This window comes from Diorhabda carinulata, chromosome 1 (assembly GCF_026250575.1).
Source record: "Diorhabda carinulata isolate Delta chromosome 1, icDioCari1.1, whole genome shotgun sequence".
NCBI classification, from domain to species: Eukaryota; Metazoa; Arthropoda; class Insecta; order Coleoptera; family Chrysomelidae; genus Diorhabda; species Diorhabda carinulata.
Genome location: NC_079460.1, coordinates 10,690,303 through 11,677,602, shown reverse-complemented (window position 1 = coordinate 11,677,602; position 987,300 = coordinate 10,690,303). Strand labels below are relative to the sequence as shown.

At 30.5% G+C, this 987,300-nt stretch overlaps 27 protein-coding genes across 61 annotated transcripts; 13 read left to right on the top strand and 14 right to left on the bottom strand.

Moving 5' to 3' along the window:
* Positions 1-7,016: 7,016 nt before the first annotated feature.
* On the top strand, positions 7,017-13,230 carry LOC130894263 (integral membrane protein DGCR2/IDD-like). The gene is made up of 3 exons (XM_057800962.1): positions 7,017-7,171; positions 12,674-12,825; positions 12,950-13,230. Exons 1-3 carry the CDS (start codon positions 7,120-7,122, stop codon positions 13,151-13,153), a joined length of 408 nt encoding a protein of 135 aa, XP_057656945.1. The 5' UTR covers positions 7,017-7,119; the 3' UTR covers positions 13,154-13,230.
* A 2,121-nt stretch (positions 13,231-15,351) lies between these two features.
* Positions 15,352-35,439, top strand: LOC130894157 (eukaryotic translation initiation factor 2-alpha kinase). Its single transcript, XM_057800774.1, has 12 exons — positions 15,352-15,560; positions 15,645-15,765; positions 15,950-16,100; positions 16,517-16,688; positions 16,743-17,049; positions 17,597-17,780; positions 22,723-23,155; positions 25,066-25,206; positions 25,364-25,898; positions 28,759-28,900; positions 34,880-35,073; positions 35,148-35,439. The coding sequence occupies exons 1-12, from the start codon at positions 15,463-15,465 to the stop codon at positions 35,292-35,294; spliced, it is 2,625 nt and encodes an 874-aa protein (XP_057656757.1). The 5' UTR covers positions 15,352-15,462; the 3' UTR covers positions 35,295-35,439.
* Positions 35,440-41,079: 5,640 nt separating this feature from the next.
* LOC130894037 (chondroitin sulfate proteoglycan 4) lies at positions 41,080-62,877 on the bottom strand. Of its 2 annotated transcripts, XM_057800577.1 has the most exons (13): positions 62,608-62,843; positions 62,249-62,555; positions 60,981-61,110; positions 58,284-59,507; positions 53,147-53,704; positions 50,989-52,245; positions 49,856-50,098; positions 48,853-49,531; positions 48,270-48,425; positions 47,810-48,216; positions 46,802-47,333; positions 45,827-46,048; positions 41,080-43,517 (listed from the first exon to the last, which is right to left on the bottom strand). In XM_057800577.1, exons 1-13 carry the CDS (start codon positions 62,675-62,677, stop codon positions 42,997-42,999), a joined length of 6,306 nt encoding a protein of 2,101 aa, XP_057656560.1. In that variant the 5' UTR covers positions 62,678-62,843; the 3' UTR covers positions 41,080-42,996. The 2 variants fall into 2 exon arrangements, with proteins under 2 accessions (XP_057656560.1, XP_057656550.1); XM_057800567.1 differs by having other exon boundaries at positions 45,827-47,333; positions 62,608-62,877.
* Positions 62,878-65,282: 2,405 nt separating this feature from the next.
* LOC130894106 (probable DNA mismatch repair protein Msh6) lies at positions 65,283-80,984 on the top strand. Of its 2 annotated transcripts, none has more exons than XM_057800697.1 (15): positions 65,283-65,607; positions 65,945-66,546; positions 69,109-69,384; positions 69,452-69,589; positions 71,202-71,409; positions 73,691-73,952; positions 75,880-76,035; positions 76,091-76,248; positions 76,557-76,645; positions 77,131-77,430; positions 78,238-78,329; positions 78,435-78,561; positions 78,615-78,797; positions 78,870-79,199; positions 80,626-80,984. In XM_057800697.1, exons 1-15 carry the CDS (start codon positions 65,526-65,528, stop codon positions 80,893-80,895), a joined length of 3,273 nt encoding a protein of 1,090 aa, XP_057656680.1. In that variant the 5' UTR covers positions 65,283-65,525; the 3' UTR covers positions 80,896-80,984. The 2 variants fall into 2 exon arrangements, with proteins under 2 accessions (XP_057656680.1, XP_057656690.1); XM_057800707.1 differs by lacking the exon at positions 65,283-65,607 and adding an exon at positions 65,686-65,803 and having other exon boundaries at positions 65,865-66,546.
* Positions 80,985-92,454: 11,470 nt separating this feature from the next.
* On the bottom strand, positions 92,455-115,013 carry LOC130894193 (tyrosine-protein kinase Drl). The gene is made up of 6 exons (XM_057800831.1): positions 114,709-115,013; positions 106,763-106,893; positions 104,478-105,043; positions 103,456-103,884; positions 101,723-102,019; positions 92,455-100,058 (listed from the first exon to the last, which is right to left on the bottom strand). The coding sequence occupies exons 1-6, from the start codon at positions 114,815-114,817 to the stop codon at positions 99,947-99,949; spliced, it is 1,644 nt and encodes a 547-aa protein (XP_057656814.1). The 5' UTR covers positions 114,818-115,013; the 3' UTR covers positions 92,455-99,946.
* A 9,053-nt stretch (positions 115,014-124,066) lies between these two features.
* Positions 124,067-128,038, bottom strand: LOC130894254 (apolipoprotein D-like). 2 transcript variants are annotated; one of them, XM_057800949.1, is made up of 5 exons: positions 126,480-128,038; positions 125,967-126,097; positions 125,094-125,185; positions 124,757-124,849; positions 124,067-124,285 (listed from the first exon to the last, which is right to left on the bottom strand). In XM_057800949.1, the coding sequence occupies exons 1-5, from the start codon at positions 126,591-126,593 to the stop codon at positions 124,149-124,151; spliced, it is 567 nt and encodes a 188-aa protein (XP_057656932.1). In that variant the 5' UTR covers positions 126,594-128,038; the 3' UTR covers positions 124,067-124,148. The 2 variants fall into 2 exon arrangements, with proteins under 2 accessions (XP_057656932.1, XP_057656922.1); XM_057800939.1 differs by having other exon boundaries at positions 124,067-124,849.
* Positions 128,039-129,135: 1,097 nt separating this feature from the next.
* LOC130897159 (apolipoprotein D-like) lies at positions 129,136-137,944 on the bottom strand. Its single transcript, XM_057805879.1, has 3 exons — positions 137,639-137,944; positions 129,829-130,013; positions 129,136-129,773 (listed from the first exon to the last, which is right to left on the bottom strand). Exons 1-3 carry the CDS (start codon positions 137,878-137,880, stop codon positions 129,136-129,138), a joined length of 1,065 nt encoding a protein of 354 aa, XP_057661862.1. The 5' UTR covers positions 137,881-137,944.
* Positions 137,945-151,820: 13,876 nt separating this feature from the next.
* On the top strand, positions 151,821-603,598 carry LOC130894048 (agrin-like). Of its 10 annotated transcripts, XM_057800605.1 has the most exons (32): positions 348,208-348,244; positions 355,799-355,843; positions 432,226-432,387; positions 439,566-440,040; positions 441,365-441,403; positions 481,664-481,873; positions 509,837-510,073; positions 521,974-522,189; positions 526,882-527,088; positions 528,674-528,895; positions 531,304-531,404; positions 552,083-552,200; positions 563,802-564,032; positions 568,464-568,793; positions 574,038-574,190; positions 574,967-575,230; positions 580,366-580,512; positions 580,583-580,719; positions 581,388-581,496; positions 585,188-585,409; positions 585,846-586,025; positions 586,111-586,278; positions 586,332-586,722; positions 587,472-587,791; positions 587,880-588,123; positions 589,977-590,141; positions 590,196-590,485; positions 594,723-594,795; positions 594,913-595,047; positions 595,895-596,077; positions 596,689-596,843; positions 597,049-603,598. In XM_057800605.1, exons 4-32 carry the CDS (start codon positions 439,629-439,631, stop codon positions 597,201-597,203), a joined length of 5,814 nt encoding a protein of 1,937 aa, XP_057656588.1. In that variant the 5' UTR covers positions 348,208-348,244; positions 355,799-355,843; positions 432,226-432,387; positions 439,566-439,628; the 3' UTR covers positions 597,204-603,598. The 10 variants fall into 10 exon arrangements, with proteins under 10 accessions (XP_057656635.1, XP_057656649.1, XP_057656597.1 ...); XM_057800614.1 differs by lacking the exons at positions 348,208-348,244; positions 432,226-432,387; positions 439,566-440,040 and adding exons at positions 151,834-151,981; positions 152,432-152,522; XM_057800588.1 differs by lacking the exons at positions 348,208-348,244; positions 355,799-355,843 and adding an exon at positions 376,418-376,587.
* LOC130894265 (uncharacterized) lies at positions 591,877-593,399 on the bottom strand. Its single transcript, XM_057800977.1, has 3 exons — positions 593,248-593,399; positions 593,029-593,191; positions 591,877-592,971 (listed from the first exon to the last, which is right to left on the bottom strand). The coding sequence occupies exons 1-3, from the start codon at positions 593,281-593,283 to the stop codon at positions 592,856-592,858; spliced, it is 315 nt and encodes a 104-aa protein (XP_057656960.1). The 5' UTR covers positions 593,284-593,399; the 3' UTR covers positions 591,877-592,855.
* A 3,905-nt stretch (positions 603,599-607,503) lies between the features above and the next one.
* Positions 607,504-723,591, bottom strand: LOC130894095 (uncharacterized). 2 transcript variants are annotated; one of them, XM_057800687.1, is made up of 13 exons: positions 723,259-723,591; positions 669,146-669,178; positions 632,509-632,594; positions 621,821-622,018; positions 618,310-618,455; positions 614,878-615,016; positions 612,620-614,350; positions 612,353-612,559; positions 611,154-611,505; positions 610,720-611,078; positions 609,977-610,104; positions 609,735-609,913; positions 607,504-609,506 (listed from the first exon to the last, which is right to left on the bottom strand). In XM_057800687.1, the coding sequence occupies exons 3-13, from the start codon at positions 632,551-632,553 to the stop codon at positions 609,319-609,321; spliced, it is 3,672 nt and encodes a 1,223-aa protein (XP_057656670.1). In that variant the 5' UTR covers positions 632,554-632,594; positions 669,146-669,178; positions 723,259-723,591; the 3' UTR covers positions 607,504-609,318. The 2 variants fall into 2 exon arrangements, with proteins under 2 accessions (XP_057656670.1, XP_057656661.1); XM_057800678.1 differs by lacking the exon at positions 669,146-669,178 and having other exon boundaries at positions 723,259-723,499.
* Positions 696,466-696,972, top strand: LOC130897053 (protein FAM200B-like). The gene has a single exon (XM_057805612.1). The coding sequence runs from the start codon at positions 696,466-696,468 to the stop codon at positions 696,970-696,972; it is 507 nt and encodes a 168-aa protein (XP_057661595.1).
* Positions 697,079-698,066, top strand: LOC130896864 (protein FAM200A-like). Its single transcript, XM_057805263.1, has 2 exons — positions 697,079-697,595; positions 697,933-698,066. The coding sequence occupies exons 1-2, from the start codon at positions 697,079-697,081 to the stop codon at positions 698,064-698,066; spliced, it is 651 nt and encodes a 216-aa protein (XP_057661246.1).
* LOC130896428 (uncharacterized) lies at positions 709,167-714,440 on the bottom strand. The gene has a single exon (XM_057804555.1). It carries the CDS (start codon positions 714,438-714,440, stop codon positions 709,167-709,169), a length of 5,274 nt encoding a protein of 1,757 aa, XP_057660538.1.
* A 736-nt stretch (positions 723,592-724,327) lies between the features above and the next one.
* On the bottom strand, positions 724,328-724,963 carry LOC130895540 (uncharacterized). The gene has a single exon (XM_057802934.1). It carries the CDS (start codon positions 724,961-724,963, stop codon positions 724,328-724,330), a length of 636 nt encoding a protein of 211 aa, XP_057658917.1.
* Positions 724,964-735,812: 10,849 nt separating this feature from the next.
* LOC130894201 (DNA-binding protein P3A2) lies at positions 735,813-759,285 on the bottom strand. 7 transcript variants are annotated; one of them, XM_057800867.1, is made up of 9 exons: positions 759,035-759,285; positions 756,838-757,069; positions 756,506-756,630; positions 755,570-755,995; positions 755,381-755,509; positions 754,080-754,220; positions 747,383-747,521; positions 739,987-740,111; positions 735,813-739,573 (listed from the first exon to the last, which is right to left on the bottom strand). In XM_057800867.1, the coding sequence occupies exons 2-9, from the start codon at positions 757,040-757,042 to the stop codon at positions 739,367-739,369; spliced, it is 1,497 nt and encodes a 498-aa protein (XP_057656850.1). In that variant the 5' UTR covers positions 757,043-757,069; positions 759,035-759,285; the 3' UTR covers positions 735,813-739,366. The 7 variants fall into 7 exon arrangements, with proteins under 7 accessions (XP_057656850.1, XP_057656826.1, XP_057656831.1 ...); XM_057800843.1 differs by having other exon boundaries at positions 747,383-747,536; positions 759,035-759,283; XM_057800848.1 differs by lacking the exon at positions 759,035-759,285 and adding an exon at positions 758,493-758,892 and having other exon boundaries at positions 747,383-747,536.
* Positions 759,286-759,983: 698 nt separating this feature from the next.
* Positions 759,984-771,286, top strand: LOC130894185 (coiled-coil domain-containing protein R3HCC1L). Of its 2 annotated transcripts, none has more exons than XM_057800815.1 (8): positions 759,984-760,488; positions 760,649-760,786; positions 761,372-761,972; positions 764,939-765,166; positions 767,087-767,497; positions 769,656-769,896; positions 770,527-770,757; positions 771,064-771,286. In XM_057800815.1, the coding sequence occupies exons 1-8, from the start codon at positions 760,352-760,354 to the stop codon at positions 771,132-771,134; spliced, it is 2,058 nt and encodes a 685-aa protein (XP_057656798.1). In that variant the 5' UTR covers positions 759,984-760,351; the 3' UTR covers positions 771,135-771,286. The 2 variants fall into 2 exon arrangements, 1 of the variants encoding a protein (XP_057656798.1); XR_009059302.1 differs by having other exon boundaries at positions 760,023-760,488; positions 769,656-769,900.
* Positions 771,287-776,967: 5,681 nt separating this feature from the next.
* LOC130894171 (membrane-associated guanylate kinase, WW and PDZ domain-containing protein 1) lies at positions 776,968-799,301 on the top strand. 3 transcript variants are annotated; one of them, XM_057800796.1, is made up of 5 exons: positions 776,968-777,511; positions 789,982-790,096; positions 792,981-794,568; positions 795,275-795,650; positions 799,038-799,301. In XM_057800796.1, the coding sequence occupies exons 2-5, from the start codon at positions 789,999-790,001 to the stop codon at positions 799,211-799,213; spliced, it is 2,238 nt and encodes a 745-aa protein (XP_057656779.1). In that variant the 5' UTR covers positions 776,968-777,511; positions 789,982-789,998; the 3' UTR covers positions 799,214-799,301. The 3 variants fall into 3 exon arrangements, with proteins under 3 accessions (XP_057656779.1, XP_057656786.1, XP_057656776.1); XM_057800793.1 differs by lacking the exons at positions 776,968-777,511; positions 789,982-790,096 and adding exons at positions 791,411-791,956; positions 792,029-792,540; XM_057800803.1 differs by lacking the exons at positions 776,968-777,511; positions 789,982-790,096 and adding an exon at positions 791,410-791,956.
* A 20,160-nt stretch (positions 799,302-819,461) lies between these two features.
* Positions 819,462-842,917, bottom strand: LOC130894232 (calcium/calmodulin-dependent protein kinase type 1). The gene is made up of 9 exons (XM_057800893.1): positions 842,679-842,917; positions 842,112-842,246; positions 837,351-837,425; positions 831,058-831,196; positions 829,888-830,011; positions 823,253-823,393; positions 821,541-821,667; positions 821,399-821,486; positions 819,462-820,210 (listed from the first exon to the last, which is right to left on the bottom strand). The coding sequence occupies exons 1-9, from the start codon at positions 842,780-842,782 to the stop codon at positions 820,058-820,060; spliced, it is 1,086 nt and encodes a 361-aa protein (XP_057656876.1). The 5' UTR covers positions 842,783-842,917; the 3' UTR covers positions 819,462-820,057.
* An 11,172-nt stretch (positions 842,918-854,089) lies between these two features.
* Positions 854,090-897,430, top strand: LOC130893998 (uncharacterized). Of its 9 annotated transcripts, none has more exons than XM_057800529.1 (18): positions 858,049-858,243; positions 861,544-862,018; positions 862,496-862,661; positions 866,802-867,009; positions 869,249-869,603; positions 871,003-871,881; positions 872,020-872,245; positions 876,025-878,433; positions 880,826-880,985; positions 882,743-882,791; positions 886,355-886,513; positions 890,156-890,248; positions 890,376-890,611; positions 890,665-890,975; positions 892,567-893,694; positions 893,777-893,920; positions 896,378-896,438; positions 896,955-897,430. In XM_057800529.1, the coding sequence occupies exons 1-17, from the start codon at positions 858,212-858,214 to the stop codon at positions 896,404-896,406; spliced, it is 7,059 nt and encodes a 2,352-aa protein (XP_057656512.1). In that variant the 5' UTR covers positions 858,049-858,211; the 3' UTR covers positions 896,407-896,438; positions 896,955-897,430. The 9 variants fall into 9 exon arrangements, with proteins under 9 accessions (XP_057656485.1, XP_057656494.1, XP_057656464.1 ...); XM_057800519.1 differs by having other exon boundaries at positions 890,653-890,975; XM_057800502.1 differs by lacking the exons at positions 858,049-858,243; positions 896,378-896,438 and adding an exon at positions 854,090-854,325 and having other exon boundaries at positions 890,653-890,975.
* Positions 897,431-900,433: 3,003 nt separating this feature from the next.
* On the top strand, positions 900,434-901,226 carry LOC130893978 (uncharacterized). The gene has a single exon (XM_057800451.1). The coding sequence runs from the start codon at positions 900,587-900,589 to the stop codon at positions 901,187-901,189; it is 603 nt and encodes a 200-aa protein (XP_057656434.1). The 5' UTR covers positions 900,434-900,586; the 3' UTR covers positions 901,190-901,226.
* A 4,830-nt stretch (positions 901,227-906,056) lies between these two features.
* LOC130893963 (histone deacetylase 6) lies at positions 906,057-922,673 on the bottom strand. 2 transcript variants are annotated; one of them, XM_057800438.1, is made up of 13 exons: positions 922,346-922,673; positions 922,227-922,284; positions 917,561-917,772; positions 916,344-916,524; positions 915,925-916,196; positions 914,631-914,823; positions 914,069-914,128; positions 912,990-913,449; positions 912,439-912,614; positions 911,789-912,105; positions 910,115-910,310; positions 908,893-909,172; positions 906,057-908,272 (listed from the first exon to the last, which is right to left on the bottom strand). In XM_057800438.1, the coding sequence occupies exons 1-13, from the start codon at positions 922,366-922,368 to the stop codon at positions 908,019-908,021; spliced, it is 2,682 nt and encodes an 893-aa protein (XP_057656421.1). In that variant the 5' UTR covers positions 922,369-922,673; the 3' UTR covers positions 906,057-908,018. The 2 variants fall into 2 exon arrangements, with proteins under 2 accessions (XP_057656421.1, XP_057656413.1); XM_057800430.1 differs by lacking the exon at positions 914,069-914,128 and adding an exon at positions 913,974-914,033 and having other exon boundaries at positions 922,346-922,578.
* A 346-nt stretch (positions 922,674-923,019) lies between these two features.
* On the top strand, positions 923,020-926,663 carry LOC130893955 (phosphoglycerate mutase 2). Its single transcript, XM_057800418.1, has 4 exons — positions 923,020-923,526; positions 923,832-924,064; positions 925,614-925,878; positions 926,373-926,663. The coding sequence occupies exons 1-4, from the start codon at positions 923,427-923,429 to the stop codon at positions 926,537-926,539; spliced, it is 765 nt and encodes a 254-aa protein (XP_057656401.1). The 5' UTR covers positions 923,020-923,426; the 3' UTR covers positions 926,540-926,663.
* Positions 926,664-929,167: 2,504 nt separating this feature from the next.
* On the top strand, positions 929,168-939,825 carry LOC130893916 (FHIP family protein AGAP011705). Of its 4 annotated transcripts, none has more exons than XM_057800373.1 (8): positions 929,168-929,500; positions 929,554-929,741; positions 930,724-930,975; positions 932,476-932,738; positions 934,866-935,135; positions 935,565-935,966; positions 937,280-937,632; positions 939,266-939,825. In XM_057800373.1, the coding sequence occupies exons 1-8, from the start codon at positions 929,360-929,362 to the stop codon at positions 939,689-939,691; spliced, it is 2,295 nt and encodes a 764-aa protein (XP_057656356.1). In that variant the 5' UTR covers positions 929,168-929,359; the 3' UTR covers positions 939,692-939,825. The 4 variants fall into 4 exon arrangements, with proteins under 4 accessions (XP_057656356.1, XP_057656371.1, XP_057656364.1 ...); XM_057800388.1 differs by having other exon boundaries at positions 929,177-929,500; positions 939,440-939,825; XM_057800381.1 differs by having other exon boundaries at positions 929,199-929,500; positions 934,893-935,135.
* A 1,707-nt stretch (positions 939,826-941,532) lies between these two features.
* On the bottom strand, positions 941,533-950,152 carry LOC130893943 (very long-chain specific acyl-CoA dehydrogenase, mitochondrial). The gene is made up of 9 exons (XM_057800407.1): positions 949,813-950,152; positions 949,556-949,763; positions 948,952-949,126; positions 948,142-948,310; positions 946,558-946,798; positions 945,991-946,320; positions 943,355-943,711; positions 942,574-942,786; positions 941,533-942,000 (listed from the first exon to the last, which is right to left on the bottom strand). Exons 1-9 carry the CDS (start codon positions 949,869-949,871, stop codon positions 941,863-941,865), a joined length of 1,890 nt encoding a protein of 629 aa, XP_057656390.1. The 5' UTR covers positions 949,872-950,152; the 3' UTR covers positions 941,533-941,862.
* A 2,692-nt stretch (positions 950,153-952,844) lies between these two features.
* Positions 952,845-961,949, bottom strand: LOC130893908 (serine/threonine-protein kinase pakF). Its single transcript, XM_057800361.1, has 4 exons — positions 961,883-961,949; positions 959,732-959,829; positions 956,051-956,314; positions 952,845-954,293 (listed from the first exon to the last, which is right to left on the bottom strand). The coding sequence occupies exons 2-4, from the start codon at positions 959,802-959,804 to the stop codon at positions 953,182-953,184; spliced, it is 1,449 nt and encodes a 482-aa protein (XP_057656344.1). The 5' UTR covers positions 959,805-959,829; positions 961,883-961,949; the 3' UTR covers positions 952,845-953,181.
* Positions 961,950-967,410: 5,461 nt separating this feature from the next.
* Positions 967,411-975,728, top strand: LOC130895310 (kinesin-like protein KLP2). The gene is given in 13 exon segments (XM_057802568.1): positions 967,411-967,423; positions 968,987-969,285; positions 969,359-969,513; positions 969,548-969,555; positions 969,651-969,803; positions 969,806-969,962; positions 970,848-971,135; positions 971,192-971,349; positions 971,584-972,228; positions 972,688-973,035; positions 973,168-973,302; positions 975,204-975,374; positions 975,561-975,728. Coding segments are annotated over 9 exon segments (1,650 nt in total). The 3' UTR covers positions 972,003-972,228; positions 972,688-973,035; positions 973,168-973,302; positions 975,204-975,374; positions 975,561-975,728.
* A 3,154-nt stretch (positions 975,729-978,882) lies between these two features.
* On the bottom strand, positions 978,883-986,504 carry LOC130893901 (protein disulfide-isomerase A6 homolog). The gene is made up of 7 exons (XM_057800348.1): positions 986,230-986,504; positions 985,979-986,172; positions 985,499-985,729; positions 983,829-984,054; positions 982,698-982,995; positions 982,422-982,580; positions 978,883-981,965 (listed from the first exon to the last, which is right to left on the bottom strand). Exons 1-7 carry the CDS (start codon positions 986,243-986,245, stop codon positions 981,806-981,808), a joined length of 1,284 nt encoding a protein of 427 aa, XP_057656331.1. The 5' UTR covers positions 986,246-986,504; the 3' UTR covers positions 978,883-981,805.
* Positions 986,505-987,300: the final 796 nt, after the last annotated feature.

Genomic DNA, 987,300 nt, shown 5'->3' with positions numbered 1-987,300 from the left:
ACTTGACAACATAACTTTCAGTGTTGAAACTGAAGGAAACTAAAAATAATTTTATAAATACCTATACAACCTAGGACTTCTTTTATACATATAAAGGCGAATGAATGACAAAATTCGATTTTCTGCTACTATTGAATTTTGCTTGTAAGCAAATTTTGTTCAATATTCTAGTGAGTAGGAGAAAGATGCTGATTGAAATCAAAATTTCCTGAAATATCTTTCGGAGTTCAAAGTGCTGGCATACAGTCATTAACTGATAAATATTATTATTTCTGTCGCTTTTATTTTTCATTTAAAAAATATTAAACCGTATAAGATTTTAAATTTTTTTTATCAATGGAGCTACAGTTGAATTGAGAGAAATAATTTTAAGTTAAATTATGTATTTATTGGTCAAAAACTACTAACTCTTATAACATTTAATTCCAGGTATGCTGCATACTGGTTTAATTTTGCTATAGACTATATATATTTTTTACAATAAAGCATTTCTCTCTCTTTCGCTTATGATGTGGTCCTCCAAACAGATAACTTTTAAACAATTCAGTTTTTATTAGTATTATTTCTAGATTCAAGTACTCACAGACTTGTTTATCTCTATCTCTAGCGAAATGGTAAGCGAAGTTCTATTCTAAAATTATGAAAAATGTAAATGAGCGCCATGTGACATATATTAATAATTGTCGTCTTCTGTAAATCAATATTTTAGCTTTACTGATTCCTATCAATGATACATCAAATATTTTCCAACAACCAGGTAGCGATTTTCATCTAAGAAGATGAATGGCTCATTATTTATGAGGAAATATAATTCTGAATCTTCAAAACTGAAATTTAATAACTTGTTCCTAAATTATGCCGATAACATAAGATTTCTTGGAATGATTCTTGACAAAAATACTTAAGTAGAAGCGGCACATATTATATGCTAAAAAATCCTGCCAAAACTACTGTTGAATAGTATGTACAGCTGTCAAGAAAACTACTCTAACCATACTCGAAACCTAAAGAAAACCTGCACTGCGAAACCAAGGAATTTGCTCTACAGCTCAGGATAAAATACTTTACATGCTCATATGGACGATCCATCAGTACAAATAGTAGAATTTAGTCTCCTCTAACATACTGATCATTCGTTAAAAAACTATACATTCGATAAACACCAGAACAGACCCACCATTTTATGTAAGAGCCAGTCATATTGTCACAGAATTCCAATAAACTTAAATTAATTATTATAAATTAATTCCTTCCATGATCGACCAATATCTCTCACACTGAGACTTCATTCTGCAAATTAGAAACGCCAGTTATGGGAACGCTTCTAGTAATCCGACACCGCTAGACTGCTGAATTGCAATCCCACAGATACCTTTCATCATAACATATTTCAATGTCATAATTAAATTTTATTCAGCTTTCGAGTTGTAAGGTCTCATTTTTAGTTTGTAGAAATAAAAATAATTTTTTTAAAAAGTAGTTTTAATAAGCTACAAATTTAATTGGCGCAGTTAATCAGTAGGATTGCAAATCGGTTCAACAAAAATCGTGATACCGTTCCGTATCTACGGTTTGTTTGCAATCTCGAACCTTATTTTTGTGGTTTTCAAGAAACTTCAAGAATCCAGTCCAGGGAAGAGGGACCACACCGCCCAGATCCTTTTGGAGAAGAATGAACATTTTCTTCATAGTACTGTAAGTCGAAAACATTCCATTTTTTCCTTTCCCAAATAAAATTTTGCTTTTTATTTACGTTTATATACTTTTAAGAAAATAAAACATTTATAGTAACATAGTTTAAATTAGTTGAAGAACGACTCAATTGTAGAAGAGTTAGTAGATTTATTTAATTCTATTATAACTTTAGAAGAAAAAAGTAATATACCAGAAATTGAAACAATGGCTAATCCAAACTATCAATTATTAAAATTATATATTGATACTATTCCACAATATGAAGGTAATCCACACACTTTAAATATTTTTCTAGATAACTGTGATACATTACTTTCTCAATTTTACGATGCAACAAATCCACAATTAAATAGTTTAGAAATATAGATTGCTTAGTGCAAGATCTAATTGTTTTTAGACTATTGAAAAATGAAACAACATACAATTTCAGTATGCGATGTCAGAAAGCTCGTAGCTTAGTAATTTCAAAATTAAATGCTTCAAACGATTTTCTTACAGAAAAAGCAATTAAAATTAAAAATTATAACGATTTAGCAATTAAAACTTTTATTAGAGGTTTAACTGGTCAATTGCAAAATAATATACGTTTGCGAAATTCAGACAGTTTAGAAGTAGCTATGTCTTTAGTTATAGAAGAAGAGAATTATATGTATAGTGAAAATAGAAATAATACTCTAAATAATCAACCTTACAAACCAACACCGAGAATTACTCCATCCAAACAAAATAATTATCACCCCAATTACTTCAAAAATAGCAACGCTAATTACCCAAATTTCTATTCGCCACCTTCTCAACCCACTATTTCATTTAATAGGAATTCATATCCAGGTGCAACTAATAATTCTCGCAACCCCGACAGAATTTTAGTTATTTCAATCGTCCTTTCATACAAAATTCACAACCACAGTCGAGGAACTATAATAACTAACTTTCAAACTCAAAGACAACCATTTTTCAATCAACCCAGGCAAAGCCAGATATTGAGAGCACCCTCAAATCAAAGCAGAAATCAATCAAATTCCAAAAAAACCATATAAACCTACTCCAATGGATACATCATCAGGTAATACAATGTTAGCACCTCAGAAAAAATTCAATTCCACAGAATTATTTGCACATGATGTAAATCATCAAAATTATGAATTCAATAACCAACATGGTGAATGCTCATTCCAAACCCGTCATGTCCAAAATAATTTTGATACACATACTAATCAAACATATCCAGAATATGATAATTCTGATCAATACCAATTCAATGATCCGCATCAAATTTCTCAAGACCCAGAACAATCCCACTTAATAACTTTAAATATATCTAGAGCAAATTTACCACATATTTACCTTCCCGAACTGAAAGCAAATTTTTTAATTGATACAGGTAGTACTCGCAATTTAATTAAACCCGATTTAGCTTATCAATTTTATCCAAATCAAATTTTCAAAAAAGATTTTCAAATACAAAGTGCCCATAATTTTAAAAATTTTTAGACTTTCAGAATATCATAAATTCTATCTCTTCAATTTTAGTGATAAATATGACGGTTTAAAAGGCATTGACATATTAAAACAATTAAAAGTTTCAATAGATATGAATTCAAAAATTATTGCACCTCCTTTTGTAAAAATTCCAATAATATATGAAAATGAAATATCAAATATTCAAAATCATAAATATCAAACATATCACTTAATAATTACGCCTGGAACTGAACAAAAAGTTAGAATACCAGTAAAAATGGAACAAGGAACTGGACTATTGGAATATAAAAAGTGTCAAAGAAACAGTATTAGATCTATCTTTCTACTCTCAAATTCAACACACTTCAAGCCCTTTGCGCCGTATAATAACAACCTACAAAACCAAAAATCCACGAGGCAGTACAGTAAAAAAAGCACTTTTCCTCATTTATTGAAAAAGTTCATTGAAGAAATAAAAGTAAAAGACGAACAAATCATTCAAAATAGATTCAGAGCCACGGGAATATACCTATGTAACAGAGAGGAGGTTCTTAATAAAATGGCTAATAAAAGATTTGATAGAACCAAGACTGATATTAGCGACACCTTGTTGGATTTCCTTAAGTAAAATAGAGCTCTTTTAAAAGCAAGCTCCCCAAAGAGAAAGGAGATGATAAGAAAGAATAAAAAATTTTAATTTTCTACTTGTAACACTTTTAGGGAAAAAATAATACAAGCATTTTGTTGCACAAGTTATTGACAAAGAAAAATACTGCTGTAATGTAAAGTTTTTAAGACTAAAATAGCAAAACATTTTTCTAATATCGATGACACAGATCTCATTTTTGAACACGATATTGTGACTAGTTTGATATTCTCTTTTCAGGATATTCCAAAGATGTGAAATGGAAGTAGGAAACTACTTTCTGACATCCCTGTCTAGTTTATCCCACAGCTCAATCAACATTTTCCCTTCCAAATTCTTTCAAATACTTTTTTCACAGCTTCGAGGAATGCTTGGGATCGTTGTCATGCTGGAAGATAAATTTTCTGCCGATCAGGAGTTGACCAGAACGTACTATATTTTCCTTTGATATTTTTTATAGTCTTTTTTTTACAAAATACCTCCAATTTTGACCAGGTCTCCAGTCGCCCTTTCTCTAAAACATTCTCTATTCACGCGTCCAATTTATATGTTCTTTAGTCCACTGCAGCCTTTTATTTTTATATTGACATCTTACAAGAGGTTTCTTCAATGCCACCCTTCTAAAAAAGCCAGCTTCTCCCAATCTCTTTTTAACTATAGAAGTACTCAAAAACAGATCGCTAAGTTCATTGATCTGAACTACTATCTCTAGAACCGTGAGTCGTTGATCACGATCATAAAAACAATTATGTATCTTAAACGTTATGGTTTTTCTAGATCGCTCTGAACATTTTCTTCCGCGAAAGTTTCTGATGGATGCATATTCTTTCTCATTATAGATCACGTCGAGGTATTTTTAATCGGACGGTAATAGTACGTTTACTTCTGCCTATACTATGAATACGATTAATGCAAGATAGTTCTATGGTTTTACCCATTTTAAAGCTTACAAATCTGAATTTGCGAGAACGAAAACAATTCGTATACGAACTTCACAAAAAGATACAAATAGTATAAATCATAAATCCTTGCGTCTCCTAGGGCTGCCTGTAATTTTGACAAACCATACAATTGATTCAACCCACTAGTGTTGGAGAACATGTCTATAGTGTGCTTCTCTTTTTTTAATTTCAAACCACCACACTATACTTTACAAATGATATTGTACGATTGGCGAAAATCTAAAGGTAAACATAACCTGTAAACAACTGTTGAACCTCTTCACCTAATTCATAATTGTTTTCAAGTAGTTGATTGAAAATGAGAACCTCGTCTTCTGCTGGTCTTCTTGGTCTGAAGCCTCAATGGTACTACTCCAGGTCTTTCTAACATTTGGGGTCATTATGCTCCTCAGTATATTTGATAGTATCTTGCGTTTATATGATATTCATATCTTCTTCACCAAAGTATGTAACACATCAGTGATTTCCGTCATATTATAGGAGTTATGCTGATAGTTATAACTCCATGTTAGCCTTGTTCTTCGGTGGTTCTTCGACTCTATATATTAATTGCCTCAAAATCTCTCTAGTATATACATACTAAACTTAAATTTTAACAGGTATAATAACTATTATTTGCTAACCTATGGTCAAATGTGTAAAGACTTGAAATTTTATAATTAAATTCTCAAAATTTTTCACACAAAAGCGGACATAGTATTTGAAATTAAAGAAGAAAACTACGTGGTCAACTAATAATTCAATAATTGGTTACCGGACGCAAACGTATTTGTATATAACTTTACCCACTCGTTCAGGCCTGGACTAGAAGATAAATTCACGAAATCTTGAATTAACCTAATACGAATTTATTGTTTTAAGAACGAAAACATTCCAATTACATTAAGATGAATAGTTTATATAATCTCCAATGTCTTCGTTAGATTCTCGTGGAAAAGCATTTATTTAAAAAAAAAAAGTTGCAAACATGTAGAATTGAAAGCTCCTACCAACTACTCCAAAATACCCTTACGTGACAAAGTTTCATTATTTGCTCCACTGTTGCACTTAACATCTTTCTGACGAAACAAAAAACATAATGATATATTAACAGCAGCGAGAAGTACTGCTTCATAAGTAACATTTATCGGATTGCGTAACTACACTTTTGTATTACTAATACTTTCGTCATTTAATAGCCATACCTCATATTTATTAAGTATAGTAATCTATAATACATTGTGCTTTTTTTATTTTCAAATATAATCATTATGTAAAATTTGAAAGGACATTCCAATAACAGGAACTTTTATTTAGTCCTCAATTTTACAATTTGCCACGATCGTAAGAGGAGGCGTGATAGAAATCTTTATGTGGCTTCTATTTACCTGGTTATTTTGCGAATAATCGAAATCGAGAAAATCACATCTCAGTATCGAAATAAATCGTGTCAATTAAATACATTAAAGTTTTAATTGTTATTTTACGCCAATTTACAAATATTTGCTGGACACATTAAGGGAATCTGCAATACCAAATGGCACGACAAAGAAAAGTTTCTTGCGAGATTAGTAACAATGAAAGAGTCATTGATCCATCTCTAAAATATACATATCAAAATGCAGAGTAAGAAGTGGAAGCAATGAGGTTGAGCATTTTTATTGTATTATATTTGTATTGTAAGGGGGTTAGAGAAGGATCTAAGATTATCTCTCGATAATCCCGAAATTATTAGCTATTGCAAGCACTCATAAGCCAAGTCAGAATGTAAAGTTATTGACTTCTAAAGAGTTACGGATTGGATTGAACATCCCTGACCCATATTCGCCAGATTTATATGAATTGTAAAATAGATGGAAAACGTCATAACTAAAGATTCAGCTTTTACATCTTATATTTTGGGGACACTCTGCTCAAAGTAGAAAATTGGTTGGAATTGATTTCAACGTAAAAAGATATATTTTGAGAAGCAATGAAACGATTTGTGCCTCGTTTACGTATGTAAATAGTAGAATATTTAGGAGAAACAATTGAAAAGTTGGCTGTACAAGTCATCGATTAAGATAAAAAAATCGGGAAACGGGGTAGAAAAAAATATCTAATATATTAATAATCTAAAGTATTCACAATATTTAAAAATTTGAAAAGTATTTATGTTTCGTTTTCTCTGCGTGTGTAAAAATCAATCAACAATACTCGACTAAACAACCCTCAAGGTTAATATACTGTCGGGTCTTATATTTTATTTAGTAGTCCACCACTGTTACCATTTGTACTTGTCTACGAACTTGAACTATTACAATAATGTAATAATGGAGTATTAACTCGTTATTGTGTTGGATTTATTTTATTTTATATACCTCACTAGTCAATATGAATTGGTACATTATATTTTTTTGTTTATGTTATACCGCGAAACACTTGGGTAAGTCAAAATACATCTTTACGATCATTGATTAAACAACAATCTTGTTTTTCATTACTATTTTTCAAAAATTTGTACAAGCCGGGCGCTACTAAAAAGGCCATTTCCATTAACATTAACACAATTGTACGTTGACATTATACCTACATGCATGCACCAAAATATCGATTTTTTTTTCATTGCAGTAATTATAAACTTATAGTTTTGCTTATTACTGTCTATCTATCAATTTCTCTATATAATTAAAGAGTTCTTCTGGTAGTGCCAATAACTCAACATATATTTATTCAAGATGAAAGATAATTTGAGAGAAAAATGATCAAACTCAAAAATTATTTCTACTAAATATTCATTGCATCATTCCACTGTTTCCAAACATTCTTAGACAAATTAGGAATTTCAAACAAGCGAAGAATCAGAATGCAATGGAATGAAATTAATTTTTATGATGTTCTATCTAATATATCAATAACTCTAAGAAAAATTTATAAAACTGGATGAAATAAAAAAAATGATTCATATAAAAACATCAAATTGATATTACACTAAAATACAAAATTGGCTGAGATATCATCTTTATTTTTTATTGGTTGACACATTTTTCCCATCGCCGTTCTAGCATTTCTAATGCAACTCGAAAGAAATATCGTAGAATCTTCATTATCCGAAGAAAATCATTTACCACGTAGGTGGTAAGTTTTTGTAACAGCCACTGAGGACCAAATCTGGATAATATGGTGGAAGTTCAACTAATTCAAAGCTTCCTCCTACTGTAATTATGCCTTCAGCGTCCCAAAATACAATTAACCTGCTGAAAGATACATCTTGAATTTTCTTCATATTGAATTCGGTAGTAATTATATTATGCATTCGATATGTGCGTCGATCATTCTTTGAAGAGCGGCGACGGCCGCATGGCGTTATCGGCGTGTTGAAGTAAAATTATTACAAAGAAATAAATTTATTGATTCTATTTAAAAATATACTCATATGTTATACGTTTTCCGAGATCACATGAATCATGACTTCAATCAATTACAGCTTTAACTTGAAACGTCAACGGACTCGAGTAAATTATTCATCAAACATAAACCCTTTGAAAAAAATAGAAAACTAACTAAAGTAGAGAACAAAAACAAAAAACTCGTTCGTTTAGAGCGCTAGTTATATCCGGTACACAGCTGAATAGCCAACTATTTAGCTTTTCTATTCAGTAATGGAGTAAGCTTCTGCTTTGCTAACGTTTGATTCAGGATTGAATACTTCCGAGAAATGGCCCTTAGAGGAGATGGACCTATTGTTCCCACTTGTTATTTCCTTTTTTATATCTGTTTCTTATATGTTCCTTTACAAACGCAGAAATGAATGACACTGTTATTCCTCCTCCCTGATTAATCTCTCTATCTATTGGTGATAATAAAAATCTGTGCAGTCGAATTTGAATTTATCACGATGCAACGGAGGACTTAGTTTTATAATATGTAATGATTTAAAAATCACCGGATCCCAAATACTGAAGAGTCGTTAACCATCTTCCCTACTGAAATTCAATTTTTTCAATTTCAGTAGCCTCATAAACCATTGTTAGAATGTATTGTTTCCATGCAAAGTATCTTCGGTTAAAAAACTAATGATATACAATTCGAGCAACTGTTGTAATCCTGTTTTTGTTATTCATTCAACTGTTTCACTATTTAATAAAATTATCTCAGAGAAGTCAAATAAAAGCTATGATATATGATACTAATTATAAAGTATACCTAATATCCAGAATTAACATAACGCACCTAGATGGAACATTACTATGGAGAAAAATATAGAGGTCGGCAAAGTCAGGCAACAAAGAGAAAAAATGCAGCGTAAAAATGAATTTATTAAAAGAAATTACAATAGAGATTCGGAAAAATGGTAACTGTAAGTGTTCAAAGTGATACCCATCTTAATCAATGCATCTACTACAAGTTTCAAATGGGTCTTCTTGTAAAAACGCAGTCTTTTAGAGGGCCCCATAAGAAGAAATCATAGTGCAGCGAAGCTCCATCCCGCATGAAATGACGGATGTTCGCAAGTGTTGGATCGTTGTCCATTTTGCCATGTAAATCTTCGAGCATTTTCTGATAACTTTGACCCGTCATGTGAGCCTCAGAAAATTACGGATCCACAAGAACTCCCGCATGGATACCTGCTCACCCATATATCTCAGGTAGGCTTAATTCTTCTTCAATGAAGACGTGATGTTTTTGGTGGTTCCAGTCCACGCAGTTATGCACGATCAGCTTGAAGGCTACTTCATCCGACCACAAAATGGAATGCTAAAACTGTAGGTCATCCTGACTGCATCCGAGGTATCACTCGCAAAATTCCAATCACCAATCGAAATTATATTCGTGAAGTGGAGGAGATACGGACGGTAAACTTGATAGTACATGCGTTTCAGCATTCTTCATAAGGAACGATCGGATATTTGAAGTTCTTCCGATAATCGCACTGCAGAATTTCTGATACGTCGTCCACACTGTTGAACGATTTGGTAGCTGCAAGTTCGGAAATTGTTGTTGAAATTCGGTAAACATAGTTTCGTCATCCGCCATCGTACGCAGATAAGACAGAACAAAAAAATTCTTTCTTGAAGCGTGAACTTGTACCGGTTATTCATTCTGAAAACGCGTCTACTCGACGAGCACGTGTTATCATGACAGGGTCACAACTTGCTTGGTTTTAATCTTTTTCGACAGTATTGCCAGACTTATGAGCGTTGCCGAACTTATGCCGATTTCGAGAGCATTGCCTGCATTATACCGCCCTCCATAATATATTATTTTTGGTGAAGTGTTTATAACTTCAGAACAATTGAAGATAATTTTAAGGTATCTTTATGCAGTATGATAGATATAGATAAGAAAATATACAGTGTGGTCCATTTATAGTAATGAAGTAAGTGATGTTTGAATTTAGTGAAGTAACCTTCAATACTTTAACACCCTATTATAAACAGTGATTAAACTTCTACGCCAACTGTTAATTTCCACAATAAATCGAATATCTCAAGAACGGCCTAGTTACGTGAAACCTTATTTATTATATTATATCAACTTTCCATGTAGAATTAAAAAATGTTATCAAATATGAAGCGTTCAATTTAGAAAATCGTATGTTTCATCTGCTACTACTTTTGGGACATCCTAGAAATAATTTTAGATGGTAACCGTAATTGATGTTCATATAGCTATGTTAAAAAATCTTGAAAAATGTCACCCTTTGCTTATTAGAAACTTCATAAATAATATAACAAATCAGTGACAGAGAATTTCTAAAATAAAATATTTGGTACTAATAGCTCCAAATAATTTCTAGATAATTATGATAGAACTACCAATTTTAGAAATGTCGGTATAAATTTGAATCTAAAACCATTCACCGATGTCCCAAATCAAATAAAATAGAACCTTTTAAACCAAAACTTTAGCACACGTTGTAAGAAGGTAGAGACCCAAAATGTTTGGAAAAAGTATCCTTAATAGGTTTAATAGGAATATTTAAATAACGGAAACAATATTGAATAACGATATATCGGATGCCATTTAGGAGTTACCAATTAATGAACGATTACATCTACTTTTCCAGTTAGTTGCCAGACCTTTACGCAATGGCTGAACAAACATTATCCAAACCAATGGATAGGTCATAGTAGTCCGTCGATACTTTCAGATCTAATTCCGTCCATTTGAAGTTGAATATAATAAGGATTTTCTTATTAAATATTGATGATATTTCAAAGATTTTTTTCACAAGTAATTTATTCTAAGAATTATAAAAAATTAAGTATAATTACCTTGGTCATCTTTTCTAACCGTTAGGAAGCTTTTGAAATTAATTGTAATTTCATTTTAATACAAACAAATCGTTGATAACATTTCTCTATTTTTGATTACGATAAAATATAGTAGTACATCCTAAAAATTGACATAAAACGTTTCAACTCTCGACATATTATTGAGACTGTAGCAATCAAACATCAAAGTGTAGTCTTTTTAATATGTATGTATGTACCTGATGGGCAACTAAGAAGATCATCGGGGGCTAAAAATATATTATATGTAAAAATATGTACATTGTATGAAAGTATAACTATATTAGAAATTACAAAAATTACAAATTCATGGGGCTCGAAACACAACATTCCAAATGACATTTGACATAAATATGGCGTTTGTTAATTCTTGTTGCTATGAATGACAATGACAATATAAATTATGAATGACATTGTATATTATTAACCAATTTATATATCCAGTAATGAAACGTCTACTCCTGTATATTATAATAAAGTATTATAGAAAAATAAAGTATTATAGAAACTACACCAAAAATAATGTCGGCATAACGCAGACAACACTCGAAAAATCGGCATAAGTCCGGCAATGCTCATAAGTCTGGCAATATTGACCAAAGTTTTTGAGATAGTTTGAAAGTATCCCATACTGCACGAAAATTGCAACGAAGTATAGTTTATGAACGTTTACGTAGTTGAAGTGTGGCAAATTAAACACCAAAGTGTTCTGTTTTTTAATAGATATTCCAAACTTTCGAATACTTACGTATTCGTAAATTATGGTAAACTTACAATGTAAAAATATGTATAAAACAATATTAACAATTAATTAATTATTCGTAGCTCCATTTAAATTTATAAAATAAAACTCTAAATTAGACTCAAAGTCTTTTTTATCATTGACCGCCCTCTCGATACTTATTTTCTTCTTTCAATGCAGTTTTTGTCTTTTGATAGTTATCCATGAGAAAACTGTCAATAATGAAAAAACCTAAAGAATTTGAATAAAATTTCTACTAGTTAATAGTTCTATTTTTAAAATTTTAATGAAACTATGAATAATTTTATTTATAGGTGCTGCATATTTTTGATATGTACATAACTAAAAAAATATATTTTAATGATCGCAACTTTTACTATTACTATACACTACACTTAATCACACAATTACTAAGTCACCATATATGATCAAAAATTTAGCTTTAAAATGTGAGTCTTTGTCATTATGCATTATCTGCAGAGCAACTATTTTGAGTGGACCAATTGCAAATTTGTTAGCAACAGCTGGTTATTGTGTTTGAAGAAAAAGTTAAGATATTAAAAAAAAACATAAAAGCTACCAAGATTCTTAACAAAGTGTTATTGAAAAAAATTTTTTGTGCTAAAATCAGATTTTTATTTCGATCTTCATATTGTAGATGATCTAATGATTAATATAATTATGCAAATTTTCCATGTCAAGTCATATATTGATAAAGACCGAAATAGGAGGAAAAGTTAACTTTTATCTGTGTTTTAAAAATGATTGGAAAAGACTGAAAAGACCTAAAATCAAGAAGATTTATGTACAATACAATGTATAATACATTATATTGTATTATATTATATAACAATTCCAAATTGGAAACAATTGGAAAGGTAATTGACTCTCCTTATATTATTTTTTACAGTGAATTCCATAGAAGAAGATTGTACTGATTTTCAAGGACAAACAATTGAACATGGTGTTCTGTATGTACCAGGTCCTGCCGTATGTACGATGTGTGTCTGTTACCACAGTGAACCTATGTGGTGCAAAGCTATTTACTGTGATCCACCATACGTAAGAATGTTTCCTATACCTAATTTAATACATCAAAGTAACATCAATCATGTTTAACACAGTCTTGTGCAAAGGGTTCAATATTTTGAAACAATGAGAGTAATAAACATAATTTTAATTTCAGTTTTGTAACAAATTCCGTGTTGGTGAAAGATGCTGTGAATTTGAATGTTTAGATCCACCTGGTGATACTGCTTCGAAAATGCTGCAAGCTTATAGAGAGAAAAAACAAAGGAAAAATTCATCAATTCAAACTAACAATTCTAATTTATATATATATATATATTTGTCTTGTATATATTTCATTGTATTTTATTTAACTAGATAAGAAAACTAAGAAATATTTCTAAAAATAAACATTTTCTGGATTTTTATCTTTCATTAAAAACTTAATTAATAAATATTGATACATATAGCTAATTGATTTATTTTAATATGTAAGAGGTTTCTTTTCATAAGTGAAAAATAATTATTGTTCAAAATAATACTTTGGGAAAAAATTTGCCAGAGATTTGTACCATACATTATTATACTAAACATACCTTCACACCAAAACTCACAATTAGACTGTCTGACGCGCGTTTCGATAACCAAGTTATCATCTTTAGAGATCTTAGGTTATCGAAACGCACGTCAGACAGTGTAATTGTAAGTGTTGGTGTAGTGGTGATGTAAACAGTGTGTACAGTATGGATATTACCAACGGTTCCAGAAATACAAACTCAGTTATAAGTTATTATAAATTACTTAAAATATACTAAACAATATTACGTTGCTTCTCGAACATAGTTTTCGTCAATCTCTGTTTTATACAATTCTTCTGAAATAAAAGTCCATCTGGATTGCATTAATTAATCGAATGATTGTTAATTTGAGTAAGTTTGATTATTTACACTCATTGGATTGGGTCGAAACGTATTTCTAGTGCTTGCGCTCTATGGCGTAGGCAAATCTATTATTAAAATTTCGTTCAAAAATGTTTCTAGCTATTGGTTGTTTTTACCGAATACTTGAGCATTTGTAAAAAATTTTTCTTTCAGATCTTGCCAACTTGTTATTAAATGAACATTTACAACTAACTTAGCGTTACCACTGAGTTTCGAAATAAGAGAATTTAATGAATAATTGTTATGAAATCTACCAGGATTAGCAATATAGTAAATATTTGGGAAGAGCTGAACTTATCCACCTTCTTAAAAAACTATTATACCCTTATTGAGACTCAATTTGAACGGATCTTCAAACTACAAAAGAGAGCTGATAGATATTTACTCGGACTAAACATATACAGACACTTTCCCAGCAGTTCCTTTAGTGGGCCAGCAGTTGGCCGTAACAACAATGTTTCTTATGTTTCTTGGGTTAATGGAAATGTATCGGTTTGATTCATTAAGATTCTCATCGAATTTGTGAATGCAATATTAATTAACATAACATTTCTTCAAATATGTCAACCTATTGAAGAATTACTGTTTATTGTTCTAATTATATGTGATACATTCTCGACAGACATTCAAAAGTACTTACAAGAAGAATATAGTTATTTCAAGCACTTTATTCCTAACAGGTCACTCGTAGATAGTCCTATACAACTACTTTCACAACGAACCAACTATGTTTTTCTATATTCAGTCAATTGTTAAAACGAAATTACCACATTAGATACGCCTAACTCGAATAACTTACTGACTGCGCCAATAATAATTTTGGTAGCTCGAAGTAGCTTTTTAAAAATATGTACTATTACTATTATAAACATTTTAAGACAAAAACTGGTTGAGTCAGGGAAATCAACTGTAGGATATGTGTCGTCAGCATATTCTTATGGGAACCTATGTTGGGTGACATAATTCAAATCTGGTCTGATTCGGACCAGATCAGTACTTTTGTATCATTGCACTCACTAAAACCTAAAGAGTATCCAAAACCAGTTAAAATAGTATAAAAATTAAAATGTTATGTTTTTCGTCTAATGTATTTTCTATTTAAATAATTCTTGCGGTTTAGTAGCCAAATCCATATTTTAAACTTTTTATAAACTAAACATTTGTAGATCCAGTGACATAAACTAGAAATCGCCAATTTTGATGATTCTCATTCATTCTACTGATAAATATATATAATAATATTTAATTCCAGACATGCTGCATAATGGTTTAATTTTGCTTATATACTAATTATTACCTCTTACTCTTACTTATAATAATTTTGTTATTTATTGTGGTTTTCTTCTGAATATTGAAATTTTATTCTTTTTGTATCCTTATTTAGTTATTTTTATGTTTCTTTTTTAGTTTTTACAAGCTTTTGACTACTACAAATAACAAGTTTTTGACAATAAAGCATTTCTCTTCTCTCAATAATTGTGTTATCAATATCAATTAAAATTTTTCCGCTTTCGAAACTACTTAAATCTTAATTTTGAAAGAGGATGGTTCCATTAATACCACATATTTTATACTTTTATGAATACGGCCGCTTTATCCAACTAAAGTATTTAGGAACGCAATTATCTCGCTCTGAGTCAACTACGCGATGACGTATACTTAATATGTCAATTTATTTATTTCTTGTTTGTGTACGAATTTTGACATTTGAACAGAGTTAACCTGAAATGCTGTTCTCATTTTTTCAGAAATGAAATTATTAATAATATCATTTAGTTTTTTAAATTGTATATTTTCTTTAAATGCAGACATTCCGTCGTTACCACATTGCTCTGAAATAGAATTAGGGTAAGTGTTCCATATTCAACTTCTGATGTGGATAATTTTTTAAAATGTAAATGATTTAATCTAAATATTATGTTTCTATTATAGCTTGCTGATAGTTAGTACTTTAGATGGAAAAATATCTGCATTAAATTCTAACGGATCTTTACTATGGGAATTAGACACAGGACCAGGTCCCTTACTCTTATCAAATATACATAATCTAGAAGTAAGAATTTATAACATTATTCAAAATTGCATGATAGTTAACATTTTGTAATTGTTCACTTTCTTAAAATACACTGACAGCTATGTCATACATTTTTATTTACAGTGAAAATTATTTATTTTTTATAAAACTCATTCATTTTTGAATTATTATTTTACATCTGATAAATACTTGTATTTTCCAGCTAAACAATAATGGAGAATGGATACGTATGATACCTTCTCTCACAGGTACATTATACAAATTTGATGGTACAACATTAGATCCCATACCAATCACTGCAGAAGAGCTCCTCAAGTCATCATTTAAGTATTCAGATGATCTTGTAATTGCAGGTAAAACAGGAAACAAATAAACTCATTCTAATTGACTCCTGATGAGGTCTTAATGCACAATTTCTCTCAAAGACCCCAACATTTTCAAGCTAAATTAACACATTTCCAAGGAACTATTTATCAATAATACAATAACAACTTTCCCTCACAAATCTATTCAGAATTGCTTGTTTTATTTGAATTATATAGATGTTTTTCAACACCTCTCTTCATAAATTAATTTACAATTGGACTTGATAATACTGCACACACTGATTACACCAACACTCAACACTGTCTGACACGCATTTTGATAACCAAGTTGTACTCTATTAACACCTAAATATATCAATATTTTTTTTAATTAATATGAAATTTAGAAGAAGAAACTAAACACACTAGTTTGATCTAGCATACTCTTTATTTTGTATTTACAGGTGGTATTGATGTTAGTACATATGGAGTAGGTTTTCGTACTGGTACATTTTATTATGAATGTAATGCTGTGAAATGTTCTAATTTAGAAGAAACAGATACAGATGATGTACTTTTGGTAGAAAGAAGTACACATACAATAAGAGCAATAGAACCAAGAACAGGCAATGAAAGGTATCCATGTTTCATTTTGCAAGTATATATTATTTTTAATCATTTATTTTTCAGATGGAACTTTAGTGTAGGCCTGCACAACATAAAATTGTCTAAAATTAGTTGCATTAACCTAAATTCAGACTTATTTGATTGGAATATTTCTGCCATTGTACCAGAAGGAGAATTGAAAGTATATGTTACACATAAAAATGTGGAACATTTATGGACCTATGTCTTTCCATCTCCAATAGTAAGAATCTGGAAATTTTCAGGCAAAGATGTGTCAGAAATTGATTTGTTTTCTTTAAAAAATGCTCCCCAAGTTGTTCCAGATAGCTCTATTTTTCCATCCATATATTTGGGCATGCATAAGAAGCAAGTAAGAAAAGTCTTTGAAAAATATAATAAAATGACATAGTTTTCTCAAATTGTTTAAGCAATATTGATAACATTCAACGTTATCAGTAACGACCTAAACCAACCTATAAACGTCATTCATAACGACTTAATCAAACCTATCCTTAACCATGACGTATTTTAATTTTAAAATTCAAATGAATTCTCCAAACTCATTAAACTCGATATTAATATCTACTGTCATTTTGAATTATACCAATTTATTATTTTATACAAAATTAAGAACTACAATTCTCGATTAATTAATTTAAATGATTCTATATTAGAGAGAGTACACTTTGGTATTTTATTACCACAGTTCAACAACTTCTTTTGAATTATCATTTTTGGTAAATGTTAATGTTAATGAAATCAAATTTTTTCATATCCTGTTTGATAATTAAGTTTTTTGGTTTTGTTTCTCAAGTTGGTTTCAGACTGTTATTATTGTAAAATTTATATGTATGTTGTATTGATTTCATATATTACAAATAAATGCCTGTCAACTTACAAGTATATTTCTCCCTTAGCTTTATATCCGCGAATCGCCGTTGATGGTAAATGCCATTCGCAGTCAACTAAGTAGAAGAGTGACTGTAACTGAAGATACCAGTATTGCTAAGATACCATGGAAACCAATTCCGGCATCTAGAGTACATAATGAAGAAGACTCAACTGCTCTTTCCGTTTTAAATGCATCAGAATATGTAAACGGTAACTTATTTTATTTAACAAAAATATTGTGTAATTACCTACACTAGGGCTTTTTGGACACATTTTTAAAACCCCCTACCCCTGGTGTGACGTCACACATTTTTTAAATTCATGCATGTATTTAAAAATACGATAGGTAACATCTCTTATTTTTTATGTGCTTGTTTGTCTTCATTAGGGTCTTTGTATTAGGAATGCCCACATATGCTACACGACCTTTCAAACATGTATGATTCGACTATAAAACAATAACTGTAGTATGAAACTTGTTTCATATGAGATGATGCTCGGAGATCTACTGATCACTTTAGTAATAAAGGAGCAAACTTAGCCTCGTTGTCAGTACTTTCTGTGACTACATAACGTGGTGTTGGTTTATATGTAGAGAGTCTCCCATTGTACTATTAGTAAGAAATATAGTAACTTACGTACGGACTTAGCAAGCCAAGTAAAATTATTTTTGATCATAGCTTGAACTATCAGCTAATACATTTCCCGCACTTCTAAAGTTTGTTTTTCTTTATTCAAATCGGTAATTCGATTATTTAAATCAAGATGTGACCTATCTCTGTTAAATGCAGTCCTTTCTGGCACCTTTTTAGATAAGAAAAATGCATCTAAATCATAATCTCCACAATATTTCAAAGCTGAAATTATGACCCACTCTTACCCTGGATTTTCATTCACCATCGCATATGGAAATAAAAACAAGAACCTTTTTAAAAGTCGGTAATTCAGGAAGCTTATGATTTTCGCTGGTGTGAATGTATGCATTGGAAGCTGGATGTTTCTCACTACGAATTGCAGTATATGTAGGCCCAAAGTACGCCACAGCACACGACCTTCACCATTTTTTTTATTAAACTACCCGCATAGACAGATGGAATATGTTTATATAAGCGTTAGCTGTTGTAATACTTAAAAGTACTTCATCATGTATCGATTAAAAAACTTGGTCCGGACCAAAAATTCAAGCCACCGATTCAAGATTTCGGTGCAAAATTTGCCATCTCTATATTTTGAATGTAATGAATCTTGATTGGAACAGATCCGACGTGTCTTTAAGCTTATTCCATATTAACTCGCTTGGGAACACTTCTAAAATACAATCCTGACTGACTGATAGTATTTGCCTTGTTTGAATAGTTCAGCTTTCAAGTCGTCTAATGTTTTACAATACTTAGATACTTACATACAATACTTATAACGTACGGCGTGGATCATTAGCTGGACCACCAAAAATTGACTTTGTTACTTCGAGTGAACAGGAATAATTTTCTTCAACTCTAGGCCGACAGTATTTCGATCCTTTAGAGCAGGGGTCTCCAAACTACGGCCCGCAGACAGATTTTGTCCGGCCCACGGAGAGCTACCATACTTGAAAACTCGTTTTAGAGAACATATTTTCTATAGCAAATTAAATTTAGTTTACTGAAATATTCTTATTTTATGTTGCATAATTATTAATATGACATCTACATTGATATGGTCATGAGCTAACTACTCATAACAATGTTGTAGGCTTATTGTTTTTGTGATAAGTTGGATAAAGAAACACAGAATTGTAATGAATAAAGACATGTATAATATACAGAAAATTTAACTTCAGTATATAATAACTAACAAATTATTGAAATGAATCCAATTAACATTTTATACATTTTAAATAAAAACAACTTATAACAAGCATAAAGACATATGAAATACTAATGAGATTTATGTAATTGAGATTTTCCACTGACAATAGCTAATAGTTGTGGACTAATTTTATTTATACCAATTATTAAAAGAGATTTAAGATGCTTTACAGTTAATTTAGATCTGCAAACATTTTTTGTGTACTTCATTTTGGAGAAGGTTTTCAGGTCTTCTCACACAAATAAGTAGTAGCAAAAACAGAAAACAGCCCACGAGCAAATTTATGCAAATTATCAAATTGTGTCAGTGGAAGACTCTTATAAAATTCCAACAAAGATGAGTTTTGATATTTGTTCTTAATTATATCACTGCACTGTAGATCAATAATTTCCATTTGAAGTTCCGGGGCTAGGGTTTCAATGTCAGTATCAAAAGGATTTGATTCGCAATGGCATCAAAGTCCGAGAAACGAGTATCAAAATTTATTTTCAAAGCATTCAAAGTTTCCATTGCAAAATCGATAGGAAACTCAGTCTCAGTGGTGTGGCTGAATATTTCACATGTTTTAAAATGTGAAAAACATTTACTTCGTAGTTGTGATTGAAACAGTATCAATTTCTTCCGGAATGATTTGATATTAGTATATAAAACAGGAAGATGCTGGTTTTCTCCTTACAATCTCAAATTCAGTTCGTTCAAATGTTTTGTCAAATCAGCATAAAATGCTAACTTCACAGCCATGCGTTGTTTTGTAATTCAGTAAGAGGGCGATGCTTTTCGTTCAAAAAAATTTCGATCTCTGCTCGAAGTTCAAAAAAGCGCTGAAAGACTTTCCCACAACTAAGCCAACGTACGGCAGTATAAGGTAGGTCATTTTCTCCAAAATCTTCAATAAACTGTCGGAATTGTCGGTGATTCAACCCAAAAGATCTGATAAAATTAACAGTTGATATGGCTGGTTTCAGAACTTCAGACATATCCAAACATTTTCCGCACAAAGACTGTTGATGAATGGTACAATGTAAGACTAATAGTTTTGAACTACCGTCATTTTCTACAGCCTTTGACACAAGAGCGACTACTCCTTTATCTTTCCCACTCATGTTTTTGCCTCCATCAGTTGTAATACATTTCACGTTTTTCCATCGAAGGTTCTTTTGATTAATGGCCATTTCAACTCCTTTAAAAATATCTGTACCAGTAGTTGTGCCATGAATACTATACATATCAAGAAGTTCTTCATAGCTTTTTGTCTACTCCTCAAATATAAATCAACACCTGAGCAGTATCTGACACATCCCTTGACTCATCCATGGCCAAAGAAAACCACTCAACATGTCCACTTTTGTCGAACAGTTGATAGGATATATTTTCAGCGATGTTTTCTACCCTTCGAGCCACAGTGTTCGTTGATATACTGACAGTTTTTAATAAATTTATCTTTTCAGGGCACATTTCTTCGGCTACTGCAATTATGCATTCTTTGATCATTTCTCCATCGGTGAATGGTTTTCCACGTTTTGCAATTTCAAGAGCCACACGAAAGCTGGCACGAGTTGCAGCCTCTTGTTCAGTTTTGAGTTTTGTAAATGAAGATTGCTGCGATTTCAATCCGCGCTTCATAGCTTCGAATTTTTCTGTCCGCAAACTTCCTGTATATTTTGAGCAATTTTGAAAATGTTTTGTTACATAATGACGTTTAATGTTATATTCTTTGCTATGATTTCATTGCAAATCAAACATAGCGCCTTGTTACTGGACTCAATTACGAAATACTGAATGTTCCACTGATCGTTGAATTTTCTACATTCACCATCAATTTTTCGCTTCTTTTCCATACTACTAAATCACACACAAAAACAACAATTCAAATCAAAATACTGTTACAAAGATGTCTTAAACTTAAACACGCACAACACGTTTTAAGGAGGTACGCACTATTTTATTTCACAACAATGTCATAGGAACTGACTTGTGGTTGCGCCACTAGTCTTCTTATATATTCCAATTACTGCCATCTAGAAGTGAGTGGAAGACACCAGAACTTTCTCGAACTAACGAGATTATTCTGTACGTGCTATTAACGCCATCTGTTAGCGATAGAAGATACTACCTATTTCCGCTTGTGCCCACCAGATGTCGTGTCACGTTACTCCTCATGGCTCGTACTCTACGACTTATCTAGAAATTACAGGTAATAACAGGAAAATTAATAATATATAGTGTTGCCGTTTTGCGGACTTTAGTCCGATTTGTAGCCTTTTTTAAACGTTGCGTACTTTTTCGGACTTTTTTTTTCATCAGTGGACTATTTCACTTTTTACCACCGGCAACAATGATAATATGGTTTTGGCCCTGGAGTAATCAGTATGACCCTAAAGCTGGAAAGTTTCGAGACCCTTGCTTTAGAGCAGCTGCTATGTGTTGGTTTAGGTACTATTTGAGGTGATTGACATTCATTCAATTCTGTTATAACATCTTTTTCTGAAATGGTCTCTTTCTGTAATCAATAGTTACAATGTATTATGAAACATATAGTATTCATACTATTCACGAAATATTTCAAAAACTACAGAACAATTACAAAACTGCATAAATATTGATAAAAAAAACCGAATAAACAAACACAGGAAGATGTAGTTACAGACTATTTTATAACATTCTAAATTAAAATGTCTAACTGACTTAGCTTAGTTTCTTATATTAGAATTTAAAAAAAAAATTTGAGTGCTCCTCTTGCATTAGAAGTTAAATCTTGCTGCTTGAGAAATAATCTCATAATGATAATGCTAATTTTAATATGTGACGTCACAAAAGCTTTTGACCCTGCAAATTGTCACACTATGTCATAGTACGTTTTTTATTTTGAGTTCATTATTTGGAGCTGATTAAAATAAATTATTCTAATTAACTATCATCTATGAATATCTACCTATCACATTTTTTCAATTTTCAATCATTTGAAAATATTTCAAAAATTTATACAAACTAGAGTTGGTAATATTTCATAAATATCAACATTTTTTCGAACAATTGAAAATTTCAAATGTCATAAGAATTCTCACAATGTGTATTTCCCTTATTATTCAGTTATAGAAAAAAGTGTATTGGTACCTTTATTTTTTGATGTACTATCAGCTCTTGAAATGTATAATGACAATTTGTGAAGATGCAGAAGAAGAACCACGTAATTCCATAAACAGACAAATGATTTTGTTTTATGATAAACTAGTTTTCACAAAGTTATTTTCACCAGTCGCCGAGTGTAGCCATTGTTTATTGTCTTATATTCAACTATTTTTAGGGCAAGGATTTTACTTATATTCAGAGTCAGATTTAAATAGTATGGGATGTACAAACAACAACACCAAAATGACAAAAAATAACACTGTACCGTCCACAGTTAAAGCAAAAATGAAGTCCTTGTATTACTTTTTGGCCTCGTATTGGAGAGAATTAATTCTCATGATAGTAACACTTTGCATATGTTTGTTTTTATTTCGTCTCCAAATCAAAAATGATAAAGAAGTTATAATAATTGAAAAACCTATAGAACCCCAGCATGTTTCTAGTCAGCAAAGAACTTCAGAGAGAGAAGGAGATTTCAGCTCAAGATATGTTAATGAATATGACACCCTTAGATGCTTGGGTAAAGGAGGTTTTGGGGTAGTGTTTGAAGTTAAACATAAATTTGATGAATGCTCGTATGCCATCAAAAGGATTACTTTACCTAACAAGTGAGTTATTTTTGATCAATTTTTTTAAATTAATCCAAAATATTCTCTTATTAAAATCATTTGTAAATTTGCAAGATTTTCTATATTTTTTTCAAAAGTAAATCTTATAGTTGTTGCTTGAATCGACAGATTATATTTCTTCCAGGGGAATATTCAACAAGTTGTTTTTATCAGCTAATTTAAGTATTTGCATAGTGTTACCTATGCTGTCCATATGTATTGAATAATTTCAATTTTAGCGTTATTATGTACTATGTTGTCTTGTCATTTTTTATTCTCAAATTGACAATTCACAACTTATTGGAAAGGGATTTCAGGCCTATGTCCAGCAATATAAAGTTTTTTAAATTTGGTGCAATCTTAACTGAGAAAATTAATTTTTAAGATGTAAAATTTTGATAATGTTATCACAAAACTTAACGTAAAATGGATATAATAAAGTCGCATAATATTTAGAATGCATTTTTCAATGTACCTTTCACTTCTTGACAATAACTGAGGCGATTTTGGAATTCTTATACAACATTTTGTTTGACCTCAGAGGTTATTTTGTTAATTTCTTCCGTTATCTTAACTTTAAAATCAGCAATATTGTTTGGACTATTAAAATATCCTTAAGATAGCCCCACAAGAAGTAATCTAGAGGAGTCAAATCAGGTCATTCCATTGTTCCACGTCTTCCAATCTCCTATTGGGAAAAACCTCGTTTAAATAATTTCTAATTGTTGGTACTAAATAGATCGATCTATTTCATTTGGATGATTATCATTAGGAAAAAGTCTTTGTATTGTAGGCACTAAGAAGTTAATCAAAAAAGGGGCTGCATATAATTCAAAGGGGTGCTGGAGGGAGATAATATTAACATACTGTATATTGTCAATTTGAGAATAAAAATCGACCTATTTCAGGTTTTTTCACATAGTACATAATAACGCTAAAATTGAATTTATTCCATACATATGGACCACATTGAATATCTAGTTCAACTGGTTCTGATATCATTTATGTAGGGTATTACCTCACTCATTTTGTTTGGTTTCAGACCCACTAAAATTATTTGAATTGAATGGACCAGTGTGTTTTTGTGGTTTACATTTTACTCCGCCCCATACTTCTTTACCATCTGACGACACAAATGTATTATAGTTTTATGAATTAATATTGTCCTTTGATTTTATGTTGTTTTGGTTAGGTTAATATGTTATTCTTAACTTATGGTCAACATAATTTGGCTTGTTCATTGATATTAATTCGAATTTTATAAGCAATTTTATTGTATTAGTGCAGTTCTTCGTCAAATTTTAATCAAAAGTGTTATCCTTCCACATATAATTCAAAAATTATTTTTTTTTTAGATTTAGATGGTGTTGTCTCATTTTTTCCCAGTACATCACAGAATTCTTCATCTTTTAAGCTCTGCTTGATTTTGTTCACTATCCTGTGACACTGTTATATTGCTGGGTGATATTTTCAATTTCAACCGTTGGGTCAGAATGATATTTTCAATAATTAAAACTGCTAATTTGTCAATATGATAGACACGATAGTGCTATATTAACATACTTTTAAAAATGTTGATATTATTCGAGAGTTTTTTAAAGAAACAGTACAGAATCATTAAATAGTTTGTGGAGTGATACGACGATTTCTTTATGACGTTCAGTTCTAGAGATGTTTTAGTGATAGTTTGACAGAATTTCTAGATATTCCGTTTTCCTACCATATGAAATTTTCATTACATGTGGAGTAGTGAACAACTGCTTAAGAAACTCAGCAAGTTTGCCTGCTTATCCAGCTAGTCACCATTAAAAATTGAATACAGGCTTAAGTTCTTGTTTGAATATCACTAGCCATTTGAGACTATAAATAATTAATTTTTTATGGTATTTAAGTAAGGATTCTTTTTTTAGAGAAAAAGATAGAGATAGAGTAATGCGCGAAGTTAAAGCTTTGGCGAAATTGGAACATCAAAATATTGTTAGATATTTTTGTTCATGGGTTGAGAGTCCACCATTAGCTTGGCAGCAAGAATATGATAGAAAATGGCTAGGGTAATTTTTCTTATTTCTATAAGGAACACAAGTTACAGAATAATCTGAGGATGACTAGCAACCATAGTCAAAATATCCGTTAAATAGTGTAACTTATGTTCTCTACAAGTAAATTTTCTTGGAATTTGTATATATTTAATATTTTATTATATTGTAGTGATAAATTAAACGAATCTTCTATGAACAATACAGCCGAATCAAAAGTTAGACGTTGTAAATCAATTTCAATAAGTATAGATGAAATCTCTTCTAGTAATTTTGACCCTGATTTATGCAATATAGTCACAAGCAATAATGATGATGATGCTGATTCTTTTATTGTGTTTGAAAATGAACATGACAGTAAAAATAATTCCAATTCTATAATAGATGTTTTAAGCCAGAAGGAAGTTTCAATGCAAAGAACAAATGAAGTTTCTCATGCAGGGCACCCAACCAAAAAAATTGACAGGAAGGTACTTGAGAGCAAACATCATTCTTGGAATGCTTCGCAGAAAAAATTAATCACATTTAACAATGACCCACCAGTATTTTTATATATTCAGATGCAGCTATGTAAAAAAGAGAGCTTAAAAGAATGGCTGACTGATCATCAAGAGAGAGATTATAATTTCGTTATTGATATATTTTCTCAAATATTAGATGCTGTTGAGTATGTCCATTTAAGAGGTCTCATACACAGAGATTTAAAGGTAGGACATCACAATTATGTAAATTATTTCATAAAGAATAGTTTATAAGTTAAGTAATAATGAGCTAAGTAGCAATGAGCTGAGTAGCAATAAACTCTCTTAATTATCCCTTGTGTTACTACTGTTACTAAGCAAAAGTTTATTTATAGATATCGACATAACTCATTTTATTCATTTTGTTTGAAATCATTATATAACAAATCTGTAAAAATTCTGACAACTGGTGAAAGATAGGAAAATATCACTTCTTCCTTTTTAGGTTATAAGGTTATGTTAATTGACATTTGACTTTGAAAATTATTTTTATTATTCCAAGATTATGAAATTACTTATTTTATAATGATATATCATTTATTATTAGAAAATCTACCCTACTTATCTAGTATTTGAATTATCTTAGGTATACAGGTAAATATTTTATATGTTATAAATAATGAAATTATTGATATTGTGGACTAACTTTAATATGTTTTCCCAGCTTTCGAATGTATTCATCGTCTGGGGCTGAAATTATGGCCAAATACAATATAAGAAATATGTATAAATGTATAACTATAATAAAATTTTACTTACAATCATTAATGTGGTTTTGAATTGTATCATGACCATAATTTCAGTCCCAGACGTTGAATACAGAAGTATTCAAAAGCTCGGAAAATATATTAAAGTTAGTCCACTTTGGTGTTTCATTGCCACGTTCCCAATAAGTTACCGCATACAGGGTGATTCATTAAGAATGATCAATCTCTGAACTGTAGATTCTAGACCTCAAAATATGATGATTCTGCTCAACATGCCTTATGCAAATATTGCTTACAACTATAATAATAAAAAAATAATAAAAAGCGTTAAATTCTACAAAAAAAATTACTCTTCTTTGATTCGTGTAACTCAATCGGTATCGAGTTATTTGCTTCTAAAAAGTTCAATAAATTTTAATTTTTTCATAAAAAAATTTATTATTCCTTAAATATGTAACAATAACAAATTTGTAAACGAAAATAAAAATCTTCAAACCAAATGCTCAAAATGCCCACCATTTACTTCAATACACTTTATGATCCGCTTTCGTAAAGATCTCTTAATATCAAATAATCCTTGTCTATTATTTTTAATTACATCCGCGGGTTCTTCTATTTTCCATCGCAGTTGTGGAAGAAAAGTAATTTTTTATAACTAACTAACTAATGCCTTTATTTGCGACAAAATTGAGAAATCCAAAGGATTTAAATCAGGGCCTCTTGGTGGCCAAGCAAACTCACTTCCAAAACCAATCTATCGATGCGGAAACTGTTCGTTCAAGTATTGACGAACTTGTAAAGAATAATGTGGTGGTGCTCCGACGTGCAAAAATCACATATTTTGTCTTAAAGCGAGAGGTATATCCTCTAGTAATTCGTGTAAATGTTCTTGAAGAAAATCTAAATAAAGAGGTCCATTTAAATTGGTTGGCAGTTCAAAAGGACCTATTAAATACCCACCTATTACACCACACCAAATGTTAACCTCAAACTCGTGCTGAAAATGTGTTTCCCTCATAGCATGTGGATTTTCAGAATCCCCCAAATGATTATTTTTATAATTAAATATTCCTTTTCTGGTAAATGTTACCTCATCAGTAAAAAGATTTGTATCCAGAAAATCTGGGTTAACATTTTGTTTATCTTGCAAAAAATGGGCAAATTGTAGACGCTTAGGTAAATCTTGAGGTAATAAATTCTGAACAGGAGTGTAAGGATATAGATGCAATTTTTCCCTCTTCAGTATTCTAAAAATAGATGATTGGCTTAAACCTGTTTGCAGACTTAATTGGCGAGTACTGATATCTGGATTCTCCGTAACATAAATTAAAATTTCATCTTCATCGGTAGTGATTTTTTTTGTAGCACCGTGCTCAGCTTTAGAGCGTAAAGACACCGTTTTACATAAGCAGTTATAAAGATTTCGGTACAGTTTGTAATTGGCTTAATTCACGAATGTGATTTTGATATTAAGAGATCTTTACGAAAGCGGATCATAAAGTGTATTGAAGTAAATGGTGAGCATTTTGAGCATTTGCTTTGAAGATTTTTATTTTCGTTTACAAATTTGTTATTGTTACATATTTAAGAAATAATAAATTTTTTTATGAAAAAATTAAAATTTATTGAACTTTTTAGAAGCAAATAACTCGATACCGATTGAGTTACATGAATCAAAGAAGAGTAATTTTTTTGTAGAATTTAACGCTTTTTAATATTTTTTTATTATTTTAGTTGTAAGTTTAGCCCAAAAAAAGTTTACTTTGATTTAATTAACACAAAAAAGTGTAACTAGCGCCCTCTATTAACAATGTTTAATCAGAGTGCAAAATATGATTCCTCATGCCAAAAAACGTAAAATTGCCAATTTTCAAAGAGAAATTGTGAAAACATAAAAAATTATTGCGAAAATCAAAATTTAAATTTAAACTTTGAATACCCCGTATCTCGGAAACTAGCAATATTTGCATAAGGCATGTTGAGCAGAATCATCATAGTTTGAGGTCTAGAATCTACAATTCAGAGAATGAATCACCCTGTATACATAAATATTTATATATATATATATATATATATATATATATATATATATATATATATATACATATGAAATTTTATTACTAAACTAGAATATATATTACTTTGGTATTTTATTGCCACAATCACACAATAATAAGTCTGTTTACTTCAAAATCAATAGTGAGCAATCTATTACCGGCCATTTCTCTTAAGCCACTTTCACTAAGAAATTTTTTGCTCTAATTTTCAAAGATTAAAAGTTATTAAACCGATTCGTCTAACCGTCACTTGTCTTAAAATTCTAAAAGAACATTTTTTAGCCGAGCAATATATTCTTTTCTTTGGATGGACAAATCAAAGTTGGCGATTTTGGTTTGGTTAAAGATATAGAGGACGCTTTTGATTTAGAGCTGATTAAAAAGGGGACACCATCATCATATAAAGGTCATACAGTGGAAGTTGGTATGTATATCAATCATTTATGTTTAAGTAATATTGGACACATTTATTGTCAATTGTTGTCACACTTTATATTTTAAAAACATTTGTGTTACCAATTGCAATTACAAGTCCAGTCCTATTTTAGTTTCTTGCACAACTATCTTATTGATCGCCATGCTGATGCCAATGGTAGATGTATCATACTATTAATAAAAAAGCATCAAATTACAACTCATATAAAATAATTTATCAATTGAGCAAATAGCAGTTCTATTTCATAATAAAATTTCGAAGGTAGATAAACACAATTTAAAAGAATTTATTTATTACTTTTTACACTCAGAAAACTCCCGACAATAAAATTTATGTTTAACTATGTGACTACTCGCTAACTAACTAACTGCCTGACGTGTTCTACATAATGTGAATTACTATGATAAGCGAAATTTTATAGTGTTGTCAGCTTCTTCTATATGGTCTTCAGGAAAATGGATGCCATAATTCCTCCCTCCTGAAGTTTCAGCTTGCTTGGGGTGCAGCTAAGGAAAGGGACTGGACATCTTCGGACTGGTTTTCTTGGATTGGTTTCTTCCATCGGATTATTTTAAGGGCCCAGTATAAACATAAAAGGATTAGGAGGAAATAAATTATTATTGTCCAAGTTTTTGAAAAAGAAGGAGGTGTATAAGTATTAAAAATTAGATTGCTTCTGATGATTCTTTCTCGGAGGGTACTGAGGTCAAATAGGTTTATTTCTGGAAGGCTAAAATTGGGATTTTTGTTAATGTACGTAGTCATGATTGGGTATTTACATCCTGGAATAAAAATGGGTTGGCCATTATTTATTATAGCTTCGGAATCTGTAAGTGCCAATGTAGCTGAGGATTTATTCTTATTGATAAAAGCTGATGTTCGTTTTCTTGGGAAGAACGACAATCCACTGATTCGATTCTTTATGTCTTTTGGATAATATTTGAGAGTTACTTAGGGGCATCTGACGGCAAGCGGAAGAGGTTTTGAGATTTAGAAGTTGAACTTCGAAAGGACTGTTGAAGTTAAGTTGTTTTAGGTTCACTTCTTGGCACATATATTCTTGTCTAGCTAATTTTACGCATGGTTCATCCAAAAGTTTGTAGTACAGTTCATTTTTTAATAGAAACTTATTTTGAGGAATGATAACCTTTAGCTGATTCTCACTATGGTGTTGGATACAAATGATACAGCTCGAAATCAACAGGATATGTTACAGGTACATTCAAACTATATATGTATGTACATTATGTAATAATAATTTTTTTAAAATAGGGATATTGTTTATTTTTAGTTTTATAGGCATTCGATATTTATTGACATTACTGTATAATTTTTCCAAAAAACAATTCACTAGGTTTTATTATACTAGGGTGCATGATCCCAGCTTTTGCAAATAATACTGATTTTCTGTATATTGGAATATTGAATCAAGCATTTCGTACAAGTATAAGATTTGAAAGATTGCATCCCTTATGCAGGAATTAGTCCCAAAATTAGAATGATTTCCTATATATGAATCGTTTGTTTCCAATTTGCGTTGTACTATGAATTGATTATGGTTTATTTGTTAAATACTCTTATTGAAGTTACCTATTAGAGATATTGCTAGGGAATTTTGAGTTTTGATTTTATCACCCTATATATATATATATATATATATATATATATATATATATATATATATATATATATATATATATATATATATATATATATATATATTCAACCTAATAAGATTATACCTAATAAGATTATTATAACTAATAAATTTTCAAAATTTACTTTTTGTTTATAATAGTCAACTTTTCTGATATTGTATCTTGGTAATATGCCATTTTATTTATATTATAAACAAAACATAAATTTGAAAATTAATTAGTTCTAAAATAGCAGTCAAATAATTTAAATTATGCTCTGTGGATAAAAATTGATTTTTCAGTATTTTATAAAAGATGTAATATTAGTAGTTCAGATTCAGACGCCCAGTTGACATCAGTTGGGTTAGAACAAATAAAATTGTCGTGATCGTTGGGTGTGCACCTGTTTATTGTATGATGATATAAATGCTATTTGTACCCTGAACATTCTTATGGGGATCAATTTTGTGTAGGGTTAATAAACCTGAATGAATTTATATAATAAATTTTTATCTTCTTAATTTTTTGACTAAATTTCTCTTACTCGAAGTTTTTTGATACATTTGCAGATATAATATAAAATTTCATATTTGTGAAGGGATTGTGAAAGTTTCTTGAAATTCAAAAAAAGATTTATTTTCTTTTTAGACGTCATACCTGTTTTTTATTTTCTCTTAAAAAAATTATTATATTATTATTTTACTCCTTTATAGTTTAAGTGATTTCAATTGAGGCTATGAAAAGCCAAGTGAACAAACCCCAAATTTGCATACTGGAGATAATTGGCTGTAATGGTTTTTTTGTTCCAATTCGCTTTACTATGTAAAAAGTGACTGAATATAACCAAAAATTGACAACATAATAAAGTTATGATTTCAATCTTAGATTTTAATGTGGATTAGTTCATTTTGCTCTCTGATGATTGTGTGGATTAGTTCACATTGTTCTATATGATTCTGTTTTTTTTTCCGAATAGTAGTAGTAAAATATTAAATTTTTTGTATTTATTTTATTACTGCACTTAAAATTAGCGAAAATAACAAAAAAAATTATAAACTTATTTATTTCAACCTATAGTATCTACATTAATCTTAATCTTGTTCCTCTAGTAACTCTCCACCTGTCGCCTGTGCAGATGCTTTCATGTTTCTGTAGAAGTCATGATGTACGGGTGGAATAAATTCAATTAGTTGAAGCAAATTTTCTTTTTGGCCTCATTTATTACATTACCCTTGGGGTACAGTAGTGGAAGTGTAATAAGTTCTGTCGAACGTGATCCTCGTTTACGTATATCGACAGTTTCAAGACTAATATATTCATTGTTCGAATATTTATATTGAATTTTTCAGGAGATCCTTTGTTAAACCGTTTTAAGCCATTCCTCCTTGGTTTTTGTCTCCGACTGTTTTCTGTTCGTAATGTTACTTTCCAGTGATTTAGTCGACACAAAGTCAGATGAAGTCATTTGAATTACCTTAAATAGATTTTTCTTCCTAGCATTTTCTCTGACCGAAATCCAATCTAAAGGTATAAAAATGTGTGGATGAAATTTTTTCTCTTTTTCGATTATACCAAAGTCTTGATCGCAAAGAAGATAGGAATGGCCACTCACCAGGAATTTATGATCAATTTCATCCACATTAAAATCTGGAGATGCCGTAATGAAATTACAGAGCAGCGAGAGTTTTACATTACGGTGCTGGCCCCCGCACTGATCGGAATACATGATTATTTTTCTTGATGTTGGAAAATTCTTAATTTAATGCATCCCCGAGATGCGACGGTTTCGTCCCAAATAAACATAGGAATTATCAGTACCCATATCATGAACGTTGAAACAATACGTCCAATCGAAACATATAACAGAAACTTCACCATTTTTTACACGTTGAATATCATGCTTCAGGCCATCCCTTGCTGCTTTGGCCTTCCTCGGATGAAATTCTAGATCCTTTTCAAGTTGTTTTTTCTGCTCTTGATTGGATGCCCTTATTTTGATATTGAAAAAGTCACACGTTCGACATGAGTCAGAAATAGATGGATGAAGGTGTAAGTTGAACTCTGTATTGAAGATTCATCTGAAAATAGCATATGTATCAAGATCCATTGTTTCAGCTTTATACAGCTCAAACATCTTTCCTATGCTTAAGTTCGGTGTTAGATATTTTCTATGATTGCTTTTCTCACGTGAATAATGAGACTCGTAACATGGAAATTTTTCAATAAAGACTTTACTTCTTTTGTTTTCGCAATGGGTGTCTTATTACTTGGAATATGTTTGCCCCGACGGTACTGAGGCGCATGTGCTCCCGCTGATTTATTCTTCTTTTCGATTTTTCCAGCAGAAACCTGAAAAAATTGAAACATGAGGAGAAATTCGAGGTTAACATATTTATTAAAATATTTCTGAATTGAAACATAAAAAATACAAACCTGATAAACAAAAAATTTTTTGCATACTTTTCGCTCTGCGCCATTTTACTTTTAGGATAGTATTAATTATAATAATGTTTGTACTCAATAAATAAAATAAAAATAACCTCAAAAATTAAACACATAATAGCCTCATAGCCAATAAATTATTATTTTCATTCTTTTTCATGAAAATAAACACACGCTTCTATCACGTTTACCACTTTGCTGACTGCGGCACAATGGACTAAGCGGGGATACTCCACTATGCTTTTTAATGAATATGTGAATTGCGAAAAAGCAAAACGATAGCACTACCATCTAGCGGTCTCTTTTAAAAAGTGACTTAGTCCACTTTACTGTTGATAGATATGGGTTTCAAAATTCAAATGGTATAAAAAAACTACAATTTTGTGAGTTAGTCCACTTGTCTTTTCATAGCCTCAATTCACTTCACCTATTCACAACTAATTTCATGATTTTTATTCTGTTTTTGATTTAATGTTTTTGTTTGCAGATATAAACATAATGGTTTTCTAAATTACATTTTCAAATGCTAACTTTCCACATTTAAAATTTATGTATCAGAAGGCTCTGTAAGTTTCAACTCAATCTGACCTTAAGTGCCTCAAATAACAATATCAAATGAACCAAACAAACAGACACCAAAGCGAGCTAATAAAAACGTGATACAAATAACTACTTCGACCAAGATTGTTGATAATTTTGTCAAGGCGAGGAAGGGGATATTTGTTTTTGATACTATGTTAGTTTAGTTTTCAGTAATCACTAAACCGAATTTATTATTTCTACTAACATCCATTCGTTTGGGGACGAGATTCTGATGTTGAATTCCTTGCTTCAAATGATAAGAATATGTATGTATGATTTTTAATAAATGGATATGTCGTCGATTGCTCTGGTGTGATGTTTAACTGTATAAGTTAAGCCTGACTTTCATTATAAAATATTTTAAAATTTTTTGTAAGAGAAATTATTGTATCTTTTTTCTATAATATATTATAAGATGATTCGCCGTTTATTTTATCAACTTTCGATAGGAGTTGAACATGAAAAGGTTAATGAAGTTTTATAGAAATATTATTTAATGAGATTAGTTGTTCTATGGGTATTTCACAGTAACCGTTTATTGCTAAAGCTATACATACAGTGTATGTACTCATCACCGTGGACTGAAATTATGGTCAAAATACAAAATAGTGTATTAAAAGTCCTTTTGTAGTTTGATATTTATGTATAAAAACTGTTGATGCCAGCTTACACTTTATGAGTATATTTATTATTAAAAGTGCTACACCAAGCATGACTTGTTTATTATAACATAAATATAATGGTTCACAGTTGGAAGTGGGGATGGTCCCAAATAGCGTTCGCTGGAAAAAGTTTAACTACACGAATCAAATTGCAGCGCTCGCTGATATCGCTGATGTTGATCCATTTATTGGATTAGAGACTCCGAACGAGAGGTTGTTACACCACTCTGAAGAAACGCGAATGCGTCAAAAATAGTCAACGTTGACAACTCTCTCCTTGTAGTTGCCAGCCATTAGGGATATGGATGGACATCACGTTCTTCAGAGAAGATGTAATTCAATATTTGTCGTAGTATTAGCTAGGAAAGTAGTTGTTTTCTCCTTTAAAGATTGGCAAACAATTTCGAATTATTAAAATTCAAAATAATGTAAGAGGTGTCAAGTATATTTTATATATATATATATATATATATATATATATATATATATATATATATATATATATATATATACTACCTTAACAGCGTCGATAGAAAATGTAATTTTTCTATGCTTCTACCAGTGAGAATGCATTAACCTTTTCAGTAGCTTTTCTGTGGATAATAATTTTATTTCATCTATGTGATGTCAGGATTTCTTTATAGGTACCCAATTATATATGAGTCCAGAACAGTTTAGAAGCCGAATTTATGATTATAAAGTAGATATTTATTCATTAGGACTGATATTCTTTGAACTATTAGTTCCATTTTCAACTGAAATGGAAAGAATAAAGTTGTTGAGCGATGTTAAGGAAAGCATTTATCCCAAAGGATTTGCCGAGAAATTTCCAGATGAGGTACATGTGCTGTTACAATTATATTGAATTAGTCTTGCTTCATTTTAAATAATTAACGTTTGTTTCTGTTTTAGTATGCACTATTACAAAATATGCTGTGCAAAGATCCAAATAAGAGGCTTACCACCATTGGAATTAGAGTAAGAAGACCATTTAATAGAGAAGATTCAGGATATTGTGAAGATAACCATTATAGATTATGTAGTTTTGAAAAAAGTTAATTTTCTTTGGACAGACTTATATTCTATTGTATATATCATTTAGCTGTGATATATAAACATTTTAGTTCTATTTTAGAAACTTATACTAATTAATCAATTTACTTCATTTTGTTTTACTAAATAATAGAAATAGTTATTATTGGAAGTGTATTTTTAGCGACCCTATATAAGTTAATTTTTATTTTCTTGAAAAACCTTTTAATTAAAACGATTGAATTGGATTTGATAAATAATTTGAGAATAGTTAGTTATGTACCATCATCACTTAAGATTTTATTTTGAAGGAATAAAAAAAGACTGCTCTTATTGTTTTTCTTAACATTGTCATTGTATTTAATTTGTCATTTAAAAAACGTACATTTCTAAAGCATCTCTTTATTTAATGTAGGAACTACCTTTGACATTGTATAACAGTTTTACAAAATGAATAATCATTTGTTCATTAATCAAAATATTTTCAAGTTTAAGTGTTTTATTGGCCTTGATGACTGAGTTATATGTTATTTAAGATTTTTAGCATTTGATTCAAGTGATAGTAATTTTACATAATTAATTTCCACAGACATTTCTCTAGAAGCTCAAATGGTCTTATCTGTATTCTATCATAAGGTATTATTTTTGTACTGTCAACAGATATTGTTGATATAAAAATGGACTCATAATCCCTAGAGGTATACCATTCATTTCATGGTCAGAGGATGCAAACACGCTATTGCTTTCCTCGTCATTTGGGTCCACCAGAGGAGTGGAGAGCCAGTAATCACAGCTGTCACATGCTATTTGCAAGTCCAAATTATCACTGGGAACCAGTTGAAATTGGCAAGGGAACAGCAAAGTGGACTAAATATATTTTCCAAGCTTTCGAATACTTATGTATTCATCATCTGGGAAATAATTAATTAAGATTTCCGGTGATTTTTGATATTACATATTAAAAATGTTTAAACCCATAGAATTCAATATTCAAATTGACGTTGATAGAAATATTTCTATCTATTGGTCTATAGATTACCTTCATCATGAATATAAAAATATAAAATCAACTTAGAACTTGGTTCTTTTTTTCTTTGGTTCCCACATCTGAAATATATAGCGGTGTAACGTTTTCACTGCTCACAGCTTGCGTTACTTTTGTTGTTATAAACATTATGCGATATAAACCTACCAACTTCTTTTTGTAAATAATTTGTAAAGATATTTTGTCATATTATCTTTGAGTAGAAATATTTACATATTATATTTCATACCTCTTTTGTAGTTTTGTATGTACTTGTGACATACTGGGTTCCTGGAATTTAAGTAATTTAGCAAAGTTTAATTTGTCCTTTTGTTGAACTATTTTTATATACACTATTTGAATGTTTGGTTTATTTTCTTTTGAGGTTAAGTCTTGGTTTAAAGGAGGCAAGCATTATTCGAAATTTGCCAGACGTGGTATAACTGGTTGCAGAATTATGTTGCTTGTAAAAGCCAAGTTGCTTCCTCTTAGAAGGTTAGAGCCACATCTAGTTAACTGTTCACGAATTAAATTATTCGTGCAGTATTTTGGAAATTTTGCGGATATTGATTTTTGGTTGTTCAGTCCGTTGACAGGTTGTTTTGAGGAGTGATTTGTTAGCTGGTGTTTTTGAAATTGAGCTATTGTTGCACCTGGCTAGATTGTCGTCATGACCTGTGACCCGATTTTGCTCAAGAAGTCTACTGCTAACTTCATTCATATTTTACTTTTGACTGTCAACCGATGTGGAATTTTTCATTAGGGATTTGATTATAAATTTTTAAATTTGGCTCCAAATTCTATATTTCCGATTGAGAATTTGACAATTGGCGAGGTAGTTACCTTGTTCTTTTTGGTCAGCGACTGTGGTAGCGCTAAGATCAATTTCTCCAGAGATTTTTGAAAAGCGGGATTTAGTCGGCCTAAAGGAGCCTTCCGCCGAATTCAAATTTTTTGGAATATTAAAGTGTTAATTGACATCCAAGAAGAAGTAGATATAAGTTCCCTTCGTTAAAAAGGAAGGGACCTAGTTTTGGACATAGGATCTTTATCGGGGTTTAAAATTTTAATTGGGATTTAACGTCAAAGTTTGACTCGTGGAACTACTTAGTCCGGGACGATTGACTGAATGAACGTCTTTGGTTCCTGACCGCATTCCACGGATGTGGTCCTGTTTGTATTCTCCTGACAAGTAGGGAGTCTCATGTGTTGTTAAAGATCAGATCAACTCTTATTAGTTTTTTTGTAAAATTTATTTCATTATTTTACGTGTAGAACGTGCTGAGATGACAATTGAAATTGGTGAAATTGCTTTCTGCAGCGTCCAAAATGATAGTCAAAAGATTTTACTTGGGCAGGGTTGACATGATTAGCAAAGAGTACATAGTCCATACATGTGTACCAATGTTTTACTTGGTATTTCAACTCAATTTTGCCAGCTTTGGTTAATAATTTACTGCTATAGTATATCGTTGTTAAGAATAAAAATATTTTATCTTACAGAGTAATGCACTATCGCTAAGGAATCAGTTACCATTTATAGCACCAATAGTTCAGTGACAACTACAGAGAAATGCAATTAACTACCCGGTTGCTACCAAACACTATCTTAATAATAAACATAAAGATAGAAAAGTATAAAATCATTTAATTATGGTTACCATGCCTATGTAGACATTGAAACTTAAAAATTTACTGTGTAAATTAGGTATTTTCTGAAAATAATCGCAAACATCAGCAACAATGCAAAAATATAGTCAATATTATATATTCTCATGAGGAGAATCTATTATACAACTAAATAAATATCATGAAAGAATTAACGCACAAAAAAGTAATCAAAACCAAAAGTTTTTGTAGATCAATAATCTCGTTCTGGGTTACGGCTTAATCAAATATTGCGAAGTGGATGTGCGTCACGACTATTGTGGAACGGAGAGAGCCAATCAGCACATCAAAGCATCTTTTGTTACGAAATTATCTGGCCCACTATGTTCAGATTAAGCGGATTAAATGTGCGTCATGAACTTTTACGTGAAGAAGTTATTTAAATAAGATTGGAATGAAAATCAATTTAGATCAGTTTAGACATATTATGTTGATTATTTCCCAATTTTCAATTTTAAAAATTTGATTGTTAGAAAACGAAAATTTGGTATGTTTCGATGACCAAAAGACGATTCATTTTTTGTCAAATAATTTAAATGGCGAATAGAACAAATTCAATTATTTTAATATGTCAAACTTTTTAGTTTTAGTGCAAATTAAACTGATTTAGCTTCACCCACATGTAGAAGGATAATTTCGGAAGTTCGAGATATTGTTACACATTTTAGCCTTAAACTTGTTATTCTAACTGTTGGAACGTCGTTGTAACATTTCTTAAATTAATCTGAATGCTTGTGGGAACTTAAGAAGTTAAAATTTGTTTTTTCAAAATTATTTTTATTTTACAAACATGTAAGACATTGCAACTATAAACAATACATTTCTGAAGTTCATAGAATTCTCATTCAATACAAAATTACATTACTATATTTTACGGTTCAGTAGATTTCAGATAGGGACAAGATATTCTAACAGTATGGCACAATATGACAAGATCTAATATTTTCTAATATAAGATGAATAAGTATTAACTACTACTTAAACAATAGTTTTAAAAAAGAGAACTTTTAACAGGCAAATAGTTTAACAGATATATTATTCATATTCGTCGTATTTTTGTTCAATTCCTCTGAATAGAAGAGGAAATGTATACCAACAATTTAATAGCAATCAAACACAACCTACAATATAATTTTAGAAAATACAATAAAATTTGAATAACTTTTAAAAACCTAATTTTAATCAATAATATATCTAATGATTGAAGATTAACATCTAAAACTATTAGGCACACAATAAGTTCGTTGCATATGAGGGCGAAAATATAGTAGACAAATAATTGTGACCTTAATTTAGCTATTACAAAAATAAATTGGAAGTCAAAAATTTTTCCCTAAATTCCTACCAGGTTTTTGGAAGTTCTTTCTGTGAAGACCCTGTGTATCTGAATTACTTATAAGGCCACAATTTAAAATTAAGTAATGTAATTTTGATAATCATAATTAGTAGGTTTTATTAACTAAAATTTAAGTCTAAAATTAAGTTAAACAAATTCGAGGGATAGTAAAATAAATGTATATATGTATATATATATATATATATATATATATATATATATATATATATATATATAAACCGTCTTTGCCAGCTAGTTCATGAGCATTTTCGTAGTGGGATTATGGTACAATTCCTAATTTTGCGAAATAAAACAAGTATATGTATCTGAGCTTCAAAGTACAATGTAAAAATAAGTATAAAAGTATAACAATATTAAAAATAACTTACATTATTTAACTGAGAATTGTGGTGTCTTTCATTTTGGTTACCGCATATTAAATAGAGTACACTTCGGTGTTAAATTTTGTTACACTCTCACTACAAAAAAAATCATGAACTACTTGGCAAAGACTTCCTCCCAATATATATAATCAATACCATCAATCAAATATATAACTATTGAAAAAATTACATCATGTAATTATTCAATAAGTTCAATCCAGGCACTAATTCACTCATTACACATACATCTCTACATCTCAGTGTCTGAATAATTTTTAAATAAGAAATTCATATCCTAATGAATTTCAAGTACTAATTCAGTTTTTAACTGCAATCCACCTTATAAAAGAACGTATTAGTAAAGTTAAAAGAAACATTTGTTTATTCTATCCTAATTAAAAACGCAAATATGTTTTAACGTTTGCTTGCACAATTCGTAGTTTATCTTTATTAACAAAACACAAAAAGCCAGAGCATTATATAAAAAAATAATAATTACTACAGTATGATTTCCAAATAGTAAGCACTAAATTCTTAGAATGATGGTGACATTTAAGGGTTTTCCATTGGCGTGTATTCAATTTTATAAATTGTTGCAAGAAAACTTACTACAATTGAATTATTAGGTATAAATACAAGGTAGTGTTTTGCTTTTATTTTTGTTATTGTACATAATATAATTGTAATAACTCCCAATCTTTGTGTCGTCCAGTGAATTGTTCCTAATATATGAATTCTTGTACGAATATTGAATATTATAGATTTTAGCATACACTAGGTACTTAGGACTTACTTACTGTTGTGTTGTTAAATTGATTCAAATAAAATGTTTGAATATTATGCTACAAAAATTTGGTAAAGGGTCTTATTAGTATTACCAGGTAATGCAATCAGGAATTTGTAATGCAAAATTTATTACAAAAAATTGCCCATTATTACGTTTTTAATTAGCATACATGGAATTGCAGTTACAGCAATTTTCTAAAAAGCATGTAATTCGTGTAGTACTATATTAAACGGATACAGTACTTTCAGAAACACTCGCAATTCACGTTTTATCTATGTATTACAAACTTGCTATGCACTACATAGTTTTGTTTAAAGTAATATGGAAGGTGCAAAGTGGTAAACATCGTCGTTCAAATCTTTCAGCAGGAGAAAAAAATTTTATTTCAACGTGTATTGTGGGTTTTGTGAAATAAATTCCAATATGATGGTTAATGAGATAGATAATGTATATCTTTAAAAGTTAGAAACCAGAGAAATAAAACGCATTCATATTGATTGTGAAATCAATTCCGTTATTCTAAGAGAAGTTTACACGGAAATCGCAAAAAAAATATTCAGATAACATCCGACTAAATCAAGGTTATACTGTCTCAAAATTTTGGCATGATTTGGAAATTGATGTTGACAATATTTCATTGGAAGGTTTTCCTCGTAATAGGAACATAATTGTATACTACCTCCATCGTTATCATCGTAATTTGAATCCTATTAACCTGATATGGACTTTCAAGTGAGTAAAAAGAATGTTAACGATGACCTGAGGGATACGTCTCTTCCTACTTTATGGTGATTATATTCTACTGACAAAAATCATAATAAAAGCAACGTTGCCATATATAATTGTTAACTATAATATCCAAGTGACTGAATTTTGTGCCTACTATTATGAAACCAGATTTTAATACTACATATCAATGAAGATACCTCGAAATTGCTGACGATAAAGTCATAGAACCAGAACTGAATTTTTACAACATCGACTCACTATATTTTTCAGATCTCACGTAGAATTCAAATACATTTTGAGGCAAGGCGACAAACCTATTTGATTTATAAAATAATCTAAATTAGTATTGATAAAAAATTTTCTAAATGAAAAACAAGTCATTCATTTGATGGATGTTTCTCTCGAAAATCCCTGTCTGTCATATTGGTTTTTCGTTGTGAGACTACTTCACTAATTTACTGGCAGTTCTACAATATTCTTCATTTGATTAGAAAATGCATAAGTATTGGAGTCGAATCGAACTATTCTGTCCTTTCAAATCTAGAATCATGCATAATCTTAATGCAGTATGCATTTTGAAGAATGAACCATATACAAAGCTTTTTTCTTTTTGTCGACTAAAAGTCGATGAAGTCCTTTTCATTAGTTTTTTATTACTAAATAATTAGCTAAATAATAGAGCTAGTTCTTTCCTAAAAGAAATATACAAATATTTCAAAATGGTATATGTAATTCGCGTGCACTATCAGCATTATCTGTGAAAAACATGTTTTATATCACACTTTTTGAAATGATATACAATGGAAAAATGCCTAAAATATTCAATAGTATAAAATAAATTGGACATAGAAATAACTGAATTGACATAATTAATCTGTTTATCAAGAATCTCAAGTTATTTATGTGACAGAAATTATAAAAATTGTGCACGAGTAAAAAACATGAGTATTATATATATGACGATGAAAATACAAGATTCTACAGTACTATGTCATAATTCGTCTGGATGTTCAGGTAAGTGGTGAAGAATATAAAATTATTTTGACAAATCAATAGTATAGACTCTTTCATTTCTATCAGTTTCGGATTATACTGCATACTATATACGTTATTTTGAATATTGTCAAGTGGAAATAAAATTTGCTGGTTATTCTTCATTTGAATGCTTCCAAGTATAGATACTAATATAAAACAATAGTATTTGTCCAACTAATGAAGAGAAGCGGTCACTAAAATTCATATTTGGAATCAAAGAATATGAACGTATGAAGGATAAAGTTTCGTTCAATTAAATTACAATTACATATTGAAAATGTTAAATAGGTTACTTTTATTGTAAATATAGATTGAATTTCTAATTCCCTAATTTTAACAAGAAATCGTTTAACAAACGAGATCAATTTTCAATCATATGGGAATTTTTTTAGCCAATTTTGAACTCTGTTTATCTTTATAACACTAACTTTTTCAAATTATTATTTTATTTTTTAGGTTATGTTCATTTCGTCCATTCCTCATTATTTCAGGTATGAATTTTAGTAAATTTAATGTTATTATTGGAGTACATTCAGTAAAGCATTCTGATATTCTCATTAGGATTTTTTAATTAATATCAAGATGCAGATCGACAATAATTTTAATCAAAATCAGTTTTATTTTCAGGATGAGTCTAGTTTAAATTTTGAATGATATATTTATACTTTCAATAATTAAATAACTCCCGGAAGTTATTGAATCAGTTCTCATCTTTGTTATTTTTAATAACATAACATTTTTCTGAAATAAGCTAAATAAAAAATAGTTTAAACCCAATATTGATTTTTACGCAATAGAATACTGCTATTGGAAGGACAAGGCATTGGCTCTGGTATCTCTGGGACATCAGGTACTTCACTCCAATCATCCATTTGATCATTTATTCCATACGGATAGAACATATGAGGAGAATCTATTTCGATTCTACCTAATGGAGTAACTTTGCAATGTGGTAGAGCACTTAAGGAAGGTGTGAAATCAGACGAAAATTCAGAAGTGAATTCAGTTGATAGTTCTGGTGTAAAATCAGTTGTAAAAACTGGAGTGAAATCTGAAGAAAAATCTGGTGCAAAAGACGTTGTGAATTCAGAAGCAAATTCCTGTGGATATTCATCTGGAATAGAGTCTCTTAAGGATGGAGATGACGTCATAAGTCTATCAGGTGGACGGGGTAATGGAATAGGCTGAACGCAGTGTTCTTCTTTATCCATATTATTATCTACTGATCGACATTTAATTACCACAATTACTGCTATTCCCAAAACTACTACTCCTACGGCCATACTCACTGAAAAAAATAAATAACAATAGAAGATTGACAGAACAATTTAAAAACTCATTAAAGAGAAAACTTTTAGAATATTTCAATACTCATCATATACCAATATAAGTCACATTTCGTCATCAAACAAAACTCACTAATAAAAAACAATATAAAATTCAGATAAACTTTTTAAAAAATTTTTCTTTTATAATGTAGCATAGTCCATGCATGCTCTTGGTTATATGTTTTATAATAATTAAAAATTAGTACTTTTTATTTTTTTCATCTTTGACATTTTTATATGTTTTCCGTGATGAATGATCTTGATTTAAGGTCTATTTTGATGAAATATTAGTTTCAAATAGATCTCAAATCTAGACAATTCACAACTGATTTTTTTTATATACAATAAAGATGTATAAATAGGTAGATATTATTTTCAGAATTAGTATTATTAGACCAGGGAAAGTTTTCCGAACCGCAAGATTCACCAAATATTTACATTAGCTGATCAAGAATCCTATCCCAGAACGAAATTTAGATCAGTGTTTCCGAACGTCACGTTTAATTTTCGGTGTAAATCTCAATATTGAAGGAATATTTAATAAATAATAAATGTTTAGTCCACCATTACAACAACCATCAAATATTGTTAAAGCAAGCTAGTCTGTCTCATTTTTGAATGCACAAAAATAAAAATATTTTCGGATTATGAAATTGTGAAAGAATGTTTGGAAGCTGTAGCAAAGGAGATAAAAATAAACTATTTTCAAATATAAGTATATCCTGAAAAACAGTGGTTGAATTAATGACATTTCAAACCAAATTATTGTAAATCTACACGATCGAATTCAAGATTTCCAACAGTTTTCTTTAGCATTGCCGAAATTACAGATATCAGATACAGCTCAACTGGTAATAATCGTTCGTGACGTAAATGAATCATTCTAAATAACTGAAGAAATGTTAAAATCGAGAAGGTACTACAGAAGGTGAAGAGATGTTTCACGCTATTGAAAACTATTTATAAAAAATCAACTTGGATTTGGAAAGTATTTCTGGAATATGAACTAATGGTGCACCTGCCATAACTTATAATTGCTGGAAAAAAATTATTTATTTAAAATCCATCAAAATCAATGTATTCAAAGTATTGCCAATGAACCATGTTATGCTTAGCATAAAAATATTGAATTACATTCATTCACATGCGCTTCCCAACCGAAAATTGAAAGAGTTCCTGAAAGAATTATATTCAGAATACTGTGGACGTAGTATATTTCAGTTACGTCAGATGATTAATCGTGGAAAATGTTTACACCGATAAGTTACGTCTGAAATTGACTTGTTTATGAATGATAAGCAAAAACCAGTATTAGAATTTAGTAATGATGAATGGTTATTTGATTTATTTTTTTGTCGAAAAACTAACTGATTATTTCATTAAAAAATAATAACGTTCAACCCTTTCCATTGCTAAACGAATTCAAAACATATTGATAACATTAAATATACAAAAGAAATAATAAAATTTATAGATGCTTCTGAAGTCGTTTCACTAATTTATACAAAAATAGAAAAAAAATATGTGAAATATATTAATCTCCTTCTCAAACTGATGTCAAGTTAGTTCTTGTTGTTCTCAGATTAGAAGTCATTTTTCTGGTGCTCTCACATTCCTAGTTTCTTGACAACGTCGTTTAATAGCTCTGAATGTATTTTTACTTGTTAAGTTTCTTTTAGAAAACTTTTCTGTATAAAGTATAACAGTTGTATTAGAGTTTCCTAAACACTCGGTGTATGCAACATTTGAGTACATTTTGATTAACAAAGTTGATATTTCAATCGCATAGAGAGCGGTTGTCTGTATGGACGTCGATAAATAACTCGGTATACCAGTCTTATCACGAAAACACGGATAAATGAGAGTCAAATATAAAAATAAATTCATGGGATGTATGAGCTTCCAAAACATATTCATACAAATTTCATTACAATGTTGTTAGTAGTTTTGACAAAATCGTAAAAAAGGTGTATAATTTTTTTCTTTCTTGAATTTGGATGGCGTTACTAATGTATAATGCTGCACAAGGCTGCGTTATTTGGTAATTTTCCCAAGTACTAAATAGGTAGATTAGTTTGCCTAAGAATAATTAAATATGGGGTAAGACAGAAGTGATGGTTTATTTTTTGAAATCAAAATTCTTGTCAGTTAGTTACATTTCAGAAGCCAATAAACAAATGAACATCTTTTAAGTGAATTGGGATATTCGCGATTTTCCAATTTAGTAGAAATATAAATGCAAAAATATAATATAACTGCAAATACTTACCAATTAATAGATAGTCTTTTGTTATATTAGGATTCGCTACATAAAGACCACCCTCATGACTTGCTGGATCACTTGGCCCTGTAAGGGTTGGTGAAATATCGTCATCCAAAGAAGATTTAACCATTATTTTCAGTTCCCCAACCGCTGGTTGAACAATGTTGGCAGATAAAACAAATCTTAACTGATCTTTTAAACCATATCTTGGTACTTCAAGATCACGGACTACAAAAAATATGAGGCCACTATGAATATCTTCATGACTAAAACTCGAAATTAAAGTATCGAGAATGTTTCTTTTTTCACCAGAACTCCTTATTATTTTTCTTACTTCGCCATAAACAGGAAACGATAGGATGGTATATCGAGGATTGCCGTTGGTTAGTTTTGCTAATGGTGAAGCATCCAAGGAATTAAGAGTCAATCTATTTGTTTCTCCAGTTTTAACAGTAAAATTGTGAATATGCATAAATGGCTTTACTTTGATAAATACCTCAATACTGTCTCCAAATGAATTGTTTCCCAAACAAATTGCTCCATTGACTTCAAAACTGTCATTTGTTACACTCATATCTGTTTGAAGGTACATGACTTTATTGTTAATCAAATCTGCATAAGAAAAGAATGTTAAATTTGCTTGATTTCCTTTATATAACAGACCATGTTTTGGAGGTCTTTTCAAAGTAAACTCAATCTTGTGTTTATCAGCATTTGTATATACAAAAAATTGTTGTTCAGAGAGGATTACATTGTAAGATCCTTGTAGTAAAGATACAGGCATGCCAGCTTTTATGCTAATATTTATAGGAGCAACAATGATATTGAATACAGTAAAATCGGGTCTAAATTTTCCGTCCCATATTCTAAAATGGAATGAATCTTTCAAAATTCCTCCGTCATGTAAATAAACTAATTTATTGTTATCAATATCAGCTTGGGTAAAAGAAGTCACAGAAATATTTTCTAACATTAATTTACCATGTGAAGGTCCTGATATTACATCATATTTTAATTTTGAAGGTGGAGTATCAGCATCTTCTGTGGCCAAATCATGTTTAGTAATAGTACGTTTTTCCCCTTGTACCACTATTAAATTTGGAGCTGGAGTAACTAGAGTAAACGGTTGATCATTAACAGGATTTACTATTATAGGTACAGTGATGTTACATAACATTATAGGACCAGGAATTAAATATAAAGAAAAATGTACGTTGTCTCCTAAGGTATCAGAATGATCATGTTCATAATAAACTTGTCCGGACTCTAATTGTAATTGAGTAAATGTACTCAAATTTCTATTTTGTTGAGAATAGACTTGACCATGTAGAGGAGTCATAACTGATGCGTGAATTATTGGAGAACGAAGACCAGCATGATTTTCTAAAAACATTATTACTCCTGACAAGTTTAGACGAATTGTTATGGTACCACCTTCATCGACTGATAGTTTAGGAATGTTTACATACGCATCAAGTCCACCTGATGATACAGATATATCGATTCTAAAAACCTAAAACAGAATATTTTTAGTAATTCTCACAAATAGTTTGACAAATTTCATCTGCACTATAAAATCTGCAAATAAATGCACCACAAAACATGCGATTGGATAGCTGACATTGTGTATTCATTAATTATCAAAAAATTTTAAAAGTTACATATTAACTAAAAAATTTTCAACATAGTTTTAAATATGAATCTTGAAATAGTATAAATATATAGAATTACAGTAAAACAAAAAAATCTATTTAATAAATAACCGACACATGGGTTATTACATCATGTAAAAACTTGTTTTGTTGAAGAATCCAACTTAAGAAACATAGTGTGTCAATAATTTATATTTATTTCTAAAACTCTACTGTCTTTTTTGAATGGAATACTTATATCTCAGATCTTATATTTCAGAGCACATAATTAATGTGCCTACAAATTTTACAGAGCAGTTGAAATTTGTTAAGCTAAATATTTTGCAGAGTATCTTACCTGTTCAAGGAGTTTCGGTGCTAAATGAGTCTTAACATTGAAAACAAAAGAATCGTTTGCGTACAAATCAGAAAATGGATGTGTATGCTCATAAAAGACTTTACTAGTATTTAAATCTTCCTGGGAAAAACTCGAAACAACTTTGAATACTCCAACTTGTTCTGATTCCATCATTAGTCTTCCTAAACTTGGCGGTTCTATGATGTCATATTCTATTTTTCTGTGAGAATCTGATACAATTGTTAGCAAGTGGTTTGATGTTAAATATTTTTTCTGTAATGGAAATATATGAAGGGGACTGTTTATTAGTTGCAACTCGACTGGTTTAGTTTTTATGTGAAATATGTAGTCTTTAGTGGTATGTATACCATCTGTTATGTTAAATTTGAATTTTCCTCCAGTACCGTCTAAAATAATTTTTTTTATAAACATATACAAACAATTTATTGGTAAAACTTACTGTAATGATGAAAAACGATTAAACGTTTGTCAATCATGTCTTGAGAGAAATGATTGAGCTGAGTAGTAGTATCTGACTTTAGAGCAATAGTACCAGACCAGCACATTTTGATTTGATATTTTAAGATTTCTTTAGGCCTATCATCATCGACAGCCGCTGAAAAAATTTTCAGTAAAATCAATAAACAGGTATTGCACCTTTTGAAATCATACTTAATAGCAAAGTTCTATATTTTAAGTAAGGAAATATAGTTAGACATTTAAATATATCACAAATACTATACAGCTTTGTATAATAACTGAGGAGCATCTATTTTGACAAAAATAAATAAAAGTTATGAAGTCTACGTTGTGGAAACTAGTTGTTTCTGCTAAGGCGTAGGAAAAATAAACAAGATTAGACGAGTACACATTAAAAATGATAAATACACTTCATAAAGATGAAATTTTAATTAAACCTCATGTTGATATGTTATTATTTATGTTGAATCGATAGGAAGGAATTTATATTGGTTTTCGTGGTTATATTTTTTCTGGAGTTATTAGAAATATTAAAAAATTAACAACAATAATCTTAAATTTACCTAGCATATCATTGGTTATATGTTCTACTCCTCCTTCCCACATAGTTAACCCTGTATTATTGACCAACTTTGGCTTTTGGTCGTTTACTGGAAAAACGATTATATTTATATTTAGTGGATAGCTGGTTTTTTTCTTGTCAGTCTCTCCTACAATCACCAATTGATCACTGCTATTTTCTGTGCCATCATTAAGATACTGAACTACACCAGCTTGCAATTCTTTGACAGTAAAGCTTTTTGTCTTTAAGCATCTTTTGTAGAGTTGTATACAGCCGTGTTTTACATTTTCTTTAATTGAATAAGAACTTACTCTTGACTTGTAATAATCAGTCAATACAAATAGGTGGGAGGTAGTCAAAACAGCAGATCCACCTTCATTCACAATAAGATTTGTAGATCCCAAGAACAGTCTTTCAGGGATTATTTCTATATCTAACTGTAAACTGTTATTCCAAACTACGCCATTTGTTACATTGAAGGTTATTTTATCTTTAGTTTGATTCATTACAGATTGAATGTACAATATTTTGTTTTCATTCAACAAGTCTTGTGTAAATGATACCACATTTACGGGTTCTTCGTTATTTTTAACATCCGATAAGATTGTCAGATAACCATACTCTGACATTTGGACAATATGGTAAGTTATTGCTGATGGAGGAACGTTCCGCTGGAAAACCTAAAATAATTTATCACTCATAAAATTATTATTTACAGATAAATTTACATGAAATGGAGTTTCGACGAGATTTTATAAGCAATATATTGAGAAGAAGAAAACGAAGAAAAACTTTAAGCCCAATGAAAAACAGTTGAATGTGAAAAACATCATCGAATAGAGAGATATTTTAAGTCCACTGCTGTTTATGATGGTAATAAGGAAGAATATGGTTTTAACAAATCAGAAAACTTGACGCTATAATAAACAAGAATGAATCAAAATTTATGATAGTGATCATGAATACCTGGGGTGTGAGAAACAAAAAGAGTTTCAAATACTTACTTCCAAAGTCTTTTTTGTGATTAATACACTTGTTGATTCTTCGACGGATAATTTTTTCAAAGTTTTGATTTCTAATGGTTCCCAATAATATGATGGTAACATCCAAATGCCAAGTTGCGCTATATTTACAGCATCTTTACATATTACTTTCATACCAATTTCATCTGCACTAACTCCCAAGTGTTCGTTCAAATAACTTATATAACCTTTATTTAAGTCATCTTGAGTGAAATTTTTGATACCCTTAAAATTAAAGTTGAAGTTAAACTCAAAATTGCAAGTAGCTGCTTGATAACAACCGATTGAATCAATGACAAAAATTGTAATTGCTATTTAAATGAAAATAGTACAGTGTGTGAATACTTTCATCTTCTGGACAGTTTGATTTTGGAAATTTGTAGTTCAGTCATTTATACTCTTGGTTATTATGCAATTGTGTAGTTTCATTATTTTCATATTCTGAGAGATACTTTGCTGAAACAATGTGGAGATGATATAAATAGTACAAAACAGTCACTTTTCTTAGACACAATATCCAGGCAATGATGTAAGTTTTTCCATTATTATACAGTTTACTGATTTTAATGTTACGAACTCGTTCATTCATGTATACCGTGTAGCAAGTCCTATTCTAATAAATAAATCGAAGCTAAAGCTTGGTGGATGCGAGAGTATCCATCTTATCTTATTTACAGTGTATTTTTTGAGACCTGTTTTTAGAAAGGCGATTCTAAGGTCTTTTGCATGTTTACGAAAAATTACTAATTTCCTGGATTTGAAGATTCTAGAATACTATATAAAACGAGGCTCCAGCAACTGTAGGATTTAGTTAACAATTTGGTATCATAGTGACAACATGGGGATAGTGACAAGTGAACTAAGAAGCCATTGGAAGCTGACAGAAAAATAAATAAAAATGCTTGAGATAGAAATAAAAGAAACTCTGCTGTATCGAGAACACCGCCAACAATTGGCTCAAAACCAGTAGTGATAGTGTTAGTGTCCATGGTGAGCACATTTTATTTATTTCTATTTCAATCTTTTTTATCCATTTTTTTCAGCTTTAAATGCATTAAAAATTAATATGAAGTAGCTTATAGCTAATTTGTAAGATGATGAAGAATATAACTTACCTTTAGTGTTTTGGATAAAACAATTTTTCCAAAAATGGGTTTGTTAACAATTTCATACAAGACATCTTTATCATAAGCATAAAGATTTGTTGAATATGATAGATGATCACTAGTAATAGTTACTATTCTTCCTTGTTCCACTATTATTTTTTTTTTCATGCTAACATGGATAAATGGAGCTGAAGCTTGGATTTCTAAAATCCCATTGACGTGAAACTGACCATCTGTCACCCAAAGTCTTACTTTGCCGAACTCAGGACCCTTATGTTTGAATGTAATTCTGTTATTGTCCAAGTCATCTTGTGTAAATTCTGTTATCTTAATATTTGAATTAGCTGTGTTATAAAAATATCCGTTTGAAAAATCTCTGCAAGTGTAAACAATTGCAGAAGGGGGTGTATCTAAATCGGAATCAACATATTTTAAATCCTTTCCTGTGAATAATTTTTCTCCTCCAACAACAACGTGAAAAACTTTATCAATGACTCTCACAGGACTGTTGTCGTTTTTCAATATAACTTTTATTGATAAATTTCCTACGTATTGAAATACTTCATCACTTAGAGATAACGCCATAAATGTAAAGGAATCAGTTTTAGTTTCCGAGTTGTCATGGATGTAAGATATCATATTGTCTTTTATATCCTCAGATGTGAAGTATTTTGTATAGTTTGCTTTAAAATCGTTTACTGTTTTCTGTAAAAAACCATGCCTCGGATTCTCTGTAATGTTAAAAGTTACGTTTGATAAAAATTGAGCTTGAAAAGATAAATGTGATTGATCTATTAGTATTGAAGATCCTTCTTCAACTTGCAAAGGTTTCATTTGGACAGTCACTTTAGTTTGGTCATCTTTTGACGGAATATATGTTATTGTCAAATTTGAAGTAACATTATTACAACCAGGTGATAAAACAATGAAGACGAAAGCATCTTCTACTTGAGAATAAGGTTTTTGATACAATTTATATCGAACATTATGAGAAATTATATCTTCTTGAGTGAATGTATCACAAGATTTTAGTTTGTACTTTGACTCTGCTGAAAACAAATAACCATATCGTGGAGGTTCAACTAAAACATACTGTATCGATGTTGGGGGTTTCGGTGGTTTTGTTTCAAACGCAAAATCATTTATCGATATTCTTGTTTCCCACTCTTCTTTTAAATGCATATTTTTTAGCTTCAATTTTTGTAATGTGCATCTTGCAAATATTATACGAAATGTATAGAGTATTGTTTTGTCCATCGTAATAAACTGAAAAAAAATGTTTCATTATAACCCACAACTGTATGTATCAGCATTTTATATCAGTATATTAGAAGGTCACAACACTTCTTTTTATGTCACAATTTGCCCATTAATTAACAGATACAATTTTTTGCTAGATATTCTATATCCAATTAAGACGATTTATTGGAATATATACGAATTTAAAAAAAATGTTACAATACGGGATATTATAAGCATAACTCAAGTGCAACACAATTTTTTAGCAACTTAACTTCGTTATTCTTCATAGGATCATTCTTAGAGCAGCAAATTGCCATAAAAGCTATGGCAATTATTCGATAACACGCATTTAATCCATTGAATATGGTCACACTTTTTTTTCAGTCTGCATTGAGGAAGCACCTTGCACTTCATGTTTAAATATTTAGGAGGTCAAACGAGAAGTCATCGTAAAAATCTATTTCGTATTCATCAACTTTTTGCTAAAAATTATATCTTGAGGCAAGTAAGTCACAGTTGGATCACTCACGTTTCTTATTGTCTAGTCTTATTGTTGTATATCAGTTTTTTCATCTCCATAATCCTAAAAAGTCGTAGGTTACGTATACAGCCTCTAATGGAAATGGTAATTCGAGATCCTTTCATTAATTTTACATAGTAACTTGGTGATCCTCTTCTTAAACTCATACTCTATAAATGAGTGGACGGTGTCACACTCTATTTGAATGTAACCTTCTCTTAGCATTTCTGATCAATAAGTACTTTTCGTTGAATAGAACAATTAGAAGTGCATTCGAGAGAGTATAATTACTATTTTGGTAAGAGCTATTTGAACACAAAATTATGGGTAGATAACATTACAAATTAAATCTAATTCTAAGTAAATGAAGTCAATATATGTATAACCTCAAATTTTAGTACTTACTTGAAATTCATCAAAATCCGGTTTTGCTGATATATGTCTGTAACGTACCCTGTGCTGCTTTAAATCGCTTCCAGTGAAAGAATCGGAGTTTTCCCAAGAGTTTCCAGTCTTTTCTATTTCTATGATACCATAAGTGGGCTTTTTCACAATACTAAAATATATAAGATAATCTGGTATAGCAACATTTGATGTGAAACTCAAGTTGTATGGGGTTATAATTGCTGAACTTTGATGTAACAATATCAAACCAGTATTTCTTTCCATTCTCCAATATTGGGGGGAAATAGCTACTCTCAAACGATATACTGGGCTTGTTTCAACTCCATCAGACACTTGCATAGTTATATAAGATGTATTTTTGTTTGAACTTTTGTCATAATAAAGAATCAGTCCTCCATTTACTTCATCTTGAGTGAAAGAATTTATTTTAGCACCAGGCTGATTTGCATTTTCAAAATAGCCATCTCCACACTTCAATATAGTGTAAATCAATTGCCCAGGTGAATTATCTGAGTCAGTTACTTTAAATATATCTGTAGATAAAAATTTTTTTGTTCCCTATAAAATATAGCTGCGTTAAAATTTATTTAATTTACACGCACACACACACACACACACACACACACACACACATATATATATATATATATATATATATATATATATATATATATATATATATATATATATATATATATATATATATATATGTATGTATATATATATAACGTATTGGGAACGTGGCAATAATGAGACACCAAAGTGGACTAATATTAATATATTTTCCGAGCTTTCGAATACTTATGTATTCAACGTCTGGGAAATAGTTTATTAAGATTTTCGGAGATTTTTGAATTGTATTAATTCTTTGTAAATTTTCAAATTCATAGGTTCAAAATTCAATATTCAAATTGATAAATATGATAAAGGTTTAAAATTAGTCAAAACGTCAATATTCTCTTTAAAAAAATCTAATGTTGAAACAGAAGAAACCTAACATTCAAAAACATATATATATATATATATATATATATATATATATATATATATATATATATATATATATATATATATATTCTTTAATTTCTTAGACCTTTTGATATATTAATGCATCTAAATGTTCTTGATTTTAGGTCTCTTCTGTTTCAAAATTAGTTTTTTTTTGATAGTTTTTAAAAGATAAATTTTGACGTTTCAACTTTTCTTAGTCATTATCGTATTTTGATGGCGGTTTCGAGTTTCAATGTTTCCTATTCAGATTTCATTTTTTTATTGAAAGATCAAACAATGTCTTTTTACGGCGGTCGGTATGTCACAGCGTACGTTCGGTGACACTGTAAAATGCGAGCGAATGGGTCTCTCTCGCCATCATGGCTGCCTCAAATAATAAAGTGTTTACAGTCCACAAAAAATATTTATACCTTAACATACATACACATTGAAAACTTGGAAAATTATATTGATTGGTATGAATATCAAAATAGTAATCAATTTTAAGCAAAATATTTTTTCAGTTGTTATTTTTCTAAAATTAAATTAAATTTTCTCATTCTATGTTACAAAAAATCAGTGATGATAAGTTTAGCTGATAGAGCTATTCAACCATCAAATAATGAATTTAGAAGCTTAGTCATTAAAAAAGAAAATAACAATCCTGAAGAAATGATAATGTATTCAAAAAAACAATAAATAAATAAATAAATATATATATATATATATATATATATATATATATATATATGCTTAGTGTTTGTTTTGTTTCTTATTTGATTGTAGTATTTATTTATTGTTTTCTAATTTCTTTGATATTTTGATATGTGTCTAAATATTCTCTTGATTTTATGTCTCTTCTGTTTCAAAATTATTTTTTGATAATTTTTTGAAAGAAAGATAAAAATTGACCTTTCGACTTTTCTCTAAATCTTTATCAAAATATGATATTGGCACTGACATTTTGCGTATTTATATTGATCAATAGATCACCTTTATCATGAATATCAAAATAAGAATAAAATCAATCTAATTTTAGGTCTTTTTTATCATTTATAGCTTTTTCGTTCTTATGAATGTAAACCATTTTTAAAAATTCTCTTTTCGAGTATTAGACTATGTTTCAATAATTTTTGAATCTTTATAATTGAATTTATGTTTTTCAGATATTTCATCGTTAGTCTATTTTCTATATATATATATTTTCTATATCAAGTCATATTTTGATAAGGGCCAAAGTAGGTTGAACCGTCAATTTTTTACGTGTCTTTTATACAACTAATTTTATATCCATATAAAAAAATAAAGATGTAAATTTTCTTGATTTTAGGTCTTTTTGACGTTTCGACCTATTTCGGTCTTTAGAAAATGTGTGAGTAATTGCGAATCTATAGTATACTTACCTTTCTATGTTAATATGTACTTCATGCCATAAAAAGGTCTAGAACACATTCATTAAAAGACTTAAAAAAATAATAAAATAAAAGTTACTAATTAATGTCTATTAAATAGATTAACGACTCAAGTTATAAAAAATAAGCTGATAAAAAAACTAAATAAATATAAAATATAAAGTAGGAAAGTTAAATATTACGGAAATCTGAATTTATTTAAAGTGACTTGAAAAACATGGTAAAATCAGCTCATTCTTATTTGGTTTTTTTATATATACACATTAAAACCCTAGAATAGAACAGTTTCCTGTTTAGTAATACTTTAAAAAATATAAATTCAGTTTTTGTTAGAGCTTAAGCTCCTTTTATTCAAATCTGTTCTCTCTATTCGTTCCTTCTTCAGTAGTTTCCATCTATGTTCCCGTTTCTTTCCTCATTTTATTTTTTCCCGGAGTTCTATAGCTGCCAGGTTGGAATTTCAACCATATCCAAAGGACTCAACCCACTACACCACAAACAAAAAAATTGAACTCAACTCCAACAACTAGGAATTCAGTTGAGGACTGCAACCATCCCGGATTTCGAGAGATAAATCCAGCCTTATCTTTAATATATTATATAAATCTGAGATGTTTTTAATTCATAAACACTTTCTATTCGTTGTGCTCTTTTTGATACGCAGGTAATGCAAATTTATTATTTTTTCAATCAATTTGTTTGTTGCTGAAACTTTTTTTATTGTTCTTGCCAATAAATATTAATTTGGATAATCGTGTCCGGTGATAGATTTATTTATTTATATATAATTTAGTTTTCATTATCAATTTGATTCATAAGGTATTTCCAGCTTTTCCACCTTTTATATTCATTGTAACGTCGTCCGTTAAAAAGCTGGTGGCGTCCAAATTAATATTAATTGTTCATGCCATCTGAGTACCAGTTATTTAAATACTTTAACTGAGGCCGAATACCACTTTCTGAAGAAGAGTCTCCTGCCGGGGAAGTTGAGGTTATAAATTTAAAAAACATTAACAAAGTTTGGCACCTAACCACACAATTTTTGCATAAAACCTCTTTCTCTCTAATCAACAATAACGATGATAAGGACAGCTTAATTAATAATGATTAGCCAGGTTTATACTGTAAAAGAATAATAATAATATTCATAATTATACACAAAACTGCCGATTTCATAGTTGATATAATGATATCCACAACTGTTTTCCCTATAATAGTTTGAATATTGAACATGTTTAAATGTGCTCGAATGATAGTATATTTCGCATCAATGGTGGTAAGTAGTATTTTAAGTACGAATGTGTAGTTGCACTTGTACATAATTACAACTTATGTTAATACGATTTTTATCTACGCCTCAACATTTTTCTGCACATTAATACCTGAGTTCTGGGATTCAAATAATAGGTGACAATAAATGATTTTCATAATAGATTCCGGGCGGGGTGCATATTTCGTCTTTATCACTTGACAACATATTTATAATCTCAATTTGAGTCAAGCTTATTCAATAAAAAACTTACTTTTAAATTCACTTATAATTGACAATTATTTCAAAATCTCCCAACGTTGTTGGGAAATAAAGATTATATATGTATCGCCTAAACTGATTGAATTAGTATAATCATTATAGACATTGTAGATAAATTAATGTATCATAGTTTATAGTAGCATTGTGGGGTTGCTTTGGCTTGAGCCCTTGAACTCACAGGTTTCACTCTCCTCTATGCACTAACGGCAGTCCGGATCGTCCGTGATACCCATGGTGTGGAGATGGCGTCTTAAATGACCGTGTCCAGTCCGGTCACTAGGCGGATTTCGCGCCAAATGAGCTGGATCTTGCAGCAATTACTCACCAGATTTTGTAGAACTTTCTTGTATTCCAGCATTAGCCGAGAAGACATCTTTTCAGCCGTTATGGTTTGTATAGCAGCTCTGCTATATGAGCAGACTGAGATTACTGTGTTACTCTGGCGATTAAGTATCGCGCTTCCGCATTTCATTACAGCGATGTAATCACAGCATTCCTCGGTTTGGAAGAAGGTTCTCCGAGCGCAAAAGATTCGCTTATTATGGGGTGTCCTTTGCAGAAACCTACTCCGGTCAAGCTATTCTTCCTGAATGGCTTGGCAGTACAATATTTGACATGTACAGACAAAGGCAAAGATAAAATGAGAAAACATAAGCTTTGAACTTATGGGATGTATTTTAGTTTAACCTAATTTTGCATTTTTATCGTTTCTGTTAAAAAGAAGTAAAATTATCTAAAATAGATACTACTGTATTCGTAAGTACCTAGATCTCTACTTTTACTGAGTGTGTCCCAAAGATTGATTTCTATTGGGCAATTAGCATTCCTTATATTATTTGATTTGTATGTGTGACATAGACAAATTTATTTTATTCCTTTCTATTTTATTTACTCTATAAAGCTAAATTTCTAAAAACTTCAACATAAGCTTTTTACTGTTCCTTATCAACGTTCAAGTCTAAAAAACGATAAACGTCAATACAGTTACATACATAACTTAAATATCTATTTAAATGTGAAATTTAAAGGTCCTATTATTTAGATTTTTTAACAAAAATATAAAAATAACTGAATAAGATTATTCTAAACACACCACAAAAAGTCATGCACATTTAGAACCTAGGAATTAATGGTACTAAAACAAAAAACACATTCAAAAAGTTCCATGCTTTATTGCTATTATTAATATAAAGGAAAATAATACCTGTACTGTCCTTAAAACAGTGGCATCTGAAATATCCAAAATAGGCGGATCATTAGTAGGAGTTACTGCTACTGTCAAACTAAATTTAAATCTACCCTGAAGATACTCAGGTAGGATAAACGAATCAGATGTTGAAAACATAACTTCCATCACAATATGATCATGGTCTTCTTCAGAACCATCATGAATATAATGCACTCTATCACAAGCTAGATCATAAAAGGTAAATGAATTTTTATCATGAGGCCATATATCTAGAGTTATGCTTCCATGCTCAGGACCTTCCATAACAAAAAAAGTTATACCAGAATCAGATATTCCATATTTATGATAGTCAAGAATCATGTGCAAGTTATTTGTCGTTAATAATTCACTTTGACCTTCTAAAACATCCAAGGGCTCAACAGAAAGGAGTTCAAGTTCAGTTGCTAAGCTACTTCTTGAAAATACTTTATAGCCCTCACTATAGTTAACATGAACACAAAATTCTTCTTTACACTGACAATGAAACGAATCTAAACCTTGCTGAATACAAATTCCATTATTATTGCAAGGATTTTGTAAGCATGGATAGTGCCAGAGACATCCAGGCATAATGCGTTCTGTAATTTGTGCATCTGGTAAACCTTTTTCAACTCCTGAAATAGTTAGATATCTTAAACATCCCTTAAAACTTGTGTCACATAAGTCGCAGCCTTTCTGAGTAGCACGGAATCTTTTACTAATCTCTAATCCACCCAAGTATGAAATATCAGTCATTTCAAAAATACTGTTCTGTGTATTTTTCTCACTAAATATTCTTTCATCAATACTTAGCTCTATAACTGTATGTGTCATTCTAACAGAAATCTTATGCCACTCTCCATTAGATATTTTGGAATTTTTACTCATTAATTTAGTTACTTTTTCATTGATTTTAATTACAACATATATGGAATAATTGTTCAGTTCTATGGATAAAAAGTCTTGTTTGTGTTTATATCCTGAGTTATGAAAAAGCAGTCCATCTTTATTTATAGTTCTTATCTCAAAATTAATACTAAGTTCTTTGGAGCTAATAATCTTATCTGAAATTACTACATATGCATCGTCTTCTATAAAGCTGATAGGCTGGTCTACAGTTGCTTCAAACTCAGCAGCACAGTTCCATGTTATGGACTGTACAGTTGATTGTGATTGCCTGTACCTTGCCAGTTCCAACACGTCAATACCATTATATTTCAACTGAAATTAGAATCAGTTTTTAGTGGAAATAAAAGATGATGTACAATATCTACATGTCTCAGGGGAAAAAAGTGAAATATAAAACCAGTTTCTCAAGCTTGGACATGTAAAGAGAATGAAAAAGCTGCTGCCAATGTAATAAGTAATGATACCGAATTGGATATTATATTCGACTTGTAAGAAAATATATAGTATCCTTATAAAATTATGCCAGCCTTAAAACTCATTGAAGATATTTTGATAAAAGAACTTATAGTGTGTCAATCTTGACCCTTAAAGTCACACAACCCTGAATAAATACGATTTTCTGAAATTTTAAATTTAGAATATATGACGATTTCTCTTTGATAAAAATGGATGCTACAAAAAATTTCTGGTACCGCATGTCAAATTGAGAAAATTACATAATTTTAATATTAATAATGTAATGCTTTTCTTCTAATTTATTTCAACTATTTCTATACGGTGACTGACTTTTTCGCTTATAAACAAGGCGCCTATATATGAAAAATGGATTTCTCGATTATTCAGTTCTAGAATGTAAACAAAGCCTTCTTAGAAATTGATTCTATAAAAATGGCCACTTGTGACAACATTTATCAATGTCCTAATTATTTACAAAATAACAATAATTGTGCTTATAAAAAACACATTTTGTTAAATAGAAATTCATCAAATTAGGAATATAAGTAAGAAAATTGAAATAAGAACAAATCACATTGAAATCATTCCAGAAATAAATCAATACTGGCAATATTTCTTACAGAGGCATTTATTTAATAGAAAATTTACCATCCAAAATAATCTACAGGAATAAATTTTTCAATAAAAAAACATATGAACAGCCTCTTGTGCTAAACGAATTAATTTTGAAATTTAATTAATTAGATTTCTTTCCAATGAAGATTAATTTTAAAAGTGTGAAAATCAAGAATATTCCAATTCAATTAGTAACGCAAGTATAACCTTCATATTTGAAGTATTTTTCTGTATCCAACAGTAATATTAGCTTTCATTTGGATTATACACAAAGAAAATATACAGAAGAACAAATAAGAATCCACAACCCACCTAAGATGGAATCCAGCTTACAATAGAAGCTATACATATTTCAATTAACTGACAAACAAAGTCTTTGCCAACTAGTTTACGAATGTAATTAATACTCATTGCACACAAAAGAGGCATACTCATTGTATGCTGTAATAACCCAATATATACCCATTACAATATAATAAACTACACAAACACTTTTAAATACAGAAAAAATACAGGAATTTAGAAACTTGAGTGAAGGCTTTGCCTAAATTGCCTAAACAACACTTTTTTGTTTACCGAAATAATCAGTATTTTAAAACAACTCAAAATTATTAGATGACCCTTATTTTATGCTTGTCACATTATATAGAGATGGAAGCAGCTTTTTAAACACAACTAAGATTCTATTGTAATTGATAATTGACGTTCACATACATCAGATATACAGCCTCTAAATTTGTCCATATGCCCAAAAAATATATCAGTATTATTCTTATTTGTGTTGTCTCCAATGAACAGACCATAATGAATGTTTAGCTCAAAAAATTTTCCTGGTAAATGTTTTCTGCAAATAATTAAATATTATTATGATACTCATCGTTTGAAAAAGGTATTTAATTAAATAAGTAAATACATATTATTTTTGAATTTTGAAATAACTAGACAAATTGAATTTATCATATATTCTTCTATATCAAATATTGGGAAAGTAGCATTTGAAAACATGAATTAATTAAATATTTAACATATGAGGAAAACCGAATAAAAGAAACCTATAAGTTGAAAATATAGAGCAATGTCTATTCAAAATTATCATACTCACATTTTTTTTAATTATTCAAAACAATGTTGAATTTTCTCATGAAATATTTAAGACAGTATTAAATTATTCAAAGAGCATTTTCATATTTATGCCATTTCAATCTAGTATGAGAACTGTTTAATGTTGCTGTTCAAATGAATATTTTTTACTTATAACAATTAGTGTAAAAAACCTGATTTTATGTATTTGTGTCAGACAGTTCTGGTAGATTTAGCTTTACTAAAAATCAGGAGCATTAGATAATCTAAAATTGGTAGACTTTATTTTCAGGTGAAACTATAACACATTTAAAATATTGAATAGTTATATTAAAGTATGGTATGGAGCTAAAGATGGAAGAACATGTAAGAGTTGTGGTTATGTTTCAATGGGAAATAATTCTTAAGCGATAATAAGCGATAAGCTTGCTAGCACATTCAAATGAATGCAGTAATTTATAATATGAGGTGTTTTCATTAGGGTACATAATTCTTTTTTATTGTCCATTTATTCTTTTTGGCAGTTAACTTTTGTTTTAATTTTTTTGTTTATTAATGAATTTTCCATGAATACTTCCAGTTTCATATTAAAATGAATGTTACTGAATGCAAAGTTATTTAGTTACTCATTCATATTATTAAAATATTGATTTCATTAAAAATTATTCTTATAACATAAATATTAATATTAGGATGTTAGGATGTCAGAATTATTTCAAATGGGAATTGATTTCACATTCAAATTAGTAATCATAATTTGATATGAATCGATAGGAATAAAATTTTTAAGAAAAAAAATGTATTCATTTTAACAATGCAAAACTTTTGACCCTTTACAGAAGAAATAACTTAACATGTAAAATGTTTTCAAACGTTAATTATTTTTATAGGTAGCTACTTACTGTACTTTGTGAGATTTGTCAATAACTAATGTTAAGTTAGCATCTTCCCTCTTAATAGAAACATCATGCCATTTGAGATCATCAAGTTTAATATTGTCTGGGGATACTACTTCCGCTTCTCCAGATCCCAAATTGATATTAATTTTTATCTTTCCATTTTCCATCTGAACAATACAATAATCGGTAGTACCAGCAACCAACAAGATCAAAGCACTAGATAAATGGGTTTTAAATTTAAAGTATATATCAGTAGAGCTTCTTGCTTCCTTAAAAGGAAGAGCTATAAAACTGTTGCCATAAAAAGAAGCTACAAAATAAATAAGTTAGCGTATATCTCAATTTATTCAACAAAATATTACCTTGGTGCATGCACTGACATATTAAAAAATGAAAATAAAAAAAACACAAAATTAAAGCTTTATGCTCCATTCTTTCTCAACATTATTAGATTTTATTCAAGTGACAATTATTTTAGGTCATCTTTTATGAACATTCATCACCATATTATTTCTGTTTAAACTAATATACATTCATAATAAATCAAAATATTTATCATACAAAGAAAATACCGAAGTGCATCAATGATTTCACTCACCCCAAGTCTATAGTTTGACTTATGACATGTGACCAGATGTTAGAACATAAAATTCCATACCAGAATTCGTGAACGTATTTTAAAACTTTTAAAGTGATATGATCTGTGCTTAAAAATCTAGGTAGTGTAGTAATGTTAATCTAATGCTCCATATCCATATCGTTTGTGTAACTAAGGTTTGAAAGATTTACTTATGGTTGGACTGGGAATATATTGAGGATGAAACCAACTGAAATTATCAAAAGAATGACAAATGGACTCCATTGTGGCTAAGGAGAAGAGGCAGGCCGGGAAAGAATTAGGAAAACGAAGAGGAGAACATGAGAGCACTTAATCAGTGTTGCCAGAGCTAGTACAATTGTACAATTTTAGTACATTTTAGTGTATTTTATACGATAGTACATTTTTCCTTTTTTCTTATACATTTTCCCTGCGTTCGCCAATATAAAGTTATTTTATATTTTCGTTTAATAAAATAAACTAGAAATTGTACTAGATTGTAACAATAATTAGAAAACAGAGACAATTTGATTTATATTTAGATCGTGAGATTTTTGTACTGCATTGCTAATTTTATCGGTAAACTTTATATAAATTTTTCATCCTTAAAATAATGATTGACACAGTCTATAACATTTTTGGAAAAAAAATTTAATTTAAACTTATGTTTATACATCTTTCTATAATTTTATTAAATTTGTTTGAAGTTGGTACAATCTAGTAGCTTTTAAATTGTGGCAACACAGCACTTAATATAGACAACTGGAGGGCAAAATGCCAGAACCTAAAGGAATGGAAAATAATAACAAAAGCAGCAAAGACAAACGATAAACTATAAAGAAAATAAAAATAGAAAACGAGCAGTAATCCCCCTCAAAAAGAGGGATTTTAAATATATATATATATATATATATATATATATATATATATATATAGTTATTTAATATGTAGTTTTGGGAATGAGCTCAATATAGGGGTTTAGGAACCTATTAATGTCAATTTCAATTTTGAAACACCAAAAGCTGGTGAAAGAACATCAGTAAAATTGAATATCTCACAGTTTATATCAAAATATTCCTTTTTAATAAATTATTTTGCTGCCATTGTATTGATCTATTATATGTAACTAAATTGTGCTTATTAAATCAAGGTATATTTGGTACACCTAAATCAATATGGTTGTTAGATTTTTTAATAATTGCTGCTATATTTTCATCTATAGGAATTTTAGGCTCATGTCTATCTCAATCTACCGCATCTAAATACCTAAAATACGGCTTATACATAAAAATTCTTCTCGAACCTATTCTATTCCTGTCACTGATCGTAAAAAGACCCTACAAACAAAAAATTGCTTACTGTTATTAAAGGTCTAAAGTTAGAGAAAGTTTATTATATTGACAAGCTATGCAAAGAATTCTTCGCAATCTACCTGCTTGCTCTTCAACCCTATAGAGCTAATATGGGAAAACTTAAAATCAGAATTACGATAATGTAATCAGTCTCCAGAACAGAGTAAAGAGGTTCAAGAACTCTTAAAGAGAGTTCTAGCTGCACACCGCCAAGATCTTTGGAAAAACTATGTTGAACATGTTATCAAAGAAGAAGATGAGTATGTGGTAGCACCCTCTTTACAACCCTTCATAATTCAATCAAATGATGATTCTAGTTCAGACGATTCTGACTACCATGATTATTTATAAAGATACTTTGGAATTGAAATGTTTTGATTCTTTTGTTATATTTGCAAAGTTTATTTTACTTTATGGTTTTTGCTTTGAAATTTCGTTTTCGTTTAGCACCGTTAAACTTCATTGCCCATCCCTCATCACAACGCCGACTCGGCGACCAAAGATGGCGCATTCCACTAAGTGTTCACGGCGCCAGAAATATTCTTTTAGGCGTTCCACATAGTGAGTACAATCAATATAATCGTAGCTAGAACGTCACAGATAACATCATGATTCACGTTCACGACGACCTTTGTCATGAGATGGGTCGAAGTAAGCGTTGAAGTAATCACCGGAATTTTCAATGCTCAAGCAACGCAGATTGCAACCATGAGAATCTATCTCATTATTTGATGCTGTATGGGATATTATAAGCACCACCATAAATTTCACTATCGATTTTACTTCAATGTAAATTACTTAATCACCCTGCTAAAAAAATCAATGATTAACAAATTGTAACATAACTTCTTATAGCATTTGCTTTATTTTTTCTGTTTTTCCATTCGTTAATATTTACCTCAGAATGCCTCGCAAGACTTAGGTTTACGATTATAACGCTCTGGGTTAAGTGGAACGGGAGAGACCGCGGTTGTGGACTTGATTGTCGTGAGTGCTTAGTGGAATGCACCCAGAGAGTGACATAATTAGGCGCTCGTGAAATGAACCAAACTAGCCATTTTAAAGGCCTGTATAAATGACTATGTTTATGTGTATGGAACATGGAAGTTGATCTATACATGGAACATTTTTGTGTTCGGTCGGTTCAAATCTGACGTCTGTTAATTAGTGAAATTGGTGGTTTACGGTTGTTATACATTTTATTATTGTAAATGTGTTTCTTCAATTTTTAATATTAAAAATATATGATAGGTAATATAAGTGAGTTTTTATTTGGTGAATCGTCAAACACGTGAATATATATTTATGTAGATGATTTTTTATCAATAATATGGCAAAACGGCAAAGTACCCTCTTCAACTATTTTTCATCGCCAAAACAAACATGTAAAAAAGAACAACCGATGAAAAAAGGTAAGTATTTAGCGATTGTAGTATATTATCTCTTTAATTCGATAAAAAATACATAAGAAACGTCTTCCGGCCAATATCACCTTTTCAAATTAGTGCATTATTGTCGATGTCGAATTGTTTTCATTCAAAAGACTTTTTGTATTAGCGCTTTAACATTGATCATTTTCTATAGTAATAACCACGTAAACTACCAAATGTAAATTTTCTCATCTCAAATTTGTTATTCAATCCATTCTTATCAATTATGATTTTTTTAGTGATTATCTACATTAATACCTACCTAGATGCCTGATGGTCAACAGAAATCATTCAATTTATCCTTGTAATTTATTTTTAGATGTTCCTAAAACTGAAGATGATGATGAAGTTATTGTATCATTTTCCAAAAAGAGAAATAGGCAAATAATAGAAGATTCATCTGATAGTGAAAATGAAAAGCCACCAACTCACAAAAAACTTCATCTTTCAAATAACGAATCAGAAACTGGAAATTTTGCTTTAAACAAAAGTAATCCAATCATTTCTAAAATGGGGGATTCTGATGTAGAAAATGGGGAATCAAAAAAGAACATGAAATCTTTTTCATTCAAGAAAGAAGTTCAAAACCTTCCTAATCCAACAGAGTTTACATGTACCACAATAACATCTGAGATTAAGGACATCCACTCAAATTGGCTGCATACAACATTGGATTTTCTTCAACCAAAGAGAATTATGGATAGTAACAAAAGAAAACCCAATCATCCCAATTATGATTCAAAAACATTGTTTGTTCCGGAAAGCTATTTGAATAGTGTAACTCCTGCTATGAGACAATGGTGGGTTTTGAAAAGTCAACACTTCGATTCAATTCTATTTTTTAAAGTTGGAAAGTTTTATGAACTTTATCACATGGATGCTGTAACTGGCGTAACTCAGCTTGGACTTTCCTATATGAAGGTATTAGATTTTTTATTTAATTGGTAATTGATTGGTTGAACTAGCTTTCAAACCATTAATATCTGGATGCGAGTCAATCCATATGAAGTGGTCCAGAGGTGGATTTTTTTAAAATGTTGTATTATGATTCCTTTCTGCTTGTAGATATTTAAAACACAATAATTTTAGTTAATGGAAGCGTTTGCGTTTTATTAAATACCTTAAAAACTTAATGACATAGAAAGATAATTTAAACACCATTTTAATGCCAATCTCTTAAGCTAAAAAATGCGATTTTAGAGAATTTGGTGTATTCCTAGCTCTAATACGAAAAAAAATTGTACAAATTTAAGAAATAACTGTTTTAAAAGAAATATTTTTCTTACTTTTTTCTCTCCCTCATTACTTGAGGTATTCTTAATTTTTTACATGAACTTTACATTTGTCATTTTTTTTAAAGTTGAAGACTTGATATCTCTGATGAGAGTAGAGTTTTAGTAGAGACATAGAGTTTTGGTAAGGTTTATATGAAATATAAACTTGATTTGTTTATTTTCATGGTTTAAGTCTGGCAACTGCTTAAAAATGGGAAAAAACAACAATCAAGCAATTTTTTGAATAACAATGAAAACATACTTTTATAGCATTATGGATCCATATTAAAAACCAAAAATGTTGAATGAATGTACCTTGAATAAGGTATCAATAGCAATTTGTTGCAACTTCAGCCTTGCTTTACATATAGATTGTATCTGTTATTTTGGTTTACAAACTACATTAATATTTCTGAATACTAGAGATATAGTATTGGACTATTGGCTATTACCTTAAGCTATGGTTGGTGGCGTAAAATACACCCTTGCAACCCCCGCGGTGCCGGGGGGGCGGAGTCAACCAGACGCCAACGAAAGGTTAGAAATCAAAATAATGTAAAATGTTATAGAATAAAAATATTTATATGTATATTTGTATTCTAAAGCTTGGAATCTGGAACAACTGTGCATAAAACTACAGAGGTGGGCCTGGAAATCACGACTACTCTTCAACTTACAAGTAGTTTAACTCGGGTCTTTCCATAATCATTTGGTATTCAGTGGCAGTAAAAGCCATGTAAGGCGGCAACTCTAGTATTCATTTGGTCATGTTAGCAGTCGCGACTATCCAGTTACAAGTGTATTGTGCTGTTGTGTACTTTCAACCTACGTTTTCTTATTTTAGTGTCTGAAGTCTGTTATAGTGTGGCTACTTTTACTGCAGTTGGCTCTATTGCTTACTCTGGCCAACTTTTGGAAGTGACTAAATATCAACTGATTATGTCAAAAAAATTTAGTGAGTCAGAAATTAGAAAAATAAAAAAAGAAATGGTAGAAAAAGTAAGAGAACTGCCAAAAATTAGTTCTTTTTTCAAACTGTCTACATATGAGATTAAAGAAGACATTAGTGTTTGTGAGATTGAATCAGCAGTTGTCCCTAATACCTGCAATTCAACAAATCTAACTGTAGAAGTGGACTCATAGCTGGAAATTATATCTAATTCATCCTAAGCTGAAGAGGAGGGAAAATATTGCGATGATAAAGTAGAAGAGCAGTTGTTATTAGCATCCAGACATATTGCAATCTACAGTGCTCCTTCGAATGAAAAAGTGAAATTTACAATATTGTATTTATAACCGTGACGACCAAAAGGTCCGTTTCCAGAAGACGGAAAAAATAGATCAATTAACTCTGATTTCTATTACTTAGAAACAAAAACTTGATTGCTTTTGTTTGTGTTAGTCCCCTTTGATGGAGTAGTGTTAGTTGTTCACTGATAGAAATGACCTAAACTTCAAGGAGACTTGGACCACAAGTAAAGTAAAGGATTGGCAGGGAATTAGTAAAAAAATAAGCGGCAGAGATTTTTATCTCTTTGAAAAAATCAGAAGAAGACTACATTGAGTATATAGCTGTAGGTAACTCTTGTCATGTAAATTATGCTAGGTGTATGATTGAATAAAGTTTTTAATGTTATAACATCTTGTTTATTGATTTTATCATACCTAACTTGATCTTTTATATTAGTTTTAAAGTAAATCTAAGTCAGGTATGGATTCTTTAGTGGAAGAAAATTTGTTTTCTTGGAAGTGTACTGGCTTTAAGCAGGGAGGGTGCTTCAAAAAGTCTGCGGGGGCGCCAGGAACATGTGCTACGCCACTGTTCGCAGCTACTACAAACTGAGAGTTACCATATCGGTAACCACTGTAGGCTTTAAATAATTGTTCAACAACTATTGTCTGTTTTAAAATTTGACTTTGGTTGTTAGAAAGTAAATCTGATTATAAAATTATTTTTAATATTTTCTCTCATTAATATTTATCTTATGTTTATTTAATGATTTATTAAAAATCATCAAGGTTTTTGGAAGAGTTGAATTCAATTGTTCTTCCATAGTAAAAACAAATCTACTTTTTATATTGTTTGTTCTACATTTTATTTCTTCATTGTATTCTGACTATCCTAATGAATGCAAATAATATAATAATAATTACAATTATTGTGGTCATTATTCCTGAAATTTATTAAAAATTATGTATGCTATTTCAGGGAGATTTTGCACATTCTGGATTCCCAGAAAGTGCTTATGGTAAAATGGCAAATCTTCTGATAGATAAAGGATATAAAGTTGCAAGAGTCGAACAAACTGAGACTCCTGAAATGCTAGCAGAACGATGTAAAAATACGAAATTGTTGACTAAGTTTGATAAGGTTACAAATAGAGAAATTTGTCAAATTACATCAAAAGCTACTTGTATATATACTCCTCAGATGCCAGAATGGTCAAATGAATTACCATATTATCTATATGCTTTGTGCATGAAGGTAAGTAAACTTTTCCAATGAAATTTCGCTTTTTTATTTGTAATTCCATATGATGTGACATTTTTAGGAATTTTCTTCTGATAAAATTCAAATTGGAGTATGTTTTGTAGAAACTTCAATAAGTGTATTTCGCTTATCAGAGTTTGAAGATGATAAACACTTTTCAAGATTACTGTCTTTATTTGCAGAATACCCCCCTACCCTAGTAAGTATTTTAATTAAATTGACTTAGTTCATTACAATTAGCAAAAACATATGAAAACTTGTAAGAATTCAGTAATTAAATATATATATATATATATATTAAATATAAGTATATAAGTAATTAAATATAAATATATATATATATATATATATATATATATATATATATATATATATATATATATATATATATATATATATATAAACCTCACTGTCTAGAAACGAATCGAGCTCCTAGTGAAGCAGGCAGCTTCTTCTTCTTCAACTGCCTGCTTCACTAGGAGCTCGATTCGTTTCTAGACAGTGAGGTTTTTTGAGAACCTCAGTCGCGAAAAAGCTTGTCTCTTCCCAAGCTGCCTCTAATAAGAGGCAGCTCTTCTTCCTGCAATGGCGTCCTAAGCTGTGTTGACGACGTAGTTAATAGCATCCAGAGTAGATCCTTTCAAGAAGTTTGGGACACGTGGGTGATGAAATTAGTTGGGATTTCAAGTGTGTCATAACTCCATTATAGGTTTGTCCTACGGGTCATCCTCTACTGATAGGGTGGGTGTCTAGTGCTAACTCAAACATTAAAGGTATTCGCTTTTCATTCAATTGCATTTGATTTTTTGTGATGTTTTCTACGTTTCCCTTCAGTTGATACTTCCTATAAGATCACACATTGATCACTGTCCATTACCTCCTACGAACTATTTCTGACTAGATTGCTGCAGGAATGTAGGAATACCGCCTGTATTTAGTGAAAACATGACATAGCTTCCAACAGTGCTATTCCTCAAACATTTCTGCTCAGCTTCGCGACTACAAAACCAGCTTCACTATCACTGATAGCGTCTTGCAACGGATACTTCCCACATGAGCAATTGACAGCGTTAGTGACATTTTCGTTTCCCAAAGTGTACTGGCAAGGTGTCTTTGTGGTAATGCAAGATCTGGCTTGGGGTCACGCACGGTTTTCAAAAGCAAATCATACGCCACTTTACAGTGATTGAGGTTCATCTGCAATAACTTCATACTCGTTTTTTCTTAATCTTCTGGAGTGCTTCTTCACGATATCTGCTACTTCCTGCGATGTGATTCTGATTTTTTGTGTTGCCTTTTTCGACGCAGACAGAGTATAGGGCGTTATTCTTGCATGCAAGAGCTTTGTGGCCAGTTTCTCATTACTTCACACAGCAATTGGATTGTTCCACTTCGCTTCTGCATTTGGTGGCTGAAACACTTCGTTAATCTTTCCAGTCTTCTTATCTGGCAATTCGTCCAGCCAATCCTGATGTTGCTATGCTCTTTTTGTTTTTTCTCCTCAATGCGGTCTGAATACCACCATAGATATTGACTTTATGGCATCCGGCATGATTTCTCCTTCGTCTTCAGCAGCGTTTTGTAAGTCTGCAGTGAAAAAATGTTTTTAATTATATCGTTATTTTTACCAACACTAGTATGGAGCGCATTTACTACTTTTAATGCTTTATTTTGACTTTGGGTTACATGGTAGATTAAAATTATAATGATTATCATTAGTAAAATGTTATGTTGACAACTAACAGATTATAAATAAAAACAATTGACAGTGAATTTAATATATACCATTCATATAATTTTATTTATTTTAGATTTTAATTGAAAAGGGAGGACTCAATAAACCGCTCAATAATTTATTGAATTCACATTTCAAGGATATTAAGAAAGAATTTTTAATTCCAAATACTCAATTTCTGACTGCATCAAATACATTGGAAACTCTTTTATCAGAGTGTTATTTCAGAAACAAGGAAGGACAATTTCATTGGCCTCTGTTTTTTAAAACCATCGCTAATGATTGTAAGTTGTATTCATTTTTCATTGTAGTTTTAAGGGTGTCATAGAGCTGAGTACCTAGCAAATATTCTTATTGTGTACAACTGAATTTAATCTATAAACACCTTTCTTAATTTCTTACTCCCTATATTTTTATACTTATTTTATTGATTATGTTATCTATAAATTTCTAATGATTTTTCCTCTGAGTAGTTTGTGCTTTTACAATAGCTATGTATTTAATATGTAGTTGGATAGTTATATCAGCGAAATAATCACTGTTTTGTGACAGTATGACAACAATGAATATCATTCTGCTTTTGTTCCTATTCTCATATACCCTATTTTTGAACTAGGAGGACGCATTTTAGGAAACTTGATTCACACTGTGTCAGTGACTACGTTTGTGAGAAGGTTAATACAGTTGTCAAATTTGGTAACACATGATGTTTTGAAAAGTTATTTGTGTAACAAATTTCAAAAAAATAAGATCTGAGTCGTTTCTGATTAAATGTAAATAATTCAAAATGAAGGAACCACAATAGATAATTCAGAGAGCAATGGAGGTTTGTTTTTTGAAAAGTGAGTTATATGAGAAATGAAGATTAGTTGAATAAAAAATTGATTGAGTATGAAATATAAGAAAATGTTCCCTTGCAAGTACAGAACTTTGATTTAAAAATGGAAATAAATAATCAAAATATATGTATGTGATTCACTTTGGCAGAATATTGTAGTTGTCATTACTTCTTCCATAGATTTCTTATTTGGAATATTTCATAGCGAGATTAGGTACTTAAATAGAACAGAAAATTTCCAAATGATCTAAAAATGGGTATATTTTTCAAAAGACAACCTATTAAATATAGACACCTTAAATATAAACCTTTTCATGGCATTTTTTATAACATCTAAAATGGGATGTTTATAACATCTAAAATGGGCTGAGAGATTGAAAAAATGATGAAAAATATAATATACATCATAAAACTTGTAAACTACTCCAGAAATTAATAGAAAAATTGTTTCACTGACTAACAACAAAAGATATTGCAGTACAGACCATAATTTCCAAAACAAGTGCTCTAAGGATCCCACATGAGCATTTAAATATGACAAAAATTAGTGCAAAGTGGATGCCTCAAATTCTCAGCGCAGTGCAAAAGCAGCGTCGAGTATAATGTTGTGAGTGACTTTTAGAGCTTTGCCGTGAAGACCAAGAACGTGTAAATCTATCAATTGTAACGAGTAAAGAAACTGTGGTCTTTCACTAAGATCCGACATCCAAAAGAGATTCAATAGAGTAGCACTGGAAAGGAGAACCCGTGCTAAAAAAAGCAAAGGTCAAAATCCAGTTCAAAATGAAAAATGTTTAGTATATCTTGATGATATCGCTGTATTTAGTTCAATCTTACACAAACACATCAATAATTTAAAAGAAGTATGAAATGAAATTCGTTATATTTTTAAAAATCAGGTAATCATTCAACTGAGAAAAATGCAATCATTAACCTAAACGACTAAGTCGTAACGACATAAACGATTCTGATTATATTGTTTTGGCACATGTAAAGAACGTTATTCTGGACTTTTTTGTCCGTTCAATCTCACAACTAACGCAAGCAATTTCGCTTTATGCACTGTTCTTAGTTAAGGAAAAATCGGAATTGATATACCTGTGGCAGGCACTAGTACAACTCTTTGCAATTGTTTGGGCTATGAAATATTTCCGTCTGTATATTTTCATAAGAATATTCACTATAGTAACTGTTTTCATGTAAGTAGACTGTAATCATACTGTTCACTCAGATTTTAAATTTTAATTATAATAAAACAACAAATAATAAAAAGATACAATAAATTCTGATACATGTTCAGATATTAGCGTGTTATATGTTAATGTCTCTGCGTTCTCGAGGTCAAAATTCAATATTTCGAAAATGTATTCGCCGTTCTCCAAAGGAGAAAACAACTACTTTCCTGTCGAATGCCTCGACGAATATTGAATTACAACTCCTCTAAAATGCGTGATGTAAATCGACCTTTTTGTCGATATTAACATCGTGTTTATTACCTATTGCATATTGAATATAATGTGTTGAATTCATACCTCCGTGAAAATGCAGGTTGTTGGAAATTTGAATTTCACAAATTTTTATTGTTCACTAATAACTCATATCAAAGACAGTTTTCAATTCTAACTCGATTGAATTTTCGTATTTCTATATATGTTTGAATTGCTTGGCAATCAGTAATAAACTCAAATGGAACAAAAAGTAAATTCATCTCTTTGCTACTGTTTAAGGTGTAGCCAAACCTAACTGTGAACTAACAACCAGATGCCTTGGCGCTTGTATGTGGTATTTAAAAAATTCTAAACTAGATATACAAACGTTGTCATTACAAAAATTTGAATGGTATGATCCATTGGAATATGCGATGAATAAAAAAAAACAACAAGATTATTTAGTCTTAGATGCTATTACGATTGACAATTTGGAATTACTTGGAACTACAGGATCACTAAAACAAGTGTTAGATCACTGTGAAACGGCTTTTGGTAAAAGGTAAAGTATACAAATCATTTTAAATAAACATCTATGACACTGAATAAGAAAAATTAATTGGTTACCATATGTCACATATATTAAATTTATTAGAATTTACAAAATAGAGCTATAAATTTTACTTAAATTTTTTTTTTTTCATTTTTTATCATCTATAGTTTTTTCGTTCTTATGAATGTGAACCATTTCTAAAAATTCTCTTTTTCGTGTATTAGATTCCGTTTCAAGAATTTTTGAATTTTATAATTGAAATCATGTTTTTTTTGATATTTCATGGATCGTTAATGCAGTTCTATTTTTTTTATCGTCTATTTTCTAAATACTGAGATGTTTGCACTATGTAGACAGCATCACAATTAGTACAAAGCACTTGATATATAATATTACTTCTTTTGTTTTTTGGTATTTTAGATTTTAATTTAGTGAAATATTTGGATAATGACTTATACTAATATCATATTTATTGAAATAATTCGATAATTGTTGGGAAAGTCCTCGTACATATGATAATTAAAAATGTTTTATGTTTCTTTTCAGTTTTGTTTTTAAATTGATTCTAGTATCTGTTTATCCTTTTCTTGAATATTTGAATGTTATTTATCATTTTTTATGGATAATTATTTTCTTTCAATGCAATTTTTGCTTTTTGAATAGCTATGCATCTAAATTCAGGATCTGATAGTTGGATAGATCTATCAGCCAAACTTATTATCACTGATCTTTTTTGTGACAAAGGATGACACGAATTGAATTTTAAATATCTGGAGGACCAAGTTGGTTTCGTATACCATTCTGTTCTTATGTTATTGTTAATTTTATATAATGTGACATCAAGAAAATTGATTCCATTATTTTGCTCAACCTCGATTGTGAATTTTTCATGATAATTGAATTTTTTACTCATGTTTTCAATTTGATTCGTTGGTACAGCATTAAAGCAATCATCTACATATCGGAAAAAGAATGGAATATAGTGCTATAACACTTGAAATGGAAGCTTCCCTAGCACAACCATCAATTTGTTTGTATATTTCATTTTCATATTTGAAATATGTTGTAAGTGTGAGTTCTATAGCTTTTATAAATTCATTTTGAGGTATATCTGTATATTCTTTAATTTTGTCCCATTTTTTCATTAAAATATTTTTCACAACGGTAATAAGAATATTTATATATAAAGAAACCACATCTAATAAAATAAATACATATTAATTAGTAATTTTGATACTTTTAATTTTTTCTTTGAAATCCCATGTGCTTTTGATATAGTATTTGTTTTGATATAAAATATAATACATTATCCAAATATTTCACTGAATTAAAATCTAAAACACCAAAAAACAAAAAAAGTAATATTATATATCAAGTGCCTTGTACTAATTGTGACGCTGTCTACATAGGGCAAACATCTCAGTACTTAGAAAATAGACTAAGAGGTCATCAATACGATAAAAAAAATAGAACTGCATTAACGAACCATGAGATATCAAAAAAAAAATAAATTCAATTATACAGATTCAAAAATTCTTGAAACGGAATCTAATACACGAAAAAGGGCATTTTTAGAAATGGTTCACATTCATAAGAACGAAAAAGCTATAAATGATAAAAAAGATCTAATTAATTCAAGTTAAATTTATAGCTCTATTTTGTAAATTCTAATAAATTTAATTGATTAACGCTATATATTTGAGATGTGGAAACCAAAGAAAAAACTAATTTTTCTTATCGGAACAAAGTTCTAAAATGATTTTATCCTTATTTTGATATTCATGATGAAGGTGATCTATATCTCAATATAAATAAGCAAATTAATACGAAATTGAATATATATATATATATATATATATATATATATATATATATATATATATATATATATATATATATATATATATATATATATATATATATATATATATTCCAGGTTACTGGTTAGGTGGATTTGCAGACCATTGTGTAATTCTTTGAAGATTGAAGAAAGACAAAATGCAATTAAATATTTAGTGGATAACAGCTCCTTGCTCAATAATACTCGAATGGTACTTAAAGGAATGCCCGATTTGGAACGTTTTCTAATGAAGTAAAGTACAATACGGGAATTGCATTCGCCTCATAATCATTCTTTATTTTTTCAGAATACACACATATGGTAACAAGTTTTTGTCAACAAACCATCCAGATAGTAGAGCTGTGTTATATGAGAATAACACTTATTCTAGAAATAAAATCAAAGATTTTCTAAAGACTTTAAAAGCTTTTGAAACATCATATGAAATAATAGATTTATTCCAGGGTAAGTTACAAAACACCTGAATAAACATAACTTATTTTCATTATAACTTGAACTTAATGACAATGTCATTTTTTAATGATGATATGGACTTCTACATTTTCAAACTTACTTCCTCCTAAGAAATTAGCCTACAAACATATCTATGTTTGGAAATTAGTAACCTGAGCACTAGCCAACCAGGCTGTAGCAGCTAATTTTGTGAAGTATATAAGTTCAAGTGTTTCATGTCCTGAAATATTGGTATCGCAACATAGACTCTGCTTATTTTTCTATAATAATTTTTTACATATAAGAACATTCTGTTTTAGGATGTGAAAATAGGCTGTTGAGAAAATTAACTCAATTAGAACCAAATGGAGTATATCCGGATATCATGGAAACCATTTCATATTTCACAGTGAGTTTTCCACTTTTCTATTCTTTCTATATTTTTAGAATATGTGTGATTCATTGATTTTTAAGGATATTTAATAAGTACTATTTTAATAAAACTTTTGGCAGATTATATTGTACTTGTGGTTAGAATACATTAATGTGGAAGAAAATTGAACTTGATCTGTTATTGTAAACAAATAATTTAAGAAAAAGGTGCTAAGTTGCTGTATCTTCTTGGTTTAGCTATTTTGGTTTCAAGTATTATTAACCCTGAGATGTAATGGAGAGTAAAAATGATGATTATTGTCGATTGAAAATGTTTATCATTGTTTTGATTGTTCTCTCTTATAAGTTGAGTTTGTGTTTAGTGTAAAGTTGTTCTCATCTACAAAAACTTAAATAAATTGAATACTTTCGCTATAATTTGTACATTTTATTGAAAGTATTAAGCACATTTTGATTGAAAAGCCTTGTTTTGTAGTTTATTTGAGATTTGTTTATTTGTAGAATGCATTTGATCAACAACAAGCTGAAAAAGATGGAAAAATAATTCCCAAAACAGGTGTGATAGATGAATATGATGAGATCGAAGTCATTATAGAAAATTTGAAAAAAAAATTGGATAATTACTTGAATGAACAATCTAAATTCTTTGGTTGTAATGTAACATATGTTGGTACAGATAAGAAACGGTATCAATTGGAAGTTCCTGAAATTAAAAGTAATAAAGCAACTGATGAGTATAGACTAGAAGGTGCTAAGAAAGGAGCAAAACCTGTCAAGAGATTCACTACTGCAACAACAAGGGTAACTACTCTAAGTGTAACTAAAAGGGTATCGGAAATCAAATTTAAAATTAAAATAATATTTTTCATTATTTACCCATTTAAAATTAATTAATGTGTAGCATTCTTCTTTTGTCATTATTAGGATCAATTAACTTGCTAAATTGATAGAAATTGCCACTACTAATAAGGCACAATATCATACTATTATTTTTATTCAAAAAGTGAATACATAAAAATAGTCTTCATAATTTACATTATTGCACTAAAAGCTATAACTTACTGGTATCAAATATAATAAAGGTCGTAATCTTGAATATGTAACCACATAAAACTCATAAATTTGTCACAAGTTCAGTTATTAATGGGCCAAGTATTTCTCAAGTACCTCATATAATTTAGATATCTCAATGAAATAAGTTCAATAAATACTATTTCCATTAATACCAGCCCAAAAATTTAATTATTATGAATAACAGATGTATTATTGTTGTAAAATTAATAGTTCTTCTTTCTTTCGAGATTTTTTGAGGATATTGAACTGATTGTTAGTCCTACCCGCTAGAACATTTATTCTATTTATTTCAAATAGTTTACTTGTTCTTGGAACTTTGATATAATTTTAATTTACCGATAAATACATATTTATTCATTTATTCAGCTATATTTGGTATTAGAAAAAAATATTAGGGACAGATTTGAAAAACAAAACAATATCTAAAAATACATTTGAAATAATAAAGTTCGTTATATTGATCTCGCATCTTGCTAAAAGAATCTGATTTTATGTTCTTATATCTAGTATTACAACTGATTCATATTATTTCAGGACTTATTATCACAGATGATAGATGCAGAGTCAACTAAGGAGAAAGTTATTCTTGATCTAAGCAGAAAAATTTTTGAAAAATTTAATGATAAGTATGTTCTTATTTAAAAACTCAATCATAGAAGGAAACAATACTTCAATGATAATTCAGTTTTTTGTGTTGAAACTGAATTGCTTTTTATAATTATGTGTTTTAGGAGAGACAAATTTGATACAGTAATTCAGTGCTTGACAATATTAGATGTTTTATGCTCTCTAGCAGAGTATGCTAGAACATATTCATTCGAAATTTGTTTGCCAACAATTTTACCTTTTGATGATCAGGTATAAAATTGAGCTCTCAAAGTATCTATTGTTTTTTAGAAAATATGTTTTAGCCCAAGCTACTAATTGAAAATGGTAGACATCCAGTTGCCCAAAATCTTGAAAATTATATTCCAAATGATACAAAAATGGGAGTGAATGAATTGCCTAGTTTATTAATAATCACGGGTCCTAATATGGGTGGAAAATCAACATTGATGAGACAAATTGCTATTATTTCTATTATGGCCCAAATTGTAAGGCTTATTTGAATTTTAAAAATGAACAATTACGTACAAACAAGAACGTCATTCTATAACATGTTTTAGGGGAGTTTTGTACCAGCATCCAAATGTGAACTTACTCTTATAGATCGAATTTTTACTCGCCTTGGTGCTCAAGATGATATGAAAAACTCTCAATCTACATTTTATGTGGAACTTTCAGAAGCAGCTAGTATATTACAATATGCTAGCCAACATTCTTTATTGATTATTGATGAATTAGGGCGAGGAACTTCTACACATGATGGAAATGCTATAGCAACCAGCTATGTAAATAAATTAATCCGACTTAAATGCCGAACTGCATTTTCTACTCACTATCATTCTCTTGTTGATAATTTTCTCGACTGTTCAGATGTGCAATTAGGACATATGGTGAGTTGAACTATCTAATTGATAACTTTTGATTCAAAATTTGGTAACCATGGTTTAGTAAAACTAAATGTATCAACTTTGTAGTAAGTTAAAATTTTGAGTTATCTATTTTACGATTTGCTAAAATGATTTTTTAGGATTTTTATATACGAGAATATATTGAAAAATTCTTAGCCTACTTTAGAACCAAACAAAATTTCAATGTCAAAATATTTAATTACTCAACATATTCTCCTCTTAATTGAACACATTTATTACAGCGAACCTACTACGTCTCTAGACCTTTCAAAAAAAATTTTCTTCTTGCTCTGCAAACCAGACCTCCACAGCTTTTATTACCTCCTCGTTGGAAGAAAATTTACGACCTTTTAAACTTCTTTTCAGTTGAGGAAAGAGATGATAGTCGAACGGACCCAAATCTGGTGAATAAGGGGGTATTCTAGTAATTAAAACCCTAATCACGAATTTTATGCAAGGCAACATGAGATCTCCAGTAATTGTTCTGCCTTTATCCAAAAAATCAATCATGATTACTCCATGGCAATTCCAAAAAACAAGCAAGAACTTTTCTAGCAGATTTTTGGACACGAAACTTCTTAGGTCTTGGAGAACCAGAGTGACGCCATTCAATCGATTGTTGCTTTGTTTCTGGATCGTAGAAATGTACCCAAGTCTCATCCATAGTAAAAATTCGATTTAAGAAGTCTACATCCTTTTCAAATCGAGTACAGATCGAACGCGATGCTTCTAGCCTTGCACGCTTTTAGTGCAAGGTGCACCAAAAGCAATATAAAAGGAATTAAAACAAACATTTTTCTAAAAGATATAATTAATAAAGATGAACAAATTAGATTAGAATTGCAGATTACCATTCAGAAACTCATAACGGTATCACATAAACTGTTACAATCTTTATATTATTTTCCAAAACTTCAAGAACTAGTAACAAATCACATTAATAATTGTGAACTTTGTCTCATCTCAAAATATGATAGAAATCCTCGAAAAATCCCATTTTCTGGTCCCCTTATTTATAAAAGACCATTCGAAAATATTAACAGACGTATTATCGATAGAAAATAAACAATTTTTAACAATAATCGATGTATTTTCTAGATATCTCCAAGCATATGAAATAAGCAATTCAAATTCTATCACTATTCTCGATAAATTGAGACACTATTTTTCTCCCATTACCCTTCACAAATAACTTGCGAAAATACAAGAGAATTCACTAGCGAAACGATTAAGGAATTCATGTCACTCTTTCATACAATAAAACGTGACGCATCATAAGTGTTTGTTTGACGAAGATGAATTCAGCAAATTTTTCTGATATAGAGTTGGATAACACTTAACAAATGAATCTTTTGTTTTAAAGATGTTAGGTGTTTTTTCTTTGCATTACAAACATATTAAATTTTAGGCTTGTCTAATTGAAAGTGATCCAGATTCGACTATTGAGAATGTAACTTTCCTTTACAAGTTGGCAACCGGCAGATGTCCCAAATCTTATGGTTTTAATGCTGCGAGACTTGCAGGACTTGAACGTCAAGTAATTATTGATGCTATGAAAGTAGCCAAAACCTTGGAAGAACAGAGTTATTTGCAGAATGTTATTCAAGCTGTGATGACCTCTGAAAATTTGTCAGAAATTCGACAAATATTAAAATCCCTACTTATTATAAATGAGTGATTTATAGTTTTTTCGATGCTCTCAATCTTTTTTACTTGATGTATTTATTATAAATGTTAGTATGTCATAAAATAAAAGTTGAGAATCAACTAAGAGTTTTTGACCCAAATACCAAGGAATGTAAGCAACTATTACATATGCTACAGGGTATTTATAATACTATTTTCTACCTTTGACAATTTGAACAGTTAAGTACTGTTGATAGACGTTTAGACAGGGAGAGTAAAATTTTTCACAAAAAACAAAAGCATTGGTATTGGAATTTAGGAGGTTAAGAGCGTGGTTTAGTTTTTAATAGGTCATAAACTTAAATTGTTGGTTAGTAAGTACTCAAACTTGTATTCATGTTTATTAATATATGGTTAAACTGCTCGAAACATAGTTTTTATATTACTAATATTAATATGTGATAAAAATATATATTGCGAATTAGTTATGGTTCTTCCAATATTAATTGCGAAAGACAGTTTTGAGTGAAACAATCAATATTTTATAAATACGCCCGGCACTCATACCAAATTAAGAAATGAAAAATAATGTTTACACCTCGTATAAAATTCGGTAAACATATAACAAACCACGCGGACTCATCATCTCCACTGTTTACCAATGAAAACATCGAATCGTAAACATAAATGCATTTCTATTGACCGAAGCTGTCGGAAGGTGTATGTACTCAATTTCTTCGAAATATTCCTGCCAAACAGCCTGCGATAAGCGGTGCCGTCACTTGGTGAGATTTATTTTATTTTATTCATAAATTCTGTAAATAAATAGAAATATTGCGTTCTTTAGACCATAGGCGAATGGAGACAATGAAATTGCACAGTGTAGTGAGAATAAAGACAGGTATGAATTTAATGATAAAGATTAAGATATACAAACACAGGAAGTTATTCAAATATATAATCAAATGTTTAAAAAAGGAAAAAATTCATCAATCTGATAATGCAATCATAATAAGAATTGCTGAATTAACTAGAGTAAATGAAATTTCCATTTATTGAGTAGTCACAAAAGGAGTTGTTGTGGATCATTCACAGAACTGAAAAACATGTAAAGGAAAACTAAAATCAGTTGACAAAGCTACTCAAGATTTTATACGTAGGACAATTTATAGTTTACATAAGGAAAACGGGGTTGCGACATTAGAAGTAATACAGCAAAAGGTAGAAAATTATCCAGAATACAATTATACCAGTTTAGAAACATTGCGTCAAGTTTTGTCAGCATATGGTTTTAAATACAAAAACTGAATAAACGAATGGCAATAACCGAATCTTCAAGGATCGTTCGATGGCGACAAGATTATTTGCGTCAGATAAAACACTACCGAAGTTCTAATAGACTCATAATTTATGTAGTTGAAACATGTTGTCGACAGTCATGATGTAGTAAAGTTCGGTTGGGTTGACAATAGTGAAAATTGTTGTTTGAAAGGGCCATGTTCTAAAGGGAAACGCATTATAATAGTAAACGCTAGAAGCAAGACGCAGTTTTATTAATATATGCTAAAATATTAAAAACTGTGCAGCTGATTATCATGAAGATATGACATCAGAATTATTTGAAAAGTGGTTTAATAAACGACTTTTACCTAACATTCCACCACAGTCAGTAATCGTTATGGACAACGCATCCTATCACTCGCGGCAACTCCCAAAGATACCAAATAGTAGTAGTAACAAAGCTCAAAATTTGGCATTTATGTCTAAAAAAAAATATTTCTATTCCTGTCACTGATCCTAAAAAGGCCCTAGAAACAAATAATTGCTCACTATTATTAAAGGTCTAAAGTTGGGCAAACGTAAAATCAAAATTACGAAAATGTAATCAGTCTCTAGAACCGAGTAAAGAGGTTGTAGAACTCGTAAAGAAAGTTCTAGTAGCAGATTGCCAAGAGCTTGGAAAAACTATGTTTAACATGTTATCCAAGAAGAAGATGAGTATGTGGTATCATCCTCTTCACAATACCTTGGAATTGAAATGATTTTTTTCTTTTGTTTTTTTTTTCAAAGAATTTATTTTCCTTTATGGTTTTTGCTTTGATATTTCGTTTTCCAGAAAGAAAAACGAATGGGGTACAAAAAAGGTTCAGTTCACGTCTGTTACCCTGTTTAAACGAAACTTCCTTACAGGCAGGTACATTTTACTCGTTTATTTACGTTTTATAATTTAATATTCAGTTTTAGCTAGTTGACGAGGTATAATAATGATTTTTTTTCAAGTTTCAAGTAGAACTACAATTAAGTGCATCTGTCTAAATAACGGCGGATAGTGGCTGTCCAATTAATTCGATTGCCTTTTAACGTATATTTTCTCGCCATAAGATATACATCTTTTTAGAAGTATATAATATTTTTATAAAATGAGGTATCTACACCTATGGTAGATAGATCAATAGAGAACTATACTTACGAGAGACGGGAAGAACCGGGTTTAGAATTTCATTTATATGAATTGCGGCCGCTAATTGAAGTCTTAAAATTGATAGATTTGTGCCATCTGAATATAGAAAAAGTTGTGACTTTATGACATTATCGTTTTCTACAATGGTAATAGAGATCGTATTTGTTCCACGTTTTAATATTTTGAGAAAATATGTTCGCTATTATGTACGTTCATTTCGTATGCTGCTTTGTTGAGATGTTAGGGAATCGTGATTGTTCTTATATAATTGCTTGATTATTTTCTGTGTTCTTGCATATAGTTAAGAAATAATTTGTTCTTCGCTTGATTCAAGAGGGTTACGATAAACAAGTTTTCCTCTTACGATTTGGAAAGGTATATATTTTAGAGCGCTATGGATAGAATTATGAGAAAGTATGGCGGAATTTATTAATTGAATATTGTTTTCCTGCTTATCTCCATTTTCCAGGGTACTATAGTTTCTTGTAAGGTGGAGTAAAGTCTCAATAGGCCTATTAGAGCTGGGATTTCTAGATGTACAGTAAGTGTTATTTTTATTAATGTACCATAATGGTGTATGTAATATGTAATACATTTATCTATTATTTCTGTGCCCGTTTTAGTATTTGAGGAATAGGCTTAACTTCACAGAAAAGTTATCAATAACTGTTAGAAAGTATGTATTATGTGTTTTGAAGGTTTGACATAACTTTTCACACCGTTCTCTAAATTTGACCAATAATATATCCTTTTTTGGGAAGCAATGTTTTCTGTTATGCCTCTATGAGAAGTTCTGTTTCATGGTAAAATTTTATTTTTTGTTGTTGGATCTCATTGTACGTTACATCCTCCAATAATGTATCGGTTGTATATAAAAAAGGACATTTCTTGAAATATTTTTGGAAAACCCTTTTTTTCTTTTCTGATTTTGGTTACATTATCGTTCGAATACTTGAACACGATTTGATTTTTATATGGGTTTAAGGGCTACTATTATAGGCTTTTCTGCATTATAGTGTGAGGTTTGTAATTCGTCTAGTTGATTTTCTACACTTTTATTATTCGTAGTTTTTTATTTTCTGAAGATTCAAATATTCAACTTTGTTGAATTTTATGTATGTAATACTTCATCTAAATCAGTTGTATCCAAGTGAGGTAAATTATTATGGTCGAAATTTTGAAAAATGGAAATATCGTCGTCTTCGTCTAAAGCGTTAATTTAGATTTTTGAAAGGGCATCAGCGTTTGTGTTATTCTTACTTTTTTATATATTATTTAGTTCTTTCATAGAAAATGACCCCTGGAGAGGTTTATGATCGGCCATTTTAACTTTTTTCCAAATAAATAGGATCGGAAATATTTGGTAGCCCACACTACAAATAATTACTATTTTTCTATTGTACTGTAATAATTTCTGCTGGGTTCAGTATAAATGAAGCGTAACCAATTGGTAGGTCTTTGTGATAATAGCGCACCTATAGCTAAATTAGAAACATCTATTGTAAGAACGAAGGGTATTTCAGATTGGGATCGTTTGCAATATTTTCTTCTAGGTTTTAAAATAATTTATGAAGTCTTAATGGTGTACTAAAGTTTATTCCTTTTTGAGTTTGTTGAATTGAGTTTTTCATAGGTTTCGTTAATTAGGCAAAACTTTCTATAATATCCAATTAGACCTAGAAATGATTCAATTTTCCGAACTGAAAAAAATTTTTTGTCCTTAACTTTCTTAGGATTCGGTTTTATGCCATCTGTTGTCCAAAAATTCAACAGATTTCTTAGAAATTTGCACTTGTCTAATTGACTTTTTATATTCTTTTCTTTTTCTTTCAAACACTTGTCTTAGATAGCAAAGGCTTTTGCGAGAAAGTTGAAAATATTATCAAGTCCAAAGCATTCACGGGGTATTCATAAGGTCCATTTTCGTAATTAAAAGCGGTTTTTTGGATGAAATTTGTATGTATCTCAATTTGGTGAAATCCAGAAGCCATGTCTAGAGTTGTGAATAACTACTATCTTCCTAAGATATCTAAAAAAATTATATATTATTATTATATATAAATAATTGATGAAGTGTTCTCATTCAGTTTTCTATAGCCTATTACTCTTTGCTATTTTTTATTTCTAGATATATCCATTTTCTTTGGAACGATACATTACATCCTTATCATTACGTCATCTACCAGTTGTGATATTTGTTTTTGAACTTGCGTTTTTCATCTTTTATTTTTATTTCATGTTTCACATTAATTGTGAAAGTAAATTTTTTGTAAGGCCTATACAATGATTTAGGAAATTAAGGAATAATTTTTTTCTATTCACGTTTTTCTTGGTTGAGATGATCTGATCTAATTAAAGTCATCGCTATAAGTATTATCAAAAAAGTTTATGTTATTTACCTCACATTTTGGTTAAAATTTTTTATTTAGAGAGATTTATAAGAACTGTTCTAAGTGGAATATTTCAAAATTTTCAGCTTGAAATAATTCGGCTTTTTGTCTAATTGAGTAAGAAAAAAAAAAGATAAAATTACTCTCTCACTTGTTAGGTTTCTTATTTCTAAGGTTACTGTTTTTATTTTAACTTGTAATAGGCTGGGTGAAATTTCAATAACTTCATTTACTGCTGTGAGGCATAAAATATTCGGTATTCTCATCTAAATCAATGTTGTTTGGTTTTGAGACTACGAAGTCAGCAGAAATTACATTTTCTTATAACGAAACTTGATCATAATTTTCTAACATTATCAGCAAACATGTGTGAAAACATCCTGTTAACAAATATCTACTATTTCTTTTATATTTAATTGTATTCAGCATTTCTAGTTTTCTCATAAAACCTCAGAATATTTTTAATGTTATCAGCAGACATATGTAGACATCCTGTAATTATAATAATCACTTTGTTACACTTTACTGTATTCAGCATTTTTCATTTTATTTAATATTTATTAATTCATTGATACAGTTAGTCTTCATTCTATCACCTATTGTTGTAGGCATCGAGTTAATAAAGTTTTTTTAAAAATCTTTACTTTTAAAATATTACTGGCGCTGCGAACAGGATACTGTCTGTAGAAATACACCCCTAAAAGTCTACTTTTTTTTCAAGAAATTAAGACGGTATTGAAACTCAAAAAAAACTCCGGTGAATTAAGTGACAGTGTGGTGAAGAAGCTGACTCCAACTCGATTATTCATTCAGAGAAGAAGACGGTTGTTCTAACAAAAAACGGCTCAAGTTCCTTTAGAGAATTCGAGACAAGGAAGAAGCTCGCAGATGATCCTCCAGTGTATACTCCTGTAAGTCTTTTCCTTTATTTTCTAATTTCTAATAATAAGGAGGACAGAATTCAACATTGACGATGTATGGATTGGATCGTTGCTCCTGGCGGGGCTTACGGAGAAATTTTCACCCATTATTATGGCCATTGAGCATAGTGGAATCCAAATTGCAGCTGATACCATAAAGACCAAATTGCTAGAAATGGAAGCCGACAATAATACAGGTAGCGCATTCATCGGCAAATTTGTTCCCAAAGGAAAGAAGTTTGGGAATAGTGGAAGAAATGTGTCAGTCACAGTCACAATAAGGCTCGAATGACAGTTCAACCAAAACAATTCAATGCTATAATTGTAAACAAATGGAGCACTACAAGAGCCAATGTCCTAATTTGAAGTCAAAAATTGGAAATTCTGTATTTAGTGCGATATTTTTGGGTGGACATAATTTCCAAAAAGATGAATGGTATTTAGATTCAGGGGCTAGTGTCCACTTAACAACAAACGAGGACTGGTAAGTTGAAGTAAAAAGTGTTCAAAGCCCGAGTGAAATTTGTATAGCCGACAAATCGAAAATAACTGTTGAATGTGGAGGAAATGTGAACATCAATACAGTTGTTGGTAAGAAAAATTTCGACATACAAATAAAAAACGTTTTATATGTGCTACAGGTTGCTGCAAATTTATTGTCAGTCAGCCAACTTATCAAGAATGGTAATAGAGTTATTTTTGAGAATGAAGGCTGTAAAATTTTCAACAAAGATAATCAGTTGGTTGGTGTTGGAAATTTAGTAGAAAATATTTACAAATTAGAAAATAATATTCCAAAGCATTATTTAGCAGCGGTATCTGGTATCGCAGATTGGGACATTTGATTGAGCAGCAGCTAAAAAAAATGTCAAATGGTGCAGTTGATGGAATGGTTTGTAAAGGCAACATAAATGTAAACAAGCATAATTGTGAAACCTGCAATGAGGGTAAGCAGTGTAGATAAGCTTTTCCAAGTAAGGGCTCAAGGCTAGTAGAATACTAGAAGTAATACACACTGATCTGTGTGGGCCCATGGAAGTTTAATCTCTTGGTGGAGCGAGATATTTCCTTACTTTTATTGATGATTTTAGCAAGATGGCCTTTGTTTATTTTTTGCAGACTAAAGATGAAGTTTTTAGTTATTTTAAATTTAATTTAATTAAATCAATTAAATTTAAAAATTTAATTGAGAACCAAACGGACAAAAAAATTAAAATTTTAAGAAGTGATCATGGTGGTGAATACTGTGGACATAATTTTGAAAACTTCTTGAAATAAATAGGTATTTTGCATCAGAAATCAAACCCACATACACCAGAGCAGAACGGTTCAGCTGAATGCCTAAACCGAACCATAGTTGAACGAGCTCGCTGTATGTTGTTCGATGTCCAATTAGATAAAAGGTTCTGGGCAGAAGCATTAAATACTTCAGTTTACCTGAGAAATAGAAATACAGTTTCAGGAATTGCCGACGATATGAAACCCCATTCGAGATTTGGCATGAAAGAAAGCCAGACATAAGTCACATTAGAATCTTCGGTAGCAAAGTAATGACCCATATTCCTAAAAGCAATAGATTAAAATGGGTCAAAAAATCTAAGAAGACCATTTTAGTTGGGTACAATGAATGCAGCAAAGGATATCGTCTTTATGATCCAAATATCAACAACATAATCACATGTAGAGATGTTGAAATAATGGAAGACATCAACGATGAAGTTGATATTATCATAGAAGACACAAATGAAGCAGCAGCTTCAGTGGGGGGTTCAGATGTTGCTGAACAACCAGAAGAAATTTCAATCATTGAACATGAAATAGAAAATCCTGAGTCTGACACTGAAAATGATTTTTTTAAATTGTGCTTATACCAAGACAAGTACGTCAGAAAATTCTAGCGATGAAGAGTTTGTTTGTAGAACAAAAGATGTGATTGAAGAAAAAATTAGAAGTTCACAGAGTCTCAAAATCTAAAAGAATGGATAATTTTGTGACTTACATGTGCATAGAATATGATTTTTAAGAAGACCCTCTCACAGTTAAAGAAGTTTTGTCCAGACCAGATGCAGAAATGTGGAAGAAAGCAATATCAGATGAACTGGACAGCTTTGAAGCAAATGATGCTTGGGAAATAGCTGAGTGGCCAGCAAGTGCTTCAATTGTGAAATGTAAGTGGGTGTTTAAAAAGAAAGTCAATTGTGAAGGCATAGAGCCAGATTAGTAGCTAAAGGTTTTTCTCAAAAACATCATGTAGATTATTTATATTAACTTTTGCTCCTGTTGTGCGGCATTCTAGCCTAAGATTACTTTTTTTATTATCAATGAAGCTTGGTTTAAGCATTCATCATCTTGATGTGCAAACAGCGTTCCTTAACGGTTTCCTGAAAGAAAATGTTTGTATGCAAATGCCTGAAGGGCTTGTTTGTTCGGATAATGATAAATGTTTGAAACTAAAAAAGGCAATATATAAGCTAAAACAGTCATCTAAGGCTTGGAATGATCGTGTGAATGATGTTTTAATTGAATTAAATTATGAAAGATCAAAAATTGAACCTTGTATTTACATAAAAAGGGAAAATAATTTAATCACAATAATTACTCTGTATGTGGACGATTTTTTTATTTTCTCTAACAACGAAATAGAAGCAAATAATTTAAAAATTGAGTTAAGCTCCAAATTTAAAATTAAAGATTTGGGTGAAATCAGAGAATGTTTGGGCATGCAAATTAATTTTGATGAATAAAAGGGTGTAATCATCTTCAAAGAGATTATATTAAACATTTATTAAAGAAATTTAATATGCTTGATGCCAAAACAGTCAAGACTCCAATGGAGGCTAGATTAAATTTAAATTTGGACGAAAGCTGTTCTGTTGAGAAGAAAGCTAAGTATCCTTATCAGAAATTAAAAGGTACTATTAACTATTCATTGAGATATTCTAAAGATAACTCAGAACTACAAGGTTTTGTAGACGCTGTTTGAGCGAGTAATGCTCCTGACCGTAAGTCCTATACAGGATATGCTTTCAAACTTTGTGGTTCTGAGTTCTGGTTGAGCTCAAATCAAAAGACAGTTTCGCTGTCGAGTAATGAGGCTGAATATATGTCCATCTCTGAGGCAACCAAGGAAGCTATATATTTAAATGGATTATTGGAAGAATTGGCAGGGAGTGTACCTTGTGTAACTTTATTTAATGATAACCAAAGCGCAATAAATTTGATAAGCAATCCCATGTATCATAAAAGAACAAAGCATATAGATGTGCGCCATCATTTTGTAAGAGAAATAATATTATATATGTTTTATTTTGCTTCTATAAGGGTAACTTATCAGCTCTACTCAATGGCGTTAAATTACGGTATCTTGATTTCGATCTCATTGAATCCGAGGTAGAACTGGAGCTTGAACTACTCGAACTATCACGTCTTTTATTCTTTTGCCATTTTTGAAACCTTATCAGCTCTACTTAATGGCGTTAAATTACGGTATCTTGATTTCGATCTCATTGAATCCGAGCTAGAACCGGAGCTTGCACTACTCAAATTATCACGTCTTTTGCCATTTTTGAAAACTTATTTAGACTATTCAAATTTCTGTTGCCGAAAAACTGCACTTGACCTATCAAATGTCACTAATTATAACAAATAAATATAATAAATAAGGGAAATCATATTCAATGTCTAAAATACTTGCAAACCCGAATACAATCCCAAAAGTACGGAACTTAACGAATATATCCTACACCCGAAATTTAATGGTGATAATAGACAATGCATAAATCTAATTGAAATAGGTACTCTAATGGCTCATTAGCACAATTAATACATTTATAGATTTGACGGTAGGTAGCACTAGGGCCGATTTTCTAAAATGCTTAAAATGCCATTATGTCTGTTCCACATAGAACACAAAGTAATTTTCATTCTCAAGCTTAACTTCATGATCTAATAACCGAGTTTTTATAAAACCTAACATGATATTATTTTTCTATGAAGTCCCGATTGCCGTTATAACGCCATTGTAAGAAGTTTGTAAAGTCAGTAATAGTTGCGCCACATTATCAACCTCTGAGATAGTTGCTCCAGCTGATGCTAACTCTGATATCACAGAATCAAACTGTATAAGGTGCTTGCATTAATCCGTATCACCTTCTAATTTTAAACAGAATAATTTCTTTCGAGTTCCGAGTTATTTCGCAACACTAGATATTGACTAACGCGGCAAAAATTTCTTTTGTCGATAATTCCGATTTCACACAACTTACAGAAGAATTTCTTCCACTTGTTGTCAGGATTCATAGGTAAATGAATGACTTCGAATTCATTTAAAGACTACAGACTCTAAGCTTCCGTATATTATAATCTTCACCATTAAAAGATTAAAGGTTTCTTTTCGATTTTTTAGGTTCCGTGCTGCCTGTATAATAATTTTTATAATTAGAAATAGTTGATATTTTCACCGAGAATCACTTAAAACACTTGCTACTGATCATCAATTCTACTTTGTTTAGTTTGTAATTTTATAAATTTCATTAATCCAGAATGTAACCTTGACCTATGACCTACTGGGATTATGTATTAGGTAACGCTGTATTTGTGAAAATAATTAGAGACATTAATAATTCAAATTAGAGTTTTGGAAGTACGAGTATGTCTTAACAATATCAAGGATTGGAGAGAACTAACTACTTACTACGATTTAATTATGGTTAATCTTAACAATATTTTCCATCTGTATGGTGTATTCTATGTTTAAAATTATATCTGGTTATATAACTTGTAGCTCACAAGTTTTTATCTTCACTTTTAGGAAATACTAAAATTTTTTTACAAGGTTGACAATGTATTCACCAAATATTACTTATTCACATTTAAAACTTTCAGTCTCCAATTATAATGAACTTAAAATATAAAAAGTATATCTTAAAAGAAAAGGAATTTTGCACTCAATATTCCTACATTTTTAAAGTATATGTTTCAATCATTTTTTTTATAAATCTAATAATTGGTTTCTATCGTAATGTCAGAACAAATCGCTCAAAGGATTATAAATTTAGGAATTTGACATAGGTAGCTACAGAGAAAGGGTTATGATTAGTTGCATTCCCCAAGTTTGCTGACTGAATGAAAACAAAAATTGCCGCTCAGGAAGATTTTGTTGTGTAGAACAATTGGCCGGGATTCATTAGCTGTTGGTCCAGATATAGTTTTTCTTTTTCACTTTCGTTATGGAAAGTTTGCAATAAAAGGAGTCTTTCGCGATTTTCGTTTTTCAAAATCAAAATTTTTCAACACAAAAAAATAATTATTTATTGATAAAAGTTTCAGAGAATGTCAGATTATTTTTATATTGACACTCATCGCATAATTAGCGTCCTTCATTAAACAATGCCACATTAGCTGCAACAATTTAACGATTTCATAATATAAACTTACCTATTTAATGTAATTTGCAGAAATAATTAAGTTACCCTGGAGCACAATGACGTAGAAGAAAACAAGATTGCTGATAAATTAGCAAAAGATCAGAATCCTTTCGTGCACAATACAGTTATAAATTGAATTGAATTGGAATAGCTGTTTCACGCCAAGAAGATACTACTAAGAACAATGATCAAAAGAGATCTGAAGGGGTTCTAACAGAATAACACAAAAAATAATTCAGGTATCAATGAATCAACCTTAAATCAAGCATTATACATAGAACGAGAAACACTAGATTTCACTCTCATAGGTAGCGTTAATATGTGGAACAACCAAATAATATGATAGAGTTGCATTTCTCGATATTTTACTCAATTTTTTTATCACACAAATGAGGGGATAATAAAAAAAATACACAATTCGCAAACGTTTTAATATTCTTCATATAAAAATATATTTCATGAGCTGAAAATTATTCTATAAAATTCGAATGCAAGAATAGCTATTGTCAATAAAACTAATTAGCTTAAAAATTCAAGAAACTTTCTGAAATATCAGTTATACATTCTCAATAGTCAACTTGTTTGCCTAGAAATGTAACCTGTTTGTTTTGTGGAATAAGTCTTGAAATTTAGAAAGAATCTTAGCCATAAGGTAAAATCTAAATATCCATTGTAAAGAAAAATGTAATGAATAAAATAAATAGTAACCGTTTAGCAATGAAAAATAAAAATATGTTGTGGCTATTAAGCAACGAGATTAGCGCTGCCACAGAAAAAGTATGCATGCAACAAAAGTTAACAACTGTCAGTTATTTAACCTGAAGCTTACTCTTTCGTAGGCGAGGTCTTCCATATCTGTAGACAAACCAGTGTAGTCGAATCGGGATAGTTTCAATAATTTCAAATAAAATGCCACAATACAATGGTAATTAGTTATAACTACTTTCCGATAATGCAAATTTTGAGGATAAATTTTCACCACAATTTCAAACAAGTAAACAAGTGTAAAAATAGGCAAAAAGTTATGGGCAAATAGTTTGATTAATAATATGAGTAAAAATTACCGGAAATTTGACCAATATGACCTTAAGTACTATCAATCTCAAAAATTCGAACCAATCGAAACATATAAGATACAAGAACATACATATTAAAAAAATTTCTTCTGAATTATTCCATCTACTACATACTTGTACAAATATTCAAATCATAATTACATAAGATTTCTCCGAATTTGAAACAGGAATTAATTTTAAGAACGTTTTGTGAAAAAATTACTGATCATATATGACTAAGTGAAATTTAGATGAATAATATGGCTGCTTTGATTAATCAACTTATTAGTTACAAAAAACTAATTCCTAGTTATGAGCCGAAGGTTTGCTAACACATAAAATATAATATATATTACTTAGAATTGTACACTTATCTTTTTGTTAGCTGTTCATGATATTTTAGTTTTTCAGTTTTTGTCTAGTAGTAAAAACACTTTTGTAATTAAAATAAAAGTTTTCTTTTTAGAAATGAATGACAAATTTACAAATTTTTATTTTCCTACACCAAATAAATAATGACTGTTTAAGTCATACTTTATACAAAATTATTTCTGTATGAACAAAATTTTCATGTATTGTAAATTATATTAAATTTATAAATTTCTCGATGAATGTTTAAAACTGAACATTGTATTAATTATTTAGCCATATGTTTGAAGTTTTGTACCAATAATTTCTTCAAGTTCTTCAATTTTAGACCTTTTTATATATTCTTGTGAATGATTGATCTTGATTTGGGTCTATTTTATTAAATAACACGTTTAATTTACGAAAGAGTTTTGACGTTTAGACCTACGCATAGAATAAATGATAGATATCCAAGAATATACAAATACAATACTTCTAAATTCACCAACATTTTCTATCTTTAACTGTTGATAATCAAATTTCAAGTTAGAAAGAGAAGCAATTATCAATATAAATTATTTATAATTACATTGAAATATATAAAATAGAATGATGAATTTTCAGTCATTCTGAACACAGGTAGGTAAGTTTACTTGTGAGTGTTGGTGTGATCAGTATAAATATCACCCACGGTTCCAAAAATTCGAACTTAGTTTTCAATCATTGATAGATTTTTTATTTTTATGTATGAACCATTCCTTAACATTTTTTTTTCTCCAAATGGATGTTCCAAGGATTTATAATTTTTATATTTAAATATATTTTTTTGTTATCTTATTTCGATAAAAAATTAAGTAAGGAAGAGACTGTTATAAAGATTGAAGGAAAAATAATTTATACTGATATGAGTTCTGGAACTGGAAGGAGTTTTTGAAGGTAAAAAACGTTTTATCCAATTAAGGTAAAACTACTTGTAGGTAGAAAAAACTTTTTCATGCACACTTTTTTTTATTTTTTTACCTTACTTTGATATAATATTGAGTAAGTACCCTAATTTTCAATAGAAAATTCTCACGTCATATGGTGTAAAAAATATACATTACTATAGTAAGTTTTCTCAGAAAAGGTAAAAAAATTCGAATCCGAAATATATTTTTTAATCATTACGTATATTTTTAAGGTATTTATGAGATTTAATATTTTAATTACTTGTGTTTATCAATGTAACATTGCTTAAAATTTTATTAAATAAGTAAAAATTGTACATAATTTTAAAAAATCGCATTTTCTGAAAAAAATTACTATAATAATGTGGTTTTTTTGACACCATCAGAAAGTAGAGATTTAAATGAATAAAGAGAATTTTTGATATTATGTCAAATTAAAGTGAAAGAATAAATATTTTAAATCGAAATAAGTATGTTTGAAACATAAAAAAGTAAGTATTCGAAAGCTCAGAATATGATAATATTAAATAGGGTACACTTTGGTATTTGACAGGTTATGGGCCCAGGAGCGTGGCGTGTATGAAAAAGAAACCAGGAAAGTTGCGGAATTCGTGATTTTTAAGTGAAAATGACGGCAAAGAATTGTATTGAAAGTTTTCCTAAGCTATAAGTTTATTTTGACGACTGATACTTCGTTATATAGATACTAAAACAGCGACAGACCTGTGGGACAAACTCAAAGAGTTGTTTGATGATTCTGGATTCACGAGACGCATAAGTTTGTTACTAAGTTTCATATCATCGCGTTTGGCAAACTGTGCTCAATGGCCTCTTATGTGATCAACTTGTTGAAATAGTTAAAAAAACTTGATCTCTTTTGCTTGCAGGATTGTCTAATAAATTTTAATCCATGATAATGGCTATAGAACATTCTGGAATCGCCTTAACCACCGACGAAAAATCATACAAACGGGCAGATATGGTAACGCTACTAGTTGGTCATATGTAATTCCAACTGTAAAATATCGAAATGACGTTAGATGTTGTGGTTGTTAACAAGTTGGTCATTTCGAAAACAAATGTGCAAATCGCGGTCAAAAAAAAAACAAAATACCGGTGACAAAAATGTTAAAAATGCATTTAGTGTAGTCTTCGGGGCCAGTGCACATTTTACAGTGCTTGAAAGTACAATTGAAGACTCAAAACAAAATGAGCTTTAAGAAATAACAACAATAACAAAGTACCAGTGACATGTATGGAAAATGTAAATAATCAATCAAAAAAAATCAATCATGATTACTCCATGGCAATCCCAAAAAACTGAAGCAAGAACTTTTCTAGCTGTTGCGATTCAACATACTGTAAATACCATAATCGTTAAGACTTTCACAATTTTATGAATTTTCAGACAATGACAAATGTCGAATGTCCTTTGTACCTTTAAGCCCCTAATAAATAACTCTCTCTCCGCAAGAGACCAATCGTTAAATTTCTAAAGTGTCACTAATAACTTTCTCTCAAATAAACACAATTACTATTGAAAACTTTTGAAAACCTTCATTATACTTTTACAAACTATTCCAAGTTTATCTGGTTAACCCTTATACAAACAAAAGAGAAATTTCAAAAAATCTGTTTGAAAAATATAGATCCTTTTTATTGCTTCACGGCAATTAACACAAAATATTACCACGATATTGGGATACTTTTAACCCCCATTTTAGCCCATACATATAAATAAAATTTAACATTCATGCACGAGACAGTAAGAGAGCAGAAAGTAACACAGTACAGAACAGTGAGAAAAAAGAATCCACAGTAAACAGAAACTAAACATACAGTGCGCGTTAAAACTAACGAACTATATCTAAATCAACTTAACGATTCTCTCTCACTTATCAACTCATAAAAAATCTTAACCTTACAAACGGGCAAAATTGCGATTTACCTGAATAATCAAAATATCTCTCGCGTTACGACGCAACCTAAAACGTGCAATTTTCTGTTACTTCGTTCAAGAATAACCGGAAAAATATACATATAAACTTCGCTATCTTTTGTAACCAACTATATATCACTGTGGACATTCTTGTTGATTTATCTTGTTGCTTATTTTGTACATCGATTTACGTGTAATATTGTCGTATTTAAGTGTTTTTATTAAACGTTACTTAAAATTACGACTGGTCCTTCATTCCGCAACCTCGTCGAAGAAAACAACACATCTACTTGGGTGCTGTAGTGAACGACAAACACGACAGTCCACTTCATCCAACTAGTTCATTACAATCCCCCAAGACTAGCAGATTTTTGGACACAAAACTTCTTAGGTCTTGGAGAACCAGAGTGAAGCCATTCAATCGATTTTTGCTTTGTTTCTGGATCGTAGAAATGTACCCAAGTCTCATCCATAGTAACAATTCGATTTAAGAAGTCTACAACCTTTTCAAATCGAGTACAGATCGAACCTGATGCTTCTAACCTTGCACGCTTTTGGTCAACATTCAAACATTTGGGGATCCATTTTGCAGCAATTTTTCTCATGTCCAAATTGACGTGAACTATATGATGAACACATTCGTATGAAATATTCAGTGCTTCAGATATCCGTTTTAGCCAAATTCGACGGTCTGATAAAATCATGTCGTGAACTGCATCGATATTTTCGGGGACTGACACAGAAACTGGCCTTTCCGATTGGTCACCATCTTCAATGGAAAATTTACCTCTTTTGAAGCTTGCAGTCCAATTTTTCACGGTCGTATACGAAGGACATTGATCCCCAGGGGTATTAAGCATCTTTATAAATCTGCTTACCTCTTAACCCTTTTAAATACAGGTACTTGATGATAGCTCGATACTCCAATTTTTCGATTTTCACAATTTCGGTGGACATTTTTTTTCTTTTAATTTATTGCGTAATTCTGGTTTACTTTTTTGACGTCAAACTTTACACTGCCACTTCTAATAAGTTGTTCGTTGCTATGGTAAAGCAATATTTTCTTTATGCATGGAACTGGTCTAGGCTAACTAGATATCAATACATCCTCGTACAAGGAGCCAACGTTGGTTTAAAAAACAAGTAAATCAGACTATGTAACGAGAAACAGAGGAAATTGATAGCATTTATAACTTCAGGAAAGGCTTTGAACACTACTTGTAGTAATAACATAGTTAAATGGTATATAGACTCGGGCGCAACAGATCATCTAATAAATGACATCAGTGTATTCTCAAAAGTATGTATACCTCAACATCAAATCCTAATTAATGTAGCTAAAGGTAATGAAACTTAAAAGTTTACACATTTAGGTTCGATTGATGTGTTTTTGCAAACTGGTGAAACTGCACAAATCAAAAATGTTTTATATGTTCAAAATTTAGCCCATAACTTATACTCTTATACTTTATTTAAATTAAATAAAATGGGAACTAATTTATGTGAAAATCTTGAAAAATATAAGAATTATTTTTGCGACTTCAACCTAACCATACTATTTAACAAAATCATATCCCTTAGAAAAACAAAAACTCTAATAATGAGAAAAAAATCACTTTAGTAAAGTCGTCTTTTGGGTATTGAGGGAGAGAGCAAAGATGGCAAATGAATTCTCTTCCACACGATCCTAAATAAAAAGTTTACTACACCTAAATTTTATAAAATTCAAAATATCATCTTTTGCGCTGAAAACAACAGTTGGTATTAGTAACGTTGGCAAGAATGTTTCTCAACAACAAATAACAACTTTTAAAATCACTCACAAACAACCAGTCTGGTAATGAAAATTAGATGAACTTGAAAATAAATAAAGAGAAATAGAGTACACATAAAAATTTCACAAAATACATCAAAACCAAAATTGATGATTTACACAAGTCAAAAGTAGTAATGTTTTCAAAAGGTATGAGTTTTAATGAAAAAGTTATTGAAGTATTTTGAGATTTTCCTTTTGAAATATTAGATCAGAAATTTCAAGAACTCTATTTTTCATCTGTTTGATTAAATTAATCTTATTTCAGAATTTATTGATTTCCTATACCAGTTAATTAAAATTTCAATATCTTTGTTTCTAAAAAATTTAGTGTCATTAAAAGGTAAAGATTTTTCAGTATTCTCCTCTTCTACAGTGAATTGTATATGAGGTTAGAAACTATTGAACAGTAAATTATTAATTTCATTATATGAAAGAGATAAAATAATATTATCTATATACATACAAGAGGTTAACGTTTTTATTCTTGGCTTTTGTTTTGTTTTTTATTTAATTGTAGTATTTGTTTATTTTTATCAGTTTTTCAAGACAATTATTTTCTATTGATGCACTTCTCCTGGCTATATGTGTAAGGATTTTTTCAACAACTATTGGTATACTTCAATAAATATGATACTAATTCCAGTCATAAAGTCCAAATATTTTACCAAAGTAAAATCAAAAACAAATATGTAATATTATGTATCGAGTGCCTTATAATGTTTGTTATGCTGTTTGCATAGGACAGACATCACAGTATTTCGATAATAGATTAAAAGGCCATCAATACGATAAAAAATAATAAAACTGTATTAACAAAACCATGAGATATCATTAAAAAAATTAAATTATTCTAAAACGGTATCAAATACAGGAAAAAGAGAATTTTTAGAAATGATTTACATAAATAGGAACGAGAAAATTGTCAATGATATAGGCGATCTGAACAATTTAAGTAGAATCAATATTTCTATTTCATAAATTTCAATGCAATTACAAAATTCAATTGATAGCTTTTAATTATTTTTGGGAAATGACAACTTGAAAAAAAATGAAATTATTGTGGTTAAAACAGATTTCTACTTTAATATCCCTGTTGTAGGTGATCTATTAATCAATATAATGTTGCAAGTTGTCAATATCAAGTAATATTTTGATAAAGACTGCAATTGGTGAAATCGTCAAATTTAGAACTGTCTTTAAAAAAACTAATTTTCAATCAGAAGAGACCTACAATCAAGACTATATAGAAACATAAACATCGTTCTGATTTGAGTTGCCACTGGTTACACTGGAATAGGTTTCACCTTTTTATAGATGTACTTGTGTCTGACTGTTAGAAGGTTTTTATATGATTTCTGTCTTGCAATGGCACAATGTTTTATTGATATTATAGTACTCCTGTTATTTTACAGTATGGTTTTCAGCATCTGTAATTTGCTTCCTCATATTATACAATTGGATGGTGTAACTTTACTTCTAATGTGTTGTGGGATCCCCATATATAGATTTTTACAAAATATGTTCATTTCTATAAACTCACTGATCATTTTTGGGTGTCTGTTGTTTTACGAATAACCTTAATTATGTTTTTAGCAGAGATAATTCACCAACTTCACTGGTATCTTACGAGTTTTGATCATTATTATATATAATGGCATCTATGTTTTGATTCTCTTTTATTTCTGTTTTGAGTAACAGATATATAACAAAATTGTACTTAACTATGGAATCGCTCTGCATTTATAATAAATCAGATTTTAGTAATTTTCTCACTGCCAAAAAATTATAAATACATTTTTGCTCACACATATCTAGTCAATTGTGCATAAAATTCTTGCAAACATACATGTAGTTGGGTAAAGTTAGGTCTCTCTTCAGCACTCATTGCCCAACAATAAGCCATTACTGCAAATCTGAAAATAAAAATATCTCTTATTTATTATGTTAACTGCATATATCAATTATCATAAAATTAATAGTAATGTAATGTTTTTTTTTCATTTTGGTATAGTTAGTACTCATTCAGGACTAAGTAATAAATTTAAATAGTTTTATTGAGAATAGATTGCCTTTGAATTATTAAATTTAAAACTCAAAGTATGGCTTAGATATTTTGGAAAACATTCATTATCTGGTCCCCCCCACTGTATATAAGGTTATTCTGGATGTTGTGCATTAGTTCCACTCGTATACATTTTACATTACATGATTATTTGGCTGACAAAAAGGTTTGCATTGGATATCGCATAATTTGACAATCGCTCAAAAAGCTCGTTTCGATTGGTGCGAAGAAATGCTAAACAAATTCCATCGCTACGCTTCAAAAAAAAGTTTATAATATCGCGCACGAAGCACTTCGAGGCAAAGGGTCGCCTGTTTTCGGAATAACTGGACATATTGCCACTGTTCTATTAGAACAACGTAGACGGTCAATTCTGAATAGTACACCAGCATGTGTTTGCCAGAAGTGTTCGAAAAAATCAGAGAACCCAATTGAAGAAATCATTTTTCACCACGACAATACGAGCTTTCATATATCCGTTCAAACAAAAACGTTTTTAAACAGTCAAAACATCGAATTTATGGATTATCTACAATACAGTCTTTGTTTGGTACCCGATGATTTCTTCTTATTCTTGCAGATGAAAAATAAATTGTAAGGTCAACGTATTTATACAATTTATACACCTGAAGAATCGGTTGATGCGTACAAATTACATGTTTTGGAGGTACCTCAATCGGAATGAAAAATTGCTTCGACAATTGTTTCAAATGCATACAAAAGTGTATTGGTCTAAATAGAGAATATTTTGAAGAACAATAAAGCCATATCCAATTATAAATATTTGTTTTTATTTGTCTATCTCAAACTTTAGTATCATCCTTGTATGCCTCCAAAAATTAAAGTTTCACAGAAGGAAGATATGTAACTTTGAAGTAATTTTTGCAGGTAGTTATTAGATAACATAAATAATTTTTACTATTTTACAGAAAATATTATGTTTACTGATGAGAGAAGCTTTACCAAACAGGTATCATAAATACTCGTGACTTGCATGAGACGAAAAATGAGATGCTTAATTCAACGCATAAAAGATATCACCAAAAACCACGATTGGTAAAAAGTTGAACTAGATTATTAAAGGATAATATAATTGGATCAAACATAATGCATTGTGAATGATGCTCCATTAACACCTAAATCAGGGTTTAAGTGAGAACTTTGTGAATAAAAAATCTGACTATTAGATTGAGGATCTTTGAAAGTAAAGGTTTATTTCGATGCTGGTGACATAGTAGGATGTAGTAGCTCATGATCACAGGATTGTGATATTTATAGAAGATAACATTTTGAGATACCCTGTATTAATCTTTATCCATACAGGGATTATTCAATCGAGGTTAAACTGCTCTGAATTGGTTGATTTGTGCTTGAGTTGCCATTACCTAGTTTGCAGTTATCTAAACATTTCTTTTCAAAAGAAACCTGATGGAATATATCACTAAAACTCAAAATGAAGTAATCAAAAATTGACTTCAACTATTCTCTTTTGTATAATTAATTTGTTATACTTACAATTCATCTGGGCAATTAATCGGTTGAGCAAGACGGTAACCATCTTTTAAATAAGCCGCCATTTCAAAAGGATCAATCTCTACGTAGGGCTGCTGAGCAAGGGTGGTAAGTTCCCACAGCAATACTCCAAATGACCATACATCAGAGCTTGGTGAAAAACTTTTATGGAGGAGGCTCTCAATAGCTAACCATTTAACAGGCCTATTTTCGTTGTCACCCAGGCAGTGATAGTCTGAAGGAAACAAGTCTCTAGATAAAGCGTTGTCAGCAACTAATACATTTAATTTGTCATCAACCCTAAAAAAATGTCTATTGTAGTCAATTTAATATTGAACAAATTAGTTATAGATAGATGAATGATAGAAAATCTATTGAACAAATTAGGAAAAAAGCGACAGTAAAACCAATTGTACATGGAAACACACTAAAAGCGCTTAGAAAATGAAACGATTGTTATCGGAGCTCAAGAACAGATCAATAATGTATATAGAAGAAACAAACAGAGAAAATCAATAAAGAAAACTACACTAAAGAAAATAAATCAATGATAAAAGAAATGGTTACATATAGAAGAATACAAATAGCAAAAAAAATATTAAAGAACTAGATATGTACTAGCAAATAAAACTAGTTGAAGAATGAGAAAAGTTTTTTAATATATTGAATATAGGTTTATATGTAAGTTCTAGCTATTGGAAGTAGTACGCAATTTAAAAGGGACAGGAACTATTGGAAACGAGTTATTCCAATACTAGCCGACACTCAACCAGCCACAAGAGCGATAAGTCACAATCAATTCGAGGTTGAACATGGAATCTAGTTAACAGCAAACAATAGTATAAAGGGAAACAAGAAAGTGAATAATTTGATAAAAAGAGATTCATTTATTCTGTTTCCCAAGTGGTAACTTACAAGCGCAGCTAAAAAACAACCGAGCACTTGGATAGGAGTCTATATCCAGTCTTAGATATTCGAGACGGTTTTTTGGAAACTATGACTGAGAAAGTTGTAATAAATTTATCGACCTAAATAGGAAAAACTACACATTTTCACAGGGTTGCTGACGGAACACTATTACTTGAATCAGTAAATGGATAAAAGAGAAAAATACCATCGACTGTAGGTCACACATAATTTTTGTGAGCACTGACACATCGGGTTCCCCTGCCTGAGTATTCGCGTCGATTGAGATTTAAAGTGAACAGTCAACCTTCTCAAATGATATTGTCCATAAATTCTTTGGGACTATAAGAAGAGATGAAGCATACATGTACAGTCAAGCTCTAGATTATGTCGCAGTGCTGGTACAAACTTCTTATCTATCATGTATACTGGGGAACAAGACAAAAATATCTAGAGCTGAAACGGCGGAAATCAAATAACGACTATATATCAGTTAATAACGGATATATAGGAGCAGGATCAGGAACATGAAAATTTACAAAATAGGCTACACAATAAAGCTTCTCATATAATGTACAAAATAATGTCCAATATTTTAGAAATAAGTAACAAACATATGTTTGGATATTAATAATATTCAAATAGACTTGTGAATCTAAAGGAACAAAAAGTGAAGAATTTGAATATCATTAATTTATCTCTAAATTATTCTCAAAATAATGAAAAGTTTATATTTTTACAAAACAATTATAAAATCCATAGAATGTTCTATTGAAATGTCCTGATTGTTCTAAAATGATTTATTGATGTTTATATAAATAAAAACATACAAACAATTGCGAGCAGCTAAATCTTTATGCAATAAATGCTTTTTATGCAAATATTGCATGGCCTGAATAATTTGCAATGCCATGTCAACCACTTCTTGTGTGGTTAAAGTGTGATGAACTCCCTCAGAAGAGACTTTACATTTTTGTAGGAACAATTTGAGATTAGTGTAATTTTTGTATGGATACAGCAAAAATGGAGCCATGTGTTCTTCAACAGAAACTCTTAGAATGCTCAATATATTCTTATGATTCAAAGCATACATAGACATTCCCTCTTGCAATAAAAGTGAGATCTGTACTTCACTAGCGTGGTCTGTAACTGTTTTCACTATAACAGTTTCTTCATTTCCTTCTTCTGTGGTGTACGAGCCATGATATATTTTTCCAAAAGTACCTTCAAGAATTATACTACTCAGTCGAACTCTGCATCTGAAATTTATATTTACATATCAATTAATGGAAACAAGAATATTATTGATATTTAATTCTAATTATCTAAACAAGATTAATATTCCAGTCTTCCAAGTCCTTATTTGAACACAAATTAATACATTGGCATGTTTTTAAAAAAATCATATCAGTTGTGTCTATTTGAACGTTGAGCTTTGTTCTACTGAAGAGTGGAAACCATTACAAAAACTATCAAGATCTTGTTTGGAGATGATAAAGTACACATAGAGTGTTACGCAAGTGATGAAATGAACAAGTAAGTAAGTAGAAGTACACCAACAGAACTGACGTGCCTGGAAATTAACATGCCTAAAGTTCTGTATAAAATGAACAGTTTAAAAAAAGTTTAACCAAATATGCCAGAAAAGACACAGGAAAACAGAAGCAGTACCTATACAACTTGAATGAAATTGAATTGAATGAAATACACAGAAAAATTAGATGCACTTCAAAACACATGTGAAAACACCTTGGACAAAAACAACAGAAAGAAACTACATGCCCAACTCATATTCCAGTGATAAATTTGATATATTTGAAATGTTGTAATTATGAAATCTATTGCTTCATACCGTTGTACTGAGAGTTCTGTGATTTTATCTTGTAAATCCTTAGACCTCTCATCAATAAGTGAATAGCTGGGCATTCTTCTAAAACTACCATAGGAAGACGCATTCACACTACTCCTAGGCAAAGCTGCCAAAAACGTTGTTGTCGATGTAGTTGGTCCACTACCATTTTCAGTCGTTCTTCTAGTTTTGTTATCTTTAATATAATATGAAATAACAACGAATGCTAGAATTAAAATAAGTAAAATGGCACAGCAAACCGCTATATAAAAAATATTTGCAGAATTCGTAAATTGAGGCACTGAGTCCATAGAAATATAAGTAGTTGATTTAACTAATTCTAGACAAACTTTTTTCCTTTGAAAAGTGAGTGTTGTAACGTTTTCCGGTGAAAAAGTTATATTCATTTTGATTGTGATCATTACTTCAGCTTCTACGATACCCGAACATGGCAAAGTAATTTGAAAAGTTTGAACTGAGTTTGGAATTACGCCGAAGTCTGATATATTGAACTTAGGAGGTGGAAGGGCAACAGGATTTGATGTGTAGACTTGAAGTGAATAATGCACCTACAAACAGAAACAAATTCAACTTGTTATATTCACGTTAATTTGATAATATAAATAGATTGTTTCAACTAACAACCTATTCTGTTTTAATAAATATTTTTCCAAACGAGGTGTTGACCATTTTATTATTACCATTTATAAGTTACTCTTACTCTAGTAAATGTGACTATTCCACTATTCTTTTTAAAATTAAAAGGAAAATGAATTACTGATGTTCCTAATTTATGAATCAGTGTGATTCCTCAATCCGGCAAAAGGGAAGCATATACCATGCATTGAAAAAGCGCAAAGGCTATAATATAAGTTTTGTACGTCTATATGAGATGATTGTAAATAGAAACCACCTAAATTTTATAGGTAAAGATTAATTCTATATCTGCTGAAATACAGAAGTAAGTAGCGTTATCTTTTAGAAGATTATGACAAATATTTCTTCGTAATTGAATATAGTTAGCAATAGAAATAAAACTTGTAAATTAAAAACAATAAATATATTAAACGACAACAACCAAACAAAAAACAAGAATTGGGGATAAGCATTGTAAAACCGAAACATCAAAACATAAAACGTTTCTTGTTACCATATGTACAAGGACTTGTATGTACAAAATAAAATTATTTCAATAAATATGATATTAGTATAAGTCATAAAGGATATAATAAATACATTATCCAAATATTTCACTAAATTAAAATTTAAAACACCAAAAAACAAAAGAAGTAATATTATATACCAAGTGCCTTGTACTAATTGTGACGCTGTCTACATAGGGTAAACATCTCAGTGTTTAGAAAATAGACTAAGAGGTCATCAATACGATAAAAAAAATAGAACTGCATTAACGAACCATGAGGTATCAAAATAACATAAATTCAATTATAAAGATTCAAAAATTCTTGAAACGAAATCTAATACACGAAAAAGGGAATTTTTAGAAATGATTCATATTCATAAGAACGAAATGCTTTAAATTATAAAAGAGATCTAAATCATTTAAGTAAAATGTAGAACTCTATTTTGTAAATTCTAATAAAACTACAAATAATTTAATTAAGTACTGCTACAGATTTGAGATAGAGACTAGGAGAAATTAATTTTTTTTGTTAAAACAGATTTCTATTTTGATTTTTTTTTTCATATGTATGATGTAGGTGATAATATTGATTAATATAAATACGCAAATTGTCAGTGTCAAATTATATTTTGATAAAGACTGAAAATAGTTAGAATTTATCCATTTCTTTTATTCATCTCTAAACAAACGAATATTTATTTGTTACCACTTTTGCAGTTTTTCTATAAATAATAAATATCTGATTAGCATACCCTAAAAATGTACTAAAAATTTAATGCCGGATAACAGAATACGAAACTGGTCGAAATTTTTTACTTTACTCACAGAAATATCTTTTTCGGTATATCCTAAGAAAATCACATTTTCCTATGTATTCCTTGTGGTGCAAATAAATAATTTTCAGGTGGTACAATTGTCTGTACATCTTATAATTTTTAGAAAGTATGTTACTTTTATGTTTTCTCCACGTTACCTCAACGTGAAAATTAATTACTGATAATTTATAGGTAGTACAAATAGAAACAAAGCAAATAATAATTTTCTGCCAAAATTAGGATTTTTCTTCCGCACGTGCGCAGAATCAGTTTTTAGAATACTATTCGATATATTAATAAAGAATATAAATTCAATTTCAAAATCTTACCTGTTGTCCTGGTGTTAAAGTTTCCCATGTGAAATGTAGAGAATCGACATTGGATGGAATTAGAACAACGAAGTTCAGGGCATAATCATTTATTACTCCTTTTCGGATATAGAAAAGTTCAGCATGTAAACCTACAAAAAATGTTGAAATTATATATTTTCATAAAAATAAATTATTGAAAAAATGTATATCACCTTTTTTGTAATATAAGCTAGATGTGGTTTTATGCGGTCATATAATATATTATACATTGAAAATACTTCGGGTCCTGGCGGCAAAGTTACACTCAAAACGAATACTTTATGAACCTTGATTTTTTGACAGACTCATATCAAGAATGAGATGAAAAAATATTACCATGTAAACAGAAAAAGAATTAATATCTTAACAACACCATAGCTGTAAATAATCATCAAAACTATTCAGTTGTTACAGCCCTCTCCTTGTAATCGTGAGCCATTGGGGATGTAGATATCGACAAAAAAGTCGATGGACATCATGCTCTTGGAACAAAGTCTTTGCCAGCTAGATTATGAGCGTTTTAGTAGTGGAAATATGACCTTCAATATCTCCTATATTAGCAGATTATGTAATGGATTATATTTTGGACTTTGTAATATCCGTTTTATCCTTTAAATTATTTTTCATTAAAAAGTATGTAGATGAAATAATGTTATCCCTTCCATACAATGAAATTGATAATTTATTATTTCACTTCAATAGTTTCGATCAATATATACAATTCACTCTTTAAAAGAAGAATACTGAAAAATCAATGCATTTTCTTGTTACTAAATTCATTAGAAACGAAGATAATAGAAAAAATTTAATTGACTGGTATAGGAAACCAATAAGTTCTGATCCAATATTCCATAAGAAGAATCTTCACAAATTTTTTTGTCTCCAGTTATTGACACTAAATTTTTTAGAAACGAAGATAATGAAATTTTAATTGAAAGGTATAGGGAACAGATGAAAAATAGAGTTCTCAAAATTTATGATCTAATATTTCATCAGAAACATCTTAAAATATTTCGATAACTTTTTTATGAAAACTCATATCTTTTGAAACGAATTCTATATAACACCGACTTTGACATCAAGCCTCAAAACATTACTACTCTGACTTCTTATCTATTTATACACCCTTACCATATATAAAATCAACTACTCTTAAAATTTCTGAAATTTTTGGAAAATTTCTGGAAAACACAATATTGAGATAGCATACAGTCAAACACTTAATATTCAATCTATTTTTTCTAAAATAAAAGGTAAAACACCAATCAATGAATTGCCTAGCATATTATATGAAATTCCTTCTTCAAATTGGGACAAAAAGTACATTGGTCAGTTGAAGAGGTCACTCACCAATCGGATAAACTCTCACAAGAGCGATAGCAGATTATATCCTAAAAAATGTTCATTAGCGATACATATCTACCATGAAGGAGACAATATGAATTATGAATCTACCAAAATTTTGACAAATTAAAAAAAAAAACTACAAAAAAGTCTATTTTTAGAAACAACATATATTACCCAAAATGATGAATGCATCAATAAGAAAACTGATTTAAATAACCTTAGTGCATATCTTTTACATTTACACAAAAAGCAAATCCTATAAAAGAAATTCAACACCATTGACAATCAATTAACCTTCCCTAATCTATAAAATTCAAGATCACTCATAATAACCTAACCCATAAAATTTAATGTCATTCATAATCGAACCAATAAATATTCAGTTCCATTCATAACGACCTAGCCTATGAAAATTCAATGTCTTTTATTAAATAACCAATCAATATTCAACATCATTCACAATAGCCTAGACTAACCTAACCGATAAAAATTCAATACCACTCATAATCTAGCCAATGAAAATTAACAACGATTTCTTCTTCTTCCTGTTGCATTTAGTAGTTTGATAAACTGAACTATTACACCTGCATGTAGAGGTTTTCTTCAATACATAAAATTCTAAACTAATATTTTTAATTAGGTACTAATGTATCTAAAAATGAACTGACCATTTTTTTCATTTCATGTGAATTTCATAGATGGATCTTTTTGATTTAGGTCTGAGATGGAATAATCTCCTTTTGTTTTTTTTTGTAACAAATATAGCGAATGTATCATTCACATACATGTCATTTACTTTGAAAAATAATGAAAAACAACTTTTCAGAGCGACTCATAAATAAATCATCCATAAATGGCAAAAGGAAATTATCCGCAGTTGTTCCTTCATGTTCATAAAATTAATTTTTTTATTGGAAATAGTTTTTTTCATACTTATTTTTGTTAATCTATTGGCTGCTGTGTCAGCCCCAAAAATATTAGAATTCAGTAACTTACACCAAAAGAAATTAAAATGGGGTATTGTCTAGCATGCTGCAGTCGTAATCATGAAGAAATATCGTATAATAAATATAAAACTTTTGAAAAATGTATCCAATAATAGATTATTTATTACATTTGATTGATAAACTTACAAATAGTTTAAATAAGAACAAAGGGCCCATTCCTCATAATCCACTCTATAGTTTATTAGTTAGGTAATGAATACTAAATTTTCCATAGAAGTGATTTTCTCGCGAAAAAATTAGGAAGCTCGAATTTCACTTTAAATTAGGTCTCTGAATACGATAGATTGGTTATCGAAACGCGCGCCAGACAGTGTAATGGTGAGTATTATTGTAGTGGTAGATTAATAGTGTGTTCAGTATAAATATCACCAACGGTTTCAGAAATTCCAACTTAGTTTTAGCATTGTCCATTTCCAAGTAGCAAGTATTTTATTCTGGGATGGTTAGATTATTCAAAGGTTACTTCATCATGTATAAAATCAAATTCGGAGGCCGTAGATCTATAGTGGTTTCAAAATTTGCTTGGAAAAGTTGAAGAATTACTTTGAATATAACAACGAAAACTATAAGAAAAAACTTTTCCAAGATAATACTTTATAATGATGAAATGAAACAACTTCGTTTAAAATAAATAACCTGATGTATGGTTTGTAGGGATATTTTTGAGGATATGTGGGCCATTTGGTACCTGTTTTACACGGGAAATTAAATTCTAAATATTTGAATTAAAATTGAAAAACTGTTAACATAACGAAGTTAACAAGAATAAGAATTTGTATAAACATAGAAGTCCGTTTATTATTATATAAACATGATAGTTTATTATTATAGATGTGAAATAGAATACTAAAAATAGTTTATACAATAAAGTATTCTTATATTAACTAGAATATGATTACTTACATTATTATATTTTACTTTTATTGGGAGACGAAAACTGTAGTTGAGAGTGGCTACTAAATTGACAAAACTATCGTAGTCTAAGATTTCGATATAACACGACCTTCACATATTTGGTTTATGGATGAGAACAATTTTATATAAAATTAAATATATAATATTCAACAAGGGCTTTAGAAGTGCTAAATAAAATAATGTTAATAGTAGCTAATAATCAGTAAAGTGCCGAAAAAGTAGATAAGCACATATATTTTTAATGCAGCTTTTCAAATCATATGCAACATTTTCAACCCTATAATAGTTGTTGCTTCCAATAATTTTGTGTTGTTTGTCATTATAGATAATTAATGTCTGTTTTGTATATAATTTTTTAGTGCTGTGCTTCAACAGAAACGTTGTAATACTGGCACCAATTTTTTTTCCACGGTTTCGAAATTTGAAATCAATTTCATAATTTTCGAACTTTCAACAATAAAGCTTAGTATCTTAATAATAATTGAGACTCATTACTTTCTATTTTTTCTATTGTGATGAAATCTGATATCGATTCAGAAGCTAATTTATGTAATTGTCTATATTTACTGTAGGTGTAATCGGTAAATTTCTCGTGGGTCCGCTGATCTTTTGATTATGCTGCGCAACAAAGTCGATGTTACACATCAGTTTGATGAAGAAATGTGGAAGGGATCTCAGAATCACCAAAATGTTCGGTCATGTTTTTTAGTTAATAAAAAGTTTTGTGAAGAATTTTAAAAAATCGGAGGATCAAAATTTACTAAAAGTTTCAATTATAATGGGCTTAGTTATTCTCGGCACTAAAATCATTCTTCATTATTATTTCTAATTCAAAACAGTCATTTCTTACAACATTTGGTATGATGACCAACAAATATATGGGGCGCGTTGGTTAGCTCAACATCGTATTTAAAATATTTTATTTTACGACAAGAGCTTCAATGAAAAAGTTCTTATCATTAAAATTAATCACACATTAAGCGGACAAGCTACAGGCAACGTGGTTTCTCTTCTAGAAATCCACAGAAACGTTTCATTGATTGTTAATACAAGTGAAAAATGGACCTTGTACTTAAAAAATTATCGCTATTACTGTTTTCCAAAAATGCAAAAGCGGTACACATTGTATTGTTGTATACATTTTAACAGTATACATATTTTCAAAACTTGTGCAAAACCTACTAGATGCGAAAATTTTCTGTTTCTTTTGGAAAAATTATTTTTAAAAAGAAAACTTTTAATTTCATTTCAATTATAGACTTTTGGTAGAAGAAATAACAGATTCTCAGAATGGTGTGAAGTTTCTTCATGTGTAAATAGTTGAAAATAAGTAAGGAAACCCAAATATACAAAGGGCGTATTTTACATATTTCTTATATTATATGCATTTTTAAAAATATTTACATGTATATAAGATGTAGTTTCGGAGGGGGTTTCAAAACAAAAACAATTTTATTAATCTGCTATTCAGAAGCAATTACTTTTATCGCAGTTTTCAAGAAACTAATCTTAAAACACGTAGTCAAATGGTTGAAAGAAAATGTATGGGTATTCCCAGTATGAAACTCCAAATAAAACGTTTTCAACTCTTAACCTGGAGTTCTTTTGGGCGGTGTGCATATGGTATAGACCGATTTGTGACAGCTATGATTCATTTTGTACTTTTGAAGAGATAGCATCAATTTGTGCTTTGTAGTGTTAGAGAACTAAGAACTACGTATGTATATGGGAAAAGTGTACTTTTCTGCGTGCGTTAAAATAGTAATTATAATTTGTGTATACTCAATACAACGGGTGGTACGAAATTAGTGGATATTTCTTGTTTTTTTGAAAATTACAAAAACAAATAGAAAGCAAGTTCGTTTTTAGCAACATACACAATGAAAATACAGAGAAATGTTTAAGCTTTGTTGTTCTATCTATATTTTTTTAATCTCAAAAAATAACAGATATCAACTGATTTCGAATCATTTGGACACGTTTGAATTTTCAATTTATTTGTTAGGAATTTATATCTAAGTATTAATATTGTTTGCTTTTCAATTTGATATTTCATTTCTGTTTTTTATTGCACATAACATGCGAAAATTTCAAATAGACCGACACCTGAAAACTTCTGCTCATATTGCTAAATTGAATGAAATCTGGAGAAGTGTCACAACCCACATTAACGCAAAGTTTCCAACCAATGTCCAAAAAGGTAAACGAACAAGACATATTTGACCAAGACCTATATCAAGCAATGATAATATCAAATATTCCATTGCCAAAACAGCATAAACAAAACTTCACATCTTTTCTCCAAAAGTATTGCAAATTCAATGTACCTGATGAATCAACCTTACGAAGCAACGACGCTAGCTCCTTATATTCTGGGGTAATTGAGGAAATTAAAGCTAAAGTTCGGAATAAATATTTTTATATATGTACTGATGTTGCTTCTAAAGAGTTAGAAAAACAAATGCACTGATAGTGGCCAGATTTGTACGAGAGATTCTCTTCACATTTTTTGTTCCTACGCCTGTTCCTAGACAAAATTTGAAAAATTTTCACCCCAGTATAATACATGTAAGATGTGTTAAGTGTGCTTTAAATAGGGTTGCTGAAGAAATTAGGAAACATTTTGCTCCTGTAAAAAGTTAAATTATTGACACTCCTCTTCCAACTCAAACTAGTATTACAAGATGGTGCACTTCGTTAGAAGCAGTTTTTTTATTGCGAGAATTTCTGTTAACTAAAAGATTTAATTTTATAATTGTCTTCCCAATCAGTTACAATTGAGCAATTATTCGAAAACACAAATAAAACAACAACTTGTGTTTATAAAAACCAATTATAGCTTTGTTTCAGGAACAATAACACAAATAGAGGAATCTAATTTGAAACTAATAAAATAATCTGAGGTAGCTTTTCAAAAAGTCACAGGCAAAACAGGAGACATAATTTTTCAAAAATTCTAATTCTAAAAACGGCCCTATTACATCAGTTGATGTCGAAAGTTTTTCCATTCATAATTTTTTATAATCAGACAGAAGCCATATTTTTCAATTGAGGTATTTTAGTGGTTTACATTTAGATAATACCAACTAATGACAATTTGTTTTGTGTAATAAATGCATATTAGTAACCTACCTATGTAAAAAAAATGTCTTTATTTTCAAGTGAATCAATAAATTGATGTATGAGAATTTTTTTGGATATTTTCTAATTTTTGTGCATAGTTTAACTACATGATTTGCATATTTAGGGTTTTCCCTTTGCATATTTGGGTTTCCTTATAGATAAATTATATTTAAAATGAACAAAACGGAGAAGTTTCAATTACCTACTAATAAAAGTAAAGAAATGATTCTGTTGAAATAAACAAATAACATCAATATAAGATATACAATAATCTTAATTATAAATGATTTTGTTATTCATGGATAGTTGCCCCTAACTATATTCTATTTTAAAAAGAATATTTTACAGTGAAGCCTACACCTCTTCTATTTGACAAGAAAAGGTAAATATAAGACATACTGAACACACTGTTCATACTACTACTACTACACTAACACTCATAATCAATAATATTTTTTATGAATTATGAATGTTGGTGTAGTGGTAATGTAAACAGTGTGTTCAGTATGAATATCACCAACAAATTCCAACTTAATATATAAGGCATAGTCATGCAGTTTCTCTCTCGAACAACATAGAAAAAAGGATTCTTTTTCTAATCAATGTAACTAATTTAACAAAACCAGGTACTAGAGCTTTTTCCTCTCCTTTCACTAAAAATATCATGAAATTTAATATTTTTCCTAAGATATAATTGTAAATTCAATCACAAAAGCAACTTAATATTAATCAGTCTATCTGTCTAACTACTACAATTGAAAAAGAAAATCAAATAAAAATTATACACAGCTTGATCATTTTTCAGAATAAATGTATATCATTCTCAATTTTTTTTGTTTGTACATCATTCTTATAAGGACATTAATAAGGGTGGTTTTGCTATTTAGTATGATTAAAATCGAAGTGCTGAATAAATAAATTTATATAGCAGATTTAAACTTAACTTGTAATTTTTAGTAAAAATTTATTAGAAAGTTATTCAACAATATATGTTTCAACTGAAACCCTTACATGCCAGAATTGGAAAAATAGATAGGGATTGGAATAAACCACACCATGCTTGATTGGTTTATATACAATTTTCTATCACTTAAAGATAATTCCAATCTATTTAATGAAGGTTTACCTATATATTTTCATGGATCATTGTTTTTGTTCGTTAATATTTACTATTGAAATGAAAATTTCTCGTTTCTACAAAGAGCGGTCCAAAATCCTGTTTTTATATTATAAATGATAAAATAATATTATAGATAAAAATTTTCTTCTCAATAAAAATGTGAAACTTTTTTTGGTTTCTTTAAAATATTCTGACATATAAAGCTGTCTATATATATATATACACATGGAGTAGGTACAAAACTTATAAATGTTTTCTAAAGTGCACTTTATACAATTTAATTGAGTGTTACAAACATTTATAAATTATTTTCAGGTTTCAAATTTACCCTTCAAGTTCGATCTTAATTTTCAACCGTAAATCCATTATGAATCTATTAATAAAAATTTTAAATAACTAATTTTTCTACTTACCCAGCAATCTCTGAACTTCGGAAAGACTCAAATATAAATTCAAATACCCACAAACAACACAAAAATATGAAGATAGTAAAATTTTATGACTTAATAAAAAAAATTTCATTTTAGCTGTTAAGACTTTGTATTACATGATTGAACAACCAAAATTTTTGGTTATGTTTGTATTGAACAGCTTAAACCTTACATATTTTTCGTTATTTCAGAAACAAAAAACTTTTCTCTTCACCCGGTTTTGTATATATCAGAATACATTGAACATACTAGCAACGCCCGCATTGTACCATGTGCCACATTCCATTGTAACGTTGCCAAATCACCAAAATTTGTTTCTTAATATAATTCCCAATTGAATGAAAAATGATTGTTCTGAGATTGTGGCATAAAAAACTTAAGTATACGCTTTTTAATATATATTCTTAGCTTTCGAATAATTATGTATTCATCATCGAGAAATTAATTAACCAAGAATTGTGGTATATAAAGTTTTTTTATAAAATAATAAATTTATATGATTCAAAATACAACATTCAAAATGGCAGTTGACATATTTATGTCGTTTCCATACTATACGCATCATGGACGATTCGGAATGCCGCTGGAGCATGGAGGGGAAAGAAAGTGCAGACCACATCATCGATGAGTGCCCAGCACACGTTCAGGTTTAAATTCTTGGGTAAGTCTTACAGTTTGCTGAGTTACATTAAAATGTTCAAGGCAAAGTGCCTGATTAACTTTCCAAAAGATATCAGGCTTAGGAAATTTTATGTGAAGCACGACGGGCCTATCAGAAAGCGCAACGCTCACAACCCAACTTTAAACTATCATTTTGTTTGGTAGGATTGCGGAGAATCAATTATAGGGTTTATATTTTTTCTGCCATTTATAATGACTTAACTGGACCTATGCTAAAATTTAACATTTTAAAAAATTGTATAACAACCAGAATTCAATATACTCCATATTTATTACACGTGTCATTTTGCATATTTATTTTTGCATTGCATGAATTTGATCATTTTTAAAAGAAAAAATATCAAAACACTATAATTCTCAATTGATTAATGTAGAAGTTTTTAATATACATACTTTACATTGTACTTTGACCATAGTTTCAGTCCCCGATGATAAATAGATAAGTATTCGAAAGCTCGGAATATCTATTAAAAAGAATACAATTTGGTAACATTGAATTTTTATAGGTTAGATCATTATGAAGAAAGTTGAATTTTTACTGCTAGGAAGGTTGAGTCGTTACTGCTGCCCCTGCAGTAAATTTAATATTATATAATAGATTAAAATTTTATAATAACTATGGTGGGTAAAAGTGAGGACAATCATCTGTGTATATGAATAAGTAGTGTCCGTCGTTAATAAGGGTGGCAACGTAATAGCATCAGGGTAAATTTTAAAGGAAGCGCCAAATAAGTGTGGGAGAACAATGAGCAGTGGATAAAATAAATTATGTAATTTTTTATTTTAATTTCAATTATTATTTTGTATAACGCGAGTTGTTGGAATTTTTAATAGTGAATTACTTTAGTCAGAATGAAATTAATTTTTTTAACTCTGCATACTTAGATTAATCTATAAATGACACATTCATATACCTTGCCTTGCCTTTTCTCTACACCAGCGCTATTCTGGAAAGTTCTTGGACTGTAATTTATAGCTTACAGCTGCACACGTTTACAACTTTTCTTCCATATGGGATGATTCTCTTAGGCCAGTTTTCTTCACTTCCTGATAAAGTCCTTACTAACTATTATTTACCGAATAAACAAAAATTCGGTATCTTCACCTTCTAATTAAGTAAATCTTATTGCCAAATAAGTTAATAAGCAGTCACAAGTATCAAATAAAGAGTTTAGTAGAAATTTAACCTTTAATATATATCAAAAGTAGTTTGTTTGTTTATTATACATTTGATTAGTTCATTTTTGGAAATATTCAGAACAAGCTTATTCCGTTCGTCATAAAATTGATCACTACAATTTTTTGTCCTATGATGAAATTTTTGAACAGTTTTCTTTTTCCTTTCGTATCCAATATTTTCAATATAAACTATAATTTTCAGACCAACAAATATTTCTCCAACTAGCGACTACTTCAACATTAACCTAAACAAAATACGTGCAAATATAATTACGCACAGATAGTTGTCACAAACACAAACCGTCAAGAGAAGAACGTTTTTTCGCTTATTTCTTTCCTTATTCAATACATGGACGATTGCTATATAGGCATCTTTCATAATGTTACCAACAGTAGACTATTTGTTGAATACTCTCATCTTCATCTATAAATTTGATAAACAATACTCATTTAATTGTATAGTCAATTCCAATTTTTCTTAGATCTATAAATTCTGTGATATTACTACTTTCAGATAACAGCGACAACTCTGTTAAACTACTTCTAGCGATATCGGGTAAGATTCGGTCATCACGAAGAACGCCGAATATAAACATGTTCACATTGGATCTGGGTATTCATCTAATAAAAATGATGCTAATATTGGTACATATTATGAACTGCCAGCTCAAAGGCACCCTAAGAAAAGACAGACCGACTAGATAATGCTTAACAAAACAAATCAATAACGTGAGGTGTATCTCATTGTCTTTTTTTCTTGAATTTGTTATAAATTGAAGAGTTTGTGCCTAGAAATAATGAGTTACTATGTAGTTTGAACGTTTTTTTCTTAGTAATCGCCCGACTTAAGTTACCTATGTCGTTTAAAAGATGTTTAGATATATAGAGGTTGAGTGTTTATGTATTTTATGGAGGGTGGAGTATTTCATCTTTTCCTTCGAGTTTAAATTTTCATATGATACATAAAGGAATGAAAAAGGGGCTAAGTTTGTAACTGAATGAAGTGATTTATTGTATTTAAGAATAGTTGTTGTAAAAAAGTCAGTAATATTTTCTTTTGATTTTTGTGTGAAAGAGTGACATGAATTCCGTAAACGTTCCGCTAGTGAATTCTCTTGTATTGTCGCAAGTTATTTGTGAAGGGTAATTATGGGGAGAAAAATAGTGTCTTAATTTATCGAGAATAGTGATAGAATTTGAATTGCTTATTTCGTAAGTTTGGAGATATCTAGAAAATACATCGATTATTGTTAAAAATTGTTTATTTTCTATCGATAATACGTCTGTGAATATTTTCGAATGGTCTTTTATAAATAAGGGGACCAGAAAATGGGATTTTTCGAGGATTTCTATCATATTTTGAGGTAAGACAAAGTTCACAATTATTAATGTGATTTGTTACTAGTTCTTGAAGTTTTGGAAAATAATATAAAGATTGTAACAGTTTATGTGATACCGTTATGAGTTTCGGAATGGTAATCTGAAATTCTAATCTAATTTGTTCATCTTTATTAATTATATCTTTTAGAAAAATGTTTGTTTTAATTATTTTTATATTTGGTTCTAAGACTTTAGAAAATTCTTTGGAAGTATTATTGAGTAATGAATCTTCACGGCAGTATATATACGAGGATGTATTGATATCTAGTTAGCATGACCAGTTCCATGCATAAACAAAATATTGCGTTACCATAGCAACGAACAATAACTTATTAGAAATGTCAGTGTAAAGTTTGACGTCAAAAAAGTAAACTAGAGTTACGCAATAAGTTAGAAGAAAAAAGATGTCCACCGAAATTGTGAAAATCGAAAAATTGGAGTATCGAGCCATCGTCGAGTACCTTTAAAGTATTTGAAAGGTTTAAGAGGTAAGCAGATTTACGAAGATATGCTTAATACCCTTGGTAATCAATGTCCTTCGTATCCGACCGTGAAAAATTGAACTGCAAGCTTCAAAAGAGGTAAATTTTCCATTGAAGATGATGACCAATCGGGAAGGCCAATTTCTGTGTCAGTCCCCGAAAATATCGATGCAGTTCACGACATGATTTTATCAGACCGTAGAATTTGGCTAAAACGGATATCTGAAGCACTGAATATTTCATACGAACGCGTTCATCATATAGTTCACATCAAATTAGGCATAAGAAAAATTGTTGCAAAATGGATCCCCAAATGTTTGAATGTTGACCAAAAGCGTGCAAGGTTAGAAGCATCGGGTTCGATCTGTACTCGATTTGAAAAGGATGTAGACTTCTTAAATCGAATTGTTACTATGGATGAGACTTGGGAACATTTCTACGATCCAGAAACAAAGCAACAATCGATTGAATGGCGTCACTCTGGTTCTCCAAGACCTAAGAAGTTTCGTGTCCAAAAATTTGCTGGAAAAGTTCTTGGTTCAGTTTTTTGGGATTGCCATGGAGTAATCATGATTGATTTTTTAGATAAGGGTAGAACAATAATTGGAGATTACTATTCGACATTACTGACCACTCTACGGAAAAAAATTAAAGAGAAAAGACGCGGAAAGCTACCCAACAGTGTTTTGTTTCTCATCTCTTTCCTCAAATGAAAAAAAATTTCAAAAGGTCGTAAAGTTTCTTCCAACGAGGAGGTAATGAAAGCTGTGGAGGTCTGGCTTGCAGAGCAAGAAGAAAATTTTTTTTTGAAAGGTCTAGAGACGTTGCAGGTTCGCTGTAATAAGTGTTTACAATTAAGAGGAGAAGAATATGTAGTAGAGTAATAAAATATTTTGACATTGAAATTTTGTTTGGTTCTATAGTAGGCTAAGAATTTTTCAATATATCCTCGTAGTATGCTTTAGTTGAATTTATTATTTCTAAAAACATGTTGCTTATGACATTATAATCGGATCGTTTTCTGAAACTTAAAATATAGCGGTTTTGCCAAAGGGTTTGGAATGATCAATATCGTTTTTGTCTCCGTATTTTAGGATTATTTGAAAGTGAGCAGAATTTAAAATTTTTTCTGAAATCGGAAAACTTAAAGCTGAATTTCTAAATACAGAATGCTTAGTTTAAGCTGAAGCAGTACTTTTATTATCGTCGGGTATTTTACTTAAAATTTCATTTTTGTCTTCGCTATAACTGATATAGCATCAATATCGTCAGAGCTATGTTCGGATTTTTTAGTGTTTGTTTTTAAATTTAGAGGGAGGAACTATATCACTAATCACTAATAAAACTTATTTAACCATGTATTTTTGTGGGTTGTAAGCCCACATTTTATCCTTTTTAATTACTTTTTATCACATATTTTTGCAGCTTCGACTATTGTTCTCCATTTTTCTTTGTCCTGCATCTTGCACAATCTGATCTTTCCATCTATTTTTTGGTCTACCAGGCAATCTTTTGCCTGGTAGACCTGGTAGATCTGCCGTTTTTCCATTCTTTTAATGTGCCCGTACCATTGTATTTTTTTTGCTGTAATTATATTTACTATATCCTCCTTTTCTAATATATTCTTAATTTCATAGTTCATTAGTCTTTTATAGTCATTATTTCCAACTTTTACTAGTCCATGAATTTTCCTAATTATTGTCTTCTCATATATCCTTAGTTGTTCTTTGTCTATATTTGTTAGCCTCATTGTTTCAACGGCGTACGTAATCACTGGTTTTATCGTAGTATTGTAGCCTTTCAATTTGGTTGCTCTGCTAATCCTTTTGCTCTTCATCACAGATTTGTACTTATGCCCTATATCCCACATGAATTCTTTGTTCTGTCTCGTTTTTTGTATCATTTTTGTTGCTTATCATTGTTCCTAAGTACTTAAAGGTGTCGACTACTTCGAAGATGAGGTCATTTATGTTCACTGTTTCCTGTTTGCTAATTTCTTTCTCTTTTTCAATTTCCATATATTTTGTCTTTTTCTGATTTATTTTCAATCCTCTTTTTCCTACCTCTCTTACAATTTTCTCTAATGTGTTCTCTAGACTCTTTCGGTCTCTTGCTATTAGTGTCAAATCATCAGCATATGCTATCACTTGTATTGATTTATTAATAATACTTCCATTGATATTACATCCTCTCATTATGCCTTCTAACTGCAATGTTAAACAATACCGCTGAGAGTGCGTCACTCTGCCTTACTCCAGGATTTATTTCAAATTCCTCAGCTGGTCCGTTTTTTGTTATTACCCTTACCCTAGAATTTAGCATAGTCATTTTCACCAATCATATCAACTTTTGGGGTACTAGTAGTTTTTCCATGTCTTTTATAACTGTCCTCCTTTTCAGAGTGTCGAATGCTTGTTTGAAGTCGATGAATAGCATTTGCATATTAATGTTGTGCTCATAGCATTTCTCGACCACTTGCTTTATGGTATGTATGGCATCTACTGTAGATTTTCCTTGCCTAAAACCTTTTTGATTTTCCCCTATTTCTGGTTCCTCTACCTTTTTCAGTCTATCATTTATTAATGTTGTTAGTATTTTGTATACGGTATTAAGCAATCTAATACCTCTATAATTACTACATATGATGGGATTTCCTCCCTTCAGTATTGATATAATCAATCCAGTAGACCACTCTCTTGGCATTGCTTCTGTTTCTCATACTCTTTCTATGATCTTGAATATCTTGTACCTTAGTGTATCTTCCCCATATTTTATTAGTCTATTCACTATTTCGTCTGGTCCTCCTGTTTTATCGTGTTTCAATTTGTCTATTATGTCATTACATTCTGCTTCTGTCGGCTTTTCTTCATTCTCTAGTATGGTAGTTGATATTCACTGACTTCTTCCGTTAATAATTCTTTGAAATACTGACTCGATTCTCTTTCATTAATATTTGTTGTATTTCGTTTTCTATTTTGTTTCTTTATATTTTGATATAATTTTACATTATTTTTATTGTTATTTTCTAAGTTGTCCATACTATCATTTAGCCATTTTATTCTCTTTGTCTTTATTAACTTGGTGCTCTCTTTTCTTATTTTTCTATATATATTATAATCCTCTTGTTTCATAGTTCTTAGCCATTTCAAATTAGCTTCTTTTTTCTCTTTAATTTTTAATGTGTATTCCATGTCAAACCAATCGTTATTTTTTCTAATATATTTTGTACCAATGACTTTCTGCATTGCATTTATAACACTTTTCTTAATCTCTTTCCATTGCTCATCAATAGTATCTTTTTCTTTACTCTTTTGTAGTTGCTTTTCTATTTCTTTTCTGTATTCTTCCTCCCTCGTTTTCAGTTTTTGCACATTCCATTTTCTGCTTCTTATCGCCTATATTTACCATTCTTAATTTTGATTATTACTAAATGATGATCAGTCTCAACACCTGTTCCTCTGTATCATCTTACATCTTGTATCATTTTTGATCTCCTTTTTGATATTAAGACGTGATCTATTTGGTTTCCCTTGGTACTTCTTGGTATCATTCACGTAATTTTATGTTTCGTCTTATGTTTAAAGCTAGTGCTACTAATATACATGTTGAATTCCTCGGCTAGATTGCATATTCGCCCTCCATTATTGTTAGTTGTTTCGTGTAGGGTGTGTTTTCCTGCCACACTTGTTAAGTAGTCTTCTTTTCCTATTTTTGCATTCATATCTCCAATAATTAATGTATCATATCTTATGACGTCCTCGCATACCTTAACGAGGTTTTTATAGAATTCATCTTTGTCTTCGTCTTTGCTTCTTCTGTTGGTGCCTAAATATTAATTATTGTTATGTTTGCTATACTATTTTTTATTCGTAGCTTTGATATTTATAACTTCATATTCTAGCATATTTCTTTCCATTCTTTTACTGATCATTAAACCTGTACCAATCCTCCCTTGTTTTTATTCCCCGCCATAAAATAGAGTATATTTCTCCTTATTTATTTGTCCTTTTCCCTTCCATCGTATTTCTTGGAGTGCCAATATGTCTATTTTGTATTCCAACATTTCTTTTGCAATTTATTCCATTTTTCCCATTGCCAGTATTGTCCTGATAATCCATGATGCCATTCTCACTACATCCTTCCATTTGTTTTTCGTGTTTTTACCTTTAGCCATTATCCATTCCATTGCGTTGTCGACTTCCAATATATCAATGCTTTTATCTTTAATTACTGGTTTTTTGACTTCTTCTCTTTCCATTTTCTGGGTAAAGTTCGCTGGCTGGCTGCCTCTTCTCCATATATTTTGTTATTTACATTATATACAATTTGTTATATTTGAGCTTTGCGCTGTGTCCTTGTTCTCTGGCTAATTTCACCTTAGGTAACTTTTTCCTATCTATTTGCACTTTCTTTGAGTAGTCTTCATTAATCCATATATAAATAATTTTTTGTTCCATTTTTTAATTTTAACTATAATCGATCTCTTTTTGTTTATTTTAAATGCTCCTAATCTTTAGTATTCTACTAAATCATCTTCCAGGTCGAGTTCTACCTCTATTTTCCCCATTATAAATTGGAAAATGACAATTAATCAAAAACAAAATAATATTGATATAAATGCCATCCTTTTGGGAAAAGGTTTCTCTCTAGAGGTCGAAGGGATCGAGTGAAAATCCACGATCATTGTAAGTATTTTCTACATTTAGATCCTTCGGTAAATCTTGAATGAAATTGAATGAATGAATGAATTGAATATATGATTAATAATTATCAGAATATTTGGCAAATTATTAATATAACTAATCGTACAATCTATTTTCTTCCTTACATCAATATCTTCACTGCTTAATCTTTTGTTTCCAAGTGCTTCCTTTCTTGTACTTTTTTTTGTAAATGTATAGGAAAATCAAAAAAAGGACCTGATCCTGCTTTTAAAATCCTATTCCCATGTATATTAACTTCAAAGTCTTTGGTGAAGTGTTTTCCACAAAACACTGTTATTCACTTGGTTTAAAATTGTCTTTTATTATAGCCACTAGCCATTTATTTCTAAGGTCGGTGGTATTCTAAAATATAGTCATAATCATATTTGATGGCAGTTATTACAAAATACTAATATTTATTTAGAGAAAAATAATTAATACCGATGTTAACATTCTCACTTGAAAAATTTTAATTATGCATCTTTCTTCCTGCTAGCGGTACAGTTGATGGCACAACAAGATTGATCCATTTTTAAACCTCAAACATGAACTTAAAAAACAAAATATTTCTCCAAAATCACTCAAAACCTCATTATAATTATCATTATCCCAAAATAAAATGAGTGGCAGATAATAAGACACTAACGCTTAAAGATCCTCTCTTAAGATCTATCCTTCTAATATATATATATATATATATATATATATATATATATATATATATATATATATATATATATATATTATAATTATATAAGATTGTCTTTCTTGTACTGCGTTGCTATCGATTTAAAATCGTTTTTGGGCTCGTTCATTACCTTTAATAGGTTTATGGTATGTATTAAATATGTTATGGTTTGAATAAGAAATTTGAGGGAATAGGTATAAGTTGAGTAATTGAAATAAAAATAAATATGCAAGAAACATATCCATAAAAATTTATTAAAGTACTCCCAGACACGTATATACATATAATTTCTTTAAGCTGAATTAATTATTAAGTGTGGGGACAATCTGTTTGATTTGTTTTTAGAAAATATGTTCTTGAAATATTTTGCTTTTCCAGAGCCATGTAGGCTTTTTCCATTGTTGCAGATGAAGGGACTCTTTCTCTTGTCAAAATCCAAGCATTTTCTGAAAACATAATAGACGTATGTTGATTAAATTTTCCAGATAGAATAAAATCTCATATATTTTTGAAATGATTACCATTTTTGAATAGAAGTTATCTTTTGTTGTCCCACTTTTAAATCTGCATCATGTATTTATAACTTTTACTTAACAAAATAAAAAGACATCAACTTTGTTTGCGGGTAAAATTTAGAAACTATAGGCACATTATAGCGATCCTTTGATACGAACCTATTCAGGATGTGGATTTATCTCATTGTTTATGTATGTACATATTCTTAAATTATAAATATAGTTTAATTTGTTTATAATAATATTTCATTGAGTAATAATAATAATCATTAGGGGGAAATAAGATATTTATACATACAAGTTTTTTTCCAAAATAAGTTAGTAACCGGGATAATCGCAAATTCGTATAACTGAAATACGGATAATAAAAGTTCATCTGTAAAAATAAAATCTCATACTTACGAAAATTTAGGATTCTCAAATCTACACATGACCAAACAACTGAGTAGCTATCATAATCCGTTTCAACAACCCAGTAAGGGGCATCAAATGTAACTGAAACAATCATCACAATGGAATATATTTTGAAATAGGAGTTTAAGAGGCATTGTCGATATATAATTGTTTGTATGAACTGGGAGAGAGAGTATGCTAAATCTCGGCCCAACCTGCATATTCAGCAATTAATTCATACTTTTATTTCATTGAAATGTAAGTAGTTGTTTTACATAAAATCATTTTAATAGGAAGTTCCTTTGTATAAGTATTAAAAATAATTATTTGAACTTCGAAAACTTACCAGGTAATGACGGAAAAGTGACTAGTAATTTTGCTTCTCCAGTATTTGATGCTAGACGAGCGGTTCCATCAATGGTAGTCTGGGCTTCTGTACTATAGAGAAATTCAATAATTACGACCACATTTTCTGTTTTGAAATTATTTTTTTAAATAATTTTAAAACAAAAGAGATCTAAAACCAAGAACATTTAGAAGCATAAACATATCAAAAATATTTTTTTAAAAGATATTAAAAAATTTATCACATCACAATTCTTAATCAATTGCTTCCCAGACGATGAATATATAAGTATTCGAAAGCTCGTGGTGTTTAATTTTAATTTTGCCACAATCACACTACGATATATTATTAATAAAAAACAGATTTAAATAACCTTCAAACATTAAAACGTAAAACACTTCTCCTCACCACCCCACAAGGAAACAATTGTCGTATTGCAATAAATATGATATTAGGATAAGTCATGACATAATACGCTTTCCAAATATTTCATTACATTAATATATAGAACACCCAAAAATAGAAGAAGTAAAATATTACATATTAATTACCTTGTAATCATTGAACAGATATCTCAGTATATAAAAAATAAAACTGCATTAACAAACCATGAAATATAAAAAAAATATATTCAATAAGAAAAATTTAAAAGCTCTTGAAACAGAGTAAAACACAAGGAAAACAGAATTTTTAAAAATGGTTCACATTATAGAATGAAAAAGCTGCTAATGATAAAAAATGTCTAAAAAATTTTATTGCAATTAAGAATAAATTAATTGATGCTACATAATTTTGAAATATGACACATAAGAAAAGTATTGTGGTTGAAACTGATTATTATGATTATGTTTTTCACTTAGTGAAAGTACTTACTAAAATTGTAGTTGTTGGTTCCTCACATGAACAGTACCATTGTCATGAAGTGAATACTCAGCGGTTACACATTTACCTCCAAGTTCAAATATAGCAAAGTATCGTTCCATTTCAAACCATTTTCCAAGGTACTAAAAATTATTGAATTATTACTAACAAAACAACGCAATTAATATTTGAAGGTTGAGAAATTCTACGCCGTAATGTTTGTTTGATAATATTAACATGTTTTCACAATATAGCATGTCAACTACTTAAATATTATATGTTTAGTCTTTTAGGATCAAAATACCGTTTTCTTCACAACTTATTATTTTTAGACTATTATAATGACTCAATTTGCCATTACTTTCAATCCAAACTCATCGTGTCACACCTGTTTTTATTCACTATTTATTAACGTTACAATATAGGTATTCTGATGATATTCACTATTGTATTTTGATTTATTTCTTACTAACAATGAGTTAAGTGATTTTATACATTCACAATAAATATGGAAATGATACAAACCCTTGCTACATCAAAATTCTGAACAGTTTCAACATTAGGACAAGAACCAACTGAAGGTATTTGTGCTGTAGTAATTTTGGAAACTACCAATATGCATATGATGACTGTAAACATCTTTAACGTCTAAACTAATACAATTGTTTTTGCCGTACACGAATATTTATCTGAAACCTTTGGATAAATTTTTCACTATAATAATATAATGTTTTCAATTTGTTATTATAGATAACAATAAAGAATACAGGTATGACACTTCAAGGAAGTCGAGATACTATATATACTATTTAAATTGAACCGACATATATATCTACTTATACAACTAAAATTGCTTACAGGGGGAGCTAAACAATTTGCGTAAAAACATTTGTATCTCCTATTTTTATCCCATATCTTTTTTCTTCCAAAAATATGGGACTTGGTAATCAGTGTTTTTGATATGTTATTCGCAAGTGCTTTATTTCTATTTTACTAATGATCTTAATGATTATATGGAAAAATGAATAATTGATTGATGCTTCATCATTATTATAACAATAATATTGATATGTGAAATAAAATAAGTAGAAAATGTCATTTATGTCTAAAATTGAATCATTATTAATTAAGCATATGGCCCATAATTATCTGTCGTTTTTTTGACACATTTTGCACTAGTGAAAAACGACATTTCATTTATTTTCTCATCTGAAAGTTGATTTATTTAAACTTTAAACTTATATTCGTGAGTTAGTTGTGACGGAATTGAACCCAATACTAAGAGGGATATTCAGAAAAAAGAGTCTTATTCTTTATTATGTGAAGAAATGATCTCGAAGAATTTCAATTTTAAACTTCAATTCTTTACAACATAGGGATATATTTCATTTCTGGCTTAACTTTCCACCTATTCATAATAAATCCACTCTATTATTTTCTCTAGTTATTTTTTTAGGTCATTGCTTTCAGTTTTTTAGATCATTGTCGATATACTTTGTTGCCAAATTTTTCCATGAGTGAGACTATATAAAATCTTATCAGCAATTATTTTCCTAATACTCATTGTTTATCGACTGCATTTAAATTCTGTCAAGTACTTTTGAAGAGGCCTTCTAAATTAATTTCAGAATTGCTCCTAACGAAATATGTTTAATATGCAATTAATGTGACCTTCAATTCAATTAAGATATCATGGATTACGTCGTTTTACGATTTCTGGTCATGAATTTATAAATAAAACTTCGGAATGCGGAAGTTTCTTCTTGAATTATTTCTGTTAACATTTTTTTTCACTTTTTATAAAAACTTCTCTTCAATTTCGAATCTAAGATTAACTATTTTGTAGAAACATAAAAACAGCATAAAAATATGTAAAGTCCGATCCTCTCCGCGTGGCCATACGAGGGAACGCAAGTGGACAGTGTGTTAGGGTCCATTCGCCTTCCCTTACAACGCCTCGATGTCGCTCCGTTTCGAGCCTCTAGGAAGCTGCCTCGCGAGAGTCTGGTTTAAAGGTAGATGCTATTTTTAAATGATAATTTGTAATTTATGAAGGTCCTCGTGTCCAAATAAATTAATTTTGAAAATTATTTTGGGGACTTTTCACTGCAATCACTAATAACAATTGATTTAAAAATTCTACTCATCCTTCGGCATTATTTTTGTCAAGAGAAAATAAAATTTCAGACAAAAATTGTGTTGTTAAGGATAGCCACACATTTTTTTTTAATCAAATAATGATGATGTCAAGGGATAGATCGTATAATAAATAGCCTTATAGAGTGAGTAAATTAATAAAATATTTTATTTGAAAGAATCATACAGTTCCATGGTATATATATGGTGTATATTTGGCTTATACCTAGAATATAGTCAAATATTCAGGGTACACCTCATTCATCCCGTGTATACTCAAATTATACTTTCCTTGGGTAAACACGGACTATTTTTCTCTATATTTTTATTTCTTAGATATTTTTTGAGATAAATTGTCTTGATTTTAGGTCTCCTTTGATAAAAAATTAGTTTAAAAACACAGGTAAAAATTGAAGTTTCAACCTACTTCGGTGTTTATAAAAATATTCTCAAATATACCGAAAAAGGTCGAAAAATCTTTTTTTACCACTTTTTGGAACTATTTTTCTATCAATAGAAACCTAAAATCAAAATGCTGGAAGAATTAATGTGGGTATCAAATAAAAAATATTTTATGTATAAAAAAGTATATACTCAGAGCATCATTCATTCTTTTTACATTTATGTGTCATATATATATATATATATATATATATATATATATATTTCTTGAAAAGATGTATATACTCTAAATAATATGTCACTATATATTATGAATAGTGATGTAGGCATCAGTAATGAATATTTTATGCATTCAACGAGTTATACTATACGTATTTACATCTTATATCCTGTATTATCTGGGTTATCAATAGAAATAGATCGAATTACATTCTAGCTAAATAGTCATTTTTTGTACATAATACATAAATGGTATATATCTATAATAAAAAAATTTAGCTTGATTTATTGAAATCTATTGAAATTTCTCTTCTATAATATTTTCTTCAATTTTTTAGAGATTATTACTGATACTTTTGCTTCTTGAGTAGCATCACCGTATGTGGATGATTCAATTGCAAATTTTTTTTTTATTATATTACTGTTAATTTCTATTGTTTTTTAATGTTTCGCCTACTTCTATGGTCTTTTCTTTGTTTTCTGAGACGGTTTTTGACTCAATATCAGCTTCAGTAACAGTTAATACAGTTTTCCAAGCATTTTGTATATTGCCTGATTCACTTATAACTGGGTTTTTAACTAGCTCAATTTTCACAGGCTCGGAGACAAAAGGAATAGTCTTTACTTGATTTATGAGTTTATCTTGTACAAGACTTTTTGGCTGAACATTTTCTCGCTGCATTTCTAAATTGGTAGCATATTTATTTGTTTCCACGTTTATATCGACAGAGTGACGTTCTTGTTTAATATTGGTTTTGTGGCTATTACTATTTGAATCATTATCAGTAGAGTTGCCTTTATCTGCAAGCCTAATTTGTTCCTCTTCAATTTCTCTACTTGAAGTTTGTGTATTTCGTTGAGGTAATCCTGTTGACTCCACTATTGTGGATATACTTGTAATTCCATTAGCTGCATTGATGTCCGATGCTGCTATAGCGCAACCTTCTTGATCCGTCTTAATGAAAAAGTTTCTGCTTATTTTATATTCATCTAAAATACCGTAAATCATCTGAAGGACTGGATTAGCTGGCAAACGTTCCCTTGTCATAGCCCAAACGCTTTCTAAAAATAAAATTAGGTATAGTGTCTACAACTATGCTCATTATTAGTAACTTACGTGTGTGTATAGGTCCAAATCCACTACAACTCCATAAAACAGCATAATTGTCATAATCAGTACCAAGTACAATAAGATGTGCTTGGGTATTTAATGGAGAAGTATTATACTTCACGGTGAATTTTCCTTCACCAGCTCGAGCAGAAAGTTCTAAATGACCTTCGATAATTCTTTTGACGCCAGTTCTAAAACGTAAAATACAGATCAATCCAAATATATTCCAATGTCATTAAACTAAAATTTTTCATGTTCGGTAATATAAAAATTATATTACGAGGAAAAAGAGCAGATCTTGATGGATTTAAAATTATTTATTTGTAACTAAACTAAAATGAACTCACAAAAGCAGCTAATGTAACCGAGTGCATTGATCACTAAGGCAGAACGTTTCGAACAACCTTATTTTACTTTGTTATAAGTCTACATTAGGAGATGACCGAGCATGTTTATCATTATTTTGACTGACCATCTATGTAAGATGAAGTATAATAAAGCATATACGATTGCTCCAATATTTAACTTCTATACTTATTATTATCTGTAAATGCTTAACACAGAAGGCCTAAAATATGAACATTTAACCAGAGCACGTATATAAAATATCGCTCTGTTCTGAGATATAGGGAGTTCTTAGTCAAAATACATAAATTACATCTGCACATTTTTTAAAGACTATTGGATATTTCCCTACCATACGTAGTAATAAATTTGAGTAGCACATGAAAATTCTTTAATATGATAACCTTTGGTTGTCAAGATATTTTAAGATTGGTCCTGATAATCTGTTCTCTCAATAGCTATTTAAAGAAAGGGTAGATTACAAAAGCATGCGCAGATGAAGTTCAGCTGATTGTTTCATGCAATATGTCGCACTTGCAATATTATCGGCTCTGGCGTAACAACCAACCTGTTTATCAGACTTCAAAAGCAAAGCAGCACCAGATATAATTATTGCCAGTTATTCACTGGCTATTTTTTTCTTGTTTATTTTACATAGCATTTTTATTTTCATTTTTAAACCGATCACAAAATATTTGAAATTTTAGGTAGGAATTTGTATAATTTACTGATGGAATTTTTGTTAGCGACAGCCATGATTAAGTGACAAGTGACGTGCATAATGACAAGCGACGTGCAATATTTTTACTTAGGAAGAAATTGCATGTAATTTCTTGCTTCGTGTCAAGCTGCGTTCAAGAATATAATTACAAAGTATTTCTTTCATGATAGTTTTAACTTTTTTTGAAAAGTTTTTTTCCGCTGAAAATAATACTCTCTTATATAATAGATTTACCTGGTTTATTTTGACATTTAATGTTCTGATATACTAGTTAATTGCAATTTTTTTCATACGTAAGTTTTTTGTGTTTTAATGAAATTTAATTCTTGTTAATTTAGATAACATTCGTACATATTTTAATAGATTATCATAGAAACGTATCAAATACAATATTTGATTTTATTTCAAATACATATTTTCAATTGCTATTTATTGGTTATCTGGTTATCAACCTCTGTGATCTTTCAATATATTGGATAAAAAATATTTGTTTTTTCATCAACGTATTAAAATATTATCAGTAGGAGCTGATTATAAAACGTTAAAAACTAGAAAAATATGATTGAGTGAATTAATATAATTTTAGTAATACCTAATATTATCTTTTCTGATATATTCTAATTGTTAACAGAGAAAAAATATTCCCAACTCATCGGAAAAAAGATTAACGTAACGACATGACGACAATATCCTTCAATATTATATCCAAAACAACTGCTTATATATGACTCTAATTGAAAAAAAGAAGGATGATAAGTTTGATGAGAATGTATATTACTGTTTTGTTTATTTTGCTTCTCGATCTTCACACTAATCCTCGAAGTTCTGAAATGTCTCCGACTGGATCAACTCTTTTTGCCTGTCAAAACGATTTTAGGTCTGTTTTTTTGGATGTATGACATAAAAGTGGTTTGTAACTTCAGTCTGTTTTTCCTTAGATACAAAAGACGGTTAAGAACTATTTCGGGTATAATTTCAAATTCTGGTTTTGTTTAACAAGCATTTTGTTTATATTCATCATATATGTCTTTAATAAAGAGTTTTTTATTTCAGTTAAGTTTCATTTACAGTCAAAATGAATTTTTAGGCGTATGGACCAGAGAAGATTTGAAAATGAAAAGTAATTGGTAGCGCAATGAATTGTGGATAAATGTGATGTGCGTGATGTCATAATTTGTCTATTGGGTGTTTTCATACTTGGTTTTGAGCAAATTTCATATTGGTTAAATAAAATATGGGATAATTTGATATTGTGATTTCCCGAATGGTATTTTTTCATGTAACTGGTTTGTTTTTGTTAATTTTCATGTTAATGTCCTGTATTATTGCTGCGAAATATATTTTATCCACGACTGTAGTATAATGTACCTATTATACATCTGTTTGCTCAACCTTAATAATAGCCGTGATTAATAATTAATAATTTTATCATATAAAACACTATTAAATATTTTCAATTTAGTTCTGTAAACATAAAAAAATTGAAAAAGTAAATTTTCCGACGAAAACACTTCAACAAAAATATTTGGTAAGCGTGGATAATGTATAGTATTCTACTCGCATATAATGAGCTTTTATTCACTCTGTGATTTACGTAAACTTCACCTTGTGATTAATAACCTCCATTATGCACTCGTGAATAATATACTATTAACGGTTAAATTTATATTTTCTCTAAAATAACATAAAAGGTCTTAACTCGTGAACTGTTTTTATTGTAAACCCTTCATTTGATTTTACATTTGAAAAACCTCTATTCTCTAAACTTGCCATTTTTGTGTTATGTGTACTTCAGTATTTATTGTTGCAATGTAGCAATGTTAACTTAGAGTGCAAATTATGATTTCTCATGCCAAAAAACGTAAAACTGCCAATTTTCAAAGAGAAATTGTGAAAACATAAAAAATTATTGCGAAAATCAAAATTCAAATTTAAACTTTGAACAACCCGTAACTCGGAAACTAGCAATATTTGCATAAGGCATGTTGAGCAGAATCATCATATTTTGAGGTCTAGAATCTACAGTTCAGAGATTGGACATTCTTAATGAATCACCCTATATATATATATATATATAATATATATATATATATATATATATATATATATATATATATATATATATATATATATATATAATGTACTGAATTTATACTTTATACTCTTAGATATTGCTCGTACTACAGAATCCGTTAGGTTCCAGTTCCGCATAAATATCTATAATATTGGATTTAACTTGAAGATATTTGTATACATTAAACAAACGGCTCTTCACAAGCTGTCTATGCAGCATGTATTTATTTACGAAGTCAAAATTCTCAGTGCAAGGAGTTTATCCAATTATATTGTGCAAAAACTAAGATGGACCATGTAAAATGTATTACTGTATCTTGCTTGGAGCTTTGCTAGTAGCACAGTTAGTCATGAGAACAATTTTATTTTGAGAAACCCAGAATCATTATTTTTAGGTATATAATATGTCAAATTTCATTAACATCAAATTCAAAGAATGCAGATAGGAAGACTTGTATCATGAAGCTTGTTACGATAAAGACAAAATCGTTGGCAAATTTTTCAGAAACTTTCGCCTATCGTTTCGCAAACGTTCGTGTACTCCTATCACCTGTTCGATAAAAAAGGTTTGTTTGTGCACTTATAAACAATCTTCACAGTTACGATATCATAACCAAAACAGATTTTAACATTGGAGTTTCTTCGGCACTATTATCGGTAAACCTACCATTTTTAAGTATAGACGGTTTCTTATGTTGTCTACTGACTGTGATTCCGAGTTTAAAAATAAAGATTTGGAATATTTTATAAATTGCACCGTTTTAAACTATATTATGGAACAGTGAGAAAAAGTCATCTGATCCTATTTTGTTATATTCAGAAATTAGAAAAACCTTATAAGTCAATCAAAGAACGCGAAGAAATAGTTACTTACACGTTAAAATTAATCAAAGTCGCAACGACCACCCTGATTTATTTACGCAAGTATCAGTACATATACAAGCTGAGTTTCGTCATAAAAAACTATAGACGTTCAAAAACCAAGGAATGGTAAATTATTAGACACAAATAAAACGCCTATCATAAAAGTGTTATTGGGAAACCTAGAAATTAATTCAAACAACTTTTTTAGGGTAGACATGATATAGTCACTAACACTCCTTTCAATAAATAGAATAGTTAGAATAACGGAAGAAAGTATTATAACACTTTCAGTAAAAATATGTAAAGCTGGGACAGACAAACCAAATATTGATTATTTATTTAGATATTAAATAAATAGGAGAGAGATGAATTATGTCGTAACCCTAGATAGGTCAACATAAAAAGATGAATACGGCACATATTCCGTATATAGTTGTTTCAATTATTTTATTATTTTAATAATATTTTTTCAAATCCACTCGGAACATATATCGTAAACTTCTGCAAGAATCGATACTTCTGGTACCTTTGAATATCTATCAAGAATATATCGAATATATTTAAAAGTTTACATTTGATTGATTCTTAAAATGATCCTCTTCTCAAAAAATCAGTCTACTATGGCTCAATTCAACTCAAAATATTCAAATTGCGTTCCTGAATTTGATAAAAGTTAAAATGAACTGAACCGATACATTTGCATTTTCGCCCAGATTATTAAAAATTTTTACGTTATTGCTGATCCAGGTGGTCTTCAAAATATTCACTCATTAAATTCTCTTGTAAACTCACTGGTAAAGCTTTATAAAAGTAAAAGTTTTGAAATCTAACTTTTATAAAGATTTAATTTTAAAAACATTCTTATCAAGTTCCAGAGATCCTCTTGGTACTATGATACGTTATATAAAATCGCAAAAATTGAGGGAAGTCTTACAGCTCCTTATTAAAGAGAATAATACAAACAATTTCATTATATTAAAAAATTCTCATTACATTTAGTTACAATCCAATAAGTGTAAATACAACAAACACTTGAAGACTATCATTGAACTTCCAAAATGATCAAATTACTCCAATTCAAGATCATTCGATTCGAAAAAATTTAAATTAAATAATTTTGACGATTTCATTAATAAATATTTAGATATAACAAGTAGATCATTTGAATAATGAAGAATGTAACGAAATACTTAAATTGTATTCGCAGACATATTCTATAACGATGAAATCCCTGTAACTTTCACTAATAATATTAAAATAAAATAAAAAGTGAACATGAATTACTATTTAAAATCCTGTCGTTACCCATTTATTCATAAACAAGAAGAAAAAAGTCGAATCAAAAAAATGTTAGACCAAAATATCATAAGACCAAGTAGTTCTTCGTGGTCCCCCTATATGATGGGATGTAAACAAAAAGTTTAACGCTTCCGAAAATCGTGGACGACTATGGGAAGCTGAATGGAAAAACCATTGGTAATAAGTACCTACCCACTTCCTAATAGAATAGACCTTCTTGATAAACTTGGATGTTTGTTAATTTTGATATTTCACCATTCTCGATTTGGCATTTCTCACCAAAATTATACCCATTGCTTACCTTCCTCGAATCTTGAATAACTTGGAACAGAATTATTCAACCAAAGAAAAAGAACTACTCTCAATAGTTTTGGATATATTTTTCAACCGTTTTCAATATCGTAACCGACCATAAACCTATAAAGTGGTTATTTTCCCTCAAAGAATCCAGCAAAGGATTCTTAAAAACCCCTTTCAAAATAATATCGCTTATGTAATTTTGGATTATAATCATTTTTAGCACTCCGCAACAAAATTCTAACTTATCGACATTATAAATATAAACTAACATATAATAGACAAGTAAGGACCTTTTTAATATGGGAATTGATTAGGTATTGATAATTGACTATATAAAAGATCGTAAGGAGAAAGCAAAATTATACTGTTCAAAAAATAATTCAGATCTTATTGCCGTCAAATCAAAAAATAATATAAATATTAAACAAGTCACATCGGAAATATTTCGGCCAAAACAGAAATCTTTCTTGAGAAAACACATTAGGCAGAAACAAGTGAACAAATTCAATGAATCCACTTAACCAACAATGTTAATTATGATTCAAAAACAATTTAAATTCCCAACACATGAAAAATTACATACGATAATACAAAACGGCCACTAAACAATCTTATACTTTCAGAAGATAAAATGTTTCGTGATTGTTATTTCAAACTCCCGGGAATTTTCGAACCCCGGGAGAAAATCCTTTCTCAGAAACTAGAAATCTTATAATATAACCAAAGTAATACTTACTAATAAACAATATTCTCTCGATACATCTAGCTATTAAAAATCTTACAATTCTCATAAATTTGAATAAAAACTGAAAAATATTTTCTCACGCCATATTATCAAAAACGAGGAATAATCGATAGTTTGGGTTCAATAATCAAATCCAACACTGGAAATCTAGACGCTTATGATTGTCAACGTTTCAAAAAATTAATTACTTTGTTATATAAATGCTTCGAAAGGATTTTTCCAATAAAAAAAACTAAAGAATGAATACTTTAAGAAACTTATTAAAATCGATAGCTACATACTAAATAAAATTACAACATTCTTTATATATCTACCAATTACTTTTGATTTTTAATTATATCACTTTTATTCAGTTCCATTATATTCCGATAAATCTTAATAAACATTCAAATGTAACTCTTGCAAAGGAATCCCTCCTCAATGGTATATTTGCGAAAAACAAGAACTGCAAGAAGCCTAAGAACGCCACTGTGGATACAAAAAAATTCATCAACAAGATTCGAACTCCCCAACAGATAGAACACCACGGTGTCCGTCTTCTCTTGGGAGTCGAATCTATGGGGGAGGGGATGTCATGACCCAACGTAAGCTCCCATAAAAAGATGCTGACATATGACATATCTCTGAATCAATCATATCTAGAAAGTCAGAAAGATCACCGATATTCCTAAGAGAAGTAATGCTGAATTCAGTTTTCAACTCATCTTTGTATTAGCAATACATCTTTTATTGTTATGGTTTGAAAATTTTAATAATAATTTTTTTAAAAGCTACTTCGAGCTATCAAAACTGTTCGCGTTAAAAAAAATTCTAACTAATATAATACACACAACAAAAAATAAAAACGAACAATTCAAAACCCATTTCAGATCTGAAAATCTAATAGAACTGAGTTTCTAATCAGTTTTTTAGACAAAAACTTTCAAAATTTGTATCTTGCTTTGCGTTCCCAGAAAGGCTTAATCAATGGATTAGGTAAAACGAATAAATGGTTACGGGGTAAGTTAGATTAAGATGACGTAGAGCGTTATGGCAATGCAATTAAACTTTTATAGTAAAACCAGAAATATGTAATGTGTGAATAGAATTTACAAACTTCTTTTTTTGGAAAAGATCAAATTCCTACATTAAATAATATCTTACTATAGCTTCATTGGAATATTTTCTTAATCAAAATTGATTTTTGTAATTGGAATTTAGTTTTATAATGAAATTTTTTATTTATATGTGGAATGTTTTACCAAATTTGTTATTTTTCCTCCAGAAATTGGTAATTTTCTCAAAGAAGAAAAATAAATATAGCAAACATTAAGAATTGTATCAAGATGCATGAAGTGCATAATTTAATTTGCAGTTCATTAATTTTTATTAAAAACAATATTTCACCACCTTATTGAGTATAAAGAAATTTATAATTTCCTTAATCAAACAGAAAATGGAATATATATATTTTGATAAAAATTACTTACAATCGATTCGTAACCTCGTTAGATACATATATTTTACCACTAGGGCCTCTAGCATAGTCTGTAATAACACATCTCGATCCAACTTCCATAAATTGAAAATATCGTTCAGCTTCGTACCATTTTCCCAAAAAACTATCAATATCGAAATCTGCCATAGGTATATAATCAGGACAAGATCCAAGACTGGGTACCTGAGCTCTTGTTAGCATTAGTATAACGAAGAATATCGACAACTGAATCATATTTCAAATTTCTCGTTTTTTCACTCAGAACAATATTTATAGACCTAATATTCATCTACCATGTCATTTTTTTTTGGCGTAATTAGTACCACATAAATAAAATAAATGTCTTTGATTAATATTCAACCAAATCTAACTTATTACTAATTGTATACGGTGCTTTGGTGTACATTTATATTTTATGAAAAAGGTTAACAACCGAGATTGACCTTGCCATCTACAACATGAAATGTTAATTTCTGTCACGATTTTGGTCCAGTTTGGTGACCATCTTATGTCAGGAGAGATCTGAGAAATAATGTTTACCTGTTACATATTAATAACTTTGAAACTGTTAATTGATCAACGTTACACTTTAAAGAATGTTGTGTACCATTGAGGAGTTTCTATTCAATTTCCAAATATAGAGTTCCTAGTTATAAATTATTTTCGTTTAAATTAAATACACAGGTTAACGAAACAAAACTTGAATGATTTCAAGCATGTGATCTTTTAGTAAAATATGTGTATTCAGCGCTCTCCTCTAAATAAACACGATTACAAAAATTTATTCAAAATGCATAAATATAGATTTTATGCGTTTTTCAAATTCCAAGAAGTAGGCAGATAGAGGCCTTGGAATCGGATCACTTATCAATCTTGTGATTTACTCATTTTTATTAATGCCATTAATTAACCGTCGCGATTAATTTCGATTAAACCTTATTTTACAAAATATTAAAGTAACATTTAAAGTAACAGTACATTTCTTAAAATTATTATTATATAGAAATATAAATATCCTAAAGAATATTCTCATCGCTTCGTCAGAAAATATTCCACTGTACTTTATTCTCCGACATATATATATATATATATATATATATATACATATATATATATATATATATATATATATATATTTTCATATACATGTTCTATGTAGATAAAATACCGTTCTCACCTTATAACTGATAAGGCGAAGGCTGGTGTAGTGATCAATAGTCTTATCGGTTATTCGGTTATTTTTGAAAGAGGATGTTTGTGTTACGAAAAGGGAAGATAATACGGTTCTACTTGAAACTGAAGTAATATAGTCTAAGATTCTGATATAATACGACCTTCACCGAGGTGTTTATTTGATGAAACGTATTTTATATTTAATTTAATATGTCAATAAATATATTGCATATGGGTTGCCTAACAAATTTCAGTCCACTATATGATTAATTAATAATTAAAACAAAATTATTCTTCAACATTTCCCCGGTTTTATTATTAGACAAATTCCATACCAATCGAAAGTATGAAGCAAATAGAATATGCGAACGCGTTAAATAAATAACTTAATTCACAACTTTGGAAAAACTATTTATTAACAAAAAATATAAATAAACAAAGTGGTTTCAGATAATTTGACTACCGTTCTCGATGGATGTTACGACTATATCTAGCCCTGTATGCCAGTTTATTCTCTCTTAAATACTGATTTTATTCTATAGAAAGGCTACAATTGATTATATTTATGGTCGTCACGTCACATTAAGAAAAAAGAAATTTGGTAAGTTAATGGAACTTCAAGTGTCTAAGGCACATGTGGAAACTCTTATGAAGACATTGAGAACGGTCTACAATAAATCTTACAATACAAAACTAATACAATAGAAAGTAGGTAGATTTATGAATCTTTACAGTCACAGTAATATTAGACAGAAAATTAGGTAAATAGAGCATAAAATAAGAGGTATATGGTAAACAGATCTTAAATGGTTCCTACCACTTCCTCTACTTTTTTTTTGTTCCAAGATTCGATAGAGAAATTATTAGATAACTTCGAAAACCAACCACCCTTTTTGTTAATTTAAGCAAACTTATATACCTCTTCTCGAAAACACAAACAAAGATAAAAAATTTTGTAATTCGTATTCTGAATATACTCAAAATTTAGCACTTGATTAAGGTTTTATTTATTACTGCGTAGAAAATGAAACAGAAATTTTGAAACTTGAAATAAATTTAACACTCTCTAAATTCTACGTTCTTTATACTATATAATATATACTTAGTGTCCTAAAAATGAATTCAAATTTTTCGCTACTCATACGTAGATTATCATTAAATTTAAAGAACATTGTTTTGTTTAGAAGATTAAGGATACTTCAAACTATTGATTGGTGATACTTGGCATTTTCTTATTTTATAATAGGGTTTTCAAATATTCAAGATTTCCTTAGACAATTTCAATTTCCAATTAATTATATCACTTTAATTATTTGGATTGGGACAACATTTCCTTATGTAAAAGTTTCATACGAACTTTCTGCAGTAGTTGCTTATTTCGTCTTTTCAATGATACTGCAAAGCGTTATGATTAGAAGAATACAGTGAAAACTGGGCCGTAGGAAAAACTAAGATACAAAATCCAAGAAAATAAGCAGTTTGGTACAAAACGGTATTTTCTCAAATTTCGCAAAACAATACTGTATGTTTTTATTTGGCAAATACTTATTTTATGCTATTTCTAATGATCATTTTTTTCTCTGCTCATCTTGTTCAGAATCTTTCCGTCACGTTGTAAAAAAGCATTTTTCTGGATTCGACAATTTTGTTCAAGATTAATTTTTGTTTCAGTTCAAGATGAACCATTCTGCAATTTGAATAAAACTTTTTGAAATGCCTTCGATCAATTTTACCAAATTTTCGTTTCAAAAAATAATGCATAAGTTATTTATTTTATTTATAAGATATAATTCAGTTTCATCGTTAATTTGTCTTGGCTTAAATATTATTTGAATTAATGCGAATTAAATAAAGATTGTCAATATCGTGTATTTATTATTAATAGTATTATTTCGATTTTACACAAAAATTTATTCAAGAAATAAATAAATAATGTATAATATATAATTTCAATTCTAATTACCTTATAAAGTATTCTTAGTTTGAATCGGTACTCGACAGCGGAAAAATAGGGGATGAATTTTTCTACAGACTCTAATAAAACCGTTTTAAAACAAATTCATTGTGATTTTCTTTGAACAAAGAATTTGAAAATATACAATATAGCCTAACCTAACCTGACATAACCCAACATAACCTAACATAACCTAACATAACCTAACATAACCTAACATAACCTAACATAACCTAACATAACCTAACATAACCTAACATAACCTAACATAACCTAACATAACCTAACATAACCTAACATAACCTAACATAACCTAACATAACCTAACATAACCTAACATAACCTAACATAACCTAACATAACCTAACATAACCTAACATAACCTAACATAACCTAACATAACCTAACATAACCTAACATAACCTAACATAACCTAACATAACCTAACATAACCTAACATAACCTAACATAACCTAACATAACCTAACATAACCTAACATAACCTAACATAACCTAACATAACCTAACATAACCTAACATAACCTAACATAACCTAACATAACCTAACATAACCTAACATAACCTAACATAACCTAACATAATCTAATATAACCTAACATAACCTAACATAACCTAACATCTTTCCTTCTTTCCTCTTCGTTATTTTTTTTACCTTGTTCCTATCAACTTGGAGCCTCTTGTATATTCTGACCATCTCATCCACTAATATGTGTATAGGTATCGCTCCCGTGATTGTTTACAGCGCTATTGCAGAAACTATTCCATATGCGCTGAAGACCCGAAGCAGCGGTTTCCGTTGTGCCGGTGTGTATAAATTTTTGTATTTGCAAGACTTCCGCCCATACTGGTGCTCCAACCGGGGCCCCCTACATTCGGCAATATTTTTTTAAGGCGAAAATTTTTTCTTCTGCTTTTCTTACCGCTGCTTCCACGTGTTTGGAGAAGATCAGTCTATTGTCGAAGGTTACGCCCATGTATTTAACTGTTTTCTGGGAATTTATAAAATGGCCTCCGAGTGTCTACGTGTCTTTATAGTTTTCCTCGCCCCCGCTTCTTGTATATCTCCTCCGGGCAAGGAGGCAATCCTCTCGTAGTTTCTCTATCTCATCGTTCCACCAATATGGCATTTGTCTATTGCCATTTCTTTTTTTGTTATTTTTATTTTCTTTGTTTATTTTTTCTTTAATATTTTTTAATTCCGAGTTTCGTAGTTGACCACCTTCCCTACCTCTATGTATTTCATTAGATCTATTATTTTTTTGTTATTTGTGTTTTTTTTATTGTTGTTTCTATTATAGTACTCGATATTAGTTGTTTTGTTTTTAATTTTGAAGGTGATGAACCTGTGGTGGGTAAATATTTGATCATCGAGGACATCCCAATTTACGATTTTCCTGGATGACCCTTCGCTAGCAAGAGTCACATCAATGTGACTCCTACTAGCACCTCTTATAAAGGTTGGTTTTTTATTGTTAATAGCTATTATGTTATTGTGTATTATTATAATTGGGCCATCCAGTCGTCCCAGAGATCCTCCCTTTCGTCATTAAAAGGAGATCCCTACTGAGACGATTTCGCGTTAATGTCCCTAACGATCAAAAAGTTCTTTTTTCCGGTGACGGTATCCATCACTTTTTTAACAAATCTTCTGTATTCTATCATAGAGACATTGGAGGAAATATAGCAGGCCACTATCGTGATCTCGCAGACAAGCTCGACCACAACGAAGTCCGCCTCTCTTTGAATGTTCCTCACCCCAATATCCCTATTTCTAAAGAATACCGCCACGTCCTTTCTTTTATCTTGTACCCAACCACCCCCTCAGTCAGTTTTTTATTTGGTTCTGAAACGATGAGAAGGTCCACTTCGAGTTGTGCAGCCTTAACGTGGGTCAGGTCATGAGATAATTTGGCCCTTCCCACATTAATCTGCAAAACCCTAATGCCGGTCATGCTAGAGGTCATTTATATTTATTACCTAGAAAGCGTGTCGTTTGCTATACGTTCGGGCACGGAGGTTTGTTCGTTGCTTTCCGAATACGGCCTCCTTGTACTTAGGACACGCCATGGTATCTGTCCGATGCCCTCCTTCTTTACAGGAGAGACACCACGCCTCGTTTGGGCACTCCTGCGCCCGGTGTCCCTCCTTATACAGTAGACCTACCTCTGTCTTTGCCTTTACATTGGTAGGTGCTGTGTCCTCCAAACTCCAGGCATCGGTAACAGCGGAGGGGGGTGAACCTCTCCCTTATCCTACAATATTACCAGTGTACTTTGATTTTTTCCATTGACCTTAGGGCCGCCGCCGTTTGTCCACCCCCTCTGCTTTCCCTCATCCCTCTTATTTCTATATTTATTTCCTTGATACCCGTCCATGTAGCTATCGCATCCCCCAATTCAAGAGGGGAGATGGACGGGTCCACCTCCATTACGGTGAAGACCGCCTCTCTCCTCTTCACCGTCATACTTATCATGTTGTTTCCTACTTTCTCGTTTATCTCGTTTTTAAGTCTTTCGGCGTCCACATTCACATTTGTCTTTATTGACTTGAGCAATTCTGTATATTTTTGTGTGCCTGTTTTTATCAACAACGACTCGTCTCCGTCCCGTTCCGTGCCACCTCGACCCGTTACTATCTCCTCCCCCTTTGTTAATACTCCCTAGTTTATTTCCCCCCTCCTTCAAATGAATTCTAGTGTATTTCTGATTTTTCTTATATCTACCCCTTCCCCAATGACTATTTTGATACTCTTTTCCCCTTTCTCTTCCGCCATCTTAACTAATTCCCTTATTATTTTAAATTCTTCCCCTTCTTCACCCCTAGCTTTATCATGTAGTTAAACCACTGTCTCTCGTTGTTTTATTGTTTTCACGGTTATCCCTCCCAATTTCTTTCCTATTAATACAACATTACTTTCCCTTCCCCTTAGTGTATCCTCGATCTTTTCCCTTCCCCACCTCGTCCTTTTAAAGACCTCTTCCTCCCATTCTTCATTTACTATTTTTTCTAATGTTTCATATTCCCCTTTGTCTAACTCGTCCAAATTTCTAGTTTTTTCCTTTTTCTTAATTTTTTCCTCCTCCTCCATACATTCCCTACATTTTTTCCCATTTTCCTTATTTATTATACTATTACTAATTGAATCCCCCAGTTTTTCTATTTTTCTCATTAATTCTGCATCCCCCTCTACCATATTTTTTATTTCTCTGATTTTTTCCTTTATTTCTTCTTCTTTCCCCGTTGTCATTTTGTCTCCTTCTTTTTTTCTTTTTTTGTTTCATTCTCCTGTATTTCACTTTTCTCTCTTTCTCTTTTTTCCCCGTTTCCCCAAATATGATTTTTTAAAAAAATGTTCCTTCACTGCTCTCCTCCTCTTTGCCCTCTTCCTTAGGCGACGCTTCCTCTTCTTCTATTATTGTTGATTGGATTATCTCCCCGCTCCTGTTTTTTTCCTTGTTTTTCTTTGTCTTTCCATTAGCTCTTCCTCGAATCTCCTTCTTTCTTCCTCTTATTCCTCCTGACTTCCTCTTTCACCGTTCTCTTCTTCTCCCCCTTCTTCTTAAATTGTTTTTGATTTTTAGGTTCCATATAGTTCCCACAAGTTGGAACGTGTGAAAGGTCTGGCGAGGCAGTGTCCCCTTACCCCGCTAAGGCTCTGAGATGTCGCCAGGAATCCCAGAGGCACCGTTCAAGACTGACTTACGCGCAGCCATACATCTCATAACCACGGTAGCTTGACAGCGTAGGATTACGGATTCTTTTCTCTAGGTTTACTCCTCTGTCTTTTTGGTCCGCGGGCAATTATTGGGGAACGCATTTGTTCCTTATTCATCACCTATCCGATAAGGTTGGTCGGTCATGTTTCCTCTTACAAAAAGGTTGAGCGACTTAGGACCGACCACTCCTTTCAGAGACACCTTATGAGCCATTGGGACGCGGTGAGGATTCGGAGCGACTCACTTTCTGCCTCCTCGAGCCGATTTCTCCGGGCACGAAACCTAACATAACACAACATAACAACCTAACATAACCTAACTTGACCTAACATAACTCAACATAACCTAACATAACAACCCAACAGAAGCCAACATAACCTACATAACAAACTAACATAACCTAACTTAACCTAACTTAACCTAACATAACCGACCAAGCTGTATAAGAAAATATAATTTATGCATTGTAATAGATTTTATAACAGTCCTGTATGCAACTTATGATTGTTTTTGTGTGCCAATGACCAGCGCTGTCGAGGCACGTTAAACTGAAAAATATTATTTACTTATATAGGATGTCCTGAAAGTAATTGAACATAACAAATATGATTTTTTTAGACGAAATATTCTATTTGTTCACATTTTCAACTCGACATGAAGGGTATTGGTTAGTTTTGTGTAAATTTCCATGTGCCTAGGTACAGAATAAGATAGATTTTAGTGATGAAACATTTTTTACTCCACCTTTTTTTGAAGATATCACAACTACAATGTTGAGATTTTAATTGATTTTTTTTATTTCAAATTTCAGTAGATAGGCAGAGAAATTTCGTGCAATCGTAAAGATATTATCAACCGGAAAGTAGTAACTTTTAGCTTTTTTCTCTATTATCAAATCTGTATTTATGGTTTTCGCAGAATCTATAAGTTCGAAAGAAAGAATTTAATATTAATAAATGTTTCAAATAAAACAGCATTTTTTTACAAGTATTTTTTATTTTATTATATTATAGGGGGAAATATCTATAGAAGTTAGTTGATACATGGGAAATTAAACATTAGTTATTTTCTTAGTTATCATTGAAATGTTTTAATTTTTGTATAATTGTGTGTAATGAAAATCTTTGTCTTTTTCTATGATGATGATGTTTATATTGTACTTATTATCAAAAAATGGGGATGAAATTATGAAATAAATGAAATTATTGAAATTTCTCTTGTTTTATTTTTCTTGGAAATTTCCTTTCGGCGACCAAGAGTGCGACGAATTTTTCACTTGTTTTAAAGTATACAATGATAAATGAATTTATATTATAAAAAATGATGTTCAGAAGATGCCAGATCTAAAAACTATTATTCTAAAAACGGTTATTCTTATTATGCTTTTGGAATAACAAAGTTTGTTTTGCAGCTTCCATCCCCTAAACTTTTGACGATTTATTTTTGAAAACTTTGCATTTTCCAAATAAAAAAAAAGTTCGAAAAATTCAGATCTGGATATTTCTGTGGTGATTTCCATCTACGCATCTATTTAACCGAGTAACGAAATACTCACGAATGGATTTGCAAAATGGAAAGGCATAAATTTATCTTGAAATCAAAAGTATTTACTCCGGACACAAATTAGGAAATCACTTATTCTGTTTGCAAAAACTCTAAAATGTAAATTTGGTTTATATATATGTTTAGTACTAGCACCGCCATCTATATACAGAAGCTCATATTGAGCTCATTTCAATATTAGTTTCGTATATCTCGGCTCTTGACTTTTTGTCACCACTGAAATGAAGATGGCGTCTGTTTTTCATACCAATTTATTTTTTCATTAAGACCAAAGTTTTGTCAGAATGAAGAAACATATTTTTATTAAATAATGTGTACACCATCATTGAAATATAAATTGAAATCTCTGAAAAATTGAATTATATACTCCTCAAATAGTGGTTGATGGTCGATTGCCCAATAGTGCCATCTCTTATTAAATAGCTGGACTCCATAAATTTTGAATATTAATTTCATTAGGAAACATTGTTTTTTGAGTGCTTAGTTCTCTTTGTATCCAATAGAAAATAATATTGATATACAGGGTGTGCCAATCTTGCTAGAAAGCTGAGTATTAGGGGTTCATTTTAATACATATCAAAAACATATTTTTATTAGATGTCTTTTATGTCCATTCTTTGAAATTATCTCGAACGAGCGAAACATAATTTTCTAAAAATGAGAATGAGGTTTTTTTAGTTCTTTGAGAGGTGTGTACAAATTTATATGAGAATCTTAGGTAAGTAAAAGAACCCTCTGTAACTTATTGTGCGTCAAAGAAATAGAATTTACCTAACTGACTAATAAAATGCGATATCTTCGTAGTCGATTAAATTGTAATTATTTGTTATTTTATATACAAAGTGAGCCCAAAATTGAAATTCTCATTATATTTCTTATTCTCGTTTTAGTATTCCCTATACGTGAAATTTATATGAAAATTGCTAAAATTAATTGTAAACCGTAATTATCACCATTTCTTCAAAAACTGTGATCAATCCGGTATATTATACAGGAGCTCCCATCTAACAAAATAATATGTTTGGTTTGTAAAGGAGTTGCAACAATCTGTATAGTTCATAATATGATTTTTGATGATTTATTATTATATGGTAAACTCTGTGTAACACTTTCAACATCTATATTATGCTAAAAAAAATAAATAACTATGTATAAAAAACTTTTATACATGAATTGGTGAAATTCATTTGATATGATGAGACATCATATTCCTTTTAGAATGGTTCAATAATTATTTAAAGATCGTCTATTTGGTTTGCTTGATTATTTCGGAGACGTCCTGTAGATAAGTTTAGATTGTATTTCAAAAACTAATGGCTTACCCTTATATATATGATCATCCACTTTCCAAAGTTTTTACAAAAAAATGTGTTTGTAAGAACGGAATTTTTTTTGAAAACTTCTAGGAAACATATAGCCCTGTATATCATTATTGATACAAATATTTTCAGAAATAAAATAATGTGGAGGCAATTATATTTTCGTTTGCCAAAAATATGTTTTCAAAAATCTATTTAATACAAAATTACAATTAATTTTATATTATTGAATAATTACAATTAATATCTTAAGCGAACTAACTATAATACATTAAAAGCTGTTTACAATTTTTCATATATATAATAAAATTATTGCTGACAAAGTATTTACGATATTACATTTTATTTAATATAACCTTCTAGAAATTTCACCATGTAACTCCTCCATCCCTAAGAATGAAAAATGACGGAGGTATTTTTCATATCTTCTCTTCTTCTTTCTTCTAATTCGATTTCTTCGTTTTTCTTTCCTTCAATTTCTTGGAACTTCTGTGCTCTTACAAATTTTCTTTTATATTTTCGAATTAACCATAATAGTATTAAAATTATACACATGATTATAATTATTGTAAATAGTCCTATTGATACATGGTTTTGTGAATTGTAAATTTCATGGATTGGTTTTATATTTATAGCGATTTTATTTATCTCGTATAATTTTTCAAAGTCTATTATAGTTAAATTTGGAGATTTATAAATTCGATGATTTTAAAATTTGAAGTTTAATTTCGGTTTTATTATTGATTTTCCTTTTTTGATTTGTATGTTAGTTGAAGATTTCACTTTCTATTTGGAATTTTTACAATCGATGGATAACTTATTTTCAAATAACGGTCCGAAACACATTTGGAAATCACTTGAGTTTCTGAATTTGGAATTACTAAAAGTTCGTTATTTGTCACTTGTTCTAATATAGTTTCTTGGAGATTTATTTCAATAACAGTATTCAATAGTATAGTTTTCTTTTAACTTAAATGTTTCTTTGCAATAATATTTTTCTTCTAACACTGGACATTCTTCTTTGATAAAAATAACTTCTTCTTGATTTCTGGCCAAATATCGTATGATTTTGGATTATAGGGCATAAATGGAAAAATTCGTAGGTTTTGGGTTTCAACATTGGAACATGGGTAGCAAAAATAATTTTGGATTTGGAAAAGGTTACTTGTGAGCCCAGAAAGAGATAATACGTCAAAATATTATTAGATTTTAGGATTTGTTCTTCTTTATAGAACTATGAATTGTATTTAATTTGGAAAATGTTATCGCGTTTTCAATATTATCAATCAATGTAATTAAACTTCGACAGTCCAGTTTAATCTGTGAAATTGTACTGTAAAATTATTCAAAGTTATTATTTTATTTTCTATCGAAATGTAAAATTTCTCTAAATTATCAGAAAGTTTCTATTGATTGTTCCATAGAGTCGTAATCGATTTATTATAATGATCAATTAATTTTTTGTCTAACGATATTTGCAAATTTACTTCATGAATTATTTGTTTTTGATTTTGTTGTAAAACATTTATAGTATTATCATACCTTTCTTCATCATCTGAATCTAGACTTCCAAAAGCCATTTATCTATTTTGCCTTCTGCATTTATTAATCCTCTTTTTAATCTGAAATGTGGATAAATGTTTTCTGATTTTTTATCTGAGGTATTAATCAAAATTTCTGTTCTGCTTAGTGATTGTCCAGCTAAATTATGATATAAAATAGGATTGGTAGCGTTCGCTTGAGATAAATTATTTTTTAAACTATAATAATATTGTTTCAGATTATTAATTTGTATAGTATAATGCATATTTAGGGTCAATGTATTCTTTAACAAACTGAACTATATTATTCTCTAAATCTCTATTAGGTAGAATTACATATATACGCGTATTATCAAAACATTTTTCTCTTTTTGTCCTTATATTATTTACTTCGCTACTTGTTATTAGAATTTGATGTTTATAAGTGTTCAATGATCTATTTGAAATTGGTATTTCTAATATCGGGCTTTCTAAAGAAGAGTGTATTGTTTCCGTATCTGAGTTTCTGTTTAATGGTGGCCGTATTTGAATATCTGATATAATATTTATTTTATCATTTGTATTTTTGACATTTTTTATTTCTTTATTTTGTATGATTTTTTTCAACATAATTTAAATATGATGAATCAGGTAATAAATTGTCATCTATTAATTCAAAATAATTTGGTAAATTGTCTATTTCTCGTTGAATTATTGAATCCAAATCATCGATGTTAACATTTGATGATTCCGTTTCTAAGGGATTTATATCACAATTTGGTTTTATTCTTGATAATGGATCTGCTACTAAATTAGATTTTCCTTTTAAGTATTTGGTTCTTTAAGTGACATTAACCATTGTAAGGGTTTATGATCTGTATATGTAGTAAATTTTCTTCCAAATTAATAATGTCGATAATATTTACACGCCCATACAATTGCTAATAGTTCTTTTTCTATCGTCGAATAATTCGTCTCAGCATCATTTAATGTTCTTGAGGCGTAAGAGATTGGGTGTCCTTCTTGAGATAATACTGCTCCTATTGCATAATTGTTTATTAAAATCTGGATAAGCTAATATAAGTTCTGAAGTTAATAGTTGTTTGCAAATGTTAAAGCAATTAATAAACTCTTGTGTGTGTTCCACTTTTTTGTCTTTTTTCAAGCATATTGTCATTGGTTTTGTGATTTTTGCAAAATTTTTAATAAATTTTCTATAATACCTATCCTAATAGTCTTGAAAATGATTTAATTTGTTTTTGCGTGTAAGGTATAGGAAATTTTTTATAGCTTCAACTTTCTTTGGGTTGGGTTTAATGCCTTCTGGTGTAACAATGTGTCCAAGAAATTCTACTTCTTTACATAAAAATTCGCATTTATCTAGTTGAATTTTTAAATGTGCTTCTCTTAATTTGTAAAATACTGCTTGTAAATTTTGCATATGTTCTTGTAAGCTTGTACTAAATACTATAATATCATCCATGTAGACTAAACAAATTTTGTTTTGTAGTTGTTTTAAAATTTCGTCCATAACTCTTTGAAATGTTGCAGGTAAATTTTTTAATCCGAATGGCATTCTGAGAAATTCGTAATGTCCATTATCTACACTAAAACCTGTTTTCTCTATGGATTTTTTTGACATTTGAATTTGGTGGAAACCACTCGCTAAATCAAACGTTGTAAAATATTGGGCTCTTCCTAATTTATCTAGTATGTCGGTAATGTTCGGAACTGGATATCTATCAGAAATAGTTTTTTCTTTTAACTTTCTGTAATCAATTACCATTCGTTTTTATATTATTATTATATTAACTCTGGGCTCATAAAATTGGCCAAAGAGTTTCTCGAAGTTTTCAAATTTATCAACGTAAGACATAGCATCTTCTAGCGATACAGGTTTTTTCAAATACATATTGTTGGGTATGGTGCCTGAACATCCTGCTATGAAGGTGTTCAAAGCTGTTTTGTCGCAATGGTTGATTTGACATTATTTGTCAATTTCACCTAAATTCAAATTATTACTAATTCTTTGGATTGTTTGGCTTTTTAATAATTGTAGTCTATTTCCAAACCTTATCAAACTTTCATTTTTATATGTTCGTGTTTTTGTCAATTCTTGTAGTATACAATCTAAGTCGCGTCTGTCTGCGAAACACTGTATTAAAGCTTCTTTTAATTTGAACCATGTATTTAGTTCAATCCTATTTCCTACCATCATTTCTGCTTTATCAATTATTTTTTCTTGGATGCATTCCAATACGTCATGATTGTTACTGTCTTGGTCATTATAGATCGAATACGTGTCTATTAATTTCTCACATCTATTAATAAATTTATTCAATGTATTTATAGTACCATCATAAGGCTTTATGTTTTCTAATTTTAATTTAAATAGTTCCCATTTAAGGGTTTCTGGATTAGTTATTGCCATTTTTGCGTAATCTGAATTATCTACTAAGTTTAAATTACAAAATGTAGGTATTTAATAAAGTATCCAAATCGTTCATATACTTGATTTGATCAAAATTAATAAATTATCTCTTCCTTACTCGGAATTGATAAGGATAGATAAAAAAAGTCCTTCGTTGAACTCGTACTACAGTACTAAAGTACTTAGTCGGAACTTTAATCGCACTTTGCGTGAAATACTCGCGACCACACTATCCTACTAACTGCGCCAATTATATTTTCGTTTACCGAAAATATGTTTTTAAAAATTTATTTAATACAAAATTACAATTACATACAATTACAAATAATCTAGAATTTTCTCTATGCAACTGGGCCTCTCTTTTGTTAAATAACAAAAAATCTTCAAACTTTTAATTGTAAACAACTAATAAAATCAGGTTTTGAAACAAAAAAGGAATTTTTTGTGTAATTGGGATTCGAAAGTGGACAGAATTTTATTTTAAAATATCGTTTTAGTGAGAATGATTTTGTAGGGATTTTGTTTAAACATTTGAAAATAGCACATTTAATGTGAAAAGTAATTTTTCATAAGAAATTTTCGTGTTATATTTTGTGTAACTTGAAAAACATGAAGGTGAATTCGACAAATTTGATTAGGTGCGTAGTTTTTTACTTTTTTACATGGAATTCAGATATTTTTTGTGAAGTTCATTTTGAAAATTTGATTTTATTGATAAAATTTTCATTTATAACTAACTCACTTAAGTCAAATAAGTTATAAAGTCTTATATAACTTTGGATTTATAATACCGGGTACCATCTAAAAATTGTGGACTTGATATTATACGAGGGGGAAAATTTTAGTGGCTGACAGATTTGAAAAGTAATAAAAGTTTTTTTTGAATATATAGTTATATACATAATTTTCAGTTATTATTCATACAGGGGCAATCTATATATAATTATAATGTTTAAATGAATGGTTTGATGTGAATAAGTAAAGGGGACACAATCAATGTATTGAAGCAGACATTTGTATGATTTTTTATACTTTTTCAATGCAAGGGTGTTTAGAAAAAATTCAATTACAATTCATGTTTTTTTCAGGTGTTGGTGCGCGATTCTACGCGAAGTTTTAACTCGTTAATGAAACGGAAGGTAAATGTAGTGCACTTTCGATCATGCAGTTTGCCAAAAGGTAGGTGATGGATAAATAACAAAAAAAAATTATTTTTCAATGTTTGTAACAAATATTTTCAACTACATATTTGACGTTTCTACTTGGTACTGCTAGATAATTCAATTCCTTTAAATGTACGTTGAAATTTTCCAATATTGTAAATCAAATAAATTTTTCTCCATCCATTATTCCAAAATTTATGCTTAGAAATCGATATTTTTTCCAAAAATTGAATGTAACACAATTTCAATATGATATAGGAGGTATATCCAAAAAGAAAGTTCCATTTGGTTATAAGGAAAACATAGATACGTGTACAGGTGAAAAACATGTTTTTTTTATGCTGTTAACGTAATTTTCTATGTTGTTTTCAAAATTTTATAGACACTTGTCATTGCGTAGCTCAAATTTTTGTATGCCTTCTTATAAAAGTTTGCCGCATGTGTTTGGAACCATGTTGTAACATCTTCGTCAAAGTTGAAGTGTTGATCATCAAAGAAAAGATTTCAAGTGTAAGAAGAGATGATAGTCGGTAAGAGCGAGGTCCGAGCTACACGGAGGATGAACAAACACACCTCAGCCAAATTCTTGGAGCAGTTTTTATGTCACAGTGTGAGATGGGGCATTATCGTGGAAAACAACAGACACCATTTGACAGTAATCCTCGGAGATCGTTCTGTTTCTTAATTGTCTCGCATGTGCATAAATCAAACGGCAAAATGTCCGACCAAATGGTGGAAATGAGTTGTCGATGTGTCAAAATTTGCTTAGGGGTATCGTAAGATACCAAAATTTCATCCTCTATGACTATTCGAAATATAGGTTTTCATTGCAACTTAGAAAAGAAACTTACATTGCGGATGTACTTCGTATGAAGGGAATAGAACTTTTTATTCAAATTATTCTAAAATTTTCGATCCGAATTATCGCATCAAATTTTGATTGAATTTTTTTTTGTTATCTATTGAGTGAGCAGAAATTTGATCAGTTGATGTTTGTTTTTGTGTTTTTGGGAATTTTGAGAATATTTTGAAAATATTTTAATTAATGAAAAAAATGAGTTCTCCAATACACCTCAAATTCACTTTGATTCGAAGTAGTAGTACAGGATGCTTATAGCCGTTTCGAAAAAATATGAGAATATGGTCTACAGATATGAGAATATCTTTAGTCCAGATATTTTATTGCTTGTTCTTGTTTTTATGGTTTAATAAAACATCTTCTTCCATTCAAATTCAATTTAGAGAAAAGCGTTGATTATATTATTGTTTTGGTGGAAAAAGAGATCATTTTTTTAATGACTATCATCATTTTGTATTAGCGCGGAATCAATTCTTTGTACACACTTGTAATTTACAGAAAATAATATGGAAATAATCTGTATTCGTTATGTAAGATGGAATACACAAAGTTTATTTGACGAAAATATGACAATTCAATGAAAAATTATCTCTCCTTCTAACACACTTTTTGTCATCACCTCTTCATTTGATTAGAATCGCTTTTCAAATTTCACACACTAAAAATTCTTTTCTCTCCTTATCAATCGAATTAAGAGAACATTTCTCTTCATACTATAAACACTACCGCCCCCTGCCGGCCAGATGCCAAACTTAATAGGATTCTGTAGACACTAGCGCCCTCTGCCGGCCAAACTAAAACACGAATTAGCGCCATCTAGCGAGGAATAGTAGAACTGAAAGTACTTAGCCGCTGCAAGTTGAACTAAATGAAAATTCAATTTGTGTTTAATTTCTATACACACTAGCACCTCCCGCCGGCCAAACGCCATATTAAACACGATTCTATAGGCACTCTCGCCCCCTGCCGGCTAGACGCCGAACTAAATACGTTTCTATAGACACTAGCGCCTCCCGCCGACCAAACGTCATATTAATCTCAATTCTATAGACACTAGCGCCCTCTGCCGGCCAAACGCCAAATTAAACACGATTCTATAGATACTAGCGCCCCCGCCAGTCAAATACCAAATTTAACACGATTCTATAGACACTAGCTCTCCCTGTCACCAGACGCCAAACTAAATACAGTTTATATAGACACTATCGCCCTCTGTCAACCAATCGCTAAACTGAAACGCAACCTAGCGCCATCTAGCGAAAAATAGTCGAACTGAGAGTACCTAGCGGCCGCAAGTTGAACTAAATGAAAATTCTATTTGTGTTTAATTTCTATACAAACTAGCGCCCTCTGCCGACCAGGCGCCAAACTGAAACACGAACTAGTGCCATCTAGCGAGGAATAATCGAACAAAGGGCGCTAGAGTGTCTAGAGAATTGTGTTTAATTTGGCTTTTGGCCGGCGGGAGGCGCTAGTGTTTAAAGAATCGTATTTGTCTGTGTCTATGGAATCGTGTTTAGATTGGCGTCTGGCCAGCAGAGGGCGCTAGTGTCTATAGAATCGTGTTAAGTTTGGCATCTGGTCGGCAGGGGACACTAGTGTGTATAGAATCGTGTTGTAGTTTGGCGATTGGTAGACAGAGGACAGATTAAACACAAATATTATTTTTATTTAGCTCAACTTTCGGCCGCTAGGTACTTCCCGTTCAATTATTACTCGCTAGATGGTGCTAGTTTGTGTTTTAGTTTGGCGTTTGGCCGGCAGAGGGCGCTATTCTATAGAAACGTGTTTAGTTCAGTTTGGCGTCTGGTCGGCAGGGGGCGCTAGTGTCTATAGAATCGTGTGGTAGTTTGGCGATTGGTAGACAGAGGACGATAGTGTCTATACAATCGTGTTTAATTTGGCCTTTGGCCGGCGGGGGGCGCTAGTGTCTATGGAATCGAGTTTAGTTTGGCGTCTGGCCGGCAGGGGGCGCCAGTGTCTAAAGAATCGTGTCTAGTTTGGCGTCTGGCCGTCAGGGGTGCTAGTATCTATAAAATCGTTTTTTTTGGTGCCTGGTCTGCAGGGGGCGCTAGTGTCTATAGAATCGTGTTTACTTTGGCGTCTGGCGACAGGTGGCACTAGGTCTATAGAATCGTGTTGTAGTTTGGCGTCTGGCCGACAGAGGGCGATAGTTTGTATAGAAATTAAACACAAATAGAATTTTTATTCAGTTCAACTTGCGGCTGCTAGGTACTTTCAGTTCGACTATTTTCCGCCTCAGACGTACAAACAAGCATAATAAATCATTGTCCACTTCAGGTTTACGTTTATCTGCAAAGAACATGCTATCTTTATCTCACCTAGGGTAATTCTCGGATTTCTTTTTCAAAAATTACTTAAAACTATACAGAAAAATTTATCATGAGACAATAAAAGCTGCCAAAGATATTTATTATAATAGGAGACTCGCTAATTCTCGTAATGTTTCTAAATAAACATGGTCCATTGTGAATAATCTAAGAAAAAAGCTTTTTCATCGAGCATAATCTCTATTTCACCTGATAACCTTAAAAATTACTTTGTGAATGTAGCCAAAAAATCTTTCTGATGCTTATGCTAACTTACAAAGTTATTTCTTTATGTCCATAGTTTTAGCAGAGCTTCACAGTACAATTAATGACATACATATATATTCTGGAATAATCTGGAACTGTAGGACTTACATAAAAAATGATTTCGAGTCTGCCAAATGCACAATAAATCACCTTACCACTTTAATTAACATTTCATTCCAAAATGGCACTTTTATTTATATTATACCTCTGAATAAAGGAGGAGATAAAAATCAAGCATCGAAATATCGCCTAATGCACTTTTTCACACGTTATCTAATATCATAGAAAGATTAGTCAAAGAGAGGCTTTTATCATATCTGTTTAAATTTAAAATACTCAATACCCATCAATTTGGGTTTTTGAGTAACAAATGCACAAATGATGCTATATTCCATATATGCCATCACTCAACTGCAAAACTTTTTGTGATTTTTCTGAGGCAACAAATTGTAGTGGACAATTCCTTGAAATGGGAGTTACATATTGCCCCCTTACCTTAAAAATGAAGCTCCTCCTGTTTTGCGCCGAGATTAGTTTCAAAACAACTGAACTCAGCCACCATCTTAACAGTTTATTACGCCCTTATTGAGTCGCATCTCCGATATGCCTCTCCCTTCTGAGGTACGTGTTGTGCGACTCAATTTGATCGAATCTTCAAATTACAGAGTAGAGCTGTTAATATTTTCCCGAACTAAACAGCAGGGCCTAATCAGATTGAAAATTCTGAGTCTTCCTTCCTTATTCATCTTTGAATCCCTTTGCCTAATTCGTAAGCACGCTTCTTCAATTTTAGAAAGGTCGTTACATGGCTATCCACTTAGGAATACGAAGCATGACCTTTACCTACCTACTCCACGTTCAGAATTAGTTAGGGGTTCAATATTTTGCAAAACATGAACAATCACCTGCCAATTGTAATCTCATTGATATCATCTTTTACCGCATTCCCGCAATAATTTGAGGGCAGATTTAGTGGAAAGTGTCTTCTACTTTGTAAAAGTCTATTCTAATAATAACATTCAATTCTGGGCATGCTGCATACTGCTTTAGTTTTTCTTTGGCCTTATTTACTAATTATTACCTATTAGTACTTCTTATAATTTAGTCACTTCTTGTGTTTTCCTTCTGTATTTTGAAATTTTATTGTATTTTTATCTTTATTTAGTTATTTTTATGTTTGTTTTTACAAGCTTTTATCTATTAATCGTAACGATTTTTTAACAATAAAGCATTTCTCTCTTTCTCTATGTCAGGCTTGTTAAACTCTACCTTGAATGAGGGTGATCCATGGACAAGAAGAGTATATACGATTTTTTTTGTAGGAACGTATGAAACCAGAGTGCGTTCATTTGTAAAACCAAATAATATTCTAGATTTACCAACATTTTTATTTTCATTGGCCTGAAAATTATCTCTTTTAATTCTTCTATAAAAAAATTTTTAGATTTCTTTGTTGGGCATTGAATGCTATTCTTCGTCATGATTGTTGTCATCAACCTCAGAATTCGTATCGTGTTCACTTATATCATAGACATTGTCCATTTTATCCCCATCACTATCACTTTCAACCTTCTCAAGTTCCTTTAATCATTCAAAGGTCACTATTCATTGTTAAATTAATTTTTTGTCAAATATTTAGCAACACAAAATATAACAATACCAATGATATGGTATTGAAGGTACCGAGAGACACAAGGTGTAATGGCAAAGGAAGTACCCGTTACATATACTTTAACTATGGTTGAATAATTTATATATTTGTGCTTGACAGACAGATACATATCGGAGAATATAGGTAGGTATTACTTACTAGTTGAAATTCATTTATTGAATATATAATCATATTCTTAACATTACGGATAAAGTACAGTTACAAAGTATTTTGTTGATACTAAATAGTTCAGTATTTCACTCTGATTCAGGATCATATTTAGTTTTTTCTGTAAATATCATATTTAGTGTACTTTATTTTCTTTGTGAAGCATCTTGGTTGTTGAAAATTAGACAAGAGCGTTGATTGGAGGTAACCAATTGTGATCTTGAGTGGAGTGGTCACAGCGTGTGGTTTCTAGATAGACCATGACAGCGTTTCTACCTACTTCTACTTATATTACAAACCATTAGTTAAGTTTAACGTCCATACAGTTTTCTCTCCAATTAATTTATCTGGGTAACCCCATCTTAACACTCAGTTTTCTAGTCCATTCATATACAATATTTAGTAAATTATAATTAACACTCGTGTTTTTATTTTATAACAAAACTTGTATATTTTTATCTATATATACAAATAAAAGTATATAGTATCAGATCAGTAGCAATCAGTTTTTTTTTGTTTTCTGCAAATGAGTACTCAAATGCCTATTAATTGACCTTCCCTTAATTTGAACTTAATCCTTAATACGAGTGATGACCAGAACAATAGGCTTGTTTCCACTAAGAATAAATCGGATGACTTTGAGTTTCTAGTGATTAATCATGATAATTAGTAAATAAAAAAACAACTCTTTTACAAAAATAATAAAAGATTAATAATATTTTTGGAAAATAAAATCGACAAAATGAAGCGTTTAATCAGTTGACATTGAACACCAATCAGAAAAGCGTGAGGTCACACCTCGGGAAACACTATGTTTCGAATGCCCACCAAAATCGAATCCTGCTGTCGAACGACACTATGACCTGGAGGAAGGTACTTGGGGGAAGAAGTGAACTATATCCGAGAAGCGTTGGACTCTGCCTTCGAAAAGTTTATGGGCTTCAAGAGAGGTACTGGACAAGCTAGACATGGTGTCACTACAGAGTAAAGTCAAGATTTGTTTACTTTGCCGGAAGATTATTCACTGACATGAAACATACCTTCCAGTACCAAGAATGCACCTTCTTCTACCTGGTGACCAAAAACGAATTACAAGATCAATACACCTACCGCGAAGTGTGAGAAGTGCTGCAAAACCTCCGAATACATAAGTATTCGAAAGCTCGGAAAATATATTCAAGTTAGTCCACTTTGGTGTTTACTTGCCACGTTCCCAATAAAAAACTATATATATATATATATATATATATATATATATATATATATACAGGATGATTCATTAAGAATGTCCAATCTCTGAACTGTAGTCCTCTAATAAAAGATACGGTTTATCTGTTTTGTATTTTAGGGATTGGTTATTAATAAGAAACAGGCCAAGCATGCCATCGTTCAGTTTTTCAGACGGTGCTTGCTTCTCTGATCACTTCACTTCAACTAAATTTTTTTATTTTCACCTAGAGATCTACTGTAATAATATTTGCTATGGTTTTGCCTAATATTTTGAAGCTGTAGACGTTTCTCCGTTGGAAAGAAAGACCTGAAGGCTGAAAGACCTGCTTCAACTTCGTCTGAACCTATACCATACGCGTTGTGGAAGCGATAATATAACTTATGTAAGGAATCCACGTAGTTAGAGAGATGCTGATATTCGTGTGCCCTTCGAAGTACACGCTGGATGGTTGGTTGTGGCGATAATCAAATAATAGTCTAAGTGATTTATAGATTGTGGGATCCCTCAGCCTTGCCAATATGCTAATCATATTAGACCTTTCTATCTCCTGAGACTTACAAGCAGCTATAGCCTCTCTCTCAGAATCTATTTTAACAATTTTGACCTCTTTAAATAAGTTTTCTAGACTAAAGCTAGATTATTTTTTCACATTGTCAATTGTTCTTAGATTTTCTTCCACCTAGTGTGTGAGATGATTTGCTGTATATGGAGGCGGAATGTTTGACACTACCACATAATTTCATCCTCCTTTTTTGTATGGTCGGTCGTTGATATTGTATTTTTCACTGTTTGTGGTCTATTGCTAATATTTGTCTTATTTTTTTCCAGCATAAGTGTCATTTGCTCAATACTTTGTCTCAGATCAGCTATTTCATTTGATAACATTGGTGAGTCGTGAACCTGAACTTGAGTAGATCCATCATGATTGTCCATGAAACTAGTTCCTGAGATGTAAATGTACTGTTTCATGTAGATTTTGTCTTACTTAAAGCGCATCTCAAATCATGTTCCATATTGAGACGATTTCTGGCCTTTGGTTCTAATGTGTGTTCTAATTTGACAAATCACTCTCACACCTGTAGTATCAAGCGGTACCAATATTGTTAAAACTCTGTCTGCTATGATAGGATAATCAGCATCTGCTTTTTTCCAAAATGTATATAGGTAATAATTTTGCAATTTGACTTTTGAAATGCAATTCCTCACATGGCCCAAAAAATTCTACTTTAGATGATACATCTTCATCCTTAGAAATATTATCATCTGTCAAAAATAGTCTAAAACCCAGGAGTTTGTCAATCGGTTATCCATGTCCAGGAAATATTGTTGCAGTGAGCTTATTACTGATGACCAATGCTGTACCATGGAATCTTGAAACGTAATTTTGTCAGCTTTATCGTTTTCCAGTTGCGCCCACACTTGTGAAAACTTTTTATGTCACCAACTCGTTTGTATAATTACAATTTGAGAATAAATCTTGCCAGTTTGTCTTGCAATATCAAAATATTGGTAATATTTTCCTGTAATGAAATATTCGGGCTATTGATATCACACAAAAAATCAGCTGGACACTGGACGAATATTTTATCTGTTTCTTTTTTTGATCTTTGATTTTCCATAAATAATCTTAATTTTTCACGAAGATCGAAAACTCTATTCAACACTTTTCTCCTTAATAGCCAGCAAACCACTGTATGATGGAAGAGTTAAATTTAGTGCCAACATCATCGTATCTAATAAATCAATAGAAAGCATCTTGGCAGCTAAATCGTAGCGAATTATCTAGCAATGATATGACAAAATTACAGTTTCTACAAAGTCACTACTCATCTATGAAATACGACTTTGAAATGTAGTATTGGAGAGTGAGATCTACTTTATCTTGACCACATGCTGTTCACCAATTACAATCAATACTGCATCACATAAGCAAGGCTTAATGAGATCCTCTCCTATGGTATGAAGATTTTTATTCACAGCAATGCAATAATTCTTACCTCAAAAGATTTTCACCCCCGCGGCAAGTTTTTAAGCTGCAATAAATATAAATATATAATATTAATATTTTGATGAAAACTTAAAGGAAAGTCGAAACGTCAAGTTTTTCTATCTTTTTAGAATTATTAAGAAAACTAATTTTGAAATAAAAGAGACTTAAAATGAAGAAGAAAATTTATAAACACAAACATATCAAAAGGTCTAATAACTAAGAAGAATATATTGACAGAAAGATACTAAGAATCAAACCAGACCAGACCTTATAATAAAGGATAAGAGAAAAACGATATTTATTGATACATGTAGCAATTTAAAATAATACATTCACAAAAATATCAAACAAGACACAAAAGGGCAAAAAGGGTCTCTTAATTTTCAGCACACAAAGAAAAAAAGTTTAAAATAAAAAAAAATAGACGCAAAATAATCTGCTTACAAATGGAAAATTTTAAATTATTACTATCAAACATGCAGAGGTATATTTTACAAACTTTTAGAAAAATTTTTTGTCAGAGGATTACGTCGCGTCTTTGTTCATAGAATTTTTTGGTGCTTACGATGTGTTCACATTCACTTTTAGATAGATAGACGTTTCCATTAACTGTGAATTCATATTTATTGTCACAGTAGAATAGTAGGTTTAAAGACAATTTATGATGCGTTTCGAAGCCTCAATAAGTAAAATGGAATTTCAACATCGTCTTTTTAAATCTCCATAAAATACGACATACATATTTTATTATACAATTTATTTATATTTTGTCCCCAACTGTGACAGAGTAATCATTCATTGTTGAACTGAAAAATACGATGATTTCTGCCATATGAGGATAAATCAAAAATCTCAAGAGAGAGAGAGAGAGAGAGAGAGAGAGAGAGAGAACATCGGTATACCACTCATAATTTCTCTCTACTGTTTTCTGATTAGATCGCCATGACCAAGGAGTTTCGAGTAGGGGACATGGCTAAGGAGAAGAATAACAAGTTTTTATTTTAGAGTGGTGTGTAGAGAGATAGAGAGTGGTGAACCATGTGGCCCAGAAAGGAGGATAAAATATAAATATGAAATTATTGTAACAGTAAAACACACATTTCTATTTCTAAACATAGACTGAATCTTCATTGTGAATACATGAAGGCAACCCCTAACAAGAAGAAAAGGAAGTCATGATGCAAGGCAGGCAGGAGTCTTCAAAACAAAGATAACTGACACCACCATCGATAGTCCTTGGTTCAGGAACTCTTTCAGATCTTCGCAATGTCACAGGAGCTTCTTAACTGGCATCATTCTCAGACATTTCATAAACTTCACCTGAGCTAGTTGACATTCCAGATCAATCAGTTTCCTTGTCATGTTCTGCTATTGAAACTGATGGTCTTAAGTTACTGATCCCGTCTGTATTTACTTTGTTGTTTACTATAACTTTTATGTGATTACTTACATTTTCCATCATAACAATATATGTGCTAGTGGATACGGTATTTTTCTTAGAATCATAAACTCTGTAGCCCCTAACAGTGTCACCACAACCAACTTAAATTCATTTTGTTGACTTTTTGTCCCACTTAAGTCTCTTCTAATTTGGAACATGAACTATTACAGGTCTTTGGAATATTCTTAGATAACTTACATTAGGTTTACTTCCATTCCAAGCTTCGTATGAAGTTTTATGTAAACCAACAACTAATGACCTATTGCTTGGGTATATATGAAAATGTTTTCAATTGTTCTGAACAATATTCACCTCCAATATCCGATCTGAGCATTATTATTCCATTGTTTGTCTGGTTTTTGACCATATTCTAAAATCTTTTGAAACAATCAAAAATTTCCTGATTGGTTACAAATATACAAATGCCATTTTTCTGAAACCATCTTCAAAAGTAACAAAATACTGTGTACCACCAGGAGAAATATTTTCCATTGAACCACACACGTCACTGTGGATAATCTCCAATAATTCTTTAGCGTGCGTATTACTAGTCTTAAAAGGTAATCTGTGTTGATACCCAGAACATGATACTGAAAGCTTTTTCTGATAAGCAACCATAACTTATTGAATAGTAGTTTCACTGCTACAATTTTCAATCCATTATAACTGTGTGAAATACCGCACTAAATTCATTCGACGTTTTTGCTTTATTTTTCACATATGTACACTTGTTCTAAAAATGTCCTGGTTACCACGAAATACACTACCGCTATCATTAGGCTCGATTTGCATGTCCAATATTTTTGTCTTTACAGAGTCTGTTTTTATAGCTATACCAGAATGTTCAATTTTTGTTTAATTTTCACAATTTAGTTCACGTAATTAGCCATCGAATCACAATTGTCTAATCGCGTCAAAATTAAATTACGCAACAACCCACTAACCACTCTGCATATTATGTTCCTATCATAACACATGAGTTTGTATACATTTAGGAATGATTTGAATAAATAACTCAATATGTGATACGTTTGATATACTCCTTGGAAATGTACATATATGGATAAAATTGTTGTCATGTCCTGAATTATTTAGATGTGTTTCATAGAGTGAGTTAGTAGAAGGGAATAATGTTTGGTCAGCTCGTTGATTGGCTAATCCTCAGGCCCTAGAGAGCTTTGTCACTGTGAGTTAAGTTCGTGGATTGGCGATATCTCCAAATTTTCTTATGAAACTTCGATAATACGCGCAAAGTCAAGAAAACTCCCAACTTCGTTTTTATCTGTTGGTTAGGGCAATTACAATGTATGGAAGCAATTTTTTTCTGGATCACCACCACACTTCCAATGCTAACAATATGGCCATTGTTTTGAAATAACGGAACTTGTTTGGGTTTAGCATCAGCGGGCAGCTTAAAATCGATTGAATACGCCTCCTAAATTCCTCAGATGTTCGTCACATGTCTTTGATAATACTAAGATCCAAATATGCCAGGCGTGTTTACCAAGATAACTATTTCAAGTCGTTTTCCATAAGTCTAAAGTGGAAAACAGCTCGCTGCCAGCTAAACTATCCAGTGTTTCGTTAATTTGGGGAGAGGATAGCTATCTTTCTTCGTGACGTTGTTTAACTGACGATAGTCCACAAAGAATCTCGTAGTTCCATCCTTTCTCATGACAGACACTAATGGAGATAGACACCCATGGCCAAGTAGATGGTTATATTACTTTCTCCTATTTAATCTCGCGAATTATTCTTTGAGCTTTCTCTCTCTTTGCTCTTGGTAGTCTGCGAGCTGATTGACTTGGCATCGTCAGTATCGTTTCATGGCTGATGTTCTACCAGTCTTTTCTCCTGCACCAATTCCCAATTGGATTTGTCTGCAGACTCTCACCGCAGAGTATATTTCTTCGCATTCACTTCTTCATCTGCGTATACACTGTTATTGTCACATTTGAGAGAAGCTATCATTAAAAGAGGGTCTTTGAAACTATCTTGGCTGCTGCACGCTCGTAGCCGCCAGTTCTAGTTGTTCTGCGCCTATGGTTCTTCATTTACGAGAGTCCTGGAACGCGTACACGAACACCGTACATGCCCTAGTACTCCAAAATTCTAGCATCTTAACTTCTTTGGCTTCCTCGTAACACTACCTTTTAACATGTTGACGATTTGGTCAAATTTGCTCTCGTTACCTTCTTCGTGTATGGTTCTGATCTTGTTATATGGTAGCCATCGTGGCTACTACATATTCCAGGGCAGCACTCAGGGAATCTACTAAAATTTTTGGATGAAGCGTCCTCTGCATATCATGGTCGCGCAGGCCATCAATGAATGACTGAATGCCCAAATATTCCCTCATGTTCTCTGGTGCTTCGACATGTTTCCGCTTTCGGTTCCTCAACTGCGATTGGTACACTAGTAGTGTACACCTAATTAATTAATTCTAGATATTAGAGTTATATGACAGATTATAAATTAAAACAAAACCAAAAAAAAAATGTTGGGTATCCAATTAAATCAAATAATAAGATTATAGATTATAGATTCAGGAAAGTATAATACTAGCAAAAAAATTGCAAGAATCAGAAGATAATCCAAGGATGTTTATTTATTGAAACATCTTTTTTGGTTACGATCCCTCAGCCTCATATATATCCGTCACCTCAAATGGCACTGATGTGTTTATTAATAAACACATTCATGAAAAAATTCCATTTCCTCTGCTCCAAGAGGCCCCATGCATCTTAAAAAATTCTGATTCTAATGTATGAACCTGCTACAATTCTTCATTCGGATATACAAGAGAGCCTCTGAAAACCGTTCTCAGCCAGTCAGGTTCCTCAGATGTCTCATTTGTTTTTGTGCTAATACCTAGAGAATATTTATATTTAAATTTATATGCGACATATCCTGCAATATATTTTAAGCATTCAAGACCTATGGTTTTTTGATTTCAAAATTCTGCAAAACATTTGAAACTTCCTTATATCCTTTCTCCAACAGTTCTCACGATGGTATGTATAGTTTTGAGTGAAGAGAGGTGCAGCTACTTAATTTCGTAGTTGAGGAATTCTTAATTCGCAGAAAATTGTATATGTAATTAGATAGAAACCGTGTATGATGTTTTGACATTTACCATTCGGTTAAGTAAATAGAAACTAATTTAGGTCAATATTTGCAGTTTTATGAATAGAAATTTCTATAGAATTTGAAATATAAGATTATTATTTATAAATACATTACAAATACGCTTATGATTAATTGGGAATTAAAGAAAAATGTACGATTGCAGAATATTGTTAATTTTTCCAAATGTTCATAATGTGTCAAAAGATTTTTTCAAATATTGTTCATAAGATCTCATTTTCTAGACTATTCATTTTATTTCTTCGAGAAGATAGTGGATGAGTTTTCATAAATTATTCATTAGTTTGGAAAAGTCCCTATAATCCAGTTACTTTTGCCGTACACGTTGTATGCATAACTTTTCTATATGATGGAAATATTAAAACAAAGTGATTAATTATCGTAAGTAATGAAACGAATGGGTTGATTTTTGAATGAAGTCACAGTAAGATATACAACTGATAACTAGTAGTAGAAGTAATTCAAAATCTGTCAAGAAGCTAGTTATGAAAGTTGATTAGCTTTCATTTATGTTGATAGTGCTGAATTTTTTAATTTTCAATTGTATAAAACAGTTCATACATTTAGAAATTGAACTTCCTGTTAACCTGTTGAATGTTCCTACTTTCAAAATACAAACTATTCTTTTAAATTGAATTTGATCTATAATTTATGGATTTTTTGAATAAATAAGTACTTCTTCAAAAATATTGATAAACATTCTGAATTTTATTTGACAAAGCAAGCTTTAGGATACTAAAGGCTTAGTCAGAAAAGTAGAAAATCCCTATAGTATAGTTTGTGTTTGGGACGTTTATAATTTATATGACAATGATGACTGCAATTCACTCAAAAGAGAGAAGTTAGTTAGCTAGTTTCGCTCAGTTCGGTACTTCTTAATATCTTTAGTATAGTGATATTCATCACACTGCGTCTTCAGGACTATATTCTTGATTCTTCCTAATCATTACACTCATTTATGAATGTAGCATCGTTAATCACATCATGACAAAATGAGTAATGTTCATCATAATCATTTGAAGTATCTTTGAAATTGTCTTATTTCGTGAAAGGCAACATTTTTATAAAATAAAACTTCGAGATATGTCTCGACCGATACTGCTTTATTTTCATAGACACCGAAAACATTATATTTTTGAGTGTATTTGATAAATGAAGAACGACACTCATATTCTGATAGGGGTAAGAAAATAGACTAATATATACTAATAGACTGGGTGAGATACGTAGGAAAATTTCCACTTGAACAACTAAATATGTTCCTGGTAAAATGATTTGTTTAGTATTTGTAATTATAAACTTCGAATCTGTTTTAAATTCAAGAAATATCTGTAATTCACCCCGTTTTTTCTGATGATCAATATGTAATACATAATAAGGTCAAATAATCACATATATTGCGTCCAAGATGTCATATCGTATATTTCAATATACTTCTGTTTTCTTAAATATCATATTACTTCGAGAAAATATTTTAATAAATGAAAAAATATGAAGTATTACATATTATTCTTATTGTTTTATCATGGCATTTAGGAAAGAATTTGAATTTAATGATGATTCAAATAACTCAATATGAATCTACAAAACTCAGATTTTAAAATGAATGCTGCTTTAAATACATATTTGAGGTAGCGTCTGTAGTTACCATCTGTTTATGTTTTAATTACATCAACTGGTTCATTACAGTGTTACTATTTAGAATTCACTTCATAATTATCAAGTTTCAAAATTACCGTGAGAAATTGTAATGTGTAAACAAATATGTTGACGTAGGAATTAAAACGCTTTATCATAGTATTTGTAGATGCGATTCTCTCTCAGTACCTCTAATATGTGAATCATGAAGTAAATTCACACGGTTTTCTAGCTACCTCATTTTCGATATATAATTCCATCATATCATTAGCACGCCTACAGTGCAACGCTATTCTTAACATTTTCTTGAAATAGTTTACATTCGTATTAGATTTAAAATTGTTATTATATTTTTATTATTATTGTGCAAAAAGTATTGTTAGAATATCATATCTTAATTACCTGAATGCTCAATTGATAACCACATTTCAGTGTAAAGTATAATAATATGTACTATACCTACTCACGTATACCAAGTACAGTTCGTGATATCAGTAGAACAATCTATAGAAGATTGATTTGAAATTATTTTGAATATTCAACTCATAATTATCAAAATGAATTAAAATAATAAACATTAAACGGGTTGAATATCTACCAGCAGCCAAACGTACTATTTCATATGAATTTTGCTCAGTGTAACATGTTGGCTAACAGAAGCGAACTGCTGGCAGATAGTAGCACAGTGAACTAGCTGCGCGTATCCCTGGTCTTGTAGAATGAGCAAAATATCGGCGACTTTTTGCTGAGTTTATTGTTTTAGTATAAAAAAATCTTAAGAGAAATAGAAACAGAGATTACGTTGCAGAAAAGTGTGGGTGAAATGGTGGCTAGAAATATGATGCATCGATCGAGATAGTAAGATATTCTAAAAATAGTGTTGCTGAGGATGAATAGCAAATGAGATGCTAGAAGGAGGGGATTTGAAAATGGAAATAACAATACCTGTAGCTTCAATGCTAGATGTTGAGAAATTTCAGCGACACAATGAAAAGAAGTCAAATTCAAAATGTGAATATTGAGCTGAGCCTATCGGTATATAAGAAGCAATTCGCGATTTGAATGTGAAACGACAAGGCCACTGATATTAAGCTTAGAAAAAAGTATTTAAGATGGATATGAACACACAACGTTTGGAATAATATGTATAAAGTTTCTGAAGATGATAACTCCGTTTTTGATGTGTTAAGTTTTATATACTGCTCCGCACAATTATCGCATATTTTGTCAAATGAAAAATCGATTGTCTAGTGTGTCACAGATACGTACAACAGGTCGAATATTCATGTTTTTCCTCATTACATCAATGATTATTTTTATCATAAAATCAAAAAATAATTTCGTGAATACATCTGCAAATCGCTGAGTGTGCGTAACATGCGAAATACATACGTTTGCTTTGCCAGGCACCAGTCGAGATATCTTTGTGCACTGCAAATCGGAATATTAGATATAATTAGTCAAATCCCAACGTATCTCACTACCGCAGTCTAGAGCAACGTTGGATGTTGAGACTGTCCGTATACACATTAAATTATTGCACTTGTAGCTCGCGAAGGTTATATCAGTCTGAACATGGAAATTTTGATAGATAAACTGTTGGACAATAGCGTGGAATTAATTTTCTCTCCTTCCTTTAGGTCTATAACCAAATAAACGTACTTTCAAAATAGAAACTTATTTGCTTATTTAGGAATCAATTAATTAGGCAAACAAGTTATTCGACAATAATTAAATAGTGATTTTTGATCAAGTATCCGAAAATATAACGACCAAGTAAAGAATGATATGTACATCTTCTCTATAATCGATAACTGCTGAAAATTTTGATTTTGTTCTGAGGGGACATGATGAACAAAAAAAATTTTCTGAGTCCTGGTTTATTTAGAGAAATTACAAATTTTTCTGCTGAACTGGATTAAGCAATTAGATATTGCAAGCGACTGTCTGTGAATATACATAAAAATATATTCAAAAACATTTTTTAGAATGAATTGCCGTTTATTGTGCACATATTAAAAACTCTTTCACTTGATCAGATCTATCAAGAATATGTAACCAATAAATAGCAAGGAGTCTATGATTTACCTGCTTCCTCCTTTCCTACCTATATTGAATTAACCGACATAAACCCTCAAGACAAGGAAACATTTAGTGTCTCTTAAAAATTCTGATATTTCTCTTAGCCCTGCCCAACATCGAGCTTATATCGCACACAATCCAATTTAATAAAATCTGAACTTCCTTACTTGCTTCTGATGCCTTTCTAACTTTTCAGGTGTGAGGTTTGTTTGACTTAAGGCATTACGTGAAATGACTTCATCAAAGCTGTTTTAACCTTTCAAATCCTGTGACTTTGTTTTATTTTTTATCATCTTATTTCTCGATTTCATTTCATATTCATGATAAGAGCAAGCCATTTTAATTGTCCTTTTCTCTTATAATGTCATTCCATTTTGTCGTGAATTGGTTTATTGTATATTTTTCTTTCTGTACTTGTAAACTGCTTATTTGTTTCTGTATAAGTGTGCACGTCTCTGATCAATAAGTCAGTATGAGTATGGTATGTTTCGGTATTTCTTTTTGGCTTGAATCTGTGTCTTGATTACATCGAATCTGCTGCTTCATTTCGTTCATCGTTTATCTTTTATTCTAGTCTTCGATCTTGTGTTGGTGTCATGCCGATGTATTTCAAGATTTTGACTTGCTCTATTTTCGATTTTTCTGACTTTATTCCATGTGTTCTCTTCTTTCGGCTTATTATCATCGTAGTAAGCTTATGTTGGTTTATCTTCATATTCATTATCTGTATAGTGTCATTGTATCTTTATATTTGAGTTCAAGGCTTTCTAATCTTTTGCCATTATTACCATATAATCTGCATATAGTATCTCCCATATTTCAATGCCTTTCACTTTCCAGTGTCCGATAGAATACCGTTTTATCGGTCTCTCTAGTACTATGGTAAATAATAATCCGGTTACTATATATCCATACTTAATTCCTTCTGTTTTTTCGAATTTATACGATATTTCTTGCCTTCTCTGACATAATTTTTTGTCTGTTTATGTAATGCTCTTACTCCGTTAATTAGCTTCTTTTTCATTTCTCAATATTATAGAGTTTTCAGTATGAGATTTCTATTCACTTTTCCAAATGCTTTTTTAGGATCTATAAAACTCATCTATGAATAATTCCTTTTGTTTTTACGAATTTATTTGATACCTCTTACCTAGCTCTGACATAATTTTTTGTCTGTTTATATAATACTCTTACTCCGTTAATTAGTTTTTCTTCTATTCCTCAATATTCTAGGATTTTCTATACGATATTTCTATTTCCTTTTTCAATTGCTGTTTTAAGACCTATGAAACACATTTGTATTTAACTGTTTTCTCTTATTGCTTTTTTAGTTGTCTAACTATGAAATTTGTTTGCATCTCTGTTTTTTCTGTTTCTTGTAAATTCTTGTTCTGAATATTCTATGTTTTCTCCTAGGTCGTCTCTTAATTATTTTCTTCTCTTCTTGTTTCTTTACTGAAAACTCTCATCTGTTCCTTCTTCAATATATTTCCTCATTTTGGCTCCAGGTTGTCACTCCATCTCTTTGGGATCGATCCCTACTTGTGTTTCAATCGAATATTTCTTCCTTGCTATTTTTACCATTAATATTATCTACGTCACATGTTCATCTGATATTTTTGCTTCTTTCTTGGTCTATAGGGTTTTTCCCGAGATCCGCCTGAGAATGTTCATTTCTGTGGTATCAAAGAGTTGTTTCGTTATAGGTCTCATTATTGCTTTGTAAATTCGTGCCTTTGTTTTTTGTCTTCGGTATTTGTTTAGCCTTACTACATTCTTAACATCCCGTGACTTCATTTGTTCTGGCTCTTTGTCCTCTTGCTTCGTTATCTACGTCACAATAACTAATTAAATCAATTCCAAGATACTCATATTATACTGGTTTCCTGTGAGCTCACATGTATTTAGTAGTAGTAGTATTTAGTAAAGCACAGGATTTTTGTTTATCATCCATTCTGTAACCGTTGCCTTCATGATTCCATCCATTATTATGTTGAATATCATGGTACTAAAAGTGTATGGTATGGGTTTTGTTTGTTCACTATTGAGACTGAACTCTATTGTCTACAGGGTGTTTCTCAATTCATGCGACAAAATTCAGCAGGTGATTGCTCCTTTGAAATTAAGATAGGTTTTTTCCATAATAAAATTTCCTGAACTTACCCTTTTTCGAGGTATCACCTTTAAAAGTTGGTGACTAAAATGAGTTTTGTTCCATGAACTTAGAAACACCCTGTATTTGTGATTTTCTGAATTATATTGGTAGATAGGTTTCTATTGTACAATGGATGTATAACATAATATTGACAAGCGCTTTTGTGGGGTCAATGAAGTATATGAGTATTGGTTTGTTATATTTTATGTATTTCTCAACCAGTTATCAAAGGATAAATACTTCATCTACGTAGGATCTCTTCCTGATCTGATTCCTTGCTGCGTTGAGTTTGTTGGAAATAATTTTTGTAACAAGTTTCACTGTTGCATCCATCAGATTTATATCCCTGTAATTTGACAGTTTTTGTTTATCTCCTCCTTTCGACTTGAGTATAATTGTAGTGGTAAGATTTTCCAAGTTTTAGAGTAAGATTTTGGCGACCGTACTCCAATAGTTTATTGGGGAGACAATCCTGTCCGGAAACTTCTATTTTTCAAGGTCTTTAGACCTTCGTCGACTTCTTGAATGTTACGTTATTCGTTATAAGCGGTATGTTGGTTTTCTTAGTATTATCTTCTTCTTTAAATAGTTCTCTTATGTAGTTTATCCATTTCTAATAAAAGTGTTTTTGCTGTAGATTACGCTATGTGTCCACTTATCGCCTTCTTAACAACGCCTTCTATGTTTTTTTGATTTTTTTCCAGCTCTTGTTTCTGTCGTCCTCTACGTTTGTTGGCCTTTCTTCTATTTTTTCCACTAGTCTTTTTGATATAAATCCGTTGTTGATGTATGCAACAGAGAATCTATATTGATTTTTTCCATTGTTATGTTTCTCGTTCCTTCCTCGGTGACATTTACATTCGTATTTTCGCCAATACATATATGTGATCACTTATTGCATTAGTATAAGGGCAGTCGATCATAAATTTGTGTCCTCTCGTGTTTGTGCATGTATATTTGTTGGTGCTAGGAAAATGTATTATTTATTTTTAGTTCGTTATAGGCATAATACTTGACTATTAACTTTCTGCTTGCATTGACATTTTCCTTGTTGAAGCATTATTTAACATCGGGTATTACCTGTAAGCCTGTGCGGACGGTGAAATTTCCTAATACTAGTAGTGGCTATCTCCGCAGGTAGATAATCTAGCGTGTTTTGTATACATAGTAATCTTTCTGATACATTGGCAAGTTGTGATGTTGTTTTCATATTTTTTATGAATAAGTATCCCTCCTCCTTCTTTAGCTCTTTTGTCTTTGTCAGTATCTTTATATATATGTAATTCTCACATTATTTGCTCTTGGTGACCGTACTCAGTGATACGATTTTTTTATAAATGAACTTCAGTGTCCCCTTTCTTATATATTGGTGTAATTATACCCACTTGCCAATCTTCTTGGTACTTTTCCTGTGTCTATTTTATTTAGTATGATTTTTCTTCTATCATTTCTTGATATATTGTTTTGTTTTTCTCATTTGCTGTTTTTATTCTGTGTACTCCTGTTCATTATTTTAATTCCTTCTCTATTTTATGAATCATTTTTTGTTGGAGCTATGATTTGTAATTATAATTTCATTTTATCTACATAAGTTATTTATTCTTTCACATAACTATTTTTTGTCTCTTCTCTTCTACCATTCAGGTCCCCCATTAATATGTCACAGTTACAATCATCCTATACCACTTGCAGCTCTTCAAAGATTCTTTTACTTTTGTTGTCTTATCTTCAGTTGGTCCGTATGCAATAACCATTATTGATTCGTTATTTTATTTTTCTTCCACTATGTTTACTGTGAGGATACCTTCGTTTCTTCATGTTTCCATCTTTTACAATAAGCGCTACTCCCGTTCTAGCATGTTTTTCTTTTACCACTCGCAGATCATCTAGTATCTCTCATTCAATTTTATTATTATTTTTTTCCTTCTGCCTCAACCTCAGATATTTTCTATTAGTTTCTTCTATTTCTTCTATTAGTTCCTCTTCTTCACATGTTGCGGTTTCCGGTTATCTCTCACACTATTTTTCTCTACATTTCTTGCCCTTTCATCTATCTTTACTTTTTTCTTTATTCCTTGATCTCTCTTCCATTATTTTTGTGAAATTATTTACCTTTCTCAGTAGTCTATCCTGTTTATTTTTTTTCTTTCTAATTGTGCTCGCTCTTGTCGTTACTGGTATCCTGATTTGTCAACCCCAATCCTCTCATTGTTTTGCCTGCCGTTACTAGTTTTTTCAGTCATTCAACTCCTCATCTAATAAGTTTAGATTTATATTACATATCAAATCCTTTCCCTCAAATTTATATATATATATATATATATATATATATATATATATATATATATATATATATATATAATCACTTATGTATGTTAAACCGCAAAGTGCAATCACTTTAATATAAATTTCGATACTTTGAATACTTATGTATTTATGATCGGGATCTGAAATTATGGTCAAATCATAAAAATTATGGAAATTACTCTCATCAATTAATTGAGAATTATTGCGTCTTGAAATTTGTCAATTTTAACAAAATTATAAAATTCATGAAATTCAAAAATCAATTGAAACGTGACATAAGTATGGAGTTGATTCTTGTTGCTATACACATTATTGTGAATTTTTACTGATAAGATTATGAATGACATTAAATATTCACAGGCTAGAAAAGGTTAAGTCGTTATGATTGAAGTTGAATTTTGTAGGTTGGGTGAGGTTAGATGGTAACTGATGATTTTGAATATTTTATTGTATTGGTTGTCAAAACTTGGGTACACTAATAATCCATAAAATGAAATGTGTGAGCCAAACGATTATTACTGCAATAATGTTTTCTTTATTTGTATGAATAGTATTATCATCGTCATCCATTTCATTATTTAATTCTTCAGCTTGAAGAACATGAACATGATAATAACGGAATATTCTTCAATTAATTCAAGAATAGTATTGCGTTCTTCAGAATTTATATGATCTGTTCGAACCTTTTTTATGTCAAATTTGAATTTATCCGCACATAAAGCATTGAAATTGCGATTCGAGGTTTGTTCGTCGAACTCTTCAGCTTCTGAAGGAGTACTCAAATTTACTTTGAACTATGACTCTATGGATTTAAAATAGTGCAAACGGCTTGGCGATATATGGTTTAATTATATCGCCAATATCAATATTCTTAATATTCAATTAAATTATTTGTTCAGTTCGCGTAGGCACTACTATACAATTCGTGTTCTCGCTTCTGATTTTAAAATAATTAATTTTTATTTCACTAAAAGGAGCGATTAAAATGCTATATGCTAAATCAATAGTGGCATTTTTTTAGGTTATCTAAACCTTATCATCATTTAAAATGATTATGAAATTTGAATATACAATATTCTAAATTTTTATTTTAAATATTTTTGAAGATGTACAATAATTTTGTTGACTGGAACCTAAAGCAGACGTTACTTTAAATGGTTTTTATGGTGTTACAAAGGATTTTGTACTACCTGTATCAATCATTACTTTCAAATTTTGTTCAGAGAATATTATGTATAGTAATTATGAAATAACATTGCGTCCGAGGCCATCTTCCTCTGAAAAACAATTTTCGGCATTAGTGGGACGTTAGGTATCGTCCATGTTATGCAAGTCTTCTAAAATAAAAATTCTTATATTACTTATAACTTGTTGTTAGCCTCGTCCATTATTTCTATTTTGGTAAAAGTATTGGAAGTAGATATGCTCATTGGAGTAGATTTTTGGAATTGATAATTTCTATTTGGTTTGAAACCTTAGTATTTCTGTCCTGAAAATTTGTATTTCTATTTGTATCAGATATGTTATTAGTATCATTAGAATTCCTATTAAATTGTGGTCCATAAGTTTGTTGTCAGTTTGGTCCATTTGCCGATTGATTATTGGAATAATTATGGTTTCTGTTATTAGGTGTTAAATTGAGGTATAGGCTTATTAAATGAATTTTTGGTATTGTATTATTGTAAATTCGTTCGTTAGAACTTTTAAAAAGCAGAGTTCAGGTCGCTAGCATTCTTAATACACATAGTCCACTGAGAGGTTTCTTTATTCCGAGCAATAATACTCTCAACGCGAGATTTCTAGAATAATTACCTAGAATGGCTTGTTCATTTGCATTAGAACGTGTAATGATGCTTGCAAATTCAGAAGATGCTGTAATAAAAATGAAATGGTGATTCATTACCTTGTTTAATTTCGTAAATTTCTATACTCAACGTGTAAGTGTTTCGTTTATCAGCATAAGTATTCAATAAAGCGTCTTTTAAATTTAGCCGGATAAATACGCTGAAATATTTACTGCCGCTATGCCTTTAAGTTTTAGTAGAATACTATACATCAAATAATCATTTCGAAAGTTCATAAATCTACTGTACTATAAAAATTATTAACTAATTTTTCAGAGATTTCTATGAATCTAAGTAAAGCATTCTCACCGTAATTTTACTACGTTATCTGTAGGCATTTTGTGAAATTTATCTGATTCTAGCTTAGGCTTTGATAATATTACATTTATTTTTTATTAAGGAATATATTTGATTCAGAATCAGAGTTGTCAAAACATTTTGAATAACGTAAACAGTTATTATTTCTATACCACATAAAGTACTCACATCAAAAGTAGACTGCTTTTGCCATCTAGTTGAGCTTGAAGCTGAAAATTTTCTCTTGAAATTCCTCCTCTTACGAGTTAACAAATTTCGAGATGAGCTTCCCTACAATTTATCAACGAAACTATAATACAGAAAGATATTCATATTGATACGTGACGTAAAGATGGAATAATATAATACTGTTTGCTATTTAAATTGAAATATGTGAAATATGTAAATCATGAATGAATGACATTCAAATTCTTAGGTTAGATTAGGTTTTTTTCGTTATAGAGGAAGTTGAATTCTATAAATTATGTGAGGTTATTTGGTTACTGATGATACTGAATATTTTATGGAATTTGATTTTTTCTAGATTTGAAGATGTTCTTAGATTACTGTCAGATATATTATATAGACTTTGTCATATCGTATTATGAATCTGTCTCTGAATGTTGAGCAATACCGTCTCTCTATTCGTATACTGTTTAAGAAACCACATAATATTGTCCAGTAGCATAAAGCACGGAACCTGCTTCTATCAAGTTATTGCCATTTCGTACGATCAATTTACACCGTAGACGTTTGAGGTCATATCTTCTTGGAATGAAATCGTTATTTCACATGCCTAGAATTTGAATATAATAAAACAAAATTATTATATTAGTGTACTGTTCAGAGTGGAATGGAATGGAATGGAATATTTAGACTGAATTTTAACCAGATACATTCAAAATTCACCACACTTATCAAGCGCCATTATAGTGAGTTCCTGAACTTGATGCAAAAAATTTTGGAGTAGAGTAAGTAGATGACGTGAAAATGATGTTGTGACATAGGAAAATTTTTATAATACGACCCCTCATTTCTGAGTTATAGGCCTTTAAAGTTACGAAATCAGAAACATATATTTAATTATATTATATTTTGTAAATTATACTTCCGGGCATTATGAATTTTCGATAGTTGAGCACGTATGTCCTTGTAGTGTGTTACATAGAATAACTAATTCTACACTACTATCTGAAGGCCAGGGGAGGCTTATGCACAATAGTTAACAATCCGTAATTTTTACGGGGACAAAATAAACAATCTAAAGACACCAAAAATGAAAATTTTTCAACCTATTTTTTTGTCACAAAGGTTTAACACGATGAAATTTATGGTATAGGAGATATGTAGATTTTTATATCGTTGTATCTGTCAAAGAAACCGTTCGCCATGAAGAGACATTCTGAAGAAAATTATCACAAATTGTAATTATTTATTGGAAATACTTACAGGAGGTATTGAAAATAATAAAATATTTCTAGCTGAGCTGTATACTGTCTCGAACATCGTGTTACTCACATAAGTTAAAGTTAATTAGCCTACAAATGAAAACAAAGAAAACTATTATATATGTTCGAAGCATACTACCATAGCATTCTAAGATTCTGCATACAGCATCACAATATAAGTTTATTGTATCGATTATTTCGCTTTTAAGGTTTTAATTTAGGAGAACGTGGTGGCCATGCGAATGGAACCAACCACCTATTAGGAAAAATGTTATTAAGATTGTTTTTCACATCATTTACGAAGTGCATGAACCACATGTCTCTGCGAATGTTTAGAGGAATATCACATAACATATGGACTTACTAAATAACTAACCACTATTCCTGCCCAGAAATTAACACAAAATTATGAAAAGTGATAATACCGTCTCGTGTGAAGCCAGCTTCACTAGTAAACAGTACTTATCTAGAAACCAACGAACGTAGGTCAGTCTTGCTGGATAATCCTCTACTTACATGGCATGCATATTCTGGATATAGAAGAGGTGAAGAAGTTTCTCCTGGAGAATCCTATCATTGTCGTTGGTACTTCAAATTATAGTGACATTATGCATATACTAGTTGTAGGATCAACATTAACTGCATCTAATGCATTTTGCTCTAAAGCTGATGTTCGTTGTTGAGCTTAGTTACCTTTTTTTGATAGGTCACTTCCTAAAATATCATTTCATAAAAAATAAAGGAAACTTGTTTACTCAATTTATGTAGACACACGTGGTTCCCGTAAGCTGCAATGCTCTCCAGTCAAGTATAATTCTGCCCGGAGAAAGTTCAGTATACAACCTTCAGGCTTCTGACGAAATATCAGAAGACAAACCATACATCAAATGTATGTCGGCATATTCACTAGAGGTAAATAGGTGAATTCTACCATATTAAAACTGTAAATAAGATGGGCTAATTATTGATAACAGGTTTTGAAAAGATTGACAGCAAATATTTTTTTAATCTCTTTTAAGTTTCTCCTCATGCCAGTAATTTGATCTTCGATAGTAGTAGTAAGAATGTTTATATATTTATTCATCAGTTCTCCAATGAATGTTCATTTGTCTTTTGATACTTCCTATAAGTATTTTCAATAAAAAATTAAAATTTCTTATAATTTTCTATTGTCTATGGCGTACGTTTTCCTTGGTATGTAGAACGATCTAAAAATCTACATATCCCTTAAATCATAAATTTCATCGAGTTAAACACTGAGTACCTTTTTGTTAAATAATCGATTGAAAAATTCATTTTGCTATCTTTAAACTGTGCAGGTAGTCCCTGTAAAAGAAAAGGATTGTTAACCATTTGGCATGAGCCACCTCTGGCCTTCAGAGATAAATGTAGAATTATTTATTTTGTCATAACATACTATATGGACATACGTGATCATTCATTGAAAATTCATTATGTTTGAATGTATAATTTAGATAATATACTCAAATATAAGGTCTGTCTTCGCAACTTTGAAGGTCTGCAGTTCAGAAACGAGGGGTCTTATTAGAAATTTTCCATGTCACAACATATTTTCACGACATATACTCATTCTTTGCATTGAATCCCGGAATACACTGTATAGGCGCTTGATGATAGTGTGGTGAATTTTGATGTATCTGGTCGTTTCAAATTGGTTAAAATTGAGTCTAAATATTCCATTATTGTTAAACTAATGATTCTGTTGATAATCAAAGAATTTATGTAAGTATATGTTGGTCTTTAATGCAAACTGCAAATGAATTGGATGTTTTGAAGTGATCGGAAAAAGATTTCAAAGATTTCCTTATATACATATACATGTAAGTGAAGCTAATGAATGCATGCTAAAATAATAAATCCTTTAATTACCATTCATTCGCGTGTTTCCAGCACATTTTATAACGCTCTGATGAAATGTCTAATGTTCATCTTACAATAAAATAAGCCGAAATAGAATAATGTTACACATGCATGGATTTTAAAATTTCATTTATCTGATGGAAACAACTATTTAATTGGCGTATCAATTGCAGGATGACTGTGCAGACATAATTTACCACCTACTCTGCAATACAATAATTTTGAACTTGTCATATACAAGGTTGCCGGTATAAGCTAAACTTCATAAACACATTGTGTGACTCATAGTTACACAAAGTATTCCAAGCTTTCGAATACCTATGGTTCCATCATAAAGGACTGAAATTATAGTATTACAGTCGATATATTATGAGAAAATTTGAATATATAATATTTATTTGAAATCACTAACAATAATTGAACAAGAATTACGGTATAACACATATAACATGATACACTCGTATAATTTTCCAACTACTAGCAAAAAATGGAAACACGGAAAAACCACAGAACTACATACGTATCACATGCCTCAACACAATATATGAGAATCTGACAAGTGTCCTTACTAAAATAATCTACCAATACGTAGCTGAAAAGAGCCTTGTTCCACAAGAATAAAATGTTTGCTCTAGATAATCAAAATCCTGTCAATAACAATCATTGAAGACGTCAAAAGATAAAAGAAATATCTTGCTATGAGTTGAATCGTTCGCCAAAAAGGCATTCGATAGTATATCTCATAACTGGTTCATCAAATCCTCCTCGAAACTAATTGGAAAAAATCATCAGCTTATTTAGAAATATTTAAAAGCACTAGTGAAAGCCTGAAGTGTCGTAATACACTGATTGATTTTGCTATACCAGTTTCCCAAGGCAACCGATTCACATAAAACCTTATATTCTAGCGACATCGTGATTATCCAACCAGGGCGAAGGTATTTAGTCCAAATGAAAAAGTTTTTCGACCAAATCAAATACCTGTACATAAACTGCCTAGATCAGAACCAATGTTCACGATATCCAGAAATTTTGATAACATTCTTAGCAGTAGTAGAATATTTCACGTCGGAGGAACCAAATTTTTAAAAGGCCTAAGAAAAAGAATCGAAAAATCGAAATAAATTATGCCCCTAATAATCCATTACCATACTTTGAAAAATTCAAAGAAACGAACGAATTGAAAATATATCAATATAAAGAAAGAAAAGAAATGATAGAATAAAGTAAATAAGTGGGAAAAAGCATGAATATATTGAAGGAAATTGAAAATAAATTGAATGTACTGGAAAATAACTTGAAAGAAGATATTCTAATGACAAAAAATCGGCAAAAAGCTCGAAGATATAATTAAAAACGAAGAGATGTCAACGACAGGTATCAAATAAATTAAAGAATAACGTAGAGATTCGATAATAGAAATAGAGAACAAGAAAAATTGATACACAAATTGGAAGTGATGATAAAAAACCTAAGAAAAAGTTGTGCAGAGTAATCTGGAAAAGCAGGAATAGATGATAGCGGAACTTGAAAAGTATCAATTCATTTATAAACGAGATAGAGAAGGATGCAGATTGAAAACGTGTCTTTAGAAAATGAAAATCAAAATGATTGATATTTATCAAAGCTAATTTATCCAGATGGTGTGAGCCGAAATCAATATTGCCATGTTTTACATATATTTTGTTTTGACAATGTTTATAAAGGAGAAGAAAAACAAAGTCTTGATAAACTTGCCCCGCATCGTAAAGTTAATTATATTTTAGAGAAAACTGCAGTTCATGAAAGTCTATTAGAAAATGAAACGCCAAATGAGCAATTGATTACATATGCCTGTCCAGTTAAGATTCATATATCCAGTGATTTCGGCATATTTCTACTAATATTAGAAAGCTAAAGAAGTTTGTTTCAACGTGTTAATCTGAATAACTACTGGTTCGAACTGAAAAATCCTTTTTTGTTGTATAATCCATTTATGAAACAAGGTTTAGGCTAGATAACATCATGCTACGCCCGATAGAAGCAAATTATCAGTGAAATATTGCAAAAACCAGAAGAACCTTATATAAAAAATTCTCATGTCACAATGTTAGTCACCATAATCCTTCGAAGCGACTTGACCAATTTTCATAATATTTTATATGTATTCTACCTTCAGTATGTCTGAGAATCGGTTAACAACCATTTTTCATACCCTCAGATGTTAAGAGGGGTCCACACCTCCATTCGTTTTTTCTGACAAGATTTTATTTTGTCATGAAAAATAAAGAAATTCATATTAATCTCAATTTTTCACCCTCCTATGATCAACTCCTATTCTACCATTAATTCACTTTTTTTATTTTATCCAAATATCCGCAATAGGGCTGCAAGACGGCAATAGAATATGATAATAGTAGTACGATAAATTCTTATTTAGAAATTATTATTTAAATTTCCTTCAATTATGTTTTTCTCTCAAGAGAAACGCGTAGATCCATAGTCAACAGAGGTAAAGGAATTGACCAACAACGCCAACAAGTTATTCGAGTATTCACATCAGATTTATTTCTTCGACTAGCACTCCAGTATGAGCCTAATGTTAAAAATTCAAAAGTAGCTATTGAACAACTATATGGGGCATGTACTCGCATAATTAATATTAAAAATATGAAAAATTACTTTTGATGTTTATTAAGTCAAGAATTTCAATTTGAAATATATTCATTACTTCAATAAAGAATACTTTATTAACCTAAAAAAAGCATACTTCCATTGCCTACAATGTTTTCGATTATAAATACATCCCTACACACTCATAGTAATTTAGTTATTTTTATTCAAGTAGAAAAATATTTCATATATATAATTTATCTGAAAAAACAACGTTTGCCGGGTCAGCTACTATAAGATACCGGAAACATATCGGCATGTATAATGCAACAACAATTAGAAATAAAATAATGAAATAAAATTCATTATTATGAATATATGCAGGGTGAGATAATATGCTTATTTTCTTCACATTGGATACATAATAACTGTTCGCGCCTTAAATGTTATGTTAGTTAATCCTGCACATTTTTTGCGATTCTAGGGTAATTAACGAAGATTAACGAAGATTCCTTTGTCGACGATATTTTGAGATGGACAAATTAAATTACTGACCTCCAAACAATACAGACACTAGCATTATACTAGAATCTTTAGGCTTTTCTCTACATTAATGGAGAAATGTAAATTTACACTTCCTCAATGACAACGTTAATAATGTAGCAAATGAAACTATTGACGTATGTAGTAATTTGAAAAATGTTAGGTATTTAAAGGAATTTAAAGTCGCGGATTCATTTTCATACACTTTCATTGTAAAAAATCAATTGAAAATAACACACAATAGAAATTCCTCGTCATATTCTAATATCTAACGCAATTTAAATCGAGCTTCACTCTTCTCTGATGCTTCAGAGCAAGGCTATAGCGCATTCATTTATCCACGATCTATAAATCAAAACAATGAAATAAAAACCTTATTGTTAGCAGAGAAGTCTCGAGTAGCTCCACTAAGAAATTTGTCGGCGCTTAGGACTTTGTGCAGCTGTACTCTCAGCTCAATTAGTGGATAAATACAAATCGTTTATTAATGTGAAACTGACATCTGAATATTATTGGTGTGACTCTAAAATTGGGAGATGGAAAACTTTGTCACAAATCGTTTATCAGGAAACTTCAATTAATTCCGACAGCTGGTATTACATTCCATCAACTAAAAATCTTTGTGATTCAATAACTCTGAGTCTTTTACCAGATTTGTCAGAAAAGTCTAATCTTAGGCATGGTAGCTATCTTTGAGATTCGACCAGTGGATAAAACCTTCACTTGAAACTGTCACGGATAATACATTAGAAGCACGTGTTCAAATTGGTTCATTTCATGCTTTCAGTTATCATAACATGTTTCCAATTATGAATTTTTATTCATTTAGTAGACTAAAAGGACTCTTTGCTTGGTGCGTCCGGCTTTTAAATAATTACCAAAATCTGAAAGAAATTATGACTCTTTAACGGTTACCGAGTTAGGTATAACATTAACCAAGTTAATTAAATTGATTCAGTTTGGAGAGTTTCATACGAAATTGAATTATTACAATATGGTAAGCAAGTACAAGCAACGAGTAGCTTTTTTAACTTAACTCTATTCATAGATGATGAAGGGTTAATTATAGAATTAGAGGTCGGCTACATTTATCAAAAGTCTTACTTGAACAAAAAAAATTGTTGTTGTTGTTACCGAAACAAAGTCATTTAAAAAATTTTATTCTCATAGATAATCATAAAAGGCTATTGCATGCAGGTCCAAAACTTTTCCTGAGAGAACAGTTTTGTCCAATTGACTGTAAAAGCTAAACCAGTAAATCAGCTCATGAGTTCCCTCTTAATGCTAATAACCGATTCTATTTATCCCTTTCACTGGATAGGTATTGACTATGCTGGTCCATTCTTAATTGAGGATCGAATAGGTAGAGGTAATAAAATCAAACAATGTTATATCACGTCACGGAAAACCCTGATATGTGTGCAGCAATTATAGTAGAGATAGTGGCACTTGGACCCGGCATTCAAAGGTCGCCGTGGCGTCACTCGCTTCTAACAGTAGAATTGCGAGAACGGTTACTCAACATCGGAAATAGAAATACGGAGTATCTTGAAGAAGGTGGGATATATTGAAAAATTGATATAGTAAGGAAGTATCAGAAACATACTATCGATACTGAAAGGGCATGTACTAAAAAGGCATGAACAGGTGTATCGAAAAAAATCCTATTGATGTGAAAAAAAGCATCAAAAAGGCATACAAATGGCGAAAGATACTAACAATGTCAAAAGGGCATCAAAAAGACATATGTAGGGCTGGAAAATACTATCGATGTTGGAAAGGTATTATTGTCTTTACTCCACATAGAGAATATTATACCTTTTTAATGCCCTTGTGACATCGATACACCTATCAGACACCAGTTCGCACACATACACTACTATTATAGAGGGTTTAAAAGAACTATTTATGTTAAAAGGGCATTCAAAAGGCATATACATTTACAAATGGGATAAACGGTACTTACATTTAGGATATTATACAGATGATAGACAGTTATACGAGGTCATGCGACCTCAATTAAACACAAAGGAGTGATGAAAGACATTTAAGAAGTATTGTTGCAGGTAACGCATTACAGGAAATGGACAGACCACACCTATTATACACTGGTGCGCACACATACACTACTAGTATTGATGGTAAAAAAATTTGTGGAATTATCACTGCTTTGATGACTTCTAAGCACACACAAATTAGAATTAAAAGTTAAATAACGTCAAAAACCCTCGACTCCAACCGCGAAAAGCGATAATCGGAGATGCTCACATTATTTAATATTAATCGTGATAATTAATAATTATTGTTGGAACAAACGCAACCACACCCAGATTGAAATAACAATATAATTGTATTGTGAAAATAATAATTTTGTTGCGTCATCAACACACATATCAATATAAATTGTAAATTTAGATAATCTTAGGTAAAAAAACAATGGATATACATCATTCTTACTTTCTCATATATATTAATAATGCAAAGTGATCGGATTGATCCAATCCACTTCATATGTTTCACATCATTGCAATTAAAACACACAGATACTTTTCTAACGTGATGCGGTTGCTGTATTAGAAGAACCGCAAACGATGCAGTCGCCATCCAGTCTGCTAGTGTATGTACACATACATTCCCCCCACGAAAGAAAATAAAATATAAAAAAAATATTTCATTTGAAAAGCATATAAAAATAATACATTTGATAGTGCACAAACACATAACTCGTTTTTATTATAAAAACATTTTGGCTCTAAAGGTGGTTGTTCATCCAAACAACTAGTCGCATCTTCGTATGTTCTGGACAAATACCTATTTAGCTGAGTGTAATGGTTTATACAATGATTTTTGAACATCTTTCACAGCCTTCGATCGTGTAAAATTCTTTTTCACGTAATATAAGACAATGAGCTGAAACGTCATTCATTGCAACTTTATCAGTCTCAAATTCTATTCTTAAAACTTAAAACTCAAAAAATTATCGTGTTATACATATTTTACAATTGGATGAACAACTACCTTTAGAACACTCCGAGCCAAAATGTTTGTGGTTTTTCTAATACAGCAACCGCATCACGTTAGAAAAGTATCTGTGTGTTTTAATTGCATTGATGTGAAACATGTTAAGTGGACTGAATATTATCCAAATATGTATTGAAAAAATTATTCTTATTAAGTCTGAGATTTATTATCAAATTTGTAATTTTCACTTGTACCACGCCATTTTTCTTATAAAACTGTTAGACAAATATTTAAATGAAAATTACTAAAAAGTGATATTACAGCTAAGCCTAAGGAAACATAATTCTGTGTTAACACTATATCATTCGATTTGCATGTATGTATGACTACTAAATTTGGATTTTATTTAGCTATAACTCTTGACTTTCTAGTCACTATTCACTAAACTATAAATTCAAACTTTCATTATTAGGAAAACCACAATAAAGAAGAATCTTGATTTTTGAAGTTTTTAGACTTGTTTAGATTTGATGTATTATTATTCAAAATCAATACACAATAACACATACATGAGGTTTGACTAAGACTCAATATAATTTATCATTTATAAAAGATAATGCCCTAATGCAATTTTTGTCTGAAAATTCCAAATAGAAAAACAATTGATTTCGCTATTAGAGATAATACAGGGTGACAGTGAAGAATGTAAATGGATTTAAACATTAGATTATATTTTAGGTACTTATTTCATTTAAAATACTTGAAATTCATAAAATTTGTTCAGATTTAATTTGCTCATTCATTAAAAATTGAATAACAATGTTATTACAACTTATGTAGTTGTAAAATCACTTATTGCATTGAGAAAATAATATATAGGGTGCAATTTTCAATATGAGCCCCTAAATTAACTTTTTCTACGACCGTGCGTTTTAACCCACTTTCCCGCACGCATTTTAGTTTTGAAAGTGTCACTTTCCCGCACTAGTGCGGGAAAGTAAAATTATGCACATTTTGACCATATTAGATAGTTTTTCACTTCTGAGATTATAATTATTGTTACTACAGGTAAATAAATATTTACGAAATAGTCCATCAAACAAAATTTAAACCTTTTCTAGCTTTTTGTAGCATTTTTAATTTTTTGAAAATATAAAATAATACAGATATTTTTTATATAACCATGTAATTGTTACTAAAACGTCAAAGTTGTTCAAAACGTCTTGGAAGTGACCGAATAAGTGCAATCTTCTTCTAAATTAAACCACATTAAACCGAATCCGATACAATAATATTATTTCATCATCAACCGAGGAAGAACTTCCCGAAGCCATTTTGAAGGCTGCAAATGAAACTAATTCTGAGCTGTTACCTGCCAACTGACCTAAAACCGTTGCCGTCACCGTCATCGTCATCTTTATGCGACCTGTAACCGATTCCATCCATCCTCATCGACGTCATCTACCTTCCAGTTGAAACCAAATAACTACACTGGATCGGCAATTCTTACTAGTCTACAGAATGCAACAAATTGTGTTTTCAATATTAATATTTATAATAATTAGTAGTTTTTAGTTACAGTTTTTTATATTGTTATGATTGTTGGAATAAAATAATTTTTGAAAAATTGACCGCTTGCCCGAACTCCGCTCCGCGTCGTTCGGGACAACTGCAGTCGCGTGCGGGAAAGTATCACTTTCCGCACTTGTTAGGAAAATAACTATTTCGAAAGCTATTCCTGGAATTTCTATGTTCATCTAATACAAGTCGAATGCTTAATAGTAGTTTACTGCATTATGAAAAAAAAAGAAAATTAAATTAGCTGTGCAAACACTATAATCAATTAATATTTTTGGCCAACTTCAAAAATCACCCTATAAAGTAATGAAGAAGAGGAGTTGATACTTTTTAGTAGCCTCATGATATTCTTTCTGAGGGAATCTGTATATAATGAGTATATAATGAAGCTATTTAAAGTTCCTCATGACCCACATTATATATAAACAAAAAAGAACTAGGTACACAGGTTGAACCCCGTTGGAATTAATTTTGTGAATTCTCCACGTATCGGCTCCCATTTTTAAGCAATTATAAAGAGGGGGTGAAAATAGTTAGTTAATTAGTTATATTGATAAGAAGTGATATGATACTATGGTCTCAATCTGCCCACTGCACGCAACGAATCACCCCTTTTTGTTAGATTACAACGTCTCAATCTGCCTTCTTCTTGGCATTCTATGGATGAAATGAAAAGCTGGAATAGAAATATAAAAGTGAATGAAATAGAAATTGAAGAAAATGTGCTCACTATCGAAAACACCGTGGATACAAACAATATAACTGCTGCTCTATATATGAAACCCGTTACATAAAAACAATGAGAGGATTAATAAGAAACATTACCCAGTGAGTGCATCCAATTTCATTAACTTTTATTGTTCTCGACAACTGGTTTTTCAGTATCAGTCTCACAATTACCGTCGTATCAATTTTTGTTATTACGGCTCCTTTAACCGAAAAAGAAAGACGGTATGTTATGGTGATAAACTTCAATGCCATGAAGAAGCATGGGCTTTATTTCAGAGAACATATTCTGAAAGATCTTCAATAGACGATTCTATTAGACGAGGACGTCGCGAAAGGTAATCAGAACTACTGCAAGAACAAGCACTCAGAGTATTCTTCGTGGGATTAACCTGAGAACTCTCTATAATTGTTAAATATAAAAATCCTTCAACATTCGATGGAGCTGTTTTATTTGCTCTAAATGAAAAATGCGAAGTAGAGTCTCTGCATGAAATTTCGAAATAAAAAAACATAAATTCCAACTTTACTCGTTAATGTAACTTCTTCATTAGAAGTGGACACGCTATCTTCATTTGTCGAAATGGAACTCAGAATATATATATACAAACATATAAAAATAACAATTTTAATATTAACTTACACTGTAAAAATATGGCACACCATATTCATGAATGCACTAGGAGATACTATTACAATAAAAGAAAAAATAAATTACCAGTTCAAGCGAAATCCTTACCTAATCAAAATTTACATAAATATTCTAACAATTCAGAGGTCATGCTGGACTCCCTATATTTTTATTGACCCACCTAAGCTTAGAAAAACTTCTTATTTTATCATCGACACAGGTACTATTTTTTAAAATTAATTATTTAAATCCTAATACAGGATGTCATAACCATCACCCAGAAATCTTGAAAAGCTTAGTCTCTGAATCAAAGTCAAATTTAATACCACAAATTCTAAAAAAAGTTAATCAAACCTTTCCACAGGTTATTCCTTTCACAGGTTATTAAGATTTCCAAAAAATATATAAGCGATAAAACAAATTTATTAATGGCCATATATGAAATTATAGGTATTATAACCTTACCTCGCAAGCACTTCCATGTCCTAATCACTGCATCATCACTATTGCTAACATTTTTGTTCATTGTTTCGTATGCAATTACAACATACCTGTATCTGTCTTAACTAATCAAGCACGCAATTTTATTACAAATGCTTTCAAAGGAAATTACAAAATTTTCAAAATCAAGTGCTTTGAAAAGGTCCGATGCCAGCTCAGCTGCTTTTACAACTTTATATCAAATAAAACGAATCACATTAGTATTATTGGCTAGATTTTGCAACCATATTATTCATACTTCCACAAAACTGTTTCTATACGAATTAGTATTCGGATCAAAACCTTCAATACCCTCTTAATTATTTGTATACAAATTATCTCAGTATAGTTACGATAACTAAGTACCTAACAACTTGAGATAAAACTACAAAAAAGCCACCAAATTGCACGAGAAAACATGGTAAAACCAAAGCAAACTACGATAGTAAATCAACTTATAACAACTAAATTATGTGGCTTATGGACTTGCTTCCAAATCATTTTCTTCCATTCACACACTCACACAACTTATAACAAGAAATGAGATCAGGTTTGCTTAAAACAGTGTATTCAATATGAAAGTCGCCAACGGTTCCAGAAATTTCAACTTAATTTTATGAATCATTGATAATAAGAAAAAAATTTCAGAGGCCGGCGAATTTAGCCCGATACTACATATTTTCTATGCATGATGTACTGAAGTAATATATTAACAATGTAGCTATTTTTGCAAAGACACAACTATCTTAGTAGATGACATACATCAAATGATTTTTTTTCAATTTTTTTGAAATGATTTCCACGTATGTTTGTTGTCGCTTTGGAAGTCAAAAAAAATGAATGAGATCCTGCTTCATAGTCTGACATTTTCTCAACTTCTTGAAGTTCAGAATGAATATACATCAATATTTTTTATCGTAGAATAAGTGACAACATACAAAATCTGTTAAAACCTAATCTCTCTTCCAGCATCTCTCAAATCTGAAATCTAATCCCAATCAAAATTCCATTACGGACGACTAGTAATCCCCTATCTCACTAGATAAATATCATTTTCATCTTAGTAAAGATTCATAGTCTAGTTAAACATTCTTCGAAATTCTTTTCTCAATCAGGTGTGTGTGTGTGTGTGTATGTGTGTGTATGTGTGTGTGTATGTGTGTGTGTATGTGTATGTGTATGTGTGTGTGTGTGTGTGTGTGTGTGTGTGTGTGTGTGTGTGTGTGTGTGTGTGTGTGTGTGTGTGTGTGTGTGTGTGTGTGTGTGTGTGTGTGTGTGTGTGCAGTAAAATGGTGATTATAGATACAAGATAACAGCAGCGGCACATTGGGGGGTTGATTCAAATGCATTATATATATATATATATATATATATATATATATATATATATATATAAATATATATATTGATTAGGTTGGTTAAGTATTGGTTTATTCACAACAGATTTTTACACATTTCAAAGCATTCGATATAATCTGAATGATTTACATTGATAATTGCATCTTTTTTCAATCTAATAGTTAACGGTTTAGTCAATTTTGAAAAATCTTTTATAAATTTTCTAGTAAAAAAGAGTATCATATCAAGATACTCTTTTTTTAAAATAGGCAATTGTGGAGAAACTATTTTATTAAAATTATTCGTAGAAAATGACATAAAAACACTTACAGCAATAGAATGAAGATCCTTTCCATTGGCTCGGACTGCACAGGAACAACCAATATCCTCTTGATTCTTCTAGTTGGGCACAAGACAGATCTTCTAGTTGAGTTACTCAGTTCGCCCAACTAAGAGTTCCAATAATTAAATATCAACAATTTCAAATACAAGACTGATATTTTTATTATAATCATGAATTAAATAAACTTTTAATAAACACAAACTAAGCAATTCTACAATGAAATAAGTCCTTAATCAGCATAATATACTGTCCACTTAAGGGCAATTGCGTAATGACAATGGTAAGACACCTCCCCTTTATTTATGAATTCGGAACCATAATCTCTGCACAAAAATTACTTTGGTCTTCAAAAATGAAGAGATCTCTGAAAAAACATTTGAGGTACTTACATTGTTTTCTTGATAGAATTGTCAATGCAGTCCTCCACAAAAGATGATAATATTCAGCTCCATGCCACTTTATTGTGAACAAAGTAAACCCCTGCATTTGCCGAGTGAGTGACACTGATCCTCCGAGAACATTGACCAGTATTTCTGATATTGGGCCAGTTATCTAGAGTTATTTCGCTCACTTTATATAAAAATATCTCTGTCAGTTTTTAACGATAAAAGAACTTTATATTACTATTATTACGCGGAAGACTTATGCACTATTCAGCTTAGAACTTAGAAAGTATAATTTACCTATCCTGGATACAAATTATCAAAAGGATTAGGCTCCGTTCACATAATGAACTTGCGCACTGTGTGGCAAGTATTCAATATTACAGCCTTCTGGATGTCAGCGAAGGTGTTTTTCGGTAATCCCAGTTTGACGATGCTATCGTGCAGGGTCTTAGGGACGACGCCAGTTGCTGACATAATAACTGGCATTATTTCCCCATTTGTTCTACGCCTGTACAATCTCAATTGCGAGATCCGCGTATTTAACCAGTTTCTCCTGGTGTTTGTTAATAAAGTTATGAGTGTTCGGTATAGCTATATCGATAAGAAGGTCTGAATTGACTCTTCTATCAACCACCACGATGTCAGGTCTGTTATTCGTCATCTTTCTCTCGGTGATAATGGACCTACAGTAGAGTCTAAAATACGCTGTATATGTATTGAGAAGACCGAACTTGTTGGTCAGTTTCTGGTGGATTATGTTGCATACTTGGTTATGCCGGTGTAGATAGTCGGTATTAGCTAATACACTACAAGTAGATGTTATATGTAGATGTTTGAAGCTTTCTTGTCAACATGCGGTTGGTTGAGGTCATGATGATATCTACTGTGTAGTGACCATTGTTCCGGCTTCTAGGTGTTCAATACTATATTTAAGTCAGATTCTGGCGATACGAGGCTGAGAAGTGAATAATACTTATCCGCTTTGGATATAATCCGTTGCAGAGTTGATACTTTCGATATAATATGAAAGAATTCACGTAGATTCATTACCTGTTGAGAGTGCAGGTTGATAAGGTCGATCAAGCCTCTTCCACCCTCCTTTCGGAGTAATGTTGTTCTAATAGTGGATGACTTAGGGTGGTGGTTGTTGTTCTTCGTCATCATTGTTCAAGTCAACCTCTGAATACCCTCTAGCTCTGTTTTCGTCCACTTCAGGATTCCAAAAGAGTACGTTAAAACAGGTATGGCGTAGGTGTTGATTGCCTGGACTAAGTTGCCTACATTTAATTCGGATTGCATAAGTGACTTCACTCTTTTGGTGTATTGATCCTGGATTCTATCTTTTACCTGCTTGTGGTCCAACAGCTTAGCCTATTGAAGGCCTGGGTATTTGTAGATTTCTCCGTTTTCCATTGCCTGTACGATATCTCCATTGGGAAGTTGCACATCTCCGTTCATTATAATACCTTTCACGATTTGTAGAGTCTTGCACTTAGACAGTCCAAACTCCATATGTGTATCGGTGGAGAATCGATGTGTTATATCGAGAAAGTGATTGATTTGATGCTTTTTTGCTGCGTATAGCATTGTTTTTCACAATGCTCCTTCTTTGGTCAGCTATTCGTTGTTTCGTTAAATGCTGCAATTCTGGGTACTTCTTAACAAAATCACGATTAATGGCGTATCGGTAGGTGGTCATATCGGTCTCCATGTTGGTTGCTTTGTAATAGGAGTGCATAATGAATGAATTCAACTCACTGGTCCATTTAATGCGCTTCCTAGGCAATCCGGTTTTTGTGGTCGTAGGCACATTGACTTTCGTCGCCGTAGAAAAAGCAAGAGCCGGTGAAGGAGAATTAGTGATGTGTTCCTCTCTTGTTTTGATTATCGCAGTCCTAGTCAGCGTCACGCTGCGATTGCCGCTAGCCGAGAGAGTCTGTAGCTCATTTTTCAAATAGGACCCACTACCTAAATTCTGAACGGGACAAGAGGTTATGGTGGTACAATGCCCATTCACCCGTTTATTCCATAAATTATACATCATAATTGTTTTGCATTTTAACCCTACTTCCAAGGGAAAAGGAAGATATGAAAATTGAAAAGGTGGCCAAGGGAGGCCAAATAGAGAGAATAAAGATGTGATCCCACATAACGGCTGGTTGAAGAGACCCGTGAAACAAAGTAAGGATAAGGATAAGAGTGAAATCTCAGTTTAGTCGCCTCTTACGACACGCACGAGACACGTTGGGGGTATTCTATGAAGAGATCCCGCTTACCCACACGGGGGTTATTATTATTATTATTATCATTATCATTATTATTATTATTATCATTATTATTATTATTATTATTATTATTATTATTATCATTATCATTATCATAATTCGTGCCCCACATACGTTTCTCGACATTCTCTCCTGTATTTGCCAAACTGTACCGACATATACTCTCGACCCCTTTCAAATATTTATTATTGATTGAAATGAGCGTACCGGAACTATTTTATTAGAATTTGATAAGTTCTTTATCAACTCAATTTTTTGATTCTACTAAGATAATAATATATCTGAAATTAAGGCCATTTCCATTTTTTTCAATAGATATCACGGTAATAACGTCATCAAATAATAATATTGTGATACAGGACGTTGTTGTATCGAATTTGTTATAAATAAAGATAAGGATGGGTATTGTTAGTTCCATTTAGTGAACAAAATTAAATCAAAACGCATACAGCTTCACAAACTAATAAATGAAAGGAAATAGGACAAGGATAAGGAGAATTACAAAATGTAGATCCTAACGTGGCAGATCGAAAACTAGATAGATCAGATTGTAATGATATTATGTATAAGGCATCAGCGTCTCCCGAATATTATTTGATAATAAGGTGACTTGCATAAAAATAAGTGTAGATTTCCATGTTTCATCGTAACTTTTCAAAATATCACGATGTACGGATTAACATTCCATTTTTTTAATATAACTATGGTAGAAGTGTGAGTGAAATATAAGATAATATAAAATTAAATATCGTGCCGGTTAGTATTCACAACGTGTTCCTGGTAGGCAAAGGGTGCCAGCTATTATCTATAATCAATATTTCACAAGCGCTACCCATTTGTTTAATGAGCCTTAGGCCATTAGAAAACAGCCATCAGAAGGAACTCAACGCATACAAATTCTATATGATTCAATAATAATTCGCAACCAATATTTTGTATTCGAACTTGGGAAATAAGCAGTAATGTGAAAGGGATGACTAATGTGTTTCACTTGAAGCATTCATAACCAGATATCACCTGTTTTATTAAAAATCGAAAGTTCACGTGAAGCATAAAACTGTTAACTAATATTTATAAGTGAAATCACTTGCATATTTGGAAACAATCTTGTACAATATATATATATTTATAATATTTATATATTTATATAAATGAATTCCTATGTCCCCTTGCTTGGTCACACCATCAAGCGCGTATGGCTGGACCGTTCTTATGAAAGAAAAAATGACGCGAAAATTAGAAAAGTTAAGAATACTTTATTTAGAATATTAAATTCCAATCTAACCTCAGCGCTTTGGACTATAAAAACATTATGATGTTTGATGTAGAATTGACAGAATGCGTACTGTACTGCAAGTATAATCAAAGAGGATGTGAAAAAACTGAATGTCGTTTAAAGCAAATGCTTCGACCGTATTTATTTTATTGATAAAAAATATTTGTAAAATAATCGTTTCATTATATCCCAAAAAAGGATGTAAAAAAACTGAATTTTTTAGTGTACATTTACATTTACAGTTGAATTTTCATTTTTGGAATGCCAGCAATTAGACGTACAAACATGTCGTAGAACTTGCTGCGAGTCAAAGAGATACAAAAGCAATTCAAACTGACGAGCAACGCGATGGAATCGAAATCAACTAGATCGAAATGTTGGGTTTAATCCCTATCGAGATACATTCAATTATAACGTAGAAATCTAGTACAGTTCATAGCAAATCTTTGCTATTGGATAAATGAACGTTGTATGCTAATATTGTAAGGTATTTGAGTTTAGAAAAGGAGCTCATGGATTGTGTTGCGCGAGAAATCAAGTCAAATTGACGCTATCATTAAACAGGTTTGTTATTGCCAACGCCGAATAGTATCTAAACATTCCTGCAAATTTATTTTATGGGCGATTCAGCAAGACAAGTCAATCAGCGTTATGCACCCAATAATTCGGTGGGAAAACCTAATTGTGGAACAACTCCAAACGATTTTTCATCAACATAATGAATTGGTTGCATTATTCATGACCGTTTTGGACCGCATTTCGTGTGATAATCACAAAATAGTCATCAAAGCTGATGAGACACCAGCAGGAGAGCAGGCGGGATGTTTTAATGCGCCAACAATTTTGTCGTGACGTTGTTGTGCCGAAGTTGCTATTATCGTCGTTGGTGAATATCGAAGAAACCGAGATATTGTTTGACATCGGCGTAGCAATCAATTGCAGCGTGTGTCCGAAACACATCGATCATTTGATGCGCTACAATATCCTATCTTATTTTGGTAAGGTGAAGATGGATACAGTTTTTCAATGAAGATGATAAATCCAGTCACAGGTTTCAAAGCTAACAAAAAAGTTAGTTCAATCAATTATTATTCATGCAGACTGATGGTTTGGGAAAATGAGGACAATCTTAAAATGTCGGCGTCTCTTCCACCAATGTGATGTGGATATGTGCGTGAAAATGAAAACTGAAAAAATGAAAAGCGATTAAATTTATCAGATTGAACCAGGCAAAACTGCATTCTGATGAATACATTCATCTACGGTATGCCATAAATGCTGATGGAAATTCACAGAGTGAGGGTAGAACAATTATTCTCCCAGCAATCTTATTTATTAGCCTACAGTAATAGTTGTAACATTTGTGTTTGATTATAAAATTTGTTAAACTAGTGTCAGGACGTAGTAATACTGCAGATATTCGACTATAATGCATCAAAAAAATGTCTATTAAACTTGTGATAAAGATTGAAGAATTTATGTATCCCACACGTTTCCAAAACATTGTATTTATGACTAATAATTATCTCATATGAAACGTAATTGTAAATTACAGAATCCATTATTTGTATGGAATAAACCAAAAAAATATACAGTTATTGCCATTCAAATGATGTAATTTGAAATCAGTCACAACATCCAATCCATTTCATTTTCAGTTAACATCACTGATTTCAGTACTTGCTCAATTTAAAATATCTTGACAATGGTGGATAACCTGAACTCATTCTGATACAAGGTTAAGCTACGTGCCAGCAAAGAAATAGGGAAAAGTGTCCACGATTAATTAATACAAATGTTATTTGATTAATTATTAATCTGCTGCCTTCTTGAATATAGTATATTGCTACATATCTATATATTGTGATTTATTTTGACATATAGACTGATAGACACACATATGATAATAATTGATAAGGTGGAATGAGTCTTTTATTTCAAAGATCAATAAATAAAGAGATCAATAATTTGAATAACTAAAAAAACAAGAACGGCAACGCTTAACTCGTAAAGCTCACAAATTCAGCAATCAAACGGCTAGATATTGTCGATAAGATGGTAATTTATTCAGAGGTCCCTTGCGCCACACTTTTATCGAGAATTTTAAGGAAATCCAAAGAGAAGGCTAGCAAATAGCTTCTAAAACCCTATTCTCGTATTTTACCCAGGAAAAAATCCCTATTATTAGTCGCTTAGAGGATCGAAGGCGCAAGAATTTTTCGGTATTTGTTTGAAATGACTGATAGAATGAAACAAAGATTTCAACTTCTGAACTCAGAGGGATTATTCTTATGTCAAAAATTGTTGAAAGAATAAATCCAGATTTTTAGGAAAATAACTGGTAATTTTTGATTTCTGGTCAGTTCAGAAATATAGAAATATTAATCAACCATCAGTATACGACTTACAGGAAATATCAATATTTTGATGTTGAATTAAATAATTCAATTAATCAATATTTCTATCATAAGTCATTTTGAATATTGAATTTTTCGTGTATTAGATTCGACACGAACTCGTTTACTTGTTTTTTTTCTGTTTTTTCTGTTCCGAAGCATTTTCCACACTTTCCTTTGTGCGCCAAATAGGTCGTGGTCCATGTCGCTAGTAAAATTAGTCCAATATACTCTTTTGATTGATCTTATTCTTTCGTTCACTCTGTTTCTTACTTGGACATATTCTGCGTGAGTTTCTTCCGACGGTGTGCTTTTGTATGGTAAGTAACATTTCCTTTTTAATTCAGAGAGTTCTTTTACCTCTTGACAAAACCATGGTTTGGTGTGGTTTATCGGGTTTACATTAATTTTACGCTTCCCAATTGCTTCCTCCGCTGCTTCTTTGATGCATTTCGCAGTACTTTGCCAGTTCTCTTCTACTTCCCATCCTGGTTTCAAATCTATCTCTTTTAATTTATTAGTAATCCTGCTCTTGTAGAGAAGTTTTGTGCTCTCCGTTGTAAGAGATTCCAGATTGTACTTTTCGATGAACTGTGGGTGTTTTCTCTTTTGTTGTGGACGTTTTAGTAATGTTTTGCCAAGAACAAGGTTGTGATCAGTCCCCAGGTTAGCGGATGTTAGTGCTTTGACGTCGAGTACTTGTGCAGGTGTTATTACTAGAAATTAATTTTTTCTCTGCTTCCCTCATCTCAAATATATAGCGGTAATCAATGTATCAGAATTTACAAAATAGAGCTATTAATTTCACTTAAATTATTTAGATCTTTTTTATCATTTATAGCTTTTTCGTTCTTATGAATGTGAACCATTTCTAAAAATTTCCTTTTTCATGTATTAGATTCCGTTTCAAGAATTTTTGAATCTTTATCATTGAATTTATGTTTTTTTGATATCTCATGGTTCGTTAATGCATTTCTATTTTTCATATTCATGACCTCTTAGTCCATTTTCTAAATACTGAGATGTTTGCCCTATGTACACAGCGTCACAATTAGTACAAGGCACTTGATATATAATATTACTTCTTCTGTTTTTTGATGTTTTAGATTTTAATTTAGTGAAATATTTGGATAATGTATTATGTCCTCTATGACTTATACTAATATCTTATTTATTGAAATAATTCTATAATTGTTGGGAAAGTCCTTGTACATATGGTAAGGAGAAATGTTTTATGTTTTGATGTTGATGAAGATAAGAAAATAGGAACAGAAAAGTCTTTCGAAAACCAAGTGAAGTTGATCCAGAAGTTTTAAGACGAATAGAAGAATAGTAATAGTTACAGCCAGAATGCACTTCAGCAACTTTCCATATATCATTTTTTCTTCAACTATATGACCTGATCACCTCAAGCACTCACCACTCAAACTCCTGAATCAATACTTAGACCTAAATTTTGTAATAACTCCTTTTGAAACCTATACAATGCCCGAATTCAACACCAAACCCCTAAATATACTTTCCCCCTAAGATGGAAACCCCAACGAGTTTTATAAATTCATATATACATCCCTTCTGCTTTGCCATTTTTGGGACAACAACAACACTCAAAGCTTTCAAAATTATCATCCATTACAAAGAATATTGAGTAAGCTAATAGTAAGAGTTAAGGAAGTTATCTCAATTTATGGATGGGAATAAAAGAAACTCTCACACGAGACTAGTAAATCTACGTCCAGTACCCAATAAATACCCACAGCAATATTACGAGAAAATGATGTGTCTGCTTAATACAATATCCTATTATATAGAACTTTACAACAGCGAAATTAAGATGAAGACAAGTAAGAAGAGCTTTTTTCATAAACAAGCATCAACAAATTTACTAGCAAGGCTTTGGAAACCCTTAGGATCAACTATCAAAGCAATTCGACCTGACAACTTATCAACGGCAATGCAGTACATTCAGAAAATAATATAATCAAATAACAATAAGCAACCAAGTCACCATTTATGTCTCCACAATGGCAATCGTCAACTTTCAGACCACAATGGTAACCATCATACTTAAAACCACAGTGGCAGCCTCAGCACCAGCAACTTAGCCCCAGACCACCAGCACACGTCAACCATTCCTCTTCCCCAGATCAGAAAGTATCAATAATCAACAATTCAGTGGACCTCAAGAATAAAATAGAGCTGGACAACCCCAAGCATAGAAACCGACACTGATGAGTATCAGTATTAAAGCTACAAATCAAAACCGAAACCAAGCACCGAAATTTTGGAGACCTCAACAACCACAAAACCCACCAAGATTCGCATCCGAAGAATTATTCAATAAAGAATATACCAACATGAGCTATGATAACGATATAAACGGATTCGAAGATGAAACCACTTACAACGATTATTATCCAAAAAAATCAATTCTACGAGCTGTTTAAGGAGGACCAATACAACATTGCAGGAACAAAAAATTTAAGGAAAACGCCGGAAACAACGAGGCGACGTAATAGAGCTACATTTATACCAAAAAAAAAAGAAAGCTACCTTATATAACTCCTCTCACACATTGGTGCTACCAAATCTTTACTATATCTCAATATCGCTTCATTTGGGCACATCTGAAACTATTTATCATATCTCTGAACTTTACCATTGGCCAAAACTTTTTGTACAAAGTACAAAAAGTTCTTCATAACGCTCGTTATAATCCTCAAGCGAATCACACAGAGAGAACAGATAAGACAATTTGTACAAATCGAAGATGTTATTTTCATGATGATTCGTCCCATAATAACTAGGATACTTCTTTAGACAAAGTGGCACAAGCAATTAGAACCGCGAGACATGCCGTTACGGTTTATTTCCCAGCTTTTGCTCGAAACGCCCCATTATGTGGAGATTTTTACGGTTCAATTTTCGAAAATACGAAACATAATTAACATTGATATTAATATATGACGCTGAAACCCTTCTTAAGCTTTTTGTAGAAGTTGAAAACTGCATATGAAAATAATGCAAAACATTACAATCTACGGAAGAAAGATTTGCAATTACATGTTGGTGAAAGGTTATGGAGAAAGAATTATGTTTTGCAGCTAAATTTGCTCCTGAATACAACTCTTATATTGTCTACTAAGTAATTTCTAAATTAGTTCATAATTTGAAAGATCTTTCTGGTAATGACTTAGGTAACTGACATGTATCAAAATCATTTTACCGACATAGATTAAAATATTCTTGATTATGATCTTTGAAACCAGCATTCTTGTATTGCAGACGTTATAATGATTAGTACAGTGGTTTTTCGTTTCTCATTTTAGGTTCCTAATTATTCTTCTTAGCGTGACTATTTTTGTCTTTTCTTTTGATTTAAGATCAATATGTTTCATGAGTATTTTGTGAGCATATTTATTTTGTAGTCAACAACAATGTAGGTTACAGATACCAACATTTTTTGTTTTTATTTAGTAGAACTTGCACTTCTATCTTTTGCCGCTTATTATTCCCGTTGTGCAAGAGCACTTATATCTTTATCGTAAATAAATTCTTTAATGGATTTGGTGTTGTGATTTCATTGCTTTGAATATTTTCTCTTATGTTGTGTATAATGCAAAAGTGTATCATATTTGGTTGTTACCATATCGCATTGTTTTTGGGTTTTTGAAACGCCTGTAGAGAACAAACCTCCGTGAATGTTTCAAATTCTCTGGAAGTGTCTTGCTTAAGGTACCATTGGAAGATCAGTTTAGTTTGGAACAAATCTTATACACAAATATAATAATAACATGCAGACAAATTAATATATAATCGTCTGGGATTTGTTCATTTCTTATTGTCTCTTGACAATGGAAAGAAACTTGTTTTTATTGGCAATTTTTTGCAAAATGCTAGATGAAAATAGCAAAAGAGGAATGAAATGTGATTGAACACATTATTGTATTTAGTGGTATATTTTCCCCATGAAGCTTTGGCAAACAATAGATTTTTGATGTCAAGGCAGTACGAATTTTGCGTTTTATTGTAATGTGTGGAGCTAAATATTCATTTTTCCCATACATATATTACTCCATTATTCTTTTTCAATACTGATTTGTTCGATCTGATTTAACCCTTTAACGGACAACTCATTTATTTTTTATTTAGTGAAATGTGATTATGGAGATTACTTTGAAAATAGGTACAAATTGGAAGAAAGTTTGTATATATATATATATATATATATATATATATATATATATATATATATATAGTTGCAGTAAAATGCTTGATAGGTCAAACCTTTTCAATAGGTATTTCAATTTATTAACGATTCACAGCGTGATACTCCTATCGTCCAAAACGATATTTGCATTAGATGCAAGAGGAGAACTTGTTTTATATTGTCATATTCAAATATTTATTCCAAACAATGGAATAAAGTATAAGTAAACCATTTATACACCTCACATATTGTTTTTACTAGCCATCAAAAGCTTCACATATGTCTTTGTAAACACTGTTAATAAAATATTTTTTTTAGAACCTACTCTAGTAGACTTGTGATCAGAGATAGTTAGCAGGCGTTAAAAGTATTTTTATGACACCTGACAGGTACTACTGGCACCTTTATCACAAGTTTCGATTATAAAGTACGTTATTTTATGGTCATACCTCCGAGAGCTAGAATCAGTATATTTGTTGTGTGATAAAAATGAAATACCTTTAATTCCAGTTTTATGACAATAAAGAAATGTTGAATAGTTAGTCTACCGCGCCTTTTTTCAAAACATTTGAATTCACCGAATGTGATATTACTTGGAGGTCTCATGAATTTCGATGAACATTCATATTCTGAATTGTACATAGGAATCTCATGTAGCCCTCAAATACATAAGATAATTATTCAATTACACAAAATGGATTATATAATCGAATGTAGCCTATGAGTTCTGTATGATGGAAAAGAGTTTATTTCTACTCGAACAACATCAATCCCATATCTTGAAAAAAATCGGAATGAGTACGATAATTAAAAAATGATTCTCAAATAAAACCTTGATTGCAGTTTGTTTCAAATTGAAAGGAATCAGTGCTTATCAGTTGGGCCGATAGAGCTATCCAACAATCATATCATGATCGTTATACAACTGAAACAAAACTGAAACGAAACATCAAAACATATAAAATTTTTCCTTACCATATGTAAAAGGACTTCACTAATTCGAAATCTAAAACACCAAAAAACAAAAGAAGTAATATTATATATCATGTGCCTTGTGACGCTGTCTACATAGGGCAATCATCTCAGTATTTAGAAAATAGACTAAGAGATTATCAATACGATAAAAATATGATACTAGGCTGCATTGAAAAATCAAAAAAACATAAATTCAATTATAAAGATTCAAAAATTCTTCAAACGGAATCTTATACACGAAAAAGAGAATTTCTTGAAATGGTTCACATTCATAAGAACGAGAAAGCTATGAATGATAAAAAACATCTAAATAATTTAGGTAAAATTTATAGTTCTATTCTGTAAATTCTAATAAATTTAATATATTTGAGATGTGGGAATAAAGGAAAAACTAATTTTTATTATTGGAACAAAGTTCTAAGTTGATGTTATCCTTATATTGATATTCATGACATAGGTGATCTATAGATCAATATAAATAAGCAAATAATAGGATTAAAAAATAGAGCTATGAAATTCTATATGTAGATAAACTTTCGATCTGTTGAGAATAAGGTTGAATATTCACATCATGGTAGAGAGACTAACGCCCCTGCGGCGACTTCTCACTGTACTACAGCTCTACTGTGCTCACTGTGATCTCCATTACTCTCCAATTACTTAACATGGCAATTGCCGTTTGGGAGGCCACACTCTTGAAGATGTTGAAGAAGTTTCTCTATGATATAACTCGCACAGTGTACGAAGTCTACCTGGCGTCTTCTCCAGGTCTCAGTTATATAGCGAAGATCTAGCCCTGGAAATCTCCCAACATCGATGATATATCAATCTGCAAACTTTCTTTCTCATACTGCAGTTAACCATGTCAATTTTCATTTTGTGCATTGTTAGTTGTCGAAGGGTTTCAACAAGGCGAATGGTGCTTTTTTTTCTCCATTGTTAGAAATTGGTTTCCAGTCTTAGTTATTCAGACATAATCAACGCTCTCACCTAATCCTCCATATTGAACTCCTTTTTTCACTTCTCTCAATAAGTTTCTGAAGGTTTTTGACTGAGTTCAATTTCAAAGGGTTTTTCCTGTATTTTCACCTGGGCTTTTGTTAGATTTCCTGCGATTACAGATGATGGTTTTCTCTAAATGCACACTTTTTTCCAACTAATTGCATAAACGATACTTATTTCATCACTTTGATTATATATTAATACATTTCATACGTTACTTGTCTTTGAATATAACTTGCCACTCCTATTGAGGCTCATAATATTTGGTGACCAAGTCAGTGACAGCCTTAAAAATGTTGTAGCTTCTTCTGTAGCCCTATTCAGAGCTTTGCTCTGCTGGCTAATCGGCTAGTTAACTTCAATCGATCCTTATGTGATAAGGCACTACACTAAGGATAACTGTTTACTGTCGAATACAACACAAATTTGTTTGCCACTATGGTCTCCTCTTTTAAGCCATACCCTCTTGTGTTAGTCGCTCCAGGTTGAAAGACAGTAGTGATAGTACTATGTTACTTGCTGAATCTCTGGACCAGATCTGTTCCTGTTCCTTGTTCTTATATTGTATTTCGAATCAAATGAATGGGTGATTGGGATGATATCGAACAAAAACGATGTTCTAATCCGCATTAGTATGTATACGTTTTTTATCAAATGTTTGTCAATTTTAGAAAGATTATTAACTCCCACTTTAACTTGAAAAAAAGTTCTATATAATTAAGATAAGTGAGATTGGAAATATATTTGTAAAATAATAGGTTTATACATTTTCTATACTTTTTATTTGATTGATCTATCCATAGTGTCGATTTCCAGATTATTTCATTACGTATAAAATACAAGCGAATCACTAGAAAAAAACTTTCCCAGGAGATTGGAATTATGAATGTTATTATACCTGATACGTTTGAGGAGAAGTCTTCATATTCATGGTTTGCTAGCTCAAGAAAAAGCGAAACATGGTGTCCCGTTTTCAGTAAGCAATGACATATTTGAAGTTGTTTTGAAGTTATTCATATAGAAAATAGTGATGAATTGGAGATTTAACTAAACTTTTTAATACCTTCATTACTAATGAACCATTTTTAATCAAATAAGACCTATTTTTTTACATGAACCAATTGCACTTATCAATTTAATTGCCAGATTTGCTTCATCAGATAGAAATGGTCGAACTAATTTCGCAAAGCCTGTAATCGATACAACGACAATTGTGCAACGCCAATATCCTTCGTCTCCGGTCATGTAACAACTTATTGTGAGAGCAGTATATGGAAGTTATTGAGCCTTTGAAGTTCCCTTGGTGGTCGCCTCCTTTGATTTTTCCTAATACTTTAGAGAATATCGTATTTGTTCTGGACGTCGGAAATTGAAGGTTATCGATTCAGATTCATATCCAATGACAATATTTTTGACGCCTATTGCATTAAAAAATTATTTTCTGCAAATACTCTTATCTGAATTGTTTTGTCTGAAAACAACTTGCGCTGTTTCCAGTATAGGACGTTTTGAATTCGTTTTAATGGTTTCTTCATCGTCCCTAAAACAATGACTTGTTTTATGAACATCGTCATGGATCTGCCTTTTTCACCAAAATACTTTTATTATTTAGGAGATCATTACCCCTTTTTTCACTTCCAAACTTCATAAGGCAGATTAATAAGTACTATTTCAGGCTGACAACAATCAATATTGAGAAATATGAATTTTGACGAATTTCATCTCAAGAAATTCTATTATTCTATCATTAGCGTAAATATTCATAATCAGATACTCCTCAAATTTCTGTTATTGACCAGATATCCCTCATATCTAAAGTTGACAATAATATTTTTTTATGTATTCCAGAGCTCAGATGGGCACATTTGAGACTATTTCCGTTTCTCTAAAAATTTTAAGTCAAAACTCGAAGGTGCTGTATCTCGATATTTCAATAAATATTTTTATTATAAGCAGTAGAAACAAAACCAATGGATTGTCACTGATCTAATAGGTCCTTCTCCAGAATAAAAATCTGGTAACAGATTTGTTTTAGTAATCACCTATTAGCTTATCGAATTTCGTCTTGTCTTTTCAATGCCAGACGCAACTACTAAGGGCAGTTCATAGATATAGTTTTTGTTCTTTTTGTTGTGGATATTTTTATGGTGTAATTACCGATTACGAAAAAATGTGGTTGTATCAACGATATTCAACTCCCTTTATAAAATTTTTGCAATGGTCTGAAAGAAGCATAAAAATGTATTGCCAACAAAGTTAGTTTTAAAATTATTTAACAAAAACCTCAATGGCCTAGATATTTGGCATGATAAATATTATTTCAAAAACTAATTTATTATATATGTATATATATATATATATATATATATATATATAAATGGAAATTTTTCTGATGATAATCTTCCAGATCATACCATATTTTTATTTAAGAAGAAATATAAGAAATTTTAAATCTAGCCACTTCTTTGTGGGCTAAGCCGGTTACGTATGTGCAAAGTAAATATGCACCTTTAATTAAACTTTAATTTTATTGCGTGGGTTCTGGCCCAGATGACCAATCAGCATCCAATCTTATAGGAATCCTAAGAGGTACCTATCGGCGGTAGGACGGTACCACGCACGTATAGTACGCTAGATGCAACAGTCATGCCGCGACTCTTGTTACGGTCAAAACACTACTGACACATAGTGCCACCACGTGGTCGCAATCATGAGAAGGATTGTTTTTATTATTGCGGTTATCACTTCTTTTTTCTTGACAGTTCACCCTCGAAACTCAAAATCTCGCCGATTTATTTCGAATCGAACCTATCTACCCAGATGTAAATTTGATGAAAATATTATTAGAAGTAATGAACTTTTTGCACAGAAAATAAAAGAGGCAGAAGTAGTATTCACAGGGAAAGTCACTAGTGAAGTTGTTATTATAAACAATAGCACTGTTTTGTTTAGTGTTATCGTGCGAAGATATTTTAAAAACAACGTTGGTTTGTCTAAGAACAAAGAAGTGCGTATTGTGAAACCATTGAAAGAAGGGGAAGGTGTGAAGTGTAGACAGCCACTAAGGGTTAAATATACGGCGATATTTGTTGGACGAAAATATCTCAGGGCGCAGGATGTTGATGTTATTCTTGCTGTTTCTCCAATTCCTGTTACTCTCAATAATTTGGACAGGGTGAGCGCCGCCACTAAAGGTAAATGAGTTATTTTATTCAAAATGACGTTCAAATTCATCGATCAAATTTTTTACATTTTGTTGTTGTTAGGAGGAAGGCAAAATGTATCTCCCTAATTTCAGTACTGTTCACAATTTAGGTAATACTCATGAGAAAATTATATCTTCTGTTCTTCATCTGAAAATACTGCCAGTGTCACAGTAAAACATTCAATATTATTGTTAATTTTTCACGACAAATCAAATGTAAATCAAATTATTTTTCAATTAAGTATAGTTTTGAGTGATTCTAAACATACAAATACGCAAACTACCGTCAATTGAATGAGTAGATACCCAAAGCTATCGGTAGTGATTTCCGATAAATGAAAGACAGTAAATAATTTATTATCTTAATCATTAATTTGTTACTGCTATTTCTACTTCTTTCATATATTAATCACCACAAATGTTATCGTCTCACTATCTTTTTCTATTACACTAGCAACGCAACATACTCTATTTATATCAAAGAACTATTGCACATATTATAAAAAATCAGATTAAAATAGTAAGAAGAAATATGACGTTTCGAACTATTTCGGTCAAATATGATTGACATCACTTGCATTTATAAGGTGATAAATTTCTGAAAATATGTTGCAGCCATCAATTAGATTATTCGTAGTTCTATTTAAGATTTATAGAATAAAAATAGGTCTCTTGACGGCTTTCTCATTCTTATTTTCTATTGATGCATTTTTATTTTTTTGGATCAAATTCATGAACTTTAAGTCTATTTTCTAAATACTGAGATGTGTGCTCAATGTAAGTAGCGTCACAATCATTACAAGACACTTGATATATAATATTATATCTTTGTTTTTATATGTTTTAGATCCTAATTAAGAAAAATATGTCGCTGATGAATTATATCCTTTATGACTTATACTAGTATCATACTTATTGAAATAAATGAGTAGTTTTTGAGAAAGCCCTTCTACATATAGCGTATTTGACGTTTTGATGATTTGTTACTGTTTTTTTTCTTCATTGATTTGTTATCTATTTATCCTTTTCTTAAGTATGTTTTTTATTATTTTTTAAGGATAATGATATCATTACCTTGTAAAATATTGATGATAGCATAGGACCAACTCAAACAATACACAGTTACAATTATAAACGAATTTATCATAGCTATAGAACCAACACTTAGAACAACATTTTTCAAATTTGGAAATGAAATATATGAATAAATTGATGTTTGTCCGTGGGAGCATTCATATCAGGTGTTATAGCACAATTAGTAATAAAAGATCTTGTCTTAGAAAAACTTAATGCGAATATCTCATTTATTTTCCTATATGTAGATAATTGCATTACAGCTGTAGCGTGAAATGAAATTGGATTCAATAGAAAATTTAGTTCATATCATAAAAAAGTTCTGTTCACAATAGAAATCGAACATAATAAAAGAACTAAGTTTGTTCATGTCAACTTAAATAAAATTAACAATGAGAAATCAATTATTATGTTTGGCTGATATAACTTCACTTATAACGACCTTACCTATAAATAATATATTTATATTCGAACTAATAAATATTCAGCTATATTCATAACGACCTAGCCTATTAAAATTCAGCGTCATTCATAAATTAATCAATCAATATTGAAAATCCTTCACTACTATCTATTCTTATCCAATCAACTAAAAATTAATAAAGATACCTATAGTACCAGCATCATCATTTTGATTGATCAATATTTCTATCATACACATTTTGAATTTATATTTATTTATAATATATTGCATTGCATTTATTTATATATAAATAAATGCATCTAAATGTTTTTGATTTTAGGGCTCTTCTGTTTTAAAACTAGTTTTTTTTGTTAATTTTTAAAATACGTTTCGACTTTTCTTCTCATCTTCATCTTCTTCATCTTACCATCAAAAGAAATAAATCATGTTTTAAAACTCAAGATTAATTGGATTAAAAATATTCCAAGTTCTTGGAAGATGAATAGAATTCAATAGTCATACTATCATACCAGTACTGCAAACTATAATGGGTTACTAAAAATTCATAAACCTACATTATCAGCTAGACCAATTGTAGCATCAAAAAACACTCTAATTGAAACTCTTACTGTTAAGTTATTTGAAATTTTGACTAAATATCATCATTATTACAATGAATGATATGAAAGAATATTCCACAATTAATGAAACTTCTAATATTATGGTTAGGTATAACCACGGAAATTTTCTTATGTTTAGATGTAATATCAGTTTCTAGTAATGTTTATTTGAATATATGTAACTGTTCTAACTGTGAGATAAGTAAAAATTGCAAATACAACATTCATTTTTAATAATACATATTCTTCTTATGATAAAAATCTGGAACCACAAAGTGTTCTTCAGTATCTCTAATAGTAGCAGATTTACATTGGTTTAGATTTTGGATTTCGTTATATCTGTTCTATCATTCAGATCTGTCCTTCATCAAATAGAATGCAGATGATGTAATTTAATCATTTAATAATTTATTCCAAATTGGGGACACCTTATGAGACTGTTAAGAGCAATAACTTTCATACCTTTGATAGTTTGATTTCAATTTTTCATCTTCTCTCCCTTAATTTTTCATAAAACTTTGTCATATTCAAGAAAAAATCAAATAACCAACAAGTTCTCAACAATGTTATTAGAAAATTTCAAAAAAGTCAAAGGTTGCTATATATGAGATTTGACAACTTGCAATCCAGTTCTTCTAGTAATTGTTATAATTTTTCCAAATGGATGAGAAATTTTCATTTTTGTAATACACCTGCGAGTGAGCATGACCCATCAGTAAAAAAAATTATCTAGACGTGAAATGAATCGACAGAACTCGCTAAACCAAGTGTAAAAACTTTTGCAGTTTTTGGGCAGGCAGGATATAAATGGAGTGAATTACGACTAACAGTTCGGCGTATAGATGATCTTGACATGGCACTCTGTCATAAATTTCTAGTGATACTATGCCGTTACTCGTCAACGGTATGCAAAACAAGTACTCCGAGCAATCACGAAACCTCTTCCGATATTCTTTTACAGTTTCCTTCAAAAAAACTTAACATCAATAACATATGAACTTGTTTCCTAAATGAAAAAATTAATTCCAAGAATTTTTTTACAATTGAATTTATGTCTTCTTGATATTGCTTGATTCACAATATTTCTTATTTTGTTTTTGAATGTTTTAGATTACAGTTTAGTAAAATATTTGGATAGTCGTAACATTTATGACTTGTTTTAATATTATATTTATTGAAATCATTTGCTAGTTGCTGTGGAAGTCCTTGTATATATGAAAAGAAAATGTGTTCTACACAGTATTTGTTTATTTCTTTTGAATATGTTCTTTATCATTTTAGGATAATTATTTTCCCCCATTACAGTTTTTGCTTTTTTACTAGCGATAAATCTGAATTCAGGATCTGACAGTTTGATAGCTCTATCAGCCAAACTTTTTTGCGACGTAGAATGACATGAATTGTAGTTTGAATATATGGAGGAACAAGATGGCTAAATATACCATTTCTCATTTATGTTATTGTTTATTTTTTATAATGTAAAAGTGTATTCTATTACTTTATTTCGATTGAGAATTGAAATTTTTTTTGATATGAATTGAATTGTTTTTTATATTTCCAATTTTATTTTTTGGTACATCAGTATTACAGTCGTCTACAAAACGGAAAAAGAATGAAATATTTATATTAATTTTGCTTAAGACCGTTCCCTCAAGATCTTCTATTACTAATCATACTATTACACTTTATATGTATGCTACCATTGCACATGCATCAATTTGTTTATATATTTCATTTTCAAATTTTATGTGTTAGTTAATTTTCTTCCAAATATTTTTCAAATAGCTAGATAATGGAGTAAGAGCGTTTGAATACTTAATACAATTGGTCTCAGATGTATGTCTGGTTTGTTCAGTTTTGGCAGATCATATATTTTAGGGAGTATTGTATTATGAATTATCAATATCTTTGTATCTGTTGATGGAATAAAAAGTTGCTCATCCGAAGAACGAATTTGATAATTATTTTTTTTTTGTTTTTCGTAGGGTCCTTTTTTTTGTAACTTTTTTTATCACGATGATCATATAAAAGAGATTAAAGAAGTAAGAATCTCAAAATCCTAACAGTTTAGATAATATTGTTGCCGAGAAATTCTAAGTTATATACTTGAATTTCACGAGTCTATTAACCCACTGGGAGGTATCATAACCCATATATTTTGTTTTGTCAAGCTGTGTTTACAGGATTTTCACCAAATCGTTCTGTAATAAAGTACCTCGTTCGCTCAAAGATGGAGATAATACATAGATGGTATAATATTTTATAAAGTGGTACCGAACCATTGCCGCAAGTAGTTTTTTTTTATTGGAAATGTGGCAAGGAAACACCAAAGTGGACTAACTATAATATATTTTCTGAGATTTCGAATACTTATGTATTCATCGTGTGGGAAATATTAATTAAGATTGCCAGTGATTTTTGATATCATTAAAGCTTGGAAGAATTTTTCAACTCATAGAATTTAAAATTCAATATTCAAATTGACGTTGATAGAAATATATCATAGAAGCTAAATTCGCGACTTTCTGAACCAAAATTATTCTTTAACTCAATGAACAATTATGCATCAACAATAATTCATTGGAGAAATACTTTCAATGTTACTATTAGGAAAAAAGATTTAGGGTACAAAATCATAAAGCTCACAGAACCAATGATATTTTAAGAGAGAAGAAGATTTTATGGCTTACAATATATTCTGGTGGTGAAAATGCTTGGTCACAACAATCTGTTCATTGAATAAAAAACCTGTCAGTGTTGGTTTTGAGCAAAAATATTTGGAGGGGGTATACAAAATTATCTATCAAAGTCAAATGATTACAGTAGCCCCCTAACCTTACCGTAATTGCTACTATTTTATCCATTTCCTCTGTATAGTACTGCTTATATCGTCTCAAATTTGGCTGTAGAATTTTCCATGGAATAAGTTTTTTAATATATATATATATATATATATATATATATATATATATATATATATATATATATAATAATAAATTTCCATTACTTGTATAAAAATTATTTTACTTTAAACAATATTTCAGGATCCTTTTCATGCGCTTTGTTTTTAAGCACTGTACTGAACAAACTTCAAGAAAATTTTTATCGAATAGATTAATATTCTTTAGGCTGGTTCAATAAAAGAAAAGCGGAAAGATTTGATACTAAAAAAAACTCCAGAAGTGAAATACGGCGGATCTGTCACTCGTTCGGCAATTTCATTAATTTTTTACCAAGTAAAACCAGCCCAGTTTTGACATCTGTTTTAAGCGGCTTTAATGAAATTAACATTAATTCAGAAGTGGCGTGTACATGCCCCATATATTTCTGACTGGAAATTAATTTGTCACTTCTAATAAAAATGAATCTTTTAAAGGTTATGTTCGTATGAGTTGTATCTTAGTATTAATCTTTTGTTTTTTTTTATTTCAGCAGCGGGTTTGGTATGATAATTACGTCATTAAATTTGTGACTTAAATTTATTTTTCGATTTTTTTTGGTATGCTTTCTTCCTATTCTGTAATTTTAAGCTTCTGGTCCATTTCTTCTATCGCTTTCTTGTACATTCCTTCCTCAGATACGCGATTTCCTGCAACCAATAATATACCAGGTTCCATCTTGAGTAGCTATTTATTTAAGGCATCGATACATCGCATATATTAGAAAATATTTCATTGGAACATGATGTCGAGATGTCTATTAAAATATTATTGGTTGATATCATTATATCAATCATTGACGGACTTTGTTTACTCTAAAATGGAGATATATCTCCACGGTTTGGAAAGACAAAGTCGGTTTTCACCATCTATTTCACTAGAGCTTCTCCTCTTTGGTTTTTGTTCATAATTCCCCATTGGCAGATTTCCACCAATTTGTTCACATATATATTCATTTTAAATGATAACAATTTTTCCTCCTTCTCGCAACACGAGATAAATGCTCAATCTAATATGACTGCTTATTTTGAAAGCTAAGATTGCTCAATTGCTTGGTCAAGCAATATTCCAATATTTAATTTTATCATCAAAAACTAAACTTCAGTCAAAATTTGTCTTTAAAGAAACGTTGAACTTATTATTAGCACCGTTCGTATTTTTAGTTAATACTTACACAATCGATGATTATGTACAGAGCAGGTGGATTCTAATTTCCAATTTTCACACCATGAGTTACGTTCGGTATTGTTTATCTAATTTTAGTTCTATTTGTTTTATCCTGTTTCTAGTAGTGGGCAAATACATTTGAAAACCAGTTAAATACCAAGTACTATATATGGCTACAGATACTAGTGAATATATCGACATATCCTCGAGACAATTCAAGTTCAATCCAATTTAAATTTTCTAATATAAATTTAACATTAATAAATGAGGACTCAAAGTGGCCAATAGAATGCGAATAACATACCTTGTCCATTTCATCACACAACATTGCTTGAAAAAAAGCAGACAAATCATTAACAAATCCTGCAAATGAATCAAAATAAATAGTGAATATGCTGGCAAAAATGATTTCAAACATTCCAAATTTTTATGAGAAACTACTTTGGTAGTAGTTTAGCTAGTAATATAATGAAATAAATGTGATAAAACACTTTAGATTCCTTAATCTCTAAATTCTATGTAATCTTTAAGATATTGCTGCTAATAACATTAATAAGTATAAGTTGGGACACGTCATATTTATAATTTCTTGAACATTTGTTTATATTGATACTTGGGTCCACATATCCCTGTTTTTGTTATGATTAACAACGAATACACACCTCAGCTAAATATTATATATTATACATTCTTTGACCTTTTGATATATAAATGCATCTAAATATTTTTGATTAAAAACTATCAAAATAAAAATAAAATTGGATTTTTTAATAGTTTTTAAAAGAAAAAAACTAATTTTAAAGCTGAAGAGACCCAAAATCAAGAACATTTAGATGCATTTATATATATACATATATATACATATATATATATATATATATATATATATATATATATATATATATATATATATATAATATGCATACAAATGCAGAGACAACAGTCCCAACTCAGCAGCTCCACTATTAACAAGGAAGCTAAATACCTAACGCCAATATGGTACAAACCCAATTCCCACCACTTCCGAACTACTTTTATTCTGTCAATCCCCCACCAACACATATTTATAGCCAGAACCCAAATCTTATTATCCCTTACTACCCTCAGCAAAGCATGATTCAACATAATGATGCCGTTACAAATCCAGAATATTCAGATCTTCCATCGTCAGACGAGTTAATGGAGAGCTATTAAGATGAAATTATTGACAAAGATAAACAAACTCCTTCGTGGCAGCAAATTTCTAACCCAAAAAGGGAACGCATGAAAATACAAAGAAATAATAATAATTAAAAATTAAGTTACATTATACAACGTCTAAAAATAGTAATTCCAATTCACCTGTTGGAAGATTTGATTCTAGTTTAATTTTAGATGTTTGAAAGAAACCAATAAAAATTTAACACCAGATCAATTAATAAAACATCCAATTTTAGCATATAATAATTCCATTCAATCCGTTACCCAATTTAGACCATTTGAAATTATTAAAGGCCATATAAATAATCCTTTTGATATAGATGATCATTTAGTAATATCACACTACATTCAGAATCATAGAGGAACCTCAAAATTATTATACGATAAAATCAAAGATAAAAATTCTTAAGTGAAAGAGAAAATAATTAATAAAAGGAATGAAAATATAACCGATCCACCTTCGTATACAAATCAAGAAATAGCATATATTAAAACAAAATTAAGAGATAAGAAATTACCTAAATTCAAAAAGTCAGAAATAATAAAAGATTCTGGTATATTATTAAAGACAAATGAAGAAAGTAATCATAAAAATATAATTAGAAAACGTAAAACTAACACTAAAAATTTGTAACAGAAAAATGAAATTGACAACGATAATAATACTGCTAATAATTACAAGAAGATTAAAACACAAGATATAGAAATTACACAAATAAACAATTCATTATTACCAATTAATTTAAGAATATGTAATCTCATTTAAACCAAACATACATTTATATATTATGTAGATTTATAGGATATTATGAAACAGATGCGAAACTTAAAACAATATTATTATATTTTAAGAAATACTTTGATACAAGCTAATGCCAAAAATCCTATTTCGTAAAGGAGTTGAAAATATCTCTTCATTAATAACTCTACTAAATGAAATAGCTGAAAGTGACTTGGATATCAGAATTATGGACTGTGACTAAGTCCGAAGATAAAAACTGATATAAGTATACATAAATCACATAAGCACTAGAAATTAGAAGACCAAATTTTTCACATACGCAAAAAAAATCTTTAAGAGTATTCCTCTAAAACATGTACTACTCAGCAGACACAAATGAATTAAAGAAAGAAATAGGAACATTCGGACATACTATTGCTAATATATGGAATATAAGGCACTTTAAACCTAAAAACCCACATCCGATATTTTTTTATAGAACTCGAACCTAATAACGACAACAAGAAAATCCATAATATTGATATTCTCTTACACTAAAAAATGAAATTTCAACCATGGAAACAAAGGTGACAAATTCTATAATGCGTCAGATGTCAACACATAACCTTAGACCACGGTGTGTCAAACGCACTGATGATCACTCTACCTCTCCCAGGAAAGACAGATCAGCAAATGTTAAATGTATCTTATACGACGGGAATTATCCGCCAAATTATGAATGATGCGAAACTATGAACATCACCTAAAAATAAATTTCTCAGCCTTCGCTCTAAAAAGCAAACCTCAGCTAAAGTGGAATATGTATATCCAAACGTTACCGTTTCCAATTCAATGGAAATTAGTTAAAATAATCTACAAACCCTAACCTAGAAAACTGTCTGTAAAAATTACTTCCTATAGAGCAATCAGCTTCCTTCAAATAGAGGCTAAACTATAAGAGAAGCTATTAAAAACCAGAATAATACCTATTCTTAACAAAAACCAAGATATTCCATCGCATCAATTTGGATTTCGAGAGGATTATGCTATCATCGATCATGTACATAAAAATACAAATAAAAACATGATGACTGATTATTAAATGACTGATCATGACTATGAACTGATGTCAACGGGATGCTAGATTTGAAGCTTGGTCAATATTATTTCCGAATTCCAATCGAAGTAAGAAAATTGATAATATTATTACCTAAACTGAATTGGAATTCCGAGAATCGTTGGTAATACTCATACTGACAAACAGTTTGTCAACATTATTATCGAAACGTATTTCCGATAGTGGGTAAGTGTAATTGTGAGTATAGTGATTATGTACATTTTATAAATGTAATTTTGAATTTCATAGTACAGTGTCTGGACTATTTGAGAAACACTAATTCAATATTATTTTCCCAACCCTTTGCAATGTCTCAAATCCATCTCAGAATTGTTCAGAAAATAATATGTACTACCTACATCATGCTATCATTACATTTTAAATTATAGCAATGATAGATGTCGAAATTCATTTATAATTTTTTCCTGTGAAAGACTGAAATATCCAAATACCTAAGACTTTTTCCGACACCCAGTGTTTGATTTATTGTTATATGAAAAACGTAATGTTACACGTGATATTTGTGAATTGTTATCAAACTTGAAAGGCATTGTTTATTTTTTATAGAGAGGCCCTTAGAAAGCCTATTTCGTTGTTAACACATGTTATCTGAAAGCATTTCACCTGAAGCGGATTTGTCAATATTTATATGCATTTCGTTAAAAATTGGAGTAAACAAAATTCAAGGAAATTTTGTTTGTACTGACTTCACTAGGTTTGTATTGTGTTCTCGAAAATAGAAGGACAACATACAAAAACCCAGTTTATTGGAAATTGAAAATGATAACATAACCTCAAACAATAATTTTTCTGTATATCTGCTATTTATAGTCTACAATTTGTACTTAACAGTTGACTACATTTTTTAAACTAAACACATAAATACCAATTGATTAGAGTATTTAGAAATTTTTTATGTGAAAAAATCAAATAAAGCTAAAAAGAGTACAATGAAGTGTTATGATTACTTGAATATTATTGAATGAACTAACATTTTTGGAAACACGGAAAATCTGTAGTTTTTGTTTGTTTCTGAATACATGTAATTTGTATCATTTGTATTCTATAATAATACATTAAAATCTCAGTCTATGAATTCTTTTTCTGCTTCACATTTTGTTTTGTTTGAAACGTTTTTAATATAAAAATAATAACGCCTATCATTAACATGATTATATTGTTATTTGGGACGTTCTTCTTTTTTATCGACAATCTGACCGGCAAATTTTTATATTTGATAAAAAATAAACTTGTGATTTATTTAGTGAAATGTGATTTCAATTATTGCCTCATTATTGTAGATTACAAAAACATAATGCAGCGAAGTATTACATGTAATTTTCGTTTTATTTCAAATTTCGTAGGAATGGTATGAAAAAAAATAACACCTCAGTCACAAAAGTATTTATTTTTTTTATGTCTTCTTTTAAATCAGAACTTCAGTTTCTTATTACCTATTAACAAGAATATAAACATTTACTATTATCTAGCTCCATTGGACGGAATTTTTTAAATAATCATTTTTTTTAATTATCCAATACTACTCTGTCACATTTTTGCTTCATAAGACATAAAACTTTTTAATATTATGAAAGTCGCCCAATAAAGTCGCTTAAAAATCTAGTGAGCACCTTTATTATTTAGCATATAATACTTGAAAACGTTATTTTTGTAAATACTAACAATTAAGTGGTGCATAACTTACTTTGAACAAAAATTTTAAGGGGGACAAAATTGTGAGAGAATGGTTAACGAAGTGACGGAATGGTAAACAATGTTTACGTCCACCGAACAAAACTAACCTTATAACAATTTTCAATGTTAGAAAACAATAACAAACACAGTATATACTTAAAATGTTAATACAAGTCTTGATGATTGGTGTCGATTCTTTGATAGATATTAATTTAGTGTTACAATATCTTTTCACTAACTATACTTTTCAAAAACTTCTATTGGTTGATCGTATTCGTAAAACACGCGTTTTCCTCTTTTAATTATCTTAGGAGGTGGAATAATTTGTAACAAATTTTCATACATCATATCTGACACATCAGTCTCTAGCAATTTGAACAATTTCCCAGTATCCTCAACAGATTTATAAAACATCACTCGAACATCTCGATCTTCACACACACACTTTCTGCTACTCCTAAGTAAGTGTACTCAATTTTTCTTTCACTTAGTACTTTGACTAAAAGATGTGTTCCATTTTTTATTAATAAAGGATGGATCTTATCCACCAGTATATCGTGGGATGTACCTGGTTTTATATACTACAGATTTTCTCAAACTAAGAAGAGGCTGGTCATCTTCGTCTTCTGAAGTAGAGGTATACACAGTCTTATAAAATCCCTTAGTAGAACCAATTACATTAGTTATATCAGTCAATGATTCTTCTATATCAGAGGTTGAAATGTCAACTTCTGTCTCACGTTTCGGCAATGAGGAGTAAGTCTTTAAGTTGTAGCAATCACAAAATTTTCCGCAAAAACTACTTAACATTGGGTAGCAATTGATGGACTTGAACAATTGATGGACTGAACTAAGGCTCTAAGCTCCATACAAAAATTACCACTCCGTCACGAGTTATACCACTTCGTCACACATTTTCGTGACAGAGGTGCTACGTGACAGAGGTGTAAAATAGTAGTGTTCGAGATATTCAGCATTTTCCTAATTATAATTTATGCATAAAACTGGGTATATATGAAATATTTATCATAAATTGAGCAAATAATATAAAACCCCGAAATTAGAATAACATTTGGAAGTCGTATCTTACGTGACAGACCGGTCGCTAAATAAACATATTCACCTCCTGTTATTGTTTGCGAGTGACTGATTGGTATTGCCTGGGCGTGGAAACGTATAGCGCGAGTGCGGGATCGAGGGGGACTATTCTCGAACCCAGTGACCAAGGTCAAAGTTTCTAACGCACACTATTTTGTTCCATAAAATGAGTGACAGAAGGTAGCAACTAAAATCATATAAATCGGGAGACAGCCAATCAAATATTTTTTTATTTAATAATATAAACATTAAAAATTATTTCTTCTTATTAATGTAATAAAAAAGGTTATGTAGTTCAGTAAATATTCTTGGATAGAAACTTTCAATGTGATTTTTTTACGATAGCAGTTTGTTTACATTACTAGTCATAGAGGGACATACTTTATTTGTATGTATAACACCTCCGTCACGCTTTTTGTATACTATGTCAAACTGATTTTATAAAAAATAATTATGAATAAAATCTAGTTTTGAGGATAATAAAATTATTGCCGTGTCAAGTGTATTTTTATATAAAAAAATTTAGTAATTTTGTATTTATGCGCAAAATATTATTTTTTTTGCGGAGAAGACAAGTCATTGTCGATAAAAAAGAAGAACGACCCATTTACAAAATATCTTCATATTTATAGAAGCATCCATATAATAAATATTTTGAGTTGAGCTCGGGGGAATTTAGGATAATTTTTATTTTCACAAAGCTTTATTCTTTTTTAGCCAAGTTGTTTAGCTCTAAAACTCTCAATTCTGCATTTGATCAACATTCCAACTATTCTTAATGTTGTGTGTTGATAAACATTATATTCGGGAATACTCTTCTCCATTGCAATGTTTATGGTGTAACTATAGACTTCTGTGATTTTCAACGTATATTTTATTTAACTCATTAATTTGGATAATTTACTCCACAACAAATACTATGTTTTGTAATAAATGTTAAGAAAACTACTTAGGGCACGCTTAAATTGTATTCCACTGAAATAAAAAAACAAGAAAACATAGGTAGAAAGTTATTAGTAACAGATAAAACATATTATAACCACATGTGTATTTTTTAAGGTTCTGGTTTCCTTAGAAAGAGGGCGAGGGAGTGAGATTGTGAGAAGAAAATGAGAGAGAAAGAGAAAGGATGTTTTCTGTCGTCAACCGAGGTGAGCACGGAACGTCTATCTTAACTTGTGATTGGGTAGTTGTGTCTATAGAAATAGAGAATGAGGTGTCTTGTATCTTGGGAGCAACGATGTTCGTAACGTGCTTGACTTTGACTAATTGAATGGCTTTCTTTGAAATTTATATATCAGCTAGCCGTTCAGACAACCAAGGTGGTTACGGCTGAGCGGCCAGTGGTTTCATGAAATTTCGAAATAATTTCTTGCCGCAAGGAATGGGTTGGGTATATAAGTAATGATCGATTACTGAGAGGAATGGGGAATTGTGTATATTAAGTGATATTCTGATGACTCAGAGAAGAACTAATAGAAAGTCGATTTAGATCAGAAAACAATTGCCTTTTACAGTATTATGCCAGTTGCAACCAATAGATTTTTTATCTATAATATTTTTGCAAAAAACTACGATAACATTTCTAAAACTAAATATACAATATTATTTTTGTTGATTATTGACTTTTATTATTCATGTATTGAAGTAATTTTTTTATGAATTAATAACATACTTCTAATAACGAGTTGATTGATACAGTAACATTCAAAGTTAACATCTGTACGTTATCAAATTTAATTTTAAATAACTTTATCCTAAGAATTTGAAATTATTTGATGTGTGACCTCATCAAAGTTGGCCTATATTGAAGTAAGATACAAATACATCGACAGAACCAAATGTGTTTCCAGTTTTAAAACTCGAAATATTACGTGTAGGAGTTGAACGTACGTCCCACACTACGATTACTTGCAATGCATCAACACATTCACAATTTAATTTTGTTTTCTCTTTTTTATCTTCGATTTATGTTACGATACGAAAACGCTGAGATCAGGGTCATAATTAGCTCCTAACGGGCGGTACAGGCGCTAACTTATTATTTAACGTTGATATTACCACCCAAAACCTTTAAGAGTGCGACGGCAGAAGTAAGCTACTATTTTATTATCAAATAATGAAACTGTTATCTTACTTTAAACAGCCTCAAGTGGAATATCTTCATGAATAATTAGGCTTATTACACTTTTCCACTCGCTGTAAGAACGAAGTCCTTCATTATATCACTAATTATCTGAAAATCACAGCCCAGCGACATCATTTTTCAACGTCCTATTAACGCCTTTCATAAACGTCCTATTATCGTCTTTTATAGACGTACTATCAACGTTAGTTTTGGTAGTGAAAGTACGTACGATATATAAACTTAAAATAGAATCACAAAAATTTAAGAACTCTGGAATTATTCCAAGAAAATAAATTTATTATTGTATAATTTGTATTAACTAAATGTATTGATATAATATTGGAAATAATAGATGAACGGTCAGTAACTTTCTGTCTTCTTAAAAGTTGATATGATTTGACTAGTGCAATCCGGTAATTCTCTTTTTTTAAATTCAATACCTACAAAAGAATTAACTAGATCTTATTTAGATAAATGAGATACTTCTATAATGGTTTTGTTATTCTACTTCGCCACATACATCAATGCACCACCAACAAATAAAATAAAGTCATCAACATAGGAACAAAACAAGATACAACAAAATGTAAATACTCAATTTACTGGAGACGAAGGCACGGTACACGACAGTAGTACAGCCAATGGCGGGTAAGCACCCCATCGTTAATACAAATGTATCAATGACGAATGTTTTGTTATTTAGCTACACTATATTTAGATAAGGAAATACAATAATTGTCCTGGAAAATGTCTGCAAATCGCGAAATTTTGAGTGTTGTTAACAAAAAAGAAACAGTCGATTTTTGATAGCATTGATATTAGAGTGTTTCAAGAATAAGTACTTGTTCCCAACAAACCAAACATTATCATGAGGAAGTCATATACTATTTGTGAATTAAAGCTTTCTGTTGCCAAATATATGAAAATAGGTATATTATTTTGTATACCACAATCAGTAAGAGAGTTGATATATATGCGATATATATCAACTATATATCAACTATATATATATAACATAATCACGTTATGAAGATCACGTGAAAAATGATGTAATTAAGTGACGACAAGTTGACGTCAATTTTTTGTCACTTCACGTTACCGACTGAATTCTGATTCCGAATCAGTTTAGGGATCGAATGCATGCGCACTTTTAAAATTGTCGTTCGCTGGAGGGAAAAGTAATCGACCCTAGAACGACTTCCACTGGTCATCCGATCGCATGATTTACCTAAAAGGTGTTCTCCCACGACAACTTATCTCCAGAGCCCCTGATTCTCTTGATCGAAGTGATGTTTTCCACTAATGGATTTTTGTATATAGTATTAATACTTTTAACATTTATAAATATTCTAACATATTTCAATATTATCACACAACCGATAGCTCATTAATTAGACGCAAATATTGACTTAATTTAGTTATTGTAAAACCCGCCATAGATATGTCAACTGATATAGTTTTTTCTCAACCTACCTCAACCACGACTGTACAGGAAAAATTTTATACACTAATAATCTCAAACTACGAAAGTGAAGCAAAAATTTAACAAATTATTGAGTGGAAATTTTCTAATTGCTCTTCTGTTATGTCAATTTTACAAACATATTTTTTAAGTTCATAAGAGTATTGGCCTTTTACCATGACTCCCTCCAGTATGTTAACATCTATGAATGCATTCTCAAGTGAATTTTTGGAAATAAAAATACACATGTTTAACAGAGAGAAGGACGAGACATTGCGGCAAATGTGGAAATGAGAAGTCTGTATTAAACAATAATTTCAATCTTTCAGAAAGTGTTCTTCTCATCATCAGGGAAACTACAATATAGAATAGAAATCATGAGCTAGACTTAATTATTGTGATCCAAAACATATCTAAAACATACGGATTTAAAACTAAAATTTGAAAAATATTTAGTTATGTAAGTAAATGACTTACGTTCAATTTGAGGATAGTTACTAGATGTTTTGATTCTACAGTAGTCCATAATTGTTGATACACATGATGAATAGTTTAATTTAATTTGATTGCGAGATCGCTTAAACTGTCAAAACTTGTAAAGCCATTCAAAATGTTTGAAAATATGTATAAAATAAAAATATAGAAATAACTGACTAAAATAGAATAATGTCATATTTTAATAGAGACTGAAAGAAGAGTCGTAATGTCAATATATATATATATATATATATATATATATATATATATATATATATATATATATATATATATATATATATATATATATATATATGATTTGTAAAGATGTCTTCGCTAGCTATAATATAAGCGGTTTTTTATTGGGAACGTGGCAAGGAAACACCAAAGTGAACTAACCTCAATATATTTTCTGAGCTTTCGAATACTTATGTATTCATCGTCTGGGACTGAAATTATGGTCAAATACAATATAAGAAATATGTATGAATGTAGACAATAACAAAATTCTACTTACAATAATTAATTGAGATTTTCGGTGATTTTTGATATTGTTAATGCTTGTAAAAATTTTAATCTTATAAAATTCAAAATTCAATATTCAGATTTCCGTTGATAGAAATTTTGATCGATTGAAATATTGATTCTGGTCACTATAGGAATTTTTATTAATTTTTGATTGGTTAGATTATGTATGACGTTGAATTTTTATAGGTTGGATAAAGATAAATTTCAGTGAATGACGTTTAATAATGATTGGTAAATTTATGGATAACATGAAATTTCAATAGTTAAGTCGTTATGAATGTAGTTGAATATGTTTTGGCTAAAATATAAATGACAATAAATTTTATAGGTTAGCTCAATAAAGTGGAGTTGAAATTTATAGGTTAGGTGAGGTTAGTGGGTTATTAATGGCTTTGATTTTAAACAAAATCGAAAGAATATGCATAAATTACACTAAGGTTATTCAAATCAGTTTTCTTATTAATGCATTGATCAAGACATCTTTACAATTCATATACAAATATGGGATACTTCCAAACCATCTCAAGAACTTATGATCAATTAGCTGTTAAAAATTTAAAATCAAGGTCCAAAATCAAAATGAAAATGGCGAAATAATATAACAGAAGATGCTTCCTTCTACAATGTAGAAAAAAGAACATTCTTTCCACCTTTCTACAGAATAATATCAAGCATATTGAAAAGATACTCATACGCCAAGAACAAGAGACCAACAATAGTTATTACATCTATAATAGGTTAGTACATAAGCTTTCAAATAATGAAATTGTTTGCAATCAAAAAATCTTTATCTAACACATAAAAATTCAACGTCATCCATAATTTAACCAATCAATATATAACAATATCAAAAACCACCGAAAATCTCAATTAATTATTGTAAATAACATTTTATTATTTTCATAACAAAAGGTTTTGCCCACTTTATAGCTTTGCGTGATACCCAATAAATATATTGTAGAGAACATATATAAATAAGAATATAGTAATAAAGAAACTACAGTCCTCAAGTTTAACATATTCATATTTTGCTTCAATTGATGTGATCTTCTTTTGCTTTTATTATATATCGTTGAATAATTTTGGCATTTTATGTAAAAATTTCTACCAATAATCGTCATCTATTTGGTTCCATTCGTTTTTCACAATATTACAAAGATGTGACGACTAAATCATTACTTTAAGTATATTCTTCCTATTCCAATTCTTTCAAATACTCTTGGACCAGCTTCGACGAATGCTTAGGACCTTTGTTATGCTGGAAAATACATTTTCAGGTGCCGGGCACAACGTACTAATAAAATTTGGTTTAATATTTTCGTTAACATTCTTTTCTCAAAATCCAGTCCATTCTTACAAGATCTCTAGTCTTCCTTTCCCATAAAACATTCCCAAACTATTACCGATCCTCTGTTGTATTGGTCGGGATAAAACATGGATCATTCGTTCTTTGACGGATTACTATATTTACTGTACCTAAATCTTAAAATGGTTGCGTTTTTAGTGACGTTACGTATAAGATATTTAAAAAACAGCACCTACGCACAATTATAACTGAATTATAAGTAGATGGATTTAATAGAATTCTTATATACTCTTAACGAATTGGAATTGGAAGTTCTTGCGTAATGTGGCACCACAGTGTCTCGATGCCTACACAAAAATGTTGTATGTATAGGCTGTTGCCTATACATACTATATTTATTATTCTGTGACTACTTCAGTAAAATTTTTCAATATAAAACGCGAGTAGTGATCATTAAACCATAATAAATACTTATCTATAAATAAAATGTCTATATAGTACCTAACGTCTCATATTATATATATATATATATATATATATATCATTGTGTTAATTTTATTTTTTTATGTGATTAATCTTAAATACATTGGAATACGGTAATAATAGAGAAAATAGAATCTCCTCATATCGAAGTACTTGTAGGGTGAACAACATTATTTGTAATAGTACCATTCAATCTATAGTGAGTATACACGTTATGAAATAACTGTTTTTAATATGCCCAGGTTTGGCAAATCAAATGTACCGATAATCAACAAAAAAATCACAATATTTGATAACTACAGTTAAAAATAAAATGCATCTTTAATATTGACGTGTACATGAGTGAAGTGTGTATCCCAAACATCGTGAAGGTAAATTTCATTCTATTAAATGATTTGTGCTGTGGAAGTGGGTCAACGTATATGCGCTGAGCAAATATGTTGGTAGCTTTCGATCAAGATGGTACTTGACTCATTCTTGACGTATTTTTGTCGGTAGTCGGCGTTTACTGAAATGATACAAACAATTGGATATATATATATATATATATATATATATATATATATATATATATATATATATATATATATATATGTTGTAGTAGCAAAGTTTGCAATTTCAGAAAAACTTCATTTTTACAGAATGGCACGTAAAATGACAACAGATGATTTAAAATGTTTACTAATGAAGTTGAATTGGAACATATTTACACTGAAGATTTTGCATAATATAATGTGCAACAGACCAAAAGACAACAAATAATTGGGATACTGAACTTTACAATACCGAGAACTGCTTATTCACTCTTTCGATTATTATTATATCTTCAAAAGCCAACAATAACTAAAGTCAAAACTAAAAATTTCCAAATATTCAACACAAACTACTATCTTTGTTTTACACTAGATTGGATATTGCTTTTGATTAATATTGCAAATGTTTTTTTGTAGTCAAACAAGTGAACAACATTTCAATGATTTGTTTTTATGGTGACTCTTTCTTCCCAGTTCTTTCGTATGATTTTACTACGTTATTAAAATTGGGTATTCCATTGGTTGTTGATTTTGGTTTCTTCTTTAAATATTTGTGATGCTATTATAGGTTGGACTATCACAATTCCAACTAATTATTATTTCAATTTCTCTGTATAACACATTTTCAAACTCTCATTTTTTATTAATTTGCTCATCACACATATGATGCTTTCCAGAATATAAAGAGAAATGTATTCATAACATTCAGCATTATTGAAGTTATCCCGGCAATGTGAAGAAAGTATGATCGATTTTTATCCAATTATTCCCCGAGAAAATGTTGCTGAAATGAACCGTAGGTTTATCCAAAAAGATATAGGTAGTATATTATACCGTGTTCTGTTGACAGAACACACATGCTTCTCTGATCGATACGTGTATGTTGCGCATCTTAGAATACATGATCAGGTGTTGAACATTGTTAAGCCTTGAATAACCTATACAATTAAAATTCTTGTGGTATTGAATGGTATGTTCAATATGAATATTACCAACGGCTACAGAAATTCTAAATTTAGATACCTAAATAATGTGATTATGAAATAGTATTTTGAATTTTCATTTCTCATTTTCTCTCTCTTTTTAATCTTATAACTATATTTACTGGCAAACTCTATGCTATGATTTCTCCTTATTTGGAATTTTAGGTTTTTTTAGTAATATATCAACGTCCTTAAAATAACTTAAAAAGTGGTGTACGTGTTGAAAACAGATTGTTTTCCTACAGCAGCTGATATTACTGTTCTCAGTTAGGCGTAAAATTTACATTTTTACTGCCGCTGGGTGAACTTTGGCGGTATCCAAAGAACTTACATTAAGCTTATGATCTCTTCTTTTTAAACGTACCCACAAAACAAAAATTTTGTTTTACAAATTTTGTGACACCATTTTCATTCAGTTCGGTGCAGGAACGTATTTGCGCAACTAAAATATGACTAAACTATAGGCACTCTGATTAACGATAACTGTGATAAAAACATCATATCAATGAAAATTTGATAGAATGTCTTTTGAATAGAAAGTCTTTTTTTATAAAAGGTAACTTTGGTATGATTGAACTTGCAATTAAAATAATGAATATCAATTTGTTTATTTTTCAATATTACCTAGTATTTTTAATTCTCAGTTATTTTTAAATTCAATTGATTAGTTCAATATCTACAGCTTAATTGAAAATTTGATTTTATATATTCAATTTTTAATAGAAATATGACAATCAGCAATCGATTTTTTATCATGAACTTGACATATCTCGATGATCCGATCTATTAGATCTTACAATAGAAAGAAACGTTGGCGCAAATACAATTATAATAATAGTATCAGTTTTCAACAGTTTCTGAAAAGCTTTTCATGAACTATACGCCTGCTATATTTATAATAATAATATTAATTTGCTCGTAACTCTATGCTTCACATCACTTGAACTCTAGTTACAATAGATAACAAATATTGATTTTCCTCTTTTATCTACTTTGAACTAAGGTAACTAAACACTGTCTAGCTGGCCAATGAAAAGATGAGTTATGACAAATTCATTAACAAAATTCAACTTCTATTCTGTATGATCAGTTCAATTTCAATTTATTCCTATGTGCTAAATTTGACAAAACAATCAGCAGCTTTGGATGTAGATACATTTGGAATTTTATGCATGTAATTCATTTCTTCGATCATATCTTCCACTGCATCTACAATATAAACACTTTCGCTATTATCATAAATACTAGCAGCCTACTAACCCCCTTAAATAGGAATGTGTTCCCTTTATTTTTTTATTGTTCTTAATTTCCAATTCATCTACCGCTTCCAACTTGTTAACTTTTCTGCTAGTTTTATCTTTGTTTGATATTTTATCATTTTTTTCTCAACTTTTACTCCACTTCTCTCTTTGAGCTGAATTATGGTAATGTTAGATGTTATTGCTTTAGTGCCTCGTAGTAAAAGGTTTTTAATTTGTTTGATAGTAATTCTGATTATTCATTTCTTCACTTGCTATTTGAACTGAGGGGATTTCTTCGTAGGAACAACATGTCCTTCATGATACATATTTTATAGAAGAATGGTTTATAAATTCGTTGCTTCTATCCATCAATTTTCTAAAGCCAAATATATTGTTCCTGCATATTCTTCATCTTTTTTTTTGAGCGTAGTTACAAAGTCACACAATGAAATCATTTGTTGCTCTTTGAGTAGCTGTTCTCTTCTGACCAATCAAAGTGTGGATTTGTGTTTATGAATAATTTTTTACGGTTTACTTATAATCAACACTCAACTTTCAACAGCTTTCTTTTCTACAATTTTATGTGGGACAACATATACAGATCCCATTACTATGAATTAAATTATGTATTGAATGAGTAAAGCAGCATGTAAATCTTACACATAAAAAAATGCAATTCCGACTACCTAAACTGTACTTCACCACTTGAAATTTCTATGTACATAGCACTATCAAATATCAAGATATTATAAGGTTATTGTAGGTTATCGTCGCATTATAATGTAACTAACCAGTAACAGTGTATAGTGCCTAATTTAGCTTGTTAATGTAGACGTTCCTATCCATCGTTAAACTTTAAAGTCCAGTTTACCTGTGATAAATTTTGAGCACATACTCCTACGTCCCAATAGCACAATTATATTGTTTACTAGAAAGTTCAAGAAAGAAAGATTTCAAGTGCCATTATGGTCGAACATGAAATTTGAGATGAACCAATGTTTTCAGGGCTATCATTTATGGAAATGGCAATTGAATAGGACAAAAATAAAGTTCTCTCATTTTTTCAGAATATCTCGTTAACGGGGCAAAATATAAAAAATTTCATTAATACAAAAATGATGGCAAGTTTACAAAAAAATATCACATATTTTTTCGTAGAAGGCTCATTTTTAACGGAAAATGATGATAAAAAAGTAAGTGAGACTCTCTTATACGCACAAAGTAGTATATCTATACCCTTTCAAAAACATGTCTTCTCACGGTAAAAATTATATATTTTTACTATTTAATTTTCCAAGAAAGAAACCAAATATTAATCAAATGCTGAATACTTGATAGTTAAGAAAAAAATTAATGAAAAAAAGTTGATATGCTTTTGTACAGAAGGCGACAAACGCATTTTTATTTTTTTTTCTATCCAAAGCTGAAGGGCTTCCAAATAAAAATTAAAAAAAATATAACTAGATCATCATTGGCATTAGTTGGTGGCATTATTGCCAAAGGAGAAAAAATCGAATATTTGTAACAACAAAATGAGCCAAAGTCTCAACTCCCGGAAATTAATAAAAAATGAGTAAAATCACATTTAACAAATAAAATACTTGCAAAGCTCACTAAATTCAACGTTTTTTCTCCACTTTTTCTGTTACTAGCCATAAATTGAACAGGGACTTGTTAAAGCATGGTATCGATTTTCTAAAATTTTTTAACAAGATTCATTAAAGAAATAGTCGTTCTTATTCTTGTTGTTAAAATTCATATATGCATTATTCGCCTAAAAATAAACAGGATTCAATTCAAGTACAATTTCACGCTCTGGTTTCAGGTTTTTAAAATAATCCGGTTTTGCTCGACTTTGTATGATAAACGTATACATCGCCCTTCTCGCATACAAAGTGCGCCTGCGTAGATAAGGAATGTATATAATATATAATACTTTAGCAGCCATCTGTCTATGTATAGAGTCTATATATTACATGTTCAAAGAAAAAAAATATTTATTCAATTAGAGTAAGTGTGTTAATTATTATAAATAGAATTATTATAAACCAGCAAGTTGGACACAAAAAGTTTATCGCCAAAAGCATTTAAAAGTACGCTAACATCTAAGCAAGATATGATTTCCATAAACTTGTAGATTTTGAATGTAGGATGATTTTTTTTGTTCAACTGTCTCCGGTTTATATGTATGTATAGTTGACCCCCTCTAATGCCTTTATTCTTTGGAAAATCAACATAAAGTTATTAAAAAAATATAATTTTGATTTATTTATCATTTTCATATTGAGCAGCTGCCAAAAAGTATGAATTTTCGAACGACTTGCTTCATTTGTGGAGAAGATCTCACGGAAAATATTGCCACAGTTCCTAGAGACTTATCAACCATAAGATCTGTTAGTCGAGCAAGGAATGGTGATTTTTATAATCATTTTAAAAAATTCAATCTATTCAAGTTACAGGTTCACAAACTTATACTATCAAAAGGAATGGCGACATCGAATACAGAAGAGCAAATACAGAACAAGTTAAGAAGATCAAAATTTTGATGTTAAGAACAATTGTTTTATTTGCAGTAGAGAGGCGGAATTATTTTTCGAATACCTCTTATTAGCTTCAACTTCATTTTTATTTTCCGTGGAAAATATTTTTCCTATGAAAAAATGTGTTATAACATTTTTTTCGTAAAATTGTCTCGTCATCATTTCTCTACTGAGGTAATTTTTTTATATTTTCACCCTGAACGAGATATTTTACCAAAACTAATTTGGCTTTCCATTAAACAATGACGACGAAAACATTGGCTCATCGTTAAGTAACCATTTTCAAGTTTCGTTTTTAACCATTGAAATATCATGGACATACTTGGCACTTTAAGATAATTTGATACTTCCTTTCTTAAACTAAGGAATAATGAATGAACGCAAACACAACGAATATTGCATAAATAACTTTCACTGGATAATTTATCCCTGAGGATAAATCTCAAATATTGATATTTATCAATTGATATTCATTTGTTTTGAAAGTGTAAATTAGTCTCCCATTGTTTATGTATCAACATTGTACCTAATGTCTTCTTTGTTGTCTAAGTTCGGTACTGTATGAAGTTGCAGGAATTTTTACCTCGACTCTTAATAAATTATATTTTAAATTTGCATTCAAGCCCGTAATCGTAGTTCGACGACATCTCATACTTTTACAAGACAAATTAAATGTATGCTGATTTCAGGTAGGATATTTTGAATTTCAAAGGATTTATTTGTATGCAGAAAATGGTAAAGAGAAACTGAACAACAATCAATTGATAGAAGTACGCATAAAATAATATTATCTGATAAAATTTCATAAAAAATAGGTTTTCCTTAGATTTTACATCTGAAAATATTCGAATAGTCAAATTATTTGTAGATATATAAAAATTTACAAAATGAGCACAAATTATTTAGGTTTTTTTTATCGTTAATAGCTTTCTCGTTTATGAATGTGAACATTCTCTCTTTCGTGTATTTGATACCGTTTCAAGAATTTTTAAATCTTCATAAATGAATTTAGGTTTTTTTGATATTTCTTGGTTCTTGCAGTTTTATGTTTTTTATCGTACTTATGACATTTTCGTCTATTTTTCAAATACTGAGTTGTCTGCCCTATGCAGACGCTGTCTATATAGGGCAGCCGCCTGAAATATCAAACCAAATGTATCAAGTAGTATTAATTTGCTATAAAGAGATTGGAAGACATTTCTCAATTGATTTGTAATTGGTTCACGAATGCAGCAACAAATTATTATAATTATTGGGTTAGCCCAATGATAAAATACCAGATTTAGAAAAGAGTGGTATTTCTAAAATTAGCTCTAATGATTGTGAGAAAAAAATTTGAGCAAGCAGGATAAGAAGTTGGTATATGCCCATTTGATGAGCACTTAGCTTATTGAAAATATGGTATTGCCTAGTACTATAACTCTCGAAAAATTCTTTTATATTATTATTTTTGCTATTATAGGAATGGAAATAATTTTAGACTAAGAATTCACAATTTTTTTCATATAATTGACTCTTATTTAAGTCTTTAATAAGATTTGATCTTCCGACCAAAGGATTGTAGGCCATATTCACGAACCTTTGAGCTATTGAAGCTTTTTTATATTTTAATCTTCAATTGGATGAGACTCACAAATGGTTCATTACACAAAAGTTAATATTGAGTTCTGTTAGACTAGCTTATTTTCTACAGGATGCTTTCGAAAAATTCAGATCAATTCTATACTCAGAACCTATAATTCAATATCCGGATTCTTTCAAACCTTTTATACTATCTACGGATGCTATTAATCACCCCATAGGTTCAGATTCCAAATGACCTAGCTGCGTATGTCAGTCGAACATATATTCATATTCATAATGACAACGATATTAATGAGATTTATACATACATCATACAAAAAAAAGCCCTAACTGAGCATAAGGACAATTATGCACAATTTTGGTCAAAAGCTGAATCTACATTATTAACAAACAATAGTACCCATGAATTCAACGACAAAATCACATCGTCTACTGATAATTTAGCTGTATTTATTTTACTTGACTGAATTTCATGAAAATTATCAAAACAAACCGAACGACAATATAATAACTCACAACAATTAGTGATCAATCCGATTGGGACGATTGGATAGATTTTTCTGTTTTTTCATAATAAATCAACCAATTCGTCGAAGTCGTATATACCCCTAACCTTCATAGTAGCATAATAAGTCACCTGAATTTAAATTTTACGTATGAAGACTATTTAAACCACCTGATATTAAAACTAAGGAAATCTCATGAAATAGGAAAAAATAATAGTAAGAGTATGATATGCCACCCCACGACGATCATCGTGAAACTATATAAATAGACTATTCATGATACGATTTATCATATCTATTTTATGCGGAAACATTTACTTGTAGTAAATACAACCACATACGTCTCAAAAGATACTACAATAGATGCCGAACCAAACATGAGAATTTAGCTTCCTTGTATAAAGCTTGACATTGCTAATAACTATTACTACTAACAGAATCTATCTCTTTTGTTTCATCACTTTACCTTTCAGTTTCGGGTTCACAATTCTATTAAAACAATAGTTGTCGAAAAAATATTTGAAAATAAAATCTGAATCGAAACTAAACTCTGCTCAACTTATTTTGAAAAAAATTATTGCAATTTGAATAGTTCTAATTTGATACAATTTCATGATCTAATATTAACGTTGAAATGAGTTATTTATCCATTTTAGTTTGTATTAGTAATAAATTCCAATCAACACCGACTTCAACTTAATGACATTTCTGATGAAAATTTAATACAAGTGATGTAAATGTTACTGCTTATCATTGGTTTTGAAAAATTACCAAGATGACCCGAGGTTAAAAGTAAATAAAGATTGTAATTACGAGAGAACGATTAATTATCAATTAAATGACGGCAGTAAATAAAAGCCCTACATCTTTAAGTCGGCGCCACATGTTTTACATATCAAGGTAAACTGAACATGATGTAGTATCATAAGGCATTTATAGTCTGCGAGTGAATATAATCGGAACTGATTTTAATACTTTAAAGCTAACTTACATGCAACTTTTGCCACCCATAAATCTTCCACGGGTGTTTCACAACATTTTAGGTTTAAAACTTATTGAAGATCATTTTGATGATCTGGGAGTTCTTTTCATTCATTTCGAAGGCCGTTGCAAACTTACTTCCGTCTCAATATGGGAAACACATATCAATAGATTTTTTTTAAATGAATGGAATCATATACACATGATGATTAATACTCCACTCATTTCAAAAAACCCCTCAATGTTAAATATTATTATTTCTTCTAATCTATTGTTCTTCGAAACAAGGACATTTTGTATTTTATTTATTCATAACCAGTAAAAAATTACAAGCATTTACAATACTTTATAATTCCTACAGAGGTATACAATAGCTGTACGTAGGAACTGGTGCCTTACTTACTAAAAATAAAAAAATAAAACAGATAATACATGCTTTTCAATGAGAAATGTGTAATAATAAAATTAGTATACAATAATTAACATTAATAAAATATAGTACTTATTTGATTTAAATATTTTTTACAATCCAAAGTTTCAATTTACATTTTAAGTACTTATTGTTGTAATTTCCCTTTATCTCCTTGAGTTCATTTGGTAATTTATTAAATAATTTTATTGCCACAATATAACCATTTTTATCACTAACAGTTTTAAACATTTTTGGTAGTAGAATACTTTTATTTATAGTTTTACTAGTTGATGACTCATATTTATTATTTAGTTCTTCATAGTAATGTACAACGGCTTCCAAGCTAAATAATTGCTCCATATTTAATGGATAAGCACTATTAGTAAAATTGTATTTGTTAATAATTTTTATTAATTTGTTTTGAGACGTCTGTATCAGATTTAAATTATTAGAATACGCATCACCCCATGCAATGATTCCATAACCTATAATACTTTGAAAAAGTGCATAATAAATTACCATAAGAGTTTTATTTTCCATAAGTTTAGATAATTTATAGAAGACAAAAGTAAGATACTTAGTTTCAATGATTAAATATTCTTTATGCTTTTTCCATTTTAAATTATAATCAATTATAATTCCAAGGTATTTGCAGGATTCAACTCTAGTTTGTAGTTTTTCTTTAATTTTTATTTGTAAGTCGATAGGAACATTATCATAATGATTTCCAAAAGTGATATAGACCGTTTTGTCAATATTTAACATATTTAACGTTAATTTGTTAGAAGTAAGCCAAACATCTATTTCATCCAATAATTTATTCATTTTATTTATAGTTTCTTCCCATGTCTTTCCTTCAGCTATCGCAGCTGTTCATCTGTATATGATACAATATGTTATTTTTAGTTATTTTAGTAAAATGATCATTTAAGTGAATAATAAATAAAAATAGTTCTAAGATTGTACCTTGCGGTACTCCAGTTTTGATTTCTTTATAATCACTATAAACATTATCAATTTTTTAGTCTTTGCATCCTATTAGAGAGATATCTATTTATTAGACCATGGGCACTACCTCTTATTCCATAACTATATGATTTATCAAGTAAGATTTTATGATTGACATTGTCAAATGCGTAAGCTAAATCAAGAAAAGTAACTATAATTGGTTTACTTTTGTCTGAATATTTATATATCACATCAGTAATATATGGTAGTGTATCTTTGGTTCCCAACCCTTTGATAAAACCAAACTGTTTGTTGGACAAAATATTATATTTTTTTAGAAAATTAAATGACCTATCATGCACAATATTTTCGAGTATCTTTGCAACATTTGAAATTAATGATATAGGTCTATAATTTTCTACTTTACTTCTATCTTTGGATTTAAATATTGGAACAACTTCAGCTTCCTTTAAAGAATCTGGCCAAATGGATAATTCAATACATTGATTGAAAATGTATGCTAGGGATTTAGCAATATATTCAGAAATTGTTTTTAATATTCTAGAATGTATACCATCAATTCCTCCTGCTTTGTCTTTTAGTTTATCTATTATAGTTTAAACTTCATCCTCATTAGTTGCATGTATAAAAATACTATTTTGATTCAAATTTGGCATTATGACCCCATGATTATATGCATTTCTTATCTTGTTACTCAATTTCTCACCAATAAATATTATAAATAGCTATTAGAATATTTTGCCACATCATTTAAATTACGAATTTTAGTTCTAGTATCAGGTATAATATGACCAATTTTTTATTTTTCTTATAATTCCTACCCATTTTTAGATTAATAATAATCCATAATTTTTTATTATTATTACAATTTTTAGTATTAAATTGGCATCATATTTCTTTTTTGCATCTGTTTTTATGTGCTCTTTTGAATCTGGAGTTTAAAATTCAGCTTTTAATTTCATTAATTAATAAATCTATTGGGATCATACAGTCAAGTTTATTACAATTACTTTTACTAGCTTCATTTTTCAATTTTTTGTAATTAATATTATAATTAATATTATCAGATTCTTTATAAGGTAATTCTTCAATAGCCAAAAATAAGGGGTAATTATCAGGAAATACAATACTTATCCTAATGGGCATAAAACATGAACATTAGTTTTGATAAAAATATTATCTATACAAGAGCCTCTTTTTTCCACTATCTGAAGGCCTTGTTATATCCTGAAAACAAGAAAAAAAACATCTTTCCAAAAGATTCCTTAAATGTTCTTGGCTTAACATATTTAATTGCAATAAGTCAATATTGAAGTCTCCCATGATTAAGTGATTTTTAATATTTTGACAATCATACAAAAAAGCTTTTGTGCCTTGAACAATTTCAGTTTTAGGCAGGTCATGAGATCTGTATAATGCAGAGACTTAAATATTTATATTATTGCATAAAGAAATTTTGGAAGGAAGAATATTGAGTCTCCCATACTCCCTGGTACAGTAGTTTCATTTAAATTCTCATTAATATACAGGACAACACTATCTGCATGATTTATTTTACTATTATTGTAAAAAATTTTATAACCAGGTAAATTGAAATACTGATAATAATCTAAATTCCACGTTTCACAACATAATATAATTTTTGTTTATTTTTCAATCTTTTTATAAAGATTTGCAGTTTATCATAATTAGAATTTAAACTTTTTATATTAACATATAATATAAGATGATCAGTGTAGTTTGAATTTGTATTAAAAGTTAACAGATCCCTATAAATAAATTCTTTTTCTAATACTTCATAATCTTCCTCCTGAAAATTATCCATTTCTTTGTTCAGAAGATTGTGCATCACTATTTCTTGAACTGCTTGTTGTTACTGATGTATTGATTTCACTGCTTATATATATAGAACGATCCAAAAGACCTGACATGCTTCTTGTTAACAAAGGATGACAATTATCTACTTTACCGATGTATTTTGATACTGAAGTCATCATGGGATAATCAGTTGAGTCTATATATCTTTTAATTTTATTCTTCAAAACTTGACACATAACGCTGTCTGTCGTTTCAAGCGATGATTCAGAATTCGTATTAAAGTGCTCATTGTGATAAATACAATTCGCATACTTATTTATATTATTTGTGTACTTTCTTTTTTTATGCTTACCAGCACATTTTAGACATACCGAGATATTACTACACTTTTTACTATTATGCCCAAATCTACCACAATTAAAGCACGGCCCAGCATTAATAACATCATATACTTTACAGCTTTTATAACTAATAAAAATCCTATCACCACTATCTTTAGTAATTTTATACATATCAGATGACACTTCCACAATAGCACTTTGCCATCCTTTATTATTAGTATACATATGGATGACACGGCACTTTTATGCAAAATTATTGAAATTTCTGACTTTTCCATATCAAAATTTAAGTTTTTTCCAATTTCAATCATTTTTAATTTGGGTTTCATTAATTTTTCTTTCTCAACAGTATAATTTTTATTTAATTTATTTTGAAGAATTTTTTCAGCATTCTCAACACTCTCTTCATTTAAACAGTGTAAAATTACTTTATCCTTTTCTTTAGTTATATGCATGCGTTTAGTTTTGATAGATTTATTTTTTATAAGGTAATGACTCACGGTATTCTTGAAATCACTATTATCTTATGCATTCTTTTTCTTAATTATTATTTTAGGTATTTTCTTAGGTTGTTGTTTAGGAAATTTACTAACAACTTCAGCGAAAGTTTTTTGAGGTTGTCCATTACTTTTTTCTTTTAAAATATACTTTATTATTTGATTTTTATCTATGAGTTCCGCATTAAGTTGTCTTAACAAGCACAATTCTCTTTTTATACTTTCTAAATCTTCTACTTATAGCGGCATCGTTGCATTTTTACCCACTTGAGTTTCATTTGCAAGTTCATTTAAAATTTCTTGCTTAATTTGTTCTTTTTTTTTTCATTTTTAATATATATGCTATCAGCTATTTGCTTGCTTCATTGAGTTCCACTTTGCTTATTTTAGAGGTTATATTTAAATCTGCATGTTCAGGACAAATTACTAATGTTTTACTTAAAAATTTAGGGTTTAATGCTTTAAAACCAATTAATTATTATCACACAATAAACAAATTACCGTTGTAACCCTTTGTTTGGGATATAAATAAAGTAAAATAAATATTAGAGTATAGTAGTTTATGAATTCCATTGAGCATGCTATGAAATTTTTGTTTGTCTTAGTATGCCATTCAGATGGAACTGGAAAGAATCTGAAGTATCTCTTACATGGAACCAAATGAACATGTGTCATCAACATATCGTAGCGAACAGCGCTTGATTGGTGAGGAAAGGAGGATAGTGCTTATTTTCAAAATGGTTGGTTCACAATAAATATATATGAATAAGAAAACGCTCATGATATAGCTGGTAAATACTTCGTTACAATTCATATATATTTCATATATATATATATATATATATATATATATATATATATATATATATATATATATATTTCGAATTTCCTAGACCTTTTGATATGTTTATATTCCTTAATATTCTTGATTTTATGTCTCTTCTGTTTCAAAATTTGTTTTTTATTATTCTTAAAAAATATACAAAATTTGACGTTTCGACTTTTCTTGTGTATTTCTATTGATCAATAGATCATCTTTATCATGAATATAAAAATAACAATAAAATCAATAAAGAACTTTATTATTTTAATTGATTAATAATGAAAAATCTTTCCTTACGATATGTACAAGGACTTTTCCAACAATTATCGAATTATTTCAATAAATAAGACATTAGTATAAGTTATAAAGGACATAATACTCTATCCAAATATCTCACTAAATTAAAATCCAAAACACGAAAAAACAAAATATAATATAATAATATATTTTCGGAACTCTCGAATACTTATGTATTCATTGTCTGGGACTGAAATTGTGGTCAAATACAATATAAGAAATATGTATAACAATAATAAAATTAGAATGATAATTGATATATCTCCCAGAACTTATTGTTTTCCTATACCAGTCAATTAAAATTTTATTTTCTTCATTTCTTATAAATTTAGTATCAAGAAAAGGTAACGATATTTCAGTATTTTCCTTTTCTAGAGTAAATTGTATATAGGGATCAGAACTCTTGGAGTAAAATAATAAATTATCAATTACATTATATGGAAGGGATAAAATTATATCATCTACATTTTTAAATTTTTTGACTCCTCAAAATTGCCTTCCTTTGTTCTATTAATAATAGTTTTAATTATTATATCAATATTACTAATGCTGTCACCGGGAAACTGCGTTATGGAAGTTAAAATGGAAATATATAAGAACAAGTAGTGGGCCATAGAAAAAACAAAACAAAAAGATATGTCTTGTGTCAAATTAATAAACCTAGTAATTTGTTCGTTTACGTGTCATTGCGATTGGTGTGCATCAAATTCGATATAAAATTTACTTAAAAGTTATATCTAAGATTATTCTTACAAACGAAGAAGCATTTGATATGGTAGGCATTTACTTTAAATGTATGAGAAATGCAACTTTTGCGGCTAGGGTATATGCAAAGATAGGCTAAGTAGAAATGGATTTACAGGCGTTTTTTCATAATAAAGTTCCCGCTTCCCCCCACCTCTTATTTGAAGAGATAGAAATATACGCTGAATTTCTTGAAGAATACGATAATCATAGTTCAAATGCACCTTAATTAGGCAAAATTTGTAAATTATTCATTCTATAATTTTTGGTATTTAAGTACACCCTCTATCGGTGGACCTACAGCTCTGTAAATAATTTCCAGGTTTTCTTGAGGTCACTTTTGTTATAATTTTTTCTCCCGAAGCTGTACTATACACGGTTTCCGAGATATGGCCGAGAGCCATTCTTATTGGGACACCCGGTTCATGTTCAAACGCTGTGGCTGTTAGGCTAAATTTGACTACAGGGGGACTCTTATCGTATTTATTTTTTAAGCATGTGTCACAATTATTGATAAAATTTTCTACATCTTCGATCATATTTGGCCAGTAATATATGCAACTACGAGATGCTTTAACTTCGTTTATACTCCTTGACCTGATTTATATATATTATAATATTTAATTTTTTCTAATTGTTCTTTTGTTTGAATATCGGTTAATGATATATATATATATATATATATATAATGGGCAGTTACAATAAATAGTCTCGATAAGGATTCGTTTTGGAAATGAAGTGCATAATTTTTTCTGGGGTCAATACATTCTTTAATGAAGGTCTTTATATTATTTTCAATGTCAATCACCGGAAATGTAACGTAGAGACGAATATCTTCGAATACTTTCTCTCTTCTAACTTTAAAGTTATTCATTTGACCACCAGTATGATATTTTTGATTTTTATACATATTTAATGGTTTTTCGGTTATTGGAATTGATAGAATAGGGTTTTCAACAGATGTATGTACAGTTCATAATGTCTTCGTTATTACTAGGATTCGGTTCTTCCTTTATAGGTAATATTGGTAAATTATTGCTTACGAGATCTCCTATATTTGAATCGTTCTGGTGAGATTTATCTAAATCTAAGACATTTGTAAGATCGATATTGTCTAAGTTGGAGAGAAAACTGGAATTAATTCTTTCAAATTCTTCATTCATTATTTTATCTATGTCACTTAAATTGACATCCATTGACGCAGTTTCTAAGGTATTTATATCAGGATATCGAAAAAATGCTTAGTTACTTCAACCTTCCAAATATTTTGTATCGTACTCATATTCCTTAATTTTAAGGCGCCAACGTACAAGGCGTGAATTGGGCTCTTTAAGGACATGAGCCATTGCAATGGTTCATGATCTGGAAAAATTGTGAATTTTTGACCAAATAAATAGGGTCGAAAATATTTACACGACCAAACTATCGAAAGTAACTATTTCTTGATTGTTGAATAATTTATTTCTGTGGGATTAAGTGTTCTATTAGCATAACAAATAGGATGATTATTTTGAGATAGAATAGCACCTATGGCATATTTAGAAGCGTCAAGTCAGTGGTTAATTTGAAAGGCTTACTGAAATCGGGAGACGTAAGGACTGGTTCTAAAACTAAAATGTTTTTAGGAGTATTGAAGCAATTAATAAATTCTTCCGTGTGTCTGAATATATGATCGTTCTTTAGACATATCGTCATCGGCTTCGTAATTTGAGCAAAATTTTGTATAAACTTTCTATAATAACCGAACAGTCTTAGGAAAGATTTGATGTCTTTAGCGGGTTTTGAGATAGGTAAATTTTGAATAGCTTTGATTTTATTTGGATAGGTTTTATCCCTTGAGGGGTTACAACGTTACCTAGATACTCGACTTCTGCGTGGCGTAATTTTGAAAATGCTGATTTTAAATTTTGTATGTTTTCCTGAAAGCTAGTAATGAATATGATGATATGGTACATGTATACCATGCATATTGTGTTTTGGATATCTTTAAAAACTTTGTAATGTAGAAGGGGCATTTTTGAGACCAAAAGGCATTCTAAGATACTCGTAATGTCCTTCATCTACGTTGAAAGCTGTTTTTTCTATAGAGCATTCGCTCATTTGTATTTGATGGAAACCGTTTGCCAAGTCGAGAGTAGTAAAATATTGGTTTCGATCTAATTTATCCAGTATATCCGATATATTAGGAAGCGGGAATAGATGATAGGTCATCAATTGTTTTTCCATTAATTTTTCGGTAATCAACTACCAGTCTCCATTTTTGTGTATTTGATGCGTCCATTTTCTTTTTAACAATCCATATCGGGGAACTCCAAGGGGAAAGGGACGGTCTAATTATGTTTTTATCTAACATCTCTTGAATTTATCTCTTAATTTCCTCTCTGAGGCGTGGGTATATCTATAAGATCTAGTGTGAAGCGGTACCTCGTGTTTGGTTCTTATAATATGTTCAACATTTGAAGTGAAAGTACATTTATCCCCTGGTTTTAAAAATAAATCAGAATATCTCTTACATAATGAAATAATTTTTTATATTTTCTTCTTTATTCATGTTATTTGTACGAATTAATTTGGTAATATTGTTATTAGATTATTTTCGTCAAAATCGTTAGCAAAATTTTAATTTAAAAAGTTCATATTGCGAATATTTAAATGGAGTAACTTGAATGTATTTCCGTAATGTTATTGTTATGAATTTATTTGTGTGATTTTGAATTTATATTAGTGCAAAACCGTTTCTCGCTGTCGATAAAATTTGTGGAATTATTATATTCTCTATTTTTCGAGCGTCTACAATAATATCCCCATTATCTATACTTGCAGGTGATCTCTTTATTGTTTTTTCTTCGGGGTCCATTGAAGAAGAAAACTGAATATCGTTTGCTTCTCTATACTTAAAAGATAATCTTAGGTGAGGCCCTAATAGTTCTGGATTAGCTAGATGAATATACTCATATCAATCGAATCTTTAATACCGAGATTTCCTTCAAAATAATTATGAAAATCATATACGAGGATATATCGAAAAATTCTTAGCCTACTATAGAACCAAACAAAATTTCAATGTCAAAATTTCATTACTCAACATGTTCTCCTCTCAATTGAATACATTCATTACAGCGAACCTGCAACGACTCTAGACCTTTCATGTTTGCTCTGCAAACCTGACATCCACAGCTTTTATTACCTCCTCGTTGGAAGAAAATATATATATATATATATATATATATATATATATATATATATATATATATATATATATATCATAATAAGGATGGGAACTGAAATTAGCTAGTTTCTTGATAACAAAAAGCAGCAACTGACATGTATATTGGCAAATTATTTGATGTTTGCTGTTAGCACATTCACTCAATTTCAAATTTAATAAAAACATTCTATTTATTCTGGATAACTAGAATCCTCACTAATGAATCATTCATTTGAAACTAAGTTATAGGTGATAAGATCGCAAGAAGTTAGAAGAAACCCAGAAGAAGAACTGAAAAATGTTAACGATTGATGTCAACTTCAGAACTAAATTATCATCGCTCGTGTCCACTATGTGAAATGTACTGAGTTTTTATGCAACTTTCTGGAGTGGTTTGATATGCAGATATTTATAACATAGCCTGCATTGTTGAACTACGCCATTTTATCTTAATTTATGCTTTATATTTATTTTTAAACTGAATGATCATTTCAAATACACAATTATGTGAGGGTTATCTGAAAAGTTTCTGATTTTTCAATATAGTCTCCTTTGCAATCTATACAAATAGTTCAGCAATGGTTTAACCTTTTTGTTCCTTCTAAATAATGTAGTATGGTGTATGCCAATCAAGATCTCTTGCCATAATTGAAGTTGTATTTTTTGCTGTCTTTCAATGTAGTATCTTCAATTAATGGTGAAATGTGATGTTGCTGTAGAAAGTTGGATCTTCTCATCTTTTTTCATGTTTCTTAAGTTCCGTTGTATACAACTGCCACTTCCTAGGTGACATTGCTCTTTTAAAATGTTTTGGAACTTCTCTTATTATTTTAACTAATTCACTGTTCCAATAAGGTGTACTTTTTTTGGCCACTGCCCTCTACTTGGATAACAGCACTATCACTCAACTTATTACATTTACGTACCACCACTCCAGCTTTAAGTGGTGATACCGCCAGTTATTGGTAAAGATTATGGTTTAGATCAGTTTTATAGTTCATTCTGCTATGTTGCCTACAATGAGATGGTGTCCTCTGATTTGATGAAGAGGATTCGTTCGAACTTTTCCACTCTATCACATGTGCTAAATCTAATATATTCGTTCACGTCACATTAATGAATTTATCCCTCTCTCATTGACGAGGTGGAGGTATGTCTATACTTTTTCCCCACTGAAATTGGTCCCCTATGGATCTTATAAATAAGAAGAGACTAGATTATTTAAGTACATATGTCATCGGCCTTCTTCAGCTAACTAATTTAGGTGTTTGGTGGAGTTGTTTGTGCTTACTAGGCGATTAAGCCAAGTCCTCTCTATATACGTTTGTTAGCAAGACATGACCACAGATAATAGAAGAATAGATGGCATAGCGGATGAGCTAGCTCTACCAAGATATTGATGCAGATGAGAATTGGATCGTTAAAAGATTCTTAAATTCCATTGTTCAAGAGTATCCCACCGTAAGCTCTACCAGCAGAGACAAGGTTGTGCATATTCTAGAGTGTGAAATAGGTACGTTTGTGAGAAAATTATAACAGAATAATTAATTACTATTTATACCGAAAACATGGTAATGATATCGTTAATTACTAACAAAATAATATCACTTTTTCATTGAATTGTACTTTTTGTCAAGTTATTTTGAAATTATCAAAGTTACTAATGAGAAAATATTTGTTTCTCAGAAACTGCACAAAATCGAGCAGAACCCATAAATTTGTATAGTAAAATATTCTACTAAATCTAGTAAATTGACTTGAATCTGCTTGACAGCATCCATTCAAATTATATAAATATATCTTAAGTATATCAAAATTTTGTATCTGTATCTTTATTTTCATCTCAACATACATTAACTTTTCGATTTATTTCTTTTGTCATTTTTGTTTCACTATTTAAATAAAACCATGTAGAAAATAGGACGTTGGGGAACATGCGATTTGCTTTATCTAAGCAGTATATGTAAGGTCATGGTGACACGAATTTTATATTTCCACAATACAAATAATATGTTGGTTGTTACTTCGGATTTTTGATCGGCGAATTTATTTTTTCCAAGTAGGATTTTGCATTTTCACAATCTTTCACAAAGTTTACGTTCTTTTCTTTTTATGTGCCTATGCATATTTTAAGTCATATTTATTTAATACAGATAGAACAACATATGAACCTTAAACAAGCGGTTAAACATATGAGGGAGACAATAGTACCGACAGTAACTAAGTGAAAACTGTCCGGAAAAGATATACTGAATCCCGTGTTGATGAAAAATAAAAATATTGAAAATAAAAAGAAAATTCGTTAGAGAGATCCAGAGATAGTTGTGATGCACATTGAAGCATCAGTCAAATATTCTTCTCAAATTCAATTAAATTTATAGTTTGAAATATCACGGAAACCTCATATCCATTTTTTTATACAGAGTTCCGCTAATCGATAACGCTTTAAAATATATTTCGGGTAGTTACCCAACTTTTATTGCTACTCTCAATATAATGCCAATGCGAATGTCTATGACAATTGATCATAGTTGATTAAAGTTAAATTTTGTTCTTCAGTTACGTTACGTAGTATAATTCATTGTCAAAGACTACTATTGAGTGATTTGACAAAAGGGTAACGCATGGTTCACTTTATAAAATTTTTGAATTAGAGAAAAACAACAAAATGCAACTCTTATTAGTAATGAGAACAGAACAAAAAACATATTTATCAGTACGAGAGACGCAATGATAAAAAACAGTTTCAAGAGAATTGATTTGTAAATAAATAAGTACATAATACACCTATACACTGACTGTGATATGTTGAAAATGGAAACTGTAACAACCAATCCACGGCTTCGATCATTCGGAGAGTTTGGTGAAATTGATTCATCAATATAAATCTAAAGTCTCTAAAGTTTATGTTTGACTACTAATAATCACTGTAAAATAAAAATGTCGACGGTCTTTAACAGTAATGTTATGTATAAATCCAAATCAATTTATTCTATGCCTTCTGCAAACATCTGTAGGCATTAAAATAGTCCAGTAATAGGTAATATTTTTCAATACTCAGGAATAATAAAAATGTCTTTATTATGGAACAGCAGTTTTTTTCTATAAATATGTATATGTAGGTGGATAAAATAGTTATTTTTCTAACAAGTGCGGAAAGTGATACTTTTCCGCATGCGACCGCAGTTTTCCCGAACGACGCGGATAAAACAAATGATCTTGACGAATGATTTTTGGAATCAGAAATTTTCACAACAATTAGGTTACCTTTATCTTGAATGTCGTCGACAGTGATATTTACAAGCTCGGATCTGCGGAGAGCGCCAGCCAAAATGTTACTCACTTTAATCATCAGGTATACCTCATCGGAAGCTAGCATAACCCTGGATATATCTTCTTTGGTTAGCTGATGGAAGTTTCCTATATCCAAATTTTGTTTTATTTTTACTAAACTTTTAACCATCGAATAGCGGGACCATAATGTATTAGATTTCAAAACCTTACTTAGGTCTGAAAAATAAGCCAGAAATACCTCTTCCTTATAAGTTTTGGCCCCTTTCTCCTTACACCATGTAACAAAATGGTCGTATTGCTTCTCATACCTTAGTCTGGATTTGGCAGGTAACAGCTCGGAATTAGCTTCATTTTCAGCCTTCAAAATGGCTTCGGGAAGTTCTTCGTCGGATGAATCCATTAATATTATTGTATCGGATTCGGTTCAATGTGGTTTAATTGAGAAGAAGATTGTTCTTATTCGGTCACTTCCAAGACGTTTTGAACAACTTTGACGTTTTAGTAACAATTACACGCTTGGGTTGTCATAGCAACTGATATCAAACCCGGGTGGTTTGATAGTTGTTTCTCCTTTGAAGAATGTGACACTTTCAAAACTAAAAGGCGTGCGGGTAAGTGGGTTAAAACTCACGGTCGTGGAAAAATAATCTTTCAACTGAAAATAAATAAGGCGATTAGATATTTTATAGAGTAAATAAAATCATTTTGTATACTCATTGTTAGAGATAAAAATATTGTACATTCCAAAAAGTTTTACTAACTCCATCATAATAGATAATAATAGATAATATTGCAAACAATTTTCCTTCAAAGATAAATAATTCTCTTAAGTAAAACGCCTACATCATGACATTAAATTGCCGTTATATATATATATATATATATATATATATATATATATATATATATATATATATATATATATATATATATATATATATATATATAAATATAATAATATAATATAATAAATAATAAATATGAATTTTAAAGCCTTTGCCAGCTATATTATGGGTAATTTTTATTAGGAACGTGTGCAAGAAAACAACAAAGTGGACAAACTTTAATATATTTTCGAATACTTATGTATTCATCGTCTGGGTCTGAAATTATAGTCAAATACAATTTAAGAAATATGTATAAATTTATAACAATAATGAAGTTTCACTTACAATAATTAATCAAGATTTCCGATGATTTTTGATATTAACGCTTGTAAAAATTTTTAAACTCATAGAATTCAAAATCAAAATTCAAATTGATAGAAATATTAATCAATGGAAATATTGATTCTGGTTACTATAGGAGTTTTCAATAATTTTTGATTGGTACGATTACGAATGATGATTTTTTATAGGTTAGATAAGGATAAGGTTTAGTGAATGATGTTAAATATTGATTGGTAAATTTATGGTTAGTAATGTCGAATAGTAATCTCCAGTTATTGTTCTAGCCTTATCCAAAAAATAAATCATGATTACTCCATCCCAATCCCACAAAACTGGAGCAAGAACTTTTCCAGCAGATTTTTGGACACGAAGTTTCTTAGGTCTTGGAGAACCAGAGTGTCGTCATTCCATTGATTTTTTCTTTGTTTCTGGATCGTAGAAATATCTTCGAAAATCTGCTTACCTTTTATGGCGGCTCTATACTCCAATTTTTTTATTTCCACAATTTATATATAAGTTTTTGTTCGTTGCTGTGGTAACGCAATATTTTGTTTTCGCATGGAACTTATCTAGGCTAACTAGACTAACAATACATCCACGTATATATATACATATACATATATATATATATATATATATATATATATATATATATATATATATATATATATAGAGAGAGAGAGAGAGAGAGAGAGAACGAGACTAATTTTGAAACAGAAACACATAACATCAAGAACATTTAGAAACATAAACATATCAAAAGGTCTAAGTAATAACAAATTTATATATGTGTGTATATATATATATATATATATATATATATATATATATATATATATATATATATATATATATATATATATATATATATATATATATATATATAGATCTTTCGATATATTAATTAACTCTTTTTCTTTAAAATTATGTTTTAATGATTTTTGATTGGTGAAAAATTGACATTTCGACACTTAATTTCAGTTTTTATCAAAATACGATATCGATACTGACAATTTGCGTATATATATTAATCAATACATCACCTACATCATGAACATTGTTCTGATAAGAAAAATTAATTTTTCCTCAGAAACGAAAAATAAAACATTTTTCCTTACCATATGTACAAGAACTTTCCCAAAAATTATTATCGAATGATAATGATATTAGTATATGTCTTGAAGGACATAATACATTAAGATCTGAAACACCAATAAATAGATATTGAAGATTTTGAAAAAGACTCAAATAAGTCGAAACGTCAATTTTTTGTTGTTTTTTGAGACGCTGTCTACATGGAGCAGACATCTAAGTACTTAGAAAATAGACTAAGAGGTCATCAATACGATAAAAAATATAGAACTTCATTAAGGAATCATAAAATATCAAAAAAAACATAAATTCAATTATAAAGATTCAAACATTTTTGGAACGGAATCTAATACACGAGAATTCATAAGAAAGATCAAACCATAAATTATAAAAAAGACCTAAATAATTTCAGTTAAATTCATTGCTCTATTTTGTAAATTTTAATACAACCACAAATATTTCAATTGATTACTGCTATATATTTTCGATATAATGACTAAAGACAAATTCATTTTCCTTATTAAAACAATGTTTTAGTTTGATTTTATTTTTATTTTTTTTATTCATGATGAAGGTAACATATTGATCAATATAAATACATAAATTATCAGTGTCAATATCATTTTGATAAAGACTTAAAGAAACGTCGACACGTCAATTTTTTCCCTTTCTCTTAAAAAATATGAAAAAAAAACTAATTTTGAAACAAAAGAGACCTAAAATATTTATAAACATATCAACAAATTAATATATCCAATACCTCGCTGACGCAAGGTCCAGTTATTCCGAAAAAAACGGACGACTATTTGCTTTGAAGTGTTTCGTGCCCGAACAACTTTTGTTGTATTTGGCTTGTCCTGAAAAACCCATACAGTCAATTGTTTAGTTTCGGGTTCATATGCATACAATCAGAATTCGTCGCTTGTCACGATCTAATACAAGTCTTTTGAAGCACTGCGATTATAATTTCTCGACATTTTTTAGCACCACTCGACACGGGCTTTTTTTGAGCAATGGTCAAATTATGAGCGATCCAACGCGAATCGAGATGGTGTTTCATCACCAAAACTGATCGACACACTGCTGCTGCTTTAATCCACGTTAAAAGTCATAGAAAATTATCACACGTTAACTTAAATTCATTTTTGAATGATGAACGAAGTATCTGTAAACAACCCAAATAGCACTCATATGACAACACGATCTGAGTACGTTCACCAATAAAAATGTCGAACTCTATGATGGCAATGTCAGATTTGACATATTCAATCAGTGTTGCTATATCTTAAAACCTTAGTTTCGTTCATGCTTCGAAATAAAACAGATTGTACTAAGCAGTCTCCATATTTTTGATATTCATATTTCTTATCCTAATATTGATTATTAAAACACATACAAGCTTCGATGTAATTTCAAATATTTTTCAAATTGAACACTGAAAAGGACTTGTCCGTAACTTCATCAGTCACATTCGATATGTCAATGACATAGGTGATTACAAAAAATGAAACTGACCTACAAGTAATACTAGAAGTGTGGAACAAAATAAACAATAAAGTCTCATCTGCTCATTCGAATAATGTAACCGTTAACATAATGATATTAGGAGAAATTTTTAAATACCAAAATGAACCAATATTGATCTCACAGAAACTTATATTTATACCACTGTTACGAAGCATAGGTCTGGATTATTAGTCAAGGTATTTGGTTTCTTTATGCAATGATAAAATTGATGATACCTTGCCAAGCTATTCAACAAATTTCATATTTGCCTTGAAAATAAATTAATAATCGTCTGATTGTTAAAATAGTATATCTCAAATTATTATTATGAGTATATTACCAACTCTATTTAACTTTGATGAATCTTTATCAAACGTTAACTCGAGCAACCTCGTAAGTATAATAAATGTATGAATGTTGATATAATAAATTGTACAATAACTGACAATAATCTAACAAATCATCTCATTCCAATAAGTCATGAATGAATATATATATCATTGTTGGTAATTTTGCGAAGTAAATATGTAGTTGGATTTTTAGTATTATCATAGTATTTATCAATAATAAGGTTTCTGAAATGTTACCAACAGCTTTTTTCTGATAATAGATAAGGACATGATATCGCTGCTTCCAAAGAATTAAAATGTCTGTGGGTCTGTGTGGGTATGATCACATCAAAATGGAATGAAAGCATAGAAAAAATAAATACCATTAACCATAATTAAACTTCAAGTATTTTTGCGAAAACTGAATTTTAGATTATTGCAATATACTGTATTTCATATTACCATATACACATACTTCATTGAACTTCAATATTCCTTCAATTAATTTATTCTCGTACATAATATTTTCTCAGTAGAAGTAGCAGAGAATAATAGCTGTACAGTTAAAATTTTCTTTCTGGATAGAATAAGACCACACAACTCAATATAAATTTGAGTTAAATAATACATCGTTTTGAGCAATATTGATATAAAATTGATGATAGATATCAGTATATTTTTTAATCTCCATGATAATCAAATTTTTATGTCAATATCTTGTGATATGATCCATATTCTATTTAATGATCCAGGTTCTATCCAGTGTAAATTTGAACTACATTTTTCTCTACCAAATAAACACTCAAGAAGTGTGAAGAGGTCATTGTCTCCTATTTTGCCCTTTCAGGAACTTTATCAGCCTAGTAGAATAATTTTTGCTCTTGTCACTTGGATATTTTTCAAAGAAGATGAAGATTTTCACTTAATATGGATTTCATCAGTCAATAAGTTGTTATCTAAATAATTCAACGTCATACAGAAACCCATGTTTGTAACAGCATTCAACATACATAACGTATACTAAACCGATTTAATGTTAGTCAAATATCAAAACATTTCTCTCCAACAGAAACAGGAAAAAGACCAATCAGGTAGGATTTCAGCCGCAAATACGAAAATATATGTTCACATTATCTGAATCCTCTTATGTATGACAGACGTCATCCTCAATTACTACCTGCTGGTAAAAGTTACACTCTCAATAATGTCACTATTCAAAACCAGTGCATTATAGATTTTATCGGATTTCGAGCCTCTCAGTTATTGATTAAAAATGCGATATTATCGTTTATACTCTATTAAGCTCATGTTTGATTATGATTGTATTACAAATAAACTACAATGTTATTAATAACTTGATTTAAGTTTTTGTAGACAGAAAAATAGTTCCTGCTCATTCATCATGCATCTTCTTCAAATAATACTTCATAACTCTTATGACCAATTATGTATAGTTAAATATTTGTGAAACTCGTTTTGTTATTGATTAGAATCGTGAAGATTGAATTATCAACCAATCAATAAATGGGTAAGAAGATACTCCACAAATGAATATGATTATCCCAGACTTTGCCTTGAGCAACAATTTTTTCATTGAAATGATCTACGGAAATTATACAAAATACTTCAAATATTGTCTATGTACTATATAATTATGAATATAATATTCCTATAAAGTGCATATACATTATTTACTCAATATATATTGTTTTCAATACGACACGTTTCCAAGTCACTATTTTGGATTAAGTTAAAATGAGATAAGTAGATCAGATGGTTTTTCTTTAAGCATAATGTCTACACTGATGTACCTTTTGTGTAATACATAGAAAATAGAACAATTTTGTACCTCATATTAAAATGTACAATACACGTGGGCCTTGGCTCTTGAAGTTTTGATTGGAATATTAATGACTATTTAGTGTGAATTTCTGGAATCTTTTGTGTTAATGTTACTGAACACACTGCTAAGAACCACTATGATGCGCTTTACGCTAACCAAGCTTTCGTCTTATTATTATTGTGGAAAAAACACCACCATCATGTACAAGTAATCGTATGGTATATTATTATCGAAAATATCATTCATTGAAAAAGAAGTGAAGATGGAAATTATTTATTATTATTATTGTACTACTACAAAATGTCGAAGATATATCAGAAACTAATGAAACAATAGTTAAATTATACAAAAATTTCTATTTAATTACATAAAGTGTTAATGGCCATATAACAAACACTAAAGGCCGATACATTATTTACCATCAACTGTAATACACGGAATAGTATGACTTACCCCTTTTGAAGTGCAGCATATGTGAAATAAAATTGAGTCATGAAGTTTATGCATCTTATGAAAATGGATATTATCAACATTATATGATTTCTCTAAGAAGGGCTAAGAGGTATACAATAACCTGATCAAAACAATAAACTGCTCAACAAAAATGTCTATTGTTACTACAAAAAGGATGTTTCCCAAGCTTCATTTTGTGTGTATATTATATACGATTGTATATATGACTGTTAAAAATACAAAAGACCAACATGTGAAGTCTAAGGTGTGACCAGTTTACAATGGCTACAATACATGACTTACAGGTTACACCTACATTAATTCTTGAACTGTTTCACATAACAGCAGCGAAACGGTTTTCTTTATGGGGTATTAAATGCCTACTTGTCTGGTTACGTTAAGAAGAACCTAAATTTAATAGATACAACTACAAGAAAGATTTTTCAATAAGGGAATATTAAAACTAAAAAATCAAATTAAAGATACAACTGTTGGTAACAATTACACAAATTAGTCAAGGCAAAATGGATACCACGATAAACATGAATAGTTGACCTCTTAGATCAACTGCTTGTTTTGGAAGGTTAACAATTTGTACATTCGAGAAATAATACCACATAATGTAATTAGCAATTTTACTTTCTTATCCCTATTTAATTTGAATTGCCGTTTAAAAAATTGGTCGTTTACAAAATAATTCGATTTGTTTGATTTTTTCCAGCTTTTTCGTTGATTTTGAAAGAGTAATATACGATCACTTAGATCCTATAATAGCATAAAATCCGCAGAGAAAAAATCAGTTTCTACATTTCCTCTACGTTTAGTCAGTTAACAGTAATTTTTCATTAGAGTTTTAAATAAAGACCTAAGGACAATAGAAAACTCAATGGGGCACTTCGAAATCCGACAATTTACGAGAAGCTGATAGATTTTTTTCGGCGTTTTTATTACTTCCCACACTGACGTAATTGTTTCTACTAAATTGTTGAAGTTCTCTCGTAATCAATATAACGAGTTAATTAGATTAAATTGTGTTTTTATTTTCAATTGAGTTGTGTTGATTGTTTATAAAGACCAAATTTGTTTATATAGAAGGTGTATTTGATATTTGCCCTCAAATTTTGTTGTTGTTTATTTGTATTAGTTTTTTTTATGTTCCATATACGTTTCTGAATTTGCAGCAATAGAAATCTTTCGAAGACATTGCTTTTGATACATGATGATCGATAGTTTGGCATTTGCCTCCCTTTCCGTTGCGCTGGAAATACTGGATCGAGACCGCGTTAACATCACTTCAATCCTGTGTCAGCTGTGTTTTATATCTTATACTCCTATTTTACTGTTTCTTCTCTGAAATTTTATCATTGAGAAGGTGCTGCGTGTCGGCTGCAATTTAATTCAAATGCTCTTCTCTTCGAGTGGTGAAATTTCTTAGGTTCATAAGATCAATAGCCCCACACATAGTTGCTCCGGTATTGGCTTTATGATTCCTTTAGAGTTCACTCATCATCTTTAATAAGTACTTTCCAAATAAAAAATGATTGGAGAATATTTGCTTAGAAGTGGGACCCCTCGAGTCCAAATTGTTTTTCTTGGGTCACTAACCTACCAAAAATAAAAGAATTTATTGTTAAGAAAATTTTATATGGTTGAAGGTACTCTGTCGAATGATAAATGTTTTTTTTAAGAATAAATATTAATGCTCCACAATATTATGAAGGTATACATATTATTTTAACATAGTTAAGATCTTATTAATATGTAATATCCATATACCATTTTTTACTTGTGCATACAACTACCTAAAATTACAATTAACTGGATACTAACTAATGCTATGAGACTTAACTTAAAAGTCAATAACCGTCGTTTATAATGATTCATCATGTGAAAAACGGGCATTTTATAAACATTTTTATACAAGTCAAGAGAAAGCTGATACCTTTTTGTTAGGCACGTCAAGGGTTGAATCTTATAGTAAAAAGTTTTCTGTTATCTCCTCAATGTCATACATTTCGACATATACTATTTTCCGGAAATGTATCAGTTATAATGTTAATAGAAAACGAGTTGTAGATATAGTAAATATTGATATATCTTATTTCACCAATTATGGAGTATTAATTGTTATACTTTTACAATCGGAATGTCTCGTGTGATAGACTAGAAGTGAGTATTGAATAGAACACTGACTCAAATTAGAGGGTTAACAATCTTTGTTTGTGATGATATAGCACAATATTAGAATAAAATAATGAAGAAGGAAAACGAACTGCAGAAAACAAACAACCAAAACATTTGAAAAATAATATGAAAAGCATTGTCAATTACATTTTTCCATGTTTAGATAACTACAGTTAGGTAAGGCACCTACGACTTTAATACTAAACCATACCCTGTGTGGGTGCTGTAGGTGTTTGTGATTGTGATGACAGCTCAAACTGAAATTTATCATTATGAGTGTAAATTAAGAAATAATTTTTGGTTCTGGTATGTTAAACTGATAACAAAGTTTATGCTTAGAAAGATACAAAATATGTTTTTTTCTTTGTTAGCCAGTATCTCCACTTAGATTTATAGAATTTGTTTTCGGTTAACAGTACTCAATATCACGTTCGAAAAATTGATTGGTAAATACAATTTGTATCTCCTGTGTATTAAATTATTGACTAGAATGCTAATGCGAATATACGAATCAATAATTCCAAATTCTTGTCTTGTTTATTGATAAATTACAAGTTTTTAGTATCAGTTCACAACCTCAATGAATATGAAATAAACTGTATAGCAGACATGTGTATGTGAAGATAACATTTACTCAAGAATGAACACTTTTGTATAATGACACCTTTTACAATAAATTTAATATCTTCATGTTTGTTGATAATACTGTCTGCAGATATATCCTATTGATATAATAGATTCGATTTTTATCACCTCCCTGACAGCATGTGAAAGAATGAATAATAGTAATTGATTCATTTGAAAGATTTAAGTTTAAATATCAGTATAAATTATAACTTGTCTACCTCGATTCAATTCATTTTACAAGAATGATAAAGAAGAGATTACGAACGAAACAACTATTTTTCCGTTCCTTGAAGAGTTTTCAATAAATTTTTGTTTAATAGTAAAATATCCTGGAATTATTAGAATCATTATAAATTTAATCCAAATTTTCCTTAGTGACCGACCGCTTTACTTTGTATAATGTTCGTCTTAATAATAACTTAAAGTTATTTCTAATCAATTTCGTATCACATCTACCCCACTATATTCATTTATCATTCAAAGTAGTGCCTTTCGAGGTGTTCAAATTTATCGTCATTTTTTTATAAAGAATATTCTAGAGAGGGTGAATTATAGAGGAAATTTTTCTATACTAGTAATAAAATTGACCTAAATTATTTTTCAAATTCATTATTGTTTTTGTTCAAGCTCAACTAAACTAAATTTGTCCAGCTGATAGATGTTGAAAAAATAATTCCGTTGAAATTTCACCACATTGATGAATATCTAGGGGAAACAGTATAATTAATAGAGCGGCATCAAATAGCATGTGAAAACAGGCAAGTAATACACATTTTATCCAAATTAAGAGAAAGACGACAACAACTTTTTCAATAAAAATCCATAAGAAATTGATCTTGTCCGTTGCTCGATAATACGTGGACAATGTCAAAGTATAAGGACCGGACTTAACAATTCCTAAGAAAGAATAAGACATTTTTCTATTCTCATATAACTTAAATCACAACTTATTTACTAGGTGCTTCCAATACGCTTCTGTTCTGAAAAAAATTCTTATGTACTTTAAGGGCTGAATATCATAGCAGAAGGTTTTTTGATTTCGACTCAATCTCTTACACTAAGAAACATGAGATTCAGCAGTTACGATTAAGTAGAAACATAAATTGAGGACTAACTTAAAAATTTGCAGCGAGTGGTAACAATATTCTGAATTCTTAGTCTGGATAAAATATAAATTTACAATTATAGGATTCGATAGACAGGATGGAAATTGAAGGGAGAATTGTGAAAATGTAATCATTATTAAGACCTAGAAGATTGGCAGAAAATTGTGATAATAATTGTAATTGGGAAATGTTTAACCATAAAACATATTAGTTCAACCAAATTCAACCATCACATGTGAAGTACTTAGTATGTTAAACGCACTTCAACCATTTTCTTCAATCCAATAATTCTTTCTCCTGTCCCAAGGTTCTTATCATGCTTTATCACATAAGAGTGTTTTATACGCGCCCACACCAGTTAAATAGACCTCAATTTACAATGATATACCGACATATCTCGTTTTGAAGCGACGTCAACTACAAATTTTGTTTGAAGAGATTTAGTTGTCACCTGAAAGAGCGTTAATTCTTTGCTCGAATTAGTCATGTCCGATCATATCATTCAATTCATATTTTTTGAGTTTTGATGTCAAATATTATTAACAAATTGATATTATTTCTATCATTTTATGAGGCGCAGTTCCATATTTTCTTGGCGAAAATAAAATATTTCACTGCGATCCTTGAAATTAAAATTTTTCAATCTCGGTTGACGTGGACAGATTTTTTCGTTGTTCTAATATATTATACATTCTGTAGTATTATACACATAATATAATATGTTTGTAAGCTATAAACGGACTTCAATATTGAAATAAATTATTTAATAATACTATCATTTTTTCATATTAATCAATTGAATTAACTATCTGTTACTGGAATAATTTTATTTATGACAATTTTATTTATATGATACACAAGTGAAATAGCCATTTTTTGTTAATAACTTCTCTGCAACTATATCTATTTCTTTACTATAACGTATTTGAATTTTTGAACCGATTAATTAAACTCTCTCGAATTCACGTTAATATTCGCCTAATAAAACTTGGACAACCTAATAGACACACGGTAGAAGAGAGAATGCAAATGATTGTAAACAAAAAAAAAATGAAATGTAAAATTAAATCTATAAAAATGTCAAGGTCGGTGACGGTTTGTAAAAAGTTTAATAACAATTGTCAAAGTTTTGATATTATTGGTGAAACAATCATAAGATATGAAATGTTTGTTCAAATGTAAATGATTCAGAATGAAGGAATTACATTATTCAGAGAGCAGAGAAGGTTGTTTTTCGAAAATTAAGCTTTATGAGAAATAGAGATAAGTTGGATAAAAAATTGGTTTAGTTTGAAATATGAGAAAATCTAATCATTTTATTTTCTTTTTTCATAACATGTGCCTCATTTTCCAAGGATCTTTAACATATTTTAGTTTAAAGGCAGTATTTTTGGCTACCTAGTTTATTTTTTACTTGAGCCCAAATCATTTCTATTGGGTTAAATTCACAATGATATGGTGGCAGCCTAAGTACAATTCTATTATTTTGTTATGCCATTCTATCGATAACATACAAATTTAATTTATATTTATGCTGTTTTATAATATATTCAAGTTCATATCGAACTATATTCATATCAAATTGTATGAGGATATATTTAAAAATTCTTAGCCTACTATAGAAGCAGTCTAAATTTCAATGTCAAAATATTTTATTACTGAACATATTCTCCTCTTAATTGGATACATTTATTACAGCGAACCTGCAACGTCTCTATACCGTTCGAAAAAAATGTTTCTTCTTGCTCTGCAAACCAGACCTCCACAGCTTTTATTACCTCCCCGCTGGAAGAAAATTTACGACTTTTAAACTCCTTTTCAGTTGAGGAAAGAGATGATAGTGGGACGAAGCCAAATCTGTTGAATAAGGGGGGAGTTCCAGTAATTCGAACCCTAAATCACGAATGTTTTGCATGGCAACATGAGATATGTTTGCAGGGGCGTTTTCCTGTAAAAATAAAACACCTTTGGATAGCTTTCCGCGTCTTTTATCTTTAATTGTTTACCGTAGAGTGGTCAGTAATGTCGAATAGTAATCTCCAGTTATTGTTCTACCCTTATCTAAAAAATCAATTTTAGCCCAATTCCACGATCTGATAAAGTCATTCATGAACTGCATCGATATTTTCGGGGACTGACACAGAAACTGGCCTTCCCGAACGGTCATCATCTTCAATAAAAAATTTACCCTTTTTTGAAGGTTGCAGTCCAATTTTTCACGGTCGCATACGAAAGACATTGATCACCAAGGGTATTAAGTATATCTTCGTAAATCTGCTTACCTCTTAACCCTTCTAAATACAGATACTTAATGATGGCTGGATACTCCAATTTTTCGATTTCTACCATTTCAGTGGACATCTTTTTTCTTTTAATTTATTACATAACTCTGGTTCACTTGTTTGACGTCAAACTTTAAACTAACACTTCTGATAAGTTATTGTTCGTTCCTATGGTAACGCTATATTTTGTTTATGCATGGAAGTGGTCTAGGCTAACTAGAGATCAATACATCCTCGTATATCCTTAGATTGTAACCATTTTTGCATATATGTTTTTAATGTACATGTTGTTGGAACATTTTCTACCTTACGGCTGATGTATGATGGATTGTTCATTACAATTACAGCACCGTCTGGCAATGTTTTCAGAAATTTCGAAAACCAGTTTTCAAATACCTGAAAAATCCATAATCAGATCTCACATGAAGGATATTTAAACGTTCACATTATCCAGATGGATTTCTCAAACTTGTGGACAATCCTTTGAAGAATACATCTCTATTATTTCGAATAGATAATTTGGAATGTGTTTGACCTGCATGTACGCAGGTTTAATCAAGGTCTAAATTCTCACCTTCAATAGATCTTAGGTAATTTCTCCATCCTACAATATCAATGCGTTCTATTGGAAAACTCTTTTTTGAGTTGTTAAAAAAAATGTAATTCTCTCATGACATAAAATAAAATGAATAAAAGAGTTTCCAATTCATATAAAAATTAATATAAAATGTGGCTTAATTAAAATTTATTTCTTTTGGTTTGAATATTATTCACAATAGGTATTTCATTTTAGAAAAATGACTTAAATAATGCGTCGAAATAAATTTTCTGTTGTATCGTCGAAAATTTCTACAATTCCTGGGCGACCTCCAATATTGTTAGAAGAGACAATCATTCCAGTGATTCTATATTCTTTATAAATTCGAAACACAGTCGATCCAGCAGCCCCGAGGAAATGAAATTTTTATCCGTCAATTTCATACAAAAGTGCTATTTTCGATAAATTATCCATTTTTTTACAATTTCGAGCACAATTGCATTCACCTTTGTCTCTGGTTCAACATCTGAGATTTTTTTATACCAATTAATAAAGTTTTGCATCTATGTAGACGATAAATGGCCTAAAATTATGGAGCTTTTTCATTTGGGGAGTCTATTTTCAAATTAGTGCTAGCAAGAACTGTATTTATATTTCAATAAAACAATAAAGAGAACGCAAGAAAGAACAAAATGGACAATATTCGCTTACAATTTATACAATTATTAATCATGATAAATGTCAAAATTGTTGTATAGAACTGACTGCGATTTGATTAGGAATCTATAGAATTGCCAACTCAAATTGAAACAGTCCTCCTAGTTTAAAAAATATGGTATTTATAACGGTTATAATAGCTCGGATAGAGGTAAAAGAAATTTCATTAGAATGAAGTGAAAATACTAAGAATCTACTCAAAGTTTCTAAAAATTTGGTTATTCTAAAATGTCATTTATGGTATTTTTATGATATTTTACAGAGAAGTTTATTCATCACTAGTTGATTGTTTTCCTTTATTATCTTTCTTTGTATTTATATTATTTACTTTGTGACAGAGTGACAGAGATAATATTAATAAAATTATTCAAGTATCAAAAACACATATTATGTTCGTGGACATAACTACAGCTTGCAGACATAGTCAAGTTTGGTAGAATTAGTAAAATTATTTTTTGAAGTAGATATAATTCATGTAAATACGTTTCTGTATGAAAGAGTATATTTTCTTTCTGTGTGCTCTGAGGCGGTTCAACTTCAACTGCCCACGCAAAACTAGAGTGTAGGTTGATTAGTCTTATATGCTGTAAACCGCTACGTCTATTCTCTCTTCGAATACAAGCCCATCATTTTTTTTCTTAGAAATACGACATTCGTTGGCGCCAAAAACACTGGCAGATAATCTTTTTCAATAAAATATTATTCCATTATACTAAATTGTATGTAACTGTTTAAGTAAAATACGTTTTACACAAGAAACGGGTTATTTGACCCTGAGTATTGAAAGGTATGGTATGGTATGGTAAAACATCTGTGCCTACCAATTTGATCAATTATCCGGTAATAATGATGATAATGCTTGAATTGGAAAATTGAAAGTCGCAAATTATAAGAGCTTCAAAATGTTCATGAATTTATAAATTCCACATCCTTGTCAATCACTGCAACAATTAGTTATACAACATAAATTCATGATGTATACAATTTAAATCTGAAATTCGGATTCACATCATTGATTCATTATTACAGTGAACATTAACACCATTTTTACTCTATAACTGAACAACCGAACTGGACTGAGGAGGGAAGAAGAAATATTAGAATAGGCTAATGAAAAGGTATTAAGAAAAAGGGAAGAATGGTATACGAATGGTATGAGACCATTGAGCACATTAGAGTAATGAAAGATAGAAGAATAGTGAAAAATGCATTCAATAAATTTCTCTCAAATCATAGGACTTGTTTTCTTTTAAGCGACAACTAATTAGTGGGAATAGAGACACAACAAGAAAGAAGAAGAAAAGAGAAGAGCTTTTATATGAGATATTTTTCTATATAAACTATTTTCAATTGGTAGGTGGGGTATACTTTTTTAGAATAAATTTATTAAGTTCTACTACGAAACGAAAAAAAAAAAAAATAAATGAAAATTCTACTTGCGTATCGAAAATATCAGTCATTCATTTTATAACACTGACGATTTTAGTTTATAATATAACGAAACTGATTATAACTAGCCAGAGGACTTGCAATTCTACAGGTTTTGAATGATAAATATGACCACAGAGTTAAGAATTACGTTGGCGTTAATAGTAAATATCTTTCCTTCCTCACATTATTGAAATATCTTGATTGTGAATAATTAAATAAATTACATTTAAAGATAAATTATTCGAATCAACGTCAAGATTAATTATACAAAAATCGATCATTGTGGTTACACAAGATTCAACTTTTCACGTTAAGAGAGTCTCATTTTCCTATTACTGACGGCTCTTGAAAAAAAAGACGTAGGATTTATCCCATATTATAATACTATGTGTCATGGAAACAGTCCCACTCTTTTAGTTGATCCTTCGTCTATTATGTTGCAATAGAAATCTTTCAATTTCGTTTGGCTTGAATACGCAAACATAATACACAAATATTATTGCTCTACTTTCAGATGATTTTCTCGCATTCTAATAATTAGCCCCTTGGGTACTTTGTTCTAGATGTCTATTTTCATATGCGCTCTATTGTATTTTTACTTAGATTTAATTCTTCACTTATTGGGTGTTTAATAATAAACTCACACTTATTGTGTTCATTCTTCACTTTTATATTCAATAACTTCCTCATGAGATTCCAATATCTAAGGTAGGCCTCAATATAATAACAGTACTTTATACTACGTTGCAAGATAAAGGTCTCACCGCATAGCAGCATAGCGCGTCTCGCTCCAAAATTATATCTTCTTCTTCAAGTACCATACACTTTGCAGCGTTTAGGTGTTCTCTTGTCTAGAACTTCTAATCTATTACCTGAAGGCATCCCTCTTCTATACGACGAATAATTGTTGCCGTACCCTGAATGCCACACCTCTCTCTTATATTCCGTAGCCAGGTCCTCTCCTTCCGACATACTTTTCGTTGTTAAATTACCGCGATCAGTTCTCTCTCCACACTCACCCTCCTCAGTACTTCTTCATTCGTTATGTGCTCGATACATGGAATCCGTAGAAAACTGCGTAACAGCGACATTTTCATTGCTTCTTTTAGTTTAAGGACCTCACTTTCAGGGAGCACGTTTTAACACTATACAAAAGGATTGGCAAAATATAACATTTTATCACCCTCAATCTAAGGCTAAGGGGGACTTCTGGGCGGATTAGAAAATTATTAAACTTTGTAAAAGCTATTTTTGCAATTGCTATCCGAGTTCTAAATTCCTCGTCGCAATCCCATTTTTCATTTGACATACATCCAAGGTATTGAAATAGTCCGTATATGGTTCCAATTTCGTTGATAGAATTGACTAGTTCTTGTAGGTCTTCAACGTTGTCGGCTAATATCGCAGTATCGTCGGCATACTTAATATTATTATAAGAGTTCCATTTACTTTAATGCTTTTTTGATGGTCTTTTAATGCCAGCTGAAAAATTCTTTCTACGTATATGTTAAATAGCAAGGGTGAGAGTATGCATGGCTGATGGACCCCTATCTGAAGGTGTTCCGTAGTTAGAGAGCCGCTAGTTCCGAGTTCCGTTTTTTGATCTGCATACAGTTTTTGTATGATTCTAATGTCTTTACTATGAATATCAACATCCTTTTAGGATGACAAACAGTAATTCATGCTGGATGGAGTCAAACGCTTTTTGTTTTCGTAGTTTATAAAGCAAACGAAGACATCTTTTCTTTGATCATAACATTTTTGAATTAGTAACTGCTTCTATTATTCTTGAGCCCGTTGGACTCTCGTAACTATTTACATCTATCCTTCTATTATCGTAAAATAGATTCTGAATGTATTCTTTCCAAACATTGGACAGTTCCTCTGGCTCAGTTATGTTTCTGTTATTCACCCTAATCGAGTAGGTGGTGTGTTTTCTAAAAGTTCCTGTTGCCTCCTTTAGTTTCTTTGAAATTGACAGAATCATGTTTCTCATGTTGTTCTTCTACTTCCTCACACTTGTCTGCTATCCGTTTTTCGCTCGATCTGATTTCGCACTATGTGTTGATCATTTTCTTGTGGAGATTTCCATGTATAAATTCGCCTCGGGTGTAATTTGAAAAATATGTTTTCAACAACCAAATTTTCTTCACTACAAAATTGCATGAGATTTTTCCCTCGATCATTACGTTTGCCCAGTCCATAAGGTCCCGTTACTCCATCCTTCCTTTTGCAACCCACTATCGCATTAAAGTCACCCATGAGTATATTGATTTGTATTTTGTCATAGAAAGTTCAATTTCTATATCTGTCCGTGATAGATGCATATACTTGTATAATATTTATATTAATCGGTGTTGCGGCGGCCTGGAGCATCATGTTGCGGTCTAAATAGGCAACGACATTTTTGACTGAGTCTTTTTTATGATTGCCAATCATAATTCCTACTCCATTTCTGTGATGGTTGTTAGTACTTTCTGTACCAGAGTAGTATAGTGTTGTTCCGTTGTGAGTATATATTTCATTATTGGGCCATCTGGTTTTACTTACGCCCAGGATACTAATATTCATTCTCTTCATTTCTTTAGTAGCATTGCTCAATTTTCCGGCAGCATACAAAGTGCGAAGTCTAAGTCTAAGTCAAGCCGGGGGATTCTTCGCACCTTCTGGTGATTCAACACTTACCCGGGACTGAGGGCCATTTGTTTATGTTTTCTCGCCATAGTGAAGTTTTTGCACAATTGAATGTTTTGGGGAAAGTTGAAGTGCTGGTTGCATAGTAGTTGCCCGTTACTATCGATGCGGAGTGGAGAATAACATTTCCTTTATTCTCGATTTAAGGTTATTTCGCCTATACTTGGTGGTCAGAGTCCCATCTGCGTGAACAGAGTTTACCACGGGTGGTGTGGGTGAGGCTGACGTTTGAGTGGGAGAGGCTATTTGAGAAGCATCACTATCCCATCACTACCCTCAAAATTATATACTTGGTAGCATAAAATGCATTCCAAAAATTTTAATTATTTCTATGTTTACCTTTAAAGGACCTCCTTATATGCTCTATATGCTTTCGCATACAGACATGTCATTTTTTTTTCTTTCAATATCAGCAATAGGATTTGCTATTCACATTTTTGAAACTGTCTAGGATAGACCAGCGGAATATTGTTGATTCCATGAGTGTCTTCAATCTACAAAGTTAGGGTATCGATATCAATGTAACTTATAATTCTCTATAAGAGAGGCAACGATTATCATAAAAATTATACAAGGGGCAGAAACGACTACAGCTACTAAAAAATAACATACAAAATTTTCATTCAAACATTAAATACAGTTTATTAATTCAACTTGTCTCTATTTATTAGTAAAGCGATTGCTTACAGTCAACAATACCTTTTTATAAATCTGCAGTCCTGTTTGGTGTTTTTCTGCAAACCTCATCATATGTAAAAATACTTTTAATTATATGCAGATATAAAAACTATACGGTTAGCAGTAATTGTGTATTAATTAAAATGAATACTGCAGACTAGATAGAAGAAATTATGAAAAATAGGTGGTGCCTTGAATTACTTTTCATTATTCTAGAATATACAAAAAAATATGATGAAAACATTTTTGGCAAATGAAAATGACATGTATCAAATATACTTTAAAATGTAAATGATTTTAATGATATCAGAGACATCTTCACACTGATACACATTTATAAAATGTGAATAAAATACATTTATAAGTGAAAACACTCAGTCAACATTAACATCATTTTTTTTGTTGAATCAGCATCAGTGGAAATTTGTAATTATTGTGAGACTTGAAAATATGTAAATCTGATTACCAATCAGTAGATTTATATTGCTTATCAATCCCATCTCGTAGGTTAAATGAATTTGTCTAATGCGACTGAAAATTTATCCATAAACTAAATGTATAAGATAAATAAATAAATTTTCTTCAAGTTAGTGTGTTGCCTCCATTCTCGTTATACTGGGTCCTTCACGACGAGCTGAATCGATATATATATATATATATATATATATATATATATATATATATATATATATATATATATATATATATATATATATGGGAAAGTACTGCGACTAGTGTTCTGAAACTTTCGTTTATACCGGAAGTGGACCCAAATTTCGTTATTTGGACCGGAATGCTATGGTTTTTATTGAATTTTTGGAATCTACGCAAAATTTCAATATAACTTTACATATAGCATCGTATACCTAGAGTCCACAATTCCCAATAAGAAACCGCTCATAATATAGTTGGCAAAGACTAGATTGCGAACAACGAATAACAAAAGTTAACGCATCAAAAATTGAAATACTTTAGTCAATTGAAGTGTTCGAAATGTATTGTTACACAATCGTAAACTCATAGAAGCTTTATTCAAAGTTATAGAATGAGATTGTCGAAGTAATTCCCGGATGTCAATTCTAAAATTAATTTATGTTGTGTACATCATAGCATCCTATTAATGCTAATTTCATGATGATGATGTACCTTCTTAATAGTTCTCTTGTGGTCGCATATCCGAATCGTAAAGTTGGAGGAATGTTGTTAGGCGATTATTTTAGTAAGATTATTGTGTAGGTAAGCTAGAAATTTATAACCATAGTCGCTTGATAGTTGTATAATTTAGTTGTTAAAGTGAATTTTGCAAATGTAAATTCCATTTTAATTACAATAATGTTTATTAGATCATACATCTACGTCAACAAAATGTGCCACCAATTATTATCATAGGGACACTAGCATTCTCAATCACTGAAACAAAACAATCGTCTATCAGGAATATGAAGCTCAAAACAAAATATATTAGTGTCCGCTTGAAGTATGAATAGATTAAACATAGCCAAGTTTAGTTTTTATAGAACAGTATTAAATTTATAATAACTAATTTATAGTCATACGAAGTGTTTAGGTATTTGGTAACTTAAAGTTGAGTGGAGAAGTACACCAACACTAACAATTATACTGTCTGACGCACGTTTTGGTTATCAAGTTATCGTCTTCAGAGACTGAAGGTAAAATTCACGATAACTTGGTTATCGAAACGTTCATTTCATTAAACCTGTTGTCGTTCACAAACATATTAAAAATTTTTATGCCGGTCTTCAATCTACATTAGCTTCCGTGAGACACAAATTTTTGCCTCCCAAAGATAAGAGCACTACCAAACATATCTTTCGTGATTGTGTCAAGTGTTGGCTCAAGGCCAAACCGACAAGCAGGTTCCCTCAAATGTCAAATTTACCTTAGAGAGCATTCAAGCAGTCAGACCGTCCTTTAATACAGGAGTAGATTTCGCCGGAAGAGATTATTAAAGATGGAATAACTCGTAATAGTAAAATGCTATATATGTATATTAATTTGCCTGGCAACTTGAGCAGTACATTTCGAATTGTGTGGAAGTATCAGTACCGAATATTTTTTGAATGCCTTGAAACGTTTTATTTCACGGTTTGGAGTTTGGACTTATCTTATCCGATAACGGTACTGACTGTCGAGGAGCCCATAATGAAATAAAGGAGATTTCAGATTTGTTGATTGGACATTTCAAAGAACCTAAAGTAGAGCATTATTTGACTCGAAATTTGATTAAATGGAAGTTTATACCCGCGAACTCTCCTCATCTCGGAGGTAAATACCTCAACAAAATATCACTAAGTACGACCAAGAAGATTTTCTCATTATCAACGACTTCAACAGATAATCCAACATTTTTGGAAGCAACAACACTCCACTCTTAGCTGGCACATGGGAAGAATAATGGAATTACACCCCAGTGAAGACGGAAATATTAGGGTTGTGAGTGTAAAGACTTCCATTGAAGTTATTAACCTTTTCAATGCTATTATTTTATAGATAATTTCTTAAATCTATCAGAATGCGTTTATGGGTCTATTTAGTCGGTTGCAGCATTCAAATGTTGAAAATCTTGTGCCGGACTTTAGGCGCAGTCCACAAGCACGGAAAATTAATTCAGATCTATTAAAATGGAGAAATCCGGGAAAGCTTCACTGACCCAACCGAAGGCGTTGCAGTAAAAAGGTTAAACGTTCATTGACAAAAATTAGCTTACTGCTTATTAGAAAATAAATATATTTGAACTGTACAAACTGTTGTTATTTTATTATCTCGCTTTTGCTGATACAAAAATACCAAAACAATTAGATCGTAGAGTATATATGATATCCAACAATATTATCATTGCTTGAACTTTTTCATAGTTATCTTACAATGATTCTTATCTTGAGCTATCGGAATAAGTAATGTATTATTCTCTGAAACCCATTATTTTTGATATTATTGACTTGTCCGTCAGTACGATGTGGTTGGTGTGCATACAGTTTGTTTTATTTTAACGGCGGTACGTAGGCAATTTTATTTTATGGGGTAATAACATACGCGCACCATCCAAGAGAGGATAGTACTTGGTCGCTAAGAGAAATTTAATTTATATTAAAATCTATCTACAAAGGCAGCATAATAAATGCTGGACTACGATACAATTACTACCTGAATAACTTCCATGATTGTTTCATGGCAGTGTTATTAACAATAAACTTCAATAAAATAATATTTTTGAAATATAACAATTTTATCATTCAATTCTATACTTCCCAAACTATTTATCGGTTATTGAATACAAAGAATTCGAATAGATGTGGAAAACGAGCACAGCAATAGCAATATCTAGAACAATGACGGGGCACTGATTAGGCAACTCTTGAATGACCAAAATTTTGTCAAATCAATGACTAAAGCCAAATCCAGGGCTTGTTATTCAGTAGCTTCAGTTATGAATAATTTCCAAAGCAAAAAGGAAACTGACGACCATGACCAGATTATTGAGGGTATACCATCGAATTTGCTAGAGCTAGGTTGCAGCATGAGTATAATAACTCATTTTAGGTGAAACTCACATATGATGATGAGAGTGGTGCTGGAGTTTGCAACGAGATCTGCCTCAAGTCTTCCATTGAAGAAAATCTCATAAAAATTTGATAGGGTCAGATCAAAACATATACTAATATTTTCAGTCTTTTTGTCAAATTATTGAAAGTGGTGTTGAAAGTCAATATTTTTTTCATAGTCAAAGATATGGAAACAACCAGTAACATAAAAAATTTAAAGGAAGTACGAGATGTCTTGAACAGTGTGATAAATACAATACATTAAAATCTGATAAGAAATATGAGATATAATTCAAACTTTTTGAACTATCCGTTAATGAATTTAAAATTATCTCTGATCAGTATTTAAGATGTGTAAATAGCTTTTATATTAATCAAGGTATTGCAGGACGTGAATAATTACCTCTACAACTGATTTATAGTGCAGATAACGTCAAAAATTGAGTTTTTTCATTGAATTATGTTACTATACGACAATATTACATTGTGATACAGTTATCCTCTTAAAACTATTTAATCACCTTTAAATAGACAACATCGCTCATCCAATCTTTTTGGAGCAAATCTTCTAAATATAATGACTGTATGAGTGTTGTTATGCTTTTGCCACGTTAGTTTAGTTGGACTCTCGATCATTTACGTAGTGATTTCAACAGTCATGTCTTTTTTGAGTAACATCTATTTTGAAATTTGACATATAGTTAAATTGACATAAAATATGTATGTTAAATCCCTTATGGATTAGACGTACATCTATAACAGGGAATAGTCACTGTTATAGCTTTTGATAAAATTAATAGTAGAAAAAAAACCAACGTAATCATGTTAGGGGTTAGACAAAACTTATTTGCATAAAATTCAACATTTTTTGTCTGTGCGTTATTTTTTTAAACAATAAAAACACAAAAAAAATTGGTACAAATTTAATTTTTTGTATGACTATATATGACTTGTCTTTGTTACTATGAGCAATTTGTAGAGAATTGAAAATCTTCAAAACAAGCTTTTATAAATTAAATTTCGATAATTTGTCTTAGATAATTAAACCGAGAGAAGAAAAATTTTATTTTTCAAATTGTTTATAATTTGTTTAATTTCAAATATAACAGTTTCTTATTCACTGAAAACCGAGATTTGAAAACATTAAATTGTTTATAAATTTTTTTTACCCCTTTTTTGAACACTTTTTTGAGGTAAAAAAAATTAGAAAAACTGAATGAGGGATTTTTAGTTCAACTCTTAGTTCTTTCCAACGCGACTTTTCAAATCATGATAGGACCATCCGGTGAGCAAGAATGGCCCTTCGAAAAAAAGAACCTCCTATGGTTTGATTGCCATTTTGCAAAAACTATTGGGGCCACAGGGCCCATCTTTTGAGCATTGATTAAGTACATCGAGATCTCGATTTATAAAATTTATAAAAGCTGATTTTGAAGATTTTTCAACTCTCTACAAATTGGTCCTAGTAACAAAGACGAGTTTTACATAGGTTCCGTGCAAAACGCAAAAAACAAAATTTGTACCGATTTTTTGGTATTTTTATTGTTTAAAAAATAACGCATAAACAAAAAATGTTGAATTTTATGCACATAACTTTTACTTAACCCCTTAGAACACGTTGGCGTTGTTTTTTTCTGCTATTAATTTTGTCACGTAATTTCGTGAATTAAAATAAAAATAAAATAAAGCAAAATAAGTCTAGAAAATAAGATTGACTAGGATTATTATTATAAACAAAATTGACACATACCAATAAAGTTAAGAAAAATTGTGCCCTAATTTCCGATTATTCTAAATATATTCTTCATACAGAATCCTTTCATACAAGTAATTCCCGAATTAATTATGTCCAGCAATTGAAAATTCATCATGTTTATGAAGAATATAACAATAATTCTCGAGGTATTAGAAATATTCCTCAAGTTTTATTTAAACCGTATTATACATAACGTAGGTGAATTATTATAAAATATGTGGACGTTATTCATATCAATTACAATTATTGGACAATTTTTCGTTTGTCATTATAGCGAAATAACAGTTACACAATATGCTTTTTTCACCAATTCATGGTTTTCAACATTTTCTCTGACGATTATATCAATAAAATTCTTATCTAGCAGAAAACAGAATATGATCAAGTTTGTGATTAAGATATTCCATAATGGATTTGGCATCCATATTTTATGTCAATTCAACTTTTTATACATTTATGAGATTCGCTCCAAAAAGATTGGATGAGCGATGTTCATTTAGATGTGATTAAATAGTTTTAAAAGGAGATCTGTATCGAAACTCATGTGTAATTTTGTCTTATAGAGACATAATTCGATGAAAACGCTCAAACACATCTAAAATACTGATCAGAGATAATTTTAAATTCATTGTCGGATAGTTAAAAAATTTTGAATTATATCTCATATTTCTTATCAGATTTTAATGTATTGTATTTATCATACTGTTCAGCACATCTCGTACTTCCTGGGAGACTGTTAACAGCAAAAGAGTTTCGTATTCTCTATTTTATGTTGTCGAATTGTGCAAGAATTCAAGAAGCTTATTCAACTTAGGTTCCTTTGATTAAATTGTTGAGGTTCAGAAATGCTCAATCAGAAGATTTAGATGTGCTGAGTTATATAACTCTCGTGATTTTTTGATGAGATCATTTAACAAGAAATAAGTTAAGATATGACCATTTATTTCGATTTCGCGCCGAAGTAGCAGTCATCAAGATGGTTTCAAGGCTCTCACCAAATCATGGGTATGACGAACTTTATTACATCTATTTTCTCACTGGAATATAACCGTAGAGATACCACAAATTTTTAACATACAATATGAGGAGCCCATGGCTTGTCCTGACTACGCAATTTTATTCCAAAGTATTCATGATATGCAGTTTTTACAAAGTTCGATTGAAATAGAATAGCAACAGCTGTACTTATAAAAGTTTATTAGTGATTTATTTTTCGCCAAATTATTGGTGTTGTCATTTTTTCACAAGAAATTTACAAGCGGTAGGACTTATTTCTAGTTCAAGGGTAATCCAATCCCTGTATGGCATGAATTTGAAAAATTTTTCATATCTAAAATCTGAAATGAATTTTGTTCTGCTGAAACGTAACGGGTTATGAATACGAAAAATTCTTAAGTTAAGTATAGTTTATTTGAAAACTTATAATACTAATTTTTTTTTGGTAAATGTCTATATGCAGGATTATGCAGCAGAAAATAGTATTGCTATATTTTTATCTGAAGTTTGATTTCACTAGATATTAAGTACAACTACTAGCTCTAATACAATAAATCTTGAAATGTACATGACCCTAAGTAATTAACCAATAATTCTTCACCTAAGTAGCTGGAGCATAAAATTACTGAAATATAGAAAATATTTTGCCAATATCAAGCCATTTACTTCAATTTTATGGAAATAATGTACTATATATTAGGTTAGGACATATGTATAAAATTCACAACCAAATTAACCTGAAATCAGACCGTTTCACTGAAAAAAGTCGTTTTGAGCACTAGCGACTCATGGACTCAATATAATCACATAAACATAATTAGTTCAATGGAGTTGAGTTCACAGTGGTAACAGCAACACATTAACATATTTTGCTATTTTATCTACACTAAATAGAATTAGTTTGTATGAGATGGTTGGTGTAACAAATGTATTCCAAGAAATATATCGAAACAAAATCAGTATAATGATGGTATATTTTTTTACAAGTTTTATGTATGCTCATAAATTGAATCGATTTTGATTAATATTTTCTCTGTGAATTTATTCAGAGATTCACCAGAAAACATCAGGGAATCATTCAAATATAAATGAAGCTTTTATATGAACAACACTTATTTAATAAGAAACAACTTTTTTTCTGCGAATCATTTTTCTAAATATGTAACGCACTATATGTATCATATATTTTTTTCACGTTGTGGTAATTTGTTCTCATAGATTCTAATTTGATGATAAACATGCAGTTGCACATGAATGTTTCCACTTCAGGGTAAGTCTCAAATCGCTTGCATCCATTGAGAGGTCCAAACGTCTGAAAATCAGCGGTAAGTCTGTACTGTACGATAAATGATCAAGTATTATCCAAATCTTCCTTTATTTCTACCCTCCATACTTGCACGCGGTAATTATTGCACCCATGTCCCTTTACTTCCCCTCCATTATAACTACTTCGTAGCAATTGAGAAATGCACATTCGGTAGTATCTTTGATAAAAGTATTGAGACGTTTTTAAAGCCCAACTGCTTTCTGGTGATTGATTCGATATTTAAAAAGTTAAAAATTATCTCTTTCAAAACTTGAAGCAATATTTTTATAAGTCACACTAGTATGAAGACGACGAAACTGCGCCTAATACGCAATACTTTCACGGTCTAACTTGAATTCGATGCACACATCTTCTCTCTCTAAAGAGTAGCTTCCTTGAACGAGTCAAGCATCGTGCGGATAATTTGGGTTATTTTCCATTGAGCACTTCACGCACTTGGTAAGCAGATATCCCCACCTAAGGAATAAAAATGTCAATAATATACAAATCACCTTCACTACTCTCAACCATTAAAGGTTTGTTTATAATGGATTGATAAAGTAATTTGGATGGATAAAATATTAACCTGAAAACCTAAAATCACATCTAATTCTGTTCATCGTGAAAAAATAATACTAGAACATTATAATAGTTGTGAAAATTCACTAAATGTTGCACTTTTACTAGAATAATGTATAATTCTCTATCGCTGGTTAATAAAGTATCAAAGAATTTTTAAAAGCTGCATCTCGATTTTAATTAAAATAAACTTTATTAGGGACAATCAAGATGGTAAGTTGACTTCAAATAAGAGTTCTTAGCTTTCTCGGGCCGTTCTAAAACTTCGACGAGAAAAGTAATAAGTTAATGTTTCACTTATCTCAAATTTAATCTATTACATTATGGGTGGAAAATAAATGATGAGAAAATTTACTCAACTATCTACTCAAATATGAAACGATAATCGATTTCAAATTGGAGCTGCAACTTTAGTTATGTTAAATTTTCACAAGAATTAATATAATTATAAACCACCGAAAATGAATACATAAGTATTCGAAAGCTCGGAAAATATATTAAAGTTAGTCCACTTTGGTGTTTCATTGCCACATTCCCAATGAAAAACATTTTTAAATACAAAGAAGTTGCAGCATGTTCTAATGTTCATCACTGATAGTTTGTTCCTGAAAAATACAAATTGATTGTATCATATAGTTTTCACATTATTGAAGATATAGGAATATCTATTAGAAATTTTCCTCGTTTTGTTAAAAAATTTTCGCCAAATTGAAAGCCGGAACAAACAGAAAGTACATATACATATGAAAGTACAAAATTTATTGACAGGCTGAGAGATTCCTTATTGTCTAGTGAGGAATTATTTCAAAATACCTGTGAATTTTATTCATTTCATATAGCTGAAAATTGAGGACGTCATTAGGCTATCACAAATTCCTGGTGACGCTGATATTGTAAGCTGCAATGCAAAATATATCAAAACTTTCATATCAATTAGTTAATTTCACTAAATTTGAAAGTCGTTAGTGTGCTAACTAGTTTGTCATTATAACATCACTGATATCAATTAAGCAACAACTGAATTTCAGGAAATGGATTTATCTAAACAATAGTTAAACAGAAACTATAAATATTTATGTTGTGTCGAGTTTAACATAAAACTGCTAGTTTTCAATTCTCTTACATGATATACCAGTAACAATGTTTTTTGTTATAATTTCTATATTTTTGTCATTTATTCGCTAAATTTCATCATAATCAGATAGATTTGAAGGTTGAAAATTTAAAAAATGGTCAAAATCGGTGCAGTAGTATTATTTATATTTCCCGATTGAGGAATAATTAAGATAGAAAAACTTGCAATATAAGATGAATAGGTCAGAGACAGATGTGAAGTATGTTTATATATATATATATATATATATATATATATATTGCAACTATATAATTCTTAATTAAAATCGAAGCTTCGTTAAAAATATTAGCAAAAGTTTAAATTGAAATGCGGCAGCGTTCCGCTATCAATTGTTTTATTTTTAATATTCAAATGATAACAAGAATTAACAATTAGAGTTAACACTCAATGAATCCAGTCTCGCGAGAAATATCCAATTGCTTATTTTTGATATTTCCATTTTTCTTATTTCCTAAATAGATGCAAATCTGTTTTTAACATTAGCTAAATAGGGACTTTGCTAAGTTTGTTAGAATTGTGATTATATATTCAATGGAAAAATATTTCAAAGTATTATTTCCTTCCAACTCTTGTATTGGATAAAACAGCTCTCTTGTTGTGAAATGTTCCATTGATTGAGAAAATAAAAGCAGGAATTTCTTTTTAATTTAAGAAAAATGATTTACAATTGATTCAGGTATGTTGATATTTAGGTATTATCAATAACGCGACTCTCCATAGCTCCTCTAAAAATACACATTTATCGTTCATAGATAATAGAAATTTTCACCCGCACCCCAAAAAATTCCACGGAACCTATGTCATTATCAGAATATTATACAATTGAAAAATGGCCTTATATCATTAAGAGGATTTTTTTAAGTTGAAATTTTTAAGACTGAAAATAATGTTATTATTTGGTTCTAAGTTTGTCATTACGGCGAGGATAATAATAAATGATACCAATCATGTGCCAATTATTCTAGGTGTCTTCAAAAGTTTCCAATTGGTTTGATGTTGCTTTGGTTGAAATTTGTAAATCTGAGCTTTTATAAATTTTTCTTCCAATTTTGATAAAATTATTGAATTGCCTTTATGTTTTTTGTATTAGTATTCTGTTCGAGATTGTCCCTTCTATCATTTTTCAGGATTCTATCGATTGATAGTTGGTTTACTTCTAGGTATTGATCTGTAGTTATATAATAGCTTCATCGTGAGTTACATTATAATTGTTCATTTAATACGTATTTAGTTATGTTTATATATAATTTCTTATTTGTTACAATGTTTTCAATAAGATTTTTGTTAATATAAAAGATGCTGATTATGCAAGTTAGCAGTTTTTATCTATAAACTTGAAGATGTATATTTAACATAACTAAAAAAATCAATAATAGATACAGAATAGCGTACAACATTTATTCCTTTATGCTCAACATTTCTTTCTTCGTTCTGAGAATTCTAAGTTGTTCAAGTATTGTGGAGTGAAATCGTTCGTCTAATCCATTTGATTGTGGGCTATCTACAGTTTTGTAATGGATTCCAATATTATTAGTGCATAAGTCCATTTTTAAACTCGGTATCGTTATTAGTTAGCATCATGTGTGGTATTTCATGATGTTTTACATGAATAATGAGAGCGTTTAGGAAATTGATTGAGTTAGATACTTGTCAGACTTATCCGAATTTGGAAAATGCATCAATGATTGTTTTAAACTTTTGACCGTTTACTTGCAAAGTATTAAGATGAATTATTTCCAAAGGTTTCGTGGTCGTCACCAAATCATAAGCTCTGTTCCTGTATATTTCTCGAATTATTGAAATGGGTAAAGATCATCAAAGAAGTTTTTTATTTTATTAGTTCAGTGACTTATGGATCTGGACTAGGATTAACAAGTAGGAGAAGGTAGGATTTTGTTGAAATGTGTGTCGTATTGCGTTTGAGTCGATTTGATTTTCTTGAAGTTAGTCTTCTATAGCTTGAAGATCTCTTCATGACATTGATAGTTGAAGAGTGTCGATCCTCCCCTTCTTCCAACAATTCTTTAAGCTCTTCTCGATTTATATGATATGTTATTTGCACAAATTCATTTTTAGCATTGCTTGAGTCGATGAAGGAGCTTGGATGATTGTACAATAATGCCAAGTCTTCGATGTCTGTGTCTTTTTAAAGGTGTTTATCGAGTTTATGTGTGTTGATCTCAATTCTAAAAAGAGCGTTGGCATAAGTAACAGTTTTGCGTTTTGTAAATGGAACTTCATTATCAAATTATTTTAGTTTCAGTCGCCACCTTACTAATTTGGACTTTGTGTCTATTAGTGGAAACAACCGGTTGGGCGGTTGATGGTTAGATAGAATTTTGAATATCCTCCCAAAAATATGAAAATTTGGTAGCCAAAAGTATTGCTAGGATCTTCTTTTCGATAGTGAGTATCTGATTTCTGTATTATTCATAATTCTGGGTCTGGATGCGTATGAGGATGGCTCGTCGTTGCCGATGGACTTGAGATAGTACGGCTTCAACAGTAAGTTTGCTTGCATCTATAGGTTAAAAGGTTTTATATAGTTTGTATATTTTCTATGATATGTTGAAAATCAAGAAAATTGAGTTTGGCTTGGAGGAGTTTGAGATTATCAAGGCCTATCAAATCATCGGAGGTTTTGTGTAATTAAGAAAGGTACATTTTTGAATTGGAAAATATGGGTATGTCAGCGCAATAATCTTGAGAATGGTTTTGTGAGATGAAGATTACATGGAATGGTTCGTGTTCAGTTGAAGAAAGCGCAACTGTCTATAAGGGGCTTAAGAAGGATGTTTGAGATAGTTATGTAGGGTAGTTCCCTCCTATCTTGGTAGGAGTGTAGCTCTATTACGTTACGTTTTTATTTCAGGCGTTTTACTGGAAAATATTCTGTTTCTTAATCGCATTTATTGTGGTCTTCCTCGATAAGGCTTGTAGAATTGGTTTTCTATATAGTAATAGTTATAATTAGTTTCATCTTCAAATCCGTTAATATCTTAATCATAGCTTTCATTGGCATATTCGATGGTGAACGATTCTTCGAATGCAAATATCGGTGAGTTTTATTGTTGTCGAGGTCTCCACAATTTCGGTACTTAGTTAGTTGCGGTTCTGTGTTATAGCTCTAGTGCTGATACTCATCGATGTCGGTTTGTATCCCTGGGGTAATAGGTATATTGTTCCAACTATTTTGCTGTTAAGGTCTACTGAATTGTTGGTTAATCATAGGAAATCTTGACGGTCCAGGGAATAATTTCTGATCTCGTGAAGTGAATTGAATGACCTGTGCTGACGGTCTAGGCCGAAATTGTTGATTTTGAGGATTTCACTATGATCTGGATGGTGAAGGTAGACATTGCGATCTTAAACTTGATGGTTGCCATTGTGCAGACATACGGAATTTTGGCGATTTATGTTGGTGATAATTGCTTGTTTACCAGTTGGTTGTTGGTTGGGCGTTTACCGCTCTCTGGAGATAACTTAAATTATTGGTGGATCATAGGGGTTTCCAAAGTCCTGTTAGGAAAGTCATTAATGCATATTTTTTGGAAATAGCTATTCTTACATGTCTCAATATAATTTTAAGTTTGGATCACTTAGAGGCTAATGATGACGCTGAAGTGTATTCCGGTTATAAATATATTATAATAAGACTTCTGGAATATCTTCACTTGGTTTTCAAGTTTTTTTCTCTATTTTTTTATCTTCTAGTACTTTGAATTAAGTTTCAGAGTTTTCTAAGAGCTTCTCTTTTTTCTTATCAACTTATTACCACTTTTTCCAATAAATTGAATTTAATTTCCACTTACATTTTCTTCTCAACACTTTTGGATGTAGTTGAATTGTTTTCGAAGACAAACGTTTAATAACGAAGAGGATCACTAAGGTCACTTCCACTATCCTACTGACTGAGCTAATTATGAGTTACTGCCACAAAAGTCACTTTCTCACTTTCTAAGAAAATCATTTATTACAGCAAAACGACAATATCAACAACTGAAATTACATTATACATTATTGATTATTGATCGGTCTTTTAAATCAAAAACGACTGCAACTGTAAACTAAAAATATGTCATTCAGTAAGATCATCAGTTTAATAGAATATTTGTTGAATTGTGAATCACTTTCGTCCACATTGTAAATTTGTGTAAGATGTTTGTCACTCAATAACTAACAAATAAGAAATGTCGTTTATTGTTCCTTATATATAGCAAGTATATCATTTTATGTCACTTTCCGTTACATATTGCGTCAGTTTTTACCATGTACAGAAGAAAATTTGGAAATACAATCAAATTATGGATCACTATTCACTGTACCCTATTTAAACAATATTCAATCGAAGTTAATCACATTTAGAAATATGAATGTAAAAATATCTGTTTCTCATATCAGTGTATTCACATGAACCTATAAAATTTTATTCGATCATCAAACAAAACTTCAAAGTTTATTTACAAGTTTCAGAATTTTGGGCAATGCAATTTAGACCTCCTTTTGCCTGATACGTACAACGAAAATGCTGAAAATGATTATTCTGAACCGAAGATAACTAGAAAACTGCTTGTCCTCAGCAGAAATGGTCAATTATTATACCATGTTACAGTTTTGGTATGTAGCAACAGAATGCACCAATGCTCGTAATATATAATTGTAAATCTTCGTATATTTCTTGGTGTAATGAATTTGGAAAATTGTGTGAATGCACAATGCACAATAGCATAAAACTGTGTAACTACGAAAAAATATAATTATTTTAATGAAAAGCCGAATCAGTAGAACTTACATACAATTACGATTTCAAGTCTCACTTGAGATGTAGACATTGTACATATTGTATTACTATAATATATATTATAGAAGCTTACAAACTTCCTTTTTTAGAAGTTAAGGAATTTATACATTCTTTCATGGAAGCCAATTAAATGAAATCATTTACCATCAAAAATTTTTTATGCCATTATTTTTATATAATTTTTCCTTCAAAATTTTCTGATTACTACGTCTTGTCATGTAGGTTTTCCTTCAGCTTTTCTTTATCATTGGTATTATTTCCTTGAGATCATACTTCAATCCAATTCAAAATAGTCATTGTCTATGTAGTTTATGTCGTTAGAACATTGAATTATATTGAAAATATGAAATTAGTAATTGAAAATTATGCAATTGAGGTATTAGAAATAATTGTGGAGTTATCGAGTCGAATTCTTGAGATTTCAATTCTATACGACAACAGCTTTATCGATCGGCTCAACTAGAGGAGTACCTGGTGTAGTTGACATAAATAAAATGTTAACAAGTAATCCGTATGCTGTGCCTGTACACAGGAAAAACAGTGTCAAAAACTAATATCTGATATATTAAAATGTTCCATATGATGTATTTATGTTTTCTCGATTCCAATCGTTCAAAAACATAACGAACACTTAAATCAATTATACTGGTCTGCAAAAGAAGTTGAAGTTAATCTTATGAAAACTGTGAGTAAGTATTTGCGAAATATCCGAATTATGATTCTTGAACTGAAAATAATTACTTTTTGACGAACAAAGAGAAAATTCCCAAAAATTTTGTGTTGTTATCTATAACTTTGAAAGTAGTGAAAATTCAATTTTTTAGTACAAAATATGCTATAAAATTGACATGATGATCTGAAAGATTTATAATTAATATCAAATACTTTGAAAATAAGAAAAGTAACAGCAAAACGGTTACCATTTGCACTGATATATATGATTTTACCTAACTTTAGAAAAGGTTTACTCAAAATAAAAAAACAATATCCGATGGTCTGAATCTTCAACGACATAGCTGTCCTAAACTAGTCAACAAAACATGCAGTTGCCCAAAGTTCTCGAAAAATACTGAAAACATAAAATACAGAATTTCTAAATTTGAATTAAAAATCTATTGTCTGACTTCGCTCAGCTCTTCTAATCTATCAACCAAAATATTTATTGGACGCCTAGGAAGTTGGTATAGTGATTTGAAGAACCTACTTGGAAAATGTTCTCAATAAACTGAATTGAGGTATAAATTGAAAATCCTTTGAATGTATATGAAATCTTTTGCCTATTTGTGTACTATTAATATTTCAGTTATAGAATTGTATTTGAACATATTAGCTGATATTAATTTCTTTCATTGAACATATATTAATATGAAATATTAGAAATAAATTACTTCAATGTGAGGGTGAGTATATTAAATATGACATTTTTATTTGTGAAAAATATAGGATGTTTTCACATAACTAATAGTTCTCATATTCTCATATTAAATCTCTTTCCCTTTATATATAAAATCAAATCGGGTATATTAAAAAATGGTTTGTCGTAAATAATGTACATACATATGTGCACCCAGGAGTAGTAATCAAATAGAAAACACCTCTAATATCTTCTAGAATGAATTTTTATAAAGTGGAACATTATCTCCTCGTGTCAACAGATTGAAATTCATGAATGTTTGTGTATTACTCATATAGATTATCAATATTTCTTTGTATCATACGCATTCCTTAAAAATTACGAGTACAAAACGTGAAGTACAAATCTATATAAATCTATAAATCTAATTCAGACTTCTCTATCATACTTCTGTATTATTGAGCAGTTTAGTAATTTGTATATTGTATCACGAAACACTAGTCAGATCAGTATTTTCTATTTTTTGAAAATATCTTTGTTCGTGTTTTCAAAAACAATTTCTATTTAGAAAGATCATAATTGGAGCAATTAATAGGATTTGTGCGTATCTTAGAAAGACTGTTTCACATCATATCAGTAAACACTCTCTGTTACCTAGGTGCGAATTCTGAGGAACTTACCCCTTCAATAGTGAGAAGAAGAAGCTGAAAGAATTTGGAAGAAGCCCTAATGCTTCAGATTTCGGTAAGTGTCAAGTTCTTTCGCCTCTCCTCATCTTTTTCTGGAATGTAGGAGTTCAAATGAAGATTTTATTGGAGCATAGTAAATAATAGTTGTGAAAATCCAGATCCAAATAGCTACTGCAGTTTCAAAATCACCTGTTGTAATTAATTGCATCTATTTGTATTAAAATTTAAGTATTAAGCCTTATGATGGTGACCACAATAATATAAATAATGCATATAATTTATAACACGTTGAGAATGTATGATAAGAATTATCGCTATTTATAACTACGTAGAAGTTAAAAACCATGCGTTTCAATGTATTCAAGAAATATTAACTGGAAAAGCACAAGTTATGGTTAATAGAATGCAGCTCAATACATGGCCTAAAGTTGAAGATTTTTGAATTTAGTGGTTTTCAGATAAAAGAGATTTAGATTGCTTGTTACAAAAATTCTCGATATATGTTGATGTCAGAGTTCAATTTCTAAAAAGTAAAGTTATACAAGGAATTAGCAACCATATTAGTTTCGAGAAAATAATAAGTAATAAGTAACTGAACATTTTGCTCTCTCTCTACAAGGTTATATAGAAAAGGAAAAAAAATCATTATTCAAACAAGAAAAGAGAGATGGAATTATTATAGCTACAAACAATGACTTGAAATTTGTAAACAAAATTAAAACTGTTTAATAATATTGTAAGTACGAGATCCTTAGTTAGACCTTTAATGGCAGAAAAGTTCTATCAACACTGTAGATATTTATCATTCGAATTTGGATATAAATATTTCATTTTGTACCAGACGTATGAATTTTTAGGTAAACATACCAGCATTTGAAGAAATTTTAATTACCTACAGAAAATTCAATTTAAATTTTTAGTGAGTCCGATGGAAAAAATATTACACCAAGTTCAAATGTTACAACACTGTCAAAAAACAGCCTTTGGCGTTAACAAAATGGCCATTCGTATGCCTTTCGGTTCAAAGAGCTCTACTGTCACCTTTACTCTGTCACTCTACCTTTCAAGGAGTTATATACAAAATTTTGAAAGCATAACAAAATAAAATTCTTATGGTGTATATAATCGATATCATAATTTTCAACACTAGTTTACATAAATATTTTTAAAATTTACAATTAGTCTAAGAGAAGCTTATCATAAAATCTAATTCGTAGATCTTTGTAATTGAGTTGAATGTCTGAAATATGAGGTAACTGTAAAATGGACTAAAACTAAATTCGAAATAAATCTAAGCTGTTAAAATTTTTCTCCTTACCAAAAAGCAGGTTATTTTATAGAAAATTTATCAAAAACTAAAACTGTGACAGTGTGATAAAAGAAAAACAACAAAGTGAGCACTCTAAAGAATTCATCAATTGTTTCAATCTATGCAAAAGTTTATTAACTTTGAAACCTATATTAGCATACCTAGACAAAACATTTGAATGAACAATCCATGCTCCAACCTATGCTTGTGGAACCGTCTTATATCAAGAAGGACATCCCATTTCAGTGCATCACAATTAATCACTCAACAATTGAAAAATTATTATTAGCAGTTGTTTGAGGCTACAAATATTCCAGATCCTGTTTATTCGGTCACGAATTTCTTATTTCAATAGTACACAAACCCATACAATGGTTATTCTCTTAAAAGAATCAATTTCGCGTTTAGTTAGGTTAAAATTAAAAACATGTGATCATAAATCTCTATATTTCAAAGGTAAGTTTAGCCACTGATAGTTAATTGAGAATAAAACCTAACTATGATCTTAATACTTTTGAAACAGATTCATTAGAAGTTAATATAGACAATCTCGATAATAACTTTAAACAACTCTATTAATTTCTACAGAACGAGATCGCAAATTGATCTTGATTGTCAAAACTTGATTATATTCATTGTTAATAATGAGAGCTTAATTCCTTTTTTCAAATTAAACTGTTCATAATTCAGTAGTATTCAATTAAGAAATTAAAGAAATGATGAAGTATTTACATACAATTTCAAAAGACAAGTTAAAAAATTTTGAAACATTTCAACATATTATCTTTTTTTAGAAGCACAAGTTATCTATCTAATTCCAAAAGAATCTTTGCTATACCTATTTTAAAATCTGCAGCCGCAGAATTCCATCACCTATACAGAGTTATCCAAAATCATTTCTTTATCTTTACAACCATATTTGGCCAACGCTACAGAAGTTACGCTCATAAATAAGAATGTTAATACTAGGAAAAAAGTACTACTATCAGCAATAATTCAAATTAAGAGATAATTATACTTTGAACTACTAGATGGTCAGCCAAGAACCTATCATAGAGCAAATAACCAATAATAAAATACTGTTCATTTTTAAAAACACAAATTCATTCAGAAGTGAGAAGTTAGAAACTAGGAATTCTATATCAGATTCACTACTCTAACTTCTAGCGGCTTTATCTTAACTTCTTTAACTTAACTTCTTATACATACATCTTCTTATTTATAGATAAAAGCTGCTAGCTTCCATAATCAGCATCTTTTATAATAACAGAAATCAGAACTGCTGTATAAACATAACAAAATACGTATTAAATAAACTTAAATTATTATAACTCACGATGAAGCTATTATATATAATAGCTACAGATTAATTCCTAGACGTGAAACAACGATCAATTGCTAGAATCCTGAAAAATAGTAGTAAAGAAAATATCGAACAAATTACTAATTCATGAAGGCAAATCAATATTTCTACCAAAATTGGGAAAAAATTTTTAAAATCTCAGATGTACGACTTCCCAAATTTGAACCAACTCGATATTGAAGTGATGTACGATATTATTAAAGTGTCACCAAACCAATTAGAAACTTTTGAAGACACCTAGAATAATTGGCACACGTTTCGCTTCATTTATTATTATCCTCGCCGTAATGATAAACTTAGAACCAAATAATAACTACATTATTTTCAGTCTTAAGGAGAGAGGAGTTACAGAACTGTATTATGCAATACTTTAATAAAATAATAAGAGCTACAGTCAGGAGTTCTTTATAGACTATATTTAGTTAAAAAAAATACTTCTATTCTAGGCTTCTTTATACTGTATTTTTCAAATTCAATTCGAAATATAGTTGAGTTCAGTATTTTGTATTATCTGAAAATAATTTTTTTTTCGTATTTTGAACAAAGTTTTCATCTTGAAAAACCATAATTTGGCCGAATACAAATATGTTTGACAATCGATGGCGTCAGAAAAGCTCGATTTGCACAGTTTCCAATTAATTTATAGCATGAGAAACTCCGCATTTTATATTTTATTTTTTATGAATTCTAAAACAAAATTAATGAGGTCAATATTTTGGACAAATTAGCTGCATCTTACGCCTTGTAGTTGATCGTTCTAGATTCCTGTCAAATATTTCGATATGATAACTAATGAATATTTTATATACTATGATAATCTTCTAGTTTACCTAGAAATATCTAGCTAAATGGATATTTCATTCTCACATATTTCAGGACTTTCCCCTTATATTTGGAGTCTCTTTATAGATGATTATCATAAGCTGGTTCAGTTCATGTCATGAAAATGTAACTGTGAAAATTTTTCTAGTGTAGAAATATCCCTTTTAACTTAAAAATATCCTCTCAATGATATAAGGGCATTCTTCAATTGTTTAGTATTCTAGTAATGGCATTTATTTCGTGGAATCTCCAGCTTTTTGTGGTGCGAAGTGCTGAAAATTCAATTGTCTATGAACGATAAAAGTTTGTTTTAAGAGGAGCTATGTAGAGTCGCGGTATTGATAATACCTAAAAATCAACATATTTGATTCCATTATTGACATTGATTAGGACTTTCAATTGTTGGGGAAGTATTCTAGATTCAGAATTAATATAATTACAAAATAAGCTTGATTTCAACATATTGAATATGAATTTCAAGATTATTGATTGTCTAAAAATTATCATGATCCTCTCATTGAATTAATAAAACATCTCATTGAGTATTAGGCATCTCAGTCCAGATATCTAGATCCTTCTGTTCTATTTATATACTTCAGTACATTTACACGAACAAATAAATACAATGTCTGACCTGTCACAACTACGTAAAAAGCTTTTTGTTAAGCAAAAAAATATAAATAAATAAAGTGGTTTCAATAATCTGACTATTGTACTCGTTGGATGTCAAAACTATTAAGAGCTCCTTTCTGTGTATATGCTCTCTTAAATGCTAATCTTATTGTATACAACAGCTATAATTAATAACGTTTATGGTCGTTATAGTCACAACAATATGAAATAAAAGGAATTTGATGCGTTAATGGAATTTCAAACGTCTAAGGGACAATCACTTAATTATGACATTGATTCCCATTAGGAGCGGTCAGTGTAAAATCAATCTAAGCGAATACTATAGTGACTAGAGGTTAGTTACGTAGAATTATGATTTTTCACAGTTAATATAAGACAAAAATTAGGTAATCTGAGACGATACGTTAATGAAGAGTAAAATAAGAGACAATACAGGCTTATTTATAGTGGATACGTTCCATTTAATTTATTTAATTTATTACTTTATTTATTTACTTCTACAATTTTCTCTCCATAACTCCTCCATCCCTAAGAATGAAAAATGACGGAGGTATTTTTCATATCTTCTTTTCTTCTTTCTTCTAATTGGATTTCTCCTTTATTCTTTTCTTCGATGTCTTGGAACTTCTGTTTTCTTATAAATTTTCTTTTCTATTTACGAATTAACCATAACATTATTAATATTGTACAAATAATTATTACAATTATTGTAAACAGTCCTATTGATACATGATTTTGTGAATTGTAAATTTCATGGATTGGCTTCAAATTTCTGGCGATTTTATTTATTTCGTATAATTTCTCAAAGTCTATTTTATTTAAATTTGGTGATTGATAAATTTGATTGTTTAAAAAATTTAATTTTTATTTAATTTAAGTTTAATTTCGGTAGTATTATTGACTTCCCTTTTCTAATTTGTATGTTGGTGGAGAAGATTTCATTTTCTATTTGAATACTACAATCTTTTGGAATTTTTATAATTGAAGGATAACTTATTTGTAAATAACGTTTCGAAACACATTTTGAAATCACTTCAATTTCTGAATTTGGAATTACTAAAAGTTCATTATTTGTCACTTGTTCTAGTATAGTTTCTTGGAGGTTAATTTCAATAACAACACAATTTTTAGCAGAGCGTCCGTTTAACAGTTCAATAGTACAATTGTCTTTTAATTTAAATGTTTCTTTGCAATAATACTTTTCTTCTAGCACTGGACATTCTTCTTTGATGAAAATAACTTCTTGATTTCTGGCCAAGTGAGGTTGCGGAGGAATGAATATTGTATGGTTTTGGATAATATGGTTTAGGTGGAAAACTTCATAGGTTTTAGGATTGGAACATGGGTAGCAAAAATTATTTTGGATTTGGAAAAAGTTACTTGTGAGCCCAGAAAGAGATAATACGTTAAAATGTTATTAAATTTTGAAATTTGTTCGTTTCTCTAAATAGTTGTTAAATATTTAATAATTTCTAAAATTTCTTGGCTGGATATTACAGAACTATGAATTGTATTTAATTTGGAAAAAGTTATTGCGTTTTCAATATAATCAATCAATGTAATTAAACTTTAAAATTCAAAATTAATCTGTGAAATTGTACTGTGAAATGTTATAAAATTCTTCAAAGTTATTATTTAATTTTCTATCGAAATGTAAAATTTCTCTAAATTATCAGAAAGTTTCTGTTGATTGTTTCATAGAGTCGTATTTGATTTATTATAATGATCAATTAATTTTTTATGTAACGATATTAGCAAATTTACTTCATGAATCATTTGTTTTTGGTTTTGTTGTAAAACATTTATAGCATTATTATATCTTTCTCCATCATCTGAGTCTTGAGATCCGAAAAGCCATTTATCAATTTTACCTACTGCATTTATTAATCCTCTTTTTAATCTCAAATGCGGATAAATATTCTCTGATTTTGTATCTTAATTAAAACTTCTCTTCTGGTTAGGGATTGTTCAGCTAGGTTAAGATATGAAATAGGATTTGTAGCGTTCGCTTGAGATAAATTATTTTTTAAATTATAATAATATTGTTTCAAATTATCAATTTGTTTATGAATAAATTCTAAATCTATATAAAATATAAAAGTATGTTTAGTATATATAAATTAATGGGTAATAGTAAGTTATTTACTTTTGTAATTTCTATGTCTTCTGTCTTAGTCGTCTTGTAAGTAGTATTATTAATAATGTCATCAGCTTCATTATTCTATAACAATTTTCCTGTTCTAGTTTTAGTTTTTGGTTTTCTGATTATGTTTCTCTAACAATATTCCAGAATCTTTTATAATTTCTGCTTTTTTGAATTTTGCTAGTTTTTTGTCTCCAAATTTTGTGTTTATATAAGCTATATTTTGATTTTCATAGGATGGGGGATCATTTCTATATTCGTCTCTCATATTTATTATTTTTCCCCAATATTAGCATTTCTATCCTTAATTTTTTCATATAATAATTCGGAGGTTTCTTTGTGATTTTGTATATAATTGGATATTATTAGATGATCATATAAATCAAATGGATTGGGATTATTTATATGACCTTTAATTTCAAAGGGTGTGAATTGTGTTACACAGTGAATCGAATTATTATATGCCAATATTGAATGTTTTATTAATTGGTTAGGTGTTAAATCTTTATTATTTTCTTTTATACATCTGAAATGTTCAATTAGACTAGAATGGAATCGTTCCACAGGTGAATTAGAATTACTATTTTTAGATGTCGTTTTAGATTGATCGTTATTTTCATCTGAATCAAATAAATGTTGGAAATCAATTACTTCTTCTTTCTCTTCTTCATTACAACTATTATTGTATAATTCCTCCAATGTATAATTTGGTTCCTCATTTCGTGATTGGATATATCTAGTATTATTGGCATTATTATTATTATAATTGTTACTAATGTTTACATGTTTATTAGGTTTTTCTGAAAAATTTCTCGATGTCGTAGACGTTTACGGTTTACAGGTATTTGGTTTGGCCGGAAAACGTTTTTCCTGGTGCCAAACACCTGCGCGTTTTTTATCAATTTCACCTAAATTTAAACTATCACTAATTCTTTGGATCGTTTGACTTTTCAGCAATTGAAGTCTATTTCCAAAGGCTATCAGACTCTCATTTTTATATAGTCATGTTTGGTTAGTTCTTGTAATATACAGTCTAAATCACGCCTGTCTGCAAAGCATTGTATCAAAGCTTCTTTTAGTTTGAACCAGGTATTAAGTTCAATTCTATTTCCTACCATCATCTCAACTTTGTCAATTAATTTTTCTTGGATACATTCCAAGACATGAATATTGGTATCTTGATCGTTATAAATCGAGTAATAAATCTATTAATTTTTCACATCCATTGATAAATTTGTTTGTTACCGTCGTATGGTTTTATATTTTCCAGTGTTAGTTTAAATAATTCCCAAATATTATTATTTTTGGATTAGCCTTTGTCATTTTATCGTAATCTGAACTATATATCAAGTTTAAAATATCAAATGTATTTAACAACGTATCAAAGTCGTTCATATGATTGATTAAAAAAATTAATAAATCATCTCTTCCTTACTCAGAAGTTGATAAGGATAGATAAAAAAAGAATAAAAATAAGGGAACTTGGTACTTACAATTATTTGAAGTTCTGTCCCTCGTAGAACGTAGATTTAGTGCTTCTGTATTAAAATACGTAGTCGAAACTTCTACCACACTATGCGTGAAAAATCGAAACCGCACTAATCCGAAGGACTGCGCCAAATATAATTTTCGGTTTCGAAAATTATTTTTAAAAATTTATTTAATACAAAATTACAATTAATTCTATGTTATTGAATGATTACAATTATTATCTTAAGCGAATTTATAATACATTACCAAGGTGTTTACAATCTTTTGTTTATATAATAAAATTATTGCTGTTTGCAATATTTGATACTATTAGGTTTTAATAAAATGATCTTCAAGAATTTTCTCTTTATAACTCGCCATTGGGATGACGTATTCGGAGACGTTACATGGTCTTAGCCGTGACAGTTATATTTTTTAGTATTATTAGATTGATTACGAGTAAATCGTGATGGAACGTGAAAGTAAGAAATCACTTCGCTTAATAATTTAACACAATTTAACATTTTACCATTTTTACTTGAACCACGATTTATTTTTGCATATTTCTTTATTACTTCCGCTAACACGGTTTTCCAATTACATTAAGAACAATATTGAAATTGAAATAATTATTAACAGGGCAAGCAAAATCAAATTTAATAACTTCTTAATTGTTAACATTCAAAATATACTTGAAATTATTAACGAAAGGAGAAAATATTGAACACGAAGTGATAATTTTCGAAATAAACAATCTGCAAATATGTTTGTATCTCTTAGATATTCTAATTCGAACTTCTGGCCTATTATGTATACTTGTCAATTCTCACTGACTAATAGTTTTAGAATAATAAAGTAACGGTAGTGGTAGTCCAAATCCTGACAGGTACATTCTTGTTGCATAACAATTTTATATGAATGTAACAATTTTATATGAATTAGCATACCTGATAAACTATATTATATTATATTGTTAATGATTCCATCCGTGTATTAAAGGTGGACAATCTTGTGTGAGACTCGCTCCGTACTTAAATCAAAGAGAGATCAATCACCGAAACTTCACAGAAAACAATTACAAACAAGCAAAATCTGTACTAGAGGGGCATAATATTATTTAAATTGTTAACCTATATCGAAACGAAAACATGTCTGCGCATCATTATAGTAATAAAAAGTAGGATAGAAGCAAATATTAATATTGCCGCTAACTATATTTTGACTTCTTAGACCTTCTTATATTTTTTTGTGATGTTTTGTCTCGATTTTAGTCTATTTTCTATGAAAATTGGACGGTTTGACCTACTAAGATCTTTATGAAAATAATTATTAGATTGCTATTTTGATAAAAACCGAAGTAGGTCGAAACGACGAATTTTTAAATGCCGTTTTGAACTGATATTTATAGAAAAGAGACCTAGAATCAAGACAAATCATCACGAAAAAGATAATCATTCATATGAGTTACATTTTATATTAAAAACAACGAAATAAATGAAAACGTAAGTTCCAGGTAGTTCGATTAATTAAGATCAGTCATAAACTGAAATATAGAGATTTTGGAAATTTTGCAAAGTACACAGAACTGATTGAGCTTATCGAGATAAAACAATGAATTTAGAATAATAATGACTTAACAAATAGAAGATCCTCAAAAATACAACAATGGTAAGAGGAAGATATATTTATTTATTTACACCACCCCATAACACAATTGCCAATTAAGAGGTGGGAAATCACATATAAGAGTTATTAAGCTAAATAGTACAAATAAACAATAGTACACTAAGATAAAATGTAAATTAAATATTGAGATACGTGAAAAATAGTATAACGGTACCTACTACAACTCTATGATGACTACCAAAAACGAATAATGAGAAAATTATGAAACAGTAACCATTTCTCGTTTTATGTCACAATTTGTAATAATGTTGAAGCAGACTTCATCCACATATCTCACATACTTTTAGTGAAAATTATTTATTTTGTTAGTAGTAATAAAAAGGTGAATATAAACAAAGATTCTATGAATTATTTATAAATAATGAGAAGGCCAAAAATAAGGCAAACAGGAAAGGAGCAAAACAATTAAGATTAATTGAATGTTTGTCACTGCACTAAAATATGAGGAAGATATTAGAGTCTAGAATACAAAAAAATGATGTGAGAAACCAAAATGAGGAATGAGTAATAAATTAACAAAAGAAAAGCTAAAAAACATGTAAAATGAAAGAAGATAAACAGGGACGGAATAAACGAGTCAAGAGAACCGGAGAAAAATTACGTGTCAAGAACTTAGGCCAGCGTAGAACACAATGAAATAAAATAAAATGAAATAAAAAAACATTTAGAACAAAATTTGAAATAAACAAAAAACAGGAAATGAGAATATGGAAAACTCATTAACAAAAGAGATATAAATAGACAATAATAAATTACAAATTTTGGTAGTAAGTGGACTCAAAAAATGATAGAAAATTAACATACAAATACTTTTCATATTATCCAGGAGTACCATAAGAATTTAGAGCAGAAGAGTCCATTAGAATAATTATTATTACAGAGCAAAAGAATAAAAAAGTTATAAATTGGAAATAAATGATCATTACGGTATCAATAAAAATGGAATAGGGTATGAAAATATATAATTTCGTAAAAATGATTAGCAATTAGAATAAAATAATTCAAAAAAAGAAAGCACTTATCACATGATGGGATGTAATAAGTAATTTGTTGAATGTTACTGAATCGCATTTGAAACCTGAAATTATTATCAACTAGTGATGTTTAGTTTTCTTAAATCAATAATAAAATAAATAAGAAGGAAAAATTCATAAGTATCTATTATTCAAATTCCTTAATAAAATTTGGGCAAGATCCATTGTACTCACTGCAATTGCTAAATAAAAACCTTATTACTCGACGTAGCAGATATATAATTTCGAAAAAAAGTTGGTTCCATAATATAATAAAATTTCATCGGATATGCATTCTTCGGGAACAAAATATTTATTGATCTCTACGAAAAAATATCTGAAACAAGCATTAAGCGGGGAGAAATCTTGTTTAATCACCTGTTTTGTTTGTGTTTCTGTATAATTTATTGTACCGCATAGGACTTCGAAAGTTATAAATTTATGTGATATCAAAGCTTAATATTGACTTGGATACTTGAAAATGTACTGTTTTTTACGGAATTATCTATTTATTCCAGAAAAATATAAAATCTATTGAACTGTAGGGGTCTACATTATACAGGAAAATTATATTATTATATTCGAAAAGGAGAGTATATGTTATTTAACGGTACTTCACTGGGACAGAAACGAATCAAGTGATTGTTGAACGATTTACTTGAGCGGTTCTCGAGAAATGAAACAAATAGTGAGAGGTCTGACGACGTTAAACGTGTCTACCATCAAGCATTCCATACCCACGCCTACTGAAAAACATTTCACTTCTACTGATGAATATCACAAACCATCTGTGCGCCTTTTAAATTATTTATTGATTGAAATATGCCCGGAGTCTTCAACAAATCACTGCCAGTTCATGTTCGATGTGAAATTAATTAGATGTATAAAAATTTACTGTTTATTTCCATCCTTCATATTAGTACCTACAAGTGTACCATATGGTACCATTATTTCTAGACCCTGCGGCTTTGATAAAGCTGTAATTATATCCCTTTCGAATATAACGACCGCTTTAAATTATCATTGACATTACGACAGCTGATGTTTTATATTGTTGTTTTTTATTTGACATTATGACAAAGGAAATCCAGTACACCCACATTGGTAAGGATAGTAGGTCTTTCTTTACAAAAATTTAAATAAAATTGTCGAGGAAGAACTTAAACGGTTAAAAAAAATGCAAAGCAAGAAATATTAAAAAAAGAGATAATCTAAAATTAAGGACCCAATTTAGTACACAATATTTCTAGTGACAAAGAATTACCCAAATTAGGGTTTTTCTCTGTTTCACCTAATAATTCATCAAACAAATAAAAATTTGTTCTGGTGTTCCTTTCTACGTATGTTGAAACTGTGACAGAAATGGTCTGAATTCCCTTATAGATAGTGTTAAAAACGATACAAAACAAAGTTGTGTTTATTGCATTCCAAAAAACGAAGTTGAGACGACAATTCCCAGTCATTTGCAAACTATTTCCCCAAGTTATGTTTTTGGTTTAGGCAAGTTATTTTTCGAAAACACGGTATTATTAAAAGTAAAAAAATACAAACTGCAAGTTTTACATCAGATTCATATAAAATTCTACTTTTCAGTCTACTATCTCAGGAACAGATTATATTACAGCTTATTTGCCACTTTATATACGATAATACGATAATTTCTTAGACAAGCTCTGCGCATTTTTCAGAGTGGTAACCTTCTTATCAAAAAGTGCTTGCAAGTCCGATCCTACTTAGCCGAATTCTATAAACTTGATTTTAAGTGGGAATTTCTGGAACTGTTGGCGAAATTCATATTGAATACACTGTTCACACCACCACTACATCAACACTCAAAATTACACTTTCTGACGCGTGTTTCGATAACCGATAAGTTATCGTCTTCAGAGACAGAAGCTAAACAAAGTTTATGAGAATCAGCTACATAAAACCGGACTTACGGTTTTTCATTTTTTAACTCTCCTTCACTTCTATGCGACTAAAACTTGTGATATTAAAAATGCGAAGAATTTTATATTTATAAATACGCCCTCTAGTGGTGGATCTAAAATTCTGAAAATAATTTCTATTTGTTTCTCGGGATCAGTTTCGTTATAATTTAATTTTCTCTAACGCTGTGAAATAAATAATATGAACAAACTCATATTTTTATAATATAACTTGTCCATTGTTTTATAAGGGACGAATAGGACGGGTGGCTTGTCGAATGGTGAAGTTTTTTCTTCTTTGTTTTTTCCTTGAATTCCCGGATTATTTATTCTAATTTATTCGAGTGTGTGATTGAGACGAATTACTGGAGTAATTAAAATGTAAACAGAGGCCATCCAAAAGTAATTTCTTCATAATCTAATGGTTGTAAAAGTTGTTTGTTCCTAATGAATTTTCTTGAATTCGACTAGATGAGTCTTCTCTAACTTCATTTTCTTTTGTAGAGTAATGAGTGACTATGTGATTTTTTAGAAGAGTAGGTAGTTTTCCGGAAATGACTTCTTACGTATTGGAATTCGCATCATTCAGGTAGAAGGTAAATTGGAAATCGTTGGATAAATTCAATGCTACTGATTGAACAACGAGTTTTTGGCAACGGAATGATACCAATGTTATGTGAAGATGGAATTGATTCAATTAGAGTGTGTTAAATCGATACTGGGATGTAGAGGCAGTAGAATTCTTCTCGATTTATTTGGCTAATAAAATCTGGAGATTTGCTGTGGAACTGAAGATCGGCTTCTTGACATGAATAAACACCTTATAACTTCTTAAATGCTGTATAAGTATACAGTAAATGGATAATTGTCTCAGGATAAATTATCGAAAAATGCAGAATAAAAACAACCATATAATTGTAAAGACAAGCATCAAGTACAATAATACTTGAATAAATTTATTTCTTCGATATATAATATTTTCATTCCAATGTTTAAGCATCATAATACAAGCTTATAGATCTATTATAGTTGATAATAGATTCAATTTCACTTCTATATGCTATGAAGAGTTTTTAGAAGAGCAAAACGAATTACTTTTTCTGAATCAATCAATAATTCATAATAATAATAATAATAATAATAATAATAATAATAATAATAATAATAATAATAATAGTAATAATAATAATAATAATAATAATAGATGGTTTAGGATATTGTGTATTCGTATAGATTGATCAAACTTAAAAACTAAGTTATATAAAGATAAATTTGTTCTCTCTTCACTATTTATTTTTGGTTATAAGCTAATGAAGTGAGAGTTTTATTATAAATAAAATGAGTGGATAGTGGATTTTGTTGATTAAATTTCGAAATAATATTCCTTCCATTATTTTGGACACATTCATTAGCTATATCATATATTTCACCATTGGATCAAAATTTCCAGAAATTGCTTTTATAGTACTACCAAGTCCATCAATTGAACCTCTTTCAATTCTATCTAAAATGTTTGATATTTCGTTGCGTTGGTTGTAATTGATATTGTAATAGTCATGGCGAAAGCTTAATCCAGCTTCAGAAGAAGAGTGCCCAGATTGTCTTCTGAATTTTTATTTCTGTACTTGTTGTCATTGTTGATCTGTTATGAATTTCGTATATGGATGTCATGAACTGTAGTTACTGTTACTTCATTATTATTATTAGATTTTACTGTCTTTGTAACAAATATGGGAACAACATTTATTTCTTTTTTCAGTAGTTTTTGTGGAAATTTTTTTTTAGTTTACAGTTGAGCGGTGTATCTTTTTTCTTTTCATTGAATGGTATTTTTATTGATTCGCTCATATAACAATTTAGTTTGCTTCTCAGTATAATAATTCAATTAATTTCCCTTTTATCTATACCAATGGGATCTCGACTATCTAAATTTCCATTTTGATATTTCAATTGCTTTTTGTTTCGCTGTACTATGTATTGAACTATTATATGTTAATATTGCTTATGTTTTCCGAATATCAAACATTTTTGTATTTTTTTCTTAATATTTTCAAATGTTCTATAAGCGTAGAGTGCAAATATTCAATTACATCACTTGATGAACGGTGATCAGGGGTTGCATGATGGATTTGTATTTTATTTGTATCTTAAAATTTTTGTTCAAGTCCATTTCAATGTTGTGTACCATTTTACTATGATATTTGATACTCCATGTTGAGTTATACATTTGAGAAGGGATTTAACTACATGCTTGTCCACAATTTAAAAAGGCTTCAATAATATCAATAAATTTCTGTCCATTTGCTTGGAAGATATCATTATGTATAATTTCCAGAGGTTTTGTTGGCGTTAACATAAATTTGGATTTATATGTGTTAATTAGATAGAGAGAAATGCTTTATTGTCAAAAAATTGTTACAATTTTTAAACAAAAGCTTGTTAAAACTGAAAAACAAACATAAAAATAACTGATAACGATAAATATAAAATAAAATTTCAATATACAGAAGAAAACCGTAATGAGTAACAAAATTATAGGTTATAATTATTTTACAAGTCGTATACAGAGTAGAAGGTATTTGATTTGATTTCAATTGCCAAGTGATTGTGATTTTTTTGCATTGTAAGATAATGAGCCCTTAACATTCTGAACGTGAAATAGGTAGGTAAAAAGGTCGTGCTCCGAGTTCATAAGTGGATAGCCGTGCAACGCTCTTTCTGAAATAGAAGAAGCGTGCTTATGAATTAGGCAAACGGATTCAAAGATAAATTAGGGAGTCAGAATTTTCAATCTTCTAAAGAAGTCCTTACAGTGAGCCCTGCTGTTTAGTCCGAGTAAATATCTAAAACCTCCCTTTTGTAGTTTGAAGATTCACTTAAATTGAGTCTCACAATACGTACCCCTGAAGGAAAGGGCATATTGGAGATGCGACTCAATAAGGGTATAATAGACTGTTAAGGAGGTGGATAAGTTTAGTTCTTTGGAAGCTGATTCCAGCGCAAAGCAGGAGGAACTTAATTTTTTAGATAAGGCAGTAATATGCAACTGCCATTTTGAGGAATTGTCCACAACAAAAATTTTATAGATTCAACGACGTCAATGGTAGTGTTATTTAATAAAAAAGGCTGCAAGGTGTTTTTATGAATAAAACTTTGGTTTTAGAAACGGTGAAATAGAGAAGATTATAATCACACCATGATTTAATGGTTATTTGGTCATTAGATATGGTACTATAAAGTGCCGTGAGATCAGGGTGTCTCCGAGAGAAACTTGTGTCGTCTGCAAATAGACATATTTTATTGCTGATGTCTAGATAGGCGATGTCGTTTATAAACATAAGAAACAAAATAGGGCCTAGTACTGAGCCTTGAGGCACTTCAGATTCTATTAGCTTTCAAGAGGACATTGTTGAATCAACAAGCTGACTTCTGTTGATAAGGTATGACTTAAACCATGCGAGAGATATTCCCTTTGTTGATTAAATTATTATGATTAACACAATCGAAAACCTTCGAAAAATCACAAAAAGTTGTTGCAGTGTATATATATAAATCTGAGTTTTTCTAAATTGCTTTGTATTATAGGCTGAAACTTTTTATTATTAACAGCAATTAATATCAATTCAGTTTTCATTAATTGAATTAATAGGGTGTTTCCAGCTTTTTCACATTTTTCATTACCTAGAATTTCAGTCATAAGCTGTTGGCGTCCAATTTAATTTCAATGGTTCATCCATTTTAAATACTAGTCACATACAGTATGGTGCAAATACATTATTTGAGAGGCATTTGAAACACTTATCCAGCCGTATCAATATTTAATAAAACAAAACCTAACTTGAGGACTCGAATTGTTCACCTTCAAATGAAATACAATGAGGAAGACGTACCATGAATTGACACCTTCTACTATGAATCTGTTTCCTGGGCTATCCAGAAAGTCAATATATTGTCCTTCCTTTTCAGCTTATGTCGGTGGGCTGTATAAATCTATGATTATCACCAAAAGTTTTTGATTTGATTCTATCGATGTGGCCTGTATTTCTGTCATTAGATAGCATAGCATCAGTATTTGATTTTTGTGGAGGTAGTTGAATATAATGGTTCTTCTCTTTATTTATTCTTTATTTATGGTTACTTCGCTTTATGCTTTGTTTTCACTGAAAGCGCCGGTAGCTTCTTCCTTTTCAATATTTGTAGATTGTGATCCCTCTTTTTTTAGTTTTATTTGTTTCATTATCTCTGCAAGCCTGAGCAGGAGTAGTTAGCATTTTAGTTTGTTAATTCTTGAGTTTTTGTAGTTCTTTGGCTACTTCGCATCCGCGACAATTATCTGGATGAAATTCACCACAATTAACGCATTTTTGTAGAGTATCTTCTGGTTCATAATATACCGCTGTGAGATTTTTGTCTTGTACAACTTACGCATCTTGGTTTCTTTGAGCAATATCTTCTTATGTGGTCATATGCGTGACAAGATTTACATTGTTGTATTATGCTCATAATATCTATAATACTGAATATTTTATTTGTCTCTTCGCAATATCTAAATGTCAGGATAAACAGCGGCTACTTTGTAATATAATATTTCAAAGTTCTGGTTGCTTCGACAAGTTTATAACCTCTCTTTCTCAATTCAGCTATTATGTGAATTTAGAAGCTATTACCTTTATTATCCTATTTTGTTTATTTTGAAAGAATACCATGAGCTTTTCTCCTCTACTAGTGTATTGACAACTTGATAACTTTCTCCACCTATAACAATGATCTTAATCAATATCTATAATTAAAATTAAAAAAACTACTAAATTTGATAAATATGGGTTTGTATGGTCTGTTAAAGTTTTCAATTCCATCCATGATTATTAGAGGTGGTTGGAGTATTTTTTTGTATTTTCGCTTATAGTTTTCTTGGATATTGCAACTGTTTTCTGGACGGGTTGGTGAAGTATCAATCCATCTTTTCTCACGATTTCTTTCTCTGATCCTCTGAGTTTCTTTGGCCAATTCTTCCTCATCGGTAAAATATTCCTCTGACTTTTGATCATGATTTTATTGAACTTTGTGCTACATTTCTTCTAACAGTAAAAATTTGTTCTGCAATTCGCTATGTGCTTTTTGCATTTGTTATAACTGAATTTCTATTGTTTTTAGTTAGGTTACAACTTCCTTTTCATATTCAAATTGGTGTTTGGTAGAATATATTTCAAATTCCACTTAATTTTATCACTATTTGCTACTTTATTGAAGTCCGGTTTTTATTGTGAATAGAAGTAGGGACTTTCGATAACAGACAGACACTATACGTCTTTACTGTTCGAATTTCAATTCCAAAAAATTTTAAGGTCAAATATATTGGGAGAAAAATAATTCACTGAATTGTTTGTTTTTCAATACTTTTTCTCTATATATTCTATTAAAATTAGCGCTTAGAAGGAAGGAACTAGAGATCCCATTGTACAACCATGCAGTCGATGATAGAAATTATCCATGAATCGAGAATAATTATTATTTGTTTGGATGAGAATTATGCAATCTAGAAAATCATTGTAAGGGAAGTATGTTGTTCTATTGAATCATTTGGAATATCAGTGTACGTTGAGTTATGATTATGTAATTATTAGAAATATTTAGTGTATCTAAGAATTACTCAAGCATGAATGAATATTATATAGAAAGCCTTCTTTCGTACAATTATGATATATAGGGTTTGAAATATTTTGTCTGGTTTTAGTTGCATATACTAGACACAGATACATTCTTCTGTCAGCGATGGTACTCCAACTGCACTGTAAATGTTGGAATTTCCAGTTAAGTCGTAAATTGAAACTCATGCCCCAAAATGTAAAAGATATTTCATTTTGTAAACATATTATATGCAGGCGTAAATAGACACGCTGTGAAGTTTTCGATTATCTAGAAAATAATGAACTTAGATTTTTCATGTGAAAAGGTAAAGCCTGTTTATTCTGTCCAATGTTACAAATTAGAGAGAAATTCTTGCGCGATATTTTGGCTATTTTCAAAGCTCTTGATTCTTACAGTGAACGACCAGGTCATCGGCATATAAACGAGTTTTCTGAGGAAGATTTAATCCGTGTAGGACATCATTCATTATTACTAGAACAGAGGCGGGCTGAGTACTGAACCTTGATGATTACCGTTTTTGTCAAGTTTTGAGTAAGATATTTTGTTGTTCACTTTGACTTTGAACAATCGGTCTTGAAGAAGTTTCTGATGAAAAATAATGAGATTTGTGTTTTATATTTCAGCTATGCAACTATATATTTATTTAGTCATGTCAGTCAAATGCTATAGTAATGTCAAAGAAGATTGTTAAGCATTCACTTCTCAGAACAAATGCTCCATTGAATTCGTATGAGTTTGTCTAACATTGATCTTCCTTATCTGTAACCACTCTGCTCTGGTATTATTATATTGTGTAGTTGATTATAGTTTCAACCATTCTGCTTATCACACATGTAAGAGAAATAAGGGAGTACGTGCTCATTTCCTGGGGACATATTATTTTGGATTTATAATTATCAAGACATTTTGATAAAAACTAAAAGAAGTCGATACATCAAATTTCTATCTGTTGGGTTGTCGCAGCTAATAATATCAATTTCAGTGACATAACAAAAAGTTCTGTGGTGTCACTACTATCTATTACAGTTTTCAACTGATAAAAGGAACATTCGACAGTCTAACTATATTATTCCAGGTATCACCTGAATAAGAAAAAGTATGGGTGAACTTTTTGTATAGAATTTATCAAGAAGGAAGAACATCCCTCTGGAAGAGTACTCAAAGTGAAAATCATAATGGTCTATTCTGATCTATTTCACACTCCACATGATATATCAATAAATTTCTTGTTGTCACTGTGAATTAGTTCTTTTTTAACTTAAACTTATGTATATTGGGCGCCAGTCATTTCCTGTGTTACGTATGTAGATACATTTTTATATTGAAGATTATTATAAAAGATATATTTGCATATAGTTGTTTTCAAATAGCCAGGGGTGTTCAGTGATAATTAAACATGCATTATTATATATTAGACCCATAAATGAAAACTTAATTATAATAAGCATACTGTAAATTTATAAGTTGGTTAAGAAAATGCAAGTAATCCGTTCTAATTCAAAATACTCAGATTTATAGCTGCCTCATTAAACCAGTCGACTTTTGCAATTGCAAATTGACAGCTGTTTTAATTTTTACCACGCTCATTATCTTTGCCTGTATGTCTATTTATGTAACGGAATCTTGATTTTCCCCACTTGAAACGATAGAATCAATACGAAACATTCCATACAAAAACCGATGACAAAACAACAATTTTACAAATTCTTATCATAATTCTTGATGTAATCACCATGAACGGAATCTTTGGTATCGATTTTTCTTGTCCATTTTAAATGATCAAAAAAAATTCAACAATACATCAATTTTATCTTCCCATTCTAGGATTTTTAAAAAAAGTCAGAAATAACAAGCAAATTATTGTTACTTTTTCATAATCAAGGGATGCTTTGTACGATATTTTTCTTTAAAAAAACACTATGTATTTCGGAATAAAGCTAATAAAGAATTATAATGTTTCATATTGAGCACCTCACGACTTTTGTACAATAACATCAACTTCCTCGTCAGTCATTTTACTAAACTAAATAGATCGGTGAAAATAGAAAATTTAGATGGAAATTTCTTAGGGTCAATTCAACGCTATATTTTTTTATACGAATCGAAAATTTTATAACTTATGGTTTCTCAGTTAATACCTTAAAGGTTATTTGGACGAAACATGGCATAACGAATGACAGAATAACATACTACAAGAAACATGAAAAGGAATTTTGAGATTTTGTTTTGATCTCGACATCGGAGAAAATACTAGTTTTACAGTAAAAATCTTACGGAAAATATTACACATATAATTAGCTCCAAACTAAGGGACTACATGTCTTACTGTGTTTGTGGTATCATTAATTGGAATAGTTTATTTATCATTATTATTCATTTTTCCTGATATTTAGGTATTAACCATATTTTGGCAAGATTTAGATATACACATTGATATTGATACAAACAAATGAAGACATAGAACTATCCGTTGGATTAAAATTTTAATGATTTCTAATGTCAAATATAATTATTTATCTGGTATTCCAGTGCAATTATTGAAGTTTGGTTTATTTCATATCATGATGTTTGAATAAGAGTTATATTTGCAGGATAATTTCTTAAATAATAATTATAACTAATCTGATATATATGTATTCACAATCAAGTATAATTATTCAATTAAAATATCATCCAATTCCATCCCTTTTTGGATCTAATCAACTTAAATCATTCTTAGTTATACTTTGTAGTAAATAAAGTATTAATAACGTCAATGAATACGAAGGACAGGCAGGTCTTCAAGCATCCACCGATTTTCATTCCATTTTTCATTTTTATATTATACAAAATGAGTAACATTTTGTTGCAGGTATGAAATAATTTAAATTATTTGAATAATATCTATAACATTGATGCTACAGATATTTATTCAAAAAAATTCTCTGACAATAATGCTTTATAATTCGTTACGGTAAGATGTTAGTCTATTTTTTTACTATAGCTGGTAATATGTTACTTCAAAAAATGGTATAGAGAAAAATATTGCAATGTCAAAGGTAAAATAGATATGTATATACAAAATAATTGACAGCAGCAGTGATGTGAAGTCGTATTTGAAATATATAAAATGATATAACTGAATCATATGTGGGAAATTTCAATTATATAGATATATTTCTACTTGCTTGAGAATGATATACTCCCAAATACAAATGAGAAGATTTTTTCAACAAACGACAAAAATAATAATATATCGGCAATATTATCTGTTGAAAAAGTATTTTTGAAGTAGGTAGCCAAATAAGACATTAAGATATACGAGTCCAACAATGGAAAAATAATTTTTCAATATCTCTTGAAGTTGAGTTGTAGAAAGATTATTCGAAATCCGTTAAAATGATAAAACCAGCAGGATACAGCTGAGCTTAGGACTGCCTAAAAATTGTTTGCAATTGATATAACTGCAATAACAATACATGGCTCAGATGGGATTTGAAATTACTTTTTCTGTAGACTAATAAAAAAGAATTATGACAATTTGTTATTTGATTGTTCATAACATTTTTGTTTATACTTTTTCTGAAACGGGTCGCCCTTTTCAAACTCGCAGATATTTCAAACCGCGTAGATATTCTGGTACTCCTGTCTAGGCATACCTTCATTGGCTGTTTTATTTAGTGATTCAATGGTTTCTCTACTTCCCCTTCCATCAATGATGATTAGGAGTTCGGGATATGTGAGTGATTTTCTCTTAACCGACTAAATTCATCATTCTTCTTGTACATTATAATTCTTATCATCTTTTGGGTTACCTCCTAATTCTTTTGCTCTTAATCATTGTCTATATATGGTAATGACATGCTATTTCGTGATTTAGTTCTCGTCATGTTGCGTTCCTACCCCGCTCTCACGTGCTGCAATTGAAAATAGTATTAACGACGGTGTCTATCAGTTGGCAATACATGCAATTGTTTGCGTCAGTGTTTTCCAAATGTTTTGCATGAACGCAGAATGCCTAATATCTTGATAAACCTTGGCTTTGGTAGTTAATCAGTTGTGCGGTGTTCGCAGTCTACCCATTCACGTAATACTGTTTGGGAAATTTAACCGCCGTGCTTTTGTTGTCCAGTTTTCTCATCTTTTTTGCGTTCTTAGAATTCGTTCTATAACTGACTTTTCTTTATTTTTGTTCGTTCTTGGTGTTCTCATTTGTGTAGCCTCTTTCACTCATTATCAGGTCTATTGGAGTTATGTCTATTATTACTTACAGTGCCACTATCGCTACTCCCACGTTATTCTGAAGGCAGACGCTATCCGCACTAGAATTGTTTTTCTCGGGATCTACTCAGTATTGTTCTGATTCTTTCAGTGATGACAATCTTTTTCCACACTGGTGCCTCATACAAATCATGTTGGGGAGAGTGCTGAAAATTACCGTTCATTTGTAGTTTTTGGTCCATTCATGTTCGGCAGAATTCTTAATAGTTTAGAGACTTCTCCTCTGCCTTGTGTGCTATACGCTCAATATGATTTCGAAAACTTAGTCGGTTGTCCACTAGTATGTTTAGGTATTTAATGGTATTATTTGGAATTGGAAGCGAGCTCATCATGCATGCATGCATGCATCTATATGTATATATATATATATATATATATATATATATATATATGTTGGAATCCTGGAAGCTTACCAAGATCGAAATGATCTTGGTAAGCTTCCAGTTGTCAGGAAAGTATTGTTTTTTTAGAAGATCATTCATGATGTCTTTGATTAATTTTAAGTTTGCTATTATCTTTATAACGTCTGAAGGTACGCCTATTGCTTCACCATTTTTTGTACTTCCAGCTACGTTGGCTATCTTTTGATCAGTAGAAGGTTTGACTTTACTTTGTATATTTTCGCTTAGTTATTTTTCTGCTTTGGCTGGTAACTGTTTCTGAATGTTATTGTTGAGTTCCATACAAAAGTCTTTCCAAAAATTTTTTTTCGCTTTTTTGATGTCTTTGGAAAGTTTTTTTCTTTTTTTTGTAATTGGCTTCTGTGTTCTCTCTCTCTTTAATCACTGTTTACACCTTACTTTCACCCCTCACTCGTGTCAGCTTCCTTCTGCTATTGTTGCAGCCTGCCCTTTCATTCTTGATTTTCATGTTCCAAATACAGGGTATTTGTATGACATCCTTGGACATGCTCCAATCTATACCCACCACTTTTGGAGTATGATTTTGTGTTTGCATCTCATCTCTAATGTTTAAGAGGATATAATGAGGGTCAGTTCGTGTTTCAGTTTCCAGCATTTTCCATCTCTATATGTTTCTTGTGACTCTCTTAACTCGGTATTTGATACACTCTTATCACGATCCATCGCATTGACTGACGAATCCTGTCGACCACCTGGAATTTTTTGTGACAAACATTAAGTCGGAATGGTTACAACAAATCTCAAATTCCTAGAAGCATTCACAAATTTTCATCTCCAATTCCTCCATCCCCCTCCACTGGTTTGGGAGATTAACTAAGGATGTCTCTTCCTTACATCAGAGATGTAACAGACAAAATTTGCAGAAACTTCAAACCTCACGGTATTCGCACAATCTTCAAACCCTACCAGAAACAGTTTCATCCAATTAAAATCAAAGACAAAATATCCAATGAACATCATGGAGTGTATGAAATCCCCGGCTCAGAATGCTCCCGTTCCTCTATTTCTTGTGACTCTGTGGAAATTGTTACATCAATAAATGAACTCTTATTTCCTCCCACGCAGGTTATGCTATCTTCGTTGTTATGAACTAGTATTATAATTTCGCTTTGACGTGTTCGTCAAATCATGTTGTAGAACTGGATACATATATTAGGTGATATAGTGATATATATATATATATATATATATATATATATATATATATATATATATATATATATAGCAGCAATTTATTGTGTAGCCCCTAAGCATCAGGCTATTTTCTTCACATATTGCTTATGTACTAGAACTTAGATTTCTACGTGTATAACAAATTTCGTACACTTCTTCAGGTAATCGTTGTTCATATTTCCCTCCTCTACTTCTTCTTTTATGAGAGAGATTATGTCGGGAAACACCAGTTTTTATGTTGAACTATGTGTCAGCGAACTGTGAATTTTATTCGCTTGTTTTGTCTCGACATTCTGACCATTTCAGATACAGAACTCTCTCAGAACAGATTTGTTGTTCAATCTTCTGTGTGTTTTCTTCATTAAGTTTTGTCGTTGCGTTTCTGATTTTTTCGCTATCTGCTTTAATGCCATGTTTAATGTTTTTGCTTTCTACATTGGTCTGGGTGCTTTATACTTCCATTTCTATTGACCGTTTTTTTTAATATAAAAGCTGAATAAGATATTAGATACATGGAAAATAACGTCAGTGGTAGAAGAGACGAGGCTCTTATTATCTTCATTATAACCGCTAAGTGATAATAATTTCAATTTCATCACTCTACATGATAGTTTTTGATCATGTATTATTATCAATTTGTCAATGTTATTTGTTCTTCTTAATTGTATACTAGTCATTGCCTGTGAGCTTTATGGTGAATAAGACATACATCTTAATAAGGTATACTTGTGTCTACTAAATCTGTTTTTTCTAGCTGAAATATGAATAAAATGCGTAACTCAACTTACTGTAACAAAGTGGTTGAATGATTAATCCAATCTCTTGTGACAAACATATAGTTTTAATTCTGAACGAAATTAAAATGATATCGGTAGGCAGAAAACACCTAAATATCCACAGACTAGAAGGAACAAATAGGCGTCTAAAACTTATTTATTTTATAAATAATAATCATTTTATGGTGAATTTTATGCGCAATAAACGTTGTAGCGTTACCTTGCGATAGAAATCTTCATTTTCAGTCAACGCCTTTGACAAATTAATCATAAATAAAAGCCCACACACAATGTAGACAGTACCGAACTATGTAAATTTATAACAAAATTTTTATTTTACATTAAACTGAATTATTCGTTAAAAAATAGAAACAATAATAGTATTTGAGATAATTTTGTTTTGTAATGTGCTATAATAAGATTCTATCATTTGAGAAGCTCCATATGAGTTATGAAATATATTTGTTTTGTCTGTTTGACAATCTCATAAAAGTATGGATTTTCGTTAAAATGACAGAAATTAAATATGAAATAAGATAATATGAAATAATAAGATTTTTTGTGAATATACAAAACTATAATTGAAACCTGGACCCCTCCTACACTTCTGAAACGAATATACAGACAAGGTAGTGAATAGCGACCATTTTGGTCTTGGAATTGTATTATTTGATTATTCTCAAAAAGTTAGGCAATAACAGAATAACGGATCATTGCTTGATAAAGTGGAGATTTGAAGAAAAATAAATTTATTTTTTTCCAAAATAATTCCTTGACATGATTGAAACTCAAGAATTGCACTTGGAATTGGTTGACCACCTACCGTATTTATCAGACTTTCTCCTGTTTTCTCACTTCATTAGGTCGGATACTAGATATTTTGTTGAACAATTACCAAAATAAAAACTTCTGAAAACTAAAATGTCGAAAACATAAGATCTCATAGCTGCTTTAAAAGGAAGTGCTCAATTTTATTCATAAAAAATGTAGATTACAAAAATTAATGTTCGAGTGGGTGCTGCATTTCCTCACAGCAGAAAAAAAACAAATTGCTAATACAGGAATCTGTTTGAAGTTATTCATGGTAATGGAAATGTCGAAACATCGAGAATTTTCAAAATTCCAGCACGGGTCAACCCGTGACCCTAGTACATATATATATATATATATATATATATATATATATATATATATATATATATATATATATATATATATATATATATATATATATATGTGTGTGTGTGTGTGTGTGTGTAATTTTTCTTAGACCTTTTGATATGTTTATGTTTCCAAATCGTCTTGATTTTAGGTCTCATATGATTTAAAATTAGTCTTTTTGAGACAGATAAAAATTTGACGTTCCCAGACCTGTTGCGGTCTTTATTAAAATATCACTGGACACTGACAATTCACGTATTTATATTAATCAATCATGAATTTAAAAAACTATCTCAATGATAAAAGAGACCTAAATGATTTAAGTGAAATTTATACGTCTATTTTGTAAATTTTAATACAACTACAAATAATTCGACTGATAGCTGCTACATATTTTTGAGGAGTAGAAACTAAGCAAAAATTTATGTTAAGTTTAGTTTGATGTTCATGATGTAGGTGATCTATTGATTAATATAAATACGCAAATTATGAGTGTAAAGTCAAGTATTTTAATAAAGACTTTAGGAAACGAAAAAAAAACTTATTTGAAATCAGTAGGGGCCTAAAATTTAAACGATTTCGAAATATGGATATTTGACATAATTATTAGATCTTTTCATTTTGTTAGAAGCATATGCAGCATATCGGAATTTAAAATATGACGTTAGTTTGAGAGCTTATAACGGATTACTAAGCCGAGTTTAACATAAACATAATGTTCCGTGTTCCGCTAAATTGGTTGCTTATTGACGTGTGACAGTTTCAACTACCAAAACGTGGGGAACATTTAACCAGTGCCAGTGGTTGAAACTGCCCGATAATAATTTGAAAGGAATTTTCAATTCATAACTGTTCTTTATACCTACTTTGTTATTCAGATGGTGCGAATTTACAAAACTAAACGGATATGAAGTTGAAAATTATTTGAAATATTCAATGTGGGAATGAAAAACGGTCAAAAGATTTGATGTTGAACGTGGAATACTTTAATTAGAACCGAAATATTTCCCGAAAAGGTTAAGAGTTCTGCTTAATAACAACTCTGGACATGAAAGTAATCAAGAAAATTAGCTAGCTAATTATTCAAGCAAGTATATGGTAAAACGAGTTTTTACAAATGAGAAAGAAATTACATTAGTAGAATATGCCAAAACATATTCAGATATCAACATGGATTGCCGTACAGATAAGTTACTACTTTGGCTTATGATTACGCACGTGCTCTACCTAATTGCAAATTTCCCGATCGGTGGAATATTAGCAAGAAAACTTGATATATTTGGATAAAGGATTTTATTAAGAAGAGTAAAGATAGTGTTGAGGAAACCTGAAAACATTAGTTTGACAAGAGCAACATCTTTTAACAAAGAAGCTGTTTCGGTGTTTTCTGACAATTTTATTTTGGTTATCAAGAAACATAGCTTAAAAACTGAGCAAATATTCGATGTAGATGAGACTACGGTAATAATTGTTTCAAAATTAGCCAGAATAGTTTCGACAAAAGGAAAAATCAAAACAGCTTAACTGCCTTTGCAGAACGGGGTATATTGACAACATTTGTGAGCTTATACAACAGTATGAGCAATCAAATTCTGTTGAAAAAATAATATAGGTATGTATAAGTACTGGAACTATTAGACGATGAAGTAATATATGTTAACGATTTTCTATTGGCCAAATTTCCGCTTAATACAAGTATAGAAACTAAATAAATATAAAATTCAGTTCTAAGGTATCAGGATATCATCTTATGTATACATTGATTGGTTGTTTAGTAACTGTTGATCGATTCGAAGATTTCTAATGTTGTTATAGCTACCAATAAATTTGAAAATACTTCTACCTTGATTTACATGTGGGTCAAACTGCCACAATGCATAGTTAAAAGTACCTCATCGGAGGGGCACATTGATTCTATTGTTGATAATTTTACAAATTGGGGTACAGCTAAATAAAAACAATTTTGCAACACATATGTGTCTGCTGACAGTACAAATGTGTATAATAGACGGTTATAAATGAATTATAGTTTATAATAAGAAGTATTCAAATACCCAGCAGACTACCTAGTGAACTTCAACATTGATTTCTACACCTTCTCAGCAAGATTATTTATAAATTGAAACAGTGTTCGAGTAAATTTTGGTGAAATGGATTTAAAAATCCAGTATATTGCATTTTTTTAGTTTCTGTTATCAATACTAGCAGCCATTGAAGGAAGTTTTTGATATTTATAGAAAAATAGATAACAATTAACTGGAAAAATTACAAACAATCAAATAAGTTATGAAAGATATTCGATTAACCTAAGTTATTGTCAATACATGATTGATAACCTATTCTCATATTTACATGAGCAGGCTACTTGTGCGAACGACAACACCGACAAGAGTAGTGTGTCGATGACTCAAAACATGTTTCAATAATAAAATTTTAGAGATCTGGAAAAATTCAATTCATATGTTGACCGTTCTGTGTACATCATGGTCATTGTCACTGCTTTCTAACTTCTCAATACTAAAATCCTTAGGTAACACGTCAGATTTCCTGACTTTGATTTTTAATTGACTGGTATAGGAAACTTGGAAGATTTCGTTTTCACCACCCTCGTAAAACGAAAACCAATTCAATGGATCTGATGAAAAATAGAATCCCCATAATTTTAAATTCAATATTTTATGAAAAAAGCCTAAAAGTATCAAAAAAATTTTTTTATGAAAACTTATAGCCTTCATATCTTTTAACACCAATTCTATGTGATACAAATGATAGTCACTTCAACCAGTCTCACTATCTAACAATAATTCCTGCAGTTCAATCATACTTATTTATACAAATTCACCATATATTTACTACCATTAGTTACTCGTAAACTTTCCAAAATCTTCAAATAACATAATATTAAAATAGCTTACAGTCAAATCCTTTATATCCAAATTATTTGATAATTTTGTTAGAAGAATTTGAACAATTAATTATAGTTGGTAAGTTTAATTATTGCTATACTTTCATTTATATTTCAATCATAAAGACCATAGAGAACAGATTGTCAAACAAGCTCTTTCCAAAGGCTTCAATTCAAGCCCAAATTCATACAAATAGAATTTTCAGGCAGGATAATGCCAAAGTCCAACATCAAAACCTCCTCTCGAAGATATTTATAACATATCTATAACAATCCTCTCAACCAAGAAGGGCAATGCCACGGTCGTCCTTAATATCTCTTCTTATCTTGATAAGATGAATAATCTTCTCAATACTTCCAATTATAAAATTGTTCCCAATGACCCTACCACATATTTAGAAAAGATAACTAAAACTCTTATCAACCAATCCAAAGCTCCTTTCAAATTCTTCCGAAAATTCACAAACCGGATCTTCTATTACGTCCCATGTTAGTGAATTGAATTGTCCTACCCAACTCCTGGCCAAATATTTAGCTGGAATTCTCCAGACAATTGATAAAACATCCCAATCCTATATCAAAAACTCTCATATCATGAACTTACTCAAAGGTTTCGATATTTTCCCCTCAGATATTCTTGTCAGTGTTGATATTATCTTCTTATTTACCAACATCCTCATCGGTGAAACTTTGTTTATCTTGAACACTAGTCACCACAACGCCCCAGATTACCTTTCGCTCAAACATTGTTTGCCCAACACCTACTTCAAAGGTCCCCTCTGTCTCCCGTCATCGCCAATATTTTCTTGGACCCTTTTGAAACTAAAGCACTATCCTCCTCCCCACTCCGACCAAGTTGTTGGCTATGATATATTGACACTTTTGTCATTTGGCCCCCAACTGTATACAGTTCATGATGGAGGTGGAGTCATCTTGACGTCATCATCAGAAAACATTCTCCATATGTTTTCTCTCACCCCATCTATCGCAAACACACTCATACCAATCAGTTCCTCAACGCTCAATCCCATCATCATCCGGTCCAACTTAACTCGTTTTTTGATACACCCTTATCACGATCCATCCTATTGACTGACGAATCCTGTCGACCACCTGGAATCAATTTTTTGAGACAAACATTAAGTCGGAATGATCACAACAAATCTCAAATTTCTAGAAGCATTCACAAATTTTCATCTCCAATTCCTCAATCCCCCTTCATTGGTTTGGAAAATTAACTAAGGATGTCTCTTCCTTACATCAAAGGTGTAACAGACAAAAATTGCAGAAACTTCAAACCTCACGGTATTCGCATAATCTTCAAACCCCCTCAGAAACACTTTCATCTAATCAAAGACAAAATATCCAATGAACACCATGGAGTGTATGAGATCCCCGGCTCAGATTGCTCCCGTTCCAATATTAGCTAGACAAATTGGCGTATTTCCATCAGAGCCAAGGACCACCTGTTGTCTGTCACTAATTGCGATATTTCCTCCACCCTTGCCCAACATCATGTCTATACAGGACACACAATCAATTTCAATAGAACCAAAACTATCGCCCCACTCCGCTCCTTAAAGTCGAGGATTATTAGAAAAGCTACCGAAATAGAGAAACGCCCAAACTGCCTGAAGACAAGGGGACGACAGTCAGAGATTGCCGGCAACTTGGAAACACCTTCTTCATCTACTTCGCTCCAATACCACCCCGGCCAACAATACTTCCTCTAAAATCCCCCCAGAAACAGATCTCCACAGATTTGTCATCCCTCTCGCCAATAATGTACTTACCAGTCGTGCCAAAACCTCTAAGCCCGCCAATAGGTCCCCTAAAATAAGATATTGACACTGAAAATTTGCGTATTTATATTGATCTATAGATCACCTTCATCACAAATATCAAAGTAAGAATGAAATCAAACTAGAACTTTGTTTTGATAAGGAAAATTAAATAGAGCTATAAATTTTACTTGAATTATTTAGGTCTTTTTCATCACCCATAGCTTTTTCGATTTTATGAATGTGAATCATTTTTAAAAATTCTCTTTTTCATGTATTTGATTCCCATTCAAGAATTTTCGAATTTTTATAACTGAAAATATGTTTTTGATATTTCATGGTTGGTTAATGTAGATCTATTTTTTTATTTAGTCTATTTTCTTGAATATGTTATTTATCATTTGTGCCAGATGATTATTTTGTTACAATGTTTTTATTTTATGAATAGCTAAGCATCTAAATTCAAGATCTAATAGTTGATAGATCTATCAGTCAAACTGATATCACTGATCTTTTTTGTGACATAGGATGATACTTATTGAAGTTTAAATATCTTGAGGACCAAGTTGGTTCCATTTACCATTCTGTTATTGTGTTATCGCTAATTTTATATAATGTGACATCGAGAAAATAGATCTATTATTTTGCTGGACCTCGATTGTGAATTGAGGTTTTTCATGATAAAAAATGAATTTTTTATTTATGTTTTCAATTTGAATCTTTGGTACGGCAGTAATGCAATTATCTAGGTATCGGAAAAAGGATGTAATATTTATATCAAGTTTGCTTAGGACATTTTCCTCGAGACCTTCCATTACCAATTGTGCTATAACACTTAAAATGGAATATATTTCATTCGCATCTTTGATGTATGTTGTTGTAAGTGTCAGTTCCATAGCTTCTATAAATTCTGAGTATCTGAGTAGAAAAAGATTGATACCTATATTTCTAAATTTAAGATTATCACATTTAAAATAAAAAATATACGCCTGCAGCATGAATATAAAAATTACGCTTTACCTAGATTTAATTTCAAAGTCATACAACTATCTATTAATGAATCAATTACTCTAACAAGAAAATTAGAAAATGATTTAAGAAATATAACAGTTAATATAAATGAAGTAATTCCTATTAAAATTCTCCGAAAAATTTAAGGAAAATGTCGAGACAGAACGAAATCACTTTTTAATAAATGCAGAGAAAAAATATTAGGAAAATTGATAACCAAATATTAAAACAACAACCAATTGTTGATAAAACAAATAAAATAAAATCAAAATGGATCGAAAATTTAACTGATACTGTCATACCAGATGAAGGGAAAGAACTTTTATCTTTAGGTCCCAATTTGGCAGAAATATTTCTAGTGACAAAGAATTACCTGAGACAAATATTTTATGTGATATTGAATGCAACACCAATCGTCTGAATAAAGAAATTCAAAATAAAATAAGGTCTTATACTTGTAATACTATTACTAATTTCAAAAGTAAATTGAAAAATAAACAACAACAGAGCAATATCTAACTTCAAAATATAACTTAAATCAAACCATTCATAAATAAAAATAGAAATATCAAAATTTTAGAAGCAGATAAATCTAATAAGACTGTTATTATGAAACCATAATAATAAAATGATGATAGATATTGATCCCAATCTCTTTGGTGACTGGAAACTACTTTTGACAGATATCTGCCAATGATCCTGTTCATTCTCTCAACTATTCCGTCTAATTGTCCTCCTGGTCTTCTTCATTCCCAGCTGCTTACAGATTCTCTGAAACACATGGCTCTCGAAGTTTCTTCTTTGATCGCTGATCGCTTCTTTGAAGGCACACCATATCGGCTGAAAAATTCTTTCACTAATACTTTTGCAACATTTGTGCTCCCTTCATTCGAGATCGCATAATCTCGTTCCATTTTTATTTTCACGAGCACTACTGGAGATACTCATGGATTAGTATATAATTCTATTACTTTCTCATTTTCCATCTATAGAATTATTTTTTCAGATTCCTCTTTCTTTGCGAGTTGATTGTCTGATTGGCTTGGAATCACCAGTATCGATTTTATGTTTGATGGCTAATGTTTTACCAGTCTTTACTCCTTTTGGTACAAATAAGTCTGGATACTGGAAAATAAATTCCCTCATTCCCTTTTCTCAGCTTGATTCAAGGATTGAACAGCTACTGATATAATCTGTTCGAATCGGTTATGGGAATTCTCGGTTGGTGGACTATAGACGTTACTGGTACTCCTTTGACAACCTCTCCGTCGTGGTTCCATGACTCCATCATAACTGGTGTACGTTCTCCCACGACACATAGTAGCCGCGCTACTATCATGGTTTCGCTTCGTGCGAGTAGAGCCTTATATTCAGCTGCTAGCATCGTGTTACTCTTAGTAGTCGAATCCTGGTTGATAGTAGCTTTTTTTGGAGCTTTTCAGATCAGATCTTATGATGGTTTTAATTGCTCCAGTATATGCTAGCATTGTATATTTCTCCCTATTAACTTCTCTATCCACATATACACTGTCATTGCGATATATAAGAGAAGCTATCAGTATCAAAGTGTGTTTTTCCTGCGCCTGTGGTTGTTCATTTGCGGCAGTCCTAGGACGCTTGCGTGAACTCTATACATGCTCTAGCTCTCCATAATTCTAGCATCGAATCTTCCTTGGCTTCTTTCCAACCATACCTTTCATCAAATTGACGATTTGGTCACCGTCACCGTCCTCATGTATGGTTCAAAATCAACGAACTCTGATAGAGATAGATTCTATTGATTACAATAAATTCTGAAACCTACATTATCAGCTAGACCTTGTAGCATCAATAAACAATCCTATTGAGCCTCTTACTTATTCGTAAACTGGAATTTTGACAGAATCATATAACTATAAAAATGAATATTCTATAAAGAATTCTTCACAATCAATCGAACGATGGAACAATCGAATAATGTCAGAAAATTATCTTCTCTTAGGTTTAGATATCATGTCACTTTTTAGTATTGTGATTCAATTTCTCAATACTTAACTCGATTATGAATACTTCAACACACCAAATACATTTATTAAAGGAACGTAAGAAAATGTTAAATGAAAAACCAACTATCCGGACCATATAAAACAGTTGTAAAAAACGTATTTCGTGACCCTGAAATTTATTATCATAACATTCAGGCATAAGGATATCCTTTTTTATAAAAAACATTCTTCGTAGAAGACATCTGGTCAGATATTTATATTACTTTGACAATTTAAGCAAATCACGTACTGTACAAATTCGATTTCAACTGCTCTTGATGACAGCGAAACAAACTGCAAAAATTGCCAATGGTGGAGTAATAGAGGTAATTTAAGAGTATTTTTAATTTTAAATTTCCAATCAGAATGTTAGGAATTCACCAGTTTATAGCAATGAACATGAAAACATAATAAATTAATTGTTTCAAGATTAATCAACAAGATAAAAAGAAATTCTAAATTAATAAGAGAATATTGTGAAAAGTATTGAATGGAACTGAAAGGTAATTTCTCATTATCTAAGGTGAGCATTGGCTGAAAGGCTAAAATATATACTGATGATATATTTTGTTTTTATAAGTAATTCTCCAGATACATTAGAAATATTTCTTGGCCTTATTCAAGTGAAGTTATCAAACTATTTTTCGATTCTGATCTTCTCTAGTGCATGTCCACAACCACAGATTTATGTCAGTGAGACATGCGATCAAGATGACAGGATTAAAAATGCATGTGAGAAGACGCCGAAGTACAGCACAACACGAAGTATCTTCTGCCATGGAATGATTCAAAAGTGCGTAAGCAATTGCAAAAACACTACTATATTCACAACAAGTTACAAGATGAACAATGAAAAGAGTTATTGGATGAGATCAAAAAAGTATAATTTTAAAATAGACCCGTTATTTAATGGAATGTTCATATTTAAATATTTGTATGCCCTTTAATGAATATAAGTATTTTCTTAAATTTAGGTGATTTCATAAAAATACTATTGTTTTTTCGAATGACAGATCGATGCAGAATTTTTTTTTCTTTAATATATAATAGAATTTTTTTGATTAAAGACAAAAAACATTATATAGCTCAAGTTTTTTTGTCTCTTTCTCTAGAATTATTTTTTCATTTCCTGTCACCAATACAGGGTATCTTGAGAATTTTATATCGAAAGTACAGTGAACTTATAAATAAATAAATAAAAAATTAAAAAATTGGTGACTACTGTTAGCTAATGCAGAAGTTTGGCTTAATTGTCATCAACTGTGTATTGTGGCAGGGTTGTTATGTGTTAATTGAAGGTAATTGTGATAACTAAATTTTCCCAGCTTCTATTCTAAATTTTATATATTTAACCCCTCTTAATCATAAAGTTCCACATTAAACATAAATTCTTTTGAATAAACTGTTTATAATTATTTTGTTTGGAATTGTGAGTCGCTACACTTTTTGTATAACAAATTGTATCAAAACCCTAATTCTAAATTTCACTTTCGATATTTTCGAATGAAACAACAAAATTCATTACAACGGTGTCCTAATTTAGTAAAATAATTGCTGATTAATTATTTATGAAATATAATCTTTCCTCGTTTTAATTTTTAAAATCTTCTGGATTTTTCTATATGTAACTCCTCTATCTCTAATAATGGAAATTAATTGAGTTATTTTTCAGGTCCTGTCTTTTTCTCTAATTTCTAATTCTTCTTTCTTCTTTTCCTTAATATTCTGCTTGAAATCTTCCTTTATAAACTATAACTAAACAATTTCTTATTATTTTTGAATATAATCCAATTTCTATACGGCTTTGTGGATTTTGTATCTCTTGAAATTTTATCAAATTTAAAATCTAATTTTGGCAAAATTATTGATTTTGTGTATTAGTTCAAAATATTTCGTTCTCTATTTGAATTTTACAATTCTGCGTAATCTTGATATTTGACGAATTCCTTTTTTGATTTTGGAGTTGCTAAAATTTCGTTATTGGTTATCTGTTCTATTATAGTTTATTGAAGATTTTTTTTGCAATAATTATTTTCGTGCAAAATTAGACATTCTTCTTTTATTCAAATGACTAATATTTATTTGAGAAAATTATTGGCTCTCCTTATTATTAGTTCATAACAAAAATTAAACCAGTATGAAGCATGCCTGGAATTAAATATTATTATTAGAATAGAAGTAGAAGGCACATTCCAGTAAATATGCCTTCAAATTATTGAGAAATGCGGGAAAATATGATATCGATTTGATTTCAATTGGCAAGTGATTTTGCATTTTTTTCCATTGTGAAATATTGAGCACTTCGCCAATTCTTAATGTGGAGAAGGTGGGAAAAGGTCATGCTCCGCGTTCCTAAGTGGATAACCGAGCAATGTCCTTTCTGTAATTGGAGAAGCGTGCTTAAGAATTAGGCCAATAGATTCAAAAATGAATAAGGAAGAAAAAGTCAGGATTTTTAGTCTTTTAAAAGAAGGCAAAGGCATATCGGAGATGCGACTCAATAAGGGCATAATAGTCTGTTCATAAGATGGATAAGTTCAGTTCTTTGAAAACTGATCTCAGCGCAAAACAGGGGGAGCTTGAAATAAGGTGCACTGTTATCACTCAATTATATTGATTCATGTAATTGTCTCTATATGACTCCTCCCCTCTTCGTTGAAGGTACGTCCTCGTGGCTTCGGCTTCAATAGGGATTGTGGTAATTCTGTTGGTTCACCCTGGTATCGTTCTGGTTTTTTTCTAAAAATTCTTTTATACGAATACAAAAAAAGTGTGACTACTAAAATAAAAATTATTGTTGCTGTTATTCCTAGATGACTTTGATGGATTTCTATAGGTAACAAGTTTGGTTCGCGAAATTGTGGTAGCAATTTGGTTGGATCTTCCAAATGTAAATTGTTAATATTGATTTTGTTACTAATTTTTGTGGGTTCTTTGAGGCTGGGCCATTCTTGACTGAACGTTCTATTGGATCCGGCCCAGGTGTGTTTTTGGAATGAGTAAATACAATCGCTGTTTCCTAGTATGACGTTGCATTTTGAAATGTTCAATGATTTAAAATTGTGTTTGCAGTCTTCGTTTAAACTTGTTATTTTCTTCGAACAAATGATTGTATTTCCATTAGTTAATTGTGTGAAAAGTGAAAAGTCGTTTTTTACTTCGGTGAAATTGCAGCGTAAGAGGTCTTCTAAGTTGCAAAGGTCTTCGTAAGGTTCTTTCTTGCAGTACCAAAACGAGAAGGTTTTCTTGTATTCTTCGTTTGTCCATTTTGTTGATCCTTGAGATTTTAGTGCGAATGTGTACGGAGATAGGAGGATATTGTTTTCTTTGCTGGGAATAGGGATAATTTTGGAGATATGAAGCAATTCGTTGGCTAATATAGGAACTTTGAGAGTTAAATTTAAAGTTTTGGAGGTAAACATAACATTGTTTTTAATTATTTCTAATAAAGTAGGAATATCAGAAGCAATTTCATCGTGTGAATGAATAGTATGTAAAGTATGTAAGAATTTTTTCTAATTCTTTTTGCTTAATTAGCTCTACATTTAGGATATTGTTTTAAGTAAAATTTGAATATAGTTTCTTAGGTTCCTAATTTGTTCTAACTGAATATGGATAATAATTTCGTTGTTTAGTCTATTAGTCAAAGTATTCGATTCTTTGAGTCTTCTGCAAAAATTTGAATTTTACGTAAATTTGTTTGCCAACGTTGGGTAATCTGTTCTGCAAACGTATGTAACTTCAAAATTTCGGTCATTAGTTTATTTTCGTTTAATTTAACTTTTTCGAAGGTTTTTTAAATTTCTATTAAGTCGTTTTGATCGAGATTTCCGGAAATATATTTTATTACTGTACCAAGACCGTCTACTAAACCTCTTTTGATTATTTTAGTGAGTCGTGCATACATTCTAAGTTTGTTTATATCTTCTGAAAGCAATTCAACATCTCTTTGAGAGATTTTTATCAAAGTTACTGTTGAGTCGTCAAGTTTACAGGCTAAATTAACTTGATTTAAAACTAATTCACACTATGAATTTTCGATTTCTTCGATACTTATCATTTGATCTATTTGTATCTACTAATATTTTTTTATATTTTGGTTTATTTTTATTTCGTGGTTCCATATCTAGATAAACAACGTCTGTTTTGGGGATATCATATTTTCTTTCTATATCAATCCAGTTGTTCTGTTCTTTTTGATAAAGGTCACTAAAAAATGGAATAATTTCTGTTTTTCGATATTCGTTGTAGTCTTGGTAGGTTTGTTTATGAGGATCGATTTCGTGTAGATTTAGATTTTCATATGGTCCATATAGGAGTGAAAATGGGGTGAAATTTGTTACTGAGTGAATGGATTGGTTATATATAAGAATAGCAGTTGTAACTAAATCAGTTATATTTTCTTTTGATTTCTGTCTAAGAATTCTCAATGTTTCGGTTAAAGTTGAATGTGCTCTTTCTCTTTCCTGAAGGTTTCACTTGTAAACTTCCTTGCATTTTCGCAAGTTATTTGTGAAGGGTAATTATGATGGGAAAAATAATGGCGAAGTTTATTGAGTATAGTGATTGAATTCGAATCATTAATTTCGTATGCTTGAAGGTATCTGGAGGATAAATCGAGTATTGTTAAAAATTGTTTATTTTCTATACAGAGTACGTCTGATTTTTCGAGGGTTCCTATCGTATTTTGAGGTAAGACATAATTCGCAATGATTAATATGGTTCGCTACTAATTCTTGAATTTTTGGGAAATAATACAAAGATTGTATGTGCTTTATAGTTTCAGTAATACCGTTATGGGTTTCTAATTGATAATCTGAAATTAATCGAATTTGTTCGTCTTTACAAGTTATATCTTTGAGAAAGTTATTTGTTCTAATTATTTTCACATTTGGTTCTAAGGTTTTAGAACATTCTCTAGAAGCAGTATTAAGTAGCGAATCGTCAGAACAGTATATATAATATATCTTTTTTGGATCAATTATTTCTAAAAACATTTGTCTTAAGACATTATCATCAGATCATTTCCTAAAACTGAGAATATACCGGTTCTTACTAAATAGTTTGGAATATATTATTATATCATTTTTATCTCCGTATTTTAGGATTATTTGTGAGTGGGCTGAATTTAAAGATTTCTCTGAGATTGGGAAACCAAAAACTGGATTTTCTTCTGCAGAATGTCTAGTTTCGCTTGAAGCGGTACTTTGTTATCTTCAGATATTTTACTTAAAATTTCGTTAGCGTCGCTAAGCGCTAGATTTGTGTCGGAATTTGCTCTCGCAAGAATGGAAATAGCATCGATATCAGCATTTAGTTCGGGGTCCTTAGTGTATATTTTTCGATTTGCGGGGGTTACAATGATATCACTTATTATGTTTATTTTGGGATTGCGTTTAGGAGGTTTTTTATGGATAGCATTGACTTCAACTCTAGATAATGCGTCAGCAACGTAATTTTCTTTACCTTTCTTTTATTTGATTTCGAAATTGAATTCTTCTAATTTTAATTTCCATCTTATTAGTCGTTGATTGTGTTCTTTAAGAGAACGTAGCCAGATGAGTGGCTTATGGTCAGTCTCAATAACGAATTTTTTGGAGTACAAGTATAGTCGAAAGTATTTACAACTATCGATAATAGCTAAGAGTTCTTTTTCGATGGTGCCATAATTTCTTTCTGCTGAATTGAGTGTTCGAGAGTAAAATGCAATTTGATGAGAATCTTGAGAAAGTACACTTTCTATCGCGATATTTGAAGCGTCTGTCGTCAAGGTAAATGTTTTTGTGAAGTCGGGGTATGCTAAAACTGGGGAGTTACAAAGAAGTTGTTTACATTTTTGGAAGGCACTTTGATATTCTAGGTCATTTAGATCTAATTTGGTTCCTTTTTAAGGTACTTGTTTATTGGATATGTTATTTTTGCAAAATTTTGGATAAATTTACGGTAATACGAGAGCATGCAAAGAAATGATTTTATTTGTTTTTCGGTTTTGGGCACGGGAAAGTTTTGTATGGATTCGATTTTATTTGGGTTAGGTTTGATACCATCAGGAGTTACGACGTTGCCTATGACCGAATGGCATACGAGTATATTCGTAATGGCCATTATCTACTGTAAATGCAGTTTTTTCTGCCGAATTTGGGTGTATCTCGATTTGGTGGAAACCTTATGCTAAATCTAATGTGGAAAAATAAGTGCTTCGACCAAGACTATCAATAATTTAATCGATACGAGGAAGGGGGTATTTGTCTTCGATAGTTTTTTCATTTAGTTTTCGATAATCGATCACTAATCTAAATTTCTTCGTTCCACTGGCATTCATTTGTTTGCGGACGAGAAATGTAGGAAAACTGTACGGGGGTATACTTGGTTTAATTATCTTATTATCTAGGAGCTTTTGAATCTGACTTTGAATTTCGTGTTTTAAATAATGCATGAGTGAAAGTTAAGTCTGAGTTTTCGTTATAAAATATGTTTTTAAATTTTTTGCATAGAGACATTAGTGTATCTTTTTCTTCGGGATTCAGATGATCCGTTCGAAGAAGTTTAGAAATGTCAATATTATTATAAAGTGGATAGGTTTTGTTTCATCAAATTTTGATAGAGGTTGAACTTGAAGAGGTTCATGGAAATTGATAGGAATATTATTTAATGAGATCTCTTGTTCTCGGCTAGAGTTATACATTCGGGTATTATCAAGTTATTTAATTTTAATTCTGGTCCATTATCTATGTTCACAGGAATATTCAAAATTCTTTTATCTAAAGATTCAGAGTAAGGGGTGAATAGGTTTGGATTAATCTCCAAATAGAAGAGTATTTTAATATAGCTGATTTGTAGTGAATGATTTTCGTAATTAATGAGTGCTTTTAATTTATCTAAGTCTTGACTACCTATTAACGCATCGAATCTATCATGCCAAGGTACTATAAACATATCGAATGCGAATTTAATGCCGAATTCTTTCAAAAGAGGGTATTTACAGCTGAAATTACCGTTATAAACTGTTTTAATAGATTTAACGGAGAATTTGGTTTTGTAAATAGAATCAGAAAATAAGTTATAAACTGATTCTGGATTTATAATAGAATTGCTTGCACCGGGATCAATCAGTATTTTCAAGTCTAAATGTGATATATAAATGGAAGTTTAGGAGCTGAAATAATATTATTTATGTCAATTCTGAGGCTGGTAATTGAAAATTTTCGTTTTCATCGAATTGTTCATTTTGGTTGTTATCGGATGATAAATCTTCAAAATTTTGGTCGTTGTTTTCTACGTTGAATAATTCTTCGGAAATAACGTTCCGAAGTCCTGTTTGTCTAAAAGAATTATGTTGGGGTCTACAGGTATTTGCAGTAGATATACTAATTAGGGTTGGTTTGTAATTACTTGTAGAAGGTTGAGATTGGCGAATAAAATTTTGGTTATTAGGGGGGTGCGTTTGTCTGTTATATGATTGATTGTTCGGCCTTTTATAGTTATTATATCTATTAGATTGTCTGTTATCAGACTTTTGAGTTGTTTGTGGTTTTTGAAACGAATTATGGAATGATGGTTGTGGTCTCGGTGATTGATTATAAGGAGTATTTTGTTTTGAACGATTTTGTGGACAATTTCTATGGGTTTTCAGTGATCTGAGAAAGTGGGCGAACTCGATTTGGGATTTTTCGTTATCTAATCTTTTGCATTCGTACAGGGCTTGCTCAAGAGATGATCAAGACACATAAGGCTTGGTTAGCATACATAATTTCTTTGGATACTCTAACTTCCTGACTATGAGAATTTATAGCTAGGTGCTCTTTAAGGACTTGTAGTTTTTGAGAGATCTCGTTGTGAAATTCGTAGAATGATTGGGAATGTGATTGGATAGATGTATTCAAATCGTGTGCTAATATTCCTTCTGACCTAGGATCGCCAAAACGAGTGACAACAGCTGTTTTTAAATCGGGCCAATTATCATAAGATCTATTAATAATTATGTCTCTAGCTGGACCTGAAAGTTTAGATTTCACTCGCTCTAACAAAAGAGAGTTGAATAAGTTATTATTGTCGGTTTTTACAAAATCTAAGTATTTTTCAGACTGTCTCAGGAAATAAGCTAAATCTTTAGAACCACCATATAATCCAGTAATGCTAAATCCAAAAGGAGCATTTCTTTGAAACGTTGATTTTCTTTAAGATTCTGACAATACAGTGCCAAATTGTGATCGGGTTATCCTTCGACCTGGATGATTATTAATCCAATTACGACATTGTTACGAAGTGTTGGAAATAATAAGTAGTATGGGTTGGCATAACAAAAGGCATAATGTCATTTGCTTCGACTAGTTCAAGAACATGTCCATCAAGAATGACCATGACCATCAGTAACCATACCAGTTGGTTTTCGAGGAATAAAATGGTCTGTAAAGCTGTAAAGATATCCACAGTTATATACGCCGATTTTTATCGCATGTAGAAACAGAACCTGGAGGTAAGTCATCTTCATATTCTACTTTCTTATCTTTGCCCTTTATGATGCAAGCGGTAGTTTCTTCCTTTCAGTTGGAGACCAGTTTCAGAGGTTGGAAGGCGTAGTGAACAACTATTTATCCTTTGAAACGGCCTCCAAAAGCTTTTCCTGGTTAAGGGAAATTCCACAGACTGCATTTTCTATATATGACGACAGAGTCTTCTTTCATTTCAAAGACGACTGTAGTATATGGGCCAAATGTCCCTTTCTAGGATTATTTCTCTTCAAACGTCGTTCTAAAGTTTTTCCTCGAATGTTAATAAAAGTTATTGCAGCCCTATAGACTACATGTTCTCGTTTTCGATGACTGACAGCTGTTATTGTGTCCAGTTACCACGGTTCGATATTCGTATGTATTTTGGTATCTGAGAACAAAAAATGAATTGGTTATCAAATAAAAGAGTAAGGCCGTATAAGCCTCAACAAGTATGACCATATAAATCATACCTTTAGGATAAGATAGCCATACAAATGAAAGCTTTGACAAAGTAAAATGAATTTGACGATTTTGAGGTTATACTAACAAACAAACATCATCATCTAGTAGATAGTAGATAAAAGTAGAATTCATATAAAATCTATTATGAAATCACGGATTAACTGGCCATTTTAAACGACTGGCTATATCATCCTGAATTATCCAACAACTTAAATTCTGAATTTTATGTATGTAATTCGTCTTACTTAGATTTTCACACAAATTATTTCGACAGTTCCCACAGAAAACGATGAACTGCAGTTTCCACGAAATCACAGTGCGTAGACCTCATCATCATTTTACATTTATATAATAGTATTTTCTCACACATTTTTAGTTAGTAAGATGTGATCATTTACAATCAATTGTAATCATTTCATAACTATTTCCTGTAAAATAAAGTTTTTTAAGTAGCGTATTTTAAGTTAATAATTTGAAAGTCATATGAAACATAACTTCTTTCAAATAAACTTGCAATTCTTTTCAATGAAATTATAAAGCTTTTAAGAAAAATTTTTACTTAGGAGATCATGAGTGTTGGTTTGAGGTAGGACAAAAGCATTATATTTTTTTATGATTATATATACATTAATATACTATTGTACTTGACTATGACAATCAGAGATTAATTCATCATTTTAATGTCTATTAACTATGATAATTCCTTAATGACATATAATATTCATGAGTTAATTATAAATTGCAACGGCAAAGGAAGAAAGAGGTGGAAACGTGGAAAACAGACCTTTCAGAACGGAAAAAGAGGAATATCATTTCAAAAAAGTTGAGTGCTTCGACTATTCAGGTGTGCTGATTACGAATACGATTGATGAAACATAAGAGCTAGAATATTGTATGGCAAAGGCTAGTAACATAATAGGTTCCTTGAATAAAATTTTTAAATCAATAAAGATAAGAATGTACAAAACAATGATCAGGCCAACTGTAATGAATGTGAATCATAGGTACTGATCAAGAAAAGTAGTAAAAAATGATATTAAAGAGGAAAGTACTCCGAAAACTACAGAGAGATGTGAAAATAAACGATGAATTAAAGAGAAGAACAACAAATGCTGAGCTGAAAGAAATATATCACGCAAATAGTCAAAGACCAAAGAGTCGGATGGTCGGAACATGTGTGGAGAAGGAAGAGGGAATAAGAAAAAGAAGGGGCAGTCCAAAACATAAATGGTTAGCAGAGGTAACAGCGGATTTGAGAAGTGTGGGAATAACAGAGTTGAGAGAAAGAACAGAGGACAGAAGCGGATGGAGAGCTATAATAAAATGAGTACAGGAAGAAGAAGAAAACAAGGCTTAAATATTTTCAACTATATATTTTGTAAGTTTTTGTGTATTGTGTAAAAATAATCCAGCAATGGGTTCCCAAGGCCTGAAGTGCTGTAATATATATACCTAAGTATGAATTATATCAATTATTGAATACTCTTATTATGTATGTAGTTACTTCTGAATAATATAAGGAAAATATTTAATATTTTGTATTATTAAATTCAAAAGAGGAATCATTGAAATACTCGTATAATGTAAGGATACAACATTTTATTAACTAATATAGCCAACCTATAGTTTATAATAACTAAATTGCAAATACTTTAAAATTTTTTTTATTTAAAATTAAAGTGCTCGGCTACTATGGCCACTTGTACGGGAGCGGTTACAATACATTAAATATGAAATGGTTCGTTGATATAAGTATACAATATGAATACATAGCAACACAATTGATCTATAGTTTGTGGTAAAGTTGTACATCTTTGAGAAACTGAAGTAGAGAGGTAATGTGCTTCATGGTTAGATATGAGTTGCAGCTGGAGCAAAACGGTCTGGGATTAGTAGGTATCCATGAGTAAGTCTTGAATTGCCGATTCTTACTCTTCTTATCGCAGTTAAGTCTTGCCTCAAGAGACCAGCGAAGATAATAGGTTGATCACCAATTGAGCGTTGTATTTGACGTGTATCAATAGTGTCCCAATGCTGCTGACATGTAACTCTGGATTTTCTTTTGAGCTGTGATTTTAAATCCTTTCCAATAATTACATTGTCGGTGGCGATAGATGTAGTTGCAATTTTTGTCTGTTGGTCTGCCAATTCGTTGCCTTCGATGCCAATGTGGGAAGGTAACCAAATTAAAGTACTGCTACTGCTATTCCTTGGGATGAGATAAGCTGGTAGGAGTCATATATTGATTGGACAATAAGGTGTTCAGTAAATATATTTTGGATGGATAAAATAGAGGTAAGTGAGTCTGTATATATGGCAACGAGCTCATAAGGTGGAGAGATTGAATTGATGTGAACTTTACAGGTTGATGGGATTAGGGAAGGTTTTAGGGAGTTTGTGACGTTGTAACAGTGCAGCTTAATCCTGTTTCATTTATGGATGCATCAGTGTATACCAATTAATCATAGTGGTTATTCGTTATTATATCATTAGAATCATTTATAATTAATTGTTTGGGTATTGTAGGCTTATTGTATCTCATAAAGGATGTGTTGAATTTAGGAATGTTGATAGTACATGGGGAAGTAGAGGGGATAGGAAGAGGACTAGTTTGTTTGAGGTTGACGCCGTCAAGCAGCTGTGATAAAATCGAAGGGATAGGTTTTAATAGTGGCAAGGTTGAGGAGTTGTGTGACGTGTTAGAATTTGATGTGAAAAGCGAGTAGACAGGATTGTGGTGGTTAGACGATACGGAGGCTGCATAATAAAGCAGAATTTGCTGCCGTCTGATCCGAAGAGGGGGCTCATTAGCTTCGCAGTAAATGTTTTCTACAGAACTAGATCGAAAAGCACTTAAACAGAGGCGTAAAGCTGTATTATGCACCGAGTTTAGGAGATCGAGATCAGATTTTGCGGCCGAGATATATATATATATATATATATATATATATATATATATATATATATATATATATATATATATATATATATCCCCAGTGATAATGTGAAAGGGTTTTAATAAGGTTCTTTTGCCGCATTCGCCTTTGATTTTTCGAATATGTTGTTTCCAGGTGAGCCGAGAATCAAATGGTAGACCAAGTATTTTACAGTGATCAACAACAGGAAGGCGGTCAATATTGATGAGGATAATAGGGGATAATGTAGGCGGTCGTCTACTAAATTTAATAATTTTGGATTTTGTTTGTGAAAAAGTTTATCCTAAGTGATTTATATTTTTACTTAGGGTGTTTACTGCTGATTGAATTAGATTAGTTGTAGTAGGAGTAGACGTGCCAAGACAGTAAATAATCAAGTCATCTGCATATAAGGCATACTTGACGGGAGGCAGGAGATCAGAACAAATATCCTTTATTGCTAGTGGGGCTTATAACCGATCCTTGAGGAACTCCATCAGTCTGGACACAGGTTGACGAGAAAATTCCATTAGCAAAGACTTTGAATGTCCTTGAAGTTAGGAAATTCCGAATAAAATATGTGTCCGAAGATATTTAGTGAAGTTTGTTTATTTAGAATTGACTGTCTGCTGACAGAATCAAAAGCACCATAGATATCAAATAAAGCTGCAATGACCTCTTGTTTTTTATTAAGGGTACCAGAAATATGGGATTGAAGAAGAACCAGATTGTCTTGGGTCGATCTATGTGTTCGGAATCCCGACTGTTCTTTTGAGAATAAATTATGTTTATCAAGAAACCATAGAAGCCGCTTATTAGCCATATTTTCTAATAATTTACACATGGTACAGATGAGTGATATCGGTCGGAAGGAGTTCGGGGAGGTAACATTTTGTTCAGGCTTTTAAATAGGAATTATCGTAGAAGTGCGCTATTGGTTGGGGAATTGATTGGTGATCCATATTAAATTGTAAATTTCTAAAAACTTGCATAAACCTGTATTGGAGAGTTTTCTAAGAAATATGTACGGGATGTCATCAGGACCGGAGGCAGTATTTTTGCAGCTACTAAGGGCTGAGGTAAGCTCTAAGAAAAGAGGTAATATTTTGCGTTTTAGTAGAAGAGCATGGGTTGGTAGCTTTGTCTATAGAGGGTGTGAATTTAACTTTACATTTAAATTTTTATTCAAAGGTTTTGGCCAGAAGGTTGCTGATTTCTTCATTTCACTCACTATTTCATTGTTATAGAAGAGAGAGGGAATTTTTAAATTGGAATTGTTACCTTGAAATTGTCTAAGTTTATTCCAAAGTTGGGTGGGACTTGTATTAACATTTATAGAAGACACATAGTTTTTCCAGGAACATTTCTTACTTTGCTTTATAATATATCTAGCTTTGGCTCTGATTCTTTTCAGATTAATAAGGTTCTCTTGTGTTTTATGAATACGAAACAAATTAAGTGCTATTTTTTGTTGTTTTATAGCACTTCCACAGCTAGAGTTCCACCAAGGGATAGTTTTTTGTTTGTGACAGATATTATTTTTACCAATGTGCAGATTGGTAGCTGAAAGTATGGCACTTGTAATTCTCAGTATATTATTGTTTATATCATCTTTGAGATAATTTCGATAGGTTGGACTCCGTTTGAGACGTATAACTAGTCCAATCGGCAAAGTTTAGACACCAATACCTTCTGTATAAAGTATCATTTTGCTTAGGGATACTGGATGATATGATAATAAGATAATGGTTGCTATCATAAAGATCATTAGCAGTACGCTAGGTTAGTGAAGGGGCAAGAGAAATTCAGGTGTGTTTTTGAATCAGTATTTAGCAAGCAGAAGCCGGAACAATTAAACACGTTAACGATAGTTTTTTCTCTTCCCATGGTAATATTGGACCCCCACATTGTATTATGGGCGTTAAAGTCACCTACAAGAATGTATGGTTAAGGGAGTTGATAAATTAGGTTGAGAAGTTCTATTTCTTTTAAAGGTTAATTAGGGGGAATATATAAGCTGCAAATAGTAAGATTATTTGGGCACTAGGTGGAAACTGCAATAGCCTCAAGAACTGTAGCGATTTGGAGAGGGGAAGAAAATAGTTCACTAGAAATGAAAAGTTTAGGATTTTCGGTGGCTAGGGTTTCAGGTTTTTTCTTACAGGGCTTAGTTGTGTTTTGTGATGTTTCAAATGACGGGAGAGGGGCATTTGGACGGCTGTTGGTAATGGGGATTCTGTGGAGGATAGTTGTCTGGAGATATCAACATTACTGTCAGAGAAAAAGTCTCTTTTGGCCTATTAGGTTAGATGGTGGTTCAGCATTAGTTTGATCAGCTATTGATAAATTATTCGCCAGGGGTTCAGAAGTTAACAGGGGGGAAGAGAAGGTACCGCTGAGTGAAGTAAAAGCTGGTAATTGTGATAGAGAAGAAGAGTGGAAGAATATTTCATTTTGAGGTTCAGACAGAGTAGGATTGGTGCTAGAGTTGGCAGTATGTCCACTCTGTTTACAGAGAAAACACACCAATTTGTCAGTAGAGAAAAATATACTGTATATATATATATATATATATATATATATATATATATATATATATATATACCTTCTTGAGATCAGAATCGAGGAAGGGATTTTCAGGGATCTCCTTACGCGCAAATTTCACAAATGAAACAGGAGAAGCTATTTGCAGTCCGATGTCCTTGAGAGTTTTTTCGATAACAGAGTGTGGGATAGTAGGGAATACCTTCGATATTAAAATGCGTTTAGCTGGTGAAATTAGTCTTCGAATAGGAAATATTGTCCTCGGCAAGTGAACATCTGACATTTACGAGAGTTTATCCGATTTTGAAAACAATGTATTTTAAGATGCTGTTCCATCTTGTTCTGATTCTGGAAAGTTTAGATGTCGCTGATTTTATATATGATAAAGTGGCATGAATAATAAAGTTGTTATTACTAGATATTGTGCCAACAGATTTTGAGGTTGGTCAAAATCAATATTCGAATTATTACTCGTATATAAAGTTCGCTTCAAAAGAAACGATACTATACGAGTTACCGTGAAAAATTTTTCACACTATTTTCCATGGAATATTAGATGAGAAATTATCAGTACTCTATTTTTCATCGATATGATCAAATTAGTTTTAGTATTACGTAGTTGATATGAATGTTAAGGGATCATCCAGACTCATTATTTCTTCCGATACGAATAGTTCATTGTCTTCGTTTCTAATAAATTTATTGTAATGGATAGGTGACGATTGTACCACATTTTTTATTACTACAGAAATGAGTTGAAATAGTATATTTTTGTTCCCAGAACAGTTAGTCTGTTATTGTGAAATTATTTTATTCGGAACAAAATTGAGTTGATATTAGAAACTATCTGAAGTTATGTTGACAACACCCCGTATCTCCATGAAATTTTATTCCATATATTATACCCGCTCGGTTTGTGCGAAGTGTAAAACTATTATCGTTGTATGAATACACAAACAATGCTGACAGGAGAAAGTGCTTGGATTTGAAATAGGAATTTGTCTCCGACAACAGAGTGACGGTGGGTGACACCGGATCGTCAGGAACAGTGGAGTCACAAAAATATATACCTGGCCCTTCTAATACAAGCCTAATTTCCTAGAATAGCTCAGAAGTAAACAAGAGGCTCGGAAACAAGCATTTTTAGGATCTCGTAACTTTATTTTACATTGTTTCCATCCAATTCAGATATGCTCCAATTGATATTGAATGTTCTATTTTTTGAGCTTCGCCACTCGTGTCAAAAAGCATTGAAATTTTATTATTATTCAATAACATTAATGAATGATACGGGAATTGACCTAGGAGAAAAAAAAACAGTTCTACGTTTTTGTAAAAATTTGACATTTTCTATTATTCAACGCAAACCTTATGCTATATTTCTTGTGTCAAAGTAATCCTAAATATTACTAATATCTCTGCTTCTTAGATGTCGCACCGTAATTAAAAAGAAACCAAGATATTTGATTTCTATATTCGTGTGTGATTTTAATGTTGTTCTATTCGTTATAATAACAATTTTATTATAGAAGTTTGGAGTTACCACCATGTAAGTCTGCTATGTAAGTTTAAAGTATTTATCTTCAACAACATTAACTTTGTTTGCGAAAAATACTATTGTACTACTGTTTCAATGGAACGTCTATTTTATTTTCTGTCTCAGAAGAATTTACCATTTAGTCAACATTGCTGATTTTTCCAAATAACCTTGTTCCATACGCTTCTGACATCAACGTAGATATTATACTGAAAAAATCTCCACAGTTCTTGATTTCTTAGTTTCAATTTCCGATATTTCTATATGTGTATTGACAATGAAAATTCAACTGAAAAAATGGAGAAGTAAAATATTGTGTAATATTAGTTTTAATGATTTCAATAATATTGATGTATGAACTTAAAAGATTTAGGTACAATTGTCAACGTCAACGTCAACCCGTATTTTGTAAATGACATTTTAATAATGAGGTTGGGAATCGAGGCCCCTTGAACACAATTAAAGAGACGCGTCTGCTTTGAAGCTATAGCAGACCTGTCAGAAAAGCGTTCTGGAACGTGTGTATAAATTCTGAAATTCTATATCAGACTAACCGGAGCATATATGCCCATCATTATGAGTCCTGGTTACCGATATAAATTTACAGAATGTTTGCTGTTGAATTGAAGATAGTTGTCAGGAATTTATTATCTTCATAAGAAATATACTTTGACACAATGGTTGAGATTGTAACTGTTTGTTAGCAAAAATCTGGAATTAATACTCAATAATATATTACAAATTTGAAAACTCGTGTCAAAGTCAGAGTATCAACAATATCAAACATATCAAATAACATCATAGAATGCTGTATATGCCTGTAATACACATATTATTTTTTCTCGCTATGGAATATGTGTTCATTGAAACACTAAATTTTGGTGAATTCGTTAAATTTTGGTGAAGTCTCCAGCCTCATTTTGATTCTATACATTTTTTCTTAAATAACAGTTATCCAACAAACTTATCAGATTATTAGCATCCAATAGGAGGTTTTTTCATTCCCAAATTCTGTTATACTCCATTCGGAAAGAGTGTAGAGTGATAAATCAATCCCTCTCCTTGCCACCATAGCCGTGGTCACATTTAAGAACAATTATTTGATTTTATCAAACCTTAGCAAATAAATCCAACATTTATTTTCTAAGAAATTTATTGCATCATGTTCAAATTTTTAACTATGTTTTGGTATTTTAAGAAAGGAATTATGTTGACCGGTGAATATTTTACGCCCTTTATAGTATATACCTATACCAGACAGGTATAAGTATATTGAAAATGATTTGAAATGTTGTCTGGGAAAAATGATAGTTAGGTAAATTTTGCAAGAGGGTAATAAAAGATTATAATATGAGGTATACTTAAATGGTTATTGACAAGTTTCAGTTTAAGAAAAAGTCCTATAAAAGAAAATTCCCAATACACAACTGCATTTCTAGCGCAGTGTTTATCACAGAAAGGTTTATAATATTTAATATGTCGACCTTTGAAAACTATACTTCAATACGATGCACTCTCTATTAACGAAAAAGCCATGGCTTTAAATGTATGTGGTGCATTAAAATATCAGTACCCTTCAGTGAGTGTGGATGATCTAACAAGTATGTGTTCGAAGATGACGGGTATAGGAAAAACGGTCTACAAACTTCTTAAAGAAAGGAAAAGAAGTGGATGTTTAAGTGGTCCAAATTCTCGGTCAAAAAGTCCAAAGGTTTATATCGATGAAGATTACAAATATGCAATCCGCAGGGAAGTCCACTCATTTTACTCTAAAAAGAAAATTCCTACCATTGATAAAATTTTGGAATTCTTTTTGGAAGACGGATGGCCACCAATCAGCAGAAATAAGCCTTTTTATTACCCTTTTATACCCTATTTAAAAGATTCCGATGAAATCGTGTGTTGGAGAAGGTCTTATTTATGGACGATTAAAAAAGTACGGAAAGAAAGTAAAACTATTTTTTATTTGGACGAGACTTGGGTTAACGAGGGGCACACTATAGGAAAAATATGGCAAGATAAGACAGTTAACAATTTTAGACAATCTTTTTTTTGGAGGCTCTATCAACAGGATTGTGTGCTGATGCGAATCTTTCATTAATCAAAATAAAACACTGCAGGAAGTCTTCATCTGTCATTTTCTTCAGGAAATGCATCGCTTTTTCTTTCACAGCTCCAACAGACTCTACCAAGCGTCGATCATCTTCAACATGTTCTCGGCCATTTTGAAAATGCTCAAACCACTCAAATACACGTCATTCATTGTAAGACACTTGTTTCAATGAATTATTAGTTTTAGTTGCAGTTTTTCCAAATTTACGGTGAAATTTCAGACAATAATTTTTCTTGCAAAAAAACAAAACAGCCAAGCCCCTATAAAAAAGGAGGCCACGGTTACACTGGCTTGTCTATAAACACTGTAACATCGCAATCGAAAGGGTAGGCTGTAGGCTAATCAGCTGACAGTCGCTAAGCTTTGGCGCATGCGTACTTTATCTATACAGCGCTAATTTGATAGCCACATCTCGTATATCACTAAGTCAGATATATGGAAGTGACACTAATCTTGCAATTCAGGCCTTTGTCTAAACATAGTATCTTGTCGAACTACAAATTGTCAAAGTGTACAAGTGAGCTATAAACTCATTGATGAAGGTTTATATATTCACTCATCCGAAAGAGAATTAATGGAAACCAAATCAAACTAAAAAATCTATCAGAAATGGAACAAGGTAACGTAACGCCTTTTGATTTTTATAATAGAAAGCAACATGTCTTGAATCTTCAAATTTCTCATCTCATCACACATTCTAATGCTACAAAACATAACATTTCAGGAAATTATTTTGAAAACTTAGCACTTATAGTATTGCTATGCGGTTTAAAAGAACCATTAAGAATATTTCTCTAAGTGTTTTAACTGATGATTTATAGATCTACATTAGTCAACAATATAATAAAAAAATATATTTCCACATAGAGATAAAAATTATACACATAAAAATAGGAATACTTTTCAAAATAATGTTTCATATCGTCAGCAAGTTCCTAAGCACAGCCTGGTACAAAACTACCAAACACCAAATCAAAATCCACAATGACTCCCCCAATTTTCTCAAAGTCCTCCAAATCAGAGATCCAGCCACTAGCGGCATGCCAACTAGAAATACTTCCAAACCCCAAAATTTCCATAATAGATTTCAGCCAAATGTTCGTAATCAACCCAGAAGTTTATTTTCTGAAAAACTCCATAATTTAGATGTAAACAGTTGCAACAATGACAATGATATATTTTTAAATATACTTGCGTCGGAACCGAAAACCGACATCATCGAAGCTTAATAATTCAGAGTGTATCACCCTATGTAATCTTTCCAGAGTATTAATAGAAATTGGTAGCGCAAGATACTTTGTGACACTCATAGCCAAAAATAATTATTACAATTATCAATTGTTGGCGACAAAGTAATTTTGGTTCTGTAGTATAAAATGAAACACTTTTTTCAACAAGGAATAGCTTTTAATCAATTATATACTTTCCATTTGGCTCAATGTTCTTTTGCCATCTTTCTTTCAGCTTCATGATTACGCGCTCATAAAATTTCTGGTCTTTATCAGCAAAATAGTGAACCAGGTGCGATTGAAGGTCATCGTCATCTGTGACCATTTTATGAATTCAGCATATTTCGAAATAAATGGTAATCAGGGGGGATGTGGCATCACTTCCCGTCCAAACTACAATAGTTTTCCTAGAGTTACCAAATACAACACCTTTGTAATCTCACCAAACTGACAGTAGTGAGGTACCCAAACATCATGCTTCTCAAGTAGCCAAGATAAGGCCGACCAGAACGTTGCTCATTTTTGAGGCTGTTAAGCAATCAGTACCATAAACTTCATATATTTCTTTGTGATCCGCAGCAGTTTTCTTTCCTTTACAGAAATCAAAAAGTGGATATGCCGAAAATGTTCGTTCCTGCACTCCATTTAAAATTAACCCACAACTAATAGCACATATTAATTGCTTTTAAAGTTACGTCAATATGACCAGTATCACGTAATTAATGGCAAAGTACAGCACTAACATAAGTTATTAACAAAATAAAGCAAAGGTCTTTATTAGTAAAAGGCGAAAGTATTTTGTTGCCAATAAAACTATTGCACTGTCGTTACCATTTCCAAAATGTTTAATTATAAGGAACCACTCAATTTCGAATAGTTTGTGTTCAACTTTCACGATCATTCATGATTATTGCGATTAGATAATTTTAAAAAACCTAATGCTATTATGAAGTTATAACAATATGTTAAGGACTCAATTTAAATTAAATTATTTTGATATCAAAACAGGATCCATGAATTGTATAGTAGTGCCTCCTCGTTTTAAGCAAGTAATTAAATTAAATACTAGAAATGTAGAAATTGGTTATGTTATTAAATAATATACAAAAATTTGGAAACTAGACATTCTAGAATACATAACAAAGAAAGAAAACATTAAAGCCTTTTTTACAATTTTAAATCCAACAGAATCCAATTTTAAAATAGATCTAAATCCTTCTATTAATGCTGAGAAGTTCTATGAATACGAAAAAACCTTCAACTACAATTTGGTTAATATTTATATTTGAATTGATCATTTTGATATTTCACAAAAAACAAAAAATGTTAAGCCAACATATTATTGGTTGTTCCAATTCTCCATGGTACAGCAACATTTAGATAGTACCAAAAAAAGATAGATGCAATCACAATTAGAGATCGTTATCCATAAACAGGCATTACAACGTTACTAGTTAAAATTGTACATTGTCAATATTTTATGACTTTAGATCTCGCCTCTGGTTTTTACCAGATCTATATGGCTGATGGAGATATTCCAAAAACAGCTTTTAATATAGAAAATGAGCACTATGAATATGTGCGAATACCGATGGCGTTGAAAGGGGCTTCTGCGACCTTTTAGCGAGTTATGGACAGTATATTAAGGAGTATACAAAGAGAGAAATGTTTGGTATACCTTGATGATATAATTGTGTTCAGTACCAGCCTACAGAAGCACCTTAACAACCTAAAAGAAATTGTCGATAGATTGAGAGAGTCTAATTTCAAATTAAAAATTGACTAATGCGAATTCTTACAAAAAGAAGTAGCATATATTGACCACATTGTAACGCCAGTAGGTGTAAAACTAAACCCAGATGAAATTCTGGCAATACAAAAATTTCCTATAACAAAAATTAAAAAGAATTGAAAGGATTTTTTAAACTATTGGGTTATTATCGAAAATATATGAAAGATTCTCCAAAATTGATTAAACCATTGACTAAGAGATTGAAAAGGATGTAGCTGTTAATATAAAAGATGCTGATTATGTCCAATGCTTTGAAATGTGTAAAAATCTGTAAATAAATGAGCCAATACTTTGATATGCAGATTTTTCGTAACCTTTATAATTAAACATAGATGCAAGTAATATTGCTTTAGGTGCTATTCTAGGCAAAAGAAAAATAGGCTCTGACCTACCTGTTGCTTATGCCAGCAAAATCCTAAATGGTTCAGAATGCAATTACTCTGTAATTGGTAGAGCAGTTGAATACTCCCGCACTTATCTTTTTGGAATGAAATTTCCAATTAGTTGGTGCTTGAAATTTGAGAATATGATTACAATATTGTATACAAAAAAGAGCTTCAAATACCAACAGTAATTGTTTATTTCGATTTCAAATAAATATATATATGTATATATATATATATATTTATATATATATATATATATATATATATATTTAACTTCTTTACAATTATAATATAATATAATTTTTTATATATTAACTTTTAGTTAACTGGAACCGTGTTTTTAAAAACTAACTTTATTTCTAACATAAATTCTACCAACAACTTCAATTACAAGACTGATATTTTATATATATATATATATATATATATATATATATATAAAATTTTTTTTCAAAGCATATAATATTGACGTTTCGACTACTTTGTGTCTTTATCAGAACTCATTGACAACTTGCGTATTCATATTAATCATAGGTCACCTACATCGTAAGTATCAAAATAAAAATAGAATCAAAATAGAAATCTGTTTCAACATGAAACATTAATTTCTCCTTAGTTTTTCACATATAAACAATATGTAGCAGCCATTCTTCAAGTCTTTATCAAAATATGATATGACACTGACAATTTTCGTATATATATTAATCAATAGATCTACATTCTGAAAATCAAAATAAGAATAAAATCAAAATATAAAATGTTCTAATAATAAAAATAATAATTTTTCCTTAATCCTTACATCTCAAATATAAAGCATTACTTAATCATTCAAATTATTTGTAGTTTTATTAGAATTTACAAAATAGAACTATAAATTTTTTTTAAGTTATTCAGATCTTTTTTATCATTAATAGCTTTTTCCTTCTTATGAATGTGAACCATTTCTAAAAATTCTCTTTTTCGTGTATTAGATTCCTTTCCAAAAATTTTTGAATCTTTATAATCTAATTCATGTTTTTTTGTTATTCCATGGTTAGTTAACGCAGTTTCATTTTTTATCGTATTTATTACCTTTTAGTGTATTTTCTATATAATGAGAGGTCTGCCCTATTTAGACTTCGACACAATTAGTACAAGGCCTTGATATATAATATTATTTCTTTTGTTTTTTTTTGTGTTTTAGTGAAATATAGTTGGTTAACGTATTATGTCGTTATTGACTTATATTAATATCATATTTATTAAAGTCCTTGTACATAAGGTGAGGAAAAATTTTATATGTTTTTTCTTCGAAACGTCATGTGTTTCTCATATAGTATTTAGGTTAGGTTAGGTTAGGTCAACAGGGTGATCTCCATTTTTCAGCCGAGATCCACTCGGAGGCCTTCAAGATATTCAATAATTGTTAGTTGGCATTTACCATCGATTTACACCCTCACACGGATTTTGCACTGAAGTTTAATACTAATGTGCTATTTTCGTGATAAAAAGTTACAAAGTCTGAAAGTCACAAACCTCAGTAACATATCAATATCGCTACTCATGAGGCAAATGCAGCAAATGATAATCCCGGACGTTCAATATCATCCGTGTTCATATGACTCAATTTAAAAGAATAGAACAACTTACAGATATCATTCATATTTACGTAACTTTTACAAGAATTGAATTTGTAGCTTATTAAAACTACTTTTTAAAAAATAATTTTTATTTTTACAAACTAAAAATGAGACCTTACAACTCGAAAGCTAAATAAAATCTAATTATGACATTGAAATATTTTATGATGAAAGGTATCTGTGGGATTGCAATTCAGCAGTCTAGCGGTGTCGGGTTACTAGAAGCGTTCCCATAACTCAAGATTTCATCAATTGATCTTCTACTTAGAAGATAATCATCGAATTTCTTTTTCGCCCATATTCACCCAAAAACGAACATAGACTTTTGTATAGAAGTATTGGAACTAAAATTTCACTCAGATTTATGTACATTATTTTATGTATATTATTTTGACAGAAGATATAAGGAACAGCGAAAATTAAGAATATCATTCATTTAAAGTTCATGAAAAATAGAAAAAAAAACATGAAATTTGGAGTAGATAAAAAAGTAGATAAATAATAATGAATTACAGTCCTAAAAATGATGATTTTGGATAGTAATACCAGTATTTATTAGAAATTAAGAGTATTAATGATATGCGTAGCATAGATTGGGAGTTATTTCAATAGTATCAAGGTCAAGATTCTATATTTTGAATAACAACAATATTCTATAATTGATATCTTCAAGAGCACATTAACAGAACGTCTTGAATATAGTGATTTTTCCTTTAAATTGAAAACCATATCATTTTCCAGCATTTATTTGCATATTTATTCAGAAAATGTATTTAGCTCCAAAGTAAGAATATATTATTTTTGGTTAAGCATAATAGAGGGCGTTAGTTGGTGTATTGTACATTTCATTTTCAATACCCTTGAACTTTTCTGTTGGAGAATTATATCTTAAAGAGCAACCGGATTAATTAATGTGAACAAGGTCCTTCCATAAATTTTAAAATTACTTTGGAAACTTTTATATCCATTCCCAGAAATTATATTATCTCTTTTGAAACAAGTAATAATGCAGAAGAGAATAAACTCCTTGAACCGTGGAGGGAAGAACCATAAAATTTATCCCCGATCATTTAGCGTTTGCACATTTTCATGAATGTCTACTAGGTTAGGGTAACGTTATTCAAAGGCGCAACTAAGTTGATTATAAACACTCTTGTTCAGTAATATCAACTGGAAGTGTTATTTTTTCGAAATTCGTAAACAGGAGAATTTATAATAATATCAATGATTACAATACTATTAATCATAGTTCAATAAATAATTTCATCCTTAATAGTCAATGTGAACCAGTGATTTGGGGAGTAGCTTCTTATATATATGGTTAGATTAGTGGTATGGTATGGTTGTGTGGTATCATAAAGTGTTTATAAAACATGTAAAAATGTTAATTTTCTGCCAGTATATCCTTTGTTATTTCTAAATCACTCCAAAAGTTTGAATGATACTGTAGAGAGAAAGAGAAATATCATTGTTACCTCAAGAAATTTCTCATACAAGAAGCTTGATAGGATGGATTGGAATTATTATAAGGGTTTGATGAAAAAACTAACGTCCTTAGAACACCAAAATAGTGCTAAATACAGGTCTTCCTTCACCTTCACCTTCAAAGTAATAACTGTTTTTAACGAATTTCTGATATTTCTTGCTAGAATGATAGTATTGAAAATGAGTATAGAGATATGGACAACTCAACAATAGTGACGTCAAATAAGTGGAGAAGATTGTCCGAAAATAATGTTAAGATACTTGGATAATATCTATAAAATGTATAAGGATTACTCCGAAAGTTGGTGGAGTGAAAATATTACTCTAAATTACAAATAGTAGTAGAAGTATTAATAATATTAAGATAAAACACAAACGTAAACATCAGTGAAAAAGGAAAGGAATAAATACATACAATCTAAGGCAATAACAATAACAAAAATACGAAGATAACAATGATCGTTGATGTAGAAAGATTAAACAAGGAAACAATTATATGTGTATACCAAGAAAAAGTAGAAATAGTAGCGAGCATTCCGTAGAGAAGATACACATTTCTTCCTTTATCTATTAACTAGAAAACATTTCCATGTTAAACATAAACATAAAAAATAGGTCAAACTTAACAGTTCCCTTTTTGCGAAGTCTAGTTCCCGCTCGTGTTTTCGTTAGTCCTCTTGGAAGTTAGGTGCCGTCACTTAAGCCTTAGTTTGATATAGTAATGCAAATTATTGTAGAATGTAACAAGGAGAGATTCGCACTAATACCTTAGGAGTATATCTTGATTACTGCCATTTCCACACACCGATTTATTTGCAAATACTTTGTAAGACGGTCAACGGTAATATTAGTTATTCTATTGTAAAGAAGCACAGAATTTGTACATTATAAGATACTATAATATAATATAATATAATATAATGCAGGAACGGCGTTAGAATACTCGCTAAATCAATAGAAACTAGTTATTAGTTTGGTACAAAACACTCAATGAAATCTATCAAACAATGATATATTTTGGCAATCACTACCCGAGACTACTGAATTTAAAATTTTAATCGATTACTCAACTATGTGAGATAAACAGTTTTGGCACTCATTCATAAAAAAATGTCTTTATTTCGAAACTTAACTACAAGGTATACTAGAAAACTTGGATGTATTGTAAACCAAAATAAAAATCTAAATATTTGCTCGCAAAAGTTTGAAAGAATTATTAACCATTCGGATAGCTTCTCTCATGTGAACTGTGTTCCATTCTTCTAATTTTCCTTTTGAACTCCAAGACGGCATTCTAAAACAAAAAATTAGATTCGAAACAAAACACCGCGGCCACAATCGTCTCCCGATTGACAAATCAAAACCTGTACGCGAGTATAATGATGGAAAGAAACAGAAGATCACTGTCTTTAGCAACTAGGAATATTTGTTTCCGAAAAATGTCGGTATTCTATTTTAGGGATACTATTCCATATTTGGTCACTCTTCTTAATAAATTTAGATACGCTAAATCTATCTTCCCAAAATAGATACTATTCTCGACCTACATAAATCGGGGGTAGGTGAGCAAAACAGATATTTTGGTTATCTCTGCTCTGATAAATAAGTTGTATTTTAAAGACACGCTCACGGGTGCTTACAGTGGCTCATCTTGTTAGTACGAACGTATCTGGTTAAGATAAAACATGCTAACCATTTTTACTTCTAAATGCCACTTGTACAGTCTTAAGTTTAAGGTGATATATTATTTTGTGGAAGTAGTTTATGTTTAAGGTATATTTTGTACGATTATTGTGAAATAGTCCAGGACGGGCAAAATGGGGTAGGGTAATATGACGTACCAGACTGTTTGTACTTTTTTTCAAATCAATTAATATTTTTTATTATCAGATGAGGTATAATTACAATCGTTCTACCAACAGGCAGAGGTGGCCAATGAAGAGCATGCAAATTGTAACTAAAATTGTAGTTCAAAATGAAACTCCATGATTTCATACAGATAAATAGATAATCATGGAACTTCTTTTCAGTTCAATTCTTCACAAACCACTCTTGGAAAAAACAGAGAGTTGCTTCAGCTGTACCATTGTTAGAAATTTTAGGAAGTTATAAGAAGACGAAATTGTCAATTACTTGAATACCATGGAAGAAATTTGGATTAACTGTGGAAGGATGCAGGGTGCTCATCATCTTCCATTTAACAGAGTTAAATAATGTCAATCCCCCGTTCAACAAAGTAACACAAAGTGCTGAAAGATATTTGTTCTAAGAATTTCTTAAGCGACATCCAGATTTCACATTAAAAAAACCAGAAGTAACTTCAGAAATGTGGGCAAGAGGATTCAAAAAGTTTCTTTTATACCATTTTTTGCACTTCCTGAAGCATTAGTTAGGAAATACCACACCAGAGATGATATATGACGTTGTCTAAAATTATTGCGCGGAAAGGTAAACGATGAATCTGTGCTTTGAATTGTACTTCTTCTTTTAGACAGGCACGCCTCACATACAAAAATTCTTGAACATATATGTTATGCACGAGACAGTAGAGTCATATTTTTTTGCTTTCCACTCCATACTAATCACTGGCTTCAAGCAATATACGTCGCCTTTAAGAAGAAGTTAAGAAAATGGCTTAAAACTGAGCCAGGCCGTGTAGTTATCACCCATCAACTATCTGCGTTTTTTTAACGCATAAATCAGTGACTAAAAAATTGAATTTGGCTTAAAAGGTGCTAATGTTTTGTCTGATACTGATTTTCTACTACCTTCTGTGGCTACAGAAATTGTAAAAGTACACATAGCTCTTGAACAAAATAACAAAGTCGTCCCAATTGAGCATGAGTTACCTGAATCTATAATGATAATGATATCGAAGTATGTGTCAGCAACGACTGCAAAACCAATTCAAATAGGAAAAACGACTTCAAAAATAAATTCACGTCCATCACTGACTCCGAACCAACGTCCAAAAATAAGAATTCTGCTTCTTCACACAAAACAATTTCAGGTATCCACACAAATAAAATCACTCCTACTGGTGACCCTCAGCCAGGCACATCTGAAACGAACGATTCTGTATTTCCAAAGAAAAGGACTGAAAAAAACAGACTACAGACGTCCGTACCCTATAAAGAGGAGCTAGAGTAATCTCTTAAAAAAAGTAATAAACACGAAACACCAAAATAGAATACCGTTAAAAGAAAGATAGTGGCCGTAGACGGTAAAAAGAAAAGTGATAAGACAATTGCGAAAAGATTGTTCAAGTGATAGTGAAGATAGTCAAAGCAACGACGCAGAATCTCTGTTTTGTGACTATTTTAATTCTACGTCTTCTGAGGGATAAGCTGCCTTTGCTTCGTGCGATGGGCACATAATTTATGTGCTGGAGTAGTCAACGATGATGATGAGGCCGTATTTGTTTGTGAAATATGCGCATCAGTAAATTTACATGCTATTAATTTGATATTCAATACCTCATTTTGCCCTACCTATTAGGTAAAATGGGATAATTTGCACTTTTTGATTTTTTCTCAAATTTCAACTTTATGTATGTTTGAGTATTCTATTTAACCTGCCTTTCCTCTATAGTCAACATCGCGAAGTATCAATGATGGAAAATGATCCAGCAGATATCACAAATTTGATCAAAAAGATACATATTGTCAGGAGTGAGAGTAAATCCTACTTCATAATCAACTCAAGATACATTCATATATCTAGTCAATACAAATTATTAAAAGAAGCAAATTGCACCTATACGATTTTCTTTTTATTTCAGTTTAACGTTCCTCGACAGCGCTGGTCATTGCACACAAAAACAAGCATAAGTTAAATAGAGGACTGTTACAAAATCTATTACAATGCATAAATTAATTATATTCTCTCATACAGCTTGGTAGCTTTAAGAAACTTCACGATTTTCCTCATTTCTGTCAGGCAGTTAAGTGTTCCTTAAGGTTGGTTTTCATATCAAACTGTTGATATGCGGTAGAATATTGTCTGCAGTTGGTGAGGATGTGCTTAATAGTCACAGGAACTTGACAAGTTCGGCAGAGAGGACGACTTTCTGACGACATCAAATAGCCGTGAGTAAGTTTCGTGTGGTTGATGCGAAGTCTTCTCATTGTCACAGTTTCTCTCCTGTACAAACAGTTTAGGGAAATGTGAGAAGTAGATGGGTTGATGTGATGTAGTGCTGTAGTACTCTTGCTCCATGTATCGTGGCAAGATTTTTTGATGAGGTGTTTGAAGTTAATCTTCAGATCACTGGCCAGCTGAACTGGGATTTCAGACTGATTCTCTGTGGTTTCTTTGGCATGGCGATCGGCACATTCGTTTCCAGCAATTCCAGTATGCCATGGAAACCAGATGAGGGAGACTGTTATATCAAGAGCAATGAGAGTTTAGTAGAACTCATGAATGTTTTGGACTATAGGATGGTCGGTAAATATGGTTGTGATTGAGTGTATGGATGAAAGAGAGTCAGTACATATGGCGATATGTTTATGGGGAGGAGAAATATATTTGAAAGCGTGAAGGATACTGTATAGTTCACCAGTGTAAACACTACACGTCGAGGGAAGCGGAAAGAACTTATGAGTTCGTGGTTTGTAGTGACTGCGCAACCCACACGGGATTCAGCTTTGGACGCATCCGTATAGAGAATTAGGTCGAAGGATTTTATATGCAGAATTTCCAGGAATGCTTTCTCTACAAGAAAGCTAGGGGGATTCGTGTTTATTGTAGATGGTTAGTGAGGTATCTACTATGGGAATATTTTTTATCCAAGAGGGAGAAGAAGGCAAAGGAAGTGGAAGGGTCAAGAGAGGTTGGTATTTTTGAGTAGAGGTGCGAGCAATTCGTGGATTGAATTTACAGTTGTTCGTGAGTTAGTAGATACGGAAGTGGTGTTAAGTAGCGAATGGACAGGATTAGAAGGATTGAAAGATACTTTAGCAGCATATGACAGGAGAAGAGATGTCGTCTTAAGGATAGTGGTGGCTTATTAGCGTCAACATTGACACTAGCGGCGGTGCTTGAGCGAAAGGCACCAAGGCAAAGGCAAAGAGCGGTGTTGTGTACAGATTTCAATAAGTCAGTTTCAGACTTGGAAGCGGACATATAGATAAAACAACCATAATCAAGGTTTGAGCATACGAGAGCTCTGTTTTTAATTATGTTCAACCTCTTCAGTAAAAGGCAAATGCCTTTTACATCATGAATATGGTGATTCCAGTTGAGTCGATAATCAAAAGTCATACCAAGGAATTTGCACTGATTCACAATAGGTAGAGGGGGGTTATCAAAGAAAATTTGAGGTGAGTGAATAGATGTTCTTCGAGAGAATTTTATCAGCAAGTATTTGATTAAGGGAAAATGATAATCCTAGGTAGGGGGATCTGTCTTGTAGTAGATTTATTGCGTTTTGGAGCAGTTGGCATGTAGAGGGGACGGATTTACCATGGCAATAAATGATTAGTTCATCAGCGTATTGGACATATTTTACGGGAGATGGGAAATTGTCACATAGCTAATTAATTGTGAGGATAAATTAAGTAGAGCTTAATACTGAACCTTGAGGGATGCTAGTATTTTGTGGATGGGGAAGGGAGAGCTTACCGTTTGCGGAAACCCTAAAAATTCTATCAGTTGGGAAATTAGGGACGAATGATAATATGAATTTTTGCAGGACGATAGCGCCAATTTTAGTTCATTTAAATTAATAGGACCATGGACAGACGCAATATCGAGAGGATTTAGCTAGAGTGTGGAGGAGAGCTGAATATATGAGTTATGAAAATCGGATGCCAGATTATGGATGCTGAAAGTTTCTTCAAAGTGTTGTGCGAGTGTGTCAGAGATTTTTTGGCTATTGGTGTCGGAGCAGATCGTTAGATAATAAAGAAGGAATTTTGATATTAGTTTTCTTGCCTTGGATTTGTGCAATTTTTTTCCAAACTTGACTAGGGTCTGTATTGTGGGTAAGGGATGAAGTATAACTTTGCCAACCAGATTTCTTACTTTACTTGACAATAAATTTAGCTTTAGCTTTAAGTCTTTTATGTACAATAAGGTTTTCTTGTATTTTGTGACGTCTAAACCGATTAAGAGCATGTTTTGATTCACGTATGGCATTCGCACAATCCGGACTCCACCATGGAACAGCCCTATATGCCGAAGAAAAGACCGTTTTACCAATGTGAGCCTCGGCATCCGCAAGTATACTCTTATTGAACATATCTAGCGTATCGTTTATATTCGTAGAAATGATCAAAGATGATAAGTATGCTTCGGAGAGAGAGGTAAACTCAGGCCAGTTTGCATTTTTTATTTGCCAGAACCTTTTGGCAACAGTTTCTTTATTACAGGGATTGGATATAATAATAGGAATGTGGTCGCTATCATGTAGGTCATCGGAAACTTGCCAAGAAAGAGAAAGTGCAGTTTTAGGGTCAGTAGCAGAAAAGAAACCTGAGGAGATGTTAAAGTGAGTTTTAGATCCAGTATTTAACAGACAGATACCAGTTGAATTTATAACTTTTTCTATTGTGTTGCCTCTAGTGCGAGTTTGGGTGGCGCCCCACATAGTGTGATGTGCTTTAAAGTCACCAACAAGAATGTATGGTTGGGGAAGCTGACGAATTAAGTCTGTTAACTCTTTTTCATGAGGGGGTTGGTCCGGTGGAATGTATATACTGCAAATGGTAAGTTTATTGGGGCATCAAGTAGTGACAGCTACTACTCAAGGTTTGTTGATAATGGAAGGTGGGATGAGTATATGTCGCTGGATACAAATATTGAAGTACCACCACTGGCTCTTATGCAGTTGGTACGAATGTAATGATATCCTTCAAAGTTTCTCTAATTGCGTTTATGATGAATTTTTAAGTTGGTTTCTTGGAGACAAAGGCAGTCGGGTTTGTGGGAGGAAATGGTTTTCTGAATTCTTTCTAGTCGAGGATAAAATCCATCGCAGTTCCACTATATCAAGGAGAATGTACTTGTTTAAGAAAAAAGGAGAGTATATTTACTAAGGTAATGTCAAGGAGTCAGTAGTATTGTCATAATCAGAAAAAGACATTTCGGGAGGAGTTTTTTGCTCGGAGTTTAAAGTTAATTCTATTGATTAGACGTGTAATAGGGTTTTTTAAAGATCTTTCTTTTATATTAGGATAAATTAGGGATAAATACTTCAGAAGCAGGGTTGTGTCGGAAATAAATTTGTTGGCTTTCAAGAAACGCAATAAATTGAGTGCCTGTAAGGGAAAATGATTCAGGAGAATCGTCGAATTGTTTATATTTAACGGAGCGTGATTCAGAGCTTATGAAGTGACAATCGTTTTTAGTCAGTTTAGATTTTTTGGTCTTCTCTTTTGCAAGGTTTATGGAGCTGGATGTTGAAAATTCGGGGGGAGGCATTGGATCTGGATGAAGATCAGTAGGAGATATAGACTGTGGTGAGTCGAGGCTGCTGTCATTCGAACGGGGACGTTTTTCGCTAGTTTCTGATAAGGAAATTAGAGAGGGAAAATGAGGAAGGGTGTCTTCCGAGGATACTACGAGAATAACTGAAGTATTAGTACTGGCAGTAGAGTCAGCACAAGAGAAGGGAATGAGATTGACCGAATCATTTGATTTGAGAGAGGAATCTTGAGGGATGGAAGTGTTGGGACATGAATCAGCAGTGTGCCCAGTCTGTTTGCAGAGAAAGCATTGAAGTTTGTCGGTAGAAATGAATATTCTGTGTGCTGTATTTTCATGACTGATTACAGTCGAAATTTGAACAGAAAAATCATTATTGGTTGGTAATACATTACTCGGCGGAAGCTGAGTACATGTGCGTATTCATCATCAGGTGAGCCACATTTGTCGTCTGATATAGGAGAAGTGAGTGATAACCCTAGGTTTTGCAATGCTTTCTCGATGACGGAATGGAGAATGAATGGACACACATTGGAAATGAGTATTTATTTGGTTGGAGATCTATGCCGACGTATAGGGAGTAAATTGGAATTAACTAGGATGTTTTGGTTGGTTTTTAGAAGTTCGTGGACTTGAGTCGTCGATGATAAATAAATGCATATGCGTCCGTGTGATATTCTGGATGCGAAAATGACATTTTTAGGAGAGATGATGCTACCTATTGATTTAATGTAGTCAAATAGTACAGTGTTGTGGATAGAAGGCATAATGTTGGCCTGATCTTGTGAGGACACAGAAGGCGGTGGAGATTTGGCTGAGGTAGCTGCAGCATATGATAAAGGTGGAGAGTGAATATTTGGATTGATTTTTGGTAGTGAGGGGAGGTTAGACATATTACTGTGATCTTGGTTGCCAAAATCCCAGTCAATTGTTGAAAAAAATAAGAGAAACGGATCAAATATATAAGTAAATCTCAGCTCGATAAAAACCAAACAGTCTGTGTCTCAGTGATTGGCCTATTGATTTCCGGATACGTAAATATTTCAAAGTATATTTACCAAAATATTATGATAAAAACACTGCTTCAACAATTTGTGATATCACATTTTAATTATAACAAATAGCGAAGAATTTATTATTGTTGGGATTTAACTAAACGATCTGAACCTGACGAGGTATACAGAAAGAATGAATACGATTTAATTTTAAACATTCTCCTTTTCTTTCTTCCCCCTTCACAATTATTTCGTTATTTACTTCCCTTTATTCTCTGATCATGTCATTATCAATATAAATTCTTACCTTTCTCACATTTCTCAACTCATTTTTGTTGATTATAACTAGTAGTTCATTCGTATTATCATTCATTTTTCTTTATATCCACCTCTAGCTTATTTTCCAAAATTGTCTTCCATGTCTTATTCTTCATGGATGAACCTTCTTTGTCAGAATATACAATTTCCTTATTTCTCTATTATTCTCACAATCTGTTGAATATATATATATATATATATATATATATATATATATATATATATATATATATATATATATATATATATATATATTCTTTTCATTATTGCTTCATTTTCTTCCAATATCTGTTTTGGAATCTTGTACATTTCTCACCATTTTATTAAGGTTTCCATCTGCTTTTTTCAATTTTTTCAATCGATCCTAGTGTTTTTGAGTTTAGATTCTAGAGTTTATCCCAAAGCACTCCTACAGTTTTTTGTAATATTTTCCTTCGTTTTTGTCTGTGGTAGATTCATCAACATTGTAATTATGTATATTGTAAATGAACTAATACAGTTCAATCCTGAACTATAATTCGAATTATAAAATTTTTATCGGGCAAAGTAATATAAGTTGGATTTATTGTTTACTAAAAATCTTTTCATGAAAGACACAATTATAAGCGACGGCGGTATAGAAATTTTCTTAAAAAGTTGAGTTCTGAGTAATGCATTGTTGAAATCAAGCCAAAACCAAATTATTGTTAGTTCCCAGATTCTGAAAATATGTGGAATTGAAATAAAATTTCGTCGCATTAACAGTTGGTCCTATTGATTCAAACTTATATTGTGGATGAGGTGCTATATCTATTACACACGAAAAGAGTTAATGAACTATCAACAAAAGTCCGTTTTAGTTTTAAAAAATGAAAAAAATACACAACATGTGAAAGTTGATCAAATTATATATCTTAATTTATTGGTGGTGAGTCATCTCCCTATAAAAAGTGGACTTAAGGATTTCAAGTTTTAAGCTGATACTTTCTGATTGAAACATTGCGATTAATAAATGATGAAATTATTTTACAAGGGAAGAGCAGCAGCAATGTCAATATTAAACTGCCACACCCGTTAATCACTTAAAATGAATGACGCAAGTTACTAATCTTGATATGATTATAAATTAATTTTATTGGATGTATACTTGAGGATGCAAATTCGAAACTTGTCAATCAATATAATATTACTCATATATTACGAAGATATTAGTAGCCAATCGATTGTTAAATATGAATGTAAGTTTTTTCAATATTTTATAACAAACGTGGTAATAGAATGAGAATCGAAAATATTAAGTACGTATAAACATTAATAAAAACTTTTATCACAGTATTATTGAAGAAAGTGTAATAAAAAAATATCTCATTAAAATTCGATTTTACACATGAACATTTTGATAACTTATTTCTTCTAAAAACATTTTTCTCTAGTCATAAATAGGCTTCTATTTATTAACCGCTTTCTTCAATAAAATCAGTAACCACGGAATATTAAGTGTTATAATTAAAGAGGTAATTAGGGAAATTTGAATTCGAATGGTAATAAACAAAAAAGTAAACGGTATTGACCATCGTTGTTGCTACTCACATTCCTCACTTAGATGTAAGTAATACTAGTTCTATTGAATTTTGTACAATTTTCGATTTTCTATTCAGCATTCGAATAAATTTCTAATTCTATTATAAAAACTTGTTTTATATTTCCTTAACACGCGAAACACCTATTCTGTTGTTTCTTCAAAATTGAAAGACTGATAAAAGTAACAAATACATTCATTTTTTTTCTGATAAGAAAACAGAAGGAATTTTATGACAGTTTAATCGAGAAACTACTAACTGATAAGTACTTATAATTCTCATTTGAGAAAATATTCACTTTTTCAATATACTGCGGATTAAGTGGATTAAATGAGAACATTCCAGCATTAAACCTCATCCCTATCTAACGATGAGAAAATGTTTCGTAGGTCCTTCTTGTTGAAATCATATGAAAGCTTGTTATAATCTTGTTTAGTTATTATAGATAATACTGGCAGTTCAAATTTTCCTCCTAGAATACCAGATTCTCGAATTGTATTGTGTTTATGTAGGAAACTTCCAAATTACGTCATTCTCTGCTCATTATACATGTCACATTATATAACATTAACAATAATTTAAAAAAAAAGAGAAAAATTCACATATAAAGTTCATCTATTCATATGTACCGGGTAGGCAATTAAGAACTGTCGTCCACCAAATCTCAGGAACGGATTATATAACAGCTTCAGGGACATAAATTATAATAAAAGTGGGCCCGAGAAACAAGAACAAATTATTTTCACAATACACCACTACAGGGCTAAATAAGGGGCACTTTATATACAATTATCTTTGCGCACTTTTCATTTCACAATCAATTTACTCAAATTAGAGGTGGAGGAGAGTGGGTACCTTGTTATGATAAAATGCCTGTAAGTTCGGTTTAGCTTAGCCGATTTTTATAATCTTTATATTGTTTTGAGAAGATTTTTTCCTGCAATAAAAAATACATAAATTCTAAGCAATTTAATTATCAACATGAATATTAGAAAGCGTTGTTTCATATATTTTAGATATGATGATTTCTTTTGACAAATTTTAATAGAAGTATAGGAGTTTAAGTAAGAAATAAATTAAAATCAAAATAACGCATGTTCATACCTTTATTCTGTTCCGTGATATCTTGAGAAATGTGCAAAAGGCTAGAATATTTCTTCAAACATCTATTGGGCATTAGACAAAACATGTAACAAATCTAACAACTAACTACGTCTGTTGCAGTTCCCTAGGTGGGTGGATAGAACAATAGTTTCAATTTTTGCCATTAAAATATTCGAATTGCGTCATATTCTTTTAATTATATCATCCCTTGTTGTGGGTGTATTCATGTTAACAAGATCTTTTATTTGGTCTTACCAATAAAAATCTAAGCCCGCTGGGTCTGACTTGCATGATTTAATAAATTTTTTCACGTTCTATCCACCTATTACAATATGTTTGATCTAAAAAATGCCGAACATAAATAAAATAATATGCCAGGCAACGATGAATAGTTAAAGTAATGTCTTCTGAAAGGAGTGGCAATTTGTTTCTTGAAAATATGAAAATATTTTTCCCATTAACGGTCTCATCAATAAAAATGGCCCAATTATTTTTCTGCCTAGATTCCTGTACCACACATTTATAGACCAACAAACTTCTTGTTGGATCTCCTGCATCCAACGAGTAATCGTTTTGAGATATGTCGGAACAAAAAAAAAGATATTGACATGGTTTCAATGGATATTAAAGATACTTATTCAACATTTAACAATAACATGCACGTAATGAGATCTCATATCATACACATGCATTTTGAGAAGAAAATTTACTTCTTGGTTTAATTGAATTATAATCAATTTTTTATTTATGTAAGTTTTTATTTACATAAGTTCTATTTACACAAATTAAAAAAACATAAAAACTTTTAGCGTTAGCAAGATTTAGAATTGAAAAAGGAATGCCCCTAAATGTAGGCAGCATATTATGCAATTTCTTCAAAAATAGGACGTTTTAAGTAGCATGCATGAATGGGCGTAGAAAAAGTATAGTATGTTACACGGTTGATTGTTCATTAAGCACTCATGAAATTTATGCACGAAGCTGCGCAGCAGATTATGAAAATCGGCTAGCTACCGGAATGTATCGAAACTTTTTATTTGCTATTTTGGACTGATTCAAAACAATCGGTAGACTAGATAGAAAGTTTATGTCATTAGGAAAATTTAACAATATGGAGTTCAAAACAAAAAAAAGAATAATGAAAACTTAAACTTGACGCAATAAAATAAATCCACATGTCTAAGACTCGGATTTAAGCGATCCGACGCCTTTTAACAAAATACAGTATATTACAAAACATCAGTGCTCAAATCTGCTAAGCAACTGATTATCGCGCGCCTCTCCTCTAATTATTCTATGACCCTTCTTAAAATGGATTCATTGCAACGTAGTCATCTGTCACAAACATTACGCTGGATATTTAATTGAAAGAATAGAGTTGAGAGAGAAAAGAAAACTATAACTAAGTGAAAAAAAAAATGAAAGTATAAAATTGAAAAAAATTTAATTTTCTACATTATCTTTGGAATAAAAAGACATTCTTACGTTCATCGTATTTATATTAAAAATCATTTTTCATGCGGTAATATTGATATCCTTATTTGCTCGCAGAAACTTATCATTACCCTGAGAGTTCTATAATCTCTTCAACATTCCGTCTTCTAGAATCAACTGCTGAGTTAGCATGATATTCGCGGGACATCTACTTAGAGCATCTACATGGGACATCTACGAACCTTTTATGATTAGGTCTCTCTTATCCATAGTCTTCTGGAAAGCCGAATAATAGTTAAGGAATTTACATTTTTATCCTAATAGGTATACTCTCAATTTTTCAATTGCTTCTATCACAGCTAACACTTCCAGCTTTTCACTAATATATTTTTTTAGCTGGCGTAGTTTTCTTACTCATATAATACACAGGTTGTGATTTGTTGTCCACTTCAGATTTCCGCAGGAGACCGGAGGTACCGTAGCCATGCTTACTTGCATCAGTGTTGACTTCGGTCTCTCTGCTTTGCTTATAAATAGTCGAGACTGATACGTTTGTTAATAATATCTTAAGAGTTATAAAAGTATATCTTTCTTTCTCTCCAAAATTGAATAAGTTTTCTAAAGTAACCTGTAAGAGCAATATATGATCGAATTTGCTCATGATTCGTAGATTCTGGAAATTTTTTATATTGCCAAAATCTATTCATTACTTGGTTGAACTGGCTCCTTCGGCGATTGCTCTGAGAGGTGATCCCCTTCCTGCCTTCTCTTTTCCTTCTTCGATTGGACTTTTTGCCACGCGTCGACCTCCTTATTTTTGGCACTCTGTGCTACCACTTCTTTCGGATGACTTTGTTTTTTTCCTTTTTCTTCTATAATTGGCTGACCGTTGGGTCGGGAGAGTTTCGGTCTTTCCTCTTGCCAAACACTAGTGTCGCTTCTGTCTCCTGTTACAGATACACCATCGCCTTCAGCACCGGTATCCATCTCTTCGACGGTGTCTGCGTCTAATGGGGACTTTGCGTACTTTAATACCCTCAAAGTTGCCTAAATGTTCTCCTTAATTCTCTGAAGAGATAACTTGGTTATTGAAACGCACGTCACACAGTGTAATTGTGAATCTTGATGAAGTGCTAATATAAACAGTGTGTTTCAGTATCATCTGAAGTAGTTAAGTAATATATGACTAATATTTCTTCTTTTAAAATGCTCACATATACATATGGTTTACTCTTGAAGGTTTGTGTAGACTCTTTCTTTTGTTTTATTCTACTCCCTGATAAACTGGGAATCGCGATATTTAGAAAATACTTATATTACGCATTGAATCACATCATTTTTGTATCAGAAAATATTTTATAAAAAGATGAGGTTAAGCTAGAATCACTTGATACAAATTGATTGTGTATATCAGAAGCCAATTTGACGTGGTAGCCTTCTAGGTGATATTAAAATTGGGAATTTAAACAATGTACTTTACTTGAGATTGAAGTTAGCTCTTGTACCATTTTCCATAAGCTTATGCTTAGAGTTTTTCTCCAAGATTAAAGTTTTCTATTTCAAATAATTTAGAAGAAAATTGATTCAAAACCACAAAAATTTCTTCTCAATAGTTATGTTTAGAATGTATTCTGATCGAATTTTCTAGAAATTTAGTATTCCATGTTTTTATGAAACCATATCACTAGATTAAAATGTTTTATTCATATTCTACATTGGTTTGGAACTGAGGAACGAGAAAATACTGAGGACTATTGATAATGTGAGAGAAAGTAGAACTTGGAAATATATTTTTGAATGGATATTTCGATTACACTTTATATAAATTGGAAATTTCCAATTTTGAATAAAATGAGAATAACTGTCACCACAGCTTTCATCGCAGAATTTCTTAAATTTCTTAGGAATAATTTTATCGAAGAAGTAAGCAAATTGAATATAGAATACCTATCAGACGTGTCGACAAAATACATTCATCAACAAAGGCTCAGAGAGAAAATTGCTGCTAATAATATCCAAGAGACAAATGACATCGAAACAGCATGTACAAAACTAAGAACTAATATACTACAAGCAGCAGAAGAAGCCTGTGGAAGAAGGACTATAAAAAAGGGGAAAGAACAAATACAAAACCTGCAATACAGATCCAAAGCAACAACCTATAATGACTATAAAGCTGTAAGAAATAGAGTCAACGAAAATATTCGAAAAATTAAAAGAGATCACTGGGAGAAGTTTTCGAATGGAACATGACTTAAATGGGGGACAGAAAAAAATGTGGAATCTTCTGAGGGATAGGAGAAAACCAATAAACGAATACATACAAAATACAAAAATCACGGCAAACGAATGGGAAAGACATGATAGCCAAGATAAAGAACAGAAAAGCCCCAGGCATCTACGAAATAACAAACGAAATGATCAAATATGGAGGCGACAAAATGTATGATGAACTACAACCCCTCTTCAATAAAATACTGAAGGTCAAAAATGTACCATCTGAATGGAAAGAAAGTATTCTGATACCGATTTTCAAAAAGGGAGAAAAAAACGATCCCCAAAATTATCGAGTACGGTTCTGAAACTAAAATCTTAGCAGAAGAAGTCTACCGGGATATGTGAAGAACAGCAAGGTTTCAGAAACAACAGATATGCTATAGATGCTATATTTATAATGCGCCAAATAACTGAAAAAGCCATAGAGTTTAATAAGGCAACCTTTATGTTCTTCATTAATATCACCCAAGCGTTTGATAGGATACGCTTAACTGATGTTATAATTCTACTAGAAAAAAGGAATGTTCACCCCAATATAATAAGAGTTATCGAAAAACTTAACACCGATAATTATACCTTTGTGAGAACGGCAAACAAATTAGGCAATAAAATACATGTAGCAACTGGTATTAAGGGGATAGCCTAAGCCCAATCCTGTTCAATATTATAATGGACGAAATCATCAACGAAGTAAAGCAAGCCGGGAGAGGATACCGAACGGGAGACAAAGAGATAAAAATAATATGCTATGCTGATGACGCAGTAATCATCTCGGAAGACGAAGATAACCTTAAGAAGCTCCTATATAAATTCCATCAAATAGCGAACACGTACAACATGCAAATATCCACAAAAAAAAAAACAAAATCTCTGACAATATCTAAAGAACCGAGAAGATGTAAACTAGCGATCTACGATCAGAGTGTAGAACAAGTGATGTCCTTCAAATATCTAGGGACAATTATAACAAGCGATATAAATCTAAAGAAAGAAGTAAAAGCACAAACAACGAAGGTAGCATTAATATCAGGATACCTTAGAGATTTAATTTGGCGAAATAAAAACATGAGCACAAAATGTGAAATTAGAATATATAAAACTTGCGTAAGGCCGGTCATGACATATGCAATAGAAACTAGAGCGGAGAACACAACCACTAAACGGCTAAGAATAACAGAAATGCGGACTTTGAGATCAATAACAGGACATACGTTACTCGATCGGAAGAAAAATAAAGAAATAAGGGACATGTGCGATATTCAGGATGTAGTAAGATGGGCAAGGAGCCGCAGAAGAGAATGGAGAGACCATGTTGACAGAATGCCAAATGAACGGTTAGCAAAAATTGCAACGAAAAAGAAACCAGTCACAACTCGACCTCCTGGACAACCACCTATAAGGTGGTATGAAAGCTGGTCCTCAGCATCCCAACTACTCCTGGCAAACCCTTGATGAAAATACAGGATCTAGTCCTAACGTAAGAAGAAGAAGAAGAATTTTATCGACGACAAACAACTTTTTGTGTAGACAATCAGTTTCTATAATTTTCTGTGTTTCAGTGTTCCATTTTCACATTACGAACTTGAATTTCATGTATGACTGACAATATTGTATTTTTCGGTCCGTTCATATTTTGAATGAGCTATGTGCTCTTCAAATAATAACAACAACGGATACTTTAGTCTGCCCAATATACTTCCCGTCATAATCACCACACTTAATTTAATTTATACCATTCTTCTCCAAATTTGATATTTTATGCTAAGAATAAAACTGGTTAGTGAAGTTATATCAAACGCGCGCCAGACAGTGCAATTGTGTGTATTCATCTAGTAGTGTTGTGAACGGTGTGTTCAGTATAAATATTTAACTATTGAATTGTGCATTATCTCATTTATTTTCGTAATCGAATGAGAATTATAGTATACTTTTAAGCGCGTTACACACTACCTGATTTGGTCGGGCCGACAGGATAATTTGGTCAGATCAGACGTCATATCAGGTCGTGTGTAGACGTGTCGTCTGACTTTAATCCTGTCGGATCTTGTCAGGTGGCCATACCATCGTGTGGTGGTCGTACTGTGTGTACGCAACGTCTGATTTGGTCAGGTATCCTGTCGGCCCGACCAAATCAGGTAGTGTGTAACGCGCTTTATACGTGGAGTTTGACAATCCTTTTTGGATAAGATACTTTATAAAATATCTTGGGTTCTGAAATTTGTTCTTGTGATGCCCATGCATAGATCCATAAATCCAAATGATAGAATAAGATGTGATACACTTCTCTTTCTATCCAATAATATATTATCGCGGTTTAGCGTGGATGGCAATTATTTTATTGCCCAAGTATAATGAATAGTGCAGTTTTTGAGAATTAATATTATTTCTTTGTTGCAGACGAACCATTTATAGAAATGAAGTCATACTCCCTTGAGTACGAAAGTAAGTATATTTTTTGTTAGTTAAATGGAAATTTTTGTCAAAATTTTTAGTATGGTAGTTTATAAAAATATAATAGTTATGTACAACATATTATTATTATTATTATAATTACTATTATTATTTCTGAATTATGTTTATAATATATTCTACAGATAGCCTATTCAACAAGTTCAAAAAACGTGCTAAGTAGAAAGAAAGTTCCCAAAAATATGTGAATAGCTCATTCGATTCGGAATGAAGTATAAAAAAATGTAATTAATGGTTTATTAGCACATGAAAAATGCAATTTTTAACAAAATGAGATGAAGAAAGATATTTTTCGTTATTTACTTCTAAAAGATCACGAAAGAGGAGCAAATTTCCAATAAAAAAGTCTCTCCCTTCGAAAATTTATAACTATTTTTTATATTTTTCTAACCATCTCCGAGAGATAGTTACGGCATAGACGAGCCGTCTAAAAGCTGATACATCACCTAAAATAATTTTTATCAAATAAAAATTTAAAAATTTGAAGTTTTATGATAAAGCAATTACAGGAACCGACACTCAAGAGAAGGATGAAAAGAATGTAGTTTTAAACATTGACGCACCGAATTGTTCATGAATTCGACTTTCTAAAAAATGAAGAACTCGTATAATCTAGAACTATTATTGTATTGCTCATTAAACAAATTGAACAACAAATGGAATAAATTAATTAATTGGCAATGGTATATTTTATTTGTTATACTTACTTAATAAATTCGTGGAGCTCTATTTTCAGCGTTGAAAAAAATTAAAAATAATGGGTACAGAGTTCCAGAAACAAAAACATTTTATTAAAATTCCTTTCTCTTTTAGGATATTTTTCCGAATCCCCTTAAATATAATTATTTTTGAAGTTATAACGGAAAACTAGATCCTTTTTTTATATTATCTTGTGTGAAACAATCGCAATTTTATCTGAGCTAATTAACCTTTAAAATAACATTTTGGTAGATGTCATTTCACATCAAATGAGCTATAGCACATATTTTTAGTAGCCTTTTCTCTATTAAACACGTTTCTTTTATATTTATGATTATCCTTGAGGTCGTCAAGACCTGTTATATTGATGTTCGGTGAGCATTAACAGCTGTAGATAGTGAATGGATGTTCGTAGCTACGTCTCCTCTTTTTCAAATTATTGTTAGGCGTTCTTCCCATAACTAGTCTAGCTGTGTCCACTTTACCAGTCTATACTGTTGTTAATTGCTTCCTGAATATCTCACTCTCAAATACAATGCCTACTCTTAAGTTCCAAGTCTTGAAAGATCCATTTCATGAGCTTGGAGGCTTGTGTTAATCTATACTTACATCTTACACGTGGCAGGATGCAACTCGTCGCTTGGTATTTTGTCGTATTTTCGAAATGAAAACTAGTCTCAATGCAATGAATACAGAATGTTTGAGCTTCTTTATTTCTTGTACCATTTTAACTTGATTTTTAAGGTTTTGTTGGTCGGTATCCTTGCAGTGCAATGTCGTTTAGCCGTAGTTCGAAACTTCATAAAATTTCTATTTTGCTTACTTGGATACGTGGATACGGCAATTTGTCAAACCGATTTTGTATTCGACCATATTTTATAGAATTTCATCCAAAACATCGTTTACTTCGATATATATTGACATAGTTTCTTTTCATATGTGAGCCATTATGATTTTTGTCTGTTTATGTTTCAAACTTTCTAGTATTGAATTATTTCGAATATATTTTAACAAATTTACTATTTTAGATATATAAATTAATAATGTGTTGTTATATATGACTGCCATAACTTCCTTATTCATATGCCAGTTGGATTTATAAATTATAACAGATATATTTACTTGGAATCACATCTGCTAAGCTATATACTACACTTAATTCACATAATTAGTTTTGAGAAAACTTGAATATAGCAACAGATGTAAAACATGAAATTGATATAACTGAATGTGAATTTAATAAATCTTCATTTGAGTTACTACCAGTATAGTGGTGAATGTCAGAGAAAATCCCAGTTCAAGATAATTTCTTCTGCGAGCTCCTCTTTGGCAATTTGTAAACATTGCATGAGAAAGTTTGTACTAAATTAAACTTTTTTATCCGATGTATGTGACAAAACTTAGTGGTTTTGCTTAAAATAATTTAGTTGGAATTCAAATCCTGTCAAATGGTAAATTCAAGGAAATAATACATCTACAGCAATATCCAAACTTCAGAATACAGCTTAGGCTCTTTCGAATTACATCCGAATACATCACTATGCAAAATATCTCTCAATTAATTATTTATAGTATCTCCCTCTAACTGTATCTCTCCATGTTTTCTTCCCTGTTCCTTATTAATAAGAGAAATAAAGAGATCTGCATAATGGTGTGTAAGATAGACGAGAGTGAAAAATATGACTTTTTTGTTATAGTATACTTTAGAGCGATTATCTTGAATATTACTTCTTTGGATAACGCCCTTGTTTATTTTGTAATAATACATGTAAAAAAAGAAGAAAAAAGAGCAAATGTATGAAGAATATAACGATTAATGTTAATTGCTGTTATTTTCATCATTTTTATGGGTATAATGGGTATATGCAAATTAATAAATATTATTATGAATATTTTGGTTAATAAATTTATCAATATAAGAATTACGTCTAGACAAATGAACAGTGAATGCTATTAATGAAATTATAAATATTAACATCAAAATAATGATTGTAATGTTCGGTTAAACAAGATTTTTAGATGAAATATTTATTCCTATTTTACTATTCGCTTATCTTTATTAAGGAGATATCAAATTTACCGTCCCTCTCTAATTTTAAAGATTTTTCTATAAAGCACTACAATTTCTGACATTCCACATTAGTCTTTTACCAACAGAAGTTACGGACAATAATTTGTACTTCGCAATTAATATCAGAGTTCTACGTTACTTTTTTTAAGAGTCCATACGTAACTGTAAATTATCAGCGATCCAATTATCTATGAAATATACCGATAACTCATATTCAGAGAAGAAAGCATTGCTTTCGTGGAACCTAAAACAAATGAAAGTTCAAAACTCCCTTTGTTAAATTGATTAAACATAAAAGAGATTTTTAATTGATTGAACTGCGAATTGATTCTATTTGATTACTGCGAAAGAAAGACTGGTAGTATTACTAATTTACTCATCTATTATTCAATTATACTAATATAAGTACCTGTACATGTATTATTAAAAGAAAAGTTTTTATATGTATAACTTAGATATATATTCATTCTATCAATCATTGCCGCCTTTCCATTTTCTCAATGAGAGATATTTCAACGTTGACTTCATATATTTAAAGGAATCTAATATTTTTCGGTTTTAATTCAGTTATATCCACAATTCCAAAAAAGTTTCATGCCTAAAAATTATTATATACTTTGCCTCGTGTGAATTGAAATTTTTGTTTAATTGAGATTTCAATTTGAAATGCTTGATAAATAAAACTTGGTACGCATATTTTGTAACAGCAAGGATTTATGGCAATACACAAGCTTCAATTTGTATTCTATGTGCAATCTTTTGAAAATCTTCAATCGTAGAGCTTTAAAATAACTCACGTTTTCCGTAAATGGTATCAATGAGTTGTAACAATCTCAAAGTAACAATTTGATGGAATCAACTTTACAAAACTTTGGGACCGAGCTTAAGTGCAGCACTTCCGACATTCCATGCACTGAGAGGATGTGATTTTAACCCTGCATTTTTTAGAAATTGCAAAAAGCGCCCATTTACCATCATGTCAAAATCTGAAGCTTTCGCCAAGTTTCGTTCAAATTTCAGAGCCATCAATGAACAGGGAAGATTTATTTGCCAAAATTCAAGAGCTTACTTGCCAAATGTACAACTTTAATCGATTGAAAAAGATAAACGACCCTATGGTTGCGTTGTTCTAATAAACATATAAGTTTTTGGACAATACAGATGAATTCAAGTTGCCCAAAAAAGGTATTGACGGTTCTTCGCTACCCCCGTGTAAATCAGAAATTTATAACCAATATTTGAGGGCGTGTTACATTGCCCAAATTTAGTCTCACGCACACCTTAAATTTCCTACAACCGAAGAACCTAATCCAAACGAAAATGAATAATTGTTATCATTATTTGTATTCATTATAATAAAATAATAGTTGATTATTGATTAATTACTTTAGTTATAACTTTATTTCCTTCATTATCAAACGTCGTATTTATTATGAACATACTCAAATCAAGTATACTGCCAAACAACTAGAGCAGTGATTTCCGGCTAAAAATTTTCACTCGGGAGGAAATTCGTGATGAAAATTTGTCATTGGCTCTCGAACCAAATGTATATGACGAGAATATGTAATATTGTAATGTATAGTTTTTATTTTGAGGTGATATTTTAGACGCCTGTAACTTCGAAACGAAAGGCTCGAGTGACGAAAGTTCAGTGTAACTTATCACTGTGTGTGTGTGAAAGAAAATGGCTTGGAAGCAAGTCCATCTGCCACATAATTTTTCGATGATACTATTTAAATATTAATTTTAATATCCTTGATGAAATTTAACAATAGATCTAAAGTTTGTCGGTTATCTATGCTTAAAAGGTGTGTGAGGTTTAGGGGTAGGGAGTAGTTTTGTTTGACAAGTAACTGCAACAAATTGTTTGTTTTATGAATGTCATTACTGCATATGAAAACAATGTGATTGAGATCAGCACAAGAATTATCATCGCAGATACAGACTGATGATTGTATAATACCTAGCCTGGCAAGATGGGCGGGGTATCTCCCATGACCAGTCTTCATTCTAAGTATACTTGCTGAGTAAAATTTCGAGGTTGTGTATTTAAATATATAGTTCGGGGGTGAGGGTAATGTAGGATAAATTTGGAAATAGATGTTATTCCAACATGTCCTTTAACTCAAATGAATGTCATACTCAAATTTAATAATATAGTTTTGATGTCACATAAAATAGGACATTTCATTCTTTCAAGATGAGTTTCTTTTATGACAAACAGTGCTGATCTAGAGTCAGATAAAATCACACCCCCATCTTTTTTATTTGATTTCAACCAGGAAAGAACCTGTAAGATAACATACAGTATATATGCTAGATTTATCGGGTAATTTGATTCGTATACATTGTTTTGTATTTTGAATGAATGCTGTACATCCAACTCCAACCCTCGTCTTAGATCCATCAGAACATAATATGGTCTTGTCAGCAAACTCTGCTAATATGGATTTCAACAGGATTGAGTTAATGCGAGTAGATTCCGTGTATCAACTTTTGTTGGCGAGCTATCGTTCAAGATAATTAGATTTGTTTCATTTATAGCGCCTATTAATTTTTTACCTTTTCCTGTATTATTGAGTAAAGATCCCCAGTAACTATCATAACAGTTGAAATCACCACATACAAAATATGTTTCCAGTCTTTTGAAGTCGCTTGTATTTTAGGAGGCTTATAAACACAAAGTACAGATATAGTGAGATCATTTAGGTATACTCCACAAATTTCTATTTTAGAATTTAAGTTTTTACGGAGCACTATGTCCGAAAAGGACAAGTAGTCTCGGACGAGAATACCAACACCACCAAATCCATCAGTCCTGTTAATGTGTAAAAAGTTGTACCCGCCCACATGAAATACTTTATTTGGTGATATCCAAGTCTCATTTATGGTGATTAGTTCAAATTCAATAGTTGAGCTGGCTAAACAGTTGAAGAGGCTAGATTTATTTTTTAATATTGAATCACAATTCCATTGTATTATATTTAAGGCTATAATTCATCATCGTTAAGGTAAGGTGAAGATTTTATAATAGTTTTAATCTCTTTTTGTGTTTCTTGAAAAATATCCCAGTTTGGAATAGTTAAATTAAATTTGTTCAAACATGAACGGAATTTTATGTAAGATTTCGGTTTCTAGCTTTTCTTTGTATATTTGAAAATTATCCTTATGGGGGTGAGGCAAGACAGAGCTGCTATTTGTAGTTTGGAATTTGAAGGTAGGAAGTTTGTTAACTATAAGGGGAGAAATAGCTTTGCGTTTTTTGGGAGGTTGGGTTTTTTAATATTTAGTTGATGCTGGTAATTATAACCTTCTTTTGACACAGATTTGTGACCGTTTTGTTCGCAGTATATACAAAATTCTTTACTTTTACATTCTCTACCGTCTTCAACATCATGTATTTGTCCACATTTTATATACTTCTCAGTGATACTTTTGCAAAATTCTTAGAACTAAATCAATTTTGACAAAACTAAGTAAATTATTTCCTAAAAATGTGACAATCAACATCTGTCTGAGTACGTACTGTATCTCTCTGTCGGAATCAATAAATACTGAAAATAAGAATACTCTTATTTTCATCCAGAGTACAGATAATTACGTACAGAATCTATTACGCTACCGTTCAGCTAATATCTAAGCTGACGAAATAGTAAAGCGATAGCATTGTTTATAAACTCTGTAGTTGGTATAGTGCCGGTAGAAGTTTGAAATTTTCCTTCAATGTATCAATAACTGTTTGAGGGTGGAGTATATGCATCTAGATCCTGTATGGAGATTCGAATCTCATCACTGTAGTTCAACGTTCTAGGTATGAACGGCTTATATGACTGAAACTGAAATTGCTCAATATTACCAATGATATCAAAGCTATTTAAGAGAATATGGTATGGACCTACGGGATTCAACTATGGGAATGTGTCAGCGAAAACAACTCCCAAAATAATTTGCTAAGGAGCTTCGTTGATGTACCCTACTAGTTTCGAAATATCGATATTCATCGGGACCTGGAGATAGACACAATAGGGCAGGTATCCACTAAATTTGCGAAGAGTCACAAACAACAGCTCTTGAAACATCGAGGCAATCCAGCTCCTCGACGACACTAGCCTAGAGAGAAGACTCAAGAGAACTTTTGAGTTAGTTATCTATATGCTTAGTATAAGAGCATAGCAAAGTGCCGAATTCTACATATTAATGTAGTGAAAACAATAATTATTGTAATTATGATAATTGAAGGAACCGTGAACCGTAAATATAGACATTCGTTATTTTAGATAGTCATAACTAGAATAGTGTAGATAGTATATGTATTTTTCAAATTCTATTTCAGGAATTGCTGTTATTTACTGTAGACCAATTTCTATAACCAAATAAATAATATTCGCATCTTTGTCAAACTTTTCAACATCTGTCCTAATTGACAAACCCTGAGTAACGACAATTTAAAATAAATTTCCTTGATATTTTATCTAGATCAGTATCTTTGAAGCAATACAACTGTTTAGGCTAATCAATCAAAATTTCATTATGATGTTTGTTCATATAATGTTTGAAGTATCGCGACTTATAGATAGTGAGTATATATTTTAGAATACAGGAAAATTAAAATTTTGAAACAATACAGATATCATAACTACTCTCATTTTTTTTATTATTTATATCGTGTATGACATGATTGGCACCCAACGTTTCTCTCTTTTTCTCAATAAATCAATAGATGTCAGACTAAGTCGAACACTTCACTTACATATTTCAGTATTATTTATTGTGGAGCATAACAGTAAAAGATATAAACTTTGAACTGTATTTTGCGACTCCTATTCTAATAATTATAATATTTCATTCCTAACATGCTGCATACTGCTTGAATTTTTGCTATGGACTTATATACGACTTATTTACTAATTGTTATCTATAATTTAGTTTTATTCTGTATATTGAAATTTTATTTTATGTGTTTATCTTTATTTGGTTATTTTTATATTTGCTTTTCAGTTTCTACAAGCTTTTCTCTACAAATTATAACAATTTTTTGACAATAAATAATTTCTCTGTTTCATCGTAATTTAATTATCTTCGATCTTTTAGCTTAGCATGTAATATCAAACTACTGGGACGTTTGTGTATGCAAAACCGCGTAATTTCCCCAGGATCATAGTTGGTCAAACCTATCATGATTCTATGATTGAACAATTTGAAACTATCGAATGGCTCAGAATATTCGAGAACTAAAACACAACATATAGTGAGTACGTACTACCAAAAAAAGAGATAGAATAAATAACTAAGATATTAATTCCACTGTAATAGAAAAATATTGGAACTATTGAAATTTTAATTATTAACTGAATCCCGATATGACAACAGTGAGATGTAAACTATTTCACTGCGCAACTATATTCAATACGCAGGGTGTTTCTAAATTCATGCGACAAAATTCAGGACGTAATTTCTCGTAGGAAATTGAGTTGAGTCTTATAACAAAGCTTCCTCAGCTCACCCTTTTTCGAGATATCACATATGGGCAGACGAGAATCCCCATTAGATTATAGAACAGTGAACGTATGAATTGGTATTGTAGGAGATTAATTGGGCTACAACTACTTGAAGGCGTCGCACTCAATATTGGATAAATCAGTCGGATTGCTAGGTAACATTTGATGAAACATAACCCAACCGTATTTAAATACCGTGTGTGACACCATAAGAAATATATCTCAAATCTTTCAACGTGAACGACAACCAATTGACGTAGGCTACTTCTCTGCAGCTATTAGTTTTGGCCAACGAATTTGACAATAAAAAATATTTTAATAAAACAAGGATTTTGAGCTAGATAATTTTATTTCATGAGAGTTCATCTTAAATAAAAGTTTTGATATGATATAAAGTAAAGATTTCTAATTTCACCTCCGTATATGTAACTGGAAAAATACACATGGTTAGTGTTTTGTGAGTGCACGGAAATTACGTGATATCAAGTTTCTAGCTCTATTAAAATTCTAGAAAAAAAATAATAATTCAATTTTAGTGATCACCTTTCAAGGGTGATATCTCGGAAAAGTGGGCTGAGAAAATTTTGTTACAGGAAAGACCCATGAGCAATCACGTTCTGAATTTTGTCGCAATAATTTAGAACCATCTTGTATATATTCACCATTATCGGACATTAAGGAACTCAGGAGTTTTAGTAGTAGTGAGAAAAATCCCACCTGGTTCTCTGTTTAACAGTGAGCCTGAGGTCACTAATTAATTCAATAAAAGCAGCCTAAAAAGTATTATCAACTAGAATAAGTTTTAAATGGCAATTACGTGTAGGTATATTTCTTTTTGAGATCTCAGTTTGAAACTATCGACTTTCTTGATGGTTTCATAAGAAAATTCTAGAGAATTCTTTTGCGTCTACAATTTTCAATGGATTCAAATTCAATGAAAAACATTGTCGGTAATTCGGTAATTTTAATTATAAATATGAAATAGACCCTGCAGAATTCAAGATCAACTAACTTATTTTTGGTGTTGTTGTGAATACTTTACAACGTCAAAATTATGATAATCATACTTTAAATAATTTGTATGAATAATTGGATTTATCTCCTTACTGTACTTTTATAAACATAGCTTTAAACCTTCACTATACAGATAATTAATTGAAAGAGAGAATTGTGTGAAAAAATATGTGAGTCCTCATACCGTAATCAAGATAAACATGCCAACATCAAGATAAATAATCGAATACCTCTATAAACAATTATGTTTATTAAGCATAAATTAGTTAAAATAATGGTCTAATGGGAAAGTCTTCTTATAAACAATACATGATTATTGGAGGGTATTAAAATGTGAAATTAGGTGAGAGAAGCTACATAATAATCGAAATAGACGTAAACTACGATATTTGAAGAAATATTACACAAATACATAATAGAGAGGATGAAATTATACATTTGACTGATGTTGTTACAAAAAACAACACAAAAAGATATATAATTATTCAATACATAATTATGAATTTGGAATTGAAATTTAAGTATCTCTCAATGTCATTGAGATGGATGTACGTCAATGAAATCTATGAATAGGTGGTATGTGTTAATATAATAAGAAGTATTCACATTATAAATATCAATAATTTCATTATATAAAATAACCACGGATGTAATATACATATATATATATATATATATATAAGCGGCTTCTTATTGGAAACGTGGCAATGGAACACCAATGTGGACTGAATTTTTAAATTTGTAGAATTCAAATTTCATTATTCAAATTGACGTTGATAGAATGTTTCTATGAATTTTAAATTTTTTTCAAAAATTAATACAAATCAAAACCACCAAAAATCTTAATTAATTATTTCCCAGACGATGAATACATAAGTATTCGAAATCTCGAAAAATATATTAAAACTACACCACTTTGGTGTTTCATTGCCACGTTCCCAATGAGAAACCGCTTATAATATATCTAGCAAAGACTTCATTACAATTCATATAATTTCTTCAATTTCTTATTTCTTCGACCTTTTGATATATTAATGCATCTGAATGTTCTTGATTTTGGGTCTCTTCTGTTTTAAATAGACTAAGAGGTCATCAATACTATAAAAAATAGAACTGCATTAACGAACCAAGAAATATCAAAAAACCATGAATTCAATTATAACGATTAAAAAATTCCTTAAACGGAATCTAATACGCGAAAAACGGAATTTTTAGAAGTGGTTTACATTCATAAGAACGAAGAAGCTATGATAAAAAAGATCTATATAATTGAAGTAGAATTTAAAGTTCTATTTTGTAAATTCTAATAAAACTACAAATAATTTAATTGATTACTGCTATATATTTGAGATGTGGGAACCAAGAAAAACTAATTTTTCTTATTGGATCAAAGTTCTAAGTTGATTCTATTCTTATTTTGATATTCATGATGAAGGTGATCTATAGATCAATATAAATAAGCAAATTGTCAGTGTCAATATCATATTTTGATAAAGACTTAAAGAAAAGTCGAAACGTCAAAATTTATCTTCCTTCAAAAACTATCAAAGAAAACTAATTTTCTTTCTTTTCGCATATGGTTCCTCCTTTCACCAAATCCTTGAAGATTTAAGCAAACCATTTTGCGTATATCGTACATACAAGAAGTGTGGGGATAGGGTAGTTATTCCTTCATTGGTAAGAAGTGATCTGATTCCGTAGTATCTATCTGGCCACTCCAAGCAACGAATCACCCCTTTTCTTATTCGAATCCAAGACCTGAATCTGCCCATTTCTTGGAATTTCACCGAGGAAATGAAAAGATGAAACAATTTTTTTTAGAATCTGGAGGATATCCACAGAATACACTTAGGTTATTTCACTCAGTTTTGTGTAGTTGCTTTCAATTTTGGCAGATTCATAATTCACACGACTTTAATAGAAAACATATACCGTCATTAAGGAATTGTCATTGCTCAAAGGCCGGTCTCACAATGGCAATTCAAATCAGTAAATGTTCATATTAGTAATAGTAATGAATTTTTCTAAGTAATTAACAAGATTTACGAATCTAGATAGATGTTCCACGATTTCGAACACAACTTAATTTTCGCTCAAGTTCACTAGGTGGAAGTATCAGTTGGTATGCTCGATAAATTTTGATGAGTATAATATTAAAATCAGGCAGAAAATCAAAAAATTACTTGGAGAAGAGCGACTTTTGTAATGAAATAATAGAGAGAAGGGATAATCTAGTGAGAGAGTGAGTGTGATTGAGAAAACACTGATCTCAAAATAGGCCATTTATTTTATAAGCGTGGTTAGTTTATTCAATTCCACTTTTGCATAGGCTATAAATTTACTCATCATAATATTTGGTTTTCCTTCCATTTTTCTCATATTTTCCACAGCTTTGGCAATTACTGGATTTTATCATTTATCGAACAAATATCGTATCATCTTTAATAATATAAAACTTCAAAAACAAATTTTGATTTTTTGCTACTTTATTGATTTGAGCTATTCTAACCCCTTTGTTTTATTATTTTCTATCCTCCATAACTCCAATAATTTGCACTAAAAAATTTGAATTGAAGTATAGGAGATGGGAGATTTATTAAGAAAAAGGAAATTCGTTAACACAAGAAAGAGAAAATAATTCTATGGGACTGGTTAGGTTAAGTTATTTAATTCGAACAAACTTTCCATCTTTGGAATTCAAATTTCTTGACAATCTTATTATCAGGAGATAAGAAGAAGCATTCGCCGCATGACGCAATATCATGAGATTGTCCTTGTGGATTCTATAGGCAACCCCTGAATTTAATTCAATTTATGAGCGTTTAAAGGATATTTGATTTTAATACAATTTTTAACATTAAAATTAGTATAGGTGGAAACATTTGGAAACTGTTTGATGTTTCCTCTCTTTTTTCCGTCGTTATATTAAGAACATTTTCATTTTTCGATTTTGTAGGAAAATGCTTTTCCCATAAGTAATTTTTACTCTTTTCTGTTCTCAAAAAGAACGATGAATTTCATACAGTGTAAACCTAAATGGTAACTTTTGAGTACAGGAAAAAAACTAAAAGTTTAAAATTAATAACAAGGAGATACACAATAGCGGCTACAAATATTTTTGACTTACACAAGTCGTAAAATTGAAATATCGTAAAATTGAATATACATGAATATACACGTACAATACCAGTGCGTTTACTATTAGTGCATATAATAATTTTTTGTGAAATTTTTTGGGAAAAGCTTATGTACAATCACTAAATTTGTTAAGAGAAATTCATATATATTTTTTTTAATGGGGAAAATACATGATACTTGACAAGAGAAGCCCATTGAGAGAACTATCAACTTTAAACATAAATGTATCTTGCTAATTACACAATGTTCGATTCGCAAAAAGTCAATAGAAGAAATGCCCTATTTCATTCGGTTTTGAATGATCTCATCATGATTTCAAGGATCAAATATACTATGAATCTAGCTTAGGTAATACTTCAGTACATTGATCATTCATCGCACCTCTATGGAGTGATGTTTTGTAGAGAATATTTCCTTTTCAGATTTTTTTTGACAATATAATATAACAGCAATCCCAAAAGTGACCATCATTTGATTTCATTCCAATATAGTATTTTAAGTGATTATCACTTTTCACTCCACTTATCTCTCTTACTTTGTCATTAATGATTGTATATTGTGTAAAAAGGTGAAAGAGCCACAGAGCAATTTCTATGTATTCAATTAAAAATTTTATTTATGTTATCATATCCACATTATCCATTTAGCTATTTTCTATTTCTTGTGCATATAAAATTTTTTATTGGTATTGTTATTTTTATTAATATTCAACGGAAGTTGGTCCGGTGATTAGTTCCAGTTATATCTATTTCCCAATGTTTCTTGTAATAACAGATCAAAACGGTCACCATTCAATATTGTATCAAATTATATATATTATTATAAAAACAACAAGGCAAAAAATGAACTGAAGAAGGGGAGATATTTTTATTGGAAAAAATTTGGAAATGAAGACTTCGATTGAATCCAAAGTTGGAGAGAAAATATAGTTGATAAATTTTGTTTAGTATACCTCTAATTGGGATTCGTTTGTTTGGAGTCAAGTCAAAGCTTTCAAACGGAATGGTTGTACTAGGAGCATTTGTCGACGATACGATCAGTGTTGTTTCGGTGTATTAGGCGAATTAATATCGATAACTATCCAGTTATAAATAGTATTAAAAACGGGGAAGTAACTAAAAATCCCACAATTATAACGTTAACGATGTAATGGATTATAATTTGGAACTTATTGATTTATTGTTTCGAGACTCGGTGAATAGGAATATGTACTATGTAAATGTAAAGCTTGGGAGACCTAAATGATAAATCCAACGAAGTATTAGAAAGATTCATGGGAAAGAAAGGTGAAAAAATTGAATATAATAATGGAGACAGAATAGAAAAGAACATAAGAATAGCAATTACAAATTTTAATACAAACTTACCAAGAAGGAGCCCAATCGAAATGAAAAACCATTAATTGACTATTTCTCAAATAATGGTCGGAAACCGAATTTTGTAACATATGTTGCAAGACAAGCGGAAATTGGTAGGGGTAACTACCTACTAAAAATGATTATGCATATGAGTTCTAATTGAAAACAAAAATACACAAACGAAGATGTAACAGTAATAAATAAATGCTATAAATTAAAGAAAATCCAACCAAACTTAATATCAGGAAAAAATTTATTATCATCTAAATAAAGAGATGAGAAAAGAGAGACTAGAATAGGGGGGAAATTTAAAATAAGTATCCTTGAAACTGCCAAAGAGACAGAATATCGAAAATACCTAATAAAAATATAAGGAAGAATGGACGTAAGAAAGTTAACGAAAGATTTAAATTATGAATGAAATAGGTACTTAAATACGGAAAATGGAGCAAATTGTGAAAAATATAAAGTAATCACAGAAGAAATATCAGAAAAAGTAAAATAAGCTGAAGACACAAAATGACAGAAAACTATAGAAAAAATTGAAAATTATTTTATGGAACTATCAATACAAATAATAGAGATAAGGAATATTATAGGATGTTTTTAAAGACAAGGAAATAAATACAATCACGTAGGATGATAAAATTGTAAGGCCATGGAGAGAATATTTTGAATTACTTCCTTATGTAGATATAGGGGATAAGACGATAGTAAGATAAGAAAATAAGCTAGGATAATTGCGAGGGAGAGACAATATGCTGCAATGATAAAATATATGACAAAAAAAGAATAAATGATTTGGCAGAATTACTAAACGAGATGATGCTGCAAAAGAAAAATACCTGAAGATTGGAACCCAGGAATTGTGATATCTATATATGAGAGTGGTGACAGTGAAAACCATAAAAACTACTGAGGTATAACAGTAACAAGCATAGCAGTAAAAATATTGATTACAATATTAGATAGAAAAGAATAAGAAATAAGGTCAAAGACACTTAAAAGAACTCACAATGTGGCTTTAGAATGGGAAGAAGCTTTAACGACTGATATTTAGACAATTAATTGAGGTACGAATAGACAATCAAGTAAGAAATCAAAAAATGATAAAAAAATTAAGTTAATTCCTTTATGTCTTCTAGATTTGGTTAAAGCCTGTAATCAAATAAATAGAGAAGATATATTTATAATAGTTAAAAACTGAAATATTGATCAGAAGACGATAACAATGATAAAAGTGATATACAAAAGTAATAGAAATATGATACTAACAAACAACGAAGAATTGGTCATGATAACAGCAAGAGAAAATAAAGTATATAATATTCAAATACAGGGAAAACAAATTTAATAAGTAGAGAGATATAAATATCTACATGTAATAACAGAATGTAATTACAGACTAGAGCAGCAAATAATTGAAAAAATAGAAAAAGTGGGAAGCTTATTAATGCAATAGAACATTAATCTTTGAAAAACAAGAAGAACGAAAAAACATAAAAATATAAATACTGAAGCTTTCAAATATTTACAGCTGTGAGATATGGATATTACATCAAAATCAAGTAGACCGAGTAAATGCAATGGAAACGATAATCAACAGGAAAATGGGAAATGATACAAGAAAAGATAGAACTAGAAATGGAAGATCTAGAGAGATATTGAATATAAGACCATTTAGAAATAAGATATATGATTCACAATTGTAATAGTTTGGACACATATGTCGAATACCCAGAAACAGAATACCAAAAAAATTCAAAGTAGCAAGAAAAAATTGAAAAAAAAACCAAGAAAATCATGAATTGAAATTGTGAAAGGAGCTGCAGAGACAATAGATATAAGAGGCAAACTTAAGATAGAAAGGCCTTGGGAACAATTTCTATGTTATGAATTATATTGAGTTAGAATATTTCATGTCGATTCTTCATAAAACATCAACAAATTTTTAAGAAATATATATGTAGGATCGAGATTATTGCTCTACTCCATCTACACCTACGCACGAAACACGAGTTCTTTTCAGCAGCCTAAAGCCCACAATAACAGTCAATTCAGTCGGGAGTAAGACGTAGACGGTAAAGATTACGCAACTAAGACGGCTTCCTGCGTGATCAAGACAATCTCCCGCTCATTTAACGTATAAACCACATACACGAATATTTTTACTATCAAACTTAGTTCTCTTATTTACATTGTACATAAGTAAAGCGTTTCTATTGTTTAAATTCTATAACAAAAGTGTTTTCCTTCTAACTGGCGTTTTAAGAAGAAAAAAACCCTAGACAACCAAGAAATCCCTACATTTTTGGGGCCTTGTCCGTGATGAATATGGATCAACTGTGATCAATAGGGCGAATTGGGATCAAACGACGTTGAAAAGATACAAAAACGACGTTAAAAAAGTACAAAAACGATGTTAAAAACTGTAGAACGACGTGGAAAACGCTAGAACGACGTGGAAATTGCTAGAACGACTTAGAAGTGCGAAAATAAACCAAGGGCTGGACACCTCAAACTTCTGATAGACTTTCCGTAGTTAAATTGATTATTAGAGCAGAACATTCTCAAATAAAGTGTTATGAGAAACCTGATAATTTGAGCCTGAGGTGAGAAGTATTTTTACCACAAGATAAACATACTATTTTCACCTGTAATCGAAAACAATACTATAGTGTATTTTGAAATTTATATGAATGTTTAAAAAATGTAAATTTAAAGATTTACCACTGATTTGGGTTTGATATCACCCTATCGCTAAATGTTATTAAGAATAGACAGTGATGATGATTTCCAGGCTATCGAAACACCACAGAAATTAGTAAATGCTACAAAAAATATTTATTCACAAAGTTGGAAGCACCTACTTATACTATAGTTAAATTTGAGAACCAAGAGTTTGTATACACCGAAGTGGAGAGAGTGAGGTTAATCAAGCACCGAATTGATTCACTCATGTATATTTATGTAAATAACTGTATTCATACAGGAGTTGCAGGCATGATTATGAGAATGACCATGGACTTGGAAAGATCTTCAGTAGAAAAAAGTATCTACTTTGTTTTAAAGTTATAACGAGAAAATGTATATACTTTTTGGAAGCTAAGACTAAAATGAAGTAGCATTAACACCTGAATCATAAAACATCTCTAAAGGAGAAGCAGGTGAGACATTTGAAAATTGTTTCAGTAATTGTGAGAATCACGGATGGATAGCAGCCTACCCAATAGGATTGGTCCTCAGGGAGGACTGTGATACGAACAACTTTTAATAATAGGAGTCCAAAGTTTTATCGAATACTCCTCAATATTATAGATTGAACATATATACGTAATGAATAATTGTTCCCGGTTAACTAAATTTCTAATTTCTATGTATTGATGCGCTGTTCTCATGAACAGAAGTAAAATTATGAGCATTATAATAATGAATAATTGTCAGTTATTTCAAGGAGAATTGAATTTATTTTTGAAAGTGGTTTCCATATATAAAAATTAAACATAGTAATATATAAATTATTTGGGATAATTATGGATTTCCGTTTGATTTGTGGAGAAATATGATTTTACGAATACTTACGTATTCACCATGTGATTTTGAAATTGTCAAGATGAATTTTGAAAATGAACAAAATGTATCAAATTATCTAAATACATTGACGTTTTTCAGTTCACGAATTATTTGATTATTTTGTTGTCATGCTTCTTTCAATTTCATTTGTTCATCCTCCCAGTTTATACATTTAATAGGTCTTTCGCTGTTTATCAGTATCTTGGGGTTTGAGTTTGGGGTTTGAGTTTGAGGTCCATATTGCATCCAATTGTACGGTAATACTTATCTCAGACACATCAAGAGTTTTTTTCTTATTATCAAATGAACAGTATCATTAATCTGTATCCCGTACCGAAAAAATCGGAGAAGCTTTGCAAATATTTTATCCCTTGCACTGTTTTCTTCTGGTTACACATTGTAGTTGAAGCATCAACATGTCATTTTTTAAATATACTTCAAAAATGAAATTAAAACGTAAGTAATGAATGAGTAATAATTAATTATTCATTCAATATTGCGTACAATGACACAATGTTTGACAGACTGCTACCGTTCTAAATAATAATGTTTTGTCTAAATAACAATCTATATTCTGATATAAGCTGCTTTACAAGCTGTAGAAAACATAGAAACTAATTCAACCAGTAATAAAATGCAACAAACTACTTACATTACATTTTATTTGATATTATTTTATCTATCAATTTTTTTCAACTAAATACGATCCATTATGGTTATCATAATCATGAGTACCTAATCAAAGTAATGATATTTATTTTTTTCAATATTGTATACGACAAACTCTCTTAAATATTTTTATATTTACTAGTCAATAATATATTGTGCTCGTCCAATAGTGGATGGATAGAGTTATTGTAAATTATCGTAAGAGATACAATTTTTTATCGAGCTCTCCCAATATTAGTACCATGGCCACATATAATTTCTAAGCTTACCATTTTCTTAAAAGCTATCCCCAATGTTTAATGACAGATATTAATTATTCTTGTTTATAATTAACATTTCAGAACTAATTGAGATAAATATAAAATATATTGAGTCAAAAAATTTATATTAAAACTCAATGTAATCAAATTGGGAGTTATATACTGTTAGGTAAAGGACATAAAATGACACCAAGAGTATTGTCAGCATAAATTGCTCCTTCATAAATGGAGCCAAATCTTCAGCAATACTCAATAAAGCTCAAGACACCAAAGGAAACTCATACTTAGTCTTGGAGTTATCTATCATCCGCGCTAAATAGTTATACGCTGACTTACTACTATTAATATTATGATTGTGGATGTTTGTTTTTGACTTTCCGTGGAAACACAAAAAATATGTACAGTTATCATAATTGATGTAGGTAGATATATCTTCTTCTTTTTTGTTGATTTGGGTTGTTCTCCCGATGGAAACCTAGCATTTTCCTGGCGTGAAAAAAATATCATGTGGGAACATGTTATATTATACATACATACATACATACAAAAGTTTTTATCATACTCGATGTACCCCAAAAACTTAAGTTCGATAAATTTTTGATTTTTTGTTCAGTGTTCTATGTATTCTAGTATAAACAGAAATAATGTTAACAAAAATCAATTGATTTTATGTTAGTAGCACATTGCGTTGTTTATAGTGATTTTTTGTGTTATTTAGTGAAATTCGTCAATTGAACATGTTTTGTAATGAAAATCTATTACTGTAATCTAGCAATTCCCATATTCACATACATATTTTATTAAATATAATTTAATGGAAAAATTTAGTGGCTTTCCAAATTCCATTCAATAATATGTTACAATTATTTTTTCTCTACCCACTGCAATTTTTAGATTGTAAAAAGTAAGAAGTACAATGAGGATATATTTTAGTCTGAGCATGTTCATTTTTGGTTTCTAGTGTATTCGAGTATACTCGTATGTTCCATTGATAATTTTTGTGAATGTTTTGGGATGATATACTGTATAAATAATATAAACGCTATCTAATTTTGTCAATTCCTACCCACTTTTTATATGCCAAAAATATGTTGCAGCCATCTATCAAATTATTCATAGCTGAATCAAGATTTATGAAATATAACTATAAATTTTACTTGAATTATTAGGACTTTTCTATCATTGATAGCTTTCTCGATTTTATGTATTTTATTAACCATTACTGAAAATTCTTTTTTACATGTACTTACTTTACATGTACAATTGATAGAGACTTAAAATCAAGATAATATATCATGAAAACCATATAAAAGAGGTCTAAGCTAAGGAGTGTGCAATTAACCTACTTAAGATCCCAGGCTGAAAACTTTTATTTGGAAAAGTATGTTGGGCTTCAACTGAAGCATAGACAACTGGTAGGTACTTAGATGAAGTGAACAACACCAGCTTTTTAACGAAACGGACAACTGCGTATTCAAGAAGACACAAACAGTAGAATTGAGATATAAGAAACAGAAACTCTTGAGAAATCCGACTTGATTGCAACTTTCAACTGTAGTATTGGTTGTAAGTGACGCAGCTAATGCTAATGGAACAAATCTGGGTCAAAAGGAGCTTATGCTATTCAAAAAGTAAATTTATATTTTCAAATTATAACTAGGTGAAAAACATTGTGTTCCCTAAATAAACAGAAAATATAAATTTCCAGGGATTTACAATATTTGTTCGAAATAATTTCAAGAAATAATAGAAATTGAAAAAAAAAAATAGAGTAATATGAGTATGAAAAAACAATTTTGTGAACAACACATATATAAAACAAAGTTACAAAAATAATAACAAAAATTAACCCTCAGGTACAAAGAGAGATATCACCACAGTTTAATTTGAAATTTTATTGTTACTTCTGGTAGGAAATAGAGGAAAAGGACGTTTTTGAAGACTACACTAATATTTTAAACTTTGAAATAAAAAAAATATTTGACAGAAAAAGTGAAAATCTGATCGGAATCTTACATTCAATATATACTCAAAAATATAGATAGTTCAATTAAAATTTTTATTTTTATTTAGTGTGGGTTTCAAATTATAAATTACAAAATTAATAATTTTTATATACATTGGGTATAACTGCAAATATCTTAGACTAACATTAATAAGTATGGAACACAGTAGCAGCAAAAATGATTTGTCACAGAAAAACCTGTCATATTGGCCGGTAGTTCTGCTCAAGGCGTTATCCCCACTTAACCAAAGCCCTTCGATTACCGCGCAGCCAGTCTTTCGGTAGCTTGAGATCGAAAAGCATGTAGAAATTTCCATGCGTTATTTACATTTTTCGGTCACGTGCATTCGAAAACTTACAGATTTGCTATAAATTTAATCTAATAACCTAGTTCCTTAATAAAGTGGATAATTTATAAGTACCCTAAAGGTAAGATAATCAGTCCTTTGAATGTTTGATACGATAAAATATATTTATCTCTTTGGAGGTAGTAAACCATATATTAATTTAATGAAGATCATGTTGACTTGACCATACATTCCATTTTGCTCCAGTACAGTAGACTAATTAATGATAGTAGATGTTATATGACAGGCCGTAATAAAACAAAGTGGTTGTGAAAAATTGAATAGTTTTCGTTGTTCACATATTCAATATCACTGTCCTGTCTGTCTATCATTTCAATAGTTTTATTTCTAATAATAAGACTCAATATTAACTAAAATTCTATAATCATAATTTCAAATATAAATTCCATTTCAATTTAATGAAATATAAAAATGTTTGATCTCAAATTCGACTTTTCTGGACAACAAAATACTTCCAAAAAAAATATGTATTTTGTCTTAGCTATTTGGGTGATTTTCGTTAGATTTCACAATGTATATAATCTCTTTAATAACAATGTCTTTGTTCTGCATACTCTTGAATGAATTCACATTCAAACATTGGTATTTAAGTATTTGGCACCAATTGGATGTTTCCATAGTATCAAAGATGTTTAAGTTTATTTGAAATGATTCGTTCTTATATAAATCCAGTGTAATATAAAATAATCAATTGTAATATTAATAATCAATTAATATTTCATATTTGTCATGTTTGTCGATAGCTTCATGGAAAACTCATATTTTATCGAAAACTGTTTTCAACATCATACAATAGTTGGTAATTGAAACCATATTCTTCGATTTTCCTTTCATTACAATAATGACAGAGTTTTACATTTTTTTTCTTCTATATGAACATTCTTCCAGTTGAATTTTATTTTAAAAACTGACTGGGTGTATTTGGACCAAACTAGATAGTATTGGAGGAAGTAAATTCGTCGAAATTACGTAACCTACGTTTTCATAAAAGTTTTTTTAAAGTCACTAGTAAATTTGACCAAAAAGTGTCACAGGTACCTGAGAACAGGAGGCAGGTAAGTATCTGAAAACAATGGTTTTCGTTAAATCGCTATACTTCAATCTAAATTTTAATACAAACAATAATATACTTTAGAGCATCCCTAAATTCTATTTCTATATTTAAGGTTGGGTTAAGTTGTAGTATTTGTATAAATTTGTACATTTTTGATGATATAAGCTTACATACGTAACTGAGAATTGTACACTTCAATTTTCCTAACTCAATTGAAATATTTTTCTAATATTTAAATAGGTTTCTTGGGTTTTAAAATATGAACCAAGTTATATGTACAAATATTGCATCCTAAATGTCTATAGTCAAATTTACCATACCAAAAGTCTTCTACCGGCTATATAGCCGAATTTACTACCGCCCGATAATAAAGTCTATTAGTCGGAAAGTTTAGCTAGGCCAGATCATCTGTAAGATAAAATTTATTATTTCGAAAGTTTTTTTATTTTTTCATAACATCAGTATTTTACTTATTGAGTAGCATTCAGTTCTACTAAGATTATTCAACATATTAGTTATAAAGGAGTATATTTATTACAAAAAGTTGAGGCAAAAATCTTTCTATTTTACCATATTTGCTCGGTCTGCCCATGTACCACTAGTTTTATTAACGAGAAATAATCGTTTACATAACAATTTTCGGAATCTGAGTGGTATTCAAAATAGGACCATTCTACTTGACCTTTTTATTGAAGTGGTCAAAACATTCACAAAATAACTATAAAATTATATATAAATATTATGATATTTTATTATTTTCATAAGCCCCTACTCAGTAATATGATATTTTACCACTTTTTACTAATTTAAGAGAGTTGCCGGTTTAAAAGCTGTATTTTAGTTGAATAATATAATATTCGAGAATTTTATAATTTTTTTTCGATAATATGCATCAAGGCGTCTGTTGAATAAATGTTATTGATCATGAAACATTAAAGATCACTATTTCACCAAAATTTATCAACAAAATCCACTTCACTGTGAAAACTGTCTAAGATAATTCCAAAAAAGTAGACCCCTTATTGAGTGTAAGCAAATTCAATTATTCATATAAATCACCCATAAGAGAAAGTTACAATTCAATGACTTATATCAGCAACAATTTCCTGAAAATTGACTAGCTCTGAACAAGTAAAAAAATATAATCGTGAAAATATGATCAAATTTGTAACTTGTACCATCATCAGAATTACTTTATAATGAAAGAATATGGCTACGTGTAAATTTGATTTATACCTCTAAATAACCCTTAGACAACGTGAATGACCTAATGCGAGCTTTTTATTATTTTATTCTTTTCAATTTTCTCAGTTAAGTTGGTAAGGAGACTCAAATGACACTATCACAACTTTTTAACTACGGATGTATTGAAACTGAATGATATATTAATAAACTCAATAACTATCTATTCCCACGAATCTTTTGGAGCTTACATGAATAGTTGTATAGGCGATATAAAACTTCTTATATATGTGTCTTAAGCAGCTTACACCTATTAAATGACATTAACTTTTTCTTGAAGCTCCTAAAAAATAACAATAAAAATCGTTTATTAAAGCTTGGGAATCAGGTAGAATAACCGATTATAAAAAATACATCGATCACTGAAATGTACATAAGCTAATACATACTTCAAATGATCCTTAAAAACCCATTTTTTACCTAACCCAACCTAACTCGCCCTTTTCCCCTAACACTTTAGAAATTTCCATTATTCAAAAATATCTCAGCAATTAGTATAGTGCTAAATCACTGGAAACAATTTTCAAGATGCAGTAATGCAGTAATGGTTCATCTATAACTAAATATTATCGAACAATTAGGGAGAGAGAAATGCTTTATCATCAAAAAAATGGTTAAAACTTGTAGACAAATGCTTGAAAAAAACTTGGAAACAATCAGATAGAAATGTACAATAGGTTCTGGGATTGCGGTAATTATCATCTTTAATGGCTCATTCCTCGAAATGTATAATCCCTCCGTCAATGGGTTTGACACAACTTTAATACCAATTTCGACCTATCTGCTACTTTTGGCCCAACTATACATCGTTAAAAACATAGACTCTATTTTATTTTAGCCCTCACAAATTTTGTATAAACCTTTCTTGGAGGATGTATTTTTTTCTATTCACGTTTTCTGCATTAATTGTAAACGTTATTTCTGTGTTTATGTCATTTTTTGTTCTTTTTTGTTTGGCTTTGAGGTTTAAACTTATTCCAATGAAACGAAAGTTCTTTGTGGAAGAAGAAACATCTTGTGAATTCCTAATCACAGAACCGACATCTACACCTCAACTGGATTGTGAAGACAATAATTTTAACACTCCTATCTATATAATGTAATGTGAAGAATTTGCTTTTTCAGATGTCTTGAAAATGCTTATTATTATCAACTCGCGATAACACATGAACATTTTCTAGTGGAGATGAACCTAGGAGTATATCTGACGATTGTGATACAGATCAGTGTAGACCATCAATTAACTATCCGTCGAGTGCAATACCGAGTTCGATGCAATGGGCCTCCGAAGCACAAGTAAAATAATCGCAAACTTATATACGCAAAATTTCATATTCGAAATAGAAAATAATCATTGACTTCCTTAGAAATCTTTAATAAAATTATTTTAATAGTAATAAATATCAATATTAATTTTAGGTATAATGAACTCTCTCGTTGATCTTTGTGTATCTTACTATTGTTTCAAAGTTGAGGTCAGTCAATGAATCACCTTCTGAATGGTCAGTCTTGATATGACTCCTAGAATATGGGTTAAAACATTATTCGTTTTACGTATCTTTGTATATTTTCCCCATCCCAAAAACTATGTTTAGCTCTCTTCTGTTTCTTCTTCAGTCTCTATACCCTATGGTTCGTTTCTAAACGTTTCCCATCTCATCATGTGAATCGATGTCACTGTTTTTCTAAATCCTCCTTTATTGCGTAGATGTCATATTTTTCCAACAATCTTCTTACTTTTTCATAATAATATAAGTATAAATAAGATAATGAAAATATCGAGAACCTTGACATATACTATGTTGAGCATCAGCGAGTGTTCATGCGAATTCTGCAATTAACTCATTTTGATTACTACAATCAAAGCAGCATAGTTCCACCAGTAGGTAGATATCAACACGTTCCAGGTTGATTCTGAATGCTTGATATATTTATACATGTAACTCAATGTAAAGTCATTAAATAAGTGTAAAGTTTAAACATTAAAGTTACATCGTGATTAAAATGTGTAAATTGTGTTGTTTATCAGAGGATTGGTTCAAAATTTATTGAAAACACTGGCTAAAATGCTTAATGGGTATCGTCACCTTAATTGGGATATTTGAATCTACCACTACACAGAATTTGTATAATCAGAATTTGTCTTATATAATTTGATATATACGACGAAAGTCTTATGTTTGTAAACATAAACCTTAAATGTTACTAGTCGTTAGTGAATCATCGGCGGAAGGTATTTTCAAAAGATTGAGAGATTTGTCCTTTCACTTATCGAATATTTCACATAAAACATGGAGATCTGGGAAACAAAATATTGATTCTCTGAACGACCTGGTCTGACACACCATTTGTTGATGAGATACTACGGCAATAAATCTTTCATGTGGATATATATATATGTATTTAATATTATAATTTTCCATTCATTTTTGCTGGTACTCATTGGTATTTTTTAACTGCAATTTTAAATGAAAATTGAAAAATATTTCGATCGAGCACGTATTATATATAATATCATTATCAGGCTATGTAATATATTTTTAACAAGTGTATAAATCTTTTTTGTCCAACTCCTATTTATTTTGTGAACTTGGTACTATTGTATTTTTGTAAAGTATTTACAGCGTTATTAACTCATTCTAGAACATATCTATTGTTTTAGAACTGAATAGTTCTATTGAATAACTTTTAAAATTTTTTTAGTGTTTCATGAGATCAATTTTACCATTGTTATGTACTTTGTCTAGTTGTTTCATTTTTATAAGCTGCTCTTTTTAACATTGCTCTGAAACATAGAGAGATAGAATCATCGCCACATATGTTCTTTTCTTTATACTCTATACTTCATTATGAATATATTCTAAACAATATAGTAGTATAGGACTCGCATCTTCAAAGTGATAGAAAATGTTCGACCTGTTAGTTAAATAGGTACATAAAACTCGTCTCAACGATAATTATATGAAATAATAATTAAAAAATTGATAAATCATATATAAATATTTTTTCAAATGTTTACTCTTTAAATTTTAAAAAAAGAATGAACATTATAAGATAATAAACAAACAACAACAGTGATAGATTTTGATAGAAAAGTCGCTCTTTCGTCAAACTGTACCCGTACATGCACGTATTATTTTCCAATAACATATATATTTTATGTTTCGATTGGGACCTCATTCCTTATATATACGAAAAAAATATATTTGTTAAGTAAAATATGTGACATCCCGGAACATTCGAAAGACTTATGGAAAACGACTTAAGAGGGTTATCTTGGAAAAAAATGCTTTTAACACTATCTTTATGGAAGAAAGTTCCTTATCCGGCCTGATCATGCAGCACTCAAGTGGTTGATGCAGTTCAAGAATCCCGAGGGTCTGGTTGCCAGATGGATTGAACGCCTTCAGAAATACAACTTCGATATCCAACATCGAGCCGGTTACAGTTATAAAAATGCCGATTCCGTATGTAGACGACCGTGTCCATCTGACTGCTCCCACTGTGACAAAGTCGAATCCTAGGAAGCTGTAGTTTCAAGAACTACAGTGGTTAATGAAGAATGGTCACCCGCGAGGCTCAATGTGGGAATCACTTGTCCTGGAAAAGGGCCGTTTCAAAAGAACCCTCGAGAAAGATGATGGTTTCGATAAGAGTTAGTCATTCCAAGAACGAGAGTAGCCGAGATACACAAGAATTTACACGACGGTTTATCGAGACATGCGACGATGTGAGGGACTGGTGTAAGAAATGTTCGACTTGTGCTTTAGAAATCACTGGACCATTCCTGACGACAGGCAGTGGTGGTAAATACATCCTAGTCGTGATGTACTATTTTACAGAGTGGGTGAAAATTTATGCGATCCTTTATCAAGAGGCCACAACTGTGGCGGAAGTATTGTGAAAGAAATTATCAGCCAATATGGTGTGTCTTTGGAAGTCCAGAGCGATTAAGAAAGAAACTTCGAGAGGCACATGTTCCAAGAAATCAGGGACCAGCTGGAAATGAAGAAGTCCAAGATCACCGCATTACGTCCACAATTAGATCGAATGGTCTAAAGAATGAACAGGACCATTGGCAGATATCTGTCCAAACTAGTTTCCAGCCACTAGAGAGATTGGAATCAGTATCTATCCCTAGTTGCAATGGCTTAATCATCAGCAATTAATGAGTCCACGGGTAAAACACCTGCGTTCTGTTGACGTGAAATGAGGCTTCCTTATGACCTACAATTTGGTTGTGGGCCTGGAGAAGATCTAAATGGGGGAAGATTATGTGATCCAATTGAGATGACATGCACGAATTTGTTTTACATCAAATTTCATCAGGGACTGAAGGTAAACTAAAACTTAATAACATGACTCACTTGTTTTATACAATAAACCTTCTTCCTCGAAAATTTATTCTAGCGGAAGATCCTCCTTGGCGGGATTTTTTTATATTTCTAAACTATAGAGTATACAGTAAGGAATTGGCCCTTTGTCCTTATTTGAACGTTTCTTGAATTTAGCAACTTATTAGTGGATACATTTTTTAACAATTTCATATTATTATATCTTTCTCATGAGTATAACTGGCAGCGTTAACGATATTACTCCATTCTTTGGTCCGTCCATATTTTAAATGAGCTATGTGCTCTCTAAACCGGACAATAACGGATCTCTTAGTCTACCAAATATACTTCCCGTCACATATATGAAATTAACTGTGGTGATTGTAACTCAAATCAATGACTATATTAACGGTGCCCTTGGAATGGTAGCAAAATGAGTTTTTGCAGCTATGCAGTTACTCAAAATATTTCTCAAGAAATTTATATTTCAACTATCACCTTATGTAGATTGTACGAGAAATATATTTCGATCTCCAGACTTGCTTGGACTTCTATCTATCTATGGGGTAGGTTGATTAATATTGTAATATTCAATATAATATGTATACATATGAACAGTTTCATTCTTGGGTGAGGCTTAACCTCAAAAACATGTTTAATTAGTAGTATTTATTCGGTGCATTTCAGTTCTTAAGTTCCCCGACGGCCATATTGAACCATCTGAAAATATTCTCCACTGTTTTATTTAAGTCATTTCGATACAAAAATGCCTCGGAAGTCCTTGAGACTAGTAATTTTCAATATAGAGCACTTCATAATAGTTATTTATATGTGCAATGATTAATACATGACACCGATTGTTCTACATACTAAACTGGACAAACAAAGGAACATAAAAAATATTCAAACAATAAACCAACTACTAATAGTATGTTACGTAAATATTAAAAATTCTCTGCATATTCATATCGATTATTATGTACATATCAAGCTTTCATTGTATTTCTGATATATTTTATTTCCTTTCCTGTTGGTACGAGAGCCATACAGCATATTTATACCAAATTATGTACAAAATTGAGGGTGACAATACAACGCGTCGGAATGTATTTGGCAGAGAATTCAATTTATTCAATGAATTCACGTATGTAGACTGTATACGAGGGCAACATTAAATTTACTCCCAGTAGTATTTTTCTACAGCTATTTATTCGAGTTTGCTGACGTGACGACAGAAAACTTGAATTCAAGTGAGAAGATCCTTCTCTTTCAAACATTTGCACATTCCGTTCAGAAGTTCCGGTTTGGAATTCAAATAGAAATCAATATCACTCAGTTTTTAAACTTGCGTTTAGATTATATTTCTTGAATAATACTTCCCTTCTATATAAACCCATCAACCACTATTTTAGAAATTGTAAAGATAATTATTATCAAAAGTTGACCGAAAACTGCAATACAGAATATGTTTCATTTACACATATTATTCATTATTCAACTTAATACTTGTGTTTAGGAAAAAGAAAAAATGTGACTAAAATAATATCAGCGGAAACTTTATGGTTATCCAACAAGAAACAAACCTTAGTTTACATCTTGAATACAAACGCGCGGTACCACTGGTATGCACATATTCATTATTTTTTCGATCTCCTTGCAACACGATAAGTAATTAAGTAATTTACCAACATAATAATGAAGATAGTCTCGACAATCTTTTGATCAAAAGTACAGAATAATGATTGATTTCGTAGAAAAATCAAGTATGGTTTACTTCGTTTTTATTTGTACTACCAGAAAAATACTATTAAATAATTTGCAACCCCCAAGAAAGCGAAAAAAAATTGCGCTCTCGGGAAACCTAATATTGATTCAATTTAAACAAAAATCATTTGCATCATCATCTTCATCGAATCATTTGTTTCATCTATAAATTATCATCTAACTAATTTGCACCCTGTTAAATTGGAGCAAACATAAAAGTAACGAGCGCCTGAAAAAAGTAATGCTAGATTATAGCAGAAAAGAAAACTTTGGCTATTTTATTTTTCATATAATCACTTCCATCTATGGTGAAGTTATGAAGAAAAGATCTTAATTGAGTACCTAATTTGAGCAGTCTCATTAAATACTCATTAATGATAAAGAGCAAGCCACGTTTCTTTTTGTATTGATGCTGATGTTTGCGAATGTTTTTAGACAATACCTAAATCACATATTAAATTTTCAAGTAACTTGAGTTGAATTACCAAGTAGTACTTGTGTACCAGACTGTTTATTCTTTTATAGTCTAGTTCTTTACTATTTTGTCATTTTGGACACTACAGAAAACAATTTCACCATGGCTTTCATTGTCACCCTAGCATGTTCTGGTATGAATAAGAATCACGAGTAGATTATCAGACAATGATACAATTGGTTTGAATAGTATAACTCATTTAGGTACTGTGCTTCATTTTATACTATTAGATCAGTTAGAATTTATGGGTTTTCTTTTTAATTAGTTATGTTTATTAAATTGGAAGAATTTTAAGCTATTATTGACATTTAATTAGTACAATCGAATTTACCCTACTCTCCGCTGTATGAAGAATGTCGCTCGAGAAAGTGCTATACTATCAAAAGTACCAAAATTTTGTGCATTGTTTATAATTTCCCTACTTTAAAATATATTCACGATAAACTATCACAGCTACTGAAATCTCATATTCCTCTAGAATTCCTCATATTTCGAAGTTAGAAATGAACAACAATCTATATTCCAATTGATTGGGAAAATAAAACAAGACATTTATAATTTAGTAAGTAATTTCATAGACAATCATGAGTTCAGGTTCACGAATCATCAAGGGAAGTGTTATCAAAAGATATAACTAATCTGATATAGTGTTAAATAATTGATACTTATGCTGGGAAACTGTGCAGCCAAAGGTAAGACAATAGAAAGAAGCATCGAACTATCGCCCAATTACACTCATTTACACGTTGTCTCAGATCATTGAGGTAGTGATCTAACAAAGGCTTCCATATTTTTTGTTTAAATATAAAATATTTACTACACATCAATTTGTATTTTTATGTATCAATTACACAAATGATGGAATATTCTCTCTCCTAAACAACCATCACACAATTTTCTGATTTTTCTGAGACTTTCGATTGTTTAAATCATATATTTTCATGAACAAATTGCGGTACTACTGATTCAAAGGAACACTTCTTGCATGATTTAAGACATACCTCACCAACAGAAGTGAGCTTGTGAAGGTTGATACAACGATGTTTTCTTGCAAGCCAATAGAATGTAGAGTGCCTCAAGGCTTATTAATAGTCCCTATTTTATTTTTTCTGTTTATCAAAAACATTATCTATCTAGACACCAGCGATAAAATATATCTTTTTGCAGATACTACTTTCTCTTGGAGCAATTCTGATGTCACGGCACTTCATAAGACCATATCTTTTTTGTACTAAGTAACACCACCATCTAGTTCGACTTGTTCTGCGCTAAGAACAGTTTCCAAGAATCTAAACTCTTAAACAGTTTATTATGCCCTCTTTGTAGTTTTTGTATGCATACTCTATATTAAAATTTTATTTTAGGTGTGTATTTAAGTTATTTGTGTATTTTTTAGTTATTCACAAGATCTTGTGTACAAATTCTGAACAATATTTTGACAATAAAACATTTCCTTTCTATAATCAGGATTTTTTAACATACAGGTGTAGAAGTTACGACCATTGGACCAACTGATCCGCCCTAAAAAAATCTTTTAATTCTCAATCTTAGAGATTTCACATAACTAGATGATGAAAACTGAAATAAAGCTATTTATTCCATGTTTCCATTAAAAGCTCTTATTTTTCTCCCAGAAGTATAGGTTTTCCGAGAATACCATATATTAGGGAGGTGCAAATTATTTAATGGTATTTTTCTAGTAGTACAAATAAGAACAAAGCTAACTATGTGCGATTTTTCTACCAAATCAATCATTATTTTGCCAGGATCTTTTCGATCTTTCTTCTTTATGGCAATATGTATGACAAGACTAAACCCAACTGTTTGATATCATTTTTTGAAAAAATATTGATAACGTTTGAAAAAAATCGATACAAGTAGAGATTGAATGTATTTGGATCTATAGGAAAAATTGTTCCATTGTCTTTCATTCTACTTCCTAATAATATGATATAAGAAACAAGAAATAAATATGAAACTGAATAACTATATACTGGGATACATAAAGAGAAAGAGACTAACTGGTCTAGTCACATAAGGAAGGAAAAGGAAGAATGTGAAAATTACTTCCTTTTCCATACAACCATTTATGTTAAATCAATCTTATTTGATGTGTTCTTCAATGGTCGAAGTGTGTGCTAGAATTTCCGCTATTAGTTTCACCATAATCTTTATGAAACTCATCCTTTATCTCTGTGCAAAAACTTTATTTTCCGGAGGTGCATGTATATTTGATATTTTTATTTTCTTGTATATTTGATATGTAACATTCTACATTCTGTCCGAAATTACGTCAAAAGGAATAACACATTAATTCTCCTCTTATTATAAATCAGACACCAGAAAAATTTGCTATTATCATTTCCATACTCGTTGTCAACTTTCTTTTTACTCGTTTTTTGCAAGGCTTAAACCTCTATTTTGTACATATGCATTGTTTCTTCTAGATTTGATAATGGTCTTACCAAAAAGTCGACATTACATTCCAAACATGTACTACCTAAGTAATCCCTACAGAATATTACAAGACCCACACCTATTGCCGACACCGAAATTGAGCCGAACTAGACGGAATTCCCCATTTTATTGCTCCATACCTCGGAAATAGACTATAATCGTTTTTTGTTCCAAATAACATCAATTTTTTCTTTAAGAATTTCTGTCTCTACTTTACAGACCTCATCTCTCACATGTCTTGATTTATTATCGATGTCCAGATCCTTCGATATGAAGTTCTGAATCTGTCTATTAAAGTTTTATTGTGGTTTGTATTGGCATTCAGTTTTTCTTTGTGTTCTCTCTTCATAAACTTTCTAGGTTTCCTGAAAAAAACTTATCTCCTCTTTCATCTTTTCGTTCGCTTTTTCAATTCCTATGAGCAGTTGTTGACTTTGTTTGCACCTTTCTAATTAGCTTCTATTCAGATCTCTCATCATTCTATTATTATTTCCTATGTCTCGCTCTTTTCCTCACTTGTTTTCATAGGCGATTTCTTAGTAATTTGCTTGGAACAAAATGAACGTCAACCAGGTCTCTTTTTATTGGATCTTAGTCACTATCCGTTCTGCTAACTTTATTACAATACCGCTAAAGCAAAAACAATACAGATCTAGCCTTCGGAGGCTATTTTGTTCTTATCGGTATATATTTTTGTATCAATAATTTGTCCTTTTACTTCAAAATGTTTTGTTGAGAATTCGGTTTTTCTTGTTACTTGCTTCTTATCGAATTATTCTATTTTTTATCACTCTCATTAATTGTTTTTTATTTTGCAAAATTTTTGATTCTATTAGTCAGAATATTCACTCATAATCTTATATCTTGATATTCGTTATTTTGAGAATGGTTCCTGAACCTTAGTAATTATAAATGGAATCACAGAAGATGATTTTTTATTTTTTGCCTCCATTCAATGCTGCCACTTCACAATATACAATTTAGCACATGTTAAATTGAATTAAAATGTTTCACGTTGACACTGCTATTTATACAAGTCTCTGTTGGTTTCTGAAACCTTATAACTAGCTAACAATATTACTGAAGGTCTAACGACTTAAATTTATTTTCAAAGGTTATATATATATATATATATATATATATATATATATATATATATATATATATATATATATATATATATATATATAGGGAGAAAGGAAAAATTAATTTTTCCTATTAGAACAAAGTTCTAAGTTGAATTCATCCTTATTTTGATATTCATGATGAAGGTGATCTATAAATCAATATAAATAAGCAAATTGTTAGTGTAAATATCATATTTTGATAAAGACGAAACGTCAAAATTCATCTATCATATGTTTCAATGGACGAAGGTTATTTTGTTTCAAATTTGATCACTACAAGACGAATTTTCAATTCAACAGAACAACCTAACCAAGAATTTTTGAATCTTTATAATTGAATTTATGGTTTTTTAATATTTCATGATTCGTTAATGCTGTTTTATTTTTTTTATCGACCTTTTAGTACATTTTCTAAATATTGAGAGGTTTTCCCTATGTAGACAGCGTCACAATGAGTACAAGGCACTTTATATATAATACGAGGCATATTAAGTATTATTATATTATATTAAGCATATTAAGGCATAAGTAAGCACCGTTTTGGAATTAAAAAAAGAAGTGCAAAGATATCGCAATTATTTTATATTTAAATGAAAGCCTGTACCTTAATCTACTTTTCTATATAATCTCCGTGAATATTGAGGCACTTGTTATAACGTGGCACCAGTTTTTGAATACCCTCCTCATAAAATTCTGCCGCCTGACTTGTTAACCACTGTCTCACAACTGTTTAGACTTCGTTATCGTCTTGAAGATGCTGACCGCCCAAAAGTTTCTTCAGATGCAGATCAGGGCTGTAGGGAGGATGATTAGCCACATGTGGACGGGCATTGTCATGCAGCAAAACGATACCTTTACTCAACTTGCCACGTCTTTTATTCTGGATTTCACGGCGCAGATTGTTCAATCTCTCACAATAAGACGCTGCATTGATTGTCTCAATACTTTTTTGGGTGATGATGAATGTCGCCATTCCATGGATTGTTGTTTCGATTCTAGTGTGTCACCCATGTTTCGTCACCAGTAACAATTTGGTCTAAAAAATCTTCACCTCCATTGTGGTACCGCTCAAGGAAAGTCAATGCACGTTGGGTTTTGTGCAAATCCGTCAACATTTTTGGAACCCAACGTGAACACAATTTCCTGTATTTCAAGTTCTCGGTCATAATGCGATACAACACACTACGAGAATATAGAGGAAAGTAGTCGCACAATGATGAAATTGTAAAGTTTCTCTCACCTTTTCGTCCAGTTTCTGCACCAAATCTTCATTAACGACCGAAGGACGCCTGCTCCGTTCTTCATCATGCACATTTGTGCGGCCATCTTTAAATGCTCTCACCCATTTGCTTACCATTCTATCACTTATAAGGTTTTGTTCGTAAACTTCACAGATCTCACGATGAATATCGATCGGTTTTATGCCCTTAGCAGTAAGAAATCGTATAACAGCCCGTACTTCATAATCGGCGGGACTAACGATTGTCGGAGGCATCTTAAACACTCATTAAACAACGTACACAATGAAGAATCAGAGTGTAATGGCGTCAGTGCGTAGACAAGAGATGTAGTAACCAGCGCGCATGTGCGGAACGCCGACCTTGGGGTTGAGGCGGCGGAATCGCAAAACGGTACTAACTTGAAAAATATGTCTCGAATTACCGTATTTGTTTTTTGGTTGGTTTTAGATTTTAATTTAGTGAAATATTTGGATAACGTATTATGTTCTTGATGACTTATATTAATATCATATTTATTAAAATAATTTGATAATTTTTGGGAAAGTCCTTGTACATATGGTAAGGAAAAATGTTTTATGTTTTGATGTTTCGTTCCTGTTTTGTTTTATAATTGTAGTATCTGTTTATCCTTTTCTTGAATATGTTATTTATCATTTTTTCCGGATAATTATTTTCCTTCAATGCAGTTTTTGTTTTTTGAATAGCTAAACATCTAAATTCAGGATCTGATAGTTGGATCGATCTATAAGCCAAACTTATTATCACTCTTTTTTTTGTGACATGGATAATGGGGTAAGAAGAGTTTGAATTCATGAAACAATCGGTCGAAGAGGAATGTCAGGCTTGTGCAGCTTTGGTAAACCATATATTTTATTGGGTAAGGCATTGTGATTTTCAAATTTTTGCATCTGATGGTGAAATAAAAAGTTATACAGGCCGTATCACAAGATCTTGCGCACAAAAATTTATTAAAATCGTAGAAGCCGTTTCTTTGTAAGAAGAGAGAAAATTGTATGATATGTTATTGATTTCATTTTGTTTTTGTAGTACAAAAACTCGTTCAATCAATCATTGATTTTACAAGATCTGCCAATAAAAATTTTTCATACATTCATATTAAACTATGTTGTTCAATTTAAATACTCGAAATTCATAAAACTTGAATTGATACCTCATTCTGTGATGCGTCGTTATGGTTATTCTATGTTTGATAAGATTTGTTCGTTCACTATAAATTGAATAAAAATGCAAAAACTTTGTCACATATATCGTGTAATCACATTGGTTATTTATGTAGTCTGAAAATCACTTATTGCAATCAAAAAAATATAATACAGGGTGCAATATTCAATACGAATCCCTAAATTGATTTATCCAATGCCGGTAATGGAATTACTAAGTTCAGTTAATACCAATCAAATGAGTCTGTGTAAACAATATAGCTATTTAAAACTTTGGTGAATTCCATAAATCACTTTTTAGTATTCACTTCATATCCTTCTTAAAGGACAACGAATAAACAATACGATTGATTTTGATATCTATATTCTAGAGAACATATATAGATAAGAATATAGTAATAATAAAACTACAGTCTGTAATTGCTGCATATTCAAATTTTCGATTCATCGATGTAATCTCTTTGCTATTATTATTTCGGTGCACAATTTTGGCATCTTTTATAATTATTTCAAGAAATAATCGTCGTCTATTTGGTTTCATTCATTTTTCAAACTATCCCAAGGATGTTATGTGGAAGTAGGACACTGAATTTTGACTTCCTTGTCCAATTTGTCCCACAACAACTCAATCGGGTTGAGGTACGACGACTATGACGGCCAAATCAATACTTTCAGTAAATTATTTCTTTCCAATTCTTTCAAATACTCTTTGCGACTTCGAGGAGTGTTTGGAATCGATTTTTCACTGGACGGTAAATTTTCTAGCGGTCCAGTGCTGGCCAGAACGTATTATGCATATTGTTCCACGTTTAGTCCATGGTATGGCAAGGAATTTTTAATTCGGCGGCAACTGAACAACATAACTAGGTTCACGGGTTGAAGCGCGTTGGAGTTCTACTTTGACCATAATGACCATAATTTCAGTCCTTGATTATGAATACATAGATATCCGAAAACTTGGAAATATATTAGAATTGGTACACTTTTTCCACAATCCCACTATGAAAATGCTCATGAACTAACTACGAAGACTTCGTTCCATTCTACACAATATAACTAGGTTCACAGGTTGAACTGCATTGGAAGTTTGAAAATTCTCGACGTTTCAGTTCTCACTTTGAAACTATTATCAAGAGTAGAGAGGGAATAGGATAGTTATTCGTTTATTGATAAGAAGTGATCCGATTCCGTGGTCTCACTCTGACTACTCCTTGCAACGAATCACGCCTGACTCCACGGCCTCAATTTGCCTACTCCTTGGATTTTCACTAGGAAAATCAAAAGTTAAATCAATAATATGAGAGTGATTAAAATAGGAATAAAATATAATGTGCTTACCATCGGGATCACCGCGGGCACTAACAAAAATCCATGAAGGTTTCGAAAAATCACTTACATCATTCAATAAATAGAAATGATATAAATAATTAACTAGAATATTTGCTTATTCCTACAATTCCAATTCTAATTCATACCACGGCTACATGACCTTTGAATTAGTCTACAAGAGAAACGCAAACTTGCAAAACAATCTTAAAACTTGGTACAAACTTTTGCACATGAGCGAACCGGAAAATTTCTTTTGAAACATAAGATTCTAAACTCATAGATTAAGTATTATTGTAGGGGGTAGACAGAACAATTCTATTCACAATATTTAGTTTCTTATAAAAATGAATGTCGTCAATAATGAAATGAAAGTCGATTCAATTAATACAAAAATATTTTTAAAAAGCCGACTAATCTCAATAACAGAATTTCGTGCTGCATATTCAAGTAAAATTGAAAAAAGTCACAGAGTATATTGTTATCTGATCATTGAATATAGTCATAAATTTTCTTTAGATTCTATTTATTAGATTATTTTGCTGATTGATCTCTCTATCAATATATTGTAATATTTTCATAATTTTCAAAAGTTTTCCATTTGTTTATTTTGAAAAGATTTTTTGATCCTATTATAATACTGCTAATAGAAATATAGGAATAATGAAGAGCTCATAAGTTATGGGTATTTAGTTAGGAACTCATCAGGAAAAAGTTGAGATAACAATAAAGCTCGGTGACCAATTTATCAGCATATCTTACGGACCAAACTACAATGTGAATAGTTTAACATTTGTCAATAATACTATCTTAAATTTTTCTTTTATAATAATTTCTCGAAACTGTTCAATTATTATTATTCATTATTATCTCAGTATTAACAATATCTGGACATGGATGATGCATAGTTTACTGGTAAATGACAATTTTTTGAAACATGAAAGGAGCTAAAGTAGTTGAGCCAGAAATATCATCACAAGAAATTTTCAAAAAAACTATGGAAGTATCTCACGGAAAATTATCTATATTTATTAGAAGTATGACATGTAAACTAAACGTGAAGTTTTTCCAGTATTTTTCGGAACGATGTGAAGGAAATAGTATGAAAACTCAATTAAAAGATTCCATTGAAAACTGATCCTATAATATTTCATGAACTTTGAGGATTATTTGAGAACTCGGTATATCTGAAATCAAATATTTTTTTCAAATATAGGCAACGATGAACATAGGTATATTGAAATTTTTAAATTTCATCCCTACTATTCTCTTAAATTTTTTTTTATTTCCTGATTAAAAAGTTCCAAGTCTCCGGAATTTTGTGAAAATTTGTTTGTTGTAATAAATCGAATTTGTGTTATTTACAATTGTGATTTAAAATGAAGTAACTTTGATGGTACTGAGTCAATATTGATTTAAAAAGGATATTTCTTGGCTTATTATCTTGTAAGTAGCTACAAAAGTTAATAAGGGTATCCAGCATTAATACATTCCTATATGTTGTACGTTGTACCCTCCTTGGTCCTCAAATCACCAATTTTCATTTATAAAAAGTTGAGTACAAAATTTATTCAGCACTACTTGAGAAATTTCATCTGTACAATAAGCAATTGGTGACATTAAATGAACAAAGCGATTGTTTCAATGTACACAAAGATTATTTTCATCTTTTTCTGTTGTCGAAATGCAGTAACCTATTTTCAATCGCCCTTGACATTAAGATAAAAAATTGATGAAAAGTAATCGTTAATCATATAGAATTTCAATATAACTACGTCTTTCAAAATTAACCAAGATACCCTGTGGAATATCAATAATTATAGTTCAATCAGACAATTTTTTGATATGTAAATGAAACAATTTAGTATTTTGCGGATTAAAGAAGACAAAAAATCACATTTAATCTGTGTAGAACCATATTATTAAAAAATGAGAATGATTGAGTAGGACATTCCTTTGAAGCGATAGTCAAAATTCCATTAAATGCCAAATGGAACAGGGAAAAACATAAAACAGAAAACAATATTACAAGCCATGTGTGATAATTTTAAATGTGAATGGACTTCTAACTAATATAACCGAAAGCATCATTGTCAGCAATGGACATATCGTTGTGAAAAATACCAAATCATAAACAAATAAAGTAAAACCCATTACGCCCGAAACTGTTGTTACTAGATAGGTGTCTGCACAATATAATGATGTAAGAAGAAAATTTGCGTGTATTTCCTGAAGTATCTTAGTTGAACGCAACATTAGATTAAAAACATATCAATATTATACACAATATAATACTGATTCGATAACACATCATATTATTATATATGAAATGCTTATATGCTGCTGAGTTTCGTCGATTTATCATTTCTCAATCAATAAATGGTTGTTTACAGTCTATATAGAATTTTCAGGGTAATTATTCGACCAGCTCTGTGTTATAAATAATTCCATTTTCACGATTCCAGTTTGTTGAAGCTAGTCGTATAGATGAGGCTTGGCTGATTGGTGCTCAGTCTATGGTAGTCCAAGCATAGATTTTTCCATCTTAAAGAAACGATTTAAATTGACCAGCAACAGACTAGTTGAAAACTCCTAATTATGCCAGTTTTTTCTCATTTCACCTAGCTATTTCATGTAATTTTATATAATCTGTATTATTTACCAATATAGCTGAAAATGACATATTATTTGTGTAATATGCATATCAAGGATATATTCTATCATCATTTATTCTTAATACGGGCACAAATATTCACATCAATCAGATACGAAGTGGATAGAAATAAATTCGAAAGAATTCGTCATAGTGTCATATTGTAAAGCTGTTCCAAATGAATGAACTACAGTGTCCATGCATTTATTACGGCATTAGTGAAAATATAACACTAAAATCGATCTAAAATATTTAAAACTATATATTCGATATTAGTCTGTTTTGTATTACATGGAAAACATTTGTTGCTCAGTAATAAAAATTGGACGAATGTTCCAAATTTGCTTACTACTATTATAGACCAAGAACCAGTGACTCTTTTAGGTGGTCATTTCAAAAGTCATGAAACTTCACAGTCACACCTTAATCCCTACAGATGCTGACAAGCCACTTCTGGCAGCCCTATGTGACTGGGGTAAACTACACTAAATTTTTAAAGAGGGTCAGAAATAAGACTTATTTTTGTTAAAGTATATATCATAAAATTCTAGGAAATTACTTTCGACAGTATTGTTACTTCATAAAATTTTTGCCAGAACATTTACATCCCTCCTAATTGTTGACAGAACATTATAAATATTTATAAAAAAACCAATTTTATCATTTCATCAGTCTTACAGAATAAATAAAATAGATTCATAAGTCATACTATCTAACAAGATATATACAATTAAGGAATAATTTTATTATTCTAATTAAAAAATAGCAGCAGCAATGCAATCATCTATTTAACGGACAAAGTATGAAATATTTATAAAAAGTTTGCTTAGAATAGTTTCCTCAGGATATGACATTACTAATTGTGCGATAACACTTGATATGGAAACTTCCATAGCGCAACCACCAATTTGTATATTTCATTCTATAGCTTGTATTAATTGGTTTTGAGGTATTTATGTATATTCTTTAATTGTTACATATTTTGATTGATATATTTTTCCTTATTGTAATAGGAAAATTTCTATAGAAAAAATCTATATCCAAAGAAATAAATACGTATTCGGTAGGCCGTTAGGAATTTTTATATTTTTAATTTTTTTCTTAAAATCTCATGTGTTTTTGCCATAGTATTTATTTTGATATAATTTTTTTTTACAATATATTTTTCAAACATTTAGATAATGGGATAAAAGGAGTTTGAACACTTGAAACAATCGGTTGAAGAGGTATGTCAGGTTTGTGCAGTTTAAGAAAACCATCTATTTTAGGGAGAAGGCATTGTTAGTTTTCAATTTTCTTGCATCTGATGGGGATGTGAAAAAGTGTTATTCCCAAGATCGAATAAGATCATCATTTTGTTTTTGATTCGTAGAGTCCTGTTAAATTTTTTTTGTAAGTTGTCTCATGATTTAATAGTTTCATCATAAATCTGAAAAAACAGTATATTATCAAATCAGAAGATAATAATAATAGAATGTTAAGACTATCAAATGATGAGACAACTTATGAAAAAATTGAACAACTTGGGAAAAAAAAATTTTTTTATTTCGCCATCAAATGCAAAAAATGGAAATTTCACAATGCTATACTCCCTAAAACATATGGTTGCGAAAACTTCACAAACCTGACATACTTCTTTGACCGAGTGTATCAAGTATTCAAACTCCTTTTATCCTATTTTTCAATTAATTGAAAAATATTTTGGAAAAAATTTTATACCTAAACAGTGAAATTGAGGAAAATTATTATAATGTTGATAGTGATCCCAATTTTGATAATGATATATCAGTTTTTAATACAAATGAACCGGAAATTTTGATTATAGTTATATCGAACAAGACAATCTTAGTAACAATAATGAAAATTTATATAATTTTGACTCTTATAAACTCCTGAATCCAAATCATGATCATTATCAGGATTTTCGATAAGTTCTTTTAGAAACTCCCAGATTTGCTGCACAACCAAAATTCAAATTTGTCAATCCCTGATCTCGCTACACAGGTTCAAACTATGAGTTTGAACCGTCTAGAATCAGATGGCCTTGATCAGATGATCCAATAAAAACTTCCTTACCGGTTGATTAAAAAAACTTATATTATACTAAAGATGCAATAAACAACTTTAAAATTCAAATCGATACAGATGCTGGATTGTCAATTCACGAAACTTAAACGTGCGGAAAGTATACCTACCGAAAATGTAATTATTCAGTATATAACAAATCAAAAAACAAATAAAAAATACAGTGAATGATCCGTACAGGGTAAATATTTGTAATTTATATATTGAATTTGATGGGTTATCAGGCTTACATTTTTTAGAACGCTATAATTGCATAGTTAATTGAAAAGATAACAACTAATAACTATTTCAAAATTGTACCGTTGTTCAAATTTACAGATAACGAAACTGAGAATATTTCAATTGAAGACCAACTTCCGCAAATTCACAAAAATATGCAATTTCCGTTGAACCTAGAATTGAACATATTTTTAAAGTAAGATACGACTTAGCCAATACTGATACTATACTGACTGCCGGCTTTCGATAGACCGTCCTTCAAATTGCCGGCAGTCTGCCGACTGCCTGGACGAAGCCAGGCAGTTGGAAGACAGGTGATTTCGATGATTCTTCCATCTGCCGGCAGTCTGCCAACTCCCTAGGTAGTCTGCAGAATGCCGGATTCTGCCAACTGCCTACGACATATATAATATACCAAATATTTCACATCAATTTCATAACGGCAAAAGCCACCTTTAACGAAGGATTAATGAAACTATTAGACAAGTACGACAAAAATATAGTTGGGGCTCACTCAAGACGTAAAAAATTATAGTCATGCCGCGCATGTCAAGAATCAAAAATCTGCCGCAAAAACCTGGATTTTAGTTCACCGCTCCGAATTCATTGAGATGCCGGTCGCGAATTCAATAACGGGGTAATGAAAGACCTATGTAATATGTTTGATATTAAAAGAAACGGATATTTAGAAAGATTACACGCTACTTTATTAGAAATTATTCGAATTAATTTAGCAGATCTCAACGAATATTCTTTCAGTATTTTTCCTTTCGCAATCATTACTATAATATTTTTCTTATTTATTCATAGAATTTGTGGAGTGAATTAATAGACACGTTATTAATTTATTTGAACACTATAAACTTCAATAACTAAAATAATTCACTTATCATTATCATTTAACTAACTTAAATAATTAATTTAAATTTTTCGATTACTTCATATTTCGATTTGTTTACTACGACTATTTATTATAAACTAACTAGAATATAATTAAAGGAATTATACATAATATGATAATCATTGAAGAGTATTATTGTAGATGGATTAATAGTCACAAAACATAGTGATATCCTTTCTACCTGATTGAATGTTCTATATTGTGATCCTAGTCAAAATTCATTTTAATAAAAGATGAGCATTAAAACATATTGGACTATGAGCAAGTTATTGGGCAAAATGGATAACCTTTAAATTAATGATTATTTGATGATTAAATGATTATTTAACTATTATCAAGAAGTTTTTTAATAGTACTACCTATAGATTATAATAAAACTTTTCGCCCACTGTTGACACATTCTCAGATTGGTTTTCCTCAGGTATTTCTTTGATTCCGGATAAATTACAATCTTAATCTTCCTGTTCTGAATCAGAGTCGCTATCCTCATCATTTAAATCAATAACCAGATCATCTACGATAATGTCTATTATGGATTCATTCGTCATGAAATCGTCCTCAAATTTCTTCGCCTTTTTGCAAAGAGATTCCCACTGCTCTGGAGAAAATTATTTGAAAAAATCGTCGCAATGTTGCATAATATTATTGAAATTAAAAGATATTTTTTTATTTACAACATAGTCTTTGAGTTCGGCCCAAACCGATTCGATTGTATTCAAATCCTGATTTTATGGTGGTTGTCACACAACGTTATGATTTGCTGCTAGAAAAAGCTGATCTATTTCATGCCGCTTATATTTTGGCTTATAGTTCTTTATGAGGGCATATAATTCAGGTGTCAGCAGAACCTTATTGGTACATTCATAACAATATATCAGTTCTTAAACAAATTTTTGAAAGAAACAATATAATCTTAGATACAATCCAAAATATCTTATCTATCTATAGTTAAAATTACTATATGATAACATCATTTAGATCTGAAGTTAAATCACATTTGGAATTATTACAAATAGCGAAATCTATTGTTGAAAAATTTAGTGAAATATAAATTGACGATAAAAGACAAAATACAGGATCGATTAATGGTATTGGTAGTATATTTAAATCAATAACTGGAAATTTTGACGCGTGTAACGGTGAATATTATACAGACTGCATTAATAAATTAAAAACTGATAAAAATCAAATTGAAAATTTGAATATCGGTAACAGACTTAGTTATAATAAATCTCAATAGTACTTTAAAATAGTTGAAATTGAAAGAAAAAATATCCCGTAGCAATTTATTACGAATGTTGTCTAAACTTACCAAATAAACTATCAACGTGAACGATCTACAAACAACAAAACACAAACTGAACAAATACTCCAAAAACTTGGACGAAGTTTTAGACAAGCCGTTCGTTAAGAAACATATTTCTTGGTTTACACATACTACAATTACACTCATCGTCGCCTTGATCGTTTTCTACACATGTTATAAGTGTAGAAATATGAAAATGCAAAAAAACTTCGCGAAGTTTCTGTTACACTCCACAATATCCTTCTAAACTAAAGGGAAGATCCAAAATTGACACTGACACTCCTGAAGAAGTGGAAACATAAAATTGTTAATGGTATTGATATAATTCCTAATTTCATTTATTTTCTATTTTATCCTTACATCGTTAATTTTTGTATTTTAAGAATCTTTATTATTATTTCAAAATTGTTCTTCATTAAACAACAATTCTAATTAAAGTGGGAGTTCTTATATAAAAAAAAACGCAAATGTGCATGTTTAAATTTACGCAATGATAACGACGTTGCAAAATCCATGAAATAAATGCTGACGTTTTTTCGAGGTAACGTAAAAATGTCCAATTTTATATAGAATAGTTACGATTATTATTTTCAATTATCCATTTTGTGTAAGTTTGGAAACTCAATGAAATTTTTTTTTTAAATCAAAAGTCACTTCGGAAATATATATATATATATATATATATATATATATATATATATATATATATATATATATAGGTTTCGAAATTAGGTTTTAGAAAGATAAAATTGACGTTTCGACTTTTCGACTTAAAGAAAAGCCGAAACGTTGAATGTTGAATCGATTTCAGTGCTTAAAATTGATGATAGGAAGTTAAAGTGAGCCACCAAGCTTAGTTAAATTTGTACACGCTTTGCTGCGATATGGTCTAGATGAATAAAATAGATTTTTTTATTTTCCATTTATCTGTAACGAATCTTTGAGAATTGGAAAGTATCTTGAAATGTTCGTGATGAAATCCGACTCTGGAGATTCCCCTTTTACAGAAATGGGGAAAAAGAGGAAGGATTGGAAATGTGGCTGACATGTCGTTTCAGCACCCGCAAAGTTTTTATTTAAAATTCACTGGGTGTCTGGCTTCATGTATTATACACCAGCCACTTAACAAATATTTTTTCAAACTTTGATATTATTTGTTTCCAGCCCTAGGTGAACTCTCGCAATGTTTTGAATTTCTATTCGAAAATAACAATTGTAAATAAACCTATTCAACATTGATTAAGTGTTCATATAAATTGAAACTATTTCGTTCAGCTTCATGATTGTGAGTAACGTAGACTCATGTTTACATTTCTTATTAATTGGAACAAAACCAATAAAACTTCTACCATTGGTTAAGAGGTTTTGAAATGAGTTATCATCCAAATAAACCATACTTAATATTTTTTATTATATAGAAAAATCGAGCATACACTGCAAAATAAATGGATAGGACCAAACAAAGAAGAGCATTTTAATGAGGTTCAAACAAAGTCATAAAAAAGAACTTTTATGTACACTTTTAATATTGCGAACAAAATCAGTAGTTTTGCATGTGTAAGAGACAAATAGTATTTACAAATTCAGTGACTTTTCTCATTCCCACAACTTTGAAACCGTCATAGGAATTAAAACACAAACTTCAAGCCTACTCATTTGTTATCATCAAGTTATTTACGAACTAAACTAATAGAATCTTAATAATTTTCTAGATAACTAAATCTTTTGCCAGAATTCCAAAATAAACTCAACATAAACTTAATTATAACTCATATTTCAAGACAATTGAACAAATTTCTGAATTGCAATTAACAATTTACCTTTTTTTAGGTAATTTTGTTAATCTGGAGACGGCACACAAAACCGTGGATTGTTACAATAGGTGAACGTTTTCACCTATTTCGGCCTTTATCAAAATAAAACTTGACATTGGTAATTTGCGTAATTATTACATTAAGCAATAGATCATCTACAACATCAATGTCAAAATAAAAATCTAATCTAACCAAATAAATGATTTTTTTTATAAATTTCAAGGCGATATGAATAATTTGATTGATGGCTGCTTCATGTTTATAAAATGTAACATTTAAGGAAAAACTAATTTTTGTGATAAAAACAAATTTTTATTATGATATTAATGTTTTAGGTAATTCATTGATTCATAATTATGCCAATAATCAATGTCAATTCTTAAAATCAAGACGATTTATCAAGAAAAAAATATATATTTATAGTCAAATTATTTATATCTTATTTCAGAGTCTTATGAAATCACAACTTATTATGATGTCACTAGAAAGGGAGAAGTAGATATTCATAATATAAAAAAAATATTTATAGAAGTAACTTAAAAGGTACAGAGAAAAATAAAAATACAACAAAAACAACAACTTTGTTCTGACTTATGACGATGAAGTGAAGTTTGAATCTGTCTGGTGGAAAAAGGAGTGTGGAAAGTCATTTTAGAAAGAATAATGTTATCTTCATTGATATAGGAAAATATTTTTAAGAACAATTGGGCCTACTAAAATTATCAATATAAATTTATCCACAATAAAGTTTCCCTATAAAGAGTTGACTACATCTACTGTGATTTAGTAAAAGTTGATTCAGCGATGTTCCTATCTTCAAGAAGCTACACGTACACAATATTGTTCTATTTTTGATTACTGTTTTGTTTAACTACTCTTCTATTCGTTTCAGTTTTAAATAGTCATTAAGGATTAAGTTTGTGTTTGATAAATTAGTTTCAGTGTATTTCACATCTTAAATATTACTGCAAATTCCAAGTAATAACTGTTTCGTGCAAAATTAAGCTAGAGCGCTCCAAGAAAATAGCTATTTAAATGAAAAAATCAATGTTAGATATGGTAGCGCCCCGTTTTTTTTTAAAGTCAATTCTCACAAAATCAGGGTTGAATTGTATACTTTTTCTAGGTGCAGGCAACTCTGCTTCTTGAATATTCAACGAAATTCATCACTTTGATCAAAATTAATTATTATTAAATATCCAGTAAGACTCGACTTCACCTAGACTCAGTCAATTTTCACTAGAGGTATCCCAGTAATAATATTATATACAAATTGAATAATCTAATATTTATTTATTAGCTAGCCTGAATCATTATTAATCGAGTCTAATTGGACACTTGAAGGTTTGCTACATGCTGAAATGAAATAAATCATAAGATTTCAAAGTATTTGTTTTTTAAAACACAAAATATATATTCATCAAAAACAATTAGTATTGTGTCGTTTCTTTTTTTTTAATCATCGCGTAGGATAAAGGTTTATTCTCGTAATGTATCTTTGGTTTAGAGTAAATGAACTTCTCAACATTGGAAAAAGTTTAAACTACCTGAGAATATTTCAAAGGAAAACTCCAGTTTAACTGGGGTAAAGAGATTTTCAACCACTTCGAATGCATGATCCACACACAAAATATTTTGATAAATAGCGCGCTAACAGAGGCAACAATGTTATGTCGTAACTCGTTGGATAGAGCAGATGCAAAAGACTGTTTTAATATGCTAGGCATAATTTATTATGGAGATAGAGGAAGTTTTCGGGATAACTTTTTGTAGTCATTTGTCAGAGTTAATGCTAACTGGTTCAGATTCAATGTTAAACTCCAGAGAAATCTTTTTCTAATACTGTTTGGTGCGTTGGATTCATTTTTTCCTCACAACCCTTTTACTTTTATTGCTTTAACTTCATTCATGTCTGGGGAGAGTGAGAGTTTCGGCCTATTTAATTATTAATACTAAAGTGTTGTTTTTAAATTGTAATTACGTATGCAACACATACTACAAAAACCACTTCTCATTCTTATTAATAATAATAAAAATAATTTTAAACAACTATAGCATTCGCAGTTAATAGTACAACAAATATTAATTAGACTGCTTTTAGTAGTAGTAGTCAGTAAATAATCCAATGTCGTAGTGAACATATATGAATAAGAAGTTTAAGTGTATAAATATCGCTCTACCTGTATGAAGCGGAACTATAATACGGCTACTGAGGATCATGATACAAGGTATTATGATGTAGGCATGGAACTACGACGGAGAGGTTGGCAGAGGAGTACTAATTGGAAAAGGATTAGTTACTTTGATGAAGGAGATCCCAGTACGTGTTATAAACGTAAAATATTACCCAATTACCGTGATGAAGGAAACCAGGGTTGGATCCAGCGTACCAGTAAAATCTAAAGTCCACCAAACGACGACAACGAACAATTATCATGACCGATTTAAACAGATGATATCGGTAGCTGGTCAATCGTTAAGTAGAACTCACAAAAGTAGAGATTCTTCTCACACTATCGAGACCTATTTGTACCAAATGAAGGAAAGACTGGAAGAATATCAGTTTTTACACACAAAATCGATACTGATGTTGTCAAGCCAATCAGAAAATCAGCTCAGTTCGCAGACTACCACAAATTGAGAGAGAAGAAGCTAAAAGAAGCATAGAACTACGTCAATTAAACAACATTACAAAGAAAGACACTTACCTTCTACAACAAATTTGATGATACGCTGGAAACTGAAGCTAACAGCAAACTGTTTTCTACCTTGGATCTAAAGATTAAAAATTGGTAAGTAGAGATGGCCGCAGAAGATAAGGAGAAGACCGCTTTCACCACCGGATCTGAAGTATGGCAATTTAATTTCATGCTATTCGGGCTCTGTAATGCGCCTTAGATATTTTGAAACACATTCGAAGAACATCTGTAGAGTTTAAAAGACGTATGACCTCAAACTTCCCAGTTCATGTTGAACCCGAAGAAGTGTTAGCTGCTTCAAAAGCTAGTCAACTATCTATTTCATATAGTGATAATTGAAAAAATGAAGATGTGTCCAGAGGAAATTGCTTCCCTTCAGCGATGGTCGCGACCAAACGATAAGCATTAGGTTAGGAGTTTTCTTTTTGTACATTTTATAGAAGGTTCATAGGGAAATTTGGGATGAAGACTGTCAAACGACGCCAACGAGTCAATTTTTTTTCCGTTCATGGCAAATTAGAGATTTCTAAGTTGATTAAAGTCTATTAACAATCTCTAACAGCCGTAGTAGTCAGTAAATATTCCGGTGTAGTAGTAAGCAGTGTTCGGAACGGAATAGTAAAAAGTAAACGGTGTATTTGAATAAATTAGTATGTTAAGAGTTACATGAAGGTTTAGTATTAAGTCGTAGGGCATAGTTTAGTGAATAGTAAATAGTTTAGTATATTAAGTTACACTTAATTTAAAAAGTAAGAAACACCATATATATAAATTCATCTCACCGTTCAAAAACTGTTTAAATGAATTTGAAAACCATTAAATAATAAAGATATAATTTCAATTGTTGTTTCATTAACTCATCAAACTTTAGCTATATTCTATTATATTTGAACTGTGCACCACAAAATCGGTATTAATATAAATATACAATTTTTTAGTTATTTCTTTTACCATAGAACGAACTACTGATTAATTCTAGCCACATACTTGAAGTGCCAAACCTTATACGAATACTAATATCAATATATTTGATTATCCTTTCGAATACATATTCTACGTACTCTCCGAACATTTCATAGTGGGTCTAATTTGTGAAATTTGATATCGGAAATAGATCCTTAAAGAAATGATTGCTATGTTCGCACAAGGATTAGGATTATGACCTTGCTTAGAGATGGATTGAATAGAGTAGGGCGGAATAGGAGAGAACGTACCCAAAATCAAACGTCGCGAAAAGTGTTCATTAATCGGTGTACAATGAGAAAATAATATTAGTTACAGACTGTTACTTTCATTACATTCGAATCAACCAATAATCATTTCGCTTTGACAAGGTGTTACCACGCTCCTCACTTTGGACTCGATTTGATTAGACTTCTTTCTGATTGATTGTAAAATATCCGATGAAACAACATTTTTTATAATGCCTTGATTCAAGAAACATTTTTTTATCATACATAGAATCATAATGAATATAAACTATGCCTCTGCATTTCTCTGTAAATTTTCTAATTAGCTTAGCATGGCACTTTCCTGAACTTATCGTATTTCTTTTCAAATGCTTTTTATTTGGAACTTTGAATTAAAAAATAATTCTTACCCACTTTTTCACAATCTCATACATTCATATAACTTCCAATGATATTCCCTTGATGATCAAGTATCTGTATTAACAATCATGGAAACATAGCTCGCCAGATGTTATCTAGCTTCCAGATCCAAATCGAGATTTAACATAATATTCTCCTTCTATCTATTAATATTCCTGTTCACTCATTTTATGACAACAAACTATAGAGTTTAAAATAAACAGTTTCCTTGTTTGCAATCAGTCAATGTTTTCGAAGAACATGTTGGTGCCCTTTTCTAACAATTCAGTCATTTTCAAAGAACATTGATTAAAGGAATTATACAAAAGACAAATATTTGGAATCAGAATATAAATTACCCCGTGTTCACTTTAATGAATGTTCAACAGCTCTAAAACACAAATAAATAAGATAATATGAGTAGAAATTGAAAACTTTGGATGCGCATAATATACATAAGACATACCAGATAAATTTATGAACATTTCTTAATAATGCTATTGAAAACTGTAGGAACTTCTTTGTAAACATACATTTAAAATGGATATATTGAGAAAAGAGGTTCAAAATGAGTGGATACATGTCATATCAATACAACAAATATAAATGGTTATAATATTTTGTTAATCGAGGAACCATTTAAATTGGAAAAAAGAGGAAATTTTAATTAGTTACTTAATTATTATGCGATGTCATTGCTTATCGGTTAGAAGTGAATTCCACTAATAATAATTTCTTAAAGTGTTTCCTGAAGTGTAGCGGGTCTAGCTAAATAGGGAAAAAGTATTTCATGAAATCTTTGAAGGCATTTTTAGCATCCTCTTTGTCATTAACCTAATATCATACTAGAGTCAACAATACGTCTTCTTCATAGACAACTTTTATATACTCGAACAAAATGTATTTATATCTATCTATGAATCTGGTATAAAAAGTGAGGAAACTTTTGGTTTCGGGAATACATGACTCTAATTTTCAGTTACTAGCTGGAGATTCCCATTTTTGATGAAAAAATTTCATTTTCAAAATATGTGAATTGTAGAAAACAAAATGTGCATTTGCAATTCTATATGGCGTGGTTATATTTGATTCCATATATTCAATTTCATTCAATGGTAACCAGCAGGCCCAATTTCTGACTGTTGAAGTGATTCTACTTTCATTTTATTTCATTGTTTTATAGATGACTTAGAGAATAGAAATGATGGAAAAATTAAGTTCAAATTTTTGATTAACAATCATCTGACTACAAAATAACATGAGAATTAGTGTTCTCTCTTAAATTTTATAAAAACATTGAAATCAAAGTAAATTTACCCCGGGATTGGTAATCAACCGTAATTCAATATTTCGAAACTACAAAGCCGCAGTAAGTTACGACTATTTCGGAGTGGTTTATTAGCCTGAGAGAAATACCACAGGAATGATCATCTTCAACCATAGAAATTTCTCGATCGAATGCTTACAGTTTAGTTCCATATAATTTATGAGCCATTTATATTTTGTATATGCGATTGATTTGTTCGGTTAATACACCCAGATTTCAGAGATTAAACTCCAAGTAATGTGGAATATTCTACTCATTACACAAAGAAAATTCATAGTTCAAATTGGCACCTTTAACTTTTTCATGCCTTTATAAAAGACCACGGTATTTTATAAAGGCCAAACTCTATAGAGTTTGTTCTACTGGTTTTAAGTATATCTAGAGGGTAAACATAGGTAAGATAGAGATGAAAATTTTCATATAAATAAAAATAGTCCAATTCTTCTCAAATCTTTTGCAACTGTTGTTTCATCTTAGGGATTTTAATTATTTCAAGTTAAAGTCTGTTACACAAGTTGATTCTATCTTGATTATTTTGTTTCAGTGGTGTTATTAATATCTATAACAACATAAGTATGTTATATACAGCTTTCGAGGTATTGAAAACATTGTAACAGCTTCTACACATTATGACACTCCACTACCTGTAAATTCTTGCAGTGTAGATTTGTAGCTATACATGATAAAGTTATCAATAGGCTTTCTTAATTAGTAATTACTGAAATTTTATAGAAAGGTAAAATCTTCTTGGTACACTTGAACATCTCTTATATTCTTCATATCTTCTCTTATTCTATTAGACATTAGATTGTTCCTTTAATCAATCGAAATCGAGCTGTGAATTTTTCCTCATTCTATTTTGAAAAAATGATTACTCACGTTTCTAAACTTCCGTGAAGCCCTTGGAAACAGTTTTAATTTTAGTAGCTCTATAATATATTCGTTATCAGTAAATTTCTACTCTTGAAACATGTCCTCTATGTATATTTAAGACACACGTTACATCCAACAACATACAAATAAGAAAATTAAATATGAAACACAAAACGCTAAAAATAGAACCAAAAATTCAAGCATTCAAAATACTAACATCAGACAACAACAAAATACTAATACTCTCTTATATAGTACGTTAAATATTAACTACTTTTATTCATAACTATTCATGAACTTGCGCACTGTGTTTCAAGTATCCAATATTACATCCTTTTGGATGTCGGTGAAGGTGTTTTTTGGTAATCCCAGTTTGGCGATGATATCGTGCAGGGTCTTAGGCTCGACGCCAATTGCTGACATAATAAATTTCCACATTTTCGCTGTACGACATCTGTTTAATCTCAATTGCGAGATCTGCGTATTTGGCCAGTTTCCCCTGGTGTTTGTTGAAAACATTATTAGTGTTTGGTATAGCTACATCGACAAAAAGCTCTGAATTGACTCTTCTATCAACCACAACGTTATCAGGTCTATTATTCGTCACCTGTCTCTCGGTGATAATGGACCTATCGTAGTCGAGTCTAAAATTGTCATTTTCGAGCACCTTCTGCGGCTGGTATTTGTAATACGGTGTATACGTATTGAGATGTTATATGTTGGATGGTCTCTGATGTTTGTTGGCACTTTCTGCATTTGTCAGATTGAGTGTTCGGATCCTTAATATTTTTCTAGAAGTTATCCGTGGTAATAACTTGATTCTGGATAGCCATCATGAAGCCTTCAGTCTCTGGAAAGATATTATCGCTAGTAAGCCATCTGTTTGAGTCTTCCTTGTTAACATGCGGTTGGTTGAGGTCATGACGATGTCTACCGTGTAGTGTGTGTAGTGAAATATTATTATTATAATTATTTTTATTATTATTATTCACCTAACAACAATATAACTATTATTATTAGTTGAACACAATTTGGCACCGTTAAACTGCATTTCGCATATGATTATGAACCCATCGATCACAACGTCGCCCTCAGAGTGAGACAATTGAACCCCAGTGAAATGAATCCACAATGTTAACATCGTTTTTCAGACCTGTGTAGAAGACCATGGTCATTACTTCTTAACTTACCAAAAGCTCATATACCTATAAAGTCCACTATTTAGGGTAATTGATTAGTGTGATAAAGTTGTCCTTTGAGATATCAATTTGAGAAATTGTAAAGTTATTTACAATCTTACAGGGGACTCCAGAATGTTGTACTATATCAAAATTACAATAACATTCAAGAGGTATTCAAGAACTTGTAACCATTATTCAATAAAAATCGTATCAAGTTCAATACCCAATACAATGTAAGAAAAAATTCTGGAAAGTTATTTATTTCCTTCATATGCATTGAATCTGATACAGGGTGAATCAAAATAATAATACAGTATTTTCTCGTTTTCTTTAAACAAGAATCTCTCTATTTTATGTGAGTATCGAAAATTACTACCAACGTAATTCTTTTTTATCGAGCATTCCATTAATTCTTAAGATATTTTGTATTTTATTTGTACGAAACATTGATTGTTTAGTATTTCTAATCATTTAACAATTAATTGTGAGTTGACTATGATATTTTGTCAAAACCTGACATTTTATCATTACTATCCTATATACCACAGTATACGTACACGTCTTAATTATCACAATAGATGTTCGAAATGTCCTCCAAAGACAACTATGCATGCTTGAAAGCGATAATTGAAAGAGTTACTCACATTACGAAGCATTTCGATAAAAGCATTCCAAAATTCATTCCGTATTCTCTCCATCATGTGATCCCTTGTTGTTGGAGGTATTTTGTACACTTCAATATTAATTTGACCCTTGAAAAATGAGTCTATTTTATTGAAATCTGATGACCATGGTGGCCACTGTACTGAACCGTTTCATTCGATCCATCCATCAGGAAACAGAAAAACCACATCCTTTGAAGTGAACGATGTGGGACCTCTTCCAATAAAAGAGGTAATTGGTTAACTAGAAAATCTAAATACATTTCAGCATTCAAATGATCCTCAAAAATATGATCCTACTACATATTCACCAACAATTTCTTCCCACTCATTCAAAGACATTCTAGTGTGGCTGTGTGTCACTATGTGATATGGATTATGTAATAATAGTAAAAGTTTTGCCTGATAACATATCCATTTTTATTAAACGTGGCTTAATCCCCAAATATAACATAGCCGAAAAAGTCTATCCGTTGATTAACTTTTCGTAGAGCCCATCCACAAAATGCTAGTATTTTTACAAAATAAACTTCAGTTAATTACTGATGCAAGTAAATGTGGTGAGGTTGTCACGTTTGCCAAGGATTCTTTGTATTTATAAATCAACCTGTACAGTATCAAACAGCAATGATAAAATGTCAGTTTTGACAAATAGATCATAGCCAACACACATTTAATAGTTAAATGATTGAATATAGATATTTAATCATTATTTTGCATAGAAATATCAGAATATCGTAAAAACCAATAATTTTAGTTATAGCGAATGCTCGATGTAAAAAAATATGTTTGTAGCTCGATACGATTCAATGAATATTAACAAAATTATCCAGGATTTTTACTACTAATCGAATGCTGTGGCCACAACAGATCTTCATTCTTGAATTTCTTTTATATTATACAGGGTATTGAACTTGTTATTATTTTAATGGAAAATTGGTTATAACCTCTTGAATACCCCCTAGAATATATCACCCAATATTATTGTAATGAGGAAGTTACGCGGATTCCGAATATACAATAGAATATAGGGGTTTTTTATGCAAAAAAATGTAACTTTGATATGGTACAGCATTCTCGATGACCCTGTCAAGATTGTAAATAATTTCAAAATGAGGAGACTAATGATGGACAAGGGGGACACTGAACTTTATCACACTAATCAATCACTCTGTATATACAAAATATAATCTTAGAGTCAACAAACATAAAGCAAGAACAGAAAAATCAGTCAAAAAAACATTCAATAAAACAAACGGTTGGCATTCAAAGTTTAACCATTCGTTTTCGCACTCGAAATTCTTTGACGGTTTTAATCAATTATTTGTTTTTGTAACAGGTGTATAAAAGTGTTATAATTCTTCAATACTTAGACTAGGTCTTAATATCCAGCTGAGGTAGTTTATTTGCCAGAGTATGAAGGTTGAAGAATTTAGAAAAATGTTTCGGGTAGAGAAAAGTATGAGAAAACTCCTATCACCAACTTTGATAATATATTATAATGAGTTTTTCGAAATAAGACGAATGAAATAATTTTAAAGTTCACGTCTCTTATCATTGCACAATTGACCGAATATTATTCTTTGAACTCAACAGATGCCTGTATTCCTAACAATTATATTTTTGTTTTCTTTTTTATTACATTACATTGATGGAAATAGATTAATTTGATTCGCACATCGATATAATTTTCACAATTAGATTCCCATTTCTAATAATATAAAAAGAAAACTATGTATGCTGATGTTAATTTTCTCAACTAAAGCAGTCATAGTGTTTAAACTTTTTATACATAAGGATTCGAGATTTCACTCAAACTTATATAACTTAAGTATGAGGGTGGTACGAGTAGTCTGAAATAAGCAATAACTTATATTTTCTATTTGAACTTGATATTTTTAACATAGCAACTATTTCCAGACCTGTGGTAAATGGTTTCTTCACCTTACCTTTTCTTGAGATTGTATTTCTTTTTTCAATAATCGTACTGGTTCTACTAATAGTAGGGTCGTTTTTTACGTATTGATCATCTTCTTTCTGGATACTGTCTAATATATGACCACAGATCACCTATATTTAGGTGGAACACGGCAATATTATTTGTTTTAACCATATTGACGTCGACTGGGAGTCTGAACCTGAACTAATAGGATCCTTCATAAAATACTGCCATTTGAGGTCTAATACTTTCACAATTATGTTATTCTTTATATTTCTCAAAATTATGTTTTTTTCCTTAATTTTAAAACACAATATCACAAATAATGAATTTTTGAAAAAAAAATTAATTTGGAAAATTCTAATCTTTTTAGGTTAAATATTAGTAGAATTATTGTAAAAGCACTTATTTCCACTAAAGTGAAATGTAGACTAATCATGTTCCAATAGTAATATGAAAATCCTAATTATAATCATATCCTGACTAAAACATATTATTATCTATTAATAAGGTGGAAATAAAACTTAAGGAAAATATATATTTTCAAATAAAATATTGCGTTCAAAAATAGTTAACTAAACTTTTGAGTGATTAGACTAAATTTAAATAAATTTTATTACTTGAACTTCATATTAAATCTCTTGCAGTTAATTTGGTATTGTTATAAGCCAGCAGCCATCTATTAAAACATTCCACAGCTAACCTTAATAACATAATCAAGAGGAGACAAAAAAAAAGCACAACACAACGCATCATCAAGAGAAATTCTCCAATGTTTACAAACATTAACTTATTCATTTTTTTCTAACTTCTGATAAATAGTTAAGCGTTCACAGAACAAAATATAGTAGTTGGACTACTACGATGGACTAAGCTCTTCATCGAGTGACGGAACATTTAACGAGGTGCAAAATGAAAATGAAGACTATTTGAATGTTAGTGTACATCAGTATAATGAAATAGAGTTCATTAAACACTTTGAAATAAGTTCGCCAGTTGCAATTGGAATAGCAGAAAGCCTAGAACAAACACAAAATTTCTTTCACTAAAGAGGTGAGTTTGGTAATTTGAGTGCATATGATTTTACTGTAATATTTTTATGGTTTACTGGACATGAATCAGCATCGTATAGAGATATTGCTGATCGATTTGGACTTGCACTCAGTACGTTGAGAAATGTTGTGGAGAGAACAACTTGCAATATACATGTATTTATAATCCAGGTCTGTTATTTTACTATTTAGATTGAGAAACAGAGGGCGCGTGATTAGTTGGAGTATGACACTGCACGTGATTAAACTAGAATTATTATATGAAAAACTTGTGAAGTCTTTATTAAATAAAGCTCTGCATAAAGATATGAATAATATTCTTACAATACATATATACACGACGACAGTTAGTTTGGCGACGATAGTGGAAACTAAATAGAATTATGAATATTTGCAGCTCACATCCAAGGTCAAAGTCAATGTTGCGCTAGGTTAGGATTGCAATAAAAGTAAAAACAATTCTCGTGCAGCTTAAAGTAATTTTTAGTTATGAAACTTACCAAAAGTCGAGTTTTAATCGAAGGTTTTTTCAGTTATCATGTCCTTACAGATTTAGTAGCTTCTGCTTTACCAGAAACCAACAAATTTGATGTAATTTGTTATGGAATTCAAGAACCATTACAGTCCAAAAAGGTTAGTGATATCAGAACAGTTCAAATTCAACACAGCATTTCAAGAACCAAGTTAGAACTTTACAAACTATGCAGCATGACTTAAAAACATGTGAGTTTGGAAATTTTTTGAATGGTGCTTTGAAAGATAAACTGGTTTGTGGGATCAAAGCAGAAAATATTAAACAAAAGCTACTTACAAAAGATAAACTCACATCAGCTTATAGAATTGAAATAGGAGTAGAATTAGCAAAAGGTCAGGTCAAAGAAATGGGACCGGAAATAGGTAAGTCAAGTCAAGGAGCATATCCATCTACTATGAAAGTGTCAAAGTCAGGAAGTCAAAAGCAGTTCACAAGTCATATCGATAATAAAACAAAGGTGGTAAAGATGCTTGTGTGTTCATCTTGATAACAAAAAATGGTCATACTGCGAAGTTACCAATGTGCAAAAGAAAAAAAAAATTAGTATAAATTCACAAAATGAGTCCGATGAAAGTTTTTCATCATTTTCAAGTAGTTTTGTGCATAGATGCGCAAAATCTCCAAATGGAAGTTAATTCTGGAGCTGTTAGTTCTTCAATACATATCAATGATTTTAAGCCTTTTTTTATAAATAAATAAAAGCACATATTCTAGGTAGAGTTTTTGTACATGTTAGATATTTAAACAAGGTTTTTTACTCATCGTTGGTCATTTTAAATAGTTTTTACTTTTGTTGGGAAAAAATTGGCTTGATTTTGTGAATAAAGATTAGATTATTATTATTATTATTAGATAACAGTGAAATGTTAGATAAGCAGTGTTTGAAATTAAGTATGTAGATTCAAAAAATGAGAGTTTCAAGCTGGAGTTGCTGGAGTCTATTAGAAGTGAGTAGAAAAATATTTTCCAGAAAATATAGAATTCTTTTATTAAATATATCAGAGCTCAGTATAGGGTAAAAAAAGACTTTAAGATAATTTTTCATAAAGCATATGAGATGCCGTTTTCTTGAAAACCTAAAAGGAATAATTACATAAACTGATTAAGTCTGCTGTTATAACGCATATAACATATAGTAAATGTGAATATGAATTTTCATACCACCACTACATCAACACTCACAATTACACTGTCTGAAGCCCGTTTAGATAACCAAGTTATCGTCTTCAGAGACTGAAGGTTTACTGTTTATCTTTAGTAGTAAACAAGTAAATGAAGCACTGTTAACATCTAACAACGTTTTGACACATTATGATCCTAGGTGGCCTCTGTATTTAACTTGTGATTCAATTGGTTTTGGGGTTGGTGCTGTTTTGAGTCATAAAATTGATGGTGTAGAAAAACCTATAATGTTTGCTCCAAGCACATTATCAGAAAATGAAAAGAAATATTCTAATTTAGAGAGAGAAAGCTTAGCAATAATGTTTGGATTAAAAAAAATTTCATAAATATCTATATGGTAGAAAACTCATAACAGAATTGCAGTTTAGTTTCGGTAAAAACAAAAGTATACCTTATATACTTCTTCATCCGATAATTATTAGATGAGGTAGGTCTGTCAAACCTCCTGAAAGAATTAACTTTTTTAAGGAAAGAAAATTCAATTTTTTTAAAATTCAGACCTGAAATTTTACTAAGGAACGCGCGTGAGTTGTCGGATTATGACACTGCACGTAATTAAAGTAGAAATTTTATCTGAAAAACTCTGTATAAAGTCCTAAACAAGAGTCTCATCACAATACAGGACACAACTTACTTACTTACTTACATAACAGCTAAAGAGCAAATACATATAGACGCAATAGATGGTACCCATATAAGAGTCGACTAAGGAAGATCGTGATTCTCATAGCAAAAGGAAAGGATTTTACCCGATGCAGATATTTGTTTTCTCAGTCCTATTTTATTGATATTGTCATTTGGTTTTAATGTTTGCGATTCAGTTACTGAATATATTTTCCTTTTCAGTTACACATAGTATGTGATCACCGAATACGATATTGTACGATTTTGTATCCAAGACAGCAAGGTGTTCCGAGCCTCTCCACTATCTGACACCCTTCCACATACGTGTGGAGAAAACTATTTTCTGGATGATAGTGGATACCCTTTCTTAAGACAAAATTATAATGGAAAATTGGCAAAGACTCGTTATGTTGTAGAACATTGCTTTGGCATATTAAAACAGAAATTTGGACAACTGTACCATCGAAACCTTTGAAAGGATGAAGATATTGCTAATGCATTAAAACTTGTTTTGTTCTTCACAACATAGGAATAAAATATAATTTTGTACTAAATCAAAATAATTTGCCTAAATTAACAAGCAAGTTCTGTAATAACACATCTATTATATGTGAAGAAGATGAGAATAATGGACTTCATATGCGAACTCATAATTACTAGACATCAAATGATATATTCTTCGTGATGTCAACATATTTCTAAAATTTATATTCTATATTTCTTTTGTTGGAATCAATAAAATATGTACAATACAATACAAAGTATATATCAGAAAAAAACATAAATGAAAAAATCTTTGTTTTATTAATAACAAGGTCTAGTACATATTAGATTAGATTGAAGTGCTGAAAAAATAAGTTCATAAAATTTGTGAAGAAACATTGAGGAAAATTCTTTTATTAAATTATTCCTTTCCCCATAGTTTACTGTCAGAATATCAGTTTTTCCTTTCCTTAGTTTGTACTTTTGTTCTTTCAATTGGCACCTCTCAAATATCGTTTTCTCAAATTCATTTTTATTTCTGTGCCTTCTTTCTTCATCTTTTTCCATTATATCAAAAGAATTTCTTACTCTTGACCTCTTACTGGCCCTATTATATCGTTATCACTTTCTTTAATATTTGAGCATTCACCCTCTATATCTAAGCTTTTTTATGTGGAAGCTTATAGTTTAGTGAAGAGAACTACAGAGGGCACAATATTTTTTTCCTACCAAATAAGTCCTTCATCTCATCTAAATATTCAAATATTATCAAATATTCAAATAATATCCTGTCAATATATTTCTTATAATTGCGTTCAAGTACTCTCTCTTTATATTCACAATAAGGTTATATGTTTTCTAACTTTATCGAGATTATTTTCCACATTTTTTCGAAATTGCAGGCTTGAAGGTCTTCAATTATTAAATGTGTATAATAAATTTATATATTTCTCTATCTGATAAAATGTTCATAGATAATTTTTGACATGATAATTAACTGTATGAAAATACTTACTTTCCACATGTTAAAGATTAGGTTTTAAATACCTAATGAAACATTCAAATTTTAAATCAAGAAAATTCAATGTAAATAGAGAAATTTGAGGCCCGATTAATACACAAATCGGAAATGTTATGTTTATACCGTGGTTGTTTTTAGGTTCATTAAATTGACAGATGATTAATCCATTCGCAAAGCACAGGAATCAGAGATAAGTCACGGACTTGTTTGACACTGCATTTGCATAGAAAAAAAATTCAACTTGTCGGGGATTTGCCTGTACGTACAAAACTAATATAATACTAACCAGAAAAAACGCAGCTCCATAGCTCAGGAATTATGACATCTTCTGTAGCGACCTTACACTTCAATACTTTGTCTCATTCTTAACTCCTTACATTTGCAATAGATATCTTCTAAGAATTTATCATCCAAGTTTTATTTATCATTTTCTTTAAATTGTTGGCTTTTTTGCATATATTGTTTCCTCATCTTAGAGCATTCAATCACTTTTTTTCTTAACAATTGACTCGCTCATTCAAAGTGAATTCTCTCTAAAATCTAAAATGATTACTTCGCTCAACAAATACACTACTTACAATGAAGGCTAACAAATTTTTCCTATTCACGTCGTAGTATTTCCAATGCGTCTCAAAATAAAAATTGCGCAGCTTTCCACGGTAATTTAATGTTATCGCCTCAATTAATTTTGAGACTAAACAATGAGTTTATTCAATCCTAGTTGTTTGAGGATTTCATGAGCTTTTCACCAAATTTGTTCTCATAAACAAACGGAGTCTAATATTGTATTTAAAAATAAATGTTCCTATAAAAAAGTACAGAAAAAACTAAAACCATTCAATTATGCGAGGTTAGGCTTTGCCTCCCAAGAACGGCATAAAAATAAAATTATAACCAAATTATGTGGACCCACTTACTATGAATTCGTTGCATAATAATTTCTAATTCATTTTCTCGCAATTTTATTCATTCGCGGATTGTTTGAAATTTCTGTAATTAATTTGGTGGCATTAGCGATTAACGCCTCGTGAATGTTATACAATGAAGGTCAGCGGTTTACTTTTCGGCGGCTTTATATAAATCGAAGCAGGGCTGGCTTGAACCCCTCAATTTAATCAATTTGAAAGCGAACCTTAAAAGAACTTTTTTTATCTGTTATATTAACAGTTCAAAGGATAATCCGAAGGTTGTCCATTTGCACAGTTTACTGTGGTATGCGTATATTAATAAATTTGATTGCGAAAGTATTATGCATCCAATTGTTAATGGGATTATTAAGTGGTTACTCAAAATAGTCTCGTCAGAAACTGACAGCAGTATTACGTAAGAAAAAAGGATAAATTGTTGGGTTCAGTGAATGTATAGATGGATGTCTCATTTACATATAAAGTTGGTACTCATTAAAGAAAGCTACATTTCAAATTCTATTCTGTTATCAGAAAAGCTATTGTCGAAATATTGAGAGATGAGGCCAATAAAAATATTACACTTTCATTTATGTTCTATCTAAAAAATTTGGCAAAATGTTTATGAAGCGACATTTTAAATAATTAAAGCGACATCAATCAGTATTAAAAATAGCAGTAAAAATAAGAAGGAGAACAACAATGAATTATCTTTGAATACTTTGAATTTCCAATTAAATAGTGTTTCTGGAGCTCCGGAAAATATTTTATAATCAGATTATTAACTAGAATACTTGTCTACTAACTGACTAATGAATTACAACATATTCAAGTCTATACCTCAAATGACATTGATAAAAATCATCGTGTATTAAATAACTTAACATATTACACAGTCTTCATGATCCATTTTCAACGAAGCATAGATTCAAACATTTGTTCAATGATTTATACATACAACTACCAGCCTTTATGAAGTTTCATGTTGACAGGTTTCAAATTGAAAATTAGCTCAATGTTTTTGATATTCTAAATTTGAGGCATCTTAACACTTTGACATTCTACTATTATCAGTTCGCATATGTTCCTTTACGTAATCACTTGTTTGTTTGTAATATTATATACCGAAAAGTGGTTGTTAATAGTAAAAGACATTGATATAGTCGATACAATAATATTTTTCAGTGAAAAGATGAAAATAAATAGGTTTTGTATTTTATTGGAGGGTTTCTTGAATGCGTCATTTCTGTATCTGAAAGCTTCAATACAATATAGGCTGAAAACATTTAGGTACAGAAGTTATTTATTTATAGTTATTTAGTTATTTCCCTGTCTACTAATGGTGTATACTTTAGTTTTAAGGTAGGTACAAATTTATTTGCTGTAATATTGTCTAATTTGTAGAAGCTTCAATCTCTAAGTGTTTTATTTGCATTGTGGTCAGTTTAGATCTAGGAACAGGCATTACAACCTCAAAAATTAATTATCTGTTGGTTTATACAAACGAAACGATTGGTCATCTGCTACAACTTTTTGGTAGAGGTAGCCTAGTCAATTATTTTTTGGCAGCCATCCAGTCAGTTGAGAAAAAACGAGCTGGGCAGTATTTTAGCAGCGCTCAATTATTGAACACAATCAAGAACACTTCACAGAAGACTGAAGTTATAAAATTCTAAAAAGAGAAGAATAACCTCAAATCTGCAAGAGCTCTACACACTTAACACAAATTTAAAAATGAAACTGATGAAAGACTGGTTACGATCTTTCCGGGAATTCATTATGAGGATTACAAAAACAAGGAAGAAGTAAATAATTTCATATTAAAACATATTCCCCAACCATAGAGATGGAGATGTCCAATTGGAAGTTTTTTGTGTTTGATTTTGAGGAATAGTTTTTTTATTTTTGCAATTTTGTATGTATATTACACCAATTAATAAAGTTTGATATACCCATATATGTCTTCGTTTTATTTAAATTGAAAATTGAGATTGTTAGGTCAAGAAAAAGAAATATAGACCTCTTTTCACCAACATTAGCCTACTTTTGATAATTTTCGCCTAAAATCCATAAAACCGACGCTCTATTCAATGTTTTAAAATAATTTTATGCAATACATCATACAAATTACATTGAAAAATTCTGAAAACAAATACAATATACTGTGACTGTGATTTAAAAGTGACAACTTATGAATTACTTATTTGAATCGTGTATAGGCGGCAATATTTAAAATAATAAAATATGGAGTCAGTTCTTTTGAGTTGACAGGCAAGCTCGTGTTGTCTACTGGTCATAATTTAAGGTTAACAGCTTCGTTATTGATGGAAATGTCGTTATTTATAGTTATCTAAGAGGTTGCAGAATTTCGAAATAATAGTTTCTATATGAAGTGGATGGAGTCTTCCAACAATAGCAAAATTGTCTTCTTCATAATAATATCCTAATTCAAATACAAAACCTACTTAATATTGTGAGAAATTCAACATAACTGTATTCGCCTTTACATTACATTACACTCTGTACTGACAAAAATTAGTCATTGCCACGTCTCCCTGAAGCATCTTTTTTATATAGCGTCATTCGAGTCATATCCCATTGTTACAATATGTCTTATTCAACCGAAACAAGTTGCATTACTACCGAACAACTCTTCCTGTTGCATCTACCTCTTCTATTTCCTCCTTATTCTCACAATTGATTATGTTCATATCTTAACCTAAAATATAAATCAACTTCCGTTTCATTCCCCTGTGAGTAAAATGCAAGACAAATAATAATACCTTACAATCTATTGAAAAGAAGATAGAATAATCTATTACGTCAAGGTCATTTCCATTATTTATTAATTACTCATCTACATTCTTGGATACTGAGTCATTTAAATTTTTTTTTAGTTTTACCTCTCTAGTTTAATAATAATTTTTGGACGAGAACAAATTTTGACCGTCAAATTTATCGTGTTTGATTGTCCATTGAAAAATCACTCCAACATATGAACTTACGAAATATTTCAGTTTGGTGGAAAAATTTTGATACTTGTTAGGTTGTCAAACAGTATTCTACTTGTTCTACATTCCATCCGATGTAGTTCTCCATCGCATTTGATAAGATATTAAATATTTTTCTTGTTAGAAATAGGTTTTAAACCTTAAGACAAAATTATATAAAACAAAACAGACCTAAAATCAATAACGTTTAGAAGACTAAACATATATAAAAGGTATAAGAAATTGTTCCCAATAAGAAAACGCTTTCATGTTTCTAGATATTTTGATTTTGGGTCTGTGGCCTTTTTCAAAATCAGATTCTTCTAATAATTTTTAAAAGATAAATTGACGTTTCGACTTAACTTCAGTCTTTATCAAAATATGATATTGACACTGACAATTTACGTACTTATATTAATCAATAGATCACCTTCATCATGAATATTAAATAAGAATAAAATCAAAATAGAACTTTGTTCTAATAAGAAAAATTTATTTTTCCTTAGTCCCTTCATCTGAAATATGTAGTATTAATAAATTAAATTATTTGTAGTTTTATTAGAATTTACAAAATAGAGCTATAAATTTTACTTAAATTATTTAGATCTTTTTTATCATTAATAGCATTTTCGTTTTTATGAATGTGAATAAGATTGCATTTAAAGAATTTTTGAATCTTTGTAATTAAATTTATGTTTTTTTGATATTCCATGGTTTGCTAATGCAGTTCTATTTTTTTTTCGATTTCGATATTGGCCAGGTAAAACCATAAATCGCCCTAAAATAGACTGACCAAAAACCGGAACCACTGATTATGGTCTTTGGAAAATCATTATATGTTGATTTGGAAAACTACTATAGTGCAAAATTTTATGTTATGTTAGTGTAGGATAAGTCATTAGGAGAATGAAAAATGAAAATTTGTATAATATGATAATGATCGCAGATTAAAATTTTGTGAAACCATAATGCAAAGAATAGATGCAGTCCCACGATTTAAAAGTTAGAGTTTTCCAATGATATCAAGTTTATGTTTGAAGGTACAATAAATCGCCACAATTTTAATATTGAAGTGAAACTATTCAATTTTTTTTTGTAAACCTAACAGAATATATTAGCAAGTTACGGCACGTTATGAACCAACTGTATAAATGGAAGCAGAATAATAGCTCCTATTGTTTTCCTATCTTTCAGGTAATATCTAGTAATCTAGTAATATCTAAGAAAATCTAATAAAGCTGTTGTCATGTCATTGACTCGTTCAAATCTAATCCCAAAATAATACCTTAAAGATTAATATAAATTTTAGTTGAATGGATTGTTGTATTTATCGCTTCTCTAGAGAATATCCACGTTGCGTTTCTAATTATGATGCCATCAAAATATCTCAACCTCTAAATGGATTGATCTGTAATTTGAAAAAAACAGTATACTGCAAACGATGAGAAATTCAGTTTTTTGGTGATTTAGAATTAAATTACTCAATAATTGAAGCCATAAAAGAATGTAGACCATATAATTTTATTAGCACCATAAAACTGGATAATGAATGTTTAATAAAGTTATCAAATTTTGGAATTATATCTTTATCTTTATGGACGATTCTAAAGTAAAATCAAAATGGGTATTTTGTTATTGAATGATGGTATTTTCAACATTGAATACTGATTCTGTGTTGTTATTAAAAAAGTTTCATAAATTTCACAACATTATTTGAATTTCCAATACACACAAATATATTCTTTCAGATTCATTTTGTACCTTTATTTGATATATAGTATGAAAATATTTTAATGTGTGAAAATTTATTCGACTGAATAAAATGCAACAAATAATATAATCTAGTTTTATTTGACGGTTGCAAGCATTGGCTTCTGAGGCTACCTGAATTATGGAAACGAGTCTAAATATTTTCTATATTTTTATTCAAGTTTGACATTAAAATCTTTGATTTATTTCTTAACTCAATTACTCTCACAAAACTTTGTTTTCAAACATAAATACACAATAATTTTCTCGTGTTTTATTATATATAATTATATAACATTGACGGTATTGGAACATAAAACTACATGAATTAATGTTTATAATTCTACTATAAATTTTTTCGTTTGACCGGCTAATGTTCGATTCTTTTCCATATTCTAGCTTAGATGCTTCTTTTGAGTAGAGACGGTGCTTTCTTCTTAAATGATATTTTTCTTCAACAGTATGTTTCTAAAATCTTCGATTTCGGTAAGAATCTAAATGTATTCTATTTTTCATTCTGAAATGAAAGTTTTATATTTTGTTACAAAAGAAAATGAACTCATATTTTATTCACTAGTCAGGGTATTTGGAAACTGGGATGAAGTTTGTGATCTACTTTTCGGCGTCTCAAAGCATTAAAAGAATAAAACTGCAGTTACAAGCATTTTTCTGTAATTACAGACATCATTCATAATTGTTAAAGAACAATAGAAAAATTTCACTTCAGACATTTTTTTATATTTATTAGATAAATGCTCTCCATTATTTTTGTGAAAAAGTAATAGCTTCTATTTCGTTTTCGTTATTTGTCTTGAACAACTATATCGTCTATAGTTGAATACGTTTTCTTATAAATGAAGCCAATTGTAAAGAACTTTTTACCAGCTATATTATGAGCGGTTTCTTACTGGCAACGTAGCAAGGAAACACCAAAGTGGACTAACTTTAATTTATTTTCAGAGCTTTCGAATACTTATGTATTCATCGTCTGGGACTGAAATCATGGTCAAATACAATATAAGAAATATGTATAAATGTATAACAATAATAAAATTTTACTTATAATAATTAATTAAGATTTCTGGTGATTTATGATATTACTATGCTTGTATAAATTTTTAAAATCATAGAATTCAATATTCAGAGTTTCGTTGTTTTTTGTTCATTCAAACTAATTTAATTTCGGATCAAAAAGGATGAATAAATATTGTATATAGTGTGATACAGGTTACACAGAAAATTTTTTGTTGATTTCGACACAATACCTGTTCATACATCATCAGGTTTATACACATATTCTATGCTATTTACTTCAATATACGCAGATAAATTCTGAAGGAACGCTATTGATAACATGAGAACCAATTTCTTTTCCGAACATGTTTAAAGTGCAAACAAAAGACATACCTGTTTGGAAATTCAGCGTAAGACTCGGTTACAACGGTGAAGTCAAGGACAGAAGAAAAACAGAGACAAATGGTGCGTGACAGAAAACAAGATTGATGGGCATAGCGTGGTGGAGGCTGGGTAGTAGTATGGATGAAATGGATGGAAAGCATGACATGGAGATTATATTTCCAGAAGCGGCACATTATTTTACATTAGTAGAAACAAATATCTCAAATTAGAAGAAAATGAATTATAATTTTATAATTATAATTAACACAAATCCATACGTGAACGGAGACTTTTGAACGCATATACTAATAATTTCTAGAAAATGCCTTTTTTACATTTACTTGCGTCCATTCAGAAATTACTTCTACCGCTGGAAAATTTTTGGTAAATACAAAGGTCTCATTCAATATTTTATTCAGTTGGGATACCTTACCATCATTTTGTAGTTAGCTTGTATATTCTATTAACTACGTCAAATATTCAAAAGAAAATGATATATGAAAATTATTCTAATTGCACTGCATTATAATTATAATCTGACATATGAAGATTCAAACATCATTAAATGTGAAATGGTCATATGGAATTTGAGCCGGAGTCTACTATAATTAGTTTAAATCTACATTTATTATCATTTGAATGAGCATACTTAACACACTGTTTATACTACCACTACACCACCACTCTCAATTACACTGTCTGACGCGCATTTCAATAACCAAGTTGTCGTCTTCAAAGTCTGAAGATAAACTGAAACCTATCAATTTGTCCCATCTATTTTATACTGAATTTTCCCATCTATGAACTTTCTCCCGCAAAAATAATTTCAGACGGAAAACCTCTTCAATAGAAAATTTCAAATTCACTCCTTAACTACTAAACTTTAGCGTGGGCTGTAAGGAATGGGATCTTATCCCTATTTAAACTGTTCTCACATTTGACAATCTCAATATTTTCAAACAATTTATTATTGTCCATATTTTGAATGAGCTATGTGCCTTTTAAACCGGACATTAAGGGATCTTTTATTCCAACCAACATACTTCCGATTACAATCATTACAGCTAATTTCTACCACTACCACAGCTACCACTCTTTTCCAAATATTGTATTTCATCCTTATGATTACTCAACAACTGTTTTTATGTATTGCTACATTTACTATCTAATTTTAATCCCACTCTGTTAAATATTACTTCCAATCTATTTGTATAAACAGGATTGAAAGGTACCATATCAGTGTTTCTTGTTTTTCATTTTGATTTTGGGAAAATCAGATATCTTAAACGTATGACAATTAATTAACTTATCTACATATCTCTTATCATAACCATTGATTTCTCAATACATGTCCTCTTCTCATTGTATTTTTCGATGTTTAATGAAAAAGATTTGTACCAGGAAATGGAGACTGGCAATCTTATGTTGGATGCAATGGAAAGAATCTTCACGTAGCGGTGTTTCCCCTAAATACATAGAATTCTAGCCCATTACTAGTTACTTAGAGGTTTCTTAGATTTCTATTTAATCAACAAGATTCAATTATGAGAATGATTTTTTTCAAAAAACAATCAACTGATCTTTGTCCCATCCGATTTGTTTGAAGAGAGATCGATAGAAAAATGGATGATATTTTGTATTAAATTTTCATTTCTATCTACCGTCATTTCTTCAAATTCTACCTTGCTACTTGAAAAGATTTTCATGGTTTATATTCACAAATAACCACAACTATCACGAGTTACATTGATTATTACTACTTTGATATATTTTCTATATAACTCCATGAATTATCCCTTCGAATGTTCAGCTTCAACCACCCCTGCATTGAGAGTTGTGTGCAGAGTGGTAGAGTTGAGTGAAGTTCCAGAGCGCTATTCCAGAAGATACATGTGTGGAAGCGGAAATAAAAAATGTGAGGTGGATGCTTATGGTTATATAACCGTTAGGACCTGGAATTTTAGTATTATTTGAATCAAATGCAACGGAAAGAACGGAAGGAATTAAAAATAAATTATATAATTGATCTGTAGAGAATAGTCTTCATAATTTAATTGTTATTTCAATAGGTAAACAATTTTACCCTGGTAGAGAAAGTCGTGTCCTTTATTAGAGTTTTACTATGATTCTCTATTTTATATAATTCATCAATAAATTTGGTGCATTTGAAATTTTATTTTTCTTTGAAATGTTTTACTTTTTCTGGGACTATCCGTAAAAACCAAAATAAAATCTATCAAAAGTCAAATTACTTCGAAAAAAAAAATTACTTTTCTCAAAAGTACCTTGTATATATAGTGTTCATATAGGGATAATTAATAATCCTGTCCTGATCTTGTTCTAGTAATAGTATCCTCTAGTTTTTAGAATAAATACTGTGAGGAAAATATACAGATACATATTGAGCCTTTTTCTAATTTGAGTAAAAATTATTATCACACTCACTATGATATTAGTAATATCATGCAGAAAATTATAGTGATAATAGTGATGAAGGAAACGATATTAAAATAAACTAGCCGCCGCTTTCTCAGAATTTACCGTACATTCATAAGAAAGTACTTCAGACAAAACTTTTATATAAGGACAGTAATAGAGTATCGATCTAAATAAAAAAAAACAGATTCATTTGAAAATCGCAAGTTTTTGAATTTTGTGCATGCCAATTTCTTATAAGCTGATCCGAAAATCAATAATGATTGCTTGCCATAAATAAAAAAGAACACTATTTAAAAATTCAAATAATTTTAGTATTTTAGTTTAGAAGGTTAATTTTTGGAGTAAGGAATACAGACATGCAGGAATAGGAATAATACAATTTTCGGAAGGAATTAACTAACAATAAATTCGAGCTAAAGTATTGTAATTTTATTATCTCATCTTTCACATCAAAACTAAAGATATAATTCAAGAAAATATGAAACTGCAAACGAATGAAATATTTTATTAATGATGAAAACTCTCTTAATTCAAAAGCCGATACGATGTATTGTTTTGATGTATTTATTTCGTTTATTTTTGTTCTTTCCACTCGACTTCCAAAATTGATATGATATTGGTGGATTCTCCATTTTGTGAATTAGTGGCTGCAAAATTGTACTTAAGATCGTACACTACTTATCTACTATATATATCCACTTATAAGTAATATAATATTAGTACATGAGTATTTTGGTAGTAAAGAATGGTAAAGTGAATTATATACAAGCGATATAAACTTTATAAAAGAGGTAAAACATGACGAAATACTCCTATTACCTAAAGAAGTGAGGAAATAACATAAGTTCGAGAAATTATTGAATGGTACAACAAACAACACAAGCATAACTATGACATAACTATGAAACAATGAATATAAGCAATTGAATGATATAACAGTCTCAACTGATATATATGGTACTATTTATGGTGGAATCATTTCTGTAACTTACGCAAATTCAAAATCTCAAATTATTAGGCTGAAGAAATATTCCAAGTTTACCTTAAACCGTGTACATTTTTCTGTGTATTAAACTTACCCATCTCTTCAAAATCGTAGCCACACAAATTTGTTCATTGATCATTTAAATTAATCATAGGTTATATGTAATGAGATACAGATATTTGAGTTTCACAATAAACCCTCCTCAATAAACTACAACGGTGTCACTTGTTTCAAACATTTCTCTTAAAAACCTTTTTTTTTCATTCTTCTCTTGTCGTCACAACCTGAATATCGTGAAAGCTCTATTGTCACCCCCTCAATCGCAGATGAGCAATAATTTTTTTGCACCAGTTACAAGAGTGGGATTATGTACAATATGGAAATAAAAATGAAGACGCTATTCAAAATGACTGTGTAACGAAATTAGAAAAAAAACGATGGGTTATGCAAACGTCTCACACAAGTAATGTTTAGAGCTCATTGTTTCTCAAGCAGTATAAATATGAGAACTTTAAAGACAACAAAACAAGTCCTAACTTATCATAGAGTTTGTAAAATACAAAGAAAAATTGGTTGCTAATTGTCTTGCACTTTCGGAATACTATTTAGGGAGGATTGAGAACATTTTTCCAACCTCATCAGCTCTAAAAAAGATGCAAAAAATTAACGTGCGTAAATGGAGAAGGACGCAAAATATCTAAATCATGAAGTATACCCTACTCAAAGATTTATCTGCTCAAACCGACTAAATATTTGCCTTTATTGTCAACATGATAAATCATTGTAGAGAAAGAATTAATAAACGTTGTCATAAACGGATTACGTGGCTTCACAAAGGTCGCTACTTTATAGGATTTTGAATATATTAATTAGTTTTTGGTCAAAAAATATTACAAAAACTGGGAAAATATAAAGGAGTGAAAGAGAAGAATTGACGCGAATAGAAATAGGACGCTTAAATGAATGAGTAGATCTAGTAAAAGATAAAATAACAAAAAAATTCTACTTGGTATACTGGTATGAAAAGATGAGATATAAATTGTTGATAATTATTATTGTTATTATTATTTTGTGGGTCATAAATTTGTTTTATTTTTCTTTGAAAATTGTATTAATTAGTTTTATGGAGTAATAATTTACTTACAATGCATTTTTTGCTTTGGCGATGCTTGGTTTTTCGGTATTCAGTATCTGAAAGTTTAATAGCACGATCTGTAAGACCTATTATGACTGATTGTTTGTCAAAAATAGGATGTTTCGAGTTGAAATTAATATATATAGATAACCAAGTTCCCTTGGTATACCGTTATTATGTTGTTATTTTATGATGCAAAGTTGTATCTAGAAAGTCGATTTTATTATTTTCTTCAACTTATATTTTTTAATAACATTCAAATTTATTTTTATGATTTTTGAAGCTAAGGAAGTGGGGATATTTGTGTTTAGAGAGACAACATCCAAAGAAATTAATATATAGTCGTCAGGGATATGTATATTTTTAACTTTTCTTTAAAATCTTTTATATATTGCTATATAAGAGAAGTGGAAATTATTGATCTTAGTGGTATATTTTTTTTATAAAGCCTAGGCTAGTTATATGTAATATATTTCAATCTTGGGAAGAACAACTTTTTATTTCGCCATCATATTGCAAAAAAATGAAAATCCACAATGGCTTACCCCCTAAAATATATGGTTAACCAAAACTGCACAAACCTAACATTCCCCTTCGACCGATTGTTCCAAGTATTCAAACTCCTCTTACCCCATTAACCAATTATTTGAAAAATATTTTGAAAAAAATTTCATATCAAAACAAATACTATATCAAAAATACATGGGATGTCAGAGACAAATTAAAAGATTAAAAATTCCTGAATAATATGTATTTATTTCGTTAGATGTGGTTTCTTTATATACAAATGGGACAAAATTGAAGAATCTACAGAAATACCTCAAAATAAAAGCTATAGAACTCACATTCCCATATCAAGTGTTATAGCACAATTAGTAATGGAAATATTCCATTATGTAGATGATTGTATTACTGTCGTACCAAAGAAGCAAATAGAAAACATGAACAAAAAATTCAATTCTTATCATGAAAAACTTCACAATCGAGGTCGAGCAAAAAAATAAAATTAACAATGGTATACAAAACTAACGTGGTCTTCAAGATTTCTAAGCTTCCATTCATTTCATCCTGTCACAAAAAAGATCAGTGATAATAAGTTTGACTGATGGATCTATCCAACTATCAGATCCTGAATTTGGATGCATTCAAAAAGCAAAGACTGCATTGAAAGATAATAATTATCCCGAAAAAATGATAAATAACATATTCAAGAAGGAAAAACAGATATTACAATCAATTAAAAAACAAAACAGAACCGAAACATAAAACATTTTTCCTTACCATATGTACAAGGACTTTCCCAACAACTATCAATTTATTTTAATAAATATAAAATTATTATAAGTCATAAAGGACATAATACTTTATTCAAATATTTCATTAAATTAAAATCTAAAGCACCAGAAAACAAAAGAAGTAATATATCAAGTGATTTGTATTAAAATCAAGAAACATTTTCTTATTTCTTGGATCTTTTAATATGCTAATGCTTCTAAATGTCATTGATTTTAGGTCTGTTCTGTTTTAAAATTAGTTTTTTTTTAGTAATTTTTGATAGAAAGATGAAAATTGACGATTTGACTTTTCTTTAAATCTTTATCAGAATATTATATTGACACTGACAATTTGCGTATTTATATTAATCAATATATCACCTACATCATGAACACCAAAATAAGAATAAAATCAAAATAGAAATTTGTTCTAATGAAAAAAATTAATTTATCACCTTTTACTCTTTTTTCTAAATATTGAGAGGTCTGCCCTATGCAGTCAGCGTCACAATTATTACAAGGCACTTCATATATTATATTACTTCTTTTGTTTTTTTGGTGTTCTAGATTTTAATTTAATGAAATATTTGGATAACGTATTATGTCCTTTATGACTTATATTAATATCATATTTATTAAAATAATTTGATAGTTATTGGGTAAGTCCTTGTGCATATGGTGAGTAAAAATGTTTTGTTTTTTAACTGATTTAAATATCTTTTTCTTTTCTTGGATATGTTATTTTCCATTTTTTCCGGATAATTATTTCCTTCCAATGCAGTATTTGTTTTTTGAATGCATCTGAATTCAGGATCGATTAGTTGGACAGATCAATCAGTCAAACTGGTTTTTATGATAAGATTTGATTTTTTTTATTGTTCTCTATTTGATTTTTTGGTACAGCAGTAATACAATCATATACGTAACGGAAAAAGAATGGGATATTGATATTAATTTTGCTTGAGACAGTTTCCTCAAGATCTTTTACCAATAATTCGGCTATAACACTAGATATGGAAGATCCCATAGCACATCCATCAATTTATTCATGTATTTCATTCTCCCGTTTGAAGTATGTTGAAGACCATATATTTTAGGAGGTGCAGCATTGTGAATTATCGATTTTTTGCATCTGATGGCGAAATTAAAAGTAGATCGGTAGATATTATCATTTTTCCAAATTCTATGAAAATTCCATGTCATTAACAACCAATTAACCTCACCTAACCTATAAAATTCAACTTTACTAATAACGACCTAACCTATAAAATTTATTGTCATTTATATTTTAGCTAATGAATATTCAACTACATTCATAAAGATCTAACCTTATTGAAATTTAATGTTACCCATAAACTTACCAATAAATATTGAACATCATTCGCTAAAAGTTATCGAACCTATAAAAATTCAACGTCATTCATAATCTAACCAATCAAAAATTAATGAAAATTCCTAAGTAACCAGAATCAATATTTCTATCGTCAATTCGAATATTGAATTTTAGGAGTTTAAAAATTTTTACAAACATTATAATATCAAAAATCACCGAAAATATCAATTTATTAATACTAACATATTTCTTAAATTGTATTTGATCATAATTTTAGTCCCAGACGATGAATACATAAGTATTCCAAAATATGAAAATATATTGAAGTTAGTCCACATATAGCTGGCAAAGACTATATATATATATAGATAGATAGATATATAGATAGATAGATATATAATCGTAATATAAAAGCTAAGGAAAATTAATTTTTCTTGTTAAAATTCATTTATAATTTGATCCTGGTATTCACGATGTAGGCGATTATAGTTTCAAGTCATATTTTTTATTTTCATAAGGACCGAAGTAGGTCGAAATGTCAAGATATTATATTTTTTAACGAAATTTCCACTAAAACAGACCTAAATTTAAATTAATTTATCAACAGAACCATATAAAAAAGTTCTCAGTAGAAAGTTAAGTAAATGACATACAGTTTATGTTTCAAATTATACAACTATTTATCACCAATTGGAAAATGAATCGATAGAAATTAAAATACGAAATCTAATTCCCAACGACATTTTGGAAACGTTTCAAGAAAAATTTCAAGAAAGAATGTCGAGAAAGAACTGAAAATCTTTTCAAAAAAAGTGAAGCAAGATACATTGAAAATATTAATAACCTAATATTGAATCAACAACCTATTGATAAAAATAAAGATGGAATAAAATCAAAGTGGATTGAAAATTTAACCGAAATATGAAACATCTTCTCCATGAAAGGAATTTTATTTCAATACACATTACTAAACTTCACCTACTACCTATTCCAAAACACCTCAGCCTCGTGCTTAATATACTATTAACTTTAGACCTTAGCAATTAATCACTCTCTGTTTGCTTCTTTCTTCATTGATTACATATAATTTTTCTGATAAATTTACTAACGTACTAACATCCATGACTTTACATTTTCTTTTCCAGGTTTTCAACAAGAACCACTATCATGAGATGAGGGAAAATTTAGAAATGGCAATTCGTACATCAATAACGTCAGTACTAATATATAAAAATAGAATAAGGAGCCATTCAAACCTTGAGATGCCAACTCCTATTCTGAAGACAACACTGAGAGATTTGAACCAGGTAAACAGTGCACTTGAATGAATTTAAATTCATTAAAATATTAGTTATGAGGGAACTTCCGCTTTACGAAATATGTGTTATGGTTTTACACACATTATTAACTCGATGAAATGTTTATGATAGAAAACATCATAGTTGAAATTTTAACTTTGAATACCACGAGGAGCAATATCTAGGAGGTATTAAGATTGGCCATTTGTGCAACCGAAGCCATGAAAGCATGCTCAACAGATGCACCAGAAGTGATTCTAAATCTCATACCTTCCAACATAGTACTGGAAAGCGACGGCATCACCAAAGAAAAACCGTCCCTAACTGATGATCAAAAGTAGGACATGCCTCAGGAATACTAAGCTGAAGAAGTGGAATCAAAACACCATACAAGAAATGAACACAAATTTCATTAAATAGTATACGGAGTGTACGGATCAGAACCAAATACTATAAAAGCCTGAGCAACACACCAAGCATATTTCAAGTAGAATTTCATGCAACTGAAAAATGTGTCCAGATCAATCGATACAGGAAATCATCCGATAATCAAGCAACCATTAGAGCTTCGAGCACCAATATCATATAATCCAAACTTGTTTGAGATTGCTTCCAAAAATTGAACGAGCTAGACAAGAAAAATAAAGTTACCGTACAGGGAAATAGCTGATAAGCTTGTTCGCAACTACAGAACAATAAGAAAAGCATTGGAAAAGAAGGTAGATAGGAGCAAAACCAATTACTGGAACAACCTACAGGGTTTGAGTCGGGAAAAATATGAGTGATAAGTCCTTTTTAAAAATATATTTATTTATTCAAACTACAAATTAACTATCCCGATAATTTTTGCTCGGCACATCAGTGTTACAGTCATAGCTTAGACTGACTTTACAACAGAAAAATGTTCTTTCATATTATATTAATTTACATGACATAAACAAGCTATTTGTAGCGGCATCATATTGTTTTATACAACATGTTTAGTTGTATAGGGTGGAGATGAAATAATCCCCCTCCCACCCGGCATAAGAAGACCACAGCTCAAGGCAGATGGACATTTTCGATGTCTTCACCACTATTGTAAGTATCAGGTACTTGAACAGCCTTTCTGAATTTAATTGTCCCAGAACTAATATACACAACGAATATTATTAATCATTCTGGATCTAAGTGTATGTGTGTAAGTGTATTAAGTTCTTCAAATTCCTAAAGAGGTAAACTGATGACTGGTTTCTTTGGCAAATGGCATTGGTTAGATGATTCTAGTTTCTTAAATACTGGTTGGGTGTCGAATATTGACACTTGATGACAGGTAGAAGTAGCTTAAGGTCCAATAATTGATTTTCCTCCATATCGGTTTCGTCATAAATGTATTCTTGCTTTTGAATATGAGTCGCTCAAAGATGTGAAGTACAATTTATTTTTTAAAACATTAAAACGCTAGACTTGCGTGCAAATCCTGTTGAACAGAGAATGAAACTTGTATCCACATTCTATCGAAATGTGAAACACTACGGAACTCCAAAGCACTACACGTGGGAGCGTATGAAATAGAACACGTTAGAATAGACATTCGAGAGTGGAAACCTCTCCATCCATGTCAATTCGGATACCAAATAGGCAAATCTACGGAGACTGCATTGGTACAATTGACAACTGGAATTCAGATCACTCCGACAAAAGGACAATGTAGTATGTGCCTTTTTAGGCATAGAAGGCGCCTTTTACAATACACGACGCTATCAAAAGAGTATTAGATGCGTGAGGAGATCAGTTCCATGCATAAACAGAATATTGCATTACCATAGTATCAAACAATAACTTATTAGAAGTGTCAGTGTAAAGTTTGACGTTTAAGCAGATTTACGAAGATATGTTTAATACCCTTGGTGATCAATGTCCTTCGTATGCGACCGTGAAAAATAGGACTGCAAGCTTCAAAAGAGGTAAATTTTCCATTGAAGATAATGACCGATCGGGAAGGCCAGTTTCTGTGTCAGTCCCCGAAAATATCGATGCAGTTCATGACATGATTTTATCAGACCGTCGAATCGGGCTAGAACGAATATCTAAGTTGGCATTCTTTAAATTTTCGTCGTCAAATGGATTTTGTATCCACTTAATAGTAGTCACTATTGGTGGAAAGTATCGCCTCATTTCGGACGACAAGCCTCGTAAGTGTTCAAGTATAATTTCTAAAGTTGCTGGATCGACTGTTAGCTCATGGAAATCTAAAAATTCATTCATTAACAGGAATGAATCAAATTTATTTGCTTGGACCTTTTGATGCCATCTATCAATTTTTTTAATTGTAGAATCAACTTTTTCTTCAAAGAAGAATCTATGTACATCTTCTCCTTGTAATGTCAAATTAAGGATGTTCAGTGAGCTAAAAATGTCAGCCAGATATATTAGTTTTATCAGCCACGTTTCATCATTGAGTCAATCACAGAGAAAATGTTTGGCCTTTTCTTTGCCATCGTGATCCAACTGAACTAAAAACAATCTAACTTCGTCTCGAAGCTCAAACAATCTGGAAAGAACCTTTCCCGTTGACAACCAACGCACTTCACAATGTAGAAGCAACTGTTTATGATCGCTTCCCATTTCATCACACATTACAGTGAACAACCTCGAGTTTGTAGATTGTGCTTTGATCAAGTTCACAATTTTTACGGCGTCTTCTAGTGTGCTTTTCAGGTCTGGGTTCATTCCCTTGACCGCTAATGCCTCCCTATGAATGCTACAATGGGTCCATTCAACTAACGGAGCTACTTCCTTGACTTTAGCTACTAGTCCTGTACATTTTCCTGACAGCTTCTTCAATTGCTCCATTGAAAGTAAACCTTACAAAACATAATAAATTAGCATTGTCAGCAATATCTGTACTTTCGTCCAATTGTAAAGAATTAAAATCACTTTCTTTCAAAGCACATATTAAACTCTCCTTTACATTGATAGACATTTCCTCGATTCTACGTTTCACTGTAGTGTGTGATAGGTATATTTTACCTATCTGTTGACTTGCTTTTTCGTCAAGCAGAAGTGAGGAAATTATTTTGGCCCCAGGCAAAATAAGGTTTTCACCTGCTGTGTGAGGAGCGCCATTTTTTGCTATTAGCAATGACAGCTCGTATGAGGCCATGGTAATTTTTTTATTAACTTGCCCCAACGATACATTCTCCATATTCGACCGAGTCGAAAATAGTTCTGTTTTCTTCTTTTGAAAATATATCAAAGGTTTATTTGAGCATTCGAGATGTTTTGTTGAAATGTGCCTTTGAAGTTTTGAGGGCTTCCAACTTTCATTTGCCAAGGTTTCAAAACAAATTACACATTGAGGTAGAGGTTCTTCATCGGTACCAATGAACATAAATCCATATTGGAGGTATTCAGAACAATATTTTCGAAAAATATTTTTCACTTTTTTAACATTTGATGATGTTTGAGGTACTATATCGTCTCTACTAGTAGAAGGACGATCAACCTCACCTTTGTTAGTAGATTCCTGTTTTCTCTTAACACACGACCCAGATTTCAGCCAAGTGGGTTCTCCAATATCGCAGTAAGAGAGGGGAACACAATAGATCCTTCAACAGTCGAAAATGAGACTATTTTAAATGTGAAATACACTAAAATATAGAATGAGAATATTAAGCTTGAAATAATTATTGGAACGATACTTATTGAAAATTAATAAATGAAATGAAAAAGTAACCCAGCATTGAACAATGTCTATTGTAGATGAACCAATTTAATCATAAGTAGTACTTAGTAACTAAATCAAAGTATACATATTGGAAACTCATAGCAAAATCAGAAGGGAAGCCTACAAATGGGATACAAGTAAATGAAACCATGAACAAACAATTCAATAAACAAGATACCAACTAAATTATAAATTTTTAGAGTATAAAACAAATGATGAAACAAGAAATAGGGTTGAACGGAATTGTATGAATTATAGGGTCTTGAACATAAAAGACGTACTCGTATATGGGATAACCTAAGTGAATAAATTTATCGCTAGATGCGAAGTTCAAAAAACAAAGGTCGATATGCGATAGAACATGAACTATAATCTCCAAGATTTCATTAATTACAAAAACCAAGAACACTTGGACTTTCATCATTAGTAATGGAACAATTAAGTACAGTACAACAGTGTTTTCTTGTTAAATATTACCAGAAAAATTCAATTAAATTTTAATTAAGTTATGTGATAAAGTTTTTCCTTGGTATTGTTTTGATTTCGTTACAGCTCCCGCATATATTTTTTGGTATTGCAATGATTGACTTCTTCTTTTGTGATTTCAAATACTTCGAAAAGCAATTTCAGAGAAACTTCACGAAAACTTGTGGACCTAAAATAACAAACATCTAAGAGATTCAGTACATCCGTAAATTTAATTTAAAAGTTGTACTTTATATAGTATAGTTATATACTTTATATATATATATATATATATATATATATATATATATATATATATATATAAATTAAATATGATGGTTTAATTTTTCAATTCCAATTGAAGTTACTGAAGCTGATGCGAGGATGGATCAAATATGAACAGGAATTTTAGAATAAACGCAAGAGAAATTCAGTGTCGTAAAAGTAGCTATACTGGATGTTAGACTGGTCTTTTACAAAGCGTAGAGAACAGGGGAGACCGCGTAACCTCGTTTTTTAGTGTACTTATAGCCAAGAACGAGATGGATATACCAGTGTCTGTTGCGCAACGCATCATTATTTGTATTTTTGTCAACGATAATGTAAAATCCTCGAAAATTTATCGAAAATAACTCTAGAAATTCGGGAATGAGTGCCTCTCCAAGACTCAAGTGTATGAATGGTGTTTTGTATTCCGAAAAGGCCGAGAAGTGGTGGCAAACTTAGGTTAGCGCTGTAGAAAAACTCATTTTGGGAGACCGATGCAGTATTTTACGCGATATTGCCAAAGAACTGAGCAATCAGCGTAGGTAGTATTGAGCAAATCACCCATGAACGGATTGGTTACCGCAAAATTTCAGCCAAATGACTGACTACAATTATGAATTTTAAACAGAAATTCGCACGATGAGAAGTTTCCATGTGTCTCCTGCAGCGGTATAAAAAATTTGAAAATTTATTGCACCGAATATTCACCACAGATAAGACACTCCTATATTTAGGCGGAAAACGCGCGTATATAGAGTTGTTGAAGAGACAAGAAGGCGCGGCAGATAAAGCAAAGTCACACTATCAGCGGGGAAGGAGTTGTGTAAGATGGTTTGAGACATGAGCGCAGTTAATTTTATCACTGAGCTATGAACTGTAAACGCGCAGTATGATAGTTACCTTCTAAGAAACACGGTGAAACCTGTCAACACATCAAAAAGACGAGATATTCCAATCCGCAGTGCAATATCGCTGTAAGATAACGCCAGACCACATACGACTCTGCTTACGGTGGGAAAATTAGGAAACACTGGAACCTTAATATCCGGCTTTTTCGCCATGCGATTATTATTTATTGGGTTCATTGAAATAGGCACTTGGCGGAGTGCAATTGGAGAGAGATCGCAAAAGTGTATATAAAGTGTGACGGAGACTAATTAGAAAACTGTAAAAAGTTCAAGTATGTAACTTGAATAATAAACTTTCGTATATCAATATTCCGGCTTATATTGGAACCGCCCTCGTAATTCATTGACTATTATAGTGTATGGTGTTGAAGATTACAGTAGCTCTGTTATCCAGCAAAGTTGGAACTTTTGGAACGGTGGTGATATTCATACTGAATACATTATTTACACTACTTACAACATCACTGAGAATTAAACTATCTGACGTGTATTTCGATAACCAAATTATCGTCTTCAGAGATTAAAGGTACACTGAATGGTAGTGTAAGTAGTGTGTTCAGTATATCTGTTCTCCATATCTTATAAAAAGGAAAGATATAAATCCTGCACAAATAATTCAGCTTTCTAAATTTTTCCATACAATGTTATTATATACTTATAACGAACAATTATTCGCCAATGATCTGTACTTTGAGATAAATTATTCGACAAATCTTAATATCATATAGTGGAACTGTGTTAATGTGTATTTTTGTCAATTCAATTGAATTACCACACGACTACGTATCTTTATAGTTAATAATTTTTTCAAATATAGCTAGTACCATTTCCATGTAAAGCATAAAATCGATTTGATAGATATTAATTGAAATAGAAATCAGCAATGTAAGAGAATTCGAAAATGATATTAGTATCATAAGTTGATATAAAATATTCAATGATTCAATATTTCAGGAATTCTGAATTAAACGTTAATTTTATTCGCCCCAAATAATATACAAGTCATCAAATTAAATCATATGATTGTGTGATATTTTGAACAAAACGTAATTTACCTATTAATATTGGCTTTAATAAGTTAGTACAACTTCTACCGTGAAAATAGTGTATATTCTAGTAAGGACTGAAGTTTAAACTACGACTAATAAATATAAGTGCAAGGGCCAAAATTACATATTTACGTAGAAAACTGTTATATACATTCCTAACTGAATTGATAGTTTTTAGAAACTTTCCATATATTACATATGAACTATTTATTATAAATATATATATATATATATATATATATATATATATATATATATATATATATATATATATATTATACATTTTTGAAATTTCTTTTCATGGGAGAATCCAAAATTTGAACAATTATAATGTTGTTTGAATTCAAGAATTAGGTGTGACACCATAGAGAGGAAGGGGAAAGGTAATATGAGAAAATTGACTTTCGACTTACTGTTCCAGATTCTTATTGCTTTGATACTTTCCATTAAAATACTCAATTTTTTTATTACTTCAACGACAAAATTAAAGCGGAATAATTTCCGAAATTCCTTTTAGAAACACTTTTTAATGGCTACCATGGATTTGAAGGAAAAATTGACGAGATATCGAAGTGATATAAGTTTCCCATCTTATAATTAGAATTTTGGTATGAGACTTAAGACGTACATAATAGAATGAGCCCTCATTTAACGCATTTTCAAAGTTTTCCACGTGAAAAAAAAAACTATTTTTATGATGAATTGTTAAAAAAATAAATTTGCCATTTCTATCATGAATTATTTGTGATAAAATTTATTGTTTTATTCATAATATATTTCTTCATTTAGGAAAACTTCTTACTCTGCCACATGGAACCAACTCGAAAACGCTTATTGTCCTAAACAAGTTGAATGATGAAATACAATAATGACTTGCACTTGCAATCAAATATGGTAGCTTCATATGCAGCTCATGACACCAATTACCATGACGCCGAATACCGCGATAGTGATTACCGCAATAGTGCGTACCGTTATGAATCGAAAGAGACTTATACTCCTGCTGCTCGCCCTAATCCATGCCATGGGATGGTAGTTAATGCTTCGGGGGATACTAGTGTTATTCGTTCGTCGCAAGTTCAACAACGCCCAGCTACACATGTAGAACGGAACTCTGGGTTAGAATGGTGTATAAATTCTCCTTCAAATACTGCAAGGAACTCATTTTTTGTGACTTGGTGCAGACCTACGATCTTGTTACTGTTTCTAGTACTGCTCGTGGTTATTTTCGTATTGGTTTCTGGAATTCTGCTCTACCATAACTGTAGGTCTAAGATATTGATTCTGTTATGCGTTAGATGTGTCTTATGATTTTGGCATGCATTAGTTTTTGTTGCTTTTTTAGTAGATGTCATATTGAAATAGCTTCGAATAAGTACAACTTATTAATAAATTGAAAACCATATTAGTACGCACCAATCATAAATACATATATAATGTGTATTACATATATGTCTACTAATTTCAAATGAACATCATGGAGAATGATTTTTATTTCAATGTTGTCCCAAATTATATTGCTAAAATCAGTTTTTTCCAATGCAAAATTTTATATATTTTTAAATATTTTTTGGCTCAATTCGTATTTGCTATTTAAGTATTAATATTTGAGAAAAAATTATGTAGGAAATGAGAAAGAAATTCTGTATGACTAGCAATTTTATTATAGATAGAAGAAACATACTGATAAAGAGATATCCATACTTACTATCACTGAAAACCTAGAAACTCTTTTTGTTTTTTCCTTTTTGCTCCAGATTTCTTGGCTAGTTTATCAATTTATATCAGATCTTGTTCTTGGTATTATTGTTTTTAGTAGTCTGCCTTTTCCCGAAAACCATCTGTTTTTAACCTTTTAATATTCTCCTTTCTTCATTATTAAATTATTATTGTTCCTAGACTTCGACTTGTATATGATATATTCCTATTATGTTTTCATAGTAAATTGGTAGATTATCCTCTATCACAGCGGGTACATTTGTTGTGTGTTGTTTACCACTTTTTTCTTTAGTCTTTATTCGTTCCAGTTCACTTAAATAAATTCAACACTTCTCTAATATAGTTAATCTTGAACATATCTGGTCCAGAATATTTGTATCTGTTATTCACTTCTTTTTTCTGTCATTCTTCGTAATTCCATAACTAGTTAATGTTATTACAGTTAGTCTTTGGATTTTTTCTATATCTTCTTTCAAATTATTAGGCGTTTAATTCAATCCAATGATTCTAGCGTAACAAGTCTGTCTTATACACGTACTGTTATAACCTATATAGACAAAAGTATAATTTAGCAGTCGACAAAGAATTTACTCTAGTAGGTAGTTTTCATGTTGATGAAACTTCGAAAAAACTTGTTTTTTCTCTAAAAAAAGTTTCAAATCACGACAATAATTTGGGAAGATCTTACTATTAATTTGAATTTACATAATATATGGGCTGCACTCATTTTCAGTCGAGGATGACTTGCTGCCTTACACGTGAACTTGCACGATTGCTTGGTCTTATCATATTTAAATGGTATGCTTAACTGTATAGTATTATAATAAAAATTATTCATTAAAATTCATTAAAACAGTCTCTTTTTCCAGATTTAGTGCACAAACCACGACAGACTGCTTCTGTTGAAGGTGAGTTTTACTATTATCGAACTAAGTAAATAAAGAGGTTTATTATCACTGTGACAAAAAATGTTTCGAGGTTGAGGTGGTTATTAAGATGGTTTGTTCACTTGAGTTATTTCAAACATGTGCTAATTTTGACAAAATCGAAATTGGTATGAGACTGGCCTAATACGCCCAGGGATTGGAGTCGCTTTACTGCTTTCCTCCATCTATTTTTGTTCAAGGCTGCTTCACGTCAGTTCTCTAATCCTATTCTTTCTAAATCCTCTCTACATGCTTCTATCTATCGACGCCCTCTTTTCCTTTCCGCTCCTTCCCCCCTTAACAAGGATCTTTTCTACCAACTATCTTTGTCCATTCTAGCTATATTCCCCATACAACGGAACCTATTTGTTCTGACCACATATCCCATCTCAGCTTTACCTTACAGTACATTGATCTCTCCTCCGAAAATCCTCCTTAGTACAATTCTGATCCAAATGTTTATTTTTCTTTCTTCTTTTTCGTTCATGATCCAATACTTACTGTCATACAACACCGTTGGTTGTATAACTGTCTTGTAAATTCGTAACTTGGCGGCTCTTGAAATATATGTTGATCTTAATAGTCCTCCTAGGGCTTTCTTCCCTCTCGCCAGCCTATTTGTCGATTTCCTTGGTTTCCTTTTCTTCATTTGTTACTGTCACTCAGTCACACAGGTATTCGAACTCCTGGACCTTATTGAAACTATACTTTTTGTAAGTAATAAGTAAGAAATTGGAGAGGAATAAATATCAAAAACTTAAGAAAGTGAACACTCAAGCTAGGAAAGAACAGTAAACATGAAACTAAAAAAAAATAAGATGCCCGTATAATTTCTGGTAAATATTAAAATTTATTTTGGAATGGAAATTTACTATTTCTGAGAAGAGATGTCCTATTTATGATCTATAATTAGCATGATTAGACTTCTTTCAATTTTTCTAAATTCGATAAATAAATAAATATAACTTTCTTAGGTTAAGATAAAACTAAATGATATTAATATGAAATTTATAATACTGATGCTTCGAAATACGAAAATACCCTCACCTTGGTATTTGTCCATCGATAAACTTCAGAACAACAGCTGTATCACTACTCTTCGTTTTATTACAATTTCAAAAATTGTCGTTTCTTTTTCACGGAGACATATTTTATTCGACAGACAGATTGAAATTAACATATTTGCTAAAAAATTTTCATTTTAACATCTGGTTAGCGGTTAAATTTTCGTTGGGAAATAGGAGCAATTTAAGGGGATGTTTTTCTCAGAAAACCAAGAAAAGCGTGTCATGGCATTAGAATTAACGCTTCTTATAGGATGAGGTACACTGTAGAAATTGTTCAGATATGTTATTGATTCCTCAAATTCTATTTTTCTATGATCTGTATTAACCTCCTGGGGTTAGTTAGTTGTACAAAAGTGTATATATTTAGTTATATACAAAGCGTGGCTTCATATTCTACATTGGTTAGCTTTGTAAATAGCTGATGGATCACTAATTATCATAGCAGTGGCGATAGGCAACCTTGTGGAATCCGCCTCCTGGCTTTACAGTTACTGCTTCATCGCCTAGACTGATATTGATAATACGACTATCCAGGGTGGCTATAATCCAAACCTCCTTACTTGGTTTGATACCTTTTCTTACCATTGCTGGATAGAATAATTTGGCGTGTTGGAGGCGGCACTTCTATATCTAAAGGCAAGGTAAACGCTATTTACACTCTTAAGCTTTTCCCTATATCTTGGTTAGACTATGCAAGATAGAAATAATCGACTTACCATTTTGGTGTTTATATTCATTTATATGTAGAGGGACCTCAATAAATAGTTCCGTTCTATTGTGACAATATTTTTTTTTCGATCGCTCCCAAAAAGAAGTAGTAGAAGGTTTGGTAGTTGTTTTTGGGTAGAATTAGGTATATTCTGTCTTTGCATAGAGATCTGTTTGGATTGGAGGATTTTACTGTCTATAAGGTACTATCTAATGGAAATATGAGTTTAAAATGTTCACACACATTAACAATATCATTATTGTTATACATTCATACATATTTCTTATACTATATTTGACCATAATTTCAGTCCCAGACGATGAATACATAAGTATTCGAAGGTTCGGAAAATATATTAAAGTTAGTCCATTTTGGTGTTTCCTTGCCACGTTCCCAATAAAAAACTGCTCATAATATAGCTGGCAAAGATATCTTTACAATTCATATATATATATATATATATATATATATATATATATATATATATATATAATGTTCTTGATTTTAGGTCTCTTAGGTTTCAAAATTAGTTTTTTTTGATAGTTTTTGAAAGAAAGATAAATTTTGACCTGTCGTTTTGGTTTTGACGAAACCAATAGTTTTGGATATTATCTACTCCCCGAGCTTTCTAGTTGTTGGTGTTATGAACTACGTAGTGATCTTGGCGTCTTATCAAACTGCATTGTAGTTTTGTATATATAAAGAGGACTAATACTTTTCCATTTTCTGGTTCGATATAATGAATAGGTTTTCCTTGTTATTTGTTATTATGTGTAACTTCCAAGTTTCCTTTAGAATGCTTGTTCTGATGTTTCTTTTCAATTCAAGATTAACTGATATCACTTGGAAAGCGAATCGAATCAAAAAATATTGAGGCTGTCAAATAATAGAATATACATATACCTCGGAAATGAATATTGTAGAATGCTTCATGACCTATCATCAAGGGATAATAAGTATTGGTAATTAGTTAAGCAGCTACTACAATATATACAACATAACAACAAAAAAATTGAAATTTGTGAGAGGCCTTCATATACTGGAATAAAAGGAAATAAAGAGGCAGACATGCAATTGCAAATTGAATATAAAACACATAAAAGTAGACTGTTTATTTTCTATCACAAGAAGATCATTATCGAATCTACGACTCCGAACAATATCTGAAATTTTAGGTCCTAAATACAAAATAATCAACCACATAAATTACCTTAGAAAAATATTGATCATAAACTGAATCTAGCGAATACCTGTGAATAAAATATCAAAATATAAGCTTTTACTGACTACGCTAATAACCGGTGTATGGTTGATATGAATTTTGTATTAAAAAATATTCAATTTCTATTTTAATTTTAGTTCCCTTTTCTATCAATCTGATCATATATGAAAATGGCTCAAAATGCTTCTTATTGTTCGTTTAATAACTTAATAAAAAAATTTCAAATACTATAGAAAATTCTGGAGAAATTTTCCTCAATACAGGTAAACGTTTTATATATCAATATAATATATTAACTTTCACGCATTATATATTTTTACCTTTAATTGGTAACGGGATTAATGAGAACCTGAAATAATTATTTGGTATTACATTCTTTAGATTCCCTAAAATCGAATGCCTATTTTTCTTTTCTGTTGTTCATGACTTGATTAATGCTGAATTAGAATATTTTTTAAATATCATGTGTGATAGGAAATCTGCTTGTAGTTCACTATTAGAGAGTTAATTACTTTTCAATATTTTCTGCCTCTTACCCAAGTTTTGTCATCAGTTAGGGTGTTTTAAGCTAATCTAGATTGTTCTTAATGTCATTTGCATCAAGCAATCCTCTAATATATATTTGACGATTTTCTCCACTGTTTCAACATATACATTGGAGCCAAGAATTCACTTCATATAAATTTGCTTGTTTATAAACAAAATATTAAATATATGAACACCGTACCTGCTCCTTTCTCAATTTTCACTACACACATAAAATGTGATTTATTTTATCAATCAGTTTTTATCTTACTCGTTCATTTTACAGTGTACGTTTTTGTGAGAATAAAAAAGGAATAATTCATACGAAAGTTCGTTTGTTTAAAGAAATATCAAGAAAACATTGCAATAAAGATGAATGCATCTTCATAAATGTTCAAGATTAATATCGTTTTATGGCTCTTTTCATAAAATTAATTTTCATTTTTACGACTACACTCTTTCTTTTGCTTTTAAAAATAATAAAACATTTGTATAAATTCATTTATCTATTGTTATTAAACCATTTAAATTCTTTGTTACTATGTTAATAGTGATCAATTTTTTCTTACTATTTTGGTTAGTGTACCATACTTTGCTTCGAAAAATAAAATGTCTGCTCAAGTCGACAAATATATAAAAAATAATGATTGTGAAAAGGAACAATATTTAAGTATGCGCTGGAGATGGATAAAAGTGGGTAAAGTTTACGGTTCATGTGTGAATAGGTTTGTCAAGTAATTTACCCAAGAATAATTAGATGCAAACTGAAAAAAAGTGCAAATGTGGAATAATATTTCACTAACTATAGATAATTGTTATATGCTGACTTCAAATATGAAGGTTTATACCGTGAATTTATATGAAAAGGATGAATATTAAGATAAAAAAAACTTGTGGGACAGAAGAGGTTTAACTACATATTGGAGTAGTTTCGAACGTTTTCAATTCATTGTCCGTTGTGTCTCACTTGAAGCTGTCAAAGGTAAATATTCTTTGAAAAGCCAATCAGGCGCTTTGGATTAAAACTTAAAACTCATTAGGAAAGCTGAGATGTCGATTATTAAGAATTATTATCATTTAAGAGAAGTGGAAACTTAATAAATTCGTTTTAATCAAGAACGTCTTACCAAAAATTGCTGAAGTTTAGAATTTTTAGTTTGATTGTTACCTCATGAACTTTTTGAACTGCAATTTTTATCAACATTATACTGAAGGTAGTATTATGTAATCTAATCGTAGGCCTAGCAAAGATTTTGTGTTATTCCGACTGTCGTTATATACGATGTGGAAATGATATACTCTATTAAAACGATTTCTATGTTTGAGTTGAACATATATAAGATTGAAAACATATCATATTCTTGCTTCAATTTAAAAATACTTTGGAAGAGTAATATGTAAGACTATTGATAATAAAAACCGCATTTTCAAAAAATAAATAATCTCATTTGCATGTCTCTCTACATTATTTTAAACTCAAAATTCAACTTCTGCCTCATTTTCTCAAAAAAAATCAATTTCACTTACGTTTGTAGAACAAAAATTATACGAATCTATTCCTTATTTAAAGATCTTACATATATAACCAATTTACACATATTTGCTAAAGCAAATACGTCATCCACAGTTTCACACTTCACCTTATATACACAGTGATTAATTGATAAATGCAAAAATTTTCTAAGGAAAATTATTAGCTTAAAATTTTAATGTTCGAATAAAAACACTTGAATGATATATCAATCTGCTCTGAGTTTAAAAGTCAATATATAAACATTGGTTTTGGTCTTTCTTCTAGTCTATTGAACATTTTCATAGTAAAGAAATCAGCCATATATAATATAAACATCAAATTTTTTCAAATTGTACTATTCGCTCGTTACTAAAGCAGCAGGAGAACTAAAGTTTTTGATTCCCCCAATGATTTTTAAGTGAAAAACATTGTTTTGTGTCGTCTCCTGCAAGATTTTGCGAGATATTTATTTAACACATCACCGCACGATCGCATATGTTCAAACTTAATGTATAATTCACAGTAGAATTTCTTTGTCACCATAATAGGGTATTTTAAGAATGAATAAATACTGTAGATCCCTATTGGAGGCTTAATATAAATAAATACATAAAACATTTGAAATCACAAAATCATTTTGGTAAAACACGAAGTGTGGTTATTAGATTTCGGAAAGAAGATTTAATCATATCTCTATAAATAGAAACATCGCGTCACTTCGTCCACATCTGTCTAGCGAATAAGCTTCCTTTTCCAGTCCAAGTTGGTAGAAAGTTTGTTTGGGCGATGTCGACCCTCTGCGCATACTGTTCAGATCTGACAGGCACCTAATTATTCCTACGTTGTCTTTTCACATGAATCTTAATAAAGACACCGTCGACAAGGTATAACATTTGAATGATATTTGAATAACACCCTAGAGACCCATAACAGAGTCAGCAGTATGTAGAAATTGGTATGGAACGTCCTACAGAAGCGAATACGCCCAAATCAGAGACTGATTTTTAAAAATGGTTCACATTCATAAGTACGAAAAAACTATAAATGATAGAAAAGACTTAAGTACGAGATTTAAGTAAAATGTGTAGCTCTATTTTGTGAATTCTAATAAAACTAGAACTAATTTAATTGATTAAGGACTTCTACATATTTGAGATGTAAGGTCTGAGGAAAAATGGATTTTTCTTATAAGAACAAATTTAAATTTTAATTTTTTTCTCATTTTAATGTTTATGATGTAGGTGATCTATTAATATATAAATACGAAAATTGCCAGTGTCAATATCATATTTTATCATATTTTGATAAAGTAGATGATAGTGGTTCTATTCCATCCAAAAATATGAAATGTGGAATTGAAGAAAAAGTTCAAACCAAGTAGCAACAAAGATGGTCGCTGTACAATAGCCGCATTGAAACCCTTAAACGAACAAGATTTGAATAGATGTTTCCTTTCAATTTGTCAAGACATGAACAGATGTTCTTTCGCACACTTAGAATCGCCTACATTCACTTGATTCAATCATACCTACTCGGTGGTATCCCTTGGCCCAGATATGCCAGTTGACACCGAAGGATCTAAATCGAACAAATCTTTAGATATAAACAGTTCCAATTTAGTCAAAAACTATGAGAAGTAAAGAATAGTCTAACAGATAATTTGAAGAATCAATAGAATATAAATCAAACACTGATCTACCTTACAGCTTATAACATAACTTTTTTGGTCTAACCAACATAATGATCTCAGTAATCGTTCAAAAAAAAATTAGATGAAGAAAGATAATTGAACCAAAGATTGTCCTTGACATCCCCTGCTTACCCGTTATATACTTATGAGGTTATTTTGTACAAATATTTGTAACAACTGTAAATTCAATATCGATGTAGTAAACATCGCAATGTTAAATCAAAATTAACACGCCGTGAAAAATCGTATTCTGAACAATTGGATGTCAAAAAGTTGTCAACAGCGCCATGTTACCTAGCAGCTAACTATGGAGGGTAGAGGTAAGAGGACCATCTCATATGGGAGCTTAGCTTAAAAACTGTCCACTTGTAGATGGTAAATTAGCATTCAAAATTTGACCAGAAAGGCGCTCCTGTCGGACAAAATATCATATGACAGTTCAGTCTTCCATCCGTCTTATTTGAATGACCTCTCTCAAATGTTTTCTACCGGGTGTGCCGCGATTTCTCGCTCATCGCTATTTTAGATAGAATGAAGTATGCAGTGTTAAAAAATTTTAAATGATTAGAGTTGTTAATTAAATATTGGTATATAAAATCTAAACTATGCACGTAGTACAAAATAATTTTGTAAATATAAACTAGAAAAGCTACTTTGAGATAACACTGAATTAATTATTGTGAATTTGTAAGAATTTTTCCAAGTAATTATGAAGTGTCAATTATTGATCCACACTCATGCTATAGTAGCGTATCCGTAACCTAAAGGATTTGATGGAGACTTTCTGTAGCACAGGGATGGATCTCCTTACCGTTACCCCCATATAGCTAACGTCACTAGTATTGAAAATAGAAAATTTTTAACTTAACATTGACTGTTTTGTTCGTAGTTATTTAAAATTGATTTAAACAGCATTGAAACCATACAGAATAGGATTTTTGTAACATTTATTGACCTTGAACATTAGAAGCACTGTTACCGCTAACATTTTTGTAGAATAACAGAATAAGCTGATTAGCTATTCTAACTGTTCTTACATATCTGAGCTCCTACACAAATATTTTTTGAAGTTTATTATTTACGTTTCTGCTTATAATCACGATAAAGTATTATCCGATATTTTGTGGACATGCATTATTTTATTCATCAATTTTTTTGTATTGAAAATGAATCTTGGATATTAATAAAACTTCATCGTATTATTAAGCTCCGAAAAGTTATGTTGGTTGGTGGTGATTCGAAATACCATTCAATGCCAGAGCATTCATGTTTAACGTTTATATCCTATGAAATTTTCTCCATCATATTGAAATATTTAAAGAGGTATTTCTATTTGCCCTACCTTAACTAAGATATTTTTTATCTACTATCAATATTTGAAAAGTATCTTTAGCTAAGATGTTGTGAATAGTATATTCCATTTAATAGCTACCTCAAATAGTCTTGAAATCACAATATTAATTTACATTTATGATAAAGTAAATTGAGCAATAATTGTTTCAAAAAGGAAAAAATCTAACTGCAAACAAAAGTTCATGAAATATTTTATACTTATTATATATTAAACCGACGTTTTGTGATTTCCCTTGTATATTCATATATGAAAGACAATGGGAGATAAATCGGCACATTACTTAGACAATAGAATTTAACAAAAAGGAAATATATAATTTCCCTACGACTCAGTCAATCACGAGACGAGATGAAAAATGTATCAATTTATACTGTTATTTGATAGTTACTACTTTAACTTCGTTGAACAAGATCGAAAGAGAGGATAGATACATTCAGTTGTGATTCTTACTCTTGAATCACATTTCAACATGTTAAGTTTCACCAACGTAAATTTGGCCATATGGAAGACAGGGAGATCAAGTATTCTGAGTAAATGTTACCCAATATGCTATGCAAAATATGAGTTTTTATATAGACAATTTCATCAATTCATGTCACAAAGCATATATAAATTTTAGTATTACAGGCAGCAGCGAAGGGAGTAGAAGTAGACGTTGTCAATTTCCGATGTTGAAAATTGGCTATGAAGTTTTATGTCTCTGCTATATCTATATGAATGATATATTTGGTTATGTCAATTTACAAGTGTTTGGAGCTAGAAATTGACCTCTGACCTCTAGTGGGTCAGAGGAACTTGATAACCGGTTTTCAGGTTACAACAAAATCAAGAAACTCAATGTACCTACAAAATTATTTGGAGATTCTAGTGTCAATGTGTTGAAATAATAATTGAGAGTGAACGGCTTGAAGATAATATTAATATAGTGACGCCACTCTTTGCGCTATGAATAGAACGATACGAGGCAATTTGTTGGGAATTTTCCAGAAAATGTTGGTGATAATAGAAGATAGGATTGAATACAGATGTGGTTATCATGAACAGTTTTTGTTTGAATTCTTCAAATTTACCTCATTCAAATTTATTTATAAATTTTTCAATGGCGAGAGTATTTTCTATAATTCTGTTTCCATAATTTTGTTAAATATGTGATAAATCAACATCATTATGACTTTTATGAGTATTCTGCTGTTTCACTCTCTTGTTGCAGTTTCTCATTATATCATTAAAATGCACATTGTACTTCAGTTTCCTCTTTATCTTCAGAAGCATAGTTCTATCTATATCTAGTCTATTTTTATATGAATATATTGAAGCAACGTAAGAATATGAGATTTATATATGATATTTTATATCCACCTAAATATTAATCTTACATTTGGAAAAAACAGAACTTCCATCATACTGTTGAGAGAAACAATTCTTCAATTCAGTCATCAGTCCAGAATACAAATCAGTTTTACAAACGGAAAATTCTCTATCCCAGAAAACCTAAAATTTGTGGCGTCAATTTTCAATAAGTTTAAATTTTTCATTATTTTCACGAGGATTTATAAATAGCTTTTTAGACAAGCTATTTTTCAAGCACACAATATCGTGAAGCAATATTAATATCACGTATTGAAGCAATTTATAATAACCCGGCGATACCAAGCGTATTATTCTCTCTCCTACAAAACTTTTTTTAAGTACCGCAAATGTCCTATACAACAATTTTGTGGCATTTCGTATTTTCGATAATGATTAGGTCAATCTGAAAATAAATGTTACCATCAATATACATGTTCTCATTTGTTCAATATAATTGTCAAATTCAAAATATGATAATAGATTATATCATGTATATGGAATAATCAATGTAGAAACCAGTGACGTTTTTACTTCCAATTTTCTCTAATAGGTAGGTTATCCTTTGGGATAATATTGTTTGATCAAGTTCTCTTAATAGACATATTGAGTGGTATTATTGGCAAGCTGAGACCCTGTCACTTAAACAAATGTCTTGGATCTCTCCAGAAAGATTGTAATGATACTCGTATAAGTGAAAATTGCAAATCCAATAAAAACTTATGGTAATATGAATATCGTTAAATTTTATATTTTGATATATTTTGATAATGATAAATATTACCAATAAATTCTTGGAAACACCTGAAGACTATTCAATATCTTCTATGCCAGTAGATTATGTGATGGATTATATCTTGGACTTCATATATCTGTTCCACTTTACTGTATTTCTTCATTAAAAAGTATATGAAGAGAATTTAAATTTATCTTTTCCATATAATTGAATTAAAATTTACTACTTCACATCAATATTTCCAATACTCTATACAGTTGTCGATTGAAGAAAAAAAATGGGTAACAATCCTTACCTTGTCTTGACACCAAAATATACAAGACCTGCCAAAATATTTACAACAGAAAATCACTACCAAAATTGTATATTTCTAAAAGTAACATGAATATATTGCTTTAGGATAGCATTAATAAAGAGACTGAATACCTTCAATGTAATCTATGAATATATTTCAGTTTAAAAAAAATTATGATCGATTTCAAAGTCATTTGTAACGCCTTTTATTGGACGTTTTTCAATTTCAAAAATGAGATGAATCAACAAAATGAATTTTATAATCGATTTTTATTGTTGTGTTTGAATTATATTAATTTAGTATTTTAATATAACTTTCTATAATTTATTTTTGAATTTTTAAAATTATAGTTTTCAATAAATACATAGTTATTGAGAAGCTTGAAATAGGTACATATTAAAAAGAGTACACTTTGGAATTAGTGAGAATTGAGAATAAGTAAGTCATAATAGTGATATGTAATCAAATCAAAGTGCAATTGATTGAAAGCATCAAAACTACATCAATTGTGAAGAAAAGGAGAAAAACTACCATATATTCAGAAGTCGTAATACAGAATATAATTTTAGCTAGTCAAGGTTAACAAGTCCTACCAAACCACAAAGAAAAATGAAGAGAATATAGGGCCCATGATGGCAGTTATCAATAAGAATGTAAAGATAAATATTAAAGATGAAAACTGAAGATAAAATTCTAAGTAAAAAGAACGAACAAATGCCAGAGACGATATATAGTAGAACTTGTAGAAAACTAGAAAAAATGGAATAGTATAGTAGTACAAGAGCTACATATTAATACGGAGAATTAAGAAGAAATAACAACAGAAACGGAAAATTTCTCGAAACAAGAAGTAGATATAGATACAAAGATTTACAAAGCTGTTAAACTTGGCGTTGACTAAAATTAAATAGTTGAAATGACAAAAAAAGTCATAGAACAAATATAGATTGAAGAATAAAACGAGCCAAAGAATATTCATTCAATACGATATGTTAGAATGTACTTAAGTGGAAGATTACAAAAGTTAATCAGAACAAGAGCATATGAAGAAATAGAAGAAGGGATGTCAAAGAAAATTGGCTACAGAAAAATACAGATTGGAGGAGAAGAATGGAGATGAATATGAGGAAAAATGAATTAGTAAAAGCTGATCCAAAATCTGAATCAGAAACAGCATAAAGAAAAAAGCAATAACAATACACTGAAGTTAAGCTTAGATAGTGAATGAAATTTTAAGAATAGGTTTAGACTTTGTAATAATAGTAATAAGTTGAGCGTTAATCGTAAAATAAACAAACAAATAAATATTGTAAATAATATTATATCACTATCAATAACTTTGATAATAACAGAAGTAATAACGATATCAATAATAAGAGTAATAGTTATGATATAATAATATCAATTATCATATTAATAATTATAATGTAAAAGAAAATATATATGATAGTAATCATCAAAAAATTGACAACGACAACAAAGTAAAGAACGATAAAATGATGATACCAATAACAGAAATGATGGAGCTTTTATCAACCACATCAATAAAAAATTAAGTTGAAGGAAAAACAGTAGGGTAAGCGATAAAATGAATAAAAAAAACCAAAAATATCTCAAAATAGAAACTAGAGACATAGAATATCAAAAGCATTACAGGAAAAGAAATAGAAATGGAAGAAGGTATGGAAAATATGGACAAAAACAATATATACAGTGGAGTATCGCAAGAAAAAGGATCAATTGGAGGAGTCGAACGCATAATACACAAGAAATTAGAAGAACAATTACAGGGTTGTAGAGAAAGATCAGAAAGCATACTTACAATTGAAGTAAAAACAAAGCAAAGATGATAAAATTGACAACAAAAAAATATTCTGGTATGAACTAACAAAAGCCACAGAAGAATCAAAAGGAAGATTGTATATAACAGGAGATTTTAATAGCAGAGTAGGCTTAACACATGAACAATATAAAACAGTTATTGGAAACTATGAAGAGAGTATGAGGAATAATAACTGGAGAAGAATGATGGGTTTTTGCCTTATAAATAACTTGATACTAACGAATACAATCTTTCAGCATAAATATATTCACATATACACTTGAGAAGTAATAAGCAGAAACGAAAATTCAATAATAGATTATGTAGTAGTAGAACGACAAGATAGGAAAAAAAATTAATTAAAAAAAAACAATATGAATCTATAGATATATTTACCACGAAATAAAAACATAGCCCTGGAATATCAAAAAGAGATAAATAAGAAACCAAATTTCAAAGAAATAATAAATGTAAATGTAAAAGAATCATCTGAAAATATATTAAATGCTGCACGAGAAATATGTGGAACAAAAAGAAGAAAACATAATGTGAAACAAACATCGTGGTGGTCAAAAGAAATAAAAAATTAAGTAAATAAAAAGAAAATAGCATGGAAAAGCTAAATATCAAATAGAACACAATAACAATATAATATATGCAAAGAAAAGAGAAGAAGAGTCATAGAACTTATTAAAACATCAAATAATGAAAGATGGCAAGAGTTTAGAGAAAAAATAGAAGAAGACTCTGAAGCAAAAACTCTTCTACAAAACCATGAGAACAGAACCAACAGGACATTCACAACTAGAAAGATTTAACATTAGTGAAGGGGCAAAGCAAAGAACGAAAAATAAACAAAGCAATAATAGACATGGGTAATAAAATAAACAAGAACAAGATAAAAGTAATGATGATTGGGGAACAAATCGCCAATATAAATATAAAAATTAATACAGAAACACTGGAACAAGTCAAACATTACCACTTTCTAGGAACAATAATAGACGAAAACGAGACAAAAGATGCATATATAAATAACAGAATTGCAAAAACCAATAAACTAGATTACGCCATGAACATTAAATTCAATAATGAAGATGAAATATCCGGACACACCAAACTAACAATATACAGACCAATTCTTACATTCGGATGTGAATCTTGGCTATTGAAAGAACGACAAAAAAGTAAATATCAGGTGAAAGAAATGAAATACCCAGAAAAAGTAAATGGAGTGACAGAAAAAGGTAGATATAAGAGAAGACCTAAATATAAAACAATAATTTCAGTGTCAGACGATGAATATATAATTATTCGAAAGCTCGGAAAATATATTGTTAGACCACTTTGGTGTTGATGTTAGTTATGTATAAGAGTATAACAATAATAGAAATCAATTTTTAAGTTAAGAATTGCGGTGTGATAAATTCTAAATTTGGTAATATTTTTTAAAGAGCATTAGATTGATTCACATCAAGTTCAGAATTAGAAAACTACAAAAAACATATCTATAGAAGAAGTTCAACGCTTTCGACAACCAACTAACCTCACATAACATATGAAATTCGACTTCATAACGACCTAAGTTGAAATTTCTGGAACCGTTGGTGATATTCATACTGAATACACTATTTATACAGCAACAGTACAACAAAACTCACAATTACACTAACGCTGACACTGACGATTTTTATTCACTTATTACATTCTATTGTAATTGTAATCATTATATTTCCTTGTGAATCAAGTTGGATTTTTTCCTCATATTTCTAAAGACTTATGATATGTTGCTGAACGTTTTAACCAGTTTTCAAAAAACAATAGAATTGAGGTTTTTGATTGTTATACTATTTATTAATAACATAGTGGATTTGTTCCCAAAAGCATATTTATAAAATCAATCGTGTATGGAGGACTGTATTATATAATCTAAAATGTAGGTGTTGTGAGGGACATTATTGATTAATTGTCTATACATTTATTCTCAATTCATTGTTGTATCAATGCTATGAAATAATACTTTGAATTGATCATTATACACTTCTCATATAACCCTAGTAAAACTCAGATGAATTTCAGTGCACAGTAATTGAATTTCCAGTATAAGCTATGATTTGGCCTGTGTAAAGTGAATACGTACTTAGTGATAAGGGTGACAATATCATTAATTATAACGGAGAGAGAGCACTGTTTGGTACAGAAATGTATTATCGATTAAAAAATGTGGATTCTTTCACGTCTCGTTAGGATGTTAACATATGTTTTTTTTTTCGTATATCAAAGGAAGTAGAAAATAACTTCATTAATACTTAAGTATTCGTCTTAAAGTCAAATTGTGTTATCCATTATCAATGATTTGCAATCAGGTCCGCCCCTACCCATGAAACTTAAGGGACATAATACTTTATCCAAATATTTCACTCAATTAAAATCTAAAACTCAAAAAACAAAAGAAGTTATATTATATATAACAAGTGCCTTGTACTGATTCTGACTCTGTCTACCTCTCAGTATTTAGAAAATAAACTAAAAGGTCATCAATACGATAACAAAAAAGAAAACTGCATTAATGAACCATGAAATATGAAAAAAACAATTTCAATTTTAAAGATTAGAAAATTCTTGGAACGGAATCTTATACACGAAAAAGAGAATTTTTTGAAATGGTTCACATTCATAAGAACGAAAAAGGTATAAATGATAAAAAAGACCTAAATAATTTAAGTAAAATTTGTAGCTTTATTTTGTGAATTCTAATGAAACTACAAATTATTCAATATTTGAGATGTGAGGACTAAGGAAAAATTCATTTTTCTTATTAGAAGAAAGTTCTAGTTTCATTTTATTCTTATTCATGATGAAGGTGAACTATTGATCAATATAAATACGCAAATTGAAGATTTTCAAACATACATACATACATATATATATATATATATATATATATATATATATATATATATATATATACTTGATTTTAGCTCTTAGATCTTTTGTTTTAAAATTATTTTCAAAATCTTCTGTTTCGAAATTAGTTTTTTTTATAGTTTTTAAAAGAATGATAAATTTTGACGTTTCGACTTTTCTTTAAGTCTTCATCAAAATATGATATTGACACTGACAATTTGCTTATTTATATTGATCTATAGATCACCTTCATCATGAATAAGAAATTGAATAAATTTATATATATATATATATATATATATATATATATATATATATATATAGTAGATTTTTCCAAATAATATAAATCGATAGTGAAATATTCTAGTTTTCAATATACCAGTTGTATTATTATTATTATTATTATTATCATTATTATAAGTTTTTTAGAGATAAATTCTTTGTTATAATATAAATTTAAAAGCAAATTCAAAGTTACGGTGTCTTCATGAATTAATTTTTTGATCAAATCATCAACTCAAATGATCCCATTATTGACATACCCGGTATATATTATCCATTTCTGATAATTAGGAATGTTGTTCTCATTTCTACCATATCCAGTTGTTGACTAGATATATTTGATTTAAACCAGCTGTTTCTAATTTTCCCTGTATGCTATCTTCGCATATTTGATAACTTGTCTTACTGACACTGTAGATAATAAAATTATAATTTTAAGTTGATTTTTTGGAAGCAGCTGCACCTTATTATACCATTTCCATACTGGAATGAACGTGTTATTTCTTTAATTAGCATTTTATATCATGATATCTAAAATATATTTTCTTCCAATAAATGCCTCCTTTCATTTTAAATTGATACTCTTCCTATTTGATACTTGATCTTATTATTCCAAGAATTTCACAGAATACCGATATTCATTGCTTTCACATCTATATTTGTTTATTTCACCACTTTTCGTTGATCATTTTTGGACACTTTGTATGTAGCATAAAATTCCGATATTATATTTATTGAATTATAATAGCTTACGATAATTTTGAACAAGTGTTCCTTTATTTTTTCAGCACCTCTCTCAAAAAATACTTAACGTACTATCAACTTCTTACTACTTTTTAAATGACGTTAACAATAAACTCACACCCACAAAGTGAATATTCACATTGTCATTTCTAGTTAGAAACTACTACCGTTAATTTATTCTATACCTTATAAATATCAACAGTAATGAAGAAGTGGAATGACAATACTAAATACATTTATCAGTATTCGATTACCTCGTAATCTCTACAATGTCTTATGATGGTTCATAATGCATGATTCTGATATTGCATTGAAAAAAACCATCGATCGAAATTAACCGTACTCCAAGTACTTAACATAGGAGAGACTTTTTTTAATTTTCCCAAACTCTGTTGAAAAAATGTCATATGCAACTATCTATTCAAATATATGGATCATTTTGTCCAAGTCTCCTCTCATTTTCCTTTATATTTTGTTAATATCACGAGAGAGGGAAAATATCAGATTTTGTTTTAGATATAATAAAACAGTTGTTTCTTGTCCTACCATCTAATATTCTACATAATCGTTGGATGAATTTAGAAATATTATCCAGTTCTATTAATCTTTTTATGCTTAAAATATCATCGAACAAGTTCTGCTTGTATCTGGAAGAAATTCCTACTTTAGTGGTTCTACATCGTGACAAGTAACGAATTACTTTTGAAAAACATAACGGTAGTAGACTTTGCTGTCGATAAAGAAATCTTTGATGGCTCGCATTTGCAAAGAGAAAAGTATAATCTGTGTAAGATGGTCAGACCCATGAATGGGTCTTGTAAGCAGGGCGATATGCTTTCTAATTAAAAATTTCTTATCTGAATTGAAAACACATATAAGTCACTAGTACCCCATTATAATTTGTTCACAATTTTTTTTTCACAAACCTAGTGGATATTTGTATAATGGGTCGTTTAAAAATGTACTCATGTATGTTTTATAACGATGCTGATGATATAACTTAAAAATTTCAAAATATATCGCAATGTATAAATCAAATAAAGTAATTTTATAAATCCAATTATCTACGTCTAATCTATTAATCCCACCCCCTTCAGAAAGTTCAGAATGTGGGATAGCATTAGCTGCCAAAGACCTTCATTTCATATTTCTTACTCCCTCAATCGTTCTTAATGTTTCGACCCCAGTTAATATTTTAAGTTGTCTTACTTATACAAAATAAATTCAATAGATCTTCTTCAGTTATGGGTTTTCCAGGAGTATGTATGCCTTCTTCAGTGCTGTGGATTATACAGTAACTGATTTTCTCCTATCTTCTTCATTTCCTAGTATTTTGTATAATGTGGCTGATTCCACAAATCAGTTCCTACAAAGGTTGTACTCGCCTTGGATCAGTGCTCTTATGGCTGCATGGCTATTGGACAATACAATAATATCCTGTTTGCGATCATTTTTTTCCAAACTGAAGCGAACACATTTTCATATTGCATATATTTCTGCTTGAAAAATACTTGATTGGTGCCCAAGCATATCGGAGCTTTGATCTCACTTATTTATAAAGCTTAGTTTTAAACTAACGTTTAACTTCTTGGTATTTCTCGTTGAAGCATGATCAAGATGTGTTTACTTTCTGAGAAAAGTCCACGATACTTTCTTATAATGTTTGGAAACTTGTAAGATTAAATTGATTCTATCGAAGCCGATGGACATGTTTTAATAGTTTTTCCAGCTTCGAGAGATAGATTTTAGTGGTGTTCATACCAATTCTAGTGTTCCAGATCACTGCTCCATATATGATGTTCGGCTTTGATATCGCTGTGAAAAAGCACAGGGGAATCTTCGGGTTACAACCCCAATTCTTTCCACCGCCCTACTGTCACATCTTATATTCTGATAGTCAATAGTTGTGACATCCATTTAGAGGTTATTCCATTTAATCTTCTCGCAACTAATAGTCTCTTTTTCCTCAATTTCCATTGGAGCATCAGAGATTGATTCTTCTTAATCTGGACTTCCGATGTGAAACTTCCATATCTTCTTTGGATACCTACATACCTTTCATTGAAGTGATTTAAGTAGGTTGAGTTCTCGCCTTTTCTTCAAGGCGGGCACTGATATTTTCTTAAACCTGTAAACCTGTAGTGAATGATGTATCTATCCATTGACATTAATTATTAAGTGGGATGGTTCACCTATATCCACCCTCAGAAGCTATCTATTACTTTCGTTTTTTCGGCTTAGGACTATAGCACTGCGAGATGTAAAGTCACTCATTCGGCAGTTCTATCAATTATAAAAACCTCTTTTCCTTGACATCTTCGCTGGAAAGGGAGAAGAGGGAAGTGTGTACTTTTCTAACGTCGTTAGCTCAGTTCCCTGCAAGCTCTTGAATTGTGGAACTTCAGCTGTAACTAGTATCCTGACTGTGATGTTCCACAATAGACGAAAATCAGTGCCGGCCAAAAGTAAATATCTCTGAACTTCCACTAGTGCCTCCTCCTTTGAACTATGCATATCTGCGCTGCGCACAGTCTGACGGTGCTTATCCGCAGATTTTCATTTTTCTGGTCCATTTTTATACATAGTTGTTGCCACTCTTCCCCATGGATAATATTGCTATTGCTGACCTGAGCCTTGTCTAGCTTTATAAATCAGGGGCACTTATCAAGAATAATTGCGAAAATAGCTACATACATGTTAATTTCATCTGGGTCTCATTACATTAATTGACAAAAACGAGATAGTAGATCAAATAGCAAAAATTGCATACTCCAACCAACAATAGAAATAAACAAGTTCTTTTACAAATTGATTGGAAATCGTCCAAATTGTAAGAAAAAAATCCACGATAAATGGCATATAGATCTCTTAATATGTAAGTAGAAGTGAATAATCGACCCTTACGTTTTGTAATTACGGAATTGGCCAACTACCAAAATTATTGAGAAACCACCACAATAATATCAAGATATAACAAAACTTATGAATTTCTTAAAATACTGCAAATGAACCAATAAAATGTGAAGATTAAAATCGATAATAAAACAATATTATTGGGTGAAAAGTGCATAAAGTTTTTATAAAATAGAAACCATTTATTCTTATGTTTATTTCAGTACTATTTATACAATAAAGAATCTAGAAGATGTTTTCATATTAGAAATATAGAAAGATATGATACCTGTCAAAATATTTCGATGAAAACCGTTAATATTCTGTTTTAAAAATCAAGTTTCATTACCAGTTATTTCTAGAGGTGAAACTTTTATTGCTTATTATGGATAAAATAGAAGTTTCAGAACGTATAATCTATCCAAAGAAATGAGCCAAAAATCTGTTGATTCTAATTAACATAATAAAACGTAATCATAATGAATTACAATATAATGCTTGGGAAAATAGTAAGGAATCAAATACAATAATAAAGCTCTTGAAAATTATATGCAGAGAAAAATTATAAGGTGATTTTTATTATCGTTTATATTACTTTATTAATGTCTCCACTCTTCGAACTAGAGCTGAACAGCTAACAAATGTATTGTACACACTTACCTGATCATTTCATTATTGTTATATTCAAAGTGGTGAACATAATAGACCAAACCAGTTATTTTCAAAGACAAATTTAGAATTTTTCATCTAGCTTTTAAAATAACTTTTGTTAATGACATTACATAAAAGAAAAAGTTTGACATCTCGGCTGATTGAAGCTTCTTTCAAATAACCAGCTGTTAATGATTGGAAGGAAGGGACTTTAGATCCTGTACCGATTTCTTTTATGGACTTCTTTCCACCCCAAAACTGTTTTTGACGTTTTAACCAATCGAGTAATTTTTGATTAATGATCACATTACAAATTGATTATATAACGCATGCTTCTGTCTTCTTCAATTGAAGTTTCAAGTATAACTTTTGTGAGTATGACGTAATTACTTAAAAAGCAACTTTAGATGCGCCAAACTAATGTGATATGAACAGTAATTTTTTATGTTGAACTTAGCAAAATTTATAAATGCAAGGATTTGAAACCAAATTATGATAAGAGGTCCTGTAATTACTTTAATATCTGTTTCTAACTATTTCTAAAAGTTGGAGCTGTAACTCTGATACAAGAGATTAAACAAAAAGTTTCTGTACTAGATTTTGAAGTGAGAAAATTTTTATATTGGTTAACCTAAACAATATCTCACAATCGACATCATCTACATAGTTTCGATTTTTGCAGAAAAATTTAAAAAAATATTTTCCATATCATTTGATAACATTGATAAATACAAAAGGTACAACATGAAAAAATGACAGAAATACAGGCAAGGTCTGTTTATAGACAATCTAACAGAACTAAAATATTTCAATGTGACCTAAAAATACCTTTTGTTAATTAATTTTCAGTATATTTTATTTCCACCTTCGGACAATTTTTGGTTAGCGCCCTCGTAGAACAAAATATGAACTAATCCAAAACTAGCTTGTTTTATTTAATGCTAAATTTTCTTCAGTAACGATAACAAACAAAATACAGATACAAGTGCTCGAAGCGGCATCTATACTATAGCAAAATGGTATAAATAAATATAAAAGTAGGAAATTGGTAATAAGAGGGTTGCTACTTAAGTTTTTAAAAATGGCAACACTGATGTGAATAAGTCAAATCTCACATTGCCATTTCAAAAAGATTTGTTCCCATAGGATACTGCATAAATTTATAATTGCTCAAAAAAATTTCGTGACGCTGAAAAATTTCATTCGCGGTGCTTAAAAAGGAGTCGATAAGATCGTGACAGATGACGAATCATGGATCTATGCATATAAATACTAAACCAAACAACAATCGACTTTATAGGTAACGGTAAACACTTCGAAACAAAATAGTCGACCGTTTTTTCGAAATAACTGGATATGTCGCCACCGTCTCATTAGAGAAAAGTAGAACAGTCAATTCTGAATGGTACACCAGCATTTTTTTACCAGAATTCTTCGAAAAAATTAGGGAAACCAATCGCAGAAGACGAATTATTTTCTACCACGATAATGCGAGCTCTCATAAATCAGTTCAACCAGAAACATTTTTGAATTGTCAAAACATTGAAATGATGGGTACATTCTTTGTTTGGTATCCAATGATTTCTTCTTATATTCAGCAGTTCAAAAATAAAATGAGACATCAACATTTTTCAACGTCTGATGAAGGAGCTCATGCGTTCAAATCACACGTTTCGGAGGTACCTCAATCGGAAAAAATGCTCGACTGAAAATATTAACTGTACAAATAAAATAGCAATATCGTCCAATTATTAAACATAAACTTCTATTCAATATTGAATCAAACACTCTCAAATCAGGCTCTATTTAACTTTGTTGCTAAGTTGTCAAACAGAAGAAATCGAGCAGAGGGTCTGATTCTTTACCGAAAGAACCGTACTATCAAACAGAAACATTTGATAACATTTCGTGTTAATTTCATCTTGAGGTCAGTTTAGACAACATGAATATCCCAGGAAAAAAATGAATTCAACGTCAACCGATCTAATGTTTCATACTCTTTAAAGGATTAGGGGAAATGTCAGAATATCAGTAAATATTATTACCAATAATCATATATGTAATTAGCATTATCATTTATGTGGGTTAGTCGACTTTATTGGGATTCACTCATTCTCTCACAGAATATTTGATTCTTACTCGTTAACGTCAACTGTATAGCAAACTCAATTAACAATCCAAATCTGCTGTTGAATAGTTTGCTTTTTTGATGTGGGTTTCTCGTTCCGAAAAATGAAACTTGAAGCTAAGAAGTACCTAAACCAACGTCCTCACATCTTTTAAGACCGAGGGTAGTAAGTAATCAGCGTCAAAATCTATATATATACACTCTTGACGAAAACTCTTCAAAGCGAATAAATAGAAAATATATATCAAAGAACAGCTTGAATTAGATCTCCAGAGAATGAAATCCTTTCACTTCAAACGATAAAAATTGGTAGAAATAAGAAATAAACTGAAGTAACTAAAGAATTTGGCTGTTAAATGAAGTGAAGAGAAAATGTTGTGTAGTGAGGTAGGTCTTTGTTAAGCCCACCTAACAAGAACATGATGGACTATCTCACACAGAAAAATTAGGTAGAAAAAGAAAATATTTTTGTTGTAAAATCTTTGTTTTAGCTCTCCTGATCTGTTTGTAGATATTTGATAGGTCATTTGTTTTGAACGTATTTATTTCAGAATTTGTACTTATTTTCAGATGAAATGCCATAATTCTAGCATACCATCATCAATAAGTCTCCTATTCAGAACTTTAGTACAAATGTATCATTCTAACGTTTTCTCATATTACATCCACATTGTTATTTTTTGATATACTGCAGCTTCTAAAATAACATTCATTCAGATAAATGTACACAACTTAATTTAACACAGTTCACTTTGCAAAAGCCTTCACTTCACTTAAAATACTGTGATATGTGTTGTTTTACATTGAAAATTAATTTGGAGGGGGATAATGGTGTTCAATATTGATGAACACCCCACTTGTGTATGTGTGCATGTATTTTAATCTTACTATCAAAAGAGGAGAAGGCATTTTGGGTGATATTGCTTGAGAAAATTTTTTGTAATTTCATTGGTCACCCTTGTTGTAATTCATGGAAGCTCTCCAGATTTGTCGCTGCTGGAATCAATACTCTTCCTATAGGTTATATATATATATATATATATATATATATATATATATATATATATATATATATATATATATATCCATAGGGGCGATTGAGAAGTTTATCAATCACTCATTATATCGTTCCTTGCAAGCATCTATGATGTTCTTGTTGGTATTTCGCGAGACAACAAAGTTTATACTAGGCACTAGGATTTGATCGCTATTTGCAATAAGCAGCATTTTTGTTGTTAAATGCTGTAGTTTAGTTTCTACCCAATCATGGATTGTTGTCTGCAAAGCCCTCGAAGGAGGAAGGAATATAGGTTTCCATACCGTCCAAGATTACTTACGAAATTTAGTTCGCATACACTGAAAGATCAGTGGAATTGAAGCAAACTTCATTCCAAGGAAACTTCAAAAGGAAGTTCTTTAGATGTTTCCGTTTATAATGTCAAACTTCACGTGGTCTAGGTGGATCTGCAGGCTCAATGTTTTCCACCGACCTTTTCCAATGACCAGTCATTGATCTCTGACCTTGATCAGTCATTGATCTGCTTCCCTGGAACACACTCATCACACAATTGCTAAACTAATTCCACGAAATATTATTAATACTAAAACATATTTTAGGTGTCAAATTTTATTGAAAACGACAAAAATAAGAGAACAAGATTGTATCCGTCCAGTCATTCCTCTGGAATGTTCAGCCTAAAATTCTTGATATTTTGTTCATTGACAAGATACCTGTGGTACTTGAATAACTATGAATGGATTATAACCGTCGAACGTTTGATAAACTAAGTTTGTCTATTGTTGAAAATCAAGAAATTATCGTTACAATTAACTGTGAAGGGAAGTTTATAATAATTATCGTTATAATTAACTGTGAAGGGAAGTTTATAATAATAGGATATGAAGTATAACGGGGTCAATAGTTGAAAGAGACTATCCACATTTTCATTTGAACTGCTACAAGTAACAAAGAATTGGTAGTTGTTGGGAACCCCTCAAAAATATGATTCCAGCTGTAATATTGACTCATGAATAGTTTCCGGGATTATTACGTAGCTTTCGAGGATTCCACATCTCAGTCCTCTTATAATTTTATGTGGCAAACTATTTAAGAATCATTTTTCAAAATATTTTCTATTTTATTTAAACTACCGATACTTTCTATGTTTGGTATATTTCCAAAATACTATAACTTTTTTCGCTGTACTTGGATTGCCATACATTGTTATTATTTGTCAAAAGAATGCTTATCATCAAATTTTCAGCTTTATTAAAAAAACTAATTAATACCTATTTTTGACAATCCTAGCTTTCAATTCCAGTCTTGTGTAGGAAATAAATACTTATGAAATGAGTATCTACATAGCTGAATGCAACTTAAATATATATTATCATTAATAATATTCCTTTACTTTTGACTTTACTTTAAATATGTATTAAGATCACAAGATTTTGATTTTATACCATTTTTTTGGATATTAAAGGATATGACATTTAGTAGATGAGTAAAGTTTTGAATGGAAATTATTATTAATTTGAATATATTCAATATTAATGTCCCGAGTGCATGTCAAATTGTCGATAATTTAATTTTCTCGAGCACTCGAGGAAATTATGAGACAATTTGACATGCACGAGAGGGCATTTTGGCAGACTATTTCCTGAGAAAAATTTAATTTAATGCGAAATGACAGTAGCGAAGTAACAATAAGAAGTGGTGGAAGCAGCATAGAAACACCATCGTCGGCCTCCAGTAAAGTTGTATATTCTAATTGCATTTTCAATAATTGTTCCTTTTCTTAAAATATAAAATTAAAACCAAATGATGTTTATTAATCCTAGACGAAAATTTGGCACTAGTGCAAATTATCGATAATTTGCACTAGTGCAGTATTATCGCTGAAATTTGATCGTTGCTAGGTAAACATAAAATATTACAGCTTTTTGGTTGGCTTAAATTTTTCGAAGGAAATAGTCAAGATAATTCCGGAATTGCTTTGTTAGATCATTTTTTTTTCCTTAATTATGATTTGAACCATGGATACGTATCCGTTTCCGTTCTTTCTGTGTAAAAGGTTGAAGGTGCTTCCTAGTAAACTCATTATAGTCTACATTGGTCGAAGTCTCTGCAAACTGATTTATTGCAAATATATCTTAAGAAATTTTAATTTTCTTGGCTAATTCAATACTAAATGTCAAAGACATTTAAAATACCAGGAGGTAATATAAATATTTATTACAAACAAAAAAATAATGTGTAATTTATTCAATCTTTTCCCGAAAAATTTCATCGTAAATACGATTTTAGATTTTTCCATATAGTAAGGAGGTCCAAGTTGAGTATTTTTAACAGTTTATTTCAGTTGCAGCATGCAAAGTGTAGTATGCAATGTTCTGTTAACTGTACTGTGATCATGGAAAATCTGGAAGGACCGCATAAGCGCCGGAAAATCGGTCCTTTAACATTTAATGAGAAAATATTAATAATCACTTGTTTTAATCATTTTCAGACAGACATTTACCTAAAAGTGTTTGTGACACAGTGGAATTAATTAGTAATACGCTCGGGGATGGGAAATCTAGGATTTACAGAGTTATTGGAGAAGAAAAATGTAGCAAGTATCTAACAGCACATAAAGCTCCAGTGAAACGAAAATTTCAAATAGAAAATCATTTGAAAGAAAGATTTCGAAAGGAGAATGCATGCTTTCCCCTTTCGAAACGAAAGTTCGTAATGGTTACACGGTTACACAATTCCAGATGATAAGGATTACCCTAAATTAAGTCGAATCACACTATGGAAACTTATATATCTAACTTATATTAAAGGTTTCCTCTAGAGAAAGCATTCCAGAAAGTTCATTATAATAGAAAGTAGCGATATTGTAATATGGAGAAGAAATATAACCTAAGGGCTTCAAAAGAAATGAGAAACCCAAGAAGAAATATAACTAAATGTAACATGGATGAATGAAGGACATACGACAAATAAATGTTGGCAATACGAAACTGTCACAAGTCGAAGAGCAGCTTTTTCGAATCATTTATCTTTTGGTTTGAATCAACCAATAGGATAGGGACTCAGACTGATATAAGTAGACAAGGACAGTTTGAATGGTTTTGCTGAAGTTAGTTTATTGACTCTCAAATTCTCTCGTTCCGGTGAGTACTATGAGGACATGAATGTTTTTAGAAAATCGTTCGATAAAATAGGTCTTCTTCCTCAGAACTGTGTAATAGTAATAGATAACGCAAGTTAACACTGGAGACTCTTGGAAATATTGCTCAAAACCAAATGGTTAAAAAAGATCCAAGGAATTTTCTTAATTCAAAGAATATCTTGAACTTTATTCTTTGTATTCTCTTCATGAAGAGAAATTCCAAAAAAAATATAATCAATGAAATTGAAAAAAAATCGTGTAATGGCGGTAGTTAAATGTCCACCATGTCTTCACGAACTACACCTGATTGGACTGATATGTGCACAGATAAAGGGATAAATTTCAAGAAAGAATAGTTCCTCAAAATAAGTGACATTAGATAGTTGTTTTTGGGGAAAAGACAATTAATCATACGATTAAAGAAGAAGAGAAAATGTTGAAATGAAATGATGGAGCCACTCTTTGTTAATATTGGTTGCAACAGTTGTTATTCTTTTAATTAAATTTCACATTTATACCTATAGTTATAACCAGTATGACATAGTTATCTTCATACCTTTTGAAAACATGAAACATTTTTTTACCGTTGTTGAAAGCTATTAATATGTTAATTAGGTGAAATGTTATAAGAAAATACTTGAGGTACAACTTGAAAAAATACTTCAACTGTCAACTAAAAGCAGTGATATGTCTATGGATTACGAATGCTTCATTTTATTACTCTCTTATTCATGAAAATAGACTATAGTTAGGATTTACCGAGTTTGTTTACCTACGTATTTCAGTAGTTTGGTCATTATACCATCGTTATCTGTTGCTTTGCCATTATTCAGCTCTTTCATCGTCTCTTCAATTTCTTCGATGAGAAATTCTGGTATATTGTCTTCGCCTAATTTGATGAAGTATTCAAAATTTTTCAACTACGTGGTCTAATAGTTTGAAGGAACCTTCCATTGACGGTACTCTAAGAGTATTTATTGTGGGGTATCTCCTGGCCATATTCTCTTCAATCTTACCTCTACTAGTGTCTGGTTGGACCGATGATTTATTGATTTTTTGTTTTGGTTATTGGATAGATTTTTGTATCTCATAAAATAGTCCTTTATCACATCTTATCTGCTGCTTTGCCATTATTCAGGTCTTTCATCGCCTCTTCAATGTCTTCGATGAGAAATTCTTGTATATTGTCTTCGTCTAAGTTTATCAAGTATACAAAATTTTTTCACTACATAATCTCACACGGTGAGTCTCTTGTAATTCTACTGTGATATTTTCAAATAATTTTTTCTCATAGCAATATTTCAAGCCATCCAGAGAGTAAAGTTGGTAAGGAAAATACAGTATTTGATGTTTGAATTTCCCGACAATTGTTATTAAACATGACATGAAACCCTATTCATAGTTGGCCTAATTTTTAAGGTACAATACAAATCTAGGGCGTTCCGTCCAAAAAGTCGTATGTTTGATTTGTGAACTTCTTTTGGTACATCTTGTACGACTGGAAAAAAGTTTCCGCTACGAAACGGACGAGGAATAAACGGTTAATAGTATCATATCATAATATAGTGCCCAAATGCAATGCAAAACCAAGATCTCATATGAATATCAACTCTCATCATTGTTTTTAAGCCAACCACAAAACCCAATAGTACCATTTGATGATTGGCAACAACAATATCAAATACAATACCAATATACCAAACCAACTGTCCAAATTCTTCAGCACATTCGCAAACCTATGTCAATTATAACAACGACCTAGAAACAACTGATGGTAAGAACAATGGAGGCTCACGGACTAATAAATACTCACGGCAAATAGTGGGAACAAAAATAAAAGATTTAAACACCAGACGTCAAAAGAAAAAGAACTTCACGTATAACTATTACTGGAAGCCAAACGAATAAAAATCCACCTAAGCCGTCACAAATCTTTATGATATGGCATGAAAGACTATAAAAAAATGTTAGGAAGCTTAGCGCAAGTAGTGGAAGAAGAGACTTACTTGGCGAAAGCAAATAAAGAATAATTTTTTTTCCAAATCCTACAGAAAATTTATATACCACGTACAGGACGAAAGAATTATTCACCAAACGTACCAATTGAAGTAAAAAAGAGCCTACGGAGCAGCTATCCGAACCTACACTATTACATAGTTAATTGAGAACAAGGGTCATAAGGTAAGGAACATTTCTAATGTCAGATACAGATTAAGCAGGGAACCACTGCCTTTATTTTTCGTTGATCTTGAACTTTAAAATAACAATAAAAATATTTGTGAACTACAATATATATAACACTATATAATAAGAGTAGAACCACCAAAAAATAAAAGAAATATGAACACGATGCAAAGATTTTCTTCATACTAAAACATATTGCACAGAACAACATAACTGCGTCAAACCAACAAACACACCACCTCCCAATTATACAGGATGTTCTGTTTATAGTGACCTTTTTCATGCCAGATACAACGGAAATATAAAAAGAAGAACTATTCAACATCTTGTTACCAATCCTGATGTAAATTTACTTACCAAACGAGCTCATAATATCGAGTATAGAGGCGCCACTATTTAAAACACATATAATGAAAAAGCAAATAAACTATATAAGATTTTATAAACATTTTTAAAAATATGTTTTCTCAAGGAAACTAGTATAATTTCAACTGTCATCAACAAAATAACGAAACAATTTTCAAGTCATTGAGAACTGCATCATGGAATGCCAATGGTCTGTTTCGAGTCTTTCTCGTGAAGATTACCGACAGTAATCACCTCACTTTTACGAAAATCAGATAAAACCTAGACTCACACAAACTGAGGAAAAAAAACAGTTTCTAGAGACCACCTTGCAAAGGTAATCTCAGCCCCAGATAATAACAACAATGATGAAAATGTAAATAGTAATCTTGAAGTCTTATGTCAATTATCTCCACCTTTGATGACATTTACCCCGTCAGAAGTCCGACAGCAAATAAAACTTTTAAATCCCAAGAAAGTTCCTGGGTATGATAACCGGAGAACTACCACAGAATTTTTACGATTATTCGTTCAATTTTTTAATCACGTTTTTATAATGTAACAGTTTGTAGAGTATTTGGATAGAGCATAAAAAATTGTGTTTTAATTTCATTTAGATAATTTGATATCTTGCGGTCGCGCAATTACTTTTTTTAATGTAATAGTTCCGCTACAGAAAAACATCACCTAAAGAAAGATCATTATTCCTATAATATAAAGGGTGACAACAATAACAACATGCGTCATATTTTAAAATTTGCTTTATATTTCTCAAATGTTTTAGTTGCAGTATATGTTTCAACAAATAAACTTAAGTACAGTAACAAAGTTACTTTCAACAACAAGCAAAATCAGTTTTCAATAAATAGTTCATGTTAATTGAACTAGTTCATTTGCGGTTCTCTATTTTGTAATCAAAGGTAATTTGCAGAATAATTTGCTGGTGAAATTAATTATGGCTGATCTGAACAGCAGAGTGATTTTTATAAATGGATCTCGAGATTTAGCTTTGCAAACTTTTCTGGAGGAGTTTTACTTGCTCTATTTTCTCATATTTAGTCTATGCGCGACCAGAAAATACCAACCGTTAAGATATTTTTTTCTATCCTTTCATCCATATAATTCAAAAAACATATAAACAAGTTTGTGTGTTTGGGAATCCATAAGAATTCATATTTCCTCGACACATGTTTTATTAAGAAGAGCTATTAAATTAATATATATATATATATATATATATATATATATATATATATATATATATATATATATATATATATATATATATATATATGACTGGACTAACCTGTTTTATACAAAATTTTCCCAACAATAAACCTTCTCCCGTAAAAACTGTTTCCAGCGGGAAAATCTCCTTTGCGGGAAAATTCACAGTTTTTCCTCGACTACAAAACTAAGGAATTGACCCTTTGTCCCTATTTAAGCTACTCTTACTTTTAGCAATTTCATTATAATTCATATTTACGTCATGTCTGGCACTGGATCGGCAATACTCAATTTTCCCCTCCGTCCATTTTTAAATGGGCGATGTGCTCTTTAAACCGGACATAAACGGACCTCTTAGATTGCTCAATATACTTTCCGTCACAATCTTCACAGCTAATTTCATATATACCACTCTTTTTCAAACTGAAGATTTTATGCTTAGGATTGTCCAACGATTGTTTCAATGTGTTGTTGGATTCATAAACCAATTTAAAACTCACTGTGTTGAATGTTGAATATTCCTTCCAATCCTTTTGTATAAGCAGTTTTGGGAGATATCATAGTAAATTTTCCTTGTTTTTTATTCTGGTTTTACTTGCACGTAGAGGTGTTTTTCCAAAATACATCCAATTCTAGCCTATCACCTTACTTGATTACTAAAGTATCTGGAAATGTCCATTAATTTCCATTTCATAGGTGATCTTTATAGTCGGATATTTTTAGTTCAGCTCCAAAATGAATTCGTCTACGTTTGCCTTCTTCGTATTGAATATGGCGAAAATATCCATATACTTGTACCATACACTGGGAAGAGCGAACACATAAATTACGCCATTAAGCCATTTAGAATTTTAATACTAGTGTAAGTTTCAAAAAAACATGTTCAAGGTCATTGATTCAAAACTAAAAAAAGATTTGTGTTTTAAGTAAAAGTTCGACGAAATTGAAGCCGCAGCCCAAAAAATTTCTTTGAAGCTTATCAACATTATCGAAGACCTTTCTTACCAAACTTTTGACAGAGAAAGATTAAGTTGCTGAATAAGAGTTTGGGTTTTGCAGTCAGAAAAAGATATTTGAATACTGTCAGGTGTTTGAGGAGGAAAGGTTGTTTTTACTTGGAAGCAGATGAAGGCAGCAAGCTTATTATAATGAACAAAAAGGACTATTTCGAAAGAGTGGACAGCTTAATCGAAAAGGACCATACACCAAATATTTAAGGAATCTGCTGAATAAAATGATCACAAACGTGAAAGAAACACTTGAAAATTGTAAGAACCTCCTCACCAGTACACTCAGGTATAAGTTATTCGTGAGTAACCCGACAATGTCAAAGCTCTATTCCATTCTAAAAATTCACAAACCTAGGAAGGGAATGAGACCTATTATTTCAACCATTTGTACACCTAGTTTTAAGGTGGTTAACTAGTTTGAAAACCTACCCATCAAACCTGAGAGTTTTTCAGTGAAGATCACAAAAATTGAAGATGTAGAAATAGCAATCTCCTTTGATGTATGTTCATTATTTTATAATGAGTTATTTTGGAAAGCAAATCAGTTAAGAGTTTCAGTATTTTCCTAGGGTATGGTACAGGTATGCGGATGATATTTTCGCCATATTCAATACGAAGAATGCAAACATAGACGAATTCGTTTTAGAACTCATTCAATATCCGTCTATTAAGTCAACCTATGAAATGAAAAATAATGGGCAGTTACTACTTAGATATTTAATAATTTAGAAGTTTCAATGGTGGGAAAATTCATTAAAAAACAGGTAAGTGAAGACATTAGGTTTCAGTTTACCTTCAGTCTCTGAAGACGATAACTTGGTTATCAAAACGCCCGCCAGAGTGTGTAATTGTGAGTGTTGATGCATACCAACTTTCTTATTTTAAAAGCCACATCCTGTAAATTATTTATTTCATGAGTTTTTGAGTTTTTCAGAAAATTCGATTTCGATATTCGTGTGTGTGTGTGTGTGTAGTTGATTAATTCTCATTTTTCCGAAAATAATACACTAAGTTCATTTGAAAGCTGGTTTACTTCGAATAATGAACTAATGTTAAATTGTTGAAAAATTTGAGCTAGATAACTGCGTACTTTTGGCGATCATTACCTTACACAATTCCGCTATACGCATTGTTGATAGTGTTGTTCAGAATCTTTAGATATAGGAAAGAGGTTTTTGTGGGGTGTAAAATTTTCTGTTACATTTATAATAAACCACATGTGGTTGAGATAGGTTATGAACTAATTCGCTACCTATGATTACCTAATCTAGCTAAATTTTAAAGAGTTTTAGTACTAAAAACATTGAATACTGATTAATCAAGAATTGTAACTTGTAACTTTGTATAACAATAATTCCGCACGATTCATGAAATACGTCAAATTTGAAGATAAGTCGTCATGAATGACATTGATTTTCATACGTTAAATTATAAATTACAATAAATTTTGATGGTTTAGTTGCATTTTCAAGTTGAGCGAAAATTTATTGTGTTATTGAATTTTCTTTAGAAGTTCTAACGAATTTATCTCGCATAACCGATAAAAATACAACTAACCTTATCTAACCCATAAAAATTTAATGCCATTTATAATTTAACCCATGAAAATTTAATGTCTAATGTCATTTTAAATGTTGTACGATTCGAATTTTATACAAATAGAACAATAATTGTAGATAATTTCCAATATTTCTATATTTTCTATATTTATATCCAGTGTATATATTTTTACATTATTCTTCGACCATATTGTTAGTCTCAGTCCCTGATCATTAACACATAGGTATTTGATATATTTGATATGATATATGGTTTCATAATATATATATATATATATATATATATATATATATATATATCTGTATGTATATTTCATCAATTTCTTATTTCTTAGACCTTTTGATATATTTTGATATAAGAAAAGTCGAAACGTCAAAATTTATCTTTCTTTTAAAAAGTATCAAAAAACTAATTTTGAAACAGAAGATACAGTAATAATAAAAAGATACTACAATCAATCAAAAAACGCAGCAGAAACGAAACATCAAAACATTTTTCTTCACCACATGTACATGGACTTTCCCAACAACTATCAAATTATTTTAATATATATGATATTAGTATAAAAATCATGAAAGTTATAAAACGTTATCCAAATATTTCACTAAATTCAAATCAAAACCACCAAAAAACAAAAGAAGTAATATTATATATAAAAAGTGCCTTGTACTCATTATGACGCTGTTTACATAGGGCAGACCCCTCAGTATTTAGAAAAAAGACTAAAAGGTGATCAAAATATAACCGTATGAACGAACCATGGAATATCAATAAAAGATAAATTCAATTTTAAAGATTATAAATTCTTGGAACGGAATTTAATACACGTAAAAGGGAATTTTCAGAAATGGTTCACTTTCATAAGAACGAAAAAGCTATAAATGAAAAAAAAGATCTAAATAATTTAAGTAAAATTTATCGTTCTATTTTGTAAATTCTAATAAAACTACAAATAATTTGTTTGATTAAGTACTACTACGTATTTGAAATGGAAGGACTGACGAAAAAATGATTTTTCGTATTAGATCAAATTTCTGTTTCGATTTTATTCTTATTTTGATGGTCATGATGTATGTGATCTATTGATTAATATAAATACGTAAATTATCAGTGTCATTATTATATTTTGATAAAGACTAAAGTTAAGTCAAAACATCAATTTTTTAACAATTTTTCAAAAATTATTCAAATAAATTTTAAAACAGAAGAGACCTAAAATCAAGAACATTTAGAAACAGGTAAAATTGTGACGTTTATGCCTACTTCGATCTTTATGAAAATATGACTTGACATTGTATAATTATATCAATCCACCTACATTATAAATATCAAAATAATAAAAAAAGGTTTCAAAAAGACAGCGACATAATCATTTGAAGTTACTTGATATATAAAATAACTTCTTTTGTTTTTGGATGTGTTATTAATTTTCATTTAGTGAAATTGATAATGGATAATGTATTCATGTTCTCAAGATAATTATTTTCTTTCGATGCAGTTTTTGCTTTTTGAATCCCTAATCATCGTAATTCATAATTTGATAGTTAGATAGCTGTCTCTCTCGCCGTTCTTTATTGTGAAATAAACTAAACATGAATATTTTGAGGACCACGTTGGTTTTGTATACCATCCTGTTAATTGCATATAATGTTACTTTGAAAAAAAAAGAATTTTATTATTTGGTTCGATTTCGATTGTGAATTAAAGTTTTTCATGATAAGAATTAAATTTTCTAATTATGTTTTGAATTCGATTTTTTGATACAGCAATTATACAATCATTTACCTATGTCACAGAAAAAAAGCTATCCAACTGTCCTGAATTTATAGGGACTTCTTAGGACCATATCTAGTGACCTAATCACCCTTAAATCATGGTGAGATTCTAATCTTCTCTGTCTCATTTTTTCCAAAACCAAGTTTTATTATATGAAAATACATTGCAGACTTTTTATTAAATAACACCACATTTGACGTCGTTGAATCTCTAAAATTCTTAGGGCTTGTTGTGGGCAATTCCTTGAAATGGGAGTTACATATTGCTGCCTTATCTAAATTAAATTCCTCCTGCTTTGAGCTGAGATCAGTTTCCAAAGAACTGAACTTATCCACCTTTTTAAAAGTCTATTATACCCTTATTGAGTTGCATCTCCGATATGCCCTTCCCTTCTAGGGTACGTGTGGTGCGACTCAATTTGAGCGAATCTTCAAACTACAAAAGAGAGCTGTTGGATATTTAATCGGACTAAACAGCAGGGCTCATTGCAGGGACTTCTTCAAAAATTAAGTTCTGACTCTTCCTTCCTTATTAATCTTTGAATCCGTTTGCCTACTTCTTAAGCAAGCTTCTCCAATTTCCTCCAAGATCGTTGCACAGCTATCCACTTAGGAACGCACCTTTACCTACCTACTCCACGTTCAAAATTAGTTGAGGGCATAATATTTTATAATGTAAAAAATGAACAATCACTTGACAATTGAAATCAAATAGATATCATCTTTTTCCACATACCGCAATAATTTTAGGGCATATTTATTGGAGAGTGCGTTCTACTCTGTAAACAAGTTTCATTCTAATAATAATATTTATTTCCGGACATGCTGCATAATAGGTTCATTTTTGCTATAGACTCATACACGACTTACATAGTAATTATTATCTATAACTATCACCTATACTGTTGTTACTCATTGTGGTTTTATCCTGTATATTGAAATTTTATTTTAATTGCATCTTTATTAAGTTATTTTATGTTTGTTTTTCAGTTCTTACAAGCTTTTGTCTACAAATTGTAACCATTATTTGAAAATAAAGCATTTCTCTTTATATTCTTAGCTATTCAAAATGCAAACACTGTATTGAAAGAATTCTCCTGAAAATTTGATTAATAACATTCCATTGAAAACGATAAATAGATATTTTAATCAATGAAGAAACAAAACAGAAACTAAATATTAAAACAAAATCATTTTCCCTTATCATATGCACAAGGACTCCCCCAAAAACTATCGAATTATTTTAATAAATATAATATTAGTATAAGTTCTAATGGACATGATACAGCATCCAAATATTTTCTTAAAATCACATCTAAATATCCAAAAACAGAAGAATTCTATATATCAAGGAACTAGGAATTACAAAAGCTCGTTATACAAAAGACTTATAGTTGTCTTATGTGAATAAAATAGAATAGTATTTGAAAGGTCCTTAATCAATAAATTTTTTTGAGACATCATCAGAGAGTTCCATAATTTATGAAAGAAAGTTGGGTAATCAAATAATTGATTGAAATTATTGATAATTCCCTGCTATAAATGTTGATAATACTAGTTAATAGATTTGTTTCTTGGTTAATGGCTTGAAAATGGAGCACAATATCTGTTATTGCTGAAAAATATAAACATAAGAGTATAAAATTTATTCAGTTTTTGTAGAATGCTTATTCAATGCGTAATTTTGTTGCTAGGGACTATGGACCTCTAACTTCCCATATTTCAACTATTAAAATGAAACCAGTTAGGAGATTTGACAACTCTACATCATGTCTGATTTCTCAAATCATATCTAATTCGGTGATAATTATAATGTATTTTCTGAGATTTCAGGTTGAAAACCACATGTTTGACTCAGGGAAAAGTAATTCTGATTCTTTGGCATCATATACTCGTCTGCGATAGGTTTATGTTTCTGATAATTTATCTAAATAGACTTCAAGCGTAATGCTGATCTAGCAAAGTTATCATACTCCACACCTACTGACAGATGTTCAATTTTATTGATGATTGCAGAACATAATTCGGCCTCGTATACGTCGCTATAGCACAAAATTCGTCTACTGTGCTATAACTCTCAATAAATGACTTCAGGAATTCTGATACTATGGATGTACATTACAATTTTATTTATTTGTAACACAATGTAATAGCCATTATATTTATCACGACATTAAATTAATCAATTTACTTTATAACTAAAATTTGTATCGAAATTATGTCGTCTTTTAGATATTACGTTATCTTGTACTAATGCTCTTCCTTTGAAAGCAAAAAAAAGTACGTATGGGACTTTCTAATATTTTTCGTTCCAAATATTGTGATGATTCACTTCGTTGCCGGTAATATCTTCATATTATTCTTTATTTCATTATAGTAATAAGTATTTGACTTTAGATGTTGTAGGACACTTTTTTAATATTTCATTTTAGAAGTACGTATAGGTCGGAGTTGTTCCATTTTTGTTTATTCAAATTAGATTGGAACATATTTGGAATTCCTGCGCTAACGATGTATTCTCCTGGACATTGTTATTATATCATTTATTACATTATATTACATTTTCGTTCTACAGAAGCAAATCGTGCATCTCTGTATGATCCACCTAGGACCAAGCCATATGTTCATAGTTAATAAGGCATGGAATCATTGTCTGCATTGAATTAAAATTTTAATAAAGATTCTGTTTGTGTTATAGAATTAATTTAAATTGATTCCCTTCCCATATAATAATTTATATCAAGTTTACGATGTAAATATCCTAAACACACAAAACTTTTGAAATACTTCTACTTTTTGATGGCTCGGGAAACAAAACGCTTGTAATTTCATAAATATTATGGAAATTGTGAAAAATGGGCTCGCTGAGATTCTGTAACTTTCTTTCGAATATTTTCAATGTTGAAACAAGGAACTGAATATTTTATAAGTATTAGTTATTTGGTCTTTGATAATACTGAGAAATATATTATAGATACTCGATTCATTTATATTGAATAATTGCTTATTTGCAAAGTCAATTCTCAAGCTCACTTATTAGCGGCAGTGTCCACTTCAATAATTAATTTCATTGTATCAAACCCATATTAGAAAAATATCATAAATGTAATCAATAGGCAATATATATTTTAACTTTTATCCTGAAAATATTTTTATCTGAGGATCAATATCAATCATCTCTGTTTTTTGCCCATCCATATCCTGGCCATTGCAATCTTATTGATTAGATCACTTGAGTAATTGTTATCTCCTAATACATTGTTCAATTGTCGCAACCATTCACCTCATACTCTTCGTAATACATTCCTTTATAATATTTTGAGTTTAGTTTGTTTTTGGTTTCCAGGTTTAACCCACTGTACTATTGTTTTGTAATTTCTTTATTTCTCTTGCTTCTATTTTAAAGTCTTGGACAAACATCAAGGATCTATTTTTTAGTAAAAAATGTATCTTTACTTCTTCTTCACCTTTGTCACATATTCAGGATTCCTATTATATGTGAATGTCTGTTATTTCAATGTTTATCCCAGTGTTAGTGAACATATTTCTATCAAATTGTATACACTAAAATAATACTGGTAAACATTGTTCTTGTCACACGAACTTTGTACGAACACCGAAAATTATATTTGGCGCAGTCAGTAGGATAGTGCGGTCGCGAGTTTTACGCAAAGTGCGAAAAAGTTCGGACTAAGCACTTCAGTACATCAGCACTAAATCCACGAACTCTACGAGGGACAGGACGATTTTCACGACTTTTTTGACGGAATACTAGGAGTAGAAGATAAGATCAAAATGCAATTGAATATTGATTTCACTAATAAACAATTAAATAACAAAAAAGTATTAATTCCAATAAAATTCAGTAAATCAACTGATATAAAATTCTCATTTGTCATTGGAACTACCGAAAAATTATTAAAATCATTAACAGTAAATATATTGAATGGAGAAATTTTAGTAAACAAAACACATTTAGGAAAGGTCTATATACCAGAAACATTAACAATAGCACAAAACGGCTATGCTATAGTTGAAATAATAAATGAAACATTTAAAACAATCTCTATAACTTAGAATGAACCTCTTAAAGTCCATCCTTTTGAAACAAACCAATAAGAAATTCATAATTTTAATTATTTGAATGAAAACGAAAATATAATTGGCAATCAACAAAAATATAATCAAAATAAAATAGATGTAGGTAAATTAATTAGAACCAACCATATGAATGATGAAGAAAAAAATAATATAACCAAATTATGTAAAAAACTTTCCGATATCTTTTTGAAACCAAGAGATCCATTAACTTTTACATCTAAATTAAAACACTCAATAAAAACAACTGACGAAATTTCGGTACATGTGAAATCTTATAAATACCCATACACACATAAAGAAGAAGTACAAAAACAAATTAATGAAATGTTAGAAAAAGGTATAATAAGATCCTCATATTCCCCTTGGAGTTCACCCATATGGATTGTAAGTAAAAAATTAGATGCATCTGGAAAGCAAAAATGGAGATTGGTAATTGATTATAGAAAGTTAAATGGAAAAACTATTTCTGATAGTGTCCCAAGAGGGACACCCAATCTCTTACGCCTCAAGAACATTAAATGGTGCAGAGACAAATTATTCGACGAAAGAAAAAGAATAATTAGCAATTGTATATGCATGTAACTGTTATCGACCTTTGGATCTATTTGGAACAAAATTCACTATATATACAGACTATAAACCCTTACAATGGTTAATATCACTTAAAGAATCAAATTCAAGATTAGTCAGATGGAGACTAAAATTAGAAGAATATGATTATGAAATTAAATACTTGAGAGGAAAATCTAATTTAGTAGCAGATCCTTTATCAAGAATAAAACCAGATTGCGATATAAATGCCTTAGAAACGGAATCATTAAATGTTAACATTGATTATTTGGATTCAATAATTCAACGAGAAATAGACAATTTACCAAATGATTTTGAACCAATAGATGATGATTTATTATCTGATTTATCATATTTAAATGATGTTGAAGAAATTATACATAATGAAGAAATAAAAAATATCGAAAATACAAATGATAAAATAAATATTATATCAGATATTCAAAATAGAAAACCCGATATTAGAAATACCAATTTCAAATAGATCATTGAACACTTAATTTTTAAATAATCAAATTATATAAACGAAAGAATGTTTCTAGTTAGTTCGCTTGAGAGATTAATTGTAACCATTCAATAATACAAGATTAATTGTAATTTTTGTATTAAATAAATTTTTAAAAATAATTTTCGAACACCGAAAATTATATTTCAGATGCTGTTATTTATTGTGTACCTGTAAAAGATTATTATGAAAAAATTTTAGAAGCTCATGCTCAGTCTGGTTAGGTTAGGTTACGTAAACAATGTGGAACAAACCGGTGTTCTTGTTTTAAAAATAAAATAAAATGTAAATCACCAAGCCTCCATGCTGCAATAAATGATTGATTGACCTACAAAAAATAAATAAATAAGACTTCTTTTATACTATTTTTTTCATCTCATTCTGTAAACACAATAGTCTGTTATCCGAATTTGAACTAAAGTCCCAGGAGAATAGACAAACGTTTGGTCATTTTTCGACAAATAATCTATTGTCCGGCATTTAGCTAATACTCCGGGAGAATAGCTAAAATCCCAACTTCTCTATTGACCTATAACAAATACATTACGAAACTTTAAAAATCAGTTATGAGACCCACAATATCGTTTATGTGAAATAAAAATTATATTCACGTAAAATATTTGGTTTAAACATGATGGTTCAGTCGATTTGGTTCTAAAATGAATATCATCTTATTTTTTCCATATTTTTATAAAGGCATTTAAAATCCTGTTGTCACAGATTATACTGACGTTTAATGTAGAATTTATTGTGTATTATTCTCATTCAAGCGAATTCATTTTTTAAATAAACATTCAGCTTTCTATAAACTAAAATTTGGATATTAATACACTAATAAATACTATGTTTCCTGACTTCTTAGGTCAAATTTCTAATTATTCCTATTGATTTAAATTATCATTTCAATACGTTTTGTTACAGAGCCATGTGAGAAAACTTTCTGTGCTTGGGGAGCCCAGTGCATAAATGGTCCTGATGGTAAGGCCCTATGTCAATGCCCTACATATTGTAAACCTAAGGTAGATCTTGTCTGCGGTACTGATGGCAAGACTTACACTAATCAATGTGAACTCCGCTTGGCTTCGTGTAAAGCCCGCCTCAATACCCGAGTCAAATATGCAGGCAGTTGTGGTAAGTTCATCCTTGATTGTTTTAATGAGCTAAGTTGCGGTAAGCGGCGGTGTAAATGAATATGAATACCTCACCAAGAAATCTTATTCTTGTTTGATGCATGAAGTTTTATTTTTGTCTAATACCTGCTCAATTCCACATTTAGAACGTCAATTCAATTCATAATAAGAATATTGGTATTGTGTGATTCATACATAGTAATACTAACAAATAAACAAGTAGTTTGAATATATTTTCATATATTCATGATGTATTTGAACTATTTATTAATATACAAATTGATAAAAAGTGAAGTTAAGTTGTAACGAAAAAAAAACAAGAGACCTAAAATCAACAACACTTACAAGTATATATATATATATATATATATATATATATATATATATATATATATATATATATGGGTGATTCCGTTCTAACTGTGATTTTTTGTATTCAAAATTTCAAGATTTTAAAATTTAACTTTTCTAACTTTTTTATGCATATTATTCATCTATTTTACTGTAAAAATAAAACTCTAAGAGGAATTTACTACAACTTCAAAGTATCACGAGCAAGACACAAATGTCGGATTTTGAGTTCCACGGTACTGACTCATTTATCCACGGTACTGACATGGTAACTTAAGATATTAAACAACAAGTGCATCAATTTTCCTCAGTTTGATCATAAACATTAGAATTTATAAGGTAATTAGTTTAAATCATTTGTTACGACAAAAAAAAATTAATAATTTATCGGTAAATTCTAGGAATGGACATGACACGGTACTGACATTCAAGTGATGTAGTATAAGTTTTCTTTAAGTGGCAAGTTATATTGTATAAAAATAATGTTTAAATATCTTAAGAATTATTCAATTAACACAAAATTTTTATTAATTGATTATTAATTAATGACTAGTACAAAAAAACAATACAGGACATTGAATATCACAGTTATAATGGAATCACCCATATATATATATATATATATATATATATATATATATATATATATATATATAAAACTTCATTTACAATAATTGTTATTGTTATTGTTATGCATTTATACATATTTCTTACATAGTATTTGACAATAATTTAAGTCGATATATACGATGTGCATCTAAATGTTCTTGATTGTTTTTCGATCTTCATTGTTAAGTAAATGGAACGATAGTGGTGGCGTGAATATGTAGTGTCTATGTTTAAATCCGATTTCGATGGATAGTCCCTTGGGATGAAATGCACCTTCGATAGTGAAGCTTTGAACAATTGAATAATCATGTATAATTATACAATATGCTCGAGTATTTGCAGGAAATCCTACACCTACTTCAATTTCCACTTTCATATCGACCGTCAATGCTCTCATTCCCTCCTCTTGTTTGGAACAGTCTATTACAAAGAGAGCATGCATGATCTTTGAATGCTTCATAGTCCAATGTCGGATGTACTCTGCTCGTATTAGTATAACTTCTATAGAATGACATGTAATTATAATAGACAAGACTATAGTCGTTCTTTTCTAAACCCATCTTTAATCATTCGCTGGGCCAGAATTCTCGATTCAAAGCCAATCTTACGTTGTTGGTGTTCAAGTGATCAAATTTCGAGACATCGTTTGTCTTCGTGTTGCGTCTATCCTTTTGGAAGCAGACGATAACATATCGAGGTCTCTCGACAGACGAGCTTGTTTTAACTGACCAAATCTCATTTTTAGTATCTTTCGTTAACGTAGGCAATACACAAAGTTCCCATTTTCTAAACGGAATGAATATTGGTCGATCACTTTTTATTTGCTCTATCATGCGTAATTTGATTTCATCGTTAGGATAGACGTGCTTAACTTTCAACGCCATGCTATCTATAACAAACTTTATTGTAGTGTTGGATATCGTAAAGCAACGTTTACTTCATTCACTATTACAGCATCATTATCATGAAGATAACGAATGAATCGAAAAGTTTGTTTTCCATATGTAATTTTGGTGTAATAATTGAATACGTTGAAAATGTGTTTTAAAGGAATCAACAAATTAAACAATTTATCCACATCATTTAGTAGCGGTTTGTTGGGATAATTCCAGCCGGCTACAGCCATTTCTTTCGATTGTGGATTATAACACACCAAACTTCTTACGCTACTTACTATACCAGGATCTCGAACAATTACTATTTCCTTTCCACTTTGAATGTAAGAACAAAAATCGAAGAGGAATGCACCATAATTCGGTGATAGATACACATGTCCTTCGCTAGTTACTTCTAATTTCCCTTTGATTTCAAGTTGAGTTTCATACATGAGAAAAAATGCGTCACTTTGTTGGATGTTAAATTCCACCGAATCGCTGTTATTGAATGATTCCACGTAAGGAACATAGGTGTGGAAATCTTCTTTTCTTATAGACTTTTCATATTGGGGATCTCGATAAAGGTCAAATATCGAAGATATTTTTGTTGGTGGTGGTGGTGGTGTTGTATCAGAACGCACGTACTTTCTTTTTTGTGCCATTCTTCAATTTTAATCCGATTGCTTGCAGGAATGCAGGTGTAAGCTTCATTCTTTGGATCGATCTGCAAGAGACTAATGTTGTTACAGTAGCCAGGCGGCTACCTTTTCTAATGCAAAATCAGCTTTGTGACGATCTGTGAGTGACTTGTTATTCGCGTATGCTATATCAGATGCGTCCCGCTTTGTGTGTGTGTGTGTGTGTGTGTGTGTGTGTGTGTGTGTAAAGTAAAAGATTAAACTGTGAAAAAAAAGAACTCACGTCCTCAGTATTGATAGCCGGGAAGATGGACCTCAAAAGGCAAATTGTTTATGAACGAATTTAGCATACCTTCACCTTCGTGAATCGACATGAAGGCTGACTATCTACTCATGATGGAACCTAAAATTATAGCTACATTGATTCAAAAAGTATCATAACATGGAGATTGTTAAGCAAGAGCAGACATTAGCGTTCGAAAATTTCGATGTCTTGGATGGTTTGGAGCGGAGACGAAAACATGGACCTTTATTACCTGATTCGTTTCGAGCTATCATTTGCGGCCCCGGCGGATGCGGGAAAACGAATAATGTGCTATCCTTGTTGTTCAATGTGAACGGTGTGAAATTTAAGAATGTCTGCGTTTATTTTAAATCTCATCAACCAAAAAACCGACTGCTCGAAGAAGTTTTGACCGACGTAAAAGGTGTGGGATATTATCCATTTAAAGAAAACGATGAAATTGTAAGTACTGCTGAACAAACCATTCAAGAATATTTTTCCATGTGTAGAAATAAAGATATCGATGCCTTCTATCTATGTCAGACTTATTCGAAAATACCAAAGCAGCTGATACGATATAACTGCAATATGATTGTCATGTTTAAACAGGACGAAATCAACCTCAAACATGCCTTCAACGAACACGTTCCCCCCGACATATCATTTGAAGAATTCAAGAAAATGTGTTCCGAATGTTGGAATGATAAATATGGTGCTTTGGTTATTGTCAAAGATTTTAATTTACAAGATGGTAGATATCGCAAAGGATTCGATATGTATATAAAAATATCCTTATCAATCAATCATTCATTTTACATTATGATGCCACCAGAAGTGGATACTGTGCGAAAACGAAAAATTGCAGATCTGAAACGAATTATTAGGAAAAAGTATTTATCTTTCAAATTGAACAAAACCGAGCATGATGAGACACTAAATAGAATTTTCAAAACCATATCTAGTCTACTCGAAAATATCGTAAATACTACCAAAGAAATTGTGAATACTTCTAAGGAAATTGCATCCAAGACAACAACACCACCACCACCACCACAGCCTGAAGAGAAAAAAGAGCCTAGTTTTCTTCCCGATAAAGAAATATACAAATATGATCCGCCGAAAAACAAATCAGTTTTTACGGACGATGATGATGATGATGATGATGATGATTATGATGATGATAAAACTCAAGCAAATGAAGAAACTTTTTCTCCACGAACAGTCAACGAGCACTTTGAGCAATATCCTGAAATGAGCCGTCAATGTGTCATAGATTTCTTTAACCAAGATCCGCAAATCGATTATTTGTATGGTCCAAAGTATAATGTTGACAACGATCAGTGGACTTTGGGAAATAATCGCATCAACTTTGACATAAAAAACGGAGATATATTAGTAAAAGAAGATAATAAAGGATGGGATAGAATACCAACTACTCCAGGTCTTTACCAATTACTTTTCTACAGTTATCCCACATATACCGAAGATGATTTACCTAGATACAAAACATTATTGGAACGAACTGGGGTTCATTTGAAGAGAGATAGAACCCTAAAAGCTTCACAGCGGTGGAAGTATATCAACATTATTAAAAAGTTGTTTATTGCAAGACGTAACACTACCACTAGCATTGTAGGTAAAGGTTTACCTGATCACATTGTGAACTATAATGATAAAAATATAGAGTTAATAGCTTCCAAGGATGCAGGTAACACTTCGAATGACAATGAGATTGTTTCCATTTCCGAAGCCGATTATATATATTAAACAAATTCGATTTTATGCTTATTTCCAAAATGAGTCTCGACAAGTTTGTTCGTCATCAACAACATTCTGATAAAAAGAAGACAAATCTGATAAATAATCGAAGCACGATTAAAAAAAATCGAATTAACTGAATTGTCATTGAACACAAGTATACAGCAAATAAATAAATAAAATAAAATCTCTGGTGAGTAATGTATCAACTCAAAAGTATGTAGATAACGCAATAGAATCAAATCGTGAATTTATACAGAGCAACATAAAAAAAATTAAAGATACAATGGATGTAATACATAGGAATTATGATTCAAGGTTTGCTACTCTCAATACAAACATTGTACAAATAGCAACAAAAAAACATGTTGATAATGTTGTTTCAAAGTCAAATACCACACAGATGCACCAATTCGCACAAACGTATCGTACAAAATGTCTAATCAGCTTCAGAGACATGAAGAAATTCAACAAGAACTTTTATGTTTTGGATACGGAAGGTACGGCGTTTGTATTCCCTTTTGATTGTAAAATTGAAAGCTGTAAACAATATGCTTCTGATGGGAGTGTTTTATTGAATAATAATATGGAATATCAGTATCATCAGTTAAATGGACTTATCATAAAGAACAACGATAAAGTCGAATTTAAATTGGGCAGTAGAGATTATTTCTGCAAGGATCTTCTCGTACAATGTAATTTAGATAAATAATCAACCGCAAGCGGTGTAGACGCGAATAGATAAGCGGTGTAATTTAGAGGAATAATCAACTAACCGCAAACAAATAAGTCCCCAAGAAAATTTATTTTGTTATTCGAAATAGATATAACAAATGCTGCCAAGTAAATTGTTCACTACAAATTATGTCTGCAGACAGGATTCAACTTGTTAAGGAATTACATAAACCGATTATTATCCCCGTCGACGAACAATAATTAAAGGTCTTCATGACTTATGGCAGATGGATCTAGCTGAAATGAGACCTTATGCAAGACATAATAGAGGATTTAAAATTATTTTGGTAGTTATCGATTGTTTTTCGAAATTCGTGTGGACTCGTCCACTAAAGACGAAAACGGCCGAAGAAATAACTCCTGCATTTTCGAGTATTATCAGAGGCGGTAGAATGCCAAAAAATCTACAATCAGATCAAGGAACGTAATTTTACAATACTAAATTTAAAACTCTAATGAAAAAACATAATATCAATCATTATAGTACGTTTAGTACAAAGAAAGCTGCAATTGCAGAAAGAGTTATTAGAACGCTCAAAACGAAACTATAAACATTTCAGCTTAATTGGGAAATACAAATGGATCGATATTTTACCTCAAATCACAAAGGAATACAACAACACGAAACATAGTAAAATTGGATATAAACCGTCAGAGGTGAATCAAAGTAACGAAAAATTGATTTTAAATAAGAAATTCAGTTATTTGAAAATCGCCGGACCTAGAAAGTTAAATGTAGGAGATATTGTGCGAATAAGTAAAGCGAAACATGCTTTTGGAAAAGGTTACACCCCCAATTTTACCACTGAATTATTCAAAATTACGAAAGTGAAAATAATGAATCCTGTAAAGTATTTGTTAGAAGATATGACTGGATCACCCATCAGAGGTTGTTTCCACGAGGAAGAATTACTAAAAAATCGAAAATCCCAACATTTATCTCGTTGAAAAGGTGTTGAAGAGGGAACGTAATAGAATTTACGTCAAATGGTTACCTTTAGATAAAAAACATAACGGTTGGATATACACTGATGATTTGGTATAGAAAAGGGAACCAATCAGAGAAGTTCGGGAGCTAACATATAAATTGAAAGACATTAGTTTGAAAATCAACAGTCGACAAGTGAGTGTAGTCAATATGAATCAAGATTCTGGGTATTATAGTGAAGATAGTGAGACTAGTGTTACATGTACGGATGAAGAACAATCAAATTACAATCGTGATTTGAATCAAATTCTACTAAATTACGAAAAAAAGACAAGAAAAACATTATTTATTACATAGAGTTTTCAATGTTGGTCAATTTATGGTTGGGTGTAGCCTTAGCCCTGCCAGAAATTTTGCACCTATCAACATTTTATCAACATTTATCGGAGCTGTGGAACCTATCAAAATGTCCTTCAATACTTTCGAATGGGAACATGTCATAGATGCACTGCGTAAGGGTAAGGAGGAGTATTTCAATTCTCCAGATAACAAAAGTCCTATCGATTCTAATCTCTTGTACCAAGTGAACTTTTGCGATTTTTATTATAATATTGTTAATTTATTAAAGTCATTTATACCAAATCCAATGTGTGGCTTTTCCAATTGTATAGATTTAATATATGTCGTTTGTGATATTTGTTCTGACAACAGTTTAATAGGGAGAGCACTTAGAGAGTACCTGTACTATTACAAACTCAATGTAATCAATTATTTAACATTATAAAAATATGAAAATATTCTTTGTTTTATTTAAATATCGAATCCAAGTGTTATTTAAATGAAAACTTCTCTGATGTAGAATCAGTATTGAATGTGACGTTGGAAGTAAAGGATGCTTCTTCTTCTACTATTTCTATTTTTAGTTGCAAGTGAAAAAATTGATCTAAATTATGCCGTAAAATATATGGAAAGATTTGGATATATTTTTAAGAGAAATTCAATTTACCTGTAGATTGCACTCTTAATCCTGAGACAATTCAACTATTAGAGCGACCTCGGTGTAGTGTAGGTGAAAATGATGATGGTGAACATTCGTATAGAATGTTCGTATAAGAATAAGTAATACATTAGTATACCATTTATTAACACTTTAGTAATTGACAAGTGTAATAGTTATTTATGAAATAATGCCTAGGCATAATGATTTTTTAAATAATGAGATGCGCGACATGATTTGTGTGTTTGCTCAGTCAAATTATAGTGGCCCAGCTGCGGCTCGAAGATATTCACAATTATACCCAAATCGAAGGCGACCCAATTACAAACTGTATCGATATCTTTACAACCGCTTAGGTGAAACGGGGTCTTTACGCTCTAAAACTGAGCACGGTGATACAAAAAAGAATCGTTGCCGATGAAGAAGATGAAATTTTAATTTGTGTTACGGAGTATCCAGATATCAGTACTCGCCAATTAAGTCTGCAAACAAGTATAAGCCAATCATCTGTTTTTAGAATACTGAAGAGGGAAAAATTGCATCTATATCATTACACTCCTATTTACCTAAGATTTACCTAAGCGTCTACAATTTGCCTATTTTTTGCAAAATAAACAAAATGTTAACCCAGATTTTTAGATTTTTTGGATACAATTCTTTTTACTGATGAGGCAACATTTACCAGACGAGGAATATTTAATTATAAAAATAAAACTACTCATAATATAGCTGGCAAAGACTATATATATATATATATATATATATATATATATATATATATATATATAGATATATATATATATATATATATATATATATAGATATATATATATATATATATATATATATATATATATATATATATATATATATATATATATATATATATATATCGTTCATACAGATGTACCTTTCTATACAAAACGTTGGAATAATTAATCGTTCATCTTAGATTCTCATATTTTATATGAACATTTTAATCCACATAATACCTTCACAAACTGAAACTATTGAATCTGTAACCACAATAGCTTCAACAACAGTAGGTATATTGTTTCCAATACAATAACCTATTTCGATTCAAGCCACCTTCATTATTCTGTTTTCCTTAAAAACAAATATTAATTCGCTTAAGACATACAGACAGTGATTTATTGATATCAATCAAAGACAATATCATTGTTTATTAATTGATAGACAAAGAAGAAAGTTACAAAAGTCTTTTAGAATTGCAATTGAACTTACCTCACACATGTTTATAAATCTGAAAAACGGAACTCAACTACTTTGATTTCTAATAATAATTGTAAACACTAAATTGTAATGATTTTTGTAGCCTTGGTAGAGAAATAAAACTTTCAGGAAATTGGCGTAGTGACGGAGAGTTTAACTTGAACCATATCCTAAATTGGCTTTGGACTCAAATTCTTTTTTTTTCATATACAAATGAGTATTAGAATTTTATATTTTAATTTAACATATTTTTGTGCTTTTTAGATCATCTATTGAAAACTTAAAACGTAATATCCTTAAAATAATATTTCCATCATGATATGTGGTTCATTTCATGTGAAGGAGATATTTTTATGTTCATTTTCCGGGTCTTTCTGACTCAAAAACAATTTGTATTAGGGTGTAATATACCAGAATGAAGGCAGACACCTTCTGCGACAAGTTAAAATCAATATGACGCTTGCTCTGCTTTCCTACCGCGTGCCAGTCACGCTAACTACCTGTAGTATATTTTCGTGAGTTGTGAGAGAAAATACTCTGTACCTACATTCCGGTATCGTGGTTCCATATAGTCCGTGTTCGATAAATTCCGATTATTGTCGGGAAGTGTCGTGCGTGGTGAAGTGAATATTTGGAAATAAAGTTTTCCAAGTTATTAGCTAAGGGCGCTTTCATATACGCCAATTCTAATTTCTAGTTCTATGCTAGCTACCTATTCATATAGATTTTATTGAAATTTCACATTATTGAACTGATTTCATTACTAAAATAGGATTTATTCGTTGGTTTTTTCATTCGAAGTAACTTCAAACAATTTTATAACGTTAATATAATTTCAAATCTTAAGTCATAAACTGTGAAGTAATGAAGTAATCTTATTTTGATTCATATGATAAACTTCAAATCTACAAAAAAGGGAATTTGTTGATCTAAATTTTTATTATATTTACTTCATTGAATATTGATCGATTACAATCGCTAAGGTCCGAAAGATGTCTCCAACAATAGCTATATGCATATTAGCCAATCTATTATTTTTCAAGTGAATAACACCAATAAGACTAATAAGCTCCACTTTCTACATAGCAAAAAATTGAAAAATCTTATTCATCTATAGATGCAGATAAACTATATAGCACGTTAAGTCATATTTCGAAAAGTCGTACTTTTCAGTATTTTTTAAGTATAATATATATATATATATATATATATATATATATATATATATATATATATATATATATATATATATATATATATATATTTATATATATATTTATATATATATTTATATATATATTTATATATATATATATATATATATATATATATATATATATATTCAAAAGCGAGGAACAAGTGTGTGGCCGAGCTATCCTATGTTAATAATTAAGAATTTGCCTAGCGTTTTAATCACAAAATAAAAATATGCATTGTACTTTCTCTCTGATATAAATATTTCAGTCGTCTCCTAGACTCTTCAGTCGGCACAGATTCTGGATTTCGTGCATTGAAACGATTTTACCATTCGGGCTTATATATGGTACGCACAATTTATCGACTTCTGGAATTAAAACATGGCACTGTGATTTGTTATTACAACTACAAAGTATTAAAAATACCTCATGTTCTCTTAACAATTGTTCTGAATATCCAAACGTTCCTTTCATCCCATAAACTGAACACAGACATAATCAAAATTTTAAATCGAAGTAGATTAATGAAAGTCAATGACTTATGAATTTTTAAGATAATAAAAACTGATAAATTCTTGAAACAGATACAAAATATTACCTACAATAAAAAACTACCACTTGAATTACTGACTGACTGAATTACTGATTTTCTCTTGTACTAATAAGCAGATCGTTAGTTAATAAAGAAGGAATTTTGATATTAGTTTTTTTGCCTTGAATTTGTGCAATTTTTTTCCAAACTTGACTGGGGTCTGTATTGTGGGTAATGGATGAAGTATAACTTTGCCAACCAGATTTCTTACTTTATTTGACAATAAATTTAGCTTTAGCTTTAAGCCTTTTATGTATAATAAGGTTTTCTTGTATTTTGTGACGTCTAAACCTATTAAGAGCATGTTTTGATTCACGTATGGTATTTGCATAATCCGGACTCCACCATGGAACAGCCCTACATGCCGAAGAACAGACCGTTTTACCAATGTGAACCTCGGCAGCCGCAAGTATGCTCTTAGTGAACATATCTAGCGTATCGTTTATATTCGTAGAAATGATCAAAAATGATAAGTATACTTCGGAGAGAGAGGTAAACTCAGGCCAGTTTGCATTTTTTATTTGCCAGAACCTTTTGGCAACAGTTTCTTTATTACAGGGATTGGATATAATAATAGGAATGTGGTCGCTATCATGTAGATCATCGGAAACTTGCCAAGAAAGAGAAAGTGCAGTTTTAGGGTCAGTAGCAGAAAAGAAACCTGAGGAGATGTTAAAGTGAGTTTTGGATCCAGTATTTAACAGACAGATACCAGTTGAATTTATGACTTTTTCTATTGTGTTGCCTCTAGTGCGAGTTTGGGTGGCGCCCCACATAGTGTGATGTGCATTAAAGTCTCCAACAAGAATGTATGGTTGGGGAAGCTGACGAATTAGGTCTGTTAACTCTTTTTCATCAAGGGGGTGGTCCGGCGGAATGTATATACTGCAAATGGTAAGTTTATTGGGGCACCAAGTAGTTATAGCTACTACTTTAAGGTTTGTTGATAATGGGAGGTGAGATGAGTATATGTCACTGGATACAAATATTGAAGTACCGCCACTGGCTCTTATGCAGTTGGTACGTATGTAGTGATATCCTTCAAAATTTCTCAAATTGCGTTAATGATCAATTTTGACGTTGGTTTCTTAGAGACAAAGGAAGTCAGGTTTATGGGAGGAAATGATTTTCTGAATTATTTCTAGTCTATGATAAAATCCATCGCAGTTCCACTGTATCAGAGAGAATGTACTTGTTTAGGAAGAAGGGAGAGAGTATTTACTGAGATAATGTCGAGGAGTCAGTGGTACTCCCATCATCAGTAATAAATATTTCGGGAGGTTTTTTTTGTTCGGGGTGAAGTTTAAAGTTAATTCTATTGATTAGACGTGTAATACGGTTTTTTAAAGATCTTTCTTTTATATTAGGATAAATAAGGGGCAAATCCTTCAGAAGAAGGGTTGTGTTGGAAATAAATTTGTTGGCTTCGGGGAGAGGGTTATTGATGCCATATGTGTTTTAAAGAAACGTAACAAATTGGCAGTAAGTACATGCAGTAAGGGAAAATGATTCAGGAGAATCGTCGAATTGTTTATGTATAACGGAGTGTGATTCAGAGGTTATGAAGTGACAATCGTATTCAGTCAGTTTAGATTTTTTGGTCTTCTTTTTAGCAGGGTTTCTGGAGCTGGATTTGACAATTCGGGGGGAGGCATTGGATCTGGATGAAGATCAGTAGGAGATATAGACTGTGGTGAGTCAATGCTGCAGTCATTTAAACTGAGACGTTTTTCGCTAGTTTTTGATAAGGAAATTAGAGAGGGAAAATGAGAAAGGATGTCCTCCGAGGATATTACGGGAATAACCGAAGTATTAGTAGTGGCAGTAGGGTCAGCACAGGAGGTGGAGATCAGATTGTTGTTAGAAATGAATATTCTGTGTGTTGTATTTTCATGACTAATGACAGTCGAAGTTTGAAGAGAAAAATCATTATTGGTTGGTAATACGGAAGTTACTCAGTGGAAGCTGAGCACATGTGCGTATTCGTCATCAGGTGAGCCACATTTGACGTATGATATAGGAGAGGTGAGTGATAACCCTAGGTCTTGCAGTGCTTTCTCAATGACGGAATGGGGAATGGATGGACAAACATTGGAAATGAGTATTCTTTTGGTTGGAGATATAAGCCGACGTATAGGGATTAAATTGGAATTAACTAGGATATTTTGGTTGGTTTTTAGAAGTTCGTCGACCTGAGTCGTCAAAGATAAATAAATGCATATGCGTCCGTGTGATATTCTAGATGCGAAAATGACATTTTTAGGAGAGATGATGCTACCTATTGATTTAATATAGTCAAATAGTACAGTGTTGGGGATAGAAGGCATAATGATGGCCTGATTTCGTAAGGGCCATCGAGAAGGGTGTGGGGATTTTGCTAAGGCAGCATATGATAAGGGTGGAGAGTTAATATTTGGATTGTTTTTTGGTAGTAAGGGAAGGTTAGACATATTGCTGTGATCTTGGTTGCCAAAATCACAGTCAATAGTTGAAAAAAAAAATAAGAAAAACGGATCAAATATATAAATAAATTTCAGCTCGAGAAAAACCAAACAGTCTGTGTCTCAGTGATTGGCATATTGATATCCGGATACGTAAATAATTTTAAAGTATATTTACCAAATTCTATGATAAAAACGCTGCTTCAACAATTTGTGGTATCACATTTCAATTATAACAAAAAGCGAATAATTTATTATTGTGGGATTTAACTTAACGACTGAACCTAACGAGGTATACAGAAAGATTAAAAATACTACTATTTTTCAGATTAATATTATAATAATAATAATAATACATTAAAATAGGTATTCAATTCAATTGTTGTCGAATAGGGTGTCAAATAATTCCAAATATAATAAATAAAATAGAAAATAATAAATAAAATAGAAAAACCAAATAATGCAATCAATGAATAATATTTCAATATATAGAAGAAAACCACAAAATTTTAGGTAATAGTAATAGGTAATTAGTATAAATTCATAGCAATATTAAACCAGTATGCAGCATACCCGTAATTAAATATTATTAAAATAGAATCGTTTACAGAACTTTCCAGTAAATATGCCCTCAAATTTTTTCGGAATGCGGGAAAAGATGATATCGATTTGATTTCAATTGGCAAGTGATTGTGCATTTTTTTGCATTGTAAAATATTGAGCCTTCAACTAATTTTGAACGTGAAGTAGATAGGTAAAGGTAGTACTCCGCGTTCTTAAGTGGAGAGATGTGCAACAATCTTTCTGAAATTGGAGAAGCGTGCTTACAAATTAGGCAAACAGATTCAGAGTGAATATCTAACAGCTCTCTTTTGTAGTTTCAATATTCGCTCAAATTGAGTCGTACCACACGTACCCCAGAATGGAAGGGCATAACGGAGATGCGAGTCAATAAGAGCATGGTAAACTGTTGGTGGATAAGTTTAGTTCTTTGGATTTGATATGAAGTGCCGTGAGATCAGGGTTGCTCCAACAGGTACTAGTGTCGTCTGCAAATAGGCATATTTTACCACTGATATCTAGATAGGAGATGTCGTTTATAAACAAAAGAAACAAAATAGGGCCTAGTACTGAGCCTTGGGGAACTCTACATTCTATAGGCATGCAAGAAGACATCTTTATATCAACCCTTACAAGCTAACTTCTGTTGGTTAATGACTCAACCCATGCGAGAGGTGTTTCCCTGAAACCGTAGTACTGCAATTTGATAAATAAAATATTATGACTAACATAATAGTAAGCGTTAGAAAAATAACAAAAAGTTGTTGCAGCGGAGTGATGGCTGTTTATGCTAGAGTAGATATTATTTAGGAGGGAGAAAATAGCATAATTTGCGCATTTCTTACTTAAAAACCCAAATTTATGGGTAGTAAGTATTTCGTGTTCAAACAGAAATAGTGAAAGCCTCTTTTTGACCAATCTTTCTATGATCTTATATAACGTGGGAAAGAGTTCAATTGTGCGATAATTTTACACTTGATTTTTATCTCCTTCTCTATGTAGAGGTATATTATGGCCGTCTTAAGGCAATTAGGAAAGTTACATTTTGAAATGAAACCTTAATTAAAGTGGTAAGATGATTTAATGTCAATCGGGCAGACTAGAAAACATTTTTAATATAAGTCCATCAGTTCCAGATGAGTATTTATTTTTGATGTCATTGATAAATTTTTGACTACAAAGGAATTAATAAGGTTATCAGGTGAAGTAGAGATTATGCTCGATGAATAAGCCTTATTTCTTAGATAATTCACAATGGACTATGTTTCTTTAGAAACATTAGGAGAATTGGCGAGTTTCCTATTATAATAAATGTTTGGTAGCTTTTATTGTCTTTCGATCAATTTTTCTGTATAGTTTCAAGTAATTTTTGAAGAAGACCCTATTCGAGAATTTCCTTAGGTGAGAAAAAAAGCGCATGTTCTTTAAAAATATAAGTAAACCATTAGTAGAGTTTATTTTGCTTTTTTTTTTAATAAGTCCGAGGGGAAAAGAATTGGATGCCAGACCAGTTAATGTTTTTATGAATCTAGATAATTCGAAATCCACATCACCAGAGAACATGTTCCAGTCAGTTATTTGACAACGGTGCTTGAAGTTTTGGAAACTTTTTTCCAAAAAGATACGGCATAATTTGCGTGAAGCATTTTTAGTATTGGATTTTACCGAAAATTTTGTTAACGCTGCTTCATGGTCGGAGAGACCTGAATTAAAAATAGTACAGTCGGTGGATTCTGAAACATACGATTCGCAGAACATAGTATATAATACTACAACTAGTTTTAGTTTTTCTTGTTGGTGCCGTTATATGCATGACTATACCAATAGAATCAAAAATTGACTGAAGACATTCTTGACCAGCACATACACTGGAATAATCAATATTCAGATCGCTACATAAAATTAGTTTGCTTTTTTGAGGTAAGGATTCCAGTAAGATCGGTAGTTTGTGGTAGAAAGTATGTACGACAGGTGTTCTGTAAATACAAACAATATAGAGGTCATAAGTCTTGTGGTAGACGATAGAAACTTCGAATACTTTCTCGGATATTATATCATTGAACTGTGTTATTTCGGAAAAGTGGTTGTTTGTGGACATGATCATAGTACCTCCATGGGATAAAGTAGTTCTATTGAATCTGAATCTGGCTACTGTGGTATAGTTTTTCACAAGAACAGGTTCATCATGTTCCGTGATGGCATCAGTTTCTGAAAAATTAAGCTCCTTCAGTAGAAGATAAAAGAATAAAACCAATGTTCCACATATTAAAACTACAACGTGATAAATAATAATGGATTTGGTAGCCTCATTTATAGAATAAAAGACTATCTACTAACCGGTCAATGGTTCTATAAATATCATGTATCATGTCAGCAATTTGTTCACATTTCATGTATCCAACTATAAGCTGCGTAGAACTAATATGTATGTTGGTGTGAAATATGACATGAATAGGATACGGCAATGAGGTTTGTTGAGGCCTCTGACATTACTTCAGCTCTGGCTAAACTTATATATTTTATATAAAATATAACCAATTCCCAGACAACTGAGTTTCAAATGAGGGAATCTATTTCTTGGTTTTGCAATATGTTGCTCCTTACACTTACCTGAAGAAGACGTCGAAAATCTATCACTGAAAAATTTCGTTGCATTAAAACTTACTCTTCTATGTTTTCAATATTATATTGCTATTTCCAACCAAAATTATTTACTCAATTACTCAATATTAGAATCAGTAAGAATATTTTTTTAACGTGTTATTGCTGAAAAATAGCAAACGTTGTCGTCGACATTTCTATCACTCATCTTATACATTGAGATGGGAGTGAGATAGTGTCTTCGCGTAGAGAGCATATTGCTGTAACATAAATTAATTTGTTTATACTACATACAATCATTTTTTAAGTGGAAATAAATCCTCTGAATTAAGACAAGACAAGATAATACTTTAATAATCAATAGAACCCAGAATCTATGTAATAATGGAACTGTGAAAAGATATATTCACCATTTCACAGCCTTACGGAAATATATATTAGTATAAGAAAAATTCACCTACATTCATTCAACAACTGCAACAATATGGTCATCTGGAATGCGTTGGACTACTAGTATTAAAATAAAAACATAAAATGGACGTTACAGTGCTCAGTAATTATTAAGATCTATAGGTTGTAATAGTGAAAGAAAAAAAGAAAAAAACGTTTGCGTAATCGTAATCCAAGCACTAATCAACCAAAACTAGCCAACCATGTCGGAACAGTTTCCATCAATTCATTGATCAAATAGCCACAATGTGATATATAAACTGGTCGGCATGAAGGTTGAGAGAAAATATCAGGAGAATTATAATAAGTGGGATCCGTACTAAGGTAAATAGGTATATGGCTTCCACGAAAAAAAATCTAGTATAGGTACTATTATCATTTAGACCTTTGGCTCCTCCTTAATACCAATTTCCTTAATACCTCTATTAACTGCTAGCCTAATTTCGCTTAGGTTTTTCTATGAATGAACTGTGGAAAAGCTTCTCACAAAAAAGAACGAAGTGATACAAATAAAGCCACCAATGACCAAGACCACAGGAAAGAAATATTATCCACACCGAAGCCCCATAATAAAAACTACATTGAATTAAATAGAAAAACCCATGGTTAAACTAATTTAAAAATTTCCATAGACAACAACACGAATAAATAAATTGCTAACAAATAATATACAGCTGTTTCTAACAAAAAGTAAATTTACATAAACGTACATAAAGCCTGTTCAAAAACTCATATATAATATAATTCTTTTCATTTTTTTTATTTAGATTTTTGGAAAAATATACATCTAATAAAAAATACTTAGAACGGAGTGAAAAACAAATAGGGAATAATCCATAAATGAAATAAGACCTGAACAATTTGGTTAAACAGTATAAATTCTATTCCATAAATTTTAATGCAACTAAAAATTATTTCTTTTTTTTTATCTATTGAAATTCGAAACATTATATTTGATGATTTGTAAAGACCTAAATCGGGCCAAGGAGGCAAAAATCTTTCGGATAAAAAATATTACTTATTAACATAGACCTACCATCAAGATCATGTATTGAGAAACATTATTCTAAGTAAAATTCAGCATAGATAAACCTATCTTAAACGTAGAAAATCGGATATATTAGTGATCTGTGGCGACGTAAAAATAAAAACGATTTTAGAATTCAATAAATAGGCAAATATAATTTTGAGAAATAAAAACATTATTAATAACCAATCATTTTACATAATTTGATGATTCTAATTACAATCAAAACTCTCTTATGAAGTTAATTACTTTTAATAGTTATCGTTATCTCATCGCAGTTAATATATGTTACAACATACTATGGAAAAACTGATAGCGGTGCACTATTTAATCTTAGTGACGTTATCCTGCAGACACTTCGTAACGTTGAGTAATGCTTGTTATGCTTTTCCTAAAGGTAAGTTTATATAAATGACATATTTATACCTAAATGAAATCTCATTATATAGCAATATGTTTTAAATTCAACTTCTGTATAAAAGATGATTATTCCGAATTTGTGTCTTATTCTATCTAGATTGTACTGGGATTTAGAATTTATAGAAGCAGACTTATAGAGTTTTAACAAATTACCTAAAAATACATATAGTTCCTCTTTTCTAATTAACAGGTTGCGGAAGATTCTATTTTTGTTATTAAATATTCAGCAAAATTAAGCATATTCTAAAGAATAGAAGTTTTACTATATTTGCTAAAAATAAAATAATGAATCGATTTATTAATAATCACAAAAATAACCAATGATTTACCCTAAATAGTTTCCTATGATGTGAGTGTAAGTAATTATAATCTTTTGAATATAGAAGGTAAGTCAAAACTATAGGAAAAGTGTAATATGGAAAAAATTAGGGACCAAAAACAAAAAAGGAACACCCTTTCGAGAAAATATACTCCACAATTGTGGAACAAAAACTACGAAAAACATTATCGCGTATAAATAAAATGTAAATTTATTAAAAATTGAAACAATGATTGAAAACTTTACTGTAAAAAACGAAATATTTTCAACAGATCTATAATGTGTCGAATTTATGTTCCTAGATGCCCCATTTTTGATATTATTAAAGAAGATAATACTGAGAGATTCTTTAAAAAACGTATCAACCGAATAATCGTGATCTTTAATTCTAAGAGAAATTTCCAAATTATTAGTAACAGTATAGGGCAATATTTTAAAATAATCTTACGATATAACATGGACACTAACATGATCTAGAGGTTTTTTAAGTAAAACGCAGAAAATAATCAATATTTCTTTAGATTTGGAGACTAATCCAATAAATATATTTAATTTGTAACAATATTGAATGTAATAAAATTACGCTTGTTGCATCAAAATGCTGTACCAATAACGAGCTTCATCATTACGTTCATTAACTAGTAATAATCTTTTTTCTTTCAAGTTTTTACTGTAGTGTAAAATCTGAAGCTAATTGGTTATTTACCACGTGTGAATGGTTGTCAAATATAGTATTGAAATAGGCAAACATAGTGCCGAAGTAATAATTTCATATTCTTATGTGAATAAAAATTACTATTCTTATTAAAATTGTATATTTGCAACGAAGAACTTGTGTACACAATTGCTAAAAAAAGTTGTTTTGTGATGCATTCGACATAAACGGGAGCCTCCTAAAATTACCAAAAACAAATTTTAGTATTTTTTTCTGCTGATCTCCCTTCTAGAAGTTACTGGTTAATAGTAACTATACATTTTGATTGATCAGTAAAAAACGACCAGAAACATTGTTTTGTCGAACGACTCACAAGGGAATATTCGCATTTAAATCCAATTGTTCATTAATGAAATACGCTAACTCTTTAAATTACTGTGATTAAATGTCGGACGTTAAGTAGAATCAAGAACAGAAATAAAATTTTGTTCTAATTTATTTACCATATTATCTCTCTCTCTCTCTCTCTCTCTCTATATATATATATATAGTGAAGTGAATAGTTTTTTATTGGGAACGTGGCAAGGAAACACAAAAGTGGACTAACTTAAATATATTTTCCGAGCTTGATACTTATGTATTCATCGTCTGGGAAATAATTAATTAAGATTTCCAGTGATTTTGATATTAATAAAGATTGTAAAAATTTTTAAACTCATGGAATTCAAAATTCAATAATCGAATTCTTATCAAAAACAAAATAAAGAGGAAAAAAATAAATTCGTAGGTTGTTTGGATGAAATAATCAAACTTTATGTTAGATACTCGATACTAGATACTATTTGTATAACTTAACGTTTCGCTCCTTCCTTGGAAGCATTTTCAAAGGATCAATTAATATTTGATGATTAAAATTTTTGTAGAATTGATAAAAATATATTACTAGATATCTCAAAAACATAGTATTAGAATATATATATATATATATATATATATATATATATCAATATATACCAGTAGATTGAGATAAACTAATTGATCAATTTATGGTAAATTTGTATGAGTTTTTTAATATCTTGTCTATCATTCACAGAACAATTTATGTAATTTTATGTATATCATTTGTTTGATTAATAATTTTTGGTTCTTGAGTTTAGGTTTTTGTTTTTTTAAAATCAAATTCATGATATTAATTTTTTTCATTTTTGTGTAGAGCAGTCGATGCATTTTTGGTGTATTTGTGACCATTTATTCTGTTCTCCAATTATTATGTAGTCATTCCTATATAATTTTTAGGACATAGAGGTGATAATGTGTTGTGTGATCTATGACTTATATTGATTTTATATTTTGATAAAATGTATTTAAATTTTTCTGATAGTTGGTTTGTATAGGGAAGTGCTATATATGTATTTTTTTCTTTACTTGAATTTATTTGTGTAGTTGGAGTTGTTCTCATTGTGTAATTTATATGTGTGTTGTCGGATGATTCTATTAATTTTATTTTCTGAATATTGATTATTGTTCAAAGTATTTTGGATTTTTTTTATTACATTGCGGTGATATTCTGGAGAAGTTTAGTTAATGCTCTATCTGTTAATCCTATAACGAAGTTGTTTTTTTCGTGATTTGGGATGGCATGAGTTATAATTGAGATATCTTCTAGACCAGACCGTCATCAACGTATCCCTTGAAAAACACTACATCAATACTTATATCATCCGTTTAGTTGTTGAAAAAAGTTGTCGTTATATTGGAAATAATTTTGAACTTGAATAAGCGTAATACCTTCTAGAAATTTGTCATAGCTGAGTTATGTATGTTGTTGGATTGAATCCCATCTATTTTTCAATACGTGGGCTATGAGATCATTAGGAATATTTGAGTACATTGAGACAACATGAGATTTGATTTTGTATATGTCAGGAATATGTACTATCTAAAAAGTGTGAGCATAAATATTTTTTATGTAAAAATTATTTTTGGTTATTTTTGATAAAATATTGGCAATATATTTGGATAATTTATAGAAAGATGACTAAGTATATGACACTATTGGACGCAGTGGTATACTTGGTTTGTATAATTTTGAAAGTCCATATAGTTTTGGTGGTAAAGCATTACGTGTTTATAATTGTTTTGATTCATTTGCATTAATAGAGCCATTTTCCAAAAGCTGTTTTTTAAATATATTATTTATTTTTTCAAATATTTTGATTTTAGCTGGTTTAATTTTTTGAAAAGTATTTGTATCACTTAGAATCGTCACAAAGTAAGTCATTTTCGGTGTTCATTATTAGTGTTTTATTACATTTGTCTGGTTGTAAATATTTGACGATTGCATTTTATACATTCTCCAATTTTTTTACATTCTGTTAAGATTTGTTTTTGAGTTATGATAATGAGATTTTATTTATGATCGCATTTACTACATTAGATCTGATATCGTCTTGATCTGGTTTAAATATAAAAGCAGATTCTGTACTCAGTATATATTCTGTATACGGTAATAGAAAAAACCATATATGAAGAACAATTTCAAAACAAGCACATTCAAAAAAGTTCAACAATTCAATTAATAACTCTGCATAAGACGATATCAAAATAAACTTCGACTTTTGATTTGAAAATATATCTATATATCATATACCAAAAGATATAACTAAAAAATTCACTCCATATAAAAATGTATTCGAATTACTATATACATCATATCTGATGTAATAAATGCGATCAGTAATCACAAAATAAAATCCCGTCAGCATAAAACTCAAAAAGTTGATTAAACTCAAAAACAAATTAGATAAATGGCTCTATTAATGCAAATGAAGCAAAAAAATTACAAACACGTAATGCTTTACCACCAAAACTATATGGATTGCCAAAATTACACAAACCAAATATACCAATGCGACCAATAGTGTCATATACTTAGCCACATTTCTATAAATTATCCCAATATATTGCCAATATTTTATCAAAAATAACCAAAAGTCGTTTTTACATAAAATATTCATTTATGCTTAAACAGTTTTTAGATGCATTACATATTCCTGACAATTACAAAATCAAATCTCTACATGTTGTCTCAATGTACACAAATATTCCTAATGATCTCATAGCACACATATTGAAAAATAGATGGGATTCAATCCAACAACGTGCATAACTCAGCTATGACAAATTTCTAGAAGGTATTGTGCTTATTCAAACTTATGATTATGTCCAATATAACAACAATATGTAGAAGAGAAAATAATAGATTATATAAATGTTGATGTAGTATTTTTTAGAAGAAACGTTGACGACTGTTTAGCTGTAATTCTTGTTACAGTATTCTTTTAAATAGTCTATTCATTTATTTCTTGTGTTTCTTTTTGTTACAGTACTTCATAGAACTATTTGTGGCATATAAATAAGTTTATGTAGCGCAGTAAGTTCAGTTTTAAACAAGAAGAATATTATTTAAGTGATATTTATAAGTAAATTATTATAAGTTAAGTGTATTGCATGAACAAATCAAGAACGTAAGAGACGGTGTTCATTAATTCACACCACGAATAGACAGAATCTAAATAAAAACGTTACACATCCAAACAATCTATGGGCCTAGGAAATTACTATTATTATTTTTTTTAGTTGACATAATTCAGATTTTAATTATTACAGTTATAAATTGGCCTAATTTTATCTGCTTTGCAAATAATATGATTATTCCGTTTTTTCCTCTTGTCATTATTAGAAATAAAACAAAAAAGCTTGAAAATGTCTAACATTCAAAATATTTACAGGACACACTAAATATCGAATAAAAAAAAACCTTCAATAATTTCACATATAGCGTCAAAACAAGGAAGAATTGAATATGTGAACATTATCATGGGTTAGTAAATAAAGTCAAAAAATTTCTTAATAACTATCATGTTTCATGAAAATTGTCACATCGACCGGAAAAATAAATTTGGTCATCAGTTTAAAACCATTTTTAATAAAAATCAATCTGTTTCACACTTTGTATTCATTTTGCCTTATTATTATTATTTTCGAAGTAGCTCAAATATAATGGACTTTGAACTAAGAAAATGGAAATTGAATATGAAACGGAATTATTTTGTTTATTAGAAAAAAGAATTGCAGACTCTCTATACTGCATACACACAAAAATTCCTGATATTTTATGTAGTTTGTTTCTCAAATGTTTTATATAAAGAAATAGTACGCATCTTAAACATGGATTATTTTCATAACAGAATGTTTTTATTTTCATCTTTAGGAAATTGCTAATAAGCTCTAGCTTTTAATTTGTACAAAAAAATAGTAAAACAATTTTATCCATGAATATTTTTTTTTGTAATATATGAAACTAAATGAACACAATCACATTTCTCTAGTCCTATTCATTTTCTCAAAATACGAGAGTTACTCGAATATAAACCAGTATTTCTTAATAAATTAATATTTAGTGTCGTAAAATAATAGTAATAGACATGGGCGAGAAGGATGTACTAGAGTCTGTTACGCAATGCATCATTATTGTTTTTTCGGTCAAAGATTATTTAAAATATGTGGAAATGTATCGAAAATCACTCGAACAATTCGGAAATGTGTCTCTCCAAGACTCAAGTTCATAAATGGTGTTCCGCTATTTGAAAAATCCGAGAAGTGGTGGCAAACTTTTCTGTGCGGACAGAACAAGTGTTCAATTACCACAAAATTTCAGCCAGATGGGTGCCAAGACTTCTGAATTTTGAACCGAAATTCACACGCTGGAAAGTTTGCACAGGTCTCCGCAAAATAGGTCAAGAAACAATGAAATTCCTTTCTTATAGTCTCGATTTGTCACCATCGTATTTATTTGGTTTATTGAAAGAAGCACTTAGTGGAATGTGATTCAAAAGCAATGCGAAGGTAGAATCTTTCTAGTGCGAATGGTTACATGACAAACCGAGATATTTTCACGATAATATCATCTGGAAGCTTCTGGAGACATAAATTGAAATTTCTGGAACCGTTGGCGATATTCATACTGATTACACTGATTTCACCACCACTACACAAACACTCACGATTACACTGTCATACGCGCGTTTCGATAATCAAATTATCTTGTTCAGAGACTGAAAGTAAACTAAAATCTAATGACTTGACTCACCTGCTTTATACTAAATTTTCTAAACAATAAACCTTCTCTCGCGAAATTGGCTTTGTCCCTATTTAAGCTATTTTTACATGTAGTAATTTCAATGCTTTCAAATGCATTGAACAGTTTATTATTAGATAAATTTTCACATTATTATTATTTATGTCATGATTATGACTGGCAGCGTGATCTGCATTACCTGATTTTTCGGTCCGTCCATATTTTAATTGAGCTACGGCTCTTTAAACCAGACAATAATGGATTTCTTAATCTGCCCAATATACTTTCCGTCACAATCACCACAGCTAATTTCATATATCCAACTCTTTTCCAAATTTGGTATTTTATCCTTAAGATTGCTCAAAAATTGTTTTAACATATTGATAGATTTATAAACCAATTTAAAATCTACTCTGCTAAATATTCCTCCCAACCCTTCTGTATAAACAAGATTGAATCAGTATCAGAGCAAATTTTACTTACAGTGGTTAGGTTAGGTTAGGTTACAGTGGTTTCACATAGAGATTTCTTAAACCTATGACGATTGATTAAACTCTTCACAATGTTTTATAACTGTTGAGTACAGCTACATCCTCAATAAAGATCTTTTCCTTATTGTATCTATCTCTCAATGGTAGGAGGAAAGTGAATTAACCGATGAAAGTGAGAAGTGGTTTCATATAGATATTTCTTGAATGTATGACGATTAATTAAACTATTTACAATTCTTTTATCATGACCGCTGAGTATAGCTACATCCTGAATAAAAGTCTTTTCCTTAACGTATCTCTCGATGGTGGTCAGTGGATAGTGAATTAACCGATGTACCAGGAAATGGAGACTGACCATGTTATGTTGGATACAATGAAAATAATCAGCCGGGATGTACCTGCACGTAGCAGTGTTTTTCATAAATACATCAAATTCTAGCCTATTACTATTACTAATTACTATCTAAAATTACTAAGTATCTAAAAATGGCACTGTCCATCCATACGTTTGCATTCTTCGTATTGAATATGGCGAAAATATCATCCACATACCTGTACCAAAGGGTCATTAATTGAAAGTTCAAGAAGTTGTGTGTTTTGAGTAAGAAATTGAAGAAATTGAAACTGCAGCCAAGAAATTTCTTTGAATCCAAACAACATTGTCGCAAACCTTTCACCCAAACATTTGACAAAATCCATCAATCAGAAAAAGAGATTTGAATACTGTCAATGAGTTTGAGAAGGAAATATTGTTTCTACTTGAAAGCTGATAAAGGAAACAAGGTTGTTACAATTGACAAGAAGGACTATTTCGAGGGAGTGAATACCAAAATCTCAAGGAATCCGCTGAATAAAATGATCACAAATGTGGAGAAACACTTAAAAATAACCCAACATTCTCAAGATATATTGCCTTCCCAATATTTACAAACCTGGGAAGGCATTGAGACCTATTGTTTCAACAATTTATACACCCAGTTATGATATATCCAGGTGGTTTACGAAGAAGTTTCAGAACCTACCCGAAATTTTTTCAATGGAGAATTCGTTAGAGTTTATCAAAAAATTGAAGACTGCAGAAATTGAATATGGGGAAATTTTATTCTCCTCTGATGTAAGTTTCTTCATTTCCCAGCGTGCCGATCCCGCAGATCTCCGAGTACCTTGAAGACTTACTCAGATCTAATAATTTGGAAGCTGATGTAATAGAAGAATATTTACAGTTAACAAACTTGTATGGAACAAAACTATTTCCAGTACACCAACCATTTCTACAAGCAAGATGAAGGAATAGCAATGGGCAACAGACTATCACCGTTTATGGCTGAACTGTTCATGAGTCATTTTGAAAAGCAAATCAGTCTAGTGTTTCAGTAATTCTTCGGGGTATGGTACAGGTATCTGCATGATATTTTCGCCATATTCAATACGAAAAAACCAAACGTAGACGAATTCATTTTGGAACTTAGCTCCGCTACGTGCAGGTACATTCCGACTGATTCTTTTTATTGTATCTAATATAAGATGGCTAGCCTCCAATTCTTTATACAAACGAGTAGGTTAATTCTCTTTCCTCTTACCATTGAGAGATACAATAAGGAAAAAACCTTTATTGAGGATATAGCTGTACTTAACGGTTATGGTAGCAGAATTGTAAATAGGTTAATCAGTCATCATAGATTTATGAAATGAAATGAAAAACAAGGAATAATTACTCTAATACCTTCTTTCCTGTTTAAAGCAAAGGATTGGAAGGAAAATTTAGCAGAATGCGTTTCAAATTGGTTTATGAATCGAACAATACATTGAAACAATTATTAAGCACTTCTAATGGTAAAATACCAAATTTGGAAAAGAGTGGTAAATATGAAATAAGCTGTGGTGATTGGGACGGAGAGTATATTGGCAGACTGAGAGATTCGTTATTGTCTGGTTTAAGGAGCATATAGCTCATTTAAAATATGGATGCACCAAAAAATCAGGTAATGCTAAAAAATGTATCCAATAATAGATTATTGGATGTATTTGAAAGTATTGAGTAAATGTTAGAGTAGCTTTAATAGGGTCAAAGACCCAATTGCTTTCAGCCCACTCTATAGTTTTATAGTAAATGAATGAATGTGCAAATTCCCGCCATCGAGGTTTTCCCGCTGGAATTACTTTTCGCGGAAGGTTTATTTGTGGGAAAATTCAGTATAAAACAGATAAATCAAGTCATTAGGTTTCACTCTACCTTCATTCTCTGAAGACTATAACTTGGTTAGCAAAACGCGTGTCAGACAGTGTAATCGTGAGTTTTGGTGTAGTGGTGGGGATAATAGTGTATTCAGTATTTCGGAAAGATGGCAAAAGTGTCACAGAGAGTATCTAGAAAAACTTTACAATTTCAGCTCTGTAACTCAAAAATAAACGTTTTTATAGCAAAATTCCTATTTTCATCTGAACCGCACTCTTATGAATTTGATCAAAGCACTCGTATGATATTTGATTATCACAGAATCGAAAAAAATAATTTGAACAGAAACTAAGAATATTATATTGTTCAAACATGGTTGATTTCCGAGATTTTGTCTCAATGGAGAAGAAATTAGAAGAACGAATACCTATTATGACAAAAAACGAGATATTTTTAATATCACATCCTTCAAATCGTCTATTTTCAACTTTTTCTCTCAACATGTCATTCAATTGAAATTGAAATGAGTAGATTTATAATCTTTTGTAATTTCTGCTACTGTATCTTTGTTAATAGCATTTTGCTTTAACTGTTTTTTTTTTCAATGAGGTCGTGGAGTGAAGAATACATTTGATAGTGAATTAACATAAATAAAAAAAAAAAACAATTTCAACGATCATCAAATATTCATCTACAACATTGCACTTTACCTTCTATTGAAGTAGGATGAATCCTTTAGCAAAAGAAATTTTTCATTATCCTACTTAATGTTTTTTCTGTTCTTTCTAACCATCAAATTGTTTATAATGAACTTTCTGATAATGAACATATCGTTCTTCTCAGAACAAATTCAACTTTAATCCATATGAATGATTAATTGAATATTTATAAAATCCTTTATACCAGTAAATCCTCATTTTCTCTATCACAAACAATGCATCATCGATTACTATAATAAAAATAGAATAACTAATGCATTTGAAATTCATAACAAAATATTTATCGTGGAATATAAAAATTTCAATGTTACATACTAATAGAACATCAGCCAAAAAGGTAATAACTCATATTTACCCTTTCATTTTTCAAATCGATAATTAACTCAATCGATTCCAATTGATACCACCAGGTAATGCAGATATTCCGCCAGTCTAAAAATACAGGACAATTTACAAACAAATAATATTCTATTTTTCATTATAGGTTATCCTATACGAAGACATTTTACATAGTTAACAGAAACTTATTATAAATCATAGAAAATTTCTTCTCGCCCTTCATATAAGAATGTTATGATATATGGGAAGTCTATCTAATTGAAGAAACCCAACAACTTACTTAACTGAATTGCTTTTTACTCTTATCATTCTTAGAATAAATTAGCAACAATTCAAATGTAGAATGTTTTAGCGTATTCATTTTGAAATAAAACAAACCATTTTGGCCATTGCGCCCTAATTGTCTTCTGATTATTTTTTTTTGTTGCAGAACAAAGTGATCCCTGTAGAGATAAGGAATGTAGTTTTGGTTCGCGCTGCATGATAAATCCCGATGGGCGAAATGCTACCTGTGCTTGTCCTGAGAAGTGTCCAAATTATGGTGATCATACCACTTCTCGATCTGTTTGTGGTTCTGACGGTGTTAACTACAGAAATCAATGTGAATTACAACGAGCTGCGTGCTCCAGTCAAACCAACATAACTATCAAATTTTACGGAAAATGCGGTAAAATATATCTTTTTTCAATGATTCAAAAATCATTCAACTCATGTTTTTCTGCATTTTTACAAAAATCGAAAAATACAAATAGGCAGATAAATAATGTAAATCATATTTTCATCGTGTAATTTCTATAGCTTTTTCTTAATGATAATCATTTGGGGTATATCACAACATCAAATATTAAAAAAACAAATATACACATTCTTTCACGGCATGACTCCGTTAGGGTACGTATAAATATCTATGATACCTCTGCAGGTAGGCATCGGGACCACATCACATAACTCCTAGAGTTATGAAGTTATTCTAGAACCTGGATATGTAACTAAATATATGATTTATTTCCGACAAGAAAATTGAATATTTATTGAAATATTTCAAACCTACTTGTTTGTGAGTGTAATCATTCAAAACATTAGCTATGAAATAGAACTACGTTTATATATGGTAAAACTTGAAACGAAAGGGAAATATTTATTTTTTACCAACTACGAAATCATTGTTTTGTCAGAAACTGCACATAAATGAAAAATGATTAGTGAAAAAAAACATATTGAAACTTTCTATTTAGAGAATTGAACTAAGCTTTTCAAAGAATATTTATTCTTATTGTCTGTCAGTCTAAAAAAAATTATCCAACCAACTCCAAATAGTCAAATCGAGACAGGATCGGTCTTTCGCAAAGACCGTTTTATAATAGAAGAGAATATGGAATAGAAACATTTACAAACCATTTTCAACTTCAATTCAAATCAAGGTACGACCATCATGTACCTTTCGAGAAAACCGTTTTCTTGGCATTCGCCTCGTAACCATGCGCCTAAAAATAGAATTATGTTCTGCATTGTAAATACTGTGTTGTTTACTTTAAGGCAGTGGCACGAACACGAAATATCTGAAAAATCTGGTAAAAATTCCTGTAATTAAATTTGCCAAACTTCTTGGAAATATTTCTGATTCCAACAAAAATCTTGCCATCGAATGTTTCCGTGAATTATTACGAGAATGAAACTTTTGATAATCACAATGAATTATCGGAAGACAGAATAGAAAAAATATAAAAAATTTGAGTACTAAATATTAGTTGATCATTTATTAGCAACGAAAAATATTCCTTTTCAAAGACATAGTAATAATGGACAATAATTATCAAACACCGGTCGAGTTCAAGACAAAAGTTTCGGACAACACCTGCGACTTCGAATGGATACTATAAACCTATTCTTGAAAGACCATATGAGATAGACTCTGTACAAAGCTAAACTAACCAGAATCAATTAATACATATTTGCAATGAAGAAACTATTCCTACTATAATGTGATATGTGAAAGTTACTTCACAATTTTCCAATGTCGGAAAAGAATATTTAGCATATGTTGACACTGGGATTTTATAACACTACAAATAGTATTTACTTACATTACTTCTCACAATATTAATTATACATTGTGAATAAACGACTACATCCAGTTGTATCACGAAACATATTTTTTGGAGCCAGCTCCATCACCTTTGTGATCCATGTTGGGTAAAGTAGTTTTTTTCAGTTGTCAAAACTTTGGCAGATTTATAATTCATATTGTGTCCTTCATGATAGACATGAGTCACTAATGAACATCTATCAGGATATAATCAGGTATCGCTTTTGTGGGAAGTTATCCGACTGATCAGTGACCTTTTCGACTGACCAATTTACTTTTTGTCACAATTTAAACAAGGTATTTGGTGTTTTATCTTTTACTTTAGTAAAAATAGATTGAATATTAAGAGTTTGACTATACGTTATTCAATATTTTGCTGTTTGAAGATTCCAGAAAGTTTAGAAGTAACTGATCTTATGTATGGTATACAGTGCTTTTCAGATAAAAGTATCCACCTTTAATAACTTTTGTAATACTGGTATTTAGAAAAAATCCAAAAACACGTCAATTTATGTTGGAAGGGGCAAGCATTATGGCTTATTTAAACTTACTGGAAAAGCCACCCCCTCACCCCTAGCAGCATCCCCTTTATTTTTTTAAATTACTTTTCATATTTTTTATGTAAAATTTGGATACTCCTCTTTGAGCTGATTTCAAAAATGTATAATACTTGTAGGTTAAAGTGGTTAGTTTATGAGATAAACAATTTTTCTTTTAAGAGCACAAATTTTACTTATTATTTACTTTCACCTTATTTGCCTGTACTAAAATGGGTTGTACAACAGTTCAAACTCTTTAATCTTTTTAACTGTGCTATTTATTATGAAGTTACAATAAGTGTTCAAAATGAGTACCATTCACTTCCATACAATGGTATAATCTATTTTGAAATGCCTCTCTGACATTGCTTAATACGGCTGGATTTAATTGTCGACATTCATTTTCTATCCTCTCTCGTAAATCATCCAGAGATTCTGGTTGGGTAGCATAAACTTTTGTTTTTAAATACCCCCATAAAAAGAAGTCTAGAGGTGTTAAATCCGGTGACCTAGGTGGCCACTCCATCATCTGCCCCCTTCTACCTATCCAACGAGCGGGGAATGTTTCGTTTAAAAATTGTCGGACAGACATAGCATAGTGTGGGGGAGCTCCGTCTTGTTGAAATACCAGTAAATCTTCGGAAAGGTTATCATCATTTTCTATTATTGTTGTAATACGTGGGTCAACCCCTTCCCTGAGTAACTCAAGATATGATTCACCATTTAAATTTCCGTTGATGAAGAAAGGTCCGACAATGTGGTCACCTAGGATACCACACCAAACGTTTAACTTTTGGGGATGTTGTGTATGGAATTCACGCATAATATGTGGATCACTTTCAGCCCAATATCTACAATTATGCCTACTTACTAAGCCATTTAATGACCATGAGCATTCATCAGAAAAGCAAATATTGTTTAACAATTGTGGATTGTTATCGATAATTTGCGTCATTGATTCGCAAAACTCTAGACGACGATCAAAATTATCTTCATTCAACTCGTGCACCAACTTAACTTTGTATGGGTGGTACTTGAATTTATGTAGAACTCGGAAAACTGTAGAAGATGAAACACCGATCGCTCTACTTATTGTTGACAACGATTGGGGTTGTTGAGCCTCTAAGCTGACTTGCCCTAAAATTGCCACTTGGATTGCTTCGTTATTTACGAGTCCCTCTCGCTTATGCACTTTATTGCAAACAGACCCTGTTTTGGTAAATTTCTCCATCAGTTGAATTACATACTTATGAGTTGCATGTCTTCCGTCATGTAATTCGTTAAATATTCTAGCAGCAGCTCTTGCACAATTATTATTTTGGTAGTATAAACCTACAATTTCAATTCTTTCTTGCAAAGAGTAAACCATTTCAGAGAAACAAAATAAATAATGTATCAAATTACACTATCAATAGTGACTACAAATTATAGTTGACAATGTCAAACTTTAATAAAAAGTAGAGTTTTTTGTTGTTTGGATTTTTTAAGTAGAATAAATAGCACAGTTAAAAAGAGTTTGAACTGTTGTACAACCCATTTTAGTACAGGCAAATAAGGTGAAAGTAAATAATAAGTAAAATTTGTGCTCTTAAAAGAAAAATTGTTTATCTCATAAACTAACCACTTTAACCTACAAGTATTATACATTTTTGAAATCAGCTCAAAGAGGAGTATCCAAATTTTACATAAAAAATATGAAAAGTAATTTAAAAAAATAAAGGGGATGCTGCTAGGGGTGAGGGGGTGGCTTTTCCAGTAAGTTTAAATAAGCCATAATGCTTGCCCCTTCCAACATAAATTGACGTGTTTTTGGATTTTTTCTAAATACCAGTATTACAAAAGTTATTAAAGGTGGATACTTTTATCTGAAAAGCACTGTATATGGTAAATGTAAATAATGGAATAGAAATGCTAGAAATGACGTTTGAAAAGGATGATTCAATGTTTATGTCAATGTCAGATGTATTATACAAAATTCGTTTTAAAAGAAATGGAGGATATAAGTTTTCATAAAAAAGTTTGTAAAGTATTTTAATGTTTTTTATGAAAAATTGAAACTGAAATTGAAATTTTGAGGAGCCTTTTTTCATCTGTTTGATTACATTAATTTTAGTGTTACGGTAGTAATATAAATGATAATTGATATATCTTCCAGACCTTATTGGCTTCCTATAACAGTCAATTAAAATTTATTATCTTCGTTTCTTATAAATTTAGTATCAAAAAAGGGTAACGATTTCTCGGTATTCTCCTTTTCTATAGCAAATTGTATTTATATTGTGTATAAACTATTCCATAATTTCGATCTCTATACAGGGTGATTCATTAAGAATGTCGAATCTCTGAACTGTAGATTCTAGACCTCAAAATATGATGATTGTGCTCAACATGCCTTATGCAAATATTGCTAGTTCAAAGTTTAAATTTAAATTTTGATTTTCGCCTTAATTTTTTATGTTTTCACAATTTCTCTTTGAAAATTGGCAATTTTACGTTTTTTGGCATGAGGAATCATAATTTGCACTCTAATTTAACATTGCTATTAGAGGGCGCTAGTTACAATTGTTTGTGTTCATTAAATCAAAGTAAACTTTTTTGGGCTGAACTTACAACTAAAATAATGAAAAAATATTTGTTATTGTTATTTGCTTCTAAAAAGTTCAATAAATTTCAATTTTTTCTTAAAAAATTTTTATTATCCCTTTAATATGTAACAATAACAAATTTGTAAACAAAAATAAAAAACTTCAAAGCAAATGCTCAAAAATCCCACCATTTACTTCAATACACTTTATGATCCGCTTTCGTAAAGATCTCTTAATATCAAAAAATCCTTGTCTATTATTTTTAATTACATCTGCGGCTTCTTCTATTTTCCATCGCAGTTGTGGAAGAGAAGTAATTTTTTCTTTGTAAACTAATGCCTTGAGGTAATAAATTCGGAAACAGGAGTGTAATGATATTGATGCAATTTTTCCCTCTTCAGTATTCTAAAAATAGATGATTGGCTTATACCTGTTTGCAGACTTAATCGGCAAGTACTGATATCTGGATTCTCCGTTACACAAATTAAAATTTCAGTCGGCAGCTTCATCGGCAGTGATTTTTTTTGTAGCACCGTGCTCAGTTTTAGAGCGTGAAGACCCCGTTTCGCCTTAAGCGGTTGTAAAGATTTCGGTACAGTTTGTAATTAGGTTGCCTTCGATTTGGGTATATGTAATTGTGAATATCTTCGAGCCGCAGCTAATTTTTGGAAAAATCGTTATGCCTAGGCATTATTTGATAAATAACTATTACACTTGTTAATTACCAAATTTTTAATAAATGGTATACTAATGTATTACTTATTCTTATTATTATCCAATTTTTGCTTCTACACAAACTGTCTAAAAGTGACACAAGCCTACTTAAAAAAAAACGAAAAATTAAAGTCTACAAAAACTGTCTATTAGTGACACAAGCCTACTTGGAAAGAAAACGAAAAATTAAACTACGGCTTAATTCACGAATGTGATTTTTATATTAAGAGATCTTTACGAAAGCGGATCATAAAGTGTACTGAAGTAAATGGTGGGCATTTTGAGCATATGCTTTGAAGTTTTTTATTTTTGTTTACAACTTTTTATAAGCAAATAATTTGATAACCGATTGAGTTACACGAATCAAAGAAGTAACTTTTTTTGTAGAATTTAACTCTTTTTAATATTTTTTAATTATTTTAGTTGTAAGTTTAGCCCAAGAAAAGTTTACTTTGATTTAATTAACACCAACAAGTGTAACTAGCGCCCTCTATTAGCAATGTTAAATTGGAGTGTAAATTAATTTTCAAAGAGAAATTGTGAAAGCATAAAATCTTATTGCGAAAATCAAAATTTAAATTTAAACTTGAACAACCCGTATCTCGGAAACTAGCAATATTTGCATAAGGCATGTTGAGCACAATCATAATATTTTGAGGTCTAGAATCTACAGTTCAGAGATTGGCCATTCTTAATGAATCACCCTGTATACAATTTACAATCTATTTTTCCTAAAGTAAAACATAAAACACCAATCAATAAATTGCCTAACATAGTATGTATATGAAATACCTTGTTTAAATTGTGACAAAAAGTAAATTGGTCATTATCATGAAGAACACAACAATAGGAATTATGAATCTGCCAATGCTTGACAACTTAACAAAAACTATAAAAAGCATTTATTTTTAGAAACAACGTATAATGCCCAAAATTATCAATACAATAATAAAAAAACTGATTTAAATAATCTTAACGTAATTCATGCATATATTTTAGATTTTTAAACAAATTATATAAAAATTCAACGTCATTAACAACCAACTAACTTCATCTAACCTTTAAATTTCAACTTCACTTACAACGACCTAACCTTTAAAATTTATTGTCATTTATATTCTAACCAATGAATATTCAGCTATATTCATAACGACCCAGCCTATTGAAATTTAATGTTAACCATAAATTAACAAATCAATATTGAACATCATTCACCACAACTTATCCTTATCTAACCCATACAAATTCAACGTCATTCATAATCTAACCAATTAAAAATTAATAAAAATTCCTATAGTAATCAGAATCAATATATCAATTTATCAATATTTCTATCAACATCAATTTGAATATTGCATTTTGAAACCTATAAATTTAAAATTTCTAAATTTTTACAATAATTAATACAATTCAAAACCACCGAAAATCTTAATTAATTATTGTAAGTAACAATTTCATTATTTTTGTACGTTTATACATATTTCTTATATTGTATTTAACCATAATTTCAGTCCCAGTTGATGAATACATAAGTATTCGAGAGCTTGGAAAATATATTGAGGTTAGTCCACTTTGGTGTTTCATTGCCACGTTCCCAATAAGAAATGGCTCTTTATATGGCGGGCAAAGACTTCGTATATATATATAGTAGTAAATGGAAATGGAATACATTTGTGTGAAATTATTCAGTTATCAAGATGTGATGCTATTAATTGCAGTTTTTTATGATTCTGCCGTTTGTTGTGTACTATTACCTGTTCATATTAAATAGAAAGATTTTAGTTTTTCTTGGATTGAGGAGAATAAAATATGCATGTTATTTATTGTCCTCAATTTCTTGTTTTCTTATTTGGTTTTTTATTTTTTATAAAATGTAATCATATCTTTTCATAAAATTTTAAATCATACAAAATTTCGATACTTAAATTTATAAAATCAGTTTCGAAACTATTTAGTCATTGTTGTTCAATCCAACAGTATTAACGAAAATTCGCGTCGTCCAATAACTTGTGAACGTTCTAATTCTAATTTCCGATGATTAAGTCTTTCATAGTTAGTTATACTCTCATAACATGTCAGTAACTTTCGAACAACTAAAAGATGTACTAAACGATAAAATTAGTGCCTACCAGTCACGTATAGTAGATTAACCGAATAATTGAATAAGTTGAAGATTATTATTTATACGAATAAATATCAGTTTCATAGATTTTGAATTGATTCGAATTTTAGTAATAAATAAGTATTCGAGGGAAATGACTATAGGATCTTAAATGATCTATTATTTTGTTTGTTATTTCCATATTTACTCACTTATATTGCAATTCAAAAACTTCATTCATATACTTCATTTCTGGATTGTTTGAAAAAAAGGATTATTCTCCTTATACAAATAGTGACACACTCATATTAATATATGGCCCCTTACAACAGCATTGGTCAAAGGTGTATTTAAAAACCACAATGAATTAGACTGGCTTAAACAATTGATCCAGAAAGAATCAAACTCAAACAAATCAATATCTCATGAATATAAATTATTTTCAGTCATATAATCAGTTATAAAAAAACTGGGGAATAGCGATCTATTGTATGCCAAGGTTTGTGTCAAAGTGGAAAAATGATCATAATGCAGGAATGCAACCCACTTCTGACATAACGAGTACTAAGGTGTTAATGGACCAAATTTGGTTATTAATAATTTCTGTTCACTTGTCCTTTTGAAATTATACTTGGTAAATTTTCCAAAAAAATATATGTTTAATTACTGTTTTTTTCTTCACTTCAGATGATTGATAAGTTAACTTTTATTTTGATATGGGATCATATCAACTGATTTGACTTTAATCAGTAATTCGATTTGTCTTAATTTATTATTGGCTTTCTATTATTTCATTGTTAAGATGAAAAAAGAAGATTCCAAGCTTGAAATATGCATTCCTGAAGAAATCATAGAAAAGGCAAATGTGACAACATCAAATTTGTTGTCGCAAAAATCAGAATAAAACTATCTAAAAGAATATAACAATACTTTTATGAAACAGCGGAACCAGAATAATATTCACAGCTTTACAGAATGCTAGCTATTAACTATTCTAAACTAAAAGCAACCTTGCTCCAAACGACAAATATTTAATGTTCAAGATGGAAGTTTTACATATTTGATTATTTTTTTGTTACTTTATTTATTAATTACATTAATACTAGATTCAAAATGAATGCAAATTGGCGTTTTACACTTTTATAAGAAACCTGTTCAAACATGATTTCAATACATTTATATTAAAAATAACAAGAAGGCATAACTTCGTGTTGATAGACATTGATCACTTAAAACAACATGAAAATCCATTGTTGTTACCGAACGGATCAATTTTCTCAACATAAAAAGAAATTATGCTTCACGAATTTTACAATGAACTAATAAAGGCCGTTTTTTCAACCAAAATTCTACATCATATGAGAATCAAAAGACCAATTTGAATGTTGCAAATATTTACCAATTGAATGAAGCTATATCTGGTAATAAAACAGATACAACCCAATAATTGCGTTTTCAATATTCACATTGCTACGTGAAACAAAAATATATCATTTATTTGTAGTTTTTCCCTCAATTCAATCATTATGCGTTCGTTATTAATTGTAATTTACCGAAGGAGCTTAAGTACAATATCCCAAATTTATACTTGAATTTTAATTTTTTTTATAAGGCTGCAGAAAAATAATTAATCCAACATGTGCATAAAGTGTTTTTTTTTTTCACTCATGAAATTGGTCAACTTTTTCCATTCGTGAAAAAAGTGGCACATTTATATATTTCACTTTCTAAACTTTATTTCAAAAAACTTGAAAGAATCTCGTTTTCTATTTGAATACTGCAATTTCTTGGAATTCTAATAATTGATTAATGTTTTATGTCTGAATAACGGTCTGAAGCACATTTGGATAACACTTTATTTTTTAAATTTGGAATTACTAACATTTCACTTTTTGTCACTTGTTCTACTATACCTGTAGTTTGCTGAAGATTTACAACACTAACGAAACAGTTTGTAGGAGAGCGGCCGTTTAACATTTCTATAGTACAAATGTCTTTGAATTTAAATTTTTCTTTGCAATAATAATAAGCGGAACATTCTTCTTTAATCAAAATTACTTTTTTCGAATTCTTGGCCAAATAATGTTGGGAAGGAATAAATATTTTTTGATCTTGGATAACGGGATATAAGTGAAAAAATTCAGAAGTTTGAGATTTTAATATTGGTACATGGGTAGCAAATTAAATTTTGGAATTTGTTCCTCTTTATATATAGTATTCAAATATTCCATAATTTCAAAAATTTCTTGACTGAATTTTAATAAACTATGGGTTGTATTTAATTTAGAAAATATTGTTGCGCTTCCAATATTATCACACAAAATGTAATTAAATTTTGATAATCCAGATTAATTTGTGGAATTGTACTATAAAATCTAATGAAATTGTTTGAAGTTATTATCTTTCTTCATCATCCGAATCGAAAGTTCCAAAAAGCCATTTATCTATTTTTCCTATAGCATTTATTTAACTTCTTTTGAATCTAATATTGGGATAAATATTGTCTAATTTTCTATCTAAAGTGTTAATGAAAACTTTTGTTGTTTTCATCATTTGTTCAGCCAGGTATGGTATGAAATAGGATTTGTTGCAATCGCTTGTATTAAACTATTTCTTAAAGTATAAAAATATCGTTTTAAATTTTCTATTTGCTTATTGATATCTTTCAAATCTATATAATATATAAAAGTCTGTTTGGTATAAATAAGGTAACATGGTCCTTAATTAACTTGTAACAACAAATTATTTATCTGTGTAATTTCTACATCTTCGGCTTTAATCTTCTTGTAAATCATTAGGAATACCATTAACGTTGCTAATTTCATTTTTCTGTAACAATTTTTTAGAATTAATATCAGATTTTTTTTATTATATTTTCATAATAATTTTGTAATTTCAGTGTTTTGGTTAGGTTTGAATATGAGGGTGGGTCAGTTCTATTTTCATTTTTTTTTATCAATTATTCCTTCTTTTAGAAAGAAACACTCACTTAGTAGGAACTATGAGGAAAAACAAGCAAAATCATCCGAAAGACGTCATTGAGAAGAAACTGAATTTAGAAAAAAGTCACGGAGAAGAGAGTTCAGAAGAAATAGTGGTACAGAAATGGAAACCAAAACAAAATAAAAAGTCATAATGATTTCAACGAAACATAATCTTGAAATGGTAGATGTTCCAATAAAGAGAAAAAGCGTAGATCAAGAATAAAAATATTATGAAAAAAGCCAAAAAAGGCAGTGATGAATCGGGAATAAAGAAAATGAAACCAAAAAGCATTATGAATTACAATAATGGAAAAATGGAAATTGATAAGTCTGATCAAATGTCGGTTTACAACATTGGACTGCACAAGGGAATGTGTTACCGAAAAGTGACCATGGAATTAATCACCGGGACAGTCCTTGTTAATGCTCATGTAATTTATGAAGAAGTCGCCAAGAAGAAAATAAATATAACCGATTTCAGGGAAGAGGTTTCCAGACCAATGATTTTTCAGAATAGTGCCGAAGAAGAGTCTGCCGCAATAAAAGGAGTGCATTTACTACTCACATCCTCCGGTGCAAGAGAACTCTTATAAGAGAGGAGGCAAGAAAAAAAGGGCGAACAGTTAAAACTTTTTGTGAAGGGTGTCCATCGAAACCGAACATGTGCAAAAAATGTCATATTAGAATTCATTCCAAGTAACTTTTGAATCAAATATATTTGTAGTTATACCTCTTGTTTCTTCAAATGTTATTTATTTTTTTTAATAAAAACAATATATCTATCGACTCTGTTTTTTGTGAAAAAAAAAAAAAAGATTTTTAGTTTTCTGTTGATGCCACCAAAAATATGCTTAGGTGTGAGCCTAGCTATTTGCCTAGAAAATCACCCCTGGCATCATCAGTGTTAATATTAAAGATCCTGGTAGGTCTGTCTGTGAGATTTCTTGATGTCATAGACATCAGTTTCGTTTTTGGCAACTTCCGCACAGTTTTTTCTGAGACCAAACAACGTTAGTTGGATAGTTTCGTCGTTGCTGCGGTATGGGGTTTATATTAATTGGTTAACTAGGAAAATTATTATTATTATTATTATTATGATTATATCCATTATAATTATCATTATTTCGTGGGTAGTTGAAATTATTTCTATTATAATTATTATTGTTATTGTAATACTGATGACGGTAGGGATAATTATTTAATGACATTATTATTATTAATTTATTGCTGACTCATGTTTACAAAATATGATCTTTTTGCGTATCAATTTTTAGAATAATTTAGATTTTTCTTCAGGTAACTTTATATTATGCACTTGTTGCATAATTTACCAATGTAACATGAATAGAGTGATGGTGAATAGTCTAAAAATAATTACAAATAAATCATTTTGAAACAAAAATAATGTATTCCATATTGTCATGATTACTGATTTCGCCCGCATTTATTTCATTTAATGTGTGAGATATTTAGATAACTTTCTAAATATACTATGATATATTATAAAACATGTCACGTATCACATTAATAGTAATAAACTTTTTCTGTTAAATTCCAGATCCATGTGCAGGCGTTCAATGCACCGAACCTGAAGTGTGCCAGTTAGATGAACACCGCAACCCGCTATGTCGATGTGGAGATCCTTGTGCCTTGGAATTTACTCCAGTGTGCGGCTCAGACGGAAAAACGTATTCAAATGAATGTATTTTGCGACAGGAGGCTTGCCGATCTAGAAAGCCGTTGAATATTATTTACCGAGGAAAATGCAGCTCAGGTTAATAAAGCTTTATGTGTTGTTTCTGAACATTTGTTTCATTTGTCGGTAGTAAATATCACCATAAAAGCTCGAACTTAATTAAAAATATATTATACTGAAATATAGGCATAAAGGGAACTTAATATCAAAAGTAATAAACCTTTTATCCAAATGGGCAGTCATTCACAAAATACTAACTCAAAATCTATATATTATCGTACTTCTGCATATATAATTTTATAGATTTACAAATTACTACATCGAAAGCCTCTCTAAGATCTTTAAAAAATACAAGCAATCTTACCTTTATGTATGGGATCGAATGGGAATGTTGTCTTAGAAATTGTCAACTTGTCACAAAATTAGTTTGTTTTATTTCAAATTTCGTTCTGTAATAATTTTTTACCTATAAATCTAATCTTTTTGAATATGTTGATTATATGAATATTGTTTTGTGTTCTTCCTTCATTATTTTTATAATAAGTATGAAATTATATTTCTTTCGATATATTCATTGAGCTCTACTATGTACTTGTTGCTACTTTGAAGACGGTGCTCCAGCTTTAGCTTTTGTATTCCAAGTCGAAGAAGTATCCGCCTAATTCATTGAGGAAGCTCTGCTCGGGCTTGACTTGACACGAGCAGTGACTCTTCGATCTTTGAATTGCTTAACGTATCAAATCATATTCTCTGGGAACTTCTAGAAATGTTATTACTGGGCCTAGAAGAACCCAAAGTATCCAAATTGAATATAAATATCCAGATAGTTCAATTCAGTTGGAAGTGCATTAGTGTAAAAATTATTTTAATGATATTATTATGTCAATAGTATTATATAGTTATAGTACTTAGAGTAAAAATAATCATTCCCGTTAGCAGTAGATCCCTCGATAGACAATTATGCGGCAATGGAAATGTTCTCTATTTGACACTCCACTTCCGTTTATTCTGAGTATTCAAAAATATTTTGAAACATCTCGGTTTGGAGGGAGAGAAAAAGAGAGAAATTTCCAACTTTTATTATCCGAGCAAATTGTTCACCTCTATACTTTTCACGAAATGAACCTATTTTCAAAGAAGCTGCAGAATATTTATCCAGAGAAAATCAATTTGAGTTAACCAAGTTTTGTTTTTATTGGTTTCTATTTTCTTGTTTGTTAGCTGGTATTTTTTGTATAATTTCATACCTACCTTTTATTATATTTAGCAAATATCTCAAAACTTGATAAATATAATCATTCCAAAGCTCATTTCCATTTTCACTCATTTGAAATAGAAACAAAAGTAATGGCACTAAAATGCATCATGTATTTTCTCGAGGAATGCCTTAAATAAATAGCAATAGTCGTTCAGTTCCGTAGGAATGGTTCACCCTTAGAATCTTGAATGGAAATTGTCACACACAATTTTAATAGGTTTTCTATTGATATTCCAATTTATATTCTTTGCTAAGCATAAGACCTGTCGCCAAACATATAGAGGTAAATAGAACTTGCTTTCATTAATATGCTGATATTGTATTAACTTTCCTTGGATTGTCTAATAGGAATAAATCTATTCTACGAAGATGATTTACCATTGGTCACTAGTTTTGAATTCATAAAGATATCTTCGAATTTTTGCGAAATAAATTTCATAAATTCCTTTCTGTTTTGCTGGTTCTGCTATAAAAAGTTTCTGTCGTTGAACAAAGAATTGTTCTGGAAATTTTGAAAATTTTATAGATTTCTCCGTAATGTTGGATAGAACTTCTAGAACAAATTATATAACTGTCAGAAAAAATCATAAATAGATCTCATGATTAAAAATTTTTGCGCTTTCTCTCTCTCTCTCTCTCTCTCTCTCTCTCTCTATATATATATATATATATATATATATATATATATATGGGAGTGATTCTCTTCCACTCTTTTCTATATTTTGCTTTCGTTTTCCAGTCCTGAACTCATCTATTCTTAGGTCTTCCATCACCTCTGCGTACCATCTTTTCCTTAGTTTTCCTTTTTTTCTTGTTCCTCCTTCTATGTCTATCCTTTTTCTTGCTGCTCTAAGATTCTCTGGCATTCTCTGTATGTGACCCAACTGCTCTATTCTTTTGGATCTTATTATTTTACTTAGTTCTGCTTCTCTAAATAGATTGCTTATTTTATTATTTGTTCTTATCGGCCATTATTCTCCCTACTTTTTACCTCCTAGTATCCTTTTATTTATTTCTCTCTTCTCTTCCTCTGCTTTATTAAGAATACACGTTTCGCCTCCGCACCTCAATATTGGTCTTATTATTGTTTTGTATAAATATAGCCTGGCTTCTCTGGAGATTTTTTTGAAACTTATAGCATTTAGCGCTGCCAACTATTACTTCCCTCCATCATCTTCGCTTCCAGATTTCCTCCTTCGTCACCGTCGTTTTTTGATAATCACCCCAAGATATACATAATTTTGAACTTGTTCGAAAACTTATCTATTTGAAAACTTGTTCTTAACACTATCACACTGTGCAAAAAGCCCTCAGCCGGCTATCCAATCGAACCTTGAACTTTTATCAGTGATATTTAGCTTTTGTTGATTTCAATATATATATATATTAAAACTCAATAACCTATTATTAATCTTACTTGTAACTTGGTAGAAAATTTTGCACTTTACACTTTAACAGCCTTGTTGATTTAAATTGTTCGTAATTTTCCGGAAAATAAAATTACGGAGCAGCATTCAACACCACTTCTCTTAGATAACTGGACCGTACTAACAGTGAAAGAAAGGTAACCAACATAAATAAAATATCACACGTGTAAAATAGGTTAATTTTCCTTTGTGAATGGTTAGATCCTGACCATCTATCTACCCTTCTAGCTATTGAAACAATATTTGTAAGATTAACATGCTATTTTTCATTAACTCATAAAAAAGCTTCAAAGAACCATTCTTTATAGCATTGAACGCCTATCAAAATCACTTCGTTCCCATTCAAGATTCTCTACATCTCTTATATGATATTAATGATGAGAGCTACAAATATTCATGTGACATTTCTCTCATGTAAATTAAATAGAACTGTCTTTTCGGCTACTCATATTATTCACTAGAAAGAAGATATTGACTTTGATATATTGACATATTTGAATAATCTTCTAGAAGAACTAATAAGGAATCAAACTGTAAGCTTAAATCATTATCAACAAACAGAATTATTTAAAAAAAAAACAATGTTACTAAAAAAGCACTATAAATTGCCTTCACATTTCTTATGTTAATAACAAATATGTATTAAGAATTTTACAGCAGTTGTATTCATCTATATTATCTACATTTCCTTTGCCTCTGTATTCAAGAACCCAAGAACGACCTTCTGATTATTGAGCTGCCCAGACTGTGCTTTTAACAGTATATAACAATTCACTATTTTACCCTAATGCGATAGTAGAAGTTAAATTGCAGTGTACTGGGAAGATTTTTATCAGAATTTGTAACCTATAGAATAATATTTTGGAATATAATTACTAATGATTTAATAAATATCTTCTATCTCTGTAAACTGCAAAACATCGAGATAATAGCCAAGAAAATTTTTAATTGGACAGCCAAATATTAAAAAGTAATAAGAGTATTGGTCATTGCCTCTTTTAAAATGGATTTAACATTGTAGTTAGTATGGTGAAATTATATCCTCATGAAATATATACTTCTGTTATACTTTATTAAGTAAAAATAAATATGATCAATATACTCCTATACCATTAATCATAAGTAATCACTTGGAAGGAAATCAATATAGAAAATGATGATAATGACAAAATTTTTTTCATAAGAATATAATACCAAAGACAAATAATATATAGGACAAAGTACGATGTAGTATTGATGTGATTGTTATGGTGATTAACCAAATTAAACTCAAGAATTCGATCAAATATATTAACAGAAAATATTCAGTTCTGTAACCTGTGCAAATCATAAACTATGGAATATTTATATCATTTCACTTTCTTTCCACATATAAATGTACGTAACAAATTTGTTTGGATTATTCCAGCTTAATTAATTTACAGTTATTTTTTTCATCTTCACTGAATAGCATAGTTGTTAAGTGTTAAGTAAATTTCTGAATACTAAATATACCGTTTACTGTTACACCAATACTCATAATTACATTTTTTTACAGGCATTTCGATAACCAAGTTATCATCTTAAGAGACCGAAGGTAAACAGGTTGCATTCGGTCTTTGAAGACACTTGTATTATCAAAATTTCCAGAAATTCCAACTTAGTTTTTCAATATTCTATAGTGACCATGTATTTGTGGTGTTTGGTTAATTGGTCTTGAGGTAAGGTAAGTTGGAATTTCTAGAACCGTTGGCTATATTCATACTGAATACACTGTTTACACCACAACTACACTAACACTCACAATTACATCGTATGACGCGCGTTTCGATAATCAAGTTATTATACACTCTTTACAGTTTACCTTCAGTTTCTGAAAACTTGGTTATCGAAACGCGCGTCAGACAATGTAATTGTGAGTATTGGTGTAGTGGTAGTGAAAACAGTGTATTCAGTATTATTCACAATTACATTGTCTGACACTCGAGGCAGTGAAAGTATACTTTTCAGTAAAAATCGACTTTACCTTGGCCGACTCTCACTGAAGAATCTGATTTTTCTGCAACCGATTATTATAGATAATCTTATTTTTTTGATAATTTCCAGGAATAAATCCATGTATGAGTGTTCGCTGTAATCAGGGCGAGGAGTGCATTATCAACAAATTTGGAATAGCACACTGTGAATGTCCCGACAGGTGCGAGCCAATTATGAGGCCCGTCTGCTCCAAAGATGGAAGGACCTACACTTCGGAATGCGAACTGAGAAAAGCGGCTTGCGTTACTCAAGCAAATATTGAGATAGCTTATACAGGTTTGTTTATTGATAATTCCCACCAAAAGTAAAGGTGATGCTTGCTGAAAATGTTTTATTGGTAATTGTTAAGGATAATGGCAAAACCAAAAAAAGTTTATTCTAAAGACAAATGATTTGGGTGAGTTTTAGAAAATTGTTAATATATAAAATGAGCAAATATAAAAATTTGTCAAAAAAGAATGTGTGCAACATACGACTACTATACAATGTGCTTCTGCAGATAATATTGATCAAGTTGCCGATTTAAAAGGATGGAATTTGAACAAACGAAAGTGTTACTAGTAGTAAAGATGATAAATATGAGAAACAATTGGAAAACTATGATATGGCATTAGTGATGTAAATTAAGAGAAAAATACAAAATAACTAATACAAGCAAAGAAACCTCAAACAAATTATTGAAAAAAGTACTGGAAAAGTAAAAAATGGACAGAAAAAGACGTGCTCCAGATACTATTTAACGCCGGTTGGCTCGTCCTTTTTGTGAAATGTTATCAATAGATGATAACATTATAGCTAAGCATATTAAATCCCAGTGATAACTCAATGACTTTTCCATTAAACTTTTCAGATGGGAATAGCTAAATTTTGCCTGAATTCCCAAAGTCAATTCAAGCACATTTTTTGGATATGTTAATAAACGTTAGTCAATCACCAGTTGTATCATTCAAATATTAGAAAGGTAAACATCACCTTATTTCCTAGAATCATTATACAGGGTGATTCATTAAGAATGTCCCATCACTGAACTGTAGATTCTAGACCTCAAAATATGATGATTCTGCTCAACATGTCTTATGCAAATATTGCTAGTTTCCGAGATACGGGGTGTTCAAAGTTTGAATTTGAATTTTGATTTCCGCAATAATTTTTTATGTTTCCACAATTTCTCTTTGAAAATTGGCAATATTACGTTTTTTGGCATGAGGAATCATGATTTGCACTCTAATAGAGGGCGCTAGTTACACTTCTTTGTGTTAATTAAATCAAAGTAAACTTTTTTTGGGCTAAACTTACAACTAAAATAATAAAAAAAATATTAAAAAGCGTTAAATTCTACAAAAAAAAGTTACTCTTCTTTGATTCGTGTAACTCAATCGGTTATCGAGTTATTTGATTCTAAAAAGTTCAATACATTTTAGTTTTTTCATAAAAAAATTTTATTATTCCTTTAATATGTAACAATAACAAATTTGTAAACAAAAATAAAAAAATTCAAAGCAAATGCTCAAAATGCCCACCATTTACTTCAATACACTTATGATCCACTTTCGTAAAACAATGTTGAATTAGAGTGCAAATCAGGATTCTTCATGCCAAAAAACGTAAAATTGCCAATTTTCAAAGAGAAATTGTGGAAACATAAAAAATTATTGCGAAAATCAAAAGTTAAATTTTGAACACCTCGTGTCTCGGAAACTAGCAATATTTGCATAAGGAATGTTGAGCAGAATCGTCATATTTTGAGGTCTAGAATCTACAGTTCAGAGATTGGACATTTTTAATGAATCACCCTGTATACGTAAGGAGTAATCATAACTCACTAAATTTCATTGGAATATATTGTGCATTCATCCCACAGGAATATGCGGTAAAAATGGTCCTTGTAGTGAACATGAATGTCAATTTGGAGGTACTTGTGTGGAAAAGGTCGGAACAGCACACTGTGAATGTCCAGCTTGTCCCGCAGAATTCGAACCAATTTGCGGTTCCGACGGAATTTCCTACAGCAATGAATGCAAGCTTAGATTGGAAGCTTGTAAGCACAGGAGAAATATCAGTGTCCTTTATAAAGGTCCTTGCAGTGAGTACACAATTTAATTTTGATAAACGTTTCATATATATCGGAAAAAATATCATTTATATGATTATTTTGATATAAAACTCTTTAATTATAAATCTATTTTTTGTTAATATTATAATATCAGGCATACTTGTTTCAGATAAGCCTAATATATTTATTATTGATAACATTGTAGGAAATACTACTTTTTATAAAATTTGTTTCTTTGATATACATCTAAGTGAGTCAAGACATCACTTTTTACCTATTTATTAAAATCTTTTATCAAAAGAAACATGAAATCAAGACTTATAGTTGCGTCACACAGCAAACGTTTTATTAAATTTTGATTGATTCTATTTAACAATATTGTCTACGTTATCATTTATTTCTAACAGGAATCATCAACGTACGTCTGTATACAGGGTGATTTAAAAAGTAAACCTTTGATTTTCTACATTGATTCGTCTAAATTTTTGAATTGGATATTTTGTTTTCAGTAAACAAATTCATTATTTCCCGAAATATTTTTAGGTCACTTCTGTTACAAAATCAGTTTTTTCAAATAATTTTTAAAATGTAGATAAAATTGACGTTTATCATAGAGATGACAATATTTAACTAAATTAATTCTAACTAAATATTCGAAGTGTCCGCTTACAACCTTTATTCTATGTTCGAATGAATTTGACACATTTTATACCACTTATATACCACAATACATTAGAAGCTTCTCTTATTCTATCTCTCATTTCATATACGGTTTTTATGTGGCTCCACATTAAAAAATTGAGTTTTGATAATCTAGGTTATGGAGCTTGCCAAGAATTTAATCCTCCTCTGCCTATCCACCTTACAGGGCAATTATTATTTGAGTGATTATAAATAACAGTCATGATCTATCGTCTGGAAATTACATTCTCTGTCGAATAAATTGCAATTATTCATAAAATTTCAATAAAATTGGAAATATTTCGGATAATAATGAAACTGGCGCAACCCAATTTTTTCAAAATATCAAATGTAGGCAGAACTATCTAAAAAAAATTAACAAAAGTTTTTTCAATCTGTATATTGATGTATGAATTTATACACACACTGTATCTTACTTACGTTATTTATTTACACACAGAACTATTCACTAATAATTAACATTCAATATATTCAAATACATTTTTTTTTGACTTCACTTCCTGATGTATTCATGTATTATTTACTAACTACTACGGCTGCTAGAACCTCGTTCTATATAAGATCATCCTATCCATGACTATAGCCACTACAATAAGTTCTCACGCATCCATCTAACTTCAGCTTCAATTGACACATTAGAACAGTAATTGCTTTACGGTCTATATACGAGTTCATAACACAATTAATTGAAAATCTTGACAATATTATTTAACTTACTACATGGAATAAATAAGAGTGGTTTTGCTTCTTATTCATGCAGAGTGTTTTTTTCGTAGATATCTCGATTTTAACAAAAAAAGTAAGACATACCTAAAATTTTTTTAATTCATAATAAAGTTTCACAGAGATCAGATTCCGTGTATATATTTTTTGAAACTAAAACCAAGAACTTGTGTAGGTATACAGTGTGAAAAATAAGCTTTCTGGAGACATCAATATCGTGAAAAAAACAACTGTAAACTCTAAATCTTTGTAAATCATAACAACTAAAAACAATTGCGATCAATTTTAGAATTGTTTTCATTGTGCCATGGAAAATGGAAAAAACAATTTTTTAATGATGATTCGATTTATGTAAAAAGACACAATATATATCAATGGAAAATCCATAACTATCAATATTATGTTCGATTCCTTCTTATTAATTATTTTTTTTTATAATTGGTTTTAGTCATCTAAAAATTTTGTGATTTCAGTTCTCTCAAACTATTGTTTCATTTCTCCATCAGAGATCGCAATCGATTTTATAAACAATAGAAAAATTATTCTTTCGGTTGTCGAATATGTGGTTAATTCCATTGAATGGAATTTTTCCTCTACTATTAATAATGTAATATAAAGAAAAATTTTTAAAAACCACACTTTATAAAGGTTTACAAGTGCATTAATAAGTAAAAAATACAGACAGGGCAGGGGTTGTGGCGTACAAGGTTGGTACGTATGACATCAAAATAATAGGTAATAATATAGTTGAAAAATTCTAAATTGATTATAACAATACCAAAAGTGTGGGCGATTTTTAAGAGGATATAACATACATGTACTATTCTTGAAAGAGATACAATTTAAACTTCCAAAGTTTTGATATTTTTATACCACCCTTGTCCGTCACGACCCCTATCCTGTCCTTATTTTCTACTATTCAGTGCACTATTGAACGTGTGTAAAGTGTGGTCTTTGTTTTCTCTAACTGAAGTTTGAGAAATCTTTTTATACGAATTTTATTTTTCTTTCAGACGGTTGTGAGAGTAAAAAATGTGATTTCTACTCAGAATGTGAAAGTGATGGAACAGCCGAAGGACGTTGCGTGTGTCCAAAATCATGTTCTGACCCTAAGGTGAGTAGAGTTTCACATTTTTTTGTAAAATTACCTCTTTTATATACAACAAACATATCACTAATCAACTAATCATGTATAGTATCTTAGTTGTGAAATAATATAATGTAAGTATCGTTATTGGCTCTCGTTATTTTAATTTCAAACAGGTTTTTGGACTTGAATAATGTATCTACGAAATAGTTTATTTTATCTGGTCTTGCTAATACAAATATATAACACACTGGGAATAAACTGAACATTTAGGACAATACATAATAATTTTATTGATAGTCAGAGGTGACTGTATATAAAATTCGTTAATTCTGTACCACTGAAGAAATTTCCAGAACAAACATGTTTTGAGTTTGAAGATGTTCAGAATGATGTGTCATTATTAATATTTCAGTTTTATATAAAATATTTTAATAAAGACTTTAAATTAGTCGAAACGTCAATTTTTATCTATCCTCTAAATCAAGATATCAAGATAATTAGAAACATAAACATATCAAAAGATCTAAGAAATAAGAAATCAAAGGAATTTATGCTTCTAAATGTTTTTAATTTTAGGTCTCTTCTGTTTCAAAATTAGTTTTTTTTTAATATTTTTGAGAGATTTATAAAAAATTGACGTTTCGACTCAACTTCAGTTTTTATCAAAATGAAGTTAGTCCAGTTTGGTGGTTCGTTGGCACGTTCCCAATAAGTAACTGCTCTTGTCTATTTCTTTGATTTCTTAAAACTTTTGATATGTTTTTAAATGCTCTTGATTTTAGGTCTCTTCTGTGTCAAAATTATTCAATAATAATAATAATATCAAAATGAGAATAAAATCAAACTGGAACTTTGTTCTAATAGGAAAAATTAATTGTTTCCTTGAGCCTTACATCTCAAATATATAGCAGTGATCAATTAAATTATTTGTAATTTCATTAGATTTTACAAAATAGACCTATAAATTATACTTAGATTATTTAGGTCTTTTTTATCATTTATAGGTTTTTCGTTTTTATGAATGTGAACCATTTCTAAAAATTCTCTTTTTCGTGTATAAGATTCCGTTCCAAGAATTTTCGAATCTTTATAATTGAATTTATGTTTTTTTTGATATTTCATTATTCGTTAATGCAGTTCTATTTTTTTTATTGTATTGATGATCTCTTAGTCTATTTTCTAAATACTGAGAGGTACGCCCTATGTTAACAGCGTCACAATTAGTACAAGGCACTTGATATATAATATTACTTCTTTTGTTTTTTGGTGTTTTAGATTTTAATTTAGTGAAATATTTGGATAATGTATTATATAGTAAGGAAAAATGTCTTAGGTTTTAATGTTTCGTTTCTATTTTGTTTTTAAATTGATTGTAGTATCTGTGTATCCTTTTCTTGAATATGTCATTCATCATTTTTTCCCGATAATTATTTTCTTTCAATGCAGTTTTTACTTTTTGAATAGGTAAGCATCTAAATTCAAGATCTAATAGTTGGATAGATCTATCAGCCAAACTTATTTTACCGGTTTCTTTTGTGTCGTTGATAGAAATATTTCCTAGAGTGTGAACCGGTCTCTCGAAATCTTTGCATCAATGAGCCAATGGTTGTGTGGTGTACGTCAAACTGATTTGCCACTTCACGATAACTTTGTGCCTGTCCAACTAACTCGGCTATTCTTTCAGCTTTGCGTTCACTTAACTGCCCAACTCTATTCATTTTTTGATTGACTTAAATGACTGCTGTCCACAAGTTGGTACAATAATAGAATGAAAGAAACATAAAATATGCATAAAATTAGAATTTTAAACAACCACAAAAACATTTATTTGCTGATTTGCTAACATTTAAAATACCTTAACTTTTTGTGATAGAAAAAAAAGAAACCCAAAAGATTTACATTTTAGGTTTTGATATTGAAATAAAGGGTGGTGCGTTATTTATGGCCACGAGTTTATATATACATATATGTGAATTAGAACGAAATCTTTGCCAGTGTTTATACTTTAATATATTCGAAAACTTATGTACCTATTCATCGTTTTGGACGGTAATTATGGTCAAATACAATATAAAAATATGTATAAATGGATAACAATAATAAAATTTATAATAAATAATACCTAATTAGTGAAGATTTCAGCGATTTTAAATTGTAATAATTCTTATAAAAACATAAAAAATTGATGAGATTCAAAATTCAATAATCAAAATGGAGTAGGATAGAAATATTGATTCTGGTTACTATAGGAATCTTTATTAATTTCTATTGGTTGGATTAATTAGAATGACATTGAATTTTTATGGGTTAGATAAGGCTAGGTTGTAGTGAATGATGTTTAATATTGATTGGATAATTTTTGAATGACATTAAATTTTAATAGGCTATTGGTTCGAATATAAATGAAAATAAATTTTATAGATTAGGTTGTTATATGTGAAGTTGAAATTTATAGGTTAGGTGAGGTTAGTTGATTGTTAATGGCATTGAATTTTTATAGAATTTGTTTTTTAAAAATCTAAAAGTTATATATATATATATATATATATATATATATATATATATATATATATATATATATATATATATAAATTACACTAACCTTATTTAAATCAGTTTTCTTATTAATGCATGGATCATTTTGGGCAATATATGTTGTTTCTAGAAATAGTCGTTTTTGAAAAACAGTTTGAAATGTTCATAAAAATACTCTCTCTATAATATTAAACTTTCACCTCCACCCTTCAAATGCGGTAGAATCCACCCTTTGCTACCTATCAACAAACTATTCAGCTAAACCAAGAAATTAAAAACAAACAATGGAAGTCAATAATAGAAGACTAAGTCTATAATCCATCAATATTTCTTTACGGCTCTTACCGACTTTAGTATAACGATGTTAACTTGCCAACAAAAACTGGGTCAACGCACGGTGGCGGGTGCAAAAACTCCTTATTGCCTTTTATTTCCGTTGAAAGGAACGAGCAACTCACGAGCGCTTTATAACCTTCTATAAAAATACTTGTTTTCATATTCTGAATAGGAAAACACAAAGTATTACAAATGATGAAATTCTTAACCATATACTTACACTGAAAAAAAATCCACATAAAATGTATGCTAGCGGTTTATACCTCATTCGCTTTTTCTGCTACTTTGAGTAAGGAACAAAAGGGATATTTTTCATTCGCTCCATCTAGAACTTCAACTTATGTTACATTATACTATAACAAACAAGAACTAAATTGTCTGGTTAGGTAGATATCTAGCGTAGTCGCAGTTTGCTAGCGAATATTTTTGTGGGTGTAAAGCGGAGGCTTCAAGTAATGTGCTGTGATAGTTCCTCAGTTCGTTCCTCGTAGAAGGAAAACCGCTAATAGCAAAAATGACTAGCGGTGTGAATTGTGCGGTAGCCCGACAACCAGTGATAGCCTCGTTTCGTTACGGTTTACCTGCAAAACCGGCACTACGGTTCGCGATCGCCAAGTGAAATTTCGCCTCATACAATATAATGGATGAAGACTAAAAATTCACTTACACAATTTTGAAACTATACCCAATCTACAGTGATAAAGTGAACGATTTGATTTTAAACCTACCTATCGTCGAGTCGCATGAGAAACTAAAGGAGTTAATTAGTCGTTTGAGTCCATCGCAAAAAGGAAACATACTGCAACTTGTGGAAGTCAAAACTATAGGCGATCGAAGGCCCCCCTAATTTTTGCGTGACTTACATTTTCTTGGCGGCAACGTGTTTACCGAACAAACTAAATGCACGATTTAGATTAGCTGGTTACCCACAACCGTCCGAATGATAATGGCTACGCAGATAGACAACCACTAAACGATGCCGCAGAGCTCGCCGATCGCCTCCTTGACAAAGAAAAAAGAGTATCAGTTGACGAGACGTCCTTTGCTGGCACACCGGCGGAAAAATTTGACCAGCTTGCTATCGTTTTGAGTCGAAAAATCAAAGTCCAAGTTGAACAAGAGGTATGCTGTCATAAAATCCTCACGGATTTCTAGAATTTACGCGTCCCTATGGAAATACGCCATAACACGCCAACAAAACACCGGGACAGCCGGCAGTGAGCAAATTTCGCTCTGGAGAAGCTCTCAACATTGCGCAGAGAATTTGACGCGATGATCGAACTAGGCATGGCACGACCATCTTCTAGCAGCTTTGGCGCACCTCTACATATGGCTACGAAAAGCAACGGCGACTGGCGCCCATGAAGGTATTATCGGCAACTCAACGCTCGCATTGTACCAGACAAATATCCCGTCTGTTATATCCACGATTTCTCACATGCTTAGCACGCCAAGAAAATATGTTCCAAAATCGACTTGATTGAATGTTACAACCAAATCCCTGAAACCGAGGAAGACATAAATAAAACGACAATAACAACACCATTCAGTCGTTACGAATTCCTGTAAATGACGTTCGGGTTTAGTAACGGGGCGTAATCCTTCCAACCTCTTATAGATAAAGTGGACCGAGACCTGGATTTTGTATTCGGATGAATAATATTCTGATAGCTGTCCGATAATGAGGCACAACACGGCTATCTTAATATGGCGTCGTAATCAACCTACGTTAGAGTATAATTTGCATCAAAGAAATAGTATTCCTCGGTTACGCCATTAGCCTCGATTACGCGCAATCGCAGACCGTCAAACAAATGCATTAATACCTCGAATGTTAAATTTTTACCGAATTGGTATGCTACATATAGCTCACACTCAAGCTCCTTTGAACGAGATTCTAAAGGGAGACTTAAAAGGAATGGCTACGATACAATGAACTCTCGCGGCGTCGAAAAAACAAAGCAAGACCTAGCGAAAGCCACGTTACTTGTACACTCGAGTAGGTGCTGCTTTACAACAGAAAATCGACGAAACCTGGCAGCCATTGACCTTTTTGTCGAAGAAATTCAGCCTGGCGGAGTTCCGTTACAGCGCATTAGATAGAGAATTGCTAGCAATTCATCTCGCCATGGAACACCTTCGACAAATGCTGTTAGCTCGAACATTTACGATTTATACAGATCACAAATCTTTAACACTCGCCTTCTAACAGAAACTTGAAAAGGCTCCTCCATTTTATCGGCCAATTTAGTACAGAAAAACCCCACACAAGCGGTAAAGACAACAACGAGAACTGGAGAAATTAATGCAATCAGGATCCTCTATGCAGCTTTTGCATCATCATGCTGCTGTCAGAGGAAAAGAGATACTGCTTGAGCTGCATAGATCGTTTTTCTCGCTGGCCCAATGATGAACCACGAAACCGAGACGGCAATTCGAATCGGAATTATTCCAATCGGTTGACGGACACCAATCACCTGCATTCGACAGTCTACCATCCACAATCCAACAATGATGGTCAAGCGTTTCCACAGGATGTTCAAAGCAGCGATATAGTGCCATCAAAATGACCAATGGACAAAGATCGTATCTTCGTTCTTCAAAGGCATCCGCGCGACGGATTGCGAAGACATAGGCATTTCATCGTACGAAATGATGTTCGGACAACCCATGCGTTTACTCGAGGAATTCTTCGAGATGGCGAGCCCAGATAATGAGCCAGGGAAGTTATTCAAGGAACTACGCCTCCATTTCGACCTCCTACAACCAACGCCTATTAAGCGACATGGCACACAGACACCATTCGTCTTTTAAGATCTGGCCACAACAAAACATGTTTTTGTACGCCACGACGGTGTGAAAAACGTTGTGCTTGTCTTACGACGGACCTTACGAAGTGGTTGAACGAGGGGAGAAAACTTTTATCAAGGTACGCGGAAAGAAAAAACTGTAACGATCGACCGACTGAAACCGGCGTATACGCTGAGCAGGACATCACCAGAAACTGGGTTTCCGTGAACACACACACACACACTCATTCACACATATAAACACGCATGCATACAAACACAATTCCGTGACTTCATCACTGTAAAAGGGATTATGTGGCGAACATGCCATGAGAACTTGCCTTTAAAAATATTTGATACGGGTAAACATTTCTCCAAAAAATAAAATGATCCATCCATACTTGAAACCAAATTCCACGTAAATTTCTTAATGTCCATATAGCATACAGTCGCCAATATACCTGACTTTGCTAAAACCAAAAACCTTCTACCTGACCTTTGCTTCATACTTACACGAACCCAGGCGAGACGTTTAGAATCGAGGAGAAATTAATGCTGTCTAGAGCCCGCAAAGCGATCAAATTTCGAACCCTGAGATTTCAGCGAAGCTGCGCCGTTTCGGGAGATTTAGCTCGCGCGACGTAATTTTATCTATCGACTTACATATTTTTGTGTATACAGTTTTGTTGATATCCAAAAACATTACAGTTACTATCATAGGTAACGAACCAGACAAACTGCTTCAGCTCATAATGTCCCCGACGATATAAATATCCATAAGAAATAAAAATCTCACTTGAAAATAATAACTAGAGTAACGTGGCAGCGAAAATTGAAGACTCCAAAGATATCCAAATAGACCACGACCAGACTCGCATACTGTTGAAAGAATCCTCAACAATTTGAAGCTATACGGTTCATTTGAAGCAAAAGTTAATCGAATTAAACCAATTGTTGACAATCATAATGCAGAAATTAATGTTGTTGCTTATTTTACTGCTTATCTAGAAGCATCAATACGTGTTGCTGTAAGATATCTGGGAGTAAGCAAATCGTCGATTCACCATATTTTACGGAAACATTAAATGCATTCCTATTTTACAATTTGTGTCAAAATTTAAAACCTATCCGATTTTATTAAATGAGTAGAGTTTTCTGATAATAATAAAATGCCAGGAAGACGAAGATTTTTTAAAAGACATAATTTGGTGCGACGAATCGAAATTCATGGAAAAAGAATAATTTAATAGACACAATTCCCATTATTAGAGTCAAGATAATCTTCATTTAACCATAGAACGTACTTTTCAAGATTGGTGGCAGTTCTCAATGTCTTTTATGCTATTAGAAATAATCAAACAATAACACTTCATCTTTACGATGGGAATTTGAATAGCTAGGAAACACAATGAATTAATTTATTCATGCTTAATATTGTAAAAAACACTGTTTTTTTAATGTTTTTTGTTTTATTTTTAGGTGAAAGATATCTTCATATTTTAATAAATTTAAAACAAAATTATTTAGACCGCTTGCCACCAAACTTTTCTTTATTCATAACAGTGCTCCTGCTCACAATTCAATCGTCATAAATAAATTTTTAGAAGAGCAATGTGAAGACAGGTGGTTAGCAAATAATAGTCTTTTTCGGTGGGACCCTCGTTCTCCCGATATGACGCCTTTAAATTTTTTTATATGGAGTCACATAAAACAAAAGGTTTACTCTCAAGCCTTAACAACTAGAGAAGATTGTTAACTAAGAATACGAAATTCCTCCAATTCCCTTTCTGAGATTATGATACGCCGTGCGACGAATGAAGGCGTACTGAGAAGGGTTGAAAATGCATTAAAGTTCAAGGGAGCAATTTTGAACATTTACTTTAAAACATCAGACTATTTTCCATTGGCTTTTAATTTTCCATAACATTTTCTTACATATCTTATTATTGTCACAAATAGTTTGATTCGATTAGCTTTTGCTTAAAATGAACCGAATAACTTCAAATTGTTAAGTATTCTGTTGTGCGATTTCGATCGTGGTCTATCTGGATATCTTGCAAAGAAAGGACATGTTCTTGTAACAACTTTGTCATATTCATCATGTATCAAAAGCTACTTAATTGTTTTTATTTCTTAGTGCTTTTGTCAACGGGTCAAAATAAAATAAAAAAATAATTTATAAAGGTCGGCAACGGTAAAATTTTTTACAAAAGAATTAATAACTCAAAAATTACGCATTTTTCAAAAAAAGTTTCATGACAAAACTATATTATAATTTTACGTAGATTTCAGTCGGCTTCTGGTAGAACCGGAAATCAGCAATCTTTAAATATTTTAGTTAAAAAGATTGTATCCGAAAACCCAAACGAAGGAATTTTCATGATTTTACTATAAGTATTTTGCAATATACAGATATTTTTAATTCGTCAATGGTGGATCAATCTCTCGGCGGTGGCCTTCTTCATCACATGTCTTGTTAAACGTTGAGGTACATCCATTATTAACAAAATTTAAATTTTAACTATACAATAACACAATTTGCTTAGAAAGTTCTCGATCTCAATGCATTCTCCAAGATAGAAATGATTTACTCGAGCATTTTCGGTTCCAAAAAAAGTTATAAGAAATTGTGATATTTTTGTGCCCATGATAGAAAAACAAGAAATATCTATTAAGTTGATACATATACAGATTGTCCCAAAAAACTAAAATTAAGTATTAAAAATAATAAAGAAAACCAGTGATGCGATAATTTTTGTGGGGTATATACCTATATATTCCATTATTACTACTGTTTTAGTAGCAGTGATCAATACTAATAATTCATAGTCGACAAAATAATTGTTCAAATACAGCCGCGAAAGGTAGGGAGCTGAATATGTGCGGTTAACGGTAAATATTTTAGACCAGGTATGTATAAAGGAAGTCGAGGAAAAGGAGCCAAGCAGAATATATGGAAATTAAGCAATGATTTTAAAACTTCCTAAATTAAAATATAGAGGACGCTAATCCAGTCCCTGTACTGTATAGATAGGAATGTTTTCTATTCAAAAGATATGGAGGAGACAAAATCATAGATCTTCTTCTATTCAACCACGAAATATACCAAATAAAAGGTCAGAAATTTGTCATAAGGAGTCAGTTGAAATTATCATTTGGCCAGCATGAGAAATTTTTTATTGAGGGGTGAAGTTGATTAATGGGAAAAATTAAGAATTGTACCTATGCGCGATCAATATGCTTTCCTGAAAATTGGTGAGCTTAGATAAATATTTGGTCAATTTAATTTAATTTCAAAAAAAATTTCATTTGACGTAAGGCAGTTGATTATAACAGAGCAGTGAGCACATACCGCTTAACTGTACACTATGCACCAGACTAAGCGAGTGACTTTTTTATTATTATGTCAAAAAAAAAACTGGGAAATATATTACTATCAAATTTTTTGATTGGTTAGGAAGTTGATGTTGAAATGAACTTTTACAATTTGAAGAGAAAATGGATACACAATAAAATAAACAAGTCGAGATTGCAGGAAGACGTACCATAAACAATCAAAATTTCCTTGAAATTATAATGAATTTTTTTTAGCAACTAATTCTCATTGTAATAAAATATTTCTTAATCAAAAAATTCATGTGGATATGAAATCATAATCATATAATTGTATAAATAAAACTGACTTTGTCAAAATAAAAACCAAAATCTAAGACACCACAATTCTCATTCAATTATTGTACGTAATTTTTCACATTGTTATACTTTTATACATATTTTTACATTGTGATTTGACCATAATTTAAAACCGTTTCCAAAACTAAAAGAATAAAAATCTAACACACCCAAAGTGTGATTCATCAATGTATATTGCACTTTTAAATTAGGTTAAAATAAGGTTATTTTAATAAAACGTAATAGCATTAAATATTGTAAACACCATATCAGAATTTATTTTATTATAAATACGAACATTTGTAAACAACCTTTTAATGTATTATAATTACTTCGCTTAAGATATTAATTGTAATCATTCAATAATACAAAATTAATTGTAATTTTGTGTTAAATAAATTTTTAAGAAATAATTTTCTAACAACGAAAATTATATTTGGCGCAGTCATTCGGATTAGTGCGGTCGCGATTTTTCACGCATAGTGCGGTAGAAATTTCGACTACGTATTTTAATACAGAAGTACTAAATCCACGTTCTACGAGGGACAGGACTTCAAATAATTGTAAGTGCCAAGTCCCTTATTTTTATTCCTATTTTATCTATCCTTATCAAATTCTGAGTAAGGAAGAGATAATTTTATTAATTTTGATCGAATCAAGTATATGAACAATTTGGATACTTTATTAAATACATGTTGTAATTTAAACTTAGTAGACAATTCAGATTACGCAAAAATGGCAAAAGCTAATCCAAAAACCCTTAATTGGGAACTATTTAAATTAAAATTAGAAAACATAAAACCTTATGATTAGGATTAAGTCATTAACAATCATGTATTGGAATGCATCAAAGAAAAATTAATTGATAGAGCAGAAATGATGGTAGGAAATAGGATTGAACTAAATACATGGTTCAAATTAAGAGAAGCTTTAATACAGTGTTTCGCAGACAGACGCGACTTAGATTGCATATTACAAGAATTGACAAGAACACGACCATATAAAAATGAAAGTTTGATATCGTTTGGAAATAGACTACAATTATTAAAAAGTCAAACAATTCAAAAAATTAGTAATAAGTTGAATTTAGGTGAGATTGACAAAAAATGTCAAATCAACCATTGCGAAAAACAGCTTTGAACACCTTTATAGCAGGATGTTCAGGCACCATACGCAACAATATGTATTTGAAAAAGCCTGTTTCACTAGAAGATGCTATGGCTTATGTCGACTAATTTGAAAACTTCGAGAAACTCTATCGCCAATTTTATGAGCCCAGAATTAAGTACAATAATAATAATAATAATTTTTAAACTAATTCAATGAAAAATAATAGAAATAATCAATATAATAATAACAATCCCTACTCAGCAATATGATAATAATTATAATAGAAATCAATTTTATAATAATGAAAGAAATAATATTAATAAGTATCACTTCCCAAGTCAACCAATTAAAATAAATTCCATACCACAAAGAAGGCAAAATTACCCAACAAATGCACAAGTATTTGGCACCAGGAAAAATGTTTTCCAGCCAAATCAAATACCTGTAAATCGACTACCAAGACCATAACCTATGTCTACAACATCGAGAAACTTCACAGATAAACCCAGTAGACATATATAAATATTAATCGCAATAACAATTATAATAACAATAATAATAGACATTTCCAATCAAGAATTAAAAATCCAAATTTTATATCTGAGGAATTATACAACAATAATTGTAAGGATAATGAAGAAGAAGAAGAAGAAGAAATAATTGATTTTCAGAATTTATTTGAGCGAGATGAAAATAATGATAAAACCGTAAATTTTCGAAAAGAGCCTCGGAAGAAAAATTAAAAATAGTTGAAATAAATAATGCAGCAAATGATCCGTTCTCATATATTGAAATTAAAAATCTAAAATTAAAATTATTAATAGATACAGGAAGTAACAAATCAATATTAAAGCCTCCAAATGTTGAGAAGTATTATCCTCAATGTATATATCATTCAAATGTAGAGATTTGAACATCACTAACCAGTAAAATAATTATACATCAAGCAGAAATCCCCGCGTTTATAGAATTTAACTATAATGACACAATAGATTTTATTTTATATGATGACTTTTTTGACGAAATACTAGGAATAGAAGATATGATCAAAATGCAATTAAATATTGATTTCACTAATAAAAAATTAAATAGCAAAAAACTATCAATCCCAATAAAATTTAAACAACCAACTGATATAAAATTCTCAGTTGACATTGAACCTACTGAAAAATTATTAAAATCGTTACCAGTAACTATCTTAAATGGAGAAGTTTTAGTAAATAAAACATATTTAGGAAAGGTCTATATACCAGAAATATTACCAGTAGCACAAAACAGCTATGCTATGGTTGAAATAATAAATGGAACATTTAAAACAATTTCTATAACTTTGAATGAACCTCTCAAAGTCCATCCTTTTGAAACAAACCAATATGAAATTCATAATTTTAATTATTTGAAAGAAAACGAAAATATAATTGGCAATCAACAAAAATATAATCAACATAAAATAGATGTGAGTAAATTAATTATGTAAAAAATTTTCCGATATCTTTTTAAAACCTGGAGATCCACTAACTTATACATCCAAAATAAAACATTTAATAAAAACAACTGACGAAATTCCGGTACACGTGAAATCTTATAGATACCCATACATACACAAAGAAGAAGTACAAAAACAAATTAATGAAATGTTAGAAAAAAGTATGATAAGATCTTCATATTCCCCTTGGAGTTCACCCATATGGATGTAAGTAAAAAATTAGATGCATCTGGATAACAAAAATGGAGATTGGTGATTGATTACAGAACGTTAAATGAAAAAAAACATTACCGACATATTAGATAAATTAAGAAGAGCTCAATATTTTACAACATTAGATTTAGCGAGTGGCTTCCACCAAATTCAAATGTCAAAAGATTCAATAGAGAAAACAGGTTTTAGTGTAGATAATGGACATTACGAATTTCTCAGAATGCTATTCGGATTAAAAAATTCACCTGCAACATTTCAAAGAGTTATGGATGAAATTTTAAAAGAATTACAAAACAAAATTTGTTTAGTTTACATAGATGATATTATAGTATTTAGTACAAGCTTACAAAACACATGCAAAATTTACAAGCGGTATTTTATAAATTAAGAGAAGCACATTTAAAAATTCAACTAGATAAATGCGAATTTTTCTGTATAGAAGTAGAATTTCTTGGACACATCGTTACACCATAAGACATTAAACCTAATCCAAAGAAAATTGAGGCTATAAAAAATTTTCTTATACCTTACACGCAAAAACAAATTAAATCATTTCTAGGACTATTAGGATATTGTAGAAAATTTATTAAAAATTTTGCTAAAATTACAAAACCAATGACAATATGTTTGAAAAAGGACAAATAAGTAGAACACACACAAGAGTTTATCAATTGCTTTAACATTTGCAAACAACTATTAACTTCAGAACCTATATTAGCTTATCCAGATTTTAATAAACAATTTGACTTAACAACCGATGCATCAAAATATGCAATAGGAGTAGTATTATCTCAAGAAGGACACCCAATCTCTTACGCCTTAAGAACATTAAATGATGCAGAGACAAATTATTCTCCATCGATTATAAAAATTCCAAAGAACTGTAGCATCCAAATAGAAAGTGAAATCTTCTCAACTAACGTACAAATCAAAAAAGGAAAATCAATAATATTACCGAAATTAAACTTCAAATTTTCAAATAATCAAATTTATAAATAATTGCATAAGCAAACGATTTAGCTTTAATAACGAGAAAAAAAGAAATGGAAAGAATAGAAATGTGTGCAAATAATTATAGATTTAGAATAAACCAAGAGAAAACAAAGTATATAGTGCTCCGACAAAAAGTTATTAGTAGAAAAGAATACAAATAAAATAAAGCGGGTACAGACAAAAAATATAAAATAGAGAAAGTTTGTTAATTCGAATACATGAGAGCAACACTGCAATAAAAATAGAGAGCGCACTGAAATAAATAAGAGAATGGCCTAAGGAAGTGAAGCTATGGGATAAGTGAATTGATAAGTTCAAAGGAGTTATTTAGAGCAGATAAAATTTCGAACAATAAAACGACCAACGTTAACACAAAACAAGTGAAGGATTATTGGGAAGAAGACCTAAGGAAAAACTGGAAGAATTATGTAAATACCAAATAGCAAGATAAATAAAAGCCCAAAGGGTAAAATAGTTGGGGCGTACTAAAGAGATGTCGAGAAATATGCAAAAATGCAAAGAGAGTCATTGATGAAGGGGAAAGAGGTTAAAAAAAGGGGGAGACGAAAGAAAAAATTATTGGATGCAGTTTTGAAAGATATTAAGGAGGTAGAATCGAACTGGAGCGAAAAAGTACAGTATCGCAACCTGTGGAGAAGACTTATGAAATAATTTGAAGATGAGTACAGAAAAATGAGACAAACCCCTTAGCCCCTAAAGCCTGTAGTACTATCTTCCTTAACTTATATTTTATTTCACTGAAAACGTGTTTTATTACTTTATTACTAACAACAAAATATCGGTTACAATTTCAGTTCTAAACTTTATTATTACAATAATGCTATTTACAATATAACAATAAACAACTAAGCAATTTAAAAGTGTTGAGTCGACAATCTCAACTGGCTACCTAAGGGCAATAGCGTAGGTAACACCACCTCGATTTAATATTTGGGACAATTATACAGTGTTTCGTCGAAATCGAAAGCCAGAAACTTGTAAAATATCTGATGACAGAGGAATTCTCATAGCAGTTAGGAAATGTTATACTCTGTTATGGAAAACAGTTAGCTATTAGACACAGAAAAAGATATTTATGTACTTGATGTTCAGCTTATCCCTGAAGTTAACAAATACAAAATAAATTGTAACTATGTTACACAAAATAACTCTTCATCCTTTCAACATTTTGGTTCGCTCTATGAAACATTGTTAACAACAACCCTAACAAATCATTTATAGTGAGCTGTGAATAAATTCAGCTAATCAAATGGACTTTAGAAAACTCGGTCAATTTTTCATTTTTTTATACCGCAAATTTTCTCCTCGATTAGTTGGAATACATAGTATAATTTTCATGTGATTAAATAATCCGTCGTTCAGAAAAACTAAATTCGATTTGTAATAAAGAATTTTTTTTCCAGCTGCAAATTAAGATATTTTTCTACACAACTTTGATATGATTCCTGCATTTCTAGTTACACATTTTTAATACCATTATACACTAAATAAACAACCTATGACGAATGTTTTTATAGACATCGATTTCTTAGTTGGATTTAGGTTCAATATAAAGAGCCCTATCTACTCTCATTCCCATAATGTGTGGTAGGGATTGTGTGGGTAATCTATGGTATGGGATCGATCGCATGTGTACTTTGAAAATTGTTGTTCGCGGGTCGATGACCCCTGCCCCCACGAACGATGATTTTGATAGTTTACATGTGATCGGTCTCTAAACTGATTCGGAATCTTCAATTGATGTTTTGAGTTAAGATAATACAAAACAAAAAATAATGCGTTAATGAACGGAAATGATTCTGCAATTTGGAATAAATTATATATCAATTCCTCAACAAATAAAAATGCCAATTGAAAAAAAAATATTTTAAGTAAGGTTCAACATAGGTGGCACCATGATGTCTTTTTCACGTCAATATTTAGTCATTTTCTACGACACATGGTTAAAAAACACCCTCGTGACGTAAAAATCACGTGAACATGTCACAGCCCAGCAATGTTATTTCTCAACGTCCTATTGATGTATTCCATAAACGTACTATTCACGTTAGTTTTGTCAGTAAAAGTACCTACTAAATATAGGTAACAAATATCTTCAAATAAAATATGAAAACTATTTCAATTTATCCATTTATTTGAATGAAAAATAAATTCATTTTTATATAATTTATATTAACTGAATATATTAATATGATATGGAGAAACAACAGATGAAAGGTTAATAAGTTTCTGTCTTATTAGTAGCTAGGTAATGTGAATTGACGAGTGCAATCCGGTTATTCTTTCTTCTTACTCTTTTCTTAAGACTTAGTAGTGTTTGTTATACTATTCAGCCTCTTCAGAAGTAGGTACCCAGCTTTCGTCCCATCTCTTCAGAAGTCGGCCGGGAAGTCTCCTTGTAGTTGGTTTTTCATGTCGACGTGGTCTCTCCAATTTCGTCATCTCGATCTTATAAATATACAACATCCTGAATTTCCAGATTTTCTCTTATAGCTTTTCTTCTTATTTTACCTCTTAGGTACACTACTTTAATAGATCTCAATTCTTTAATCTATGCTACCCTCATATGTACTTCATTTTTGTTGAGTCAGCTTCCCCTGCATATGTAAGTATAGGTTTAGGTATGGTTGTTTTGTAAATGCGTATTTTACTATCAGTGGAATTATATTTGTTTTTCTATATGAGGTCTGGCAGATAGCCAGAAATTATTGAGGCATTATTCACTTCGGTTCGTAACTCTTGTTGTGTTTGACGCTTGTGATCTCAACTCCGAAGTATGTACATTGTCTACACTGGTGAATGGGGTTTTCATTCACAGTCAGTTTGCATCTTGTAGACTGTTTTGCTATTACCATTTATTCTATTTTTTCACAGGTATTTGCGTATTAAGGTTTCCGGCTGCTGTTTGAAACCGATATAACAAACGGTGTAGGTTATCCTTATTTTCGGCTATCAAAATTACGTCGTAGGCTTAGCATAATATCTTTATTCTTCTTTCACACCATTAATTATTTCATCTATAATTAAACTGAAAAAGAATGGGCTCCGGCTGTCACCTTATCGAATTCCTGTTAGTATTGAAGCTTATTCGGTAAGCCCCTTGTTTTTCATCTATTTTGTTGTTTTTATTGAGCTCTTCTATTACGTTTATGTAATATACGGATATCCTGTGTTTCCGAAGTATATAAATGATGTCAGCTATTTGAACTCTATGAAATGCTTTTTCAGGATGGACAAAACAAAACAGTGGTTTTATATTCAATGAAATTTTCAGTCATATATTTGAGGATGAAAATTGCGTCTATTTTCGATTTATTTTTTCTGAGCCTGTTGTTCTTCGCTTATTTATATTTTGTTCATTACTTTGTTTGTAATAATTTTTTGTAAGCAGCTTATTTACGCTGTTTAGCACCACTCTATAATGTTCTGGATCATCTTCTTTTTTGTATATTGGGATTGTGATGTTGTTTTTCCAATCAGTAGGTACTTTTTAGGTCTTTACCCCTATACCTTATAATTTCTCGATACTAACACTACATTGTCTTTTTCATTATTCACTAAATTGTTTGTTTATTCTTAAGTCTATTGTTGATTTCACATGTTTAATGTTCCCTGTATTTGTTAACAAACGTTAAAATTATTATACAAATACAATCGGTTTTTATGAATGATTTTATTACTTTGAGATAAGATCTCACAGTTTATACCTATTATTTTTGTTATCTGAAAGGTCTTAGATATTGGGAATCAAATTTTGTTCTCTCATTTTTCTTTCCCTCCTATCTTAATTTCACTGGTGCAGAGTCCTCTTTACTCTTATTTTCTCTAATTAACTTATAATGTGATATAAACTTTCTAGCTTGATCGTGTGTGAACTGTAATTGATACTTCAAATCGTTGAAATGATAAATTTCATAATTGTAAGACAATGCTATTATTTTACTTAAAAATTCAGATATATTAGTTTTTCTACGATACAGAAATTTAAACGGGGTGTAACCACCAAGATACGTGTTAGTTATGGTGTTATAACAATATGCAGACATTATCGCAAATTCACATCAATTATCTCCGGATTATAAAATTTCTCAAGTACTCGGCAAACGTTCAGTGAAGTTTTTCACAGATAAGCAGTAGAAAAGTTGTTTCATATTTTTAATAGTTTTGTTTGCTTACTCATAATTCCATTCTTATATTTTGTTGCTTGGTCTGTCATTCCTATCAATATTCTGTTAGTTTTATGATACAGAAACGGTTTCCAATGTTGCTACCGACAAATGGACCTATTGTGTCTATATACATACACTATGTCGAATGGTTTAGCTGCAATATCGATAACGATATATTTCTCTTTATGACCTGTTAAAGCTTCGTATACTTAACACTTGTGACAATTATTTAAATATTTCCTCACATCTTTCTCCAATATTGTGTCATTGTTGTATCTTTCTAGGATCTTTTGAACTTCATCTTTCTTTCCACCATCTTTGGTACTAAGCTACTTCTATAACGTTCTTCTATAAATTATTGTATTATGCACATTTCAAAAATATAATCTTTCACGTATATTTTCATTTTCTTTATTTCAAATATTTCAAGAGTCTATCTAGCACTTCCTCTTGGGTTAAATTCAAATTGAAAAGGAATAGAACTTTTGACAGTTAATTAAAAACGATTAGAAATAGAAATTGAACGTCAATGTCAGAAATAATAGTTACAGAAACGTTTCCGTAAAATCAATATTCAAAGGGTGAGTCCATTGTTAATGTCTTGTGTTTGACCAAGTACGAGGTAGGTAGTTCCAACACCTCAAAACTACAATAGATTTCCTATTATTTGAAAACATAGGAGTAGGTAGACTCTTCGTGAACATAACGGCAACTTGATGATGACTTGAAACGTATTCCAGCTTGATCTTCTCATTCATGACTTTTTCCCGAAGAAGTGGAAGTGCACCTCTTTGTGCTTTGTCCGGCGATGAAACTCTGGGTTCCAAATTAGTCTCATAGTACTCTTATTGTCAACAAGCAACGTTAGTATCCGATTCAGGCAACCTCCTCAGCCACACAACTTCAGTTGGCACCTCCACCACAAGTAGTAACAAATCCAGATCTTGAGCGTCATGTCTCATGTTCGTTGGTATAATTGGAATCAGTGAAGCACATTAGCTCCAAGGCTACACTTGCACAGTACAACAGACCATAATTTAAAGTCCCCTTTAAGTATTTGAAATCCTTTTTACGGCTTCCTAGTCAGATTCCTTTGGACGATCCAACACCTCTGAAACTATACTAACAGTATATGATAAGTCAGGACGAGTAGTCATGATTAGATAGAGCAGGCTTCCAATAGCTTGCCAATAGGGTACACTCTTCTTCAATAGCAATCCATTTTTGTCACGAGTCCATTTTTCAATTAATGTCTTTACAGGATTTCAATATATAATGTTTAACCTCCTTAAGATACATTTGGTGTAAGCTTCTGGGTGCAAAAATATGAGACCATCAGTTTTCACTTCTATTTGAATTCCAGAATTCCAAAAAACGTATCTAAGGTGCCAATTCTGATTTTGAACTCAGTTCTTGACTTTGACAAAAACTGGTCTATCTCAGATCTATCCCCAACCAGAATCATGATCAACATATATGGCAACCATCAGTTTTCAGCCATCAATGCACTTCTTGATGAAAAGAAAGGGATCTGCAGCACTCGCCACCATCTTTTTAGACTCCATGAAATTAACAAACATTTGGTTCCAGCAGCGGAGTGACTACTTCAGTCCATAAAGACTTTGAGTTCACATACTCACACACTTCCAGCTTGAAAACCTACTAGCTAGTTGATTCATGAATACATCCTCATCAAGTATACCATACAGAAAAGCAGTATGCACATGAAACTGATCCAAATTGTACCTTTCAGCAGTAGCTAGATTCAACAGAGCTTTCACTGTTTCAAATCGAGCCACAGGACTGAAAGTTTGCTAAAAATCCACATCATCCTTCTGTGTGTACCCCTTAGCAACTAAACCGGCTTTATATCTGTCAATATCACCATTCGCTTTGCGTTTGACTTTCAGCACTCATCGGTTACCAAGTATACACAAGTATCATTATCTGTCAATGAATTCAGCTCTTCCTGCATGGCTTGTTTCCATAAGTCGCAGTCATCTGACTCAAACACTTCTTTTACAGTACTCTCCTTCTCTATAATAAGCGCATAATTATTAGCAAGGTATGAGGGCAAAGCCTGGTGCGACTACTTTCCTGAAGCTAAGGGGACTGATCGACTAGCAATGTACCCTCATCATTCCCTGCTTCAACTTTATTAACTCTGGTACTTGAAACAGAAATTCTGAGTTTATCTGAAGAATTTTCTTCTTAGGGTCCTGCAGGTACACTGGATTTCTGGTAGGACACGTCTTCTCTACCTATAGGCTCGACAATGGGAGTAATTTGATTACTAACTAACAACTTAAGTTACTCTTTCAAAAATAACATTACGAGATCGAACCCTTCTCAAAGTTCCACAAACAATAACAAGGTATACTATTCTTGTCCATTCTTGTTCATTATTCACCTCTTCTCCTTAGACACATGCACGTAGCATTTAGTTCAAAAAAATTTTAAATAGTCAATTGTAGGAGATGGACATTGCATCCAAATTTCAATCGGCGACTTGCTCTGTCCAGTCGGTCCAGTCCTGTTCAAAATAAAAGTTGCAGTGTTCACCGCTTCTGCTCACAGTTTGATTGGCAAATTCTTTGAATGAATCATAGACAGTGCAGCTTCAATAATCGTGCGGTTTTCTCGTTAAGACACCCCATCACTTGATGTCTTGCTCGGCAGACGCATTTCGATTAGTCTCAAACGTTTCGTCAGACTATTAAGGATTCTTTCTTGAATAGGAACACTCTTCCAGATACTTTTAAATTCGAAATTGAGTCTACTGCAGCCTCTTCCATTCGACATTGAGGTTATTGAAATCACGCTGAAGGTGGGCAACATGATTGTTTCGAAATAGAAGTCTTGAAATCAAATGATCCTAACGTGCTCATGATCAACTATCCACAGTCATACACCAGTTCACAAAATAAACTTGATTAAGGCGCGTTCATGTATTTAACTTCTACAGTTCGCGTAAATCTGGGCCCATAACTAAAAACGACTATACATACAAATTGAACGTCAATGTCAAAAAATAGTTACAGAAACGTATCCGTGAAATCAATATTTGAACGGTAAGTCAACTGTTGCATTGTGTTTGATCAAGTACGAGGTAGACAGTTCCACTTCCAACGTTCGCCTTAAGTCATATTTGTATTTTCCGGTAGGTAAGGCTTCGCTAAATTTCAACCTGTTTTTGCTCCGTACGCTCAACTGAATTGAGATACGGTATCTCCAAAATTTTGGATTGACAATTTATGGGCCTTTAAGTTATTTAAAGCTTTTATCACTAAAGGTTTTTCCAATGGCATTTTATTCATGTAAAAGATCCTTTTCTAATTAGACGTCTAGTTTTTATACTTAAGTACTTACTTGTTTCAGTGGAACAATGGAACAGTTTGTGGAACAGATGGAATAACTTACGCAAGTGAATGTGAACTTCGACTCGCTTCGTGTAGAACAATGCAGTTCATAATATTGGCTTACAAAGGAAATTGTGGTAAGTTATACATGACAAACAAAAATTTGTTTGTCATCAATATTTGCAGGAAATTTTGTACATGACTAACCAATTAAATACATTTTTTTGGTACGGTGCCAAATGATTACTTACTGAGTAAAACAATGCAGGCGACATTGTTATTAATTTATAATTATTCATAAAATGCCAATAAAAACCTCATATTTCGAAACTAATTAAGGATAACTAACCCCCCCAAACTTGAAGTATGTGCACCTGAAGAATATTTGAATACAAACAATTTCAATATAATCTCCCATGCCAGAATTTCTACTGAATCGGTTACTTTCACTTGCGAACTACTGGTCAGGTAGAACTCAAGCGTAGTCGCTGATAATGTAGATGTCGATGGTATATGAGGTGTTTTGAATATATCAAAATAGTTGGTTTCTACTATTAACCTCTGAAATAAATTCGAAATTTAATATTTCAAAAATGTGTTCTGCCGCTCTTCAGTGGAGACAACAGCTACTTTCCTGGCTAATACCTCGACGAAAAATGAATTACATCTCCTCTGTAAAGAAAAACGTCAAAGAACATCTCTATTTGGTTCACAAATATTACGCAGCGAATGCTATCTGGCGCAATCCTCATTTTCAACTGCGAACCACTGGTCAAGTAGAAATGATATATACTTAATCTGTTTTAGAAATATTGAATTACGAAATTATTTCAGTGAATAGTGGAAATCATTTGTTTCGATATATTTAAAATATCTGATATACCATCGAAATCTACATTATCGCTTACTATGCTTGATTTCTATATGTAATGTATATAACTACAAAACAACCACAAAAATTATTGAATGAATACACAAATAAAATAAAACTTAATATATATATATATATATATATATATATATATATATATATATATATATATATATATATATATATATATAACAACCTACGAACCCAAGAAATTTGTTTGGATAAAATAATCAAACTTAACTAAAATATCACATTTTTATGTATAACTTAACGTTTCGCTCCTTCCTTGGGAGCATTTTCAAAAGAATAATTAATATTTGATGATTAAAATATTTGTAGAATAGATTTTTGATTAATAACTTTTGATAGTTCGTGTCATGAGCTGAGATTTTTGTTTTTTTAAAATCAAATTCATAATGTTCATTTTTTTCGTGTTTATGTAGAACAGTCGATGTATTTTTGGTGTATTTGTGACCATTAGTAGATAGACAAAGCGAGTTCAAGAATGGTGATAAGGAAAAGGTGACGTCACAGGCAACGTCACTGTGACGTCACGAGTGTCGACGTCACGATGTGACGAAACTCATGTTAATGTTAATAAAAAATGTCAAGCGGGAGAATCAAACCACCGATGTTCATGGTCGAATTCACGGCGCCTTAACAGAGTACGCTATTTCCTTTAGACACTAATTGTGTTTAGAATTAGGTATTTAAGCGGCTCTGAAAGATGCCATTGTACGGGTTCAAAAATGCACAGTGCCACCGATGCTATTGTACGGGTTGAAAAATGCACAGAGCGGCGGCAGCGGCATTAAAACAAAGATATCATTGTACGGGTTCAAAAATGCACAGTGCCAAAAGCGACTCTCGTCATGGTACGGGTTCAAAAATGCACAGTGTCATTGTACGGGGGGTTCAAAAATGCACAGTGTCATTGTACGGGGGGTTCAAAAATGCACAGTGTCACAAAGCGACTCTCGCCATTGTACGGGTTCAAAAATGCACAGTGCCAAAAAGTGACACTTCGTCGTCAAAAAGACATGCGCGAGACAGGATTTCAAGGTAATAAATAATTTTGAAGAGAGAAAAAACTGTTTGTATTACAATGTCATCAAAAGAAGAATATAGATGCAAATTGGAGGAATTTGGTAGACGTGTTCAAGAATTAAGTAAAGATATTACATTCTATGGAAATAAGATTGAAGTGATAAGAGGATTGGATCGAATACGTTTGTTTGAGGAGGAAAAGAGTGTCTTCAAAAATAGAGAACTACCACAAGCACAATATCCACTAAACAGAATAAAACCAACTACAAAATGAATACAACAACAACAATGAGGGATCAAGATATGAAGGATGACATAAACAATGTGTTTGCTATGACATGTGTAATTTTAACATCAGTATTTATTTTAATATTAAAAATTGTATTGAATATTGTTAAAAGAAAGTTTAAGTCTTCTTGTAATATAGACATAAATGAGTATACAATGTGTTTCAATAAAACAAATTTTTTTAAATATAATTTAAGCAAAAAAAAGTTACAATGGTATCATACTTAAAAACCAGTTTCGTAGTCGTTCTACATTAATTTGGGTAGAATTGAAAATTCCATCGGCACGGCAAGCCGAACCTTTTTTGAAACTTTCCATGACGGTGGACGTTCCATCGAATTTGCAGACATCAACAATGACGGTGGAAATTCCATATTCTTCATATTTCTTTTGTAAAAATTCAGCTTTTTGATTGCCGCGAACGTAAATATAATATAATAATCAACATCTCCACAAGAGTACTTAATTCCATGGATAGATATAACGTTCCAAAAACTTTCGATTGTTTTTCGATCTTCATTGTTAAGCAAATGAAACGATAGTGGTGGCGTGAAGGCTTCGATAGTGAAGCCTTGAATGTCAATAAATGCTACTCTCATTGTAGTGTATTTACAACTGTCGCGCGCTCTTTCAGCATCTCACTATTATACGACCGTTTTGATCATTTCCGTTAGCGGATGATACTTCAATAAACAATCATGTACAATTATACAATGTGCTCTGGTATTTGCTGGAAATCCTACACCTACTTCAATTTCCACTTTTATATCGACCATCGATGCTCTCATTCCCTCCTCCTGTTTGGAACAATCTATTACGAAGAGAGCATGATCTTTGAATGCTTCATAATCCAATGTCGGATGTACTATGTTTGTATTAGTATAGCTTCTATAAAATTGTGACGTAATTATAATAGGCAAGACTATAGTCGTTCTTTTCTAAATCCATCTTTAATCATTCGCTGGGCCAGAATTCTCGATTCAAAGCCAATCTTAATCTTACGTTGTTGGTGTTCAAGTGATCAAATTTCGAGACATCGTTTGTCTTCGTGTTGCGTCTATCCTTTTGGAAGCAGACGATAACATATCGAGGTCTCTCGACAGACGAGCTCGTTTTAACTGACCAAATCTCATTTTTAGCATCTTTCGTTAACGTAGGCAATACACAAAGTTCCCATTTTCTAAACGGAATGAATATTGGTCGATCACTTTTTATTTGCTCCATCATGCGTAATTTGATTTCATCGTTAGAATAGACGTGCTTAACTTTCAATGCCATGCTGTCTATAACATACTTTATTGTGGTGTTAGATTATACGAATGAATCGAAAAATTTGTTGTCCATACGTAATTTTGGTGTAATCATTGAATACGTTGAAAATGTGTTTTAAAGGAATCAACAAATTAAACGATTTATCCACATCATTTAGTAGCGGTTTGTTTGGATAATTCCAGCCGGCTACAGCCATTTCTTTTGACTATCAGAGTATTCAAAGTCAATGGCGTACTGTCGACTGTAAATTTCACACTGAATAGTGTTGTTGTTGGGCTTCAAAGATATGTCGGCCATATTGGTCATCGATTTGTATTGATCGATGAGATAAGCTTCAATATCTTAGATTTCGTAGCATCCCGATGGGAAGTTAATGATGAACACTTTCTTACGATCATTCTTATTGTAGAAATAAAATTTTTCACCATCGATATTCGGTATAGAATGATACGAGTGGAACCTCAACACACCAATAAAGTATTCTTTTTCGGGTTTCAATATTATGGGTGTGGGAGGTGTGAAGGAGAACTCATTTGATGTGGACGTTAAGTTCAACAGCTGAGACATGACTGTTGTTTATGAGTGACGTATATAAATTTAAATAATAATACGATTCAGGAGAAAACTTTTATTTTTTCAAAAAATAATTACATGTATGACAGTTGCGTTGTGAGCTCACCGGACCATCGACATGAGTAAGTTGATCTGGTCTACTGTAATGCACGAAGCAAGGCAAGCAAATTTGCAAGTTGAAATCTGATCGATATTGTCAAAGATTTCAATTTACAAGATGGTAGATATCGCAAAGGATTCGATACGTATATAAAAATATCCTAATGAATCAATCACTCATTTTACATTATGATGCCACCAGATGTGAATGCTGTGCGAAAACGAAAAATTACAGATCTGAAGCGAATTATTAAGAAAAAGTATTTATCTTTCAAATTGAACAAAACCGAGCATGATGAGACACTAAATAGAATTTTCAAACTCATATCTAGTCCACTCGAAAATATCGTGAATACTACCAAAAAAATGGTAAATACTTCTAAGGAAATTGCATCTAAGACAACAACACCACCACCACCACCACCACAGCCTGAAGAGAAAAAAGAGCCTAGTTTTCTTCCCGATGAAGAAATATACAAATGTGAACCAAAAAACGAATCAGTATTTACGGACGATGATGATGATGATTATGATGATGAACCTCAAGCGAATGAAGAAACTTTTTCTCCACGAACAGTCAACGAGTACTTTGAGCAATATCCTGCAATGAGCCGTCATTGTGTCATAGATTTCTTTGATCAAGATCCGCAAATCGATTATTTGTATGGTCCAAAGTATAATGTTGACAACGATCAGTGGACTTTGGGAAATAATCGCATCAACTTTGACATAACAAACGGAGATATATTAATAGAAGAAGATAATAAAGGATGGGATACAATACCAGCTACTCCAGGTCTTTACCAATTACTTTTCTACGGATATCCCACATATACCGAAGATGATTTACCTGGATACAAAACATTATTGGAAGGAACGGGGGTTCATTTGAAGAGAGATAGAACCCTAAAAGCTTCACAGCGGTGGAAGTATATCAACATTATTAAAAAGTTGTTTATTGCAAGACCTAACACTACCACTAGCATTGTAGGTAAAGGTTTACCTGACCACATTGTGAACTATAATGATAAAGATATAAAGTACGTTTACTGGGATGATGTGAACGAGATTGTTGAAAGACTTAGAATGTCTTCCAAGAATGCAGGTAACACTTCGAATGACAATGAGATTGTTTCCATTATACAGGAACTTCGTGAAGCCGATTATATATATTAAACAAATTGATTTTATGCTCATTTCCAAAATGAGTCTCGACAAGTTTGGTCGTCGTCATCAAGATTTTGATAAAAAGAAGTCGAATCTGATGTTCGAAGCACGATTAAAAAAAATCGAATTAGCCGAGTTGACGTTGAATACAAGTACTCAACAAATAAATGGGAAAATAAAATCTTTGAATGAATCAACTCAAAAATATGTAGATAAAGCGATAGAATCAAATCGGGAATATCTAAAGAGTGATCTCGAAAAAATGAAAATTTGATGGAATACATAAGGGTTATAATTTGAGTATTGCTACTCTCAATACAAATATCACACAATTGATAACAAAAAAGTATGTAGATAACCACCTAAAAAAAATGGAAGACTCATTGAATGAAATACGTAGGAATTATGATTCAAAAATTCCAAATCTCAATACAAACATTATACAAATGGCGACAAAAAAGTATAATCTCGTTTTAGAATCAAATGTCAAATTCGCAGAAACGTATCGCACAAAGTGTCTAATCAACTTCAGAGGTTCGCAAAAAACTTCAAACAGGAACTTCTATGTTTTGGATACGGAAGTACGTCGTTTGTATTCCCTTTTGATTGTAAAATCAAAAGTAAATACTACGCTTCTGAGGGATGTATGTATGATCAATTAAAGGGACTTACCATAAAAAAGAATGATAAAATAGAATTCAAATTGGGCATGAAATATAATTTTTGTATGGATCTCTTCGTACAATGTAATTTAGAAGAAGAAGAATAATAATTTCTGCCTGCTGACAGATTTCAACTTGTTCAACCGCAAATGGCCTTGTAATTTAGATATAACAAATTAAATTGAAGTTCTTTGTTCACTACACATAATGTCCGCAGAGAAGATTCAACTTGTTAAGGAATTGCATAAGCCGATTCGTCGAAATTATCCACGTCGACGAACAATAATTAAAGGTCTTTATGACTTATGGCATATGGATCTAGCTGAAATGAGACCTTATGCAAGACATAATAGAGGATTTAAAATGATTTTGGTAGTTATCGGTTGTTTTTCGAAATTCGTGTGGACTCGTCCACTCAAGACGAAAACGGCCGAAGAAATAACTCCTGCATTTTCGAGTATTATCAGAGGCGGTAGAATGCCAAAAAATCTACAATCAGATCTAGGAACGTAATTTTACAATAATAAATTCAAAACTCTAATGAAAAAACATAATATCAATCATTATAGTACTTTTAGTACAAAGAAAGCTGCAATTGCAGAAAGAGTTATTAGAACGCTCAAAACGAAACATTTCAGCTTAATTGGGAAATACGAATGGATCGATATTTTACCTCAAATCACAAAGGAATACAACAACACGAAACATAGTAAAATTGGATATAAACTGAATCAAAGTAACGAAAAATTGATTTTAAATAAGAAATTCAGTTATTTGAAAATCGCCGGACCTAGAAAGTTAAATGTAGGAGATATTGTGCGAATAAGTAAAGCGAAACATGCTTTTGAAAAAGGTTACACGCCCAATTTTACCACTGAATTATTCAAAATTACGAAAGTGAAAATAACGAATCCTGTAACGTATTTGTTAGAAGATATGACTGGATCACCCATCAGAGGTTGTTTCCACGAGGAAGAATTACAAAAAACCGAAAATCCCAACATTTATCTTGTTGAAAAGGTGTTGAAGAGGGAACGTAACAAAATATTCGTTAAATGGTTAGGCTTAGACAAAAAGCATAGCAGTTGGATATCAACAGATGATGTTGTATAGAACCAATCAGAAGTACGTTGATCTGGAGAAAACATATAAATTGGATGTCATTTAGTTTAGAGCAGTCAGTCAGTCACCATGAGTGAAGATTCTGGGTATTATAGTGAAGGTAGTAGCGGTGTTACAATAACATGTAGTAATGAAGAAGAAGAACCGAATTACGATCGTGATTTAGATCAAATTGTACTAAATTACGAAATTGCAATTAAAAAAGAAAGACATTATTTGTTGCATACAGTTTTCAATGTTGGTCGATTTGAAGTTGGGTGTAGCCTGAGCCCTGCAAGAACTTTTGCACCTGCCATCATTCTATCAACATTTATGGATACTATGGGACCAACCAAAATGTCCTTCAATTTTTTAGAATGGGATGACGTCATAGATGCGCTGCGTAAAAATAACAAGTCTTTCAATCCTCCAGCTCGAGATGAAAGTCTTGTCGATTCAAACCCCATCATCATGTTGTATCAAGATTTTTGTCAAATTACTAAAGTCATTTATGATATCAGGAATTTGTGGAAATTCGTAAAGATGATGTTACATTTTGTCTTGATGAAGAAGAAGTGGTAGAAATTGTTTGCTGCATCACCAACTTTCAATTTTGAATAATGTGAACTTTTGTGATTTTTATTATAATATTATTCATTTACTAAAACCATTCATATCTAATGGAATATATGGATTTTCCAAATGTATAGATTTAATGTATGCTGTTTCTGAAAACAGTTTAATAGGTAGGGCACTAAGAGAATATCTGTACTATTACAAAATACATGTAATCAATGATTTAACATTATAAATTTATGAAAATTTTCTTTATTTTATTCAAATACCTATCGGAGAGAACGATTATTTGAATAGAGACCTTTGTGAAGGATGCTTCTTCTACTATTTCTATCTTTAGTTGCAAGTGAAAAAATTGATCTAAATTATGCCGTAAAATATATGGAAAGATTTGGATATTTTAACAAGTCGGAACATGATGTCACAGATATGACATCGATTTTAAGAGATTTTCAAGAGAAATTCAATTTACCTGTAGATGGAACTCTTAATCCTGAGACAATTCAACTATTAGAGCGACCTCGGTGTAGTGTAGGTGAAAATGATGATGGTGAACATTCGTATAGTGTTAGAACAAAATGGAAAAAAACTAACCTAACTTGGTATTTTCCTCAAGCATCACCGCCATACGTTGCTGCTGCCGAAAAGGCATTTAATATTTGGCAACAAAATTCCAAATTTACATTTAAACGAATAACGATTCCCATGCCTTCGCCTGACATAACTATTACTATTGTGTCCATTTTCAGCTAATTGTCAAGGTAATTCATATTGTGCCTTCAAGTTTGATGGTCCCGGTAAGGTGTTAGCTCATGCTTATTTTTCCTCCGGAGATGGATGCATAGAAATTCATCTTGATAGTCAGGAACGATGGAATTCTAACATCGATGGAATTGTACAAGACGACGAAAGTAGCTTCTTTATGGTATTAGCACACGAAAACGTCCACACCTTAGGAATTGGTCATAGTGACGTTCCAACTGCAATAATGTACCCGTGGTATCAGAGAAATATAACAATGCTTGATGAAGATGATAAAATGGCACTCGAATATCTTTATGGTCCCACACAAAAATTTGTACATAATACATAAAACGACAAATCAACGACGACGACGAAGACAACGACTATGCAGCCAACACTTCGTTCAACGTCACATCCGGTGACCAATATATGTGATAATAAATCTGTAGATTTTATGTTTCTTGCATCGACTCCATCATTGCCAAATTTCCGTCTTTACATTGGTTTCAACAGATTTCTATGGAAATTTGATTTATTTGACATTCATATACCTTTACATTCTGAATACGTCAAAGATTATCTTCCACAGAAGATTCAATTCGAACCAAAATCACACATTTTTCAAAATTCTGCAGACAATTTGTTTGCATTTAATAAACTTACCGGCGATTGTTATACGACATCTTTCCCAGATTGACTATATATATATAACAAAGTACCCATACCAACTAATTCGAAAGTCGATGTTATTTTTCAAACAAATAGTGGTCAAATTTTTGTGTTTTATGATCAATCATATTACATCGAATTCAATGATGGATTTAAGAAAATTTTGAATAGAGGTCGAGTTAGCGATCGTTTTTTAGGACTTCCAAAATCCTACTGCTGCATTCCGATATATCGATAGATACATTTACTTTTTCACTCAAGACACCTCCTACTACTACAAATTCAGCGAATATTCGAGAAGTGTTGTTTCGTCTGGACCATTTGATTGGAACCTCTTTGGCACACTTTGCCCCAACACCAGTCTGAAGGAGCAACTAAAAGCACTTCTTACTCGTGTACTTTCTATTTATGAATAATAAGTGTATGGAAAATAAAACAATCAAAAATATTTAGCGTTCGTTTTATTTATTAAATTTTATCAAAAAATATATAGTTAGAAGTAGTATAACAGTATCAGGATTTAAAAAAAATTAACAAACTGTTGAAATAGTTTTATTATCATATTACCAAAAATTCCATTTGCGTGTTGTTAAAATAATAAACTTCTTATTATACATACTTAGTTCGAAGTAACAAAAACATTAGTAAATATAAAAAGTGTTGAAAATAGAATTTCTTATCGTATTATCTTACATAAAGTACACATTGAATTCCTTTTTCCAAAAATATATGGTAAGTTTGAAATATAGCAAAATGTTTCACAATTATTTGGAAAAAAATTTGATATGAATCGTCACTATAATCATCATCATTATCAGCGACAAATCTGTGGTTTTCAAATGTACAGTTCTATGAAGATTTCTATCACATTGTTCATGAGTTTTTTTTAATAAACAATAATTTGAAGTGAAGGAACAAAAACCATTATCTGAAACAAACTAATTTCTATAATGACCCCGTGGCAATGTATCAAATGATGAAGAAAGTAGTTGACGTTTATCATCATTGTAACTTAAACCAACTTTTTGTTGTTCTGTGGAATAAATATTGTGAGCATAAGATCGAATTGACTGTTGCGTTTTGATTTTATTAGTTTTTTCCCTTAAAGGTATCTTGTTCTTTACAAGATATATATATATATATATATATATATATATATATATATATATATATATATATATATGAATATATGAATTGTAAAGACGTCTTTGCCAGCTATATTATGAGCGGTTATATATTTCATTGGATGTTATATCGTAGCTCTCTTTTATACTGATGGCAACTTGATTTGGGATAAATAATTGGAACTGCTCCATAATATTTTCGTGCTATCTTCAACAAACTTATATCCAGCAAACCCACAAGTTCCTGCGAATATAATATGTTTAGTTTAATGGAATATTTAGATAATGTACTATTTCATTCATGGAAATGTTGTATATTTTGATGTTTTGTTTCTTGATTGATTATAGTAAATGTTTAACTTTTTCTTGAACATGCTTATATCACTTTCAGGATAATTATTTTCGCATTTTTCTTTATAGAAATATTTGAGAAATAAAAATAAATTAATCCAAGACGATTTATCAAGAAAAGCATATAAACAGGTTTAAGAAGTAATGAAATATATTTATTAACTATGTATATTGATACAGATAAAACAAAAGTTTCAAATTTTTCAGTGGTAAAATTTATTTGCTGCTAAGATGCTCCTTAAAGGAATAATAACTAGATCATGATTGCATCGATAACATATCGATATCCTTCGGACTCTAAAAAAAGGTCTATGTCTAATGTTTTATGATCTAAATCCGTGTTTTCCAAGGTTAGGCCCAGACCCCACAAGGAAGCAATTTGATTGTAAAAGGGGGCAATTCGAAAATTGATTCGACACGAATTCTACTCTTTTGCTCTGGGCCATTTAAATGCAATGCTAGATTTCGGTGTTCAATGTAAAGAAAAATTCGTTTGACGAGATGAAAATATCAACTGGCGTCGTTAAGTTAACTTCCTTGTGGTAGAGGACAGGCTTCGCGTGGACACCCGGATGCTTTCAAATCTCGCTAAACAACGAAGTTGCTCGGATCTAAATCAAAGAACTTCAATTAATGAAGAAGGTAAGCTGAGGCGACTTGTAAAGAATCTGCGGTCCGATGATACCTAGCAAAAAAGCAGCTCGTAGAGGCACCACCAGCTCAGTCTCATACGTCACAGGTCAGCTAACCGACGCCAACTGAGTCTAAAAAGCATTTCTTTTCTTCATATCCACATGTGTATTTAGTCTGAGGTTTCGTATTAATTTGTGCTTTTTTTCAAACTAATATTATAATTTTTCACGAAGTTGGAGAGGTTTAGAAAGATTCTGCTTTTAATTTCAATCTTCATTAAAGTTATTTCGAATTTTAGTTTCTCATTATATGAAAATTTAATTACTGTGTTTCATCAACAATTTCCTAGTGATTTCTTCCTAAAATTTATCATTAAGTTTCTTAATTAAACCATTCAATTTTTTAAATTTTAAAATTATGTATATGTTACATAGGGGGCATTAGAATTTTAGAAGGTCTTGGGTGAGGCATGACACAACAGTGGGAAACAGTGTCTACATCATTCCAATTAGCTATCTCATTCGCTTTTATAAGAAATTTATAAGAATCAATTTTCCACAGATTTATGCCAAGGCGTAGAATGTAAGTATGGCGGAAAATGTGAAGCAGGTGAATGTGTCTGTCCAACAGATTGCGAAGACGCAGGAGAAGAACCAGTTTGTGCATCGGATATGATAACATACCGCAATGAATGTGAACTCCAAAAAGTAAGGTGTTCCAGAGGACCTTTAGCAGTTATTTTCTACGGTGATTGCAGAGAAAGATTCCCTTCTGCTGCCAACACTTTGAGTAGTAAGTTTTTTATTCAAATATGCAGTAAATAAGTCAATATCGAACTATTGTTACGTTACTCTATCATTAAATGAAAAAGACTCTAGTAGATGACGATTATACAGTATGCAAAATAAGTAGTCAATATAGTATCTTCTCGGTAAGTTGGTAAACAAATTACGTATTTGCCTGTTTTATACTCTATTATTTTGCCAACACAATAACAAAACTTCGACTATAGGTAAAGGTGTTACAGGCTTAAATAGATATGAGTATATCTTGAAAAAATTCAGCCCATAAATATAAATTCTTTATTCAATGTTTACAAACTTGTACCTCAGTAGAGAAACCTAGAATACTAGAACTAGAACACCTAGAAAATATTTCGTGGCGTATTAGAAATGCTAAAACATCGATAGGAAAAATATATTAATCTAACTAGAGACTATATTCAAAACACGATACACATACAGAGTTATGCTTATGCGCAGGCACGCGCCATCTTTCTCTCGCACAATGTGACGTCACGTTGGAATCAAAATGTGAAGTATAATGTATGCTGTATACCTGTTATAAAGTTTTATTTTGATTCCAAAAGTAATATTTGATGCAAATACTATCTATATATGTATTATTTATTTGGTTACTGAATTAACCAATTTAATTTCACGTTCTTGTTTCGTGAAATAACTAGTTAATTTTCCAAACAAGTGCGGAAAGTGATACTTACCTCGCACGCGACTGCATTTGTCCGGAACGACGCGGAGCGGAGTTCGGGCAAGCGGTCAAGTGCGGGAAAGACACTTTACGCGTGAGTTAGGAACATTATTTTTTCTACGACCGTATATACAAAAAAGTATACCAACCCATTTTTCTAAAATTATTTTATTCCAACAAACATAATAATATACAAAACTTTAACTAAAAACTACTAATTATTATAAATATTAATATTGAAAACACAATTTGTTGTATTCTGTAGACTAGTAAGATTTGTCGGTCCAGTGGAGTTATTTGGTTTCAACTGGAAGGTAGATGACGTCGATGAGGATGGCATCGGTTGCAGGTCGCATAAAGATGACGATGACGGTGACGGCAACGGTTTCAAGTCATTTGGCAGGTAACAGCTCGGAATTGATTTCATTTGCAGCCTAAAAATGACTTCGGGAAGTTCTTCGTCGGATGAATCCATTAATATTATTGTATCGGATTCGGTTTAATGTGGTTTAATTTAGAAGAAGATTGCACTTATTCGGTCATTTCCAAGACATTTTGAACAACTTTGACGTTTTAGTAACAATTACATGGTTATATAAAAAATATCTGTATTATTTTATATTTTTAAAAAATTAAAAATGCTACAAAAAGCTAGAAAAGGTTTAAATTTCATTTGATAGACTATTTCGTAAATATTTATTTACCTGTAATAACAATAGTTATAATCTCAGAAGTAAAAAACTATCTAATAAGGTCAAAATTTGCATAATTTTACTTTCCCGCACTAGTGCGGGAAAGTGACACTTTCAAAACTACAATGCGTGCGGGAAAGTGGGTTAAAACGCACGGTCGTAGAAAAAGAATATTTAATATATGATTAGCAAAATTTTGAGATCATTAAATTTAATAATATGATTTTTGATATGTTATGGGTATAGTTTATTTATTTGTGTGAATCATATGTAGGTAAATAAGCAATGTTTTAAAACTAAACACTTTACATTATATGGAACTATCCTCTTTGAAAAAACACGTGCTAAAATAAATAACACATAGGGGAAAGTGGTCAAATGATTCCCCGCCGTAAATCAGAGACAACTGTTACCATATATCCAAATGCACATGAAACATGTCCCCCGCACCCTTGCCAGTTGCCTCTCCAAGTCATGGCGGTGCGAGTGCCTGGTGTGATTTTATTATTTGTGTTTATTTGAGTGTTGTCTTATTTGCTGTTATTAATAGCAGTTAGCTAATATTTGAGCAATGTTCTATCACTACACGTGGTATTTGAAGGTTAATGTTTCGATCGATATGCTGGAATTTGATGTTTGGAGCGAAATGATCCCTTCTGTGTATGTAAAATGATTTTATCCTATCCTATCATTTTACCCCATTAGTATTTGTTGTTTTCACATATCATGCTAAAAATTTATATACGCAAAACTAATCGCCAAAATTGATCGGAAGAACAAATACAAAAGGCAATACATACCGTCAGAGATGGTATGCCTTAAAAAACCGTAGAGAATTTAAGATCTGTGATGGCATTAAAAAAATAACAAAACGTAAAAATTGAATAACTGTAGGCTCCGCTTAAAAGTTAAGTAGCAACAAAACAGTAGAACAAGAAAAGGACATAGAGTCTAGAATGGACGGGCTCGCCACACAGGAGATGTTTCAACCTCAACCTACAAATTGACAGAAACAAATAATTTACAGCATTTGTACGGATAAAAATAGAATTGATAGATGGCGCACCTCCAGGCACTATATATGCATGCAATTCATCTGATTGGATGAAATTAGATGTGTTATTCGATCACTTCTTAAGTCATGCCAAACCGACAGCAGAAGATCCGACTCTTTTGAAATTAGATGGTCACCTATCTCACAAAAAATTTGAATGTGGTATTAAAAGCCAGGGATAATCACATCACTATTGCATGCCTGCCGCCTCATTGCACCCTCAAACTCCAGCCCTTGGACGTTGGAATCATGTGTCTGATGTTTATCATAAACAAGTGCTGGAGAAGTGGATGAATAATAATCCTGGGTGTGTGGTAACCGTGTTACAGAGGCCTATCTAGAAGCAACAGTTCCATAGTATGAATGGATTCAAAAGCAGAAATAAATCCGTTCAACTCTAATATTTTCACTAATGTGGACTCCATTGCAACTGAAACGCTTGAAAGGGATGTTTAAAATGGCACGGTAAAACCTCCAATTCCGATCGCCGGGATATCAAGTCCCTCATTAGCAGACACCGTGCAAATAAATTCTTCTCAAGCGAGTAATCCAGAAAGTGAAACACTACAGCATCTACAAGTGGATATTCAAGAATCCCCTCAGCAGTCGACTCCTATGATGACTCAGAAATTTCCACAAGCACCACAATCAACAGAACGGTAAAGGAAAATGTGGTGGGAAAGGAAAAGAAGGCGGAAAGGAAAAAGGCGAAACAGATTCATCTGAAGAGGAGAGTGATACCGGATGCCTCTTCTCTACTGAAAGGGTTCGGTTCGTTGTGTATCTTAAATTGGGAGATGGGGCAAGTGCGGGAATAGATAGTGACAATAAAGGCAATTTTACTTGCGATATTTGCCTTTCTAGTAATCAATTGGATTGTGTGAAAAAAATTTAAGTCTATAGGTTCATGTCCAAGTTCCAGATAAGAAAATTATTACTTTCTAAATGAAGATTTGTTTTTTCTATTGATAGGAATAAGTGTTATTTGTGTTTACCTCAGGGATCATTCTATATATAAGTATGTATGAAATGATCCTTCACTAAACGTTAACAAAAAAATCTAATACAAAAAAATTACATACATAATAAAAAACAAGTATGCAGTTACAAAGTTAAGTAAATTTCATTACCTCCAACAATATAAATCTTGCGATTTTGCGTTCAACTTTAGCTACATTTAAGTTTTTTCCTTAGGGGGATCATTGTACCTCACCTTCCCCTAAATAATGAGTATCGTATCTAAATATTTCCAACCAGACTCAAACCGTTTTAGTTAATATTTCTACAAGTGAATCAACAACAACATAAAATGAGTATAATTATTTGAAAAAAATGGAATTATTTCTGTATTATTTTGTGATTCACAACATTCATTTACCATATTTTAAATAATTTCATCCTCTCGATCACAGATTCCTATTGACTGCTTCGTCATGTTTTAGAAACCGAAGTGTTTTTGCTTGTAGCGACGGCATTATGATCTCATATTATAAAGTACAATATATTAAAAGAAAATAATAACAGTTAGGTCAACTCTATGATAGCCGCTAAACACAAAAAAATATCACAAACATACAAAAACCCAGTAAATACGTACAGCTCCAACCTAATCTCTATAGCCAAGAAAACAATCTTATTCCAGTGTGACGTCATGCGTGAGGCAAGTCAAATTTGAGCCGAAAATTCAGCATACCAGTGTATGTGCATCGTGATTCAAAAATAAAAATCATATGTTCGAAAATTTTTTATTGTAAATAGCTTTGGGTCAGAGCAGAGAAATCAGCCCTCGTATATCATTCTAAAGCGTGTGACACATTTTAATTTGTTGACTCAATCATTCACTTTACATTTTGTGCAATAATTTATAGAAGTTGAGATTATTCAGTAGGTTAAACCGACTTGTATATTATATAAGTCACTTATATAGTGGATCATCTTTATATAACTGTAGTGTGCATTTCAATAATTGGTAACCCACTAACTTTCTAGCAACCTTCCCTAACATCACGATACAAATTAACCAAATGACAGGTAATGAATTTGATACGGCAGTATCTCGACTTCCAGACAACTCAATCGTAGATAGCACTAACACGGAAAAGGAAGCTTGCAAGGATATATTATGTGACTTCGAAGCAACTTGCGAATTAGGTCCCGATAACTTTCCACGCTGCACCTGCCAATTTAACTGCATAAATGTATTTACGAGTCCAGTTTGCGCATCTGATCTTAGAATTTATCCATCTCTCTGCGATATGAAGATGGAAGCGTGCCAAAGACAAGAGGATTTGAGGCTTAGACCTTTAGATCTCTGTCAAGGTTTGGATTATATTTGGATGTAGGAAGTTAACACTAACACTATGGCACACTATACACCTAATGCTTTAGAAACTGGAATAGGTACTATTAACACACGTTATAACTTTAATTTCTGCTTCGTAATAATACCATTTTAGTGAAGGCCTCTAGTTACCAATATCGAATAGTGCATTGTCAACAGTTTAATATATAAAAAATACGACGCAGACCAAATAAGAGATTTAGAAAAATTCTAATACTACTATATCTACTAACGAAATCTTTTATGTTGATATATTGATACAAATTCACTTATTACGATATTCATGAATCTGAATAGAAGTATTTATGTAATGAAATGTGATCAAGTTTATATAGTGGTTTAATTTACGGCTTTATATAACTAATCTTAAAATTTTGGATAAACCTCGCGCTTCTACTGTATTTATCTTTTTTAATTATAACTCTGTTTTTATACTTACTTTCTTTATCTTTTACTATCTTGTGAATCAGTATCAGAATCAAAATCAAAATAGAATAATATAATAATCTCCTCCAAATGTTTATCAATCGTTCCGTTTTTCCCTTCAATTCTATTCACTTACCTCAAAGTATTAATGCTCCAAAACTAATGATTTCGATAACCCTGTTATCACCTACAGAAACGACGGTAGACTAATGTATTTTGATGCACAAAACGCGTTTATAGAAAATGAAACTGCTGTAATTAAGTGGAATTGGTCTTATGAGAAAAATCTACATTTTGCTTAATTAATCATATAGTAGAAATGAAATTTTCAAAGAAAGTTTAAATGATAAAACAAGTATAGCTGGAATCTGAAATAGGAAACGATAAAGACTCTATGAATATGAAAGGAAAAAGATAGTAACAAACCAACACAATATTGGGATGAGATTATCACTGGAATTAGAAATTATCACTGCAATCAAGAAAATTGGACGGATACTAATGTACAATAAAGATAGTTTGTATTGGGAACAAGTACAAAATGTATAGAAGAAGGTATTGAAGAAGAATACGAATTTTTAAATTAGAAAATCGCACTTCTTCGCCGTGCCATTTATATTATATATTTCCAGAAATGAAAAATTTCCTTTTACAACTTGATTAGGAATTAGGAAAAAAAATCATAAAGTTTGAGAAATATGTTCTAAAAAAACAAAATAACATTTCTTACTAATCTGTACATATTAGAAAGATGTAAATAGTATTAGAATCACTAATTTTAACTATATATGAACATTAGAAATATTTTAATTTTCGATATGGACATAATGTATAAAGAAGTCTTAGATGCGATTACTATCAATTATCCATAACTTAATACGAAATAATTGGTTACAAAACAATCCTATTGTATAAATATTTGCTTTAGTAGATACCGTAAGTTATTGACCACCAACAATGATGTTATTTCTGATAAACTTACAAACTCAATTGGCTCATAAAGCATTTGTAGATCATATATACTATTAATAAATATTTATTAATCAAAACGGATTAAAACCCAATTGTTCTGTATTTTCTTGATATTTAATAAAGTACAGACTTGATTATATTATTTAATAATCGTATATACATTAAATCTGTTAATGTGAGCTCCCATCCTATTCCTGATTAATGCCTTTTTTGGTCGGTATTATAAACTGACTGCTCTCTTTGTTGCTTCACTTTCTTGTAAAATATCCCATAGTAGGTTCTTTCTTCCTTTTTATAACTTGTATCATGTGTAAACTATTCTTCATGTATTTCATATTTTTCTGTTAGCCTCTTTCCTATTATTTGTGAGCAAACTTAAAAGTGTGATTTTGATAGGAAAATTAGTATTCGTATACAAGGGTTTCTATATAGAAAGATCTTCTATATAGAAAGATCCCAATAAATGATTCATTTTGATATAGGAATACGAACCCTTACGGTACCTAGTTGCTGAGATATAGGGTGTTCAAAATTTTGAATCAAAATCAAAAATTTGTCACAAACCAAGAACTCCTTTAATTTTTTTTTCATATTTGATGACCAATTTGCTACTCAATCAAGTAATATTTTGACATAAAAAAACTTTGGGAAAATGTAACCAGTGGCGCGCAGTCAGAGTTTATTTGTCACAATAATAACAAAATTGGCAATGAAAATAAAAATAATAATAGCACAAATTAAATTTAAATAACACTGTATAACGACAATTATAAAATTTACAATGTTACTGTAGTTGTTCAAACTGTTGGCCGCTTATTTCAATACAACTATTACACCGTTTTATAATTGAAAAACGTGAAATTGAAATTATGAATAATTTTTATTTGTTTTGAACTACTTACGTTTTATCATTATTCGAAATTATATGAATAATTAATTAATTTGTAGTTACTCACGTGCTTGCAGACTTTTGCTTAGAGGCAAATTTCTAGAACACCGTTCATTTTAACTCCATAAAAGGTTATTAGTTTTTTTAACTAAAAATAATCAGGCAATTTTAAACAGTAGCGTAAAAAATAAGGGGATAAAAGTGACGACTAACCCTGACACCCTATATATCAGCAACTAGGCTCCGTAAGGGTACGTATTCCTATATCAAAATGAATCATTTATTGAAATCTCTGTGGTAGAGCGTTGTCGGTCGAATATAGAAACACCCTGTATTAGAACTTGATATTTCTCTTCTTGCTAAAAGGATCGAATCCATTTTCCCTCCTTTAATCTTCTTCTTTGTTGTTTGGTATGTAAATCACGTATTGTACTATTCCTTTATTCCCATCTTGTCCTTGCTCCTTTTATTCATTATTTCATTTTTTATGGTCTCATGGATTTAGCTTTCCAACTTCTTAAATTTCTCAATATCAAATATAAACTATATCATGTACCTTTTAATTCAGAAGTTAAGCGAATTCGTGTAAACATATTTTATTTTGTGCTATGGTATTGGTGCCATATGGTTAACGTTTAAATAAGGATTTCTTTTTGAAACTCTAATGTTATTTATAGAGGGTAGTAGCACCTCTCCAATATTGTTTGTTTAAGTACCAAATAAGCGCAGAATTGTTAAATTCATGATAGTTGCATAAATCATAAACTGGTTTTAAAAAATTCACTCTTCTTTATAATAACTGATTTCACTTATAACGCCCATTATTTCTAAAAATGATCATATGTACAACTAGTTATTATTATCATTAAAGGAAAATTTAAAAGATATGTACACCCACCTATCGGCAAAAATAATGATACAAATTATTTATGATACATTTAGGATAGGCTAAGACACCCACACTAACACATCAATAAAAGAAATGTGATAGTCCAGGAATTTATGATTTAAGTAATTGATAATGTATCCTCAAATATCTGTATCTGGAAATATAAAGTATTCGAAGGCTCGGAATATAATAAGTGTACACTTATGGTGGCTCTAAAACAAACTACTATCTGTGTAACGTGATATTATTTATCAATTCAATGAAATCAATAAATGAAGAGATTGATTACAATGCAAATAGTGGTGGAATAAACATATTTCTACTTTCCACTTCTTATTTTTTATTTCTACTGAGTGATTCAGAGGAAGTTTATCAATTAATAATAAAGTATACAAATATCATTTTTCATTACGTGAATACAGGCCCAAAATATTCCACTAGACTTTGGAGTATAACGTAAATTTAATTGAAATTTCAATTCAGCTAAGTTGACACAACTAATAAGATTTATTGAAAAACATTTAAATTAAACCAAACAAAAATGAAATCGTTAACGGTCTTTCGAGAACACTTGCTATTTTACTCGCTATCGCGTACTTTTAATCAGAAATATTACTTGTGTTTTCATCTTTGGGGCCAAATATTCTTCTTGCAGAATGAAAAATATTTCTACAGTTAAGGAAAATTGAGGGGATATTGTCATTTCTGCATATTTCTTCAATTAACTATCCAGAATATTGATTTGAAAATAAAATGAATAAATATCATTTTTTCTATTACATTCAATCCATTCTTTATTGGTTTCTGGTATCATTCCTATTAAATAAAAAATATGTTGTTTGTTTTATTCAATATTATTCGCAGGGTGATAAACTTGAAGGTTGTATTGTAAACTTGCAATGCTACTTTCAGTATGTAAATAATTTAAGACCTACACACCCTATCAGTCCTAAATTAGTTACCTTAATTTGCTTAGAATAGAATAGATTAATTTGATAAATGAGACCAAAGTAGATACATACAATTAATAAAATTTTAAAAATTCGTTGCCAAAACAACAAAGTTATTTTTGAATTTTATTCATCATGTTCTTCAGCCAAATGAATCATTGCTCTTGTGGGTTATAAAATATCATAGGACTCTACGGTTTTTTCCGTTTATTCACATGATCGTGACATCTACTCCATTTTCCGCACTTCAACGACTTTTTCAACGAATCCCAATGTGAAAGTAATTTTATACCTTATTATTCCGTTGTACTTGCTCCCATACAATTCTATACTCAAAATTTGTGCTGCAGATCCCATTCTGTTCTCGACTTTCTACCCTTTATAAATCAATATTCGCAATTAATTTGTTATCAGTATCGTCAAGTTTAACTACTAGCAATATAATTTTATTGATAAGCACACCGATTATTTTATTATTGTTTCCTACCCAAATTATCGCTAAAATGGTATTATTAGTATTAGAAAATATTTGGCTTTTATAGGTACATAATAATCTGAATTTTTATAGTTCTGTTGTTAGGCATGCTAATTGGTGAACGTATGTTTTCAAAATGGAATATGATGAAGCAAGAAGAAAAATATAAAAATTAATAATCCACATTTTCTCGACTTTTTTATCATTTTTATATAAATATACATAAATATATGACGACTCAAACGATTTTACAGTTTTATATATATTCTCATCACATAATCTTCTGATTTTGTACTTCTATTTAAATTATGTATAGCTTCAACAGTTACATATTTCTTTTCTGTGCCAATCCAAACTAGAAATAGGCAAACAATTTTAATCCTTTTTTTCTATTTCTCCTCCACGCTAAGTTTTCCACTGCTTATCTTTCATAAATAGTCTTTTAGTTCGAAAACTACCAATGAATCTTTCAATTCAGCTTCTATACTAACTGTTTGAATTTTTTTGTATATACTGTACATATATTCTTGAATGAATTTTCCCCATTTTTGTTCTATGTTAATATGTTGGACGTTCACAATTTTTAAATATCTAGAGATTATTGATTTAATTTTTATCTAGGAATGGAGGTAAAACCATGCAAGGGAGAAAAACCACTAACGGACTCTATTACAGAAAGAGAATTAGACTGCGGAAATGGTCCATTTAGACAAGACTGTCCTGTAGGAAGCTACTGCCATCAAACAGCCAAATTTGCTAAGTGCTGTCGAAAAAGTGAGTTATTCAAGTTAATGCAAATGAAGTTTCAATTTATTTTTTAACAGTTCGGGTGCCATTATCCTTTATAAGGTTAAGTAGCTGTGTTTAGGTATCATCCATAAATGTGATATTGAGATTTTTAGATTTTCTGTGCATAAAGTGGGTTTAATATTGGTTAGGAAATTTATAATTATTGATAGCAAAGAAACGAAAGGAAAATTGCTCCTAAAACATTGATAAAAAATCATATCACATAATATAGTTATGTGAAATATAGTTAAGAAATATGGAAAATCCCGAGTGTTGTTATTTTTGTTCTATTGGTCTAACCAAACAATTCAAATAACTAAGTCATTGTTAAAGTTATCATTGATTCCTTGCTTTAGTGCACATATGTTTGATCCAGAAAAAAGTTGGATCCTATTTATTATTCACGATCTCCGTATTATTTTTTTAATACGACCACTTAAAAATAATGAGAATTTTATATATTCAATGCAAAATTAATTCCACAATTTGATGAGAATATTCTAGTGTGCGGATCACATTGTTTACACTACTAATACATCAACACTAACAATTACAGTGTGTGATACGCGTTTCGATAACTTAATTATCGTTTTCAGAGCCTAAAGGTAAACTGAGTTTATCTTTAGTGTGTCCAATATGCCACAGTTTCAGAAATTCCTGTTTAGTAATAATCTAGTGTTTCTATGAATAAACCATTTTTATTATTCCAAAAGTTTGCCAGGATCGATCCTCGAAGATTCAATTTAAAAATGTATTAATAGGTGAAGCTGTAGTGGAGAAAAAAGGTTGTGGGGAAAGTTGGTTTGGTTGCTGTCCAGATGGAAAAACTACTGCTCAAGGACCGAATTTTGGAGGTTGTCCATCTATTTGTGACTGCAACAAACTAGGATCGTATTCAGATACTTGCGACGTAGAAACTCAGCAATGCAGATGTCGTCCTGGAGTTGGAGGTGGAAAATGTGATAGATGCGAACCAGGATTTTGGGGACTACCGAAGATATCTGCAGGCTACCGTGGATGTATACGTAAGAAGATTTTAATTTTAATATATCTTTTGAATTCGGATTCAAACTAGATCAATTTTAAAGTTGGTTTTATATAAGCTTATGTAACTAGCGTTGTGCTAATTTGATATCACGTTTAACGTAACTAAACTTATTCAACAAATTGTATATCAGGAGGGTAACTGGATGAAACAGTTGCAATCTTAATTATGTTTCTACCTGATACATCCATTTTATATTAAACTTACTCAGTGAATGTCAACGGATATAAAATTTTCACTATCAGAGTTAATAGAAAATTTTAACTTCACAACATTTGTTACTTTTCACATCTTCCATTCCATTTTCTTGATATGTCCCAGTTTTCTACACAAGTAAAATCAACGTATATCCATCGCATACTAATTTCCATATACCATTTTTATCAAAATCTTTATTACATATCTCTCAGTTATATTTTAATGCGAATTTTGATGTTTTCTATAAAGAATATCAAATCGAACTAGAAAATATTCCTCTCAAAATATTGCTGATAAATAATCTGTGGATGATTTTATGTGAAACACATTGATATTGTGGAATAGAATAATGGAAATAAGATTTGAATTAGAAATCATAAACAGGGAGACATTGCTAAATATCGATTTATAATTAGAAAAAAATTGTATCTAACGTCAAGTATCACCTAGCATTGATTAATGAAAAAAATCCGGAGAGATTTGCTTCGCATATTTATGGAGCTTTTACAAGGGAACCTCTCTAACTGTTATTTCCAAAGTTTTACGGTTACGAAAATATTATATAAACTTCCTACTTTACAACAATACAAAACTTCTGCATTAAAAACTTTGAATTGAAACATCTCCGTTTGATATGTGTATACCAAATGCTTTCTTATTTTTCAGCCTCTTTACAATGTAATGTTCAGCTCCTGTATAGAATATACTCCTCGATAATCAAGCGTGATTCCATGAGTTATAAAAAAAGTGTAGAATCAAAACAGTTGTTTAAATCTTTCTATTAAAGATAATGTTTGCATCACTACCTCTGCTGTACTCGAGGAATTTATCCAAAACTTTACATTGATAATCCCCATGTAAATCATTTTTTATTTAAATCCATACATTCTTCCAATTCTTATAAAAAACTGAATACCCCAAAAAATAGAATAATTCACATACGCTCAGTTTTCGGTTTAAAACAAAATGGTTTACGTTTTGGGTCAACTAAATTCATGGAGAAAGAGCTTTTCACAAAAACATATTGTGTGCGTTGTAATTTTAGCAGCTTCAAATTTATTGTCGTTTTCACGTTACATACTACTAGATTTATTATAGCATAATTGAAGCGTAATCAGACCATTGTTTTAGAGTTTTACAATTTTATCTGCTAAATTATTGGTCAATTTCGATCATTAGATACCCGTAAAAGATTAGGCAACCTCATTGCGTATTTAGTTTAGTTCACATTTCAGCAGTCTAATGTGAAATCTTATATTTTCAGTAAATTGAATTATTGGTGATAACCTCATGTAAAAAGGGAAGATGAAATAAAAAAATTAGAAAAATACTTAAAATACTCCTTACTGTCAACATATAAGATTGAATTAGACAAAAGTTAAAAAAATCAATTTGGCGGGTAAGTTGAGTTTATAAATTAATTGAAGACTAATTACGCTTCTTCTACATTTGGCTTCTTAATTAGACAGTCTAAGCGCTATAAATGTTTTCAAGGGAGGTTCTATAATATATATCCGAAAAATTGTGAAAATAAATGTTGGGTTCATCAATCATTAATGTCATTACTTTTGCAGGTAAGATATTGATTTGTAAATTATTGCAGGAATTTTTTTCTTTTTCACTACCTTTTAAATGTTGAAAACATGAAATTATTATTGACAGGCCTTTTTTCTTATAAATAAGAATATATAAGTACATAAACAAAAATGAACAATTTCCAATCCTAACCTATAAAATTTATTGTCATTTATATTCTAGCCAATGAATATTCAACTACATTCATAACGACCTAACCTGTTGAAATTTAATGTTATCCATAAATTCACCAATCAATATCAAACATCATTCACTCAAACGTATCCTTATCTAACCTATAAACAATCAACGTCATTCATAATTTAACCAATCAAAAATTGATGAAAGTTCCTATAGTAACCAGAATCAATATTTCAATTAATCAATATTTGTATCAACGTCAATTTGAATATTGAATTCTTAAATTTTTAAAAACTTTACTAATATAAAAAATCACCGAAAATCTTAATAAATATATATATATATATATATATATATATATATATATATATATATATATATATATATATATACACTACCACTACGCCATCCACAATTACTCTGTCTGCTGCGCGTTTCGATAACCAAGTAATCGCCAAAGATTGATGTTAAACTAAAACCTAATAACTTGATTCACTTGGCAGGAATCTTAACATTGCTTGACTACTAAACGATAGAGTGGGCGGCTGTAAATAATTGATCCATTGTCCTTATTTAAACTTTTCTTGTTTTCTGTTATTTCATTGTTTCCACATTTATACCACAATTTATTATTGGATAAATTTTCCAACAATTTTACACTATTAATTAATATTTATGTTATGATTAAGAATGGCAGCGTGATCGGCAATATTCTTTTTATCGGTGAGTCCATAGTACATAGCTCATTTAAAATATGGACAGATCGTTGCTGATTATTAAAAATGTATCCAATATAAAATTGTGGGATGCATTTGAAACCATTGAAATAACTAAATGTAAGAAGGACCAATTCCTTACAGCCCACTTACAGTTTAGTAGTCGAGGAATAAATGTTAAGATTCCCACCAAGGAGGTTTTTCCGCTGGAATTAATTTTCACGGGAGAAAGTTTATTTGTGGGAAAATTCCGTATACAGACAGTGTAATTGTTAGTGTTGATGTAGTGATAGTGTAAACAGTTTGGTCAGTATGAATATCAACAACGGTTCCAAAAATTCCAACTAAGACAATGTTGCGGTTCTTTAATAGCCTTTATGGTTAGATATTGTAATATATGTAACCATAATTCCATTTCATCAAGCTGTACTTCGTTTTTGACCGATAATACATTAAGTTTTAGTGACACAGTATTACATAGTAGTTCAGCTTACAATTTTTGAACTGCAGACGATCCTAGTGGATCTAGTTCTAGACTCTGACTAAATAAAAGGCACACGTTGAATTCTAAGCTCTTACAAATCTTTATTAATTACACAAAAACACTACAAATCAAACGTAAATATTGAAATTTCTTATTATACAAATATAGTTCATTCCATCTGACCTCATTGTCAACAACCTTTTATAAAATATTTACATTTAAAACTTCCTGTAAATATTTCTAGCGATAGTAACAATAATGCGATGGTAACATTTTTACTCAGTTTTTCAAAGTTATTGAACTATATTGCATACCATCACACGTACAATAACAGATATAACAACAAGTGTTAATACCTTAACGTGAAGCACATGTGAATTTAACGAGAAATCATTACCTTTAAGAAATTGTATTGAAACAATTTCAGCATAATAATGAGAAAAAAATTAATAAAAATCATAACTTATTGAAAGACGAAGATCTGATAAAACTTGAGAAGAATAATCTCATTGATAAAGTTGCGTTCATTCCACGAAGTACTTTTCAACATATTAAATTTGTATATATTTATGTGTAAATAAAATAATATTGGAAACACAACTATCCTCAAATGGTTCGAATTATTTAATTTGTTTCAAAGTTAGTGAAAAATAAAATGTAAATAAATATAAATATATAAAAATAAAATAAAATAAAACTCCTAGAGTTACTTAGAAATTCAAAATTTTTCCTGCGTTCACGACTAGGTCATCTTTCCTTTTGTTGAACGTTCATTGCCACTGATGACTTTGTTTACGGATCCTAGGATTACACGAGCTTCTGCCGCTACGTTTAACAAGACACAACGTACTCTTGCAAACCTCATGCTCCTGTTTCTGTTCAAGACTGTTAACTTTGCGCAAATATTTGTTGTTTGATTTTTGAATACCATATAACATCTTGCGGATGGTTTCTTTGCTGACATTTAACTCATTCGACATGAATCAATGATTAGGGACCTATCAGATATGAATAGGGTATTCAAATGGTCTAAATTCGCATGGTCACAAGTGGTTACGGGAGCTCCTTAACGTAGATCGCTTTCTACTGATTCACACCCAACTTTGAAAAGCAGTTTGGAGTTGCAAACAAAAATGAAAAGAGGAATGGAACGGGAATTCAGTTATAAATTACTAAAAAGGAAACGAGTAACTAGAACAGAACTGAATAAAAAGGAGCCTATGCTGTAACATATACAAAAACTAAATATATGTTTTTAATATATAACAATACAGAAATCAGTTCTATTTTATTCGTTCCCAAAGAAACAGAAAATACGAATTTACATAGAACTAAGCATAGAAAATTTGCTTAAAATAATTTTCAAGGAAATTATAAAAAGTAAGAGAAGCTTTGTAAGCATTATATATAAAAACAAAGTTGAAACGATATTGAAAAAATTTACCAGGAGTAACTAATTTCTTCAAAACCTTGAATGTGATAATGAAACAGAAATGACTATTGAACCACAATAAGTAAATAAAAGAGTATTAAAAATATTTAAAGTAAAATGTTGGCACTTTACATCATACAGTGAAATGTTATTTTCTCTCGACCCTTTAATATTGTATTCTCTTCTCATATCTGCTGTCTTAGTCTTACTCCGTTGCATTTCAATTTTTCTGCTTCAATTTTTACAGTAGATTTCCCTATTTTATTGACACTCATTCTTGCTTCTATTCAGTCTTTTTAAACTATCTTTTAGTATACCATCAATAACTCTTCTATAATTGCCATGTTATCGTTTCTATTTTTATTTTTTTCATTTTTTTCCTTGTTTAGTAAAAATCATACTTTTTCCTTCAATTTCAATCAAACTCAGAAAATTTTTGTTTTTGACTATGTGAATGCCAATCATTCTAATTATTATTCGCTTTTTATTAAGGCATATACATATTTTGTTAGATTATGTCATAGAGTTATTCTCCTTGTTAACGAAATGTCATATTAATTCCATTACAGCATGCGGCTGCTCCACTTTTGGTTCAGTGAGAGATGACTGCGAACAAATGACAGGTCGTTGTGTTTGTAAACCAGGTGTACAGGGTCAAAAATGTACAATATGCACAAATCACAATAAATATTTAGGGCCGAATGGATGTGTATCAGGTATGTAATAAACCATTAAATTAGTATTTGATATTTTAACAATCTTCTGAAATATCCATACTTGTTCCAGCATCTGATTTAGCATCGTCTTCTAACCCTTCTACATGTGCCGAAAGAAGTTGTTACTTTGGTGCCACCTGTGTAGAAAAAGACGGACTTTCATTATGTGAATGTCATTTAAATTGCAGTAATGTAAAAGAAACACAAGTAAGTATCTAAACTTATTCATATTTGCAGTGAAATATTTCTTTACGTTTTTGATTTTTTGCTTTAATCAAATCTAACATTCAACCTCATTAAGTTATCTTAATCAATCAAAATTTTATTATCAAGCGTAGTTGGAACATCGAACGATAGATATGGTAAATGTGGGAGCAAATATGGATGGATCGACGGCATAACACCTCACGTACTACTATGCATTATCTTGGTGGACAAGAATTCTTTTTGTGTAGTACTTTGGTGTGGATTAGGTTCAGACAATACGACGTGGATGTTGATTTTCTATTGCTACCTTTCACTGTTGTCAAATGCCTTTTGAGATGATTTAACAGTAAATAATTATCCTGTTCCCCTGGTTGACTACTTACATAACTTTTCACAGTGGACGAAGCTTTGAGACGAGAATAATTAGTTTGTAGAGGAATACATATATCTGAAATATTGACTCCTAGTTTTGAAGAGTATATCTTGACGGATCAGTAAATCAACTTTTGACAATGTTGAACTGATTTTAAAACATTTTGGATTATTGCCGAGTTTTAATTTCTTCCACTCTCTTGCTGATAACTTATATTCTATTTTCTAATTTTAATTATTAATATTGTCCATTATAAACAGGTTTCACATTTTATAACCGTTCTAGTATTTTTCAGATTGTTTGCGGCAGTGATGGCAAGACTTACGGTTCTATTTGTGATTTACGCCTAGCAGCTTGTCGCCTTCAAAAGGACATAGTTCTAAAAGCATTTGGATCTTGTAACGGTAAGTTTTTCTGTTAGTAGAACAAATATATAATGTATCTGTTAACCAATTATATTATATTTTTGTCGGACCAGCATCTACTCAAACTTTTTCATGTATCAAGAAGCCATCTAAGTTTAAAATGAAACTTTAGTATGAATATGACTATTGTTAAAACATATGTGATATTTGAACTGATATTCCAGACACACTAAAATTTCACTGTCCCCCGTTTTACAGTTAAATCTGCAATATCTGCATTGTGAATTTCGATAAATATTTAGTGACAAGGTAAAAGGTCATTCATTTGAAATATAATTAATCGACAAATTGAAATTCAACTGTGAAAATTATCGGTACAATGTATAATGATAAATAATATTTTACTGCCAAAAATAACGATGAGGGATGCTGTAAAATAGAATTATTTCATGGTAAGTAAAGTACTAGGTAACTACTAACCGCTTGTAAATTTTATAAAGAGTAGAAGAGCTCGAAGATCCATTAGAACAGTTGGTATGTATTCAATAAATTTTAATATGACTGCAGATATTTGCAGAGACTTATTACAAGTTCACTTTTCCTCTATCCCACTACATTCACTTGAATAATTACCTATTAATATATATTTAGCTTCAGAATACTAATTGATTATTTCTTTAATCAATTGTGTAGAGGAATAATATTTTTGACATGGTTCCGTCCTTTATATTAAACTATTCATTCCTAGTGTCACATTTACATTCTCATCGTCTAGACCAGGGGTCTCCAAACTACGGCCCGAGGGCCACATCCGGCCCACGGACAGTTTCTGTCCAGCCCGCGGAGAGCTAGCATACTTGAAAACTCCTTTTAGAGAACATATTTTTTATAACAAATTAAATTTAGTTTTTCTAATTTTATGTTGAATAATTATTAATACGACATCTACATTGATATGGTCATGGGCTAACTACTCATAACATTGTTGTAGGCTTATTGTTATTGTGTTTGTGATGAGTTGGATAAAGAAACACAGACTTGTAATGAGTAAAGACATGTATAATATACAGAAAATTTAACTTCAGTATATAACTAACAAATGATTGAAATGAATCCAACTAAAATTTTATACATTTTAAATAAAAACATAACTTATAACAAGCATAATGACATATGAAATACTAATGAGATTTATGTAATTGAGATTTTCCAGTGACAATAGTTTGTAGTTGTGGACTAATTTTACTTGTACCAATTATTAAAAGAGATTTAAGATCCTCATCAGTTAATTTAGATCTGTAAACATTTTTGTGTACCTCATTTTGGAGGTCTTCTCACATAAATAAGTAGTACCAAAAACAGAAAACAGCCCACGAGCAAATTTATGCAAATTATCAAATTGTGCAAGTGGAAGACTCTTATAACATTCCAACAAAGATGAGTTTTGATATTTATTCTTAATTATATCACTGCACTATAGATCAATCATTTCCATTTGAAGTTCCAGGGCTAGGGTTTCAATGTCAGTATCATAAGGATTCTGAAAAAACTTAATTTGATTCGCAATGGCATCAAAGTTTGAGAAACAAGTATCAAAATTTATTTTCAAAGCACTCAAAGTTTCGATTGCAAAAGCGATAGGAAACTCAGTCTCAGTGGTGTGGCTGAATATTTCACATGTTTCAAAATGTGAAAAACATTTACTTCGTAGTTGTGATTGAAACAGTATCAATTTCTTCCGGAATGATCTGATATTAGTGTATAAATCAGGAAGATGCTGGTTTTCTCCTTGCAATCTCAAATTCAGTTCGTTCACATGTTTTGTCAAATCAACATAGAATGCTAACTTCCACAGCCATGCGTTGTTTTGTAATTCAGTAAGAGGGCGATGCTTTTCATTCAAAAAAATTTCGATCACTGCTCGAAGTTCAAAAAAGCGCTGAAGGATTTTCCCACAACTAAACCAACGTACGGCAGTATGATACGGTAAGTCATTTTCTCCAATCTCTTCAATAAATTGTCAGAATTGTCAGTGATTCAGCCCAAAAGATCTGATAAAATTAACAATTGATATGACTGGTTTCACAACTTCAGACATATCCAAACATTTTCCGCACAAAGACTGTTGATGAATGGTACAATGTAAGACTAATAGTTTGGAACCACCGTCATTTTCTACAGCCTTCTACAGACACAAGAGCGACCACTCCTTTATCTTTCCCACTTATGTTTTTGCCTCCATCAGTTGTAATACATTTCAAGTCTTTCCATCGAAGGTTCTTTTGATTAATGGCCATTTCAACTCCTTTAAAAATATCTGTACCATATCAAGAAATTCTTCATGCTTTTATCTACTCCTCAAATATAAATCAACACCTGAGCAGTATCTGACACATCCGTTGACATCCAAGGCCAAAGAAAACCACTCAACATTCCATTTTTGTTGAACAGTTGAGAGGATATATATTCAGCGATGTTTTCTACCCTTCGATCCACAGTGTTTGCTGACATACTGACAGTTTTTGATAAATATACCTTTTCAGGGCACATTTCTTCGGCTACTGCAATTATGCATTATTTGATCATTTCTCCATCGATGAATAACTTTCCACGTTTTGTAATTTCAAGAGCCACACGAAAGCTGGCATGAGTTGCAGCCTCTTGTTCAGTTTTGAGTTTTGTAAATGAAGATTGCTGCGATTTCAATCCGCGCTTCATAGCTTCGAATTTTTCTGTCCGCAAACTTCCTGTATATTTTGAGTAATTTTGAAAATTTTTTGTTTCATAATGACGTTTAATGTTATATTCTTTGAGAACAGCTATGCTTTCATTGCAAATCAAACATAGCGCCTTGTTACTGGACTCAATTACGAAATACTGAATGTTCCACTGATCTTTGAATTTTCTGCATTCACTATCAATTTTTCGCTTCTTTTCCATACTATTTTATTTCTCAACAGTGTCATAGGAACTGATTTGTGGTTGCGCCATCAGCCTTCTTATATATTCAAATTACTGCCATCCAGAACTGAGTGGAAGACACCAGAGCTTTCTCGAACCAACGAGATTATTCTGTATGTGCTATTAGCGCCATCTATTAGCGATAGAAGGTACTACCTATTTCCGCTTGTGTCCATCAGATGTCGTGTCACGTTACTCCTCATGGCTCGTACTCTACGGCTAATCTAGAAATTACAGATAATGACAGCAAAATTAATAATATGCAGTGTTGCCGTTTTACGGACTTTAGTCCGATTTGCAGCCTTTTTTAAACGTCGCGTACTTTTTCGGACTTTTTTTCCATCAGTGGACTATTTCACTTTTTACCACCGGCAACAATGATAATATGGTTTTGGCCCACAGAACTTACTGGAGAAATCAGTATGGCTCTAAGGCTGGTCTAGACGGTAAATTCTCTTATAATATATCATTGTAGCACTACAGTATTTCACCATTTACTTATAAATTTATTGTCCAGATCTCACATTAATTCCCCATTTTTTCAAAATATTGCTTCAGATAGACGACTTATGGCTAGAACTTTCTTAAATTTATATATATTTGTATATGTAGATATATTCGTATGCCTATAGTAATTAAAAAAATCATTAATCAGAAGAGAATCAAACAAATAATAATAAAAAGTATGATTCAATCTTACTATTTTCAACGTAATACTCAAAGTTGAATTCATTTGAAAAATACATTAATAATTTTTACTTTTTTGCAGAAGAGATACAAAGCACTGACTGGCCGTATAGTGGGGTAAACTCCCAACAATTTACGCAATCTGACGAAATAAGTTCCCCTCTATCGAAATCGACACGTCATCTACTTGTACCAGATCCTCGCTACTACTATGAAAGAAGCAGTAACGTTCGGCCTGTTTCATTTCCAGACACAGATTTCATTGGAAGCAACCCTGGATCCAATATTTTATACCGTTATCGAGGTGAGGTTCAATAATTTTTTTTTGTGAATTATTGATAAAAATAAGCTATATAGCTTTTATTGGTTTCTACTTTTAACCGGCCCATTCTGTGATTAGCCGATTTCAAAAAAGTACGATATAAGCATGAATATTGTAAGTAATTGTTAAAATTCTTCAATAAAGAAGATCTAGTAGATGTGCTTTAGTAATTTATAGGGATAATTTTTAATTTAAATCTCAGAAATTGAACTAGAATAAAACGATTTTATCATTTGAGAAAAATTTCTTTCAAATATGAATAATAATTAGATACTTACAAAAGATCTGAATGATTGATTACCTATTCATTTAGAAAATTTCAATGTTTGTCATTCTATATTTGTCCAAGTTTTCAAGAAATATTCATTGTAAAAAATATATGGCATAAAATATTAACAAATTTATGATATTTGTGCAGGTAATGAATTTTCTCCTGCCTACCGTCCAACCCCTGCTACAGTTCAGGTGCTAACTGCCTTATTAGGCGACCTATGTTCAGACAATACGGATTGTATTATTTCAAATAGTCACTGTGTCAAAGGTGCTTGTATCTGCTTTCCCAGTTATGTGGAATCTACAGATCGCCAAGAATGTCTGGGTGAGAAACTACTCAGACAAAATATTTATACAAATCTAACTAATTAAATTTGCATTAAATCATTAATTCTTATACTTATTTTTAGCTAATTCTGATAACCTGGACGAATTTAGAGCCTGTAGTAGCTTACCTTGTAACAATGACGGTACCTGCATTGATTTACCAGCATCAACTTACGCATGCGTTTGTACAACTAATTTTACAGGTTTATTATGTGAAACCGAAATTTCACAAATTCAATACGAAGTACCAGGTACTGTATGTCTGTATAAAATTTTACTATTAGTTCAAATATGTAACTTCCAGCATTCCACGGTAAATCCTATGCAAGACTAAGACCTCTTAAAGCTTATCATAAACTTAGTATAGAAGTAGAATTTCAATCCTATACAGATACTGGTATTTTACTTTACAACCAGCAAAAAGCAGATGGCATGGGAGACTTTGTCTCACTAGCAATTATAAACAGTTATCTAGAATTTAAGTACAATTTAGGGAATGGTGCTGTAGTGATAAGATCTGTTGACAAAATTCAGATAGGGAACACTCACAGGGTAATTATAAAAAGATACCATAGAGACGGATTATTGAAACTCGACGATTCCGAGGAAATTACTGGTCAATCCAGTGGTTCTCTTAAAGCATTAGATTTATTGGAAGATGCTTTCATTGGATACGTACCAACAAATCACACAAGGTATGCAATATTTCTATTGACAAGTAATCGAAAATTATTATTTTGGTTTGGTTTGTTTGCTTCTAAAAATGATTTTATCTTGTTAATTTTCACATCCCATTCATTCAATCAAATGAAGTTTTCATCACGCCACAGATTCGCTGTAATCTATATGCTATATGAAGCTTCCATACATGTTAAAAAAATATCGATAAATTGACCAATATATTTAGTGTAAAAACATCTGAAATAATTGAATCGATGAAAGATAAAGAAAATATTAGCTATCTACGACTCTATATGTGATAATGTGACCATTATATAGAAAATGATAAAATGAAATAGTGTTAATAAAAAACCAATAAGGTAATTAAAAATAGAAAGGACCATATAAATGTTCATATTTAACAGAAAGATAAAACTTACACAACATACTGTGTCCACTTTTGATTAAAATATATATAAAAATATGGTATTCTCCCATAAATTGACAAAATAATTAAATTGTGAACTTATATTAGGAAATTGTTATAAATTAGAATAACTAACACGTCGAAAATGAACAATTAATAATTATTTCACTTTTTTAACGACATAAATTTTGTATTTCTCATATTACTAATAATAGTCAGTATACTTTTAAAGACGAAAAAATATAGTGATTTTTCAATATTAGAATACTAGTCTATAGACTACATTTTTTAATTTTCAGGTATAATTGAATCAGAAACATTATAGGCATTTAAATTGAAGATAATTTTGTTTTTTAGGGTTTACGAGAATATAGGTACATCTAAAGGATTTCAGGGTTGTATTAAAAGGTTTAAGATTGGTAGACAGGATGTAGAAATACATATAAGACAAGAAGACTGGATTTTAGAAGTGAACGGGGTTTATGATTGCAGTAAACATGCTTGTAAAATGTTACCATGCGAAAATCATGGAAAATGTATAAAATTAGATAGGTTGTTTAAATGTGAATGCCAAGCATCTTATAGTGGTGAATTTTGTGAAAACTCATGCTTAGAAGGTAAATGCCATTTCAAGACAGAATGTAACCATGGAAACTATGGAACATCGTGCCAAGAAGGTAATGTCTTTCGAATACTACTATGAAGTTGTTGTGGATGATGTTGCACACCAGTATTATTAATACTCAATATTTATTCTATTTGTAGAGTTCAAGAGTCTTCGTGGGCTTACACCAGAATTCAATGGAAACAGTTTTATCCAGCTTCCAAGACTGGAGGGTATAAAAAAAAGATTTTCTATTGAAGTCACGTTTATGACTACTGCCTCTAGTGGTCTCATTCTCTACAATGGCCAGATGAAGAATGGGAGAGGCGATTTCATTTCTTTAAATATTGCCCGTGGATATTTGCAGTTTAGATTCAACTTGGGAAGTGGTATAGCTAATTTAACGTAAGTTTTTTCAAAATTCAAAATGGTTTTACTTTTAGTATTTTTAATATGAAATTGTATACAAAGGCTCAATAAAAAAGGACTCTCAATTCCAAGTTCCTAGTACAATAAGTAAACAAAATATGTAGTAAAAGTAGTAAAAGTGGAATCTTAAATAGACAAAGCTTCTCTGAAATAAACAAATTTAGTTCTTCCTAGAGAATTAGTAAATATATCAATATTATCATCTTTTGATTTTACATGGTCTATATCAATAAGTGACTTAGCAAAGTGGCTCCAATTTATCCAAAAACTTTCAACTTGAATTAATCATTCTTCCCATATCTCAGTAGGGCTTCTACCATTCAATGCTACTGTTGTAAACCGGCTAAGTTGGTACGCCATAGTACTAATTGCCTTTTCCTATGAACATTCATTGCTTTAGCCTTATTTAGTAGTCAGTTTAGCATCTTCGCAGATCTACATTGTTGAGGTATAGCCCGAGGCAAACTCCTGAACCACACCATTAAGTTCGAAAAATTCTTTTACCGTCTTAGATCTATATTATCCACCTCTATCTGACCTAATTCTTGATATATACAGTCCTTTTTTCTCATTATTCTATAAAACTCTATCAACTTCTCATCAGCAAATAGATACTGGTAAAATGCGAGATGTCGTCTAATATTGACAAATAGTACCGTTCATCATTTATTATCATTTCATTAACATGTCCCCAGATGTGAGCATAAGTCAACTTACCAATTCGTGTAGATCTGGGGTAATCTTTTCTGTTTAAAAGTTTTCTCCCTGCCTTAGGGTATTTGAAAGTTGAAGACTTACTCTGTTTAAATGTTTATTACTTGGTTCAGTTTGAAACTAAACACAAATAGATTCTCGCACTCTCCACTAGTCACTGGTTCTGGTTTCATCATTATTGTTGCAACTTTTTCCGTTAATATAACATAAATGATAAGAGGTTATATGGAAGTTTCTCCATTTATATTGCATTCCATTCCCGTTTTTGCACAGTAAACCTGTAAGACACGTTCTTTCTTGACAAATATGTTCGTTCCATTGGCAATGTTAATCGGTACTGATTTATATTTTCAAATTGAGTCATAAACTTAATCACATCACCTCGAAGTATGTGTTCTGGCTTGCTTCAATCTGGAAAAAAATTAACACAATAACTCTTATTTGTTTTCTTTCCACTACTGCAGACAAAGCAATAAATGACACTTCCTTATCTTATTTTGTCTCAACTAAATTACCGCCTCGTGTTTAGTAGAGAGATTTTATCATTTAACTTAATATCTTAGCGTTCATAATATATTCAATGTGCATATCTGTGACATACGCTTTTATTACAGACAGCGCCTTGGCATTACGTATGACAGCTGTCTTATCCTTCACAGGGATTTCTTCCATATACACCACATCAAGGACTCCTCCTCCAATAAATTCTTCAGTCTAAATTTCCATGTGTAACAATTTGATCCACTCAATTGCGGGTTCGGTGTCGTCGCATCCATTTCACTATCGGAATCTGTACAATACTTTATGAGTATCGCAGAAAAGTAACTTAACTATAGCCCTTTATACAAACATATATTGAGTCCATCAACTTATAGTAATTTCTATTCAAAATTATATACAAAGGCTCCAGTAAAACATTTATTCAAGAAAAACATTCAACAAACTTGTTTTCCTAATATGAGAAGACTAATTTCACTACATTAACGCTCTCTAAGACTAAGCCCGGATGTGCATAATCCTATGGGCACCAATTACAAAATGAACTCCACATTTACAATGTTACAAAATAACTACATACAAGAAACATAAACATAATGTTGTTATTACTTTCACAGAAGTTCGACCAGTATTTCATTCAATAAATGGTATAAAATTAGAATATCTCGAGAAGGCCGTGAAGGTATGTTACAAATAGATAATTCAACAGTGATTCGTGGATATTCTGGTATACCATTAACAGAATTGAATTTAGATACTCCCTTATATATTGGTTCATTACCGTAAGTATACAGAACGATATGGATATTTAGCATATTAATAACTTTCTGTTCCAGTAATTGGAAACAAATACATAGACTTTCTGGAGCTTCAAAAGGCTTCAAAGGTGTTATTCAAAGAATTACATTCAATGGACTTCCTTTGCCAATTTCCAAACTTTTCCCAGATTGCGGAACAGTAATATCTCATAACAATTCAAGCTGTAGTTCTAATATTGGATTTTACGATGGAGCGCCCTGTCCAATGGTTGAAAATCCATGTTTCAATAATGGTATTTGCATACCCAATATGGATAACTATACCTGCCGTTGTACTGGAAATTACAAAGGAAAATATTGTGAAACAAGTAAGCATCATCTTTACATTTAACTAATAGTGATTTACTTGATCAGTCGCAAATATAAAATGCAGTGAAAAACACTTCTAACATTCTTCTATAACAATTAATCTTCTTTGATGGCTTTAATGTAACCAAATTTTAAATATGCTCACAAAAGTAATTCAATTTATGAATCTTTGAAAATATGGAAATTTAAAAAGTATGAAGGTACTGAAGCAAGATACTGCCAGTCTAGTTACATATCCCAGAAGTTTTTTTAATACGTACTCTAGTTAAAACAGCTATCAAAGCATTAGGCTCAAATGTAAAGAATGGTTTTCAATCACCTGTCAAATTAAACTACATGAGAACCAAATGAGCCATATTGGGTCTTCTGGCATTCATGAATGAAAAATTGATATAATAATTCACAACCTTTGTTTAAAGATATTATGAAATAAACTTGAAAACACCATAAAGTCATAAACTGATTATGCAAACTTTTAAATAAACCCCAATAAATCTTAAGTACTGTGCCATATTTTAAACTGAACGTGTCATTATTATTCTCTTTGTGTTTTATTTTGAATTCAGAATCCCCTTCACTTTGTCATTACAATGTAAAGTTGTAATATGTTATACAGGGCATCTGAAAAGTTATAGCCAATTGTGGACGAAAATCATAGCAAGTTTAACGCCCCGTAAAATTATTTGATCTTATCTAAAACCGAATATAGTCATTACAATTTTTTTCAATCTCTTTAGATAGACTATCCCAAATTTTATATCCCCACTATCAACTGCAGTCAATGTAGTTAATGGTTTTCGAAATATTTTAAATTATATTGAAGAAAACTGTAATTTCGCGAATAAAATTAATCACTTTTTTCTTTTCTTCATTCACTTTACTAATCACACTTATTTAATGAAACACACAAAACTAAAAAAGATAAATTGTGATTTAGAGTTACTCTAATTATCTTGTGTAAAGTATTTGAAATGAGCCTCCTAAACATGGTTCAAGACAATTCTCGATTAATCTACTTACGTGGACATTTGTTATACTCTCGGATCTTTCATATTCGACTGGTCCCTCTCTACTTATTTTATTTCATTATTTCTATTTTATTTTATTTTTAATGAAATTGGTCATTGATTCATCATGAATAAGTCCATAGCAATGAGCGGTAGATACCCCAAGCAGCACAGTGTCGTTACTATGACGTCAATTATAGGCCATTGGCGACCAATGGGGACGTCTAAAAAGACGTCTAAAATGACGTGATTATGACGGGTTAATGTCACATCCTACAGACGTCAACTAATGACGTACCTAGTCCGGCTGGTGAGACGTCAAAATGACGTACTTACTTTTGACAAATGACGTATAAGTAGGATCAAAAATATAAAAAAATGCGTTCAAATTAATACCAGTTTATTACAAAATCTTAAAAAACTACATACTATTACACTTATAGAACATAAAAGTTGAAATAAGGAATTACTAATGATGCAATAATGGAAATGACAACCATTCCTGCTTGAAAGGAAAAACAATACATTTCGAAAAAACTTTGTGGCAGTGCAATAACTCGATATACTCTGATAAATTTTGGATAAATTCTTTTGAGTCGACAGGGTATTTGTAAAATGAACGGTAATCCTGAAACCTCCTACCTAATATAAAAACTGCTCCATTATTATCCACTACATTTTCTATTTTGAAAACCAGTCCTTCTAAGGTAAGACAAAAACAATTTGCTTCTGAATATGATGCAATAGAAAAAATAAAATCTTTATAATGAAGCTTTTTATACTGCTTGCAAGAGAAATTTGGCGTTGGTCCTAAGAAATGGGACAATTCACATTTACAGAAGTGTTCATCATCAGGTGAAGTAGAGTCATGTTTTTCGTACACTGTCATTTCAATTTCTTTTAAGCGTCTATTAATCTGTTGTAACGGTTTATTCGGAGACTGAACTAACGATTTTAAATGGTGGAGATAATGCAAGAGATGAGTAACTACTGTAAGTCGAACGTACCTTGAAGCTGCCCAGTTTGACAATTTCGAATGCAAATCGCTAGGCGGCGGTTCATTAGAAAATAAATCGTTAGGGGGCACGTTACTGGAATAGGAAGTCAAATGGTTGTATAACGTCGCATCATTGAAGAGCAAATTTTCATTAGGCGAGTTTACATTAAAATCTAAATCTCTTGAGGAACAGGTGTCATTTTCACTTTCACACATTGAACCAGCAAAAAAAAACGGAATTTGATGATTCATTGGAATCATTATTAACTATTAAAGATGTATTATAACAATTCTGACTCACAGGTGCTAAATTTGCTTCTGCCACCCTTCTGTAGAGTTGTCTTTGACTAACAACACTTTTTTTCTTACGGGTTGCCATGCTGCTGCTTTTTCAATTTCTCTGGTGCATGTTTCAACCACACCTTGATGGTATCTTCTATTTCTTTCTGACTGACTAGAGGGGAGCTTTTTCTTACAGCACCTAAAAATGTTGTTTCAGATTAATAATAAGTATGCACCTACAAGTGAAAACACTTACCAATAATCACATCCTTTACGTTTAAGTTTTTAAAAGCCTTTTTCTCACCTCGTTTGCCACAAAAATTCCAATTAGTTGCAAGAGAATAAATGAACAAAAAATTTAAAATGCGGTTTGTATGTCCAGTAAAATCTCTCCCTCCAAAAGTCGATAGATATGCCGACTGGAATTACATAATTTAAATTGTAAAATACATATTAAGTGGTACAGAACACCCACCAAACCGCCAAACAACTTTTTGCTGCCGTCCGCCATTACGCGCACACGCGTTCACACCAGCAGTCCAGCACGCATGCGCCTGCACGTCTCGTATCGTATCGTGGCATTTCGATTAAAATCGCGCCAAAATTAAATCTTGGTCGACAGCCTCGACAGGAATCGATGCTAAAAATAATTGTTTCCTACTAATAAAATAGTTAAATAATTGTTAATTACAACATTCTCACTTCATCTTTAAATTCAAATTGCATTTCCACTTAAAACGTCAGTTTAGTATTTTCATTGCTAATTAATGAATTTATATTTATATCCAAATTTTAGGTAAACAACAATTTAAAATGTACAATTTTTTATAAAGCACGTATAGGGCTTAGTTTTTGTAATAAACTTTCGTTCTAATTTTTTTTATAGTTGATTAAAAAGCACTTAAAACGACCGAAAACAAACGTACGAAAGACGTCTCTAGACGACGTCAAAATGACATCTGAAATGTCACGTCATATGGACGTCGCTTATTGGTCTACGACGTCGCCGACTAATAATGTCCAATAATTGACGTCATTATAACGACACTGTGCTGCTTGGGACGTCATCTAAATACCATAACTATCAAAGAATTGACAGTAAATCTTATTATAAATTCTTATTTATCCAATATCCCTATGATACCTATCATCCCTTCTTTTTCATAATTCATTGTTGATATCTATAAAACAATCATAATCCAAAACGAAAATATAATATGTATTGTCAGTGGGTGACATATCAATCATCATAAAAGCTCATTTCGCACTCATCTTTTTAAAATAATTGTGATTAGTAGAATAAATCAACAAAAATAAAAAATAAAATTGAAAAATTATAGATTCAATTCATCTAAATGCTAGTTGTAGAGATATCGTCAAAACTATCAAGTTTTAAAAAGAAATATTAAGAATAAATTAAACTATAGTAGCTGTAGTTCATAGTGGGGAGATAAAATGCAGGATGGTCTATTAAAAGTATCGAGAAAAATTTGAAATTGCTTTTTAACACTCTACTGTAGTACAGTATTACAAAAGCACGTGTATCTTTGTAAATAATTTTAGAATTTAAAATTAACAGCTGGTTAGTAGATTTATAAATAATTTTTTTAAATCTTGTTTCATAACATTGGATATCATTTGGCTGAGCAAATACAGAATTCAATGAAAACTTCTAGAACTAACTGTTAAGTAAACCATAATAGAAATTTTATTACCAAAACTCTGTTTTTACTAATCAAATACTGACCAATACCTTTCTTCAGTGACCATTCAGTGGTTTCATTTGATACATTTCATTTTATGTAACACTGTAACTTATATCAAGTCTGAAAAGTCAAATTAATGGAAGGACTTATATAGATTATCAATACTATTTATTGTTGTTACCGGATGGATCAATAACTTTTTAGTTTATTTTTAACGAATTCAATGGTTTTCCGCTTTTTTCAGTTAATGAAGAAACCTTGTCTTTGAAATTCAACGGTGCTACTTATCTTCAATATAGAAACAGAGGTTATAAAAGGTAAGATCTAATTCTAACGACAATTTTTTGAATTTCTACCGTATGTGTAAAATTTGTGGTTCATGGTATACCTAGTTTACTTATTACTAATATAACTAACACAAATCTTACTAATAGCGAAAATATAACGAATTTCACTGACAATAATGATGAACCCCACAACAAAACTGTGGAAGATGATGATTTCGATGATGGCAACAATTTATTTGATGAAGAAAACTATTATTATGATGCAGAAGACTTAGAAATTCTGTAAGTAACAACTAACACAATAAACCAGGAACTTACAGTATAAAGTATCTAAAAGTTATACAAACAAATAAAAAAATTACCATTATAAATAACACTATTATAGAAACCATACTTTTATTCTCTTCGAGAGCTATATTAAATAGCATTGTCGATATTGAATCTCGCTGTCTCCCTTGTTTCCATGTCTATAATCTATATCAAACTTTCTATGGTTAGTACAATCACTTTTAATCTTTCCATTCTCATTTTTGTTAGCTTAATAAGTTTTATTGGCAATTTCATGTCTTTCTGTTCTCACTAGCCTTCTCCTATTTTTACTATTTTCAAAAGCGGTAAATAGTATATGTGGTATATGTTATGTTTACAGCATTTTTCCAAGTCTGAGTCATGGTGTGTATTGCGTCTCCGATGGATATCCCTCTTCTAAAGACCTGTTAGTATTCTTCGAGTCTCTTACCATTGTGATTAATATTTTGTATGTGGTGTTTAAAAGATTGGTTCCTCTTCAGTTGCTACATTATGGTCTATCCAACTTTTAAATATTGGAATAAATTTTCTTAACTTCCATTCCTCTGACATTGACTCTAGTTCCCATATTTCTTCAATAAGTTCGTAGATCTTTTCCATTAGCTAAAAAAACATTTAATCTTTAAACAAAAGTGGAAATGAATCAAATTTGCATACATGAAAAAACAATTAACATCTCTACCTTTATTATTTAGTATTTATTCCACGAATTAATCAATAAATTATAATATCCACTTTTATACAAATTATAATTTTTTTATAAGTAGTACAATATTCCATTTCTATTTCACTTAATATAGTTGTGAACGATATTTTTTAGAAGGAAACCAGAACGAGGTAACAGATATGAATTAAAAATACGCACATTTATGTCTGATGGTTTAATTTTATGGAGAAGCAAAAATAGAAATCAGCTTCAAAATTACATATCAATTGCTGTAGTAGATGGATATCCAGAACTTAGTTTTAATTTGGGTCATGATGAACCATTTTGGGCAATAAGGTAAATTAAAAGGAAAAATAAAGATAATCACAAAATAACCACTACTTTTTTGTGAAGTTGTCACAATAAAATACCAATCTATTTTAATATATACATTCCAAGCTTTCGAATCTATGTATCATGGTCTTAGGTATTGAATTAAAGAGAGCATTGCACTCATATATAAAAAATAATTATATAAAATAATTGAAAAAATGTTGGATTTTCTAAAGAAGAAGTAAAAATAAAAATTCCGATGGTCAATTGTACTAATTTTTTCACTTATGTTTCTTTTATTTTGTGTGCCTTGTTCCTGTTCCATTTATTTATTATATTGATTTATTGTATACTATTCTCTGTATATGTATGATAAGATAAATTGAAGGTATAAATATCTTACATTTGATGTATTTTCATTTTTTTGCTTTGTCAAAGCAAATCTGAGGGAAAGTCTCCTTACTAAATTTTATGTACTCATAAAGTTCAGGGAATTTTTTCAATAATCAAGTCATAAGCAATAAATTTAAAAAAGGTGAAACATAAAAATAATACTAAATATTTTCATGTTCGAGTAAATTTCTAAAAGGAAAAAATAAAAATAGACATTCAGTAACATTATAAAATATTTTCAGGTCCAGAACTAAGATAGATGATGGCCAGTGGCATTCAATCCAAGTAAGAAGAAGAAAACGAATGGGCTTCATTTCTGTTGATGGATATGATATAAATAAAGGAGTAGCTAAAGCTGGAGCTATATCTCTGAGAACTAATTCGAAACTATGGTTGGGTCAGTATATATGGATAAGAGTATGATTTCTAACAGTACCTATTCATCTAAAATTTTGATTTAACCTTTACACAAACTTGAAGTTTTAAAATTATTCTGACAATTTCGTATGTAGCCTAATTAACAATAATAGTAGAAAATTTTTTGTGTGATATGATCTGAAAGTATCATTAATGATGAAAATAATCATTATTTATAATTTCAGGTGGCTCTTCAGTACTACCAGCTGGTCTCCCAACCTCATATTACAAAGGATTTGATGGCTGCATCCAAAAAGTTCTAATCCACGGCAAACCTCTAGACTTATTAGCAGATAATGATATAAGTAAAATTAATTTTTGCCATGGTAATGAAATATAGATATAATCTCAAACATCTTTTTACAAAGTCTTTGTATAACTAAAGATTTCAAACTATGAGACTGATATTTTACTATTATTTCTGAAATATTGACTTCAACTCACTGAAAAAGGTTACGCAAAAGTAAAATATACAGAAAAGCTTTGAAAATCTTCCCAGTACCAACAATTAAATGAGTCTTGAATTTTTTTGTATATTTTACCATATAAATGTCTACAATCGATTATTTATTAGATAAATTAATAGATCAATAATCATTTCATAAAAAGAATCAATGTACTATTAGTTCAAAAAATAATTACAATCGATTTATTATTCCTACCATATTATATTACTTGCTGCCTCCAAAGTGATTTCTTTCATTAAGAATATTTCACCAAATTTTTTAAATCCAATCTTGGAAAGATTTTTTGAATTTCTCATAATACCATAATTTGTTCGTTAGTTTTGGATTCTCGATTTTCTTTTATAAAATTTCTCGGGCTGCCTTTACTCTTAATGGGAGTCCCATTTTCGTTTTCTTTTTATACTTATTTATATACTATTCGAACATTTGTTTCATTATCCTCGTCTTCTTCCAATTTTTTTTTAATTCATTCAATTCGCATTTTCGTTTTTATATTTTTATACCTAATTTTTCACTTGCCAGTATATCCTGCACCTTTTCTCAACAATTTCTCTATCTCATTGGCTTATTGATGTACATAACAATGTATTATTCCCAATTTTGCATTTAATTTAAAATATTTATATACTTTTTATTCTACTCTTTCAGTACTCCTTGCATTGGGAGACCAAATTTACTTCACTGGTATCAAATCTAAGTGCCAATTCAGCTTTTCAATTATTCTTATCAGTGTATTTATCCTGGAATATAGATCATGTTAGCTGATCTAAGTGTCAATAACCAAACCATTGTATTGTTCTACAATTTCACACAGACCAGAGTTATAAAAATTATTTCAAACGTCACCAGACCTTAGTTACATAGCAAGAAAAATAATCTGTTTTTTAAGTAATACTAGTTAAATTGTAGTTTTCCGAATTCCACATTTATTCTGTTCTAGAATTGGAACAAATTTTTCCATATGGTAGGTTTTCTCGATTTGATAATTGACATACCTGTAACTATAAATATTTTCAGTAATATGGCGTTTATGTATAAGTTACATAAAATGGTGTTTCATTCCAATAATATAATTCAGAAACACTGTGGGTGATGATCTTTACTAGATGTGTTAATAAAACAAATTAGTAGATATAAGTTTGTAACAATGATACGTATTTATATTTTCTAGTTTTTGATGGTATTATATTTAACGTACAAATATTTTTCATGAAATCAAGTATTAACTCATCTTACAAACTGTAAAATACATGTTACGTTGTACATATTTAAAATTAAAGAATAGAATATAATTCTGTCAGTTCCACTGTCCTGTTGCGATAAAAATTGAATATACAGCTACAGTTTTCAAACTTAGTACTCAGTAGTCCAGAACTGATGTATTTATATTTTATTTTCTTTTGAAGAATTGTGTAAAAATTATAGAATTCTTTTAAAATTTTACGTTTGTATTTATAAAATTCCTCTTAAGAATATAACTACAAATAAGAGCTTTACTTCAAATGAAGTACCAAAAAATGGGTTAATTTATTCGCCTCATTAGTATCTCAGACCACTTTCATATTCTATAACTAAGTACTCACTGATTTTCCTACTTTAACTAAACAACTGCTGACGTTTTCATTTGACTTTATTACTGAAGAATATTAGGGCGATGATAAATACTTCTTCATAGCTACCTTAACATAATGATTAGTAAAATACATATTCAAAATCAAAGCAATACTATCGGATATATGTCGTTAATGTTAATATTTTTTTATCGAAAAAGTTTTTTTCCAAACACTACTTCAGATATTTCCAAGTTCACCTATTTAAACCTGCCTGGAAGAAATATACTGAAAAGTATCTCCGTTTCCAGAATATCTGTAAAATTGATATTAATTATTTTCCTTATGTACGAAATTATAGAATAACGTAACTATAGACAATAACATCAATTAAATACCAAAAAGAATGTTATCAATGGAATTGAGATCAATTAATTCCATTCTATTAACATTGCTCAACATTTAAAATTAAATATTCTTTAAGTAAAGCTCTTGTGTGGTTGTAAATAATTTTTTTTACTTGAATATATTTTATCAAAATTACGGTTTACTACATGCTGTTTATATCTAGTCCTTCTATTATTATTTACACTTTTGATAGTATTTTTTATGTTATAGTGCCATAATTTCTAGTAAAACAAACTGAATTATGTTGGATACCAACAATGTCAGTATTTATATAAGCAAACCGATATTTTCAGTATTTCCTCAATTGATGTTAAGTATTATACTTCCCAAACTTCTATACATATTCAATAATGATTTTACTACTTTAAAACATGAGCAAATACGAAAAATCCATCATATCTCGTAGTTTCTTTTGAATAATAGTGAGTTGATCGCTAATTTCATCAGCAAAAGAGTGTCATTAAATGAAATCTAATTACAAAATATATTTATATGTATTGTATATCATATATTCATTTCTTATTAGATCGTCTTTATTTAAGATCTCTATTGATAGAAAATAAGTTTTGAAACGCTTTACAACTTATTTCGGTCTTTATCAAAATATGACTTGGCAGGACAATTTGTGTACCTAATTATATTAATCAATAGATCACCTACTATATGAATACCAAAATAAAAATCCGCTCTAATGAGAAAAATTAATTTTCCCTTAGTTGTTACATTTCAAAAACTGTGTACCAGCTATCAACTAAATTATTCGTTGCATTGAAATTCATAAAATGAAACTATACATTTTACCAAATTGTTCATATCTTTTTTTGTCATTGACAACTTTTTTCTCGTTTAGCAGAATGTTCATAAATCATGTTTTTCAATACAAATTATATAATAGTTCCAGCTAGCAATCGCATTGACACTTTCTTGGCAGCTTAAAAATACTATAAATTCCACACAAAAGTTCTAATAATCCTAATATTGAATAAGAACTTTTTCCAAGTTCAGTTCTTAAAGGTTTCATTTCAATTTGGCGGTTCATTGAAAGATTCCAAGCCGCTAATAACTTCATTTGTTATATCTGTAAGAAACATTATTTCTTCTGTTGTTAAAATCCGTTATTATCGAAAATAGTGAAAAATTCTTCAACTCTGGAAGCGATAAATATATTGGAGCCAAACGTTAACTTAGTAGTTATAAAATAATGTTTAATATGGAAAATTACATCTTTTACTTTATTAAAATAGAAGGTTTGCAAATCTGTCTCTTGCTTATCAAGCAACGAATATACTTTTAGCATACCGTTATGGGCGAGCTCACTTGCGGTCGAACTAGTTAGTGGGGTAGTGATGATGATATGCTAGATATGCTATTCAATATCTACTACTTGCTTAGTAGTCAAATAGCTAGCAAATGGAAGCTACCTTTTGGTTTTTTGTTTTGTTGTTAGGTCCATCCCTCAGTAACCAGCTCTATGCACTGTCCAATCTCTCCTGAAAAACGCCTTCCCATTAACTAAATACACTGACATTCTTTCAATTAGGAAAGACCAAGAGTTGAGACAAATAAGTCCGATATACTCACTGCTAGTTCACAACTATACTTTTCTAGCTACCAGAAATCGACGTTGGGACAAAAAATAATCTGTGTTACAGTTTCAAATTTTCTATTTCCAATATCAAATTTATCTTGTTCTAGGTCCAGTTCCTCTAAAGTCTTCATTGGACCATACCCGGCATTTGTGGGAAGATTCTCAGTAAATTTTTTCCTCTTATATATCTCAATATTCAGATATTATGTATGACTATTCTTTTTTTTTAATTATATCATATGCAGTTTTTTCTGCGGTGACGAAATATTTATCAACTCATATTTTCAAGATATTATTATAAACATAATTTTTAGTGAATATTGACAAGAATTTATATCTCAAATAGTCATATGGAGTGTAACAATACTTTCTTATCAATCTGATGTAAACTGTTATGAATTAAAATAATCGCACAAGCTCACTAATAACACTGTAGAATAATCAATTCCTTTCACGTGAAATAATGTTTATTCTATTATTCTAGCGTCAAGCTTTTCCGTGGAAATCAAGTAGCTATCAAGAATAAAGATATATGACAATTTTTTTAATTGAAATTTCTAAAACCATTGGTGATATTCATATTAAGCCCACCGTTTACTATTACTACGCTTACACCCTCTGTTTTTCATTTCATATATGAACTGAACAACCAAACATAAAAATTTTAAAATGAGTTTACGTTCTCAAATTTTTCTCAATTCCATGAAGAAATCAAAAGATAGTGAATATAATTTGTTTGATACTCCTAGTAACAGCTTGCAGCTCTCTCCATACATGGTGATGTTAAGTCTAGGTCTAGACACTATTTCTTTCCATTTTATTTTTTAATTGTAAGTAATATAACAAAATTAATCGCATATAGTTCATACAGTAAAAAAACTGCTGTACATAATTCAGCGAGTATGAGGTCAAATTTAAATAACGATACCACATATATAATAATAGTATTAACAATAAAAAAAAATACAAACCAGAAAGTTTATGATGTGAAAATGTTTTATTACTAGTTTCAGTTAAGAAATACAATAACTATATATGTACATATTTCAGTTATCAATATAAGAATTTATTTTTTTTGAGCACATTTCATGTAATTTGAGCTGCAAGTGAAGCATTATGAACAACTACAGGGTTTTATTGAGCATTTTCCATATAAACTCAACTTTCGTACAGCTCTTAGGGGTAGTGTTAGTCCATTATTTTCATATTCTGGCCGAAAATAGTGAAGCAACTATTGAATTTTTCTGGCATTGAATTATTAAATATATTCTCAACTAATTTTTCTTAAAATTTTAAGCGAAATTAAGAAACCGCCAATTTAACAACGTTATAAAATTGTCAACTTATAAATCCAACTGTCTACTGTCAGTTGTACATAGATTTTCAAATGAAACAATCAAGCTATTAATATTTCAACTACCGTTAATTTTCAATTAGATATCTGTAATATCTGTGATTTTATAACCTACTGAAATGGTAAGGAAATTATAACATTTATTAAGCACTTGAACAAACTGATGTGTTTTTGATATTATAGAAAGTGAACGGTTGATTGTTATATGTAAAGTGCACTTTCATTACTAGTGCAATAATTTTTGTTGTATGAATTACAGTACATATGTATGTAGCATATTCTAAATCGCATGAAGTTATAATAGTTGAACAAAATAATGATTTATCGTTGCAGTCGTGAATAAACATTTTTATCATTGTTACATGAATTCATATTTCGGAAACAGAATTTTATAGTTAGTTTAAACTAAGAACTAATTTATAAACAACTCATATGAAATGTGTATGATTTCAGTGTTGAGTATTTGTTAGTCTAGCTCAGGCAACTGCTAATATCATCTTCCATCTCTAAAAATACAAACGTTTCAAAGCAATAAATATACAGGGCAGTTAATTTGACATAATAAAGTATTCTATATTTTAAGAAAGCGGAAAAATAACAAATCACAATTTCATGAACATTGTAGAAAGTCTTTATTAAAGATATAAGTGCAGAAATTTGTTATTTTACTAGAACTTTAGTAGGTACACCGCAATTCTTGACCGAAAAGCGGATTGTTTTCACATTATAAAAAATATCATAACACCATATCATACATTTACAACTACTTCATAAGTGATCGTCACTCAAGAAATACTTAATTTGTAAAAATCATAAAAATACAAATGTAAAAAAACTTGATACCCTTAATGAATGAAATAATAAATCTATTCAATATACTTCCAATTTCAATTTATGGCCTTATATATTTTGCCTATATTTCTAGGTTTTTTGAGTGAATTAGACAAATGAATTAATGCTGAACCCTCCATAAGAAATTAAGTGTTATATGTGTGAAAATCGAATTATCATATTTTGAATTTAATGTTTCTTACCTAATACTTAGTGTGAAAAGTAAAAATTTGTGAAATACCTTCTGATAATTAAGTATGTATATAGCTTAATAGTTAACAATTTGATATGTTGTTAAGTTTTAGAAAAATGTAGGATAGTTAGTTGAATTAACCTATAACATGCAAAAAAAATATTAGATCAGATTGTTTTCTACTAATCAAAAAAGTCTGATAACAAAAATATTTAGTAAAAAATTGTGGACACGTTTGTAATAGTGTTTTATTTTTTTTTCCATTATCTCTAATTTGTATTATCTAGGGTCTATGATAACCATACACACCTGTTTAATATAAAATATATTTTTTTCTCATCCAATTCCATAGTTTCATTGTTCCTCCATTATTTGTGAAATATTATTCTTTACCATCTTCTACATAATCACAAAATATATACAAACTGCATAGATATTTTACACCTTATGAATAATTATGATACTCAAAATGTTTCTATTGATTTATAACTAAAAAATAGTGTTGAGAATTGGAAACTAGTTTTATAATAATCATGAATTCGTTAGAAATAAACTCTAGTACTCATTGATGATAATTTTAACAAATTCATAACAATTAATGGGTTAGAGATAGGATAATAGGTGAAAGGACTTTTTTTATTCAAAATATTGTAAATAATATTTAAAAAAAATCATTGTAAAAAATGCATTTGTTCTGGCTTATTCAGTTTTTTGTTGTTTGAACAATAACATCAAAAGATATCAAGTGTTATCTTACACTTTATAATCAGGAACAATTCATGGACATTTTTAAAAAATTTACGACTTAAAACAATTTTGTAAACGAATGCGTCACTATGCTCTGGTCTACTTGCTCGCTGTTTGACTCTTGATCTGTGTGGCGTGGCAAATGATCGTTGAATTGTTCATTTGAAAGTTAGACAGTCTCTGTCACAGAGAGAGAGAAATGCTTTATTGTCAAAAAATTGTTACAATTTGTAGACAAAAGCTTTTAAATATTATTATTAGAATAGAAGACGTTTACAAAGTAGAAGGTACTTTCCAATAAATATGCCCTCAAATTATTTCTGGATGCGGGAAAAGATAATATGGATTTGATTTCAATTGGTAAGTGATTGTGCATTTATGTTTTTTGCATTGTAAAATATTGAGCCCTTAACTAATTCTGGACGTGGAGTAGGTAGGTAAATGTCGTGCTCCTCGTTTCTAAGTGAAAATAGCAGTGCAACGATTTTTTTGAAATTGGAGAACCGTACTTACGAATTAGGCAAACGGATTCAAAGATGAAGAAGGAAGGAAGAGTCATAATTTTTAATCTTTTAAGGAAGTCCCTGCAGTGAGCCCTGCTGTTTAGTCCAGGTAAATATCTACATCTCTTTTATGTAGTTTGTAGATTCGCTCAAATTGAGTCGCACCACAAGTACCCCAGAAGCAAAGGGCATATCTGAGATGCGACTCAATAAGGGCATAATAGGGTTAAGGAGGTGAATAAGTTCAGTTCTTTGGAAACTGATCTCAGCGCAAAACAGGAGAAACTTATTTTTTAGATAAAACAGCAATATGTAACTGCCATTTTGAGGAATTGTCCTCAACAAGAATTTTACAGATTCAACGATGGTGGTGTAGTTTAATAAAAAAGGCTGCAATGTATTTTTATTTGATAAAATTTATGTTTTAGAAACGTTTAGACCAAGAAGGCTAGAATCGCACTTAGCTATGATTTAAGGGTGATTATGTCACTAAATATGGTCCTATAAAGTGCCGAGAGATCAGGGTGGCTCCAAATGAAAGTTGTTTCGTCTGCAAATAGACATATTTTACCACTGAAGTCTTGATAGGCGATGTCGTTAATAAACAGAAGAAACAAAATAGGACCTAGTACTGAGACGTTGGGACACTCCACATTCTATTGGCTTGCCAGATGACATCGTTGTACCGTTACAAGTTGACTTCTGTTGGTAAGGTATGACTTAAACCATGCGAGAGGTGCTCCCCTGAAACCGTAGTACTGCTATTTGTTGATTAAAATATTATGATTAACACAATCAAAAGCCTTGGAAAAATCACAAAAAGTTGTTGCAGTGGAGTGATAGATAGCTGTTTAGGTTAGAGTACACATTTTTAGGGAGGGAAAAAATAGCATAATATGTGCATTTGTTACTTAAAATCCCAAATTGATGGGTAGTAATTTTTTTATATTTAAACAAAAATGATAAAAGCTTCTTTTTGGCCAATATTCCTATGATCTTAGATAACGTGTGAAAGAGTGCAATTTAGCGATGCTTGATTTTTATCTCCTCCTTTATGCAGAGGTATAATTATAGCCGTCTTAAGGCAATTGATGTTGAATTACTGCCCTTTTACCAGGTTAATTAGGTATTTTTAGGTGGAAAAAATAAAACACACAACATGCAACTTGACTCGTGACGTTGAGATTCTTTACGTGCTCGTTTATTTTTGAACTACTTGTGATATTATTCAAGTGGTGCCATCTATTATATCACGTAAGTACGAGTCATTGACAGATTACAGAAATAGACATTATTCTTAACACCTCCCTTCAATTTAAACACTTTTGCCACAAAATTTTAAATTGTAAAGCTAACAATAAAAAATGTTAAATAACACAAAGAAAAAATTCTTTCCTAAACATAAAGTCAATAAAAATGAACATTTTTCCATTATCAAATACAGGATACAAAATATTACAAAATGAGGTAAGCATCGAGGTAATTACATCATATTAACAATACGCCAGTAAGGCAATGCTAGGTAAGTATTACGATTCATCAGTTTAGTTTTGCATTACTTCTTTCAGGCCTAGCTTGTTCCTAAAATTACAAATTTTTCTTTGTCTAAGGGTTTGGTCATTATATCAGCAGTATTTTCATTTGTTTGAATGTACTCAGTTTGAATTATACCCTTGGCTACAACATCTTTGGTAAAATGACATTTGATTTCGATATGTTTAGATTTCTTTCTGTTATCAAAACTTTGAGTAGAGTGTAAAGCTCCCTGATTATCGATCAATAGATCAGCAGCTACATCCTGTAAAGAAAAATGTAAACAGATACTTTTAAAATAGATTAATTCTGAAGCTGATAGTGCACTAAATTATTGTTAAAAACGATAACACAGCCACTTACACTTTTGTTGTCGATTTGGTCAGTCCCCTAATCTGCATCTGAATAAGCTATGAGAGAATAATTATTTTCATGTTTTGTTTCTGAGTAGATTAGTTTTGAGTAAGTTTAAGATACCTTAACATTCGTTTTGCTGCTTGCCAAAGTTGTTCTTTGGGTCTGTAACAGCATAGCTTATGTCAGGTCTGCTTATTGTTGCCAAATAAAGTAGTGAGCCAATTAGCTCTCTGTATGGAATGTTTGGTTTTATTTTTAAATCTAAGTTGACTTGAAAATTTGCCTCCATGGGAGTTTGAACCATTTTGCAATCCCTCATTCCAAATCTTTCTAGAATTTTACCTATAAGATTATATTGAGCAATACATTTGTTATTCTTAACATTTTTTATTTTCATACCTAAGAAATTTTTTAAGTCGCCTAAATTTTTAGCAGAAAATTCTTTTTCAAGAGCATTTACTATTTTATCACTTTGTGAACCCAAATAAGTAAATACATATCAACCCCCATATACAAAGAAAAATCATAACAGAGCGTTTCAAACCGTTTTTATTGGCAAATTCTTGAAATCGTTCATTCCACATTTTGGAAGCTTCTCGTAAATAGTTATGTTCTTTATTTTTTACTGTTACTTCCTCTGGTATTTTAATGTAAATTTCAATGTTTTGCTTTATTTTAAAAATCCATCGTGTGTTTATAGCTTTTTTATTATCCGGTAATTTTGCGGATATCCAAGTACCACGTTCATGAGCTTGTAGCTTTTTTATTGCACATTGCCAGTTAGTTCCACTCTTGATTGCACTTTCATAACTATTTGGTTCATATCCTTCTGTTATGAAACAGTATGCAGAGTATAGTTCATAGTTAGTAAACTTTTTTGATACATTTATTTGTCGCTTGTTTTCAGATCTCTGATACTCATTTCTCTCAAAAATATGTTCTTCGGAGTCATTACTATTTTCATAAGTCATGGACAGATTACAGAAATAGACATTCTTAACAATTGCAGCTTTTATTGCAATTAATTTGTATTCATGTGATTTATGCATCTTTCTTTTCAACAGCACGTTTCAATAAAAAAGAGGTTTGATGTAAGGAAAACTATGTGATTGTTAATAGAATCCTTTATTGAAGTTAATATTTTATACAGATTCATATAATATAAGTAAAAATTGTCAGTAAAGTTACCTATACAATAATAATTTGGTATGTTGATATATCCATAAACAATTAACGATAAAGAAATTGGAATTTATATTATCCAATATATTCCTATATTCAAAAATTATCACTTCCTTAAAAAAGTCCAAAAATTATTGCCAATTAACTGGAGCAAAATTATTTTCAACAACGGCTCGATTTACCACTGGTAAAAAACTGTTAAATCTTAATTTTTAGTTAGAGCAATAGCAATATCATTCCAAAATCCTAATCTTATGTAAAATGACCGCAAGGAAATTGTTTTATAAGAAGTTTCAGGAGTGTTTCGAATCGAAAAAAAAAACTGAAAATCTTTTGAAACATCATCAATAATAATTATTAAAAATCAAAAACAAAAAATTTCTCTTAAGATTAGCAAAAAATCTTCCAAAATACATATACAACTATGACATAATGATATAAATGGTTCTGGTTTTTATTTTTGGATGTAGTAGCTACTCCAGATGTATCTCCTACTTCATGACTACAAAATCATTTACTTTATCAATAAATTATTTAACAACTAATTATAATCAAAACATATGCTTACGAGTTTTTGTCAAATAAGCTTACTCTAATCTATCAAAACAATAAAATTGTTATGATCACCCCCACCCCCCCAAAAAACCACTGTGTTAGTTGATATGGATTTCTGTCAAATCTACAGTTCATTCCTATTAATGGATTACATCTTAACGAATAGATACCCATTTTAAATACATAGGTTGGATATTAGGCATCTTAATTATTTTTGCAAATTAAATCCAAAACTGACATGTTATTGTTGCCTCAAACTATGTACTGTTTTCATTTTGAGACCTCGTGTTCCTATTGCTTTTTGGTGAAAGCTTTGTGAAAATTTATTGGAATACATGTTTATTTGAAAGATAATGTCTCTAGATGTAGGAAGTCATAATGAATTGTTTAAAGATAGGCAGACATTATAGGAATCTGCTACCAAGAAAGGACCAAAGGCATGATTATTGTCAAGACTAAGAAAGAACATATGTAATACTGAAAAAGTTGCTGGTCACTGCTGGTGTGCAATGTCATACAAATATGTGCTATATGATGTTTATTCATATTTGTGAGCTTTATTTCCAGGTATTCCAACAGATTCAATGTTGTTGCTTCAGTCCAATGCACAAAGTCACTATGTACTTTGGAACATATTATCAATACAAAATTTGTTAAATTGTAATATGTATATGTAATTGTAATATGAATAAATTTTAAATAGATAGACTTTGTTAAATTCTTTAGATATTCTCAACTATATTTCGATATGTGATTTTTCTCAATTTAAATTTAATAACCTAGTATGCCCACACACCTAGCACGATGAAGGCATTTTGACTCCACAAAATGTAAGTGCTGCTGTACCTATACAGTTAATTTGGCGTGCACATATGTTAACGCAAATAGTCAATGCCAAGGTCATTTTTGTAAATTCTCAAAATTTTTAGAGATTGAATTAACAAATTAGGTATGTATTGTTACAATTATTTAAAATATTTTGAAATTACTGGAAACAAAACACTTATGTCTTCATTGCGGCAATAAAAATAAGGAGCAGTTAACAAAATTTACCTAACAACTGAAGCATTATTTTTAACACAGTGATTTAACCACGAATAGAATTTAATTACAAACTAACCACTATATAATATACAGAACAAAATATCATATATAAATTATATTTACAACAAAAATATGCTTATACATTAAACACAACTAAATTTGACACCGTCGTCACTGGAATAGCAGTTGTGACAGTGTAATTTTTGATTGCGTACTTTCACGTCAGTTCCCATCTTGCCATCACCCAATCTGACGTGGCAAACACAGCATTTGAAACAGTCCATGTGGTAAAAAAGGCACAGGCTCTCCACGATCATAGCAGCTCCACGTCCTATAAAATTGAATCAAAATTATATCAATGGTAGTTAATTTTTATGTAAAATTAATGAGACTGAATGTAGGAGTAAAATAAAACAAATCACGTTTTTCATAAGAAACAACTGTTATTCTTACTAATATTTTTTTGAAATATAAATTGTCAAGTTTTGAAATTTAATAAGTAATGTATATTGTTATTCTCAAAATTTTTTTAATCATAAATATTACACTTTACACGCACCTAGTTCATTTCCGCAATATGAACATTTTTTCTTTCCACTGACACTTAATATTCTGTCATGAGACTCCTTACGCACTGCTGGGGGAGAATATGCTACAGTTGGTAATGCATGATTGATAGACTGTGTATGTTTCCTTATTGTTTGTTGAATGTAATCTTCTTTAAAACCTTGTTCTAAACTGAAAATATCAATAATTGATATTATTCAATATGTCAGATATGGTCCAAAGAAATGTTTTTACCGTTGTTCTACTGGATGTTGTAACTTATCGTTAGGTATTCTCATAGGTATTCTTGATCTTTGTTGTTGATTGTTTGCGTTTGATGACAAATTTCTTTGCTGATCTGATATACGCCTCAGCTCAGCTTCCTAAAATAAAATCAAACCAGTTAAATTTATCAAACTAATTTAAATTAATTGAATAAAGCCAGAAGCTTTAAAACATTTTTTTTCCAACTTTTTTCTATATTTTCTAGGGTTTTCCACCACTATATAATATTTTTCACTTTTTTTATGAGATTCATTCGCAACATATACTATGTGAAAATACCAACTATCACAGGTTAAACAATCAGAACTCTATCTACACTTTCACAAACTTATCCATCTCAAATACAACTGGTACACTGAAACTACATTCATCATCTAGCTATCCACAAACTCACATGTCCATTATCTGGGAATCCTGTTTTTCACCTGTTAATTATCAATTAAAATATTTTGAACCAAATATAACACTGCCGCAATATTTATCATTCTCCTTTCTCCTTTTTGAAGTCATATTCGAAAGTATAAAAAAGTTAAATTCGTATTAGTATATAGATTGATGATTCAAAAAAAGAGTAATAATATTAATGCTTATGTTAAAATGTTATGATATAATTATATCAATTCATTTTACAATAATATTGGGATTCTATATGATTTAACTTACTTTTGCACATTCATTTATAAATTCAAGCAAAAAATAATGAATTCACTTACTTGAATCAACCAATGTTGATTGAAATTTCTTCCATCGCTATTTGCTTTAGGCTGCAGCCACTTATCTCTTTTATGAACAGCACTTAATTGTCTAGGTACGGGTTGGGCTATCTGTTGTTCATATAAAGTCCAATCTTTAGCTCTTAATGGTTTAGCTGGAATGATTGAAGGTCTTTCAGGTGCTTTAAAAGCAGACGTGTGTGGTTCTAGTTGTAATTCTGGCATGGATTTTCGATGTTCCAAAGATATTCGTGCATTGGGGTCATTTAACGATCTGTAGCGTTCCGGGCTTGACTTATTGTACGATTCTTGTAGATCGGGCATTGACTTCCTATTATCGATATGAGTTTCAAAGTTACCTTAAAAATATGAAAACAAATTTTCCATTTCCCCTAATGAAAATATTGATGAAATTAAGGAAATTATTTATTTACCATGAACATAACCTCTGAATGGAAAATATCCCTTGGATTCCAGATCTCGAACGTTCTCATATTCATAGTTTTGATTTAATGGAACAGAACGGCCATAATCAATAGATGCATTCTGAATGGCTAATTCAGGCATCGATTTTCGACAATCCACATGATTTTCGTATAAAAGGCATGGATACATATTGTCGGCAAGGTTTTCTAAAGAATGTCTATTGTGAAGATGGGCTTTTGCCCTGCTTTCACGAAATAACATATTTTCACGTTGTCGTTCTAATTCTTCAAGTTCTAATTGGCGAAGTTCTTGCTCTACTTTTAGAACTTCCGAGTCTTGATCTAAAAAGTCTGTTGGTTGCTGTAAAATTTTAAAAAATTCTAATGTCGCAACGTAAAAATTATAATACAATTTGGTTGTAGATAAATAAATTCTCATTTATATATATATATATATATATATATATATATATATATATATATATATGAAAGTCTTTTTTTCTTGTTTCTTTTCAACATTATTTATATTTTCTTAAGTTCTTAGTAATTACTATATCTAAATAAATGATTACTGAATACTCTGCAATATTTAACTGAGATTTTTATCATTCTAATGGAAACACGCCAAACTCATTATTAATTAAAACTCATAAACTCATTAACTCTATAAAAATAACTAACCTACAACTTCAGTAAAATCAAAATGGAAAGCCCAAAAGACTCAAAATTAGAAAGATATAAATGAAAATAAAAGCATCCATATATATGGGAATAGCAATAATCTTATCAATAACACAATAGAAAACTGGAATAAGGGATATAAAGGATATATAACTGGATATATCACCATGGTACATCAACAGATGTTACACCAAAAAATTATCCTTAAAAAATTCAAAACAATCATATGAAAAACAATTTTAGTTCCTCTATACGGAAATTGTAATTAGTGCTATTCCATCCAACAGAAAGATGTTTCTACTTGATATGTTAATTTCAAATGTGTTCATTCACAACATGAATATATTCATTTAGTGCATAAGAAAAAAATTAAGCCAAAAAAAATTTCCTAGAAATCTCAGTTACAAACAAGATCTTAATAAATTTACATAAATCAACTTTGAATGGTTTTTGAATTATAAACACATTTAGTTGGCTTATACAAAGTTGTAAAAGAAGTTTATTATTATTATTAATAGTATGCTTACTGTGTCAAAGTAAGGATTGTCAAACTGTTCACTACCCAATGAAGGTTCATATGCAGATACTTTTTCAGAATTGAATGATTTAGTTGAAGGTTCCTTTGTGATGTAATCTACAATATCACGATACTGCTCTTCCTTTTCTACAAGCTCAATAATCTCTCTTTCTTTTTTGGTTATTTCATCTTCTTCTGAGGTAATACTGTTGGTTAACTGAAAAAAAAATTAATGAACTCACACATTATGTTAACATTTATTTTCAATGGTTCTCACCTCACTAGCTTGCCTTTCGTGACTTGGAACACTACTACACCAAGTATCACTAGACAGCCTTCCTCTATCCAAATCGAGACCAGAATCCTGACTTTCAACTTTACTAAGTATTCCTTCAGAAAACTTTCTAGTTATGGGTTTGTCAATTTTTTGTTCTCCAGAAAAGAAGTTTAAATTTGGAGATTTTTCTAGTAACATATCTGTGTTTTCTGTTGGTTCATCTAATCCAAGGAAACTAGATCTCTTAATATTAAGTTCTTGCTTTATTCTTTTTGTAGAGTTGGCGCGTTTTATAATAGGATCTGGCATTACATCTTCTTCCTCTTTTTGTGAGGGCGGAGGGGGAGGAGGAGGTTTGACTTTTGGGGGTTCTAATGGAGGAGGACTAAAGTCTGGAAATGCAGTATCAACTATGAAATCACTGGTAATGAAATCCAACGCAGGACTAAATTTTTTTATATCAACGTTTTCATATATTACAGGCTTTGGTTTGGTTACTGGTAAAGATAATTCATTTCCAACATGATTTATTGATTTAAGAGGAGCTGAATTTTCGAATGCATCTTTTCTAGAATTTTCTAAGAACTGTTCAGTAAGAAGAATCATTTCTTTAAAACTAGGGATATCATTCCTATCATCAGTTTTTTCAATAGCTTGATATTTTTTACAATTATTGTCTTCTTTTTTATCTAAAGGATTGAACTGTTCAATATCTGCCTGGAATTGTTGAAGTTCTCTTTCAAATTGTGTATCTTCATTCAGTCTATCGTTAATATTGGAAGCTATTTCTACATCTACTGATTCATCAGCTTGGCTGACAGAGCAAGAAACATCTCCAGTATGGATACCACTATCCTCTCTGTCGGAAGAAATACATGTTAATTCAGTGGAAGATATTGAAGGAGGATAATGTTCTTCCAATGATTTGGTTATCATTAAATTGTCTAGATCTCTATTGAACATATTCAGTTTATTTACGTAAAGTTCAGTATCAGGACTGAAACATCTGTCTTCGTTGTTCCAAGATTTTTTTGTGGTATAGTTATGGACATTATCTGATTTATTTACTGAATAATTATTAATTTTGCTAATGTTTGTTTTGATCAGATTATTGTTCGCGTTATCTGTTTCATCAAGTTTATTGAATGTTTGTAATCTTTGTTTAACAGAAACTTGATTATCACACTTATCTATTGTCCTTATAGATTGATCAATGGCTTGTTCAAAACTTTTCAGTCTATCTTTGATACTTCTAGTGTTGACAAAATCTTCTGATAATCTTCTTGCAGAAGAAGATTCCACTGTCACCATTTCTACGTTACTGCCTTCGAAGACACCTTTTCTTTTAAAGATCTCACCTTTTGGAAGGAGTACTTCAGCTGGTTCCTTACATTGATATCGGCTGGAATCATCTGAGTTAATAGTTTGAATTCGTGATCTATAATCTTGAATAGCTCCTTCATAAGTGTATTGTTTTGTTTGTTTAGGCTCAGAGTAAGACTTGCTTTCGAATATAGAGGGCTTATTTGGAGGTACAGGTTTGATTTTTTGAGAATTCGATATAGTAGAATAGGTGCTGATATCAGTTTTAGTGAATGCATTAATATTATTATTCACACTTATGGAATCATTTTTGGTAGCATTAGTTTCATCTTCACTTTGACTTTGATTTGAAGCACTGGAATTCTCCTTATTGCTAGATGAATCAAATATGTGATTATCTTTTTCATCCTGAAAAAAAGTTTCATTCTACCCTTGTTAAACTATTTACAATTTTTATGATGGCCTAGTTTCAAAATGTATTTTTAATATTTAATGAAAAGGCATTCAATTTATTAATAAACTAAAATTTATCTGCACACTTCAGAAGTTGACAAGAGCTGTCTTTTGAATGTCTGTGGAAAATCAAACAAATAATTGATCATAATCGGGCTTGGATTATGGGGAGATTATGTATGGTTTATTTATTTTTATGAGCTGATGTGTTAGGTTCTAATTTATTAGAACTATGTGACGTTTAGCTTTGTTTATAGGATGTTGACAATCTTTTTGATGATTAGGTAATTAAATTTCAGTTTGTTCAGCTGATAATGTCAATAGGTCTCTGGTCAGTAATTCGAATAGTGGCATGTATACTGTTTTTTTGTTTAGACCATATTAATCAATCAAATAACAAGAATTTATATTTAGATACAATATGTGTTAATTTATTGTTGAGTAATTTTTTCAAATAAAGTCAATCCATATGATAAACTTACTAAAAGGCTGCTACTATCGTCTGTATCAGCATCCTTGACACTGTTTGTTTTTGAACTGCTACTACCAATTCCATAATCGCTTAGATCATTGGAGTCATCTTCGTATAAGGGGATATTAAACTTGTGCCTTCCTTTACTCCTAAAATAGAAGAAAATTCAGATTCAAGAAATAAAATCAATCTGCTTTAAAAAGAAATATAAAGTGTTTAGGTTTCGTTATGATTTATCTTGATTTGGGTCTCTTTTGATAGAAAATCAATTCAATATAATACGTAGTAATTTGAGGATATGACCTACTTTGGTCTTTATTGAAATATATGTGAGTTTATGTTTTTAGATTATATTTTGACAAAGTTATTCCAAAGCTTGCTTGGAATACAGATTAAAAAGAGTACATTTTGCTACATTCCCTAAGATTAATTTAATCAAACAGTTGTAGTCCCTAAATTTTCCGATCCAATGTTTCATAAAAAGAACCTTGAAATACTTAACAAACTTTTTTATGAAAGAGTATACTTAGGTGTTTATATATATTGAAATAAGAAACCATTTTGTAGAGGGAATGTGTCACGATTTTACGTGTCATCCTTGCAAAATCGTGAAGCATTCCACATTTTTAAAATTTATCATTCTTTTAAAAACTATAAAAAAAAAACTAATTTTGGAACAGAAGAGACCTAAAATCAAAATCATTTAGATATAATTAATTTAATTTTTAAAGTAATTTAGTTTATAATTAATAGTTATATTGGATATATAAAGGAATTTGTAGTGAATTAGAGATCGGAACGAAATAGAAAAGTGACCCAAAAATTTAAATAAGTTAATTATTGCATAAGTTAGTTAAGTGTAGGGTAAAATGTCAACAAATCAAGTGAGTAAAAGAAGTGTTTATAAATTCACTCTGCTGATGGTAATAGTGTAAATAAATAAGAAATACAACAATACAATAAAATGAAAAATTATTATTCCGAATAATAAATAGATAAAGGGTTTTTGCAATTTTTTGCCATGTTCTTTATTAAATTCTTAAAATTTCAAATAAAAATAAAAAAACACGGAAATTATGAAAATTTTTTGGAAGAGTTGCGTGTGAATCGACAATTACATTTAAGGTATGTAAAAAGTGTTTCAAAGTGATGTTTCTTTTAGTTCCCTAATATGAGATTTATCGTATATTAAAGCTATTTTCTAATTTATTCAAACTATTTTTAACATTTGGGTGAATTTATACAACACGGTCTCTCACATTATGTATTTACACTTACAATAGACACTAATAATCAACTTATCACTCTTGATATAATTAAATATTCACTACTGCAGCCGATAAAAAACTAGTACATATTTATAGCCAAAAGAAGTTCTCCAATAATTTTAGAACATAAATAAGCGAACAAATAAATAAATAGATCTTCTTAGAAATTGGTTCTAAAAAAAACAATATAAACAAATCGCCGATGTGATAAAAACACGTAGAAAGACAATATCACCTGCTTGCCGAGAATTTTTTGCGTCTGGTGCGTTTACCAAATTTTAGATTCTTTCATTATTACCGAGCAGGACCGGCTTGACGGTTTGTAACAATATGTAAAAAGTCTTCCAAGTTGATGTCTTCTTATTTCCGTTCTCCTTCCTTATCAGGAATATGATGTCCATATTTTGTTTTGTTTTTATTCTTTTTTATTTCATTGTTTTAAAGAACAGAATTTGGTTGGTTGGTTTACTTCGGAATTGTTTCATCTTATATTATTTACATCACTATTACTATATATTTTGTTGTTTCATATTTTGAAAAGTTTGATAGTTTCATGAACAGTTATTAAAAAACTATTCTTTAGAAACCTGAAGGGTCAAGCAATTCTAGTATTAAATGGATTCTTAAATTGTTTTTTTTGTTTTCAAAATATTACTATTTATATTGTATTGTATTTAACCATAATTAATAGGAGTTAGTTTAAAAATATTTATTCTTTGCAAATACCATACTTTATATGTTTTCCGAATATTTATATGAATTAAGGTATGCTTTGTAATAGGAGAGGTAAAATGACCTACCAACATCAACTAGTTTCCAGTTACATTGTCGGATGATATTTGAAATCCAATTCTTGTGTATAGAATGTTTTCAAGTCGAACAAGTAGTTTTTTCTGATTTAATGATATTAGACTGCTTCCAGCAATATCGCTACATTTCCTATTATTTATTACTATACATGTGATGAAATATTAACTAAAGAAATTATTAAATAACTCCTACCTAAGTTTACCTATATAAGACTACGTTTTTAATGAAACAGTATTAAGAATACCGATAATATACTACACTACTGAAAATCATAAAATTACTACCCTTTGGATAGACCACTGGCAAAATTATAGAAATCGTAGCTATTTGTAAAGTACAAAATAACTATACGCTTTCATATTTCTATTCTTATGTTTTGTATTGTGCATATTGAGAACTATATGGGTGATTCCGTTCTAACTGTGATATTCAATGTCCTGTATTGTTTTTTTGTACTAGTCATTAATTAATAATCAATTAATAAAAATTTTGTGTTAATTGAATAATTCTTAAGATATTTAAACATTATTTTTATACAATATAACTTGCCACTTAAAGAAAACTTATACTACATCACTTGAATGTCAGTACCGTGTCATGACCATTCCTAGAATTTACCGATAAATTATTAATTTTTTTTGTCGTAACAAATGATTTAAACTAATTACCTTATAAATTCTAATGTTTATGATCAAACTGAGGAAAATTGATGCACTTGTTGTTTAATATCTTAAGTTACCATGTCAGTACCGTGTCATGTCCATTCCTAGAATTTACCGATAAATTATTAATTTTTTTTGTCGTAACAAATGATTTAAACTAATTACCTTATAAATTCTAATGTTTATGATCAAACTGAGGAAAATTGATGCACTTGTTGTTTAATATCTTAAGTTACCATGTCAGTACCGTGGATAAATGAGTCAGTACCGTGGAACTCAAAATCCGACATTTGTGTCTTGCTCGTGATACTTTGAAGTTGTAGTAAATTCCTCTTAGAGTTTTATTTTTACAGTAAAATAGATGAATAATATGCATAAAAAAGTTAGAAAAGTTAAATTTTAAAATCTTGAAATTTTGAATACAAAAAATCACAGTTAGAACGGAATCACCCATATACGCTTGTGAATAAATAATATTTTAATCTTGATACTTCATTTTATTTAAAACTTCGGAATCAATTTATTTTCTTGCATAATTCCCAATTATTTCAGTTCTGAATTATATGTTTTATTAAATTTCTATATTATTTTGTAATATCATATATGGAGAATTTACTAAGCCGTATTAAGAAAGCCTCCCATGGGCATCCTGTAGATGCAATATCTGAATGAAACAGTAGTTTAGTTTATATTATATCTCACCTTTCTTCCATCATTTCACTAAATGTTTTACTTCTTCTTCTACTTTTTTCAGTTTCTTCTAGTTCATTCAGTTTTTTTACTTCAACTACTCTTTCTATGATATGTTCCTGGCGTTTTCTTCTACTACTTTTCCAATTATCAAGATTCTATGGAAAAAAAATACAAAATTATAAATCAACCATATAAACGGGATATACATTAAAGAGCAAACTTTAGCAGGAACTTTTAATTGTCGAATAAATGTTTACCGTTTCCTCACCCTAGTTTGTTTTAATCCGTATTTGTCGATTTATTATGTACCCAACAAATAGTCTACCGTTGGTAACACTGTGAAAGTTGCCTATATAGCAATCGTCTATGTTTTAAAAAAGAAAGAAATAAGCAAAAAAACGTTCTTTTATTGAGGGTTTCATATGTGTTTGTGACAACGGTCTGTGCTTAATTAAATTTGCACGTGTTTTGTTAAGGTTATGTTGTAGTCGCTACTTGGAGAAAGATGTGTTGGTGTGCAAATTATGGTTTATATTGAAAATAATTGATAGGAAAGGAAAAAGAAAATTTCATCATCGGTCCAAAAATTGTAATGATCAATTTTACGACAAATATTAAATATTTAATTATTACTAATTATACTAATCAAATATAGGTATAATAAATAAACAAACCACTTTTGATGTGTAATATTTTAGGTTAAGTTTCTACTAAACTGTTCAATTGTCAGTTGTGACTGCTTTGACAAATAACTCGATTTATTAGGAGGTTTAATTTATCAGAAGGTGGACAAAACGAATTTTTGGTTATTCGGTAAATAATAGTTAGTAGATATTTTATTAGGAAGTGAAGAAAACTGGCCTAAATCAACTGCTAAATAATACTTCTAATTCTCATAATCACCTTATTTATCAAGTCAATTTATGACACTACACCATCCACATCTTCGTTCATCAACATTTCTCATTTCTTCGTTAATAAGCCTACATGATTTACTTACATTTCCATCATTCATCAAACTTTCACCATAAATAAGCTACCAGTGAATTTCAACAATGAACACTTAAAAAACGAAAAGCTGAACAAACTCCACAGTGGGTGAGAGTATTTATTGATATAGCGACAAAGGAAGAAATTTAACCATAAGCCCAATTCGAGTGCGGACTGTCCTCCTCGCCTCGTCTCGTTGTCGCTCCGCATCGTGCCGATATATCGAATGCGAGTCAAGGGCACAAGGGATTGAGACGAGGCAATCAACCACATTCTCACGATCGCACACTTTTCTGTTGATCACTGTATAGTATCGACACATGGAGAGAGGTAACGGACTTTGCATCACTTGTATGGAATTATACCAAATAGATGCAATCGAATGGAATCCAAAAAATCCTTAGTAATAAAATAAATGACGCGTAGGATCGGATAAGTAAAGATTTAAATATCACATCATCATCCTGGTGCGTTATTTCGAAGTTATCCATCAACTTCTCCGTTTTGATAAACCAACACCAGTTGAGCCGAGAAAAGTAATGACGGCGCAGAGAGAGGGAGACTGGCAAAGAATGATCGACAGTGTAGCCACAATTTAAAAGCTGAATGTAAAAATTGAACTAGAAAATGTACTAGATTGTACCAACTTCAAACAAATTTAATAAAATTATAGAAAGATGTATAAACATAAGTTTAAATTAAATTTTTTTTCCAAAAATGTTATAGACTGTGTCAATTATTATTTTAAGGATGAAAAATTTATATAAAGTTTACCGATAAAATTAGTAATGCAGTACAAAAATCTCACGATCTAAATATAAATCAACTTGGCTCTGTTTTCTAATTATTGTTACAATCTAGTACAATTTCTAGTTTATTTTACTACACGAAAATATAAAATAACTTTATATTTGCGAACGCAGGGAAAATGTATTAGAAAAAAGGAAAAATGTACTAGTGTATAAAATACACTAAAATGTACTAAAATTGTACAATTGTACTAGCTCTTGCAATACTGATGGTCGAACTTGAACCAACGTCATTGACAAGATGCGCGGACATGATGTGCAATCGACGCTTATTTTGAAAATGATCCTCGTTTATTCAAATATTATATTAATATTAGATTCCTCTGCCACTGACGAATGTTTTGATGCACTGAGAATGCAGATGACTGACTTTCATTTAAGTCTGTCCAACAAGTTTGTTCAAGTTTCAACTCTAACTATCCCGATGGCAGAAGTTTCCAATTGCTCGTCCTAAACATAGTTACAAGGTCTTTTCTTGAAATTAAATGACGATTTATAAAATTTTTCTTATTTATCTGTAAAGATAAATGTATGTTTATATGTATATAATATAATTTCACAATTTTATATTAGATACGTATAACTTGATGTTTCGCTCATTCCTTGGGGGAATTTTCAAAAGAATGATTAATATATGATGATTAAAATATTTTCAGAATATATAAAAACATATTAGTAGATATCGTAAAAACATTATTTAAAAACATAGTATTAAAATCAATGTATTTACCTCGGAATTTCAATAAAACGATATTATACAGGTAGATTGAAATATACTAGTTAGTAATTACATAGATAAATACATTGATTCTAATACTATGTTTTTAATAATGTTTTCAAGATATCTACTAACATGTTTTTATCTATTCTACAAATATTTTAATCATCATATGTTAAATATTCTTTTGAAAATGCTCCCAAAGAAGGAGCGAAACGTTAATTTATACATATCTAATATAAAAATGTGAAATTTCTTCGAAGTTTGATTATTTCATTTCATCCAAACAACCTATGAGCCCAAGAAATTTTATATATATATATATATATATATATATATATATATATATATATATATTGCCTTCTTCTCAAAATGTTATTCGTCATTTTCGATTCAAAATTATGTAATAAAATTGTTCTAATATAGACATATATGGAATTTTAACTATCATACCAGAGAAAAACCTTATTTATGTAAAAATTCAAAGTGACAAAACCATAATCATGAAACACTAACAAAGAGGGGTTATATTTGAGAAGAGTATTAAACTGATATTTATTGATCGTAAGTTATAGTTAATATATCAACAAATTATGAACTGCATGTCAGAAGTAAGAGTAAATTTTAGTGAAATGGTCAAAATATTTATATTTAACAGGAGAGTTTAAGGGATCCGATACGTTCATGTAAACTCTTAAAAGTAGTTATTTTTCCCGTATAAACGATTACCATCTCATTTTGCTATTTTTCTTCGATCGACTATTTCTTTCTCAAACTGAAATTACTACTTCGAAGTAGCCGTTTACAGTTAATAGAAGTCATAAAAGATAATTAACAACTGATTCCAAAAAATGTTCAAATTATTGGATTATTCGTTAGCGTGAAGTGTATAATTTCTGGAAGGGGCCTACTTTCCACACAATAATTAATACGTACCTTGTTTTTCATCAATTAATTCCTAATACTTTTTCACAATTATAAATAAAATAGAGTATTCACTTACTGTTTGCCAATCTTCAATTTCTGATCTCGTTTCTTTTTCTTCTCTTTTTATTTCCTCGACTTTTTTTATCTGTTCGTGTGCTTTTTGGAAGAGTGGACACGGCGCTACTTTTATAAATTGTAAAGGATTCGTGGCAGGTTTTGGAGGTGATGGCTTCGTTATTCGGCATTTTGTTGGCATATAGTCCGTGTTCGAATTCTGGAAATAAAATATTTATTTAATATAATTTTTTATGTACAACATTCTATTCGCAAAGTACGTAAAGTAATAAAAGAACAGTTGAAGCGAAAAATTTTCTATTAGTCCATTGTCAAATTAAGAATGAGACGGAACACTTACAGGGTAATATTAACTTACTCGGTTCCTATGTTAATTTGGCTTATTAGCATGTAGTGGTCCAGTAACGTTTTGATATTTTGTATTTTGTGTTGTTAATATCTTAATATGGAAAGGAATACTTTTTGCAGTAGCAAATTGTGATTCTACTCCAGTGAAAGAACTTTTTCTCTTTCGGAGAAGCAAATAGTTTTAAATATTTCCAATACTTATAAAGAAAATAAACCCAATAAAACCGAATATGTAAAACTTGTTAGTTTCATGGTATGTGAATTACATTTTCTCCTTTATAGGAGCCACAGTTATCAGGGTGTACAAAATATTACAAAAAACGAAAGATACCGGATCACTTAATGATTTATGGTAGCAAACCGTTAGATTTTTTTGGAGGAGTGAAAACTTCTTTGAGGAGGATATAAAGTTTTTTTCAAGATTTAACTAACTAACACTACACAAAATCCTATTACAAATTAATAACAATAGAGATTTATTTCCAAAAGAAGCTCGATGTCTTGTTATGTTGCTGGAAGGCGGCTACCGTTTTAGCACCTGAAATGCTAAGATACTTACAACAATTGCGTTTTGTAACCAAAGCGCAAGATAATGTACGAAATAATTTATAGGGAGCCAATCTCCAGTATTGGGGACCATAAATGCCTTTTTCCAGAGATAATGGTGTCAGAACACTAAGTGGTGCAAACAGCGTGCAAATTATTCTATCCAAATTCTCGTCGTATAAGAGTCTGAAACGTGTAAACCTATAACGTTCGATGTATCTATGTCCATATATAGATATGGCACGATGTAGGCGTGGGTGTGATAAATTGATGACATCATTAGATCTATAGTAGTGGAAAACGGAGTGATGGGTATCATTTAAGCAAGAAATAGAATAAAAAAAAACGATTTTTACTTTATCTTTATTTTAAGAAACTTTTAAACTATTTTAATCAATACAATATCAGTCTCAGAGGGTTTCATTACCTTTGAAATAATTCACCAACTGCCACCAAAATTAAAAAAAAACATCTGTGACCACTATTACTCTATAATATGATAGAGTAATTATAGTCACTATGGACTTTTCGGAAACTATAACCGGGCTCAGATAGATCATCTATCGGGCGAACACCTCTCGCATGGTTTAAGCCATACGTTACCAACAGAAATCAGCTTGGAAGGGATGATACAACGATGTCATCTTGCAAGCCAATAGAATGTGAAGTTCCCCAAGGTTCAGTACTAGGCCCTATTTTGTTTCTTCTGTTTACAAACGAAATCGCCTATTTAGACGTCAGTGGTAAAATATGTCTATTTTTAGACGATACTAGCTTCTCTTATACCCTGATCTTACGGCGCTGCATAGGGCCATATCTAGTTACCTAATCACCCTTCAATCATGGTGCGATTCTAATCTTCTCGGTCTTAACGTTTCTATAACCAAAGTTTTATTATGTAAAAATACATTGCAGCCTTTTTTATTAAAAACGCCACCATTAACGTCGTTGAATCTGTAAAATTCTTAAGGCTTGTTGTGGAATTCCTTGAAATGGGAGTTACATATTGCCGCCTTATATAAAAAATTAAGTTCCTCCTGCTTTGCGCTGAGATCAGTTTCCAAAGAACTGAACTTATTCACCTCCTTAACAGTTTATTATGCACTTAATGAGTCGCATCTCAGATATGCCCTTTGGTTCTGGGGTACGTGTGGTGCGACTCAATTTGAGCGAATCTCCAAACTACAAAAGAGAGCTGTGAGATATTCATTCGGACTAAACAGCGCGGACTTCTTTAAAAGATTAAAAATTCTGACTCTTCCTTCCTTATTGATCTTTGAATCCGTTTTCCTAATTCGTAAGCACGCTTTTCCAAGCTCGTTTCACGGCTATCGTCCACATAGGAACGCGGAGCACGACCTTCACCTAACTACTCCACGTTTAGAATTAGTTAAGGGCTCAATATTTTACAATGCAAAAAAATGCACATTCACTTGTCAATTTAAATCAAATCGATATTATCTTTTCCCGCATTCCGCAATAATTTGAGGGCATATTTAGTGGAAAGTGCCTTCTACTCTGTAAACGCCTTCTATTCTAATGATAATATTTAAATCCGGACATACTGCATACTGGTTTAAATTTTGCTATGGACTTATATACTAATTATTACCTAATACTGTTACCTATAATTTTGTTATTCATTGTGGTTTTCTTCTGTATATTGAAATTTTATTTTATTTGTATCTTTATTTAGTTATTCTTATGTTTGTTTTTTAGTTTTTACAAGCTTTTGTTTACAAATTGTAACAATTGTTTGACAATAAAGCATTTCTCTCTATATGATGTATTTCTGCAGACGATGTTAAATTTATTTTAGGTGAATTACAGGGGATTGGATGTATTGATGCAGATGATGTAGATGGTACTGGATCTATTGGAGCAGACGTAGATGGAATAACGATTGAGGTATCTTGAATAATTACTTCAAATTGTATTAAGTTTTCAGCTGCGGTAATATCTTCTCTCGAAAAAACATTGGGATTATATTATAGATGCCACGGTAGAATATGCAAAATTAAAAATAGCCGCCCGCCACTTCGTATGGAGTTATTTTATTAACAAGATACAAGGCAGAGTGTAGCAGCCACTTAAAGAATAGATGTTCATTAATCCAGCAATTATCTAAATATTTTTATACAGGTCTTGTAGAACTGTCAAGTTGAAGAACTATTCTTTTTCTCGGAAAGATCAACATTGGTGGGACAAAACCGCCACCAGCGCTCATGGCACATAAGAGTATAATATTTTCGCCTTCTTTTTCTCTTTCCCAACTTGTTATGGAGCCCAGTCTTTTCATGCCTTTGACAGCTAATATTTCTCAAGAATCTTTAACTGTGAAAATACCTGACTCGTCGCAGTTATAAATATTATTAGGAGTCAATTATGTCTGTCCTGTGTATATCTCCTAATAGTCTGTAAAATAGTTGGACTTCTTTGTTTAAAGCCTTTATTCTGTTTGAGGTTTACGAACAGAGTTGCCATTTCTGTTTAAAATGCCATGTAGACAATCGCGTCCAGCCATTTTGGCACTCTTGTCAAAATTTTTTGTAATTTCAAGCTTTTCTGCGTACTGGTATGCTGCTTTCCTTATTTGAATTTCTGTGACTCCATAAAAAATAGAAGATAGATTTTATCTGGTCCGACAAAACCTTTTCTACATCTACTGTGAATACAAATCTTCCGAGACGTGGTTCCATTGAACTGTTCTTCTTTAACCTCTTTTGGAGTGTTGAAATAGGCATATTCATAACTTTAGCAGCACTTCTCATACACTGGCCTCGACTCAGCTTTTGACAATGTTTCAGATGACTACTGAGCCTTGCTTCTGGACCTGTGACGTATTTTCGGCATTTTTGGAATAGAAATTACTGAGATTTATGTGACAATAATTACGGGCAAGGGAAGCCAACTCTCATTGCCCGCATTGCAGTGACCCTTATTCAATATTTTCAAAAGAAATTTTAATTTGCTATTAAAATATAAGAAATATTTTTTTAAATCCATAATATAAGCTTTAATACAAACAGTAACCTACTACAAGTATTTTAATTTTATGTATCAATGTACTTACTGCTCATTTTGTGCACACGTAAAATTACATTAAATTCTCGCGAAGCTGCGCGGCGACCTTTCCTTGTAAACGATGGACGCATACTGAATTGTCGAGTGAGCTGTTACTTAATGAGTTTTTATGCACTTTTTGTTTGTTTAGCTACTTTCGTCGAGGAACAGAAACGCTAACCACCATTGCCCCCTGACTCTTATTACCCCTTTTTCCACTACGCCTATGAGTGGGCATGACCACCACAATTCCCGGACCTTGATGCTATTGAGAATATGTGAGACGTGGATTAACCCAGAATTACACTGTTACAATGGACGAGTAGGCATCAATAAATTGATTTTCACTATGTTTTAACTCAATTATTCAATGCAAGATAATTAATTAATAAGAATATATTTCTCAGGTAATCATAGTTTTGTTGAGTAAATGTTCATTTTCCAATTTAAAGTATGAAAAAGCCTTTGATTATTGGTAATTAGATAAACAATAAAATTTTCGTCTACGTCGTCAAATTGTTCTATATCATTATGCAATTCACATCAATTTAGCAATTGAATCTTAAATTCAATAAACCAACAAAAATAAAGGGCTAGGTATTCGGTGAATTCTTTTAATTGTTCATTTTGTCGTACATACTATAATGACAAAACAAATATTAAAAAGTAAATTGAATAGTAACTAGTCCAATTCCAATTAATTTCTATTTCTTGTCTGAAGTGGCCGCGCAATTTTTTGAGTTGAATGGTGGAAACATTGCGAAATCGATTTAAGTGAATATGCAACGAGTATTATTGACAGTTTTATCAAAGAGTACGTCTACGAAACATCACATATCCTACATCTTATTTATATTAAGTTTTGGTTTTAATTATCTTTATGCCTGTTTTATACATATGCAGTTTCATTAGGTTCGATTCGTTTACGATGGCAATATATACGGTGTGAAAAGGTGTTTCAGTTCCCTCTGTTCGGCACACATTACAACAATATAATGCCGACTACTTCCTCAACATGAGTAGGTTAAAACTCGTGTCTGGGAAACAAGTTAATTAGAACGTTTATACGCGCCCTTTTTTATTCGATTTTTACCCGATAGCTAGTGGATCTGAAAATTATTTCTGTTCAAAATACCCATTTTCTTATTATTGCCATTTTAAGAAGATTGTGCAGGGTAACACCGTTTCTAGGGTAGTTAGTAAAATGAAATATAATTAAGGTTTACTTAATAAAATATTTTTTAAAAGATAAAGGGCGTCGATGAAAAAAATTATACACATTTTTCAAGATTTTGCCAAAACTACTGGCAACATTGTATCCGAGTCTCATATATGGCGCTAGTTATACGGTTTATACGAAGTAGTACTGAAATAACTAATTTGAGGTTAGATTTATTGATCAAGGTTTTAAGTGAACTTAAAGATCTTTCAATTTTACACCAATGGTAAACTTGATATTGTGTACCGTTTTCAGAATATTTGCATTCGAATATTATGGAGTAATAACCGCTGCTAGTATAAAATAATGATAAATTATTGATTAAACAAAAAATCACAAGAAAAAAATTACAATAAAGGCTAAAAACGTAAGAAATAAAATTCTAGTAGAAATGGTTCGTAATATCATTTGTTTCCACGATTACCTAAGTCTATCCTTTTATCCAAAGAATCTTCTACTGTTGGGAATCAGCTATGAGGTCGAAGAGACGTTGAATTCTTTCTACAATTCTCTACGGAATTTATCTGTATAGTATAGATGTTTTCCTTAAGATACGACCTAACTATGTAATCCAAAGAATTGAAATTGCTTAGGAGCGAGGAGGTGAATGAATCTGAGCTTCTGCACCTCTACCATTCCATCGATTGGGAAAATGGTAACTAAACTAATTACGACACCTTTTATCAAAGTAGGTTTGAGCTTCATTGTGCACAAAAACTATAGATCTTCGCTCGTCTAGTGAATAATATAAAGATAAGTTTAAGATGCAGGAAGTATGGGAAGATTTTTGTATCGAAATGTACATCTATAAAATTGAAACTACTAAAAAAGTGGAATTGGGTGAATACCTGCTGAATAATTCATTTTTTTCGAATCTGATATTTACATTGTATTATACATTACACCATAATGTATCCATATAAAACAGGCCTTACAGTTTCTACAAACTTTTTACCATATAACTTCATAGATACATAATATACGGGGATATATTGAAAATTTCTTAGCCTACTATAGAACCAAACAAAATATCAATGTCAAAATATTTTATTACTCAACATATTCTCCTCTTAATTGGATACGTTTATTATAGCAAACCTGCAACGTCTCTAGACCTTCCACAAAAACATATTTCTTCTTGATCTGCAAATCAGACCTACACAGCTTTGATTGCCTCCTCGTTGGAAGAAAATTTACGAACTTTTAAACTTTTTTTCAGTTGAAGAAAGAGATGATAGTCGAACGGAGCTAAATCTGATGAATAAGGGGGGTGTTCTAGTAATTCAAACCCTAAATCACACATTTTTTGCATGGCAACATGAGATTTGTGTGCAGGTGCGTTGTCCTGCAAAAACAAAACACCTTTGGATTGTTTTCCGCGTCTTTTCTCTTTAATTTTTACCGTAGAGTGGTCAGTTATGTCGAATAGTAATCTCCAGTTATTGTTCTACCCTTATCCAAAAAATCAATCATGATTACTTCATGGCAATCCCAAAAAACTGAAGCAAGAACTTTACCAGCAGATTTTTGAACACGAAACTTCTCAGGTCTTGGAGATCCAGAGTGTCGCCATTCCATCGATTGTTGCTTGCACACTTTTGGTCAACATTAAAACATTTGGGGATCCATTTTGCAGCAATTTTTCTTATGTCCAAATTGTCGTGGACTATATGATGAATACGTTCGTATGAAATATTCAGTGCTTTAGCCCAACTCGACGGTCTGATATAATCATGTTATGAACTGCATCGATATTTGGCTGACACAGAAACTAGCCTTCCCGATCGGTCATCATCTTCATTGGAAAATTTACGTCTATTGAAACTTGCAATTTTTCACGGTCGCATACGAAGAACATTGATCACCAAGGGTATTAAGCATATCTTCGTAAATCTGCTCACCTCTTAACCCTTTTAAATACAGGTACTTGAAGATAGCTCGATACTCCAATTTTTCGATTTTCACAATTTCGGAGGACATTTTTTTCTTTTAATTTATTGCGTAACTCTGATTTACTTTTTTGACGTCAAACTTTACACTGACACTTCTAATAAGTTATTGTTCGTTGCTATGGTAACGCAATATTTTGTTTTCGCATGGAACTGGTCTAGGCTAACTAGATATCAATACATCCTCATATATTCAATACTTGAATGAAAATTCATATTTTACATTTGACTTTCGTGAATTTAACCATATTGACAGAAAAACTGCGTAATAGAAAAATAAACTGAGAGAATAAATCTGCCCAGAGAATAAAATCATTTATATACACATCTCTAGGATAATAGTACTATGAAAAAAGAATTAACAAATTAATGGTTCATTTTCTGATTTTGTATATAAGTTATAGAAAATAATTTATTGAAAAACGCATGCTGCTGTTGTAGGGAGTATGATAAAAGGGAAAAATCACAATATTAATGAGCTATATCTATATTTATTTAACATATGGTTGATTAGTAGTACTTTATACTCTTCTCTATTTCACATTCACTTCCTTACTAAAAAAGTGTAATTGGATTATGAGAAATAATTTATTATTGGATACATTCTAAACAATTTAGTGTTTATGTTACCGGAAATGTATGAAATCTAGGAATTGCATACAAATCCTACGAAATTTATGTAATTCCGAAGCTATTTAGGAAATGTATAAAATATTATTTATTTATCTATTATTTATTATAACATTATTTAATACATAAATGTCCTAAGAAATGTACTCAATTCCTAGGAATTGTATATAATTTCGATATATCGTATTAGGAAATGTATAAAAATGTTTTCTGTAATAAAACACGTTGTTAAAATGAGAATATAAATTTTTATTAAAGCACTCGTTGAGACAACAACGTTCAAGTAACAGTCATATCGTAAAATATAATAATCTTCATATTATGTTACTAATTAAAGCTTCGAAAATCAAGTATATAGGAACTTTTAAAATGTATTTATCATATAAAGTCAAACTTTCAGGCAAAACAATCCCTTCCCCTTCGCCCTGCTAACCCCGTATACCCATTGATATCTCAAATATTTATATTTCCGATTGCTATTTAGACAATGTATAGATTTCCTAGGAAATGTATCTAATAATTTAATTCATTTCACACGTTTTCGTGCGATTTTAGGAACTACATACTTTTCCTAGGAATTGTATACAATGACGGATTACATACATTTCCGGTAACATTTACACTTATTCTATGATTGTGCCCGGTAAAAAATTGTCGCATAAATTTATTGACGATTCGTTCATAGAGCCGTCTGTTTTGACTGTTGTTTGGTCTCTGGTATGTTATAATGGATTCGCGTTTCGAGCATAATTACGAAACAAGGCAAAACCTCGTCCTTGCGGTTGAGCAGCCAGCACCATACCGTAAATTTATTAGTAATAAGTCAATTATTTTAGTTGTAGAGACCTCAACAGAGCGATTAGGGAATTCGACATTTTCCTTCCTTGTGCTACGACGAAATTTTACCGTTGAAATTGCAGAGATCCCATACTATTCGTCATCAGCTCAGTTTTATTTTGAGTGACAGTTCTTTTCCGTATAAAATAATGTTTAATGTACACATAAAATGCACTTGTTCGATTAACATCACAAGATTCAAATTTTGAATCAAATGACAAATACCTCTTGACGGGAGCAGTATTGACCTTTTGGTTAATATGAAAATCACGTAATCATCAACCCCCTCTCGTATTATATTAGAATAGCATTTTTTAGTCGCCGGTCATCACAATCAGTGAATCATTTAAAAAATAGATAAACAACATAACACCAAAAATGAATCCCTTTGAATTTTTAAATAAAGCCGGTTACTAAATTGAATGTACTAATTAACATAAATAGGGTATTATACATAATTCCAAATATTTTTTCTATAATCATCAGGTAGGTACTTTAAGTAGAGTTTCCGGTTTGCAGTCAGTAGTTAGCTATGAGCGGTGTACTAAAAGTCAAATTTTTTTAAATAAAAATTGTGTGAACAATAAAGTATGTGGCAACCGTGGTTTCAAGATCAACCATCAACAAGTCGATTTGCAAATTCGGTAAACGTCCTACTAAACAGTTGAAAAAAAGACGAGGAATGTCCAGATGAGATTCTGTCCATTTTTTGGACAAATACTTCTCATACTACACTCTACAAAATTGCAAAGCAAGGTGCGACAATGAGACGGAAAAGGAATTTTCCAGAAAATTTTTAAAAAATTCTAACTGGTATGTCCAATATTCTAAATAATTTACAGTTCGCATCAAACAATTCCAAATCCTCAAAGTATTCTTGCAAAACTGAAAAGGAAACATATCCTTGAGGTATATATTTGATAGGAACACTGGAAAAATTTTTAAAAAACATGGTTTTAGATATAAGACAGTAAATAAAGGAGAAAGACAAATCTATAACTTATACGAAACATTCCAGAGGTAAACGCATATGCAGGGCTTGGGTAACGAGGTTGGGCGAAGGCAGACATACAGGAGTTTCTACTTAAACAAGATTTTTATTTCGAAGAACAGCTCAATATCATGTAGACGAAATGGACAAGAATAATAGTCACCTCCGTACTACTGTGTTTTAAATCCAATTGAATTAATATGGTCCTTACTAAAACGAATGTTCAAACATTAGCACCAAGAATTGGAGAAATACCATAAATCACGAAAAAGAGTTGATAACTAATATATGCAACATGTACACGTTTTACTTAGACTTATAATTGATTTAAACGACAGTGATTCTAAGGAAGATACTTTCTATGCTAGTGATTTAGAATAACATTGTATATGTACCATAAATGAAGACCACAGGGGTAAAACTAGATAAGTAACAATTTTAGAATTTTTCAGGAAATTTCCATAGTTATGATGTTAAGAACTTATTCCCCAGTATAGTTTTACTGTTTTGAAATATTCACTATATTGTATCTATATTATGGCAACACAAACAAGAAAAAACAAAAAATGGTCTTAACAACTTTTTCTGCCAAACTTTTACTCTAGTTTTTAAGTTGCAAATGAAACTTTGAAGCAAAAAAATTCATCTTTTTATTTAATTTTACTGAAATTATCTTCGCTTGATATTACAGAACTGTACAATTCTTGATGGTGAGTTCCTTATCTGCGTTTGTCAGCCAATCATGCTTTTAAGAAGTGAGAACATCTGTAATGAAATTTTCGCTATTTGATGACCAGAATTATAGTATTGTTAAAAAATATACATTTCATCCACAAAGCTTATACAAGAATTATTTGAAGATGATCCCGCACAAAGATTCGATATTTATAAAACTATAACGCAAAAAGTAGATACGTCTGATCCACATTTCATTATATGCTCCATGTATAAAAATTTACCTGTTTTATGATTTTCCTTTGTATTTATAATTACGTTAGAATCTATCCACACTTCTGATTTTCGAAAACTTTTATTTTAAAGACAAGATACATTTTATATCTGGTATTAGTAGTATTTATTTTCTATGTAAATAAAACTATCCTTACTCGTCTTTCTTTATCGTGATCTGGTTGGTAATCTTGATTATCCATTTGTGTCCATTTAAAATGCCACGCCGTCAATAAGGAGATACCTGTAATAAAAAATAAACAATTATGTGCATTTATTCCATAAAAAATTATTAATTGTTACATAACTTAATAACAAAAATAACTCTAGAAATCATATTTCGAAATATAAGAAAACTGCAATTAAAATAACAACTACTGGTGCCAATGTTGACGTACACCTTACAAACAAACATAAGTGACAGAAAATCATAACCAGAAAAGACAGAAAAGCGGTTTTTTTTTTCAAGTTCCATTTATTTCTAAAAGTGATTTGCGTAATAAGCGAAAGCGTTAGAGCCGCGGCTTGTACTGGCTCAATTCCCTTAATCGTTCACCCTCCTACGGGCGAATAACGAGGTTTGCTACGATCGCAGTGCAGTGTATGGTGAACATTTTATGAGTGGTAGTGCTATGAATCAATGCTGTAGGAGATTTTCCGAAATTCGAATGGACGTCTAAGGGGAAGCTAGTCAAGGACACAAATCTGTCGCTAGTTTGGCTGTACAAGTTATCCAGGAGCATGGCAGCTTACGATTAGTATACTTTTCACATAATTCACCCCGAGGCAGGATACCGGGTCCCATAAACGTAGAGCTAAAAGCACAAAATGAAGCGAATGGCATCAGCCCCAGCTTACACCAATGAAAGAAACAGTTTCTCACAGACATTGTTATGTCACAATCTAGAAACCAAATAACAATCAAATCAATAGATGGATTTCCCCATTAAACTAAAAAAATCGAACCGAAGAGAAGAGAAAAACAATTACTACTTTGGGAAAGGAAAGTCATACTTCTTGTTCATTTCATGGAACAGAGAACGAAGGAAGTCTACTGTGAGACCTAAGCCCCTCTGGAGAACGATGTAAAACAAAAGAAGAGTCATACCCTCATCTGACTTGGTTCTGATCCACGACAATGCACGGTCGTATAGTGCCAATGTCAAGTTTAAGTGGGAAGTCTCGCATGCCTAGCATCCAGTGAATATTATCTTTTTCGAAATGGAAATAGTTCGCTACCAACAAGAGCTACAGGTACTACAGGAAAGTATGGATATACATAACGGATAACGACAAGAAAAGAAAGCAGATCATGAAAAAAATTACCGGAGGAGTTTGAGCAAACTCGCAATTCAATACTATTCAATTTCAAAACCAGTAAATTTACATATACTACAATTTATCTACGATATTACACCTTTTATTTTAATTAAATACTGAAAGTACATTGGAAAAATAATAACAATGCATACAAATTACGTGAATAAAATAGAAATTAACCACTTTGCAACCGTGACCTATATAAAAACAAAATAAACAATACAATAAATTATTGAAAATGATTCACCACTGTTGCATTGGACTTCTGTGAAGTATAAAAGACGAGGTCGGTAAAATTGAGTATATTCGATTAGTAAAGAATTGTTTAATAAACAAACCAAAAATATACACATATACCTTAATTGAAAATAATACGCATACAGGATAGATTTAGTTAATAAGAAACGTAATAATAGTAGTTGCAAGATAAAAGAAATACCAACAAGTTCTAAGTAGCACTTTGAGCCGCAGAATATCGAAACATGAATATTTTATCGTGGGTATGATATATACACTCAACAAAGAGTTCTAAACATTAACAAAGTAAAAAGGTAATATAAAATTTGAATTAAACTCCTTCAAAGAACTGCTTTTAGCTAGCAATGCACCAACGTTGAATCCATGACGGAAAGCATTTCTAGAAGGTTTCTTTCTGATATACGGCCGATAGACAGACAAACAAAAACAAGTTGAAACATGTTGCGTTGTCATGATACAGAAAAAAGCCGTTAGTCAAATTTGCAAGTTTTTAACTAAGATCTCGCCAATTTGAATTTTTACCACTTTTTCAACTGCTTTTAGGTCGAAGAACGTCTTTCTCGTCCTTTTATGTTAATGGATTGTTCAAAAGTTATGTTCCATGAAAAATACTTCAAATACAAAATTTTTATTTGAAAAATACTCATAAAAGTGGAATTGTTCTACTGAAAGGGTGAGAAAGAGTATCAGTTTTTAACTAAGATCGCGCCAATTTAAATTTTTACCACTTTTTCAACTGCTTTGAAGTCGAAGAACGTCTTTCTCGTCCTTTTATGTTAATGGATTGTTCAAGAGTTATGTTCCATGAAAAATACTTCAAATACAAAATTTTTATTTGAAAGATACTCATGAAAGTGGAATTGTTCCACTGAAAGGGTGAGAAAGAGTATCAATTTACCACTCTCTATCTCGCTTTACTTGTTTAAAAATCAAACATATTATTCTCCTTTTTTGTCATTCCTACCACTCGAAACTTGGACGTCATAGTAATCCAATCAGAAATAAATTGACATTTTGACTAATTTTAAGTTTTTATCAAAATATCTTTTAAAAATTATTAAAAAACACCAATTTTGAAACAGAAGAGACCTGAAATCAAGATATATATTCATCTATTTTCTAAATACTGAGATTTCTGCCCTATGTACACAACATCACAATTAGTACAAGACACTTGATATATAATATTACTTCTTTTATTTTTTGGTGTTCTAATTTTAATTAAGAAAATAAACTAACCATGAAATATCAAAAAAACACAAATTCAGTTATAAATATTAAAAATTTTTGTCTAATACACGAAAAAGAGAATTTTTAGAAATGTTTCACTTTCAAAAGAACGAAAAAGCTATAAATGATAGAAAAGATCTAAATAATTTGAGTAAAATTTATAGTTCTATTTTGTAAATCCTAATAAAACTACAAATAATTTAATTGAACAAAGTTCTAGTTTGATTTTATTCTTATATTGATGTTCATGATGTAGATGATTCATGTTCTTTGGCTTACTTGTACTGACAGCAATATTTGTTTTGTATGTATGTATGTAAATGAAAGTACCATATCAGTGTAGTTATGTGTAATTTGTTCAACTGAATTACTATATATTGTCAGTTTCCATTTTAAAAGTTATATTGTAATCACGTCTACTAATTTTTCTTGGTTTAGTTGAAAATGTATGTAAATATTATATTGTTAATGAACGTATCCCTGTTCTAAAATGTTTTTTATTGTGAATTCAGGAAACTGCGAAATCGGAACTGGATGGAAATGCTGTAAATTCAGTGAACCGCGAAAATATATTAGATTTGCCACCTACCATCGAGGTCACTGGCATCGAAAATTCGCCATGCTGTTTGCACTGAATAACAAATAAGTTTGCATTTCTTCTTAGGTATGTTCTGTGGTTCATAATATTTTATTACGTAATCTCACTAATGTTCTCTGTAGAATTTCGGAGTGATTGATTTTTATCAAGTAAAAAATATATGTCTGAATTCATACTATTCGTAACAATTGAGTTTCGTTTTTTTCTGTCCAATATCGTTTTATAAAACGACAAGCTGTTAACGGCATTATAGTGAGGATCGACCCTAAATTAGTGTACGAACACGACATAACAACAGTTTTATAACTGTTACATTCGTTATAATCATCAAAACTATATAAACAATTGATCTACTTTCCTTGGTACTTTCATTTTCTCAAAATATATAGTAACAATGCTAATGATGTGAACAACTGCAAAATTGTTTACTACACTGTTACCGTTTACTTGAGAAAAAATTTTTTTGTATATTCAGTTGTCTTTCATAAGAATCATAATAATATATTGTTTTGATGTGTGGTTAGAATATGTTAAAATATTGCGTTAATTCCACAACAAACAATAGAATATTTATGTCCAGACTATCTAAATAGGAGTTACAGATAAATGAGACATATTTCAAGATAGTGAAGATCGTGAAATAATATTAGAGTATTTTTAAACAATTAATAAATTCAAAACTTGTACTGAATTTGCCCAAATTAAAGATACAGCATACAAATAAATTTTTTCTATTATTGTATTCGTTACGTTACGGTGCCTACAATATTCATTTTCTTTCTGATTCGAGACACTTTATCTATAGTGCGCATGCTTGAGAATGCGCAGAACCGAGCTAGAACCTTGGAAGATAAGATTTGCTTGGTTCAGGTAATCACGCTCTACCACTAAATAAAAATAGGCAACGACGTTGAAAACATGAGAATTTGTGAAAATATTATATAATATAATTTATAAAAGTGAGAATCGTGACAAATTATCAATGATGTCAAAATATTCGTGAAGGAGGTAATTTTACTTAGAAAAGCCTACTTATATGGATTGTGGTCATATTCAATATCAATATATATTTTATTTTCACTTTAAACAACACCAAGAAACCAGAAGAGAAGATAGAATTTCTTTTCTTTTTAATCTTTGAACAATCCATTTTTAGGAATTACCTTGATTCAGGTTCTACAAGTCATAAGCGGTATATTCCATACATAATCTTCAAGTGTGATTAAAGTACTGAACGTAATTAATACCAGCAGCGTATTTTTGCCTATGTAAAATAATAGAAGAAAAACACTAAATTTTCAGCGAAAAGATTCAAAAGTTCTACCTCACGACACATCTTTGTTTTTTTAATAATACACTACACCTATATATCCACATTTGCCACAAAACTAGAAAACTAAAAAGATTGATCCGAAAAGGGCAAAATAGATTAAAGATTTTACGTCATCTAACTCAGTGAAATTTTCAGATAGAAAAAAAGGTTAGTTGTATTAAACTACCTTATGTTAACTTGAGTATACACAGGTTATTTGAAAAATGTAAACAATTTAAACAACTTCCATTATACAAGTGATATTTGAATAAAACGTTGCGATATGTTATAATAAACGTAACTCTTCCACTAGATTCACTTAATGGTATAGGAATCGATCGTGTCAATATTTTGAAACGAAGTAGTTACCGCTGTCAAAAGTACAAAATTTCTTGAGAACGGAATTTTGTGAAATTATGATGGAAAATCAAAACGGACTGTTTTAAAACATACTGTTGACGGATGAATTTACGTTTTCGATGTAACATTAGCTCAATATATCCACCGTAAGATATTAGTCTCGTTAAAGTAAACCTGTGGGAACTTCTGTACGGACTTATCACGGTCGAATCTCATGGCTTGCTTAACCTTTTGGTGTAAGCGTGTAATGTAAGCTTACGCTAGGTACACCATACGGTATCAATCGAAAAAATTGATTTTCTATCTTGCGCCGGTCACCTACACACCTACACAGGTAGAAAAAGACTGCACAGGTTTACTCTCACAGATATTCCGGTCTACCTGCGCAGGGAGAACTCTCCGGCGAACCGTAACGTGTATGTTAACTATAAGAGTTTTAATAATTCTTCAGAACATCTACCTTTTTCATGTTATACATTTATTGTGTTTGGTAAGGTATATAATTTTTAATATTTTGGCATTGCTTGATATTTTCCACTGTGCAGTTGATATTAGCAATATATTACCGTACGCACTCATTTACAAAAGCTCTTTAAAATGAATAATTGATTCTCAATATTAAATCACAGTAACTTTATTAAGTTGTATTTAAAAAATAATATTCGACTACGTGAATAGTTACATCTCTATAATCTTTGTAATGCAAACAATTCAAAACATTGAAAATATGAAATATTTAAAGTCTGCAGCATTTTTGCGTATACTATGAGAGGTTCTCACTCAAATTTCAGCCATTTTGTAGCTTAGTTTCTGTGTAACAATCGTATATGTGAAATTTTGGTTGAAATGGAAAAAAAACTGAGAATATAGCTGTCATTAAATATTGGTTTTTAAAGGCAATACGCCTACGCAAATGAAAGAGGAGTTAATCACTATCATAATCCTATCATACGACTACGACCCGATTAACTCCATTAGCTTCCGAACAACAATGAACATGATCCGGGTTAGTTTCCGAACATTCAGATCATGATCGTGTTGATCCAATCATATTTTGCGAAAAGTCCTATTGTGTTACCAACGGTGGAAAATTTGTAACTATTTGTCAGTTTTAACCGGGCCTAAATCTATTAATATTAAAATTTCTTTATTAAAATTTTTTTATAAGCAATATAAATGATTACGCTATTTACGCTAGAATATATATATATATATATATATATATATATATATATATATATATATATATATATATTCTCAATTTGTTGCTATTTCGCCTGATTAAATATGGTTCAGAAACTCATAAAATGACATGTTCTCAAAAACCAACTGGATGACTCAGATTTTATTTTATAGCAATTACTAATTATGTTAATTCCATTAATGAATTCTGTGGCATTCAAGGTTTATAACGCAATTTTATAAAAAAAATAGTTTCAAGTCAAAATGTTTTCAAATAAGTTATCAATGATATAAATTACTTACTTGTCACACTGCGTAAATACTTTTCATATTGGTAGCTGATAATACCTAATCATTCGACGTATTTAATCCAAAAATAGATAACATGAGTGTACAAATAAGAGATCTTTAAGATCTGTAAATATTCGTTACACTTTATAAAGGTTTAGTTATTTTTATTAAACCACGTCCATCGTAATTAAAAACATATATTTTGGTTTGAAGATAATATACTTAACCAAAAATTCAGGAAATTTATTTAAATTGAGATTTTATATAAATTGTTAGGAAAATTTCATTATCAGATTTAAGTTTTATGTAGCTAAGATAACTTTTAGGTCAAAATAAAATTTTTAATTTTCCCAACATCGAATTAATTTGGCATTCCGCACACTCAAGGACGGATGACAATATAATATTTCATAAGTTCGTAACATTATACTCGCTATATTCACCAGAATAACGTATAGCAGAATTCAGATTTTTTCACCCGATGAAATTAATTCACAATTTTGCACTCTTATGGAGAACTGATGATAATGCATTTCGTTTCGTAGTCCTTATTAGAACTATCAGGTTAATATTTTCCTTCCGGAGACGTGATCTGAGAATCTGAGTTAACTATATATGAACTAGAAACTTAAGTATTCATTGCGGAAGAATATACATTGAGATGGCTCTAAATAGACTGGTATGATTTTAACAATTTTTAATGATTTGTATCTTAATAGAAATCTCGTAAAAAGGTCTACTGTCAATTAGTTAGGTTAAACGAAATTGCTGCAGTAGAATATATTTTAAAATAACGTAGCAGAAATCCTGCAACAACTGAAGACAAATACAATAATGCACGAAATAAACAGTATTGAATTGGCAATTCTATAATATATTTAAAAAATACATATTATTGACACGTCATTACATAACCTAAATGTGCACCTCCTCGTTCAAAATGGACTTCATAACAAGCTACTCGTAATAGAATAGAGGTTGCCTCGGGTCTGCAAAGAAGACTCTATTGTTATCCTTCAATTAATCGAGGGTTTGTGGTGTGTATGTTTGAAAGCAGCATTTTCAGCTATGCCCCAAATATATGCGTTTAGAGATGCGAGATCTGGAGAAAATGTGAATTATAAAGAAAGTCAGTGAGTCGTGAAATTTTATCTTTTTTGTTAATGTTATTGTCGAACTACGACAGCAGTATGGCAAATTTCTCTTATTAGTCGAAAACATTTTTTCATGATAGATCGTTCCTTATGCATTCCCTATCACAAAACGAAGGTAATTTTCTCTTCTTAGTTGTGCGTTTGCGTCTCCAAATAATATTATCTCGTCTCTCTTTGGTATTTCCTCTCATACTTGACTTAACTATTCATAGAAGTCAACTTTTTCCTTTTCTTGTGCCACCTCTATTGATGCATATATATTGATAATCGTAACATATTTGTTATTTATTTTCAGTCTGAAAGTTGCTATTTTTCCATTTACTGGTCTATAATTAAATGGTATTATTCATTTTCTTATTTTCGTAGAATCCTACTCCCTTATTTCCTTTTTTTGGTCTTATGCTGAATAGGAATATGTATTCTTCTTTTTTTATGTCATTTCCCATCTCGTTTCTTGTGTTGCAGTGATGTCTATGTTGTGTCTGTTCTGTTTCCTTTGCTACTTCTTCCATCGTTCCGGTTGTTAAAAGAGCCTTTATGTTCCATGTTGCTATTAGTAGTTGTTGTCTTTCTTAGTTATTTTTCTCTGATTCAGTCTGGTTCAGGCTATTCTTTTATTTTTTCTATGCTCATTAGTATTATTAACATTTTCATTATCATATTTGCAACTATTACTACTATTTTTCTCCAACAAATTACTACTAGAACTGCTATCCTTATTATTACTGTCGTTTTTCTCCTATCCTTGCCATTTCGTTTTCTGTTTTTTTTTGAATTCATTTTCATCTACTGTTATTTTATTGTAACCAACTTCTACTTCTGTTTTTCCTTTTTTCCTTTCTTTTGCTCTCTCACGCAGTTTTTTTTTCCAGTTCTTCTTGTGTAAGGTCTTCATTAATGTATATTTGTTCTGTTTGTGCTTATTCTGGAGGATACTGTCTTTCTCCTTTTCCGTATTTAATTCTATTAAGCAAGTTTTGACCTTAATTTTTTTTTGTTTGTTTCACTTTAATATTCAGATTCAGCTGCGTTTCTATTATTCTTTCAGCTGCTTCCTTTAGAATAATTTTTTATCTTCTGTATCCACTTTTATTCCAGTTAGCACTACGTTGCTTCTTTTTTTTTCTTTTTTATATCTATCTATTACGTCGGCCATATGAACGAGAATGATACTCCATCAGAAATATTTTCTTCTATTTTAAACAATTAGACCGTAATAATTAATTGATTGATGTTTACTTCACAGTTCTTAGTTTCAGTTCGGTTTATTTGTAAAGTTAGAAAAAGTCCATATTTGAGTAGTGAGAAAATTGGGAAACATTAATTATAGGCAAATAGAGCTCTTTTGTACACAATTAAAATTGGATTCTCTCATCCAACAAGAATAGTTACGTGACCAAATCTATAACTAAGCCGATTTGTTTCCAGTAGCCCATCGAAAAACAAAACGACATCTCTTGAACTAAACTTACTTTGTATGGATGAAAATCAACATGTGAAGTTCCTTTCAAATTTTTCTTCACTTCATACCATTTCTCTACGCTTTTGTTGTGGAATTTCAGTTAGGATATAAATTATTAGAAATATAAAAAACCTCTTGTTATCTTCTACGTGGATAACCATATTCTAATATCATTAAAACTACAAAACCAGAACAATTTTGAGTACTAATGACATGAGCCTAGCATAGCCTTTAAAATTTTTATCCAGTCGTTTTCTTTGAATATATTTTATTTTCACAAAGAACAAAGTCAAAAACTTGACAATTGAAATTCGATTTACCGACCGACGTTGGGTAACATAAAAAAATCAGTTCTTTCAAATACTTTCTTACTACATAGTCTTCTTTTAAGTCTACACTAACACTATTCCAACGATGCTCTAACGTTTTTAACCCTTTAAATCATTTTTCTTCTAAAAATAGGCGTTTACATATGCAATAGCGTTCTCATCTGGTGAAAATATCTCTTTAGTAAGTGAAACTTGTAACATTAGGAAATAGAAAAAAGTCGCTAGGGGTCAGATCTGCTGATTACAGAGAGTGCTCAATCAATAGAAGTGTAATTCATGAATATTGGCCATGACGATCACCAAAGTGAGAGATTGTGCGTTGCCCTGATGGAAAAGATCTTTGTTTTCCTTTAAATGCGGTTCCTTTCTTGCCACTTTCTCGTTTTACCTTATCAAGAAATTATGCGGAAATACTTTCTAAGTATTTTTTACCTTTTGAAGCTAGTCGATGCACACAAACCCACAACTATCCTAAAAAACGGTCGCTATCACATTTCCGTCCGTTCAAACTTTTCAGAAAATATAGGTGAATTTAGGTTCAATCTATAGTTATGAATGATAGTTATAGTTTAATCGGGTTAACCTGATCATGATCTGAAGTTTGTTCGGAAGCTGATCGCAGCTAATCGGATCGTAGTCATATGATGGGATCTATCCTACCCAGGTAGACCGGTAAGTATATGTGATCAGCTGACAGGTTGTTTCATTTGTGTATGGTTTTTTGAGCGTTAAAAATTATTTATTTCTCTTAAATTGTTATGTGTAATTGATAGGTTACTAAGGTTTTCGCTTTTTATACTTTTCGATATTCCAGCATTAAAATAGCTTATTAGCTTAAACTTTAGTGTAAAATATGTTCGGGGGAGTAAATCGTTGATAACTGAATTAACGCACAAAAAAATTAATAAACAACTTAAATCTCCGTTTAAGGGATAGATTTATTCCAGAAATAATGAAAGACAGACGAAGAATGACAAACTATCAAATATTGGCACATTCACAATGTTGAATCTTATCCCATCTTCTTTTAGAGCCTCGTGATTAAAAAAAACTGTAAAAATAAATTTGTAGAATATTTGGAAAAAATTATCTTTGAATGAGATATATAATATCATTTTAGATATCATAGTTTGTGAAGTAAACGATTCAGTGTATAAAAACAATCATTAAGAAACAATAAAAAATGTTTTTCGTCGTCGTAACTAGTTCATCAACATGTTTTCGATAATTATAAATAGTATATTGATATTATTACTAATATAAAGATGATTTGATTCAAAGTAAATAGTAATAAAACAAAACCATGTAGGTACATACTATGGAGTGTAGAGAAGGAGGAACATCTCTGGGTTAAAAAATGTGAGCTGATTTTTGATGGGAAAATAGGTGGCGCTGATTATAGAGGGTATTCTTTTTTTACTATTTTTTTAATATTTTTAAACGTTGTTTAATACTTTTCACCACCTACATAATATTCTGTTTTCGTTAGTTTATAGAATCTGAAGCTAGTTTCAGATATAGTAAGTGTTTAACTTCAGATCTAAATACCATAGTACAATCAGCACCACATATTATCCCTACAGAATTCAGACCATATTTTAAACGTACCGTCCATAAGAGATGTACCTCCTTCTCTACACTCCATAGTACATACCATATAAAATGTAGTAGCGTATAGTGAAGTAGAAATCTGTAATACATGTGTTTTTTTCCTATTTTACAGTTACCTTTATCATATGACAACAATAAAAACTTATCAAAGCACTTCGAATCCAAACAACTTGCAATCACTAATATTAACAAAAATTTGTGATAAATTAATTAAACATACTTCGCGTTTTCTGATCGTGCCTCTCTTCTTTCGAAACCAAATTGGTGTTAATTGTATTCGACAATATTTTATAGATATATAATTTTTGTATTTGGGAAAATCTAGAGATACTTCCGTTTGGCTTTTTTAAGAATACTGGATATATGTTAGATGCAAAAGACTCCCTTCACCTGTTCAAATGCTCTGGATCATGAGACAACGATTGCATGTTAGCTGAATACTTCTATTCTTATCTAACCAATAAGACGACGAGGTAATGCCATCTCCTCCGTACATACGAAAAGTATGAATGAGATCGTCAAAAAACTGCAGTAAAAATAAAATATAATTTCTATACCTCGAGAAAACTGAGTTTTTGATTTGGTTATCGTGTCCATAAGGAGTTACTTAAAAATGTCTTATATAAAGAAAAGGGAAATTACAGTACCTACTCTCAAAAAGCGTAATAGGACATTAGAAACAATTTTATGAAGCCTAACATTAAATTTATATACAAAGAGAAAACATATGAAATTATACATTAAAGATTAATTGTGAATATAAGTGTCGTAGCTAACGTAAAGATATCAAATTGAATGTTATACTTAAAAACAATACAATAATTTCAAAGTTTCGAATCTACGCTACATTGAGGAGTAGAATGGATATAAAATCAATGAAGTGAATGAATAAGTTAAATATCTGATTCTTGTGAATATCACGATCTATTAGTATACTGAGATCCCTGAAACGTTGACACAAAGATACGTCCAAAAAAATCTTTAGTATTCCATTTGATGTATTATATTATATTGTACTAATTGTAACGCTGTCTACATAGGGCAGACATCTCAGTATTTAGAAAATAGACTAAGAGGTCAATCAATACGATAAAAAAAATAGAACCGCATAAACGAACCATGGAATATCAAAAAACATAAATTCAATTATAAAGATTCAAAAATTACTATTTATCGAATCAGGATCAGATTGCTTCAAGATAGCGACGAATTCTGAAATTTATACCAATACCTCACTAGGCAAAATTCTCAAAATTGAGCGAAATTCGATATTCGAAACCATTTCTGTCATTTTAACGAAAAATTGGTGAAAAAACATTAACTTATGTGATATTTCATGCATAAATGAAGTTAACTATAATTCCCACATGCAAGGAACCAATATATATATATATATATATATATATATATATATATATATATATATATATATATATATATATTGTATATAATATTATTGGCCGCTCCGTTAATATAAAAAACGTCATAGGATAACTTGTGCCTAGCTTCAGCATTGACCAGAAGTCATAACACATTAACTAACAATATAACAATATACCAAATTATTTTGTAAGAATTTCTGTGTCCCAGTAGTAAGCCATGTATTTCCGGCGCTGTTAAAAATATTAATGATCCTAACGTAAAAATTTTTTATGTAGGAGTTAGTAGTTTGATGAGGTGGTTGCGTGGATGAGAACAGGTCAGTAAATCCTTGATGTAAACTATAGTAGACACTGTTAGTTTATATCTATATAAAACATTGTATTTTCATTTGTGCTTTGCTTTGGAACAATGTAAAGACTTATTATTTCAATATTAACCATTAATTTTGTTATGACTGTGTATGGCTCTGAAATATATATAAAATTCTTTATTCAGCCATCTGGCCGACTACTGCGTACTACACAAATTTTACGATTTTGGTCCATATTTACCATGTTCGTTAAGATCACATTCTGGATTATATTGTTACTCTTCAAACTGTGTTCTGAATAGATAAAGCCAATAGTCAACCGCCTCTTATGCTAACTGTCTGAGAAGTGGATTTACAGGATTCAGTAGTCAGCCTTTGTAAGTAATTAGGTAGGTACCTACAATCTAACTTTTTAGACTGTTAACAGAATGGCAAATAAGAAACGGCTAATACGCCGGAACCCTAATTCGCCGGAAATTCTTTAGAAAATGCTCTAAAATCCAAGCGTGAAGAAGAAATGACTATAAGAGAACCTGCTAACTTCAAACGAAAAAATAAAACTAGTCAACTGGATCAATGAGTTGGCAAAATGTGGACTCTACCGCAGAAAATACGAAACTGTTCAATAAATTATAATTAAACAAGAAAGGCAAACGCCATTTGAGGAAGAGTCATCCAGAGTTGTCTTTCAGAGAAGTTGATTGTTTAACATCAAGAAGTATAATAATAGAAGAATACTTACGAAAATGGTTTCGTGAACTTAAATAGTATTTAAAAGAACAAAATGTTTCTGATATTTTGAAATACCCTGTAAGAATATTCATTAGTGATCCATAATTCACCGCCCTAAACATATTCTAGAAAATACGGACTTATAAGGTATACTCCACATATTGTAAAATTTTTATAAAAAATTAAAGAATGGTGCTAATTCAAGAAACTCAAGTTTTTGACCGTGTAGTTGCAATGACTGACCCATAGTATGGTGCAATGCCGCAATGTCTAATTTTCGGCAACTCGACCGTTACTTCACGGAAGGATACGTTCCAAGTGACAATTATCTCAGAAGAAAATGTAAGAGCGTGATAAACTCGCACGATCTTGGCAATCAACTAACAGAGGCGAATGTTTCTTTGAGTAAATTAATTGTATCCATGTTTGTTTAGTGGGTACAATAGATATTGATCACTAGTAAATTATCGTCAATAAAAAAATCTATAGTATACGAGGTTTATGAGAAACTTAATTGAATTGGTTAAACTGAAAGCAATCTGGTAAAGTTGTGCTAGGTTAGTTTGTTTATTCATCCGTACAGCATTATTATGATTCTATTAGTGAAGTTATGTATATCAAAATAAAGCATAAGAATTTTGAGCGAATTAGCGAATTGAAGTGATATTTTGTGGTTAACATGGTTATTCCATAGTTTTTGGCTTGTACAAATCATGGAAAGCGGAGAAGAGATTGAAGGTTGATCTCGCTCAGGGAAACAATCAACTTCTACAGCTGATAGGAATTTTGAACGAGTGAGTGCTGCTGTTAGATCAGATCATGGTTTAATAATAAGGATGGTTAGTGGATAGTTAATTTCAAGTCCCTTCACCGTACATCAAATTTTGACAAACGATCTGGACATGCGAAATATTTGTGTCAAAATGGTACGGAAAAACCTCAGAACTGAACAAACAATCGACGAAACGCGTTGATCAATATATACCATTATTTAAAATGCTTGTGAATTTGTTCCTTTTCCTTTATCTTAAAATGAATGTCAATTTGCAAATCTAGAGAATAGGTCTAACCATATAAAATGTTTCTTCCAATTAGTAGATGTCTCATTCAGTTTTTGAGGTTGAAGATGCCGAATTTTTTATATCATTCATAGTACAAATGAATCATTTGGTAAATGAAAAATCAGACTAAATCCTATAGAAAGAAAAACAGTAGAGGATATATAGTCCTATGTAGAACAATACTTATATTTGGTCAAAATATTGAGGTTCCTAATAGCTACAATATACATGTGAAACCACAATTGCTTTGGAGATCACTATTGCTGCTCTGACGAAAAGTTTGTTGTAATATCTCCTATATCTTATTATACAGATTTGCAACACCGTGAAAATGTGAAAACTTTTACTATCAAAACTTCCTCTAAAATTTGTGCCAAAGCAGTAGAAAACCATCGTCTTATTTCTATTGGATCCCCAATTGTCAGATTGGAGGATGTCAAGAGCGGCGAAATGTCGAGTTTCTCCGAAGGGGTTATGATTTGTTATAATATTCATAAATATATGCAATAAAATCAATAGAATTTTATAGAAACTAAAGTTTCATTAGAGATTACTAAATCTACTCCGACGAAAAAAATAAGCAATCGAGTTCAAGTCTGTGGCAAAATATGGATAATACACAAATGGCAATTCTAATAATTATTATTGTCGTTTAAATCTACTTACCGCTAACTTTATAAATATAACCTACAAACGCAAGGTACATATAAAAAGTGAATTCACGAAGTTATGTTACTTATTTTTTGAAACTAGAGTAAAGTATAGTTGAAAAAGAGTATATTCAGTTCTGCATGCTTTACCAGTTGGATAGATAAGTCAATAAGGCTGCCAAAAATTATCTATTGAGCTTTAGAGCAAGATAATGATGACGTCAGAGAATGGTAGCGTTGGTTTAAGAAATGTTTTGTTGAATGTCGATAAGGGTAGATGCCGTTTGTCAGGAAGTACTTTACGTTTTTTCATTTAGAAATCTCCAAGCAACAAGAGCTTGCGAAAGCTTGAAACAGATCATAAAAAACTATTTATCAATTGCTGTCACTTGGTAAGGTCTAAAAGTTTGAAATTAGGTTCGATATGAATTAACCGAAAACAACGTTGACCAAGGCTTCAGAATTTTGTAGTTTGATACTCTCTTGTCAAAAACAATTGTTGTTTCCGGAATAAACTATTAACTGATGAAAAATGGGTGTTTTATGTAAAGCAGATATAGTCACAATGGATGAACAACAGTGTCGCAATTCACATCTAAGCTTGATTTACATAGTGTACAATTGGAGAAGTTAGATCGAAGAATACGCGATGATTAATAGGAAGGACGTAATCCTTCATTACGATAACTACCTACCTACGTAACCATATTAATCTAATTATATTATTATAAGAGATGCTTAAGGTTCATTGAAATAGACCTTAGTTTCATTGGTTCTACTCGAATTGTTTTGACCTATTCATTTTTCCATTCATTAAGCCAACTTTTATAAGTCTTACTAGTTTTCACATCAACATTGTTTTAATATGTGAGAGTAATTCAATACATTTTAACTACTACATTACTGAGCGAAGTCTTGAAAACGAAAGTAATAATTAATTTCAGCGATCTTAAATTTAAAACGAGTTCACTTTCATTTCACCTACGGTTTATTACGTACGTATACTAATTTACTGATCTGAATAAGAAAATAAGTTAAATTCTATCTAAATAAATTCATCATTATTCTTTGTAATAACGGAAAATAACCATTAAACACAAAAAAATCCGACGCTAACATCAAATATTGCTATTAGTAAATTTAAAAACGAGTGTCAACCAAAAGAAAGATTGTGATCTACTATAGTCTGATATAAACTTGTTAACAATAATTTATATGCGTTTTCTGTTAATTTCTAGTTAATTTATATTTGGCCCCAAACCATTATTTAAAATATAATTTTTAACTCGAAATATCGTGATGAGTCATTGATGCCATTGAAAAAATAACTTTTTACTTACATACTTTTGTTTATAATCGTAAATTTTCTTACATTAACGCTCATCCCACAAGATAATATAACATGCAAAGTTTCTTAAATCAAAGTCTATAATTATCTTTGATGGTTGATTATTAAATTATTCATTAAAAAACTGATTTCTCTATCACCTTTGACTTAAAAAGTTGAGAAGATGAGTAGCTACTGATTTTGTTCGTTATCTCCTCGATTTCAGTTTTTTAATAAGAAGACCTTTGTTAGCTTTTATAGTTATCATAACACGATTTTGTTGTAGAAACATAAATGAAAAAGTGAAATCAAAACCCAGCTGTTACGAATCAAAGGTCATAATGGCAAATAAACAGATAATAAAATCTAGTGTTTATAGACAATTTATGACATGGGACTGATTGCAAAACATGAGTTGCTTTTTAGAGAAAATGAAACGTGCATATTTTTCATAACAGCAACTAGAAAATATATGTTTAAAAGCACCAATGATCAATATGTGCTTGATGTTAACAAGCATAGACTGCAACTGTAGAAAATTTTCAAAGATTCTTGATTCATTACAGCCTGGATATTCTGATGTACGATACTACAGTATTTTTCAAATCTCAGACGAAAAATAATTCTTGTTTCATTATTTAAACATGAGAATATATATGCAATGTGTCCCTTAATATTTAAAACGACGAGTGATAAAATAATTATCGATTTCAATTGTTATTTTTTGAGGTTAGCTCTGCTCCTTTAAGTTTTGGTTTCAATTCTCAATCATTTTATGTGTGTCCCTATATATTTCTATTCGATGAAACAATATACAACTGAATAGTATTTCTTTCTTTTCACTCGATTTCAATTTCCCTACTTAAATTTATATCTTGCGTCCCAGGGAGTAATTTAGATTTTTTCAGTTATTTAGATATCAAACTAATAATTTCAGGGTCTCTGATCATCTTTGACATTTCGATATATCCAATTTTTTACGGAGTCTTGTTCGGTCTCATTACTTCCTGTGCGAAAAGTCCAAAATTTTCTCCACTATATTCATGTTGAGCGTTTTCATCAAGAATGTGGATTGATGATCCGTGAAGTACATGTAAAAAAAGCAATATGAGTAATTAGCCCCTGGTACTATCCTTCACACTTCTTTCCTTCAATCTACGCCCCACGACTCATTTTTTAGTCTGACAAGGTATTTATCTGTCCTATGAATACAGTTCACTATAGTGAAGATCACCATCTTTCAGTAATTCTTTAAAAGAATTGGAAGACAAAGGTATGATACTATGATCACCTTGGTTTGTTGTCGTATCTGACCGCTAGATGGCGTCCACGTCACAGTAGGCAAAAAATGCGATCCACATGACTCAAGAACCCCACGAATATTCGACCTCAGACAATTATTCAAATTCTATCACACGTGGTTAGCGGTTTCATTTAAGCTTATCTATAATGATTATTTATAAGGGAAGGCAAAAAAACATTATAGCAAAGATAATACATTTTCGTTAAATGTTATTAAGTACAAAGTGAAATATATCGATTTCATACGAGGATATAAATGTTTACAGATGTTTATTCATAATAATTGGTAGCTCAATTATACCAATTTTTTGAAATATTTTATCAACAGAAAATTGCTTACTTCTTGCAGATAGTATCATGGGGACAGAAATATTTAAGAAAACTACGAAAATTGAGAAGATGGAAAACGACTATTTTATGAAGAAGATACCTGCTCAAATAAATAATACCCTCGTATAGAACTCTGCCGAGGGAAATCAGTTGAGAATCCAGTAGAGCTTTTATAGAATGTTTATTAACGTGTTTGTATAGTTTAAGGTTTTAAACATAATGGTTTTTCCGTAACTATCAGCCAAATATCCAACCACCTACTTACACCGAAAGCCGTTTGGATCCTAAAGCCAATTTTTCCTCTTAATTATTGCCAACATTAATTTCTCGCGCGATATTAGACAGACACACACGCAGGGAACTGATACCCACGAAAAGAAACCCCCTGAAACCATTACTAAAATATACCATAACCTAAATGAAAATAAAATGTTTCCTTTTTCCAAAGAAAAATGAAGAAATGATTGCCGATGCTTTTAAAGATCATTGCTATGAATTACTGGATTTAAATCCGTCATACCTTTTAGTTATTGGCAGAACGCTATAGAACATATTTTTTGAAATCCATTATACACCAAGTGAAGATAATCTCGATTAATGAATTTAGTACAATAGATTTTCTATTTTAATGATGATAAAAATAAAGGTTTTTAAATAATGAGACTGAGGCTGTGAAATATTTTATTTCCAATACATTTTTAAATTCAATATGTACCCCTCCTTTTTCCCCACAATACTTCTTGTTAACTTACCAAAGTTAGAAACAGTATCAGCTCCTTCAGGACGCGCACTCACTTTCCCTTAAAAAGTAAAAACTTCGATTTTTGTTGTTGTTGTTCAAATGTGGCTATTCAGGTACCAATTTGACAGTGACTTTTTTCGATACAAACAACTTGTCGGACTGGCACGTGTAACCGTATTTAGAGATCGGAGGTAAAGTGTTTACCTTCTTACTATGTTCAATATAAATATTACCATGGTTCCATAAATTCCAATTCAGCTCCATTCGTCCTCAATAGTTCTTCGTCCGTACGATTATTTCATTTTTTGAATATTTTTGATTCTCCCATTTATATGTAGTTAGCGTTCGACAATTTCTTTGTCATAAAATTATCGAAAATATTTTATATTCTTAATACAATTCATGTCTAAGATTCGTTCCTGAACTGGTGTATTCAAGATACAGAAAATTTTCATCAACTGAACATTTGGAGGTATATTTTTACCTCCATTGGTTTTAAAGCACAAATTAGTATATCTTCAACTACCAAGTGGATCAACCTACACCACGTAGAGCAAAATTTACTAGACTTGTTTTAATAAAAAGAAAATACTTTACATAAACGGATTAAAATCAAATTTACAAATCAAAACTAAGAAGAAAGATTTAAGTACCACTTCCATCAAAAAAGAATTCATATCTGGATAATACGATAGTAGAGTTAATACTTACTATTCTGTGTATACTGTACTTCAAAATCGAATGAAAATTCTTTTAATACATAATTGTTAATATATTATGTTTCACCTAAGCAAACATATTTATACTTTTTCAGATTACCGAACACATTTTTCAGTAACCTCATCTAATATTTGTTTCCAAATAGCAATGTTCAACAAAATCAGCCGTGCTTGAAAGGACACCGGTATATACAGTGTAACAGTATATGCTTTACAAAACCACGAATTTCAGTATTTCCCTTATTTCTATGGTATCATTATCAATATCACTTCATCCGGTCGATTTTCGCACATGCGTGAACTGTATTTTAAACCATGTGGTTAGAGGAACTCGTAATTTTCTAACTGCTATTGTCCGGAACTGAACAAAAAAATCAGATATATTTATATCTATTTGCGCGTACAGGAAAGAGGAAGCTGAGATGGGACAAGCGTGTACAGGTAGAATGTTAGGTTAGCCAGTCGAAATTTTTTCGGGAAAGTAGTGCTAGTTTCAGAAAACTGTCAAATTCTCCGCTTTTCCCATTTATCTCGAAAATGGAAAGAAAGTTGAAGATCGTCAATTTCGACATTAAAATATGTTGTGCGTTTTTGTCGAACGGAAAGAAAGATAAACAGAATCGACTTTCCCCGACGCTCTTGTTTTCTTATTGAAGCATCGCTTTGAAAGTACATTTGAATAACATTACATAATTAATAATTAAAGATATTTAGAGATATTTAGTAATGTGGACTGAATTTATAATATGCTTTTATAATGTTAAAATCAGTAATATATATATATATATATATATATATATATATATATATATATATATATATATATATATATATATATATATATATAATTTATAGACAAAAGCTTGTAAAAACTAAAAAACAAACATAAAAATAAATAAATAAAGATGCAAATAAAATAAAATTTCAATATACCAAAGAAAACCACAATTAGTAATAAAATTTAAAATTATAGGTATTAGTAATATGTTATATTAGTATATAAGTCGTATATGAGTCTATAGCAAAAAGCCGTTTACACAGTAGAAGGGACTTTCCAGTAAATTTGCCCTCAAATTATTGCGATCAAGGACGAAACTTCAAGAGCCATATGTTCCAGGAAATCTGTGACAAGCTGGGAATAAAGAACTGCATTACATACACAATAAGATGGACTGGTCGAGAGAACGAACAGCACCATTGGCAGATGTCTGTTTGAAGTAGTTTCCAGTCACCAGAGAGATTAGGTACTGAACCTAATTAATTCCTATTTGCAATGGCATAGAATTTGGCTGTCGATTATACGTAGCGCGAGAAGATTATGTGATCAAAGTTGCTAACGACAGAATGATAAAACGATACGACATAGAAGCCACATATGGCGGTTTTAAAGAGCGGGATAAAGTATGGCTACACAACCCGACGAGTAGAACGAGATTATCTCCAAAATTATAAAAATCATGAGAAGGTCCATACTTAATCAAGAAAGGTGATACCGGGCTTCAAATATTAATTTAAAGCTATCCACTCGAATGGGTTCAGCACCCGATTTAAGCATCCAGTCCCGGCTATACATTCCAGGAGGAACTTCCATCTAAGGATGTTTGATATACTTTTTATAAACAGCAGAATTCGTTTTTAGTTTGTTTCTATATAGGTGTTTATCATAGCAGGCGGTTTATTTCCATTTTTTCAAATAAATTTTAGCAAGATGCATCTTTCGATTCTTTATCAAATGACATTCAAAAATCAAAACAAACACATATTTTCTACGAACTATTTTCTTCTATCAATAGAAATCGAACAAAAGAACATTAGATCGATTGTCTTCTTTACAAGACCAACTACAACACATACGTAATAGTTTCTTTAAATTGACAGTAGTAATCATAAAAAGATATAATTGACGTATCAAGAATAACTGATCGTACTAAACGTTGAACTTGACGTGAGCTGTGGTTACAGTGTGGTTTTTATCGAATTTTTGGATTTACCGTGTATTTATTGTTAAAATCTACTAATTTGACTTTTATCTAATTTTATAGTAAGTAAGAATATAATACATCTACAACATGTAAGCTTTTGACATTTAATATTGCCTAAAATTTCGGGAGACGGGAGAATCACAATGCTTATTTTAATACAATTTAAATAAAATTGAGAAAAAATAGCATTAAACTTCATTGTGCATATAGTTTTATCTATACCAGGGGTCTCCAAACTACCAGCCTTAGGGCCATACTGATTACTCGAGTAAGTTCCGAGGGCCAAAACCATATTATCATTGTTGCCGGTGGTAAAAAGTGAAATAGTCACTGATGAAAAACAAAGTCCAAAAAAGTACACAACGTTTAAAAAAGGCTACAAATCGGACTAAAGTCCGCAAAACGGCAACACTACATATTATTAATTTTCCTGTCATTATCTGTAATTTCTAGATTAGTCGTAGAGTACGAGCCATGAGGAGTAACGTGACACGACATCTGGTGGACACAAGCGGAAATAGGTAGTACCTTCTATCGCTAACAGATGGCGCTAATAGCACATACAGAATAATCTCGTTGGGTCGAGAAAGCTCTGGTGTCTTCCACTCACTTCTAGATGGTAGTAATTGGAATATACAAGAAGGCTGATTGCGCAACCACAAGTCAGTTCCTATGACACTGTTGTGAAATAAAATAGTGCGTACCTACTTAGAACGTGTTTGTGTGTGTTTAAGTTTAAGACATCTTTGTAACAGTATTTTGATTTGATTTGAATTGTGCTATTGTGTGTGATTTAGTAGTATGGGAAAGAAGCGAAAAATTGATAGTGAATACAGAAAATTCAAAGATCAGTGGAACATTCAGTATTTCGTAATTGAGTCCAGTAACAAGGCGCTATGTTTGATTTGCAATGAAAGCATAGCTGTTCTCAAAGAATATAACATTAAACGTCATTATAAAACAAAACATTTTCAAAATTACTCAAAATCTTCATTTACAAAACTCAAAACTGAACAAGAGGTTGCAACTCGTGCCCGCTTTCGTGTGGCTCTTGAAATTGCAAAACGTGGAAAACTATTCACCGATGGAGAAATGATCATAGATTGCATAATTGCAGTAGCCGAAGAAATGTGCCCTGAAAAGGTAAATTTATTAAAAATTGTTAATATGTCAGCAAACACTGTGGCTCGAAGAGTAGAAAACATCGCTGAATATATATCCTCTCAACTGTTCGACAAAAATGGACATGTTAAGTGGTTTTCTTTGGCCTTGGATGAGTAAACGGATGTGTCAGATACTGCTCAGGTGTTGATTTATATTTGAGGAGTAGATAAAAGCATGAAGAATTTCTTGATATGGTACAGATATTTTTAAAGGAGTTGAAATGGCCATTAATCAAAAGAACCTTCGATGGAAAGACTTGAAATGTATTACAACTGATGGAGGCAAAAACATAAGTGGGAAAGATAAAGGAGTGGTCGCTCTTGTGTCTGTAGAAGGCTGTAGAAAATGACGGTGGTTCCAAACTATTAGTCTTACATTGTACCATTCATCAACAGTCTTTGTGCGGAAAATGTTTGGATATGTCTGAAGTTCTGAAGTCAGTCATATCAACTGTTCATTTTATCAGATCTTTTGAGCTGAATCACCGACAATTCCGACAATTTATTGAAGAGATTGGAGAAAATGACTTACCTTATCATACTGCCGTACGTTGGTTTAGTTGTGCGAAAATCCTTCAGCGCTTTTTTGAACTTCGAGCAGTGATCGAATTTTTTTTTTAATGAAAAGCATCGCCCTCTTACTGAATTACAAAACAACGCATGGCTGTGGAAGTTAGCATTCCATGTTGATTTGACAAAACAACAAAAAATTGATACGTTTCAATCACAACTACGAAATAAATGTTTTTTACATTTTAAAACATGTGAAATATTCAGTCACACCACTGAAACTGAGTTTCCTATCGATTTTGCAATCGAAACTTTGAGTGCTTTGAAAATAAATTTGGATACGGAATTTGATGCCATTGCGAATTAAATTAAGATTTTTCAGAATCCTTTTAATACTGACATTGAAACCCTAGCCCCGGAACTTCAAATGGTAATGATTGATCTACAGTGCAGTGATATAATTAAGAACAAATATCGAAATTCATCTTTGTTGGAATTTTAGAAGAGTCTTCCACTGACACAATTTGATAATTTGCATAAATTTGCTCGTGGGCTGTTTTTTGTTTTTGGTATTATTTATTTGTGTGAGAAGACCTTCTCCAAAATAAAGTACACAAAAAATTTTTACAGATCTAAATTAACTGATGAGGATCTTAAATCTCTTTTAATAATTGGTACAAGTAAAATTAGTCCACAACTACAAACTATTGTCAGTGGAAAATCTCAATTACATAAATCTCATTAGTATTTCATCGTCATTATGCTTGTTATAAGTTATGTTTTTATTTATAATGTATAAAATGTTAGTTGGATTCATTTCAATCATTTGTTAGTTATATACTGAAGTTAAATTTTCTGTATATTATACATGTCTTTACTCATTACAAGTCTGTGTTTCTTTATCCAACTCATCACAAACACAATAACAATAAGCCTACAACAATGTTATGAGTAGTTAGCCCATGACCATATCAATGTAGATGTCGTATTAATAATTATTCAACATAAAATTAGAAAAACTAAATTTAATTTGTTATAAAAAATATGTTCTCTAAAAGGAGTTTTCAAGTATGCTCGCTCTCCGCGGGCTGGACAGAAACTGTCCGTGGGCCGGATGTGGCCCTCGGGCCGTAGTTTGGAGACCCCTGGTCTAGACGATGTGAATGTAAATGTGACACTAGGAATGAATAGTTTAATATAAGGGACGGAACCATGTCAAAAATATTATTCCTCTACACAATTGATTAAAGAAATAATCAATTAGTATTCTGAAGCTAAATATATATTAATAGGTAATTATTCAAGTGAATGTAGTGGGATAGAGGAAAAGTGAACTTGTAATAAGTCTCTGCAAATATCTGCTGTTCTAATGGATCTTCGAGCTCTTCTACTCTTTATAAAATTTACAAGTGCTTAGTAGTTACCTAGTACTTTACTTACCATGAAATAATTCTATTTTACAGCATCCCTCATCGTTATTTTTGGCAGTAAAATATTATTTATCATTATACATTGTACCGATAATTTTCACAGTTGAATTTCAATTTGTCGATTAATTATATTTCAAATGAATGACCTTTTACCTTGTCACTAAATATTTATCGAAATTCACAATGCAGATATTGCAGACTTAACTGTAAAACAGTGAAATTTAAGTGTGTCTGGAATATCAGTTCAAATATCACATATGTTTTAACAATAGTCATATTCATACTAAAGTTTCATTTTAAACTTAGATGGCTTCTTGATACATGAGAAAGTTTGAGTAGATGCTGGTCCGACAAAAATATAATATAATTGGTTAACAGATACATTATATATTTGTTCTACTAACAGAAAAACTTACCGTTACAAGATCCAAATGCTTTTAAAACTATGTCCTTTTAAAGGCGACAAGCTGCTAGGCGTAAATCACAAATAGAACCTTACTGAATTACAAAACAACGCATGGCTGTGGAAGTTAGCATTCCATGTTAATTTAACAAAACAACAAAAAATTGATACGTTTCAATCACAACTACGAAATAAATGTTTTTTACATTTTAAAACATGTGAAATATTCAGCCACACCACTGAAACTGAGTTTCCTATCGATTTTGCAATCGAAACTTTGAGTGCTTTAAAAATAAATTTTGATACGGACTTTGATGCCATTGCGAATCAAATTAAGTTTTTCTTTATCTAACTCATCACAAAAACAATAACAATAAGCCTTCAACAATGTTATGAGAGTAGTTAGCCCATGACTATATCAATGTTGATGTTATATTAATAATTATTCAACATAAAATTAGAATACTTCAGTAAAAGGAGTTTTCAAGTATGCTAGCTCTCCGCGGGCCAGACAAAATCTATCCGCGGGCCTTAGTTTGAAGACCCCTGATATATACTGTATGGTTTCTCACCAGTTGCTTATAGTGTCCGTAAATGTTTGCTAATTTATGATTAATTAGTTATTTTTCAAAATTTCACAAAAAATTGTATGTGTGTTTTAAAAATCGATAGTAGCCAATCTCCACCTATTATGTTGGAATAATTTGGTAGTTGTAAGCTAGACAACGAATTGGATTTGTATACTTTTATCATGAATCTATTGGTATCAAATAAAATTAGTGGAGCTAATTCATAACTGGAGGCCTCTTTTTTCTATCAATTTTCCAATGATTTTGAACCTAATACCAAAAATACACTCATTCTTAGAAAAAATAATTTTTTCTATCAATTTTTGTTCAATATTTTACATAACATTGAACATTTGCTAATTTAGGAAAAACTTAGATGTTGCTGATGGTTGTCCGTTTTGTCTTATTGATAATAATTTAGGTTCCTGTATTTGCCCATATCTAGGACTTACTTCGACAGTTCAAATTTTTTTGTGCGTTCGTCAAACGATCTTTCGGATATATATATATATATATATATATATATATATATATATATATATATATATATATATATAATATAATATAATATAAATATATTTTCCGAGCTTGAAAAATTGAAAAATTCTACTATAGAAACAAACAAAATTTCTATGTAGATGATAGTCGAACGGAGCCAAATCTAATGAATAAGGGGGGTGTTCTAGTAAAACAAACCCTAAATCACGAATTTTTTGCATGGCAACATGAGATTTGTGCGCAGGGGCGTTGTCCTGCAAAAACAAAACACCTTTGGATAGCTTTCCGCGTCTTTTCTCTTTAATTTTTTTCCGTAAAGCGGTCAGTAATGTCGAATGGTGATCTCCAGTTATTGTTCTTCCCTTATCCAAAAAATTAATCATAATTACTCCATCGCAATCCCAAAATACTGAAGCAAGAACTTTACCAGCAGGTTTTTGAACACGAAACTTCTTAGGTCTTGGAGAACCAGAGTGTCGCCATTGCATCGATTGTTCGCTTACACGCTTTTGGTCAACATTCAAACATTTAGGCATTTTGCAGCAATTTTTCTCATGTCCAAATTGACGTGAACTATATGATGAACGTGTTCGTATGAAATATTCAGTGCTTCAGATATCCGTTTTAGCCCAATTCGACGTTCTAATAAAAATCATGTCATGAACTTCATCAATATTTTAGGGGATTGATACAGAAATTGGCTTCCCGATCAGTCAACGTTATCAATGGAAAATTTACCTCTTTTGAAGCTTGCAGTCCAATTTTTCACGGTTGCATACGAAGGGCATCGATCATCAAGGTTATTAAGCATATCTAAATCTGCTTACCTCTTAACCCTTTTAAATACAGGTACTTGATGATGGCTCGATACTTCAATTTTTCCACAATTTCGGTGGACATTTTCTTTCTTGCCAAGCAACTAACTCATTAACAAGATCGTGTCACATCAAAAAATCCCAGACGATTGGAGAACGACTACGATTCTGATGTTCAAAAAAGGAGATAAGAAAATACCATATAATTATAGAGGAATCAATTTGCTGGGTAGCATTCTGAAACTTACAACAAAAGTCATCACAAACAAAATAAACAGTCTCATTACGTTAACAGATGAGCAATAGGGATTTAGATGAGGAAGGTCGTGCACAGATGCGATCTTCGTCATCAGGCAGATCACAGAAAAATCGATTGAGTACAACAGACCTACCTGCTTACGGAGCAAATAGCAGTACACAAACGGATTCGCCAGAAGGAGGACTACAAGGGCGAATTTTATCATTTATTTCCTGATGTGTTGGAACAAAATTTTATTGGATTTAGTTCACTCGGCACTGTGGTGTTAGAAATGAATAGTGAGTCGCAATTATAGCAACAAAAGTGGTGCTAATCGTATATTAAGATCCAATAGTAAGACGCTGTGATGTGAAATAGTTGACGTCGAATAAATATAGTTTAAATTATGTGTTTAATTGAAAAAAATGAACTAAACAATACTGTATGAAAAGAGAAGTCATCTTGCAGTGAATTTAAATTTTGAATTTTTACCCCATTTCGCGTATTCAGTATGTGCATTAAGACAACATCCAATCCTTACACCACAATCAAGACTACCAGCAGTTTTTGCCCCAACAAGAATACAGAACCGAGCTGGTGAGCATTTGAGATTCGGTTTGCGTTTCGCGAAGTTCATTTGCCTGTTTGGACGAAATATTAACTAGCTGTCAAATAACGTGTGATTTCAAGTAACTAAAATAACATTTTACTTTGACAGGTTCTCTTAATACATTTAACCAATGGAGCAAGGTAGTAGCTGCAATGCTAATTAAAGGGATATGGCACAGAGAAGCGGTATTTGTAATGTTACTTAAATGTTCTTTATTCTTTCTCAGTTTTTTGAGTATGCTCAGCGCAAAGCAACAAATTGGAAATGAATGCATTCGACTTTAAGATGGGCATTTTGTTGTGAAAGAAAATAATCTGCATTTCATGAAAATAATGAAAATTGATATTGCGAATTGTATACCTAATCTATGTATCCGTAGAATTAATTATTTTTAAAAAAGTATTTGTAACTATGCATTGAGAGTTTCGATTCGGTTATCAATGAACAATTACGTTCCGTTCAGCTAAAAACACAAGACTTCCTTTTATAAAAACAACATTAAAATTGCTTCAATAATTTCACTTTCTCTATGTGTTTTTTGTACCGTATAATTTACAATTCAATTTGTAGTACTGTACTATGTACGTGATGAGTCATATAGTTTTCAAAAGAATGAATAAGTATAGTATTTCTAGGCGGAATACGAACAGTTGCTGTATCTCAATTCAAAGTTCCATAAATAAATTCCAGCATTTTTACGCTTTGATACAATGGTGCTGCTTGTGGTTATTTTTACCAATAACAGTAAATAATATTCTCAAGGCATAATTAATCTTGTCTATATCAAAACGATATAGCACTATATGGTTCACTGTAATAGTTTACGATGATTATAGATTTATCAAATAATACAGAATTGCATAGACACTCACATACCTAATAATTCAGAAGCCTAGCATATAGTCTGTCCTTTAGTCACTGGCAATACAAAATAGAGATATCAGGTAGAAAATACTCCTAAACCATAATCTTCACATTTCTCAAAAAATGTAAGACGGATATCCAATGATGCTTATCACGAAATTTTGTATTGTTAACACAGATTTACTTAAGACCAAGATATTATGAGTTAAAAAGTATATAAAATGAATATATCGGTATAAATAAATTCAATCACTATCATTTGATGATCATGACACGACCTCTTCTCTTTATCATTGATGATTTTGACCTTCTCATTCACATCTTAGTAGTCTTTTTTGTATACACTCATCAAAATAGCCGTTTACGAATGCGATAATGTTCTTTTTCTGCAATTGAAACTTTAATGTTTTGAAACAGGAAAAAGTACCTAAGGGTCAGATCTGGTGAATACGGTAGGTGATCGATTCAAAGTGCAATTCGTGAACTTTAGCTATTGTGACGACCGAAGTATGAAGAGGTGCATTGTCCTGATAAAAAGCACTTTCTTTCTTTTCAAATGCTGCCGCTTGTTTTGCAACTTCTCCCTTCACCTTATTAAACCATTATGCATAATACCCTCCTGTTATTATTTTACTTTTTTGAAGATAAACGATTAACACAATTCTCTGACTATTTCAAAAAACGATCGACTTTTCCCGGCGATGAAATAGTATTTCCCGACGACGAAATAGTATTTGCCTTTTTCGGAGCAGGTTTGTCCTTTGCAATCCACTGTTATGACTATTTTTTCGTTTGAGGAATGTAGTAGTGGATCCAGGTATCTTCTATAGTCACGAATTAATACAAAAACAAACGACTAATTGTGCTCATATCGCGTTAATAAGGCCTTGAAAATGTTCTTTCAAATGCGTTTTTGGTGCAAAGTGAGCAACGGTCAGTTCAATCTGACGAATTTCTAGTATCATTTAGAGAACTTTTTCGATAATATCGCTTGTTGTCGTAGATTTGGCCGTCCCCAACGCTCCTCATTAGTCAAGCTGATCCGGTCACCTTTGAATTTAGCTGACCAGATGCTAGTGTCTAACTCCTCTTTACATTTTCAGAAAAATCCACTCACTTGTGGTAAATAGATGATGTTTTTGTGAGAATCTCTTAACGCATGCCAAATATATTTCCGAACACATTTTTAAGTAGAGATTGGAAAGAAAATCTTTGTACCCACCTAGAATTGATGAATTGAGATGTGAGCTAAGAATTAAAAAGCTCATATAACACGTTCGAATCGCTTGATGACAGCTGTGCAGTAGCGTTGGGACATTTGACAGAATTGGTAGGACCTTGTCTATTTACAAGAACAAATCAACTCAATGTTCACCTCATTGTGTCTAATCTTGTTCAATTTTAGCTTCAATTCAATCTCTTTAGCTTGTATGTTACTTTTTTGTTTACATTTATTTTCATTCTATAAATTAGTATAGACAAAACTAGCAGAATTTAATTCACCATTCAATTCAATTCACAATTCACCACTTGGTTGCCATATTTTTGTGCACATAGGTAGAAATTTGTTGTTTGCTGATGTGCCCTGTGTAAGATTTATTACTTCATTTCAAATTCAACAATGCGATACAAAATTTGTAAAAAAATACAAATTTAAATTTTTCCTCTTTACTTATATAGATTACTTATGAGGGATACATAAGTAGTTTTTGTCTATGACGAACTGTTTTTTAAACTTTGTTATTAGTTTTAAGTAAAATAAATAAAATACTCGTACCATTAAATCGAAAAAAAAATATATCAAAAACCCTATGTGGGCACAACTAATAAAAAATATGTGTTAAAGAAACATTTCATTTTTTTGTTGCGAAAAATCTTGATGAAATCGTTTTCCTTATTCATTACTCACTACTCCAGGATTTGACAGAAAAAAAAGATTAGATAAAATGAATTTTTAACGACATTCGGCAATATATCTTTTGGTAAGCTTTTAATAAATCATTCATAGGAGTTTTCCATTCTAGGCTTCAAGTAGTCAGCTTTTAATAATATCAATGTGTATAGTTTTTCGTCATTTAGTGTTTGATTAAATTTGTTGTTTTTCATTGAGAAGCATATTTGTTTACTGAATAGCTTCCTATAACCTTGCGTTACTTAGTTTAGGAAAACTAGATTTTAAATTAAAAAAATCACTATTCTTACGCATGTGTTTCATATAATACTTCATTAAGCCGAGTTTTGTGTTTAAAGATGATAAAACGACGTATTCAGTTCATTTCGGCCAGTATTTGATTAAATAGTGCTTTTCAGCAGCTCAACTGTCCCACATACAAAGGAAGCAGCCATCTTTAGTCAATCTATCTTACAAATTAAGTGACACAGCTATTACTTTGAGGTCTATCCAAACTTTCCACTTCAAATATTTGTATTTCATCAAATCCAATATTGATTTCATTCTTCCGTATGTCTCCAAACAATTGGTATTGACGGATATTTACTACCATTATGAAGTGAAATTGCCTCAAGACTATTAATAAAAAGTTGTTATTCGTTTGAATCATATGGACTTAATAGCTCATTCATCAAATATTAATGTCATTACAAAAACATATTTTTTCTAGTCTGGAATAGAGTTGTCATTTCTTTTCTTCGTTTTTTTACATTCCTTTAGTCTTGACAAAGCTAATTAATTCGGCTGATCTAACAGACAAACTCAAGTTAACTTGACTTAAATCACATTAAGAGAGGAAAAGATCTAATTTTGGTTGTTAACTTATATCGCTTGTCCACCCTTATTTTCATTGATTAGTATAACCAACTCAATGAATAAAGTTAAATAATGGAGTCAGAACTTTACTATATGGTATTTATTTTGATACAGAATTCACATGGTAGTGAATAATATTATGGTTAATTTTATCTTCAAAGTTTGAGTAGTAGCATAGCATTAAAATGGTTATACGCTACACAGCAAGTACTGTAAAGGCACCATGATCTCAGATCGTGGTAATTTGTTAAGTAAATAAAATATTTCGAGTTTGAAAAAATTGTGTTTATACAAAATTATTATTTTTCATCCACAAAATTTCATGCATGTACATTCAAGTATTTTCAAAACAAATTCTATCATAATACAAGTTTCTTCTCTTTAGAAGAATATTACGTCCACTCCGTCTGGTTCATAGTATAGAGCTGTACGTATATTTATATAATCTGACCAATTATCAGCAAATGTTTCTCGATCGAATATAAGTGAAATGTTTTTATTTTTTTGTTCGTGAATGAGGTGCTAAAATTTCTGGCATTGAAAAACTTCAACCCTAAAGAAAAAATATTCTAGTGTTGACCAATTAATAGGACCAACTGAACTTTCATGGCTAAGAATTTCTGACCTTCTACACATGGGGTGCTAAGATTGCGGAGCCTACTGCAAATAGTACCTAAATTTTTTGTTTCCGACAGGAGAGTAGCATAGCATAATGTATAAAAAATTGCGAAATCTATCTTGATGTAGCGTATTTCCAAAACCTCGAAAGTTTGCAGCACACACTTTTGCAAATATTTATTCCTTGATAATTAACTGTTCACACAAGTAACAAAACTTGTTTAGTTATTTTTGCAGTAACGGTGTCTATTTTCATTAATCTTAGAAACACTATTATAATACTATTAAACGAGTGATCTCAAAGAAATTAACGAGAAATTTGCATATTTTATTAATAGTGATTATGTTTATTATTATGAACAAGATTGGGGTATGTAAAACAAAGGTTATCGTTGTGTACTTCGAAAAGAATGTGGAAAGCATCAATTGCAATAAAATTCACAGAACTATTGTTAGAAGTAGTGAAAATTCACACAATACATTAATCACTTCGAAACACATAATCAATAGTAGAAATTTACACAATAGAATTTCAAATTCATGCGTTAGTACCAGCATTTCTTCATGATAAATACATGTTAATAAACAGATCACATCGATAGAAGTTTCAATGGAAAAAGTTTTTTAGAAAGTGAAAACAGACTGGCTTGAAATAATGAAACTAAATTCTTACAAAATGCAGTAAATATTTAAATGTTTCAATTCGTGTTACGTACATTTCGTGACGCAGTTTCAGATTTTCTGTAGAATTACAGGTCTAGATTGTTATTTTTAATGTGGGACAATTAATACATTTAGTGTCATGCTATGTTGATTCTACATTTCTCGTTAATTATGTATTTTTCTAATTACACTGAGTTGCTTAATTGGTAGTTTTATTACGTAAAATAAAAATTATTTTAATTATCACAAATTTGTGTGTAAACTACGAATCACAGTAACTGTAAGTTCAATGTAGCGGAGCTAAATCAAGCCAATGTAAACTAGCTATTCATCAATATTATCGACAATAAATACGAATACAAGGTAGGAATTTATAATTAGAATCGTTTTAAATACTACTATAACACACAGAATGCGAGGTATTATATTTATTATTGGAATCATTTAAGGAATTAGCAAATGCTATAACAAACAAGGTAATGAGAGATTCTAGTTCTTATTGGAATCATTTACTCCACAAATGACTTTATGTAGGCCTGTGTCATTTTTTCAATTCCATTTAAACGTTTCTTAATTACATTGAATGTGATATGCTTATCAAAAAATTAATAATTTCGGCATTGATGCATTTGAATTGAATTATTTTAGATTCTGTTACGAAAACAAAAAGTTGGAATTCAATTTTCCAATCGAAATTGGAATGAATAATTGTAAATCTACTATTTTAGAATCTTTAAACTTTTAATTATTCTATACGTCTTGTCAAAATTGTCTAATAAATGAGATTTTTCTAATAATATAATAATTACTAAATGACTCATACTTTAGTCATATGGATAATATATTGAGAAAACAGTCAAAACCACATGTCGAAAATAAACTACTCAAAATGTTGAGTGTTTAAAAAACAAACAGATTGGGTAGGTAGTCATCTTTAAAATTAGAGAAATGTATACACTTAGTAAACGATATTTTAATTTCCTTCGAACTTCCAATGATATCGACCATGTTATTTTGAGAGTCAACTGTTATATTATTTGATGTTTTTATACTATTGTTACATTTCCATTCGTGTCTATAAAAAAATTTCTTTAGTGAATTTATAAAAAAAATGTTTCATGGTTCCATATGTATGATTGCATTATGTGTTTATTTACAATAAATACAATGCTTATACAATTTTTCCACAAAAACACTCTATGTTCGGCGAAAAACTTGATCGATTTTTTTTAATTTGTTTTGTTGTACTAGTGTTAATTTTTTTTCGTCAAAATGTTTTCTTTCATATGGTATATGGATTATAATGATTTATTGTTATTTTTGCAACTTTAAAAATATCGAAAAAAAATTTTCGAATATCGAACATGTAGTATGTATGTATGTACTTATTGGAAGCAACGCTGAAATTGAATAAAATAAAAAATTGAAAAAAATACTGTTATGTATTCAAACAAAAAATTATAAAGTTTAAAATTAAAATCAAAGAGGTATTTGAAATGACCGCCAAAAACGATTGAAGATTGGGTGGTGAGGGGGGTAGGATAGGTCTTACAAGCAGAGGTCTTTCTATTGTAGTAGTAAATCTCTATTAGTCTAGTTGTGTGGAAGTATTTTATTATTAGTTTTCATTATCAACACATAACCACAGAAAAAACTGGATCTCAAATTACAGTTATTTACAAATATGAAAAAATGTCTAATTCATTAAATCAATCACGATTTTATATTATTTTATAACAAAGTAAGTTTTTTTATCAAAATATTATGAATTATTAACATAAATATGCTGAAAACTTGAAAATAATGAAAAACGACAAGTTCCAGATTCAAACATTTATTTTTCGGTGTTTCTTAATTTGAAACTACTAAATAACAATAAATCATTAAAGCCGATATACCATTTGATAGTAGACATCTCGACGAAAAAAATATGCACTAGTACAACGTCAAAATTCAAAAAAAAGTTGGTCGTCGAAGATAGTGTTTTTCAAGAAAAATGGCAAAATCTAGAAAAATAATCATTTTCCATAATTGAAAAAAATCATGCTTATTATGTGCAAATAATTAGGTATTTTCACAAATTTCCATTTAAATTAAATAATATCCACGCAAGAAAAAAATTACGTAAATAACGGCCCCAGTGTATGAATTCAGGGTACTAATAAAGACCCGTCAGTTTTGTATAAATAACAGTACCATGTTTAACTAAAAGTTAGAGAGTTTTATGGTACTATTATTCATGATATTTTCTGGTATATTTCTAGTGTAATGTCAATAAATTTAATACTTGCAACAGTCGCATTGATAAAATTTTGTTGGCCTACGTTAACATAATGAAACAACAGATATTAACAAAGTGTAAAAGAATAATCTATGTATAATCCAATTATTTAGCGTACGAAGTAATTTTATCTGAATGAAAGCAATAAAAATAGAATTAATCTCCAAAAACCAGAGCCATCCCTTTGAACAATATGGGATAATTTACTTCAATTTATAAAAATGAAGTTTGAAAATGTAACTTTGATTGTAAAAATAGATATGCTGAACCTGTATGATCAAGTTTTTAAATATTCATCCATTCATAATAATAAAAATCAACAAGGTTTTATCAATACCCATTGATGGTAATTTACCAATAATACAGAGGACTAAATTATGAAGAATTATAAATGAATTAGCTAAAACTAGCAGGACCATAAATCAACTCTTTTGAAAAGAGAATAGATATTTGAGGAAAATATGAAATTTGAAATAAGTTGAAACCTGGTAAGATAACTCGAATAATAACCTATAATGGGGATGATGAAGATTTTATACGTGGTGGTTTACTTGAATTAGTATCAAATATTTCCACGTAGAAATGAATGTATATTTTTTAATAATATTTGTACCAAATACTGTGTTAAATTGGAAATGATATGTGTCTGGTCAATATGCAACATATGAACTTGATAGTCGAAAACTTTTATTGGAATACCTATAAAAATACACATGTTGGGTAAGGTATGTGATGATAATATTTAAAGTTACAAAGAACACTTAACAATATGAAATTATCCAATGTTCCACCCTTGATCCTAGATTCCAAAGTTTAAGCATAATTTATGTTTTACGATTTAACTGTTAATATACTCAAAAATTATTTACAGATTTATGCAGATATGAGGTGGTACAATAAAACTTCGTGAATGGGTATAGGCGACGGTTGTTGTGGAAGTTTGAAAATTCTCAATTTAAATTTTTTAGGGTCTAGTCCTGCTTGGTTTAAGACTAATTTTTAACATAATTTTAAGTTTGAAAAATTGAGTATCTGGAAATTTTCATGAAACCTTTTTTTTTATAGTAAGGTACCTTAGATGTGGCAAGAGAAATTATAAATTAATTCTGATTAGTAGCATTTATGGTAGAACGGTAAGGACCATGGACAATGTCAAACAATGATTCATCATATGCAATATTTTGATATTGACCGTGCAACTTCATGATATTTGTCAAGCTATATAAAATGAAGCTGAATAGCCGGAATAGATGTAAACATACGTCACCCATAATGCAGAAAACAGCTACCCCGTTGCTCAGCTTCACGATTACAACTACGCGCAGTATATTTCTTTCTATAATAGCAAACATTTATTTTCATGTTTGCCGATAAATTAAATCCCCGAAAAAATGTCTGACTTTATGAGAATATTTTTTATTATAAGTAAATGAGTTAAAACTTCGGCAGAAATAAAACACTCTGCTTATATACATAAATAGTTTGTCGGAAAATGATATACATACTAGGTAGTGAACTAAATTTAGGAATGAAGCGTATTCAAATTTTTATCTATTTTGATGGTTTGAACCATTTTTAAAAATATTTTTTTGACCTTCGCATTTCTTTCGTGCTGAATTTCTGAATGAATTTTCTTAATTTTGGGTCTAATTTCATGCAACAGAAATAGGTTTTTGACTTTTTGACATTTGTTAAACAATTGCGAAAATGAAAATACTTACATTGAAATTCAGTTAGAACAGCTTCGGCGAATTCTGGAAATGAAATTAAAAGACATTAAACATATAATAAAAAGAATTCGAATGTAAAATGGGAAGAGATCGCTGGACATTTTAAACTTGGGAGTCATAATCTTGATATGAGATGATGTCGCTAATTGCTACTAACGTTAGTAAAAAAAAATTACATACGGATAATTGAAAAGCACTTTAAGGATAACCTTATGGACCTCATATGGAGTTACCGTTTTTTGTATTGTCTAGCGTCCACATTATGATTTGAATTTCTGTCTTATTAGTAAGCATGGAGGATATTATTTTTTGTGACGTGATATTCGGCTTAATATTAATTATAAAGTAAAGAACACGAAAGCGTAACACTAGGTTGGGTAATACATTATCAATTAAATTAAAATTTATAGACGCGAAGAGTTTTCGGAATTTGACGCCGAATGAATTTGATTATACGCTTCTGATGATTCCGATACTCAACTACAAGGTAGGGTTTGGTGATTAACTATGAAGCAAGTTACACAATTAAGGGGAGGCTTCTTTGGACTGGTAGTCACAATGCATTTCCTAGTAAGTGGAGGCTCAGTCACGAGCCTCATCAAATTTGACTCGTATACGGGTAGCAGGTCTTTCGCGAGAATCATATGGACTTTTTGAAAAGGTTCCACATGTCGCAGTATTTTTTCAGCTTCCGAATAACTCTTTCAATGGTAACAGGACTTGCAAATATTCGTAAATAAACATGCGAAAAATAGTAAAGATCGATATCGCTACATGACGTTAGCATAGTTCTTGCTCCTTGTATATATGTCGTATGCGGTTAAAATAAAAGAAAAGAATCATATTTTATTTGAGTATTTCCTCTATATTGTAATGTAACTTCTAAGTATTTTAATGTAAATATTTAAATCTTGAAACGACTTTTGTTATTACCAATTTTGTTAAACAACGTGTCAGTGACTTCAATTGCATGGTATTTGCTTTACAGGCGAAGTAGATGGTATCGTTAACATACATAAATCATTGCTGTACATAAAATAACCCACATCTGATGTGTACTTTGAAATTTGAAGATTACAAAAGGCAAACTTGTAGTTTTATATTCTAGATTATTAATAAATTCAGTAATGTGATTTAAAACATAAAACAAAAAATGAACAAATGCCTTTTTTGGAAGAAATATTTAAATAAATCATCAATTGAAAGATGACTCTGTATCTAAAGTGTTGATATTGAAAATATAGGAAAATTTCAGAGCTCATCTTATAATCACGCAAAACTTTACTCCTTCTGGCACTAGTTTTTATTAAGCTTGGAAGCAATTTATTGTTTCTTACTATTTCTTGTTGAGCAAATAATTTTTTTACATTGACAGGCTAAATGAGCATTATTTACAAAAAATTATATTAGAATTATACTGTATGCACGCTAATTCAAAATCCTACATGAATTCATTCTAGCAAAATAACTTATTTAATAATTTTTGACTTTTTCTACCATCGAGATTAAGAATATATCTCTTCACTTTGACTTTTGGAAGACTATACTAGTTTTTATTGCCGGATTCCTCATTTACTTGTGATTACCTTATTTTTTAATGTCAGGAAATGCTTCTTATTTTGTATAAATGATTCACCAATTACTTTAATGAGCATCCTAAATGTATTTTTAACCACTGTTTTTAAATATTCTCACCCACGTACAGCAATCTTCACCAATCTATTCCAAACAGGTTATTAATCATACATAGAGCTCATGGCGATGTGAATTAAGGATTTTACTCCCGAAAATTTATTAAAAAAAGGTTTAATCACAGAAAACACGTTATAATTTTACAAATTAACTTAATTATTCTCAACAACTGAGCTAACAAAATTCATTAGATCAGAATTAACAAAATTCATAAATATAGTATCAAATCAACTTTTATTTATAATAAATGCTGAGTAAGTGTTAATGATTACAATATTTTTATGTTTCAATTTTTAAAGTCTTCTGGATTTTTCTAGATGTAACTCCTCCACCCCTAAGAATGAAAAATAAAGGAGTTATTTTTCAGGTCCCGTCTTTTTCCTTCCATTTCAAATTCCTCTTTTCTTCAATATTCTACTATTTTTGAAAATCTTCCTTTGAATTTTTGAATTAACCAAAATATCAAAATGACTATACAAATTATTATTTTATTATTATTATTGAAAATACTGTCTTACGGCTTTGTGGATTTTGTGTCTCTTGAATTCGTTTTATGTTTTTTGCAATTTGATCAATTTCAAGTTTTCCAAAATCTATTTTACTTAAATTTTTTGAAATATATAATTGATTATTTACAAATTTAAATTCTAATTTTGACAAAATTATTGATTATCCCTTTTTAATTTGTATATTTGTTACAAAGATTTAATTTTCTATTTAAATTCTACAATCCTGATAATTGATGGTTTCTTATCAAATCACTAAATCACTAAAATACCAATATTAGTTTCCTGGAGGTTGACATCGTTCACGTAACAGTTAGTAGGAGAGCGGCCATTTAACAGTTCTATAGTACAATTGTCTTTGGATTTAACTTTTTCTTTGCAATAATATTTTTCTCCTAATATTGGACATTCTCCCTTTATTAAAATAAATTCTGCAGTAGGATTGTGAAGGAATATATATTTTTTTATTTTGGAACAGAGTATAGAAGGAAAAATTCAGTGGTTTGGGATTTCAATATAGGTATGTGGATAGCAAAAATTAATTTGGACTGGAAAAAAGTTACGTGAGAGCCCAGGAAGAGATGATATGAAGATATAATTATATTTTGGAATTTGTTCTTCTTTATAAACAGTTCGTACATATTTTATCATTTCTAAAATTTCTTTACTCGAAATTATTGAACTATGAATTGAATTTAATTTAGAAAATGTAATTGCGTTTTTAATATTATTAATTAATGTAATTAGATTCTGACAAACCAGATTGATTTATGAAATTATACTATAAAATGAAATAAAATTATTTGAAGTTATTTTTTGTTTTCCAAAAAGCCATTTATCTATTTTTCCTACAGCATTTATTAATCTTCTTTTTGATCTAATATGCCAGTAAATATTTTCTAATTTTTTTATCTAAAGTATTAATTAAAATTTTTGTATGAAATAGAGTTCGCTGCGTTTCATAAGTCTCATAAGCTATTTTTTAAACCATAAAAATATTGTTTCAAATTTTCTATCTTCTTATTAATTTCTCTTAAATCCTGTAGAATGGTAAATCCTGTTCCTAAGTATATCAGAGTCTTATAATTTCGACTTTTCTAAATTTAGGTAATTTTTCATATCTAAATTTTGATTTGAATATGAGGGTGGATCAGTTATATTATCATTTCTTTTATTAATTATTCTTTCTTTTATTTAACCATTTTCATCCTCAATTATATCCTAAAATAATTTTGAGGTTTCTTTCTGATTTTGAATATAATGAGTTATTACTAAATGATCGTTTAAAACAAAAGAATCCCGATTATTTATATGTCCTTTAATTATTTCAAAATGTGTGAATTGGATAATGGAATGAATTGAGTTATTATATCGAAGAATTGAATATTTCGGGTGTTAAATCTTTGTTAGTTTCTCTAAGACATTGAAAATGTTCAATTATACTGGAATGGACCCTTTCAACAGGTGAATTAGAGTTACTATTTTTTTGCAGCAATATAGTGCTATTCAAAATTTTATGTAAATTAAAAAATCTTGCAAGTCGTTATTTTTAAACTCTGAACCACAATCAGCTGTTATTTTGTACGGTAAACCATAAGTAATGGTTTATTAGCTATTGGGATTAAATTAAATTTAATTACTGGAGGATTTCTGTCGTATTTGGGCTTTTGATATATTTCACAATCATTAACATAATTTTCTGTTTTCTGAACTTCTTCTTTATGAACATATGAATCTAACGTACCAGAACTTTATCTGTCGTTTCAATTGAATGCTTTATTTTTGAAGTAAATGTTAATGGATTACCCGGTTTTAGAAAAAAATCAGAAAATATTTTACATAATTTGATTATCTTACGTTTTTTTCTGAATTCATTGAATCGGTTCTGATTAATTTACTTATATCTGTTTTTTGTATTGTTTCATTTGTATTGTGCCAATTAAGAGTTTCATTTGTATTACATTGACTATAATTTTTTTGTTATTTTCTTCTCTTTTATTTCTTACTTCAGTTAAATAGACAAAATTAAATTTCTTTTATATTCTAATTAATCATTTTTTTGAACTCTTAACTGTTCTATGTCTTTTACTTATTTTGATTCCTATTGATTATAAATCTCATTTACTCTCATAACATAATAGAAAAGGTCTTATTATTAAAATCCATTTTATAAGATCTTGAATTGCGAACCACTCTTTTCATTGAGTATCGCATTAAATTTTTTTAACATATTTTAAACTTATCTTAGTATTAAACTTGTCAATGGTTCCGTAATTAATTTCAATATTCTCATATCCATTGTTTAATTTCTCTTTTATCAATTATATTATTTTGATTCTGTATATTCTATATATTTGTATTTAATTCAGGTTTTATAATATAATATTGGTTCTGTAATTATCCATCTTTATTACTTTATTTATATCCTCTTCTTCCATTGTTATATCATTATTTATTCAATTATTTATCTGTGTATAGTCTATTTCAGAAAGGTATAGAGTAATAAAATAGGGAATTCTGTCCAGTTCGGCTCAATTTCAGTGTCGGCCACAGGCGTAGGTCTTGAAATAGTATTATTTGTAATAATAAAATTCCAAGTAATTGCGAAAGAGAATTAGAAAAAATGTTTTTTTTTGACCTGAAGTGTCAATATCGAAATATTGTGTAGGAATTACTTAGGTAGTAAATTATACAGTTATGTTTTGCGTTTAATAGGTACCATTTAACCTTCTATTAGTGGCTCTGCCTAATTCCAACCCTATTTCAGATTTAGCTTTCTTTTTTACGAGTATCCTACCGGCACGACTTTGGCACACTATTTTCAGTGTTTGTGAATGGATAACAATAGACTAAACCCTTAAATTGACCCCAACCCGGGTGGTACTACCTGCACTTGATAACAAGATAGAATTTTACAATAAAATCAATGCCAAATTATGAATGTGTTTAAATATTTGTTGGGTCACTGTGTGGTCCCTTTGTATACCTAATGAGGTTTTACTACTCTGTACCTTTCTGAAATAAACTATAATTCCATTGCATTTTGTTTTACTTCAATTTTCAATTTATTTAATGCTGTATACTGTAATTCCATGTTTAGAAATAATTCTATTTCTAATTCTCTTTTTGTTACACTATTCTTTCTTTTTCCATTAGGATCTTTTTTCCAAGTTATTATCTGTTACATTCAATTTATCTTCTTTTCCTTCCAATAATCTACCGAGATCGTGTGCTAATTTTGCGTTTCTTTTTTTATAATGATTTAATACCGATTCGTTCATTTCTATGAATTGTTCAATGTATGGTAATGGATTATCATACGTAAAATTTAACTATTTTTTGAACCTTTTTCTGAGTCTCTTTTGTAAAATTTACGGATTGTTTATTCCTATTTTCTTCAAATTCAAAAGAATTTTAAAAAACATCTACTATTTCTTCATTTTTATCATCATAATCGTTATTATATAATTCCTCAGATATAAAACTTGGTTGTTTTGTTTTTGGAAATATCTATTATTATTAATATTGTTACTTCTATTAGGTATATTATTGAAAGTATTGAATTCTACTTACAGCGCCAGTTAATGATTTTACTCCTTAACACGTTATAATTTTACAAATATTTAATCTTAACAATTTAATAACAACATTCATTAGATTAGTAAATTAACAAATTGATTACTATGGTACATATTTACAACAACTTTTATTTATTTTGGAATAAATGCTGAGTAAGTATTTATGGAATACAATATCTTTACGTTTTAATTTTTAAAGTTGTCTCAATTTTTCTAGATGTAAATTGTTTCATCTTCATTTGTAATCGTTGAAAGAATCTAAATTACATTGTATTGAGGTGTTATTTATTTTGAAAATACGCGTACATTTTAACGTAGTAGATACATTGACACATTTATTTATTTAACTAATGTTAGAATATACAGCATTGGCGAGTTTAAAGCACGCAATATGTTCTATTTTGGGAAAATGTGTCGATAGCTTTCAACATTCACTATGATCAAACTTTAGAAAGCTGTTTAATCACCTGGATAAGAAATATGTAATTCGCCAATTATATAAATAATAACAAACTTTTAAAGTAATACTAGAGATGATAAAAATAGTAACTCATAATCATTGGCCTATAACACAAACTCTGCAAGTCCAACAAAAGTGTATTTCACAGTAGATAAAATAATAAAAAGAAAAAATAATATTAATTTTCAATCACTGAATAGTAAGCGCCCGATGCGGTCCATTTAACGCCATTCAATTTTTTTTGTGAGTCTGTTAGTTTATTTTCTTGAAATTTACAGACAAATGTACAGATTTATATATGAAATAAGTTTTGTTTTGCGAATTTTTATTGTCATGTTAATGCTAAATGTTTCTCACAATAATAAGTTAAATAAATATACATGATAGATAATATGTTCTAGATTGTAAAAGCAAGTTCAATGTTAGGAGCGTCAAGGTCTAAATCATATATTATTTATCTGTGACTAGACCTACCCAACTAATCCGTCATTGAAGTCATTTTTGCAAATCAACTCCCACGCTACAAACAAAGTGACTTATTACCTATTTTTTGGTTATTGGCATCTAGACCAAAGATTTTCGATAAAAATGAAAATATATAATACTATTTATTATTTATCTTCCAAAAATTATTAAAAAAAAACTAATTTTAAAACAGAAGAGACCTAAAATCAAGAACATTTAGATGCATATATATATATATATATATATATATATATATATATTTCCTCTCTCTAAATTAAAGAATATACAGAAATACCTCAAAATGAATTTATAAAAGCTATAGAACTCACACTTACAACATTTTCCAAATATGAAAATGAAATATACTAATTGATGGTTAGCTATGGGGGCTACCATTTCAAGTGTTATAGCATAATTGGTAATGGAAGATCTTGAGGAAACGGTCCTTAGCAAACTTGATATAAATCTTCCATTCTTTTTCCGATATATAGATGATTGCATTACTGCTGTACGAAAAAATAAAATTGAAAACATAAGTAAAAAATTCAATTCTTATCATGAAAAACTTCAATTTACAATCGAGGTTGAGCAAAATAATAGATGTCACATTATATAAAATTAACAATAACATAAGAACATAATGGTATACGAAACCAACTTGGTCCTCAAGATATTTAAACTTCAATTCGTGTCATCCTATGTCACAAAAAAGATCAGTGATAATAAGTTTGACTGATAGATCTATCCAACTATCAGATCCTGAATTTAGATGCTTAGCTATTCAAAAAGCAAAAAATTCGGACTTGGAAGTTTGAAGAAAATCTATTCGCACTATGTACTTTCAATCGAAGAAAAAAACGACCATGGCATTTATTTTTGACGAGTCTTTATAGAGTGAGTCAATAACAATTTTGGCAATGAAACCTAGATCCTCCAATTTCATTCAAATTGAAGCATTACTCAAAAGTTTTAACTGTTACTCATTAGTCATTTACTAGTCATAAAATATGCATGAAACCATGCGAGTTTTTCCTGGGGTGCATAAATAGCTTCTTTAAAAGATCAAGTTAGTCCACTTTTTGCACATGCTCATCTGTTTTAGTGCCTAAAAACGTCTCTACAGTTCGTCGTCTTTTTCTGACTAAATAATCCTATAGAAAGTTTTTAACATTATGGAATCTTCTTTGGAACTGTAAATTAAACTTATTGTTAATGAGTTATCAGAGATCCAATGTAAAAGACAGATACTGCAAACATGATCTCACTAAAGCAAACTGACAAACTGATGTAGTGCAAGTGACCTTTATATTTCATTTCATTAAAGTAATTTATTAACCATGTTACAACTTATCAACCTAGTTACTAAGTGTTACATTACAGGTTAAAACTTCTCACTGTTTGTTAAAACACATGATGCTATAATGACATACCAGTTTACATAGATGCTGCTATAAATATCCTTCAATTGTATGTTTTGATCGTACCTAGCATATTGTACGATTAAAGAAACTTTGGATTAATTATTAAATGATTCTCGTAGTAGTTCTCTCAAGTTTATGATTTTAACAGGTATAACAAATTTATACTCGTATTAATTTAAAGCTACTAAAAACTGAAATAATTTTTCAACTTAGTCATGATATAGTTATGTAGAAACAAACATTTTATATAAACACGATGTTGAGGTAAGTAATTATAATAATGTGGGTATATTAGATATGTTGCTTGAAAGTCGCACCTAACTTTGGGAATGTGCTGCTGATTTACATTTATTAACATCTCTCTCACTATCTATTATTCACACTTTACTCTTAAATGTGAGAACTTACTTTTCTACAGAATTAAACAAAATATTGGAACATATATATTGGGGGAAAATTAAAAATTAATATTAATAAATTTTAATATGGTCTGCTACATCTTAATGCAGGGTTAGTTCAAAGTATGGGAACACCTGAATACCTCACAGACCAAAAAAAGTACATAATACGATCTTAAATTGTGTTTTCTTCTCTTTCAGTTTTTACCTTTCCCAAATTTATTTATTATCAATCCTATTATTTCCGATTTCTCCTTTAACTTGTATACAACTTTCTCAGTTCATCTGTAAAAGTCTTTCTAAAGAATGTATTTAAATCGGCCTTGGAAGACAGGACTTAAAACTTAGTCCGGGTTGCCAGACGTCCCAGATTTCAAGGGACAGTCCCATATTTCTCTAACTTGTCCCTCGTCCCGAAACAAAGTGAAACGGGACGCTATCCCGTATTTTACTTTCACAAGTGAAAAAATTGAAGAAATTAAATCAAAAGTTACATAAAATGTATACCACAATATAAAGTTATATTGCTATTTCACTATTGTTTTGTAAGTAAAGAAATTGAGTAAATAGCTATTTTGACACTCTTTTATTACAGTCCTAATTACTGTACTTGTATTTGCATTGTAAAAGAATGCTATCGCTTAAAAAAATTTCTAATTAAAAATAATAAAATATTAAATATCTGATTAAAATACTGTGTTGATCGAAGTAAAACGAACTTAAAACAAATAAGTATTTTAAATAATCAAGTTGATTAAAACCAAACTTTCGTTTATTTATTATTATATTTTAAAAAGGTGATTGAATTGTAATATAAGAATTAATATTTATTATATTAATACTAAGGTCCAGACAATACTTTTTATAAAAAATAAGTTTTAAAGGTTATTTTTTTAACTTTATATTTTTCTCTTTATGTGTGTTCCGATAATATCCTCTATAGAGATCTTGTAAATTTTGGCTCTTCCTTCTTTGAAATAATTTTCTTCAGAAAAGTACAATTGAATTTAGGTATCTTACTTAGAACATGAATATTTATGATAATTGCAATGACCGTTAACCACTAATATCGTTTTGTTTTTCAGGTATAACGTCAGAGCAACATTCTTATGAATAGAATGATATTTCATTGGGTAAAGTGATAATATTAATAACGTGTTTTTTTATTTTGAATATTTGAATTTCTTTGAATTAGTGTCACTCAAAACTTAAGTGAAATTGGAGCCACATTTACTTCTACAGCTTGTTAGAATTTGTCAAATATAAGAATCATTATGGACTAATATGCAAAATTGAAAAGTAGTCACGCAACCACCGATGACATTCAACTATCTAAAGATGCGTTTTCATCAGAAAACATGAAAAAAATATTGAAAGTCGCAAATTGGATTTTGAAGAGATAGTAGACATCACCAAATCACATGGAAGTGTTCACCATGTTACATAAGTTTTAAGCACGTAAAAGCTTCTTCTCACATTGGTTCCGCGTTTACTCATAATGGAACAAAAAAAAACGAATTGATGATTCAAACCGCTGTTGAGACAAAATAAAAAGGAGTTTTTACAAAAACATCACAATGGACTGGTAAGGTTATGATACACAACCCCATGTATGAATGAAGAATTATTTTTACCAAAAACCAACCCAAAAGATCCTACTGTGGCTGTACACGGCAATCGTGAGACCAATCATCATGTATGAGGCAATGGTCTTGGGGTCTAAAGCTATTATGGACACCACTAGAAATAATCTCTTGGAGGTTTTAAATAGTCCACCTCTCCATATAGAATTGGAAAGCGTGGTGTAAAAAAAGCAAGAATCAACAAGGAAAATCGTCCTCAAACCTGCAATATGCCTCAGGAAGAATTACCGAAATAGTTCAGCTTTGAGAAACAATTTACTTCAAAACTAAGCTGCAGAAGCAAATGGGATGAAGACACCATACGAGAAAAGAATAAAATAAAGTGAAATACTATTCGCATACAGATGGCTCCAGACACGAGACAGAACTGAAATAGGAGTATACTAGGAGGACTAGAACCAAACATTCTGAAAGTCTGGGGAAACACATTTTTCAAGCAGAAATATAAATACATATATATATATATATATATATATATATATATATATATATATATATATATAAAAGCGGTTTTTTATTGGGAACGTGGCAATGAAACACCAAAGTGGACTAACTTTTTAATATATTTCCCGAGCTTTCGAATACTTATATATTCATCGTCTAGAACTGATATTATGGTCAATATTTTAAATGTGTTCAAATGTACAACAATAATAAAATTTCAATTACAATAATTAATATAGTTATTATGAGCATTTTTATTAATTTTTAAACGGTTAGATTATGATTGACTTCGAATTTTTATAGGTTTATAGGTTAGATAAGAATAAGTTGTAGTGAATGATGTTCAATATTGATTTGTTAATTTATAGATAACATGAAATTTCAATAGGCTAGGTCGTTATGAATGTATTGAATATTTATTGATTATAATATAAATGACAATAAATTTTATAGGTTAGGTCGTTATAAGGGAAGTTGAAATTTATAGGTTAGGTGAGGTTAGTTGGTTGTTAATGCCGTTGAATTTTCATAGGATTTGTTTTTTAAAAATCTAAAAGATATGCATAAATTACATGAAGGTTATTTAAATCAGTTTTCTTATTGATGTATTAATTATTTTGGGCAATATATGTAGTTTCTAAAAATAGACGTTTTTGTAGTTGTTTTCTATTGTCAAACTTCATGTTTGCAACTAACATCACCTAACCTATAAATTTCAACTTCACTCATAACGACCTAACCTATAAAATTTATTGTCATTTATATTCTAACCAATAAATATTCAACTACATTCATAAAGACCTATCCTATTGAAATTTAATGTTATCAATAAATTAACCAATCAATATTGAACATCATTTACTAGAACTTATCCTTATCTAACCTATAAAAATTCATATTGTATAACCAGAATCAATATTTCAATTAATCAATATTTCTATTAATGTCAATTTAAATATTGAATTTTGAATCTTATAATTTTAAAAATTTTTATTGCTTAGTAGTCAAAGAATGAACATGAATATTCCCGCCAAGGAGTTTTTCCCGCTGGAATTAATTATCGTGGGAGAAGGTTTATTGGTGGGAAAACTTAGAATCAAACTTATTTCGTTTCTTCCTTTAATACGATGGCTTCGAATACTAGAATAAATTATCATTATGTAGTTATTTCTAAATTACAGAACCGTTTTTCAAAATGTTGATCAATTAAGACAACCAACGCTCAATACCTACATAGAACAAAGTTTTGCAGTTCAAGGTTATGTCTTTAGCTTCACTACGTGCCCTAATTGTTTCAGTTTGGTCTTTTTTATTTTGTTGGTTTTTCTTGTATTCCTGATTTTTTAAAACTAACTATTTTTTTAAAATAAAGTTAAATGTGTATTTTCTGACTGACGTTACATCATAGTATATCTACTATTAAATAACCAGTTGAACAAAATCAGTATACATTTTTAGAATCTTTTTAACTTTTCAATTTGATAACGCATTAAGTTTATATAATAAATAGTATGCGATAAATTTGAAGTTCTTGTATTGTTAAGACATTATTGAAAACAAAAATTTAAAGCAGGCGTGGTAACAAGGAAATTAAAGACACAGTTGATGAGTGTTGGCTGATCGTTCTAATAGTGATGATTTGACAGTTGAAGATCGTTGACCCTTAGGTCGTCGACCTGCGTGGGATATGGGAGTGATGAGAGAAGTAGTAGAAAACTAACCTAGTACCAGCAGTCGCCGATAATCAGACTCCCATGGACCCACTAAAGATACCAATTTGTTGAATAATGCCACACGAATTCAAACTAAACGTCGAGTAGATGTGTGTGTAAAAAGCTCCTTGCCTGCTGAAAGAGGTCGGTTCATTAGACGCCATGTTACTTGCAATGAGAAATGTATTTATCTAAACAAACTGAACATGAAAAATCAGTCGTTTGACAAAGGACAATTAGTAGAACCCGTCGCAAAGAAAAGTCGATTCGAGCGGAAAGTCTTGTGAATCTGGAATGAGGTTTTATCGAAGAAATATCTGGTTCTCTCACAACAAGACAATGCCACATATTGCGAAAGTTACACGGAATAAGATCGAAGAGTTTGATGATATTGAGCTCCTACCAATTTCGAACATTTAGTCCGGACCTTGCACCAACAGATTACCATTTATCCATGGCGAAATACTTGCGTGGGAAAAAATTTGAATCCAAACGAGATGTTAAAAATGCAGTGCGACAATTTTTTGCTTTTTAGTCCACAGAATGATTTTACCAAGTACTCAAAGAGCTAGCTACAAGTTGGGTTTAAACCATACAATCGGTTGGGTTAAATTTCGATAAGGCTTTTTTGTGATCAATTAATGAATACGGAGAATATTCGAAACCTCTATAAATTCGGCTCAAGCTAATCATCAGGTCAAAAGTATGAATTTGTGCACAATATATACATTTTCACGTGGAAATCGGAGCTTATTTTAATTAATAATTATGAAAAGTTTCTTTTAATTAAAATAGAATATTAGGAACAGAAAGTACATCCATTTTAAGTAAATGTTCCAAGTGTGATAAGGATTTGATGTGTTTCCGTACCTTAACATTCAAATGAAATGAAAATTGAGTGGCGATATTACGAATTCATTCACACACAAACAACGAAGCAAAGTGAAGAAAGGAATGCAATAAACATATAAAAATATTTCTTAATATTTTTCTATAAAATACACTATAATACCAAAGCAAATAGAAATTGCTTCAAATAATAATTAGGCACTCGATTTTACTTGATTCTGATTAGGTTTGGTAAAATTGTTTTTTAGACAACAGCCGTTTATGCCATGTTAGTGGATGATGATTAAAGAAAAACAATTGTGTAATACACAGAAAATAAGAAGTTGAAAATAAGTGTTGATTAATATTGGTAATGAAGTAAACCGATAAAAAATTAAATTATAAAATACGTTATTTTATTCCAGACTACAAAATCCATGTTTTCACTTATTTATAACAATTCTACACATGCTATCCGTAACTGATTGCATTAGTTTGATGTATTCAAAAGTACTGGAATGGGCAATAAAATATATCTCATTTCATGCAATTTACGCTTCTTTTATTATTAGAAGTGTTAAAATAATAATGATAAATGTTAAATTATTGAAAATTCGATCATTCAAAAAATCTTCCATAGAAAGACCAACGCAATTGTACACCTCACTATTTATCATATAAGTTTACAAAAAAAGTCATTTAAATTTTTTAAGCTGAAAAATGTATAATATACTGCCGAACATTTAATTAGAGTCATTTTATAATTTGAAATTATTTTAAAAATTATTAGTTTCTATTTTAGATTGTTTGCGGTTGTAACATAGCTCGATTTTGTCGTGTTTGTTTGGAGAAAAATGTTGTTTTATTTCAATTTTATTGAAAGTAGCGAAAATGATAATATATATTTATTACACTTTCAATTGAAATCAATAAAAACGATGATGCACAATATATGGATCAGATTTTAAGACATGATATCATGCGGAACATTTTTCCCTTCCTATATTAATATATTTCGGAGCTCTCTCGGATTTCTGCGTTTACCTATCTCATCCAAAACAAATCGAATAAATTGTGGGATTGGAATCCCCACAACGGCCATCCGAAAAATATGGAGCTATGAATTATCATTCAAAAAGCTTTTATCTTCTCCAAGAATAACTACAAATGGTACAACATAGTTTTTTGGAGCCTCTGTCAGGTGTGGGCGTTGAATAGTCATTTCAAAGCCGTAAACAATTTGAATTGGAGAAAATTTTAAATCTATATTATGACAATAATAAATTCATAGCTTGAAAGGGATAAGATAGTCGTTATTTGCTTATTATGTAAAATTATGAAAATTAGAGGTATGTAATGACTAATATCATAGTAAGAACCTAACACTAGAGTCAAGAGCATAAACAATTCATATTTGAGAAAATGATAATATTATGTACAGTCATTTACTAATAAATCCTGTTTCTTTTTGTACATTAAATTTTATTCAGAGCAATATGCACTTTTTGCTTTTATAGTGGCGAAGATGATAATATGCTGTGTCGTTTTCGATAAATACATGTCCTTATATTTTCCACATCTTTGGTAGTTACATTTAAACCAGATTTTTCAGCATCCCGCTATCAATTTTTAGGGTGCTCTGCAATGTTGTCTTTTTGCGTTCCGTTTCAGTCCAATTTTGGTGCATTCCAATAAACGTTGACAGCGCCTGAAATACACTTTTGGGCGTTCCACATGGTGACTACTATCGTTGTGATAGCAGCTAAATGTCACTAATACCGTCATAATTAATACTCACGACGACCCATGTCAAGAGGTTGGTGGAAAGAGCGTTGGAAGAGAATTAGCGGAATTTTCAAAGCTCAAACCGACAAAGATGATAACTATGAGAATCTCATTATTTAATGCGGTAAGGGATATTATTAGCACTTTTTACTCTTGTGACGCACCACTAAATATCTTGCACCGCCGGAAATAATATCTATGAAAAAACGTACTCATCTTAGTTTTTTCACGTACACTCATAATAAATTCCATGATGTACACACCAAAAAGATCTTCAACATAATGTGAAATCTGGAGAAAGTTTTTGACAAGACAGGTAGATGACCTGATAATCTAGAAGAAGCGCGAGCGTGCTGAAATGATTAACACCCCTTCGCTTTACCAGTAATATAACTTCAATCCAAATTACTTAATGCGAATTGATGTTTCATCATGGGTTTCTTCACATTCTTCACATTAAGTTCTGTGTAATGTAATAAATTTATAACATTTAGATTATGCGGGTCCTAAAGATAATAATTGGTTTAGTTTAATATTATAAAATTATGTTTTAGGTGTTTAGTTCATATTCGTAACGTCAAGTGTATAATGAATGTTCAATTCTACAATAGTGGACATAAATATCTAATTTTTTTATTGGTCATTTATAGAACTCCCTATTATTGATATTTACGTCAAAAAATACATTTGTTGTCACATGTTGCAGTGCATATCGGCAAACATTTCTATCTACTTCAAACACATAATAAATATTTGAACTTTAGCAAGGTACACAATATTAAGTTTATCATAGATAATAAAACAACACACATACAACATACAGACTATTTTTCATACAACATAAAATGTACTCAACGGTTATGTAAATAAGTAAATAACTGTAGTTCACAATTTTTTTATTCTTAAAATAAAACAAAATGTAAAATTCTTTCTTTGACTTAAGTTTAATTTATTATTTAACCAACTAGAAATATTAACTTCGCTGTTAAATAACAGTATTAGATGAACAAGGTTTATAAAGACAAATATCAACGGACCGAGTCATTGATTGCAATAAAACGTAAAAAATGCAAATTAAAGTTAAAATATTAATTACAACAATAAAATTTTGAGAATGAGAGACACATCGAGATTAATAAGTCAATACCAGATGAGTATTTCAAATTTGTTAATACTTAATACTAAAAAGTGACTGAAATTATAAATAAAACTCATTAAACTAAGCTACGAGAGATAAAAATATTGTTATATCTAATGGCTGCAGGCAAGGGTGTCTGCCCATAGGGTTGCAAAGAGGTGCATAATTTGGAGGGGTTTGGGAGTAAGGAAGAGTCTCACCAAATAGGGCTCTCCGCCACAAATATTTACAGTTTTCTCGCGAACAGACAATAGTAGAATTAACAAATTTGGAGTACTCCTGGTCTAATGTGAATTATGACCTAGAAGGATAAACAATTTTGTTTTGATAGAAGATGCTGCTGTTGTCCTAAAATTCAAATCGCGCTGGCCGTGTTCCTGCTAGGTACGGCGACAAATCTCGTAGCACTTTCGTGCACGATAGTTTCAAAACTTCTTTAAAGTGTGCAAATCAAATTGTTAATAGCGATGAATATCGTCTAATTTTTGAAGACAGCGAACCGAGTGTTAACGTACCAGACGAAAATTATGATAATTTAGATGTCAAAACAAGATCAGACAACGATCATCGAATAAGTGAAAACGAAGAGAATTTCACAATAATACGCGGGTTGTTTAGAAAGTTTCTAACCTCAACCTGAAGATGTCAGCACTGATCAATATATGTTTGAAAATATATTTGCGCATGCGTTGAGAGATTCTTACTAAAATTTGAGCCTATTTTAATGCTTTAACGTGTCTATTTGATAACCGTATAAATGAGTCGTTGTGAAGATTTATCTGAAAATAGAAAATGTTGGATATGGAGCAAGAAACTGCTAAAACTAGCGATATTATCGAAAATGTTCTCCAAATGGTACCGGACGATCATCATATTAAAGTTGGAGAGATAGAAGAGGCTATCGGAGTATCAAAAGAAAGCACTGTCATATAATAACTGAAGAATTATGTATCCATAAGGTATTCGCGCGTTAGTTATCGCGTTTTCTCAATTTAGAGCAAAAGTGCAACCGCATGAAGATTTCCCAAACCTTAATGATGCGATTTAAGCAAAATGAGTCCATTCATATTTGCAGATGAAACCTGGATCCACCACAACACTTTTGAAACGAAAAAGTAGATTGCAAAGAGCGAGCCTGCTCTAAAAAAGACAAAGACGGTTTCATCGACCGGAATATTGATGGCCACCCTTTTTTGGGAAACTTATGGAATTGTGTTCACTGATCATCTTTAAAAAGGTAAATCATTAACAGGACAGTATCAAGCATTATTGCTTCATAAATTAAAGAGTAAAATTGCATTTGAAGAAAAAGAAAGTGCGAAATATCCATACATTTTTTCAACCGTTTAACTACCTGCTTTTAGATTAGCTTCTTGAAAACTGCAATAGAACTAATTGTTTCAGAATAGCCGATTTATTATAAAATTCTTATTTTCTTGGAGCACCTGCCAAAGCTTTACATTTTTCAAAATTTGTTCAATAGCACAATATGCTATTTACTACAAAAATTTTTGAAAATGCATATAATATGCAAAATATGCGCTTTGCATATTTGGGTTTCCTTAATTATTACTACTATTCTAGTGATTTTCAGAAGGCTTGGATTGTGATCTATCCAGATTTTGGTTCATCCCATCACAAAATTGCCTACGGTGCAGTTAGCTCCGCAATACGATTTTGCAGCTACGTGTCTAATTGTTGATCATTATTTTGGAAGAAAAATATACGTGTTTCTATACATACACTGTATCACAGCATTCGAGCCTTTGGTCCCTTCTCATAACATCCACGATTAGTGGTAGTTCCTTTGACTGTGGGCCATTGTGGTCCAAGTTAAGCTAGCCGACAGAACGGCAGCAATATAAGGCAGATATAATATCTAATATAGCGGGGAACCACGATTTTGTTTAGGTGCACATCGACAAGAGTAAGACACTGCCGCGCCGTGGAGGGCAACATGATGTTCGCTGGCGAAAAGCTATTGGAGTAGTAACTTTTAAACCCATCTTATCATTTTCCGCTTAACATCGAATAATAAAATAATGAAACTACTTTTATTGAAGATGTAGCTGTACTCAACGGTTATGATAATTGTAGATAGGAATTAATCGTCAAAGGTTCAAGAATCTCTAAGCGAAACCACATTTTACTAAAATCAAAATGAAAAAAAAAATTGCTCTGGTATCTCTCAATCCTGTTCATACAAAAGGATTGTAAGGAATTGGTTTTAAATTGGTTTAAAAATCCAACTATACATTAAAACAATTTTTCGGTCATCCTAACGGTAAAATATCAAATTTGGAAAAGAGTGGCATATATAAAATTAGCTGTAATGAGTGTGACGCAAAGTTCGGTTTAAAGAGCACATAGCTCATTTAAAATATGGACGGAGCGATCACGCTGCCAGTCATAATAATAAATTAAATATAAATAATAGAAAATAAAAAAAATATACAATAATAAATTGTTAGATACATTTGAAAGCATTGAAATTGTTAGATTTATAAACAGTTTAGATAGGAACAAAGGGCTTGGTCCTTACAGCTCACTCTATTGTTTAGTAGTTAAGGAATAAATGTGAAGATTCCCGCTGAAGAAGTTATCCTACTGGAATTATTTTTCGCGGGAGGTTTATTGTTGAGAAAATTTTTGTAAGAAAATAGGTAAGTAAAGTTAATAGGTTTTAGTTTACCCTCGGTCTCTGATAACGATAGCTTGGTCATCAGAACGCGCGTCACAGTGTAATTGTGAGTGTTGGTGTGGTGGAAGTGTAAACAGTGTGTACAGTATCCGTTTATCAGTGAATAGACGTATACAGGAGTGTCTTCAGCACTCACTCACCAAACACGTCAACATGTAAGGATATCATATTAGCAAAAAATGAATATTTATAACAAATCATTGTTCATTTTATGCAACGAAGTCTTAAATTACCAGGTTAAGTTTCAAATTTAACATCAAATTGTGGTTTGTAAGAGAGGATAAATTTTATAAATAAAATTTAAAAAAGTTCAAAGAAGGTATAGTGAATGCTGAAATAGGACAATTTAGAACAACATGAAGAAGATAAGAAACAAATCGCTATTTATGAACTAACTCCAATAAAAAAATATCTATAAAAGTAACATTAGTATCTTGTATTACTGCCTAATTTTTTTATTAAAATATAATTGAAATAGTGAAAATAATTGAACCCACAATAACTATTTCCATCAGTACAACTAGAACTGTAACGACAGATTGAATAATAATCAAAATAAGTCAAAAATGATAAGGAAATAAACAAGTATGAAACCAATATCATCGTATAAATAATTAACTTTCAACTTAACGAAAGAATAGAAAACACTAATTCTGTTTGTAAAAGTCACTAAATCACAATATGAATAGTATTTGGCATAAATTCGATCAATAGCCTTATATCCATATATACGATAACCAAAATTTTATTTCATATTCAAATTCCAGAATGTTTACAATAAATAATAAAAATATTTTTACCATTACATTTATCACACATTTTTTCTCATTCATACATTTAAAATTTTCCAACACAACCAAAATATGTCCAGTTCGTTGCTCAAATAACTATTCATAAGCTAAATCAATGCAGTTAGTCAATTACATGCATAGATGATGAGTACTTACAAGACGATATTGGAATCCTGTGGAGAATGAAATAAGTACACAAAAGAAATGGCAGTTTTATATCGACCCAAAACAAAGCAAAAAAAAGATGATAAAATAGCGGGAAAAAGATACGCCATTTCTGGTAATAGTGATGTATAATTTTAAAAATGTGAAGTGAAAACAGATTGTCATTTAGACTAATAGTAATTAAAAAGAAGATATCTGAAGTACCGATAAAATTATATTTAAACAATTGAAATTTGTTGATTCTAACATGTTGTATGGTTTTGCAGGTATTCTATAGTATTTCTGCAATCTAGACGAACCTAGAATCATAGCTGGCCTAATCACCAATTTCGACGTGCAGTGTTTACACTGACGAACTATACAGCATCCTTCAGGTATTCAAATATATCTTCCACATTCATAAACAAATCGCCATATATACTGACACTCTCCTATACAGACATCAAAATCGGTTTCAGCGACCATTCCATAGTCCAAAAAACGTCTTCCAAACTCTCATTGCTAGCGATACAACAGTCTGTCTCATCTAGCTTCCATTCTTGCATTGCAATCACTAGAAACGAATCTGCGAATCACTACATAAGCATCTAACAACCACTATCTTAGTTCAAGTTGTAAGCGCGACCTATGGAGCAACAGTAAATCTAGTAGTGTAGTGAGACCGGAGCGGTCCGGTCGACCTCTGCGTTACTCGCTTTAGCAGATTCATCCAGTTCAGTGTTTGTGTCGGGGAAGCTGATGCCTTTTAAATGGAAGTATTGTATCAAATAACGATGGCCAATTTTCTACATGTTCACAAATTCACTAAATTATAAATTATGTATAATATAAATATATCGTTTAGAAAAGACACAAGCACGTCTTACAATTTCCAAAAATTTCCGATTCAACTTAAATCAAATATGATAAGCCCAATGAAGAACATTTGTTGTAGATCATCTAATTTCTATTCTTTGCATACTGATCTAAGGAATATATTATTGAGATTCATCGGTTTCGTTGAAATTATCAGTTTTTGTTAATCATTTCGCAGTGGCTTAATTCGTATGAGGTATATTTTTTAAGTAAGTGAAAGAAAAATGAGCAGAAACTATTTAATGAGTTTACTATTACAGAAAAGCATAACTTTAATCTTGTCATATAGTCTACTTACCTTTTGAATTCCGTCACCGCTTAGATTGATAAGTTTTTTTAAAATAAATAACATTAGGTAGTTTCATCGAGCGCTGTAAAGTACAATGATGCCTATGTCCAGCATGCCACGCTTGTTGTTTCTAATAAACATATAGTGATATCGTATATCGCCATTTCATAGACTGTTCTTTTCAATCTGGTATAATATAGGTTTTATTGCTTGTTACTAATGGCTAAAAAATCCTTGTCTTCCGATAGTTTAAACGTTTCGCCCACACTACCGACGAATAATTATTCATGTCTCATTGACTGATATTTACTGCCATTTACAAAAATTGTAACATCCTCGTATAAAGCAATTACCGTAGCAAACAGTTACTATGAAGATAAATGAAAATTCCTGGCATGAGACAAGCTAAGGAACTCATAGATGGGCCTACTGCCGATTTAAACAGGCACGAAATACGACGGATGACTGGCCTTTTAAACGGACGTGATCATCTAAGAGATCATTTTCATGCTATAGGCATCGTAAAAGATCGAACTTATTGCTGGTTCTTTGAAGAGGAAAACGTTAGGTTCAAGCCAAAGAGGTTAACTGGCTTTTCCAAGGTCATGGGCATTTGGTGTATGTTTTGTTGTTTAAGAGTTTCTAATTTTTTGATATTGTTGATGAAGTTGAAATTTTTCAATTTAGTTACAATAATAGTTATATTATTATAATTATTATTTTTCACTTCCAAAAATTCCTTGTTACTATTATATTCTCAGTAACAAGATTTGACTCCTCGATACAGATTCATTCAAAAAAATTAATGAGTTGTAACAAATGGGGTCATAAATTTAAGAACATAGTCTGGAGGTCAGTAATTATCAAAATTATCTATTACTCAGTTTACCTTGTTTTTATTCCCTTCTAAGTTTTTATTTATCTAAGTGATCAAAAAAAACGTAATAAATCTCTCATTCTGAGAATTTTTCAGTAACCTAACAGTAACATTTTCATAATCATCACTTTTTTAGATAGATATAGACCAGATATTACATGTTTTGTGAGAGCGCAAAGACAGAGATGGTTGGTATAAGTGAAATTTATATAAAGAATGCCTACGATGCCTTAATGAAGGCAAGAAACTTCATCACTCCTACATATTAGAGCTAGTAAAGAATTAGGTAAAGTATGATTAGTTGTAAATTACAAAAATATTTTATATTACAAATGATGTTGGGAGCAAAGCTGCAGAAGTAGGAATTTCGGATCATATTAATTTGGATGTTACAATTTGAAAAAATTGGTTGTAGAATCTGGTTTTTAGCACACTACCATTCATAAGGTTAAAAACATGAACGTCATCCTTACAAGATACATTTGTTACAGGGCATAAGTGAATCTTTTTATTCAAGATTTGATTTTCTGATGGACGCTTTTTTTTGTAAATGACACCATAGATTGCTGTTATTGGACTGATCAAAATTCTAAAATATTCCACGAAACACATACATAGTCAACATTCTCTAAAACAAAGCATGTGGGTAGGCATTTATGAGGATTATATAGTTGAGCCATTTTTTTTCATATACACATGTAATTCATTAATTGAATAATAATTGAAAATACTTTGTATATCATAATCTCTAGTTCAGTTCATTTTTCTTATATTGCAATTAATTATAATATTAAAATTTACTTTTACACATAATAAGCCAGCCATAGACGTTGCTTTTCATTACGAAGAGGTGTAGCACTTTCAGACTTACGAAGACGGCGTAAATATTTAAAAAAAATCATTGTTGATCATCACGTCTGAATACTCCATCAAGGCAGTAAAAATGTGTCACCCTAACAACAAAGTTGACGTTTCAGCATTTGCTTGAAATTTAATCGATAATGTCAAATAATGGGCACATTCTGTATATATGAGTACTAACTAATTGAATAACTGATACAAAGCAATTTCTTCAGGCTACAGCTCATTCAGTATTATGCGTATCTTTTTCTATCTCAATCAAGAGCAAGATATACCATAAGATTCTGATTTTCCACTAATAAATACTACTTTTCTAAATACGGAAATTTTTTTTCTATCCACAACGAAAATGAGTTCAAACATATGAATGATTATTTTGTTTGCTCAATTTGAAAGCCAACTGTCTACTGAATAAATTGATTTGGCGAATTGTGGAAGGATACCTCTGCCTACACCACTGGATGTGTTTCGTATTAAACAATAAAATATTTATGTATTATTAATGTATTTCAATGATGAGCACATACAATAGAGTAGCATTTTAGAAGAAATATTCCAAGTCATTAATTTGAACGTTTACTTTATAGACAATGTTAACGAAAAGAAGTAACAGCGTAAATAGGTTGTAATTTATTGCTTGCTTGTCAAAACAATATGATGAATAAAGTAATGTACAATAGAAAATAGAAAAAGAAATTACAGCATATGTAGGCGTTGATGAGAGTAATTTACACATAATTGGAGACCGGACCAATTATGCTGCAAAACTTTATTATCTATATTCGCAAACTTGTTGTGCTTTGGTACTCTAATTAGTTTTATTTAAAAATTCCAGAGCCTTACATAGGTATATAATTATTTTATTAAACACAACATTCTAGTATCAAAGTATATACGAGTAGATTATAAATACGTGATGAAAAAACAATCAATACGTTGATAGACTACATACGTGTGAAATTTAATTTTCGGTGTACGAAAATTATTTTTAAACATTTATTTAACACAAAATTACAATTAATCTTGTACTATTGAATGATTGCAATTAATATTTTAAGCGAACTAATTATAATACATTATTAAAAGGTTGTTTACAAATGTTCGTATTTATAATAAAATAAATGCTGAGAGAGTGCTTACAATATTTAATGTTATCGCGTTTTATTAAAATAACCTTCTAGAATTTTCTCCATGTAATTCCTCCATCCCTAAGAATGAAAAATGACGGAGGTATTTTTCATATCTTGTTTTCTTCCTTCTTCTAATTCGATGTATTCTTTCTTCTTTTCTTCAAATTTTTGTTTTCTTACAAATTTTCTTTTATATTTTTTAATTAACAATAATATTATTAAAATTACACAAATGATTATTATTATCGTAAATAGTCCTATTGATACATGGTTTTGTGAATTGTAAATTTCATGGATTGGCCTTATATTTCTAGCAATTTTATTTATTTCATATAATTTTTCAAAGTCTATGTTGGTTAAATTTGGAGATTTATAAATTTGATTACTTAAAAATTTGAAGTTTAATTTCGATATTATTTATTTTCCTTTTTTGATTTGTATGTTAGTTGAGAAGATTTCATTTTCTATTTGGATGCTACAGTTCTTTGGAATTTTTATAATCGATGGATAACTTATTTTCAAATAACGGTCCGAAACACATTTAGAAATCATTTCAATTTCTGAATTTGGAATTACTAAAAGTTCGTTATTTGTCACTTGTTCTAATATAGTTTCTTGGAGATTTATTTCACTAACACGATTTTCAGCAGAGCGTCCGTTTAACAATTCAATAGTATAATTGTCTTTCAACTTAAATGTTTCGTTGCAATAATATTGGACATTCTTCTTTGATAAAAATAACTTCTTGATTTCTGGCCAAGTAAGGTTGAGGAGGGATAAATATCGTGTGATTTTGGATTATACGGTATAAATGGAAAAATTCGTAGGTTTTGGGTTTTAGGATTGGAACCTGGGTAGCAAAAATTATTTTGGATTTGGAAAAGGTTACTTGTAAGCCCAGAAAGAGATAATACGTTAAAATATTATTAAATTTTGGGATTTGTTTTTCTGGATAAATAGTGGTTAAATATTTAATCATTTCTAAAATTTCTTGACTGGATATAACTGAATTGTGAATTTTATTTAATTTGGAAAATGTTATCGCGTTTTTAATATTATCAATCATTGTAATTAAACTTTGACAGTCCAGATTAATATGTGAAATTGTACTGTGAAATGTTATAAAATTATTCATATAAGTTATTATTTTATTGTGTGAATTATAATGTGAAATTTCTCTAAATTATCAGAAAGTTTCTGTTGATTGTTCCATAGAGTCGTAATCGATTTATTATAATGATCAATTGATTTTTTGTGTAACGATATTTGCAAATTTACTTCATGGCTTATTTGTTTTTGATTTTGTTGTAAAACATTTATAGCATTATCATATCTTTCTTCATCATCTGAATCTAGAGTTCCAAAAACCATTTATCTATTTTGCCTACTGCATTCATTAATCCTCTTTTTAATTTTAAATGAGGATACATGTTTTCTGATTTTTTATCTAAGGTATTAATCAAAATTTCTGTTCTGCTTAGTGATTGTTCAGCTAAATTATGATATGAAATACGATTTGTAGGGTTCGTTTGAGATAAATTATTTTTTAAACTATAATAATATGTTTCAGATTATTAAATTGTTTATGAATATATTCTAAGTCTATACAATATATAAAAGTATGCTTAGTATAAATAAGGTTACTGGTTCCTAAATTAATGGGTAATAATAAATTGTTTACTTTCGTAATTTCTATATCTTCTGTTTTAATCTTCTTGTAAATTAGTAGTAATATTATTATCGTTGTTAGTTTTATTTTTCTGTAACAAATTTTTATTGTTAGTTTTAGGTTTTCTGATTATGTTTTTGTGATAAGTTTCTTTATTTGTTTCTAATAATATACCAGAATCTTTTGCGATTTCTGCATTTTTAAATTTAGGTAATTTTTTATCTCGAAATTTTGTCTTTATATAAGCTGTATCTTGATTTGCATAAGAAGGGGGATCATTTCTATTCTCATTTCTCTTATTAATTTTTTTCTTTAATATCAGCATTTCTATCTTTAATTTTTTCATATAATAATTTTGAGGTTTCTTTATGATTTTGTATATAATTAGATATTATTAAATGATCGTCTAAATCAAACGGATCGGGATTATTTATACGACCTTTAATAATTTCAAATGGTGTAAATTGTGTTACAGAGTGAATCGAATTACTATAAGCTAATATTGAATGTTTAATTAATTGGTCGGGCGTTAAATTTTTATTAGTTTCTCTTAAACATCTAAAATGTTCAATTAGACTAGAATGGAACCGTTCCACAGGTGAATTAGAATTACTATTTTAAGATGTCGTATAATGTAGTTCAATTTTGTGCAATTTGCAAAAATCTTGAAGGTCGTTATTCTTAAACTCTGAACCACAATCAGCTGTAATTTTGTAAGGTAAACCGTGATGAGTAACATAATTTAATATATTATCAACAACTGAAGTTCCATTCACACTTGACATTGAATATGAATGACCGTAACGAGAGAATGCGTCAATTATAGTTAAATATGAATGATTAGCTATTTTAAAAGTGACTATGTCAGTGATTCTCAACCACTGTGCCGCGGCACTTTTGTGTGCCGCCAAATTTTCCAAATATATAATGTTAATATTATTAAATTATATCATTTAAAAAGAAAAATATTTTTAACATGAATATATATTTAAATCCACAAAAAAATAAATTATTTTATTATTTGCTATGCAACGCATTTTTTCTTAGTGCCAAATTATGTTGAAGCGGCGTGCATAGCAATAGGAATATGTCTCAAGTCGGCGCATACTTGCCACTTCTGCGTACAAAACGTGTTGTTTTAGTGATAGTTAGGATTCACACGGTGTTGCATAGTAGTTACTGCACCTTTTCTTTCGTTAAAATTGGCAAATGTATGTGATTCGGTTTAATATTAATTTATTTGCATGTAGTGTCAATTTATAAATTTATAAACTTATTAATTTTGCAGTACACCTATCCCCCGATTTACACGGTACTTGTTTTACACGTTTTCGCTTTTACACGGTTTTCCAAATAAGTTTTTTTTTATCGCACTACTAAATGCTACTGTGATTGAACACGTGCGCTGTGTACACATCTCACGGGGAATCCCGAGCTATGTGCTGACTTACACACGTACACTGTGTCTGTATTTCTTCGCATAAAATTTAAGTTTTATCTATGGAAAACTGTATTTGAGTTTCACAATTTCAGAAAGGTTTAATTTTCCATATTCACAAATTAAAAGTGAGTGCATAAATTAGATTATTATAAGTTCAAAGGTAATATTTGAACAATTTTTTTTAAATGTTTCGACAATATTATTTTTATTTTATCAGATCCTTCTGAAAATGGATAAATGGTTAAAAAGAAGAAAGTTTAATGATGATAATAGTGATAATGATAACGTTAGGGACCAAGTTAATGAGCCAACCCCCGGCACAAGTACTTCTTGCTCAAACAAATACGTTGTCCATCGGAAATATAATGATGATTTTTTGAAATTTGGATTTACCTCTACAATGAAAATGACATAGTTGTTCCCGAGTGTGTGATATGTGGTTTTAAATTATCAAATAGTGCTATGGTTCCTAGCAAACTACAACGTCACTTGATGACTAATCATCCTTCGCTTTCAACAAAAGATAAAAGCTACTTTGAAAGGTCTTTATCATCAAAAATTGAGCAAGTAAAAGTTTTTGCAAAACAAGTATGTGTGTCTGAAAAGGCTCAAGTAGCTTCTTACGAAATAGCTGAATTGATTGCTGTTAACTTAATACCTCACAATTTGGCTGAAGAAATTATATTACCTACTTGTCGCAAAATTGTAAAAACAATGATTGGTGGATCAGCTGATATTGATATTTGCAAAATACCACTTTCAAATGATACAATGCATCGCAGAATTAAAGATATGTCAGAAAATATTGAGCAAAATATTGCAAAAACTCTTTCAAATTCGAATTTTGCTCTACAAGTCGACGAAACAACAGATATTACAGGAAATGCTCAATTAATTGCATTCGTTGGATTTATTCACGAAAATGATATAATTAATCAATTTTTATGTTGTCGGGAGTTAGTTACCTGATTTTACAACTGGTAAACATATTTTTCAAGTAATTACTTCATATTTAGAAGAAATTAAAGTTTCTTGGAAGTCATGTATTGGCATTTGCACAGATGGTGTTCCAGCTATGACTGGACATCTAAAAGGATTTGTTAAAGAACTGAATGAGGATATATTAGTTACCCATTGTTTTTTGCATCGAGAAGCACTTGTTACAAAATTTTTGCCATCAGATTTGAAAATAGTTCTGGAAGAATGTGTTAAAATGGTTAATTATATAAAATCAAGACCATTAAAAAGTAGATTATTTAGTAAATTATGCCAAGCTATGGAAGCGAAGTATGAATCCTTGTTACTCCATACAGAAGTAAGATGGTTGTCCAGAGGAAAAGTTATATCTCGTGTGCTGAAATTAAAAGACAAAATGAAAATATTTTTTGAACAAAATAAAAATTATGAATTTGTTCATTTGTTAGAAGATAAAATATGGTGTACTAAACTGGCTTACTTATCAGACATTTTTGTTATTTCTAACAACATCAATTCAAGTATGCAAGGGCCTAATGAAAATATCTTAAACTCAACCGATAAGCTGGTGGGATTCAAAAAACAAATAACTCTATGGAAAAATAAAGCTCAGGAAGGTAATTTAGAAAAGTTTGAGTCAGTCCTTGAAGACAGTTATAAAACTATTAAATTAATTGTTGTTGATTATTTCACAACATTAGATATTAATAAATTTGATTGGGTTTGTAATCCATTTCTCATAACGGATACTTCTGTATTTGACTTAACTTTGAATGAAGAGGAAGAACGCATTTTGCTTTCCAATAATCAAGATTTAATTTTAAAACTTTCAGAAGAATCAATTAATTCATTTTGGATTAACATCAGATGCGATTATCCAATGATAGCCAAAAAAAGCTTTAAACATATTATTACAATTTTCAACATCTTATTTGTGTGAATTCGGATTTTCAGCATTAGCCAACATTAAAGCTAAAAAAAGATCAAGACTGTTAAATGTAGAAGACGATATGAGAGTAGCATTGTCATTTTTACGACCAAATATAAATGAAATTATCAAAAAACTTCAAGCTCAAATTTCGCATTAAAAATATTTTTATTATTAGCTTGTAATTAATCCCTTAATAAACGTTTAGTTTCGTATATTTAAAATTTTTGTCATAAACTATTTATGCAGTGTGTTGTATTAAGTAAATAATTTTTATCTTTTTCTTTGTGTGCCGCCAAATTTTGAAATCGTTAAATATGTGCCGCAACAAAAAAAAGATTGAGAATCACTGGTCTATGTGTATATGTTCCAATGGTTTGCTAGTTAGATAAAATTTCAAATATACGTGTATAATCAAAACATTTTTCTCTCTTTGTTCTTATATTATTTACTTCGCCACTTGTTATTAGAATTTGATTTTTATAAGTGTTCAATGATGTATTGGAAACTGGTATTTCTAATATCGCGTTTTCTAAAGAACAGTGTATGTTTCTAAGTCCGAGTCTCTGTTTAATGGTGGCCGTATTTGAATATCTGATATAATATTTATTTTATCATTTGTATTTGTGACTTTTTTAATTTCTTCATTTTGTATGATTTCTTCGACATCATTTAAATATGATAAATCAGGTAATAAGTCGTCATTGGTTAATTCAAAATCATTTGGTAAATTGTCTATTTCTCGTTGAATTATTGAATCCAAATCATCGATGTTAACATTTAATGATTCCGTTTCTAAGACATTTATATCACAATCTGGTTTTATTCTTGATAATGGATCTGCTACTAAATTAGATTTTCCTTTTAAGTATTTAATTTCATAATCATATTCTTCTAATTTTAGTCTCCATCTAACTAATCTTAAATTTGGTTCTTTAAGTGACATTAACCATTGTAAGAGTTTATGGTCTGTATATATAGTAAATTTTCTTCCAAGTAGATAAGGTCGATAGTATTTACATGCCCATACAATTGCTAATAATTCTTTTTCTATCGTCGAATAATTTGTCTCTGCATTATTTAATGTTCTTGAGGCATAAGAGATTGGGTGTTCTTCTTGAGATAATACTGCTCCTATTGCATATTTTGATGCATCGGTTGTTAAGTCAAATTGTTTATTAAAATCTGGATAAGCTGATATAAGTTCTGAAGTTAATAGTTGTTTGCAAATGTTATAAAGCAATTGATAAACTCTTGTGTGTGTTCTACTTTTTTGTCCTTTTCAAACATATTGTCATTGGTTTTGTAATTTTAGCAAAATTTTTAATAAATTTTCTACAATATCCAATAGTCCTAGAAATGATTTAATTTGTTTTTGCACGTAAGGTATAGGAAAATTTTTTATAGCTTCAATTTTCTTTGGGTTGGGTTAATGCCTTCTGGTGTAACGATGTGTCCAAGAAATTCTACTTCTTTACATAAAAATTCGCATTTAACTAGTTGAATTTTTAAATGTGTTTCTCTTAATTTATAAAATACCGCTTGTAAATTTTGCATGTGTTCTTGTAAACTAAACAAATTTTTTTTTCTAATTCTTTTAAAATTTCATCCATAACTCTTTGAAATGTTGCAGGTGAATTTTTTAATCCGAATGGCATTCTGAGAAATTCGTAATGTCCATTATCTACACTAAAAGCTGTTTTCCCTATTGAATCTTTTGACATTTGAATTTGGTGGAAGCCACTCGCTAATCTAATGTTGTAAAATATTGGGCTCTTCCTAATTTATCTAATATGTCGGTAATGTTCAGAACTGGATATCTATCAGAAATAGTTTTTTCATTTAACTTTCTGTAATCAATGACCAATCTCCATTTTTGTTTTCCAGATGCATCTAATTTTTTACTTACATCCATATGGGTTAACTCCAAGGGGAATATGAAGCTCTTATTATGCTTTTTTCTAACATTTCATTAATTTGTTTTCTTACTTCTTCTTTGTTTATATAAGGGTATCTATAAGATTTCACGTGTACCGAAATTTCGTGGGTTGTTTTTATTGGATGTAAAAGTTAGTGGATCTCCTGGTTTCAAAAAGATATCGGAAAATTTTTTACATAATTTGGTTATGTTTTTTTTCTTCATCATTCATATGGTTGGTTCTAATTAATTTACATCTATTTTATGTTGATTATATTTTTGTTGATTGCCAATTATATTTTCGTTTTCTTTCAAATAATTAAAATTAGGTATGAATTTCATATTGGTTTGTTTCAAAAGGATGGACTTTAAGAGGTTCATTCAAAGTTATAGAAATTGTTTTAAATGTTTCATTTATTATTTCAACTATAGCATAGCTGTTTTGTGCTACTGGTAACGATTTCAATAATTTTTCAGTAGGTCCAATGTCAAATGAGAATTTTATATCAGTTGGTTGTTTAAATTTTATTGGGATTGATAGTTTTTTGCTATTTAATTGTTTATTAGTGAAATCAATATTTAATTGCATTTTGATCATATCTTCTATTCCTAGTATTCTGTCAAAAAGTCATGAAAATCATATAAAATAAAATCTATTGTGTCATTATAGTTGAATTCTTTAAACGCGGGGATTTCTGCTTGATGTATAATTATTTTACTGGTTAGTGATGTTCGCATCTCTACATTTGAACGATATATACATCGAGGATAATACTTCCCAACAATTGAAGGCTTTAATATTGATTTGTTACTTCCTGTATCTATTAGTAATTTTGATTTTGGATTTGAATTTCAACATATGACAACGGATTATTTGCTGCAATCTTTATTTCAACTATTTTTAATTTTTCTTCCGAGGCTCTTTTTGAAAATTTACGGTTTGATCATTATTTTCATCTGGCTCAAACAAATTCTGAAAATCAATTATGTCTTCTTCTTCTTCATTATCCTTACAATTATTATTGTCTAATTCCTCAGATGTAAAATTTGGTTTTTCATTTCTTGATTGGAAATGTTTACTGGGTTTATCTGTGAAGTTTCTCGATGTTGTAGACATCGGTTCTGGTCTTGTCGATTTACAGGTATTTGATTTGGCCGGAAAACATTTTTCCTGGTGCCACATACTTGTGCATTTGTTGGGTAATTTATATTAATTGGTTGACTTGGGAAGTTATAATTATTATTATTTCTTTCATTATTATAAAATTGATTTCTATTATAATTATTATCATATTGCTGATATTGTTGATAGTAGGGATTGTTATTATTATATTGATTATTTCTATTATTTTTCATTGAATTAGTTTTAAAATTATTATTATTATTATCATTATTGTACTTAACTCTGGGCTCATAAAATTGGCCATAGAGTTTCTCGAAGTTTTCAAATTCATCAACGTAAGCCATAGCATCTTCTAGCGATACAGGCTTTTTCAAATACATATTGTTGCGTATGGTGCCTGAACATCCTGCTATGAAGGTGTTCAAAGCTATTTTTTCGCAATGGTTGATTTGACATTTTTTGTCAATCTCACCTAAATTCAAATTATTACTAATTCTTTGGATTGTTTGGCTTTTTAATAATTGTAGTCTATTTCCAAACCTTATCAAACTTTCATTTGTATATGGTCGTGTTCTTGTCAATTCTTGTAGTATACAATCTAAGTCGCGTCTGTCTGCGAAACACTGTATTAAAGCTTCTTTTAATTTGAACCATGTATTTAGTTCAATCCTATTTCCTACCATCATTTCTGCTTTATCAATTAATTTTTCTTGAATGCATTCCAATACATGATTGTTAATGTCTTGATCATTATAGATCGAATACTTGTCTATTAATTTCTCACATCTATTAATAAATTTATTTAATGTATTTATATTACCATCATAAGGCTTTATGTTTTCTAATTTTAATTTAAATAGTTCCCAATTAAGGGTTTTTGGATTAGCTATTGCCATTTTTGTGTAATCTGAATTATCTACTAAGTTTAAATTACAAAATGTATTTAATAAAGTATATAAATCGTTCATATACTTGATTCTATCAAAATTTCAATAAATTATCTCTTCCTTACTCGGAATTGATAAGGATAGATAAAAGAAGGAATAAAAATGAGGAAACTTGGCACTTACAATTATTTGAAGTCCTGTCCCTCGTAGAACGTGAGTTTAGTGCTATTTCGAAGTCGAAACTTCTACCGCACTATGCGTGAAAAATCGCGACCGCACTAATCCGAATGACTGCGTCAAATATAATTTTCGGTGTTCGAAAATTATTTTAAAAAATTTATTTAACATAAAATTACAATTAATCTTGTATTATTGAATGATTACAATTAATATCTTTAGCGAACTAATTATATTACATTAAAAGGTTGTTTACAAATGTTCGTATTTATAATAAAATAAATGCTGATAGGGTGTTTACAATATTTTATGCTATTGCGTTTTATTAAAATAACCTTCTAGAATTTTCTCCATGTAATTTGTGTGAATTTTTTTGTGTAATTAAAAAATGAGAAAATTAGTAACTGATACTGATAGTTTGCTAACTATTGAAACAGTGGATTTTTTATAAGTAAATTACTAGAATAATGCAAAAAATAAAACTAAATATGTTCCTTTAAAAGAAAAACACCATAACCTAATTTTTTTATCATTTGCATAAATTTGTTGAGTGATTTTAAATCATTCGTCGAATTATAAGTTTTACAGTTTTCTGATTCGGAAGAAAATTTCGACTTAAAAGATATCTTGGTAAAATTAAGAGTGTTAGTGTTACAGTGTTTTTGATATTTTTTTCGCTATGAATAAAAGGAGTAGACAGAAATCACAATGTTGAGGAAAATTAAAAACTGAGCAGTTGGACGATGAACTCATTCCTATTCTAGTTTGAAATGTAATAGGTCTCGATCTGAAACAGACATGCTCTTTAACGTTGATTAAAATATTTATTCACGACTTTTATATTGTTCCCATTATAGGTATGCTTGCTCGACCTAAATAATACCCATTAATCACGAGAGGGATTAATAAAACCATTTAGATGATGATTTCTTGATTTAGCTATATTATGTTTGCTACAAAAAATTGGTTTTTATAATTTTATCATGTAAAACATTTGAAGGGACGGAGCATTAGCAATGAGCTGTCATGCGTGACCGATTTTGTCGTATATATTTGTTTTTTAACGTACAATAAGGTTTTTGAAACAATAAATTGAAGTAGCTTTTGAAACAAAATAAATTGAACTAAAATCTGTATTGTAAGTTCAGATTTCTCAGTGTTTTAATATTTTATGTTATATTATGTTAAAAAACTAACTATAATATGGATATAGAAAATTAAACATTCAACATCACAAGAAACTAGAAAAGCTTCTGGCCTCATCAAATTTATTACCGAAAAAGTCAAGGAAAGTATGGCATATGAATTTTGAGCTGGCAACAACGATTATTAATAACTAAATAAATACCTTCCTCATGTAACATTACATATCCAATATTTGTTGGAGTTATACATAGATTTTTGTGTTGATTATTATGGAGACGGTATACGATTATTATAATTTTCGATAACCATGTATAAACTTCGGTTCATGGAAATAGCATACAAGTCTTGGGATAGATTTTTGCAATTTTTTAGCTGTGTAAATTCACTTGTTCACCAATATTGAGTTCCAAGGTGAGTATTGACAAAAAAAATTTCATTATATCATAATTATTAACTCTTTCAGTCCAGCCCATTTTCAAATATATATATATAACTGAACAATTTTTAGAGAGATATTGGAGCGGAATGCAGGAACTGAGAACTTTGGCTTTGCGTGTTTTTACCTATGTAATATCAAGTGTTTATAAGATACAGTATATAAATTGGTGGCTGTAGAAATTTTTTCCAATCTTAAATGAAAATTTTTTCTCGATAACTTATGTCAGAAAAAACAATAGTTTCAACTTTGAACCATGTAAACAGTTGTACTAATTATTCTGTTTATTACAAAATTGTTAGAAAATATCGTTTTGGTACCATATAGCTCCCTATTTTTATTTAGAGGGAGATAACCGGAAATGAAAAATAACAGAAGGGTGATCTGGTAAGTAAATTAAGAGGGATATAACTGTGCCGTCGGGTGCACGAATAAGTTAATAATTTATATTCCAGATGTATATGAGGAAACGGAAATGATGTTTATTCGAAGCTAAAATACATCTCATGTGGCGTGTCGAAGAATTACAACTAAAAATAAAGTTTTCAGAATAGGAAATATATGAATTAGATTGAATCAAAATATGTAAAATAAACTTTTGTATCCGAGATACCCAAAAATGAGAATTTCTTATTGGATTATTGGTCGGCAAAACTCTTTACTGTATTCAGTACTTATCACATACATTCCAAAGTGTACGCCTTAAAAAACGATTCATTCTGAACAGTTATCTAGTTCTTCCCATCTCATTCTATGGATTAGTCAAGATTTTTTACTGTTCGCTATCCTTGGTAGAGTAGATATTCTCGATAATGCTGTCCCTATTCGAGATCCTGCCAATTTTTCCGAAATTACAAAACTGTTTTCTTCATTATTTTCTTGGCGTAGTCGTTTCTGGTGTAGCCTTTTAACTAATTTCGCCTGATTTTTAAGGTGGCCCACACAGCTCTTGAAATCTTCTGGTGGTCACCTCCTCGAATTATTTTCTTTTATACTAGTCTCACTCTCAGTAAATATATTGAGTCTTGATGTATCAAGGGATGTTCACCGTTTGTCTCAAGTTGATGTTTTGCTGAGATTAAAACTTCTTGAGATTACCCTTGACAGTGTATCCCCAATGTAGCTGCATACTGCATGATCAGGATAGTGATGGCTCTGATCAGGTGGAGCTTAGTCTCTAGTTTATGTTCTTGCTCTTTTTCGCCGTTTAAAACAGTGATTTCATTTATACTGACCCAAGCAAAATATCTTCAAACAATCACCAACGATTGAATCATTAAGGAAAAATTATACTTTTTTGTTCTGTATGGAGAGTACTATTGGATATGAAAAAGTATGAGGTGTATCAAATCGGTAGGCAAGCAATTTTTAATAATGTATATTATTCTAAGGAATCTAACTGGTGTGATGAATTTCTTTTTTAAAAAGTATTGGTATCAAATAGATACTGAAGATAATTCCTATTAATTTCACCATGATGTATATCAGACTGATTCATTGTAAAGTGTTTTACTACTAATAGTGATATGCCGAAGAAAAATCTTCTAGTATTTATTAGTTTAGCAACTTTAGCCCCAGTTATGGGCCATCTACTCGATACTGAGAACTTCCTTGAATATTCACCATAGCATTCATCTGGAAAGTTATGAAGCTATATGCGTTCTTTTAACGCCAGTCCGAAAGCCATCGACAAAAATCCAAAACTTTGACACCGGAGAAGCTGAATTATTTTTCTCACGGAAGAATCGGATCATCCATTTCTGTTGGCATAAATGAGTGAGCTGCCATGGATAAGCAAATTGATATGTTTCTAAAACTGAGTGATCCTGAACATTACACGGGTCATTCAGTTAGAAAGAGGAAGACAAATTCTAGAAATAATTAGAAGAATAACTGTACCATACAAATAGTTGACAATATTATGAGTACAACTACCACAGTAGGTACTAGTTATAATATGACGGGTAAAGAAAATCTAGCAGTAACTTTTAATAACTCAAATAATAAATATTAATTATCTTGTAGACAAAAATTGAAATAATATTGTGTGTTTTCTGTAAAAAGTGATCAGTGATCTCCTTTTCATCTAAGATTTTAAGGGTTGCGTGCTAACCTTCAAACTGTCGTCCGTTGAAAATTAGGTTTTTAATATTTTTCAATATGGAGGAGAGCGTTTTAAATTCAAATTAAAGCCATCTGGCGTACATTCCAGGAGTATAATCAACACCAGTCTATCCATTTTTCTTTGTAAAAAGTGCTAATAGACTACTCAAATAAAAAAAAGTTGATTTGTGATTTCAGCTTTAAAAAATATACATTTATACAAACAGTCAAAGAAATAACCGAGAATAGATCATTCCAAACTCTCGACTTATGTCATCACGCGGATTTTCGGCATCATCTGTCTTTTGGTAAAGTTTCTGTTTTTGAAAAATTTTATATGTCCTTAATTGGAGTTATTCATAACATTGCTTTCTGCACAGCCAGATGATACATCCAACTTTTTTCAAAAAAACACCAAAATTACTAATGGGGCACATTTAATATGCTGAAGAGGCAATACACAGAACACCCGAAATTAGTGGCTTCCAATTTCGTGGCACACTAGAGCGGAGAGAAACGAAATAGCAGATAGACTCGCTAAAATAGGTAGGATACACTCTTCAAAGAACCTTTTTGTGGTATCAACTATACAGAATAATACAGAAAACACCGGAAAATATTGCAGATAGGAGTAAAACCAGCTTTTCCAACAATCTATAGGGGAAACTATAACTAGGGAAGATCTGTTGTATCAACATAGACAAGAACAATCTACGAATTCTTGTCGGGGTATTGCCGCCTCAATATACACCTAAAGACGCTTGATTTAACAGAGAGTGTAAAGTAGAGATTCATTAACGTAGAGGATGAAACCTCCATTTTCTCGAAATGTGAGAGACGACTGTATTTCAGGGAATTATATTAAATAGAAGGCGAAGATCTCTGGCATTAGAGCCATTCCACATTCTGAACTTTCTAAGAGGAGTCGGAATAATAGATTAAATTTGAACACTGAGTATTCGGAGTGCTGCAGCAAGAAAAAGGGGAAGAATAGATCCTTTGGGTCGCAGTGTACATGACACCCTTATCCATATATGTATATACTCCTATATGGACAGTTCTTATGGAAAAAAACGTCTCTACGTTACGGTGCCAACAGTATTCATTTTCTCTCTCGTTCGAGACACTTTATCTATACTGCGCATGCCTCATGTACACAAAAGATGTGCTCGGTGGAGCGAGAGAATACACTATTTGTTTCCCTTAGTCGGAACAACTTCCACTTATAGAAGCTGTCGTTAGAAAGGAAAATGAAAATGTAGAAATGTTGCTGACATAAAAGCAGTCTGGAATACTTATAGCATCCAGAGAAATAATAGTAAGATAGTCTTAGTAATCCATTATTTATAACAGTAATGAATTGAATAATTAAACAGAACATATAAATACAAAATTTTAAGCCGGTAACACCAGGTTCATGTGATACGAATACAGGAAATAAGATACATTAACTGTGAATATTTGGATGAAAGCAATTTATACGAAGGTAATGATAGTGAACTGCAACTATAATACTCAACAAAATGAGTAAATGAAGTGTGAAAGGGGGAATGAAAATCGACAGAATAAAATATCTACATTATAGTATAAAAAAATTCGGCGAATATTTTTTTAAAAGCATAGTTTTTTAGATAAATCTTGGTATAATTGGAGAATGATTAAAATAATAGCTGCTGGTTATAATAAAGTTGAGAAAGTATATGATGAACATATAGGTGCAGAAAAAAACTAAAGAAAAGTTGATCATACTTTTACTTTTTAAATAATTAGCTAAAATAGCTAAAAAAAAATTAAGTTCGATGTGATAAAGTTGAAATAATTAAAAAATAGAAAATTCGACCATATTAGTTCGGCTGTGTGAAATAAGTGCGAAGTGTAGTTCATTTTCGGACCACAGTTCCTTCAATAGTGTTCTAGCAAGTATTCAGGTGAGTTTGTTGGTCTGATATTTTTATATTAGAAATATTATTTGGAGTATTTCTATTTAAAAATGCTATTGTGGCACTGGTTAACTCATGTAACAGTTTACATTATATCGATTGGGGCAAACATGATACTTGTGCTTGTGCTACGTACCTTAAATTGGGCCAAGAAAACGACTATTTTTTGTTTTTAACGATACTGTGAGAATATCATCCATGATAATCAAAAAATTATTATGGTGAATTAAGGGATGTATCGTTACGACCATTGATTTTTTAACAGTAAACGCATTTCTTACTCAAAACTTGTCAATTATCAAAAATTTTAGCGATGCGTGTTCTTGTAGGAAATTAAATTTCCCAGAAACAAGTTTTTTTAGTAATTTAATGTGAAACAAGCCGTTTACTTGTAATTGGGCCTTAAACATTGATTAATAAGAGCGTTTTGGCCTGACCGTAATCTCTAAGTAGATGAAAGTATCAAAGGCAGGAATTCTTAAAAGCCGTAGTCAAGTGGAAAGACCGAGGAGCAAAATGTATGTTAACTGGAAATACCATACACATTCCTCTAAGTAAATCTACTATTCAGAAGAAAAACAAAATATGCGTTTTAGAAAACTGCCAGCTTTCATTTCATTTACAACAATACAGGAAATTAAGTGGTTACAACTTGCTCGAAGAAATTCAGAGACCATATCGAATACAACTTCCTTTTATATTTGTGAAGATTATTTTGTTGTGACTATAAACTGTTAGATTCATTTTTCTGAATTTATAATATTGAAATTGAAAAATGAGAACTTAAGCTAAGTAACCCATATATCATAACCTCAATGTAAACAAATAAAAGAACAACCCATAAAGTAAATAATAGAAATATTAAAATTTCAACGTGCTTAAATTCAGTAGCACAGAATTAATTTCGGTGCAAAAACAGCTTCCATAATAAATGCATCTAGCATTGATTAGTTGGAATTATCCGTTTTAGAGAATTCGCTTTCTATTATAAATGCTTTTAATTCACAATAAATTTACACAAAACAAAACTTTGAGTATTAAATCATAAATTCGTTTGTAAACCACAAGAAAATAAAATTACTGTAGCACTGCTTGCCAAAACAAATGAAATTAAATGGTGTTAATCAGACCGCGTCCGAAATTCACTATTCAGTGACTGTTTGGGGAATCGGGTTCAGCCACAAGCAAACATACGAACTTAACAGAAGAAACGGAAACTATTTAATCGCAACTATTTGAAGATTACACTGACTGACTTTTTAACTAAATAATTTTATATATCAAATTTTGACAAGACATGAGGTTACTACGACGTGATTAAAGCGACAACAACTACAACCACTTACTTCACTATACCGACTACAACCATGACAGACACTAATTCCACAACATCCTCCCACCTTGAGGAGAATAGCGACTCAACTATCAAACTGAATTCAAGGACATCTAAATTTCTCACAAAAACTGCACTTCAAAGCGACTTCAAACTTTGAGAAACTGAAACACTTGAACTAAAAATAACACACGGAACTAGGAGAAACGACTTGGAACTTTCACCTTCCTTCCACATCTGGTTTCCACATGATGAAACTTCATCAGAGGGTCTTCAGAATTAATAGGTTGAGCTTCTTGGATTTGGGGTGGTGAAGCGACGACCTTGACTTGTGAATCAACTAGAGAACCGCCGGTAGCTGAACCACCAGAATCACTTTCTGATTCGACCTCAGCTAGAAGCTGGCCTTGATCCATTTCTTCTTCGAGAGGAATTTCCAAGAGAAAAACTCGCTGGACAGGACGCGTCAGTTGGCCATCCTGCGTTCGAAGCTTGACAACTCGGCACCGACCGTCAACACCAAGAATCAGTTCTTCAACCACTGCCATCGGCCAATGCATCCGCTTCTGATTGTCAGCGCCAATGAGGACTATTTCTCCCACCTTGGGCTCTCTCGGATTCTTCAAATTGCTAGCAGTCATGAACATCTGGCCCAAGTATTCAGACCGGAAACGCTGCTTTAGGTTGTCTCTGATCTCTTGGCGACGTCTAACTCTTTTGTGTAAACTCTTCGCATCAACTTCGTCCAAGTCAGGGACACCCATTTCTTGAATATCTCCAATGAACATTTGAGGAGTAATAGGCACCGGATCACTCGGGTCATCCGATGTATAGGTGATGGGGCGAGAATTGATATAAGCAGTACACTCACTGATCACGGTGTTCAACTCTTCAAAAGTGAGTGAAGCCCGTCCCAGAATTTTGCGAAGATGAACTTTCAAAATCCCTATTAAGCGTTCCCAGAACCCGCCCCACCATGTTGCTGTGGGTGGGTTGAAGCGCCATTCAATTTGGTTCACCAAACCGCGGGACGCTACTCTCTGCCAATCAATTCCATCGAGAGCATTTTTGAACCCCTTATAGTTTGTACCATTGTCACTGTACATGAAGGAAGGTCTGCCCCAACGCGCAATGAAACGTCGAAACGCCATGATGAAGGCTTCCGTTGACATGGCAGTAACCAATTCCAAATGTGTGACACGATAAACAGCACAGGTGAATATGCACACCCAAACTTTGTCTCCATTTTTAAGGTAGAGTGGACCAGCAAAATCCGTGCCACTGATTTCGAACACACGAGCGTCCCTTACCCGATTCTCCGGGAGCGGTGGAGACTCGACTTCCAATGCCTTGGCCCTATAACGCCTGCATATCACACACGCAGACACAATTCTTCTCACAGCTTGCCTCCCTCTAACGATCCAGAATCTTTCTCTTAGAAGGTTCAGAAGACCTTGCCCTCCAATGTGTCCATTCTGCGTGTGCAAGTCGTGGATCAATCTGTCAACAATGACATGCTGGAAAGGAAGAATATAAGGTGCACGGAAGTCTTCAGGGTCTTTTCTCGCCCAAATACGGGTTCTCAAACGCATCAGTCCGACTTTATCTTTGTGTGGCTTCAAATTTTTGAGCTGTTTATCACCTAGCCCTTCAAAAGCTTCATCCTGTATCGATTTCAGAACCACCTTTTCAGCTCTTGCGATTTCCGACAAAAACAGCTCTCCAGAGCGCTTTTCCTTCTTTGAATATTTGTTCCACAGAAACCTTATCATCCATGCAACCATTCGAACGATCCGGTGATAAGAAGAAAAGTACCGGGCTAATCTTTCGCAGCAAAACACACCTGGTTCTTGGGATAAAGCTGAAATCAAAGGCGTTTTTCTCCTTTCCATTTGAACTTCATTTTCATCAGGAGGGACATCGCAGTTAGGCCATTCAGAACGCGGCCCGTACAACCATCTCGGCCCCTCCCACCATTTGGAGTCAAGAAGTTCTTCAGGAAAACAACCCCTGCTAGGAAGATCTGCTGGGTTCATCACCCCTGGCACATGTTTCCACGTATCAGGATCAGTCAGAGAACGAATTTCCTTAACCCTGTTGAACACAAATACTCCCCACGGTTCCTCTTTCTTGATCCAACACAGAGCCGTGGAAGAATCTGACCAAAAATGGCACTCTACATCGCCAATCTCTTTTACAATACTAGAAGCCATTCGCGCCCCAATTGTTGCAGCCAGAAGCTCTAGGCGAGGAATTGTAGGTCTCTTAACAGGGGCAACACGAACTTTCGCTCCCACCATTATCACAGATACCGTGTTATCTGTTTCAACTCGCAAAAATGAGACGGTGGCATAAGCGACCTGACTTGCGTCACAAAATGTGTGTAGAGACACATTACCAACGGTCAATTTCAACCATCGTGGGACTTCGATTTGATTCAAGACATCAGCTTGACTCATCCACTTACGGAACGTTGCCTGGCTTTGCTCATTAAAAGGGGTATCCCAGTTCCCAGCCTCACCCCAACTTTCTTGAACTAACAATCTCGGTATCAAAATGGCGGGTGCACATACACCGAGCGGGTCGAAAATACGGTGTGCTGCTGACATCACTGTTTGTCGCGTGATGGCATCACTTTCCAAAGGCTTGGGAGGGTTTAACCTGAGAATATCCTCCTTTTTATCCCACAGAAGTCCAAGAACGGGGAAACTGGTGTGAGCAGCACAATCGGGGTCGCTCCATTCCCAGCCACGAAGATCAAAGCAGGCTTTCATAAAAATTTCCCTGGCTTGCGACATGAAGCTCAAAAGTTCCTTCTCATCATCAACCGAAGTCACACAGTTATCAACGTACAAGCATTTGCGCAACTGTGAGATGACAGATCTTTCATAAGGAACCTCTTTTGAAGCCACTTTTTCCTCACACTTTGAGAGATGATGGTCAATAACGGCCCCTAGCAAATAAGGGCTACTGGTCACCCCAAACACCACCCTCCTGTGACGGTAGATTTTCATCTCTCCGACCTCGTCCTTCCATAGGAACCTCAAGCTATCCCGATCCTTTTCCGAAACAGAAATCTGTAAGAAGGCTTTTCTTATGTCAGAAATAACGCCTATTGCGTTCAGTCTGAATCGTAGAAGTATCGATGGGATTAACTCTACATAACTCTCCCCTTTTTCTAGACACATATTCAGGCTAGGTTTGCCTTTCTCTTTGGACGAGGCGTCGAAAACAGGACGAATTCGGGTGGTACTGGCTTCCTTAACCACGGCTCGGTGAGGCAAATAATGTCCGAAATCCCACTTATCAAGCTGTACCTCTTCAATAATTTCATCTTTCAGCCATTCTTGAAACACCGCTTCATTTTCTTTCACCAAATGACCGTTACGTAACTTGGCTAGGGTCGATTCAAGTCTACCACGGGCCAGATCGAAATTTCGAGGCAGCGGGGGATGTTCCTTCAGCCATGGAAGACATACCTCATATCGTCCATCAGGTAAAATCTTAACTGTTTCCAAGAAGTGCCGACGCACAACCGTTTTTGCCTCTTCTTTGGTACTAACCAAAGCGGGGTCCTCGATGCCCAACACATCCAACCTCCACATATCAGAAGGGTCGAACTCCTGGGCGCAGTGCAAACTGATGTTAACCATACAACTTGTCTCAGCGTCCTTAACGCGGCCCATTATGGTCCAATCTAGTAGCTTTCCCGCGACGTCCGCTCCAACAAGAATGCCAATTGGGCCCTCTCTGTCGTCAGTCAACTCGATTTTCTTCTCGCGAAGTTCAGATACCCATAGACCTTTAGGAATGGAGGGAATGGCGTGACAAATCTGTTCCGAGTCAAGAACTTCAAAGTTGCAGGAAAACGCACTCATCAAACTTTGCAGACGGATCTTATAGCATTGATGCGTCTTGGGTTCAGTCTTGCTCCCACCAAACAATGCATGAACCAAGTTCTCAGAGCGGATCGGCTCATAGCGCATTCTGGTAGCCAGCGCTTGAGTTATATAACTTCTTTGAGAACCTGTGTCAATCAACAACCTGGTGGTGACAGGATTTTCTCCTTTCAAACGAACCCTCAACGTTTGCATCAAAACTGGTGCACTCTGGATACTAGCATAGTTGTGCTCTACATCGTTTTCTTTCTTCGTTGCCTTACTAATTTCAATAGACGTTGAATTCCGGTTACGAGGAATTGGGCACATCACAGTAACATGAGGTTCAGCACAAACTAAGCAACACAGCTTTTCCTTACAAGGCCGTTTCCCGTGGAATTTTTTCAGACACTTAAAACAGCGGCTTTTAGCTTTGAGGAGCTTAATTTTCTCCTCTTTGCTCTTGTCCCTCGCCTCTGAACACAATTCGGTATTGTGAGAATTTTTGCAAAAAATGCAACTGACATCTTCAGTGCCTTCAGTGGACTCAATACCAACTAGGTCAGCAGCTGTGGTGTACTTTCCAGTCGAGGACTTGACATTCCCAGCACTGCTCTTTGGTGCAGCGCTGGGGACAGAAAACGTGCTCCTAGCTAGCAGAAACCGCTCCTCGCTTTCAACCTCTCTCTTCAGAAAATCTCGCAACTTGACCATTTGATCTGCAGCCTCAAAGAGGGATGATTCATCAATGCCGCACGACTTCCGCTTACGCTCCCATTCCCGCAAAATTGACTCAGGAAGTGCGGATTCAATTAAAGGCGCGAGCATGCACGCGTATTTTTCTGATGTAACTCCCAAACTCTCCAAGGCCATTAGCTGGGTTTCTAGCTTGTCATGAAGCTGTGCGAGAGTCAAAGAAACTTTGCCCGATGCCTGTACCAAGACCAATGAGAGAAGCTCCCTAACATACAACTCAATCAGCAATTCATCACGGCCAAAACGGTTTTTCAGTTGGCCAAAAGCCTTCGGATAATTGGCCCCCGATGCAGGATAGCTACTCAACAGTTCCTTTGCTTGGGTACCATCCTTGGCAATACGCAACAAAATCAAGAACTTATCCTCAGAAGGCAGGTCCTCTCTTTCATGGATTTTCTTGAAATATGCCCAAAAACTGATCCATGTTTTAGGCGTGATGTCGAATTTTGGGAGATCCAACTTAGGTAATTTGAGGGTGAGGTTATCACTAGGAGCAGCAGCAGAAACTTCGGTAGGACACGCTGTGTTGGCCTTGACTTTTTCCAGTAACTCATTCTTTCTAGCACTCAAAGTTAGCCAGGTGTCCCTGTACTTCTCCACAGTTTCAAACTCCTTACCTAAATCTTCTTCTTTGACCTGATCCAATGACTCGAACATAATTTCTTTTACTTTATCATCGAGAAGAAAAAGCCTATCAGCCTTGTCGGTAAGCTTAATAAAAGCAACAGTTACCTCCTCGACGGTTGCTTCAGGTTTTCCAAAGGTTTCTTCACAACCATTCGCGGCAATCGTGAAGAATCTTCTAAGTTGCGCTCGTTCCGCGCACAAACGTTCCATAGTTCCAAACTGCTGTAACAAAATGACGTCGACGATCGTCCATCCCCACCAGGGATGCCAGATGTTTGGGGAATCGGGTTCAGCCACAAGCAAACATACGAACTTAACAGAAGAAACGGAAACTATTTAATCGCAACTATTTGAAGATTACACTGACTGACTTTTTAACTAAATCATTTTATATATCAAATTTTGACAAGACATGAGGTTACTACGACGTGATTAAAGCGACAACAACTACAACCACTTACTTCACTATACCGACTACAACCATGACAGACACTAATTCCACAACAGTGACGTTACTAGCAATTAATTTCCACAACAGTGACGTTACTAGCAATTAATTGGTGCAACGTCTGTTTCTGATCACGTGAAAAAATATTTTAATTTTATGAATTTCTTCAATTAAAAAATATATTATGTTTTCATTAAATAATGAAAAAATGTCAGTTTTTTTATATATAAAAATATAAATTTAAAAGTTCATTTTTTACCATATACCCTATTATATGTGGATGTTTATTATGCCAATTTAGTTCCAAAATTACGTGAGGCAATAAAAGTAAAATGTCCGTAGACGATGTTCTCTTGCATCAGGGTAACGCACACGCAATCACAGCAATCACACTGGCGGATTCAAATGCGTTGCCATTGCCATATTCTCCAGATTTAGTCTTCAGTGGTTACTGGCTCTTTTCTAAAAGCGGTAAATCAGTGGTTTCAAGATTCTGAACAATTTACTTTTAGGACGCAGTAGAAATGGTAGGACACCAATAAGAAAATGTTTTATCCTCAATGGACACTATATTGAAAAATTAAAATAGCATTTTTCTATTGAAAGTGATTCTGGTACGGAGCAAATGGATCGGTCTTCACATAGTTTAATTGTTATAATACCAACGAAATATCGACGTGTGTATGAGAATAACCTTACACTAACCTGATACCATGTTTTTGAAAACTATATAATTGATCAAAACATACAATTTCCATTGACTGTTTTGTGTTAATATTATGAATTTAATAATTAAAATTTTATGCGATTATTAAATACATAGATTAAACTTGAATCATAACATATATTTCATTTCTAACACAACCACAACTGAGTGGTATCTAAAAAGTCCTTGGCATTACAAACATTATTACAGACCAATTGTATAAACCTTGATTATTATTGTTGCTTACACGTTGTGAGACAAAAACAAAAATATAAAACATAATAACAATCCATTTATTAAACACAGAAAAAACTTTTTGGGTAATGTACGGTACCCCCACCATTATAAAATTTTTAAATAGTATTTATTCTAATACTGTGCAAAATAAGTAAATTTGCTCTATTCCGTCAAATTTTTTAGTCATCCTAATCTAAAAGTACAAGCAAGATCATTTTATTTATTTTAGAGAACTATTTTACACCTTGAATAAATTTTTCGCAAATACCACGTATTTCAAAGTAGTACCTTCATTTCAAAAACCTTTTTCCAAATATAGAATAGCCTTCTTTCATCAAGTGATTTTCTAAGGTGGCAGATTTTAGAGAAAAAAACAACAAAAATACGCAAAAGATATTACCAACTAACTAAAATAAATTTTCTCATTTCTTCTATATTCCGGATTGTACTAGACCACATACATTGCGAATGTTTTTTCCAAAATTAATTAATTTTTCTGAAAGTGGTACTAGGTCTTTATAAACACGAGATAACTTTCATGTAGATCGGTCAACTCCTCAGTTCAAAGTTGACAAGTCACGGTATTTTTTTGCAATATGAAAACCAGAATAAGTAATAAAATTTTGGAAGGTGTAGCACCAACACAAATTCACGAACCATTTTCTATCAGGACTCTGGATCGTACAGTAAGATGTATTTAAAAGTAATCTTGAAATGATCCACGAAGGACATCTACGCCGAAAAAGAAATGGATGGGAGAGGTATAGTAAAGAGAAAGATTGCGATTATACATAAGTTTAAAATATATATTATACATAATGTGAATTTTTTATAATAAAAATTTAGACATGGACCTTTAAAGCTTGAGGTGCTGTAATGTATGTTCCGTGAACCTGAATCATAACAAAAACTGAAAGTTAGCGCAAAATCGGAAAATTGGCTGCAAAGCAAATAAGGGTACAAAAATCGGGTAACAGCATGTTAGAATCAGATTTTTGGGATGCAAGAGAAATTTTGCAAGTGGGTTTACGCTACCACGAAACAAACACTCACAATTACACTCTCTGACGCGCGTTTCGATAACCAAATTATCGTCTCCCGAGATTGAAGGTAAATAAATTTTGACGTTTGTTGAATAAATTTATTTGATATAAGTGTGAATTGTTTTACCAGTCTGAAATACTCAGTTTTTTTTACGATATTGTGATGAAATTAACATTGTTTTTTTAGTGTGGGTGAGACTTCCGACACAGCTCCATGTAGAGAAGTTCAAACAATACTTTCTCATTCTAGATATACCTAAGGAGAAATAGATAGCACTGCAGGTGTTTCGAAGAATTGAAATCATAATGGAGAGAAAAACACCTCTGGAAACGGCCGGGTAAGGAAATGTGGCAGAAATAGGCTCATTACTCCTCGCAAAGATAAGAAAATACAAATAAGTTGTCTGACAAATTGGCTAAACCACAAATCACATCTTACCGAAGCTATGAAAAAAATGAAACTACAATAGGCAAAACCAACATATGTCTATCGCAGACTGATGTCTGGTGTACAGTATAAAAAATAGAAGAATCACCATTATTTTAATCATTTAAAGATATGCTCCTCCGACAATTCAACGATTAAAATTTTGGACAACAGAAATTGTTTCGTCCAACGGCGCTCTAGTGAGCAGTTCCATCCAAACTGTCTTGTACAGAAAGTTAATCATCCGGTTAGTATTAAAGTCTTGACAGCTAAAGGCAAGGAGCGCCTATACATTCTGGAAGGGACCAGTACAAACGAGTAGTAGAAACTTGAAGTATGATTCCCTGATCATGTAAAATGCATCATTATCTTCGATTCGGCACCGTGCCACAAAGCCAAAAGTATAACTGCTTTTCTGTGTGAAAAAACACCACTGTTATAGCCTAGGAATCTTCTGATATGAAGCCTATAGAGAACTTGTGGAAGCTTACTGAACGGTCTATAACCAAGAAATTGATCACCACCAAGCAACGTCAATTGAACCTCCCATTGAAGGATAGTATTACGACATGTAACTCCAACAAAATGCAAGAGTATAGAGATTACGACTCCAAGAAGTTTTATGGTAGCAGAAGGCAGAAACACTTAATATCAAAAATAAGTTTATAAGATTTTTGTTTAATTATATTTTACTTTTATACACAACCGCTATTCTTACGCAATATTTTGTTTATGACACCTTGGTACTGTCCTTAATAATTTGGGCAGCTACTATATTACTTGATGAGTTTTAATTGGTATACAGAAAAACGCGTCTGTATTATAATTGCATTATTATATTTATGAAATCTGCCGCGAGTATATTATAAATTGTAATTTAGAAAATAAAAAAAATTGAGAAAAGTGTGAAAAGCTCGAAGAAGACTACGTTGAAAACTAAAATTATTTGAATCCAACAACATGTATTTATTTCAAAACTTTATGGACTCATTGACTCGCCCTCGTATATTAAAAAAAATAATGAACTTAATCTATACTGAGAAAAAATACGTTTTTATGCAACAAATACCAAACATCAAATTTATTTCGTAATGTATGTACTTTCTCAACATTTCGTCAACAAATTATAATAATAGATTCAGCTTAATTCATTTTTGAAAAACACTTTCAATTTCTAAATATTAACGCGTTTTTGGAGAAATTTTATAATTTAATAGGTATATTTAAGTAGAATTAACATACCTATGTACAACTAAATACATTTACAAACAGTAGACATGGACAATGAACAGGTTAAAAAGTGAAATAAAACATAAATATTTTTAAAACGTTACATTACAGTCGAAGAATACTGGTTTGTAAGTTACAGTGACATGGTCCAAAAGGTGGCGTGTTAGTCAACAAATTATTTTGGTCGAGAATGTTTTATAATAAATTCAGTTTCGAAAGATTCTTCTAGATCCCAAAAACATCATTTCAAAAATTATGTTTTAAAATCCAGCTACCTGAATGCGGTTGGGTCTCGGTTTAATGGTTTTAGATTTAATGTGAGAAATCAATAAAGATAATCTGGGTGATGCAGATAGTATAGCCTTGTAATTACGAGGGGTAACTGGAAGGTACATTAACATGAAACCACATTCTGAGACCAAAAATAACTGGATTCAACTTACTTTTTGTGAACACAAAAAAGTACATTTCTCTGAAGAATCGAATACTGTACAATAAAAATTATTCCATGCCTTTCTTACAACAGCCACTTTCAAATAGTACTTAAAAAAAGTCTACTTTATATATGTCTCAATGAAATTAGTACTTTGGCAATTACCAAACTGATGAAGTTGTGAAAAACGAAAGTAAAATCTTACAATTAGACCTAGAGTCAAGGTAGCAATAACTGCATGATTTAGTTGGGGATCTACATAGAAATAGGAGAAGTAATGAGAAAACTGGGAACAACAAAAGCAAAAGCCACAATGGGACATCGACCAGTATTATAATAATAGATGATAAAACTCTCAGCGGTATTGTTCAATTTTATTTTAGAAGCTATATTTATAGACTGAAATGATAAAAAGAACAATCTATGAGTACAAAACCAAAATCTTGGCTTGTGCAGAATATGTAGTACTCATAGCAAGGTCAAAGAAGGAATGCTACATTCGAAAGAAAAGCAAAAGTATACGGATTGTACATAAAGGAACAAAACTATACAATAGAGAAATAAAAAATAAAAAAATAAGACAAAGAGAGTTTCAATTGAATATTTGACCCATACAAAGGAGAAACCAGAGGACATCTCAAAAATTACCCAGCTGAGACTATATATATATATATATATATATATATATACTACACAATATACTAACTTTAATATATTCGGGCTTCAAATACTTAATATTCATCGCCTGGGACTGAAATTATGGTGAAATACAATACAAGAAATATGTATAAATGTATAACAATAAAATTTTACTCACAATAATTAAGATTTTCGGTGATTTTGATAGTAGTCCCAGGCGATGAATACATAATTCATTCGAAAGCTCGAAAAATACATTTAAGTTAGTCCACTTTGGTGTTTCGTTGCCATATCCCAATAAGAAACCGCTCTTATATGTATATATGTATATATATATATATATATATATATATATATATATATATATATATATATATAGATTAATATGGTCCAGCCGTCCTGTAATTATTTAATCCTGTTCCGAATTTTAGATTCGTTTAGATTCAAGTTTATCAATATTGTTCATGATTAAATACTCTGACTCCCAACGATTACTTTTCATTCTTACGAACTTATCACTAAAAGGATTTTAAAATTTGCGCTTATTCACACTATAACAATTAATAGCTAATTCTGTCAGTTTCGCTTGACTCAATTTTCTTAGGTACGCCTTGCGTCTCGAATATTCAAGGGTGATCGAGCACAATCGTATCTAGATCTAGTAACTGTAGCCTATTATTATTTTAATTGTACTTCATCACTAATGCTGGAAAGTGATATTGAACATCCCCTTCTCAAAAACTAATATCTTATTATTGCATTAATTTGATCAGACTATTAGAAAAAAAATATCAGGTATATTTCAAATAAACATTTCTTACTCATGCCATAAGTGTCTAGTAACATAAAATTATAGTGCTCATATGCAGATTGAATGGTCCAATAAGTTTCCTGTTTTGATTCCATACGCTTATAATTATGTATTATCATAAAGAGTAGAATATTGATAAAAAGCAGAATATTCTGCCCTATTAGTTATCTCACTTTTTTACAATTTTAAACATTCACAGTACATATACCAAATAGAATAAGAAATAATAAACACAATTGGAATTTACTTGTTCCTAGTTCATAATTAATATCTGAGTAATACATTAAATGACTCTATTCTTTGTTCAGTTAACAGTAAATTAAACAAATGAGAACGAACAGGTTCAATATAAATACATCGATACTTAACTCGAAATGATTTGAAGGTACTGATATTCAAGAAGCTACAGATATTCACCGTATTCTCTTTAATGGAAAAATTGAAATTGAAAAAGTTTTCTCACATTTGTAAGGATAGTTAAAAAACTGAAAACCAGTACCTTCAGTAAATGCTCGCATCTTCCCTAACTAGTTAGCCAGGTATTCATTGATTCATTAAAAGCGTTATATAAATTACAGTAGCAACACCAACATTGGGTTGGTTGTTAAACGAAAAATAACCAGATTTCTCTCTAGAATTACAATAATAAAAATGGTAGAAAACAAAATTATGTGCGAGATCTTTTATGAATTAATCAGCTGGGCCTCGTCAATGATCAAGATTTGCGATTTGCTTTGCATCGTACACTGTTTTGCTCTATGTCGAACGGCCATAAATTGATTATCGTTTTCTCAAGCAATAAAAAATACACAAAGACGTACGTACGTATTTTGTAATTTGCGAAATGCCTACATAAAATAAGTGATCACCTACCACATTTGTGGCAGTTTTTGGTGTAGATATAGACTTTTTCATCTTAAAACTTCAGTATTATTTTAGTTGATTTGTTCGTCTAGCAAATAATTGATCTGATAATTTGAAATCCGTTCAGCATAAAATCGCTGTGCGTTGGTTCGTGATAGCCCCAAATACTCCCGCATCTCTTTCCGTTGTGGTTTTTCAACTATCAGTGTATCATTTGATGATATTTTTCTTGAAAGTTTGGATGGTGGTTGCCCTTTTCCAGTTTTTTGTTCTGCTTAACATCGTGTTAAAAGCCTTTTGGATTTACAGATGAAATATATTTGCTTAAAGAAAACCTAGCTCTCTGCTCTCTAATTTTGCCATTATCTGTAAATTACTTAGATATCCTGAGAATCGGCTGATGTATCAATCATCAGGCAAAGAGGTGTGAAATCTGTGATGATCGTCAGTGCTTTAATTGAACACGTTCTAAATCTTTGTAAATAGTTTTTCTGGTACTACTCTCATTTACTTTGTTATTTCCCACTCCCGCCCCATGTGATGATGGGTTCCACAATTATGATACACCTCCAGCGCAGTATTTTTGAGTACAACCCCAATTTTTATATATTTCAGATAAGCTTGCTGTTCAGAGTTAGTCTTAAAGATTTCAAACCCAGAAATTTTTTGAATATTAAAAAAATGATTCGCCTTGCTACCAATGTTACCTTAGGTTAGATTAGATTAGTACGGGCATACTCGATATAAATTGGTCGTAGTTCACTCGGAGGTCTGAGACCCATTATGTTACTCTTTATTTTCCACGATTTGGAAACTTTGAGAACAACCCTCCCTTTTTTTTAATTTTATACAAACTCTACCCGTAATCAATACTGCTACACAGCCAGTACACGCTATTGTTTCGATTCTCCTTCCATCTTAATCACTTTTAACTATAATGTGGTTATTATTCTTCATTGTGGCGTTCATCTAATAGTTCATTTCTTAGTCTTGTGCATTCATATTTTTGAACTAATTATTATGCTAGTTACCTTACTATTAGATAAAAATATGATTAGGGTTTTAAGAAGTTAATATATGATTGTTATACTTTCCACATGAATTTTTTAGCTAGGTTGGAATAATACTAAACATCTATTATCTGTTTCAAATTCGATGAAATAAATCTTCTTTCAATCACGTTGTAATTATATCTATCAATAAAAATTCGAACTATTAATATTTTTAATTATTGCTACTGAATAAGAGAAATCAAAAAAGGTATATAAAATATACAAATCACTAAATTAAATTAACTTAACTGTACTATTTTAATAAACAGTTATTTGAAGTTATTTTCTTACTTTCGATGTAAGAAAAATTTATTTTTTACTACAAATTATATGAAGGAAAGTTTCTCATCTATTAATTTAGAATATTTACTGTACATAGTTATAGAAATTTTCTATGTTATACAAATTAAATCATCTTTCGTGCTATTGCTACTGTACTAGTATTTATATGAAAAAATTTCTAAATCCTGTATTAATTCGATTGTTAATTACCTAATTCTAAAGTTACGTACATATATGTTGGCTCAAAATAGAAAGCGTTTTATGTACATTTATGATAAGTTTATGAGAATGCAAGTAAAATTACCTATATCCAAAATAGATACATTTTTCAATATAAAAATAAGACAAATAAAACGTACAAGTCTTATTTTATATCGTAAAGAACTGGTCGAGCTAAAAATTCTACTACATACCTAGTAGGTAGATATAGCTATAATTAAAATGTATTTAGAAGTGATCTCTTGAATTTAGAAAGACATAAACACACACACACACACCTTTACTCCAATTATATTTGGCCTAATAAGGAGAATAAAAACGTATTCATTAAAAATGTAATATTTACGTAATTTATATATTGCAAAAGAGTAACACTATTTCCTGTAGTTTGTATCTATTTGACATTCTTGAACAAAATGTTATATGACCTTGATATCTTGCACACCACATACCATATATTTACCTAGGTACTTTTATGATTATATAAATAAATGCAGTTACATGAACTGCAAGTTATAATATTAAATAAAAATTTATTATTGTCAACACTGAAGATGCATAAAATAAACAAACAAATCATCCATAACTAGTCCTAATTCATTGCAGAAATATTGCAAGCAAATTAAAGTGTACATACCTTTATGCCATTTAAACCGAGCTTAGGTAATCCGTTTTGCACTTTTGGTTGGCACTTATTAAATTGACAATTGGTTTAGCACTTAAATATTTAGGTAATTCTAGTTGATACCTATTTCCTAAAAGGTGAACGTACGAGACAAATTCTATGCCGTGTTGCCAAGAGTTAACAATTCATACTGGCAGGACGGATCGGATGAAACCAACTGACACGCCACCGACTGGAAATTTTCATCTGTTTTGGCGAATCGAACCGCAGTCGCCTCCTAGGCAGGTAGATATAGATCGTGGCAAGCGGTTTACCAATCTAAAGATGTACAAATTTGTTTTTATCATAATATCCTATCAATGGTAATGAAATATATATATATATATATATATATATATATATATATATATATATATATATATATATATACTAGCAAACCCGACGAACTCCGTTTCGCCACCAGATGGCTTCGTTTTATTTAACATTTCGTTTGGTGATTAAAAGATGAAGAAAAAAATTTTTTTTGTTTTATATTTGAAAAGGAAAAATTTTATTTAATTTCACAACAGTAATGAATTCATTTCGATAACAAAAATGAACTGTTATTTAGTTGAACTTCTCTAAGTAAATGAAAGTGAGTCCAAAGTAGGTAAATACTGAATCGAAGTGTTATACGTGTCCGCAAATTATCCGTTTCATTGGAGTGCTCATTGGTAAACCACATTTTTTGTTTTTTGGTCTGACGTTAACACAAACAAAGCGGATGGTTTCCCAACTCGTGAACATGCAACGTATAACTGCCCATGTGAAAAACAATGATTTTCTAAATTTATCCCGCAAACACTAAGCGAATGGCCTTGCGACTTATTAATTGTCATTGCAAACGCAAGGCGAATTGGAAATTGCAATCGTTTGAATTCAAACGGAAGATTAGTCGGAATCATTGGTATTCGAGGAATACATACATTTTCACCTGCGTACTTTCCGTTAATAATGATTTCCTCAATCAAATTCGGCATAAGTCTTTTTACCGAAAGTCGAGTACCGTTGCAAAGTCGCGGTGCATTCAAATTACGCAATATCATAATAACTGTACCAACTTTGAGTTGCAGTTATGTGGTGGAAATCCTGGTAATTCCAGAGAGTTCAAAAACTCCGTTGGATAATTTACTACATCATCGGGATTTGTTATAGAATCAACGGATTTGTATGTCACCAAATCGCCAGCAATTTTTGATTGAGTGGTGAAATTCAGTGCGTGTACAACATTATTCTTTGCGGCAAGAATTGCTCGTTGACTTAACCAAGCATAATTCTGATAATTCTCAATAATGTTTGGGAAAACATTTTCAATAAGAGCTAATTGAGAGTCTACAAATCGGCAAAAGTCGTTGGTAAGAGTAGTTAATCCAGATGTCGCATCAACTAGGACTTTTCCATTTCCAAACAATTGTTTGAAAAATTGTGCAGCACTTTGATCATTTTGAAGTTGAACTCTCATATTAGTGGTTAGCGATAATGTTTTTACGTTATTCCATAAAGGTAATGCCTTCAGGCAAGCATTCAATTCATCTGCAGGCGTTCCACGGGGAATTGCTGGCAACGTCTGCCTGAAATCGCCTGCCAACAATATCATCAAGCCGCCAGAGATGTTGTTATTTCGCCGAAGATCTTTCAGTGTTAATTTAAGTGCTTCAAGTGATTTCTTATGTGCCATTGTGCACTCATCCCAAACAATAAGCTTGCAATGCATCAACAATTTTCCCTTTGCACTGGATCGGGAAATATTGCATGTTGGAGTATCAATTGTGTTTAAATTGAGTGGCAACTTAAGCGCAGAATGTGCAGTACGACCACCATCTAGAAGAGTCGCCGCAATTCCAGATGATGCTAATGCCAAAGCTATGTCACATCTTGATCGACTTAAAATATTGATTTGTAGTACATGCTATGTATCAGAGATGGCGCTGTATGTGAAAAAAGATTTTCCCGCTTTTCAGTTGAAATTTTTCCTGAATTTTCTTTGCTACAAACCTCACGGAGCCCGAGACCTTTCCAACGAATGCATAACCATGGAAATCGGTTCGTGCGTTCCGCATATATATATATATATATATATATATATATATATATATCATTGTAAAAAGTCCTTTTATCATCTGAAAAAAAACCAAACATAATTTACATAATGACATCATATGTGAAAAAAGAAGAAAATTAGAAGATACAAACCTTCGTTGCTAGGATTGTTTTCGGTAGTTGAACCGGTTTTTATAGCATCCAAAACGGTTAAGTGCCGATCATCACCGTTGCTCACTCACATCTACCGTCATGCGCAGCCTATTTCTTTCTATTATAAATAAGATTTATTTTGATGTTTGCCGACAATTAAACCCCGGAAAAAGTGTCTGGCTTTTTGCAGATATTTTTTTTTATTTAATAAAGACGCTATCAAAATTGCAGCGTGAATCAAACACTTCAAATGGTATTTTAAAAAAATCAACTTTTGGGTGGATTTATTAAATATAAACTCCCTCAAAAGTGTCTGGCTAGATAGTTGTATTTTTAAAATTACCTAAACTTTCAATTATTGGTTGTTGGCTGTTGAATCAAGCACTTTTTTTGGGTCATATTTTTTTACACCTTTTTAGGACGCGCACTACCTGGTGTCCCAAGGTGGGACAAGCCAACACAGGTATATCTGCTTTTCAATCCAATAGATTTTAAATGAAAAAATTTCAAGGTGCATCAAACATTTCATAAAACGTGCGTTACTAGCTCTCCGACTATAGTGTTTTATATGTCTGGACGTTTACATTATTGGGTGTTGATTCCCAAGTAGCTTTTTATAAGAGTTTCGTAAAATCTGTTACTGCAGTTTTTACTTCTTCCTTAGTTTGAAGAGGGACGTCAAGATCTAGGAAACATTCTAGAATGTCTTTGAAAGTATCCTAGAGTACAAAATTGGTAGTTTAGGGCTTGGGACTACATTGGAGTTTATTGTTAAAAACATTGAAGCCTTTAATTATTCTAAAGTCCAATATGTCAGCGATCTTCTTGGGATTTGAGGGCTCCCTTGATGATAGGTAATATAGATTGTTGCTCTCATTATTGTTATTATTATGGATCCCCATGGGGAGTTTTTAGCATTCCAGTCACCAGCCACAATAAATCGGTTCCTTTCGGTTTTGAAACAGTTATCATAGTCTTTTTTTTGCTTGTGTTTCGGTGGGCAATAGATGGCAGAGACGTAAAAGAGCGAATATGATCTTCATTAGAAATTGTTGTTGCTGGTATGTTGAATATGCTTTCAGCTCGTGATCCTTAATGTTTTTTTGATATTTGATACGATAAAACTGGTTGTGAGTATTGGATGTTTACTTGGGATCTATTTGTTCTTTCACCGAGATTAAGTTTTCCTTTACCAAAAAATGTGAAATAAGGGTGTTTTGTTACTTATGAAAGAAGAGATTGAATAAGGTCTATATACCTACCTAATTAAGTAGAGCATAATTACTAAATGGTTTGGTGTGAAAAAGACAAAAAGGAAACTAAGCAAAGGGTGGTGAAATAATGGAAATTAGGTTGTGTTCTCTGTTAGGTTTATTAGCTTGTTTGTACAAGTACTTTATAGTATATGAATAAAAAATCTTTTTTTTTTTGGTCGAATATATATTAAGTAGTGAAATTTAGATACGAGAAATGGAAAAGTAGAATCGGATGACGACCTGACATCGAACAACTATACTCAACATAAGTAATCTTGTATTATTCTGATCCAATTGTTTATTATCCTTATTAGTGTGCTTTGCGAGAATCCTAACGCCTCTACCAAGCATTTACAAACATGCTCAATAGGGTTGAGATCTGAACATAGTGCTTACCACTTCATATTATTGATTTCAACATCTAGATCATTTTATACAACTCGAGTTTTATGTAAGCATGCATTGTTTTACACTCGCAAAAACTTGGTTCATTCTTCCAGAATATCCACTATATAAGAATGACCATTTAAATTGCCATTATTATCACTAAGTCTATAACTCGTAACGTCTACAATAGTTGTATAGAAAACATTTGGACTCATGTGTCAAATTCATGCACGCTTTTTAATGAATTGCGGTCAAACTACACCTCGTGCTCAATACGTGAGGCTAAATTAGCTTCCAGAAGACGTAGAAGAACTGTCAATGTATGAATTAGAATTCGATTTTGCATGTTACTAATCGTCTTCTGACATGGGATAACCTATAATATTGACCTTATATGGAGGTTGTGACACGACGTCTACCTTGCCCAGACCTTCAGGAATTATCCAGATTTCCTGTACCTTTTTCTCATTCGAGATACTGATGTAAAATAACAAAAAAAGTGCGAATTAACAGAATTCCTTTCCTGTAATTTTTTGCTTATAACTCATAAAAGTAAAAAATCAGAATCTGGCATAAATAAATATCATATACGAGTGCCATACGATATTAAATCTAATTATAGTAATGACAAGTAAAAGTAAGAGATTTCGAAATTATTTTGTGGTGCACTAATTTCTGGGATCAGTATAGTCAATCACTGATAATAAATTTGAGGGTATTAATGGAGCTAGTTAAAATCAAATAGTGATTATATGAATTCCCAGCCCCGATTTAGATCAATTGTTGCCAATTTCAATATCGTCCAATATATTACCGCTGTATTGTGTGTTGTAGGGAAATCAGTTGCCCAAAGTAGGTACCGGAAGGAACATTTTTTATGGCCCCTCCTATTTAATTTGTTACTAAGTTTCACTGTTCAATTTGGTTAGAAAGCGTCAGTGAATTGAGATTTAAGGAGAAGGAAATATGTAAAAAAATTGTGCTTGATATAATAGAAAAAAAATTATGTCGTTATATTCATTTAAATTTTTGCAAAACTTCTATAAGGTTCATAATTTTCAGGTTTTGCTGAATGTAAGATGATGAAAGTAAGATTCTTGAAATCACTGATTTGGTATATGTATAGAAAGCTTCCTACTTTCAGTTTCTGTATTGTAGAAATAGCATGGAAATATTTAAATATTACTAGCAATAAGATTTCTCATTGTGCGATTCACCTGATTAATGTATTAAAATTATTAATTACTACAATGTAATTAACTTCTAACGTTATTTAATTTAGCAATCAGAAGATATACTGCAAAGGCAGAACAACATTCACTGATGAAAAAATTTTAATGTCAAATCACCTAATAGTAAATAAAAAAATGGTATGAAAAATTCCGAAGAAAAAACGAAATAAAAACCCCAAACAATGACCAACAAGCCTCCTAAAAACATGAAATAGAATTTTTAGGACTAACCAGAAAACAACATTCAGAGGAAATTCTAATAGTGAAGTATTTGGAGAAAATTGGAAAATACTTAAAAATGAACACCTAACTAAAATAAACAAAATGACAAAATCTTGATAAGACCATTGATAACATATGCATTGGAAATGACAATAATAAAATAACTAAATAATTTCATATATTTAGTGTTTAACCGTTATCAGTTTTGTTAGTATGAGAGTCGTTTCGACGGGAACTTATATAGTCTTATAAAGTCTTTCTTCTTTGATATTGTACTGTAGACATTCATGTAATTGAATTCTACAGCTACACGTCTTTGTATTTTCATTTATCTTTGTTACCAAATTAAAGGTGAATAAAAAAAAGAGGATATGCGAAGAAATATTCTAATCTCCTCCAAAACTACAAAAATTAATTTATTTTCTTTCTTACCGACTTTTAGTTTCTATCTTCTCCACTTCTGTTTCCATTATTTCTGGGTTGTGGCACAATTCTTTCAATCCATAATCATTTTCACTTACAAATCATTCTGACTTCCTGTATTACTTTTTTCTATCTTCCAGTGAACAGGAACTTCCTGGTACATTAAAGCTATGAGATTATATTTATCTAGCTCAACTACATAGGTCTTCATGCCCGATTTTGTCTCCCAAATAATTTCATCTAATTATTTGTACTTCTTGAGCTTCCTTTTGTTCCACTATTATAATCCATGTTTCACAAGCGGTGTTATAGTGGTTTTTCTAGCTTGTGATTTTCTTGATAGATACAGCGACTTAATCAATTAATGTACAGAAGACGTTATAGTTGAAAGTCTATTCAATTCATAAATTTATCCTGGGTTTTGGGTTTTCAAAAGGTTGAGAAAAGTCTAAAACGTGATACTATGAATAAATATCTTTAATGTAACAAACCGTAATAATTTACAAACTGTGCTACATATTACAATTGTCCATATAATTCGTAATTATTCCTAAAAAATCATGCATACCATGAAAATTAACATCAAATTTGCGACAACACACCAAACCAACTATAGTGTCAACATTTAATTGGTTATTCTGGAATTTCCTAAAATTACTCATTCAACTTTAGGCAAAATCAATCTATTTTTGTGTAATGTACTCTAACTTCCATAAACAATTCAAGGAAATAAAAGATATATATTCCTTATTTATCTTATTTACTTCAACATCTCATACCTGACAATACATGTATTTTAAAGAAATTCTATTATTATTATTATTATTATTATTATGTAGGTACATTTAGTATAAAGTTACATAAAAAGAAAGTGGTAAGATTTATTAAAATTTACTTTACACAGACATTCGATTATAACAAATATTCTTTCGTTTTTGTTGATTTACAAATGACAATAAAATTTTGCGACAGGAAGAGGGAAGAGATAGGATGTTGGTCCTTTTATCGATTGCAAAGTTGAAATAGTTTTATATGATAAAATTCACTATAATACCAAAATGAGTGCATACATCGATTATTCGCAAGAATAATGTTTTTCATGTTATTAATGACAATCTGCGGATTAAAATTTAATATTGATGCCCACCAAATATACCTAATTTTAAGATGTCAACATATCAGTAGAATATTATTTTTGGTTGTAAAATAAATACTACTTTGATTTATCTGAGACAAAATTACTTGCTAAAATTGCTCTATGTAAGTATAATCCAAACAATTGAATCGATAAACACCTTAAGGATCAGTTTTTAACTTATAGGGGGAAAATACATAATCCTAAAAGCAAGGAGGTTGTCTTATTGGAAATAATAAAAGTGACAGATTACCAGTTAACAAAATAATAGTTCCTTCGTCAAGATTATATTAAAAGATGAATGAAATCAAATCCTTGCTAGTATATTTATCTATTTGCATTCTGAATCTTTTCTAATCATATGTTACTATTAAAACAATTAATCTATCAGAAATCCAAATGAGATGTGTAGTAGAAGCTGCACTAAAATCCTCTTGTCTATTCTTTGCCATTCTCATTTTGGTCAATTTAAAAAGAAATAAATATTTTCTTAGTAAATAATTGAATGAAGTGCTATTTGACATTAGTACTGACAATTGCGAAACTAAACAAAATTCAAATAGTGCGAATAAGATAATAACTTTGTATCATAACATAAATTTTCGGTGTTTCAAGATTTATTGTTATTAAAGTCAAGCAATTATTTTATTCGAAATTACTACTCACACTATTATTCAATACCAATTAAAAAAAATGAACGTGGTAACAAGTAAAACAAGTGTTATACTTTCTTTTAAATTTATCATAAAGGCCGTTAATGAAGTACCTCCGTATTTCCTACAAATCCATTTAATATAAAAATTTAATTATCTCCCTAGGGTTTTTATATGTAAATATACAATTACATTATTAAATTTTATATACACGTGGAGTACGACATTGACTACTATTATTTGCTACATTTAGTGTATACATATATGTTCGTACAGCATGAGATAAACATTCAAAAAACAGATTTTCTTATCATTAAATAGAGCCAAAAGAGATACGTAAATGGACTTAAACTCTGGTCAATATTTGGGTGCATTCAATCAACTACGTATTGTGTGTTCCCTCTGTGCATCAAATATATGTATCTTTATAAATAAAAATTCAATTTTTTTAAAGTTTCAACAAACCCTGAATACTCACTCATCCTACAAGATGCATAAAAGTATATACCAATTCTTATTATGTGATTAATGTAATCAATAAACTTACGATTAAAAACAATAGCATGGGCTAATTCAATTTCATGATCTTTAAACAATTGTATTTTATATACACTTTGATCATTTGGTATATATAATAAAAAATTAATTTTATAGAATATATGATGTTGGCAAAAAGGAAGTATAAAATGTTTATGTCGCTTTAATACAATCTGGTAAATTAAACATATGGCCCAATGGTTTTTTAAACATATGTGCCTAAGTATATATGCAAATTGAATTTTTTTAGTTAGATTGAGAAAACTCCAGTTTAAGGTATTTTATAAGTCTCGTCAAACTCAGTTCAACACTTTTTGTGATAGAGAGTTAAGTATTACTCACTAAGAAAACATATAGGTTATGACATTAATAGGTTTTTAGTTACTTTAAGTTTATAAATTGAAACGATTTTAAAATATAATAAGTAAAAGGAAAGACCCAAAAATTTAATCTAAGTTTAACTAACAGACATATTTACATGAGTAACTGGCACTGATCCGACCTCTAAAACTAATTTAGGTATTTTTGATTTTTTCAAAGATTGAACTTTTTTTTCCTTTCTGGTTAATAACTGCAGACTGATCAATTTCTATAAATTACTAGTTAATTTAATCAAATCTTGTCTTGATTTTAGGTCTCGTTTGTTATAAAATTATATATATATACATATATATATATATATATATATATATATATATATATATATATATATAAATATATAATTTATTAAAAGTGTTTATCTAAGGATGTACTAAAAACCATTACAATTCACCGATGGTGCCTTTAATACGTACCATACAAGATAGAAATTTAAATAAAACTGTACATACTAGCTAGTTAATTGATAAATTGTAAATTAAATCGTTGATAAAATATTCAGTAATCAAGCGAAGAAACATATTTTTCACTTCAATGCAAATTAAATACTTATATGCATATCAATAATAGAATAATAGAATTAATATATTGAGATTAAAACTATATTGGGAAATATATACTTGAAAGTAGTAATTTTGATTCATATATAACCCGTTATTAATTTTACAAAAATGTGCCAATATATTTTGAAGAATATCCACAGGATACCAATATTAGAAAAATTTCTATGTGATATTGGTGAGAATATGGCAGTATACTAGCAACGTACAAAAATGTGAAGATTAAAAATCTTTCATTGTTGAATTGACAATTGCTTCTCTTTAGTAACATATTTTTCTAGGTAAAGTGAAGCACTGTCAAATACTACATTTGCACCATATAATATTGAACAGTGTAATTGACATCTATGAAGCTATACTAATATTCGTCTTTTATTAGTTAAACTTTAACTGGGCTGCAACCAATATAAACTATATTGTTTCTAATGAAATTTATAAAAATATTATTCTTTATTATACGTAAATAGAGATTTTCTAGTTTACAACTGTAAAAGGTAGGAAAAAATCTCATTTTTAAAAATGTTTGCGTCACCTGAAATTTGCTCACTACTATCACTTTTATCTAGTTTCCAGTATAGTTAAAACATTCCAAAACATATAGGAAAAATTCACATAAACCAATATTAAGTGGTGATAAAAGTTCAGAGTATCCTGTATCTTGCAAAAATTTGAAAAATAAAACAGAATTTTTACAATTATATAATAGACAGAAATTATTATTTCTTTGAAACGTATTTGCTTTTCTATTTGTGGCTCATTGAAGATAATATAACAAGGTTCTGAAACTGTTGTATTCACTTTGTATAGAAACATTTTATAAACAAATGGCAGACAATTTTCTAACTTAATAATATTTAAAAAAATCTTTTTTATATCGTTAGTAGAATTTCTTATCAGTTTACAATTGATTGAAATTTGTATGTTACCTTATTAGATAGGTATTTTGAAAATGTAATCGCGCCCCGACATCCGAACTTCACCATGCAATTAAAATTATAAATTAATAATAGAGTTTCGGAATTTTTAATGGGAAATTTCCGATTCTTCAATAGTCCCTTAAAATTCTCAAATGAACTATCACGTATATTTTCAAAGGTTTAATCTCTATGTTTCATTGTGTTCAACTTCTGAATTGGATTAAAATTATAAGTCTTCTTGATAAAGGAAGCAAAGATATATATTTCTGTCAAAGTAAACTCACATTATAATACAAATTATTTTTTTAATATAAACTTATTATGTATCAATGGTAATTATCCAATAAGTAGATTTAGAATTTACAACTCAATTCGAAATCACAAGAAACAATATAGCTGTCTGCTGGATGAGTATGAAAAAGGTTTGATTCATCAATATCCATAATTCGTTCTTTTCTCATTCTGTTGATATATTATTTATTCACTGTTTCTATAAGTTCTTCAAAGCTTGTTAGCCATTGTGTGGTTTCCAACTTTCATTTTTTTGAGTTTACTTACCTGAAAACCACGTGCCACTAGATGGCGCTGAGTTTGGCTTCTATAGCGGTGAGCAAGAATTAATACATCCTGTAATGGTGTTTGATGATGTTTAGTTTTTTAATGTTTTCAGTAAGGTTTTCTCTATTTTTGTAATTTCCGTTATTTCCTAAATGTGTTTGTGTTGTTAGAAAAAAAGTGTTCTAACTGGTCTAAAATGACGAAAATTCAAGTACCTAACCCTTTTTAACATCATGGAATATATTGATGTCAGAAGCAGACTACCAGAAGAAAGTGAGCGGTTTTCAAAACGAGACGTGAGATCACAATTAATCTGAATGATGTAATTAAAGATTGGTAATGCATTTGTTCATGTAAGTACGGAAGGAAGGAACACCAAAAAGGTGTACAAGAGTTTTTTCTAAGTGCACCTTATGGATATTTGGTTGTTTTAATATCAGAAAAGCACTTTAAAATTATTTTACCATTGAGACTAAAATTTCAAATAACAATATATATTGTTTATAAAACAACAAAACTAGTTCGTGCTTAGGCTTTATTGTTCACCTTTATTGAAGTTTGAAAGAAAATCAACAGATGCCTCCCACTTCGTAGTTCTCGCGAATTACATTTTTAAAATGGGTGACAACCAGTGTTATGCTCTACTCACAGAATAAATCATGATTTAACTCATTTATTCATAACACTTTCTTCAAGTGGAATTGAATTGCAATTTGAAATTGATATTCTCCATTTCGAGAACTTTACTGTAAGAAGCCGAAAGTCTGAAATAATAATTGCAATAATTGGAATTTCCGAATATAAAAATTTGTTTTTCTAGCTCTTTTATAGCAGTGCCTGTTATAGATGTATAATTAAGAGTTGTTTTTTTGGTCTTTGTTTTCAAACATCCAGACTTTCGGCGTTCCACTCAGAATTATAACTAACTAAATGTTAAAAATGGTTTAATTTGGGATTTTCTGACTACATCTAAGGTGGGGAATTATTTTTTGAAATAAAAATTTTTAAATTTTTTTTATATTTATTACATAAAATGACATCAATGATTTTGGGAAGAAAAAATAGGAAAACTTTGGAAAGAGGATATTATAGAATAGAAGGAAATGAATTTGCGAATGAAGTATCGAATTTTTTTACAGGGCTGTCACTCTTTTATCTAAGGTTGATCAAATATACTAAAAGCAACACTGTGACTTTTCTTAACAATTACGTAATAAAATATATACAAGGTGTTCAAAAATTTCTCAAAAACTTGGCTTTCAAATAGGACTCAATTATTTTATCTGAATTACCTTGATAATAGGTTATTCAAATAGAAATTAGTTATATAGTTATAACTAGTTTTATTGCTTGACGCTTCAAAATTTTATATCAATGAGGTAGTGAAGTTTTGAACGTTTTTCATAAGAATATATATTTTCTTGTGGAAGAAAGTAGACACATTCAACCGACATTGGAGAGAACGATTCAAAATTTTAGAGTATTTTAAATTACAATTAAAAAAAAAGAAAAATAACACTATCAAAGAATACAAGCAACAAAATGAGCTTTAAAATGTGACATTTCCATAATTTATTGATGGCAAATATTCAACAAATTGAGCTGATTTATTCATGAATATGAACATTAAATTGTACCAGTTAAAAAAGATAATTTATCAAACATGTCTCATCTTTTCCACAAAAAAAAACAATTTTTAAAGTGTACCAGATGGAGTAATAAAAGTACAAATAAAATGACTTTTTGTGTAGGCATTTTTCAATGAAGGTAATTTAGTTAAATCAACTCATAATTAGATGAAATTATCTCTTACTAGAGAAAGTTTGACACCATATTCTCTAGAATAATCCAAATTAATTTTACGTGATAGCCTTATGAAATTAGGATACTCTGAACACTCAACACTGATTCCATAACTCTCAAAGAAAATATAATTACACATATCTACACTTACGTAATAAGCTTCTTTACACATGTCAACTAAGTACCTACGACTAGCAGATCTGCGAAGAGATGTCTCAGCTGTAGCTCTTATTATGTAAGTTTTGGTCATGTAGTGTTACAATAAAACAAGAATTTTTAGTTTGTTATATTGAATTACTATTGTCAACAATCTGACTATCAAAACTTTCTTTGGTTTCTCACATTAACAATAAATTAGTTATAGGTTTGTTTTAGTAGAATTAGGTATCACTTCACGCACTGCTGATAAACAAAACTTTGAATATTTTTATTTCATTGTGCTATCAAAGATATTTAATATTTACAACTAAATTTCCATTTACTAAATTTGGACTGTTTCCCAAATTTTTTTGAAACGAAACTAAATATAATGGCATTTCATTTCAATTATTCTAAGTAAAAAAAAATGGGGAATATGATGTTATATATCCATTATCTACAATATTTCAATTTTTGATATTCAAATGATGCATCTGTATCAAATATTGTAAATGAAATATCTTAATCCAATACTAAGTAAGGATTTATGAATAACGACATCGGCACATAATATTAATCAAGAAAAAATACCTCTTTCAAAATCAAGTACAACACTAAACTAGAGAACCTTAAGAGGTTGAATCAAAATTGAGGCATGCTTGTAATCGGTATTGAGTCAGTGAGGTTAAATACAATTTAGTGTGAAAGTCAATCAGTAAAATATTTTGTTACAGAGGAAACTCATATTCCTACCTCGATAGAACATTATTAAAAAGTTCGAACTTTTAGGAAAATCTTCCAAAGTTTTAGTTTAAAACTTTTCATAGAAAGAGTTAGTCACATTTGATTTTTTTTATATTTCTTTATACCATTATGATCACAATGTGGGGTTTGGTCGTGGTTACTTAAAGATAACGATTGAAAAATAATAATAATAATGGGGAATTAGGCTATGTTCCTGAATACACATCAAATGAACACGCAAAATATGATATAGATCACAGACGAAAAACTAGATCGATAAAATATAAATCCAGTAAACTAAATAATAATGATTACTGAAGATATTTACCCTTTATGTAAATTTCATAAATGAAATTTTTCTATAGACGTGTTTTGGTTTTAATTTTCGATATATAAATTTAAACATGGGGTTTAGATGAAGTTAGCCTCAGAAACAATCAAATAATTAATGGTAATTTAGATGATCAAATGTAAAATAATATTGATCACAGATATTAAAGAAAAATATAATAGATTCAAAATTACAGTATATATGTAAAATAGAAACAATTGACAATAATTCAATTTCACCCTATTATGTTCAATTGTTACTTTTTATTGTCAATAGGCATAAAAATAAATTGGAGGAAAATTTGGGATACAGTATATATCATTGCATATAAAACATTCCACTGGAAAATTTTATATTCTAAATAATTATATATACCAATTTCATCTCAAAATAACAACAATAAAAAATCATACTGGCTTACGACAATTATACTTAATACTACATTTATACCGATTGTTATGTATACAAATTGTAAAAAAAATGTTTCGACAGTTGATTTCAAACATGTTCTCCCATTTTTTAAAACATGTGTAATGAAATAAATGGATAATAATACAATAATAAGTTCATCTGCCATTCTTTTTAAATAAAGATTTGATTTAATTTTTGTTATGACTTCAAGACTGTGGAAGATGAGCAAAAAAATGTATTCAAACCACTTTTTGGCTCAAACTGTTTTGACACCAAAAATAACACAGCAATCTAACCTTTTGAGCCAGAAAATTTGATTAGGTGTTTTTGAATTTGATAATAAACATGCACAAGTTTAGCTTGACATTTACTAAAATCTTAAATTTGACAAGACAAATAAATAGGACAGTTTAGACACAAAATTATTTAATTATTCAAATAAGAATTGGGAAGTTTAAAAAAATCATTAAGTTACAATGTAGGTTTGAAAGTAAATACGAATAAACAACAAGAAATATGTATATGAAAACACATCAAAATAAAAAAAAGATGAATTGAAACAATTAGAGCACGCAATGACGTCAAAATCATAACCTCAAAATGCGAAACTTTTTCCTATGTTTTTTAAGCATTCCTGGGCTAGTTGAATATCATTGAATATAATAACTTCAGTCACTGTAGTAGTTTGTAGTTATATTTGGTGCTACGTTGGACATCACAAGATATTCAGCTTGATATTTGTTCCATACTAGTAAAATATTTTATAACCCATGGTGTTAAATGTAGACCTCAAAAGTCTTGAGACTAATAGCTATCACAAACATATTGTGTAATAGCAACACAAATTTTGTATTCTGCAACTGCAGGAAAGAAAGGTAAGTATAAGAAGCATTTTTCGTGAAAGTTTGCCTTGAATGCATTTCTTCTAAACATAGTTATTGTTTGTTCTCTTATTTTTGTTATATATTATTGGTTTTTTATTAGGGAAACTAATGTAACACCAACACCTCAAAGATTTTTGTTATAATTTCATGATATATTGTTTTACTTTTGGTTGAATATACTTCAATTTGTTCATATTCATTTATAATACATATTTGTACAGAATACATTTTACTTGCTTTAATCCTCAAAACTAACAAATATTTTATGATATTTATATATTGGTGTCCTCTCATCCCGCAATATATTTATGTGTATAAAAACTATACTAATGTTCAAGGAATAACATATTGTAAAAAATGGAAGAATCTATGAGTAACTATCATTAAAAAAACAGAAAATTAATTCGAATAATTGTATAACTTATATACATTAGAAAATTCAAAGTCAATTCTATAATCATAAACAAGTGAAAAAATATACAGTATTGCACAATAACTATAAAATATATAAAAATTAAAGATATTTTGGATAAACTCTTAAGAAGTTTAATGTATGGAATTAATGATTTCTCAAGGAATTGGTAAATCAAATATTTACATAATAATTGATATTAAATAATAACCCCAAATTCAATTCATTGATATAAAAATATATAAGTACAGTACAAAGTAAAGTTTCAATTAAATATAGATAATTTGCAACAGTTAATCCATATCCTAGGGCAAAATCTGAAGGAAAGTTTATGTTGTTACAATTCGTCTATTCTTAACGACGATAATATTGAAAAAGATACCAAATAAAATTAAAGCCTAGTTACTAATCACATCAAGACTCAATTTACAACTTCTGTACATAAAGTAAATTTTAATCAGTTCCTTACAGATATGGTTGCTGTAAGACATGTTAGAGGACTGCATCCAATAAAAATATATCATATAAGGTACTTTAGTATCACTAGTACTGATAGAGAACTCAAAGAAACATTATTATAATTAGCAAATTCAATTTTTATATAAAGTTAATTTAATGATTTGATCTTATATGTTGAGTAATATAACGCAATTTAATCGAGTTCACCCTCAGTAGTTGTGGACTTTCAGGTTTATCTGAGTTTCTGGTAATCTGAGAATCTTGGTAAGATAGAAAAACATTCATTCTCTGAATTTCCAAGAAATATTTTTTTGGCAAATAGAAAATATTTTCTTTTACGTTAAATGGAATTACATACATATACAGAAAGAAAACTCAGACATACTTTTAGATGATACCGCAGCAAAAGCATACAGTTATAAAACGTTTTTTTTTATAAAATTATAATCTATTGGTCACTTATTATTGTTTCTTCTGTTTTGACATCGGCGATGCCTTGCATGGCTTTAGTCAAAACTGTAGCATCTTTTAAGGACAATACTTGAAGTACTTGGGGAGCTTCTCCACCAGAACCTTGTATCATCATTGAATGTGTTGTGATACCACTTGGAGTAACAGTCAAAGTGTCCATGCTTTCACCACAATTTGGTTCCACCTTTAAAAAATCCTTTTAATATCTTAATCAAAAACTATATGATCATTATAACACTAATTGCCTGACCTGCTTCTACACCATTAGCAGTTATTAGGTACGGTGTTCAATTAGAGGATTCCCAACTGATTTTTATATTTAGTTTTAGCAAAAACTGTCAATCTTTACAAAAAGTTTCCTTTTTTTTTCAAAAAACTTGATGAATTAATATATTACATATTCAACCTAAATTGGTTAGTTGATGTTGATGTTATCATATGTATCTTATTTGCTATTTCTAGTTAGTTAACAATATCAATTTTCAACAAGAACCTCATGTTTAGAACACACAAATGTATCATACAGAATGAGAAATAATTCACAAATTTATGAAACGTACAAAGCCAATGTTTTCAAAAATATTCATCAATACTTACTTTTGGTACTTGTACTACAGGGGTGACACAGACAGTTCCGTCACTGTTTGTGTGTAGATGTTGAATATTGGCTACCATAGTTTGATACATGGATGCTGTTACTGGTACTGTGATCACTCCACTTACTGAAACATTTCAACTAGTGTCATTAAAAATTTAAGACAAGAATCACAGGTGTATCCAGTACTAGGTATGAACAAGAAAAAAAACTACTAACTGTAATAATGAAAGCTTTGATATATCTTCTGTCAGAAAATCTTAATGTTTTTTAATACACTTGTACATTTAAGACATGGATCTACTTTTTCCTGCATTCCCTATAAATAAATTATCCAATGCAAATATTTAAAACAGTATCCACATTATATAATTTTGAAGCATTAAATGTTGACATTTGCTAAGTTAATTTATGTAATCTTTTGATGTTTCTTTTTAATAGAAACTCATAAATAGGAATAAGCTACGATTTCTACATGATGCAGAAATATCTGATTATTTAATTAAAAATACTATCAAAGCGCCTAGAAAGTGGCTTGGGTGGAACTCACAAACAATTAATATTGTAGTAAATTACAATTGAAACATAGAGTTACCTAGAAGATTTTTATTGCTATTATATTTGAATGAGATGAGATGTTACCTTTCTTCACTCAAACCCTATATTTTAGTTAGTTGGTTCTAAATAATAGTATATTATTTTCATGCAAACAAGTGAATTATTATTACGAAAGTTCATTAAATATTGATCAAAACTTTCGTCAATTTGTATTATATACACCTATGATTAGAATAATAATAAACAAAAAGTTAATAAATCAATAGTTATAACCTTCACTCTGAGACATCAAGTATAGGTACATTGCTGAGTATACACAATTCAGGTATTCCTGAAGAGCCTTCTTGAGGAGTGAAAAAGCAGATATAGTGCAAGAAATAAGCACAAGTAATTGATAACACACTAAAAATATTTTCAATTCCTGGTGCTAAGCATTACAGTTCCAAGACTATAAAAACTAGGTAGAATGATATATTTGAAAACGTACAATATATAAATAAAAATAACAAACATATGAACATTAATAAGTGATATAATGAAACAGCCAAAGTGATCAAATACAATATTGTTGGCGAAAAGATTCTAGAATCGAAATTTATTACAAAAATATGAACTGAATAGCCAAAATCTAAATTTCAAAATATTCCTCCAAATAACCACATATTTTATGCATTGTTTGTCGACCTACAGGAAAATAGACAGAGATTTTTTGTTAACATTCATGCATTTCTTTTAATTTGTTGACAAAATAGTCTGGTAAGAAAAAAAATATTTAATGTAAAAAAACTCTGAGTGGCAAAGTTAATGTACACGCTTCATTTCAAAGGATCATATTTTTCAATTAAGGAGGCTTTATTTCCATACGGTGACTAACAGATATGGTAAAGAAGCTCCTGAACATCTTTTGAAACCATACTATGTAACTATAGTATTGAACATACTGTTTACACTACTACTACACCAACACACACAAATTACACTGACTGGCGCGCTTTTCGATAACCAAATCGTTGGCTTCAGAAATCGAAGGTAAACTGTTTACCTAGGTTATGGAAACGCGCGTCAGACAATGTAATTTGTGTGTTGGTATAGTGGTAGTGTAAACAGTGTGTTCAAAGTGAATGTCAGCAACGATTTCAAAAATTTCAACTTAGATGTAACTATATTATATTTAATAAACGTAAATTATAAAGATACATAATAAAATATTTAACTATCTAGATGTGGGAAAATAAATGTTTTGGTACATATTAATAGAATAAGAAAAATGATATAAAATAAATATAATTTATTAAAAATATTCAGCATCCTGCTACAATAAAAAAGGTTTACAAATTATAAGATTTGTAAAGGAAACGCAAAATTAAAATTTTAATTAATAAAAAAATAGAAGAAAAAAAACTGTAAGATCAGGATAAAATCAAACCAGATCCGAAATAAAATATAAAGTATTCAAATTATCGTTTCCAAAGAGCTCAAAATAACTTCAAAAAGCACTGAGTCAATATTGCCAAAAGCAAAATATGGTAATTAAAATAGACTGTTCATAAAACAGTGTGATAAGAGAATTACAAAAAATTTTAACAGTCAACTTACAGAGATAATATTTGGAACTATTAATGAATAGAAACTTTTTTTCTTGTCTATAAAGTAGTTTTGCTCAGTAACTCTGAAGATATATTTTGATAAAAAATATGCGAAAATCACCATCGGTAAGTAGTAGTACACTGAATTTACAAATATATATTAAATAATTCTTAACAAAAATTAAATTCGAATGTTGAAATATAAAGAGTTTACAAAAAATGTCTTCTCGCATTGGAAAGAATACCTTAGATTGGTATTGGAATTGTTATCTCGTTTTACATCAAATATATTTTCTATTTCGGTAATGATTATGGTTCAGTAGTAGCTTCCAAAATTCAAAAATTTCCATTCTAGTGTTATTAAGATAACGAAATTTAATTTTTAGACTTTTTCTTCTAGCACTTCCTAGAGTCAACAGTATAACTAATTTATTTATAGATGAGACGATATTTCATTATATTCACTGGTAAGTTTGAGGTTCTCCAACACATCTTGTGCAATTAAAAGCAAAGTAAAAAAGAGACATAAGGAAAACATAACTTACAGGGGAGTATCATAATAACATCACCGCAGTTGGACCTAAACTAATTAATTATAATGTTGCCTCTAAGATCTTTTGCAACTGCTTGTAGCAAAGTTAGAGTGTGTATTGAAAACTAATAATCAAATAACAGGGTAAATACAACAGCATGCTAATTATGCAACTATCTCAACATTTGTAACAAAATAAATGATGAACTATATGTATTTCTATTAGACTATACAGAATAAACTAAATAAAGAACTATTTCACTAAAATTAATGTTTTTATGTATAAAGTTTCGCTGCTTTTATGTATAAAGTTGACACATTTTGTATCAATGAATAAATTAAAAATGTAAGCATTAATCAAATAAAATTGAGTAAAAAATACATGTTCTTGAATCACAGTTTACCGTATTTTTCTAATTATTACACAATATTCTGTATAGTTCACAAAACTAATGTTGGGCAATATATTGCGTTTGGTTAAAATAAATCAAAATTTGTAAATAAAGAACTACAATCGTGCATAGAAAATTCAAAAATAAATAAAACTAAACAATCAGCCAGTTGCACCAACCAATCCTAGAACACATTATTTGTTGAGGTAGCTTGTGTCTCGATCTCAATCTATCGTACTAATACTTCAGTAAAAATCATTTAACCACAAAAAATGTTTATCAAATGAAAATTATAAAAATTTTTCATTTGTTACTCTATAAATTAATTTCACTTTATATTCATCTACACTTTAATCTTACATGTAAGTAAAAATTAACAGAAAATATTAATGAATTTGATTTAAAGAAAAATTTGTTAACCAACACAACTATTATTACTGAAAAAAAAGATTCAGAGACTCAGTATTGTCAAAAGGTGAACGATTGGGCAGGTATATTTAATTATGGAGTTGTTTCTACATATTAATTCAGTATATAAAACTTCTCTATAGTTTTGTTTCAAGCATTTCTGTAGTTGACGTGTCTTTGAGGTCTGCAATATTGACTACTGCATATACTTAGGTCTTGGGATATTCTGAGAGTTTAAAAATGTAGTAATGAAAGGTCTGATAGAACGATCGATAGTATATCTTCATTAAATCTATATTTAGGAGATGTAATTTAACCAAGTTCTTGTCATTGCAGTGCCTCCAGCCTAATATGTTGAATTTCTACAGTCTTTTAGACTGTTGTTAAAAATTTTATTTTGATTCAAATCAAAATAGATTTGATATATGGAGCACAGGTTAAATTGGTGTAACCAGCTGAATGTTAATACTGTGAAAATATGGCTTGTGCTGATTAAAAAATTGTATTAAAAATAAATTATTTTTGGATCTGGCATTCAGTAAAATTATAGATAATCATAAAGATTGTAGGAACATGATAAGGATCGTACAGATTTTATTAAAATATTGACATTATATGAAGATATGTATCACCAACATTTTTTCTGATTCATGGAACTTCAAATTTGTGAAAATTTTTTATGTATGAAAATAGAAAAAATATATAAATATATTTGGGGTATTTCATTAAACTACCAAATGGAAATTGTAAGGGGAATTAAAGTTTTTCCAGAGTAGGTGAAAAATTAGTCTTCTGAAAAAACATACTCTCAAGACATTTTCAGAAACGACCCATAATAAATTTCAATAAAATCGTCACAATCAAGTTACAAAAACATAAATAAGATGGCTTAAGGAAACCAATCATATTATATTTTGGACGTGTGAAAATAGTAGCAGAAAAAGGAGTTCTATTGGGAACTGTAATCAATGAAAGTGATGGAAAATAAAAAATATGTTATAGAGCTCAATAGCATGATGGCAAATAATGGAACATAAATATTAAAAATTGTAGTCCTTTGAAATGTGGTTTTATTAAGTAGGAGCAACATAGTGAAATATGTATACTGAACACACTGAACATCATCGACGGTTCCAACAATTCCAACTTAATAGTGAAATAAGTATCGACCAGAAATTAAAAATAAATTGTTATATTTGGAGAATATAACTGTAATTAAAAAATTTAACCCAAAAATAATTACAACAATCTTTTGATGTCATTAGTTTAAAAATAAAAATAAGATTTAATGATTTCAAAACTCTAGGAAGAAAACGAGAGATATGTTTTTACTTCTTCTGAATGTTTCTCTAAAATAATTGAATGGGAAAAATTTTTCAAGTTCAAATAAAACCAAATCTTCTAAAATTGACAACCATATACATTAGAAGTTCATAAAGATATTAATAATTAATTCTCAAAATCTAATATAATTTTTAGCATTTTTTTAATCCCAAGCACATTCGCCTATAAAATGCTAAATGATAAAGCTAAAATCACCTACTTTACTTTTAAAATTATAACTAAATCTAAAATACAGCATTCGTTATCTAACTCAAAGAAAACATTCTTTTGAAATTAAACTAAAACTAAAATACAAAAGTATTAACTTAAGCTTAAAAAAATATTCCCTAAAATGAATTTGCTTAGGATCTCATATATATCCGGAACAATTCTGAAAACTAAGAAATAATTTCGTTTTAATATTCAAGCAATAATAATAGTGTTATATTCAACAGGAAATCTACAAAAATCAAAATGTCGAAAATATTCACTAACAATGATATACTGGATATTAACATTATATCAGTGGAATATTATACTCTTATTTTAATAAAAAATTCCCCAACTGTTTCAAGAATATTAAAAGCATAGTTTACAAATGTATCGTCAAATATGTCAAGATTTATTTTCAATCGTTCAAATACTAATGAATAGATATTGTGGAAGTTGTTATTGTGAGGTCTTATTACAAGTAAATATAAACATTTTGAACACAATTAAAAAGGACAGTAGGATTCACATCAGTGTAAGTAAAGTATGTTAGAACAAATGAAGCAAAAAGAAGCTTAAAAATTGCAACTATTAGGGACATGTGCAAAATTATATTTACGGTAAACCTAAAGAGATACAACGAAGAGTAAAAAAAACTTTGAAACCAAATCGAGAATTCTAGATCTATTAGTATTATTGTTGTTGTGATGAATTAAATAAAACGAGTTGGTTGCCAAAGCATGCAGTGGGTAATCATCAATTTTTTCAAAGTATAAACTAATTGTATTTAAGATACCTATCTAATTACAATTCAAAAATGCCATTTCCTTTGACAACGTTTGTAATCTGGGATTTATTTCTACAAAAATTAGTTTTATTTCATAATCAGTATAAATTTGGTTTTTGAGGAGCTTTATAGTCAAGATTTGCTTGAGTTATAATTGATATAGGCCTTTTTTAATGACTCTATTAGCGGTAATTGTCCATCATAAACTAGTAATTGGGTGTAGGTAGCAACTTTACACCGTTAGACGGTTGAAGTGCATATAATAAAACAATTTACTCTAGACCTGTGTCAGGCTAATATTCTGACAATAAATTCAAAGTATATGATTTCTTTCAATTTTCACGATTTTTTGGAAAGTTGGGTTAAGATAGGTTAGGTGTTAAGAAGAATATTTCTACTTTCTAGCTGTATGAGATTAAAGTAATTCAATATATCAACAAAATCATGGAAATAGCGCAACTATGATTTAAAGGAAAGTTTGTTCCAAATGCATATTAAAACAGTAGGTTATGACAGAATATAATTACCAGTAATACAGTAATCTTCTGTGCCTTTGAAAATAGCTCTAATGTCTCTTTTGTTGGAAAGCACTACCTCAGACTTTTTTATTACATGAAATTTCTGAATACATAATTTAATACAAATCTTTGTAATTTCCTTCTGCACGTTGAATAATAAACCTTTCAAGATTAAGTAAATTGGTGCGTCATCATTCATTAACTCCTCTTTACGAAATATGGGATAAATGAGACGTTGCTAAATCAAGTTTCCAAATAACATCTATCCTGGATATAATTTTTTTATTGTAGATAAGAAAAAGAAAACGAAATGTGTGTGGACAACAAATTGTTGTGAAACGAAATGTACTATTTTACATATATTATATAGTTGATCTTTTAATTTTCTCAAATACGAGAAACTTTCGACACATATATTCTAAATCATTAGCAACATATTAGATTCAATATCTGATATCAAAATTAAATAACTTGAAAGGTGATGAAAAGTTCATGAGATAAATAATAATAATTAAATGTTTTGAATATATGTTATTTGGAATGCTTTTATTGAATATAATTCTAATTTCCTTTTGAAGAAATAATTTCCTACGTTTCATTAAAACCTTAATACCTTATTAGTTTTAAATAAATTTATAACCAGCAAACGTACAGAAAATTATAGATACAATAGCTTAATCTGAGCTATTACTGAAAAGGGATCAAATTCTACATTTTCCAATATTTTTCATGAACTTATAATGACGATCATTATAAATAATTCTATTAAAACATTCTATACTAATTTATGATTACAAATTACAGGTTAGTCTAATGATCACACAGATAATTTGTTTCAAGTTTCATTTGTTAAACTTTTAAACCAATCATATAGCTACTAAGATAGTTTAAAGATCCTTTATAAGATCTCATAATTTGGAATTAGATAATAAATTAATCAATGATTACCCCACATAAGAATGGTTATATAAAAAAATACCATCACCAAAATTATTATTATTACATTGGAATGATTGATTTTTTGCAGTGTGAGATGAAAAAAATATAATAGTGCACAAAATTAAAAATAGTATATGTAATTTACCATGTCCATCTTCAGCAGTCAATATAATTTGCCCCTCAGAATTCAGAGTAGCTTCCGTTACAGAATTGAGGTCCACGACTTCACCAGCAGCGCCACCTTCTGTGATTGTTTGAATAGCATGAACTTGACTTCCATCACCCTGCGCAGACTGTAACTGTTAGAAATCAAAATATTCAAAGTTTCGCCGTTCCTTTTTCTATTAAATAACAAACCAAAAACACACTGAAAGCAAAACAATTATATCGAAGATACTAAATAAAAAGAAATATTTTCACAAACAAATTATTATTACCCACAGAAATAAGAAAATTCATTTTTAAGGGTAAACTTTTTACTTCTTAGACTTTTTTATGTTATGCTTCATATATCGTCTTGATTTTATGTCTCTTTTGATAGATAATAAGTTTCAGATACGGATAAAGATTGACGTGTCTACCTATCTTGTTCTTTATCAAAATATGACTCGACATTGACAATTTGCATAAGTAAATTAATGAGTAGATTACCTACAACACGAATATCAAATGAAAGATCTGTTTTAATCACAACAAATAATTTTTCCTCCGTTCCTATGTATGTTAACTGTTTCTAAAAATTCTCTGTCTTGAATTTGGTTCCCTTTAAAAAAAAATTTCTAATTTAATGTATGTTTTTTTTGATATTTTATGGTTTATTAATGTAATTTTATATTTGTTTATCGTATTGATGACCTTTAAACCTATTTTCAAGTCTGTCCTATGTAAACAGCGTCATAATCATCTTAAGGTACTTGATGTATAATATTACTTCTTTTGTTTTTGGATGTTTTAGATTTTAATTTAGTATAATGTTTCCATAATTTATTATGTCCTTAATGACTTATTCTAATACATATGTATTGAATTAATTCAATAGTTCAATTTCTTTTTATGTTTTGATGTTTAGTTTCTATTTTGTTTCTCAATTGGTTATAGTAACTGTAATCTTCTATTGAATGTGTTATTCTTCATTTTTTCAGGATAATTATATTCTTTTGAAGGAGTTTTGTTTTTTGAATAACTAAGTATCTAAATTCAGGATATGACAGTTGGATAGATCTATCAGCCAAACTTATTATCACTGATCTTTTTTAAAACATATGTTGACATAAATTGAAGCTCAAACATCTCAAGGGCCAAGATGGCTTAGTATACAATTTCGTTTTCATACTGTTTTCATACAATTTTATATAATGAGACAGCAAGAAAATAATTTTATTATTTTGTTAGATTTCAATTGTGTAATGGAGTTTGTTATGATAATTGAATGTTTTATCTTTTACAATTGTAATAGGAATATCTGCATCTTACATGATAAATACATACTCGTCAGGAATTTGATTTGACATATTTTGATAAAGACTGAAAGTAGTCGAAACGTCAAATTTTTATGTTTTTCGAAAATTAGTGTCCATAATGAGGAACTTAAATAATTCTACCATATGTAGAGTCCCTTAGGAAGGATAAAGTTTCAACTCCTATTCTTTATTAATTTACAGTTCATGTAATTTTTTAAATTTTTCCACCATGTGGTAAGTACACTTCTATCAAGAATTCGACTGGTATTATCTAACTTAGAAATTCCAGGACCGGCTTTGGAGAAATCAATTTAGGGATTCGTATTGAATATTGTACCCTGTATATTTTTTTGGATTGCAATAAGTGATTTTGAAACTATATAAATAACCAATGAAAACACTAAAATTACCGCATTGAATTACGGATAATCTGTGAATCGTTTCTAATAGTATTACAAAAAATTATAAATCTATCTATTGATATTTTCTGTGTAAACTAGTTGCTTCAAATGTGCCCAAATATGATAATCAACGGAAATCACTATTGCCTTAAAACATTATTTAGATGTTATCTCACTGCCAGTAAAAGTAGGGGGATGCCTAAAATACATCACTTGGATAACAACTTTTGAGTGGCAAGCAAATTTGGTAAAATATTTAGTAGAATGTCCAAATAGTCCTAACCATGAAAGAAGTGAGGTCATACGAATTGGTCATTTATTCAATCCACATGTTAACCAAAACCTTAGATGGGGAGTCATTCTTGAATAGCATGATGATTTCTTCTGCCCACATATGTGAGATGCGGGAATTATTTATCAGGTCTCTTATAAATTGGGCTTCATCTGAAAATCCTGTATAGCGTTAGTCGACGATTGTTAATCCATCTACAAAGTTCCAACCTATGGGTTTCAACTACAGGATGTAGTCACTGGACCATTTGAATATGATATGGGTACAGATTATTTCTTTGTAAGACTCTACTCACTTTTGAATATCAGCGTCAATAATGTCATCTTCCTGCACTCCATCTACATATCGTTCAGTTCTTCCACTAGGAAGACTGCCATTTTCTCGCTAACCATTAAAAACTGGATCAAATGTTGGATGATTGAAGTATTAGTTATCGAAAATAATGCCCCAAGCGATTTTCGTTTAAAAACTCTGTCCTTAGAGATGATACAAAATGACCGAGAAGATGAAGTTGAATTTATATATACAGATTATGTATATATAAATATATATTGTAGGTAATCATTTCAGTTAAAATACTCGTAATTTATAAAATTTGTTCAAATTAATACCTTATTATGTGATATGTCATTATGGATCTTCTATTTGGTAAGATTCGACTGTTCACTAAAAATTGAGTAAAAGTGCGACAGCATTGTCATTGGTTATTTATGTAGTTTGAAAATCACTTATTGCATATAATATACAGGGTGTAATACTCAATATAAATCCCTAAATTGATTTTTCCAAACTGGTCCCGAAATTTCTATGTTTAGCTACATCATGAAAAAAATCAAAAAATCAAATGAGCTGAGTAAACACTACAACTAAACAATCATAACACTATATATGTATGGTAAAATAATGTAAAGTTCCTCATGACTCTCCTCACTAGGAGCATTATCAAAAGAATTATAAGTAAAATTACTTGAAACGATAGTTCAACTGGTCAATATATGAAGTAAAAGTTGACAGAATTTAAATATCAAATAGTAACGTCACATACCTAATGTGACAGAAAAGGGTAACATTAGACATCAGTATCTACGAGATTTAACGATTCTATACCAAAAAATTAATCAAAATATAATAAATTCTGCTGAAGTTTTCTATATCTAGTTTATCTTCAACAGATAATTCATTTTGATGATTTTGATCATTTTTATATTAATATTTGGTGTTTTTGAAATAAAATGCGAGTTTTCCATTTGTTCATGTTTATGTAATGTGGTTGATGCAGTTTTAGTATTTGACCATTTATTCTATTTTATAAATATTGCATAGACATTTCTATTTGAATATGGTATTGAGTAAATAGCGCGATTTTTTTATATCCTTCATTGTGTTTTTTAATTTTATAAATAATGGGGATATCACTTCTCCTGATTTATGTTAGGTTACATTTTAGTTTTTCAGATGATTGACTTGTGTTAAGTAAAGCTATATTTTTATTGTCTTTTTCTTTTTGGTTTGAATTGATTTGTAAATTTGTAAGTTATTATTATGAAATCTATATAAACGTTGTTTAGTGATTCTATGGTTGAGAAATCACTAGATAATGATAAACAAAATAAACATTTTGAGTATAATTCATTTTAATTCAATTTATTATATATAGTTGAATGTTTAAAGTATGTAGATTGCCTTCTACCTGTCATATTTTGTTCAGTTTGAGCCATAGTTTTAAGTACTTTTTGTGATAATTCTTTTGATAATGCTCAAAGTGAGGAGTGAAACGTCAAAAAAATTTATATAAAATACAAACTTTCGAGCTCAAAAGTTATATATATATATATATATATATATATATATATATATATATATATATATGTGTGTGTGTTATCAAACCCACAAAGCTACAAAAAATGAGCTCATGTGACATTTACTACAAAAATTTTCAAAAGCAACAAGTTATAAAATTGAGGTTTGTTTAATTAAAATTTCGAAACTATCGACTTTTTAAAAAAAAAGTCTTTTAAATTATTCTTCACTTCATTTTGGCATGTCATTTAAAGTAGATTCAACCTAAATTTCATCGAAATTTAAGAAAATCCGAGAACAAGAAAAAGCAAGGCAAACGAAACCAAAAAAACTACAATACATTGAAAAAATAATAAGTATTAGTAATTTATAGATAGTATACATAATTTTCAACCAGGTATACAATGAAAAAATCATAAATGTATGCAATAATTTAATTCAAATCTCAATAGTTTTCATTAAGCAAGTCTTGAATTTAAATTTTGAAATATATCTATATCTTTTAAAATATTCAGTTAACCAAAGTATTGATGAACTTATTCATAAACAAAAACGCCAAAATCCATTATATTTCTAGGTATATTTGACTTCAAATAAATTAATATTTTATTGCATACAACCATTTCCTGGTGAATTATTTTCAGAGTCTACACATGTAAAGCAATGGAATCAACAATAAAGTCCAAAAGTTTGGAAGAACATGTGTTTTCAGATAAAGTATTGCTGAATAATGAAGTAAAAGCTAAAAAAATTACTCATTACAAATAAACAAAAATAATGAAATACTCATCATCTTCATGTCAAAAATTTACATCAAACTCCTTGATTTTGAAGAAACATGTTTTTTTACTTAATCAATCATACTGATGTTAAAGTTTCAGTGGAAATACTTTGTATTCAATCGAATTCATACATTGGCAAATAAAGTTGTGATATTCACATTATGTTCTTGATGAAGACACCAAAAATGTAATTCTAAGAAAAGTTCACTCTTTTTATTTTAAAAAAGAAATACCCACCCTAGATAAGATTTTAATGGAGCTTGGCCAGATGACACTTTGAGAAATATGGATTTTGCCTAGCATAACTGTAAAGCACTTTTACTGGAAAGCGATTAAATTTTTTGCTGGCTAAGAAAATACTTAAGAAGTATAAAGCAGTACGGAACAGAGCAGAAGAAAATCTTTTATCATGATGAGACGTAGATTAATGAAGGTTATACAGTACCAAAAATGTCGTAAGAAAAAATATAACAAGTGCTCTCCAAGTTTTCAAGGAAGGCCTGTCAACGGGTATTAAGGTGCCTTCAGGTAAAGGGAAAAGACTAACAATCGTCCATATTGGAAGCAAAGAGGGATTTTTAAAAGAAGGTTCGCTAACCTTTCAGTCGTGCCATACGGGAGATTACCACGAGGACATGGATTCGGATGGTTTTGAAGACTATTTTGGTGAAATGATAAAATATCTTCCGGCTGATTCAGTAGTAGTTATGGATAATGCATAGAGATGAATCCAGCTTCATCTTGGAGATAACAAGAAATTATTGACTGGTTAAGCACCAAAAGTATTGAATTTGAAGATAATGTGATAAAAATAGATCTATTAGCTATATCAAATTTACACAAACATCGTTTTATGAAATACGCTGTGGAAGATATAGCAGAAAAACATAGTGTAACTGTGCTGCGCAAACCGCCATATCATTGCGAATTAAATCCTATAGAACTTATATTGGCGCAAGTGAAAGGATTTGTAGCAAGACACAACACGACATTCAAAATGAAAGACGTTAAGCTACTGTTTGATCAAACCATTAAGGAGGTGACATCAGAGAACTGGCGAAAAGCAGTCCAGTATGTCATTAAAGAAGAGGAGAAAATGTGAGATCTTGACTACTTGATCGATCGGACCGTCGACCCGTTAATTATAACGTCAAGAGGAGATGGCAGTTACTCAGATGACGAAGAATATTATGATTTTTTATAATTTAATTTCTGTATAATGTATTTTTTGTATAATATTCAATAAAAAATAAGTGTACCTATTACTATGTACATAAAGCCTAATTTTTATTCTGTAAAAATAAAATTCTTTCCTTTTTATGCCTTTGGCACACTATTTTCAGTATTTGTGAATGGATAACAATAGGCTAAACCCATATATTGACCGCAACCCGGGTGGTACTACCTGCACTTGATAAAAAGAAAGAATTGTACACTGAAATCAATGCCAAACCATGAAAGTGGCTTAAATATTCGTTTGGTCACTCTGTGGTCCCTTTGCATACCTAATGAGGTTTTATTACTCTATACCTTTCGGAAATTATCTATAGACCTCAATTTCAGTTTTGTCTAAGAGAATTCAATTGGTCAAAGAAATAAATCTTGGACATCATTATTATACACAAGGAGTAGTAATGTCATGACTGAGGAATATTGCCAACAGTAAACCTGGAAATCTTGAGTAGACCAAATATCAATGATTCTGAATTTAATTCTGGAAATCTTGTGAATAGACGAATATCTTTGATTCTGTATTTAATTTTCTGATGATCCAATACTAGCAAATATTTTGAAAAAATAAAAATGATATTATTGGTATATCATTAATTTACCTGTTATCCTTGAGTTGGTGAGGATAAAGTAAATAGAAATATGGAAAAAGTTAGATAGATTTATACAGCAATCATAAAAGAAAATTTTGGCACTTTCATGAAGCCAAAGTTCCATTAATTTTTAAAACAAATGTTTACTTTTTATTACAAGTTTCAATTTTTTAATTGGATGGTAATGTTGATTTTATTTGATTTCACCTTGCAGCTTACAAACTTTTCTGGACCATGCTGTACATAAACACATGAGATAATAAGCTACAGATATATAAAATTACCGTAGCCATTCCTTGAACATGTGCAGTAGTTCCATCAGGCAAAGTGATTATTGGATTGTTAGGATCAACCTGGACAATGCTCACAGTACCATCTGGATTCGTAATGGTGTGAAGTACTGTTGGAGTATACTGTGTAGTTATCTGTAAAATTTTTAAACAGTCAATATTTTTTACTTCAATATATTTAAATATGAAAATAAAATAAAATGGAAGTGATAAATAAGTTCTACTTAAAAATAAAAGAAACAAAACCAAGCTAATAGGATAATATAACCAAAATGTTTAATAATTATAATTCAGAAGCAGCTGAAAAAATTTCATATTTCAATATTCCAATGTGATTGTGGGATAGATAATACTACTACATATGTAAAATATATAAAAATGACAGAAGGAAGATATTTCTGGGAAATACACTACTAAATTGTAGAAGGAATCTAGAAATTGTATTTTTTGTTGTAAATATATTACCAGAGGAAATCTCACAGATTTTATTATTGAAAAAGAAAAATAAAGTTGGATTATTAACATTGAAACAAAATTTATATTACCATAAAATACCAATTATTTAATTCTGTAATAGAACTTCTTAGTTGCATAATACTAGTAAAACAATTTTATATTATACTATACTCCACAATATTCAAACTGCTTCAAATTCTACTGAACAAAAAAACTAGTACAGGGTGTACACCACAAGTTTACTGAATGAAGAAAATTTATTCTATTTATATTTGAAAGCATATTAAATTTAGAAATATTTAGAAACTTATTTTGATGGAAACAAACTTTGTAAAACATTTATTATAGATGAAGAGAAATAGATAAATCCATAGCTTTGAGGTAAGTGAATAAAATATTGTTTTAACAGCGATCTCCAGAAAAATTTATCTTGAACTCTACCAAATCAATGTATAAGTATGAAATGATTCAAATATTGAAATAAATTGTAATTGTAGATATTCGATTTATATATATGTATGTATGTATTAGCACTATTTAAAACGCCCAATGACGTTAGTATTGGTATACACCCCATTAACTAAAATATATGTGTAGCGAACGAAAAAAAAATGGATCGAAAACTGAATAAAAACAACATTCAAATATATGTAAGTTCTACACACATCAACATCTGAACTATATCCGCCTGGATCTAAGCAAACCTGCGTCGATGAGCCAGAAAGGCCATCGGGAGAGGTTGCAATAATTTGAGGTGACCCATTAGCTTGGATCTGAATCTTATGAGTAGGCATCATGCCCGAGGAATGCATTTTTAATACTCCTACTGAGGTACCAACATTGGCATTAGCGGTGGCAGCAGCATTGGCTTTTTCGTCTTCTTCAGTGAATGCTGGTAGAAGATCCTCTCTTCCATGGAACTTGTAACAATTTATAACAATCTGTCGCAAGGCATGAGTCCACGATATCTACAAAATAGATATTGAAATTAGTACCCAAAACAAATTCATGCATTTATTGGAATGTACCTTTTGTTTTTCGTCTTCGCTTCGTGCATCCATCCTCACGTTAGCCCAAGGCAGCTCTTTCGGCCACCAAGGTGGTCTCGTAGATTCTCTTCCCCAACCAGGTTTCCCCCTTCCAGTTGAATATTTCAACATCAATGGAATAAAAGCCCTCAATTGTGCTTGTGTCATCTTTTCAACAGGAGTTGGAATGCCATCAATTATAAGTGGAGGCAATTCGAAAAGTGTGGGATCCTCTTGGATTGGAGGAGGTGCCTGGTGTGCAAGGGCATTTTCTAACTCCTCCATTATCATGCCTCTAAGGTTTTTTATAACATCTTCTAAAGGTTTCGCTCCAAATACCTTGTAACTAGTGTTAGGTTTACCAGGAGTAGCTACTAATACTATCGCTTGCTGACCAACTCTGGTAGCAAATTCGTCAATAGTTTGCTAAAAGGATAATCATTATATTGATAAGTAATTACAAATTATATATATGATATTTAAAAAAGTATGTAAAAAATTGAGGTTTAAACCTACTTTGGTTTTTATCAATTTTGCATGTTATTTTATTTTAAACTGATATTCATAGAAAAGAAATCTAAAATCAAGAAAAATTATCACCAAAATCGTATAAAAAGTAAGCAATTGAAAAAATATAAAACTATGTTTCACATGTTTTTGAACATTATCGGCTTCAATAAAATTAGTTCCACTGATAAAAAAGATTATTTCATAGTGGAATTATATAAAGTATTCATAATAGTAGTGCCATCAGACTATTCTGTAGTACATGCATCATATCAAGATTATTTGATGATACTGGTTTAAGGTGTAGTATAGACAAAATTAAATCAATGTTAAGTCTTATTTCAAATGTCCTGTATTCCAATTCAATGAAATCATGAAATCAAATCAGCCCTTAAAGTACCAACAAAGAATAATCTCTCCTTGACTTACCCGAAGTTTTCTTAACAACCTATTTTGTTGCCTTTTTCGTATTGAAGGATTTGTTTCAAATGAATGTGGTCGTTTCCGTTTTTTTGATGAAACTATGGCTGCTGCTGCCGCCACCCCAACAGGTCCTATAATATTTAATTGATTAAAATAGTAAAGTTGCATGTTTCATAAATTTTTCTGATAATTGTTTTAGAGACTATTTCATAGAATAAGTAAACATATTTGACAAATCTCATGAATCGTGACCATTAGTACCCACTACTGGTTGAACTCAAAAAACTGACTTTTTAATTGTGCTTAATTAGTTACACTTTAATTTGACTAAAATTTACCTGCAGCAGCTAATTGTGCTGTAACTTCATCTCCCATGGCAGCAGCCATAAGGTCTGCACCTTCTTCATATGCAGAGCCTGGTGATGACGGGCTATTGTCATCATCATCAGATGCAACAGACATTCCACTAGGTGAACCTACGACCATGGCGATTTGCTCTGTATTATTCTGATTTCCGTTTGAATTATTCATTATCAAGACCATTCACCGGTACCATGGAAGACAGGCCCCCTGAAAAGTTAGTAGTGATAGCTAAATAAGTTCAATATAATAGCAAAATAAGATCCCACCTCATCATATAGTGTTATTTATCTTATAGGAAATACTGAGACATACATTGTTTTTAAGAAAATTGTAAATGAAGCATTGTGGATACATTTTTCTTCGTATTAAAATCTTTCAAGTATTAACACTAGCGCTAAATACTATACATATACACTTTTGCTTTGAAAAAAAATGAGAATAAATTACCTCGATATATTCAGGGTTAAAAAAATTTCCCAAATTATTGACATTGTCATTTATAAGCTATTTTAGATTTGTTGTTTTCAATCAAAATAGTATTCATGTAAAATTTTTGTTGATCTACAAATATTTGGGTGAAAAAATGAATGATTCCATCTAATTTAAAATGTTACAAGGAAAACTGAATAACTACAATTGAGTGAAAATTTATATATGCAGTTTTTTGGCGATCGGTTTAGTTAAATGGTTTTTACTGCAATTTGCAACTTTTTGAGAACCACTTTGAAGGAATTGAAGTACTAATAATTAAGAGTAAGTATTAAAAAGTATCCTGGAAACATTACTTTACTAAAGTAATAAGTTTAATATAACTCAATTATACTACAATCCTACTATATATAATGTTAAATTATGAATAAATTCAAGGGGTAAATTTTTGATTTTGATATGGTCAAATCTATCAATTTTCAACGTTCCCATCGAAGACATATGAATGGTATGCATAGAATGAGAATCTATTTTCTATTAAACTTAATATAGAAAATATGTAAATATGAGATTTTAAAATTTTTATAATCATTATTTTACTAATCATAAATTATTATCCTGTTTAAATTAATAAACAAAATTTAGTCTTAAACCTCACAGTCAATTCTACAAAAATGTTAAATAAATGAAATTTTGGTAAAAAAAAGTAATAAAAATATGTAATTCAATAGACCAGAATAAACTATATTTCTGAAATAATTTTCTCTAAAATAATTTAGAACCTCATTGAAAGTAACAATATGATGTACATATACTTGTATAAGAATATGAAATACTTTATTTCTACCATTGCTTGGGAAGTAAAATTTTACAAGAGCAATAAATAGAAGATGTTAATAATCTTTCAATATTGTTTCAAGTGAATAGTATCAACATATACATATTAACATACCCCACCAATGTTCTAGTTGAAATTTAGAAATATTTCTGATACACATACACTATCTTTATATATGTATATATTGCACAAACAGGACTAAAGCAAAATTTACCACATTCACATTACTGTAAGGTAATTGTTAAAGTTCAACCATGGAAGGCTTTTGGTACTGGAATAACAAGTAGTAACTTTTTGGTGGTTGAGGTTAGGAACTGTACTTGGAAAACACAATACAAATACATATATAAGTTCATTACATACGTTGTTCATAAGCGACCCAGTAACATAAGTAGATGTAAAAGTAATGTACGTTTGTTTTTATTCTGATTGGGAACATAGATATATTGGAAAATATAAAAGCTATGTACAAAATCAATAATTGATGTATCTATCCCCTTACCCCTTACCGGAAAGATGTTTTGACAGAGGTTTTCATTTGGAAGATTAATATGCTATAAGTACGTAAAAATTAAAACAAAGGAAAGGCTTATTTTTGTTTTTGACCCATCAAATTTTTTAACTTATGCACATGAACATATTTAGGGTTTGCGCAAAAGGGTAAGGTGGTTTGGCGCGATTAATTATGGTACCTAATGTATAAGAGAATCAATGGGTAATATGGCTTCCCCCTTTTGGGTGCATCTAGTAACTAACATACTACCAAAGTCTAAATATATTATCTGGGAAAGTAGTTGTTAATTTTAATTGTAAAAAATTTTATACATATTCTAAATTACTGAGCCGCGCGTTAATCAGAAATGGAGCAGTCTCAGTTAAAATTATTAGTACGACTGCGTACGCACCTGCGTGAATCTTTCACTTTTAACACAAAAACATGTCTGGTAACGCAGTTTCTTTATTTTCCTGTTTTTCGGAGATTAATTCGAGTTTAAAACACTTCGTACAACACATTCACATAGGTAAATATTTGGTGATCACTGACAGACTGTTTTACGTCACGTTAGCTGATATCGATCGAAGCGGTCACCATTTGTAATACCCGATATTATTTTCTGTGACAGCCATGTTCTTAGAGCCTGCGCATATTCAGTTTGATAAAATTTTAAATTTATAAATTTCTACGCATCACGTGTTTTTGTCTCATATTTTTTTATAAGTTTGATTAAAAGGTGTTTCATAAATATCTTAGGCATATCCATGTTGGAAAATCTACGTTATTTAAATTATTAATTATTTTAAAAAAGTTTACAGTACTGTCATCTATGGGATAGTAGACATACTACTGTATTCATACTTATTAAATTTTCATTAACAAATAGGCAATTATTTGCAATACTAAGCATTTAAAGTAGACAGTGAAATAACTGCTTGAATGGAAAATTTTTATACTGGTTCTGATTTTTATACATATATAATCATCCTATACGATAATTCGAAATAATCCAAAATATTTTCGGTCTCAAGCAGAAAATTTCAAGGGAAGATTTTCACAACTGTATTAATAAGAAGACAAATATGACGAAATATTAAATGGTTAAATATTTTTCAATACAATGCTCTATCTAATAATACTGACTACATCCGTAAGAAATTGCCTTTATGAGAGTCTGCGCTGCCTGTGAATTGGTAGCTTAACTACAAATAGGGGTACGGATCATAGATCACTTATATGGTTTGTGGGTACGGATACCCTAGGCGTTGTGTGTAGTCCAAAAATGAGAATATATATATGTATATATATATATATATATACATATATATATATATATATATATATATATATATATATATATATATATATATACAGTTACTAAATAACCTAGACAAAATTCAACAATTTTTGCGAAAGGACAAATAAAAAAGTAAATCAAATAATATTCTATTGCTGTGACAGTGGTACATATCCATAATAAAAATAAAATTTCATTACGTTATGTTTTGAAAGCATAGTTATATATGTTAAAATAGCTCATCTCTATCCTAATTGATGGTTATTTGACATAACACAAGTCTACACGTTTGTTATTAAGTTAACCTGTTCATTATTTATTTTGGTCAGAATGGATGGAACATCCTTTATTTTTATTTCGGTTGTTTAAAGAACAGTTTTTTTTTTGTAGTTTCTAAAGTGATATTTTATTAATATGTAACATAATGCTATGAGTATATACACAGATGTAGATAACATACTAAAAATACTATCAACAAAATTCCATAAGATATTTTGTGACAGAGAATTCGTTTGTAGTGTTCAAGAAGATTTTCAGGTTATCTTGAAAAATAGGAATAAATGCTGGTAAGTTTATTAACCTCTACGTTATTATTCAATCGATTATAAGTAGACGGAAAAAGGAATTCGTATTACGCTGTTCAGTGAAAGAGAAAGTTACTCTGTGACTTCATGTATTATGTAAACTGAATCTTTTAGTTTTACTTTCGTTGGCATTTACTTTTAGTGTTGTTGTATTTCCCGTGTTGTGTCCGAACTATTTGAAAGCAGTCCAGTACCAAGCAAAAATTTTCGACCTTGAAGTTTTTACATTAGGAAGTGGACAAATCTGTTCTTTGGCAGTATGTGACAAAAAGTTCTTACTGTAAGTATCGGTTATTCTTACCCCTAAATATATACTTTTTCTTTCATTGTATATGCTCATTAACCATATAGAATGTCATGATTTCCTGTCTATTTTCAAAAGTATATAGGTATAAATGTGTAAAAATAATATATGAACCTAACATATACAAATCTGTATTCCAAGGTTAATTAATATTAAACAAATTTAAAATAGGTAAACAGTAACTAAAATGAGAGTTGGTTGTATCATATAAATATTAACCATAAATTAAAATATAAAGTTAGTCCAAAAATTTTTTAAAACATCCATTGTTTTGAAATTATGGATTGAAAAAGTGTACATTTTTATCAAATTAAATACAAAAAGTAATAGTTTTCTACTTTTAATAATTTCAAATATCATATAGTGTCGTTTTTGTTGTTTTCAAATTCATGCTAGTGTGAATAGGATATTTTTTGACTTATTTTAGAGAATGCAAAGGTTGTGTATGAGTATTGTTTAAGTTTTTGAATGATGGTTCATATCTCCAATTTGAATATCTTTCTATAAGTTCATTCGTATATATTTTGAATTCATTTATTACAGCACCACTTTCTATTTTAGAAAAAAAACTGAGGATAGTGACAAACAAATAATGTCAAGTATTGAACAAGAGTGTGGAGCTGGTATCACTTCAAAGAAAAAGCGTCCTGAAAGGCAACTTTATATACCTCCAGCTCAAAGGAGATTACCTGTATCTGAGTTACCTATAAATAACACATTATGTAGTTCAAAAGGAAAAAATCTAACTTCTACTTTGAGTAAACGAAAAGAACTACAAAAAAAAGAAAATATTGCATATGAATATACAAAAGTTGAACCAGAATATTCTACATCAGTTAATGAAATCTTTAATATCAATACTATTAATGCAATGAATAACTTGAAATATTTTTCATATATGTGGTGGAAGTATGAATTATTTGAATGTACTAATCTAAATATCTTTAAATATGTGTCTACTAAGTCATTTTTCAATAAAAAAATAAGGTGCAATCTGAATCCTGATGTTAGGAAGATTTTTAATTTAGAAAATAAGACTACACTCTATATTTTAAGAAACGATTATTTTCTTTGGCAACCAAAAGTTGATGTGTTCATGAATTGCAAGGAATCCAATTTGAAAGTCGTACCTCTCACCAACCTTGATAACTCAAATGTAAAGGTAAGAGCTAAATTTTAATTAGTCTATTTTATTCTAATATGTTCAATAGCATAGAAGTCAATTAAATATTATTTTTATAAAAAAATATCAATTTATCAATAACATTTCCTAGTATAGATATCTAATTTGTAGGTAATTAACATTTTTGATTGTCTTTATGTAAATGTCACTATTTACATTTCACCAAGCTTTAATGCCTTCAAAAAGCATGTATTAGAGCTCTTATCTTCTATTTAGACAAAAGACTGATAGGTGGTTCATTGAAATGCAAAAGTGTACATATAGCTCTTAAGAAAGAAAAATATTTTTAATGAAATTCCTTTTTTATCCCTTCTTTTTTTAATACATAAATAGCAACCTTTATAGATACTTACAATTGAGTTTAATTGAACTCTTAAAAGTATATTGGAACTTTTCCAAACAATTTTGTCCTATTTATAGAACTACAACCTGAATTAAGTTTTCAAACAAAGCAATTATTTTTAATTTTACTTTCCAAATTGATCAAATTTCGGCTTTTTGTTATAAGTTCAGTTGTAAAATGAATGAGAAACACATTAGCAAAAAAATATATGTTTTTAAATTAAAATGTCCACTGCAAAAAATAGTTAAACTGATCTGCTAAAAATAACTGTTATTGATCAATTGGAAAACAAAACAATATCAAGTTGACACTTTAACAACTTCAGTTTTATTTCTACTTGAAATTTCATCATTTAATTGATACTTCGTGAAAATTCAAGGTAACTATAAATTGATGCTAAAACAAATGACACATATTTTTTGTACAAAAAAACTAACAGTCTAAACATGATAAGTTTATAACACATATTGAACAGTGTAATTGTGCCTTTTGTTCTAGCGGTTAGTAGTATGGTCAGTATGTAATATCACGAACAGTCCCAGAAATTTCAGCATAACTGCATTTGATGTATTCCCAAAACTCTTATACAATGTGGTGTATTAATGATAAATATGTGTATACTTTTATTTTTTGTTTATAATTTCATCTGCTTACTGTTGTATTATATTACTTTACCAAGAAATATGTAGTACCAGAAAAATTTTTTAAGAAAGATGTAAATACTTTAACCAACTAACTTACAATTTACCCGTGTAAATTTTAATAGAACGTCGCCTTATAATTAATTCCACCGAATTTCCATCCACTCTCTTATTATCTGTTTAGATGGGAACTTTATAAGAATACATTATAGCGTCTTCATTCAAATTTTATTAGATATATTTGGAACTTCTACAAAACCACAGTATTAGTAAAACTTAATAAAATTCTCTTCACATAATGTGACGAAGAAGCCACCCAAATCTATAAAGCTATCTCCTGATGATTTTTTCCTTTGGAATTATTATTTAAAATGAAATTTTGATTCAGGAAAAAATAGTTTGTAATGGAATTGGAGCTAAACAGATGAAAGATATGACTATCTCTGTAGGATAGATTCGGATATTGTTGTGTGGAAGATGTGAATTATTGGCGTCTATTACAATGGAATTATATTGTTGTTGAGTTTATTCTTGGAAATCCTTTTTTGGAATATACTTTGAGACTTTATGTTTTTAATTAGTTACTGTTTAAGATTCACATTTTTGTGAACTCGAACTATACCTCTCCAATCTTGTTTTGGTACTTATCAATTTTCGATTCTAATAAGTGAGTTGCTACACTCACACAAGCGCGGTTCAAACACTAACAGCTTGCCTAATGATATCAAAAGGTTCAAGCAAAGCTCCTGATAGGCTTTTCAAAGGAAATAGGTCTTTTGTAACGTCAAGTGAGGGCCGACGTTCCTATCTGAAGGCCTATATGCTCAACGGTCTATGGCCGCCCACAATACTACTATGAACTAGTAAGTAGGTTGTTACTATTACGTTTATAACCATTTATCACCACGTTATTTTGAAATCTACATTGGTAGACTCGAAGTAGGTAATTTCAATAATGGTATATTGTAGTAATAGGGAGATTTTTTGGAAGTTCCAATTAGATATTTAAGAGAAATTTTATTTGATTTAAATTGATTCAATATAATATGTGATAAGAAAATTAGATGAATTATTTTATTGAAGGCAAAGTAAAAGGTAACAAAATTTGACTTAATCTCCTTTAAATTACTATGCTAGCAATGCAACATTGAATCACTAAGCATTTCTGTAAGGCATCTTTTGGAACAGTTTCATTGTTTCTGTTGTGACCTTTCAAATGTCGGAAATAGTGTCCTTATGTTTCCTTTTAAGCACATCTTGGATAGACTTTTACCACCTAAAAACTTGTTAATCTAAAGTTACCGTGTTTAAACTTGTTTTGGTGCTCGATACATACTGGTTGAAAAAAAATTTCGCTATAATATTAATTTAACGTATTTTTCAATACGTTAAATTAATATTATAGCGAAACTATAACCAACTACATTACTAAAAAACTTGATGTTAGATGGATGCCTTCAATTAATCAAGTTTCATTAAACACTCACTATTTCCAAATCACACCATTATAGGGGTATTTAGCTTTCAATGTATGGATTGATGATTTTAATACTTATTACTCAGAATTGTAGTACATTGGTTACATCTGAAAACTCCATACAGCAAAATTTGAGCTTTTAATTATATCTAATTTCTCTAAAACATTTAACTGGGACTGCTGAAAAATCATGCCATATAATTTGAATAATAACCTGTAGTCTATTATTTTAAAGTGGTTGCAATTTGTAAGCTCGTATGTTGACCCAAATGCTTACTTCATATTCAGATTGATATTCTCAATTTTTCCATTGATAATTAATGTTAGTTTCAAGAGAATCTGAAGATAAAAATTATCTATTCACAAACTTTAACTTGTATATGTCTGTGGAGATTATTAATTTTTCTATATCTGTAGCAACAGGTAGTTATAATAGGCCAGATATTGAGTAGTTGTATTTAATAACTTGTCCTTATGGTTTTAGAGGATAGATGTCTGTGACAAGATACCATTGGCTGATAATGTTTTCCGGAGCAAAACGTATTCAGATGTTTTAGAAGAATTTAATCTTATTTGTGATGTTGATGTGTTCTGGTTACAAAATCGAGTGGACCCAAGCAATTTGTTGGACATTTGTTTCAGCGATATTTATTACTATGAAGATTACTATTATGAAAAATTGGAAAACATTGGAGATTTTATCAGTAAAATAGTGAGTAGTTTCTTATAGTTGTAACAGAAGCTACTATTTTGGCAAATAGGCCAACATGTTTAAATGCAAAATAACTTGAACAGTTTTCTGTTATGCTCCACAGATCATCCCAAATATATCTTAACTTGTTTACTCTGAAAAATTACACATTCTTGCGACTAGATTTTCGATAACATTTTATAGAATTTATTTTACATGGATCAATAATAAAAGTTTGTGCGTAAAACATATACATCTCTTTGTTTTGTTCCTTATTACTTGTTAAATTGACAATCAGCAGAACCACATTTCCATTGGACTAACGGAAGAACCTCTTGTTCATTTTCCACTTCTTTATGTTATACGCTAAATTATATATACGAGGATGTATTGATATCTAGTTAGCCTAGACCAGTTCTATGCATAAACAAAATATTACGTTACCATAGCAACGAACAAAAAGTAAACCAGAGTTACTCAATGCATTAAAAGAAAAAAGATGTCCGCCGAAATTGTGAAAATCGAAAAATTGGAATATCGAGCCATCAAGTACCTGTACTTAAAAGGGTTGAGAGGTAAGCAGATTTACGAAGATATGCTTAATATCTTTGGTGATCAATGTCCTTCGTATGCGACCATGAAAAATTGGACTGCACGCTTCAAAAGAGGTAAATTTTCCATTGAAGATGATGACCGATCGGAAACGCCAGTTTCTGTGTCAGTCCCCGAAAATATCGATGCAGTTCATGGCATGATTTCATCAGATCGTCGAATTGGGCTAAAATGGATATCTGAAGCACGGAATATTTCTTACGAACGCGTTCATCATATAGTTCACGTCAATTTGGACATGAGAAAAATTGCTGCAAAATGGATCCCCAAATGTTTGAATGTTAACTAAAATCGTGCAAGGGTAGAAGTATCGCGTTCGATCTGTGCTCGATTTGAAAACGATGTAGACTTCTTAAACCGAATTGTTACTATGGATGAGACTTATGTATATTTCTACGATCCAGAAACAAAGCAACCATCGATGGAATGGCCAGACTCTGGTTCTCCAAGACCTAAAAAGTTTCGTGTCCAAAAATCTGCTGGTAAAGCTCTTACTTCAGTTTTTTGGGATTGCCATGGAGTACTCATGATTGATTTTTTGGATAAGGGTAAAACTATAACTGGAGATTACCATTCGACATTACTGACCAGTATACGGGAAAAAATTAAAGAGAAAAGACGCGTAAAACTATCCAAAGGTGTTTTCTTTTTGCAGGACAACGCCCCTGCACAAAAATCTCATGTTGCCATGCAAAAAATTCGCGATTTAGGGTTTGAATTACTAGAACACCCCCCTTTTATTCACCAGATTTAGCTCTTTTTCTTCAACGGAAAAAAAGTAAAAGGTCGTAAATTTTTTTCCAACGAGGAGGTAATAAAAGCTGTGAAGGTCTGGTATAAGGAGCAATAAGAAACATTTTTTTTTAAAGGTTTAGAGACGTTGCAGGTTCGCTGTAATCAGTGTTTCCAATTAAGAGGAGAAAAATGTGTTGAGTAATAAAATATTTTGACATTGAAATTTTGTTTGGTTCTAGAGTAAGTTAAAAATTTTTCAAATATATCCTCGTATATATATTTGACATTTTTTTCCATTAATATTGAGGCCTTCTTAGTATGGTTTGAGAAATTAATACGTAAAGTATTGTTTCACAATATTTAATTAATATTATGGAAAAAGCTCAAGAATACTAAATGGAAATACAAAAAAGCTTACAAGGTAGAAATTATATGAAGAAGATTAATTGCAAAGGCTATGAATCGGTCAAATATGATGAAAGTACTAACATGAAAAGGGAGAAACATAAAACAGCTTGAATGTACACTATTCTCATATAATTCTCCAAATTTTTTCAATTTCAGTTGCTATTGAGTGTCGTGATTCTATTTCAGCTATATAATGAAGATAACTGCGATGAAAGACAAAGTAAAACACATGTAGAAACACAAGAAATCAAAATTCCTGATGATATTGAGGAAACAGAAATTGATAATACACCCATTGACAATAAAAATGAATTATCACTTGAACAGAATAAAAAAAAAGTGAATACGTCCAAATCGAACTTAAATAATTTGAAAAATACTATTAACTTAACCGAAAATGCTAAATTAAAGAATGACTTGGAAGAAGAAAAAGAAATTATGAGAAAAACTAAAGAAAATATTAATAGGAAAACAAGACCAATTATGAAATATGTTGATGATTCCAACCATACTTTGAAGATTGAAAGTAATGATGTAAATAATTGGGAAGATTTATTTGATGAGGATGGTCAGTTACAAGAAGATCTATTAAAAGAGGTGAGAAAACTACATTTTTCATTGTACCATATATGGATATTTGGTTTTTAAATACTCCAAGTGAGCCTAAATCATGGTTTACTTGTAAATAAGTTTGTAAATTACCAGAACAAGGATTCTATAAATCTAATATTTATAACAAGTTGCTAATAGCTAATACTTTTTGTCAAGCTGTGAAGTTATTTTCTACAGTTAAAAGATATTTTTTCTAATTTTTATTTCTTAGACCTCTTTTAGAAAGTTGATATATTATCTTAATTTTAGGCCCCTTTAAATTAAAATTTTGTGTAAAAGCATACAATCTTAACGTTTTGACTTACTTCGGTCTTCATCATATCTTGACTTCTATTTTGATAAAGAGAAATTAAAAGAGACCTAAAATTAAGATGTTATTGGCTCTGGAGCCGATCGAAGTAGCATTGGAAAGAATTGGATGAAGATGTTTCCTGGAAACATCTACATCCACAAATAACCACCGTACGGCATGGGAGTCGACACGTCGAGAATTGTCAATAACAGAATAAATTCGTTGGTATTTTTGTTGGCACTTATTTGTAACATATATAAAGAATTGATAATGTTTTTTAAAAATTCACTTAATTTCTAAATTATCTATGATTTTAATTTCTAAAGAAAACTTTCTTGATATTAAATGTTATGTTTGGATATCTGTGACTGGTTTATAAGAATTGAAATATGAACCGTGATTGGAAATCTCTTTTCTGTGATGTATAATACAACTTATCTAAGCATTTTGGTTATATTTTAGGAAAAATCTCCATTTTTTGCTTTAGTTGAAGAATTCAAATTACAATCTAAGTATAAAAATGCAGTTATGAAAACAATAGAAGAAAGCTTACTTACTTAATCATTAGTAAATGAAAGAAAATTTTGTGCAATCATATTATGTCTGCTCCACGATATGTTCTCACCTTTGTGATTAGCTTCGAATACTTCTTTTGTATTAGAACATGATCGATCTGATTTGTATAATTTCTACTGGGGATAATCCAAGTACCTTTATAGATGTCTTTTCTCTGAAAGTGGGTACGCATGATATTCACATCTCTTTCGACTACCAATTCTATCAATCTAAGTCCATTATTATTTGAATCTTCGTGCTTGCTTTCTCCTCCGTTATATTTTTATATATTTCCTTTCTGGCAACTTTTGTGTTTACGTCCCCAATTACAATTACTATGTCTGTGTTTGGTATAATATCCATTAGCCTTTCTAACTGTTCATAATATATATCATTTGTGTCTTTGTCTTTCTCTTCTGTTGGTACATGTATATTAATGATAATTACGTTTTCATTATTCCCTTTTATCCTAATGCCACATAATCTATCCGATGCTGGTACAAAGCCTTGCACTCTATCTTTTAACTGTTGGTTTACTCATTTCTTTGATAAGTGTTTTAATCGCTCCTTTATACATTCCATGTCCCCATATTCATCATTCTATTATTTTGTTTTGTTTTATTTTCTACTTGTTTTAATTGCTCAGTGTTCCTGTTAATTGCTGCGTCCGTTATTTCATTCGATATACATTGTTGCTTTATTTTCTTTTGGTCTTTGTCAATTTCCGTATACGTTTTGTCATCCAATATATTGATCTCGCTGAGGCTTCTAGTTTTTTAGGTTGAGAACTATCTGTTCTTTTTTATTATCCCATTTCCATCGGTTCAAACACTAAATTAAACGTTTTTTTCCACTATATTTTACTGGTTAACTATACTCTTACAAATTTAAACACTCGTAATCTTCCTATATTTTGGATCTAATGACGGAGCACATTCGCTTTATTCTACTTTACCAGAATTTGGAAAAATCGATACTTTTTTAAAAATATTCTCTTTTTTTTTAAATGAATCTACTAACGATATAATACCGAAAAGAATAATCAATTACACTTACACATACACATTCTTAATACTACACAGAGTCCGGGAAACTTATCATTAAATTGTATTGTATCTTCTATACCAATATCAAAATACACATCATGTCAATAATAAAATCTATTAAATTCAGAGTTCTAGTGTTTCATTGGAGCTAAGCAGCAAGTTAATAGTAAATCCCCTCTTGAAGAATTACTTATTGTCCAATTTGTCTATTCTTCTAATATTTTTATTATTTTTATCATTGCTTTTTTAGATTGTCACTAAAGTAGGTGAGGATGTAACAATAGTAAAAGCTAAAGAAGATTACTCAGATTACTTCTCAAAACATGTAAATATTGAAGAACTGGAGCATATGGTAGAGTTATATGACTTCCCAGCGTCTTTGGGAACCCATGATTTAATTCATGCGTTTAGTGAGATTAAAAGTGATGCTATGTATATTAAATGGGTAGATGATACACATGCCATTCTTGTTCTTGGATCTTCTTCACAAGGTAAGTAAGTATAATTAGTTGCACTGCTATAAATACTATTAATTTTTTGAAAGAGATCTGGAGTTCAAATGAAAGTTAAACGGATTTTTTATAGTAGTATCAGTGTACACAACATGTATACTGCATCAATCTCATATTGTTGGTTTGAGTCTAGCTCATTTAAAAGAAAATATGGTCTAATAATTTTGTTACTACATAAGTAAACCCTTGAATTAGTCTTTTGTATGAATTGTACAATATTTTCATTTTCAAAAGGACAATGCCAAAATCGCCCAATTTGTATGTTTATAATCTGTATCTCAGTTATTCCATATTTCAGGACACTCTTTATGTTCTACATATATATATATATATATATATATATATATATATATATATATATATATATATATATGTTTTTGGAATATATAAAAAATTATATGGATATGTAAAAAATTACTCTTATCAAACAACCATATCTGCCTATTTCTCTAACCTTTACTTGGTAAGAAATATGTTTAAATCATTTTCATAATGAATGCCATATTTCACAACTTCCCATTTCCTGCAAAAATAAATGTGGTCTAATGAAGTTTTCAATTCCCAAAATTTATTTTCGGACTTGTACCAAAAGATTTATTTATTTTTTAGCACAAAAAGCCATAAACGTTAAAAATCCTCTGATTAAAGTGCGTCCAATGCCCGCAGCCAGTAAAACAGCACTTTCAATTGCTTATAGAAATGAGCTAAAACCAGCCATGAAACGACCCCCAACAAATTTGCAAACCGCCAGGAGGCTGATAACAACCCATCTTGGAACTAAGAGTGGTATTAGTAAAGAATTAAGTGCCAAAGAGCGCGATGATTTAAAGGCTGCCAGAGGTAATTTTATTTTTAGTATTTGTTCAAAAAATATACTAAACTTATCTAGGGCACATGATGAAATTCTAGATATATGTCTTATAGGCTTTAGTGGATTATACAAGTGTATTTCAGAACAAGTTTTAAAACATGTCTGACATTTTTCGTTTATTGCTTCAACTGAAGTGAAGTGATTAATTAAATATATTTTTGCCATGTCAGAATAATCTCTAAACAGAATGTGATTGATGTGTGACATTGAAAGAAAGAAATTTATTGGCTTTTGTACTTTTTACTGTTATTGCTCAAAAAATTTTTTCGTTTTAGAAATGAAAAGACTAGTCAAGAAAAATGAACAAGATGCTTGGGATGGAAATCTTCGTTCATCTATGGATTGAAAAAGTACCTTTTTTTTAAATTGTGCCTTATTGACTGTTTAATTATGAAAAACTTGCTTTGCAATGTATTGATATTTTAAATATTTATTTTTTACCATATGTATATTATAGTCTTTTTAGTATAAATATATTTTTACCAATGTACATATAAATATATATATATATATCAATATGTATAATAGTTTTTCACTTCTCAAGTTCTAAGAAGTTAAGTTCTAATTTCAGCCATTAAAAGACCATGAAATATCAATTCGATGAGACTCGATTAAATATCTAATTGGAACTTTTGCAAGCAAATTTTCCAAAAGGAAATTAGGTCTAATACAAAATTTCACATGTAACTAAACACACGTCCAGTAGACACCTATTTCTTTTGTTCATAATCCTGATATACCCTAATATATGTATTGTGATTACTCGTATAAAATTATGATGGATGTTTCCTGCAACAAAATTTTCTGTCTACTCTCTATTTGAAAACATTTATTAATCAAATAAATTGATTCAGAGAAATAACAAAATATCCTTAACTGTTTTCTATTCTCAATATGTGGTGTATTATTTAATAACGAATGACAACCATGACGTATTGACGTTCAAACGATTGCAGGAATTTACAAAATTTCTGGATTCTATTGTCAAATTTGAAAAAAAAAATTTACTTATCATATTGTAAGGGTGATATCTATGATGTTGGTGGGCCGATTGTATTTTGCTGCATTATCATTTAATACGGACAACTATAAAAAAATATACCAGTTTTTAAACTAGGAGGACCATTTTAGGAATCACACCTCAGAAATCACAAAAAAAGTTACGAGTTAGATCTAGAAAAATCCGGACTTGATTGGAAGCGATGACATAAAATACTAGTCATATATTAAAATTATACAGTCTGCATATAATGAAACCCAAACTAAAGAATATTACAATTTATAGACACCCAATAAAAGATAGAAAACTAAAGAAATACAATAGACAGACAAGTATTAACGTCACAGAGACGGACGGAGCTTATACAGATTCCAAACAATTTCGTTGATAATGGAAAATGCCCATAAACCATTTTTCATTTAGTGTTTTCGTGGTTTATGTGATAAAATAAGACTCTTCAGTTGAATATATTGTTGAAGGAATGTACTATTTAAGAGGTTTTTATTAGTTTTTCCCCAGGTGAGTTAATTTCACATATTAATTCTGCTTTAAAACCTGTTGAGGTTATGTCTACTTTATTTTTGTTGTTATCTACTAATAGTCAGGAGTTTTCGAGTATAAATAAATTAATTTTTAGGTTTTTAAGATCTAGAACTGCTTCAGAATGGGTATGTATTTTGTTCCAGACTGGAAACATTACAGTTCAAAGCATTCATGTAAGTTTTTTCGGTTCCCAAAAAACAAGATCGAGAGGAATAAATGGATTTCTCTCATAAGGTAAAAGAATGATAACATTCACTTTTCAGAGATTTATTTTTTAAATTTATTTATTTACAAAAGAAAAGAGAGATCCAAGAGAATGTGCAAAAGTGTGCGATTGTCACTTTTTAAATAAAGAAAAAAAGAATATTTCATTTCAGTATTCAGAAGAAGTTTGATATAAAATCACCAGAAAAAAGGTATGCATTTTGTTGAATTTCTCTGAGCAAAATTGAATCCTATTTTACAAATTATTTTTTTAATTTAGTATTTTAATATTATGCTTAGATTTTATGTTTAAGGAAACTTAACATTTAGTTGAAAGATATTTTAGAAAAGGAAAAGTAAGTCCTACCTCTGTTTTATGACCCCGGACACATGGGTCACACAAAGGACTCTTTTTACTTTTCGGAGTAATGCATATATTTTAGTAAAACATCTGTAATTTTACGATTCTTAAGGAGAGGCTTAGACCTCATTGTAAATATTTTATTATTAGTTTTTAGTTAGTACAAACCGACTCTTTCAAGCGTGAGGACGCTTCTCGAAAACGTAGTCTTTTAAATAAAGACTTAATATATGAATGTTAACCACTGTGTATTTCATTTATAAATATAAAACCTAATAATCACGATTACCTATCCATAACTTTCAATACATTTTGTTGCAGAAACTCCATTAGTCTAATAAACCACTTTTTTAGGAAGCGAACTGTAAAAATCCTTGTGACCGAACTACTACAAGGTCCTTCAAGTGAGCCACTACCAGAACCTTCAACTGAGCCACTACCGGGACCTTCAATTGAGCCACTATCAGGACATTTAATTGAGCCACTACCAGGACCTTCAACCAAACTACTGCCAGGGTCTTCAAAACGAGATCCTGAAGTGACTTAAATTAAACTTGATGTTACTCACTCACACTCCTGAGTCCATCATCTGCATTTCAAGATGCTGAGAATTATTTTTTGCGGCAACAGGTGGTTGAATTAACTGAGAAGCTGGAAAATTTATCAACAAGGTTCAGCTATGAAATTGTGAAGAACAAAGATGCTCATGTACTAATGTATACTGGTATTCAAACCAATGAGCTGTTCATGGTTCTTTTTGAACTAATGGACAGCATTAAATTAAAATATTATGCTGGATGAAATGTTCAGATCGTTCCTAAAATTGATCAACTGTTTATTATCTTGATGAAGCTAACGCTTAATTTTCCACATGATGATTTGAGTATTAGATTTAGTTGTAGTACAGCTACAGTGACCAATATTATAATGACGTGGGTCTATGGTCTACAAGAAGTCCTTTTCAATAATTTGATGAAAACTATACCATCAAGACAACGGAATCAGACCTCCCTCCCTATTGTTTTTACGAATTTTAAAAATTGTAGGATAATTTTGGATTGCACTGAAATTCATTCAGCAGTTCCAGCAAGCATTGAAAATCAGAGATTGACCTACCGTTCATACAAACAACGAAACACATGGAAAATATTGATTGGTGTTGCACCAAACGGTGTAATCACCTTTGTTCTCAAGGCTTATCCAGGGTCTACATCTGATAAAAAAATTGTTGAGGAGAATAAGGTTCTAGATCAGACGGTGGCTGGAGGTTTGATATTAGCAGATAAAGGTTTCTTGATTAAGGACCTTCTCCCTGCAGGAGTATCATTAAATATATTGAAGTGTTTAAAAGCATCACTGACTAGCCGTGTCGGCATTTTTAGGCTGAAATACGAGTTTTTTTGTAATCGATACATTTGTTGACCGTTTTTATATCTATATTATATCGGTTATTTGCTTTTCTTGTAAACGTTCGAGTTACGAGTTTTAATTAAAGTATTCAGTTTTCACGAGTTTATTATTTACTTCACCTGATCCACAAAAATTCTACAACAAAATATACCTCCATTTTAACAACACCACAGTTTACAGAATTTCCAGTATATGAAACTCAGCAAATTGCAAAGGCTAGAATTCATGTAGAACGGGCTATCAGGAGAATAAAGTGTTATAATATTTTGCAGCAAGTTCCATCATATTATATATCACGAATTTCAATTATCTTTCAACCTCACAAACTTGCAATATCCCCCAATTGAGGAAGTTGAGGAGTATTATTGGTAGGATCTATACTGTAGGTTATGCCGTTTAATGTGAACTGAATTGATTAACCGTACGGAGTTGAGCCAAAGTACATAGGCATATTATAATTTTGAGTTTTAAATATTTTTTATTGTAGCAATATATTTCCGTATTCGACTTTTTTTTATAAAGTTTAGAAATTTTTATTTAAAAAATGTATATTTAGACCCAACCACAATTTTCATAAAGTAAACAAATACAACTTGATTTCTTGTCAATGGCTACAGTCTTTACAATCTTCAAATAAATTATTAGGCCACAAGCAGTGTTTTAGTTTATTTTTCAAGTTTTTTGTACAGAAAAAAATAACTAAAATACATTCAATACAAATACAGCAATTTAAAATAGCTAAAGTTTGTTTCAAAAATCTCTATTGACAAAATAGCATTGTACATTTATATTAAAAAACATAATTTCCTAATATCCTCAGCAAACAAAAATTTGTATAGAGTGGCTTTTCAGTCTTAAAAAAATAGTAAAGATTTTTCCAACTGTATACTCTATCTGCTAACACTGTAGAATAAACTAAAATCACATTGAAAAACATGTCAAAAATTTTTATTTAATTGTCTAATAACTTTGGTTAGTATTGTCCTACATAGAAATTTTCAAAGAGTGAAATTTTTTCTTTCCATGAATCGTCAAATTCTACAATTGTTACAACTGTTTCCTTCATGGTATAAATACATAAGTAACACTTTTTCTTTTTTAAAATATGTAAAGGTCCTTGAATTTAGTGATAATAATTGTGACTTGTATTTAAGATGAAGTTACCCTCATCGTCATAAAAAACTATATATTTATTAAAATTCCTCAATTTTTCGGACAACTTATCATTTCTGAAAGAATATGTGCATTTCACTTGGCTTCTTCTTCATCAATTATTCCATCAAGGTTAGCACCAAGAAGTCCTGAATTTGTAAGCCATACTCCAGTTGGCCGAACATTTAAATTATAAATCTGCTTCAAATGATCTAGAGCATCTTTTCCATGAGTTCTACCCCACTGGATTGCTTTGAAACCATCCAAATTGTATTCACCTGAAAAAATAATGAGTTGATTATAATAAAAAATGTATGTCAAATTAAACTAAAGTAAGGAAATGCTACATAAAGTACCATTTTTGAAAAGACTACTTTTTGAAAAATCAATCTTAGAGGCTCAATAAGCAAATTATTGATAATATCTATGACTAAACTATGTAATAAATTTATGATTTATTACTCACCTAAGAGTGTGTTGAACAAACTCACTGGGAATCTGTTTGTCCTGCATACTGCAATAATAGTACTAAAGTTGCTAGCAGTTAATCTAAATTTTCTTGCAAGGTATCATTTTTCATTTGATGATTGATGATTTATTTGACACCTCTTATCAATTTCACTTAAGTTTAAATTTTTACTAATTATTTGTATAGTTTGACTTTTTAGTAATTGAAGTCTATTTCCAAAAGCTATCAGATTTTCATTTTTAAACGGTCTTGTTCTAGTTAATTCTTGTAATATGCAATCTAAATCGCGCCTGTCCGCGAAACATTGTATCAACGCTTCTTTTAATTTAAACCAAGTATTTAATTCTATCCTATTTCCTACCATTAATTCAGCTTTATCGATTAATTTCTCTTGGATACATTCTAAGACATTGTTATTACTATCTTGATCATTATAAACCGAGTACGTTTCTATTAAATTCTCGCATCTATTTATGAATTTATTTAATGTATTTTTATTTCCATCATATGGTTTAATATTTTCTAATTTAAGTTTGAATAGTTCCCAATTTAGGGTTTTCGGATTTGAAGTTGTCATTCTTGTATAATCTGAATTCTCTTTTAAGTTTAGATTACTAAATGTATTCAATAACGTATTTAAATCGTTCATAAAATTAATATTCAAAATTATAAAATTATCTCTTCCTTATTCAAAGTTTTGATAAGGATGGATAATAAAAGGAATAAAAATAAGGAAACTTGGCACTTACAGCTATCTGAACACCTGAAGTTCCTCGTTGAACACGTAGGTCTAGTGCTGCTGTACGTAGTCGGAATTTTTTATCGCACTTTGCGTGAAAAATCGCGACCGCACTAATCCGAATGACTGCGCCACTTATAATTTTCGGTTTTCAAAAATTATTTTAAAAAAATTTATTTTACATAAAATTACAATATTTTATGTAGTTGAATGAATATAATTAATCTCAAGAGCGAACTAACTATAAACATTGTTAAGTTGTTTACAATAAGTCTTATTTATAATAAAATAAATGCTGATACAGTGTTTACGATATTTGATACAATTGCGTTTTTATAAAATGTCCTTCAAGAATTTTCTACATGTAACTTCTGTAATATTTTTGTTTAATTTCAAAAAAAAATATTGATGAAATACTTACTGCAATTAAATTTAGCACACAACCTTGATAATACCTCACTCAAGTTACGTATGAAGTAACAGCTGATAACATATAATAAATGTGATGACTTCGCGGAAACGTGGAAGATAATAAAAACTGCATTTCTTTTAATAATTCATTCTCTGTTCTAACTTTACTTAATAAACATATATTGTAATTGTAATTTTTGTTTTTAAAAATCCAAATTCGAAGTTTTAATATATAATTGGCGCAGTCAGTAGGATACGCACGGGTTTCGGAAGTGAACAGTTTCGCATTGTGCCGGAAGTGAAATTCGGGACCTTGGAGTTTCTACACCTTAAGTGCGTATTACGAACTTAAAAACTTTCGAAGTTGTGGCAACAGGAGCAGGGAATCAAGAAAAGGAGCAGGAAAGCAGAGCGCTCGAATCGACGAACAATCTGTAAGTGCCTTTTCCTTTTTACCTTTCCAAACCCCTCTGTATAAGAATTTTGGTAAAGATAGTTAAATTTTGTTCATTGCGAATAAATTGCTTATTATAATAATTAATTTTAAATTATTTTCATGAGCGATATTGATGAAATAATTAACGGAATTTCAAATATAGGATTAGACAACAAAAATAATATTAACACTCAACGGAATATTAATAAACAATTCACTAATTCTTTCAAATCAATAAATTCAACTATAAATATGCCTGAGATGAACTGGGATCTTTAAAAGTCTAGAATTAATAATATTAAACCGTATGACGGTAACAGTAACACGTTAAATAAATTTCTAATTAGGTGTGAAGACCTTATTAATGATTATCGGCAATTTAATGATGCACAATTATCTAAACACATATTCCAATCAGTTCAAGAAAAACTTATAGATAAAGCAGAAATATTAGTAGGTAATCGTGCTGAGTTAACAGACTGGCCGAGATTGAAAGAAGCCCTGATTCAGTGTTTCGCTGATCGTAGAAATATTGACTGTTTAGTACAAGAACTCACTAGAATGAAACCATTTAGGAACGCACCATTGATGAACTTTGGAAGTCGAATTCAATTATTAAGAAGTAGTATAGCGCAGAAAATTAGTAATAATCCTAACATAACTAACGCAGAGAAAGTGTGCCAAATAAACCATTATGATAAAACTGCACTTAGTACTTTTATAGCAGGTTGTAGTGGTACCTTGAGAAATAACTTGCATCTTAAAAATCCAGCCTCACTGGAAGATGTAATGGCCTATCTGAACGAATTTGAAAACTTTGAAAAATTATATGGCAATCTAAATGACAATAACCGAGCAACGACGTCCAGATTTAATAGTAATTATCGACAACCTTATTCACAACCAAGATACTATCCTGAAAACCAAACACAACCCTCTTTCCAACAACCCTATCATTCCGTTGACAATAATAAACCAGTTAATCAATTCCCCAGTCAACCTATTAACATCCAACCTAGACAAATGCCCCCCAGACAATACCCGACGAACAAACAAGTATTCGGACCTCCACAAAACGTTTTCAGACCAAACCAAAAACCCATGCACCAACTTCCTAAACCAACACCTATGTCAACGACTTCAAGAAATTCTTCCACATTATCACAAAGACAAAGATGGCCAAATAATAACAATTATAATCGAAATCAACAATTTCGAAATTCTGGACAGAATTCAAATTTTACTTCCGAAGAGCTATTCACAAACGATTACGACCAATCAGACGAACAACATTACTATCAGAACCAAAATACGGACGATAATGACCAAAATCAAATGTATTATAACTATGACAAGACAGAAAATGAAAATTTTATCCAAACGAGCCAACAACAAGGAATACCCTAGTAGAAATTAACATTTCAACAGAAAACGCATTACCTTACATAGAAATTAATAATCCCAAATTAAAATTACTTATAGATACCGGTAGTTCACGTTCAATTATTAAACCTGATATTACAGAAAAAACTTATCCAAATTCCGTTAATCGAATCAATGCACAAATTAAGACAGCTTTGGGTAGTCGAGATATTGTATATCAATCAACACTTAGAGCATTTCCTGAATTTCAGAATCCAAACTATTTCATCTCCTTTTTATTATTTGATTTCCACGAATATTTCGATGGTATTATAGGACTAAATGATTTAAGAAATATGAACTTTAATATTGATCTTATAAATAACAAATTAATAGGACCAAATACTGAGATACCTCTCAGATATAAACGGAAAGAAAACTCAAATATATTATTCTCAGTAGAACCACAACAAAAAATTCTAAAGAAGTTACCTGTTTCTATTTTTAATGGAGAAATATTGATAAATGAAGGTAAAATAGGACCATTATATATACCGCAAATTTTGACTGATGCCAGAAACGGATTTGCTCTTGTAGAAATCCAAAACAAAACAGATCAAACAATTTCAGTTAATCTTAAAGAACCTTTAGAGGTAGAGTCATTTGAAAAAACTAGTTATGATACCTTTAATGTTAATTCGTTTCTAAATTTAAATAACGAAGACAATAATAAATAAAAAAAAATATGGATATATCACAATTAATTAGGACAAACCACATGAACGCGGAAGAAAAAGCTGAAATCTTAAAGCTTATTCGAAAATTTTCAGACATCTTCTTTAAACCGGGTGATAAATTATCCTTCACGGCAAGAACAAAACACGAAATTAAAACGACCGACGAAATTCCTATACATTGTAAATCGTACAGATATCCCTATATTCATAAACAAGAAATAAATAACCAGATAGATGAAATGCTGGATAAAGGCATAATACGGCCCTCAACTTCACCATGGTCATCCCCTATTTGGATAGTCAATAAAAAAGAAGACCAATCAGGGAAACAAAAATATCGTCTAGTCATCGATTATCGGAAACTCAACGAAAAAACGATCCCAGATCGATATCCGATACCAAATATTAATTCGATTCTCGACAAACTGGGAAGATCAAACTATTTTTCAACTATTGACCTTTGGGCTGGTTTTCATCAAATCCAAATGGACAAAAATTCCATACCAAAAACAGCTTTTACTGTCGATAACGGCCATTATGAGTTTCTTAGAATGCCGTTTGGGTTAAGAAACTCGCCATCAACTTTTCAACGTGTTATGGATGAAATTTTAAAGGATCTCCAAAATAAAGTGTGTATGGTCTATATGGACGACATAATAATATTCAGTACCGGACTTCAAGAACACCTTCAAATTTTAAAACTTGTTTTTTCAAAACTACGCGAAGCGAAACTTAAAATTCAATTAGACAAATCAGAATTCCTACGAAAAGAGGTAGAATTTCTAGGTCATATAGTAACAACAGATGGGATAAAACCCAACCCAAAAAAAATCTCAGCTATTAAAAACTTTCCCTTACCAAAAACACAAAAAGAAATAAAATCTTTTCTAGGATTTTTAGGATACTACCGTAAATTTATAAAAAATTTTGCTAAAATCACATACATACAAAAGAATTTATAGATTGTTTTGAAACATGTAAAAATATCTTAACGTCTGAACCAGTTTTAATTTATCCGGATTTCGATAAAGAATTTGAAGTAACTACAGATAGTTCCAACTACGCAATAGGCGCAGTTCTTTCACAAATAACCACCTTATATGCTATGCATCAAGGACTCTCAATCCAGCCGAAATAAACTATTCAACGATTCAGAAAGAACTCCTAGCAATAGTATGGAGCTGCAAATACTTTCGCCCATACCTTTTCGGCCGAAAATTCACAATATATTCAGACCACAAGCCACTGCAATGGCTCTTCTCCATGAAAGACCCAAATTCTATGCTAGTCAGATGGAGATTGAAATTAGAAGAGTACGACTACGTCATCAAATATAAAAAAGGATCGTCGAACTCAGCCGCAGATGCCCTAAGTAGAAATCCATGCATAGAATTGAATGCTATGGATAATGAATCAATAATAAATAACGTAGGAGATGCGGACGAAATAATAGAAAACTTCCTACAAAATCCTGACGAAATTCCTCCACTCTCTAGCCCTGACCTCGAGGAAATACTGAATAATATAAGACCCACTGACACCGTAAATCAAGAAACAAATATAGTTCGAGACATACAAAAAGAATCAGATAGACTTCAAGATTCAAACTCAGAATCTGACATTGAAACTCAACATACGTCGAGAGAGAATCTTATCTTTTCTATTCCAATTACCGAGAGAGTATTAAACACATACAAGAACCAAATATTCATAACAACTGGAGAAATAGAATCGATCAAATGTAAAACTGCCAAAATTTTCGACAATACTAGATTATATGTTACACTACCTTCAAACATTTCTTCCTTCCATATAATAAATTTCGTAAGAAGAACACATCGCCCCAAAAAAAAGATACGCTATTTATTTCAAACACCGCGATTTACCTAGAATATTCACGACTACGATGCAATCGTACTTCAAAAATTCTGCTTTCAAAATTATACAAAGTAACACCGTTTTAGAGGATTTACAAACTAAAGAAGCACAAGTAGAGAAACTCAAATTTTATCATGAAACTAAAACTTGCCACCGCGGTATTAACGAAATGAAAATAGCACTTGGTAAACGATTTTATTGGCCAAAAATGTCCGATGACATTGTAGAATACGTGAATAATTGCGAAATTTGTCAAAAAAACAAATACGATCGAAACCCACCAGTAGAAAAATTCAACCTAACACCAACTACTTCACGTCCTTTTCAACATATTCATATTGACTGTTTTCAAATTTTAGGAAACACTTACTTAACCGTAATAGATACATTTTCTCGATACGGCCAAGCCTACCCTTTATCAGCTGTAAACGGAATATCTATAGTAGAATGCCTATTTAATTTTATAACACACCATGGATTACCCATAAAAATAACAGCAGATTCCGGTACGGAATTTAAAAATAAAGATCTTGAAAACTTTTGCGAACTTTACAAAATTGAACTTCACTTCACAACCGCTATAGAAACAGCAATTCATATAGCTCCGTGAAGAGATTTCATTCCACACTTATTGAACATGTACGATGTTTAAGAGAACAAAATCGAAGTCTCACATCAGATCAACTGATAAAACGGGCCATACTTGGGTATAACAACTCAATTCATAGTGTCACCAAATATACACCGTTCGAGGTAATAAAGGGACACATAAATGAAACAAACCCTTTTGACCTTAATGATCACATAATAATATCAGAATATGTACAAGCTCATAAACAAGCAACCACAAGACTTTACGAAAATATAACAGAGACTAATAAAACCATAAAAGAAAAGATTATTAATGAACGAAAAGCGCACCGAAGCCCCTGACTACAAAAACGAAAAAGTAGCCTATATTCGTACAAAAACAAGAAACAAAAAACTTCCAAAATTCGAAAAATTGAAAATATTAGCTCAGACAAAAAATAAATTAATAACAGATAAAAACATTTATCACAAAGCAAGTGCAAGAAAACCCAAAACTAATAAAAAACAAATTTTTCAGGAAGATGGGGCAGATGAAAATAATATTCCTAGCACTTCTGGCAATACAAAAACTGCACAAGAGTAACGCTACGGAAGACATAGACCTAACTACTATCGATAATCCTTTATTACCGATACAATTAGGAGACTCCCGTCTCATATATAGTAAACATACCTTTATACATTATTTAAATTTAGAACCTATTATTAAGCAATTGTTCAACATTGAAAAACATTTTTTCATTATAAAAAATAATTTAGAAGTGAGAAATGCAACTAATTCAATCTCATATCATGCCTTATCTCAAGACATGCTGTTGAGAACAGAATTTCTCGTCAAAATTACACGTACGAAACTTGATAATTTACAACCTCATATACGTAATAAAAGAAGTCGGTCGGTCAATTACAAAAATGGTTGTTTGGTACACTTGATACCGATGACGGTAATAAATATGATAACGCAATAAAAATTCTAGAAACAAACCAACAAAACATGATTACGGAAATAAACTTACAAAGTTCACTTTCCAAGAATCTTATAAGAAATTACAATGTAACAATTCACACCTTATCAAAAAATCAAGAAAAATTTGCAAATTCTCTCAAAAAATTTCAAATCAACGTGCAAAAATCAATCACTGAATCACACGAGTATTTAACCTTTCAAGCAATCATTTCACAAATAAATCTAGACTGTCAAAATATTATACATTCTTAGATAATTTGGAAGACGTTACAAAAAACGCTAGAATATTTAAGGAAAATTTACCCTGACAACCAAATTACAAAATTTAAAAACATTCTAACATACTACCAATTTTTAGGCACTCAAGTTTCGGTTGCTAATAATAAATTAATTTTTGCTATACATATACCAATTATCAAAGCCGAAGTCCTTAAATTATATCACCTCTTCCCCATCATTCAAAACAACCAAATATTCTCCCTAAAATACTCCTATCTGGCACGAAACAACTCGAATAATCAATTTATAGAAGAAATCTGTCCACTACTAGAAAATGTATATTTCTGCATCGAAGACCACTCTCCTGACGACAATTGCACCCTGCAGCTCCTCGAAAACCAATCGACTAAAGGTTGCCAAAAAATAAATTCAAAATTAGAAGAATCACTTACCGAACAAATCACACAAGACGAGATAATTATCATTCCAGCAAAAACGGAAAAAGTTTTTTCCAAATGCAACACAGACAAATATCTAGAAGTAAAAAAACCTACACTAATAAAAATACCAAAGTCATGTCAAATAGAAATAAACGCGAAAAAATTCTTCAACGACGTCAAAATACAACTAGGAAAACCACTACTTCTTCCCAAACCAATTACGGAAGAATACGATACGATTGCAGAATACGAAACACCCAAAATGGAAAAAATCAATTTAGAAGACATTCAAAAAATAAGCAGAATGACGAATCAACTCATACCACTAAAAATCCCAATATCCAACCACTATCCCAAAATTTCTGGTAGCTTATCTTTACTAGCCATAATTTTACTTATACTGGGATGGATTTTTAAGAAGAAAATCAAGAAAACCTTGCAAAAATGCAGCAGCAGCGGTTTTACGACTGATAATTTTGTTTCAATGTTTCTTTATTTATAAAGATTTTTTTTAAAGGAAACTACAACCTCTTTTAATGTAATTTTTTCTCCCCCATCCAGCGGTATGTATAAATTGAAGGAAGTGGAAAATTGATTAAGAAAAAAACATCTTTTTAATTGATTTTTTGTCTATTATAGGAAATATTGGTTTCCTGTAAAGATATCGTTCGATATGATTCATCTTAAATTTATCCAACTCTTATAGGAAATATTAGTTTCCTGTAAAGATAAAATGTATGATTTATCTCAAACTTTGAAAAATTATTCAAATATTATAATTTAAAATGTTTGTAGCTACTTAGCTCAAAATAATAAGATATTTATTATAAAAAAAAATAGTCGTGCGCATGCCCAAAAAAATTTTCTGTGTCGCTGGCGGAGTTCCTAACGCTCGTTTTACATACTGTAAATTGAAATGTCTATGAAAATCTTACCGTCCTTATTACATCTTCCTTATATACATACTGTATAAACAATGCTCTTTGTTGATGAAAATCCGACAAATAGCCGCGGAGATACAATGTAGTAGAGTCCTTATGACATCGTTCATAGTGTATACAATACCGTTTGTTTGAAAAAATCCAACCAGCAGTGCAACATACTTTATGTACACACTGTATATATTTTTAAAAAAAATGCCGATGACTCAGAAACCCACTTTACTTAAATACAGCTCCACAATTTTTATTTAAAAAAAAATTAATATAAAACGTTACGTCACGACTATGTGACGTCACGAACCGTTACGTCATGACTATCACGTCACAAATATGTGACGTCACGACTATAAACATATTATCTCTGTTACCATTCTTGAACCCGCATTAGATATCTACTCACATCAATTCTCATATATTTGAGTAAATTTGCATCTAACTTTGGTCAGATATCGTCGATTTACAACCATTGATGCCAGTTTAGGTCGATTATCACTTTGTGTTGATTGAAAATTTTCAAAGTCTATCTTCCTAATTTGAAGTCGAATCTCATCAATTCTCATATATTTGAGTAAGTTTGCATCTAACTTTGTCAGATATCGTCGATTTACAACCATTGATGCCAGTTTAGGTCGCTTGTCCCTTTGTGTTGATTAAAAATTTTCAAAGTCTATCTTCCTAATTTGAAGTCGAATCTCACCAATTCTTATAAACCCAAAAAAGTGGTAAAAACCGAAAATTATCAATAAAAACCCAAAAATTAGCTATAAAAACCAAAAATTAGCTATAAAAACCCAAAAAAGTGGAAAAAACTTAAAAATTAGCTAAAAAACTCGAAAAAAGTGGACAAAACCCAAGAATTAGCTATGCAAATCCGAAAATTAGCTATAAAAACCTAAAAATTAGCTATAAAACCCAAAAATTAGCTATAAAAACCCTCAAAATTGGAAAAAACCTAAAAATTAGCTATAATAACTCAAAAAAAGTGGAAAAAACCAAAAAATTAGCAATAAAAACCCAAGAATTCGCTATAAAAACCCAAAAATTAGCAATAAAAACATAAAAATTGGCTATAAAACCCAAAAATTAGCTATAAAAAACCGAGAAAAGTACATAAAACCCAAGAATTAGCTATGCAAATCCGAAAATCAGCTAAGTTTAGGGGGTTTTATAGCTAATTTTCGGGTTTTTATAGCTAATTTTTGAGTTTTTATAGCTAATTTTTGGTTTTTGTAGCTAATTTTTGGGTTTTTATTGCTAATTTTTAGTTTTTTGCTACTTTTTTCGGGTTTTTATAGCAATTTTTTCGGTTTTTCACAAGTTTGGGGGTTTTTATAGCTAAATTTAGGGGGTTTTATAGCTAATTTTTGGGTTTATAGCTAATTTTTGGTTTTGTCCACATTTTCGGGTTTATAACTAATTTTTGTGTTTTTTAAAGTTTGCGGGTTTTTATAGCTAATTTTTGGGTTTTATAGCTAATTTTTAGTTTTTTCAACATTTTTCGGGTTTATAACTAATTTTTGGGTTTTTTTAAAGTTTGCGGGTTTTTATAGCTAAGTTTAGGAGTTTTTATAGCTAATTTTTGAGTTTTATAGCTAATTTTTAGGTTTTTATAGATGATTTTCGGATTTGCATAGCTAATTAAATATCCGTTTACATTGCTTTATGATTTTCGCTATTGCTCATCAGATGACACTCTTGTCCGTTTTGGAAGTTTATAAAAATAAAACTATTAAAATGGAATATCTGATAATATTAAAAATTTGAAATACAATGCCAATTGAAACAAATGATCATCGAATACAAAAACAACAGACGAAAATTTGAAATGATCCATTCAATTTCAAGTTGAAAGCTAAAGATTTATTTAAAAAATCAAATAATTTTTGTTTTTCAGAGTTAAAAATGAATATGGGGATTAAATAAATACAATGAATATGTATACACTACTTTTATATTTATAAACAATATTTAGATCCGGTTTAAAATTAGAACGCTATAAAATTTAGAGTTAGTGCTATATATACATAGTGTCATAAACACAGAGAAGAGTCGTATAGGGGAGCTCAAAATACGACCCTCAGGGTCAATTCACTTCAATACCAATTTGCATCCCTGATAAGTTATAGATAAAAAAATTCACATTTAATAGTTAGGTCACCCCTAATCAATCCCCCTAGAGTGGTTCGTTCGCCCTCTACTCGCCGTTACTTAATCCCCTTAACAGTCTCCTCGAGTGTACCAAATTTGCTATTTTATGTTAGAGGGTTACAAAGAAAACATTTTTTTTTTTCGAAATTTTGGGCCCCACTCTGATGTCCTACAACTCCTCGGAAAAAAAATTGATATAGAGATGAATTATCCCCAATCGTCTTTTTCTTATGTGGGACACTCTATATAATATAAAACAGGCCGCTTTTCTCCATTTGATCCTATCATATGCCCCTTCTTCCCAAACTTTCTTATACCCTTTTTCACCTCTTCTATCCCCATTTCTTCGTTGTTCTTTCTTTTTTCTCTTTACCCCTCTCTCAATATCTTTAAAATTATCGCTTCGTGTGATATGATTAAAGGTAATCACACACAAAACATTCATTTTAAATTAGACTTCCAGAATTATACGAGATTTGACCATTAAATAAAATTATAAAAATAAAAAAACTTCTTATTCCCAAAAAAAATTAACTTCAGTAACATGATTTGTATTTGTTCTAAAAGGATTATTGAGTTTTGGATGGTTGTTTAAGTGATGTTTTCCCCTTGAAAATAAAATAACAACCTTAAACTTCAGGAGGCTCGTTGGAAAAGGATAAGGATACCAAACTAATATTCTTACAATATCCCAGAGGTGCTGCTCTATTGGATCCAAACCATGGCTGCACAACAAATATATGTTGATTTCATTCGAGTAAAATCCATAACAGTCCATCACAAGTAAGCAATGCGTGAAGGTGTAACTCCATAAATCTAACCTAACCATAAATCGCACAAACGGCATCTTCCATTTCGAAATTTTGTTTTCAGTTTGATACTAAATGAATCAGAAAATCTAATCCATACTCACATTCCATCATTATCTCCTGATAATTTAATAGTTGATTAAATTGTTGGAATAATTTTCGAATTATTAACACACTTACTTTCATTTATGTAACACTACTAATAAGATGCTACAGTTTTCGAACTCTTATTCTATATTAAAATGATATTCCAACTAACATAAATATCACTTGGTTTGGTGTATTCATTTTTAATAATTTATTTATTTTTTCAACAAAAGAAACATCAGGATATTGAATAGTAATGAAATTGACCCTTTCCATCCTTATCTTTGATAACACTTTCATACGGGAACGTTGGCTGCTTTTACATTGGAGGCATCAGGTACTCTTCAAATCTGAAATTGATAAAGAACAAAAATTTAAACAGGCAGATATATGATCAACTTTTAAGAGTTCAAAAACATTCATGACAGCAGTTGAAATATAATAAAACTGATAACTTGCATAAAAAATTTATTGATAAAAAAAGCAAATCTAGAATACATCTTTGCTTTAAACATTTTCGAAAAAAAAGTATAACGAATCAAGTTCTGTTTTCATTTGTACCAAATACATGGAGATTTATTATTCTAACTATCATAAAACAATTGCCAAATATATGAATATACAAAAAGAATTTTTCAAAGTTCAATGCAACATCTAATAAATGAGAAAAGTAATACATATATTGATGAAATTTGAGATATTCAGATACATACTCACCTTTTTTCAATTTAAGAGTTGTCAGCTCAAGTTTCATATTTGTTTTTAAATGGATAACAATTCAAGATGGATCCAGCCGAGACTTCTCAAACTTCATGTTCATCGATGGTAACATTGAAGTGTCTTCCATAACTTGATCAATAACTTTAATTTGCCTGAAACAATTGCTCTAGGTCCTTTAGATGTGCTGTTCCAGAATAAACTTTAACCTACAGAATGATCACTATCCTAATTTGAATTTAATTAAATAATTTAATTATTACCTGGTAAATTGAATGTTTAACTTTCAATTGCCCCCATCAACGTTTTTTATTATACATTCTATCAAATAATAATGACAAATTTGTAGACACGTTTTGAGTACAAATCTTCAAATTTTCCATATAAAAAATATCTTGTTAGTCTAATATTCAGCATTGCTTTTCCTTCCTGTTACAATACCATGAAATATAATCAAATTATGTTTACACAGATATGATTAACATATACTACTACGAATTTAGTGTTAATGATAAATAATACAAGAATTAAAATTATAGTTATAAGTCATAAATAGAACAGAGTTATGGTTGTAGCCCAATAGCAATCCCTGATTCCAAAAATGAACCTAACCTTAATATAATCTTGTTCTATTCGAAAATTAAACATATTTAATGGAGATTGTATTATATTGTAGGAAGTATAGCTGATTTAATAACACTGATGATAGAATTAAAGTCAGGAGAATTTCAGTGAAACTAAACGAATAGAAACAAGGTAAGGGTAGAAAGTTGGATATCAAACAACAAGTAAACGAGGGAGGAAACACTAATCTGAAGAAAAAAATGCTTATCAACTAGTGAAAATAATATAAATTAACACGATAATGAAGTGAGTAGCTCGGAATCTATTTTGAAAACAAAAAAGGAACAAAAAACGCAAAGAAAAAAATGGTATGAGTGATAATCAACAAGGAGAGAATGAAAAATAAAAAAAAAGTATCAAATGATGGATGGCAGCTCAGTTGATGGTGAAAAAGAACAATTAAATCAGGATAACGATACTACAGAACCAAGTCCAAAAAAAAAAAGGAAAAGAAAACAAAATTATCAGCTAGCAGCCATTTAAATGGATAGGTTAATGGTGAAAAAGAACAAGTAGATGGAAATGATAGTTTAGAACGTAGTCTGAAAATAAAGAAGGCAAAGAAAGATAAATTATTAACAAACAGTGTTTTAAATAGTATAGTTGATAGTGAAATGTTTCTATAGATTGTGAAAAGAAAAATATCAAAAGTGTTTTAAAAATATAAATATGGACCAATTGAGGAGACATTAAGGTTTAAAGGTATACCCGTTGTGTTCCAAAAATACCCAAAAAAGTGACTGCCATCAGAAAATAATTTCATCCTGATATAAAGAGTAATATTCAATTTCCAAATCAAATATATTATATTATTTCAAATACTATCTAAATTTATTAATTAACAGATTCAACATAGATAACTAATGGTAATCCATATTAAATTTTATTATTGATTGCTTTAATATTTTCTCATTAGTATTGGCATTTTTTTACCTTCATTTTTTACAGATTTGTCTAACAAGAAGATGCTCAAAATGCGTTTCCACAAAATGGTAATGTTTTCAAAGAAAAGCATTTGTGTGTTCGTTGGTGTGGATCTACTACAAAAAATGATGAGTGCAAGGTAATATTTGTTGGAAATTTGAATTTCTGTAAGTTTTTTTAATGTCATACATATTTTTGAATATTCACTAAGTATTAATTATATTTATTATTCCTTTGAGATCTAAGGAGCTGAAGAAGAGCAGTTATGGAAATTATTTGAACCTTGTGGTTTGATAGAATCAGCTGTTAGAATTGTCAGAGACCCTCGTACCAGTATGGGAAAAAGATTTAACTATGTCAATTTCAAAGATGCCGATGTCGTACAATTAGATCTCCAAATGGAAAATTTGAAACTTTGTGATCAGGAATTGAGAATTAAAAGCGAGGCGTATAACTGGTTGCGGATATGACAGGCGCTACAAAAACACTTTCAATAAAAATCAAAAAAGAAAATTGAATTTTCACGAAAACCATTTCTCAAATTCGAAAACTGATGTGATTTTCGGAATCTCCATGAGAAAATGCATGATACCACGTGTTTTCTCAATACTTTCCTTTTTCTGATGTGATTAGATAGTTTTTTTTTAAATATTAAATTTGTATATATGTAATTGATAAGTCTCACCCTTAAGGAGAGGCAACCAATCATACACAATGCTTAGAACTGGTTGTTGAATAAACAGGAAAAAGACTATTAATAGTTCCCGGCATCGCTCGGTAGACAGCGACAAAATCGTAAAATCATAGAATAAGTAAAAGGATTGAGGTTTCAAATCAAAAAAATTTATTATTTTATCTATGAGTCGTTTAACGGGTTGCGGATATGACAGGCGCTACAAAACACGTGCGAGAATGTCCGAACCACACTTCCCTCACAGTTCTCGCTACATAGTAGAGAAAAGTTTGTGTCTTATAGGGCAGATAGTGGTGCGTGAATCAAGAGGAAAAAATTGGATTTTCACGAAAATCATTGCACAAATTCGAAAACTGATGTGATTTTCGGAATCTCCATGGGCAAATACATGACACCACACGTTTTTTTCGATACTTTCGAAGTATGCCATTTCTTCAAATTTTCAAAGACTAACCGTTTGAAATAAAATCCCCATCCCAAGGATGATGGGTAAATTTATGCAAACTTCCTTTTACGATATGATTCCAATATTAATAAAAATTAAGAAAAGAATATTTACAGTATAACCGTAAAATGAAATCCTCAATTATAACTAGATAATATCTCTAGTAATTATTCTACATGTATAACTTATAGTCGTCTCTGTGAACCTCTTAATAAACAAAGAGGTAACATCCGTTTTTTGTTATTTAAAACTTGAAAAGACTATATTATAGAATAAGTAAAAGGATAGCGGTTTCATTTCAAAAAATATTTTTATTTTATCTATGCGTATAACGGGTTGCGGATATGACAGGCGCTACGAAACACATGCGTCCTCTCTGCCAGAATGTCCGAACCACACTTTGAATTCCATACTGTTCTCACGGTAAAGTAGAGAGGAAAGTTTGTGTCTTGTCGGGCAGATGGCGATGGGTGAATTAAGTGGAGACAATAGGTTAAGTTTAATTGGGTATTTTTTTGATTTAATAAAGATACAAAAATAAACGATAAATTTCTTCTCCAGAAACACTACTTCAGATTATTTGAAATCAAAATGCGAATTATGAAAATTCTACCTAGTGCGTATGTATTATATACGGCACGAAAAGCCAAATTTTGTACCTTGCAACCCCTGAGGATTGTGTCAACACGGTTGTTAGCCTTGAATCGCATTAGACATGCTAACATTGTTTCTCGTACGACAAGCATGGTTGTCGTGTCTCCACTTCGCTTTAGAAATGTACCCTAAAGTGCTACTTATTTCAGCAATGAATCAAATATAATTTATCTATGGGAGATTCCCGAATGAACGCACCTTAATAGGTAATTAAGCTATAATGATTGTTGATGTCAATGTCAATTATTTTATATGCAATATTTTTGTTTATTTTTTAGATGTTTAGGTAATCTACGGATTACAAGTACAAAGTTAAAAGTGTAATTTAAAGTGAATGTAATGTGTATTAAGTGTAAACCAAAAGTTATTGTTGATGTTTTCCGTTAAAGTTGTGACGTTACACTTTCAGAGTGTCAGTCAGCTTTATTAAATTATGTTTATATTTCTTTAAAGTATGTCAACAAATATGATGGAAAAGTTTCTAGATGAAAGAACACAAAAATACCAATTTCTGAAATGTTTATATACAATGCAAATATTATTATAAGCCGAGTTTTAAAAATTAATTGCGCTTATGAAATTGTTAAAATTCATATATTATGAGTCACACAAAGGAACACAACCCCCTTTCCCAACCTTTAAGAGTTGAAACTGATGGTACACTACACCCCGGAGAAGATACATACTTCGGAGATGTAAATAACCATAATGATAATTTGGATTCCTTGGGCCCTCTACCTCCCAAATGGGAAAAAGCTTATACTGAGAGTGGAGAAGTATATTTTATAGAGTGAGTTCTCACAAAATTTCTGCTAAAATATAAAAAAGTAGTAATATTTTCCAAAAATGGGATTTTTATTAGTTGCAAGGGCAAATAAAATAATTTATATTCAGAAAGTATTAGTATAAATTTGATAGTCTCAATTTTGAAAATATGATTAAGAATCATGTAAATTATTATATTATGACTATAGTAGCAATTCATAAATATAAAAGTTTCAGTCAGTTTTCTAATGGAAAGAAATATCTATATGTTATGTGAATTTTTAAGTTTTAATATTGAAATTAAAGGAATAAAAGTACAAATAAATATATTATATGAAAATTATATATATATATATATATATATATATATATATATATATATATATATATATATATATATATATATATATATAAACCAAAATGTGATATTAGGTTGCTTATTGTTTAAATGGTTTTTTATTTCAGTCATTCTACTGGTACATCACATTGGTTGGATCCTCGATTATCAAAATTTCAGAAAAAAACTTTAGAAGACTGTATGGATGATGAGCTGCCGTATGGTTGGGAAAAGATAAGTGATCCTCATTATGGTACATATTTCATAGATCATGTCAATAGAAGAACTCAATATGAAAACCCTGTCATCCAAGCAAAAAGAGCAGCTTCACAGGCATCTGCAAGAGTTAGTAGAATATCTTTTACAAAAGATCCATCAGAATTATGTGGTCAACGTTTCAAAACTTCTCTAGTTAAGTCATCTAGGGGCTTAGGTTTCACTATTGTAGGAGGAGATGATGGAGTAGATGAATTTCTCCAAATAAAATCTGTAGTGCCTAAAGGCCCAGCATGGGTAGATGGACAGCTACAAACAGGAGATGTAATAGTATTTGTTAATGATACATGTGTTCTTGGTTATACACATAACCAAATTGTTAGACTATTTCAATCCATTAGTGTTGGTTCAACTGTAGCTTTAGAAGTTTGTCGAGGTTACCCTTTGCCTTTTGATCCAAATGATCCAAATACAGAAGTAGTAACTACTATAGCTGTGGATACACATTTACAACCTGTTTCTGATGAAAAATGTTTGGTTGACAAGAATTATAATTTTGTTGAGGGAGAAGAAATCTCTCATAATGATAAGACTATTTTAGATTCTAGTAATGATATAGATGAGCTCTTGAAAGGCATGGGAAATATTTCAGTTAGCAAAATAGATGTAAATGTAAGAATAGTTAAGGGAAATTTAGGATTTGGATTTACAATAGCTGATAGTGCATGTGGGCAAAGAGTTAAAAAAATTCTCGACCACCAACGCTGTAAAAACCTACAAGAAGGTGATATACTTATAGAAATAAATGATATTTCATTACAAAATATGTCTCACGATGAAGTGGTACAAGTCTTGAAAAACTGTCCTTATAATAGTGAAGCTAGCATATGTGTTCAAAGAGGATGCTCAACAAAAACGCCCACAGTTAGAAATAAACCCAGAAAATTAGATATTCGTCATAATGGCAAGGATGTATGTAATGCATATAGAAGCAAAACACCAACAGCTGATATTTATAGTACTCAACCTAGGGAAATTCTCCCAAGTAGACCTAAAACTCCTTTGGTAGATACAAGGAGTTTATCCAAAACTCCAATTAAAGATATTAACTCCAATCAAGAAATTTTCAAATGTGACTATGACAATATTAACACTGATAGATCTCGATTACGTTTATCACTCATTGATAACCGAGAAGAAGACATAGATAATCTAGATTTAGTCCTTGAAACCCAAAATAAATCTGTGGAAGAATTAGATAAGTTTAATTTATATAACCCTGTATCTCATAGATATGATTGCTCTTGTGCTTATTGCTCAAATCCCCGTTCAGCATTAGTTGAATCCATTGACACCTATGAAAATGTCAAAAAATATAATGGAAACGATTGGTGGTATCCCTCCCCTAATATAGAATATGTAACAACAGCAATCACATTAAACAGACAAGAGACTGGATTTGGATTTAGAATAATAGGAGGGATAGAAGACAAATCTCAAGTAAGTGGTTTAATGTAAATTTTCATGAGCATTAATGTTGATTGTACTGTTCAGATAAAAAAATTGAAATTAGAAAAAGATATAGTCAAAAGCTAAAGTACAAAAAGTTGTGTTCTCTATTTGTATTTCAATAAGATGAAAGTCTCTTACACTATTTCATATTTCCTTATATTGTGTGAAAATTATTTGACGTCTGACCCAAATTATGAAATCTCTAAGCTTTTTTGTCGTCTGGGCAAGCAAAAAAATATGCTTATCATCGAGAACATTATGTACACTAACTCTAACGTAGCTGTTTTTGAACCCACAAATGTCTCAAGAATTTTTAAATTTCCAATATGGTGCAACTGGTAAACTTAAACCTTTTTTTTTATAAGTCTGATGTATACTGTCATTTTCAATGTTGTTATTTGAATCAGATATATTAAATATTTCATAGAAAATTTTTAATACCGTAATTTTTGGTTAATTAATTCCCTGATAATTACATGTACTTTGGTATTATATTGCCACAATCCCATGAAAAATACATTCATATATTGGAATGAAGTATTTTGTCAACTAGCTTATGAACGTTATTATATCCTATATTAAACACTTTGGTATATGTGTTTTATATATATATATATATATATATATATATATATATATATATATATATATATATATATATAAAGGATGGCTTTACATGTTATGTTCTACATAGGTTGCTGTTGGGCACATAGTAGCAGGAGGCGCAGCAGATTTGGATGGAAGAATAAGGTCTGGAGATGAAATAGTAAGTGTGGAAGGTTATTCTGTTATAAAAGCTTCACATCGACAAGTAGTCCAACTCATCAATGCAGCAGCAGCAAGAGGTCAAGTTAATCTCATTCTCAGAAGACGTATAAATCCTCAAATACCTATTAGTACAGGAAATTGGCAGGCTGAAAATTATCCCCAACTGTCTACAGTCAATATGAATTTTATATCCAGCAACTCTCATCCTTCCACAACATATGAAGTTACAGTCCAAAGGACTGAAAATGAAGGATTTGGATTTGTCATCATTTCGTCTGCAAACAAAATAGGATCTACAATTGGTAAATATGTTGATCTATTATTAAAAGTTACTTTGCTAATATAGATTCAAATTAACTATTTAGCGACGGGATGTATATACACTTATCAGATACACAGTATGCAAGAAATGGCGAAAACTGCATGTTCTTAATTAATAATTTATTGAATTTGAATAGTATATTGAAATAACAATGTTTATTTCCAAAATTATTTGATTATAAAAAATAACAAACCAATAAGAATAAAGGAAAACCATGTTGTTTGTTAATTACATATACCTAGCTATGTTAAATTTCTGTAGAGTTCGAATAACTGACCTGAGAAGAAGTTTTGTGGAGAACAATTTGCTTCGTGCACCTGTTTTATAGCAAATAAGAGAAGCAATAATTCTAGATCTTCAAAGAACGGATGCTCATCTCGCATTACAAAATGCAAACGGTACACACGGTGAAACCCACTCTGGCGAAGAAGAAGAAGTAATCAACGACAATCACACTTTTCAACAATACCTAAATAAATAGATAAAGTGTCACTCGAAATGTGCAAGGCATTAGCAGAATTTGAAGACACAAACCCAACTAAAATTCTAATAATATCATTTCAGAAGTTCACACATTAATAGATAGCCTCTGCTACGGCTACAACACGCTCGAGCGGCTTCATTCGCTTATTTACTGTAGAGCTGTTGTGGCAAAAATCTGTATCAATAACATAACATCAATAAAAAATCCTTGGTAGCTACATCGCTTACAACGTTCCACCAATACAATTAGGAGCTAACTAGGACACTCAACGGAGTATAAGATTTTTGCACAACCCTCTAAACTGTCGAGAGGCATATCGAGGAAAATAATATCTTACAGAAGGAACAGAAATATTGAAGGAGAGATCATCAAGAGTGAAAAGAACAACTTGTTATAGACACTGTGATACTTCGACAGGCACAGAAAGATCACCAGAATATACACACTGTTTTTGTTGTGTGAAGAAAGCATTGGATGGTGTACCTCATTCCTGGCTAGTTGAGGCCTTGTAGATTTAAAAATGCCACTCATCTATTGTAAGCTTCCTTTTAACATTGATGAAAGGATAACAAACAAACCTACATCTGCAAATCGGTCCAAGTTCCAGAAGTACTAACAAGTACTAACAAAATACCTATGGGAATATACCAAGGTGACTCCTTTAGCCCGTTGTGGTTTTGTCTTACGATGCCTCATCGATGCTCATTGATACCAAATACAGTTTTAACATCAAAGTTAACAGAAACACCACTAATTGTATCAACTCCCATCTTTTCTACGTAAATGATATTATAAGCAGCATATGATCGTCAAATCAGTCACCTCCATATAAACCATCTATTCTCCATTGATATATATATATATATATATATATATATATATATATATATATATATATATATATATATATATTTACAGTCACCTCCATATAAACCATCTATTCTCCATTGATATATATATATATATATATATATATATATATATATATATATATATATATATATATATATATATATATATATATATATATATGGAATTTGGAATGCAAGACCCTACATATCGAGAAAGCTAGTGTCATAAACGAAAATGTGCAATCACCCAACGGTGATATTCTACATGCAATAGAAAACGGGCAAACTTATAAATACCTAGGACTTCAGCAGGCAAAAGCTAGAATCCAGGATCAATACACCAAAAGAGTGAAGTCACTTATGCAGTCCGAATTAAATGCAGGCAACTTAGTCCAGGCAATCAACACCTATGCCATATCTGTTTTAACATATTCTTTTGGGATTCTGAAATGGATGAAAACAGAGGTAGAAGATATTCAGAGGTTGACACGAACAATGATGACAAAGAACAACAACGACCACCAGAAGTAATCCACTATTAGAATAACATTACCCAGTAAGAGGACTGAAGAAGCTCAATTGACCTTGTCAACATATAGTTTCGACAGGTAATGAAACTACATGAATTCGTTCACAGGAAATCTGTTTACTCGCCTTGGCAGAATTTGACTTCGAGTTATTATTATAACACCGAGAAGTTGGAACAATTGTCACAAAAGACATAAATCAACAACGACTGACTATCTGCACCAACATAATTATGTGTGCAATACCATTCACCAGAAACTTGCCAACGCCGTATTACAAGTGCAAGCGGCAGGTGGTGTGACAGTTTTAGACTCTACTACGATAGGTCCGTTTTCAACCATAGACTGGTGACGAATAACAGAGATGACTTGGTTGTGGTCGATAAAAGAGTCAATTTAGTCCTTCTCCTCGACATAACAATATCGAACACTCATAATATTCTCAACAAATACTAGGAGAAAGTGGTGGCCAAGTACGCGGATATCACAATCGTGATTGAATAGATGTGGCACAGCGAAAATGTGGTAACAGTCCCAGTTACTAGGTGAGCAATCGGTGTCGTGCCTAAGACTGCGAGGTAGCATCGTCAAACTGGAATTATCAAAAAACGCCTTCGCCTTCATCTAGGAGGCTGTGGTATTGAGTACTTGCTATACAGTACAGACTCAAGTTTATTATGTGACCAGAGCCTAATTTTTTGATACTTTATAACCCGACACATCTACAGGATTGTTGTCTGGATTACTGATAGCACCAGTGTATACAAACATTTTCATAATAATGCCACTTTTACAGTCCCATATTATAAATAATTTCACACCAAATCTTCTCCTCTTTCAGGGATTATATTGTTTAAACGAAAGCCTTCCTTCAAACAGCAGCATCTGTTGGTCTAAGACCAATTTTTGAAATGCACGAAAAAATTCCAAAAATCGATCTCCCGTAAAGTACTTCCCTAAAAAATATGTTCTAATCATGGGATCTTTGGATATGCAGCATCAAAATTGCGATTTCAAGAAATGTGTACATTTCACATTCATAATCTCTTCATTACTAGATTAAACTGTCAATAGGAAAGTTTGGTGCATTAGATATTGATGGTTTATCTACATTTTACCGTGTAAAACGTAAAAATAGGTCTAAAATTTACGGAAAAAATATGTCGACTAAATATTTTTAATCTGGATGCAGTAATGCGTTATCAATATTCACTTGAAGGAAACCAGTTGACTTGTAAAAAGCAGTTATTTTATTTCCAAAGCATATCTTTATAATATTGAAGACATAAAGTAGTACCTAAATTAGGTGTAATCTTTTAGTTAAGTTATTTTATATAATTTTGAAAAATGCTTATTGTTGTGGCATGTCCTTAAAGGGTTAAATATTTTTATTATTAGTACATGCTAAATGTAGGTAGGATTTCCTAAACTTCCTAAATAAAATAATTATTATTCAAATGAAATGAATGTATAAATTGATCCTAATGATATTGTTTATTCTACAGGTCGATTAATAGAAGACAGCCCAGCAGAAAAATGTGGAAAATTGCGAGTAGGGGATTACATAGTTGCTGTAAATCACATAGACATTATGCATTTAAGTCATGGTGATATTGTGAATCTCATTAAAGATTCTGGTCTCTCTGTCACTTTAACAATTGGAACTCACTCTGATCTTTGATTAAGATATATATTATTTTATGTAAAACTGATTATACATTAGAAGTAAAATGAGAAAAGACTAATATGAATTAAAATTACACAAATAAACTATTCTATCTGTTTAACCACACTAAGAAAATAATTTGCAGCATCAGGACAGTTGATATTTAATAAAGCTCATGGATATAATGAAATAGAATAAAAAGTTTGGAATATAAGGATGCTACAGAAGAACAAAACAATACTCATAAAGATATATAGATATTGAGAGTTGTTTATTTATTTGAATGTTAATTATTTTTCAGTGGCGTTATCAAATACAATATAAATATCTACTTCAAAATGCTCAATTGTCAAATCAAGCTTTCTTCTCCACTAGTAAAGGTACTACAGGGTGTTCCAGGACTTGACGCAAAAAACTCGGGAGTGAGAAGCATATTTTCTAAATTATAATTCGAACATTATGAATTTTTCAATCGAATTTTTTAACAAAAAGGTAATCTTTGCTTAACTCGATAGAATTTATGGTTTCGCAGATATGTAGATTTTTAGATCGTTGCCCATGACAAGGAATTATCATATATTGTAATGTATTGTAATTGTAATTATTATAAGTATTGATTGAAAACACAATCAAACATTTCTAATTGAAATGTAGAAAATTTAGTTGCTTAGCCTACAAATTATCAAATGAAAACAAAAACAACTTCCAGAGTCTATGGAGGATAATTTTTTGAAATTTGGAAAATCATTCCAAGGTTCTGCCTCATAGTGTCACAATGGAGGTTTATTCTATCGATCATTTAGTTCCTTGTGTTTATCGGTGTTGCATATACCAAACTTTTAAGATATCCTCAAAAAAAGAATCCATTGTATTTATTTCAGGGGGACATTCTGTATATCTAAATTGGACAAGATAATAAATTCAAAATAGTAAAATTATTGGATTTTACTACTACAGGATGGTAGAAATAACTGAAAATCATTTAATTTGATTAACTGAAATATTAAAAATAATATACCATAAATCAACTTCAGGTGCTATCAATTCTGAAATACAAAACCGAACTATAATACTAGAAAAACCTGCTTATACATCTAATGAAAAGGTGGAATGTTTTTAGCGCTGTTGATAAAATTGATTATACTACTATGAATCATTTTGTCAGTTTATCTCAAGTAAAATTGAATTCGACACTAATTTTCCATTTTTTTTCCTTTGGCGCTAAAAATTTTAAGTAAAACTTGTTTGTACCATAGTATCACATCCTGTCTATCACTGTGAACAAATATAAGATTCAACAACAACTCAACAAAAACTATCGAACTTCAATTGATGATAACTAGTATTGATTACATTGGTTTGTAAAAATATTTCCTGATTGTTTTTGTTGATATAATGATAACGTTATATTTGATGCCCTAGGGCCTAGGATGATGAAGAATTTGACGTGATACAGTATTACAAAGTACTGTATGGTAAAACTATTACAGGCATAAGTCATATATACTATACTATCTAGAATTTCTGCCGGTGGGCCAATGTAAAACTTCCTATCCAGAATAAATTTTTAATTTCCGTTTGGGCGAATTAGTGTTTACTTTTAAAATACCTACTTAAACTTTTATGCTTCCATTTAATCTTGTCAAGAGAAATCAAAAAAACGTCCTTTAACATTTGCGTTACTAACTAAATTGCCTAGAATCTATATATTTTGTATTGCTGGACATCCATACAACATCAAGTTTATAAAAATCGGTTAAGTGTAGAACCGGACAAGGAGGCATTTTTTCCGAAAAAAGTTCCCATTTCCCCCCCTCTCTTTTTTGAAGATTTAGACTAAACCTTGTAGGATGAAAAATACGCAGAATTTGTTGAAGAATTCGATTATCATATATAAAGTGCCTCTTGATTGGGTAAATTTGTGGAAATATTGCTTTTTTAATTCTATATTTTTTAATACGCCCTCAAGTGGTGGACCTAAGATTCTGAAAATAATTTCCACCGGTTTTCTCGGGGTTACTTTTATCAGAATTTTTTTCCTGATGCTGTTATATAATTCATTCCTGAGAATGGAAGAGCTGACAGCTGCTCTTAGTGGCCCACCTTAGACGAATTAATAAGGTAAAAAAAAAGAGTTTATATTTTGTGACTGATTATAAGACATTATGATAATTTATATTTTGTCAATACCTGTATCCCTACCCACATGAATACAGAATACGCAAAAGTGCTATTATATTCATTTGGAATGGGGTAGATGGGGTAATCAAATCAATTTTTCCAATGTTTTAATAATATTCCCAACATAATAAAAACCTTAAAACAAATATCTGAAAAAATTTTGGTTGCCAATTCATCACTTAAGGCGTTGTATCTCCCTTAGTCGTTAGAACAGAAATCTAAACCATCTATAAGACATAAAAAAAACAAAAAGCAATAAAAAGTCAAACATATAAGAGGGTTTCCGTTCCGTTCTCAACTTGAAGATGTCAGAACAGAGAACAGAGACCCTGTGCCATCATTACAATTTTAAAAAATTTTTGGAAGCTGAATCAAAACGTGGCCGTAACAGCTTAACTGACAAAGAGCGTTCGAGACGGCCAAAAACTGCGATAACCATCGAAAAATTTTCTCAAATGGTACAGGACGACCGTTAAATTAAGGTTAGAAAGATAAAGAGGCCATCGGTATTCTGCGCATTGGACGCAAAACCGTTTATCTTGGAACAAAAGTGCGTTTGAATGAATATTTACCAAGCCTTATTGACGCGGTTTAAATAGAATCAGTTGGATTTTTGTGTCTATTCATAACTGTAGATGAAAACTGGATCCACCGCTACACTACACTTCTCAAACGATTGTGGATTGCAAAGAGCAAACCTGCTCTCAAAAAGGCAAAGACGGTTCCATAGAACGAAATAGTAATGGCGACCGATTTTCGGGGATTGTGTTGATCTTCAAAAATATGAAACAATAACAGGATAGTGTTATCCATTATTGCTTGATAAGGTGAAGGGGGAAATTGCAAATAAGTGACCGCATTTCAATAAAATAAAGTGCTTTTTCATCAGGACAACGCACCTTCTCACATTTCGGTGATCGCTATGATTAATACAAATAGCATTATAAATTGGCTTACCATCCATCATATTCACCAGATCTGGCTTCCAACGATTTTCTGTATTTTGTAGCCTTGCATTGCATATAGAATTTTTTTCCTTCTTTTTGTGACGCATATTTTCATTTCTATTTATTTCCAACGTTTTTTGCAAATGACAGAACTTAATAATCTCATAGTCAAATGGGGAGATCATTTGTTGAAGTAGAAGGTCGATTGAATAAGGTAAAAGCACTTCGGTAAAAACACTTGGCAGTAATTCGACGGTATACTATCCAAAAGAATTGATAAGTAAAGATATCGCGCATGAGGATTATCGTTGCGAATTTGAAAAATCATATTTCAGTTGTGTTTCGCGGGCTGCATCTCAACTTTCCAGTTCCTAATTTTCGCGGGAATTATCGAGAATGGCCTGGATTTCTAGAAACTTTTAATGCACTAATAGACACAGAAATACTGCATTGTCATATGCACAAAAGTTTTATTATTTGAAAGAAGCTTTGCGTAGAAAACCAAACAGGTAAAAGAATCTCTTGAGGTTTCGGGAAGTAACTACAACGTAACATTATACCTTCTCAAATTTCGATTTGATAGCGGTCTCACATCGCATCTCTATTTAATATTCCGGTACTTACAAAGGAATCTGGGAAGGAAAATACTCAACTAAGTTAGAAAACCAACCGAAATTAACACATCTCGAAACCTTTCTTAGCGAAATATATTAGAAACATTATGTTAAAGTAATTCAAAACAAAATCATTTAAAAAAAAAGGTGATAAAACGATAATTTGCTTCAACAAATTCGTATTATAATACGTGATATGCATTTTGCACGCGTTTTCCTGTCATAAATTATTAAAGCTGGACATCAAACTAGTGAAGGCAGATAAAGGGGATGTGAAAAATGTAACAGGCATCACCATTCAATCATTCATATAGATAACGAAAACACCGTCAACAGTGGCGGAGGAGGGTCTCAATTAGTAAATGTAAGGGGAAACAAATCTCACCCAAGTAATCAGATTGAATCTTATTTGGCAACACATAACACTAGTAATAAAATTCACCACCGCGTTAGTCAATTTTCTTCGTACAATAGGGGCAAGCAAATTTAGTGTCGAGCTTTATTGGAATCAGTAGAAGTATGTATAGTAAGCTAGGCTTAAACGGACACAAAATTAATATACCTGTTACACGCATAGGTCAAGTTTAGACAAAAATAAATTTAATCGCAAATCCATACGAATTAACTATTCTGATTATCGAAATAATTATAGATGAAATGCCAGCTTCAAATTTCGACATCACAACATCCCATATATCGTCACCTAAAAGGGAAAAGGGTGCAACCCTCAAAATAATCGAGGCTGTAAGGCTCATGATGATCTATGTGGAAATATTGCTTTTTAAAAATTGTCTAACCCTCGCCTGAGGAAATTTCCAAATGGAAAAAGGGTATACGCCACCTGAAAGAGGGTTACGGCTTTTCACTTATTCAAAAGTACCAAAGACCACCACTTCGAATATCCTTATCTACTGTGGGGTTACAGCGTTTTCCCACCAAGGTTATCAGTTTGATTTGTGTGCCAAACGTGTTGTAATTCCAGTTGTGGTTAACCTTTTAATCTTGTTTTGATTTTAAAAGCTTGCTAAGTAAGTGTAGATTTAGTTAATCAAATTATGTTTTCTTCAAGAACTCATAAAATAATGAATCTAGTGAAAACCAGTTCAAAAGAATGCCTTACCACACCAGCAGTAGCAACAGCAACTGTTATTTGGTCTTCCTGTAAAATTTACAAATTGAGGGTTACACCCTTTTCCCTTTTATGTGACGATATACAAATTTGATATTTTTAAAAACAGCTATCTAATCTCATCAGAAAAAGAAAAGTATCGAAAAAAACGTGTGGTTTAGTGTATTTTCCCATGGAGAGTGCGAAAATCACAACAGTTTTCGAATTTGAGCAACGTTTTTTGTGAAAATCCAATTTTTTCCTCATAATTCACCCATCACTAAGCTCAAGAAAGAATACACCGATTTTCATGAATATTGGATTTAAGTCACATGTCAAAGGTCAATAACGAATTCTCAAAATTCTCAAAAGGGACTTATCCTCCATCTTTTACATACATAAAGGATGTGTCTTTAAGGAATATATAAGGGCAGGCAAGCCCTTAATGGGACCCGAACTCTTCTGTGGTTAGGTTAGCTACAGAACAATGTAATGGAAAAGGAGATAGATAGGAGAAAAATCAATTATTGGCACAACCTACAGGGGCCGAGACAGGCAAAGACTCTTCTGGGAAACTATAACCAGAGCACTGCACCTGGAAGCGCTTAAAATAGAAGACCTCTGGCAATTAAACCCATCCCGCATTTCAGACTTTTTAAAAGGAGCGGGATTAATGGATCAGCTGTTAACACTGATAGGGGGGACAATACATCCTTTGGGTCGCAGTGTATACGATACTCCAAATATGAATATACATACAATGTATAAGCCAGAATTTGTATATTCTTGGACGAAACTGTGGCCTCTCAGACATTTTATGGCATGCAAGTTTATTTAAGTTCAACTTAATTTTATTTTCGGTTGTATCTAGCAATATTTGCTTTATGCTTATTTGTGCTTTTCATAAGTTTCTTAATACTCATATTTTTTGCTTTGTTCGTATTCCTTTGATGATTATAGTGACTTCACTTCTACCAGCACCAGTCTTTTTACCAATTTATACAGTTACATTGTATATTTATTTCACTGAAAAATTTAGATCTTGTTAGATAATTGAAATATTAAACTAGAACAATGGGAGAATTAATTATTTTCATAAATATTCGCTTTTTAGAGCTTTCTTGACGAAGTTAAAGCACTGCATAAGCAACATCGAGTTTTGCCAAAAAAGCTAATTCTCTAATAGCTGAAAAGCATATGATGCTTAAGGGTAATGTACGTAATTAATTTGTCAGTTTAAATTAAAACTTGAACATATCGGAAATTAAAAACTGTACGACAAATACCAAAAATTGCTCTGATTCTTTATATCTGCTTTGAAATAGCTTTATTCAATGTTTTTTACATTTTTCAGAAATGTTCCAATCGCTTTCGTAATTCATTTAACTCGGTAATCTCGGTAATTAATGGATTGAAAAAATAATTTGATTGATATTGTGTTAAGATATATACTAACGGTCAAAAGTTTTTACCCACCTTTTAGTTTGCGTGATACAGAACAAATAAAAACAATACGACCGATTTTGATATTTTTCAAAGTAATAATAAAACAGTTTGAAACTGTTAAATATTCAAATTTTTTATTAATCGGTGTAACCTTTTTGACTTTTACTTCGGTGTACAATTTTGGCATTCTCTCTAACAATTTCGACAAATAATCGTCGTCTATTTCGTTCCACTCGATTTGCAAGATATCCCAAAGATGTAAAGTGGAAGTAGAACACTGTTAGTTGATGTAGGTACAGTAAATGTTATTGGAAGATTTTTTATTGTAACAAGTACATTTGCATCGTTTAGTAGTTTTCCAACTTTAGGTATCGGATACAATCAATCCTGCGCAACTTATCATAAAAGTGAGCCCTGAGTAAATTCGCTTTCGAGTCTGTGCCTATGAGACCGTTGCACCTAATAATGATCATACTTTGCGTAATTCGTTTTTTACTTAACAAAGTTCTTGATATATATGAATTATTCGCACAAACGCAAAATCTTCAATTGCCTAAGATCGATAATAGTTAGAATAGAGAAAAAACAAAAACAACATTGAGCTCAGTATTTATTTCATAATAAAATATTACAAAATATATTATGACGGACAAACAATAGTAATTAAATCTTAAACAATATATTTCTAAATATCTTAATTTCAATACAACAAAAATAAACATTTTTGAATATTATAAGAAATATAGGAAAATGAAGCTTGAATTTAAAATTCATTCATAAAATTCATTTATTTTATGAGTTTACGTTGGTTAACTACAGCACTGTCAAGTATTTTGTCCATTGTGATGTAGTAACTTCATCCTATTAAAATATTTCAATCCATTTATTCAGTTTTCTTTTGTTAAACATTTTTAATAAGTTCTCTGAACCAATTATAAAAAATCTAGTCAATGCAAAAAAACTACACTATAATTGAGAAGTCATATACAGTTTCTTAAACTATTTTTGTATATACATTTCATATATAAATATACAATGAATCGAAAAGCTATCGACAACAAGAACACTTTTCTGTATATAGTTATCTTATGAAAATTATTCAAGAGGAATTTTTTTCGATTGTTTGTAGCATTGAGAAAAGCTCCTTTCCATTCACAATTTTTAGCAATTCTTTTATTGCCGAATTGATGTTTTGGTGCAGCAGTGGTATTTGATACCTATGCGTTATGTCTATGGTTATATTATATAAATATAAATAAAAGATACATGGATTATTATTTTATATATGAAGAATATAAAATATTGAAACAAAAATTTTATACATTGATAGTTTTACATTATTATATCTAACCTCAACTAAAAATTTCTTAGTAGGTAAGAAAAATGTTTTTAAAATATACAGAATATAATATCAAGTTTACTAGTGATTGTTGATTAAATAGAGAAAAATTGAATGTCAATGATTTTTTCATTTGATAGTCGGATAAGAAAAAATAACACAGAAAAATAACGAAAAATTATTATTTGCAAAATAAGGAAAATAAGAAATGTACAGCTATAAAATTTACAAATTAGTTAACAAAAACAACCCATCCAGATAGGGTGACATTTTCATCCAATTAAGATGAATAATAACCTGAATAGGTTCGTACGAATTATTTTTTTAATAAACAGCTTATTTTAATCTGAACGTCTCTCAAAGTTACTACCATATTAACGGTTAGGCCTCATATTTTTATGTCTCAATTGTAACAACTTTAAATAATAAAGGTTGTCGTTTTCCATAATTCAATGTTTTTCTTTCAGATATTCATCATGTTTAAATATTCATCATATTTAACTTAGCTGATAGTCAGTGTATTATTACATTTTAATCAATGTACCTCTAATAAGTGATTATAACTAGTAAACAAATTTTGGAATAACAAAGAAAATTTGGAAAAACAATTTTTAGAACAAAGATTAAACTAAAATGTAGTTGTTTATTTAAAAGTTACTGAGTGTGCTATACAATAGTCATAGTTTTGTTTTTTTTGTTAACACAAGTTCATGCTCTTCATAATATATTATTATAGAAAGAAATGTGTAAGGTATTTAATAATTTGCTTCGTTTACTTAGTTTTAGATGTGAATTCAAATTTCTATACTCTTTTGTTCATTAGTCAAGTTAGATTTTAAGAATGGTTAGAGAACATCATTAATATTTTCTGCCGTATTTTCTAAAAAAAAAAAAAGTAAGAAAGACAGAGTAATTTTTTAAGGCAAATGTTTTTATCAATCCTACATTATCTATAAAGATGATTGAAAATGTTCATTTTTATTGAATAATATAATGAAAAATCAAAATTGCGAACAAAAATTTTCAAATCGTTCGTGAAGTTTGATTAACTACCATAATTATTAATATCATTTAACTCGTTAATATCAAAATTTTAAGCACTAACGCCATGAACGATGATTTTATTTGTATAAAATGCACAAAAGGAATTTTTCATATGATTAATTGGTTCGGCTGGAAGCAACGATGGGAAATAGTTTGATACAATTACTTTTGTAAATTATTGGGAACAAAATTGAAACATTTTGAGCTAGTAATAACAATAGTTTAAAAAATTATGTAGCATATCATATTTATGAAATACAAATTATGGATAATTCTTAGTACTCCATTGTGTTTGCTTAAAAATTGCTTCTATTATCAATGAACGAGCCTCTAGTTATGTATGAAGTGGAATGTTATTGATAGGTTTTACATATAACTTTGTAATGTAGCACAATGAAACTATAATCTATTTTACATTCAACGAAAAGCCTATGAATTTGAGAATATTTTACATCTTTATCCAATATTTCCTTCATAAAATGTAATGTTTTGAATAATGTTGAAATCAAAACAGGTAATTTAGTTTGGCACAAACTATCAATAAAGTTCATGTTCTATACTGGAAATTTAAAGAAAAAACAAATAAAAGTAAAACTAATATATCTATTAAAAAGAGTTGTTGGCTTGGTAATTACTTCAACAATTCAAAAGGTTTGCGTAAAGTGATCTATCAAATTAGCTTCATTACTTTAAAAATATCTTCTGTTTGATGCAATAATCAAACAAAAATTATTAATTTTATTTTGATAGAGGACTAACAGTTTTGGACAGTAATAAATGATCTTACAATTTTTCAATACTGTTTACCCATTTTGAACTTATGAAAAATAACTGAATCACACAAATTAGCTTAAACAACGCGTAATTTACCAGTAAGAATTGTTTCAGAAGAAATATTCTTATGAATATGGTAGGAATATTACATATTGAATCCCGAATTAGGATGACAACTAAGCAGGATTAGGTAGATGATATTGTAGAAAAATTGGGTTTTGGCCATTATAAAATTTAAAATTACAGATTTCAGATAGCCTAATACCTAAATGTTTTATCCAAAACAGAAAAAGGAGCATATTTATAAGCAACATTTAGATTTCCTTCAAATAGCATGTTTGGAAGACAAACTATAAATTTCATGTGAGTATGTTATTGTTTTATTTATTTCTAAATGTTACAAGGAATTTGAGCCAATGTTGAGGAATTTTCTGATAAAACAACATTTTAGTTATCTCATTAGAAACCCGAATAAAATCTGTGATGTCATACCTTCATACCTACTGTACAAATATTCCACACTATTAAAAGCACCTGAATGAAAATGCCCATCAAAAAGTTATCGAAATTACCAAGAACCGTCAAAGGGAGATCAAATTTCAAAGATAGATATCTAGTGATACAAATGCAAGGTATTGTGTAATTTGTTTCTTTGAGTCAAAACTGGAATGTACAAAGATACAATATCACAAATTAATACTTAGTGTAAACAGTAAAAGAACGTCAATATAAATTAATTTTAACTTATCCAATGTAGATAAAACGTGATCTCCCTTACTAATTAAAGAGTATAATAATTGATGTTATGAATAAAATATGCACAAAGAGAACGGGATTAACAAATCTGTAGATAAAATAAATCTATTAAAACAATTAAAAGCATAAATAGCATACATATGTCTATATAGCAATAAGTACATCTAAATTTGCATGCATATATATATATTATATATATATATATATATATATATATATATTTGTTACAATTGAAATATAACTATTTACTGTATTAATTCCGGAGGGTCATCCTTAATTACTACATTTTGAAATAGTAACCAATCATGAAACAACTCTTATTAATAAAAAATTATTAGTGTAGGAATAATAATACAGTTCGACTAATCTATTGCATTTCCTTTAACATCTGATTATTGAAATTAGTAATGGCACATGTTTTCCACGACTATTGAAACTTTTTTTATGTTTTCATGTTCATACTTAGATATACCACACTCATAGAACAATAACTTGAAACAATTCCTCCAAATGAATTCATAATACTCAATCACCACTAATTTAAAAAGTTTTCATATTTTGAAAAATTACAGTTCATTATTTATTAAGTTGTTTATTTTTTAATACATACAATACATTTTGACTTTTTCGTATTTCTGGAAATATTTGTTTACAAGTCAAAAGCTTTTTCATATTGTTAATGTATAGAAATACATTTATGGTACCAATACTAATAACACAAAAACTTTAAGACCAATTTTTGAAATAATCAGTTTGAAATAATTATTAAACGGTTTTTCTGTTAAATGTGTTTAAAATATTCGCTTTCCTATTAACAACCTAACCTAACCAAATTGATATGTTTAAGATATAGAAACAGGAACCACGAAATGTGGGAAAGTTTTAGATGAAATAGTTCACATGGAGAGAATTAGATGAAAGTTTTATTTATATTACAGGTACAATGAGATGAGGATGTGTTGATAAAACCTATTAATATAAAGAAAAAGAAGAGATTATTATGAATGAAAAGTAATTTGTTAATAAGGTATACATATTCTAATTTTTTTTTGATAAAAATAATAGCAGATTAGTCAAACTGTTTTAATTATTGTTAAACAGACACGATAAACAATTTAAGAAATAATAAAAACCTAACATTACTAAAAGTTATACATACTACGGAAGTTTTTTATACATATCACATTTTATCTAACATTATTTTCTATATATCGTGTTCAAAAAGTAGATGTAATCCTTCGTTATTTTATTAAAACGAAATAATGTAATTAGAATGTCAATACTTTTGACCCAAATAAATATGAAATTCAATAATAAAATTTAAATATTACTTATTTCTGAAGAGTATAAGAAACAGATATCAAAATGGCCAAAATGCTCATAATCTCAAAAAGATAGAGTTGTGTATTAAAAAACTGAAAATAGAGCCTACAAAGTTCATATAATTATAAAATGTTTTATAAATTGTCAGTTTTTCTTTTATATGATATTATATCAAATTTTGACATATTGTAAACTTTTGACTATTGTTAATAAATTGTTTATATTTAAAGTAGTTTTATACAAAAATGAGATTTTTATTGTAAATCAGATCTATCTTATCACATTAATTACACGTGCAGTTGACGTCAATATGCACTCATTATTATTTACATATATTTATATTAATTATGTTGAAATTATCAAATAAAAAATTGAGAGCATGTAGATCAATTATTTCTGAAAAGACAAAAAACTATTTGGAACATAAACTTTATGTATGATTTATTTTGAACATGGAATATACATTCAACCAAAATTCCACATAAATAATCGCTCTTATTTTTTGGTACAAGGCAACTAAACATGTCTCTTAGATAAGTCAGCAATAGGTATTGCTCGAATAAATGACAAACTAAAAAATAACTACAACAGTTCAACTCAAACATAAAGAAATATTTTATATACTTATATTTCTTCAATTTTAGACAGTTTTCTAGTTCTGGGCACTCAAATAAAAAAAAAAACGTTTTTGTAACGGGTAGAACGTAGACCTCGCGGGCTAACTTATCTCGTAGTAGCCCGCATTGGAAATTCTTAGTTGCAAAGAAAACACGGAGCGCTTGTGTGCTATTTCCAAACTCGCTACTTATAAAAGAGATCAGCTGATGGACAGCTCCAATTGGTACTGGGGTAAGAATTGTAATACCTCATCACAAAAAAAATAAGACTCCCACTTGTAACATCTAGTTCCAACAAGATGGGACAACTGCTCAAACGACTAGAATTTCCACGCTTTCCAAACCTCACCTTCTGTGGATCATTTCTCTGGGACAACCTGAAGTCTTAAGAATGTGTTACCAAATCATGAACCAAACTTACTACCTGATACCATTGCAATCAATGGACGCCCTATTTGAATAACCTTATACGATTACTTAAAAATAAAATTTCCTGTAGTTCAACATAGAGTTTAGATCCAACAATGTGTGATACCACATGGTTTCAAGAGATTTATATTGTTTAATTTGTTCAAATTGGTTTGACATTGTATTAATTGACTTGATTAAGAACATATATATATATATATATATATATATATATATATATATATATATATTATATATATATATATATATATATATATATATATATATATATATATATATATATATATATATATATATATATATATGGGGATTAGTCTACCCGACACGACGCGTCCCAATGGCTCATAGGGTGCCTCCGAAAGGAAGGGTCGGTTCTGAGTCGCTAAACTTTTTATTAGAGGAAACATGCCGACCAACCTTCTCGGATAGATGATGAATAAAGGAACAAATGCGTTCCTCAATAATTGCCCGCAGACCAAAAAGACATAGAGGAGTAAACCTCGAGAAAAGAATCCGTAATTATACGCTGTCAAGCTACCGTGGTTATGGGATGTATGGCTGCGCGTGAGTTAGTCTTAAATGGTACCTCTGGGATACCTGGCGACCTCCCAGAGTAATCTGCCTTAGCGGGATAAGGGCGCACTGCCCCGCCGGACATTCAAATTTGAGGAAGAACTAATAGAAAGACAAAAGAAAAATATAAAAAGTTAACAGGAGCGGGGAGATAGCAGTAGAAATACAATCGACTATAATTGAAGAAGAAACATCGAAAGAAGAAACGAAAGAGGAGAGTGAAAACGGAATACTAAAAAAAATCATGGGGGATAGAGGTAGGTGCTGTTTCAACTGCATCAAGGAGGGGCACAAAGCACAAGAGTACCCAAATGAGGCGTCGTGCCTCTCGTAGAAAGAAAGCGGGCACCGGACGAACACAATGGCCTGTTCCAAATATAGGGAGCCCGCATTTGAAAGATGAACCCCCAGACCCGGATAGTAGTATATATTACAGACACGCTTTCTAGGTAAAAACCAAAAATGGCCTCTAGTAAGACCGGCATCAGGGTTTTGAAGATTAATGTGGGGAGGGCCAAACTATCTCACGACCTGACCCACGTTAAAGCTGCACAACTCGAAGCGAATCTTCTTATCGTTTTCGAACCAAATAAAAAACTGATCGAGGGAGGTGGTTGGGTGCAAGAAAAAGAAAGTATGTGGCGGTATTCTTCAGAAACAGGGATATTGGGGTAAGAAACATCAAAAGAGAGGCGGGCTACATCGTGGTCGAGATCACGATGGTGGCCTGCTACATTTCCAAACATAATATTACTACGAGAACCTAGAGCATCCCGGGATCAAATTCAATTGAGGCCAAATTATTAATTCCCAGAAAACAGTAAAATACTTAGGCGTTACCTAGACAATAGACAAACACCACATGAAAATTGACCAAATATGTTATATGAGATTCAACGATGAAATTTGAATATTACTTATTTCTAACGTAAATTAGAAACAGATATCAAAAAGGTAATATAGATAATTAAAAACTTATTTTGAGCGTTAAAAATTGTTAAATTAGTATAGTACATTCAGCTAACATGATAAATATATTTTGCTCCATCCCTTTATTGCACAATTCTCACCTTTTAGTGTCGTTATTCAATTGAAGACCAATGATACTAATGAAATATTTATGGTTGCTTTAGTTAATATCTTAAATTTATTTTAGTATTAAATATGATTGTGTCTATGAATTTCTATGTTCATGTTTACAGAACCCTACCCTTGTTTGTTTTAGTGGCAATAGTATTATACATTATCACTTTTTTTGAGAAAAAACAATTAAATTAATTTTCGATAAAAAAATTATTTGTATTTGTAAGTCGCCTGTTAATTTCCAAAATTATATTATACAAAAATAAGATTTTTATTAAAAATCAGATCTAATATATCACATTAAATAAGTGTGTAGTTGACGTCAATGTGCACTCACTATTTTTACCTTATTAACATTCATTTTAATTATACACATTAGCCTATTCAGTAAAAAATAGAAAATTTTGTAACATTATTTTTGCAAAATACATTTAAAAACATTGTATAATCAATCGCAGCACACATTTGAGCGTGAATGTATGATTTATTTTGATCATGACATTCCAGAATCTGGATAAATACTCGCTCATATTTTTTTGGGACAAGCAAAGATAAAAAAAGATCTTTTAGTTGTACTTAAAGATATCTATAAATTTCAAATTGAAATATAACCAAATTTCAACTCAAAAATAGAGAGATATTATTAATGCTATCATAATGGAATGGGTATTAACAATCTGGGTGGTAGCATCTAAAAAGACCTGAAATTGTACAAATGTATAGACTTTTTTAAGCTATACATATGTAAATGTACACATGTAAACTTCTAATTTAAATATTTTTAATATCAAATTCATTTTATCTTATTTTATTGAATGTATATTAGATGGACTACACATTTATGGCCTCCTAATTTTAAATATAAGGACTTTCATTTACAAAAATAATATTCATCCAGCAATAAACTATATATATATATATATATATATATATATATATATATATATATATATATATATATATATATATATATACATATATAAATATTCTTGAATTTAGGTCTCTTCTGTTGTTTTAAAATTAGTTTTTTTTATAGTTTTTGAAAGAAAGATAAATTTTGACGTTTTTTTTAAGAAGAGACCTAAAATCAAGGATATTTAGATTTAAACATTTAGATGCATTAATGTATCAAAATGTCTAAGAAATAAGAAATTTATATATATATATCAGAATTATTTACAGCTTTATGAAGCAAAAAGACTTTTCTATGATGAAACTTGATTTATAACGTAGATCAGTTGATTCTTCAAACATTTATATATACTATTTATCATTTTTCTCAGAGCTTAGTAAACGCTTTTATAAATTGCATCAATTTGTTGAAAAGAACCATACTTCTGTGAAATATATTACGAGACAGGTTTAGCATCCCTTAATACTTACGAATTTACAACAAGTGGTTGTTATCAGTGAATGCAAAATTAATAGCATTCTCCATGACAAAAAAATAAATTTGAACTTATTAGTAGTAGTTATTTTGGTAGTATTTTACTGTCCTGTAAATACATATCAAGTTTTTTGAAAATGAGTGATTTAATTGGTTAATATTTTTTAAATTTTCAACAAATTTTCCTCCCTCACCTCAAGTAAGCATTTAAAATATCATTTTTTATACAAATATAACTGATACGCATTTGTAGTTCATCAAGGTAATTAAACAACGATTTTATGACAACATTCCTTAGACTTGTGTGACAGCTTTAACCCTCTCACTTTTCCATTCCGCAAGGAAGAATATTTGACAGAAATTGAGCATGTTGAAAAACTACAGATGATTAAGAGAAATATTTAGTTTTTACTAGCAGACACCTAGTGCCTAAATAACGATCAATGTCAGTTATTATTCGCATGCGTATTAAACATTTTTACATATGATTATAATCAATTGCCGTAATAATTTGTTCACTCTTTCAAAACATAAATGATGCAGCCCGTGAAAAGTACATTTTCTAAAATTTAACATTAACAATTTCTTTATAAATAACCGGATTTTTCTTATTAATATAATTAAAAATATTTCATTTAATTCATGGCATTTAACTATTACTGTGTGAAAATTGTACTGTGATCTATTAATCAATTCGCGGTATTTTTTTGACACTTGAAGAAAAGCGATTTTTCTTATCCGTTGTAACACACGTCAAAATGTTGGTTTGGGAACGATCTAGTTTGGAAACTGGATATTTAGTAATTGTAGGGGGAGTCCTGGAGAGTTTGGCAGGGAGGAGACTTAAGCCACATGAAATATTTCACAGGTTTCATTACTTATTATGTTGTTGCCAGGAATTCAAATTTTACAATGTTACAACTGTTTAAACTACGGACATATTAAAAAACACCGTAAAACCAAAAACAAAAAATGTTTGAATTGTGGAGAAACACACTTAGAGGAAGACAGCGGAATGCGTAATGAAGTGTAAACACTGCGCGAGTATGGAGCACAACAGCGTTAGCAGGAATTGACCAGAAAGAGAGAAAGAGAGAGAGACAACTTATAAGAGAAGCGATGTCACTAGATCCAAAGAGGAAGGGATTTATAAGAAGATACAACGAATTCCCGGAACTGTCACTAGATCCAAAGAGGAAGGGATTTATAAGAAGATACAACGAATTCCCGGAACTGTCAGGTAATCCGGCATATAGAGAAGAAGCATATATAACAATCAATGAAGCAGATACCAAAACATTAAGTGAAAATCCAGATATGTTACATGAAATTATGAATACGGCTAACAAACTTAATAAATATGATAGGGAACATACGCTCTAATTTATGGTAAGGCTACTGAACAAACCAGGAAACAGAATCTTCAACAATGAATCACAACGGAAACACGAAACCCAATAAAGAAGATGATAAAAACCGAGTCCAAGGCGGAAATCAAAATTTCAAAATAGTACAGTGGAATATTAGAAGCATCAGAGCAAATTATGATCAATTAAAATTTTTAATATATGAACTAAAACCACATGTCATTTTATTGAACGAAACATGGATGAACGACAACTATCATTTTAACATCAAAAAGTATAGCATATACAGCCAAGACAGAACCGACGGATATGGGGGAATTTGCACCCTCATTAAAAACGGTATAGACCAACATATCATATCATATCATCAAAAAACAATATTTTTAAAACTCTACAGGTAATAACAATTACGGTACTATCATTAAAAATTAATATAACCCCTAATTTTAATTGAATTAAAAATACCTACACCAATTACATTATCCAACATTTTAAACAGAGAAAACTACAACAATATAAATCTAATTATGAAATTTATCAAAATATACAAGATTGATATATAAACAAAAATAATAATTATAATACACAGATACATTTAAAACTAAATATGAAAATAAGTCAAAAGAGAATTCTTCCTATCAAGACCCTGGTCCTAATTTTCCTAACCGAGGCAACAACCCAAAAATGAGAAATGCTCGGCCGTTGCCCCTGAGCGAGAAGAGTTTTAACCTTTGTTGTGATCGTCCTTTTTTAATATCTAGGATGTCTAGCTCACAGGAAGAACAGAAAAATTGGGAAAAAAAACAAAAGTTATCAACAAAGAAACAGAAAAAATATAAGCTTTGGTTTAAAATAAATCAAAGCGAAAACCAGCGCTGGCCAAATACTGTTTAGGTGGAGGCCAAAATAGAGAAGATGTTGTTGCCATGCGTAGAGTGCGTGCAACATCTGACTCGTCTGACTCACATTGAACGAAAGCTGTAGTCATTTTAGGTGAGAAGTGATAACCATCAACGTGTTTTGTTGCCCGATAAGTGAAAAATAGACTTCTGAATAATTTGGCTACCATTATGTTGTAGAAGCAATTGTAAAACCTTTATTAAAGTAAACTAAAGCTTAAATTGTCCTTATTTGAGATACTATAAGTCTTTTCGATCCAAAACAAATAGATTTTGCGATAGATGATCAAACTGGCATCAAGTAGGCATGCGGGAGACTTTAACCTAGGTAAACTCACCCGCCTATCTATACTTTTATCTTTCAATCTTCACAATTTCATACTATTACTTTCAAATTGATAATGCAAACATTGATTTCAACTTCCTTTCAGACTTACTAAACTTCTGTTCAGATGCGATTCCTATGCCAAAGAAAAGGAAACACCAGCAGAAAAAAGCACAGAATTGATAAAATGGTCCTTTAAGTGCTGTACAGGAGATAAATGATGAGCATTCAATTAGGTCGACGGCTAAAAAATATGAAATCAATAGAAATACTTTGCGAAATTGCATCAGGGATCCATCCAAGTTTGGGAAGCTTACAAAGCTTGGAAGCTGATTCAGATCTTCACAAGTATTCACATCAGAGAAAGAAACAGTGCTCGTTTCTTACTTATTAAAGTGTAGCAAAATGAACTATGGGTTAAGCCGGAAACAAGCTATGCAGCTGGCAGTTGAATATGCTAAGGTTAATTCAAAAAGCTGCCCAAAATCATGGTTAGAAAACAATTCCACTGGAAATGATTGGTTTCGCGGATTTTTAAAGAGGAACACGGTCTTAAGTTCAAGAAAACTGGAAGCCACAAGCCTGTCGAGATCAACAAGCTTTAATAAAAAGAATGTCCTGGATTTTTTCAAGAATCTCAAGGAGGCTAGAGAGAAGTTCAAATTTGAGCCACATAATATTTGGAACTGTGACAAGACCAGATGTACCACAGTTCAAGAGTGTCCTAAGGTGTTGGCTAGCAGAAAAGTACGGCAAGTTAGTCATGTCACTTCTGCAGACAGAGGGACATTAGTGACTGCAAGTTTTGCCGTCAACGCAATAGAAAATGTTATACCACCGTTCTTCGTTTTTCCAAGAGTAAAATTCAATGATGCTTTTCTTACTGACGCTCCAGAAGGATCGGATGGAGATTCATATCCGAGCGGATGGATGACTGCCAAAAGTTTCACCAAATTCATGGCTCATTTTGTTAAATATTCGAAAGCATCCAAGAGGAATCCAGTTTTGCTTATTCTTGATAATCACGAAAGCCATGTTAGCATTGAGGTCGTTCAATATGCGATAGCGAATGGTGTAACGTTTCTTTCCATTCCTCCTTATTGCAGTAACAAGATGCAATCATTAGAAGTCGCCATATATTCACCTTTCAAGGCCCCTTATAATGAAATAATGAGCAACTGGATTATAAGACACCCTGGAAAACGGTGATGATGTACATCACACCATCATAAGCTGATTTTGCCTTTTCCAAAGGCAGCTCCTAGGTCTAAAAGCCGTCGTGGTCGTAAGTATGGAAAAACTAGGATACTAACTAAAACTCCAGATAAAGTTGCTGAAGATGAAATGGAACCAAAGAAAAAGAGAGTTAGAAAAACTGCTGAGGAGAAAATACCAAAAACAGCCAAGAGGAAAGTTCTTCAATCAAGTCCAGCAAGTAAAATTCTAAAAAGCCCAGCTAAGAACACTGAGACAAATAAGAAGATACTAAAATGTGTCCAAAAGAAACGGTTGACTAGAAGAGTGAAAGACAAAGAAAAATCAAGCAGTGACAGTGATACTCCTGAAGAAATTATTTGTAAGGATAACTCAGATGACCAACTGGAAGAAGATCCAGAAATAGATGAATGCTGGTTCTGCTTTGTATGTGGTACAGATGAAATGCTGGACATGAGACTTTGTACTTATTGCGGGAAGTATGTGCATGAAATTTGCGTTTGTATGACAAAAGACTATAAAGAAATATTTTTCTGTCCCGAATGTGCCATCTAGGTAGAATAAAAGACCTGTGCACACATATTTTTATTCACAGGTCCTTTCGTCTCATAGTTTAAAGCTTTGATAATTTTCATGTTCGTTTTTAAGAGATGTTTATTTGAAAGGCGCAGATCTAATAGTTTTAAGGTTTAGTTGTCTTTATGTGAGAGATGTTTACTTCAAAGATTCAGATTTCTCGTTCTTATTAGCTTCAAGTTCTTTTATGTTTGTTTTTCATAAAAAAATGTTTATTTTGAAGACTGATCATGTTCTGTGTTGGCCAGACAGAATCAGTCTTATTTTTTGATAATTTATCAGGTGGAAAAATTGTCACTATGAGAGGTCTTTCATGGCCCATAAATTTGGTTAATGAACCATAACGGAAGCTAGGGTCATTCAGTAAAAAGTGGCCAAAGTCTCCCGGATTCCCCCTAATATGACTAACTGAACTTTAAATTATCACAACTGAACAGAAGGAAATTTATAATTCTGAACCATTTATACTTAACCAGAAATAAACAATACAATACTTTCAATGCTGAAAAATGGAATTTTGGAAAGAAATATATTTAAAACTGATTATATCAGAGGCACTCAGGTACGATTTCTATTGACTTTAATTTGGATCATTTGAGTTAGATCAAGAATATCATTAACAATTTCCAATTCATCAGAAAAAAATTATTGATACCATACATTTTAAAATAATTGAATGAAGTCACACAAACAAAATTATGTAAAATAAAAGAAAAATATTAGGACTTTATATGTTTTGTAAAGAGTCAACAAAAATAATTATTTGTTTAAGAGCTTGAGTTCAACCTATGAAAAGCGCAGAAATAAAACGTAATTAAGTGAACAGTAACAAATTCTTTTTCATAATTAATTAGGTTTACTTGTCCTGCGCACCATTTACACTTCCACATGGAGTTCCACTGGATCGACTTGTCAGACTCCGCTGCGGAGTTGGACTTTTACCCCCGCTACCGCCACTTAAAGCCATTTTTTGCATCTGCCTTATTACTGTGGTTGCGTGGTAAGCTTGCTATAAAAAACATGATTAAGCTAAGAGCTTTCCTTTTCAGCAGAAAGTAAGTAGATAAATAATTGTATTCTTTCTTAAAACTATCGCAATTTTACCACAAGATCATGATTGTGGAAATAAAAATAAAATTGTTTTTTCTTCAAGTGTATAATATTTATATTATTTTTGGCAACAAAGATCGTAGAAATAACCTATTATTTTACTAGTGAAATAATGAATGCTCATTAATGTACTGGTAACAAAATAATGAGAAACGATCTTATTATATTGTAACTAAGTACTGTCATTCAAATTTTTTTTTTTTTATTCAATGTTTGTCAGTTTTGAAAAGTGTATTGTAAAAATGTCTCAAGAAGAATTTCAATTTATTTACAACAAAAGCGAAAAAAGTGACATATGCTATTCTTTTTTCTTAAAGCGTAAAAATAATACATTGAAATTCTTATTCTTGAGACATTTTTACAATACACTTTTCAAAACTGACAAACATTAAATTAAAAAAAAATTTAATGACAGTACTTGGTTACAATATAATAAGATCGTTTCTCATTATTTTGTTACCAGTACATTAATGAGCATTCATTATTTCACTAGTAAAATAATAGGTTATTTCTACGATCTTTGTTGCCAAAGCCTGAAGAAAAAAGAATAGCATATGTCACTTTTTTCGCTTTTGTTGTAAATAAAGGGTTGGGTTTATCTAATACATGGAACCGCTCCAGTTTTCAATTTTATCAATAGCGCGGCAGCCAAATGGGGGGCAAGGCTTTCCAAGCAATTCTCTGGATGACATCAACTCTCCAGTTCCTAATTTTTAACACTGCAAAGCCCACGGAATTTTAGTCGTTCTCTACCTCACGGCAGTGCTGGGGGCGCAAGAATCGCTAATAGACCAGGCAGGTCTATTATTTTTTCAGTTTGCTCCTAATAAGTTTCCGCTGCGTCCCTTGTGCTCAATTCCGACACATACGTACGTAAGTAAGTATGCAAAATTTAAAGTTTATTCATTAACGGAAAGGTAGTTAAGTATTGATTACAAAATTTATATTATACAAACAGGGTGAGTTGAATAAAGTGTGACAAAAAAAGTAATAGTAGTAAAGTAAGTATAAGTAATCATGAATTGGATGAAAATTAAAAACAATACTGACAATTAATTTCGAAATCCAATTATATAGTTTTACTCACCTTCCAACGTGATTTGGCAAAATTCTTTTTAAGTTGTTCTGACACAGTACCATGAATATTCTTATTACTAGCAGCATTACCAGATATCCTAAAAAATTAATATTGAAAAAAAACGGACTGATAAGTTATATTTTTACCATACCAGGGGTGACCTAAAGCTTGGCGACAGGTGTATCTCTTCTCGACATTAACGCACATTAAGTTTCTTATAAAATCTTTCGCAGAATCACTAATCTCATCCCAGTAAGGAGAATCAAACTCAAATTCACCTGAAAATATGATATATTATCATCCAGAGCATTTCAATGACAAGGATATAAAACAAAATGGAAAACTACATTAAAAATTAAAAAAGGTCAGTTCACACTTATGTAGCCGTTACAACTTTCCCTAACTCATTATTATGGCCACCTTACCATATATTTTGAAAGGAACGTCCTGTATCTTTCTGGATGCTTCTATAAAAGGATGTTAGAAAAATGTGAAATACCTATAGTAAAAAATAATTCATTTTGAAGTTAAGATAATTTAAATTCACAAATAGAAACACCTTTGAAAAAAGAATATTATTTCGTGTAAGAAAATCATCCTTGAATCTTAATTTATGTGACAGAAGTCTAATTACATTAACTTTCTTTAATACAAGAAAATTCTCTTTAGATTTGCTATTATTCCTAGCATACCATATGTTTTCAAAAGTATCAGTTAATAGAGAGAGGATTCATTTCTATAAGATTTATTTTTTTTGCTTTTAGATTAATAAAAAAATTAAATAATAAAAATAACTGTGTCATTCAAAATCAATCGACTTCTATGGAAGATTTTTTTTAAATACGAATACGAAAGAACTGACATAAACCATAATAGTGGGATTTACTCTTTTTTACTTTCATTGGATTCTCTTGAGTCACATAGACTGAAACATAATAATACAACATTATTGAACTTAACGTAACATTGGCCATCAGAAAAGGTATTGTTTTCCCACCATACCTTCTTTCCAGAGCCTCTTTCAATTAAAATTTTTTGACTACTTTCAGTCTTTATCTTTATCAAAATATGATTTGACACTGACAATTTGTGTATTTATATTAATCAACAGATCACCTACATCATGAACATCAGAATAAAAATAAAATCAAAATCGGAATCTATTTTAACAAGAAAAATTAATTGTCTAAAAGTCTTCCCTATGTATACATCTCAGTATTTGGAAAATAGACTAAAAGGTAATAAATACGATAAAAAATGCATTCACGAAATATCAAAAAAAATATACATTCAAAGACTGAAAAATTCTTGGAACGGAATCGAATATAAATAATTTGATAGATGGCTGCTACATATTTTTGAGATACATTTTCTCTTTTTACTTCTTAGACTTTTTATGTTTTTCGTTTCTTGTCTTGATTTTAGTTCTCCTTTCTATGAAAATCAGCTTAAAATAGCAAGTCAAAATTTGACATTTCAAACTACTTTGGTTTTCATCAAAATATTTTGATTTCTTATAAGAATAATATAAGAGCCAACAGACCATTGATAATCAGCATTTTATTGTCTATAACTATATTTACTGAATCACATATTCAATAATATTTTTGAATATGTGATTAAGTGAATAAACTGTTTTGTATATTAATGACAATGAAATGCTGATTATCAATGGTCTGTTAGCGCTTTCAGTATCATTTATTGGTAAAAAAACTATTCCTGATTGTTCGAACAAAATTAAAAATTTATTAGAAAAGCTGAAATGCTGAAAATATTAATTCACAAATGCAAATTCTTTAAATGGTTCCTTGGGCAATAATTTGAACTAGTAAAAAATGGACTAATTTTCAAAGTAAGTTTTACCTTTAAGGATTTGTGCAAACAAATTTGCATCATTTTCGTCATAGAATGGGGGATAACCACATAATAGAATGTAAGATATTACACCTATGCTCCATACATCAACTGCTTTGCCATACGGTTTCTGAGCAAGAACCTCTGGAGCTAAAACAATGAATATTTACATTTTTATATCTAAAATTCACGAATCTTTTAGTCAAAAACATGTATAAATTTATTTTAGATAACCTGACAGTTTAAGTGCATTAAACGTTGAATTGAAATTGAAACAAAGTATAGTGAAAATATAACATTCTTAAATTGTTAGCTTGGAATCAATCATGTAGCTGCGTGTCAATATTTGTTTTGTTTTTCTATGTTAATTCCTAAATTAAAACAATTGTTTTTTTTCTGTCATCAATCTTGTCTAGAAACAGTGTTAGTGCTTTAAGGAATTTCCTTGATAACATCATGCGCGAGCTTCTACCGTACATTGTTGAGGACCTCAGCAATAACTGGTACAATATGTTATTCACCAATTGTGTGGAGTTTTCCCGACTTCCCTATTAGCAAATATAATAGGACATTCATAAACCATCAAAGTCTTGCTTAGATGATGGCACATACATTGATCTAATGGACGGCTATTTCGTCGGCTTGAATAACAGGAGCTTACTATTTTTGTTAGCATATACTCCTAATAAATGGCACTTAATTTTTGAAGGCTTCATGTAATCGTTACTGAAATAAATCCAATATTTAACGGTATAAAAGTCTAAGCTGTATTGTTTATATTTTTTTAATGTCATCATAAAAATTACCTGTAAATATAAAATATATTTGAAAAAATACAGCGTAAATACGAGAACAAAGAAAACTAAAAGTTTCTTATTTTAGATAATAACTTTTCAAAAAACATAGAAAAACATTAAAACGTTTTTTAATGCTTACCCTCCCTGTCAGTTTTAATAAACTGCATGAATGTATGGTTACACTATTAACGCGAATAGGTAACATTGCGTTTTATAAAACACTTTATTTCAATTCACTATTTTAACTCTGTAATCACTTTGTAATCTCTTGTAATAAATCAATAGATGAGTATATTATTTTTAAGTTTCAACAAATTTGAAATCGTAAATATAGTTTCTATAAAGTAGGTACCACTACAGAGATATGAAATCTGTTTTGAAATTGTCATTTTGATTTCAGTTCCTTCCGAGAATACTGCACTGTAGTGTGTTGAATTTATAGTTATAGCTTGGATGGTTTCGTTTTCGAGAATTACTGGCACTGGTACACATTTCGGACGATCTTACTTTCTTAATTGCAAAGTACAGTTTGTAAACATTTTCACATGCATCATCTTTGTACTCGTACTGATTGCCTTGCATCGCCAGAAAGGGTTTAGGTGGGGTTAAGATATTGTTATTTTTTGTGGGAATAGAATATGGGTGGAAATATGTTTTTTTTTATTATTAGCTAGCGATTTTTTTAAATTGTATGTTCGGTAGATGGCAGTAACCAATTTTTTTCTACTGTTGAGAAGTGAGAAAAGGATTATGAGTTTTTACTGATATTGTTTTATGGTAGGCTAGTGCATCTTAGTTCATAAGTTAATAGTTAGTTCTCATTAGTTTTTTCAAACCTTTTGGATTTTGGTTAGCCATATATACATTTAATTTTTAATAAATTTTAGCAGTGTCATCTTTGCATTTAGTTATGTAATTCGAAAATAATTTGTCGTTGAGGTCAATGTTGGAAAGCATTGTCTTTAAATGTCCTGAAATGATTTCCATTGATCGTAATTTTCCTGTATTATGACTAGAATTATTGTGTCCTAAAAGCGCTCAAGGTAACCAGCCCATCACTCTACAGGTAACAGCAGATGAGGCAAAGAGGCTTGTCCAAGCAGGAACGGAAGAATCGACCTAAGCCGTTGCAAAATACTAGAAAGAAAACTGTTCCACGATGTTATCGGTGCTGAAATCATACACACTACACTATTGACTGTGCAGAGGAAATTGATAGAAGTGGTGAGGAAGGCCATCAATTCAAAGAGGGAGAATGTCCTTTGTATAAGTGCCAAAGTCCACAGTGCAGGAACAGGAAGATGCCCGAACGACGACGACCTCATACGCCTTAAAAGATACAGTCAACGAGAAAACAGCTAAGAGATGTTAGGCAGGGAGACGATCTCCGTTCAACATCGTAATATACGGAGATAGTAGGATATGTTGGAGTTGGAGGGGAGATCATTCTAAGAAGAAAACAATTCCAAAGAGTGAAAGATTTCAAGTATTTGGGTGTGACCATAAGCGAGACAGATAATAGAAGCATAGAAGTGGCAGAGAGAATCACAGAGGCAAATAGAGCATACTATAGTTATAGGTGTTTCTAAGGAGTAAATATCTGAGCACGATCACAAAGTTAAAAATATACAGAACACGAATTAGACCAGTCATTGCACATAGAACTGAAGCCATGTGCCTGTAAAGGAAAGACGAGGAGGATATTGGAATAATGGAGAGAAAGATCTTAAGGAGGATACTGGGAACTGTTAAGACTGATGGAGGATACCTAAGAAGATTAATAAGCCACGAGATCAAGAATGAGATGAAAGATATAGTGACAGTGTAAAACATCTAAACGCTTAAATGCTTTGGATATATAAGAAGAGATCCGAAAGCAATGATACAGAAGGTACCAGAGTGGAAGTCAGCCATAGAATCGCCAAGAAATCGCCCCAAAGCACACTAGTAACAACAAGTAACGCAGGATATTGTAGAGGTGGGGGTGAGGAATTGGGGAGGATAGAGAGAAGTGGAACCTCCCTTACTATAAAGCAGGTATGGGCAACCTTTGACATGCTGAGGGCCAAACTTTAGCGTGCAAAACGTTCGCGGGCCGCGTTTAAAAGTACTTAGTGCATTTTAAAGTAGATAATATTTTTTTGCAATAGATATTAGACATGAAATAATACGACAATGTTATTATTGGATTATGTATTTATTATTGACGTATGTGTATAATGACAATGAGATTTATTAAAATAACAAAATGAAATTTTAAAAAATGGTAAAACATTATAATTAAATAGTTACATTTGCAATTGTTACAAACCACAAAAGTTAAATACACTGAAATCAATGAGACACTTGAGCTTGAATTTGGGAAACCAATCCATCGATATTTGGATGAATTCCACTGATACAAAGACATAAAGAATTTTCCAAATTATCGTCAGTTAGTCTTGTACGATGTGTTGATTTATTAAATTTCATCAATGAAAAGAACTGTTCGCATTTATAAGTACTGCCAAACGCAGAAATCAATCTTCTTGCGAATTTTCTAAGCTGCGGAAAATTGTCTTCTTCTAGGTATTTTTTGTAGAAATCGCAAAACTCTACGTCTTCAAATTTGGATTTTAGGAGTGAGTTTTCTTGAATCTCGATTAACTCCATTTGTAAGTGTATTGGAGCATTTTGTACATTACATTTTGTAGGAGTAGCAAATAAATTGAAACATTCTTCCATGTTTTTGAAGTCGCTAAATCTGTTCGAAAATTGTTCCGACAGTAACTTGAGTTCTTCAGCATATTGAGCATAAGCAATATTTTCATACGCAGAGAGCGTGTTGAAATGGTAACTGTTACCAGACTGCATCTGTGACTCCCACAAGCATAGTTTGATCTGAAACACTTTCAAATGGCTGTACAAATCATTTACTAATTGTCCTTGTTTTTGAAGTTTCAAATTTAAATCATTCAAATAGCCTGTAAGATCGACCAGAAATGCTAAATCACATATCCATTTTGGGTCACTCAATTCAGATAGTGGCTTATCTTTTATTTTCATAAAGTCTGCTATCTCATTTCAAAGCTCGTAAAACCGTTTCAACATTTTTCCTTTGCTCATCCATCTGACTTCACAATAATATGTTACGTCGTTATATTCAGCTGATATTTCATCCAAAAACGTCTTGAACTGACGATGGTTAAGCCCTCGGGATCGAATAAAATTGATGGTTTTTACTACCACATTCATAACATTGTGGAGTCGAGTGGACTTAGAACACAAGTTCTGTTGGTGGATAATGCATTGAAGGACTATCAAATCATCTTTTTGCACATTTAATTCTGTTGCTTTTTCATTCAAAATTCCGATTAAACTTTTTCGTAAGCCGACCATAGAAGGTGCACCATCAGTGCATACTCCAATTAATTTTGACCATGGCAGGCCAAAACTTGAGAATACCTTTTGAACTTCATTAAAAATATCCTCTCCTGTAGTGGTTGCTTTTAGCGGCTGTAAAGCTAGCAATTCCTCAGTAACAGTGAACTCCTTATCAATACCTCGAATAAATATAGCCAGTTGAGCTGTGTCAGACAAATCGGTGCTCTCGTCTAATGCTATGGAAAATGATTCAAAACCAGCCATACGGTCAGTCAATGTTGTTTTTATATCATTAGCCATCATTTCTATACGTCGAACGACAGTTCGTCTTGACAAACTAATTTTTTCAAATTCATTTTTCTTTTCTGGTCACAAAACACCGCAAACTTCTAACATACACTCCTTGATAAATTCTCCTTCGGCAAATGGTTTTAATGCCTTTGCCAATTTTGAGATAACTATAAAACTAGCTTTCACAACATTATCAAGTTGTGTTCTTTGTTTATGAAACATTTGTTGCTGTTGTAATGCCTCTTTATATTGAATTCTTTCATTACTGAAATGGATTCATTACAAAGCAAACAAATAGGCTTACCATTGTGCAAGATAAAAAAGAATTCTTCAGTCCATTTTTCTTGAAACTGGCGACCCTCTGTATCTACTTTTCGTTTCTTTCCACCAGACATCATTTTTTTTTACTTTTCGATCAATAAACTTAATAACAAACTATAGTTAGTAACCACTCAAGATGCACACAAATTCACAAAGCAAGTTGACGGCTCTAGCCGTTCGCTAGGATATCGCTTGTCTGAGTTATCACCTCGGTAGATTAAATAGAACTGAACTAACTTTCGGGCCATCCACCTGCTTATATAGACAAAATGAAGGAATAATCTGGAATAAACTAGTTTAGAATAATCGAGAAGCAATAAATAAAATCTTTTGATGTGTAGCCCGTGAGGCGGCAAACTTCAAAGAATTTGATCGAGCAAGCCGAGTGGCGGTGCTTATCAAAGAGTGAGGCGACAAACATCGAAGGTTTTGATGTTTGCCGCCTCACCGTCACTCCCGTGAGTAAACTAAGGAAACTTGTGTAGGCTATGGGATTCATTAGTCTATTGATGACTCCACATTTTTATAGTCTATTCATATCATATCTGGTGTCGGATAAGATAAAAAGCACAAACAAGTGTTTTCTTTTAAAGATATGTACTAGTATAAGTATATGTACTAGTACTAAGTATAAGTACTTAGTTTAGTGTAATATTTTTTTTAATTGGGTTTTTCCAAAATGTCTCGCGGGCCGGTGTTTGCCCATATGTGTTATAAAGGATAGTTAGAGAGGCGAGCAAGAAGCTGTCACAGGTTGGTAAGTAAAACAAGAAAGGGAATCACAGCAAAAAATGAATCCACAGAGACCGAAAGGGCGGCTATCATCCACAATGTATGTAAAGCCACTATACATATATATTTTTTCTAGAATATTGTGATTTTTGGGAGCTTCTTGTATAACTTTGATATGTTCAATTTAGATTAAAGGGAAATGTTCTATTATGCTATTTGAATTTAATGCTGTAGTGTAATTGAATTTATTGCCTTCCAAAGAAAATCGGTTGAAACTTCTCATAAGTGAATCAGCTTATAAACTATTATTATTGGACTGGTCGAAAATTAAGTCAACACTTGTTTGTTTTTGCAAGTACTGAAGGAATAGGAAGTACTAGGGAAGTCTTACATATACAAGAAATAAAAATAGTTTTCCTTATAGTACGGTACTCATCTGCCCTCAATTTTAAACTTCTTTGGTTGGAACTGGATCATTTTTTTTATTCGATAGTCACTTCACTATTAATATAACTAAAACTTTTCCATGATGAGAATTATACTGATTATGCTAAATATATCATTTATTCTTTGAATTTCGTTCTTAAAAATTTTTATTATTAATTAAAAACGTGAAATCCGACAGAAGTTAGGACAAATTAAAATACGGATTACATATTAAAAGGTTAATGCTGAAGTTTTCTATTTATTTAATGTACTAAATTCGCATTAACGTTTGCAGCGGTTCCAGGAACCAAAGGGTATACAAGCAGTAAATATTATGTAATTAGCAGTAATAGTTAATAATGTATTCGGATAAATATCAATCACCAAGGGCTCTAGAAATTGTTATATAGAAAAATTCAGGAGCATGTTTGACCTAGATCATTAAATCGTGTATATGCATCAAATACAGAATAAGTAAAAACGTGCCTGAAACGCTTGCCAAATTCTTCATTTTGTGATTGTTGAGATTTTAAATATAATAATAAAATATTTATCGATCTTAAACCACCAAACTGATACACTTCATACAATTTATACATTATCGTGAATGTTCCAAATACATTTTTTTAATAGAGAACGATTTTTACACCTTGTAAATCTTCAAAATCATTTCTTGCTTATTAGAACCAAATTTCGGTTTTTCTATTTTCTTACCAACATAGCCAGGAGTTCCGCATGCTGTAGCCATTATGCCAGAATCTTCCATTTTAGATAACCCAAAATCGCTTATCATAATTTTACTATCCTCGTCTGGACTATAATACAGCAAATTTTCAGGCTTAAACAAAATTAATTAATGAGCAATTTCTTCTAAATAGTGTATATAAAATAAAAACTTGTAAAATCGGATATCATTTTCTGATATTTATAAGATCTTCCATTATATATATATATATATATATATATATATATATATATATATATATATATATATATATAAATAGGTAGTTAACATCTGACTTTATATACATATGTGAAGTTAATTAGTATCTTATTATGTTTTATGTCTTATATGTAGTTTAATTATAGTCGAAATCGACAAATGCTAACATCATCAAAAACGAAACTATCTCATTATATACATATATGAAAAACAAGTGATGAATATAGAATTTTTAGTGCCAGCATGAGAAAATGTGCTTAAAAGATTGAACTCATAAAAAATGATTGTTATTGAATTGTAAATACAGAATAGCAAAATCGTGCTATGTGATATTGGCTCCTAAGCTTCAGATCCAGCAGATATAATAGTATAAAAAATAAAAATATTCCAATCAATACTTCTAATTATTTCAACTTACGTTATTCTGTATATGTAAAATATTACTAATTATGATACGTCAAACACGAGTAGACACTGATTCATTCCTCTATTGTGAATATAGACAGCATCCAACACTATTTATTTAAGCTTTGTTAACAATTGTAATATCTTAATAACAGAAAATATATAACATACTAATAATATTTTAAATATATTAAAATTTGATTCATTTAGTCTCGATAATTTAATAAGTTAGAGATATTTACAGCATTCCAATAGTTATAGTCTTCAAGGATAAAAAGTGAAGTAAATGTGAATGTTGGTAGTAGTGAGTAGTGTATTTAGCATGAATATCACCAAGAGTTCCGAAAATGCCAACTTGTAGTTAAAGTTGTGTTTATGTAAGATATACTGTTTAACTCGAACCTACTATATTTCTTTACTTTCCTTAGAAGTTTTTAACGTCTACACATTTCCATAATATGTGACAAATGACCGAGTGTTAATAGTTTAATAACAGTCAAAAATATTATAGGGAACTTGAATTATTCTGAGCTTACCTTAAGGTCTCGATGAACTACTCCTTGATCATGCATATAATCTACAGCTTCTAGTACTTGTCTTATTAGGTCGGCTGCATCTTTTTCGGTATAAGATCCTTTTTCCACTATTCTATCAAACAGTTCTCCTCCAGTTACCCTGGAAATAATATTTAAATTTCTGTTGGTTTTACTAATAAGTTAAACTAGTGCAAACTTGGCAAAGGTAAGATTGAATAAAACCGACAACTTTCAACGTTTATTTGTGTCATTATAATATTGAAATATAAGTATAAATTAATTTGAAACAACATAATGTGCACTTAAAGAGCGTCATGAAGAATAAATTACATTTTAGTATCATCAGATGCTCCGCCTATCACATGTTACAATAATATTTTAACTAATTTTTATGCGTTTGCTAGTTTTAGTCCATTTTTCTTATGTTGTATTGAAATAAGAGTTTTTTTGCGTATAATTCAGACATTGTGGAGTAGTTAAGTGTCTGTTGTTTATGGTGAATTCTTATGAAGTTTTCCTCTTGAATCGATGAAAATTAATACTCACCCAGTATTTTGTCAATATAATTTATCCATTTTTAGGCAAGAGTGTAGTAAACACCTCAACATTCTAATGTTCATTATTTCCTTTTCGAGTAGAATACTCCTTCCTAGAACATCTTCATATAGTTGTAAAACAAGATGAGGACTTAGTAATAATTTTTCTAGTGTTTTATTCAAGATGACATTGTACATCCATTTCAAATTACACTGAACAAAAATTGAAAACATTCCTAAATACTCTATTTTGTTTTCTTTTTTTCCAGCGGGTTCTTAAATCTCATGTAGTTCTTTTATCTTCTCCATTATTTGTTTTAGTAGATCCAGCCTATACTTCTACTTCTGAATGTAACAATTTACCTGATAATGGAGGAAATTACTTTATTTTCATTATCATTTAGTAGGAACTAATTTATTCAATGTCAATCTGAAAAAATAAACTATTATGCATACAGCCCAAACAGCAATGAATGCAGATAATACTGGATGGTTTGATAGCTAATTAAAGACAAAAATAACTTATTTAAATTGTAATATGAAAAAATTTTCATTAAAAATAGTAGAGTACTTACTTTTTTGACAGTTTCACAATGATGTTAGTTCAAAAGAGGTCTTTGAAAAAACTAATTTCATAAAATTCATCGTCATTCTTAACAACATAAGCTATCCTTAAATTGGGCGGAGTTTCAAGTTCAAAAAACAAAAGAAACCTACACAATCAAACAACCTCAATATTTATAACTACTGTTATTTTGATAGTTTTTTTAATCAAATGAAGTTCATATTGTATAAAAAAATTAAGATTAAGATACCATAATTCTTGGTTATTTAATGTAAGTAGCTATCAGTCTCCTGGAAACGACGGAGTGCATCGTGAATGGTAAATAAAAATTGATTTTTAAATGTGCAAAAACATACTCACAGATTAGAATAGTTCCGACAGTTATTTCAACTTCAAGATAAATTAATTAAATACGAGTCTTGACTAATAGTTTACTAATTCTGAAGGCATTAGTTCAATGGCCTATATTCTCTATAATAACCAGATTTCACACCAAAACATGATTGAAATAACTTTGATAAAATCTTTGCTTATCTTATAGATTTTCAAAAAATTTGACTGTACGCTATCCTAATATTGTGTTGTTTGAAGATTCCGGAGAGGTTATGAGTAAATATGAGTAACTATTTATGGTAAAAGTGTATACAAATGTCAGAATTGACGTTTGAAGGAGATATCGGTATGATGTCAAAGTGGTTGTCTTATGTGTTACATAGACTTCGTTTCAGAAGACATATATATATATATATATATATATATATATATATATATATATATATATATATATATATATATATATATTGCTATATATATATATATATATATATAGCAATATAGCAAATTATCAATTTCTTTATATGGAAGGAATGGAATTACATCATCAACATACTATTTAACGTAGAATAATTTGAACTGTAAAACAGATATTATAAAGTCCAAAATATACTCTCCATTATATTATAATCTGCTAGTATAAAGGATATTGAAGAACCCATTGATGATAATTTTTATTATTGTAAGAGAAATATGTATTGTTAAAAATGTTTATTATTAATTCTTATAGAGTTTATTTATTAAGTTTGCAATTTTTACCTAAATCAATCCATTTGTGTTGTAGATCTGTAAGACATATATTAAAGTGGACATTACTGAAAAAAGATATTGCATCTAAAACTAAGAGAACATAATTTTGGGGTGATACTATATAATTAGAAGTTTTATTAAATTCAATGTAGTCTTTGATATAATAATTATACTCATAAATATGATTTTATTTTTATCTTATCATATTATTGTAATAATCTTCTAACTTCATAATAAACGTTTTATTAGATTCATCTGCTTTTAAAATTATGAAATGTTTGTTTTATTTGATAAATTCTTTGGTTTTAGTTATATTATGAGATTATTTTTAGTTTTGTTATTAACATAATTGGTGCTGTATTTAATATCACATAAGATATTTGTCACAGGTAATTAATTCTTTGTCACTAGAAATATATTATGCAAAATTGGGATCTAAAAATAAAACTTCAATTGATCGTGCGTATCCTCACGAATATCTTTTTTCAATATTAGTTTACCAATTTTCTTAATATTTTTTTCGTTGCATTTATTGAAATTTTTCAGTTCTCGACATTTTTTTTTTTAATTTTTGTGAGATGTTATCAGGAATTAGTTCATTTATTTTAATTGTTATGTTATTCAATTTATTTTCTTATTAGAGTAGTTGATGTGCTCTAACAGACTTTTTTTATATGAGATAATTTTGAATTTGGAAATATAGGTATCACCTTATCTTTGGGTTTGGATTTTCTGTTTTGCAATTCTGTGAAGGATAATTTCATAATTTTTAAGGTTCTGTTTGGTATCGCTTCAATATGCAAGCTCAATGTTATAGTAGGTAGGTATTATTTCATCCGTGCAGGTATAAATTTCTTTAATTTTTTATACCTTTCATTATCAAAATATTACTTAACATCGATAACTCGCAAAATTATATTGATCGATAGAACACCTAAAAAATTAATATAAAAGTACAAATCTGTTTTAACTACAATAATTTTTTCTTCCGTTATTTCTCAAAAATAAATGAAAGCTATAAATTGAATTTTATAATCACATTGAAATTTCTAAAATAGAACTAAAGATTTTACTTAAATAATTTATCATTGAAAGGTTTCTCGTTGCTTTGTAGGTGAATCATTTCTAAAAATTCTCTTTTTCTTATATTTGATTCCGTCTAAAAAATTATTGAATTTTCATAATTGACTTTTGATAATAATTCGTAGGCTCCTGTTTTGTTTGATGTAATTTCTTTATATACATTAACACCCAAAAACAAAATGAGTAATATTATATATCAAGCGTCTTATAATGATTGTTGAATGATTACATAGAATACACATCTCGGTATTTAGAAAATAGATTAAAAAGCCATTAATACGTTAAAAAAATGAAAATGCATTAACAAACCATGAGATATCACAAAAACATAAATTCTATTATGAAAATTCAATAATTCTTGAGACTGAATTAAATAGAAGAAAAAGAGAATTTTTAGAAATGATTCACATAAAAAGGAACAAGAAAATTGTCAATGTTGGAAAAGATCTAAACAATTTAAGTAAAATATTAGTTCTATTTTAGAAATTTCAACGTGATTATAAAATTCAATTGATAGCTTTTGATTCATATTCATTTTGTAGTTCTATTATTCTATTCTTGATATATCTTCAGATATATCAAGATCTATATAGAATATGAAGATATATCTTTAGATATCTTCAGATTCTAGAAGAAGCAAATTATATTTAACAAAGAAAACAGTGAATTTTCTCATTTGTGATTTTCTATTCTGTTAACATTTCATCAATTTTTTTCTGGGATTAGGTCTGCTTGTCTTCCGTTGAATGTGTGACATTTCAAAATAACTTTAACTCTGTTAAATTCTTCATTTATGCAGTGCGTTGTTGAACTTGATAAAGATACGTTTGGTTCACTACAAATGTCTGTTTTTGCTAATTTTGCACACAAGTGCCCACAAAAAAGATATCCTGTAAAAAGCTGTCTTCCCTGTAAGTAGATATCAGACTTTACACCTGAATCATATAGACTAATAAGCCTATTTTAATTTCTACTTACGACACTGGAAAGACTTCTGGATATGTGTTAGGGACCAGTTGCATTAACGCAATAAGAAAATGAGGAACACCTACTGAGGTTTGCAATTGGATAGAGGCTAACTTGAAAACAAGACACTAGAATATATTCTGAATGAAGACACTATAAAAGCAAGAGTCAGTTGAGGATGACCACAGGAAGGAGGTCTGTGGCTGTTATCCTAGTCAACCTTCGTTGACGATCGGCTCACAGCGGATTTTTACTGCCTAAGATACGCAGATGACAAAATAAATGCTTGAAGAATAATTGATGGGAAAAAACTGGCATTATCAGGTCTGAAACCACAGCGGTAAAGGTAACTAGGATTGCATTTACTAAAAAAATATACTTTAAGTATATTTCGATCATGGGATGTCACACAAAAAGCTGCCATTCGTTGGGAAGATGCAGAAGAATGTATGACAAGAGCTGTGGATTCAATCATAGAATTACTATGGTGGTAGTAAGGTAGAATTAGGTTAATGATATGGGTATGTGGCTTCTTGAGTCTCACGGGAGTCACAAGAACCACTCCCACAGCTGCAATGGAAGCCTTGTTGAATTTACCACCTTCACATTTTCATAAAATATGAGGCTAGATTGATACATAACCAACGAAACACATAAGCCAGATCCATCGGTAGTCAATCTTGGATCTCAAAGCTGACAAGGCAATCCATCAATGCAACAGTCACAAGATTTAGCTATAACAACCAATTCAACATAATGATACCAAGGAATGAGACAGGTACTAAAAATGCTTCGCTAGTAAGTCTGGCTACGATCTCTCCATAATGTCACAAGTGGAAATCACGATGATCCACTACTATGTGAGGGAAATCAAAAGACAGGAAAGAGCATATTCGATTCTGTAGAAATCAATTCCAAGCTAGTATAAGTACCGTAGTAAGATCACGGTAGCCTAGGTTCGGTCTACAAGAGTCATAAGGGTAACGAAGAGGCAGACGAAATTACCAGACAAGCTGCGTCAATGCCAGTTGTTGGACCGGAGCCCTTGTGCGACGTTGGAACACTTGGGACTAGTTTACAAAGTTTTTAGTAAATGATAAGTCATACCAACAATAAGTTTTGTTAATTAATTATCAAAATTGAGTAAAACATTATTCATAATTATTCTTTTTTCAAAGATTTTATTATAATATATAAGCTGTATATAATATAACAAAAATCTAAATAATTGTAATAGATTGTGTTCATCATTTTAATTTATTATTAATGTTATAAAATCTGCTAAACAAATAAAAAATCTGAAACTGTAAGATTTTATGTTTCTCTTCAATACTTTATTGTTAACGATTTTGACTCTTAAGGTATATGAGCCATTTCCAAGAAGTCTTTTTTTATTCATTAATTGTACATGTTCTCAACTAAAATCCATAAAATTGCCTGTTTTGCTAAATCACATTCATTGGGGTATAATTCGCAGACACTTTAGTGTAAAAATATGCAATTTCTTAGTTGTTAACTAGAATGGCCATATAAGGATTATATTATAAAATATATTGTGTTTGCAATTGTCATGTTATTAAATGGTTTAAAAGTTAATGTTATGAAATATAATATTTGTGGATCAGATTGTTAAATGTAATATTTTCAAAAGTGAAATCTATATTTGAAAAACAGCTATGAAATATTACAAAATTGTTGTGATTATCTATGTTCCAAAAATAGTGACTGATTTTCAAGTTCTTTTCATGAAATACATAGTCAGATATATTGATTATTCTGTTCTTTATTTGTTTGATTAAATTCATTTCTAAAGAATATTTATGTTAGGACCAAAATTCTACAAAAATGGTTTACTTTGAGATATGCTGGATTTTTTTCTTTTGTAAATTGATGTTTTGAATCATATCTTATGATCAAAAATTTTGGTAGTAATACATATATTGTTTAAAATGTACGATATATTCACTAATATCCGTCACCTAGGTGCTGACTGGCTAAATATTAAGCACAAATACACAAATTTCTGAACAATTTGAAAATTAATGTAATTATATACTTACAGTTCCATAATTAAATACACCTTTGATTTATCTTCAAAAGTCTCTAAGAGTTGTACAATGTTTGGATGTTTTAATCTGTAACAAAATATTAATATTTAAAACAGACTTAAGGTCATCAAGTTCTTTTTGTTTCAGCAATGCCTACCAATTATTCTTTTTATTGATATATGATAATATATAGAAATATATACTCCACACACACAATATATTTTGATAAAGACAGAAAGAGGTCTAAACTTGCAGTTTTCAACTATTTCAACTTTTTTACTTCTTTGACGTTTCCACCCTACTTCAGACGACTTCATCAAAATATGATTTGATACTGACAATTTGCTTAATTATATTAATGAATGGATTACCTGCATCATAAATATCGAAATAGAAATTAAATAGAAATCTGGTTTAAGAAGAAAAATCATTTTTCCCTTAGATTTTACATCTAATAAATATGTAGCAGCCATCAATTAAATAATTATAGATAGCATCACCATTATTACAAGGTACTTGATATATAATATTACTTCTTTTGTGTTTGGTTGTTTCCGATTTTAGTTTAGTGAAATATTTGGATATTGCATTGTGTCCTCTATGACTTATACTAATATCATATTTATTGAAATAATTTGATAGTTGTTGAGAAACTCCTTATACATATGGCAAGGAAAATTGTTAAACGTTGTGATGCTTAGTTTTGTTTCTTATTTGATTATAGTATTTGTTTATTTTTTTTGGATACATTATTCATCTTTTTTTGTGATAATTATTTTCTGTAATGCTGTTTTTGCTTTTTGAACAGCTAAGCATCTAAACTCAAGATCTGATAGTTGGTATATTTATCTAGGCTTATGTTTGAAATCATACATCTATCACCAAATCCACAACTCTAATTAGGAAATTAGGAAATGAATTGACGGACCTAAAAATTAAAATAGGTGGACTAATTCCTAATGACATTTTACAAAAATATCGCGAAAAAACTGAAACAATTTTAAAATAATACAAAGCAAAATAATACAGCACTAATCATCTGATTAACAAAACTCACAAAAAAAAATAAGATCTGATACAATATTATCACTAATTTTGAAAATAAATAAAAAACAGCAATATTAAAATTCAAAATATAACTAAAACCAAAGAATTTATCAAACAAAACAATATTAAAATTTTGAAAGCAGATAAATAAAGTAAAACTGTTATTACAAAATCACTAGATTATAATAATAAACGATGAAATTATTGAATGATAAGACAAGTTAGAAACAAATTAAACAGGATTCTACAAATTCATATTAGAAATAAAATAATAAAACCATTCCATCTTTTTATTTTATTGAAAATTCACGATGGCAAGCCCCTTGAAATATACCTGATATACATCTTCGATCAATCCTCTCAAGTATTCTAACTCCTCTCACCCCATTATCTAATTATTTGAAAAATATTTTGAAAACAATTTCATACCAAAACATGGCATTTCAAAGAAAAAATTAAAAATATTCAAGTTCCTGACGAATATGTATTTATTTAGTTAGATGTAGTTTCTTTATATAGAAATATTCCTATTACAATTGTGAAAGATATATTAAGGAAAAATGAGACAGAGTTAAAGAATACTCGGACATTCCTCAAAACGAATTTATCAATGCTTTATAAGTTAAAAATTCTACCATTGACGGGTTAATCGCAGTGACAAAAGAGAAGGCTGACTTATTAGGTCGTATATTTGCTTCTAATTCAACTCTCTATTTGCAGGGAAAACTACCACCCAGACTGCTTAGAGTTGGTTCATCAATTCCAGAAATAGAATTTTGATATAGAGACGTGACAAATTTTCTCAAAGGCTTGGGTATCAATAATCCCACTGGCCCAGATGAAAATCAGCCGCTGTTTTTACAAAAAAGGCTGGCACTACAACTCAGGATTTTGCCATGTCTCAACAACAACATACTTCAAATATGACAATAAAATATACTGATGGTTGCACTATGGGAGCTTGCATATCAAGTGTTACATCACAATTAATAATGGAAGATCTCGAGGAAACTATCTTAAGGAAACATAATATACATTTTTTAGTAGAAATAAAAATTTTGTGAAGTGGTAATCAAGTATAGATATAGAATAAGTTTTAGAAAAATTGGAGTTAAAAATAACTAAAAATATTTATAGTAATTATAACAAGATGAAATAACAAGTTGGTAAACTGCATGAATAGAAATAAAGGTGAAAATAAAGAGCCGAAAATAGAGAGAATACCTACAAAAAAAACCATTGAAAGTTGCGAAATTTACAATGCTCAAATCAAAGATATTATCAATGTCAAAGAGGAGCCCCAAGACGAATGTAGCGCAAAAATAGTACAGTAAAGGTAATAAAACATTACTGATCAAGGTACTGAGAACGGCAAAAAATGGGAGAAGAATGATAACAAGATATATAAAAAACACAAGATACAAAGAGATATAACAAAAATTGTAGATAGATGTAAAATTTATTTGGAAAAAATATCAAAATATTAACTGAAGAAAATGAGCGTGAATTAATGTCGAGTCAATGAGGAAGAAATTGTTGATCAAGAATTCAATATGCACAACAAATTAATGACACCACCATATAGTAAAAATGTTTAATATCATATGGATAAACGAAAAAAATACTGGAATATGTAGAACTTATGCAAATTATACCTAAAATATTATTTGTTCAACAATTGATGAAATAGGCGACTGTATGTATTCATGTCTTTTGCCCGCACGCGTTCATTTTCAACATTAACTATAATTAGAATTTTATTTTGAATAAAACTGAATAAGCTTTAATAAGTAATAAGTAATTTCGGTAATTAGCTAAAAATCATTCTCCGCCCCTTATCAAATCAAAAAAAGATTCGATAAAGGGGGGCGTTGGTAATTTTCCCCCTTATTATGGCCGATTATGATTTCACTATTGCAAATTTACAAAAGCTTGAATTTAAAAAAAAATATTTCAATAAAAATAAAGATGTTAATTAGATACAAGTAGTTATTTACAGTATTTTATAGAAACATATATTGTCAGAAAATATTATGTACACTGTAGTCACAAAAAAATGTGATAACAAGTGTCTAAATAGCAAATGAAAGTCAACATGTACAAGGTCAGATAAATTTTGAACTACTAAAAATGATTACTTCAGGAAAAAAGGAGATAATATCAAACATTCAGTTATTTGAAGTCAGTAATATAAATTATACAATGAAGTATTTTGGAAACTATTTTAAAGAACATAGTAATATTGATACAAAATCTCTAGCTAACTTAATTCCAATTTACCATTGTAATTTTGATATGTACATAACAATAATATCATCTCTCTTTCTTACAGTGCTGTAAAAACACATACTCTACTCTGAGTCCTCAAAAATGATAATTCATTGAATTAAACTTACACATAATTTAACTTAAAATTGATATGATATTTATGTCATAATGGTTAAAAAATGAGATACATTCTAACAAAGAAATTCGATTATTTTGTACCTTAATTTTATTTAGGACCCTTTCAAAGCTATGTTGATAATAATTTTATTTCAAGAATCGTCAAAGAAAATATCACTTGGGGATATATCTGGCGACCCGGGAGGCCACTTGATTGGACCTCTCGGAAAAATGATTATTTTTTGATAATTTTACAAATTATTTTTAACATTATTGTGACCAGAACAACTATCTTGGTAAAACCAAATCTGAACATTTAAAGAAAGTAATAGAACTATTGAATTAATTTGATTTTGTAAAGTTCCAAATATATATTTCCAGGTTAATGTCGATATTTCCCGAAGAGATCTATAATGTATATCCCTAAAATTGATGTCTAAAAGTTGAGTTTTGAGGGATATTGAATCAATAAGGGAATGCTCAGGTGTTTATTTTCCTGAGACCGATATCTTAGGGAGAGTAGATTATGTTTAAAATCTATAATATACAAGTATATTGATCTGTAAACAATGTTTTGATAACATTTTTGATTTTGTATTATTAATTTCACCAAATTAAGTTCTTTTAACCTCAGAAAATAAGTGATATTGTACTTAGAGATAATTCTGAGTTGTTTGTACTTAAGAAAGGGTAAACATAATTACAATATTCCACTTCATAGTACATGAAAATGAAGGAATGTTAAATAATAAACATAATAGAAAATGAATATTCTAAATTTACCAGTAGATACTTCACTCAGTAATTGTTAATAACATTAGTCTGAGAAAGAAATACTTCAATCAAATGTATGCAAATCTGAAAAATTCAATATAAAAGCCTAACATATTCTAATGTCTGTTTGAAAGTTAATAATAACACTATTAGATATTTAGTAATATTGAAAAATTGTATGCTGCTACAAAAATATTAAAATTATTTACACTTCTAAATATGACTTTGTCTCAGTTTTATTATCATATTACATTACAGAAAGGTCAGACACCTAAATATTACTCAACAACATATGTTAAAAGATTTTTGTAATATTCTTTTAATCTTTTTTATATAAAGTTATAACTATATAAGAAACAAGAGTAAAGTTATTTTCATTTTGTTATGTATAAAATGAGTCAAGTAACTAAAATAAACAATATTTATATATTACTAACAATATGAGAGAATGTTATCAGTATTCATATAATGTGAGCAATATCTGTTATTTTCCAACTTCCTTTGTCCACTAATTCAACCAATAATTGACAGGAAAGAATTATAAATAAATTACATATAACTACTTACCTACGCAGAACTTTGATTTCATTTTCCAATGAATCTTCTTTACCCTTAAGAGCTTTTTTATCAATAATTTTCACAGCATGCATCACTCCATGATTTTCCTTGCTTTCTGCTAATCTCACTACAGAGAAGGCCCCACTGAAAAAACGGTATTATCAATATTGGAATATCTAAATAAAGCTAAGTCAGTAGTTATACACTGTAGTAAGAAAAATACTGTTAGTAACAAAATAAACCTGTACTTAGAAATGGAAAGCACTTCATAATTGAAAGGAGAAAATAGCTTCACTCAAAAAAAATTGAATAACTAATATGGAACTATAAAGGAATTTCATACATTTACCTCAGTATAGATTTGCTCAGAGTGCTATATGTTTCAAGTACAAGGCAATTGAACAAGATATTTTTAAAAACCTTGTGCATTAGTTTATAATAGTGCTGCAAGCAAAATGGTTGGTCAGAATAAGTCAAAAGAAATAAATGTATATATTCAGGTATGCTGACATATAAACACTATAAAAAAAAGGCAAAAAACATACAGTTATTAAAGGGTAACATTTGTTAACTTACGTTCCCAACAATTCCTTCAGGTAATATTTGTCTTCCAGAGAAGGTTGTTTGTCGCTTTCTTTTCCATCTTTCTTCTGTTTCTTTTCTTTACCAAACAAGGGCATTTTCTTTATTTTTTCAACAAATTATTACTCTTTAACATAACCGATAATCGACAGCCTGTTCTTCACTTTACAAATATTGTTCTATAGTAAAATATCAAAGACAAAGACTTAAAACTTCAAATACGACACGTGACATGGAACTTCGAATCAAAGAATTTCTTCTTCTTCTTCTTCTCTATTTTGGCCTCCACCTAAACAGTATTTGGCCAGCGCTGGTTTTCGCTTTAATTTATTTTAAACCAAAGCTTATACTTTTTCTGTTTCTTTTTCAATGACTTCTGTTTTTCTTGTGAGCTAGACATGTTAAAAAAAAGACAATCACAACAGAGGTTAAAACTATTATCGCTCAGGGGCAACGGCCGAGCATTTCTCATATTTGGGTTGTTGCCTCGGTTAGGAATATTAGGAACAGGGTCTTGATAGGAAGGGTTTTCTTTTGACTTATTTTCATATTTAGTTTTAAATGTATCTGTGTATTATAATTATTATTTTTGTTTATATATCAATCTTGTATCTTCTTCTTTTCTTCCTGCTGTGTATAGGCATCATTGCCTGTTTTTCTTCACGTCATTGCCTCTGCTCAGTCACCTCTGCTCCGCCTGCATGATCGCTGGGTGGATTGAGTAGCTTAGCGATTGTGTTTCCGGTCCCAAGACCGAGAAAAGGAGGAGGGTTAGTGGAACGGGTTAGCAGCCCATCCATCGTAAAACCGAATATAGCTCATAGACCCACAAATTTGCCTCGGAATAGGACAATCTTGTGTATTTTGATAAATTTCATGATAAGATTTATAATGTTGTGGTTTTCTCTGTTTAAAATGTTGGATAATGTAAATGGTGTAGGTATTTTTAATTCAATTAGCTTGTTATATAAATCAAAATTGGGGGTTCGATTAATGTTAGTTATATTAATTTTTAATGATGGTACCGTAATTGTTATTACCTGTAGAGTTTTAAAAATATTGTTTTTTGATGATATGATATGATATTTTGGTCTATACCGTTTTTAATGAGGGTGCAAATTCCCCCATATCCGTCGGTTCTGTCTTGGCTGTATATGCTATACTTTTTGATGTTAAAATGATAGTTGTCGTTCATCCATGTTTCGTTCAATAAAATGACATGTGGTTTTAGTTCATATATTAAAAATTTTAATTGATCATAATTTGCTCTGATGCTTCTAATATTCCACTGTACTATTTTGAAGTTTTGATTTCTGCCTTGGTCTCGGTTTTTATCATCTCCTTTATTGGTTTTCGTGTTTCCGTTGTGATTCATTGTTGAAGATTCTGTTTCCTGGTTTGTTCAGTAGCCTTACCATAATTTGGAGCGTGTGTTCCCTATCATATTTATTAAGTTTGTTAGCCGTATTCATAATTTCATGTAACATATCTGGATTTTCACTTAATGTTTTGGTATCTGCTTCATCTTCACTATCTACCATCGAGGGTGGTATGTAGTATGTTGATGCTGGGGACTGGTTGTACGTTGATGTTGACGCTGGGGATTGTTGTTGATTAGTCTCTTTCTGATGATATGTTATTTGTCCATTGTGAGTTATCAAGCCTGGTGAAGTGGGTTTCCTTTTTTTTTGGATTTTACTATTTGTGTGAAAGTGTTTCTTTTAGGAGTGCTTTGATTGTTATATATGCTTCTTCTCTATATTCCGGATTACCTGATAGTTCCGGGAACTCGTTGTATCTTCTTATAAATCCCTTCCTCTTTGGATCTAGTGACATCGCTTCTCTTATAAGTTGTTGTCTCTCTCTCTCTCTCTCTCTCTCTCTCTCTCTCTCTCTCTCTCTCTGGTCAATTCCTACTAACGCTGTTGTGCTCCATACTCGCGCAGTGTTTACACTTCATTACGCATTCCGCTCTGTCTTCCTTTAAGTGTGTTTCCCCACAATTCAAACATTTTTTCTTTTTGGTTTTACAGTGTTTTTTAATATTTCCGTAGTTTAAACAGTTGTAACATTGTAAAATTGGCGGTAGCACTCTGTGCTCTATTCTGCATATCTTCACACTTGTCGGCAGGGTTGTTCCCAAAAACGTATATCTAATGGGCTCTGTTGGCACTAATTCCACCTTATTAGTTTCTTCGTCCCCATCCTTCGAATTATTTGTTGTTTCCGCCCTTAAATCTACCCTGTCTATGAATTTCTTTTTCCTTAGAAATCGCTTTGTTTCTAAAACTTTTATTGCCCAATTATTTACTTGTGAATATTTATTTATAACTTCATCCGAAATCGATGTGTCTATGTATTCGACTTTTCCTTTAACATGAAATGTTTTTTTTAGGTATAAAAACTTCGTACCCTTTATTCCTGACATCTTGAATTATTAAAAATTGATTAGCATCGGTATATTTTAAAAATTCTACACTTATCCTGTTTTTCCCTTTTTTATTTATTTTTTTAACATTATTTATTTTTAAGTCAAAAATTTCTCTAACAATTGCGAGATAATTATAGTTTCCAATATTTTTATTCTCTGAATCTGCCTCAATATAAACTTCGAATGGTGCTTTGTCTAAATACGAGTATTTATCACTACTTTTTATTTTTTGTTTGTCTTTTTTCGAATCTACCGGTTCTTGACAATCGATATCAATTTCTTCTACATTCATTTGTATTACGTTTTCGCGATTTTTATACCTTTCTTGGCTTGGCCCCCCTGATTTTTCCCCCATTACTTCCCTAGACTGTTAATTTATTTTATCCCTAATATACTTAATTTTTTCACGCACGTGTTACCTTCTCGAAAGCCAAAACACGAATCCAATCAAAGAATTTTATAGAATATTGAAACAAATTTTTATATAGATGTTATGGTACATATGTTCTGTGTAGTACACAAAGATTATATACACGGTGGTATATTTCTAATATAATTCGCGGATAAAGTGGAAACACAGCACACATACTTATCATACGAGAAACAATGTTAGCATTTCTAATGTAATTCAAGGCTAAAAACCGTGCTGACACACACCACAGAGGTTGCAAGCTCCAAGCATTTTGTGCTGCACATAGGTCGAATTGTCATATTTCGCATTTTATTTCAAATATACTGAAGTATAGCCTCTCTGGAGAAGAAATTCATGGTTTATTTTATATCAATATTAAATGAAAAGACGCCCCAATTAATATTAACCTCAAAAAAACCTGGTGCAAAGGCGCAGATACAAGCACTGTTCCCAAAATCGTTGGTAAAGTTTAATCAAAATGGGCTAATTTTAATTAGAAGCGCGTGTTACCTCGTCGGCTAATTGCATTATAAGTGTACATTTATTCTAGATTTATACTAGAATATAAATCATAAGTGAATCCATTTTTTTATTTATTGTGAGAAATAGTTAGATATTTCAACAAACATCAACTTACGTATGTTATTCTATTTAATCATTACCATAGAATCGATTTATCGCAATTACTTCAATAAAACAGTTCTCTAAATCTTTGAACTACGTATCAACAGGATATGGTTCATCTATGATATCAATCACAACGAAACTCTATCAATGCACTAATAACGAACTGAATGAAAAATTCTTTATACCGTAAAACCTTACAACTTTGCCCAGATGCAAGGTCGTAAACTATATTTTTTATATATCTTCGGCAACATTGTGAAGGTGTCCTAACCTTAGTTAGTTACCTTAGCAAGTTACTTTCGTGTCCAGTACTGTTTCTAACGTGTACGAAGCATGTTGCTCTTAAGAATCAGGTAAGGAAATTCACGCATATTTTTGGTGGTTTTTAACATGAAAAGCTAAGGTATGCTAAGTTTGTTATTCAATATAATTTAACGAAATTTGGTATAAGTATACTTTAATGCTTTCTTACCAACATAATTATGTTTAATTTGAGTTGTAGGGATGCCCAAATTTAATTTAACATTCCCTGCAAAACCATTCTTAACAAGGTTAACGAAAAATACTGCAAACATGTTGGCCATCCAACAGTGCTTACAAACATCGAAGAACGCCACGTTGCAGATGTTCTTATAGCATGTGCAGAATATGGTCCTCCGTTGACGATGATAGAGATTAGGATGTTAATTAAAAATTATTTGAATAGTAAAGGCCTAAGAAACCAAATCTTTACAGATAATATTCCTGAAAATGTTTGGCTGGACAGTTTTATTCGCAGATGCAAACACCTTCTGACTAAAAGACACTGCCAAAATTTAAAACGCTCTAGGGCTGAAAAGAAGAAATGGAAGATTACTTCAATCGCCTCGGAATAACAGTAAATGGAGTTAAGCCTAAATATATAATCAACTACGATGAATTAAACTTAAGCGACAATCCTGGCACTCAGAAATGCAGTTTTCGTAGAGGAACCAAGTATCTTGAACCTAATAACGAATTTAGCCCATATGATCTAGAAAAATGAACATATGTTGTTGTTTGTTTTGCAACAAAAAAGACCATGAAGCACTTCATTGGCAAAATTTTGTCGGTGTCTGATGCTGACGACACTTACACCATAAAATTTTTAAGAAAAAACGAAAGTTACTATATTTACCCCAACTGTGATGATATCTCTGATATAACTATTTTAGATATAGAAATGATACTTAACGAACCTGAGATAAAAAGAGGTCGACATTTTTTTAATGAAAACCTCGAAAGATTCAAACTTTAGACTGACTATTACCTAAGAAAAATATTTTTATTTTGTGAACACTGAATGTAAACAAACAAATGTTCTTGTGATTTTCAATAAGTGTTTTATATATGTTTTAAATAGTAGATTCACTGTTTTCACATTTAAAGTAACATATAACTATGTCCAATTATAACAATGTCCGATATTGAATCGGTCCTTCCGCAAAACTCACCAGTTATTGTGGATGAAGAACAATTTACCATAGAGTTACAAACCTATCACAGAGGGCACAGTGCAAATAGTAAAAAGTTGGAATGGATAAGTGAAAAAATACAAAGTGTGATCAAATTGTTGGAAGACTATAATTCGGCGCTCAACAAATAACAAAACAATATCTTCACGCAAATAAATATGATATTATGGATGTTGGTAACCGAAAGGTTCCAACAGAAGCATATATTACCAAATAATACTCGACGCACATATTGCTACAGGTCATGGACGACGAGATAAAATTGTTCACGCCTTGAGAAATAAATATGTGGTACCAATATTTGCGATAACAATATTTCTTAACCTGTGTAAGACATGTCTTTCAAAGAGAAGCTTTCCTACAACAGGGATTGTCGTAAAGCCGTTGATTTCTGACGACTTTAATCGAAGATCTTGTGGACTTTCAAACATCTCCTGATGGAGAGTACAAATGGTTACTGCAGTGTCAGGACCACTTGACAAAATTTTGCTTTTTGCGACCATTAAAAAGCAAACAGGCAAAAGAAATGGCAGTTGAGATTCGAGATATTTTTAGAAGTTGGCTGTCCACATATTCCTCAAAGTGATAATGGACGTCTATAGGCTTCTATTTCGTTCAATTTCAGAAAAATTCGTCTTACCATTCAACAATTGCAAAGACTCCATAAAAGTCTTGTTTGGAGAAGATCCAAAACAGGACTCTCGTCCACGTGTTTGTCTAAAAATATTGTATCCAACTTAGAAACTGAAGAAGACATGGATAGAGTTTTTGAGGAGATTAATAACGATGACAAGCGAAATAATTCACAAGAGGACGAAGAGTCGAATGAACAAGAAGAAGTACCTATATTAGGCCAGCAAATAGATGTCCAAGATCAAAACAATATTTCAAACAGTCCTGAAATGCCCCCTGAAGTACGTGTGAAACCTGTGATTATTTTGGATATTATACATAAATCGGATAATGAAGAGGAAAAAATATCTGCAGTTAGTAAGGAAATCCTCACCACAGAATCCCTATATCAAGTCAATAATGAATCCACTGACTAACATAGATGATATTCCTATAACTATTGAGGAGATCAAGAATATGGTGTGTTACATTTGCAATAAAGAAGCTTCTGGAGCACATACATGTATGAAATGCAAACAGGCGGTTCACACAATATGTGGAGTTGTGTCAGAAGAAAATGAGGGTTATGGCTCACAATTGCTATGTAATCGGTGTCTGAATAAACAAGAAAGAAAACAGTCGCACATAAATTTGAAAAGAGTAGCAGATAAAATGATAGCCACATCTTCTAAGAAATTTAAAGGGATTAGTGTTGGTTCGCCAGTTCCAAAAGTGGACAGAGGGCCTTTGGACACCAAAAATATGATTGGAAAAGTTTTAGAGAAGAAAAACGAATTATACCGAGCTGGCACTACTTTTGGAGTCATTAATGATTTGGTGCCATGAAATGCTTTCATCTCCATGAGCGACACTACTTAATGATAATATTCCAGAGATTAGTATTAATTTAACTAGTTAATATCACTTAAAAATAATTCTTAGAAATGTATTTCATTCTCGGTCTAATAAATTACAACTAAATAATAATCGATAGTTACACATTTCTGTGCGTTATTTTTGAACCAAACTGTAACCGGAATTCCATTAGAATTTGCGTTCGAAATATTGTACTGGAAATATGAAGTTTACCTCTTTAATGTTTCTCTGTTTTTACGCGAGGAATTCACTTTTACCATTTCTTTGCAATATCAAAAAACTCTTCAGATTGTATATTTACTGAAATTCAACATTTATAAATTGATGAAATCAGTCTTTGGATTTCTTTATGTTGCATTACTAGTCGGGCAATACTTAAGCTCAAGCAGTATTATTCAACTTTAAACATGGCACAAAGAAAAAATGAGATTCAATAGTAGGTAACGTTATCGATAAACATTTTTTTTTAAATAAACGTTAGTTGGTTCTATGAAAATTTTCATATTTGGAAAGTTGGTTTCCTTGACAAGTTCTGCTTGTCAGTGCATTGAACGACCTCGCGACTCCTCCTTGTGCCAGCACTGCAGAATTGGACTTAACATAAATAAGTAAACACGATATTTGAAGAGTGGGATTACATAGTGGGTCAACTGATATAAATATCATGAGAAAAACACTTTTTATATAATATCTATAAGTATAGAAACGTACTTACCCATCTTATCCTTTTCTAGGTTATTTTTTGATGGCAAACAGTGTTCATAATATATTTTTTAAATTAGTAGATTAATAATTTTCTACTAATCTACTAATCCCTTCATAGAAAACGTTGTCATTTTTAAGTTTCTTGGCATCGTCGTTACGATTGATGCAATTTCAAGTAGTCACATTTGATTTTCAACACTTGAGTCCGTTATCGAGCCTCAATTCTCATTTACAGTAGATTTCTTTCTATGCGTACCTACTTGGTTCATTTTTTGTTTTGTACAGGATGTGCAGAAACTATCAAAGGCAAAACACATATACTGAATATTATTTTATGTCCATCTAACCTAATTTTCTTCTATCCAAAAGTTTCTCCTGAGGGAGCTGGCGACCAAACCTCTAAAAACCGAACCTATAAACTTAAAATTTGCTACAACCTAAGAGCCTGCAATTATAAATTGTTCACTATGACCTCGTGTTTTATATTTCGGTCAACATTGGTATGGCATTGGGAAATTTTTTAAAAGCAATTTTAAATTTGTTATAATGATTCAAGATTTGAACTTGGGATCGAGTCAGCTAGATGCACTGTTAGACGACGTATTGGAGTTTGTGTGCTGGTAACGTGGCTATCAATGGATGATGATGTGTTAAAAAATAGTTTGTGTTAAAAGGGTTTGGGGAAAGAATGTTGTTTTTTATGAAAAATGGGGTTAGAGATTTTTATTGGTTTTTACAAATTCACATTCAAAGAATGTTTGTGGTATGCGTGGTAAATTAGATATCTACTTGAGCTACACGGTGTTGTGTACAAATCTGTCATGATGGAATTATCCAATTTGCGAAAAATTTTGTATACAGAAATGGTATGGATTGATCGACGTGTTCAACTCTTATGGTGAATTGGATGTACAGATCATAGCTATTAAAAGTATTTAGGATTTCGTCCAGGCCATCAACATATTTTTAATAAAAAGTGTTTAAATTAAAGTACTGAGATTACCATGTCTAACATATCTTCCATGACACAAGAAAACTAACATAGTAGTAATCGAAGCATGGGTGTACCAAAAGTTTGTTTATAAGATTTATTATTAAGAGAAAAAATTATATTATTGAAAAGAAATAAGACTAATTCAATTCAAGAAATGAATCCTTGTTCATAGTACAATGGATACTGATCCCTGTTCCCAATTTTTGTCTATGACTGTTGAAAAAGCATCTAAATAGTCATCTAGTAGTTTAACATTATTGAAATGATTAGAAATAACTCTTAAATCGTGATAACGCATATATCGATTCTAACAATCAGATCTATCTTAACAACTGAAACACATTTCAAAAAATCTCACAACTTGATAATTGTATAAACAAAATAACTGACATAATCTATCTCAGTGAGATTTATTCTTACTTATTTTCATTGGATTCTCATGAGTCACATAGGCTGAATTATTAAACTTAACATGTAAGATCCGGTTGGATAGACATACCCCCATTTGGAGTGGCTGGATATAGAACAATCAATTCTAATTTTTGGTATGTTGTATCATTATTCAATTAGTGGCTGGTACCTTGTATTAACTTATCAATATTAAATTTACCCTTTTATCGTTCTCACGTTAAAATAATATGATAGTTATAGAAGAGGCATGTTTGTTATAAATAATTTATCGGCCAGGTTTTAAGTCGCAGTTTTTTTGTGATATGCCAAAAAAACTCACCGGCGTCATTTTCAAATGCCGCTAGTTACTTTGGTAAAAACTTATGTATAAAATTAAATTAAATAGAGGGGATATAAAATCATATCTATTATCTGTAGTTTACGTTAGGCTGAATAGTTTAGACTGTATACTGAGCTTTGGCGATTTTCAATTTCATTGTGTTTATTGTTGCATCTGCAGTACTTCTAAAAACGAAAATTTCTAACATGCTTATGAAGAAGGAATGTTTCTCACAACATTAACTATCACAGACAAGGCCTATAGATATTTCACATATTTACCTTCGTATCGAAACATATTATATGTACATAAGAGCTCGTTCTACATATCCCGATATGTAACAATCTGGGCATTTCATACTTCATTTTACTAAAAAAAATTCTTTTTATGGAAGCACGTCTAAGTTTTATCAAAGGTAATCGCTTGCAGACAACTATAAAAACGAGTAACATAGGGAAATGATTAGCAATTGAATATGCTAATATTTTCCATAACTTTAGACAGCAATTATTACATATGCACTCGGGAAATACTACAAGATCTCCTTAGGATATCTATTTCTACTATCCTAACAGGTCAAATGATTTATAAGGTAATAAAAATACTTAACCACATAACAGTAGCAAAAAAAATTGCTTTGCTGCTATACCCCAAACATAAAAATGTATACAGCTGTTTATTCACATAAATTAATATACTTATTATCGAGAAATTAGTTTTCTATTCTCGTTAATGACAAAGTGGTAATGATGTACACTGTTTTTTTTTCTGTCCGGTAACTTCATAAGACGGAACCGACACGGCACTGTTATATATAAATCGACCTTTATGAGTCCTTTTCAAGTTTATTAGTCAAGTAACTTATTTATTGGGTTACGATCTAGCAGTTATTCTTGCTAATGCGGGCGGTATATTATTAAATGATGATGCACGGTAGATGATTCCTTTAAAGACGTGCAGTCACTCTAAGTAGTTTTGGTTGGGATCACGGTATTCCAGAGATATATTCCATGTGTCAAATTGGTTCTATAATGGTTCGGTAGGTCAGAATTTTTTTATTTACTGATGACAGTTGAGGAAAGTTACAATTGTATCAAATTTAACATAATATGTTAGATACGTACATTTCCATTAATTTCAATTCATTGTTTTTCATCCAACATATCTGCTATGCAGTTTCTTTTACAGAAGTGAACGCAACAACCAACTTATCGTTTTCGAAGATCGAAGATAAACAGTTTATCAGTATGATGGTACTACTTGGTATAGTGATAGTAATCAATCTGCTTAAAATAATTATCTATTGCTTAGTTTCTTTTGGTGATATCTAAGTAGACTACAAAATAAAACCCTTTATTTTTGTAGTGTCGCAGTCTATCAAAAGAACTTGTGAAATTTTGGTCGTGATTCAATTATTATGTAGGTACCTGTTGTTTTATTATTCATGATTATTTTTTTTCGAAACATTTCAAGTCTTGTATTAATGCGAATAGTTTTAATACTTAGTATTCACAATCGAATTCAAGTCACGCTAACGTATACTAGACCCCCCTTTCCATTATAGCCTATAATCTGTGGTTATAGTACATGGAAATAAATTCTTTATGTTACTGTCTATGAGTCAATTTTTCATAATTTCTTGTTCTTTATTGTCATCATGCCACACAATTCAAAATATCGTTAACAAACTGTATTTATCTATTTTTCAATTCCTTTTTTATAATAGTCATACACAAGTCAATGTGTCACGCAAATATTTAAACAAGAAGAGTAAGAGCTGTTCAGATGGTAGCTCATTGACATTGATCCGAACTTTCTTTTTTGATCTTGCTATTTGGCATTTAAAGAGTATCGCGTTTCTATACGAAACTCTGTGAAACATTATCAGATTAGAATTTGAGTTTTTTCCTTTTCCATTAAATAGTTAAACCGCAGCCACATATCCATACTGATTAATTACTTTTTTCTCTTACATTATATGTTGTTGTATGTAGTAAGTAGGTACTCGTTACAAGAGCTCTCTTCCTACTTGACATCCCCAACATCCGACACTACAGTTTTTAGTTATTTGAAGTACAAATTTAACTATAGAATAATTAGGAGTAAAGAAAACGTCCATAGGAGATGCTTACTTACTATAATAAAGTAAAATAATGAGAATTTACACATCTGAGTATTTGATAATAATTTTTATTCAATGGAAAATATTTCCTTTGGAGGTGACATCTCGTTTCAAAGTTAAGTACTCCAAATTAAACACCTCTCCTGTATAATCATATCAAATTCATATTTTATGTACTATATGCAATTCAGTATTACATACACAATTTTGTAGTGTAATTAGAGAGCCAAAAAATATTGTGATATGTCCTTTACTGATACAATAAATCCAAAGCAATTTAGCTGTTTAGACCCAAATAAATAATGACGACAAATTCAATGTTATTTTTAAAATAGCTTTGTCGTCGAAGTAGACGGATCCGACTCTGGCTATTACTACCTGTTCTCTCTCACTGCTTTCATCATGCTTAGTTCGTTTGTTCTCAACTAAGCGATCAGTAAGAAAGATACGGTCGTGGTTTAGTGTGTACTGCTAAAAATTTAACAAAACAATGAGTAATAGTACAAAATAGTGTATGTAAATGTTTAATTAATTATAATACAGTGTAATTACATGATTGTGAAATATAAATAAACAACTTCAAGTGAATAGAATGCCAGAAGCGCATTTTAATAACGTTCCTAAAGTTTAATGGAACAGGTAAAATACAATGTTTTAAATGCCAAATAGAAAACGTAAATTATGTAACGAGACAACGGTATTATTTAGATTACAATGCAATATGTTGATTTCATTTCTACATTTAAATTAAACTTTAAAAATTTGAAGTATGACACTGAATTGTACCTTTAAACTCGATATATATAAAAATGACAGTTGTAAACATTCTTGTTGTATTGCTCATCTCTTTCTACTATGTATATTTAAGACGTGAATTACGTGATAAAACGTAGTAGAGTTATTCACGTTTTAATGGAAAAATTGCATTTAGAAATATAAAATACCTCAACACTTGTTGTACAGAGTTCATTTTATAATGACCTTTTTATATTATATTCACATGACATTTAAGTATACAAATTTTAACTAAATTAACTTAAGTGGTTCCATTAAAATATGTATACCCATCTTTTCTTGAAATTTCTTATGAAATATTTCCTTATGGGAGATATCGTCTGTGGAAGAAATCAGTAAATATTATTATTAAATCAAAAATCAATTTTCTTAAACATTAATTTTTTGATTGAATATGTCTTTACTAGAAAGGACCTTAAATATTATTTTTATTAGGACAATATCCATGATAATATAAAATAGTCGCTAGTAAAATAGCTTCAATGGTCCCCGTAGCTTTCATTGAAAGTATTGGACCAGCGCATTTGGTAATTATCAAGAATTTTGATGAATGAAACATCAAGTACTTGATTTTGACTGAATATTCTTAGGATATTGGATTTATTAACATATGTCTGTGTTTTTATCAATTTAAGAATTTTTACATGATTTATTTTCACCGAAAATCATTCACGCAAGTATTTGATTTTTAATTTCTTATTGCATTCTTCCAACAATGTACCAAACCGTTAAATCAAATAACAACAATGTACCAATTTATCATTTCATGTCATTTTCAAATATCAGTTTTTGACAAATTTTTGAAAAATCATAGCCAACTTACAATTAATTGTTAAATGATTATACGAGGCATATTTTTTAAGTAAGTACCGTTTTGGAATTAAAAAATAAGTGCAAAGATATCGCAATAATTTTATTTTTACATGAAAGCCTTTACCTTAATCTACTTTCCACATAATTTCCGTGAATATCGAGGCACTTGTCATAACGTGGCACCAGTTTTTCAATACCCTCCTCATTAAATTCTGCTGCCTGACTTTTTAACCACTGTATCACAACTGTTATGACTTCGTTATCGTCTTGAAGACACTGACCGCCCGGGTGTTTCTTCAAGTGCAGGAACAAATAGTAGTCGCTGGGCGCCAGATCAGGGCTGTAGGGAGGATGATCTAAAGTTTCCCGTTGAAAACATTTGATGAGATGTTTGGTCCGATTAGCCACATGTAGCAAAACGATGCCCTTACTTAACTTGCCACGTCTTTTGTTCTGGATTGCATGACGCAGATCGTTCAATGTCTCACAATAAGACGCTGCATTGATTGTATCATTACGAGGCCGAGACTCCACTAGCAATACTCCATTTCTGTCCCAAAAAACTGTGCACATTATTTTCCGGGCAGAAATTGTTTGCTTAAACTTCACTTTTTTGGGTGATGATGAATCCATTCCATGGATTGTTGTTTCGATTCTGGTGTGACGTAACGCCTTTAGCACCAAGAAATCGTATAACAGCCCGTACTTCACAATCGGCGGGACTCACGATTGTCGGGGGCATCTTAAACACTCAGTAAAAAACGTACACGATGAAGAATCAGATTGTAATAGCGTCAGTGCGTAGACAAGAGATGTAGGTGCGGAACGCCGACCTTGGGGTTGCGGCGGCGGAATCGCAAAACGCTACTTACTTAAAAAATATGCTTCGTACATAAATGAGGTATAAAATATTTATTTTCGTTAGTTTCATTAGTTAAGGATAAAGGAACATATTTTCCATGACCTAAATCGATGTATGTACTCATTTATGAATTTTTAATATCCAATGAATAAGTTATAATTAGTTTGAAATCTTTTCTCCAATGATTCAAATTTTTTTTGTACTTTTTTATAAGAATCGCCTAGCTATAGGTGTGCTTGAGGCGAAATAATAATATATATATATATATATATATATATATATATATATATATATATATATATATATATACTTAATATACTCCTCAATTTTCCCAAATTTGGTAATCCTGGATTTGAATAAATAAAGAAATATTATTCAGTTGATTATCATATTAGAACTTATCATTTTGAAATCAGGTAAAGTACACCACGCTTGTATATTACCTGCTATCACCCAACAGAAGTGGGTGTTAATAAATAAGGAAGTTATTTCCCATGCTATTAAAGCCTTCAGTTAAAATCGAATAGAAAATATCCTCCTCAAACATTAAATCGATGTTAAAAGGAATATTATGTAATGTGGGTTTGCCACGTCTAGTTTGTTTATATTTGCTATTTGCAGGGAATCTAAATCAATTGGGATTTGAGGAAGCTTGATGGTTATATTAATTAAAACTAGGCAAGAAATAAAATTTTGCAATCTGTAAACTTTATATTGTAATTTATCAACTGATTGTTGCGTTATGAAGGTCGACTGGCTACCATTATCTATAAGTGCCTTTACAGGAACTGTTACACGACTTTTTGAAACACTGTTGCCAGAACAACTTCTTGTAGACACAGAAGATAAAGAAACAGGATTATCATCTGTTTGTCTGTTTGCTGGCTTGTACCTACACTTGAATTTGTTTGATTTGTATTTGTAATAGGATTTGGATTTTGATTTACAACTGAACTTGATTTCTGCTGTGTTTGATTTTAGTCTCGGGTTATAAAAACAGGAGTAGTGACAGGATGAATAGTACTTGTGGTTCAATAGTATTATTGGTTCGTAGCTGGTTGTTGGATTGATTATTAGTTGTAAAAGCTCTTGAATCATCAGTATTATTATTATTATTATTATTGTTGTCCGAACTTATATTTCGTTTATTGAGCATAGTAGTGGTTATGGATCACACGTTACCTTTTGAGATCTAAAGGCGATTCAATGATGATAGTATTCGATTTTCTACTTATAATGATTTTCATTTATAATAAAATTTGATTAATATTCTACTAACGAGTAGGAGAAAGATGCTATAGATTATTTTCAGAAAGGTATAGAGTAATAAAACCTCATTAGGTATGCAAAGGGACCACAGAGTGACCAAACAAATATTTAAGTCACTTTCATAGTTAGGCATTTATTTTATTGTAAAATTTTTTTTATCAAGTACAGGTAGTACCACCCGGGTTGGGGAAAATATATGGGTTTAGCCATTTGTTATCCATTCACAAATACTGAAAATAGTGTGCCAAAGGCGTGCCGAAAGGATACTCGTAAAGAGGACAAAATTTTATTTTAACACAATAAAAATTAGAAATTATGTACATAATATTAGGTATTATATATATATATATATATATATATATATATATATATATATATATATATATATATATATATATGTATATGTTTCAATAATTTCATATAAATTTTGACCTTCCTTGTTAAAAAATAAAATCCAAAAAAGACAATCCCTATATCTTTGAAATGTGTCAAATCCATTCCATTACCACCGCACCCTCTATGGTGAAAATTTTAATACGACGCCGGCGCCATACAATCGCTACCCCAATCTCTATAATCTTAGTTCCGAAAGATACGTCTTTATGTTCGTTTTGTGATCGGACGAGAATGAAATATCCGTTTTTAAATATGTGTTACTCGGATATATCCCGTCAATCTTGTGACCAGTATAAGCGAATTAAAAATCAACTATCCCGTGCTTTTCTATATATTACTTCAACCGCTAAAAATTGTCTTCGGTGAATTTGAGAGCAAATATATTTGGAAATGTTTACCTGCGTGTGGCACTTATGTGGATGGTAAGATACATATGCGACATGCAACTTTTAGAGTGAATTTTAGTAACAATTGGTATATGCGTGTTATTTCTATTGTTAACAGTTTGATAGACTGAAATATGTAGCCATTCTTTGTTAGATTCGTTTAAAAGAATTTCTTTGAGCATTATAACAATATTAAACCTCTTTATCATGTCTACCTCCAACTTCAAAAATGGACAAAATAATTGGATTTTCATTTACATTTATTTGTGAATATCATTATAACTTTTTCTACGTGTAATTTGTCTTTAACATTGAACAAATACTAAGATTGTTATACATATTTCTATACTTTCTTAGCATTAAATTGTTATAGCAGTAGGGGTATATATACATTACGTAAATATTCGAAAGCTTGAAAAATATATTAAAGTTAGTCCACTTTGGTGTTTCATTATATATATATATATATATATATATATATATATATATATATATATATATATATACGTCTTTATGGCAATGGAACACCAAAGTGGACTAACTTTAGTATACTAATATATTTAGTATACTCTAATGTATTCGGTCAAATACAATATAAGAAATATGTAGTAAAGATTCCAGAACGCTTAGGAGTAATTGATCCAATGTTTATGTTAATGTCAAATGAATTATACAAAATTCGTTTTAAAAGATATGGAGGATATGAGTTTTCATTAAAGTTTGTAAAGTATTTTAATGTTTTTCTTTATGAAAATTGGATCAGAAACTTTAAGGACTCTATTTTTCATCTGTTTGATTGAATTAATTTTAGTGTTACATGGGTGATACTAAAGATAATTGATATATCTTCCAGAACTTATTGGTCTCCTTTTCTATAGTAAATTGTATATAAGATTGAAACTATTGAAATAAAATAATAAATTATCAATTTCATTCTATGAAAGGGATTAAATTATATCATCTACTTACTTTTTCTTTTGTAAAGAAATTTTGGAGGGTATAACATATACATATTAGAAAGTCCAAGATATAATCTGCTCATATAGGGGATATCGAGGACCCCATTGGTGTTCCAAAAATTTGTTGGTAATTTTTATTAGTATAAGAGAAATATGTATTGTTATTAATTCTAACAGAGTTTCTTTGTTAAGTTTGCGATTTTCACTTATATCGCTCCATTTTTATTGTAGAGCTGTAAGGCATATATTTAAGTGAATATTAAATCCAATCCTAACAATACGTAATTCAGTGGTAATATCATACTATTATTTTTTTGGCCCTGAGGTGGGGTGGAAGCTAATGCCGTCCTCACAGCGGGCGGGTGCAATGCTGTGAGTTTGTGTGTGACTCTCACCCACTAAACCACCCTCCTCCTTCCTGAATCCTTAGGAGTTGCGTTCGTCGGGAGGACAAGTTCTCATTACATCAGCGTACCTCCCATGTTTCCTTTTTCCCTAAGATTTTATCCTTGGGTGATCCTATCCTCTTTCTCCTTTTTGGTCATTACTTTGGTCAAAAAAGTCGTTACCGCTTTCCTGGTCTCCCTGGTCCTTAAGCATTTCACCGGTGGCAAGTCTCTGCCTAGTAGTTCCTTCAGTCTACCTCTCAATATCATTATTAAAAGTTTCTTTGATTTTAAAGGAGTCTTTTATATAATAATCCTTGTGATAATCATAATATTTAGTCAAAATTTCAGTTAAGCAATTTGTAAGGGTTTCGATGGGATCCTAAATTGGGTCTAGCTGATAGAGTAGGCTTATGAATTTTTGGTAAACAGTAGAGTTTAGCAGAAATACCGTTAGAGTTTGTTAATTTCTTCTGGGTTTATTTGTCAATTTGTTTTTTCTTAAAAACTTTTTTTAATAATTTGTTATTAGTTGTTTTTAGAGTTGGATCATTAAGTTCTATGTACGATGTATTATTGTGGATTAGTTCATTAAATAAATCTAAATACTGTTTTCTCCATAATTACTGTGGCATTATCTTTATCAGATGGTTTGACTATTAAATTTGGATTTTCTTTTAAAAAATTTTTGGTTTTATATAATAAATCTCGAAAAACATGGTTTGATAACAACTTTTTGATAGGATTCATTATAGGAGAGATTTTTCACTGGCATACTCCACTAAGAAGGCACAAGAGTTGGCGACCGGAAGAAGTTTGGGTAATTAGAAAAACTTGAAGATCAGATTCCTGCCCACGGTAGGACACTCAGACTAAAACACAATTCGCCGTACGTCTTTTACCTGACAACCAAAAACGAATTTAAAGATCGATCCATTTACCGTAATGTGTGTGGGGAGAGAACCTTTTCAAGCCTCCTAGACCATGTGTTGGAATCCAAGTGAAAAAACTGGTGATTAGTTGAATTGGCGGGTAATCAAGAACATGGTAGAGGTGGTCTTCCAAGATACCTATATACACATATTAATTTGCAATTATACCCCTCATCATTAGTACCCAATAAAGACGGTGTCCTGGTATTTTCATAAGACTGGAAAATGCAGAAATGGGTCAATTTGTCGATTTAAACATCAAGTCCTGGCTATTCAGAAGTTCCAGGAGGAACTTCCTTCTAAGAAGGGGAATGTTACGAACGAATCACTGACATAAAACATGAAGCGGGCTCTGTTTGTTAATTAATGCTAAAGTTTGGCGAACGCATCGTAAGCAACAAAACCGACCGACAAAAATGAAAGTATATATAAAAGAGTCTCTAACAGCCAGTTAGTATATAAAAGGATGTCATATTCAACACACCGAAATAGTAAAAAGTGAATCAAGTGGAGTATTTGAATGAGTTATTGCATTAATTATTAGTAAATAAGTGTTTAGTTTTAAAATTAATGAATAGTTTAGTGTGTTTAGTGTTAGTGCACAAATAAATTACGTTAGTAAGATACATCCTGTGTATAAATTCACCCCACCATTTGAAAATTATTAAATAAAAAAGAAATGCAAATTGAAAATTTTACTATCGAAATTTTATTCTTTAAAAAAACTTAATTCATAAATTAACAAATTACAATATTGAATAAATTACATTATCTTACAACAATAAGAAATAAAATATATATTCGGCGTTATCCTAATTTTATGCTTAGCAAACTTCATAAAGTTTTATGTATGTTTTTGAAAATGTAAATTTGATCGGTATTCAAAATATTTTTTGTTTGGGAGGGATCTATAGTCTATACCAATACTGGTTATATTTTCCTATTATACATAGAAAATAATTTAAATTAATTGGTTTTTTATTCCATAAGTTGTTCTATTACCATTTTTTTCTATAGAAACTAGTATAAAAAAATTTTTTGATATTATTTTGTTTGTAGGGTGGATCCCTCTAGTATGGAAACAAAGAAAGGGATCTTCCAAACTCAACATAGCAGCTCATTTTCACAGTATAACGATTCAAAAGAAGTTGAAACTTACTTGAAACATCCACAAAATACACCTACTGACCGCCTAGATGAAAACCAACAACTCGGCCTAAAATATTCCAGTGATAAATCCAATCAGCATACTCGATTTGATAATGAATATAGAGTCATTCGGACACCAGATATCAATGTAATTCCTAGTCCCCATTCATTTAACAATCATTATGTTCAGTATCAAAAATCCTTTCAAAGACCTTACTATAATACTACTCAAGTCACATCTGCATCTAATCTTTCACATAACTTAGTAGTACCAAATACTCCTCAGATGTGGATACCGGAGCAATCGCATTATCACCCACAACCTTTCCAAAAAAGTATTCCAAGTGCTCAACAATATTCTACTAAAATAAATAATTTTGAAAAGGTAAGTAGAATTCCGATTAATTATATAGTATTACACTTCTTTATCAAAATAATTCATTATCATCTTTCTAGTCAGTCTCATTCTGTTTTCCCAGTAATATCACCGTTACTGAAAATTATTGAGAAAAAATATCAAATTTTACAGGAAAGTCAAAAATGTTACTGATTATAGTTTCGAATTTTTCTTTTCCATCAGACTTTTTTCAATTTATGGCAATTTTAATTAAATCACTGTGTATAGTGTGTATATATATCATTTCCTCTGTAAAATTCCAAGGAGTAGGCAGATTAAGGCCTTGGAATCAACCAGAAAAAAGGGGTGATTCGTTGCGTGGAATAGGTAGTAATTTCGATGTGATAATTTTAAAAAATACAATGTTTTCAATTAAATTTTATGGACAACTTTTATCAAAATTGGTCAGTTATCACTATTTTCTATTTATTCAAACATCTAATTAACAGTGTGATATTGTTTAAGAGAAAAATAAATGCAACGTCGCAACTGAAATCTCCAATTGCTAAGAGACCGCTGGAAGCACCCGTAACATTGCAAGGCTGGTTGCATAAACAAGGATCAGAAGGGCTTATGCTATGGAAGAAAAGGTGGTTTGTTTTGTCAGAATACTGCCTATTTTATTACAAAGGTGATTATTTTTGTAGATATACTTATTGCTAATAAACTACTGGAAATTAATCTTGAAGAAAGTTCTCTTGAAGGAATGGTCAATTTTTTTTGTCTAACAACTGTCATGTATATACAGCTTGATTTTGAACATCTTTCAGTTTACATTCTAACTTGAAAAAAATATAGGTCATTCATATCAACTTAATCGCAACCAACATATTTATTTAAGGGTCATTTTGAATGGTCTCATGAATTTAATAATTTGTGCAAAATTTCGAAATGTTTTAATTCTCGATTAATTTATACTTTTATACAATGTACTTTGAAAATATTTTCAGTCCCTGATGATGAATACATAAGTAATAGAAAGCTTGCCAACTAGTTAATAAACTTGATTGTTATTAATTATTGATAATTTTTATTTTGAGTTGATATTTTGGAGTTTTTAAAATCAAATTCACATTTTTTCATTTTGTTTATGTTTATGTAATGTGGTTGATGCATTTTTGTGATCATTTATCCTATTTTATAGAGATTGCATAGGTATTCCTATATAATTTTTTGAGCAATTTAAATATGGTATAGAATTAATAATATGCGATTTTATTGCATTTTTAGTTTTGCTTTTCCATTTTGTATACAACGAGTATAGTGTATTTTCAGATTTATAACATACATTGATATCATGTTTGGATAGGATATAATTTCAGTTTTAGATAATTAATTTGTGTAAGGTAAAGCTATATATGCATTGTTTTTTTTTCTTCTTGGTTTGAGCTAGTTCTCAATGTGGATTCAAGTTATTTGGATTATAACGTTAGTAGTTTGAAGGATATTGATTATTTATTAAGGAAGTTTTTTAATTACTTCAGAGTGATATTCGGATGAACTTTATAGCTGTAGCTATTGTTTTATAGCTCTATCTGCTAATCTTATGATGACATTTTTATTTTTGGTTTGTGTGAATTATAATTCAGTTATTTTATGTATAATGTAGTTTTAATTTTATTATCGTTGCTTTTATTGAGTGACATGTAGAAATTTTATATGGTTATTGTTTTATATTTTTGTGGTGAATTGAATTTTACAGTTATATATATTAAAAGCATCTAGTAAATCATTATATTTATCATATGGAATTGCAGCTACCCAGTCATGAACATAGCGTTTGAATTTTAAGTTTTTCAATCATTTTTCTTCTATATATTCCATTACAATTTGCGCTAAGTAAGAAGAAATTGCAGGTCTCTAAATTAAGAAACAAAACTAAAAATACAAAAACATTGCATGTTATTTCCTATAAACCATGTTTAAATTGTACAAAATATTATAAAGTAATGACTATGCAATATCTAGAAAATAGGATGAATGGTCACAAATATACTGAAAATGCATCAACTGCATCACATAAACATGAACATAAATTTGATAATATATTTTATTTACTTAAAAGATTGAAGGCAACAAATTCATACATATATATATATATATATATATATATATATATATATATATATAAATTGATAAATTATTTCACTTTTAGAACTCTATTAATTAAAATTTCGTTTAAAGTATATAATATTGATGTTTCATTAACTTTCAGTCTTTATCAAAAGATTTGACACTAACAATTTGTGTTTTTACATCAATCAACAGATCACTCACATCATGAATATCAAAATAAAAATAAAATCAAAATAGAATCTGTTTTAACAAGAAAAAAAATTTATTCCTAGTTTTCATATCTCAAAAATGTGTAGCGGCCGTCTATATTTATATAGATAATAATAAATTTATAAAATAAAACTATAAACTCTACTTAAAATATTTAGGTCTTTTTTATAATTGATAGCTTTCTCGTTTTTATGTATGCGAACCATTTCCAGAAATTATCTTTTCCGTGTATGTATCAAAAATGTTATCAATTTACTAATTTTTTTAAAAGAAAAAACAAAATTCGATTTTTTGTATTTTTAATTTTGAAATATATAACGTAATGTAATTGTAAAGGAATATATAGAAGAAAAATGATTAAAAAACTTGAAATTCAATGTATTTTTTTTTCAAAAGCTATGTTTATGACTGTGTAGCTGCAATTCCATATTATAAAATCCAATATATTTACCCGTAAAATTCAATTCACTTTAAATATAGAAAACAATAACCATATAAACCAATAATAATAATTACAACTAAATTATACAAAATATACATGGTCTGGACGATAATTAAGCTATAATTCACACTATCCAAAAACACAAATGTCATTATAAGATTAGCAGATAGAGCTATGAAAGTAAATTCACCCGAATATCACTTTGAAGTAATAAAACAACTCAAAACTCCCTCAATAAATAATCAAAGTAAATAGAATTGTCAATTAACTGTAATAACGTAATAATAAATCCACATTCACAGACAAATCCAATAAGAAAAAATAATACATACAATTTTTCATGTATTAGATTCCGTTCCAAAAATGTTTGAATCTTAATAATTAACTTTATATTTTTTTGATATTTCTGGTTCGTTGATGCAGTTTTCTTTATCGTATTGATGACTTTTTAGTCTATTTTTCAAATACTGAGATGTTTGTGACAGCGTCACAATCAGTACAAGGCACTTAATATATAATATTACTTCTTTTGTTTTTTGGTTTTCTAGATTTTAGTTTAGTGAAATATTGGGATAATGTATTATGTATTATTATTTGATAAAGACTGAAAGTAGTCGAAACGTCAAATTTTGATCTTTCAAAAATTATAAAAAAAAACAGTCCTAAAATAAAGACGATGTAAAAACAAACATATTAATATGAAAGGTCTAAGAAATGAGAAATTAAAGAAATACCGGCATAGATGAAATAATTCCTACCTACCATAACATTGAACTTGCATATGGAAATGAAGTCAAACAGAACCTGAAAATTACGAAAATATCCTCCACAAAATTGCAAAACAGAAAAACCGAAGAATTTTTCAACTCAAATGCAAAAAAGAAAAGTCGATTACCTACATTTCTTAAATTAAAATTATCCCATATAAAATTTACGAATAGTCGCTTGCAGCATGAATATCAAAAACACGTTTTATCCCAGTTTATTTATTATCTATCTATTCTGAATCAACTACTCTAATAAAAAAATTAGAGAATTACTTGAAAAAAATAATTCCTAATAATATTAATGAAATATGTTTAGCCTGTGAGGGTGAAATATGACATAAGTTGAGGCATATACATCAATTGAATTAGCATACAGAATAAGGTAGCGATGGTGAAGTAAAAATCAAACAACGAGTAGTAATTTTGTATCGATAATTAATGATAGTAAAAAAGTTTGTACAATTTCGGGAAATATAATTTTACAAAAATCAGTTAAGGCCGATTGTATGAAACGATAACATTGAAACGTGTCACAAATATTTTATAGATAACCTGTGATGTCATAATAAACCAGCGTGATTTTCTTAGGCAACTCTATCAATGTTTATAGGTCACGTCAGTGTGACAATAATATAGAGACTCACCGAAAATAACAAATACCTAGTGTTTACACATGAATAACGAATACTCCATAATTTACATAATTTATTCATATGTCAGCGACTTAGACAATATTACGTTTGGCATACAAACTGTTATTATTTTTCTGTTTTCAAATATATAAAGTAAGTTGGCTTTTTGCATGTTCTGTTGGTTCCTATTATACAGCAAACATCCTAAAATAAGCGACGAATAATTCTGCATCATCCTCAGATTCGAAAAAGATTTTGTTTGGGTGATATCGAAGATTGTTAATGACAGATATTTGCTTACGATGGGTTAGTTTTTATATCAAAAATGAATTATTGTTGTACGTCAATTGATATTCTGTGTATCTGTCACTCCTTAAAAATAGCAACTCTGAATAATTGCTATATAGTTTCTTGCAAGGACTGTAGTAAGTAGTAACCGCGCATAAAAGAGATTTCTTATTATTCAAAAAATATATCCTCATCCAATATAAATAACGGAAACTATACCTCTGAATAATAATCTACAGTAGAATGTACAAATATATACTGATAAAATATTTGCCTCCCTATTTTTCAATCCAAATATTTTGTTTTGTTTTATATGTTCCGTTGTGAACTACTTTGAAGATTTCATTTGTTTTTAGGTCCTGAAGAAGAGAAAATACTTGGGTCAATTTTGCTACCTTCATACAAAGTATCTCTGTGTAGACCTGACGAAAAAATTGGAAAAAAATACGCTTTCAAGTGTGAACATGCTAATATGAGAACTTATATATTAGCTGCAGATTCACAAGAACTGATGAAACAATGGATATATAATTTAAATTTAGCAACTATGATGCAAACTAACATGTAAGTTTTTGGTTTATACATTTCCACTAATTCACTTTTTAGTCAGCACATGCCTTTATCAAATTTTGCCTAACAGGATTCTGATGATGTTCCATATAGATGAGTTTTAAATAAAAAGCAGAGAAATCTTGGATTTGATGATTTACTAAGCAAAACTCCACACAGCTACCACTTGAAATATATATATATATATATATATATATATATATATATATATATATATACATTATTTTCAAGATGATAAAAAAAATAAATAACCATCGATGTCTTGCCAGATGCTAAAATAAAATAAATTGATCTTGTCAGCCATAAAATAAATAAGTGATAACCAGGATGGCGAAAAATTGTGTAGTAAACAAAATAAACTGAACTCATTAGCTGATGAGATGCAGGTCAGTGATAAAATGTTGAAGTAACTTATTCTAGTTCTTCAAATACTGAAGGTGATTCTTCTAGTGAAACAAAAATAATCACCATTTGATGCAACAAATACTGACGATATATCTGCAGTCAGATGATTATTAGAAATAACCCATGCAGAAAATGACCAAAAATATGAATGAATGGATAGATGCTGAAGCTAAAAAAGTTTTGATTAAAAATATTCGACCATTATGCAAAATATCTTGGAGACAGAATTATTATAAAAGTCTTACTGATAATTAAAGAACATCTATGCAAGATAAACTCTTGATAAGAATAGTGCAGGCATTCAAGGTGTCAAACCTCCGAATTCTTTAATGCAGCTCCAATTTTCCTGAAAATTTAGAATTAAGCTCATCTTACCCTCCATATAAAGATCTACATGGTAGCAAGGTGTGCAAATTTTTTAAGGGGTAATAACCGCCCCTTATCGAAAAATACCAATATTATAGTTTTTTCTACTTTTTTTTTAATTCAAATGGTTTCGTTTATGTAGTATAAATATCTTAACATATTGTATAATAGAAAAAAAAATTCTCAATGACTGCTGCTTTATACTGAGCTATATATATTATCTGTTGGTACTCTCAAATGTACCTATAGGTAACTTAGCATCAACAGAAAAACTCCATGCGCCAAAATTTGAAACTTTTTCATATCCTATAATTCACAAAAAAATTTAAAATTCTTTTTTTATGTAACTCCATTAATTTTGTAGCTATCACATCATATAAAAAACCATTTTGAATTTCAAAATAAGTTGTTTTAAACCGCTAACTCTGATTTCTGTTGGGCAATCTTTTCAAAATATCACAGGCAGAATGGAAGTCACACTTTTCCAATAATCAAAAAATTTGATTGAAAAAATTGTGGATTAGAATTCCGAAAAAGATTTCGTGGTTCACTGGTTTTATAACCAACGACAATTTGCTATGTATAATAAATGCATATCAAGTTCAGCTTAGTACCTATGTAAAAAAATTAGAATGTGTGTTTATTTTAAAGTGGATATTTCCTCTCCAAAACAAAATATAGTCGAAGCAATAGACTTTATCCATGAAAGCAAAAACAGTTTTTTGGTTAATAAGGTCTTGGCTATCGTGTTCTGGGATTCCAAAGATTTATTGCTCATTCGTCCGCAATTGTTGCTGAATAATTAGCCGAACTCAATTACGATGTATTTCCTTATTCGTCATATTCATCTAATTTAGCCTTTTCCGATTACTGTCTAATTTTAAACTTAAATAATAATATTTTTTACGCACTAAAGTAACTTTTTATGTTTTTGTTAAACCGCCTTAGTAGATTATTACTGATTTAGTAAATAGGGGTATAAGAAAGTAACAAATAATACAAAAATAACTGGACACAATAAACAATAACGTTTATGAGGTAGACTAACTAAAGGTTACAAATTGTAGTCTATTGTCGAAGATTACCTAATTATGTATGGTTTTTCACTATTGCAATCACACTTTCTGATTATTTGTAATATAGTTGGTTTATGACGATGAATTTTCACTTACAAACCTACCAAAAGCTACATTATGTCCAATGACGCCAAAATCTTTTTTTCCTATCGTTTGAAACGGTTTTATTATAAACTATGTGTTTTCTGACATTGCGTATAAATGTCGTTTAGGGTTCTAGTTTTGTTTGTTCTCAATAAAATTGAATTATTAATGAAATATTTTGTTTCTCTGATTAACGAAACATAACTCGAAACCATGCTTGATCATTTTTCCAATCCAATTATTGAACATATGAAGATTGGAACGGAGCCTATCCATTAACTCAATAATGATTTTTATTACAGAGAGCAAAAACCATATATTCACAATACACCTGCTCAACAGAAAATAGTAGATAATAATTGTCAGTGGCCTGGAGGAAATTATCAAAAAACGCCTTCATCTCATCTTACTTTCCCTCCATCAAACAGTATTTTACAAGATCACGGCTCTTTTAATCAACCATTATACGCCAATGCACCTCCAAAACCAAGGCGACTTAATGATGGTTTATTTCCCAGTTCTGATATTTCAGACCGATATATTCTTCATTATGTAGATCCAGGATCCTTGGAAAAATCACCTGGTGCTAACTATTCCTCTGTCAATTACAGTTCTAAAAACAATAGGGAGTATGTTACTTTTGGTGGTGAATTTCAGGTGAGTAATTGGAAATTGTTACGCGAAGCATAAATCTGTTAGCGAACTTATGGTTTTTCGTACTCTGGTCAAGTTCCCAAAATAAGTTCATTAAGGAAAGAGTACTTTTTATAACAAACGACTACATCTGGTTCAATACTAAAGAATTCTCTCCACCGTTCTGGCTGATGGATAATTTTTATAGAGGGGCTTCAAAGTTCATAATGCATTTGACTATTTAATACTAAAATTATACTGTAATCAAAGTTTCAATTACTGACAATATTTCAATATTACCATAAAATGTTTTGTTATTATTGTTAAAGTATTAGTTACTAATATTATATATATATATATATATATATATATATATATATATATATATATATATATTTCTTATTTCTTAGATCTAATTGGTAATGGAAGATCTTGAGGAAACTGTCCTAAGCAAACTTGATATAAATATTCCATTCTTCTTTGGTATGTAGATGATTGCGTTACTGCTGTACCAAAGAATCAAATTGAAAACATAAATAGAAAATTCAATTCCTATCATGAAAAACTTCAATTCACAATCGAGGTTGAGCAAAATAATATAATAAATTTTCTTGATGTCACATTATATAAAATTAACAATAACATAAGAACATAATGGTATACGAAACTAACTTGGTCCTCAAAATATTTAAACTTCAATTCGAGTCATCCTATGTCACAAAAAAGATCAGTAATAATAAGTTTGGTTGATAGATCTATCCAACTATCAGATCCCGAATTTAGATGCTTAGCTATTCAAAAAGAAAAAACTGCATTGAAAGAAAATAATTATCCGTAAAAAATGATAAAGAACATAGAGGACATAATGCATTATCCCAATATTTCACTAAACTAAAATCTAGAAAACCAAAAAACAAAAGAAGTAATATATATCAAGTGCGTTGTACTAATTGTGACGCTTTCTACATTGGGCAAACATCTCAGTATTTAGAAAATAGAAAAAGAGGTCATCAATACGTTAAAAAAAATAGAACTGCATTAACGAACCATGAAGTATCAAAAAAACATAAATTCAATTATAAAGATTCAAAAATTCTTGAAACGAAAAAGAGAATTTTTAGAAATGATTCACATCCACAAGAACGAAAAAGCTATAAATGATAAAAAAGATATTAATAATTTAAGTAAAAGTTATAGTTCTATTTTGTAAATTCTAATAAAACTACAAATAATTTGATGGATTACTGCTATATATTTGAGATATAGGGATCAAGGAAAAATTAATTTTTCTTATTAGAACAAAATTCTAAGTTGATTTCGTCCTTATTTTGACTACTTTGACTTTGCCTCTAATGTGAACTAAATATTAAAATATAGATGAAACGAACTGAGAAATTTGAAATACTGTTTCAATTTATTACAGGCTAATCATGATTTTGAACGAAGAACCCCAGATACTTATGGAAGATCAAAATTAAGCCATCCGTTTTCCACAGATTACGAAGATGTATATAGTGAACAACAAACAATGTATAGAAGACCTGTTAGTCCTGTAGGCCATAGTAATATTGTTAAAAGAAATAATCTGCTACCAGTAATTCCCATTCATCGGTACTATACACCAGTAAACATGGTTGGACCAACCAAAAATATACAATGTGCCGCTCCTCAAATGAGAAAAAATTCAGATGTCAATATCGTGAGACCCCATAGTGCTGACTTTTTAGAATACGAATTAAATCACAAGTTACAAGATGATTTAACGCCACTTAAACAACGACCACGCCCTAAATCTAGCTTAGAAATAAATGCTAATTCAACTGATAACCATAACTATTTTTATTCTAAGGAGAGATACGCCGAAAAAATGAGAAAATCGGCTCAATATCTGCAAAATAAACCTATTAAACATAATAACGAAATAATTTATAATATGAATGAGTCAATTACGTGTCCAACTCATGAAAACACCTATCCTTTTGTAGGCAGACTTCAAGCACATAATCATATACCTGAAAACAACAAAATACAAGTAAACGATATGCACAAATCCCAACCAGTAAGAAGTAAGAGCGTATTAAGTGATGATAGTATCTCAAAAGAATTTAGCACTGACATAGATACAAAACTTTTTATAGAATGTGATTCCCTCAGCTCAGATTATATGTTTGGAAATTGCCGTAGTGCGGAGTACGACCTCATTACTAGGTCAGCTAGTGCTAGATTACCTCAGACACCTTCCCAAGTAGATCGATCATCTGTTGACAGTATTAGAAGCATTAATAGAGATAGAGAAAGGAAGGTAATTATTTAAATATGAACTTATTAAATTATAGAAATTAGAAGAAATGTGATTTGAGTAATCATTTACTTCTCCCTCTTTTATTGCCTAAAAATTTTTTATTAACCATATGTAGTAAATTTTGCAAAAATTTTGTAGAGAGAAGAGTCGATTAGAAGGCTTTTGGAATGGAAACAGCGTATGTTGCAATCACCTTTAAATAGAAAAATCCAAGGAAATGTTGCTTACCGTGCTAAAAACGACATTTATAATAATCGTGATAATTATAAATACTGTAGAAATTCGAAGCAGTCCGAATTATACATGGACGAAGATCAATCTAAAAGTTCAACTCAGTATAATAGTTATTCTTCAGATGACGAAGGTATGTGAGTACTTGTATTTAGATTACCTCTAATGCACAATATCATTCAAATGTATTATATATGCTTATTATAACAATGAATGTGCATAGATACTCCAGGTACTAAAACCTACACTAATAATTTTTGTAAATTAACAAAATATTATTAATGCAACCACTTCTTAACCAGACATAGAGACCTCCAAATTTTTATTCAAGCTTTCAAATATTATTTCTGTCTAACACTTCTAGTAATTTTAGAGAAATGCTCTTTTGGATAATAAAAGCTAAATATATACAGGCTGCACCAACCTCACGACTAAGTTCGTTATATGCGTTATTTTAAAAGATATCAAAAATTTTTGTTGAAGTCCTTATTTGGAAATCATCTCAAATTATGTTATATACCAAACAAACATTATACCGAATTCGTATTGCTCACATTTTTTAAAGATTTAATATAAGAGAAGATTTTATTTGTCTTAGGAAATACCATTTGAATGAAAAATGAAATGAGTTTCAAATTTCCGTCCACCTTTTATACAGAAAAAAATTATTAGAATTCAATCGATTCTGGAGGTAATGCATCATATTACGTTAGCTAGAATTAAATTTTGTCCGTACAGACAGTTGATTTACCAAGATTCTCACATTAACGTATTCATATTTTTTGAAAGACTCTGTGTAACGTAACAAAATCTTATATTAAAAGCTTCAACAAATTTGAGCAATCTGATATTCAATAACATTTTTTGAAATATGCCGGACTCTGTAGTAAGGCTGGTATGCCCATCCTGTTGCTGAAATTCTTGAAAAAAAAACATCTTAAATGTGCTCGATATATATCATCACTCACTACAATAAAAATATCATGCAAAAATATGAGGTTGTCGTTTTGAGTTTATTTAGTACAATTGCCTTGATGTAACAGTGTTATAGAAATTGTGCCTTATTATGCTTAATATACAGGATCGGGCAAAAAGGGCGAAACACCGAATTTGTGGTTTAATTATGACTAATGAAAAATGGTATTTGCTGTTTATACCACGTTTTTTGTGATATGAAGTCATCAGTCAACATTTTAAATGGATAACCCTGATACCAGATACCAATTTTTGGGAGGTCTCTGACTTACCTATCACGGTTTAAGAACATCAAATTCAATTGTTAGTACTAATATTAGTATATAATAGTATATAATGTGTTAGAAGTAAGCATAAGTTATGAAGAAAAAATAGAATCCTTTGGATCCTTTGGAAAACTCTTTAAAGTTAATTCGAAGCACTGGAATATGAGAAAGTAGAATAAGAAAAACCTTTGGAAAACCGAGTGAAGTTGATCCAGAAGTTTTTAAACGAAGACAAAATAGAAAATAGTAATAGTTATCACCGAAATGCACTTCAGCATTATCTTTAGTCAGTAAGAAATCATAGCTTTCCAAATGATTTTACCTATATGCACGATACACCTCACGCACACACTCCTCAATCAATACTAATACCACTGATCCTAAATTTTGACACACCCAAACTCGTACTTCAATACAAAACACCTAGATATCTTTTCCTCTAACGATGGAAATCCCAACGAGTTTTACAATTTCATAAATACATTCAACTTTCTGCTAAGCCATTTTCGGAACAGTAACAACAACCAAAGCTTCCAAAATCATCTCTTATTTTAAGGAATCTTAAATATTCTGACAGGAATAGCTAAACCAACATAATGAGAACTCTCTTATACGAGACTTAGTTAATATACGTGAAGGAGACATTGAATCCCCACAGCAATATTACGTGAAGTGATGGGTGTTCTAAATACAATATCAACTTCACAACAGCGTATTAATATAAAGGCAACTAAGAAGAGCTTTTTCCAAAAAAAAGCATTAACGACTTTTCTAGCAGAACTTCGGGAACTCTTGGGATCTACTATCACAATAAGGCGATCTAATGACCTATCAACGGCAATGCACTATATCCACGAGAAAAATATTAGATATCTCCAGAAAACGATAAACACCCAACCAACAACCAGCAGACATACAAGCAATAATCACCAACCCCCCTTATGTCTTTGCAACGGCAACCGTTGACCTTCAGACCGCAATGGCAACCTTCACCCTTCAAACCACATTTGCAGCCTTAACATCAACAACTTAGGCCTAGACCACCAGCATAGGTCAACAATTAACTTCACAACATCAAAAAGTATTGCCTGGAACGTCAAGATTTCCTATGAAGATCCTACAATACAGTAGACCTCAACAACAAAATAGTTGGAATAGTTTTGAAATACCTCAAGCATACAAACAATTATCGAATATGTTAATGAGAATTATGATTATGACATTAACAGATTTGAAGAGGAAACTACTTACAACGATTAATATTTAGAAAACCAAAATAGAAGAGAACTCTACTTAACTATCTCAAATATCCTTAAACTCTTTATAGACACTAGCGCTCCCAAATATTTCCTTAATCCCAATACCACTTGTGAGATTTTCCTAATAAATTGAAACCCCAACCCTTCATTGTAACCTCCATCTTCCAAGACCATGCCAAAGATTATTGCGCTGACATAACCATATTCTACGAATTCCAAAAGAAAGGAAATTTCAAATTCTACCTTTTTAAATGCTAGAAAAGCTTCGATGGTTCAATAGGCCCAAACTCCTTCAAGCTGAACTCAATTTTACCTATTTTGAACTCATCACAGATACAAGGAGCTATTTTTAAAGAAAGCTTAGCTACAGCAGTTGATAGTTTAGTATGGCCAGAACTTGTCAATTCTACTTACGGCCGAAATTATTGTCATTAAAGAAGAGGAGAAAATGTGGGATCTTGACTACTTGATCGATCTGACCGTCGACTCGTTAATTATAACGTCAAGAGGAGATGGCAGTTCCTCATATGACGAAGAAAATTATGATTTTTTATAATTTAATTTCTGTATAATGAATTTTTTGTATACCGTTCAATAAAAAATATGTGTACCTATGTGTACTATGTACAATAATGTCTAATTTTTATTCTGTTAAAATAAAATTCTTTCCTTTTTACGAGTTTTCAGTTAACCAATTTGTAAGGGGTTCGATGGGGCTGTTAATTGATGATACAATGGATCTAGCTGATCGAGTGGTCCTTTCGCATACCTGATGAGATTTTATCACTCACACCTTTCTGAAATAAACTATAACACTATATATAATCAAAATCTATTATACAACCAAGTAGATATCATGGAAGAATTAACGCACAAAAAAGGAATAGAAATAAATTCTTGTAGATCACGTTTTAAATTTGAAATTTCCACCGAAAATTGGGGTTGGGTTAGGTTAGGTTAGGTTAGGTGTTTCACTTATCTCTTTTAGACTGTACTTGTGAAGAGTATTAAAAATGTTGCCAAGAATTGTTATGAAAAATAAAAATAGAATAAAAAAGGGGATAGAAAATAAAGAATTTTATTTCAAGTTTTTTTTGTTTCCACATACTGACTGTTATGTATAACAGTGTTTACAATAATATATAAGTGTCGTAGATAATATTTTGCTTCTAATCTTTAGCAATTTATACCTCAGAATATTTTCTAAGTAGTATAAGAATGTGCTGTGGGTGCTGGTTTTCTTAGTGTAATCTCAGAAGGTCCTTCCTGCCTCCAGCGGTTTGGAAACATGTATTATCTTTTAACTAACATTTTTTACAAATAACATGATAACATGAATGAATAACTTATTACTAACTGAATGAGGGTTGCGGATAAGTAAAAATGTATAAATTTTTTTATGGTTGGTTTAGAAAATGAGAAGAGAAGCAAAGAAATTGTTCAGTCACAGGCAGGAGGGATCTTGGACAATGAGCGACCTACACCTGCACAATCCACCTCTACCACTACTCATATTACCTCCGCTGATTTTGTAAAGCCTCAATGTCATCTTGACCTGCGTGAAACATCCTACACAAATATCTTTGAAAATTTAATAGTTTCTTACAACCAAGATGATTTTTCGCAACATTTCAAAAAATTTACAAAGCAAGACCTTGAGCATATAGCAAATCTTCAATTGAAACATCGAGAAAAACAAGATGATTTAGCCTCTCGTTCATATGTCGAACTTGAAGGCAATAAAGATACAGAAAATTCAGAAGAAAATGTCGAACAGCCTCATAATGCTTTGGAAGAAAATTACATCCCAATGTCTCCTAACAAAAATATCTTGATTTCACATAGCAGACACAGTGAATGCGACATGAATTTAGATAAATCCAAAACGGATGAAAATCATTATGTGGAAATGACTAAAAATGTTTCAGGATATCTTTTAGATTCTAGTTTGAATACCAAGGAAACAGAAAAGTCAGTAGTATTCAATGACAACAAAACAGAACCACTCTATATGGAATTAGAAATTCTGGATCAAACCACCAATAATAAAATACTGCCTGATATAATACTAAATCCTAATAAAAGTACAGCTGCCAAATCAGATAGTTCTGATGCCGATGATGAAGCATCTAAAGATTTAGATTCTTTAGGTACTCCCAACCAACCAAGATTTAGCTTATCGGACACATTTAGACCGGCATCTTACTACCTAAGGACAATGCAAATGAACATTGTTGAATTACAAGATAGCTCCGATACCGAATTAGTGTCACCTCTACCTATTATTCCTCCTTCACCACAGCCGTTAGACGATCTTAGTGGAGGCGAATATATCAAGTTGGTCATGAAAAATGATGAAAAAATGGAAATAAATACTTTGTCGAGCTCATCAATTAGTGTAAACGGAAGAAGATTTATTAAAAAGAAATCGAGTCGACCAAAAAGTTTGAATAACATCCCTTTAAAAGGCGATAAAAGTATTAGCAAAATTTGTAACAGCGATACCGATGAAGATACAATATCTAATCAACAACCAGTGGATTATGTTAAATCGAACAAATGTAGACCCATCTCAAAAGAGCTTTGTTCTGATATAAGTAATATAAGCTGTGATACTGCAGATAATTCAACACACTTTTCTAGTAATAGCGATAACGTAAACCCATCAAGATTCCATCAATATGAAAATTTGATGATTCCTCGCTTCCCAGATTTTCCAATTGAAAAAAGCACAAATAAATCAGTAGAGGAGTTGATGGACTTTGTCGGAAAGCAACAAATAGACCGACCTAGAAGTAGTACGTCAACCTCGGCTGACATAAGTAGTTTGATATTAAATTCGCATAGGTCTACACCCATTGTAGAAGTGGACGTATCCTCATCAGTGTACTCGCCTAATACTTTATTACAAACATTGGCTCCGTATTATTATTCCGATTTATCTATAAATATGACTGATTCGCAGTCACTCCCCTTAACCTTAAATAATCAGAGAAATGCCACAAAAAGTAATAAAAGAGATATTGGTCATATAAAAAACCCTATAAAAGGAAATCTACGAGTTTCATCATACGATAATACTTCTAGACTCGCAGCTGAAGCGAGATCAGCTTCAGTAGACTTCTTAAATCTTACCGATAAACCAGGACATATAGACCACAAAAATATTTATGAATCTGATAGTTTGCAAAAAAGTAAATCTAGACATAATTCTGACGAAGCACGAAATTTGTTAGTGAAAAGAAAGAGTAACAAATTTTCATCCGACATTACCGTCTTTACCAAAACAAGAGTTAGAAGATCGCATTCGTTGGAAGGTTTATTAGAAAATGTTTTACAAAAAAATAGCAGCTTTACAAATAATATGACAGAAAACAAAGTTTATGTATGGAGAGAACCAGAGAACACATCAGAAGGCAGTTATTTATGGGAAGAGGATTCAATCTGGAGCGAACAACTAAGATCTGCTAGTCAACGCCACACCAAATCCATGGAAGATTTAGATACTATAGACACGATAAAATCACTCAGAGGTATTAGTCGTAGTGTTACATACGTTAACGACAATTTTAGAGCACCAGATAAACACAAAGAGCATAGCAAACAAGATACTCAAAACACAGAGAATAAACTTAAAAAAGAAGGTAGTTTTATATTCGACAGAGAAAAATTGCGACAGTGGGATTTATTATCAAGTGCACCATCGGACAATCAAATTACAACGACGCTAGCTACCCAGTTGCAGGAAGGTAATAATATATTGGTAGATTTAACAGACGCAAATTGTGATTCTTCTGAATTAAAGGGCAACCAAAATACAGGTAAATTATTGAAAAATACTATTTTTGGAATAGTTAGTAACTGCATAATTAAGAATATATAACAAATATAACAGAAAACTGATGTGTCATTTGATTGCTTTTGAGAAATTTCTCTCGCGCAGAATAATGTTATTCCTAAACTTCCAACAATATCGCGATAGTAGCGTAGTAGCGCGGGAAAAATAGTACTTTTTATTCTAACTAGCTTAAGAGTCCACTATACTGGTCGCGAATTTAATTGAAATTGGACGACTATGATTTGAGTTTGCAATTCGACTACGCAACGCGTAATCGGAATCGTACAATCGGAGTTGTGCAACCTGTTTGCAACTGGAGTCTGCACACAGGAGGGCCATGTATGCAACTTCAGTCCGAACTCTTCGCTGATAGTCGGTTTAAGTTGGCAACACAGCTCGGACGAGTGAAATTATATATCTATAATTTTAATTTATGTGGTGCTAGTTTTTAAAAATGCATTCTAGCAGTAGTAAGTCTGAGGAAGAAAATCATCACCAATAAATGGAACGACGTGATTTTCAAAAATTTCAGTTATGTATCTTGTTGCGTTAAAAGCGGGCATCAAAACAACTTCCTCCCCAAAACATGATAGACCCTCCTTGGAACGGCTCCCTGAGAATGATACAAGACTTATTTATGGCCACGAGTTTATATATAAATTGTAAAGAAGTCTTTGCCAGCTATATTATGAGCGGTTTCTTATTGGGAATGTGGCAAGGAAATACCAAAGTGGACTAACTTTAATATATTTTCCGAACTTTCGAATACTTATGTATTCATCGTCTGGGAAATAATTAATTAAGATTTTCGGCGGTTTTGGATAGTATTAATGCTTGTATAAATTTTCAAACTCATAAAATTCAAAATTGAATCAATATTCTTATCAACTTCAATTTGAATAATAATAATAATAATAAATTTATGTTATAGTGAGGGTCATTCGTTAAAATAATCGTGTTAGTGTCTTTTAAAATACGTGAAATTTTTGAGTTTGAAAATTTTTAATTTGTCATATTTCATTATATAAATCATTGCGAATATTTTGTATAATACTTCTTTAGTGCATCTAATATTTGCAAAAAATCAATGAAAATTTTTATGTTGTAAAAGAAAAATTTAAAATTCTATTAATTCCTTTATTTGAAAAACTAGGAGTCGGATAACTTGGGGAAATCTAACTTTTCCGATAGACATCTGACCCATGCTTATCCTGTCATAATAAATTGTGCGAAGCTAGTTGTTACCTTAAATTGTAGATAGAGTAGTTAGCGAAGTACTTTTCTGTTTCTGATGCAAAATTGACTTTTAACAAAAACATCAATAGTTGGAATTGAAGTGCTGTCAATAAAAATATTTTACAAAATATCTAAATTATTATGTTAGTTTCATTTACAATGGATTTGGAAGCCAAGTGTAATAATTTGTATTTACTGTGGAAATTATTTAAATTTAGTTTGAAATTGAATAGTTTATAGAGTATAGAGTACCAACAAAGATATATGTTTGAAATTATATAACTTTATTTTGAAAAAAATTCCTTCACACCTTGGACTGGTAACAGTAGATATTGGTGTGTTTAAAATTTGCACTTAAATTCAAATTAATTTTCATTTCATTATCAACAAATACATCAATGTACACTGTATTTTTAAATAGTTTCTATATTCACCTATATTTTGTTTCTAAATAAAAAAAACAACTATAGTTCAGGCTAGATGACGAAATAAATATTAAATTGATTCAGGCAGTTTTTTCGGAATTATTATTTTGAAGATTGTGGAAACTACATAAAAATATATGTACGCACTTCCTGCATCTATAAAATCTTATTTCACTTTACCGGCGAGCTCAGCTTGATATAACTGACTGATGAGTTGCAATTGGAAATCGGATGTTGTCAGTGTCTGCTGGATAGATCCAAAAAGATCGACATCTTGCCTTTGGGTCGCTCAGCATCAAGTTCTTCTGAGGATATGTGATCAATCCAATATTCAAGGCGAAATAAAGTCAGCATAAGTAATGGTCAGATCCTTATTACTGTAATTATTCTCCAGAACGTTGCTCAATCCTATATCGTACCGTATCTTAAATTATTATATCTTAAATTTTTACCAAAGGAGATAGATCATATGAAGTTAATATGAGATTATTTTATTACAAAAAATTTCTTTAGACTGTCCACGTATTCAATTTAATATTTTAAATATTTTAACAATCCTTTCTAACTGTATCATATCTCCTACATTACGTTTCTCCAACTCCATATTTTCCACTACATTCTAGTCACATGTCCATGCGTCAACACTATTCTAGATTGAGTTGCGACTTTAGAAATTTTTCTGTATATTTGAACTTTATATATGTCATATTCCAGCATCTGGATCGATTTCAATAAATACAAGGGACGCGTCTGAAGTTGCTACAAGAGGAACATTTCCTAGAGTATTATCAAATGAAAAAGTCTTGACACGAACAAATTTTCCTTCAGATTCTCGATCAGTAATAACTAAAAATTGCGACAAGGAACAAAATAGGTAAGATAATTTATCTGATTATCTTGTAAAATAAATGAAATGCCTAGATTTATTGATCGTAATTCTTGATTTACTTTCACTCGCGCTGATTGGTTGGTGACGATTGCGTTTAAGAATTTGAATAAATAACTACAGTACAGGAAAATATACTATATTTCTTATTAGCACTCCGAATGGGAAGTTTTTTAAATAAAATTTGTGAGAATTGTTGGCTCTTGTTGTGTGAGTCTAGATTTCAAAAAAATTGATTGGAGTCACTACAAGCCTTAAATTCGTAACTTTTCTTCTCGTAAACTGTTGAATCGTTTTTCTTCACTTTTTATTGAAGTGGAAATGGAAGTCTATTAGTAATCAACTAACAATGAAGGTTGCATGAAATTGATAATGCAAATACATACCTCTGACGAATTATAACCAATACCCATTACTGTTAAATGGGAAGGACACTGTGGAAGGTCTAATCACCAAACTACCTCTTGGACACTTGTTAGCTGATGTGTTGACCGAGAAATACAGTTTATGCTATGTTTTAATTGTATCTCTTTTCAAGTCTTTTTTCATTTTTGGAAAATAGGTCGATATTTCGATGATTTTTAAAGATATAACAGCGCCACTAAGTTTTCTATTTTAGAAGGAAAATAAAAAATCTGCCTACTCAACGCAACGAATCATCCTGAGCCATAAGGCCTCAATCTCCCTACTCCTTAGAACTCAACCAAGAAGAGGGAAAATTGTGAAAAGAATAAATTATTATTAATTAAGTTCAAAGTTAAGTTTATTAAGTTTGAATATTTCAACAACTTCCCTATTTTCCGTGGGGTTCAAGTAGTATACATGTTGAGTTTACGGAATCGGATCACTTCTTACATCAATTAAAGAATAACCATCCCCTCTAGTTTGGTTCAACTCTTTTTTACTATGCCAATATTTCGAAATTGTTCAATTTCTTTATCAAGGCTACAAAAATTAATACTAATAATAATAATTATTTTTAGAAATTGATGTAAAACTTACTAGAGTTGAGTTCCATGTGAAAAACATCAATTTTGTTTTTGATTTAGTAAGATTTTATGTGTACTTCATTTCTCTTATTTCTGTTGTTTCTGGGAAAAAACATGGGTTGAGTAACTGGCAATTCCTCAACTTCATCATAAAAACATTCATAAAATTTAAAACACTATCGTTCGCGCTGAAAACAACAGTTTGCATTAGTAATGTTGGCAAATATGTTTCTTAAGAACAACAAACAAATATAAAAATTACGTAAGAACAACCAGTCTGATAAGATAAATTAGTTGGACTGGAAAAGAAATAAGAGAAATAAAGTACACATAAAATCTTACAAAATAAATTAAAACCAAAATTGAGTTTTTCACATTTACAATTTTCGATGGAACTCAACTACTAATAGATTTTACCTTAATTAATTAATTATATATATATATATATATATATATATATATTAATTAAATTAATAATATCTAAAAATAACTATAACAATTAAACTGTATTAATTTTGTAGCCTTGATAAAGAAATTAAAAAATTTCGAAATATTGGAACAGTAAAAAAGAGTTTAACTTAAACCAAACCCGACATTGGCAGTTTCCCCGTGAAAATAAGTGTTTTGTTATATATTTTTGAGATGTAACAACTAAGGAAAAAAATTCTTTTTCTAAATTTAATTTTATTTTTTTTTTTCGAGAGATAACTGAGTTGGTAGTAGAAACTATACATAATATGTGTATATTTATTTCAGGAAACCCGATCCGAAAGTGTACTATTCAAATTTGACTCCTGTCAGAAAGGTTAGTGCTCATTATTTTTATATTGTCTTATAGAAACTGCTACTACGAATACTGGGATTATTCATTTCAAAAAAAATTCTTTTTTAGGTGCTCAAGCAAAATATTAATCTACATAAATAGAAAAAAAATTCTCACCAAGTTCGAGCTCACACTACGAATTATAAAATAAAATTTTTAGGTACATGCTTTTCAAATATTATAATTGTAAGTACTTGAAATTGATATTAAGAACTCAAACTTGATGTGATTTTTTTTCTATATGTAGATTAATATTTTGCTTGAGCACCGAAAAAATAAAATTCGAATATGCACATGAATATGTTGCTTTAAATATGGGAGAAATCAAGCCCAAAAAAAGGAACACCGCGACTATATTTCGATCCCATAGAAAATTCAAATTTATGCAAAGCCAGGTCACACTTATTTTAGAAGAAAATTTGTAAACTGAGTTCCAGTTAAATTACATCAACCCTTTGGTGAATACAACCCTTGAAATCCTAGAAAGAGGTCGTTGATAATTATTGTTTAGCTACCTCTTAAAAATACCTTAGTATAAGGATAAGTTTTTATTTCTACTAATATCCGGCAAAAAGATAAGGAAACATTGAGGTTGAAAATTGGGAAAAAATCCAGGGATGGCTAAATTATAGAGCTAGTTACCAAGTTTAGTGAAACTGCTTTCGTTTTTAACAAATAAAGAATTATTCTCTGTTCTTTATCTTGAAATTTTTAAATTCCGCTTGAAACTAGTATTATTGATATTGAATCAATCCGTAATAACCACACTTAATTAGATTTTTAAAAGAATAAGATTATGACAAATCGAAACGATTAGGATTGTCCTCAATTCTACTATTATCAAAAAATACATAGTTTTCTCTAAAACTTAAAATTTACACTTAATTCATGTATTTCACTTTTTAACATAGTTATCTTCAACCAGCCATATCTCAGCACATATTGTATAAATAGAAAAAGAAAAGAAATATTTTTTATTTTTGTCATAGAATGTGTGACGTGTGCTACAGTTTGCTGACCCATGGTTCATATGGTTCAAATATTGCATATAAACTGATGTTCTTACTGAATAACATTCTTAATTTATAGTTGCATTCATTTCTTGTATATAAGACTGAGACATAATCAATATTGCACGCTTAGTTATTTAACGTTTGTCCATCAAAAAGAACCTTTGGGAAACATTCAAGCTCATCAAAAGTGTTAAGAAAAAACAAGAAAGAAGTGAAAATAAAATTTAATTTATTAGAAGAAGTAATTTTAAGTTGAGAAGAAAAAATAGGAGTCTTTGGAAAACTTTAAGTTAATTCAAAGCACTGTAGAAGAAGAAAAACCGAATGAAGTTTTGAAACAAAGAGAAAATGAGAAATTGTAATATATATAACTAAAATTCACTTCAGCATCATCGTTAACCTGTAAGCAATCATAGCTTTCCATATTTTTTTCAAGTATATGACCAATACCCCACATGCATACACTCCTCTAATTTCTCAATAAATACTGAGACCACCGATTCTAAATTTTGACGCACTCAAACTCGTAATTATATTATACCTTCCAAAACCTTAACACTCTTCTGCTAAGCCATTTTTAGGACAGTAACAACACCAGCTTCAAAAATCGTTTTCTATTCCAAGAAGTAAAAGGTAAACTGACAGGAAGAGCTAAAGAATTCATCTCAATCTATGGATGTACACAATGGGAACATACAAAAGAAATACTGATTTAAAATTTCGCTGACCAACGTGTGGAACACTCTCCAACACCAGACTTAGTAAATTTGTGTAGAGCTTTCTTCAGAAACAACCATTAACGACTACTCTAACAAAACTTTGGAAACCCTTGGATTCTACTATAAGAGAAAAACGATCTAATGACCTATCAACGACAATGCACTAAATGATATGAAATATGTCCAGAGAACACCTCCAACCAATACTCAGCAGGCATACAAGCATTAACCACCAACATAACTCACCAAAACCCTTATGTTTTCGTAATGGCAACCGTTAACCTTCAGACCACAATGGCAGCTTCAACATCAACAAATTAGGCCTAGATCGCCAGCACAGGTCAACCAATTAACTTCACAAGACACAAGATCAGAAAGTATTTCATGAACTGTCAAGATTCCCTATTAATAATTTACAATTCAGTAGACCTCGACAACAAAATAGATAGAATAATAGGCCTAGAATATAAGTATAAAAACATACACCGATGAGTATCAGTACTAGAGCTACAACGCAGCACCGAAACCAAGCACCAAAATTTTCGAGACCTCAACAACAAAATTCACCTAGATTTGCTTCCGAAGAATTCAATTCAATTCAACATCGGATAAGCCAATGAATGCTATGGTTATGGCATTAACAGAGTTGAAGATAATACTACTAACAACGATTAGTTTCTAGAAAACCAGTTCTATGTGTCATATGAGGAAGATCAAAATAGATGCGATAAAGAAACCGAAAATTATAAGGAAAACGCCGGAAACAACAACGCGAGGTAATAGAGCAATAGTCCTACCAGTATAGAAGAGAACTACTCCTTCATCTTAAACCCTCTTTTTAATTTATAGACACTGGCGCTACCAAATATTTCCTTCTCGATATCGATTCTAAGTATTTCCTACTAATATCAAACACGAACCATCTTCCAAAAGCATTCCCAAGATTATTGTGCTGGCATACCCATATTCTTCAAATTCCAGAAGAAAGGAAATGTCAAAACTGCAGATTTTTGAATTATTTTTTAGGGATCGAAATATAAGGTTGGTAGGTTTTCAAGATGAATCCCATACTTATATAGAGCGTTTCGTTTATATTTTATCTTTTCTTTTTCTTCTGTTTTAATACCTCATTGAATTTGATAATTCGAATTATTATGAAGGAACATGCTAGATTGTTCTTATTCTATTAAAATTTTCTCATTATATAAAACTTATAATTAACTTCGATTCAACTGCAAAATATCAGATATGTCTTCATACCATGGGGATATGATTATTAGCATTCACTTCAAGTCTACCAGAGTTCATTTATTCTGACTGATTTCTTATAAATTATTAATAAAATAAATAGATAGAGATATTATCATTCAACAATAATAATACCATCTTCCTACTAGAATCTTTAAATATATAATGGTTACTTACTAAATCGAGCCTAAAAAGAAATAAAAGAAGCAAAATATTTAAATTTTTTATAGTTTTGAATTGTAACTAATTTATTTTGAAAAACACTACTATATAAAATTATAGTCTTTATCTATTTTTACATTTTAAATATGTATTGAGTATATATTTTTATGAAAAGGCAACAGTATCTAAGAAACTAAATTAACGTGTTTGTCGCTCCTTTTAAATATAATGGTAGAAGGAGAATTTCTGTTTTTTACTAAATAGAATATTTTTGTATTTGTAACGGCTATGCCTACAAATAAAAAGGGAAGTGCGCTAGTGCGTCACTGATTTATTGCAATGTATGTTTTTTAAATTTGAGTTTAAAACTTTGTGGAAATAATAGTTAACTTTATTTTAATAGGAAAATTGGCCACTCCATGAAAAAGTAAGCGTTTCTGCTGGTGAATTACTTGGTAGAACTCACGAAGAATTAGTATTATTATTAATTCAGTTACGCAGGCAAAGTACACAAACATTACAAGCAATACAAAATTATTATAATGAAATTGATATGATTCAGGTTTGATATTTTTAGTGATTCTTTAATGGCTTGCTTTGTAAATCAAAGTCCATTGACGGCGGTGATTAGTTCTAACTAATTACAGTTTGTTTAAGGTTATTATCTGACGTTAAATTAAATCTAAATGTTTTTATATTAATTAAATAACTTTTTCTCTTTCTCTGTAACTATTATATTAAATAATATAATATTAAATCGTGTCAACATCGTCGACTTTTAATATATTTGGAATAATAAATTTACATAATACGAGCCCCGTCCCATTTCAGTTGGCCAAATTGAAAAAAATTACTAATTGTTGCTTTTTCAGTTATTAAAAACCGGCAAATTGTTTTGTTTTAAGCACGATATATTTTCTATAAATATTTTAGATACTTTTACAGGAGTTACAAGTCTTAACATATGTTATAATTACAAACAAAAAAAAACAAAAACCAAATGTAATCAGAAAAGCTTGAATATTACACATACTTTTAAAAGTTACCATCCCCTTTATTTTTAATAACAGCCGTAATTCTTTGAGGCATGGTGTCTATTAAATTCTGGCAGTATTCGGGAGTAAAATCATCCCAAATTTCTTGTAGTCTTTCTTTCAATTCCATGACGGTTCTAGCTGGATTTACACACAACTGCTTTTTCATTTCATGTCGAAGTGTTTCTATTGGTGATAAATCTGGACTACTTGAAACCCACTCTAAAAGTAGAATATTATTGTCTGAGAACCGTTTTAAGGCCTTTTTTTGACTTATGGCATGCTGCTCCATCTTGCTGAAAAATAAAGGCTTTCCCAGCTGTTAAAGTTACTTCTCTTGTTGGCAACAATTATTCTTTTAAAATATCCAGGTACTTTTCAGTATTGACAATTCCGTTTATAAAATGCTGTTTTCCCACCACTCTTGCAGATGTCGAACTCCTCACCATCACAGATGCCAGAAATTTTACTTTCCGCTTCAAACTATCTGAATGAAAAGCTTCATTTTTTTGTCGAATAACACTACTTCGATCGTCTATTTTTCTTTTGGATTTGAGTCAACTGGCTTTTCCTTGGCCTATGTAAAGAAAATTTCATTTAGAAAAATTTGCACTAAACTAAGGTGTTACAAAATTCACCTTGTATGTCGGAAATCCTAATTTTTTAGCCTCTCTGTGACATGTGGATCTTGAAATCCGCCTACCCACTGCATTACTCCAAAGTACACTTAGTTGACCATAGTTTTTGACGTCTATTTTGTTGAATTATTCTTCTTAACGCTCGTTTATCTTTGTCTGACAATTTCGATTTTCTTACGTACCGGCGTTTAGGGACAATCGAACTATTTGCTTTGCTTTATACAAGCGAACTATATTTCGAACACTGTATTTTGACATGTTTACAACTTTCGCGATTTCTGAGTTCTTTTTCCCATTTTTGAATAAGTTTATTATGATTAAACGTATTTTTTCAAAAATCTGTCAGAAAAAACATACTGTGAAAATATAACTTACACAGCCTACTTTATTATTTGCGTTTTTTAGACCTAATAAAACTTTGAACACAATTTTGGAAACAATGAACCCTTGCATATGCCTAAAAAATTATTATCAACAAGACCTATCTATTTCCATCATATTAAATATCATTTAAAGTATTTGACAATATTCATCCAAAACCTATCTTAGACGTAAAACTAAAAGTTTAAAACATTTTACTAACAGCTACTTTTTGGCATTTAGTTTAATAATTTCGAATTTTTCTAAGTGGACCAACTGAAAAGGGACGAAGCTCGTACATTATGATAACCATATATTCAGACTTTGATTTACAACAATGTACTAACTTGATTGAATCAGTCTTACAGTCATGGGGAATTTTTAACTATAAGTCATATTACCTAATAGTAGCTGATTATTTTAATATTAACTTAGTAATTATCGGTGGTTGGTACCTAGTTGCGCATGCACAATTACACCTCAGGTTGAATGCTACAGATGTCTCAGTAAGATGGAAGTAACGAAATTTTGAGAAATATGCAAATCAAAGCAGTGATATATTTATTGTATTTAATCTGAGGTTACATATATTCAACAATAAAGACGCCTAAGGTAATAGTCTAAAATAATTACATATATGTATAGTTGTTACAGTTTTAACAAGGAAAATTATTTCAATTTATCACAGCAGTTCATATAATAATATGTATTGGAATTGTAAGCATTAAATAACATTGTTTGAAAACACTTAAGGCGGAATAATAAACCATTTTATTCCCATATTAAAAATCACAAAATATTTGACAAATTTTGTAACAATTATCACGAATCCTTTCAAATACTTACAACTATGTCATATGGATGTAAAAATGTTTCAAGATTCCTTCATATCATAATATTTTGCTTAAATTTTTCGTACTTCTAAACTAACAATGAAAAAAGATCAATCACTATGGAATGCATGGAAATTATGTTTCAGTTTTCAATAGCTCTTAGAATAAAAATTATTCCTATACAACGAAAAAACATATTTTGTAGCGAATGGCAGTAATCTAATCTACGGTCAAAATCATTTGTTAAAACCTAATGCAACGAAATGTGATGATATGGATGCAAAGTTCAATCAAATTTTATTGAAGTATTACTGTACCGTAAACCGGGGTTACTTTGATACAGGGTTCGCATAAAGTTTATTTCTGGAACAGAAGTGACTCGTTGTTGACGAATGGAAGGGGGGCACATATTATACATTGTTTATTTTAGATAATAGTCACCAAACAATATTAACATCCCCAATGGCTCGCAATTGCAAGGAGGGGTTGTAACTACTGACTAGTTTCGACGTCATTACTTCTCAACAGAGCAGTTTAACAACCCTCGTTCGGACTTCAGACACGAACTTTGTTTGCAAGCTGCAGTCTTCTAAACTGGAATGACAGATTTCATTCGAATACGGTGGAATGGAATGCTCCAGTGGTGGTGATCGAACTTTTCCAATCATGCAACAGATTCCTGGTCTTTCTCTACCGATTTTTTGCGCGTTGCAAAATTGACACAAGTTATCCATTTTTTATATTTTTGTTGGATAAAAGTGGAATATCTCATTTGTTAAGTTGTTTTATACATTCTCTATATTTTATTTTCGAATTGCGTTTGTATTATTCGCTGCCCTTTACTAGTAAGAAACTGAAGTTTAAGCACTAGAACATTCAAGAGTGTTTTAGAATGATTTAAGATGTACCGGAATTCATTGTTTACTCAACAGATAACCATCTATAAAAGTTAATTCCAAGCACCCATCACTCTTTAATTTGAAACTGTGAGTTTTGGAACTAGAACACTTGAACTTATTTAGTTTCACTACGGTAAAATCAAGTTTCTCCTTATTTATTCCGAACTATACGCAATTTATACTTTCAATATATTATTTATTCAATAATTTGTAAAACAAATAATCGACAGACGTAAACAGAATTAATCATAAGTTTTAACTTCACAGATACTTTTAACAGGCGACAATTTTGAAGACCCATGTGGTTGCAATAATAATATATAGAAATATTATAATTTATCACTTTTTACCGCATGCCTACTTTATTACATTTGCTGTTTTTATTTATGGAATAATTTGTCTGTTAAATAGAATACTGAATAGAATTTTATCGTATGCAGGCGCAGTTGTATGCAGTGAATCAGGCAAGAAGGATGGAAAATTTACAGAAGTTGGAACAGATTAAACAACATTTGCTGGAACTTGAAAACCAGGTATTTTCTGTCTTTAGTAAATAACAAAAACAGATGTTCAGTAAAGTGTTTGATTTTATATTTCTCCCAAATTCATTTACATTATTTCGCAGATCACTTATTAGGTACATTTTGAATATAATTTCAGTATGAAAAAGGGAAACCTTTAGTTAATCTGGTAGACAACATGGTAAAATTGGGATCTTTGTACAGATCTCCGCAGGATAAAACTACTGTAACACCATATATTAGAGACCAATTAGAGTTTAATCAACAAATTCAAGAAAGAAGACTTCTTGCAGAAGAAAAACGGGAATGGAGTAGACTCAATACAAATCATTATCAATTCCAAGAAAAGGTACAGCAACTATATATACTAGATAGGTAAGATAAATTTCTTTCAACAATTGCATTTCCAATCTTAGATCGATTTTAAGATTGATACATGAAGAGTCTGGTGCGCTTCAAAATCTTCAAAAAGATAAAGAAGATATAGAGCGTGCCTTGGTAGACTTGAGACATCGTCTTAGTAAGGGTTTTAAAGATCCGGGTGAAATTGAAATAGCCCATAAACAACAAATTATGCTTGAAAATGAATTGAGTAGAGTACATTATATGTTGGCACAAAATTCTAAAAAACTGGAAGAAACAGTATCAGGAAATGCTAGATTGGAACAAGAGCTTTTGGTTTTAAAACAAAAATTACAAAGTTCAAGACAACAGAGCTCACCACAGTACTCACATACCGGTAAGTTATTTATTAGTTGTTACATATATATGTATATATATAGTATTGTATATATATATATATATATATATATATATATATATATATATATATATATATAATTTTCATAATTGAAAGTTCTTTTTCAATATGTCATGATTTGTTAATAGTTTTATGGTTTTTTAATCTAAATTTTACATATTGAGCGGTCTGTCCTATGTAAACAGCATTACAATTATTAAAAGGGTGTTTCAAAAAAGGTGACTCCGTCTCTAGGCCAAATAAAAAACTGAAAAATATTTGGGGTTTGCTAAGTAAAAAATTTTCGTTACGCCATTCGTATTTAAGATAAAGGGCCTTGAAGACATGATTTTGCCACAACTACTGGCAACATTGTATTAAAATTTTATACGAATATGTTTTGGAAGCTGATACGTCCAATAAATATGTTTTTAAGTCTGACTCTCATAGAAGGCGCTAGTTCGTACGGCGGTTCGTACCAAGGAGTATGAACATAACTTTTTCAATATTAGATTTATTAAGCAAAATATCAAGTGAACTGGATGTACTGAGGTACTCTTGATAAAACTCGATACTGTTTACCGTTTTCGGAATATTTTCATTTGAAAATTATGAAGTAATAACCGATGTTGGTATGAAATAATGATAAATGTATTTGTATTTACCACCGCCGCACATTCTGGGGAAGAATAATTTAATATCATAGCAAGTAGTTGTTTTTCTTATTTTGTTTTAATAATAATAATTTTTTCCTCAACGCTCTCTTGTCTTGAATACAGATGAAGTTACAAACATTTTTTACTAAATACATTTTTCGAAAAACCCTGTATAACATTACCTTCTTCTTTTATGGTTTGGTGTTTTTTTATTTAGTGCAACATTTTCATCATGTATTATGTCCGTGATTTATTATAAAATATATAAGAAAAGGTGTTTAGGATCTGTCTTGTTTGTTAATTGATTATAATATTCTTAGTATGGTTAAAACAGATTTTATATTTGATATGTGATCTATTGTTTGATACAGGGTGTTTCAATATTCGACTGACAACACAGGGAGATATTGATAAATGATTCATTTTGATATAGGAATACGAACCCTAACGGGGCCTAGTTGCTGAGATATAGGGTATACAAAATTTCAAATCAAAATCAAAAATGCCGTTCATTTTAGTTCCATAAAAGGTTATTAGTTTTTCAGCTAAAAATAATCAGGCAATTTAAAACAAATTTAAAAAAGAATTCTCCAGTGGCATTAAAATAGGGGGATAAAAGTGACAACTAACCCTGACAGCGCGCCACTGGTTGAATTTTTGATTTTGATTTAAAATTTTGAACACCTTATATCTCAGCAACTGGGCCCCGTAAGGATTCGTATTCCTATCTCAAAATGAATCATTTATTGAGATCTCTCTGTGGTAGAGCGTTGCCGGTCGAATATAGAAACACCCTGTATAATTATTAAAGCTTTCCATGTTAGATTATATTTTGATAAATACCGAAATTAGGTCGAAACAAAGATTTTTAAAAGTCATTAATAATTGAAAAAAAAGTATATATGTACAATACATTTAATTTAATTTTTAATTAGGTGATAGCTTCAAGTGCACCCTTGGTAGCAACGTTACAGCAGAATCCGATCTTCAAAAAGTGGAAAGAAAGATTGGTGAATTACAAAAGCAAAGACAAAAGCTTAGTTTACAAGTGAGACAATTAACAGATAAATCACCCAACATGTCGTACCAAAAATCTGATTTTAACGATGTTCAAAATGATATTAACAAAAAGAGAATACATTCTTTATGGAGAGAAACTGATTTAGACACCATGTCAATTATTGATCACGGCGAATACGAGTGTAATCCTGGTTTAAAATCAATCCATCTTCACAATAATGCAGAAAGTAAAGTAGAAGATTACGATTTCTATAATAATGCTGACGACTCCAATACGTCCATGAGTGTTAATTTAATTACTCCCCAGGAAAAGCAAGAGATAAAAACTGTGAGAATAGTTAAAAGAGAATCAGAAAAGCGTCAAAGAGATAAGGAAAAATTAATTCCAAGCAAATGGGACGTAACACTGGAAGAAGATGATTCTTCAGGAAATTACAATACGATATCTAAACCTCTACCTTCTTCAGCTGAAAAAGGATGTAATGCTGATAAATCAAATTCAATTCCGACCATCTGTGACTATCCTGAACAGGCTCTGTCTCCGGATATATCACCGGTATTCAAAAGTGAAGCGGCGCGCCAAATCATCACTGAAATGACTAATCAAAATATTCCCAAACTACTAAATAGAAGAACTGTCCCCAAAGAAAAACGAAGACATTATACAGCCCCCCATAACCATATGTTAATGAAAAGCTTGAATCGGATACCAAATGATACTGATACTTTTGATAAAATGAATGCATCAAGTAGAAGAGCCAGAGATGATTTAGATATGGAAATAGCACTTAGACAGAGAATAGATGCCCCCGATGTCGTCAGATCTACTTTAATTAATACCGAGTTAAAATATAATGAAAGAACAATAGATGACCTTCTAGGTATTCCTAATAAAATTAACATTCCTGAGAGGTATATTCCCGAACAGCTTCCACAGTTCTCAGCAGAAGAACAGGAGTATCGTACAAAGAAAGCTGAAAGTATTAAGAAAATGTTATCAGAAACAACTCTTATAAGTACCAATTCTACGAATTTAAGTGGAGGTAAGCTCTTTTAGTCATATATATATATATATATATATATATATATATATATATATATATATATATATATTCCTATTTCTAGAAAATCATGAAATTCAAAAGACTTCCAATGGAGAAAGCATAACAACTAGTAAGATATTAGACGAGAAAAAGCAGAGGGAACATCTACTGCAACTTAATCAAATTCTAGCTAAACAAGTTATGGAGATGAGTAAAATTGTTGCAGGTATAGTTGTAGTTGTTGTAGTAGTTGTATGAATAGCTTTAATGTTTAGTAATTGTGTTTAGTTTGATGTATATACAGAGTGTTTCTGCCTGTATAAAATTATGTTAGACCTTTCATAAAATAAAACTTGCTCAGATGACCTTTGTCGGAGATATCACTCCTACATGGTGGTGAGTACAATTGAGTTTTATTCATGTTTTTTCTCAAATTCATGTAAATATGGAAACTTTTGTAAATCTCGTATGATCGCATTATGGAATCAACTCTTGCTTTTACTATCAATTTTGTTTTCAAAATTTTCAAAATTAAATTTTATAGAAAAAAATAACAACTAAAATGCTCATTGTTTGATAAACATTAGTTGCTTATATAAAATCTATTTTAATGCACTAGTGCTAAAAAAAATATTTTACGCATTATATATATATATATATATATATATATATATATATATATATATATATATATATTAATATATTGATATATTAATGCATCTAAATGTTCTTGATTTTAGGTACTTACTTTTAAAAGTAAGATAAATTTTGACGTTTCAACTTTTCTTTAAATCTTTATCAAAATATGATATTGACACTGACAATTTGCTTATTTATATTGATCTATAGATCACCTTCATCAAGAATATCAAAATAAGAAAAATTAATTTTTCCTTGTAGCTTTAAAAGATTTTACAAAACAGAGCTATAAATTTTACTTAAATTATTTAAATCTTTTTTATCATTTATTGCTTTTTCGTTCTTATGAATGTGAACCATTTCTAAAAATTCCCTTTTTCGTGTATTAGATTCCGTTTCAAAAATTTTTGAATCTTTATAATTGAATTTGTTTTTTTGATATTCCATGTTTCGTTAATACAGTTCTATTTTTTTTAACGTATTGATGACCTCTTTTTCTATTTTCTAAATACTGAGATGTTTGCCCAATGTAGAAAGCGTCACAAATATATATTACTTCTTTTGTTTTTTGGTGTTTTAGATTTTAATTTAGTGAAATATTTGGATAATGTATTATGTCCTCTATGTTATTTATCATTTTTTCCGGATAATTATTTTCTTTCAATGCAGTTTTTTCTTTTTGAATAGCTAAGCATTTAAATTAAGGATCTGATAGTTGGATAGATCTATCAGCCAAACTTATTATCACTGATCTTTTTTGTAACATAGGATGACACGAATTGAAGTTTAAATATCTTGAGGACCAAGTTAGTTTCGTATACCAATCTGTTCTTATGTTATTGTTAATTTTATATAATGTGACATCAAGAAAATTTATTCTATTATTTTGTTCAACCTCGATTGTGAATTGAAGTTTTTCATGATAAGAATTGAAGTTTCTATTTATGTTTTCAAGTTGATTCTTTGGTGCAGCAGTAATGCAATCATCTAGGTTAGTAAGTTTGCTTAGGACAGTTTCCTCAAGATGTCCCATTACCAATTGTGCTATAACACTTGAAATGGAAGCTCCCATAGCACAACCATTAATTTGTTTGTATATTTCATTTTCATATTTGAAATATGTTGTTGTAAGTATGAGTTCTATAGCATTTATAAATTCAGTTTGAGGTATTTCTGTATATTCTTTAAATTTGTCCCATTTTTTCATTAATATATTTTTCACAATGGTAATAGGAATATTCGTATATAAAGTAACCACATCTAACGAAATAAATACATATTCATTAAGAATTTTGATACTTTTAATTTTTTCTTCGAAATCCCATGTGTTTTTGATATAGTATTTGTTTTGATATAAAATTTTTTTCATAATATTTTTCAAATAATTAAATAATGGGGGGAGAGGAGTTTAAATACTTGAAACGAAGAACGAAGAAGCTATAAACGATAAAAAAGATCTAAATAATTTAAGTAAAATTTATAGCACTATTTTATAAATTCTAATAAATTTAATATATTTGAGATGTGGAAACCAAGGAAAAGTTAATTTTCCTTATTAGAACAAAGTTCTAAGTTGATTTTATCCTTATTTTGATATTCATGATGAAGGTGATCAATATAAATAAGCAAATTGTCAGTGACAATATCATATTTTGATAAAGACTTAGAGAAAAGTCGAAACGTCAAAATTTATCTTTCTTTTAAAAACTATTAGAAAAAAACTAATTTTGTAACAGAAGAATTTTATGTGTTAAACGGACATAGTGTAAAGTGTAAAGGAGATTCCCATCTCCTCCGTGTTCTAGACTCTAGTAGTTTCGTAACATTGAGATAGACAAAAACATTTCTAAACATTGTTGATATTGAACTAACCAATATCTATTCATCAATTAACTACAGCTGATATGATTCTTATATTTACAAAAATCAACGTCTTCTTTGTTAATAACTCTTCTAATATGCTATGAAAGTCTACAGAAGCAGTGAATTAATATGTATTAACAAACAATCCCCAAATCCTTTATTGATATTTTTATTTTCATAGGTATCGGCAACTCCGAAGAAAAATCGTAACTAGATTATTTAGAATTTGCTGCTTGTTAAAGGTTTGTTTTTATTTTTTTTTTTTTTTTTATTTTGCAGTAGTTTAAATCGAATTTCAGGTTTTAAAATCAAATTTTAGTTATATTAAAACTATATTGATTATAAAAATGTAACAGTTGAAATATGAACAAGATATTCGGAAACGATTTGTTTAACTATACTTTGTGCGAAATGAAGATAATGGAGCGAAACCAATTCAATCATACTTTTTGATTCTTACCAAATATTGTGAGAATACGAACGGCCTGATAAAAATATTTGGCAAGTGATAATTAGAACTGTAGTGAATTAAAATATAATTGAACATTTGTATTTAAAAGTCTAAACATTATGTTTGAGTTAATAAAGCACAATTTCTTCGGATCCCACTTTGATTCCTTGATTTATTGTTATACCTGCTATCGTTTAATTCTACCAAACTTCTTTCTACTCATCTATGAATGAGATTTAGAAGTATAACAATATCATTTCTATAAACGTCTATGGATTTTATACTTACGAAATTTTATCGTTTTTAGAAAGAGCAACATCTAAAGTATCCAACGAAGAATCTCAGATAAGTGTCGAAGAGGAGGATTTGTCACCTTTAACGCAATTACCTCTCTATCAACAGCGTGATAATTTTTACAGTTAGTTTCCATTTCTATGTAAGGAAACACTTATCGAAGTACATTAAATTATTTTGTGGTATATTAAATTTATATAGCTTAAGTATTTAAAGAATATGGAGAGGACATCGTGTACGTGTACTATAAAAGAGAATTATCTCTAATTTTAACACATGTATGTTTGGTTATATTGCACTGTTGATAAATGAGTCAGAGACCTGTAGGTCATGTATGTCCGCTATTATGATCCGTTTTGTGCTTTTAGCGATAATTTTCTATTATTTATATTATAGACTAAGTTGGAATGATCTTTTCTTTGTGACAGTGGTAGAATAGTTCAAAAATAGAATTTTGTGCCTGACAATAAAGATTTTGTTTTAATGGTATTTTTTTGTTTCATTATTGTCATTATATACTGCACAGTAATAAAACATAACATGTATGTCTCGATTTGTCAAAACTTTATATTTATAATAAAAAGGATCAAGCTAGATATTACATAGAACTAATGATTGATGTATTTTTTGTAGAAAAAGTTACGCGAAAAGTGGTATAATTTTCAAGGCCTTGATAATGCAAAAGCAAGATTTGTAGGATTTATTATAGATTCTCAGATTGAAGAAAATAAAGGGGAAAAGGAGAGGAAATTTATGAGAACCTAATGTATGAAGATGATAGTCATTTTTGACAGACTATGGGAAACATTAAGGGAGCGTTTAAAAATTGGCCAAAAAAATAGCAGGCATCAGAAAATTAAACTTTGAGGCCAAACAAGAATGGAATGCCAAAACGACTGATAAAATATTCGGACAATAATAATACATGCTCCAAAAACAGAGCTTTTGATAGAGACACAGATTAAGGGACTATAATCAAACGGTAAAAACGTGGAAAGCTCCAAATGCGAAAAGTTTGACTAAATTTAAACATAGAAAACCAATTCCGGAAACCTTAATTGAAAGATTTTTCCATGATGTAAAGACTACAATGTGTGCTATAGCGCACCAGTTGGGAAGCAGCCAATGAGAATTCGCTCCCAAAACGACGCGCCAATTTGGGAGCGAACTCTCATTAGCTCTTGAGAGATGCGCAGAACGAGTCGAAAATAAGCCCTCGGGAAGAACACACCTTGTAGTCTTTACATCATGGATTTTTCAAAAGACAATGGAAGAAAAACACAAAGATATAACCGAAAATGTATTTAGTTAAGAATGAAAAGGAATTAATAACCTGAAGCGCAGCAGTGCTGCAAGTCGATAGAGTAGAAAAACGGATGAATAGCATCAGTACTAAACAGATACAGGACATGTCGAAAGTGTATGACACTTATATGCGTCTAACGACAATAGTTCGAATGCTAACAAAATACACTTATATGAAAATGAGGAATTACCAACAAGTATTGAGAGACATATTATTATGTTTTATATTCTCAAGGTATAATTTTCTGTCACTTTTGTCAGAGGTTATTCGATTGGTAAATGACCCCCTAGATTGTTCTATCTTTGATTTTAGTAAAGGTGGACTAAATTGGTAGATTTTATTTGTAAGCTACTTTTATATTGTTTCAAGATTTCGGAAAAATTTGGTAAAAGTGTATAAATACGTAAGATAGTATTATCAGAATTAGTATTAGACGATAAAACTGGCATAAAGACAAAGCGACTATCATTGTATTATATAGAATTCGTTTCGAAAAATATGAAGAATATGAGTTTGCATATAAACTCTTTTAAAGTATTTTTACGTTCTTTTCACTAAATATTGGATTCAAAATTACAAGAACAACAAGTTGCGCAGGAAAGGGGAAGAATGGGAAATCAATACAGCAGATGAATGAAGTAAAAAAGAATCGGAAAGAGTGGAAATACTGGATGAAACGAGCACGAGAACTAAAATCCCAATACTCTGGCGCTCGAAAAGGCATAAAGAGCTCTAAGGGAGAATAAAAAAAAAATTAAGTACTCTATTTTTCATCTGTTTTTATTCAATTAATCTTAATTTTACGTAGGTGATATGAATTATCATTAATATATCTTCCAGAACTTATCATTTTCCTATACTAATATATAAATATAAATTTTATTGTCTTAATTTCTGATGAATTTGGTGTCAAGGAAAGGTAACGATTGTTTAGCATTCTCTCTTTCTATAGTTAATTGTGCATGATGATCGAAACGATCAAAGTAAAATAGCAAATTCTCAATTGCATTTTATGGAAGGTATAAAATTATATTTTATTCATACTTTTCAATGAAGGATAGTTTGAAGGGTAAAACAGATATTATAAAGTCTAAAATATTATCCATTACATAATCTGCTAGTAAAAGAGCCCATTGATGTTCCAGGGATTTGTTGGTAATTTTTGTATATATGTATTATTAAAAATGAATGTTATTAATTCTAATGTATTATACTCAGTTTTCTGTTTTTAATAGTATTATAAGTGAGAAACAACCGTCAAAAAACGAATTTTTTCAGTCATATACAAGTTTGCCAAAAAACATTTTCTCACGGACCACTTGCATTTTTTGAAAAATGTTGATATCTTAAAAATTCGAGCACAGTTATGGAATATAAATAGGCTGCCTCATTCCGTGCGTGGTACTGCTTCTCTGGATGTCTTCAAGAGAAGATGGCAATATGTACGTGTATATATACAAATTATTATGTGTTTTTCAAGTGTACAATAAAGAATAAATATTTTAAAGTACAGTACTTACGTACATTAATAAAATACCTACTTTTTACTTGTATCTATTATTATAAGTTCTTGACACTTGATCACGAATATGTGAATCCCTCCTGGCGCGCCAAAGCTGGATCCGCCCTTCATGACATATCGTATAATATAATAAGGTATGAATTTATATGCGTTATCATTCTGACTTCCTTAGTCGGAACTGTTAAAATAATGAATGGATTGGATAGTTTTTATATTTATTAATTGCTATATAATAAAATGTTCAAAGACACTATCATTTGTCTAAAAAGTGCTCTGGCCATCACTTCTAACGTCTGACGTTGTTTTTTTGCTTGCTTCGTTCATCTTGTTCACCCTCCCAGCTGTCACGTATTTTTTGTTTGTTTTTCTCGCGCACAGGACAGAGAACATAGACAATGATGAATAGAGTTGCTTCAATAAGTATCTGAGAATCAACAGGAACAGCTTCCACTTAAAGAAACTGTACATATAGAATTATTACATATATGCTTAACCTTTATTCCCGAAGTTATCTAACCCTTGTTGCTTTGTTTTTTAACACGTTAATTTAGCTTGTTGGATACACAAGAAAATTAAGGCTATAGCAGAAATGTACTAAATCATGGTAAGTGAAGTAAATAGTGAAGCTTTGTAATTGTAAATACAAAACGAAAAACACATCTGGTTTAATATTGTCAAGGTTGAGGTTACAAACTAAGTGAAGTAGAAGAGTAAAAATGTTAGGTTATGCGAGGATTATTCCAGTTATTCATTGTTATCATAAGTTCATATTCCATGGTATAATTTAAGTTACTATATGTGAAATTGTCAATAGAACATGGTAAATACACTTGATACAAAAAACGGAAATCAAGAACTTGAGAACCTTAAACAATACTTTGAGAAAGTTATTGATTCGAGAAGAATATTTGAAAAGATTCAAAGTTTGGACGACTTGATACGTATATTATATAAACGAGATTGCGATTTACAAGAACTCTCCAATCAGTTAAAAATAATAAATGATAATAAAACCGTATGTAACGAGTCAGTATCGCTAAATATTTCACCCCAACAGAGAATTGTTCCACAACTAGTTTTACAATCATGTAGGATTAATCCACAACCAGTTTTATTGGAACAAAGAATTGATGCTAGAAAAATTTTACCAAATGTACCACAAGATCCAATAGAAAGAATTGACCAATTGATAGCTGATGAGATTGGTCAAAAATGGATGGATTTAGCAAGAAATCTCAAAATCCCAGAAGGTAAAATTGATGAATTCAGTAACTTTAGATTATCTGAAACAATAAGGGAAATACTTAAATATCACAGGAACTCTGAAATTATGTGGAAAACAAGCCTTTGTACTGCTCTATGTAATGCAAGACGTAAAGATTTATGTATTGAAGTCCAGAAAATATTGGAATTGTACTAAATGATATTTTGTACTTAAATACATTATACATCTTCAAGTTATTTTCTTTCATAAACTACTGTTCAGATATGAGGGTTTGCATCCTAGCCACATTTTATTCATTAATAGAATACAAGCTGTTTTTAAATGGTGGTGTACATGAAAAGTCTTGTATTGGTTTTTATCATAAACTACCATGAAAGGCATTGTTTCTGAAAACTAATAACTTGAGATTAATTATTTAATTATTAATTAATTAATTATAATATTTGATTCTTTGTATAGGAGCATTTTCCTCGGCTGTTTTATTGAGGTGGTCAAACATTCTCGAAAAAAAAAACAAAGTTTAAAAGTTGTATAAGGTGCATGTTAGGTGAATAATGAACATTTATCGATTAGGTTCTTCATGGCGTTTGTAGAATAACTATTATTGATCATAAAGTGTTATTAAAAATCATTCTGTCACCCTGTTGAATGTAAGCAAATTTAATGATTCATATAATTCTCCCAAAAAAGAAAATTCGAATTTTCGTGATGTTAATGTCTTCCATCAGCATCAATGACAAATTTCCTCAAAATACTCTCATCATGGGAACTATTACAACGGTATTTCTTAGAACAAGGCCCCTAAAATTGTCTTACAGCACTTTTGTTAGAAAAACATACTACAGCAGCGTATAATCTGCATAATATAATGATTAAATTCAGGAACACCCTTTTAAAAAAATAACCGACCAACATTTTGGCATAAAAATACACATGGCCTTGAAGAAAGGCTATCTTTCAGAATATCATTCTAAACAATTTGTGACGAATGCTCTAAATGTTTACCAAGGAGCTCTGGTTTACATCGCTTTTAAAATAAACATTTTAAGACTTTCACCTGTTTAAATTTAGAATCCGGAATATTGCTCACCCTGTATCAATTAATTTGTGGTTTCTTCAATGCCTTAGTAAAAAGGATATTTAATGTTATGAGCGTGACCTCTGTGTTTTTCAACATAAACAGTACTTGCATCGAATTTAAAAATTATATAAAGTAATAGGGAGTTGTTCAAAGCAGCGGCATCTAATGTGAATTATATTAAAAAGTGAATAAAAAAACGTCTACTGACTTAGTACTTAATGCTCATAAAAAATTTTAGACTCCATAAGAAATAGTAAATACGTCACTGGAAAGATGTATTGAATATTGTTAGATTTGACGCCCCAAATTTGAAAATAGCTCATGAGCTGTCATCAACTCCTCTCCACCCAATTGGTTATCAGATGACGAGTATCGATTGTAATAATCGGATTAATGGTACTGGATTCATTCCAAAATTTAATTTGATCATCTGACCAAAACCACACTCGAAATGGATTTGCACTGACTTCCCTTATGATAGAAAACATCAAAAATAAGAGAGAATCAACCAGATGAGTATGCCCATGTATACCCCAAGGCTTTGTTTGATTGCTTCATCTCTGGCCCCTCTTAAAACAGCTAATGACGGAAGGTAAGAATCAGTATTAGTCATAAGTTTGGGTACAAGTTCCAGTAGCCGGTACTCGTATGCAGAAATATAACGCAACTTTTCCTTCCCAGTATCTCTTTGGTCATGCGCGTAAAATCGCTTTTATGGTGTATAATCTTACGAGTGTCGTAGGTATTTATTTCAAAAGTTATACCAATAACTTCACGGCTTGGTTTTTTTTTCTGCATACACCGTACAAATACGTTTTGCATTTTGGCTCCTTACAATACCCATAAAAGTCGATGTACTTTGAGTTATTAAAAGAAGAGTAAACTTTACTCATACGAAAACGCGTTGAGCACTCCAATTCTTTGGCTTCATAAAATTTTCTTAGGTGTCCACTTATATTTGGGAAGTCTTCCAACTACAGGCTTAATCGTTGCCCATTCTTCTTCATCAAGATGTATAAGAAAATCAAGTGGCTCTAAATTGAGATTTTTTTGTTTGTGTCATATTTGGCTCAAAGAACTCGTCAACTAGATTGTTTTCATTCTATATCTCCGATTCCGAGTCAGATATTTCAGAACAAAAACCATCGTCTTCGATTCTGAGTACAGCAAAAAAAAGTCATCAACTTTTCCACATCATCGTTATTACTCTTTTGTTGGTTCACCACACTTTTATCATACTTGTTTTTTTGCTAGAAGAAACACCGTCTTCGTTTTCAGTTTCAAATACCTGTCGATCAATGTCTTACGTTTGGGAGTAACACCTGGAGTACGAAACTGATTAGTGCATTTATCAAGGCGCGTTTCATCATGTTCTTGTTTGTTTTTCAAAGACTCGCTAAGACAATAAGCAGGTTGTATCCCTTCGCTCTCATCATCTTTTTTGTCTTTTTACAAGCTGAGTTGCAGTCTTCATTTTGACTTTCACATTTTTCTTAGTCATTTCCTGTTAGTGTCATTGTTTCAACTGAGTACATCAAGTACCGAGTACTGGTCCAATAATCTTTTAATATATATTGTTTATTAAAGTTATCGGCCCATATTTGTTTATATAAGTGGTCTTCTTCTGTCAGCCTGTCTTCTTTATCTTTTATTCCTTTAAAATTTCCTTTGTATTTTTCATTAGATTCATTTATTTTGTATAATTTCTTTGTATTTTTATTTGAACTTTCCTTTTCTATTTCTCTAACAATATTATCCATCCCGTCACGTTTACTTTTTCTTGTCAGATTATTACTCTACTTTCTAATCATTTCGTATTGTTTTCTGTCTTCAGCTCTGTTTGATAGTTTCTCTTTCTTCTTCATTTTCTTTTAGTAAATTCTCTATGTGTGCCACATATTGTTTCCGCTCGTTGTCATTATGAATTTTGTCCATATTCAATTTTTTGCTAGTTATTTATTCTTTTTATTTTCTCCATAACCAAAGTGATCGGAAATCTGCAAATGCTTCTCTGTACGATCAGATATCTTTTACTGATGTGTGTTTTCTTTCAATTACCACCACGCGATTTATTTGTGACCATGTTCTCAGTTGAAGTTGACTTTGCATTTCATTACCTGAGTATCGGAAGCTAAAATTTTTACTTTATATAATTCCTTGTCCTGTCCTTCTGGTTTCCTGTACTGTCGCGATATATGTTCCATACATTAATTCCAAGCAAACCTCTTGCATCTCTTTCATCACTTTTCATTTAATTTTTTTTGCTTCTGTTTTTCTCTCTCCTTCTTTTTAAGTCTTCATTAATATAAGGTAGAAGTACCATTTGTGGCCATCTAAGCATTTAACGTGAAATAATTTATATATCTGTTTCACAATATATTATCGCAATTATCGAAGTGAGAAACTTTCTAACCCCCCTACTATTGCACAGGATCGTAAGGTGTTCCAATTGTAGCCAATAAATGGCTACTAATGGTAGAAAACAGTATTTGTTGATCCGTTCTCGGCCTCGAATCAGTAACCAAACGTATAAATAAGTAAATATTTGATAGCTTAACATATCTTACTTCTTACCTCGTTCCTTATAGAAAACAAACTGATCACAGGAAATGATGAAGAAAAATTCGGAATAACGTAAATAAAGATAATCAGAATAATAATGGAATCAATTAGGAGTGTTAAGCCATTATTATTATTTTTGTATACTATAGTACTCTCATGGTTAGAAATTGATACTAGTTACTAAAACCTAATTACCTTTAAAAATTGATTTCGACAAAATTTTACTCTACGAAATATTCATATATTTGTTATTCATATAATAACAAAATTATATACATTTTGAAAATTCCGCTAATAGACCCCAAAGTTTTTGATTACTATGATCTATTTTCGGTGATAATCCCTCAAAATAAATTTTTAATTAACAATGATGTCAACTTCGCAAATTCAAGGAAACTGAAACGCCCTTCTGACTATTACAAAACAAAAATTATACTATTAAAGTCACTTCTAAAATAATTAAACAACTGGTACTTATCGCTTAGAAGTAATAGTATATAAGATCTTTAATAATTAGAAATTATATAGTAGCTTTAGCCAACAGACGAGTTGCTGTTTCTACGGAGTCACTGTGCGAAGACCTCATCAAAACTACAGTCGCCATCAACAGTTGCTTTAGTGTGAGCATGGTTTAAAGAGTACCAGAATATCAACTTTTGTACATATTGTATATTATGACTATATGTAATAGGGTAATAACTAATATTTGATTAAAAATATTTTTAATAATAATATTTTTCACTTTCAAATTAAACCATTTCTTTGTTTCTCTTTTAATTTCCGTAGAATATACTAATATTTCCCATTTAAATGAAAAAATTTCCATTTTCAAAAAATAAAAGATATTTAAAAATTAATTTACAATGTAACAGTTTTTATGATCAATGATTTAGATTAAGAATATATTTTTAGTTTTATTGTTAATTATTGTAGAACAATACTTCAAACTGTACAATTCCATTAATTATTCAGTTAATTTTATAATGGTTAATAAATATTCCTATTAGTGAATGAGCTACATTTTACATGAATAATTGAAAATAAAACTGATGTATTAATTATTAATAAATGATACATAAACAGTCAAATTTAACAAACTGTACATATAGGGTTGCAAAAATCCATTATAAATATTTATTCCAAACAGCACGATTCCAATAAGATGTCATATGTCATTCAAGATGTGTGTTTGACCAATAGCTTTCGCTTGTATAGAATTGGAAACCTGACCTACTTTTGTTCATAGTTGATAATAATTACATATTTTGAATAGGACGCGGAAACAACCCTTTTTTTACACATGAGTAAAACGTTAAGGTAATTTAAAATATCTATGATATGTAGGTTATTCTTTCTTGAATAAATATCCTTCACAATAGGTCTTCTTGAATGAATAATATATATCAACATACTATATGCTTATTACCAATATTATCAGTTCTTTATTATTGAAATTTAAATTTTAATACACTAAAAAAAAAGGATAAATAAATATAGCCAATAAAAACCACAACAAATTTTAAACATCAAAATCTCTACCACTAAACTTTATCACTTATAACAATTTTCTCAACAGTTAAAATTTATTTTAATAAATATGAAATTAGATACATTATCAAAATATTCTACTAGTATTAAATCTAAAACGCAGGAAATAAAGGATTATTTATGAGGTTCCTTGTAACTGTCAAGCTATTTATACATATAGGAAAAATACAATTTATCAATATTCAATATGTTAAAAAAATAAGACATCATCAACAAACCATGAAATAGATAAAAAAGTACATTTTATTAAAATAAAAAATAGAATCAAAAAAATAATTCTGCTCAATGATAAAAAAAGACAAAATTAATATTTCTATTTTAAGACTTCCAATGTACCTATAAATAATTGAAATTTTGACTATCATTTTTCATAAAAGTGCACATTTGCCTCCTCGTTTGGGTAATGTGCATTCAACTAACATTTACAATTTCAAATGTACTTGAATTGAATGATCATGTCGTTTTTGTAATTGAGCATACAAAATTCGAAATCATATGTGCTAGTAATGTGGTGCGCGATACGCGTGATACGCGAACAACCGTTTTGGCTAGTTAGGCAGGCGCTGCTATTTCACGTTACCCATTTCGTGCAAGTGCTCTATCTATGATGTTAATTTTATTATGTTTATGTACCCTACATTACAAATTAATGCCACAGAACTGAAGATTTCTGGATATAATTTAAGATATTTAGAGAAATAAAACTGAGGATAGTTAAAATTATCATAATTATGGATTTAAAATTTTAATTTTTCTACAAAAAGAATTTTTTTTTAGTTAGAATTTTTGAAAAACAATGGAACAACTAGAACAGATTGTATCACAGAAAAACAAAAATATTTATTTAAACCAGCATCAGTATGACAAAAATATTATTGGAAGTAAAGGCAGCAAAGTTAAAAGAAAAGAATAAAATTGATGTAGATTTCTGCCGGCTGAAAAGATACGATATAATAGTAGTAGGGAAGGAAGAAAAATTAATAAGTCGATTTAAAGAAAGAGGTAGCATAATAGCATTTTGCGACGTTGATCGTGGTAAAATGGATACAAAAAATTTGATTTGTATTATTAATTATAAAAAATTTATATAAAATTAGGAAATAAACAGGGAGTTCTAAAACAATCTTATTCTAGGCATGAATTCGCCATTTGGGAACAAAAGTTTATATCATACGAAGATGTTCCTCAAGAAAGAAAGATCATGTTCCTCAAAAAAATGCAGTTGTAAAAATGCTAGAATATTATGTAATTCCAAGTGCCACAATACCAATTCTTGCTCTTTTCATTATAGAATTTCTATATGTTCCTTTATAGTTTTAAAAAAATTTAACTGTTATAATAAAGAAAAGTATGTTATTATTATTATTTGTTTGATTACCATCGTATTAGTCCTGAAAACTAGGACGAAAATTGTATTTAGGAATATTAGGATCATAACTTACGACATATTATATAACATGCGAAGAAAAGTATGTTTTGTTTGTCATTTACATTTTTTAATTGAAATAATTTTCGTTAATGAAGCCTTTTGTATTATGTTTATTTAAATAAATTTTTTTTTACTGCAGCAAGATTTTTAAATTATTTGTATTCCAACTTTTCTTAAAACATGCTGGTAAGAGTATACATTTATCAAAACGTGAAGGCAAGAGTACACATTTACCAAAACGTGATGGCAAGAGAGACATTTGCCGGGAAATGTACATATACATTATATTCCGTTCACATATACCTAACTTACTGGGAAAAGTGTACATTTCCCAAGAGGGTACATCTACTGTAACATATATATAATTTCAGAATTTTAATTGGAATATTAATAGAATTTTTGCATTAAACGTCATTATATATAATGTTCCTTTTAAATTTTTGTTTCAAGTTCTCCACGCTTCCTCCGTTCTCAATTTCCTTTTTGCAAGAGCTGTCAAGGTCTGTTTTTTCTTTTTCGGTACAGGAGAAATTTGCTATTTTCTTATTCACCTTCAAGATTTTCCATTTGTCGCGATGTACTGATAATACTTTCTGAATGGTCTCACATGTGTCCTGGTCAACTTTATCGGAAAATTTAGGAACTGGTAAAGGGTCACCTAAAAAATTAAAAAAATATGTTATTACTAAAAACGGATTCGGAAAAATAAAGTGTGTGAGCGGGAGCACTCAGTGATTACATAAAATAACTTTTACGTAAATTGACCAGCCCTTCAGTACTTCCATATAATCTTCTTCATATATTTATACAAGTTTGAGCAGCTTGAAGCTTAAAACTTAAAAATATTATCCAGATATAGAATCATTCTATGAAGCACTCGCCGATTTTAGGTTGAATGCTTTATGTCAAAATTTTCATCCCAACCCTACCCACGTCGATCCCTAGGTAGCAGCACCGCGCCATGACTATTTCAACATGAGAACCACGCCTATCTGTAGAAATTGATCTGTTTAAAAACCTGTTTGTAAGACCATGGTACAAGATTACTTCTTTCCTCATATTGGCCAATTGGTTGTCACCTGTTCTAAGGTGACTAACTCTCAGAACATGTTTTATGTATAGGTATAATACCTTTCAAAACATCTTCAAAAACATATACATGGGTGAATAAATAGAAAGTTGTTATTGTTGGTTTATATTTTATATGTAATACGCTAGCAACAAGCAACTTCAAGTAACAAATTCATAGACAGAGCAGTTAACGAATATATTACTTACCTAAAAGTGCTTTCATACACAAAGTCAATGAAAGAGCAGTACTTTCAAGGTGATAACCACCTTCTAACGCTAAAAGGATTTTTCCTGATGCAAGTGGCTTAAGTGTTTGAATAAAATGTGAATAAATTTCAGGTGTTAATTTATAACCATTTCCTAGTGGATCAAAATATCCCGCATCAAATCCAGCAGATATAATTACAAATTCTGGATTGTAGGAGTATGCTAATGGAAGAACTAGTTTGAGCCAAACAGTCCAATAATCATGATCAGTCTTATTACCCTAAAAGATACAACTGAACTTTATGCAAGATATGGTGTTAAGTGATAATATGAAGAAATTATAAAAATTACTGTCACTAGGTTAAATTTCGAATAAAATTGGGTATCCCCAAAAATAAAATATAATTGAGTCGTCTAGTTTCAGAAGCCATTTCCAAAATATTCGAAAAATGTCATGTCATTAAAATCCTAATTCAATTTTCTATCTAATAGTATAATTATTTTCATTCAAAAACATTAATGTCCAATAAATATCGTAAACTAAAACATCGTATCATATTCAATATAGGGCACCTCTATTATACTGCTGGTTTAAAACGTTATTCGCAAAATTTTAGTATTTTGGATGAAGAAACAAGAGGTGGTGATTACAGGAGTGTTCAAAGTAGTTTGAAAAGGCAGTTTATTGAAAGTTTCAAAGTTATAGACCTTACTACTACCGATCCAAAACGACAAGCAAATTATATCTACCATCTGAACTAAATTGGCGATGTTAAGAAATTCTGAAATTTTATGTCAATATAAAACGTTCGGAAGCCAAGAATAAAGAGGTAGATTTGGTATGTGAAGAAGTTGAGAAGAGGGAAAGTAGTTTAGATTATTTAGATTTATTGCATTTGTCAATAAATGTAGGTATTTGTTTCAATATCGGTTATTTCCTCCTTAAAGGTTTTTAAAACCGGCAAACTCCTTTAGTTATTCTCAAAATCATCCATTGTCACGAAAGTCATTGCTGAAATATCTTATTTTATCCACATTTTAAACTACTCTGTTGGTTATTGATATGTCTACTAATTTTCTTACAATAGTTTTTGATTTCCATACCTCGGATAAGATATAGCAGCTTTTGAGACTAGAGAACTCAAATCCTCATATTTTCACATTTGTTATCATGAACTTTTAAATGACTCACTGTATTGAAACAGTAGACGTGATTTCTTACCTTGTTAAAGGGTATGTTAATATTGTATCCTAAACCTGTACTGCTACCAACATAATTATAATCAGCTTCATCTAAAAATGGAAAATATTTTCCTTTATCGAAGCGGTGAAGGGAAATGTACATAATATCATCTCGACTATAAGTAAGGTTTTGAGTCCCATTACCATGATGAATATCAAAATCTACTATAAGCACTCTAAAACAAATTTTAATCATAAAAAGTTTTTGTTTGGACAAAAAGAGCAAGAAATGTATCACACTACATCCAATGTTTGCAACTTTTAATCAAGAATCAATTTAAAATATAACGTTACCTAATCAACTGAAACACGAACAAATACTCTACTTTCCATAGAAGTGTTGTATTAGAAGCAATGTGTTGCATCAAATACGATACATGAGGCTATATGAATCTATACCAAGACTGTCAATGGAACAAGTTTTTTTACAAGTTCCATCCTCGGTAATAGGCAATGTGTGAATGTTGTCTACATGGATTTTTATTACTTTGCGGTGCTTTAGTTTTTCCACGATATTTCATTTAGTTGTAAAATAGATGTTTAATTGTTATTGAGCAGTTATCCAAGATTTACTCCTTCACGCAGATTTTGCTCTAAAGTTTAATACTAATAAGCTATTTTTATGCTGAAATGCCGAAAAGAATCGAAACTACAAGCCTCTATAACCTACGAATTACACTGCTCATGAAAATTAATAGTAGACAGTCATTTAAGGGAAATAAATAATTCTCAAAGTTCAAAAAACTATACACAAATTAAACAACCCGTCTACTAAGGTAGAAACGATCATATCATATTACGATCCGATTAACTCGTTCAGTTTCCGAACATTTAGATCATGAGAGTATCCTGTAACGCACATGCACTCGGGACACCTCAATCGCACATACAACTCACAATAGGCTGGGAATATCTTGGGCAAGCTATTTTGAACTATTTTTTAAGCAATTATCTTTAATTAAATGTTGCAACATCAAGAAAATTTTATACTGACTTCACATCTAAAATGTATAGAATGTGCAGCTCTTGGGTGGCTTAGTATTTACCTAGACGAACTATTGGGTGGTCAGGTGGATGTGGATGCCAGCTACTTTCATTTAATTAGATAATGGAAATATTTGTAAACATTATTGTTAAAAATAATTTTTGCAAAATAGGACAAATTCTAGTCCAATTTTTTATATTCACCCATATATAGTACTTAAAATTATTTGTACTAGGGAAATTCAGCGTGGAGGTATAGAGTTGGAATGATAAATTTTAATCTTCTCTAAAAATTTTTGGCAGGTTATTTTCCATATCAACATAGTAATATTATCCATACAAATATTATCTTCCATAAAAATAAAATCCCCATTATGGAAGTTCTACAAAACAGTCAATGTTTCATAGAATATACCTTGTATTACATTGAAAGTGATAGACTATCATTTATTAATAAATTGTTATCTCAGTTCCAAATTTTGTCATACATATTATCCCACTTCTGAGATTAATACAATGTTTTTATTTATATAAATTTTAATGTAATTTTTATTAGAGTGGAGACTTATTTATCATACAACTGTTGAGGATAACAGTACTCTATATTTCTAAGGAACGATCTTGATGTAATGTGAATATATTTTTCTAGTATATAATAAAAGAAAATTACCTTTTGTACTTTCTCTCTTCGATTAAATATTGAGCTGCAATAACTACATTATTAACAAAGCAAAATCCATTGGCTTCATCAAAACATGCGTGATGCCCAGGTGGTCTAACAACAGCAACACCAGATCGAATAGATCCTTGATGTATATTTTCGGCCAATGAAATTACACATGAGATGCATTTCAATATACAGTCTGTTGTTTCTGCATTGAAAAACCAGTCAGCTTTTTCGATAAGATTTCGCTGTTCAAGAACATCAATTATGTATTCTTTTTTGTGGATCTTTTCTATCCATTTTCTTTCATTAAATTCAGAAAGCTAGAAATAATACAAAAAATCATTTATCATATTAAAGATCACATAAACAAGTATACGAAAATATTAATTCCACGAAGAATAACTAGTAAAAAAGAATATATATTCTGAATAAAACAGGAGTAACATTAAAGTCCCATATGTTGATGCATACAACTATCAAAACACATCATGCTACATTTAAGTGATAATTATAATGCAATGGAACATCTGATGGAACTAATTCAAAATGTCACTAGAAAATAATGGTGCCATCTGTTTCCTCAGCTAATGGCAAAATGGAATATTTTTCATTTTTCAAGAACTGAATTAAATTTCAACGATATTCACATTTACCTGTATTTTTTGACAACGTTTCAATATTCCAAAATTGTCTAAACTCCTCAATATCTCTACAATTCTTTCTGGTCTTTCTGGAAATTTACCGAATTTTTCGTTACCTTTATGTCTAAGTAATAATTCATCATAAGCGTAACCAACAACATTGACACTTTTGCGTCCTTGTGAATATTCTAAAATCACAAAAAATATTGCTATTAGTGAAACTTAACATTGTGGCAAATCACTTTAGAAATAGATAAAGTACTATCCTATTCCATTTTGTGGGCAATTATGAAGTATTTTTGTACTAGTATAAGAATATTAAAAAGAAATTCTGGAAAGAAATTTTTGCTGATATTCGCGTTTTCATAGAGAAAACTAACAATTATCAGTTTCTGGTTCATAGTCTTAATGTCATTATTGGTGAATTTATGTTGTGATTGATTCGACCCCATCTAAATCAATATATTTTTAATTTCCTTTTTTTTATATATTTCAGATATTTATTTCTGTTCACTGATTTAGAGCTAAATTGAACAATAAATCACGAAGTATCTGTATCTTACCCTTTCTAAGATCTAATATCATTTTCAGAAATGTTTTGTGTTCTTCCTCCGTTCTTTGCGGATAAAAGCCGTACGTTTCAAAAATCGTAGGGACTTGTGAATCGTGTTTATAAGAAATGCAAGTCAAATGTTCTGTATCTCTAGAAATTTCAAGGCAATTCTCCAGATCTAGAGTTTTCGGGAAAGAAAACAGCGGATCATTTTTGAAACATTCCCAATAATCTCTTAAAAAGTATTTTGTATTATTAATGACGTCGATAAGTGTAGGATGTACTTCAAATTCAGAAGAAATCGGATAGCATGTATCGCCAAGAAGTGCTTTTATAGTACATGCTACTCCTTCTGCAAGAGATTCAAGAAAATATCCCCCTTCTAGGCATACAGCTAGTTTGCCGTCAGCTAGACCTGATAACAGTGTTATCAGCTGACCGTAAAAGTGAGGAGATACTAACATTTCCCCCTAAAACATAAAACAAAAATTAGGAGACAAACAAAATACAGGAATGGAGGTTGTCAGATCATGAATTCTCAAATAATGCCATAAAATATATTTGTAGCATTAACTATTTTAAAAATCCCACATTAACATTTTTTAAGAGTAAATCTTCAATTTCTGAATCTAATGTTGTTTAAGGATGAAGCACATTTTTCAAAATTATATGTCGTAAATATAATATCATAATAATTACGACCTATTCTCAAAATCTTATTTCAGTTATTGTGAGAAAAAAATTAAATTTAATCGTCCCCATACAAGGATATCTTGGAAAAAAAAGAAAATCACTCATCAGTCATATGGGCAACTTTCTGAATTTAGAGGCAATAGGCGACTTATATGATGTAACAATATTTATCTATATATTACTTTGTGAATCTACGATACTCAAGTCTTCCTTAATATATTATTAGTTAATACCTTATGAAAAAATATTGAATATTGTATTGACAAAAGATGAATTGATGCCTACATTTTCGATATCTCACCTTTTCATCTCCCAAACATGAGTCGAAGCCTGCCGATATAATGATTAAATCTGGATTAAACTAAAAAAATTAAAAAGTATATTTCACATATTTACCTCTGGACATCCTAAAGTAGAATCATATCCTGCTGATAGAATTATTAGGTCAGGTTTAAACTAAAATGCAGAAATAGTAACCATTAGGTATGTTAATAACCCAATTTGAAGGCTACACACCTTTCAATAACTGTTCTTTGTATGCACACACTAGGCGTATTTAATCATGATCAAATTAAATTGTGCACTACTTAATAACGTTCAAAAGTGGTTTCTTCATTACTCCAACCTTCATTGATAAGAAACCACTAATTAAACATGAGAAATCGAGAGTTTAATCAAACATTAAAAGGTAACTTTTTCATATTTACTTGTATAATAATTTTAATACTTCATATTAAGATCTACACATTTGACTTTCTAGTCTTTATTGGAGAATCAATTTAATTTTTTCAAGTATAAAGTAATTTACTTGGGTGTGTTTGTACATAAGAAGTTAGTGTTGTGTATATAACAGTTGTGTATATATAGTACAGATATAATATTTAAATTAAAATAGTGTAAATTATTCACTCATTCTAGGGCAATCAATAAACATTTAAAAAATAAAAAATGTACTCACTTCATATGCTACTGGAAGCAAAATGTTAAATACTATTGTCAAATAATCAGCATCTCCTAGTCCAGTTACATTTAATGGAATGTTAATATTATACCCTTTTCCTTTTCCATCTCCTATATAATCTGAGTCACTTTCTCTTAGATTTGGCCAAAAAGTTCCATATTCATACCGATGAATAGAGAAATAAAGGACACTAAAATTTAGTGATCTATTGGTACATAGTTAAACTAATGAATTAGATTAAAGGAAATTATAACAATAAGCTTAACAATATTGACACACTCTATTTATTTTCGTTTGATATAGAAAATTACTTCCTTTTTAGTTCTAGATTATCTATTCCATTCTGCAGACTATACGACCGTCAATATAAAGAAAATATTTCATGAGGATACTGTTCTTCTATGTAGGGCATCCACATTAAGCACACAATTATAAAAAAAATATTGTGCAAACCAATAGCGACGTATTTTATTGGCTTTTTATAATTTTCCATCATATATTCTGAGGTTTAATACGAATTACTGTCAAAACAATATTATGTAATACTATAGTCAACTTAAATAATAACAGTCACTGTCAAACAAGGTCCATGACCTACCTACTTATCGTACAGTAAGTTATCAATAAATAAACAATATTGAGAAGAATATGAGTGGTGCATTAATTTTTATATCTATTATAATATCTTTGTCTTTCAAGGTCTCTTCAACACCTTGTTATTCGTTACTCTATCTATCCATGAGTCTTAGAGTTTTTCAATACATCCACATCTCGTTCAATGCTTTTTCTGAGTATATTGATTTATGCAATTCACCATAGATAAGTAAACTACTCAGCTATTTCAAAATTTTCACTTTTTATGAGTAGTATAGCTATAATTCTATTTGTTAATATTATCTTTTTTAGTATTCAATAATAAAACTTATTTCTCAAATCAATTCATAAGTCAGTACATCTTTGATACTCTTACAGAAGTCACCGAGACATCCGCCTCTTTTAAGGTGCTCCCTGTGCTTCATGAATGGTATTCCACCTACTTAATGTTTCCATGTATATATTCAGCAATGTTAACGATTTATTATAATATAAATATTGATGATTTTCTTATCATTACTATCTAATGCTTTGTCTTAACAATGTCCATTAGTTGATGATGACTCACATTATAAAAACTTTATTGTAATTGATTAAAAACACTAATTTATATGGTTACGTCGAAACGTCTATGGATGGACAGTTTACAATTTTGGTTTTGTATATTAACTAATAATATTAGCAGCATACCACTTACTCATCTCTATCATAAAACATTCTTTGTGTGCCTTGGCCATGGTGAACATCATGGTCAATAATAAGAACTTTTTTAGCTAATCCCTTGTCTATAGCTACCTGAGCGGCAAGAGCGACATTATTGAGGAAGCAGTATCCACAAAACGCATCCGCCATAGCATGATGTCCAGGTGGACGAATTAGGGCGAATCCATTTTTCAAATTTCCTCTTGCTACTTCTAGGGTCAATGTTATTGCTGCTTCGGCAGCAATAATTGAAGAGGTAAATGTTGCCTAAAAATGAAACAGTCTAGTTATAAAAATTACAGCAGAGCAAGTTATGAATGTTTTTTGGAATAATGATCTTATCAATATTTACTTAAATCAACTGTGGTTGGATTAACGTTCTATATTCTAACTATTAGCAAAATAATCTCTCACATGTGTAAAAAAAACGGAATCGTATTTTGAAGCTAATTCTTGTAGTTTGTCTTCTGAAATATTTTTAATATCTTTAAGCTTCTCATATAATTCTTTATTGTGTAATTTAAGATACACATCTTCTGGAAATTTTTGAGGTGAAACTTTTTTACATCTTTTTATTAAATCAAGGTCTTCTAATCTGAAACAAAAAAAGAATATATATTTATATATATATATATATATATATATATATATATATATATATACATATATATATATATATATATATATATATATATATATATATATATATATATATCTACAAAAATTATCGCATCACTGATATTTTAGGATATTTTGTGGACACTTATTTTTTTATATTATGAACAAGTTTAAATAAGATAATTTTTACAGTAGGTATTGTCGGTTCATTGGATTGATGCGTTTCACCAATTGCGGTAGTTGCTTCCTAACCTCGACACTTAAACTTTCCGTAAACATTGTTTATAGTAAATTGCACCACGACTCAAATACGAATTTTTTACCTAAGGCAGAATATTATTTGTTTCTTCAAATGATTGCAATGTATTACACTTTTTTACCGAAGGCAGAAATGTAACGTTGTAGTTTTTATAAGGACGCTTTTGAAGAAAATAATTAAACAGTTGACGCAACATATGAAAACTGTATTTTTAATTGAATTGATGTACAAGTTTTACACTAGATGTCTATATTATACATCTTCTTTTCTTTGTAAACTAGAAATATGCTTTTTAAACTTACTCAAATACTCAAATAACTCAAATATTAACTTTCAATTACCATGAGAATAATATTGTAATTACTAATTTAAGTATTATTAATAATCAAGTCTATTTATAGGTTCAATTGTTCTACCAAATCTTGATGATCTTAGTGCTGTTGCTGGTTGAGATATGTTAGTTAGATATGTGTGTTACCTTTTTGGAATAACAATTGCTATGTATTCAGAATTGATTAGAGGTGAGATATTCATTGGAGTATTGTCTTGTAATGAATAACACTAGAATTAAATTTTAAGCTTCAAGAGAAATGGTTTTTTTCCCCACTTATTACTTGACAATTTCACCACGAGAGTCACGACGATTGTGCAAAAAATGAGTCGAATTTTGCAACAAAAATAGAAAAAGCATTTGCTGTCTTACTTTGATGTAAATGTAATGTTCTGAAACTATTTTTGTATTTAAATTACATACCTCCTTTTTGAGCAAGCTACCCTTTCAGGATTTTCGGGATAATTTGGATCCCAGATACAATAATGTACTGAATTTCCTTCTTCAATATATCCAGTTGGTTTGAACTGAGCAACTTTGTACCTGTTCACAGCCTCATAAGGGTCCATTAATTCGGGTTGAATCATAGTTTGATCCAGTCTCTGCCTCCTTCGTTCTGCTATTAGGTTTTTCAACTGTAAAAATATTGGAGAAATTTTGTTCAAATGACGAGTAAATAAAATAAAAAAATTATATTTTCTTATGAAACATATCAGAATTTTTCAAGAGACAATCAATACACAGAGGCATGTTCAATGACAACTGAAATATTTTTTACTGTTTGTTATCCAGTGCAACTGAAAACTAACGAGTAAAGCTATATTTAATTAACCTACAATATTTCAACTTTTATAGCACCGAGATTAATGGATAAGAGATATTCCTATCAAAATTCAAAGGTTAATAAACATTACTAGATAAAACCGACAAATACGGGGGGAGATTTATTTGCAAGTAAAAAGCCTTGATTGGGTCAATTAGTGCATGAGTTACTATTCTCAAACTACTCATAAGGTATGCTTCGTTGCTGGAACTTGCTGAACTAGAGGTCAACTTACAATTTTAAAAAGAGATAAGGCATTAATATTATCAAGAAACTTGAAATACTTTTCCAGATTGCAATGGGGATATGAACTATCAATTGTTCAGAGAATAATTTGTCAAATATCTATACATACAATATTACGAGTAATATTAGATAATACTCTGTATCTCTCATTACCAAGTAAACAAATTCCGAATCTAACATCGTCAAAATTAGACATACAAGAATCCTCCATAAAATTTTTTCTTGATACCAAAGAGTTCTTCATTCCATTAAACTTTAAAAAATACGTAAATGAAAATATAGTTTCAACACCGTGTGCTAATCCAATTGAATTTAAATAAGCACAGTTGATGGCTGTAAACAGCTTAAAGAAGAAATTTTCAATTTACTCTGTCAGATTTGGAAAACCAAGAAAATTCCAGAAGCATGAAGGAAAGGCATTATATTAAACATTTACAAGAAGGAAGACAACACATTGTGTGAAAATAAATTATAGAGGAATGAAAATGAATATTAGATACCAACACATATTTTTTTTTGTTGATTTCAAAAGAGCTTATGATAGTATGAACAAAGCTTGAAGAAAACCACAAAACAACTAATAACAGTACTAGTAACGACTGTACAGGCAGTCTTAGAAGGATATTAACATTGATAGAGATATCCAGATCTACGAAACTATAAGTCAATTTTGAGACCCACCCTAAAATACGCCTGTGAAACCTGGATAATGACGAATAAAACTAAACAGAAATTTCAAATCTGGGAAAGAAACATACTAAGAAAAATTTTTGGAGGAAAGCAGACAGAGTTAGGATGGGAGAGAAGATCAACCATGAAATTTACACACTTTTCAATGAGTCACCGATCAGCGCGTTTATAGAATGAACGAATACAGAGTCTTGAAATGAGTTGCATGGAAGATATCACATAGCTAGAGGAAAAGAGGTAGACCTAATTGGTCTGCATATATTATACAATAGAAATTAAGCAAGATTATTATTAATATGAAAAAACTCAATGAAAGTGATAATTAGAATTATACGTTCCATTCAAATATTATTCCATTGTAGGATATGAAATGTTTCCATACACATACCTATAAGTTTCCCAGCTCCGTTACCATAAATAATAGATATATGAACTATTATCATATATTATTACTCACAAAAATAAGCAATACCTCAACAAACAAGTTATCAATCATTCTAAGATTTAGTGATATCTTTACAGATTACAATATAGAAATGTATATAATATTGCGAATAAATTATCTTATTTTAGATATATTTCAATGTATTATTCAATACATATCTTCGACATTTCCACCTAATTTTGTTCTTTATAAAAATATTCATATTATTGTGTCATCTAAAGCAATCAAATCAGTGCCAACTATAATTTAGGAATACCAGAAAATGGTACGAATAGACGTGTCAGAATATGTATTTAAATCTACAGATTCTTTTTAAGTAGCACTTAATCTAAAATTAGCTGGCATTGAAAATCTCAATAGGATCACATTTAAAAACCAAATAATTATTCAAAAGATATCAATAAAATGAATTACTAGAAAATGAGAATTCTAAAAGCGTGGGTGCTCAATATTTCCGTTAATTTTTAGCAATCAAGTTCTTTATAGAACTCTTGATTATAATTTTCAATCAATATTTTTTTCTATTAATATAACGCCATTTCACATAAAGCGGACGCCGTTTCTCCCCGGAAAACAGTCATAAAGCTTGATAAGGACTATGGGGTGAAATACTAATTACTAGTCGTCGATCCCTGACTGACAAATTTTATCTGATCATTTGAAGTGAGTAAAAAATCGAATCCAAAGTCTGTGACATGTGGTCCTGGCAAGGATAATAAACATCTATAAAACTATTGTATTGTCATTGGTCCTTGACAAGCACATTTTGAACTAAACTGATCCATTAATAAGAGAAGAAAAAATGGAGTCCAAAAGATAATGTTACAAATTTATATATTGTTACCAATCCGTGATACTTGTGCAAAAATTCTAAGATTCTGTTACATAGGAAGATTGATACATACAGTCTAAGCTGATAACAAAATAAAACCTATTAAACTTATTAATATATTTGTAGAGATACTCTTGTAAATGTTTTGGTTGACCTACTGACTTGAAGGATTTTTTGAAAGTTACATTATTTTTCAATTTTATATTTTCTGAAAATTTTATTGTTTCTGTGATAGTATTAATATGTTTTCTGTTAAGTAGATCTCTACGTAAAATACAATTTTGAAATATAAAAGACAAACAATTTTGTGTGATAATAACTTTCTAAATTATTCTGAAATCTACTGTATACTCTCATATATTTTTAAAATTCATTGATAAGGCAATTATCTATATTTTTATTGAAAACAAAAATATAAATATTCTGTTATTTTTAAGTTTCTTTCACATGACGAAATAAAAAGACAGACCAAAACGTTCAGTAAGTTGATTACGAAAGGCCACGTTTATAAGCACAAGTTTATTTGGAACAGTACCTATTAGAATGTATTATAATAAATCTGGTTTCTATGTTGGTTCACAAAATAGGAGTGTCGAAAAAAAGAGATCTACAGGGTGAGTCGGGAAAAGCGCACCAAACTCTAGGAGTGTATTATACACGTGAAAATAATGTAAAAAAACTCATACGTTCTTATTCGATTTTCATTTGTTTTCAAGTTATGGAGTAATTAGAAGAGAGAACATTGAAGAAAAGAAGAAAGAATTCAAAATTGGAGAAAGAAAACAGGACCTGAAAAATATCTCCATTATTTTTAATTCTTAGGGATGGAGAAGTTACATCTAGAAAAATCCAGATTACTTTAAAAATTAAAACATAAAAAGATTACGTTCCATAAATACTTACCAAGCATTTATTTCAAAATAAATAGGAATTATAAATACCATTTTAAGTAATTTTGTTAATTGAAATTAATTGAGTTCATTTAACATTTGTAAAATAGTAACTTTTTTTGTGAATAAAGTTTTTTAAAAATAGAGTGAAATTTATAATTCAATACTCCTTTTTGAAGAAAATAATTAATAATCTATCTTGACTAGTGATTCAGTAATTTACAATTTTATTGATTAGATCATTAAGAGAAATTAGTTTTATATAGGTTGGTGATATCATCTATTTCATAGCTAAACACCATTAGTGCTCCTTTTTCTAAACTACTACTTCTGCTTCTTATTAAATCTGACTAAAAATATTGCTATAACTATGAAAATTGTTTTGTGTACATTAATTTGGAAAATATTAGAAAGTGTAACAATAACAAATATATACAATGAAATTATAAGTAGGATCTTATAACCTACTATTCTTTTTATTCTTGTAAGAAACTCAGTTATTAACTCTAAAACATTTCAGTGTCAGCAAAAATCTTTGTGATTTATGGAATATAAAAAAAATTGAGTTTTCCTATCTGAAGTGCATTCCAATAATAATATTATTTATAATATAATTTCATTATAGTATATTTGGAATGAAAATATGATAATTGTGCACTAGAAACTAGTTGGGACTATAAATCAGATTAAAATCATAAATTCGTAAACCAGGAAAGTTTGAGGCAGTTGCAAAATAAAACACAACCAAATCAAAAACTACTCATATATAGAGAAATACATTAATGTGTAAACACATTGTACTTCATAATGACTATTTTATATTTATATGATTAATAAAACATATTATTTATCAGTGTCAGATACAAGGATTCGTAAATTTTCTAAAACTATCCCATTGTATTACTTTTCTCAACAAAAAATACTGCACAATTTTCGCTTCATTTGAGTGGTAGAAACTATATTATGATTCATTTAGAAAATTCTTGAATCTCAATATCATCAAAAAGTTAATCTCACCCACTGTCAATGATATTGAATAAACATTTTATTTGTTGTTGATCTATATGAACTATTTAATTGTCACCCTTAATAAAAACGGATATTGCACTTATTTTCTGACTGGAATTTATTTTTTCAGATAAATAGATTAAGAATAAATTTACCTTTTGTCTAGAAGATTTTGCAGAACATTCAGAAGGATTTCCAGCAACTGAACCAAATCTAAATCATGAATTATCATATAAATAAATGAGTCAATATAAAGTACATGTGAATACCTTACTTTTTTTTATCTTTCTCTTCCATTCTGATTCGTCCTAAATAATATAAAATAAAAACTATCACAGATAAAATTGAATATTTCAACAGGTGATACTTGTCTGTATATATATACAAATTATTTGAGATTAATATATGACACAACTAGATTCGAAAACTGTTGATTTTAGCAGATTATTTTTTGTTTTAGGGCTTTTTTCGCGAGTATACTTCATAATTGCTTGACACTGAAATCTAACCTGTGAAAATTTTGGAAACGACAACATTTACATTTTGATAAAAATCAATTCAGCTACTTAAATACACTCATGATTACGTGAAATGAAAAAACTAATGAGAATTATGTCATGCTTTTTTCATAAATCTAACTACAAATTACAAATATTGTTATTGCATACATTTCAGCATATTATACCAAGTTTATACGGAGCTATTAAATTCGATATAATATAAGATTTGGTGATGAATGTTTGACGAATACTATTCTTATTAGTTCGACCATTGATGAATCTCAAGTGATTTGGGAAGCAGAAAGATTGGACTGAGATCCTAAATGCTACGTTTAAAACTCCCATTATTCCTTAGTAAAAACGTCAAAAAAAAGCGACCAAAATAGCCTCTGTTTTAAAAATATACCTATAAACTAACAAGACACAGAAAACCAAAAAGTCTTGACAGCGAACGTTTAACATGTTCATCATCGGTAGCAACACAGAACATACCCTTGATATGCTCTATAGGTAGCAATAGGGCTACATGGTACGTGCGATTAATCAAATGATATTCTGAAATTGAACAGAAATATAAACAGAAATTGTGGCACGTTATTTATTCACTTTAGATTACAAATCAAGAATATTTACTCAAGAAATTAAATATAAAAAGTTTACTACTTAAGAAATTGGACAAATTTATATTATATTTATCCATTATCATTCTATAATCGATCTTAAGGTGAATGTATTCGAGTATGTATTTAGGATAATCGATGTTTTTCACATGATAGTTTTTTCTGATTTTAAATCTCTCAGTTACATTCTGTAACCCACTTGAAAAATTTAACAATTATTTTAAGAAACTTCAGAATGGCTCCATTTAAAATTGTTATGGTCCGTCATGGTGAATCTGAATGGAATGAAAAAAATCTTTTCTGCGGATGGTTTGATGCTAAATTAAGTGAAAAAGGTATGTACATTTCTGACCTTGTATGACCTTAATCATAAACTTTATATGAGAATCGTAATTTTTAATAAAAACTTTTCTTAAAATGTTGTAAGGTGTACAATGTCAATATTCAATTTATTATATTAATACAGTACTTAATACACATTTTGTAATTGATAAATTAGATTAGTATTAATCCCAAATTCCAATATTTAAAAATATCAGTTTACAAATTTTTATTAATACAAAGTTATATGATATTGTTTTATAGTTGCAAAAATAGACTCTTATCAAATATAACGACTTCTTAATAATTATTTTTATAGGTAAAAAGGAAGCGGAAAGTGCAGGAAAAGCTCTAAAAGATGCACATTATAAATTTGATATTGCATATACATCAGTTCTCACTCGAGCTCAAAATACACTCCAAGCAATACTAAAGGAAATTGGACAAGAAAATCTAGAAACAATTAAAACCTGGAGATTAAACGAAAGACATTATGGTGGTCTCACAGGATTAAATAAAGCAGAAACTGCTGCTAAATATGGAAATGAACAGGTATATTGCTTTTTTATTTCTCTATTCAGTATTAGACATAAATTTGGTGTATATGTTTAGCTTTGCCGGGGATATTCTTACAATAGTCTTATTTTAAAGGAAATATTTATGTCATCCTTACAATTTCATTATATCAGAACAATACATAAGCTTTGAGATTCACTAGATAATACTGAATGCAAAAATATGTATCTTGGAACTAGACTAACATAGTTTGCTTTATAATACAGTAGAAACATATTCATAGTTTGGTATGTGCTTTCTTTCTTTGATATCAATTAATGTGTTCATTTGGCAATATGTTGGCTAAAAGATATCTGTATTATAAAGTTTCAAATTTCAAGTCTCATCATTATCTTTCTATTAAATATATTCTTGAGACATATTTATAAGGAAATTATAGATAAACCTATCCTCTGAAATATTTTAAGAATTTATTCCAGCAACAATCTTTGTGGAATAAAAAGCCGTGAGCAGCAGAGCTCCATCACAAAAGTCGAATTTTTCGTCAAATGAAGAATTTAACTAATACACAAACAAATCTTTCCATAAAATGAATTTCTTGGAAATATCAATTCTCAATCTTATTTCTTTATATGAAAAATTTGCTATTCCTCAATAACTTTTCATTTCACAAGTTAACTCTCTCTCTCTCGAATGAAAATTCATAATTTCAATAGACCCGGTGGTCTCGAACCCTCTTGTTCAATTCCAATTGACAACAAAGAAAAAATTGTCATAATGACATCACCCCTACTTACATGCGAAGTTCGAACCCTCTAGTTAAACTTTTTCTGGCCAAAAAATATGAAAATATAACAAAAATGACCATAAAATGGAGAGGGGTGGAGATGGAAAGTTTCGACCTTAGACAGGAAATCATCTCGCAACTAATTGAATCACATGTGAAATTTCATTTTTCAGTCGCTTTTTGTTTGACCTGCAGACGTGAGCAAAGGTCAAAAACCACTTTTTTGCACTGCGACTCCTTGAAATATTCATTTGTTTTCAACCAAACTCTAATAACATCAATCCGCCGTCAAAAAAGCCATGTATGCTAATTTTGAACCAAATCGGACCCATAGCAAATGCTCGAGAGACGAAAATAAGAATTGTAGCTTAAACAGACATTCGAAAAACCATCATAATTGTGTTCAGGAGGTCTCAAAATATGGGAAAAATAAAATGATGTGCCCCCCATTTTTCTTCTAGTCATGCCTACCGTAATAGTCTAATTTTTCCTTGAAAAATTCAACTAAAAAAATGGATTTCTCACTGAGGACAATCAAAAAATAAGATTAAGGTTTGTCGATATTCTATACCACATACTTTTCACTTTAACCACCACTACTAAGGTCATTAAATTTATGTTCTTTTACTATATCAACAACTTTAAAGGCTGTGACTTTGAAATTGTTCACATTCAAAAATTTAATAATTTTTCCTGAAAATTTTTTAGATTAAGTTTTATTCACAAAAACATATGAAAACAGGAATTGCATCAGTAAAGTTAGAGATATCTTGAATAAGATGTATCTATTATTTTTAGGTGGCAATATGGCGCCGTAGCTTTGACATTCCTCCTCCACCAATGGAATCTGACCATCCTTATTATGACATTATTGTTAAAGATCCACGTTATGCTGATGGCCCAGCAGTAGATCAATTTCCAAAATTTGAATCTCTTAAATTGACAATTGAACGGACTTTACCATTCTGGAATGATACAATTGTTCCACAAATCAAAGCTGGCAAACAAATATTAATTGCAGCTCATGGAAACAGTTTGAGGGGTATTGTTAAGCATATTGATCGTAAGTATTTTATAGAAGAACTCTGATTTTAGATTTCTACTCACACATTTGTGATTTCAAAAGTTGACCTTTTAATTTTCATGTGTATTCCAGTGAATACTACTGGAAAGAAAAATATGTATTGAAAATTCAATATTTATTAGTTCAAATCCATAAGAACATGAATAAAAAGTTCAGATTCAGCTATGCTAATATTGTGAGAGTCCATAGATAGGGAAATTTCAGCAAATGCTCAATGTTTTCAGCATTGATATCATATTTTTTAGCACAAGATTCTCGAAAAATATGATAACATATAAGCATATAAACCCAACTAAAAAAATATAAAATTGAAAACTTGAAATACCCTTTAAGTATAATTTATAGTCAACAATGTATATAGAGTGAAGTTCGTACTTTCCTCACTAGCATTAAATTTTAAAATTCCAATAATAATATTGTAAATGGAAAGATCAAAATTGTACAAAAATTCTAATTCATTTATCATTTTCCAGAACTCACAGATGATCAAATTATGCAGTTGAATCTACCTACAGGAATTCCATTTGTGTATACATTAGATGAAAATCTCAAACCCATCAAAAGTCTAGAATTTCTAGGAGATCCTGAAACAGTTAAAAAAGCCATGGAAGCAGTAGCTGCTCAAGGAAAAGCCAAATAATTATATCAGCTTTAAGTTTATGTTTATTTATTAATAGAAGTCTGTATAAAATATTAGATTCTTAAGTCTTCGTCATGTTAATGATTGTGTGTTAATAAATAGGAAAGACATACAGCATAGAAAATGTTTCTCAAAACTTACTTGTTACTGAAGAACAGCTAATTAATCAAGATAAAATCTTTATATTTAAATACGAGATTTATACCTTAGATTTTATTCCAATATAAAAAATACTGAATATTTAATGAGGTCTGATAATGGAATGACACTGATGCTGCAAAAATTAGTTTGAGACAACATGATTCACTACAAAGTAATCCTATCTTCACTAATCCACCGATTCTGGTGATTTTCTAGACAATGTAGCAAATCTGGAAGTCTTTCATTAGAACTTCAAACAGTACCCTCGTCACGATTGTTTGGATTTCTTCAATCTAATCAAAATGGGTTCTTTTTAGGACGTTTTTGATTAAGAGAAAGAAAAGAAATCTCAAGGTGATAGATCTGGCGTATAGGGTAACGGCGTTAACATCTTTCTGGAAGCTAAAAACTGCGACAAATTCAACGCGCTGGCTGCATTGTTGTGATGTAGCATCAAAGTGTTCGCGATGTCTTAGTGCACTTTGTCAATCTTTCACTTGATTCACGCTGTGCCCAGGTGAAACAAACTCTTTATGGACCACAGTGTAACCATCCAAGACAGATAGGTATCATTTTGACTTTGAGCTTACTCATGAGATAGCTTCTATTGACTCTAGCGTTTTGTTGCGGGGCGGTACTAAAAAAAAATAATCAACATCATCTGTAAAAATCCAAATGTTATGAATTTGTACTAATTCGCGGAAAACACACTCTATTTCATTCTCTTGTGTTTTTATGTCATTTTCAGGTATCTCGTCATTGTTTTCTGTTTAGCTTTTTGCCTGACCACATTTCATATGGTGTCTTGTTTACAGTTAAAGATTCTGTGATGCTTTTATTTAATACATATGCCCCAACTCTTACTGCTTCACCCCAAAATTTCTTATTTGTGTTTGTTTCAAATAATAGAACTCTCACTTTCTCAATTAGTGTTCTGTTGAGCCGTTCTGCTTCACAGTTTAGCTGGGGAGTGTATGGAATTGTATAGTCCAAAATGATACCACTTTTTCTACAATAGTACTTTAGTTCATCGCTCACATATTCTCCACTGTTGTCGCATCTTATCTTTTTAACTTTCAGATTTTATTCTCTTTGTATATCTGCTATATATTGATTTAAAAAGTCTGTTGTTTCATTTTTATTTTCTAGAAGATAAACTACACAGTAGTGTGTGTAATCATCTAATATTGTAAGCATATATTTTTTATTGTCCCATATTGGTGAGTTGATTTGGCAACATAAATCGGTGTGAATAATTTCTAATGGTGATTTTACTCTGGTCCTCTCTGTCTCGAACTGATGTCTTTCTCGTTTTCTCTCATACATATATCACACAGTTGTTCAAATAAGTCACAATCTATTGAGGTAATATCCAATTATAAAACTCATTTACTACTGCCAGAGATAACTAACCCTGGGTAAGTGGTTTGTGACTACTACTAAACAATAACAAATAGAAGTCATCAAAGTTTGTTGGACATTAGCGAACGACATATTTACAAAAATTATGTAACCCTCTTTTATCGAACGCAATAACTTTGTCGAAATCCCTGTAGCATTCCCAACCCAAATCCCTTCCTATCTAGCCTCCGTGATTCGAACAATAATTTACTGTTTACAGATGGATGCTTTCTCAACTTTTCTCCCATAAGAAATACTTCCCCTTATCTCAACTCTCCACAAAGACCGTGTACCACAGAACATACCCTCTTGTATGTTCTGTGCCGTGCACTGGAATTAGGGTTATCTATGGTAAGGCCATGATCTATGGAAATGTGGTATATTATTTATATATCTATATATTTATAAATCTTATATTGTAAATGATATTATAAATAAAATAATAATTTTATATCTAGAAATGCGAATACCAATAATCGGGCAACTGCTCAATATTACGTCCGATTAAAGTGTTAATATGTGTTATCATGTTCCCTATCGTGTGTAACGCAGATTTCTCGCTGATCGACTTCACCACTAAGGGATTCTCTGGAAGAGCGAAGCCCCTGATCGCATATTTTTCTCGGAGAAATGTTTCGTTCGGAGAACTCAATGTAATATAAGTAAATAATCCGTTTATGAAAATATTCTCTCTCGAGCGTTATTGGAAAATAACTAACTCGAGGCCCATAAACAGCTTCTTCGACGTAATGTATATTCACTTTTTTCTGTCGCTTGGATTCTGCAACGGAAAGGTCTAGTGTCGGGCATATATATAATACTTCTATATGGACAGTTTAAATGGGAAGGAATGTTCCACTATTAAAGTACTGACAATATACTATTTTTTCGCTCGTTCAGGTTGCGCATGTTTGAGAACGTGCAGAACCGAGCTGGAGCCTCGGAGGATAGAGAAAACGTTATCATTCTGTCATCCTTAGTCGGAATAGCTTCCACGTATAGAAAGTGTCCATATAGAAGTATTACATATATGGCTTCATCTATGATCTAAGGTAATTTGTTACCATAGCAACTGTGTCAAAGTACGTCATTAATGTTCAAGGAATTGTATAAGATTGTCAAATAGTTCATCTCTTTTTGTATTGAGGTTTTCCAATATGATTCACTTATATTTAGAATTTGTTAGACAAATATTATAGGTTCCCAAACAAACTTTTGTTCTCTATTTAGTCATCAAGAAAGATGTAATAAGTAAATTGAGATCTACTAATAAATAATATGGAATGGATAAATTCATTTTTGTCTTCAAAATCATCAAAATCTATTATCAACCCAGAAGATGAATGTGATCCACAAGCCTGTTATGATAGTTTCAAGGAGCATTGGCATCAAGTGTGCAAATTATTTAATAGGGTTCAAGTACTGTACTCCAATATGTTGCTTCTAAAATATAAAGTTTGAATTATTTTTAGCAATTACCCAGCCATGACGATGTTTTGGGAGTCGTTAATCACTTGGAACAAATGGCAACATTATTATTATATGATATTAGACGCATTGACAGGCTTTACATGAATCAGTGCTCCTCTCAATGCCTGGAATATTTGTTCGATGAACACATACTAGATAAATTGTATGAATGGAGCACACGATCTGGAAGGTTAGAATTATGTAGTTTATACATAATTTTCTTTATTACTATGTAATAAAATATAGATTCAAACTTAAAAACCAGTGTAACTTAAAAGTGAAATTCATTGACTGACATAACTTTAATGTACTATGACTTCATTGGCTGAGCTTAAAACAGAAACAAAAATGTGGGTCCTAGATTCTTTCACCAGACCAGAATCATTCTGCGTTGAGGAGAAATCAGAACTCATAAAATAGAAAACCACAGCTGAGCAGTCAAATAGGAGTGAATATCTTGTCTTAGTTTCCATAGACTGTTCATATGGAATTAAAACTTTAAAAGGTCTAATAAAATATTTTTATAGGGTCTCTGATACAAGACACTATAAAAATATAAAAAAACCTTGGTGACTGTATATTTAGTAGAGAAGAGGTTGAAATACCAGAACACAATTTCTGCATGTACAAAACCAGCATGCACCCATGCCCATGTATTTAGTTTAAAAGGGAGAACTAATCTTCCTGAAGCTGTCTCAAATAAAAGAGGAATTATAGCCCAGCTAAAGCAAAGGAGAGACATAATAGAGCTTTCAGATCACAATACACTCACAAACCCACAATATTCCAATGTAATCTAATCTAATTCAGCTTTAATTCTTTCCAATTTTAAGTAATTATGATTTGACTTTATTTATATCATACTCAATATTTTATAATTGGAGAAATGCAACTTCGAATAATTGTACCTTGATTATATAATTAAATATTGAACAAAATTATCAGGCAAAAAATTTTGTAGTTTGTGTTAAAGTGATACAAAGAACTTGAATATAATGAACCAATAATAGCCGAGATGAAAAATAAAAATCATTTTCTTTATGAAATAGGGTCAGTTTTAATATAGTTTGTATTTATTATTACAATAACTATATTATAATTGTTAATAGGTAAATTAATATAAACTATATAAATACATAAGTACATTCAATATTTACTTTTAATTATTTCAGATATATCAATGCAATAAGATGTGAACAATTGAAGTTATACAAAATGTTAGTTACTCATTCTAGACACATTTTGTTATTACATGAAACATTTGTAAATCCCTTAATCAAATTATTGTGTTCCATGGAAGAGGAAGTATTTTCTAATGAAGTAGAAAATTTATTAGTAGATTTAATCAACCAATTGAGTGCCCTACTTATGCAAAATGTTGAATTTATCGACTTGTTTTTTCAAGAAGTAAAGAAAGTACAAAGGTAGGTTACAATATTTTTTTATAATTATATCTTCTGTAGATTCTTTTAGAACCACATTATATGAGTCCACATTTGCTTACTGTGATTCTTTAAATCAAGTTCAATATTGTATCTATTCTGCTGAATCATTTCATAGTGTTTATTTTTTAAAAACCTTTCATAATTATAATTTTTTTAAATAGCTGCTTTCCTGTAGCTAAATTCAATCACATTGTATTAAATGGGAGTCAAAGAAAATAGTTTACATTAAAAACTTAAATTCAACAGTAGGTTGGAAATATCACTATAGTTTTTTATTCCTGAATAGGTAGATATAGTGATTCAGAATATTTGGTACTGAAATTTTAGTGCTTTTCAGAATCTATGATCTGTGGTTAGGTAGATCTATCAGCTTATTGTGGATCCTAACCTCGAACTAGATTTCGATCAGTTTCTAAACGTCGCATTTAATTTGTGGTGGAAATTTCAAATTTTTTAACATGGTCTACAAGAAATAAAGTATAATACTAATAAACTTTTGTTATGCTAAAATGCCAAAAAAATATAAAAACCGCATATTTCAGTAATCTATCAGATACAGAAAAGAAGTTCTTATGAGTTCAGATAATATTGGGAGTCAACTCGCTAAACGAGTTTTATGTTGTTTGAAGTTGTCTAGGAAATGAAAATTCTTTTTGTTCATAAGTTGGCATTTATAGAGCTTTATTTTTTTAGTTCATCTCAAAGTGTACAATTTTAAACAAATAATCTGTTTCAAATTTGAATTACAAATAAATATTCCTTTGTCTGAGACGCCTAAAATGGATTTAAAAATTGCTTCTGAGTGATTGAGATGTGTTTGAATATTTATTTAGCTCTGGCTGGTGATGATGATAGTTTTAATCTTTTTTATAAATTTTTAGTGCTTTGTGCTTTGGTATGCTTCCAGAAAAGATAAATAAAGAGAAATAATTATATCATTAAGCATTATATAATAGTGAATTCGTCGACAAACAGATTTGTTAAGAAGAAAGTAGAAATATCCAAAATACCAAAATATTTACCTGATATGAATCCTGTCGACTTTTTTATTCAAAAATTCAAAATTTTTCAATTGATCAGCCTATAATGGTTATATTGGTACTTAGACAGGAGATGTGTAACTGACAAGATTCAGTATAGACAATATTACCCACACGGACAATTTTTAAGATTACACATCCAATGCTAATCTGTAAGGGCTTTATTTGCATTCTATATACATGTTTTGTGTATCACAGACTAATTCCTGGAACTTCCTACAAGCATTTAGTCTTTTATTGATAAAGTAGTTAGGATTTGGTACTTATTCAGATTGAATATAGAAACACATCTATCTACTCATAGATTTTATCAATGTTACTGAATTTTGGTGGTGTATTGTAACAATGTATAATGTGTTACTTACAGCTGGGGATATTATTTGTGGTGATGTGTTGTATGAATCCTATGTGCTTATAACATAAAACAATATTTTTTTAGCTTTATAATTTTTTCCCTACTGATTCCATTTGTGCATAGAGAAGACTCAATAGGTATGAAAGCACGCGATGCTCTATTACTATGCATGTCACTGTCAAAAAAGAATAAAAGAGTGGCTGTTTATGTTGCTGATGATTCAAATTTCTCCATACTGCTCATAACTGGTTTGGGTGGACTATATTCTGCATTACCAAATGTTTTAGAAGATATTTTAGTACCTGACTGGCATAGATTTACACCTGATGATGTTAATGAAATTAAAGGTAAATACAATTTGAACATCTGAGTTCCTTATTTAGATTACTAGCTGACCCAGCCACACGTTGCTGTGGCTCAGTAATATTGATAGATTGAATCAATTTTTTACTAATTTTTTTTATACAATCAAACTTCTATTTTCTAAAAAAATTAAAAATAAATTAATTCATATGAGATTGAAAACGTTCCACCAAACTTTAGAAATAATAGATAACATAGCGCAATGTTGAAATTAAGCACAAACCAACATATACTGTTTGAATTTACATTTTATTTATCTTGTCTGAAATTATAGTTTGTAAACAGTGACTTACTTACAAAATATATAAATTAAAAACATATAAAAACTAATTGTTATAAATGAGGTAGATTGACATAGATTAACATTGACAACGAACTATTATTTTTTCAATTTTAAATGACTAAAACTAAAAAAGTACTACTTTGTGTACAACATTTCTGGTTAACCTGTCTTTCCCTAACACTAAGAGATTTGATGGTTTTTCCTACACATGGAGCAGGTAACATGTGAGAAACATGTGTTTTCCAAATCCAAACCGCAAATAGACAAATAGCATCTTTACTATATTGTTAAGTTGAGATTTTTTCCTCGGCATCATACTGAAATTAAAAGAAAATTAAGAATTCATCATTAGAATAAATAAATTAGATAAAATTTACGTCTAAAGAAATACTTTGGAGGAGGTATGAAAATTAATTGATAAAAATTTATGATGTTTATAATAAAATTATTGGAACTGAACACTGCGCAATAATGACACAACACAAACTACAATTATAAAAATCTTTAACGAAAAATTAAGTATCATAAACGAAAATGACGTGGAATCGAACAAACTCAATAATTCAGATGAAAAATATGTGAAGTCATACTAGTTAAATATATTATAAGCGTGAGAGAAGTAAATTCTATATTTAAACGCGTCATCTATAATGTAGAAATAGAAATGCCGCACCATCCAACGGATATTTCCTACTTAGATGCCAATCCGCCATCTATTAGGATTTTATGGAGCTAACCGATAAATACCAATTTACAGATGCTTACAAAATTTTATAAAAATTGGTCCAGTAGTTTCGGAGTTTATCGCGAACATACATCGTAACAATAAATTTTGATATATATATATATATATATATATATATATATATATATATATATATATATATAAAGATATAACAAAAACCAATATATTGAAATTTGCAGCAAATTTTGGAGATTGAGAACTCTTTAATAAACTAAAAATCCAAGCTTTTGGGAAGTGTTCTTCCCATCATCAAGGAAACTATAATATAAATGTAGAAATAAAAATTCAAACCATGTATATAACATGTGTGTTGAATATATAATATTAAAGTTGACTTACGCTCAATTTGAGGATGAATTCCTAGGTGTTTTCTTAACGAAGTAGGAGAAGATTAAGGTGGTAGGTTTCACATTGACTGTGCATATTGTAATTAATATTAGGTTACAAATTTCTTGAATACATGTAAATTTACATGTATATTTTGAATTATCAGTATTAATAATTGACAACACATGGTATTTTGTGAAAATATGTGCATTACTTGATGATTAAATCAATTTCAATTACAAATTTTAAATATATTCACGAATTCAAATAAATTTTAATATTAATTACAACACGCACAGTCAATGTGAAACCCAATTCCTTAATCTTTTGCTGACTTATTAACTTCGTTAAGAAAACACCTAGAAATTCATCCTAAAATTGAACGTAAGTCAACCTTAATATTATATATCTAACACACATGGTTAGAATTTTTATTTACTTCTCCACTTATATTGTAGTTTCTCTGATGATGGGAAGAACATCTCCCGAAAGCTTGAATTTTTAGTTCAATTAAGAATTCAAAAATACCAACATTTGCTGCAAGCTCCAATATATTGGTATTTGTTCTAACTAGTCAGCAAAGACTTATCCGTCTTGGTACGTATAAAGATATATATTTACATATTTATTCGGCTGTTCCTATTGGTATCCAAATTCTAATTATATATATTTATTATTTTACATGTTTTAGTAAATCCTTTTATATAACAAATTTAATATTGAAAAAAATAATGTCAATATATTTTTTATTTAAAGGATTGCTTAGTTTCGTTACATCTTTAGAATTTAGTAATGCCGTGGCACAAGTAGCACACCCATTGATACGAAAACAACTTGAAGAATTATTGTTCCGTGGATTTTTAATACCCGTATTGGGACCCGCCCTCTTACAAATCGACATTTATGAACAAGTAGCTGCCACAGCTTATTTAGATTTAATTCTAAGAACTTTAACAAATACCGGATTATTACATGCGATGCTTCAGTTTTTACTGGAAGTGGACTTCGACGGGGACAAATTATTAGGTATGTTTGAAGCATTTTTCTTTGCTATTAATTCAAGGCGTAACTATTTTCCAATACAATAAATTGAAACAAATCCAAAAAAAATCTTTGATTTGCACGTAAGCAAAGATTTCTACCTGACCAATGGTTCGCAGTAGGAAGTGAGGATGGCGCCAGATTTTACTAATTTTAAATAAATTTTATAAAAATATTACATAATTTTTTACAATCAACCATATAAAGCTAATTGAAAAAAACTAATTTTTCCTTTATTTTTGGTACCAATAAATAAAATTCACTTACTTTCAGTTTATAATCAATTCCTCAAATATGATTTCAGCATGACTCCATATAACGCAGGAATCAAACTGACAAATGTTTCAATCTAGTACTTAAATATATTCTCGATACATATTATATTCTAATAATTTTTGAATTTTTTATTTTCAGATATTTTGGTACAACGATTGAGATCTGAAAATAGGCAGCTATGTCTAGTTTCTATAGCTATGTTTGAATCTATTGTAGATTTAAATTGTGAAGACCTAATGTTAGAATTAGTATTCAAACATTTACAACCTTGCCTTCATCTGATGTTATCACAACGAAAGATGTTTCTGTCATTTGATCCATACTGTCAGAGTTTTGAAAAATTTCTAACATTGACACCAAAATGTTGTCAGATAGTGGAATTTACTAGTCATGATAATGGACAATGGTATTCGTTGAAGAATAAGCAAAGTTTGTATGGAAAGTATTTTGCGTATTTATGTGATGCTAGAAATAGAATAGCACAATGTCAGATGGCCTGCATTGCATGGAATAATTTGTATACTGGAGAAGATTATTGTGGTAAGTTACTAATATAATATTATGTTATTCAATTAATTAATCTAGATTGAACAAAACAAATTAATTTATATAATCATATATATATATATATATATATATATATATATATATATATATATATATATATATATATATATATATATATATATATATATATATATATATATATATATATATATATATAATAAATAAATAATAATATATATATAAAGCACCGGCATCTAAATGTTCTTGATTTTAGGTGTCTTCTGTTTTAAAATTAGTGTTTTTTGTTAATTTTTTTTGTACCGGGTGTTGGAAATGATAAGGTATTTTAGCGGATCGGATAAAAGCCATATTTTTGGTAGAAAACCATAATTATTGCCAGAATAAAGAATAAAATTACTCGTTTCTCCAATGAGCAAAGAGTATTTAAGACACAATTTTAGAATCATCAATCCATAATATTTAACTACGACGTACATATCTAATCAGGCTTCGTCCAAATACACTATCTTTCTGTTTGAGTATAGGTATGTCGTCATACTTTGTAAATATTCTTGTCAAAGTTAGACGATGCGACATGATTTCATAATAACAATTTTGTTGTCAAGTTTTTGATTTCTAAAATCACATTCTTTTAAACATGCTGAAGTCTCTCTAAACATTTGTAGTCATAATGGTATGTATGAAGTTTGTTCTGAATTATGTCCAATGCTAGCACTAAACTGGCTTTTATACACTATTCGTTGGATAACATTTTTGGTTGCATGGTCAATTTTCGGTTAACTTTTATTTGTATTGTGTATCATCTATACCATCCCCACTTGTACAACGCGATAAATGGTAGAAAATGGAGGTTAATTGTTCAATCTGTTTAATAATAGTTATTTCTGACTGAACGCTCAAACATTTTTAAAATAACCTTTTGACAATTTTTATGTCCAAACTCTCAATTGACTTTTGTATTATTAATACTTTTCACGATTTAACACAATAGATTATAATAAAAACAATATACGGATATATACAAAGTAAATCCGAAAAACAAATTAAAATAATTATAACATGAATTATACAACTGTGCCATTGTTAACAGTAAAAGGTACCAGTATATCAGTTTTATTGGAGGAACTTATTGCTACGTTTTATAGCCCTTCAAGTAAGAATAGAATGCACTTTAACATATTTAGCGCATTTTTATATTAGAGTTAAGCATAATAGTTTTAGCATGAGAAAAAATTGATAGTTCTCAAAATTGTCTCTACATTACATGCAACATAGCATATGCCGTGTAAGTTGTATAGATCACTACATTTGGATTTTTTTATCAGATAATTCTGCTGGAACATCATTAGAGCGAAGCAGTGGATATGAAAGTTTAAATTGCTCCTCTGAAGACACTAAGACAGAAGAATACTGGGAAAAATCAAGTAATTATCAACATAAGAAACAACTACTAGAAACCCCAAAAATTACATGTATTGAACAATCTGGTGCATCTGCTGGCCCGTTTCTCTCCATTCTGATGGAAAAATTGAGAAATTATTTATCGAATTCATTTTACATAAATATACATTTAACTGGTTTGATTTCCAGATTGGCTGCCTATCCCCAACCGGTCCTCAGAGCGTACCTTTTAGATCACAGTTTGATTCTCCAACCAAACGTGCCATCCATATTTGAAGTAAGTCACAATTTATGATAAGACTAGCTGATCCGGCAAACGTTTTTATGATTTAGAGATTATATCTAGGAAATATTTTTCTAGTTAAATAAAAATAACTAACTATTAGTGTGTAGGGATGTACTTATAGTCGAAAGCGTATGCTTGAAAGTATGAAAGTATGCTTGATTTGGGTTAATAAATTATTTATTAAAGTAACGAATATATTTCAAATCACAATTCTTGATTATGCTATATATAATTGTCCAATAACCCCTTTGGAGTGAGCGTAATATTCAACATAGGCTCACACTGGAATGCTAGTAGTAGAAATAAATCTGAAGAGCTTATTTGCTTGTTGATCAATTCCTCTGTCTGTTGACTATTTGCGTTTCTCTTCGTTCTAATTGTCTCTGTTGATTTCGTTCATCTCGCGTCTCTTGTGATTGTGAGTCATGTAACTGCGCCGTGCTCACACGCACATCTGCATTGTTTTTTTTTAGATTTGTACTCCTGATCTTCGTGCTCTTATATCTTTTATGACTCTAGATTTGGTTATTCGACGACTCAAAATGCTCTCTTTGCATCTTGCTGACCTCTAAATAAATCAAGTTAAAATACCTGTGGTGAAAAACAGTGACTTAATATTGTATTCGTTTGCTTATTATTTGACTTACCTTTCACAATAGTAAAACACGTACACGTTTCTGTTTTGATTCAAAACTATTTGCAAAAAATGTTAAGTACAATATGTACAGGTACGATAATGTTCGTTGTTGGCGTGAGCTAACAACACGTTTATTTACATGAGAGTAAAAACTTTCTTTTCAGTTATTAATAAATTGTGAAGAAATAATTATTACTCTAGAAATTAATGATAAATTTACGATGAGAATAAAATTAACAAGAGAGTTCTCATCCCTACTCCGTGATGTTTGCTGGATGAGAGGTGAGAACGGTAGACAGTAGATAACTGATTGATAGACAGTTGATCAGTTATCGACCGAGTGTGGAATATCAAATTAAATTGAGAAAAAAAACATAATCAAAAGAAATTGAAATTATAAACTCTGAATAAGCATTCATTGTACTACAATTATTATATTCGATTGCCATCTTGCTATCATATTGTAGATCTGTGGGTAAAATAAAAAAATCGTCATTTGAAGAATAGGGGTTAATCGCAAAAGGGTGAAAAATTGAGAGTGATATGAATTTTTCTAGTCAAGACAAAATAAAGATCAACTTCTGTCCAAAAAATTAAAGTTTCTAATTAACAAATAAAAAATAAAGGTTGATCGTACAAGGGTGAAAATTTAGAGTTGTATGTATTTTCTAATGCCACATAACAAAAATCTGTCCAAAAACTAAAAAAAAAGTTACTACTTAGGAGTAGGAAAAATAAATACTAGCCGATCCTCAGACCTACTGAATATGCAAATAAAATTTCATACAACTCGTTCAAGCTGTTTCGGAGTAGTATAATAACTAACATTGTGACACAACAATTTTATATATGATTTTCACAAACCAAACAACGTATCTACATTCCAAACTATAATCAAAACTACTCTTTTGAAATGTCATAATAATTGATAAGTGATATTGATGTAATTCCTTTTAATGTATCATGCTCACCTGTTACTAATTGCAGGTTATAGGAATACTAAAACAGCAAATAGACGACTACCTTTATCAACGATCAAATTGTTTACAGTTAATTAAATTTGCTAGAGATCTCTTAGTAGATAGAGAGTTGATGTTAGTCAATCAAAGAAAACATAATATTGAACAGCACAACAAAAAACTAGAAATTGAACCGTTTCAGAGGAACATTTCCAAAAGAAGAAGTCTAGGCATATCTCCAATCAGTAGTATATTTGGAAGAAGACCAAGCCAAGTAGATATTACTATTCCTGTGATGTTATCAGATGAGGTTCAATTCAATAATATTTATCAAAAATTTAATGCCAGTCAACATGTAGCGCTGTGTGCAGTTCTGTTAAGTGAATGGTTGAAGGAGTTATCTGCGCTAGCTCAAGAACATACTGTAGCTCATTTTGCTAACCTTTTAAAATAATTTGTGTTGAATGAATAATTTATTATGATACTAGTGTAAATAATACATTTCACCAAATACTACTTTTTGATATTTTTTGTTTTTAGTTATGATTTACTTTATAATAATAAATCCTATATTGCCGTTGGAATTAATTTAACATTATATTATTTCATCACTACCCTCTTTCATGATAGGAATAAAGGACAAAACTATTTATTGTATCTTATGGTATGAAGCGTTGATTTATATTATATTTATAATTCGATGGTTATACCTAGTGGCGTATCTAGACGTGGACGAAATGGGTTCTAGTTCTCTTCCTTATTGGGCCTTAGATGATATGCTTCCAGGCCAGTTTATAAGGTAGATCACATGTTTGAATTTCCTTTCGCGCAAATTTTTTTTTGTATAACGAAAAAAAAACATTCAATGAATAAAAATAGGGAATATATAAGGAGGAGCTGACCAAGTCAAAGATTCGTGACAAGTCAAAAGTCAAGTTAAGACTTATAATTTTGTTTGTAAATGTTAGTGTCAATGGTATGTCGAGCTTTATATATCTGAGTATGTGATTGCCAATAACCGGTAAACCAAAATATTATATAGAGTGTATAGAAAAACTGTTAAAATGCATAACCGGTCAACCAACATATTATATAGAGTATATCACAAATATATCGATATCAGAAAGGCATTACTCACGGGTGTTAAGACTGATCGTCGGATTTGAGTGGGATAACAAGGCCAGTCAAGTTCAAAGGGCAAAGTCCAAATGACAATGACCGGTGAATAGTTAGCTACAGGTAATAGGTCAATAACCAGTCAAGTTCCAAGGTAAATGACCGGTTAAGGTCGGTCAGTTTTTATGACTGGAGATGTGAATGTCAATAAACGGTCGACCGACCAACTTATACAAGGTATATCAAAACTATCAATGTAAAACAAGGCATTATTCTGGTATTGCAATTATCGTCGGTTTTGAGTACAATAATCGGCACATACCTAACATATTATACAGGGCATATGGGAAAACTATCATTGTGAAATAGGCATCACTTTCTGGTGCTATGATTGGTCGTCGGATTTGAGAAGAATAACAAGTTCAAGGTAAAAGGAAAATTGAAATATGTAATTTTATGTTGGAATATGAATGTCAATAACAACCCGTCAATATTTCAGTCACTCAAAGTTTTAATATGTGTTAACGCAAGACATACAAAATAAACGACAGCAAGACAAATTCGATGTATTTGGAGAACATACGGCGTGTAAAATTAGGGATTTGAATACCACCCACGCACAAAATATTGTAGAATATCTTAAAAGTAATATTTTGTTCGATGCAAGTATGGGTAAATATAATTATGGAATGCCAATTTTATCAATGCAACCTTTCACGAGACCACAATCACATTAATCGTATTGCAGCACACCAGCGGAGACATACATACAAAACTCTTCAGAGTCCTCTACTGCTTTTGGTTCTTCCAAACATTATCGCACAGGCATTTCAATTAAGTAACATGTAAAAGTTCTAAATTTATCAATAAAAAAAGTACAATAAAGTTAACTTACCTTAATTTGGTCTTTAATTGTGTTTACAAGCGCAGCATATACTTCTGGTATCTAATATACCTAATGTTAGAATAAACTTTGTTAAATCTTTTTAGCAGTGAAAAAACATTTTCCTAAGATCAGTGGAGGTTCTAATGTTTCTGATTACATTACATATTCAAATTTCTATCAAAGTTAAATCATAAGCATTTATTTTCAATGACTTTATATAAGATGTGTTTGCAAGGCAGAAAAAAAGGGGTTCAAAAATCAAATTGGTTGAACAAGAGATCAATAGAACATAATTTTAGGTCTCTGTATCTTACGAACGATTTAATGAAGATTAAAACTACAATTCTTTTAAATTATACTTAAACAATTCAATTATACGGCTATACTTTTCCATAAATGGCTGAGATTTACAGAATAATATAGTCTGTAGAATTATTTATTAAATAAAAATAATAAAAAACAAAGGCTGATAACAAAGAACGTTTTCAGTCATTATTTGATAAGATCAGATTTCTATATATTAGACATGATACTAATACATGAAAGTATTCTTTTATAAAAAAACATATATGCAAGTACCCACGATCGCCAATAATAAATTATTGTGAATTAATAATAGTTTACTACAGTTTCAAGGGATTCTTATGTGCAATTCCTCCTGCTGTGCAAATGTTCTTCGAAATGGTGATCATTTTTGCAAAGTTGTCCAAATGTTTACCCGATGATATGGTATCTAGATTGTTCTTCACTCTTTCTGAAGCCTTGAAGTAAAAATTTATTTTAGAACGGTATTTTATAAAAAAAATTATATACATTTTCAATGTCATTTATGTGAGCTTATTTCTTTTATTCAATATGATAACTTTCAGCTAAATTTTACAAACTTAGCTTCAGTAAGTGGTGACTTTAACATAATGCTGAGATATTCATATTAGTGTAGGCTAATATCTTGTAATAGATGGATTATATCCTCTATGAAAACAAAACGTATTTGTTTGTAGATGAAATATGTATTCGTTTTAAATTTTACATATCATGAAAAATACTTAAATAGAAGATTGTCACCTTTGATTGTTTAATACAAATTAATTACCAAATAAAAATCAAAGTTATTTAAGCAGTAAAGTATACTACCTAAATTACGACGACAGTTATGAATGACAAATTTCTTTTTAAATTTCATAAGAATTTTTTTTTTAAATTCAGGATTAGATAGACTTCTGGTCAAATATAATTGATTACATTTGATATATCCATGTTAAATCATTGAATTATGAAAAATAATTATACATTGCAACATATTTTATACATTTGACCGTAATGTAAATACTTACTTCAAGTACCCATGTTTCTGCCATCAATTTTTCATGATTTGCTGACTCTAGATTATCCTGAAGTGAGCTACTAGCTCTTGAAAGTACAACAGCACTACTGTAAATATCGAAAGTAGCATTGGCAAAACGATTTAATATAAACTGTTCGTTAACAATCCCTCTTCCATATTTTATAAGAACCATTTCAACAGCTTGGTTAAAGGTATCTATGTTCTAAAAAAGAAAAAAGGTAGATAACATATTCTCAAAGTTTGATATTTTTAGAACTATAAACAGAGTTTTCGTATCGTAGAAAATATACAAGAGTAACAAGAAATAAATGATTAAAAGGTACCATTAGTACAGTAGTAGCAGATGACATAATTACCATATTTTATTATAAATATATCGGCACTAGAGGCATTTAAAGTTGAATGCTATATTTTTTACTGATTTTCTACTGCTTCCACTGTCTCCCTCAAACATTTTTTGTAGCAATATTTTTATTTTAGTAAATAATGTGATGTTAAAACTTGGTTCGCATAAATTGGCACGCTAAGTAAAAAGTTTCCCCATCCCTGCTCTAGATCCTCTAGAACTACACATCTATACCTTCAATTATTGGTTTGGTTTGTTGACATATAATTTTTTTATGTGTAAAATGTTACCTTTTGATAGAACAATCAACAAAGCTAGTAAATTCCTTTAGAATCTCGTCAGTTAAGTCAAATCTTGTTATTAATGAGTTTTTGGAAATTTTTGTAATCTATTCAAGCGTGAAGAATATACATTGTAACTATACCTTTGCAACCAAATTAGCATAAGGAACCAAATCTTTATGTACTAGATGATTCATAGCTGGAGGAGAGTTTAACCCAACTTTTCTGCCTACTCTCTTGGAAGCTTCTTCAAAAATGAGACCTAAATTAGCAGTAGGATTTTTAAAAGCATTTTGTAATTCTTTTAAATGTGCTCCAGCATACTGAATTCCGGTTAATGCAACAAATAATCTCAAAATATCATTAGTTCCTTCAAATATTCTGAATATTCTTAAATCTCTCATAACTTTTTCTAATCCAGTTTCTTTCATGTATCCCATACCTCCAAGAATTTGAATGGCTTCATCACAAACATACCATGCAGCTTCTGACGCGAAACACTAGAAGTATACAATACTCACAATAAATTCGAATTATTTTATTAAGGTGATAACCACATATTTGAAAAGAAAATTATCATTTCAGAAGCCTAGCATATGTGTGTTTATGCAAATATGCAATGCAAATAAAATTAAACCTTTAATCAAAGAACTAAAATTGAATAATGAATAGAGAATCATCTGTGAGCTAGTCATTTAGTGAACATGTTATGTTTTCTAAACAATTTGTTTGATAATTATACTATGCAACACTCTGTTACTGGAACCAAATCTGTTGGTGTATTGGTAGCAGTAGTTAATAGATATATATCAGGTTTCGTCGTTCACGTCTAAAATAGTTTAAATAATTTTTTTTACCAAATTGCCACTTTTTCGTTAAATTCTGTAAGTAATTATTTTCACGAAGTCATTATTGGAAGTTAGTTGGCTGCTGACTTCTGTAAAATGTTACGTAAATGTGTTAATTCTTCCGACTTATTTTGTTATATTTGCGGTGAATATACACCTAAAAGCCAAAAAGAGGAAGATAATAAATTGAAACAGAATGTACAGCTCCTGTCAGTATCAAGAACCGCATTTGATTAACTAATTGGAGCTTGATGATCTCATAAGAGATTTGGATTTACCCAAAGTACAAGCTGAAGTGTTAAGTTCAAGGCTGAAACAGTGGAATATGATTAAGACGGGAGTTAAGGTGATTGTGTACAGTAAACGTCCCAGTTCATATGTTTGTTTTGATTTCTAAAGATAACGTTTTAATGTACTGTAATTACATTGAGGGCTTGATGATAAAATTGGGTTATGAACATAGGTCAGAGGAATGGATACTCTTCCTTGATTCTTCAAAGTAAATTAGTGTTCGAAAAGATAGAATGCAGCAAATGCCAATGGTTAATTTGTGCAAATTTGAAAGTTGTATGCTTTAGTTTTAGGACTACAAACTGCCTACACGAAATACTGTTGCTTTTTATGTGAGTGGAATAGTCGAGAGAGAAATGAATATTATGTAAGAGGAATATAGCCAAGAACTGTTTACTGTTTACATTCCTAAGCAAAAAGATGTGAAAAATTAACCTTCAATTAACCTCGAAAAGATAATATTAATATAATTAATATAAGATAATATCAAATAAGGGCGAATAAAAAAAAATTGTGAAAGCCATGGACAAAGATGGAGCAGGTTTCAAATTTTTAAAAGAAAAATTTCCTGCTTTGGGTGACGCCTAAAATAAAGAAAGGCATATTTGTAGGACCCAACGTTGAAAAATTAAAGATCCGGCATTCATCACAACCTTAAATGAAAAAGAAAGAAGTTTGGATGGCGTTTGTCAAAATTACTGAAAATTTATAGGATTATTATAGATCTCAATATTCTGACCTCATCAAAAAATGCTCAATGCATATTATAAATTGGGATGCAATATACGTGACTAATATGGAGAGTGCTCTCATCAAGATGTCGTCACAAATGAAAAGCGCTACCAAGGAAAGTGGGAGTCAGCAATGCTTGCAGACTAGTGCTTATCTTTAATTAGAGACACTCCGGACTCAGAATATAGAACATATGTGAAACGGTCTAAGAAAACATGTTTTTCTAGTGCTGATATAAAACTGGAGTTTCATAAAAACATAAGATTTTTCAAAAAAATATATCTATTTCTCACAAAAATGTGATGTAAATAATTTTTTTTTTCACTTTATTTTTTCTCTCATTAATCATATAATTCATGATGAAAAAATTAATGATTTTTTTGTTGTCAAGTGATAAACACCCTCATATAAATCTAACATTTGTATATTACCTAGGGAATTCATAAATATATTTACTATGAAAAACAATTTAAAATTTGAGCAGCAGAACAAAACTTTATAGTAAAAATATTTGAAATTAATACCATCCACTTCAATGTTCAACATTATTCAGGAAATTTTGTCTAAAAGCTATTAAATAATACATTCTTTTATAATCCCAAGAGCAGAATGTAGTAGAATGTAAGTTTATTTCATATCTCTAAACTACCAAATCATGGTCGATGGCAGAACTAAAACAGTTAATCATACTAGTCAAATATATAGTAAAATGTTTAATTCATTTAGTTCATCGTTTTAGAAATGATATCATATCATCAGTTATAATTGCATACAAAATAATAATCATAGGTTTCTATAGGTTTAATTACTGTAGCATAAATTTTGCTATTATATTATCTTCATACTTTTATGTGGCTTAAACACCTAAATACCCAAGATCATCCAAATTAACATACAAATAATTTCACCTTAGATATTGCAGCCTCTAGTTGATAATCCTTAAAACCACTATCCATATTTGCAGATATCATATAAGCCATAGACTCTGTTACATAATGAAGCATAGACATGCGAGCTAATTTTTCTTGAATAGAACCAAAACTGTCGATTCTTTGGCCAAATTGTTTCCTTTGAGTTGCAAAATCAACTGCTTTTTTTATGCATGCCTTCATGGTCCCTGACAAAGCAGCTGCCATGCCAAAACGACCATTGTTTAAAATGTTCATAGCAACTTTGAAACCATTTCCCAATCCACCCAAAAGATTCTCGGCAGGAACTTTGACATTATCATAATAAACCTAGAAGAAGCCCCACAAAATAAAATGGAGAAAACAAACATTATTTCAGAGTTACAATTAGTATAGAGATAACAGTGAGAATTTGTTAGTGTAGTTTGGGAGTAAAAAATGTATTTCATTAGTTCGATTGCAACTAAGTTTCCTATTTTAGAATTGGCGTGATTCATCACAAATTTTAAGAATTGTTTCTAAATTGGATTATGAAAATAAAACTCGAAAATGTATGGTAATTAGTACCTCTGCAGTATTCGAACATTTTATTCCCATTTTCTTTTCTGGGGCTCCATTTGTAACACCACCAAATGATCGTTCAACAATGAAAGCAGTAACTTTATCAACAAATTTTCCAGTCTTTTTATTTAGGACAGGTGTTTGGGCAAAGACAGTCATTATTTCAGCAAGTCCACCATTACTTATCCAAATTTTTGAACCATTGAGGATATAATGCTTACCATCTGAAGACAATTCTGCTCTTGTTCTGTAAAAAATAACATCATATAAAACATTCATGGCATTTTTTCAATAGTTAGCTTTGCAATAAATAGTTATATTTCAAAATTATGTGTATGAGTGGATTGAGTAATTCTATTTTGGAGGTATCTACAGGAACATATAGATTCAGCACAAGTATGATAAGCCTCCCCATAATGATCATCATGAAACTCTATACATAGACTATTGATATCAAGAGAATCTGATGCCAAAACATTTACTTCCAGAGATACCGGAAGTAGCCATTATCTCAAGAAGGCTAACAGATGTCGAAATCGAAAATCGATTACTGAGGCCAAAAGTTGGGTCTGAATTCACACTGAATACCTTAAATTTGTTACGTTCCTGACTAATTTTTGATGTGAAATAAAATTACTTCTGTAAGAGTACATCAAATTTTGTTAATTTATTCAACACCATTTCGGAAATATCATATTCAGATAAGCCCCTTTGAGACACTGTAACCCCCTTGGTGATAATTTTTCGATATATATTTTTCGAGATAAGCAAAATGGACTTCTTTTATTTAATTAATTAATGTTATAATTTTTTGAAGACAGATGAAAATTTGACGTTTAGACTTATTCTAGTCTTTATCAACATATGATATTGACACTGACAATTTACGTATTTATATTAATTAATAGATCACCTACATCATGAATATCAAAGTAAGAATAAAATCAAAATAGAAATTTATATATACGAGTATATATATATATATATATATATATATATATATATATATATATATATATATATATATTGTAAAGAAGTCTTTGCCAGCTATATTATGAGCGGTTTCTTATTGGGAACGTGGCAAGGAAACACCAAAGTGGACTAACTAAATATATTTTCCGAGCTTTCAAATTCTTATCCTTTGAAAATCTGGGACTGAAATTATGGTCATAATCATCCTTAAATCATGGTTTGATTCTAATCTTCTCTGCCTCAACGTTTCTAAAACTAAAGCTTTACCATGTAAAAATACATTGCTGCCTTTTTTATTAAATAACACCACCATTGACGTTGTTGAAAATGTAAAATTCTTTTATTACTTATTTTGGTTTCCTTTTGTATATTGAAATTTTATTGTATTTATATCTTTATGTATTTTTAGGTTTGTTTTTTAGTTTTTACAAGCTTTTTTCTACAAATTGTAACAATTTTTTGACAATAATGCATTTCTCTCTCTTTTTCTCTCTATGTACTTTCCAACAGCTATCAAATCATTTTAAAAAATATTATATTAATATAGTCATAAAGGACAATGTAATAAATTGTCCAAATATTTCACTACACTATTTCTATTTTGATTTTATTACTTACTTTATTGAGCCAGCATCAGATCCGGAGGAAGGTTCTGTCAAACAAAATGCAGCAAATTCACCCCCTGTTGAAACTCTCGGTAAATACTTAGCTTTTTGTTCTGCTGTTCCAAAAAGCAGTATTCCTTTAAAACCAATAGACTGATGAGCACCAAGAGTAATGCCGACACCTGCAATTAGCAAAAGTCACTAGGTAATAGGTTCCAATTAAATTCATTGTATGAGTAAATCTGAAATCTATTTTATGTTCAACAATTTTCATGTATTGTAACATTGAACAGTTGTCTAACATGAACTTCTATAGGTTTTGAGGTTTTGGATCAGACTGATAGGTACTGGACTACAAAAATTAGGAATTATTTTCACAATCATAACCATTAAATTATTGCAGAGATAAATGAATTAAAATGTTAATCTCTATGTATTACAGAGCAGTTTTCAAGAAGGAGACTACTAAATTTGGTTTATATTAAATGTTTCTGAAAAAAAAATTCATCACATAAACTTCATGACATGTTACCACATCCAAATGTGGATGACAAATGTCAAAATTTTCTCTTCGTCCAAATTATTAATATAAAAAAACAATAATATACATTGAAAAATTCTGAGCTATTGTAAGAATATTTTGTTCATCAAATATTAACTTATTATTATGATAAAAATTGAACAAGACATGACATGCTGACTGTGAGTATCTACAATAATGTCATTTAGCAGAATAACTTTTTATTGTGTAGAAATATTTCTGGTGAGATTTATCTGACTTTTGCGAAAATCAATTACAACATTTAAAACAAATACTTCTTACCTAGATCATTCCCTCCAACAATTTCTACAAGTCTTGCATATTGTGTGTTGGTCAGCCCAAGACCTCCCATATCTTGAGGTACTTGAAGAGCAAATGCCCCCATATCCCAGAGACCTTTAAGAGATGTTTCATCTACTTTTTCTTCCAAATCATTTTTAGCGGCATCATTGACTTCCTAAAAAGTTCATTATTTACATGGCTATGAACAATGAATTGACAACAGACCAAAAATATGAGTTTGATATAGTATTAGGAATTTTTTTTCTTTTGATTAAAATAAACAGATATATAACTGAATTGACCAGAAAAAACAAAGGTTTATAAGGATATACAATGAATCCAGACTCCAGCAAAGTAGAAAAAAATGAGGATTTATAGTTAATCAACATTTGAATATAAAATATAACAAATTTCACTTTCACGGACATAATATTCAGATCATAGCATAAATGTACAGCTTTGACACTTTTATATTCAAGTTATTGAAAAATTATTCTGCTAAAGTTAAAGAGGTAAGCAAGCCTTTGTTTATAAAACTATCTAATGTTATACACACAACTTGCAATAAAACCTATATAATTAATATTAGTTTTCGAAACTTTACCTCAAAAAACTTGATTGTGGGATCAACTAACATTTGTAGGGTTTCCCTTTGTTCTTCATTCAAAACATTGGGATAAGGAAATATTTGCTTGGGTTCTATTTGTCCTCGAAATATATTCATAACAAAAGAACTATTTTCATTATTCCTTGGAGCGGTTTTTTCAACATTTTGGATACAGTTCTTGTGTATTTCAGAAGTAGATAAAAATCTAAAATTTAAAAATATGTGATAAATGATATTTACTAAAATACAATTACCTTGGGATAATATAGTATTCTGTTTTTTGTTTAATACTATTATTAAGTATTCTTAACATATTCGAGTTTCTTGAATAATAAAAGGCACTTGATATTTCGGTATAAAAATATACTTTATATGAAACCTTTGAACGGTTCAACGTATATCTAGAACACTATTAATCACTATTTTTCTTGTTGACATTATTTGGAATTTGTACCCGATCTGATCACTTGTGGCACACGTATAACATATTGCCTATATCTGAAGAAGCAAAACAGAAGCAGTCAAAAGCGAAGTTTCGTGTTTAGTTTAAATGTATGGTCATTGCTAAATCAATGATACGGGATTGTGATGCTCTCAGAATATTCATTATAAGAATAACTGTATTTTCGTATTGGGAATGTAGCAACATTAAACACCAAAATTTACCAACTTTAATATATTCCGAGCTTTGAATACTCTTGTATTCATCCTATGGGACTGAAATTATGTTCAAATACAATATAAGAAATATGTATAAATGTATTGAATTTTGAAATCATGGAATTTAATGTTTTTACTAGAAATTACACAATTTAAAACAGCCGCTTAAGATTTAGTAATTATTGTGAGTAAATTTTATTATTTTTATACATTTATACATATTTTAGTATTGTACTTGGCCATAATTTCTGTCCGAGACGATTAGGTAATACATAAATATGACACTCATTAAAACTAATGATAATAAAATTAAAACTAAATTATATACGAAAGAAAAATTATCTGGAATATAATAATAATAGGCAATTTATATCTCTTCCTTTCATAAATGGTCTGTCACCACAATTCCAACATTTATTCAAGAAATATGAATTGAAAATTTGCAACAAACCTAATAACCTATTGTCAAAACACTTTTCTGTATTAAAATCAATAATAGCAAAATAAAAAAGAGTTTATAAAATTCCTTGTAATAACTGTTAAGCTACATATATTGGCTAAACAAAGCCAATACCTGAAGAATAGAATAAAAAGTCACAAATATGACAAAAAATGCCACAGCTCTAACAAAACATGAGAAGGAAAAAACATCAATTTGATTATACACATTCTTGAAACGGAATCTAATAGACGAAAAAGAGGATTTTAGAAATGGTTCACATTCATAAGAACGAAAAAGTTATAAATGATAAAAAAGACCTAAATAATTTATAGCTCTATTTTGTAAATTCTAATGAAACTACAAATAATTTAATTGACTACTGCTATATATTTGAGATGTAAGGACTACGGAAAAATTAATTTTTCTTATTAGAACAACGTTCTAGTTTGATTTTATTCTTATTTTGATATTCATGATGAAGGTGATCTATAGATCAATATAAATAAGCAAATTGTCAGTGTCAATATCATATTTTAATAAAGACTTAAAGAAAAGTCGAAACGTCAACTTAATCTATATTTCAAAAATTATTAAAAAAAACCAAATTTGGAAATGCTGATAATCTAGCCGTTCTAGTGTAGATAACTAACGTTGCTAACGCGAAAAAATGAAATATCTGGGAGTTTTCTTTGATCTGGACACGAAAATTGAACGGCATTTCGGAATACCGCAAAAACGCTAAAAAGTTTTCATGTGCAGTAAGCTTCTCAATCATGATCCCCTATCTGGGGTTAAAGATTTAAAACAAATGTCAAATGATACATCTACTCATCTCGAAATACATAAAAATGACCTTTAAGTAGACGAAAAAAGTAGAGCAAAGAGAAAAAGCAAAGTAGTTAAGGCTACAAAGACGACATGGCTGGAAATATGGTAGGGGAGAGATAAATTCACATTAGTCACTTAATTATTACCTGACTCAGTTTATGAACAGTCACGGATGCTTTGAGCAACATTTCAATCAATATGGATCTTTCTTGTCAATGTTGTTTTGAGTAGAAGTAGGTACAGCTGATGAAGATGAAGAAGAACGAGGAAACGTGGAATACCAGTAGAGAGGATATGAGTACAGTCTGGCGAGCGATCAAGGTCAACGAGCAGTCAAGAAAAAAAGTCAATGATCGGTCAAGGCTTAAGATTAATGACTGGTCAAGGCCAAAGGTCAATAACCGGTCAAAGCCAAAGGCCCATGACTGTGCAGGGTTAACGACCGCTAAAGGCCAAGGTCAGAGACCGGTCAAAGTCAAGTTGAGACTTGGATTTAAATGTTTAGAATATTAGTGCCATTGACCAGTTGAGATCCGTTCAGTTTGTATGTCTGGGAATGTGAATTTCAATAACCGGACAACCGTTCAATCTTCCGTTCGATAAAAATTTTAATATGTGCCCAGTTCACTCCAAGACGTTGAACATGCAATGTACTGGGTACAATCAAATATTTTCCAGATCTTACCACCTACGTAAATATCAATTAAAATCCTGTCAGGGGCAGGCTTCAGCTATGAATACCAATCGTAATATCGGTTTTCCATGAGAAAAGTAATTTGCAGTTTGTTAGAAATTATGATTTACAGCGCCACAAGAGTGGTAGATCACTAAATTGCACCACGTATTCGAAAATCGCATTGCATTATATCGATTTACCCGTATAATAATCTAAATAATACAGAGTTATTGAATGGGGTGGAAACAAAAGTTAGGAAAACATTGATCCCGACATCATCCATCTGTTAAAGTTAACTCCGAGATATTTGGTCTTCATGTAATCAATGAATGAAGAAACCAATGAAATTATTACAGAATTCATTAATTTAGACCACATTTATAAAGACTTCAAGCATGAGATTATGAAGTAAGCGACAGTTCCAACATTTCAATTTTTTTTAGATGTAAACATCTATGAGTTAGGTCATCAGTTTAACATCCCCCAACATGAGATTGTCTCTATAGATTGTGAAGAAACGTGCAGTTTTAATTATAAAAAACTGTTTAGCGTAGTCTGTGAATGCAGCAAGATTCTAGCTTATAGGAATCCGACTAATCCAGAATCATCGCGAGAAATGAATATAAATAAATTATTATGTGCAATTGTGTGAGTGAAACAAATTTTTGTACTACTAATAATATATATTGACACAAAATAAATATTAATAAATAAATTAAATAAATAATAAATATGTAAACCAACAAATATTTATAATAATTAATTAGATAAATTATTACATTATTTGTACTTAAGTGGGTAATGGAATAATGTTTGATGAACGGGATAAAAATGTATTAATTGATATCTGTACCCGATTCACTCAAAATATGAACATTTTTTCTCGGTTTTTGCAACTTTTCTTGGAATATAATTCAGCATATGTGTTTTTTTTTAACATTTACATAAAAGTATTTTATATTATTATGTGAAACACTAATAATTTGAAAAGATATTGACTATAAATGTCCAGCGTTTTTATGCCTTAACTTCTTCAGATTCTGTGAATGTATCTACCATGCCATCAATTACATCGTCTAAAATTTCTTTAGATTCTTCCGATACAGTTGTAGCTGCTGTCGTTTTGTTTTCAACGGTGGTCATTTCTTCGGTTGAATCAGATATTTCTTCTTCTAAAACATCTCCAACAGCATCTATAACTTCTGCACTTTCTTCGGACGATTCTTCTTCCTCTCTAATAGCAGAAGCTTCCGTTTGTGGTAAGTGGTTAGTATTTACTTCTACTTTTTGTGTGGTTACTAAAGTGGCATCAGTCTTATGTGTAGATGATTGTACTGGGCTTGTGAACATGTCTGTTGGTGGTAAAAATTCGATAGTTCTATTGTTTTTATCAATATCAGTTGCCTTTAGTTCAGTAAACGTTCCGTTCTTAATTGTAGCTTTTTCTGATGTTAATTCATTCACAACAACTATAGGAGTAGTGATAATTTCAGTGGAGAGTTTCATAGGTTGACTAGTTGTGGTTGTTCGTAACTTTTTAATTGTTGGCGCTGTTTTCTTCACAGTTGTTCGTGGTGTTGTACTGCTATTCATCACTTGAGGTTTGGATTTTGTACGAACTGGTTTTTTCTCTACAGGCTTGTATTGATGTTTTCTCGTGATTTTTCTAAATGGTACTTGTGTAGTTGTTGTAGACACTTTCTTTTTATTGCTGTTACCATAAGTACCAGAATTTTCTTCTTCTTCTTCTTGAAAGTATTCACCAATAAAATCATCATCAAAAACGCTGTAGTCAACAGAATCGACATCGTTATCATCATCTCCATCAAAATCAAAATCGTCATCATCGTCGTCGTCGTCATCATCATCATCATCATCATCATCGTCGTCGTCGTCATCATTTTCATTTTCTAATGGAGGTAAAGGTTCAGGTGCTTCTAGTCTAAGACCCTTAGGGCCAAAGCGGAAACATGATACGCGAATAGCGGCTTCTATGTCATTAAGAGCACGAAGTTCGAGTCCTAGACAAGCCTTAAAGTCTTCTCCTTGGCGGCCAATATTATAAACACGGCCGCAGAATTTTGAAACTCCACCTGGTAATGGCATACAAATGGGTGGTGGTTTCCTACCTGAAAACAAAAAAAAACAAAGCAGTCCTATAATATTGCTCTAACGAAACATGGTATAGGTTCCTTATTAACAGACTTCATAAGGGAATACATAATTAAAAAAGACTCTTTCCTTCGTACAATGAAGTATTTCATTAAAATTATATAACCGAAAATTAACTTCAATATTGCTATAAATATGATAATGACTACTTATTCTTGAAACTATCCATTAAAGGTAATGATAATGATTAATCTTCAACAGAAACACAAGAAATATATTTTCAAAATAAAATATCGTAACACATTTGTGTCAATTATAATATCTAAATATTGATGTGACTAAGCAGAAATCACTAGAATAAACTTATATCATTAAGTCAAGTGAAATCATACAAAGAACAAAGTTGTCAGATTCTTATTCAGTAAGCTGTTAGTTCGTGACGTTGTTAGAAAGTTAATTTGGTAGTAAAAAACATGTTATGAATATATTAGTTACCAATAATACCTTTAAAATTCATCGAAAAATAATCCATTACAACAACTGTTTTCATTACTATATTTTAAAAAAAATTGACGAGAATTCGAAAGCTGACTACTAAAATAAAAAAAATAAAAGATCTATTCAAAAATTTTAAATCGGAACAAGCCAAGTCGGTTATATATTTACGCAGTTCACTGTGTCGGTGGGTTGATAGATCAATAAATTCTTTTTAACAGTTTCTTTGGTATTTTCTGTATTTAGGTTTATATAATCGTATAGCAGAAATTTTATTTCAACCATATTTGTTTTTATTGTTTAATTATTGAAGGACGAGTAAATTTTATAAATATAAATTATTAGTATTTAATTAATAAAGCCAGTTCACGTTTATCTATCCCATAAATCTTTTGATTTGGCATTTTTGTCGAATTGGCAATAAATGTTACAAATAACAAGGCTGAATTTGAAAACAAAGATTTACATTATCGACGATTTATAAAGTAACTATTGCTTCTTGCGCGGTTTAGATGCTATTTGCATAAGTCTGGTCATACACTTTCGCATGCTGTATCTTCAATCCAATCGAAATAGTTTGGGATACTGTAAAAAGTCGTTCACGCAAATATATCAGTCTCCAACTTCAAGTATAGTTCGTCTTGACAACAGTTTCGAAAAATCCTAGTGAGGTTAAAACAAGATTGCAAATGGTTTGTATCCAGTTGCTGGAAAAACTGCAAAAGCTCGATAAAGTTTGAATTTGACTGCCAAATAACAATTGCCCAGCTTAGATATAATATTTACTTCAAGTCAGAAATTATTTGAGTCAAAAAATCAAGTTTAGCAATTTTATCTCCAATGAAATCAGCTTTAATTATCAAATATAATTACGGGCCTGCAGATTAGAAGTGGATGTCGGATAACTTCATGCTCCTATTCTTGATGTTGGAATGTGGAAGTTCAGATGCTCCAGATTTTGTAACTCTCTAAGAGACTGTAGCACGTCTGGGTGTAGCTAAGAGAAGCAGTAAAAACATGTTCACATTTTTGCAAAAACTGTAATGGTAGTGATGAAAATGTTGTTTAAACGGAAATTGGGGAAATTTACTCTATATTTCGTTGTAGAAATTGACGATCTACAACTATCATTTGAATCGGGATGATTTTTCGATTTAAGAGACAGGTTGATTATACTATATCTAAATCAGTTTGTCCTCCTTCAAATACTTATGATTTATAATTATTTTTAAAGAATAAGTTGATATTCTTAAAAATTACTATTTTAATTTTAACTTACCTTGTAATGTCGTATTGGTAAGTACTCTGTCGTTGAAACTCATCGAAATTGCCAGTTGATCTCCTTGTAAGTACTGTAATGAGGCACAGCCTGGTCCTTTTAGGTTAAGAAGTCTTATATTAAAATCTCTACAACAATTACACATTTGCTTCGCACATTTGCAAAATTTGTTGGACGCACTTTGATTCGTATTTTCATTTTGCTTATTAGATGTACTTGTAGTAACTTTTCCAGTTAACCTTTTTTTAAATTTAGCTCTTGAATCTGAAAAAAATAATATTAAATATTTTTAAAGTATTTATCCTTCTTCATTTTCTGTATGCTGCATAATCATCAATGTATAAATAAGGAAATGTATGAGGGCAGTGCAACGAAAGTGTGCTTTTTCAGAGGTTAACAACATTTTATCTACGGGATTATATTGTTACTTTCTGATGTCATCTGTCAAAATTAGATATAAATTTGACAAATATATTAGTTTTGATATTTCTACTGATATTAATATTTGTTTTTTTGGATATATGCGGAGAAAAAAAGAATTTCGAGTGTTAATTAAGCATTATTTTTTACGTGGAAAAACAATTAAATAAACCGAGGAAAAGTTATGTAAATATTATCCCGAAAGTACTCCATCCCATGGAATGATTTGTAAATGGGTCTCTGCTTTTAATAATGATTATAAGAAAACAGATTTTCCAGCACGCTCGGAATTTAATGTAATTGATCCAGAAACGGTTAACAATATCCGTGCCTATGAGAGTCGATCAAAAGAACTTGTGATAGCTTATGAAGTTAATATTTCAACAGAATGGAAAACAAAACCATAGTCAAAGCAATAAGTAGACTTCAGCCGAGAAACGTCTGGCCAAGAAAGCCAAAACCGTTTTTTCGACAAATAAGGTGGAGGTTACAGTATTTGTAGATTCCAAAATCATATTTTTATTGATGATTTAGAAAAATGGCCTTCCATCATGAAAATGCTTGTGACAATTCGTCGGCTATTGTTGTGAACTGTTGCCTCATTCGCTATATACATCTGATCTGACTACCTCGGATTTCTTATCAATGCGCTTTTATTAGTTTCACTTGTAGACTTAAATGTTTATAACTGGCTTTTTAACGGCTACCAACCCGAAAACAAAACTGTTTTCTTACGTTGGCCGCTTCTATAACAAAGGTAACATCATCTAGCTTTAGTAAAGGGATAGGTAAAATCGATATATCTCTACATACTGGAGGAAAACAACACAACTACGGAAAGTCCGCCATGTATCTATTTGTTATTTCGCTCTCCCTTGATAAACGCCAACTGTAGTCCATCGTGTGATTTTTTATAAATGCCTATAAACTTACGTTGGGATTTCAATGGTTTCAAATTCAAAGGAACATCAGTTCTGCACGAGTGAGATTATGCTGTATTAAATAAAATACAGTTTGAAAATAGTGAAAAGCACGCTTTCAGAGTTACTGACAGTTAGTTACTGAAAAGTAATGAAATAAATTATAGTAAACGCTTTTAGTAATAATAAAAATAAAAAATAAATCTTGGCAGAACAAAATTTCTGATGAGAAAAATAGAGATAGTTAAGATGTATATAGTTGAGTTTATACATACATTGTATGAGTTAGTGTTGAAATACCAGCAGTGAGTGAGTTAGTGGTAAGCATATTATTTTAATTCTTTATTCTAATCATTTTATATTTTTTTGTTTCAACTTTTCATTTCCTCGTTAAAGTAACAAGGAGTAGGCAGATTGAAGCATTGGAATCAACCAGGAAAAAGGGGCGATTCGTTGCGTGATTGAGACCACGGAATCGGATCACTTCTTACCAATGAACTAATAACTACCATATCCTCACCCTTTTGTTGGTCCATAAGTTAAGATGCAACCATTAGATATCAAGTTTTTATAGCAGTATACGAGGTTTGTCAAAAAATTTGAATTTTGTGAAAGAGTAAAGTATCTTTTCACAATTCAGAAAAATGTTGAGGAGTAAAGTTATTTTGAATTAACAGTTATATTCAAATATGCAATTACAGCCATTTATTATGAAAATTCAGGTTTTGTGATTATTTATTAATCATTCCGTATTAATTATTCTCGCTCGATACAATTTATCTCTCTTACCTGTTAAAAATATGATAACCCTTCTATTTATCACTGTTAAACAACTTTAAAATTTACATAAGTAATGAATGCATAATAATTATTTATTGTAGAATATAAAGAATATTTATTCAACAGAAACAAACCTAATTAAATTTTAAATCAATATCCTACGGCTTCGACATATCCACTTTCTCTTTGTAAACATTTAATTTTTCCATTTTGTCAAAGTCTTGTATTATTTTCCACATCATATTTGTAGTCATTTTTTGGCAATCTTCAGAAATAATCTTCTTCAAATGAACTACATCATCAAATGGTTCTCGCTGATAAACCTGCTGTTTTAAATAACCCTATAAAAAAGTCGAAGGGAATGAAATCAGCAGACCTAGGAGGCCAAAAAATATCTGAATACCTGAGAATCACCTTTCCATTAAACATATTTTCAAGGAGTACTCTAACGTTTAATGAACTATGGATAGAAGCACCGTCTTGTTGGAACGAAATTATTATACAACGGAAGGTCGTGCAAAAAATCACTTACTTGATCTTCTAATAATTGTAAGTATCTGCGGCATTTGAGAAAGGTCGAAAAAAAAGGTCCAACTAATTTATTTTTGTACACACCACACCATACGTACGTTTTAAAAGAATATTGGTTCCGAGTTTTGATTACTGTTAGATCACCAGCGACAATTTTATGATGAGACGGTTCCATTTGAAGAAAATGTTGCCTCATTCGAAAATATTATAGTTCTTGTGAAAAACGGGTCTCCATCCAACTTTCCTTGGAACAGAGCGCAGAATTCAAAACGAATATCGTAATCCCTTGGTAGTAACGTGTGTACAAATTGCAGTTTGTATGCATGACATTTATTACCTTTCAAAATATTTGCCACTGTATCTTTAATTACTGAAGTAGTTTGGATTGCAGAGGCCCTTTTTCTTAATGACATTTTTGGGTCTTCTACGACAGAAATCATCACTTTCAATTCAGTGTGACTCACTCTGACATTCACTATCACATACTTTATGTCAGGGATTCTTACATTGCGTTAAATTTTATCCCGCCAGAAAAATTAATACGGAATGATTGATAAATAATCACAAAACCTGAATTTTCATAATAAATGGCTGTAATTGTATATTTGAATATAACTTTCAATTCAAAACAACTTTATAACATTTTTCTGATTTGTAAAAAATAAAGATATTTTACTCTTGGACAAAATTCAAATTTTTTGACAAACTTCGTATACTGCTATAAAAAATTGATATCTGATGATTGCATTTTAAGTTTTGAACCATGCAGAACTTTTTATCAGAATAACTTTTTTTTCATAAAATCACTAATAAAAAAAGTTTTTCATATTGTTCCAACCTAAGTAGACGTATATATAGAAGTATATAGATATGAATATAAACGGATTTCTTTAATTTCTTTTATTATTTTATCAATCTTTTAAAAATTATAAAAAAAACTAATTTTAAAACAGAACAGACCTAAAATCAATCATAAATTAATAACTATAATATTGCATTAACTGAATGAGTGCGAAAATATAATACAAACCTATTACAGCCGATGCTGCAAATGCTACTAATATGAATATTAGTAATAATTCAAATATAAATGATAATTTCATCTTATTTCTTTTTGACAGGAGCTACCTGAAAAAAATTCACGGTTAAAACAAACATAATTGTATAAATAATGAAATAAAATTGATGTGTATATAAAAAATACTATTAGAAAAAAAAAGTTGTAGCAGAAATATAAAAATCTCTTTTTTTATAATAAATAATTGTTTTGAACTTCATAAATCAGTTTAACTAAGCTTAACTGTAAAAAAATTAAAAAAAGTGATCATAAACATTTTTGTACTTCTTTTTGTTACGGGGCTTCCTTCCTGTCATGCTTTATTTTGAGTTATTCAATTTTATATTGAATAGTTTGAATACCGCCAAAAATGTTGTTGATTAATATTTTGAAAAGCTTAATAAAGGAGATTCGTTTTTTCTCCTTAATTTATCTAGATAATACATCTGTTCTCTACCGTACTACAAAGTAATAGAAGCTGTCGATTTCTATTTATTAATATGCTCTACAGGCCAAATAGACCAGGGGTATTAGTATTTTTTAGGCCTTCCATTACACAGTCACACCATCGCTTCCTTGGTCGCCCCTTTCTCTTTTCCCTATTTTGTAGTACTAATTTCGGCATCAGTTCTCTTTGTAGTCCCTCAAGAACTCACCCTCTGTCCCTTAATAAAAGAGCTTATTGTAGCTTCTCCATAAAGTTCCTCCAATTCTTTATTATTTCTTCTCCTTCAGACATCGTTGGGAAATCTTGGTGCAATTCGTTGGTTTGCTAATACACATTTAGAAACAGTCATGTTTATATCGTTTTAATGCTGATAGAGAAACCCTGATCTGGAAATTGCTTTCTAAATTTTTTTCAGCTACAAATCGCTTAGGAGGAAGATTGAGTTGTTTCTAAAAGAACTATTGGACAATTGCATCGTATAGAAGGTCAATAAATATCAAAATATTCGGGTAAAAAATATAAAGGAAATATAAATTACGTGAAAACCAAAAATACCTCAAAATAAGCTGTGGACTAGTCCGAACAAATTTCTTTATTATTATATCAAATTAAATTTTGGTAATTATTTAGTTTAGGTTGTATATGCACGATCTCCTTGAAATTTTAGTATGTTATGGAGAAAATTATACTGATTGATTTCATGTATATACATAGGGCGCGTAAATTATTTTTTGACATATTTTTTCGAGGTTGAAAATTTAGATACGTTAGGTTAGGTTAGATTAGGTTAGGTTATGTTTAGGTTAGGTTAGGTTAGGTTATGTTTAGGTTAAGTTAAGTTAGGGTGGGTTAGGCTCATACTCAAAATATTGAGCGACTTCAATAAATATCATTTATTTGTTTACAGTGATCAGTTTGGTAAATCTATGTTAAGTAAGTTTTAGAATTTTTGCAGTGAATAAAAATATATTCTTTGATTTTGCAACGTTAATGGCTATAAGGTTATAATTATTAACAAAGTTCTGGCCAATAAATTGACCATTTCAAACAACCACTGTATCATTTCAAAACTCATGTTACCATTTAGAAGTTCCCATTTTGTGTAATAAAAGACGCGGGTAGTACTAATATCGATTTATGAAAATGCATTTAAAAAATGAGTGAATTATTATCTGTTTGCGTAGATGTTTTATTTCGGAAGATACCTTAATTGCGTACCTCTCTTATACTTCCTGTTTTATCGTTCTTTCTAAAAACCTTTCAGAATTCAGTTTCTAAAAGATTTTTATTTGTAATATGTAATGCACAAGCTGCACCTAGGGTTAAAAACTTCAGCGTTATCAGAAAATAATTACCGTTTTAATTGTTTTCAAACCTATCAAAAGAGAATGAAATTAATCTGTGGACATTCAGAAATTAATTTCGTCATTTTTAATATAAAGAAGTATCTCAAACTAATGCAAGCAAATTTTTTATATGTATTATGGTATGTAACCTATATCTCGTTGTTGTAAAAATAAAGAAATTGAACAAAATGTTTAAAAAAAACAATTTTGAAAAAAATATGCATGATTATTTGTGCATATTACTTCGATAATTACACCACTTACAATAATAACAAAAAAAATATGATTTAAACTATCAATTTTTTTCTTTCAAATGATTTGAGTACTTACTAGAAATATATATATAAAAATTCTTGTGATTTCAAATAGTAGTAATCCAGTGAAAGCGCACTACTCGATAACAACTATTTCAAGACTGTTCTATGACCGTGAAAAGATTGAAGAAGTTCTTGCAGCCAAAGGGGAGGAGGGGTAATGTCGGTCATTAGGTAGGTCATCCGTATTCATGTTCATCCGGTAAAAGTACTGTTTTAATTCACAACTAATGCACGAAACTTCCAAAGTGGAGCGGAGCGACGAGTTCTTCATCAGACATTTTTCAGGGTACTCACTTTCCACTGCATACGTTATACATGCAAATTTTATACGTGGTATTTTGAAAATATGAAATAAATATAATATAACAATAATTAGCAACGATGGAGACATACTATACAATAGTATCGATACTATCGATTTGAAAAAATTTTCCATAGTTATCGAGGTATTATTTATTTAGTAAGAAAATAGAATCGTAACTATACAGAGGCCGCTAAAAAAGAAAAGATTTTTCTCAACCAAATCAAAAACCTGAAAAAGAAATGAATTAAGAAGAAATTTTAGAATTTGAATATAGTGACGAAACGGAGATTCAAGTGACAGGAAGGTTAGGGAACACTAGTACAGGAAAGCTAAAATAAATGAAACCAAAAAGAGTTCATACAAGGAATATTAAAAAGTTTTTTTAATGCAAAGTTGAGAAAATGCATAATTAAGTACAAAGTAGGGTAAATTATTAACCCATTTGCGTCTAGTCTAGCATTATGGTAATAGACAATTGATCTAAGGTAAAATATTCCGTTGAGCATTATTTTCATATATGGCGTTGAAGACGTTTACAAAAATGATTACGCCCATGTATTTTCAGCCGTTAAATCATTTCGCTGTTTAATTTTGCATGGATAGCACCTTGGACCTTCTTTTTTTCTTTAAAGTCCTAAAAAGCGATCGCTAACTCGGCCCCTATTAAAAATATTTTGAAATCCATCCAAATATGCGTAATATCGTAAAAAACAAAAATTTGGCCACTTGTTTATTTCGAATATAGTTAAATCTGGAAAAGATGTTGTATAATAATCGCCAGTGCGATTTGAATTGAATGCAAACAAGTTGCTGCAGAATGTGTGATATCGATTCAATTTAATCTTTTGCGGAAGATAATCTGTAATGTATTCAAAATGCAAAGGTATATGAATGTCAAATAAATCAAATTTCCATAGAAATTTATTATGACCAATGTATAGACGGTTTGTGTGACTGGTTTTAGTGTTGTCGCTTCTGTTCTTGGTGATGGTGGTGGATGCGTTGAATGAGCTGTTGGGTGTGGCGTCGTCATTTTGTATGGATAATTTACAAATTTCCGTGTTGGACCATAGAGATATTCGAGTGCCATCTTGTCATCCCCATCGAGGTTTGTAACGTTTGTCTGTTTGCTGTTGAAACGTCATTATGGTGTGACCGATTTCGTGTGCAAGCACTGGAAATAAGCTTATTTAGTCGTCGGCATCGACTCGTACATTACCATCGAGGTTGGGATTCCAGTGTTCCTCACCATCAAGATTTATATCGATATATCCATCTCCAGAAGGAAAATAAGCATGAACTAGAGCATTATCAGGATTATCGAAACTATAGCTTTAAACGTTAATACCTTGGCAATTAGTTCGAAATTCATGCTTCCTACGAACGATTTATAAAATAATGTCGGGCGCAGAATTTAGTATTCTAATTCGTTTGAATGTGAATTATGGAATTTTGTTGCCATAGATTGAAGGACTTTTCAGCGGCTGCAGCATATACAGGTGATATTTGATGAAAATACCTATTTAGATTTGTTTTATTCCATTTCGACTTAACACGATACGAGTGTTCGCTATTTTCATCATAGAATCTGTATTTTGAGTACCATATACAGACAAGTTATAATTCCCTCGAGAATTTCATAAAACCTCCGTCAAATCTGTAATATCATGTTCCGATTTGGTTAAATATCCGAATGCTTGGAAATATTTCACGGCATAATTCAGATCAGTTTCCTCTGATGATAATGGTACAACTAGAGGTAGCGACGACGACAACAGGATCAGCATTCCCCAATATTCACTTTAATAATGATCATATGTACCGATTTTTCTCCATTTTATACAATAATTGACAAAACCTTATCTGGTAGGGAGGATATTGTAGATAAACAACGGAAAAAACATATTCAGTATATTTGTTTTATAGAGGTAAATCATTAATTACATGAATTTTGTAATAGGACAGGTACTCTCTGAGCGCTTTTCCTATCAAACTATTTGCAGAAGAAATATCGCATATAATATACACCAAATCCAAAAAACTTGAAAACGTTCACTCAACATCAAATTTAGATTCTCATAGGAGGACTTCTTCATCGAGGAAGAAGAATGTTATACCATGCTTGCAAACTTTCACAAGAACTTTCTGTCATCAAAGACGACTTTTGTTATCTGACAGAAATCACACTTTTACGTAGCACTTCCAAACCATCATTCCATTCTATAATATTTAAGGACATTTCGACATGACGATAAAAGCGGGAGCAAAAGTTCTAGCAGGCCTCAAGCCACACCCAATTCCAAATCGATCAGCAACTTTGAAAATCGTATGCAATAAATAATAACGTTCTTTTTTATTGCATTTGCTATAATTTGATCTAAATCACGGCTGTAATTCGGTTATTCATCATCATCATTAGCAGAATGATACCCGGAATATTTTTGACTACAGACGATATAATCTAATACCAACCTTCCTTGTCTATTTGTGGAAGACCGTCAACTCTGATTGAATGTACTTATGTATTATATATCCAACTATTATGCTTTTTGTCCAAACCCAATCATTTAACATATATTTTGTTGACCTTTCTCTTCGATATGTTTTCGATAAGATAAATGTCGGAATTTTTAGTTTTTTGTAATTATTTTTCATAGAAACCACCTCTGATTGGAGATTTAGTCATATCCTCAATCGAATAAGTTATAGGATTCGTTATTTTCACTTTCGAAATTTTGAATACATAGTTCGGTTGTGCAATTGGGAGTGTAACCTTTTTCAATAGCATGTTTCGCTTTACTTACTCGCACAATATCTCCTACATTTAATTATCTAGGTCCCGCATTTTCGAATAACTAAATTTCTTATTTAAAATCAGTTTTTCGTTGGGTGAATCACCTTTGACGGTTTACAATCAATGTTCCTTAATGATTTGAGGTAAAATATCGATCCCGTTGTTTTCCCCAATTAAGCTGAAATGTTTATCGAGTTTGGTTTTCAGCTTTCTAATAACTCTTTCTGCAATTGCGGCTTTCTTTGTACTAAAGGTACTATGGTGATTGACATTGTCTCTTCATCAAAGATTAAAATTTACTATTGTCCAACTCCGTTCCATAATCTGATTGAAGATTTTTTGGTGATCTACCACCAAAATTTTCGTGTAATTTCTTAGGATGTTTTGGACTTGAGTGAACATAAATTTCGAAAAACAGTCAATAACTACCAAAATCATTTTGAATCCTTTATCATGTCAAGCATAAGGTCTCATTTCAGCTAAATCTACTTGCCACAAGTCATAAAGACCTTTGGTTATTGTTTTGAAGGTAAATTGTTTACCTTCAATCTCTGAAGACAATAACTTAGTAATCGAAACGCTGGTCAGATAGTGTAACGATGATTGTTGGTGTAATGGCGGTGTAAACAGTGTGTCCAGTATGAATATCACCAACGGTTCCAGAAATTCCAAATAAGCTGAAATGCGTTAATCTCGCAAAGTCCACTGATCTTTTTCAACATCGTATTTTGGACCGTACATATAATCGATTTGTGAATCTCCTTTTAAAAAATCTGTGACATATTGACGGCTCATTGCAGGATATTGTTCCATGTATTCGGTTACAGTTCGTGGAAAGAAATACCACCATCACTATCATCATCATCCAGGAATACCGAATCAGTTTTCGTATCATACTTGAATTCGCCTCCTTTGCCTGCAAGAATATCAGGACTACGTTGTTGTTGTTTTTGTTCTTGTTTCATAACCTTCTTTTCAGGTACTTGAAAAATTGGGTGTTATTGCTTTGCAATTTCCTTGGAATTATTCATTGTTGTCTTAGTCATTATCAATTGTTTGAGTGGACAGTCTATTTAGAGTCTCATCCTGTTCAGATTTGTCTAATTTCATAGACAAGTATTTTTTTCTGCTAATTCGTTTCAGCTCTGGCAATTTGATTGACGACATCGTGACGTGAACATTTTTATATACATATCCCTTGCGATATCAACCATCATGTGAATCAAAAACTTTAACAATAACCAGAGCACCATATTTTTATATTCCAACATTAGGAACACATTTTTTTGAATTATTCAATTATCATTTCGGGTGAAATGTATTCATTGGAAACATGTTTAACGTTCGTTTCGTCTTGTTTAAAAATCACAATCATATTGAAGTTATTGCGTATCAGCTGCTTCGTTATTATCGAAAAAGTCTGACATATGTAGATGGCATCGATGTCTTTATGTCTGCACATGCAAAAGTATCCTTGTATAGTTTGTCGCAAGATACATAATCGAATACGAAATTTCAGCATTTTTTCTATACGGATAATATCCCACAGCTTTCGCGCCCGTCAAAACTTCATCTTTCGAGCAGTTGATATTTTGGTTAATAGAGAGATTTAGAATAAAAAAAGACATTTTGGAATTTCACACCGTTCGGATTGAAAAGCAACGAAAGCATAATATTTGTTTTTCCGCAACCACTTGGACCGGAAATGATGGCGCAAAACGAATTCTGCAATAAGGTTCCATGTTTATTTTTTCGATTGCCACGACTTTCCTACATACCCCCAATATTTTCAATCGGTAACGTCTGCTCTTGCTTAACGATTTCCATCTTCTGAGGGTTTCTAAGATAGTACTACTATAATTATACGTATCATAGTAAAGAATTATCCCTCTTTATGTTGATTTACGAGGATGGAGGCGTTTTTTTTATTTCAGTTTAACGTGCCTCGACAGCGCTGGTCATTGGCACACAAAAACAATCATAAGTTAAATACATTTGAATTAAATAAAAATAAAATTACAGTTAAATACAGTTACATACAAAAAATAAAATCTATTACAATGTATAAATTAAATTATATTTTCATGTACAGCTTGGTGGCTTTAAGGAACTGCACGATTTCCCTTATTTCCGTCGAACAGTTAAGTTTCTCCTTGAGGTTGGTTTTCATATCAAACTGTTGATATGCGGTAGAATATTCTCTGCAGTCGGTGAAGATGTGCTTAACAGTCACAGGAACTTGACAACTTCGGCAGACAGGACTACATTCTGACGACATCAAATAGCCGTGAGTAAGTTTCGTGTGGTTGATGCGAAGTCTTCTTATTGTCACAGCTTCTCTCCTGTTCAAAAAGTTTATGCTCCATGTATCGTGCCAAGATTTTTTAATGAGGTGTTTGAAGTTAATCTTCAGAACATTGTCCAGCTGTACTGGGATTTCAAGATGATTCAAGAGAGTCAGTACATATGGCGATATGTTTATGGGGAGAAGAAATATATTTGGAAGCTTAAAGGATATTGTATAGTTCACCTGTGTAAACACTACAAGTCGAGGGTAAGCGGATGAAATTATGAGTCCGTGGTTTGTAGTGACTGCGCAACCCACACCGCATTCAGCTTTGGAGGCATCCGTATAGAGAATTAGGTGGAAGGACTTTTTATGCAGAATTTCCAAGAATGCTTTCTCTAGCAGAACGCTAGGTGATTCGTGTTTATTGTAGATGGTTAGTTACTATGGGAATATTTTTTATCTAAGGGGGAGAAGAAGGCAAAGAAAGTGGAAAGGTCAACGAGAGGTTGGTATTTTGGAGTAGAGGTGTGAGCAATTGAGGGATTGAATTTACAGTTGTTCGTGAGTTGTTCGGTACGGAAGTGGTGGTAAGTAGCGAATCGACAGGATTAGAAGGATTGGAAGATACTTTAGCAGCATATGACAGGAGAAGAGATTGTCGTCTTAAGAATAGTGGTGGCTCATTAGCTTCAGCATTAACTAGGATACTTTGGTTGGTATTTAGAAATTCGTCGACTTGAGTCGTCAATGATAAATAAATGCATATGCGTCCGTGTGATATTCTGGATGCGAAAATGACATTTTTAGGAGAGATGATGCTACCTATTGATTTAATGTAGTCAAATAGTACAGTGTTGGGGATAGAAGCCCTGATTTCGTGAGAGCACAGAAGGGGGTGGGGATTTTGCTGAGGTAGCTGCAGCATATGATAAAGGAGAAGAGTTAATATTTGGATTGGTTTTTGGTAGTGAGGGAAGGTTAGACATATTGCTGAGATCTTGTTTGCCAAAATCACAGTCAATAGTTGAAAAAAAAATAAGAAAAACGGATCAAATATATAAATAAATCTCAGCTCGAGAAAAACCAAACAGTCTGTGTCTCAGTGATTGGCCTATTGATATCCGGATACATAAATAATTTCAAAGTATATTTACCTAATTCAATGATAAAAAAGCTGCTTTAACAATTTGTGGTATTACTTTTTAATTATAACAAAAAGCGAAGAATTTATTTTTGTTGGGATTTAACTGAACCTAACGAGGTACATATACAGAAAGAATGAATAGATATATAGTTTATGTAACTTTATTATAAATTATTACTTTTTTATTTAACAATTTATTGTTGAAAATGTCATCTTCACTCATTCAACATAGGATCACAACAACGTTACAAAAAATGTGGAAGTTGTCGTTCGCATAAGGTAAGCTTATCCAAAAATTTTGCTTTTAACCAGTTATTTCGATTTTTGACAATCTCCAAGAAAATCCCTCAATATCATTTTAGTAGTATTGAGAAATAATATTTGATTAAAAAAACTAGATAGTGTTATTTCTGGATAATAATAATTTTAGAAATTATAGATTCATGCCAAAGTACTGAACTAACTTCACTATCATATGTAAATATACTTAGTGTTCGACGAATTTTCATTTCTTTTTATTAAAAATCGGTAAAAGTGTATTTAAATCATGTACCTAATAATTTGGTTTAGTTTATTCCAATTCAGAATTTCATATTCACTGCTTTAGACCTCTAAGTAAACAAGAGGAGGAACAAAAGGTTAAAAGTATTGTTACCAGTCACACACATAGAGAATTGATTTTAAAAGATAAGAAATACAGCTTTAAAAGATTTTTTAAACCTAGTGCTACCCAAATTGAACTATATGTAAATGTGATAGCTCCTATGATACTTGATGCAGTTGATGGTTATAATTGCACAGCTTTTGCTTATGGACAAACAGGAACTGGAAAAACTTTCACCATGATGGGGGAGAAATGTTATCTTGTGAGTAATTGGAAACAGGTACGTTTTCTTTGATATTAACATTTTATCAACCCATTGTTCATTGATATTATTTTTATTGAAATTTATTTAGGATCCCGATGCTGGGTTGATACCAAGAGCAGCATTTCACATTTTTGATGAACTTAGTAAATTATCAAATACAGATATAAATGTTAAGGTGTCATTCATTGGATTATATAATGAGGAAATTAGAGATTTGTTAAGTGACGATGAAAATAAATTAAAGTAAGTTTTTTTTTAAATATATATAATTTAAAAGTCCTAAAAGTATTTTTTTGTCCTGTTTTTTGCAACTATTGCAACTCGCAATATATATATATATATATATATATCTTTTAAAAACTATCAAAAAAAATATATAGTGCTCCCAAAGACTCAGGCCCAGGCTCAGGCCAAAGGATTGACAGAAATTTCAGTACATGGTGGTGAAGCTATTTGTAAGTTATTACAAAGAGGAATTATGAAAAGACAGATAGCTCCTACACTAAAGAATAATCAAAGTTCCTGGTCACACACAGATTTTCTATTGTTGTCAATACCAGGGAAACTACAATATCAGGTGATGATATCCTTAAAACTGGTAAATTAAATTTGGTGGACTTGGTCGGTAGTGAAAATATTGCTAGATCTGGCTTTAAGGACATGAGGGCAATGGAGCTGGCAAATATTAACAAGTAAGTTATTAGTCCAACACATCTTATATTTATTCTATTCAAATTGCAATTCAACTGGAGTAGCTAAAGGTTTACAAAGTGGGCCCTCACTCATGGGTTTCCCTATGGACAAGTCATGCCAGTGAGATTTAAATCTTGTGTACCAAACTTTTTGTTAGAGTGTAGCCGAAACTTGTATACAACATGGCATAATTGCATTTAGTAGTTACCCCACTAATTATTTACATTTGTGGGAGCTCAGCTTTGAAAATGGGAAGTTTATAATAAAATTTAAAACGATTATTACATTAAAGGCGTTTTTGCATTATTCTGTGGATTGTGTTTTTAATGTTGAATTGACATATTTAACCTGAGTACATACAATGTTTTCAATATAGTGTCATCAAAATGCCAAATTATTGCAAATTGTTGAATTAACATTAGATGTAGACCTCAAACTTACTCTGGTTGTTTATTTGTAAATTTGTGATTTTTTGTACTGCGCTTGTTGTTTTTAAGTCCTAATATGTCTCAAGCTCCTCCTCTCCTAACCACTTCTAAAACTAAGTCATTGACTTTCAACTTTTTAATTGCGACTAGCCTTTCAGGTCTTTGCTGAAGGAGCTTATTTTCCAAAAGGTTTGTTGTATTCAAGAAAATTGTTGTCAAAATATTAACTTAGTAACTGGCAAATATTTTTTGGCATATTGGTTAACCGAGGTCAAGTATGAGTGGATTTAAGTTAGTTTCATTTTATTTAAAAATTATTGAGTACTAAAATGTGAGAGATACTTATCCTTCTACTTCCACCTTCATAACAACTAATAAAATATGTTTTTTGTGATTTTTCTAGTTCTACTTTTTCAAATTACTCTCAATATTATTTTACATTGTAAATTGTTTTAGATCTCTTTTGACACTTGGTAGAGTTATTCTAGCTTTAGTTGACAAACCACAAAAACATGTACCATACAGAGATTCGAAACTTACAAGAATCCTCCAAGATTCTTTAGGAGGACATACAAAGACAGTAATTATTGCAACCATTTCACCTGCCAGTAATTCCTATGAAGTGACTGCCAGTACTTTAGAATACGTTAGTAGAGCTAGAGATATAAAGAGTACCCCAACAGTTAATAAAAAAATGATAAAACATGAAAACATTGATAGTTTAGTGAGAATAGAAATTAACAGGTAAAGTATTTCTCACTTTTTACTCAATATATTGAACATTCAAAATATCTTATTAGGTTACAAAAAGATTTGGATGCAGCTAGATCAGGTACAGGATTTTACGTAGATAAGGATAACTATCAAAAGATGTTGGATGCAATTATAGCCGTAACTGGAGAAAATATTACAGCAGAAGAATTAACTGAAAAGAAAGCAAAGAGAATTAAACAGTTAGGTATGTATTTTTTATTAAATTTGAGTTTTTCAAAAGATGTTTTATTAGAATTGAATAAGGACTAAGTATTTGTTTGTCTTTTGTAAACAGATTTAAAGCAAGTGAAGGTGCTGAGATTGGTTTTAATCACTTTGATTCAAATTTTATTACTTTAACTCCTAGGTTGTTTTGTTGCAAATACTAATTTCTCGATCTTTCATTTTCATAATTGTTAACAAATCTTTTATATTTCAGAGGATCGAATATATTGCAAAGTCAGAGAATTTGAAGAGACTGTTGTGCAATGTATGAAACAACGAGGGGAATTAGAAGCTGCAGAAGCCACCATAAAGGAACAGGATGAGTACTTAGAACAAGAGAAGTTTCTTTCAAAATGGTACGAAAATCAAATCAGTGAAAAATTTGAAGAAGCAAAAAAATTATTGGCAGCTACAAAAAATTTAGACAGTGAAAAAGAAATCCTATTAGCCAAATTGGAACGTCAGTTCACAATAAACGTTTCCAATGAACAAATAACACAGAAGGCGGTAGGAAACGTTTTAAAAATGTTGGATCAATTTGGAAACGAAGAAACTGAAAAATTTATGTGCAGTGAAAACAAAATCAAAAACAAGATTAGTGAAAGGATATTTGAATTTAAGGAGAATTTTTAGAAGTCTTCAGATACTTTCAAAAATATTTCAATTGAATTTGAACCAATAGTTAAAGAAAAAAAAAGCATAAAAAAATATTTTATCTAAATCAAAATATGATATTAATAAAATTAATGAAAAAACAAAAATTATCGAAGACATTTTTAATCAACATGAAAAACTAATTGATGTACTGAATTTCGATGTACCCAAAACTGTTGAATTTTATAAAAAAAATTCAGAAAGGGTAAGTTCATTGTTATGAGAATGTTTCATTATCTAAAGTGTTAACAAGATATTGTTTAGTAATAAAACATTCCCTAGTAGATCAGTGAATTAAGTTGATAGAGTAATATTAATATTAACTAAAATGTTTACTCACATATTTCTCCAAATACTTTCTAAAGTAATGGTTTGGCAGTTATATATTTTCAATATAAATGTCACTTCATCAATTCATGTTCAGTTACTGTAGATGTTTTTAGTTTATCATGGGGCCATTTTTTTATATTTGGTTCACGTGTTTCAATGTTTCTTTTTGTATTTTCTACAGCTTTGGAAACGAGCGGGAGGAAACTAGATAAGGCACAGATAAACAGCCACATTGATATCCAGAGCTCACTTCACTGCATTTTTATATCTGATGTTTATATATAGATTTCTAAAATAAATCGTTTGTCTATTTTGCTTCTAATAATTCTTTCAGGTTTACAACAGAGCAAACCAAATGAGAGAATTGGAAGAGTTTAGTAACAGTATAGTAAAAGAAAAACATTCTAGTTTAGAACAGATGTTAATAGAAAAAATAGAAGACACCCAAAAGGAAATTAGAGAAAACCAAACAGAAATTAAAAAAACTGAAGCTAAAATGTTGAAATTGCGAGAAAAGAAAATAATTTTGGAAAAAAAATAAAATCAGTTTGAAAAAAAAGAGTGAGGATTATAGCGAAAGTTTGAAAAAGCACAGAGAGGATATGAAAAAAAAAAAAAAGAAAAAGCTATAGAACAAAGTATAAATACTCTAGAACAAATTGTTGATGAATCTTATAAATCTGTGAGTTTTTATTAATCTGTATGTATATGTAAATATTAGAAGTCATTATTTGAAGAAGCTAGAGTATGTCCTAATAATATTATTTTAAAAAGTTTTGTACTATATTGTCTTAAAAAGCCTTTTTAATTCTAGATGCAACATTCTAAGCAACTTCCTATTTTATGTAAAAAACAAGAAAACCGAGAGCAAGAATTGTTAACTTATTTGAAAGATTTTGATAACAAGTTGAAAGATGTTACTTCAGATTTGGAAAACAAATATGATGAGGTTAGTTTTATCACACAATTTAGATGTACGCATGAATATAGAAAATTTATATCTAGTATCCATTACAAAAAAAATTATCATATAAATCTCAATTTTTGATATTGTTTATTGATGTTGAATATAGTTCCAACAAAAATTATTTTTTCTTGAAAATATTTTATTAATCCATATTAATTATTAATAATTAGAGTTGGCATATATTGAGGAAAATGTACCCCTATAAAATTGGCTGGCCCAAGTAAAAAAAATTATCGTAAATAAGGGGTTTTTTATGTGCACCAATCAAATATTAGGTGCATTTATAGTTTTTGAATAATTCAAAAAAAAGTCTGCCAGGTTTTTAAAACTTGGTGATCTCTATTTAAATGAAAATAATTCTGTGCCTTTTTTCACACAAGAATTAAGTGCAAGAGATTAATGTCAAAAATTTTTCATTCAACTTTCAACCAACAAAAATTCCTTGATTGACTTTTTTTCGATGACCTCACTAGAAGTGATGTATCTTGATGAGACAGGAGCTTGTACTAATATCAATGATCGTATTTAGGTTGGTCTTCTAGCTTTTGATATTTCTTCGCGCATACTCTCATCTAATGGTCTCAGTAATAATACATTCAAACAGTGCAAGAGATTCCTGTCAAGAATTTTAAATTCAACTTCTAACCATCAACAATTTCTTGAATGATTTTTTTTTTCGATAACCTCATTAGAAGTTATGGATCTTGATGAGACTGGTGCATGTTTCAAAGTCAAATCTTATTTAAAATCGATTTGATTTTGGAACAAGCATCCGTCTCATCAAGATTTACCACTTTAGGAAACTCATGGAAACAAAAGTCATTCAAGGAATTTCTGAAGGTAAAATTGTTCTTGACAGAAATCGATTGCTGCTTGCTTAGATCTAACCTAACCTAAACAAGTTATTAGTTGAAGAACAAAATAAAAATGGAATCGATTTTAAATACGATTTGATATTGGATCAAGCACCCGTCTCATCAAGATCCACCTTTTCTGGTGAAGTCATCAAAACAAAAGTCATTCAAAGAATTTTTGATATTTAAATGTTGAATATGGAATACTTTTTGTGAAGAATCTGTTGCACTTAATTCACAAACAAATGGTACAAAATTATTTTTATTTAAATAGGTATCACCAAGTTTGAAAAACCTGGCAGACCTGTTTTATTTTTGAATTATTCAAAAACTATAAATGCACTGAATATTTGATTTGTGCACCTAAAATGCCTCTTATTTATATTTATGATTTTTAGTCTATTTTTTTCACTTGGGCCAGCCAATTTTACGGTGGTACATTTTCCTCAAGATCTTCCATGTCTAATTATGAAAAAAAGTAATTCAATGAATTTTTGATGACTGATCTTTTTTTTTAAAATTTTTCAAAACCTATTAATGTACCTAATATTTACTATAAATTATATCAAGATATCATAATTCAACCAATGGTATGGTTAATTAACAGTCTTGACTTTATTCTAATAGAGCCTCTTTGGAATGTAATTTATAGTTGCTTACAAGCTTTATTATATCACCTTCATGGTTTTCATGAGTTGTCTCTTTGAAACCCATTAAAATATGGATTGCTCTTGACCAAAATGAGGTCGGAAGCTACTTAGATTTTGTTTCAAACTCTTTTATGTTCTTTTTTTATTTGCTGTATTTGATATAGTAATGATAAATGTTTATGGTCAAATACATTTTATTAACACAAGGAAAGAAACAGTGGTAATAATTTATCACTATAGATCGATTATAGTTGTATACAGAAACCGAATTAAACATCCAAATATATTAATATTATTCAAAACCAATTGTAAAACAGGCATGTATCAAATGGATGGATGGATAGAATAATTACAAAACTAAAAAAAAACTTTTTTTCAGATAACAGTACATTCTCTAGAAAATTATAAGAAATGTATTTTGAACACCTGCGAGGATGTGGATAAAACGTTGGATGAAAAAGTTAATGTATTATTAGAAAACATTGAGATCGTGATGGGAAAATCAGAAACATTAGTTTCGTTCAGAAATTTTATCAGTAAAGTTAAGGAGGTAATTAAAAACAAATATTAAATTACTTTTTGGAATGTATTTTAATATAATTATCTTTTTTCTTTGGATGTTCATATTAAAATATGATTTTTTAAATTTATTTTTAAATTTTGATTTCTTCATATTTTGTTTTATAGTAATCAAAACATTAACTTTAAAGTATTTATGTTGAATAAACATTTTTAGATTCTTAATCAACAAGTATTAGAAAAAAATGTAAAAGCCACACATGCAGGAGACACGCCTTGTAGAAATTAGACATCATATCCTACCAAAATAAAAGAGGTCACGCCGAGGGAAGCTTATTTTAATACTGTATATATAGATATATTTTATTTTTTTTAGATGCGAATATCTTCACCTTGTATTAAAATATATATACGATTAAGAAACTGAATTTCGTTCATATAAACTGATTGATTTTGTTCTTTTTTTTTTGAAATGCCAGCACTTCTGTTAAGACTCATTCAAAGTATTTTTGTCCTATTAATTTCAGTTAAAATTTAAAACGTAAGATTAACATTAGCCATCGATAAATTGTTAGATTTCCCAAAAAATAAAGTCTAGATTTATAGTACAGTAACACATCACTGAATAAGTCATATGATACACTAAGAAAAACACATTTTTTTGTCAAAAATCTCCTTCAAGAGTAATACAATACAACCCACCCTCGTGACTACTTGCACTGTGAAGTTACGGTATCGAACTGTGATATCTCAGAATAGAGACGAGTTAGTGAGACGAACTAAGCAGCATATTTTGTTGCTTCAAGTCAGTTTTGTCAAAAAATGCAGAAACCTATCCACACAGATAAAACCCAGATATTATAGTTTGTAACTTATTACTGCAAATTAACCACGGGGGGGGGGGAAGGGGGAGGGGTAACAACAAATTAGCAACGCAATATACCATCAGGCTTGTATCACTAGCTTCCTCTGTTACCGAGATCTTGCACTTGGGAAAGACTGGAGCAACCAAATCAATTAGTCATTCATTCTATTTTGCTAATTTATTTATGGTATTTAATGATTATAAAGTATTTTTGAAAAGCATGAATATATAAATATAGAATAATTGAATACATACCTTAAAATTGTAAAAACAAATGTATTCTTCACCTTTATAAGATCTAAGCAAGCTTTCATAACATAGATAATTTTTCATCGTTATTAACACCTTCATAAGTGAAACAACTGATAAGTCTCTTCAAAAAAGGATAAATAGAATTGCCATTAGATTGTAAATTAGTCAATATTTTTGGTAGTTCCTGAATAGTTAAAATATTTTTAACATCAGTTGATGGTATATGTTTATAATGTTCCTGCAATTGATAAATAATTACCAGAACTAAAGATACTTCTTTTGTTAAATTGGAAACTGAAAATTCTGATATTTTTTCAATGAGTTTGTCTATAAGATGATCTAATAAAGTGGTTTTAATTACTAGTCTGACTGTTACAACTAAACTCGCTGCATAGAAATCTGCAGTTGTGGAAATCAAACCTTTTATTATTAATGGAACCATTTGACACAAAAGATCTTCACCTATATTATCTAAATATTCTAAAGTTCCAGTAAATACTGTGCAATAAAAATTTATTGTTACAGATAGTAATTCATGTTTGCTATGAACCTTAAGCAAATCTTTTAGGTACAAAGTCACATACTTTAAAAATCCAGATTTTTGGAAACTTTTAAGAAAATAAAAACTGTCATTTTTGTCTTCAAATTTGAGCAATTGTAAGACTCTAACAAACATAGTTGATTCATGATATGGTAAACATAACATGAGTAAATCATCTCTAAGATATTCATTTATAGAAAATATACATATTAACCATTCTAATACTTTATGAGAGCAGTTAAACAGAAAATACGGAGACATCGATAAAAGCACCCGTCTCAAAGATTTATTCAGCTTTTCATTAATTTCGGCATTTTGTACTGATCTTTCAAAACTCTTAGACGTTTCATAGAATAAGGTATGTTTGAACTGAGAGAATACTTCATTCTTTTGGATCAATTCCTCCAATCCTTCTAAGCCAATTTGATATACTGTCTCCTTGGAAAGAGTAGCAGCTTCTTTTGGGTTAAAAAGTAGAGATGGTCGTTTATTATCTCTTATTAATACCGATGTCTCTGGGACTTTCAAACGTTGAAGTTGGTCTGCCAAGGATGTAGCCATTTGAGGTCAAAATCCAATACTCACTCTCAATCTCACTCAATATAACTATGCTTTTAGCAAGTTTACAAAGATATAATATCGCTACTGACAGATATCATAGAACTATGAATTAATTCTATGTTTAAACAATAAAAAAGATGGCAAGTAGACTTCGCAGTAATTAAATTTGTTCTTATGTTGCAAATCCCATAGATACCATTTATTTTAGCTATACAATAAATGCGCCAGAGCCCCAAAAGAATACGTATTTTTTCGAGATATTTCTCTTTTTTGGAAATTTTTTTCTTAATGCAGTTTTCACAATAGTTGTGCATCTGAATAATGATCTCATATTCATATAGCTCATTGAAGATGAACTGCCTTCATTCTCTGAAGACGATAACTAGGTTATCAAAACGCGTCAGATAGTGTAATTGTGTTGTGTTTGTCTAGTAGTTGAGTAAATAATGAGTTTAGTACAAATTTTATTATTTGTCGATGATTTGTGGAAAGTTTTGTCCACATCGTTAAACAATTGATTGAGACTAAGCTTTTGCAGTGATATGGGGTAGAAAACAAAACGTCGTTGCCTATTCTAACAAAATCTTATGAAAATCGGGGAGAAGTTACTGGGTAACTGAAAGATAGCTCTTTGAAGTGATGAAAGTATATGAATCATTCCACAGACATTCATATAGTAGAAAATGCGTATAGCGAAATAACAGCAAATGGTTACATCAATTCCGTCATCCAGAAAACAAAGTAGTAAGATGGTTAAAGTGCTTGCAAGAGTACGTTAAATGGATATACTGTAGAAAGATGATGGATTAAATTAAGATATGAACAGGAAAATAAATTATCACAAAGTTGAATGCTAACGGCTTGAATATTGGTGGTAAACAAAAATTTTATTACAAGTCGCTACAAAGTCAAAGTAAATAAAAATTAATGGCTATATAATTCCCCAATTGTGGAAGGTCTAGACATGAGAGAAATTGAAATAATATACCATACAAAAAGTTCGAGATGGAAAAGAAAGATATCCCTAGCTGCTTTGGACTATTAGAATTTATGTGGTAATTTAATTGATGAACGCCGTCAATGGCAGACAGCTCTATAAAAGAGCGAACTTGTGAATGAAGAGTCTAAAAAATCTAGTTAATAAAAATGAGTGAATGTAGTCTCAATGTTTCTATCACATGAACTGACACTGACTACACTACATTTATACCATGCATAATGGAAAATTAATCAAAATGCACTGAAAATTTAAAAACCAAAAAGCACAATATTAGCTCGAATTCACCTAAATAAAAAGGTGAATGGAAATGAACAAAAATATTTTATTTAAAAAATATATTTAATTACTTTATGACTTGAGTGGATACACGTTACTAGGAAATGAAAAAAATTGTACAAAATCTACAATTAAATTTAAAGTATCTTCTTAATTTTTCAAAAATTAATGATATTAGTATGATATATTAATTTTTAATATATTGTTACGATCTACTTCAAAAAATAACAGTATTTTATAGATGCTCGATTACATTTGCTTACCCCGAGTTTTCGCAGCATCAGAGGTTTTACAGTTTTAAATAGCTATTATATGACCCGCGATGGTTTTAACTTCCTTTCACATATATATTTTTTTTGATTAGTGATCAAAAGAAAAATGTAATATCTTCTTGATCCATCTGGTCTCTTAAATTTGCATAAGACTAATACTGTTTTTTTAGTTACTAAAAAATTTCATTCTCAATAAGTGATTAAAAATGTAAATGAAAATTTATTTTTCACGGGTACCTGTTACATACTTCTTTGTATGAAATTATCTATGGAGACAATAAAGTAATTCAAAACACCCCATGACAAAAATATATCCAAAGTACAAAAGTCAAAATTACACTTTTGTTTAATCAAAATAAAATCAAAATGATATAGGATACAAACGATAAAATTATCTGATTTTTTTCATTAGAAAATTGAAACAAATTCCATTGAGTTTTTAAATTAACCACTTTTGAATAAGACAGGTTACCAGAAAGATTTCATTTTAACCCTTTCGCTCATTGTGTACAATATATTGTACATAGTATATAGAAATATAGAAATGATGAGAGAGGAGGCTGGCAACCTCTCTACTCATAACGTACAGTATACTGTACACATTCTACACTATACTATACACATCTAACATTTATTAGGTTAACTAAAAACCATTTTTAATTCAAGGAACTCGTTACTTCTAAAGGTTACTTACGAGTATAGAAGTAAGATGGAATGTAATAATGTAGAAAAAGGTTAGAAATGTCTGAAATATGTCTATATTTCAGTAAAACGTAGTATACAATATATTGTACAGTGTGAATATAGGGAGGTCGACAGGTATATTACAAAACCTTAAGTTATTTACAGTTTTTATTACATTTTTGTTATTTAGTTAGTTAATGACGATTATGTTTGGGGGGATAGGGAGGAAGAAGATATTAGCAAGGGAGAGGAAAGCGGTACAAACATCGAGGAAGATATAAGTTCTGCTAATGGAGAACCATAACTTGGCGTAAAATTGAGCGTTATGAGACACCACAATTCATCAATTGGCATAATCAACAACAAGATGATATAGTAGAGCTTGAAAGTTCATATTTTTATTTTAAACAATATTTCACAGATGCTTTATTTAAACTAATGACCGAAAACACTAACTTCGTTGCAGTTCAGAATATGACAAAATTTGCTCCAACAAATGTAGACGAACTGAAAACATTTGTTGGAATTTACATTATCCAAATATAAAATTTTATTGAATCCCAAAATTGCAAGTGCCACAAATTTCTGAAAGTATGCCAATAAATCGTTTTTATTCGCTAAGAACGCATTTACATTTTGTGAATGCCCAAAGAATAAATGTTGGGAAACTGATCAGGATCGATTTTGGAAGATACGACCTTTATATGATATTATTAGGTTAAAATGTTTGTCTCTACCGATTGAAACAGAATTATATGTAGATGAACAAATAGTACCCTTCAAAGGACGTCTAATGTCAAGCAGTATGTAGCAAAAAAACCAAAACCTTGGGGTATTAAAATTTTTGCCTCGTATAGCTCCACTTAAAAGTTTTTGGATCAGCAACATCTGTAGTACTGAAATTATCTGAAAGAATTGCAGTATCAAATGTTCAACTTTTTTTCGACCACTACTTTTCCAATTATAATTTATTACAATTGCATAAAAATATATTTACAACTTGCACTGCAAGAGTAGATAGGTTTAACAAACCACATTTGTTGCCTCAAAAGGAGGTGCCAAAGAAAGGTCGTGGATTCGTTGAACAATATGTCAGTGGTGATGGGGAAGTTATTCTCACTCAATGGTTTGACAATAAAAGCGTTGTCATGGCTTCTAACTTCATGGGCATAGGAAAAGAAGATGAATATATAAGATTGAACAAATATAATAATCAATATCCTAGTGTTAAACGACCTGAAAAAAATATAACCAAAGTATGGGCGGCGTTGATAAATGCGACTTTTTGGTTACTTTTTACAGAACCTTTATACTTTCCAGGAAGTGGACACTTCGTATGTTTACACATAGCATTGATATTGCATGTTCTAATGCCTGGCTTACTTTAGTTATTCCAAAAAAGAAAATATCGGATTTGGTTAATTTTAGTGCATACGTCGCTGAAGTTTTGATAAAATCAACAAAGTATCCTCTAGAAAATGGGGACGTCCTTCGAATTAAGGAGAATCGACATTATCTCCGCAACAGAAGAAACAAAAAAACAGAAACTAGACCAGCAGCAGAAATAAGGCTAGATGTATGTGGTCATTTACCAATTATAGATGAAAAATCCTTCTCTTCGAGGTGTAAATTCCCTAAATGTGCTTCTAGGACCAATTTCATCTATAATAAGTGCAACATACATTCATGTATTTCAAAAAACAAAATTGTTTTATGTTATATCATGCAAATAAATAATTAGTTGCATGAATTTCGTTTTTTTAATTGCATTTTATTTAGTAAAACATTACTACTTATTCACAAAGTGCAATATATTGTACAAATCACAGCCCTTAAAAGGGCCGATGTGAAATTTTTTTGAGTACGCCATAAATTTTAAAAAATCATGAGAATAAGTCCACTTAAGTTCAGATTTTTATCTCGAAAAACCAAAAAGCGTGAGTGAAAGGATTAATCTAACAATGGTAATGATACTAGAAGTAAGGTAAAATAAATATTAAATATCTAAAGTTTATAATTCATCTTTTTCCTCAAACTCTACATCAGAGAGATCAATATCTTCTTCTTCTGGAAGCACACCATCTTTACCATTCCATGGTTCGATATTGTTGATTTTTGGTAGTGATTCTCCTTTCACAGGAGCAGTGTTTCCTTTACCATATGATAAATCCCTATACAATTGACAGAAATAAAATCAATATTAATGCTATATACTTGTGTTCAGTTGATATTTACTTCTCAAAAGTAAATGATATTAACATATTATGCCAAGTGAGAATTTTCACTTCAATATATTTTATAAAGCATTTTTTTTAGCTATTACTGCTGATTTCAGTACTGATCAAACGAGCCCCATTATATAATTGTTTCATATGAAAAAAATTTAAAGCTACTACAACCCTAGAGTACCTAGTAGAATGGAAGTTGTACTGTCAGTTATCCATTTTCATGTTAAAGACAAAGCAAATATAACCATTATCAAACATAAAACCTAGGTATGGATGATGCTATTCATTAAATATAACACCTCCATCAAATTGTGTGTGAAAATGTGTATATGTGGGTGTGTGATATATCAAGCAAATTTACACTTCAGACATAAAGTGCATAATTGAAGTGATACATACCTTAAAAATTCATATATACCATCATTAGAAAATGATCCACGAAGAATAGAATATTTCATTTTTTTTAAATTAATAACAGCCATAGCAGGATATCCAAATCCACCAATGTCCAAAGCGTTTTCCAAATCCAACTGGGCACCAGCTTCAGACCACACCCACCTAGGATAATCAATAATCATAGATTAAACACAGTCTGTTTGATTATTTCAAAGAAATTTCAAATGTATTATAATTCAAAATTCATAACAGCAACAAAAAATTTAGTAAGTTACATACCCCCACATTTTCTTCTTGAATTTTTCTCCAATGCTAGTTAGTAAATTGATATAGTTATTTCTGCATTCTGATTGACAATCCAAAATATGAGGAAGAATAACTATTACACAAAGAGGTTTGTCTTCACAAGACTCCTTGAACGATTTTTCATCTACAATTTGACTTACTACTGGAGCTGGAATATTTTCTGATAACTTATCTAAAGCCCAATTCACAATATCATTTGATGTACGACCACCATCATAATCTGTGGGCGAATCCTTAGCACCAGGTGCAAAGAATTTGATCGTTGGATAACCTGTATTCAAAAATACTTGAATAGTTAAAATGTAAGATAAAATAATATGATCTAATATTTTGTGTGACCTGTATCATATAATTCCCTCAAGTAGAAGTTTTTAAATATATTTTGAAATATCTTACATTGCATAGAGATTTTCAATTAACATTAAATGAACTTACTATTTATGTTTAATATTTACAAGATTATAGGTAAAAAATAAGGGATCAGTTTTACTAAACAAAATTCGATTCATGTATACAATTACTAGTGAAAGAGTGACATAGTGAAAGAGATACAAAATTAAGCTTATATTGCTACATATTGTTAATTATTCTATTTTCCTATATATTCATTAAATAGTATTTATGGAGAGTAACTTAACATTCTCATTTTAAGATGATTCATTATTACTGATTTTTCATTTTCATATACAGTTGTTTTCATAATTTTTGTTTTACATAGCTTTTTAGTTACTATTCTTAGCATAACAGCAGTTACTCACTTTATTTTGCTTTGTAGAAATTTCTCCTTATTTTTATCACTTATATTGATAACTATGAAAAGAAAAGTGTTTACTACTACTATTGCATTAATCTAAAATATCCTACTAGTATTAGATATTTAACTCAAGTGAAAAGAGGAAAATATACCTTACAAGTCCTAATTTTTTTTTATAAACCAAATTGTTTATTACACAGTAGAGAGAGCAGTTAATATCCTTAGGAAGAAGAAGTTATCAAATATCATTTTTGTACAGTCTACACTATATCCTTTATCTCAAATTTAAGTATAAATAAGAATGTTATGATTAATCATTTGATAAAAATCTCAAGAATATATTAACATACCGTGTACTCCATATTGTGATGATTTAACTTGATGTACAGTGGCATCCAAAGCTCCAAGTTTCACTTTGCCTTTAAGTTCTGAAGCAGCTTTGGACCAGTGAGGAGCTAAATTTTTACAATGTCCACACCATGGAGCAAAGAATTCAACTAGCCACATATCATCAGATTTTATAACTAATTCTTCAAAGTTACTATCAGTTAATTCTATAACATCCTTGCCCTCATCCTGAAATGAGAAAAATCAGAAATAATTTATATCATAATCGTCAAACACAGTATATTATTTAGATGGGAAATATGTATTTGTTATTGAATAATATGTTTCACTATAAAGTAGATTAAATTAACTATGAATTAATTGTAGAATAAATATTTAATTAAGTAATGTGTTAAACTACAACCTGAAGGTTTATTGTGCCCCCTATCAGAGCCTTTCACAACATCTACAGTAATTCTTTGAGATCTGTGCTAGCTACACTTTAGTCCTTAGATCCTATAGGTTTCTTGTGTATGCCTGCAGTACTTTCGAACTAGATAAACTGAATTGTCTTCCCCCTCCACACATAATCTAAAGTCGTCCGTTTCTGCTTGACCTAATATCATCAGGCATTGTCTGAGGGTGTAGTACCCTGTACGAGGGATGGTGCAGCTTGTTTTTACTTAGAGCCAAATATTTTTTAGTCTGGAGGTATCAAAGTTCCAAAAGAACATGGATTAACAAGAGTAAAAATCGATTTAATTTATAGAAATACTTATTATTCATTAAAAAATACCTTTAACACACTTGAATCAACTAAAAATAGTTATAAACTCCTCTATAGGGGCGGATAAACTCCTGTAATAAATGAAACCTTTAGAGTGGTATCAGCTGCAGAATAACAGAGAAAACACTGAGAAAACTCTACCCACAATCTCCCGAAATGTGAGAGACTATAGAGCTCGAGAGCATTACAATATATGGAATGAAAGATAAAGATATCTGGCAGCTAGAGTTATCCCACATTCTCAACTCACGAGTTTTAGGATTAATAGATCAGCTGTAAGCAATGAGGATCCCCAGTGTTATGGCAAGAAAAGAGGACACATCTTTTGGATCACAGTGTTCATGACACCTTGAAATTATATTTAAGAAAAAATTTAGTCAAAAATTTTTACGTCTTATTTTTTATAGGGATCGATTTATCATCTGCTCTTTGGTTTTGATGATATTATTGATATACTGTATTCTCAATCACAAAGTATGACAAAATCCAAAATGTATCATACAACTTTCTAAAGGTTGTGGACTAATGGAATTGGAGAGTTTTTATAATTTTACTTCCATATTTCCAGTCCATAAAGATGTTATCAGAGTTTAATAAATTTATGTCACTTTTTAGAGTGAACTGTGGTATTTTGTTGATGCCACATCCAATTCTCTTCTGATTAAGAACTTAGTAAAAAATATCAAGCTTTTATTTTGGTTGAATAAATTGTTAAAGAATTAGTTTTTGACCATATTTGAAAGACCAAATAAATTTGAAACCTGTTAAGATATTAGCTTCTAATAAATATGTATTTATTTTACTATAGTTTTTATAAAATATTCAATAATACATCTTTATTAGTTATTAGTTATCAAATGGAAACAAATATTTGGAGATTCAAATGCAATTTTTTAAAATACTTACATCATCTGATTGTGAAGATCCACCCCCTAGACCAAGTTTTGCTTTTACCTTTGCTTTGGCAGCTTTTAGGGCTGCTTCTACTATATCTTTTGCAGTTCTACCTCCATTATAATCTTCTGGTTTACGTTTGTCTGAACCAAAAATTTTTATTGTAGGAAACCCACGAACTCCATATTGTCCACCCAACTCTTTATGCTCATCTGTATCGACTGCCCCTACTTTAATAATACCCTAAAAAAATTTCAAATACTACTACAAAACCTAAGAGGATTACATTTTAAGTCTTTAATTTCAAGTTTCTTTTTCTCCTTATTTCTATGCTTTTTCAACATGACATAGAAGTATGTTTGAAAACCATTATTTTTTCAACAGATATTTATGTATTACAACAAATTTCTTATTAATATAAAGGTATTATTTCAAACGTGTAATGTAGTCTTCTTAAATAATCTTGTTAGTTATTGACAATATTCAACTTACTTTAAGTGCATTAGCTGCTTTAGTATATTCCGGTACCAAATTTTTACAATGTCCACACCAAGGAGCAAAAAACTCAACAACCCACACTTCATCTCCTCTAATAACCAGTTTATCAAAATTACTTGGTGTTAATTCCACTACATTTCCACTACTTGGATACAGTGCCAGGCAAATTTGTGAGAGATACGATAAAACTAGAAATAAAAATTAATTCTAACCTAAATATTTCAAAATCAATGTTGCATACGTACAAAGTATAAGTAGCATTTTTGAGCTTAAATATGTTTCTAGTTCACAATCTTGTCCCTAGAACTCAGTCTTTTACTTCTTTCAAGTAATAAAAATAACGTCTAGACTCTACCGCTTAAATAACGCCTTCACTTTATAAATAAATTTCACAATATACCCTTATCCAAAGTTTTACCAACAGTTTTCGTGGTATATTGTGATTGGTTCATTTGAAAATGCCGCCATCTTTTTGTCGGAAAGATTACTATCATATCAAAAATAGCTTCTTTTCTCTATTGGCCTTTTGTCTAACGACATACAGGATTTGTGCTTTGCTAGTTACCAGTTTATTTGAAGAGTGTACCACATGGTATACCTGAAGACCTGCTTCGTGCCCTTCAAAATAGGAATAGGTTATTTTACAGAGGGTGGTAGATAGAGACTCTTCTCGTCCTGTTGTGTAGCTCCTATAATAAACAAATCGCAAGATATTGAGTTTCCAAGGTATCACCTCTCAAATAAATTTGCATAGTCAGGCGACTATTAACTTAATTTTTAATTTAGGAAATGCTATATTTACCAAAATGAGTTCTTCACATAATTATATAATATCCAGTTAGGACATATTTAATATGATTAAACATTTGCACAATGTTTACGATTCTAAACAAATTCTTCAATTCAAAAATATATTAACTTATTTTTGCAATCCATGTACGAATTGTCAAAAATGAGACATGAATTTTATCATTTATTCCTCATTATCCAAAACCAGCTAACATATAGATATGCCTTCATTTTCCTATTTAGCACTTATAAAGATTTTAATTTTAATTTTAATAAAAATTCCTGATTCCTGCGAAATATGGCCAAGTGGGAAGAAATAAGTAAATCAACCATGGAAAACCATTTATATTACCCAAAATTCAAACCATGACGACAACTCCACAAACAAATCACCAGACACCCAATATTACGAGAAGCGACTTCGGAAACTTATTCAAATATCCAACCAGTTACTGAAATTCAGAACAACCCGTTTAACAAAAGTATCTAAAGAACATTCATCGCAATAATTGCTGCCTGAATTTTTA

Coding starts and splice junctions, on each gene's coding strand:
- LOC130893963 (XM_057800438.1), bottom strand. CDS start 922,368: ATGGAAGAGAAAGATAAAAAAAA. Junction 912,106..912,438: donor AACGTTGTCAAAAAATACAG/GTAAATGTGAAT, acceptor TATTATTTCTAG/CTTTCTGAATTTAATGAAAG. Junction 910,311..911,788: donor GAAGAGAGAAAGTACAAAAG/GTAATTTTCTTT, acceptor AATTTGTTTTAG/AGTGCTTATAGTAGATTTTG.
- LOC130894232 (XM_057800893.1), bottom strand. CDS start 842,782: ATGCCCTTGTTTGGTAAAGAAAAGAAACAGAAGAAAGATGGAAAAGAA. Junction 837,426..842,111: donor GAAATCAAAGTTCTGCGTAG/GTAAGTAGTTAT, acceptor ATTTTGTTACAG/ATTAAAACATCCAAACATTG. Junction 831,197..837,350: donor GTGTATTTAATTATGGAACT/GTAAGTATATAA, acceptor TATTATTTCCAG/GGTAACTGGAGGAGAACTGT.
- LOC130893978 (XM_057800451.1), top strand. CDS start 900,587: ATGGTAAATACACTTGATACAAAAAACGGAAATCAAGAACTTGAGAAC.
- LOC130894185 (XM_057800815.1), top strand. CDS start 760,352: ATGAGTATATACACAGATGTAGATAACATACTAAAAATACTATCAACA. Junction 760,489..760,648: donor AAAAATAGGAATAAATGCTG/GTAAGTTTATTA, acceptor ATTTACTTTTAG/TGTTGTTGTATTTCCCGTGT. Junction 761,973..764,938: donor TTGATAACTCAAATGTAAAG/GTAAGAGCTAAA, acceptor TTATGGTTTTAG/AGGATAGATGTCTGTGACAA.
- LOC130893998 (XM_057800481.1), top strand. CDS start 858,212: ATGTTTACCTGCGTGTGGCACTTATGTGGATG. Junction 858,244..861,543: donor GTGTGGCACTTATGTGGATG/GTAAGATACATA, acceptor TTTTGTTTGTAG/GGTGGATCCCTCTAGTATGG. Junction 882,792..886,354: donor ATTTGACTCCTGTCAGAAAG/GTTAGTGCTCAT, acceptor TTATTTTAATAG/GAAAATTGGCCACTCCATGA.
- LOC130893908 (XM_057800361.1), bottom strand. CDS start 959,804: ATGAAATTATCATTTATATTTGAATTATTACTAATATTCATATTAGTA. Junction 956,315..959,731: donor TGCAGCATCGGCTGTAATAG/GTTTGTATTATA, acceptor TATTTTTTTCAG/ATTCAAGAGCTAAATTTAAA. Junction 954,294..956,050: donor TACCAATACGACATTACAAG/GTAAGTTAAAAT, acceptor TTTTGTTTTCAG/GTAGGAAACCACCACCCATT.
- LOC130895540 (XM_057802934.1), bottom strand. CDS start 724,963: ATGGCACATAAGAAATCACTTGAAGCACTTAAATTAACACTGAAAGAT.
- LOC130894171 (XM_057800793.1), top strand. CDS start 792,350: ATGAGTCACACAAAGGAACACAACCCCCTTTCCCAACCTTTAAGAGTT. Junction 794,569..795,274: donor GGATAGAAGACAAATCTCAA/GTAAGTGGTTTA, acceptor TGTTCTACATAG/GTTGCTGTTGGGCACATAGT. Junction 795,651..799,037: donor CAAAATAGGATCTACAATTG/GTAAATATGTTG, acceptor TTTATTCTACAG/GTCGATTAATAGAAGACAGC.
- LOC130894095 (XM_057800687.1), bottom strand. CDS start 632,553: ATGGATAATCAAGATTACCAACCAGATCACGATAAAGAAAGACGA. Junction 618,456..621,820: donor AAATTGAAGATTGGCAAACA/GTAAGTGAATAC, acceptor TTTTTTCCATAG/AATCTTGATAATTGGAAAAG. Junction 614,351..614,877: donor ACGATAGTAGCAGCCTTTTA/GTAAGTTTATCA, acceptor ACTTTTTTTCAG/GATGAAAAAGATAATCACAT.
- LOC130893916 (XM_057800373.1), top strand. CDS start 929,360: ATGGAATGGATAAATTCATTTTTGTCTTCAAAATCATCAAAATCTATT. Junction 929,742..930,723: donor TGGAGCACACGATCTGGAAG/GTTAGAATTATG, acceptor TAATTATTTCAG/ATATATCAATGCAATAAGAT. Junction 932,739..934,865: donor TGATGTTAATGAAATTAAAG/GTAAATACAATT, acceptor TTTTATTTAAAG/GATTGCTTAGTTTCGTTACA.
- LOC130894254 (XM_057800939.1), bottom strand. CDS start 126,593: ATGTTTACAGTCATCATATGCATATTGGTAGTTTCCAAAATTACTACA. Junction 125,186..125,966: donor AACCAACAACTACAATTTTA/GTAAGTACTTTC, acceptor ATTTCTCTATAG/TACAGAAGCCCAGACTACCA. Junction 124,850..125,093: donor CACTTTTCCGTCATTACCTG/GTAAGTTTTCGA, acceptor TGATTGTTTCAG/TTACATTTGATGCCCCTTAC.
- LOC130894037 (XM_057800567.1), bottom strand. CDS start 62,677: ATGGAGCATAAAGCTTTAATTTTGTGTTTTTTTTATTTTCATTTTTTA. Junction 59,508..60,980: donor TTAGAGGCTGTATATCTGAT/GTATGTGAACGT, acceptor TTCTAATTTCAG/TTGAAATATAATGGTATTGA. Junction 49,532..49,855: donor TCACAAAAAAGACTTTGGAA/GTAAGTATTTGA, acceptor AAATTATTTTAG/GTTTTCCAGCGGAACGTTCC.
- LOC130893901 (XM_057800348.1), bottom strand. Junction 985,730..985,978: donor AAGCAGCTAATGCACTTAAA/GTAAGTTGAATA, acceptor AAATTTTTTTAG/GGTATTATTAAAGTAGGGGC. Junction 982,581..982,697: donor TTCAAGAAGAAAATGTGGGG/GTATGTAACTTA, acceptor TGATTATCCTAG/GTGGGTGTGGTCTGAAGCTG.
- LOC130896428 (XM_057804555.1), bottom strand. CDS start 714,440: ATGGAACGTTTGTGCGCGGAACGAGCGCAACTTAGAAGATTCTTCACG.
- LOC130894201 (XM_057800843.1), bottom strand. CDS start 757,042: ATGGTCTTGATAATGAATAATTCAAACGGAAATCAGAATAATACAGAG. Junction 755,996..756,505: donor GGTTGTTAAGAAAACTTCGG/GTAAGTCAAGGA, acceptor TTATCCTTTTAG/CAAACTATTGACGAATTTGC. Junction 747,537..754,079: donor ATGTTCAAGGAATGGCTACG/GTAATTTTATAT, acceptor GATTTCTAACAG/TTACAGTCTGCGCAGGGTGA.
- LOC130894048 (XM_057800605.1), top strand. CDS start 439,629: ATGATGAAATACAATAATGACTTGCACTTGCAATCAAATATGGTAGCT. Junction 580,513..580,582: donor GCCGAATGGATGTGTATCAG/GTATGTAATAAA, acceptor TACTTGTTCCAG/CATCTGATTTAGCATCGTCT. Junction 580,720..581,387: donor GTAATGTAAAAGAAACACAA/GTAAGTATCTAA, acceptor AGTATTTTTCAG/ATTGTTTGCGGCAGTGATGG.
- LOC130897053 (XM_057805612.1), top strand. CDS start 696,466: ATGGTTCCTAGCAAACTACAACGTCACTTGATGACTAATCATCCTTCG.
- LOC130893943 (XM_057800407.1), bottom strand. CDS start 949,871: ATGTTAAGAATACTTAATAATAGTATTAAACAAAAAACAGAATACTAT. Junction 949,764..949,812: donor GAATACTATATTATCCCAAG/GTAATTGTATTT, acceptor TTTAAATTTTAG/ATTTTTATCTACTTCTGAAA. Junction 946,321..946,557: donor AATGTTCGAATACTGCAGAG/GTACTAATTACC, acceptor GGCTTCTTCTAG/GTTTATTATGATAATGTCAA.
- LOC130897159 (XM_057805879.1), bottom strand. CDS start 137,880: ATGATTCAGTTGTCGATATTCTTCGTTATACTAATGCTAACAAGAGCT. Junction 130,014..137,638: donor AACGAGGTTACGAATCGATT/GTAAGTAATTTT, acceptor TTTACGTTTTAG/AACTGGCGTCAAAAGAATTA. Junction 129,774..129,828: donor ATTTGGACCTATACACACAC/GTAAGTTACTAA, acceptor TTTTATTTTTAG/AAAGCGTTTGGGCTATGACA.
- LOC130894265 (XM_057800977.1), bottom strand. CDS start 593,283: ATGGCGGACGGCAGCAAAAAGTTGTTTGGCGGTTTG. Junction 593,192..593,247: donor AAAAGTTGTTTGGCGGTTTG/GTGGGTGTTCTG, acceptor ATGTAATTCCAG/TCGGCATATCTATCGACTTT. Junction 592,972..593,028: donor CGTAAAGGATGTGATTATTG/GTAAGTGTTTTC, acceptor CAACATTTTTAG/GTGCTGTAAGAAAAAGCTCC.
- LOC130894263 (XM_057800962.1), top strand. CDS start 7,120: ATGAATTGGTACATTATATTTTTTTGTTTATGTTATACCGCGAAACAC. Junction 7,172..12,673: donor TTATACCGCGAAACACTTGG/GTAAGTCAAAAT, acceptor TATTTTTTACAG/TGAATTCCATAGAAGAAGAT. Junction 12,826..12,949: donor TTTACTGTGATCCACCATAC/GTAAGAATGTTT, acceptor TTTTAATTTCAG/TTTTGTAACAAATTCCGTGT.
- LOC130896864 (XM_057805263.1), top strand. CDS start 697,079: ATGACTGGACATCTAAAAGGATTTGTTAAAGAACTGAATGAGGATATA. Junction 697,596..697,932: donor GAAAAATAAAGCTCAGGAAG/GTAATTTAGAAA, acceptor TCGGATTTTCAG/CATTAGCCAACATTAAAGCT.
- LOC130893955 (XM_057800418.1), top strand. CDS start 923,427: ATGGCTCCATTTAAAATTGTTATGGTCCGTCATGGTGAATCTGAATGG. Junction 924,065..925,613: donor CTAAATATGGAAATGAACAG/GTATATTGCTTT, acceptor TATTATTTTTAG/GTGGCAATATGGCGCCGTAG. Junction 925,879..926,372: donor TATTGTTAAGCATATTGATC/GTAAGTATTTTA, acceptor ATCATTTTCCAG/AACTCACAGATGATCAAATT.
- LOC130894157 (XM_057800774.1), top strand. CDS start 15,463: ATGAAATTATTAATAATATCATTTAGTTTTTTAAATTGTATATTTTCT. Junction 15,561..15,644: donor TGCTCTGAAATAGAATTAGG/GTAAGTGTTCCA, acceptor TTTCTATTATAG/CTTGCTGATAGTTAGTACTT. Junction 17,781..22,722: donor TGCATCAGAATATGTAAACG/GTAACTTATTTT, acceptor AACTATTTTTAG/GGCAAGGATTTTACTTATAT.
- LOC130894193 (XM_057800831.1), bottom strand. CDS start 114,817: ATGAAATTTTTTTTATTAAGTCATAAAATTTTACTATCTTCATATTTT. Junction 102,020..103,455: donor TTAGCTGCTCGCAATTGTTT/GTATGTTTTTAT, acceptor ACATTTTTTTAG/GGTTGATGACAAATTAAATG. Junction 100,059..101,722: donor ATTAATTGCCCAGATGAATT/GTAAGTATAACA, acceptor TTTTATTTTCAG/ATTTGCAGTAATGGCTTATT.
- LOC130894106 (XM_057800697.1), top strand. CDS start 65,526: ATGGCAAAACGGCAAAGTACCCTCTTCAACTATTTTTCATCGCCAAAA. Junction 69,590..71,201: donor CAGAATACCCCCCTACCCTA/GTAAGTATTTTA, acceptor TATTTATTTTAG/ATTTTAATTGAAAAGGGAGG. Junction 71,410..73,690: donor TAAAACCATCGCTAATGATT/GTAAGTTGTATT, acceptor CTACTGTTTAAG/GTGTAGCCAAACCTAACTGT.